The sequence below is a fragment of the Lonchura striata genome, chromosome 15 (assembly GCF_046129695.1).
Source record: "Lonchura striata isolate bLonStr1 chromosome 15, bLonStr1.mat, whole genome shotgun sequence".
Taxonomy (NCBI): Eukaryota; Metazoa; Chordata; class Aves; order Passeriformes; family Estrildidae; genus Lonchura; species Lonchura striata.
Genome location: NC_134617.1, coordinates 14,008,645 through 15,136,116, shown reverse-complemented (window position 1 = coordinate 15,136,116; position 1,127,472 = coordinate 14,008,645). Strand labels below are relative to the sequence as shown.

At 44.2% G+C, this 1,127,472-nt stretch overlaps 17 protein-coding genes and 3 long non-coding RNA genes across 24 annotated transcripts; 9 read left to right on the top strand and 11 right to left on the bottom strand.

The window, feature by feature from the left end:
* Positions 1–118,102: 118,102 nt before the first annotated feature.
* Positions 118,103–153,780, bottom strand: CXXC5 (CXXC finger protein 5). Of its 2 annotated transcripts, none has more exons than XM_021531865.2 (3): positions 153,664–153,780; positions 124,062–125,133; positions 118,103–119,153 (listed from the first exon to the last, which is right to left on the bottom strand). In XM_021531865.2, the coding sequence occupies exons 2-3, from the start codon at positions 124,845–124,847 to the stop codon at positions 119,109–119,111; spliced, it is 831 nt and encodes a 276-aa protein (XP_021387540.1). In that variant the 5' UTR covers positions 124,848–125,133; positions 153,664–153,780; the 3' UTR covers positions 118,103–119,108. The 2 variants fall into 2 exon arrangements, with proteins under 2 accessions (XP_021387540.1, XP_021387541.1); XM_021531866.2 differs by having other exon boundaries at positions 118,103–119,150.
* On the bottom strand, positions 129,165–129,837 carry LOC144247148 (uncharacterized). Its single transcript, XR_013340844.1, has 2 exons — positions 129,687–129,837; positions 129,165–129,295 (listed from the first exon to the last, which is right to left on the bottom strand). It is a non-coding gene; the product is annotated as an uncharacterized LOC144247148 (long non-coding RNA).
* Positions 153,781–180,592: 26,812 nt separating the features above from the next.
* LOC110471336 (uncharacterized) lies at positions 180,593–181,829 on the bottom strand. The gene is made up of 2 exons (XR_002465574.2): positions 181,753–181,829; positions 180,593–181,045 (listed from the first exon to the last, which is right to left on the bottom strand). It is a non-coding gene; the product is annotated as an uncharacterized LOC110471336 (long non-coding RNA).
* Positions 181,830–193,675: 11,846 nt separating this feature from the next.
* Positions 193,676–218,290, bottom strand: UBE2D2 (ubiquitin conjugating enzyme E2 D2). Its single transcript, XM_021531864.3, has 7 exons — positions 218,196–218,290; positions 209,483–209,546; positions 205,898–205,929; positions 205,729–205,806; positions 205,540–205,645; positions 195,319–195,412; positions 193,676–193,779 (listed from the first exon to the last, which is right to left on the bottom strand). Exons 1-7 carry the CDS (start codon positions 218,217–218,219, stop codon positions 193,734–193,736), a joined length of 444 nt encoding a protein of 147 aa, XP_021387539.1. The 5' UTR covers positions 218,220–218,290; the 3' UTR covers positions 193,676–193,733.
* A 7,601-nt stretch (positions 218,291–225,891) lies between these two features.
* STING1 (stimulator of interferon response cGAMP interactor 1) lies at positions 225,892–232,480 on the top strand. The gene is made up of 6 exons (XM_031506016.2): positions 225,892–226,130; positions 226,626–226,803; positions 227,620–227,728; positions 227,886–228,124; positions 229,882–230,068; positions 232,049–232,480. Exons 1-6 carry the CDS (start codon positions 225,892–225,894, stop codon positions 232,240–232,242), a joined length of 1,146 nt encoding a protein of 381 aa, XP_031361876.2. The 3' UTR covers positions 232,243–232,480.
* A 6,942-nt stretch (positions 232,481–239,422) lies between these two features.
* On the top strand, positions 239,423–240,561 carry LOC110471335 (SLC35A4 upstream open reading frame protein). Its single transcript, XM_021531900.3, has 3 exons — positions 239,423–239,520; positions 239,623–239,721; positions 239,882–240,561. Exons 1-3 carry the CDS (start codon positions 239,506–239,508, stop codon positions 240,077–240,079), a joined length of 312 nt encoding a protein of 103 aa, XP_021387575.1. The 5' UTR covers positions 239,423–239,505; the 3' UTR covers positions 240,080–240,561.
* Positions 240,562–240,616: 55 nt separating this feature from the next.
* Positions 240,617–242,425, top strand: SLC35A4 (solute carrier family 35 member A4). Its single transcript, XM_021531899.3, has one exon. The coding sequence runs from the start codon at positions 240,639–240,641 to the stop codon at positions 241,575–241,577; it is 939 nt and encodes a 312-aa protein (XP_021387574.1). The 5' UTR covers positions 240,617–240,638; the 3' UTR covers positions 241,578–242,425.
* Positions 242,426–250,044: 7,619 nt separating this feature from the next.
* On the bottom strand, positions 250,045–252,518 carry CD14 (CD14 molecule). The gene is made up of 2 exons (XM_021531898.3): positions 252,292–252,518; positions 250,045–251,404 (listed from the first exon to the last, which is right to left on the bottom strand). The coding sequence occupies exon 2, from the start codon at positions 251,392–251,394 to the stop codon at positions 250,045–250,047; it is 1,350 nt and encodes a 449-aa protein (XP_021387573.2). The 5' UTR covers positions 251,395–251,404; positions 252,292–252,518.
* Positions 252,519–254,743: 2,225 nt separating this feature from the next.
* Positions 254,744–261,907, top strand: TMCO6 (transmembrane and coiled-coil domains 6). Its single transcript, XM_021531904.2, has 12 exons — positions 254,744–254,822; positions 255,714–255,826; positions 256,104–256,213; positions 256,313–256,496; positions 257,366–257,470; positions 257,982–258,067; positions 258,600–258,716; positions 259,359–259,470; positions 259,559–259,724; positions 259,801–259,895; positions 260,663–260,830; positions 261,444–261,907. The coding sequence occupies exons 1-12, from the start codon at positions 254,744–254,746 to the stop codon at positions 261,600–261,602; spliced, it is 1,494 nt and encodes a 497-aa protein (XP_021387579.2). The 3' UTR covers positions 261,603–261,907.
* On the bottom strand, positions 261,843–263,430 carry NDUFA2 (NADH:ubiquinone oxidoreductase subunit A2). Its single transcript, XM_021531863.2, has 3 exons — positions 263,297–263,430; positions 263,084–263,190; positions 261,843–262,039 (listed from the first exon to the last, which is right to left on the bottom strand). Exons 1-3 carry the CDS (start codon positions 263,398–263,400, stop codon positions 261,948–261,950), a joined length of 303 nt encoding a protein of 100 aa, XP_021387538.1. The 5' UTR covers positions 263,401–263,430; the 3' UTR covers positions 261,843–261,947.
* A 93-nt stretch (positions 263,431–263,523) lies between these two features.
* IK (IK cytokine) lies at positions 263,524–271,864 on the top strand. Its single transcript, XM_021531897.3, has 20 exons — positions 263,524–263,637; positions 264,184–264,250; positions 264,437–264,529; positions 264,921–264,980; positions 265,504–265,671; positions 265,754–265,868; positions 266,083–266,153; positions 266,263–266,309; positions 266,535–266,698; positions 266,818–266,926; positions 267,336–267,375; positions 267,738–267,951; positions 268,203–268,221; positions 269,009–269,087; positions 269,336–269,416; positions 269,948–270,005; positions 270,369–270,457; positions 270,770–270,878; positions 271,444–271,478; positions 271,647–271,864. The coding sequence occupies exons 1-20, from the start codon at positions 263,622–263,624 to the stop codon at positions 271,672–271,674; spliced, it is 1,662 nt and encodes a 553-aa protein (XP_021387572.1). The 5' UTR covers positions 263,524–263,621; the 3' UTR covers positions 271,675–271,864.
* Positions 271,865–272,618: 754 nt separating this feature from the next.
* Positions 272,619–274,778, top strand: WDR55 (WD repeat domain 55). Its single transcript, XM_021531896.3, has 8 exons — positions 272,619–272,639; positions 272,707–272,858; positions 272,949–273,049; positions 273,115–273,202; positions 273,328–273,507; positions 273,600–273,699; positions 273,801–273,970; positions 274,289–274,778. Exons 1-8 carry the CDS (start codon positions 272,619–272,621, stop codon positions 274,605–274,607), a joined length of 1,131 nt encoding a protein of 376 aa, XP_021387571.2. The 3' UTR covers positions 274,608–274,778.
* Position 274,779: 1 nt separating this feature from the next.
* On the bottom strand, positions 274,780–283,259 carry DND1 (DND microRNA-mediated repression inhibitor 1; the record flags this gene model as incomplete). Its single annotated transcript, XM_077786740.1, is given in 6 exon segments — positions 274,780–275,029; positions 277,149–277,560; positions 278,201–278,662; positions 279,428–279,545; positions 283,171–283,224; positions 283,227–283,259. Coding segments are annotated over 6 exon segments (1,329 nt in total), but the record flags the coding sequence as incomplete, so codon positions are not given.
* Positions 283,260–289,730: 6,471 nt separating this feature from the next.
* On the top strand, positions 289,731–316,657 carry LCP2 (lymphocyte cytosolic protein 2). The gene is made up of 21 exons (XM_077786761.1): positions 289,731–290,007; positions 292,504–292,566; positions 295,083–295,129; positions 300,504–300,569; positions 301,419–301,450; positions 302,524–302,570; positions 303,759–303,960; positions 304,692–304,804; positions 305,656–305,725; positions 305,944–306,027; positions 306,795–306,820; positions 306,921–306,940; positions 307,046–307,150; positions 308,046–308,076; positions 308,717–308,729; positions 309,735–309,855; positions 312,254–312,303; positions 313,150–313,253; positions 314,067–314,144; positions 315,383–315,538; positions 316,234–316,657. Exons 1-21 carry the CDS (start codon positions 289,930–289,932, stop codon positions 316,354–316,356), a joined length of 1,629 nt encoding a protein of 542 aa, XP_077642887.1. The 5' UTR covers positions 289,731–289,929; the 3' UTR covers positions 316,357–316,657.
* Positions 316,658–318,835: 2,178 nt separating this feature from the next.
* Positions 318,836–320,901, bottom strand: LOC144247147 (uncharacterized). The gene is made up of 3 exons (XR_013340843.1): positions 320,824–320,901; positions 320,200–320,282; positions 318,836–318,880 (listed from the first exon to the last, which is right to left on the bottom strand). It is a non-coding gene; the product is annotated as an uncharacterized LOC144247147 (long non-coding RNA).
* A 69,160-nt stretch (positions 320,902–390,061) lies between these two features.
* FOXI1 (forkhead box I1) lies at positions 390,062–392,219 on the bottom strand. Of its 2 annotated transcripts, none has more exons than XM_021531892.3 (2): positions 391,602–392,219; positions 390,062–390,615 (listed from the first exon to the last, which is right to left on the bottom strand). In XM_021531892.3, the coding sequence occupies exons 1-2, from the start codon at positions 392,173–392,175 to the stop codon at positions 390,062–390,064; spliced, it is 1,128 nt and encodes a 375-aa protein (XP_021387567.2). In that variant the 5' UTR covers positions 392,176–392,219. The 2 variants fall into 2 exon arrangements, with proteins under 2 accessions (XP_021387567.2, XP_077642886.1); XM_077786760.1 differs by having other exon boundaries at positions 390,062–390,336; positions 391,605–392,219.
* Positions 392,220–402,197: 9,978 nt separating this feature from the next.
* DOCK2 (dedicator of cytokinesis 2) lies at positions 402,198–560,748 on the bottom strand. Its single transcript, XM_021531902.2, has 52 exons — positions 560,517–560,748; positions 553,039–553,122; positions 550,254–550,294; positions 548,548–548,603; positions 548,307–548,403; positions 547,128–547,276; positions 545,327–545,462; positions 543,840–543,994; positions 543,154–543,235; positions 542,507–542,642; positions 541,914–541,989; positions 540,861–540,937; positions 540,400–540,525; positions 539,433–539,557; positions 536,934–537,032; positions 535,462–535,534; positions 535,283–535,386; positions 532,935–533,118; positions 532,735–532,832; positions 531,687–531,776; positions 531,284–531,384; positions 528,695–528,829; positions 526,381–526,489; positions 520,006–520,076; positions 519,623–519,729; positions 505,584–505,732; positions 499,039–499,131; positions 463,124–463,222; positions 461,942–462,036; positions 448,781–448,859; positions 440,211–440,311; positions 440,055–440,113; positions 438,659–438,807; positions 433,336–433,421; positions 428,962–429,118; positions 427,743–427,783; positions 425,663–425,753; positions 424,495–424,614; positions 422,825–422,914; positions 421,532–421,636; positions 420,586–420,727; positions 418,860–418,941; positions 416,544–416,628; positions 414,956–415,042; positions 414,464–414,640; positions 413,814–413,897; positions 411,720–411,857; positions 410,327–410,454; positions 407,588–407,768; positions 406,175–406,295; positions 405,033–405,175; positions 402,198–402,982 (listed from the first exon to the last, which is right to left on the bottom strand). The coding sequence occupies exons 1-52, from the start codon at positions 560,746–560,748 to the stop codon at positions 402,908–402,910; spliced, it is 5,700 nt and encodes a 1,899-aa protein (XP_021387577.2). The 3' UTR covers positions 402,198–402,907.
* Positions 464,179–493,958, top strand: INSYN2B (inhibitory synaptic factor family member 2B). Its single transcript, XM_021531862.3, has 4 exons — positions 464,179–464,422; positions 483,809–485,936; positions 488,622–488,696; positions 492,126–493,958. The coding sequence occupies exons 2-4, from the start codon at positions 484,561–484,563 to the stop codon at positions 492,310–492,312; spliced, it is 1,638 nt and encodes a 545-aa protein (XP_021387537.2). The 5' UTR covers positions 464,179–464,422; positions 483,809–484,560; the 3' UTR covers positions 492,313–493,958.
* Positions 560,749–564,408: 3,660 nt separating the features above from the next.
* On the bottom strand, positions 564,409–584,442 carry SPDL1 (spindle apparatus coiled-coil protein 1). Of its 2 annotated transcripts, XM_021531858.3 has the most exons (13): positions 584,159–584,442; positions 582,974–583,021; positions 581,069–581,251; positions 578,817–578,993; positions 578,329–578,523; positions 577,889–578,038; positions 577,162–577,260; positions 576,260–576,370; positions 573,824–573,964; positions 572,214–572,323; positions 571,494–571,681; positions 570,038–570,383; positions 564,409–565,233 (listed from the first exon to the last, which is right to left on the bottom strand). In XM_021531858.3, the coding sequence occupies exons 3-13, from the start codon at positions 581,225–581,227 to the stop codon at positions 565,086–565,088; spliced, it is 1,824 nt and encodes a 607-aa protein (XP_021387533.2). In that variant the 5' UTR covers positions 581,228–581,251; positions 582,974–583,021; positions 584,159–584,442; the 3' UTR covers positions 564,409–565,085. The 2 variants fall into 2 exon arrangements, with proteins under 2 accessions (XP_021387533.2, XP_021387534.2); XM_021531859.3 differs by lacking the exons at positions 582,974–583,021; positions 584,159–584,442 and adding an exon at positions 582,860–582,904.
* Positions 584,443–639,867: 55,425 nt separating this feature from the next.
* Positions 639,868–1,122,150, top strand: SLIT3 (slit guidance ligand 3). Of its 2 annotated transcripts, XM_031506038.2 has the most exons (37): positions 639,868–640,207; positions 640,389–640,640; positions 662,052–662,123; positions 665,141–665,212; positions 685,252–685,323; positions 881,397–881,468; positions 906,486–906,557; positions 927,412–927,483; positions 931,804–931,967; positions 946,161–946,302; positions 960,957–961,028; positions 966,172–966,243; positions 975,429–975,500; positions 987,571–987,714; positions 990,198–990,361; positions 1,003,548–1,003,698; positions 1,004,839–1,004,913; positions 1,012,682–1,012,825; positions 1,015,401–1,015,544; positions 1,021,076–1,021,239; positions 1,023,367–1,023,499; positions 1,032,154–1,032,222; positions 1,033,259–1,033,330; positions 1,033,510–1,033,581; positions 1,038,882–1,038,953; positions 1,043,653–1,043,816; positions 1,047,578–1,047,702; positions 1,063,111–1,063,208; positions 1,069,243–1,069,382; positions 1,081,270–1,081,363; positions 1,086,813–1,086,950; positions 1,092,475–1,092,715; positions 1,094,164–1,094,294; positions 1,111,189–1,111,343; positions 1,113,501–1,113,786; positions 1,115,913–1,116,121; positions 1,118,871–1,122,150. In XM_031506038.2, the coding sequence occupies exons 2-37, from the start codon at positions 640,456–640,458 to the stop codon at positions 1,119,110–1,119,112; spliced, it is 4,566 nt and encodes a 1,521-aa protein (XP_031361898.2). In that variant the 5' UTR covers positions 639,868–640,207; positions 640,389–640,455; the 3' UTR covers positions 1,119,113–1,122,150. The 2 variants fall into 2 exon arrangements, with proteins under 2 accessions (XP_031361898.2, XP_031361899.2); XM_031506039.2 differs by having other exon boundaries at positions 639,868–640,640; positions 1,118,874–1,122,150.
* The last annotated feature ends 5,322 nt before the right edge of the window (positions 1,122,151–1,127,472 follow it).

The window sequence follows — 1,127,472 nt, the reverse complement described above, 5'->3', positions numbered from 1 at the left end:
GCTGGGCTGGCTACAGAGGAGGGAGCTAGCAGGATGCATTTTCTGTGGAATCCTCAAAAAGTGCATCCTACCCTTAACACACGTGCAGAGCCTGGCACAGGCCATGGAGCAGCCGTGCTCCAATGGGCACAGAAAAGAGACTGGCTCTTTTCCTTCTTACACACATCTTTTCTGTCTTGGAAATGGAGGAGTGGTGGCAGGACTAGAAATCCTCACTTCCCATCCAGTGAGGACGTGGGCTGCAACACCCTGGGAAGGACTGGCCCTGCCTGGGTAAGTGATGCACGTGGGTCACAAAGGCAGGGTCTGCTCCCCAGCAGGTCCCACACTGCTGTAGAGAAAGAGGAAGGTTTTTCAGCCCTGGAGCTGCACACAGCCTGGCCCTTCCTTTGTGCAGCCACGAAAGACTCTGTGCTTCACTTTCTCTTGTATGGCCAGTAAGGGATAATCAGCATGGATTGGTCTCACCACAGCACTCAGGCTCCCCTCTGGGAAAATAACAGTGGTTCTTTGTGAGCGTGACTGTTCTTTCCAGCTGTCTGAGGTAAGGTATAAAGAGGAACTCTAGCTCTTCAGTAAACTGTGGGGAAGCATAGCCAGGTTGCCCATTTGCAGTGGGAAACATCTCCAAGAGACCTGGAGAAAGACTCAGGAGTCCTGTAATCAGACAAATTCGTGATATCTAGGACTGTTGAGCTTACTGATTTTCAGCTCTGCATCCTAAGACAGCATCTGCAGGAAAATGGCATGACCAGACCTTTAGAGAAGGACTCACAGGGCAGCAAAGGGCTGAGCAGGTGTTCAGCGAAGTCGGCTTTTATCCCAGAGAGCCTTTGGTACGGGCAGCACAAGCAATGGAAAAAAAATCAGAATCTCAATTTCTTAGTGAGCTGATGGGATGGCAAAACATCTGTTAGCTTCAGACTGCATGGATTTGATGTAGGATCCTTGCAAACTGGAAGTGGGAGGCACCTTGGGTGAGAGCAGCTGTGAGAGTTCACAGCTCTGAGTGGCAGGAGAGAGGCAAGAGAAAGGCAGTGGGCTTGGGAGGTATCTCCTGTGGCCTTGGAGAACCAGGAGGGGACATGCCAGGGGTTAAGGGGGACTTAAGGGAGGAGGGCTGCTGACACTTCCTTACAGAAATTATCTTAAGCATACAGGTACAAAGGAAGGCATGGAAACACAGCAAACAACCAAACCAGCTGATTCCTGAATTACTTACTGAAACTTGGGAAGGGAAAAACAGAAAACTGCATAACTACAGCCAAGGAATGGATAAAGAAGAATATGAAAACATGGGTCAAACTCAGAAAGGCTGAGGCTCAAGAAGAGGCACAGGACAGAGGACAGGACAGCAAAGTCCCTCCTGCCTGCCGGGGCACACGCCTGCTCCCCACACTGAGAAGCCCTTATGGGCAAGTTCATTATGCAGTTCTGTATTCCAGGCCTCTGGATGGACACAGTGGGACTTGCTGCCCACCTGTGCCAGCACAGGATCAATAGTGCCACTAGTGACTCACTGCAGAGCCCTTTCAGGACCCTGAGGCCGAGAAGGGACCATGTGGTGCAGACCTGAACGACAGTGTCACCCAGCACAGTGCAGGGCAATGTCTGCCCAGGGCTACCTGGTGCTCCACCTGGAAGTGGTTCAGCTAAAACCTGACTCAGTCCCCATCTGGGTGCTTGGAAATGAGTTTTGGTGGGTGAGACCGGCTGCCTGCTGAAGGCTTGTGCAGAGATGTGTGTAAGTCAGTGCCGACCCAGAAAGCTGGCAGGAGAGTGGCAGTGATGCTCCCTTCTGGCTCTGCTTGCATTTCTTTCTGTTTAGTTCAGGATTACGAAGCTAAGTCCCATTTTATACGAAATACGGAGATCTGAGCCATATGTTGTGCAGGTTCAGATCACATCTTGTGGCACAGATCTGCAGGGAAACTTCCGTGAGTCTTGAACCAAATCGGTCGTATCCAGGTGGAGGTTACATCTTGTGGAAGAGACAGCTCGAAGATAAACAGGGTCAGGGAAAGGGTGACAAAATATCCGTACAGCAGAGGGATTTTACACAGCCCATCAGCTTCCCTGATGCCCCTGCAACACCACCAATCCCTGGAACACGAGTGCTGACACTTCTGCCTTGGGCACTGGGAAAATGAGGCACGAGGAAGGAAAATGACTCAGCCCTTCTTCAGGACATCTAAGTGAAGCAAAGGTCTCCTGGTACCTATCCTACACTGAAGGAGAGCACTCTCCAGGCCCCTTGCTCTTCCCTCCAGCCTCAGGCTGTCTCTCCCTTTGGATCAAAGGAAGATTTTCAGGGGAAGATGATCCTGATGGACCTATTTCTGTACGTGGCATTTTAGAGCCCTGAGAAGTTTTCAGCAATGGCAGACATAAAGTGCTGCCCCAGGCACAGGGAGGCTCTGTGGGCTGCAGTTTTGTGGTGCAGTGGGTCTGGCTGGGATGAAGCTCATTTTCCTCCCAGCAGCCCGTATGGTGCTGTGTTTTGGATTGGTGACTAAAACAGTGTTGATAACACACTGGTGTTCTGGTTGGTGCTGAGCAGTGTTTGCATTGTGCTGAGCTTTCTCTGTTCCCATTCCACCCCCAGGCATGAGATTGGGAAGGTACAGAGCCAGGACAGCTGATCCCAACTGACCAGAGGGATATTCCAGACCATATGATGGCAGCAATAAAAGCTCAGGGAAAGGAGGATGAAGGGCTGCTGTGGTTATGATGTTTGTCTCTCCAAGTATCCATCATGTGTGCTGAAGCCCTGAACTGCAGGAAGCAGCTGGACATGTGCCTGCTGATGGGAAGGAGTGAATGAATTCCTTATTTCCCTTAGCAGGCACACAGCTTTGTTTCTTTACCTCGACCCACGAGTTTTCTCACTTTTGCACTTCTGATTCTCTTCCCCATCCTGCTGCAGGGAGGAAGCAAATGAGCAGCTCTCTGGGTGCTTAGGTGCTGGCCAGGGTCAACCCACCACAACAGGCCTAAGAGATGAAAAATCAGACTGGTGTGCCAATTCCACAGCAAGAGCTGCCATCCCTCTTTTAGGAAAGGGGAGCTCAGGGGTGGTATCGGGGGGGCAGGCAGGCTGAGCTCCTCAGGTCTCTGCTGGATTCTTGAACCTCAGGTGCCCACCACGTTCCAGCTGTCCATGAAGGGATCATTTGCATCAATGCCAAGTGTTTATCTCTCTGGTCTCAGCTCCCAGCAGGCTGAGCACTGCTGAGCTGTGGGTTGGGGACGGGTGACACATGCGTGGTGTGCATTTCTCCAAGACGGGCCTGGGGGCTGCTCTGACATGAGGACACAGATCAGCTCTGCTGTCCCCACATCAAAAATCATCCCGGGCCTTCTTTGCCCTCCTCGCCACTGAACAATGCTGATGAAAACCAAAAGTAAGTGGTGTATTTTACCTGAGAACACAGCTTGCTCAAAGTCATCAATGCATGGACTTTTGGGTTATGGATTTTCACATGCAAAGTGCCACCGATTTCCTATGGATCAACGGGAAGAAGCCAAGCAAAGAGGAAAACGTCCAGAGAATGATTTATCAGCCTTTATCAGTCACTCAAACAATATCTCCCCATTCTCTATGGAGTATTTGTTTAGCTTTAATGCAGTGACTGTGCTTTATGTGTTCAGGGGAAGTGCAGGTGCCTTGCAGGGGGCAGGAATCTGAGTTTTCCAAGCACCTCAAGAACTGCTCTGGGAATCAGAAAGCATTTTGTTTTCCAGCTCTTGTGATGTGTTGCAGCTGCCCACTGACTTTTTTGTTTCCATCCTTGGCACGCAGGAGAATTTCATCACCACACTCTTTATCATGGAAACATGTCATTCAGTGGCATTCGTACATACTGTTCACATCAAATCAGAAGGTTGGCTCCAACCCCTGCAGAGATGGGACCTTTCCAATTGAACCTGCCTCCATAGGTTTGGTGCCGGGCTGAACGCAAAGCCAGAAGGAGGCCGGTTTTTTTCAGACAGGTTTTCAGAGACGACAGAAGATGCATGGAAGCCTCCCAAGAACCGCCTACCCCATGAGATGTTCACCATTCAGGATGTTGGCAAACTTGTCAGATCAGAAGGTTGTGCAAGATGCCAGCCGCTCAGGGCCAGAAGTGTTCGTGAAGTTTTGGGGACTGTCAGATTTTCGCTGAAGAGCTACCTGAGGCAGCCGTATGGCCCAACACCAAGAGCTGAATTGAATCTAGGTCTTCCTCAGGATCTGACGCCCGCTGCTCTCTTTCCCTGCTTGGGATTTGGAAAGCCAGACCTGGAACAGGATGTGATTTGTTCATGTTGGTCTGCGTGATGCCAGCTGAGGCTACTGGCAAATCCTGCTCGCTGAAAAATTATCTCATGTAGATGAGGGTCAGATGATTAACTTTGATGAATCTTGCCACAGCTGAAATTACTGCCAGTGCTAGGTATGAGAAGGAAACATTGGCAGAGCTGTCTCCCTGCCATGGGTAGGATCTCTTTTTCTCCTGGAAAGTAAAGCAGGGGTGCTGTAGCTGCTTTAGCTGGACTCCTCAGCCTTGATGAGAGAGAAGGTTTAGTTTCAGCCCTGCTTCAGAGTCTTTCCTTCTGAAGTACTTACACAAATTAATAGCTTTTCCTGGGGAAAGAGTCTCTGGAGAAGAGATTTTCATCTGGAATAAACAGGACAGCGGATGGCATTTCACAACAAATTCGCTGCCATGTATGAGCCAAGGGGATGGGTGGGGATTTCTGCATTTGATCATGGGGTTTTTTAATCTGTTCTGCCACCCAAAAAGCGCCCTGACACAGGAACTCCCTCTGGGGCTGATAGCAGCAGCAAGGGATGGATAAGCCTGGGAGATGTGCTTTGTCTGCCCGACCCCAAAGCCCATTCCTGTCACCAGCTCTGTGGGGGCACTGGGGGTCCTTTGGGGGGCCAGCACAAGGGCAGATGTGGGGATTTCGTGGTTAAGGTGGCAGCCCTATGCAGTTACCATTGAATCATGGAATATCCTGAGCTGGAAGGGACCCACAAGGATCATCCAGTCCAACTGCTGGCCCTACACAGGACATCCCAACAATCCTATCCTGTCCCTGAGAGTGTTGTCCAAGCACTCCTGCAGTTCTGGCAGCCTTGCCACCCTGACCATTCCCTGGGGAGCCTGGTCAGTGTGCCAGCACCCTATGGAAGAAGAATGTTTTCCAAATGTCCCACCTAAATCCCTCTGACACAGCTGCAGCCATTGCCTCAGGTCCTGTCCCTAGTCCCAGGGAGCAGAGGTTGGTCCTTCCCTGTCCCTTGAGAGGAGCTGCAGCCCCTGGGGAGCTCTGACCTCAGTCTCCTCTGCTCCAGCTGGACAGGCCAAGTGCCCTCAGCAGCTCCTTGTGTGGTCCCTCTGGGCCATTCTCCATCCTCATGTCCCAACTTTGGACACTCTAAAAGCTTCAGTTGTCCCCAGTCCGTTGCCACCCTTTGAGGAGGATCCCTGACTGCTATAACATCATGTTTGAGAGATGCAAACAAATGAGGCAAACAAAAAGATGTGCAAGACAACCAGAACAACACCACAGTGCTCCCACCAGCCTGCACAGAGCCGTGGGAGCCAGCACTGGTGGCAGGGGCTTGGACTGCAGTCACTGAGGCTGCTGCTCGTCCTGCAGCAGGCAGCTCCTTGTGACAACCAGGGGACACCTCAGAGGGCTTCAGCTGGCAGGAGGTCCTGCAGGGCAGCTTCATGGTACCAGCACCACGTCAGGTCGCTGTGGGATGTCCCAGTGCAGCTTGGCCTGCTTGTGGGACCATGAAACCAGCAGGGCCATGGCTCAGGAGAACAGAGAAAGGCAACGTGCCCTGCCTCAGCCAAAGGCAGCCGGGCTCTCACGGCTTTTTGTTAAACATCAACCACTTTTTGTGATGACACCAATCAAATTCCCATCCGGTTGCCTCACTAGGGGCACCCAAAGCAAGAGCAGAGAGACAGATGAATCAGCCATAGGTTTGCTTGCTGTAGCATGCCTGTTGCCAGTAGATTTCCATGCTTCCAAGAGCAAGCTCAAAGCTTAGTTCATTTTCTGAATAGAGGGATGCTCTACCAGATTGTCTGCGGTTGGAAATAGACTCATCCCAAACTTCCAGGCTGGGCATCTTTTGGAAAACCAGGCTTCAGCTCAACTACAAGTTCACTGAGCATCACCTATGAAAGTTGGGGTGAGATGATGTGCCCTGTTCTGCAAGAAATCTGATGAGGCAAGGACACAACCTCCCCCAGGAGTGTACAGCCCCTCTCACAGAAACCATGGCTTTACAATTGTAGAATGAGTGGGTGTTTTCCAAAGCAAAACAGAAGATCATCTATCCTGTGAAAGCAGTGTCCCAACTACAACCTGTGCTGCACCTATGATAACCAAACCTAGATGAGGAGAGAAGTTCATGGAGCAGCCACACATCTCCAAATTCACATGCCAGAAATGTACTGCTATTCAAAGGGATAAGGACACTGCTGCACAAATATCCCAAAGAGAAACCAACCTGTCAGGGGGCAGAGAGCAACCCACTGAAATCATGGCAGAGACAGGCAGAGACACAGCACTGATTGTGTCACCATCACTGATAGGAGACAGCTATCCAGAAATAACAGCCCTCCTTAGCTTGGGAAAATGGCACACAAAGGGCTCAGAGGAAGCTGAAGAGAAGGTGGTGAGTAATCCACAACTTGTAACTCCAAAAGTCATCCAGAAAGAGTAAAGAAAGGACAGGGAAGAAAAAATCTCTGAGGTCTCCAGTGCTGCTCAGTTACTGAAACACCTGATAGAGGTGTGTTTATATCAGCACAGAGATGTGCCTGCATCCCAAGTGGGTGACATCCCACGGCTGCAGTTCTTGCCCCTCTCTAGCTTTCCTCCCGTGTCTGACCTTCACTCATTACAGCATGGCAGCCATAAGCACTAGTGGACCAGGAACTGTTTCTTTCTTTAGTTTTGGGAGGAATCTGCCCTTCCCCAGCATGCACTAGCAAACACTGTGCTTGCTCTGTCCCAAGCTACTGTCCTTGCTCCATCCAGGGCAGGGTACAGGTACTTGGGCTTGTGGAAGAAAGAGGGAAGGAAGAGATTGAAAACCAGGCTGTGTGGATTTCAACCATCTTTGAACTACCCTACTTTCTGTTTGACAACTGGGGTCAGTCTTGGTCTGCCTGAAAGGGCCCTGTCTGAATGTACAGGATGGATGGCAGAGAAATCTGACAGACAGGAGGTGAGAGGAGTGTTCCCAGTGATGGTTTGAGAATGAACAAGACACCAAGCACCAGAGAGCTGTCACTTCCCCAACATCCCACCCTGCCAGGGGCGTGTGACAAGAGAAATGTTCAAGCAATGTCTTACATTGTCTGGACACCCACTATGGAGACAACACAACTAATGACCAGGCACATGTTCCTGACTCTGCCATTCATCAGGGTGGAACTGTGATCGTTTGCCTGCTGGGTTTCCACTCTCACACTGCCTTTAGTCCCTCCTCTGCTGCAGGGACCATTCCCAAGGGAAGACAGCGGATCATTCAGCCCACACCATCTCCCGAGTTCTCACTGTCAGTGCTGAAGTTCCCCTGGGCTTGCCCATATCATATTTGCCAACAGCACTGGTGACAGACCCGCTCACTCCTTTTGTAGAGGTGTTTTTGTAGAGGTTGTTTATCAGAGCCTAGCTTAGATCTCGGTCAAGGCTTTTGTGTGACACTAAAAGTAATAATGGAACAAATATTGGAACAGAAAACAATGCAGAATGAGAGCAAATGCCGTGGAAAGTGAGAGCTGGTGGAAATGATCCTGAAGGAACCTTCTTCTAGAAGAAACTGAAGTGGTGCTGCTGGCAGGCAGCATCTCTCATCATCTCCCTGGGGCAGGGGGTAACACATCTGTCCCAGGCTGCTCTAGGCTTCGTGGAAATGCAGAATCATTAATGACAATGTGGGGAGGACTCTGGAGGGGCTGCTCCTGCCCGGCTGTGCCTGCAGCCCTCTCGGAGCAGCGCTGCCCGAGGCAGATCGGCGAGAATCGGCCACTCCTCAGTACTGGGGCGGGAAATGGGAAAGGGAGTGGCAGAGCACACCGTGAACACAGAACAACCATGTTGGAGAGGATAGATAAATATAATTATTCATAAATAATACAGCCAGGATGAGAACAGTCCTCTCTGCTAGCTGGACAATGCCCTTGCCTATGGATGGGTCCAGGGGTCAAGTGGACTGTTCCATCTCACCTCCCAAAATGTACGGTTCACCCCACACCTGTATCCATCCCCTAAAACATCAAGTGTCTGTAACCCCATTGGCCCAAATCTTGTTCCAGCCCACCTTGAAGCCCCCTGATAAGGGGTCTCTGAGGGGCCACACGGCCTCTTGGAACTTCCCCTCCTCTTAGAACTCCCCCTCTCCTAGAGCATCCTCTTGTCTCTCCCCTCCCCCATCCCCTCAAGCCTCCCCACGTGCTGCGTCTGGCAGCTCGAGGCAGGACCTTTCTCTATCCCTAATAAACCTGATACCCCAAGAGCAGCCTGCAGAGATCTCTTGTCTCCATTCATCTACACCATCCTGGAGCAGACAGTGCGCCCTACACAACCACTCGCCTCTGTCTGTGCAGGTGAGGACGAACCCCTGTCCAGCAGCAGGCAAATCCCCACCAATCTGCAGCACCACAGGAGGGAAGAGCTGTGAGGAGTCCGTCAGCAAGGACAGAAGAGGATGAGGAAGCTGCAGCTCTGGCCACACAAAAAACCTGGCACAAAGTCCCACAATCCAGGAGGATAAATCCTACTGGACCTCATGCTTGACCTGACCCATGGCTCTCCCACTGGGGCAGGACGCTGGTGAGCAAGTATGGTGATGCCAAAGATGGGACACACTGAGAAGAGAAGGTGTGACACAAGGGAAGGTCAAAACCAGTGCATTTGGGATGAATGAATACCTCTTCAGCACTTTGCCTGGCAGAAGGTGGTCCAGCAGCTGGTGAATGCTCTGGCACAGTCCCTGTAGGAGCCCAGTGGCCCCATGGCTGCTAAGCCCACACTCACCCCATGAGGGTCCCATGCACTGCAGTGCTGATGGGGCCACAAGCCCAGTGCTGTGCTGGTGGGACTGTGGGAGATCAAACTTGTATGGAAGCACTGGAGACACTGACAGAGGTGTCTGATTCACCCACCCGGGCTGGCCACAGCCATGGCTGGAGGTCGCCTCTCACAGACTGCAGCTTTGTCACTCTCCATTATTTAATTGATAATTTATCATGCCATTCCAGACAGAGACGAGCTCTCGTTCGTGCCACTGTTTGTTCCCTGTCACATAGTCAATTCCCCAATCCAATATACCAGTTGTACTCTTATTTTATGAACCATACCTTAGGGCCTAATTAATGCAATTAATCAAACTTTTACTTAGGCAGGCATATCTTCATTTCTCCACTGACTGTGTGCTTGGACAGCTGGGTGTGTTGTCTGCATAGTATTCATCATCTTAAGCCATTACAATGCTCTGGAGCGCACTGAAGAGTACGGGGAGGGAAGGAGACTGTTGGTGACTGAGCATTTCTGATCAAATCTCAAATACAGACACCAGGGGCAGATCCTGCTCTCTCTAAAGATAGGCACCACGAGGGGAAAACCCAACAATTCAGCACGAGGGAGCTGGGGTAATGCAGAAGTTGGTTGTAGAAGTGGTTTCATTAATGTTACTGAGGAACATCAGTGGGTTTGCAGGTCACTTGCCACAGCAGAAGAAAATTAAATTGTAATTGTAAGTGTTAGCCAGAAATATAATGGTGATTTTGTGACTAAAAGGCTCATGAAATGGAGTAAACTGACAAATGGGACAATTTCCTAAGAAGCCATTTCACCTCAGTTGTCCCAAAAGATCACTTGCACAAGACCCAAGCAACATTTCCTATAAAAAGAGCTTTATGCTCTCTAAATATCTCTAAGAATCTAGAAAGTGACTATAAGAAACCAAAATATTGTCATCCTCCAGCCCATCTTAAAAATAATAAATAGATGAAGCTGTGAGGATAATCTTTTAAAGTGTCTTGGAAATGAAGTGAACACTTGGCTGAGTTGTGGCTCACTGATAACGGTGGACCTTGATGGAGTCATGGCTATCAATAAACTATGTCCAGCCCTCAACCTGGCATCCCAAGATGATGGGACAAGGTTATCTGCCACATCTGTGAACACTTAAAAATGTGTCAGGACTCACCATTGTGCTGAGTGCTTATCAATCAGATACTCTTGAAAGCACTGCCAGGAAATACTAACACCAGAGATCACAGACTCGGGGATATTTATAGTGTTTCCCCAAAACTGGCATCAATTCCACTGTCAAAACAAGAGTAAAAAGAGCTCTTTCCATAGCTGGCAAGTAGTAAGGGAGAACTTTAAAGAGCCAAGCAAAGGAGAGTCATAGCTAAAACCAGACAAAGTGTGTCATGTCACCACTACATCTCAAGAATTGTGCCCTGTAATGTGGCAAAACTGACACTGGGACATTCAGTACAGAAGTGACAGCTCCAGGCCCAGGACATCTGCTGTGACAGCATCTGGACCCAAACTAGCAGCCTGGCACTTCTTGACACTTCAGTGGTTTTAAACTAGAAAATTAAGACCTGCAATCTAGGTATGAAAGGGCCAAACTGATGTCCACTGGTCATGAAAAAGCCACTGGTCTGTGCATTATTTTGCTGTTACATGGTTTTGTTCTTTGCAAAACGGGGTAGGCCTGCAGAGTGTGTTTGACAACATCACTGCTGCCTCGATAATGAGGCATTGATGGAAATCCTTCAAAGACTAAAAATACACCTCTCAGATTTTTCCTGTAACACCACAATGGTCCCTGTGGGCTGGAGCAGCTCTGCTTTTCACAGACAGGAGCATTCACCTGCTCCTGCAATAGAATTTGTGCACACCAAGCAGCCCTGTCTGTGTCTGTGTGTTTGTGAACATCTCTGAAATACAAGTGTTAGTCAGAACTGGGAGGAGGAGATGTGAAAGATCTGTAACAGACCACAGATTAAGAAGAGGAGGTTCTTAAAACATCACTTTCCAGAGCTTTCAGAAGCAGTTCCAGATTTTAAAGGTGACTTTCCAACTCAGTCCATTGTGACAAAATATCAGCAAATGCACCATGGTGTCCAGCACAAGAACCATCTGCAAACTTCCAGGGCCATGGTATGTGTGACACCATGAATCTCTGGATAAACTGAAAATATCTAGTTATCCCAGAGGGATAACTAACTGAGGGATAACTAGCTGAGGGACCTGCTGCTGTGTAGCTGTGGGACACAGATTAAAAAGCAGGAGCTGACAGGTAAAGCCACACACACGCACAAAAATTGTACCAAGTTCATAAGAAGCTGAAGCAATTATTGCTTGTATTCAGCACTAATAAACCTGCAATGACAAGCATTTAGCTAAGCCTAATTTTAAAAGATATACTGCTCTCTGGGAATTCAGTTTCTGCTCAGATTAAACCAAACCTGTGTGACAGCAGTATGATATAATGATGAAATCCTACTACATCATGCTAAAGGAGCTTAAATCAGTCAGCATCCAGGCTCAGTCCACGGCTGTGCCAGACTCTGTGTGACCAGACACCCACAATGCTGTCAGAGCACTCTGAAACACCAGGATGGAGAAAGACATTTTGGGGGATTTCAGCACTTTCCACTGTGCAGGAAAAGCGTTGAACTTCCCAGCAGCAATGGTCAGCCTGGTTTTGGACAAGGAGGATTTATCCATTGCCTAGAACACAGACACAGAGCAGTGACCACAACAAGATCTAGGCCTTGGTGAGCTCACTGCCTGGCATTTAATGAAAACAGGAGCTGGAGGGAAGCACTCCATGTGGCCAAGCACAGCTCCATGCAGGTGCCTGACAGGAGAGAGCAGAAGACAGCCAAGCTGCTCTCTTGTTGTGTTTGAGGCTGCACTATTTCTCTCTCTTCCTGTTCTTGTCCTTCACCTCCCACCTTCAGCTGGACCTTGAACCTTGGTAGAAACCAGTTGGTTTTCCCCGAAGATGACAAATCTGAAAGTTAAAGGTGAAATTCCCCCTGTGGTGTTTTCACTGTGGGCAAAGTGAGGTTTCAGGGTAGCTCCAAGTGCGACAGGCACCTCCTTGAAGGCAGACACCCACTGTGATACAAGCACCAGGAGTCCTGGGAGGCAGATATTCCCTCCAGGGCTGTAGCAAGCGTGTACAGGGCACGTGGGAGTCTCTGGAAAAACCAGCATCACCTAACTCATGAGGCAGAGGGGGAAATCTCCAGGACTGGAGCTGTACTCAGAGATAGCTTTGACTTTTCCTTTCTACTGCCAGTAAATGATCTGTCTTTTCAACAGCTTATTACCAGGCACACAGAAAACATCTACACAGCATGAGCTATTACATGATAGCAAAATCCCAGCCCCACCTTGGGGAAGCCTTGCCATGGGTGCTGCTTACAAAGGACGGGTGGGGATATTTCCAGCTCATGTTTTCAGATGCTCTGGAAGAAATGAGCTGTCCTTACTGGAAACCACCTTGTGGCAGATTCACAAACCCACACAGCTGCCCTGCTGCTCCCCAGTTTCCCCACCCCAGGGGTTTATAAATCACCATCTGACAAGGGAGGGGGTGCCAAGGATGGCACGTGTAGGGGCCAGGGCTTGGTCTCCACCCCACTGCCATGGGAGCTCACCAAGGAGGCAGCTCCATTGCTGGTGGCTCGGGGATGCAGGAGAGGCAGAGCTGCTGTGGCAGCACCCCTGGGGCTCCCCACAGAGCTGATCCCAGCCACCATGCACTCCTGCCACCATGCACTGTCCCCCACCACAAGGGCTGCAGCAGCCGTGCAGCTCAGACTGGTCCCAAAGGCCTTGGTGGTCTTTCCATCGGTTCAGCCAGCTCTGGCTCAGCCCCAGAGGGAGCAGGTTTCCAATGACTCACAGCTCTGGCCAGGGTGAGATCATAGGAAAAGTGGCCAACGTGGCCCTTTCCATGACGGAGCACACGCAGGCAGGCGCCGGGCAGGACCTGGGTGCGCCCAGGGCTGCCAGGGTGTCTCCAGGCTGGGCATGTGAAGGTGCCAGCTGCTGCTGCTGCCTCCTGCCTCCCTGCAGCATGGAAATGGCTCCCTTGGAGCGTGCAGGGAAAGCTGCATGCAGGGAGACAGGCACGGGCTGGGAGAGCGCTGCCCCAGCTGAGCTGAGAGCTCAGGGAGATGCTGCCCTTGGGAAAGGTGATGGGATCCAGGGGATCCTGCCATACCCCCCCAAACTCCTGGTTCCTTACGGTCTCCCTGGTCATGAAGGAGTCCATCTCTTCCAGGGTGAAAGAGGAAGGCTCCTGTTGCATCTTGCCTGGCTAAGGACAGCCATGGGAAGCATGGCACGTCCCTGACACAGCTTCCAAAGTGACAGTGCTCCTGTCTGCTGCTCCTTTGTGCCCTGAGAACTGACAGCAGTTCCCACATCAGGCTGGGATGAAGGCTATGTTTTTAGCCCACTTTTCCAGGAATTTGATGCCTGACTGCCTCAGAGGGCTTTGGCCAAGGAGTGTCTTGCCCTCCAAAGAGCAGAGCTCAGTGGCCAAGAAGAGGTCGTGTGCAGGAGCACACATGATTTATGGATGAGCCTGACCAGACTCCTCCCTGTATGACACCTCCCCGGTACTGCTGCTCCTTCTAAAACCTTGCTGTTATTTTCTGCTTTTCCCCTCTCATTTTGCCCACTAACCTCCCAGTCTGCACTTCCCAGACAGGCTGGGAACAGAGATGCCTCTTCCCGGAGATCCCTTCCCAGAGACGCCTGCTGAGCACACAGGGCACTGTGCTCACGGGATGGGGCTGCAGGAGCCGTGGTCAGGAGGGAGCTGCAGGAGCCGTGAGCTCAGCGCTGCCTGGGGGCCAGCACCCGGTGCCCAGAGCCCCCCTCCAGCAGCACGGGCTCCCCGGCGGGGCTGCGGTGCGGGGACATCCGTGCTGCAGAGCCAGCCCGGCTGGCCGGGCAGTGATGTTTTGGAGCTGGGCGGGTGCCAGGGCAGGCACGGCGCTGGCGAGGGGCCCGGGCAGGGCTGCAGGAGGGGGGTCACACTGTCCCTGCAGAGCCAGCGGGGTCGGGGGGCCTGGCCCCGAGGAAATTGCCTGCCGAGGACTGCGGAGGGCAGCCGCCGCTCGCTCTCCATCAGCATCCGCGGCACCGCCGCCGCGCGAAGGAGAAAGCCGCCCTCGTAAACACAGGGAGAGGAGATAAAAGCACTTAGCGCGGGCTGGAGGGCGAGACAGAGGCGCTCCGGCTCAGGTGGCTGGCTCCTGCTCGGGCTTTTGTAGTCTGGCTGCAGCTTTCCAGCGCGGCAGGTTCGCGCCCCATCGCTCGGCACGGCGGAGCCGCGGCTACGCCTGAGCGGCACTGGCAGAAGTTCCCCAAAGGTTAATTGATGCTGCAGTGCTGCAGCCACCCTGGAGACAGCTGCCTGCCAGCAGCTTCGCCCTGTCAGCGCTGTGCCGGAGCTTTCCTCCCTCCGCAGCATCCCTCCCCGGGCTGCGCTTCCTGCGGGGCAGCGCAGCGCTCCCACCCGCGGGAGGCAGCGGAGCGCTCTGAGCCTCCCTCGGGCACGGGGCTCCGCACCGGGAGCCCTCCCAGCACCCAGGGCGCTGCCAGCAGCAGGAATCATCGTCCCCACTGCCCCTCCTGCTCCCGTCCCCGCAGACAGCAGCCTGGCAGGCTTCGTGCGCCGCGCTCCTCGGCAGCGGGACGGACACGGAGCCCCCAGGTCTGCATTAATGCTGTCCCACCTCACTGCCACGGGCTCCACTCTCACATCCCTGTCTGATGGGCAGGGGCAGCCCCCCTCTAGGAGCACAGCCTGATGCTAAAGCCCGCAGCACATCCCCTGATGATTCCAGAGTGCATCAACAACAACAGTATTTAATGCAAGGCAGGACAGAGGATGGGGTTCAGCGTGCAGTCTGTGGGGGTTATTCCCCCTCCCTTCAGACCCTGTGTGTTCCCCTGGTGTGGGAATCCAGGGCTTCCCTCTGGCTGCTCTGGCAGGTCTGGGACCCTGGCAGGGGTCAGGAACCCCCCTGGACAGAGCCCCCAGAGACACTGGCTGTGATCTCTGTCCATGCAAAAGAGTTTTCAATCTTACAGCATGAATTACAAGCTCTGAGTGTTTGATATAAGTAATAATTAAGTGTGGCATGGGTGCAAAAGTAAAATTTTATGATTCTAGATGAGGGGTCCAGAGGGGACAAGATGGAGGAAATTGGGTGTGTCTTGTCCTTTTTCTCCTTCTTCATGCCCTCCATGTTTCACTCTGGTGTTGGCATTTTTCTGTTGGTTCAGGCTGGGGACACACTGTCCAACGTAGATGACAGATATTGGCACGTTCTTGTAAATCCAGCCCAGGGAGTTTCTAGTATTTAATGTTTGTAACATCCCACTGAGGGCAGAGCCCCACACGCTGCCCTGCAGGACAGAGCTGGGCAGGGCAGCAGAACATGTGAGAGATAAACAGAATAAACAACCTGGAAACCAGCACAGACCAATTATGGCTTCTGCTTTGGCAGAGGGGCAGAAAGACAGAGACTTTTTACAATCTGAGAATCATCAATACCTCAGATTCTGACACCCTGGTACCCAGTGATGAGGGGGGTGCAGAGATCCTGGGCTGCATGTCAGGGCAGCCTCAGAAGACAGAAGCAGGCTGTGCATTTCTACTTGAGCAGCTTGCTGGGGGGCACAGCACCAGCCTCTGGCAGGGAAGCCAACCATCCTCAGCAGCCACGAGACCAAACTGGGCAGCCCTGCCTTGGTCTGTGCTGGAGCCACCATGTGGGAGGCCTTTCCTCAGTTGTATTTCTAAAATCTCACATGATGTTAGCTTGTTTCCCTGTCTGCAGGCTTTAAAATTAATAAAGACCCATCTCTGACATGTCATCCTTGCTCCGTCAATATTTTAATTGTCCTGGACTCTGCCTCCCTGTTTACCTCCTCAGAGCTGTAAAATAAATAACTCTGGCCTTTCCCCCTCAAATCAGAAGGATTTTCCTTTGTTCTTCCCTCAGTGACCGACAACTTTCACTTGTGAGGAGATATTTACGCTACAAAGTCCAGCAGTCCCCTCCCCACAGCAAACAAGGTCAAAATTCAAAGCAGATCTACGTGATCCTGATCATTTATACAAGCACAATGCCCTGGGTGGGGGGATGTGACAGCACTGCCCCTCACGGAGATGTCCCCATGTCCAACAGCTCACAGCCTCACCCCTAGACAAGGGCCAGGCAGAAGATGAGCCGTGATCCATGGCAGCCCAAAGCAAAACACTGTTCAACAGCAGCACCCCAAAAATATGATGGAAAACCATCGTTTGCACCACCAGTGACCAAAACCAGGACTGAGGAATAAAGACACTGGTGCACCAGCAGCCTCAGGTGGGTGCACTGTGTCCCTCTGGAGAGCTGCCAGGCAGGCTGGCATCTGCAGGGGTGGCTGTGGCCATGCCCAAGGGGGGCTGTGGGGTGCAGGGGTACAGCCCGGGGTCCCCACTGCAGGACTTGGAGTCTCCCTCAGCTTTGACATCCATGACAGGCACAGAGCATGGCACATCCCCCTGCCCCTGGTGGCACACAGGGCTCTTCCAGCAAAGATGCATCCCTGGCTGGACAGGCAGATTCCAGCACAGGAACTGCTTGGGGAGGGTGCTGAGGTGCCAGTGTCCCCGTTCCCTGGCAGCCCCTCTCAGGGAGAGATCCTGCTCGCCCTCTGCTCTGCTCTCCCTGGGCTCTGCAGCAGAGCAGCTCTGGGCCAAATGGGATCAGAAACCTGCAAAAGAGGCTTTGTAAACTACACAAACAGCAGCCAAGGAGCCAGTTCCTTTCTTCTCCTTTGTAGTCTCAGTGCAATCTGGCAGGGAGCGGAGCGTGCATGGGCTGAGGGCTGCAGCTGGCGCTGGGAGAACTCGGTCTCCCGCTGAAGCGCCCGCAGCTCCGGGGCAGGACAATGCAGCAAGTGAACAGAGCACACAAATGTTCTGCAGCAAGCAGGCCCAGTCCTTTTGTTAGGGGAGAACAGCAGCAAGCAACTGGAAAAAATCACAATTCTCCTGTAGAACTGAGCTCAGCCTCACCTCGCACAGGCCAGCGGGTAAGTCCAGGATCAGTTTTGGGTGTCCTGGGAGTGTGAACCTCTCGCAGGGCTGGCACTGCCAAGGTAACTGGAAACTGGGACAACCTCAACCTGGGGAGCCCTGAGTTTCCTTGAGAGTGTGTCCAGTCCCTGAAACCAGAGAGCTCCCAGGAGATACAGGAGATCCCAGGTGACATCCCAGATATTCCCAATCCTACAGTGGAAAAACCACCCCAGAACCTGCGAGCCTGAGGGTCCCCTTTGGGTGGGAGAAACTTCCACGTCTTGGCCCTAGCACTGTTGAACTGTGTGTCAGGGCCCCATGCTGGGGAGCAGCTGCCCTTGGCTCCAGCATCTCCAAAGCACGGGAGCTCACACCCAGATCTCCTGCCAGCTCCCACATCAGGCACTGCTGCAGGTCTTGTTCCCACCTGGGCTTTTCAGAGGTGCTGCCTGATACTGTGGCTGAGCAGCACAGACCTGTGAAGCAGGTCAGAAGGGTTTGATCCATTTTACAGGTGCCAGTCGGAAGCACACAGGGTGGTTCCTTAGTTATGATCAGAGGAGGTTTCATGCACAGAACTGGAGCAGTGATGAGCACTCTTGAAAAATCCCAGCCCTCTCAAAGGCCACATTTGGTCTAAAATAGACCCAAACCTTCAGGCTGCTCATTCAATATTCCAGCCCACAAACCTCCCATTCCTTCAGGCAATGGGAGGTGATGCTCACTCCTCACAATGCTTTGAACATTTTTGCTGTCCCAATGGGAGTCAAAGAATTGATATTCCCTAATGCATGGGATCTCCTGGGATATTTTTATCATAGAACATGTTATTTATTTCTAGGCTTCAATTTCCAGACCCTCCCTGAGCCATACCAGGTCAATGGAAGGAGCACCTTTGTGCAGCAAAGGGAGAAGACATCAGAGCCCTCCATTCAGGACTGACAGCACTGTGGGGAACCTCCCAGGGAACTCAGCTGCAAATACAAGTATTATCACATTGGCAGGGAAAATTGTCAATGCAATGACCAAGAAAAACCTGCAAAGGAGGCAGTCTCTTATGGCCATGGGAAGGAGCTGAGGGTTATAGTCACTGGGCAGAGGACTGAGCACATGGGACAGGTTCTGGGAAGCACTGTGCACCTAGACTGGGTTCTAAATTTCATCCTGGGTTTTGAGTCTGTACTCAAGAAACAGGATCTTGTATTAGTCATAATAAAATTGTTTGACCCAATAGACCCAAGGTTATTAATATCTTTCCCTGCCATAAAAAAATATATATTTTAGGAACCTAAATATTATCTGATGCTTCAGTTCAAAACAGAAAGGACCAACATTTCAGACAGTAATGAAAGGTTGTCTTTAGAGCTGCTCTTTAGCCTGTATCAAGTTAAAAAATTACACTTATTTGCTATATGAACTCTTCTGTACATGCTCTTCAGCTGCAGAAGAGCCCTACTGCCTTGTGACAGCCTTTTAGGGCTACAAGAAGAAATTAAGTCCTTCTTCGTATTGGGGTAACATGAGAAACTCAGACCAGAATATGCTGCTACAAATCATACATGACTCAGTTAGGGCAATGTGACTGGCTCCCTCTTCACAAGCAGGAATGGCCTGATGTGGCTCAAAGCCATCTTTCCACTGTCAAGGTAAGTTCACCTCCTTGAGGATCTGATTCCAAATTGCCTCTTTTGTCTCAACAAGCTTTTGGAAAGAAGAGCAGTAGAAATAGTAAAAATAGTAGAAATTAATATAATCCATTTTTTTGTGGGTTTTTGTGCTGGGTATGCACTAAAAAGAATACACTGCTGGGAGGAAGGGTAAAGAAGAGTTGGACGTTGCCTTTAAGGTTTCTTAGGCCAGTGAGAGGAATAGTGGTGAGGATTTTCCTGCAGATATTGCAGTATGAGCTCAGACTCTGTTTCAGACTTGTCACCAAGCTGTCAGGCTGGGAAGATGAGACAGGGACAGTGGGAGCTGGCTGTGGAAGCTGGCCTTTCCCACTTGGAAGGATGTGTTCCTCCATGGTATGTGCAGCACAGACCCCACAGCACACCTGGTCTGCTGCCCAGGTGTCTCCACTAAATTTCTTCTTGAAAAGGAGGAGAGCAGCAAAATGTAGCAGCAGATCACAGATGGAAGGGGAGAGGCAGCAGCCAGGTCCCTTCTTAGTAATTTCAGGGAAGATTTGGGGTTTGTCTTAACTTGAAGCAGCTGAACCAGACCAAGAAGAAGAAACACTCTCACTTGCCCAAGAGGAATTAAAATTTTGCTGCAATGAGGCAAAATCTTCAGTGAATTAGATCCAGTAGCAAGGTATGGGCAGATCCTCCTGGGCAGAGAGGACACCACACCTTCAGCACTCTTTTTGACAGACCTCTTGAGACTGCTTGGCAGATGTGGGAAGTAAAGATTGTGTTCAAGTGGGTGATGTCCCAGCTGTGCCATGGGCTGTGGAGGGAAAGGCTACAGTGACAGTGCAAAAGGGAGAGCACTTCTCACCACTGTTGGCAGAAAACCTGTCCTTGCTTCCTGCACACTCCAGCTCTCTGTCCCCTCTGTCCCTTGTCTTGTTCTTCACTTCCCAGCTAAATTCCTTGCAGCAGGGACCAAGCCCTGGACAGTTCAGGGCACTTCAGGTCCGAGGGAGAGGCTGCAGTGGTGGGGAAGAGGATGAGGTGCTGGACATGGAAACATCAGAAATGATTACCTGAGGAAGTCCAGAGGAAATGCAATTATCTCTGATGATGACAACAGACCAGAGATGTGGACACATGCCATGGTTACAGGACAACCCATGCAGGGACCCCTGATCACAAGGACTTGGGGACTGCAAGTCCTCCCTAAAACTGAACAGCAAGCTAACAGCTACTGGGCTCGAGCAACTTCTCTTTGTAAACTCCTTTGCCATGGTAGAAAGAGGCACAGAAAAGAGACCTCAATTCTTTGAAGTGAGCACTGAAATTATTGCCAAGGACTCATGGCAAAAGATCGTGGGAAAAGACTTTCTATTGATTTTTTTTTTTAATTAGTTACTTAAAGCTTCCTCATCTTGGCCAAGGAAATGTAACCATTCACTATTGCCTGCTGCTCAGAATAGCTCCTGCACCCATTCATCATGTACTAGGAGATGTAAGCTCCTTGTTCTAGGATTGTAACTCCTTTGGGAAAGTTTTCAGTTAAGGCTAAGGCAGCTCTTCAGTTTTGGTTAGATTATATATGCCTTTTTAAATACTCTAAAATATCTTTGGATCTCAATCCCTTATGAGCAGTTGGGGCATTGCAGGGGCCAGCACCAGCTGCTGAGAAGCAGAGGTGAGAACCCTGCTGGAAGAAGTGTGGGACAGATGTCCCCACACATCAGGTCCCATCACAGCCTGCACCTGGCAGGGCTGCAAAGGGGAGCTTCATTTCCCAAACTGCCTCTATTGCTTTTGCTGCAGATTCTGGGTAACTGCACTTATGTACGTGAGAGCCCAGAAGAGTCAGAAAAAAACAGCATCAGGATGATTTAGGAGATCTGCACTGTCAGCCAGCTGGAGTGCTTGGAAGTGCTCACCTCTACCAGCAAGACCCTGGGGCTGTTCTGGATCCCTGTGAGGGATTTTAGCATCACCAATTCCTGTGTGTGTGCTGTGATTCGCCCCCAAGCTGCAGCGTGAGCTGTGGCCCCAGGAACAACCTGCTCCATTTCACCCAGGAAAAGGGTCTCTAGTGATCTTCATCAGCAAGGATCAGTGATGCTGAGGGAGGAAAATGTGAGAAACTGAGTTCTTCTGTGCAGGGGGCACATGGATCAGGACAAACCAGCCTGGGAAAGTAATGGTGAAAGAAAGTGTGGATCTTGTGCCTGGCTCAGCCAGTCACCTTGGGGAAGTGACCTTGGCCTTATCTACACAGAGACAACCAGGAAAATGAATCTGAATTAACCTTTGCAAATTGGATTAGCTAAACTTCATTAAACTGTCTATGTGGACATTCCTGTTCAGAATTCAAGTAGCCTCCACTCATCCTGGCTTACCTCATGTCCACAATAAGTGAGAAGAAAAGAAATTCAGCTTTTTTTTTTTTCCATTGTGAGTAGGACTGTCCACACAACTGTCCTAAGTGCAGTTTAACTAATCCACTGTAACATCCAACTTCAGACTAATGATCCCTGGTGGTCTCACGTGTCTTTGTCTTCCTACTACCCTGTCTATTTGAATAAGGAGCTCTAGAGTCTCTGGATGAAGGAGCAGCTCTGATTGTATGCACAGACCATGCCTACTGCAGGATCAACACCACCTGTAGATGAAATATAGCCTCAAGCTGTGCCTGGGAGGTTAAGCTGGGCACCAGGAGGAATTTCTTCAGAGAAAGGGCTGCCAAACATTGGGTTGTCACCATCCCTGGGAGTGTTCAAGGAGGGATTGCACACTGGTCTAGCTGACAAAATGGTTTTCAGCCACAGGCTGGACTCAGTAATCTCAGAGGCCCTTTCCAACCTGAAGGATGTTACAATTCTGTGATTCTGTGACTCTTTCACAGAAGTAGCACTGGTGCAATTGTAAAGCTGTTGATCTGGGTAGGAGAATGTCTACCAGGGGTGGGTTGGTTTGAACCCAGCAAAACAAAAGTTTCATCACACCTGATGGACCTGACTACCTGGAAAGGCAAGAAAACTGGCTGTGAGGATACAGGGTGAATAAAGGAATATTGAGTGGTTTCCCTTAGCTGCAGTAAAGCTTTCAATGCTCACTCTCCCTAGAACCAGGCTGGGGAGATATGGGCCCAATAAATAGGAAAGAAGGAAGCTGGAGGATAGATTGGACTGTTGCACTCACAGGGTGGTGATCAGAAGTGCAGAGCCCACTTGGCAACTCGTTGCTGTTGAGATCCTGGGGGGGCTGGTACTGATGGCCTGGATAATTGGGCACACTCTCAGGAAGTTTTCAGAAGCCACCAAAGGAAGCAGCAGGGAGGGAAGCACTTGACACCCAAGAGGCAGCAGCTGCTGTTCAGAGGGAGTGGAGAAATGGGCAGACAAGTGCACAGTCCTAATGGAATAACCTCACAAGGAAGCAGGACAGGCCAGGGGACAGCTGGGCTGGGAAACAGCTTGATAGGAAGGGAGGTGGGAATTGAACAGGGATCATTGCAGAGGTGAGCTACACCCTCAGCTGTGTGAGCAAGGAGGCAGGCAGCACATCAAGGGAGTGAGAATCCCCTTGGTTTGGCCCTTCTGAGATTGTTTTGGAAACTTTGGGTCCTGTTTGGGGCTTCCTGGACAAAACCAGCATTGACAGATGGAAGCGGGTCCAGCAGAGGCCACCAGTGGATGGTTGAGGTACAAGGAGAGGCAAAACCAGCCAGGTTTGTTCATCCTGGAGGAGAATAGGAGGAAGATCAAACTGATTTCTGCAGCTCCCTGAAGGAAGGGATAGAAAAGACAGAACTCCCGGAGCTGCAGAGCCAGGCTGGGTTCTATGTCCTGGGCTTTGAGTGCCAGGCTCACCTGCAGTTCCTCAAAGGAAAGGGTGCTCACACCATGATGCCAATCTACTTAGGGTTTGAGGATGCTCTCTACCATCATGTTTGGACATTGCTGGTGAGGGTTAGAGAAGTAGGTCCTCCATATTCCTATAAACTGGATTAGTGGAGTAGTAAACATATAATAAAGTAATAATAAACATTTCTAGAGTGATTAATCTGCTAATTGAGGAATCAGTCTGATCTCACTTCAGATGTAAAGGTGTGTTTGCCAAAACCACTCCTTTGAACTTGCTCATACCTTTCCATCTGTGGTTCCACATTTTCCTTTAGAGCTCCAGTGAAGCCTGTGAGATGTGGCACTGAATTTACCCTTGCTCACCAGCAGGAAACTGAGGTTCAGAGAAGCCAAGCAACTTGTTTGGAGTCATGGTGAGCACTGTGTTATGTATATCATCAAAACACTGAATGCACCTGCCTGGTGTCCCTGCCTCAGGTGTTTTTCCCCCTGCTTTTAAACCTGGACATGGGCCACTCTTGCAGCTCAGCTGATGGATGGCAACTCATTAAGCAGGAGTAATGCAAGTGGGTCTCAGCCCAGGAAACAATTCCCTTGGAACACACAGCCTCTCCTCTGCTCACACAGAGAAAGTGCTTTTTATTTCCGACTGTCCCTGAACCTCTTATTACTCCCAATTTGAAGCCCTTTCCTGGGGCACTTTCAATAGGATGGCTGGAAAAATCAGGCTTTTCTAATCTGTCTCTTTTTTTTTCAATTTAAGGACATAATAATTATGGAGATCATTGTGTTGATGCTCCAGTAGACAATCAGAGAGGCTCAGCACCAAACTGCTGGCAGCAGGTGGACTGTGAATCACTATCTGCTCCAGTCACCTGCCAGGAGTCCCCCACCCCTCCTCAAGCGGATCCACTGATGGGTTGTTGTGTATTTGTTGTTGTTGTTGTTGATTGCTGACATAAAAGAAGCTGAAGCGACACCGTTTTAAGCTGAGTATCCAAGGCGACCTCATTAACATCTCTGCAGAGGAGCCCTTTAAAAAAACATCAGTCACGGTGGTCCTGAGTGGAACAGAAACTGTTCTGTGTTTTCTTGATCAATTGCTTAAAATTCAAGGTCGGGGTGCAGAGCAGGGAGGGCTCCCCGCCAGTCACTGCGGGGTTGGGCTGAGGGTTTTTTTTGGAAAATAGTGATGCTGTCGTACTGGAGAAAATCCATGTGCTCCCTCAGAGGAGCACTATTGGGAATAAATGCTGGAAGCTGTTCCACTTGAGCAGATGGCTGAAAAACTTTGGCTGAGAAATAAATTGAGTATGACGGTCTGAGGGCCAATCACAGATGGATGAAATTCTAGTGATGTCCCAAATGTCCTGAACATAGAAGGTTCTCTTCTTTCCCCTTTTGTGCTAAAAAACCATAGTAGGATTTTTAATACAGACTGAAAAAAATGTTGATGGAGTGAGACACAGAGATAACGTTTAATGTCTTCTGGATCAGCAGCACATTTAGGGGAGCCCCGAGGTTGTGCCACCTCCAGGGCAGCAGTGGAGGAAAGTGCTGATGGTGCAGGGACCATGATGGACAGGCTGGGGAATGCCCCTGTGCTCCTTCAGGCACAGCCTGGTGTCCACGTGCAACACCAGACGTTCAACTATTCCTGCTGAATTCAAGTCATGCAGAACCCAAAAGCAATTTTTTTTTCCTTCAGGATCCTTCAACCCAGGGTAGACTGGAAAACTGTGCTGTAGCTGGTGTTAAATGGAGAAGTCACTAGGAGCTCCTTGCCTTGGTTTCAGGCCATCTCCATAAACGCAGGGGTGACCCTGGAGGTGTGTAACTTTAACAACCACTCACTTTCCAGGGCAGCACATGAGCCCTGGCTTTCAAATCTCTGGGCTCTGGGATCCAACCCAGTGCACATCCCAGATTTCAACTCATCTCTGCTCAGGCTCAGAAGGGAGATGAGCCACATTTCAAGTGGCACATGTCTTGCATGTCCTGAAAACACCCTGAGCCCAGATCCTCCCTTCCCAACTCCTCAATTGACAGGATGCCATGAGAGCTGGTGAGACATCAGCTGGGAGTTAGGTTAGTGTAGCCTGGCAATCAGCAGCACCCGAGCCCAGCGTGATTCCACAGGGACCCAGTCCTCTGTAGTGTGAGGAGCAGGGGACAGAGCAATCCTGTGCCTTTTCTAGCAGACAGATGAGGCCACACTCACACCCTGTTCTCCTCTCCTGGAACAGCTCCTTCCCATCCATTATTTCTTGTGATGGGACAAGCTCACGCAGGTGAAGGCTGTTATTACCCAGTCCCAACATTGACTCTCATGAGGCAACATCAGCAGCTTCCAACAGAAAAGATATTCTGTGGTCAAGTGACCAGCTGGAACAATTATAGGGATTTAATCATTGCTTCAACCTTACAGGACACCATAACCCCACAGAGCTGCAGAAAGGGTCTGTGCTGCCTGTGAAATCTTGGTGCCAACTTGCATTTGCTTGGGTATCAGCTGGTGATCTATGGGCAGGCCAGTGACAGCTGTGACATGTGAGACCACACGGTGGGGACTTGTCAGGACTCACTGAAAGCTGCAGGAGAGGTGGACAGGGTTACAATATTTCCTGGCAGCCCTGTCTGAGAGTGTTGCCTGTGGGACTGGGGCAGTATTAAAGGCTGGACTTAGCCTGCATCTGCAGTGCCCAGCAAAGGCTTTATCAAATGAGCTTATCAGCAATGCTGCTTATTCCTCTCAGCCAGCAGCTGGAATGTGCTGCATTAACCACCCTCAACCCTTTGTGGCAGATGCCCCTTTCAAACCCATGAACTGAAAACAGTCTTTGCATCTCAGCAATGTATTTGGGTTTTTTAACAAACATACACTCACATTCATATCATCTATGTGGATTCAGTAACACTGAAAAAAAAAAAAAAAAGTGAAAAATTCCAGAGGGAAGAGGATGTGAAGCCTGCACTGTCAGTGCAGAGGGTGAAACCCACCACACCCTTGGGACTTTAGGCCAACCTCACTGCACTTTATGTTTACAGGTTGAGTCTGGCACTCAGGGTGTCCTGCTTGGAAGAGGTTTTACAGCAACTTCTTGTGAGCCAGAGAGAAGTTTGATAAGAGGATCCATGTTTGATAAGAAGATCCATGTTCACCCCTGAAAGAATTTTCTACCAAGGTCGTTGACATAGAAACCCAAGAAAGAAAGAAGGAGAAATAAGAGAAATCTGCAACTGCCTGTTCCAATGAGCACTTTGTCTCTCGTGACCAAAGACTAAAGTGTAAACTTATGAGGTTTGTAAGAATGTATAAAAAGCATGCATGCTATAATACAAACAGGTCTGAAGCCTTCTGAAGCCTTCTGAAAATGGAGTATTTCTTTGTGTTGTCTCTGTCTCAACTATGACAGGCTGGGCCCTGCCTTTGCACTGTGGTTGAGCAGAAAGGAGGAGTCCAGGTTTGGAGATGTTTCTGTTTTCTTCTCCAGGTGCACAGGTGTAGCTCCCACAGGCCATGGCCAGTGCAAGCAGAGAGAGGGGTGGGTGACACACACACACCCCAAGCCTGGTGTTTCGCTCCCTGTCTCATGGTACGTGGCAAGGGCCATTCTCCGTCTCCACCATCAAAATGTGGTAAATAATGTCATGGCTGTGGTGTCACACAGTGGTCCAAAGGCTCAGCCCCTGTTCCCAGCACTGACCAGTATATAGGACAGTGTGATCGTGGTCAAACACTTCCCCATGACATCCTTCCTGCCTGCAAGAGTTTGTGCTTTAGAGACTTCCTGACCCAGAGTTAAAGTCCTTGTATTTAGTCATCCTCAATTCCTCAATGCTTTTCTTTTCCATGACCTTGTTTGTGAGTTTGCACCCCCCAGTAAAGTCAGGAATTCAAGTGCTTCATTATAAGCATTTTCTTTACCATTTCCTGATTAATCATCCCCGCCACTGCGGTCATTCCAGCGGCTCCTGGAGACCGAGCGGCTGCAGGGCTCATTGGCCAGCAGCAGCAGCAGCACACAGCCCTCACTTCAGGGCTTCCAGGGGCACCTGAGCAGAACCAGCTCTGGGCTGGCCCAAAGCCCCAGCCCGGGAGGAGGGCACGGGAGGGATCCAGCCACGAGGCCACGGAGCAGCGAGGGACTGCAGGGATGGGGGAGGATGTCATTGCAAGACAATGGGAATAGAGAATTGAAGCTGGAGATGCAGATGGATTAAATAGTTAATCTGCATGATAAACAGCACAGGTGAGAGTGCTGCTGAATCTCTTAATCCAGTTATTACCATTCACTGCTGTTATTCCCTCCCGTTCTGATGCACCACTCATCCTTCAGGTTTGGAAAAACAACAGTGGCATCAGCAACAAATAAAAAGAAATACAAAAGAACTTTTTGTATGCTTGTGCAGTTTGGGATTTCCCTCCTGTAAAAATGTACCAGCTCTTGTAAGGGAGAATATCTTCGGGAAGAACAGGGCCACATCACCCTGTGTTGATGGACAGTGAACATTCCTGAGTAACTCAGAAGTGACAAGACTGATACTTAAAAGCAAATCTGGGCTCCTGTTAGTCCGGCAGGGCAAGACAGAGCAGATGTGACCTCATGAGAATTTATCAGATGCAGATTTAGGGTCTTTGAGTGGTGGTGCTTTACCCACAACCCACACAGGGGCCAGAAAAGAGGGGACATTGTATGTGAGGAAATACAAAGGGACGGTTGGAAGGATGGAGGAAAAATTTTGAAAGGATGAGGGCAAAGAGGCCTGGACCTGCTCACAAGCAATTTATGACTCAAAAGGAGGAGGCAAAACTCCAGGACTGTACATCCCCAGCTGCTGATGCCCCTGCCCATCCTGAGGCAGACACGAGTCCCTCCCAGCGCGGGAGGTGCCAGCAGTGCCAGGGCAGGGGTGTCCCACGGCCGTGTCACAGCAGGGTTGTGGCACTACCGTGATGGTGCCGTGGCCGTGGGAGAGCTGACCCAAGTGTGACCTAGCACATCTGAAAGGCAGGAATGGGAGAGCCTTCCCCAGGGCCGTGTGAAAATCAAATGAAGCCTCTCAGTGTAGGAGAGGGGTTGTTGGCTTGGGAATGTGAATCTATCTGACACAAAAAGCCCCGAGTCCCTGTTCTGTCTGAAGCTCACGGAGCCATAGGTACCTGTGCAGAAAGTGCTGCCCTTGATTTCCCATCCAAGTGCTTTATGTCTCAGTTACATGCCACTGAATATGCTAAGACCCTCATTTCAGAAGAGAGCAAAGCAAGGATGTGCTGGTCCTGGAGTTTCAGCCAGTTCTGGAGGTGTGTTTGGAAGCAGCAGAGATTGTCTTCTAGCCCAACACTTGAGGTCCAAGATGGAGCAGAGCAGATCCATCCAGTAACATGAATTCAGACATCAATTTCAGGAAAAAGGACTGAATTCAGCTGCTTTTTTGGGAACTACCCGGGATTTCAGCAGGCAGGTCAATTAAGTGAGCTGGAACTTTCTCCAGCTGCATGGAATTATTTGACAAGCTGCCCCAAGAGTGCACAGGACAAAGAGGTGCAGGTGGCAGGGACAGTGAGCCCTCTGATCCTCAGAGCACTGGAAGGGGCTCTCAGGTCTCCTTGGAGTCTTCTCTTCTCCAGGTGAACACCCCCAGCTCTCCCAGCCTGGTCCAGAGCAGAGGGGCTCCAACCCTGGGAGCAGCTCCATGGCCTCCTCTGCCCTACTCCTGCTGCTCCATGTCCTTGTTGAGCTGTGACCTGGATGCAGTCTGAAGATTTCCCTTCGTGCTTCCTCTAGAGGAAAAATTATGCAGAGGACAAAGTTGTGCTAAAGCAGTGTTGGTCCCATTCCTTTATCACCTGATTGGAAAACTATGTTCTCTAAAAAAAAAAAAAAAAACCAAAAACAAAACAAAACAAAACAACAACAACAACAACAAAAACCCTGACAAAATCAACAACAAACCATAAACCATAATTATTTGGAGGCATTTTCTCAGTACTGCATGGAATATTTGTGACTTAGCAGCAGTCACAACTTCTTATTTTACCTCCACTTAGCAGCTGATGTAGTTTTATGAGTCCTGCAGAGATTGCACAGTCCTCCTGGAGGGGCTAGGACCTTCTGCCTCCAGGATGAGTGTTGGAAGCCCAGCCTCCAGGAGAGATCTCTGGCTTCTCTCTGTCAGATTTCTGCCTTTGTGTGCAGGATGGGGAAGGGTGCTTTCCTTCTGAAGGCCAAGGGATGCTATCTGAGTGTGACTTCTTGAGTGACTCTCTGAAACAGAAATTAGCAGAGGTGCAGAACAAAGAGAGGAGAAGGTTGCTCCCAAAAGAGGAGCCCAACCCAGCCTGATTCCTTTAGAGAAAAGGAATGCTGATGGCTGCACCATCAGCCAAACACCTGATGCTGGCATTGCTGGCTGGAGCTCGCAGGCTGAGTCACTGCAGCAGAGCTCGGGCAGCAGAGCAATCCATCTCCTGCCTTTGCTGGCCTCGGCACAGGCAGACATCCCCAGCCCTTTCTCCAGCAGCTGCAGGCTCAGGAAGCACTGCTCTGGCTGCTGCTTCTGTGACTGATGCTGGAGGAAGGGATGCTCACCCTGTGCAGCACTCACCTCTCCCCTCCTGCTGCTGTGCAGGGTGAAGGAACCACTCAAACCATGAGAATCAAGCCCAGCACTCATCAGGCTTTTGCTAATCAGCTCAACATATGCAAATTGTGGAAAAAGTGGGATTGGAGAGACCCCTTCCAGCACAGGATGGGAGTGAAGGGACAACACTGCCCCAGGCTCCTTTCAAGCCCCAGGGGACTCAGTGACTCCAGTTTGGGCTGGAGATGCTAAAATGTCACAAGCTCTGGGGAGGTGCTCAGAGGAAGAGACCGGCCAGGGGCACTATGGGACTGCACCAGTTCCTGCCTCACCAATGTCACTAGGAATAAATTCCTCCCTGGGAGGGTGAGGAGGCCCTGGCAGAGGCTGCCCAGAGCAGCTGTGGCTGCCCCATCCCTGGAAGTGTCCAGGGCCAGGCTGGATGGGGCTTGGAGCAACCTGGGATAGTGGAAGGTGTCCCTGCCCATGGCAGGGGCTGGAATTGAAGGAGTTTAAGATCCTTTCAACCCAACCCATTCTGGTTTTCCATGTTCCTGACAAAGAAGTGAATGTGGACAGCCCATGGCAGGCACCACTAAAACCCCCAGCTAAGGTCCCCAGTGAGCTTCATCACCACAACATTCCAACATTCCTCCAAGCAGGGCTGGATTAGCATGTTTAAACTCTCCTTGCAAATCACTCCTAATCAGCAGCTTTTTTTTTTTTTTTTTGCAGAGCCCAGGCATGCAGGTTGCTCTGGAGGGCTGGATCTGCCTGTAGAAATATGCAGTCACCTGACTGGGGCCTCGTCATCTTCACAGGCTGTTTTGTAAACAGTCATTATAAATAATAAATCAACAGCATGCTAATGAAATGAGCTCTTTTCAGGATGCTTTAGAGAAGCCTCTAATTTAATATAGAAGAAACTCTAATCTGCTCTGCCAAGTTACAAAGAGGATTAAACTATCTTCCAATAATGGTGAAATATTCAGGCTCTGTATTACCAGCACAGGAACTGAGGGAAGCTTTCAGAGGCTCAGAGGAGAGGTCAGTTCCCTGGTCCTGGTGCATCTGAAGAACTGTTGTACCTGGAAAACCTATTAAATCACAGACCTCACATCCATGAAGATCAAACCCTGCTATCAGATTGGTGGGCACTGCCTTCATCCTTCAGTGAATTTAAATAAATCTTTCTAAGTCAATGCTGCCATGAGTTGGTCATGGCCAAGTGGTGTTTTAAATCTGCAGGAAGGAATTTGTTGCTGCCAAGTTTTCTTGTGAAGGAAAGACCTGGGGACAGCAAGGACCCAGGAGACACTGAGGTCAGGATGGGAGGGACTGGGGACAAGCAAAATAAGTTGAATGAGTTTGCAATAAAATTTTGGGCCTATTTAAGTGTGTACAGAACAGAGCACAGGTCTGAGAGCCTCGTCTTGCCTTGACTGTAGAGTCTGTCCTGAGAACCAGAAGCTGGCTGAGGTTACAACAAAGGTCCAGCACACAAACACAACCCTACAGGGACAAAGCAAGTCCTCAGAAGAAGGGGAAATAGAAGGAATGAGTGAACATGGAAAGCTGGCTGGGAGAATGTTGCATGAGAGGCTGTGGGGTTTTTCTCAGTGGGACATGGAATTGAGAGGATTTAGATGTTCTGTACTGTTCCATTGGTTCTTATGTGGGGAGCCACATGAAATAGCCTTTCTTTAAAAGCCATTCATGAATTGATGAAAATTTCTGCCATCCCAGCACCCTCAGCACTTCCCTACAATACTCCAACCCATCCTGGAGATGTGATCCTGAGTGCCTGAGCTGGGGAGCTGCCAGGGATGTGGAAAGGAGGGCTGGGGAGTGAGGAGTAGGTTGTTTCCAGCCTAAGAGGGCACAGGGAGATCTGCACAGCTGCCTCTGGGCATGAAGAACAAGAAATGTCCATCTGCAGCACAGAAACATAGACCCTTCACCAGCTCCATCGCCCTCCTCTGGACTCAGTCCACCACCTCAGTGTCTTTCCTGGGGGCCAGATCAGCTGAATGCAGGGCATCTGCCAGCACTGCACCAACAACGGGAGTTTTAGTCAGTGATCAATTCAAAATTGTTCAGCAGACACCTTAGGGATGATGATATTCCACAGGGGAACACAGGATGCAGTGCTGGAGACCTGACCCCATGCACAGAAAAGGGAGCTGCAGGGGGCAGGGAGGAGCTGCTCAGCCCAGAGCATCCTGTGGATCGTGGATGTCCTTGGTACCCAGCAGAGCACCTGAATAAAGCCAACAGAAACCAGCCCAGACTGCCTGGAGAGCCCCAGAGCTCCCAAAGAGCCACCAGAGCTTCAGCTGCCAGCAGCGCCCTGGGGTCAGAGCAGGGCTGGAAGGAGCAGCCAGCACTCAATGCCTGATTATTTTCTCTCATTTCCTATGCAAGTCTCTCACCACCAAGTCATCCCACAGTGACCCACAGCTGCACTGATCCACGATGCTGTGCGTGCACTGGCATCCTGCACCAGGGAGTGCAGCTGCTGGATTTTATTCTCCAGCCCTCCTAGGTGCTGCATAAAACACAAAATACAGCCAGCCCCTGCCTCAACAGAGCATGCAGCCTTCTGCAGGGACACCAAAACATACTTCACCTTCATGCAAGGTTTTAATAGATAGAGTGCCTCTTGTCTATTTAATAAGAAACTGTCTCTGCATGGATTCAATCAAGTCAAACAGCTATCTGTGTGCCTGGGAGCTTAAAATGGCTCCAGGTTACACTTCATTCCCTTATTTAGAGTATTAAAAAGCAGGTTACTCCAGTGTAACAAAGACTTGCTGTGTCATATTTACACAAAGGCCATATTCATACAACTACAGAAAGGTTTGGGTGGGAAGGGACCTTAAAGATCATATTGTTCCACCCCCTGTCATAGGCAGGGACACCTTCCACTATCCCAGGCTTCTCTAAGCCCTGTCCAACCTGGTCTTGGGCACTTCCAGGGATGGAGCATTCACAGCCTCCTGGGCAGCCTGTGCCATGGCCTCACCACCCTCACAGAAAATAATTTCTTCCTAATGTTCATTCCCAGTGGGAAGCCTTTTTTCCCTGTCCAGTCACTCCAGGCCCTTGTAAATGGTCTTTCCATCTTCCTTGCAGGCTCCCTTTGGGTACTAGAATCCACAATTTGGTCACCCCAAAGCTTCTCCTCTCCAGGCTGAACATTCCCAGTTCTCCCAGCAGAGCTGCTCCATCCCTCTGCTCATCCTGGAGCCTCCTCTGGGCTCCCCCAGCAGCTCCAGCTCCTCCCTGTGCTGGGCTCCAGAGCTGGGTACTGCCTTTTGTCTGTGCTGGGAATTCTTTTTGATAAAATCAGGCTGGGTTTGGCCATGGAAGCAGCAACCTGACCTGAAGGAGGATTAATGCACCTTGTACCACGTCCTGAAGATAATTTGCTTGAAATTAATGGAAAACAAAGCAGAGTGCCCTGATGAAGTCAGAGATCTGCCCAAAGTGACATTGCTACGGCCCTTGTCAGCCAGGATCTCTCATCCTGCACTGCAGGATGCCCTCTGGGAGACAGGGAAAACCCACAGCAGGCAGGGCAGGAGGAGCCAGGAGGGATGGCCACAAGTCAGTGAGGAGACCTTGCAGCACAGGAATTCCCAAGGGCTGCCAGAGCCACCTGGGCACACGAGGTGGGAGCTGCCTGAGCTGTGCAGGGTGGCCAGGCCTGAAAGGAGCTGCACACACCCTGCCAGCTCCCTGTGCCTCCTGACCACAGGCACAGGCACCACTGCTCATTTCAGAGCAGCCCTGGGGCAGCTGCAGCTCTGGAGCTCTGTGCCCACGGGTGGGAAGTGGTGGATGCACAGCTGGAAATGGAGATGCCAGTCCCGTGGAGGCTGAGCAGCAGCCTCCCCAGGCTGGCCACAAGCCCCAGCAGGAGGCCAGTGTGCTGTGAGGCAGCAGCTCCCATGCCCCCATTTGCATAGGCTGCTCTCTGAAGAGCCTCCTCAAAGCTGACGCAGCCCCTGGGGCTCCCTTGGCTGGCTAAGGCTGATGCATGAGTCACTGAAAATTACTTTTCAGTGCTCAAGCCCACAGGCTCGAGGGCAGGGAAGAGTTATGGTGACCCAGCCACCTAAAACCCTGTTCTGGAGCCGCTGTTCTGTCTGTGAATGTCTGCTGAGCTTACAGTAGGAGCAAAAACTCAAACAGATCACTGCCTCTCAGGTTTATTTCCTTCTTCCCCCTCTGTTCCACACCTTTGCTGTCTCCAGCTCAAGCAGCAAAGTTGTTGTGCAACTTTGATATTCGCTGTAAAAAGGAACCCCAGCAGCAGCAAGCTGGCTGTCCGTGCTGCCCCACTGCCCCTGTGTGCCTGGTACCTGTCCCAGGAGCACTCGAAAGGATGCTTGCAGCATCCAGCTGTCTGCATGAGCAAAGAAAGGGAAGTTGTGATGATAGCACTGCCATGACCTTCAGAGAAAGGGACTAATTATTCCCAAGCAGGCAGCTTAGTGCTGGGCAGCTGCTAATGAACATTGATAGGGAATGAAATGCATCCAGATGCAAATTGCAGCACTGCCTTAGGAGGTTTCTGAAGGAGATGATCCTGTGCTGGCTGCAGCTCCGTGGTTTTGCTGTGGATGGACCTGTCGAGATTTCTGTCCACCTCGATGCTCCTTTTTTTCCCCTTTCCCCACCTCCTCCCAAGCTGATCACAAACCAATGGCCATGGCCATTGCCCGGAGCAGAGCTGTGTGCTGCAGGCTCGAGTTTCACTTGCAGGATCCAGGTGTTGCTCTCCAGGGAGGCTTTGGCAGGGCAGGGGCTGAATCACCACCTGCAGCATCGGCAGCAGCACCTGCCTTTTGTTTTGGGATGTGAGGGGAGGGAGCTGCAGAGCAGAGCCAAGCAAACTGGCCCACTGCTCCAGGGAGGACACAGCTGGCCAGAGTGCCAGGCTGTCCTGGCTGGGTCACTTGCAGCCCGTGGCAGTAGTGGCAGAAGTGCAGCAAAGCAAGGGAAGGCATAATTCTGGGGCCAGGTAATGCTATGGGGAGCAGAAAGTTGGGACAGAGCAGCTGGAAGCAGCCTCTGAGCAGGTCAGGTGGCAAAAGGAGCAGTTGCTGGCTCCCACACTGCCAAACTGCAGCCCTGAAAGCCGTGTGTGCTTCACAGGGAAAGCTGTGCTGAGGGCTGTGATGGCAATCACCCCTGGCAAGACCCTTGCTAGGCATGGCAGGGGTGATAATGGCTCGTCTGCTGTCAGCATCCTGGAGGAGCCCGGGACGCCCTGGCAGGCTGTCATCAGCACCAGCTCGGTGCCTGCTGCTTGCCTGCCTGGCCAATTCCACCTTGCACAAGGAAAAGCAAACACAAAGAGGAGGTTGCAAAAAATCCAAGCGCCCTGAAGACAGGAAGTGTCAAAATCCAGGCTGCCCACTCAGCCTGGCTTTGGCAGAGCGCAGAATGCCAGCGGGAAAGGAACACATCTTACATTTTATGAGGGGAAACATGCCTTGCTCTGTGTGGAAGAAGTTCAGGCTGGAAGGCTGTTTGATGCTTTGCTTCCCTGGCGTTTCCAGTGGGTGTCCTGGCCCTGCTCAGGGAGATCTCCTAATGCTGTCATGGTGGTGGAAGTGTCTGTCCCTTCTGGGCTGGGCTCTGGGATGGATCATTCTGATTTCTGGGATAAAGAAATCAGTGTCAGTAGGCGTCCAGTGAAGATCTCAGCCTGCACAGCCCCTGCCTGGCAACGTGGGCTGGTTCCTGGTGCTGCAGTGAAGCTCGTTCTCAGCATCAGCACTGACAGCTCTGCCTGGACCCCACCTTTGCCTCTGCTCTCCCAGAGGGGAGGGTGCAGGGCACTGCAGACAGCCCTGCTTCAATCAGCCATTCCTGCAGAACTCTTCAGCCTGGAAGGAATGTGCAACCCCAGCAAGGGCCAAGCTCCCACCAGCCTCATTCCCTCTCGTCTTGGGCGGACACAGCTGAGCGCAGAGGGCACCAGGATTTTGTCAGAGCTCATTTCAGGGGTCACTTACCTTTCCCAAAGCATCCTGCCTTCACCTCATATCATCCATGACCTCACAGCTTGTGCTCACTCGGGATTTTCCTGTGGGCAGTGGTGTGATGGGTGGCAGAGGGGCTCCCTCACACCTCGTTCCACCGCTGCTCTGGGATCTGAACCCCCCTGCTTCCTCAGCCACTCCTGACCAGAGCTGTGCTCCAGAGCCTTTCCCATCACCATTCCCTTCCCTGGACACGATCCAGATCCAGCACCTCCATGTGTATCTTGTACTGAGGGGCCCAGTACCGAACCCAGTACATGATTCCAGTGCATCCTGGAAAAAAACTTGATATTTTTAGGCATAAGTAAGATTATTAGGAATATTTCTGATCAAATATCCACAGAAAATAGCAAAGGACATCCACGAGGATATGCCTGGGGACACTGAGGAACACAGTTTGGTTAAGCAGGCTGGCAGGTAGGACTGGACACTCAGAACATCCGCCAGGCAGGCTCAGCTCTGAGCTGTTGGACTCAGCTGCAAGGCTAGAGCATCCCAGTGGGGTCTTCCTCTTGCAGACAGGGAGCTGAAAAAGGACTTGGGACAGTCATCTGCTCCATCCCCCAGCTCAAAGCAGGGCTAATTTAAAGAGTAAATCAGGCTGCTTGGAGCCTTATCTTTGCTATAGGTTGTAAATAAACTGGACAATTCCAAAGACAGTGCAGAGACAAGATATCTTGTTGTCAAGAGCATTAACTCAGTCTCAGTGTTTTTCAGGGAGCAAAATTTTCAAGTTTCTTGGTAATTTTTGTTTTTATGAGCTCTTGGTGACCAGTGAGAAAAATTGGTTGAATTGTACCTGGCAGAAGTAATATTTCTAAGAAATATTCAGTTTCATGCATCATGTATCTTCTTGACAAAATGGGACTGCTGGCTCATGTGGTGATCTTGGATGAAGATTCAGAAGGGAATCCCAAATCACAGGGTCAGGGGTGAAGACACCCCATGAACTGATGGAATGAGATCAGGAGGCTCCTTCAGCAGCACAGAAACGTGTCCACCCTCAAGAAGTTACCCCTGAAGTTACCAATAGCACCAGAGATGCCAAACCCAGTAAAGCTGATCTTGGACAGGCTCCACTGAGATGTTTGGGTGAAGTTTCCCCTGCTGCAGGAGACAGTTCAGCCCAAACAACTCGTGCAGCTGGAAAGGATAGTTACCAACAAAGCTGGAAGGATCAGCTCTTTATGAGTCTTGGTGCTAGAATTCCCACATACCTTCTGGCTGGAAAACCAGGAAAAATGTCCCAATTTCAACAAAGCCAGGCTGTCTCCAGAACACTCTGTGTCCAGCAGAAATGTTCCTGTCACATCCCCTGGGCCTGGGCTCACTGCAAGCTCTACATCTGCAGCCAGCCTGACTTGGGTGAAGTGGTTTCAATGAAGAAGATGAGTTTTTTTGTTGACTCGTGAAGAGGTGGCATCAACCCCCATTTCTGTTTCTTGATGTATTTGCCTTATCATTTAACGTGCCACACGGCCCACTCTTAGGGATGGCAGGTCTAGATGTTAAAAGTGCTGCTCACCAATGCATCTCCTTCATCAGCACACCTCAGAGCTGGCCCTGAAGACATCCCATTTCAGTGGAGAGGTGGCTGCCTTGGCCCTTCACTCTGAGCACAGCCTCTCCCTAGGATGGCTTTACCAAGGAACAAAGACAGCAACCATGGCAAACCTTTCCTGCTCGCAGGGCTGTGGCTCTGGAGCTGGGACACATGTGTGTGCCTGGGGGTGGCTGCACAGCTGCAGCACAAGCAAACTGTCCTGAGAGGAGGCAGTGGAGAAGACTGCAGCGATTGCATTGTGATACAGAAGTGTTAGAGCTAATCCATTGCCATCTGTCTTTATTTTCCTAACCCGTTCAGTTGGACGCCACAGAAGTGCATTCACAGCAGATGAGCTGGGAGAGCCGTGGCATGGCAGCTCTTGGATTACTGGCATGAAAAGAATCCTTTTGTTCATGAGCCAGGAAGATTAGCTGCTGCCACGTCTGTGTCTGGTTTGTAGGACAAGAAAGAGAAGATGCAGCTCTCTTGCTGCCTTGGCCACTGCTTTGTGGCATCCCAGCTCCAGCTCTTTTCTCACCTCCCTCTTGCTTTATCCTTCCTCTGCTCCTTCCTTCCTGCTCTCTCCTCATCTTGAGCTTTCTCTGTCTTTTCCATCTGCTTCTCTCCTCTCTTGGCATCTTCTCTGCTTCTGCTTGAGTGCACACAATATCCCTTCTCCTCTTCCCCGAGTTCAGGCGGGCAACAGAAAAGTTCAGAGCAGCACAAGCTCCTCTCCACCGAGGTGCTTTACCTGCAGCCCCTGCTGAGAGAAAAATTGGCTCGCACCACCTGATCCCAGGCAATTTTGCTCACAGCGGGCGCTGGGGATGAAACGTTTCAGCGGCTGCATCATTCTCGACAGCAGGGATGGGATGGGATGGGATGGGATGGGATGGGATGGGATGGGATGGGATGGGATGGGATGGGATGGGATGGGACGGGACGGGACGGGACGGGACGGGACGGGACGGGGTGGGATGGGATGGGGTGGGATGGGATGGGATGGGATGGGATGGGATGGGATGGGATGGGATGGGGTGTCCATGGGACAGGGGCTGGCAGCAGCAGGGCCAGCCCAGCCACAGCCACACTGGCCAGGCCCTGCCGAGGAGCAGAGCAGCGTGACCCATTTAGCAGCTCCCCGACGGCTTCAGGCACGGCGTGACCCGAGTTTGAGAACGCTTCTCTCAGCAGACACTAAAGCCCTGTGTGTGCTTTAATTCCAGCAGTGCCAGGCTGGAAGGAGATGCCCTTCAGATGCCCTCTCGCTGTACCTGCAGGCTCTCTGCAGAGCACAAAGGAAACACGGCCCTCTCTGGGCTGGGGTAGGGGCACAGCCCCAGCTCCGGGGCAGGAATGCAGGATTGTGCAGCAGCCTCCTGCCCAGGGCTGGAGGCTCCATGGGGTGACCCTGCCTCCATCATGCACAGCCAGGCTTTGCCAGCGCCGGTCCCAGCAGGACCAGAGCTGCCTCCTGCTGATTCCTCCTCTGGGAGACGATGAAGTGCAGAGGTGAGGCAGGGAACAGAGGTGGGAAGTGTTCCTATTCCTCCACCTCCCCCTCCCAGGTGTGGAGCTGGGCATGCAGCACCCGCTGCTGCTGCCCTGCCCTGCCCTGGGCTCCAAGAGGACTGGCATCATGTGCAGGGCAGGCTGACCTTGGGGCTGCATTCCCAGGGAGATGCTGGTGAACAGGAACCTCCCCACACACTGCTGGGGAAATGCAGGCTCAGACAAGCCAGGATGGCTGGGGACACTCCCAACCTGCTCAGTGGTGTGCAAGGGTCCCAGACACGCTTTGTAATATCCTTAACTCTGCCCTGCACACTGCAGTTACCAGATCTGTGCCACAGCCAGTGTCCCCAGATACATCCCACTGCTGCAAATGCAGGGGTAAAGAGAGGTGTTTGCTTGCTTTAGGTGTTGCCAGTTCCCCCCTACAGAGGTGAAAACTCACTAAAGTAAAAAATTCCCCAGAAATAGGTGTCCAACAGTGCCTGAAGCGGGTGCAGTGGGTGAGAGTGATGGTGTGCCTCCAGGAGCCAAGCTGCTCCCTGTCCCCTCAGGGACTCAGTCCTCCTCCAGCATCCTTCACAGCTCCCTCTGACTTTCAATCCACATTTGTGAAAAAACTTCATAATCTCTCCGACTAGGGAAGGTTTTGGGTCATATACAGATGGATGGAAGGAAATTAATTTTCTGCTTGGGCACTGAATCGTCTTAGGAGAAGACCTTCATCTCACACTGCAGCTCGCTGGACCATGCCAGCCTGTTGAATTTCCTTGTGTGACACCATGGGGGGCTGTTTGGGCCCTTCACAATCAAATGAGAGTCAGAGATAGATAAAAGATGAGAAATGAGAATTCCTGCCCCCTTGCAGTGTGAACCCCTGCTTCTCCCATTGACAAAAACACAGCCAGGATTTGACCCCATGGTTTTCAGAGCTGGTCAGTAATTTAGGGGTGCCCAATGCCTCCAAAACTCTGCACATTCATCAACATGGGGGCCTCCATCAACATCAAGAGTTCTCCATGATCTCATGGTGCTCAAGTGGTTTAGGGTGTTACTAGCCAGGTACCTGCAGTCATCAAGGGTTTGGAGACTGAAGCTCCACAAGGCCTCCACTGTTGCTTTGTGTCACCTCCTGAGAGCCAAGAGAGAATCTCATGCCCTTGCACATCTCATCCCTGCGCTGGCTCAGCAGCTGGACACTCACGGTGCTCAGGATCCTGAGCTTCCCCACCACGGATCCTCTGCAGCCAGGCCAGGTGTATCTGCATCTTTCAACCTCAAAACATCCTTGTGGGTGGATCTTTGTCAATGGTGGTGGCCTCCCCGTTCCCCCGTTGCTCCCTTTGGCTCGGAAGCAGCGTGGCTGCAGCACTTGGCTCTGATCCTCCTCACTCTGTGCCTCCCAGGGGTGAGTCCCCCTGTGCCACCAGGGATCACCTCGGGCCCGATGGAGGTCCAGAGAAGGTGGGCGAGGAGCTGGGGCGAGGGGCAGCGCTGGCAGGGGTGCCCATGCTGGAGCAGCAGGGCAGGGTGCCTGGAGCTGGGCTCCCCTGTGCCCAGGGAGGTGGGATGTGCCGGATCATCGCTCCCCACGCTGGCTGGGGCCGGTGGGAGCCCTGCCAGCACCCCTCCATCAGATGGGAGCTGAAGGGCTGCCTGGCTCTCCGTGACTCAGCAATAATGCTTTGGGTAGTTAACATTTCATTATCATTTTTAAAGGCTAAGTGGCTTTTACCACCTGAGAAGTATATTAATGGCCCCAGTAAAACACTCCCCTGAGTGCCCTAATGCTTCTGTTATATCGATTCATTTCCCCCCTCCCCCCTTTCCTTCTTTCTTTTTTAAAACATTTTTTCCCTCTCCCTGCATGTATTCCCCCATTATGAAAAATACACACTCATTTATACGGTGCAGACAGGGGGAATAATGCCATTCTCCACCTAATAACACTGCTGAATCCTCCCTTCCTTACTTGCTTATTACTCCCCACAGCACAGAGACAAGAGGCAGATGGTGACAAATTCCTTCCCTGCCCCCACAGATGATCAGCTTACTCCCTAGGTTCCCTGGGTTATTCCCAAGGGGATTTCTTGGGGTTTGGAGATGGTTCCTTCAGCCTCTGGAAGCCTCTCCCTTGGGTTGTGCTGTTTCCTGCATCTTGTCTCCTCACTTCAAGAAAGGCACTGAGATGATGGAGCGTGTCCATGGAAGGGAAAAGAGCTGAGGGAGCTGAGGGAGCTGGGAAGGGGCTCAGCCTGGAGCAAAGGAGGCTCAGGGGGGACCTTGTGGCTCTGCACAGCTCCTGACAGGAGGGGACAGCCGGGGGGTCGGGCTCTGCTCCAGGGAACAGGGACAGGAGGAGGAAAAGGCCTCAAGCTGCACCAGGGGAGGTTCAGGTGGGACATCAGGAAGAATTTCCTCACTGGAAGGGTAGTGGTCAGGCACTGGAACAGGCTGCCCAGAAAGCTGGTGGAGTCACCAGCTGGAAGTGTTCAAGAAATGACTTCCAAGAAGAAGGCCTTGGAAAAGATCTCCAAGATCATCAAGTCCAACCTTTGACTGACCAGCATCCTCTCAAGCAACCCAGAGAACTGAGTGCCACCTCCAGTCATTCCTTGAACACCTCCAGGGATGGACACCTCCACTCTCCTGCTCAGCCTTTTCCAGTGCCTGTCCACCCTTCCAGTGAAGAAATTCTTCCTGATGTCCAACCTGAACCTCCCCTGGAGAACCTCGAAGTTGTGTCCTCTTGAAGAAGATCTTCCCCCACCACAAATGCAGACCTCCAAATTCCTGGATGCCACCTGCTGTACAGGCCAGGCAGGAGCCTCCCAGTCCAGATTTGGTTGCTGCTGATGCTGGGTCCCACAGTGAAGGACTTGCTGTGCCAGCAGTGCCCCACTGGTACCAAGTGAGCTCCTCTGAGTGGCCAAGAAGGCCAAGGGCACCTGGCCTGTAGCAGCAATAGTGTGTCCAGCAGGACCAGGGCAGTGATTGTGCCCCTGTGCTGGGCACTGCTGAGGCCTTTTCCAACCTAAATACTTCTATGATCCTATGGAATAACTTCCAAAAAGTGATTCTCCTCTCCCCTCTACCCCTCTCATCATTTCTGAGAAATGAAATGCCGGTTTCAAAAGACAGGAAAGCAGGGAGCATCCCTGCCAGTGACAGGCCCCAGGCCAGGCACTGACCAAGTTCTGCTGGTCACAGCTCTGCAGTGCTCCAGATCCCCACAGGACTCCTGTGCAAAGTCTCCTGTGCTGCTGAGAGCTCTGGGTTCTCAGCTCAAGGCACTGGCACCCCCTGATGTGCATCCTCCCACCCCTGATGTTGCAGGAGGAAGGTGAAGCACCCTTTGGTCAAAGCTGAGGCACTTTAGCACCAAGGCTCAGCGTGTAACAGAACACACCAGTGCTGTCGTTATATCCAGTCACAAAATGTAATTTTTCACAATCAGTGTGGATGGACTTTGGGATGTTTTAAACCCTTCTTTTCTGACTGGGGTAGCAGCCAACAAAACAAGGCAGAATGCAGAGTGACTTACCCCAAAGTGCCACCCCTGCTCAGCTGGGGAAAGGGCAGCTTTGGGCTTTCTCCTTCCTTGCAAGTTTCTTGCAATTTTTCTGTTCTCAAAGTTTTATCTAAAGATTGGCAGTCCAGTTCCTTCCACATGAAGTTACCTGCTTGGCCACGAAGCACCAAGGCCCCACTGCCCACCCACAGAGGCTCCAGTCCTCGGATCCTCAGCTCTTCCCCATCTCTAAATCTGGGGAAACATACTCCTCCCAGAATTTATTTCTCAGCAGGCAAAGCCTCTGTTCTCTGCTGCTTTTCTAAATGACCTTTCCCTATCTTGTCATGATTCCCTATCTAAACTATACGGGACAGGCGACTTCTTCTCATTGTCTCTAACATTTGTTGATGTGAAATGGATTTCTTATCTCTGATTAAATACACCTCCCCTTTTCCCATCCTTTTTTTTTTTTTATTTTTTAGCTATTCACCAGTCAGTATTTCAGGTGAGCTAAAGAAATTAATTTGAGCAGTTTCTTGTCTCAGTCCTTTTCTCCTCCAGGAGCTCAAAGACAGCTTCCTGCCCTGCCCAGCCCTCAGGGAGGGAGGCTGCAGGCATCCTGAAGAGCCAGTGAACCTTGCTCCAGCCCGGCGGGACTCAGCCCTGCCCTCCCCTCCTCTCCTCCAGACCTCGACATCCTTTGCATATATATCCTGACCTCGGGCTCTCTGCATGCCAGGCAGGGGTGTGCTCCCCTGAGACTCTCCTAGCTCTGGAGGGAGGAGCAGGGACAGTTTTGGGGGAAGAGGCAGAGCAGCAGCAAGGAGAGAGGCAGCGACTCCATCCCTGCTGCTCCGAGCGCCTCTGGGGGCGAGCGGCTCCCTGACACTGCCACTCCGTCCTGGCCATCCCGGAGCTTTGGGAAGCCAGCCCCGCACACCCCAGCACTGCCACGAGCAGTAAGGGCCTTCCATGCCCAAGAGCTGGGCTGGACCTCCAGCAGCTCCCCATGGCAGTGATTCCCTGACGCTCCCCGGCCTCCCCAGCCCCTCTCTCCACCTTGCCCGCTCCACACTGGCACCCAAAGCTTTACCCCTTCTCTTCCCTCTGTGTGCCCCTTTCGCAGCCAGCTCCTGCTCCTCCATCCCCTCGGGCTCACTGGCATGCTGCTGGAGTGCAGGGGACACGGCTGCTGGCTGGATCTGCGAGATACGGTGAGATGAGGAAGCTGGCTGAACTGATGCCCAAGTCTGCAGACTGTCACATTCAGAGCTGCTCTCCTGGAAGTGAGAAAATTTGGTCCCGATAGTAACACTTGGATCGCTGCTTTGCACAGATGTAACTCCTTTCTCCAGCTTCTGTTTTAATACGCTCGTTCCTGCCTATTCCTGGAGATGAAATTCGGTGCCGGATGGAGGGAGCAGCCCAAGACACTCAGCTTGACTCTGCAGCCAAGGGGCTTCCCATTGTTCTCCCAAAAACCTGGCCAGATCTGGAGATCTTCCACCCCGGGGGGCTCGCAGCACATCCCACACAAAAAAACCACCCAGCCCTCAACCTCCATCCTTTGCATTTCCTGGGAGTGGGAGATGTGGGGACTGAGAGCTCCACACCACGCCCTTGTTTTCTCCCAGCTGTACCAGTCCGTGCTACCTGTGCCAGGTGTGCTGGAGGGAGGGGGCAGCGGCCCCTCAAAGCTCGTCGCTGCTGCATCCATGTGCTGTCCCGGCAGCCCCGGCTGGAGCGGCACGGGCGGGACGGGGATGCGCTGCAGCTGCAGAGGAGCTGTGCCTGGCTTTGGGGCTTTCTGACTCGCAGCCCTAATGCAACATTAATGGGCTCTGCTGGCGCTGAATATTTATAAACCCAGGAGCAAGTTTCTGCCCATCCAGCGAGAAGCAGGGCAGAGAGCAGCACACGGCCTCTGGCTCGCCGCCGTGGCCTGGCCAGGACCCTGCCCACGCTCCAGGCAGTGGGACCTGCCCCATCCACCTGCTTGGGAAGGGGAAGAAGATGAGAACAGGGAAGATCCAGAGTTCAGCTGTCTGCAACAGCTCTCCCTCCTCTTTCAGTCTTACATCTCTGCCTAAATTTGTGGAAAAGCACACCAGCCCCACAAGCCTACCTCCCTCCCAACACCCCTGTGCTGCTGCAGCCCTTCCCAAAGCCTGAGTCTCCCAGCCAGCGTCCCTTGTCCCCATGCTCTGCTCCCTCAGCATCCCTCCTCCCCCCACTTCCCTGACCAGCCACCTCCCTTCCCAAACCTTCCTCTCCTCAGCTCTCCTCCTCTCAATTTTGAGGATTTCCCAAGATTCCTTCCCACCTTCCTGCACATCCCACATCATCCTGGGGATGCCACCGGGACCTGGTGGCTGCAGGGTCCTTCCTCCTCCTGCCTGTGGCAGCCGAGCCACACAAACCCCTGGTGCAGGTGGGTGGCACTGCCACAGCAGAGGACTGTCCCCAGCAGGGCAGGAAGGAAGCCCTGAGGAGAGCCTGTCCCAGCCCCCTGCAGCTCTGTTCCACACTGCTGCACACGGCAGCCCGCAGCAACTGCTCCAGATAAGCCTTTTTCAGAAGGAAAAGCACATGGAAAAAATGTATTTTTTTTCCCTTTTTAACCAGTTTCAAAGGGATCCTCTGCTTTTTTTGTTTGTCTTTTGGAATCTTTTGTGTGGAGGCAGAATGAGAAATCGCTCTGTTATGGGTATCTGGCCAGCTCGAGGGAGATGCCAGCCTGCAGGGGACATCATTTTTGGAGTGCAGGAACCTTCTCTCTCACCCAGCCTCCTTGGACCACTCTTCCCAGTGCAGGGCAGGTGGAAAGCCCTCCTTGGGGGTGGAGGGAGAGCCCAGGAAGGCTCTCACCCACCTGGGGTGGTGTTGTGCTGAGCAGCACGGCTGGGCTCTGCTCCTGCTCACCTCACCTCGCACCAGGCACTGCAGCTGAGGGGGCTCAGGGGGTCCTGGGGGCCAGGGGCATCCCCTGTCCCCATCCCCACCTCCTGGGCAGTGCCCGGTGGCCCAGGGGGCCAGGGGCATCCCCCGTCCCCATCCCCACCGCCCGGGCAGTGCCCGGTGGCCCAGGCACCTTCACCTCTCCTGTTCGAGCCCTCAGCTGCAGCAATAAAAGCACCTCCCCTTCCCAGCTCTACATTAAAAGAGCCGGACCTAAAATTAATTTAGCCCTGCTCTTTGTTGTGGACAATACAGAGGGGATATTGTGTGTGGGGAGAGAAAGACTTTTTGTTTGGGTGAGGAGACAGCGGCGGTCTGTTCTTGTGGACATCTGAAAACAAGGCTGGGAAGAGCGGCCCTTTAAGTTCGGCTGAAGCAAAAACACACAGCCCCATCTCACAATTAAACACAGTATCAAACCGAGAAAGGATCAATTGAACCTAAAACAGAAAGCTCCCCATGTGACAGATTCCAGAAAGTACGTGATACACCATGCCCAGGGCTAGTACATGCCTGCTGTGTTTCCCAGTACATGATTAATTTGACTCAGGGCAGGAGGCTGCAGGCAAGGGATCTGCAGCACACACTGAAAAGTTTTAACACTTTGAAGACTGGAGGCGCGGCTGAGCGCCGGAGACAAAGGCAGAGGCGGAGGCGGCGGTGGGAGCGCGGCTGGACGGACCCACGGACAGCCGGCGGCTCGGTTCCAGCACGGGATGTGCTTCCCGCTGGAGGCCAGCACCGCCATCCCCAGCCAGCATCCCCCCCAGCATCCCCCCCAGCATCCCCCCCCAGCATCCCCCCCCAGCATCCCCCCCAGCATCCCCCCCCAGCATCCCGCCTCCATCTCCGGGGCCGCTCCCCATGGCCGCGCTCCCAGGGCGGATTTGGGTGGGGGTCCACAGGGCAGTCGCTGAGCTGCAGTCTCATCCCTTGGGTGTGTGACAGGGATCTCCGGGGGAGGTTTGTTTGCCTTTCCCGGTCTTACAGGTGACCTTGGAGATGCGCAGATTAGAAACAATTAATGCATTAGTCGGTTAATTGCTGGAGTCACTGGAGCCAGCGGGCACTTTCCCCGGGAGGCAAGGGGTGGCGCTGCGACACCAGCAGAGCAGCCCGGCCTGGTGGGGTGCGGGCTGGGGACACTGGGGTGACACCCCCCAAGCTGCCCTCCCCGCCCGCCACTGGCTGGCCACGGGGAACGCGCTTTTCTGCGGGCAGGACCTTGGCCAAGGCGTGCAGGCTGCGGGTACAGGGTGGCACCCCAGTGTTGGATGCCCTCTGTTCCCACTGCCCAGCTGCTGGGGACACAGCCCTTCCAATGGCACCCTGGCTGAGGGGTGCAGGCTGGGGACACGGGGGTGGCACCCCCAGAACTGGGTCCTTGTCCCCCCTTGCCCACCCGTGGGGGACACAGCACCCCTCAGGCAGTGCTCACTGCCCTAGCCAAGGTCTGTGCCACCAGCCCTGCGGTCCTTGCTGTGCAGGTGGCCCCTGCTGCCAGCCCCCAGGCTGCCATCCTGGGGGCAATGTAGGGGCCACAGCCATGGGACTGGGGTGGCTGGTGTGCCCAACAGGGCTGGCATCACTGGGCTCAGACTGTGCAAGCCACCCCTGGAAGCAAACAGAGCCTAGGCTGTGCCAGCACTCTCCAGGACGGCTGGACACAGGATCTCACAGCTCTGCTTCTTGTTGCCAGCATCTTTTCCCAGGCCTGGGAATGGTTTTAGCTTGGGAGTGACATCGCCAGCCTCAGCCCCAGGTGTGGACCCTGCCCAGTGCTGCAGAGGTGCTGCAGCCCATCACGGGGAGCCCAGAGATCACTTGTCCCTGGGGGAACACACCTCACCTGGGGCTGCTCTGCTCCCTGCTACACTGAGCCTTAAACCAGCACCATTCCTCCAAAAATATCTTCGTCAACAGGGCAATCCAGGCTGTCTGGTGAAGGAAGCAGACCCACCAGCTGCCAGGGGATGAGGCACACAGAGGTTTGCACCATCCCCTTTTCAAGCAGCTCTCTCATGTTAAAGCGGCTGAGCGGTCCGCGTGCGGGACACGGAGCAGGACGGAGCCGGGGAGCAGCAGGGTCAGCCCATCCTCGGGTGTGACCCCCCCAGAAAGTGCCGACACTCCTGCCTGCCTCACAGAGGGGCTCCGTTCATTATCCGCTGCAAAGTGCTCCGAGATCCGCGGATCAAAGGTGCCGTCACAGCGTCCAGCCTGATTATTATTGATTATCCGTTCCCAGCCAGGTCCCAAACGAAGGCAGCGAGCCCTGAACGCAGAGGAGCCGAGGGAGGGCCCAGCAATCGACTGGCGATTTTTACTGCGGATGACCCGAGCCAGGGAGCAATTTCTGTTCATCCATCAAGGAAGATCCAGGCGTGAGCAAACAGTCAGGTCATGGGCATTCATTTTATTATTAAATCCTAAAGGGGCCGTGGCTCGTGCAGCTGGATGTAAGTGATCTTCGTGTTAAAAAGACGAGCTTTGAATTTAATTTTGCAGCCCGGCTGATAGACCTGGGGATGACTCAGCCAGAAGAACCAGCTAGGCCTTCTCCTTGCTGAGGAACAACACAGCCAGGAGGAGTCAGGGGCCAGCTCCCAGCACAGCACAGCCCTCAGGTCCCTCCTGGAGCTCCTGGTGTCCCTGCTTGGCTCTCCTGTCCTCGTGCACCATGTCCCAGAGTGGCTGAGCTCACGTCAAGGGTTGTTCCTGTGCTGGGGACAGCTCTGAGCTGTGCTACCCCAACACAGGCAGAGGTGGAGTGAATTGTAACAGTGCTCTGGTGGTATGAGCCACCCCTGGAGCAGGGCCACCATGGGTGGATTCACCCTGCACGGCTGTACACAGACACATCACTCACTGCAGAGGTGTGCTGCAACCCCTCCACGGCTGTACACACCCCCTGCACAGCTGTACACACCCTCTGCATGGCTGTACACACACCCTGCATGGCTGTACACAGACATCACCCACTGCAGAGGTGTGCTGCACCCCCTGCACAGCTGTACACACCCCCTGCACAGCTGTAGACACCCTCTGCATGGCTGTACACACACCCTGCATGGCTGTACACACACATCACCCACTGCAGAGGTGTGCTGCACCCCCTGCATGGCTGTACGCACACATCACCCATGGCAGAGGTGTGCTGCACCCCCTGCACAGCTGTACACACCCCCTGCACAGCTGTACACACCCCCTGCACGGCTGTACACACACCCTGCATGGCTGTACACACACATCACCCACTGCAGAGGTTTGCTGCACACCCTGCACGGCTGTACACACACCCTGCATGGCTGTACACACACCCTGCACAGCTGTACACACATCCTGCACAGCTGTGGCACACTCACTGGCAGATACACACATCACTCACTGCAGAGGTGTGCCACCCTCATTGCACACCTGTACCATGCACCCTGCCCAGCTCTGTCACACTCACTGTGCAGCTGTACTGCACCAACTGCACAGCTGCACCACACTTACTGCATGGCTCTGTCACACTCCCTGCACAGCTGCACCACACTCCTGCACACCCACACGCTGCTTCCTGCACCAGCCCATGCATGGCTGTGCCAGGCTCCTGCAGGAGCTGCAGGGCCGGGCTCGGTGCAGGGGTGCTGAGGACAGGCAGGATGCTCTGGAAGCCAGCTGTGAGGGAATCATCCCGGAGGGGATGCAGATGCTGCTGCAAACCCCAGGCCTGTGGGTGTGGGAGCTGGGAGCTCTGCCCGTGTCCCCTGGGCTGGCACCAAGCAGGCTCGGGGGTGCCAGGCCCCGGAGCGGAGCCCATCGGCCGCCCCTGATCCCCGGCGCCCATCCTCATCCTCCGCCTGCCCCCACAAGACTGGCTCCACTTTCCCCAGCAGGAGCCCGAGGAAAAAAAAGGAAGAGAGAGAGGGAGGGAGGGAAAGAGAAGCTAAAAATCTGTCTTCTTTAATTAATGAGGCAAGCCAGCCTGGAGAGCACGTTTGGGATCGCAGGCCCCCAGCCAGGGGCGAGCCGGCAGCCAGGGCCAGTGACATGGAGGAAGAGAGATGGGGGGAGCGTGGGGGGACACAGGCACGGCTTTTTATACTCTCCTGTTAACTGATCCACGGAGCTTTCCTGGCATCGGTTTCAAAGGTATCCCTTCACTAATCCGCCGGGCTGTTCCAGGATGGCGGTTTTGACCAGCAGGAAGGGGGAAGGGAGGGAGGAGAAACGGTCACAGGCAGACTGCACCTTTTCACAGCCCGCAGGAAAGAAAAGCAGGGGGGAAAAAAGGAGCAGAGTGTGATGTGAGGCCGGGGAGGGGGATGCTGGTGCTCGGGAGCTGCACACGGAGCGCCAGGGCCAGCTCTGGGGACAGCTTGCTGCAGCATCCAGGGAGGGAACCAAATGGCATCTTCCAAATATAGCTCCTGCCAGGCATCTGCCCCCGGGCACTGCAGGGATCCCCAGCAGCCTCCCCCAGCAGGCTGACCCCCTCCCCAGTCACCTTCCCCGGGAGGGCTCCTGCTCCAGGGGGAGTACCACAGAGCACCCACCCAAATTCCCTGGAGGGCACACCTCCCACCCCAAGGGAGGGCAAGCTGGCAGCTGTGCCATGCATAGATACGCTGGGGTGAGGCAGGAGGGAGTGGCCCGGTGGCATTTGTCCCTTGGGGAGGGCTGTGTGGGTGCCACTTGGCCATTTGAGCTGGGGGGATGGAGCAGATGCAGCAGTTTTCACATAGAAGCAGCATCTTAGGACTGATTACTGGGGAGCCAGACACTGCTCACCATTGCAAGGGTCTCTTTAGTTATAGTTCTTGCTGCTCTGTTGTCATTCTAACTTAAAAATGCAGCCCCAGAGAGATCCTGGGTGGGTGCCCAGCCTGCTGTGGGGACTCTGTAGGCAGGTCCAGTCTGCCCCAGCAGCTCCCCAGCATCCTGGCATGATTTGCTCCTTCAGCCCCACAAGCCCTTCTGCTCCAGCATCCCCTCGTGGCAGGGCAGTCTCCCCGTCAAGCTGGAGTGAGCTGGTTCTGTTGTGGCCATCAGCAGTGGACACCAGCACCCCTGGCCTGCAGGGTGGACACTGTCAGATACCAGCACTTCCATGGCACAGGGAGGAGATTGAAAGATTGGCAAGGAACCCTTTTGCAGGGCACCACTGCAGGCAGCAAAGGTGTTCGGTCATTAATGTCATCTTTCAAATTGCAGTTCAGAGCTGGGCACAGACTCACCACCAGGGAAAAGCTGCTGGTGCTGGCGCAGGGGGTATGTGCAAGAAGAATTTGCTTATGAGCTTTTTCTCTAGGTGGTTAAAAAGCTCAGTCTGTGTGACACAGAGAACTGTGCTAAGACAGATCCCATGCCACAGCTCTGATTTCCCTGTCAGGCCAAGGCCATTTTGCTAAAGCTTATGTCCTGACTTGTAAGATTTGGGCAAAGCCAGGTAAAAGCCTCAGTCTCCCTGTGACTCTGAAGTAGCTGTGCTAGCTCAAAAACCAGATGTGTTCTGCTCTTTAGCACAGCTATCTCAACTAGCCTCAAAATGGCTACAAAACTCCTCTCCAATATAGGGAAAATGTCAATCCTCCACCCAATAATATTTTTACAGCTTCTTGCTGCCCAGCAAACTCTCTTAAGTTCCAACAGTGTCAATTTTGCATCATTTTTGAAAGGTCCCTTTTTGAGTGAAGGACCGAGTTTTTTGTGTTAAGAAAATAAACCAAACCAAGTCCTCCTGCAGAGCCTGAATGGCACAGTGCCATTTGGTGTTGAGGACTGCTCTGGGCTTTTTTGGTCCCTTCAGACCCAGCCTGCCACATGGACGTTGCTCCTTGAGAGGTGCTGGGAGGTTGGTGTAGCTCACACACAGTCCAGTCTCCCAGGATGGAGTTTACTCACCCATCCTTATATCTGTGGGAAGGGGGGGAAGGGTTACCCCCATGCCCATCCTTGCTCAAGGAGAGAGGAAAATGCTCTTTCCTGCTGATCTCAGCCTCTGATGGAAGCTGTGGGAACCAAGGGAAGCTGTGCACGCTCCTGTGCAGAAAGTGCACGCAGGAGGGTGGTGGGAAGGCAGCTGGGAAGGGGCTGATCAGCTGATCCAATTTCACACCAGAATGTTGAACACTCGAAGGCCCAGTCCCATGTCCTGCAGACCTCCAGACAGAGAGGTTGGGATGGCTGCTGCCTCGGAGTGGGAATGCCATGGCAGCAGCCATGTATAGCAGTACATAGCAGTACCCAGCATGAGGACATTAGACATTACATTCCTCCCTGACCTTTGTCCATGGGCTCGTTAAAATAATTGATCCTAGACATGACAGTCACACAAGGACCCCGTGCTTGTCACATCACCCCCTGGGTGGCTCCTGGGTGCCTCCTTCCTTCCCACCGCTCTGGCCAGGCCCAAGTCTCTCTTTTGGCCAGACCTTCCCTTCCCTGTGCTCCTCCGGGGCCACGGCAGAGCCGTGCCCGGTGTGCCCCGGATCGGCTGGGCTGGGCTGGGCTGGGCTGGCTCGGGGGGCTGGGAAGGGCTCCAGGATCGGCAGGGCTGGGCTGGGCTGGGCTGGCTCGGGGGGCTGGGGAAGGGCTCCAGGATCGGCAGGGCTGGGCTGGGCTGGGCTGGCTCGGGGGGCTGGGGAAGGGCTCCAGGATCGGCAGGGCTGGGCTGGGCTGGGCTGGCTCGGGGGGCTGGGGAAGGTGTCTCGCTGCTGCCCACGGGGAGATCCAGCCGGTTGTTTTGCCGGCTTTACTCCCGAGCGTTAATTATTCCAGCCCCAGGTGGCATTGTCCCTCACTATTACACGGTTGACCTGTATCTAATCCGTCATCATCTGAAACCCTCTGGCCCGTCCTGGCATCCCTGTTTGCCCCGAATCCCCCATGCCCCCGTGTGCTTTATTACTCCTGCAGAAACCAAGTTACAGTTTCAGGCCAGAATCAAAGAAAAGCTCCTTAATTTCCATCCAGCAAAGCCCGGTGAATCCGGAGCCCCCCGGGGCGGCTGAATCCCGGCCAGGCGGGAGCTCGGAGCCCGCAGGCGGTGGCGGAGGGTCCCTGTCACGCTGCCCTCCTTCCCCCCGCTGCGAGCGGAGATGTCTCTCGGCTCAGCCTGTCTTTCGGGCTGCTCCCCACTGCGAGAGCCGCACAAAGGAGCCCTCCCTGCTGGTGTCCAGGCCAGCAGCATCTCCAGCGCATGACTTGTAACCCGCCGAGCTGGTCCTTCACACGCCGTGAATGATAACGGGGAGCTGCAGCCCATTGTCTGCGGCCCTTGCGCCGGTTTGTCAAGTTTGCGGTTGCATTTTAATCCTGACGCCTTTTCAAAGCCCAGCTGCGCATTGTGTGGGCGCAGGAATTCTTGACTTGCAAATCCCCCAGCATTAAATTCAACCTTCTGGGGCTACGGGGATGGTCCGCACGGTGAATGGGGGGCGGGGGAGGCTCCTTGCCCCCTGCCATGAATAACAAGCAGATGAGAAGCAGCGAGGACAGCGCCGGGGCCGGGGGAGCCTGGCAGCCAAGGTGACAGCAGTGGGGACTCCGGGGCTCAGCGGTGGGATTTGTACCCAGGCACTGGCAGCTCCCCTCAGCCCCTCCTGCTGCTACAGCCCGTGTGTGATCTCCGGCAAAGAGGGCTCAGCGTCCTCTTGTCACACCGCGGGGACAGCCCTCGGTGCCGGGACACTGAGAGGGAAGTGGGAACCAGAGAAGCACGGAATGGGTTGGGTGGGAAGGGACCTTAAAGTTCATGTTGGTCCAACACCCTGCCATGGGTACCTTCCCCCTATCCCAGGTTGCTCCAAGCCTCATCCAACCTGCCTTGAGCACCTCCAGGGATGGAGCAGCCTCAGCTCCTCTGGGCAATCTGTGCTAGAGCATCACCAGCCTCACAGGGGGGAATTTCTTCCCAAGATCTCATCTAACTCTGCCCTCTGTCAGTCTACAGCCATTCCCCCAAGGATGGGTAAGGGACAGCAAAATCCTGCTGGTGCTGCAGTGCCAGCCATGGGTCATACAGGCAGATTTAGCCTTTTCCTGCCTGCCTGGGTCTGCTCCAGGGATTGGGAAGCCTTCCTGCAGCTTGGAGGTGTGGAGGGTGGCCAGACCCAGCTGAAGCAGACACAGAGTAGGGGTCTGCCCACGCAGGTGGTGTTCCAGCTGTGATGACCCAGGCAGTTCTGCCCAGTCCTGTGGTTAATGCCAGCCACCCTCTTGCTCTGCCCGGAGAACAATAGGCATCCTGTGTGCAAGAGAAGGCCCTGCTGCCCCGCTCCCCTACGGGCTGGCTGAACCATCCTCCGACCAGCCAGGCAAGTTTTCAATGCAGCAGGGTTGGGTTTTTCATTTAAAAAAAAAAAAATACACACACACACACACACACACAACAAAAAACCACACATTTGTCAAAGCTGAAATGTTTCAGGGAGCTGTATCGTTCAGGCAGACTTTTGCCAAAAGCTGGGCAGACTTTTGGTGGCAGCCAGCCCGATTTCCTAACCCTTTGCCTCGCAGGCAGCCTCCAGACCCAGGTTCCCAGGACACTGCAGGCTGCCAGGGCTGGGCGGGAGGCACGGGCAGTGGAACAGCCTCTCCCTGCTCTGGTGGGAGGACATCGACTCCAGGCACGGCTTTGCACAGGACCCCGCTGCAGGAATCCCACGCCTCACCCCACGGCTCTTGTCTCTTCCCTGACGTCTCTTGTCTGCTGGAAGCGGCCCCAGCAGCCCTCTGGAGCTGGGGCAGCGCGGGAAGTGTCAACTGACAGCTCTGCTTTGTTTCAGGGGGAAAAAAGAGTAACACAATCCCTTCTCATCTTCTCTGGTGGCCTCACTTAACTTCTCAGTGCCTCGCTTTGCCAGGTTCTGGCATTGTAAAGCCCTGTAAAAGACTGGGAGATCCTGGAACTTGGGGGAGGAAGGTAAGAATTAAAACAGGAGGAGCAACTGGCTCCCAGAGCCCTCCACCACCTCCCAGCCCAGCACTGTCCCTTCCCCTCCTCTCTGCACACTATCAAGTGTGTGTGATCGCTCTGCACATCTTCACCTCCCAGGACCCCTTGCTCTGCTCTCCCTGACCTGTTTTCCTTCTCTCCCAGGCCCAGAATGCTGCAGCTATCCCTGTCTCTGCCAGGCTTCCCTCCTCTGCTTCCCTGCCTGCTGTGCTCTGTGAGAGGGCTCAGGCAGACTGTCCCAATTCCTTCTTTTTGTCCTTGAGCTTTCTTCACCTGGGGAGAGCCCCTTGTTCTGGGCACAGACCAGTCAGGCTCAGCAAAGCCTGGGACTGGGGGTCTGGGAGCCTGGAAAATGCAGGAATGCAGGAATATGAATCCTGCAGAAGTAGAAAAAGTGTTTAGGTTCCCCAGGACACTGGTCAGGAAGCAAGACCCTAAGCCCAGCAAGGAGTTGGCCACTGTCTGTTGGCCATGCAGGACTTGGAGTGAGGTCTGTCCTCAGAGCTGCTCTCCACTGAGCAGAATTCTCCACGCCAACCAGAGAGAGAATTATCCCTTGTTTGTTTGCCCCAGTTTGTTTTTAACAGAACTGTGCTGCTGGCTGTTTATCACTCCATTTTCCTCCAGAAGATGAGGCAAGTGAAGGAGATCAGCCAGAATAAAACACGACCTTTATGGGCTGTGTCGTGGGCTTGGACTTTCCACCTACCGCCTGTTTGTACCAATGGGGTCTGAGCTGAGCAGATGCCAGGTGCCATGTTTGGTGCTGGCACAGGAGCAGCATATGCAGCTCTGAGCTCAGGCCCACGGGATACTCCCCAGCGTGTGCTCATGACACCCACCCAGAGAGTTTTTGTGCCACAGCTCAAGTCACTTCCTCACACCCAGCAAATTCCTCCTCCTGCTGCCCGTCCCCCCACAGCGAAGCTCAGCAGACGAGGGCTGAGTGCTTGGGAGGGAATGCTGCACACCAAGCACCATTTCTGGCTTGCTGTGAAGACCCAGGCATGCAGGGACTCACTCCCTGGCCTTGCTCAGTCCCCAGCTGGTTAATGTGTGCAATGTTCCTGAGGCTCCCTGGGATCCGGGGTCTCTGCTCCCTGGATGTGCCCAGAGTCTGCACTGAGACACAGCAAAGCACAGCCACGTGGAAGATGCTCCAGTTGGGGTGTCCACACCCCCCAGCCCACTCCTGCCTCTCCTGTCACAGCTCTCCAGCCCAGCCTGGGACCTGCCCCTGGCTCGGGTGGACCTGACTGGCCTCCAGCCAAGCGCTCACCAGCCTGGGCTCTGCACACAGCTCGGGGGGAATTGTTTGGAGCAGGCTGGCCACTCACCCAGCTCTCCAGCCGTGCCCTGTGTGCTCCCCAGACCACCACACACTGACCAGCCTTCCCCTGGGCTCCTGCTGGGTCACACAGGCACCCTCTCCCCGTCTGGGTTGGGGGACACAACTCCGTAGTGAGGGGCCTGGCTTGGGGGTAGAAGCAATGGCTTAAGGCAAGGCTGAGAAAGGCAAAGCCCTCACCACAAAATGGCTCTGTCCACCCAACACTGAGTGCCAGGCGGGCCACTGCTTCCTACGGGGTCCTGCTGAGCCTCCTGGGGGTCCTGCCCCTCCTGCTCGGGGATTCACATCCAGTGCTCCTGCAACATCCTCCCTATGCTCATCTGGACCCAGCCTGTCTCTCCTTTCCTCTTCTCAGGGACAGTGAGGCTCCCTCTGGGGTCACTGCTACTGCCTCCAGTCCAGGGACCCTGTGGAGCTGTTACCCTTTGGAAGCACAGTGTGTCCAGCACATCTCTTCCAAACTGTCCTGAGAGGGGTTGGGGGTGCCTCTGTCCTGGCTTTTGTGGTGCTCACATAAGAACTGATCATTCATTGTCTTTAGCACAGACTTTAGCTGTGAAAAGAGCTCTCCTGACTTGTTTTTGAACTAAATCCAGACTGTTTCAACCCATGGATGGCACCCTGAGTTTTGAAGGTATTTACTGAGTAGCAGTGAACTCAGAGATGTGATGATGGACCAGATAAAAGGGTTTCCTGGCAGGGATATCTCCAAGGGAAGATGGGAAAAGACCCCACTCTAACAGCCATCTGCCAAGTTCCTGGTGGCTTCTGGGCCTCAAAGGTCGGCTGTGGGGCCTGTGTGAATGGGGACAGTGAAGGTGACAGTTCTGAGCTCTTGAGAGAACAAAGCCTTTTTCAATGATATGCCTTATCTTCTGCCACTGTGTTTGGAAGGTCCAGGCCTTCAAAATCCTCCACATGAAGCACAAAGAAAGGTGTCTTCCATCCCTACCAGTCCCCCAGGCATGGTCAGATCAAGTGGATTTTGGTCACAACTAAAGAATTCCCCTTCCAGACAAAAGAGAGCCTTAGGGCATGCACAGGGAAGCAGCAGGGCACGAGGCAAGGCAGCTCTGGGAGGGCAACCAGCTCCCTGGAGGCATTTAGGGACATCCTGGGCGAGCAGTGGGGATGGCAGCCAGCCTGGAAGCCTGCCCTGCAGCCTGCCTCCCTCCTCCCTCAGCTGAGTCCCCGGCAGGTAGTGACACAAACCAGGCAGGTTTGTTCGCAGTGACATTTTGGAGGATGCCTCCCAAAGATGAGTCAAGCTGTGCCTGCTGCAGAAAAACAGTGATGCAGTGTCTTGTGGGACAGCTTTAGTGGCTGTGGAGGAGGCAGGCTCACCTGAGCCAGCCTCACCACGCTGGTTCTTGGGAAATGCCTGCCACAAGCACAGCCACTGGCTTTCACTAGAGCACCCCGAGCACCCTTCCTTTCCTTCCACAGAGCCATTAATGCTCTTGGAACTTCTGGGGCAGCTGGAACTGAGGTGTCTCTTTGGTGAGGTGCCACCCAGAGGTGTCTCATGTACCTCTGCCTGCAGTGTTCCCCCCTCATCCTGTCCCTGTTGCTAAGGTGCTCAGCTTAGCAATGCCTGCTGCTGACACAAGACCCTGGGTGCTGCCTATCACATTTCCCGTGAGCTGCAGAGAGCAATGAAAACAGAGATCAGAGAGCCGAGGAGAGGAGCTCAGCCTGCTAATTACAGTGGGAAAGCAGCATTCAGCACCTGCTGCTGGCAGCTCAGGCTTCTGCCAGGGGCTGTATGACAAAACAGGTTTGGTTGGTGGTGAGACAGGGCAGCAAAACAGGATCCAGTAGTGCCAGGAGTGGTGGGCAGAAAGTTGGTGTTACCAGGAAGGAATGAGGCAAACTGGTGGGTTTAGGATTATTAAATCCACGATGCAGTGATCCAGAACTACCCCTGCAGACGCACTGGGTCTGTGGAGAGGCGAGTTGCCACGATCACCACCCTTCTGTCGGCTCTGTTCTCGTCTCTGTGCAAATCACGATGTTTTCTTCCTGCCACCTCTGCCAGGGTGATTTGTGTCAGCGGGGTCTCTGGCCAAGGTGATTGCAGCAGCCTATTTTTGGGAGTGCCCTTGAGAGCTGCAAGCCAGGAAGGTGGAGCCCAGCTGTTGCCAGTGTCCGTGCCCCGGGAGGCACCGGCACCTGCAGTCGCTGCTGGCGGCTCTGCGGAGCTCGCTAATTGCAATAATGCAGCGGCCAAGCGCTGAAGGGGCTGCCCGCTGGCTCTCCCGTCCTCGGGAGGGGACAGAATGGCTCAGCTGGGCGCCACTTCGGGCTGCGGGAGATGGCAAAGTCTCCTTCTGCGTCCTGGGGTTCTGGCTCCAAAGGTGCTTTCTGACTCAGCGTGGTTTCTGGACGCCTGCTGGCTCCCCGGGACTTTGATTTGGCTCCGACAATCAGGCTCATAGATCCCCCTCGTTTTGAGGCCATTTTAGGTACAGACAAAGATTTAAGGGACAGGTCTGCACCCAAATGTATGTGAATCCTAATTGGACAATCACATCTATTTACCTCGTCTTACAGGCCCAGGTAACATCCCATTGAGGATAGCTGCCCCTCTTCACCTGAACATGGCAGGGATCCAGCTGAGCAGCTGTTCCTGGGCCTGCCTTGATCGCCCTTGCCCAGAGCAGATTTGGCTGCCCCATCCCTGGAAGTGTCCAAGGCCAGGTTGGACAGGGCTTGGAGCAGCCTGGGATAGTGGAAGGTGTCCCTGCAATGGCAGGAGGTTGAAATGAGATGGTTTTAAAGATCCCTTCCAACCCAAACTCTTCTATGATCTGTTGACCACAAAATGAAGGCAGAGACCTGGCTGGAAGCACATTTTGCACCCCACAGCTTTGCATTCCACACCTGCCCACGCAGTAAACACCAACAGCCCTTCCTGCAGTGGGTGTCACCCTGCAGGACCCAGGATGGTGGTGACATGTGGGGTGACACGTGGGATTCCACTTCTTTCTAGGTGGTGCTGCACCTCAGGGTCTGAAATCTGCTTTGCATGAGAGTGGTGGCTCTGCCAAAGGCCTGCCCTGCCCTGCCCAGCCCAGTCTCCAGCAGCAGGGAAGGGAGAAGGATCTCTCCCTGGAGGGGAAGGATCTCCCTGGAGGGGAAGGATCTCCCTGGAGGGGAAGGATCTCTCCTACACATCCTTCCCTGGGATATAGGAAGAAGAAAAACACACAGTGCTTCCCACAGCACTTTGCCAGCCTCTCCCTGGATCTTCCTGATTCGGATGCTGTCTGCAGAGTACCTGCTTTTCCACGGGTTCCTTTTCCATGATCTTGCATCCACACTAATGCTTTGATGCCCTTTATTAAGGACTTCCACAGCATGTTCCTTGAAAAATTGCTTCCATCCATCTGCTTCAGCTCACTGCCTTTGCCTCATGCCCCTGCTTCTCAACTGGGAGGGAGAATGAGCAATCCCTGCTGACATTCCCTGTGCTGCTCATCTTTTCCTGGATTTCTCAGCCACCTCGCAGGTGTCTCTTCCTGCTCTGCCTGCTCATGAGAGGTAGCTGCAGTTCAGTGGTGTGCATGAGAGATGCTGTGGCTTGCAGGAAAGCTGGAGTCTTGTGATACCCTCCAAATATTGCTGAATTTATCTTTCCAGCACACCTGCCAAGCTAAGAAATCCTGTTACCCCTATTCCAGTGAGGAACAGCATGGCCAGGTAGCAAAACAAGGAGCTGGAAACCAGGTGCTGAGCCTGCATGTCCTTGTTCCCACCCAAGAGGTGCTTTGCTTAGCAAACCAGCTAAACCAAGCTTTACAAAGCACAAGGCTTAACTCAGCACCCAGCCAGCTGACCAAAACCTTGTCATTGCAGTGACCAAGCCACCAACGCTGTGTTTTGATCTCCTGGAGTTGTCATCCAGCTCTGATGCCAGCAAAAAACTAGCTGGAGAGACACAGCTTTTGCCAGACAAAGGGAAGGAGGGGAGGGAGCAGCTGAGCCAGTGGAACTGTTTGTGCAGCCATAATCACACCTTAAAGCACGGCAGCAGCACCTGGAAAACAGCCCTTGTGTGAGCCTGGCAAAGAGGCCCTGGTGACCAGAATGGTCCAACGTGGAGCTGCCTTTTTGGGGGCACTCACACACCCCCTGAATGGTGGGTACTCACACAGGCTGCCCACAGGGGCGAGGCTTTGATCCTTTTTGGCCAGGGAAGAATTGCTCCCTCCAGATTTTAACTTCACATCTGTTTGCCTTCATTAATTTCTTTTTTTTTTTTTTTTTTTTTTTTTTACTAGAGAGGAAGGCCAGTGTTTTTTGGCAGTTTGAAAGGGTCCCACCCAATGGAAATGGAAGGGAGCAGAGGATGGGGAAGGCTGGGAGGGAAGGTTTTTCCAGCCTTGCCTGCTCCCTGCCCCTGCCTGTGGTCCATGTGCCCTCCAGCTGTGCCCTCTTCCCCTGCCCGTGTTTCCCTTGCTGGGCAGCTTCTTCTGACCCCTCTGAGGGCCAGAAGCACCATCAGTGTTGGGGTGCAGCAGAGACACTCGAGGCTCAGCTCTGGGCACTGGAATGCCAATGACAAGAGTGGGAACATGCAGGGCCAGACTCCAGACCCCACCCGAGGCAGACCACACACCTCCATGTGCTCCAGGAGGCTGCTGGGGCACGTAGGGATGCTCAAATCTGTCACCAGGGCAGAACTTGCCGTCCCTGTCACTCAAAGATGCTCAAGAGCCATTCTGGGAGCCACAGGCAGGGTTTGGGAAGAGCCCATGAGCTGAAGCTGTGCTTGTCTTGGCAAAGACGAGCCAGACTTTGCCTCTCTCTCAGCTCTGTTCCCCACACACTGCAGATGAGAGCTGCAAAGACCTCTGCTCTCCAGGCTGGCCTCTCCCCCTCGGTGCTCCTGCTCCCACTCTCAGCAGCTCAGCCCTGCATCCAGGTTTACATATAAATACAGACTGAGTGTGAAATCCACCCTGGGGTCTCTCCTGACTCCCACTTGGCTATCTAATTGGAAAGTCTGCCAGCAGGAGATACTGCAGTGAGCTCAGGCAGAAACAAACTCCCTTTATCCCAGGCAGAGATGATGGCTGGGGTTAGGTCCCAGTCCAAATCCCGCTGGCTGGGAAGGACACAGAGCAGCTTTGCACAGGCTCTGCTTCTCCAAAAGGTGCTGGGGGCTCACCCTGCAGGGCCCGGAGGGAAGGGGCAGGGAAGGGATGTGTCAGAGAGGATCCTGCAGCAGCTCATCCCGCTGGGAAGGGCTGGACCAGCACTTGCAATCCCTGGCCACTGCATGCCGACAAGGAGGGGCATTAGCACAGGGGGCTGATCTCTGTGCAGCACTGGCTGGGTGAATTGCTCAAACACCTGCATCTTCAAACAAAGACACCTGATTCTGAGGTTCCCCCATTTGCTCAGTTCCCCAACACACACACAGGACCCACCCAAACACTGCTGACCTGCAGTGACCCCCACTCCTTTTGCTTATTCTGTCTAAAGGAATTGGGAGTCAGATTCTTCACCTCCTTCCTGTGAGGGAAAACTGACCCTCACGCCTTGTGGTCTCTATTTCTGCTCCCCAAGGCCTGTATTGCAGGTGTTTCTCACCACCTTCGATGCAGGCAAAGTGTCCACATGTCACCAGGGCACGTGGCACCCCAAACACTTCTGTCAGCAGCCAAGAGCACTGGGAAAGACAGCTCAGAAACCTCCTCTGTCAAAACCCCATTGATTTTTTTGCTGCCTCCTCTAGTTTTTGGAGGCCCCAGAGGCACAAACGTTGCCTCCAGTAGAGCTACTTCAAAAGCAACAATGATTTCAGTACAAGAAGATCAATGTTCCAAAGCTTTGTGTTTTTGGAGAAAATAGCACAGATCTTGTCTCTAACACTGCTCCCCATGTCCAGGGGGTGTTTTCCACAGTGGATGCCATGTTCACCCCAGGATCAGGGGTTAGCTGGTGCTTCCTTTGGGTCTGGCATCACCCAGTCGCAATGAGCTCTCCAGATGAGCAGGCAGGAAAGAAGCCCCAGGGAGAGAAGAGAACAAAGCATGGTCAGATACCAATTTAAACCAAGGCTGAAGTCAAAACAGGTGCCCTGAGCTGCTGAGCACTGCTGTTGTGCAGAACCAATCTACTCCCATGAAGGGCAGAAGCTTTGCCTCTGAAAGCTCACAGAATTTCTGACTTATGTCAGAAATTCCCAACTAACTGGGAATTCAAATGGCTTCAAACAGAAATTTCCATTTCTGACCAGTTCTCTGAAGTGAAAACAAACCTGATGTACGAAATACCGTTTTATTGCTCATGTTGTCTGTGTGAATTCAAACATCTACTGATGCAGCACATGCTTTATGCCAAAACAACACCAAAATTAGTAAGCTCACTGCTTTAATCATGGTGTTTGGAGTGAGAGCCAGGGTGGTGCAGACTCACAGACTTTCCTCTACACATGAGCATTGCTTCTGTGGCCCTTGGAGAGTTTCTCATGGCCATTCCCGTGATTCTCCCTCGAAGACCAGACATGCATTTGCAAAGGCACCGTGATGGCCACACTCTTCTGCTGGTGGGATCCTGCCAGCTGAGTGCTGCAGACTCTTCCTTTTACTAATCCTACCTCCTGGAGGCACTTAGCAACTAATCTGGATTACCTGTTTCTACTGTTCCACGGCAAAGGAAACATCATTGTTTCAAGTCCTGTGGGCTCACTCCGAGGCAGTGGCCCATGGGAACATCCCCTTGTCTTCCTAATTTGATTTAGGTTGCTCCTTTGCCAAGACCCCTCAAGTCTCACGTGGATTTAAGTGAGCCATTGCATGGGCTCCAAACACACTCTCTAGCTGGGGACATTATCCTGCTGCAGCAAACACTCAGACCTGGGCTTTTGCAGCAGGAGGATTATCACTATTTAGCAGTGGCTTGTTAACAGATGCCTAAGGAAATAGAGACAGCACAATGCTGCCCCACAGCATGGAGCTGGAAACACCTTCCTGGTCTGATGTAGGCAGCAGTTTCCTACTTCAGAGCATCTCTTGTCAGGTTTCAACCAGCCCATGTCACTGCAGGTCAGAACATTCAGACAGACAAAGCCCAGCTGACGTCCCCAACCCCTGGAGCAAGCCTTTGGCTCCAGTCATCCCAGAAACACCCAGCTGGAGCCAGGACTTCCAGAGCTTTGTGAGCCAAATGGGCCCAAGCTGGTGCATATAAAAGCCCCAGGGTGTGCCAGTCTTGGAGCTATTTTCCCAGCCTCCTCCAGATCCGTGCCTGTGACTGTCATTTGTGAGGTGGGATGTGCAGCCCTGCCCACAGCGCTCCAGGCGAGGTCACGGCGACACCCCCGCCTGCCTAACGCCTTTGTGAGACTCCTGACATCCTTCTCTGCAGTCTCTCCTGGAAAGTCTCTTCTTTTTATTCACCTTTCTGGCCACTGCTGGGCTCTGAAGCAGAGGTCCTCATTGGGTTGTCACAAAATAAGCCAGTTCCTGGGAGGTGTCAGCCAAACCAGGAGCTCTCAGTGCAGAGAGTGGCTCGGGGTGGGCTCTGCCTCTGTCTGTGACACGTTCTGCCCTGCTCCGTGCTGAGCTCAGCTGTGTGATCCAGGCCCACGGTGCCTCTCCCTCTGATCAGCCTGGGCACCCCACTGAACCTGACCCTCTCAAGGTCTGAGCGAATTAACAGGACCTGGTGTCACTGCAGACACCTCCCTGCGCTCCCTCACGTGGATCCTCTTGGTGCACACGAGCCTCTTCACAGATGCCACCGAGTTTCATGTGGGAGGATTATTCCCGGGAAATCTCATTTCTCACTTCCACTCACACATCCTGGTGGCCCCTTCTAAGGACAGCAAAAGCCCCAGCCCAAGAGCCTTCCCAAAGAGCTCAGATGAGTGAGGCAGCTCTTTCAGCCCAGTTGAGTTGGGCCAGTGCGAAAATTCATTCCCCAGACTGCTCTGGGGAAGGAGCAGCCTGGCTTGGTGGCCAGGGGTGACCTGCTCCAGAAGGAAGGATGCTGGTGGCTGTACCTAAAGTCACTCACCCAGGAAAGACAAAGCCTTCAGCTTGTCCCCAGCAGCAGCATTGTGCTGGTCATGGTGCCAGGATGCTGTGGAGTCTTACAGAGGTCCTGGGAAAACCCGTTCAGGTGGGCTTGTGGTGTTTGCAAGAGCTCAAAACTCATTGTTACAAAGCTTGTTGCCCTGCCTGCAGACCCACTCCTCCCTTCCCAGGCACCCTCCAGCCACCCCCATATGTGGCTTCAGAAATGGAGCCTTGCCTGTCCTGGTGAGCTCTTGGCTATCCTGGTGAGCTCTTTGCCATTCCTGGTGAGCTCTTGCCTGTCCTGGTGAGCTCCTTGCCTGTCCTGGTGAGCTCTTTGCCATTCCTGGTGAGCTCCTTGCCTGTCCTGGTGAGCTCCTTGCCATTCCTGGTGAGCTCTTTGCCATTCCTGGTGAGCTCTTGCCTGTCCTGGTGAGTTCTTGCCTATCCTGGTGAGTTCCTTGCCTGTCCTGGTGAGCCAGCACCACCCATGATGGGAGCCTGGGTTGTTCCAACCCTTCCAGACACCACCAAAATCCATCCAGCTGTTTTGGGCTCTGCTCTGGCTGTTCCTGCTTTAGTGCCTCCTGCAATGGGGTGGGCAGTGAGCCTGGGTAGCTGTGGGGAAATTACTTCTGCTCCACACGGGTGAATGAAATCTCTGGTGCTGGGGCAGGACCTGGGTATTCCTGGGATCTTTGTCAGAGCACCTTGGGAGCTGGAAAGGAAATTTCATCCCTTTAGCACTGCCTCCAAGGGGTTTCAGGTGTGGATGAAGGAATTGGAGGCTGAAGGTTTCTTTCCCTCTGAGCAGGACAGGCAGCTCCTCCAGGCAGGAGCTTCTCTCTCCTGGCCACCCTAGAGAAGAGATGACCTTCTTGAGAGGGAAGTGCTTGTCAAGCTAAATTAGATTTTCTAAATATCCTGTCCCTCACCCTGTGGCCCCAGAGCCACTTCTGCAGGCTGGCACTGGCAATGGCAGCCAGAGCAATGTCCCACAGCAGAGGGAAGACACACCATCCTGCCTCCCAGCACAGCTCATCCCACCCCAGCCCCACACAGCCCAGCTCTGCCTCACTGCCTGGCCTGCAAATTAACAGGACAAAGCTGCCCAGGACAGTGTCCACCAACAGGAAAATCTTGTTCTTGTGGAGCAAAGCCCCAGCCTGTCTGCCTGGTGGGGAAGGACCAGCCGGGACCGCTGCCTCCCCTCCCCATCACAGCACCCAGGATTGCAGCCCCAGGCAGATTCTCTCCTTGCTGGATAACTTACACGTAGCTTCCCTGCTCCATATACTCAGCTGTTCCTCTGATATGGTGCCAGTCTCAACACATGGAATCCAGGCCTTCAAAATCTTCCATAAGCTCAGGCAACTTTACATTAGCACATTGTCGATGATTTCGAAGCCTACAGGCTCAGCCCGGCGAGCCTTCCATAAAATATCGAGCGAGGTGGTGAGAGCTCTGCATGCAGCAGAATGAAACTGTGCATCGTCCATCTTCCCAGCCACCACATTTCTCCTGGCTGAATAAAAGAGGTTGTTTAATGGCAGTATTAAATTCAGTGCCACCTGTTGTATTGCTGTGTCCCCAGGAGCTGGAGGGAATGCTCTTTACACAGCTTTCTATGTTATTTGTGAGGATATGGCTCCTAATTGCAGCTCTGCTATGTTAACATTTCCAGGAATTTCCATCAGGCCATTCAGCATCAACCCTTAGCTCCTGAGAGCTTCCCTTCCCTGGTGAAACTTTTGCCATTTCTCTCCCAGAGTGAAAAAAACAGAGTGGAGATGGGACATATGATCATTCAAAGTCTTAAACCAAAGGTAAATGAAGAAATTTCTACAATATTTTGAATCTTGGGACTAACTCCTACCTTCTCTTCATCATGAAGCCACATTTGTTCCCTTCAAGAGACCTTTCCACCCCAACTCTTTCTCAAACTCCAGCCCCACAGTTCACAAGAAAATCTGGAAAACCATTGCTGCTCTCCAGGATATGCAGTTAATGGAGGAGAGCTGGAGAAAGACCTGGCCACAGGTCCAGTGGGGTAGCAGATGTCCCCTCCTGTCCCTTCCCTGAGCTCTGATGAGCAGCTGAGTGCTCAGCACCACAGTCAGGCCTAGCTCAGACATCTTCCCTGACCCATGGACAGTTTCACCGGTCACCAGACCACCAAAAACGTCCCCAAGGTCAGCTACAGGCTGACCCACCTGGCACCTGGCAGCAGCTGTGGCAGCCCTCAGCCTCCTGCGTCCTGCCCCCTGCTCCTTGTGCCACTGTTGGTGGATGTCTGCAGATGGCTCGTCCCACCCTGTCCCTTTTCTCCTGCCCCTGTCCAGACATCAGCACTGCCTGTGCCATGCCCAGCGGGCTCTGCGGGCCAGCCCTGAGCTTCCTGCTGCCTTTCACCATCTCCTCCACAAAGCCCTTGGCCCAAAGCCCTGTGGGCTAGACTGATCCTCTGGAGATATCTGCCAGCACAGCCTGCCCGGGCTCACAGCTCTGCCTGGAGGCAGCTTTCCCAGGGGGAGGAGGGAGATGTTCATCCTCTCTTCCTTCATGTCAGCACCCACTGCACTGGCTCATGCTGCATCTGCATCCCCTGAGCATCCCCAGGCCGTCCCTGGAGGTCCCCACTGTGCCCCACAGGTCCCCACTGCAGGGCACCGCCAGCCCCCGAGGCCTCGCATCCCACCCGCGGAGCCCCACGGGGGAGGCCACCGTGTCTGATGGCTCTGCCAGGGGACAGCTGCCTTGTTCCTGTTCCAAACCCCTTCCCTGGAGCTGCCAGCCCAGCTGGGAACCCCAGCCCCATCCCTCATGCCAGGCAAGGGGAGGACAGGGATACCGCGGTGGGGAACCCCATCCTTGGCGGAGCAGCAGGGGCCGAGGGCAGGCACAGGGGCTCAGATTTCAGCTTCTCTGTCCTTGGAAAGTCCATGCCAAGAAGACCTCAGAGCTGTTTGGACTCGTTTGCCTCTTCCCACTTCTGCAGGAGGGTGTGGGTGAGATTCTGCTTGCCAAGAGAGCCTCATGGCTCGTCCTTGGCTGTTTATGGCTCAGACCAGATCCGGTTTCTAAGCTCTTCCCAAGCTGGTAAATTTGGGGTTTTTTTTCTTAAAAAAAAAAACATAAAGCACTGATTTTCTCTTTTCCCCACCCTCCCATCCTCCACCCTGTGATTTGTGGCCTGGCCTGAAGATGGTGAACGAGCAGCGGTGCTCCAGAGCACTGCCAGGGCTGGGCCACCTCTGTGTCCACCCAGGTGCCCCTGGAAATGCTCCCTGAGGCCCAGGCAGGTGAAGGGGCTCAGCATCCTCCTGCTGCACCCCATCCAGCAACCTCCCTCTGGTCTCCTGCGTGTTCTCACCTGGTCTCCCAAGGAAACACGGCCCAGAAGGGAAGGGGGGCAGTGCTGTGACCCTCTCAGCCCCCCAGAGATGTTTTCTGCTCCCTGCTGAGTGGCAGGCTGGCAGCAGCAGCCACCATGTGTCTCAGTCCCCCACTGCAAACAGGGCTGGGAGCCCTTTCCCAGGATGCTGTGGGGATGAATTCAGCAGATAGCATGAGGTTCCCAGAGCAGGTAACATCCCCCTAATTAAGATAAATACTAATTAAGTCTGGGACTTTCAGAGAAGCCCTGGGAGCAGACTTCAACTCCTGTTGAATTTCAATGGGAACGAGACACCTGACTCTGGAAAAACCCAGCCTCTGATATTAAGCTTAAATGGGCCCTTCTCTAACGTTGATATATTGCTGCTCTGTAACTTATGAGTGCCTTCCCGTATATCCGAGCACAACATCAGTGTCCTGGAAATGCTAATAAGGAGCTTTAGGAGGGCAGCAGCCAACAGGCTCCAAGTCAGATGCCTGTGATCATCCTGTGCTATTAAACACTGTGGACAAGCTTTGAGCAGAGCTCACCCGTATTGCACACGGGGCTCTGGCTGCACCCCAGGTGCTTTGTGCACCCCTCCTCCTCCTCCTCCTCCTCCTCCTCCTTTCCAGCTGTGGAGAGCTCATGCTCTCTCAGGCCCAGTCCTGTGCTTTGTGAGAAGCCCTTGCTGGGGTGAGCGAGGTGGAGGGACAGGCACTGCTGGTAGCTGTGTCTGCTGGGAAGAACATCCCTGAGAGCACCGGGGGACAGCAGCGAGGAGCAGCCCCCTGGCACGCTCAGATGGACGGGGCTGCAGCAGATGGGGCTGCCCAGATCCTTCACCTGCCCTCCCTCCCTTGGCAGTGGAAGTTGTGGGTCACCCCTACCAGGACCATGCCATGAGGGCCGTGCTGGGTGACCACAGCAGTAGGAACCACGTGAGGAGCTGAATGGACATAACACGGGTGTGGTGATGGAAAAAAAAAAATGGAAAGCACTTGGGATTTGGAGTGCCGAGACTGGCGCTGGGCTGGGGCAGCAGAACCATTTGGGAGCTCCAGAGCGTGAGACCCCTCCGCGAGCCACCGCGTGTCCAGCTGGCTCAGACCCAGCTTTGTGATGGGCTGGACCCGGCCGGCCCAGTGCCAGCCCAGAGGTCTGACAAACACAACCTCTCTGTCCTCCGGCCCGCTCGCCAGCGCCTGGTTCGAATTAGCATCTCCCCTGCCCCCACCACCCGCCATTTGGGCAAATCCCTCAGCTGTCTGCCAGGGGAGACCAGCCCCGGGAGCCCCGTTTGCTTTCCAAGGACTTTCCCAAGTCCCCGGTACACTTTAGCAATTAGAGGGTTAAGTTTCCTCCCGGCCTCGCTGCATTAACTGGAAAGGAATGAAGTGTCAGGCATGTTCTCACCACAGCAGGCTGTTGGAAAGCAACTCCCTTCTCCACGCACACACACCTCCCACTGCTGCGACCAAATTATTTTCTATCCTCCAGAGACCCAGTATGCCAGACAAAATCTGCAGCATGACTCTGATTCATTGCAAAAGGATGCAGATGTAATATTCCCTTTTTTGCCGGGGCTTCTCGCACGCTAATTCACACGGCATCTCGGTGTTCCGAGTTTTACAGCTCTCCTGCTCTCTTTATTATTTTTTTTTTTTTTGGAGGGCTCTGACGCCCCTCGCTGACCCTTGGCCCCACGTCCTTTCTCCCAGCACCACCAAAATAAAGACACTAAGCCTCCCATCTCCAGCGTGCAAATAGGCAGCTCTCCCCAATGTGCTAATTAGCCGAGTGTTTGGAAGTAAATAGGTAAGATTGGTGGTAATTTCCTGGCTGAAGGGGTAATTATTTGTTTCAAACAGGCTGCAAAATAACCCCCGTAAGGTGAGATAGGAAACTAAATTCAAAAGAGGTTTCCTATTCCCACTAAGCAGGATTGAAAACTGGTTTGAAATTCCTTTTTTTATTTATAGTACATGGTATCCATGGAAACCTACAGAGGAGGTCATGGTAGCTAGGCCTCCGTTTCACCCTGCTCAGGGGATTACCGTTGCACAGTGGTACGCAGCCGTGTAAGAAAGTAGATTCACAATTCCCTGCAAACAGCCCCCCCCGCCAGCCCCCAGCCCCAGCCTTCCTGGAGGGAAGGAGAGCTTTTGGGAGGCTCATAAATCTGCTCCGAGATGGGAAAGTGATGGGAACTGTGCCTCCAGCATCCCCCAGAAGCAGGAGGCTGCCAGGAGCAGGCCGGCTCCCTGCGGTACCTGGCGCGATGCGCTGCAGGACCGAGCTGCTCGTGGGAGCAGTGGGACACCTGCACGTCCCCTTCCCTGGGCTCCCATCCCTGTGTCCTTCCCCTTTCCTGAGCTCCCATCCCTGTGCCCTTCCCCTTCCCTGGGCTCCCATCCCTGCTCCAAGCCCCGCGCGAAGGGGAGGAGCACCATGGCCAACTTTTCACTTGGCTGAACCGAGGAGGGAAGCCCAAGCGCGGTCCAGGTCCTGAATTCCCATTTGCCGGCAGGGATGTGCAGGCAGTGCATCTGCTGCGTTCACCTTTCCCTGCTGTTCTCGGGAAAAGCGCGGCTTCAGAGGGAGCAGGGAGAGCGTGGGCAGAGGGATGCTGCAGAAATGGCTGTGGTTTTTGGCCACGTCTCGGGGCCGTGGTGCTGGGCACCGCTCCCCTCATCATTCCAGCAGGGAAAAAAGGCTGCTCCTCGCCTTTGGGAGCTGTTTGTGCTCTCCCTTGGATAAGCCTTTTCCTGCTGCAGACAGGAGCGGCTTCCACCTCCAGCCTGGTGCTTTAGCAGGAGAGCTCGATCATTACTTTTTCTGCCGCGTGTAAACCCCGGCTGATGCTCCACCAGCACCCGCGAGCAGCAGGAGCGCGCAGCCAGCTCGCTCCCCCGTGCTGGCAGGGCCACGGCGCCGGGATGTTCCCGGGAAGGCAGAGGTGGAACGTGGAGCTGCTCCACAACCATTTTCCACCCGGCCCAACCCATCCCCTCCAGCTCCCCGCGCTCTGCCCCAGCCGCGCGCAGAGCGACATTCCGCCTGTGACCTTCACTAATTCACTTTCCCTCTCCACGCCGCATTCCCTCAGCTCGCAGAAGGACTCGCTTTTTCACACAGCATAAAAATAGCCTGCGCAAGGCGCTGCCAGAGGAAGCCGCGGGGCCAGCGGCGCGGGCAGGCGGAGGGACCGGCGGTGCGCGCTCCCGGCCCCGCTCACGCCGCTCCTCGCCCCGGCTGCAGCTCCCAGCCCGGCCTCCCACCCCCCAGACTCCCTCGGCCTCCTTAACACCCCAGCTTCTTCCTGCGCCGCTGCCTTGCTCTGCGCTCGGTCTCGGATGTGGTGAGATTCAGACGGTGGAGGTCAGCAGCAGGGAAATGCTGCCGCATTAACCTTCCCCCTTCAGCTGAATGGTTTTCCTCTCAGTTTAGGAAATTGAAGGCTGAAAGCATCAAATTTAGGTAAATTGCAAGGCAGATTTTTGAGGCTTTCTAATGAAAAATATGATCCAAAAAATAGTTTCCGTGTCCTTTATGGAAATGACTCTGGTTTGAATATCTGTCAGTGGGAAACAGCACTGGAGCCATCACCATCATGCAAAACTGAACTGTTGGTACCAAACCTACATCATGTTAACATAAAACACCTCCAGCTCCTCCTCTCTTCACAGCCCCTTACCTCGATCCCTCCTCTGCCGTCCCTCCAGCTGGCCTGTGCATGGCACCATGTGGCCATGGCCAGCCCCAGCCACTTGCCCAGCCTTTGAGCCAGTACTGGGGTGTTTTCCCATTTCCCATCACTGTCTCTAATCTGCCTCCCAGCCTCCCCTCTGTTCTTCAGGTCCTTTCCTAGGCCTGCCCTTTGCCTGGGAGCATCTCATCTTCTGGGCAGGGCTTCAGCTGGCATGGGAGGAAGCCTCCACCTCTGAAGTAACCTCTGGACACACCTCTTGGCCGATCTGAGGAGGTGGATTGCATCCTAGGAGTGTCTTTTTCTCTCTAGCACTGGCTGGAACTGCTGGAGACATCAAAAGGGAGGCAGAATGAGGCCAGCCCTGCTCTATCAAGTGACCAGCCAGTGCCATCACACGTTCTATGCTCCGTGTCAGACTCATCTCCTCTCCCCTCCCTGCTGCAGGGAGCCACACCGCTCCCCAGCTCAACACAAAACCTGCACCCACCCCATATGTCTTCCCTCACATTAAGTTCATCCCCACGGCTGGTGGTTTTCTAGTGCTCACCACAATTTCGTGCCTACCTTGACGCGTGCTATGCTATCGCCAATACAGTCAATCAATCTTGCCTCGGCCAACAAGCAGGAGAGAAGTCATGCTTTTCCTACTCCCCCAGCTCTCTTCTCCTCCCGATCTCCATCAGGCACTCTGCAAGTTCACAAGGGCAGCCCGCTCTCGGTTTCCTTGGTCACGCACAGCAGCTTGCCCTCCCAGAGTAATAAAAACAAATGACACGTTGCTGGTTGTTGTCAGAGACGTTGCAGGGCCCCTCAGTGGAGAGCAGATTTGGGGCAAAATGAACATTTGTATATTAGGTTCCTTCCCGGGCAGGTGGAGGAGAAGTTGCCAGTAGATGTGACTTGTCAGTGGATGTAATGCCAGAGTCAACTGAAAAGGATGAGCAATGAGGAATGCAGTCTTTGTCTGCTCATAGATGCCAGAGACAGGGAAATGATGCTGGAACTGATTATCTGGGAGCAAGCAAGACCCAGGAGTGCCTGTGCCAGGTCATGATGACTGCCAGAGGGGGACAAGCCCCATTCTGTACTGCTGCACCTGGCACTGAATTGAGTCACCCTGATGTGTGGACATCAGTTCTAGAAGATGAAGAACAGATTAAACAGATTAAACCTCCCTTGTGGCTGGAGCCAAGACTTGCCCTGCTTCCATTTGCAGCATATATTCATTTCCTCCCAGTTCAGTGTCCTCTCCTTTTAGGTACATGGAGAAACACACACTCTTAACTGCATGGTGGGAGGCCCCAAGAACCCAGCAGAGCTGGAGCTTGGGAATTCAGGAGTTAGTCAAGCCAATCTTCCTTTAGCCCACATGCAGCCCATAGTGATGAAGACCCTATTGAGCTGCCCCCCCAACCCAGGAGCCCTGCAGCACCCACCCTGCCAGCTCTGCATCACCTGGGAGGAACAGGCTGTGCCAGCCATGCTCCCTGGGCAGCCAGCAGTGAGCAGCTCCGTGCCTCAGGGACTTCATCTGCTTGCTGATTCAGACACCAGTCCCTGCTCCAGGACCTTCCAAAGGCTGCAGGATTATCGTTGGCTTTGCCTCTCCCTTTTTTTCCTATTTTTATTAGCTGGGAGACAGCCCATCCTTTTTATAGCTCTGAATTCAAGGGTGATCAGATGAAAGTGGAGAGGGGCTCCTGCATGGGTGGATGAGCAGCCATAAGGTCAAGGCACCTGAAGGAGAAGTTTCCAGCTTTCACAGCCCTAACGATTGTCCCATAAAATTACTCATAAAATTAAAGTGGGGTTTGGGTTTCAAACTCCTAAGAAACTTGAAATAGTCATCAGTCAATTCTGGTTTAGGGAAGCCTCAAAGCCCTGGTTATGGAAGCAGAGGTTAATGTTAATGCTGAGCTGTAATGTCTGCTGGGGACACGATGGACACGGCAGTGCCTGGCTCAGCTCGGGGTTATGGCTGAGGCAGGGGGTGACAAGTTGTTCTCACTATCACACTATGGATGTGAATTTCTTCACTCAAATTCTTCCAAATAAAATACAGAGCCACTTTCTCTGAGGCTTCCACAGGATTTATGAGGACTGGGTCCTCTCCAGTTTTCTTTCTGTAGCAAAGTGATGATTTAATTAATTGATGATCTAATTTCAATCTGGAACTGAAGCTAACCTGCCAATTTGTGAATTCGACCTTGGTACAGATTAACCATGGTGGCAGTTAGTGTTAGTTTAACAGTGTCCAGAAGAGCTTTGCTGTGGTGATGCCTTCCCTGGACTTTGCTTTATAAAAATCTACCCACAGGAGGGTAAAAGCCAAGTGTGAGGGACAGGATTCAGGTGGCTCCAGGCATCTCAGAGAGGGGAAAGCCCCTGGCTGTAGATGTCACTGCCGTACCTATGGCAGCAGATGCCAGCTTTGAAGCAGGCAGGGGAGCTGATGTCACTGCAAAACAGCCTGGCAAAATTCGGGAAGGTTCCACTCACTGGCAGTGACAAGGTCATGCAGCGTGTGGGTAAGCAAGGGGTGGAGGGAGAGGCTGCTGGGGAAGCCCCGGGGTGGCAGAGCCAGCGCTGTCCCGTGCTGTCACTGCCGGGACAAAGGAAGCAGCTCCAGGGATGTGACCTCCCGTGCCTCACGCGTGTCCCTGGTGCCAGCAAGCCCATGGAGCAGGGATGGCTGGCTGCGTGTGGGATGAGCCTCAGCACACACAGAGCCACACACATCCTGTCACCCTGCCTGCAGCCTGCACAGCCCCGGGCACTGTCCCTGCACAGGCACAGTCAGTGCCACACAGCCCGTGAACATACACACACACAGAGGGTGGGTATTTCAGGGTGCACACACACAAACACACACACACACACACACACACAGAGTGTGTATTACAGGGTGCACACACACACACACACACACACACACACACACACACACACACACCACACACACTGTGTGTATTCCAGGGTACACACACACACACACACACACACACACACACACACTGTGTGTATTCCAGGGTACACACACACACACACACAGTGTGTATTCCAGGGTACACACACTGTGTGTATTCCAGGGTACACACACACACACACACACACACACACACACACACACACACACACACACTTTGGGTGTGTATTCCAGGGTACAAGGCACCTGCACACAATTCCCACATGCACACATCCAGTGCACCTCAGGACATGTGAACACACCCATGCCAGGCACGTGGGTTGCCCACCCTGTGCTCCCCACACACCCCCCACAGCCCCACTCTTGTCACCATCACCCCGGGCTAGGGCTGGTGCTGCCCCAGGCCCGTGGGCAGCCCTGGGCTGCTGCTCTCTGAATGCAGACCCACACCAGGGATTTCCCCAAGCTTCACACCGAGCACAGGACCCCACCAACCCCCTCACATCAGCCCCCACTGCACGAGGCACCTTCTGCCACTGCCCAGCAGCAATCTCCACCTCAGCATGGAAATATTTGGGACATTCCTGGCTGCCAGAAAACACGAGGCATTAGGCAGGGCAGCAGGACTGGTGTGAGCTGGGGTCACAGGGTCGTGCCAGGCAGTGGGATGGAGGGGAGAGCTCAGAGCTGGCATGGATCTGTGTGCACACCCACTGCCAACAAGCCCAGCATCCCCACACACCCTTCTTAGCAAGGGTCACCCCATGTGTGTGTCACCATCCCTGCCAAACAAAACCAAGCTCTTGTTTCCCACCACTGCCACGGCTCCTTGTGCAGCCTGGGCACGACCTGAGCCCTCCCAGCACCTCTTTTCCTGGTGGGTGGCACACAGAGATGGGCTCTCATGGCCTGGGGAGGTAAACCAAGCTTTGGGATGTGGAGCAGGGCTGGGAAGATGAGGCAAGCTTTGGGATGTGGAGCAGGGCTGGGAAGATGAACCAAGCTTTGGGACGGGGAGCAGGCCTGGGGAGATGAACCAAGCTTTGGGATGTGGAGCAGGCCTGGGGAGATGAACCAAGCTTTGGGATGGGGAGCAGGCCTGGGGAGATGAACCAAGCTTTGGGACGGGGAGATGAACCAAGCTTTGGGATGTGGAGCAGGCCTGGGGAGATGAACCAAGCTTTGGGATGGGGAGCAGGGCTGGGGAGATGAACCAAGCTTTGGGATGGGGAGCAGGGACGGGGAGATGAACCAAGCTTTGGGATGGGGAGCAGGCCTGGGGAGGTGAACCAAGCTGTGGGATGGGGAGATGAACCAGGCTTTGGGATGTGGAGCAGGGCTGGGGAGATGAACCAAGCTTTGGGATGGGGAGCAGGGCTGGGGAGATGAACCAAGCTTTGGGATGGGGAGCAGGGCTGGGGAGATGAACCAAGCTTTGGGACGGGGAGGTGAATCAAGCTTTGGGACGGAGAGCTGAAGCTGCTCCCCACGAGCAGCCCCGTGTGGGCCGGCTGTGGCTCAGGGTGCTGCAGAAGAAGCCCATCTGAAGAAGGAGCAGGGGCTGGTGTGCACAGCCGGGGGGAGGATGGCACAGCCTCATTTTGCATAAGCCAAAGTGCAGACCCTCCGTGGCTGCCGTGGGCTCGGTCCCGCGTGGCCGGGGAGCCGCTGCGGACTCGGGGCGCGCATCCTCCATCCTCGCTGAGAAGGTGAAACCAGCCCGAGCTGCGGATCGCCGCTGGGGCGGGGGGATGGCTGCAGGCTAATAATATTCCGTGTCTCATTATGCCGCGTATGAAGCTGAAATTTGCAGATGCTCTAATCACCGCGAGGCATTCTGCGCACACAGCCTCCCTCCAGCCCGGCAGCGCTGTGCAAACACCGGAGGAGAAGCCCTGCTAACCATCCTGCCACATGGTGTCCTGGAATCTTTACAGACCATTTCACCTTCACAAATAGCCTTGGAATGTCTGTGCATCGACAGCCCCTGCGGTAGCCAGATAGGCTCAGCCGCCTCCTCTGCAGCTCCCCGGGCCCCTCTTAAGCTTTTTCCCATCACGCCATGCAGATGCGAGGCTCCGGAATTTACACCGGGGCCGGGCAAAGCACCTCACGTCGAATGTGATCTGCGCCCCAGGCTCGCAGGAAACGTGAACTGTATTTTATAGAGGTTGAGGAAAGCTCCTGCCTGAATAGCTTTAATTTTTTTTTTCCCTGTTTTTCTCTCTCCCTTTCTTTTTTTCTTTTTTTTTTTTAATGATTTTCTTTTCTTTTCCTAGATCTCTGCCCTTTGCCCTCCCGCGATCAAAGGGGGCACGCATTCAAGTGCCATGGGAATACTCACTCTGCATATTCTGGGCAATCTCACGAGAAAAGCTGCTTTTTCCCCTGAGGTAGGGAAACACGGATGGACTGGGGTGTGGGAAGCAGGGCTGGGAAGCCTGAGGGTTCCCTGTGCGTGGGAAGGCAGGAGAGAGGAGCAGCGTGGGAAGGGTTAACCAGAGACTGTCCTTGCTGTTTTTTCCAGGCCTGGCTGCACCAGATTCTTCCATTTCTCTTGGCAGGGATTGAAACCGTGGGGCTGAGCTAAACACATGAGCCTGGAGAGTCCCTGTGCTCCGACAGTGAGCAGGACCTGAGCGAGATGCTGCAGCTCATTAGCGAGGCAGCAGCTCGTCCAGGGCATGCAGGTGTCAGGCAGGCAGCAACAACAGCAAAACAGAGACAAGGAGGCAGAAATGCAGCGAGATGGGGAGAGATGGGGAGCGTTTGCTGCTCTGGGCATGCACATGCACACCCACATGCACACGCACACCCATGGTTACTACAAGTAGTAGTGCAGAGGGAAAACTGGCCTGCTCTCTGTGTAGGGTTTGGTAATTGGGCTCATCCCCCGTGCTTGGTGCTGGTTTGGGCCACTACCTTGGCTCTCAGCTCATTTGGCAGCTTTTCCTTGCTGGGGGCTTGTGGCCTCCCTCACCCATCATCCCACCCTGGAGGGGTGATTTGGAACGCTCAGGAAATTGAGCGTTCCATGGCCAAGCGAGGCCATGCGCTGCCCTCCTCTGGGCTGGCAATGTGGGGTGACCCAGGGAGGCGCCTGACCTGGGAAAAGGGCTGGGAAGCATTCCCTGAACGAGCACAATGGTCCTGTCCTGATGGCTCGTCTGGCTCAGCGCTCACAGTTGCCCAGGCGACTGCTCCTGGAGCAGCGCGCATGGCCGGAGCCCAGGGGCTGCACCCCTGCTCAGCCCGATGGGCTGGGGCTGCCCTGCAGCACCCCTGCTCACACCTGCAGCACCCCTGCTCACACCCGCAGCACCCCTGCTCACACCTGCAGCACCCCTGCTCACACCCGCAGCACCCCTGCTCACACCCGCAGCAAACCTGCTCACACCCGCAGCACCCCTGCTCACATCTGCAGCAAACCTGCTCACATCTGCAGCACCCCTGCTCACACCTGCAGCAAACCTGCTCACACCTGCATCACCCCTGCTCACACCTGCAGCAAACCTGCTCACATCTGCAGCACCCCTGCTCACACCTGCAGCAAACCTGCTCACACCCACAGCACCCCTGCTCACACCTGCAGCAAACCTGCTCACACCTGCATCACCCCTGCTCACACCTGCAGCAAACCTGCTCACACCCGCAGCAAACCTGCTCACACCCACAGCACCCCTGCTCACACCTGCAGCAAACCTGCTCACACCTGCATCACCCCTGCTCACACCTGCAGCAAACCTGCTCACACCCGCAGCAAACCTGCTCACACCCACAGCACCCCTGCTCACACCTGCAGCAAACCTGCTCACACCTGCAGCACCCCTGCTCACACCCACAGCAAACCTGCTCACACCCACAGCACCCCTGCTCACACCTTGCTTACACCTGCAGCACATCCCTGCTCACACCCCTGCTCACACCTGCAGCACCCCTGCTCACACCTGCAGCACCCCTGCTCACACCTGCAGCAAACCTGCTCACACCTGCTGCAAACCTGCTCACATCTGCAGCACCCCTGCTCACACCTGCAGCAAACCTGCTCACACCCGCAGCACCCCTGCTCACACCCACAGCAAACCTGCTCACATCTGCAGCACCCCTGCTCACACCCGCAGCAAACCTGCTCACACCTGCAGCACCCCTGCTCACATCTGCAGCACCCCTGCTCACACCCGCAGCACCCCTGCTCACACCTTGCTCACACCTGCAGCAAACCTGCTCACACCCGCAGCACCCCTGCTCACACCCGCAGCAAACCTGCTCACATCTGCAGCACCCCTGCTCACACCCGCAGCACTCCTGCTCACACCCGCAGCACCCCTGCTCACACCCGCAGCAAACCTGTTCACATCTGCAGCACCCCTGCTCAGACCTGCAGCACCCCTGCTCACACCTGCAGCAAACCTGCTCACACCTGCAGCAAACCTGCTCACATCTGCAGCACCCCTGCTCACACCTGCAGCACCCCTGCTCACACCCGCAGCACCCCTGCTCACACCTGCAGCAAACCTGCTCACATCTGCAGCACCCCTGCTCACACCTTGCTCACACCTGCAGCACACCCCTGCTCACACCCCTGCTCACACCTGCAGCACACCCCTGCTCACACCTGCAGCACCCCTGCTCACACCCGCAGCATCCCTGCTCACACCTGCAGCACACCCCTGCTCACACCCGCAGCAAACCTGCTCACACCTGCAGCACCCCTGCTCACACCCACAGCAAACCTGCTCACACCCACAGCACACACCCTCTGCTCACACCTGCAGCAAACCCTGCCACTGCCCGAGCTCCTGTCCTGTGCAGGTGCCCAGAATCCAGGCACAGCTCTGTCACTTCCAAAAAAAAGTCAGGGACAATCCTGACCCCCCCCTTCCCATGGATTGATCAGGTTAGTGTGTGCTGCTGCCTCCACTGTCACTGCTGTGGGGCTGTGCCAGGCACTGTATGATGCTGCCCAGAGCAGCCAGGGACCCCTCATTGCTTTGGTGTTGGTCCGTCCTTCACCCAGGACATGTTTATTTCCAGGTGGACTCCAAGCTGGATTTTCAGCTGTGAAAATTTAATTTGTGTTCTGTGATTTCAGCTGCTTGGTTCCTGTAGCAATGACAGGGAAGCAGGAATACTGGGCAGAGGCCCTGGAGGAGCAGCAGAAGAATTCAGGATCCTGTGAAAATCCATGCAGGCATCCTCCAAAGAGGTGTCCCAGGTGCTGGCTCTCCCAGCATCCCGGCTCGGTGTGTCCCATGTCACCTGGCTGTGTTCAGACACAGCCCCAAAGAGCAGCTGGCTGTGTCTGCCCAGAGAAACAACCTCTGTCCTGTGGGCACCTCTGGGATGGGGACACACATCACACACCCACCCAGCCCGGCCTGGAGGATCCAGCCAAACACCTGCAGCCTCCTCTTGCTGAGGCAGGGCTGCTCTGTGTGTCTTGTCCCATGGCTGGTGTTGACATAAGTAAGAAAGGAGACCCTGAGCTCTTGGTCTGGGTTCCAGCTGGTGCCTCTGTGACCACAGAATGGAATCTCTGCTTTTTGCACAGTGAGCTCAGCATCCTCCAGGCAGGGTCTGGAGCACCCTTACAGCTGGGCACAGCCACTGGGGTGGACCTGTGCTAAGCTGAGGATGAAAACTTAGAATCATGGAATATCCTGAACTGGAAGGAACCAGGATTAGGATCATTGAGTCGAACTCCTGGCTCTGCACAGACACCCCAACAATCCCACCCTGTACCTGAGAGCATTGCTCAAATGCTCCTTGAGATCTGGCAGCCCTGGGGCTGTGACCATTCCCTGGGGAGCCTGGGCAGTGTCCCACCACCCTCTGGGGAAGAACCTTTTCCTGATACCCACACTAAATCCCCTGACACAGCTCCAGCCATTCCCTTGAGAACTTTTCCTGTGGACAGTTCCCTGGTCCCAGGGAGCAGAGATTGGAGCTGCCCCTCAGGAGGAGCTGCAGCCCCTGGGGAGGTCTGAGCTCAGTCTCCTCTCCTCTAGGTTTCTCTAGCTTCACCTGCCCTCTCTGTGCCAGCCACCTTGGCCCGGAATGCAATCTCTCTCTGGGCATGTCCCTGCTCCCCAGCCATGTCCTTCCAGCCAGTGCATCCCCAGATTTCTCCATGGCAGGGCACAGCCAGGGCAGTGCCACAGCAGCAGCCCCAGCATCCGTGCAGATCGTGATTTGGGAGCAGATCCAGAGGCCAGTGTGTTCCAGCTTGGACACCCTCGATCCAACATCCACTCTGCAAAAATGCACCCCGCAGGAGGAAGAAAACAAAAGCAGGGATGATTTAAAGGGAGGATAAACTCCTCCTGTGGGATTTTGTCCTTGGCCAGAGGAGGAATCACCTACTGCAGGAGTTTGATTGGGGTAAGTAATAGGCCCCCTTAAGCTGAGGTGACACCTCCTATGAATGCTGCATTCAGCAGGGGACAGGCCATATGCAGAAATAAACAGGGACCTGGGACGCACTGGCAGCTCTTTAAAAGATTGTTAATAATGTGCTGTTCACGTTCCTCGGAGGCTGTTGCCATGATCTGCCAGCAACAGACGCTGCAGTCCTGATGGGAGCGACTCCTGCCGTGGCAGAGCCCTCGCCTGGCACCGGGCACCAGCCCAGCCTGCCCTTCCCTGGCCATCACCAGCAGCACTGCAGAGAGGAACACAGGCCTGTGGCAGGGACCTCGCTGATCCAGGTGACACAGGGCAGGGGACAACCTCAGGCTTTGCACTCAAGCCCTGGTGGACTGAGGGAGCCTCTGAGCAGGGCTGGTGGCTCCCAGCATGGACCGGGTCCTCAAAAACAGGAGGGGTTTTGGGAGGGTGATGAGATGCTGCCCCAGATCTGGCAGGGAAGGGGAGATAAGAGTGGACCTGCAGTTAACGGGGCCAAGAGGACAGTCCCTGGAGAGCAGCACAGCCATGGGACAGCTGGGTGGACACGCACCCACCACTGCAGACATTTCTCACACTGCAGCTCACGAGCCAGCGTTTCCCTGCCTGTCCTAGAGCCTGAGCAAACAAGGTCCAGGTCAGAGTGGTACGAGGGAGAGGGAAATGGAAAATCATTCCAGCTGCCACGTTTCTGTGCAATCCATATCCAAGCTGGCCTCAGCCTGGGCCCATCAGCTCCCAGCACTGGGCACAGGGATGAGGGAAAGAGCATGGAGCTTTCCCCCTTTCCTGCAGGCAGGGATCAAAATGTGTCAGGCTGGAATTCTCCCGAGAGCAGCTCCCTCCTGGGCTTTGCTGCTGCTTCCTGTTCTCGGGGGCAGGAAATACCAAGCAAACAGCTCTGTGCATGACTTCAAAACTTCCACTTCCAGCACCGCTGCAAGATGAGGATGGAGCAGTCTGGATGATGGGAGCAGCCTGCCCAGAGGCTTTGCTCCCATGGACCATCCCTTCTCCATCTCTCCTCTGCCCCTTGGGAAGACAGGTCCCAGGAACAGCTTCTTCCAGCCCTTAATGCCAGGCTCAGGACCTGCTCTGAGCTCCTGGGCCATCAGTCCTGGTGGGTTCCATTTGCTTCTGCTCTCTGCCTCCACTCAGAGCCAGGCAAACCAAGGAATTAATAACTGCACAGCAAATGAGGCTGCGCTGTGCAGCGTGAGGCCGCTGTGCTGATCCCTCATGGGCATGGCTGGCCAGCACAGCACAAGAGCCTCTGCAGTCCCCTTATTGCTGCCATCATGAAAAATCCATGGGCTGCTCTCCTTCTGCAGTAGAGAACAGCCTGGAGGGGGGAGCAGCATTTTCCTGTCTCCATTCTGATTTTTGAGGGTTGGTTCAGCCTGTCCTGCTGTGCCAGGAGCTGCACAACAGCACAGTGACTGTCAGTGGATGAAACAGGGCTGTTTCCCCCACTTGGCTGGATAGAAATAACAAGGCAGTGCCTGTCCAGGCTCTAACAGGGTTTCCAACTGGTCTGTTGATTGCCCAGCGGATCGTTAGCCCAGGCAGCAAGGAGCAAAACTGGGATGGGGGCTGATGGCTCAGAGCAGGGGCCACCCTGGGGCTCTTCAGCTCCAAGCCCCAGCTGCTCCAGGGTGCAGGAGAGGCCCCGATGTCTGACTGGCAGATCTCACCGGAGCAAAAGTGCCCTGGAGGTTCCCGCACCTTTGGATCCTCCATCCCTTGCATCCTACATCTTTGTCCCCAAGAGACACCTGTCCGCTCCAGGGCACTGCTGATCCCTGCCAAAACCTCTCCCTGGATCCCCGTGGGGTTCAGGAGCTGGCAGCACCCCCAGGTGAGTGCAGAGCCCGGGGGTGCCCGGCACAGGCTGAGCCTGGCAGGGAGGTCACTGCCTCGCTCTCCTGCCGCGAGCTGCCCGCGCTGCTCAGCGTCTCCGCTCTTGGCCCGGCTGCGGATGGAGCCAGCTGCTCCTGGCGCCGCCGCTCGTCTCTGCCAGGCGCGGAGCCATCTGCCTGGCAGGGCCAGCCACACCTGCTGGGAAGGAGACAGAAGCTGGGCAACCTCCCCGCCTTTGCGGCTTTCCGGCTGGCAGCATCGCACGGCGGCTCCAGGCGGGCTCGTGTGTTTGCACAAAGGGAAGGGAGATAAGGGGAGGCTCCTTCCCCCCGCACCGGAGCCCAGGGGACAGCAGGGACCCACGTGGAACCTGGGCACTGCTCTGAACGAGCCTTGGGACACTCCCTGGGCCAGGCAGGGGTGGGCTGTGTCCCTGAACCCCCTGCAGGGTGTCCCATCCTCATCCCCAGCATCCAGCACAGGCGTCAGCCAGCACCAGGAGCAGCTACCTCTTCCCCCAAGTGGGCAAAGGGCCCCTTGCTCCCAGGAGGGCAGAGGGGTCAGAGGAGGCACGCTCAAACATCTCAGGACAGTGAGGATATTTCCTCTCCCCGCTCAGGGCTGGAGACTGGCCTGGGTGTTGTTCAGGGTCCACCACTGTGGCTGCTGCTGTGAGGGAAAGGAACAGAGAGGACCTAATATAGCTTTGTCCTCCCCAGTGAATCCAGCTCATCCTGCTCCTCTGCATCAGCAACTGCAGGAGCCAGGGATGTGCCAGGTGCTGGTGCCAGGCTGGGGCTGCTTCTCCAGCTCCTGGTGCATCGAGGCCAGGAAGTACCACGGCACTGAGGCTGCAGGGTGCTGCCACCAGCCCTCACACCCCAGCCCCACTGCCAGGAGCAGCATCAGTTAGGCGTTGGGATGGAAAATTCCTTCCAGTCCAGAGGAGCTGAGGGTCACCTGGTGTCTGGGGTAGCAAAGCTGAACAGGCAGAAACAACAGAGGGCATTTCCAGGTGCCCCATTGCTGAACATCCTGCAAGAGACTCTCCTCCCCTGCCCTGTTTCCCCTGGGTAGGATGAGGAGGCTGATGGGCATCACAGCAATGCTTCCCCCAGCCTGGCTGGTGTCTCCCATGCCAGGGCAGCCACAGCTGCTCTGCCACTCCTGAGTATCACAGCTGGCAGCCCCTGTGCTGCCACTGAGCCCCAAACCAGCCTGGAGAACTTTTCCCAGCCTCAACAGGGCAGGGTCACACTGAATATTTGTTCACCATCCAGCCAGCTTTTGAGGGGTTGGGAACAAAGGAAAATCACCCTCAGGCTGTGGGAAGATCTCCTTACCCAAACCTCCAGCCCCAGCAGCAATCCTGGGTATCCACAGCTCAGAGGTGTCTGCAGGAAGCATCGTGCAGAGCCAAGTGTGTCCCCTCAGGACTGACTTGGCTGACAGCAGCACAGGGAGGAAAAAATAGTCTGCCTGGATGGGTTGGTGTGGGTTTAGTGGATTTAGGATCTCTGGCCCTGCCTGTCTTGAGCAGTAGCAGCCTGCTGAGGTGGCTGCAGCTTTGCTCCACACACAAAGGCCCAGCTGGCTGTGGAGAGCACGGTAAGCACTGTTAGCCCAGCAGATGTGGGGGTGCCAGGGCAGCAGCCTGGCCAGTCTGGGAAATGGGGATCGCTGCCATCCCAGCAGTGCCGTGCCTCTGCGTGAGGCAGAGGTGCTCTCAGGACATGATGCCTCCAGCCTGGTGCTCCTGGTGACCTTGAGGAAGGTGAATTGCCTCCTGACATCCTGTGCTGAGGTCTGTGCCAGGCAGAGCAGGCAGAGGGTGGCAGTGGGCACGGCTCCCATGCTGCCAGCACCACATGGATGCCGGGGATGGGCAGCAGGTCCCATGTCACCCCTGTGCCCCAGGACCCCTGGCCACAGTCCTGGCCAGCTGACACTGCACAGAGCTCCATGCTGGTCATGGGTCTGCTCATGCACACAGTGCTGCTGGCTGCAGCAGAGGGACAGAGAGGTCACAATGAGGATCCGACTGCCCTGGGGAGCACCCAGCATCCCAGCTGGGCTTTGATGTGGCACAGAAAGCTGACAGGCAGCAGCACTCAGGGACTTCGCAGCAGCTCCTGAATGCTGTGTGAGCTCTCCAAGGGATGCTGACCCCAGCTGGGGTCCTGCTAAATCCCAACATTCTCACTCGACCCACCCAAGAGGCTGCTCCCCACCATCCCACCCAGTCCAGCACCAGCTCCAGCCCGCAGCAGAGGGCTCAGGCTGGGTCCTGCCCATCCCCCAGGGCTTCCTCACTCCATGGGCACCCTACAACAACTCCTGAGAGACAGTGCCACCTCCATGTCTGCTGACACCCACCCCAGGTGGGTCCTACTCAATTTTACAAACCTCCTCCTGCACCAGTTTAGGCAAATTTTGCTCCAAGAGGTCTGCTACGACCTTGACCTGCAGTAACTCCATGGTGGTGGCTGCAGGAGGGGACATGAGCTCAGCACCTGCCTGATGGGAAAAAAACACACAGAGCAAGCTCTCTCCTTCCTTTCCTGTCTCTCTGCCATCCATTTGGTGGGCAGTGCGGCCCCGCTGCAGCTTTATCTTGGTTCTTTAAAAGGCTCCCTGGCTGACATACACACCGTATGGGAGCAGTCAGCCGAGGAGAGCTGTAAATCTCCCAAGGCCTCATCTTGCGGGGCACATTAGCTGTTTTAAACTTGTCAGCTTTCAGCGATGGAAATTGACTGTTCAAAGCCCTTCTTCCCTCGGCATCCTGCTCCATTTTACGCCGTGGAGAAGGTGCTGCATCCCCAGTGTGTTGGAGAAAAGGGGATGCGCGTCCCCCCACCTGTCTCCTCAGGGACTGTGGATGCTTTAGGGATGTTTCTTGAGGTCCCACCAGGAATATCAATGCCTCCAAGCCCTCTCCTTCCTTTCTGTCTCCTGTGATCCTGCCCCCACCTGGAAGTAAGGATGGGGATACATAACCTCACAAAGCGTGCCTGTCCACACGAGCGGGCTTTCCCATGTCCATCCATGCAGGATGACTCGAGATCCAGTCTGAGTGAGGAAGGTTACGAAAATCAAGCCCAGCTTGCAGGCGTGCTGGTGGGATTCATTGCTCGCTGTGTGTGTGTGACTGTGAGTTCCGGCGCCCAGCACAGCCTCGCACGCACAGCCCGGGGACACGCAGCTCTGTGCCCACCTGGGGACAATGTCCCCCCGCCACTGCCCTTGCGCCGCCTCTGCCGGCACCAACAGCTCGCCAGCCGAGTCGGGAGCACAGAGCGTGGGGGTTTCGAGGAGGAAAAGCTCTGCTTGAGCAGCTCACCCCGAGGCAAACTCCCACACAGGCATCTTCTCCAAAGGGCACGGGACCCCATCCGCGCACCCCGCCTGGGCATCCCACAGATGCGCCGTGCAGCCAGCGCCGGGTGGGCGCCCGCCTCGCCCCTCCCAGGGAGCGCACAGCTCCTCTGAGCACGGCGATCCCTCTCCATCCTTCCGGGTGCGTGCTTCATCCCGATAGATGCTCCCCAGCCCTTGTGCGGGACACGGAGAGGAGACCCTGGAGCAGGCACAGCCCCTCGCCCCTTTCCCCTGGGCCAAACCCCGTGCTGTGCCTGGCTTCCATCCCCCGAGGAGCCCACCGGCACTGGGGTGTCTGCGGAGCCGCTCCGCCCCGGGGAGCGCGGCCGGCCCGGAGCAGCCCCCGCGGCTGCCGGCGAGCGGCAGCTGCACCGTGTCTGCCGAGGGGACGTGACAGGCGCGCCCGGCCCCGCAGCGCCGCGGCTCCCTGACCCTGCGTGCTCGGGGTCAGCGCGGCCGTGCCGGCGGAGCGAGGGGGGCCCGGAGTGATTAGCGGCGGTGCGAGCCCTGCGTCAGAGCCCCGCTTCCCTCTCCTCGGATACAGGAGCAGGGGGAGCGGGCCAGGTGGGAGGGGGCATCTGGGCCGGGGAGGGAGCGCGGGGGCCCCGGCGCGGCGCTCGGCGTGATCCGCCGAATCGTTGCCCCCGAATTAGCGGAGCGGCGGATGACGCACCGCGCCCGCAGCCGGCGGCGAGGAGGGGGAGGACGGCGGTGCCGGCGGTGCCGAGCGGCGGCCCGGGCAGCCCCGCGGGGACAGGGTGCCGGGAGCGCACGGCGGGAGGAGCCGGCCCGCCGCTGCCGGCACGGCCGCGCCCCCGCGGCACCCCCGGCACGGCTCGCAGCCGCGCACTCCCCGCCGCGCCCGGCTGTGGCGGTGCCCAGAAATAATCTGGCAGCGAAGCAGAGCCAGAGCCGCGTCCACCCACCGCTCCACGTGAGCGCCGGGGAGCGCAGAGGGCGAGGGGAGCCAGCTGGGCCCCTCTCCGGCGCTGCGGCCCTCTGATAACGCTGCTTTCGGGTCCTGCGGACCGGCGACAAGAGGGATGCCAGCGTGGGAGGGGGGATTTAAGCTCCCTATCGCCTGCAGGGCAGTGCTGCCTTGGGGACCCTGCCAGCCCGCTCCCGCGGGCAGCAGAGAGGCTCCGGCAGCAGGGAGGGTACGCGGGCACCCCGTGCCCCCGGCGGGTCCTGCCGCCCGTGCCGGCTGCGGGACAGCGTTCAGGGCTGATTTGCAGCTCGCTGTCCGTGGCAGGGGCTCCAGCCCGGCTGGGACCCACGGCTCGGTTATTGTGTCGGCAGCATAAACGTGTCGGGAATTGCCTGAGTTAGCCATGTGCCATGAACAGGTTTATGGATTAGGGGATGCAGAGCCCTTTCAGGAGCAGGCAGCTCACAATCCAGTTACGCAGCTCCAGCCCCAGTCATTCCCCTTTGGAGGACGAAAGCTCATTGGGTACAATGGACAAAATCCAAGTGCGTCCCCCGTATGGGAAGGATCCGTCCCAGTAAGCCCATCCTGCCTTCCCAGCTGCTGCCACCTCCTCACCTGATTTTTTGCTTCCTTGGGAAAAAATTCTCCTTGTCTTCCCCAGAAGATACTATCCCCGAGGATGTGAGGAGGGGGATGCTCCACTTTTGTGTCTAAATTGCATAACGAGGACTTTGGGCAAAATCCCACGTCCCACAGGGCTGTCCTTAGCTTGGATTTGGAATTAAAACTCACCAGCTGTCCTGCCTCAGCCCCAGGCTGACCAGTTCCAGGGTCATATCCTGCAGCAGCTCTAACAGGCTGCCAACAGGGACCTGAGGGCTGGATTAGCTCTTGCTGGGTTTTCTGTGCATGCATTGATCTGACCACTTTTTTTGGTCCATTTTAGTTTTGGGGTTTCCTGCATCAAAGCATTCCTTAGCTTCTTCCTAGAGATTCATTGGGACTGAAAGGTGCTGGGTGACCGTGGCCAGCCTGATGTCCTTGGCTGGGCTCTCCTCCTGCAGCCTCCCAGCCTGGACTGGAGCCCCTCCCAGTGATTTTATGGGGGAGTGGGGTGTCACACCACGGTCTGGAGACAATCACCGTGGGCAGCAGCAGGTCTGGAGGGGCCCTGGCTCAACGTGCAAGCCCACTCTGCACTCCCGCAAGAGCTCCAGCTTTTAAAAGGGGTTTATTAATGTCCACCGACATCTCGGAGCAGCCGGCACCAGGCAGGAGCGAGCCGGGAAGAGAGACAAAGAAAAAGCCAGCAGCGGTGGGGAAGGGCCGGGCTCGCCTCCCTGCACAAGCGCTTTTCCTCAGCCGAGCAGCGAGAAAGCAAAACTGCGAAGTGCCTAAAATTAGAGCTGCCAAACCCCAGCTGGGGAAGCCTGGAAAGATCCCCAGGCCCTGGAGCCTTGGGCGAGCTGCATAAAAGGCAGCGGAGGGGAAGGAAAGGGAGCTTGGGGAGCGCGGCAAGTAGAGCGAGGCGCAGGGGGAGCGGGGGGCGGCTGGCTGCCTCCCCCCCGCATCCTGCCGCCGCGCCGGATGCTCGCCCCGCGGGGCCCGGCGCTCCGCTGTCCCTCTGAGGGTGGCTCTTTGGGGACGCAGCTGTGCTGGTGCAGTGGGAGCAGGGTTCATACGGTCCCAGAATTGCCAGCACCCCCCCAGTCAGACATCCCAGCTTGTCTGTCTTGCCAGAAGACGCACAGACCTCACGCTGGTGTCTGGAGAGCTCCATGCACTTGGAGATGGCTCCTTCAGCCCAGGGGCTGGGAAACAAATACCTGGGCCATTCTTCAGCAGAGGTTCCCAGCCCCACACAGTGTCCCCTGCCTTGCACCCGGCCACAAAGCCTGCTGAGCTTCTGAAGGGGCCAGCATATCTGAGGAGGCCAGAAGATGCATGTCCTGGGCCACCAGTGCCCTCACAGAAACTTGGGCACCCATCCCCACCCAGAAAACCAGGACAGCAACTCTTTGACCCCCACACACAATTACCCACCCCAGTGTGTCCTCCTGCCCAGGACGACACAATCAGTGAGTGAAAAGCACAAGCCCTGCCATCAGTTAACACCAGAGGAGTCCCATACACCAATCCTCAGCATGCCCCAGGCCAGCTCCTTCCACAGAGGCGACTGAAGACATGGGCAGGACCAGTCTCACCAGCATCCCAAGGCTCCTCTGGATTCACAGAGCATCATCCTGGCCCTAACAGTGTGGGTGGCAGAGCCACCAGCCACACACCAAATCGACATCTGAAACCAGGAAAAGCAGCAGCTCCACAGACAGGCAGTGACTCCACTGGATTTGGCTCTCCAGCTCCTATTTGTCATGATCAAAGCGACTGGGGTTTAGTGCCAGCTTCACTGAGCTCAGGAGATGCTGTAAAATGGCTGAGTCAAGGGCAGCTCTGGATCCTTTCTCTCAGTAACTGCAAAATCCCCAAAGGCAGCCCAGCACCTACAAGGGAGCAGTCTCCAACTTCTCCAGGGCTGGGACTGCACTCCAAGCAGTTCACAATCAGACCCTGGCCATTTAATTTGAGGCAAATCAGCCTCTGTTGGACATTTGTCCATGACTTGTGTTGGGTACATGCGAAATGACCCAAGGAGGAGGCAGACGTGGGACGGGAGCTGCAGAGAAAAGTGGGATTCATGCCAGACGTACTCTGGGAGTGGTTCACCCTGAGGTCATAGAAACATGGAATATCCTGAGCTGGAAAGGATCACAATGACCATTGAGTCCAATTCCTGTCCCTGCACAGGACAACCCAACAATCCCACCTTGTGCCTGAGAGAATTGTCCAAAGGCTTCTTGAGCTCTGGAAGCCATAACCATTCCCTGGGGAGCCTGGGCAGTGCCCGACCACCCTCTGGAGGGAGAACCTTTTCCTGGCATCCAACCTAAAGCTCAGTTCCAGCAGACACAGTTCCAGCTGTTGCCTTCGGGTCACGAGAGATCAGAGGTTGGATCCTGGCTGTCCCCCTGGCAGCCTTCATTCCCAACATGAGAGTGGATGTGAGCTGTGACAGACCAGGGACTGTGTCCTGGCTCTGCTCTGCCACTCCTGCCTCTAGCATGGCTGGTGGGACATGCACCCAACAGGAATGGGGTTGGGATGGGAGAGAAACGGGTGACTGAGGGGGACTGGTCAGGGCCAGAGGATTGCACAAGGCTGGTCACTGGGAGATGCAGACAGGGACAGAGCTGTTGCCAGAGGGAGGATAGGATTGGACAGGACAAGCATGATATGGCCAGGAGATGATGGAATGTGGGATGCCATGGGAGAGGACCATTGGGACTGAACAAAGAGAATGGGGCTGGCTGGGATGGGATCAGGAGGGACACAACAGAAGGGGAAGGATGGGACAGAATAAAACAGAAGGGATGGGATGGGATGGGATGGGATGGGATGGGATGGGATGGGATGGGATGGGATGGGATGGGATGGGATGGGATGGGATGGGATGGGATGGGTGGCCCAGCCGTGCCTCCTGCTTGGAGCAGCTCCAGCCCAGCCTGTGCTGGCCCAGTGTCCCCGGCCGTGCCCTGGGAGCCCCGCTGGGCGCGGCGCCGCGGGCGGGAGCCACGTGCGAGGCCCGGCGCAGGCGGCTCCGCTTTCCCGTGGTGAGGCGAATTGCTCCCTGGAGCGTGAGATCTGATTAGATTCGTGACACACCGCAGCGTGGCAACAGCACCACGGCCAGGACCACGGGCGTGCCCCGCGCCCGACCCGGGCGCAGCAGGAGGGGCAGGAACAGCTCGGGGAGGGCAGTCGGGCAGGCTCCGGGACGTGTCCAGCCTCAGACACGGGACGGGGTCAGGGCTGGCTGCCACTGAGCCTGGGTGATGAGCTGGGTTCTGCTGCATGTCCCCCGGGGCAGCCCCCAGCCCTGGGGGCTGCAGGAGGGATGGAGGGAGAGTCCGAGGTTCCCTCACCCAGTTGATGTTACCCCATCCCTACCTGAGGGCCGCAGGAGGATTGAAGGGAGATTTGGGGGTTTCCTCAGCCCAGTGGATGATTACCCCTTTCCTAACTCCTGAAGGATGTGAAATGCTGCTCTCCCAGATCTAGCTGGCGAGGCAGCTGCAGAGCAAACCCACTAGGGCAGCAGCTCACCGAGCCTTGGAGAGCCCCGGGCAGACGGGGGTCAGGGGAGCTGCCCAGCCAGGAGAGGATGTGTCTTCAAAGGCCTCTCAAGGCAACAAACAGTACCTGCTTTGCAGTTTACCCTTCACATTTGCTGCCTTGAATGGCTCCTGAGCTATGCCTGCCTCTTCATTTGAGATCTTTCAACAGCTGTCTGATAGAGAAGACCTTTATCTCGCCTCTCCCGGGCTCCCATCCAACACCAGTCTCTGGAGGTGAGGAAGAAGGGGAAAAAAACCAGAATTCACTCCTGACCGAGAGTCTCACCTAATCCACCGCGTGTGGAAAATTACTGCCACCACACAGTGCCCAGCCTGGCCCCCTTCCCACCCACGCCAGCCAGTGACTGCTCCCAAGGCTTTTGTGCCTGGGTTTTTTTCTCTCCTCTTCCTGCTGGGAGAATGGGAACTTCAGCGTTTGGACAAACCCTTGAGAAAACAACTTCACACGTGCTCGGGGCACTGAGTCGGTTTTTTATTTAATTTTGTCTCATCCTGAGACGGATTTGCCTGGAATCGCTGTGCAGGCTGTGAAAGCGCCCCCAGCCCCCCAGCACACTGCCCAGACCAGGGGCCATTCGTGCCAGTAGCTTTGCTGGGAGCCTCTTAAGCTGTGCCAGCACTGCAGGCTGTGGCACCAAGCTTTGCCCCTCCCAGCATGAATCCAGCCTGGCAGTGCCACCAAGTCCCGCTCGGCCCTGGCCACCTCACAGCCACATTCCACCCCCAAGGAGATGTTGTGAAAAAGCTCTCCAGGATGGTGTTGAGCTTCAGGAGAGGTCACTTCACTCCTCTGCTCAATACAGGCACAATAAAGTGAGGAGTCACCTCTGCCACCCCAAGATATCTGCACGGGGACCTCTAGAAATGAAGGTTGCCCACCCTGGGTTGCTCCTGCACAGCCAGAGAGACAAAGACACTGCCAAGCTTCCCCTGAGATCTGCAGCATGTCCTTCAGCATCCCATTCCACCCTGGATCCACTGAAAGGGTTTTCAGGCACTAGAACAGGCTGATCTGGGAAATGGTGGAGTCACCATGCCTGAAAATGTGCAAAAAATGCACAGATGCAGCACTTGGGGACATGGTTTGGTGGTGGCCTTGACACTGCTGGGTGAATGGCTGGATTTGATGATCCTAGGGGCTTTTGCAACCTTAATGAATCCATGAGTTCACTGCTTGGGCCTTTGCTGAGCCCAGGGAATGAAGGCACCAGGCTGTGTTTGTGCTCTCCAGAGGGGCTGTGCCATCAGCATCTTCTCTTGTCCCCAGCACGTGCAACTGCATGTTCTTATGACATACTTGCCAGTCCTGGAATTGGGATTAAAGACACACAGGTGCAGAGTTCTTTCCCATCTGGGTGCTCTGGACAGAGCTTTGCCTCAAGGGGGAGGTGCACAAAGCTTCACACCCTGCTGACTGGGAAGAAAGGATTGTTCTCCCTAGATCACAGTTGGGGAAGTTGAGTCACAGGGCAGTAAATCTCAGAGCTCAGAGAAAGGTGCTTTGGCTAAATTTGTCTTGCCTGTGAATAGCAGGCAGAAGGAAACAGAAATACAAATTGTTTCCTATGGCAAATCAAGAGCCACACATTTTACCTCCTGTATTCTCTTTTCACACCATCCAATGGCCAGTTCAGACTGAGGCACTGCAACCCCTGTGCCATGTGCGACCCCAGACTCCTCCTCATCACTCTGGGACTGGTTGGATAAATCACAGGGAATTTGCTTTCTTCATTCCTCAAATTATTTTGGAGCTATAAAGCACCTCCAGCACAGCTGCCAGGATCAGCCTGTGAGATCTTGCCCAGGGCCACTGAGATCTGAGCCCTGGGGACACTCGGGGATCGATCAGAGCATGGACACACTCCGTGGTCACACCCCCTGGCAGAGCTGATGGCACTCACCTGCCCTGGGAGCTGGGGGAGGGAAATGGAGACACCAGGGTGCAAACCCATTCTCTAGTGGGCAAAGGCCATAGCTGCCCGTGCACATGGTGGCTGTGCAAATAAAGCTGCAGCACCACCGCAGTGCTGCTGGTGCCAGGAATTTATGGTCCAGCTGCACCTGAAGTCCCTACCCAGGCCCAGGAGAGGGGAGGCAGCTGCAGCCTGGCTGCCTGGGTGGAGAGGAGGGAAAAAACCCTGCTGCTTTGGGCAAATAGGGCAGTGGGAGGCTGGGCTCATGCTCAGGTGGGTGCTCCCCAGCAGAGTGCTTGGGAAAAACCAGCTCCTTCCACAGCGTCCTGCCAGCAGCACGGGCAGCCCCAGGGGGACAGGGCACAGCACCGGCCCACACAGGGCCAGGAGTCAGCTGCCACCACTGCCAGAATGCTCAGAGCTCTGTGGACTGCCTGCAATAATCTTTTGCTGAGATGGGATGCTGGATAGCGTTTTCTGAAGTGTCTTCAGGATTTAAGGGCTCGGTTCTGTGAAGGAATGGAAATTGCAGGAATGAGGTACCTAAATAAGAGCAAGGCACTTGAAAGCCACTCTGGATCAGGCTTTTAATTTACCATTTAACCATACAGTAAGAAAGCCTCTCGAAAGGCAAGGGCTGTGTTGTAGAGATGCACAAGGCATCCATCTACCCTGCTCCCCCTTTTCCACCAGTGCCAGGTGCCTGGGGAACCATTTCAAATGTGGTTGGCATGTGTAACATTTGCTTGCTCCCCTGATCTCCAGACCTTCATGGAGCAGAGTTTTCTGAGCTAGAGAGGTGCTGCCTTTCTCCTTAAGAGATCTCCATGGGCTTTTTCCTGGTGTCTTTGAACTCTCACACCTCCTTTAGGAACTGGGAGCACCCACTCCCCCTGCAGCGTGGAGCTCTCCTTAAGGATGCTCCATGGAACAGACATCTCCTCGGGTTTCCTTTGAACCTGGCCCCTACTAACTGTGTTTCACCTAGATCCCAGCTGATATATGAGAAAAGGAGTGAACAACCACCCATCTTCTCATTGCTGCTCAGAAGTCTCTGCTTCCAGGAGTCAGATCTTCCACCACCAGCAAGGATGGTCCTGATGACATAGAATAAAATTACTTTACACCCCTGGCTGTTGATGGCTTTGGACATTGTTTTCTTTTCCATCCCTGACCAAAACAAAGAAATGCGGGAAGAAAATTCTGTTCTGCCCCATTTGCTGGCTCGTGGCAGCTCACAAGTGACCTTGGAGCTCCCCACTGTGCTGAGAGCATCCCTGAACCTCAGCGCTGCTTCCAGAGGTGGGGAAAGTGAGCCGCAGGGCAATTGCTTAGACTTCTTCTGGTCACCTGGTAACAAGACAGTTTAAAAAGGCTCCCAAAAACAAGTCTGGCCAGCACCACTGGAGCATTCAAATTCTGCTTTTCCTCGGGTGGATTTATCCTCACCAGCACTGTTTATTCTTATTACAAACTTTTAATATCCAAAACAGCGAAAGCAGGTAAACTGAGGCACTGGAAGGGCTCCTGCAGCCTAAACAAAACCCCACAGAAAGGTGGTAACACGGGTGTAGATACCCCCACACTTGAACCCCTTGTCCCCTGACCTGGCAGGACACCTGGGGACACGGGATGGCAGTGGCTGGGCAGTGGGGACAGAGGCTGAGGGCAGCTCACAGAGGGGCTGGTCCATAACCCAGGAGCCAGGCAGCCAAGGCAGGAATGCAGAGGCAGGGATGCAGAGGCAGGGAATAAGAGGCAGGGAATAAGAGGCAGGGATGCAGAGGCAGGGAATAAGAGGCAGGGATGCAGAGGCAGGGATGCAGAGGCAGGGAATCAGAGGCAGGTAATCAGGCAGGGATGCAGAGGCAGGGAATCAGGCAGGGATGCAGAGGCAGGGATGCAGAGGCAGGGAATCAGAGGCAGGTAATCAGGCAGGGATGCAGAGGCAGGGGCACCACCAGCACGGGCTCCCCAGCCCCAGCCAGGCAGCTGATTAAAATGCAGTCCGGCCACCCCGGGCCTGTCCCCACCGTCTCCCGGCTTTAAATAATAGCTTAATTATCTCATTTACATTTGGCTCCTTTCAGGGAGGCACTGCAGTTGATTAACATTTTCCCTCCCGGTGTCTTGCTCGGCATCCCTGCTCCATCCCACCCTTCCCACGCTGCTGGACCCCTGCCCCAGGCTCCCTGCTCCCCCCACGGCCACCCAGCCCCGCTGCTCCCGCACAGCCGCGGCTCCCCGGGAGCCGAGACCCAGCTTGCAGGTCTGGAGGATGGGAATCAGTGCCCTGGCTGGGCAGCTGTGGGATGAAGGCTCTCCTCATCCTCTCTCGGTGTCCTGCCACTGCTTTGCTGCCGGCGCTGCCCCTGATCTCTCCCCATGTTCCCGCTTCCACCCCTCACTGGGTAGCTTTTAACTTTCTTTTTTATCTTCTCTTTTTAAATCTCCTTTGAACGCTCCAGCCAAACACTGAATTCCTTTGAAGAAGAAGAAAATGTCTCTGTGGGTTGTCCTTTCTCAGCGGCTGGAGCTGAGTGCCCAGCCTGAGAGCCCTGTGGCTCCCCCAGCCCAGGCACATCCCCAGGGGTGTTCCTGGAGACCAGGGCTCGAGGCATCACCAGCCCTCACCTCCCAGACCCTCCAAGCCCTGTCGGGTTGCCCAGAAAAGCTCCTTCACTACATGGGGTCTCTGGGACAAATTATTGTCCCCTGCCTCGCTGAAGGGGAGATTTTGCGACAAAATTTATGTGTAATTATCTTCCCAGGCCCCAAGGCCATGAGGCAGAGGAGCAGCCAGGAGGATGTGCGTGGACTCCCTGCTCTCCCCACCGGTCACACCATACCCCGAACTGGGACAGGACCTCACAGGCAGGGGCAGGGAGGTGATGCCACCAGAGCCCCATCCCGCTGCTGCCGGGAGAGATGCACGTCCTCAAGGCTCTTCATTAAACCCGCTTATTGCTGCGGGAGCCTCTTCCCCCTCCTCTCAGCCCCTTCCTCGGCTCCCCGCATCCCTGCAGCTCGTCCCAGCCAGCCGAGCGGCAGCACAGCGCTGCGGACCCCGCTGCTGGATCCCGGCCTCCTGCGGGGCTGCCGGGCGTCTCCAGCCCGCCCCACGGACCCCGCCGAGCCTCCAAACCCACCCCTGCCCCACGGACCCCACCGAGCCTCCAAACCCACCCCTGCCCCACGGACCCCGCCGAGCCTCCACGCCCATCCCTGCCCCACGGACCCCGCCGAGCCCCCAAACCCACCCCTGCCCCACGGACCCCGCCGAGCCCCCAAACCCACCCCTGCCCCACGGACCCCGCCGAGCCTCCAAACCCACCCCTGCCCCACGGACCCCACCGAGCCCCCAAACCCACCCCTGCCCCACGGACCCCACCGAGCCCCCACACCCACCCCTGCCCCACGGACCCCGCCGAGCCCCCAAACCCATCCCTGCCCCACGGACCCCGCCGAGCCTCCAAACCCATCCCTGCCCCACGGACCCCGCCGAGCCCCCAAACCCATCCCTGCCAGGGATGGAGCCGGGACAGCCGCGTCCCTCCTCCCTTTGATCCGCTCCCTCCCGCAGCCCCCGCTGCCGGGAGAGTTTGTGCTGGGTGCAGAGGTGCTCTTTTTGGAACATATATTTTTAATGGGTATTTCAGACGTGACGCAGGCACGAGGGAGCCATTCTCCCGTGCCCTGGTATTTGCATCTTTTCCAGCGCAGGCAGGGGAAGGTTTGGCGGAGGGAGCCGGGCAAGCAGGAAGGAAAGGAGCTTTGTGCTTTGTATCACCAGGGCCCAATTACAGCCTGAAAGGCGAGGAGCCCATCCGGGTATTGCCCTCTCCAGCCAGTCCAGGCTGCAATTACGCTCCTCGCCAGGCTCAGCAGGCTCTGGGACAAAAAAAATAGATCTCAAGAGCTTCACAAATGATCGCTGGCTCGCTCTTCGGGGCGCGGGGATTTTAGGGCACCATCTGCTCGCTGTGTTCTGCCAGCACAGATCCTAAAAACTCCTGGGTTTCACCTGGCTCCTGGAAGAGAAGGAGAGCAAGGGAGAGCCCCGAGGCTCCCCGCCGTGCCGGGAGTGAGGGATGGGAGGCTGGCACTGGGGAGGTGATGCTGCAGGGATGTGCCTGGTGGTACTGCCAGGAGGGCTTAGGGTGGGACGTGAGAGGAGATCCCACAGAGAAAATGGGGTGGGAGGTGCGGAGGGAAGTTTGGGATGAGGTTTCCCACTCCCACTGGGACTGACTTTCCCACAGAGGGATGTGACTCCCAGCCTGGGGCACGTCCAGGCACCACTGTGCTGCTGGTGCAAGGCCAGAGCTGGCAGGAGCCCTGTGAGGGTGCCTGTGTTACCAGAGGGGCAGAGCCAGCCTGGCACCCCCTGGGCAGCTCACACCACAATTCAGGTCACTTCTGAAGCCCACACAAGCCATTCAGGCCACCAAATGCCACCCCCAAGCTGCTGGCAGGCTTGGGTGCCCTCAAGGTGGTGCCCACCACGGGGACAAGAGTGTGTGACAGCAGACAGGGGTGGCATTGCTGCCTGAGGACCTGTGCTGGCAACCAGGGAGGGTTCTGCAGGGAATCTGTCACTGTGACTGGGGGGGACTCCCTTGGAGCTCCAGGCCACGTGCCATTGACCACAGTAAAATCTGATGGCAACAGCATTTTCCACTGTTCCAGGGCAATTTCTGGGCAATGATTGAGAAAACTAAGCTGCAGAGAGAGTAGGAAAAGGCAAAAAGAGCCATATGGAAAAATAAATGGAACTATAGGAGAATCATGGTGTGATTCATGGGCTGTCCTGTGCAGGGCCAGGAGATAGACCCAATAGTCCTTATGGGCCCCTTCCAGCTCAGGATATTCCACGATTCTATGCTCCTGTGTATTGTGCTAAGACCAGCGAGCTCTGGTGTTGAGCCAAACCAGCAAACACTGAAGTGGTGCAAGTGAGTGAGCCAGGTTTGACCTTCAGGCTCTGCCAGGACTAAAGTAACGTGCAAGGGGAGGGTCTGTCCCGCTCAACTCAACTCCCAGAGAGCCACCACGCTGCTCTCAGCACACAGGAACTGTGTTTTCTTTGAAGCTCTTTCAATCTCAAAGTCCTGCCTGGCAATTATACACATTTTCAGGTCTGAATTTGCTGGCCTGTCTCTAGACATATGCTGTATGATATGATATGGAGCAGTTGGGCATGGATTTCCACGCAGCAGCGCCGTCTGCTTCCCGGCGCTCCCGCTGTGCCTCTCTGCTCCCTCAGCTCTCTGAAAGCTACAGATTCAGATTTGGGTCCCCAGGAGGCTGGTTCTGCATCTCAGCCAGGCAGGGAAGGGGTAAACCCGAATCCAGCAGAGCAGGGAGGGTGCCTGGGACAAGGTTTGGGACAGGGTGAGCAGTTCTGTCCCCGCAGCCGGGTGCAGGTCACCCAGCTCTCCCGGGCTTTTTCCCAGAATGTTGGCCATAAACATCCCATAAACATCAGTGAGGAGCACCATGGTTGTTCCTGCAGACAGGGAACGGGATGTGGCAAGCTCTGTGGGGTGCATTCAACCCAGCCTCATGCCTTGCTTTCCAGAGCTGTCCACACAATGAACCACCAGCACATGTTTCCTGCTGTCCTCCCCAGCCTTGCCTAGGATTTCTGGGCATGAGAATCATTCCAAGAAATAGTGGTGCAGACCAGAAGCTGATTCTGGTTCCCATCAGCAGGTTCCAGAGTTAAAATCAAGCTGTTATCATGGCAAAGATTGTCCAAGGGAAGGAACTGCAGACAAGGCTGCACCCCCAAGCACGGTGGGGCGATGCCTGCAGCTCCCAGCAGCTCTGCTGCCAGGGCTGGCTCTGCCAGTCTCCTGCCTTCCCTTGGCACAGGACCTGCCTCCCTGCAGGGTCCCCTCCATCAGGACACGTTGCAGCAAGGCTCAAGGGCAGATTTCCCTCTTTGGAGTGCACACTGAGGGTCTGACCAGGGTGAGCACCCTCGGGCACACCCCAAAAGGTTGGGTGGGCAGAATCCTGCCAGTCTGACCTACAGTTCATCCTGGAAGTGGCTCCTGAGGTTCCCACTCAGCAGCCAGGCACTGAGCGTGCTCTGGGTCATAAGCAGGGCCACAGCAGAGCCCTGCAGTTCCCAGGGCCAGCAGACCACCCTGTCCATGCCATGACCAGCCCTGGGAGCTTCCCGGGCTCAGGGGCAGTGACCTGGCTGAGCGAGGAGGAAGAGCCATTCCAGAGCTACAGGCACATTGATCCCATCCCACATGGGCCCCCGTCCCTGCAGCAGGGGGGTTCTGAGGGCCAGTTTGGAGCTGTCCCTTCCTGCACCTTGTTTCCTCTCTGGAGAGCAATGATTGCCACAGGGATAAGAGGGGGGACACACAGTGCCGTGGTGCAGCCTGGGGATGCTCCCAGCAGCTGCCAGCGGGTCAGAGGTGGCCAAGCCTGACCCCCACCATGTTTCAGCACAAGTCTGGCACCCAGTGAGGTGTCAGTCCCCAGCAACTCCATCCCAGCTCCCAGCCAGGGCCAGCTTTACCTCCCTGTGCAGGAGGGAGACGCTGGCTGAGCGTGGTGTCCAGCCTGAGGTCTCCTGCCCTTTGCCAGCTGCCTTCCCTGCAGTGGGTAGGGTGGGGGCTGAGGTTACCTGGCTCCTTGATGTGCTCTGCTCCTCTGGTTTGGCCCTGCTGGAGCCACGAGGGGTGCTGATGGTTTGTGCACCCCTTTTGATGAGGGCTTGCAGCCCAGGAGACCCTGCAGTGCTCAGGCTGGAGGAAACCAGGGGGTGAGACCACAGCCTTGCCTGTGACCCTCACAGGACTGCCAGCACTGCTGTTTAAAGGCTGAAGGAGACCCCAAATCTCACAAGTCTCCACATCAGGAGCTCTCCAAGCCCCGTCTCCCAGGGAGCTCCAGCTGAGTGAATCCTGGGCCAGGTCTCTGTACCACTGGAACTCCGTCCCAGCCCCAAACACCACGAGTGGCACCATTTCTGCTGCCTCGCCCTACCAGTCTGTGCTGGGGGCCACAGGAGGGTGGAGTCCCCCCTGGCCCCCACCTCCCCTGCACACCACTGCCCCTAAAAAGCCAAAGCCACATGCCTTGCTCCCAGCTGCTGGAGAACAGCCAGGAACCACTTCCAGACTGCGTCACCATATTCATGGCCTCTCCTGGGCTATATTTAGTTTTGTGACTGCAGGTTTTTCTGGCCGTGGAGTTGCTAAAGAACTGGCACTCCCCACTCAAAGCAGAGCGCGTCCCCGAGGGGAGCTGAGCTGGGAGGGGGGAGCTGCACAGGCTGAAGGACTGGAGCATCCCCCAGGTGAGGTTTGCCTCGCTGGCAGAACAACCAGCACGCCACAGCTTCAGCCCTGCCCGTCCCCTGTGCAGGGAGGGAGCTGGGGAGCTTGTGCAGAGCCAATTGCATTTTGCCGTAGCCAGCAGATCTGGAGAGGATGTGAACCAAAAGCTGCCTTGCAAAGAGGTCACAGAACACAGGAGGGAGGAACCGTGGCTGTGCTGCACACCAGCCACTGTGGTCTGCAGGTTTTTTAGGAGCTGAGCTCAGGGGCACTGACTCCAGCAGCGCAGCGTCCCTCTGCTCCCCGAGGGCTCCAGGCAGGGTGCGTCCTGGGCATCCTGCTGCTCCCTTTGGCTCAGGCACAGCTGGGCAGCTGCCAGACCTTGTGATTCTCCCCCTGCCTCACTCTGATACCTGGGATGATGCTGGGGAGGGGCCCGTGCCCGGGAGATGCCATGGGTGGGGTGTGGGCTCTGTCAAACCCCATGTCCTAGTGCAGAACAGGGGGAGATCTGCCCACGGCAGGGGCTGGAATGGGAAGAGCTTTAAGGTCCCTTCCCACCCCAACCATTCCAGGATTCTATTTTATGACTCTGTGAAGCCAGTGCCTGGTGATCCGTGGCCTTAGACATGGTTCAGCCACCTTCCTTTCTCCAGCCTTCAGGAACCCAAAAACTGCTTTGGAGTTCACTGTGTGAGCAGGTGGAGCAGTCCTGGAATGCTGACCTCAACATAAAGTGGCAGAATTTCCCAGGTCAGAGAGGACCTCAGGAGGTCTCCAGTTAACTTTCTGCTCCAAGCAAGGTCGCCTGCAAGATCTCATTGTCCAGTAGGGCTTGAAAACCTCAGAGGATGGGACAGTGCAGCTGTCCTGGGCAAGCTGCTGATGACTGGCTGCCTTCATGGGAAAAGGTGTGTCTTTATCACCAGTCTGAGCTTCTCTTAACTTACTCATACCTGTTTCTCTTCCTCTCACCATACACTGCTCTGAAGAGTCTGACTGTCTGCTCAAACACCTCCTCACAGGTACTGCATGGCTGCTTTAGATCCCTCTAAGCCCTTCACTTCTCAAGGATAAACCTCCCACTGCTGTTCTCATCATCCTGGAAAGGGGAAAGAACTACCTTCAGAAAGAAAAGGAAAAAAAAACAGAGGAAAAAAAGAAAAAATAAAAATAAAAAAATACAAAAAAGAAAGAGAAGTGCCTCAAACTCTTGTGACCCTCTTCACTCCAATCCCACTAAAAGTGATGGCAAATGAGGAGATCCCATCCTATCATACTCTGGGTTGCTCTAAGAATCAGGAACAATAAATCAAGTCTCTTCAGTCCAAGATGTTCCCATCTCTTTGCTGACACCAGATAACACAGGGCTGTGAATATTCCCAGCCTGGAACATCTCTGAAGGAAAAGAAGCTGCTGCCTGCAAGGCAGGGAAGCAGAGATACTTAATAGGTAAAACAAGGGGAAAGGAGGCTCCAGAGGTCTCAGGTAAATCCATTAATCCCACGGTGCCTTCATTTTCCACGCTGCTCCTGAGGAACCAGTGCCTGAATGCACGAAATATCTGCACAGAGAAGCAATTGCTGCTGATCAGCCTCTTCCCCTGGCTGAAACCTCTCCCTGTGCTGATTGCACAGACCCTCAGCACGAGCCAAACCCAAAAATCAGTGCTCCCATGGTCAAGGCGAGCTCTCCAGGAGGTGAGCTATATCTTTTTCCAGCTTGACAGCGAGATAAAGAGGGCTGGAGGCACAGGAGGTAGCTCCATCCATCAGGAGCACATCTGGTATCACCACCATCAGCCACCATCAACCATCTTCCCTCTGCCTCCAGCAGTGTCCCTGCAATGTCTCCTCAACCAGCAGTGACCAAGGCCAGCCCTGGCTGCAGGGACAGCAGTTCCAGATGTGGCAGCTGTGGACAGGTAGGCTGGAGACTGGAAGTGAGCCGGGATGTAGGAGGTGTGATGGAAACGGGTTTAGGGCAGGGGGAGTGGGGAGGAACACAGCCAGAGGTGACCAGGCAAGAGTGCCCACGAGCTTTGGGTCTGCTGGACGGGACCAGCTCCCATGACAGTTCCACTGGGAGCTGGCATGAAGGTGAGAGCAATCCAGGAATCCTTTGGAAGCCACCAGGAGACTTGGAGAGGGTCAGGAGATTGTAGGTCTCATCTCGAGCTACTCATTAGCCACAAGGACTCCGGCCTTTCAACCAGGCTAATTACTGATTGCTCAAAGGATAACACTTCCCACAGCTGCTAAACTTGCTGACACTGGGCCCTGGATGTCTTCTATTCTGGGAAGGGGGAGTGGAGTCTCCTAGAGTGAACTTGTGGAGCTGGGCAAAGCCACACTGGAGCAGAGATAAAGTCAAGGACAGCTGCAGCTGCTTGGCAATCATTCAAAATGAGCCACGAGTCACTGACTTGGCTATTCTGGGACGAGCTGAAGAGCCAGAGCTGGGGAGAACGAATTCGTGGCCTGCTCACACAGAAATGGACTGCAGCAAGCCTGGACCTGAGCAGTGCCCAGGCACATTTGTCAGGGTCCTGCTGGGAGGCTGCAAAGCTCTGTCCCTGCTCACCAGCGAGGAGCTGTGGCTGCAGATCTGCCCTGGGTCTGATCTACCAGAGCTCACAGGTCTCCAGCAGGGGAGGACCACACAGCTCCCTGAAAGTCACAGAGAGAAATCGCTGCTTTGAGGACTTTCAACCCTTCAGGTTGCCTGAAATTGGGTCAAAGCCTTTGCCCAGGGCTGCCGTGCCTGAATACAACTGCTGCAGAAGTTTCTAGAGAACCTAGCAGAGGCTCCCCGAGTCAGAATTTACTGTGGAATGGGGTGGATGAAGACTGTGATATTCCCTGAATCTGCAACCAGTGACCAGAGTAATCCTCTCAAATCTTTGCCTAAGGCAAAGAACCTGAATTGGAACCTGAATTGTTTATGTGCTGTATTTCCCAGCTTTTGGGTGGGAGGCTCTGACGTGGCCCAGCAAGGTCTGTTCCCTGCCTCCAGTACTCCCAGCATGGCTGGGACTGACCTGACCCCTCCCCACAGCCCAGTGCAGGTCACCCCAAGACTCAGATAGACAATTAAGCTGGTTGGGAGCTCACCCAAAGGACACCAGGCCTTTTGAGGTCACTCACTGCGTATGCTGGAAAGCAGATATGATCTCATTAGGCAAATATTTATGATCAATATCGTCCACACTCTGGCCATGAACAGCATCACTTGGAGCTAGCAGCTCTCCAGGGATGGATGTGGGTTAACAGGAGAGCCCGGGCTGAGCATGAACCTCTGCTCACCTGGCTTGAAAACACCTACAATTCCCCTAAACATTTTTTTCACGATTCACCAGGAGATTAATTAGCTGCTTGGAAACCCCAGACATTAATTATTGATTATGCAAAAGATTTTGTTCATCACAGTTGCTGAGCTTGTCAGTGCTGCGGGACAGGATGGCTGAGGACACCAGGATGGAGGGGAAGGCTGGATGGGCCCTGGAGAGGGAGTGGATTTGCACCAGTTTCTCATGGTGGAACGGCTCCAAAACAGGAGCCAAGAGTGGCAGCGAGAGCCCAGCTCAAGCACAGCTGCCCTGAGGGGCAGGAAACTGAGGCACAGGCCAGCATGACCCCTCCAGGGAGCAGCCGCAGCATCCCCTGCGCCCCGGGGCGCCTGAGCTGAGCTCGGGGCTGCTCCCGGGGCGGAGGGAGATTCCAGCATCGCCTCTCCTCGCAGGGATACAGCCCGGGGCCGGAGCCCCTCCTCGGCCCGGATCCGGGGCAGAAGGAGCCGCAGCCGCGGCGAGCGCGGGTGGCAGTGATAAACCTCCTGCAACGCCCGGCAATTAATCTTGCGCAGCGGTGAGTCAGAGTCACCCGGAGCTTCCTCCCCTCACCCAGAACCAGCCACCGCCGTCTCCAGAAGCTCTCGGCTCCAGGGACCAGCAGATGCCACCTGGCTGGGGAGAGGGATTTTTTTTTAATTTATTTTTTAATTTTTTTTTTTTTTTTTTTTTTTTTTGTGCTGTGCCATCACTGAGAGGCGCTGGATTCCTGTCCGGACCTCTCCGCTGCCCCCACGGGAAACAAGACCCACCGACACCCGCATGTGCCCGCCATCTCTGCGGAGGAGTGGGGTGCTTTACTCCCAGCTTCTCTGGCCATCAGGGAGGCGAGGAGAAATGCCATCCTCATGATAAAGCCCATATAAAAAAAGGTGTCAAAAGCCAGAGGGGAGGAGGAAGCAGGAAGGACTTAAATAAAACCCCCGGGAAGGAACGGGTATATTTAGCTCCCGCCAAGAAAATGCCCCCGCAGGTTTTTCCCCTGTCCCCACCCCCCAAAATCTGCGGTGCTCCCCAAACTTTCCCAAGCTTTCTCGGGGAAAAGCCTCTTCCCGCGTTGCCCTAGGCACGAATGCAGTTTGCAGTTTTAACAGCAGATGTCTCTCCTATTATGATTTATAAAAATGCTTAAAATAAATAATGCAAACATATTTACAGGAATGAATTCCTGCTCCTGAGCGCGTTTGTCACTCGGAGGCTCCCGAGCAGGAGCGCCTCGCCGCCCGATGCCTCCCGCACCGCCCCCCCGCCGGCGCTGCGGCGGCTGCCAGGAGCCCAGGGCAGGGTGGCCAAATCCCAAACCCCCCCAGCCCCTCCCCGAACCCCGGCTCCGGGCCCACACCAGCGTTTCAATGCAAACGTTGTATAATCAACGCCTTAAATATTTAAAATGGTCGCGCAGGAGAGCTGCCCGGCGGTGCCTGATTTCACACATCCTGACAATTTCACGGACCTCTGGGCTTACGTTTCTTGGCAAATAATGAAAGGCGGTGGGAGCCCCCTTCCTCGAAGGGCACGTTGGGGAGCTTTGCCCTGGCCGCAACTCCTCCAAGCGCGCTGCGCCCTGCGCGGCGCCGCTCCCACCTCCGCGCCCAGCCATGTCCAATGCTTTTAAGCGTGACCTTGGCGCGGATGCGGCCGTCACGCCGCCGAGGTGACTCAAAGGCAGAGCGGGGGGCCGGGGAGGGGGGCACGGCCGGGGGCAGCTGCCGCCAGAGCCGGAGCTTCCCATGGAACAACTTTTTTTTTTTTTTTTTTTTAATTATTCCAGGGCCGCTCCCGCAGCCGCGCACACAAAGAGCCGCCGTACCTGCGGGGATGCGAGCGGCGCGGTGCCCGCTCCGCGGCCGCGCAGAGCCTGCCCGTTTCCATAGCTTCACACAGCAGCGCTCCCCTCTCCCGAGCCCAGCGGAGCAGGACCCGGCGGCTTATCAGCCATCATCCTGCCACGCAGCGCTCCTCCGGGCCCTACCTGCCGGCGGCCAGTCTCGCTGGCAACGCAGGATAATATCTTTTCCCACCAGAGCCCTGCGATGATTTCTTCCCGCTGTAATTTTGTCTCGCTTCCAAAGCCTCTTGCATAACCCGTGCTGAGGGAGCAGAGCACAGCAGAGCACAAAGCAGGGCAGCTACAGGAGCTCCCCCGAGCAGGGGATGGGGTGAGAGGCTGTCCCGACCTGGAGGACACCCCGAGAGGCTCTGGTGCTTCAGTCCTGATGAAGGAAAGGTGAGAGGAGGCATCAAAAAGGACTCATGTGTCTCCCTAGCCAAACTCCCTGGCCAAATCCTCCTGGCTGAGCCAGGAGGACAGGGAGGTGGAGGGCAGAATTTTCTCCCCAGTGAGCCAGATCCTGCCTGGGTGAGAGCTCTGTGGGAGCCCAGAACCACAGCCTCTCAAAACAGGCACAGAAATTGGGCTGGAAAGCCTGCTCCAGGAGGAGTGGGGGTGTTTGTGGCCTCCTGAAGGGGTGACTTGCTCCAGTTCCCTGCCTTCTTGCAGGTTGCCTGGGCAAGGAGCAGAAGCACAGGGCATGCAGAGGCATGAGGAGTCTGCTGAAGCCTTTGTCATGGAGGAGAGACACATCTCAGGTAGCACAAGCAGGGAATCGTGAACTGAATACCCTGCCATCCTCCAAGTGAGGGTCCTGCACCCTTCCCTGCCTCAGCCAGGGCCACAGCCAGCGCTGCACATCCCATCCATCCCATCCTCCACGTCCCAGCTCCAGAGCTGGATCTGGGGCAAAGCCAGGAGAGAGAACTACCAGCCCCTGGGCTGGTCAGAGGACTGTGGCCATGCCAGCCATCACGCCCTGCACAGCCCAGGACAGGAGCAGCACACACAATAAAAGCTGCTCAGCACTCTGCATCCTCTGGCTGTTGATGCAGGAAGGGCAGATCCTCACATGGATCCATCCACAACTTCCCAAGCTGGGATTGTTACCAGTGATAGCTCATCACCAAAATCTCTGATTTCAGAGGGGCTCTAATTATTTCTCTCTGGTGACCAGCAGTAGGACCTGGGGGAATGGCTGGAGCTGTGTTAGGAGAGACTTAGGCTGGATATTTGGGAAAGGTTCTTGTCCCAAAGGGTGGTCAGGCACTGAGCAGGTTTCTGAAGGCAGTGGTCACAGCCACAAGGCTGACAGAGCTCAGGATGAGCCTGGTCAGTGCTCTCAGATGAACCATGGGATGGTTGGGATATCCCCTGTAGGGCCAGGAGCTGGACACAATGACTCTTATGGATTCCTTCCAGGTCAGGGCATTCCACAATTCCATGATTCTATGATTTGGGAATTTGGGCTCCATCTGAAAGGACAGGGAGCATCTGTTAGCTTGGGAAGAGAAGTGTTTATTTTGATTTCTCTGGTATTAGAGGAACTTTGTGACTTTTCAATTGCCATCTAGTAAAGTCATTTATATCAGTAGTGGATAAAACCAAGAGCCTCCTGCTGTTCAAAGCAACACTTTTTTGTTTCAGAAAGAACATCTAGAACAGTTCATTTGGGTTGACCCAAAGTTATTTCTTTCCCCTGGGTTTTTGATTAAACAGCCCAAACAATGCAACCCCACTCATGCTCCCAGCCCAAGGATACTTTTTGCCACACATCAAGTGCCTGCTTGAAATTTTCCATGCTTTGTGGCTGAGTCAGACTACATTTTCTCTCCAAAATTTAAGCAAAAACTCATTTCTGAGAAGAGAGCTTTGCCCACCAAGCAGGACCATGAAGCTTTCCCACAGCTTTGCCTGGAATCAGGAATGAGATGGCTGTGCTGGGCCTTGCTCTATTTCCCAAGGAGCTGCACATGCATTTGGGGAATTGTTTGCAGAGGAGTTTGCAGCCTGGAAATGTCACAGAATTTGCTCAGCCTCTGGGAAACCAAGATATTCCAGGGAGCAGAGGGCAGCCACGAGGATGGACAGGGTGAAGCATGTCTGTGCCCAGGGAAAGGACACAGCCAGGGCCCGCAGGGATGAGATGCTCCCAGCCCTGGTGAAGTGACTCAGGGACTTTGCAAGATGGAGGTGGAATGTTTGCGTTTTCTCTTCTTTCTGGTTTTTTGTTGGTTTTTTTTTGTTTGTGTGGGTTTTTTTTTGTTTGGTTGGTTGGTTTTTTTTTCCTTAATCTCTCTCTGCCAGGTTTGAAAGCTGCACCTGCAGGACAGTTCAAACTCTGGTGTGAACTCACCTGCCTCACACCTCACCCATGCTGGCACAGCCTCCTGGATCCCACCTGGGGGCAAAGAGAGGTGATGATGCCACGGCTGCTGCAGACAGAACCTCCAGGACCTCACACCATCAGAAGGGCTTCGTTTCCCTGCACAGCTCCAGAGGCAGCTGGAGAAGGAGGCAGGGGCCACCCAGTGAAACCAAGCAATGTCACTGGGGCCAAGGAAATCCACAGACCCTGAAGAAGGAACAGGACAAGGCTGACAAACTCAGGAGTGCTCATGTCCCACCATGGCTGTGCTTCCTGAGCCGTATTCCCAAACTGTCCCACGTGCCTTGGGTGGCACCTGGGCACGGGGCATTGTGCCATCCCTGTGCCTGCCCTTCAGGAGGGCTGCAAGGGGAAGCCCCAGGGCACGTCCCCAGCTTCCTGCAGCTGCTGCTGGGCTGAAAACTGTCTGTGCTGGGCAGCAAAGGCACGGCCACCCCGCCTGTGCCCACAGCATTGCCTCATCCCGGTGGGACAGGCTGTGACCTGGCCGTGGGAGGAACCAAAAGGCTCCCAGGCAGCAAATGCAGCAGCCCAGGTTGTGCTGGGTGTCAGCTCAGCTCTGCTTGGCACAGACATGACTCAGGACAAGCAGCACACCCCTCCGAGACAGCTGCAGCAGCAGAGACATGGCAAGGGAGGTCCATTTCCCTCTTTTCCCCGCTGTCCTGGAGCTCTGACACTGCCAAGAAAAGCAAAGATGCCCAAAAACTGTGACTAGAATATGAATGTGATGTTCAGGCTGTGGCAGTGGCTGTCACCCAGCTTGAACTGCCCAGCCACAGAGATCCATCCTGAGCTGCAGGCAGCAGGGGTGAGGCCAGCCCAGCTGAAAAACCTTTCCTCCAGCCCCAGCCCTCCTGCCCCAGCCTGCCCACACCCCTTTGCTTGCCCACGGAGCTCTCCTGCCTGCCCGTGCCACAGCCCGCTGTCCTTGGCATCCCCAGGCACAGCAGAGGCTGTGGCAGTGTCTGAGCAGATGCTGAAGGGGAGGGAGTAACCCACATGTGGTCATGGCTGGGAAAGGTCCAGGCCACTGGGTCTGGTCATGGTGGAGAGCAGAGTAAGGGATGTGGATGTGAGAAATCCACCAGCTCTGAGCACAGGCACTGCACCCCGGGCAGTGAGGGGGTGAGGGGGTGCCAGGGCTGGGCACTCCTGCCCACGGGCTGTGGGACTCTACCAGCCTCCAGCTCTTTGGCCCTGAAAAGGATCAGAAACCTCAGGAAAAGCTTCTGCACACTATATCCAGCAGAGCAGGGCTGCCTGGCCCTCCCTTTCCATGGGCATAACTCCTCCACACTCAGCCAGCTCCAGCCCCACAGAGCCCAGCTGAAGAGCTGCCTCTGGTTTTCCACCCTCAACACACCAGAGCAGAGGTTTAGGATGAGGCAGAAGGGCCACGTTGGACTGACAACATCCATGGAACAAGACTGAGGTGCCCAGGGTGCAGCACCCATGTGTGAGCCATGCCTTGCTTGTAGGGTGTGGGAATCCAGGGCTTCCCTCTGGCTGCCCTGGCTGCCCTGGGACCCTGGCAGGAGTCAGGAACCCCCTGGACAGAGCCCCCAGAGACACTGGCTGTGATCTCTGTCCATGCAAAAGAGTTTTCAATCTTACAGGATGAATTACCAGCTCTGAGTGTTTGATATAAGTAATAATTAAGTGTGGCATGGGTGCAAAAGTAAAATTTTAGGATTCTAGATCAAAGGGGACAAGATGGAGGAAATTGGGTGTGTCTTGTCCTTTTTCTCCTTTTTCATGCCCTCCATGTTTCACTGTGGTGTTGGCATTTTTCTGTTGGTTCAGGCTGGGGACACACTGTCCAACGTAGGTGACAGATATTGGCACGTTATTGTAAATCCAGCCCAGGGAGTTTCTGGTATTTAATGTTTGTAACATCCCACTGAGGGCAGAGCCCCACACGCTGCCCTGCAGGACAGAGCTGGGCAGGGCAGCAGAACATGTGGGAGATAAACAGAATAAACAACCTGGAAACCAGCACAGACCAATTATGGCTTCTGCTTTGGCAGCGGGGCTGACAGACAGAGACTTTCCACAATCTCAGAATCATCAATAGCACAGATTCTGAATGTAGGGGCTGCACATATTCCAGTCATGGCTTTGGGGGCATCTTGCCCCACTTTGGAGATGGCTTATCCATGGCTTGAAGGATGCTCTGGGGTTCTGTGGGCAGCAGAGGCTCTGCCTGCCCCTGGGCTGGGAGAAGGGGCTGAGCAGGGCTTTGCTCTCCAGCAGCTGTGAGGGAAGCAGGGAAGAGGAGGAAGAAAGGCTGCTGCAGATCTGCTCGACCAGGGCTGTGGCAGCACTGGGATCTGTGTTAAGAACTGGCTTCCCCAAGTTTAGGAGGCTGAGAGATGCCTGGAATAAATTACTTGTGACACTGACTCCTACACTTCCAGACTCAGGCGGGATTTAGCCACCAGGCTCCCGGGGAACTGGCACTGGTTATTAAGGTCAGGAGAAGTCGGGTGGCTAAATCCCACCTGGGGCTGAGGCACAGGGCTGTGCCAGGCTGGGGTGCCCTGGCACCACTCCCCAACACCCAGAGCAGCCAGGGAGTGCTCCCATCACAGCCTGGGTGCCAAACAAAGGAATTACCCATTATTGCATCCAGCTTCTGCATGGGGATGTTGGAGAGGAGAGGAGAGGAGAGGAGAGGAGAGGAGAGGAGAGGAGAGGAGAGGAGAGGAGAGGAGAGGAGAGGAGAGGAGAGGAGAGGAGAGGAGAGGAGAGGAGAGGAGAGGAGAGGAGAGGAGAGGAGAGGAGAGGAGAGGAGAGGAGAGGAGAGGAGAGGAGAGGAGAGGAGAGGAGAGGAGAGGAGAGGAGAGGAGAGGAGAGGAGAGGAGAGGAGAGGAGAGGAGAGGAGAGGAGAGGAGAGGAGAGGAGAGGAGAGGAGAGGAGAGGAGAGGAGAGGAGAGGAGAGGAGAGGAGAGGAGAGGAGAGGAGAGGAGAGGAGAGGAGAGGAGAGGAGAGGAGAGGAGAGGAGAGGAGAGGAGAGGAGAGGAGAGGAGAGGAGAGGAGAGGAGAGGAGAGGAGAGGAGAGGAGAGGAGAGGAGAGGAGAGGAGAGGAGAGGAGAGGAGAGGAGAGGAGAGGAGAGGAGAGGAGAGGAGAGGAGAGGAGAGGAGAGGAGAGGAGAGGAGAGGAGAGGAGAGGAGAGGAGAGGAGAGGAGAGGAGAGGAGAGGAGAGGAGAGGAGAGGAGAGGAGAGGAGAGGAGAGGAGAGGAGAGGAGAGGAGAGGAGAGGAGAGGAGAGGAGAGGAGAGGAGAGGAGAGGAGAGGAGAGGAGAGGAGAGGAGAGGAGAGGAGAGGAGAGGAGAGGAGAGGAGAGGAGAGGAGAGGAGAGGAGAGGAGAGGAGAGGAGAGGAGAGGAGAGGAGAGGAGAGGAGAGGAGAGGAGAGGAGAGGAGAGGAGAGGAGAGGAGAGGAGAGGAGAGGAGAGATCTTGCCCTGATCCAGGAACAGCCTGGCTTGTTTTGCTGCTGGTTTCTGAGTGGTTTCACTTATCTCTTTCCTCCTCCGCTACCTGGGGTTTCAAATGCTCTAGGGAGATGTCTCCATTAACCACAGTTTTCTTTGGCAGTTATATTTCATTATAGTCTCTCTTCCCACTAATCTTTCCCAGCTTTTTTTTGTGTTGTTATTTTTATTATGACGATTTTCAGAAACCCTTTGTTTCCAGCTATACTTAACCTGGCCGTGTCCCTTTAAATGCCACGGCCCGGGCAGAATAGGGGATCAGTCCTTTGACAGGAGCTAAAGTCCTGTTTGATCTGGATTAGATGCTGATTTTGCTTACCAGACTAAAGACCGAGGGGGACCACGCAGTGCCTGTGTTTGCACAAACCTGCCTGGTCGCATTCCTCTTGCTGCCCGTGTCCAGCCCAGGGCTGAGCACACAGCGTGAAACCCAAGCGGATAAGCGGTCACTTTGGCTGAGAGGGAAGCAAATGGGGCTGTGGGGGCAGAGGGGGCAGCTCTGCAGCGTGCTGGGGAGCTGCCCCGGGGTGCAGAGTGTCCCCAGGGTGGCAGCAGGCCAGCACTGTCGCTGGGATGCCTGTGGGCATCCTGCAGCCCTTGGCACGGCTCACTCTGGAGACCCAGCTCTGACTCGCTGCCCATCTTGCCACTTGGGGTTTAAATGTGGGTCCCCGATGGCCAATATCATGTGGGGACTGGTAGGATGTTGGAACACCCAGACCCCCACCATTCCCCCCACCCAACAGGTTGTGTTTTCTCCAAGGATTCCCATCTCCTCTGTGTCCCTTTCCCACCTCCATTTCCTGCCTCTTCCCTTTTCTCTCGTTCCTCTGCCTAAAGGAAGAGTGTTCTCTCTTTCCCTGTGCACTCCCCATCCCCTCATGTCTTGCCCTGACCTAGCCCCTTCCCCCAGATCGGCCCCAGACTCCCGGGAGTGGCTCTGCCTCCTCAGCTGCCCTGCAGCCTCACCCTGCCACACTGCTGCTTTCTGGAGGGCACCACAGCCAAACCCTGCTCCAGCAGAGGTGACAGGGCCACCAGCCAGCTCAGGCACTCCATGGGCTGGAGCTGGGGTGCAGGCAGCCCCCATCACACACACACACTTGCAGCAAAGCCAGTTTATACCTCCCCCCGAGGCTGTCTTGATGGAGAAATGTCAGGATCATGGCAAGGCAGCGAACCGTGCTGCTGGTGGGAGCCTCCCAGGCCAGCAGAGAGGCAGGAGCTCGGTGCACCCCATCCCTCACTGCAGCACCCAGGTGGGATCTGCCCCAGGCTGGTTTTGCCCCACCTGCCTCAGGCTGAAAGCACCAAAATAAACCTGGAGGGAGGAGAAGGCGTCTCTCGCTCAGGGAGTCAGAGCCTTGCTGGGGAGCATCTCCCCAGGTCACCTCAGCACCTCAGCTCACCTGGCAGGAGGGCACCTGTGCCCACCATGGCAAGGGGGAGGGATGCCAGCGGCAGTGAGCACCCAGAGGTGACGGGGCACAGCGGGGAGGTGCTGAGCTGTGCCAAGCCCTCCTGCTCTCTGCCAGGGTCCAGCTCTGCCACAGAGAGGTGCAGGACCTGCAAGATCTTCATGGGCATCAGTCTCCTGCCTGGTGCAATCCCAGGGCTGGAAAACGAACTCTGCTGGAGGTGGGCAGGTCACAGCCATACTGCTGCTGGGGGTATCACTGCCCACAGCAGGTGGAGCTCCAGAAAGCACAGGGCCAGCACGTGAGGTAAAATACAGGAATTAATGACTGTAAAGGTCAAGCAGGATGCACTGATGGACGCCCTTGGCTCCTGGGGTGGGTTTGGCTGGCTCTGCTGCAGTCCCAGCCTGCCAGGATGGAAGGCAGGTGGGCGCTGGCATCACCCCCTGCCCACTCCCAAGCTACCCAAGACAAGAGAGTGGCACCTCAGTGGCAAGGGCAGGTGAGGAGATGGAGAAACTCAGGATCACCCAGGGCTCTGCCAGGGGAAGATGTTGCTGTGATCTGGCAAGTGCAGGGATGAGAGGGGAAGATTGTCCTGCTGTTTCTGTGGAGGATTCCTCCTGCCACAGGAATCCTCGTGGCAGGAGGTGGCCTCGTGGAACATCCTGGGCAGCCAGAAATAGGAGAACAGGCAAAGCCAGAAAGCAGGTGGGATCAGATGGACCATTTCAATGATTTGGGAGGTCTCATCCATGCTTGCTCTGTTCCTGCACCCACCCTGGGTTTAGTAGAACCTGCCCTAACCACTTGTTGGCTCATGGGTTGCCAACAAGACACAGAGCAGCAGCTCCTCCATCCCTGAGAGGCCTGCCCCAGGGCTCAGGGAGAGGGCCTGCAGGAGAAGCCAGCTGCAGGAGGAGCCAGCTGCAGGAGGAGCCAGCTGCAGGAGAAGCCAGCTGCAGGAGAAACCAGCTGCAGGAGAATCCAGCTGCAGGAGGAGCCAGCCCAGGGCTCAGAAGCAAGGCAGGAGAGGGCAAGGTGTCCTTCCCTCTCATCCTCCAGCCCCGGGTCAGAGGTGCAGGGTGCAGGGTGCAGGGTGGAGCTGCAGGACTGGCTGAGGGGACAAGGACAGGGCAGCCTGGTCCTGTGTCCCCACTGCCCGTGGTGTCTCCACCAGCACTGCATCCACTCCCAGCATTTCGGTGGGGGGAGACACAATTTCCCAGCCCCATGCTTCAGCAGGGCTGTCAGCACCAATGGCTGGCCAAAAGCGAGGCGGGCTCAGGCTGCAAACCCCCAGCTCGGGCTGGTGGCACCTGTCACCTCTGCTGAGCCCCATCGTCACCCAAGGGCTGAAGGCTGGCGCCGCCGCTGCCTCCCCTGCCCGGTAACGCCGCGTCTTGCACCGAGAGCCGCCTTCTGCTGTCACAGGCCGACCTATTTCTCACAAGTCCTGACTGCTCTGGCCTTAAAACATCTTGACGCGGTGTTGAAAGCGGCCTTGGCACCCCGCGAGCTGCCGTGGCCTGGCGTGGGCTTGGCAGCAGCAGGGACAGGCCAGGGGAGCAGCAGGGCTCGGGGAGCATCGAGGTGCTCATCAGGAATAATTGGGCACTGATTGTGATCAAAAAGAGGAATGCCACAGCTCAACCAGGCTGGAAGGTCTTTGCTGCCCGCAGGCCAGGGCTGCTGGGTGCTGTGGTTCTCTGCTGGGCTGCAGGAGCTGGCGGTGGAAGAGGTGTCCTCCTTCACACAAGCACAGCCAGCACACTGCAAGAGCCACCTACTCTGTGGGGTGTGGCAGAGGGGGCACCTGATGTCAGAACTCACAATGTCCCTCAGACATTTATGGAGGTTCCAGACCCTGGTCAGAGGCATTTGAGACCCTGGCAGGCACCTGGAAACAGCTGTGATTTTGGGTTTGAACCATGGAATGAGTTACCAACTCTGAAGGTGGAACAAGCAGTCACAAAAGTTTAGATATTATAGTAGAAGTAGTCACAAAGAAGAGGGAAGAATTTTTTAGTATTGTACAAGGGGATTTTAACACCTGTACAGGGGGGTTTTGGTTTTGTACATGGGGATCAGAGGTTTTAAGATGGAGGAATGTAGGCTGGTCCTGTTCCTCCTCTTTCTTCTTCCTTACCTCCATGTTCTTGGTGGTGTTGGCACTCACAGATTGGTTTAGAGAAGAAAAGCACCATTTAATATAGGTAATAGGCATTGGGGAAAAACTGCAAACATGTAACACGTAATGTACCATATAAAAGCAGCAGCAGCCCTGGGCAGGGAGAGAAGAAGCAGTCGGGGTCAGAGAGGATGTCAGGGTGTGTGTGTGCCTCTGCCTGAGCTGTGAGCAAACCACAGCAGCCAAAGGAGAAAATCTTTTAAATAACTTGCAATAAACTGCCTTGAGACCGAACAACAGAGACTGCTGAGTTTTCCTTGGAAGCACGGGTTGGAGGAGAGAATTTTCCACCACGCAACCCCTGAACCAGGCCGGGGTTCCGACACCTGAGACCCCAAACCGAGACGTGGTGGCAGCACCACGGAGCTGCAGGCAGGATGCCAGGCCTGGTGGTGCTCCAATCCCCAGGGCAGGAGCAGCTCAGGCAGTTTCTGTGCAGAAACCACCCTGTGATGGCTGCAGTGACATCCCCAGGCTCCTGCAGAGCTGCAGCAGGGCGGCCAGCCAGGGCCTTTGGCCAGCTGGAGCCGCAGCTTTGCCTTGCTGGGGACACAGCTCATCCCGGGGTGGCTGGCGGGATGCAGGAATGGGTGTCAGCTTCCACCTGCAGAGTCCATTCCAAGGATGCTGCTGGGTAAACATCCTCCTGCCCCAGCTCAGGCACGGGGAGATCTCAGTGTGTGATGATCATCAGGAATCCTGGAATTCCCAGAGGTGAAGTGATGTGAATGTCAAGCCTTTGTCATGGATAAAGGATCTCCCATGGCTGCTCTTCCCTGAGAAAAGCCCTTTTCAGTCTCGCACTACTGTAAAGCCGACACAGCATCCCACAGGCCTTGTGGAACTCTCCTCCCCTGTCCCACACCCCAGCAGGCAATGTTTGTGGGGAAGAAACCAACACAGAGCTCACTCCCTCTGGAGAATGTGCAAAAAGACAAGGCATCCTTAGCCCGAATTCAAAAACTCCACAACCTTTTGGAAGAACTTCAGCCAAGGCTGGAAATGAGCCTGGAAAGCTGCCATGATGTGTGTGACACAGGGAAGGTCACCTGGCCAGCTGCGGGGAGCAGAACTTTGGAGGCTTGTTTCGATTAATGGTCCCAGCTGAGCTGTCCCAGCAGCCCCAGAATCCAGCCTGAGCCAAGCCAGATGTGTGACAATGAGCATCCCCCAAGCTACCCATGCCTGGGGACCCCCAGGACACCTGCATTGGTCCCATCCAGCTGCTGTGGAGCTGCCAAAACCCCAACCAAGCTGGTGTCAGCTCACCCCAGGACGTGCTGGGAAGCACCCAGTGATGGCCCAGCCATGTTGGAGATGCTGCATGGCTCTAACACTGGGCACCAAGGCTGTCCCCACAGCCCCCTGAGCTGTGATGTGTCCCTACCAAGGAGAGCTGAGCAGATCCCACCATCCCAACCTCCCACCGGAGTGGTGGGCGTGAACTGGCTCCCCTCCGAGCAACCAGGATTCGGTGCTCATGGAGGTTCTTAGTGCACATGGAGGTTCCCAGCCCACAGGAGGTTCCCAGCCCACATGAGGCTTCCAGCCCACAGGAGGTTCCCAGCCCACAGGAGGTTCCCAGCCCACAGGAGGTTCCCAGCCCACATGGAGGTTCCCAGCCCACAGGAGGTTCCCAGCCCACATGGAGGTTCCCAGCCCACATGGACATTCCCAGCCCAGCACCGAGGTCCTGCGGCCTGCCCTGCCAAGCTCCGTCCCCTTGGTGTCCCCGCGGTGGCGGAGGTCACGCCTGGCCGGCGGCGCTCGCGGTGAAGCCGCCATCCGGCTCAGCTGAAGCACATTTTGTCCGGCGCTTCCTGCATCCTGCCCCATCCCGCGCCGGGGGGGCAGGTCAGCCCGGGGTCAGCTGCTAATTGCAGCCCGGGGACGGTGGGACGAGGTGGCCACCAGGCCACCGTGCCAGGCTGAGCCCAGCACGGGGACACGCAACGGTGACACCCTGCAGCCGAGCCCGGCACCCCACAAATGCTGGGGTGCCCCTGTGATGGGACAGGACACGTCTCTGGCACCACTGTGAGGGTTCCATCTCCTGCTGCAGCTCACTCCAGAATCCATCCTCTCCGAGCCAGGCCACTCCACGTGGAAAACACCGCTGGCATCGCTGCCGGATCAGCCCTGCACCGGGGTCTGGCCCCACCTGGCACCTTCCCGTGCCACCAAGGCCAAGCGGGGATGGGGACACGGCTGTGCCCTCTGTGACAGCACGCCCTAGGGCCACAGGCAGGTTTGGTTGCCGTTCTGCTAACTCTGTTTAACGAGGATGTTAATTAAGAGAGACTCGAGGCCAGCCCTTGTGGTAGCGCCCAGGGTTGTCCCTGAGCGCCGTGCCGAGCTCGTTATCATCATCATCCCGTGTGCCCTGTGTCACCTGGCTGCCAGCGGGCACCCTGGGGACAGCAGCCCTGGGTGCCACTTCCCCAGCAGCAGCTGTGGGGAGGCCCAGCACAGGGGCTGGGGCTGGGGAGGGTGAGCATGGAGGAGGGGATGGGTTCACCCTCGGGGGATGCCTGAGGTCCTGCTCGTTAGGCAAGGCTCCAGGCCAGCACAGGGCCACCCTCCTACACACCCACCAGGAGGCAGGGATGGAGCCCAGCACGGGGCTGAGCTGCAAGTGGGGTGGAGGGCACCCAGCACCCCACATCCCACCTCCCCACTCACAGGCAGGGTTTGAATCCCACATCTGATTCTTTTCTCCCTAACCTGTTTACCTGCATGGGGAAGCCCCTGCTCCCTCTGTCCCCTGCTAATGGCCGTGTCCTCCCTGGCAGCTCCATATCCCTGCTACCTCTCTCCTCCCCTGCCAGTGCCCATCTCCCCTGCCAACGCCCATGGTCCCTGCCAGTGCCCTGCGGGGTTTGCTGTGCCATGGTGGCATTTCCCCAAGCATTGCTCCTTGCCAACAGCCCCAACACAGCCCTATTGTGGGTGACACAGCCAGACCAGGGTGACATTCCCAGCAGTCTCCAGCCCCAGCTGTGGGTGGGATGAAGCAGCACCCTCCTTGCAGCTCCCCAGGGGATCAGGGCTGGGGAGGGGGCTGTGTGCTGCTCCCCAGGACACTCTCCCAGCATGGGGTAGGGGCTGCCTCCCTCCAGGTGCCAGGACTGTGCCTTCCCACAGCCCCAACCCTTAGCCACAGGCTTCAAGTAGGCAGCCAGACTCCTTTTTCCCAGAACACCCCCACCACATTCCTGCTAAGTGCTTTTGGCTGTGCGAGCTCCCAGCAGCCCCTTGCCAGTGCCACCCTGGTCAGAGTAGAGCCATGAACCAGAGCCCTGCTGGGGCACCAGGGTCTGTCTGTCTGTCTGTCTGTCCCTGCAGGCCTTGAGCTGTCATTCACCAGACTGGCCCAGCTCCATCGCTGTCACCGTGTGCTGCAGTCGTTCCCACACACAGCCCTGGGCCCAGGCACTGCTGTGACCTGGGCTCCAAACCACCCGGAGCTGCAGGAGCAGTGGGGGGAATGCTGCTGGAGAGGGCATTTGGGGCAGCTTTCCCCAAGGACTTTCTGCTCCATCCCAGCAGGTCGCTGCTGGGCAGGGACCGACCCACGCGCCGGCATCACCCCCCTCCTCCGGGTGCACATCTGGCCAGCAGATGCTGGCCCAAACACTGGCTGGAGCTGGGGACAAAGGCTCTCGCTACCTCCTCCCGGCAGGGCAGAGCCAGCACCACCAGCTCCAGCCGGATCTTCCTCTTGCCAGGCTGGGATGGCCCTGGAGAACCTCCAGGGACTGGTAGGAGGTTCCCAGCCCACCTGCCTGGCATGATTCCAACGCAGCACCCGAGCACTGGCAGCAACCCCATGGCTTATCCATGGCTGAGCCCATCCAACATCCCCTCCACCCCAAGCAGCTCCTGCTGATCCAGTACCAACACCAGGCCAGGCTGGAAATCCACCCCAGAGCCAACTCACCTTTGGGAGCTCATTTTAGGCTTGTCCCAACAACATGAGTCTCACAGCGGTTCTTCATGGCGCATGAATATTATTTCACCAAAACAAATGGTGCTGGCACTGCTGGGTAAAACTCCAGGCAGGTCAAGGAAATATCCCCGGGAGGAGCCAAGGCTGGTTTAGCCCAGGCACCGCCAGGATTAACTGTGGGGATTTAGCAGCCAGGGCGACTCCAGCTCAGCTCATCACACCGTTCCACCACGCTCCGGCATCGTCACTGGCAAGGTCCCCACAGCCAGCAGGACCACGGAACGTGGGCCACCACCGCTGCTGGGGGGCCTGGAGGGCTGCACAGAGGGGTGGGAGAGAAATAACCAAGCTGGAAATCATGACACAAAACATGCATTCATTTTATTCACAAAAACAGCCTGGATCGCTAAAACATTACAAACAGCATTTCAATTTAATGATGGAGAGAGCTGGAGAGACGGGGGGTGAACAGAAGAGAAATATCACTTTGCGTAACTGCTTCAGCACAGGTCCTGCAATATTTGTTTTATTTTGATTTTAACTTCTGTAAGTTTACAAAAATTACTTCTAGGAGTAAACCGTTGCAATTAGGAGGATTTTCTGTACGCAGCATTTCTTGTTCTATATTAATAAACTAACAACGACTCTTTTTTTTGCCTTTTTTTTACTCTTTTTTTCCTTTTTTTGAATTCCGCCAGTTGTGTAGCAATTGTTTTCTTCCACCTTTTATACCGACCCTCTTGTGGGTTAAACTTCCAGAGGTGAATGGCGAGGAGAAGGGATACTACATCGCTTTAAACATATTCTCATTTATAAACATGAAATTGAGGCATTCTAGAAACTATCCACTCTATTGTATGATGGGAAAGAATCAAATAAAAAGTATAAATGAGGGTGCAATTAAACAACTGTGCTAAATTACAGTAGTGCTTATTAGTAACTAGATTTTAAAAGGTTACTGTAAATTTACATTCCCTACACAAGTACTGCATCTTTCACACATAAACAACATCAACACCAAAACACAGAAAGAAACTGATTGTCCATACTCTGTCTATTAAGTCTTGGTACTTTACAGATCCATTGTTTTTTTCTTTTAATTATTTTTTTGTTTTTTATTTGAAAAGCAGTTAAATGTCTGACTAGGACTCGAAGATGTTAAAACAAACGCAAAAAAAAAAAAAAAAAAGGAAAAAAAAAGAAAAAAAATATAAAAACAGGAATGAGATTTGCGAGAAAATATTTTTGGTTCTAAAGAGACACAGGTGCATCCATTCATTTCAGCCAAAAATCCCTTGCCTGAGACAACACAAGCAAGCAGTGACATTGCACTTGGATGACAGAGCTTTGGGATTCCCGTTCCTACTGGAACCATCTGAACGCGGCTCCTGTAGGAAGCATCACCTTCTGGAAAGGAAGAGACACAGGGAGGGGGACAGAAGAAGAAGGGACAAGGCGTTAGGTCGGGTCCAGCACCAGGGCTGAGCACCCACCCCTCACCCCCACCCTGGCACCCCGGTCCCCAGCCTTGGCACGCATCCAGCCCAGGCTCAGCACCCTTTGATCCCAAGATCTCCATCCCACGATGCCAGCAGGAGGGACACCGGGGTCCCCCTGCTGCCAGAGCCCTCCCTGGCCATGCACCAGCACAGCAGCCTGGCCATTGTTCCCACACCCCCATGTCCCCATGTCCCCATGGGCAGCTGGCACAGTGGCACAGCCCCTGGCCTCCCCTCTGGCCAGCGGTGAGCGCAGTGGCCGGGCCGTGGGCAGTGGGCATGGCCTGGCACAACATGGCACAACCTGGGACAACCTGGCACAGCGCCCTCACTGCCAGCCCCCACAGTCCCTGCCATGGACGGACAGACAGACACCCAGAGGACAGGAGCCCAGGCACCAGATGGGTTTAAGAGCACATCTGGATGGAAACTGGGAGCAGGAGCTGAATGGGCCTGGGGACATCAGAGCAGGAGCTGCTCAGACATGGGAATGCTCAACAAACCTTGATCCCAGCAAAGCAGCCCCAGGCACCACCAGGTACCTCAGCACCCCACAGGGAAGAGGGATGAGTCCCACCAGGCTCAACCCCACAGCCAACAAAGGGCCCAACAGACAAGGTCTCTGAGAAGCCACCTCCAGGAAAGATGGTGTGGGGCCATGCCCCAGCAGCACTGTGGTCCTCTGGAAGGAGAACCAGGGACATTTTCCATTGGGATGAGGTGGAAAGCCTGCACAATGTCCATGAGAACATGGGTGGAAGTGTGCAAGGACCACGACGTCTCTCAGTGCCAACAGCCCCCAGGCAAGGCTGGGCTGTGCCAGCCAGACACACAATCACCACAGGATCACCACACAATCACCTGAAAGGACCCTTCAGGTCCCACGTCTCCGAACAAGCAAGGGACACCAATGGGAAAGAGGCCACAGGCTGCAGTGACAGCAGACTGGCTGCCCTGAGACAAGCGGGGGCACGATACTGAGCCCGTGGCAGGGCTGGGACACCTCATGTAGCATCCAAAGAGTCAAACCAGGCACATTTTGGTCCCTAATTCCATGTAGGAGTCAGTCAGATCTCACTGGGTCCTTCTTTTGGATCAAGACAGCAACCAAGCCTCAGTGAAACAGCTGAGCAGCATCACCCCATCCCTGCAGGAGATTTCCACTTCCACAGGCACAGCCCAAACACGGGGCCTGGGCAAGGGCAGGGGCATGAAGGGCCAGAATGGGCAGGAGCTGGTGGTGCCCACCAGGCTGCTGACAGATCCCACCTGCTCCTGCTCCCAGCCCATGTTAGGGAGCAAATTGAGCTGGCGCAGTCACAAGCCACAGGCATCACCCCTTCCCCAAGGTGTCTGACACATAATCAGACATCTGGGAAGGCACAAGTGCCTGTGCCCAGCGATGCACAGGGCTGTGGCCTCCACACTGACCACAATGGATCCCACCTAGCCACTGAAAGCACAACAAGCAGGACAGAGCAGGATGGACTCTCCAACAAGGGCCACTTACCCAGACCCATCATCCCAGAGGAGAGGAAAGAGGGGAGAGGGGGCTCCTCATGGGTCTGGATGGAGATGTCTCACGAATACCTCTGCTCCTTTATTATTAAAGGAAAATGGACAACCAGCTCTAATGTGGATGTCCAGGAGAGATCCCCCTCATCCCCACAATCACAGACCTACAGAATGGTTTAGAGGAAACCTTAAAGATCCTCTCATTCCATCCCCTGCCATGGGCAGGGACACCTTCCACCAGACCAGGTTGCTCCAGGCCCCAACCAACGTGGCCTTGGACACTTCCAGGGATGGGGCAACCACAGCTGCTCTGGGCAAACTGTGCCAGGGCTTCAACACCCTCATCATAAACATTTCTACATTATGTCCAACCTAAATCTGTCCTCTTTCAGTTTAAAATGCTCACCCCTTGTCCTCCATGGCCAGAGTCTCTCTGTGAGGCTGAGATGAGGGTGACAGTGACCCTCACCGGCTCTATCTGGAGCACCAAAGCTCTTCAGCACAGCTTCTCTGGATGGAGAACAGCTCTGATGAGTCAATCCCAACTATTCATGGCCTTCGTGTGACCTCTGCAGACAAGCCCAGGGTGACCTGTGCAGGGCTGGCCAGGCTGCTGGGGCTGGCAGAGCCCAGAGGAGCCTGGTCAGCGCAGGGACGTGCTGCTGCCTGCTCCCAGCACCCGACCCCGCCGGTCTCAGAGCCCCAGGCAGCCCCAGCACAGCGGGACACCAGTGGTGACCGGTTCTTCAGGCCCTGTAGATGTGCAGATAAAGCTTAACAGCAGCTGAGGGATTTAGCCCGTTTTTTTACGCCACCATAAAGGTTTAATTCTATTTTTTTTTTACTGCGTGATTTTAGATCAATGTTTAATATAGCTGCGGCCCCTGTCTGGGCTCTCCTAGGATGTTCCTCTGGATGCCCCCCAGAGACAGGGACAATGTTACATTCTGCTCAGGCCATGTTTTCCCATTCCCCGGGACCCCTGTGACTCTAGAGGATCGGTCATCCTGGTCTCCTCCTTCCAGCCCCAACGGGGCTGGTGGAGAGACAAGAAGCCCTCCCTGTCCAGAGCCCAGATAAACCCCTGACCCTTCCTGTTCATCCTCTTTCCCCCCCGCTCTTTCCCCTGGACATCACAGAATAAAGAGCTGTAAAACCACATCGGGGTGAGAGCCTCTCTTGAATCTTTGCCCATCTCCTGATGTTCCTCCTCTCAAGGCCGCGTATCTCTGGGCTAGCCTGATAATTTAGAGGCTGAGAGGGGAGAAACATCAGGACAATGCTTCACAAAGACTGAATGATTCAGCCCCATGTGAAAGGCCACTGAATGGCCCCTTCTGTCCCAGTGTCCAGTACAGAGGTGTGATGGCACCCACCAGGACCAGCAGCCCATGGAACTCTGCATCCTGGCCCCCTCCAGACAGGTCTCCAGCACAGCACAGGTGCTGGTGGTTGCCCTACACCTGGCCCAATGTATGAGCAAGGCTGGTTGACAGGTTAGATTCAACAAGCCAGCTTTGACCCAGGTGACCTGGGACATTGGTCACGGTGTCCCTGTGCCAGCCACAATCCTGTACAACCCTTCCAACAGCGCATGGTGCAAGTGGGTGTTCTGAGAGAGGGGGTGGTCTGGCATGAACAGGGGATGGTGATGCCCTGGAGTGACCCACTCCTGCCCAGGGTCCATCCCACCAGCACGGTGGCATCTCTCTTGAGCCTCAGCACACCTGGTCATGCCCAGGGGGACGGGGTTCATCTCTGCTGGGGCCAGCTCCACCAGATGCAGAACCCTATTTCAGTGGCCTCCATTACCCAAGCAGTCATGAGATGGACAAACCCATCACAGGGGTGACTGTTCCATGGGTTCCTGGTGCTATTTATCAGCCCCAGACCCAGCACTGGGAGAAGGGAGCAACTCCCCCAGCTGCTGAGAGCTCCGAGTCTATTGACCCGCTTTAGGACTCTTTGGAAGAAATGAACTTTTTTTTTCCCTTTCTCCCTTTTTCCAGATCACTGACTCAGCAAATTAGAACAAGAATATAATTTAGCAATACAGCGGTTTTTGAAAGACACAGTCCCCCTCTCCTCATCCCCACCGCCCAAATAGATTTTTTTTCCCCTTCAGTATTCATTCAGAGCTGATGCTAATTGAAAAACGTAGAATGTGGCTAAGGGAGCAGCGGGCCTTGGTTGCATTGGGACCACCAGAGGATGGGCAAGGCCTTTGTGCCAGGATGCACCATCCAGCTGATGCCCAGGTGACTTTTTAGCCTGTCTGTCTCTCCATGGGGATGTGCTCACCAGAAGGAGGAAGCACACCAGCATGGATGATGGTGGGGTCAGCTCACAGAAAAATCAAACCTGGCTTCAACACAACACCTGGGTGTGAGGAAGAGGGAGGCTCTGCCAGAGCATGGGGCACTCCTGCCCTGCTGGCACCCAGCCCCCAGCCATGCCATGCCACCCGCCCGTGAGCCCTAAAGAGGCCCCCACAACCCACGTCACCAGACTTTCCCTGTAGTCCCACATGAATGTCACACCTCCCCAGTGGATTTGGCAAGGTGGCACCCCAACCCAATGGCTCTCCTCCAAAGCCAAGGACATCCACAAGCAGGCCATGGTGGGCAGTGACAGCCTGAGCACCTGGCTCACACCAGGGCACCTGGGCATCCCCAGCAGGAGCAGGGATGTTCCTGGCTCTGCTGGGTGCTAAAACAGGAGCACTGCCAGTGGGGACTGCAGCACTGCTGCCACAGGAAATCCAGCTGCTGCCTTATGGACTCATCCTGACCACCCCAGAGGGATGCTGGCCCAGGGACACCTGGCAGAGCCACTCCACTGGCGATGCTGTGGAATAAGCTGAGGGGTTGGGCTTTGGCTGCACTGTGGCCACAGGTTTCATCATCACCAATTACCCCAAGGTCTGCCCCAAAAAGTCATCCCCCTCCTCTGGGGCTGGCTGTTGCTCCCCATCTCTGCCACCCACTGAGGACAGGGGATGCTGTCACCAAAACCCCAGCAGAGCCCCACTGTTGCCTGTGCTTGCAAAGGGGAGAGCAAAGTCCAGCGTGCCCAGGGAGAGACCCCAGTCCTCCTCCCCACATCAATCAACCTCAGTACATAGCATGGGGTGGGACTGGGGGCACTGGGCAGAGTACACATCTCAGGCTGAGAGCTGTTAATGGAAAAGGGAAAAATAAAAAAAAGTAAGAAGTACCAGGTGTTTTATTATCTAGGGCAAGATCCAAACCCAGGAGCGCAGCCCGAGGAGGGGTTAGGGTGCCTGAGAGGGGCCGGTTACCTCCAGTGCTGCAGAAGGCTTCTTTTTGAGTTCTTCACATTTTCGGAATTTGCAAATCTGGTGGCCAGTTTTGCGATTCCTACAACTGCTGCACTGCTCGCAGTTTATCCGTCTTCGGCAGGGCGGGCACATGCCGCATCTTTTCCGTTTCTTTTTCCCCGAATTGATGGCAGATGCCAACTCATTCTGCATGGGATACTCTGCCAAGCCAGCCATATGGAGCGCGCTCTCTGCCAGAAACACGCCGGCAGGGGTCATAATGAAAAGGCCTGGGTTGATGGGAAAAGCCCCCAGGTAAGGAAAATCAGAGGGGCCGTTCATTGTCTCTGCAGCTGAGACTGCCTCCATGTCAGAGATACCAGTCCCGTGCTCGCTTGTTAGAGGAAGATGCTCCTGTACCACTCTTTTGAGCATTTCTGTCGACTGAGCAAACTGTTGGAGGGCGGTCTGTCCTTCTGAGGAGAGCTCCGACATCCGGTCTAATTTGCTCAGCATACTAGAGATGTTTTTGTGCTTTGAGGTAGAATGACTTTTATCCACAGTCGCATCGTTGCCATTAGCTAAGGGGTTGCCTTTCTCTGAATGTTCGCTTACCGAGCTGCTGCTACCAAAGGTGGAATAGTGGGAGAGTGGACGGGACTTCTTAAGACTTTTGTTCAAAGGTTCACTTATTATTCCACTTTTGTTCCTCCTCTCGGAGTTGACAGGGGGTTGAGAGTCATCTTGGTTATTTTTTTCCGTCTCTGGCTTGTTCCCAGTGTCTTGATGGGAGCCCGAATTTGACATGGTGCCCGGAGCACAACGACCAAACCAACCCCAAAATTTAAAAAAAAAAAAAAATCCAAAAACCAAAAAAAAAAAAAAAAAACCAACAAAAAACCCAAAAACCCACCCTAATGCCAAAGTGAAAGACCCCCAAAGCCCTTCTGGTAGCACTGGCCCGCCAGCCACCGGGGACGCTCAGACGGGACCGCGCATCAACGGGGCGTCTCCTCCCGCGCTGGCTGCGGAGGACTCAGGGTGCTCTCAGTGCTCAGACATACTCTGCGGCTCTGGGACACACCACGCGGCTCTGGAAGGAGAAAAGAAAAGAGAGTCAGCGCTGGCAAGAGCCAACAGGCTTTTCAAAGCGGCTCTTCCTCCCCCTGCCATGAAAATCTCAGCGCCGCGAACAAAGGAACTCCAGGGAACGGACCTCGGTGGAGATCCGTTCCGCTGCTCTCTAAAAGGGTCGCCATCCAGACAGAAGTGGGGGGTCACAGGGGAAGTCCTGGCCTGGTAGCAATGGCACTCTGATGCTTAAAGACTCTCTGTGCCCGGCTCTCCTCCCCCAGGGACAGCAGCCCCAGGGAAGTCACGGGGCTCATCTCCCGCTCCGCTCCAGCGGCGTGCGGCCCCACACCGGATGGCACTGCAGGCGCCAGCGGGATGCTCCCAGGCCAGGAGCTGGAGCTCGTGCAAGGGGTGCCTGGTTCCCACCCTGCGGCCACCCTTGTCCCCCAAGCCAAGTGCCATGGAGGCAACACCCCAGCTCCCACAGTCCCAGGGATGCTGCTCACCCAGCTCAGGCTAAGCTGCACCCCTTCTCCTCCTCCTCTTTCTCCTCCTGGACCATTGTCCCCGAGCCAGCACTGGGCAGGGGAAGGAAGCCACATGGAGAGCAGCAGTGTCCACCTTCAAGTGCCTCAGGGATCCACAGCATCCTCCTCCAAACCCCACCAACAGCTGCAGTGTTCACCCCAAATCACATAGAGAGCTGCACCAACCAATTCTCAGTCGCTTCCAGCATCCACTTCCAAATCCCATGGGCAGCCATGGTGTTCACCTCCAAATTCCCATAAGAGCTGCAATGGCCACTTCCAAATCCTGTGGACAGCCATGGCATCCACCTTCTAACCCCACGAAGGGCTGCAGTGTCCATCCCCAAACCAAACAGGGAGCTGCAGCATACGCTTCCAAGTCTCATCAGGAGCTGCAGTGCCCACCTTCAACCCCATAGGGAGCACAGCATCCACCTCCAAGCCCCACTGCTGACCTCCTGCCATGCCCCAGCATGCCCAGCACACATGCCCAGCTGCTCCAGCAGCGCCACGGGCTCAGCAGTAACAGCAAGAGCCTTCCTGGAGCGGATGCTATGCTGCTGTCCCTGGGGCGACTCCGGGGCAGCTGGGTCCAGTGTGGCTGCAAACACTTGTTGTTGTGAAATTCCTCCTCCTCCTCCCTCCCGAGCACGCACGCACACAGGCACCGCCAAGTAATCAGGCTTTAGAGGAGAAAAGCTGCAGAGCTTAATGGAGCAGGAACCCAGGTCCCCACCCCGGCGGCAGCTGGGGGAGGGTGGCACTGGGAGGAGGCCCCTCGCCACCCGATCCCTCCATCCTGGCTATCCCAGCACCTTCCTCTCCAGGGCCCAGACGGGGATGTGCAGAGCTCTGCTGAGACCCTTGCTCCTGTTGTAGGGGTGATGCAGCAGAGTGAGGGGCATCCCTGCACCCCCAAACCCCACTCCTGCTCATCCATCACCCTTCGGATCCCCTTCTCCAGCGCAGCCCCAGGAACCCCACAATAGCCCGGGAGGACCCTTTCCCACGGACAGAGCTTGGGCATCGCCGTTAAAACGCTGATGGGGGCAAAGTCCCTGTGCCAACTACCGTGGTACCGGCTGCGGAAGCAGCCCCGGTGTCTCACTCGGGTGCCAGAGCCGGCTCGCCCACGGAGAAACCCCCCCGCCCTGGCGCTGAAAACCGCTTGCTTCAGCTGCTGCGGGATTTAAGATGCAGCGCGGATCGATGCAGGGCTTGGGCTCCAGCCGGGAGCTCGCCAGGCCACGTGGGGAGGGAGGGCTGCGGCGGCAGGACGGGCTGCCCTTCCCCAGCATCCCGCCCCACGCCAGGCGGGGGGATGCTGGGCACCGCGAGGTGGGGTGCACCCCGAAGGGATGACGGGGTGCTGGGAAGATGGGCGAGCTGCTGCCATGCAGCTGAATCACTCGTCCCCTCTGCCAGGGAGGTGGGGAATCTGTCCCTGGCGACCTTAGGACGGGTCACACCTTAGTGCCGACAGCAACGGGCGCTGGGGCCGGAGCGGGGAGCGCGGCAGGAAAAGCGCCGGACGGGAGGATGTGAGATAAAGCGCCCGGCGCTGTTATCTCACGCCTGCCCGCGGCCGCCTTTCCTGCGGCCCTGCGCCTCTTCCGCCCGCCCCGCGCCGTGCGGGGAGCCGAGCGCCCGGACACACGGCCCGGGATTCGCGTGCCCGGGCTTCGCCACCCCGCCCTGCCCGCTCCCCCCGGGGCATCGGCACCGCCGTGCCGCGGGGCTGCCGGGGAGCTCCGTCAAAGCGCTGCGTCCTGCCCGTGTGGGTCTTCCCACGGCCCCGCAGCGGGCTCCCGGTGCCAGAGCGGAGGGGACACCGGCTGAAGCCACGGCGTGGTGACCATTTCCACCAGTTCCCATCTTCTCCCGCAGCCACACACACCGTCCAGCCTCCCTGGCTGGTCCCACCATGCCACAGGGTGCCAGCAGCTCTGAGCCCCCGCTCGCCGCCCCCTCGCACCGGGGCGAGCAGCGCAGCCTGGCACAGCCCCCCGGCACCCGCGGCTGCGGGACCGGGCCAGCCCGGCCCGCCCGCCCGGCTCCCCGCACCCGGAGACACCGGGCACGGCGCCGCGGCCGCGCTCGGCCCCAGCGGCGCAAGGCAGTGCCCGCGGCTGGCACGGGGCGCGGCGCCGAGCCGTGCCGAGCCGTGCCAGCGGCGCCACCGCACAATCCCGCCATTGTCCCGGCCGCCGCTTCGCCTCCGCCAGCTCCCACCATCTGCAGCCACCCGGCGCTGCCCTCCGGCCCCCGCGGCCGGACACCGCGGCCGTGCCAGCTGGGACCGCTCTGTCCCCACGCTGTCCTCGCCAGGCACCCCACGCGGGGGGCCGGGGGTACGCGTAGTTCACATAAAAGGGGGGGTCCCCCACGCTGCCACCGCGGGACCACCCAGCACAGCAGATAGCGCTGCTCCTCGCCAGCCGCTGCCCGGCCCCGTCGTTAATTGCAGCGGGGGGAGGAATTAATGATCTTAATCCCTTCTTTATGATTGACCCGAGGAAAGACGGTGAGGGCCCCCCCGTCCCGTTTCTGCCCCTTTTCCGGCCCCCATCCCTCGGGAAGGCGCCGGGCAGCGTCATCTGGGTCCCTGTCAAAGGTGCTTAGTCCGGGCCGCATTAAGGGGCACGTGATGGGCTCCCTCGCCCGGGTCTGCACGGGGCAGCTTAACAGCCTGGAGGGACGCCAGGGTTCAAGGGGACAGCACCAAGGTCGGGAGGCCCCAAGCCACAACCAGGGCTTCCCAAGCCTTTGCAGGACACTGTTCCTCCCCTGCAACCAACCCCCTGCCATGCGCAGGGTCCAAAGGCCAGGGGATCCCAGGGTGAGGGACAGCACGTGTGGAACATGTTGTCCTGAGAAGCTGTGGCTGCCCCATCTCTGGAAATGTTACAGGCCGGATTGGAGGGTTACCCAGTTACTCCAGGGTTTGGAGTAACCTGGTTTAGTGGAACATGTCCCTGCCCACAGCAGGGGGTGGAATGAGATGATCTTTAAGGACACTTCAAACCCAAACCATCCTGTGATCCTATGATTTCCATGGGTCATCCCAAAGACCTGCCTCCCACCAGCCTGGAATGCTCAGATGGGCCAAGTCAGCTGTGCTCTCCCATAACCCAGGCAGGGAAATCTGGGATGCTCCTCTACATAGGTCTTCCCCCAGTTCTCAGCAGCACACCACCCCTCACCTCCTCCACTCTGCCCCAGGGCTCCCTGAACCCCAGCACACAGGGGACTGCTCTGCAATAGTCCTGACAATGCTAAAATAAATAAAGGTTGCAAAAGGATCATCTCTGGTGGTCTGGAAAAACCCCTGCCAGCCAGGGAGACTGGCTGAGAGTCCCCCCGGTTGCAGGCACCGTTCACTGTCAGAGGGGAGCAGGAGAGGAGCTTTGCTTTTGCTAAAAAATGACAAGCTGCAAATTCCAGCTGGCTCCCCTGTGTTTTCGTTGCATGGCTGGAAAGCCATCGGCTCCCGCCGACCTAAAAAGTCTCATCTTCAAGAAAGAACTTCTGCTTTCCTTTAATTTTAAATAAATCACCCTCCTCCCAGAAAAGCCGCTGGTTGGTCAGCCGTGCACAGACACGGCGTAAAGGGAGAAGAAAGCAGCAAAGCTGAAGCCGAGCTGCTCCCGGGCTCTGGAAACAAAAGGAGAAAATCAAAATTCGCCTTTTTTCTAATCCCTGGGCGCTGGGTGGGCACTGGGGGCGGTGGCTTTGTCCGCCTGCAGCAGACGGAGGACGAGGACGGAAGGGACCCCGGCGTCTTTTCAGCCTGGAGAAAGGCTGCAATTGTCCCCTCTGCCGCGTTTTTGTCCCCACTTCCTCCCCCTCACCGTGTGGCCACCCGCCCAGCATGGCCCCCACCTCCTCCCCACCACCATCACACCATCATTCCCTGCTGATGGATGGACAGACAGACGGATGGACGGACTCAGACGTGCTAAGCACCGACCCATCACCAGCGTGTGCCCCTCTCAAAGGCATCCCAGGAAAGATGTCAGTCCAGGCAGGCTGCAACCAGAGGCACCTTTCCCTTGCAGCTCCAAAGAGGGGCTGGAGGTGGTCCCTGTGTTCCTCAGCTGCCCTGGCCAACAGTGGACAGGACCTTGAGATGGCCAGGAGCACGGGCCCATAGGTGGTGGAAGCGATGCACGGGAAGACAAGACAGCCTGGAGGCATCCTGGGATGAGACACCAGTGGGTAGGACAGCACCACGGCCCTGTAGCACTGCCACAATCCAGAAGGTCTAACAGCAACCCAGGTCAAAGGCTCAGGAGAACATGCCCCACCAGAACAAGGTTCACAGCAGCTCCGACCCCAGCACCACAAGAGCTGATTCAGCTGCCAGGTGCCCATTTCTGCAGCACACTCAAACCCGCTGCTCCCTCCACCAGGTGTTGACACAGGTCAGCTGAAACAGGCGGTGATGTCTTATCACAGCCTCACCAGCCAGATGTCCAGCAGCAGGTGAAGCAAGAGAGAATTGAATCCATGATCTCCCAAGGCTGATTACCCCTACAGGACACCCATCCATGGTGCCTGATAACCAGGTGCCTGAGGCAAAGACAAGCCTGTTATTTGCAAGCCATCATCTCTGTCAACCCAACAGCCCCAAAGCTCTGCTCTCTGCATTCATCCTTCCAAAAACTGGTCCAGCCAGAAGATCCACTCCTGGACGTACCATGGAAGTTACCATCACACACCACCTTTTCTCCTGACATCAAGAGAGGACACTCAGGCCTGGGGGAGGTTGGGGCAGTGCTGTGAATGCTCAGGCTCACCCTGGGTGGGTTAAAGACCCAGAGGTATGAGAGGTATGACAGATTGCCACATGGGCAACTCACACAGACAAGGTTCATCTCTTGTGCTCCAGAACATCCTTCGAAGGGCCAGTCATGGCAGCCACTCTGCTTGTCTCTGCTGCCGAGGTGGCACTGAGGGATGTTAAGAAGCCAACTCATGAATTAAAAGGCTATGGAAGATTAAATCCAGCATCTGGAGTTTGCCCTGGAAGCAGATGGCAAATCTTCATGGTGCACAGAGTGCCTTTCACCTGTCTCCTCACAGGCAGCCACGCGGTCCCGGAGATGTGACCCAGGAGCAACTCTGGACACAGGGTGGGCTAGGAGATGTGCTGCCAGGCACATCCTTAGGGACAGCGTGGTGAGGCCATGCCACATCCTGCTGAGCAGGCAGGAGGTGATGCCACCTCCCCAGGTGGGCTCCCTCCACCAGGGATCCATCTAGGCCGTATTTTTTTCCCACTGGTGCCGGGTTTTTCCGTGTAGCCCCATGGCTGCTGCAGGCTTCCCAATCTGCTGGCACAGCCACACCCGGATGCCTGACTCAGGCGACAGCCCAGAGCCTATCACCAATGTGCCCCGGACTGCCAAGGAGCTTATCATCCTGGAGAGGACAAGGAAGTGCCCAGGGATACCACAGCCTCCGTGCACATCCTTGAACTTCACCCTGTGGCCCTGGCACAGCTGGAGCCACCAACGCAGGGGCTGACCTGCGCCCGGGGCTGCCCCAGCTGGGAAATGTGGCTGTGTCCTGCCTCCGCGGGGTGGTGGTTACGGATTAAGGAGTCTTAAATGTCAGACGACCAGGCGCTCCCTAGAAATCCACTTATCTCCGCTGCCACTCGGAGCGGCCAGAGCCGGGCGGTTATGGAGATAACGCGATTTGAAGCGTCCACCCGAGCATTGCAGGGCTGCGGGTGCCCTGCGGACAACGCCAGGCACCTCCTCCCCTCCTCCACTCGCCCAGCTGCTGCCCAGAGAGCCGGGTGATGGCCACACTGCTCAGCCCGGGGGCTGCACCCACCTGCGGGGTGCCCCCCTCCCCAATTCCGGGGGATGAGGGAGGCTTGGCAGCCTCGGTGCTCATCCATCCCCCCCTGTGCCAAAGCTGCACCAATTCGCTGCCCAAATCCTAAAACGACTGTAACTAAAACCTACCAGATTGAGCCTGGGGAAGAGCCCCCCCCGCCTCTCCCCCCTCTCCAAATGGGATTGAACAGATCTGCTCTCGCACGAGCCCAGCTCGCAGCCAAGCAGCATCTGACATTCACGCGCCGTGGCACGGCTCTGCCGCTCGCCCACTCCCCCCGGCTTGGCATCGCCCCGGAGATGCGCCATCAATCCCAGCCCAGCAGAACACCCCCTGTCCTCTGCTAATCCCCTCCAGACCTTCCTGGAGGGACTCTCTGGCTCAACTAGTTCCCCATGTTCTGCCCACCGAGTGAGGCCCCCAAGGTGATTCAGGGCTGTGAGGTTCAGGGGACCAGGCAGAATGAGCCCAGGCATGGGGGACAGGTGGGCAGGGGCAGGCGCTGCCCAGTGGCAGATGCCAACAACAACGGGCATCCCAGCAGGACCTCCAAAGAGCCGGGGGGCTGAAGGTGGCTTTGCCCCGAGGAAACCCACACATGCCTGCCTAGGCCAAGCTAAGATGTGTGAATCACTCTGTTAACAGATGGGGCAATTACAGCGTCAATTACTTGGGGTCTGACCGACAACCAGGTCACAGAGAGACCCTTGGCATGGGCAGAGTGCAAAGAAGTTAATTAAAAACCAGGGGGAAATCTGTAGGTACAGTCGCATGGGAATGCTGGATGCCAAAGAGCCCCAAAGCCAACGGTGCCACCTTCAACGGTGTTTCAATGTACAAGCACCTCCAAGTGCCACCTTTGATGGTGCCCAGATCTATTCATGCCATCTCCAGGTGTCACCCTCAATTGTGCCTAAATCCATTAGTGCCACCTTCAAGAACAGCTCCAGCCTGGAGAGGTCTCTTTGTGCTCCCAGCTCTCTCAAAACCTCATCCCCCCACATCCCACCAGGCAGCTCCGTGGTGGCAGAGCACAAACCCAGAGCACAAATGCCAGCCCCTGTGTCACTGTCACCACCTGAGAGCACCGGGGCCAGCTCAGTGCATTGAGTTTGGCCTCTAATGGGTGGTGGGAACCTTACGGTGCTCAGTGATGAGATCCCAAACAGCCACGATCCCTGCTCCTGAGGACAACCACTTTGGAAGAACCACTTTTCCCAGCAGGAAGGCGACGGCCCCGTCGGAAAGCCGCCGGCCTTGTCGGAAAGCGGGTCCGCAGACGGCAGCTATTGACAGATGTCCAAGAGGACGGCGAATAATCCCGTCTTCCTCTGGGAGGATTCGGGTCGCCCTCGCCCTCACCGGGGGTTTATCCATTGTCTGGATCTGCCGGCGGTTGTTATTTTTGGTCAGCACCGCGTTTTGCTTGGCCTCGCTGGCAGGAGGGAAACAGGAGGAAGAGGAGAAAGGGGAGGAAGGCTGCTTGGCTAGGGCTTGGTGGGGGGGGAAGACCAGCTCAGCTTTGGGAGGGGGCAGTGAGGCACCCACAGCCCCTGGGGAGTTGAGCTGGTCTCTTCCCAGCCCCACAGCCTTGCTGAGCACAGCCAAAACTTGCCACAGCAATGGGGCTGGCACTACCCCATCCCCAGTGCTAACCAGGGGAGCTGCTTCCAGTAAGCCCAGTGGGCCAGAGAGGCTTGAGAGTTTTTGGGGTACAGGTTTTGGCAGGCAGGCAGCAGTCAGGGTTCTCTCTGTCACCAAAACCAAGTGCAGGGTGTTTTCTGAGGGACGAGCAGACCCTGTCTGCAGACCCATGCATGTCTCAGGTCCATGCAGACAAGCCAAAAAAAGCTGGGTAGCTTCAGGAAGACAGATCCCCAACCTGCCCTGACCTCCTGGGCTGTGGACTCCCATCCCTCACACCTCACCCTCAGCACTGCAGCATCCCAACAGCATCCCAGCCCTGCTGGCAGGTCCTGTCCTTCCTGGTAGCTTGGAGCTCACCAACATTGCAGGGTGCAGCTCAGCCAGCCTCTGAGATCTGCACTACAGAGGTATTTGTGAGACCCTGGAACAGGTCACCCAGAGCAGCTGTGGCTGCCCCATCCCTGGAAACGTCCAAGGCCAGGTTGGATGGGGTTTGGAGAAACCCAGGAGAGTGGAAGGTGTCCCTGCCCATGGCAGGGGTTTGGAATGAGATGAGCTTTGAGGTCCCATCCAACCCAAACCGTTCCATGATTCTGTGATTCTATCCTGCTGAGACAGGTACAAGGGGAGGCAAAGCTGGGGTAAGAGCATCCAAGAGGATGTTTCTAGGGAGAAGACACAGAAGTGCCTCAAGACTTTGCTTCTCCCCATCTCCCCAGCAGCGATGCAGGGAGCATCCCCTCAAGGCAGGGCTTGCCATCCTTCTCCAGGTCTGCCCATCACCTCCCAGTTTGCCTGCAGAGCAGGAAGACAGGATAAAGGTCCCTCCCCGCTCCGTGGGATCTTGCTCCTACAAGAGATGAAGGCATGAGCAGAGAACTGCCTCTCCCGAGCTTTCCCCACGCTCAGCACCGCTTGTCATTCAAGCAAACCCCGTGGCCTTTAAGCTGCCAAGGTACCAGAGCTGCTCTGGAATCGGAGTTCGCTCGGCTCCTGCCCTGGAGCAAGGAATCTGAAACGCTGCCACTGGAAACGAAACAGAGCATCCGTCATTTTACTTGCCAGAAATACATCCAGCCCCCAAAAAAAGAAATACTGCCTGCAAAAGAGCCAGCAACAAAGCCCTCGATTCCACCGGTGAAGCAGAGCCTGGTGTTGAGCATTTCCACTGGAATTCTGATTCTCTTCCCAGTTCAAAATCACCCAGAATAAAACCAGCAGCAGGGCCAGGTTATGGCCAGAGGGGCCAGAAGAAGGGCGCCAGGTCATAATCAGAAGCTCCCACCTAGGATGCTACAAAGAAAATCCATGGATTTGAAAAGAAAAGAGGCAGGTGGCAGAGGCAGGGCTGGAGGGATGAAAGCTCCAGAGGAGCACAGTGAAGCCCAGGCAGCCCCACCACGGGGATGTCCAGGGGACCCCACCCTGCCCACAGCATCCTGCCCGCCATCCTCCCAGGCAGGCAGGTCACCCCCAGCCAGTCCCAGTCGCATCCCCAGGAAAAGCAGCAGCGCGTTCCCAGCCAGCCCAGCCCCCAGCCCAGGCACGCCAACCCAAATATCTGCGAGAGGCGCTCCCCTCCCTGGGAACGGCGACTCGCCGCAGAGTTCACATGCCCCAGCAATGCCTGATTAAACTCCCAAACTCCAAGGGAATACCCCTGAGGCTGTCTGAAGATAAGCTAGGAGCTAGGCTGCTCTCAGGAAATGCAGGAACTGGGAAAGAGCAATCCCTTTTTTTTTTTTTTTCCTTTTAGATCCAGAATAACACAGAGCAAACCCTGTTGCTCTCTAGCTCAGACACAAGCTGAGCTCGCTGCTGTGCACCCCGAGAGCTTCCTGCTCCCTGAGACATCGCAGGTGACTGACCCCTGCTGCAAGCCAGACCCTGCTGGAGGCACTGGGGATGGCACCAGAGAGCCAGGACAGCCCCAGGCAGCACAGGCGAGCAGGCTGGAAGGGCCTGAGCAAGGGACAGAGCTGGAGCCTGGCAGAGGGGAGGGTGCTGCCCAGGCATTGGGTGCCAGAGGATGGGGACACTTGCTGCCAACACCTCCAGGACTGGGATGCTTGGCAGGTGCTCCACCAGTTTGGTTCATCTCAGGCACTGGTTTCACTGGTCCTCAGGTCTCATGCACCCCTCACTGGTTTTTTCCATTCCTTGAGCTTTTCCATGTGGGGTGGTCACAGCACCAGGCCCAGATCTCCCAGGCCATGCGCACACTCAAGGGCAGGGCAGCCAAGGAAACCATGTTAAAGCAGCACCCAAGCAAACAGGCAAATTGCAGCATCCTGGGATCAAGAGGAAGATGATGCTCCTCCCTTCTGCACCTGCTGGATCCCAGGGAGCAAGCAGCACCTCATCCTCCAGGACAGCAGAGCCACAGGCAGGGATTGTATCACCCCTGGGGATCAGGGAGCCCCACGGCTGTCCTGGCTGACGATGGGGACGCTGCAACACTGGCACCAGGGGTGCCCAAATGTCCTCAGACACAAGGTCTGCCCTCAACCAGGACCATGGCTGGGGAGACCTGCACCCATCACAGCGTGCTGTCGGGTCAGCAAACACACCTGAGGCCAGAGGACACACATGGACTGACCCAAGCCAAGCTCTCCTTCAGAGATTCCTCTTGGGTGTCTTTTTGGTTCTTAACCAAGAATCAGCCCAAATGAAAGGCATCTTCCTTCCCCCGTGCATGGTGATAGAGGATAGAAAAGCAGCACTGCTGGGCAACCTGCTGGCAAAGAGTGATTAGGAAAACTGCTCCTGGAAAATTGTTCCCAGAAAACTGTCAGGCCCATGACGGGGTGGCAGGGCAGGGAGGTGTTGTACCAAGGCCCAGCTTCTGTGTTTGATCAGATACCAGTCTGGCTGCAGGAAGCACCGGGACTGCTCTGGAACAGTCAGAGTCCCCCTGGGGTCCTGCACAGCCATGAGACCCCACCGTGGCCTTTCCATGCACGAAGGGGGTGTGGAAGGTCAGTGGATAGAGACTTCTCACCATGGCCTGCTGAAACAGAACAAGGCATGAGGGCTTTAAACTGACAGAGGGCGGGGTGGATAAGGTATTGGGGGGAAATTCCCTGTGAGGGTGGCACAGATTGCCCAGAGCACCTGTGGCTGCCCCATTCCTGGAAGTGTTCAAGGCCAGGCTGGACAGGGCTTGGAGCAAACTGGGCTGGTGCAAGGTCCCCCTGCCCATGGCAGGGGGTGGAATGAGATAGTCTCTTCTGACCCAAAGCATTTTCTGAGCCTATGGCAACTTTTAAAAAGCACAAGTGAGGTGGCATAAACTGTCAGGTCCTAAAGAACCAGGCCCAGGACATTTGGAAAGCAGAGCTGAAGTCCTGGGAAGGGGGAAGGGGTCACCATCACTATCACCAGCCACAGCATCAGTCAGGATGGGAGGACCCTCATCTGGAAGAGTTGCAGGACTCACAGTAAGAAGGAGAGGTTCACTCTATGACCTTGAGGAGAGCAGCCATGGAAAAGCCCATCTACAATCTGTCACAACACAGAGGAAGATAGGGATGGGCCACAGGACCGAGGCTAGGGAAGCTGAAGCATGAAGGAAACACTACTTGGTGGGAGCTGGAAAGGGCTTATCACACTGGAGACATGCTTTGAGGGGACTGCCTGCAGGGTGTCAGCCTGGCTGGGCTCACTGCTCCTTCCTGGCCCCAAGCTCTGAGGGGCTACACTCAGACTAGAGCTAGATGTCAGCACTTCTGCCTTCCCTCATTTCCCAGGTGGCAGGCTGGAATGACAAGCAGCAAGTTGGATGTAGCTGGTGTCTGCCACGTGGTGGTCCAGCCCTTCTCCAGCAAGCCCAGGGTGGGTTCAGGACTCCAGCCTGCTCCCAGCACCTGCCTGCCACCCTGGTGAGCCCCTGCGAGAGAACCATCCTCCCTCACCAGGAAAGGGTTTGATCCCATCAGGGCTTTCATCCCTCCTGAAACCAAACACCCATATCCCCATCTCCAGAGGGATCTTCCCACAGCACTGCCAAGCTCCTGGCATGGGAGGGAAGCTCCAGAGCACGGAGCTCCCAACCAAATGGGTTCCCACTGCCTGCTCTCAGCTTCCATGATGAACATCCTCTTCGACTTGCTGCTTCCCCAGCCTCCTCCATGCCATCCTCCTCCCTCTTCCTCATGCCAGAGGATCCTGCACCTTGCCCTCAGCAGCGTGATCCATAGAGGATGAGCCCAAGGACGGCTGAGGGATGAGCAGGGGCTGTGGGATGAGCTGGGCAAGGGAGCACCCACAGAATCCATCCCCCAACAAGCTGGAGCACCAGCAGATATGGACTTGGTGGTGGTGGATTCTATAAAAAGGAACTTATCCTTGTGTCTCGAATGAGCCCTGGAATTTTAGGGACTGTCCACAATATCTCCCTCAGTGTTCTGATGAAGCTGTTTTCATTCCATGAGCTCCACAAAGACCTGTCTGAGGAGGGAGGAGGGGGTTTCCTGCCATCACAGCTCCTGACATTTTTGACATAAGGCACTAGGTTAAGGTAGAGAAAATCCCAAGCAATTCCAGACCAGGTTCCTCTTGACCAGTGTGGCTTCCCCATCCCCATCCCAGATGGACCTACCTGCCCTCCTGGTACTTCTCTGCTGCACCCTGTGATGCTGAACCACAGCACCTGCAGAGGGAACATCCTCCTCTGAGGACTTTTCAGACAAAAAAAATGTACTTTTTCGCCCTGATGATGCATTTTAACAATGCAACAAAGCCAAGTACTGGTGCCAGGGCTGCTGCCTCACTCTCCCGGGGGAAGCAGCCAGCACCCACGCCGGGGATTCAGGATGGGCATCTCCAGAGGATGGCCAGGGGCGTCCTTGCCTCCCTGCAGCAGCGCCCCCGCTTCAGCTCAAGGGCTTTAAGCTGGAGCAGTGCAAGCCCTGCTGCAGCCCCCCGAGGTGTAAGGCTCCCTGAGCTCTTAATGGGCTTACGGAGCCCTGGGACCAGAGCGGCTCTGCCAGCGCAGCCCTGGGGACCCAGAGGCAGCCCCGGCTGGCACCCCCGGCGTGCCAGGGGCCACCTCCAGCACAGCACCGAGCGCTCAGCCTGCTCTCTCCCCATCCCAAACCCCACACACCTCCTCCTTAAGGACGTGTGTCCTCCCCAGCCCTACAGCAGACCCACTGCCCCCGGGCCATGCCCCCAGCCTGGCACCCACACCGCCCTGCCTGCACCTGCAGCCTGTGCCCCACACCTGCACCCCACTCTGGTTCCCGCTCCACTCCTCACCCCATCACAATTGTGCATCCCACATCTCACCCTAGATGTGCACCCCACATCTCACCCCACATCTCGCCCCACATCACCACACGGAGCAGCAGGAGCAGGGCACTGCCACTGGGGCAGCACCAGCTGCAGATCCTCCCCCACTCCGGGGGGTTCAGACCCCCTCAAATCCAGGCTAAGCGTGTGAGGAGCATGTGCTATGCAGCCTGGCAAGGCTGGAGGGGCCAGCACACCATCCCACACCACCCCCAGGAAATCCTGTTTTTCCAGGCTTGGATCAAGCGTAGTGGACTGGGAAAAACAGCCAGCAGGAGCAGGGCCATCCAGGGAAAATCCTACTGGAAAGGGGTAAAACCCCAATCCTACTGGAATTCGCTAAAACCCCATTCTCTACCAGCACAAGTTTTAGGGAGGCAGCCCCTGGCTGGATGCACTCTGCCAGGGAAGGCTCTGCCCTCCTCTTCATCCTGTTTTGGGGATTTGGACTTTGTACCTTTGGGTTTTTCTAGAGGGGAAATATTTTTAAAAAGCAAAAAAAAAAAAACCTCAAAACCTAAGAACGTTACTGAATCCTGTGAATTCCCTATCAGCTGCTGTACACGCACGTGGCACAGAAAAATCCTTAGCAAATTCTTGCTGGAAAATAATAAAAAAACCAGGAAAACCCACCAAAGGCTGAGCTTGCCGGACACAGCGCGCCAGGAGGGGCTGACAGAGCTGTTACGGTCTATTGGGCCAATAATCCACAAACTAAGACAGATTTATTGTACATGGCAGATCCTAACAGCTCCAAAGAAACCATCACTGTCTCCTGGCGCTTAAAATTCACTTTCTTCGGGGGGAAAAAAAAGGGCCAAAATATGGCTTTATGAGATAAGATGCGTGGTTGGACCATTCTGTGACAGGCAGAAGCCTGTGCAAACACATACACGGCTCTTTTTTTTCTTTGGTATATAAATATATAAAATATCTCCTCTTCCAAGGCAAGTGCGACTGCATTACCCGTCGGAGCGCTGTCCTTACCACCAGATTACCCAGCTTGGTTTCACCTCCCTTAGCAAGATGGATTTGCAGGGATGTTGTTTCTGCTTCGATATTACTGATCAGAAACAGGGGGAGATAAAAAATCAAGTTAATTAAAGATAAAATGAGGCCCTGCATCCATCTGGCTTGCTGGGATGGGTGAGTTTGGGTGCCCTTTCCTTGGAAGGTGTAAGGATGTGAGAAGGGAGATGCTGCAGAGGAGAGAAGGCTCTTCCCACTGGTGTGACAGTGATGGCAAGCATGGGATGGGGGGATAGTTCGATGCTGATGATGATAATAAAAATAGTAATACTAAAAAGGTAGTTCTGTTCTGGCAGACAGGACCCCAGCCAGTGAGGAGCATCAGGCCAAGAGCGGGATCAGGCCGATCCCATCGGTAATTGCGGCGTCTGTTCGAATCTCCGCGAGGCTGGAAATCACGCTGGGCCGGGCTCGGAGCTGCGGGCGGCTGATCACATCGGACGGGGATCAAAGAGGCTCAGCTCACGGCTTTAGCGCCGCTCGTCCCAGCCGGCGCTGCCCCGGGATGCTCCTGGGAAGCTCCGAGGGAGCGTGGGAGCGAGCATCCCTCAGCGGGGCGATGCCTGGGGGGACAGCCAGCCCGGAGCCCCCCGGGCACGGCGCCTGGATGGTGGGTCAGCCGCCCCGACAGCCCCACCAACCCCCGTGTGCACCCCAAAACCATCAGCGTTATGGGGTGAGCGTGGGGAGCTGGAGCAGGCTACTAGGGGAGAAGCTCTTGGGGGCTCGGAGCGATGCAGGGATGGGTGCAGGGAGGGGCTCCGCACGGATGCCCGGCTCCAGCCCTCCGGCCGGCGGAGCAGCAGCGGGGAGGGATGCGCCGGGACTGGCCGGGTGGCTCCCGGGAGGGAGTTGAACGAGTAATTAGAGCAGGAGGCTGTGAGTCAGCAAACGATGCGTAACCTCGGCGAGGCTGACAATGAGGCAAAAGATGGCAGTTTCGACCGAGAGCGCCGGCTGAAAGGGCACATTTAGATATGCAAAAAGCAGCAACTCCTGACAATCCCAGGGCTGCGACCCGCCCGGCAATCCGTGCGGCTCCGGAGCCGCCGTCTGCCGCCGAGCTCTCCACGCCTTCCTCCAAAATCATTGTGAATAGAGACACGGGTGGGCGCAGAGCCAACCCCACGGAGGGAGGTCGTGGGGATCGCTCCCAAAAAACCAGCGGTCAGGGACAAACCCCGGGCAGCCTGGACAGTGGGATACAAGCAGCCTCGGCAGCTGACCTTGCTCCGGGTGCCCCGGGGAGAAGCAGCCACGGCGCACTCCGGGATGGATGTTAAGGTTTGGCTTGGAAGCAAAGCCCAGCGTCGCCCCGTTTTGGGGGCTGCATCAGGGCTGCAGGCAGGTACAGCCGCCCTCGGCGAGAAGAGTTTAATTAACCCCGGAAAGCGATCGTTAAACGGCCGGCCCGGGTAATCGATGCGGGAGGGGCAGCTCTGTGCCCAGGGACCATCTGCCAGGGGAGCGAGGGCGGCTCCGTCCCCCGGCCCCCGCCCTGCCGGGAAGCGGCCGCCGGGGCAGCTGCTTCGGGGGCCCGATCCCGAGCTGAACCCCGGCCAAGCCATCCCGGGGGGATGGGAGCCGCCCCTCGCCTCAACCCTCGCTTCCCGTAAAGCCCCGGGGCCCAGAGGCACGTGATTTCCGACACGGCACAACCCCCCGAGCCCACCGGAGGGTCCCCCCGCAGCCAGGCATCCCCCCGCCCCCGGCAGGATGTGGCTGAAGCGAAGCTGCCCGGGGATGTGGCCAAGCACCCTTCTCCCTCACTGCTGTTTTCACCCTCGAGATGAGTTTGTGGCAGAATCAGCCTTGAGGGCTCCGGGGGTTTGTGGCTTTCAGAGCACCCAGCCCCCTGCACGCCTATGGCCGCATTCCCGAGCGAATTCTCAGAGGGATGCTCCCGCATCCCGGCATCACCCAGGATACCTCATCCTGCCCTGGGGCGCTCTGTCCCTTCCCACTCCGCAGCACCCGCAGGCCTGTCTCCAGCCCTGAATTTCTCCTTATTTCCACCCAATAAATGATGGTGGGTGCTCAGGGGCAGTAAGGCTGGGTGTGGTGCATCTGCTCCCGAGGGGCGCAGGAGCGACTCCCCACTACAGGCACCGACTCCAGGGGATGACACTTGGAGAAACCAGTGTCCCCAGTGACCCTCTGCTATGAGACCTTCTGCCATCATCACACCCTGACCAGCTCCCAGGATCAACACATTCTGGGAAGCCTGTGGGGCCACGGCACTGGCATGACCCTGTTGGGTGCTGCAGACCCTGGGCTTCGAGCCACAGGCATCCTCCTCCTGGTCTGGATCTGTCCCACTGAGGGGAGAGCTGCAGCCCCAGGAAGAAAGGAGCCCAAGGGTGCTTCCAGAGGAAGTGCTGGCACAAGGAACAAGCCCTGGGACACAGCATGGCCGGGAGACCAGGAAAAAGCCCTGTCCCATCCTCTTGCCTTGCCTGGGGCAGTGGGGATGGTGCAGCTCCTGCTGGCCCAGGCACGGGCAGGGTGTCAGGCGGGTCGCCAAGCCAGGGGCCAGCAGGGTTCAAGGTGACCTGCAAAGCTCAGGGTGGGCTCATGCCCTCCTTGCCCCACGGATGGAGACATCTTGGGTTCCTCCTCACCTGCAGACGCCAGGGAAGGGGACCGTGGCTCTCCCCACTCCCATGGCAGCAGCGCAGCTGGCAGGGGACAGTGCCCCTGCACCCACCCACGCCCTCCCTCACACACTGGTGCCAGTTTGAGGGCCACCCTGCTCCAGGCAGGTAGATTCAATTTCTGGTTGCCAGCACCTTTGGAGAGCAGGCTGAGGTTCCAGCAGAGTTGGCTGTGTGAGGGTTTGCCAGGTCACCCAGCACACCTGAGTTCCCAGGGGAACACTCAGGGATGCTCCTGGTAGCCCAGCACTGCCCAGGGTACCAGCCACAGGACATGGGAATGAGATGACCCTTCCCTTCCCCACCTGTCTGGGCAGGGATGCCCATGGCAGCCCAGTGGGAGAGCAGCTGGAACACTCTGGGCAGGAGGCAGCAGGGAGACCCCTGAAAAGGAAGAGGGATGATCTGCTTCCACTGCAGGAGGGAAACAGGCAGGGGAGGGCTGGGATGGGCCCACAACTTGGCAGAGCAAGGGGACCTAGAGCCAGCTTTGCCTGATACTGCCCATCCAGAGCGGGGATGTCTGTCCCAGATCCCTGTCCCTGCTCTGTGCTGAGCACAGGGAGCAAATAGAGCAGGAACAACCCTGTGCCCTGGCACTGCCACCCCCCAGTATGGGGCATGAGACAGGATCACACCCACAGTGGGGTGCCCCCCAGCCCTCTCAGGAAGGATCCAGCCCCCCAAACTGGAGCCCAGGCCCAGAACAGCACTTAAACCACACCCCAAACCACTGCTCAACCTGTGAGGCAGTACTCAGCCCCCTGAAATGGTGCTTGGTGACCAAAGTGGCCCTCAGCTTCCCATCAAGCCAGGGCTCATCCCCCGAGCCAGCACTGAACCCCTGAGTGGGTGCTGAGCACCTCAGAGGGGTGTTTGACCCCTGAGATGGTGCTCAGCCCTCCAGAACAGTGCCTGACCCCAAGACAGTGCTCAGCCCCATGAAGCAGCCACTGAGATGCTGCCCAGACCCCAAAGTGAAGTTCAGGCCCCAAAGCAGTGCTGGAGCCTCAAGCTGGTTCAGTCTCCTAAAATGCTGTTTGACTCTCATGCTGCTGCTCAGCCTCCCAAAACACCAAACCCCCAAATCAGTGCTTGACCCCCAAGCCAGAACAATGCCTGACCACCAAACCAGTTGCCAGCTCCCCAAAACAGTGCTCAGCCCCTTGACGTAGTGCTCAACACCCCAAAATGCTGCTTAACCCCCAAGCCAGTGCTCAGCCCCCAAAAAGCCTTATCCCAAAGGAGGGGTCAGCCACTCCATGGTCCTCCCCAGGCACAGCCATTCCAGTTTCCTCCCAGTACACCTACTGGTCACATGGACCCTCAGAATGGCCAGACAGCCCCGAGGGGGTTTTCCCAAATTCCTCTGCCCCTTCATCAGCAGAAGGACACAGGAGCAGCATGGCAGGGAAGCCATCCCTCCCCAACACCCTGGCTGTGGGAAGGGACATGTTCCTCACTCTGTGTCCTGGGGGGCAGCCCCCTGACCTCTTTCCCATCATTTCCCAGGGGAGCATCACCAGTGGGACAGACAAGATTCCCAGAGCTCTGCTGGGAGCCTCCCTGGCTCGGGAGCCATGGAGGGTGGGGGTCCTGGACAAAGTAAAGAATATCAGGCACCAGGTCCATGGTTATCCCGGGAGGTGGCTGGATGGTTTGTGGGATGCAGACCAGGGACCAGGGGTGGGATGAGGGCACACCCAGTCTCTAATGGAGGGGGCTGCTGGCTGTGGGGACACTGCCAGGGGCCTTTCCAGCCCTGTCCATCGGGATGAGCTGCTGAACCACCCCCACAGCCCAGTGCCAGCTATTCCCAGGATCAGCCTGGCAGTGTTATGGGTATGGCTGAACCCCAAAGCACCAACCACAGGCAGCCTGGGGACCCCCAGGGACTGGCCACCGGCCCCCAGCTCCCCCAATCCCCCAGATTCCCCTTTGCCCCCAGGTTTGGCACCTCCAGACCCCAGACACAGCCCCCATCCCTGCCCCAATCTCACATCCCCCTGCCCCTAATCGAACTGCCTGCCGCACAGACTCATCCCAGTTTAATCTTCACGGTGCATCAGGCATCGGGGAAAAAACACAACGATTTTCCTCTTTTTTTTTTTTTTTTTTTTTTTTTTTTTTTTTTTTTTTTTGGGTCTTAATCTTTACCTGGGGTCAGATTTACCAATCCTCCCGCTAATCCCCCAACGCCTTCGCAAGGCAAATGGCCCCTCCTCCACCAGCCCCGCGGAGTGAGTCCAGGGAGCACCCATAGCCCCAGGGTGCCTCGGGATTAGCGCTCCAGGTGACTCCAGTTTTTCCCGACGAGGTGGCAATACGTGTTTTTAAAGGCTTTTTTTATTTAAGGAATGTGAATGTGAGGATGGGGGGAAGGAGATCACTCGGTAGTGGGGAGATAGGGGCAAAGCCTGGGAGTCTTGGCTCCACTGGCAGGCTCAGATTTGGGGGAAATACTCGGGGAAGGGATGAGAAACCACTTCTTAGAGATGATTCCATGCCATTCCCTGCCTCAGTGTGTAGAGATGAAGGGTCAGCCCTCCTCCCGGGGTTCCGATGGCAGCAGCTGCCCCTGAACAACCTCCAGGTCATCCCGGTGGGGCAGGACTGGGAATCACCCCGGATGGGAGAGTTTGGGGGCTGCAGATGTGGGGACAAGAGTTCCTATGGATGTGAGGGTTCTGGGATCCCTGTGGATGGGGGACACGGGGCTCTGCAGAAGGGGGCAGGGAGAGCAGGGGGCTTTGTGCATGGGGGGTCTGCAGAGAGGGGCAACAGGGATCTGCAAAAGGGGGGACGGGGGGCCCTGCAGAGAGGGAGCTTTGAAATGAAGGGACGGGGTTCCCAGCAGAACAGGGGGACAGGGACGCCTGAGGCAGGAGGGAACGTGGGGCTTTGAAGAGCGGGGCACAGGAGTTCCTAAAGAAGTGGGGACAGGGCTCCCTATTGATGAAGAGATGGAGGGCTCTGTAAAAGGGGGACGGGGGCTTTGCAGATGAGGAGGGGACAAGTACGACAGGGTTCCCTGCAGAAGAAGGGGACAGGAGCCCTGGCAGATTGAGAGGGACAGAGAGGGGTCCCTGCAGAAGGACAGATCAGAGATCCTTGCAGATGCGGGGGACAAGGGTCTTGCAGACAGGAGGGGGACAGAGGTGCCTGCAGGTAGGGGAGACAGAGATCCCTACAAATCCGCCCTTCCCACCGAGCTCCCGCTGTGCCCCTCGCACCGGGGCTGTGGCTCGGTGCGGCGAGGCTGCCGGCAGCCGTGGCTCGGTGCACCGGGGCTGAGCGCACGGCCGTGGCTCGGTGCGGCGGGGCTGAGCGCACGGCCGTGGCTCGGTGCACCGGGGCTGCCGGCAGCCTGCCCGGCCCCGAGCCCGCGGGCAGCTCGGTCCGAGCTAACCGGTTCTGGCAGCGCGGCCCCGCCGCGACACCGCGCAGGCTCCGGCACCGCGCCGCGCCGGGCCGGGATTCGCAATCTGTCCTGATGCATTACAGCGCAAACGCCCCGCGTCCAGCTACCAGCCTGTGCCCGGCTGTGCCAGGCCGTGGCACCCCCTCCCCGGGGCCAGCTGTCCCCAAGGGCGCCCAGAGCCACCATCGTCATCATCTTCATCCTCCACGCTTATTTCCCACCCCACAGCCCCGGTTTTAAATAGCGGAATGGAGAGATGGTGCCCGGCTCCTGCTGTCACCGTGGTGAGGCAGGGGACACTAGGGACATCAAGAGTGGAGGGTCCCCCAGCAGTGCTGGCAGCAGCCTGGCAGCATGGGTGACAGTGGAGCCCCTTCCAGCAGGCAGCACGCTGTGCCAGCCCAGGGCGTGGAGGGAGCGGGGAGAAACAGACAGGCACGGATGGACAGATGGATGGGATGCTCTGCTTGCCATCCCAGGGACAGAGGGATGGGACCCCGAGGTGAGTGCCATGGCAGCCCTGCAAGGTCCACGCTGGAGAGCCAGGCTCAGAAGGGCTGCAGCCCCCTTGGACAGCACCCATGCTGTGGGGATACCAGGGTCCCCCCCTCCTCTTCACCCATACTTGCACTGCACCCCTCCAAGCTCACTCCCTACACTGGGTACTTCCCATGGACGCAGGTGGGAAAGGTGGGGAGGGACAGCCCAGCCTGGCACTCTCAGTTCAGTGTCCAGCCAGCACCTACCACCCCACATCTCCCACCCTGATGCCTTTCAGATTCCCTCAGACTCCCCAAGAGCACTGTCACGTGTGCCATGGGACCCTCTCCAGGTCCTGGAAGGGACTGAGTCCTCTGTGGGAGCATTGGGCACCTGGGGGTGCACCCCAAACCCCAAACCCCAAACCCCCGGCGCTCGCTCGCCCCGCACCCACACACGCAGCGATGCTCCCAAATCGTTCAAGAGCCCCACAGCCACCCGGTGGCCGGGAGGACACGCGGATTCCCCAGGCAGGCAGGATGGGCTCGGCCGGAACGGGCAAACAGCAGCGGGATGCCCGCGGGAGGAGGGAGCGGCGGCAGCCGGCTGCAATAGCAGCGTGAAGGAACGGCTCTTGTGCTCTGGCCGGAGCCAGCTAACGAGGCCATTTTTGAAATGCCTCGCATACCTCCGGTCATCAGATTAGTGAGATGCAGAAGGTAAAGCAGAGGGCAAGAGGAGCGCTCCCGGCTCCCAGGCAGCGCTCCCGGCCGCGGGAAGTGGGGGAGAAGTCCCCGGCTGGCAGCGGGGCACAGGCTGCCGGTGGCACGGGCACCCAGCAGTGATGGGCGCTGGCATCCGCCTCCCGCTGGGATCCACCAGGGCACGGTGCGGGAGGGAAAGGTGGGAAGGATAACCTAACCTGCTGCCATGTCCTGGCCACCAGCCACTGCACCTCCCCAGGGCCTGGGTGAGGCCTGGACCTGCTGAAAAACCTCTCAGCATTTGACAGGGGCTTAGAGGAAAGTCAGAGAGAGACTTTTCACCAGGGTCTGTCGTGACAGGACAAGGGGTGAGGGATTTAAACTAAAAGAGGAAAGTTTGGGTATTAGGAAGAATTCTTCCCTGTGAGGGTGGGCAGGCCCTGGCTCAGGCTGTCCAGAGAAGCTGTGGCTGCCCCATCCCTGGAAGTGCTCAGTGCCAGGTAGGACAGGGCTTGGAGGAACCTGCTCTAGTGGAAGGTGTCTCTGCCCAGCGACCTTTAAGGTCTCTTCCTGCCCAAACTGTTCTTGGAGTCTACAGAAGGAGCAAGATCCCACAGAGCCCCCAAGCATCATCTGTGGGATGATCACCTGCCCTTCCCAAGGCATCAGATCTGCTTGGGCATGAATGGTCCTCCCTGGCCCTGCTCCAGGTCCAGAAGTAGCAGGAGAGCAGGAAGCTGCCTCTGAGCAGCAAGTGGGTGCAGAGGAATAAGAGCTCTTATACAGGGTAAGAGCACCTGGATCTGCCAACACTTGGGACCCTTCAGGGTTGGGATGTTCAATTGAGAATGTCTCAGCTTTCAGGATCTGGGCTTGGATCTGGACCCCTAAATCCCATCTCTGAGGGAGAGAAAGAGGCACAAAGGCCACAAGGGCAAGTCCTAGCAAAGAGAAGTGAGAACCAATGACACCAAGACCCTTGGGGACACCAAGAGAGACCCCAGAGGCTGAGTGGACAGAGCTGCGTTGCTTGGCTGGGCACAGACAACTCCACATGGAACAGTGTGGGAGATAGATATTGCCCAGATATCCCCACAGACAGCTGGAGCACAGACATGGACTCAAGGCAGATTTGCAAAGGCAAAACCAAAATATCCATCAAACAAGGGCTGCTTCCAACCACAGTCAACCACCCACAAACCAGGAGGTGACCAGGGACAGCAGCACCAGAGCAGGCCAGAGGGGAACATGCCCAATCTCATCACAGCTGAGCACAAACCCAGTCCCCATTCCGGCAGGCACCATTCCCAGGGAGCTCAGCACGTGCTCAGCCAATGTATGCCAGGGTTAGCCAAGGGTCCCATGGGTGGCAGCACCCACCAGAGCTCACTGGAGTCACTCACAAGGCCGGGACAGCACTGCTCCCAGCCCTGCCACCACCCAGGGGACAATCAGACCCTGGGGATGAAGCCCATCTCAGAAGTGACCCAGAAATGATAGAGTACATCTCACCCCATGGGCAGGTCCCAGCCATCACCCACTGTGTCCCCTCTGAAACACCACAGGGCTGGCACAGGGCAGGGCCAGTGATCCCAGCCCTTTTCCAGCTCCCACCTCTCGGAGCTGGGAGGGTGGAGATGGAAAAGCACATCCTGCTTGGAAAATCAGAAAACAGCTTTTCTTTTTTTCATTCTTTGCCACCGCTTCCAGGGTCACGGCCGACACACATCCTCCCATGCCCGGGCCACCACCCTGCCAGCATCTCTGCGGGGAGGTGATGCACCCCCATCCTGCCAGCACAAAGGATGTCCCAGCTCAGGGGATGGAGGATGCTCTGCTGCTAGTGACACTGCTCCAGGACAAGGACATCGAGCCAGACCCACACATCCCAAGGCGAGCTGACAGCCTGGGAGCCATTAGCCCAGTCCCTCTTCCATGCCATAACCATGGATGGTGGAAACCAGGGACACCAAGGCAGCCACTGGAAAACCTTCTGACCTCAAAAATCCTTTTATCCACATAATCACAGGCTGCCACCCATGTGCAGCACAGGCTGTCATCTCGGACCATCAACACACTCCACCTGCCTGCAAGCCGTGGGAAAAGGCAAGCAGGGATGAAATCACTCTAAAGATACCAGGGACCAGCACCCCAAAAGGAGAGACTACAGGGTGGGCACATCACCAGAATGAGATGCTGACAGACCCCAAAGCTTTTTCACTGTGGGTGTCAGGTGCCTGAGGGCCCGAGGCCAGGGTAAACGTGTCCTTTGCACTTTCCCAAAGGCAAAGGGACCCACAGGTTGCCTCAGCCACTCACTGGGGTCACATTGTTCTGCTGCCTGCTGTCCCTGGAGCTCTCCCGGGGCTCCAGCCCCATGTCCCAAGGGATACAGGACATGGGTAGGGATGCAGGCTGCTCCTCACCCACATGTCCTGATGCTTCCCAGTGGGCTCCTCAGGATGGCAAGTCCCAGCCTCCCCACCAGGACATGTCCCTCTGCTGAAGGTGAAGGCAGCTGCAGAACTGATCCCCACAACGAAGCCACTGCTGAGCAGCAGGAAGTTCACATTTCCCCCACTCCAGCCTGGAGGTTGTGGCCATCTCTGGAGGTTGTTTCTCCTCCAGCCACCCCTCTGCCCACATGCTTCTTCCCTCCTGCCTCTTCCACACCACTGCTCCCTGCACCAAATCTCAGAATGGTTTGGGTTGGAAGTGACCTTAAAGCTCCTCTCCTTTCAATCCCCTGCCATGGCAGGCACACCTTCCACTAGCCCAGGCTGCTCCAAGCCTGGCCTTGGACACTTCCAGGGATGGGGCAGGCACAGCTTCTCTGGGCACCCTGTGCCAGGGCCTCACCACCCTCAGTGTAAAACATTTCTTTCCAATGTACAGGTTAACCCTGACCTGTTACAGTTTAAAACTCTCACCCCTTGTCCTGTCACTCCAGGTCCTTGTCCAAAGTCCCTCTTCAGCTCTCTTGAAACTCCTTTGAGCACTGGAAGGAGCTTTAAGGTCTCCCTGTAGGCTTCTCTATGCCAGGCTGAACATCCCCAGCCTGTCTCCAGAGCAGAGGGGCTCCAGCCCTTGGACCTTCTCCGTGGCATCCTCTGGACCTGCTCCAACAGGCCCCACATCTGTCTGTGCTGAGGATGCCACAGCTGGATGTGGTGCCCCAAGGGGGTCTCCCCAGAGCAGAGCAGAGGGGGAACACCCCCTCCTCACCCCACTGCCCGTGGTGCAGCCCAGGACACACTCACCTTTCTGGTCTGCCAGTGCACAGCGCTGGCTGATGTCCCCTCTGTCACCCAGCAGCACCCCCAGTCATTTTCTGCAGGGCTGCTCCCAGCCCATCCATTCCCCCAGCGGTACCAGGGCTGGGACTGTCCCCACACAGCTACAACATCTTGCACTTGGCATGGCTGAACCTCCCACCTTCCTCTTCCCCCATCACAGCCACACACCATCCACTGCCAGCATCCCCATCCTTTCCCAAGCCACCACGGCCCATCCATTCTCCTGTCCCCAACTGGGTGGGGGGCCAGCCTCTACCTGGGGCAGTGGCTCCCATCCTCCTCCCCAACCTGGATGAATTTCAAGAGCACCAATCCCTTTGGGGACACCCACGCTCCATGCCTGGGCTCTGTGCAGAGAGGTGGCAGCAAGGGGCAGCAGTGACAATTGGGAGTCCCACAAGACCCCCCATGCTCCCAGGAGTCAAAGCTGAGTCAGGGGAAAAGGAAGGGGAAAGGAGAAAAAAATAAAAAGAAAGAAACAAGGCTTTTGAGTGCAATATTTTAGTTGAGCACCAGAGCATGAGTAAAGGAGGGAGCTTTTCGTGGTCTGGTGAGTTTAAGCTATGAGCTGAAAGTTTAACTATTAATACACTTAATCAAGAGGTTGTTCCTACAGCCAAGATTTGGGAAAACAAAACAGGGAGGCAGGAGAACGGTGGCATCGCTGTGGCCACCCTGGAGAATGTCCCTGCTGGGGGAGGTGGAGGGTCCAGGACCAGCTGGGGCTGGATCCAACCTCGGCCAAGCCTTGCATGGACGCACCAGGAGGTGCCAGGTGCTGGCTGCCAGGGCCAAGCAGCCCGGATCCAGCTGTCACAGGAGATTTGTCAGAGGGGACAGTTTTGGAGAGAGGCTGTCACCCCCAAACCCTGCAGCACCCGCAGGTCACAGACACCAGTACCTGCACTGCTGCCACCTGCCTGGAAAGGTCCTGGTGCCACCAGGGGATGCCGGCGGCTGAGGGACACGCAGGGTCGGGGCTCCCCAAAACACCTCCCACACCTCCACGGCGTCTCCTCCGGCACGAACCTCTGCCGCAGGGGTTTGAGGAGGGACAGGCTGCCCTGTGGGGTGCAGCTCCTGTCCCCTGCCCAGCCAGCCCGGAGCGCGGGAGGTGCGGGCAGTGCCTGGCAGCGCGGCGCCGGCTGCCCGCATCCCCACCACAAAATCCATGTCAAGGACGCCTCGGCCGGCTCCAGCCTCTTCCCACCGAGGCGGCGGGGGGAGGACACGGCGACATTCGTGACGCCCGGCACAACCCCCCCCCCACCCCCCGCCCGCACCTCCCGCCAGGCAAGCAGCCCCCCCCGACCCTGCCCCCGGGGCACCGAGCCCCGAACGGCGCCGGGACCAACTTCTGAGCGGCACCGGCGGGTCCTTTGTTACTTTGCTTTTGTTGTCACACGCCGGCGCGTCCCCGTCCCCATCGTCCCGTCACCGTGTCCCCCCCACACCCCTCCCACAGCCCCCCCGGGCGGCGTCCCCGAGGTCAGGGCGCGACATCTGCCAGCGCGCCGGGGCGACGCCGCTACCGGCACCGGGGAGGGGGCGCAGCGCCGGGGGCATCTCCGGGGGCATCTCCGGGGTACCCCGCGCGGGGACACTCGGGGTGACACCGCCGCCGATGGCGATGCGCTGCGGCGGCCCCGCGGGGGCCGCTGGAGGAGCCGTTTCCCCAAAGCTGCTCCCGCTGGGAACGCGAAGGACGGACGGACAGACGGAGGGACGGAGCGAGGTTTCCATGCCTACCAGCGCTCCCGCGGAGCGGGACCTCGGGGAGAGTCACCCCCCGCCCTCTCCCAACCGAGCCCCCTCGCCTCGGCCCCGCCGGGGGATGCAGCGCAGCCCGCGGGCAGCAGCGCGGCCGGGGAACGCCGGGGCCGGGGCGGGCGGGGAGGCCGGAGGGGTCCCCGTCCCCCCGCAGCCCCAGGTGCGGCCCCGCCGCCGGGCTGGGGGCCGGGGGGCGCGGACAAAGCGGCACAAAGGGGCCGCTGACACAGCAGGGCCCGTTTCCAGAGAAACAAAACTTCCGCCGGCCCCGGCTCCGCGCCCCAGGTAGCCGGGATGGGCATCCCCCCACGCCCCCCTCAAAGCCGGCCTCAGCCGCCCTCCCGCAGCACGGCATCCCTCATCCTTCCCCCGGCCCCCCGGCACGGAGCGGCGGGGGGTGAAGGCTGCCCGGCCGGGTCAGCGCACACGCGGGGCCGTTACCGCAGGATGTGTGCGCAGCTTTGTTTGTGCGTGGGATGCACCCCCCCCCCCCATGGCCATCCCACCCTCTAACCCCCCATGCCGCCCCCCCATCCTCCTCTCCCCAATCAATCATCCCAGCGAAGAATAACCCGACCCGAAGCAGCCCCGGCCACGCAGGAAGGACGCTGCCGGCTGCGGGATGCGGTGGAAAAAAAAAAAAAATAGGAATAATAAAATAGAAATAAAAGGGAAAAAAATAAAACAACAACAAGAAAATACCCCACACCTCCGTGGGGCGCACGGGGCCGCGGTTCGGAGGAGTTTGAGGCCGTAATTCCCAAATTCGGGTACAATCCACAGCCCCCACGGTGGTTTTGGGGCTGGTGGCACCCACGCCGGTGCGAACGAGGGATGTTCCACGGCGCGATCGCGGCGGCTCGATGGGTGTCGGGGCGCGTGGGGTACCGTCCCCGCCGCGGGTGGGGGGAGCAGGGGGTTGGGGAATCCCGTCTGACGGCGAAGCGGGGCGGGGGGGTTCGCTGGGAACGGGGGGGTGATAAAGTTGGGCGAGTTGTCGCACATGGCTGGGCGATGGCGAGCGGCGCCGCTCCCGCGGCCACCCCGCGCCCGGGCACCGGTGGCGGAGCCAAACTGCCGCGGGAGCCCGGCGCACCCCGGGGAGGCGGCAGCGACCCACGCGCGGACAGCGGGGCCGGGGGGGGTTCCCCACGCCAGCCCCGCCGCGGGTGGCACCGCCGGCCCCGCTGCCCACCGCCTCCCGCCGGCGCCGCCGCCCCCGCCGCCCCCCGGCCCCGCCGCCACCATTGTCACCCGGGAAACCACCGGGCGCTGCCGCGGCGGTCCGGGGCGGCGGGGGGAGACGTGGGGGGCTCACTCCGTCCCTCGCCACGGCTCCCAGCGCATCCCCGCCGGGCTGCGGGTACCGGCAGCGGGGTTCGGTCGCACCGAGAAAAACTTTGCTCGTTACCCCGACGTTCCCCCCGTCCCCTCCCATCCCCGGGAAGCGGCGGGGCCGCTCGGGCGCCGCGCAGGCAGCACCGGCCGGGCCCGACGCGGGCAGGCGGGCAGGCGGCCAGCTCCGGCCCCGCCGCCGCCGCGGGCAGCCCGGGCACGGCGCCGGGCAGCGGGGCGAGCCGCGGATCCCCCCGCCAAACTTTTTCTTCTCCACCACCTCCCCTTTCTCCAACGGCCCCCCGACACCCCCCGCCCCAACTCCACCGCCGGAGCGCCCCGGGGGCCGGCACCGACCGGCGGTCCGGGAGCCGCCGCGCTGCGGGCAGCGCCGCCGGGAGCGGCGGGGGCTGCCCGGGCGCCGGGAAGGGGGCAGGAGGGGAAGGGAGCGGGGTGGGGAGGGGAGGTCAGCACCTGCCCGGGGCCGGGGCCGGGGCCGGGGAGCCGAGGCGGGCTCGGTGCCTCGCCGCCGCCGCACACCCACCTCCACATCGCCGCTCGCTCTGGGAGTGCGCAGCCCCCGCTCCGCGCTGCACGGCGCTGCCGCCGCCGCCGCCGCTGCCCGCGGCTGCCGGCAAAACCCGGACCGGACCGGGCCGAGCGCCCCGCGCCGCCGGACACCGCCACACGCCGCGACACGCCGCGACACGACACGCCGCGCGCGCCCCCCGCCGCCCCGCCCGCACCGCCACCGCCACCCCCGCCCCGCTCGCCCGACCCCCGGCGCCGAGCGGCTACACCCATCCCCGGCGGCCCCGCCGCCCCCACGGGTGTCACCCCGCTGCGCCGTGTGACAGCGGCCCCGCGCGTGGGGACAGAGTGTGACCCTCGTGTCCCACCCACCCCCACCGGCTTTATCCCGCTGTGACCCCCGTGTCTCATTTACCCGCCCCTGTCACGGGTGTAGCCGCGGCGTGCCTGCCCGCCCCCGTGTCCCAGCTGCCCCCATGGGTGTCACCGTGGTGTGTCCCCTCGTGTCCCGCATGCCCTCATGGGTGTCACTGTGCCGTGCCGTCCGTGGGCCGTACACCCCACACGGGTGTTGCTGCGGTGTGTCGCCCTTCGTGTCCCAGCTGCCTCCCCCCCCGCCACCCCCCCGCGAGTGTCACCGTGGTGTCCCAACCCCTCGTGTCACACACGGATGGGATTTGAGTGTGTCCCCCCGTGTCCCATCCACCTCCACGGATGCCATCCTGTTCGCCACCTGTGCCCCACAGGTTTCACCCCACTGTGCACCCCGCGTCCCAGCCGCACCCGTGGGTGCCAGCATGATGTCCCCTCACCCACGTCCCCTCCACCTTAGCGTGCCCCCCCTCATCCCCACCGATCCCCAGCGGGATGTCACCATCCTCTCCCTGCGGTGTCACCCAACTGCGCCTCCCCCGCCCCGCTGCTCCCCGAGGGGTGACAGCCCCATGTGCACCCCCATCCCCAGAATGTTCCTCATCCCTCTGTGGGGCGCACATCCCTCACTCCATTCCCCCCTGCATGTGCTGCACCCCCTGTCCCCAGCGTGGGGTGTGCCCCTGCAGCTCCCCCATCCCCTCTGGGGTGCCAGTCCCTCTGCTCTCCCTTCCGTGGGGTGTCCACAGAGCGTTCCCATCTCTCTGTCCCCCCGTGGGGTGCAGTGGCAGAAGGTCCCAGAAGAAAGAGTCACCCGCAGGGAGCCGAGAGCAGCGGAGGGGACCGAGGGGTGCAGAGCCCCCATCCCACCGCGCCCCGGCGCACGGGAAGGATGGCTCTGGGGAGGAGCCCCAGCCCGAGCCCCGGAGCCCCAGGCTTGCTGCCGCCACCGGGAGGGACCTCACGGTCTCACAGCGGGACATCGCTGAAATCCCCCTGAATAAACAGCAAATAATCGATGGTCCGATAAATCAGCTGGAGGGAGGGGACAAATCCCGAGGTTTGGCCCCGCGGCGGAGGAGGGGGGGGGGGGGATAACACTCTTGGCCCAGAAGTTTCCTGCTCAACTTTTTGCCAGAATTTTTTGCTGCTGAGGGGGAGAGTTGTTGTTGGGTTTGGGGTTTTTTTTCTCCCCTTGGAGTTGTGGGCAATGAAATATTGGAAGTTAAAAAAAAAAAAAAAAATCCTTATATCCCCACTCCTCAGCCGAGAGCAGCTTTCCAGGGACAAACAGCCCAAAAAAAACCCACCACCCCCAATTCCTGCAGCCTTTTCAGTTGCCAGCAAAATACCCAAACCCTCTCAAAAGCAGAAACCCTGACAAAAATGAAACTGGGTTTGTGTTGCCGTTGATTTTTTTTTTTTTTTCACAGGAATGCAAAATCTCTTCCCACCCCGCTCCCGCCTCGAAATGAAACAAAAAAATCTGCGATGGGGCGGGGGGTGGGGGGCGAGCGGCGCGATGCGCTGTTTGTATTTGATCCACGTCTCGTTAATTATGCGCCTCTCGCAGATTTAGCCACTGGGATTTGCAACCGCGGGTGCTGTGACGATGCTCCAGCTTCCCAAAAAATCTCCCTCCCGGCTGGCAGCGATGGGGGAGCGCGGTCCCATCCTCCTGAGCACCCTTTCAGCTCCTCTGCTGGCCCTCTCACTGTGTTCCCAGCCTGCCTCCCTCCAAAATTCAGCCACTCAGCACCCCCAAAAAAGGAGCAGAGGAGCCTCGTGCCTGGCACACGGGATGCGGGTGGCACTGGTGGCACAGGAGAAGGGACAGCATCCCACCAGCCCCACTCCAGGTGACACTGCCCAACACACAGCACCATCTCACCCACGTGGGCTTCACCAAGAGCATTTTCTTTGCCCCTTTTTGGCTATTTCTAAGGATCCCTGATGGGTGTTGATGTCCCCTTTGCCAAGGCAGGGCTTGTGGCAGTGGCACCTGGAGTTTGCCACCCATTGAAGGTCCCCAAACGCAGCAGCATTTCACTTCTCAGAGTGTCTGGAAAACTTACATGTGGGCAAATCACCTTTACTGAGGTCTGGAATCCTCGAAGAGAAAGGAAACTGAGGCACAAAGCCAAGCTGGGACTTGGTGACAGTGACAGCAGCAAAGCTGTGGCTTCAGCCCAGTGCCCCCCAGCAAACCTCCAGGCTCCCTGCATTCCCACCTCCCAGTCCTCATCTCCAGCCACAGGGAGCCCCCCAAATCCACAGGAGGGTCCCCCAGTGCTCCCAGACAGGCAGGTCCCCACAGCACGGGGACAAGGGGTGCAGTCCCTGAGCCTCCAGTCTGCTCCTGCAGCCTTTGCCAATGGCATGCTGGGCTGTGGGGACAGGAGGATGAGGATGGAGGGCAGAGGGGACAGAGATGGAGGGCAAGGGGGACAGTGGTGGAGAGTGAGTGGGCCAGAGATGGAGGACGATGAGGATGAGGATGACAAGCAAATGGGACAGGAAGGGAGGGTGACAGGACAGGATGGAGAATGATGAGGCCAGGGCTGGGAGGCAAGTGGGACAAGGGCGAGCAGAATAGGGGCAGGGATGAGGGGCACATGGGACAGGGGTGAAGGGACAGAGAGGAGAATGAAGGTGCCAGGGATGGAGGGCACAGGGAAAGATGGGACAGAAGATGTGGACAGATGGCAAGGGGACAGGGCAGAAACCCATCAGCAAACAGCAGCACTGCCTCTGCTGCCTGCCAGAGCCAGGGACAAAATCCCCCTCGTCAATGCCGGGCTTCGGGCTCTGGCAGTGGGGTCTGCACTGCCCTCCCCAGCTGGGGAACAAACCCAGGAGCTCTGCCCAGCTCCAGGAGAAGAGCCAGGAATAACTGAGGGTGGCACATGGAGGTGTTACAGAGCAGCCTGACCCTGCAGTGGTGACAGGGGGGGTCATGCAGGTCCATGTCCCCCTCCCCAGGGTGGCAGTGGGATGCCATGAGACAGTGGCTGGAGGTCTGCCAGGATTGTGTGACTGGGACACGCATCCCAACAGTCTCCAGAGCACAAACACACCTCCAAAATTCCCGACCCCAAATTCCTGCAGCCCAGCCACTACCATTCAAGTGGGTTACAGAGCTGGCACTGCCTTGTCACCTCCTCCGTGCAGGGTGCTGGGTGGCTCTTGGTGGTGGGGACCCAAATCCAGCCAGATGCTGTGTCAGGAGCCCCAGAACTTGGTGACATCCCTGATTTTGGGGAGGGTGCTGGATGGGAGACCCCAGCTCCTCCAGGCACTATGCTGGGAGACACCCCCCAAATCTGGCGAGCTGGGGTCAGACTGGTACCAACCCCTTGGCCGTGCTGGTGCTGGAAAGCAGCGCTGCTTTTTGGGTGAGACCTAGAGAGTGGGTCATGGTGACCCACCATTATGCTCAGCTGGCGGCTGCAGCACCAGAGGGCTCTGTCTGCGTCCAGCCAAGCCCGGGGGACACCGCCGCCCCTCGTTCCGGGCTGGAGGGCCGCGGGGGTCCCCGCCTTGCTGGGTACACAGCCCCCGAGCCCCAGGACGGACGGGGGTCCCGCGGGCAGCACGCACCCCCCGCCGGCCCCCGCTGCCCCTTGCCTGCGGTGTGCAGGGTTAATTTTTAACCCCGGCTGTCTCCCGCATGGCAGAGCCGCTCACCGGGACACGCCGCAGCCCCGCGGGGACCTGGAGCCGGGGGGTGACACGGGCCCCCGCTGCCCACGGGGTGGCTGGGCGGTCCCCGTCCCTCGTGGGAGCCCAGCGTGGCTGCCTGGGCTCCAGGAGGCGGCCGCGGGTGCGGGGCAGGCGCCAGGCACCCGCCTTTGTGACCGGGGGGTCCGGGGTGTCCCCCCGGCTCCCGTGCAGACGGCAGCGGCTGCTGCTGCCCGGGAATGTCCTGGCAGGAGGGACCCGGGCCTCAAAGCAAACAGACGCCGCGGCGGCGGCTGGGAGAAGGGCAGGAAGCCGGCTTCGCTCTGCCCTCTCCCCCAGGCACAGGCAGCGAGGGGGGAGCGCGCCGTGCACAGCCGCGGGCACTGGCCGGCATCCCCCAGCCCGCAGGAAGGCAGCACACACCGACCCCCTCCCAGAGCGGCCCTCCCGGGGGCTGCGGAGCTGCTCACACCGTGCCAAGGGTGTCCCGGCTTTGCCAGGGGGAGGGAGAGCGGGCACGGGGGTCCGTGCCGGAGGGGCGGGTGGGCTGCAGCCACAGTCCCGCCTACGTGCCAGGCAGCGGGAGAACCACGAGGACACTCGAGCTGCAGCGTTTCCACCTCCGGGGACCCTGGCAGGCGTTGGGAATTTTTTTTTTTTTTTTTTTTTTTTTTTAGCCGGGGATTCGCCTGGAATTCAGACGCCCACGTGGTCCAAAATAGCCTGGCTCCAACATCCGGAGCGCCCTGCAAAAGCCATCTGCCTGCGCAGGCAGGGCGGGCAGCCCGCGGCTGGGGCACGCTCCCGTCCCAGCCCTTCCCCTCCCGGGGCTGCTGTGGGCACAGAAGCCGTGCCCAAGCCGGACGGAGGGACTGGCAAGTGCTGTGGTGCATGGCCAGGCAGGGGACACCGGTCCTGCTCACATTAACACCGGGGTTTTCCCAGTGCCTGCAGAATTTTGGCTGTGGGAGGACAACAGTGACATGAAAACAGCCATCCTCAGACCGGAGAATGTTGCCCTTCAGATGAGAGCTGAAATGCAGAGCTTGCCAGGCTCCAGGGGGGAATTGTAATTACTCCTGCTCCACCCATGTTCTCCCACATTTCATCCCCTGGCCAGCCTTGGTGGTGTCATCTCAAATCCACCCCCAGCCCCTGGTGGGACACGATCCTTCAGCGCCTGGGATGGGAGGATACCTGCCCAATGGTCCCTCCTCCTGAGCCCTCCCCACCAGGACAGCAGAGCCAGATGGGACTTCCCAAACCTCTCCTGCCTGTCCACACAAGCAAGGAGACAGGTCAGAGCAACCCTGGTTTTAAAAACAGACGTGCCAGTTACATGATTTCCATTGAAAATATCAAAGTTCCTTATGGGAAGAGCTAATTTGGGCACACAAGTCAGGAGCCCTGGAGAAATGATGGTAAAAACTGTGCTGGCCTCCTCCTGGCCACTGTGGCAGCCTGCTCATTGCCTCCTGCCCAGCACTCCACCCCCATGCTCCTGCACCAGGTGTTGCATGCACAGCCTCGCTGGCAGCAGGGATTGGGGATCCTGAGGACGATGCTGAGAGCTACCTGAGCTCGTCTGTGTTTTATGGAGGGCTGTGGAGAAGCCTGTAGTGTAAAATCTGTCTGATGGCTGAGTGCTGTGGGCACAGGAGGAGGAAGTGATGCCCTGTGGCCTCCCGTGGTCATGAGGCCTCTGAGAACAAGCACGTGCTTGGTCCCTCCCCTGTGAGATCCCACCTGGATGCATTTCCCTCCATTCCACATCCTCTCTTCCCATCAACACCACTGCAGCTGAGCCTTGACCAGGATATTGTGGAGGTGAACCATGCTCACCTTGTCTTGCAGGAAGGACTTTGGCATTGGAACAGGAATGCCTTGGGATGTGGTGGAGTTGCCATCCCTGGAAGTGTTAAAAGACAAGTGGGTGTGGCACTTGAAGACACGGTAAACACAGTGGTGTTGGGCTAATGGTAGGACTTGGTGTCCTTAGAGGGCTTTTCCAGCCTGCAGGATTCTGTGATTCTGTGACTCAAAGGCTGCCATCTCTGTTCTCCTGGTCTCCTTTGCCCAGCTCCACCACCCTGAGAAGAAATCACCCTCTGGCTTTCACAGGCTGGGGCAGTGCCCAGAGCCCAGCTCTTCCTCTCTGCCCATAACTGATGGCAGCAGCAGCACTGATGGGTGCTGGGAAGGGGCTGACAGGCCTGACTGTGGGTGTGAGAAGCTGTCTCCCCCCTCAGTCACTGACCACCACCCACCGTGTCAGCCCTGCGCTGATCTGAAGTCTGCAATGGATTGTGAGGTGTCGAAAGGCTCAGCTCTGTCCAGGCCACTCTTCCTCCTGAGAGGAGCTTTGGAGCCGAGCAACAGCAGGATGTGTCTCACATCACATCTGTAACCACCTGAAACCTCCAAGATCTCTCTCCTCGCTTTATCTTCAAGGGACCCTTCACCAGAGAGTTCAGCTGCCAGGGCAGCACCCAGTCCTTGGGTGCGCTGAGGTGTGCGAGGGTCCCGTCCAGGTCCTCTGGGACACACCCCGTGCAGCCAGCCGAGGGGCAGGAGCACAGGGCTGCACCCACCCACTGCTCCTGCCAGCAGAGAAGCCACTTTTCCCCAGGAAGCCCTCTGGAACCTGGCTGGGGATGGGCCAGCGGCCCTTCCCCCTGCCCTATCCCACTGCTGGCTCTCCTTGGGAAAGCTTCCCTGCACTCACCACGCTCCTGGGACACTTCCACAGCCCCCCAGGGACGTGTGGCATCGACAGAACTGCTGCGTGGAGAAGAGTTAGGCCTGAGCTCTGACGTGTAGCTCCATTTCTTCCGGGGCAAACACAACCAAAGTAATCACGGCAAAGAGCCAGCCTGGAGTTGGATGGGAACAGACCACCATCTCCTTACCTAGGAAGACCAACTGGACTTGTCAAGAGGAAAGAAATTCATCTACATCTCACACATATGGTCTCATCCTAATGGATATGTATGAGCATAAGGGAAGAAGAATAACCTTCTGGTTAGGCTAAGGGCTTGGCAGTTGAGATTTCGCGATGCTATTCTCAGCGCTGTCCACACCTTGCTCCGAAGCCTTAGAAAACTCTTTATCCCTCCTCAGGCCTCACGTTCCCATCTGGAAACGGGGCCCACACCTATTTTGTGCTCGTTGCAAAGGGGCGAGGAGGGACGCTGGGGATGCAGCTCCCTCCTCGAGCGGCTCTTGTTTTGAGCTAAGGAGAGCAGGCAGGAGAGACGGGAAGAATGAAGAGCCACGAGGCATCTCTGGGAAAGCTCCAGCGCTGCTGAAGGCTGCCTGGAAAATTCCAACTTCAGTGGAAAGAGGGAAAATGGTCTTTTCCCAGCACTCTGGGGCAGCACAGCTCATCACCTTGGATAACCCAGAGCAAGCTGGAGCTATCAGAGCGTGTTTTCATCCTCGTGACCCAGCCCAGACGCTTCCTGGGCTCGACGTCTTCCAGTAGGGATACACGGATGGGCACTGCCCAAGCTGGAGGGACTGCCCAGAGGCCCCTGCCAGGCTGCCAGCCTGGCAGGAGTCAGTGGGCTGTGGTGGGCAGATGTCACCTGGCAGCAATCCTGCTCCAGGAGGATGGTGCTCAACACTGGGACTAGCAGTGGCCAGTGGCCTTGCCTGAGGGACTCCAGGGGGTGAGGTGATCCATGGAAGAAGGTGTTCTCAGAGCCTGGAGGTGCTCCAGGAAATGAGGTGCCCTAGATGACCCCAAGGGATGAGGTGCTCCAGGTGCCCAGGGATGATCCACAGGATGAGGCTCTCCAAGTGCCTCGAAGCTCCCCACAGGCTGAGATGCTTCAGAGGCTCACAGCACTTAGCCAGGCTGGAACTGGGAGATGTCACCACCTTTCCAGAGGTGGACAAGGTGTCTCCCCATCAATTGCCCAATTGCTGGGAATCTCAGAGTCTAGCTTGCCCATGCTGGACAGAATCACCCATCTCCAGCCCAGCATGGGGGTCACCCCAGTGTCCCTGCCCCAGCTTTCCCAGCCCTGGGATTGCCACAGATCTGTGGGTGTACCACATTCTGTGGGTGTCCCGTTCATCCTGCCTCCTCCAGCTCCCCAACCCAGCACTGGCTGGGACCCTGTTCCCTGGATGGATGCCAGCACGGATTCCCTCCTCCATCTCCTCCTCCTCCCTCAGGGCATTCTGCAGGAGCCCCAGCCCTGCAAGGAGAGCACAGAGCAGCCAGAGCAGCTGTAAATCCTTCCCTGCAGCCCAGGGCTCTGCCAAGCTCTCCCTTCCACCCAAATTTATGGAAAAGCAGGTCCCTGCCAGCGACGCACAGCACAATTGTGAGGTGGAACAGGCAGTGCTCGCCAGCTGCAGCCAGGGCTCCTGCAGCCTTTTTCTTCCTCTTCCTCAGGCTGTCACCCTCGGTGGCCTGGGGATAGGCACATCCCTGCACAGACAAAGCAGCCCCAGCACAGTTTGTCCCTCCCCCTGTCACACTCCCCAGCCTGAGCCCCCGGGGAGCGCCCCAAACCTCGGGTAGGAGCTCGAGACCCTCTATGGACAGGCAGAGCCGAGCCCAAAGTCCCCCTTGTGCCACCCCTTCCCCTGGTGCCCCTGGTGCTGGCAGGGGCGTGAGCCCAGCTGTGGGTGGAGAGGATGAAGGGTTCAGGGAGGGAGACAAGAGCCAGAAGCTGAGCATCACCGGAGATGCTTCCCAAGTGGCAAAGGTCAGCCATGTGCCAGCCCCTTCCTCCGCTGCCACGGCAGAGGTGGTGCTGACAGTAGACCCGAGCATTTGCATTTCCTGATGGCTGTGTGCTGAAATTTGCAGTTTTAATGGTGCATTAATGCTGGCTCCTGCATTTCATTACTTCTGAGAGCGAGAAAAGGCACAGAGTGAAAATAAAAATTCCCCCCCAGTTCAGCCAGGCCAGCCTGGCCTCTGAGTGCTGGCTCCCACCAGCCTCCCTTGCACACAGCCATGAGCTGGGCCCAGCTGTGACACAGAGCCACAGAAACCCCAGCAAAAAACACCTTTCCTTCACTTATCCCTATCCATGGGATCTCCCTTCCCAGGTACAGAGGTGATCAGAACCCCCCCAGACACAAACCCAGGTGTCTGCCCAGGATCTCCCCACAAATACAGGGATGATTTGGAGAGGTGACTTGGTGGCCACTTTGCTGTTTCTTGTGCTGTCTGCACAGGTCAGGGAATTCAGTCTGCTTTTTGCCCAAATCAGACTTGGCTGCTGCTTCTTTACTGCATCCTGGACACAAATTTTTGGGCCTGAGCTTAAGCATGAAGCACTTGGAAACCTGGCCTGGAAGCACAGGGAAGAGGGGAGCCAGGACTTGCCCAGGGGAGGCAGAGGGAGCACACACAGCACGAGCACGAGTGCTGGGGGTGTCTGGAAGGAGGGAACCTCGGAGATCTCATTGTGGGCAAAAGCAAAGCTTGCTGCTGGCCACACTCCGTGCAATGGGCTTTTTGGGATGAGTTTTGGGGTGTCCAGCACACCAATGACTCTGTATCCCTCCTGTTGAGCTCTGATTCAGGGCCACTCATGACAAGAAAGACATTGAGGGGCTGGAGTGTATCCAGAGAAGGGATCAGAGCTGGGGAAAGCTCTGGAGCACAAGATGAGGAGCAGCTGGAGGAACTGGGAGGCTCAGCCTGGAGAAAAGGAGGCTCAGGGGGGACCTTCTCCCTCTCCACGAGTCCCTGACAGGAGGGTGCAACCCTCCTGAGGCCCTGCTCGGCTGGCAATGGGATAAGAGTAAATGGCCTCAAGTTGTGTTGAGGGAAGTTTAGATTGGATATTAAGGAAAAATTCTTCACAAAGGGGGTTGTCAGGCATTGGAACAGGCTGCCTAGGGAAGTGATACAATCACTGTCCCTGGAAATGTTCAAAAGCCATGTGGATGTGGCACTTGGGGACACAGGACAGTAGTGGACTTGGCAGTGCTGGGTTAATGGCTGGACTCAGTGACTCTAGGGGGCTTTTCCAGCCTTAGTCATTCCATGATTCCCTGTGTCCAAGCCTGATCCAAGGGCACGTGGGTGAAGTTGAACATGGAACACCCAGGGATTATCATGGCATCTCCTGTGGCCTTCGGAGCAGTGTGTCCCTTCCCACTGTCCCCTGAGGACTCCATCAGCAGGGTGAGGTGCGTCCCCATCCTCTCCCGTGTTTGAGCCTGCAAAGGTCCCAGCTGTCAGCACTGGGCCCGAGTGGGGGATTAGGCTGAGTGAATGTCAAACCCCAACCCCAAACCCCATCCCTTGCACAATGTGAAGGTGACCCCATCAACTCTGTCCCCAAGCCAGGGAAGGCTTTCACCGTCCCCGTGGGTGGATCAATGGGGATCCCTTCTCGCATCCATCTGCACCACAGGGTGGCTTTCCTGCTGTCCATGCTGGAGTCCCTGCTCGCTGTCCCAGGCCTGGTTTCCATCAGCAGGGCCATCCAGCAGCTGGGTTGCGGCAGCGCCCCGCTGCCCAGGCGGGCCTGCCCTGCCTTTCCTGGCCATAAAACCAACAGGGCAGTGGAAATATTTCGGAAACACCTTTTACAGTTCTCTCAGCAGGGCTGCAGTTAACCCCTAAAGGGGCTGGCTGCCATCAGGAAAAACAATTTCATTCCAGCCAAATTATTTCACAGGAAAAAGCTGATTTTGGTGCCGTTTTTACCGCCAATGACTTCAGCACCGTCCCTTCGGACTCTGCCACCTTTTCCTGTTCTCATGTTCTGCAGTGACCTGGAGCTGTGGCATTCTCCAGATCAAACGTTTTCCCTCACTCCACATTGAGCAGATTCAGTTCCTCGGGGTGTCTCTGCTGAGCTGCCCTGGTTTGTGGGGCTGTGCTGCTGCTCCATCGCAGCTCAGGTTGGGGATTGCTGCTGAAACCCAGCCCTGCAGCCACCCTCCAGCTATTTTCAAAGGCACCTACAGAGCATTAGGTCACAGAGACCGAAATAGCAGATTCTGCTCCGAATCAGGGGGATGAGCACATCTTGTCCAGCCTCTGCCCAGGTCCCAAGCATCTCCCAGCCCAGAGCCCTGTCACAGCTCCAGCGGGAACACCCCGAGGGTGCCAGTGCCATGGGGTGGCTCATGGAATTTCTCACTTTCAAGACCACTTCTACCCCAGTTCAGACCCACCTGAAGAGTCCAGTACCTGCTGGAGACCTCCACTGGTGTCCAGGTACACAATCCTCCAAAAGGGGGTTTGGGCTGCACACAGCCCTGGGACCCCTTTGCTCTGCACAAAGCACCCAGATGATATCTGAGGGGGTGAAGTTGGTGAGCTCAGCCCACCAGAGCTCCTGGTGCTGACCCCCAGCACGTCCCAGCCCCCTCAGCCACTCCTGGAGACGTGACATTCCCTCTGCTTTATCTTCACACATGGGCAGCTCTCAACAGCAGCGAAGGCCAAACTCTTTCACCACCTGCACATAAGCTGGGGTGGAGAGAAAGCCAGGCTGAGAGTGCACATGCACCACAAGCATCCAGGAGAACTCACACCTGGTCCCCAGGAACCAGCTCGAGCCCACTGCGGGGTCCCAGGGAGGGACAATCCCTGAGCAGAGGTGGAAGCCAGGTTCCTTCAAGCAATGCCTTGGCTGTGAGTCTGATTTATAGCTCCCAGGGCTGCCAGGTCCTCATCCCCAGGAGCTTTGGTGCTGCTTTGGCCACTGCACACTGCTGGGCCAGTCTGGGGAGGGAGGGACACGGATGCTCCACAGAGATCTCACTGGAGACACTCACTCCAGCTCATGGATGATCCCAAATATCCATCTCCAATGTGGTCCTGAGGAGGACATCACTGAACTACAGAATGGTTTGTGTAGGAAGAGATTTAAAAGTCATCCAGTTCCACAGGCAAGGAGCCCTGCACTAGAACAAGTGTGTGTTGGTTTTGCTCCCATCCAGCCTGGCCTTGGTACTTCCAGGATGGGGCAGCCACCTGGGCAACCTGTGCCAGGGCCTCCCCACCCTCACAGGGAGGGATTTCTGCCTAATATTCATTCTAAAGCTGTCAGCTTTTAGTGTAAAACTGCCCCCCCTTGTCCTTTCCTCACCTCTCCCCTGCTCCCCCCGGGCTGGACCATCTCCCCACACTCCAGTCGCTGCCCTGGGATCCTTTCCACTCCCTTCCTGAGGGCTCAGCATCCTCAACGGGTGCTTCAGAGGCAATCAAAAATTGCTATTTTTTGCCTCTGGGAGAATTCAGCAGCAATTCAGAGAAGAGCCTGGGATTTGGGCCATCTGCATCCTGTCACACATGGCTTCACTGAGTCCCTAAATCATCCTGTGCCTCAGTTTCCCACCTTTATATAGCTGAGAGGCCATTCCTTGAGTTGTCCTACTCTGTATCCCCCCTCTGGGTCAGAGGCTGCCTCTTGGGGTGGGGGTTGGCTGCAATCTTGGCTGCAGAAATGAAATTTTTGGGTATCCCACTGGAGCTGAGGTATCTGTCTGCAGCTGGGATGCTCCTACCCTCACGCAGAGTGAGGGCTGGGCTCCCCTCAATCAATCTCTTGGCACAGCAATTTGCTTCCTCCTTTTTAAAGTGCAGACTGTGGGTTTCCAGTAGCTGAGGGCTTGCCTGAATGCCGTGATTTTGGAAGGAGCTCAGTGAAGCCAGGAATGGTGCAAGTGCCCTCTGGAGCTCAGAGGGAAGGAGGAGAGAAGGTCCCACCAGTCAGGCTGAGTGCAGGGGTGGCAGGAGGGACTGGTGGCCTTTGGAGAGGTGGGGTTATCCCCCAGCATCCCAGACACTCCTGGAACCAGGAGGGCTTTGCAGGCACTGAGTCACTCCAGCCCTTAAAAAACCCAGCAGTGCCCATATCAATGGCAGGGCCAGAGGATGAGGAGCCTCCAAAGCCCTCCCAAGTGCTGCTTCCAGTCTTCCAGTTGCATTCCCCTCCCTTTCCCCTCCAGTCTCACAGAAAATCTTCTCCACCTCCTTCTTGGACCCTTCCAGAGCCCACAGGGAGTGAAGAGCTCCAGGAGAGCCCTGCAGCAGGGGCAGAGCGCTGGTGGGTGCTCGGGGTCTGTGGGCTGGGGGACACCAGGCAGGCAGTGCCCCAAAATGCAGCTCCATCCCTGCCCCTGCCCCTGCCCAAGGAGAGGGAGGTGCTGGGGCTCAGGGTGGCAGCAGATCCATCCAGGGAAGGATGCCCAGTGAGCAGTGTGCAGTCTGCACACCAGGGCCGGGCTCAGTGCTGCTCCAGGCTCAGGAGCCCTGGTCCCACTGGACCTCGTTTCACCTCCCCCAAAAATCCTCCCTCTGCACTTTGGAAAGGGCAAAGGTCTGGAGTGCAGCTGAGGCACAGGAAGGTTCCATGTGTCCTGATGGGATGCGGCAGGGAAGATGGAAAACCATCACCTTCTCTGAAACTGGGAGCAAAGTGGGGAACCACCTCCTCAATTTGGTGGTTCCCAGGTCTGGCTGGTGGTCAGTGTGAGGCCTGGAGCCCCACGGGGAGGGCTCAGCAGGCTCCCAGCAAAGCCATCCTCTCCAGAGCCCATTCCCAGCGCTCCAGTGGCCTGTCCCCACCTCGGGACAGCCCAGTGCGTGGGGGCAGGCAGAGGCAGAGCGCCCTGTCCCCTGTGGAACAGGGCTGGAGGAGCCGCAGAGTTGCCATGGAGATCTTCTCCCTAGCAGATGCTCTGGGCAGGTGCAAGAAGAGGCTCTGCCCCCCTCGCTGTGCGGCACAATGCCAGCCACATCCCGCAGAGACAGGAAACCTCTGCCACCCCCACTGCCAGCCCAACAGGCATCGCTGCCACCGCTGTCAGCACTGCCACTGCTGCCACCGCCCGCTGCCAGCCCAACGGGCACCGCTGCCACCGCTGCCACCGCTGCCACCGCTGCCACCGCTGCCACTGCTGCCATCGCTGCCATCGCTGCCACCACTGCCACCCCCACTGCCAGCCCAATGGGCACCGCTGCCACCGCTGCCACCACTGCCACTGCTGCCATCGCTGGACCGCTGCCACCGCTGCTACCGCTGTCACTGCCCACTGCCAGCCCAACAGGCACCACTGCCACTGCTGCCACCACTGCCACCACTGCCACTACTGCCACTGCTGCCACCACTGCCACCCCAATGGGCACCGCTGCCACTGCTGCCACTATTGCCACTGCTGCCACCACTGCCACCCCAATGGGCACCGCTGCCACCGCTGCCACCGCTGCCACTATTGCCACCACTGCCATCAGCCCCCCTGCCCACGCCCGTGTGGGGAAACTGAGTCACCTCCCGAAGGCACCCTGAGCCCCTGGCCTCACCTCCCCCAGCATGTGTGACAATGGCACTTCTGGAGTGTTTCCACCCGCCCTTGGGAGCCTCCAGCCCCTCTCACTGCCTGTTCTGGCTGTCACCCATTGCCTCCTCACTGAGCAGAGAGGTCACACACAGCCTTACCCAAAACATGTCCCACAGGACCCCCGCGCTGTCAGGGCACCTCCCCAGCCTGTCCCAGGACTGGAGGGGCACTGTTGGCCCCGGGGAGTGGCACCGGACATCCATGAGATCAGTGATGCCATCCCCGGGCTGTGCTGCTGGGGACAGACGCTCCATCGCTCTGAACCCATCCCAGAGCACCCAGCCCTCCATCTTTCCTGCTGCTCCCAACACTTCTTCTTCCCACCCTGGTCCTTCCAACTACTCATAGAATCATGGAATATCCAGAGTTGAAAGGAACCCACGAGGATCATCAAGTCCAACCCCTGGCCCTGCAGGACACCGCAGCAATCCCACCATGTTCCTGAGAGTGTTACCTCACTTCTCTTTAAAAGCACCCTCTGAAGTCCCCAGTGCCACAGCATTGACGCCTAAAAATCCCCTTTCCCTGGTTTTTCCCCGAATGCCTCAAGCCCCAGATGACGAGAGCTGTTGCCGGCAGCCGGAGCGCGGCTCCTGCGCGGGTCCCTCGGAGAGCAGCCTTGCTCGGGCTCCGGCCAGCCTTGTTCGCCGCTCCTGCTGCCGCTTCCAGGCGGTTGAGGCAGCACTGGGAGAGTTCCGGGAGCGACACCCACACCATCAAAAGCTGCTCTATCCAGCCGGGCCGAGCGTTTCCGTGGTAAGCGGAGCCGCCGGCTTGTGTACCCAGCGCAGGGGCTGCGTTCCCAAACACGCCGGGGTCACTCTCCCGCTTGTGCAGAGAGCCCGGCAGCGGATAATGGAGGCAGTGTTTGCGCACATTTCGGCACTATCGCGGAAAGAACGCGAGCCTCACTCCTCCTGCAGCTGCACGGCCACCGCGGCACCTCCCACGGGCACCCGGGGGCACCGCGGCCCTGCCCGTGCTGGGACACGGCCAAAAGAAGCCCCCAGCTCCATGGGTCGGTTCTCTTCCCAAAAATCCAAAGGCATTGCGGGAGGTGGGATTCCGCTGGGGCTCCTGTTGGAGCTCTCGCTGCTGCACTTGGTTAGCCACGGCAGTGAGTGGCACTTGCACCCTAAGGGACAGGGTCTCGGGGTCCCAAAGGGGTATCTCAGGGGTCCCAAAGGGGTATCTCAGGGGTCCCAAAGGGGCTGTAGTGTCCTGAAGGGACACTCCCAGAGAGCAGAGGGCAGCAGGGGTACCTGGTGTCATGCTGGGTGCTGTTGGGGGTGCTGGGGTGGCAGCAGTGCTGTGTGTTGGTGCAGGGCAGTGCTGTGGGACAGGACAGGCTGGCACAGTCCCCGCAGTGCAGCACCCGGTGCCCTGCATGGCACTGCCCAGTTTGGTCTGGTGTGGTGCTGAGTGACACTGTGCCTCTTCGGCACCTCATTCAGTGTGGCAACACCCAACTGGCTGCAGCAGGGTGCTGCCCAGAATGGTGCCCAGTATGGTTTTGTGCCTGCCTAAGTGTCTGGTTCGGTGTCACCATAGCTCTGCCTGATGTGGTGCCTGGGTTGGTGCCCAGGCCAGCACTGCCTGCTGCAGTGCCTGGTTCTTTGCCCAGTTCATGTCTGGTTTGGTGCCTGGTGCAGTACCCAGTGCAGCAGTTCCCAGTCAGTGCCCACTGCAGCATGGCCCCATTCCTTGACTGGTTTGGTACCCAGTTCTGTGCTCACTGCAGCAGTGCCTGGCATGGTGCCCAGTTCTGTGCCTGGTTCCATGCCCACTTGTTTGCCCAGTCCAGTGCCCAGTCTGGTCCCTGGTTCAGTGCCTGGTTCTGAGCTTGGTTCCCTGTCTGCTCCAGTGTCTGGTTGTTTGCCCAGCCTGGTACCTGGTTCAGTGCCAGTTCAGTGCACGATTGTTTGCTTTGCCTGGTACCTGGTTGTTTGCCCCATTGATTTCCCAGCCCATTGCTTGGTTGTTTGCCTGGTCTGCTTCCAAGTCCAGTGCCCAGTCTGGTGCCCAGCTGTTTGCCTGGTCCAGTTCTCAGTCTGGTGCCCTGCTCAGTGCTCAGCTGTTTGCCTGCTCCAGTGCCCTGCTTAGTGCCTGCTCCAGCTCAGTGCCCGGCTGTTTGTCCTGTTCAGTTTCTGATCTGGTGCCCTGTTCAGTGCCCACTCCAGTGCCCGGCCGTTTGCCCTGCTCAGTGCCCTCTCTGGTGCCTGGCTGTTGGTCCTGTTCAGTGCCCACTCTGGTGCCCTGTTTAGTGCCCTGCTCGGTGCCCTTTCCAATGCCCAGCTGTTTGCCCCGTTCAGTGCCCACTCCAGTGCTGTTTAGTGCCCTGTCCAGTGCCTGCTCCGGTGCCCGCCTGTTTGCCCCGTTCAGTGCCCTTTCCAAAGCCCCGCTGTTTGCCCTGCTCAGTGCCCTCACTGGTGCCCGGCTGTTTGCCCTGTTCAGTGCCCACTCCGGTGCCCTGTTTAGTGCCATGCTCAGTGCCCGTTCTGGTGTCCGGCTGTCTGTCCGGTTCAGTGTCTGCTCTGGTGCCCTGTTTAGTGCCCTGGGCAGTGCACGTTCCAATGCCCTTTTCAGTGCCCACTCCAGTGCCCGGCTGTTTGCCCCGTTCAGTGCCCAGTCCGGTGCCCTGTTTAGTGCCCTGGGCAGTGCATGTTCCAATGCCCTGTTCAGTGCCTACTCCGGTGCCCGGCTGTTTGTCCGGTTCAGTGCCTTCTCTGGTGCCCTGTTTAGTGCCCTGGACAGTGCACGTTCCAATGCTCTGTTCAGTGCCCGTTCCGGTGCCCGGCTATTTGCCCCACTCAGTGCCCGCTCTGGTGCTGTTTAGTGCCCTGTCCAGTGCCCGCTCCGGTGTCTCGCTGTTTGCCCCGCTCAGTGTCCTTTCCAATACCCGGCTGTTTGCCCCGCTCAGTGCCCGCTCCGGTGCTGTTTAGTGCCCTGTCCAGTACCCGCTCTGGTACCCGGCTGTTTGCCCCGCTCAGTGTCCTTTCCAATACCCGGCTGTTTGCCCTGTTCAGTGCCCGCTCTGGTGCCCTGTTTAGTGCCCCGCTCAGTGTCCTTTCCAATGCCCGGCTGTTTGCCCTGTTCAGTGCCCGCTCCGGTGCCCTGTTTAGTGCCCCGCTCAGTGCCCTTTCCAATGCCCGGCTGTCTGCCCCGCTCAGTGCCCGCTCCGGTGCCCTGTTTAGTGCCCCGCTCAGTGCCCACTCTGGTGCCCGGCTGTCTGCCCCGCTCAGTGCCCGCTCCGGTGCCCTGTTTAGTGCCCCGCTCAGTGTCCTTTCCAATGCCCGGCTGTCTGCCCCGCTCAGTGCCCGCTCCGGTGCCCTGCCGCCGCCCCGGCCGAGCGGCTCCGCGGCCGGCGCGGTCCATTCCGGCTCTTCGGGGCAGCGCGGCGCGGGCGGCGCCAGGCGGGTGCGCGGTGCCACCGGCGGGTCCCCGGGCCGCCGCCGCCCGACATTGGCTGGAAACTGGAGCAGCGCGGCGGGGACGGTCGATGCCGATCGATCGCGGCGCGGGCGGCCCCGCACGGCGCGGCCCCGGCGCGGCACCGCACGGCACCGGCACCGCGGTGTCCCCGCCGGCACCGGCACCGGGCAGGGGGTGAAGGCGGGAGCCCGTCCCGGGGGGGTTCTGCCGGCACCGGGAGGAGCCGCTCGGGGGGCCCGCGGGACTCCGGGAGTTTCGCCGGGTGATGCTGCCCCGTCCCCGTGTCCTTGTGAGCCGGTGGGACGGGGACGGGCGGCGTCACCCCAGGGCCACCCCTTCGCTCTCCCCGGTCCTTCCTCCTGCAGCTGGGACATCTCACTTGCGGTCTCTCCCCGCAAGTTCTGGAGCTAGATCTGTCCTTCCCAGTGGCCCCGCTCGGCGGCCAGCTCCGTCCCGTTGTCCCCATCACTGGGTACAAAGAGCTCCAGGACCGGCCAGCGGCGCTGGGACGGGGCCGAGGCGGCTGTGCCCGCACAGACCCGCACCCGCAGCAGCTCCGAGCCTCTGCCGTTCCCGGAGCCGGCGAGGGCTTTGCTCCGGCTGCTGCTCCCGGGCTGCTGCACAGGGGACGGTGCCCAAAGTTTCCTTCCTAGCAGCAGGAAAAGCTTTTTTAATAGAGGAAAGCAGCGCGGCGGCCTCGCAGTGCTCATGCGTGGCGGGCGGCGCGGCTCGGCGCTCGCAGCCGATGCCTGTGTCCCTGCCCTTTATCTTTCCCAGCCAGCGCCGGATTTCCAGGGCCGGGGACGCGGTGCTGGGGTACAGCGGCGGCGGCGGACACGGCAGCAGCATCTCTTGTGCCTCGGGCTGGGGATACGCCGGAATCCTGCGCTGCGGGATGCCTGGCCCCGACGCTGGAGCAGGGAGAGCTCCTTTTGCCGAGCTTGCCGTTAATTAATGGCAGAAGGAGCTGACGGGGCGGCTCGGCAGCGCTCAGGAAGGGGTTCAACCCCGGAGCTGGCAGTTCTGCACGGATACCCCCTGCCCAGAGCAGGCAGCCCGGCCGCTGCCGCGTCTGAAGTCGCTGGGTGAGGGCGGCACCAAAGTTTCGCCAGGTTTTGCTCTTGTTTGACAGTGATTTCAATAATAATGCTGGAGGGTCCTGTGGCAGCAGGAGTCCCGAGGAGCTGAGCATCCCCTGGGGAGGGGCGGAGTGGGGGGCGGCATGTAAATCCAGGAGATTGTGAAGACTTGGTAAGAAAAAAAAAAAATAACCGGCTGAATAAAATGCGAAATCGTGCTCCTGGATTTGCTCTCCGCGGCTTTTTGCCCCCGTGGAATTAGGCGTCTGGAGAGGAGGTCACGGCGCTGTGCATCAGGGCAGGCGTGGGCCTAATTTATAATTTTTCCCTAATTTATTTTTTTCTTAAGAGAAAAATTCCTTTATTTGGCAACTCCTGCATGAATCAAGTTAGCATTTCGCAGCTATTTAACACCTGGTTACGGCGTCTGCGGCAGAACCGCTGATACCCCAGCTCGGCACCCGCTACGCGTAGCGGGATCTGCCCCTTCCCGCCGGCGGGGACCAGCCGGATTTATTTTCCCTCCGTTCCTGGCAGGGATTTAAGGCAGGAGGTGCTTTGCGTGACTGAGTCGGGGGTTTCTCCCGGCCCTGCCCGGCGGAATGAACCCCCAGCTCTCCCCCCAGCTCTCCCCCAGCGCCGCCCCTCGCCCCGTCCAGCTGCCATTACGGTCGGGTGGGAATCGACTCAAGTCCTTAAACCCCAAGAGTTAATCAAAGTGCTTTGAATATGTAAATGCTGAGTATTGTTTATCATTGCCTAGAGCTGATGCAGCAGTTTTCCTGCTCAAAGCCCCGTTCAGATGGGAGCTCATGAAAATTCACAACAGCCTCGCAAATAGGTGACGGGGATTATTACCCCCGTCTTCCAAATGAGCAAAGGGAGGAAGAGCAGCGGAGCGATGCTCCCCGTGGCAGCGGGGATCGGCGATGGAGGTCAGTGGTGGTCCATCCCGATGGGTGTACATCAGCTCTTGCTGCGTTTCCTCTGGCCAAGCATTTGCCCTGGGCTGCCTGGGCTGCAGACGGTGCTGGCGATGCAGCCCTCCATGGTCGGGTGTGACACTCTCTTAAATATCCACCGTGTTGGCACCAGGCAGGGAATTCCAGGCAGGCAACACACAATTTTCCATGAGGTTCTTCGGCAAGACCTCCAGCAATGAGTGCTCTGTCAATTAATACAATTAATGAGCTTGACGAGGATCTGTGGGAGTGCAGGGGAGCGAGGGCAAGAGAGAGGAGTCTGTGTGCCATGGGAAGGGGCAAATCGGTCTGTGGGTCTCGACAGGACTCCCCGGGCACAGACATCCCTGCCTGTGCAGGCAGGGGGATGCCAGGATGGGGAGAAGGCTCTCCCATCACTGAGCTCCTCAGGTAAGGGCACTCCAGAGGGAAGCATGGGGCTGGAGGCCCCAGCGCACTCCAAACCCATCCACGCCCCAAGAGCTCATCCCACGGTGCTTCCCACCACATTCCTGGGGGTCAACCTGTTGACACCAATGCCTGGAAGAGCTTTTGCCCTCAGCCCGAGCTGAGTGCCTCTGCATCCAAGGGGATGCCCCAGTTTTGGGTTCCTCTTGTGCAGGGCAGCTGACCCTGGAGGTCCAGGGCAGCCTCCAGCCTCGTGAGCCGTGCCTGCAGCAGAGCTGCCAACCTCAGGGGAGGCTGGGGGACAGCTGGGAGCAGGACGTGTCTCAGCCAGCCAAATTTAATCCTCCTACGTTAGCAAGGCTTAAAATAGGCTCCCTGCAGCATCGATGAGGGTGGTGGAGTTGGCCTACTCCAGCCCTCCCAAGTATTTTGGGGAAGCAGGGATGGCTGTTTAGCAGACAAGCACAGCTGGGAGGAACTGAGCTGTGCTGTCAGGGCCTCCTTTGCTGATGCCATTCCAGGAATTAACACACCTTGTGGTACCCTCACCTCTCTAACCTCCCACTGCCACCTCTCAGGGTGACACCTTCTCCCTTGCCATTCCTCCTCAGCCCTTTCCTGCTCTCTCCCATGGACATTCGTTTTCCCCTGCACCTCATGGAAATGATCCCTTTTGGTTAAGCCCAGCTTATGGTCTGGTCTTGACCCCCCCTTCCCTCAGCTGCCCAGAGGAGATGCCATCCTGAGAAGTGGTTGGCCAGGACATGGCCTGGGCAGAAAGCCATGGAGGAGCCCTTGGAGCAGGGCAGGTGTGGTGACACACTCGAGGAGACATGCTGGGAACTCTGGGACACAAAGGTATCGTGCAGTGGTCATCTTGTTTCCATGTCCCAGGTATGCTGGCTGTCTCCTCAGTGCTGGATGCCCCCTGGCCAGGGGCACCCAGGTTTCACTGCCTTGGGCAGGTCCCAGCAGCTCCCTGGGCAGGGCAGGATGGTGGCTCCAGGAGAAACAGTTCCTCCTGCACCTCACCCCCAGGGCCCCACCCCAGGCTGGGGGATGCAGGGGCTTGGTCTGTGTGTTGGTGGCTCCTGAGGACCAAGCTTTGGTGGGGTTTGGAGGCTCCTGGGCAAACGCTGCTCCTGATCCAGCAGTGCCTTTGGCAGTGCCCGTGGTCATTGGTGCAGCTCAGTCACTGGCGCTTCATCCACCCCACAGGCTCTGCCTTCGTCCTGCTGGCTCCCTGCCACAACACCGGCTCTCCATCCCCTCCTGTCCCGAGGCACGGCTCCCCTCGAGCTCTGTCTCACCCCGTGCCTGCCTTCCCATGGCACCTGGGGGTTTACGAAGCTGTTTTCCCTTTTCTCCTTCCTCTGTGCAGCCTCTCCGTGGGCCCACGCACCAGCTGGGCCCCCCACCATGCTACTCCCACCCGCCCTGCTGTGCTGCCTGATGCCTTCCTGCCTTCACCTGGTGGGGCCGGGCCCTGCACGGGAAGGCAGCGAGCACAAAAGAGGTGGGAGAAGCCTCATGTCCCTTTGGGATCCCTCCAGAACTGGTCTTCACCTCCCTGCTGGAGCCCTGAGTGAGCTGCCCATCTTCCCCACCAGAACCATCCTGTGAGCACCCCCTCAGGGAATCCTCTGGAATGAACTCCCCTTGGCAGGAGCAAAACTTCCTGGGGAAAGAGTGCAGAGACAAATTCCTGTGTTCTCCTGGGCTTTGCCAAGCTCCCTGAGCTGGGAGCACCACAGGGTTGCACCGAGGCAGCAGACACCCCAGTGTTCACCACTTTGCTTTTTCCTCCATGTCCCCAAAGGGTCCCCAAGGACCCTTTAGGACCCCTGTAGGCTGTTGGAATCCTTACTCACCTGCAGTCCAACCACACCCGGTCCCACCTGCAACCATCCCTGCCAGCACAACACAGTCCTGTGGGCACTGCTCCGTCTGCCCAGGTCCCCGTGTCACTGCTGGGGCTCTAAAAGAAAACAAAACCCCCAGCAAAGCCCTGGTTGTGCCTCTCTGTGTGGAGGAAGGGTTTTATCCTGAAGAAGAGGTGGCACATCCGTTGGCTGAGCTGGCAGGGCTGCCCATCCTCAGTGTGACCATTCCTCTGTCCTTGCTCCAGCCCCGAGGGCTCCCACAGCTGCACTCATGGACCATTGTCCTGCTTCTCGTACATCTGGCAGCTCTTGAGAGCCAGTGAGGGTGGAAAAGGAGTCTGCAGGGGACAGAGGGAGTTGGTGAGGGAAGCTAAAGCATACAGGAACTCCCTGAAACATGGAAGAAACGGAAAAGGGAAGAGTGTCAAAGAATAGGCGATGAGAGGCATTAGTGCATTGCTAAGGAGAATGGTAGAAATTCCCATTTGTGCTCAGAAGCCCACTGGGACACAACAGCTGTTGAGCTGCTGTCCCGAGACAATCCCAAAACATCAGCTTTGCCATCATCTGGACATGGGTACCAGCAGCAGCCACTCAGCTGGAGGCACACATGGAGCATTGGATGCTTGGAGGCACCCGGGAACCCGCAGCACCCTGGGGGCACGGGAAAAGAGCAGCATTTCACATTTCACAGGTATTTTCAAGGAGGGTGTGGGACACCTTTGCTCAGGACCTGGATAAATAGAAAACAGGAAGGGGAATGGGGTGCCCTGACTGAGCACGGGGGGCAGAGAGCAGCATGGTTTGTGCCAGACCAAAAACACCAACTGGGTCTTGTGCGATGCCGAGGAAGTCCCGCTGTGCCGGGGCTGGAGCTCGGGCTGGCAGCAGGAAGGCGGCTGCCAGGACGGGCTTCCGCAAGACTTCCTCTCCCGTGGCCCTTCGTTAGGGAATTAGGACGTAAGGAGAGAAGGCAGCAGGGAGGAAACGAGCCCGGGGAGCCGCCGCCGGGGGAGTCTGGGGGCTCTGCCCTGGCCCTGCCTGCTCTCGGTAGGGAGGGGAGGAAGGGCAGGCTCATGGCCTCGGGGAGGCTGAGCTCACGGGCGCCTGGAGCTGCCCAGGGTGCCCAGCCAGGGGACAGCCAGGGCACCCCACGAGCCAGGCCAGCAGGCTGGTGCTGGGGAAAGGGAGAGAGCGTGGAGCTGGGGAGCAGCGCAGCAGCGGGAGCAGTGGGAGCAGTGGAGCAGTGGGAGCAGTGGGGTCAGTGGAGCAGTGGGATCAATGGGAGCAGTGGGAGCAGTGGGAGCAGTGGGAGCAGTGGGATCAATGGGAGCAGTGGGATCAGTGGGGTCAATGGGAGCAGTGGGATCAGTGGGGTCAATGGGATCAGTGGGAGCAGTGGGATCAATGGGAGCAGTGGGATCAGTGGGAGCAGTGGGAGCAGTGGGAGCAGTGGGAGCAGTGGGATCAATGGGAGCAGTGGGATCAATGGGAGCAGTGGGAGCAGTGGGATCAATGGGAGCAGTGGGAGCAGTGGGATCAGTGGGGTCAATGGGAGCAGTGGGATCAATGGGAGCAGTGGGGTCAATGGGATCAGTGGGAGCAGTGGGATCAGTGGGGTCAATGGGAGCAGTGGGATCAGTGGGGTCAATGGGAGCAGTGGGATCAATGGGAGCAGTGGGGTCAATGGGATCAGTGGGAGCAGTGGGATCAGTGGGGTCAATGGGAGCAGTGGGATCAATGGGAACAGTGGGATCACTGGAAGCAGCAGCACGTTAGGCTGCAGGCTCTGTGCCATGGAATGGAGGGTTGGGCACAGAGCTGATGAGCCTGGCACGGGTCTTCAGGCACCTGCCAGCAGCTAAACCTGCACGGGGCAGTCTCCAGCCTCGGTGTGGGCAGGGTCCATCCCAGCCGTGGGCACCCACAGGAACAGTGGGGATGAGCCCCAAAGGAGGTGGGATGGAAAGCATTTACCCACAGAGCTGGAGCTGGTGAGGTGGATGGGTTGGATCCCCTATGAGTGGGTGGGCTGGAGCCCATGTGGGGTACTCAGAGCCCCTCACCTGTCCCCGGAATCCCCCTCCCAACCCTGCTGTATGATGTTCTAACCACACCTCCCTGGGACAGCCTGGCCTTTGCCCTTCCAGGCTCCAGTCTGGATGTAGCCTCAGCTCCATGCCAGCTCCCAAAACCAGCAGGTGACAATGCTGGAATAGCCCCAGCTGCTCTCCCTGGAGGGCTCTGAGCCCACTGCCCCCCATCTCCAGGGATCAGGGAGGCTGAATCCCCCCATGATATTCTTCCAGCTCTGTCTCTAGGTTCTGCTGGCCTTTCCAAGCTAAGCAAAGGGGAACACCTGCCCTCCCAAGCTGGCTCCCCGTGTCCTCCCCACGCAGGGGCAGGACGGGCAGCAGGGACGGCGCTTTCAGCCGCTCGCTATTTTTAATTGCTCTTTCCCAGAAAGGCTGGTGCAGGCTCCTAAAGCTGCTTCCAGCTGGGAGTTTGGAAAGCTGGTTCCAGTTAGGCGCCCGGCGCTCGCTGCGCTCCGAGCTGTTATTTTTAGAAGGGCTGAAGGCAACAGCCCCACTCCCCAGGCTGCTGCTCGGCTCTGGCCAAGTTCCCTGGCCGGCAGGACCCTGCTGGACCCTTGGCTGGGGACATCCTGGTGGCGTCACTTTATGATTGCCCTTTTTTCTGGTGCTTTTTTGGCAGGGAAGGACTTTCATCTCCCCGTGTCAAGCTGTGCAGTCAGGAAGACCAAAGGCAGAGGATGTGAGCAGTGGTCATCCCTGAAGGGCCAGGGCGCAGAGCAGCATCTTCTGGTTTTAATTAAAAACCATCCACTGGCAAAGTTTGATGGCGTGAGCGGTGCCTGGGCCAGGACAAGACCAGCAGGGAACATCTCGGGAGAGACACCAGCACCGGGCCGGGGCTGCCCGGGGCACTGACAGAGCCTCTGCCCCGCGTCCGAGCTCCGCCCCACGCCTGGCTTCCGTCCTGCCTCTCTCCCCTGCTCCCTCCTGCCTCCTTCCCTCTCCCCAGGGACCGCAGTGCCGCTCTCTGCCATCACTTGGTCACGCCATCGATGGCCATGACCCCTTAGAGCTCTTCCCATGCTCAGCCTCGCTGAGGTTCCCCATGGCTGCCCAGTTTGGGTGGGGCAGAGGGCTGGGAGTGCCCCCCAGAGCAGATTATCTCAGAGGATAATATCCCGTTCACTCCCGGGCCCTGCCAGAGACCCCAGACATTTGCCACGGGCACTATCCCCTTCCAGTGACCCCCATCTCCCTGCCACGGGGCTCAGCCCATCCCTGTGACCCCCATCTCCCTGCCACGGGGCTCAGCCCATCCCTGTGACCCCCATCTCCCTTCCACGGGGCTCAGCCCATCCCTGTGACCCCCCAGTCCAGTTCCACGGGCTCACCTCCGTACAGCCCTCATCCCTCTTCCACGGAGCTCACCCCTCTCCCATCACTCTAGCGCCCATCCCATCCCCGTGCCCCCCAGCCCTTCTCTGCAGGGCTCACCCCTCTGCTGGGACCCCCATCCCTGCGCTGTGGGGCTCCCCAGCCGGAGCAGCGCTGACTTCACCCCGCAGCGATTTTCTCCTCGCATCAAACCGGCCCTCCCCGAGCGCGGCGCGGCCGCTAATCAGCTGCATTATCTGCGCCCCCATTATTCAGGCGCTCGCTGCTGTCGGTGCTGCCCCGCCCGGGCGCGGGGGCTCATCCCACCGCCCTCCTCCTCCTCCTCCTCCTCCTCCTCCTCCTGCTCCTCCCGCGGCAGCCACCTCCATCCTTCCTTCCCACCCTGCAGCCCCACCGCCCCCCCGGCCGGAGCGCGGCCAGCTGGCTTTGCCTGCATTTCGGCTTCAACCTCCCCCAAGGATTCCTAAATCTGATAAGGGAGGGGGGTGCTGCTTTCAAAGGAGCGGGGTTGACCTTTGCCGCTGCAACGAGAGCCGCATGGAGGAAAAAAATTGGCTGCGGCGAGCGGGGTGGGGGGAAGCGAGCGAGCGAGCTGCTGTGGTTTTACAATCCCTAAATAACGCCGGGAGCTGAGCTGTAAACACATGGCGGTATTGCCTGAGCGTGTCCGCACCCCCTCGGTGGAAACCCAGCCTGGAAAATACTCCGACCTTAAAGGGGAAAAAAAAAAATAGGAAAGAAAACAGCTTTCTCGGAAAAAAAAAAAATGAGAGAGAGAGAGGGGAAAAAAAAAAAAAAGAAAAAAAAGGAAGAAATCTCCTGAATTATTTAGCGAACGGTTCCAATCCGACGGCTAATTCTGCCGGCAGACGGCGGCGGCCGGAGCCTGGCGGTGGGAGGTGATGGCTATCGGCGGGCGGGGTGGTCCCAGCCCGGGGGCCCGGCGGCGCCGAGGGGTGCAGGACAGAGCAGGGAGCCCTGGCCGGTGTCACCCTGCCCGCTCGGTGTCCCTCATCCCGCTGACGGGGACGGAGCGTCCCGGCAGCAGAACGGGAGATGCTCCCGCACCTCGTCCCCGCTCATCCCGCTGCGGCACGCAGAGAGGGAACCCCAGCACCTGGAAAGAGCCCCAGCACCTGGAAAGAGCCCCAGCCCCAGCGCCCCCTCCTCCAGCACCCCCCGCCCCATGGGCACCCCAAAGGGTCACCTCTGCCCGGCCACGCTCCCCGCAGCGCCCCAGCAGTGGGGACAGCTCCCACCCCGGCCCTTCTCACCTGCTTCTTCCCAAATTTTTTTTTTTTTTTTTCGGAAGCAACTAACACTTTTCTTTGAAGAGCAACAGATGAGCGAGACCCTCCCAGCGCCTTTTATGATGTTAAATTTATTGCCTGGCTCCACAATTGCCATTTTAATGACGAACGCTCCCACGGCTTTAACGCGGCTGAGTGCTGGCATTGAAAACAGAAGCCGGGGGGGACACGCTGTCTCCGGTCTCCTGGAGGAGAACGGATTCCAGCCCTTTTCCTGATCCTTGCACAAAGTTTTGCCAAATAGATAATGTGTTTTATAATTTCCAGACGGTGCTGTGCTGGTAAGGGAGGCCCTCTGCTGGCACCGGGCTGATGGGGAGAGCCCCGGGAAGCAGCTGGGAGCCACCGGGGATGCGCGGGGCCTGGGAGACACCTCTGGCAAGGTGTCCTGCAGAACCGAGCCTGGAGATCCGTGTCGAGCAAGCCAGGCACAGGAACCTCCGTCCTGGAGGTGCTGGAGAGCTCACAGAGGTGAGCACAGGGAACCGAGCCCACGGAAAGGAGCCTGGGAAATCGAGTTGGGGAAACCAAGTGAGCTTGAAAAGTGAGCCCAGAGCCAGGAGCAGAGAGCTGGACCTGGAGAAAGATGCGTGGCCAGACCGGCCCTGAGGGTCACGCCTGGGCTGAGCCATCCCCCTCCCTGCTGCATCCAAAGGGAGCCCAAATCCCTGCAGCCCGTGCTGGTCCACAGTGAGGTGGCTGTGCACACCCAAAGGGAACATCCCAGGCCTTCCCTTGGCTGGGGACAGCCCTGGAACATCTGTCCCATGGGTGGCACCCTGTGGGAATGGCTGGGATGCTGGCAGGGAAGGAGGGCGAGTGGTGGCAGCTTTGCCATGGGGTGGGATGGAGCTGCCACAGCTCCCACTGTGTCCCAGATCGGGCTGGTGAACATTCCCCTCCTCTGGGCACAGAGCCCAGGGGTGGCAGTCCCCACACTGGCAGCCCCCATGGTCCCACTGTCCTCTCCAGGAGGGCATCAGGGCCCTGCCAGGGGACAAGGATAAGTCTGGAGCTGGCGATGGACAGCAGCAGTGTGGGGCCAGCCGTGCAGACCCACACCGGGGATTTCAACTGAGGACATCGACTTCTATCAGGAGACGCTTTATTTTTTTTAACAGTGCCTGAAACTCAGCCCGGGTTATCAGGGAGATATTAAATTGCTGTTGGAAGCGACACCAGTGGGGCGGAAAAGCCATGCTGTGCTCTTACCTCTTCCCACAAGGTCGAGGCAGACAGCCCCGGGGGACGACGCATTCGCCGCGTCCTTCCTGTAGCGAGGATCACATGTCAGAGCGAGCGAAGCCTTGAGAAAATTAAACCCGTGAGCTCACCGCCTTCCTGAGCGCAGGCGCCAGCCCTCCCCGAGGTCCCTGAGCCCGGATTGCCAGCTGGGGTGACCTGGCAGCAGTGGCAGTGCCAGGAGGATGCCACCTCCCCGGGGGACAGCAGCGGTCCCCACCGGTGTGCCTGCAGCTGGGCTGTGCGGCGGAGGAGCTTCGAACCCTGCCGTGCATCACTGGCTGATGGGGAAGGACCTTCCCATGGGAAGAAGCTGTCAGCCTTGGCAGGGCACAGCTGCAAAAGTCTCCTGAAGGCCTTCAGCCGGATTTCCTCTGGGGATCCAAGCTCTTGCTTGGGCAAAGGGATGGACAGAGGGTTCAGCTCTGGTGGGACTGGCACTGTGGCCAGGCATGGGGCTGGGTTTTTTCCAGGACAAGGTTCAGTCCTGTTCCTACATCCCTCTGCGGCACAGTGGATGGACAGAATCAAAGAGAAAGGCAACACAGCCCACAGGAGAGCCTGTATGTGCATGGGGGGTCACCTGGAGACCCCCAGAACCCCACACAGGGACCCCGAGCTGCCCACGCCTCAGTCAGCTGGGACCATCACTGGAGAGGGGACATCATGAGTAACACTGCCTGGGAGGGACACGAGGAGCCAGGACTACAAGTTTGGGACCTGGGGACAGTGAGGGATTGCCCATGATGGCAAGAGGAGCAAGGGGAGGATGAAGGAGAGATCTGAGGGAGGACCTAGAGACAATTGTCCATGGGGCTGTCAAAGCCCCAGGGCTGAGCCAGGCCTCTTCCCAGGGCACCCTCTGCTCTCCCAACTTTGCTCGTGTTCCCCGGCTCAGAGGGGGAGCAGAAATGCAGCTCAGCTCCCATTTCCCCCTCCAGGTACTTTCTTCTTCATCACCCTCTTCCTCCTTGAGCAAGCCCAGCTTTTCACCTTGGCTCTGCCCTTTCCCAAACCAGCCAGGAGGTACCAGGGCTGGATTTTCATGTTCCCACTGGGCATCCCCCACAAGGAACAGGCTTTCAGCGGATCCATGGAGCCCCTGGCACAGCCCTCGGGGGTCTCCAGTTTCCCCCGTGGCACAGGCAGGCAGGGCACACACACACACACACACACCCAAACCCCCTCTCCCTGCCACCACAGGGGTCCAGGCTGAGCAGCCGCCTCCAAGCCCTCCCCAGGAGCACCAGGGACACCTCGAGCCCCGGCCCTTGGCACAGCCCAGCCCGGGCAGGGCTGCAGCCCCGAGCAGGCGGCCGAGGGACGGCAGCAGGCAGGCAGGAGCCGTGCGGGGATGCTCCAGCAGCTGCCGCCAGCACGGCTGGCGGATGCCCTTTGGCCAGGAGCAGCCAGCCTTTTTTTTTTCCAGCCCTTCCCAGAAAAAAACAACAAGCCAAGCCCCATAACAAGCTCTAGCGAAGCAGCGAGGAGGCGGCAGATAAGAGGCTGGAGCCGCGCGGAGGCCTCACGGAGATGAAAGGCGATTGCGAACGAGCCTCCCCATCCCCTGCGGACAAAAGAGCTCCTAAAATATTAACGAGGCCCCGTGCCGCCGGGTCCCGCGGCCCCAGCGCCGCCAGGAGCCGGCGGTACCCGCGCTGCCGCCGAGGGTCCTGGGGGATGCAGGCGCGGCGGGGAGCGGCGCAGGATGTTCATTAATTACCGCCCGCGCTCCGAGCTGCCAAACGTGCCCCCCGCTTCCCTCGGCACCCCAGGGAGCCGCCGCCACCTTCCCACGTTTAAAGAGCACGGAGCAAGAGGCTGTGCTGGGCATGGCGGCTCCTCGCTGCCACCTCGGCACCCGTGGGTGCGGCCTCAGCCCCCCAGCACCGCTCCGGTGAATTTGGGGAGAAGCTGGGGCAGCTCAAGGGAGTATTTGCACACCAGCACTAGGGTGGGGAATGGGGAGCAGGGGAGGGTGCTCGCTCCTGCCTGGTTTGTGTCTGCGTGTGGCTCATCAGGCCCAGGCTGGGGACGTGGTCCCTGCGGTGGGTCCCTGACGGGGATGTGCCCGCTGTGCCCGGGACACGGGCACTGCTCCTGCCGCATCCCCGCCCCGGGGGCTCTGTGCCATCGGCTGTCCCAGTGCCTGAGCGGCTCCGTCCCGCTGGTCCCCGTCCTCGGAGCCCACCTGCGCGCAGCCCAGCCAGCCCGTGTGCTGCATCCCGGCCCCGGCTCCGTCTCTCGGCGAGGACGGGGGTACCGTGACACCGGCAGCCACACCGAGCACCTGGGGACTCCAGGGGACCTCGTGGAAGAAGCATCCATGCCCCGAGCTGCCCCGTTCCCTCATTGCACGGCCCAGGCGGGCAGAGCGGAGCGCTGGGTGCCGGGGGGCAGCAGGAGAAGGGGAATGTTCCTGCTGCTCCCAATGTGCCGCCGCCAGGAGGAGCGGGACAAGAGCAGCTCCATCGCTGCGTCCGGAAGCGGGTCCTCAGCTCGGGGCATTTGCATAGCACAGATGGCAGCCCAGGAATTTCAAAGCATCCCCCGTGCCGCGGCAGCTGAAGGGCTCGCTGGCCCCGCGCAGAGAGAAGCTGAGCTGCCCCGGCCTCCAGGGCCCGGCAGGCACGGGCACAGCGGGCACGGCTCGGCACGGCACGGGCACAGCGGGCACGGCACGGCTCGGCACGGGCACACCGGGCACAGCACGGCCTGGCCTGCGCCGCTGCCCGGGGCATGGGGCAGTGATGCAGGGGGGACGTGCGGGCTCCGGCCCCATGGAAGGAGGGGCTCCCGCAAGGGCTGGAGGGCATGACATGTGAGAGGCGACGGGAGCTAAATTTACACGGCGGCAGAGCGAGCTGCCTCCAAGGAGACGTGATCACGGGCTATAAATACCTGCAAGGAAACAACGGGGACAGGGACGGTGAATTATTCACAGGCGCAGGATGGCAGGGCACGGAGCGAGCCGCGCCGGGGAGGAGGGAGCTGGCACCGGGGCACCCCGAGATCGGCCCGGCTGTGGGGCATGGGGACAGCCAGGACCGGGACACCCCCTGTGCCCAGAGCTCCTCGGCTGGGAGGGTCCCAGGGGGTGAGCCCCAGCCTGGCACCGTGCGGCCCCGAGTGCCTCCTCCGGGCGGGTGGCTGGCACCAGGGATGGCTGCTGGAGGCAGGGGGTGGCCAGGTTGTGGGTGCCCCTGCCAGACAGGGGGTGGTGGGCAGGTCCAGCATCTCCCATCCCGGTCCTGAGTCCGCAAGAGGGGACAGCAATAAGGTGATGTCCCATGTCCCCTGCAGTGGAGGCACCCCCAGCCTGCCCTGTCCCGCTCCGTGGGGACATTCCCAGAGGATGCTGAGCAGACACAGCAGCAGCACAAGCCCTTTGTGTGTGTGCAGGAGACACATGGGGGGGAAGATTTGGGGCTGGAGCATCACCGAGCACATCTGCTCTGTTTGGGGTACACGGGTTTCAAGGATAAAAAGTAGAGATTACACCTAGTTTTGCTGCTGCTAGCGAGAGCAGGTTCCAGTGGCGGTGCCGGCGGTGCGTGCCCCGCGGGCGGCGCGGGGGGAACGGGGATCCCGGCCCGGCTCCCCGGCCTCTGCTGCCCTCGCCCGGCCGCGGCGAGCGGAGCGGAGGAGGGACCCCCGGCTGCGGGATTGCCTAATTCGGCCCTTCTCGGGGGTATTTCCTCTTTTCAGCTGTGTTTTTTCACCCACACCCAATGAAGGCATAGAGGAGACCCCGCTGTCCCTCAGCCCCTTCCGCTTGTGCTCACCTTCTCTCTGCTCCCGGCTTGGGATTCTCCTTGTGCCCAGCTCCACTCCCAGCTGGAAAGCCCAAAGCTGTCCTTACAAATCACACCTGAATGATAAATGCTTCCCCGTGGAGGCCCAGCTGCTTCTCCCCTGGCCAGGAGAGGAGCTTTAAGGTCCCTTCCAACTAAACCAGTCTGAGACCACAATTCCCACACCCTTGTTTCCCCAGCAGCACAGCTACAGGGAACTTCTGCCCTGTGACCCCCACAGCAAGGGGGGGTCCCTTGCAGCCTCCCCACAGCCCTTGGTGAAGGTACAGCAGTGCCCAGGGTGCCACATCCCTGCTTGGAGCAGCATCCCTGCCCTGCCCTGCTCTGCCTGCTGCAGGCAGCTGCCTGTAAACAGATCCCCCAGCATCCCTCCTCCTCCTGGAAAAACCACAGGCAAGCCGGACACATTCCTGCCTGGCAGGGCTCTGAGGGGGCTGTGAGCTCCAGGGACAGCACGGGACTGGGGCTGGTGGGATCCAAGCCCCAGCTCTCTCAGCAGCTCAGCAAAGACCTCAGCAGCTCTCAGGCCCTGGCCTTCCCTGGGTCCATTCTTGCTGCTTCCTCCTGCCCAAAGGCAGGAGGGATGGATTCTCTCTGGAAAGAGTTTCTGGATCTGGTGGTTTCACTTCAGGGCAGGTTTGGCTTGGGCTGGAGGAAAGGACCAGCAGATTCCTTTTTTACACTGAGAGTTTTGGGGACTCTCTGGGTCTCAGCACCAGCCCCAGTTCCTCTTCCACAAAAAAATCCCTGCAACCAAAGGGAATGGCACAGGCTGGAAGGCAGAACTAGGGAAAAAACAAATAAACAAACAAACAAACCTATAAACATTCATAGTTTACAGTGGCTACACGGCCAAGGGCTTAACCAAGGGGGTTCAGTGCTCAAATGCAGCTCAGGTAAGGGCTGGGACAGACACGGCCTGGCAGAGAGACAACTTTGCCAGGAGAAAAAGGGAAAAGACAACAGGAAAACAGAGGAACAGACTGAACAGTCGAAATTTTCATTCAGTTCATGGGGTGATGCGAGTCACAGGATGTATGAAAGGACTCAGAGGTTCAACCCCACTGCAAAGCCCCGTTAGTTTTGTACCAAAAGGGCCTCCAGCAAGGCTTTCCTGAGGCTCATCCCTGTCATTCCCACACAGGACACCTCCCGTAGCACTGGCCCCAGCACTGCCGCTGGGAGGTGCTCCCATCTGCCCCTCCCTGGGGCTGGGCTGTGCCATCACTCCTTCCCAAAAAGCCTCTGGCCAAGGACTTGGGTGTTCCTGATGGGTGCCTTACAGAGGCCAACACTGCCTTTTTGAGTGGAGTTACTTGACCAAGGCAGGATTTGACATAAGGCAAGACTTTAGCATTTAAATACAGAGGCTGTGCTTACCTGTCCTGTGTCAGCTCAGACTGCAGCACTTGGACTCGATGATCTCTGAGGTCTTTTTCAACCTACTTGATTCTCTGATTTCAACAGTTACCCCACAACAAGCCAAATAAAACCTACTTGGCAAAAACCCAACCCCCATGAAGTGTCCAGCGTGGATCTGGGGAAGTTCCTACAGCTTTGCTATCAGCGTTTTCCAAGAAAGCATCACAAGCTGGAGCACTGAGTGCTTCGTGCTGGTACTCAGGGTCACAACAGGAGAAAACTCCCACGGAGCTTTATGGACGTGGTAAATCCAGCAGGGTCAATCCCATCTCTGACTCAAGAGGATCAACATGCAGCTGAAGCTCACCTGGCCCAAGGTGCCACGGCTGGGCTTTATCTCACACACACCTTCATCTCTGCAGGTGAGTCCCCACACGCACCCACTTGGACACAAGAACATCCAGGAACTTCTGTCACCTCCCTGTCCCACGTCACCCCGCTCACACATCCTCACCACTGCTCCATTCTGCCTGTTTTCCTGAAAATCAGAGCTCTTATCCCACACAGGGATAAAAAAGAGGGGACAAATCAGGGAAGCTGTGCACAGGGTTAATCAGGGGATGGGAAATGTTGGGACATCCTTCCTGCAGCTGTGCAGGTGACAGCCAAGGGGGAGTTGTAAGTACAATGATGCTTTCCTGGAGCCCTGGTGACACCAAGTTACTCCTCTGCTCCCTGCAACTCCCTGGCAGGAGGTTTGAACCATGTGGGGTCAGCCTCTTCTCCCAGGTGACAGGACAAGAGGAAGCAGCCTCAAGTTGTGTCAGGGAAGGTTTAGGTCGGATATTAGAGAAAAGATCTTTATTGAAAGGGTGGTTGGGCATTGGCACACACCAGCCAGGGCTGTGGTGGAGCCACCATCCCTAGGGGTGCTAAAAAAAAAAAATCTATGGATGTGGCACTGTGGGACATGGCTTAGTGGTGGCCTTGGCAGTGCTGGGGGAACTGTTGGACTGTTCTTATGGGGTTTTCCAACACAAACGAGTCTGGCTGCCTGATGCCCTGCAGAATTCCTGCTCCCTGTGCCGAACTGGCCACGCACAGACCTCCCAGAGAGCCCCAGACAGCAGCACTGCAGTGACTCCCAGAGCTCCAGGGCAGGGGACAGAAAATAATCACCATCCCAAGCTGCAGGGAAGGTTGTTTCAATAAAACTTGTTAAACGCTGACCCAAGAATAGCCACAAGGCAGGGAGGAATCAAAGTTCCCAAACAGCAAAACTGCCTCAGGAACCTCAGGGGGTAGCACGGAGAGGGTTTAGACACCAAACACGTTTTGCTGAAGGCAGCCAGAAAGCTCTGCAGCAGTCACTCCGTGGCTACCTTTGCTCCATCAGAACAAGGAATGAATGCTCCCCCCTTCAGAACAGTGGCACTTGCTCCCAGCTGTGGTGGCCCAAGGCCAGCTTGCTCCTTTCTCCCAGCCTGGCCAGCTCAGATGCCTCCTCCACTGCCAGCAGCAGAGCAGGATGTGTCTCCCAAACACCTCCAGCAGCTGGGGCTGGGCGAGGGCAGGACCACGCAGCTTCAGCTGGACACAAGGACCACAGACACTGGGTAGAGAAAAGTTTTGGGTATGGTGCTTGCGGCTTTGAGACACCAATTCACTTCTTATTCAAAATGCCATTTTTATCTATACCCCAACAGCCTGCTCTTTCAACCCAAAGAAATGTTTAGAGTTGAGCAGCAAACAGATTTGCTCAGGAAAGGACAGGAATGGTAAATACACCCAACCCCCACTCGCCCCAGGTGGTTTCACCTGAAGAGACAACAATAAAAAACTAAATCTTCTCACAAAGGGAAGGAGGGGGTGGACACAGAGAGGCAGAAACACAATAAAATAGAACCCGTGGGTGCCAAATCCAGGTTAGAGAAAGCCATGAGCTGTGGGAACCAACAGCTCCAGCTTGCCCCAGCACCCCACGTGCCTTGTGCTCTGGCTCCAGAGCTGATCCCAGCTTTTCTCAAGTGACCCCACTGGATCAGGGACTGGACCAAACTCATGATGAAATCAGAGCACCAACAAACTTTCTATTGAATCACGACTTCCAAAAAGGAAGAGGAATGTGTAGGGCTTGGTGAGAGCACAGGGATTCCTGCATGAAGACAAACAACCCCCAAGGCCACTCCAGCTCACCCAGGAAGCACTGCCTGTGGTCAGAGCAAGCCAGGCTTTGCAGCAAGCTTAAAAACAAGATGAAGGTGACTGGAGGTAATTGAGAGGGACAGTGCAAGACTGGAGCCTCAGGGAGAAGGGACAGAGCAGCCACAAGAAGAAAGGAAGCAACGTGAGCCAAAATAAATGGGCAAAAGGCACAGGTGAAGGGGGAAAAAAAAAAAGGCAATCAAGCTATAGAGTTTAAGGGAATTATTTAATGGTGATCAAATTGCAACACAATACAAGAGTACAGACAGTGTTAGCATGGATCTAGTCACACACACCTCAGGTGAGAGAGGGGCAGTGAGGAGTGGCTGCAGGGGTGCCTCCTGGAGCCAAGTGCAGTCACTCACACAGGGGTTGCTCTCCACACCTCCCCAGAGCTGCACAGCAGGATTTGTCCTGCTTTTAACCTTCCACACACCCTCAATGCTCTCGTCCCTGTGCACTCCCTGTAGGAAACCATGACTGCCAAATCTCAGCAGCTGCAGCTTGTTGCTCCAAGCCTACCCAAAGAGGCACAGAATGGAAGGAAGCAGGAGCTGTGGGGATGGAACTCCATGCCAGCTGTCAGAGAGGGAGGGAGGCTTCCCTAATGCTGCAAGGATGAGAAGAAGACTCTTCTGAGGTTCTGTATTTAATGGGAACAGCCTTCCTGCCACTCAGATACACCTCCAGGCTTTTATTCTCCCAGGAGGTGAATAGTCCCAGGAGTCTCTGCTCTCTTCTCCCAGAGACTTCCAAGCTCTGCCTGGATGCACTGGCATGCCTGAAGCCTTAGCCAAGGGCTCCTCCACCTGGAATGGGAATGCTGAGCACATTCAGAGGTGGTTTGTTGTCCTGGCTCTTTAGAGCAAGGTGGCACATTCAGTACTGCAAGCAGCTTCACCACCTCCCACAGCCCGGGGCTCCTGCCCTGCTCCCCAGCAAAAGCTGCCCAGGCACCAAGAAATGCACCCGTCACTGAACCAGCTTCCCTTGGGAGTCTCCTGTATGCCAGAACTGGGAACAAGAGCAGCTCTAGAGATGTTTTGCTGCTGAAGATGACCAAGACTGTAGAAAACAGAGCCAGGCGTTGCTGTCTGCAAACACCAGGGAAGACCAGGCCTTCAGAGGCAAGGGACAGGGAACAGTGCTACACCCACCAAATCATATCCAACTTAGCCCTGCTGGTTTTCCCACATCATTTGATGGATGCAGACTGAACAGAAGACTCTGAGGACACTTTGGGATGCAGCTTAGTTGGAAACATTGGGATAACATGGTAATAACTAAATTTAAAAATCCCTCTTGCCTTCCTATGACAGAAATGCAGTAGCACACCCCACCACAGAAGCTGGGTGTTTGAAGCACAGTAATCAGGTCTCCAGCACTGCCCAGGATCAGCTCCACCCCACTCTGCAGGTCCATGGAGGTCGGGCTTTGAGCCATGGGAATGTTTAAGCAATCTCCTGCACGCTGACAAGTGGCTGCTCAGTGCTGAGCCAAGAGAGGTTCCAGAAGAGAGGGATCACATTCCTCCTCTGGGTCACCGTGAGCAGTGGACAGGCACTGATGAGCACAAGGAATGTATCCAGGCACAGTGTTCCAGCTTTGCTGCCAGAGCTGGGGGGTTCTAAGCAGCCCAGCACTATCTTTAAATAAACCACACTTAGCACATGCCAGGAAAAAAAGGGAATTGCATGAACAAGCTACATCCACAGAAGGCCCAGCACAAAGAAAGCCAAGGAGAGGGACTCGGGCAACTTAAATTGCTGAATCAAGGTAAAAAACTGGACAGGGATGGAAAAGGTTGATGACACAACAAGCTGAGGATTCCTAGGAAGGTAGTGACCAGACCCCCTAGCCTCATGTGCCGTTTGACATTAGAACATACTCAATGCATAGTTTCAAAGGAGTGATTCTAGTCCCAAAAACAGCTAAGCTGGGTCAGGTTTTCAGTTAAATGCTAAAGGCTCCTCCATCTAGTTCACAGTACAATCACTCAACAACAAATGATCAACCCACAGGAAGGATACAGAGCACATCCTCCCATCTCAAACATCACCAGACCTGCTTTTATTACACCACAACTGTGGCCTTGCCATCAGCAGAAAGGTCAGAACTGTTCAAACACCTCGCTGCAAATGAGCTCATCCCAGCATGAGCAGATATGCTAATGCATCCTCCAAGCTGAAGCTGTTACAGGTTCAGAACTGTTTCAGGGCGTGTCTGGCTTGTTAATGTCCTGTCACCTCATGTTTGTGGCTCCTGGCCCACCAGAAAGAGAAACCATCCTCCTCAGTTCCCTCAGCTGTCACCACTCCCTCCTCTCTGTCTCCCCTCCCATACAGTCTCTGATCTCTTCCAGGAACTGCCAATTTCCAAAGGCAGCCAGATCTGCCACAAAAATCATTCTTGGGTGGCTCAGTTGCAAAGCAATTAAACAGAATCCCCCCAAACTGTTCACAACCAGTGCAACCCTTCCCTGGACTTCTCAGTGATCCCAAGGAAAAACATGGGAGGGCAACTCTGCCGTGGCCAAGGTGCATTGGAGAGTCCAGCAGGAGCACAAGAGGTTAGGAAAGGCAGGGCCATGGATCCAGGCTGGCACAAAGCCCAGCCACCAGCTCACGGCGCAGTTTTGATGCCACAGGTATTATCCAGGGCCACAGGCTGCTTCCCAGACACCAACACCCCGTGGGGAACACGAGTGCTGTGAGCTTTGGGTGCAGCCCTGCACACCAGTGTCTCCCCTTCCCCTGTGACCCCGCAGTGTCCCCAGCCAGGACATGTGGCCACGGGCTCCCTTCCTTCTCCAGAGCAGCTCTGCTCCTCCCTGGAGCCGCAGTCCCCAGGGCAGCGGGGCAGAGCAGCAGGGCCCTCGTGCTCTCTGCAGAGCTGCCTGCAGGAGGGCTCCCACCTCCCTGCAGCGGGACACCGAGAGATGAGACAAGAGGAACAGATTTAGACCAAAAGCAGTGGACATTTATTCCTCGTTTGTGCAAGAGTGTCAAGATGCATTTGGGAATGGCTGGGACAGACCCTGTGGCCGGAGAGCCAGCGGCTCCAGCCTCTCCTGCCCGATGGCTTGGGTTACAATTCTACTAAGAGGAGATAAACTTGCAGACTCACCTACTGTCACACCAACGATGCTGGCAAATACACTTGTATACAAAGAAAAGTTTCAAACTACATTTTTTCACTAGATTCAAGTGAAGACTTTGTTCCAAAAAAAAAAAAAAAAAAAAAAAAAAAAAAAAAAAAAAGACACATACAAGTACAATTTAAAACTGTATGAACATTTGCAAATGTTTAGTGCAAAGTAATTATGTAAAAGCTACATTTTATGAAAGTTTGTGCTGATGTGTTTGGTAGGTTTTTTCTTTTTTTTACCCTTTTACATCCATTTTTTTAGTTACATAAGGTTTCACTTACCTACAGTACATATGCATTGTGTTAGGTCCCATGCAAGTGGGAGTAATACCATCAGGCTTTGTAAAATGTCACTCTGATTCGCATTTAGTAAACTGCTTATTTGGTTTAACAGTCAAGTTCCTGGCACACTACACATCCTGATTTCATCTAAGTGCTCCTGTTTGCCTCTTCAGGTGCCTTGTGTGATGCAAACCAAACTGCTTCACGACTTCAGCCCAAAAAGTTTTTTTTAGAGAAATCCACCGTTAGTTTAAGCCTGTAACAAACTGCTCTGAAAATTAAAAGCCTATTCACACAAAGTTATATGTAATGACTGTAGTAATCAGTTTATTACACAGATTAATTAATTCTTGAACGTACAAGCTCCAGGGGAGCAGTTGGGTCTTTAAATACACACAAGTTTTCTGTCATATGGATTTTTTTTTTTTTACCCTTACATCCAGAAAGACCTAAGCAGTTAAAAAACTTAAGAAAAATAAGAGCTATTAGCTAGGTATTAACTGAGAAACCACATACAAACCAAAAAAAGTATGAAGGGAGGGAGAGAGTTGAAACAAATCAACATCACTTGATGCACTAATAGCTCCAATCCATTTAAATGGTGACCGGTTAAACTTAGACCTTAAACACAGGATGTGGGTACAGATTCTCATTGGTCATAACATTTACCTAAGGTGTAGGTCCTTCAGAATAAAATGAATACAGAAACAGCTTCAAGTTCTTCACCTTGCTTTTCATAACTGTTATGAGTTTAAAAGGATTCCACTTAAAATCCTTCATGGATCAGCAACAGTGTCCCTAGAAAATCTGAAACCCACCAGAACTCTCCCCATTCCCATTTGATCTCCCAATTTAACTCAGCAAGGAATGCTTTTAGGCTCACAAAGTTATGACTGAAGAACCAGCTTTTCACACACACACTTCTCTGCTAGGAGTCAATGTTGGTACGGGGAAATACAGTATTTCTAGTTTGTTGTTCCAAGTATGTACAACACGCAGCACTGCTGTATCAGGTAAACATGTGCACAGGGGAAGATGAGGCGTGGGCTCATAGAAAGCAGTCAAATGGAAATCAAAAGGACTTTCTCTTTCAGAGTTCCCCTATCTTTATTTGTAGAGGTTATCCAATAATTTCTTTAATTACATCGCATACTTCTGAGTCCATTCTCGAGCTATTCTGTTGTACCTGTATGTATAAAAAGAGGATTTATTTAACATGGCATCTGCACAGTATTTCAGCTCCAGCACTCTAGTCTACACATGGCACGAAATCACAGTACTATCATCAGTTTGGAAAATCTAAGAGCAAAATTAAACATTCGGTAAACAGGGGAAACAAGAAAGCCCACAGTGCTTCATGCAAAACAAGTGCTTTACAACAGGAATATGAGATCTTTGTGATTGGAGACACAAAATGGAGCGAGAACAGGGCTGAGGGGAAAGGATTTTCAGGAAGGCTTTATCCGTGCCTCCCCCAGCCCCATCTGCTGTGTCCCTGGGGAAACTCTTACTGTAAGATTTCACTTGGTCATTCTAGAAAATGGGTTAACATGTTCCCCCATCTCCTGCTTTCCTGCAAAGTTAAGCCCAGTACCTGCCATCAACTCATCTGCTAAACCCCAACAGCCTGACTTCTTCCTATACATGTGGCTATTTTGATGACTGTCAGGACACAATGATTTGTCCATCAGAATATTTTTATTCTGAAGTCACAATGTAATTCAATTCCCAATAAATCTGTGGCTTTTGCACCCAAATACTCTTTACAGCCAAAGGAAGCTCAGGATGCTTGTGTAAACAAAGCAGTTGTGAGATTAACTGTACTGCTGAAAGCTTCTCTCTGACAACAGAAGGCAAATTGTTCATGTTATAAGGAATTTATATGGTAACACACAGCCTGAAGTCTCCTACAGTTATGTACACCAAGTTTGTTTGGTGTTGGAATTTAGTCTGCAGACAACGTTCTTTAGCTTAAACAATCTGACAATCCACTCATAACTAACTCTCCTTCATATCACTGCTCAGACTAACCAAAGAGCAAGTCCTTCTGTTTAAACCCAAAATTTATTTCCCTAGTTTTGTGAAAAATAGGAAGGAATTCTGCACACTTAAAAGTGCAAATAATCACTGTTGATTGTGTCTCCAAACGTGCTGCTGGTCTTGCAGCTCTCAAAACAGCATGCATAAACTTCTCTAGCACTGCTCCTCAAGTATACAGCAGAGGAAGCAAATCTGTGGATTAGTTTCCCTTCCCTGATCAGGTCTGGAAGGGAACAGTGAGGTAGGCAGTGTTTACAACAATAAACTGTTAAAGTGCTTGTTAGCACTGAAATCTCTCTGTGCTTGCTGGTGAGTCCTCCTGCCCCACTTCTACACAATTGGTTCTTCCCTTGTGTTGTAGTAGAGTGAAGGTAAAACAGGAGTTTGCTATTTCTCTGCATGACTCCAGACCCAGAGCTGCCATGGAATATTCTCCCGTTGGAGTAACTCGCTCTCCCTCTGCTGGTTATATGGGATTAAAGCAGCTCAGGCAGTGGCACTGTAAAAATCCCAGGGGAAAAAAAAAAATCTCCAGAAAAAAAAATTCTAGGAAGACCACAGAGCTGAGATTTGCCTTTTTTCACTCTCACTCTTTTCCAATAAGCAGTTCCTCTCAGTTCCCCTTCACTGTGTAAGTGTGGATTCTGCCCTGTCAAATCCCATGGGTTTTGGCTTCCATACTCACTTTTCTCTATCTGTTTTGTAGATCCGTGCAATCTCAGGCACTAAAGGATCATCTGGATTGGGATCACACAACAGAGAACAGATGGACAAAAGTACTGAGGAGAGAAAAGAGACACTGAGTTAGTTTCAGGACAGCTGAGGACACCTGCACCACTCAGCCCATGCACTTCCTTCCCCTCCAGCCAGTAGCATCAGCAGCATTTACGTTTGCCAGGAGCACCAATCCCATGTTCAGCTGAGTGACTCTGAACAAGTTCCTTTTACCAGTGAACTACACAACTTTTCACAATCACAGTATCACAGTGAGTAGGTGATAGGTCTATCCAGCAGCAGCCTTAAATCACAAGGCAGAACTGTTCTGCCTGAGCCTGGTACCTGAGAGTCCTCTGGAAAACATCCTTGCTTTTGCAGCTGAAATTCAACTGTTCCCTAAAGCAGCCACCTCACTGTTGGATGACTTGGAGAAGCGTTAATCAAAACTCAAACAGCAGACAAATCCAGCTGAAATGAAGGAAGCAAGGGCTGTTCACAGCTACTTAAGAATCACAGAATGTTTTGGGATAGGAGGGACCTTGAAACTCATCTTGTTCAAACCCCTGCCATGGGCAGGGGCACCTTCTACCAGCACAGGTTGTTCCAAGCCACATCCAACCTCGCCCTGGAGATCTGTTTAAAAATAAGCTGGTTTTGCAGTGAATTGAAAGGCTTAATTATTTTCCAAGCATAAGGAAAGCTGAGATGGATTTAGTGTAGAACAGTATCCAAAATGACCCATGAATGCCCAGCTCCTTGCACTTCTATCGACCACAGAGGCTAGAATTGGAGAGTTTCACTATAAATACATGGTGTATGTATCCCAGAAGGCACATCCCGCTCGGCAGAGTGACAACCCTCATCCCTACAAGGAGCCAGGACACTGCTGCAAAGCCACAAATAGCACATGGACATTCCTACACTCACTGCAGAGGAGAAGGGAGGAGAAGGCAGGAAGTTATAAGCAAACATATTGGGACAACACTACACCAGGCATGGCAGGGACATCCTGCCCCACTCCTGAAAATGCCAAACATTCCCTTCTTTCAGCCTGTTTGGATCAGACAGTGCCACTCCATATGTCCCTTCACCAATTGCAGCAAAGCAGTTGTCACAGTGCAGCCTCCAAGCAAGGTGCAGATGACAAGAGTGAGGAGTTTGAAGACACTAAACACAAATCTGCTCCAATTTCCATCACTTGCAGGAAGTAGAGCTAACTATGAAAAATGAAAGGAAACTGCATGCAGCCCATAAAAATAACAAAGGCATTAAGATAGGTTAAAAGAGAGCCACAAAACAGAGATCACAGAATGGCCTGGGTCGGAAGGCCCTTCAAAGTCCATCTCATTCCACTCCCCCTGCCATGGGCAGGGACAATTTCCACTAGCCCAGGCTGCTCTAGACAACATGTGCCAGGGCCTTACCACACTCCAGAGAGAAGATGGAAACAGATCTGAGATTAAGCTTTTTTTCAAGTGGGACAAGAGTGAAAGCTTCCCTTAGGTCTGAACTGCACAAGTTGCTCAGTGTTGTGAGCACCAAAAACCCACAAAGCCCCTTAGTTCAGTTTTCCCACCTGTTTATGTAGACCCTTCACTAAAGAATTATCAATTCCCAGTTCAAAGCTTCTAAAGCAAGTTTGGTAATCAACCAGTCTTGGTTTGGGAGAATATATTTCTGCTTCTAAAAAAAGGAGCAAACCTCTTCTCCCTTTTCCCAGTTTTTCACAGTGCACTTGTGAGAGTTAAGAGCTTAATGATTCTCCACCATAACTGACAAAGAGCCCATTTACTGAGCTCCCTCTCAGCTCAGGGTGTGCAGGAGCTCTGCAGAAGCCACTGCTGTTCCTCAGCAAAGTTGTCAAAGAAGTGTTCTTGGTTCAAAAAGGAGGGGGAGATGTGGGAATCCAGGGCTTCCCTCTGGCTGCCCTGGCAGGTCTGGGACCCTGGCAGGGGTCAGGAACCCCCTGGACAGAGCCCCCAGAGACACTGGCTGTGATCTCTGTCCATGCAAAAGAGTTTTCAATCTTACAGGATCAATTACCAGCTCTGAGTGTTTGATATAAGTAATAATTAAGTGTGCATGGGTGCAAAAGTAAAATTTTAGGATTCTAGATTAGGGGTCCAAAGGGGACAAGCTGGAGGAAATTGGGTGTGCCTTGTCCTTTTTCTCCTTCTTCATGCCCTCCATGTTTCACTGTGGTGTTGGCATTTTTCTGTTGGTTCAGGCTGGGGACACACTGTCCAACATAGGTGACAGATATTGGCACGTTATTGTAAATGCAGCCCAGGGAGTTTCTGGTATTTAATGTTTGTAACATCCCACTGAGGGCAGAGCCCCACACGCTGCCCTGCAGGACAGAGCTGGGCAGGGCAGCAGAACATGTGAGAGATAAACAGAATAAACAACCTGGAAACCAGCACAGACCAATTATGGCTTCTGCTTTGGCAGCGGGGCTGACAGAGACTTTCTACAATCTTGGGATCATCAATACCTCTGATTCCAACAACCTCACCCTGCTCAGTCAGAGTAGTTTGAAAACAGCTGTTTCTCCAGCAATTTTGCTGCAGCTCATTTCTTTCTTTCAGACTCCACTGCTCTGCTCACTGAAGTTTCTTCAGCTGTAGGATGAGCAAGGTAGCTTCAACCTGTTCTCTGACTTCACCAGAAGACACAGGAAATCCAATCAAAAGTTTTCTGGTCAACTGTTGTAACTACTCCCTCAAGTTTTATCTTATCACAGTAGTTTAAAAACCCGAGGACTTTTTGGAACAGTGGCTCAGCCTTCATCAGCAGAACCACTCTGCAGGTCTGTGCACTGCTCTCTGCCCACCCTCACACCCCTTCTCCTAATACTCAGTGGTTAACTTTTCAGTATCACTCCACAAACACTGAATAAGAATATACACAATCATTTGGCTTCAAGCTGCACTGCCATATTCAGCTGCTTCGATTTTTCTAAGTCTTCATTATTCCAAATTATTCTCATTACACTCACTCTTGCTGGTGACTTCACATTATTCCCCTTTTATCTGTACAGCCTCAGAAAAAAAAAAAAAACCCACATTTTTTTAACTAAACTGGTTTAATTTTAATATCCTGCTAAATCCAGCTATTTGTCCAAAATCAATTCTGCAAGTTTCTCCCAAGGCTTTCCACTAGAAGATACTGCACATGTTATAGACCAACATACAGAAAAATCCCTTGGAAAAGGCACCACCTCAAAGTTTCAAGAGCAAGGGTAAAGGGGAAGCAACCCTTACAAATGTCAGCTGTGTATCAGAGTTCTTTGATGCATCAGAGTAATAATGAGTTAAACCAACACCATTCAATAAGGGACTCACCAGGCCACCTCCCTCTGCAAACAAGTATTAGTGCAATGAATTCCACAGCAAAGCCTTGACATTTTCTAGTCAAATGACTACAGCATTACTATCAGATATTAAAAAGAGAATTTCCCAAAAATTTTGGAACCACAGAATCAGGTTGAATAATTACACAAGGCAGGTAAGTGACACTTCACACCTGAACATCCTGCATGGCCATGGGCAAAGCTTGGCAGAATCCCTTCAAGTCCCTCACTGGCAGGGATGTACCTCAAGTGTGCACTCTTTGAATTCAAGTCTGGATTTTTCTCAGTAATAGCAAAATAAATTTTACTTGCCATTGACTCAAGGGATTCATCCCTTGAAATAACTCTGTACAGAATTATTTCTCATAACTCTTAGCCGTCACAGCTGTCCAGCCACTAAGCAACTTAAACCACTGTCACTTTTAAGCTCCTTTTCACTCGAAAATTGGTTTTGCTTTGTTTTATTTCACCAACCAGGCAGCCTACTGACCTCCAACCCTTCAACTACACTCCCCATCCATCTCTGCAGACAACAGATAAAATTTACTCTTCTGTGTGCTTCCTGCTGCCACGGACTAGCACAGACTCAACACGAAGGAGCTGGGAGAACCAAACTTATCAAGCAGAAGGGCTGTTAACAAAGTGCTTCTAGAAAATGGGCTCAGCTTCCCCACAGAGCCATGACAGAAATGCATTCTCATCAGGCACAATGATCACTGAGCACTTAAGACTGCTTGAGTAACATGCAAAATAAGGCCCAGTGTGTAACACTGCACAACTGAGATCCAGGTACCCTCTGCAAGACCTTCCTTTACCAAGCATGTAACACTGAAATCCATGGGCAATCTCTCCAGGCAGCTCCTCTGTGCAGAAAACCATGCCACTGACAACTTGCCAAAAAGACAAGCTCCAGTTCCCCACTGCACAATCCACCTCAGCTGCTGCCCTACTGTGCTCTTGCACCACCAAGGTCAGCCCACCACCCTTGATGGGCAACTGCAGCTTCCTGGTTCTGCCCCACCTTAGACTGAGCAGATGTGGATGCAAATCCCATAGGTAAAGTTCATGGCAGTTCATTCCTCTGCTATGAAACAGCTCAGCCATTAGTCAGGACAATCCACGGAGTTGGCGGCTCTCCACATGTCCTTCCAGCACTAGCCAAATGAGCAGAATGAGCAGTGCAGAACCCAATTTAAAGCCCATCTGGCTACTAGAACATCCAAATTTAGGTGTGTTGAAGTTTCTGGAACTCAGAGGTGAAGACACTCTTAAAAGCAGCTGATCTTCATCTTCCAAAACACAAATTCCAAATCATTCACTTTGTCTGCACAACCTGACTTGAACTAATATCCACCACTCCAGCCATCCCCTTGACACAGAGCACCACTACAGATCCTGCTGCTTAAGTCTAGCTGGAATTCCAAATAAACTTGCTCCAGTAAAGCACTCAACCATGAGGCACTTCAGAGTAAGGAAAAGCAGCTGAGGAGCCATGGAATCTCCAGCTGAATTCACAGAAGGGAGATAAATGGCACTTATTTTTCCAAGGTAATGAGCTAGCCAGAAAAAACAGCTGGTGTGTTCTGATCCAACTGCTGTTTGGTGCAGTTACTGCTCTCCAAAAGGAGCCAGTTTAGAATCCATCTAGGAGGAAAGGCCCATCTCTATGCAGACACAGAGACTGTACCAACAAAATGTTTGTTACAGTACCAAGGTGGTGCTGAGATGGCTGCTCTGCATGCCAGGCTGTCAGGACAGCAGGGTGACACCCAGCTCTCCACCCTGGCTGGAGTCACACCAGAGCATCAGGACCCCTGATCATGGAAAAGATCAGGCAGTGACACAGAGCAGCTGGATAAAACAGGGAAGCATCAATCCCTGGCCATCATGAATAGACAGCAAAGGCAACATCCCACCCCACCTGCTCTGTCCTGGGTGAACGACAAACACTGGGCCAGGGCTTTCGAAGGAAAGTGATTTGTCACCTCCTGGAGACCAGGCCATGGGCTCTGGCAGACAGTGCTGCGCTTCTGGCCCAGCCCAGATTCTGAGTGTAAAAGTAACCATTTGTCAGCTCAGGTTTGACTGAGTCTGGTATGCTGGGAGACACCTCTGCCAGCAGACATGGGACATGTCATGCTGCTGAGGAAAGCTTAACTCCATTCTGAAGGGTTTATCCAGCTCTCCTGCTTCTCTCACCAATGAGGGCTCCTTTCTTCATCATCAGCCTGGCATCCTACACATCAAGGTTCACTGCTACTCCCATCTCTATTCTTCAAAATCAGGATAAAAACCTGACTCCTGTAAGGAGCATTTTCCTACACAATCACTGTTTTTGAGTTTCAGGCCCCAAACCCTTGAAACTTGAGACGTGTAGCTGTCAAAGCTTTCTCAGTACTGACAGATGTTAAACTTGCAGCATTCAACACTGGAAACAGCACTGACCAACAGGTTCAAATGCCTGGCTCCTGACTATGAACAGGAAAGATGCATCTGAAGAAATGAAAGGAACTCTGGCCTCTGCTTGATTTAAATCCTATTTCTTAACCACAGCCCCATTTCCAACTCCTCCAGCCATCTTCCCCAGCCTTACAGGAAGTGTACCTTTAAATCTGAGCAGTTTAAACTTCTGCCTTCAAAGCAACTTGCATTCCTGCTAAGTCAGTTCAACAATTTCTGGTGACAAAAGAAGGAAAGTTAAGTGTTGCCCAGTGTATCACAGATGGCTGAAGTTGGAAGGGACCTCTGGAGATCATCTTGTCTCAAGGAGAGCCACCTGAGACAGGCTGTCCATGACAATGTCCAGGGGCTTTGGAGTATCTCTAAGGTGGGACAGCCCACAGCCTCCCAAGGCAACCTGTGCTGGTGCTTAGCATCCTCACTGTAAAACTACAACATCAAGCGTTTCCTGCTGTTCAGAGAGCCTCCTGTGCTTCAGCTTGTGCCTACTGCCTCCTGTCATGGGGCACCACTGAGAAGAGTCTGGCTCTGTCATCTCCACATCTTCCCTTCAAGTATTTACAGACACTGATAAGATCACCTTGAACTTCCTCTTCTCCAGGCTGACCAGACCCAGCTCTCAGCCTGTCCTCAGACGGGGAGATGCTCCAGTCCCTCCATGGCATTCCCAGCCCCTCACTGGGCTCTCTCCAGTACATCCATGCTTTCCTTGGCTGGGGAGCCACACTGGACACATGCTCCAGGCACAGCTTTGTCAGCACCCAACAGAGGCAAAGGATCACAGCCCAGATGGCACTCTTCCTAGAACAGCCTTCTCTGCTCCTGGGAAGCTGCACAAGTGGCTCAGTTACAATTGTGAGAGTTGAAACATAAAAGTGGGCACTTCCCTCAGAACCCCAACTCAGCACAGCTGGAGAGATTGACCCATGTTTTGTGACAAAGCCAACCCCAGTTATGTGGGTAAAGCTACAACGGGCAAACTAAAAGCCAAGATGATCAGAAACCAGCTTCCAGATTTTGAAAATGGCACTGTGAATGTCCAATTCAATCCCTCTGTACTATTACTTCCAGCAAGTCTTAGTGAAGTGATTCATGAAGAGCAACACCACATAAAATCCCCACTGCAGCAGGCATGGAAGCCTGGAGAGTGGGAGCTGCATTCTTGCATGAATGAGGCTGAGGTTACTCACTGCCCCTCCCAGGCAGGGCCCTCCAGCACATTCACACAGGCTCCACAATTTATTCCTTACAAAACATGGGGAGAAGTGGGACAAGACAGCAGATCAGTCCAAACTTTACTGCAGAAGTGCTTTAGTTCAGGATTAACTCTTGCACAGCCACTTGCCGAATTCAAGAGAAAGCGTGTTTTCCCCCCCAAAAATGGCTGAGAATAGAGGTAATAATGTTAAAACACTTCATATTCTCCTGTTTCAGGCAACTGGGATTCTTATTTATGCAGTCTTGGAGATAATGTTTTTAATTTAAGCCTACGCATTCTGCTTAAGCCTTGGAGTTCAAATTACCCACCACGGTGTGGTTAAGACTGTATTTTGAGATTATTTATTCTCCAGTATGTATTCTTGAGGGAACACTGAGTTCAGAATTACTAATATAAGCAAGTCAGCTGTTGTACTGAGACAGTCACTGCTATTCTCCCAAGTTTTAACAATTGTAAGAGGGACAGAACAAAACCCCAAAATGCCAATCACCTTTATCATAACCACAATTTTTATTAAATTGCTTACAGAGGGCTGGCTCCAGAGTGTGAGGAGCAAAGACCCCTACCTTTACCACTGAACTGGAATGATTAAGTAGCACTGGTATGATTTTTCTGTCCCCAACAAAAAGTGGCACTTCTAACCCAAAGGAGGTCACTGCACACCCCTTCCCCTCTCTCCTTGCAGGTTAAGGTGAAAAACATCTTCATGTACCACACATTAACTGTGAGCATAACAGTGAGCTGCTGACAGTGCTGCCTCCCACCTACCTCAGGAGGAAGCTGTGCATGTTAAGCTCTTTCCTACAAGGACTGTTTCTACTCTTCCCAGATTTCTCAATCAGTAGGAAGTACATTTTTTCATAGCTGAGCTCTAAGTTATCTGCTTACAGATTTAAAATTCAAACAGCTTGCTCCCAGTAGCATCCAATTTAATGTGTGGCACAATTTAGGAAATACTCTTAGAAATTTACACTACAAATAATAAATTGATGCTTTGGAAGAGGTGTGAGCTTATTGCTGAATGTTTTAAGTGTTATTTTGCACCACAAATTACCTAATCCAACAATTTTTCCTGTTAACAACACATTCCTCCTTTGATAAGGCTGATCCATCCCTGAAGTCCATCACAACACACTCTAATCTGACTGAACTCAAGATTTCAACCCCAAAAGATTCAAGTTGCCTTTGTGGACTTTATTTCCATTTGCTCAAGATGGGAATACTTCCCCTAAGTATCAGCTCTCTGCTTCTGAAGTCTGCCTTTTGACAGGGCATCCCTGTGATTCTGAGGAAAGTATTCCTATAAAGGCACACCTAGGAATTTGCTTTGTTGTTTTAATTCATTCAGTAAATGTAGCCCAAGGGAGCTGGGATGAGGTTTTCTGTTTTCTCCCAGGTTAGAGCAGTGTGGATGCTGGGCTGTGTGCAGCAGAGTGTGGGCATTCAGCTGAGCTGTTCAGCAATGAGAAGAGTGATCAGCACTACAGAGCCCCCTAAACCCAGGGGCCAGAGGGGCATTGGAAGGGGCAGGTGGCTGATCCCATGGCTTATTCCAGCTGAGTCACAAGGATATAGTTTGAACAGGATATGAAAAAGAGAGTATAAAGTAGAACACAGAGGGAGATTGAGATATTAAAGCATATTGCAAATGTATCTGGGCAGTAAAATTAACACTAGGATGTATTCTGAGTTATTAAAGGTGACAGCCACTAATATGCCATTCACTGCCAACCTGGACCAGCCTCTTAAATTCTTGCCCCATCTTCTTCCAGTTGTCCTAGTTCCAGTTTATCTTCCAGTATTTTCAACCATGCTGTCTATCACCCCACCACCCATCTGGTCACTTCAGACTCCCTAAAACAATACAGCATTTTCTCCAGTTAAGCAGGAATTAAATCAAGCCAGACCAGCTATCAGGGGCTAATTTGGTGCTTCTAAGAGCAGCCAGTACTGATTGAGCACTTGTAAGGAAACTGTAACAACCTGACAATCTATCATTTTTATTTCACTGACACCATTTTTCAGTTCTTTCAAGACTTTAAGCCTTCTGCCCAAGCAGATTCACATCTGACAAGAGACAAGGAGATGTTTTGCCTTTCCATCTGCTTCTGCAAATGCCTTTAGCTGGACAGAAAAGGTGGGAACTTCTGTGGGAAAGGAGACAGTGATGATGTCCAAGGGATGTGTCAGGATCACCTATCTGAACCAGAAAATGCCTGGGAACATCACATGTGGTTGCAGAGAAGGATAGGCAACAGGAGAACCTCAGAAAAGGGACACTGTGAAGGACAATGTAATCAATGTGAAAACTGCAGCATTTGATTACAAGGACAGTGTGAAGCTACATAACAAAAGGGTCAAGACATGATTATGCACAGGGTAGACTCCAAATATTCCTAAATAGCCATGGCCAGACCTACAAACTTGAACCACAGTTTGTAAATCTACAGTTTCAACAGCCAAAACAAAAAATCCAGCCTGTGTCTTCTTTCAAGATGTTTAAAGTTTTCTATTTATATTAAACATGAATACTGCTTTACCAGGCAAAGGCTAAATTCCACTGACCCACAAGCTAACACAGTTCACAGGGACCAAGATGCTATTAGCTAATTATTCTAGATTGCTCAAACTAGGCAAGTTTTAAACCATGTTTTAGTAGTCTACACCATTGGAAATTCTGTTAAAAAATTACCAACATGGAGTTCTGATGCTCCCTTGAAAGAGAAATTGTTTTTAATATGACAAAGAATTAGCAACTTCACTGTTTTTTAAAAGCCACAGCCGCTCCCTTACATATTTTACTCTGGACATATCTTGAACATTAAACTCTTCCACTGTGACACACGAGGTTTTATTTTATATCTATTTATATCTATTTTCAGTTGAAGTGTTCTGAGGTGAGGTGGCAGGAGTATGTACTCAGTGTAGTAAGACTTATCTGATCCATTGGCAAAGCTGAGGAGTCTCCCTACGGCCACAGGGAAGCTGGATGTCCTGAGCATGCCATGCTCAGGAATTGGCTGCAAGCTCCATGTAGAGCCACAGGACAGAAGCAGTGACCACAGAAATGGTGGATTCCAGCAGGAATGCAGCAGCTTTTACATCCCAAATCAGTACTTCATTTTAGCAGAGTAAAATGAAATAAGCATTGGAGGTACCTTTTGAAATAGTTAGTGCTGGGGACCACTGTGATCGTAGAATATCGAGACAAATGCTGCCATTACTGTTAATATTTGGATGATAGATTCTTGTTGTAAATGCAACCTGCAGAAGAGGGAAAATTTCAGTGTAGGCTCACAAATATACATCACACGGTAACAGATAGCTTTATGGCAGAAGCCACTCACCTTAGGTGGTTTGAAGGGATAATCTGTTGGGAAGTGAATTGTCAAGAAAAATACTCCACCTTGATAGGGACTGTCATTCTGTTAATGAAAAAGAATCATTGCAGCTTGAGGAGTTACTACAGGACCACCAGTCATAAAAAGCTGTGAACATCAATTCTCTCATACTTACTGGTCCCATTATTGTAGCTTGCCAATGGAACACTGAAAAAGAGAGAGAGATTTACTTCAGTTTGGAGAAGCTCAAGTAATGATCTACTTTCTTCCAGACATAGCAGCACAGAAAAGAGAAGTCTTTTAAAAACAAAGCCTTCTGAAAGGCTGCAGGGAAGCGAGCTAAGGAATTAAAGAGAGACAGAGCAAAGCACTCTATACTCTGCAGTCCTCACTCCAGGACTACTGTGGTACCACACATGTGCCCTGCAAAAATCCCATTACAATAAAAACCCACATAGTTCTGGGCAACTTTTCAGGCTCAAAATTGTGAGCCTAAACTTTGTCATTTCTAATGAATCAGCACCCACGACTGCCCCCTTTGAGCCAGCTACAGCAGAGCTCCAGCATGAACTCACAGCTGCTCTCCTACTCAAACCTGTGACACATGGAAGGGAAGGCCAGGCTCCGTGTGAACCACACCTACAAAGGTGACCTAAACCAGTGGTGTCCTCACAACACTTAAGCATCATCTCCACAGAGGCCTCAAGATTTCACTAAAACAGAAAGAACTGTCCACAGAGAATGCAGGAATGACAGTCTGCCCCATACTTGGAGCAGGATGTGTCAGAGCACACTTCATAAACGGACAGAAGTTAATCCTCCTTTGTATGCATCTGCCCAAGAGAACTTTCACCTGGTAGCACAGAGGGTTTGTGAAGAATGTTGCTGTGCTGGAAAGGAAAACAGCCAAAGCTGATAGTCTGCAAGAGGCACACTGGGTTCCTGTGCCTCCACAGGCTTCAGTGCCTGTACAAAAAGCACCAGCCTAGGAAATTATTTGTGAATTAATGGAAGCTTCCCTCAGCATGGATGTCACCTACACAGCACCTTCAGAACTGGGGAGCTGTAGATGATGGCAGCTGTTTCAAGGGAAGTCTTCAAGACAGGAGACATAGTGGAAGTGTCTGTGCCTCACTGGCACCTGGTGTCCACAGCTGTCAGGACTACTTGGGCCAAAAGCAGGAGTGGCACTACCTGTTCTCATCTAGCACAAGCAGTTTTTAATTACACATGGTACAGGCATTACACAGCTCAGAATGATCTCATACAAGGAAGGAGGAAAAAAGCAGAGTGGGAGTAGCTCTGCAAGGCCAGGGGAGAAGAGTGTTGGGTTGGAACAGGTTTGTTTTAACCTACTCCTACATTTCTACAGGAATGTGTAACTTTCTATACACTTCAGCACTGCTGAGTAGCTCAGAAATTATTCAGAAAGATCTTAGCAGCTCATTTTTTCCTTTTAGAAAGAATACTTGAGCTTAGAGTTCTCAGCTCTAACAGAGAGAGAGGATTTCGCTACTTAAATAGTCATTCTCTCAGGAGCCTGGCTTTGAGAAACTACATCCAATGAAGTAGGAAACCAAGACAACAGCTCACATGTAGCATTCACCCATCTTCAAGGGGTTCACACAATTTTCCAGGAGCTCCCTGCCACCTGCAGCAGGACAGGGAGAAACATGGAGGAGAGGACAAAGGTGCAGCAGAAATCCCACAGGAGATTGCAGCCAATCCCAACAAAACCAGTAAAAATCTCACAGATCCTGATGAGATTCACTCTGATTGCTCTGCAAAGGCACCACTGAAAAGACAACCTCACATAACCAACGATTTCCTTAAACTCAACTAAACTCCAGAAATAAAAACATATCCACAGGCCATCTCAACTTTTTGAAAGCTAGAAGGAAGGTTTGTGTTTCCTCCCACTCAGTGCCCACCCCAGCCCTGGATGCTTGTTTAATCTAAGCTTTTAATCCTAGTAACATCCAGGACAAGTCTGGTGAATGCAGAGATGGATTTGTCATGCAGAGCTTATTCCAATTGATTCTTTCCTTTGCAATCAGCCAAACAGAAGTATTTACAAAGGCAGGGGGCTGCTGGCTTTCAGTAGGTAAGCACAGATACATGTTTGGAAAAGGCTAAGCCTGGAAGCATACCAACATCATCCAGTCCCCAGCACATTTCCAAAACACAAGCCAGAGGTGGGTAAAAGAAAGCTAAAACTACATTGCCAAGAAAATCCTATTCCTACAGGTCACAAAGCAGGAAAGCTCTTTACTTTCTGAGGTTCATGAACCCCAGGGATGAGAAGCTTATAGCTGGGGACAGTTTGCATCAGCTGGAACAGCCACAGGACAGCACTCTGCAAGCACAGCATGTCCTGAACTCTGGGAAATGTCGCTCTGACAAGGCAGCTGCAGCAGACCTGGAGCACAGGGACCTGGGAGAAGGCACCTTTCTGTTGCTGCCACTGCTATCCACTTACACACATCCAAATTGTGGCTCTCAAGAACAAAAGTCTTTCATTAGAGGTCTTTCAGAAAGGTGGCACCAGGAGAATTGAATAGCACTAAAGCTTTCTGTATCAGTAGTAACTTTCCATTCTCATCCTTCACCAACTTCTGTTACCACCTCCTATGCCAGACAATCGTCATCACCTTTGATAAGACTTTGGAAAACACAAAGTAGTTTATCATGGCACAAATCACACTTGCTAATTTAAGGGAATAAAAGCCTCTGCCTGGCTCTCCATCTTAGTAATTTCTTGTCTATGAAACTACAAACCTCTTTGAAATACTATTTTGAAAGCAGAACTAGGTTGCAAAGTAATTACTGCTAAACACACCAAACTGGGCTTGCACTCATTTGAAAGAGCTGCTAAACAGGAACATTCCTACTAACTTCAGTATTTTCACCCTCAGGTTTCAAGTGATTATTTTTTATTTAGCCCTACATTTCTACAGGAATGTGTAACTTTCTGTACACTTCAGCACTGCTGAGAAGCTCAGAAATTACTCAAATATCTTGGCAGCATTTTTTTCATTTTAGAAAGGATACCTGAGCTTAGAGCCCTCAGCAGAGAGAAGGAGAGGTTTCCCTGCTTCACTCTCCTCTCTCTCAGGGGCCTGGATGCTTTGCTGACATCACTTGTCAGACCACACTGCACAGCAAATTCATTGTGTGCTGTTTGGGGGCATTGCAGTCACAGCTGCCAAGGGTTCACAAGGAGCCTTTTCCACTGTCAGAGCTGCTACAGGAAAGAGTGTGAGCACAGAACAGAGCAACAAGTCCCAGTCACTCCCCAGGTGAACAGACTTGAACAGGAAGGCCAAGAAGACTGTCTGAGGCTGTCCCTTACACAGGACCTGGCAGGGCATGCTGATTTGAGCAGTTTTCAGACACCATGTATGGTTTAGATATCTCAGTTCAGAAGGCTGTGGGCAGCTGCTTCTTGGTTTGACCACAGATCTACTGAGATTTTCTAACACCATCCCCCAGGAGGATTCCAGAACAGTTAATCTGAAAGGCCTAATTTAAGATGTGCATTGAGCTGCCCAATCAATAGAGTGGGAATAACACCACTGGCACACAAGGAATGTGTAAGAGATACAGAAGAGCAGCAAATTTAAGATCAGGAGGCGGAGTATTATCTAGTACTCAAAAATAAACAGAAGGATTCTACTTGCTGAGGCACTGGACATCCTATTTCAGAAGGAAAAGGAAAAACGTGGGAGAGGGCAGGTGCTTGCTGAGAGCAGATACTTACTGTCATCACCAACAGGCCCTGCTGAACACTGTGCTGGAGGATCACGTGCCAGGTCGTTCAACTCCTAAAAAACAGGAAGAGTTTGTTTCACTTGATTTCAAAAAGAACCATATCATTGCTTAAAGGCTGCTAGAGGCACTCTGGCAGTGCCACAGAACTAAAAACCAGGACTCTGGAAAGTGAAGTTTCATCTTAAACCCAGGAGACACACATGTGGCACAGGCCTCAGTGACCTGTCCAGGCTCCAGAGCCCTGAGTCACAGCAATCCTCTCATCAGGGGCTGTCAGGACTGCCTGCACTGGTCCCAAGCATTACCAAGGTACTGATCTTCCACCAGCCCTGGGTTACAGAGAGATAAGATGGCCTCAATCCAACAACTCTCAGAATCTGCCTTATTTTATTCCCTCAGCTGTAACAGTTCCAGTGCTGCTCCAGCTACAGTGATCCAGTTTATCACTCCACAGCCAGCCTGCAGCACACACAGCCCCCATAACCTGGGGCTGTTTCACCTCCACACGTACACACCAGTGACTATGGGTGGAATGGAATACAACACAAGGCCTTCCATGCCCACACACATTATTGAAATCCCCCACTTTTTCAGTCGCTGTGTCAGTCAAATTCTCCTCTGAAGAAATCCTATTATGAGTCTGAACAGGGTGAGTAACCCACAGTACACCTGAACTATACTGTTTCACTTCAATTTGAAGCAAAATTTCAGCACAGTTCAGAGAGTTACTGTTACCAGAAATTCAGCCATTTGTTTAGGAAGTGAATGTTTGGTGGGAAGTGCAAACAGAATAAAACTTTAAAGTCAAACTTTACCTGTTCCATTTCTGGTTCAGTCACTGACCTGCTTTACATGATAGGCCTGAACATATTACCATTTTCCTCTGTGAACTCAGTCTAGAAAGCTGAACACACACCACATAAGGATTACAACTATTATCTAATGCTCAGGAAACACTCCTATGCTGTCCCTGCTCCATTGTTGTGTTCAGCTTTTCACCTCCCAGAACAGTCCAAACTGGAAACTCCATACCAGGCTTTTGGCAGACAAAATATGTAAGTACAATGATTAAGACAAGTTGATTGCAGGAATGGAAGAAAATTTGCCATTTAATGGCCTTTTGTTATTTACAGGCAGTGATTAAGCTTTTGAGCAGATGATCTCTGGGAGTTCAGCTTCTACTTCCCAGGAACTGGGAGGCCACCACTAACCAAACCCACAAGACACAAATGCTGCCTCACATCAAACACATACATCTCTGGATTTCCCCCTCCACATGCTGTGCCCCAGAAAACTTCACAGGCCCTGACACATACACAAGTTTGTGTTCTGCCCTCAGCAGCTTCCAGCTTCTATAGAGCCCTGCTGGAAGCCTCCTTGACTTGACACCAGACTATGGAAGCTTTTCTAGTGCTCCTGCTGGTTTTTTTTCCACTTGCTGTTCAGCATGGACACGAACAGGAACAGACACTGAGCACACAGCACCTGCTGAAGAGCTTTCTCACTCCTGGAGGTGGAGAGAGCATCACCAAAAGTCTTCCCAAGGCACAAAGCCCTCTGCAGTACTTCAGCACCCTGAACCACCAGGGCAACACAGGAACGTGCAGAAACCTATGCCCACCTTCCTCAGGGGCAGTCTAGTCATGGCTACAAAGAATGAACTGAGTCTACACACAACAGGCATGAAAATTTTAAAACAGCAATGCATCTACTCTTTCTAAAGGTGTATGGAATACAGTCTACTTCCAAACAGTCTTGGACTATGATTTTCTGGAAAAAACTATTTAATGCTATTGTATTCAAAACCCCAAACACACAACTAAAAAAAAAAAATATTCCTTACCACTTCTCATCCCATTTTATGCATCAATACTATACATCCACAAGACTCAGAAGGTACAACTGTAAGAACTCATGTTTTCCATGCATGACCACAACCCACCATGGATGATATTTATGAACACACAACATGCACCTTCCCTGCTATAAAAGGGAAATAGTTACAAACATGAGCTTGGGCACACATTCTACCAGTTAGTAGAATACACAGCTCCAGAGCTGCCCTGACACTCACCCTACATCCTGCTGCCCAAATGCACCAACCACTTCAAACTGCATATAACAGAGGGACTACGAGGTAAGTCCCCAAGAGACACAGAGGCAGCAGTGAAGTTCAGGAGCTTCTCATCAAAATACTATTTCATTCTCTACATATTCAGTTCCAGGAAGATTTCTGAGTTTTCTGAAAGTACAAAGAGATGACTTACAACAATCACTTGTACCACTTGTCTCAGTGACAAGGTGGCAATTCAGGTTCGGCTCCATAAATTCACAGAGTGAAACATCACAGATTAAAAGGTCTGTGTAAAAGCCAATGTGTAAATTCCTTGTGCTTAAAGTATTACACCAACTCTCAATTCAAGCCCCTGTAGCACAAACTTCACAAATTTTGTAGAACAGTTTGGAGAACAGTTCAGCTCCTCCCCTTCACCTCTCAAGACTCCTCTGGAGTGCAGGTACCAGTTGCTTCTGCCTACAGGAGAGGCAAACACACCCCTGGATTTCCTGGCAGGGCACAGATAAGCTCCATTCTCTTCCAGCTGCTCTAAGACTCCCAGTACACCTGCAGAGCCAAGTTTAGGAACAGGAAAGGAGCAGCTCACGACTGGTAGCACAGAGAAGAGCGCCCACAGCTGCTGCCCAGAGCCAGGCACCTGTCCCAGAGGCTGCTGTGCCTTTTGCAGGCTCCTGTGCAGCTCCCGAGGTATCACGAGCACGACACCAGATCCCGAGAGGTCTTGGCTTCCAGCTGTTGCTGAGGGACTCTGAGAACCAGCTGGTTTGTGCAACTCAGAACAAATGACTCTGGAGTTCCCATAAAACTGGAACTCGTAACACGTGGAGGATGCAGTTACAGTTTGGTATCATCTACAACCCAAATGTATTGGATTCCCTTGCAAAGTCCCAGTGTTTTTCCCTGTGATCCAGGAAGTCTTGCTGGTCCATGATCAAAACTGACCTTGACCACTGATATTAAACCAAAACCTGAAAAAAGCCATAGCAGTTTCCACTCCAGACAGTTTTTGATCCTTAAGCACATGCAGGTTTTGCTTCAGGAATTTACAAGCAGCCTTTAGATCAAGTTCCAGTTTGAGTTACTCAGCTCCCAGGGCTGCCTCACCCTGAGCTGGCTTTCCAGCTAAAGGCATCTTACAGAATTTAAAGTTTCTGCATCTCCCCTAAGCAAAATATCCCTGGGGCTGGGCCCACTGCTGTGGATCCTACCATTAACATGACCCATCTCACAACTCTTAATGAGTCCCTTAGCAAAAATGAGAAGTGGAAGAACAACACAAAGCAAGGTACAAGGTGTCCTGCCTAAAGGCCAAACTGAACAAAACTACTACCATTAAATCCACAAAGGAGACATCCTAAAAGCTATAAAAATCTCACAAGAAACTGACATTTAGGCTCCAAAACCCAATTTAATCATGCTTTTAAGTTCCCAGCAAACCAATCCCTATTCAGGGGTTCCAGTAAAGCATTTTAAGGAAGATAGAACATGCTCATACCACATATCCCCCAACTGTGCTTCCCAAGTCATGAAAGGCATCAGCTGCCAGGAAGGCCTCAAGGCTCACAGGTAAACCAGTGCCACCAGCCTTGCTCAGCCCCACACCAGCCTCATCCCAACCCTCCTCCTGTTCTATTTCCCAGGAGCTGGTACAGTGCCTTTAAAACATACCTCACTGCAGGCATCCAAAGTGCACAAGAAGCTTTCAAAAAACTCAAACACAAATGGTTTAAGTCTTATAAGTTTAGCCCTGCACATGTTTCAAGTTGATAATTATCAACTCCAAAGACAGTTGTTAGCAAAGTTCCAATTTACTCCTCTAGACAAAAATCCCTCCCCAGTCCAACACACTCCTGGTAAAACCTGCTCTGGTAAAAAGATAAGACTAGTTTTAAGGATTAAGTTAATGCTAATACAGCCTTCAGTAAGAATAACCAACATAACTGGCAACATCAAGAAGCCAATCAGGCAAGTAAAAAGCCAGCATTTTTTTTTTTTTTAAACAAGCCAGCTCCAGCAATTTTACTAAACCTTGGTATACAGCAGAGCTCCTCAAATGCACTCCAACACACTGGATAATCCAGAGGAATACATATAAAGTCCTCTTAGCTTGAACTCCATGGGCTTTCCACTCTGCTCCAGTCTGAGCTGTTTTCACATTGTACTTTACTGAGAGACCACATTAGCTTGATTATAAACCTAATTTCTGCCTCAGGTTGCTGCTCTAAGTGAAATAAGCTTTTCATTTGCCTTTAGCAAGTTTATTTGCCTGAAGCCCCTGAACCCTTCAGCAACAGGCAGTGTAAGTGTAGGGAGATGTTACAAAATCCTGACTTACGTAACCAATAAGGAACTCCCAGCCACTTTAGCCATGAGTTGATCCCAGCTCCCAACAAAGTAAAGCCAAGCAAAGGGGGACTGAGGGCAAAGTCGAATTGATCACACCCTGCCTCACCTCAGGACCATGGCACAGAGGAGCTGCCAGCTCCCTGTGCAGGGCCAGCAGGGCAGGAGGGTGGGAAGAGCCCATGCACCTTCCCTGGGCCAGCAGCACCTCCCTGCCAGCTGCCAGAGCCTGTATCCAGAGGTATTTCCCTCAGCTCTGCTGCCCAGCAGCACTAGGCAGGAGGCAGTGTCACACCCATGCACCAAGGTCAGACCAACAATTCCCTACAGTGTCCACAGGTGCTCTCCCACCCACAGGACTGTCATTCCAGAGTATCTGCCACTACAATTACCAAAAGCATTTTAATCCTTTAGACAAAAACTGCTTTTGCAATGCTTGAAGCTGCTCATATCCCCCCAACTCTGATTCCTCACAAGACTCTGCAAAAGTCAGAAGGCAAGTGAGCAGCATGAGAAGTCATGAAACACAGCAATAGCCAAAGTACATGTAATAAACAAGCTCTGATGTAACTGTCACCTTTCCTTTTTATTTTTTTTTTCCCCAAAGCCTGAACAGGAAGAAGACCAAAGCAATGTGTAACTTCCTCCTGGTGTAGAATCCGAGTATCAAAACACCTCTCTAGCTAACAGAAGCTGCAGCAGCATTCTCTGTACACAAGCTCTCCAGCACAGATGGGCTGCTCTGGCAGCTCCACGCACACAGCGAGAGGCCCAGCGGAAGAACCCAGTTGCTCCCACTGGCTGCTGTACAGAACTGACAGCACAGAAATAACACCAGGTCTGCTCAGCACAGGTAGCACAAAGACAACTCTGACCACCAAGGCTGGTCTGCACCGTTGTGCTCACACATCCCACCCACAGGCACTGCTCCTTTGGGCAGAAGTGATGCCTAAGCATCTCTGGACTGCAGGTCCAGAGCAAGTACTACTCCCCTCTTCCCCAGCTACACAGGAACAGCACTATGGAATTCAGTTTAGTTACCTGGTTTTTGTGCTTATACATTATAAGCAGTAGTAATCCCCAATTCCTCTGCTACAGAAAGTGTTTTACTTGAGCAGGACTCGAGCACAGCTGCTGCTTTCCCTTCCCCCTCACCCGCCGATCACACAGGGGAACCCGTGAAAGACAATGAGCTAACCTTTTCCTTGCTTTTCCATTCAAAGAACTCCAAACGGTGCCCTAGTTATCCAGTTATAGGTATTGCATTCCCTACAGATAAGCACCACAGATGGGGATGTGGCTGAATCCAAAGGGTTTCAATTTAAACCTTAAAATGGAAGGCCCTCCTGTACATCCCTCCCATCCTGCCTTTGGATTGCTTCACACTGCTTTTCTTATAAAATACATCTAGAATAAAATAGACCTTTTTTACATATATATAAAAATGCCAATTCAATTACTATACTTGAGTGTTACCCCCCAAGGACTCTGCCTGGCAGTATTGCTTACACCCCAAGCACTTCTCACAAGAAAAGATTTCAAGTTTCAGACCCATAATCCAATAAAAGCACCTAAACAAGAATTTGGAGCCACACTGCCCAAAATACTGTGGTGAGTAACACAGGCAGCAATCTGAGAGCAGGTCTCACCCAGCCTGAGCTCTTTTGGAGCATCTGCTTAGAGAACAGCTGCTGCTGTGTGCACACATGTTACCCCAGCTCGAGCCTCTGCACAATCCCTAGAGCAACTGTGCCACCAGTGACAGAGTGGGACGGACCCTGCAGGTTCCTGTGCTGCCTCACACACCAGCAACAACGCTGCTTGTTCTGCCCCTCTCCCAGCCCAGCTGAGTTCAACACACAAGAGGCTATTTCAGGTAACACTACACCAAACCTTCACTCTTGGGATTTTCTCCTTTCCAAGTTCTCAGCACTGTGTTATCCGAGGATACAAAAATTTTGACAAAAACCTCATAAAAAGCCTTTGTGGCTCAGTAAAAACTCCAACTGCCAAGAGCAAAAGCCAGTGGCCAGACTGAGCCGTGCACACTGATATACCATGACTGATAACACCCTTAAAAAAAAGCCAAAGCAGCAGTTTTCTCTGCCATCATGTCTCTGTGCTCAAGTCCACTGGGATTATTCCTACTCAATCCACATTCTGTAGGCTCCTGCTCCTGCCACAAGCTGCAGCAGCAAAGGTCAGAAACTGGCTGTCTCCTCGTTATTCTGACCAGGACAGCCACTACACACTCCCAGAGACCACAACAACCCTGAGATGATGATAGGAGAGCTCTCCACAGGGTTTAAAATAGCCAGAGCGTAAACAGCCAGCCATGATTACTGAAGCAGTTACACTGAGACACCCACAGCAACTCCGAGTGCTCCTTCCAGCCTGTAGCTTCACGCCCATCCAACTTCCAAAGCATCTGGGCTGCTACAACAGGCAGATTTATTTCCCTCCCTACACGCTGTTTTGCGGAAATGCTGCCTCCAGCCCCATCATCTCCCTCTCCTCCACAGCCACTGCACTCACTCCACTGAAACTCTCTTTGCAGAGCTCACACAAAACTGCTTTGATGATGCTCTTGCTAGTTCCCAAGGCTTTGAAGAGTCTCATACCCCAGCACAGTCCCCATTATCTCTCAGGGTTCTTTACTCTTGAAAAACAACAAGAGTCAATCCACAAGCACCCAAGGTTAACAAAGACTCCACACATCCAGCTTTTCTCCTGTCACAAACCAGCCTGGAAATGCAAGTGCTCTCAGAATGTTGACTCCTAACCCTCAGCATACACTAAACTACAGCCAAGCAGCCTTCCTGAGTTACCTGACAAAGGATTCACCCTCCCCAGGACAGCCCTGCACTGCTGTAGGAGCCCAGCCCCCCCACAGCCACATTTACCCTATTCAGCATCCAGTGCTGTGCCTCCCAAGCCTATGAACCCACTGCTGAGGAGTAAGAGCTCTTCCAAAGCACCTGTGAGCCCACAAATACTGGGGAACAGTCCCCACAATGCCTTGAAGGCCACTAAAGTATGGGACAGAACACTGCAGAGAAGCAAGACTCGGCTGGAACACAACTTCCTTATGTAATTCACTACTGGATCTACAGCTGGAAAATCCAACAGTCTAAAATCATACTCCAAACACCTCCCTTCCCAGGGCTACCTATTTCATAAGCACAAGGAAGGCTTCAAGCTCTCTTCCATTTTCTTCTCCACCTGAGCTTTAACCTGATCAGTAGGACACATGAAGCTTCATAAAGCCTCCAAGGTAACCTACAACCAAAGCAGAGATGTTAACAAAGACCCGACACTACACACAAAACCAAACAGGGCCAGAGAGTGACCTATGAGGTAGTGGGTTTACAGCTGGTTCTAGATAAAAATTAATTTACATAGCCATCAAGAGGAGAAACACTATGGAACGGCTGTTTCCTACAGCTGAACCTTGTACAGATTCCAAACTGACAGCTACACATTTTGCAGGGAAAAGGATACAAACTCCCTGCCTGAGTCACCGAGGTAATACAAGTGGACTGCAATTACCGTCGAGAGTGTTTTTCCTGGTAAAAGACACTGATGAGCTATCAAACACTGGCCTAAGACGGCAACGGACTGGGAAGCAGTGTTTTTCCAAAAAGCCAGGCCATGGAGCACGGCGCAGCTCCCGTTCCAGGAGAAGGCAAGCTCGTAGCTTCCCCTACGAGGCTGCGGGATGACTCAGGCTGTAGAACAGCGCTGGCTCCATTAAAAGAGCAAACCACACTACAGTGTGACAGGTTTACTGCGCCCCGCCGCCCGACACCGCGATCCTGGTCGCTGCCGGAGGAGGCAGAGGAGCCCTTGGGCCGGGGCTCCGAGCCGAGCCACGCCGGAACTCGCGGCGCGGGCCACGCCGCGCTCCTCGGGGCGCCTTCCTGCGGCCGGGCCGGGCCCCGCGGGGCCGCAGCAGCTGCCGGGGCCGCCGCCGCCGCCTCGGGCCCGGCCCCGCCGCCGGCGCCCCCTCGCGGCCCCGGCCCGGGGGCCACGTTGCTCCGGAGGGGCCCGGCCGCGGTGCAGCCCCGCGGGCAGCCCCGGCCCGGCCCCCCTCGAACAAAGCGGCCGCGGCCCCCGGGAGCGGCCCCTGCGCTGCCGCCCGGCCCGAGCCCCGCGGGGGGAACCCGGCCCGGCCCGGCCTGCCCGCCCCCCCCACCGCAGGCCCGGGGCCGGGCCGGGTTATGTAAGGCGAGCGGGCCGGGGGGAGCGGGGCCGTGCGGGGCCGGGCCGGTTCGGCCCTTACCTTGTGGATTCTCTTCAGCGCCATTGTGTGCGCGAGGCGGCGGCAGGAGGGGCGCGGGCGGAGGGAGGGGGCGGCCCGCGGGACTATTTGCGAGGGGAGGGGGGGAGGAGGAGGAGCGCGGAGGTGGCGGCTGCGCGGGGAGGGGACGGGGAGGGACGGAGCGAGCGGAGGGGCGGGAGGGGACCGGGGCCCCCCGGGGCGGCGGGGCCGGGGCCGGGCCGGTGTCGGGCGGTGGCGGCCGCGGGCTCAGCGCTGCCGCAGCTCCTCCGTTCCCTCCGCCGCCGCCGCCGCTTTATGCGCTGCCTCCGCGTCGTTCCGCAGCGGATCACTCCGCCCCGCCGCCGCCGCCGCTGCCCCCGGGCACCGCTCCGGTTCCCGGGGCGGAGACGCCGCCGTGGCGGGGAGGGGAAGGAAGGGAGAGGCCAGGACCTGAGCGGCGGGAGGAGGAGGAGCGGGAGAGGGAGGAGAGGGCGGGGAGCCGCGGGGACTATTTGTCGTGCCGGCCGCCGTGCAGAACTCTCCAGAAGGGGGAGGGGGAGCGCGCGGAAGGATACGGCGGCGGCGTGCGAGCGAGCGCGCGCGCGCGCGAGGGCGGCCTCCGCGGCGCGTGACGCCACCGCGCGTTCTCTCGCGAGAAGTCGGGACGGGAACAAGTCCCGGCCGAGCCGGGCCCGGGGCCGCGGGACAGAGCGGGGCTGAGGGGACAGAGCGGGGCTGAGGGGACAGAGCGGGGCTGAGGGGACAGAGCGGGACTGAGCGGGGCTGAGGGGACAGAACGGGACTGAGGGGACAGAACGGGGCTGAGGGGGACAGAGCGGGGCTGAGGGGACAGAGCGGGGCTGAGGGGACGGAGCGGGGCTGAGGGGACAGAGCGGGACTGAGGGGACAGAGCGGGACTGAGAGGACCGGCCCGGCCCGGGACCCCGGCCCCGTGTGCAGCTGCTGCACTCCCGCCCCCCGAGGCCCCGGCCCGGGCAGGCCGGGAGCACTCGGGCCAGGCAGAGCAGGGGTGACTAGGGTGACTGGCTTGGCCTGATCCCGCCTGGGGGCCTTTGGTGGCCTGGGAAGCACAAGTCACGTTAAATGGCACTGAAAGCACCACTGGTGACGCACTGTCCCTGCTCCTTCCTGTGCCCAGGAGGGGTTCAGGGTCCCTGCTGCTGCCTCTGGGCCATGGTGGGCTATTCTCATTCTAACTTCGCTGCCTGCATTCTGCAAGACTTGCCTGTTTCTGGAGGCTGTAGCACAGGATGTATTTTAATTAATTTCTTCTCCCTCCACATTTGTTATGGAGAAAATAAAAGAAAAATTCATAAAAATTACTCTCTGGGTGGGTTGTGTTTTTTTTTTTTTTTTTTTTGTTGGTGTTTTTTCCAACTACTTTGGTTTGTTTTGTGACTTCCTGCTCTTTTCTTTCGTTTTGGGCATGCCTTGATTGCCAAATTCCAGACAGCCCTGCACAGCTCATTGATCCAATGACAAGGCAACACACCCTTATCCTGGCACAGAGCTGGAAAGGCTCAAACAGTAATCCCAAGCAGTCCTGGCTTGGGGTAAAACTGCTTCTAGCATTTTCTGCTTTCCCTTTGTATGGCCCAGCCAATGCCTGATCCCGAGGCTGGAAGTGACATCACAGATTCTTTTCTGGGAGATGCTCCTGTTTCCCTGAAGGCACAACAGGCTTCCCACCCCTTGGGAATGTCTCTGGAACCTTTTCCTGTTCTTGGGGCAGTTTTCCAAGTACCCTCAACTCACAGCTCTAAGGATTTCAGTCAGCAAAGGTGAAGGTAACCTTTTCCTAGCATTCACAGAAGTGTTGGATTTTGTCCCCAGGACAAGAGAGAAAAGTGGTTTGGTTGTGGTTCTAGTACCAGGGATAATGACGATCTGCTGTTTGCTGCCAGCTGGATGCAAAGCTGCTCCACGAGCTAAATGGAAGCAGGGAAGTAATTTTCATCATGTTTTTTCACAAGGTAAGATTTGAGACATCCAGGAATGGCGTTTCATAGAATCTCAGACAAGATCTTAAAGATCATCCCAGTTCCTACTCGGGGCAGGGACACCTTCCACTGTCCCAGCCTGTTCCAAGCCCTTCCAGCCTGGCCTGGGACACTTCAGGGATCCAGGGGCAGCCCCAGCTTTTCACAGCCCCTCACAGCATTTGAGGAGATTCCAGCTGCAGCTTCCTCCCTCCCGTCTCCCAGGGCCAGAGCTGCTCCTGCAGCCCCTGTGGGTGTGGCTGTCCCCAAACTGGGACACCGCTGTGCCCTGAGCTCCTAAGGGAGGTACTGAGGGATCTGCTGCCAGCACCTTCCCATGCCAACATCTCCTGCTCCCAACCATCCGAGCGCCACTGCGGGAGTTCTCTGAGCCCTGCCTTGTCCTCAGATGACTCCTGTCTCCCTGTGCCTTTCCTCCATCTCCCTCTGATGGGCTCTGCTCCACAGGGTCAAGTTGCAGTGCTGTATTAGGGGAAAAAACTCTTGAAGGGTTTAGGGAAAGACACAAGGATTTAAAGAAATAGAAATTTCCCAGCCAAGCTGGTTAAATCTAGTTATTCCAGGCTTTCATAACTTATGAGGCCTTTGTTAGAAGGTGCAAAAAAGTCACTCTAAAGGAGGAAAGGCACAACTGGAAAAGGAGAAACCCTCAGTGTTGGGCAAGATTCAAAGAAAAGTGAAAACTCACAGAAAAAAGGACCAGGAGCAGCTCCTATGCCAAAGGTGCTCTGCCCAGCAGTACCAACCCAGTCATGGAATCATGGAATGGTTTGGGTTGAAAGGGACTGGAAAATCACCATATTCCAATGCCAGCCTGTGACAGCTCCAAAATGAGTAAAACTTGTTTTTCCACCCAACATGTAAGTGGGGAATCAGTGCCGCAAGAGCCTGCAGGTGCTGGCAGCTGACAGACTCAGAAATCTCAGATTGATCCACTGACATCTATTAAATTCAAACTCTCTTTCTCCTGGGAAGGTTCTGGTGCTCCAAAAGAAGGCAGAACCTCAGAGGGTGAGGGGCGTGCAGCACTCAGAGCAGCCCCACGAGCCCGGGACGGAGGGATGCTCCATTCTGCCACCAGGATTTTAAACTCATCATTGCTGAGGGGTCCAGGCTGGGGTCAGGGCGAGGCAAAGCATCTCCCAAGCTGGGCACATCCCTGCAAAGGCAGCACATCCCTGGGTGGGCTTTGTGAGCCAAGAGCAGGGCTCTGCAGAATCTGGAGGCCAAGAGGGAAACTCCCAAATCCTTGGGCAGGACACCTCCCTGGCCACCTTGGCTGCCACCTGCTTTGTCTCACAGCTAAATGCTTGGACCAACAAGGTTGTCCAAGGAGCATTTGGACAATGCTCTCAGACACTGGGTGGGATTCCTGGGGCTGTCAGGGGCTGGACTTGATATCTTTGTGGGTTCCTTCCAACTCCGGGTATTCCATGATTCTGTGGTGTGTGGAAGTGCCTGCCTCAGTGGGTGAGAGACAAGGTGTGCTTAGGAGCTTCAGGAAGCAGCTCTCCTGCTGCCATCAAATCTCCTGCAGCACCAGAGAGTCTGGCCTGGTTCACACAGCCCAAGGCCACACAGAATATTGCAGAGCACTTTATTTTTGCTATTTTGTGTCAGTAAAGCAGCCCTGTCACACGGGACCTCTGAGGGACATTGCTGGTGCAACTGCAGCACTAAAAACACCGACTGCAGCACTTTTAGTCAAGGGACCAAAGCCACTTTTGACACCAGCCTGGCACTGGAACTCCATCCCTGCAGGTATCCCCAGTGAAAGCTGTCACTGGGCAGCCTGCCCTCAGCATGAAGCCAGCAGCTCTTTCCCAGGGCAATGGAAAAAAAGGGAATTAAAGGAAGGAAGTGCTGCTGCTGTGCCCATCCTGCAGCAGAGGCAGCTCTGTCATGCTGCTGCTACCTGCTCACAGCCCTTCACCCAAGGGATGAATGGAAAACAAAACAGCCTGTTCCTGGCCTGGCTTTTGGCTGGGGACATGCCACATGTATCCAGCCTCTACCTGGGGGCAGATCTGGGCACCACAATATGAGGAACAGCATCCAAAGGAGGGACACGAGGATGGTGAAGGGCCCAGAGGAGCAGCTGAGGGCACTTGGCCTGTCCAGCTGGAGCAGAGGAGACTGAGGCCAGAACTCCCCAGGGGCTGCAGCTCTGATCTCTGCTCCCTGGGACCAGGGACAGCACTCAAGGGATGGCTGGAGCTGTGTCAGGGGATTTAGTGTGGGTATCAGGGAAAGGTTCTTCCCCAGAGGGTGGTGGGACACTGCCCAGGCTCCCCAGGGAATGGTCACAGCCCCAGGGCTGCCAGAGCTCCAGGAGTGTCTGGACAATGCTCTCAGGGATGGGATGGGATTGTTGGAGTGTCTGTGCAGGGCCAGGATTTGGACTGGACGATCCTTGTGGGTCCCTTCAAACCCAGGATATTCCAGGACTCCTTGGTTCTCCTGATCTCAGCAAGGGCTGCCATATTTGTAGGTTGATATGGACAGAGCTGATTTCTGTGCCCCACTCAGCCTCACACAGCCTGGTTAGAGGTGCCTTGTGGGGTTTTATGTGCATCTAAAATCTTCCAGCATCGTGTGTGACTTCTTGTTCCCTCTGCTTGAGGGAATGACAGCAAACAGGGACAGAGAGAATGTCAATCAAGGCACGATCTGGAAAAGCAAATTGTTGGCCAGAGGAAGGCCGGGGAGGACAGTGGGGGTAGTTTCAATCCTGCCACCTCTTGTTGGCTGTGCAGAGGCACTGGGTGGCACTGGGCTCTCTGTTCTCAGGCAAGCTCAGATGTTCCAGGTGTCCACAGGAGGCCACAAAGGTGTTTTTGAGGGCTGGAGCTCCTCTGCTCTGGAGCCAGGCTGGAAGAGCTGGGGGTGCTCACCTGGAGAAGAGAAGGAGCCAGGGAGAGCTCAGAGCCCCTTCCTGGGCCTAAAGGGGCTCCAAGAGGAGACTCTGGACAAGGGCCTGGAGTGACAGGACAAGGGGAAATCACAGAATCACAGAATAATGAGGCTGGAAGAGACCTCTAAGATCAAGTCCAACCTATGCCCTAACACCACAACTAGACCACAGCACCAAGTGCCAAGTCCAGTCTTTTTTTAAACATATCCAGAAATGGTGATTCCTCCACCTCCCTAGGAAGACAATTCCAGTATTTTATTATTCTTTCAGTGAAAATTTTTTCCTAATACCCAACCTAAACCTTCCCTGATGTAGCTTGAGGCTGTGTCCTCTTGTTCTGCCAGTTGCTGCCCGGTGGAAGAGACTGACCCCACCTGTCTACAACCTCCCTTCAGGAAGCTGTAGAGAGCAATAAGAGGAAGTGACCTCCTGCCAGAGATCAGTGTTAGATGGGATATTGGAAAGAATTTTTTCATGGTGAAGATGGTGAGGCCCTGGCACAGGCTGCCCAGAGAAGCTGTGGCTGCCCCTGGATCCCTGGAAATGTTTAAGGCCAGGCTGGATGGAGCTTGGAGCAGCCTGGTCTACAGAAAATTGTCCCTGCCCATGGCAGGTGTTGGGAATGAGATGAACTTTAAGGTCCCTTTCCACCCCAACCATGCCGTGGTTCCAAAATTCTGTGAAACCTCATTCCTGGAGTTTAGACTCACCTGTTGGAGCGGTACCACAGCTCTGCTCCAAACAGAAGTGAGACAGAAATACTGCTGGTGTTTGTGTGCTGAGGGTAGAACTGAAAGCCAGGCCAGGCTTTGAGAGCAGGGGAGAGCCACCAACTGCTTGGGGACCTGCAAGAAGGTGTCTGGGCAGCCAGGCAGCCCACCCACCACACTGAAGAGCCAACCAGAGCAGGTCAGGGAAGCCCAGCTGGAATGGGACAAGCTTTATCTCAGCACTGGAGAAGGAAGTGATTCACTTGATGTTTTAGCCAGCCTTTGTGTTGACGAAGCAAACAACATGTTGGCTGTATCCACAGGCCCTCCTGGGGCTGGAACACTGGCCAGATGGTTTGCTGGGGTTTCTAAGGTACCACCAAAACAAGCAGCTCCCTGCCAGCCCTTCCTGCCACTCTCTGGGTTTGAGGATGCTGGAGCTGTGTCCACAGAAGGGCAGCGGAGCTCAGGTCTGATGAGGAGCAGCTGGGGGAGGCTGTGGCAGGGGTATCTTCCAACCAAAATAATTTTTGAATTCTATGATTTTAATTGAATGTGAACTGTGGGCATGTCTGAATCAAGATCCTTGTGCTGTGGAGCCTGTGACAGCCTCCAGACACCCTGGCAATGTGGGTCTGTAGGGACTGTCAGGGTCTTCTGGAACCCAGGGGCATTCCTGGACAGAAAGCAATGGGACCCTGAGTGTGTTCTGGACAGTCAGTCCCTTTCCCAGCCTGTATCTACCTAGTTGGGCTCCACAGAGGCCATGGGTGACCATGCTGAGGGCTTTGCTGAAGTGAAGGTTCTCCACTCATCCCTACAGCCAGTTTTCTTGCCATTCCAGGTAGTTGGGTCCATCAGATGTGATGTGAAATCCCTAATGGCTGTTCCTGTCTCATCCTTGCTGTGAGGATTTTCATCCATCACTTCCCCAGGGTCAGAGGTGATATTGAGCAGGTTGTAGTTCACCTCCTCAAAGCTGGATTTGATATTTCCTTGTCGCACTCACCAGGAACCTCCTGATTGCTACAACATTCCAAAGACATCAGAGAGGAATCTTGCCAGGCCATCATCCATCTCCCTCATCATCCCTGAGTGCATCCCACCTGCTCCTATGGGCTTGCATATGTGTCCCCTAACCCATGTTCTTCCAGGAGGAAAGTACCTCTCCACTGCTTGGAGCTGCAAGTCTCGAGGGCCTCACTGGCCACCAAGAGCCTGGCTGCAGGAAGCCCCTGCTGTGTTGCCAGCACTCATGGGCACTGCTTCCCAGCCTGGCATCTCCTGGAAATGTGTGGGGTAGGAGCATCCAGGGTGCTGTGAGTCACCTTCTGCTAGATGGAGCTTGAGTCTGTTTTGCCCCTGGCAACCTGCTGAGCTGAATCAGTGCAATGTTTGAAATCTGCTGCCCTTGACAGATGAAATCTCAATAAAGTCTGGTTTCCTTCCTCATTCCAGTTCCCCTCAGACTGGCAGACTTGGGACTTTCCAGGATGTGCAAACTCATGGATATCGAAATCTGGTGCAGCCACCAGTGCCTGGATTTCCTGCGGGCTGAGAGATCTCATGGACGCCTGTGTGGGAGAGCTCTGGCACTCTACAGGCTGCCCACTGCTGCCAGAGCTTCTTTCATTTTCACTTTTCTGCGCGCTTTTCTGTGCAGCTGCGGAAGCCCGGGCGTGTGTCTGAGCAGCCTCTGAAGGAGCCCCCGCTGCCCAGGCGGGAGCGGAGCTCGGGGACCGCCGCGCCGGGACCGCGGGGCTGGCGCTGGAAGCTGCTCCGGTGAGTGCGGCCAGAGGGTGACACAGCCGGGCGGGCTGGCATGGTCTGGGAGCGGGGTGACCAGCCAGCTCATCGTGCCGAGCCCATCGGGGCACAGGGGACAGCGCTAAGGAGGGAAGCGCAGGGGAGCCGCCCCAAAGGGTTGTGCGCTTCGGGATGCTCAGTGAGCGCTGGGCGCACGCATCCCCTGATCTGCTCTTATCCGTTCCCACAGTGCTGCCGCGGGTGCTGGCGACGAGCTGCCGCTGCGGGGCCGGGGACAAGCTGCAGCTGACCGCTGTCCGCCGCAGATGTCCCGGGAGCGGCGGCGGCAGCGCCGTGCCCCGCTGATCCCGCGGGCCCGCGGCGGGCGGGCGCGGCGCGCCGTGCTGGTGCTGCTGGGCGCTTGTGCCGCCGCTCTGCTCCTCGCCGGGCAGCCCCTCGTGCCCACCGCCCGCAGCCTCGCCTTCCACTTCGCCACCCTGCAGGCCGGGGAGCTGCTCAAGGGCCTCTGCTACCTGGCCGAGGAGATCTTCCACCTCGACTCCAGGTGAGCCAGCGGGGCTGGCTGCCTGCCTGCGGCGCTCCTGGGACCACCCTGGGGACACGGGCAGCCTCGGGATGTGCTGGGGTTTGCTCCTGGTCTCTGTGCCCACACGTGCCCTCTGTCACCCTCCTGTCCCTCTCATCTCTTGCTCCCTCTCCCACCTGCCCAGCTCCCCCAGATGTCCATGGATGTCTCCTCTCCTGGAGAACAGATCTTGGCCCCCAGCCTTTCCCCACCCCACCGTGCTGGAGGGTAGGGTGCTGTTGTCTCCCTCTGCTGTCCAGGGTGACATTCCATCTGCTCCCTCTGAGTCCCACAGGTGCTGCAAGGTACCCAGGCCCTCTCTGGGGCACTGGGGTGTGCTGGGCACAGTCCCACACAACTCTGCAGTGCTCTGGAAGGTTGGTGGCACCCAGGAGATGGGAGCAGCCCTGGCCATGGCTGCTGAGGGTGGGTAGGTGGCCACAAGCCTGACTCCTGTCTCCCTCTCCCACCCAGGCACCACGGCAGCTTCTGGAGGGCCCTGAGCAGCTGCCTCTCCCCACGCTGGCATGGGCCCATGCTGCTCGTCTGTGGCTCAGCCTGCGTGGCTCTCCTCGGTGATGGACAGAAACTCGGCCTCCACCTCATCCTGGCCAGTCTGTGCCAGCTCCTCATCCTTGCCCTGGGCCTGCAGGTAAGGCTCCCACACCTCCAGCCTGCCTGGCTGCCCGGGGAACCCTTCAGCCCATGGGGGCACATAGCCAGCTCTACATGGCCTCTGCATGTCCAGCCTACCCAGAGCCAGCCTGGCGGGAGGAGCACTCTCAGCTCAGCCCTGCAGAGCTCATCTCCCTGGCCCTGTGCTGCCAGGAGCGTTGGCAGGAGGGTCAGGCTGCCTCCCAGTGAGCACAGCCATTCCAGGGGAGGGCATGGCCCCCCGACACAAAAAACAGGGGTATTTTAAATGTCAGTCAAGCTGGTGCTTGAGGCAAAAGCAGAGTCTGTGTGTTCTCAATTCTCAGCGTGATGTTGGGGCAGAGCCAAGCCCCAGGTGCCTCTGCAGAAGTGGGAGAGCTCTGCTGTGCCCCAGCGGTGCAGGAAGGGCACACAGGCTGCAGAAGGTGCTTCTAACAGGAGCCTGTGGGACAGGACACCCATCTCTACACACAGAGCTGGCAGAGACCACTGGGAATCCCACCATCAGGCAATGGGGTGCCTCCTCTCCCATGCTGGAAGCACAGAGCAGATGCACAAGTTGCACTGGGACACACGATCCCAGTGGAAGGTGCAGCCAGGGAAATGCCTGGCTCACTCCAGCCCCACTTCCCTCCTCTGTAGAGGCTGTGGGGGCTGTCAGGGGCTCTGCCCTGCATGGTGGGGGAAGGAGCTGGTGGGTTGTTCACTCTCCAGATCTCTTTGGAGCTCTCCAATCCCTTTGGAGAACTGAGTGCTGCAGAAGGACCCAGGTGGCAGCTGTCATCACCAGGTCTGTGTGTCCTTCCCTCCACAGAAGCCCTCAGCAGTGGAGATGTCTGAGATGTCCGAGAGGTCCAAGCAGAACGTCGCTCATGGGCTTGCCTGGTCCTATTATGTCGGGTACCTAAAAATAATCCTGCCACGTACGTAGCTGTTTCCCTGCATTCCCATGCCTACAGATAGAAATAGCTGCTAATAACAATCCTCCCACTTTTACAGTGTTAGCAGGGAAATGAGGAGCAAGGCAGAATGCAGCTGTACTCACATCAGGCACCTCTGCCTGATGCTCTCTTCCACCAGGGTTGAAAAAGTCCATGGAGGAATTCAGCAGAGCCAATCCCAACCTGCCAGCGTGCAGGAAGACCTGGAAGCTCCACATCTTGTTCCCTCTGAGCTGTGAGATCTATGATGACCTAGAGAAAGCTGACAGCAATATCCAGTATGTGACAGAGCTCACTGAAACCATCCTGGCCCGAGCAGGCATCAAAAAGAGGGTCTACAAACACAGCCTCTATGCAATCACAGATGAAGAAAACCAGGTATGCTGAGAGCAGCATTGGGAGCATCATCCCAAAAGCCTTGCTGGCCCCAGAAGTGGCCATAAGGACAGGAGACTGCCACCTCTCCTGTTAGATACTCCCAGCTTTCACCAGGCTTCCATGAGATGAAGAGATCCTATTCCTGTACCTTTTCCTGCTGGCTCCCAGGCTCAGCTGCAGGGATGGTGGGCTTGCTTAACCCCTCCTGGAGCTGACTGAAGTCCAGAAAACAGTAGAAAACAGAGCAGAAAAAAGCAGATGTGGGCTACAGAGCATCACTTCCCACAGGATGAATGTTTCCTTGTGTTGTGAAGAGGTGCTTGAAGATGAGAGTCATTATTTGACTCCCTCCTTTCCCCCATTCACCCCTTTTCTAGGCTGGTGAGCCCTAAATCTCTCCATCTCACATTGCATTCATCTCCTCTCACATCTCTGAGCAGACTGGTCCCTGTTCCTTTCCCTTGGAGGAGGGAACACCCTGGTGCTGTGCATGGAGACATGGGCAGAGCTCTGGGTGCCCTGGTTTGCCCTTTGGCAGAGGCTGAGCTCTGAGCTGCAGTTTTTAAAGCCCAGCTGCAGGGACCCCGAGCCTCTCCTGCCCTGCTCGGGGGAAGCTGTGGGTTTTTCCTGCTGTGCTGCACGCACTGCTCTGTGTTCCTTCTGCCAGCCTCCTGCTGAGTCACTCTGCTCCCTGGATGCTCCAGCAGCTCTGGGCCTGGACTTGGCCTTCCAGTAATGTTTGCCCCTCAGCTTCCTGCCCAGTCCCTCCCAGTGAGCAGGGCCCGTGGAAGCACCTGCCCCAGGGCACGGCAGTAACTGCCTGCTGAGGCTGGGAACCTCCTCCTTCTCTGCATTTACCTGGGATCACATCCCTCTTCCTTCTAATTCACTCCATTCAACTTTCCAGTTTACCCAGTAAGACTTACTGGTAACACAGCTCCTCCTTGGCGTGTTTGTGGCTTTATCAGATTTCTCCTTGTTTCTTTGCTCAGCCTCCTTCCAGCTGTGCCTCTGTCTTTCCAGTGTTTGTGCTCTGCCCTCCAGCTCTCTGTTAGGATGCTCAGACTTAGAATAATAGAATCACAAAATATGCTGGGTTGGAAGGGACCCACAAAGATTATCAAATCCAATCCCTGGCTCTGCACAGACACTCCAACAATCCCAGCCTGTGCCTGAGAGCATTGTCCAAGAGCTCCTGCAGCTCTGGCAGCCTTGGGGCTGTGACCATTCCTTGTTCAGTGCCTCCTCTACCCTCTGGGGGAAGAACCTTTTCCTGATGTCCAGCCTAACCCTGCCCTGACACAGCTCCAGCCGTTTCCTGGGTCCTGTCTCTGGTGACAGAAAGCAAATATTGGTGCTGTCCCTCCACCTCACTTTGTATAGTGGAAAGCCACTAAGAAGTTGTGATCACAGGGAAGTGATGTCTCCCTACGGGACCAAATTCCATGGGAAGATCACCCTCCAGGCTGCTCTTGGGAGCACTGACAAAGCCAGTGGCTGCCCCCCATGGGCACAGGCAGCTCCCTGAGCCCACCTGGCAGAGGGGACACCTGGAGCTGTCAGGCCAGCTGCCCTTTCCTGCTATGCACGAGGCAGAGGGACACTGGGACCAGACCCAGTATCCCTGTCCCAGTGTTCCCAGTGCCAGGCAGGCCAAGGAGCTGAGAGGTCCTGAGTGCTGTGCCCAGTGCCAGGGTCTGCCAGCAGCCCTTTGCCCAGCCCTCCTGTGCCCATCTCTTGTCCTTCCACCCCTGCAGCTCTGGCACTGTGCTGTGGAATATGCCACCCCGCTGCAGACCCTCTTCGCCATGTCCCAGGAGGACTGTGCTGCCTTCAGCCGGGAGGAGCGCCTGGATCAGGCCAAGCTTTTCTACAGGGCCTTGGAGGAGATCCTGAGAGGCTCCAAGGAGTGTGCAGATGCCTACAGGCTCATTGCCTACGAGGGTGAGTGAGGGGGAGGGCTGGGCTGCCCAGGACAGCGGCTGCGCTCTGCTGGCCCCGAGTGACCTGGGCCAGCGTCCCTGCAGGGCTCGGCTGGTGGCCCCAGCCAGGGGACCATGGTGGCCCCTGCTGCCATGGGAGGAAGGGAGGGGCTGCATTCCCACATGAAATAGGAATGTCACTGAGCCTGGCATCACTGGCTGGGTGAGGGAGAGCATCGTCCCACTCTGCTTTGAGCTGGGGCGGCCTCACCTCGAGCCCTGGGGCAGGTTTGGGCACCACAAGATGAGAAAGATCTAAAGCTGTTAGGGACTGTCCAAAAGAGGGACATGGGGATGGTGAAGAGCCCAGAGGGGCCACGTGAGGAGCAGCTGAGGGCACTTGGCCTGTCCAGCTGGAGCAGAGGAGACTGAGGTCAGAGCTCCCCAGGGGCTGCAGCTCCTCCTGAGGGGCAGTGTCGGGGTCCAGCACATCCCTCTGGCTGCCCTGGCTACCCTGGCAGGGGTCTCAGAGACCCTGGCAAGAAGTCAAAAACATCTGTAGCTTCAATTTTAGCCTGTGAAAAGCTGCCAACTCTGGATGAGGAATTACAAGTGACAAGGGTTTGAGTAGTGTAATAGGTGAATTGACACAGGGTGGAAAAGTAGAATTTTGGGGTTTTTCAGAATGTAATTCAGGGGTACAAGACGGAGGAATCTGGGCGTGTCTTAGCCTTTTTCTCCTTCTTGTCCTCCATGTCTTGCTGTGATGGTGACACTTTTCTGTTGGTTTAAGATACGGACACACTGTCCAACATAAATGTTAGGTATTGGTAATAAATTGTAAACATAGTATACATAATTTTTGATATAAAAGGTAAACACTGCCCGAGAGGGCATGCAGAATGCTATGGCCTCCTTGCTAGCCAGACCTTGGCAGGTCAGAGAGAAAATATTATAGATAAGAAGAAATAAACAAACTTAAAGAGCACAATCAGAAGCATTCCAAGACTCTCATTTGGCTGCGTTCTGGCCAGGAAAGCAAAGACTTTTTCAGATCTCTCTTGGGGTCACCCTGACCCTCAGGAACCCCGAGAGAGAAATCCACAGGGCAGCTCTGATCTCTTCTCCCTGGGACCAGGGACAGGACCCGAAGGAACAGCTGAGCTGTGCCAGGGGAATTTAGTCTGGATAGCAGGAAAAGGTTCTTCCCCCAGAGGGGATCGGGCACTGCCCAGGCTCCCCAGGGAATGGTCCCAGCCCCAGGGCTGCCAGAGCTCCGGGAGTGTTTGAACAAAGCTCTGGTGGTGTCTATGCAGGGCCAGGAGCTGGAGTGGATGATCCTTGTGGATCTCTTCCAATCCAGGGTATTCCATGATTCCATAATTCTAAGGACTTCTTGGTGTGGGTCTGAGGAGCAGGGGAGGTGGTGGCAGCACTTGTTGTCCCAGCTGAAGTGCCAGGGGGACCTGAGACAAGCTGCCTACTGCAAGCATTAACAGCAGGCATCCAGGGCAGGCAGCTGCTCCCCTCCCTGTTGATGTTCCTGGAAGAAATTGCTGGGGCTGTCACGCCTTCCCCAGCAGCGGGAGGAGTGTGTGCTGGCTCTGTGCCATTCCTGCTGACAGGGGATGGGAGGGAGCGAGGCTTTCCCTCATTCCCATCATCTTTTCATCTCCCATCTCCTCACCTCCAGCAGATGAAATCAGCATCCTGCTTTAATGAATGTCGGTTTCTTCAGAGGAAACTCAGCACTGTCGGGAGAAGCATTTCCATCCAGCGAGGCAGCTCCTATCACAAGCATTACTGGAATCCAGCACATAGTGTTGGATTCTGCACTTTGTGTTTGAACTTTTCCCCTCTGCCATGCTGAAAGTGGGAAATGAAAGCTGTATTTTGACTGTGCAGGAAACAGTGCAAATGTTTTGGGGCATCTCACAGAGCTCTGCCCGGAGCTCTGCCTCAGGACAACGAGTGAAGGAAGGTTTGTTTTCTTCTGTTCCAGAGCCAGAAGAAGCAGAGCCCCACTTTTTGTCCAGGGAGATCCTGTGGCACCTGCAGCAGGAGCACCTGGAGGAGATCGCCGTGCTGGAGCGGAGCCACCCGCACACCCCGTCCACAGCCCTGGACTCGGCAGAGCTCAACCTGCAGATCAGCGTGTCAGACCTGCCGCAGCCCCTGCGCACCGACGGCTTCTGACACACCCCTCGCTGCCCCTCGGTCACCCTTGCCCAGCCCGGCCTCTTGGAGCAGTGCCAGCCATGGCTGCACCCCCAGCTCCCCCCAAACCTCCCGTGCAGCCCCGAGCAGCTGACTCAGCCCACAGCCCTGTGACATGCTTCCCATTTTCTTTGTTATGTGCAGCTCTGATGTTCTCCTGTGGGTGTATTGGGGTTTTTTATCTGGTTTTTTTGGCATATAAAACACTTTCCTCTTCTGGACAAGTTGCATTATCCGAAATTTTGGGCACAATGTACAGTCTGCCCCATGTGGCAGAGGAAAAGGTTTGTCCCTCAGAGGGTGGTTGGGCACTGAACAGGGAATGGTCGTGGCTCTAAGGCTGCCAGAACTCCAGGAGCACTTGGATGATGCTCTCAGGGATGGGGTGGGATTGTGGGGTATCTTTGCAGGACCAGGAGCTGGCCTGGATGACCCTTGTGGGTCCCTTCCAGCCCAGGATATTCCATGATTCTGTGATATGCTGTGGTGTTGGATGGGGCTTTGGAAATGCCAGCCACAAGTGTGCCTGTGTGTGCTGGGACAAACACACCCAGCCCACTCATGGGGCAGTTCTGCGGGCACAGGGAGCCTGTGCAGGACTTCCAGGGGAGCCTCCAGCCTGACCAAAATGTTGGTGGCAGAGCAGGCTCTCCCAGGATGGGGAGAGGCTGGGCAGGCACAGGCTGGAGCTGAGACAACAGCCTTGCTCCTGCCCTGGGCTGCCCAGCTCCTTTTAGAATCACAGAACCTTGGAATCGCTCAGGCTGGAAAGGCCCTCTAAGGTCACTGAGTCCAACCATTAACCCAGCACTGCCAAGGCCACCACTAATCTGTGTCCCCAGGTGCCACATCCATGTGTTTTTTAGTATTTCCAGGGGACAGTGACTGTTCTGCACAGCCCACTCAACACTTTCAGTGAATAAATTCTTCCTGAACCTACCCTGGGGCAGACTGAAGCCTTTTCCTCTGGTTCTGTGCCTTGTTCTCTGGGAGCAGAGCCCCACCTGGCTGTTAAGGAGTTGTAGAGAGGGAGATGGTGCCACCTGAACCTCCTTTTCTCCAGGCTGAGCCCCCACTCAGCTCCCTCAGCTACTCCTCATCTTGTCCTCCAGACCTTTCCCTGGCTCCATTCCCTTCCCTGGATATGCTCCAGCCCCACAATGTCATTCTTGTCAAGAGGGACCCAGAACTGGACACAGAATTCCAGGTGCCTCACCTGGGCTATATATGTAGGATTCCACCTTTCATGCACATAGGAGAACATGGTGGGAGTTCTCTCCCCAGCTCCAGCCCAGTCAGCTTTCAGGAGAAATTTGGCTGCATGTTGGTCCTGCTGGGTCTGGGAATTGGAACCCATTTCAGGATACAGTAAAACCTTAATCTGCAGCCTAATCTCTGGGCACTGCATCTGTGCAAAAACTGCACAAACGACAGATGAAAGGGCTGTGGAGGGAGGGCTGGGACAGCAAAGGCCACTGCAAAGAGGCAGCTGGTTTGCATGCTGAGGCCTCCAGGATGTGCCAAATGCCTGCTGCTGGCCTGACGGGAGAGGGGAGACAGCAGGTGAGGGACCTGGTAGGGGACACCCTGAGGGCAGTGGAGGTCTGGCCCTGGGGGTGGGCAGGACAGCTGAGCAGTGTTCCCAAGGGCACGGAGCAAAAGCTGTGGGCACCTGCAGAGATGCAAGAGAAATGCATCAGGGCTGAGCTCAGCAACAGCAGCTGTGAGAGCAGCAAAGGCACTGCAGCCCCCGAGGGCTCACACCTGCAAACCCATCCTTGTGGGGCACAGCTCTGTCCTCCTCGATGCCCCGCTCCTCCTCATGTGGAAGCTTCTTATCTCACCCATCACTGCAGCCAGGCTGGGCTGCAGATGCTGATAAGCTCAGGCCATATTAGAAGGGACAGGTTGAAAGACAGGCACAAGCCCAGAGGAAATCTGACAGCACAGCCTTGTTCCAGCAGCAGCCGTGCTGCCAGCCAAGGGCTCAGCTCCTGCCACTGCTCAAGGGCACAGCCAGGGCCAAGGTGAAAGCCTTTGCTGGCAGCGGGAGCTGGAGGCAGGGCTGGATCAGAGGCAGGAAAATCAAACCTCAGAAGTGGCAGCTTGCTGCTAAGCTGGCAAACACAGGATAACCAATTTCCCCTTGAGCTCTCCCAACAGCACAAATAGCTCAGTTTTAGTGCTAATCACAGCATCCCACAGCAGCTCAGACTCAGGACTCTCGGCTTAGGGGCAGACCCATCCTGGTCCATGGGAGCAGCAATGGCACCACCACACCTCAGCCAGAGGAGCTGAGCGGGTCCAGGGGCCACCACAATCCAGCAGGTGCCAGGTGCAGCAGGGAGGGAGGTTCACAGCCAGGATCCTGCTGAGCAAGGCACAGAATGGCTGCATCCTCCCTCCAGCCACAGCTGGGGCCTGGCTCAGCTTAGATGCAGCAAGGACAGGGCTTCTCCCAGCCCTCCCTCACATCCCAGCTGTTTTCCCACCAGAAATTCCAGGACCCACCAGCAGTGACCCATCCGTGCTGCCCCACACAGCACAGAGCCTCGGTGTGCAAGCTCTGGGGGCTGAGAGCTGAGCTCCCTCACAGACCCTCTGAGGGCAGGTGCTCAGCTTCTACCGTGACCTGCAAACACTGATCTTCAATGGAAGGGACCTCAAAGATCATCTCATCCCACCCCCTGCCATGGCAGGGACACCTCCCACCATCCCAGGCTGCTCCAAGCCCTGTCCAACCCAGCCTTGGGCACTGCCAGGGATCCAGGGGCAGCCACAACTTCTCTGGGCACCCTGTGCCAGGGCCTGCCCACCCTCCCAGAGAAGAATTCCTTCCCAGCAGCCAATATAAACCTTCTCTCTGCCATGTTGTCCTGCAGTTGGTGAGGCTGGCAATGGGCTCACCTCTCTGCAGGTGACAGCAGTGACTGATCACAGGGTTCTGCTGCCCTCACATGTTTTTTACAAACATCCAAATTTTCCAAGTCAGCCTTGCACTAAGTGGCACTTTTCAAGTGTTGTGACTGTATTCCAAGAAAGGCCCTTGCACTCACTCACACAGCTTTATTTTATTTTATTTTATTTTATTTTATTTTATTTTATTTTATTTTATTTTATTTTATTTTATTTTATTTTATTTTAATTTTCCTTTCATGAAGTAAAAATCCTGCTTGAAAAGTGGCTGGTTTGAGGTGGCTGAGGAAAATGTCAGGTTCACTAAATCCACACCTGCCTCTGGATAAAAAGTCTGGAATCCTGCAAAGCAAGGAAACAGCAGCTCAGCCTTGGTTGGATTTAAACTGGCTATTAATATTAATAGCAATATTAATGCTTCTTCTTTGGGCTGCACCTGCCACTGCCTCCCGAGTCCCTTTCCTTTCCTCTTCCCAGTGCTCAGTGGGAGCAGAGTGATATACACTGGGAATGCATTAAATTAACTCGGAGAGCAGCAGCCTGACAGCCCAGAAGGCTTCACGGAGCTGCCTCCGTAGCACCCACGAGAGCAGCACACACATAACCCCCAGCACCACAGGTTTTAATTAAATTGTGCCAAGCCCCTGGAACCATCATTCCCCACAGCTCCTCGGCTGTGCCCGCAGTTCTGCAGCGCCTGTTTTCCCAGCTGGAAGTGCTGCAGTCGGGGTTCAGCGGCTGTGTCAGCACGGCTCTGTGGGGCTCTGGTTGTGCCAGGAACTGGATATCCAGTTCTTCACTGAAAGGGTGGGCAAGTCTCGGGGGCTGCAGATCACGGTGACCCCGAGAATGTAAAAAGCTTTTTTTCCTGGCTTGCACAGGCAAAGAAGGATTCTGAATGCTAGGGTTGGCTTCTCAGTGTTGTTTATTTTCTTTTACCTATTACATTCTTTCTCTGACCTGCTGAGCTCTGTCCAGAAAGTCAGCCATGGCATTCTGTCTGCCCTCAGGGCAGTGTTCACATTTTATACCAAAAACTACTTGTGCTTTGTTTACAGTAACGTGCCAATATCTGTCATTTACATTGGACAGTGTGTCTCTGCCTTAAACCAATCTAAAAGTGTCACCATCACAGCAAGACATGAAGGACAAGAAGAAGGAGAAGAAGGTCAGGACATGTCCAAATCCCTCCACCTTGTCCCCTTGAACCCCATTCTAAAAACCCCAAAATTCTACTTTTCCACCCTGTGTTAATTCACCTACCACACTACTCAAACCCCTGTGGTTTGTAATTCCTCATACAAAGGTGGCAGTTTTTTCCAAGGGCTAAAATGGAAGCCACAGGTGTTTTTGACTTCGTGCCAAGGTCCCTGAGCCCCTGCCAGGGTCTGGAGACAGTCCTGGGTTCCCACAGGCAAGCACCGTGACAGGCAGTGCCGGAGTCACTGTCCCTGAAGGTTCCAAAACGTCTGGGCGTGGCTCGTGGGAGCTGGCAGCTTGTTAATGATTTTTTGGCCTGGCAGGGCTGCACTGATGGTTGGATTGGATGATCACTGTGAAAAATGCATATTAAATGATTGGCTCTTGGCAAATATTAAATTGAACGCATAATATATGATTTAGAGTAAATTGGTGCTCAGGACTAAAAAATACAGTATCCTTTTTAATGGAACCAAGTGATGGGAAAGAGCACTATAGACAGGATGAATTCCTGTCTCAAAAGACGGTTATGCTCAAGGATTATTCTGTCTAGAAGATACGCCTTGAACGATAAAATGAATATTTGTTGCCAGAACAAGATATCTGAGGGGATTACAGGATTTCAGCAGAGTATTCCGAGAAAACCTCAGTTTAGAAGCACCACAAGAAAAGAACATGCATGAATGTGTGAAAAAGGACAAAAGGAAACAGGAGGTCCCCCCAGAATCCCGCTAAGTCTGGAAACAGTTTAAAAATAGTATATAAAATTGTGAAATCAGTACTCCGTGAACTGCCAGGGTTTGGTGCTGCATAGTCCAGACCCAGTTCACCCAGCACCGACCTCCTGGCTCACTGCTGATTTGCTTGTGCCTTTTCCAATTTTACTTTGATTTAATTCAATAAATTCCTTGTATTCTTAAATTGGCTGATTCATTTATAACAAATACTGCATGTGTTGGAAAGTTATTTTGTAGTACTGTATTAATCCTTTTTAAGTAGTGTGTTAAATACAGCTTTAGGCTATAGCATAACATTAAAATAGAAGCTATGTGATGTAAGATACCTTTTTGTGACCAGCACAGGGAATGGATAAAATAACCGAGAAATTCTTCACGTAGAGATAACATCAACAAGACACCCAAAAATCTCAAGACAAGATTTATTGCCTCTTTATCGGACCATACAGACTTATTCCAGACACCCTGGAGCCAAAAGTATTGATTTATAAGATGAGGGGACAAGCTGACAAAAAGCAGAAAAATTCCCAGTTCGAAAGGAGTATTTGCATCATGTATGAGATATATGAATATGCAACAGGCTATTGCTTTTGAGGGTTAATCCTTTGTTAGCAAGGAAAGCATCCAGACATTCGTAATTCTTTGCTTTTTATTAACTCCGATTGTCCAAATTCTTATTGCTCTAATTTTTATTACTATTTTTATAACTATTTTATTACTATGAAAGTTTTAAAATTTTAAAGTAAGTGATTGGCGGTTTTCACAACCACAGAATCATTTAGGTTGGAAAAGAACTCCAAAGTCAATTTTGTTCTTTCCTTACTCTGTTATTTCTGGGAGCGTATGTGGAAATTCCTCCCTGGAGCTGAGCAGTGCCCATCAGAGGGACTCCTCAGGCTGAGATTTACCCCAGGCACTGAGACGGGGGGAAAAGCATCAAAGTCTGTTTAGTAATAACTTTATTACCTTTAATATTATTTACTGTCAATATTGCTTCAAAAATATTGCACTGCTCTAGCAGCTAGAGCTACCTACACTGTGGTAAAGAATTCTGAAGGTCTTTTAGCGTAATCCTTACAATCATAAATTTAAATATTTTATTTATAGAAGAATTTTTTTGCCATCCATAATCCTGAAGGACAAAGTCGTACAAAGGCTTTAGACATGAAAAATGCATATTTTATGATTGGCTTTTGGCAGATGTTACAATGAATATCAGGTGTGTAATGTTAGAAAGCTATGCTGTATTAATTCTCTTACGTAGTGTGTTAAATGTAGTTTTAGGTTACAACATAATGTTAAAATAGAAACTCTGTGATACAGGATTTGTTACAAGCTCAAGCAGGAAGATGAGAAAATCAAGAAACTTCACATAGAGATGTCAGAGAAGGGGGCCCATAAAAAGTTACACCTCCTTATCAGAAAAGACAAACATTCTTCCACCTTCTCTCCATCTTTGTGGAACCAACAGGATTAAGGAGAAGTTGACAAAAACCAGTAAAGTTCTTAATTTGCAAGGAATTTATGCATCGTGTATATATACAAGAGGCTATTGCTTTTAAGGTTATTGCTTTGTTCACAAGGGAGGCTTTTAGCAACTTAAGTGTCCCAGAGCATCCGGACGTCCGTAATTCTTTGCTTTTTATTGTTTTGCAATTGTCTAAACTTTATTACTCTAATTGTATTATTATTTTTATAACCATTTTATTATTATTAAACTTTTAAAATTTTAAAAACCAAGTGATTGGCGTTTTTCACAAAAAATATTGCAGCTAGAGCTACCTACACTGTGTGGTAAAGAATTTTGAGTAAGATCTTTTAACTTAATCCTTACAATCACAAATTTAAATATTTTATTCACAGAAGTATTTTTTGGCTGCTATCCTTAATCCTGAGGGACAAAGTCGTGCAAAGGCTCAATTGCACGGCTTTAGACATAAACCACCGGCCAAGCCTGGACTGGACCAGACCCCTCAGGGAGGAGGAGCCCAGGGAGGCTGTGGAGCTCGGGACCCCCATGCATGCTGCCCCCAGGGGCGACACGGTGGCTGGGTGCTGGAGGTCCTGGCGGCCTGGCCGGGCTGGGGGGCGGCCGTGAGCCGCGCCAGCCCGGCCGGAGCAGCCCCGGGGCCGCCGCTGCCCCGCTCAGGCCCGGCCGCCCTCAAGGGCAACACCGCCCCAAGATGGCGCCGGCCGCGCGGCGTGAGGGAGCAACAGCCGCCACGTGACCCCGCCCCGGCCAATCAGCGCCGGGCACCGCCTCCGTGGCGGGAAGGGGCGCGCGGGAGGAGTCGCTGCTCCCGTGGCAACCAATCAGCGGCGACTCGGCGGCGGAGGTGTCACGTGGCTCCCCGGCAGCCAATGAGCGGCGGGCGGCGGCGGCGCCAAGATGGCGGACGATAAGGTGAGCGGGGAGCGCGGGGCTGAGGCGCCGCGGGGCCGGGGGGCGGCGGCGCCGGCTCCTGCCGCGGGACGGGGGCGGGAATCACCTCCGTGTCTCCCGCAGGACTCGCTGCCTAAGCTGAAGGACCTCGCCTTCCTGAAGGGGCAGCTGGAGAGCCTGCAGCGCAGGGTGGAGGACGAGGTGCAGGCCGGCGTGGGGCAGGTAACGAGCGGGTTTAGGGCGGACCAGCCGCGCCCTCTGAGAGGGACTGGTGGGGGAAAGAACAAATCCCAGGGGAAAACACACCACGACTCATCCCTGGGCCGCGGGCTGTGCCGCCCCTCCCCGGTCCCGGCCGTGCCTCAGTGTGCTCTCCCCTCAGGACGGATCGCTGCTGGCATCGCCCTTGCTCAAAGGCTTCCTGGCGGGATACCTGCTGGCCAAGCTCCGCTTCTCCGCCGTCCTGGGCTTCGTGGCCGGCACCTGCACCGGGATTTATGCTGCCCAGAACTACGCCGTGCCCAACGTTGAGAAGACGATTCGGGACTATGTGAATTCACTGAAAAAAGGTCGGGACTAGCGAGGAGGAGCCCGGAGGCAGCAGGGACTGCAGGAACGGTGCTCCTTAGGTAGCAGGCACAGAGCACCCCTAAGGCTCTAGGAGGCACATAACCTGCACCCTTCTTTTCCCTGGAAAAGGTCTTTGCACCACGCCACTGCCACACATCAGGGGGCTGGTGATGGGTGTTGGTTGGGCATCGTGGCAGCAGTGGTCACGGCACTAACCCACAGCGGCTCGAGAGCACTGAGGGGCTGCCAGCTGCCTTTTCCCCTTACCTTTGCCTGTGCCCCTGTGGACTGAGGGGCTGCTGTGCCCGGTCACCCGCGTGCCCTGCCACCAGCCCACGGTGTGCCCTGGCAATGTGCTTTGCGTGGCTTCTCAGGAAGGCTTGTAGTTCTCATCCTAACGAGAGACAGCACCCTGCTCTCCTGCTGCATCACAAATGTCGCAGGGAACATCCTGCTTGAATCAGGCTCATTAAATTCTTGGTATTTGGTCTCTTCCGTGTCGCAGGGTGAGAGTCTGTGTGGCCTCTCGGCGCTGGCAGCAGCTCACTCGTGCTGGCTCTCACCTGGAAATGGGGATGTTTGGGAATGCCGCTGGCTCTGCCAACAGCCTGCTCCACAGGGGGCTGTGGGCACTGATGCTGCTGCTGTCCGTGGCCATCTACGGCTCACACGCCCCCCTCCTGACCCTCTGCAAGGTGGACGGGGCCATCCCCTTCAGCTCCACGTCCGTGGTGGTCCTGGTGGAGCTGACCAAGCTGGCGCTGTCCCTGCTGCTGCTGCTGGCGGAGCCGCGGGCAGCGGCGCCGTCCTGGCGTCACGCCGCGCCCTTCGCCCTCTCGGCCCTGCTCTACGCTGCCAACAACAACCTGGTGGTGCACATGCAGCTCTTCATGGACCCCAGCACCTTCCAGGTGCTCAGCAACCTGAAGATCGTCAGCACGGCGCTGCTCTACAGCCTGCTGCTGCGGCGGCGGCTGGGCGCGCGCCGCTGGCTGGCCCTGCTGCTGCTGCTGGCCGCCGGGCTGGCCTACAGCTGCGGGGGGCTGCGGGGACCCCGGGACCCCGCGGGGACGCGCCTGCACCTCACCCCCGTGGGGCTGCTGCTGCTCTCCATCTACTGCCTCATCTCCGGCCTCTCTGCTGTCTACACCGAAGCCATCCTGAAAAGCCAGGCGCTGCCCCTCAGCCTCCAGAACATCTTCCTGTACTTTTTTGGGGTCCTGCTCAACCTGCTGGGCTATCTGTGGAGCGGCACGGAGGGCGGGTTCCTGGAGGGCTTCTCCCCGTGGGTGCTGCTGATCGTGCTCAGCCAGGCTCTGAATGGCCTCATCATGTCCGTGGTGATGAAACACAGCACCAACATCACCAGGCTCTTCGTCATCTCCTGCTCCATCCTGGTCAACGCTCTCCTCTCTGTTGCCCTCTTCAACTTGCAGCTCACCCTCCTCTTCTTCATGGCCGTGGCGTGCATTGGCCTGGCTGTGCACCTGTACTATGGAGTCACGTAGTCACTGCCTTCCTCCCACACGTCTGGGCAGCCCCAGCCCTTCCTCAGGGCTGGAATCGGTCCTGGTGGGTGCCTGCAGAACTCCAGGGATCCCCGGGGAGCAGTGCTGATGGGGAGAGCACCCTGTCCCTGCTTCCACAGGGAAACTGCCCAGCTCCAGTCCAGCCAGGCTCTGTGCCATGGGGTTCCCATGGGATCAGGCATGCCCAGCCTTAGCAGGTTCCTGAACCCCTCTGCATGCCTCATAGTCTGAAGATGTGCCAGGGGAGGTTCAGGTTGGACCATAGGAGTGATTTCTTCACAGAAGGGGTGATTAAACATTGGAAGGGGCTGCCCAGGGAGGTGGTGCAGTCACCATCCCTGGAGGTGTTTAAGGACTGCACATGGCACTTAATGCCGTGGTCTGGTTGACAGGGGTTGGGTTACAGGTTTGACTTGATCTCAGAGGTCTTTTCCCACCTAAATGATTCTTGTCCTCAAGCTGCTTCCCCACACCACAGTGGCCTGGGAATGCTCTGGCAGTATTGGCCCTGCTGTACCTCCTGCCAGCCCAGCATGGGCCTGGTGCTGTTTCAGCTCCCATGGATGCTGCTTGGTCCCTGCTATTCCTGGTGCTGCTTCCCTGGGCCTCTCCCATCTTCATGGATTTGCAGCCTAGGCCCTGCCTGGAGCCCTGCTGTCCTCAGGCCCCGTTTCCCCTTCCTGGGCCAGTGTCTCTGCAGAGCAGCCAGGGACTGGGGCTTGTGGGAACTTCCACCTGCTCCCCAAAAAGGGAATGCTCCCCAAATTTGTACCAAGTTTCTGGCATGCAGAGGCCACCTGGGGTATTAAAGCTGCAGTTCCACAATATTCGTGTGTCTGTCCTGTGTCTGCCTGCCCTGAGGGATGGTGGCTGTGCCCCTTGGGGACACATTTGGGGCCAGGGGTGTAACTGAGCCTGACAACACATGGCTGAGGGGCACCCACTTTATTCTGTGCTGCAGCTGGGGGCTGCCAGCCCTCCCACCTGTGCTCCCATGGGCAGGTTCCAGCACAGAGCAGCGCTTTCCCTCAGGAGCAGCAGCCTGGGGTAACTCGTGTGGTGGGGCTGGCCAGTCTCCTGGCATCACTGGTGGCTCGGTGCAGGGACCCAGTCCTGCCAGGCCAGCTGTCCCCACACCCGGGCGTGGCTCAAGGGGTCTGTGTGGTGGCATGGGCCGTGCCTGCCGGCCGGGTGTCCTGCAGGTGCTGGCTGTGCCGGGCGTGCCCCGCAGCGTCCCGGCGCTCCGGGCCCGCCCGCTGCTCCTCTGCCAGGCGCTGCTGGTCCCGGAGCACCTGCGGGATGCCCGGGTGGTCTGGCACAGCTCTGGCACAGCCCTGGCACAGCTGGAGAGGTGTCCCCAGCCCTGCCTGCCCACCTGCAGCAGGTGCTGTCTGCAGGCCTGCATCTCCTGGCGGTGGTTGTGCAGCAGGGCCTCCAGGTCCCACTCGGCCGCCTCCCGCTCCCGCAGCGCTGCCTCCAGGCTCAGGCCCAGCGCGGTCACCTCCCGCTGCCAGCGCTCTGTGTCCCACTGTGGGGGACAGGAGCAAGGTCAGGGCAGCTCCAGGGTGTCCCTGCTCCCTTGGGCTGCACTAGGGAGAGCAGTGCCAGGGGAGGAGAGGCTGGAGCTCGCAGTGCTGGGCTCTGCCTGTGCTCACCTCCCCGCTGTGCTCCTGGGCTGGCACAGTGCTGGCCCCGAGCTCTCGCTGGAGCTGCCGGCAGTGCCGAGCCCGCAGCCGCTGCCGCTGGGCCCTGGCCAGGGCACGCTGGACCTCCGGGGGTGGGCACGGCTGGCACCGGCTCCCTGCCTGGAGGAGAGCGGAGCGGGCTCGGGTGGCACCAGGAGCCAGTGCTGGCAGCAGAGCTGGCCCTGCACAGGGACCCTGCAGGCTCCCACTCACGCTGTCACACCCGGGCCATGTCCGTGACACTTTGCTCTGGGATGGCTCCTCCAGCAGCCCCTGCCTTGCCCTGGCCAGAGCTCGGCTGTCCCCTCCCTGGCTTTTGCTGTCACATCGTCCTGCAGTGTGGGGACAGGGGAGGAGGATGAGTGTGACATGGGGGCTGAAGAATGATGTTCAGATGGAGAGTGAGGGCTTTCCCACCATGTAAAGCCATGCTCTGTGCCCACATACCCTGCACCCAGTTGGATGCATGCCTAGCCCCACGCTCTGGCTCTGCTGGCTCCAGGCTGCCACTGGTCGGGGGTGTCTGGGTCCCAGGCTGCTGGCGTGGAGCTGTATTCCCTGCAGAGACCTGGTCCTGGCAGAGAAGATGTTACAGGGACACATTGAGGGCTTTTCCTGCACCAGATTTTCCCTGGATGAAGGGGCCCGGTCTGATCTCTGCCCACCTCAGCACTCGGCTGGTGCATCTCAGTTGTCCCAAGCACCTTGGCCGCTGCCTGCTTTTTCTCCCACCTTTGACTCTTCAGCACCTGGAAAAGGGGAACTGGAGGTCCTTGTTGGGGTGTTTCAGACCCCCAGGCCTGGCGTGGCTCCAGGACACATTCCACCCCTGGGGCAGCTTCAGGCCCTGCCCTCAGTGCTGGACAAGGGCCTTGACACCAGGATGGGTCAAGAGCCTGCACCTTACCCAGCCCAGGGGATGAGTGCCATGCCAGTCCCGTGGATCCAGGGGCATTCCCCACCTGCAGCTCCCGCAGGGCTCTCTGCAGCTGGGCCACAGCTCTCCTCTGCTCCGGGCGGCCGGATCCAGCCAGCAGCTCCATCCGCAGCGCTCGCATCTCCCTCCGGCGTGCCGCCATCTCCTCCTCAGGGTCCCAGAGTGTGGCAGAGATGGTCTTGGCCAGCCCCTTCACCCTCTCAGCCAGTCCCAGAGCTCCCAGGATCTCCTCTCTGGAGGTGTCTGGAGAACAGCGAGCCCTGGGCAGGGGCCATGGAGGTCCAGCACAGGGGGTCCCGGTGTGATGGAAATGAGTGGAGCTGGGGTCCCCGGGCAGCAGCCAGGGACCGAGTGCCAGGTGTGGGGTGGGATGGGGGGAATCCTCAGGGAAGGGACACCCAGAGTGTGTCCCAGTCCCAGGGGCTACCTGGCAGCGACACACACAGCAGCAGGAAGGTGAGGCTGTTCCCCTCCAGCAGCCGCTCCACTATCCAGGGCAGGCGGACAGCTCCGGGTTCCCTGCGCTCCCTGCACGTGGGGAGAGAGAGGACTGGCTCTTGGCGTGCCAGGCGGGCTGAACCCCCACCCACAGGAACCCAAGGATGGGTTCCTTGTCACACATCCCCAGGCCCATGTCCCCAAGGAGCAGTGACACCCCCTTGGCTCCCACTGGGGCGTCCTTCCTGCTTCACCTCCAGGGGTGGAATTCCCTGACCCACAGCAGGCACAGGGAGTGCTGGAGGGGACACACAGCTCAGCCCCGTACGTACAGCCTGGGGCAGGGCCCGGTGGCCCCTGGGGACACCAAGATCCTGAGGGCCGAGCGCTGGCGCCTGCCAGCCTGCAGCTCTCGCTCCACGGTGAGAGTGAAGAGGCTGCCGGCCCTGGGGAGAGGCTGGTGTGGGAGTGGGGCTGCAGCAGAGCCAGCCCAGCACCCCACGGCCCAGCCCTTCCCAGCCTGTGGGGTCTGGGCCAAATCCCTCACCCCTGCAGAGCTGAGCGCCCGTCTGCGAGGGGCTGCTGGGCACAGCCCCGGAACAGCGCCGGGATGGCACCCAGCCCCCTGGCATAGGCACTGATGGCAGCCTGGGCATCACGCACGGCCACTTCTGCCGCCTCCTGCACCATCCTGCAAGCAGAGGGAGACAAGACCAAGCGAGGAGGGTCACACCCACCCCCTGCCATGCTGCGGTGGGCACCGTGCTCCCTGCCCAGCCCCACTCCTGATGGTGGGGTACCAGCCCCCAGAATCTGCTCAGCCATGGGGCACCAGGTACCTACAGGCCCAGGGGTGCCACGTCCATCACCTGCAGGGCTCGGCCATCGGGACGGAGCAGGTCCCAGGCTTTGTCGTGGGTGCTGACCTGGGAGGAGGTCAGGAGAAGGGGGCTGCTGGCATCCCACACTCACCAGGGGCCCAAACTGTTGGTGGGCATGCACAGGTGAGGGTTGAGAAAGGCTCATTTTTGGGAAACTCCCAGCTTTTCCAGCCCTGGCACCAGGGAGGGCAGAGCCCTGGGAACGCCCAAGCCCTGTGTGGAACTTATCCCTTGGCAGTATCCCAGAGCCAAAGGGCAGGACCCAGCCCAGTGGCAGGAGCTGGCATCACTCCTGGGCCAGTCAAGGCCACACTGGAGGAACCTTCAGGCCCCAGGGAGCAGTGACTGGCCCAGAAAGCCCAGCTGTGATGGGAGCAGGAAGGGGTTAGTGCGTGATCCCAATCCCACTATGCTGCTGGAGCCCAGGAGGTGCTCTCTGGACAGCTAAGGGGCAGTCCTAGAAAGAGGTGAGAACACCTGGGATCCAAAGGTCTCCAGTCCCTGGTCACCCTCTGGATGAGGGGAGTGCATGCCAGCACAGGGCAATCAATATCTGCTCTTGGCACAGCAGGGTCTGGGCAGTGGCAGAGAGGAAATGGGACCCTCATCCAGGACATCCTGCCCTGCTCCTGCCCTACCTGGACCAGGCTGACCATCTGCAGGCTCTCTGTGTCATCCCTCGAGGCCTCCAGTTCTTGGAAGACGGTGTCAATCACCTGTGGACAAGCTGGGAGCTGCTGGTGCCCGGGACCCATGGCTGGATCTGAGCCCTGCCCCGGTGGCATCGGGGTCTGCTGGGTGACCTGGGCGCCCAGCACTGCCCAGTTGTGCTGTCCCCTCTCCCTGCCGCCTGTCCCCTGTGCCCTCACCTGCCAGATGACATTCTGGAAGGGCAGCTGTGTCCCAGGGCCGTGGGGGTCCCACAGCAGCAGGGACACGCTGTAGCCAAGGGGAACCAGGGCCAGCTGGGGTCTTGCCAACTCCAGGACCTTCTCCTGGTAGGAGAGACATATCCAGCAGGGCAGGGTCAGCGTGGCATGGCCAGCATGGCACAGCATGGAGCATGGCACAGCATGGCACAGCATGGCACAGCATGGCACGGCCACCATGGTGCAGATGGCCCTGACCCATGTGGCTGGGGACAGGGTACAGAGGAGGGCTTGGGGCTCTGGGTACCTGTCCTGCATCCAAGTGGAAAACGCCATCGACTGTGAGGGAGCTCTCCTGCTGAGAGGAAGGGGATAATGTTCAGCTTTCCCCTATCCCAGCATGACCAGGGCAGGGCAAAGGAGGGACTGGGCACACAGGGATGGAGATGGCAGGGGTGGCACAGGGGGCCTGGCACGGGCAGGGGTGAGGAGAGACCCCCTCCCTTCCCCTGCTCTCTGGGAACCCCCAGGAGCCCCCTACAAGGGAGGGGCCCACGGGGGTGTAGGGCAGGGTCAGCCCAAGAGCTCAGCTCCCACCAGGGTGTCCAGGCGGGGCAGGGGTGGCACAGAGCCCTGCTCCCCCCCACCCCAGGGACCCTCGTGCCCTGGCTGGCCCTGCCCTGCCGTTCTCACCTGGGGCTCCTTCCCAGCCAGGAGGAGCTCTAGGAGGTCCTTGCTGCCATCCACCCAGCTTTGTCCTGGCCCTGCAAACACCGAGGGTGGGATGGTGGGGGGGTCACCCCCACCTGTCCCAGCCCTGTCCTGCTCCCCCTGCAGCCTGGAGCCACATCCCAGGGTTCACCTCATTCCCGAGCCCTCCCGCTGGAGTCAGAGGCACCAGGATGGGGCGGACACCCAGTCCCTGTCAGCACTGCCCAGACCAGCTGGTCCCAGTGCCAGCACAGCTGTGGCTGCCAGCCTGTCCCCTTGCTCCCTGGTGTTGAGGGGAAGGCTCTGGGCTGCCCTGAGCTCTACCTGCTGCCTGGTGGACTCCCAGAGCTGCTCGCACGCTGACGTCCTGCTCAGCCTGCAGGGACAGAGGGGCAAGGAGCCACACACTCAGCACCAGCCCGAGCTGGAGGAGACCCCAGGGAGCTGGGCAGCCCCTGACAGATCCCTGCAAGCCAACCTGGGCTGTCCCAAACACAGCACTCACCTCATCCATGGGCAGTGTGGCAGCAGAGCCCTGAGCTTCTGCTCAGCCAGGGCAGGGATGGGGTTACCTGGGGGATCCGGTTCTCCTGCATTATTGATGGTGTGGGCAGAGCCCGGCCAGCCTGGAGGCGCCCTGCTCCAGGAATCAGCGGGGCCACAGGGGCCAGGTGGTGCCCGGGGCCACTCGCACCACTGGGGTGCTCCCAGCCCCAAGAGGGACAGCTCAGCCCTGGCTGGGAGAGGAGGGACCTTGGGCTGCTGTACAGGGTGTCACAAGAGGGGACCACAAAGCACAGAACCACTGGAGATCAGGCACAGCAGGAGAGCACTGAGGGAAATGCCAGTGATGAGGATGCCCACTGTGTGTGGAGGTGCAGATGGTGGAGAGGGGGCCCAGGGCAGCCCTGCCCTGCTGTGCACAGGACCAGGAGGAGCACACGTGTCCCTCTGCCTCCTGTTCCCTGTGCAGAGTGAGACCAATGCCCCAGCCCCCCAAAACTCCCTCAGGAGTGAGCTGTGGCAGCTGGACACAGATGGAGCACTGCGGGCAGGACAGGCCACAGTGCAGGGACAACAGGGACATCTTGGGGCTTGGGGAGCTGCAGGTGGCCAGGAGAAAAACCCCTTGTGGGGGTGCAGCCCTGGGACAGAGCAGGGCACAGGGCTTTGAGGGGTTCCCCTGCACATGGCTGGGCAAAGCCACAGTGGGAAAATGCTGGGGGAAAGCTCTGCTCCACAGGGCAGCCCGGACTGGGGACTCCAAGAGCACTTGGGGGGCTGTGAGCCTTCCCAGGGAGCCCCTGTGGGGCAGCACTGCTGGGAAGGGTCACACACTTGCCTCTTGCTCTGTGGCAGGGCCTGGCCCTGACCAGGCAGATGGTCCCATGTGGATGCTCCCAAGGCATAGCAAAGCCTGGGATTCAGGAGACAGGGATTTATTTCTCCTTCCTCATCCCTCAGCAGCAGCTGCTGCTCCCTGTTCCGTGTCCAGCCAGGACTCCTAAGGTGCAGGGGCAGCCTGGTTAATGCCAGCAGAGCCTCTACCAGCACCCAGAGCCACAGCTGCCCTCCAGAGCCACCTGGGCTGGACCTGAGCAGACCCTGAATTCCTCCCGATCCAGCCCAGAGCCTGCTCAGCCGCTCTGCAGCTCCACCTTGGCCCTTCCCACTCTGTTTCCCCCAGCCCAGGCAGCCCAGGCTGTGCTTGCCTGCAGCTCGTGTGTGCCTGTCCCAAACAGAGACAGGGAGGGACACGGGGCACACCCAGGCACAGACTTTCCTGCAGAGGCAGGACAGGCCCTGGGGAAGAGCAGGGCTTGGCCAGGTGAGCACTGCCTGCCACCAGGCCCTTCTCATAAGGACATAGGGAATGGCTTCCCACTGCCAGAGGCAGGGATAGATGGGATGTTGGGAAGAAATTCCTCTCTGTGAGGGTGGGCAGGCCCTGGCACAGGGTGCCCAGAGCAGCTGTGGCTGCCCCTGGATCCCTGGCAGTGCCCAAGGCCAGGCTGGACAGGGCTTGGAGCAGCCTGGGACAGTGGAAGGTGTCCCTGCCCATGGCAGGGGGTGGAATGAGATGATCTTTAAGGTACCTTTCTACTGAAACTGCCCTGTGATTCTGTGATTCCCTTCCATCCCCATTTTCCCAAGCCTGTCCCTTCCCCACCCACCCCTTTCCTTTGAATATTCCCCAGTCCTGCATCCCATAATCCATTTTCTCCTTACTATGAGATATTCTCTGAATAACCCAGAACAAACTAATTTTCTTCTTATCACTTAAAAAGTTTCTGGTTGAACTTTCTCAAGGTCCCCATCTGCCAATGCCTCAGGTCGAGGTGTAAGGAACTGCTCCAGCTCATTAGCATTTGTATGCAGGGTGTTTAATTTAGTAATTTTCCCGTCTTTTGTGATTTTTCAGTTTTTCTCTTAGGCTGAAGAGCAGCCAAGCAGCATCCTGCCAAACCGAACATCCTGGCCCAGCCAGAGCCCCGGGTGAGGAGAGGGAGGATGAGCACAGGGCCATGGAGGCTCCAAGGATGCCTGGACTGGTGGGGCTAAAAGCTGTGGGGGGCTCTGGGCAGGGACCAGCAGAGCCCAGCAAGGCTGGGGGGGCATCTGAGTGCTGCCAGTGGGAATGGGAGGGAGCTGAGCTCCTCCTGTGCAGGGCAGGTGACATGGCAGGGACAGCGGGGTGTGCTGGGGTGGCTGGAGCTGGCCACAGGGACGTGCCATGGGGAGGGGGTGGCTGTGGTCAGAGCCTGGCACGGGGCTGGAAGTGAGGGTGCCCGGGCACAGCGGGGCACAGGCACTGCAGGAAAACCCTGTGGACAGCCCAGCTCCACCGGGGAGCCCAGGCTGGGACAGCCAGAGCCCCTCGCCAGGACGGGGAGCTCGGAGCCTTCCCGGTGGTCTCGGTTCCCCTCAGGCTCTGCGGCAGGACCTGCTCCTGGCCAGACACACGGCCCCAGCCATGGCCAGCAGGGCGAGGGCCACGCAGAGTGGGGCCAGCACGGCGGCGAGGTGGCAGCGCAGCACCGACACGGGCACCCGTGCCACCTGCCAGCCCCGGTACTGCGCTGGCGAGTGGCACCTGTAGCTCCCGGGCCAGCCCTGGCCCAGGTGCCCTGAGGCCGCCAGCGCCTGCAGCCCCCCGGCCCCGGAGCAGGAGCAGCTGAAGGGGTTGTCAGCCACAGCCACGTCCTGCAGGCGCCCCAGGAGCTTCACCTCATCCCTGGGCAGCTCCGAAATGGAGTTGTTGTCCAGGTGAAGGGTGTCCAGCACGGGGTAATTCCTGATGGAGGGGACGGCCTGCAGCAGGTTTTGGTTCAGGAAGAGTTTCTTCACGGAGCTGAGGGAGATGTCTACAGCGTGGAGGTGGTTGTGGCTCATGTCCAGCACCTCAAGGTGGGGAGGCAGCGGTGTTGGCACCTCATCCAAGCCGGTGCTGGACAGGTTAAAGTGCCGGAGGGATGGCGGCCACTGGCAGGAGGAGGATGGCTCTGCCGTGAGCTCGTTGTGGCTGAGATCGAGGTGCCGGAGCCCCGGCAGCAGCTCCACGCCCTCACACACGCCGTGGTAGGAGCTCAGGTCGTTGTGCTGCAGACTCAGCTGCTGGAGCTGAGGGAAAGCTCCCTGGCAGAAGGCGGGGGCCAGGCTCCCGTCCCCCAGGCTGTTGTGTGCCAGGTCCAGGGAGCGCAGGGCTCTGAGCTCCCTCCCGATGGCACAGGGCAGGCTGCTGAGGCGGGAGCTGGTGACAGCCAGCTCCTGCAGGGTCCCCAGCCAGCTGCTGAGGCTGGAGAAGGCCTGCTCACGGCCCGTCAGCGGGGCACACGTCACGTTGTGGAAGCTCAGGGACAGGATGGGCAAGCTGTGCCCATCCATGTCACTCCAGTCGCCTGTGCCCTGGAAAATGCAGCTCTCAAAGGCCAGCTCCTGCACGTGGGTGTAGGAGAAGAACCTCAGCACACGGGCGAGGAGTGTCTCGGGCACCAGGACATTTCCAATAACTATCTTCTGGATGATAAGGGAGCCCAAAGTTTCAATGACGGAGGAGTCCGGGTCCCTGATGGGGAAGGCTGTGTATTTCTCCAGATCCCCGCCCCAAAACTCCACCACAGTTGCTGGGAGGCACTGGATGATGCTGCCCACGGTCTTCTCGGACAGGTTGTAGCACACACAGAACTCCTGAGTGCGGTTGAAGAAACACCTGTTCCTTCTGCCTTCTGCCACCTGCAGCCCCAGCCCCAGGAGCAGGAGCACAGCCACACTCATGCTGAACAACCTAAAAAATGGAGCAGAAACGGTGAATGGCAGCTGAGGGGAGTGCTCTGGCCCAGACTGGAGGAGGGATGGCTTGGGCAGGCTGAGCCCTGCAGAGCCACCCTGAGCCGACCAGGGCACTGCCCTCATTCCTCCTGCACCCTCCTGCCGCTGAGCCGTGACTCGGGCTGTGCCACCCTGCCCGCAGCAGGGAGTTCCCGGGGCTCTGCGCTGTCCTGCCTGGGCTGCCTGACCAGGAAACGCCTGGAGAGACTAGAAACGCAGAGTTACAGGCAGTGAAGCCAGATGTGTCAGTCTGACCAGGGAGAGCCCCAGTTCTGTTTGTTCCTCTGCAATCCGGCGCAGGAAATTGCAACAGAGGGCTTCATGTTTTCTCCTTTCTCGCCCCGCGGTTTGATTCATCACCAGCCCCCTGAGGGGTGATAGAAAATGACCCCTGAAGGTGTGAACACATCCCTGTCAGCACCAGAAGCTGCTCAGCTGACAGAGTCTCGTATCTGATCCCCAGATTGCCAAAGAAGCAGCAAGCAAAGATTAAAGGCTCCTAAATATGTGCTGACTCAGCTCAAAGGCGGTTTTTGGGGGTCTCCAGCCCAGCGTCCTGCTCCGAGCAGCTCTGGGCTGGCACCAGCCCTGCTCAGCCTTTCCTTGGCCACATCCCGGAGCCCACCCAGGACGGAGCTGGCCCTACCTGTCCGTGCCGCGGCGGGGCTGCCGCAGCCTCCCGAGCAGCCGCTCTGCTCCGGCACCTGCAGCGAGCGCCCCGAGCCCCGGGAGCAGCCCGGGAGCAACCCGGGAGCAGCCCGGGAGCAGCCCGGGAGCAGCCCGGGAGCAGCCCGGGAGCAGCCCGGGAGCAGCCCCGGAGCGTCCGTGCCGTGACTCACTCACCGGGCAGCCCACACCGAAACCTCCCTCGCTCCGCTCCTTCCTCCAGCCGCTGCCAAAGGCTCCGAGCTCGGCTCCGTCCGGCACCCGACACTGCCCAGGACCCCGCGGGGGAGCCCTCAGAGCTCCAGCTGTGCTCCAGCTGTGCTCCAGCTGTGCTCCAGCTGTGCTCCAGCAGCCGGAGCTGCCCACGGCAGACACCTCGAGCCCGGCTCCCTGGCACAGCCCGGCTCCCTGGCACAGCCCGGCTCCCTGGCACAGCCCCGGCTCCCCAGCGTGACTTCCTGAGCGGGACGGAGCCACCCGAGCACTTCTGCTTCGCTTCCCTGCGGCTGCGGGCTGGGAAAGGCTGCGGCCGGAGCGCCTTTCCTCGGAAGGGTGACAGAACAGCGCGGGCAGGGCTCCCCAAATGCATTTTCAGGATGCTCTGCTATTGCTGAGCACCCTGCAGGCAATGCAGAAGCGTACAGCACTGTCATACCTGGCATCCAGACCGTGCCCAGGGACCTGTGTTCCGTGTAGGATGGGGATGGCACAATTCCCACCCATTGTCCAGGCAGCCTGGAGCTGCTCAGGACACTCCTGTGCCAGGAGGAGCCAGAAGTGTTCCAGAAATGCTGGATGTGGCACTGAGTGCTCTGGTCTGGCTGACAAGGTGGTGGTCAAAGGTTGGTCTTGATGATCTTGGAGATCTTTTCCAAGTTAAAAGTTTCTGTGATTCTGTGATCTGTCAGGAATTCTTTTCTTTCCCAGAGATTTCTCTGCCTGTGTTGGATTCATAAAGGGCTTCGGAAAAGTAATGAAATGTTGGAATACCAGGCCCTTTCTTGCTTCAAAGTCAGGGCAAATAAAACTCAGGAGACGCTGTTTTTGAAGTCTCACTCTGAAGTTTATTATCCTTATCTATTACAAACTCACGAGATGTGAGCTCTCTCTAACAAGTCAAGAAAATGACATAAAACGGTGTCTATTCAAGGCTATTTAAGTCCCAATTATCCAACAGTTGACCTCTATATTATTTATGCTTCTAACCCAATTATGATCACCCAAACCTTGCAACATGGACACCTTTCACCCAATTATAGAAAACCACACAGATCCATGAGGAAGAAGAAAGAAGAAGGTGCAAAAAAGACAACTAACCCACCCTCAAAATTCTCCATCTTGGCTCCCATATATCACCATATACTAAAATCCCAAATCTAAGTTTTTTCAACCTGTAAGATCACACACTTCTAACCAACTACTCGTAATCCCAGTGCTCTTAGTGAATTTTGGAAGCCTTCTCCACAGCCTCAGGTCAAATGCAGTGTTCTCTTGTGGGTCTGTGCCTTTCAGCACAGAAAGTTTAAAATACTCAGCATCCAGGGCTCCAACAATGGAATTGCAGGGCTGGACAATGCAGCTCCCAGTTTGCTGCAGTTAATGTGGCACTACACCTTGGTGCCACAGCAGCTGGGCTGGGGTCCCTTGCTCTCTGGGACACTTGTGCAGAGGTGCTCAGCAATTCCATGATTCCTTTTCTACATCCTCGGTTTACATGAAATTCCTCAGCACAAGGACATGGAGCTGCTGGAGCAAGTCCAGAGGAGACCACAGAAATGCTCCAGGGGCTGGAGCCCCTCTGCTGTGCAGACAGGCTGGGAGATGGAGCTCTTCAGCCTGGAGAAGGCTCAGGGGAGACCTCAGAGCCCTTCCAGGGCCTAAAGGAAGTTCAGGAGAGGGACTTCCGAGAAGGGCCTGGAGTGACAGGACACAGGAATGCCAGAGGCAGGGATAGATGGGATATAGGGAAGGAATTCCCCCCTGTGAGGGTGGACAGGCCTTGGCACAGACTGCCCAGAGCAGCTGTGGCTGATGCACCCCTGGAAGTGCCCAAGGCCAGGCTGGATGGGGCTTGGAGCAACCTGGGATAGTGGAAGGTGTCGCTGCCCGTGGTGGAGGGGTTGGAACTGGATGAGCTTTAAGGTCTCTTCCTATCCAAATGGGTCTGGAATTCCATGAAACTGTTGCTGAGAGAATGATGGAAAAATCACAGGCGCCCTCTGAGCTCTCCTCCCGGCCCCTTCTGACGAGCCCTGCCGGGGCCGGTGCCTTTCATTTCTGCCCTCCAGCTGCAAATTCCCCAAACACTTCGCTGGGGGAACACGAGCTCCTCTGCCCCCCGAATCCCACCACCACGGCGGAAGGTCCCTGGGCACCAAGCCGCCTTGTTCCGTACTCCTGGGGAATCTCTGGGGGCTTTTTTTGCCCTCCGCATCCCCAGCACGGATCCCCGCGGGGCACAGCCGCCCGCGCCCGCAGCGCGCTCCGGCGGCGCAGGGGCCGGCATCGTGTTTTCCCCGCCCCGGGACCGCCCCGGACGGCCTTTTCCTCCTCCTCCTCCTCCTCCTCCTCCTCCTCCTCCTCCTCCTCCTCCTCCTCCTCCTCCTCCTCCTCCTCCTCCCGCTCCGCCATGTGGGGCCGGCGGCGGGGCGGGCGCGGCGGGCGCAGCGCGGAGGAGCTGCGGGCGCGGCGGCGGGAGCGAGAGGCAGGTCCGGCCGGGGGCAGCGGGCACTGCCGGGGGTTTGCGGGGTCCCCCGGGGGTGGGGGGGTCCCCCAGCTCAGCCCTTGCCGGCCCCATCCCATCCCATCCCATCCCATCCCCGCCCCATCCCATCCCCGCCCCGCGCGGCCGCGCCCCGCGGGATGCGCGGGGCGAGCGGCGGCGCTGCCCGCTCGGGAAGCGTTTTACAGGTTCGGGTTTAACCCTGGGGTTTCTGCCGTGAATTCCCCGTTTCTTCCACAGCCCCCCCACTGTTCGCGTGTTCCAAGGTCTCGTCTGTGTCTTAGCCTGGAGCAAAGGAGGCTCAGGGGAACCTTGTGGCTCTGCACAGCTCCTGACAGGAGGGGACAGCCGGGGGCTCGGGCTCTGCTCCAGGGAACAGGGACAGGAGGAGGAAAAGGCCTCAGGCTGGGCCTGGGCAGGCTTAGGGTGGATATTAAGGAAAATTTCTTTATCAGAAGGGTGGTCAGGCATTGGAACAGGCTGCACACCATTCCTGGAGGTGTTTTCAAAAAACAAGTAGATGGGGCATTTGGGGCATGGCTTAGTGGCCCTGGTGGTGTTCAGTTGAAGGTTGCAGTTGATGATCTTGCACGGCTTTCCTAACTTTAATGATTTTATGGTTGTGTGTGAAATCCAGCCTCAGCTCCCTCCAGCTGGTTTAGTTTTCCTGCCCATTCTCCCAGCAGTGGCTTCACGCTTTGTGTGCCCGACCCTCAGCCCAGCTCCAAGTGCAGTCCCTGCTCGTGCATCCTTCCAGGGATGGATATGAAGCACAGGGAGGAACGGGCAGTTCCCCCCTGGATTAAGGGAGGAATGAGGCTCCTGGGGGGGATGGAGGAGCGTCCTGCCCCAGGCAGGAGCTGACGTGTCCTGGCAGCTCTCAGGAAGGCCCGGCGGCAGGAGCAGCTGGTCAGCAAGCGGCTCCTGCGGGAGGACAGCGCGGCCCAGGATGGAGCAGACATCGTGCCAGACCCACTCTCAGAGGATGAGGTGAAGAACCTGATGTTCTCTGTGGCAATGGGGGTCCCGGGGGTCTTCCCCAGACTCGGCATGGAGGCTGGGCAGGGGTGGGTTTGGGAATGGTTCTGCTTCACTGCCAGACTCAGCATGAAGGAGGCTGGGCAGTGGTGGATTTGGGAATGGTTCTGCTTCACTGCCAGGCACAGTTGAGGTTCCTTGTGCCCACCTTTATGCCCTGGGCTCATTTGCCTCGAGGATTAACGCTGGCACTGCTGGAAGCTCACCCAGCTCTGAATTCCCTGGCCAGGTTCTGGAGCTGCTCAGGGGGGTGCAGAGGGGCTCAGAGGACAGGAAGCGATCGCTCGGCCGCCTCCGCTGGGCTCTGCAGAATGAGGAGACTCAGCAGAAGTTTGTCAGGTCAGCCCAGTGCCTGTTACCAGGGGCATGTCCCGAGGGGCCCTGTCCCTGTGCTTGGGGGGGTGAGCTGGAGGTGACAGCAGCCTTTGTGTCCCTCAGGCTGGACGGCAGCATCCGGACGCTGACCGGGCTCTTCACCAGCAGCCTGGGGGAGCTGCAGCTGGAGGCTGCCCGCTGCCTGCACGAGCTGTCCCACTGCAGCGTCCCCGCCGTGGCCGAGGCGTGTCTGCCCGTCACCTCCTACCTGCTCACCTACCTGTCGGGACACAGCCTGGAGCTCACGGTGAGAGCCACCTGCACCTGGGATCCTTTGGTGAGGTTGGTGGTGGCTCTTCTGCTCACACATGGCTCATGTGGGAGTGCTGCTGAGAAGGGGCTCTCGGGAAGCCTCTGGAAGCAAAAATCTTTTGGTATCAGAGCCTTTGGCCTCAAAGCAGGACTGTTCCCAACAACCTGCCCCTGAGGTGGGGTAACTGAGTTCTTGTGAATCACAGATCCCTTGGGTTGGATTAGAGTGGAGCCACACTGAATGGCCCATGTTTATGTACATATATATGTGTGTATATATGTGGTAGGTTTATTTTAGAACAATTTAGAATGGAGGTATGCAGCCATTTTGGTTGTTATCTATAGAAATAAAACAATATAAAAGTACAATATGTCACTTAAGAAAATATATAAGGACAAGAAAGAAAGGATAGGATTAGACAGAGTGCCTGTGGCTCCATGCTTTGCAACTTGATCTGGAAAGGAGCAAACAGCTGGGGCAGCTCTGGGATGCCCACGTGTTTTCCAGCTGCTCCATGGGAAGCAGACAGGCTTAGAGCTAAGGAGTGAGGTGGGCAGTGACCCCACTGCTGATCCCATGTGAATGCAGCACACAGGCAGGCTCCAGGAGAACCAGAGGGGGCTCAGGGAAATGTCATCCTGAAAAACCTCCAAAGTAGGAGTGATCAGATCCCGGCTTCAGCCAGATAGAAAAAATACTAACTGAAGCTGATGGAGCTGGGAATGGGGTGGCTGGAGAGCCCAGCAGCATCCATCTGTGTTTGCCCCTCCAAAGCCAGCTCCTGCCCTGCTCAGGGCAGTGTGTGGGACTGGGGCTTTGCTGGCTGCCCAGGGGGTCACTCCTGCTCTGCTGTGTTGTTGCAGGAGCTGTGTTTGTACACACTGGGGAACCTCGTAGTAGAAAGTGAGGCTGTGAGGAAGCAACTGCTGCCTCAGGGCATTATTCCAGTGCTGGCATCCTGCATCCAGGTGGGTGAAACAGCTCAGCCACATTTCTGCTGTGCCCTGGAGAGACCAGCCCTCCTTCCAGCTGCGGGGAAACAGCAGGGAGCTGTTCCCACGAGTGTGAGGGTCACTTGTGGGCTCCCCTCTGCTCATTCTCAGGGCTCAGCTCAGCATCTTGTGCTCTTCTCCAGCTGAGTCCCCCCATCCAGTGGTTGCCTGGTACAGTCTGTAGCACAGGGAGCCCTGTCCCCTCTGCCTGCCCTGGGTCCAGCAGGCTGTGGTTTGCAGGTCCAAATGCTCAAACCAGGACTTTTGCTGCATTTGGGCTAAGCCCAGTGAATGTGGGGAGGGGGACAGCTCAGCTCTGGTGCGGCCACAGGTTCCTGTGTCCTTCCTAGTCCCCTGTGTTCCCTCTTCTCCAAGCACAGCGGGGCTGTGCCACTCAGCTGGGTTTGGCTGGCACCCCGGGGCCCTGGCTCTGTCAGGAGGGATCAGCTGTGCCAGGAGGGATCAGCTCTGTTCTCTTTGGTTGCAGTCCCCTCACGAGGCAGTGCTGGAAGGCGTGGGCTATGTCCTCTCACAGCTCCTCCAAGCCAAGGAAGCGCCCACGGAGATCATCCCGTGAGTCTGAGCCTCTGAACCCTGCACCAGGATGGGCCCCGGGGCCTCCAGTGGTCTTTGTGTGCTGGGGACACGAGGGACACTTCCCCACCCCAGTGACATTAACAGTGCAGGGCAGAATCCTACCAGAGCTCTGCAAGTTTTGATGCAGATCAGGCAGCAGGGCTTGGCTCCTCTCCCTCAGCCTCATCTGAGCAGACAGCTCTGGTATTTCAGTAAAGGCCAGCATGGAACAGGGAAGGCTCACAGGGAATTCTGGCTGTGTTCCTCTTGCAAAGGAAAAGATCAACTTGACAGCCCCTAGTGCCAGAAATGTGACCCCAGTCAGAGTGTCCTGAGTGTCCCCAGGCCCTGCCATGGACAGGGAGAGCCCAAGGCCCCAGCCCTTGGCTCAGTCCCTTCCAGGTGTGTGTTTGCACCCTGTGGCCCCCAGGATGGGGTACAGCAGCTCCCTGCTCAGGGTTCCTGTCTCCCTGTTGGTCCTGTCTGTGCTCCAGCCTGTGCCTCCATTAACTCTGCTCTCTGACCCCAGGCTGATCCTGGACTCAGCTCTGCCCCAGCACATGCTCCAGCTGGTCTGCTCTGGCCTCAAGGCTGGCATGGGAGCGGCTGTGGAGTTTGCCTGGTGTCTCCACTACATCATTTGTAGGTAAATGCAGTTTTCTTCTCGCTTTGAATTCCCTGGGGCAGCCAAACAGAGGCACGAAGGTCCTGCAAGGGGATCTGGATTGCCTCCCCTTTTCCCTTGGGAAAGCAATTCCCCAGCCAGCCTGGGTGTCCCAGCACTCCTGTCTGAGCACATGTGCTGTTTGCAGGATCACTGAGCTCTTTTACAGGGTGGTAAAGGGTGATGAACCTGATGAGGCTGTTTTTAGTTCTCTGAAATGCCCCCAAATTGCTTCCCCATGCCTGGAGTTGTCCCCCACACTTCCCAAGGCAAGCTCCTTGAATCCTCACACTTGTGGGGTTGGCCCAGGGCCACCCATCTGGGCTGTGCCAGCAATCCCTCCCTGCCACTGGAGCCAAGGAATGAGTAGGGTCAGGGCTATTGTTCCCAGACCCACATAGATACTTCCAGTGAATCTGTTTTTCATGGGCTTTTAAATTTTCTCTTAAGCTCAGAAAAAAATCCGCTATTCCAACGTGAAAGAAACCACTGTTCCAACATGAAACCACCCTGTGGTGGTTCAGGAGAGCGCTCTGAATTCCCAAACCCTGTTGTTTGGTGAGGGGATGTGGCAGTTTCCCCTCTCCAAGCTCCAAGGCCACTGCAGTGTCCCTCCCTTTGCAGGCACGACGACAACGTGCTGCTGCTGGCGCTGGGGGCCGTGCCCGCGCTCACCTCACTCCTGCTTGACCTGGCTTCCCAAATCCCCCAGGATGCTCCCGAGGGCCTGGAGCTGGTGAGAGCTGGGCAGGGTGCTGGCTGTTGTCAGGATTGCTGTGGGGACACTGCTGAGCTAAAGGGATTGGTGTGTCCCTGTGTCTCAGCTCGTGTGCCCCGTGCTGCGGTGTCTCAGTAACCTGCTGGCACAGCCAGGCTGCCAGGGCCAGGACGGGCGCCTGCTCATCGCCCTCTTCCTCATCCTGCAGTGCTTCCTGCAGCAGCACCCCTTCCTCGTCCAGGAGTGCCTGTGGCTGCTCAACAACCTCACAGGTGAGTGTCCCACGGCTGGTGGCACTGCTGGCATCTGCCCTGGTTTTATTCACACGTTCCTTCTCTGCCCACCCAGCGGATGATCCCTTCTTCTGCTCCGCTCTGCTCTGTCTGGACCTGCTCCCGGCCCTGCTGCAGCTCCTGACGTGTTCCCAGATGGCCACTGTGCTGGTGAGCCTTGCCCCAAGCACTGGGAGTGGTGGGGAAGCACTGGAGTTTCAGGGACATGAATCCCACACTGACAGTGCTGGAGCTGGGGGTGGATGGGGCAGCAGTGACAGCCTGGCAGAAGGTCTCATGGGTGGCAGTCACCAGCCACCTCCCCCGCAGCCACTCCAGCTGTGTGCCCTTGGCAGAGCCTTGTCCCAGCATAAGAGTGGTCCCAAGGGAGGTGTTAACTTCAGTCAGCCTGGGAAGGCTCCTGCCTTTGCTTTGAAAGACCCCAAAGCTTTAGGAGATTGGGGATGCTGCCAGGAGTGGGTGGCAAGGCTGGGTCTGCCTGGTACAGGCATGAACAATGCCTTGGGGTGGGTGTGGAGAAGGCTTTCCAAATCCAGTGGATTGGAAAGCAGGATTGGTGGGCACTTGGTTGTGGGCAAGCACCTGGCAGGACAAGAAAAAAAGGTGGAGAGGAACTTCAAGCAAGGGCACGAGTGACAAAACAGCAGGGAATGGTTTCACACTGAGAGGGCAGGGTTAGATGGGTATTGGGACAACTCTTTCCTGGCACAGGCTGCCCAGAGAAGGGATGGGCTTGGAGCAACCTGGGATAGTGGAAGGTGATCCTGGCCATGGCAGGGGTTGGACTGGATGAGCTTTAAGGTCCTTTCTACCGAAACCACTGCACAATTCTGTGACACAGGGAGTGCTGGGGAGTCCTCCCAGGCCTGTCATGAATGTGCCCATGGAGCACTCACTTGCTCCTGTCCCTCCCACAGGTCCTGACCGTGCTGTGCAATGTGGCAGAGAAGGGACAGTTGCAGTGCCAGCGGCTGCTCCAGCAGCCCCTCCTGGCCCAGCTCCTGCCCCTGCTCACACTGCCCGACCCCGAGGCCGTGGGGCAGTGCCTGGAGCTGCTGCACCTCCTCTTCCTGCACTGTCCTGAGGTGAGAGCCCAGTGCAGGATTGTGCAGGGATGGGGAATGATTACTGTGGGGGTTGTTGTTGTTGTGGAGGGGGATGATTATTGTAATTTGATTAACAGTGCCCTCAGTGACTGCCACACTACCCTCTGCCCCTCAGCCGCCAGGCCCCTGCCCAAAGGGGATTTAATGTCATTACATTACACTCTAATGCAGAGGGTGGGTGAAAACCCTTCTTGTGTCTGCAGAGCTCCTTCCTTATTGGCAGGGACTGGTGTTGGGGCAGGCTGTTTCTACCCCAAGTTTTCTGTTGCTCCACTTGCTGCTGATCACAGGAATGCATTCCCTGTGAGGTGGGGAGGCCCTGCACAGGGTGCCCAGAGAAGCTCTGGCTGCAGGATGAGGCTTGGAGCTCCTGGTGGAAGGTGTCCCTGCCTGTGGCAGGGGGTGGGAATGAGATGGGCCTTGAAGTCCTTCCCAGCCAACCACCAGCATGGTGGGAATGACCTGGATTGGGAATGCAGGTCTGGGAGGGCTCTGGGGAATTCCTTCAGCCCTGTTCCCTGGGATGTGGTGGCTTGGGCAGAGATGATCAGCTGTAGCACCCAGCCAGCTCTCACCCTCTCCTCTCACACAGGCTGCTGCTGATTTCACCAGGCAAGGTGGGCACCAGGCCCTGGAGCAGCACCAGAGCACCCCAGAGCTGCAGGAGCGGGCACAGGCGCTGCTGGACGTGGTCAGGCAGCCCCCAGGAGCCCCCAGTGCCTGCCAGGCCACACTGGCTGCCTCCTCCTAGGCCTGCCCCTCCCTTCCCTCCCCTGAACTGCCAGGGGAGAAATAAACTGTTCACCCCATGCCCAGCTTCCCAGAGCTGCTCAGTGCCCAGTGCTGGCTGCATGGGGGCTGGTCCTTGCCACCACCTGGTGCCCCCAGAGCCAGGGGCAGGGCTGAGCTGCAGCCTGGGCAGACTCCCCTGTGCCAGGGAGGGGGGAACGGCTGCATCAGCCATTCCTTGGGCTCTCAGCCACCACCAAGCTCAAGATAAGCACAGTGTATTTATGAATTGATAAATTAAAGATACATCTTTGACATTCAAGGTAATCAGTGGAGTCTGCAGCACGTGTGTACTTGCTGTCTGCCGTCACGCGTGGCCTTTCACAGCGCTCTCCAGGGCCTTGCCCACTTCATCCACACTCAGGTTGTCCAGTGGGATGCTCTTCTCCTTCCCAAACTCTGTGGGAACACAGGTAGGGTGAGAGGGGGCAGGTGTATGGGTCCTTTGCTGGTGCACGGTACTGATGTCACAGCCCAGGCTCCCATCACCACCCCTCCACACTTACCATGTCCCAGTGTTCCTCCATTTGACCATGTTATCACTTCCACTTTTCTATTCTCCTCCTTTCCCTTGGAAAGAACTCAAAGCAGCTCAACACCTTTCCCAGTCTCCTTTTGTTAGCTCTGGCTGGGCAGACACATCCAAGAGCAACCCTGTGGCCTTCAGCCTCGTCCCAGCAGGGTGGTCCCCTCAGGAAAGCAGCCTGAGAACTGTTCCTACAGCTGCCCCGACCTGGGCTGACCCCGGGCTCCATTTCCATCCCAGTCCCACCCAGACATACGAGACTCCCCTCTGGGAAACCTGTGCTTAATGAGTCATTGCATCTTTTTAAAAGGTTCTCAATTAATTTTTTCCAGCCCAGATGACCTTTGAGGATTTGTTTTCCTTTCCAGCGGGGCTTTTCTGCTCCCTTCTTGGTGTTTCACTGAGAAGGCAGTGAAAATAAAGGAGAAACAGCCGCATTTTTGTGTAGTGACTGGGTTGGGAGATGACAGCCAGAGGCTGGAAAGACCCTGCTGAGCACCAGGCCCTGCTCTGCTTCCTGCGGATCACTTCCCTGGAGTGATCGCACGGCCTGGCCCGAGGGCAGCTGCTGCTCTCCAGCAGCATCCCTGCTGCAAGCCCTGAACAGCCGAGCTGCAATTTCCGCTGGAGGCTGGGCAGGCCCTGGCACGGCTGCCCGGAGCGGCTCTGAGTGCTCCGGCCAGGCCGGGCGGGGCTGGGAGCACTTGTGTCCGTGGAAGGTGTCCGTGCCCTTGGCATGAGGTGGCAGCGGATGAAATCGCTTTAAAATCGCTTCTAACCCGGCCAGTCCGTGATTCTCCCCATCCACGCACGTCCCTCCGAGCCTTCCCAAACCAGCGCCGCTCCCTCAAGTCCCTTCCCACCCCAGCCATTCCCTGATCACTCCATGCTGCTTCCCGGCGGGCACCCCTACTTACCGTACCGAGCCCAGAGCTTGGGCTGGATACCGGAGCACTCGCGGATCAGGATGGGGAAGTCGGGATTTGCCTTCTTCAGGGTCACATAGTGATTCTCGATGAATTCCCTGCGGAGGGAAGGAGGAGCGGCGGGTCCCTGCAGCTCAGCCCGAGGCCGTCTCGCTGCCCTGGAGGAGCACCCCCGGCCCCGTCCCGGCCCCTCCCCGCGCTGACCTGACGCCGCGGCTGCCGGCGGAGCGCTGGCACAGGTGGATGCGGAGCTCCCTCAGCGCCTTGCCCAGCCCGCCCCCGATGCGCTGCACGGCGCCCGCCGCCATCTTCCCTGCCCGGACACCTGCGCGGGGGCGGCACCGCGGCGCCTCCGCCAATCGCAGCGCCCGCCGTGGCACTTCCACCAATGGGAGCAGCTGCCGTGATCGCAGCTGCCAATGGGAGCGGCGGCCGTGACGGCAGCCGCCAATGGGAGCGGCGGCCGCGGGGCACGCTGGGAGGGCAGCGCCGAGCGGAAGGGACGCGCAGCGGAGCCGGGAGCGCCGCGATGCCGGACCGCGACAGTGAGTGTTGGGACAGGGGGCACGGACAGGGACAGGGACATGGGGCATTCCCGGACACCCCGCGGCCGCGGCACTTGTCCCGCGCGGGGCTGTCGCGGCGCTCGGGGCGGGGCCAGGCCCGGGCCCGGTGCGGGGGTCGGTGTAGGCCCAACTGGCGCTGGGGACCGCCGGGGACCCCGGCCCGGTGCAGGGACAGCCGTGCGGGGGACGGGCGCGGGACAGACCCTGCGGCAGCCCGAGGCTGCGCGGGGCTGAGCTCAGCGCGGGGCCGGCCCCGGGAGTGCGGCCGGCCGGGGTTTCGGGCTTTAGGAGGGTGCGGGGGCAGTCCCGGGGTGCGGGGCTCGGGACACGCTCGGGAGGGCCCTGAGACACCCCGAAGGCGCAGAGCCGCAGCGGCACCGAGAGCCCGTGTCCTGTGCGGGCGGGCGAGGCCGGCCCGGTGACAGCGGGCTGGGATCCAGGCGGGCGCTGATGCTGCCGTGGTTTCTGGGAGGGTGTGACGCTGTGCGGGCAGTGCCTGAGCTCTCTCTCTCTCCTGTCCATCAGATGAGCCCTTCTCCAACCCCCTGGCCCCCGAGGGCCACGATGTGGACGACTCGCACTCCTTCCACCAGTGAGTACAGCCCTGGGGCACTGAGGCACCCAGGCCCATTCCTCTGGGGAAGCTGGAGGTCACTGGCACAGTCCAGCCTTTGGGACTTCTCCCTGGGTACCTGGTGCCCATCTCGGTCACACAGGACCTGCTCCTCCTCCAGAGCTCTTTGGGAATGATGATTTCTGTTCCTTCCCTCCCTTGCAGGTCCAAGCTGACCAATGAAGACTTCAGGAAGCTTCTCATGACCCCGCGGGCTGCGCCAACATCTGCGCCACCCTCCAAATCTCGCCACCATGAGTGAGTAGGGCTCTGTTTCACACGTCCACGGGATAATCTGTGCCCAGCTGACCCTCTCCCCTGTATTCTGCAGGGGAATATCTACAGGGGCTTTTGGCAGTGAGTGTGGGAAGTGGAGAAGCAGCTGGGTCAGGGCTGTTGTAAGGAAAAGAGCTAGGCTTCGTGGCTGTTAAGACACTTTGTGCAGGAGGCAGATTTGGTTTGGTGAAAATCAGTCTTTTCCTTTCCACTCTCTGCTGACAGTGTAGAATTAGGGGGAAATGAAGGGTGAGAGACTGTTCTGTTCTATCTCTGAGCACCTCAGTGCTCTGCTGTGTCTGAGGGACTGTTCTGCCCACCTGTTGCCCATGTGGCTCTGCAGACTGTACATGTGTTTTTCACCCTTTTCCAGGATGCCCCGGGAGTACAATGAGGATGAAGATCCAGCTGCTCGCAGGAGGAAGAAGAAAAGGTAAGTGGGGGAAGAGATGCAATGGGACTTGTCATTATGCATCATGTCCTGTCAGTGGAAGCATTTCTGATTTGCTGTGCTCCCAAAGAGGGTCTTGAGTGGATTATTTAAGAGCTTTGGAGAAAAGCTCAGGCTGAGGAACTGTCACTACTTGTAGGAACATCTGTGGGAGGGCAGCAGTAGGATGGGGCTGAAGCTTCACCTCCAGAAGAAGCAGGAGAGGCCCTGTGGGTTTCTGGGAGAGCAGGGCAGTGGTGGTGCACTGATCACTGTGTGCTTTTGGGCATGTCTGCACAGCAGGACTGCACTGGACCCTTCCTTTTGGAAGGGAGGATGGAACTCCTCCTTAGCTGGCTTCAGTACAGCAGTTTCCTCCAGGCCTGCTGTGTCCCGTGGCACCCTAGTGTGTATCTGGGGAAGGGATGGGGAGCAGAATGGGTGTGTGGGGGGCCTCAGGGGCTGTTACCTGACCTCACAAACATGAGCAGGTCGCTCCTAACCCTGAGCTGTTTGCCACCCCCAGTTACTACGCCAAGCTGCGGCAGCAGGAGATCGAGCGCGAGAGGGAGCTGGCCGAGAAGTACCGGGATCGAGCCAAGGAGAGGAGAGATGGAGTGAACAAGGACTATGAGGAGACAGAGCTGATCAGCACCACTGCCAACTACAGGGCTGTGGGGCCCACGGCTGAGGCGTATGTGGGCTCTGCTGGGGCCTGGGCTGGCCAGGCTGATCCGGGGGCCTGGCCCTCACCTGGCTCTGGTCTCGTTGCACAGGGATAAATCTGCTGCGGAGAAGAGGAGACAGTTGATCCAGGAGTCCAAGTTCTTGGGTGGTGACATGGAGCACACTCACTTGGTGAAGGGTCTGGACTTTGCTCTGTTGCAGAAGGTGAGTGCAGATATCGCCGTGATGCTCTTGCCCTGTCCTCTGCCACAGACACGCAGGGTGGGTGCCACTGCTTGGCCTTGGCAGTGTGGATTTCCCTTCCCAGGATTTCCCTTCCTGGGAAGGGTTGCTGCAGGGCTGGGGATCTGATGGGGCTCACAGGTGGGCAGCAATGGCATGGGTTGGGCTGTAATGTGTGGATTTACTCTGCATCCAGGTACGGGCTGAGATTGCCAGCAAGGAGAAGGAAGAGGAGGAAATGATGGAGAAGCCCCAGAAAGAAACTAAGTGAGTGATTGAGTATTTTGCATTCCTGAGTGCAGATGCTTGCCAGAGAGTAGGATGCAGAGGAGCCATTCACTTGGCTCTAATACTTCTGGTTTCTGTTCCTGTTTAGGAAAGATGAAGATCCTGAGAACAAAATTGAATTTAAGACCCGCCTAGGTAAGACTGTGTTGATGTGGCTGTTCCCCACCTTGTCTGTGCTGTGAATGTGGGAGAAATCCTGGAGGGTGAACGGAGGAAGGAAAACCATTGGAGGAGGAGAGTCCTGAATTTGAGGACTGAAGGAAGTGTGTGCTTAGGAGGCGATTCTCATATTGCTGATAAATTAAACACGCTTCACTTTGGGCTTGTCCTCTGCTTTCCCACACTTTTCCCTCTGCCCAGGCCGCAACATTTACCGCATCCTGTTCAAGAACAAGACCTATGAGCGGAACGAGCTGTTCCTGCCGGGCAGGATGGCCTACGTGGTGGATCTGGATGATGAATATGCCGACACCGATATCCCCACCACGCTGATCCGCAGCAAGGCTGACTGCCCCACCATGGAGGTACCCAGTTGGCCTGCAGCCTGCTGCACCTCACTGCTCTGAGCTGGCCAGAGCAGGTTGCTCTGGGAGGGGTTCCCTCTCAAGGGAGTGGGATGCTTCCTCGTGGATTTCCCTTTCAGGCACAGACCACGCTGACCACCAACGACATTGTCATCAGCAAGCTCACACAGATCCTGTCCTACCTCAGGCAAGGCACCCGCAACAAGAAGCTCAAGAAGAAAGACAAAGGTAGGAGGTGAAAGGAGCAGGGTAATAGGATTTTAGTGCTTGGAGCATATCCCAAGGGAGTGGGATGTGTTTTGGTTTGTAGTATTGCCCTGTGCCATGAGGCAATGGGCTTGGAGAACAGTGATTTCCTTAGTGCTGTGGCCTGAAGGCAGGAGCACATTGGACAGGCTGCTGGGAAATTAGAGCTGTGAGCGCACCTCATGGTGGTCTGCTCTTTTTGATGAAGGCCCAGTTCCTTGGGGAAATGGCCCCTCTTGGGGAGGGACACAATGGCTTCCTGGAGGGGCTGGGTATGATGTGACATCCTCCAGGCTTGCCACTCCTGCACCTTGGACCCTGGACAAGGATGGGGAGCAGCACAGGGGGCAGAGTGGGTGACGTGCCTCTCACTGCTGCTGTGTCCTTGCAGGGAAGCTGGATGAGAAGAAGCCTCCTGAAGCTGATATGAAGTAAGTGCCTCCCTTCCCTCAGGCTATGGGGTCACAGCTCTGTCCCTTTGGGAATGGCTTTTTGGCCCAGCATATTTAGTTTGGAGCTGCTGGACCTGCAGTTTGTAGGACAAGGCTGAAGGCAAGCTTTGGATTTCAGGCTTGAGGCAGGTGAGGGCTCACTATTGCCCTGGACCACACAGCTCAGGTCCTGCAGCAGAAGGGAGCAGAGTACAGTGATATCTCTGACAGATGTGGAAACCATTTCCATATCTACTGTCCTTAGCTCTTGGTGCTGGTCCTGTGTGTTCCAGGTGACAAGGAGGTGGTTATGGCCTCTCTTCCTGCAGCACACGTAACTCCAGGCTCTTTTCCACTTGTAGCATCTTTGAAGACATTGGGGATTATGTGCCCTCCACTGCCAAGATGCCACGGGACAAGGAACGGGAGAGATACCGGGAGAGAGAGCGGGACCGGGAGCGAGACCGGGAGCGAGAGCGTGACAGGGACCGGGAGCGCGAGAGGGACAGGGAGCGGGACCGGGAGGAGGAGAAGAAGAGGCACAGCTACTTTGAGAAGCCCAAGGCTGATGATGAGGTGAGTCTCTGCTCCTGAAGGACTGTCCCACCTGAGATCTGCCCTTTGTGGGGTCAGGGGGCTTTGGGTATCTCTGGTTGTGCCTCTACACGTGGCAGTGTCAGCTCATGCTGAGCTCTGCCTGTCCCCAGGACTTGCTGGGTGGCTGGGTGCTTGTCCTGTCCCTCAGCAAGTGAGGCAGCACTGCACAGCCTGCTGGGTTTGTGGTTCAGCTCTGTGTGCTTGACACTGTCTCTCCCTCTTCTTTGCAGCCCACAGACATCGACAAAGGTGAGTCAAGTGGTGTGGGTACCTGAGAGGGTAGGACAAGGGGGAATGGCTTTAAGTAAAAAGAGGAGAGATGTAGACTAGATATTAGGAATTCTCTCTGTGAGGGTAGGGAGGCCCTGGCAGAGGTTGCCCAGAGAAATTGGGGCTGCCCTATTGCCACACTACGACACAAATTAACTCGCACACTCACACTAAGATCAAAAGAGCAAAAGAAAGTAACTTTCGTTTCTGACCTTGCAATATATAGAATTCCAAAAGTGACAGTGGATTTGAGGTTGAAATTGCTACCTCTCCAACCACACTGGTCAAACCAACAGTCCATCAATTCTCTCCTCTCACAAAGAAGAATGCAAAACAATCATTATTTACATGAACAGTGCATGAGAACTCCAGTAGAAATATGTAAACACCAAAAGGCATAGAAAACTTCTAAAAGAACTTTGAAACTTTTAAAAGAACAGGGTGACACCTTATCTCTGGAAGTGTTCAAGGCCAGGTTGGACAGGGCTTGGAGAAATCCAGGATAGTGGAAGGTGTCCCTGCCTATGGTGGGGAGTTGGAACAAGACAGGCTTCAAGATCCATTGAACACAAACTGTTGTAAGATTCCAGGTCTCCTGGGATCAGCTGACCCCATCAGTGCCAAACTGGTTTGCCCCTCCTCTTGAACCTTACGTGAGGCAGTTTATCCTACCTGTTACTGTGTCCCAAAGGGACTCTGCCCAGCCTGTGCTCTGCATTGAGCTGTTCTTCCTCCCAAATGTAACCTGCTGCTTTCTCTACCCCAGGACCTGGCTCAGCCAAGGAGCTCATCAAGTCCATCAATGAGAAGTTTGCTGGAGCTGCTGGCTGGGAGGGAACAGAGCCATATCCTTTACTGTCTGTCTGTGCCAGCCTGGCTGGCTGAGGGGCTGGGCTGACCTTGCAGGCACAAGCACGTCTGGGGGGCTGCCCTGCCTCACCTGGTAGCAGGGAAATGCTTCTCCCACACCAAACAAAAGCTCTGCACCCCCTGGTTTGGTTGTGTTGGGGCAGGAAGGGGTTTTCCAGCTGGCTGTACCCAGCTTGCAGCTGTAAGGCTCAGCTCATGTAGTGCTTTCCTTAACTGCTGCCACTTTGAAGAAGCCAGAAGACAAGAAGCAGCTGGGAGACTTCTTTGGCATGTCCAACAGCTATGCTGAGTGCTACCCTGCCACGTAAGGAGCAGCGGGAAGCTGTGGGGTGGGAGCAGGGCATGCCGAGGGGCTGCTGTTCTCTGGCAGCAAGAACTTGAACATCAGCCCCACTACTTGTTGGGGAGCAGGCTTGGCCTTGTCTGTGGCAAAAGCTGATTGGTGAAACCACCAAGCCCTTGGTTCAGCCTGTTCTTAGCTGCTCGCTGCTGTTAGTGGCTGCCTGGAGCCTGCTGCCCCTCAGAGCTAGGGGGAGGCTGAGGTGGCTGGGAATCTGCTGCATTCCCTGTTATCCATGTGGTTGTGAAGCTCTGGCCTCCCTCAGTGGAAGAGGAACATCTTTCAGCCTGCAGAATCATCCTGGAAGCATTTCCAACCTTGGATACCCTGTGATACAGGTCACCTGCTGGGCTTACAGCTGGGGCCACTTCCCTCTGGTCCAGGAACTAAGTGTGTTTGGTCCAAGGCCATGAGACTTGACTCCCACTAGCTCCAAGGTCCTGATCCATCTCATGGACCCACTCTGAGCCCTTTCCTTGCTTTTTTTCTCCCCAGAATGGATGATATGGCTGTGGACAGTGATGAGGAGGTGGACTACAGCAAAATGGATCAGGTATGTTGGCACCAGCCTTTAGGGGCAGCCAGCAAAATAGGCACCAGTGCCAGCTGAGAGGATCCCATGGGAAAGAAGCAGCATTGGAGCTGGCTGCTGAGTGAGCTGTGGGGTTTGCTGATCACCTCCTGTTGTGTCAGGGAGCAAACTGGTGTCACTGGCATTTGACCCAGAGTTGTTGACAGGCCTGCTACTCTGTTCTGACTTACTTCTTCCACAAAATCTGTCTGGAACTTTTTGGGGAGGGGATCTGGAGCTGAGGCCATTGATCTGAGGCTGGTGGGAGATGGAGCCTCGTGGCTGGGTGTGCAGGGCTGTGTGAGAAGCCCTCCCAGCAGCAGCTGAGTTCTTCTCTCCCTGCAGGGTAACAAGAAGGGGCCTCTGGGCCGCTGGGACTTCGACACGCAGGAGGAGTACAGCGAGTACATGAACAACAAAGAGGCTCTGCCCAAGTGAGTGCAGCCCTCAGGAAGGGCCGAGCGAGGGTTCTGGGTGGGATGGCCGTGCTGGCCAGGGCTGGGTGCTGGGGCAGCTTAAAGCAAGCTGGGGGCTCCCTTGTGAGAACCTGAGGAGGAGTGGTGGTCCTGGCCCTGGTGATTTGTTTTTGTTCTCAGTGTCACTCTTGAAGACTCCAGCCCAGGCACTGCTTTGGGAGGCTCAGGCCAGCTCTGGAGCTCGTGCTCGTGGCTGGGGAGATGTGTCCCTTCCTGTGGCAGGCTGTGGATCCCCTGTGAGTGCTGAGCCATGTCTTGCTCCTTCTCCAGGGCAGCCTTCCAGTACGGCATCAAGATGTCTGAGGGACGCAAGACGCGCCGCTTCAAGGAGACCAACGACAAGGCGGAGCTGGACCGGCAGTGGAAGAAGATCAGCGCGGTGAGTGCCCAGCTGGGCTGCACTGCTGTGCCAGGAGCTCCCACCCAGCCATGGCCAGCGTGTGTGAGAGCACCAGGGCTGGCTCTCTACCTGCTGGATTTGCTCCTTACAAGAGCATCAGCCAAGTACTTGGGGCTTCAGTATTGCAGAGGTGTCTGGAGCTCTATTTGGAACCGTTGTCCTGGGAGCAGCCCCAGTCTGGGGCCCTTTGCTCTGGGCTGTGCAGCAGATGAATGTGTCCAAAGCCATTAGTTTGGAGCCATCCAAAGGGGATTGTAGGGGACAGGACATGCCTAGTGGCTCTCTGTTTGCCAGCTGGCAGAGCTAGGGCTTGTCCTGGCAGGGTGAGCAGTATGGGATGGGCTGGGGAAGATGAGAACAAATGGTTTGTGGTGGCCAAGGAGCAAAAGGTAAACAGGCCCAGCTTCTCCAGCTGTAGCTCACCTCAGCTTGCTCTGGCCTGGCTGCAGCTCTCCCCAGGTGTATCTCGCACCCTCCAGCCCCTCTGCTAGCTGTGAGCAGCCAGATCCCCTGAGGGTAACAGGATTTTGTGCTTTCTCTTCAGATCATCGAGAAGAGGAAGAAGTTGGAGGCTGATGGGTAAGTACACTGGTCTTTGTTGCTCAGCTGCAGGGGCCCTGCTGGAGCCCCTCACGTTCTGTGGTGTGAAAGTGTGGATGTCAGTGCTGAGCTCTCTATGCAGGGGGGGTGGAGCTGCCTGCCCTGCATCTCTCACCACTCTCCTACCCCTCTCTCTCTCTCTTCCAGGGTTGAGGTGAAACGTCCCAAGTACTGATTTCTTCCTCCCTCTCCTGGAATCCTGGCCTGATGGGAGCTGCCTTCCTGGAGCGTGCTGGTGTGCTGTCCTTGCTCCACACACCGTCCACTCTCTGCTCAGGGCTGGGGGCTCTTCCCTCCATCTCTTCTTTGCTCTAGAGCCTGTGCTGTGTAAATGTTGTAACCTTAATAAAATCACATTAAATTTGTGTGTGAGCATCTGTTTGTGTGTGCAGAGATGAGGGGTCTGGGCACATTCTGGTCTCCTTCGGAGCAGCAGTGGTGCTACGACTCTTGGGTCTGACAGAGCAAACCGTGGCTCAGTGTAATTTATTGTGGGAGCCTTTTGGGCTGGGGGCAGCATCTGGATAAAATTAACAAGTCTATTTGGAAGCAATAATCCCAGCTATGCATTCTGTGCCTCAAGGCAGGGGGAAGAAATGGGACCCTGAGCTGGGGTGCAGCACGAACAATGACCTGAAGCAGAGGATGTGCAAGCTGCTCTAAGCGCTGGCAGAGGGCAGCTCTGTGTGTGTGTTGGGGCCAGCACCAGGCAAAGCTTGTTCCCTCAGGGCAGGGCCAGCAGCGAGCTGGGATGGCCCCTCGGGGCGGGGGCGCTGCTGGTGCTCCCTGGCTGGGCTGGGGTCTCCAGGGGGATCCTGCTGGCCCCAGACCCTACAAGGGGTGGAAGTGGCACCTGGTCCGTGGCTCCTGGGATCAGAGAGAGGAGATGACGGTGTCAATTAGGGAGCCTGTGGGGCTCCCAGCGGTGAAGCCCTAAAGAACAGGAAGCCATGAGCCGGCGGGCAGCGACCTGGTGAGATGTGGCCACGGCCGCCCGCGGGTCGGAGCCCCGCACGCTGGAGCCCCGGGCCGGCGCCGCTCCCGGGCCGGGCTGTGCCGGGTAAACAGGGGCGGGGATGTGCAGATGAGAGGCGTGGCCGTGCAAAGCAGCAGGGCGCCATGGCGGCCGCCATGGAGGAGGTGAGCACGCGTGGGGCCGCGGAGCCCGGAGCCGGCGGCCCCGGTCCCACGGCCCCGCTCCCCCCAGGAGCCCCAGCAGTCCCCGGAGCCGGCGGCGCGGGAGCCGCGAGTGCGGGACGCCCCCGAGGACATTTGTCTGGAGGCCACGGCCAACGCCATCGCGCTGCACCCGGCGCGGCCGCTGCTGGCCGCGGGGGACGTGGACGGCGATGTGTACCTGTGAGTGGGGCCGGGGCTGCGGCGGGCGTCCCGGCTCTGGGGCTCCCCGGCCGCCCGCGGGGTCCCAGCCAGCACTCCCGGTGCCGGCAGGTACTCGTACTCCTGCACCGAGGGCGAGAACCGGCAGCTCTGGTCCTCGGGACATCACCTCAAGTCGTGCCGGGACGTGGCGTTCTCCCAGGACGGGCAGAGTGAGTGCGGGGACGTGGGGTGGCAGCGGGGGACGCCGGGCGGGGGCACTAACGCGGCTCTCCAGAGCTTTTCACTGTGTCCAAGGATAAGTCCATCCACATTCTGACAGCGGAGGAGGGACGGCTGGAAACACGCTTCCCCAAGGCCCACGAGTAAGTCCGTGCAGGCGACTCATTCTGGGCACAAGGGCTGGGCTGTCCCCTTCCCTCCCGCGGCAGGACCACACAGCCCTGGGCCTGCTCCGGGAGCCGTGACCGTGGGGCCGGGGTCTCTGCAGATCGGCCCTCAACTGCGTGCTGCCCATCGACCACCACATCTTTGCCACGGGCGACGACGGCGGGGCAGTGAAGGTGTGGGACCTGCGCAGGGGCAGTGCCATCCTGGAGGCACGGCAGCAGGAGGAGTACATCAGTGCCATGACAGTGGATGGCAACGGCAAGATCCTACTGACAGCCAGGTACCAGAGGGGCTTCGTGGCCTTGGGGTCGGGTTCCCCATGTCCATTCATGGCTGCAGTGCCCTGTGCCATGTCCCTTCCACCTCCCACAGTGGTGATGGCACCCTGGGCGTCTTCAACGTGAAGCGACGGCGCTTTGAGCTGGTCTCGGAGCCGCAGAACGGCGACCTGACGTCTGTGGTGCTGATGAAGGTTGGCACTGCTCCCCAGCGTGGAGCAGGATCCCACAGCTCCCTGTCCTCGCTCTGAGTTTTTTGTTCTGCCTGTATCTCACTGCCCTCCCTCGTGCCTAGAGGGGGAGGAAGGTGGCGTGTGGCTCCAGCGAAGGCACCATCTACCTCTTCAACTGGGACGGCTTCGGGGCCGCCAGCGACCGCTTTGCGCTCAGGGCAGAGACCATTGACTGCATGGTGCCCGTCACGGACAGCATCGTGTGCGTGGGGTCCCTGGACGGAGTCATCAGGTCAGGGGGTGCGGTGGGGAGGGGGTGAGGGGGAACGGAGAGCGATGGGATGGGTGTGGGATCAGGTGTGGGATCAGGTGGGACCGTGGGGGTGGGATGGGGTAGGGAGGGGAGGGTGGTGGGATAGGAAGGGGAGAAGAGTGGGCTGGAGATGGGGTGGGATGGGGAGGGGGTGAGGTAGGGAATTGAGGGTGGGATGGGATGGGGAGGAATGGGAAGGGGTGCAAGTGAGGGGCTGTGGGATGGGATCAGCCTTGCCAGGACACGGGACGGGAGGGCAGAGGGCGTCCCGGCCCTCAGCGCCCCGTGCCCGCCCAGGGCGGTGAACGTGCTGCCGAACCGCGTGCTGGGCTGCGTGGGGCAGCACCTGGGCGAGCCCATCGAGCAGCTGGCCCTGGCCGCGGACGGGAAGCTCCTGGCCAGCAGCGGCCACGACCAGAAGGTGAAGTTCTGGGACGTGTCGGCGCTCGGCTCCATGGTGGTCGATGACTACCGCCGGAAGAAGAAGAAGGGCGGGCCGCTGCGCGCCCTCAGCAGCAAGGCGCTGGGCAGCGGCGAGGATTTCTTCGCCGACCTGCGGGACGAGCCCGAGCCGGCGGCGGAGGGCGGCGACAGCGGCGACAGCGACAGCGACTGAGCGGCCCCTCAGCGCCGCCGCCCCGCCCGGCGCGGGGGCGGGGCTCTGCGCGTCCCCTCGCGGGGCGCGGCCAATCAGAGCCGCAGCCCCAGAGAGTGCCCGCCCACGGGGCGTGGCCTCGCTGCAATGCTACCGCTGTCGGTGGGCAGGACGCTGGCGTTCTGATTGGCTCCTAGGGCTGCCACTCAAGCTCGGCTGTGGGCGCGCTCTTAAAGGGGCAGCGCGTGTCGGAGCGGGTGGGGGTCTGGTCGGGGACAGCGGCTGTGGGGGCGGCGGGGGTGTCCCGGACGGGGGGACAGGCTGGGGGTGGAGAGGCTGAGGGGCTGCCGGAGACACCGCAGGGAGCAGCGGGCTGGCGCACATGGCTGGGGCGAGGGGAACCGTGCGGGGTCCGTGAGGGACGGGGCTGGGGGCTCTGGTCACTGCGTGGGTGAGGGGGAACCGCTGAGGGTCCCTGGGGTGGGCGATGCAGGGATGGGGGACAGGGCTGGGGGTCCCTGGGGGGGATGCAGTGCTGGGGGTAATGCTGGGGTTTGCTGGTGTATTTGGGGGTCCCTTGGGTTGTTTTGGGATGGGGAGGCAGGGCAGTTCTCAGGAGGGGTGAGGGAGGGGGTGACATGGGGTTCTGGGGTGCCTGGCCAGGACAGACAGGTTCATCGCTTCCCTGCCTTGCTGTCCCAGCAGATCAACTACCTGTTGTTAATTAATTAAGACTTTAGCTCTGTTAGAAATAAACCCAGTGCCTTTCTCTTCCCAGTGCCTTGTGCTGATGGTTTGGCTCATCCTCATGAGGCACAGACTTGCAGTGTGCCTCAGGAAGGACACGCAGACTTGCAGGGAGTGCAAGAAAGAACCTAAAGATTGCACCCCAAGATTCTTGGAGGATCCTGGGGATCTCCAAAAGGAACAGGGATGGGACTTGGGTGCTGCCAGACTTGGTGGGCCCAGCTGTGCATCACAGTGTATCTTGAGTGGGGAGGGGGACAGGGATCCCTCCCAGGCTGGGGATGAGCAGAGTGGGCAGCAGGGTCTGGAACAGCATCTGGCAGGGCCAGATGCTGCGGCCACGGCCCCTGCAGGAGCCCCTGCACCTGCTGGGGAACGGGGCAGGTCTGGTGCAGTTCCACCAGCATTCCTACTCCTGGCTGTGGCAAACATCCCCCACTGCATTCCCAGCACTGCCTGGGAGCCCTTGGAGCACCAACTGCAGCCCCCAGGTGCTGCTGGCCCAGGGGTTTGTGCTGCACCTGCGGGGCCAGAGACATGGTCAGAGACATTCGTGGTGCTGGGGATGTCTACCCACCATCTATGAAACTCAGAGACGCCTGGAGAGCATAAAGGGGTGTCCTGGTTTGAATGACAGGTGTCTGCTATGGAAGGCAGGAGCCTCCCTTGGAGTGGTTTTTGTCCCTTAGCAACAAAAAATGGGGGAAGATTTCTAAGACAAGAGAAAACCAAAAGGAAAAACCCCAACCTCCCCAACAAGGTGCTACCAAATATCCCAGAGGACCACCAAGAGACAATGGGGAGGACATCAGGAGGCACTCAGAGGAGCCTGGGGGGTATCAAAAGCTGGTCAGAAAGAGACGAGTGATTAGAAGAGAACAAAGATCAAGGTGTTAGGGAACACTGCTTCCCGCACAATGGGCCCACCAGGCTCTAAAACTCAAAATCCTACCCTGTCCCTTCCCCTGCCTATCCGGGTGTGTGGGGAGAGCACTGAGATGCACTGGCCAGGCAGGGAGCTGAGGATGCAGGAGGAAAAGATGACATGACCCAGCTGGTGCTTTCCACAACTCTTTAATCCTAAAAGAACAACGTGTGGCCAGACCTGCCACTCCTGAGGAATCATTCATGGGCAGCTGCCAACTCCACAGCTGCTTCCTCACAACAAACAGGTTGCAGGCACTCCTCTCCCCACACAGCAGCTCCACCAGCCCAAAGAACGTCTGTGACCACTGGGACACGCCCTGTGTGTGGCCTTGTCCTCCCCTAAGGCTCCTCCTCAGGAAACAGGAATGCCAGTGGAGGAATTCCTTCCATCACACTGGCATCCAGTGCTGGCAGCCCTCCCAAGAGCTGCTGCTTCTCCAGGATCTGCCCCTCCAACGCAACACAAACCAACTTAACATAAGCCAAACTTGGCAGGAAAACCAACAACCCAAAACCAGAACGAACTCAAGGGCTGCCCGGGGACAGGGTGGCTGCCGTGGACAGCAGCCTCGTCCTCCAGAGCCAGCTCACAAAACCGATGCAAAGAACTCCAAGGAAAGCTGGAACAGGGTGGGAGCCCAGCGGGGCTCAGGCTCAGTCGTGGCTCCAGCAGTTCAGCTGCCTACTTCAGCTGGTCCCCTGCAGTGGAGAAAGAAGGGTCAGGCTCTGCCCTCACCCCCAAGCCCCCTCCTCTTGCATCCTGTGCTTCCAAACACAGATGCCAGCCTCAGCTCAGAGCCGACAGCGCTTCAGCCCTGCCAGCCAGCCTGGGTCCCTCCCTGCCCCACAAGTGCCACAGTTCCACCCTCCCAGCAGACACTTCCAGACTTTGGGAAAGGCAGGAGCTGGCTGTGCAAGGACTCACCAAGCACCTGGAGAACGCACAGGGCTGCCACCACCTTGGCCTTCTCGTGCTCGCTCTGGCCCTGCCTGTCTGGTGAGACCCATATGAAGCCATCGATGGGCACATGGGACCCCTGGATGGCTACTCGGTACCAGAACTGCTGCCACCCGCTGGGGTTCACCTGGACACACTTGGTCATGAACAGGTGATGCTTCCAGCCCAGCGTGTTCAGGCACTCCAGCATGTTCTGCAGTGTCAGAGTCAGGGGCACTGCTGGGCTCTCACCTCCCTGCACACAGCTGAACGATGGCTCCTCCTTACAAAGCTGCAGCTTCTGCTTCAGCTGGGGGTCCAGCCAGTCCACCCTCATCTTTGCATCCCCAATCCTCAGGTTTCCTAGGAGACAGGAGATGCTCACCTACTCTCCAGCACTATCCTATACCATCCCATCCTCTCACATCCATCCCATCCCTTCCCGTCCCATCACATCCTGTCCCATGCCACCCTGTCCTGTCCCGTCCCAGTGATCTCCATGATTTTAGGGGCAGCTCGAATTTAGGGCCAAGGCGAACAGATTGCAAAGCCAAATACTCCTAAGCTGGGGCAGAAATGGGTACAAACCAAGACTTTGGAGGTCCTGGTTGGATGTCTGGGAATTGTGTCCCATCAGGGCATTGAAGTCATGGGACAGGGCTCAGAGGGATTGAGCAGCTCCATCAGGAGTGTTTAAGGGACACTGAGGGGTTGGGCTGCTCCACTGGAAAGGTTTAATAACTTGGTTAATGCTCTGGGTGCCCTGAGCTGGTGATGCTCCTGCTGTGAGCAAGCAGCTTCCTGGAGACCTCCAGCAGCCCCTTCACCCTACCTCCAGTAGGAGGTTGGAAATTCCAGTTGGAAATCAGGGCTGCACCAGGGGCAGCTGGCATCCCACAGGACACAGGGATAGTGCAAAGGGTGTCTCAAGGCTGAAGTCACCTTGCAGCCAAGTCTGGAGGTGGGAAGACCAGCCCAAGCAGCATCCCTCAGCACCACTGACCTTCCATCAGGGCTTTCTTGGCCAGGGCAGCAGCCTCGTGCGACCTGTACTTCAGCACAGCGAGCTTGCCCTGCTTCTGGGAGGGGCTGGTGTGCAGGGTGACACTGCGGATCCCCTCAGTGACCGTCTGCAGCGTGGCCTCCAGCTCCCGCAGCCTCACCGAGGCGCCCAGGCCGTTGACGACGAGCTCGCGCTTCTGCATGCTCCAGCACACCACGATGGCGCAGCCCTGGCGCAGCTGGAAGCGGTGGAAGGCGGCGATGGCGCTCTGGGCGTCCTGCCGGGAGCCGTACCTGGCGTAGGCGAAGCCCCGGTTGAGCCCGCTGAAGGTCATCATGAGGCGGAACTCGTAGAGCTTCCCCGCGCTCTCGAACAGCGGGATCAGCGTGTTCTCGTAGATGTCCTGCGGCAGCCGGGCGATGTACACCTCGGTGCCGGCCGGTGGCGGGCCGCCCACCCAGCCTGCGGGGACACGGGGAGCACTGTCGGAACTCAAAATGCCCCTCAGACATTTTTGGGTGTTCCAGATCCCACTCAGAAGCATTTGAGACCCTGGCAGGCAGCTGGAAACAACTGTGATTTTGGGTTTGAGCCATGGAATGATTTACCAACCTTGCAGGAAGAACAAGAAGTCACAAAAGCTTAGATATTATAGTAGAAGTAGTCAAAAAGTAAAGGGAAGAATTTTTGAGTGCTGTACAGGGGGGTTTTAAGTCTCGTACACGGATACAGGGGGGTTTTGGTTTTGTACATGGGGGTCAGGGGTTTTAAGATGGAGGGATTTGGGCTTGCCCTGTTCTCCCTCTTTCTTCTTCCTTACCTCCATGTTCTTGGTGATGTTGGCACTTACAGATTGGTTTAGAGTAGAAAAGCACCATTTAATATAGGTAATAGGCATTGGGGAAAAACTATAAACATGTAACACGTAATGTACCATATAAAAGCAGCAGCAGCCCTGGCGGGGAGAGAAGCAGTCGGGAGTCAGAGAGGATGTCAGGGTGTGTGTGTGCCTCTGCCTGAGCTCTGAGCAAACCACAGCAGCCCCAGAAGAAAATCTTTTCGATAACTTGCAATAAACTGCCTTGAGACCGAACAAGAGGCTGCTGAGTTTTCCTTGGAAGCACGGGTTGGAGGAGAGATTTTTCCACCACACGGAGCCACCCCCGACCCAGGGTGAGCTCCGGCAAGCACAGCCAGCCCCTCCCGGGCCGCGCTCTCCTGGCGTACCTGGGGGCGGCCCGCCGTAGCGCCTCTGCCCGTTGATCTGCACCAGCTTGATGCCCGTCTCCTTCTCCCAGGCGAGCAGGGCCATCTTACTGGCCTTGTTGATTCCGTTGCTCCATGTCTGAAGGAGAAGATGGTGGTGATTGTGTGAGCAAAGAGCTTTCAGCTGAAGAAGGTGCCACGGAGAGCCAGACAGAGTAATGACACTCAAACCAATATGGCTAGATGTCATCCTCCTCTACTGTCTCTAATTTATTAATCTTTTATACCTTTATCGTCTTACAAAACACAACAGCTAATTAACATTCATTGGTTAATGTAATATGATTACATAGACATGTCACTTATTGATTGGCTGTTATACTACAAGCATCTGATCAGGTTATAGTACGTGACAGTTTTTCAGCATCCAGCACTGATTAGTTTGTTTGTACAAAGCTTATTGTCTTTTCAAGGATGTCCTAAATACTTTAACTAAAGTAAGTGTAGTCTGCAGGCTAGGGTTGTCCAGTTCCTGCAAAGGAATAGCATCTAGGACAGCATGTCCTTGTTCCACAAGAAATTCCTCTACATTCAGCCTCCCAGCTGGGAGCATCCCAACCCCATGAGGGAACTGCAAGATCCACTGCTGGCCAGCACGTGAGGGGCAAATGAACCCCTCTGCTCTCAGGGAACCTGAGGAGCCTCCCAACACTCCCATCCCAAGGACTGTCCAAGTCTGCTCCGTGTGACACAAAGTCCAGCAACTCTGTTAGAGCCCAAAGTCAGCAACAGTTTCCTAAAGCCCTGCAAGGGCTTGGAAAGCCAAAACACAGGCAGCAGATGGCTTTGTGCTGCAAGAGGGAGCTGGGGCATAGAGCCAAGGTGGCCCATTGCATCGTGACAGCTTTAAAGTGAAAAACAGTGGGTTACATTGAATATTGGGAAGAAAATCATTCCTGTGAAGGTGGTGAGGCCCTGGCACAGGCTGTCCAGGGAAGCTGTGGCTGTCTCTGGATCCCTGGAAGTGCCCAAGGCCAGGTCAAATGTGGCTTGGAGCCACCTGGGATAGTGGAAGGTTGCCTGCCAGTACAGAAGAGATATTAAAGAGAAACAAGAACTGACAACTGAACTGGAAAGCAGGAAATAGCTGAGTTATTATTACTGTTCTTGAAAATAGAACAGCTGCAGAGACAGTTACAGGAGGACAGAAAGAAAAGCAAAAGTTGAAGGAAAAAGTTTAGCTAATGCTCATGTGGGCTCCAAGTGCTCCTGACATTGTGCAGATTAGAAAATGAACTGCACCTCCCAAAGATTGGCCAAATCCTTGGCCTTGTTACAAAATGAGATGAAATTAGAAAAGACACAGCCTTTAATGAACAATTGTCCAGGAGTGCTACCGAAATTTTAGAACACGGGGAAATCCTCACCTGTGCAACACTAATTGCATGCATGTTTGGTACCACTACAAAATTCACTTCACCCCACATGTCAGTAATATGGGTGAGATGTGGGATAGAGTAATTTTCATGGTGATTCCAAAAATTCTACGTGTAATGTCGGACTAATTGACCATTCCCAAGAACTAGGATTTACAGGTTGTCCACTGAGAAAACAGAGGTGGAAAGAATTATATAATCAAGCATTATTTTCAAGAATTCCAAACATTGCAATTCTCCTCCCCTGGGGCAAAGGTGAAAGAAACCCCTTACTAAAGTTTTTTAAAAAAATTAAAAGCTGTGTAATTTGGAACTGGAGCAGTACACCCCATGATCCTGTCACAGGATGGGGTTTTATCGAGCATGGCACCTAAATGTAATTAGCTTCAAAATGGTCCTGACCAAGGGCACCTTCACTGAGTATCTTGACTGCATTTCAGGAGACAGAACAGAGATATTCTGAATGGGAAAAGGGACTTTTATCTCTAGTCTGATCAGTGAAAGGAGCTCACATTTTCCATAAAAATAGGTACAATGGGCCAAAAAGGCAGAATTCAATGGGTTTTTCACACCCCATATTATCGCTGCCAAATGGAAGCACAGAATGGGCTAATGGCCCATTGAAAAAGAGCCCGAAGCCACACAAGACTGAGGGGGATACTCAGAGTAAATAATCGCTGTGCCTCGAGTGTGCATTTTATGCAAACCCTGAATGAGGAGCTCCACCTTCCATTCAAGGGGAAGTCTGGCAGCTTTACAGTCAGGACAACGTGTTCTGGTAAAAGTAACACAAAACAGTGCCTGAGATTAACTAAACCTCGGGGTACATTCTCTCGGGAATCTATGGATAACAGAGCTACAAAAAAGTACAAAACAGAATTAGAGCATCGTGGCTTTCCCCTGCTTTTAATGGGATTATAACCTGTCCGGGCAAACCCTGACGAGACTTGTATTATTTCACTTTTTCAGAAAATGATACTGGGAATAATGCCAGCATGTCTCCACTGAAAATCAGGTTATCCATTGAAGTGCTGTTTATTCGCCTCACAGATGGAATCAGCACCAGAATGAACCAGACTGAGCACATAAATCGCCGAATCTGACCCACCGGATGGAAACCTTCACCTTCTCCATCTCTGATGGTCACTGTGCTAATGGCTGAAACCATGCTTAAGGCTGAATGCATTTCAACGACCATTGCTGATGAATAAGCCATAATTGTACAAATTTAGGAGCTCAGCCTAAAAACATGCATTTGGCAGAGGGAAATATAACCGTAATATGTGAAGCACAACTTTTAACAAAAAAAGGCGGAAATTAATTTACTCAACTTCCAATATTGACACAAAATATGAAAGGGAAGTTTTGGTGGAGAGACAATGTATCCACAGCTGTGAGTAATGCATACTGGCCCAACAAAAACGAATTTAAACCTCACAATGAGTTCCACTACTTCCCGGGCTCCTGGGAAACCTTGTCTTCACAAATTTCTAAAATTGGACGCTATGTCGTCAAATACACCGGCCAAAACAAGTGCTATTTAATCCCTCATGTTCCTCGGAGCAGTGGAATTATCAATGCAGGTTAATATCTGCCATTAAAGCTGCCGTTTCTGCCCAGTCCCTGTGCACGGTGGCCGGCAGGGTGGCATGGCTGGATCCCGATCCCTCCACAACCACCGTGGGGAGAGTCAGAGCTGTCCTGGGGACAGAACTGGCAGCACTAAGAACCACGGGTGCTGGAGTCCTAGCAAACAAAATAAACTCAGTAACAAGTGATTTATACTAACTAAAAGGTCCGTTTCGACCTTCCTTATCAGCACTAGGAACCGGCCAATGGCCCCTACCAGATACCTCAACGGGAAAGTATCTAGAGAAAAAATCACCAGCTAATAGGGATAAATAGTGATAAAAGATCACCAGTTAAGAGTGAACGCTACCAGGTGGTGGCACCTCACCTCCTCCAAGGGGTTACATCTTTCAAAAAAACTAAAAACGAACCTCGGCCGAAAGTGGGGATCCCCACCGGGGAAACACGTGCTCAAAGCGGGATGAAAGACCAGCCCCATTCCCTCCTCACAGCCTCGTGGCCGGCCCGTGGCTCCCGCGACGGGTCCCAGCTCAGGAGCCGGCCCGGGCGGTGCCCGGGCTGCGTGGAGAGGCAGGACCCGCTCTCCTCGCACAGCCCCCGCTGCTAACGGGGCTCAGACCCCGGCCCCGGCTGGCCCCGCGGGCCGGGGGCAGCGCTGGCCGCGCTCCCAGGCGGGCCCGGGGCTCGGAGCCCCGCGGGGAGCGGGCCCGGGGCTCGGAGCCCCGCGGGGAGCCTCACCTTGTGGTCCATCGCCGCCGCTCCCGCCGCGCCTTTCCCGCCGTTCTGCGCGTCCCGCGGGCCGGGGGGACGGGGCCAGCACCGCCCCGCGCACCGCCCCACCCCGGATGGACCCCCGGCACCACCCGCCCGCCCCGGCGGGGTCTGGCCTTGCTTCACCTCGCCGTGTGCTGCCTCTCTTTCTTGTACTTGTCCACCTGTACGCAGGGGAAGGCAAGGAGTTGCTGCAAGAGGTACAGCAGCACCGCCAAACTCTACTAACAGAAGCGTCAAGGTTGGACGAGACCTTCAAGACCACCTATTCCAATCATCAGTGTAATTAGACCCCAGATAACGGCGTCCCGAAAAGATATGCCGGGTTTGAACCGATTCGTACTGAGCTGGAGGGCTTCGTGCTGCTTTTTCCAATACCTGCTAACAGAGGCAGATTTGGGGGGATCAGACACATCTGCTGAAAGAAATCCTTCAAACAGTGTCTGATGCGCAGGAGAGCGCATTGGCCACAATCTCCACTGCGTTCTGAAGTGTGAGAGGCTGAGGTGCTCACGGTTGTTGCCCGGACAGTCTGTGCAGGCAGCCGTGCTCGCTGCTCCGGGCCCGGGCTGAGGACCGGGCTCCGGTGCTGAACGAAGCCTGATCTGTGCGAGCCAGAGCGGTGCACACCCACCACCAGCGGCCTGGGGTTAGAACCGGGTAAGGGAGAAGGCAGGACAGACCACGGTGTTTGTTCTCATGCCAATATCCTCCCCTGCCCCCCAGGAAGGGAGATATTCACCCACTGGGGGCTGAAGGCTTTTATCCTTTCTGATGGGGCACAGCTTCAGCAACGTTAAGCCAGTTATGCACCATCAGAAAGGTCCAACATTTTAGCAACGTGGCTATTTATGCAGTGTTGCTATAAAATGTAACTAGGCTTCTTAATATTTTGAGTAGAAAAATGTCTGATTTTTCCAAAGAGTTAATAACTCGTTCCCACCTCCCTCTAACATCAGCTCCCTTTTCCCGGATGCATCTCAGCAAGCCAGTGTTGCCACTAGATGGCAAAATGAGACTGAATCTTCTCTCCTACACAATCTCAACTTTTGTTCGTTGGCTGGAGATAAAAGAGAAAAACATTAATATATTTTTATCCGTTTTAATCCTCTGCCTTTTGTCTGGGAAACAGTAGTTGCAGGTATTCAGTATGTGAATGGGAAGGAGTACTGTGTGATCGAGGTGAGATCTACCCTGCTGCTACTCTAATCCACAGCTCAGAGAAGAGCCCTGACAGATCAGGACTGCTCCAATGAATAAGTACTTTTGACCTGTGCTGGCCCTCCTTCATAATGAGCCAGGGGATAAAAGGAATTGTCTTACATCCACTTATAGTACAATACATGTGTACAGTTTAAAATATATGCAAAATGCTTCTTTATAAGAAAGAAAAGCTTCTTATTAATGTTATTTTGAACAATAAAAAATGAAAAGTTGAAAAGCATGGGGTGTTCAACAATTCAGCTCCTTGGAAACTCTAAGGCAGTCATAGAGAGGAACATAAAGATTGAAAACAAAACTAACATTAAAACCAAAACTATACCCAGGATGATGCTGGCTAGCAGCAGCTTTTTTTTTTTCTCCTAGTCACCTGTGTATTTTCTGGTCTGTGAAATTTACTCTTGAAAACTTTCGGGATTGACAAAATCTTTTCCCAAGAAGGTCTGAAATGAGTATATGTTAGTGGAAAAGCTGTAGAAGCTTTTTTGTTTTTCACAGCATTGCAAAATCACAAATGCTTTTCTTATTGGTCAACAAGCTATTGAAATATGTAGAGAATTGGAAATCTGTTAGGATCAGAATCCAGTTCCAAGTTTGTGAATGGACAGGAACATTGGAACTGCAACAATGACCAAAATCCCACATTGGCAACCAGTTTACAATATAAACTCTGCAAGTTTCTATAGAATTGAAGCTACAAAGTAGCTTTGTTTAGGTTAGAAAACAACTGCCTGACTGAATAAACGGAGATTGCTTAGAAACAATGTCAGAGCCAATATGCTGCTTTATGGGTGTCAATAGTTCATTTGATTAAAGTAGCAAAATGGATTGAGTTAATTATCATATCTTTAGCTGTCAGAATAGTTGGATATATTTGAAATACTGCTGTTTAAAAACCTTAAATGAAACAAAAAACTTTTGTTCTGACAAAAGAGAACATTTTTGAGTTTTTTAAAATAAACCTGTACCAAGAAAAAAACCCCAAAACCCCCAAATCCCCTACCAAAACCCAAAAGAAGGCCAAGCAAATGGAAAGGCTGCCATGGAAGCACTGAATGAGAATTCCTCAGGCTTCAGCAGCTCCCACAGACTCAGGTTTCCAGTGGAGGTGGGAGTTCCCCAGCACAGCCCAATCCTGCAGTGGGGACAGGAACAGGGCTGGGGTGGGAACCAGAGCAGGAGCTGGGATGGCAAAAGGGAGCTGGGCTGGTGGAAAAAAAATCCTGGGGGTAACTGGAGCCTTGCAGAGCCGAGGTGTTGGCAGCTGCCCCTGGGCTGGAGCTGGGGAAGAAATTGTGAGCACAGGGGGAAAGGGTTTGAGCAGTTAGCCAGACTAAAGGGTGTGTGTTTAACATGCTTTAACTTAAGCTCCAATGTCTCCATCAAACTGGTGACCTCAGGTACAAAAGTGGTGTTCACTGGCAGTTCTGTCCCTGGAAGGCACTGTTAGTTCAGGAGGGTCATGTCCAAAGCAGAACAGTTCCAGGTGTCCTTTTGGCCCCTTCTGTGTCACAGGACAGCTGACCCTGCTTGGCAGCTCCTGAACTGAGCTGCTGAGCTGCACTGAGCAGCACAAACACTGGAGCAGTTCTTCAGTCCCCAGTTCCTCCTTCTCAAGATTGCAGCAGCTTTTCTTGTTAGCAGAGCCCTTCACAGCTCATGGGAACAACTGACTGCTAGTTGTCACAAAGTTTATTTTCTTTTTTCCTTCCCTCATCTCCAGCTTCCCTTTCTCAGACTTAGCAAGCATTTTTTTCAGTCTTTCCTTGACAGACAGCTCTGTTGAGGTCCCCTAAGTGTTCTCTGCATTTGTTTGCAGCATTTCTGGACAAACCAGACACATAATGCCACTTATGACCCAAACAGAGTGGAACAAAACATATTCCTGAGCAAACTGCTCTTGCTAGAATATCTCTAAGTATTTGCCTTATTTTTTACAGGACTTTAGTAGATATTTGATTCTCTTTGGTTTCTGGATAGAATCCAGCTGCACTCTACAGTGGCTGTATTTTAGGATTTCAGGCCTTTCGGAATTGCCTAAACTCCATCTTGACACCTGCTCAGAGTAACACAATTCACTGACACGGGAAAAGATGCTTCAAGTGTGCATGTTTTGTTTCCATCCAGGAAAGTCTTTGCTGAGGATTGAGTTCCTATAGAGAACACTTTTTTTTCATTTGCTTTGTATGAAATTGGATTTGAAGCCAGTGTCTCAGACAGTTTTATTCAAGCCATACATTCCAGAGGCAGGGAGGTTGGTTAACATTTACCTCAGGTGCTGCTCCCATTAAAGTCTCATATTCAGGGTCCATCTCTGGCACTGGCAGTCACCAGAGTGGGGCTGGCTGGGGAGGAAGCCTGGAAGTTCCATTTCTACAAATTGCTTTTTCAAATTGGCCTAGGTGTGAATGTGAATATCCTGATACTTTCTCCAGGAGGAGTTTAACTTACACCTGAGCCAGGTGTGTAAGGGAGGACATTGATGTGGTAAAAAGCATTATCCCACCTCACAGGGTCTGCTTCCCTTATCTCCCTTATCTGGCTCTGACCCCAGCTCACTGCTAAGCAAAGGTCAGATTGTTGTGCTCATCCTCCCAAGGTGGGTGATGAAAATATCTAAAATTTCAGAAAATATCTGAACCCCCTCTGCACCAGGGTTGTTCTTAGGATCAGAGGTTTGTCCACCACACATCCAAAACCTCTCCTTCCCTTCAATCTGGCCCCAGCAAAGCACCAAATTAACGCTGACACTTCAGCCTCTCACAGTTACAGGTAGGTGACACAGCCTGGGCACTGGGCATGCCATGGTAAAGGGCAGCTCTAGGATGTCTAGGGTAAACATTCCAGGGTAAAAGGAAGGATCTACCCCAGTCTTTTTAAAACAAATGTGGGCAGGACAAAAGAAAACCACTTCATAAAGATCCACTTTCTTTGGGATGTGATGAACGTGAAGATTAAATTCTCACAAGGTTTGAACTTTTTTTTTTGGCTCTAGGGATATGGAGTAACCTGAGTTACTCTAGAAAAGTAAACCCTTCTGAAAGTGGTTCAAAGCCCTTGACTCCACTTAAAACAGAGACAGAAGACCACCAGAGAGAGGTGAGAGAAAATGGAAAATGTTGCTGCCCTTTGAAGGCAGCAGAATGTCGGCAGTGTGAATTTCCCCCCTGTGTTGCTTAAAATGGTTTGAGTCTCACATTTTCAATCATCAGTCACCAGACCAGCACTGCATCAGAAAAGTCTTACCATTGGCAGCTGTTATTGAGGGGACGCTTTTTTTGGTGTGAAGGTTGTGTCACTGCAGGCTATAAAATACCTATGAAACACTTAGTGTTTTTAAAAAGAGGGGAAAAAAATCTTAATAAAAAAATATGCTCCCGATAATAGCAGTGTTCCTTAGCTTTTGAAAATCCAAGAGCTTAAAATCCATCTCATGAGATTGCCAGCTGCTGTAGGAGTATATCTGAAAATTCATATATAGAAAATACAAAGTGGTGTTTCCTCAGCAAGCCTTACTGAGACACCACATCTGATGTGCTTATGATGTTACAAAAGAAGCTGTAGAGAAAGACAGAGCTCACATTCGTGTGCAGCTGGGTTTTGCAAGAAATGCATGAAATCTGCACTTAGCTATGATGCACACAGTGCCACAGACAGGATGCAAACAAATAATAATAGATACATGTGTTAGAATTTCTGTGTTAGCTGCTCTTGATGCTGGGAGATTGCCTTCAGAGGTAACTGCTTTCCTCCTTTCTCAGCATCAGAATAAATGATGCTGTAATTCTCCTTATAACACCACCAGCATAAATTTTGACCAGACTAATTAATTTCATATTAGTACAAATAAGGAGTAACACAATTGCAATTAGATCTGCTACACTGGGTTTGGGATAGAAACCAGATTAGAGGGTAATGAGACACATCTGAGAATAAGCAATTAGGAATTTAACACAGGCTTCTCCCTGCCTTCCTGCTTGTTTCCCTGAGAGATCCAGGGGCTGTGATGGGATGTCTGAGGTGTAGTTATGTAACCTCCCCTTTACCACTGCTGACAATGCACCAGCAAAGCAACTTTTCCTTTGGGGATTCTTTGGCACCAGCTCCTTCAGTCCTATTTCATCCCCAGACCTAGAGGTGATAATATTTCTGTGATATTGTCAGGACCTGCCTCAGATGATTCACATAGGTAATTTCAAGTAAGAACCCAGAAAACACAGCTGTAGCATGTATTTGATAAATGCTACTCTTCTTAGAACAGCTCTGACAGCAGTTTAATTCCAGAGCGTTTTAAATACCATGCTGCCATCATTTACCAGAATTTCTACAGGAAAAAAAGTAAGCTACTCTAAATCAGACTCTGAACTTCAAAAGGAAAACTCTTACAGTGAAGACTGGTAGGTTTGATCTCAAATACATGCACTCGTGTGCAACACACCTGCAGACATGAGGCTAGGAGGCTGTCAGTGACTGGAGACAAGAGGGATGCATTTCATTTCTCCATAAAATGAAGAGGAAATTTCCTCCCCAGCGCTTCAGAACTATGCACCTATTCTTACCAGTCCAGGAAACTCAGAAATTTTGTGCAGTCTAATGGAGGAGTGAGGCCAAGGATTCACAGCAGCACAGCACAAGTTCCACGAGAAGGGAGAATGGACATGCTGGCTCTTTTTGAAAAGGACACACTTGGAATTACTCTATGTAATCTCAGCAAAGGCACCTACTGATAGGAGGGTGCCTGAATTGGTTGTGCAGGACAGATGAAAATTTATCACATCCCTGTGGTAATAATATGGTTTTGTGGGTTCATTTTCAGATACCAAATCCTCATAAGAAGTAGCCAAAAAATGAACTATTGATACAATGGCAACATAATAATTTTTCATCTAAACTTGTACATTTTTTAGTTTCACTGAGTGATTCTTTATTTGAAGGGATATTGACTGCAATTCCATCATTAATTCATTATTTCCCCATTATGTGCAGCTCTGACAATAACCTTTAATTGTACAAATAAGGATATTTCAGGTACTGAGGTAAATTAAAGCAGTTTCTCTTAAGTCAATGTTTTCTTCTTAGTGGGGCCTTACCAGAAGAGTAACCCACACCTATGCAAATAATATTACAATATTTTTATGCATGTATAATGTGAGTAATGCAATTAAAAGCAATTAGGGTCCATAGGCATTTATTTCTGTGTAGCAGGCAGAGCATTTTCAACCCTCTGCTGTGCTTCCTTGTTTACTTATTTATATTCAGAGAAAGGAAGTGGTAAGGCTGACTAGCTGAAACTTCTCGGAGTAGAGACCATTTTGTACCAGAGGAAGCAGTGTCTCTCTGGAACGAACTCACAGCATCATTTCAATTGACCAGAGCAGTTCCTTGACAGAAGGAGCTGGAGGTTGGGCAAGAAATTCCTTGGAGGTGGCCACAGAGAGGGAGCCCATGGCAGTGTCGCTGGCAGCAGGGCTGTGAACGCTCCCTGAGCCTCGGGGGACACCAACCATGGACCTGCGGAACGTCCCCTACCGCTCCGACGTGCTCACCTGGGACCCAGAGGACTTAGCAGAATATTTCAGGACGGTGAGTTTGGCCCTGGTTTGTCTTCATCTGATGGAGGAGCAAACTGCTGGAACGTTGGTAGGGCTAAATTCAGATCTTTTGTAATGGGCAAAGCTTGCTGCAGAACTAAAAGCAAAACCGCTGTCAAATGAGAAGCTGAGCTCAACTGGTCAGCGAAAATGAATCTTGAAAGGGATTTTTAAATTGGGTTTAAGAGAAACTCATGGCTTACTTAGAGCAAGGGAACAGGTTAGTACAATGCTTGTTGGTGTAACACACGTTAACAGCTGCGGAAGGCACTAAGGTGTGAAGATTACAAGTTTTCTGTTTAATCTTCAATCATTTTCAGAAGTGATATTTTTTTCCAAATTGCTGGGTGTAACAAATGAGCCTCTGAATGTCTTTGTTAATCGCATCCCTGGCTAGACTTATAAAACTTGGCACACCTCGGGCTTAATTTTGAAATAATGTGAAGTTTATTTTTGTTTTTTCAATGGCTCCTATAACTGTGAGAGTCTTATCTAGGGAGGTGAGGAAAGTTTGATAGTGGAATGCAGAACTACTTAATAAAGATAAGCAGATCAAACATAGAAACTGTGTCTACCAAATCTCCAGAGAAGTGAAACTGCCAACTACTTACAAGCCCCTAATTTTAGGGTGCAGGAGTTAGTGGCACAGGAAAGTGAAACCAAAAACTGGAGATGGAATAGATGAGATCATTATCAACAGGCAACTTCAGACAAGTACGAAAAACATTACAACAGCAGTGCAGAGCAAAGTTGGACCACCATTTCCAAGAAATTAGGAAGGCAAAAAACGGCTTTCTGAAAGATCTGATAGTAATATCCTGAACAGTGACAAAAGGATCAACTGTAAGTTCTACCATCACTGAATGCACATTTATCTGCAGTGCCTCCCTTCTATGGATCAAGATCCAGAATGGAGATACTGGCATTCCACTCTTGGGAGCTAAATCAGGACAAAAGCTGTTTAAGTAATCTAAAAAATCTGGGTGAGACAAGAATGTCAGCCCAAGTCAGGTGGCTCTGGGCTACTGTCACAAGTGAACAGAGCTTATCCCTGAGATAAACTCTGAGAATATTCTATACTCAGAGATCTATATAAACTCAGAGATATTATCTCTGAGATAAAGGATGAATGAACCAAATTTTCAAATAATTTCTGATTTTTTTTTTTGGTTTAGAAAAAGCAAAGATGTTCATATTTGGGATATTCCAAGGTTTGTTTTTAATACCTAAAGAGCATTTTTAAATCAATTACTTCAAGATTGAGATTAGGTCTCAATCACAGGGATGTGTTGCTTCCCTCTGCATACAGACTTGTGCTGGTAACATCACAATAGCGTTCACTGTAGGAAAGAAATTATATACAGGTTTAAGTCTTCAGTCTGCACTGAAGTTTTAATCTGTATCCTAAAATATTTACCAGAGTTTTTTCATATGAATAACTGAAGGTAGCTCCTAAAAATATCCTCTCTGCTGTTCGGTTGTTTCCAGGATCCGTACCCGAAGTTACAAAGTTACACCTTAAAATGAAAACTGGGATAGGGCTACAAAGCACATGAAGCTCCCTGGGAAACCTCTGCTGTAGGGGAGCTGTCCCAGCAGCACAGGGTCGTTTGCAGAACTTTCACCACTGAAGTTTCAGACAGAATAAAAGTCATTCTTTTGTCTCAGAGCCTCCAAAAGTTTCTTTGTCTGCTCTTTGGGCTCCTTCTGATAGGGACCTGACCAACTTGAAACAGATCTAAGCTATAAATTGTGTTCTTACACTGTACTATTACAGTTCAAATTAAAAAAAAAAATAAATCCCAAAACAAAAATCAATCAATCAAACAAAACCCAACAACAACAACAAAAAACCCAAACAAAAACCCAAAACAAGCAAACAAACAAAACCAACCAAAAAAGACCAAAAAAACCCCAATCAAAACCAAATTTAGGACAACTGTTTAATGTTTAAAAGTCATGCCTTGCTTTGTGCTCAACCTGTACATGAGCAGCTTCTAAAGAGCATATCCTTGTCCTAAATGCTACTGGAAGTCATAATACTGTGGAAAAGCTTTACAAATATTATAGATAATTTCCAGGATTAACAAGTGAGATTTCTATCCAGAAGTGAAAGCTTTTTGATCACAACAATGAATTCTGTGACTGGGATCAGTCAGCTTTAGTATTCCTGGATAATCAGGTTTTTGCTTTACTTCTGCAGCTGCTCATCCCAGTCAGTACCACAATAATCCATTTTTCAAATATTTCTTTGGGCCAGGCAGCTGTGAGGTGGTTTCTAAGTGTGAGGAATAACATGTTCCTAAATGGATGAAAGCCTTTAAGTCACTGAAGGATGTCTGTCATAAAAATCTTTGTTTATGGGACAAAATGAGCCATTTAGGTGGGCCATAGCATACAAAAAGGTATCTACTCAAAGCCAAACATATGTTGTCTTAATTAATTCTTAGAGTTAAGGGTGCAACAATCATCTTCTTCTCATTGACAGCTAAAGTATAAGGACTGTGAGAAAGTCGTGAGGAAGCACAGCATAAATGGACAAAGGTTTTTGGTAAGTGGAGCTGTAAAATTCCTTCCTGTAAAATTCCAACTAAGTGATGTTTGAGACTCCTCCTTATTTTGCAGATGGAGAGCCACCTTCCAGGTGGTTACTGAGGTATAAATATGGGAGGTAAATGCTTTTGCTAAAATTAGCCAGACAACTTGCTTTAAATATGCAATGCTGGAGGCCCAAGCATGTTGTTCAATATGAATATTTTTTAGTATTTTTTAAATTGACAGGGAAGTTCTAAACCAATAATCTTGTCTTGAATTCATCTCGTCCTTTATAGGTAGTTCTTGTTTTCAAATATTAACTACAGATAACTGACATTTATTAATTATCCTCTCACACTAAAGACACAGTCCTGCTCAGAACAACTGGCCTTTCATTGGAATATCTCCTTCATTCTCCTATAGATAAAATTAGATTTCTTCTGCAGCAATACACAAAAGCAATAAAATATAACAGCATCAAAACTAGTAAGCAAAGTCCCTGTGGCTTTAAATCAACATTTTTCCAGGCTTAGCTTAATTTTAGAAAAAGCTGATAACTTCCACTGACATAGCAGCTGTTTCCAGGTCTTAAATACACATCCAAGAAGATGTATATGAGCTTTTAGTATTATTGCTTTTTACTTTAATTTTCAAATATTAGCTATTATATTTCCCCAGAAGTAGTAATTTTGTCCTATTTAATCAGTCATAGTGGGGAGATCTCTGCATACCTCTTCTAAAGTTTTGTATTTTTCATTTACTTGTCCTCACATTAATTTTTTTGACATTTAATTGAAACAAAGCATAAAAATGTTCAAGCCCCTGTTGTAGGAACAGGATTTGACCCCTCCCTGCTGCTGGAGGGTGCAATCAGCATTATTCAGATGTGTCATGGGATTTATTCTCCTGGTCCCCAGGAGATGCTCCTCAGCTCAAGCACGGGGGATCTGTGCCTGGAGTGGGAGTTCTGCCTCTGGAAGCATAATGACATTCTGGGAGTTTGTGAGGTGCAAATAGAAAGTGCAATAACTCTGTGATTTCTGAGTGACTTTTGAGATTTTCTGTTATTTCCAGAGTGTTTCTGTAATTAGCTCAGAGTGCAGCAGCTCTTCAGAGGCATCCCAGCAGATCTGAGGGATGTATTCTACTGAGCAAGCCAAGCAGCTGCTCACCTCTGCTCAGACTCTTTTTAAGCTTTTGAATTACTTGGCAATTGTATAATGAAAAAAAAAGAAAAGGTTCACTTGTTAAACAGAACCCCAGAAGAAGATGTCCAGTAAAATATTCCAGAGTACAAAGCAATCTGGAAAAAAATTGCTTCTCTCTATGAATGGTTTTCCTAAGAAACATCTTTTTGTATTTTGTGAGTGACTGGAAACTGCCAAATTACATTTGCAGAGAAGCAGCTGCTCAGGCTGAGTGTTTACTGGGTTTGTAGCTGTCGTTAGATCTACATAATAAACCTGGCATAAAAATGTTGCTCTAAAATTAATCCAAATAACATCCTAATTTCAGAGTCACCTTTCTGTGTCCACTGGCTACCACAAGGAAAGCTCTATTGAGATGAACAAACCCAAAGGAGTTCCATCTAACTTATTCCAATATAATTCTCTCTTATTTAAAACAGAAATGTGGCCTTTGTAAAAGAGTTTATACCTCTATTATTTGTCAAGTTTATCACAGAATGGAACTCCAGAGAGAAGCTTAAAAAGCCTTTAGAAAAGATACGATTTTTCAGGAAGCACTGCAGGATATTTCCATAAAAGCAGTACATTTTCCTGTGTTTCACTCCTTCTTTGAGGCAAAATAGTGTGGAAAAACACAGATAGGATTTGTTCTGTCCCATGACACCGACAGCTTTGTGACCCAAGGTCTAATTAGAAACCTATTACTGTTACCAGTAAAAAAGACAAAAAGAACCAGACTATCCTCCCTGTTCCAAAGAGAATTCATGAAGCTCATGATTGACTAAACAAAGCACTAAATTAACAAAATCCAAACTCTTCATAGTGCCTGAATCCCCCCTGACTGTGGACTTGCACATGCTGGAGGAAGAGAAGGGATGCTGCAGGAGCATCAGGAAAGGTTTCCAGAGCACATCTCGGTCAGGTGGAGCCTCAGTCCAGGGGCTGTGCTGTGGCTGAGGGAACAAACATCCCCCATCCCTGCTTCTAGAAGGATTTTTTTAGGCTGCCAAGGCTGTTTTTAAGTCCAAGGAGTTTTCTAGCTATGTGTCCCCTAGAATATTTGATTTTTCATGTACTCTGTTACAGATAAGGTTCTAAGAACAACACTCCAGCCAAAGGTTCTGTATTTTAAAATCTACAGTTCTATCCTGAAATTTGGCAATCATGCACAATCTTGCCCAATTTCACTGTGCAGACATGAAGGAATTCAATATACCTGCCTTCTGAAGTCATGTAAATACCAGGTGAATTCTTGCCACGTTCTTGAATATATGTATATGACTTGAATCAGTCACAGGGTGTTCCATGGACAATTTTGTCAATATCCCATGTGTTTCCTTTCCAGAACATGTCTGAAAATGATATTCAGAAATTCCCAAAGCTCAGAGTGCCGTAAGTAAAGTCAAACTCTTTTAATGTTAAAAAATATTTTAGCTGTTTTGCAGTGAAGTCTCATAGGAAATACCAGGCAAATGATTTGTGAGTGATTGGTTAGAGACTTGTTTATTGGAGCATACTGAGAGAAAAAGAAGAATATTCCAAAATAAAATGACTGTTGTCATGACTGCTCAAACAAAATGATACAATACAAGAAGATTGTCTGGGGGATGTTCAAAAGAAAAGCAACTCCACAAAGGTTAAACTTTTATGCAAGTATTACCTTTGAAGTGTGATTTAACTGTTCACTGCTTAAATGTTGACTTTAACTTAAAAGGGGGAAAAAAAAGTCAGTTATGTCCACAAGAACTGAGGATTTGAAATTATTTTCTTGTGCTTTTGCTTTAGGTGGGTGTTCAAGAGAAATCAATCTGGACCGGTGATTCAATGTTCAATAGCTTTTCTCAGCTTCTGTGGATTAGGCCTTGAAAAAGTTTCCAATTCATCTCAATAGCTTCCTTAATTTCATAGAAGTTACTTAATGAGGAAAAAGAACCCCATTAAGTCAATACTGAGTAAGAGAAATTGGCTTCTTCTAATATTTCATGGTGAAAAATGAAGGATTTTATTTTGCTATGAGTTCTTTGCTACCTACTTAACCTGGAGGTTAAAAGGTTTCTAACCATGAGACACATGGAGCTCTTCAAACAAAGGAGGGATAAAAAAGGGAATTCAAGCTGTTCCAGCATGGCAGTGTCTTTGTTGCTCATTTCCCAGATTCCCTCTCTTCATGGATATTTTGATTTTGCTACACAAGACTCAATTTGCTTTGCCTTTTCAGTTGCATCAGAGCTTGTGGAAGGTGTTCTGGAGAAGAGAAGAATATTGAAAAATTTTGTGCTCATGGGTGAGCTGGTGGGAAGAGCTGAACCCAGCAGAACATCCTTGTTCAGATCAGATATGAAGGACTGAATTTGAAAGCTTCAGATGTGACTTATTTCTTAAAATCACATCTGTATTTTCACACAATAAATATCCTGATAATAGGGGTTGGTGTTGTATAATATTTTAGTAAGGAGGTCCAGATATTATTTAAAGAAGATGCTCTGATGTCTCAGAATTTCTGAACTCACTTTCAATGAAAAGAAACATTTAACAGTGTTGATGATAGACCAGATTTTCTGTGACAGACTCATCTAACCATACTATAGAACTTGTAATTCTCTGATAATTTGCCCACCTTAGCAGTCCTTTGGCAGAATTACCTCTAGTTCTCATTGTCTGAGCTTTTAATATTGAGAACTTCTGGTGATTTTCTTCAAATTAGTGGGAGAAAAACAGCCAGTGCATGGTCTAATAAACTCAGACATATTAGAGATATTAATGCCATAGGTGAATAATTAAAATGAAATCTAACCATGTGGAGTTGCTTCTACCTCCTCATCAAACCTATTGATACCTCAAAGTTTGATTTTCACACCCTAGAAAAAGTGAACAGCCTTTTTTAGACAGCTCTTCTGGGTTTCTCATGTGTTACACCCCAGCAGAAACTGAGCAGCCTTTTCACTCAGATCTTTTGGATTTCTCAACAAGAAGATAATTTGAAATCAAGAGCTTTAAAAGAAGAGTGAAGCTTGGTGCACAGCTTGAGGAACTGAATAAATACATAGATATTTAAATCTGAAGGAAAGCTCTGGAACTTTTTCATACTTACAAACAAGAAAAATATTCACTGGACTATGGTGATTATATATATAGAAAGGTCCTCCACATAATGGCAGTATTTAAAACAAGAATTGAGAGGTTTAATAGGGAAGAGAACTGGTTCTCACTAAAAACAATCAACCAACCAACCAACTACCAAAACAAAAAAAACAACCCAACAACAACAATAAACCAAAAATCTACTTAAACCCCAAAACAACCCTGCTGGATAGAATTAATGGGCAGAAGAATCTGCCATTTTTTAAAACATTAATTTCTTTACTTCAGAATCTCCACACCCTCATTGAAACACAAAGTGCTGGCTGGTGACTTCTGCTGGAACACATTCACACTTTTCTTTTGTATCATCATCCAAACCTCAACTGGTTGTAGCAAGAGTTGCCCTACAAGCTGAAAGAGGCATTAGCATATTATAGTTACACTACCTGATACTTAATAGCAGTGCTAAAACCTGAGCATACCCTGCAAAAACCTTAAATAGCTTTATATAATATAAATATCAATAAATAATTAAGATATATTTATATAATATATATAAAGCTATTTATAGAAATATAAATAGCAGGTGTTACAGCCTTGGCCAGTGACAAGGTGAATAAAAGATACATTAACAAGAGAGATTGTTCCTCAGTAAATTTAGCTGGAATATTCTGACCTATGTGGAGCCAGCACCTGGAATCACACAAGGTTTGCAAAGAATCTGCCAGGACTCCTGAGCTGGGGGTGTGGGCTGGCTAAACACGTATCTCTGAGCAAAGCCAGTGCTCAGGTTTTGAATATAACTGTGTCATTATTTGGGGATGATGCTGTGACTTTTCAAGAATTAAAAGTAGGTCACAGTTGTCATTACAAGGTATGACAGGTCATTTCCTGAATCTAATTGTAAAACTCTACAACCTTCTGTTATTACTAATGAATTCTTATTTTGAAAGTCAATCTCCACCAGTCCTGTTACAGGTGCACATCTTAATAAAATTTTTGGCCTCTTTATAAAAACTAAAAAAACCACCCAGATTTAAGCCCTATTTTGAAAATTAAAATACTTAAAATCTTTAGCACTCTCCACTGAAAGGGCTGACCTCTTTCTGGAAAACTTTGCTTAAAAGGTTAATATTAATACCACTATGTTTAGATACAAACCTGAATCCTCACAAACAGTCCTGAAAGATACACTGATGAGACTGGGAAGGGATTTGGTGTATTTTACACAGAGCAGACACTGACCATCAGTCCTAACCTAATAATGAGGATGTTACTAACATTTTGATTATAAATCTAATGAAGCAAGAGGCCAATTTACAGCTTAAGAGAAAAACAGAGTTTTCCTATTGTTCCTTAGCACTGCTGCCAGTCAGAGAAAGTAATGAAGTTTTATACTTGCGGAGAACAAATTTGAGTCTTGCAAAATATTTTAAAGCACATTCAACAGAATGTGCCTTACTTACTGTGGTCAGAATTCATAAAAAGAAAAAGCAAAGATTTAATTAAAAACAACACTGGTGGTTGGTTGACACCTGAACCATGATATGAACTCTGGAATTAGTCTGTCACTCCTATTGTTTACTGTCTTGAGAGAAAAGGGTTCCAAATTTTAAAGATGCTGTTTGTCCTTCTGGCTATTGCAGTGGCAGGCCCATGGCAAACCTGAGATCTGGAACTTTCAGGCTTGTGGAAAAATCTTAAGGCATATCCCACAGCACTCCAAAGTGTATCCCATAGCACTGGGAGAAATTTGCAGCAGCAGAAAGCTCATGATTGCACTCATGGCATCTGCCAGCTCAGTGAGACACAGCCAGAGCCTGCAAACATGGCACAGGCTGAAAGTCATTCTACTTCCAGAAGAGTAAAAGTGCAAACATAAAAACTGAGAAATCTGCACTTTCTCTGCTAAAAAGGTAAAAGATGTCAGTGCATGTGCACACATGCTCTCAGCTGGTCTAAAGGTTGTGGCAAGGTTTGGAACATAACTGCTGTTCAGTCTGTTTTGAAGTCAATAAGACAGCATTGCATCTGCCCAGCAGAGTCTTCTCAAAGGCCAAACCAAAGATTTGGAACACCAGCTATGCTTTTAACAGTGCTCAATATGCAACTGTGCAGCCTCCTGGCCTTAGAGGAATTTGTATTCCACCTTTCTTACCCATCTTAAGCCCTTTGTCCCAATACATGTAGAGTGGATTCTACTCATGTCAACATTATCTGCAGTTGAGTGAACAAAAGCCAGTTTTGGAGTCCTGATTTGGGGGCTGGTTGTGTGGGGTTTTTTAAAAAAATTTCAACTTCCTGCCAGTTTTAAGTTTAGCAACTGGTGGAGGAGGTAGAAAGAGAATGAGAAGTCTGAGTAACATTTTCTGCAAGTGCTGTTGCCTTATCCTCTCCTATCATCCACTCCCACAGCTCAGAGAGCAGTGTGGTTTTGGTACTTCCTTCCTCACACTGACAGGCTCAGCTGCTCAGTGCACCAGTCTTCCCTGAGAACGTTGCTTGTAAAGCCTGACCCTCCTAGAATTTGCTTTCTTCTAATAAACCCTCTGAGCCATTGGTTTGAAACATTTCAACTAAACGATGAAGATTAGACGCTGTATTTTAAGCATGATATGATTAGTTTTTTTTGGCAGCGAGATGAGATGATCAACATCTTCCTCTCAGTTTTTCCTCAAAAACCAGTTGGTGTAAATCCCCATAGCAGCCAGCCTAGGTTTAGTCCAGAAAGTTTCCAAACACTCAGGTCTTATTCACACCCAGGGAAGTCTGAACTCTAAGAATTATTAGCTAGAAAACCAGAGAACTTCATTTTACTTCTTTAGCTGAAAAAAACCTGAGACATTCTGAAATATCCTTTTCTACAGCAGGGAATAAGCAACAGACAAATTCCCATAACTGACTTCTCAACCAAAGCGATGATGTGTGCAGGCCACTGCTCACCCCAGGACATTTCCTGATGTCTCACATGGAACTTATTATTCACATAGCAACTTCCTTATCCCCTACAGCAAAAGGAAACAACATTGAAGTTGGATGCTCCTCAATAAGAAATAATAGCAATTCAGAATCAGATCATGGCTCATCCCAAGCTTTCTTTAAAATAAAATAATCAAAATTATATTTTGATTAAAAAAGCCAAAATAATATTTCTGCTATGCCCTGAAAATGTATTGAAACATGGAATTAGATCAGGCTTTCCTCCTTCTCTGCTGGAGGGATTGCTTGGTTGCAGAGGAAGGAAAACAGAATAGAGAAGAGTTTCAGGGAACATTCAGTCCCTGGTTTTGCAGCCATAAGCTCTGTTTTCCTGAAGCATTATTTGCTTTTTCCATGCAAAATCATACAAATGCCATGGCCATTATTTGAAGCAGTTCAATGTCTACAACACCCAAAGTTCCTTAGGCTTGCTGGGTTTAGTGTTTATTTTTAAACACAATCCAACAACATGGGGTTTTACCAAGGGAAGAACAATCTAGTTTGTAGTTGGATATGCTGTAGCACAACTTTGCAATAAGATGATAAATTCAGTGTTTTTATCACATGGTAAATAATAATCATGAGTTACCAGATTAAATTTAGCAAATACTGAGGGATAATGGCAAAGAAAATTATTTAGCTGCTTTGACAAGCGATGGGTTTCAAAGGTTATTTTTTAAACTATTTTTGTTCTTCTTTCCAATAGAATTGTAAGTAAATTAAGCCAAGAAATAAACAAAAATGAAGGGAGGCTCTCTTTCCTTCCAAAATGGTGAGTAAGACAACTCAGCTTTCTCGTTCAAAGCTTTCAGACAGATCTTTTCTGGACTGGTTTTCGTTTGATCAATGATGCTTGGATCAGAAGTTTACCCTGGAAATTCTATAAAATAAAGCTCTGTTTCATTAATTCATCTGATATCAATGATCAGATCCTGAGCCTGTGAACACCCAGATACTTCTGCCATGTCCAAAACCAAGTAACATTTGCACGTTTCCTGCAAGTTTCCACCTGAGCACATGGCCCTTAAGAAAGCCATGAAGCCTAGGTATATATTATTAATAAATCATCATTAATGCATTCCACAGATCTGTACATCATTCTACTCTTTACTTCTTAATATTTGTCACTGAATATAATATTCACAATAAAAGAAGAGCAAAATTTGCAAGAACATTCTATGAGAAAAGAACAATTTATGATCCTACCCAATGAAAACCAAATCCAGTCTACATAACATGGTTTTGCATCATCTGATAACATGATTTTGCACACTTCCATTCACTAGAATCCAAAACTAGAACTGAAAACCATGAAAACCTTATTTAACCTTACATTTATGAACTTGACTTGGAAGTTTCTGTTTTCAGGACTGGTAAAAGTATTTACTGAGTCCCCTTGCTTCAAACCATTTGACTTCTCTGTCTTCAATTCTTGAAACAGTTTAGATTTTATTAGGATCCTCTATGTAAATATCAACTAATGTGTTCATGGCATTTTGGGCAGAGTTAAACTCATTTATGTAAACTTCTTTCTACTGTAACAGTTAACTATTGCCTTTATTTGCAATAGAAGCATCAAACATTTAACAGAAAGAATTTATTCTTTGTATCTTTATTGCAGGGTCCAAACACAAAAGTCTCCAGAAAACACAGGTAAGTGTATACTGGCAGACCCTAATGACAAAAAGTGCTTAAAAGTATTAAAATGTTAAATTAATACTTGCAGAGCAGAGTCAACAGAGGGGAGCAGGGTTAGGAACCAAAAATCCAACAGAGTAAATGAAAATATGGGAGTATAAAGAAGTTGCAAAAATGAAAAGCATAGATGCAGAACAATAAGTAAGAAAAAGTGTTTTTAAAAAGAAAAGATGGTGAAGGAAGGCAAGAGCAGAGACTTTTACCAAAGAATAGTCAAAATGTCTTTCTTTAACAGTGAATTGTATCAATGCTTATATATTTTATCTCCACTCTCTGCCTTTCCTCATAGCATCACTGTATTAGAGAGGGAAGCTGAAATTTAAAAAAAATCCAAACCCTTCTTTTATGAAAGCTGAAATACTCTTAAACAAGGAGATAAGAAGTCTGGGCTCATTCTGAAAGCATTTTGTTTCAAATGATAAAATTTAAATTGGAAGTGGCATAAACTTGAAATGCCAACACCCAGATTGTGTCACAGCAGGACAGTTTTAAATCAGATTATTACTCAGAGTGCCCTCATCACTGCCAGCCTGCCTCTGGAAGAACAGCTCCTTCCTGTGGCACAGGACTGAGGCCCCAGAACCCTCCTGGGATTTGTTGGGTTCTTTCTTGTCGTGGTTGAGACAGAGACAACACAAAGAAACACTCCATTTTCAGAAGGCTTCAAACTGTTTTTATTATAGCATGCATGCCTTTTATACATTCTTACAAACCTCATAAGTTTACACTTTAGTCTTTGGTCACGAGAGACAAAGTGCCCATTGGAACAGGCAGTTGCAGATTTCTCTTATTTCTCCTTCTTTCTTGCTTGGTTTCTATGTCAACGACCTTGGTAGAAAATTCTTTCAGGGGTAAACATGGAACTTCTTGTCAAACATGGATCCTCTTATCAAACATGGATCCTCTTCTCAAACTTCTCTCTGGCTCACAGAAGTCACTGTAAAACCTCTTCCACACTTGCTGTAAGTTGTTACATCTCTGACAAAGCTGTCCATGCTCAGAAATGTGTGGTTGTGCTTCTTTCCCAGGGTACGCTCAGGATGATGGTGGCTGGTCCTCATTTGTGAGTATTTGGGTCAAGAAAAGCCCCTGGATCAGGGGGTCTGTTCTACACTGCCTGCTTGGGCACCACAGCTGGGGCAGCTGGGGGAGGAAAAGATGGAGCAGGAATGATGGGAGTGGCTGAATACAAAATTCCTCACTGAGAAAAGGTTCTCCCCAGATATTCAGAATTGCCTTCCTATTCCACTGCTAGAGCAGAAGCTCCAAACCTATGACCAGGTCCCCACAGAATCACAGCTGAATTTTACATGCCTGTTTGAAGCTTTTAAAAGAGGTATCCAAGGTTGCTGTGTTGCAACCTTGCCATTTTATTCTCTACAGCCAACTTGTTGAACAGTATTTTTTCTTAAAGCCATTTAGCAGAAGTTCCTTCTGCCTTTGGGCATAGGAAATGCCTTGAGAATGTCTTTAGGTGAAACACACCCCCCCAGCTGCTGATGCACAGCCTGCCTTTATGAAGATCTCTGAGGCTGACCAGTGTTCATGGCTTTTGTCCAAAAATAAAGGGGAGAGGCATTTTTAGAAGCCACTTGTTAATAAGTTCACAGGAGATTTGCTGTTATTCTGGGAGCACAAGAGATAAAAGTAACCACCTACAGAGCACGTGGGCACTGTGCCAGTGCAGAGGATCTGGAAATTCCAGCTGTGGTATCAATGAACAAATGGAGGGCTCTTTTTCTCTCAAGCCTTGGCAGATTTCACAGATGTGCAATGACCATATTGACACCATCCCTTTGTGAAGTTCTGCAAACGAGGCTGGTTTGGGTCAGGAGGGCATCAAGACCCGAATCAAAGACCTCAGTTTTTATGAATAATTTTCAAAAGTTGGGTTGCATGCTTGGAGGACATGTTAGAAAGTAACAATGAATATCAGCAGCATCAACTGCTGCTCCATTGTGTTCCTAGGAACACTGGCTTGTTTGCATTTCAGCAAACTTGCACCTTATCTTGACCTCTCACTGCACTCACTGTCATCAAATGATATTTGTTTCCTTTCTTAAGCTCTTGAGTGCTCCATGCATTAGTGGAACGTTTCCTCCTTTCCCCATATTATTTCAACAGATTTTTTTTCGCCTCAAACTGGTTGTAAAAATTTGGTATTTTCCAGAGTGAAAAATACCACAGTGAAAGGCCACAAGGAAACTGCTCTGCAGGGTTTAGTGTTCTCTTCCAGCATCCACTTTTTATTCTCATTTGCCAGGATGATGATGATGATGACTATGAAAGCCCTGATGAAGGCCAGGAAAAGGAAGATGAGGCTGACTATGAATCACCAACAGAGGAGCCTGAGGAAGCAGAACATGACAGTGATGGCTATGAGCCACCTCCATCCAATAATGAAGAAGCACATCATAGTGTCATATTTCCTGCCAAGTCACTCCCAAGCAGCACAGATTATATAGGTAATTACTAAAAATTAAGTGCTATTAATATATTACAAATTAGATTTTCCCATGTTATCAGCCACCTAAAATGTGAATATAGAAGGTTTTTCCTTGAAGGTATCAGTGTAGTTCATAAGCAAGATTTAGTGGCACAAACTCTGTGACTTTTAAAGTTACATTTTTTACTTTGGTCAAGCTCTGTTGGCATAAAGATTAGTTTCATATGATGTGTGCATTATTTGGCCTTTGATTTGAACCTGTAGGAAGTTACACACATGTACATGCTGCAGTAGCTTCAGCAGTGCAACCTTGGACAGAGCAGGTTGTCACCAAAATGGCAAATAAACTCTAGTGAAATTTGGGAAAAGAACAAGCAGCTGTCCCTGCCTGGCCTTTTTGTTTAACATCTGTTTCCTCAGCAGCCTGGAGGTGTGGAGCCCATTCAGGAGCACAAAGCTGCCACTCAGACTGGCTGGTGTTTCACACACTGTGCTGCAGGGCATGAAATAAATCCTGTGGCCCAGAGCCTGGCGGGGGAGTCACCCCCATCAGGACAGACCAGCCTGGAACTCCCAACACAACACACTGATCCTAAAGCAACTGCCAGTCAAATCCTACAGCAATGTCTTTATCATTTATTAACTTCAGTAGCCAGGTTCTTGTAAGGTCTCTTTGTCACAAAGTTTGAATGAGTATTAAATAACCAAACTCTGTGGAATTGTTCAGTTTGGGATTTTTGTTTTCTTTAGACAGACCTACAACAACCAGATCAGTACATCAGCCTCCACATCAGCCTCCAGTACCGCCCCAGCGACCTGCCCTAGCCCCAGGACCAGCCTCATTTGGGGGAAGAAGTGCTACTGTATGTTCCTTTCTTAATATCTCACCTATTCTCTATCCCAGAACCTTCATAGAAGTCCAAGTGTAGGGCCATTTTTATTCACCTAGTGTATAAAGAGGAAGCCATCAAAATAGATTTGAACTCTGTTACAAGGTGGCCATTGTTCAAGGAACAATTAAATTTCATGGGAGAAATATATTTAATTATTTCATATTACTTCATTGATTCTTACACTGGAGATATATACCTACTTGTGAATGCATCTCCCACATAAATGATATATTTTTAAGGGATGCCTCTGTTTTGAAAACAAGGTTATGTTTTTCCAAGCTATACTTCTAGCACTTGCCCAATTGAATTAGGACCACATAAAAGTGTAAGAGACTGTATAATCAGAACACTGATGACCAAGATTTGATTCCTTTTTTCCCTGCTGTGAATACTTCAAAACTGAAAGCTCTTGTGCTGTTGACAGCTAGCACTATAGGTTCAGTGTTTGCCAGAACAGATGTACACTAATCCTCCCAGTGTTTACACAAGTAAAGGTTTAGGATGTGATGGAGGGACTTCTGGTCTGATGCAGTGTCACAGAAATACAGCAGTGTTGTTGAAGCTCCTTTCCTTTGACAATACACCTCCCCTTCCTGAGGAGACATCCCACTGGAGTGTTGGGAGGCACAGCAGATGGAGGCAATTCTGCATCCAACACAAATCAATGATTTTGGTCATGCTTCAGGAGGGTGCCTGGCTCCTGTCCTTCATGCTCCTTGTGCTGTGCCACACAAGACTGGCAGATGTGCGTGGCGGGGTTAATACACCCCAAACAGAAAGGTGAAGACACATTTTAACCACTTGTGAAATATTTGTTCTAGCTGCCAGCTTTCCCTCCTCCACCAAGCAACAACGACTTGAGTAGAGACAGAAACATGAAGCCTTTGAAACGTGAGTACAGCTGAGTACAGCTGCTGTTCTCCTTGGAAAGCTTTTCCCACAGACTGTGCAGCACTCCAATTCCTCTTTTCCCTCAGTTCCACTCTCTTCTGCTACTCATACAGGAGTCTGAATTGTTGTTTTAAGAAGTAACATCAGTTCTAATCTATGCAAAAGAAAGATATAATGACCTATACCAGCAAATGATCTTACACAGTTGTTGTGTTTAGCCCCAGCTCCTTCTATAGACAGAAGCACCAAACCCTCTCTGGATCGCCTTGCTCCTCCATATGAAAGAGAAAGCCCAGGATCAGGTCAGTATTTGCTTACATTAATATCACTGGGGTTGCTTCAATTACTGAAAATCATCAGTTTGTATATAATTAATGCAAAAGAACAAGGCTCATCCAAATGTAAACAAAGTAATCTGTTTATGAATAAGTGGTGTGAGCAGAACTTACAAAGTAGGAGAGAAATTTCATGTAAAAAACAGCAACCCTGGGTCAGACAGGTGAACAGAAAGACATTATGAGAACCCTGTGCAATAAAGGTTTGATGTACACCTAAGTGATTGAACAAGGAAATATTTAGTAGGTTAAAGGAGGAAATCACCTTTGCACACAAAGGTAATGAAACTCTGCATACACTGCTGTAGGTAATGTGACAACAGACTTAAAAGAAGGCTGAGAATTAATAAGGCACAGAAAAAAACTGGCATTTCCTTCAGACCTGAAAACCACATTATACAAAGCATCTACAGATATGACTCTACTATTTTATTATCTAAACTCTTATCTGTTATATAATGGCAAGAAAGTATCCAGTAATTCAAAGCTGAACCTTAGATAATGTGATTGTGACACGTGCCATGTTGAAAATATTTAAATTTCTCTTCAATAAGAGAGATGGCGATTTTAACATCACTTGCAAAACTACAATATTTTTCTGGCTTACATATCAGAATGTGAGTTCTTCAACCAGCAAGATTAACTTTCAGTTTTATTCAAAACTCATTTATTTCATAGGAAGTCTTATTAATTAACTCTCACTTTTTCTAAATATAAGCTTTTGCTGTTTTCAGGGAAGAAGCCAGGCATTCCTGAAAAGGTAAATGTTTTTTTTTTTTGTTTGTGAATATTGATAGTTTTTGCCTATTTTGATGCACTTATATATTCTCTCTATATACCTATTCCTTGTTGTTTTGCAGCCTCTGGTTTCACAGCTAAGGTAAGATTTGTCCTCTGCAAATGATCCTCTCATTGCCAGTATTCCCCAGTTATTTCTTAATAAGCAGCTTTTTGCCTTTATTTCGTCATCTGGCTCCTGCTTTAGATCCCTGGGAGAACAGTTAGCAATGATGCCAAAACCTCCTGTCCCACCAAGTGACAGGTATGAAAGAGGCAACCCACCTCCTCTAAGGAAGCAAAGCCCTGGAAAGTAAGTGCTCATTTAATCAAAATTCAATAAAGGAGAAAAGAAATTTAACAAAAATATGGACAAGCAGCACAGGATGGTCTGATTTACTGGTACTGCATGACAACAGGGTCTGTGGGTATCACAGTTTGGTTCATTAATATGCACAGGATGTGCTTGAAGCTGCAGAAAGGTGTGAATGCAGAAAACCTCTCTCCAATCATATCTGAAAGAGCCATTACGTGGGGCATGACTCACTTCCAAGTCATACAAAGATATATATGATCCATGTTTTTTCCAGCAGAGCAAGTTCTTGCTCTAGGGAACATTCTTACATGGGTTCTATTGCTGTTGTTTTAGGGTGTTAGAAAAGGAAAGCTGTACATTTATCTCATTGATTTTATTAGCCTACAAAACTCCTTCTTATCAGCCAGCAGCATTTTCTAGCAGAACTGGATCATTCCCCCATTTTCTAGACCACCTGGGGGCTGAACACTGCCTGTACTTAAAACAAGAGAAGAAATAATTGAGATCTACTAATCAGCCAGGATAATTGATCAGAGAAAACAAAGCCTGATATCCTTATGATATGCTTCAGCAGTGTTGTCAAATATTGTAAATGAGTTCAAGGCTTGAATGTTTCATCATTGTACAAGCTTGTTTGAAGCTCTAATCTTACAATCAATTCATCAGACATTTTTCTTTTGATAAAATCAAGATGGGTTAAGGACTAGAATAATGCTTTAGATTATATGCATTAGAATCTTAGATGTTTTTATGAGGAAGAAAAAAGTGTTTCTGCATCCATTGGTCTTTAAGACTTACTATAAATTCATGTTCAAGTTGAAAATATGGCCTAATGCACGTGAAGTGAATGAGTATTATTCTACCTATGATGAGTGTTTTGTTTTCCTTTCAGGCACAGTTGGCCACCACACAAGAAAAATGAAGTAAGTGTAGTCTCAAAGCATATATTTAAAACTATAAGGGGTTACAGTAAAATTAAGTACCTGTATAAACTTATAGTGCTGGAAAAGGTAAACTCATTTCTTTTATAATTTGTAAGGAATATTCATGGATCTTTCATGGCACATGGGTTGTTTTTGAACAGTTCTTCTGTGTCAAGCTCAATTTGTTCCCTGAGAACTGTATCTTGGATAACAGGAAGAATAAGGCTAGAATTTCCTCTATGACATGGGAGAAGTGGTTTTGCTTAAAAAAGAGTTTGGCTTCTGGGGATTTTTTCAGCTTAAGCTGACCTAAAAGTTTCACTTTCAGATGATTCTGAGAGCCTACACTTACTTGAAGGAATAAAGAAAGTTTATATCTCCTGAGAGTTTCTGACTATTTTAGGTCAAGATGTGTTATGGGACATCTACCACATATTTTGTTTAAAACTTTAAAAATTATTTGGTTTTGCATCAAGACAAAAGCATTTTAGAGGGAAGTGACATTGTAGATATTAGAATCCTTGTATACTCAAATCCTTGTATACTCAAAATTCACCAATGTCCAGATTTTGTTTTGTAAAATATTCCTAAGAATTGTTCTATAATATGTTGCTAATTTTTTTTTCTTTTGGCTCCCCAGGATGAAGAAGACAGTAAGTATTTCTACATTGATTTTTCAAACTTGAAATCTTTCTTTGTCTTAGTTCAAAAAAAAAAAAAAAAAAAAAAAAAAAAAAAAAAAAAAGGAAATTACTTTGGTGGTTGTTTCCTTAGAGCCATTTCTAAAGTCAGGTAGGACCTCAATAGGCAGTAGAATTTTTATAAAGTGCCCGATGCAGGTTTATATATCAAAGCCACAAACCCCAGGAAATGAATAGCTAATAGCTTCCTTCAGTCAGCCAGTTACCAGCCAGCAGGATTTGTTCTTTTGAAATAGAGAGATTTGTGTTCTGCACACAGCTGGGAACAGAAGCCTGGTGTCCCCCAGTCCTCAGCAAACCCTGCTGGCACCAGGCTCTGTGCAGTGTTAGTCACTTTTATGAACAGAAGCAGAACTTCTTCCATGTACCAGCAGTGTTTATATACTACTGCAGAATGCTGGTTCTGAAACTGAGTTGGTAAAGTGACTCCATAACAGAAGCAGGACATTTGGCCAAGCCTCTATGAATTATCACTGCCCCTAAGCCTCCATGGAGAATAAGGTTATTTAAGCTGTGCAGAACACAGTTAAACTGTCACACTCTTACTGCTAGTTCAGGTCTGAGGACACTGCAGAAAGAAAATGTTTTATTTCATGCTGGGAGAAATCTCAGAATGATATTTAAAAAAGTGATATCAAATCTGCTATTTAGAAGCAGCATGACAGAAAACATGTACCACCTTCTGCAGCTAAGGTACCTGAATTGTGGCTTATCCAAAAAGATGTTAGAAAATGTAAATGTTGCTCAAGCCAGTTCCAGTTTATTTTTAATTTTAATACCTACTTCTAAGTTCTCAGCTGACCATATGATTTTCCAATCTGTAACTAACACATCAAGAACTGTTTATTGTATTATATTTATCTAATTAAAAAGCAATAAGGTGACAGAATTTCTTCATTCTACTTCATTTAAGAATAGCTGATGTAGGATTTAAATTTCCTTCTCTCCTCTCCACAGCTGCCCTGCAAAGACCAGTGCCACAGCTGTCTTTGCCCCCATACAGCTCCAATGCATTCCCACCCAAATCTATCAAACCTCCACCAAAACCAGGATCCAACAGCATTCCTGCTGCAGAAAGGTTTGTTTTATATTTTGGTTCATTCCTTGAATCTCACTCTCTTGGTAGTTCATTACTGAGACTGTGCCCTTGCCTCTACAAGATGCTAATTAGTGATGTTCTTACTGTCCAGGAGAATCCTTTTTAAAATTGAAGCTCTGAAGAGGAGCAGAGAGTGTATATCAGGCAACCAAGAAAAAACCATGAATCTCTCTGTTTTATGGCAATGAAATTTTTTAAACTGATGCCTTGGAGTGGCTACCTAGAACAGAGGCTAGACAAACTTAAGAGAATAAAAGCAGGTATTTATTAAAGGCCTTCAATAGGTACACCTTGGGCAGTCAAAAGCCTCCAAGGGGCTACACCCAGGATGGACAATGGTCAGAGTTTTTCAGACAATTTAAATTTTGTTCATTTACATCTCTGGGGTTAATCCTCCAACTACAGCTTCAGGTAATGAAGTCATTTACTGCAAGTTATCCCCCCCAGTTCACTCTTGTTTACATCTCTTGGGGCCTGAGACAATCTGGTGTCCTTGAGTTCCAGGCCTAGAGAGGAATTGTTTTATCTCAATAAAATGGGAGAACAGCAGCTGACAGGCCATGGAGTTTTAGAGTTGTACACTAAAGCAGTGCAGGATCTGAAAATAGAAAAGCTAAATCCTAAGGCATCAAGACCCTACACAGTACAAGGATTCTATTCTTGAGATATCCATTGCTCTCCCATTGCTTGCAGGGTCCATAAAAATGACCAGTCCTTTTGGGAAGGGATCATATCCTATAAAACTAGGCAGGATTCAGGACAAAGGGGTCCTGTACACTCAAGGAGCTTAAGTGTTAGAGCTGCAATTCCTCACACTTCAAAATGAAAAAACTCCACCTCAGTTGTCTGGAGTGGAATCTGAAAGAATTTCACCTCCTTTTTACTAAATTTGACCCTAATGGTTGATAATTCCTATTTAAAATTGTGAAACTTGCTGCAATTATCTTTCCAGCTTCAACTTACAAATATTTGATTGTTATGCCTCCACTTGCTAGACAGAAGAACCCCTAATTAAATTTTGATTTCTGATGTACCATGCAACAGACTTAGGCTTTGATGACTTAAAGTGGGCTCCTTGAGTCTATGTCTGATGCACTTTTTGTAATCTCTGTATTTTTTTAATGGCTCTCTGATGAATTCCTCACATTTGCCATCATTCTCTGGAACTGCTGACACCAAAACAAATACTGCAATAGCAATAGCAAGGTCATATGCAAATTGAACTATTCCTATGATGAACACTTCTGCTTATATTCAAAGAGCATTGCCAAATTTTGCTGTAGCAGAGGCCCCTGGGTTGACTGATTCTCTCCCATAAATCAAGTCATGATAGGGTGTTTTTGTTGTGCAAACAAAATTAGCATATTTATCTCAGAGCCTTTTTAACAGCTCATGTAAGCAGAAGAGAAATATGATCAGTAAAGGAAAGGAGTGTAGGCAATTTGTTCTCAATTAGGTGAACAAACAAAAAAAAAAAAATAGTCCCCAGAAACTGAAGAGTGGGACTACATTTTGAGCAGTTTTGGATGTGGGTTGAGGCTGGCAAAGATCTCTGGATGTCTTCTGGTCCAGCCCCCTACCCAGGCAAGGTCACTTTGAACAGACTGCCTGGTACCACATCCAGATAGAATTTGTATGTCTCCAAGGAAAGAGAGAGATTCCACAACACTCCTGGCAACCTGCTCGAGTGTTTGTCTGCCCTCACATTAAAAAATGTTTCCTGATGTTCAGAGGGAACCTCTGGTCTTGTCAGTGGGTACCAGTGAAAAGAGCCTGGCTCTCCCTTCAGATATTTATGTGTTTAAAAGATCTCTCCTGAGCCTTCTCAGCTTCCATCTCCCTCAGCCTTTCATCATGTGGGACATGTCCCAGCCCCTGATGTTGCTGGCCCTTCCCAGCTTGCAACATAAATGTGAAGCTGCATTTTTATCAACAATGTTACAGAAGCTGCAGGAACAATAACTCTGTAAGTGGAACCCTGCAGCGAGAAGGGCTGGTGGCCTGGTGAGCTGCTCCCTGTGCTTGCTACTCTGGGGAAGGACAGGGTCATTCCCTGTGAAAATTCCACAAGCTGGATACATCCCTGCTACAGAAGTCTCCGTGGCCTTTACTGATTAACTTATTCCCAGATGCTGAGCTCCAGGTGAACTTAAAGGTAGATCCACTTACACAAAAAGAAGGAAAGAAAAACAAAAAGAAGAAGAGAAGGCTTTCTTCACCCTGCACAGGTCTCAAGGGGGTCTCACATTTTGTAAAATAGGCACAAAGTCCACCTGATCAGTGCACAGAAATGTTGTAGAGAAATGTTGTAATTATAATGACTACTCCTTTTTTTTTTTTTTTTTTTTTTTTCTTTTTTTCCCCCTTTTTTAAACAGCTCTAGAAACCTGTCTTCAACTGGCTCTCTACCACCACGCTTCCATCCAGGTTTGTATCCTACATCCTTACATTTTTTTCTTTTTTAAATGAATGAAAGCTGAAAGGTAGGTTTAGTGCAGTCAGTATAATAGCCTTTTTTCCTATGGATGTTTCTGTTTGGACTGTGAACAGAAAACGACCAAGTTCCTGAAAGGCATCTTGTGTACCTTACTTATCCTGAATCAAAGATTTTGGGCTTTTTTGTCCCCATGAAGTTTGGGCTTCCTGCCTAGTTCAACAGTGTCAAAAATTCATATAACCATCCTTTTCTGTACAGTACTGAGAACTGAGCTATGCAAATCACTGTGGTATGCTAATACTCCTCAAAAAGGTTAGCAAATGATTTTCATGTGAAATATGCACCATATTTATCTCGCAAGAAAAAAAATTAAAGAAAACTTAGACATCAATTGCTTTACAAGTGATTTTTTCGCACAAGGTAACAGCTGTCAATGTCCTTCAGTGAAATTTTTTACTTTCTAATTGCTGAGAAGTCAAGGATTGCAAAGAGACAATGTTACTTCTGTCTCTAAAGAAACCAAGATGCTCTCCAGTGAGTAACTGTGGTACAGAAACTGATAAAATGTCACCCCTATTTCAAGTTCATCTGTTCTTATGGAGATCTGAACCACAAGAGCTCAGTTAAATTCCCTGTGCACCAAGGATGGACTTATGTCAAGAACCTGGTTCTCATAGAGAAGCCTAAATCTGATTTCAAATAATTTTTAGATGTCTCAGTACCAGAGTGATAAAAATACTTCATACTTCATAAAATCAAGATCCTACACCCTGGGTGCGCAGATGAAATTATTTTCCTGGTTTTAACATTGTTTTTCTACTTTTGTATCTCTGAAGGCAGCAACAGCAGATCTCCTTCCAGAGGTCCAGCTGACATGAGGCCTCCCTTGCCAATTCCTAGCAGACAGACTGTTCACCAGGCAAACACGGAGGAAGATGAGGTACAAAACATGAACCATAGCTGTAAAGAGAGCAAGTTTTCTGGTTTTGAGAGACAACACCTTTCAAGGTTGTTTTTCTAGTCAGTAGTCGCTGTCAGGACACCACTGCGTGCTTTCAGTTTCCTTTTCTGCGTCAAACTGTAGTGCCTTATTTTGTCCTCACCAAGAAAAACAACAATAGCTGAACCCCAACAGAGCAAAATAAGAAAAATACTTGTTTTCTGGATTATTTGTTTTACACAACTGCCTTCAAGCAGCATCAGACTTTCAGTTCTCCTTCCACAAAACTTTGATGAGTAAAGGACTCATTCTTTTAAGTGCATTTTTGCTTCACATTTCCTTAAATAAAACAAGTTTAGAGCAAATCACTCATGGTGATAACACTGCTGGGCAATCATAAATAGTACATTCACAGGAAGTCTTCAGAGTTGTCTCAGATGATAGCTAAAAACCAAACAGATAAATGAAGGCAAAGGATGCCTTTGTGCCTAGTGTCCAGGTAGACAAAAGAGACCATGCCACTTAAAATATTTTACTGAAATTATTTGGAAATATCTATTTTTTTTAGCTTACCTGCAGGGGCATTATGACTAGATCTGTAATATTTTCAAATTTATCAAAGAGAGCAGGCAATTTAAAACAATTTAGCAGCACTTTCCATACCACAATAAATAGCAGCGTGGTCTGTGACACACAGAGATTCTGCACACAGACCCAGATATCCATCTGCAGATATCACACTGCAATTTCTCTCTACTCATTTGCGTGTTGCCATTCCCTGGCAGCTGACTGTGTCCTTGTGCTGTCCCCCAGGGCTCTCTGAAGGATGAGTGGTACGTGGCCTTTGTCAGCCGGCCCGAGGCAGAGGCAGCGCTCCGCAAGATAAACAAGGTACTGCAGAGGCCTGGGCGTCCAGCCTTGTCTGGGCCATAGACACCAGCAAAATGAACTACAGGTTCAAACAAGGCTTCTCTGTACTTGTGGAAAGAAATCAAATATATACAATTTCAGTTTAATATTTAATATTTATTATTTAATATTAAATACATATATTAAATATAGAAACATTAAATATTTATTATTTTAAAAGAAATTAATTTAATTGTAAAATAAACAATTTTAAAATAAATTATTTATTAAATATTTATTATAATAATATTAGTAACATTATTAAATAGATAAAATAGACTTTAATAATTTAATATGTTATTAAATTATATTTTAACATTATTAAAATAGAAAATAAATATTACATAATAATAAATTAAATATATTATTATTATATGTAATATATTATATGAAACACCTAATATATAATTTATAATATTTATTATATTAATTATATTGATATTATATGATATGAATAATATATATTTATAAAATGTCTATTATATAATATATAATATATAATATATAATATATAATATATAATATATAATATATAATATATAATATATAATATACAATACAATAATATAACACATATATAATATTTAGTATATAATTTTGGCTATCATAAAGATAAATAGAATTATTGCTGTGGGAGTTGTGGTTACCCTGTGCTGCCTCACAGCACTTGCCATGAGCTGAAGATGGTGTGTGTACCGTTGCAGTGACTTGTACTAAAGTCCAGCTGATGAGGTCCCATTCAGTGCGTTTAAGAAAGGGATTTCAATGGAAGACTTTTCAAAAGAGATATGAAATTAAGAAAAGCAGAGTGGTACAGTATCACTGCCTTTACCTAAATCACACAATGTCATTATTTTAAGCTGTCTATAAATACCTCACATGGGAAACGTGATTGGCACTTACTGGAAATGAAATTATCTTCTGGTTAAAGTGATGTGAGGTTTGGTCTTTGATATTTCACTTCCTCCTGTAATGGAATCTCTCCCTCATACAACACCATTCCTATCTTCCTTTAGAATCTGCTTTGTAACAGAGAGGAAAGTTTGAAGCAGCAAACTGAAAGACAACACATTTGTCAAAAGACCCAAATGCTTCAATGTTGCAGTTTCTCTTATCAGAAACGAAGATTTCAGAAAGAAAAACACAAAGTGCTTTAGTGAAAGTTGTTACACAGCCAGAAGTGGCTGCTGTTTGTCACCTTTCATTTTTTCCTGTTTCAGGATGGAACATTCCTGGTGAGAGACAGCTCACGGAAAACAGTTACTCACCCCTATGTCCTGATGGTGCTGTACAGAGACAAAGTGTACAACATCCAGATCCGCTACCAGGAGCAGGACCACTTATACTTGTTAGGAACCAGCTTAAAAGGAAAAGAGGTACCATGTGTTTTTCACAATACTTCTCTTCATTTCAAGCATCTCCTGCCTCATTGCTCAGTGTCAGGTGGCTGTTCTCCTGGGGTGGAATTCTGCTTATTGTCTCAGAGTTATTGCTGGAAGCAGAATCAGGTTATGCTGCTTGCACTCAGGGAATGAAGGGGTGGCCTTAGAATACAGCCATTAGAAATCCACGTGCCTGGTTAGGGAATGTTTGTTTGCCACTGAGATACCAGATAAGGGAAATGCAGAGCTGAGAGCTAATCCATACCTGCCAAGTTCCAGCCTTGCTCCCAGACTGGTGGCTCAGCCCCAGCCTGCAGGACTTTGTGGATTTGCTAGCCCCAGACAGACTGCTCAGCACACTCCTGGCAGTTCTGCTCCAGACAGAGCCCCTGAACTCATCAGCCACCCCAGAACTCTCAAGTACAGTCATCACATCAAGCACAGTGGCAACAGCATGTGTTAAACAGACCAAGACTATACAAATTAATTATACAACATTGCAACAGGTTGTACACAGAATTACTGAGCTACAGATCATGGTAGGAATGAGAGCACTTAATCTGGACCTTATATATATATTTATAATATTGATAAATATTTAGAATTTAAAAAAAACCCCTTTTGTTTCTACCAGTTACTAATAATTCTGACATTTTGGCCTTATCCTTCTCGTTTTTTCCATCCCACAGGAGTTTTCTTCTGTAGCAGATATCATTGACCATTTCCAAAGAACACCCCTTCTTCTGATTGATGGAAAAGACAGAGGCTCAAGAAACCAGTGCATGTTAAAATATGCTGCAGGACATATTTAAATGAAACTTGAGAGAAGATCACACATGGTACTGAAGCCTTCTGAAGTTTGTAAACTTCAAGATATTTCCCTTTTCAGCAAACTAAAATAATGAAGTCATTAAAATTCACATTTCAAAGAAAAAGGACTATGTTATTTTTAAATTATGCCTTAAATACAGTACTCTATAAATATAATTTTCCTACAAAGTGTCCATTAATCATACAGCACATGAGAATTTTTATCTTCCAAGATATTTATATCCTCTTGAAATTATTTCCACACCAAATCTGATGAACCATAAATAAAGATCAGGACACGCCTCTGCTTTCACAGGAGCTCTTTTTTTTGATCAGAATTGCAGCAGCAATTTTGTTATTTGGAGTGATACGGAGTAGACCCAAACATTGTCAAAGCTGCAGAGAAGACAAAAGCCAATTTTTTCCTCAATAAATCGAACTCTGCTCACTTCCATGAAGAGATCAACTCAGATCTGAAAGACACACAGGTTTCAGTGGCACCAAAAGCCCTCCAAGCCTGGAAATGCAGGTGCCTGTCAGGGTCTGTGTCTGGGTTATTCAGCTGTGAAACTGTTTTTTTCCCACATTTCCAGGAAAACACCACACCCACAGAGCACCTGCTCTCTGCACAGCACGGGGGATCCCGTGCCTCAGCCCACAGCTGGAATTTTGTATTTCCTACAATCCCTGACCTCACGCAGAGAGAAGATTTTCTCCACACAGATCTCTCTTCAGCTGTGTCTTTCTGACTGAATCAAGCAACTGCATTTTTACAGGGAGCACATCAACAAAATTATCATCATGTGACCCTTACGTGGCAGAACACCCCCAAATCTATTAGAAAGCACACAGAGTCAGGCCAAACTTAGTTCCTCTTGCAAACTGCTTTCTGTTTAACTGTATTTCTTAAAGGAAAAAAAGGGACACTCACAGTTCACAAATGTAAGTTGTAGCTGAGAAACATTGAAGAATCCTGTATCAAGAGTTTTCCCCTTTGTTAAGTGGGATTTATCCAATCATTTGGATTGGGTTGCCTTGGCTTTAAATTTCCTTTGTGTTCTGACAAACCTTGGTTTGATAATTATGACTTCTGTCACACTTTTGCTCCTTTAAAGCCATGGTGTCCACTGGAACCAAAATTCAAGGTAGAAAATACCTTCCATACAATCTGTAAAGCTTCTCAAATAACATAATCAGATTTCATAAACAGTTTTATTTATAGATGCATGTTTTGTAATTGTTCCTTTCTAAGATGTTTAGGTAAGAGCTGGAATTCAAAGTTAGCAAAGTTCATTTTCATGTAATTATGAGTCCAAAAATAAAGGAGAAAAATAAAATCTAAAAAATCCTTCAGCTGACAAAAACTTATTCTAGCCCAATATTTTAAAAAACGGACTACTTACCTGGTGAAAGAAAAGTCAGTTCTAATCTGTCTTTTTCAAAAACTGTAAAAATTAAGAACATCATCCCCCATATCACCACTGACTCTTCTGAACTGTAATTCTATTCCATTGCCCTGCCTTGAAAAAATCTGACAACCCAGAAACACCTCCTATGGAATTGTGTTTTATTAGTTTAAATAATCTCACCAGTGAGAGAGAAATAAAATATAAACCAGCATAACAAATTCTAACACTGCATATTTTTAAAGTAGAATAAATCTCTATTTGATTATTCAAATAAACATATTTGGTGTAGGAATAAAGCTACATCTCAACATTCAAACATGTCCACAAATATGATTGAATATGAATTGTAATGAACTACAGGAAAAGAATGGCAATGCAAATGTTGGGCCAAGAATATTTCGGGACAGAGCAGTGAAACCACAAATTCCTCCCTGTTCTTGTAGCTAGTTGCATTACAGAGTTATTACAGAAACTAGAATAGAAAGCATTTTTGGTTTTCCAGAAGTAATCTGCTCTTTGACCCTTTCCTCAGCAACATTTTTAAGATGAGGAAGGCAGCTCAAAACACAGATTGTAGTTCCTCCTTCACTGGCAGTTTCTTATCCTGTTTCCTCAAGCACAACTGAGACAAGAGACAGTGACTTGAAGTAAATTTCAAATCTTCTGTAACTGCTCCAACACGTTTTTGTTTAAAAGGAGAAAACCATGTGAGAAACTTCAAACTCAGCTTCCTGATCTTTTAAATTAATTACATCAGTCTTTCCAGCCCTAGTGGGCTTAATTTAGGAAATGTGGGTTGAAAAAAACCACTCAGAACCAATAACCTACTTTTTTTTCCATTCCACATGTTTAGTTTAAAACAAAGTCTACCTGTGAGAAACCATGCTATCATTGTACAGTTCAAAGTTAATTAAAAGAAAGAAGGTGAAGAAGAAAGAAGAAGAAGAAAAAAGAAGAAGCAGCAACTTCAGCAGTATTAATAGAAGGCAATACATGAAAATAGATGTTACTTAATCAGTCAAACTCCAAGTCTTTTCTTCAGCTTCTCTTAAATCTTTGGCCTTCATAGGATGGTTGAAATTCAAAATCAGGTCACAAAGCAGCAGCTGGCTTTCCACTGAAAGACAAAGGGCAGTATATCAGCATGGCATTTATTGAGTGACAGTGAATGATATCTACAGACAGCATTGTTTTAGTGTTCATCTATCAACTCACTCAAGAAGTTGAAGGATTGCCTTGTTTCACTTGCTTCAAGATGGTTAAATTCAGTTGGTGTTAGCATGTTAGCAATATTTTTTTTTTTCTAATTGCATTAGAAGACTCTCAGTGTTCCTAGAAAGAATGACTGATCACCTAGCATGATTAACTAATGATTCTATTGCTCTCTAGCTACTGTTCCATTAATTTTTCAAAACACAAGAGCAAAGCTATTGCTTCATTACATTAAAACCCAGTTGTCTAACACAGAAAACCAGGCCATTCCAACTGCAGACTCTTAGAAGAAGGTCTTACACAGTTTTTTTGTTTAACTGGATGGTGAAATCAGAATTACCATTTATTTTCTTCAACTCATTAGACATTGTGCCAACATTTTTAATTGCAGCCTCAAGGTTAAACTGTCCATCAGAATTTTTGATCGCCTGTATGAAATAGGAACAAAACATGACTGGCAGGGTATATATGACTCATAAACTCATTGGTATATATAATAATAATACTAATGACATTTTTGCTTTCATTTTCTTAAATAATATTTAACTAAAACTTCCCCCGGTTTATAATTATCCACATAGACATGGCAAATTACAACTATGGAAGGCGAGCAAAAAACACTCAGGGCTGGAGCTTTTTTCCTGACACATTTTTCTTATAGAAACAACCACAGTTAAATTAATCGTGTTTATGAATTCCTCTCAGCATCATTTTTCATGTTTGTTTTCGACCAAGCTTTTCGTACGGAATCAAAAATTAATCGAGAATAATCATTCAGCCACAAGATGGAGCTACAGTGACATTAACGTGGCCAACACCTGGTCACTATTAACACTGAGTGTTACTGAATCTGCCGAAACATGCTCAGAAACATTCGTAATTCGTTTATTATCAGTACCTGCTTGTCTACTTTAGAAACTTAAATTTCCTGCCTTTAACGTTCAATTAAAAACCAATCAAAATCTAGACATAATTAAGACTATTAACCATTTGAAATGAAATATAATTTGAAATTTCAAATGTACTATGCTCCTCAAGGAATTTTTTTCCTTATGAAACATTTCAAAGAGAAGTGCACATAGCACAGTTTCTGGCCTAGTTATAAACTCTCTACTTATCATTCAGAAATTCTAAAATCTGGAAAAACTGTTTGATTCATAAATAGTCTTCCTTATGTAGAAAATCTCAGCACATTAAGAAGCATGACCAAAAAAAGTAACATACATTTAACATAGATTCTTTGTCTGAGTCCCTTTTCCCTTCAGTCAGTGGCTTTATGTTGAGTTCATCAGTCATGGCTGAGGCTTCTGAAAAGACAACTCCCAAATTATTAAGGATTATTAAGTATAAAACATATAAATGTAAATATCTCACATAAAATATATAATAAAATTTTAAAAATATAACAACTAGACATTAGTTTCATTAGTGTTATTTTAAAGTAGAGTCTAAGAGCTCAAATGGTCTTAATTAATCTGAGGAAGAATGAAAAACTTGGGTTTTATTTATTTTACTTTCTTTTAGGGACAGCATTTCAGAATTTTTTCAGGAGTTCAAGCTGGAATTACCAACAGTGTGTAAGTGTTTGAGTAATGGTGATGAAGAATTCCTCTAACATATTCCTGTGCTTTTTAAACTGAATTTTTCTGAGAGAGCTAAAAAGGCATTGCAATTGGTTTCTAACACCAATTTATGGACGGAAAATCTAAAACACACACAAAAAAAGTGTTGACTGTCTATGGTGGTGCATCTTCCCCGGGCCACACAATGATCTGAGGCTTTTAAAGAGACTCTAAAACACTCTTTTGGCCCTGTCTGCTGGCCAGTAACAGAGCAGAGATTGAATACCAGATCCCTGGGCTTGTTCTTCCCCCATTCTTCCTGCTTGTCTCTCCTTACACGTCAGGACACCTTTGGGCAAGCTGAAGTGTGTGACAGTCACTGGTAAGATGTTCCAACCCTATAAAAGGGGGAGAAAAAAGGGGAGGAGGGTTATTTCATCCTGGGGTGTGTTTTCAGATGGGGTGCAATGACACGAGGCAGAGGGTGCTCAGCCCTGGGGCAGTAAGTGCCCCCCAAAAAGACCTCAGGGAGGCCACAGCTCCTTTGGGCTCCTGTGGGTCACTGCCCTGTACTGGCTGAAGCCCCTGCACAGGAGCCAGTGCACCAAAACTCCAAAATGAGCTGAAATATGGTTTATGTTGGAAGGCACCATAGAGGTAATCTGGCTCTGCCTTGCCTGCCAGGGACAGGGACACCTTCCACTAGTCCAGGCTGCTCCAAGCCCTGTCCAAGCTGGCCTGGAGCACTTGCAGGCAGCAGGAGCACATGCTGCTGCCACAGCCAGGATGAGCTGCTCCCTCCTGCAGCAGGAGGATGTGCAGACCCCCAGGGGCAGCCTCTCGGCAAGGAAAGCCCCGTGGTGTGTCCCTCTCCCAGCACATCAGAGGTCAGTGGGTTGCAAGAGTCCTGGGGGAGTCACAACTTCAGAAGAGGATGGTAAAAAGCAATTGCAAATGTTGCAAAAGCTGAAGAAGAAATGGAGACGAGAGGACTGAGGTGTCAGCAGGGGGTGGTGGATGAGGAATGAATTTCCTGCTGGCTTTTGAAGCCCTGCCTTGGGAGAGCTTATTGCATGTGCAGCAACTTAATTGATAAGTCAGTTCCTTTTGGTCATCAATTCACATTCACATGGAGTAAAGTAAGTTATACTATTTGAGCAAAGCTTAATAGTGAACCTAAATTTAAGGAAGCCAAGAGAAGCACTTTGCTGGACAGATTTATCCATTTAGACCATGCTCAGTGTTAATTTAACAATGACCACTGCCCTCAGAATCACACACTTGACTTGAGTTGGAATCAACAAAGCCTGCTAACTAATGACTGAGCTTGGGAACTGCTCATTTCTTCCCCAGTCTGTGCTGTAGTACATAAAGCCAGGGACACCAAGCAGGGGAATGGCTGTCAGCACTTTTCTTTAATTTACTGGAACCACTTTTCCTGCTGCTCAGCATTCATCAGTATTTTGAACTCGTTGTTTGGCACCAGTGGAGAAGGAATAACCAGCACCTCTGAGGAGAGTGGAATTACTTGGATGTGCAGTAGAGAACAGATGGACAGGGTGTGCTTGGGATATGCTTTCATGATATTTCTTCTTTAAAACAAAGCATTCTAAATGTATTGGTTTATGACTGAATTGGAACTCAGAACAGCATTTTCTGGTATGGCACAATTAAACTGTGATTCAAAGAGAAAACATGATATGCTGCTTACATTGCGGGGCTTTCTGGAGATGAGAAATGCAGAGCAGGAAACCCTTCACACATAGACTAATTCCTGTACTACAGCCTTTCAATTTACAACCTCTTGCCAGCACCCCAGTGCAAACAAGTTAACTGTGCCCTTTCTGTGGCCTCTAAGGAAAAAGTCCAGCTGAAGCTGCTGATTTTACTGGTAGAATACAATATAGAGCTGTGTACAAAAGAACATACAAGATGATTTTATATGTCCTCTAAATATAAAAGAACCTACAAAAGTTTATATAAATATAGATACAAAAAAGCAAAATGGTATCCTAGCAAGGTCCTGAAAAATATTTGTGTCAGTAGAAGGAGCAGTTATTTCCTTCACTAACCTGTAAAGCAGAATGCTTCAACTGATAAACCCTCTTTCTGTCAGTTTACTTTCTACATTTGGATGTTTTTTCAACATCGTATAAATAATCATTCCCATTGCACTTCCCATTTTTCTGTAAACTAACAGTGCAAGGAAAAATAATAACCAGAATAATTAGATTCAAAATATGTACAATAAACTGAGTTGCCAGAACTAATTGGACAAACCAGATAGAGTGGTTCTTAAAGGCAGGGCCTTTCTAAAAATAATCTTCAACAATGTGAGGTATTAACCAACAAGGTGACCAACAGTGCAGGAAATTGCCTGTATGCGGCATTAAAAAAAAAAAAAAAGAGAGTAAGAGATATTTAATTTCTACACTTGAATTTACTTGGAACAGAAACACTTTCTGGATTTTCCTTTATAAGGCAATATTTCAAACTGAAACACTGAAATTACAGGTTTAAATTATTAAGTTATACCTCTGTGAGGAGCATTCTCGTAGGTGTTGCTGGCAATTTCACATCAGCATTTCAGTTTATGAGCTGCAGTTTGCTCTTTGCCTGAAGTAAACCCACAGGTTTATGTGCAAAGATACCCAGAGCTAAAGCTCTTCAATCACAGGCTCCTCTGGCCATGGGTGGTACTTTACACACAAAACCCCTCTGTCCCCAGAGGCTTTTGGAGAACACATTCACTTGTGAAGCTGTTCAGACACTTTTATGAATCCCTGATAAAGACAGAATTACTACCAAACCAGTTCTCTAAGGAGGGGAAAAGATCAGGAAGACTAGAAATATATTTCAGGATAGAGAATTATGGTTATTATGAGAATGATGCAGCTATAACGGGCAGATCATCCTCCAGCACTGCCTTCCTCACCTCCGCAGTAAAATTACCCTAAGCAGGACTTCAGACAAAATAAAGCAGTTAAATACATAACCACTGGACAGGAGAGTTTGAAAACAAAGGATATACAAAATTATTTTCTTGTGTGGTAAGAGATGAAGTAGAAAGAGAGAAACCATGATCTTGTATTGTATCTTATGGTTAGAAAGATGTTTTAAAGAAATTGTTCTAGTGGGAAGTAGAAAAAAATGTATTGACTTCAAAATAATATTTTAGTGAGGAGCTTAATAAGCATTTAGAGAGACTGTCTTTTAAGGAAGTCATATTTATGCCACTGCAGTAACAGATGAGACATAAGGAAATCACAGTGTTACCAAGGTTGAAAGAAACCTTTAGGTTCATCTAATCCCAATCTACCACCATAATCAACCTTAAACCATATCCCCAAGAGCCTTATAAAGTTTTACTGAAAATATCACCATTTGCTATTACTGTGAAGGCTTTAGCTTTCATAAAAGATTCCCTGGTGGGTCTAAGACAAGTGTTTAAAGTTTCAATGCATGTTATTAAACTTTCACATGAAAAACTTTGACAAAAGAGAAACTGATTTTTTACCATCACCTAAGTATAAAAATTTTTAATCCAGATTGCAAAGAAAGTCAAATCAACCAAACCAACACACACAAAATACAATGCAACCTTGACCACTGACAAAGTACTGTATTTCTGACAAAATACTGTATTTCATAAGCTCTGCAGCACATGTCAAATTTTAAGTGATGAAAACTGCTAAATGCTGAAGGCCAAGAAAAGCCTGACCAGATCATGGTACCAAGACAGTAAAGCAAAAACCAGACTTTGTCTTTAAAAGTTACAGTCCAAGTATTTGAGGTGAAGAGTGGTAGGTAGAAAAGAGTGCTAAGCAAATGGCCTTGTCTTAAAACATGCTCATAAAAGAGGAAGAGTAAACCCTGAGTTAAAATATATATTTGTGGCATATATTATATGCCACAAATATAGTAGCATAGTATATATATGCCTTAGTATAATAGATGAAACCTGTTATAGTTAATAGGTGAAGTATAATGTTATAATATATATGAAGTCTAATGTTATACTATAAGAGGTGAAACCTGTTTGCTTGTGTTTTCAGCCAGAAAACTTCAATAAATTATGTAGCACACAATGTTACATGATATAACACATAATACAAATTTCCGAGACTGTTTTCATGACACCCCATTAAGACAATATTAAAACCAAAAACTTGCACCTACAGAATGAAAACCACTGCAGCCTTTCACAGAAGAAATGCATTATTTTTAAACAATAAAGAGCGCAAGCTTATGCTTTGTAGATAGTCTAGGAAGTGTTCATTTGGTAATCTGGGAAGTTTTTTTATGTGTAGTAATTTGTATATAAAATATGTTTAATAGGGTCTGAACTTTAAAGTGGTTCTGAAAGGTAATATTTATGGTAATTATATGGCCTGTTAAAGATTGGAATATTCAATAACTGAAGACAAGTGCACAACTAATGCTAATACAGATGGAATTTTGTGCTGAAGCTGCTTAGTTGGTATAAATATCTTTTACACAAAAATAAAGGTATATGTCCTGCAGTTCATTCATATATAAGACTTGTGCTGCTTATTTTTTTAGTAAAGTCAGGTAAATAGGTGCAGAGTTTCTTAAAAGATGAACAGTAAATATCAGTTAGGTTTTGATGGGATAATTGGAATTATCATGAATAATCATGAATGCTATTTTTAGTGGAACTTGGGGAAATTCACAAATAGTTTTGCTTTCTTCATAGTCCAAATATGAAGGAAAGGGAGAGCTCCTGGTTAAAGCCTGGCATGCAAGCTCTGAGCCACTGGAATTTGGAGGCATGACTGATCTGCAGTGTTTTTTAAACTGAACTTCAAATACATTCATGAGTTGAGTGGAAGATTTTCAAGAAGCATCTAGAAATTCCTCATGCTTTCTGGATTTCATGAGAGAAGTGATTTCTGATGCTATCAAATATTTTCCCAGCCCATCATAAACCACTGAAATGACACAGGGCTTGACAGCAATTGTGAACCTTTACTTGTTCACAAGCAGCTGTCTAGAGCCAAAGAAGTGTGTTTGCTTCTAGTTCTCAGGGACACTCACATCTGCTTCTCTACGGCTTTTCTTACTAGATTCCATTTAAAAAGATTTTATTCATCCACCCAGGGAAAGTAAGTTTATAAAGCAAGGAATTGTGAACTTGTCTCCAGATCCTAAGAAACCAGTGAATCCAGTTTGTCCTTTGGAAAGCGCTGAGCCCTTCTGACTGGGATGTCATTGCTTAACAGCTCTGTTTTTACAGATATTTTACCATTGCTCTTTTATCTTCATAGATTGTTATAGCAGTAACACAGTGCCTGAAATACTGCGGAGAGAAATAAGGGAGTGTGCTAATGGCAGTAAATCAGGTTTATAATTTGCTACACTACAAGTTAGCCCTTCTTCATTTAAATGAATTTAATACCATCAGCTGTAATGGTTAGAGACACGATGTAGATATTACAGCTTCTATTAGCTGCTTCTATTGTAATTATCCACACTATTTTTCATTTGTCAGCATGCATACATTACTACATGAAATGCCTTATAGACATTAGACGTACAGAAATGAGAACTGAACAAAAGAATTTAATTCTGCTCAGGGAAATGGTACTATCATTTTGAAATTACAGGTTTGATTACTTTTGTTGCTTTATCAGGAGACTTCTTTTTGATTTACTCATGACCTGGCCAGGATGAGGCACAACAAAACATCCTGAAGCAATTCCTCTCTCAGCTGTTTGAATGGGCATTTCCCTGTAACTAAGGCTTTTTTTGTAAATTATTTACTTCATAAATAAAGAATTCACTCTTGCAACACTGTTCATACTCTATAAGTACAACTGTGTCACAAATTCCACCTAACACACTCTCTGCAAGATGGAACTGGAGAGCAACAAGAGAGAAGCCACTAGATGCCCTCGTTCCCATAATCAAAGCGTGTTGGGCAAAGGAAGCAGAGCATGCTTGCCCTAAAAGGCTGGTGATTCAGCCCAAATGTGAGAAAGAAGATATCTAAAAAATGTCAGATAATTGATGCCATTGCCTTGAAAGCACATTGTGTCAGCTTCCCACCCAGGGATCCTGTGATCCGGGGGAAGGCTCTAGCAGGGGGAAGCAGTACAAGCACGCTCAGAGGCTGCTCCCGTTCTGTAGTGGCAGTGATTGTCCCTCCCAGTGCCACCCTCAGGAGGGGATTCAGGCACATTCAAACAACTCCAAAAAAAGCCTTTTCCTTTCTGCTGATGACAGTGACAGCTGAGAGGGCTGGACCTCCTCTTACTGAAGTTCACTGGCCTTCACCACGCCTGTGCATTTACCTTGTGGGAAGCCTCACGTTTGCACGTCGTGGCTGTGTCTGCACAAACCCACCAGGTGGGCACCTGGATGAGCTGCCATGCTGCATGTGCAGACATTGAAAAGTTGCATTATGTTCTGGATCAAATAAGCAAACTGAAATACTGGAGTATGTGCAGATTCTTTTAGCAGAAGGGAGAAGGTGTGAAATCAGTTATTTCAACTGCAATTTAACAATTTTCCGACTCGGAGCAAGACTGCTCTGAAATAGCTATGACAGAAGTTAATCAGTTTCTAGCTGTGATCATTTTGTGGCAGCTACTTAGCCTCAAAGACTAAGACCTGTCACTGTCCCTGGGGGGATTTAACAGACATACATGTGACACTTGGGGACACAGTTTAGTGGTGGCCTTGGCAGTGCCAAGGGAAATGGTTGGACTTGATGGTCTTAGACATTTTTCCTTCTTTAACAATTCTATGATTCTATGTTTTCAAAATTGGGAATCAGGCCCTTTTCCCTGTTGCTTCACTAAACTTGATGATTAGCTAAGAAAATCAATAAAAAATAATGCCAAAATTATTCTTCTTTTCGGAGTCTGTCCTGTTCAGATAAACTTTACATATATACAATTTTACATTTTAAATGTGCAATGAGACTGTATGAGAAAAAGCAACCCAAAACTCCTCAAAAAGACAAAAATGAGAATTTGGAAGACAGTTCCAGGAATAGGTCTGACAGTTGATAATTTCTCTTGTAAACTCTAAATGGGTGAAAACTCTTATGACATTACTAGGTTTCTTTGGAACAACAGAGGAATAATTTTATGACAAATTAGGCACATTTAAATGCAGCAAAATATTTATAGTTATATATAATCCCCATTTCTGTGCATTCTGATATATTAACAGTGACATTTACCCAGGGAAATATTTCAGAACTCTTTTTTATTGTGCTCATTTTTCAACTAGTTTGGAAGCAGGATAAATCATGGAAAGGATATGTGTGATTTGGTTATCAGACTGGTGCTGCAGACACACTGGAACAGCACCACAGCACAAAGAACTGGGAGGTGCTTCCCCTTCCCACATATAACACAGGAGCTGGATTTAATAGTAAATCAAGGAAGTCAGTCCTAACATTTTCAAACTGCCTGGACAAGAGATAGCACCATGTGTGAATTTCATATAGTGCAATGTGGCTGTCAAGAGTTAATACCAGCTGACAGTGTATTTGCCTTTCCAATCCAGGTACCTTTTCAGTGCCCTGATTGTTTCCCTGCACATGATGGACCTGTGATCCCTCCAGCAGGGTGAGAAACACATCCCAGACATCACCAGGTACAAGGTAAGGCATGTTTGCCATGCCAGCTGCCTCTCTGCTTTCTGTGCCTATCACAGCTCTGTGCTGACACCAGTGAACTCACAAAAGGTGTTTTCTGCTGGAGCCACTACACAGCTGACATCTATAAGAGGTTAAATAAAAACTTTTCCTTCAGTTTCAGATCTAGAGCTAATTAATATTTACACACTGTACCTTCTACCCCCATAGCCTAAAATCCAGGCTGTCTGGATCCTGTGCAGAATTGCATATTATATAAATACTTGCAATCAAAGTATCCTATTCCAGCCCAGCAGATGCTTTATTTGCCCCTCAGCAGCAGACAAGATAACTTCCTGGACTTTTATAAATTTACATTGTGAGGCTTTCTCCCCTGACACCTCAGGTGTACTTTCTGGAAGTGTGGCAAAATATTTAAATAAAAGGATGCTCTGTCTGCTATATTTTGCAGCCTTGCTTCCCAAAATTAGTTTACTCGGTTCCAGCCCTGAGCAGCAGCAGGCATGAACTCCCTGACAGGGACAGCAGCAGGCATGATCCCTGTCAGCTTTACTGAGGGCACATCCCAAAGCAGTGGATGTGGAACAGTGCACCCCAAACATTTGCAGATGCAGGCTCTGATGTGGCTGCAAGGACTGAAATTACCTGGCCAAAGTTACCTCTTTTTCTGCTTGGCTCCCAGAAATATCCCTGCAGCAAAGAGCTGTGGGTTCAGCCAGAGACAACACGTCTACAAAGAACCAGATTAGGCTCTGTACACACCAACAAAATAAAATGGCCTGTTGAAAGTAGAGCTTTACAAACTAATTTAATAGGTTTTTTTTTTCCTACCTTCTTCAGGAACCTGAGGAATTTGATATAGAATAGTTGGTTTAACTTTGGAGAATCCATGCACATTCACAGATAACATTACTTGACAGGTATTACACCAATTTCCTAATCCATTCCCACTATTCCTCTGCACAGTCCTCAGAAGAAGCAAAATAAAGCAGGATTATTTCTTAAGGCTTAATACTGCTTAATATATCTTTTGACATGCTTAATATATCTGGGACATGTAAATCACTATAAATTGCCTTCCAAAGTTAAATGAGATACAAAAATGTTCTGACATCAGTTGCCAATTTATACATAATAGTAAAGGATTTTGTTGCTGACAATTGTAATAAATAGCTCTAAATAAGGAACATGAAATCTAAATCTATGAAATTGAAAAATCCTTTACCTGTGTAAATATTCACCTTTTCTGAGTGCACTTGTCTCAATATTTTATTCACAATTTTCTTTTGAATTAACATTCCTTTAAGATATTTACTTTGAATTTACACTCTTGCAATGTAGATGATAAGAAAAATGAGCAGGTACAAAAGAAACTGTTCACTGCTGGTCAGGATCCTTGTTCATGGTTGTAATGAAACTGTAGGTTTATGTACCAGAACTGCAGAGGTTACTGTGCCTCAGAAAGAGACCTAGAGGGATCCTAAGGAGCTGTCTCTGAACTAAACCCATGAGAACACAAAAATGTTATTCAATCAGAAGTACAAAATTTTTCTTAGTGAAAATTTGAATGCAGCCAAAATTTGGCCTTGACTTGGTTGATACCAACAGCTGATCACTGAACTTTAGCATAATTTTGGTCGTGCTGCTCTGTTCTCATCCTGACCCCACCTTAGCATTTAAAGGAATCAATGGGGCTCCACTGAGAGTCATGAGAGCATTTATTTTCTGAAGAAATGATGACATTTTACTGCCCAAGCCTTTTATGACACCTAGGTTATATTGCTTCTGTGCCTGCTTTTTATAGCTTTCTCCTCTAGCAAGAACTTGTGGTGTAAATATGTAAGAAATGTTTAAAAAGAATCACAAAGAGAGGAATCTGGAAGTGTAAAATCATGCTCTGACTTACTTAAATCATCATATCTCATGAGGGGAATGTGCATTGTGTACATATAACAAATCCTAGCCTCTCTTGCAAATTAACATTTGGTGATGCAAAAATTCATCAGTTCTCTGATATTTAATGTTTTATAAGCTACTTGTTGGGTCTACTCTCAGGAAGGCCATCCTTTAACTGTTACAAATTAGGTTTTGATTACTGTACCACTGAAAAATAAAAGTACCACATAAAAATTCACAAATATATGTATTCAGTCATTCCAAAATAAGAAGGTAAAAATACTTCACCAAAATGACTGACGTAAAGTTGTTTTATTACTTTTTTCTTGCCAGTTTCTCTGACACAAAGGTCTATAAGCTGTTGAACACTACTGGGCAGCCTGGCCTGGTCACTTTTTGAAAAAGCTGCCAGAAGCAAATTTCATGTCAAAGTTCATTAACACTGATCACATTAGCAAGGATTTATTGGCAACTGCTGGTGTAATAAAATACATTTTAAATGCTTTGGGTGTAGAGTCTGCTGTGCCTAACCATGCTGGCATTGCTCACTTTTGAAAAGTGTTGCATGATTTACCACTTAGCCTAGGCACTCTTGTTTGATTAAATCCCTCTTTCCTTGCTGCTGGGAAGCAGAATTGGCAGCAACAAAGCATCTTTAATATTCTATGTAGCACACCTCTAGAGGTTTTTGAATACATAAGTTCAAATTTTGGGTTAAAAGCTCCCTAAATTTGATTTTACTTGGCTGCAAATAGGCAACATGAAAATGAGCAAGTAAAATATTACAGCTGGTGCAGAAAAGAATTTAAATTTCCACCTACTAAAGTACTTCAGTCTAAGGTGAAGCTGAATTGTGAGTCACTGGAGCATTCCCTCCTCATCTCTGTAGTGCTGCCCGATTAATGAGTCTGTCACAGGTAACCCTGGGGCTACAGGATACAGCAGCTGGGAAGTGACATAAAGTCACTTTAAATAGAGCTCTGTACACCTGTCAGATAGTTAAAATTTTTGGACAGTGCAAACAGTTCATGATGTGAAGGACAACTTGGTTAATAGGCCTAGAAACAAGCCATTCAATTGCTTTCAGAAGGAATCAAATCTGAGTAACATATAATTATTAACAATTAGCAGTTCCAGTTACTGGTTTGTCTGAGCCTTGATGGTGTCACCAGTAAATGGAAACACTTTGGAACAGATTGTTTAAGTGTTCACTGGACTGTATTCACTCCACTTTCATGAGGATAGCTGTGCAAGCAGTGAGGTTTTGGTCTTTTCCAAGACTAGGAAGGGAAAAAGGAAAGCTTTGGCCATTAAAATTACAGATTTCCCAAGCAGGCAGTTAAAAGAATGAAAAGCAAGGCACATGTCATAACAACATATGCAAACAAAACACTTTGTCTCAAAAATTGGTGACTACTGAAACCAATGTGTGTACATTTTTGCAAACTGGAGTATGTGCTGCAAGGAGAGCAACACCATCAACCTTAAGAAACTTTGAGGTGGAGCAGGGTTGTTAGCAGGAACATACCAGTAAAATGCTGTTGAGGAGCTGAAGCCTTATCTCACATTTCCCCCACCTTATATTATCTCCAGGACTGTGGCTAGTACAGTCAGACCTAGGCTACTGACTGCATTTTTTTCCAGATTAACACTCTCCTGAGAACTTAGAGTGAATCAGAGTGGGCTGGGTTGGAAGGGACTTTAAAGATCATCTTGTTCCACTCCCCTGCCATAGGGACACCTTCCACCATCCCAGGCTGCTCCAAACCCTGTCCAACCTGGCCTTGGGCACTTCCAGGGATGCAGGGGCAGCCCCAGCTTCTCTGGGCAACTTGTGCCAGGTCCTCACCATCCTCACAGAGAAAAATTTATTTTGCAAATTTCAGAAGTTTCTGGGAAATGTAGTTATTTTATTTTTCTGCTACAATTTCTTCCTTTCTTTATGATGTTTCCTGGATGGTTTTCCTATGGTTTTTGTATTAATATTTGTAAGGAAGCACTTGATAAGGACTTACTTCTCTGTCTTATTTAATATATTTGAGAATTTGGGGTTTGCTCTGAAGAATAAATGAATATTTTAAACTAACCAGAGAAGAACTTCAGTAGTTACACACAGCAGAATTCAGAGACATCAGCTGGAAAATGAATCATGACCTTACTTCTTCAAGCATTTAAAATACTGGAATTTTTCTAAGCATTTTGCTTTTGAAATGAGGAAGATGCAATAATTCAACTGTCGTCTTGCCTCTGTCAGTGTGAGCAGATTGTTTAGGACCAGGCAGTCGTGTGACCCTTTGCAATGACAATGCAGAAGCAGTGTCAAGACAATTTCTTTGCCACAGCTTCTAGCACAGCTCTAACACACCTGGCTGCAGAGCTCTCCCCTCCCCACTCTGACTTTGCTGTGATGATGAAATACCACCAGGACTTAGCCAGCTGGATCCCATAAGATTTCTTTGCTGCTTACTCGGCCAAGACTTTGACAAGCTGGAAAAGGAAAAAAGGCCATGTCTTGGACAGATATAATTTCTTCTTCAAATTTCATTATAGTTCATTTGCTTCTGCTGTAACCTTGTGGTGTGGTCACAGGTGAAGTGACAACAGGGCAAAATTGGAGGACTGCATAGGAAGTGGCTTTTAAATCTTTTCAAACAGACACAATTTCATAGGGCTCAACTCGTTAAGACAGAGTGGGCGAGAAAGCAGAAGACTGTGGCTGCTTCATAAATGAGAAAAGAAAATATTTATGAGATCTTGTTTTTCCTTCTCCCTTCTCCATTCTTAGAATTAGGGGAGGCTTACTCTGATTTCTGACACCCTCACAGTTTGGGATGTTCACATAAGGAATTTCTATTCACTGTAGCAGGAGCCTTCCATACTCTGCACTCAGGAGGTTCTTCCATGGCTCCAAGGTTACAGCAGCCTTTGCAGGCTGATTCTGAGGTGTGTTCTGATGCAGGGTGCACTGCAGAAGTACCATCACAAACCAGTTTAAGGGGACGCTGGTAATGTGATTAAGGCACAGTAAGTGGGTGGCTGTTACAATGATTTTTTCTTCAATTTCAAGGAACACATGAAAGAGAATGCTAATTTTGTTGTTGCCGTTGTTTATTTTATAGCTTTCTGTACTACATAAAGGAATGAAAATGTGCTGTATACTTTTCTCATGCTCAACTCTATCAAATCCCAGAGGATGTTTAAAAGAACACTTCAAAAATTGCAGGGTGATATCTGTGGTTTCTCAACTATTTCTTCATCTCATATGCTCAGAGACATAACCTGATGTGCATTTGTGAACTCTCACTCATCAGGATTTATCACTGCAGCTCAGTTGCTACCTGTGCCTCCTCAGGAAGACTGTAATTTTTTTTCATTGCAAATGGATTGCCTGGGATAAATACCTGACTCTTAGCTTGTAGGCAGGGAAGGTCAATAACAACCTTTATACCTTTATAGAATCTCTCCATAAAAGGTGACAATAAATAACAGTTTAACCTCTAATCTATATTAACAGACTACCTTTATTTATTGTTTGACTTGTACAGAGACAGAGACAGGTAATCCAAAAGGAGCAGTCACAATAGCAGGTAATGACCTTCTTTTACAAGAATGAGCAAAACCCATTTCACTTCAGCATCATGCACAGGGCTATTTTGCAAAGAAACACTGTGTGTTAGTTGTTGAAACTTTTTCATGCATTCCCAGAAACAAACTACACTATTCTGAATATTTTCTTCTCTGTGCAGTAAATAAAGTCTTTCGTGTTGACAATGCTAATATTATATTTTAAAATATATTTGCATTTGTGTTTTTTGTCATTTTTTATTGCATTTTATAAATCCCAGAGCAAAGACCCACTAAGCTCACTAAGAAAGCCTCGTTTCTTGGGATAGCATCATGCAGTGACCCAGGTGATCAGGTGGGATTTCAGTGGGGGTTACTGGCTGGGTCTGTGGGGACCTCATTTCAACCAGAATCCTGGATTGGAGTTCGGAGTACATGTCAGGAAGGTTAATTTTAAGTAGCTTTTAAAATGATTTCATATGAATGATATTCAAGGGTAAATATTCACAATGCAAAATAATCTTAATATATTTTAGTCCAATTAGCGCATTAAATTATTAGATAATTGTGGGAAAGTTGGGAAGGCGGAGCAAGAAAATAATTTTATCAGTACTTGTAATTCTGGGATATAACAAGGCCACTATAGCATTTTGGGGTAGAGTAAGAAATTACTAGTAAACATTTTTTAAGTTATGCACATGTTGTGTTCTATCTAATACATATTTTCTAATGGATGAACAAATATATATGATTAAGTTGTTTTTACTTACATTTATGTTTCAGTAATGCACAAGACAAGTAGCTGGAAAATTCTCTTCAACCTTAAATCATGTACCTGGAAATAAGAAGGTAATTTTTAGTTACAGGAAAATATCTGCTCGCTATTTAATTTGTTCCTAAATTACATCCTCTTGGTTTAAGAACATCTTAAAAGATCATTCAATTCATTTTTAGTCTCTTTTCTCACTAAGTGAAAGAATTGATTTCTAGATGATTTCTAAAGATTTTTTTCATCTTCTTACTACTTTATGAAGCCATTTGTAACATCAAATGGCAAAAACCTCTCGCATGAAGAAACTGAGGTGGCAGGTGAAGGATTATTAGAGTTGTAATTATGTGAGAGGGGTTTTTGAACGCACTGAGTGTAACTGAATGTAAATTCTGGGACAGTTTGCCTCATCTTAGTGTAGGAAATAGGAAAAGGAAGCTACAACAGTTCTGAGAACAGAAGATATTAATTTTCTTTTAAATTACTGAAGGAGTTTGATATCAGCTCTGTAAATGTACAGCGCATGTTTTTTTGACTTATTCTGATTAATAAGAATTTGCAACAGACCTGCTCAGCACTGTGGGAAAGGTCAGTGGTACTTTTTGAAAAGAAGGCCTTGGAAACACATTGGCCTTCCAAAACAGAGTAATGCAAAACTGGCACTCTTATTTTCCACCATTTTTGACTTTGCACTTCAGCTTTCTGATCCTCCTGTTTTCATCACGTGCAGATCCATTCTAATAAATTCCGTTACTTGGAACAATGAGGTTGAGCATGATTCAAATCCTGAACTAAATGCAAATATATCAGCAGAAAAATGGATTTAGTGGTATGATAGGATTTGCAATATAAATATATTGCATTAAATATAAAGTTTAATTAAATAAATGAATATTGTAAGGACTGCCATTCAAGCTAGCATTGTAGCTGTGACTAATTAAACGCATGCACTGTGAGAACAGTGTGGATATCACATGCTGGTGCATTTGGAAGCAACATACAATATATATTTTTGCTTAATTTTGGACAAATGGTCAACCTCTGCAGAAGAGACATGTCTTTTTTTCAGAGTCAGCAATGCAGGTTTTGATGCCACAAATATTTAACTTTGTGACTGAAATAGTGAAGTCTTTTTCCTGAACAGATTTACCACAGGACTATTGCATTATTTCTTTGAAATTCAAAACAGAAGAAGAACAGATTTCAAATCATATCAGCAGCCAGATAAGTACAATCTTAATTGCAATATCAATATGGAACAACTTTAAAGCTTTATGGCTGTATAGTCCTTTGTGCTAACGTGGATCAGAGTAACACACAAAGGAGCTGGGCTACAAACCCGGGGCAATATTCCTATATTTCTGCTTGTTAATAATTCTTAGTTGCAGGGGGAAAAAATGATGCTGCTTTTTTCCTATTCTTTTAATGGGAAAAGAGCTTTTATTTTGTTTGGTTTTGTTCTTTGTTTGGGTTTTCTGTCTAGCTTTTTGTGAGAAATACTACTTTGTACATACACAATTGAATTCAAATAATTAATTGATGTTTAGAAACATGGAAGACAATTGTGATTTTTTTTTCACTGCAAGCAAATAAATCCCACAGATACAGAAAATGTACCCCTGAGGAAACAAGTGTCCCATTTTCATTATGCCAAACAACTTTCTTGACAAATTGACAACATCTGCCAAACAAGATTTTGGCAATAGAATGCTTTAAAAAGCATTTTATAAGGCTATACAGTTCAAATTATTTACTCTTAAGTGAAGTATTTGTAGCAACTAGGGAGAAAGGAAAGAGGGAAGTGTTTCTTCTGTATGAATCCCTTTTTTTCACTGCTGACCAAGGAAAGTGAGTGCAGGCAGATTTGAATTGCTGTGATTGCACGCAAACAGCACCTGCCTCCATTTGCCACAGCCATATAAGAATTTGAGACAAAAATTTAATTGCTCAACATTTCCAGAATCCATAACAACAGGTCATGATTAAATACTGCTCTCCTCTAATTTAAACTTTAATTTAAAGGAGGACCATCCTCATACTTGGATTTAAGTACTAATTGAAACCATTGAATTTAGCTTGCCTTTCTTCTAAGTAATTCTGGCAAACGTATTTTCTTTAATTCTTCTTCTCAAGTAGAAATAGAAACTGAAATCAAAACTGACTCATGGAGTCCTAGGGAAGGAAGGATTTTACTTACAACACTTTAAAATTAATTGGAAAACTTCCTAAATATCAGTGACATTTCCAAAAATGCTGAAGAGTTCTGCTGTGGGATATAAAAGTAACTATCTTGCATTTAGCTCATCTGTCTTTCAAAGATATTTATCTGAAACTTTGGACAAATTTAGACAAAATATTGATAACTGTCAAAGATTGTCATGCAAAACTAGACATTATTTTCTTTGAAGGTCATTAAAATTTTAATGTTGCAGATAATTAATATGACCCATTTCTTTATTTGAAATCAATTATAATATTTAACATATTCAGCATACACCACTAGAAAAGGTCATCTGCTCTTTGGCTAGATGGGATTCTCTCGTAACCCAAGAAATGCTAATAATGCTGATCCTAAAAAAAATAGTTTCAAAAATGACACAATTGAAATTTGAAAATAAATGTGTTCATGTTTCCACTTATATGCTGCAGTACTTCCTAATCATGTAACAGTGTCACTTCTGCACACAACAAGCCATCAACTATTTTTATTTTGACCTGAGCCTTCACACAAAGTATTAATTTACTTTGCAGCATAATGGAACCTGTTCTGCTGTCACCACAGAGAGCTACTGTGCACTGCACCAGAAAGAGAGATGACAGAAATTCCAGCAGCAGCAGAATTTAAATGTCTTGCCTGTAATTTTGTTCAGTAGCATCTCTGTACAGCTGACATGTGAAATATGGCTTTAGCTTTTTAGACAACAAATGACATTTGATTTTGCTAAGAAGGCTTAGCAAGGGAAAGGCATATTAAAAATGTCACTTGTGTTACCACAGAGGTGTCCTCTGAAAATGAGCCTAAATATATATGGAATATTTTAATACTTAGAATTTTTTTCCAAAAATGCCATTAAACAATTCCAGTTTTTCCCTTCTGGAAATGCAGGCAAGTGCTCTGACCTAGTTTTACGCATTTATTTCTCCATTATTTTTTTACCCCAGCCCTCCCAATTCAGTGGACTTGGAAAATGCCAAAAAATGAACTAATCTCTGAGAAGACAATGAAAAGCACAGCAAAACCTGAGCACATTTCTATCCCATTTCATAGAGTACTAAGTCAAGTGCATTTTGAACTTCCAAAAGTTAAGCATCCTGTGGCATAGGAGAACCTATTTGAATATCAAAGACCAGTTTTACTGAATTAAAAACATAAACATAGTTGTTTGGAAAGACTGAAAGGTATATATTTTTTTTATTTATCAATATCATAATAAGATTTCCTTAAAAACAGATGAACTTCAAATGTCCTTATCATTAGCATGCTGGTATTTTCCAGTACTTGTATTTGCTGGCAACCTTTTTGTCCTTCCAGGAGAGAACACTTGTACTTATTTACACAAAATAAAGACAGCTTCACTTTGTAAGTTTAATATTTTGGGCAAGCAGTAATTTACCAGTCTGTTAGCCAGTCTTAGCAGGAAATAGTCCTAGTGCTGATCACAATGAGATGACTCGTGGTCTCAGCTCATTTTGAGAAGTTTACTAAACATGTTATCTCTAGCACAGGGCTGATGTAATGTTTATAAGTTCAGTCTGTCCTGTTTTGCCATTGCTGGTGATACTCTTGTTACCAAAACAGCCTAAAAGTCTTTTCTTCATCATAACCTTCTGAAGGTCACATACAGATGATGTTTCATCATGATTGATATTTGAAACACATTTTTAAAGAGAAATTCCCCACGATGTCAAAACACCTCCCTGAATTTAAAACTTTAGTTCTTACTTATGATAAAGCTTGAACAACTTGATACTCCAGAAAGCTTTTAACTCATCACCTGATCTGTAAGTAAAATCCATTTTGTCTAAATAATGAATATATCAAGTCATATGATGGGTTATCTATATGACTACAAATATTTACTTAACATTATAGTTAGATGAGCAACTACATTTGTTAACATAAGGATCAATACACGTCCTTGTGCTAAGACTGACATAATCACAGAGGAAAAACTCTATTTATAGATTAGAAGAAAAGAGAAAAAACTCTGCAGCCTGATTAACCTATTTTGTCAAGGTTTGTTAATACTCTTTTTACACTCAATACATTTTTCATTTCAAACTGCTTTTAGAGTGTTTAAATTGTGACTGTGATCCTGTCACACACACTTTAATTTCTAGGCTTGTAGCCTATCAGTTTAACTGAACTCAGTGTGATCCTGATACTCCAGGCTGCAGTGATTCCATCACTTCTGTACTGACAAGGGGATCTCTGCTCATGTGTCACCATCTGGGACCTGACTAGAAATGCTGCAATGGAAAATCAACCCAGCTCCTCAGCCCTCAGCTGAGCCATGTCAGGGGGTATTGTTTGTACCAATGTTCCTTTAATCCTTCTTCACCTCAAGTAAGAAATTACAACTTAATGTGCATATCAGGAAGATCTGATGGATAGGGAAGTACAATTTTTAGTACTGTTCAGAATAAACCAACACTTTCAAATTTCTCAGCATTATACATATATAGAATATTTATTACATGGAAGCTCACCACTGCTCTCATGCTCCAGTACAGCAGGAATGAGTAAGAAGTCATAGGGCAAGTTCTGTCTTCAAGATCTCAGCAACTTCTCTAATTACCTCCATAGATGGAAACTTCTTTCCAAGACAGACTTTCTTGGATTGTGCAAATGTCTTTGGTTTTTTTCCCTACCTTTTGCCTGTGATTAAGGTCCTCAGGAACCTCCTTCAATACTTCACTAGGAAGTGAAGTATTGCCATGTACACCATCTTTTATCATTTTTTGCCTCAGCTGCTTCACATGTTGGGATCCCAAGTCTATGTCTAAACCAACAGAACTTAGCTCTGTGTCTGATATCTAAAAAGGTCAGAGTTGTGCTACTTCAGAAGCACTGAATATGCAGTAAGAGAATGAGACCATGTAAACAAAATGTTCCATTGCCAAGAAAGAGAAAGTGAGATGACAAATTGTATAACTTACTATTACTAATTATACTTATCTAATTATTACTGTACCAGCAAAATATATCTTATCTTAAAGCAATAGAAACAGTTGCATAAGTTATTGCATAATGCAATACTAGCTACTTTCAAGCCTACAATGTCTACAGACATTTCTACCAATTAGATCACACAAGTATTTGATGAGCCCAGATAATCTGATAAAGTCACATTACATTTTACATCTTTGCAGAACTAGCACTGAAAATTAAAATTTTGTTTGACAGAATCACTATATAACATTTCTGCAAAAACATATTTGGCTCTGTTGAAATCAAATATCCTTTTGTTTACTCCTATCAAATTCTGTGACAGAAACAACTTGTTACTAATTAATAATGCAACAATACTGCATATTATTTGATTCCTATTCTGATAGGTTTTTCTAGTATAGATATAAAAATGCAAGCATGGAAAGAGATTTTAGATCCTCACTCTGTCATACAAGTGTGAATATACAAGTTTTTGATTAAATTGTACTTTAGTGAGAACTTTCTTTAATAATAAAATTTTGCCTTCCATCTTGTTCAGTCTCAGCTCAGGAAAAGGAGTGTCCTGACGATGTCCATGTGCCCATTCTGAACCAGCAGTGAGTGTTGTTACTGAAGGTCATTTCCTGCTTCTTCACAGTTTGGTACCAACCCAGACCAACCTTGTTTAACCTGAAATCAGACAGTGCTGGGGCTCAGGGGCATATGGCTTCAAGCAAGATGAATGGACACTCATTAAGTTGTTTTGTGTAATTGCAGGTTAAAAAGAAACATAATAAGTAAAACAGCTCGGTTTGCAGATGCTGAGTTCACAGCTTCTGCTTTTCTTTACTGATGCATAGTCCTAATGCACACAAAAATTTGAGCTTTCCTGTCTTAAGAGTGCAACACACTGGTTCAGGGAAATAAGACACAGGGGAGGTTAGAATAGAAGAGCTGAAATGTAACACAAATAAACAGATACTCTACAGCTCCTCCTAAATATCAGGAGGTGCTTAGGCTCACACTGGATGTGTTTCACCAGGATATCAGCAGATATTGAAATTCAGTGTGCATGAGCAACATTCCCACTGAACGTTAATTTGTCAAGGCAGGAAAACCAGCAACTTTGTATGAACTTCTGAAAACTGATAAAGCTCATATGAAAAGTGTCTGAATCTCAACAACATTTTCATGTGAGGTGTCTGAGCAAGTTTTCCCTTGGTGTCCACAGAAAATCTGAACAGCATTGCTCTACACTGCTCTACAGATGATAGAAAAATTCCAACAAGAGTACACTTGGCTTACAAAGACATCAGCATGTCTGTGTACACATTGACTCAAAGAAATCTCTGGAAAACTCAGCTCCCCCTGAAATATAAAACATAGAACAGAGACTTTAAAAAATGCCTGTTTGTTACCAGTTGTCATTATGTCCCTAGTTTGAGAGTCCCCACGGAAATTTTCCTTATTTCTTCATGGATTGAGGCCTGGCACAGGCTGCTCAGGGCGGTGCTGGAGTGCCTTTAATGAAGGCATGTAACAGACATGTGGCTGTGCCACTTGGGAACATGATTTAGTGGTGGCCTTGGCAGTGCTGTGTTAATGGCTGGACTCAGTGATCTTGGAGGTCTTTTCCAAAATAAAGTATCCTATGATTCTTTTTATCTATTACTCCCCTCTCTAGTAAACAGACCTTAAAGAGGAAATATATGAGACCAACATCACAGGAGTGATGGGCAGCTGCTGAACACAACTCTCTATTCAGTATTTATTTTACTATAATTATGCACCAGTATCCTAAGGCACAAGGACATATATTAATATTTTCAACTTGCAGGTCTCTAAGAAGTTTGGAGCAACACAAGTGAAAAGATCCTTCCAACTTAGTGAGCAAAAGTTGAAAGGCAGGAAAGCTGCTGAAGAGTCACATGGCCTTGAGGAACAAGGCAAAGCTATTCTGCACTAGGGAAAGGAAAAGAGGTTGAACTCAGTTAAGCTCTTGCCACAAAGAAAGAAAAAATATGTTTGTGCAAAAGAACAGTGTCAGTAAACAGGATTAATTTTCAAGAAGAAGCTTATGCTTTTTATTCCAGCAGACCTGGAATAAAAACTATTTTAAAATACATTATTCCATATTTGAAATCAAAGTCAATCAAGCTCTTGAGGTCTTTTGGGTTTGTTTGTTTTTTTTCGGGGGGGGGGGGTGCTTTTCTCTAGCTGAAGGCCTAATCAGGCATAGGCTGATCTATAGGGAACAAGCATTTGATCATTTAAAAGTAAAGTAAATGTTCAGCTTTCTATCAGACAATCAATGAAAAAGGGGAATTCTTTTTCACAGTCAGTTATAAACACTTCTAGTTCATTTTTTGCTTGGATTTTTGCTTATATTTAGTGGTGTTTACTCATTCCATGTGCCTGTTTTTATAGAAGGAACACAAGAATACTTGAAAATCTGCATAAGGAAGTACAGTATGGGGGGCCTGGAAATTTTGCATACAGAAAGACAAGCCAAGGAGTAATTCTACCTACTCTTAAAAAAAATAAATGCATGGGCCACTGCCTATTTTTTAGGAATTTTAGAAAGTACCAGAAAAGGACATTGGTTTATTTGGTATATAATATTAAGAATACATTTTTCTCCTATATTTAGTAACACTACTCCCTGCAATGGGGTGGTTTTGAGGTTCATTGGCATTAGCCATTCCATGGACATTTGCTCAGTGAAGTACAATTCCCAGTTTCCAGTCAAGGCAGACAGACTGGAGATCCCTTCAGGAGCCCACGGTTCCTGTCAGAGCAGCTGGAATGGAAAGTTCTCCTGCAAAGGGAGCCCTGACTGTGGCATGGCTGTGCCAGGTGCCAGTCACTCCCACCTCGCTGCCAGCCAGGAGCTCTCTGCCAGCCTTGGCACCAGTGGCACAGAAGCTTCACCAGCCACTGGCTCTGGGGCCACTCCTGACTGCACAGCTGGGGCTTGAAACACACCCTTGAGGACAGGCAGCAAATATTCTAAAACTACATGGAAAAATGGAAACCTTTGCCTCTGGTCCAGGGAGCAGAAGCTCTGTTAAAATTTCTAGCACCAGAAATCACTCTCAGCACACTTCTGCTTCTCTAGGATCCCCTTGGAATAGACATGGGGAGCAGAAGGAGAGAGGACAGATGGCTAAAATGTCTTATATCCTGTCAATCTGAGCCTTACAGTGGCACAACAACATATGAGGCCTAAGCAGCTCCTTCTTTTGTTCCAGTCTGTTTGTCTCTGATGAACACACTGTACTTTAAATTGATTCCCAGAACAATGAATAAAAAATGAGCAATTAGTCAACCTACTTCACCTGACTGTATTCCCACCACTGTCCATCTGGTCTCATGCTAAACAATCCAATTAAGAGAGACTCTTGCACACAGCCACTCCAGTAACTTTCCTTTTTGATGTTACCTTCCTCCCCAGTTATCAGAAGCAATTTCTGTCAGTGTCTCCCTCCTCTATGCTTATACTTTGCATGTCCTTCACAGCACTTGTTCTAACCACCTGTATTCCTATCTTGCCAACAACAGACACATTTAGTTCTCTTAGAGCAAACATTTCAAATGAGACACTGCAGATGGGAGAAATCGTGAGGCAGCCAGGGCTCTGCACTACAGGTTGGGTCAGTCACTGTGTAGTCACCACTCTGGAGCAGAAGGACCATGACTGTGTTGTGCAAGACAGCTGGTCAATACCAGAGCACTGAGATGGGCACTGGAAACAGGATTCTTCCCATTCTGCAAATTAAATCTCTGTTCAAAACTAAACAGACTGATGTTTGTAAGAAAGCAACCCTATTTCTACTCATAGCCATTGGCTCTTCTGCACATAATCCTCTAAATCTTTCATGGAGTTAGAATTGAGTAATTAAGTCATTTGCAAGGACTTGCATGGTCAATTCATTTTGGAACATCTGAAACACAAAGATGGCTTTGAAATGCTCATGTCTAAGCTGTTTATTTCCATAAGAAACAAATTTTTATTAAAAAGTTATTTTCTTTCCAGTAACTGCATAAAGCCCCCCAAGCATGTTACGTACCCTCAAGAGGGCAGCATGGTATTTGAAAATTCACCTTACAAAGGGAATAATGCCTTGGCATAAGAACAGGCTCTAATGATAGCATGGAATTAATGTTGCTGTAAACATTAATTATTTAAAAAACAGGTGAAAAAGAAGGTAAGTCTATGGCAGGGCCTGTCTACATATCACCTGTCCATTGCAGCTGTTCATGTAGCATCACAGGGGTTACAGAAGCAGCTGATGAAGCACAGCAGTTTCCATGCCAGCTCTTGTTTAACCAATCCCAACTGTGAGCAGTCTATTCAAAACTGTGGTGGCATTGTGTGTAGAGCAAGGAGCAGCCAAGATCTGTGATAGTGAAAGCTGTGCCTGCAAGTGGTAGTAACTCTGTTCATGCTTTCCAAGGTACAGAGAAATTAAGGATTAAAGGAACACTGACTACAAGGTGATCCCTTGTAGTATGGTTGGCTTTCATGGCACTGCATCATTTTGTCCCTCAATAAAAGTATTGTTTCATCACAGAAAACTTTTTTTCCCTCTCTCTTTATATAAAAATTCCAGTGCAGATCTAGTCTTCACAAATTTATATGTTCTGATTCTTGTATCAACATTATCAATTAGCCCTTACACTGCTTCTGTTTTGTTTAATTAAATGTGTTTCTGTCTTTCATACTATGAAAAAATCTTCCAATTCCTTGACCATTTTAATAAAAATTCTCTCTGCCTGTTCCCATGTAAATCTTGTCTGAGCAGAGATAATAACTGCATTCCAGGTGAACAATCCCTGTCACTGTCCTTAATATTTCTTCAAGTATTCTTCAAGTACTGCTACTGGAAATTCATCATGTCACCACGTGCTTTTTCGAGCACTGATGACTTAGGGATGGCAATGGTAGCATGTACTTGGAAGACTTGGAGAAGGAACAAGCTTGGGAGTCAGCTGCAGGTACAGGCTCAGCTTCTGCCATCACTGTGCAGCAGGCCAAGACAAACAAGATTGTATCTCCCATACCTCATTTTAGAGTGGTGATAATATCCACCATACGGTACCACAGCTATAAAACTATATGGAAACATAATACCATATATCTTAACTGGATACTTTTTGGCTCACTGAAGTAGTGCCTCTGCTGTAATTCCCTCAGTAATGTCCAAGGTCAGCTGAGTGCTTTGATACTGGTATATCACTGCATAACCCATAGCACATCATTTATTACAAGAAGTTCTTTACCCAATTGAATTTTCCAAAACAAAACTTCTCTCATTCCAGAAAAATGCTTAGTTGATTTATTCCTTAAATTGGTGCGATTAATTTAATCATAAATCCTGTGTACTAAGGAGAAAATTTCTAACAGCGCTTCTACAACTACTGCTACTTAATATGCTTCTACCACCCAAATGTAGTACATTGCAAAATAAAAATTCTTTTTTTCCTGATTTTCTGCAGTGATTTTTTGTTGTTATATTTGGGTTTGTTTCTGAGAAAGCATTTGACCTGAAACACAATGGATTACTCCTGTTATCAGTCAAGTGCCCAGTGATTGCACAATGGAATAATCTGAAACATTTTCCATATGGTCAGGATCTTCTACATGATATCCATCCCAAATGTATCAAATCTTCCCAGGTTATTTGTGCTCAGCATGGTGTGTTTTGACCCTGCAGGGAATTATCTATGGACTGACCAAGCCACCCTTGACAGGGGACATTGAAATGGCATCAAACCCCTGCAGTGCTGGCTCAGTAGGAGCTGGGCAAGTGCTAAACCCTCCCAGAGAGCAGTGCCCTGCTCCTCTGTGCATCCCGGGGTAAGCTGCATTTGCTGCCCTGCCAGCCTGAATCCTGCTACACACAACCTGTTTGTGATCTGGGGGAGATAAGCAGTGCTACAGGGGAAGAGCAGCTGACTCCACACTCTTTGGTCTTGTGCTCACATCTAGCAATCAATTTCCTCTCTCCCTGAGAACATGAAATAACACCCTGTGAAACAACACAACATCTGCAGTATCTGGCATTGCACAGCATCCTAAACACAGAACATTTCATCCAGTCCTTGGCCTAGGAGCTCGGTGAGGCTGGATACCAATTCCAGCTATCCTGACACACAGCTTGAGAAAACACAGAATTTGAGCAAGGACTCAAGGTTAAAGATGTTCTATCTCATGCATGTGGTGCAGTTCAGCAGCTAACACAGTTAACACAAAGGAAAATGCAATAACAAGTTCCTTTCTCCTATTCCTTGTTCACCAGACTGTTTGCAGACTCATTTCATTTCTGAGAATCTAGCACTGCTTCTTCTCTAAGTAGGAATTTGTCCCGCTCTCCTAAATTTCATTGGGGGAACCTGTTGTAAGACTTCTGCATTTCAAATAGTAATTCAATTAGATATTCTTAATTTTATAAGGTTTCTACACATGTAATGAGTGATTTGATGAGAAATAAAGTAAGTACTGAAAAACTTTCAGAATGAATCACCTTAGAGCTGAAAAAAGATAAAAGACACCTGACTTAAAAAAGGAACAATATTTTCATGACTGACCTACACAAGTGGGCTCTGCAATTATGTAAGTTCCAGGAATTTATAGGTAGATCTTCTACATGCCTGGATCACTGATTCATTCTGGTATTGTTTAATACTCCTGCTTCTTGTAATGTATGGACTGTGCAGATGCAACCTACAACCTTGTTGACATTTAGCTGACTCCTCTAAGATTCTGATTCAGAGATCAGTTTTCTTGCAAGGAAGGATGAGCACACTCCCATGAGCACACTAATCCATCTATGGATTAGTTCTCACAGCTTTTTTATCTAGTTGAGAAATGAAAAGAGAAAAAGTGACAGATGGTGACTCTTCAGAATAGATCCCTAACTCAGACCTGCAACACCAGAACAGCTCTTCTGATATGACTCCATGCAGGTGGGGAAATTCCAGCTGGAAAAGGTTCTTTTTTTAGCTGATCTTTGTGTTTCATTGCCTCATGCACACAGCATTATTCAGATACACAAGGGATGTAAATATTATGCCATTTGCCTATGTGCAGTTAGACTGTGGTAGTGAAAAACCATGAGGGTGGCATTACTCAGTATCAGGCACTGTCATCATTTATCCTGTTGAGGAGCTGCACACTGCAAGCTTGGTCTTACACTTCTCTCACTCCCCAAACTCCTGAGTCAGATTCAGCGTGTAACCATGTTTTTGTTTTGCCCCTTTTTGTTTTGCCAGGTGACAAATCTTAAAACTGTATCCTCTGGAAAGAACTGGCAGAAAGATACAGCTCAGTCATCTTTCCCTCCATCCCCAACACACGTGGTGTGGTGAGGTTACTGTTTCCTGACTGGAGAACCGCTCAGTCTTCCCAGCTGCAGGACACAAAGCTCCTTCTCCCCAGTATGTGCTGCCCCAAACCTGTACTGGAAGTGGAGCAAAGCCAAACCAGCCCCTTGTTTTCATGCTTCAATCCAAGTGCCTGGACTCTACATCCATCTGCCCCCTCCTGCTCCCAACCCCAAGTTCTACATGACTAGACTCTTCCCTTTCCTGGCAGTTAGCAGGTTTTACACTGCATTATTTATTACCTTGAGAAAAAAAAAAAAAATCAAAGGTTCTTCACTGAAAAACATTAAGTAAGTAAGCCAGCAGCAACAGCAAAAAAAGTTTTCTACATTTAAGGCAGACATGACTTCCTTTATTTGTTTATATATCTATATATCTATATATAGATATTCTGATCAGAGAGCTCAGCTAAGTAGTTTAGTGGTGCCTACTGACTTCTGTTAAAGTCTTCTTGGTATTATTATTAGATAAAATTAAATCAAACAGAAGGCTTCTATATGATGAAAAAGATCTCAGGCTGGAGTGTGAAAGAGATAATAAATGGTTTTTGCACCCTGTCCTTCAAATACTGAAAGGAACATGTCAAAAAACACTCCAAAACACTCAAATTGGGAGTGCACATTGGAAAAGGAGATGGAGAAAAGTAGGCTCTGAAAAGCAGGCTCTTTCTTTCAGTAGGCTCTGAAAGAAAGATCATAGGGCAAAATAATACAGATTAGCAAAAATTCTGTAGGAGTCCTGTTTCTTAACATGTGTTAAGATTTCTATCATCACTGATGTTAATAATTGACATGAAGTACAGTGGGAGTTAGATAACAGCAGAAACATTCAGGCCAGGACTAACTTCATTTTCCAGTGGTGTGAGGCACTGGGTAATGGGGAAATGCACAACCATGTCAGAGATGATCATACTACACCGAGTTAAACCTCGAGGAATTTTATTCTGTCTAGAAAATGATTCCTGCTTGTGTCATCCAACAGCATGTGCTCTTCAGAGGAGTAAAAAGAACAGGAAGTTAATTTTGTGTTCATGAAAGGGAGGAATTAATAGCAAAGCCTTAAGTCAGATATAAGCTGCATGGGTATTGTGCAAGCCTCATCACACAGCACTGCCATCTCACCTCAATTTATGATCTGGAACACAGCAACTTTTACAGCTTTTATCTGGAACTGCAAATTGTACCAAAGCATACAATGACTTTATAAATACAAGGGAAAGAGGTAAAAGCTCCAAATTTCTTTTGGTCCTTCACCTAGCTCAAGTATAAGCTGGACACATTCTGATGACACACTGCACCTCCAGACTCTGCAGATTGCACTGCTGGTATCTGAATTCAGGGCTTCAATACAGTCACTCCATCTTCTCTGAACTCAGAATTCATATGGAGGCCAAGATGAGCTTTCTAGCATGGGCAAGTACAAATAAATCAGTAGGATTAACTTGAGCATGGGTGATGCCTTGAGAGGCTACCTAGAACAGAAGCTGGACAGTGTTAAAGGAATGAAGTAGGTATTTAATAAAAAGGTCTTCAAAGCCTACACCTTGGGCAGTGCAAGAGCCTGGTCGAGGCTACAATCAAGATGGACCCAAGATGGATGAGAGGTCATGAGTTTTCACACTTTTGTAAGTTTTAGGCCATTTAAATATTGGATTTAATTGTCCAATGACAGCTCCAGGTTATGAAGACCCATCCTCCCTGATTGCTCTCCTCAATTCGCTGTTGCTTCCACTTTTTGGGCCTGAAGCTGCAATGGTGTCCTTGGTTCTCAGGCTGGAAAAGGAATGTTTTGTGTGACTGAACTGTGAGGAGAACTTGCTAACACTTCATATGAAGTTCAGAATTATATATTAATGCAGTAGAGGATCTGGAAAATATGAAAGCTAAAACTTAAGGCATCATGGGCAAGAGGTGTGAGATTGTGTGGGCAGGCTATATTTTAATTTTCACCATGTTATCTGACAGGAGTTCTCACAGACTTCCAGAAAATCCCAGCCCGTGAAATCAGTGTCCTCTGAGTGCAGCTTTCCAGCCCCCAGAACTCACCACAGAGAGGGAAATCTGCCTTTTGCCTGCCAGGCTCTGCTTTCTAGTTCATACCACCAAAAGCAAGCTCAAACCAGAGGTGAATCTACTTCATGATACATCAAACGGCTATCACTGTTATTTGTCCTGTATGTTCTTATCTCACAGTTTGCAATTAATCACCACCCTGGAAATCAAACACTAAGCTATTTGTACATTCTCTTTGAAAATACATTTCAATTTCCTTTTACTTGAACTGCCCTGTCCTTTGCCACACCTGCTGAGTGCATCAATCTGCACAGCACACTCTGGATATGCCTGAGGAGTCTGATGACTCACACGAGACAGAGAGAACATAATCACTACAGAGGGAACACAAGGCTGAAAAGTGTGATGCAATTACATACAGAGGGATGTGTGATCATTAGCAAATAACCACATTTGCATGGTAAAGATAGTTACAGTATGTAACTGAAGATGAGGTTCTGTTCTCTGAAATACAAAGTTCTCTTCAGGGCATGACCACATCAGCTACATGAACACCAAGTCTGTATTAAACACCAAAATCCTGTGCAGGAAAACTGTAAATCTAATTTCATCTATTTGATATATAGAAACAATTTTATGCATGTTAGCTTAGCCTTTGTGAATTCTAGGTTTATTTTATTCTAAGCTGTTGGAATCTAACTTATTCTCTTCTGTTTGGAGGGATTTTGTACTTTGCAGAGAAGACAATTGGGAGAGGCTGATTTTATGGGAACAGCAGGGCACATGGACTGGTCTCCTATCTAACATTTACAGGGAAGGTTTCCCTGGTTTCAGCACAGCTCACAGATACAGTTGAAGGTACAGCATATTTCTCAGTACTGTCATTCAGATTAGAGTGCTTGGCTTTAGAATAAATATCTTAGATTCCTAAAGCTATCCTTGTCCTAAATCTGTAACCTGCAAGGATGGCTGCCTTACCTCCCTCAGGTTTTGTATCTATTGGTTTTACTCCTGAATATTTTGATGGGTTTGTATTTATTGTTTTTACTCCTGAAATATTTTGAGGTATTTTCACCATGAATTAATAACTTTGCAAATATTCAAACAGGTGGCTCTGAGGCTTCAATGTGTCTGAAGAACAGCCACATTAGTGCCTAGAATAGTCTCTGCTCATTTTAAAAAAAAAAATCTAATATCTACATAAAAAAAAAAAAAAAGCCTTGAGCAACTGGAAATGCTGAAAGCAATACTTCAATCATTGCACATCCTGAGGCTGATTCAGTGAAGTTCTTGTCACAGATCAAATTCATGCCCAGACTGAGATCTCTTTGTGTGATCACTCTCAAGTGAAAATAAGGTTAAAAATAAAGTTATCTATTGTATTTCAGTTGTCTTTGTTGGGAATGAGCTAAAAATGCACACATTTACAGCCTTAATTTTACTAATTACTTATATTAATTTGGTGTGAATTACCACTGAACCAATAGCTGGCTGAGCTCTCAGTCTGCTGAACCTGTGTTATGAAAGAAGGAAAATGAACTAATACTTTATTCAAAGTTTTCCTGGCAGTTTGTCTGTCCAGATGATTTAACTGCTATTTACACTGAAACCAACATGCAAGAAGATTGTAGCCTATGACTCCCAAGGGAGCAGCTATGGAATTTTTGCATTCTGCAGAATGTTATGGGTTGGCAACCTCTCCTGTGTGCTACACAGATCACTTCAATCCCCTGTGTTTATCCTATAAACAAGAAAGTGCTCTACACTGTTGTGCTAAAGAAAACAGCTGAAATCTAAAGCAGCTCAGTCCTGTTTAAGCTGTTCCCAGACACACTCCCTACCACACGGGTTTGTTTTCCATTGATTTGTTAATGAAAGCTGGCAGCAAATGCTACACTTCTTCTGAGCATATTAATCATTGAAAGAAAACAGTATTTCTTCAGCTTTGGCAAGTCCTGTACTCCACATAAATAAGGCCTCCTGCTTCCCTGTTAACCCTGTACAGAATGTAGGATCCCCTAAAGCATTTGGTTTCTTTGCAATAGTGGATTTCTGCTCTAAGCCTGGATGCCTGCTGTGGAGTCAATTAAGATGTGAAAACATCCATGTGGCTCCTGATTCAGAATTCCAGTTGTGGCAAGAAGCACTAACACTGCATGCCCAGTGCTTGGATGCTTTTGAGAAATAAGAATGCAATCCTGGTGCAGCTGCTCATTTTCCCAGAAAATGAGAAAGAGCAGAGAAAGAGCAACATCAGCTTAACACGACTGATTCCTGTCATTTACAGCTGCCTGCAGCACTCACAGTGTGTGCTGAGAGCCTGTAAGGCACCAGGGAGTTCCTCGTGCCACAGATGCCCTTCATAGGCTCTAGCAGTGACTTTTCATCTTGTTGTAGGGTAACATGAGAGGGGGATCAAAGCAGAGCCTACCAGAGACAGAATTAGCCCTCAAACAGGCCTTCTCCTCACCCCTAGTTTATGGGTTTTGTTACTAATGGTTCCCTTGATGCAACTTTCTCTCTTGAGTACAAACTATCCTGCACACAATGCCCTGAGAGAACTGCTTACAGCTCAATATTGGACCTGAAATGTCCAGAAATTTAGTTTCATTGCACTACTAATTTGTGCCATGCAGCACATGGCACTCTGCTTGTGGGGATGTCTCTGGAAGGGAGACATAGCACTGTTTCAGTGAGGTAATGGGTTTTAATCCTGCGTTAATAAATCATCTCTACAGCAAAGCTGCATTATTGCAGATGATAATCACAACACTTGTTCTGTCATATCTCCACATTCAAGGCTTTGACCAGGTTTCCAAGTATGAAGAGTAAATCAGAGAAATGCAGTTCATGCACCTGTGGAGGCACCAATCCAAGGCTGAGGGAATAATCAAGTACAGGCTATTTAAAAAACACTTCACTGATCAAATAACCCACTATTCACATATAGTTACTTTATCTCCTGCAATGGAAAAAATCCCTGAGGTCGATTAAATGCAGTGGAGACATGGATGATGACTGTAATCATCCTCTTATTTCTATTATTTACACTCCAGCTTACACAGAAGGATGTACCTGCCTAGTGACCAAATCAATTGTGCTGCAGAATTATGGACAATTATTGTTAACAGTTGAGCATAGCAAAAGAGGGGAAAGGCAGTCCTTGGTGGGGGGTTTGCACATACAACAAAGTACCTCCAAAGTCTCTATAATACAGAATATTTTAGAGTCTCAAATTAGATATAGCTTCTTTTTGGCCCCCTACACCTTGTTTTCAAATTGCCCCCTTAAATCAGTCCTAGCAGAAATCATTTAATCTTCATTAGTGTCTGGGATTAATTCAATGCAAATTATAATTATAACAGGTAAATTAGTTTTACTCTGGCCTACGTGGGAGCATTTTTATTCACACTTATTCACAATTTGTCTTTGCCCACTTGAGTACACTAGCAGAAAATACCCTGGGATGCAAAAGGGCAGTGGGCTGTCCTAGAACAGCACAGGACAGAGCAGTGCTAGTGGGAGCATTGCAGTTCCTACAGTACCTGCACCAGGTATAGATTTCAGTTCCTCAATTTAGACACCTTGGCAGTAGAGTTCCTGACAGATGGAAAATGCAGTGCTTGTTAATGATGTGCTTGGTCTATATCAACTGTTATATATTAACTGTTTTCTATATTAACTGTTTCTATATTTCTATATTAACTGTTTTCTAAACATATTGCCAAGACAGTGGGAGTTGGCAGCCAGCACTGTGTTTTAGGTTTTGGATATTTGGATTAGAAGTGACTGCTGATTATAGACCTTTTTATTTGTCTTCTACGAATTACAAGCAACCTAGTAACCCAGCAAAGAATCCTTCAGAGCACTTAAACTTGTCTTCATGGCTTCCCAAAGATTACATACACAAATCACTCCACAAAAGTGGCGTAACAGACTTGTGCATAGATAACTACATAAGGCAATTGTCTTGTTCTAACTCTTAAAGACTTCCCCAAAGTGAAATGTTTTATAATCCTTTTTGTGCAGTAGTCAGGAAAGAAATAAAAGAGTTTGGGCACAGGACAGAGCAGTGCTAGTGGGAGCATTGCAGTTCCTACAGTACCTGCACCAGGTATAGATTTCAGTTCCTCAATTTAGACACCTTGGCAGTAGAGTTCCTGACAGATGGAAAATGCAGTGCTTATTAATGATGTGCTTGGTCTATATCTCTCCAGCAGACACTGCTTTTTTCAGCATGAAACTGGTGCTTCCTAGTAAGGTCTAAACTAATCTGACTTGGTGTTTCCCTGAATTTGTGTGCAATCTCCAAGTTAATTATCTTCAAGTTGTCTTTTCGATTTCCTCTGTCCTGCAGGTTCACCCTAAAGGTGTAAGTTTATTGTGAACTGTATTTATAATATGAAAGATAGTAACAGTTGAAGCCCTTAGAATAAGAATTATTTTATTTCTCCTTTTGACATGAATATTTTATGATTTGTGTGACTGCAAAGAAAATATCCCAGATTGATATTGACACAATACTGGTTCTCTTTCCTTTTAGTTCCTGTGGTCTCTAGCACAAGAAAATAGTTAGAATAGCTAGAAACCAATTCCTTAACAAAATTTAAACTTATTTTGCCTCATTTCCCACAGAAAGCAAGCTGTACATGGTTTACTGTACTAAAAAAATTCCTTCAAATCAGATCACCAAAAATCTGTTATTATTTGCCTAAATTGTTAGCTAAAAAGCTCAACTATACTAGCGGAAAAGGATTAAGAATAACATTTTTTGTGCAATAACCTTAGGTTTTTCTCACCTAAATAGGTACAAACTGTTAGCAGAGAAGAAACAGCAGACTACAAAGAAAGAAGATGAAATGGAAAAAGGAAAATGAGATGATCTGTGATGTATTTAATGACATACCATGACACATGTTTGTGAGCCTGTGAGCAAAGAAGATACATTTTAAACACAGGGAACAAATAAATCCATTCTAGGCAACAGAATTTATCCTCAGAATTTATCTTTACTTCTGTAATATCACTCTTCGATGTTGCCTCAGCAGTAACACCCAACTTCTGAGAGACATTTAAAAGCAATAGTGCCTTGAGCATTCTATACCATAACCCCAAGAAACAAAATTGAAAGTTCTCTCAATTTGCAGTTAGAACAGAATTTTTGTTTGTGCACAGGCCTGAATTTCTGCCATTTGCACCCACAAAACCATACATTCTCACTTTTCCTGAGCCTTTCCCCAAACATGCTGGCATGGACTTCAGAGGCTGCCCGTGTACAGATGGGTTAAGAGCAATGACTCAGCCTTTCTGCTTTAACTGAAAAAGAAACAATCTTGTAAAAACAGTGATTTTTAGTGTATCAGACAAGGTTATCCAAATAAAACACAATAGCTCTGTGATATCACTAAACCAAATGACACCTAAATAACCAGCTAGAGAGGTGCGATCTGTTCTTTGCCAGTTACTCGTTAACCAATCTTCATTAATCATAAAAAATGTTTTTACATGATTCTTGATTCTATAACTGCAATCTCCCAATCAGTGTTTTGTTCAGGTGGCCTTGGTCCAGCTACTATCCCTTCTTTTCTTGCTCAGATATTTTGCAATAGCAACTGATGAGTTGGAGGTTCCAGGCTTAGTTTACAGACTAAATCTCTCGCAGTATAATCTCAATGTTTCTGGAGCTTTTTAATTTTTACAATAATTTTTTAAATTTACCAATTAAGAAATCAAAATGTTTTTTATGTACTTTTCATCAGAATATTTCAGCAGTTCATTATCTGGGGGAGTATATTTTATAATACTCTCTGGGGAAAATAAAAAATTAAAACAAATGTAAAACTAATTAAATATATTTCATTTGTTGCAAGGACTGAAAACCAAAACCAAACAAAACCAAAGATCAATTTCTACATAAAGCTGTTTCCATTCTTTTCAGGTCTAATTCAAAATCATTTACATCATAGCCAGAATAAACTGAAAAAATATTAATATTAAAAATAAAGTAATCAAAACTCATTGATTCAGTGTTAATCCAGTGACTGCAGTACCATTGTATCTGTGGCCAGCATTCCAATTCTGTGCTAGGTTTCATTCCTTGCAGTCACATGATATTATTCAGAGCAGAACCTAACTTATCAGCACAGCTGACTTGTATCAATCACTAATCACCTTGCATTAGCACTGTTAATAAAGTTACAGTTGCATGGTGATTTAAATAACACTGTGAGGCACAGCTTTCCTTAGAGCTATTAAAAAAACTGCACTACCAGCTTAATTGTACTCCTCAAACCCAACACCTGAAGTGTAAAATCCATGATCTTTCCCCCCAAAAACTCCTCTTTGTCAAAAGCAGGAATGCCAGAAGCTCATCCCCCAAGTTGCTTAAATATCTTTTCTTTGGTGACCACTGCTTTCTCCTGGCTGCTCTTAACCTTGCAGATAGGCACAGATAACACGATGCTTATCTGACAGGCAGGAGGTCTGGCAAGCTGCTTTGCAGACTCAAAAACAAGCAGTCGTCTGTGGATTGGCCAGCAGGACACTGGGGAACATAAAGCTGGCTTGGGCCCTCCGTTTGTCCCAGTATATCAAGGTTTAAGCTTCATTGACTCCAGTATAGTGGCTTTAATCAAGATTTTTCATGCCTCAGAGAACAGTACAGCTGCTAAAGCTTCTTTAATAAGGGTTTATAGCTGGGGAAGCTGAACAGGAATTAGCTGAAAAGAGATGACTTACTTCTGGCTTTATTAAGCAGCAATTTATTATAAGTCAGTCTGCAACATTGTTTTGCTCTAACATGAAAGAGGAATGTTGGTCAAAGTGATTTGGTCAAATCCTTGATTCGGTTCCTGTCATTTCCTGCAGTTTATCTTAAGAGTATCCTTCAAATTCAGGAAGGCCAATGCACTGTGCTAAGTCTCAGGAGAAACTCCTACATTTCCCATTTCTCATCAGGTCAGAGATGCAGCCATCTTCCCAGGACTCAGTGGCAATATGGCCTTTATAAAGCTTACCTTTGGATTTCCTAGCTTTTTTCATTTGAATGAAATATATTTCCTATTACCTTATTGAACCCATGTTGGCAATGTTAACAGAATATCCTGATAAAATAAACCACTGATATAAGGCAGGCCTTGTAAAATGGACAAAATTGGAATTTCAGTGAAGTGGACTGAAGATTCTTCAACAGAATATATCTTACCTTTGCAGACCAGTATTATTTTAGTACATTAAAAAAAAATCACTTATTGAAGATCAATTTAACTGGCACATGTCTGGCCTTACCATAATTTTCACAGAAATAGTCCCATAGGAACCATGAATAACCCTGAGGTAACCCTGAGCATCTGGGGCATGGGATGGCTCCATGGGCACCTGCTCAAGCAAATAAATTCTGTTATTCCTCCCACTAGCCAGGACAAGGAGAAGCCCCTGCTGAAGCAGAACAGAGAATTTTTTCCAAATTGGACATTTTAACTCACTAGTGGATGGGATAAGATTGTGCAGAGAAGGCACATCCATGTGTTAAATCTTGAGGCATCTGGCTCCTAATGGAGGAGGACTGCCAAGCATTTATTTTATTAGCTTAAAGTTGCTTGATGTTCTCAGCTTTTGACCCTTGGGATTAGGTCTCTGCCAGAGACACGCTGCAGAACAGCAGCAGAATATTATCCCCTTTTTACCTTCCCTTGCCTACTTTTCCCACACAAAGACAGATCAGGGATCAAGCTAAACAGATTATTTCCTGCTGGCACTTACAGCAGGGTGACAAATCCAACTATTGTACAGCAAATGTGTGCTCTGAAGACCCAGTAGTCTGGAATTAAGGAACTATGAAGAGGAGTTAGAATATGATGAATATATATGATAACCTACATTGCCATCTGCCTCCTGTCTCAGCTCTGAAAGGCTGCTGCTTATCTCCTCTCCACTGACCTCAGAGGAAGAGAAGGGATCCTGTGAAATGCATGGAGGTGCAAGACCATGTGCCATTCAGCAGAATCTCAGCACCAGGACCTGGAAGTTAATCACATGTCCTTTTTCCCAAGGCAGGATATCTCATGCACCAGAGCCACTCTTACTATTTTCTTAGTAATTGACTCAAAGCTTTCATTCAGGCCACAGAGTTAAAAATCTCACAAAATCTGCCTATAATGAAAGTATATAAATCTTTCACTTGCAAACTTCTCATTAAGACTATTCCCACTGTTAGCAGAATCTACTGTTGGTGAATACTGGGTCAAAAAGCTAATTCCCTTGCAGTCCTTTTACTGTCTCCTTAATGATTACTGAGAGTCCGGAAATGAGAGCAAAAAGTATTTAATTCTTTATTCAACATGAAATTGTCTTGATTTATACTCTTGAAAAATTAATAAAATGCCTCTGAGAGAGTCTATCTCTGCTGCCAGGCTTGCACAAAGTATCTGCTTTATCTGCTGAGCTGTGCAGAACTATAATAGAGAATAATATTTCTGCTTTCTGTGATGCATTTACTGTAAATTTCCATTCTTCCAGGAAGGTTCTGACAGACATATTTAGCATCTCAGATCTGACTTCAAGAGGAGAACTTAGTTATTATTTGTTCCACTAATACTTTTGAATAAAAACCTAGTAGTTGAATTTGGTGCCAGGACTGAAGACAGAGATGGGACCCTTGCAAGAGGCTGCAAAAACCAATCCCTTCTCAGCTCACGAGAAAGGCACCACTCAGATGTTCATTCTGTACCAGGGTTCCTCTTTCCACAAATCCCATGCAGACAACAGGATTTACATTCCTATACAAAGCTCAGTTGGTGTTGTCAGATTTATCCAATTATGCCTGATAAACAGCATCCAAAGTATCCCATACTTCATTACCTGCCACATATATTTAATTAAAACTAGCCCAACATCTTGGTTATTCTTGGTGATGACACAGACTTCATCAACAGTCACAGACTAAGTGGCATCTTGAATAGGATCCTTCACAAGGGTTTCAGGGAGGGAAAAAGTAGAATGTGCTACTTTCAGGCTTTAAAACTTTATGCATATTTTCTTGGCAAACCACTCATTTATTGCCCTGCTATAACCTGTTTCCTTATGATCTTACTTTTCTCTCTTGTGAAACTCTAGTCTGTCCTACCAAAAAGAAACATTGTCAAAAAATATCCACACATTTTAGGAAGGATATTTACATCCAAGGTAATATGAACAAAACTGTGGAAAGTCACCATGTTTCTAATGCTAAAAACATTGAGGATTAAATGTGTGCTCTTGGAGATGGGAGCTGCTGTTCAAATGTTCCAGTCCTATATTATTGATAACTGTTTTCAGCTTAGAAACAATCTTTGTTTGCTGACTTTCAAATAACCACTGAAGAAGTTAATCAGCAGCCAGAACAAAACAGCTTCCAGAAGCAGTGACAGTGAAAAGGAAGTCAAGCACAGTTGCTGTAAATTCCTTTTATCCCCTTACCTTTATAAAGCCTTAGCCCTTAAAGCTGGAAATGCTCTTTGCTACTCTGTCATGACACAGCTGTACTGCTGAGTTAGAACTCCCATGCACTAAAAATGCTAAACAGAGATAAAATAAAAGAACAACTGGAAAGCAGTTAATGAGCAATGAGCTTCTCTTACTTTACTACAAAGCTCTTGAAAAGCTGTCCTTCCACTTGCCCATAAACCCAGATGCACACATAGGCACAATGCACACACAAGTTTAGTCTGTTTGCATGTTTGCAGATCAGTTCAATACAGCACAATCTTTATCAGTGATATGATGAAATGTCTTTGTATAGTTGCCTGTAACACACTTGAGAAGCACCTGAAATAGTGTTCTGGTTGCCAGCAGGCTTATCTTTCATCTTTTACCTCTGCCTAACAGAGCAGAGAGTCTATTACCTGCATTTTTCACAGCTGGATCTTTTAAGTGTGATTTTGGGCAGCAAAGATATAAAGCAAATTCTTCTGTCTTTTTCATTCCTCTAAAATAAACCCACTCCCACCTTGGTGCTTATCTGAAAGCTGAAATTGAACTAATGAACATCTCAGGAGAAAATACCAACTGGACAATAAAATGCATATACAAAAGGCTCTGAGCGTACTCACCCTAATGCATAATTCAAAGAAGTTGAAATGAAAAATCTTTAAACTCTTCCTCACTTACCTGCACTAATAAATATCAACAGACCATGCAAATTTGTTCCAGGTGCACCGTCAGATGAGCAAATGTTTCTCTTCCTGTGTGGAGAAGGGATTTCAGAGAAGGTCCCTTGGCCAGCCCTGCTCTGAGCCAGCAGCCCTCAGGCACCTCAGCTTCCAAAGGCCTTCATGTGTCAGGAAGGTTTCACATCATACAGTGATCTCTAAAGAGAAAACAACAAAATATTTAATGTTTGCAATGCCTCATAGCATTTAATTTCCCAATTTGTATTCAATTTCTTTCAGCAGCTAGCAGTGTCTTCATCATCCTCCAGCCAGGCAAATCCTGTGATTCCTGCTCCACTTGAATGAGAAACAGTGAGAAGTGGAAGGTAACTGCTTTAAAGTCCACAGCAAATCCCCTGAACTTGAATGCAACAAAAAGCCAAACTACAAAACATCTTTTTCCATATTTCATAAATATTAGCTTGGGTACAAATAATATAATTTATTATATATATGTTTTCATTCCCAAGGCTTCCACAGATGTTACATGCAAATGTTCAATTATAGGAAATCAAAATACTAAACTCTGGACCAAATTTAATGAGTTAATTGATTTTCAGAGGTGTCAGGCTGTTTGTAGCTTTGCTTGCCCAATTATTTCTTCTGCCTGAAGTAAGATGCAGTTCTGACTCTATTAATTCATTATGCTGTAAATCAGAGAAAGACGAAATAGAAAAGACCATCAGGAGAAGCAAACATCATCAAGGTTGACAGGAATGTTAAATGAATTTTCTCCCAACATTCTGCTTAAGATCATTTCAGTAATAAGAGTGAAATAAATTTCTTTAGTTCTTCAAGTGAAATGCTACCCTTTCATTTTACTAAAAACAATTCAAACAGAAAGGAAAGAATGGCTGCCAAAAGATTCTAATTAATGAAGACCCCTAGTGAGGATGAAAAACCTACACATCCAACCCCTTGGCATTTATTATCATAGCTCCTGTGAAGACAGGAACAAATTGTTCAGCTACATTGCAGAAGTTTTTTAATATAGAATCCATAAAATTTAATTCATGGAATAAACCTCTTGGCAACTACTTTCTAGTTAAGTAAAACTGGTTTCTTTCCAGATCACTGATCTTGTTTTGTAGGTAATTACATTTTAAAATGGTACTTTTTCTCAATATTACTTTGAAATATCTCTTTTTTTTTAATAGATAATTACATAAAAGCAGGCTTCTCAGTTCTTCTGATACAATTTTTCATCAATATTTAATTATTGTAGTTACTCTCTACTAAAAGGGCCCACATTCTGGAACTTCATACCAACTTTCACTGTAGCTGGGATTTCTCTGAGTCTTTTGCTAACATCTACAACAAAACAGATAATCAGAATTTTCCTTTTAAGAGTATTTTTTGAACAAGAATTCTTCCTTGTCCTAAACTGTGAAAAGGAAGGGAAAAGGAAAGGAAGGGGAAAGGAAAGGAAAGGAAAGGAAAGGAAAGGAAAGGAAAGGAAAGGAAAGGAAAGGAAAGGAAAGGAAAGGAAAGGAAAGGAAAGGAAAGGAAAGGAAAGGAAAGGAAAGGAAAGGAAAGGAAAGGAAAGGAAAGGAAAGGAAAGGAAAGGAATAGGAAAAGATGTTCTCTCCTTGTTGTTTACCTAGAAATAAAAATGGATAGGAAATACAAACACACAACCATGTGCAAAAATATCCTGCTAGTGTCCAAGGATGTTAAAACTGCTGACATCAGATTGGGCTGTAGTGCAAAAGAGCCTTGACATTCATGTGGGACCATGGAGGAGCTCCTGGCCATTCTGGCTCAGAGGCCAATCCCTCTTGTGTCTCTTCATCTTCCCTGAAAATGATTGCTCCTAACCCCTAGGACAAATATTTAAAGAGACAAAGAACTAGTTTGTGAGCTTGAAAGTTGGGTTAATTACTGAATAAATATATGACTAGAGAAGATAGAGGTTTATTTGGCTTATTTGACTAAAAATTCAAACTGCTCTCCTGATCTCTAGCCATGAGTGGAGATAACTGAAATTTCCGGACACACCGGAAAATGTGTAGGACACAAGATGGGACTTGAAATCTTATCTTGCTTCCATTGACATGCAGGCATGTGTCCTGGCTTTAACAAGAGTGGGGAAGGCTCCTAAAAGTCTCTCTTTTAAAACATCAGTGCTCAGTGTGCATCCTACAGGCTCAGTATTGCCCCATTACAACACTGTTTCAACAGCCTGTAGAGTTTTAGTGACAACACCAGGCAAGAAAATGAGCTGTTATCAAGGGAAAAAATCGCCCAGCTCACTTCCTTCTACTGCCTTTAAGTCCAAAGTAAAAAATAAAAATATTTTTTAAATTATGCAAGACAAAGAATTCAGCTCCTCTCATTCCTAGAATAAGGCAAGTAATCTTTTCAAGGTGGATAAGAATGGGAAGATTAGTTCAGAAGAAGCTGCAAAGAAATCTAGAAATGCTTTATTCAAGCAAAGGCCCTAATTATCTTGTCACAATCCCAGCTGCCAGGAAACAGGGACAAAGATGCAGCTCCAGGTGGTTTCTTCTTCCCAAAAGTTAGTGTATAGCTACATGAGCATAACTACTGAATACATAGTCAGAATTAATCTACAGCACTAAATTCAAGGAAGTTATAATTTCAAATGTATTTTTTCATTAAAGATAAATATTTCCTAATTTAAGCACTAACAGCAAGTTCCAGTTCCTTCTTGCCAGCTCTCCAGTGCCATTTGTGAATGACACCAACCTCATAATTATCCCTTATTGTTTTTGACCCTTTTCATTATCTCTTCTCTGCTTCTTTAGAAAATTCATTTTAAAATTACTGATTTCACTGAAAGCCTTGATGTTTCACTGTGTTCTCCTATCCCAAATCTTTACTTTAGCACTCCAGTTTTCTCTCTAATGAAGATTTCAATCACTGTTTGCTTTGCTGTCAACCACCTTGACAGGCTGTGAGCATAATGAACTCCCTTAACCCCAGAGGATGCCACAGCAAACCTGTCAGGGTTAATGGGCTCACGGGCTGCTGATTTCACTGCATGCTCTCCCACAGGCAGCAGGAGAGTCCTGCAGCAGCCTGACCTCCACAGCCTGCCAGGAGTGGGAGGGCAGGAGGAGGGATGGCCGAGGGAGCCAGGCACGCTCCTGTGTTTTCAGTAAACACTGCCTGGAAAATGGGCCTGCTTTATAGCCCAGATTAGAGACTAAGATAGACAGATAGACAGAGAGCAGCAGCTGGGATGGAGAAGCCCTCTGAGGGGAACTGCAGGGCTCACTTGGGGAAGAACATGCCAGGGAATCAGGCAGCAGCTGGTGCACAGAGATGTCAAGGTTGCAGGACAGGTACAGAATTAAAGCAATGGCATTCTCTGCCACCATCAAAGCTGTGCAGCTACTCAGTCCTGCACAAACCTTCCTTCCTGCTTTCCCACAGCTGATCCTGCATCTGAGCCTTGTTTGCTGGAGCTTCAGTCCCTTTCTGGATATTTTTTTTGTGAGGGCATGCACGTTACAGGAACTACAGCTCGCCTAGGAGAGTCCAGGTCACCACAGGCACATTGGTGGTGGATCTGAAGGCAGGTCCTGGCTGTTTGCTGTGCAGCTGCTCTCTGAGAGTGTTGAAATACCCAGCCCAAAGGCAGCTGAGAGCCTGCACAAACTGCAATGTGTATTTCCTCATGTATCCATTAAGAAAAGAGCCCGACCCAATCTGATTTGTCTCCAGAGAAGGGCAACATGAGATACATTTGCCCACAAGAAAAAACAATGCAAGTTGCTGCCTGTCTTCTGAAGAGCGGACCCAGCCTTACTGGAAACATGGGCACCAATGGCACCAGGAGAGGACATGTCCTGCATGGGAAAACAATGTGGATGTGAAGATTCTTTGGCTTGGTTTGATACCAAAGTTTTAGAAAACATGCAGCAGTGGCTAAGCTAATATCACTACTATGTATGGAGCAGGAAAGCCAGTAATTTCCAGGATACTGAGGCACATGTGTGTTGAGGCGCGGCATGCGCTCCTCGCCGCGGCACTCCGAGCCGTGCTGGGCGGTGAGGGAAGAGAACGGGCGGCCGCTTTCCCCCGCAAGCTCTGCAGTTTCAGTTCGTGGCGCGCAGGGACAGACGAAGGCGACACGGGACTTGGGGGGGGAACGAGATGGTTTTATTCCATGAGCCCCAAGACCCCGGCGGGCGGGGGGGCAAAGGTTTTATACAGAACTCAGGAGGACGGGTGTAGGGACAGTAACCAATGAGGGAATAGCAGGGGAGGAGTTTAGGGCAGAACTAACATCTGGAAGCTGAGGAGGGGGCTAGAATGAATGACAGGGAAGGTTCTAGGGAAAGGGGTAGGGAAAGGGAGGATTGGGGGGGGGGGAAACAGATATTAAACAAATATCAAATGAAAGAAAAACACACCACCGCACATGTGGGTATATAAAGTCACAGGGGATTATATCTTTCTTCATTCTGAATTCATAAAGATGACATTTCACTGCAAAGAAAGCTCTCTTCATAGACTGATTTTGAAGGAAATAGCCTTGAGGTTGCTCTAATCCTGCCAGGGAGATTCAGTACAATAAGTCTCAGATCACACCACTGGATTGGAAAGCAGCTAAGACAACCAAAGCAGTGGAAGTAAAAGTCTCCAGTGGATTTGTGGGTCAGGTCCTCAACTACTCCAAACAGGCTGCAGTGCTCTACCTGCAGATCTGAGGCCTGGCTGAACACTGTTTGTGAGAGAGGGACATGGAACAGCCCAGCAACATCTTATTTCTTCACATTGCTGCTTTTCCCAGGAAGCTCCTTAGCATTGCTTATATGAAATGCTGGCGTGAATCTGGATCTCTAAGATATCTCATTTTCCTTAACATTCACAGTTAACTGAAATATTAAATATATAAAGTGCCACCCTCTTATTATTTAAAGCCTAAATTAACATAATTACCATAATTAGGACAAATGCTTTCCCCAGTCTATTTTGGCTTAGCTTTTCCTGAAGGCAGATTAATTATCTTCAGGCCAGCTTTTATCTAACAGTGAAAGCATTATTGAAATTGGTACCATTAATGTTCATCAAGAGATGCACATCACCACTTACCTTGATATTACTGATTTCTACCCTGATTGCCTAGGTGAAAAAATTTTGTGGCTCATTAGGAAGGCCAAGTATTAATTGAAAAGAAAAAAAAATTGAAACAGAAAAGGCTGTACTAGCAAAACTAAAAGTACAGAAATCTTTAACACAGATTGAAAGTGTGTTAAACCATGGTCAAAGCCATGAAGTCAAATCTCACTATGCTTCCAGCTTGGAATTTATTTAGAATACAAAAAAGAGTACCAAAAGACCTCACAGACATTTTTAACTAGCCAAGTGGGATACTGGTAGGTGATATGCAGCACAAGCTTCCTCACTGGCTGAATTCAAGCCCACCCTGAGACGCACCAAGGCCTTGCCTTGATGGCAGTAGACTTGGGGGATGCTTTGATTATGTCTCTCAGAGCTGCCATGATAAACACAATTAATTCAAAGACTAAGTTCTGCAGGGCTTCCCTGCAAAGCAGAATAACTGTGAAGAAACATTGCATTTAATGGAGCTGCAGCACACCTCTGCAGCTATAGCCAGTGACTGAGGTTACTCTCCAGTACAAAGTTACGTGCAGCTATCAGCACACAATCTGACAGCTTTTATCCTTCAGAAAACATACATTTCAGTTTAACTCTTCCTTTTGGTTGAGAACTCATATTACAGTGTGCACTCATAAAAGGAGTGCTGTTTTATTTAAATATAATGTCTCAGTTATGGCAGCAGCAATATAAACTTTACTGAATGTTTTATTGTCACACAGCATTCCTTGCAATAAAGGCACCTCAGTCACTCTGAATACTCCTGAAAAGGATTGATCTCATGTAAGGTCAGGTTGGCAGTAAGCATATCTCAGTTTGCCATTCCCCTTAGTATAAGAAAGTTAATTTTATGTTCCTGTACATGTTTTTCTTTATAAAATGCCCAAGGAAGTGCTCAGAGGCCTAGGCAGTGCAGTACACTGCACTGAAAGAAGGAAAGCAGGAGTGTGGAACATACTAGAGGGACAAGGTTGGAGTCACTGCATTGCCACTGTCCCTACACACCCTCCAGACTTCCAGGTTTCCAGACCACAAGTGTGGCCTCTGAACAGTTCACTGTGCATGCCACCACTAAACCTTTTCCATCAAACCTGAGCCCTGGCAATCAGATACTCAGAAAGGATCTATTCTGGCACCAAAATTAGTATTCAGACTTCCAAAAAGTTTTACTACCATGCTAAAATTCACGTTCTTCATTTGGTGCATTTTTCTTGAAGGTGAAAATCCAAGCTCCCATGTGAGAGGCTGCCCACAGTCACAGTGGCTGCCCACTGTCAAATCTGTCCTTACAAATTAGTTCTTATCACAAGTCAGACCACAGGCAGAAAGTTCAAGTGGGGTCTTTGTGATCTGGATAGCTGGTTTCCATTTTTAGGAGTAAAACCCATTAAAATATTCTACCCTGATTTTCTTTTCCTGTTTGGTGAGTTTGTGGTATGCCAGGAATGCCAGCTGTTCATTTAATACCTCTCATGACTGTATAGAGACGATATTTCTTTCACTACCTAATTATTGAAAAACTGGCCAGCTAAGGGTAGTGCAGAGGCATGGGGTGCTGGCCACAGAAACTTTGGTTTGCTGCTACAAATCATCACCCTGTGTGGCAGTCACTTTGTTGGTCCACCTAGAAATGTGGTTCAGAGACTGTTCATGTCTGGAACTGAAAGAGTTTTGTTAAGTAATAGAAAGACCGACAACTGTCCTGACTCTTTTCCAAGGCAATTTTTCTTGATTGCTGAAGTAGCCAAAACTGTCACCTTTTCTGGAAGATCAGAAATCTGCATCTTTGCTAAAACATACCACATGCAAAGCTGGACTTGACAGACTTTATAATGAATTACCTTAATTTTCTATTACATTCATCTAGAGTCCTTTACCCCAGCAGACAATTATTTGATTGATTCTTTTCCACTGTAAACAACCAAAACAGCAGCTCTCATCATTCCACTACTTATATCAACAGGGCCTACTCAGCACAGCTGTTCAAACATTTGTTAAATCACTTCACAGCAAATAACAATATGGTGCAGCATGCCTGTTCCTCATTTCAACTTAACCATAGCAATATTTAGCATGCACTAAAAAAACATATGCTCTATTCACAAAAAATATTACCTCATCTTAATCAACAGCAGCCTGCTAGTCTCAGAGGATACTGGAAAGTTCCATAGGTAAGTAGAGTCTTAAAGGCTGTGAAAGATGAATAGCTTCATTCATCCTGAAACCTAATTCCTAAGAATGTGCACCTCAGAAGTTCAAACAATCTGATTTTACACTTTGGTGCCCAAAGGCTGGGTCTGATTCTGCATCTTTTAATTGATTTTGTATGTATTCAAAAAGAATGCCCAGCACTAACACATTAATGTGAGAAAACAGAGGTACTAAGTAGCTTACTGAAAGAAATTATCAACTAAGTCAGGGAGCAAAATTGAAATTTCTAGACTTCTTTGCAATGTCAAAGCCACTGGACCCTTCTGTGTTCCACGTGTCCTGATCTCCTACAGATTTTTACTGCTACATCCTTAAAACTTAGCAAATCTGCAAATTTTGTCTTAATTACTGAGCTCTGAGTAAAGATGCATTTCTCTCCCTGCATCTCTCCATTTCCCACAGCGACCTGAGCAAAAACATTGTGAATTACACAGGAAAAAAGACCATCACCTGAACTGGCTCGTGCCTATTCCTGTGCTCCTGCTTCAGAGCACAGTAAACCTGCTGGAATGTGCCAGGAGTGATAGAATCAGCAGCCAACCCCACTCCAAGCTGAGACTGCAAACATGCACGGCTCCCTCTAGACACAGGTTTTAGATGAGATGTTGATTGGCAATATATCAGAATCCTGTTACACAGCTCAAGAATCCACAGAATCTGCTTCCTTGCAGAACTCTGTTCAGTCTCCTTGATAAAGATCTAGTGCAGCCTGCTACTTAGAGAAGGAAAATCAGAGATGCATTCACCTGGCAGCACGAGACCACAGCTCCTTTCTCAGGACTGCTCTAACTACACACTCAGTGTCTTTGGGGAGTCCATCCTTACTTATTTCCCTCTTTTTATCTTCTCTTTATAGCCTTACTATTGTCAGAAATTTCCAAATCTTTCCATTTTTTCTGTTTTCCTCCCTGAGAACGGCTCAAGGCATTTTTCAAATATCAAAATTAATTTAAAGATTCTATTCCTAGAAGTAGATTCTGATATGAACACATTACAGAGTCTTCCAAATTACAAATAGAACTGGAGGATATAAAAATCTAGTTGTGTAGAGTGGCACTTTTGAGCATTTAGGCTGTTATCTCTCACTGGAATTCACTATGACTAAATTATTTTGAACCATCTCCAAATGATAAACCATAGAATACAGTATTTATCTAGGAAAATAAAAAAAGATTAGACGTGACCCCTTTTAAGACCACAGTGGCATTTGTGACCTCTTACAGATTATAGGGTTATTTATTCAGTTTACAAGGTGTATAGCATGAGGAATAGATCTCATGAGTGATACAACTTTGTTCTGAGGACTGAGGAAATGTGATATTTGAAGTTCTCCATTAACTGTCTGAAAAGGTTTTCCCCAAAGGTTTTTTGTGGGGGGAGCTAAACAGGGAAATGTGTAAATGCAGTTTAGGTTCAGCAAAGACCCAAGTCTATATCACCTTTTCTATTTCAAGATCTCTATTTATTTGGAAACCTAATTTCTCAACCTCTAGTTTGCATGTCTTTGACAACTTTCATTCACACCATATGCAAATACTAAATGTGTTACTGTTAGGAGTAACATGAGATGATTTATTATTCATTTAATCAGATGAATCTGCTAGTACCAGAAGACTGTAGTTTTAAATGCTATCAATATTTGCATTACCAGTAACTGGAGTCAGCTAAGCATGCAGCTGGTTCAGTTTTATGGAGGGCTGTTGGAGGGGGTTTCGTTTTGCATATTGAATGCAGACTCCTTTGGGATCTCTAAGGAGACTGCTGACTTTCTGCTCTTCCCTTGGCCATTTCTGGCCACTGCTGGAGAAAGGATCCTGAGCTGGATGTAACCTCAGACTGACTCCATGGAGCTCATTATACATTACAGAGGTATTTTATGTAGAAAGAGCAAACAAAAGGTGTTTACACTCTGTATTAGCAGGACTCTGCTTCACACTGAATATTCTCCATTCTCCAAACTAAGACTGGAGTTAGCCAAGAATTGTTAAATAGCTAAATTAGCTGAAAATATGAAGTGAATCACTGCTCCCTCCCCAAGCACAGCACTTTTTATGTAGGCTTAGAAATATCTTCTGCTTCTTTTTTTTTTTTTTTTTTTTTTTTTTTTTTTTTTTTTCCTAAACTCACAAAAGCATAAAGTAGTTGTAGCCAAGGCAATGCCATGAGAAGCACTCCCGGAGCAGAGCTCAGGGGGCTGCTGGATGCAGCACAGCCACAGCCCCAGGGGATTGGCTACACCCCTGAATGCCCCACTGCATCTCCATAAACACCCATTGTGCTCCTTCAATGAACAACACATCTCAGAGCTGAAAACCAGCAATGTGTATGCCTGGACCATTTAATTTGGGAAATTGGGAAAGCGTGCTCATCTCCTGTGGCTCCTTTTTCTCTATGTTCTTCCTTCATAAGGCCTCAGCATTTCACAGCCACTGAAGAATTCAAAGAATGACATTAACCAAGATACCACCCTGGTAATTAAAACTAAATACTTGTTCTGAAAGAATTCTGCAGCAAATCTTAATACTTACACACAGAAACTCCTTTTCAAGCCAAAATATTACTGCTTTTTGCTTTCTAGGTGATGTCTCAGCCCTTTTATTTCATTTTATCACTCTTTCCCAATAATTACTCCATCACAAATCATGAAACTGTATTATTATTCTTTCATAATGTACAAATCCCAGTTTCCAAGTTTTGGTCTCAAGAGTTTGTTCTCTGCTTACTGGGTTGCTTTTAGAGTGTGACTATACCTGTGTTTATCACAAGGGAGAGAAAAGGAGAAGGGAGGAAGGTAAAAAATTTTAAAGGGAGAGGTGGATGAAATGAATTTCTGGAAATTATATTCTTTTAGGGCAAGGAAGATGTGTCAGTGGCTGAAAAAATGGAGAAAAAACATCAAGAATAGCTCCCACACACTTTACCTACTTGAAATGTACATATTTTCTATGATTTTCTATTTTTCTGGACAGATAGATGAAAAGTGAAGCTCAGATTTGTTTCTCTGGGAGTTGTCATACACAAGAACTCTGATTTGGAATTCTGTTTAGCACCCCAGGACAGGCAGGAAGTCAAGAAATCATTTTGGCTACCAGCAGTGAAAATGCTGCTGCATTCATACTGAGAAAAAAATTTGGGCACAACATCTACACATAAATATTTCAGGAAACCTGCTTCCTCAATTCAAAAATCTAAGCCTCATTATTAGAGGGAAAAACTTATTAAATACCTCATAAAACCCCATTTCCCTGAATAGCCCATCAAAACTGAGATTAAATCACACTTACAGTCATTTATCACTATATGAAATACTAAATTTGCACCCTCAGAATTGTATTGAAACACCTTTCACTGCTTATGGGCACAATACATGAATTTTATGCCTCTCTGAATACAAAGAGTGGCTGTAGAGGCAAATAAATTGATAAATACAGCCATATCTGAATTCTTCAGTTCTGTGGATTGCCACAGAAGTTTCAATTCTCAAGGCTTCTCCAAGCTTGTTTGGCTTTAAGACTTCACAGAAATGAAAGAGTTTGTGAAATAACTAAGCCTGGAACTCAGAAACTGCATCATCTCATTTCAAAAATGTTTGAAATGCGCTCATTTAACAGTTTCTGAAATGAAATACAGCAGACTTCCAGGGCTGCAACATCATCTCCTCATTTGCAATCCAAAGTTTTACAAAAGCTTAATGGAATTTAAGCTGGTTTTTCTTTTTTTTTTTTTTTTTAATCCAGAGACTCATCCTTTTCTTTGCCCTGGCAAAGAAAAAGGAGGCTGAAGCACTTAATTTATGTGAGATACCACATCTCAGAGCAGTCTAAGACAGAGCAACACCCTGGAACTTTCTACTCATCACCTCAGTAGAAAATGGTCTGCAGCATTGCCCTTTCACAGACACTGACAGGATCCTTCCAATGTAACAAATTGCTTTACGTTATGGGAGTGTGGCATTTCAAAAGATGCCCATTTGCCTTCTTGCAACAAAATGATGCAAGTTATAGTGCATTGTTAAGCCTTTTTAGTAGGTATATTAAGGTCTAACAATACAGCTGAAATAATGATTTCTTTGCTTGCTAGTAATTAATGTTGAAACAGCACAAGATGCAAGAGAGGGAAATATGCCTAAAGAATTATTTTCCTATGATATAAAATGTAGAACTCTCTCTGCTATCTTACCCTTACCACAGTGTTGTGTATAACAAGGCTGTAAAATATGAGGAATTTTTGTTGCTTGTTTGCTTGTTTGTGAAGAGTTTTCTTGCTTAGTTTTTGGCTGGTTGGTTGGTTTGGGTTTGTTTGTTTTGATTTGGATTTTTGCTTGGTTGGTTTGGGTCACCATGTTTTCAAGCTATTGGGCTCATGCAGACTGAGAGCACTGAGATTCCTATAAAATAAAGGTTCAGATAATGAATTTCTGTTTCAATTATTTCTGGTTTCTCAATTTTGAGAGCTGTCACTGCAGCCTATGAAGCTGTTTTGTACAATCACAAGATTTGTGATCTAAATTCAAACTGGAGCTCTAAAAAGCAGAGAGATGCAGTCAAAAAAGCCAAGATTAGCTACACTGTTGTTTAAAAAGAACATTAAATTCTGCACCTGAAAAGCACAACTCAACTCCACGTAAACTCCCTCAGGGTAAAGCCCCAGTTTTGCTCACTCTTGTTCTCTAGAACTGAACAGTGAATAATTCAAAAGATTCATTAATTTTGAAGGAACAGGATAATGTTAAAAGAGTACAAATCTATAGCCTGAAGGGCCCGGTGCAGGGGAAGAACTGAGGGCTAGGCTGGGGTTGGAATTCACCCCTTGTGTTTATGAGGGGAGCGAGGACAGCGCTCCCCACTGTGGCAAGCACATTTCTCTCCCTCTCAGGATTTTTAATAGAGGTGCACAGAGAGAAATGAAAGAGAAAACAATTTCTATTTCTGCTCCTTGTTTTTCCTATATGGAATGTGTTTGGAGAATTGTTTACCTGGAGCGAGTTCTTGGTTGGATTCAGGTGAGGATTGTTTGAGCCTGATGGCCAATCCAACCCACCTGGGGCTCAGAGAGGGTCATGAGTTGTGTTAGAGTCAGAGAAAGTAGTACGTAGTTTAATATCCTCCTTTTACATAGTATATTAATGTATTTTAGCATGGTTATAATAAAGAAATAATTCAGCCTTCTGAATTGAGTCAGACATCGCCATTTCTTCCCATTGGGTTCGCCTGCATTTCCAATACCCCACCTGCGGGGAAACACCGGCGCTGAAGGAGCAGCGGGGCAGGCAAAGCAGCTGGGGCATCCCCAGAGCAACCTGCCCAGCGCTGTGCTGCCCATCGCGGCACAGACATCCATCCTTCCCGTCCCCGTCCCTGCCCAGCGCTGTGCTGCCCATCGCGGCACAGACATCCATCCTTCCCGTCCCCGTCCCTGCCCAGCGCTGTGCTGCCCATCGCGGCACAGACATCCATCCTTCCCGTCCCCGTCTGCAGCCCGCGCTTTTCCCCCTCAGCCAGAACCGCCACGTCCCGCGGGCGAACCGTGGGCAAGGGGAGCGCTCGGGAGCTGCTGAGAGGCCGGGCCGGTCCTGTGCCTCGGACACGCGGGGGCTGCTCCGTCCTGCTCCCAGACAGGCCACGGGGACAGCGGGGACACTGAGGGGACACTGAGGGGACACTGAGGGGACACTGCGGGGACACTGAGGGCACGGCCGCGGCTCGGGGCCGCAGCGGGCGGGAAGGCGGGAGCGCTGAGGGCGCTCAGGCAGCGCTGAGGGCAGGGCCGGGCCCATGGCGGCTCTGGGGGCTCCGGCCGGCCCCGGCCCCTCGGGGATCTCACAGCTCCGGCGGCGGCAGGGGACACACACCGGGGAGGGGACACACACCGGGGAGGGGACACACACCAGGGAGGGGACACACACACACCAGGGAGGCGGACACACATCGGGAAAAGGCCACAGCTCAGCGTCACAGCCTGCTCTTAGTCCGACTTTGCTTTAAAGCTACAGTGACAGAGGTACCAGAACCTTCCTGCAAATCTCTTCGAGGCGTTTGCTGCTGTTATTTTACACACACACACAAACGCACACGTGTATATACATGAGAGGTTGTTTGTTCGGAGTTCAGCCTCTCTGCAGTGTTGCAGTGGCCTCCCTGCCACCTCCGTGCCCACCTCCAGACTCGTGTCCCTGCGGTCCCACCGCGCTGTTCTGGTCTGTCACTCCTGTCCTGTGCTTTGTGATGCTGCCCTGCCAAGGGACGGCTGCTACACTGATTTGGCACGGCTTTTTTTTTTTTTTTTTTTTTTTTTTTTCCTGACAAATTCAGGTTAACTGTGACTTTCACCCTAAAGTTTCTTGCTAGCATGGTTGAAAGGTTTTTCTTGGAATTCAGTTTTAGCTGGCTGACTTTTACAGATTTCTTATTTCTCTCTCTCTTAAAAAAGAAAGGAAAAAAGTGTGTACATTCCAGCCTATGCACTGCTTCATCCATTTTCTGTCATAACCTAGAGTGAGCTGTGTCAGGTTTTATGAAATTAATGATTCATCTTAGTACAACCGAGGTTGCTCTTTTTAGTTTCTCATATTTGACCTAATAAAAAATTACTAAGTTTTCGATCACAAAAACACAGACCAGACTGGTAGGCTTTGAAAAAGAGAATTTTCCTCAAGGAGATCAAGTTTTTCACACACTTGTCCATTTTGTAAATAGACACATGTCAATTTCATAAATACACAAAATGCCAATTTCATAAACAAACATCCACTAGTTTTGTTATACCAGCGTCCTTTAGCACAGGCTCATCATTTTGGCTTCATGCATACAAAATTCACTAAATCAGAGCTGCAGTCCAGCTTGCTGGAGTAGAATTACTGAGTGGAGAACAAACAGAACAAAAATGAATCCAGGGATCCTACTGGAAAAGTGAGTTTTCCCAGCAAGGATACTATGGTGGGCAGCAAGTGTGATCTAGGCTAGAAGGGAGGGACTGGACTTTCTTCATCACATGTTTGCAATTTGCAGGAAAAGCTGGGCAGACTTAATATGTGAAATTGTGTGAATTGTTCATGGTATGGAAATGAAGGAAATCTGAGCTGCTGGAACAAATGTTGTGTGGAGACTCTGCAGTGGAAGCTGAATCAATTCCTGGACCACAGCTAGCTGGTAACAGAGGAATAGCTGAAATTTCACTTTTACAGGCATATTGTAATTATATGCAAAAACGTGATTTATAAGAATGGTTCTGTGTTTACTGCTTATCTCCAACTGAGCTTTAGAGGTCCTGTTGAGAATAACATAAAATTTAGCATTTTGTTCCTGTGCAATAAACAGTAATTAGGAAGCAATTTTAATTTAAGGCCAGCTAAGGTTTTGCTGTTTACAATAACTAGCAGACAATGACTAGGTATACAGTATGTATGAATGACAGATTAAAAATATTAATAATGAATAAATATTAATGGAAGTATTGCTTTTCATTACATGACGCTCAGTAAAAATCCTTAGATCAGTTTTACAGGTTTAACTGCCTTTTTCAGTTCTTAAGTAGGCAGCACTTGAAATTATACACTTCATCCTGCATCCTTTGCTTGCTATCCCAGTCTACCACACTACCACTTGCTTTTCAGTAGTTATCTAGTTCCCCTATTTTCCCTAGCTTATTTAATTTTATATTTTGTCTTGTTTTAAAACTATGGAGCACAACGGAAAACTTGATGCCAACCTAAGAGCCTTTTGTTGAAATAGTATTTTAGTACATTATTGTCCTTACTCTGCTTCTCTGTAAATTATCCAAACTCATTACTGAGGCAAAGTCAGTGTTTGAGCTCCCATAAATTGTTCCAATGCATGGCAGAAAGAAGAAGAGCTTATATTTTAGTAATCTGCCTAAAAGAAGATTAGGGGTGGCATCTGCCTGTAATAACTCTCAGGATGTATTTCCAAAGTGATATTCAGAAAAGACACAAAGAAGAGACTGTGGTAAGCTTAATTCTAGCTTTCAGTTCCAGTTTTTTGATGGAGAATTGTCTTCCAAGTATCTGCTTATCTTCAGTGGGAAGCAATTTAGTTTTAAATCTTCAGAATGGCAAGTGGGGAATCTCCTTTGTTCGAGAGACAATTATGTTTTGCTTATTGACTGATAATATCAGTAACAGAATTAAAACTATGGGTTAAAGACTGAAGTTTGAAGGCTGGAAGATTGAAAGAAGTGAAAGTTAAAATAAAAACAGCAAGGCACTTTGGCTTAAGGCAAATCAGTGAAAAGGACCAGGAGGAAGTCATCAGCTAGTGATTTCTCTTGTGATGCCTGATCTGCAGGAGCCCCACCATCTGTTGCTTAGGTCTAAACATTTTGAAGTCACTCTGTACTTTTCTGAAATACTGATATATTTATATTTTAAATGAATGTCTTCTGTCAGCATTCCTCCACAAAAGTCAAGCATCTGCAGAGAGAAACAGGTGTTTCTGCCCTACCTAACCTGGACAATGTATTAGAAAGACCAACTGTTTAACAATTGTCAATGTCCACCATTTCAGTGTTCTATCTTAGAATTCTATTCTACTTAGAATTTTTCTAAATAAAATTCTTATTTTATTTACCTGTAGCCTTAGGTCTGTAAAGACTGTACAGCTACAGTAAAGACTGGAGCTTTAGGTCTGTCCCTATGTGCCCTCCTGTAACTGGTGGTGGAGGAGATGGGGTTTCAAGGACTGATTGGGTTAAAACTAATTGGAGAGGAGTCCTCAATACTTTGGGAAATTGGACATACATTGGACCAGTTTTGACTTGCCTTGAAGACGTCAATCCACTAAAAAACCATGCATGCTGACCAAGAGCAGAAAAATCAGTCCTCCAAACAGAATCACAATAAAGAAAAACACTTTGTCTTTTCACTAAATTCCACAATATGGAGCTGCCATTGTGACCTCATTTAAAGTAGAGCCAGTGCCTTAGACACTGAGCTTCACAAAGTTTTTTGCAAGTACAATTAGTGACCCATTTCTCCTCTTTAGTCCTGGTTTTAGGTAAAAGTCTTTTCTGGTACTAGCTGGAAAAAAGGCTTTTAGAGCTAAAGATGGTGCATCCATTATACTGCCACATCAAGGATGACAATGACACAAGGGGAAAAGACCACCACCTCTAAAAAGCCCTTCCAAACACAACCAAAAAAATGCATCAAGTTCTGCCGCATAATAAAATTGTGTCCTTTTTTTATAGCAAGCTAGTGTACCTTGTTGCACAACGTATCTTAGATACATAGTGACCCAAATGAGTCACTTTTTACAGCAGTGAAAATAATCTTTGACGTGCCTTAATGCAACGGACTACTGTTTTGATTAAGGCCTAGATTACCTTGGCTTGTCTGATAACTTCTACCAAGGGCTAATTTTCACAATAAAGATGGGCTTTTAATCAAAGTTTTCTACACCCTGCAGAAAAAGCTTCTGATATAATCTTTATGAGGATTACTGGCTGCCTCCTCCTGTGTGCAGGGTAAGGCCATCAGCCTCTTTGATCAGCACAGGAAGCAAATGTGTGGATTTGCTCTGCAGGAAGGATGCAACTTCCTAGTTCCCTGCTGTTGCCCTGTCCCCTTACAGCTTCTTGTATAGCAAAACTGTCACCTGACCAACCCCAAATCTCAAAATTAATCTTAGAGATAGCCTCCTCTCTAGTGAAGGCAAACTCAGACTGCTGAGACTCTGTCAAGCTTTCACAGAACAGTAACATTCATTGGACTCAGCTTCCTCCGTACCTGATGAGAAAAGAAAAGCAGCATGACAGCAAGCAAATATTTAATTTATATTTCATTATTGGACTCACTAGATACGACCAGAAAGGGAAACTGGAAGAATTATCTATTATGTTGAAAAATGCAGTTTGAGGATAGCATGCAGAGTGTAAATTGTGTTCCACATTTAATGAATGACATGAAACAACTTTCCAGAGGAGTATCAGTAACACAGAACCTCATATGACCTATGCCTCTTTCTGTGCTATGGGAGATGCCAGAGACAGATTCCCTGGATCAGAGTAGCATGCCTGATGAGTGAGCTCCCCTCAGTGCTGGAATGTGACAGGAAAAGGTCCCTGCCACAGCAGTGACAGCAGGGGAAAGTGCACAGAGCCAATGTCCTGCACTGCTGCACTGGCTGCAGACTGTGCTGGCGTAATGGAGCTTTCCTGAGACAGAGCTGCCACGGCCTGGGCAAGCTCAGAGCTCTGCTTTCCTGGTTTGGGTAAGCTCAGAGCTCTGCTTTCCTGGTTTGGGCAAGCTCAGAGCTCTGCTTTCCTGGCCTGGGCAAGCTCAGAGCTGTGCTTTCCTGGTTTGGGTAAGCTCAGAGCTCTGCTTTCCTGGTTTGGGCAAGCTCAGAGCTCTGCTTTCCTGGCCTGGGCAAGCTCAGAGCTCTGCTTTCCTGGCCTGGGCAAGCTCAGAGCTCTGCTTTCCTGGTTTGGGCAAGCTCAGAGCTCTGCTTTCCTGGCTTGGGCAAGCTCAGAGCTCTGCTTTCCTGGCCTGGGCAAGCTCAGAGCTCTGCTTTCCTGGCCTGGGCAAGCTCAGAGCTTTGTTTTCCTGGCCTGGGCAAGCTCAGAGCTCTGCTTTCCTGGCCTGGGCAAGCTCAGAGCTTTGTTTTCCTGGCCTGGGCAAGCTCAGAGCTCTGCTTTCCTGGCCTGGGCAAGCTCAGAGCTTTGTTTTCCTGGCCTGGGCAAGCTCAGAGCTCTGCTTTCCTGGCCTGGGCAAGCTCAGAGCTCTGCTTTCCTGGCCTGGGCAAGCTCAGAGCTCTGCTTTCCTGGTTTGGGTAAGCTCAGAGCTCTGCTTTCCTGGTTTGGGTAAGCTCAGAGCTCTGCTTTCCTGGCCTGGGCAAGCTCAGAGCTCTGCTTTCCTGGCCTGGGCAAGCTCAGAGCTTTGTTTTCCTGGCCTGGGCAAGCTCAGAGCTTTGTTTTCCTGGCCTGGGCAAGCTCAGAGCTTTGTTTTCCTGGCTCCTGGGCTCTGCTCTGTGCCCAGCCAGCAGCCTGCTCCTAGATGTGAACTCGACCTGTGCCTGGAACTTCACCTTGCATTCCCTTTAGGTGCTTGGGACAAATCACCTCTCTCCTGGCCTGGCTGGTTTTCTCAGCCCATGCTGTCTGTGTGTGCTCCAGCACTGCAGTGCCCTAGGGCAGGATTAGACCATTTGTTTATGTATAAACACATGGCACACTCCTCCTGCATAAGTGTTTGTTTTTGCATAACTGGTAGATAACAGGGCTGTAAATTTTATTGTTAAATATTATAAACATAGATCTATGATTTTTTTCCCCACAAGAATTGTGGTTTCAGTTGGATTCTGATCTCAATTTTGCCATTTTTTTTACTGATTTACCAATCATTTACCCATGCGTGACATTAGAGTAAAACTTTATGGGTTGCTTTTCAACAGCACTGACATTTCTTGTGGGTACTGTTTAACATAATATAAACAATTAAAAACCAGGCTATTTTTCATCAAGATGCAAATGAAAATGCTTAAAATAATACATTTTTTCCTATGATTTTCTACTTAATTCCTTATTGTATATATCCTTATAGTACATTGAACATGACATTTTTCTGATGGTTTTATGAAAACAACTATTTCTCATTTTTTCTACTCTTTACATTACTGGGTCATGTCTTTTTCCAGAAAATCTCTTTATCTAAATTACTATTAACACATATTTCTTCCCCTTGTTTTTCCTTCTAGACACAGAATTTAACACCACAGAGAACAGCTACTACTTAATTCTACTGTTCCTGCTCCACATTGTCTCAAACTGCTCAGGATTTTATGAGGTAATTTCAGTGCTGTCACATCACCCATGAAACAGAATATCTAAAATATGTGGTAGGTGTGCAAGAGTTTGCTCGTCTATTCATATTTTTGGAAACCCCTTTCCATACTTGTTCCCTTTCCATTACCAGGATACATGGGATTGGGATATCAGGTGCTTCTTTGCACACTATTCTGCGTAGGTCAGAACTTTTAATCCCCAAAATAATTTCAATTCAAATATACCTTCTGAAGAAAAAAGGAAACAAAGTAAAACTGCACATAACAAATACTAACTTCAGAATGGTTTTTGGTGGTTCAGTCAATATTAAACTGATGTAAAGAACCTAAACAGACAAACAGAACTCAACTTACAGATTTAGAAAGAGGTTTTCAAAATTAAAATAATGCATACTATGTAGTCCATGCTTCACTGTAATTTTCAACATTCTAAGATCATTAATATGCATGATCCTATCTTTTATGCTTGGATTCTTATGTTTCATGTGCTGTCTATGGCTGAAGTAATATATAAAGTTATTTTATTTGTATTTACAGTATCATCACTTGCTGGTACTTACATGATCATCTGCTACAGAAGTGTTACAAACAGCCGGGTAACAGAGTTAGTGGAGTCACAAACTAAATACTTCAGACAATGAGAAATGCATTTACATTTGTATCACCAACTCAGCACTGGAAAACCTCTTTATAAATGTGCATCATGAGTATGTGAATAGTGTCCTAACAGGGTTTAGCCATTCCATATACCTCCCCTGGGTTTACTTACAGCTACTAGGTGATACATGCTGAATTAAGAGCTATATTTCTTGTGAAGATCACCTTTTCTACATGGCAGGTGTAGGGTGCACCTGTTTACCAGCACTAATCAGAAGAAATTATCAAATTTATCAGAATTATGCAGAAATTATACAGAATTATCAGAGCTATTAAAATTTTGGTCCATTCTGAGAAAGTTTTCTGCCTAAATAATGACAGATGCATGAAGTTAAAGAGAGGACAGCTCCTGCTGAGTCAAAAATCTGGATAATGAGGATAAAATATATATAATACACACATATTTTTGTCATCAAATTCTGCTATTGTAATTCTTTAAAGAGCCTCACAATTCAGCTCAACTAGGTCTGATCAGAGGGAATGTGTGTTAACTCCTTTCTGCAAAAAGGTAAGGAGGGCTTATTGTTTCTTGAGGGGCTGCACCAAGGAGATAATTACAAGCTGTAAGATATAATCACATGAACAGGGTATGGGGTGCAGGGCAAAGAGGGATCATGGTGTTTCCACCAGTACCTCTGATTGCAGGATAGGGAGGTGCAATGAGTTATAATTTTTAACAAAGCTCACAAGAACCCAGGTATGCTGTGTCCTTGTCTTCTCTGTGACTGTCAGCTGTCATGGTAACACTGCTATGCAGGATAAAGGGGAAGGGACTTTAAAGTCTGTTAAAAGGGACAAATCTGACTTTTGCTCATACTCTTGCCAGATTTTTTTGAAGCGATCTCAAGCTCTCTTGTTTGCAACAACAACTTACTGCCTCACCTCAGGTATGTCCTTTCATTGCAAACCTCAGTTTCCAAATGAACAAAGTGCAAATACATGGATGATTTTCAGGAAGGTGGCACTTCACAGGAAAGCATAATGAAGACAGTTTTATAATGAATTTTCCTTCCTTTGGAAGTAAAACATATGCTGGACACAAAGAAAAATATCAGTCTGCATTTAATACATACAGAATTATTATCTGTCACATATTAGCAGTGTTCAAATGTAAGCATAAAGCAGAGCATCAAATTTGTGGAGCCAATTCCTGTAATTGTAATTTCTGTGAGACATTAATTGTCCCCACTGCAGCTTTACCAAGCAAATGGACTTCTGTGGACTTCTTTACCTTAAATGAGCTGTGCTGCTAAGTTCAGAACACCTCCTGCTTCAGTCCCCTTCAGTTCCAGCCAGGCAGGTTCCCCTGGAAAACAAGCAAACAAATACTTTCAGTAAGATGCTGAAGAAAAACTTGTGTGCATGGATGAAAGACCCAACTGTTGGGCTTTATTAAATGGCTTTTGTTTTTTGGCCTTTTGTTTTGGCCTTTCACTTTATTAAATGGCCTTTGTTTTTTGGCCTTTATTTTGTTTCACTGTATGTGGAAAATTGATTCAATCTTCCCCTGAGTTACTGGCATTTGTTTGCTCATCGTTTCAGACAGAATCCATAAGCTTTTAAACTTGGGCAAGACACTTAGGATGCATAAATCCTCTCTTCTCTTGTGGTCAGGGCACTGTGAGAGCACAAGCAATGGCTGTTATGGTCCCATTACATCTTTTCCCACTCTCTCCTGGCAGGAAAGTACAGACTGGTGATAGATTTCAAAAGTGAATAGTGGCTTTTTCAGTATTTCAAAATTAAATAACTGGAAAAAGCATCTAAAAACCTGGAACTTCTGGCAGATTTTTCAGGAGGTCATTTTGCAGTATCAGACAAATTTCTCCTATGCTATAAGTGTGAACAAAAAGTAGTTCCAGAACACTGTGATAAAAAACTGATTTTCAGGTGCATTTTCCTTTTAAAGAGTAATTTAAAGAAGGAGGATCTTATTTTATTTTCAAGAGTGGAAGTAAAGGAATCATGTTACTGATCACAGAGTGCTTTCAGTTGGGTGCTGTAGTTATAACAATGGGCTTCATCCATCTGGAGACACAGCTGAGTGCCATTTGAATGATTGCAGCAGGAGCAGACATTCTCCACCTGAGTTTAACCTACAACAAATACAGTCAGTGAAACACTGCAGCTCCCCAGGCTCTAGACTCCACAGAACCAGCAGATGTGGATGTCATTATTTCACTGTGTGAAATACAAGCAGATACATTCACTTCAGTTTAAATTTGTAATGCAGCTTGAGCTACACTGAGAGTTAATAACCAGCAATTGGCAAAAGCAGTAAATTCTGGCCCTTTACACGAACTCTGATGCGGTTTTATAAGCAACCTTTAAAACTGGGCTGTTCCCTTGATTGTGTTTAATTACATGTGCATTTAATTTTGATTTAATTTGTGCACGGCACATTTTCTCTATCAATGTAATTATCCCATTCTTGTAAAATAACTGTCAGGTCCAAAGTGCCTGTGTCTCCTTTCCAGCCCCAGTGCATCTGCAGTGTGTGGTTAAAGCTTGCAGAGACTCAGGGGACAGAGTGAATTTTGAGTCTTCACTACTGTCATTGCAGGTGTGAACCCTGATTCTGTGTCAGTTGGACTGTGGAAAAAACAGTGAGCAAGAAGGACCATTGAAATCATATTACAAAGCCCATCTCCCTTCTCCTAATACACACTTCTTTTTAAAATTTTTGATGATTTGAAACTGTTTGAAATTTCCATATTTTTTCCCCTTGGAAGATGTGATGAAAGTGTCTCATAGAGCAGTTACCCAAATACAGAATTAGTCTGAAATTATGTGAGACCATGGATGAAGCTTTGTGACAGAAACCTTGGTGGCAATTTTAGTTTAAGTAGTTCCAGAGTTATTTCCCAGTCCCTGTCTGTTCAGTTTCATGCTTGTTCCACAAAGTACTGCTCCTGCCATTAAATCCTCCAGCTTATTATAGCAGTATGTGAAGCAGTCCATGCATTCAGGACAAAATACAGGCCACCCTTGCTTTTTGTTTTGAGTTGTTGTTTCTTCCTTACTGGAAAAACATTGAGCTCAACAAGCACAATTTTGAGGCAATAGAGCGGGGCTTAAAATTTAATTTTCACAGAATTTCAGGAGTATTTAAAGGTTAGCACTTGTTTCACCTGATATTATTTAAATCCAGCCTGTACATATCTCCAGAATAACTTGCACATAGTACACAGATCTGTGTGTTTTGTCTGTACAACTGTCCACTGAAATTCAACATAAAGCTTTTAAAATAAATTTCAGATGAAAATTTCCTTTACAAATATAATCTGCAAACTCAAACTAGTTAGGAGATGAATAATCTCAATGAATATATAGTAAAAATGTGTGATTAATCAGACAGCTTCACTGTTGGATCACATAGATAAGAACAATGATACCCCAAGCACCCCAGGAAATCTCAAAGTTGTGCAGACACCACTGTGACATTGAAGTTCAAAACTTGCAGGAGGTAATTAATACTTCTGCTTTCACTTGTGTCAAAACCTCCTAAAACTGGAAAATTCTCAAGTTGCAGAGGTTTTGTTTGCTGTCCACACTGCAGGGTTTAGGTCAGCTCTTTTTCTGTCATTTGTTGGTGTTACTCCCCCCGTGTTTGGGATAACAGGGCACTCCAGCCATCACCTGTCCCACATGGCAACAAGGAAATACCAGCAGTATTAAAGGATTAATCTGACCACAACTGGTGGCTTCTGTTTCATTCATGTTCCGGAATTTTCATGTTTCTATCACTGCATTTCTAACTTTGCTTTTGTGTAAGTAGACCTGACCTGTGCCATCCACAGCCTGCTTGACTGCTTCATTTTCATATTATCAGTTATGATCAACAGATTTTTCCACAGCTATGACCTTATTTTTTTCCCTTCTGTGCAGGGCCAGGAATGTTAAATACTTTGATAGAGGGGAAAAATATCCTGATTGGCTGTGGTGTGAGGATTTTCAGCCTTTAAGGGCTACCTTACTAACTTGCCAGGGGATAAAAAACCTGGGTTCTTTGCATATTTATTTGCATAAATACTGTCTTAAAAAATTGCATAAAGTTACAATATTTGATTTAATTCTAACATCAAAAAGTCAATTGAATTTACAATATTTGCTTTAAACAACACACTCTATGAAAACTAGAAAAAGCATATTGCAAGCAAAACTGTAGGTGACTTACATTGTCTTATGTTTGCTTGAGGGCAGGCAATTGTTTTTTTGGCTGCATTTGTTTTCTGTCAAAATGCTTTAAAGATCTTGAAGGATACACATAACAGGAAACCAGTGACTGTTCTGCATGCATATATCTTTAGGAGCATATCACATTTTTTTGGCACATATCTACTGAAGGTGCATGGAGAGAAGGTGAGATAAATCCATTTATAAAAACAACCTTGCTCCATAACTAGGCAGAGTTAGTTCAAATTTACCACTTCCAAACAGAACAGGAAATGACTGTGCTCTTAGAAAAATGTTCAGCATCTGTAAGCTTTCCATTTTCCTCAGCACAAATCTGGGATCAATGAAATTTTATGCTTACACCAAATAAGTGACCATTGCCTGATTGCTAAGGAGGCCACATGTCAGTGACACAAATGATGAAACAATCTCAGTGCAAAGCAAAGCACAGCTCTTCTGTGTGCTGTCTGCTGTGGTGCATGAATGGGGGAGGCTTTCAGTGCCAAGGGAAGAACAATGACCTAAGCGTGCAATTTCTGAGAACCTGTGATGTTACAGCACGCAAGACTGACTCTGTAACACCCCAGCAGCTTTTCTGTAGGTGACAAGAAAAGTGTCACATAAATGTTGCTCTAGAATTTCCTGTTATGGAGAGGGAGAGAGATTAAATACTCAATAGGAATTAGTAAGGATCACGTAGCATCCCCAGAACCAATAGTTTTCAATACTTGCCTTTGCATGCAGGATACATGTTTGTTCACCATCGTTCTAAGTGGTACTTAGTCCACATGAGGTTATTTATGTCTCTTTTAACATGCATGTTTGCACTGTCTGCCTGATGGATTGCATAGAATGAATCCAATAAAATTAAATGAAAAATAATATCCATTTTATAGTACCTGTACCACTCATTAAAGTATGTCTACTCAATTTAAATTAAAGATATGTGATAAGGCCAGCTTATTAATATTAATGTTAAGTCACCTGGGTAGAATTTTTCATTAAGATATTTCCTATTAAAATGTGCAATATCATAAAAAACTCCCTAAAATTCTCACCTCTGTGAAAATGTTACATATTTCACTGCAGAAGGGGAAATCATAATGCAAGTTCATGAGACTAAAGAAGCATGAGCATGCCAAGTGAGTATCTCCAGTCTGGCAAAATTAAGGGGCAGGTCCAGGAGAATTCCTCACATCTGAATTGAACAGGGCTTCTCACAGCTGTGGCAGGCCCAGGGGAGGGAAGGACCCCTATAAAGCAACAGGCAACAAGAGTGAATAAATATCAACCCTCTCATAATTTCTTCTTCTGTGTAAGAATCATCTTAAACTGCTTTGGGTGTTTTAAAGAACACTAAGACTAATTAGAGATCTCCCTGCTTGTGATGCAGTGAAGTACAGGTACATCCTATGGGCACAACAGTTGAAGTCAAGTTAGATGATGGCTTTATCAGCATTAAATAGCCAGGCTCCCAGCTGACAAGGGAAAAAGATGTTCTCCACCTTCTTTGAACTTCTTGAATTCTTAACATTCCTTCCATAAATCATTTAATAGCTGCCCTATTCATAGGAAAATGCATTGCTGAAGTTAAACAGTGGTTTTTCCCCTTCTACTTTCATTGGAGAGAAGCATAATAAATGATGCCTGATTTGCATGCAAGTTTGCATACACAAAGCTCTTGTCATGAACTAGCAAACAATAAGCTGTTCATGTCAGAACACATTGTACAAACAACAGCATCAAATAGCTACTGAGCTGTATTATTACCCTGCTGTGCTATGCTACTGACACTTCACACAAATCTATAGCTCTGCAAAGGCAACAGAGGGGATAAATTGAGCAGCTTTGTGCCTGTCATTGTGCTGCAGTCCAAATAACCTCCACTGCTTTGTGGGACATCCTGACTCCAGGGAAGTCCTGAGGCTCTGATGAACCTGTGTGCAGAATGTATAAAAAAGTTTCCCTGATGACACAAATCAATTTTTCCATGTGGTGCCTAGAAGCTTCCATCATTGAGGTGCTGGGCAATGCACAACTAGTTTCTGTGTGTTGTGTTGCCATGAAAGTATCACCGTTACACTATGGGCAGGTTGCTCCTGCAGCTGGGGACTCTGCAGGGATGAAGTGTGTTACTGATCCAGCGGTCATAGGTCACCTACACACAATTTCAAACCTGGCAAAAGCTCTCCTGATGTGCCATGGACTTACAGCAGAGCTTTCACAGCTCCTCATGCAGAGTTCAATGCTAAGACCCGTTACTGCCTGCCTACCTTACCTTCTGGAATCTGCCAGAGGAACAGAAGCAAGGGGAACTAATTAGTGGAACTCATCACTGGTAACGAGGAGGCAGGAGATCTGCAAAGGATTGAATGAGAGGCGTTAGAGCAGTTCAGGCCAGTTAGAGAATCAAAACATGCCTAACATGAAGAATACTGCTGACTGTCACATAGTGAAAGCACTTTTTAGAAGACTGGAATGGCTGCTTTTAGAGTTTCCTCAACTTGGCACCTTCCTTCTTAAAGAGCAGAGGATATCATATGCTGCACAAGGGTAAAGCCACTGTGCAATGGCATTAGCAGAGGAACACTTTTAGGATTTAAAAAGAATTAATACCATGCTGAGGTAAAGCAATACAATTTGTATTACAATTTAGCTAACACAAGACATAAAAATTCATTTTATATAGGTACTCTGAAAATGAATTTGCACAGAATATCAGCAGGCAGGATATTGGGCAAATACACCTAGGAAGGGTTGTTTTGATAGATCACAGTCTTCACCCCCCTTAGACCTAGACTTGCAGCATAAATAAGAAAAACTGAAGTGTCTTTCTGTCCAGGGCATGACAGCTTTGCAGGTTTCTAGCCCATGGCAAGCACCAGCTGAGATGTATTTAACAGCAATGCCCCCAGGACCACAGCACCACAGTCTTGCAGCTGTCAGCACTTAAAGCAGGGAAAGCTACAGGTTCCCAGTGTAGAGCAGGCTTTTGGTTCATAGCTCACAGATCCAAAGGTGTGGTACTGAGGCAAAAAATCACACAGGTCCAGGGTAGCTCTTTCTGCAAAGTGCTACAAACTGGAAGTGTTAGGAATTGGCAAATCTACTGGGAAGAAGTTCATTGTTTTCCTCCCCTGGGGATGGTTTCACCTGAAGCAACAAAGCAACTATTGACACTACTAAACAGTGAAGAGTTTCATAAAGTATCCCCTCATGAGAGAAAGTTAATGCATTGTAATTCAGAGTGAACCTGGCAAAATCCCCACTGCTGTTTATGGGAGAAGTAAATACTGTGAGGCCTGAGATGTGATTTTCCTGTACAGGGGACACCTGTGCCACACCTCTTGGTGTCATCTTTGAACCAGCTGTAACATTTAAGCTCTCATCAGTTTATCATTTGGAAGCTCAGGCATTCGGAACCTTGCAGTTAAATCTTTAAACCTCGTGGCTTAAATGTCTTGAATTGTAGATGGGTCTCCAACAGGACTGCTTTGGGGCACAAAGGACCTCAGCTAAACCTCAGAACCCATTACTGCAGGACTGCAGGCATGCAGCTGATCCCATAATGAGGTGGAACAACCGTGACAGTGGTACAAGGGATCTCTGTACCCAGACCTCTGCTGTGAACCCCAAATCTCTTCTCTCCCTGGCACCAGAGCCAGGGCTGAAGAGTCACAGGCTCCAGGGCTGCAGAGCCAGGACACAGATTGGGGAAACTGTGGAGTAAGAGCCCAGGGAAAGTGTTCCTGATGGGATCAATGACAGTGAAGCTGCCCCAGGGATTCAGCAGCAATATACCTCAGACTTACGTAGGAACTTGTTACTCATTAATTAGTCAAGACACACTGCCTGGCAGTGAGAGCTTCTAATATTTGCAGTTCTGCTGTGATACAGAAGGAAAGCAAGTAGTAACCTACTCTGGCACTTTAGGTCTGGTTGTGTTTGTGGGGAGATAGGAGCAGCCTGTAAGGGCTAACATTTAAACCAGGAACAAGTAATTGCAGTCATGAAACACAGTGGTATGTGAAGACAGCTGTATCTCAACACAAAACACACTCTAAGAATGAAATAATCAAGAATCTTAACAGGGAAAACTATTCAGAGTTCTTGGAGCCCAGATTCTCTTTTTTGAGGAGTTTAGTAAATAATCTTATTAATCACACTATAGGTCTATAAATATCAGTGATATTTTAAATATATTTTAATTAAGGGTCTGACATTAGTGGTTTCTTTAATAGCATACTTAAAAAGAAACAAACAAACAAAATAATAGGCAAAAAATCCTTAAAACCCAGATGCTCTTCCATCCAAAACTCTTACACTGATCATATTGGTCAAGTACAGGAAGAGGAGCATTACCTTTGACAGAGCAGTGCTGCTGCTCATACAAGAATAGTTGCTAAGTTTCCCTGCAGCTCTTCACTGATGTGCAGGAGCTCCAGGAATGCATTGACATGGCTGCTTACCAAAACCAGTTCTCTCTGCAAAACACAAATGAAAATTTTTTTCATTACAAAGTAGTTCTGTTTGGAGGAGAAATAGGATTACAGTGCATGCAATTATCTTTGCACCCCTCCTTGAAGAGCAGCTCCTCCAGCTGAGCTGATGTGCCAAGGCAGCTCAGTGGCTGCAGGGGAACCAATTCCTTGGTGCTCAGGGAAGCCACTGGAGAACAAACCTTTGTCAGCTGGAATTCTGGCAGCACTTGCTCAGCATACAGAAGCCAAACATGGTATTGGGTTGACAGCATCTGGGAAGCAATGAGGCATGAGCTTGTTTTTATGCACAGCTCTATGGAGTTCCTGTTATTATCTGGGATTGGGCACTACGAGAGTCAAACAAAGTGCTGAGTAACAAAGGAGTTGCTTTTTACTCTTAGCTGTCACTTAGCAATGTCATTCTTCTTACTTGATCTTCCACACCTCCCCCCCCCCCCCCCCCCCCCCCCACTTTTGGTTTCTAAATTCATAAAGGAATATTTTCCACTTCAGCCCTAAAGAAAACAGCTCCTCTGATTTTGTGAATCATATATTCTACAGGAACTGTATTTCTGGGCACTTTGTGGCATGTCTGCTGAATCCAAGGCATAAGCAAAGTGACTGAAGACATTTCTCAGTTCTAACATGAGCAGATTTCTATGACAAATGCTGCCACTGCAGATTTGCAGGGAATCTTGCAGCCCACCCAGCAGGCTGAGATTCTGCAAGGGTTGGAAGATTCTAAGGGCAGGAGTTACAGCTCAGGCCTCAGCATGTGCCTGACTTGAGAGAAACTTACAGTGATGGCACAAGGACACCACCAGAAGGGCATTTTCTTTTTTTATTGAACAAAGGTTTTAGTAGTGTAGGTAGGCGTTAACTCCCAAGTGTTAATTTATTATAGTGGATTTAAAACTAGGAAAAGCCAGAACAACCTTGATAGTGGAAAACTCGAAACAGAAAAGAAATTTAATAATAAATAAGAATGCAGGAAAATTGCAGCCATGTTGGCTAATTGACAGGTGGAAACAGTCTGCTTTCTGAAATTTAAATGATTGGCAGCACTTTACTCCAGCAGGGAAACTCCAAGGCTGATTTTTATTCAGTGATAGTGTTTTGCATAATAGCCAGTTATATTTTCCAGGTATGCAAATGCTGATGGCCTGGACATGTCATCTCAGCATCTGACCTTCTGCTACCCCTACCCTGCTCTTCCTCACGCAAATTGCTCAAGTCACACAGGTAAGGAGACTTTTAAAGGCTTAAGTAGTGCAGTACAAACAAACACAAGTACACACTCTTCTATACAAATGCTTTATTAAAAATTCTTCTGGGGTTATCCATTTTGAGATATTACTCTACATGAATGTGGAACTCGAGTCAAGTCTTTGTTTAAAAAAACTTCATCTATATTTTGAAATGTTTGTTACTACAGTAGAGGGTAAGAAAAATAAGAATTATTTCTAATATTTACACAAGGACAAACAGCATGGACTTTTACAAAATGAAAAAAATACAGTACAGAGACTTTTTACAATATCTGCAGTTGATACTCTGAAAGATCCAGCCTTTGAAACTGAAATCCAGAGACAGTTAAACTTCTTACCTCTGTTTTCTTCTTCCCTCACCTCCCACCCCAGTATTCAAACCCTTTATTCAGTAGAAATAATTCACATAGAAAGTTAAGATATAACAAATGTGTTTTCTTCTTAGAAAAAAACATGTCTTAAACATATATATTTATATATTTAGGACAGATCCTGTTTCCCTTATGTGACTAGATTTACATGTATAAGGAATAAAATTGACCCTGTAATTAGAATTGAAAACACAAAGATCCAACAGCAGAAGACAATTCCAGTGTATTTTATTATGCTTCTTGCAGCTTCAAAATCCCTGTTGTGTCCATGGTGATGTCAGTTTGCTGCACAGCCACATTCCCCCTGGGACTGGAAGGGGGTCAAGCTTTGGACAAGGTCTGCACTGGCATGAGAGAAAGCCAAAGGCAGCACTCACCATTCAAGTGTTGGTAGTTAGTCACTATACATTGGTTTTTATTATGGATCCTGCAGTGTTCAGGAGAGCTTTGGCCAAATAAGAATTTGCTGAGCATTTAGTACAAGCAGCCTGTAGCTGAAGACAGGATATTCAGAGGTACTACCACATTTCTGTTATCATTTTAAAAACACAGCAATGTAAATGCCACGCCAGAAAGAGCCTCCTGCCTAAGGCAAACTGTAACTTCTCAAGGACTTCTGTAGAGGATCCTGCCTGGCAGCTGTACAAGCAGTGTCTAAGGAGAACTTTTCACTATTCTTCCTCTTAGGATCCCTGATTTTCCACGTGTGGCTGCTGAATGTGGAGTGTTTGTGATTTCAGTATAATGGGTAAGAAGTTTGTGGCTGTCAGGAGGAGGATGCAGTGTGGCCCTAGAGACAAGAGGCTAACACTAATCACCTGCCCTTGGATCATTTCCTCTCATAAATAACTATCCTTTGGTGTCCTAAAATCCTTCATTTAAACCTCTGTCCCTTCCCTGGAGTACAGGGTGTTGTTTGTGCTGAGGCTGCTGTAAAAATGGGTGTTAAACTGGTTGAGCACCGAGTTGCTGTGGCCAAGGTGACTGGAAGGCATGGAGTTGGACCAGTCTCCCACACCATGGCTGGGAATACTGGAGAGTGGGGAGAAGGAGTTGAAGCCTACCATGTTCTGCCCCATTTTGTCAATGGGTTCAGAGCTAAGTCCCATGGGCCCGGAGCGGCTCCCCGAGCTGGAGCCGTGGACGTAGGCAGTCATGCTGGAGAGGAAGTTACTGAGGCACGGGCTGCCGGAGGAGGGAGGAGGAGATCCTTTCTCAGGTGAATTGTCAGTCCCAGGTGATGAGTTTTCCAAGATATCCTGATGCTCTGCAGCTTTGGGGCTGCCAGTCAGGGTACTGTCCTCAGATTTTTCAGATGCAAGAGCAGCAGCACTGGCCTCGATGTCAGACTTTCTCTTCCGCTTCCTGCGAAAGTTTCCATTGTCAAACATCTTCTCACAGTTTGGGTCCAGAGTCCAGTAATTCCCTTTTCCTGTCCAAGGAAACAAACCCACACTTTTAGTTTAAAAATATTCACACAAACAAACAAACAAACAAAAAGCATTCATTTAGGGCTTTACAGTGCTTCTCTCATTTGATAGAAACAGAACAATTGCATAAGCAACAAACACATATTTTTAGTCACTCAAAAGTACAAGTCTATTGAATTCAGAAAAAAGGTTTAAAGTTTGGTTTCTTCCCTTTAGTCCTGACTTTTCACACAGGCAAAAATACAAGTAGAGTCACTAAAAGGGCTTTTTGGTTTGTTTTCTTGGTGCAGAAAGCAGGTTCTCAGTATACAGCTGGTCTTCTGAATTTATGGAAGAGAGTATTCAAATCCCACACTGGGATTCCACTCCAGATTCAGAACTAGACATTTGGCCCTCTACTGCAGAATAATTTCAATGAGTTTTTAATAGTTTTGATGGTTCTTAACGGCTATTGATAGGAAACCAAGAATAAAGGAATATCTGACAGCCTACCAGCCAAGGGATAGGTAATGACAGAGGAAATTATTCCAAGGAAAACACTAATTGCAACAAACAAAATAAAAGCAGCCTGCTCTCCTCTTGAGAATGAATGCTGGCTCCCCAAAACCATTGGATTTCTTTGACCAATCCCCTTCCCTTTAATTCCCAGTTAAGTTTGACACAAGTCATGCATTACACCAGAAGGGTATTGATTGTGCCTTGCCCAGTTAAATGTTCCTGAGCATGCTGGGTCTCATGCTCAGCTCATTGATCCATTCTTAGGAAAACCCAGGGCAGGACAGAATTCCCTTCCCTGCAGAGATCTCACAGCAGCACTGATTCACACCTCAGCTGTGCACAGCTGCTTTCTAGTTCAGCCTTTTGAAAACAAAGTGCTACTGTGTCTATGTCCTATATCTGGGCTACTATGTCTCTTTACAGTGCACTAGGTATCTTAAAATGAATCAAGTTTAGTTAGAGGTGGGGGCAGAGGGGGAGAGGGCTATACCTGGATCATCTTCATCTCGAGGCACCTTCTTGAAGCAGTCGTTGAGAGACAAGTTGTGCCGTATGGAATTCTGCCAGCCAGCTTTGCTTTTGTTGTAGAATGGGAAGTTGTCAGCCACGTACTGGTAGATCTGGCTCAGAGTCAGCCTCTTGTCAGGTGCCCCATGGATGGCCATGGCAATGAGGGCAGAGTAGGAGTAAGGTGGTCTCACCAACTTCATGAGCTCCTCTTGGGACGGGAGGGGAAGCCAGCCCAGGTCGGTTCCTCCCAAGCCGTGCACGTTGGGCAGGAGCTGCCTCTGCATCCCGTACGACTGCGGGATGAAGGGGCTGGCGTTGGAGCCTGGCAGGTAGGGCGGGGGGGTGATGGAAGGTCCATTTAGCCAGAGGTAAGGATTGGGAGTGCTGCTGTAATCTGTCGTCTCAAAGGTGCTTGGTCGCTGGGGACTCGGGACGTTCTGCGGGTGGAAGAAGTTCTCGTAGTAGATATTCATCTCCGGAGGCTCTTGGCCGATATTTGGGAACTGTGGGCTGCAGCGTGGAGGGGAGTGCGACTGTGGGTCAAAGAAGCTCATGCTCTAACCCAGGCAGCTGGTGAGCTGTGACACACCTGTGCTAGTGCTCCTTTCCCGGGACAGGTGCATCACCTGTGCCCTTCCCCAGGTACTTATGCACCTGTAAATGTTTCAGCCTGTGCTGCAGGCTCCACCCCGCAGCCCTGAGTGGCTGCAGATGAGGACGATATCCTTTTTGGAATGCTGGCAGTCCCAGTCAGTCATTGATGTCACATCAACCAAATGTGAAAGTTACAACTGTTTGTCTTCTTAAATAAATGAAGGAATTTTCCACTAATGTGATGCACATGAAGAAAGCCTAGGGCTTCTTGAGTTAAAGCTCAGAGATCCTCCTCTTTCTACCTTTTACAGTGAAGTTTTAGCATTTCTTATTTTTTTCTTATTAAAGAAAAGCCATTTGGTGCTGCTATTAGTAACACCTCAGAATGAAAAAGCCATTGTCACTAGTCAATGAAACAGCAGAGATATATACTTAAAAAAAAAAAAAAAAAAAAAAAACAAAGAAGAAAAGAAAAAAGAAAAGAAAAGGTCAAACCTTTTCCTTTTGTAACTTTAATTGCAGACTTGCTTGTACTTCCCCCTAGGCAATCACAGTACTACAGGCAAATTCTGGGCTGGTTACTCACGTGAGTAATCTTACTGATATAAATGGAATTAACTCCCTAAAGTAAGGATTAATCTTGTGAGGAAAACATTTCAAGCTTAATAATCAAACCTTTCTTTAGAGCTTAAATTGGTGAACTGAGATGGGAAATCATTGTTTTGCTTCTTCTTTGCTGCAGGATTGGTGCAGAGAGTTCATAAAACCTCTCAGCACAACTACCAAACAGGAAAGCAGCAACAGTGTTCAGCATAGCTCTTTTTAGCCAAGTTCCAATAACTTCATCTGTAACTATACAGACAAGAGCTCATTCCTTAAAATTAAGTAATAAGGAAAAACCTGTAGCCCTTTTATGATCTGGACAAATCCTTAGTGCTTTGCATGGCACACTGCAAGTTTGATGGAGGAAAGGGCAGAGTTGGAATCTCACCACCCCTGTCTCAGGATGGCAGCTCTTCACTGCATGAACTCCTGCACTGGAGCTAGAGCAGAGCTGCAGTTCCCCTCACAATCATAACTGCATATTCTTCTCGTGATTAAGCACACATCTCATAAAACTTGCCTCAGTCTTACTACCCGTGCAATTAAAGAAGGTCATGCTATGACAGGGCCTTTCACATAGCTCTTGTCTTGTCTGCAGAAACAAATTTTGACCCATGGATTTGAATTCCTGGCTGTCCCAAAGGGCTTTTGCTTAGTCACACATCCACCTTAATCTTTTGTGCTGTAGCACAACCACCCTGAATCCCCACTCCCTAAGAACTAGTGATTCACTAATGTCATGTCCATATTGGTGCTTTGAAAGGTATGAAAAAAATCCACTGGGAATATTGCTGAAATATTGAGTACAGAATGACAAAGCAAGCCAATTTGCCAGCTCAGAAGTGCAGTTCTACAGCTGTTATTTTAAGCATCCATGCTTTCACTACACATAAAATCATTTGTACCACAACAAACAAGCTGTTACTTTAATTTGAATGGCTGAGAGCTCAGAATATGTAAATGCTAAATAACCTGTAGAGAGACACATATAAAGCAGTGAACAGTTAAGTGGAACATGGTGGGACTGGCTTATTTTCTAAGTGACAACTGCTGTGCAAAAGGTGACTTGGACAAAATAAAAGAAAGAAAAATAATTATTTTTCAGGAGCTCATAATGTGAGTTCCTCCCTCCTCAAGCAATTGATCTGCAATAATCTTTTTCACCATAAGGATCTGAGTTACAAGCATGCAAAATGCTGTTTCAGCAACATCCCCTACAGCTTCCTAGTTAACTTTCTAACATATAGATGTATTTTAAATTTATATCTGTATTCCTGCAAATATTGGTACAAATATTGTTAATAACCCCTCTTCATTTACAGAAGAGTCCATAGAATAAAACTTTTAAGAAACACAAGTAAAACCACATTTACAATTAACTAAAGACCAGAATAGAGTGAGAAAAGTAAACATAATACATTTTGAGCTGCTCAACAAATTAGATTTTTGCCAAAAAAACCCCTTGAAAACAAGAAAAACTGGTAAATTTATTCCGAGAAGTAAAAATTCAACTAACTGCATCATGGACTTTGATGAGTGACATTTAATACTTATTCCCTGAGGTGCGCTGCATGCATAGTTACAATAAAAATACACTCAAGTGGGTGCTGAGTGAATAGAGGCTTTGAAAAAAGCCCAGGCTTTACAAAGGGCAAAAGCATTACTGCTGCAGCCCGAGACTGCTGTGTAAAATTTCCTCTGCCAAGGGTTCCTGTGCAGGGCATGGAGCAGGGTGAGCCCGAGCTGTGCTGTGCCAGGAGATGCCCAGCCCTGCCAGCCCTCCCTCCTGAGCAGCGTCCCACAGAAAAGCAGGACAGGGCTGAGGATGGCAAGTGCTGCTTTTACAGCAGGGAGGTGCAGAGACACCTCTGGGCTGCTGCCCACGGAGCTGTGAAAGGGGAGCAAAGTCTGATCCCTCCCTGGCATGGCTGAGCTGGCACGGCTTCCAGCAGGGACACGATCCCATCAGCAGCACTTCCCTTCAGCTGGCTGGGCCTGATTTACTCAGGCCAGACTATAAACAGTGCCAGGAAAAAGGCACTGTGCCAGTTCTCTGGGCACACCTTGCTGCTGCAGGGTCACTGCAGCACACGGTCCCGGGCAGCTCTTCTGCTGCAGATGCTCCTTTGCAGGCAAGGAGGCAGCAAGGAGAGAATCAGCTCTGTTCAAGCTGTGGTGGCTGACTCAGAGCTGAAGGAAATTGAATCTAACCAGGAATATTGTCCTGGGGTCTTCACCACTGAGTCTTCCTTTGGCATTCCAGAAGTGGAGAAAAGAGAATGAAAACCAGTGAGGCTTCCATAAAAAGAGGCTTCCATATAAAGAGGCTGGAAAAAGGTGGCATGCTGACCAAGCTACACTAACAGATCTTGTTTAGGGATTAAAAATTCTGCAAATAAATTGGAGGCTGCTGCTGGAGAAAGTTTAATAATCATTATTTCCAAATGCATTGGGTCAGTAAGGTCTGACTAGGCAAGATGCATCATATTTTTAATGTCTTTTTACTGCAGTCCAGTCCTGCACACCCTGAGTGCATGTCTCTACCAGCTGGAAGCCTGCTCAGCCACAGATTGCTGTCAAACCAAAGACTGTTGACAACTCTTGCATTACACAAATATTTGCTCCTCTCATGTTCTTGAGTGATGCTCCAAAATCTGCAGGGCTGAGGCTGAGCCCATTGTTTTCCATAGATTTTTTAGGTCAGCTGCATGTACCCCTCTACTCCAGCCAACAGCAATATTTCTTCACACTGACTACCCTTCTAAAAAAGAAAAGATAATATCTGAAGTCTTGGGTTAAGAAAGGTTCAGATTAATTTCATTTAAACACAGATAACTCAGCATTTCCACTTATACTCCACAGTAACCTACAATGCAGTGTTTCTGAAATGCAGACTGGGGAGAGGTGTGCACACACCAGCACATGGTTCATACAAACAATTCCTGCAGTCACAAAGAAGAGGGAAAAACTGTTTTTAAAAGAAAAGAGTCCATATGTAAGTCAATACACCAAGCAACCCACCTTGTTTCAAGCAGTTCACATCCTCAATTCAGAAACAAAACAAAACAGAATCCATCAATAAGACATTTTCACACAGTGAAAAATTCTCTATGTTCTCAGTTGTCCAGTAGATTACTTTTACAAATCTTCATGTCTTATTCCACTAATCATCTGCCCAGCATATCCACAAAATAAACCACACCATGAGAAGGAACAGGCTGTAGCAGCAAAGCAATGTCATCTCAAGGACATTACAGAAAAATAAGAAATATAAAATACAGCACTGCAAAACAAGGGAACTGAGCTTTATTTCTAGAAAGTCTGTTTGAACATGAAATTAATGGAAAAGGCAATATAATTTGGATCTTTGCCATAAGTGCTGCAATGCTAGAATGCCCTTAGACTTTTCAAGCCTTCCAGAACAAAATCACAGTGGATTTTTGAGCCAACTTTAGAACTGGGTTTTTAGAATGTCGCGAAACCTTTTAAGGGCTCATAGATGCTCTCTGACATGAGAATGATGATAATAAAAGCAGTCATAACTCCTACCTCCAAAAAGGCCTTCTACCATCTCCTAACATAAAATAAATATGGTGGAGGGGATTAGGCATCCCTGACTCTGTATCAGTTGTGACAGGCCACAGACAGACAAGGAATCCACAGCTTCCCTCTGGCTGCCACGGGATCTGCTGTGCTGAGGGACACAGACGTGGTCACATCTGCCCCAGAGGGCAGAACCACTCTGTGACAAATCCTTCTCATGGTAGAATCCGAGGTGTCCCTCCCGGTTATAGGAATTGGTACAGGTACAAACCCTTCAGGCAATCATCCTTGGACAGCCTCAGTGCTGCTGCAGCTCCCGAGCAGCCAGCGGGGCTCCCTCTTTCAGACCATCTGCTTGTTCTACTCACCGCTAAACACGTGTTTGTATGAGCCATCAGTGGTGCTAACGCGGTCACCAAATCAATTAATCTGTACACACTTCCAAAGCCCTTCAAAGTTTAAGTTCTTGTGCATTTCAATGAAATGAATTCATTCACTTTAATGATTTATAGAAAGAAAAAGTAACATGCTTTTCTTTCTTTTCTATAGAAGGAAAAGCAGCATGCTACTGCTTTAGTTCCAGTCACATTTCAACATCAAGGTATCTGCTGGTGAGGATAAATCAGCTCCTCCTCCACTATTCAAATGGAGATCTCATTAAAAAGACATTTTAAAACCACAGAATTTTTCAGAAAATATAACTTCCTTTTTTTTTAAGGAAAAAAAAAAATCAGTGTTCTATGCCTTTTAATATTTGTACGACACAAACACTTGGGGAAAATTCATTAGAAACTAAAGCGAATGGGTGCAAGCGCCGGGAACGTCTCTGCGGCCACACCCAGGCCCAGGTAAACCCCAGGCTGGTTTACTGGAGCCGGGCTTTGAGCGCCGGGAGCTGCCCTAACCCGACCTGCGAGCAGCGCGATGTAGGAATCCTGCCTCCTCCAGCAGCCGCGACACGGGCAGGGTATCGCGACATCCTATCGCCACCCGGCGACACTGCTGGGAATGCACAGCTGCCCTGGATCCTGCTGTCCTGCTGCTGCTGGCCAGGGTCACCTGGAGATATAAAAACAACCCGTTCTGTATGGAAACATCTTAAACCCTTTCGTATTAGAATCCTTCATTAGAGATATCTTAGTTTTAGTTTAGTTCCTTTTGACCTTTTTTTTTTTTCCCCCTCCTCTATTTCCCCATCCAGATTTCCAATATTCATCTTTTCCTGTCTTGTGAAATTAGACCAAATGCAGTTGTAAAAGAAAGACTCTTTGAATTCAGGGACTGTGCACTAGTGCTACAGTGTGTGTCAAAGCAACTGAAGAAAGGTTTTGGATTCCTCATTATTTGTAGCATCCAGATAGCCAATCATAACTACCTTTAGTGTAGAATAAAATACTATACAAAATGCAAGGTTCAAAGGTCTGCATCTAAAGTTACTCTATCCAGGGCTGTTTTCTTATATCCAAAAACATATAAATAAACATTCCACAGGAAGACTTCCCTCAAAATATCTGTCAAACATGGAGCATTGTTTAGGCTTTTTCTAGTTACAACAGTACAAGATTCCAGCTACCTCACTTACATAAGCCTTTTTTGGCTGCTGGCCTGCCAGGACATAGATTCCTTAAATGAATGTTTTCAGATCCATCACCTGTACTGTGCCTTTTGAATCAGTCACCATTTAAACCCATGGTGACACCATCAGCAGCCACCTGCCATGAGCTGAGCTAATCCAGGCACTGGCAAGGCCTCTCAGGGGTTAACTGAGAATGAGAGATCAGTCATGCCTGCCACATGAAGCTGGTACTAAATGCAGGTTGGATACCCACACACAGAATGGGGCATCTGGAGCTGCAGGATGCATTAATACACATGGAAAAATCATTATCACAGACACTCTATTTGTTCCAGCTCAGACACTCACAGTGCCTGTCTCATCACTGGCTCAGCCATGGGAAAGATCCCTCATGGCACACAGAAGCTGCCAGCTAGCCTGGAAGACAAAAAACTACATGGAAAAAGGAGATTTCTGTGCAAAACCCAATCAGATCAAACTGCCCTCACTTTAAAGCTGTGATTAAATTTATCTAACATTTAAAAGTTTATGAAATCCGTGGCCTACCCGAGGTTTGTTTGCAGAGCAATTCTTCATTTACAGTGTTAATCTTTAGCACCCACTGCATCATAAGAGCAAATCAGAACAGAAAATTACGCAGAGTCAATAAAGAACAAATCCTCTCCTCACCCCAGAGCAGTAAATGCTGCCAGTGCTGAAGTCCTTACAGCTGAGGGCAGCCCCAGGAGTGTTGCTCAATGTCCCCCCTCGGAAGGACCTTGAATGCCTAAGAGCAAGTAGGAGCTGAGTTCTGGCAGGGAAATATAAGTTCTGTGCAGTGATTTCTCCAAGGCACCCAGGATAGGAGATGGCTGCAAGCTTTTTTTTTCATGGAGGCTTCCATACTCCTAACAAAATAGAGACATGCATCTAAAAGGACGGACATCTCTTCATCCAAAAAATATTGAGGGAAGAAATCCTTAAACTGTTTACTTTTCTTCCCTCCTCAGAAACAGTTAAAAAAATGGTGCTGCGAAACAGAAGTTGGCTTTAAATTCACTGATTTCTCTTGATTTCTAAATGAGAAAAATGCTGTGTTTGGTTAAGTTATTCCTTTTATCTTCCTCCGCTCTGAAGAATTGACCCGTGCTTTTATTTTAAACAGAATGCCCTAGTTCTGGATGATTGACATTGGCATATATGGAATCAGTCTCTGGGATATATTCTTCATATTCTTCATCATTTGAATAGTTTTGTTCTGAAGCTAGAACAAAAACTAAACCAAACCAAACCAAAACAAAAAAAGGATCCTCTATCCTCTGGTATTTTTATGATACTTAAGCTAAAATCCTTGAAAATAGCAGAAGTGAGCACAAGCATTATGTGGTTGGGTGCCTTTAAACACAACTCCTGGGCCTTGGCTGACTTAAACAGAAACCGGATTTAATAAAAAATAAAATCACTTTCTCTTCCCTATCATGCTATTTAAAATTTTTATTTAACACCTTTTCTTTCTAAAAGTGCCCTCACCCCACGGTCAGGGTGGAACAAATGAAAGCAGAGATCCAATGATGTGTAACATGTCAATGGTGTCCTCACAGAATAACCAGTGTGGCACCAGTACCCCCACTGGGGACTGGGAATTGTCAGTCTCTAAGGTCTTCTCCAACTCAAACCTTTCCATGATTCTCCTCACCCACAATTTCTACTGTCTAATAAAGAAAATTACAGGCTGTGTGTGATAGAGATAAAAGTTCAATGTCGAGCAGGTCTATCACACATTCAAGTTCCAGAACAATGTGTTCCTAAGGTCTGTAAAATCTTTAATAAAACTCTCCTTCCTCCTCAGAAACTTGATCCTTATTGACTTAGACTCTGACCATTTTCCTATAGCTCACACCAGCTAATTTTTAATGAGATTTTAAGGGCATTAATTTCTCCCCAGAATGAATATTTAAGTCATAATTTCATAATAACAACTTGGTATGATTTCTTGGCACAAACAAGGGCAGGCTGGATACCCAAGTCAGGTGAGGATTCTCCTTAGTACCCTGGTGTGGGTAAATGCCAACAATTGCTGTGCAGACCTTGTGCTGCACTGACACAGTGGCTCCTGGGGCTGGAGCAGCACCTCTCATATGGTGTTAGAGACCACAGAGACACCCAGGTACCTGTGTCTGGGTAAAAATGACATTTCTGCCTAAACTAAACTACAATGTGCAGCTTAAATGCATCTTGGGTCATTGCAGTGTAACACCCAGTGCAGGTCAGCTCATCAAATTCAGCTGCATGTGCAGCTTTCCTGCCCCAGCAAACAGCTCATTCATTACAGCTCACACAGCCCCATCATTATCTCAGTGCCATGTGACAGCAAACCAGACTGCCACCAGCCAGATGACTGGAAATGTCAGAGAGAAGGGAAAACTGGTACAGAAAAGCTCGTGAGAGCATGTTGGGGCTCCTGAAGCCATTCCAGACCTGAAGCCATTCCTGCTTCACAAATTCTCTCCACAGAGAGAGCCAAAGCCTCACCCTGTCCTGGAGGAAATTTCTTCCCTCTATTCTTCATCTCAAAGAATGTCAAATACAGGTTCTGTCCCCACCTCTGCATACATGAACTAAAGGCCTGTTGAGCTCATGACACACATGGCAGCAATCAGTGCTGATTCAGGTTTTTAAGAAGATGTTGCCATGCTGGCATTTTCCAGGGCATCAATTGTCCTTCATGCTGTGTTTTTTGTTTGGACTAAATGTCAGTATCTACAGTTTCTGGAAACTTGTGAAAGGCTGGAGCTTGTTGTCCAAACATCCTTAAAATTCCAGTTCTGTGAATGCCCTGTTCTTGGCAGCTATTTTTTCTTAGTAATTTTGCTTTTCTGCTCAGGTCTGATTGACATGATTTCAGGCTTGGAACTTGGGCTGGCAAGGGGAGGACAATCTGTGGTGTGGGACAACAAATAAAATTATTGCTGATATTTAGTAAACTAAATGTGAATCTAAACCCTTCCCCAAAAACTGTATGAAAACCCGAGCAAAACACAAGCACAAATCTTGAACCACTGGCTTAACACCCAACACCAAACTTCCTTTGAATGCTGTGCTCCCTCCTTCCTGGTATTTGTTTCTTCACTTCCATTCTTGCTACTTTGAGTCACAGTATTTCAATAACAATTCATAATAACAGCTAGAGGTAAAACTTATTCCACTCACCTGAAAACATCTCTGCAAGATACAATAAATAAAAGGTAACCTTTAACAAGTAGTTTTACAAAGAATAAAGAGTTCCTAAATCATAATTTTCTTACTAATTTCCAATAGAACCTAACCTTTTATTTTAAAATAATTGTTGATTTTGTGCTATATTCAGGGCACCTGCAGATAATATTGAAGGACACCTTTGATACCCTCCCTCCTCTTCCCCCAGGTTAGCAAGATGTTAAATGTGCACCCCTCAACCTTTCACTTTCTCCCACTCACAGATAACCTTCCCTATTAAACAGAAGATTTGTCTCATGGAAAACTTTTTTCTTCCTCTGCGCTTTTTCAGAAGTATTATCAAGTCTCTTGAAAAGCAAATGAAACTAAATGAAACCCAAATTCTATCAGAATTCATGCCAACATGCAGTTAGTGTTAAAGCTGGTCTGGTTATTCTGGTGAAAGTGCAGCATTAATTCCAATGGCAAGTATTCCAAACCTCTCACAGAAAACAATCACTAACTACTCCAGCAGAAAACAGCTTCACTCTGACAACTTGCAAAGAAATCCTAAATTCATAAAACTAATTTATCCACACTGTATGTTAAAGTGTTGATAGAAAAACTTAGGCTTAAACAAACTGCAGATGTCTTTCCATAAATTGAGCTCCACAGCAAGAAATAACTTTATCTTTCCCAAATCCATAGTAATGGCAACAAGGCCAGTCCCCTCACCCACAACACTGTACATGAACATATTTTATTTACTCAGTATAAACCTATGTCAGTGTCTGAAACGTAAAGGGGTGAGTGAAGGAAATCCATTTTTCACCTTTAGACCCCTCTATCTGGAAGACACACTTCAAGAAAGAGCTGACAGGTTATAAAACTCGAGGTGCTGACCTGCAGTGCTGTGGAGCCTCACACCACTGAGGCACCACCTCAGCACAAGGGAAGACACAGAAAATCAATTGAAACCCAGAAAACTTGGGCTTCTAGAATTCTGTTTGCTGTCAGTAAAAAACTGCTACCTTTCAAACAGTGGTACCTGGAGATGTCAGAGAGAAAGGGGCAGGGCAAATCAAACAGATTTGTAACTTTTTATTGAACAGCAGGAAATGCAGCTTTTGTTCGCCGTGCTGCTGGATGTAAGGTCAATTTGCACACTTGTAAATAAACCTCTGCATGTTTTCCACATAATAGCTGCTGCTCTGAAAACAACTCAGGCAGTGGTGTGACAGCCACAGACATCACCAGGGGAAGACTGAGGGTGCAGAGCAGTGTGCTGGGAGCAGCAGAGGGATCTGAGGGCTGTAAATCCAGCTCCAGCCACACAGCAAATTGTCAGTGGCTATTTTGTGCTGAGCCATCTGTTGCCTTGGCTACACTGCCAGCGAGGATTTAAGGATATCTGGATGTCTGTATGAGCTCCAGAAATCCCAAACTCTGCTGTTTGGAAAGAGCAGCCCCTGAGCTGCATCACCCAGTGAGTGCTGCTGTTGGCCTGTACACACATGTCACTTCTCAGGAACAAGCTGTGTCCCCAGGGAACACCCAGCTCCCTTTGACCTCTGCAGCCAGAGGTTTCTGTTCCACATCCCAATGGACACATCATGCAGTGTTTTCCTTAAATGTTATTCCTGTATCTGTATCACTAGTAACTTAGCAGAGCCCGTGGGAGATGTTGTTCATATTCTCCATCAGTGTCTTTCTTTAGAGTATCTGGTGCTCTAAAATAGAATATTTTTGTGTAGGTATGATTTTTTTCAGTTGAGAAGTGGTCTTGTAAAAATTGATCACAGATCTGTTGATGAAGGTTTGAAATGCTGTTCCACAGACTGCTTTCCATCTTCCAGAACTCTGGAAATGCGCTGAAAAAACACCAAAACAGATTTTCATATGTTAAAATTGATTCTGTGCTGGATTCAGTAGTAAATGCATTAATTACTTGTGCCTTTAAGCTGTAGCTAGAGAAAAAAATACATTGACCAAATCCTGCATGTTTTGAATTCATTTCTCTATTCTGCAAAATTTAAACCTGTATTTAAAAATGCCCACATGATTCCAAACATGTTATGAAGCACTTCACAACTGAATTTTTAGATGTAGTTAGTCCTTTTTCTATCAAGAAAGAACATTCTATTCTCTGTCTTTTATACAATATTTAAGTTTAAATATGAGTGGACAAGATAGTGCTGAAAAGCTGCAGCTCCTGGGTCTGAAATGAGCAAGTGTGTGATAAATTGAATGTAAGTGAAATACTACAGACTTCACATTAATAGGTTATTCTTATTCCTACCAGCAAAACGTGATTATGAACACATTTAACTGAAGGCTTTCCTAAATGTTGCTATATGATCCCTGAAGGCATTATCCTTTTTTTTGTTTTTTCTTTAAGAAAACCCAAACCACTTAAGAAAGTAATGAATACAAATGAAACCCATTACCTAGGAAAAAAAGAAACCAAAACAACAAACCCTTTGCATTGAAAGATCAGAAAAGTTGGCGTGCAAAATAGTACAAATATTCCAGAATATCTATATTGGTAGCTACCCACATCTGCATTAAATGTCACCCTCCCATTACCTTCAAAGTCGGAAAACCTTCACATTCTGTGTCCGAATAGCTGCTCTGGATATTATTTTTTCTCGGTTAAACACTACGCTAATGAAATAGTTTTAATCTTGTGAAAACTTTAGACAGCAGTGAAACGTTTCTCACTTTAGAGGAAAGCAGCCAGCTTTAAGCCAGAGTGACGGGAACCGATTTCCTCTTTGCACTCATCATCAACCCTGAGCATCCCTGCACGGTGCCGCGCCCAGCCCGCTGCGAGCCCGGCGCCACCATCCCGACCCGGTCCATCCCATCCCGACCCGGTCCATCCCATCCCATCCCGGTGCTCCCATCCCATCCCGGTCCATCCTTTCCCATCCCGGTGCTCCCATCCCATCCCGGTCCATTCCATCCCATCCCGGCCCGGTCCATCCCATCCCGGTCCATCCTTTCCCATCCCGGTGCTCCCATCCCATCCCGGTCCATCCCATCCCGGTCCATCCCATCCCATCCCTTCCCATCCCGGTCCCGCCGCTCCCCTCCCGCCCCGCGCCCCGGCTCTCGGCGGGCCGCCCGCGCCCTCTCGCGGTGCGGGAGCGGAGCTGCACACGCCGCTGCACCCCGGCGTCCTTCCAGTCCTCCTTCCTTCCACCCCGGCGTCCTTCCAGTCCTCCTTCCTTCCACCCCTGCATCCTTCCAGTCCTCCTTCCTTCCACCCCTGCATCCTTCCAGTCCTCCTTCCTTCCACCCCTGCATCCTTCCAGTCCTCCTTCCTTCCATCCCCGCATCCTTCCAGTCCTGCATCCCTTCATCCTTCCACCCCTGCATCCTTTAGTCCTGCATCCTTCCAGTCCTCTATCCTTCCACCCCTGCATCCCTTCATCCTTCCATCCTTCCACCCCTGCATCCTTTAGTCCTGCATCCTTCTAGTCCTCCTTCCTTCCACCCCTGCTTCCTTCCAGTCCTCCACCCCTGCATTCTTTTAGTCCTCCATCCTTCCACCCCTGCGTCCCTTCATCCTTCCATCCCTCCACCCCTGCATCCTTCCAGTCCTCCATCCCTGAATCCCTTCACCCCTTCATCCCTCCATTCCTGCACCCCTGCGTCTCTGCATTCCTTCATCCTTCCATCCCTGCGCCTCTCAGTTCTTCCAGTCCTCCATCCCAGCATCTTTCCCTCTGGAAATGCTGCCACAGCCAGCTTTGCCTCCACATTGAGCTCCCACCCCTCTCTCTGACAAAAGCATTAAGGAAAAAAAGCGGAGTTTGCCTTATGAGCCTGTAAGTCTCAAAAATACTTAACTTTCATAGCACAGAACTCTTGAACATGTAACCCTTCCTATTCCCCCCACAAATGCACAGGACCTACCATTGTTTTAAATAACTGGTTCACTTTCTTTCTTTTGAAAGTTTTCTTGTCACCATCTGAGGTGGAAGGGAACACTGGCTGGCTCAGCCTGTGTGAGGCAATTGTTTCATCAGATGCCACAGTGCTGACAGACAGAGTTAATCCTTAGAATGGAAACAATATTGGTTACACAAAACAAAACCAAAAAAGGAGAGTCAGACTGTAGACAAAGCACAACTCAAAATTATGAGCTACTGCATTGGTTAGAAAAAATTGAGATATTATTAATCCAACTATAACCTTAGAACAAAAAAATTAAATTATAGGGAAATAAAAAACTTCATTACATTGAAACTGAACAGTGAAAAAAAAGGACCAGTCTGACCAAATAATTAAAACAGATAAATACATGACAAAGAAGTGGGCCATGGCAGTTCGTTGTGTTGTGCTAAACATCTGTTACAGGCATCTGGAAATAGAGGGGCAGTGGGAGGAATAGATGAAATACAGGCTAAGAAAGGGGATGTCCTGTGGAACAAGGGGGTAAAAGAGGCTGAAGCTGGGTCTCTTTTCACTGTATGCCTCAGCTTAGAGATGAGCTCCCACTTTAGTCACACTTTTCTTTCACACAACCACCCATCTCTCTGGGGGCAGCTGTGTTATCTTGCTTCCCCTGCCTCCCATGGTGAGGGAATCTATGGGATTCCTCTCTGGCTTCAAAACCAGAAGTTAAAATCGTGTTATGGAGCAAGCTCTGGGGATATTCATCCCCCAAAGCACAGCACAGAGCATTTCTCCCTGTTTCACACACTGCCTGTGGCTGTGAGCCCCTGTTTGTGCTCCTGAGACCCTACAGAGCAGGGAAGAAGAATAAACCTTGCCTCTTTCTAGGCAGCAGGAATGCTCACACCATACAAGGAACTGAAATTTGGAGCTCTAGGAGCAACAGAATCTATATTTTGGCACAAGGTACTACGGTGTCACCTAGCATTTGGAACAGCACAGCCTCTCATGCACAGTACACTCTTCAGTTATAATCTTTGTCCCAGTGGATTTCACAAGGGCGGAGAGAGCTGCCAGCCCTGCTTGGAACAAACCCTTTGTTGCTGTTTTCCTAACATCCCAATAAATTCAGAATTCTCACCCTAGGGTAAGCACCTCACCTGGGATAGTTGGCATAGAACGACTGACAGTGCTCATCTGCTTGAGGACAGACGTTTTCTGAGGTGCCACCACGTGTTCTGAGAGATTGGTGTCACTCATGAACTCATATTTCCTTGACAGCTGTTAAATAAAAAAGCTCCAACATTAATGACGGACTGAGACTTTGGCTCATGTATCATATGAAGTACAATCTAAAAACATGCAACAATTTTGCAGGTAATTTATAGTTAGATAAAAACTTCTCATTCTACATAGAAAAAAAAGAATTCCAAAAAAGCTACAGAAGTACTATGTGATCTGAAATCTGAATTCCTATCCTATTTTTGGCATAATACCATCAGAGAACTCTGGGTGTGATCGGCAAAGTAAAATGAAGTTTTGAAAACATTTTATTTTAATTCCTACTGCATTAACATGCCCAGCTTGGCTGCTGCAAATCCTTGTCACTGCTTTTTTGAAGCAGAAGAAAATCCTCTAACTCAATACACAGTGGGATCCCCAAAGTTTGGTGTATGTGTTGTCTAATTTTATCAAAAGCCAAAAAGGTGTTACATGGTTTTGTATATCAGAGCTTCTCAAAGCATGACTGTGCCTTATCTCTCTTTTGCACAAGGATATGCAGGGTAAGACAGTCAAAATCATCCATGAGTTTCTCCGTGCTTTCCTTCTACTACATTCATTTTACCTTTGATGATTCCTTCAAACATTTTTGATCAAATTATTTATGCTCCCTCCACAGATTCAACAATCTGTTACTGCCTGGCTTTTTAATTTAGATGGGGCCTGTGTATCTAGAGGACATACACTAAAATCAAATTCTCCTGAGGATTAAACTCTGGATATAAAAAAGGACAAGTGTAAGTGACATAAGTCTCTGTAATGATCCAGCAGGGCAATAAAAGCCCTTGGATGATCTATGGAGCGAGAGGTGCCAGCGCTTCCAAACTTCAGTCTGGCACCATTTAAGGAGCACTGTTTGCAATCTTGCAGTTTCCTAACAGCTGCATGTTCCATAACAAGGTACAAAACGTACAGGGCTCATCACTTCTGAAATAGCCCTGACTGCGAGGAGCTGCCGTGAAATGTCAGCACAGTCAATTGCCTCTCGGCAGGAAAGCAGCTTAACCCTCCCCACACAGTGCTCCTTTCTCAGCTAACCAGGCTCCGGGCTCTGCAGCTCCCAGCTCTGCTATCTGCCTCCAGAAGCCAGGAGAGATCATCTGATTTTCTTACTTATTTGTTTCCTCCACAGCATTCTGCATGTTTCATTCATGGCAGGGCAGATCATCTCTGCACCCTGCATCCTTCCCTTTATGACAGCTGGACTTGTCCGGGATATATTTTTCTTTTTCTAAGGAAAGGGGTAATGTCCTCTTTTTCATGGATTATGAAACACTAAATCAGTAACATACGCATTTCATGTCAGAGATAGAAATATCAGCTGCTGCCTTCTCATCAGCAAACACCACACTGCTTCTTTTTGTTCTTTTTTTGGACCTTCTCATCTTGACTTCAGGATGAGGATTATGTTGCAGAGCAGTCTCCTCTGCTTCTGCTTTTCCTTGCTTTGGTAGCACTGCTTCCAGATCAAAGCTGCAGGAGCAAAAGAAAGAAAAGTACAAGTTGCTGAGTGATATTTTAAAAGCTGCTGGTATTCTGATGTCATTTCCCCATGAAATATAAATGCAGGTCATTCTTTCCTTCTACTTTCTAGGCAGCCTTGCAAACTGCTTGCAAACTTCAGCAGCTGCCACCTGGAGATTCAGATTAGATGCCTTCAGGCAGTGTGACACCATCTTAAAATTTAGCAAAGAATGTAAAATATTAAAACAAGCTCAAACTACTCTTTAAAGATTTGTGCATCAGCTTAAGAATTCCTAAATTAAACAGAGTAGAGCTCACACGGCAAGTTGCTGTGTGGTGATGGTGGTGCTGAAAGTGAGGCATGTACAAGGTTGTACAAGGACCAAAGGGGACAGAGCATTGCTGTCTGTTGCCATGTTTTAAATGCATTCTCCTATTTATTTCACAATATTGGACAAAAATGCACACACCCAGAGAATAACCTGCCTTCCACCTTCTCTCTTCCTCTAATTTTTACTGTTTAAAAATTGGGCTACTTCTCATTAAAAAAAAAAAAAAAAAAAAAAAAAAAGCCCATTAAATTGGTGCTGGCTTTACTCTCTTCTCAAAATTTGGAGCATGGGACTGAACTTAGGTTGCAACATCAATATTCATAAATCAAGAAGTGTGGTCACTCTGCTGACCTGTGCTGCCTAGAAACAAATTAGCATCCTAAGAAGTAAAAGCAGGTGCAGGAAGCCTGCCTGGTTCTGTCAGAGGTGTCCTGGTGTACTGCAGCACACAAATGATGTTGGTCTGCTCAATCCTTCTGGAGGGCAGCAGGAGCAGCCTCAGGAATCTCAAAGAATAACAAGGAGTATCTCAAAAATCAACCCTTCCACATGAGGGTCATACACCACTGGACGTTTTCAAAGTGAACTACTCAGAAAGGGAGATCAGATGTTTAAAAAATAATCAAACACTGCTCAGCAAGTTCAGTTTTATATGCACCTTGTTTGGGAAGAAGTTTTGTGTGCCTGAAAGATAATTTATAAAGTGAACAAAACAATTTGTGGATGAAAAAACTATTCCTATAATTATCCTCTCAAACTTAGAAGTCTCTTTGTTATCCATTAGACAAAGCATTTTACATTACTATAAGTGTAATCTTCCACCACCTTTTCAAATTTGTAAAGTTTATTCTTTTCCTATTCACATTTTACAAACAAAAAGATGCTAATTAAGTTAAAAACTGTTTAAAAAGAAACTTGTAAAAATCCCTGGATCCTGGTAAATTTTTGAAAAGTAATTTGATTTTTAAAATACTTCTTTTCTGAAAATGAAAAACCACTTTTTTTTTTTTTTCCAATGAGAGTTGAACGCATATTGTCTATTAAGATTGAAACACTGTAGTTTTCAGCATGGATGAAGTGATAGCTACAATTAAAAATAATATTGGTATAGTCTGAAAAAGCTGCTGGTGGTTTTCATTCCTTTTTAAAAATATTTTTGTTTCATCCCATAAGACTGATTAAAAAATGATGGAGTTCACCCTAGGTCAGGGGTGGCTCTGTGTAGTGGAAAAGTCTCTCCTCCAACCCGTGCTTCCCAAGAAAGGCTCAGCAGTCTCTTGTTGTTCGGTCTCAAGGCAGTTTATTGCAAGTTATCTAAAAGATTTTCTCCTTTGGCTGCTGTGGTTTGCTCACAGCTCAGGCAGAGGCACACACACACCCTGACATCCTCTCTGACCCCGACTGCTTCTTCTCTCCCACCCAGGGCTGCTGCTGTCTTTTATATGGTACATTACGTTTTACATGGTACAGTTTTTCCCCAATGCCTATTACCTATATTAAATGGTGCTTTTCTATCTTTTATATGGTACATTACGTGTTACATGGTTACAGTTTTTCCCCAATGCCTATTACCTATATTAAATGGTGCTTTTCTATCTTTTATATGGTACATTACGTGTTACATGGTTACAGTTTTTCCCCAATGCCTATTACCTATATTAAATGGTGCTTTTCTATCTTTTATATGGTACATTACGTGTTACATGTTTGCAGTTTTCCCCAATGCCTATCACCTATATTAAATGGTGCTTTTCTATCTTTTATATGGTACATTACGTGTTACATGGTTACAGTTTTCCCCAATGCCTATTACCTATATTAAATGGTGCTTTTCTACTCTAAACCAATCTGTGAGCGCCAACATCACCAAGAACATGGAGGTGAGGAAGGAGAAAGAGGGAGGACAGGACAGGCCCAAATCCCAAATCCATCTTAAAACCTCTGACCCCCATGTACAAAACTGAAACCCCACTGTACAGCACTCAAAAATTCTTCCCTCTACTTTGTAACTACTTCTACTATAATATCTAAACTTTTGTGACTTCTTGTTCTTCCTGCAAGGTAGGTAAATCATTCCATGGTTCAAACCCAAACTCACAGCTGTTTCCAGCTGCCTGCCAGGGTCTCAAATGCTTCTGACCAGGGCCTGGAACCTCCAGAAATGTCTGAGGGACATTTTGAGTTCTGACAAAAAAACAGGACTGAAAAAGGACTTGTGCTGTGTTTCTGACCAACCTTTCTGAAGCAGGTTTCCTGGGAGTGCTGCAGTCTGAGCTGATGGAGCACATGGAGATGAAGGATAACTGGCGGTAGGATTTCAGCATGGACCTGGGCCGCCCCACCCTCCTGTCGTCAAACTCTGGCTGCAGGAGGAGAGAGAAACAGAACCTGTCAAACCCCTGGCTCCTCACACCAGCCCTCGGACACTGTGCACCTGTTTAACACTTGGCATTCAAGATTTTCTCTGTTCCCATTAATTACTGTGATTTATCCTGTGTCTGGATGAATTCTTACTCCTCAAACCTCCCAAATTCAATTCAAAAAGTACATTCTCTGCAAAATTTTAAATAGGTTGGGTTTTTTAAGTGTTGGTCCCTAAGAGTGTTGGAGGGTTCAAGCAAGAGGCAAGATTTCTGACTGTGGATTACAGCCTCTGTTATTGCAATTATTATTGCAATAATATTATAATACTAATAAATTATTATATAATTATAATTATATAATTATATATTATTATAATAATATCATTACAATATAATAGATATAAAGATATATTATTTCAGTATAACATATTATATATACTTTATAATATATTATACATTACATAATACAATATAATATATACAATATTATAATATATATAATTAATAATTATAATATTACATGATTTAAAATAAATTATTGCAACTACAGCCTCTATGATTGCAAAATGGAAATCATATTCAGATATACATATAGAAATTTCATCATACAGGTGTATAATACAGCACATATCCAAAATTTAAGTTAGAAACTTGCTACTCCCCTTATAACAGAAGAAATAAATCTTATTATAAAATTACCAATGGTGAAAGCAAAAATATAAAATAATTTCCAAAGCATGTAATCACAAAAACCAGGCAATGTCATTCTTGCTGGCCTGCAGGACTCAGATAGAATATTTTATTCAAGAATTGTCTGAGGAGTTTGTATTCAGAAGTTATCCTTCGATTCCCAGATATTTCAGTTTGTTCTCAACTAATATTTATAGTATAATACACATGACAAGTTTTACTTCACAACACAGCTGGAAGTGGCTGGCACAGGGAGACATCAATTGCAGATCAAAGCCCTAAACCACTAAAAAAAATTACAAAAAGAACATAAGAACTTGCTTTTACTTCCTCAATAAAGCTGAAAAGACTTGAAATTTTAAGTCATAATAAAATATACTAAAAATCTTCCAGAATGAGGAATATTTGATGTATCAGAGAATTGAATCAGCTCTTGGACGATACAACTCAGGCCCTACTGTCTTTACATCACAAGAAAACCCATAAGCAAAAAAAAAAATTAGCATATTTTTGATTAGAACAAGATGTGTGTTAAATAAAGAGAAATGTGGTAGAGGTTAAAAGGAGAGCAATACCAATTCTCTGGCTCCATATTGTTTTTCCACTTTAACTTTTAATTGCATGAAACATTCCTCCATCCGGTCATGGAAAGGACGAAGATTATCAGAAACTCTTCTTTCATGAATTTTAATTCCAGCCCCAAGGAAAGGTATCTTAGGAGGAACAAAAGAAGAAAAAAGGTGAGACTTTTCAAGTGGGTCCAACAACCTCTCTGGCTCTCTTTAAATTATCTGGGAAATCAACTGCAAAACTCTTCCTGTGAGTGGCAGGAGGATTTGCCTATTGATCTCAGCTTGGAGCAGCAGATAAAAGACTGAAAAGGCTCATGGAAAATGGGTTTTCCCAGTAAATTTCTGAAAAATGTTGGTCACCTCACAGAGGCTATTTTCTCTCTTTTATATGTTTTAATGCTATGAAATTTGTGGAAAATAATTTTAGCTCCCCTTCTGCCGCTAACCTTTTCTAACTGCTTTTCTTCAGCTTTTAACTCTTTTGCATTAATATCTGGGATTTGTTTGTAAAATCCACTTAGATTCCATGCTTCCTTTTTTTGTTCTGACTCAGTAAGTGCTGTGAACATTGATCCATCCGTCACGTTGGTCATATTTTATAGAAGTGCAATTCCAATATAACTTTTAAAATCATGGTGTTAAAGCCCATCTGTTACTGGCAGATCTGTTAGAATCCTCTCCTTAGAAGGATTTGCAGGGATAGGTAAAAATTACCCATTTTTTTCCTAATGCCAGGTGACACTGTGGTCAGGCAGCCCCAGTGAATTCAGTGAGTGATTCTGATGGCCAGAACACAACAGCACACAGAGCTGTGGTGGGCAGGGACACAGCAGAAATTGTAAAGGTACAACTCAAATAATAACCAAACTAGGGTGAATCAAAATGAAACAGGAAGAAACGTCAAACACATTAAGAAAATAGTACAAACAATTCCACTGAAACTATTTGGAAGATTCATTTCAAGGCTGGGAGAGGAATGAACAGTAAATTTTTGCTGTTTCTTACCTATGAAAGAGGGAGAAAAACCTAGAATAATTGAATAGTTTGGGTTGAAAGGGACCTTTCAAAGTCATGCAGCCCAACTCCTGCCATAGACAGGGACAATTCCATCAGGTTGCTCAGAGCCAGCCTGGCCTTGGGTGCTTCCAGGGATGTTTTAGTAAGTACAAAAAATGAGACATGGAACATGAGGAGAAACACCTTGAGCCATTCATTTCTGATAGGAAAATCCCTAGATGAACTCTCACTATTTTTTTCCATTCCTCTATCTATCTATTGCTAGCAATGATTTCTATTTGGTTCATGGAAATAGTATAGATAATTTCTGAGTTTGTTTTTTCTGCTCCATTATCATTATCAGGTCGACAGAAAGATCCATTTTCCCTTGAATCTTAGCAAAAATGGAATTTTTGCTGCTACCACCTTCCATAGGTGCTTTTTCCTCCTTGAGGACAAAAGGGTTCTGCAGGCTGGTTGTCTTATCATATATACATGGTATATAAGATAATAAATAGTAAACCCAAATAACCTCAATGCTGCCAGTATGGGGAGAATATTCAGTTCTCCTCTAGAGATACAGATAAAAATATTTACTTATAGTCTTCCATGCTATTTACACAGGAGACACCTAGCAGAGATCCTGAAGGATCACTGAGCATGAAAATAATTCCTGAGAGTAGCAAACACTACATTAATGTCTCTAGTGAAAAAAAAAAAAAAAAAGAAAAAGAAAAAAAAGAAAGAAAAAAATCCTCCACAAAAAACCTAATACTCTAGGAAAGAATTTCCCAGGAGAGTTTCTGACATTTGCCAACCCCAGAAAGTCATGAAATCATTATGACTTTTGTCATGCTCTAAGTTTTCTCTTCAGGAATACAACCCAAATTGGAAATCCCATTCCTTTTAACCATAAATGTAGCCTGCTATATGTGGCTTCTGATAATCCATTCCAGTTGATGTGTTCTACAAAATCCCTTTCAGGGGTTAAAAAAAAGTGGAAATGACACAATCACCTCAATGCTGTGTTCTCCTGCTAGACAGGAATGGAACAAAGAACCCCTGGTGAAACCTCAGTGGTGGCTGTCAGTGAGAAATTACCTGCCAAGCAATCAGATCTTTGAGTCTGTTCAGCTTCTCTGTATCCTCTGGATGGTGTCTGATATATTCTTCTGTAAAGAAAGCCTTAGACAAAAAAAAAAAAAATAAAATAATAAAAAAAAATACAGTCCATCATTTTGACAGACAAAGAAATCAAGCATTAATCCATAGAGCCCAGCTGGTAATCATAATATTGGTCATCAAAGAGGAGAGACACATATATGGTCCTTAGACAGATGCTGCTGGTGATAATTCCTCCCTCTATCAGTTGGGAACTGAGGTGAACTTTTTAAAAATATGCATTTGGTCTTTACCCAGCACTTCTGACTTTGAGACCCGTATTATGCACTTCTGACTTTGAGACCCTTATTATGAAGCCAAATGATTATTTCTTGTGTGAAGTTTACAGTGAAACTAAAAAGGCACAGATTTGGAGTATCATGCTTTACATCAGCTGATAAGCTCAGATATTCTGGTTTGATTTCAAAGACAGAGGTGACCAGGAAAGGAGGATATGAGGATCCTTTCAGTGATGGAATGATGGCTTTCCTATTCCCCATCCCCACTGCACTGCCACTTTATTGAAGGATGTAGGATTATGAAATGATGCACCTGAGAACGTTTTTTTGCAGGGACTTCAAAGCTCCTACCTTCTCATATTTAGCAAAGCCACCCATAACAGCTGGATCAACAATTCCATTCAGAAGCATGGAAAGTGGATTAATAGGGAGGTTCTCATCACCCTGGTACTGGTTAATCATCATCAAAATCTTTTCATTTGTTGTAGACATAGTCTCAATAGCATTCTCTAAAGGACTAATCGTGCACTGCAAAGAAACAAAAGACTTCTAAGGTTCATAAACACATAAACAGGTCTTTTTGGTTTTATAAAACCCATGTGCATGAACAACAGTTTTGCAATTCAGCAAACCCATGCAGACTTGTTCAATTCTGAAACTATAAATCAGGCATAAGATCTATTGATCCTGTATTGAGCAGTGGAAAGATTAAATATAAATAATAATGGCTTTGAATCTATGAAAAGAAGTAACTGTAGCCTTGCTGGTAATTTTGCAGACTGGTTGGTACATAAAGATTCAACAGCTGCAAGTTGGATGGGCCCTGAGCACATCAATACTCACGTGTGAAGTGGAGACCACCTCAAACCAGCGCAGGATTCCTGGAAGTTTGTAGGCTGTAACAAATGAGGTCCTCTCAATCCACATGGACTATCAAAAGACATAGCAGGAGAGAATGATACTTCAGGATTAAAATGTTCATCTTTTCTGCCTTCTGAGATGTCAGAGTGAAATGGATGTAGATGGAAAACATATGTATATTTTTTGAATATAGAGACGCTGCAAACTGAATCTAGCACAGTGACTTCAACAAATAGTTTTCCTGATTTCAGATTAGGTCATCTTCAGGCACCAAAGCCTGCACAAAGGCAGGCAAAAAGGAAATTACCTTTGAATCTTTTCGTTTGTACCCCTATTTTTGCCATTACAGATGGAATGGCTGCCATTAAGTGACCTGCTCTCACCTCTGCCCAGATTATATTTCCTCCCTCCACATTAAAAAGGTATTTCTGCAATTAAAAGCAGTAATAATCCTATAACATCTTGCCAGAATTCTGACCTTTTTTTTTGTTCCTCTCATTTTTCTTTTCTGAACAAGATTGGCTGTTGGTATTTTAGAATAGTTTGGAATAGCCACTGTTTCATTTACCTGACTCCTTATTTAAGTATTGCCTCACTGAGATAATAGATGTAATGAAGACACTCCAGCTGTCCCAGTTTACACCTCTTTGAAGGAAACATGCATCTTATCTATTGTCCTCAGCAATGAAAACATCAACAATTTAGTTCTTGTAAAACCATTTCAAGGTATATTCATAAATGGGCCCAAAACTCAAGTTGGCAAAGGAAGCCAAGGTGCATCCTGAGTCTTGACAATACATTCTGGGATGTCAGAGTAGAGTTTGTGTCTGAAGTGTTGATTTAACAGCAGGTAGGAAGCTCTTACATCAAAGTGTTGACTCTGCTAATCAGTACACACAAACCAGAAATTGTGCATTTTGGAAAGAAATGGCTTTTCCCAGCAGTATGCCAGGAGCCCATAAGGCTCAGATGGGGTGCTTTTCAAAACAAACCATAAAATACCAGATACCTGTAAAATAAAAATACAGACACCATATTTTTTATGCTTAACACTGAAATGTAACTTATGGTGGGGTAGATTTCTTAGAATATTTGAAGAGTGAAGGCCATTCCTTAGCATTCTACCATTAGACATGGGAGTAAAAATGACACAGGCAGTTCTTTCACGAGGTGAGATTTCACAGGACTCATGAAAGCAGACAGCCCTCACCTCATTGCCAGCCTGGCAGCTGCTGAAGTGCTGCAAACTACAAGCAGCAAAGCATTTGATATTTATTTACATGCCACCTTGTTTCCTAATGAAAATCTGTACCAGGAAATGCTCCTGCTTAACACAAACAAGTTGAACATGTTTAACTGCATAATGTTTACCTGCAACTGGAACAGTGATACATAATTAAGTACACAGGGGTAGGGCTGAAACAGAGAAGTCTTGCATTTGGTTTTTTTGAACCAGATCTTAAATTAAGGTGTCTGTAATGAGCAATCCGAGCCTAACAAAGGAGCTAGGATCAAAATTCAGTCACAGTTACCAGAACTACATCCATCACTTTGTCATTAATTTACTTACAGCAAATTCATTTTCAGGGTCAACAGATCCTTTTCTGACTGGTCTTGAATAGTGGAATTTCTGCACGTTGTTTGACTTATAAAAGCTGAAAGATTTTTAAATTACTATTGTAAAATACAGAAACCAGAAATTAATGGATCTTTTTATCACAGAGAAATATTTCATTTTGAGTAGTTGAGTTTTTAATTAAAAGTAAATTTACTGCTCAAAAAAAAAATTACTTTACTGGAAACTCAGAAGGTAGCTACTTTATCTATAAATCATAGTCAACACACAGTATTTTACAAGTATTAAGCTTCAATTTTTTATACCTGGGTGGATTTCCCAGGTATAAAAATTCCAGAACTTCCAGATTAATGTTCAAATCTACAGGAGGACTAGAAGAAATTTTTCCTCTCCTATCTTGCTGTGGCACATGCCCTGCTTGCCAGCTTTATCCTGGTTTATGAAAGGAGTCTCTTTCATTCAAAAGAACTGACTGAGCAGAGCAGGTATTTGCACCTGGAGTGGAACATGGCACATTAAAAAACAATTTAATCATGTCCAATGATCCTGCTCTCAATGCTGAGCAACATTCAACAAATTAAACAACTGAAGCAATTAATAACAATTTCTCGAGATAGATAATAAAATGTATATAAGTGCTTGTAGAGGGGTACACCAATGTAAAGGATCCTTTGCAAATTCATGTAAAATTCATGTTATTAATGTTAGATTCTGTTCTATTCAGCTAATTTTCATTCTCCATCATTGTGAGCACATCTTTCCACTAAACTTGCAACCACTTGGCTTTTAACACACTGGGACTGCAGTTTTGGCTAAGTCTTTTGAGTTTTGGCTAAGTATTTTGCTGTCCAGAGAAAAATCTCTCTTTTGGGTTTTTAGCATTTGTTTTTAAGATGAATTAAATTTAAACCCTTGTTAAGTAAAAGTTAATTTTTCAGGAAAAAAAAAATCTCAGAAATCTCTTCTAGTAAAACTGAACCATGTTTTGAAAGCCCAGAATATCAAATAAAGCAGCCCCAAACATCTGAGTTAAGCAAATCATGGTATGTTAGTTCACAGGAAACTATGATTTCTGATCCAAACTGCTAAGATTTTCTTCATCAGAAAAGTAACACTGAGTCAGATCCCTTTATGCAGTTCCATCTGAAAGGACAGATATTTTGAAGCTCTTTGATACAATAAATGCATTGTCATCACCTAACATAACGAACAATTAAATGCCCAATAAAGTAAACTCATAAAAGTAAATTTTTAAGCCCAGATGTAATCAGCAGTTTGGTTGAATTCTGCAGCTGAGACAAACCATTACAAAATCTCCCCTATGGGCAGAGACTGTACTTTACAAGGAACACTTTGCTACATAAACTGAAGCATTTTGAAGTGTGGCTGGGTCTACACCTAAATGTGGTCCAACAGGGCCACATTTATAATCTGCCTTTCAGTAACTGATTTTAAAATTAATCAGTAGTTCTAATTAGTTGTAATTGAAATTAGAACCACAATTTTTTTTGTGGCTTTTTGGGTTAGGTTGTTTTTGGGTCTGTGTTTGTTTATTTTAAAATCCTGCCACACCAGATCAGTGCTTGGATCTGCTTTATTTACTTTGGTGTATATGGGGAGGTGATTCTCATTTTTCCACTCTGACTCAGTTGCTACTTCAGTGAAGATTCCATAGAGAGGGTTTCAGACCGAGGGCACAGCTGGTTTGGAAGCAGTTCTTGCCCAGTCTGTTCTCAAAACACTTTGGTCAATTCATTTCCTTTATTCCTTTGGTCAATTCATTTCCTTTATTCCTTTCCAAAACCCACACTCCATTGCACCAGCAGAAACCATTTTGCCACCGTGTATCCTGCCCTGGACCAGACAAGATACAAGAAGACTCTACCATTCCAAAGCCTTCATCCAACCACTCTCACCCTGCCAGTCACCCCCAAGAGCCCTCTCCCACCACGTGTCTGAGCAGCTGTGCTGAAAGCTCAGTAGCTTTGACCCAAAGCACAGGTTCCACCTCCCTGCCCTGCACCCATGAGTTATTTCTTCAGTGGTAGATGGGTACAAGCTCTTCCATGGGATTCCTGGGGAACATCCAGGACAGGCTGGATGGAGCTCTGGGGGGTTGCACTGGGTGGCCTTTGAAGGTCCTTTCCCTCACAAACTGTTCTCTGATTCTAAGAATATATAAGTCAGTAAGTTAAACCAACAAAAACTCCAGGATTCATTGGTAAGTGACTGAATTCACAAAATAATGGTTGTCAATTTAGGAATATGGACTGATTTTCATTATACTGTCTACTACAGAAATTCACTTACTTTATGATTTGATCAGGCACTGCCTTATTTTTGAATCTAGGCTGCTCCTCCAGGACTGGCTGCACAGTAAAACATTGGATATCTGAAAGTGTGGAAGTTAAGGGCATGTTATTAGCATTAGTATGAAATACTGTAGGCTGCAGGAGAAATAAAAAAAAAAAAAAATAAAAAAAAGACATTTTCTGATGAAAAATCTGAAGTGTTGAGGGTTTCATTTCTGGAGTTTCCTTGGCCAAAAAAGGAAAAATCTGCCAGTAGTAACCAGTGAATATATATTAATTCTGAACTGCATATTTTTATTATTTCCTGAGCTTGAATATCTGCAGCTGAATTTATCACACTGACTCATTCATTAAATTTTTAAGCTCAGGCAACTTACAAAAATAACATCAACCACATCTGATGTTAACAGTTTCACTGTGTAGCTCTAGGCATGCATAAAGTCATGATGGTTAACATTTCAGTTTGAAATTTGTAACTGAACAGCCCTTTTATTTGAGCTTTCCTTTTTCTATAGAAATGTTGTTTTTAAAATCTGAATATTGTATTTGTAAGTAAATATATCACATGCTTACATATTTCAGTATGTTTGAAACTCATGCCCTCTGGTTAGATCCTTTTGCATAAGTGCAGAAGTAGTGCCTATCTCCTGCTCCTTGCAAATAGATGAGCAAATTCTACCTTAAGGACTGAAACATGTGTTCTCAAAAAAAAACTTAATTAGTTAAGAGACAAGACAGACTTGGGAGAGCCTGGCTTTCAAGCTTAATGTACTATTTTAGACAAGCCTGTAAATACTTCCACTTCAGTCCCAACAGTGTGAAAAGAAAATATTCCCTTTTCTACTCCAGAAAGTTCCAGAGTAATAGACTCAAGAGAGTGTGTGAAGTGTTACAACATTACCTTGAAAAGTAATAAAAGAAAATTGGCATGCTCAAAAAAAAAAAAAGTCTGATACAATGAGGTGATCTCATATCTGCTCAGTCAGTAATGACTCAAGTCAGAAGAAAAAGATAATCAGTTATTCTAACCAAGAGAAATTGAGGCCATTCTAGGCCATTCTCAATGTTTGCAAGTTAATTTTCCTAAGACAATTTCTGAGGGTCCTGGGACATGTTTATGTTGCCAAGAAATGGAAGTGACACGGAAGCATGGTGCCAGTCAGAGCAGTGCTCAAGAAAGACATGAATTAAACATAAGACACAACAGCTATGAATGTGAGGTAACAGAAAATTTGCTGCTTTAAACCGGGTTCCTTCAAGTGCATGACACTGGTTTTGCCATTTGAAGAAAATAAAGCTAAACCATGTAAAAACTACAATGAATTTTCTTCCCTGAAGGGCTGTCAAGCCCTAGCAAGGCTGCCCAGGGAAGGGGTTGAGTCACCATCCCTGGAGGGGTTTAAAAGACATGGAGACGTGGCACTTGGGAACATGGGTGAACAAGGTTTATGGTTGGACTCAACCTTAAAGGTTTGTTCCAGCCTAAATGTTTCTATGATGAATGGAAGAGACAGACTCCTTAGAGCTGCCAGAAAAACAGGAGCTCTCTTTGGAACAAACCAGAAAAGACATGGAGGACGTGTATGCGAAACTGCAAACTGAGCTGCCATGTCGGTAAACTTTCAACCTTTTCAGGAAATTATTGTTTCACACAGATAAACTCATGCTAACAACAAGGTTTCCCAACCCTTTTCCCTCTCGGCCTCCCACGTGTCCAAGGATACGTTGGCCAGGAGAGTTCCTGACGTCCTCTCCGGGTGCTGCAGTCGTGTTCATCTTCTCAGCGCTGGGGAACTGGCTCATCAGCTGGGCCTGGAAGTCCTCCCTCCTCTCGTACTCCTTGCCACGGTAGATGAACACTTTGTTCTGAAGGGAATGAGGAGGGATTGCCTGGGCAGCTGGTGCTGAGGCAGAAGTTGTGTTTTCGTGGCAGTCGGCACAAAGACACAGCAGCCTCCAGGTTTTGGAACGGCTGTTTCTGTTTTCTGAGCATTAACCAGCTCTAAAGCCAAGCACCAGTTTGACCAGGGGCTGGAAAGCAGCACTGACTCTCCAGAGATTCTGGACTCAAAGATTTATTATTCAGAAACAATAACTGGTTTAACACCAGCCTATCATTTCACTGTTTCTCCAAAGATTTCAAGGCAACTTTGGCCTTTAAACTTGGGAAGCAGGGCCTCTTATTGCTTTCCAAGCCTAAAGAAAGCCTCCCTATTAATTATTATATGTAAATGAGGGTTTTAGTAGTAAGAAACATCAAATTTTTAGGTTGTTTTTATGCTCTGAACTCATGCACTACTGCGGTAGAAACAATGTCCTTTTAAAAAACAATCCAGTTGTGCACCACTTCCCAAGTTCATCAGGTTTCTTTGAAAAACCAGACCCTGTGGAGCCTGGATTTCTTTCATGGTAGTCAAAACCAGAGAAAAGTAAAGAGAGCAGATTCAGCATATTTGAGTAAAACCAGTTCAAACTTATGATAATTGTTCTAAAGCAGGAACTGTTGCCATTCAGGGAAAAATTTAGAGCAGTACAAGACACTTGGTATTGAACATGTCAGCTCAAAGCATATTAGAGGTCAAAAAGGGAAAATGGACATTGATCATGAGGAAAACAGGAAAACAAAGGAAGAATGAAAATAGATGCAAATGTATGAATTAATCAAGTTACCCTCAGAAATGTTGGGAATCCTTGGCCATAATATCCAACAGCAAAATAGTCTGGTTTAGGCCTCAGAATTTTCATGATGTTTTCATAGAACTTTGCTTGCTGGATCTGAAAGCAAAACCATCTGTAGTTACTTGTGTTTGGGGGTTTTATCTATGCATTTTTAACATCTACTACACATGCAAGAGCTATCAGCTGATGAGCTACAACAATAATCAGTTTTCACACAGGGTGCTGCAGGGGAACATTAAACACTGTTTACATCTATATGCAAATATAATACACAGAGAAATGGGTATGGCTTCAGCTTTAACATTCGACCTCAGAATTGGGCTTACCCTTAACTTAGGAGAAAAGCAAACAAAGTGATCCCTGGCCACTGATAACATTACTGAAAGAAGACATTTGGAAAAACTCCCTGCCTCAAATGTTTCCCAAGGTATGGGATCAACTCCAATTTTTACTCGGCTCGTTTTAAGGGGACACACCATGTAAAGGGCTTAGAACAAGTTCTTCCATAAAATACCAAGTGTCATTTATGTGTTATGTCTGTGAGAACCCAGCACTGCAACTTAAACTGGTAAAAATGTTATTTAATTCAAGATAAAACAGAGCAAAAGAAGCTTTCTTCATACACAGCACCATTCAGGGATATCATGTTTTAATTCCTATATTTTTTTTTGAGGAAGATTCAGGGATATTTATTGAATGAGCCATAGACAATTGTAAAAAATTATACAAATATGAAATATTGGGAGTAGAAAAAAAAGGTTTGTGGGGAACGGGATCCTTTTTTGATTCGTTCAATTTTATAGAAAACAAATAACCAAATATTTTATTTTCTTTTAAAATTCTCCTTCTATCCTTTGGACCTAGCTCTAATTCCTTGTGCTATAATACTTCCACAGTCCTAATTAGGATAGAATTATTCATGCTTGTCAAGATCCAAGCTGCTAGAATGTAAAGAAAAATTTAGGGGGAAAAGTTCACCCAGGTGTTCTTTCTACCCTAGGGCAGTACAGAGGCTCCAAAATGTGGTCTTTAAATTTCCCTAGTGAGTACATGCTTATTTCATCTACAGACATTTCAAAATACCTCAATAAACAGATGTTCATGCAACTTTACCCAACAGTTAATTTATGAACCTTTACCACTGGATTGCTACAGTGAAATAGGAACTCTTCAACAAATGAATTAAAAATCCATTTTAGATCACAAGCTCACAGGCAGCTATGCTGTTTGAAAAGCACTAATTTCTGTAACTGCAATAATTTGAAGATCTGTATATAATCTTACCAAGTTTTGACTTAGAAGTTCATAGTCAAAAACCTCCTTTTCATATTGCTCTGCAAGTTCCTTGCATAAAGATATGGCTTCTTCCCACATCTGCAATGCAACCACGGATTCAAAAAGTAAATGCTGTACCAACAAACAAGTTCTCAACACATTAGATTTTAACTGCAGTTTTATTGATTATGCTGTCTTTAAAGTGCAGTCATTTATTAACTGTACATTTAGAGTAGAAGACTCAGGGCAATCATAAACTTAAGGAAAGCAGATTAATGTTAAAAAATAAAAGTGTTTTATGATTCATTACAGGAAGGATTAAGTAAACCTACTTTACTATCAGAGTAACATTTTTTAAAAAATCATCTAACCTTTAAGATACATTAAAGAAAAAAAAAAGAGTAAATCACTGAGGTGATGACATTGAGAACATACCCCAAGCACAGAGCAGTTTATGAGGGGACTGACACCTGCCTGTCCTTAAAACACACACCATTAAACAAAATATCCTGCAGCATCCATAACCATAGGGAGCCTTGTCTAGGACAGCTAAATAACTACAAGAGCTAAATTTCCACTTGCCCAGAGGAGCAGATTTCCCTTCCACACAATTTTACATCTGCCTGTGACAGTGACTGACACTGAAATACCAGAGCTGCTTTTCTCATCTGCTGTGGACACTTCTCCAAAGTGGTCTCAAAGCAGGAGCAAACTCCCTCTCGTGAGGACATTCCTCAGATTCTGTCTCCTCACCTGCTCAGAAGAGGCAAAGGGGGCCCTGAGCAGAGCTCTCTGCTGCTGAAGGACACTGCCAGTGGCACATCAGGCCACTGTCACCTGCTGCCAGGTGCTCTTTGGCCAGGTACCCCATCAGGAACTGGGAGGCTTTGGTCCCCCTGGGACAGCGGGTGGGCACTGCTGCACTGCAGCTGCTGCAGATGCCAACAGAAACCTGAGAGGCTGCAGCTGAAACTTTCTGCCTCGTGAATTATAGGGAGGGCTTCTTTTGCAGAAGCAGAAATGAATTGTCTTCTCCCTTTGTACCTTTGGCTGCAGCTGAACAAGACATGACTTAAAGGTTGTATTGGGTCATGGGATTAATTATCTGGCACTGCAGAGTTTCTTCCTGCTTTGTAGTCCTTTGCTTTATTTCTAAAATTCTCAGCTCTAATGCCATTGCACTGACAGGTAATTTTATTAACATTTTTTTGGTCTTAAATTGAACTAAACTGTGTTACTGAGCATCAATCTACTACATTTTAAGTTTAGGATACTATTCTCTGTCCTCTCTGAAACAAATATGTCTATTTTGAACCATCTGGATTCTTTTCAGATAAGGGCTGACTGGTTTAGAAATGGAATCTCTGTAGTTCATACTCTTTTCTTTGTAAGGGGAAGGAGGTTCAACATTTTTTATTGCATTTTGTTGGTGCCTGACAGAGATGCTTGTGACAATGTACTGAGACATTAGCTCTTTCTCTGAATGAGGTCATGGAAAGAACATATTCCTATGGAACAGATATCTCTGGGAATAAGCCTCCAGGACACAGTTTTTACTTGACCCACATTTCAAAGAAGCTTTTCCTCACAAATGTTTTATACAGGGCACATTCATTAAACAGGACTGCTCAGAGTAGCACAGCAGAGAGGTTTGGAGGGGAAGAACTCTCCAGACCTACCTTTCCTTTGTCAAAGTATTCTATGATCTTTTCATACAAATTCTCTTTCAGGTGTCTGTAGGTCTGGGAGCACTGGAACTCTGTTGACATGACTTGGGGTGCACACTGCTCATCCGACCACTGAGAAGGAGAACACATCAAAAAGAATTTTCAAGTCCAGTGTTTCATATCAAACTTTCCCCTCCAACAAGGTCTGCTCCCCTGGGCTCTTCTAAATGTTTTCTTCCCAAGTCTTTTTTATCCATCGACAGACAAACTGGGAAAGGCACAGGTGTTGCATTTACTGCCTCTTCAGACAAATGCTGTATTTCATGTGATAACCAGCACTACACCAAATATTTAAAACATATTTTAAAACGTTATAACTGCCCATCCTTGCCCCACTTACAAATTTTATACAAAAATCTACGTGAGGAAATTAGTTCCTTTTTTCCTCCCAATGGTATCATCTTGATTGACTTGATTTAGATTTTCTTGTATTAAAATATTTCGTATACTGTTTGTCTATACCAATATAGACAGTATATCTCTTATTTGTATGATCATAAAAAAATCAAAATTAAGTTTAAGCAAAATAGCACAAATTTTTATAGTTCTGCAATAAAGTAAATTCCATAAGAAATATCAGATTTTTGCTGAAGAATATTTACAGTTGGAATGTCCCCTTGTAATGGAAATTGATCTTACAAACCATTTTAATTTATACTGTCCATTACATTAGTAAGGAACAATAGTTATAGGGAAAAATAATTAATTACCAGCTACGAAAGAAAGCCCACATAACATGTTTATGTAATACATATTATTTAAAATTAAAAGCTAGATGTCCTCTTGTGATAGCTGGAACTATGTTTAATTTTTATAACTGTTATGTTTAGGGTAGTAAGAATTTACCAAAATTAAAGCTACATTTGTACACAGTGTTCTCACTGTAAAGGAAAACTATTTTTTCTACCATATTTAGTTTCAGCAATATATGGCTTTTAGTCACCTACTGAAAATTTAATTTCAACAATTAATGTTAATTTTGTAGGACCTACTGCAGGATTTCTAACTAGAAACTTGAATACCCTGGTGGAAAATAACTCAGAGATTAAAATATTCACTTAAGAATATAAAATCGAATACTGCAAAAGCTTAATTATATATTGAGTTTAGAAAATCTAACCTTCAGGAGCCACGTATGGAGCAGAAGGGTATATGCTGCTTCTGTGTAATTCTCACAATCTAAATGAAGATCTCGCAATTTGTACAAATACCTGATAGAGGAGAGAGCGAGGATTAGGCTGGAGACTGGCATGAGTGGAATACTGAGTGTCAAAATGTTCCAGATAACAGGAAACTCCGTGGATGTCACACTGTGACTCCCCACAGACTCCTCAAGGACACAGTGGGGCTGAAGCTCTGCTCACGCTTTGCTGTGTTCTCTTTGTGTGCTGAGCCTTGGTGAGGAAAGGAGAAAGAGCCGTCCTCTCCTGCGAGCTGTGCTCAGCTCCTCCTCAGGGAGGAGGGATGGCCAAGAGACCTCCAAGGCCAACATTCACAGAATCACAGAATCACAGAATCACAAATTCACAGAATCACAGAATCATGAGGTTGGAAGAGACCTCCAAGATCATCAAGTCCAACCTATGCCCTAACACCACAATTAGACTATAGCACCAAGTGCCAAGTCCAGTCTTTTTTTAAACACATCCAGAGATGGTGATTCCACCACCTCCCTAGGAAGACAATTCCAGTATTTTATTATTCTTTCAGTGAAAATTTTTTTCCTAATATCCAACCTAAACCTTCCCTGACATAGCTGAGGCTGCGTCCTCTTGTCTGCCAGTTGCTGCCCAGTGGAAGAGATCGACCCCACCTGTCTACAACCTCCCTTCAGGAGCTGTAGAGAGCAATAAAGTCACCTCTGAGCCTCCTCTTCTTCAGGCTAAACAACCCCAACTCCCTGAAACCTTCCTCAAAGGGTTTATGTTACCAGTCCCTCACCAGCCTCGTTGCCTCCTCTGGACGTGCTCAAGCATCTCAATGTCCTTCCTGAACTGAGGGGCCAGAACTGGACACAGCACTCAAGGTGTGGTCTCACCAGTGCTGAGTATAACTGGAGGCACACCTTCTCCATGGGCACAGATGCAACCCCAGCACATCACGGGAGGAAGCAGAAAGTGGAAAATACCAGCCCAGAAAGGCAAAGCAGTCCCTGGGGGTGTTGGGGGCAGAAGAGTTGTTCTAAGTTGAATTTCTCCTGGATCCCCGTGGCAGCATTGCTGCTTCCAGCATGGCTACTGCCCACCATGGGGCTCAAGCTGCATCTACAGCAGCCAGGGAGAAAATTGTATCCATCCTTCTATCTCCCACCAGGAGTTTTGAGACACAGGAGCTCTGACACCTTGCTATGGCATTCCAAGATATTCCCATTCCCAGTTCCAGCCCCAGCTTCTCCTGAGCAGTGACAGCTGACCGTTGTTCCCCCTGGCTGCTCCAGCTCACAGTGCCAGTGTGAGCCCTGAATCACCTCCAGGGCTCGTTTCAGCTTGGACTCTGGGCTTTGTTCTCCAGATTTTGCAGGAGAGGACAGGCAGGAAACAGAGAGTTTTTGAAGCAGCAAGATCTGCTGCAGCCCACATGGCAGAACTCTTGGAGACAGCAGAGGCCATGCCACATCTGCAGGAATTTGCCACTGGAGACAGCAGAGGCCATGCCACATCTGCAGGAATTTGCCACTGGAGACAGCAGAGGCCATGCCACATCTGCAGGAATTTGCCACTGGAGACAGCAGAGGCCATGTCACATCTGCAGGAAGTTGCAGTTGCCACAGAAAATGCCTCAGCTGTAACCCTGCCTGTAGAGTGCTGTATACTGACAGAGACTCAGCAGATTGGGCCATTCTACAAAACCAGAATGTTTTATCTGCCATAGTGAATGTGTGATACATTCTCCCTCAAACCTCAAATCTAGCTGCACTCTCTTAATTTTAAACAATAGACAATGAATATTGAATGATATGACAAATTAAAAGTTAATTCTTGTGGGAAAAATGCTGCTGCTGAATACATAGCACAGATTTCCAGTTGTTGAAAGCTAAACTAACAGAGTGAGAATGCAGATGAGGCCAGGGTTGCCACAGAGTCATTTGGGATAGTAAAGTAATAATAATACAGAAATCCAAGCACAATAATAAAACCAGAACTCACAAGACAATATTAACTGCCCTCTCCAAAAGATATCCAATAGAGTGGTTGCCATACCTGATGTACATCTCTTCACGGTTAATGTTCTTGTAGAAATTCTAGAGACACAAATATTTAAAGTTACCTCTTAATGTCCTTTAATAAAATGCTATACATATATATATATATATATATATATATATATAATACACATACACACATAGACTGAGGTTTTGCTTTCCTTGGTAGTTAGAAAGCACAAACAGTGTGAAATGTAGATTATTTACAGTCTATCTGAAGTTTAAACCTGGAACTACTTCTTCAATTAATATTTTTATTAGTTATATGTATGGTTTTATACATACATATACTTTTCCTAGTTCATAATGGGATCATTACTGAAGGTTTTTCTATTGGAGAAGAGGAAAATATGGTTATCCAAATACATTAACAGAATAAACCACATGCTCCAGCTACACTTAGTGGAAGCTGGTATGTGTTAAAGCAGATGTGTAGCACTGTAGTTATGGAGCACTGTTGTACAAATCCTCTAAAGGAGCCAATCCCAGGAATAAAGCTCATTTTTTGTCACCATAACATGTTTGCGGGAATGCAAGTTGCTAAGGCTGTGCAAAATGGTCTGACAAGACCATTGATGGTATGACAAGGATGGTCTCTTGAAGAGTTGCAGAAATGGACACCACGTTGCACGGTGATTATTGAGGAACAGAATGTGTGAGTGTCATACTTCAAAGGTGGGAAAGGTTCCTCCTCAGCTTCGAGGAATTTCCTGATGGAAGAATCTCTCTATGCAATATCCTCATTACAAAACAGGAATAGAAATGAAGACAGAGTGGCCTAGGATGAGATCAGAGCCTCAAACCTCTTGGCACCCAACTGCAAAGGTGCCTTGCAGGTTTCCTGCCCACATTTGGGAACTGTAACTACTGAGATGCTGAAGCAGCAAGTGGGTGAGCTCCTCATCACAGCTCGACTCTGCCAAGAGCCCACTGTCCCATTAAGCTTGTACGGGCAGGTGAGCAGCAAACTTCCTTATTTATCCACAGAATCAAAGTGGATAAAGCGCACAAAGGAAAGTTTTCAGTTGCTTTCAGACTCGCATATACGTGCAAAGAGATCTAAAAATCTCTTGCTGCAAAGTTTAAATCACTACAGAACATTGTCACCCGCTCCTGCCCCCAGGAAGATTTGTCTTCCTGTTCAATAAATGGACTCCAGTGCTGTCCCCTCCTCAGGGGGACTCTCCTGGGTGCTCCAGAGCCAGGACAGGACGTACCAGCAGGTTGACGGTGCAGCTCATGCGGTTGTCTTTGCTCTCGTCGCTCATCACGGCGCGATAGTCCAGCAGCCTCTCCAGGAGCCCTCTCACCAGGCTCACAAAGCTTTCCACCAGGCTGCAAATGCCAGGGTGCTGCTTGGCACACTCTGTGAGGCTGCAAATACGGAAATATTGGTACAATTCTGATGGCAAGTACTGAATTAGGTCTAAATCAACTGCAGAATGCGCTGGAAATTCCCTCTGTGAGTTGGTAATTTAGATATTCAGAAGAAAAATGGCATATAAATCAAATGGAAAAAAAAAAAAAGAAAATAAACATTTACTTTTCCTGTGTGAAAATGACTTTGAACTCAGGGGTGTACCCATGTGGCAGCAGCTCTCTGGGCACAGAGAGCACACATAGATTTTCCAAGGCGTTGTCCTGGGAAAGGCTGTGAGAAGCTCAGAGAAAAGAATGAGAAACAATTCTTATCTCCACTTGCTGCACCTCTTGTTGTGAACATGTGGAATGTGTTATGGAGATTTGTTTACCAAAGGGTGGTCTCTTAATTGGCCAGTGGTGATGGTGTTTGGATTCAAGGACCAATTGGATCCACCTGTATTGTGACTGCCTGTAAGGTGATGGGTTTCTTAATTAGTACAGTATAATAAAGTGATGGATCAGCCTTCTGAGAAGCATGGAGTCAATGCTAATTATTACCCTTCAGGGACACCATGTTACAACATACCCACAGCTTCTGGACAGAGAAATCTCCATCTGTGCTATCACAAATTCAAGTCTCTGGGATGTCACACTATTGCAATAAACACTGCACCTTCCTTTCCTCAGCAAAAAATGCAAAAATATTTTCCTTCTCTTTGTACTGGTACATGTGAGTAAAAGTTCAGACAAACAAAAATTACAGTTTTAGCTCAAAAAAGACATCCCCAGAGTAATTTTACTTTGAGAATCAAGCAGAACAAATCAACTTTCTGCAGATTGAAAAGAGCAGCTTGATCTCTTCTGACAAAATACAGGAAAGGGAATTTTATATTTTGGCATCATCAGTTTCAATATATATTAACAAAATATTAGCATATACTGTTTCTAAAAAGTGCTGAAATGATTTAGGAGCAGAGATCTCATTTTATTGTCAGAGATTTGTTTTCAACATTTAACTGTTTAAACATCATTAAGTGATTAGCTACGTCTTGTTAAGGAGTATTTTCTTTCTTTGCTTAAGAGAAATTATTTATTTCATTGTGGTTTTTTTGTTTCCTCTACTTAACATTCTGGTTTTCCATTGGGACCCTCTCTGACAAACTGCATTTTTTATATGTTATATATATTTATATATACACACACACATATATTTTCACATATATAATTCTAGGTACAAGCACTGGGTCAGGCACAGATGCAGTTAATTTTCTCCAAGGCAGTCCTGCTTTGTGTTGGTAGCTGGCAAGGTTCTGACCTCTCAGTGCTCAATTATCAATTGAGCTCTACATCATTGTTTTCCAGACACCCAGGCAAAAAAAAAAAATTAGTACCTTTATGCACAGTATTTTTTTAAACTCTAATTACTAAAGTATACTGTTTTAATTAATAGCAAAACAATTTTTTAAACTCCTTATAATTATTTGAGTCTTTTTCAGAAAATACATATTCATATTGACTTCAGTTGCAAAGAAATCCTCAAAGCTCTGGCTTAGAATGGAACCTCTGCAGAAAACACAGGAATTAAGCTCAAATTCAAGCAAAGTAAAAGCAGCATCCAAAGTTTATTCTTTGGATGGTGCAGCTGCAGTGGAGTCAATGTCCTGACACAGAGGGAATGTGTACGTGGATGTCTGAAAGAACATTTATGTTGTAAAAGATAGGAGGGACAGAGGCCAGCAGATAAAACCAGAATACTCCAATTGCTCTTGCCTGACTGGTCTGAAACTGAAATATTTAATCAATAACTGGCACATGGCTTATAAAATACACTGCAAATGGAATGGAAACACTAAAGGGGCTAAGAGCTGACAACTGACAGAAAAGGTTGGAGCACATTAAAAAATGTTTGTGGGAAAGAAAGTAAGGAAGCCTCAGAAACACATAGGAGATTGGAATATTATACAGAAGTGGTGTGATTTTATATCTACAAGTATCAGAAACAGTGTGAGTCACTAATGAAGGAAAGTACAGCCACCATTCAAGTGACTATTATGGATTTCTGCCACAGGGTCCCTGGGAGTTACAGCAAACAAGGCAGAGCTGTGAACGTTCCCTGAGTGCACAATGAGCACAAGGCACCAAGACATCACATTTCTTCCCAATGCAAGCTACAAAACATTGACATAAACCACAAACTATTGCTGGGTCTCACCCAGCACGAACTACATAACTCCAGTCACTAAAGAAAGGTGAACCAGAGTCCACATAAAGAACTACAAAAAGTACAGGAGAGGAGAATGCCCGTCTCTTCAGGGAAGATTAAAAAATTGTAGTGCTCAGCTTTATATAATAATCTCAATAAAAAGGACCGAAAAACTTCAGAAGCTTTTTTTTTATGCCCAGCAGGGAGCAATAAATCTTTGAATTTTTAAACAGAGCTTGAAAAAATTAGAAAATTTTAAACAAAAAAAAACATTTGCAATAAAGCTTGAGAAAAACAATTGCATAGTATGGGCCACTGCAATGATGGGGAAATGGAAATCTGCCAAGTGCCATTTCCTTTTGTGCCTGTATTAGGAACTAAAACTTGCCAGAGCTCATTTTCTGAGCCTGAGGACACGTGGCATGGCACAACTTGTGCACTGATTCTCCTGGATTTCCCCAGGCAGGGCAGCCCTGTGTACTCTGCCTGTGAGAACAACCCCTCACCTGTCCCACACCACCCCAGCTTCCCCTGGGCTCTGCCTAGGACAGGTCCCAGCCCCTCATGGGCCACACTCACATTTAGGTCTAGGGGCAAATGCAAGGCAGTGCTGGATTAAACTTCTGCTGAACCTGTTTAATTTGTTATTATGGGCGTGGAGAAGTTCCCAGCAAACAGCAGTGTGGGCAGATGTTGTTTGCAGAGGTGAGCAGAACACAGCAGTCACTGAGTGCTGTAAATATCTTCAGTGCCTTCAGGAGACACCTGGAACTGTGCAGGGGTGCAGAGAGTTACAGGATGGAAAAATGACCAAATGAATAAATGTGGAGGCAAATTTGACTGGGTTGGAACCGTTGGAACAGGGAGTTGGGGACAGAGGCTTGAAATCCCTCCTTTGAAAGGTGTAAATGTTGGAAGAATGAAACCAAACCAACTGAGAGAACAGGTCCTACTACAGGCAGGTCACCAGCCTCTGTTCCAACACTCCATCTACAGGAGTCATTCAACAAAATCTGGAGATAAGATGAATTGTCATCTTTAGAAATGTGGCACCTTTGAACTTGAGGCCATCTAGAAAGTGGGACAGTACCAAGGGGAAGAGCCAGATTTGTCAGAGCAAGAAGGGGGCCTTGCAAAGGCAGGAGATCAAAAGCTCTGTACTGTGCTTGATGGCACCCCCTGACTGCACTGCTGAAAGATGGGGTTTAACTGGATAGTGCCACTTTCCAAAAAAGCTCTGGAATGAAAGAGCAAAGTGCAAACAAGGCAAGCAAATAATGTTCAACAGCTCAAAAAGAGTAAACTTCAAATGGTCACATACACAAGATCTGAGGGAAGCTTTGCTTTTTGCATAGATAAAGTCTCAGTTTGAACACTCTCTGTAGCTTTAAGGCAATATAGTATTTCAAACTAGATGGAGACATTGTAGGAACATCCAGAAATCATTCCATATGATAAACTGAAATACTGGGGTTGTTTACCCTAAGGGAAATCCTGAAGGAAACTAGACAGCAACATTCAAATTTGATAAAAGCTGCTGCAAAAAGAAACAGAATAAATGATTCTTTGTGTCCCTGTGTATGTACCCAAAGCTTTCATGGTTCATCTGATGAGAGATGTGACTTTGTAAAGACTGCTACCCCTACCCAGAAATACAACCCATACAGGGTAGCAGGTTTTGAGGAAGTAAAACATGCACACAACATCACAAAGCCTTATTTAAATTCAGACTTGTCTGAATAATCCCTTGGATCCAAATCTAGACATGTAAAAATGCAGGTTAGGTATAACTTCTTCATAACTTAGCTGAAACACAAAACAATGAAAAGCAGCCAGGAAAATAATTTCAATGAGCAAAACTGCAATGCAAACCAGGTGTAGTTAAGCATCATGGTATTTCCAGTCCCTTAATGAAAAAAGTTGTTAAGATTCTATTTTAGGTAAGGTTACCAACCTGAGAACTGGGAACAATAAAACAAACACATCCTGAAGGCATTTGTTCTATTTATTCTCATGCACTACTTACATGGACTCAAACAACTGCATGTAGTGTTCATCCCCTCGTCCTCCTTCCACCTCGTGATCCAACTTCAAAATGATTTCATTTTCAAACTAATAAAGAAAGAAAAATCAAAACACTGAGCAGCTATCCAGAGGTCAACACACTTCAACATGGCATCAAAGATGTACCTTTGTGTAATTATGTTCCTTATTCCCAAAGGTTAAATGCTTGGGCATATTCTGGTGTGGGCTTTTAGCACAGCTGAAAGCCTGGACACAGATTTTCACAAAGCTTCCCCTGAACTGAGCACATGAGACACAAGCTCAGGGTTATTGCAGCTACAGTCTTTGTCCTCGTGCAAACAACTGCACTTTGTTCAGAAGGTAGGAGAGATCCACCTCAGGGTTCTTGACAAGTCATTAACACATCAAGAGGCACAGGGAGAGCATTAGTGGAGACGTACATTGAAATAAAGCTCAGTTGCTTTACATAGATCTAATTATTAAACCACTGTAAAAATGACAGAATTCATTACTGTGCTAATGCAGCAAGTTTTCACGTTCTTCTTTGATACAAAATTTCACACAATTGTCAGTACATGAGTAATTCTGTTTCTCCCTGGAGTGTTTCTGTGTAATTGAGAGCTTTGGCAGGCTGGGATCCAGATCATCCCATCAGAGAACTGGAACTCTCATGGTACAAAGAATTACTGTAGTATTTCAGACATGGTTCTTTCAGATAACTGCAGTGCAAAATATTTTACCTTATTTCAATATATCCTCATCAAAACATTCAGCTCTGAGCTGAAGAAGCCAAGCCAGGGCTATACAGAGAAAACAGTCCTTCCTCTTAGAGCACCAAGCAGGTCACACATCTCTTCAGATGTGTTTTTATAGTTCCTTCAGTTTTAAAGAACATTATATTCTAAAGGAAAATGTTACTAGATGTACTTCCTTCAAGTAGGTCATGATTCAGACTCTCTACCCAGAAAAATAATTCATCATTTTACAAGATCAAAGGCCAAACTTTCTTTCCCCTCTTTCCTCCAGTGTCCAACCCAGATCTATTGGCCACCCTGATCCTGCAAACTGCTCTTGAGGCAGAAACTGAAATGGTTTCTGCTTCTTTCAAGGAACTTTGAAACAGCATCTTGAGCAGCCAAACTTCTCCACTGCTCACACCAGGAGCAAAACGTGGGCTCAGAGCAGTGGCAGCACAGGCACACTGCTCTGGAAAGGGGCAGGGAGGAAGGAGCCATTTCCACCACTTTGTTACTTGCAGGTTTTGCTGCTCTAATGTCAATTCTTTCTCTGTAATTGGAATACAAATGAAAGACTGCCTGTTGAACAGAATATACTAATATTAGGGAATAAAGAGCTATCATTGAAAAATAGCTTAACAGAAAAAAAAATACTCTGTCTCATCTTGGCTGAAATAGAAGTTTAAAGGGCTCTGAGTTAATTTTTATGTGCAAGCAGGATGGATATTAGTATTTAACGTGTGTAGCACAGGTGCATGGCAATTTCAGGACAAGGAAATATTGAGAAAACCATCCAATCCAGCCATTTTCTGTGGGCTTACTGCAGTAAGACAAATCTGTGAATATAGTGCAGGTCAAGCACCAGTTAAATCCATCTCTTAAATCCTTCCCAGTACTTATTCAGCAGGTAGAGAATTGATTACTTCTCAAAGAGGCAATATTTTCACATTTCAGGATCTAAACAAAAAAACTCTTCCTAAGCATCTTTCCAGCAGTTTCTCAACAACCTGCAGGAAGTTAAAACATCAGTTGCTTGGCTCAAATGAAAACTTGGCAGAAATACAGAATAAAGTTTTAAAGTTTCTGTGCCAATTCTGGAAAGTGTCTTTTTCCTCTCACTTAAACAGAGTGTGCCTAATTGCCACTGGCACCAATTTAGCTGTAAACCCACCTGCTTCTCTAATAGATCCAAGGAATCTCCACTTGGAAAACACATCCATGTTTTCCACGTGGATCTCTCTGAAACACCAGGCTGTACAACTCAGCCCTGCTGCTGATCTTGCATCCTTCTGAAACTTTACACATAACAAGATTTTGAGAGCTGAGAGGAAGAAATGTGGCTATTTTCAGCAGGTGGATCTGCTGTGCCAGAGGAGCTTGCTGAGGACACCTGAGCCACCCTCTCAGTCCCCTGTGAGAGCTCAGAACAGCAGGACACTGCCCTGCAGTCAATGTCTGCCCTCTGACAAGGAGTCTGGAAACCCAAGCACACAGCAGCAGCCAGCACTGATTTCTGACACGGTCCCACAGCAGCCAGGAAGGAAAGCAAACACAGAAAACTTCCCCAGATGGCTCCAGCAATTGGCAGAACCCACGAGAGATACTAAACTGAAAATACTAAACACAAACAGAATGATTTATTTGAGCAAAAATATAAACACAGATGAATTAATCTTTCCTAAGTCAAGTTAAATCCACAATGTAACTCAATTCCATGTTTATTTAAATGATATTTTCATTTACTCTGCAAAGAGCCAATTTTCCTTGTTTGTTTTTTTTACTTGTTTCTTTAAGCAATAATTTTCTAACTCCTGGTCCCAGATCACAGCTAGAACAAGCAGGACGATGTCTCTTAATGATGTGTCTTCCTTTGGGATAAAATGCATTGATGATGTGTCTTCCGTTGGGATAAAATACATAATATCAATAAAATGCACAACCTGATCTTTCAAGGAATGGAAAGATGGGTTATCAGCATTTGGAGGATGGGACTTTCTGAACACATGAGCAGTGAGCTTGTCTCACATAAGCAATGAGCTGCTCTTTATTTGAAGGAGAAAGGAATACATTTAGAGAACTGAGTCTATCCACAGACACTGAGAGATTAATAAATTGGCTTTCCAAGATTCCCAGCTCTCTGAGCTCATGATAGGCAGAGCCTCCATAGCTAAAATTAGTAGATATTAATGGCTCCCTCTCTACATCTTCAATGAGAGTTAAAATTACGAGTTATGTAACACTGCTCTGGGTGAATGGGAAATACATGTGCAAAGTAGAAGAAAGGATTGCAAGAAAATATCTTACTGTGTCCTACACCTACATACAGATTCCAAGCCATTACATATATGTGTAGAGCAATTCATTCTTGAGATAACCGCAGATGGAATTTTGTTTTCTCTGGGATTAGACTATTTCTTTGAAATAGCTAAATAAAATATAATTCTTGCTGGATAAATTTAAATTACTGTCTATCCTTACTGCCTGTATGTTGTGTGCATACAGCAGGACACAGCCCCCAGATCCAGCACACCCCCTGTGCCCCCCAGAACAGAGCCCTGTCTTAGCAGAGGGATGGTAACAGAGACAGGATTTTTGGGAAACGTTATTAAAACATGTTGGAGGTACCAGACAAGATCTGGTTCCTGTGCTAGTACAGGCTCAGCTCATAAAGATGTTTCTGTTTGTGATTTTTCCCCCCTCTTCTCTCATTAGAGAAGATTAGATTAGAAATAAATAATTTATTTTTAAAGTTCCACAAAATTATGTTTTAAGTGAATGTCATTCTGGGCTCCTGAGTGCCCCAGGCACTCTTGAAATAACATGTTGTCATTCTCAAAATTTTATACTAAAGCTTTAAAAAAAACTAAATGTCAATTTGCAAATGAAAATTGCCCACTACCAAAACCTGGAGTTTATGTGTTTGTGCACCCTGTAATTAGCCATTCATATTACTTATTTGCTCCTTTAAATCAAGGTGGTAACAATTTTAACACATAAAACTTAATGTGCCTTTCCTTTAAAATGCATATTTTAAAAAACTTACCAGAATGGCTAAACTTACAGAGGCAAGTTTTTTATCTTAATTGCCTCATCCATTGCAAAGGAGAGGATAAACCCCATGATTCTTGATGAGCAAATGATCCCAATTCCTAAAGCAGAACATTAGAGTCCAGTGAGACTCAGCTGCTCAATTATGAAATAGTTCTTGCACCATCTGATGAAAACTCCCCCTTAAGGTGCAATAAACCCAATGTCCTTGTTCCTTGGCACTGTAAAATACCACCTGAAACTTCTTTTTATGGCAGGAGAAGTGATTCAGTGGGCACTGGAGTGCCTGGCCTCTCTCTCCCAGGCTCCCAGGCTGCTGCTCCTGTTAATCAGGCAGGATGAGTGATGGGTTTCAGGATTCCTGGGCTGTACAGATCTGTGTGTCTCTCCCAAGAGATGAGGTATAAGCCATGAGAAGGAAAACATTTTTAAGAAGGCAAATATAGGACTATCAGGACACAGAGGGAACAGATGCACAGAAACAAAGTGGTTTTTAATCTTGGCCTTGAACCAAAAGCTTTGCACTGTGGAATACAGACCAAAATGGAAATTCCATCTGCTCATTTGTTCCACACTCCATTGACACAGAAATGCCCCAAACGATTTAAAGTATTAAACATAGCTGGGTATACGTGATATTTATATTTACATGTGTCCAAAATTATGCCTTTCTGTTTGTAATTTTCCTTTACACAGATTGCTCTGAATTAATTATTTGTGTAACTGCAGAGCTGAATATCCAGTTTATCATTTACTGTGGGAGGCAGTGTGCAAACACAGAACGAGGTGATTCCATGCCCAAAGAGATCGAGGAGAATGGAGATGTCACACAGGGATGGATATTCCACTGCCCAGGCAGACACAGCAAGCAGTGGCAGAAAATTCAGATTACAATCCCTAGTGCCCCACCATCCCAAGTTCTATTGCATCAATCAAAAAGATTTCATAGTAGTGACTTAAAAATTCTTTTTCCTTTTCAAAATGACTGCCACAAACACTCCAAGAATTTTAGCTCTCCACAGTGATTTTTCTCCTCACAATAAACATTTAAAATGGTACAGTTTCCTGATAAATCTGATAATATATATTTAACTATTCACTGCTACTCCTGTCAAAGACTCTGTATTAAAACCTGGAAGTTTTGGCTTACCAATATCTATGTCACAAGGAAGGGGCATAAGTAAATATTATTTAGATTATATAGGATCCCTAGAGGTCATTCAGTTCTATCTCCTACTTAACAAAGGGCTGACTTCAATGTAAGTATTGCTGCTCAGAACCTTTTCCAGTAAAATCCTGATTAAGATCCTGCAAACTCCCTGGATCTCTTTGTTATCTCAACTATTTCTTGCTGTCAATGCAACAAGTTTTGCCTAAGTCAAACTAAGTCACTCTGGAGATTCTCCATTTGCTGCTTCTTTGGTTTTAATATTTGGAATTTCACTCTGTGTAAGCAGAAAACTCACTTGATAAACATTTACCAGAAATACCGAATGTGTGATATTTAAATGCATTTTCACACAGAGCATTTGTAATTACCTTTTTGAATTCTCCTGTCCTCTGATATTCACACAGCATCATGTCAAAGAAAATTGGGATCGTGGCTTTTCGTAGTTCAACTTCTGGAATAAGAGTCATTTCCAAGATGGGCCCAACCATCCCCGGAATAAAGCAAATTTTATTCTGGCCTGAAACAAAACCAAAAATTGAATATTTGAAGAGCAGATTGCATATTTTTAGGAAGACATCTAGTAGCTACAATCATTTAAAGTAGTGTTTAAGCCATCTGTGTTGGTCAAGTCTTACAACTCAGTCACTTCATTTCTTCTCAGAAGCTGGGGCATGTGGATGGATAATGTCTCCTTCTAAGGTTACAGAATGCAGTGCCAGGAATGCCACAGGAGTTGATATTTTCAGTAAAGAACTCGATTTTTAAAGTTTTTTATATCTCCTTATAAATATTTAGAGTAGAAAGTAATAAATTACCCTAAGAACAGCCCAGATTCTACCAGCAGGACACAGTAATGTCACATGGAGTAACCTTCCTATGAAGGAGAAAACCATGACTGGCTTTTAGGATAAAATTAGATTAATCAAACCAACCAATGGACCCAAAATCAGCAGGAATAACAAAAACACCATCCACAGAACTCAGGTGCTAACCCCACACTGAATTGTCTGGTAGCACCAGGGTTACATCAGCTGCCAAAAACACCCAAATGTGCAGAGCTCAGCCAGGTCCCAGGCGTGGCTCCAATGCTGCCCTGGAAAATGGAGCAGAGCAGCACAAACCCAAGGAGCTGTGAGAGTGTCAGTGCTGCCCAAACCTTGTGAGGAGACAAAAATGTTCTCATCAACAGAGGTGAGACTTGTTCCACGCTCAGGAGCACCTGAATCTGATGCTCCTCTCTGCTGTGTGCCATCTGAATTGTCAATGAGAATGCCACACAGAAATGGTGCAGTATAAAACAAATATTCTGCCTCGGTTCAGTTAATAAGAAATGATCCCAAAGGAGTTAATGAGAAACTTTCAAAGGAGGAGCAGCAGAACCTGGCTGGGTGACAAATGTAAAAATTTTTTGGAATTTTAATCCAAGCAGATTCCAAATCTGACTCTCCTAACTTGCAGAATCATAGGTTCAGGCTGAGCAGTAACCTTCTCAGGGAAAATTCATCCAGTCTCAATCTTGCAAAATAAGGTTCTGAAATCTGATTTCAGTCATGTTTGAAATCTGAGAGAAGGTTTTGATTTCTCTTTTAAATACAAACCTGGCAGTGGTCCAACTGTATCTCGGCTCCAAGTTTAATCACAGGAATGAAAACATGTTTTAAGTTCAAATAGCATACAACAAAAGCACTTCATGTCAGATATTTTTCAATGGAAAAAACATTATATGAGAGATTCAGTTGCAGTGAAGCTCAGTTTGCTACTCACCAAGTTTGTACCACATGTCACGGATAGCAAAGCCAATTAAACGTCTCATATCTCCATATCTGGGAGGAAAGGAATATGAAAGGTATTTTTATCATTATCTTTTAATCATTTTACCACAAAATTAAAGATATAAGCTAAAGGATATATTTTACTTACTTGTTTTGGATTTTGTTGTATTTTGCATGGGAAAAGTTTTCTAGCTGTAGTGAATCTTGGGTAATAAAAGCCACAGCCAAATGAAAATAGTTGTTCCACAGCTGTAAATTGAATATAAGGAAATTATAATAATTTTGAGGAAAGCAAGAATAATATTAAATGATGTATAATGCAGAATAATTTATGAAACCAAATGAAGCGAGCAATATGATATTTTTATGTTATGCAGAGATGTACATCACTAGTATTATGCAATTAGCAGAAAAGCAAGAAAGATGAATTTTAATAACCACTACTAAACATTTGCTCTTAATAACAGAGCAGCTGAATAAATATTGCTAAAAAAAAAGATTCACATGAGATTCATTAACTAACAACATTAAGCCCTGAACCAAAGCAGGACGTGGGGAACATGTTACATGCTGGTGGAGCTTACCAAACCAAGCTAAGGCATCTATGTAATTACACTGCATTTGAGCACCACTTCAAAAGGCATCTCCTGCCTCCTCTTCAGATCCTAATTCAACAGCCCTTTGTATGAAATTCCAGTGTAATTTGTGAAGAGCTCTCCACATGGAAGAAGGACAAAATACATCCCTAAATAACAGCTGATAGTACTGAATCTGTACTTGAAGTAGACAAAAGGCCTCTGTGCTTACGGTGCACAACCCTTCATTCCTGAGAGCAAACTATTTGTTCTACAGACAATTAAAAACAAGCACTTCTCACACACTAGAAAGGGAAAAGAGAAACTTCCCTAGGAAATACAAATTTAAGGAAGGAAATACAATTTTCAGAAGCTTTTAGGCAGTCAGCGGCAGCTTTAAACACTTAAAAATGCAGCTGTAGCTAAAAGCAGTGGTAGAGCTCAGTGAGAGAGCAGAAGGCAATGAGGAACATATCCAGTGGTGGTTCAAAGGATGGAACAAAACACGGGACTGAGCTCTTCATTTTGTATGGTGCAATACAAGCCTGGATTGGGAACCCCCACTAAACTGGAAACAAAATATTCTATCAAAAACTTTAGTGGTCTCTGCCCTTTGTAGCCTGGAAAACTCCAATGTGCAAATAACCAGGAAAACCAGATCCCAACACACAAAACCACACCCAGAACCACAGACATATCCCCCAATAAATACAATTCTCAAACATCCTCTATAATTTGAGGATGATCCTGCTGTTAATTTGTCCGCTGGAGGCTGTGCCCAGCAGAGCTGCTCCTCCCAAAGCCCTTGGAGGGCTCTGTGAGTGTGTGTGAGCACAGCTGGCTCTGCTGCACACACCAACCCAGCTCTGCAGCCAATGCAGAGCCTTGCTCAGCAGCACAAATGTTGTTTATGCTCTGAAAGTATAGATATTCACAGATCAGTCAGAGAGAAAAGGAGAGATTTCTACCAGGCTAAGCCTGGAAAAAGTCTGAGAGGAATGTAAACTATTTATTATCTCTCTTTTCTGTTCATATTGTTTATAGATATGTTCTGCCACCGTGTGTTATTTGTAGTGCACCAATGGTGTGCGATGTTTTTACTTTAAGACCAATGAAATTAGTCTTCATTATGTTCTCTATAAAAGAGAGATGTACTTGTTAATAAACAGATTCATTCTTTGCCTTCTGATCTTGGAGTCTCACTATTCACTGCCTCAGCAGTGACATGAAAAGCCTGTTTAACTCTCTTACCAAGTATTTTAAGAGGTTATTTTGGCCAGTGTGGAGTTCTCAGCCCCTTGGGAAGCTATGTTTATTGATGTGCAGGGCACACACTTTGTATATGTCAATTATAGCACTGAAATGGAAAATTCCTCAAATTGTCCTAGATTGTGGGGAGAAAAATGAAGGCTTATTCCCAAATGGTCTCTTATTTCATTTAACAGCTCCAAGTTCAGTGCCACCTTTGTCAGAGACACACCCCACAGACTTAATCTCCTTATTTATAAAAAACTTCTCCTTTCATCCTCAGAGTACCCCAAAATGACTGAAAAAATGGGATCCTTTTCCTTTCAATAGCATATTCAAATTAAGGGCTCACAAGGTTTTAAGCACCAAAACTAACTTTAAAACTCTACGAGACAAAGTGGTCTCTCTGAAGTAAAAGAATATGGAAACAGATTTTAAAAATGCAAAAATTATTCTTATGAGACACGTTTTGTTTTATCTTAACCCCATAATAGAATTCCAAGGTGTTTTGGACATCTGTCGAATTAGAAAAGGTGGAATTAATTTAGCAGGAAATTTCCAGCCATCTCACTAAGAGATTATCCTAAAAATTCACCCAGGAGTAAAGGCTGCAGCCTCCTCCTTCACAAACAACTGAAAGCTGATATTTTCTGGTATGATCAAATATGAACTTCAGACTCTGTAATTTGATAATTTTCAAATGCAGAGTATGATAGATAATATAAAAATATAACACTTTAATATTTCCAGAGTAGTTAATTTGAGCTAAATTTCCCAATGGTTTCATTCCCTATTAACCTCTGCATTGTTTCTGCAATGTCTGTCACATGTAGATTTTTGCAGTGTGTATTTTTCCCCTGTGTGTTTGTAATGCCCTGAGAGTTTTGATTTTGGGGTTTCTAAAAGAAGATTTTAACATAAAAAATAATAAGCTGCACAATTCTGTTGGTGCATTGTGTTTGTTGGAATACATTTCATTACCGCTGAGTTATTAATGGAGCATAGCTCATGCAAGAAGGGTAGGAAAACACAAAAATAAGCATTTTCTTTCAAATCAGACTGACATTAGATTTTGGACTATGCCTTTTATAATAGAATTCTGTGGCATCGGTGATTAATATATGAATTACAATCGCTCTAACAGCACGGATATAGAATTATAATCCTTTCTAATGCCCTGTAAATGTAGTGCTAATGGAGGAGGGGAGGGAGGAGCAGGAATCAATAACGCTGCATTTCCAGAGCAGTGGCTGTAAAACAGCTGTGTGAGCACAACAAAATGGTTTGGGTTTGGTCACCCTGCCCTGCCCTGGAGGTGTCAGACGCTGCCATCTCCAAGCAGGGTCATTCCCGAAGGAATCCTGCTCGAAAGCCATGCAGGAATCCAGGAGCACCAAGGGTGGGATGGTCACAGGCTGGGGGTGTTCCTCCCTGCATGGAAACCCCTCCTGTGCAGAGCAAGGCTTCAAAGCAAAGGTGATGGAGCCAGGAGGCGACAGTGACAGCAGAGTGAAAATATTCTGTCCTGGACAGGGCAACTCCTTGCAGTGACATCAGCTGCCAACAGAAACAAAAATGTCCAGGAATCGTCCTATTTACCGCAGATGGCATCTTCTCAGACAGCTGTGGAGGATACCATGAATGTATTGCATAGGTACAAAAAACCCCACACTTTTTATTACAATTAAACCAAAGACACCAGGGCGACTTTCAGGGAACACATTTTCAAAAATATAATCCACAATTTTTAAGATTTTTGTTTGTTTGTTAAGCCTCTTTTGAAGGCCCTATCTCAATTCCTGCACCATGAATTCAGAACTTACACCTTTTGATAGTGTAGCTGTTCTGCCCTGCAAAAGTCCAGCTGCAAAGCAGTGGTCTGGACATGGTGTCCAATCTTCACATTTGAAATTGGCAAATCCCTAAAGAGCTGTTACTTGATACAAAGCAGCAGAAATCCCAACATTGTAACATCTTTTAAGACTGGATGTTATGCCAATGGCTGAATTTCCTTTGTCTTTACGAGGAGAAGCTGCTAATGACTCCTACACCACCAGCATTCCTCACCTCCAAAGGAAACATCAAAGGCAGCCCACAACAAATCCTTGTGCAACTGCATAACCTGGTCCTGTCTGGGACCAGTGTCAGGCAGACACTGCCTGAGACAGCTCTGCAACCAACCAAGAGAATCCTGGGGAGTATTATTTTAAATAATATTGGGAGCAAACAAACAAAAAGATGGAAAAGAGAAAAATAAGCAATTTGCAATCACACTGATCAAACTTTTTGTTGATGTGAAATGCAACAAAGATGTTGAATGAGCAATAAGACATTGATTGTCATGGTCTCCAGGGGAAAGTCTAACTTTAGACCTGCTTGCCTTTTTTTTTCCTGCATGCCATCAATGTATCTCCTTATATTCTCTCCTATAGGGTCATCCTGAATTGTTTTAGGTAGGAAATGGGGGTGTGTATTCTATTTCATCTGTTAGAGGTGGGGCAGATATCTTCTGCTCATTGGGCAGGTTTCTTTATCTCTCCCATAGCCAATCCTCCCTCCAGGAGATCTCTGCTGTTCATGGGCCATTAATTATTAATTCTCTCCTGTTCATGGGCCAGTCAGTGTCCCTGCGTGGCTGAGAAAATTCCATCATCCATGGGGAGATGCTCTGCCCAGGGGAGGAGCCAAGAATTCCTACCTGGATACAATCTGACCTGGGAACAGCACAGCAGCCTTTGCCCCCTGCATTCCCAGAGGAGCAGCTTCCTTCCCCCTGCATTCCCAGAGGAGCAGCTTTCTTCCCCCTGCATTCCCAGAGGAGCAGCTTTCTTCCCCCTGCATTCCCAGAGGAGCCCAGGCCCATCTCCCCCAGCCCTGGAGCTCCAGAGGAAAACTCCCCCCTTGTGCAGGATCCTGCTCCAGCAGAAGCACAGCTGGCACTGCAGGAGGGCTGAGCCCCCCTGGGATGGGGCTGAGCCACCTCCCTGACCCACAGGGGACAGGGCTGCTCTGACTCTGGCAGGGGTTTGGTTTTGTTTGTACCATTGCACTTGTAATTTTAGTTTTCCTAGTACAGAACTGTTATTCCTATTCCCATATCTTTGCCTGAGAGCCCCTTAATTTCAAAATTACAACAATTTGGAGGGAGGGGGTTTACATTTTCCATTTCAGGGGAGGTTCCTGCCTTCCTTAACAGACACCTGCCTTTTCAAACCATGAATACGGAACCTTAAGCTAGAATACTTTCTACAGTTGCAAGTCTTCAGACTTTTCCTTGCAAGCTCTGAACATGTACCTGGAAGGACAGCTGCCAGCTCAGCTGCTCCAGCTCCACATGCCAAGAGCTGCTAAACTGCTTCAGACAGGTCAGCTGCTGAATTCATTCTTCAGAATCCTGGAGTGAGAAAATATTCCCTGCCTTTCTAGATAATCTGTTTCAATATTTAACATAACCTCTTTATATCTAACATAAATACAAGAAAATAACTTGTTTCAAATTCAAAGACCTGAATAGAATAGAAACTGCTAAATATTGAGGGTTTTTACCTATTCCAATAATTCTTACTGAAACTCCAGATTTCTGTGCATTAAATCCTCATGTTCCAGTTTATGTTCAGTACTGAAGAATGCAGACTCATGCATTATGCAAGATTCTGTCCCTGTTTGTACTCTAGGCACCATGAATATTGGGAGCTCTCCTTCACTCCTACTCCATGGTCTATTTTTGGTCAATCACTTAATGAAATTTCATTCTATTCTCTCCTTTAAAATTATTTCCACTGGAGCTAACAGCTTTGTTTTATCAGCACAACAATAAATATTCCATAACAGAAGCCCTCTAGGCAAACCTGGTTTTGTTGTGCAAAGTTTTGCTGCGTGCTGACACTGGGCATGACCTCTGAGTGCCACTGATGGACTGAACCCACCCATGTGCACTCTGTGTGCAAACCCAGAAAAAACCCAAACCAAGGAGAACAACCCCCACCCAGCAGGCACAAAACCTCAGACATCAGATGGTTTTTTTACCTCCGAGATCAAAGATCCCCAAGCCAAAGGCCCACTGTGGCCCTTGCTACCTGCCCGTGCGATGACAACCTCGGTGTCGGAGCTCTGGGGCTGGGAAGGGCTCCCTGCCAAAATGGGAGGGTGGATCTGAGGGGTGCCTGTGCTAAGGCAGGAAATTTAACAGCCCTTCACCACTGTGCTGGGCAGGGGTTTGGGATTTCTCTCTCTACCTGACAGCTTCAGCATTGAACCTATGGCTTTAAGGCAAGCTGAGCTCTAAACTGAAGGACAGGAGCCACCCTTGATCAGACAGAGCACATCCTTCCCCCAAATGGTCCTAAATGATAACACCTCTTTTCCTTCTACCTAAATCACATAATAAATGAAAAAAGCAATTTACTTTGCAAATAAGAAAGAGGCTAGGAACCTTTTATTTTTCTGCATTTAACAAGCTCAACTGGAGCAAAAATTTTCTTCTTTGCATCTCTAGATTTAAACCACACTTTCTTAGATGCTCAACTGCTTCACAGTTGACTTGCTTTGTTTGCTTTGGTTGCCTACTATTTATTGCCATGCAACCACTCAGCCGAGTGAAAATCCTCAGATCTATTTCCCTGTGCTTTAAACAGCTTTTCAAATTTTTCTTTTAATTAAGACTTTGCTCCAACTCTTGATAATCTGATCTGAGAACACCATCCTGCAAACAGTAAAAATCATGTGCTTGTTTACAAAGGTGCGGCATCTTTTTATTTTAAATAACACTCTGACTGATTTGCATGTCCATTCTCCCCAGCCCACTCAGCTCCTCCTGCAGTGGGCTCAGGGACCTGTCCCAAACACACCTGAGGGCTGGGATGTGTGGGGCTGGAGATGGGGATGAACAGCCCATGTGAGCATCAGGCTGCAGCTCTTCACAAACATCAGTTACACTCTTCCAAATTTTCTCTCAAATCAAAATTGAAAAAGCAAGTTTCTTTGTCTCATTCTCATTTTTTATAGGAATGTAAATAAAAATAGAAATACAGCTTCACAGTAGCTGTACTATAATGTGAACTATTTTATGAAGTACAGGAGTTTCTCATTTACTTTGAGTTAACCACTGCTCAGGTTTGCTAACAGCCAAAATATATTAATTAAAAAAAAAACCAATCTGTGGGAAATCAAATTTGAATTTATAATTAAGGATATTAGACAATGTACTTTGCAGTATTCAAACCTTTTTTAGTCCAGTAGCAACTTTTTGAATAGGTATATTTAGGCAACACTTAGAAGGTTTGCAGAGCTTTTTTTCATGAAAGGAAAGTAAGGTACCTTGATTTGTACTTTAAAGTCTCTTAAGGGCATTGCAATTCTTTACAGGGCACCACTTATTTATTGTAACATTGTTTACTTTACTCAGGGCCTAGATATTTGACAAGTCATGAATAAAAGAGCATTAATGCATCCCCTTGAACTACAAGGTGCAGAGTTGAACTACAACATCCCTGGTTGTTTGAGAACCCCTTTGGAAGGCACAGAATTGCCACAAGAAAGAGCTGAAATAAAGGCTCCAGAACAAACTGCTGCTTTCATGTTTGAAAAAGGCAGTGTACACCTTAATAAAACTTTGACAGATCCAGTCTTTATTGTCTGTGTGATTTTGGTATCCTGCAATGTGATGTCTTTCAGGCCTTGGTTATCTGCTTTTAAAAATCACTGAGACATACTGCAGTAAAAAGTGATCAAGTGCTACAGGAACAATAGGTTATAAACTGCTTGTTAATAAACTGATAGAGTCTAGGACAGATTATATCATAAATATGTCAAGGGCCTGAGAGTTCCCAACAGGGATATTTACTAAAAAAATCTATTTTAAGTTCAGTGGAAGAAACATATTTCATTGTGATTCCAAATTTTAATTAACATCATACATATATATATTTGTATAATCACACCTTTTGCAGGTAAAACATTTTTAATGGAATAAAGCAGGGAAAAGCTCTACATTTCCTACTTGAGGCCACTGTAACAGAGTATGAATTTTTGCCTTTCTTTTCACTACTGTCTTTCAAACTCTTCCTGTGTAATCACTTCTGTGGCCCCTCTGCACCTATTTGGGACCGAGGGGTTTTGTGTTGAGGACCAAGAGACCAGTTCCCAAGCAGCTTTTAGCACAAGTGGAATCATTTAAAACAGATTAAAATCTGTGAGATGAACCATAAAATATAAAACCCTGAACTTTATATGAAGGGTGAAACAGAATAACTTCACACACCATGATCAGGCAGCACTTAGTGACAAATCCTGAATCTAAAAGTATATTTACATTTTAACACCAATTTAATGAATGTGAAAACTACAGATATTTTCATTTTCATCTAAAGGCAGGCAAACATGGTAAAATGCATAACGAAACAGAATGATATTGAGCAAGCAAAAAACCCAATTAACCCTAATTAAAAATGATTACAGAAAGAACTAATAAAAACAAATAGATGAAGATAGATTTGTCAGGGAAGACTACAAGTCATAAATAAATTCTAAGTGCCAAATACTCTAGGAATCAGCAAAGTTAAGCTCTTTCTGTCCTACATCCACAGCACTGACATTTTAAAGGCTCTGCGTGTTACGTCTGGGATTGACTTGGCTAGCTAAAGGGAAAAAAAAAAAGAGCTTTTTGTTTGCCAGTCCTGAGCAGAGTTACAGAAGAAAATACCCTGGTTGGGTGTCTTATCATAAATAATCAAAGCCCAGCTCTGATGTCACATGAAAGATAGTCCAATCCTGCCCCACCCAAATGCATCTGAAAGTTTAAATATCAGTCTGACACTGACACGGGGGCACAGCCCAGGAGGGGCTCTGGAGATGTGCACATGCTGCTTTGGCTCAGCTAAAAACCCCAGATACTTACTTGAACTTCAAAATTCATGTTCTCCAAAAATTTCTGGTTCATTGTCTCTGCAAATTTGTTGATGGCTCTCAAGAAGACCCTAAAAAACCAAAAAAGCAGTGATACAGATAAATGAATGTAACCTCTGGCAATCAATACCCACTGCGTGTGATACTGGTGGAAGCACATTTGGCACTGAGCACACTGGGAGCATCACACATGAACACAGCAGGTGACAATCTGAACAGTGGCACAGGATTTATTTAAGAAATTACACAATTTTTTTACCCACTACAAAAATTACACAATTGTCAAAAACATTTCTCTACCTCTGCTGGAAAAGTCAGACAACAGCATTTCATTTTCCCTGCTGCACACTCTGCTGCATTCCTGAGAAAACAGAGCAATTCTTTTAAACCCAGTGTCACCTTCTGCAAACTCAGGTCACTCACAAGGGCAGCATCACCTCCTCTGGGGGCCTGACAGCTGAAACAGCTCCTGTGCTCACATCATTCCTTAGGAGCTGCACTTCAAAGATATAAAGTGCAGCTTTTCAGTTTTCTCACGGGTGGGGAGGGCAGGACAACACTCTGCCCACCTTCTTCCCCAGGTGGATTATAAACACATTCCAAACAGTGAAAACAAACATTCAAAATACCATACAGTTACTTCTTCCAAGAATAAGACCATGAGCATTACCCCCCCCGCCCCCCCAGCCTGAAAACAGCACCTATTTAAGCTCTTGCTTAATGCAGCATGATTAAGTCATGTTTCTAAATCTAATTTCTTTGTCTGACTTCCCAGCATGGGACATTCGTAAAACAAAAATCAATTGTATCTTTAAATATTTATAAAATTTATTTTAATAATTCAGTTGTTTTCAAAATTGGAAATTGACTGAAAGTGATCATTTTCCTCCACTTCATAGGTAATTTTTTAAAGCTATTAAGTGGAAATATTTCTGTGGAAAACACTGTAAGGGCAAACAGAATGGTGAACACAAGGGAAAACCAATCCTAATTTTTCAAATATAATGATTTGCTTTCAACAAGATACTCCCAGTCAAGAAAAAAATCTAATAGTTACAACAGCCAGGTCCAGAATTCCCCACCATCTCAGTGATTAGCAACATCAGAGGATGCAATAATTCAATAATTAGGATTATCAGCAAAAGATTAAGAAACCACAGGATGTCCATATGTTACTGTCCAGGGAATGCTGTGCTGAGTTCTCTGTGGTGTTTTGATGTCCCATCTCAAAAGGGTAAACAAATAGAAAAATAGAGAGGAAACCACACAAATAATTGTGACGCAGAAATGACTTTCAGTCAGGGACATGTGACAGAGGAGGGAGGTGACAGGACCCATAAAATCCAAAGGACTGTGGGGATGAGACTGAGTGCTCACAGCTCAGGGAAACACCAGAGAGGCCTGGACACAGCCAGGGTGTGCATCCAAAATAAGCAAACCCAGGTCTGTGTTAACTCTGCAGCTCATTGCTACAGATGCTGTGAATGCCTGGATTTTATCCTGGCTCACAAGTGATCAGACACATCAGAGACTAAACTGAAGGGAATCCAGTTAAATAAATGCCTTTGGTCACTGGAGGCTGGTAGAACACAGCAAACAAGATCTGCTGTTGCACTGCACCCTTGGCAGCCCTCTAAGAGCCACTGGAGAAACAGAACAGTCAGGGAAAGGAGTTGTAGTCTCATCACAAAAAAAAAAAAAAAAAAAAAAAAAAGAAAAAGATAAATCAGAAGGGCTAAGTTCAGTTTCTTAATGAGGGAGGTGAAGCAAAAGTTCAGCTTTTGGCAAGCTTATGACAGGGAATCCCACGTAACCACTGAGCAACCACCCAAAGGAGCTCCCTGCTTCATTAGAGCAGTGACTGCTGGAGTGAGATCCCTTGCCAGGGGTGAGCTTCTCCAGGAGGAAAACGTTCTTTGTGAAAACCTACAGAAGAATTTCTTTCCATCCATTAACATTCCCCCGTAGTGCTGATGGGATCATGGAAATTCAGTAGCTATGCACGTTGTCACATCTTGCCAAGCTCTTTTTGCTAAGGTGACCAGAGGGACGCTGTGGCAGGGGGAGGCAGCAGATTTTTGGTGGTGCTGTGCCACTCCCAGCACCACCCCACACACCCAGCTGAGCTGCCTCCCCACCGTCCAGGGCATCCTCTGATCCCATCTTCCAGCACTGGCTCAGCTCCTCTTGCCAGCTGAATTAAGGGGCTGATTTGTGACATGCCAAGTGCCATCAAATCCCCTGCAGTCCAAGAAAGCAGATGTTGCTCAGTGCTGTCCTTGCAGGCTGTCACTGCTCTGTGACACTCACAGGGCTGCCCTGTGCCCCCAGTGCCACTTGCCAGGCTCTGCCACCTTTATGTGATCAACTCCTAAATGTGATTCCTGCTGGAAGCTGTACCACACTGCCCACAAGCAAATAAACACTTTTCCCCCTAAAGCTCCACAAACATGGGGACATTTATCTCCCCCCAAGCTGCCTGGTACTTGACACAAACAGTTTAAAATGCTTTAAAAAAGGGGATTCTAGAAGAGTGATTTATTTTAGGCAGCACAAAACCCCACATAGCTTGGCAGAATCAAGACAGGTTATTCTGTTTCATCATCATCATTATTCTTCTGAACAGAAATTTTAGGTCAAGGCCTTGTCAGTGCTCAGTTTTCTGTATTGCTCTGGACCCTTGGATTTACAAAGTTTATTTCTTGCCAACTCACATAAGCAAGTTCTTGAGCTCCAGCTGCTCAGGTAGAGCATTACCCTTCACTCAGGGTTTTTGGCTGGAGCAGGAGGGGGTGTCTTCCATTTCTGAGGCTTTTATAATTCCCAAATTCTGTGCATTTCCACACTGCCAACACCAAATTCCAGTTTAGACAGACTCTGGTCTAATCTGGTGCTAGTAACTTCTCTTGTAATAAAAAAATCCCACACTTTTCAGTACTTTACTCTTTAAACAAAAATATCATGCAAGATAGAGTAGAAATAATCATACCTTAAACACACATTAAATTTTTTAGTGGAAATCTATTTCCTAATGTGGACATATTAATATAAACTAAATATAAATAATAATATAATGAAAAATTTTGTGAAGAGCTTTTTTATGTTTTACTTTTAGCCTGATATATAAAAACCTCAGGGACACCTGAGAAATACTGACGTATTTAATGCCCAGTAGAAATCACAGAAAATATAAAAATATTTACAGGTTTCTATACAATATAATTATATGTAAGTTGTCTTCTATAAATATCCCTTTCACAGATATTTTTATCTGACAGACTGGAAGGACACTTTTTCAGGGAGCATGCAGTATTTCCAGGCTGTCAAGTTCCAAATATTTTCATTCATTTGTGTTTTGCCTAAAGGGTTTATCTATTCCTGTCATTGGGAGTCACTCAGGCAGGGTTTGAATGCTATTCCTGCCTCCTGCCAATGCCTCAATGATTTCACTGTCCTGCCTCAGTCTCCACTTTCACCAAAACGGGGCATTAATTAAGTAGCCACAGGTATGAAAATAAACAGGTACTTGTAAAATAGCATGAGGTTTTGGTGAAAAAAAGGAGAAAATATAATTTTAAACTCTGATTTTAAAGACATAAATTAAACTGTCACATTTTCAATTAATTTTAATGAAACAATAAATTTTCTACAGTCACAACAGAATTAATTTCTCATCAGTTTAAATAATTGTGATCTAAAACTGCTGAAATTCCTTTACCCACAATAACTTCAATGATATTTCCTGAGTTTATGAGGATAGATGCTTCTAATGTACAGCTCATATAAAACTCTTGGGCCTGAAGATTTATGGAAGATCTTCAAAGTCCAAAGTCTCTGAGCTAAATCTGGGAAAAAAAATGCAGGGTTTTGGCTTAGGACAGCAACAAAATTGTCATGGTTCAACTGCTCCTGTTTCCTCTCTCTCTCTGAATTTCCTGCTGCTTCTGATTTACTTTATTGCATTGTCAGAAACATTTGTTAAAACTTTTGGCTGGAAAGAGAGCCCAAAGAATAGAAACCAGTGCAGCTGTACTCAGTTTCACACATTTAGATGTCTGTTCTAAGCAGGGGAGAACAGTACCTTAAGTAACACAAAGAAATAATTTAAGACAGAAAAAACTGAAAATTCACATCACCTTAAGATAGAAATTTGATTTCAAGCTGATTATGCCTCAAAATAAAACAGAGGGATTGAGATGGAGCAAGGAAAGAATTCTGTATTCATAAACAACATATTAATCAAAATAGGTTTTCAAGGCTATTCCTCAGAAATGATGATTTTGTCTAACAGTAAAATAGGTCTGCATGTTGTCCTTGCTTTTGAAGTGTAAATAGGTAATAAACCTAAAATTCAGATCTGCAAGTTATTTTTAGCAAGCTAGTTAGAATTGTTACATCAGCTTTTTGCAACATAAAACAAAAGAGAGGATTTAATAAAACAAACAAACAACCCCCCCAAAAAAACCCCAAACAAACAAAACCTTAAATTCACATTGACTGTTCTTAGGTGGCTTTGCAAAACCTGGCCTTTTTCTGCACCTTGTTCCAAACAAAGAACATTTGTGGGTCCACAACATGATTTTGGGAAAGATGCATAAATCAGATCCAGCACTAGAAACATTTTGAAAATAATGAACAACCCTTTCCTCAGACTCTTCAGGTGAATTCTTTTAAAGCAGTGCCCAGCTGCAGTGAGATGCTCTTCAATGTCTTTTCAGGTTCACGTGAATCTAAAATCTGGGAGTTCACTGTTTCAGCTCTGAGCTGAGTAAATAACCCAGATACTGAGGGGAAGGTGAGTGAATTCACTCAGGAATTTATGAGCATCAGCTCCTGCTTGCTGTGGCTCCTCACTCCTCACTGCACTGAGGTAATGACAGGTGCAAAGAATGAATCAAGTACCAGCTTCTACTGGATAAGCAGACACAGGAAAATAAAGTTTGAAAGAGTCTATTTCCTGTGTTGTGAAAACTTATTCAAAGAAACCATTAAAATGATGGCACATATGGTTTTTTTTAAAGTCACATCAAAAAGCCAGTGAAGGCATGGATAGTTTTTACAATTCAGAACTTCTTCCCATAAACCCAAAGTACTGTTCCTTCAGAGAGAAGGAAGCCAGAAGGAGTTACACTAAATTCACTGTCTTTTGAACCCCCAAAACTGATGCCTCAGCACTTTCATCAGTGAATCCTCTACTTGAACAGAGGAGGAATATGAGGGAAGTTCTTACAATTCCTGGAGGATGTACTGACTCTTATTTTTAAAGATCTTTCCTGAGTTTGGGTAGAAAAAATTTGGTCATTATGCCAATTCTATGAGATCTGGAGCAGGGAATAGCAGAGACAAAACAACACTTGTCCATAATTTACATCAACTTCTTAGTATCATCCTCATAAAATGTTGTGCAGAAGACACCTGGTGGGTATTGTAACATAAGGCAAACACCAGGGAAAGCAGCTGAAGTCAAATGATTCTCCTGTGGGCTTTTGTCACCTTTTCTCTTCCCTGTTGTGTGCAGAACATGCAGAAGAAGGCACATTACAGAATGAGAAGATTCAAAGTGTGGGTCAGACCCAAACCCCAGTGCTGGTCATTGTCAAGGACTGGAGCAGCAAATGGCAACTATAAATTGATGCTGGGAGGCACAAAATACACAGGAGAGGCCAGACAATCAATCAGTGTGACAGGAGAGACTAAATCACACAGGTACTACAGGTGAAATAATGAAAATCCCCAAAAAGCAACAGCAGGAATGGTCTCCTAATAACATGGCAATCGTTGATTTAGAAATGAAGGGTAATGCAAGATGGGAAGAATATTTTAAAACTTTTGGCTACATGAAACCTAATTATGACGAGCACAATAATGGCAACACTTGGGAAGAAGTCCACTTCCATGGTAACTGGAAAAATATGGCCAGTGGCTCAAAGAAAGGAGAATAATTTCATCGTATTTGTCCCTCATGTCAACTCAGCTTTGCTACAGACTGAAGAATAATTTCTTGAACCATTCGTATTGAATTCTAATGATAGAGCAAATGCCATATTCCGAAATTCTTTTCCAATGTACACCCAGAGTATAACTATATAACATGGTCAGAAAGCAACAGCTTCAAAATGGTGTGCCCCAGCTCCTGTCTCAATTATAGTATTGGGCCTTATACATCAATCATACCTTGTGGTTTTTCTTATTAGCATGATTTGAAAATGTGCATTAAACAGCTATGCCAAGCATCCAGAATACTGCATGCTGCAATGTGCCAGTTACTCTGACAGCAGCACAATGAACTCCCAGAGGCAGTCAGTGCAGTGATTTTGTGCCAAAAAAGCCAAGTTTCCATGTGAGACCCTTCAACTGGTTCTTTGTATATGGCTTTTCCTTCAGCATCTACTCAAAACACGCTTTAAACATTGTGTAGCTCTCATTTAGGAACCAAAATACATTTTCAAGTCTGCATATTATATGCACATTTTACGCCAAACTCCTGGAAATGGGATGTTTTTGATGCTTTAAGGAACTTCATGGCTTGAAAATGAAGCATAGAAGGAGCTGTCAGAATGGGCTCTAAGTAAATCAGCTTAAGAACTTTTGGTACTTCATTACTTTCACTAATTTTGCTTATATTGTGACTTTCTTCTCACTTCTGTCTCCTTTGCTTTTCTGTGCATTCCAGACAAATTTTTGCATAGTAGAAATATTCTGAATTAATGAAAAAATTAACAATCACATGCTGTCTTTAGTGCTAATCAAGAATGGGAATCAGACACAAAGCTGAAACCCTGTTCTTAAAGATTAATGTAATGTCTTAACATGGTTGTGTCAGGATGTCACACAGTAATTAACTCCCACAGCCTTCATGTTTGAAAGAAGTTTGAATTGATATGGCAAAATTACTTCTCCGTTCTTCCACTGATTTTCTTTGCATTGAACCAGCAGACTATGAATTTTAAAAGAGATGATTATGCAGAAAATATATAATACACCAGCAGGGTTATTTTGTGATGCTTCTGGTTAAAAAAAATGAAAATTGACTGTTCAAAATAATGTTAAATACAAGGAAATTGCACATATTTTATTTCCTGAAAATCTCTAATTAGATGAAGTTCTAGTCAAAGTTACTTAGAATGGGGAATACAGAAGGATTGCTCAATTGCACTTCCAACTAATGAAAATTATGAGTATTGAATTTTTAGTTTTTTCTGTAGTGACAAAGAACAGTTTGTGTGGGTAATCTCTTCAATTTTTTTTTTACTCATTTGCACATATATTCTACAAAGGGGAAAATACTCCTCATTGGCTTAATCCCCAGATGTTTTATTAAATTTAAAATACTTGAAAACATTTTGTAACAGGCCACATAGGAAAGAACCTTAGGGGTTTCTATCTGCAAGTCGAAGTTGTATCTAGGAAAGTAAGTTTATCTCACTGACTTCCTGAGAACATCAAATTACCAAGATTTATATATAAAATATATACTAGATAATATATATAATAATTATTATTATATATAGTATATGTATTATTGCATAGTATAGTTACTATATTTAGTATATGTAATATATATATAGTATAGTAAATGTATTTTATCACATAATATAATTTTTTGGGGTTTTTTTGTTTTGTTTTGTTTTTCTTGGTGTGTGATGAGTTGTTCTCTCCACTGAGGACTTTTCATTCAGAGAGCTCTTAGTCTGGAGTGTGAGCATCCCAGCAGCTGATATGAGGAAAGATGAGACACTCTGCAGTGGGAGTGGGAATGGGACATCTCCCTGCACGTTTTCTCTCTGCATTTCAGATAAAAGATTAAATAAATGACTGCAGTGAAAAGGCACCAGGCATGCCCTCTGTACCGTGAGCACGGTGGGCAGCTGCCTCCCTTGCAGAGCAGATGATCTCTGCAGCCACCACAAAATGAAGTGCTGAGATTCCTGGAAAGCAGATGATGCCAGCACACAGAGAACAGCCAACAACAAGCAGAGTCAGGGCAGAATGAGCATCTTTGTGCTGGGAGGATGCAGGTGGTGGCAAGGCAGGGTGACATTGGCAGGTGGAAGTGACTCCGTGCCAGGCTGGGAGCTGCCAGCAGAGCACGGAGGGATCAGCCACAGCTGGAAGTGAAATTCTGCACGGGAGCAAAGCCCAGCCCACAGGGAAAGCACTGCCTCTCCTCTCACCTGCCTCACCCCACTGCCCAGGACTGTTTAGTGGCATTGCCCTGACTACAGACATTGACTTTTGTAGACACTGAGAAAGACAATGAGGAAACAGAAGAAGCTGGATTTAATGGAGATACAAAATACTTTGCCACTGTGTACCAAATACCTCAGCATGGGAAACAACAAAGAAATAGATTTCCCTCTGAAAGGAACTTTATATTACCTGGGAAACTGCATTTCAACAAGGCCATTTTTAGTCTCATAACAAAGCCAAACTCTCCAAGGGCACATCCTATCACTGTACACAATTAAATCAATGACTGAACAGTAACATTTGTTTGCACATGTTATAATACCCTTTGCACATGTTATAATACCATTTGCACATGTTATTTACCCTTTTCTGCAACTGTGAATAAAAGAATATTTTTGTTATATATTTATACTTGTTGCTTAAAATATTTTTTCATACATTAATATTACAAAGTTCTGCAATATGCCATAAGCCTGTGTATAAATATATTCTGCTCCCCTGAAAATTCAACCCCTTATAAAAACAACAGCGTTTCTATAAGAAGATGTTTAAATCAGTCAAAAGTTGCAGAGGAAAACAAGATCAAAGAAAAGAGTTACTTGTATGCAGCAGATCAGCCTTCTAAATTCTGCCTTATTTGTGCAAAATAAATCACAACACCATCATCCAACCGTAGTTACATAAATGAATCAGCTTCCAGGGTAAAACTAACCTAAACTATTCATTTGGGGGTTGGTATGGGTTGTTTGTTTGTTTTTTAAATATATAAGTTTTATTTCCACCAACAGATGGAAGACTGGGAAACAGCTCAAATATTTTAGTTAATTTGAAGTTTTTCTCCCTTTCAGCTGAATCCCAGAATGGTTTGGGTTGGAGGGGCCTTAAAGCTCATTTCATTCCACCCCCTGCCATGGGCAGGGACACCTTCCATTGGGGCAGGTTGCTCCAAGCCCTGTCCAACCCAGCCTCAAACACTTATTCCAAGGCTGTGCTGAGGACCATGCATATATTGGTGGAAAACAAGTTTTTCAGGAGCCACAGAGCCATTCTATGAAAAGAAAAACACAAAAACCACCCCAGCAAAACCCAGGCCTGGAATCCCTGGTGTCCTCTCCTGAGCAGAAGTGCCAGCAGTCCCTTGCTGGGCACCAAGGAGGAATTGTTTCTGCCTGGCCAGGAGCAGGGCACTGGGGGAAGCCCAGCCTGGCAGGCTGAGCAGTGCTGGGGCTGCAGGTGATGCTGATTTGAAGGCACAGTGAGCTTTGCCTGAATTAACAGCAGTGCTCCAAGTGGGAGCTCCATGAGAGCCACGGCTGGAGGCTGTTACAAAGCAGTTCATCAGCAAGTAAGCAGCTATTTTTAGTATTTATAATGAAAGAAAATTGACAACAATTGCCAAATACCTGCAGTGCTAAACCTTTCAAGTTTGACTTAAAAAGCACTGGGGAAGACTTGACTCTGACAGATGTCTGAAAATACTCAGATATACAGGTAATGAAAACATATTTTAGAAAAAGCCAAACTACTGGTGTTAGAAAATACCCTTCAGTGTTATCTAGCAGGAGTTTTTTCAGGGAGTAGGATCTGACCTTGAAATGTGCTGGTGAAACCCTGTTTCCACTTATTTTTAAATACCTTAAAATAATGTGGGAAAGGCTCAAAAACCAACCCAAATGCACATGCAAACAATCAAAGTGCTCACTAAGCCACTCCAGACTGGACACCAACTAAATTGATCCTAGGTACTAATTATGATAAGATCAAATACTTTCCCTGTGAGGAATTACCATTTCTAAGCCCAGAGAACAGGGAAGGGATGTGACCACTTTCCCTGTAGTTGCTAACCCTGCTAACTTCACCTTTTACTCAGCCAATCTCACTCCCCATGCACTTCATGTTGACAATAAAGTACATGAATTTCCTGGGAGAAATTATATCTCTCTAAATTAAAATTATGAACAGCTGGAAGATAAACAGACTATATGGTATTGTCTAAACCAGCCAAGCATTTCCCCACAAATGCCATGTACTTAGGAATTACTGCTTTTAATAAGTTAATAGCCAATATCTAAGTGTCATGAGTGGAATAAACTGCACATACAAGCAGTAGTAACTAATAAGAAGAAAGCAGTAAGCAACTTTAATTAGAACAAAAGTTAATTAAATCTACCATGGAGGATCACAAAAACAACTCAGATATTATATCCTCATGACCTCAATGGTGATGTTACTGTTTCCCAAAGTGTTCTGCCCTACCTAGCATGCCATAAAAAAGTGTTCTTCCCATCTTGCTGTTAGTGGAAGGGGGGAAAAAACAGGAAAAATTAAAGGCATTTAATTATTTCATTATTTCTTTCGCCCCTTTCATTCTCTGTTGCTCATTGAATACTGCCTGTCACACACAGCCCCTCCCTCCCTAAAAGTGCTTTGGGCTGAGCATGCTTGGGAAGCAAAAAGCATATTATTTATCATGGTGATTTAAAGTAATTTGAATTAAATCATTCCATCCTGACACAGGCACAGCTTGCCAAGTAACTTTAGTCAGTTCAGCTTCTACTGCAATTCTTTCAATCACCCACCAGAATTTCTCCTGGACAAGAATGTGCCCATTCTGCCTTTGGACCCTATAAGAAGTCATTCTCTCATTTTCTGCCCCCATCTATGCCAGACATCAAACTTTCAGCTGAAATCTCCCTGATATTATTCAGGCACTGCCTGGTTTTACTTCCAGATGTCAGGAATTGTCCTACTCAGCCAACAGGAGCAGACCTGCAGTGCTGGGGATGCTCTTCCCTCTGCTCTGCTCTCTGTAAATGCACAGATTTCACATCTCTGTGCTGCAGTCAGTCCCTCCTACAGCAAAACTCCTCCAATTGCCACTTTCCTTGCAAGCCACCAAGCACACAGGATCATGCAGGGGAGCCTGCCAGGCTGTGCTGCACTCCCTGGGGGCACAGGTGCCACCAGCTACACAAAAAGGTGACAGCACACACACAGATGTGCCCGCAGCCCTCACCAAGGTCTTTGCAAATGCAGAGAGGGGAGACTCCAGGCAAAACATCTCCTCCAGGGAGTAAAAACCTGCATGGAGCCTCCTGTCCGTAACAGGGGAATAGAGAATGCAAAGCTTGCACTGTGCTGAATTATTTTTTGTGTTTGGTTTGTTGGGGTTTTGTTTTAATTGTCTTTTCTTCTCTCAGTGTTATTAGAAGAGACCTAAGCCTGATCCCCTGTGACTTCTTCTAAGCCACTTCTCTGGTTTGTGGTAAACAATTTTAACAAGGCAAATCTAGAAAACTAAATTAGGCTTCCATTTATTTTGTAGAACATCCATTCCCTCAAAAAAACACCCCAATACCCGAACAAATTAAAAAAACAAACCCAAATTTCTATAAAGACTGATAAAAATCCTCTCTCTCAGTTGTTGATACAACATAAAATTAAGACATAAAGTAAGATCAATAACTCATTTCCTTATGCATTTCAGAGAACAGCAACATAATCAAGGAGTACAAACAGTGCCAAGTCATTTTAAGTAAGCAATGTATTTACAGGAGAACTACTAAATAGCTTCTAAACAATATTTTTTTTAAATGCTGACTTATTTCTTTACAGAGGACAAAGCTTAGAGCTACAAAACATGCCTGGAACAACATGTCCAGAGATTTCAGAGTCATTAGGAAACACATAAACACAAATACAGTCCCCAAAGTAATTTTTCCTGTCAGGACCTGACTGAATACAGACACCACCAGGTGAAGCCCCAAAGACATTCTTTGACCAAGGACAGACACTTCCTACCCTCACAGAATAAAATAATCCCATACTTGTGGATAATGCAGGTGTCAACAGCATTTTCTAGATAACAGAACTAGTTTTACATATGAAATATTTGATGTGCTGGCATGTGCCAGATGATTGTAGGTAGTTTAGCGTTAAACTGTTATTTTTTTTAGATTAAACCTTGCTACATCAAAACTAATTGCAATCACAGCAGCAGCAGCAACATAAGAATGTGCAAGGAGTTAGGTTTTACCTGAGAGGCCAAAGACTGGCTCAGACAAAAAAACAAGAGGGATGAAAATCCTGTAATATACAAAATTTTACCTGAATTTACACATCCACCAGCACATCTGTCCCTGCCCACCTCAGAGGAGGGGTCAGGGATCCCTCTGCATGGTCATTAATGCCCATGAGTGACAAAGTGAGATTTCATCACTACCCACTAGAAGGTAATCTTCACTTTTGAATCACAGAATGCAAAAAAAGCCAACCTTTTCATTTAACATAATTGCATTCAAACCCTAGGTTAAAATATATCCCATATTGAAATCTGATATCACAAAACTGTAAACTCTAATGACAAATCTTGCCCTCAAGACTGAGCACTCTCAGGAGATGGTCAGCTTTATTGACTATCCTCAATCCTCTCTTTTTATATATTATAAAAGTAGAAGAATTGTGTAACTGACTGTGACATTTCAAATAAACAGCATCTGTGGACTAAGTTCATTCAAACCTTTGCACTTTTGACACTTAACTCTTAGAACTGTCCCTCTAAAACTTCTAGAAAACTCAATGTTACCACCATCTCTACAAAACTAAAATAAAGATTGTACAGGTGGCTGCCAACATAAATCTTGCTTATATGTATTCACCTCATAACACAATCCAGCATCTAAACTCAAAATCTTTCTTTGAAAACAAGAAGCCAGAATAAGTTCAGCAGTAAAGGTAACATCCAAATAGATAAAAAAAAAAAAAATCCCCTTTCCATTTTAACTGGACTTAAAGCACAGGCAACAAGCTTTTTAATGGGTTGTTTCAGATTACCTTCTTGGCATTCCTCAGACTGGAATGATAAAGTTTTTCTAGACTGCACTGAAAACTGTTTTGTAGGGATGAAAGGAGTCAGTGTCCAGAAGCACAGAGAGTGGAGCTCTGGAGCTCCTGCCCTCCTTACCTGTTCTGCACCATGCTCATGGCCATCCAGTCCGAGGGGTACACGTTCTTCCCGATGAGATCTTTGAACATGATGAACGTTTCCATCAAGAAGTCCTGGAACAACAAAACGCAGTCAGGCTGGGGCTGTGGAACACACACTTGGAAGTGTTTCTGTGGGATTAAGGAGCCAAGATGGGGGATTCCACTTTGCTCTCAGTGAAGTCAAGGGAAGAACTCCTGGTGATCTCAGTAAATATGAGATTGGAGCCAAAGTTCTCTGGAACAGCAGTCTCAGATTCCAAATGGAAGCTAAAAGCTATTACATTAAAGTCATCATACAGGGCTCTTCAGAAAATAGAAGGAATAAATGAATGGAAATAAAAAGTTGTAGTACTTCTTGGTAAAATTCGATATTTTTTATTAATTAGTCCCACTATGCATAAGAATGATTAGGCTTGAAAAATATAGTATTTTTTAATTTTTTACTCCATTTAGTCCATATTTTAAATTTCAGTTGGGGAACCACTCTGACTTGAAGGAAGGAAGGAAAATGATCAGTTCTTTACCAGTGCAGATATTGCCTCCATGGACTAATAGCAGATGTAATCCAAACCTGTGCCCCTACCCTGACATATCTGACAGCTATAGCAGGAATGCAAAAGGACACACATAAAACCATGGAAACCTTCTGGGACCATTAAATTATGGCAGAAACAATTTCAATAAAAGGATGCACTACAAGAATAGGGCACTTATTGCATTTAGCTTACAATGTTACTTGCACCAGGAGTTGACTCGATAGTGAAAATGGAAATGGATCATTGTGTGTGAAGTGTGGAGGGAATGGTCAATTAGTTGAGGATAAGTTTTGCTGTTGTTTTGTTGTGGGTTTATTCTTTTTCTTTTCCCCTATCTCAAAAGAGTACAGCACAAAGATCCCATTACTTATTCTGGATCATTACATTACTACCTCAGTGCCAGGATCAACAGAAAAATTTGTGTCTTTCCAAATTTCTGATTACAGTGTTGTCCAGTACCACCATTAGAAGAGGGAGGCGGTGCAATAACACAGATGCAAAAAATGTATAGCAACAGAATTCATTCTAGGAAGAATCAGACAAGAAACTCCAAAAAAAAACCCTACTGAGTTTTCACAGGAAAAATGCTGTAACTATCAACTCTGTGATCACTTAGTACTCACCACCAGTTCTGAGCTTGTCTGGAAAGTTTCAATGTACACTGAATAATGCTGGTCACTCATCTGGTTTAGGATCGCTGTCATGCACGCCACAAAATGACTCTGAAAGCAAACCAGGCAGAATCAACACATGTGGATTATTGAAGATATTGGACTGTACTCTTTCTAAAGTCGAAGCATGTGAAACGCCTGAGAAATCCCTTTATGTATGTAAAAATAAATAATATTCAAGCTTTTGCGAACCCAGATGAAAGAAACAAACTAAGAACTCCAAAAGGATTATTCCAAAGCTGCCTTGCCAAGGGACAGGCTCTTGTGAGAAAGCTGCATCATTAATGAGGCACCATGTAGAAACACACATTGTGACAAAACTTCTTATATAAAGGATAACTCACTATCACCTTAACATTCCCAAAAGGCATATGATATCCCCTAGGATTCTTCTATTAGGAATTCATGGGAAGAAAATATGTTAGAATCAAAAATTTCTAATAATTCTATTATTCACAGGAAGAAATAGTGCAAGAAATGCTATTTTTTATGTTCTGCAGGTGTTTTAGCAGCTATTAAAGAAGTCTCAAACTTCTTTTGAACATTACGACCTTCACATCTCAAAACTTCTTTCAAACTTCCTCAAAAGGAAGTAGTTAGTCTTTCTCAATTCCTAAAGTCAAAATGCTGAAAGGTACAGTGAAAGCTCACGGGTGGAAATCATGTAAGTTACTGAAAGTCACAAAGACGTTTCTTTCCCAAGCAATAACAGTGAGTTTTATAATTTACACTTTTCCTTTAAAACTGTGAAGATTCCTCCTTACCGATTCCTTTGAAATTGCTGAAGTTTTAATTCTTGGCTTAAAACCAAGCCTGCTTTCAATGCTTCGATTCCATCTGAAGGACAAATCGCTGGGCAGTTCGGATGTTCCGGAGGAGCCCTTTCAGCGGCGCCGCTCGGATGCTCGGGGCCGCTCGGGCTCGCCGTGTCCCGCTGCTCCAGCCCGGTGGTACCCAACCATTTTGTCCCCATCCCTGAGCAGAGCAGTCCCTGCTCAGCTCTGCCTGTGACCACTAGAGGTCTTGTGCTTCCCTCCAAGAGCTGCTCTCCGGTTCGTGCTGCTGGGCTTTATTTATTTATTCATTCCTACGCGAGCAGACCCAGCGCACCTCTCGCATACGAAGAGTGAAATTACAACCTAAAGGACCTATCGTACCTTCTTTTGGAGTAACCCGAGTGCTACTGAGAGCCTTGCCTACTTTTTAAGGCTAAGAAGACTCATTTTCTGCAGGTAAACCAAAAGCTTTCAGGTAAGAAATCGTGTGTTCTCGGGTACTGATGCTCTTCTAAAAGAAATGCTGGATTTCCTGCAGTAGTACTTCACTTTTACAGTTCTGGAGCAGACAAACCTTTGCTGTGGCGTTGAATGCATAGCTGAAGGGAATAATGAATTGCAAAGGATTCGGTACTGAAATTGTGTGGGGGTTTTCTTCTCATGTCTCGATTTTCAAAAAAAGACTACCGGCAGAAGTTAGAGAATTGACACGAAAAGCAGCTCGTATTTTTAGCAGTTAACATCCACCACTGAATGTCTTTCTAGACTCAAGTTAAATAATCACTGCTTGAAATAAGCAGCATTTCTTCACAAGCATTGTATAGACGTATTATGATGCTTAAGGGCAAAAAGACTTTAAGAAGGTTATTTCTTTTGTTAAAACCAACTTCCAAAAATGTGCCTAGCTATGTCTGTGATTGTGGTACAGCACAAATGCCTTAGTGACTGGGTATGGTGATTTTAAATTTACCAGATGATATGCCTTGAAAAGAGCCATAAGCAAAGGTCTTGCTGGCCAGGACCTCACATCAAACCTGTCAAATTCACATCAGGTGGACTGAATGATAATAAAAAAGGTGTCAGTAAAGACGGTTTGCTGCAAAAACTTCCTCCATTCTTTCCATATAACTGTAAAGCAGGGAAATACTGTTTGATCTTTAATAGTTGAGATTGCTGGCAAGAAAATTATCAGAAATCATCTGCTAGCATCTTTATAGGTTTAAAGCTTGCCCCTCCCTCCTAATCCCCAAATGGCAGCAATAAGTATTCGTTTGTCAGAGGCAGCCCCAGATCTCTGAAGTGCCCCTGCCCCCCCAGCACTGCCACTCTCCCTGGCCTGAAGGGTAACTCAGGGCTCTCCACAGCTGTGATCAAACCTGCAAATACCTCTCTGCATCCACTGAAATTCTCCTCTGGGGTTTAAGTGCCTCTTGCTGGAGTGTGCAAAGAGCACAAACTGCCTGTGAACAGTAAGTTCTGCACAAAACCAGCTCTTGTGCCTGGCCACAGCCTGTGTGTCCACAGGATGGGCAGAAGAAATTCAGAATAACACAATAGTCTATTAAAAAACTGATTTCAATAAATGTTGTACATAGGGATTGAATAGTTAGATAGAATAGGTTAGAACAGAATAGGATAGAAAAGGTTGTAGCAGACAAGGGGAAGTTCAGGTAGAATCCTAGCAAAGCATTTTAGCTGTGCTCAAGTTGTTAGGATTTAGCCTGTGAATTACAGCAGAAAACGTTGATGAGAACTAGGTCAAATGTATAAAAAATAAATGTATCAAAGTAAACACTTTAATGCTGAGACAATAAGAACAGAAAAAAACCCAGAAACAATTCTTCATGACTGTAATAAAATATGCATGCTCTAATAAAATATTTCCCAACTTTAATACATTTATTTCCTTATGAACACAAAAGAACCCAAAAGAGAAACAGCACTGAGTTCTATTTTCTTAAATTATCCATTTTTCAAACACACTTTAAAAAATGTGTAAAGAAATAGGGCAATTAATAGTATGAACACTGCACTGCTGTAAGGAGCAGGAACATGAGTAAATAGGTGTCAAATGAAAATGAAACAGAGAAAGAAATGTCCAGGAAACCTACAAATTCTCTGTCCACTTAAAACCCTCCATAATTAATGCTATATATAAATGAAATAAAGTGCTGGCTTTAGTACAAGCACTGCTAGGTAGTGGGTAAGGTGAAAGAGATGTTGTTTTGAGTATATACCAAGTACACCAAAAGGAATTGCAGACTTATTCTGTAAAACAAACAGAGCTTCCTAAGGTCAAGCAGGAATACGTGGAATCTCTTGCACTGCTGAAAAAGTGCAGATTAGCTGTGGATGCAACATGAACAGGAAAAGAAACAGCTGAGGAACATCAGGATCATATGAGTACGATGACAAACTTCAACACCTAGCAACTGAAGCCCAGCACACTTTATAATAGCAGATGGTGACAGGTTGCCGTAGTAACTTCAAATAGAGCAGCAGCACAAGGATGAGGCAAATGCATTGGAAAAACAACAGAAATAACATGGAATGAAGCTACATTTTGATCTAATCTAGTAGAAGGGTTTCAGTGGCTGCAGGGTAGGCAATCCTCATGCAGATGCACTTCTGGAAGGACTCGGGGGAATATTTATTTAATGTAGGCACTTAAGTAGCATTTACCCTCAGTAATAGAGCACTTTAGCAGCACAGAGCCTGAGTGTGAACATAAAACCACATGGACATGCTCATTTTGCTCACCCTCACAAGCAGGGGGAGGTAAGGGGGCTCTGCACCATCCTCACAACCTGTGACCCCACACTAATGATGGTTCATGTTTGATTAACACGTGGCTTTCTGTATGGGGCAAAGAAACTTATTCAAACAACCCAGTGTTCTTGTGGTGTTTGCAGCAATCCTAGATTAGACTTAATTCTGAAGTCTCTTTTAGGATAAGCCAGAAGTTTCAAAATTCATTGTGTGTTAGAAACAGTAATTGTAAAAATAACGCACATAAAGAGAGTGGCCAAAAATTTCATTGGGCCAAAGAGTTCTGTTTTGATTGGGTTTTTCTTTTTTTTTTTTTTTTTTTTTTGTTCAGAAATAAATACAAACATTTTTCTGGAGGAAAAGTGTGAAATATTTCATCTTGAGTGTAATGAAAGAAAAACTAATCAATCACCTATTTTAAACAAGTGTTAAAAATCATCAATATTTATGTTGTATCACAAGTCTGTTATTGAGAATGTCTCCAAAAATACTGTCTTCACAGAATCATTGAGTCATCACAGCTGTTCCTTGTCATGGGCTAAAGAGCAACATGAAAACAAGTATGGAAGATGCTCAGTGATGCCACAAAGAACTACAGTAACTTGAAGCCACAGTTCCTCAGAAAACCCCATTACACTTTGAGAACTGTGGCATATGTAGAAGTTGAGACAAACATCTTGATCATATTATGCAAATACTAAATACCAGTCTGAAAGGAAAAATAAGCAGAATTTCAAGTGAATCGCTAATGCAGTAGTTCTGTTTCTCTCCAGAAATAGATGTCCCTGCCAATGCATGTGCAGTCCTAAAATGTAGTGTTTTGAGCTGGAAAGGCACAAATACATAAACATTAGGGCAGGCTGCTATGCAACAACCTCGAGTATCCATCACGTGTGAAATGGGGATTAGCTCCCAATCCACACCAACCTGGAGCCTGCCAGTGAGCACATGGTGCTGATTATTCACTTACAGTAACATTCATCTACTCTTAGTTTTTTATTTTCCATTTTTACGTTCATTGGTTCCGTCTCCTTGTGTTTTATAGCTGACTGAACAGCATCCTGCTCCTGCATCTCACTGACAGCCTTGCATTCCTGCCTGAAAACATGCTGGGCTCTTTTAGCTTGTTCTACCATTTCCTTTACATTCACAAGACTTAGCTAAAAGAATGCACAACTATACAAGTAGCAGACTACCAGGTAGAGTAATACAAAACAATTTTGTAACACAAGGAGAGAGCAACTGCAGCTGTTCTGTGTGATTTTAAGATATGTTGCAAGTTAGAGAACCACAATTCCGGTATTATTTCATTCAAGACTTTTCCATAGATAAAAGAAATAAAATAATGGTTCACAGTAGGACATAAAAGTAGCTTGATTTTCATGGAGTATATCCTTTGCCACCTTTGTTGTTTGTTTTTTTTTTTTTTTTAAATACAGGAGTGTTTTTAATGTTGTACTGATTTTCCAGCAATATTGAAAAAAAGGAATATTTTTCAGTCTCTGCAATGTTTTTTCTGCTGCTGGGTTTTGTTGTTTGGCTGTTTTTGTGCCATAAATCCTCTCCAGAATTTCTGCTACCATCTCTGGTTGATATGAACACTCCACTATAATTGATTTAACTTCTGCTGAAGTCTGTGTTCAAACACAGTTGTGTAATTTACTACTTTTCCTGTAATATTAACTTTATGTTCATCTTCAAAGCATATTCACAAATAAATTATGAATAACAATAATCAATGAGGTCAGAAGGCACTGAGTGGAGCTCAGCTGGTCAGAGCATGGTGCTAACAATGCCCAGGTTGTGGGTTTAATATCTGTGTGGGCCATTCCCTAAAGAGTTGAACCCAATGATCCCTTGTGAGTCCCTTCCAACGCAGATTATTCTGTAATTCTTCTATGGTGCTGTGATCTGGAATGAGCAATCATTGCTTGGAAACTGAACTGGTCCAGAGCACAGTTACCAAAGAAAAAAAAAAAAAAAAAGAAGGATCTGTTTCACCTCCTCACTTAAGCACTGCTGCCACACTCCTGACCTGAGCTCTGCTCTAGCAGATGAAATCTCCCATCCTTTGCCTGCAGGGGTCTGTGAGCTTTTCCCTCCTCCTCTGCATCCCACTGATTGCCACCCCACAATCTCCTGAGCCTGGTCCCACAGGCCAGAAGGACCTTCCTGCCCTGGCACATCTCAGAGATGTGCACTGAGACACCCCAGTGTCCCAGGGCTGCTCATTTCCCTGATTTCTTATTCCCAGGACTGCTGCATTGCCCTGCTGGCACTAAAGCAGATGGGCAGGCAGAGCAGAGCCTGGCTGGTCCTGCCCAGTGTCCCAGTGCACTCATGCCAGTTAGAGATGGTGACAAACACTGGAACTACACACAAGCACAGGCAATGAATCAGATAACAAACACCACCCATGGTTTATTTAGTGTACAAAGAGTGGCCAACCTCTTCCATTTGAAAGGGCTGGAAAGCAACTTGGGAACTTGCAGGAGGTGATAGAGGGGCTGGGGGAAGTGTTCCCTGCCCTGAGGTGCAATATATAACAGCAGCAACCAACCCAGCCAGGGCTGCAACAGGAGGCTGCAAAGCAGAACAGAGCAAGGGAGAGCAACCCTGGGGTCAAAAAGAGCAGAACTGAGCAATCCAAGCTCTTCAAAGTGCAGCAGCATCTTTTATTGCTAAGCCGTGTACTTTAAATTTACACAATGTGAAGACGAATGTCTTGGATGATGATTCACTTCCTTAAAATGAAACAGAGCCATCTCCTGTATTCCCAGAACTAGATCACTCTATTTGATTTTGTTCTTTTTCAGCTGCACTTACTGAAGACAGAAAAATTAAATTAAATTTCAAGTATTTGATCAGAGATGAGACTAATAAAATATATTTGTGAATGGCTAAAACAAAGCTTTAGCACAATAATTTGGCTTAAAACTGTTGAAAGTCATTTCACTCCAGAAACTTCTTTACTTTTAAATTGATCTTATGAAGAAAATAAGGCCCAATAAAAATAATTTTCCAACAAATTACGTCCATTACACTAACCAATCTACCCACAGTGTTTGTTTAGGATTGGCTAATAGCAACTAGCAACTGTTAGAATAATTTTAATTTGCATCTGAAATATTTTCCATATTTAAATGTTATCCAGTAGGGGCTTTTATGAAGTTTTTAAATTGTTTTGTAACAGTGGGCTCCACTATGAAGCATGAAAAAAATCTTGGAGTCTGGTTAGCAGAGTAATAGGCAAAAAATTCATAGCAAAACCCAAAATCTTTCTAAAGAGAACTTTTTGCACTGAATCTTGGGTAAGTTGCTAAATAGAAAGCATAGGGAATCCTCCATGAAAGAAAACCCTGTGGAAACACATGTATAAAGATGAAAGGATAAAACTCCAAAAATTACAGAATGTCCTGCCAATGGACACAATCTATAATCCACAACCTACAGCCAATTATGTATCCTCCTCAGGTGTGGGTCTCTTCAAGGGATGTCACTTATGTCCCAGCTGGTTGAATTTCAATTTTAATGTAAGGTAAACAGAGAATGTTGATACTCTAATAATATACAGATATAAATTTCCCAAATAGAATTGTCTGCATCAATTATTTCTGCATATTCTAATTGTATTTTTAGGGAGATTCTAACACATTATGCCTGGGCTCTAGCAGGATAAGGAATACTCCTTTAATAACTTAGCACCAGCCCAAGAGGTGGATTGATTATATACTTACAACATAAGTAGAATGAAGATGAGAGTTGAAATTTCTTTGAATAACTAATCAGGGATTATTTTAGCTCTGTTTTTTTTTTTTTTCTTCCATGTTTTTAAATGAGAAAAAGGAAAACTATTCAAAAGCCAATAAAAGGATAAAGAATTCCAGAGTGCCCTGGCTTAGGCTCCATCAGGGGTGTGACTGTCCCTTGCTTGCTCAGTCACTGCAATCCAGGAGCCTCTGAAATCCTAAAACCACAATGGGACAAAACCTAGCTCCTGTTCTTGGCTGTTTGGAAAATGCACCAGGATGGTAAAAGCCAGCACCTCTTCTCCCCTGGCATTAAACCCCTCTGACATAAAATTATATCCTTATTCTGAAATGAAAACTTGCTCCCTAAAAACCCCAAACATAAACCATCCGCAGAAAAATGGGTGAGTATTGATGTAATAGCACTGTGTTAAAAACAGGTCTTCCCAAACACAAACTGGGCTCCAAACAATTTTCAATGATTTCCCAAACATGATTATCAAAATATTTTGTGGTGCCATGTCATCTGACTATTTGAACTCCTTCTGAGGATGATGACTGTGTGCCCAAAAGACACTTCTTTATGTTGCTTTACTGCCAAAATGTTCAAAGCTACTTGCAGAGATTTATTTTCCCTCATCTCTAAGCAAGGATTTCATTCAAATGGATTATCTAGCTAAGAAGCCAGGGTACCAACACCTTCTCCTGGACAGACCAAACAGAAATAATGAGTGTAGATGCATGTTAGGGAATTGCAAACAAAACAAACAAAAAGCAGAATCACATGCATATAAAAGCAAACTTGATCAATGAGAATGCCAGAGAAATATAACCTCTTATGCCTCTGATATTCAGAGTTTGCATCACCTGAGCAGTCTTATAGTCTCTTATTTTTATGATTAGTCACTGCAATACAGAGTGTGTGGGAGCATCAGTACATATCTAACAACACAGGGAAAAGGTGCTGATTAGAACCATTACAACCCACACCTCCACTGTAGTTTTCATATTAATGCTATTGGGTTCAATGGCAGCTTCAGGACTCTGCTACTGAAGCTGTTCAGAAAAGCTTCTTAGATCATGGTTGGTAGTGTCATCTTTGGTCTAGTGCCACCAAAGGACCTGTTGTGAGCAGGTTGTTTTCTGTCCTTTTAGTTCTAGAGAGCTGAGGGTCAGAACGAGCATTTGGTAGATGTCAGAATCTGTGGTATTGATGATCCCGAGATTGTAGAAAGTCTCTGTCTGCCCCACTGCCAAAGCAGAAGCCATAATTGGTCTGTGCTGGTTTCCAGGTTGTTTATTCTGTTTATCTCTCACATGTTCTGCTGCCCTGCCCAGCTCTGTCCTGCAGGGCAGCGTGTGGGGCTCTGCCCTCAGTGGGATGTTACAAACATTAAATACCAGAAACTCCCTGGGCTGGATTTACAATAACGTGCCAATATCTGTCACCTATGTTGGACAGTGTGTCCCCAGCCTGAACCAACAGAAAAATGCCAACACCACAGTGAGACATGGAGGGCATGAAGAAGGAGAAAAAGGACAAGGCACACCCAATTTCCTCCATCTTGTCCCCTTTGGACCCCTAATCTAGAATCCTAAAATTTTACTTTTGCACCTGTGCCACACTTAATTATCACTGATATCAAACACTCAGAGCTGGTAATTCATCCTGTGAGATTGAAAACTCTTTTCCATGGCCAGAGATCACAGCCAGTGTCTCTGGGGGCTCTGTCCAGGGGCGTTCCTGACCCCTGCCAGGGTCCCAGACCTGCCAGGGCAGCCAGAGGGATGCCCTGAACTCCCACAGGTAGATTCTGTACCACCTCACAGCCAAAAGGACTTCCAAGATATTTGAAGAGAGATCTCATATCTTGACAACATGATTATGGTAGATTTTATAAACAGACCCTTTTCCCATATTGGTTAACATAAAATTAACATCCTTTGAGCTGGATGTTCCTTACAGCTTCCTGGAGCTGGATCTTGTGAGCTATTGTGTGCTTCCTGGTCAAGGACTCTCCAAACTATGGCTGCAGCATTATCATATTAAGGCAAGAGTCTGGGAAGCTGGAGGGACTGGAATCAAATTTTCCAGTTAGATTATTATCAGTTTTCAAGGCATGCTCATTAAGAAGAAAAAGAAAAAAAGTAACTTGTTCTGCTCTGTTTTTGTTTTAAAGGAAGTTGCTAATATTTTAAATCTTAAAACAAGATTTCCTAGGCTGCAGAGCTTAGTTTCAGGAATCCAGTAATGGAGCGAGTATTATTTTCTTAAGTATTTTCCTTAAAATAAGGATGTCTTTCTTATATTTATAAAGTATGAAAATAAAGCATTTACTACTAAATCAAGGCCATTTGTCTTTTTTGAAATGGCACTGTAGTTACATAAGGTAAAAGTGTCTTTTATTTGATCTTGTCTTGGTACAAGGTCTTGACCTCCAAGACTGTTAAATACAACAACCATTAAAATATTTTAGTAATACTTAGCAAATATTACTAATCATTTATATATATTAAAAAGATATTAAATTATAGATATTAAAAAAAGGTTACAACCAAATAAGAGGAGAAGTAACATTGTTCATTGAATGAATGAGGCAGTAGAGAAGAAGGGAATTTGAAACACAGGAGCAGTAGTGGAGCTCTCTTAGCCCTTTCAGATTATCACAAAATTCTCCCTGCCTGTGCTGCAATTAGGGAGCTCCAGGACATTAGGTTGGCCCTAGCAGGTTGTGCAGCTCGAGGCACAGATGCTCTGGAAGAACAGAGCATCCAAGCATGAAACCAGGAAACCAACAATGTGGTCCCAGGGATTTGGGAGAAGACAGAAAAAGGAACTTTCACTCTGCAGAATTGAAGAGCATCCTCCAGGATCTCACAGCAGTGTGTGGGGAGCAGGTTCTTTGGTGGCCAGGAAACTGAGGAATGTAAATGTGCAGGATGTGGGCATGGTGATTTCCCTGCTGCTGCCTCCAAGCCCTGCATCAGTGGTGTCCCCACAGGTTTGGGCACACCAGAGTTCCCAGACAGCCTAAAGGGGAAACAGCCTGATGTGCAAACCTGTGACATGCAAAGGACATCAAAATAAGCCTTGTTAGTCTGCTAACAAAATCTTAATTATAGCACCAGAAATATCTCTGAGAATGCTGCAATTTTCTGGAAGCTCTTCACAAAACAAGGGACACCAGGATTACAAACATCTCTATCAGCATACGAAATTTATTTTTTTAAAAAAAAGGAAAGGTTGTTCCCACTGAATTAGGTCGATTCCTATTATACAAGGATACACATGCCCTCAGGCTGCCAGCTAGACATTCCTGCCTCATAACTCTTCTTCTGGACTTAGGGGAATAACAAAGCAATCTTGACAGATTACACATGGCAACTGTTCTGTGGGTTCTAACAATTTTTTAAGGTGTTTGGTTGTCAGCTTGGTTTTTTTTGTTTGTTTGTTTTGTTTGTTTGTTTGTTTGGGGGGAGGGGGTTGGTTTTATTGTTTGGATTTTTTTTTAATTTTACAAGACAAACAAACAAACCAACCAAAACCTGAAACACAAACCTGATTTTATGCAGCTAACACATTATATAATAACCCTAACACAAGCCTCTCTAACAGCTTCTGGGTTGTCTGCCTGGCTTAGCTTTGTCGTAAGGTTCTCATTTGGTTTCTTGTTTAACTTTTTCTGGAAAACATTGGAAAAACTGCACATCCAGTCACATCTGAAGTGAGACACAACCACACCTACTTGCTTCATGTTTTACTTGCCTTCTTAATAACACAAGTTTACACTGCAGTATTTTGCTCGAATCACACTGCTACTTACCCAAATTAAACCTGAAGCTATTCCCAAGGAGACCTTTTACACTGAAACTATTCTTTAAAAGTAAAAAACACTACAGTTTTCTGAAAATAACCTCATTGCAGGGCCATTAAGGCAACACGGTGCTCATATGGAATAATGAAGGAAGGAAGTAACTTCTATAAAATTGCTGATATTTCACTAACAGGTCCTGGGAGATCATCCCAGTGATACAAAAAAGAAGAAAGGTCATCTTTGTTCTTGAGACAGGGCAGGCCATATCCCATGTTATGTAACTACTTCAGAGACTATCATCTCTAGTTGGAGAAGAAAAGAGCAATCATGTAAAATACTCAATTACTTGGGCCATTCTGCATTCTTATGCTTAGAAGAGGATCAGAAATTACAGGGAAAGTGACTTTAAGCAAATATTCATCTACTTATGCAATTAACTTACATATTACTTTCAAAGGACTTCACATATTTCAAAACATATGAGGAACTGAGGTTCCTATTAGTTTGTACAGAATGCTGCATGTCTTGTCTCTCGTCTCTTCTTTGAAATTAATTGCCCTCACTGGTGGAAAAATAATTTGAACATACAAAAATTTATTGAAGATACTTATTTCCATGCAGCCTTTTAGTTAGGCTTATTGCAGTTCCCAAATAGAACTTCTGGACTTCTTCAAACTGCCAGCCTCAGTAAAGACTGAGTAACAAAAAACCCAACCCTGAGTGACAAGCAGGTGCCACACAGCTCAGGACACTGCAGATTTATTAGGCAAATCATCAATTATTAACTTCTCTGACTATCTAAGTATAACTTTGTGAGCTAAAAATAAAATTTGAATTTATACAAGATATAAAATCAGTTATAAGGTACCAATATTGAGAAATAGCTGAAGTGGGAAAGGCAAGGAAACAAACAGGCTTTTGTTTTGCTCTTGACATCACTGGGACATGAGCTTGTGGTGCCCAGAGAAGCTGCTCATTTCTCCAGCAAGGTTCAGAGCCCTTGGAGTGTCCAGAGATGTTCATCTTCCCCTTAGTGAGTAGGTCATCAAAGGGTCACCTCCCTCCCTCTTGTGCCATCTTAGAAACTCAGTAAGGTGAAAAATCACCTTTCCCAAGAGGAGAGTGAAATGTTTATCTACACGTTGTGATTTATTTTTGTAAACCATCATTGCACCTTTGCTCTTTGGACATGTTCCAGGACAGAACAGACACAAGATCCATGATTCTAAATGTGCCCAGCAGGACAGAAATATATCTATGGGATACTGTAATGTGTTACCAGATCACTCTCTTTTCCCATCTCAACACAAAATAAAGTGTCATCATCTCACTTTTTCTGCCATGGGATTGAATTCTTTTCAAATATAAGTATTATCTCACTACATGCACTAGTTCCTCCTCCTAAGACCCCACAGTTTCACAGAATTTCCTTATCTTCTGTTTCTAAAGGAGATCTGCTCTGTGCCAAAAACCCCCAGCTACTGAATCTCTGCCCTTAACTGGGGGTGTCGTGGCTTCTCCAACCTCAAACTGCAGAGTCTCTACATGGAGAATTTAGGGATTTAAGAAATTCTTTACATTAATATTGCTTGGAGATTAAGAAATAACAAATATTATCAATATTAAGAACTGACTATAGAGAAACAAATGGCTACAAGATTGATAGAAAACGTGTAAATTTATCCTTTTAGTTTTAAGGTTTTTTTAAGATGTCACCTAAGCCCTTCAGTCATCAGGGGCATTTGAGTTCCAGCCAAGTGTCTGGTCCCTTTATAACTCAGATTGTTTCTAACTTCATGAGAAACTGCACAAGCTTTGCATAAAGAAGAAACACATATTTTCTTTTAAATACCAGGAGAAAAAGTTGCTTGGCATTTTTTTGAATATTCCATTTTCCAGCATTCCTCAGTACCTGTTAGTACAGAGACAATTTTAGCTTTCATAATCTGCCTCAAGCCAGCAGTAACCACCAAAAAAAACATAAAAATAAAAGAACATTATTTGAATAATGTGTGAAGAACAAATTAGCCAGTTGTTTGCCTTATCCCAGTGGGACAAGTTTTGACTGAATTTTTATTCTATTGCTTTGAAGAAAAACCAGTATCTAGCCATAAATATTTTAATAATATAAAATAATGCTACACATGGCAATAATGCTGTAACTTAGAATGGGTGTCTCTGTCAAAGCATGAGTGCAGAGGAACTTTCATTTTCCTGGTGCTCCTTATGTGGGGAGTGGTGCCAAGCTTGGAGAGCAATTGTAAGGCTACATTATTTTTCAGGCTATAAATAATTAACTGAAGTGGGATTCTTTCAAATCCTCTCCTCACAAAAAGAAAAGCTTTTCAAAAGCAAGTTCTCTTCACCTTTACAAAAGGTAGTCAGGCAATAACGATGCTACAATTCAAAAGTAAAGGCACCTGCCCTGCATAATAACAATCTATGCACCTCTCAAACAACTTTAAGCTGCAGACTGTTTAAATATAGAGGGCAGAAGTGGTGTATAAATTGACAGAATAAAGTCACAGAGAATTATGGATAAGTTGGTGAAGCAGACTTGAAACACAGCTCTAAAAACTACCTTTACAATGCTCATAAAAGAGAATAAACCTGCTGCCTTTCTCATGGATTTAGAGAGAAGCACTGCACAACAGAGTAGACCCAAGTAAAACACACCTATATTGTTCCTTCCCAATATTGTGTTGCAACATAAAGCTACTGAGATGTTAAATACACATGAAACCAAGGGTTGTGCTCTTACCACATACTTTTAAGTCTTATAAATCTAAACTGTGAATTTCCTTAATGATGATATTATTCACTATTGATGATATGAAACAAAATTAAAATTTGCAATTGCAAAGTCAGAAGAAGAGAACAAAGATTCATCACGCAAATCTCTTTCATTTAATTGTAACCCCTCAAAAGACATGTGACTGAACTCTCCAACATCAGCAGGCTGGTGTGCTTTGATATAAAATTACTTATAGCAGGGACTCAAAATAAGCAGAGGTTTCTCTCTTGCTCTACTCCTCACTAATCCCCTTCCAGAATGGATAATTCTGGCTCCTGACAGGTTGAGGATAGAATGAAACAGAACCTACACAAGAACCTGAACTACCAACCTTATTGCCAGTCATATCACAGCTCCATTTTGCAAACATGCCCAAGGAGATGTGCCAAGGCATCAGCCTGCCTGAGCAGACTGCACTGCAGGGTGATACAGCCTGAGAAAACTTCCTCTGACACTGAAAACAACCGTGGCCATAACTGAGCAGAGTTTTTCTCAGAGGAGTCGCCAGCTCCTTGTATCCCAGCCTCCATTTCTCTTCCACCTGTAGCTTTTTGTGCCAGAATCTGGGAGCCTGTGGGAAGTGTCAGTCTCTGCAGACACCCTGCCAAAGCCAATAAGCACAATTCCAGTCTCTCCTGCACTTACTGTCAGCCAGTTGCTGCTAACCCAGTCTGAGCTGCCCTAATTCAATTCCCCCACACCAAAAATATTTCTCAAAACCGACATCTGGGAAGAGGCACAGTCAGGTGCATTCAGCTAAGTACACAAAATACATCTCTGGAGGATGAAATATCCAGTTACTCACATTCCTGATGTCATTCACTGCTCTGGGAAAACACAGGTAAAAAAGTCTCAGGATGCAATTATAAATTCCAGCCCTGTTACCACAATGAGAGCTGGCACAATGTTCCCACCCAGGTTCCAGTGCTTCCACAGGGAACAGAAGCCATGGGATGATGGGTTTCAGGGAGAGCTTGGCATGGTTTCTTCTCTCACTGCTTCCCCAAATACCCAGGTTTGTGACACAAGTGAGAGTAACAGTTGACTCCTTACATTTACTGAAACTCCCACTTACTGAAGTGGCAAAAAAAGTTCTGGAGAGCCTAAAGAATCATAACTGAACACCCAGTGCTTACAAGGCTTCCCACACAGCTGCAGCACAGCAGACTGCTAAATACTTTTGGATGCAGCTTTGCCATGTCATTCTTGAACTGAAGTGATATATTTATTGCAAAAAAACCCCAGAAATCAACTGAATGCTAAGGGACGGCAGCAAGTACACTCAGAACTTGTTTTTAGAATTAAATTAATACTGTAATAATAAAAACAACTCCAGTGTAGAAGTCACAGTCTTTAGACAGCACTTTATACTGGTTTTAAATGGTATTTCTTGTAGCAGTGTTTCAACAGGAGAAAGGTGCTGGGCAGTGCAATCTGTCACACAGGAACCATGAAAATGCAGTTTTAAAGTTTGCTACTTAGGCAAAAATAATAAGTTTTTCTGTTCTAACAGACATAGTCAATATAATTAACAACCAAAGAGAAAGTTCAAAAGGTCATTTTTATGAACTAATCTGTCTCTAACCAAATGCTGAGGGCCTGCAAGGCAGCACAGTGTACAAACCTGCCTTGCACAGGTTACCTATATACAGCTCCGTTAACATTTTATTTAGCCTGAATATAAACCTATGATAATCTAAAGTGCAAAATGTGCACACTTAGATAGAAATATCAAGTACTTAGCAATATTTTTTCAACTGATAAGATTTATACAAGGAAGAGCACTGAAATTTTGTGCTGTGAACCAGTAATTTGGACACTTTCCAGCTCACCAGCCTGTCACATTGGATAACTTCCCTCTGCCTGTAGGCATTCAAGCAGTTCTTCAAGAGAAATTTCTCAGTTTTAAGTACACTCATCTTTGCAAACTAACACTGAAAAAAAATCCAACTTGTGTCTGTATATAAATATGTGACTGAAATGCTTTCCTCTAAAGTGAATAAAGAGTAGTATCTTACCTTCTGACACTAAACCTTGCAAGAACAGTTCCCAGTATATGCTCCAGAAGAAATACTGAGATTAAAATGTTGTCTAATCCATGAAGACTTTTTTCTGACAGGGCAAATGGAATCTATCATCTTTTCAAAAGAAAAGAACTTTTATTTTTATTAAATTAGAATAAAGGAATTTCAAGTTCTATGGTTCTGAAAGTTATTTCAGAATTAAGATCATCATGGTTTTATCTCTTAGTGCATCTTCAGCACTTCATGTGGAATGACATTGCATCATCTCAATCAAATCATAGGCAAACCACACTCAATTTTCATCTCTAAAACTTGCTTAGCTAAGTCCATTTTCTGCTGCAGTAAATATCACAGCTTCTTCTCTACCCAGTCTCACCAACCTGAAGTAATTTGCAGATCTTGCTGTAAAATTAATCAGAGAGAAAATCCTGTAACCTCTTCCATCACCGAAGTGTTCCCTTTCTGAGGACAGAAACTTTCATCCTACCCTCTATTCCTTATCTCTGTTAGATCCTCTTCTCCAGGCACCTTGGTCCCACCTGGAGGTGGCTTACAAAACCCACCAGCAGGATTTATAAAAAGTTCTTTCCTTCTTCAGTCCTTTTTGCTCAAGCAAAATTCCTTCAGCATTAGCAAGGCATTGCTGGAAGGGAAAACTGAGCACATCCAGGGACATCCAGAGAACTCCTCTGTGGCCATGCACACCAGCAGAAACAGATATTCTGTGTACTGCCCAATTAGAGTAAGAAATAGAAGAATATTACACTAGACAAGCTGTGCACTGGAGAAAACTCCAGGTACAAAACTATATTCCATAAATTACTCTATCTCCTATAATAAACACATTTACTTTCATAAATAGCTTTGTGCTGCATTCTGTGGGACCCAAAGCAATAAGACTCCTTGTTGTGATCAACAACAGGCCCCTGTACACAGAGGCCATTTAAAAATCTCACTCAGCAGTTTCATCTTTCCTGTTCCCTGCCAGCTTTTCCTGTGTATCACAATAAGCTGCAAATTTGCACTTCTGGGGGACTGTTTCTACTTTATAAGCTCTGCATCTGTCACCCATTTTCATCTGAAAATATTCCCTTCAGAGGCCTCCTTGCATGCAGTTCCTCTGGAACTGTGAGCACATTTCCATCCATTTCCCTCTGCAAGAAAGGACAGGAAAAAGGTAATTTTCAGCATCATCCAATTCCAATGGTTTCAAATCCATCTCTAGCCCTGTGTGCTGGCTGGTGATGTATGCTTCACTGCAGTCTCCAGGGATTTCAGAAGCATATCTAAACTTATCCTCAACAACTCTCATTATTTTGAGGGAAAAAGCCCAATATGACTTTTATGCAAAGAAGAGTTATGACTAAATTAAGCAGCTTGGCCAACAGCTATTGCTGGTTTCTGATGGAGACAGAAAATGAAATGGAACAAAAACAACATCCAAACCAACACAATTAAAGCCTTAATTCAGACTTGTTAATGAAAAATGGTGCATTTCAGATATTAATTTTTTGTTTTGAATATTGAACCTGCATAGAAGGAGAGCTCTGCAGTTGCCAGGCTGTTTGCAGCCACTGATAAGCACAGAGTTCACAGCAGCCCCCACAGGCAGCCTCTGATCCCAGCAACAGTTTAGGAATCCTGGAAAGATTTGCAACATGAAGGGAAAGTGAGAGTCACACAAATTTCTTAGAACCTGAGAATCTCCCACCTAGAAAGCAGCTTATTATCAAACACTAACCATAATTAATACAGAAAGCTGCCTCTCTAAACTGAAAATGTCCATCAAATGTGCACCATGGAAAATCTGTTTTCTACAGGATAAACCACAAATCAGATGTGACAGAAAAATGTTGAGTCTGAATAAATTATCCTACAGTTATTACAGCTGTCACCTATCACAGAATCAAAACAGTTTACATTGGACAGCACCTTAAAAATCACCTTGTTCCAACCCACTGCCATAGACTGAATTGGGAAATTTAAAATGTGGATGCTCAAAAGTGGAAGTCAAATTAGATTAATCATCTTCCTGTTGAAAGCCCCCACAAACTTTTACCTAGTTCCTTTACTTATTGAAAAGGTTCTGTTCAAACATTTAGTTTCAAGGAATATTGTTTTTAAAACATGCATAAGGAAAAAACAAAATTCTAAAATACTTCACACTTTTACTATAAGAAAAAATATTTAATTTTTGAACAAACCTGTCAAATGAAAAATCAAGGTGTGCAACTGCAGCTGGAAGAGTTTGAAAACCATGTGAAATAAGTAACTTTTGCCACAAAGTGCAGAAAACCCCCAGAACCACCACTCACACATCTGCAATCTCCCAAAATCCCCGCTGTTGGTTGCTGCATGGTTTTACATTCCATGCAATTCCCTGTAATCTCCATTTATCCTTACCACTGCACTTCTCTACCCACAGCTTCAGCCATTAAACTGAAATATGAACCAAAAAATACGTTTGACTCTGTTGAAGAAATTGGGAAGGCAGAGGCAGGAAAGGTGGGAGAAAAATTATATAGAAAAATATCTATGTCTTGTCAAACTTCCTCTGCCTGGCAGTCTGACTAAGATGTGTGTGCATTTCTAAGAACCTAGACCCACAATCCCCAGACTGGAAAATCAGTTTTATTGCTGTTGGAGGGGGCAGGCTTTGCCCCTGAGTGTTTTTTAGGGGTTCACTGGCTACACCCTGGGATACAATTTCAATGGAGCAAGGATAAATTTGCACTGAGGAGGAGCTACCACCACTAAGAATTGTGTGTGCAAAGTATGCAAAGACCTTAAAAGTCAAGATTTTCTTTTACAGTACCAGCCAAGCTAAACAGAAAAAAATTGCAACGTCAGTCAGATTCACATACCCAAAACATTGAAAAGAGGAGCATGAAATGTGCACCACTTAAAAATAACATCCAACAGCTCACGGGGCACTTGTCCAACAGGGGATGGACCTTGGGACTGTGGCACTGCCCAGGGAAGGTTGGGCAAGAAGGTTTTTTTAATGCCATTGGGCATTAAACTCCACTAATTTTTTTTTACTAGAACTGTTAGTATTACTACAAGACATAAAATTAAAACTGACTTAATTTTTTCTTTGTGAGTAAAATAAATAAATAAATTGAAAGCATTTTTATGAAATGGATCCTTAGGATTTTTCCTACTTTATTCAATGTCAAATAATGAGCAAAACAAGAGTTTTAAGTTCCTGCATCAGGAAAGGATGAAGAATTAGATGCTGGGCAAGGGAAAATGATATTTATACTTAGTAATTGGCAATGTTGAACTGATTTGTTAACTCAAGCACAGACACCTATAACTCACTGAAATTCAGGAGTCTGGGTTTTCAATCCAAATATTTGAACATTCCTAGCTATATATATTTTTTTTCCTTTCATCTTGATTTAATATAAACAACAGTACCAAAATGTTCATTACAATTCATAGTAAACCCAGAGTATTGGATGACAAGGTAGCTAAAAATCAACAGAGTTAAAATAGCAATTTTTAAATTAAGAATGCAGGAATGTAACTCAAATGCCTCTACAGCCAACACAGAGCTCTCATAAAACCCTTAAGGGCTTTTTACTTTTATTTAAAACACAAAGGATTAGCTTTCTAAAGCTTCTTTTGGAATTTAATTGGGCAAGTATAACTTTTAAAGTAGTCTATCTGCCTGGAGCACAGCAGCTGTGATGGGGAAAATGCTGCTGCAGTATTTGGATAAATTCTCAAACAAAACCATTAAAAGTCTCTGGTAATTAGTGGGTGAAATGAGAACTCAGAACTTGGCACTGGAACGTTGTTTGCAGAAACTGTTGGACTTGTTTACTGTGATTCTTGATTCCTGTGCACAATCAGCACAGAGATTCCCATGACTTCATGAATATCACAAAAGTAAAATTTGTTATTAATGCACATATTTATTTTCTCAATATATTGTGGCATTTTCTGTCTGCAGTGAAATAATCCAACACTCATTTTCTTCTAAAAATTTATAATAGAGTAATATCACATTATTACTTTGCTTAAATTATATTACAGTGCTTAAGTGTTACATGATGGTGCATAACAGTTTGCTATATTCTGTAACAAGATCTTTCCCACTGCACCCATCTCCTCAATTCTTGTAAATTAAATATGGTAAAATCTGTGCAATTCTTAAATAAAAGATTCTGAGCTCATGAAAGTTGTAAGGCTAATGAAATGGCCAGTGAATTAATAGGGGACAGGATTAATAGTAAATTACCACTGTACTGGGAATTTAGCTGCAATCTTGTACTCAAATCTGAACACTCGAAAATTAATAACTTTAAAAATAAAAAAAATTACTTTTTTCAAAATTCAAATTTTCTCCAAATTAAGAGCTCACATCTATTCACTTTTAGATATTTCATCCATAACAGGATTTAGTGGCCATTCTCAAATCTAACTTCTTAAGTTTTAAGATCTGCATTTGAGACCAGATTCAGGCTTATGGTATTTTGTATCCGTTCTATACAAATATATATGTCCAATTTTTGAGCATTGTGTTTCATATGAAAAAAGCTTAAGCCACTTGAAAATTCTAAAACATTTTTCAGTTTTTGTACAAGTATCTCATTGCCAAAGTTAGATAAGCAGTGATGTTGGAAAGTGCCTAGGAGACAGCAGCGGGAAATCACAGTTTGCCACTTTGCTCAGCGACAACTGTTGTCTTTTTATTTTCAGGAAACACTTTCTGCTATTCTGCTTTTCCTGGTTACTCAGCCTGGACCTCTGTCCTGCTCACAGAAGTGAGGCAACCCCTTGGACACGACCTGCCTTGTGTTTGCAAGAATGGCAGCACCAGCTGCACATCAATAACCTCTCACTGAGTCCCACTGGATGCTGTATTTTGCCCTGGTCATAAGTGGTGACATTTTCCATACCTCTCTGGGAAGATTAGTTTCAACTAAAAAATGGCTGAGGAAGAAAAACTATCTCTAAAGAAAGCAATTCAGTTTGGTATTAATGGATATATTCCATCAGTACAACTACGCATCAGAAATGAAAATGGCCCCAGAAGTTATTATGCTTGTTTAGACAACATGCAAATACAACACATGTGACTGGTCCATCAGGAGAAGAAAGCTGGATCCCTAATGGAGAGCTACTGTCAAATTAGAGCCTCCAGGAAAGCCATAGACTCAATCTTACCTTTAAATTAGTTACCTGAAACAGCCTGTTCCAATTTTGTAATTCAAAGATCATGTTAGCTGCAGATAAAAGGATTTCTGCATTCCTGAGCTACGAGAAATCTTTCCTTAAATTTTGTATTTAATTTATCTTAATTTTGGTCTAATCAGCAATTAAATTTGAAAGAGGATCCCTAAAGAGAACATGCCAGTTGAAAATATACATAATAACAAGGAGAAGAATGATAAGCTCCCAGAGTAAGGCGTTAATTTGCATCTTAGAAACAATATTAACATACTGGTCAAATGTCAAATGAAATGGGTCGCAAAGAAACACATTACTTGCAGACTTTAAGCTGTGATTCAATGGCCCAGCAAAACATGAAAATGCGACCAGTGCTACTGAAAAGGAACAGCCTGGACTCGGCAGATTTCGTGAGGCAGCCCCAGCACCGCAGGACCAAATCCCAGCAGGTTCGCTTCAAGGAGGACGGTGTCAGCACCAAGGCAGAGCTGGAGGCCAATCCTGCCCGAGACACAGCACTCGCTACTGGAAAAACTGAAATATTTAGGGATCACAATTTTTTGCTAACTCAGTCTCCAACTTTTCCAAGGGCTCAGAAGGGGCTTCGGAATATTGCCATACAAACTTCTCCCAGCCTCAGGAAACACTTCCCTGTTTTTAAAAGGAAAAAGCTGACAGTAAGCAAATCACTGACAGAAATGCCAGCAGAGCCTGCAAACTCTATCCAGGTAAATGGCACCTTTTGTGAACCAGACGTGCTGTCCTCTGAGCTCTGCTACTTGAGGATAAGTCATGACTTGGAGGATGGATGCAGGAATAGTGAGGTGGGCTTGGGTCAGAGGTCATCAAAAGCACAAAGCAATGGACCGAGGTACTCGGGGGATTTCTCAGTGTCAGACAAGACAACTGCGTCTACACAGGTGCCTGAATACATTCATGTGAGCTTCCCACAGGACAGGAACGTTCCCCTGGATGCACCAGACACAACCACAGCTTCGAGTAATTCACTGCATTCTTCTACTGTCATCAACAGCAACGAAAGTCATGAAAACAGCACACTGTCATCTGATTCTGACAGAGCAGAGCCTTGCCTGAGCAATTCTGGGAACTGCAGTGAATGTAACCCCCACTCTGCTGCTCCTAAAGTGCAGAGAAGCGATCCTGAGCCGCCTGCAGCCAGCCAAGATGCCAGCAGTAAGGAAAGCACTCCACTGTCACCCTCATCAAATCACAGCTCATCTCCTTGTTTCCTCAGAGACTGTCACCAGGCAGGAGAGCACAAGCCAGGTTCCAGCTGTGTGACACTACCAAGTGATGATTGCCCACCGGTGTCACTGCCCAGCAGCAACGCATCCAAACCGTGTCTGTCATGTAATACTGAAATCCAGAAAAGTTCCACCCACTCAGATGTTTCCCAGTGTAACAGCTGTTTAGAAGGATTTCACATAAAGCCTTGTCCGCCAAGGAACGAAATAAACCCGCAAAGCAACACAGAGATTAATGAAATTAATCAAATTCACTTGGCACATGGAGAACTCTGCGCCCTACAAGGCAGGCTGCAGTCTGTAGAGGAATCCTTGCAGTCCAACCAGGAGAAGATTAAAGTCCTTTTGAATGTAATCCAAGACCTGGAAAAATCCAGAGCCCTCAGTGAAGGGTATGGTTCATTTTTAATATCAGTAATTCATCAGAAGTGTAAAGTAGATATTAGCATTCTTTTAACCTTTGCTACTGAAAAACACAGCTCTTCTGATATTTAAAGATGAGTCTGCAAAAATGTATCTCACACTTTTTTTGTGTGTTTGGGCCTCAGCAGAGAAGCAAGTCCTCTTATAGCTTGGTTGTAGCTGACATTGCCTTTACAAAATCCAGTGCAAGACCCAGCTTAACAACTCCCTTTTTTATTTAGATTTAGGGTGTTCAAAGCATGGCAAGGTCAGACACACACTGAGAGCCAGACTGAGAATTAAGGACAGAGCATGTGAAGGCAGCAAGAGCTCACTTCAGACTCTCAGGCTTCAGAGTGGCTCCCTTCTCACCCCCATAAAAGTGTAAAAACCCTGTATTTATTGTCACTATGGTGACTGTGCCAAGGCTACAAGCAGTATTCATGCATTATTATGCATTATAAATAACAATAATACCATAAATGAAACTAACATCTAAAGATTGGACAAAGTTAAAATAGAATTTTAAATATTTTTTATGCTCAAAACAGGTTTCAGAATACCCTAATAGAGCTTTCCAAGCTATCAACAGCATCTCTTACAGTAATTGCATCTAGGACACATTTTAAAGTCTGTTTTGTTGTAAAGTAGTATATCCTTCAAACCACTTATCTTTGAAAAATTCAGAAACAAAGCAAGGGAATAAAGGTTCCATTTCATTTTTTAAAGAAAAAAGTTATTGTAGAGACTATGCTACCATAAATTTAATCTTTAGCACAGGCATCTCGTGCATGTAGATAAATCACTTATGCATGCAAAACTGCATTCTTAATTTTAAAATTAAATAATGTATATCAGCTGTATTTACTGATTACAATAATGACTAAATCAGGTAATCCACATTTCCACTAACTCTGCAAGAACCATGACAAGGAGGCTGCACTGAGGGTTTTGTGTAGGTGCAGCTGCAGAAAGAGCCCAGAGCACCAGGGCTTTGCACTTGGTCCCATGTGGGCAGAACTCTCAGGATGGAACTAACCAAGGCCAAACTTTATATGCTCCAATTTTCTTACAACTTCTGATGGGGAAAAAAAAAATTAAAAAAAAAATCTCTTTTGTAGAATTTTTTTTTCTTTTTCCAAGTATTTTAACTTGGAATTGAAGTTAACTTGTATTTCTGTAAAATAACTTTCTAACTCACAATTCAAATAAGAATTTACACTCATTTAAAAATGTAAAATAATATAAATCTGGTTATCATGTGATTTTACTCCATACATATTACCTTTTTCATCTGGAAACATTAACTGGTTGTTAATGAAAACACCTGGCTGTTAGCATGAAAATACTTTCATTAGCTTCCACTGTGCCCACAAAAATTCTTGTTCCATCTAACATTTTTCCCATACAATTCAGCTCTTGCCTCAGTGTTACATACCCTCTCTCAGAGGCTTGTTCCATATGTATTTCTGGCATTAGCTTTGTAACAGCCTAAACACAAGAGACAAAATCCACATAGACAGACAGCAAAAATGGAAAAAAAACATGTACAACACTCCAAACCCTAAAAATTCAGGTAAGAGGCAAGACAGGAGGCAGGGATCCAAGTATGTCTCAAGCCTAAGCACTCATTTCTCTGTTGTAATCTTCATCCAGACACCACCTGACTGTGCTTCCATAGGATGGGACAGAGAAAACACCCACTCCTTCTCCCCTGCATGCACTTCTCTAGAGGAGAACCTAAATTTCAATTATGTTTGTGAATCTGCCCATAGAAAAGACTAATTTGCAGTGAAGCACGGTCAGATTATCCAGCAATATTTATAATCCATTTCTGTTCAGGTACCACATGGTAGAAAAGAAAAAAATAGTCAAATATCTTGAAGAATCACTCTGAGATTCGATGAGAAGCTTCAATCCACCTTGGCAGATTCATCTCACAGTAACATTGAATGTTCCAAGCACTTTCATTGATAGCACAACAATGCACATGAAGAACTCCCATTTCTCCCAGAACAATCAGAAAATTATTTTGGTACCAACTGATCTCCCCTAATTCAAATAAAACTTGTTAAATATAAGTGTTATGCTTTCTTCAGACATGATGAGCTGCCAATCTCAACCTGTTTCTAATGCAGGTCTCTCCATCATAAAAGTATTTCAACTCTAGTTGGTATTAAGCATGGAAACTCACTTTTCTTTTTTTCACAACACTACAAATTTGTAACTTATCAGAAGTAAAAATCTGACTTGGTTATACTCAAATAAGGAAACATGAAAAGGGAAGACTGGAAAGCATAAGGACAGAGATCAGATTGATTCAGCAAATTGCATGGATTTTCAAATACTTGAAAGTGTGTTTGTTAGAAGCAGTCTCATGTCTAAGTGTTTTCATAACAAGTATTCATACCAGAACCAACAACCAGAACTCTTAACAGCATGAGGTGGGAAAGGTCAAGACAAGGCTCACAGGGTTTGTGTGTTTTCAAAAAAACCTTCCAGCTTAGAATTTGATTAATAGAATTTTTAGTAGGGCTAACAGAAGTGGCGAACAGAATGGCTTTTTTTTAATAAAAAAGAATGGCTTTTTTATTTATTTATTTTTTTAATAAAAGACTCAGAGCTCTGTTATTGTGTCAGTACCTCCACATCTCATGAACTGCTGTCTGTTCCAGGCGTAACTTCTACCACACTGGGCAGGACCTCAACAACTGCAGCACCTGTCAGAACACGGCGTGCATCATCTACAGGTACCCTGCTCCCCCCCACACTTCTGTCCTGCCTGGACACCCCCCAGCTGCACAAAACAGTGCTTTGCTCACACCTATAAAATGTCTCAACTGTGACTAACCCAGTTTTTAAGAAAAGACCAAGTGGTTTGTATGAGGTGCTTGGTTTGTTCTCCAAGCAGAAAATAATTCACAGTGGTGGCAGCTGAAAGGAAAGGAGGGCTGGGCTTGGGAGAATTCAAACAGAAACTTTTTATTACACGGTGTTATTACTGGCATGCTTTGAAAATCTGTGATGTCATTTCTGATGATGAAATTCCTCTGTTTAGTACATTTTTAAAGCTAGGGTTTCTGTAATAATTTTAGATCTTGAGAAAGATAAACTCTCAGTTTTCTGAATGCCAGTGGGCTACAGCTACAGTACCTGTTAACATGCAAAATAAGACCAATATTCCCACATTTTCACCTCAGTAGTTATTAATTTCAGACAGTGCAATTTGAGTGTAGGATACTTCAGATTTAAAGTGCAGGTTATCTAAAATCTTAGGCCAGAAAGCTTTTCAGGGCTGTGTTCTGGGAGCTGCACATTTCAGATGCTGTGTCTGTACAAACACACTCTAACAGCCTTCAGCTGTCGAGATACCAACCCCAAAGCCAGCAGGTACAAAGTCTTGTGCTGCACAAGTACCTTTTCCACTCAGCAAGGGAATTTATAAAGATATCCAATCTCTGCAAGTTCATTTATGAGGCAGAAACCCCACACTTTGGGTTACATAATTACATTTACAAAAATAAAGGGTAAGAGAATTTTTCTTTGAGGCTGAAACCTTTTCCTTTATTTCAAAGAACATGGCAAACCATTATCTTCCATAGTTTGTAATCACTATTACTTTAAATTTTTAATGGAAATAATTAATAGAAAATACTCAGATGGAAGAGTTTTTCATGTTGCACATTTCTGCATGAACCAAATTTAGTAAAGAGCTTAATAAACAAGACACAGCACTGGAACCTATTGTTCAACATGCAACTCAGTCCCATACTGATGTCCTAAACCTCTGGTAATGAAATTTCCAAGTAATTAACATGTCACAAATTAAACACCACAACTCCTCTGAGACAAAGCTGTAGGTCTTCTTCACAGCCCCCTAAATACCCTGGGAAGTTACATGATTTATCCAAGAGCACACATTATAACCATTAAAAAAAAAAAGAAAAATTAAAAAGATATTTCCTTTATTTGATCATGGTCTCTGAACAAACAATCTCTGTGTGTTTTATGGGCATAGACATGAACAGGTCACTCCCTAGGATTTATATACACCCTTGATCACAGTAGGATGCCTTCTCTCTTTGGAAAAACACCTTTTTTAAAAGTTTACATGGTTTCAGTGCAGGATAGATCTTGAAAAACAAGCACCATCATTCAAAGGAAAGAACAGAGGAAGTAAGAAAAAACTCAGAGGCCTTTTTGATTTACCAGGTAGTTTGTAACAATAATGGTGCCTGGAGGCTGACACTGCAATGATTAATAGAGCATGTACAGAACACAGGTGCTCTAAAAAGTTTCTACTTTTAAGAGACAAAGAGGAAACAGTAAAGAAACAATAGTTTTTAATTTACAAAGGTGTTCCACAGGATGTGGTTATGAAAAAAGCATTCTGAGTGACTAATATTTGAAGTTCATCAGACAAAACTCTGAAAGAAGCAATTGTTTTCAGTGTTTGCTCCAGACAAACACATGCAATTCCTGTCTTTTATGTGGCCTGAAATGTCCATGCAAGTATTTTCCCCTAAGACAGCATCACAGCTGTGATTAAAATCAAGTGTTTTATCTTGCCCCCAGTTTTCCTGCTCTTAAAGAGCTTCACTCCTCACTGCTGCAAGCCCTGCACATGCAGAGTGCTGGGCTGCTGTCACTGAACCATCTTTATCACACCCAGTCCCCGAGTCAAACAATGCATTAATCTCACAGAAATCCCCCTGTGGATTACACTGATCACTAAAGTCATAAAGAGCTTTTCAGCCTAACAGTGACTGTAAATTTGGCCTTATTAACTACCCAGCAGGGATTCCAGGCTTGGGATTTTCCATCCAGGTCATGTAATAGAAATGTTTGTATTTTAATAAACAAATGCAAGTAGCAACCAAAACCAGTTATCATGGGCAGACTTAAGTGAAGACTGAATTAACCTCTTGCCTCTGGAGATGATATCTCCAACAGTAAATTAAAAACTCTGAAGAAGGGTGGAGAAAAGTAACATGAGCAGATGCTACTCTTATGTATTCTGTAAACCCAACATTTCATTCTCCAGCACCCTTGGTCTGTGAATATTGAAAGTTATCAAGTTGCAGTTTTAGTAATAAGCTGATGAAATGCAAGACTCACTAATTTTATTTCACTTATTTCTGCTTTTTAATATTTATTATGCATTGCTTCTTGTTCAAGAAATCCTTCTACTCTTTTCTAAATGAAAATTATTCTCCTGCTTTCTTTTTACCTGTTGCGTTATATTATTTCATGTAAAATCTCAAGACACATTAATTAAGGGAAACAATCTAGTTAATTTCACACTATTTAATGACTATGGATTTTATATAAATATACAACTAAGAATTTTAAAAGACTTGCACATTTACTAACTTTACAGATTTCTTCTCATTAATGCCAAAATCAGCTTCAGGGCCTTGAAGTGACATCCCAAACCTTTTAAATGATGCTCTTTTCCTCCCATCATGGCAAATACAACCTTTCCACTCTGCCCTAAAACCTTCACAGCAGACACAGCAGATACAACTCACTCTCCTGCCCAGAAGAGATGATTGAAATAAGGAAAATACACACAATACTACTTAAACCCTGTCCACACTGGCTCTTTTGAACCTTACATTTATTTCTATGCACTCATCTGCTCTTATCTAATTAACATCTCAGCTCTTGTTTGACATCAATAATAATTAGGGTTTTCAATTGAGGAAATGAGTTCTACTTTCTTCTTAACTAACACCACTTATCTCAAAGACTTACATACTGTTTAATTTAATATATTTTTGTTCCTAGTCTGTGTCCTAGTGGGAGACACTCCATTTAACAAAGTTAAGCATGTGAGAGTTTTTAATTGCAAGCACATGACTGTTAGATTATGGGATCAAAATCTGACCTTTGAATAAAATGTATTGAAAGGTCATCCTGGTACATTTTCATTTTTGTCTCATTGCTTTGGGCACAATGCTGGAATTCTTAACTCACTTAAAAAAAAAAATTTCACTCAAAGCCACAAAAGATTGAACTTATTTTCAAAGGAGCAACCCCTTAACCCCTTGTGTTGACCCCAGGCTGTATCATTGAATAAGACCAAGTTATTCTGATGAGGGAAGCAGCCTTTGATATATTCTTTAAAGGGGGAATTTCTCACTTACTAGCATAGGTCTCTCAATTTTTTTCCATAGTGTAGAATATGACTTCAGGCAACAAGAAGGAAGATTTCATCAGATTTTGAAAACACTGGACAATGCAGAACAAAATCCAGCTCCAGCTTCACCTCAGAAGCCACCACCTGATCCTCCAGCTCCCGAGAAAAAGGAGTTAAGGAGAAAGACAAAAAAGGTGAAAAGAAAATGCTTCTGGTGGATTTGACTTCCTCATGCATCCTTTTACATTTCAAAAGACGCTCAAACAGAAAGAGCTTGAGAGCACACACCTGAAAATGTGCTATTATGAAATCACAAAGGTTAAGAAAGTTTAATTAGAGTATCTGAAAAATCAAAATAATTGAATTTAATTAATTAGCTCACTGAACAATAGCATGAAGATACTATTTTTAAGAAAAGAAATGGTTTCTTTCAAAAGGAAGTTCTCGGTTTTTTCCCAAGGACACTTTCATATGCTTTATAAAGACCTTTTTTCCAACTCTCCAAAAATAACAAGATTCAAATCTCTACTTTAAAAAGCAATGGTAGACAAAGCTAAGCATGTCACACAGCATTTATTTCCCATTTATAAGCAACATTGACTAAAAGGAAAAAACTTCATCAAGCTTTGAACAAACCACATTATCAAGAACAAATTCAGGGAAACCTAAATTGTTCAAAAAAATCTCTCCTCAAAGGAGACAATTATAATTATTGCACTTCCCCCCTGAAATATTTTTGTTGCTGTCATCTCATATTGAGCAAAAAACAAAAGAATTTCAGGTAAAGTTTTAAATCTATTGTTTTCTTTGTTTGCTATAAAAACTCAGCATTTAGAAGTCATTTAATGGATTTCCCTGAAAAGAACTGGGGAGCTGTAAAACCAGAGAATGTCACGGTAACTCTTGTCTTAAACCCCTGCTGAAACAAGGTCCCGGTCAGTGAATTTGAGTTGTGAGTATCTCCAAAGAATCCCCAGCTCCTTTGGAAGGCTGTTCCAGGTTTTCCTGACACCTAATCTGAATTTCCTGCACCCTGATTGTGCCCATTACATCTTCCTCTGTCCAAGTACACCTGCAAGAAGAGCTACATGGATAACGAGACCTCTCTCCTGAGTCTTCACTTCTAAAAGACTGAACAAATCCAATTTTCATTGCCTCTCATCTCCCATGCTGAAGCCACAGCCATCCTGGTGGTGTGAGATGTCTTTCATACACCTGGAAGCCTAAAACTGGACACAATCCCTCAGAGGTCATCACACAATTGCTGGAGAAAGAGGAATTAATATTTTGGTTACTGTCTCACTGAATCATTTACCCAGTCTGTCCATTTAAGATCTGTATTGATGTGCCAAAATATCCTAATATTTTTTTTTGCCTTAAGATGTAAATTAATATATGATCAAAAATTGAACATAAAAATAATATTTAGTGAACTGATCTGTATTGCACAAAAGAAATATATATATATGCTGAAAAGATTTTATCAAATGTCAATGCAGCTACTTCTTTCCTCCAAAAATACTCGAGGTACCATTAGCACAGGGTGTGCCAATGGAACCCAATTTATGATTGGTGATCCTATTATTTTACTGATGAAAACATAGTCACCTTTCATATGGGGGGCAGGGGAGAAAAGGTTTTCCAAAGCAAGTTGAGTGGAATGTACTGCAGATCTTTTCTTAGAAGTGGCCCTGGTTCAGGGTATTCCATAGATTAATCCCTGCATCTTATTTTTCTAAGTAATCCTGTATTAATTGTGCAATGTTAGTTTTAAATGTCTGTACACTTTTTGTACACTTCTGTGTTCCTTGAATTCTTAGGGTTAATTACACATTTGAAAATACATTAAAAACAATTTTGCACAGAAGAATTTTGTCTGAAGGAACTCGTTTCTTTATAAAGCAAATTTTTAAGAAGAAAATTTGCAATATGCCATGGCTTAATTGATCCAAATTCTAAAAGACTAACACTTAAAAACCATTTCCATGTTAATTTCAGTTAGTACAGAAATGGCAGGAACAAAACTGTTGTTATTTTAGAGGCCTTTCAGAAGGAATTTTTTACTAATGTCTTTAGATGCCTTTAGTGAGACAGAAAAGCTCTTCAATAATAGGTTGTGGTTATAAAAAAGGTAAGAATTAAATGACTCCATCAGAACACATCACTATGTTACACTCAAGTACATGCACTGCTTGTGTTGCTGTGCCAAGAGCATTCCTTTTTTGCTTTAATATTTATAATTGATGCAGTGAAGGGTTTATTAGTGTATAAATTATTCTTGTGCATTAAAATAATGCTTTAAGACCAAAATCCCCTGTAGTAAAGTATAATAATAAGCAACACCAAGAGCATCAACACAAGTAAAAGCATCTAGGTTTTTTTTCTGTATTGAACACATTTTTAATAATTTATGATACAAAAGCAAACCTTTTGCCTTTCTTTTTGTTGACAAGCACAAAAAGTGCTCATTTTAAGCTATTTGATTTTGGGTTTGCCCACATAATGCACATGATGCTTCCAATTTATTTTCAGATAAATTGAATACAGATCATTTAATTTAAACAAACCACACGCCTTTGGTTCACCACATTGTACCAATCAATTCCTGGGGTCAGGAGAACTATGCAAAACAGAAATATTCTTTTTAGTTTAAGAAAGCCCAAACAAAGGTGATTACAAGCAAGGCTCTGAGTCTTTCTTAGAACCTGAAGAAACATCAATATTCATAAAAATCTGAAATACACTGATTTAAGTGATGAATCTGAAATGCACTGACTTAAGTGCTAAATCTGGAATACACTGATTAAGGTGCTAAAACTGGAATACACTGATTTAAGTGCTAAAACTGGAATACACTGATTTAAGTGCTTAGAGAGGTTATGTATTTTAACATCTGAGCTTGATGGCATTCAGAGCCATAACGAATTTTTAATGCTTAACCTCTCAATCACAATCAGCTTCTGTTTTCCAGATTCCTGAGTTGGTGGTTTTTGATTTCTCTCTCTGTCAGTAAAGTGTGGATCGTGCAGGTGTGGATGTGAAATTCTGTTTGTGACCTGTGCCCTCAGAGCAGCAGGGAAACTTGGGAGGTTTCCAGGCCAGCAAGCCTCAGTCATGCAGAATCATATAACTGAAGAATCTTTGCTATATGAAAATTTGATATGAAAGCATTGGGGTTTTTTAATAGATTAATATTTTAAAAATATTTTATTAACAAATTATTAATTCCTATAGGAAATAAAAAAATTACCAAATACACACTACAGATTTTATAGTGTGAGGATTGGAAGAGCAGTAGAAATTGGTAGACTGTTGGAAGATAAAAGTACTGGCTACAAAGACTTCTCTGGTTTACGAAATTACAGTATAATCCCTAAAAACAGCTCCCAGAGTAGGAAAGAAATGGTAGAAATACAAACATATTCTTAAATAAAAGTGAAAGGGAATCCAGAAATCCCCCATAAGTTGTCAAAAAACTCCACCAAAAAACTCAAGCTACAGCTACTTAACAGCACTTGCTGACAAAAATATTGTGGGCTTCTGAGAAATATATATTTAAATTATATATGCTATATATAAAACATTGCACAGAATGCAGAGTATTCCAAAATTACTGTATTTGAAATTGTTGTTTTATGAAGTCAAACTAACTTTCTTTAAAAATTAAAAATGTATGAATAAAATACTGACTTTTCTCCTGTAACAGCAGTTCTTGTAGGGTTTCTCTTGGTTCTGTGCACTAGAAAAATCCTGCCAGCATAGACACACAACATATTCCTGATGGCACTTGAACTCTAATGTATGTTTTGTATATTTGTAGGCCCTTTAAATGTGGTGTTATCTTTTCAAATAAAATGAGATATTTTTATTAGTTTTCAGGAATCAATTAATAATAAACAACCACACATTGCAAATGCATTCTGCAGCATTTCCAGGTAGAGCAAGTATGTCAATTTGAATACCAAACAAAAAAGCTGTAGCTTTTAGCTAGACCATGAGTATTTTTGATCAAATTCTCCAACCATGGCAGCTCTGCAAATCGTTTCTGTGGTCATTGCGTGCTCTGGAGCAGCTCTTCTTGACAGAGCTCACAGATTCCTTCTGGGCAAAGTTTTATTTGTACAATATTATATAAAAATACTGTCTAGAAACATCTCTGCATAGCATAGCTACATTTATTTCATCATGTTAAACAGATACTGTGAGCAAAGTCAAGTTTGGAAGTACTAAAGCAAACCTTTAAGGTGCATATAGTGGATTTATGATATTTCTATTTACCTAACCAGGCCAAGACTGAAAACAATATTTCTGTGTTCTACATAGTTTATGAATTGACTTCTATAATTCCTGTAGGAAGACTTCACTGCATGACAATGACCTTTATCTAAAAAGTCTAAATCTCATGAAATATTCAAGGTAAAGCTTGAATAAGCAGTTTCAGACAATAAACTTGTCCCTCTTCATGGAAGTGTAGAAGCACTTCTACAACTACAAACAGTCAAGGTTTTGTGGGGTTTTAAGGGTGAAAACAACCAAGCAGCTGTTAAAGCCTTCAGCTGCTAAAACACCCCAGTGAAGGCAAGAATGGCATTTAACTAAGTCCTCCCTGCAGTAGCTGCAGAGAGCCAAATTACCTTTCCACCACCACCTCCTTCTCCTGGGGAGATTATTTCTTTCTGAGCCTGACTTTTCTCAGTAATTACATGAGCACAGCTCTCAGCAGGCACTTAACCAGCTAAGCCCAAGGCAGAACCCTCCCTTTCCCTTTCCCTTCAACTGGCATCACAGCACGAAAAGATCCAGGCAACTGTAAACCCAGATCTCTGCCAACAAGCTAGAAGATTGTGAGAAGAACACCTGAATATGAAAATTAACCTGCTTATCCCTGTCAGAAAGCAAAAAACCCCCTCAGGTAAACCAAATCTAGTTATCTGTCAGGTGCAAGGCATTTAAACTTGTAAGGAATTACAGGTCTTGTAAATTGTAACTATTGTTCTTATCAGTATAAATCAGCATTTGCATTGCTTTCCACAGCATTTTCCAGTTACAGTAAATGACACTGCAGAAGTTAATAAAAACACTTGCAATGCTCACACAGTAATAGATTTAAAATTCAAAGAGTAACCTCCTGTTCTCCTGGAAGTGATAGATTTGGAATGTCTCTTATACCTGTCTAACCTCAGCTACACAGTCCAGCTGCAGAAACTCCACATGTCCCACCTATCCCTGCAGAATTCACCACCATTTCAGCAACTTGACCTCATCTAAGCATTCTCCAGGACATAATTCTTGACTATCTGCTTCATTTTGAAAAGATCAAGTATTCAGGCTTTCACAGCAAGATTGACCCTCTCAAAAGTGTTAAAGCAAACCTGAAAATTAACTTGGTGAACTAAAGTAGCACACAGAGCATAGAAAAAGCTTTTGTCATTTCTTTCTAAATACAAAAGACTTATGTTTGTTAAAAACAATTTACTTGCATGTGAAAGGCTATTCTGTTAAGAAGTGTTGTTTCAGCTGTAGAAAATGTAGCAATTTATTGGAATACCACTTTGAAAAACCTCTAAAATGCCCAATATACACATATGCAGAGGTTCTCTTGAACAGAACTAGAAGCAAGAGAATCACATTTCAAAATTCACACTGAAATTGTTCTTTTCAGGTTAAAACAGATGAAGAAATTACAGTAGATGGGAGGAGGAAAGAAAAAGAAACAGATTTTCCAAGCCATTTCAATTTACTGTAACCAGCTTGTTTCCTACTGGTTTCCTAATGGATCTTTTATGCAGGATTAAAACAGCTTCATTTTGCTTTTTCATGTGCTGTTTATGGTATCCAGAAGTACTCCTTTAGACTGGTTAGGTCATGCACAGCACTCATATCATGCTTCCCTTGTACAGAAAATATTTTCCAACACTCTAGAGAGTTGTAAGGGTCACTGGTCTTCATCCCAAACAATTTCCTGTTGTGACCATGGATGTGCCCAAGGGTTCCACACAAAAACCAGCCTGGAGTTCAGATAAACAGCTACAGAGATGTCTCAAACCTGCAGATGTACCACCAGGGAGTTCATAGCAACCACTGGCAAATATTTCCTCTGAGGGACTCAATTAGTCTCCTCAATTATTAGGAGCCTAATCATTAGGAGGCACACATGCTCTGGCTGGCAATGATCTAAAACTGTTATTTTCCAATAGAAGTAAACAGGGAAACACAGGACATTTTAAAAGGCACAAAATGTACCTCTTGTGGCCAAAATCATCAAGTAAATGATGCTATGATTTTGTAGAATAAAATAAATCTCCAAAGACAAACCATTAAATACCATCTTTCCATAAGTGAGCAGTCTGAAGGGCAAGCTCCAAATTCCCAATGAATTCCTTGCATTCTCACAAATAATCCAAATCCAGAGGAGCACTCAGGAGATGTGTACTTAAATCTGAATAAATTGCAGAACCTGTCCTCAAATATAACTCTTAAATCATGAAACCGCCACAAAAAAAAAAAAAATCTCTGGTGAGTGTTTAGTTCTAGCACATCCCCAGATCTTTTTTTTCAGTTTTACTCATACAATTTCAGTTTTGATTTGTAGAAATGCTCTTTTCAATGTCTTAAACTATGTCCTTTATGCAGGTTTGTAAAACTTTCTTCTTTTTTGCAAATATCGACTAGCTTTCTATTTATCATTTGTTCTCTTAAAGAGTGTTCAAATCTTACAACTACACTTCAAAAGACTGCTATTACAGTGTCACAGCTGAATAAAAAAGAGTAAAGCTTGAGACTTTAAATTAAAAAAAATAATTCACAAGGAATTGATAATATATTCACAAATATATTCACAATATGCTATATTTTTTCCAATAATTCACAAATGCTATATTTGCATTTTTTTCCAGGATAACTATAAAATGAGTTTCAAAGCATTGCAAATGCATTGAAATATTACTCACAATTAATGGATCTCGTCCCATTGTAATAACAGTTCTGTTCACTGTGCGAAGTAACTGCACCATTATTTCTTGAATATGGTGATAAGTTGAAGCCTACAAATGAAAGAAACAGAGTTTTGATATTAAAATCATATCTCTTTGAAAAGTTAGAAGAAACCAATTATTTCCATTTTGACAGCTCAAGTTGTACAATATAACAGCCCTATTGAAAGAGCAACACTAATTCTTCTTGCTCACACTACTCCTTAGTTCCAGCAATTTCAGTGGAATACTCGTGTCCAATTTCAGTCCAATTTCAGCCCAATCTACTCCACAATTGGTTTTTTGTTTCAAACAGTCACTTCCCATCTCTCACTCAAAGGACTCCTGTCCCCCCCCCTAACTGAGCAGTCTGTAGCTTCACCCTGGTACAGTTAACTTACAGCAAATTCTCTCACAGCTCCCACATCTGCCAGTGCTCTCAGAGCAGACTGGAGCTCAGGAATGTTCTTAGCTGTAGTCACAAATACAGAATTATCAAAGGAGAAAGTTGTCTTCCTTTACCTGAGCTACTCTGGGAGGGCACAGACTGGACACAGTTGGCCCCAGTACTGCTTTTGTAGGCTGAAGGAGATTTCATTATTTATTCTAAAACCCTGAGCAAATGGGGATGACCTTCTGTTCACCAGTTTTACTGACCTTACTGTGATCACTCAACAACTTCAGAAACCAGCATACAACAAGAAAGAAAAAGCCTAAGCAAATTTCTAGTAGAAAAGGATATTTAGCTTACATGAAGACCCTTATTTAATGTCAGAAATAGCGTGGCAAGAGCACCACAATCACAGAAGCCATGGTGAGCTCTTAATAATGTTTTAGGTAGTTGAGCCCCAGTACTATCCCAGGAGAAACTGCTTCAGGTCCTGTTTTCCCACCAAGTCAACCAACATCTTTTTCTTTCTCCTACTCTGATTGCTCCAGATCAGGCCACACCCCGAAACAGGGACCTTCCTCACCTCTGGCAATTTATCCAATTTAGCCATTTAGTCCTCCTGTGTCCTTTGGCTGTCACAGCACGTCGCAGTTGAGATGCCATGATACACAGAGTGTCACCATACAGTATCAAAGGGCTTGCAAGCACATGCTCTCTTTGTCCTTCAGCCCAGCCTTTTATCCCCCCATGTTGCAGTGCCCCGTGTGCCTCTGCTCCCTTTGGTGGCTGCTCAGTGCCCCTGGGCACTCCATGGCTCCTTGCTGTCAGTGCTGTCACCTGCTGCTCACAGCTGTGACACTGGGGATGAGGCTGGCCCAGCCCCATCCCAATCACCTCAAACTCTGTGCCTGCATTTGACAGTGACACACACAAGCTGAAAGGATCTCCTCACCTGTCACAGCATTTCAGAAGTTGTTAAACTCTATAAATGAACAATGTAGTTATGGAATAATTGGTGTTTGGTGTTTTGTTCTTTAAAATTTCACTTTCTCTGGTACAATCCACTGTCTGTAACTTTAAACTTGAGAGTGGCTGCACAGAAGACACATTTGTTGTTTTTATAACATTGTTTACCACTATAATTTAAAAAAATATTATCAACAGCCAAGACTGATAAACTATGTAGGAGCACTTAGCAGAGGGATGTTATTTGTTCATTAGTTTCCCTTTTTTTTAATTAAAAGATGAGGGCTCATATAATGTAAGTTCACTTGCACATTTCAGTATGTGCTATACCATAATTAGTAACAGTTCAGAACATTGCATAATGAGTTTTAACATTTAGCCCTGACTCCATCATTAAAGATGAGCTCTATTCTTAATTCACAAGTAGCACATAACAAACCTCTCCTGGAAAGACGATTACATATGCTCAAGCACACAAAGGTTATTTTCTGCTAGACCTCTGAATTTTCAGAGAAACATTAGCAGATGAAATGAAATGGTTTCTCTATGAAACCAATATTTTCTTCTTGATAATCTAAGAAACAATTAGGTATTCAACACTGACATTGAGAAATTAACAAAAATTGTTTTCACACATTGTCAATGCACAAGATTTCAGCTTTTATCTTACAGCTTCTAGCTGCAGAAGATAGTCTAACAACCAACTGCAACATGTTCTTTTCCAGATCATACTTCTTTTCACAAGGATGACATGGGAAAACCCACCATCATTTGGCTTCAGTCCACTGATTAAGCATAAGATTTTTTTAGGAGCTATTTTAACTACTTAACTACTGTATCATATATAAATGTTCCCTTGGAAAACAATAATTGTATTATTCCACTTAATTAAATACGGTGATAAAAATGTTTGTCTTTCCTGTTGAAAAGATTTGCCAAGGCATGGAAGAGCCAGAGCTCATGCTCTGTAGGCAGGTCAGAGGAGGGAGTGTTCTCACAGAACTCAAACATCTTCAGGTTCCTTCCTGGGCTGGATGGCACAGCTTGGCACACAGATTAGTTAATAGAAAATCCAAACCAAACAAAATTTCACTCTCTTTCAAAAATATCTGTGCAGGGTAAAAGCAGACATTGTTTGATTTAGCTTTCATCTTCTATTTAAACTGCTACAGGATTGGGACAGAAAAGGCAATTCTGTTGTTTCAGAGTCAACCCTGCACTTCAGATTCTGATGGAGTGTTCATTTATCTGGACACTGGCAAACAGGGACTCGCTGAATGGCTGCTTGGGAGTGACAACATTACACAACCTGCACTTGAGATAGGCACTGGGAAACACTTCTGCCAATTCATTGCAGCTGTCCCTGCTCTGTGCCCTCCCAAACTCTCACCCAGCTCTGCCCTCCTCCCTGGCATGGGGCTCAGTGAGAAACACGAGAGGCCTTGGCACTGTGCACTGTTCAGCAAAAACTAAAATTTCATTGCTGCATTATCAACTGTTCTGGTCACAAATCTAAACCATGGCAGTCCTCTGTGGGCAGCCACAGAGGAATCAAGCTCTGCACCAACCAGATCCTGTGTGCTCACTCTCGGGTGCACCCAGTTCTGTAACTTGTATTCCTTCTTTGACACACACACAAATAAAGGCATATATAAAAGGATAATAATTTCTTTTTTAAACCATAACCCATAATCCTGCATTGTTCTGGCTGAAAAGTCTCTGCAGAAGACCTTAAGGTAATTGGCCCTGAAAGAACATGCAGAATTCTTGACTATATTACTTTAAAATTCTCTTTTGCTAAAGCCTTAAGATCCACCATAAGTTAGGGAAAAGCTTAAAATTTTTTTACAATTCTAAAATGCTTCCAGGCTTGTTTGCTAAACAGCTTAAAATGCAACTGCTACCAATTCCTGACAATGCACAGAACAGGAAAAGATTCTTCATCTCTCTTATAGTCTTAACCAAGATTTCACTGTAGATTCCGAGAGAAGGCATTCACCATTACATTTAGTTTTGTAAGCATTATAAATAAAAATTTGTTCTGATTCAGTAAATATTAAAACATAGCATATATATCATATTAGAGACAAAATCACCTCATGAAGGACTGACAGACTGCATGAAACAAAGTGTTGTAAAGAGGGAACAGTGGTTTTAATTAAAACAGAAACAAAAAATTACTCATTTCACCATGACCTTCATCAATGACTTGCAGTTCTGAGATTTAACAGCATTTCACAGGTGCTTGAAGCACAATCTCAAGCTACAAAGCTAATTTCAGACATGATTAAATCAAAACAATATCATTTATGTCCAGAAGTTGTTTGCTGGAGTGGAATCTTAAAATCAAGCCTAGACATCTCACTGAGATGCCCAACAGTGACTGTCTAGTCATAAAAATCAACACACAAACACAACACAAAACAAAGATTTAAACAACATGCTGGCTACCTGCAGAACCCAGCAGTGAGGCAGCAGCTGAAGAAAACAGCATTTGAACACAAGCATCTGATGATTCCCACTCGCTAAACAATGTGAGGCACAACAGTAGAGCAGAGCTGGTAATATCAAAATATCCTTTCCTTTGACAAAGAAATCACATTCTTCAAAAATTCTGTAACTACTTGAAAGATCACCTCACAGTATAAATTTTCACCACATGAAACAGAACAACTACTGCTGCTTTTTCTTCCCTGTCCTTTGTGTGCCTTCTGTTTCTGATGACTTTCACAGAATAAATGCAATGCAAAAATATCCAAGTTAAGTTTCCAAAAAGTTTTAAATACTAGTCTGAATCCAGGTTTGTCTACTGAGATGGCAAAAAACAGAAGAAATAAGGACAAGACATTGGTGCTATTAATACTGTAACATGATTCTGCTATGAAAGGCTGAAGCTTTCTCCTCCAGCAGGTCAAAGCATCCATTTTCTTAGAAGGAGGCTAAGAAATGCAGGGAATGAATTGTTGAATAGAAAACTGCATTCAACTTAGGGTTCAAGAGTAATCCCAGCTGAAATAATTTGGTTAATTACCAAACAAATTGTCTGTATCTAGACACACTGAAGAAAGGCATCCTGAAGGACACTGCCCAAACAATAACAGCCATAAGTGAACTCTTTCATTTGCCTACAGGTTACAGAGGATTTTCTGCTGCAAGGCAAACACAGCCTTGAAACATTTTCCTACTTTAGCTGGAAAATAAACATGTGTGTTACACTCCAGAGAAATCTGTAGTGGCTCTCAAAGACAAAGGACTGTGTGATCCTTGGATGTTGCTGTGTTCCCTTCCTTTGCTCCTTTTTCTTGCTTTAGATAAGTAATTTTAATAGAAGATTATCAGTACTAAAGCAAGATCTGTGTTTGATTTTAAAAAATGCAATAATAATCCATGGATTCCTCTGTCAAGGAAGGGAAAATCTACAAGTGATGGCCCCACATTTGTCGCTGTGGTTACAAAGCCCAGTGTTACAGTTAATGACACATTATTAATACTTTCTAAAATCCATATTTCCTCTGACCAGCAGTTGAATTGCCAGAGGCAGGCCAGGGTATGGATTTTCTGCAACAGAAACATCTGGTTCTTTAGTTGATACCCCAACTATTCTACAATATTTCTTAGGAATATGATGCCTCTAGAGGGCTCAGCATGTTCTGATACCACTGCTGGACTTACATGTACCCACAGGGACTTCTCTCCTTATATCAGAAATGCATTGGTATTCACTGCAAGCACAATCTGTAGATAATGGTGACCCAAACACCTCACAGAGAATCTCCAGTTTTCCTTCCTTGAAAGAAACTACTGCAGAAATGCCACTTCTGTTGAACAAATTTCAATATAAATTTTTTTATGTATGTGTTTTAAATTCACAGCAATTCTTCTGCTGTTCTGCATAATGTTCTCACTCACACAAAGATGAGCTACAAAACCATATTTTCAGTAGGCTCTAATGAGTCTTTTACATGTCAGCAACTGCTGCTATGGACGGCAACTGTTAAATTAAAAAATAAACTTCATTTCATAAAGAAAGCATAACTCCATCTTGCTTTTCAACTGTGTTTTATCTTTTAAAGGATACAGTAGTACAACTGGTTGCTTTGCATTATAGCCTTATGAGATGATAGCTTCAATTTTTGCCCTATCATGCTTTCACCATTTATCTTAAGAATTACATTTCAAATTTAAATGTTCCAATATTTCTTTTGTATCCCCTTGAATCAATCCCTCCTGAACTGCTTAAGTCTAAACCAATGAGGCAAATAGTTCATAATACACATGGAAAGATTGTCTTGTGCAAACTGAAAAGCCTCAGCACTATCAAAGATTTTTATGAAATCAAGATATATGTTGTAATGATTTCATTTACTAGGAAATGATCCAAGGAGCCACAGTGAAAAACTCCTAAAATGACAGCTTGCCTTAATCCAAAGTCTGCAAAGTTTGAACACATGTATCAGAAAACTATAGCTGAGGAAAAATCAGCACATATTCACAGGTTAAGGAAATTACAGGTCTCTTAATGTAGCTACTTATGATGTTTTCTCAGAATAAAAGCCTCAAATTATTGAGAAGTTTCATTGAATAACCTACTGCTCATTAAAAAGTGAGGTACTAAAAAGTCAATTGAACATTCCCTCAAATGAGAAAAAAAAAGAACCATCCAGATGAAAATTTCAGTGTTCCAAAATGTCAGAAATCTGATAAAGAAACTAGAATCTCCAAGTGAAATATAGTAATCTGTTTTACCCAGATGTTGCTGAAAGCAGAAACCATACCTACAACATTTGTACAGTCAAAAGCATTTGTTTCAGAAACTACAGGGATTTTTAAAAAGGAGCAAGATGAAATTTGAGATTTCTTCTGCGTAATTAAAATAATTAGAAAATAATTGAAAAGTGGTGGTTGGAAGAGACCTTGCAAGGTTATGTAGTCCAACCCCCTGCAATGAGCAGAGCTTTAACTGGGCCAGGTTACTCAGGAGTCAGTATTCATCCTCAGTACCTCAACTGCCCTTTGCTTTAAGTTTATGAAAAATAGGAGAAAAGTTCAATTTGCCACTGACTTGTACTAAATATTCAAAAGAGATTAATCATCATCAATAATTTACTTTCTAATCAGCTCAGGCTTTCTACAGACTTGGGCTCTCTACATCATCATCAATACTTACAGGGTCTTGACAGCTCAGAACCTCCAGGATGCTATTTAGTAATTCCACACAGTATTTCCTCTCCTGGACCTGGAGCTGCTGATCCTCCTTCTGTTCCAGTAATTCCCTCAGCTCTTTTGTAATCACAGGAAGCAGAATGTCCCTGCATTCTGAAAGAAAGCAAATTATCTTAACAACAAATATAAATGCAAAAATATGTGCAAAGAAACCCTCCCCCAAACAGTGAAACACAATATGCCTTAACAGCCATAGTCCCAACGTGGAATTGTTGATTTTCCAGTTATGCCTCAGGAATATTTCAAACTTGTGTCATATTTTCATAAGTCAACAGTATTTTCATGTATCAGAACCAAAAGTTCCTGATAAAAATAATTTCCTTCTGTTAAATTCTGAAGGATGTTCAGCTTATATCAAACACTTGGGGATAAATTACTAACTTACATACAACGCATCTTGAAATCAATTGTGTTTAAGTAATGGAGGATTTTAATGTAAGAAAATTACTGTATTTATTAACTTATTTCTGAAAATAAGACTCAAGCAGCAGGACAGAACTATGTGTATAATTTTTGGAATGTATCTTCTGAAGGCACATGAAAGAATGCAGACAAAGAAAAGACTAATGAAAGGCCTATCAAACCTGTGATAGTGAGAGCTGTGCATACATTCACCCTTATTTAAATTTAAGGAAGCTGACATAAATATGAAGTTACATTCCAGTCTCACACGTACATTGACTTTTTCAGAGAGAGGTGCTTACAGGAAATGTCAGGAGTAAGAAATAGACAAATTGGAAATAACTTTAATGAGAACAATATCTATCCAGGAATAAAAAAATACACCTTTTTAAAAGAATGACTTAGAGTACCTGGACACACAGTGCACTCCCTGATAAACAAGGTCAAGCTGAGATACGGTGAAACTTTATCTAATGTGATTTAAAACAAGCCAGGGGTTCAGAATGCCCCTGGATAATAAGGGCATTAGTACAGGAAGACAGAAAGGTGAGAGAAGGAAGAAAAGAAAGAGACAAAGAGAGGAAGGAGAGGGAAAGAAAGGAGAGGGAAAGAAAGGAGAGGGAAAGAAAGGAGAGGGAAAGAAAGGAGAGGGAAAGAAAGGAGAGGGAAAGAAGAAGAGGGAAAGAGAGGGAAAGGAATGAAAAGTAGATTATAACTGCCTGAATTTTGCAGATGAAGCAGCAGAAGCAGTCTCTTCAGATTATTGTTATTTGAAGTAACAGCTCCAAGCTACATGAAGCCAAGAGCTTTTAATCATGTCTGAAGAGCAGCATAATTTCTTGCTCCAGAAAGTATCTCTACTCTTGGTAACTATTTCTATGACAATTATTGCAAGCTACAAGACAAATCTAATCCAATAACTAAATTACAAACTCACCAGTAAGAGAGCAGTTAAACAACACATGTCAACACAAGACCTGTTTGAACAGCAGCATAAAAATGAATTTCACCCAGCCTACTGTGCCCAGTTCTGCACGTCCTGCAGGCCACAGGCTCCCCTGTGCAGCAGGAAGCAAAGGGCTGCTCTCACAGAACACAGAGTGGAGCCCAGCAGCAGGGGATACCAGCCCCCCTAAAGCTCTTCTGTGTGGATTTGTGTTCGTGCACACTGAGAACACCTGCTGCCCTCCTGAAGTCAGGACTGGCAGCTTCGTGGTCACCAGCTGCAGACAGCAAATGTTACCAGTTTTCTGAAACAGAGATGTTTCAGTAATTCAATATCTAGCAAACCCTTATACCTAGCAAACACTTTCTTGATTTGCTCAATGAACCACTTCTGACTAATTGTAAATGAAACAAATGCAGTGTTATTAGCTGAAGCCAAAACTAAACCAAAGATGCATCATTAGCAACCAAAAAAAAGTTACATGCAATGCCTAAAAAACTTGCTGAAATGTGATAGGACCTTTAAAATAAAGGTTTTATACATTCAGTCAATAAATAAGTGCAAGTTATAAAAGAGATTATTAGCTCACTACTCTAGTGAGCTAATAAAAAAAAATGAAAAAGCTAGTAAAAAACTGAAGTTCTGTTTTCACTCTTATCTGTGGAAACTGTCCTTCAGTAGTCTAAGGTTATAGCACTTACTGCTAGCCAAGTTCCATTTAATGGTGCTTAGCAGAAGGACCATAAGTGTAAGAGTCTTACTGAAAGATGGCACAGATTTAACAGATTTTAAAGTGGATCAGAGGAAACCAAAAAATGGAATCACAAGCCAAGCCAGCAGTTCAGGCTGGATGTAAGGAAAAGCCTCTCCCTCACATGGACAGCCAAGCAGTAGCAATAACAGGTTCCACAGTCTCTGTCCTGGAGAAACCTGCTCTGACCTCAGAGCTGACCTCCTGCTGAGCTGGAGCTTGGACTGGACACATTCCCAGATTCCTTCCAAGTATTCTTCAACTATTCTAGGATCCTTTATTGCCAAAACTGCTAATCAGAGGTAGTGTGACAGGAGCTTGTTGCATTGCAAATGACCAGTTTATAATGAAAACTCAGAAACTGAACAAAGACAAGGATAGTAAGAAAGTGTCACAACACATCAAGAAATTTACAGGAGATCCTGAATCTCTGGAAAATGGACAGAGACTATCAGAAAGTTAGGAACAAAGGTATATATATACCGGTATATATAAATAATTTCACTTTTAGGGCTTGTTATTTTTTGACAAGCTGGCATCAAGCTGAGCTGACCTGTATCAGAAGAGATTATATCAAACTCATTACTCTAAAGACAGATAAGTGAAACCCATTTTTTGTCATTTTAATCCCTAGAACTTGCACAGCATCTGTAGTGAGATATAAACCCTGTTTCACATATATATAACCTGTATGGAAAAACCCATATAGTAAAATTTATCTTTTCTGGTCTCCACTCTGCTCCATCCCTGTGTTCCTTTCCAGATTTTCTGCGTTCAGGACATGCTGAAGGAATGATCCATCCCCAACTAAACCCCACATTTCTCTATAGCATTGTGGATCCCACACAGCAAGCAAACCCTTGGCAGTAAAACTCACCTGCATCCCTCTCCCTACCTGAACTCTGCAGTTACAGCAGACTTCTACCCATGGCAACACTTTGTGCCACAAGTTTTCTGCTTTCAACCTGCTCTGTAGAAATTACACTTCAAATAAGGATTCATAACTTACTCTAACAATCTGCAACAGAAACAGTAACAGCTACAACTAATTCAACATGAAGATGAATATACTTAGACAAATACATTTAACTAATCTGCAATGACACATAGAAATACAGAGTCCAAATCAGCAGCATGTGAGAAATTCAGCTGGCAACCCTTTCCCCACAGCTACCACTCTTAAACATGTCTTGCAAACACTTGCACTTCAAAAGGTATCAGTAGGGAGTGCTATGCTAACAGGCTGCTCGTAACAGCAAAGTTCAAAGTCACATCACATTATGTGACATCTCAGTCACTTTTCACCTCTCACAAAGGAGATGGAAGGTTCTTTGCACATTCCACTCTCACATCTGCCAGGATAAACATAATTATTGCTTTCACTCCTTTGAAATAATATCCAGCTCAATTTTAAGCTATTAGATGTCCCTTTGAACTGTCTGACAGTTGCCAAATACAAAAATTCATTTGGGGTAGCTTTCCAAGTTACTGGGAGCAACTGGATAATAAAAACCTATACCTAAGGAGCTTTATTTCAAAAGCAAAGAGACTAAATTGAGCAAAGTCATTGATCCAGAGGAATCCTGTCTTCTAGATAAAGTACATTCTTAATTTGTCCTCATATAGAAAATAAAACCCTAGGATTCAAGTGTTATGGGTACATTAATCACCAAGGGATACCCATTTGATCAATAATCGAGAAGCATAGATGAGATCATAACTAACAAGTTGCACCAAACACCTTAAGGAGGAGTGGGAACAAACCATATTGACTTTAAAACTCCTCCATACCAGCATTCAGAGGTCACTTAAAGTTTCCTCCCAGAAGGCAAAATGCCTGCTGCTGTCTACAGCTCATTTAAAAACCATATATGTGTATTTTGGGGAAAGAATCAAGTCTTGACCCAATTCCTCTTCCATATAGAGCCATTCCATACTCTTTAAACATGGAGAAGACAGGGCTTCTTGCATAGACCAAATTTTCTTCTTGTACTGAGAGAACAGCTGAGGCAGAAGGTACAATTGGTTTCCTCCTCCTCTAGTTTTTAGAGCTAATTGCTCTGCAAGCTTCAGTAATCCCAGTTGTACATGGCAATATAAATTAAGATTGGGTCCATATTTGATACATACAGAATCTCCTAACATATGCAGCTGACAAATTATTTACAGGGCACTTCCAGATGTGAACAATGTTGATGTGTTAACCTGCATGGAAATTCAAAGGTTGTTTAACTCTTCTTAGCTATATTATTTCTTTTTAAAAAAAGGTCAAACTTTCCATTAATACTAACATGAAAAGGATCGATAGATTTTAGTAAGAAAATTAATTTTTTTGTTAATTAGTTTGGTTAATGTGAATGCTTTATGTCTAGTTTTTTTTTTTGACTGGTTGCAAGATAAACTCAGCTTGTTGATCATACTGGAGAATTATTTAATTTTGTAATGCACTTCAAGGACATAGTTCATAAATAGAAGAAAAGAAAAAACTAATTAGGTTTTAGAAGACCCCTACCAGTTAAAATCATCCCATATGAGGATGAACTTCAAAGGTATTCTGAAAAATACATACAATCAAAGCAACTGGAAAAAAACAATGTTTGTAGCAAGGTAGGCCTGATCTTAGCCTGAGCCTGCAGGTGGACTAAAGTAAATATGAACCTGTAGTTGCTTCCTTGTATCTTTGAAAACCCAGCTAAAACTGTTTCACTAGGACATCACATAAAATATGAAATTCTTGTACTATCTTGGGACAAAGAAAAGTTTATTGCAGCAGTATATAAATTTCTGATGATAATAGTAAGGTATCATTGCGCAAGTTAGGTAAAGAAAATTAACCAAATGCTTATTTAAACATCCGCAATTCTGACCTGGGAAAAGGAGAAAAAAATATAGGGAAATTGTGGAAGACTGTAATTGAACAAATAGCTAAAGTAAAACTTTATGTTGTAGTTGATGGTTTAGGCTCATCACTGGGTGCTCCCCGAGCAAGGCTGCAGATGGCACTGGGCTGGGCAGGAGGGCTCTGCAGGCAGACCTGCCAGCCTGGGTGGGTGAGCCACGGCCAGCAGGGAGAGCTGCTCCAGGGTGAAGTGCCAGGGGCTGCTCCACAGGCAGGAGGGAGCTGGGGTGCTGCTGGCAGCAGCTGAACGTGGCTCAGGTGTGCCCAGGTGGGCCAGGGGGCACCCGGCCTGTCCCAGCCATGGTTGGCAGCAGGGCAGGGGCTGTGCCCTGTGCTGGGCGCTGCCCAGGCACACCTTGAGGGCTCTGCCCAGTTCTGGGGCTCTCAGGCAAGAAAGGCACTGAGGGAGGAGGCCAGAGAAGGGAACAGAGCTGGGGAAGGGGCTGGAGCTCAGTCTGATGGGGAGGGCCTGAGGGAGCTGGGGGCTCAGCCAGGAGAAAAGGAGGCTCAGGGGGAACTTCTTCCTCCACAGCTTCCTGAGAGTGTAGAGAGGATGCTGCTCTCCCAAGTAGCAGAAACTCAGGGCTTGTCCAGTCCTGGCCCAGGCTGCCCACGGCACTGATGGAGTCACCACCACGAGGAGATTTAAAAGATGGGTGGATGTGGGGACATAGTTTAGTGGCAGACTTGGCAGGGTTAGGTTTACAGTTAGACTCATTCTTCAGGGCCTTTTCCAACCTAAACAAATCTTAGTCTGTAATGAAACAATTCACATTCTCACACCTTCTTCCATGCCCCAAGAAAGCTCTAGACAGACAAGGGAGAGACATGGAGAGGGGCAGATGCCTATTTAAATACTAGCTGCTTTCTTTTCTGCTTGATAAATAATGTAAGAACATTGCCAACAATCTATTCTTTAATATTCAAAAGCATGAAAAAGCCCAACTGTTTGATTGTTTTCATTCTAGCTGCCCCAACTTTTATTTGAACACATAAAACATCAACATACAGTTTGAGCATCTTGCATTTCCTTCATCAAGGTCTGTCAAAAGATTTAGTATTATGCATATTCATCAATCCCAAATTCCAACACACTTCTTGGAGAGGTTCCCTGGCAGCACCTTCCTGCATAAGGAGAGGTAGATCCATTGTTGTCCAAGATTAAGCAGTTATGTGTTTTCTATTTTGGGTTTCAGTTGGGATTTTTAACCTTTCTATTCACCTTATTCCCTCTGGAAGATAGGTAATGATTTCTTATATACCAGATAAATGAAATTCAAACTCCTAAGTCATTAACACAATCATGTCATTAAAAAAGACATTTGGATCTCCTTCAGCAAAAATCACAGACGGGTTTCATTCCTGACTGCCTCATATGCGCAGCCAAAATGGTAATAAAGATTTAACACCACTTTTGTGTCCCTTAGGAAACACTTCTCTTGATTCCCTGGCATGCCTGTAGTCGTATCCATCTGTTAGAATGGCTTCATGCCCACTTAAAAACTGGCATGCCAATTTAATAAGGACATAGGTGTCATCTGAATACAGATTTAGAACAAAGCCTTAAAAATAAAGCCAGTGAACAACATTCTTTCAATGAGGTGAGACCTCTGATGGCAGCCAGTGCTCAATTAAAGCATTGTGCTTCTTCACAAAGGACATCTGTTCACAACTGCAGCAATCTTCCTGTTAAAAGTCTTCCCTCTTTGTTATTTGCAATTTAACTCTTTGGTTTACTGGGGAGCCCAAGAATAATGATTTTAAAATGGTATATTGTTGAATCTTAATTAAAATTTCACAGCTTAGATAAGAGCCAGAGAAAGAAAGGTACCGCAGGTCACCTACAAATTCTGACAGCGCTGCAAGATGCAAATTCTCTTTGTGTCCTGGACTCTAATAGGAACATGAAGGAAGGAGAAACACAGGGGTGCTGTGAGAGCAGCACACAGGACACAGAACACGTTCAGCACCAGCAGCCCAGCACAGCACTGACCCAGGAGCAGCTGCACAAGGCTCCACCTCAGCTTCCAGGTGTGCGCCCCAGTGTCCCCACTTGTGAGGGCTGAGGAATGCCCGGCACTGCAGGGCAGCCAGAACTTCCAGCACAGCCCTGCTGCAGCCAAGGCAGCATCCCCAGCCCCTGGTGCCTTTTCCAGCTTGCAGTCATTGCAGGCTGCAACACAGCCCTGTCAGCACATCCTCTCTGGCACAATCACATCTCTTACATCCCTTCCAACCCAGGCCATCCTATGATTCTGTGAATGTTCACATTTCCTCATTTCATTTTACTGACACCCAATATGTGTCAGTATCAAGTGCTTTAATACATTTTTGATCTCTTTTCTGTTTGAAGTAATTATAAACCACATGTTGCACACACATTTAGAAGTTTTTTATTAAAATGCATTTACCTAACTTGATTTCCCGCCAAATAACAAGATTTTATTAAAATGTAACTACAAAAATGCCATAATGGGTCAAGTCTAACAAAAAGTTATCAGTTGCAACATCAAGCATGTCTCCTACTCCTCCATAAACACAAGTAATGGCTTTAATCTGCATATGTTCATCACAAATGTGTGCCTACAGATACCTACAGATGTGTTTATGCCATACTCATTTATATCAAATATTGCAGCAATAGAAGTGGCAAAAGATGAATGCTTGAAATATATGACTTGAAGTAATGTTTTAGAGGTAATGTACCCCGAAAAACACTACAATAAATAAAGAAGCCACATGCAAAATTCAAGCCTGAATCTACAGGATAGACTGGGTTTCTATACAGAACCTTTAAAGGAAGGTTATAAAGGAATATATGAACAGTGACCAATTTCCACTTTTTCCCAGTAGCTAAAAACAACTGAGTCACATGCATGAACAATCTCCAAGTTCAAGTATTTTAAAAATGCTTCAAAGTTGTGTTGAACACATGGAAGGGGCAAAAAAATCACAGAAAACCCTCACAAAACCCCAAAAATTTAGGAACTGTTTTCAGTAGGAACCAGGTTGTAAGATCATAATTGTAAAAATCAATATCTGTAACTCAATCATAATAATTAAAAACCATAATAATTAAAAACCATAATAATTAAACTGAAAGATGCTTAACCAGAAATCACTCTTCCTGCTTTTTTTTTTAACATTTTTCTTAATAATCCTGAAGCTAAAAATGATAACTATATCAGCACAAACTAGCAAAAATACTCAATTTGTGAAATGAAACCAAGTATTTCACAGGTAAAACTCAGTAATGCACATGAGTGTTAGGAAATCAGTGCGATTAGGGGTGTGTTCAATACTTCTCTTGTTTAAACAGTAAAAGAATAGAAAGAATTCTTCAATGAAGAAAAAAAAAATGCTACAGTCTCAGCATTTCTTCTGGCATCTGGCAAATTAACCCCTGGTGCTAACATATGTCTCTTGCTGCTGTTCTTCCAAAATCAGCAAGTGGTTTGCATATGCTGAACATGCAGCAGCGTGTCTGCAGCCACAGCGAGCACAGGGCCAGCATCTCCAGCCAAGACAAACCCAAGTCCCACCCTGCCAGTGACCATCTGTGTGCCCTACTTAGAGCTGCTGCTTTTGGGGTGATCTCAGTTCTGCTGCAGCACAAACCCCCTTGCAGGACTGGCCCACGAGGGAATGCAATGTCCAAAGCACCACTATCAAACATACACATTCCATCGTCTGTTGAAGCACTTTATATTCATTTCTCACAATAAAAGCCAGTTCTCTCAAGGCTGTTCATTTACAAGTTTCAGCATAATGTCAGTAAATATTCCAGGCCCAGCTTAGAATAAACATCTAGCTCCAAATACTGTAAATTCAGCAGCACTAACTACAATAAAAACTCCATGAGATTTATGAACAGCTATATCTTAATTTGTTATTTTCTCAGAAGCAGAAAAATGGTGGGAGAATTTTGGCAATAAGTTTCTTAAAAATAAACAAATGAAAAAGTAGTTTTATGTAGAAATTAAACAATTCTAACAATATCTCTTCACAACAGTGAGAGAATAATCCATTACATCCTACTAAACAGAGTGACAGACATGACAGGAGACAGTTTCTTACATTATAAAAGAGACTCTAAAATCCCATTAGAGGTGTTTATATGAGACAAGGCAACCATTTCTGCCACTTTGATATTTTAAAATAATAAAATATCAAGAAATCTAAAAGCAAAGTGTCAAAAATTAAGCAGATTTCTTGTCCTCTGACCAAAAAAGACTTAATCTTTTCCAAAGACAAGGCTGCATAAGTGTCTGCTCACACATCCTGTTAGAACATTCCTAAATGCCACGGTGGAAGTGCACAAGCAGTGGAAAGCATCCATCATCCTGCACTCAGCCCCTCAAACACCTGCACCCCCATAACCTCTCCGAGTTGTGTTATAGTTACAGAGTGGGAACAAGAAATCAATGCCTCTACAAAAAAGAGAAATGTAATTTAAAGGCTTCTAAAAGTGCTTTAGTGCTGCAAGGCCTTTGAAGATCAATTACAGCAGAGGTGCACGGGATCATTTCCTATCTGATGAAAGCACTCCACGAGTCTACAGTGGAAATTTTGAATGCCTGGGAATACTTAGCAATAAATTCAGTTTACCCTCAAGGTTTCCAATTTCAGGCTCATGTGTGACTTATTTAATAAAGGCAAATTTCACTGACTTCTAAATTTTTTTTCTGAAACATTTTCCTACGTTTTCCACAAGTCTGCTTCTTTAGAAAATGCTGTGCATATCAGTGGGTCAAAGAATAAAAATGCCAGTATGTGCAATCCAATTGAATTATAAAGATAATACCTTTGGGAATGGAGGTAAATTAATTGAACAACTGCAATGAACTACCTGGAAAGAGACTAAAGTCTGGAGGAAAAATGGACAATCTGAAACATACGCAAATTAATAGACTTCGCTGTAATTAGCAGTGTAGTTAAATATATTCCATATTCATGGCAGAAAAAATGTACTACCTGTTCTAGATAAATGTGAACTTTAGTTAATGATACTGTTGGCAATCTTACCTTAATTATCATGCTGCATCCTATTCTGAGATAGCCTACATGTGCTTTCATTCTTGTTAATGACCTTCCAGCTCATTGAGTGCAGTAATGAATCAGGCAGTGTCTACACCCCACACACACTTGGTTCTCCACCCAATTAATTTGAAAATCAATTGGATTTAATGTACAGTAAAAAAAGCACCTTTAGAATTTTCTATTTTAAGCCATGGCAATGTAAATAAAAGAAGATTTGTTTGCTATTTACAACAGCACGGCACAGAAATGTTTTCATACCACTATAATATTATGTATTATATAATAATGGATTTAATAATAATGTAATAATATTACATTATCTATTATATTATGATATTGATACTTAATTTTGAATTGATCTTTTCACATTCTTCAGTGCCTGCACTTAAACATGGTGTGGACTATGATATTATATATACTATAGATATAGAGAGATACTATATATATATATATGTGTGTGTGTGTATATATATATATATATATATATATATATAGTATATCACCCAATACGTAATATACTGCCCCTATGGTAATTACAATGCTAAGGTTAAAAACAAAACATAAATGCAAATAATCAAAAATAACATTTATATTTAAAAAAAACCACCCTGTAATTATGTAAAGGATGATTTTCTGCCATTAGTAATGTAGTGGCTGCTGGGTGAGAGGAAAGGAGTAAAGATCATTACCAAACAGAGAAACTCCAACATTAAATACCCTAAAAGATACTTGGGTGACACCACTGAGGCAATAGGAGCATTCTTAGCTTGCCATTCTGTGTTACAGGAATGACAACTTCATGGAATCATCTCAGGAAATAGAAAATATATTTGCAAGAGTCTATTTGGCCCTGACCAGGTTGCACCAATGATGGTGTACAGGTGTGTCTGCTACTCCATTAAGGAAAAATAAAATAAAAAAAGAAATTTGTCAGTTTCAGGCATTTTAAATTCTAAAATAATGACAATTCTAAATCCTACATTACCAACAAGGAGCTGTTTTATTCTGTCACTTCATCAAACTACTGACATACAAAATGCTTAAATGAATATTTTCTAGTTAACTGCTTGTTAGTACTATCATTACATAAGTCATGATATTGCAAAAACAATATATCATGATTAAGCTAAAACAAACAGGGTATACTTTAGTTTTATTTTTAAATGAGAGCAAGTTGATTTTTCTGTTTTGGGCAAGTGCTTCTTCAGAGGACTTCTCTTATTTTAAACTAATAAATTTAAAAAAAAATCAATTTCCAGAGAGTCCTCTAAAAAGAACACAGCTAAGTATTATTATATAATTATACACCAAGTATTATCAATTATTAATCTAAGTATTAAGTATCACAGTAAAAACATTTTAAGGTAGATCTTGCACATAAAGCACATCCCCACAAGCACATGAACAAGCAGTTAATTTTTACATACTATGTATTGGGTGCACTTTAACTGCCAATTACAAGTTTGGATCACAACACACAGATATACAGGATACATGTGAAACAGCAGGGCTGGCAAATCAATCAGTCAAGTGTGATATGCTGCCTTCATGCTTTCAGCTTGGTTCTGCTGTCAAGTGTTTGATGTTAGCAAAAAATAGTGGAGAGCTTTTGGGCAATTAATTTTTTCATCTACAAATTTAAGACTAAATGAATCCACTAACTACCTGTCAGGGAAAAATTAAAATGTATTAATTATCTGGTCAGCATTATGCAAAACCCACCATTTATTGGTTTTATAAAAGGTCCCCAGAATTAGAAATCCTCCTAGCAAAATTTCTTATTCATTATTACCTAAAAAATACAGAATCAGAAACTGCGTCCTCTTTTTAAAATTCACAATGCATCCTGAGGTAGACATATCCCATGATAGACCAGCTATTTATTTCAAGACATCAGACAAGCTGCATTTACAAGCAACCAGCAATCTATTATTATTATTTATCTGCAGTAGTAAAAGCTTTAGAGAGTATTTTGCATTAACAGACCTCAGCTAAAGGAAAGGCCTGTTAAACACATGAAGCAAGCACCACACTAAGCAGAGTATAATGAAGGATGCTTGGGAAACCAAAACTCTTTTCTCTTCTGGAACACACAGGTGGATGGAAGAAAGGAGCTGTAGGATGTACACTAATGAATAGAACTGTGAAGTACACAGTTATTGTATGCTCAACTCTTTTCCTTTTGAATATTTATTAGGGTTTATTCCTTATTATACAAGCCTGGGATCTGCTGTCCTGACCATCCCTGCTGATCTGTGAACTAATAACAGCTGTACTTCAGTGACACGAGCTTCTTTAAAGAAAAGCTATTTAACCAAAAAAAGTTTATAGCTTACACCTAATTTCTCAGTATTAAACACAGGGTAGCTGAACTCTACTAAGATCAAGAGTTGAGGAGAGTTCCTTATTTACACCCAAGAGTCTTTCAGTCTTGTGAGAGGATATTTCTCTGGTCTAAGTTCTGCTCACCACAAGCACCACAGGTAAAACCAAGTCTGGCACTTCAGATTTTAGAAGCAGCAGCAGTAAAGGCAGCTCATACTGCAATGATGTATCAGACTCTGCTTGTAAAACAGAAATACAGTCAACTACCAGAGCAAACTGTGAATGCAGGACTAGAAGTGTTTGAAAATTAATTAGAATCTGGTCTTAATTGTTCGGATCAGTGTCTGGAGCTACCTAAGCTGCAGCTATTTGTGTTTCACCAATTCAAAGCAAATGTGAACTATGTTAGTTCATATGTGAACTAACATATACTATGTGAACTAACTAACTTTTTAAACTATGTTTTTACACATAGTTAAAATAAAACATTACAGCTATTAGCCATGAAATATTAACATCAAGATAGGTTAAAATATTACTTAATTTAATCTAAGCATAAAAATCACCTACATTATTTTCTTGGCTTTTTTTCCTAGGAAATCTACAATGGTCTTAAAACATAGCAGACACAGCTAGTTATTGTTAAAGCTTACAATATACAATTCAGTCTCAGTGGAATACAATACAGGTCTGCAAATAAAGTGTAATTTTTATCTGTCCTGGCTAGTTAGAAGTGCATCACTCTCCTGCCAGCTCAGAATGAGGTGAGCAAAGCAATCCTTTCTCAATCTACTCACACACATCACTATTTGCAACCCACTGTTGTACTGTCAAGCTCCTAGAATCATTATCTCCAAGCTGTCAGAAATTGGAGCTCATCTGAGTAGTCCGTGTGCCTTTGAGGTTCTGAAGGTTATCTACACAGCAAAAAGGTGGGGAGAGAGAAGCAACCATCCAGTCCATAGGAGAGGAGTCAGAACACTTGACACTGAGCTGAAACTTATGTAAAACTAGGCTACTCTGATAGGATTCCTTCAGCAAAATTTCACTCCTTCAGCAAAAAATTCACTTGTGATAATATGAAGGAAAACTGAGCACTATGGTGATAAAGGCATTTCAGTATCATTAGCACTCCTGAGAGCTGAGAAAGACACAAAGTTCTGATAGAGGTCAAGAAGCATTGTAGTTCCTTTAAGTGGAAATGCTGCATTGCAGCTCAGTGTACCACAGCACAATCAGATTTTTTTTGCCCTCTTCCCAGGTAGAGGCCTTATTGAACATCTGTGTTCACAAGGTTTCACTTCCTGTTCCTATTCCAATATATAACTTAAAATGGGTTGAAAGGATATATAGCTCACCCACCTAACCACTAGAACATAAGAAAACCACACAAAACTGTTCCTCTGAGCTCCACCTGTTCCTTGCTCTAGGCCAGCAATCACACTTTGAACAGCTCTTGCCATCCTGTGGAAAGATGAATCCCCGCCAGAGCCCAGGCTCCTGGCAGTCACACTCTTTCAGTATTTGTTTCACTCTATTTCAAATGTGAATTGCACAACACCTAAGTCACTGAAAATTTTCACACATTTATTTGAAGCCTTGGAGGCATTTTGTATTTACCTTGTTTTTTAAAAAGGTTGCTGCGTACGATTTCCTTCATGGACTGCACTTTCTGCTTCTGTAGCTTCACTGGTGGAATGCAAGTGTAAAATTCATATAGTAGTTGGCTGCACGAAAAGGAAAAATGTCATAAATACCATACAGATGAATTCATCAGATGTTAATAAGCACAGAGAGAAAGAGCAAAAGAGCACATATTTGTAAACATTTATCACTTTTTAAGACTTATTTATGTATCATGAATATTGACAAGAGACCAGTAACAAAAGTATCCAGGGATCCACCACTGTCTTGATCAGTAGGAACTGGTGTAGCTTTGTGGACCTAAACTGATCTATAAGAATTAATTGCTGACAACTAGGAAATGTTCAAGAGTGACTCACCTCAGTAACTTGGCGTCAAAAACCATTTCAACATCATGAAGAACTGATGGTATGTACTTCAAGGCAGCAACCTGCATTGACAGACAGGTCATGTTAATCCTGTGTGTTTATACATGCACATGAACAGCACAGAGCACACCGCTGAGACACAAAACAAACTGATCAACTCAGACTTCTTTTTCCAGACTGAAATTTTAAATCACATTTGAATAAATTTCATCACAGTGTTGCATATGCTGAGGATATACAGAGGAACTTAACTACCATAGTTCCAAGTGGATCTAACTCTCTTTGTGAGAGTTAAACCAGCCCAACCAGTGAAAAGGCCCAGGCTTTGTAGATTATCTCCCTGCATTATTATTAAGTCATTATTATGCAAGTAAGTAAACCAAGCACTGACCGAAGGAGGAGCTGTATTAATTCCATGCCAGAAATGTGTCATGCAGGAGGCAGAAGTCAGGGCAGCAATCACCCACCCACCCCAATGCCACCTTTCCCAGAGCAGATGAAAAGGGGTGTCATGCCCCTAACCAATCAACTGTGGGATGGTTTATCTCCATCTATCAGTTCCTGAGGTATGTTTTGATAGCATCGTGGGATAATCAAACCTTACCCTGACAAGGCTAAGAGACAAATTACTCTTCTTACATGGATAAGAAAACTTCAGCAGGCAATTTCAGGCTCAAAATCACCACTAACACTTAAGGCTAATATGCATAAAAACCCACTTGTAGTACTTTACTTCACCGTGAAGCTTTAGGGTATAATTTTCTACTAACTTCATGCTAAAAACTAAATTTCATTAATGTGAAGCCTTCTATTACTGATCTATTTGATAGAAGCCTATCTAGGTTCAATATTTCTCTTACCTGTACACAGCAAGCTCGTTATAAAAAACTTAGTATCTTTCTTGAGAGTAGGGGGCTTAGAATGAAGACAATCAGAACACAGATGTCTTTGGCTCTCTTTTATACCTTTTAACCACAATAAAACTATCTTTTTATTTGTATAAGCTTCCACTGCAATAGCCAATTAAAAAAGAACACAAAACACAAATTATGTCTTGATTGTAAAAGAGAGCTTAGTCTGCAGCACGAGTGAATACAGTATTTCAAAGAGACTCAATGCTGGCTTATGATACCTTCAGATAAAGTCATTCTCCTGCAGATCTCATCCCAGATTCATACACAAACCTAGAAAGGTCAAAGGAGCCTTTAAAAGCTGTTGCAACTTCAACAAAGAGATTTTACCTTCTACTGATCCTGGGCAATCCCTGGGCTATTTAAAGCACCCAAACAAACACCTGTGTTGGGCTGGAAACTGCCTCCAGCTTTAATTCAAACAGGTGCTGCTCCTTGCTTTTCAAGCAACAGGTACTGCATGAAGAGACTGCACAGCAGCATCTGAATTTCATTTTACAGCACTTCACAGGTACTGTGATAGATGTTTGATAAAAGATAGAGCCACCAGTACACAAAATATTTCAAGTAGTACTTCACTGACACCTGGGCTATTGTGCTGACTTTCACATATTCCCTGTTCTACACTTGCATAGGAGGGGAGGATAGAAATGCAACCTCTCTGCAGATCCACAGTTCCAGCTGAAGTACAATAATGAGTATATCCCCTGCACTATTTTAGGCTCCCAAGTTTCATTTGCAATAATTGCTTCAAATGATGCACTATGGACACAATTGAGCACTGCCCTTAATGAAGTCATAAAAATCTAGTCAGCAGTACAAGATGTTCTGCATTCTTCAGACTTTAAGAGATTAGTTTTTTAAGCAGGATACAGATAAACCCACAGCACTGCAGAAAATTATTTCTTACTTATACAATGTGCAGTTAAATTTATTTTAACCTTTACTCCTGACCAAGCTTATTTTTAGCTGCCCTCTTTTTGCAGCATTACATTATACATATTCATGAAATTTGAGTACCCATGAGATGAGAAGTACATTCGAAGAAATCACTGGTGCTCTGTTTCTTAATCTAATTTTACTTGCCATCAAGGCAACTTGAAGAAGTTACTGTGCCATCCCCCTTTGTGTACCACAAGCAAAGCATCACTATCAGTACCTTTCTAGGTTTATTCTCTCCTAAGAAAAATGTACTGGGATGCATAAATTGTTTAGAATCTACTGCAGCAGCAGGGTGGATCAAAATTGTGTGGGAAAGAAAGAGAGAAAGGCAGCAGCTTCATATTCCATTATTTTTCATATTTTTCATTGTCACAGATAATTTCTTTTTCCTATGTTTCAATGACCTTGAGAACATGTCATCTAAGGTTTCTGAAAGCACGCAGAGCACAGGGAGATGTGTTTTCTCAAATCAGTGCCTAGGAGCGAGCTGGGGAGCGCTGACATTTGCAGCAGACAGGACCATCTGTAGGTCAAACATGGTGTGTCAGCTGGGGAGCAGAACAGTTGGGAAAGGAGCAGGGGCTTGATTTGTAAATTAAGGTTGAGAGCACAAACTGGTCAATGAAAGGGCACACTCACAGACTACAAATCACAACTCAACAATGGAACAATCTAAAAAACACATAATTTGAAATTTAAAAATCATTCATTCAATTTTATTCTCCAGAAATAGAGGATGATTTAAGCAGACACAAAACACATCCACTATAAATGATGTTTTTTCCCTGAGTGCTCAGGCAACAGATAGAAGGTAATGATACCTCCTCTATTCCCAAGCCTCCCTTCACCAAACTCTTTGCAGTTTCTGGAGACTGATTTCCAGGTTTCCAAATTTCAAGGACTCTCTCCCCCAGAAGTACAGACTTCATGAAAAAAAACCTCTCTAAAATCTACAAAAGTCATCAGTAATGGCTACAGAAGAGCAACTGATAAATGCAACCAAGCTGTAACTTCACTCCTGCCAAAAGAAATTAAAGAAAGGTTTACATCTAGTGCAAAGAAAGCCCTACCACTGTAAAGACAGTGTAATCATGAACTAATTGTTTTAAATAATTACAAGAAAAATCTGTCAAAAAACTCTTAAAAGGAAGAATCCTTACCCTACAGCTGCACCTTGATTCTTGGACTGGTGAAATTAAACCACTCCAACCTCTATCCTAAGGGCCAGCCTTACAAAGCAGCATGCCAGGACCTGCACCCAGGCCACCCTGCAGCTCAGATGGTTGCTCTTAAACATCAGCACAGTAGAAATATTGAAAATATATTCCTAATTGCAGTTTAATTACTTCATGCTGTGCTGAAGTTGAGAAGCATTCTGTCTGTATCTTTAAACACAAAATAGAAGTTGACCAACTCCAGAAGTTTGTTATTTTTTTTTAAAAAAAAAAAGGTTAACATGGATTAATATGTACATTTCCAGTTTGCCAACAATGAATTAAGAATTCAGTCTTCAGCTGTTCATAGCTTACATGACCAGTACTGGAAACAGAAGCAGATATTTGCCCTTCCCAAAGCTCAGGCACTACAGTAAGCCAAAGCCTCAATCCACTTCAGTAGCATTAGAACAAGGACTGAAAAGTGATTTTTAACTTTTTGCAAACATATACAACATTTAACAGATCAGGAAATAAGATAGCACTCAGCAGATAAAGTTAAAATTGAAACAATAAAGTGCTTCTGGCACAGATGAGGCTGTTCCACATAACACATAATTTTATGAAAAAATCCTTTCCTGAGTGAATTAATTTTCTATGCAAGTCTGAGTGTGATTCTATCACTAAAAACAGCAGGGAAATTACTACTGGTTAAAATACTGAGTTCTAAATTAAAAAAAATTATCAGAGACCAGGTTTCAAAATAATTCTTTAAATCATCTACAGGTAAATCTGATAGGCATGTCGACAAACAAGGATGACATAAGAGTTAAAAATTCACATTCAAAGGCTCTGCATACTATTTCAAGTTTCCATATTCTGAAAAACCCAATTTAACTTTCTTCAGGGCTCCTAAACTTTCTTCTGATATCTTTAGACCATAATCTACTTGAACACACTCAACTGATCCTACCAATCTATGTTCCACTTATCAATGATAATTCTAAGTGTGACAGATTTAAGCCAGTTTTAATATTCTGATTATTCCTGTATTTTTCCAACAGATTCTCTGAACTTCCCTCTCCGGGTGCACAAACTGTAACATCCACAGAGTCCCATGTGTCTGTAGAAACACTGAATAACCACCTGTCCCTTACTCTGCAAAGTTAATTTGTACTACTACAACATCCATCATTGTCATCTCAAATTCCCCAAGGGAAATCAGTGTTGGATTTAGGCAGAGACAGATTTATGAATTTCTTTCTACTACTTTCTCCTCCCTCTCAGCAGAAATTATCTCAATTTTCTGGCCTGAATCCACCTACCAGAGCAGGAATCTCAAGTATCAGCACTGAAGTGTCCTCCAAGCAGCCACAGAAATTCTGTTCCCTGTGAAGGCTGTGTCTGCCTATGGAGTTCTTGAAGTAATTTTATATTTTTTGCCCCCACTAAACTTATTTCCAGCTGGAAATTTTATTGTCATTCTGCTTATTCCATTCTTCTATCAGAATTTTATAACATTGATACAGTAGCTTTTATTTACTGTATGTAAAGCAATCTCTTTGTGGGCTTCTCTCAGAGACACAGCTGTGTAATTAGTATTTGGAACAAGAGCAAAGTTTATGCTATAGACCAGTATTTCACATCTGCCATAAAAGGTCCCTGCTAAAAAGAAAACTTTCAGTACCTTATGCAGATTTAGAGACTCAAAATCCCACTAGTGCTTCAGGGTTATGAATAAATAGGACCTATTTTGCACAACTGATGGCACTCAATAGAAATCAAAAATTTGGATTTTCAATATAGTATTGATCAAAGCATAACTGTTTAGTAACTGGTCTGTTTATGAAACACACAAACATGCTCTTTAAAATTAGCATAGATTTCTTTCATTTAGTGCTTTCCAGAGATGCTCAGCTCTGTTTTCAAGGTTCTGCTGTTTCTGAGAGATATCATCCAAGATGTCATGCATATTTGCTAAACAGGTACAACACTGGGAGCTGGCATTAAACATGGAAAGTTGGAAATGGGGGTAGGCACAGTCACACTCCTCAGTCCACACAAGCTGTGGTGCCACTGGCACTATAACCTGCTCTGAAACACTCCCAGCAGCCCTTCAGGGGCACATGCCCCTTGCACACCCAGAAACTGCTAAAGAAGAAATTTTCTGTCAGCCTTTCTTGTCACTCTAAGAAGAAAGTGTCCTGCTCCTCAGAGGAGACACAGATGAACAATCCCACACAGCCCCCTGAGATCAGACAGGGCAGGATGCAGGGATGTGACCAAATCCTCCAAGGTCTTTTCTTAATTAGTACAAGTACCATAAGAACAAACACTATTATATAAACTCCTTCAGTATTACTTTAAAGATGCTTTTTTTCTTCAGAAGATCCTCCTGCTTCTGATGCAGTATTCAAATGTATAAACTATTCCCAGGAAGGCATCAACAGAATTGTCAAGTAACAGAGTATCTGACTGACTTTTAAATGCATTTAGAATATTACTGTAACCATGGTATTATATAATTAACTTGGTATTTACTTTCTCAGCTCTTTTGCAGTTGCACATTAAACATTCCATGCAAAGTGTCAGCTGATACAAATCTCAACATCAGCCACCTGAGGTTTTATTGAACAAAGACTTTTTCATGGGTTTCCACTTCTAATCTAAGTCATATCAAAAGGAATCAAAACACAAAACCAGAGGAAAATTCAGGCTGAATGCATACAATGAGTTTTAAATAAAGAATGTGTGAAGCATCAATAGTGCAGCTGTCTAATAAATCTACATTTTACAGGAAATCTTGAAAGTTTTTCATCTTAATACAGAACTGCAAATTATTTTATATTAGTGATATTAATAACTCCTTTTTTTCTTATTTTCTTTAAAACATTAGATTCTGACATGTTAGAATAACTGAGATTGACATGAATGGCAAACCCTGATCCTTTTAAAAAATGTAACTCCCAAAGACTGAGACAATAACATTTATTTTCCCAACTAAGACGGTGAAATCCCTGTTTAGCATAATCTGGAGAAACTCAAGAATTAAACATTCAGGTCCCAGGAGGGGATTCATGTCATTAGATTGCTTGAAATATTCCAACATCTGTGCCTTGGTTCTTTCCTTGACTACATTCACTGAATTTCTGTAAGTGTATCTTGTCTGACCTTTTCAAACTAGGCTTCAAATTTATAAGATAACCTGCTCTTCCAACAGAGGGGAATTACAAAAAAAGACATATTGGATATATTTCCTGAGTGTCTTTTCCTCAGTTTAAAGAGAAGAAAAATAAGAAGCCAAAGTGCAAAAACCATATAGAAAACCAAATCCAACTGGTTTCCAAGAACACACCAACCTGCAACAAAATGGCAGTTTTATGCTGGCTTTTCATCAGATTGTTGATGGATTCAAAAAGTCTCCTCATGGATTCTTCAAATTCTGTTTGTTCTTTGCCTTCATATAATCTGTTGAAAGAGGCATTAGGTTATTCTTTCAGGTTTCATTCTCCAAAATGCAACAGATTTAACATTAAATATATATTCCAGAAGCTGATCCAATATTATGTACATAGATATTTCCCCAATGGGTTATAACTTCTATTCACTGTAACATGTGGAAATTCTTCAGTTTGAACAGTACAATAAACACTTTCAATTGTTTTAAAAGGCTCTAAACCATGACACCTCCCAGATTGGACCTTATATAAATAATTTTATTTTCAAAGTAACTTATATGGAAAAAAAATTGGGTTTTTTTCCTCACTACAACTGAGCTACTCCAGGATATTTTTCACAAATTATGACAATTTCTGTCTTCTGCTGTTGCCACTTTTTCCAAGAGCTATTTTTACTGGCCCCATTAACCACTCTGCTTTTTGAAAACAGTCTCTATTTGACACTTAAAAGTTTGAAAGTGCATTTAAATTGAGCTCACTCTATTATTTCTCCATCCCCTGTTCTAAAGTTTGAATCCCTCAGATTATCCCTCCTGTATTGTTCATACTGGCTCCTACTATTAAACACTGCCTACCTAAAAAGTAAAAACACTGGTGACATGTGAAAATAGTTATATGAAAGAGTTGTCAAGAGTTAAAGAAAAACAAGCTAAGAAAATAGCCAAGGTGACAAGAGAGTCCTGAAATGGGAGTAGAATACTGTGAGCTGAGTGTTGCCTCTTCTGCTCCATCAGAAGAGAAAAATCTCTTTTTAAAGTTATGTATTGCAGTGTCATTTGATTTTCTTTTCATTTTGAAATGTAAGGTTGCCTACAATAACAATAATTGTCCAGTGAATTTAGAGTTTCAGACCTCTAGTTAAGTAGGAGTAGATATGTGTAGCTGATCACCTGAGTATGCAACACATTGCAATAATCTACTTTATGACACATTGTCCCATGAACACTTTAAGCTACAAGACAACACAAAGGATTAAAATGAGGACCAAAGTTCTTCCTGAAACAAACCTCTTCTGCTTTCTGGCCCTTATCCAGAAAATAAATTTTCCATAATCCTCTACACAATGCTTCCTTCCCCAAAACTCTAATATACCCTTCTGCCCTGACACCTATGATAAAAATATAAGATAAAGTTGTATTCTGCTCTCCTGAGCACCATCTCATTCCTTACACAGGTTTATACCTTGTTTACCTGTATCCATCTATAAGTGGTAAATTCCTAGAGACAATCATTTTTCTAAAGTACTATCCATAGCAGCAAATTCCTTCTGAATCTGGTACTTCAAACAAACCATCATAATCCAGTGAGTAAACTTAATTAAAAAAAATTATGAATCTACATGTTTGTTTTTTTTTATTGGACAATGGAATATCAGAGATAAATTAGAGCACCCACTGAGGATAAGACAGCTAGAACAGTACCTTCCTGTTTGGTGAATGCCAGCCACAAACACAGCACCCAACCACTCACTCTCCCTTACAGGTCTGAGTCTGCACTGCCTGACCCCTGCCCCTGAAATCCTTCAGCCACAGAGCCAAGGGAAATCAGAACAAGCTATAGGGGGAAACCAGCTCAGGATAAATGGAGAAAGGTGAAGCAGAAAGTAATTGAGGAAATGGGTCTGTGGTATGTGAGGAGAGTACAGTTACCAGTGTGTAATATTTCTCCTTCCACTTTTCATTTCCTTTGATCTCCCCTGCTCCTTCTCCCCTAAACCTGAACCCCTCTTGTAAATACTACACCTCAGTTTGCCTGAGCTACACACACCTAGTCCATGGAGTGTTCCCTGTAAATTCCTCAAGAGGAGGTGCAAAACTCTAAATTCAGTGTGACCATGGCTGCTGCAAAGACTCTGCTCTGTGCACAGTGAGGTGTTCTCAAGGACAAGTCTCCAGCCTCCAGCCATCTGTTGAGACGTTTGGCCATCCACTGGTCTTAGGCCAAGCCACCTGACACAAAGAATAATCACCCTTTGAAACATGCTGCTATTACTGAATACATCTCTGGAACTTACACTGAGAATCAGAAAGAAGATTTTGGAATATTCCCTCTACAAAAGATATCTCAGCATTATTTGTATTTTAAAGCAGTTGCCAGCTTTATTTGTAAAAATAAAAAACCAGCTCTGTTCTAGAATCAACTTCTTCTACTTCTCAGTTCTCCTTCTATGTCTGATGTTAGACAGCTAATTAAATTGCAATATGTGAGTACTTACTGGGAAAATAATGTCCTTGATCTAACAATGAACTTGAAAACATATTCCAGTGCTTTCAGAGTTCTGAGGATAGGTTCACATTGCTCCCCTCGGCTGGAAGTATCCAAGTATGTCTTCAGAACACTCATTAATTTCCTGAAGTTTAAAAACATTTTTTAAAATAATTTTCATTATTATTTTTTCATTACCTTCTTTAGCTTCTTTGGCAGTTCTAAATACATGTTCATGCTTGGTCAAGCACGTACAAGAAAACAGACTGAGTGTATTTCTGGATTTATGTTGCACAAATTCTGTCAGTATAAACAAATGAGGAACAAATTCTTGGGTGTACAAGCAAGAGAGAAATCTGAAATCCCAAAAGAGCAGCATGACTTTACACAATCCTAAAAACACCTTTACAGAAGTTTGTAATACACAAGCACAAGGTATCACAAAATATTCCTTCTGCCTACATCCACTGAGCAGCAATTAAACACCACTGCATGCTCTAATTAACAGCATGTAAATATAACATGTAAATAAAGCAGTACACAACATCTGCTTAAATTATTTATTTTATTTAAGCATTTCCTTATTCTGTATCTAAAAGCAACTTTTGGCTAAAGACACTGCTGGCTACCGTAGAGCAGAAGTTAATCTAAAACTAAGTCTCTTAATTTGTAGTTATGGAATCATCTCAAGTTATTAAAGCAATACTAATGATGCAATTTTCATCTTAATGCAGCCATAAGAACTAAGATAAGGGTGGCTGGGGTTTTTTTCCCTACATCTCAACAAAACTGGAGACCTGTTGTCCCCTAAACTAACAAAGCCAACAACCAACTCCCTGTGTAACTAATACACATCCCCAGCCAACTCACATTTCAGAACCAAAATGCTGTGCTTTCAGCCTTTCACTCTCCTGGGTATTACATCCATTGTGTGTTTCCTTTTGCTCCTCTTCACAGCTTCTCTGAGTTGGAACAATATTTATCCAACTTGTATGTAGGGGTAGTGCATGTTAAGCCCTCTCAGAGATCTCTAAAAGCCAGGAGAAAGGATGGCTCAACAGGAACTGAATAAATAGGTAAAAGTTTGGCCAACCAACCATATCATAACATGGTTATAATATGTCTGGGACACAGTATTTCCTTCCTAGTTAGGAGTTAGGCCACACACACACTTATTTATGTCATAAATGATTCTGGAACCAGAGTAAATTTTCCATGATGTGCATTGAGTCAACAATGCCAAGAAAACACATGATATGGGGAACAATTATAAACATTATTATTTTGCCTCTACCACATTGATTAAGTCACCAGAAACTCTCAGCCAGGTCAGTCTTACAAATATTTTATGCAAATAAGGCTGTGCTGAAAGGTTCTGTACCCTTCCTTTTCTTCTTTCACAGTACTATAAAGCTCTAAATTACCTGTGCTTATTACGTATGGAGTGAGAGAGGATTGAAGAAGAGCACACAGTTTGTGCTTGAGCTTTCTGAGCCCACCAATGCTCACTTCCACTTTACTGAGGTGTGAGAAAGGGCTGATTTTGCACTGCTGCCTTTCAGCTTTAGGAAACTCATGGTCTAATGCATGATTTTTGTGACATTTAGTGTTGAGTTTGAACTGATGCAAATTCAACACAGCCACTGGAAGATATCCCCAGCTATTCCAAACCTCCAGCTCAGGTCTTCCATGTACTATTCATATTCCAAATTAAAGTTCTGCTTCAATCTGCCACTCCATTAAGCTGTCAGAAGGAGACATCAGGTAGATTAAGAACCCACATCCATCCTCTTAGAGAACATCCCAGAGATCTGCACCAGCTGAAGATGTTACCTTCCTTCATAATTCAGTCATTTTATCCTGCCATCATCTGCAAAAGCCTATTCTAAATAATCCAGGATTAAATTTGTTGTATAACATGTCTGAACAGTTTTTACTCTTTTCTATGAGTCCACGTCTTCCTATCTGGGTTCTGTGCAGAAGCTCCAAAAGTTGAAAACAAACAAATAAATGAATAATCCACAACAAGTTCATCCATTGGCATGACCATGAAATACTAAAAGTCCATTTCACAGCAGGACACGTAACAAACAGCAGAATTCCAGTTCACTGCACTGAACCCCTCCTGACACAACATCAGACTAAAATGCATATGAAGACTTGACAGTTCTCAAACAATTCTTTTTCCTTTGAGTTTGCTTAATGTGAAAAAAAATGTGGAAACCTATGTAAATGGGCTAAGGAAAGCTTCAAGTCCTCACCTGAGGCATTTCAGCTTAAGGCCAGGGATGCCAATGGAGAGCCTTTGCAGCAAAGCATCTTTTGATAAATTTGACAGGATACAGGTGAAGTACTCAGACATAACAAAATCCAGATGACAGAAAACAAATGCCAAAGCATCATTTAACCCCAAATCATTTGCTATGGGTTCATTAATTCCACTTATAATCAAATGTGTCTCAGAGGCAGCTAAGCAAACAGCAGCATCAAAACAACAGTCACCATAAATTACATCAGAAAAGTCACAAGCAGGATTTACTTCTTTTATGTGATGGTGGAGGTTTAGGAAAAAAAGAGAAAGAAGAGAAAACTAACTTACTTGTATGCCAAGGTTGCACTAAAGTGTTGTTGTATATATGCTTCCAAAACAGTGTTAAAGTGCTGAAACTTACGGTCTGCAATGAGCCCTATGATATAGATCTAAAGAGAGAGAAACATAATTAGCCAGAGTCACATTGCAAACTTAAATATTCACTTTCTTAAAATATTTCTGGTAATTTACTCTTTAAGTTTTTAAAGAAATTTGTTTTTCAATCAATGAGTAATACTCCTCTATTCTATAAAGACATATAGACTCTATAACACTCTATAGAGTCTTATAGAGTCTATAAATCTCTATAAGACTAATTCCCTGAACTGAAAAACCTGACAGTTTGTTCAAAATTCTAAGTTGTTTTTTTTTTTTTAATCTGACACATAAATTCATTGGTACTGATTCTTACCAGTGCATCAAAGACAAGGATGTCATACTCATTACTGTGGGAATGTTCCATCATGATGTTAAACAGGGCATCCAATGTATCCTGGAGAAACTAGAGGGTGTGAAAAAACAAACTAATGACCAATTCAAATTGAAAACCTCACAAGAAAATTTTCTGATAGTAGACTTGGTTTCTCCCAGGTTACCTTTACTGAAGGTTTTAGACTGAGAAAACATTTCCAAGGGTTTAGGCTCTAGTTTCTTTAGTTTTAAGAACCTGCATCCTCAGATACATAAGCAATCAATAATACATGCTTAGCTCAAAGCTTACGGAAAAGATAAAAATAGAAATGACAAAACTTGTTAAAACTACATTCCTTAGTGACACAGATTAGTGGTTGCTATTTTCACATATATATGCTGATTAAAAAGACTTTTCCTGCTTCTGTGGTCTGATTCAAATTCTGCACTAAATCAAAGTATCTCAGTGACTTGGGACACAAATCCTTGGTTAAAAAAATCAACTTCTCTTTCTTCCTCTTTTTTTATTTGATTCTTATTCCTTCTCTCCAGAGACATCTAATGTTTATGCTTAAAGACACAAAGGTAATAGGATATGCCATTTTCCAAAATACTAACAATTTTTATTCATATACTCATTAACTTAAGAAAGTGATTTGTTGGGTACATAGCACTTCTTGGATTTAATATCAACATGTAAGTTAATATTAAGAACTGCAAAGAAAGTAGTAGGAATTGTTTGTGATACTTCAGGTAGACAAAAGGAAACAGATTAATAGAGATTGTGGAAAATATTTTATCATTACTATCTTCATCTCCTAGTAAAAATCCTGGAAATCCCCCAGCTCAACAATAGCCAGTACAAGAGATGTGAAAGTAAAAAGTAGGAGGAAAGCTGGCCAGCCCTGTGAAGGATCATGCCCAGGTACTGGCTTTCTTGCTCCCTCTAATGAAGGGCTTTGCTCACGTCCTTTGCAAACTAACAAAGGCATTATGTATGAAGGGGCCTGAAATATAACTATTATTAGAATAAAGATTTAAAGGTTTACCTTCACTACTTCCTCTCCATCCACAATCTTCAACTTTTCCAGGTTCTCCTGAAGCAGCTCTGGCTTCATGCGCCACTTCAAGAGACCCAGCAAGCCCACTAATAGAAAATAAATAAACAGACATTAAAATAAAAAATCTGATTTATCAATTTGTGCAAAGGCTTTCTTTCTGAACTCCCACCTCTTTAGAAGGTACATACCATTCTGAGTTAACTTGGTAGAACAAACAAGAGTTGAAATGTAAAATGCATCTCTTGAGCTGACTGAAAGCCCCCCAACAATACTTGAGCTCCTGACTAAGGTTGCTCCCTTGTTTTCCACGTGCAGACGTGTAGAAGGCAATGTCAAATAAGCACCAGCATCCTCCATTTTTTTACTGTCCCCCTGAAAAACAGCACACCTTTCATTACATATTTCACACCCCTGGATTTAAAATTAGACTTATTTTGTACTTTTGTACTAGAGAAGTAAATAAAACTGAGGTGCAGGAAGGGACTTTGAGGAGTGACATCCCTGGCAGAGTAAAAGCAAGAGCCAATATCTCATTAAAATGTTGGTGGGTATGGAACACTGCAGAATATTGAGCATCACCCTGAAGACTGTACACAGCATATAGACAGCATGATTATAATATCTGCACACAATTTCAAAAAGCAGAAAGCAGGACTGAGTAAGGAAAGAATAGCAGCACTATTTTGGTATCCTCATTATAACTTCAGACCTAGACCTTGAACATTGAAAGATCAGGGCATGGTAAGATTATATTTGAAATCAGACAGTATCCTGCAGTAATTAAATGGCATAGAATATGTGCTTTTGTGTAGAATGAACAAAACTAGAGAGCCAACAGAGATTTTTGCCTTCTCTCTTTCATCAACTTCTGTGCCACAACCCTGCAGATTTTCTGGGTCTTCTCTTAGGATTCCTCAGACCGAAAAGAAGTCTTAGACAAAGACAATAAAAATCATGCTTCTCACTGTTTACAGAACACAGTGTTTCTTTAACAAAATTCCAGAAAATTTCTGGAGTGATGATGTTGTCACTTAAGTAACAAGTGATGATGATGTCACTTAAAGCTACAGCACTGTGACAATATATGATTCAATTGCAGACCTTTATTCTACAACTGTGGATGAACAAGAAGCTGCAAAAACCATTATCTAGAAAGACATTTTAAAGTTTTTCAGTTTTATCTGGTTCAGTGGCTGCAGAGGTGCAGTTTCTACTTCATATCAAAGAGGCAAAGTTAAAAATTAACTATAAGAGACCTAGACAGACAAGAAGCAAAACCTCTCTACAGCAAAACACACAGCAGCACTAACATCTATGATTGTATCAGGCTTTCCAAATAATTAATTCCCAAATTTCTTTCTGGAAGAAAAATAAACGCTTGAATGCCTTCTTTTTGGACAAGTTAGACAGATAATGGGAAAAAGATGAAGTTTTGATTCAAAAGTCTCTCAAAAATATCCAATTCCTAAAGACTAAATGCTACATTTAAACTTAGCAGTTTTCAAATTACTTATTTGGAGAGGCCAGGTGTATGACTGCTTTAAAAACTTACAGCTTACAATTACTGTTTTTAATACTAGAATAGGCAAGCATATGTCAGAAAATCTGTCTGTTTCTCACAGCCATAAAGTAGGTCAACTCCATTTAGCATTTCTCATCCATGCTGTCACTTCAAAAAAATTACTGAGCTGATGCAGAAATGAATTAGTTGGTATTTCACAACCAACATTAACCACACAGTCCACAATTTTCCTTCTAGTCTCAATATTTTAAATGATAGTTTCAATGAAGAGAAGATAAATAACTATATGCTGCCATTAATCTCTTTTGGCTTGCCTAAGCAACTTGATTTAGTTGCATACATCTCACTTGGTATTAATGACACAGCAAACTTGTTTACTGAGAAGAATGCTGAGAAATAACTTAAGTTTCCTTTGTACTGGAAGTGATTTCTGGTTCTTAGTTCCTGCTAGACACCATTCTCCAAGAGGGCAAATAAAACAAAAGTCAAAACATCTGTTCCCTGCTTCCTTCACAAAGTTAAAGATGCTGTTTCCAGCCACGACCAACTAAAGCTATTTTTCACATTGCTGAAACTTTCCATTTTGTACCTGAGGAACTACACAGCAGCTTAAAACAAGCATTTTTCCTAAAATAGTATTCCCAGATTATTCATGAGATAAAGAATCCAAATGGATCAAACACTTCCCATATCCAGCAAGAGGGATGGTACCCACCCAAGTACAGAGCTGCAGCACAACTTTCTTTGTACTACAGAAGGCCAAAAGCACAAATACCAGTAAAAAGAGTAATCATCTCTCACTGTGCTAGGATAAGATCCTTGTCATTAAAATGCAGAGCAATATTTACTGACAATGGAACAGGGTACACCTTTTCATTTTGTTCAGATGGAAAACACAGTATTATCTTTGATAGAATAACAACATCAATCTAGCACTAAGCAAATACAAAATACAGTCAAAGGCAATAGTGTGAGAAAAGACGTCTTGTGAAAGAAAGAAATCTGAGCCCATACCTTTAGGACTAACAAATCATGGATGCCATCATGGAGAGTTGTTCCATCCTCCTTCATTAGTCTTATGTAGGCCATTGCAAAATTCTTTTCTCCCTTATCTTTAGCTGAAAAACAAAAGACTTTGGGTGTACTACCCATCAATGAATTAAAAATCACTAAAGTAAAAATTCCCTACTTACACTCCTGAGTTGACCTGTGCCTGAACATGAAGCGCAGATGGATCCTCTGCATGTCCTCAATGGGGACTGCTACCTTTGGTAAAATCAGAACATAGTGAGGAGGGTTATGGGGGTGGTTTCACATGTAAGGAGCCCCTGTTTTAGAATAAATAAGCCCCACTTATTCTGCTTGCATAGTGCCTTTCACAGGCCATTTCAAAATGTTGAGCCTGATCACAGAAGCAAAGTGGGGGCTGGTAATCAATGATCTGTTAGACTTTGCTCAAAGTCTGGCACCAGCAAAGAAATGAAGCACAGAACCCAGTGAGTTAATGCACACAGGTGCTAGAAAACAATCACAGTGCAGTTCTACTGCTCACTCTTTTAACCACAGAAAATTAAACACCTTTGCACTATGCAACTCACACATTTCAGATATACATTGACAACCAATTTCTTGAACCACTGAAAAGGGTATGAAAATTCCAGCAGAATAAATTGATGATATTTTTGTGATTAAATTTAGAGTAAAGCCTTGATAAGAATCACAGGAACTTGCAAGTGCTTTATTCTTTCTTCTTGAGGTCAAGCATGCAACAAAAAAAGCCAGCTGTGTAAGGGAAAGCACAATTTTTCATATTATCAAGTTTACAGTTCTAAAGGTATAAGGACTTGCACACCTTTGTGTGCATTTGCAACTTCCCTTCACAAATCTTACTGAACAATGCCTTAATATTAACATGCTTTTCAACAGGATCTGGTATTAGTGATCCTGTACACAAGATTGAATTATGAATAATTTTTAAAAGAACCTAATATAATAAGCAATAAAAAGAATAGGTCAATGCTTTCAAAGCAACAAATAAGCTTCTGTTTGAAATGACACTTCCATTCTCTCCCTGTCCTTCACCATCACAGGTTAACACACCTTAAGGCAATAATTGCAAGTTTGTCATACATGGCTATTTTGTCTTTAAAAAATCATGCAAGCCTGTCACTGCTTTTTAAGAGCTGTTTCTGGCAGCTTCTGGGCATTTCCCAATCACAGACATTAAAGCTTGATTAGGTAATTGTTAGTAAGTATCTAAAGAGAAGCAAGAGAGCTTTTTCTTTTTGAAATCAGAAGAAGGGGTTGGTGTTTTCATTTGGGTTTTGGTTTGGTCTTGTTTGTTTTTTATTTGAAGCTCCTCATGTCCATTGTTTCACCAAAATAGAACAAATGCAGTATTTCATTTTTGATGAGCCCTGTTAGGACATAAGGTTATCTAAGATGATCTCATTTGTTTTGCTGAACAAAACCTACACATCACTTTCTAGGCCAAATTTCAAGCCTCAGTGACCATGTATCTCTAATAACTGATGTATGACTAAGGCTTCATGCTTCAGCTGTAGTCAGGGACAAGATGGTTTTTGGAGGAAGCTGATGCTGTGCAATCTTTCTGTGTGAGGCATTAAGAAGTGAAAAAATAAAGTGGAAAGTTTCCACAGCATACCTTCAGTGTCTCCATCCATCGTGGCTGCTTGACCTGGTAGTAAACAACAGATCTGTACTCGCTCACGGGCCGGTCCCCGGCTCCCAGGCACACTGCATTCTTACAGAAAGAGGGAACAAACAGTGCTTAGTGCCTTGCTCATTTGGGTACATTTTGGAGCAGTTTTGGGTAAATTAACTTCAGCAAAACCAAAAAGTCTCCAGAGAGCCTCTCCTCAGAGTCCCGAGCCGAGAGCTCCAGCCCGGCCCTGGGACAGGGCTGCGCTCCCGCCCTCCCTGTGGGTTTGATTTGGACGTGGCATCATCCACAGTTAAATCATAATGACAGCACCAACACTGAACTATCCAAGCCTGTGAACGCAATGGAAATAAGCATTTACCATAATCTACAGGTACAGCCAGTGTAATTGCATTTTACAGGGGTCACACATATTGGGCTCTAAAAGATGTGTGAAAATCATAAAATCTACTTGATTTCTCCATCTGATGAATTTAAGTAACCAACATGTCATCTCAATTAGTAGAAGAAATATAAAAGGAAAAAAACCCTAAAAATCTAGCTTCATTATTCTGTTTATTTTTCCATTTATTTTAAAATACTTTCTTCTAGCAGAGTCTCAGAAGTTCTAGGCCGTGCACCAGAGGTGACCTCCAAACTGGATGTTGTAGAGGCATCAACAACAAACAATTAGGATTTCCCATTCTTTAATGTGAAAAGATTTGATGAGCTTCAAAACTTGTGGCTTTCCTTAGTGAGTCTGTGAAGATTTGGGCTGCATCTGTCTGGTTTGACTGACTGCAGCTCAGCTGTACATGCAGAGTAAAAGTTACTGCTGGACAGGGATGCACCAAGAGCCTGATACCTGCCAGACATGAAACCCAAGTCCCTGAAGGAAGCAAACATTAAATTCTCTACTGAAGGCATAGATTCAACTAATCCAATCCAGGCTGCAATAACTGCTGCACAGGTGCAATAATCCTGCTGAAAATCCAGTGAATCTTAAAAGTCTGCTCCAAACACCAGGATGCCCTGTGACCAGAAGGGTGTGATGCTGGTACCTGAAGATGATTTGTATGGTCTGGTCAGAGGGATTTAACTGCAGAAAGCAATGTCTCATCTGCCTGAGCAGAGATTTTTCAAGGTTTATGCACCTACTTGTTTGTCACCTCTGTGACATTCACTTAGAAATAAATCCTATTCCTTGTAACAGTAAATCAAGTGCTAGCTCTGCAACTGGAATTAGTTTGATACCTGAGCAGAACCAACCAGTTTCCTGTGTCATGAACACATACCTGTTATGAGAAACCTTGATATAAATTAATGGGTTTGAAAGTCTATTGGTCTGGGGTATCTTTATAGGCTAAAAGGGAAAACCAACCACTTTTATTATTACTTGCATTCAACAGAATTTCAATTACCTCCTCAAAATTGTTGCTTAAATATATCCAAGGCATATTACCCACAGAAAGCAGGTGTGACATTTCACCTCAAAGACAACAAGATAAATTCACTTTCTCCTAAGATTTGCAGAAATTCTGTATCTGCAGAACTGAGCATGCATAATATTGGAATGCAGGATTTAATGCATGGTAATAGTTTTTTTTTTCCCTAAGGAATATTTTTGTTTATATGTGATTAGACAGAATATAGAATAGAGTTAACTTCTGTGCATGCAAGTCATGGTCAGGTACTGTCATAGGTACAGGCAGTATTTTGTAATCAGGACGACAGTTTGTTGTGTGAACCTTAAACATTATGTGGGATTAGAATTTTCTTTACTCAAGCTTTCAATTTACATTTTAAGCAGTTAGTTGCTGCTCATAAACAAGTCATGAACCACAGAGTTCTACTCCATCTTTATTTTAGCTCAAGAATGTCTTTATTATTTCACCCTCATGATCTCAACTCTATAAAGCTCAGAAAATAGCAGGTCAAAAATCCCCCTGAATACCAAACTAGTGATAAACCCTAGGGAAAAGACAACGAATCTTCAAAATGGGAACAGAGAAGCAAAAAGACACTGTAAATATTTATGTTGCATATGTAATTGTTGTCACTAATTTCATTCTTTGCCATGTACTTAATTCAAGCAACAGTGACACAGACTTCCTGGCACAAATCAAGCATTTGTTATGGAGCAGAAATGGTGCTTCTAACATTTCAGTGTGCAAATTGCATTCCTCTGGGAATTTCCTCAAGAAAAACCCTAGAGTAAGAATGCAGTAATTGTCAGAATCAGCACTTGTTCCTTGGCTCAGCTAAAATAGGTCATTGAATGTTATTCCTTGTTACATTTTTATGCAAGATTTTTATAGGGCTTTAATAGGTTTTAATTTTTTTTAAATCATAAAACTTATTTATCACAAGATGTCACAGGATGACACAAGGAAATTGAGTTTTTGAATAGGGGTGTTTTATTAAATGTGTAAGTTAAGCCTTACATCAAAAATTCAGCTCAAGTTTCCATGCCCCCCATGGCAGAAAAAAAGGAAAACTTACTGGCAACACTTTTCCTTCTTCATCACAGACACACATTATCACTTCCACGTTTCTCTGAGTTGTTTTATTGTATTTATCAAAATCTCCATACAGCAATGTAATATATATGTCATTTCTTATATCTCCTAAAAGAGAAATTGAAAGGTTAAAAAGCAATTAAAATGCTCTGAGAGCACAGGATCAGCTGAACTACACATGAGTACCTCACTGTTAGCTGGGAAACAGATAAAAATGTATTATTTTCCATCTAAACTGAATTTTTCAGTTCTTGATCTTTGCTAAGGCAAACCTAGGAGGTGAGGAGAAGCGATGGGAGCTCGGAGTGACTCGGTGCAATTCTCGTCCTGCCCCGACACCTGCTGGCGACGTGGTGGATGATCCATTAGGAATTTTCCCAAACACTCAGCTCCCTCTCGCGAGGGAGCCTCATATTTTTAATTCTCTCCTCTGAACGAATTCATATGACTTTTAAAAGGATCGAGATTTTACTTGAGTTGGGGCGAGGGAGTTTTTCATTGTTTGTTTTTTAAAAAGGAGCCCCGGCAGACAGTGAGTGATTTTCACTGGAAAATTTCTTGCCATACATACAAATGAAATAAAGACATTTCACATTGATTTGTTTGTTATTATTAAAGGACAGCAATAACTTACAATAAAAACAAGGTTCATGTAAAATTCAAGTGACATCCACCATAATCTACTTGCAGGATAAGAACGTTATGTACAGGAGATAGGTTTATCCTTCACTATCTGGATTTTATTTTTCCTGTTAAAGTATTAGAAATTACTTTCCAAGGATCTTACTATTTTATATAATAGTGAAATATGTGAACAAAATTTACCATGAGTGAATTCTAAAGATCCTCTGAGTTAGCCATTACAGAAATAAGTAAGGCAGCAGCTGATGCTTATTAATATAGAGAATGAGAAGAAATCCCTTCCTATCCCAGAACAAATCACTTCCTACCTGGCATGATTATTTCAGGGAATCCCAGCTTTCTAGCAACAACAGTGGTTCTGTCTACAAGGTGCGGGTAATCCTTTCTAGTCTGAATCACATCTCCAACCAGCATTTTCACCGTTACCCACAGACCTATGAAGTGCAAAAAAAGAAAAAAAAAAATTCATTTTTGGTAGGAAAAAAAGAAAAATCTGTCTTCAGATGATTGCCTCTTCTACCCACCAAAACAGGGATAAGAATTAACTTTCCCCACTTCCTGTAGACAAAAGTAAAAGCCCTATTATGCAAAACTACTAATTAGCCACTACTAATTTAAATGGCCCCTAAGATTCTGTAACAAACTCATGGTTCCTCAATTCCAGCTTCAAAGCTGATCCACCTCCATGGTGGTACTACAGCTCCAACATAAAATGAAGTTTCACAAAAATACTGTTTTACTGAAAGAATATGATAAAAATGTACTTTACCTTGTCCACCACTGTCTCCTTTTGATGCAGTGATTTTGCTTAGGAGACTGTGCAAAAAGTCATTCTCTGCCACTACCCTGCAGAGAAACAGCAATGTCTGCTCAGGAATTAAGTGCTAAATATATCAGACACCATTTAGAACATAAGAGACTAACGGCCTCAGTCTTTGTAGCGTTGCCTGAGTGTGATATATTTGGTATTTTTATTATCTCGCTCAACTTGCAGCCCACTCACATTCAGTTGTGTGTACATGGAAGTAAGAAAGATTCACTCAACTGACAAGAATGATATTTTGTGACAGTGAATGCACTCACCAATGTGCCACTCCAGCTCAGTCCACTTTCCCTGACAAATATCCAGATAAATGAACTTGGAATTTTTGTCAGCTACTTTTGAATTAAAAACAAATTCACACATAGCAAACATGTTGGGTCAAATTGGAAACAAGTGAAAAAATAAACCAGTGTGTCATACCTGGGTCTTTCACAATTAAATTTACCTTCCATAGTACATAGCAGCAGTGCTATGTAGGACACACAGAGTTATTTCCAGTATTTTCATTGGTAACTCTGCATTTGATCTGTGAACATCACATTTTTAGGCAGCTAATCTGGCATTTTTTCTGAAGATAATATATGATAATTCTATTACTTTTTAAAGGAAACACTGTTTTTACTCAGATTTTTCTCAAATTCTAAACAGACACAAACTCAAAATAGTCGTTATCCTTGCTTGTAAGTGTCACTTGTAAATATTTGACTTGGCTATGTGAAGTCAGACACAGTACCAGCTGTCTGAAGGAGCATATTTGTAGAATTATTCATTAATTTAATGTGCTGTGATACCTCTGTAAGACTTAAATGCCATTTAAAGTCATACCTAAATAATTAACACTATTGCAATATAAAATTGTTAAATAACTAACACTATTGCAATATAAAATTGTTAAAGGAAAACTTTCTTATTCTTTAACTATTTCACAGCTTGTTACAGGAACAGAGATAGATAAATATTTTCATTCACATATAAAAAGTATATCTATGATGCTCTTACGGATGAAAGGGAATGAAATGTTGCTTCTCTTCATCGCTTTCAGATTTTCCTTTTATGATATCTGTAATATCCATGACTAAAAGAATAGGAGAAAAATCATCAGAACATAGAAGAGCATTTCAGAATAGCTTCTGTTATCTATGAACATTGTGCCTCAAGGTAAATGTGGATTTTTCAGCAGCAGGGCTGGGTTTGTGGGGCAGAGCATTTTGTGCAAAGCTCACACTAAAAACATGCTGCTGTGGAGAGAGAGGGAGAATTCAGACTAACTTGGGAATACAGGTGTCAGAACTTTTGGGACATAACCACTGATTTTATTTCATCTGCAAGGGAATCTGTAATTAAATTGGTTCTGTGCTTTCACTCACACAGCTTGGCACTCCGTGAATAATTAGGAAATTAAATTCAAAAGCACATTTAGGACTTCAACTAAAATGCCCATGTAAGTGCAGTCTACAGACTTCAAGAAGTACAGAAACCAATTGATAAAGCTGATGAGTATTCTAACATGTCTTGGTAGAGATTTTAATAGTCCAGGGCTGCAGAAATCACTGATCTCCTGGCTCAGCCACAGCCCAGGGGACAGCAGGTACCTGCCACGCCGAAGGGCCGCCGGAGCCCTTGTGTGTATTTCTTGGAGTTACTGTCCCTCAGGTCCATCCTTCCCACTCGCACTATCTGGCAAACTAAATAAATTTTGTCTCTGCTAAGGTCTTTATTTCCAAGATCCTAAGACACAAACAGAAAAGGATCATAGTGTTACTTGGGTAAAAAGCAAGTTGTGAAATCGGAACAGGACCTGGGCAGTAACAAACTGAATCTTAGCAATCATTGGGGGAAAAAAAAGTAAACAAGAGACTCCCAAACCAAACAACCCCTCCAAAAAATGAACAAACAAAAAAATCTGAGCACACCAAAAGGATGAAAATACTGACAGTTTAAAGTCTGAAAAAAATATAAGGTAAGATAAATAGAATAATAACAATCAAGAGATACAGCAGATAAAATTAAATAAATCAAGTCATCAAGAAATTTATGAGGCAGCAAAATTATCTGAAAAGAGGCCACTGAAACACTGTCACTGCTCTAAAGAACTTAGTGATTTGTCACCTTGCTCTATTTCTGGTATTACCTCTGCTTCCTTCTTCATCTTGATCACAGTTTATGAGATCTGACAGTGACCACAGAGAAGAGAATTTCATTTGCAAATCCAAAGGAAAGTAAACTGGAAAACACTTACTGTGAACACCACTTTAAGATTGTTGAGCATATCAATTTCCTTTGGAAAGCCTAGACTCCCCCATCTCACCAAGTAGTTCTCACTGTTTGGAAGATAAATATCTTACTGTCAAGGGATTTAAAAATTCTCCCTTTACACAGTACAAAAGTTGCATAACAGACAGTCTGTGGTGATGATTCAAATTTAAGACCAGACTAAAAAGACAAGAAAAACACTACACAAGTATCAACAGTAAGTTTTAAAAGAGTAGCTTGAGCATAACAAAAATGGGTACTTTTTTTTTGAGGCAAATTTACCATCGTCATAGTCTGTTTGATGGGAATACTCAACAGAATCTTAATCTACCCAGAAATGTATAAATTTAATTTCTTTTCCACTCCTCCCCCTTCAGCACTTCACTCCAAGCACCACAATATTGCCCATCTAGAACAATCTCTAAAATGTGAAATGGGCTCAGGCTTTTCCGAACTTCTGGAATGTTCAATCCAGGAATTATCTATGAAAATATTTGGAAATTTAGGATTCTTTAGCAGCAGACAGCAACAACATCTGTCCATGCTTTGCTTTTTGTTTCATTATTTTTGTTTACATATTCTTTGCATTATTATAGCACATGGGAGATTATTTTAGTTCATTTTGGCCAGTTCCATTTGCTACTATTCTGCAGTCAGAGGAGGAAACTTTACCTTATAATTGTTGACTTCTGGGGGTCATATAGGGACATAAAGAGCTCTGCATCCTCTCCAATTCGGCAAACAAAATTCCTCACAAAGACATAGAGGCTGTGGGTGGGGGACGAAGACAGTCGGGAGTACGATGCATAATCTGGTTGATCCTTTGACTATTCAGGAGGAGGAAAATCAGTTAATAATAACCCATGAACGAAAATGCTGCTATATTACAAGCAGTTTTACATTAAGTATACATAATAGTTAAAATTGAAAAGGAGACCAGGGAGTTGGACTCAGTAATTATCATAATTCTCTTCCATCTTGAGCTATTCTGTGACTCCTATGTCTTAGGCCAGTTCTTCAGCCAGTAAGCAATGATGTAAAAGGGAAAATATTCCCCTCACTCTTAAAGAAAAGAGCAAGTATCAAGATATCAGCACAGAGAGAAGCCTACAGGCCTGAAGGAATTTATTTTTGAACGCAGTAGGCTGTAGCAGAAGGCCTATGATCCACATCACAGAGGGGTTGCAGTGTGCTAGAGCAGTAGCAAAATGAAGTCAGTCTCTTTGAAGAGGAGACAAATAACATGCTGAGATCAGGACACAGCTGAGCAGGTTCACTGACTCTAAAATAGGCTGCTGAGTTCTTCCTACATCCCATCTTAACCACCAAGAAGCAGCTTCTTAACACTTCTAAACACATTGTTTATCTCTATTTTTAAAATAAGTCATCGCAGTCTATCACAGAATCCCAAGTTTTATTTTCCTTATACTGTCAGTTAATTACAAGGTGTTTTCCAGTGATTTGTCATGGGTGTTATTGAAGTGTCATGATGAACCAACTATTTTCTGTTTAGTGATTTATTTGTTTTTTACAGTTCACTTTCTTATAAATAGAGAAAAGAACCAAAGAGGGTAACAAATCCTTGCAGAGGTTTAATATTGCAAAAGGTCAAGGAAGTGTAGTCACCTGCTTTGCATTTAAAAAGATGTAATTTATGCACTTGTCAGCTTTGCTTTGACACATGAACTTCTGGTGTCCAGAAGATTATGCTGAATTCACCCTAGTTCCTCTTCAGTGAGCTTAAATTCTTCAGCTCCATCAGACTAATTAGCAAGCAGCAGCACTCAGCAAACAACCAGTGCTTGTGGAAACAAGTTATGGTCAGTGCTGCTTTGCAGCCTGAGCTCCAAGTGTGTGACTAGTCCCTGTGCAATTCAGACCAGGGATGGAGTGGAGACACATTTCAATATAGGAGTTCAAGAACAGATCTAGAACCAGCTTCAGACATGGGCTTTGAGCCCAGCCCACAGCCCAAACCCAGTGCACAAATGCAATTCATTTTGAGGCTTAGCCATATTTATAACACAAGACTGTGGATCTACTCTTAAGTCAGAGGAAAAAGTTTCCACCAAATTTTATGGTTTCATCCTTTGACCCTTAGACGAGATTTTGTTTGGATTCTAGCAAAGGAAGCATCAAGTTTAGCCAGTCATTCCTACCATTTCCTCCTTAATTCTCTCAGTGATTTTATTAGTTGCTTCTTCATGTGCGTGAAACAGGCTGATAACACTGGTTTTATCTGGATCCAAGATATTTCCATCCTCATCTCTAACTATCAGGTCTAGCTCAAGTACTCTGTGAAAAAACAAAAGACATAATGGTAGGGTTATGTCCTTCCAAATAAAGAAAGCTTAGAAATGTAACAAACAAGGAGATACTGAAAGATTTAAAGTTATAAAATTTAAATACATGCAACAGTATTTAATGAAGAAAAAATTTAACCATACCCTATGATTTTTTTAAGCTGCTGTCCAATATTTAGGAATTTTTAGAATTGCCATCAAAGCATTGAAATGCCTCTTACATAAAATAGTTTCACCCTGTTCAATGACTTCTAGCAGTTTTCACAGCTTTTAGCTTTTAACACCCAATGTTTGTAACCAAGATGTTCTGGGTTTTCCTGTTACCTTCTGCTTTTATGTTGCTCCCTCACCCTTTGTGTCCCAATACTTAACTGTGCTCTCTTCTACCCTGCTCTCATACAAATCATGCCTTTTTTCCTGCCACTCTTTTTCCCTCTCCCAGAACAATCCTCTCAGCCTCCATTGTCATTTCTCCTTTATTCCTTCTCCACAGTTTGGCAAGTTTCCTTCACACCGCACAACTCAAGCCCACACTTTCAGGAGCTTACAAGCACTTTCCAACTTTTAATCCAAATCACTTCAAACATCCCCTTCACCCCCTATTCTTCCAAAGGAAGCACTTTACTGTTTCATAATACAGAAAGAATGTAGGACTGACAAAACAGAAGTCTGAAAGTAAATTAATTTCAATGTTGTCTTAATCACAGCTGGGCTTCTTTGACTGGAGAACTTCAAAGTAAATTCTGGTTTTGAGTGAGCATTCAGCTCCACACAGTGTAGTAGGATATGCTTATTCCATAGTGTGCTCTGAATGAATACAATTTATTACAAATTTGCATCCAGATCACAATGAACAAGTTAAGAATTTCATGACACCTCGTGGTCATTTTTTATGTGCAGTCATAGGTAATTGTAGACTTTCAGCTGCACAGAGGCCTTCAGGCCACAACAACCACAGTCACATAAAACAGCAAAACTGAGTTTTTAAGCAGATTCTAATACCTGTAAAAACAATACTGTGAAGATTTTCTTACCAAGCTCTCTCTCTCCCTGCCTTATCAGATTGTGGGACAGCATTAACCTCACGCAACCCCACAATTTTTGCCAAAAAGAATCTTGTGTTGCAGTGACTTTTTATTAGCAAGGACCAGACAAGACTCTTTGTCAAGTAACTATTCTGTCCCTGGTAGTTTCACTTCTATTACCAGAACCAGAGTTCTGCCTGGAAATTCCCTAGTGAGTTGGGGGTGGGTGTGGATGTGTTTGTTTGCACACTTAGTGCAGTTTGCCAGCACCACTTTTGAGGGTCACTTACTGGCCATGTTTGTGACAAATGGACAAATTTTGGACCCCAAGTATGCTGGTGATACATGTAAATAGAGGCTGGATATCTGACCTCAAATTTTCTCAATTGACAAGCTCATGCATTTATAATGAAGAAACAAATCAATATTTTGAAAAAGCATTTTTCTATGAAAAGCGTCATCATGGTATCCACTATCAGCACAGGAGTTACAGGGAGAAGTCTGAAAAGGAAGATTCTAGATGAACCCCACTTTTGAATTCCAACCTGTAAACATGAAAACTTCATCATCATCTCTTTGGTGCTGTGCTTTAAACTAAATCATGCTTTCCAGAAGCAGTGTAGGCCACTTACTTGTTACCATAGTCAATTTTGGATGTGACTTTCTGCTTGAGTTCTTTGAGCTCATCTTTTGGCAAAGTCCCAGAGAGAAGCTGTGACCGCCACTCCATCAAGTCACACATCATGGACTGCACCTGCTGGAACCTGTCTTTCTTATTTGTCTGAGAGAAAAAAACATCAGTGAGTTTCAGGCTTCGAGCTGAAGTGAAACACTGGGCTTGACAACTAAAGGCTACATGTAATATTTAGTGCTAAATGATAGCAGGAACAAGAAGTAGGCAAAATTATGATGTCTCATCCCACAAATTCTTAAGGACTGAATATCCCATGTGATCATAAAGAAATAACATGAACTCTTGTATTAGGAGAGGGAATTATGCTATTTTTGTTTTATTTAATTGTGTTTTAAAATTCTTTAACAAATTCTCATCAAGAGAAAACATTACAAAAACTATCTTCTCTATGAGGTACTGATGGGAAAAACAACACTTGATTGTGGTATTAACACATGTAAGAGATAAATGAGAGAATACACAGAAGTGACTAATGTAGTTCTAGCATAATTCACTGAAAATAAAACAGGGTTTTCATCACTGGCTTAATCAAGAAGACTAAAAAGTGACATGTTTCAGAAAACTACAGCACATTCAAGATCCCTTTGCCCTAGCAGAGATAAAGAAAAATCCAGTGGCTGGGATGCTGGAACAGTCAGCACAATTCTTAAAGGCTACTTGCTCCCAGCAACCCTTGAACAACTTCTGTTCCAGCAGTTCAAGAGCACCATGAATCTTTTTCAAATGCATCCCAGTTATCTTTTGTAGTCCTATCTGGAAACTTTTCAACTTTTCACTTTACAAATAAAAATGAAGAATTTATCATGCAGAGGGTACTCCGGGTTGAAACAATAGGCGTGAAGTTACACCACTCTTCAGCAATGTCAGCTTTCCCTTTACAGAGCCACAGAATCATCCAGGCTGGGAGAGACCTTCAACATGATCCAGTCCAAGGCTGATGGCTGGACTGGATTTAAAGTCACCAGACATCTAAAGCCACTGAAGAAAATCTTAGTAGTGAAAAAGTAATTTTTTAAATCCACCCAGATCCTGTCCTGAGTGTAGGCAGAGACACTGCCTAATTTGAACAAGGCCCCAGTGTGCATAAATAGGATTAACAGCATGTAAAATATCCTACCACATAGAGCTGCTTCCAGATGCTTCCCCATTCCCAGAGAGTAGTGGTGACTTCTTGGACTAGGGGAATCTCAGCAGGTATGACATTTTCTGTATGTCTAGGAAGGAGAAGGAAAGATCACACAGAGTGTCTGTTTTATGGGTGTATATTATATCCACAGTGGGAGAGGTACATAAATGCCTTAAAACTCATTCTTTAGCAGACAAGCTTAATAATGTAATAAAACAGATACATTCAATACCTTTTCTTTTCAGCAGCAGCTTCCTTGATGTGGATGAAAGACTTAGGAAATATTCCCTGATGAAGGAGAAAAAAATTACAAATCCACACTTATTCTCCAAAAACATTCAGGTGACAATCATGGCTGTGAACATAAACTGTGATGACAAACTGTAATACCCAAACTAACTCCTGGTTATTTAGCTTTCTGTTCAGATAGATGCATTTCTATTTGACAGACAAATAATTGAAGTTTGTCACATCACTTCAAATGTAGAGTGCACAGACATCTTTCTTCCTAAGTAACAACATTTTCCACCCCAGAAAACAGTTCAATTAAATACAATTTAATAAAATACAATTTAAATTCAGTAAAGAAACATTATGTCTGTGCATCATCTCGTATCTATTTTAACTGACCTCTGTAGAAGACAAATGGACACCAGAAAAAAAGTTCTAATGTGACTGTCCTTGCTCTACAAAAGCTGAAATGTCTCAAGTCATCCTAAAGGAATGTTTGACAGTCACTCTGGCCATGACAATCCTCCCCTGAACTGGCAAATCTCACCTTGGTAATTAACTAGATCCTTCCTGGATTCTCTAGTCAATAACTCACATATGGAACTTCAAGTACCACAATAATTCAATAACAAGTGCTACTTTACAAAGCCTTTCTCTGAATCAGATTGCAGCTTTTATAACCATTTTCTTTTAAGCACTGGATCATAATCAAAACACAATCGTGTCTTATCACTGCCACAATTTTTTCTTTAAAGTTTATTTCATTTTTTTTCTTTAAACTTTTAAAGTTTTAAAGTTTCTTTTGAAGTTTAAAAAGGTCCGTGAAGAAGCAAAGTAAAAGTAGAAGCTCTCAGTAATGGTAAATTTAGTGATATCTTCATACATGAAATTAATAACTTCTTAAAGCATGTTATGCATGATGATCTTGAAGCCCTTTAGCAATATTAGGAATTAATTAAAAATTAGTTAAAAGGAAGTAATTAGTTTCAGTAAATATTTTCCCTTTTTATTTTTAGGCTAAATTTTAATCTATAAAAGTAGAAACATTATGTAGAATAAATGGTAATAACATTTTCAGTCAAAAGAAATGTCAAAGCAATTAAAACACAGGTGCAGTGTTTTAATACATTTGCATTGCTACTCCCTAGAAAATCTTATACCAAGAAAAAGTTACAAACAAAAATGCTTTTCTTCTAGAAAAGTGCAGTTGGATCTAAGATGTAATTTTCTTGCTACTTAACTCTGGACCCATCACACCCAGGGTAAAAACTTTTCCTCTGTGGCTTTCCATTTTCAAGTTTAAGAATACTGACTTTAAAAAAAACTAATGTGATTTTTGTACATTAGAGATATTTAAGAACTTAAGGTTCACAGATATTGTTTGTAAACTAAAGAATCCTTGGGAAAAGTACAGAAACAAGCACATCTAGCAGCAAATTGAATCAAAATTCAATTGAAATTATAGCTTCAACAGCTGTTAACCTGAAGGCACAGCCATTTCTTCTTCATCGATCTGCTTTTCCCAGCCCTCACTTCTATTTACCAACATTGTCCAGGATGAATGCTGATCATTTTACTCATCATGAAAGGAAAGAGTGGAAAGAGCTGACCAGAGAGATCAGGACTATCTGGGCAGAAATTTCAAAAACCCATTTAATTTCTGACCTCTTCAGAACAGTCTCATAGGAACGGAGAATGTGATCTTACCTCTGCTCCTTTGTACCTCACTAGGTAACCCCTGTACCAATCTAAAAGGAAGAAAAATCACTTGGTATCACAAAAAACCCATGCATTACAAAGCACACAATAAAGTAATGGGGTTTATTTCACAAAAAAAATACTTAGCATGGTATTTGTAAAAATGAATAGTTACTTCAAATATACAGAGCTTCAGGTGAGTAGCAGGGATTATATTAAGCATGAATTGCACATTATCAAATATGGTTGTATTGTATGCTTTCAGGCCTTGCACAGTAAGTACAGATAATTGTACACAGAATTTAACACCCCCTGCTCACATTAAAAAGGTAGAATAAGATATTTGTTTTTCAAAGTGATAAGTGCACACCCTTAAATATCTGGGTTAGCCATGACCCCCATAGTCCTGGGTAGCCCATGAAGCTCTTACTGTCCTAGGCCCAGTATTAATCCAGTGCAGCACATGGTTGTTACAGATCCATTTTCCTTCAATGTGAGAAGGTTAAGTCCTTTTTGTGCCATAAGAAACTATGGCTTTTGGATACAACCATAATAAGCAGCTTCTTGGTGTAAACTCAAATTGGAATGTCAAGAACACTGAGGGCTATTATTTGGATCCTGCTGCATTTATAGCTAGAAAACCCTTCTGAAAGGCTGGATTGCAGAACTGCAGCAGTGGCAAGTTAAACATTAATTCAGGCTTTGTTCCATCTCAATAAACTACAAAAGTTAAGTCTCAATAAACTACAAAAACCATAAAAAGCAGAGGTCAATCTTGCTAAATAAGATCAGGGGTTGGTTACATCCACTGTGCATACAGCCCATCATGAAAAATCACCTGCACAGCAACAAAGTTTAACTGTGTTGAATACTATATTCTTTATCCACAGAAAGAATTTATGACCAAAAGCAGACATGTTCTAATTGTAATTTTATGAGCAGGTATCATCTCTTTGCTATCACCCTTTTTCTCACAGGTATTGCAGCCATGCCAGCAAAGCATCAAGTAATAAGTAAGAATAAATCCCAAATGCCAAACAGCAGTCAGAAAGGCAATGCTAAAAGTCACAGGATGATTTCTGACCTCAAAGAAAGACTCAGGACAGATTTTTGTTAGGCTGTTCTGCAGTGCAATTTTTTCCCTCAGTGTTCTATCAACAATAAAATTCTATCTTACTGCTGAAATGGAATTATTTGCACATAGCCTCAATTTACAACCAAGTGTGTAAAATTGGTTTCATCCCATTTGCTGTGACAGCACATATGTGTTCTGTGCATTAATTCTGTGCATGCAAAACCAACTAAAACAGGACAGAAAAGGAGCACAGGAAGAATCCTGTCACTGTTGGTTACTTGCCAGCTGCAGCTGGCAGCATATTTTGAAGATATCTGATAAAAAATGAACTTCACACCCACACTGAGAAGGATTCCACTTCTTCATTGACATATAAGCAAGGCTTATATGTCAATGAAGCATATCAAGGGCAGGGGATTCAGAAAAGACTTTTAGATAAAAAATAAGATGAGCACTCCACTCACTAGGCTGGGCTGACAACAAATGGACCCCATGAATCCAAAGCCTGAAATGCTATTTCTGCAACTAACAGACAGCAGGGGGATGAAGAGGTTCCTGGTTTGTGTGTGTGTTTTGTTCTTAGCCAAAATATTTAGAATAGAGGATCAAATAATTACATTTTTTAGGAGAGGACAAATCACTGTGACTCTGTTGACTTCTGAGTGACATCAATGTTTTCACTGATGCTTAAAGATATTGAATTAATCTTGCAAACAGAAGAGGAACATTTATGTTTTTGTGCTCCAGTACATTGTTAAGATGGTTTTTCAGGTGCTCCTCCCTCAAATCCTTTGTTGTTTCCGGACAAAACAACCTGTGTGGTAGAACAGGCTGGGCTCAAAGAGCCTCAAAGTCTTTGCAGATTTGTGCCCACAACACTCCAGGTGTCTCAGCACTGAGCTGGCTCTGCCATCGTGCCATGCAGCCATTGGCCTCTCTTTAACATACTGCAGTTAGTAAGATACATTTTCTATCAGCAGAAGTGGGTTGTAGAAGATAATTTTATAATATATTTTTCAAATCTGTAAGCAATTCGTAATTTTTTAAAAAACTCTTGACCTGGTCAAGTAGGAAATAAATCACTCTTGCAATGCCATTTGCAGGTACCTAACTGCTGAGTTAGTAATAATAACTCCACTCTCCTTGCTTTATAGTAATGGGAACATCAGCAGCTCTGTCAGATTTACAGAGAATCGTTGGGATTGGGAAGGGATTGTCTGTCCATCATGCACAACTTGACTTGGACTTCTGCTGCTTAACATGTTCAATATTTTGGATGGCTTTCAGAAATGTCTCTATCATTCTGACACTCAGATTTCTTTCATTGGGTTTCCCCATTATACAACAGGCTAATGAGGCTGCTCAATATCTCCTAGCAACAAAGATTTAGTTTAGAGGCTAAAAGTGTACTCCTTTAAATCTGGAATCAAATTTAATGCAACTTCCCTGAGGTATACCAAAACTTCACAGGCACAAACTTCACGAATTCTGCATTCACCTTGATGACTTCCTCATTTGGTAAAGGCATCCCAAAAAAACCCACATGTATTGTAATATGTCTAATTTTGGCTCTTAAGAAAAGATTAGGTTCTTCCTCAAAATACACCACCACCACAAAAAAAAAAATAAGGGCATTAGAAAGCTACTGATGTAATAAAGGGAACTGCTGTGAGGTGAAAGGATTATGTTATTCACAAAGAAATGGAAAATGTGACTTACCTTCACAGGACTCCAGGATATGGACCACATCACCAATCTGTAGAGATAGCTGTGGTATCCCTGTGCCTTTGAAATTGTATATAGCTGGAAAATTAAAGGATGAAAACAATATTTTTCAATATAGCTCACAGCACAGTGAAACTGAAATCCACATGTGGTTATTGAGGTTTGGATACTGGGATCAATACACCAGACTAGACAAACAGAGCTATAATTCTATCAAGAGGCTCCATTTCTCAGCATTAATCTTTTTTTATCGTGAGAATGGAAAAGTGGTGAAAGGGCCAGTGCTGAAAGCAAAAAACAAAGAAAAGAACCTCCCAGAAAACTCAGCAAACATGGGGACACCAGCTATTGATCAGCACTGCTCTGCACAGGATTTTGGAGTCCTGTTTAGATGCAGGCCTTTGATAGATAGTCACAGTGCTGGGGAATTGTTAATCTACTGGGCCAAGGATTTAAGTTTATAAAAATTTATTTCTATTGGTATGAAAGGTTACAGAGATGCCTGTGAAAACTGAATTTACTGAATTTTTTCCTGGGTTTAGATGCTTTAATTTAACATGAAATTGTGTTTCATATGGAAACAGAACCAAGGTTCATAATTTTCTGTATTCTCTGTATGACTCTGAACACAGGAGCAGTAGATTTTGAAAGTGTTCTAATCAGAAACTTATCTACATGTGGTTAAAGCACTTCAGATAGAACTCAAGTAAATGAGCTCTTCAGTTATGTTCCAGGGCTACAGGATGTGGGCTCCTATGGTAACCATGCCTCTGTAAGCTTTTTCCTTCACTGGCTTGGTTAAAAAATTCTACAACAGCATTACAGCAGAAGAGATCATTGAAGCTGCAGTCACAGAGGGAAAGTGACTAAAATACAAAAAGCTGAAACCAGCTGAGCTGTGCAGGTGGGAACAGCTGTGCAGGTGAGCCCAGGTGTGCAGGAAAGGGGTTGGGCAGCAGAGCTCTGCCCTGCCTGCTGGCAGTGCCCCCACCCAGCATCCAAACCTGAAGGATTTTGGATGAGGGAAAGCTGATCTAGAAGGCAGAGTTTACCTCCAGCATCTCCCTGCATTCCTTTTGCTCCCCTCTCCAAATTCTAAAGCAGAATATTCATCTTTGCTAGTCCAAAATGTATAATGATACATTTTATTTCAATATTATACTTATTTTACTTAAATTATTAAAGCCTCAAAATAAATTGCCTTCCAGGAAAATGGCTGAAGTAGGAGTGTAGAGCTAAATAGATTAATCCTCTTCACTTTACAAGTATTCCATAAATTACATGCCTTGTTTCTTTTGCCAACATTTTATTTGTTATATTTCTGGAACAGAAATTAGAAGGAATTTCAATTGAGGAGGCTTACTGAACCAAGAATAAATTCCTGTTTTGTTGGCATAAAGAGGTTCTCAGCAGCTCCTTCTCCTGAGGGGGGAGAGCAAGGCTTGAGTCATTCAACATATGGGGAGCAGTAAAAGAAATATAACTTTGAAGTGAGACTCTGCTGCTCAGATTCAGCCATTTATTCAAAAGAATATTGAAAACACTTCCTCAGAACTGCCTTAGCCCAACACAAAATTGAGTTTACATAGTATAGTATATGTGTGGTTCTTTTCTGATTGGTCTCTTCCAGAAGTGGAGGGTGGCAAACAACCCTGCAAATTTGTTATGACATTTCAAGATGTATTTCCTTGGAGTGTTTGGGAGGTGGGGGATGTGGGGACATTCCCATGCTCCTATCCTATCTCCCTGCAAAGTCCATGGACATCAATATTACTGTTGACCAGTAAATACTTTAGATTTCAAAATATGCACTACTCTACTTAGTTGTAGCTGTCTCAAAATATAGATGCAAATGACTCAGTCATATATTTACACTGCATTTCAGTTTTGCTCTCTTAAAACTTCATTAATAGCACTGAATGTATTGAAAGGTGCAGTAAAAAACTGGCAAAGGAAGTGACTGTATCAGCTTAGATATTTCTAAATGAGTAAGTGGAAACTGAACAAGAGATATTTTACTATAGAACTTGGATTGGTAGGATGAGTTTAAAAAATCCCTGTACAAAGTTTTGAGATATAGACCTATCTACCAAACCACATCCAAAAAAATCTAAAAAGTAATCTGACATCAGCAACTACATCCACAGGTCTTATCTACAGCACCAGACAGCTTAATCATCATACCAGCTTTTCTTTTAATTATTAACTGTGAATGAAAATTTGGCTATTATATCCAGTTATTATGTTTTTTGTCAGGTGTAAGTGATGTCATTTCCCTTACAAACTGGGAAATGTATGTGTGAGTGTCACCTCAGAGGCCACCAGCCAAAAGCAGGGTTCCCTTTCCTCTACCCTTTTACAAGATCCTGAGGGTTGTTGTGTGCACAAGCACATTTAACTCATTATTCTCTTCAAAAACAGTGTATGAAAACTGCAGAAGGAATTCAAGTTTTTTTTGGTGGGATACTCACAACAGGTTGTTGGCTTTTTTAAAAATAAACTGTTCAGTGAGTAGAAATTAAAGCCCTTTCAAATCACTCTGAAGACCTCTCCTGCCACTCCTCTCCTTGGCATCCTGCATCCCAGCCATAAATGCAAAATGAGTCAGCATCCTTCAGGCACAAAGGGACCTGCTTGAGGGCTCCAGCATCCACTCCAAATCCTAACAGTAATTAGTGACCTCAGGAGCTGCTGAAGTCATGGCAATAAGGTTAGAGAAGAGATTTGGATGGCAGCTGCACACCCAGCCCCAGGCTGAGGTGTCCCCAGCTGCAGTGGATCTGCACACAGATGCTGCAGGATTCTGCCAGGAAGGCACAGAGAATGTCCAGAAACTCCAATTTTACAGCAGTGCTCCTAAGTAGGGACTTTACAGTTCACTGACAAAACAGTTGGAAGATTTTCCCCTGAATCAGCAAAGAAGGAAAACCATCTCTTCAGAGCTCATCATAACCTCTGTGGTGATTTGATGGCACACACACGACTCAGCAAAAAAACAAACAGCCCAGGGCAAACCCCTGGGATTCCCAGCTCCCTTGGAAGCAGAGCTGAAGGCCAGCACAGCACAACATCCACATTCCTCAGAGAGGGTGGAAATGCCAGCTCAGAGTGCTGACAGAGCCAGCCTTCCAAACTGAGCCCTGCTCAAGCCCAGGCTGGTTTGAGTTGTCCCTCAGGACTGGGAGCAGCTCCCATGGCCATGAGGAGCTCCCAGAGGATCCTTCCCTGCCCCCCTGCCCAACCTGCTGCCAACACAGCGACCCTCAGCACTTCTGGGGGGTTTTGGGTCCCCTCACACCCAGAGCTTGAGCAAAGGCATCTGGCAGGGTCCATCTCAGCAGGAAACACTGAGGGAAATCCCTGTTTCCATCCAGGGAAATCCCAGTTTCCATTGAACTCCTTCTCATCCACTGCAGCCAGAGCTGCTGGGTCTGATACCCACCCTCCTCACCAGATAAACATGTGAGTGCACTCTTGTACAGAGGGCTGTGGAGACAGAAAACAGTTAACCTGCCTTAATTTATATTTCATGCCCTCCTCTATTTAGAAAACGGCCAGCAGAAAAAAAATAAAAGCCCCTCATACTGTGGACCTCGATAGGGAGTTTTCAGACACAAAACACTCTAGAAGAGCCACAATATCCCAGGTAACAGAACCCCTTCCTCAGTAAACTGAATTTCCTCACTGTTAAAGCCCCATACTCTTGCCATTTACATGATTAACCTGTAAGCTGCTGCAAGATGGGAATGGTAAACGAGGAAAATCCCACAGCCTGCAACACTGAAGCCATTTAGTATCCCAATAGTCTTACGTGCAGTTGCTACCTGTCTTCCTCCACACGCAGTCCCTGTCCTGATCTCTATAAAAATACAAGCATTACATTGTTTCATTTTGGGACTTGCCTTTCTGTAACGAACCATGTTTCAAGTTGTTTTCTGTCGCTACTTTTCCAAGTTTATATGGAATTTGAAAAAAAAAAAAAAAAGCTAAAATATTGCCGCACAGCTCCCAATTCCACTTTACCACAACAAAAGGAAAATCTAGTATTATTTTGATGCAATAACTCATGACATGTTCTGCATATTCAAACAATTGCTAATTAATAGGCTCAGCAAGGACCCTGTTGTATTTTTTAAATATGCAGCTCCACTTTTATGAGTAGTCAAGTACCCATAAAAGATCAGTTCTTGGTGTTCAGTTGCAATTTCCTTCCAATGAGAACAGGTGAAATTATTCAGCAAGGAGACAGATAAACCCCAGGTGAAAATAGTATACAGTCCTAACAGCATTTCTTGACTTCTGGAAAGAAACCTGGAAAAAATATGTTCCAGTATTCCAAGTTAAGGATGTCCCCCTAAAATCTCACAGAGCAGGTGTGCCTTAATGTCCACAGTTTTTAGACAGGCCAGAAACTTGTCTTAAACCTCTGGGGTTGTTAGAAGCTTATTAAATTCATTGCAAATCATGCTCAAAGGGTAACTCTGCAGTTCTCAGGTAACGAGCTGTTCTCTCAGAAAACAACTGAATACAGATTTCCTTCCTTGTTCACCCATGGGACCAGATGGAGGTTTTAGCTGGCCTGAGCTACTTATTTTCCTTCTTAAACACGATAAAACCAGGATGGATATCAAGAAACAGGAAACTAACTTATCAAACCAGTCATATAAAGATATTGTCTCTGACTCTTTACCTTCTCAGATAAAATTGTAGCACAGCCATTTTTCTTAGACCTCTTCATGAAGAATAGGGTATTTAGTTTGATTTTCTCCTTTTCATGAAGGACCATGGATAAAAATATTATTTCCCCATTTTTTTTATGCTTCCCAAGGAGCTGGAACTGTTTTTTTGGGTTCAGAGGGTGCACTTCATGGAGGAAACCTGCCCTGAACAAAGCTCTGCTCCCTTAAACCTCAATCTATTCAGATTTCAGAGATGTAGAATAATTTCCAAGGATTTCAGCAGATAAAATCAGACAAGCCAGTCTCAGCTCTGTGTACTCAGGCTGAGCGTGTGCTTTTCTATACCTTCAAAGAAGTCATCCACTCCTCCCCATAATTTTGCTTAAAAAGGACAAACATATATTTTCTGATCCAGTAGAAAAGAAGTAAATCTGATTCTTGAGTTTAGAATGCCAATGTAAATTTGGGTTAAGAATGCCATCATTTCACCAGTTTGTAACTTTGCTCAAAGTCTGAGCAGATGGCAAAGACTTTCCATCAGGAAACTGCCACCCAAAGGCACCAGCCTGCCATGACTATTCTATCCTGTTCTGTCCACAGGAATAACACAAATTCATGCTGGGAATGCTGCAAGACTAAAAACAATATTCATGTGTAAAATCAGGACTGTATTTTCCTAGGAAAAAGCTGAGTACCTGCTACCTGGACTAGTCCATTGTTAGTTAAATAAAACACAAAAGTAGGCACAACAGACTGCAATTCACCATAACCAAGAGATGGTGTGATCTTCCAGATCCACCCTGCAGTGTACTCTGCTCATCCAAAGCATGATGGGCCCAGTATTCTCAAACTGAAACTCTGTTCATCAGCAGAAACTGAAGGCATCGGGCATGCTCCTAATAAGAGACTTGAAAATTCAATGGGAGACTCAAACCCAAAGATTTTCAAAAACACAGAAGACAAAATAGCCCTATATGTTCAAACAGCTTCCGCTGTGTATTATTCCAAAAGCTCATCAACTTTCACAGAATTTATGACTCAGAAGACTCAGTCTGCCCATTTTTCTTATTTCCCTCAGACACAGGAGGCATGTTTACAAGACTGTAAATTCAAAAACCTATTCATTTGTGACCATAGTTGTCAATAGCCCTTGATCAGGCCTCACTATTCCATGAGTTTCGTTTACTTGAAATTTGGCAACTACACCATTTTCCTGACAATTTCTAAGAATATAAATTTATTTAACTTCTGGGGCAGGAGAGCCAGTGATAGTGGTACATGCATGTTTGATTGGTTTAATTATTCTGGGTGCAAGAGTCTCCCATTTTTTTCTCAATAACATATATAATGAAATACATTTCATTTCCAAGATAGAGCAAAATGAACTGTGAGCCAAGAGTTTGGCTAAGAAAAGGAACTTCTGGGTATAAGCTAAATCTGTATGTTGTTGAATCTGTAGTTATGCATTAAATTCTAGCAATTGTGCAAAACCAGAGAATTCTCTTACTGAAAAAAACCTACCAAAAGCCACATGTATGCCCACTTACATTACTATTCTAATATTGTTTGGAAGTCCATTTGATTGCCGTTTATTTTGCTTTGTGACACACTAAACCACAGACTCCACTACAACTGTGATGTTTACATGCAAATATAAGGAGCCTTGTGGGGTGTTTAATGGCAAACCTTCCTTTAACCCAGGACACGGACTTGGGGCCAGCAAGCAGGAGCACTCTCAGCACACTGCAGGACCCCACGTGCCCAGATTGTCTCACATCAAACTGCTCACAGAGGGAGCAAGCAGAGGGGAAAGGAAATAGCAGCAGGTTTGTAGTGTCAGCTCTTCCCAGGGACCCACTCTAGAGTAAATTGTACTGTTCTGGACATTAAAACAGACATCGCTGAGCCATTAGTTTTTGAAAGATTGCATTTTATAAGGTGGTTTTTTTACTGTGTGATGTTTGTTGTGCCTTTCAAATACCATAGAGACTACTACAAGTGCAAAACTTATGTGCTTTCTACTATTTGTAAAATTGAAACAGAAAATATTGACACTTTTTTTTTCTAATGTAAACTGCCACCAGAACAGGCTACTTCCATTTTGCAGTTCTGCTACTGCTGGACATGGATCTTGAATAACACGTTATTCTCCTCTTGTTAATTTCTTGGCCTTACATTTTATTTCATGAAGCCAGTTGGATTTTTAATGCATATCACAAAAAACTATGGCCTACTTAAAATAAAAAAAAATCTTTTAGAAGTATTTAGAAGGTAAATAACTAAGTAGTACCACACATCTTTCAAGTGCTTTAGCTTTGATTCCTACTTGTTAAAGGCTCTTTTAAAACGGCAATTCTGTCCTTTGTGCAAGTTAACATTATTTATTTAAAGATTACTTTCCTTCCCAAAAGTACGACTTACCAACTCAGACACAGATTTTTTCTGTAGCACTGACCATAAGTGACAATCTTGCAGAAGCAACTCTAGGATTCCCCTTCCCCTACATTTGTTCCCCATAACTTCTGGCCACTGCACATTATACAACACATTATTTATTCAGTCTGCTTCTACCACACCAAGTGGGAGAAGCTGCATTGCTATCAAAGTGGGAAAGCTATACTTCATGCTGTTCTGTTTGGAAGATCCAAACTTTGTACAAATTTGATCTTTTCAGGTACTCCCCGCTGGCGGAGTGGATGGTGTTAACCCATCACAGCAGAGACAACACCTGCCCACATCCTGCTCAGAAGACAGAAAGACAATGCTCAAATGGCAGCTCCCTGAGCTACTTACCCACGCCACTCTTCTCCGTCTTGTGCCATCTTGCCATGGCACGTGAAGGGAGCGGCTCGCAGGGATGCCCCCCGAGGAGCCCAGGTGCTGGGGTGCAGAGCTGGGGGTGACCAAGGCAGGCCCCGGAAGCGCCGTGGCTCCCCAGCCCCGGGACGAGCAGGCTCTGTGAGATCTGCTGCCTCTCCGAGCTTCCTTCCTCTTTTCTCAGCTCCACATACCGTGCCTGTGTCATGGGGGAGGGGAAACCCAGCCTGGGTGTTTCTTTTGCACCGTGTCGGCTGTGAACACAGAAGCACAAAAGGACCAAAACCACGCCAGGACCGTGTGGCACCACCCCTGGACTTCAGGTTGGCTCAGTGACCATCTCTGACCATGGCTTAGGTCAGTGCAGGAAACCAAACCAGCACCAGGCTGGAAAGGTTGGACTTCAGAGGATGCTACATCTTAAAAACTCTGCTCTTCTAACCTGCCCTCAAACTCAGATTTGTGCTTTTGATGTCACCTCTCCAAAAAGAAATGGCGTGAAGACAAAGCCACATTTCAAAACACACCCATTCTTTTAAATGTCTATCATTTTATGTTTGGAGGAAGAAGCAGGAGACTCTTCTCTAAACAAAGCAGTACTTTCTTAAAGACTTATTGTCAGTACAAAACTGCCAGAAGTAATTTTTAGCATATTTCCAGCCTGTGCTTGCACACAGCTGCTGGGGAGCCAGCCTGGGTGAGGACATTTTGGATGTGCATAGGACCAAGCCAAGTCTTTTGGAACATGGATTAAGGACAATATACCGAATTGAAGGCAGTATGTCACCTTAAAGCACAAAGTCGGTGCTTTACTCATAATTTAGAGTTAAAAACCCTCAAATTAAATCCTTGCAAGATTTACTGCTTGTTTGATCTTCTGCTTAGTACAACAGATGCAGCTGACAGTCTTGTCCTCTGGATATTCCACTGCAGCTTAGCAATCATTGTTTATCCAAACTGTTTAACACTGCCGTGCTACATCCATCTCCTGATTTTTGATAACCATCTCCTCTGGTTTTGATAACACATGACATTTTATTTCTTGATTTTTGTTAGCAATCATGTGGAGCACAGACTGCCAGCCTCTCTCCTTGCATGTGGACTTCTGATATATATTTTTGCAGGAAAATCACTTTAACCTTCGCCACAGATTTGCTTGAATTGGTCTAATCTTAACCATACTAGCTTAGACAACAATATAGCTCTTTTCTCTCCCCTAAAATAACATTGAAAGTCATGTTATCTTTACTAAAGTGGGCTAAATTCCTAGCAGCTCTCATTATTTCCATTTACAGAAAACAAGCTTAATGTAAAAGATCTTTATCTTTTCTGTCCCTGGAAAGATTTTGAGGCCAAACTATTTCATCTTTCAATTTACTCTGGGTTTTGAGCAGTAACTTCCTAACCAGTGGTAATTTCTTCCTCACTCTTCCCAGTCCCTGTTGCAGCAAATCCCCTCTTCCCATTCACTACTTGGCCTAAAGGTTGCCTTGTTTTTATTTTCTCGTTCTACCTTGCTCTTCCTTATTGTGCTCCCCTGTAAAGCAACAGCCCAGAAGAAAAAACTGCTTCTTTCTAGGACTCATTTACAAACCTGCTTCTCCATGGATGTCTAATACACCTAGTTAATACTATTTTCTTCCGAAAGTAAATGATCTAAAATAAAGAAATTTCACCTACAAACTGGTATCCACTTCTCTGATGGCCTGACGTAGTTCTGCAGAGCACAGCACAACAAAGGGACAGAGCTCACATCCCCTCTTGTACCCTCTGGACTTGCCCAAAAGCCAACTCAAGGGCCAAAACTCCCACAGGAATTGCTGCCTCCCGCTGCCATCCCCTTCCCCTCTCCAGCTCTCAGCCCTGCACAGCTGCTGGAGCTTCCTCCTGGCAGATTTCCATGATGCTGCTTTTGCAGCCCCTCCGCCACCTCATCTCACTCAGCTCCCACCTTGTCTGGCTGGCTCTGAAAAATTCCTGCCTCTAACTCCTAATGAATGGATTGGGGAACCAAATCCTTCCTTAGCTGAGAGAGGGAAGTGCCAGAGCAAAGCACAAACAGTAACCCTAAAATCCTGTTCTTACAGCAGAGAACAAACCCCAGCACAGGTCTAAGGAATTAAGGTGGGCAATAGTTACACCCTTTGTCCATGGACGTTTTTATTCCAACTTGGTTTATTTGTGCTGTTACGTCCACATATTGATATTCCACAGAAAACAGCAGGCAGAGTCATCACCCTCACATAGCTCACCATTTCTTCCTTCAATCTTTTTCAGGACAGAAGGTTTTTTTAAGGAAAATAGAAAATTCCTCGTTTCCCTGAAAGATGAAACTCTGTAGAGGAAGCTCACAAGAAAAACTTACCTTTTGTGGGCTGGGGACAAGCAGAAGAGAGACAGTTCTTGCTTCCTTCAATACTGTTATCAGTTCCAGAAAACAAGACCTTGTAAGATGATGAGTAGCTAACTACCCATTTTTTAGCTAAACTAATTTCCTTTATAAAGAATTTGAGCAGAACACAGAAGTTCCATTTAACTCTATTTTATGCCAAGATCTGTGAGCACAGTTGCAGAAAAGCAACTGATGAGACACACCAGAACCAAATAAGAAAATACAGCAAGAACTCTCATGCACGGTACCTCAAGTGTGTTCCAGCACACCCAAAGCCTGGAGCCCAGACACATTCCCCCACCTGCACTCCTGCAGAAGGATGTGTAAACACAAACCCACTACATAAAATGGTCAAGGCTGCACACTCCAAGTGGACTCCAGCAGCAGAGACTGTAAAGCAGCTCCTGGGGGTAATTAGATAATCCTAGTCAGCTTCATTTGTTTGTTGAAATGGCATCCCAGTTCTGTTTGTCACATAAATTAACTAGTTGTTTCAACCTAGAAATAACTTTAGAAATGCCACATGCCCAGTAGCTCAACATAATGTTAACTATAACAGAAATCAACACACAATTAATTGTCTTAATAGACAATCTACAGCTCAGTACTGCCATTTAAACACATTATCCAATGTCAGCTTACCAAAGGTTTTCCTCTAAGTAGAGCAATCATGTACCTCAGTTGTTCTAGGTTGTCTCACAGTAGTGACAGTAAACAAATGTAACTTTCACCATTTTCATAATAAAGGATTTGTTTCTAACATTTTGTAGCATGAAAAACAGGATTTCTTCAGCATAACATAATTTAAGTTCACATGTCAAAGTCAAGAAGAGCAAGAACTATTTCATGGCTATACACTTGCTGTCAGTAATAATACCTTAGTAAAAGTTAAACTCAGCTACATAGCAAATTTCTTACAGCAGTGAAGTGACAAAATATGATTCTGTGACACACAAATTTCTGATTATTTTGTCCAACAGAAGTAGCAGCCACTGGGCTGTGCCTAAGCAGAACTGTGCAGAAATGCTCTGATAATGAGATGAAGCTCCCTGGAAAGGGAGATGTGCTCATTTATGGTGACATTCCCACCTTTTTAGTCACTTCTGCTGTGATCAGAATTCAGTTTTTTTTGAGGTAAGTGACTGGTGAGCTAAAGTCACCAGAGTTAACAAAATCCCAGGCACCACTTCAGACCTGGCAGAACTGTAAACAAACCAGGGGGTTGCAAGATTGCTCCCCAATGTATTCTTTTCCATGATGGATTTTAAAAGAAGTCTTAAAGAACTTCCACCTTAATTACTGAGTCTTTTATTTAGAAACTGGCTAATCCATTCACCAGAGGGAGCTCAAACTGTACTATCATGACTCAAATGGAGTACTCCAACTTCCATACAAATACCTAGCTTAAAAGGTCTCGTCAGAATTTTTCTGCAGGAAGTTACAGAATTGTCTCCTAAAAACAGGACACACAGCGCATGCATTACACTTTCTTATCATTTATTGAGAGGTATTTTTTTAAACAAAAAGTTCTACAAAAGACATCACCTTCATTTAAAAAATTGATACATGTGTCTTTTCAAATACAATACAGACTACATTTTCTAAAGAAAGAAATAAACCTTTATTTTAATTAATAGTACAAATACAAGAATCCAAACAATTTCAAACACTGACCAACAAAACACATGAAGTGATTCACATGCACCTTTGCAAACATGCCAGCCTGAAAGTTGAAAATTAACACTTTAGGAGGAAATATATTAAGAATTCTGAATCTGTAAACTGGAAGAAATTTAGGAGCACATCACTCACTTGAGTTCTCCATCAACCCTGTCTAGTCTGTCTTACCATGTAATAAAATCTGTTAGCCAGAACTTCTCCACAACAGCCCTGTGCTTCAAAGAAAGAGCAATGAATGTGTTCAGAGAATTTGCCAAGAGCAGAGAACAGGCCACGCCTCAGGTCAAGTGCAGGGAACACTAGAGGTGCCCTCAGGGAAGGCATCAAAAGTGCAGCTCTGCCAGGCAATCACACCCTTCATAACAGCAGGCAGATCAATATTCAAGTGAGCAACCTGATGTGAGACAAGAGTTCACTCAGCAGCTCCTGCTGAAGCAGGACCCCAAACTGTCCAGGTTCCCTGCAGAAGTGACTTACTGCTGAGCACACTGAGTTTCAGAACTTGCCTTAGAAGACACATACAATGTGGAATGTCTTTTCTTCTGTGTTTTCTTCTCTGTTGAGATTTTAGTTTCTCTCTTATCTTCTTCTGTAGTTTCAAATCTGGATTCAGCTGTTAACCTATAGGCAAAGCAATCATTCTAAATATATATTTAGTTAATATAAACCAGAACTAAAATAAGAATTTAGGCAAAATCAACAAGCCAACTGGCAAACAAGACCATCCACATACAGAGACAGAGCAAGCACAGTTTAAGAAGAAAATGAGACTAAACCAAAGCATTTTCATATCAATCCTAATCACATTCCATCACTTAAAGCCTCCTCCCACACCTCAGCTGCTGAAATGTTTGGTAAGGAAGGTTATTGAATATTAGAAGTGGCTGAGATCAGCCTTCAGAAACACCAGTGACAGTCATGCACAGAAAGGAGATCCAGTCCCCAAAAGCACAACTCCAGGCGAAGAGTCTGAGCAACATCATACAAATGGGATGAAATTAAGCTTCTTGCTTCTACACCACCAAAAACCTACCCTTAAAATATGCTCCCTTCAAGCTTGTCCTACATTACTATGGCCTTCAGCTTAGTATCTTCAGTTGGGGGAAGATTTATTTTCAGGCTCTAAACAGTATCATTTGTCTACTGATAAGTTTTAATTCTGCTACAAATGTGTATGGGGATAAAAATGTCTCATTGCTGTTAAAAAGATAATTCTGAAATCAAAGCATTAGATTGTGCTCAGATGCCTAAATCTTGTTTTTAATTTAATGAATATGCAAACATACCATTAGAACAATTGATGAATAGTGATATTTTACCCAACCAAATTACCCACAGTCCATTGACTGTTACACGATTGTTTTCACAAAGAAAATTATGGAAAATGAGGTTCCAAATTAAACATCACTTTATATAACAACACAAACTCTACACTTGTTTATCAGCACACATATTAAAGCAATTCTCTGGTGATCTTTTGGATTTTTAGTGGTCTCAGGAACCCCCAGTGAGCCACCCACACCATGCACAGCTTCTTTCAGTGATGTTTTTCCCAACACAAATAGCTGCTACTCAGAGACTTATTTGCAATACAGAAAGGCACAGCTGAACTTGAGGACTATGAAAGGAACTGTAACAAAAAATTTGGGGAAATTCAGCTACAGATTCAGATTGCTGTTGAAGTGTGATGCATTGCAGGCCTTGTGCATGTTATTCCCTATAAGCACTGTCTCAACAGGCTGAAGAATACCAGGCTGTGCTGTGTACCTCCTCTAGATCAGGGTTTGCTCCACCATGTGCTTTGCATTAAACTCTAATTCTGATGGCTGAGCACCTTCAGTCCAGGGTCACCTTCACTCTGAGTTGGCCAAATCCTTATGTGGTTACAGCTAGAAGGAATTATTCAAGGAAGGAAAAAAACAAGTGTTCCCAGCAGCCATCATGCAGTTTGCACACCCCCAACAGCTGCAGTTGGGGATGGAGAATTTCTGTCCATGAACCTGCTCCTATGGTAGATTCCCTTCATTTGTCCCTCCCACTCTTCTGCCTTTTAACAACTCCTGTCCAAGGCCACCAAAACCACTAGTCTAGTGGCCAAAATTGCCAACAGAGTCCCCATAAACAAGCAGAAAGAACTCAAACCAGAAGAACAAATAAAAACCACATTCACTTAAGTTACATCCCAAAGCAGCTCAAGTGGATTTATGCATAATATTGCCCTTTTATGGTATTATACAATTCTCTTAGCCTGTTAATGTAACAGCTCTGGCAATCACATTCACCCTGTGCCTCTTGGGGAGGAGACAGAAGCCAGGACTGAGGGAATGAAGCTGAGCCTGGGAAAAAGGGCTGGGGCAGTTTTCTTCCTTTCTTTCTCACTGCCCCACTGTCTTTATCTGGCAGGAAGTTAATCTTCCCCAAGTCTGGTTTGCCCATGACCTCTGTCATCTTTACCCACAAACTTTTTCCATCCAATGCTCTCATGTGTCCTATGGAAGAGAGGGAGGAGCAGCTGATGTGCAGCTGGCAGCAAGTTGAGGTTCATCCCCCAGCCCTCAGAGCCCTGTTCTGGTTCATCAGGTGTTAGCAAGGGAATGGATTAGAATGAACAGACAGTGGTTAAATACTTCAAGCAAATGCTGGTGAAATTATGACATGATTTAAGCTTTGACTCTACAGACCAAAACTGAGATATAACTGCTCCTTCTAACTGTTTAAGGATGATGAACTTGTTTCATCAGGTGGAGCTTTACTTGCCAAGGTTGAGGGCTGTGTCTAAAACCCCAAAGAATATTATTAGTTTATCCAGATCTCCTGCTGAGCCAAATGGCCACAGGCAATTGGACAAAGCCCAAGAGAAGTAGGTTTGGTGTATATAATCCCACCAAATAATTTAAGGGAGCAAATAAGCTCTTAGACATCCAAGCTCTTCTTTAGATCAAACTCAGGCAAACAAATCTCAATGCAATATAAACTGTGCAGCAAGGGCTAGAGTCTGCTATTTCAGTTTAAGAAGGGAAGAAAACCATTTCAGTAGAGAAATGTTTATTTCTCTTGACCACTTAGTTGGCCAAACAAAAGATATCACTGCAGATAACCTTTGCATTGATAGTATGCATTGAGAAATAATAATCACCACCTGAATATTTTAATCTGTAGCCTCAACACTCATAACCTGATCAGTGCCACCACCTAATGAGCTACTGCAGTGCTGATTGTAGCCCCCTGAAAGGACACAGAGGTGCCCTGCACACAGAGGTGTTGACTGAGATTATCCAGCTGTACCTGCTTAAATCCCCTCAGCAAGGAAGTCTCTTCACACAAGGGAGTTTGTCACCTCCACAAGCACACCCAGATCTCTTCTGACCACTTCCTCATCACCTCCTGGGCTGAGATGACAAATTGAAACCCCACTTTCTAGAAATAAGGTTTGCAGACCTTTCACAGCTAAAATAGCTCTGTTCTCCCACAATTCCTGAGCCCATGTCAGAGCTCCACTAATTACTGCACAAAAACTATTCCAGGCACAAAACCAATCCCCACAGACCCCAACAGCCTTTTCAGCTGCAGCATCACATTTTAGTTAGCACAAGGTTAGCACTGACAACTAGCCACCCTTATTTTTTTCCTCCCACACAAACTCGTCCTTTCCAGGTCCCCACTCCTGATCAATTTGCCAATATTTTCTGTGCCCAAGGTTCAGCCACATCCATCACAGAACAGTCCAAAAATTCTTTCAGTGTTTAGAAATTCAGCTTGTGAAATGTTCAGACTTTAACATGACTTCCTATTTTATAGCACATCACAGCAGATGAGGGGTAAGTAAATCCTTAATGTTAGCTTAGTATCATGACCTGTGGTTTTAGTAGCTCATTAACACAATCAGAAACAAACAGAATTTTCTGCCTGGATTTGCCTTTTACAGACTCATAGTATCACCAAAAAAAGCTTAACAGTTTATATGGAGTTTTGTGGCAGCTTAATTGTGTTTGTGGTTTTTATTTTTCAAATATTTTTAATCTTTTGTTCCTTATTTGAACCAACGGCAATTGGTAAAAGATTAGAAACCTCCCACTGAACTATGTTTTCATCTTCCTCTTCCACTTTTCCTACTCTTTGCTTTCCAGCATTAACTTCATAAATAATTTCCACTCCTCACCCCCTCTCCAGTAGGTTTCCCCCTTCAGTTCCCATAAACTATTTCCAACAGTTTCCCGCAAGCAGACATTAGAACTTCTTTTCCCAAAGCAATATGAAGAAGTTAAATGTTTCATATCAGGTTACATTCTGCCTGTTCCTTTATGTGTAGAGGACATTATCAAAACCCAACACCACCACTAAATTATTCCAATCTTTCCTCTCCACTTTCATCCACATCTGACCTTCCTGATCTTCCCTCCTCACCAACAATCCCACATTTTAACACAGCTGCTAAAACTGCTGTTTCTGCCATATTCTCTCCACAGTTTAAGAAGACTGCAATATTTGGCTACTTTAAATCTGTTTATTACATCTATGCAATGTTGAGGAATTGATCTAAGAGCCAAAGTATCAACCCAATTACCCTGAATGCCATTAACTTTGGCTGTTTCTCCCAGCAGCTTCTTCTTAGCAAGTTGCAAGCCCTAAACCTCTGGACCAGCCTAGACTTGTTTCTACCCCTAAACACTCGAATATGTGTTTACAAAGAGTATAAAGAGAATACAAAAAGCAATAGTTGAAAAAGTAGAAAATCAAAGTCAGCATTGTTTTTACCAGGATAAAAAAGATGGACATAATGACTGTTCTCAGTTACTTTATCATCTAGCAAAAAGTAACTTCAATTCTCAGTTCAGGGGAAAAAATTCATCTTAATTTGGCAGTTGTGTTTCCAGCTATTGTGCATCCAGACCATGCATTTCACTTGTCTGACAACACAGACAGCTAATGAATTCTCTATTATCTTGTACAATGAAAGTTAACACCATTCAGGTGAAGAATTCCTTAAATAATTTTTAGGCTTTTAGCTAAATCTGGAAGTGGCTGGGGGCTGAAACTGGGCATGAAATGAGCGTGATTCCAGCTGTCTTTATTACCTTGAGCTGTAACACAGCCGTGTGGCAGTTTTGAGGGGACCATGAACACAAAGTTTCTGATGCTGGAGCAAACCAAGTGAGCTGTCATGCTACCTGCACACCTTATATGTCTTCAAGCAATGGGAAAGTTATTTCAGAGACTGTTTCGAGAGTCTTTTTTATTAGTCAGTGTTTGAGTCCTTCTAAAAGGTAGCGAGAGGTTGAGCGTGGGCGGCCGGAGCTGAGGAATGACACTGCATGCAAGACTGAGGAAATAGATAAAGCAGTGGAGAGCACAGTTCATGCAGCGAAAGAAAAGAGATGCAGGTCTGTGCTGACTGCCTGGAGCATAGACAGAAGCTGACACTGACCTGGGGACAGCTGGAGCCGAGGAATTGTTTCCACTTATGGTATTCGAAGTAAAGGCGACGTGATTCTCATCTTGAATTTTAACTCTTTTTCTTTCTCTTTCAGGTTCAACAATGTTCCGTATTGCCTGGAGAGCTGTATGTAGTGGGGATGCTTGGATAGGCTGTCTTTTTGGAGAAGCATCACTTTGCTCAAGGTTCTTGGCAGTCATCTTTTTCCCTTCCTTACTTGGCAATTGAGTGAGAGCAGTTTCTTTCACTGAAGTATTTTTGCTGTCAAAGTATTCACAAGTCATGTTCGTTGTAATTCTCTCCCTCTTCTTTTTAATTTTAGAACCTTTAAGTAATTCTGAAGGGAAAAATGGAATATACTTTTTGTACAAAAGAAGCTGGAGGTTATTTGTCCTCCAACAAGTTAATAATAAAAGAATATTTCACATTACTAAAGAGCTTGGAATAATTCTTAATAGACAATTTATAACCCTTAAAGAATGTTTCTTCATATAGTCTGACCATCCCAACAGAAGTTAGCTTGAAAGGGACAACATCTTTTTTCTCATCCACTAAGTCTTTTCACTAAGGCTTTAAATTAAATGCTCTGAACTGCAGGCTGCTGAGGTAAGCTTCCACAAGTAACATTTTGAAGTTAAATCCTTTGGGTGTGAACAAAAACAACTTCCCTATCTGATTCATTCATGGAATCCCAGAATTGTTTGGGTTGGAAGGAACTTTAAATCACATCTCATTCCACCCCCTGCCATGGTCAGGGACATCTTCCACTAGACCAGGGTGCTCCAACATGGCCTTGGACACTTACAGGGATGGGGCAGCCACAGCTGCTCTGGGCAGCCTGAGCCAGGGCCTCACCACCCTCACAGGGAAGTTTCATACTAGTATCTCATACAAACTTGCTCTCAGTTTAAATACAATCCTCTTCTTCCACAGCTCCCTTGCTTCGCCCATACTCAGGTAGCAGCTGCTTGTCAGGTGGGTCTCTCTAGCCAAAATTTAATCCCTATTAACTTGAGCTACTGAACTGTTTTCCTGTAAATGCTTTGCACCTTATTCCAAAGATTCCATCAGCTGCCTACACCTCAACAGCCAAGACTTCTCATCACCACAAAGACATTGCTGCTATTATGGGAAACACCTGAGATTTGATCCTACCCACTTGAGTCTGGTTATCTCCCTGTGCTCTATAAAGTCCCTGAAAACACTGCCATTTTTAACTGTCAAACTGCATTCTTTAGTCTCCTCTAGTCAGTGTTCACATATTCAAGCGAGGTGTTGAGCAAGGCAGGGCTTTTCTACTTCAGCTCAGCAGATTTTCGATCAGGTTATTTCAGAAAATCAGCTATTTAAACATTAAATTCTGGAACTAAACCAATGTCTTCCTGCTTAATGTCATTCCATTTCTAAAGAAAATTTATATTTTCCCAAATAGAAAAGAAGTATTTACCTTCAGGTTCATATTTCATTTTCAGCTCATCCAGCATAACCCGCAGGTTCATATTCTCACTCTGACAAGCTTGCAAATGCCTCTCATTTGTGAAGAGCTTCCTTTCAAATTCCAGGACCCTTTGGCTCTCATACAGAGCTTTCATTCTCTGCAGGGATAGCTCATTTTTCAGTGTTTCAGCTTCCTTGCTGGGATGGGAGGAAAATTATAAAATCAATCATACTTGAATTGTTTGGGTTTTTCTCTTTTAGTAAAGCAACAACTGAGCACTGAACTTCACCTTAAACTGGTATTTATACATTAGTAGGAAAAATCAAGCTTTTTTGTCCTATAAAACATTTTAAGTGTTATTATCTTAATTTTATAAGAGAAATAAACACACACAGCCTAAGACTAAGACTTTTCATACAGATTTCTTACATATTAACTTTCAATTGGTTGAAGGTCTCAATTGCCCTGTATTAGGAGTATTAACAACATTTCTGGAAGAAACCAATAATCATAAGCAGTATTTCTGTGTTACCTTTTAAAATATAAATCAAACTACAAAAAAAGCCAACTCTCAGTCCTATAACGAAGTCATGTTGGTTCCACAGCACGGACAAAACTCATCTGCACATGCAGTCAGTGCATACAAACAGTAATAAAAAAGGGAGGATAAAAACAAGTACCAAGAAGATAACCCTGGCACAACCAGGGCTTCAGGCTGGAAGCACTTACTTTGAGTTGTCAAGTTTAATTTGCAGTAAATCTGCATAGTACCCATTTTCAGAATCGCTTCCTTTTGCACCATTAGCAGGTCTGGACTCCTCCATATTCTCATATAAACTCTGATAAAGAACAAGTGTCAGCTTGTCAAACAGTGACCTTTCAGAAGCACATTAGCTTAGCTCTTAGGAGAAATTTTCTATGCATTGTGATGGGGAAGCCTCATCATAGAGGGATTTAAAGACAAGATAAAACTCAGCTGCTCTGAGTACTTTCTCATTTGTTACAAATGTCAAATAGCACTAATACTGACAGCTCTCTCTCATCCACTGAAAAAAGGAAAAAAAAAATAGAGATAACTCCAGGTTTGCAAGCAGCACTGCAAAACAGCTTTCTTGGTTTTTTACTTGAAAACACAGGGTATTTAGTTAAGCCACAGGGAATTTTTCAGCATTTATTTCTAGGCTTCAGCAGCTGGACCCCAGAGGCATACCAGCCATTCTAATCAACAGTCAAAATCTCAAAATCAATTACATATTTCAGATGGGGAAGTTGGTTCATAGTAAAGATGTTATAAATGCAGCATCATGTGACTCTGGGGTTTTTGTTTGGGTTTTTTTTTTTCCTGAACAAGCAGTACTCAGATTTAATCCTGCCCCAGAGACCTCTCAGGCCTCTGTCAGTCACTGCCTGTAGACACTTTTGGTGGTTATTGGAATCAATCATTCAATGTCCCAACACTACTCATTTATGGTCTAGGGACAGAAATTATGTACAGATCAAGCTTAAACATGACAAAACTGGTAAAACAATCATGCTGCCTCAATTATTACTAAATGGGTTAAACCTGGCTTCACACCAGGTTATTGGGTTAAATACAGAATACAGGAGGCTATCCTGGAAAGCAGAGTCCTACTGCACAAGCAAATACACCCCTGTTTGCATTCCAAAGCTCTGATAAGAAAGAGCCAAACAAGTCTAGAAACATGCAAGAATTAAGAAAGGCTCCAGTTTTTCACTGTGGAAACAAACATCAGCAGTATTACACTGGTGTATATAAAAATCCTCATGTGTTTCTCACTTTTCAAAATACTGACAAGATGTTTTCAAGGTGCGTAAGAGGACTGAAAAAATTGCTTTACAAGGATAATTAAGCACATCAGTTTTGCTAGAAAAGAGCATGCTTCAGCTGCAAAGTTAAGACACATCAAGAAAATAAATATCCAGGAAATTCAATAGTGAGACACCAAAGGCTAAAGCCTAAGCACACACAGTAAAAGTGCCAAATGACTACACCTTCCCAGAGAAAAATTGGATGTCACAGCTCAGTGAGTTTTGACCACGTAACTGAATTTAAATGCTAGAAGTAACTATAAACCATATGAAGGTGCTTCATACAGGACACAAAATTGTTTCTTCAACCCAGGTGTTGGGTGGGGTATAATTTTCTGCTTCTCTGCACTTGAGGAGTGTAATATTGTCCAGCTGGAAAATACAATTCAGGTCAAATAAAAGATATGAGTCAGCTTTTGGATCCCTTTTCAAACCCCAGCACAGACTTCAGATAGTTTTCATGTTTTAGCTTCCAATTACAATTTTCCAGTTAATTAAAAACCACATACCTTAAATTTTTCTAGCTGCCTCACTTTCATAAGAAGATCTTCTATTTCACCATTTTTTTGCTCTAACATGGACTGTAAACGTTCCAGCTGATCAAATTCTGCCTGGGAACCTTTCAGCTGCAGCAGTGTAGCCATTTGCAGCTGGAAAAGAGGAAAAAACTATTTACAACGAATACTGGGATTAGTAACTGAAAATCCTAGCCTTTTACACAAAACTGTTTGGGCACTCAAGCCTTGTCATTCTAAACCTGAATATAGAAGAGCACTGGATGCTTGAACTCAGCCTTTGTGACATAATCCCAGCAATTATCACCACCAAGGCATGAGGACAGCTGAGATCTCAGTGAGCAGTGCCGTCCTGAGGTGTCCCCCTCATCTCTGTACTGGCTGAGGAGCACATAAACACTCTGCCAAGGACACACACAACATTACCCATCCACACCATCAGCACCAAGCCATCCAGAAGCCAGTCTCAGTCTAGGCTAATTTGCACCTTGAGAACTCACTTAGGAAATTCCACAAGCTTAACCCCTCATTTTTTCAGTTCTGTTTTCAGATGTAACACCACCATGTTTGCCTTGTACAATATCAACCCAAGAATTTCAGCTTTTTCTGCTTCTCCAATGGAATACATCCTTTCAGGCAAAAGAACACCCTCTGTCATTGTAAAGGAGAAGTTATAAAAATCTTACATTTACAGCAATATTTCTGTTGGTGTTAATATTATTGAAGTACAAGGGTCTACATCAGACATTTAAACAAGAAACAGAATAAATTAAAGACTTCATAAGGTGTTAGTGAAAACAGGCATTTTTATCAGTCTAGTCAGTATGGATAAGGTAACACTGGGAGAAATCACAGGGAAAGGATCAAGTGAAAAATTAGATTAGAGGGAAAGCGAGAAGAGTATTTACCCTATAGAATCTCTTATGTCAGGTAAAGGGTATTGATGATTCTGTGCACAAATGAGAGCTAATGAAAGATTCAATCATATCCTCAGAGCTTCTACAGGATGTAAGGGAGGCAAAATTGTAAACTCCACCTCACTGGCTGACTAAAACTATGCTCACAGCTGCCAAGCACAGACACTCAACCTTTTTCCCTTTTCTCTTAAAAGCCCTCCTGCTAATTGTCAGAATTGCAAATTACAGCTGATCTACATAACAAGGAACTTAAAGAAACTGGAACGGATGCTCTGGACTAGGAAAAATATACTAGAGGTGGGAAAGCTTTCCCAGGAGTGCTGTGTACATTCTGCTCAGGAGTCAGAGCCTCAGGATTTACCAGTAATTACCACAAAGTGAGATTCTTCAACTAAAGATGCAACAGCAGTTACCTCTCCTGTGGGGTAAGCAGCTTTTAGTGGAGATATCAGCTAAACTCAGATTGAGCTTTAACTGGCAGCATCTCAATGCAGCACAACACAGAGAGGATCTGAGATAGCAGCTTAAGCAAAACAGCTTTTCTAACTAACTACCCATCTCCAATACTACCAGAAAAAATTTAGAAAGAATTCCAAATAAAAGCATTAAGTACTAGTACAAGGATACCAATTTGCCTCCATTTTTGGTACTTTTGGTATTAGGTGTGTTTCTTACACCATTCAATCAGTATAACTGACTTACTCTATATCACAGAGAATATTTCCAAAGGAAGTGATCCTACCCAATGACTTTCCTCACTCAAATCTTTGCTGTATCAGTAGGGTTTTTCTTCTTTAAGACCATTATTTGAACTATTTTCAACCTACTCCACAAATGACCAAGTAGTTAATCAAAATGAAATTATCCACTTTAGCACTGGAAAAATCATGAGACCAACATGAAAACAGTTGGCAGCTCTGCAGCATCCCATTGACTTTGTCTTGTAAATCAGCTTCTGCTAAGTAATCCTCAACAATATTAACCAACAGGGTCCCATCTTGTAGCAGTGGAGTTTAACTTAAAGAATTATGAAAGTTATGATTTATTCTTACACCAAAAAAGCAAGAAAAAAAATATGGACAAAGACAATAAAGCAACACAGAGATAGAAGAACCCAAACCCCTACAATGTGATGGTGGTAAAACCTTATCTTTTTCTTTACACTCATTCCTGACAACCACAGTTAATGTACAAATACCTGATTCATGTAGTACAAGAATTAGACAAGAAAAGGAAAAACAATTACCAAGACAAACTGAATGCTAGTTTTACTGACAGGAGTTGTGTTTTACTTTTATCCATTAAACAACTATTGCCAAAGTGAGCAAACATGGTGCCTTCACTGTAAGGTGGATGCTGTTGGACCATAGGAGTCAAACAGCACAACACCATCTCACTTGTTTTTTCTCCCATTTCCCTCCCTCCAGGCTACTGCACCGTATTTTAAAGATAACAAATCCCTTGGCCTTATCAGACCCAAGGACACCCTGGAGTATTACAGGAATCATCCTACCTTCATTTTTTGCAATTGTTCTCTACTGAATGCATGCTGTTTTTGTAGGGACTGATATTTTACTTTCACACTGATCAGCTGTCGTTCCATTTCTGCCCTACGGTCCTCCACCTACAGAACATTGTGAACAATTATTACTGTGAAATCACAACACTTGCAGTCACTGGGATAAGTTTGATAAGGACACGCTGCCTAGCAACTTGTGTTCAGTCTGCAAACACTGCTTTTCCAGCAACAGTACTTGAAAATACAGGCTGCTGTCTTTGCTCTCTGATAGAAGTGAATAGAAGCCCAACCAGTGAAATGCAACAGATTTTTCTTGTGTTCTTCTGATATCAAAATAAAGTAACATTTCACACACTTCAGTGCTGCTGTAGAATACTTTTGTCCACTGGCAACACAACAGTTTAAAATAATCTGAACTGTCTCCCAAGTTCACCCATCCCCTGGATGCTACATGAAACATAATGCTCCCTATGCATTTAGCTCTTACTCAAAAGCCAATTCCAAAACCCTCCCAAAAAGCTCAAACATCCAGACATTTTCAAGAAGGCAGCTTTTATCAACAACTGTTAATATTTCACATGCTGTCTTCTACATTAAAGATGGATTTATCAGCAGAACACAAAATCAAGAGCTGCAGACAGAACCATCATGAACTCTTCAGTCACAACTTTTGACTTGACAGTCAGATAACTTGAAGTGATTCCATTAAATTTACTAACTCCTTATCTTCAGAGAGAGCATGAAATGGTTTTCCACATGTCAGATCAACACTGAAGTCATATTTGAGGAATAAAGATACATGCTGGCCAGATCAGGTGCAGATACTCCCATATTTTCAGTACAATATAAGAAAGAAAACTGAAAATACTTCTCAGGCATCTGTTGCATAGTTGTACCTCAGCAAAGAGAGAATTGCCTTTACTTGTAGGGTCCAAAGATTGCTGCACTGCATGATCCAGCTGAACTTGAAGCTCCTGATTAGCCTCATGAGCTTTCTAGATTAAAGCAAAGAGGATATTGGTCATTTAAGCATCTGATGTACTGCATACACAAATTTAATCAGATAGCTTTAACTCTTTTTAATTTCCTATACTTTAGCAGAGATTATATTGTACTGAAGTCCTTCACTGTATATACAGTTCTAGTAACTAAGAGACAAATTAATTTCATTTCACTAAAACACTTAATATCCCACTTGTTCTTGAGGACAAGAGCACAACTAAAAGCCTTTAAGGGTAAGCTTTGATGTTTGTCAATTGGAGTCACAATATTCAGATCACTCTCCCCGCTGTGTTCATCAGTAACAAATGCTCTACTTCCCAGTTCAAGATTCTCCAAGGCATTCGGCCAGAACTTGAAATAAAAAGAATTCTACCAGTGACCTGTGGGAAGGTCCCCAAGAGGCAGAAGAGTGCCATGCAAAGGCTCTCCTTTCACAGCTGCCACAAAGCAAGGCCAACAGAGAGCTTTTACCACCAGGCAACACCAGACATGACCAACCACTGTCCTTTTCTTCCCCCTCTCTCTCAACTCCTCAAAACTCCTCCTTCACCAAAAATCTGGCAACACACGTTGTGCAATTTGGGGTTTATCTACCACTGTGAAGTAAAATTAGAAGCATACCTCTAATGCATTGCAGTAAAAGACAACTTCTTTTTCCCTCTCTTCCTTCTCCCCCTGCAGCCGCTCCAGCTGGTTACGTAAGTTACTGTTCACAAGCTCCAACTGTTCTTTACTGCACTGCAGCTCACTCAGCTTTTCTTCATCATTGGCCTAAACAAACAAAACACAAGCATGGAATGAAAAATATTTAAGACAACTGGAAGACAAGCAGGCCTAAGTAAACCAAAGACGTTCATTAGTAGTTTTAATACAAAATATTATCTTGAAGAAGAGAGGGTATTAAAGCCTAGCTTTACAGCTGTTACTTTTTGCTGTGCACATTGAATAAAAGCCAATCCTAACATGGCACTGCAGACAGCACACCTAAAAATGAAACGAGCAAAAGGGCAGAATTTCATCTTCAACTAGGCTACACTGCAAACTCAGTGCTACTCACACACCTTCTGGCTCTGGAGTTCAGTGAGCTCTATCTGCAGGTTGAGCATTTCTGAAGACATGGTCTCATGGACACGCTCAGACATCATGTGCAGTTCTTCTGATTTGGCAGCAATTATTTCCTTCTGATGCTCCACTTTTTGTCTCAGTTGTTTCTCTGAGAGTCGGGTTTCATCCAGTTCTGCTTTCAGGTTCTCCAACTTAAAAACAGTTCAGAACTAACTAGTATCATTTCATGGTGAATTCTTGAAAAGCACAATACTCCTGACTGTTCCAATTACAGAAAATATCTTGGAAACACAAGCTTTTAAAAATAAGCATTGAAATTCATGTAATTCATAAGTGACTACACAGATTGTCAAAAAGCAAACAAGCTACTACACATTGTAACTATTTATTATCTCTTTTGGTAGTTACGAGTGCTATTATAAGTTAAGCAAATAGTATCTAAAATGGTATTAACAACCTTTTAGCTATATATTAATTATCAAACCTTGTTTTTAAGGTCACTGATTTCTTGTCCATAGGCTCTGTCAAGCTGCTCTTTCTGCTTCTCCAGCTGCACATTTTGCTGCTGCTTAAGGGAATCACACTCAAAATTCAAACTTTCCAACATTCGATTCTTGAGTTCAATTTCTCTCTGCAGTGTGTATTTCTCTTGTTCAAATTTCTGAAAGAAATGACACACTAATAAATACAGATGTAATTGTACACTGTTCCCTAAGCATTTATGAAAAAGCACAGGCTCAGAATCAAGATACTTGTAGCTCATTTAGTTTTTTGTTTGGAATGCCAATTAGAGTTGTAATATCTGTGTTTTAAAAAAAATAAAAATTACTTCTCTAAAATGTTATGATTTATAAATGCTGTGTTTATAATTTGATTGTGAAATATTCTCTTCTTCATGGAAACTCTGTATTTCTTTTTACCCAACATGAAAGGTGTGGGTATCTTTTCTGCAAGTGTCATAAATTTAGCCAGAGTTTGTATGTCCTTTCTACCACTACAGAACCCAATTATGTTAAAAATTACTACAGTCCATCAAGCTGAACAGCTGAGTTCAATAGTTGTTTTAAGACAGCTAAATTGTCTGTTTCATAATAAATCACATCAAGTCTTCCAGAGTAAAGAGTAATTTTTTTAAACAGCTTTATCTATACTTGATTGCATGTTTGCTAATTACAAAGGGTTGCTTCATTTTACTCTTTCATTCAGCCAGCAATTAAGGAAAAGAAAAAGAGAATCTTGAAAGCAATAAGTTAATAAGGAAGCCAAATCAATCTAAACATGCAGATTTTTTTTTTTTCCTTTTCAAAATAACCTAACTCTTGAGAAACAAAACAGAATTCAATAAAAAACTGAAAGTTGTCAGGTATCAAAGTGACCTCTGTGGCCTAGACACAAGCTTATCAAGGACAGGCTTAGCTCTCAAACACCTAGGGCATGAGTTTTAACACAAAGATAAAGAGTGGCCATAGGACAGGTTTGGGAGTGCACTGCTTGGCCAGAGCCAAGAACAACAAAATCCCAGCAAGAACCTGTCTGCACGCTGGTGCAGAAGAGCACACAGAGCTTTCTGAGAGGCTTTTGTGCCTGCTGGTAGAACCCACACTTGTGTTCACAGCACTGCCTTGAATTACTTGCCTCAACCAGCACAGAGAGCTAGAGAGAGATTCAAAAGCTTTAAGGAATCTCTTTAAAGCACAGCTAAAGAGAGGGTAAGCACAGCTGCCACACAAAACATTATTCTACTGTATGAAGGCCCACAATTCCTACCCTCCACCCCTGGAATCCAAGTTACCAGCCAGGCTCAGAAGGTGGCTCCAGCCTCTCACACAGGATCACAACCTAAGGGAGCAGTCTGACAGCTCAGTACCTGCCCTCTGTGCTGGGGAGAAGGAAAGGATGATCCTGCCCTTGCTTCCTTGGAACTTGTACCTTCAGCTGCCTCTCACACAAAACTTACTAATGGTGAACTGACTAGAATAAAATTTTGTCCATTCAGAACAGCAGGGTGCTGCAACCCTCCAGCTGCTACAAATCAAACCTTTCAGCTCTATCCCAGGAGAAGGGACAGAAGCACAGCCAGAAAGAGACTAAATGAAGATGAATAATTTATCTGAAACACGAGCTGGCAGAACACAAAGATGACCCCCAAAGCCTTTATGAAAAGTGGAAGAGATTTGCCCAACTGAAATTTTCTTGAACAATTCCTACAAAGAAAATTGGTCAGCTAAATAGTACCTCTACAATTCAGCACTCCTTTTTCTGAGCTGCAAAAAAATGTGCTAAAAAGTTCAGAACCCCTGGGTATTTGGAAAACGTGAAAACTTCACTAGAGAAGAAATCCATTTCACAGTCTTGCTGGTAACATTCTTTGCACAGCTTTTAAGTGATATAAAGCTGATTGGGAGAGCCTACACAAATGGATTGCTAAGAAGAGGACAAACACGCTCTGAAACAAATTTACTTTAGCATTTAGCACTCATTTTACATTAAAGGCAATTAGTCCTACATGATACTGAACACTTGATGCATAATTAGCTATGAAACCCTCTCCTGGTTAGATACAATTATGCTCAATGTCTTACAGCTGAGAAAAAAGCCCTGTCTACAACTACTCAGAGGTTTATTAAAATTAATCTACATGATAGAAGGCATGTAAAACACCTGTGCCTTTCAGAAAACAGTTAAAATAAAATGAAGTTCTGGTTTTGAGCTTTGAGAAGAAAAGGCAGTCGTCACCTCAGTTTTCTCAGTCAATTCACAGCGTGTTTGATCCAGCTGATTTTGAACCTCATTTTGGGACTCCAGTAAATGCAAACCATATTGTGCTGCCTTTCTTCGCTCGTTCTCTGCTTCCTTGAGTTGCTGTTTAAGACTTAAAATGGTCTCTGCCTCCATTTTTCTTTCTTTTCCTATTCAGCACTGCAAAAAAATTTATTTAAAAAATATATTGCAGTAAGTATATTTCACAGATAAGAGTAGTTAGCTGAAAGAAGTTACTGGATTTCTTTTCTTAACCAGGGTAGAATAATATATTTTTGCATTAATACAAGACAAAAAGAGCTCACAAGCAGATCTGTGAACAGTAAAATAACAGTTATTTCTTCATAAACTTGGTTACTGTCTTATTTTTGATTATGTCTAACATGCACCAAAAGCACTCCTGTGCACCCAGCCTGGCTTCTTCATACATCACAGCCAGAGTTAATTTAGGATAGAGCTCTCTTGCCAAGTACAAGACAATTAAATAACCTTAGAAAAACACTGCTGTGCACTTGGCTGACACTATTTTCTCTGTATTATAAACCAAGCCCCACTAAGTCCAGCATTTCTTGTGCACACAAATAACACTTAAGACTGGCGTAGGCAGCTGCCTTAGCAGGACAGTGTACTCCTAATAACATTATGTGGGATAGAGAAACAGATAAAAGGCAAGGAAGGGAAGAGTCAAAAATAGAAGCCCTGTTAAAATATATAGAGTTTAACACAGGGATTTGCATTTATTTAAGTGTTCATGGAGTCTTTCAAAACTTAAATTTACTTGTTGGTAATCAATCACCTTGCCACATTTCAGAAAATTCATCCTTTTCTAACAGTGGAGTATAACGGAAGACAGAAGGTGAATTTTGCAAAAAAAGTTAGTCAAAGTAAATCCAAAAAACAAAATATTTAAAAAAATAAAGATCAAGTCAAATTAACACCATAAGCTTATATGAATGCTTGCTCCCAAATCTGCTAAATCGGCCTGCTGCAAAAATATCCTACTAAGAAAATGCTAAGTAACTCAGGCTTCTGAACAACCTATGCCAAGAGTTTTCTAAGAAAGTAGGAAATAACAGCAAGTGAAAAACACAAAAAAATTTGCAGTAGATTTGTCAAAGTTAGGCCCCATAACTTTTACATAATTTCAGAGTAAGTAATGTAATAAGTAAAGTAATTCTGTATTGAAGACCTGACTCTTGCTTTTTGTTCTCACAGAAGCAATTTATTTGTTGCCATTTCTTACTGGTACATACATCATTCTTATGAATGTTGTCATATTCATCCTGCACTTCTTTTTTTTGCTATCTTTTATTCAGCATGAAAAACCCCTCATGGAATTACCCAGCTTCTCCTAGTAGAAAAGAATTTAATTAACATGCAGAAGTAATTGTACCCATATTGTGCCAATTCCTGTCCAAGGCACAAGACAGAAATGATCACATTCTGGTTTTTGCATTTTCTCCTCACTTGTTGCTACATATATAAAGAATCTTTATCCAGCCAGGCTTTGCAACCTCAGTGTTCACCTCTAACCACTGTAATGCCTGAAATACTGGTTTTGCACTTATACTAAAATAAGCCAGTGAAACACAGGAATTTTGCACACCAATAACTGAGAATCACCAGTATAGTACTAATACAGGGATACCACATAGAAATTAATAATTAACTGCTTAAGGCAAAGTGTAGCAACACAAGAACATAGGCAACAACTACTGGCATGCATTTCCATTAGTACAGAGGATAAATGAATCATTGTTCACTTACATAAACAGAACTTTATAAATAGCTTTATTTTCTGATCAGACAAGAGTATAGAAGCAACACAGCTATTTGGCAGGTCCTATTACTAACTTAAATGAATAACATGTTTACACTCACCTCCAGAAGCACACTGAAGTATCTCTTGACCTTATTCTTCCACTGCACCTTTAAAAGAAAAAAAAAAAAAAAAAAAAAAAAAAAAAAAAAAAAAAGCAACAGTTGTCTAGGCTGGATGAGTCTGAGCACAGTCCTTCAGAGCAGTCCCTTTTCAGAACAGGCTTAACCCTGCTGGCTGCCTCATGAACATGCAGATCACAAGCTAAACCCCCACATAAATGCAAATCTTATTCAAATCTCAGTTAGGCAGCTGTCAGACAGTTTAGAAACAGTCAGAGCAGGCAAGGCTGCCAAAGGATGGATGCTCTGCAATTGGCCTCTGGGGCAGGTAAAAAGGCTACAGCCAGGGTCATCTTCTTCTGGTACACTTGTAGTTTTTAAGAGTTTTTTGGGGGGATTTTTGTCCCACTCTTTCTTAATTCTTCAATTTCTTTTGCAGTTCCCTTCTAGTTTCACATACAATAACTTTGAGCTGCTAATAAATTATTTACTAGTCAAAAGAAAGTATGGGTTTTCTATTAATTTTATAGTTGAAGTATGGAGGAAAAGAGAAATAGCTTTCCTATTCACACATTCCTGCTGACTATTAGGGAGAATAGCAAGTATGCCTTTTGGAGCACAGCCAGCCTCAATTTTTCCTAGTCAGTTCTGGATGAACCAAAGAAGTCCAAGTAGTTTTGTTCAAGAAGCTGTACACTGAAATAATTGCTAGCAATTTCATATTATACATGAGGCCAAGTAAATTACTCTGAAAATAACGTTTTAAGATCAATTGAATGGGTAGCTAGGCGAGTAAACAGGAGGGAGGAAATAACAGACATCAGTCTTCATTTATTCTACTGAGTTACAAGAGTTACTCACTTTTGGCCAAATATCTTCACATATTTAATGGGCGATTCTATGCTGAGAGCTGCACACTTTGATTATTCAACCATTCAAAGTCTCCTTAATTAAAGTAACAGGATAGGAGATAAAAGGCAGTGTCCTGGCAGGCCAACTTTCTTCTCCCACTCTGGCACAGCTCTTCTGATTAAACTCCTATTCCCCAGGGCCACTAGTAACAGCTGCCTGTGCTCTGACTCTGTCAGAAGCACCGTGCATTTTTCTCATTAGGAGCACAATTACCAGGGTGCTTTTTCTCCCTCAGCCCAGGCATTCCCACGACCATTCCAGCCAGTTACTTACACAAGTCCATATCTGCACCCACCACGTTGCACACTCAGGAGGAAAGATTTCCGGAGCTGACCACCTTCCACAAACAGGTTCCTGGGAGGGTCGGAACCACAGAGAACACCAAATATCACAGCACAGCCTCAGCGCTCAGCCAGCACAGAGCCAGGCTGTGCCAGCGCTGTGTGCCACCAGCGCCGTGTCCCCGCTGTCCCCTCCTGCCGAGCCCGACCCCCACACCCGCTGCGGCCCGAAAGGGCTCGCCCCGCTCCTCCGCGGGGCAGCAACGGCCCCACCCGCTGCAGGGAACGGCGGCCGGCACAGCAGCAGGCCGGAACAACAGCAACCCGGCACAGCAGCAGGCTGGAACAACAGCAACCCGGCACAGCAGCAGCCCCGCACGGAGCAGGCCCCGCTCCCCGCCGCCGCCCGCTCCCCGCACCCGCGGGCGCGGCCGTTCAAACCGGGCGCCGCCCAAGTCTCGCGAGACCGGCCCCGCCCCGCCTCCCGCGCAGGGCGGCCCGTGAGGGGCCCCGTGAGGGCGGCTGGAGCTCGCGGTTGTGAAAAGCGCCAATCGCTTGGTTTTTAAAATTTTAAAAGTTTAATAATAATATATATATATATAATTATATATATAATTATATATACATATTTATAATTATATATATAATTAATAATAATAAAATTGTTATAAAAATAATAATACAATCAGAGTAATAAAGTTTAGAGTTAGGACAATTGCAAGACAATAAAAAGCAAAGAATTATGGACGTCTGGATGCTAAGTTACTAAAAGTATGTCTTGTGAACGAATGAATCACCCTTAAATCAATGCACGTTTTGCATATTCATATATCCTTTATGGTTATGCATACATTATATTTAAAACAAGAAATTCTGTCTGTTGTATGTCAGCTGTTTCCTTTAATCCCCATGACGTTTTCGAGTCTGAGCAAGGGTTGAAGAAATTAGTTTCTTCTAAGAAGCCATAAATTCCTCTCCTTTGGAAGATTTAGGTGTTCCTCGAAGCGAGTATCTCATTCCTAAAGAAAAGCTCCCCCCCACATACATGGTCTCTATTTTAAGAGAGCCTGTCCCGGCCGCGGGAGCGCTTTGGCACACCGAGGAGAGCAATTCTTTGTTTTATCGCAGTTTGCCCGAGCAGGGAGCTGAGCGGTGACGGGCGAAAGGCTGGCTCACCCAGCGGCAGGGCTTTACGCTATTTGTGCATTTCAGCAAGGCCATCAGCACCCAGTGGTTGCGAATTCCAGAACTTTTCTGTTCATGGGTGCTCAAACCGCTGTTTGCTGGTACACCTCTCGTTTCTCATGCCGGTCCGTCAGCTCTCCGTCCTGAGGGGATGCCACCTCCTCAGGGGATGTCACCTGAGGGGATGTAACCTGAGGGGATGTCACCTCCTCAGGGGATGCCACCTCCTGAAGGGATGACACCTGAGGGGATGTCACCTCCTGAGGTGGTGTCAGTGTCACCTCCTGAGGTGGTGTCACCTCCTCAGGGGATGTCACCTCCTCAGGGGACGTCTCCTCCTGAGGGGACGTCACCTGAGGGGATGTCACCTGAGGTGGTGTTACCTCCTCAGGGGATGCCACCTCCTGAAGGGATGTCACCTGAGGGGATGTCACCTCCTCAGGGGATGCCACCTCCTGAAGGGATGTCACCTCCTCAGGGAATGCCACCTCCTGAGGTGGTGTCAGTGTCACCTCCTGAGGTGGTGTCACCTCCTCAGGGGATGTCATCTCCTCAGGGGATGTCACCCCCTGCTTCCTCACCCAAGCCTTTCCTTCATTTCTGTGCTGCTTTGCAGTCCAAGCTGCACGGCAAGTTAAGTGCTTGTAGCGCAGCTCTCAATAACCTGTTTTTCTCTCTAGCTTGCTCTTGTTTCTACTCATCTTCTCTTCCGTACCAAGGAGGGATTTTATAGTGTTAAAGTGTCCACTATTCACAGATTTCCTAAGCAGGGAAGATCTGAGTCGTATCCACAAAGACCAAAATTCATCAGCAGGAATGTTTCACCATGGCTGTCTGGGAATCCAAGCAAAATGTCTACTCTTTTTTTTTTTTTTTTTTTTCCCCACAAAAGAAAACCTTAGTAATTTTTACCTTTTAAGCAGTTATTAAACTTTTAATCTGTTCTGCAAGATTAATTTTATTTTTGTACTTACTGTTCTACTTGATGTAACATCCCTAACAAAAGCCACTGCATGTAAACTTGTGATGGCAAATTCTCCCTTTAGTGAAACATCAAGTAATGCAAGGTTAAATTCAAGCAACAGACTGTAAGTGGATGCAAGGATAACAATCCTATTTGGAGCAACTGAAACAAAAATAGATGTCCTAAGAAAAAAGGGACTTGGAAATTAAGCAGTCTAAAATGTGACAGAGGGAGCCAATAAAACACTACTACTATCAAAAATTATGCTGCTTCTACTTTCCTATCAAAATGGGAGTCTAGCTTTTGTCAATAGAAATGGGATTCAAAATTAAATACAGAATGGTCTAGACAGGCAAGAATACCAAGTTGATTAAAATAGGGACAGGAAATGAGACAATCCTGTTCTAATCCTGATTCTGCTGCATTCACTGTGTGATTAACCACTCCAAATACCCACAGCTAAACCCCCTTGTTTTAAGATAAGGATAATGGTGACTTAATTAACCAATCCATATAACTGCACTGACAGGGAGTGAGTACATCTTAGAAAAAATAAAATACTTTGTAAATTCTAAGTATTAGCATGGTAACTCCACCCTTGTAGCCTGCTGAATTCTAAGAGTTAAAATAGCTGCTGCTTCCCCCTCTTTGGTTCCACAGACATCTATGATAGTTGGTGTTTAATACATGAAATATTTCAGCAAACTCCATAATATTTTCGTCAGTTTAGAATTTCCATTTATGCTTTAAAGCAGAGTTAAGAGCTTAGATGCAAATTAGCTAATTCATTATTTAAAGAATCCATTATCCCCAGACCTGTTCTCTTCCCCTTGCTGAAATGGCAATCACTAGGACAGTTTTACAGACCATATCCACAACTTGTGAACAGGTGGAGTGACCATCTTGCCAGAGTGCTGCAGGACCCTTCGCTGGTGTTACAATATCCAATTCTGACACACACCAGGATTCCTTAGCTTTGAAGCTGGATTTCCCTTTAGGAGGCTGTAAGAACATTGAATGACAACGTTGTTATGTCCAGTGATTGTGGTAAATATGGCTTTATGGAAACAAATACTATAGTCCTATTTATCCATGACAGGACTACCACTTTTCACATTTCTTTTCAGCTTAGGTTGTATTTAGTCCCTAGCTTGTTACTGTAACCATAAATTCACTCTTAGGAACTTTTCCCCTGCTTCCGACCTCAACAACAACCACTGCCCTTTAGAGATTCTACAAATACAGTAGCTACTGAAGTGTGGATGTTTCCTAAGTGTGGAGTTTTTATACTTTAGTTTATTGACATTTTGTATCAGAACTCTTAATTAAACCTTTGTACTGCTGCCCCTGTATAAAATGGAAATCCATGTTTTGTGAGTCTTCTCTACCAGCAGGTAAGAATTCCACATAAGTAAGGGATTAATTGCAGTAAGTAAATGTGTTGGTGGGTTATTTTTTCCTCTGAGGAGGAGGCTTTTTGCTTTTATCTGGATAAAAAGTGATGAGTTTAAAAAGCCCTCTTGGTCTTTCCCTGCTAATTGCTCAGGGTAGCATATGAGCTGACAAATGTTTTACTGTGCCTGAGATGCCAAATGCCCCACCTGATGAGAAGTGCTGATTACTACCCCTCACTTTGGCACAACTGACACAGGCTTCACCACGAGAAAAACTTACTGGAACATTAGATTGTGGTTTATTTGTTTGTTTGTTTGTTTTTACATGTTCTTGCTCTTCATTATTTAAGAACACTTAAAGCTGCACAACTTAAAGCCATGTTGTGCAGCTTTGTAAAAACCCAAGTTCAAGTCTATCCAGATTTTTCAGCAAGTGGATATGAAAATGTTCTGGGGTTTTTTTGAGATGTAACAATTTCACCTTCTATTAAACAGAAGCCAGAATATGAATATGTTTTAATTAATACCATGAATACCAAGAGCAGGAATACCAATAATACCCAAATTGTTCTGCAAGGAACTCGAGTAGTTCAGTAATTACAGCAACAGATTGAGGGCCATGACTGTTTCTAATCCTCTCTGAACTATTAGACACTGACCTCATCCAAATCACTCCATCTCACTATTTCAGTCATCTTAGCCAAACACATCTTTACTTAGCATTTTCCTTACCAGTCTGACCTTAAATAGCCTTCTGTGACCGCATGTGATCAGTGCAAAATCTGTCAAGTAGGTGTGAGAGTTACAAAACCGAACTCTCATGAAACCTTTCCATTACTTTTATTTAGATTGGTCACATTTTTAGACAGGAGCCTCACAATGAGCTCCCTGGTTTATGTTATTGAGGAGCCCACTTATGAAAATATAATTTCTTCAGCGTGCAATGTATTCTTAAAAGAAAGTGTAAAATTTGATGCATCTTTAATATTTTCCAAATACCCAGGGTTAAAGTCACAATTGCAAGATGTTGCTAAAACCAACAAAATAACAATGCAAGTTCTTTTGATAACATCAGGGAGTTGAATTTTTGTTGGCTCATATCTGGTAACTTAAGGTATCAGTCAATCGCAGAACAAGGTTGCCAAATCCACATGCAATAGAAGCCAGAGTGTAGAGTGACTCAAAGTTATTTTAACTTTTCTTTTAGCAGTATCTCAAAAAGGCACTTGAACTTCACACCCAGCATAAATGCAGCTATCCAATATTACCACAGTTGTCGCTCAGAATCCACACTTCCTTTTTCCTCATATTTTGAGTTTCTTTGACACAAGCTCACATTCAATTCGTTGCACTGATAAGTAGCTAATTCAGCGTTTAAATGCTGCTCTCCTCTGGCAGCAACATCAAATGAATACATAAAAGCCACATTTCGTGACATAAAAATATTCACATAGGCACCATCACTTTTAATTGCACAACATGAACTAACCCAAACAACTACCATTCTCTGAAACGCCTTATTTATTACTGCAGTTTATGTGCGGGGTTTTTACGTGCCCGCTCATAGCGGAGCTCTCTAACGCAGTCACTTACACACCCGGAGTTGCCTTTGCCGTAGGTTTTTATTCCCGATTTTTATTCCCGGGAATGCCGAGGCGCCGCGGGGCTGCCGCGGTCTCCAGCCCCACCTGGCGGCCGTCCTGCGCCATTGCGGCTCCCGCTGCCGCTTCCCGGCCCCCGCCGGGAGCGAGGAACCCAAGGCAGCAAACATTAACGGGAAAAATTCCCTCGTCAACTAATAGAGCTTCCTTCAACTAACAGAGCTTCCTTTGGAGCAAAGATATTGCTCAAATTAATTGTCATGGCTGCACTTCTCCCCACAACCCCGTACCCCGCTAAACAGTCTGACAAAGGGATTGTCTTGAATTTTAATTGAATTAAATTTCATCCAGCTCATCAGTTACATTGGTGGTGATAACTTTAGCACAGTCCCTGTGAATTTCTTATCAAATTGAGTGAAAAGTTTAATCAGCTTTGCCAGCTGAAGGTCATTAGCTATTTCACCATCAATAGCTTTCACCTGGAGCTCGTTTCAGGCCTGCTATAAAAGAGCCTGACTTCCCCTAAAAATGTGATAGTTTAGGTGTGCTGTCTTGGTGGTGATGAAAAGTAAGGTAACTTTTAAAAAATTATTTTTTTTATGAAAGTATGTATTGTTTATTGGTGCAAAATATTTGAAGATACGGACCTTTTCTTGGTTTAGCTTTTCTTAAGCAGCATTTTAAAATGTGGGATGGTCTGACTCTGTTGGAGTTTTTGTAAACCTGTATTCCATTGATGTTCTTTCTCTATTATGTAACTTTGAAAATGCTACTTATTGATATATACACGCTTATAATGATAAAGAAGAATTCAAAATGAAAAGTGACTATATTAAGTTAAAAGAGCTGTAGTTCACTGCAAAAATATTCAACAGCTTAAAAAGTGTATTTCACTTTTGAGGTCAGCTTTTACTAGAAGACAGCATTATAAAATGTTTAAGTTAAGGTTGTTTTAAGTTATCTGTATCTTATGTTGTTTATAACTCTGGCTTTATTAATAATGGGGTTTATATTCATAGCTTAACTTAGACCCTCTAGAAACAGTTTTATATGGAAATGCATGAAAAATCATCAATTATTTTTCCATGGGATAGTGTCTATTGCTCTACAGAAACTGAAAGATTTAGTTGCTATTTTGTTTTTTGAATATTACTCTGTTGTTGAGACTATTAATTGTAAATTGTGATAAGAGTGTAATGTATTGAATTGTAGTACTTTAGTGTTGTCTCTGTTCCAGAATTTCTCTTTTTAAGACTGCTTTTAACAATAATGTTTTGTTTAAGCAAAACTCTTGATCTTTTCAACCCAAACCCTGTCCTACTCCATCTCTCTTAAAAGGTGAACTTAAACTCTTTATTACCTAAACCTGGGGGATGCTTTCTTATATTTGAGGCAGCTTGGGTCATGCTGTTTGGGGCCAAGTAGTTCTGCTGTGACGCAATGTCATGATGCCACCTAAATCAGATAAAAATTGATGCTTTAGAAGCTAGATGAGCTAAGAGTATCTGATATCTGGTCCATAAAGAAATAGCAGATGTTGAGTTTGATGGCTTTCAGGGAGATTTCAGTCCTGTGGGCACCAGTTTTATCTCCAGCTGCCTGCTTCCCTGCCAGTCTCCAACTGCATCTTCACCCACAGCACTGGCCAGCTTCATTCTGGGACTGCTGGGCTGAAATGACCTGACCTGTTAAGTCTCACTACAGAGCAGATAGATTTTTTTCCAAAGCTTCTGGAACGTGTTTGTTAAAAACCAAACAACCCCTCTGCCTTTTTGTGGTAGTTTGGATATTTTTTCCTTAGTGTAATTGTTTCCCCCTTATACTTACTTTTGAATGCAAAATAAAAGCAACAAAGTGAATATGATTGAGTAAAATGGGGCAATTTGGAGAGATGAAACAGAAGGGTCTAATCACTTAAATATGTTCCTTATTCTTTCTATTTGCTTAGCATAGTAAAACATTCTGACATTGAGAATCCCAGATTGATTTTCTATGTAATTATACTAATTAATAGCTTTACTGGTAGATCAACAGCTTAGAGCCTAGCTTTAATTCTAAACACAATTGGCTTTTATTTCACTGTTAAATATTCATGCTGTATCTCAAAATATAAAACTATTTCATCTCAAGTGTAAGGTCTTGCAGAATGCCTCAGTGAAGATGGCCTGGAACCATATTTTCTGCTTTGTGTCTGTGATTTTGGTACTTAATAATAGAATTGATCTGTTTGTACAGACAAATTGTGCTACTGAATGGCCTAAACTATGTGCTCCAAAAAGCTTCCCAGCCAAGGAGCTTACTGTGGCATTTGGTGAGAAGCAGTGTGTCAAACTTTGCAGAGTCTTGCTTTAGCCAAACTTGGCCTGAATAATCTATTCAGACTTGGTTAGATTCACCTGAAGTTTTTAGGTTTAAAAGTACCTCTTGAGCAAACTATTATCTCTCTATACCAACCCTGCTAAAATATTGAGTTGTACACGTTTTCTTGTTTAAGTCTTAACTTGGGCAATGTTAACTAAAAAATGCCAGTGTGAATTTGAGCAAATTCTCATAGGACATTTCAGCAGCAATGGCTTGTAGATATTTCCTTAAATTAAGGAGAAATGTGAATGGTTCTAAGCACTAAAACACTCTTCTTCAAATATTGCTTCTAAGGATTGACTCAGAATTAGGAGAGCAGCAAAATAACCACATTGTTCAGCACTCGGGGCTGATTTGGGGTGGCCTGGGTCTACCCCATTTTAGAATGGCTTAAGATAAATTACTGGGGTGCTACTTTCTGCTAGTTAATTCAGTGTGAAGGGAAGCAGCTCTTGCTAGATTCTTGCTACTGATGAGTAAGGTGAAAGAGTAGTTCAAGCATAAACGAGTGTAGTGGAAAAATGAAGTGACAATGTAGGCATTTACCTGGGTTCTCCCATACTCCTTAGAAATGATGGTGTACTCTGGATAGCTGGGTAATAATGCTGTCAAAAGGTTATTTTCAACTTTATTTTATTGCATTCTTATAGCTTTTGCAACATTTGCTTATTGCTTTTGTTATACTTTTGTTTTGGGTAGTACCAAATTTTAAAAACCTACATTTTTATGTGTTTTGAAGCTATTTGTTGAACTTCTTAATAGTCTTGGCAAACCCTAAATGTGGTGAGAATCCTGTGACAGGCACTGCAGCCTTTCTCATGTGGTCAAAACAGAGCACTGAAGGTGCCTTTCCAAGGGTAACTAAAAGCAGCACAGTGAAAAGCTTTTGGCTATTTGATCTGTAGCAGCAATTAGTATTCCCACACTAAATATGCATCTAAACCCTGAACTACAGATTAGGATGCTTATGCATGTATTCATTAAATAATTGTTTATTCATGATCATAGCAATGAGAACAGAGTTAACTTCTGTCAGGCATTTGAGGTTGAATGCTCTTTATATTTTAATTGTTAACAGATTTTTTCACACTGATTATATCAAAGAGTAGTAATATTAAAATTACAATAAGCCTTTTTTTCCCCTGTGGTATGCAGAATGCCTTTGTAGTCTTAGGATCTGTTTTAAATTGTGTGTGCTGATTTGAGCAGCTGGGATCTGACTTTCATTTAATTTATCATGTTTAGATGAGTAATAGGAGTTCAGAAATACTTCTGAGAGTGGCAATTTTAAAGTACATTGCTGATTTAAGTAGCAAACGATGGGATGACACTGTCTTTATCCAAGTGAAAAGGTCAGATTTTCTTTGATACTGTGATAAATGTTGGCAATAACTAATCTTGACTTCTCATAGACATGGCTTCATATTGAAAGGGGTTATGAAGAAGGCTTATGGATTAAGGTGAATAACAGCAGGCAAGGTATTTTCACTGGTAAAATAGCAGAGACCTGCTCTACGATCTGATGTGTCCAATGCAGGGAAGTTGGGTAGGAGAGAGAAGGGTGGATTCCTACAGGAAGGCTGCCTGCTGAGCTGGGCCTTGCCTGTCCCCATTTCTTATGAGTAATCTAAAACTAGAATACAAGTTCCACTGGGCTTCAGTGTCTCATCAAAACTTATTATTGTTAGCATGAATTTTTATATCTGCTGATTATGAGATTTACATTAATGATATTTAATTATTATAGTTGTAGTCCCTTCTAATACCTTGGTATTTGTTGTTTTTGGGGAATTGTTTATATTAGGTATTTCTAAGGCAGGTGTGTGCTTTGCCTTTAGACTTAATTTATTGTATTTTATTATTCAGGGTTGAGTGGGGTAAGACTGTTCTGCCTGTGCAGCTCTGTGCTACCCAGTTTTCAGTAACTTCAGAGGGAAATTCTTCTAATAAAGTTTTTCATAGAGAGACTGTTATGTGAATGAAATTCAGTCATGTTTCTTTTCAAAAAGACATGAGTTTAAAAAAAATCCTATTAGTTAATACAAAAAAATTGCTAGCTGAAATCTTACTGCAGTTTAAATGCTGCTGAAATCATGAAGAAAGCACTAAATGTACCATTTTTTGCTGCACAGTGCATCATCTGTCCAAGATGGTGAGACAGGTGTGCTTTCCCCAAGTAACCGAAGTTCAGTGTGGCTTGGACCTCAAGTTGAAGGCTCTGTTTGTCTCTTGTGCTGTGAGAATGTTTTCCCTTTCTGCTATGAAAATATGGCAGGGTGGATGAGAAGTGTTACTTTTCTTGTATCAATTCAATTGCATATTTAATTTCTCAGTCAACTTTCAGTCATGCTGCAACTGAAGGGTTTGGCTGTTGGTGTTGGCTCTTTCCTGTTCCTTCCTGGTTGCCCCTTCAATAATTTTAGTGAGAAATTTCTGTAGCTCCTCAGTGACTTAATTTACCACTAACCATGATTAGCTTTAATCATGATACAGGGTGTTCTGTGTAACTGGAACAATTCCTTGCTGATTGAATGACTGATTATGAAGATAATGGGGTTTTTTAATCACGTTTTTTTAAGCTTTACTTCACCGATATATCATTTTCCGCAAGTCATTTAATCAAGTCTAAATCACAATACTGGGCAGATAGTGTTTTTTCACAGTAAAGAATTATATACCACATAAAGTTATTAGACATTTTTCTCTTGGATTTTAGATTCTAATGATGTTTTAAGTGAATTCAGGCTTCAACAATAGCAGCTCAGAGATTTTGAGAGTTGTGATATGTAAATATTTTATGTGAGCTGAGTAATGCTTTGTTTCGTGTTCAGAGTTCACATGTGTAATCAGACAATAGTTTATCTGCTATTGACTTGTTCCAAAATCTATTCACAGTCTAATCTGATCTTTTCTGATCTGCCTTGGAGCTGGAAGAATATATGAAAAAGAGGAGGGAGAAGAAAGAAAAAGTGCCTCTTGTATAATAACACAATTGCTACTTTTTGCTGTTATCTTACAAAGAGTGTTGGATAGTAAAGCTGACTTTGACAGGAATTAAAGCCTTTCTGTTGCCTTGAGGTCTGTTGAGTGATGTAAAGTATTATTTTTTATTTGCATAATTAATTAGAAGGCAAGGTTTTCAAAATTGAAGGTGTAAAACTTTAATCTTTACAGAGAGCTGGGCCTTTAGTATCCATATCTTGTGAACTTTAACTGCAGCTGGTTTTTTTTTTTTTAGAGATTTGCTTGATCCTAAAGTGTTGTTTCATGAAGTATCATAGCCTTGTGACAAAAGTTAGAATAAAATGGGTTTTATTTGGCATTACCATGAAGGCTATTCTCAAAAGTTGTTATGCAGAAAGTACAGGGTGTTTCTGATATTGGGATTTCATTGGTGTGTAAGGGTGCATCCAAGAGGTAAATCTAAAAAAGACTTATTTGTACCAAGCAGTGACAGCTGTTAGAATTAGTAATTTAAGTCTTCATTGCTTCTTTGGCTTTCTGTGGCAGTGAATGCTGTGCTGTGCACTGGCTTTGAAAGCAAAAACTAATTAAACCCTGATGTAAAAGAAGAGTCATCAATTGCCAGGTTTAGGGGAAGAGATGATTCATTTGGCTGCTTCCAGTGCCTAGCCTGGAAGCTGCTCATCAGAAAACTCCCATCACTTCTTGGGGGGAATGTGTGCAAGTCCTGTAATTAATTACAGCAGACACTCATTACCTAATGTCTTCTACTGAGGCTGGTTTTTACACACTTAGCAGATTTTAACATTAAGATTTTAACTCTTGAGGAGTAGATTCTGTACAGTTGACAAGATTAATTTGCTTAAGCAATTCACTCTGTAGACATTGTGATCTTGGAGTATTGCAATGCCTTATCTAGTTAGATGCTGTTCCCTTTTTAGCTTTGACTACAAGATTTTCAAAACTTGCATCTGAGTATTAAAGCCCTTTTGGAAATTCTATGCATTTCCATCTAAATCTCTGCTCTGCTCTTCCAGTTTACTAGTTGAAACATATTGATACTTATTATCTGTAAGAAATTTGGGGGCTGAAGGAATAGACACAACACATAAAGGTTCTTTATACTGAAATTTCTAACAGAAGAATTTGGTTTAGGGATTTATTATTTCAGATGCTTTTGCACTAGACTTGGAGCTATATCTCCCTGCTATTGCCATAATTCTGGAAGATGGACAGGTTAATCTGAGCTTTCTGAATTCAACATATCTGATCTATGTGAATATTAAATTATGATGTACTGTCTTGTGCTTACTCTTAATTCAGTGTATTCTTATGGTTTCAAGGTTTTCTACTGCTGCTGATAAGCTGGACAAGTCATCATGAAAAGTATAATGAGGCTTAAAATCAGAAATTTTTCAGTGCAAAATGTGAAACTTTAGAAAATGAAAATCTATGAACATTGTTTTGTATATATGAAGTTAGCAAATATTTTAGCTCTAGTTCAGTATATTAGAAACCCAAACTAGAAAAATTACTCTGCTTAGAGCTGGCTTGAATTGTGGGAGATTGATGCCTCTGGAAATGCAGTGATCAGATCTCTGCTCTGCTGAGCATTTCTTTGTTTCCTATAGTGAGGGTAGGATACATCTATACTTCCACGGGAATACTTCCATGAAGCTGGTATTGGGTAGATTATTCTCACTTCTGTCTTCCTGTATTGCACAAGTACACTACCAACCAGAAGAATAACAGATTCTCTCACTCTTAGATAGTACTTAGGTCCTACCTTTAATTTAGCAGCTGCCCTGATCTTAGGTCACTTATAAAAACTAATTTTTTTTTTCCTTTAATTTTTAGCAGAAGCAGTTTTGGCAGTTGCTTCCCAGTTTGAGGAAGCAAGCCCAAATGAAGGCTTTTCCTTAGGCAAACTTTTCATGTGCTGGGTGCAGCAGGAAGACTGATCCCCTGAGTCAGATGTTTACCACAAGTTTTCCTTTATTGGAGAGCACTTGTGCTGACTCCTTACACACCTTTGTAATGATAGCTACTTATTCCTGCTTTTCCTCCAGGGGAGTAGGATGAAATGAGCTAAAGTTTTAGGCAGAAAACTGGCAAAAGTTTATGCAATTAATGCTCCTTCCAACAGAATATGAATTAGAATGAATTGGAACACATTGGGTTTAATCTTCTTGGCTGACATCTTCAAACAAATGAAGTGTTTGAGACAGTTACATGTTGAGCACCTGCCTCTCCTCAGGACACATGAAGATCTCAGCCTTTAGTACAGTCACATCCTGATGGAAGATGGCTGCCAGACAATTACTTGTTTGCTGATTTTTAAATTTTTTTTAGCCCATTAAGGGCAGCTAATATCCAGCACAGGACTGGTGTTGTCTCTTAGAGCTGCCTCCTCCTCTGTCTCTGCATGTAGTCGTCTTGCTTCTGGATTTGCAGGTGAGTAAAGCATGTTAAAAACTACAAAACAGAGCAGCTGTATTTTAGCTTCATTAGAAACATGTTTTTTTTTTCCTTGAGGATAGAAGAGCAGAAGGACCGAAAAGGTATTTAATATAGCAGACTTGTCAGGGAAAGGCATTCAGATGATTAACAATTAGATTATAGTGGAGAATGAATGAGAGGAGAATTCATATTTAAGTTACCCTTCATCATTTGGTATGCTTTTTTAGGTACAGAAACTGTCTCTGAAACAGTCCTCAAAAGACAGCTGTTTGGAATAATGAAGATATACTTTTTTGTAGGCATTTGGGACATGACTTGGTGTTGATTCTTTATGTTCTTTTTCTGCCTCTGTCAGGGCTGGGATTGAAAGTGCTTGAGATGGTATTTTGTGTTTGGACTCAGATGTTTATTCTTATCTATATTCAGTCTTACAAGCTGTGAGTTCTACAGCATTTCACTAACAAGCTACAAAATGGCCTTGTATCTATCTGTAAAAGTTATCTTAAGGAAAAACGATCCAATTAAGGAGTGCCATCTAAATTATTTTTACTTATAATCCAATAACTAATCACTCATGTCCTGCAATGTGGACTTTTCTGTCCAATTACAAAATTCCACCCAAACCTGTGAAGAAGGACCAGCCACCACCCTAAAACCTCCATCTTAGCCTTGTATATATTACTATATTCTAAAACTGTAAGCACTTAGTTTTTCACCATGTGATATCACACACTTCTATTTAAACTCCACACCCATAATCCTAGTGCTATCATTCAGTTTTGGAATGGCCTCAGGTCAAATGTAGTGTCTCTTTGAGGGTCTGTGCCTTTCAACATAGACAGTCAAAAATTCTCAGCATCCAGGGCCCCAACAACTTGGAATGAGCAAAATGTATGTGTAAGTCTGGATTAACTTTAGCACCAAGTTGGGAAATACTGTGCTGACACTGAGCATATAATCTGTCTTAACAAACCTACTTTGTTGCTGTGTGTTCTTGTTAATACCTTTAGTAGTTTGTTGCTGTGTGTTTTTACTCCAGCATTTTGTGTTACCAAAAGTTAATGGGTAGCTGTGCTTATGCACAGACTAAAGATCTCTTCAGTAATGTTGCTGGAATCCTACATGATGTTTATACTTATGCAATTATGAAGTATTAGGGATCAATTTATCCTGACAGTCTGCCCACTCCAGTTTTAAGTACAGTACTTTGTTGAATGCAGGTACTAAAGGTGGGAAATGAAACTTCTACTTTTCAAGAGCTGTTAAATTAAGGATACTGAATGGAAGCTGGGGTTGTATCCCAGTCTGTTTGGAGGGTTCACTCAGTACCAGTGATGTTTTCAGTGCCTTTCACTAGTGAAGTGCATGGGTTTGCCAGTCAACATGGACAGAACCACCAACTGAAGCAGCAGCTCAGCTGTCTTCTGCCTCAGACTGCTTGTTTATTCTAAAGAAAGGGATGTGGCTCTAGTTACTAAACATGGAAATAAAACACTTGTGGAAATGGATCTTCTGATCAAGCATTGACATACCTCATCCAAAAAAACCCACAACTTATTTTTCAATATTAAATATGCAAACAGGGATGAAGAAACCATATTAAATATCCAGTGACTTTGTGCTGCAGGTGTTTTTTGTTTGTTCTTCTTCCAGTTGAGGTATATTTTTGTCAGAATTCTGTGTGTGCTGTGCTTTTCCTTACTTATATAGCTTAGCGTGAAAAACAGCAGTCAAATCTTGAATTAAATATTATGAGATCACGTTTCATGGAATACTTATTTGCTTATCACTAAATAGATGAATTGCATTAAAATGTTGTGCTGTGGTAGCATTTCATTTTCTCAGCAAATAAAATGAATAAAGCTGAAATGGAGCTGCTCAGAAAGATCTTTTTCTTTCAACTGCATGCTATAAACAGAAATGATAGCTGTCCATCAAATGTGACCTCAGTGACATGCCATGGAGATGGCTCTTGATCCTGAAACTTCATTATGACAAATATTGGCAAAGGGGCTGCTCATTAGGTTAATAGATTGCCTGAGCTTATGACTGAGTTCTTGTATTTATTAGGCACTTGGGAATCTTTGGGTGTAATTGCGGAATGTTTTTGTTGTATGCTAGTCAGTGAAGTTACATTATCAGGCAAGGAGTTGATGAAACTCAGGTCAGTTGACATTTTATCTTGCCCACTGTTGGTTTTCACTGATTTTTGTGCTGATGTTGTAAAGGAGTTGGGAAGATCCATGCAAGTTCAGCTACATGAGTAGTCTCATTGCACATAATCAAAGAGGTTAAAAAGCAACAAGAGACCAGTTGTGATAAAGTTCTAAACTTTTTAAAATCTACCAGCAAATTGCTCTCCACCACATTGCAGGAATATTAGACGTGGATGAAGAAGAAATCAGTATTTTTCATGGACTCTGTATAGTGGGCAGTATTGGGGGATTAATCACTCCCCAAAGGCTACATTTTAGCTTTTTCTACTGAACAACAGAAATGAGTTTGTTCTTGGGGTAGGAGTACAAATGCTGTAAGGTTTTTCTGTTGTCCTCACAGATCTGGGCATCGGATATTCCTTGTGCAACAATAATCCATGTGCAAACTTCAGTGTTTCTCCAAGAGCTGCTGTTCAGTGAAATATTGGCCCTGAGTACAATGTTTAGCAGTTGCCTTTCTCTGAAGGCCCAGTAAAACCATGTTAAGCTTATTAGCTCAGACTTTTGATAGTATTTTGTGCTTTTGTCTGGAAACTAATCTGGAGATGGGGAAGAGAAAGGAAAATATTTGGGCCTAATGCAGTTATGGTGGACATATGATTTGCACCTTAGCTGCTGTTGAAGTGTTTCCTGGCAAATGCCACTTTTAACAGATGATTCAAAACTTTACAGCTTGGAAGAGGTTCTTGTCTGCCTTCAGCAATAAAGCTGAAGTAGTGTTTTTACTGAAATGCAGAAACTGAACATTGGATTTCATGTGGAGTTTTCAGCTGTTTTACGGAACCTGTCAATATCCTCTGAAGACATATTCAAATATTAGTGGTGATTTAGTTTGGGGTTTTTGTTATTGCCAACAAGAGGCCAAGAGCCAGTGAGATGTTTGGCATTGGTAAACCTGTCCCACCTAAACAGTGTTAGCAGAATTTCCATCTCTGGGCAAATAATCCTGAATGATAGGCAGCAACTGCTGCCTAAATGCAGCATTTCAGAATGTTTAGTCAGTGTTTCTCTGGCATCTATTGATTATTTTGACCATAAACCAAGTGGGAAGTGAGGGCATATCCTGGGTCATTCTGGAGTGTATTCTGTGAAAAGTCATGCCTGAGACATGTTGGACTAACACCTATCATGGGGCAATATGAGAAAGTGCTGAAGTTCTGTCACAAGGGGAGACAAGTATACCTGATAAAAGGCCATGTTTAGCATTATCCATGATATGATTTCTCCTTGATCCTGTGAACTCTTGCAGTTTCCAAATAGATTGTAATTAGAAAGCATGTGGACATCCATGTGGTGTAATTGAGAAATATGTTTAGAAGAATAAATCCCTACCAGCTAGCTTTTTTAGCTGGTGCTTTGAAATTCTCTAATTGGGTTATTAGCAGATGGTGCCATTTCTATTGTTTTGCCTCACAGCAGTCTTTTCTGAAAAAGGAACAAAAAAGTGCTTTATTTCTAATTAGAGGACTGTTTCATCTGGAAAATGTTGCCTTTAGTAATCTGCCTCACAGCTATTGTCAAATAGTGCTAGATAAGGATTTCACTGATTCACAGATCTTTCCTGGAGAATATGGATTATAACTCGTTTCCAGTGAAAAGTTCTCTGGTACTTATATTGAGAAATGATGGCATTCCAACATTTGTGCTGAAGGCCCTTTGACTCCTTTTGAGGGTGAAATGTAACTTTAATTTTTTTCTTGTATCTACTTCACTAACAGCTGAAAATACTCTTTCATTTAGGAAATAAGCTGTCTGCCACATTCAGGCACCAAATAGCTCAGACTATTTCTGTGGCAAGTTCTGTGGAGGTGAAAAGTTCTGCTTGTAACTAATTAATCTTCCTGAATGCTGTACAACTCATCATTTGTTGTTTGGATGTACATAATTAATCTTAGCAACTAGAGCATGACTTTGCAACAAGATTTGGAATATATCCTCAGATGATTTTATTGTGATGGGAGCAAACAAGTGGAAGTTTAATCATAAATCAGTTACTTTATTTGCACTCTATTTACTGATCAATTTCCATTTACTTTGCCCTATAAGGCTTGATTTTATTTTTTTAGTGTGTAATAAGTCCATTTTGACTATCAATATATAGTATATAGATAAAGACAGGTAAGTTTACAGGTAAACTTAGGGCTAAATGTTCTGTGTTTGGAAGAGCTTTTCTTGCAGAATGATGCCTTTATGAAAAATTTCATTAACGTTTCCCCAGGGAAGCAGGAGATTCCTGTAACTAAGATTTACAAGAGTAGAGAGGATGTACAGTTGCCACTAAAGCAGCACATGAAGAGAAGACACTCCCAAAATCCTCAACTGACAACCTAAATTCTCTAAATGTCAAGGTTAATTGCAATAAAAGTTGCTTAATTGAGTGAGTGTCTGTTAGTGTACATGGATGGACCTTTGGAGTCTTGACAGAATTTAACATTTTATGTCTGTACTTTCTAAACCCTAGCAGGACTTAGATGTGTTGTTTGGCTCTGCCAGTATTGATCCCTGAGAAGGTTGTGGTAACTCCTCTTGCCAGTTGAAAAATACCTTGGGAAGAAAATGCAGATTTTAAAGAGTTGTGCTAGAGCTGTTGCTTACAAATTATAGCTTTTTGTGTTAAAGATTCAACCTGTTTTGATTATATTTCCTTGCCATTTTGACCACCAAAACTATTAGAAGTGAAATGCAAATACTTGCACAAATTTATATTGCTCACATCTAATCAATCACTTGTAATGATTGTCACATGGATACAGCATCAAATAGTTATTAAATATTGCACATTTAATCAGATGCACATAGAACCTGTTGCAGTGTTTGCAATTTCTGTAATGGATAGGGAAGCCACATTTCTTCTCCAATCCCTTATATAGATGTGTTTTGCAATGAAAAGGCAACATTGCAAATTGGAGTTGTTTAGTGGAGCAATATCTGTGATAAAGCTGGAGAGGAAGAGCTCTATTAAAGTTAGCCTTGATGGAAACATATCAAGAAGCCTGCAGTTTGTGGTATTGACCAATAATCTTTTCTAGGCTTTGTTACAAATTTCTAACCTCTGTGTCTGGGAACAGTCTCAAAAGGAAATATAATGATTCCTTTTCCTTTAATGGCTCTCTGGTGGGCTGTGAACTCTGGAATTTGGTGATTAAAGGGTCCTCACTACTGATACTGGTTTTTAGACACTGATTTTTACTGTGGAAAGGCACTGCTGTCATGTCCTTGTTTGTACAAAACTCTTGGCTGTTTGGCTGCAGTGAGATCCTTTGCTACATCCTGGATGCAGAAGTGGGTTCCAGGACCTGATCTCTACAGCATCTGCTCCTGGCAGAAGAATAGGTTCTGAATGAGCAAGGCCAAGCAATGAAATACCACATGAAATTACCTAAACAAAACACCTGGACTTGAGCTGGAAACCAAAGATTTAGAATTTGGGTAAAATAAGTTAATCTTATTGTTGTATGTTTGTGAGTTTTTACTGTTTGGAATTAAGAGTAACTTTAGCTTGATGTTGTCATCTGGTCCCTTCTGAAGGATACAGTTATATTTCTGTTTTGGACAGCTGTAGTAGTGACTTCATTGCTGCAGCATGTGTTTATGGAATTATCAGGCTTGAAACCTGTTAAGAGGGTTTTGTGCCTTGGGTCACTGTCTGGTTTTCCAGGACATGTGCTGGGCTCTCAGCACATGATGCTGCAAAACTGACTGTTTGATTTGATACTGATGATTTGGAATGTTCTGCTTTAATGGGTTAAGCAAGCAGAGTAAGAGGAAGTCTTGAACTTGTGTTGAATTTTTCTGTATGTACTGGGGTTGCTCCATGTTTCTTCTAGCCAGATGTAAAGAAGGGCTCTCACAAAAGCTAAATTGCCCTGTGAGTGCCACTCCAGCTGTGCTGCAGTATCAGTGCTCAAACTGCCGCACGTTGCATTTCAATTTGTTGAGTGACTTTTTTGCAGTCCCCAAGAATGTATTCTAGGCAAGAGAAGTACGCTAATCATGTACAGAGCACAGCCTGATTTTTCTTTCTTGCATTTCTTCTGGAAGTTTGGCTGTTACTGATAGAAGAGCAGACCTCTTTCTATAGCCTGCTTCTTCTACTAAGTCTGTATATTTTAATAAATAGTTAAATTTGGTTGATTGACATCTCCTCCAAGTCAGGGTGAATGGTTCCCCAGGGTATCTGTGGCAGACCTTAGCTAGTGTCTCAGTCACCTTTTGTTATTGGAATAAAACTTTCAAGTGTTGATCTTCTTGATTGGTAGATTAAAATTTCTGAGTTCAAAGAAAAGTGTTGATCCTTTGTAGCTGCTGACATAAAACTCTCCCAGTATTGTTCCACTGACTCTGCTTTCTGTAGTGGTGTCTGCTTCAGGACCAGCCTGATTTCCTGGACTAGAGCAAATTAACCTAAAGCAGAAGACAATGACCCAGGCTGGCCCTGCTGCTGCTACACAAGGCAGCCAGACAGGGTTATTATTCTGCATAGTTGTTCCTGTACCACTTAGATCCACCAGTTCATGTGAATCTGCATTTTCAAATCATTAAGCACTTTTTCTCAGGGTACAGCAATCCAGATTTTTACCCAAGAGGACTGGCTGTCTCTTTTGGCAGTTCACCACATTATTTCCAGTATAATTTTGAGTCTGATGCAGATCTGGTGTTGATCTTAAAGGGTTGAAATCTTTTCACATAGGAGCTTCCAAATATTTGAATCCTTAATGGAGTGAATTATTTTCAAATATTCCAAGCTCCAAGATCTGCAAAGTGAATCACAGACAAAGTACAATTTTTAAGACAAAGACAGATAAAGATATGGATGTGTGCCTGAATGAAAATTCTGCTGAGAGCTTATCTTCTGCTTTCACCTCTATGAAATTTTGCCAGTAACTTGAACAATGGAAGCTTTTCTTCCAGCAGTGAAGTCATGGTACTATCCTCCAGCAAAAATCACCTCTTCCAGGTTCTGAAAGCAATGCTCAGTAGTGTGCTAAGTTACTGAAAAGGTGGCATAGCAAAATTAAGGTGCAAGACCTGATCAAGCAGTTTGAACCAAGTCAGAATGTTCAGTTGTATCTGTAGCTGGCTCATCTGCAAGCATTGTAGTCCTGGAGAAGGGCTTAGAACAGATAAATGAGAAGAAATACAACACCTGTGTTATTTATCCCTGTTCCTCTGGGCTATTTGTGGGGGATAGCAAAGCAGTAGCTGCGTTTTATGCATTCATATTGTTTAAGTAATTAGAGGTGGTGCACCACCAAATATAACTGTGCTTGACCCTCATTCTGTGCTTCTTTGCAAAGTTTCACAACTGGCTCCTTTCATCAAGGTGTGAAATTTGAGGAAAATGTCACAGTACCTGGTAAATCAGGTACTGTACTGCTCTCATGTTTAACTATCTTTATTTATCAGGTCCCTAAATTGAGAAGTTAGAGCACCTATAACGGTTGTCAGAAATGCTAAACATCTTTTTGATTTTTGCTTTTCTGGTTTTCAGAGTGTGTCCTTGCTTTCTGATAATTTTTTTTGTCACGGACTCCCACAGGACTGGAACAATTGTTGTGTAGCAGGCAGAAGCCAATCTGGAGACAACAGGGTTGCATCTAAAGCTTTGTTTTAAGACCAAGCCCAATAGATAGCAGTATTGGTGCTTTTGAAGCTTTATCTTGCTTAATCAAAATCCAGGCAAGATGAAAAAGTTTCTTCTGTGCCAGATGCTCTGACTGGCAGATGTCTTCTGATCCTTTAGGCAGCTGAGTGGGTTTTGTCTTTTTTTGTTGTTTTTGTTTTCTTCACAGAACTCTTTAATCATGGCAAGTGTGACTGAGGTCTCAAACACATAATAGAGAAGTGTTCCAATGCTTATGAATCTTTAAGATCTTATCCATCTTATGAAAATGTAATTAGCTCTGCCAACTCCTGAATTTTCCTTCCTTCAGTTTTCTTTAATGTTAGTGGGGGGTCCAAAGCCATTTACCTTTGTGAGTCTATGGAATGATCCTTTCATCAGAGTTGGTAGGTACTGGCTATGTTTCATGAGACTGAAGCCTTCACCATGCACAAAAGGAATGCCATGGGCAGGGCAGTGACATAAAAAAGGGTTTGAAGAGGTGTATAGAGCCTGAGAGCTAGGCTAGGCTAGTAGGGTGGAGAAAAATGAAGACAAAGAGATCATATAAGAGGATAGAATGAATTGTATTAACATCACAAGTTATTTACTGTAGAGCAGTACTAAAAATTTGAGTTCTTCAATTTCTGCTGCAAACTGGCTATATAACACATAGTGTCAAAACCATTGTGTGTACCACAGTGCAATAACTTTAAAAAAAACCAAAACCAAAGCAAAACATGAAAACAAGTGGGTTTTGATCATACTTGTTCATAGCAGGATTTCTGGTTTGTATTCCATGTTTCAGGAGTGGATTTGTGCATGGAGCAAGTACTTTAAAATAGGTAACTGAGTGAGAAAATAATCGTGTTATAGCTGCTTTAAGCCTGGAAGGTTTTGCTGTCATCAGCTTTACAGATAGATTGTTTAGCAAATTTCAGCAACAACATAGCCCCTCAAAGACTTTTTCCCAGCTCTCCTGCTCCAATTTATGCAGTAGATAACATGCAGTTCTTTTGCAGCTATTGTACCCTATAAAGAGATTGTAACCACTTTTCACCTGTTCAATATCTGTACAGTGAGTTTAAAATCTTAAATCTGGATTATATCTAACCTACCAGCCTTCCCAACATTAGGCACTTTTATCACTGATTCCTCTCACTTTACATAAGAATTTCTTTGCTTTCAAGGTTTCACTGATGTAACACTTGCTTAGTTTTGTTGTGGTGTGTTTTTTTGTGGTTTTTTTTTTTTTTTTTATTAGAGTCCAGTACCAAGTCCCTGAAACAACTTTGACACTGGCTAGGTTTCACCTAACAGGTTCTAATGGAAATTTGAAGGGGAGAAACAAAGCTTCCATCACCACTAACTCATCTGAAAGTGTTAATCCATAAATTTATTGCTTACCAAAAGGAAAACAAGCCCTTCAGTTGTATTTAAGCAGCCTAAATGCCAGCTTTGCTGGCAATGTGTCATGGCTTTGCCCTCCTGGTCCCCTTCCTTTGTGCTACCATAGACGGTTTGCCTGTAAAATTCTGAAAGGCACAGGATGCTCCCAGAGCCAACCTGCCACCACCTACAGCTGAAACTGCCCTGGCAGTGCCAAGCACCTCCTGCAAGCTGACATCAGCAAACTGGGCTGGTGAGTTGTGTTTCATAGGAAAATAAAAAGGCCAGGATTCATGTCCAGGGGCTTGTGGCCCCAGTGGGCTGCCCCCTCCTGTAGGCACAGAGTTTGAGGTGATTGGGATGGGGCTGGCCCAGCCTCATCCCCAGTGTCACAGCTGTGAGCAGCAGGTGACAGCACTGACAGCAAGGAGCCATGGAGTGCCCAGGGACACTGAGCAGCCACCAAAGGGAGCAGAGGCACACGGGGCACTGCAACATGAGATAAAAGGCTGGGCTGAAGGACAAGGAGGGCAGATGGTTGCATCCTTCTGAAGTGACGTGGTGTTACTGTGTATGGGGAGATGCTTGAAGCCTTCTGATGTGATATGGTGTTACTCTGTATGGGTGAATGCTTAAAGCCTTCTGAAATTGCATGCTGATACTCTGTGTACTGTGGCTGTCTGAGTTGTGATGTGCTGGGACAGCCTCCCAAAATTCTGGGCAGTGCACGATGCTCCCAGACCCAACCTGCCACCACCTACAGCTGCGGCTGCCCTGGCAGTGCCAAGCACCTCCTGCAAACTGGCATCAGCAAACTGGGCTGCTGAGTTTTGTTTCATGGAGAAAAGGGCCTGCCTTTGTGTCCATGGGCCTGTGGCCCTGAGTGGATTTCTGCCTCCTAAAATTCTGAACAGTGCAGGATGCCCCCAGACCCAACCTGCCACCATGGCAATGGAAGATGTGCTGCATGTCTTGGGCACACACATGTCTAAGGGCATGATGTGACTGATTGCTGTGACTGTCTCAAAGGTGAAATAAGCATTCACATTTTTAGAGGTGTCAGTCGTTGTGTTGCTCAGTGCACTTGTCACACACAAAGTCCCCAATTCTCCATTGCTGTTTCACATCACCTGGCTTGCAGTGCCCAGTGAATGCCTTTGGGATTACTGGAGGTGAAGGCAAGTAACCCTGAGGACAGCTTCTGCCTGCTTGAATGTATGATCATCTTCTGAGTCCTGTGATAAATCAGTGCTGTCACAGCTTATTTGACATGGCATTGCTAATGAAGAAATACATCTTTCAAATTAATCTGACACAGATTTTGTCATTTTTACAGAACTTACTGACTGTGAACAGAATTTCAAGTAAATCAAGGAGTATCTCAGATCAGGATCCACAAGAAATGTTAGACATTTATCCTTTATCAGAGCTGTTTTTGCCAAGTGTGGTCTAAATGGGGTAGTAGAGATTACTTAATGTAGTATTGTTTCAATTATGAATGTGAATTACTCTGCTTATTTTCTTTATTCTAGCCAACATCTGTAAATCTGTATGTGGAAAATTATAGAAATTAATGTACGTGTTTAACTGGCTCTGAGGAGGATTTTGACATGGAACAACATTATGTAATATACTTTTAACTGACATAAGTTTTACTTATCATTTCATAGGTAAATTTGAGACTGTTAATAGCTAATTATCTTAGTTCTACTCTTCTATTTACTTTGATTTTTATCCAGCTGCCACCTTACTGTCCCACTCCCCCAACAAAAAGAGAAAGTCTTCTGAATTTAACTTTTTGTTGATTGTTTTCAGGAAAGGAAGATTGATCCCAAATTACTTATAAACAGGATTTCATCAAGGGCTGAGCTTGTCTAATGACAAAACAAAACTTGGGGCGTAGTTTCAACTGCACTGCTAAGAGGGCTTTAATTCAGAGAAATATTTTCCTTTAATCTTTCTTGCCTCAACATGTGTCCTGTTCTTCCTCCCATCATTTCTTAAAATCCTGATATAGACTTATATATCCTAAGTGGTTAATATGTTGTAGTTTGATGAAAGGAAATGGTACATAAAACAATTTGTTTTGGCAAGAGTGTGTGCCAAAAGTAAGCCCTCCCTTGATGTGTCAGTAGAGAAATAAACACAGGAGGGGGGAAAAATGCTGGAGAAACAAACACAAATACAGTTTGGATATAGAAACACTATAAGTTTACAAATAGTATCTATTAAACAAACATTAAGACTGGAAAGCTAAACAAATCGAAGTTACCCAGATACATGAAAGCCCTTACTAGTAAGCCTTAAAATAAAACAGAAGATATGAAATTGAACTGATGAGGTGATTGTTTCTCTTCCCAGTTTGCATTCTTGAAAGGCTTTAATACACGAGATGCTCACATATTGGGGAAAATTGAAGGTTCTCATTTGGGCTGTGATTATAGTTTTCCTTGTTGTCCAGCCATGGGACAGCACTTTGCTCTGTGGACTACCTGGAGGACAGAGGTTTTAGTTTGTTACTTTATATCACAGTAATTTACTTGCAAAACAGGTTGTGTAGGCTGTTGAGTGTGTGGCTTCTAGAGACTTACCTGTATCTTGTAGGAGTGCTGGGTCATGTGAAATGAACTAACTTCTAGAAAAAGTCTAGAGTCAAGCGAGGCTCTCCAGGACAATGCAGGTGCCTGGAGAAATGGTGGAGGAGGTGAGCAGTGGCAGATCACCTCCCCATGGACAGCAAACCAGGCTGGGCCACAGTCTGAATGGGCTTGGCTGCTTTGTGCTTTACAGCTTTCAAGTGCAGGGAGAATTCTCTGCAGAGCTCTGGAGCCCTGTCCTGGCACAGGCTATAGCACAAGGTGCTGCTGCTTTTCCATCACTCACCTCAAGTTATAAGGCACTGAGTTTTGGGGTGTCAGGGTAAGTGAAATCCTAAATCTGTGCTTTGAGCTGTAAATGCATTGACTTTCTAATTCTTTGTCCTTATTCTATTTCATGTCCTTGAAGGGATTATTAATGCACTTCCCATTAATACAAACAATGTAAAACACAGAAATAACCCCTAGTTTAAGTGCTAGAGATGTATAAGGGTTATCACAAGAACAGTGCAAAGCAAATCAAAGGAATGATAAGCCATTTCACCATGATGGTCTCTTCTCCACAGGAAGATGTAATGCTGTCACTTGTTGCCAGAGAGATTTGGTCAAATGAATATCCTGGAACTTGCCTGATTGTGTTCTGTAGGATGTGTAGTTCAAGTGAAAACGACTTTTCCAGTTTTGAACACCAAGTGATTGTAAAATAATTGAATCTTAGAGGGAGTGGTCATTACAAATCTGAAGACTAAAAAAATCCCAAGAGCCTGGCTCCTCTCTGTACATTCCTTGTGCAATAATGTAACATGACTGATGTGGATTTAGCTTGCTGGAATTAAAGAAACCTTATGCAAAGGGTTCATTTAAAATTCTCAAATGCTTTGAACAGTTCTTTAGCTTGTATTTCAATGAGTGTGGCCGCAGCATGTCAGCCTCTTTGGAGGCTGGTAAGTAGCATGTGACTGCTCCATGACCATCAGCCATGAGACCCTTGCAGTTCATTTTTTACTGACTGTAGGGGTCTAGTAGGGTTTTTCACCTTGTTGGTTTGAGGGTTTGTAGAATTGATAGTTTCCCCTGGGGCCAGCAGTATTGAGGGAGGGGAGGAGAGTTTTGCTTTTTATCCAACATATCTATTAAGATGATAGCATTTAAGCCACCACTCATTCACGCTCTTGAGAGGACTGTCCAAGATGTTCTCACCTATTTTGCCTCTTGGGGAGATACAGGTTTAAGAAAAACATGCTGTTTGGAAAATTTAGGTGCATGGCTCCTTGGGTTACTACTTTTCAAAAGCTGCAGCTTACCTGAGAAAAACTCATGAAATTGTCTTTCTTTCCAGAGTGTCTGTACATCATGCTAGGAATTACAGCACGAGGAATTTTCATCTTGACAAAAAGTCCTGTGTACGTACCAAAAAACCCCTATTTAAATGAGCTGTTTTTTCCTGCACAAGAAGGGAACTGTGATCCTGCCTAGTTTTATTTGGTGTATTTGCTGTTAGGGTGCCTCTCTCCCTAAAGTAAACTGAACTCAAATGCTCAATTAGGACACTTAACTCCAAGAGTGGAGCCCTGAAGGAATGTGAGGGAGGGAGCTTTGCCTTCTGGGAGGTATTGTACCCACAGAAGGGTTGTGAGATCAACAGGAAGAGCTGCTGCAGAAAAGGGCCCCAAGGATGGATCAAGCAACCTGTAGATGTACCTTGAGCAAAGCTTTTCAGTGTGACATTCCATCCCTACCCTCCCAGCGCTTCTCACTGCCAAAAATAAAAGAGCTTTCTGGTTCAAGACTGTATTAGAAGTGGTGTAGAACTATAAACAAAGATTGCCCTTTTTGATTTCTGCTGTGTTGAGGGAAATACAATAGTGTGATGTAACTGTAAAGGGAAGGGTGCCATCAGATGCCAGATTCCATTATCTTCCTATGGAACAATATGTAGGCACTGCAGGTTTTGGCTCCCTGAGTTGAAAGTGAGATGACTCATGTAAAATCTTAGCCTTAGGAGTCTTGTTCATTCTGATAATCAGTAACTTAATTAATGCAAATCTCTGAAAACTAATGAAAAGCAAACAGAAATGTATTTGATTTACCACTCCTGTAACTGACTCTCTTGAGTAGGAGCACGATTAGTCAGCTGCACTGCAAGATGCAACAGGCTGGGTTGTGCTTGCAGGGAAGGTGATCACTTAGAGTAATTATGAGACTCTGTTAACAGATAGCAGTCCAGAGACTTACCCACTGATGATAATGAGAGAAATTGATAATCCACCTGTTTTCTTTTGCTTTAATCTGTGTATGACTCATGGCTAGAGTGGGTTTTTATGGCAGTTGACCTAAAAATGGTCAACAACTGACCAGGCACTTTAGCTGCTGTTCATTCCCAGAGTTGAATTCTTCCATGTACTGGCTGTTGACTTATTCATTTCCTGGGAATTATCAGTTTCTGATGAAATTAATAGTGGTAGAAGGTAGTATCAGGTTTTGATACGGAACACTCAATTTTAATTGCTGCTGTCACCAAATTCATTATAACTTAGAGGTTTTCCTTAATTTAGTTGTATTTTAAAGCTGCTCTATTGCAAGTTCTTGATGCTGAGCTGTGTTCCTCTATCTATAAATGTAATGCTTAACTATGCAAAGAGAGCAGCAAGGTTTCTACTTTAGGTTTGATAAACATCTTTAAAATAAGAATAGTTGTTCAGAAGACATAATTTTTTCAGAAGTATTAAGTGTATGAAAACCTAGACAGATGATATCACAGAGTTTGAAATCACCACTTGCTCTGGTAGGTGCTTTTTACATGAGAATCAGTTGTTGACTGATCTGAGCATGAGATTTTTTTTCTTAAATCCCCACCTTTTCAACCTCTACTCAGCATTTAAGATAGATCAAATACATAGCAAGTCTGTACAAAGTGTTAAAATGTACTTTGAGCAGTCTGTCCCACCTAACCCTGACAAAAAAGAAATGTAAAAAATCCTTTTAGTGGTGGAAATGGGGTAAGCATGACATGATGTGTGGGAAAGGAGAAGTGAAAATCACTTACTCTTACAGGAATAATAAAGTGCCTTCTCTAATGCTCTTTGCTTCTGTCACTGCACTGATATAAAAATATAGGACAGACACAATGGGCTTAAAACATTTCAGTGTCTGCAGCTTTTGTGGCTACTGTTCTGCAGCTGAGGAAAGTGCACAGTGTAGTAGGAAAATATTCGATCTCTTAAATGAATAGCATCATTACAGAATATCCTGGGTTGGAAGGGACCCATTGGGAATTTCAAAGTCCAACTCCTGCACAGGAGACCCCCAAGAAATCCCATCACACTTGCCTTCCATTAGCCCTCCTTTAGCCATTAATAGAGGTTGGGAAGTTTGCCAGCTCTGCTGCAGAGTCAGAGAACTGCACAAATGACATGGATTTTTCAAGTGTTATTTGCAGTTTTTCCTATGAAGTCTTAGTCCCTGCAAAATATACAACAGCTATCACTTCAGTTAGTTTTGCAGATAGCATAATGTCATCTCTTGTTTGGGTCCATCAACTGCAGCACTGCCAGAATGCTAATGCTGAAAATTCATCTGTTGAAGTGTTAGGAAACAGTCCCTGGCTCCAGTGTCCTTCATTTCTTATTGTCTGTCTTGTTTGGATACACAATAAGCTCAGGCTTGGCCCCGTTATTAAATTATTGTATGAGATATTGACTGAGCAGAGTGTTCTCCTTTGCTCTTCTGTGCTGTTACCAAGATAAATTTTGTATGTATTGAATCTCTGTGCAAGTACTGATACTTTTTTTCCTGCAAACATCATTTACCCTGGGATAGATGCTGCAGATAAGAACAGGAGCTGATGAAAAACAGTAGTGTGGAAAAAAAAAATCAGTAATGCAGAAATGGTGTGCTGTCTAGGAAGTTTGTTTATTTTTCAGTTATTATCAATGCTTATTGCTTTCTACAAGAAATTGATTTATTTTTAGATAAATAGAATGACAGTAGTAGTTATTATCTTTAATATCTTGGTTTCAGAGGTTGTGTGTAGCTTTCAAGGAATTGGAATGGCAATATATTGAATTGTCAAATGTATTTTGAGTGTTTTTTCTGAGTCACAGCCTTCAGGAGAGGAGGACACATCCTTTCACCTGCAAAGTCCAAGGGAACCAAAATGCACATAAACACTTCAGGTGTGACCCTTGGGATGGATCATGACACAGGTTCCTCTTTTAGTCCCTTTAACCTCCCCCAATTTCTTATCCAAGGTCTTTCCAGTTTCTAAGAACTGCAAGTATGGGAATAAGGTGCTAAAATCCTCCTTAGGATGGTCATTTTTACCTTGTTGATCAGGAATGCTGCAGGAGAGGAGGGCTTTAATGTCACAGAAAAATTCTCTAGTGACACTCAAAACGGAGGTTTTAACTGCTGGAATTTCAGCATGGGCTGAGGAAGTTTGGAAAGGTCAGGTTAAATGGACAGGAAAAAAACATAGCTGCTTGTAACTCCATGGGACTTGGTGATTTTAATACCCTCCCCTTCTCCCCCCCTTAGTATGGGAGGGTCCATAAATAACTCATAGCAAGTCTAGGGGACATTATATTTCATAATATTACTGGATAACTATGCTTTTTGCAGTTAATTATGAGCTAAATAAATAATTTACTCTTAATAATTTACCACTGAAAAGTTGATATGAAGCCTTATTCTCAGAAGTCAGAAATTCCTTCAGTGGTTCTTGGAATGACCATGGTGAAATAAATACCCATTAATTCAAAAAATAGGCATGGATCTATTAGGCCCCAGTGCTGTGAGTTCTGGGCACTTTGTTATCAGTCTTTCCTGCTGTTTCCAGTAGCTGAATATTGCAGCTCATGTTGAGAAACTTGACTCAGCAAAATGAGAACATTTACATGACTTATCCCATGCACCCAGTAGCCTCCTAGATGTCCTCATGTCCCCAAGTGTGTCACATTTTTTGTTTGCACATGAATTCATGTGCAGAATGATAGTGCAGGGTTTTCTGATGCTCCCTGCAGCTAAAATGGAGTTTATTGACTGCTTCTATGGTACCCAGAGAACTGAAACATCACGATGGGAGGGACAGGAGACACAGCTGAGCTCTTTCATCACTTCCCTGGTCAGGTTGTCCCTGCCCTGATCGCCCTCCCAGCCTGGACACCAGCTCCATCTGCTCCTTCTGCTTTTAGGCTCCTACACAACATTTTACAGAGGAACTTGGTTAAGCTTTTGCAATGTCTTCATGTCTAAAAAACCCCCATAGATTTTATTTCTGTGAAAAATGGTGTTGATCCAGAAGCTTTTAAGGTTTAGTTGGTGTGATCTGGAGCTTAAAAATGCTATCACAGAATGTTCTCCTCTGTAACTAACAGTATAATTTATGAACTGTTATTAAACTTAGGTTTCATATTAAAAGGAACAAGGAACTGAATTCCAGCAGCTTCAGAGTTCAAGCAATTGGGTAAAATATAAAAGATAATTCTAATATATGGTCTATGATTTTTTTTTTTCTGAAATTTTCTCACTCAGACCAAAATATACACAGGTCAATTTGAAGAAAGCATTTAGGAGCTGTCTGCCACATGCACTCTAGTGATGATTGCAGTGCTGGCAACTCCCATTCCGTGGAAGGATCTGATCAAATGATCCTCCAAGGAGTGTGCTGCTGATGGCTCTGGGCAGTGTCCTTGGATTCCTGCACTGAGCTCTGGCTATGCTCCTCTGCAGAAGAGTCATTTGCAATTCTCTCTTCCTTCATCACCTTCAACAATCTTACCAGTGTTCCAGAATTTTGGCTGTGCTTCATCTTAGTGTCCATTTGTTTTCTTGCAGTTTGTCACTTTAATGCATAGCAGTTAATAAAATAACAAAAATGTCAGAAAGAAAAATACAGTATGAGAGTACTGAAAATGAAAATTGAAAAATGAACTTGAGCAGATTCTAAAACAAACACAACTGCCAGCAAAGAATTGAACAGCTACCAGGATCTGAGCAGGGCATTGAGAGCTGAACTTTCTCTTTGGTTGTTTCTGGGAAAATGCATTTAAACCACTTACACTGGAGGTAACCAGGTATATTCTTTCTCACCTACACCAAAACACTTGTATTGATGGAAGTTGGGAAGATCCTAGATTTCACTTTGTGCTGTGGTTCCTCACAGCTGTGACTTTGCAGATTCAGCATTCACTGAAGACACTTTTGCTTTACTGATTTTTGTATGTTTAAATCAAAGTTTGATCCATCACAGAGCAAAATGACAAACTGAACAAATGCTTGGAGCAATTTCAATGGGCACCAGTACTGTTACAAACTAAGCTGAAGGCTCAGTGGATGTGGATGCTGAGGTTGGAGCTCATCTTTGCTTCACCCATCAGGATATAACATTGCCAGTAAATACAGAGGCATGGAGGCTGTGATTGAAATGCAACAGAGAAGGTAGATAGGTTAGGAAATTACTTTGAGATAACTTGCAGGTCAAGAACAGTGTGAATTGTTTATTTTTGGGGGTCAGGAATTGTGATTTTTCAGGTACAAATGGCACCAGCAATGCTGGTGATCCCTGTGGAGCTGTGGCTGCTACAGGTGATGGCTCCAAGGTCTAAACCTTTAAACAGATCAGCAAAGGTATAAAGGTGTCCAGAGGCAGTTCACCTTTTTCTGTATCATAAAGTTAAGTAAAATTTCACATGTGGAAAGTTAAATCCTTGTTAGCTTTCAAAAAAACCATGTCTGGCAACTCTTCTATGGTGTGGTGTAAATGTCTTTTATGAGAGTTGACACACTGGCTATGCAGGAACCAAATTTATTTTAGAAAAAATGGCTGTGTATGAATGACATCAACTCTGTCTTGCTGTGGAATGGATGTCTCAGGCACTTAGTGGATGGAATGTGACAGCAAGCAGAGAACAGGGAGAATTATGAGCTTTTATGGTTTTTGTAAATATGTGAGCAATATTTTGAAAAGCCAATTTAGCACTCCACTGAATATTGATGTTGGTAGCATTATTTTAAATCATTCACTTTATTGAAGTAGAAAGTGACAAACCATTTAATCTTACATTGTGAAACAGAAAAAGCATTATCTAATTTTCATCTCTCTTTTAAATTGTCCTTAAGTGAAATAGCTCAGTGCATATGTGCTTGCACCATTCAATGTTATAATCCATTTAAGATAAATAAAAAGCAAAATGCTTTTATGAGATGTAGTTGTGATGATTGGAAGACCTGAACTATGGCAAATTCCTGTGGCTCAGCTGAGGTCAAACAGTGTGAAACAGTTAAAGCAGCAGTTGATCAAATTTAATTTAGCATAGACCGGTGCATATAGAAAGCACTAAAGGGTTAAATGAGTGAAAATGTTACAACTGAAAAGTTCTCATTGGCTGGAAGGTGCAAATGAAGTTTGTTTGGAAAGGAAAAACAAAGGAGGAAAATTTAACTTTCCAACCATTCTCTAAGGCAGGACCCTGCCAATCACTGATCCCTCCCTGAGCTGCACAGGAGCTGCTGCCTGTCTTGAAGGAGCTTCAGATGCATTTTGAAGCATCTTGTGCAGAGGTCTCATGGCTCTTGCTGCTTTATTTCATATATAACACTGCTGCTGTGGAATTGGGAGCTTAGAATATTCACCTGGATGGAGGTTAGGTGTTTCTTTGAAACCATCCTCAGCTCTAGCTGGCGTGTGTGCCAAGTTACAGGACAGGGAAGAAAACTTCTTGGTTTTTGTATCACCTGTTATGTGAGAAGTAACAACTAATTTGCAATACTTCATAATTGTTATTAATTTCAACTTTTATTTTAAGATATATTTATTAAAAGTGATGATTCTAGTGGTATTCTTCATGTTAAATACGTAAGCTCTGTAGGCAATGGAAGCACTGAAGTGATTTTACAGAGGTTGGCAGGGGTTTTTTGAGGTCTTCTCTGATATGGATCACTTTCCAGCTTTTTTTCTCCCCTCTTGAAGGCTGGAGCTCATGGTTTCATTCTGCCATGTCAGGATAGCTGTGGTTTGTGAGTCTCCTCACAAGCACAATGGGCAGAGTATCATTCCAGCTGAGCTAGAAATACTCAAAACCAGGAAGATTATTGCAATTTGGCAAGTTAGTGTAGTGAATGGTTTATAAAATGTAGTACATAAGAAATTTCAGATGATTAACAGAAGCCTTTATCTTGGGATTTGGTGGACTGTGTGAATAAGTAGCTGGCAGTTTCATTGTCAGGCCCAACACAGTGCTAAATGAAGTGTTTAGGTTATTAAAAAACACATCAGTGTCACTGTGTTTATTACCCAAAGGTTTTACTAATTCTCTTGTTTTGGAGAGGAGATTTTGGCTCCGGGCAGTGACAAAGCTTTGGAAATATTCCCTCAAGCTCTGAGCCTTAAAGCTTCAAACAAATGGAGAGCCACAATTCCATACCAAACTTCAGTCTCAGACTTCACTGAGATCATAACAGTTGTCAGTGGTCACTAAGGAACGCTGTGAGATGAGCATGGCAATGTAAAATATTCCTAAAGAATACCCAAACTCAACATTTCTGATGGCAAAACCAGACTCTGCCTAAGGGACAACAGAAGTTTTTTCATCTCCCGTAACCCCAGTGTTTAATACCCCAAGAAGAACCAACTACTTGTCTAAGGCTTTGTTATCCTCCAAAGATTAAAAATAACTTTGAAGCTGGGCCAGGAAGACACAAAACTGGTTTATATAACACATAGGTAAAATCTACATGGGGCAGCTGTGGTTTTGGACTTTATTTTATCCAACTTCTATTCCACTATTTTGGTGGGCTGTAAGTGTACAGTGCCACTTGGGAGGTCTGCTTCCACCTCCTGCCTCTCAAAGTTAGGTAGGACTTTCTGACCTCTAAATGCAAACACACACACAAAAAAACCATAAAAATACATGGTCACTTCAAATACTGGCCCATTTTTATCATTTTCTCTTTGATAGTATAATCTGTCTGTTGAATGCAGACTGAGTAAGAAGGAAGTATTGAACACTTATTACCACATGAACAATAAATAAAAATGTGTTATCAGGAGAGGCAGATTGGTATTTTAAATAAAGGGTTGAAACAAAAATGATTAAGAGGTTTTTCTATTAAATTCATAGTGGTATAAATGCAAATTATTGAAGCTTGCGGTCTTCAACTTTCAAACTGAAATAATCCACTAAAATCTAAATTAAATTCATCTGACCTTATGCTGTCTAATAAAAAAACATCTAAATACCCAAATAAGCTCCAAACCAGAACCCTAAAGGTTGTGATAGTAGTGTATATATATCTATCTATATATATATCTAATAGCAACAAGTTAAGATTTTGTCATGGTCTCAAAAATAATAATAATTTTAATAGTAAAATGATACTGTGCCTTTTTCTGATTTTCTAGCCCTAAACCCTTCCAGAGATGTTAACTGTGTGCCTAAATGCTGTTCCCTAGTGATAAACAACTACTGGAAATGGTATTTCTCTACCCATATCAGCCTAGTGTTTCTTAACATCAGTCAAGAATCTGTCACTGGGGTGGCAGAAGGTGGCTCCTGGCAGTGCTGGTTGTGCACCAGGCAGAGGAGGAGCTCTCTGCTCTCTCCTGAAACAAGCCCTGCTGTGTGGATCTCTGTCACCCCTTTGTGTGCTGACGTTTGCCTCCCCTTATTCTACACTCCCACTCAGAGAGTGTTATCCAAGTCGTATTTTGGTGCTTGTTCTCCTGCCCTCTTTGGAGTGGTTCTTGGTGTTCTCATGAGCTTGACTGGACTATATCCAGGTTAGGGTGGGTGGGTGTGTTCCAGCAATAAGCTGGTTCCCTCATTGCTCTCTTAAGAGTATTATCTCAGGGTCTGTAATCCACTGTTGCCCCTAACTATTGTTCCCTTATTTTGCCTGAGTTCCCAATTAATTGTTTGCGGGAATCTGGGCTTGTGATTTCTAAATAGCCACTATATTCATCCAGACTTTCTGGTTAGTTTTGCATTTTAGCATTGTTCTTTTCATTAATTCCAGATACTGCCAGCAGCATGCTTATGAAGTATGTTTGATGGCATATAATTGGTTGAATGAAAATAAAAATCATTACTGCCTTGAATATTATTGAAGCTATGTGGAGTTCCTAAAGAAAGATATTGTTTTAGTGGAGCAAGAGGTACCCAGAGGAGTTTCAGGGGCTGTTGGCTTAATTGCACAGGTGCAAAGCCTTTAGGTTCTATAAAGAATCCATAGGAATTCCTATCCAAGGTGAGTTTCTCAAAGATATTTTGTGCCTCAGTAGCCTGTAGACTGTGATGTTCAGGATGAATCTTAGCAGATTCTTCCCTATCTTCTTACAATTTCTTTATCTCTAAAAATGCTCTCTGAATGAAATGGTATTACAAGAAAGCTCATTACTTGCAGTTTGCAGAGTTTTTGTTTTTGAAGCTCTATTCCATGTATTCTTACTAAAGGATGTGCAGTGGGTGTCTCCCAGGGTTCTGTAATTTACCTGAAATCCCTGAGGGTTGAATTGCCACCATTGAGTGTGACACTGGGTTCTGAGTGTGACATTAATTCTGAGTTTAGCAGACTGCTTCCCTGACAGCTTTTCCCTCTGACAGGATTTCTAGAGTTCTGAAAAACATCCACACTTGCTTTGTTGTGGCTTCTACAGCTGTTTGCGATGAGGAAGAGACTCTTTCTTCCTTCAAGCTAATGAGTTAATTAGATCTTTAAAATTATTTTCAGCCTGGTTGAGATCATGCCCTGAGGCCACAGGAAGAAGTGCTTAAAAATCAATTTATTGGTTGCTGATTAGCCCACACCCTCAAGTGTAAGCAAAGTTCACCTATTTACATGTTAGTTACTTAGCAAGTTACCCTGTATCCAATTATTCTTCCACTTTTGGCTTTTTTTTTTTTTTTCCCTGTTTGAAGATCTGGGTGAGTTTTCTTCTCTTCCTCCTTAATTTTGAGAATATTGTACCTGTGATCCTGCTAAGATGCCTTTTGGAAGAATGGATGTTTCCTTCTCTTTGGGCACAATTTTCAGTTTAGACCAATGTATTTTCTCTGTTAGGTGCCTCAGGGTTGTGTTTGCCCCAGCCCTTGCAGTGTGTCAGCCACTGACCCTCAATTCTGCTGCCAGCCCTGTGTTACTGTCTGGTTTTGGCATTGCCACAGCTGCCAGCCTTGGCCACGTTTCTGTGAAGTTGCTGTAATTCAGTCTCCATAGATAAATCACCATTTGAAGAAAAAGTGTTTTGAAGCTTTCAACTCTCCCTGGTGGATTTTCCCTCTAACATTCTAATTATCTGAAATAAACCAGAAGTGTAAACATAAAAATAATCCTGTCAGCTCTGAATTACTGATTCTCAGGAGTCTCTGTTGAGTAGAACAAAATTATTTCTGGATTAATATCACCTGAGAAAAAAAGTTTAATGCAGCCCTTACTGTCTTAAGCTCCCTGTCATCCTTTCAGTTTTTTTTTATTTAAAAAACCTGAGCAACCAAGCACCTTGAATCAGTTATGTTGTTTTGCTTCTATCAATTTATAGAAACTCAATAAGAATTTTCATTACAGTGGCGACTTGGTAATAACAAATGCAGTATTTTCAATTGCCTTTGTTTCATATATTAGCACATTTCAAATAGTGAAATGTATCAAAGAATGGAGTTACTATGGAAAAGATGGCTAAATACTTCTGCTACAGAGCAAGAACAGAAGTATAAACATGTATTTAGAGTGTCTCCATATCCCAAAGTGAGCCTCAAAGTAAAAAGGTAAAGGAAGTTAGGAAAAGACCAAGGAAGCTGCAAGCTGCCATGGATCCAGGGAAAAGGAAGCAATTGGCAAGGGATCAAAGTTTCTCAAACTGTTAAACTGTCAAAAAACCACAGAAGAAATAGTGAGTGTGAATACTTTCAGGGTTTAATATTTTGGGGTGCTTTCTTCTTTGCTGACTTTGATTTTATGTGTTTTCCAAGATAATAAATTTTCAAGCTGTGCTGTTTTACAGCTACCTTTGGATCTAAGCTTCTTCTAGTTGTGGTACAGAGTTGGGGAAATGGGCTGTAGTGTGTGTGCATCAGTTCTGAGAGACCACAGATAAGCTGGGTAAGCATTGGTAGAACTCTGCTCTTGTTCATGTCTTACACTGGAAAAGATTGTCCTCTTTTGGTTGGGTGGATTTTGTTTCTGTGTTTTGTTTTTTTCCATCCCCATGGAACACAAATTTCCTATAGCAGACTTGGTGCAGCAGCTTGTGAGCTCAAAACTGGATGAAAGTGTTCTCATAATTAGTAAACAGTAGGGCACTAGGAAGCTTTGCAGCACTAGGTGATGAGTATTCATGACTTAAGAAACAACAAGGAAGTCCTACATCTATTAGAATGTGAAATTAATTGATTATTCACAACATCATGTTAGAAAAACCCCACCACCCTGACCTCTGAATCAGCACTGTTATTTAGCAGCAGTGCATTAGTTAAACTCCCAAGCAGGTAATTAACAGAAACTTTATTTTCCTGTTCAGTGAAATCTAGGATGCTACCAGAGAAAATAAATAAATTTGAGATCAATTTAAGTCTTTCTTGTTTCAGCTGATAACTCAGTGTCTCAAAATTGGTTCTTGATTGTTTTAATCAAGGTTACTTTTTTGATTTCTGCAGGAAATTGCTTTTGGTCCTGGTATTAAACTGTCAGTGATGTGCTACTTTAGCACTTCATAAAGGAAGTAAACATTTGTCTTGCAATAAGTAGTGAGAGTTTGTGAGTGCCAGCTGGCTCTTCTGGGCATTCCTCAGAAAGAAAAGGGAGCTTGAAGGAAACAAATTACTTTTTTTCTTTGTGTTTCCCCAATATGTACCAGTAACATATCCATCAGTAATTAGAGGGATGTAATGAGAGAACTTTGTTACTTTCCCTGACTGCTGAAGCTGACAAGCATGTGAGGTATCTTAGATGTATCCCCTGGTTATGGAAGCATTGGCCAGTTATATTGCAATGTAAATGCTGAAAGAGTTAAAAAGAAAACCTATCAATTACACACACAATAAACATTTAGTGCAGGAGATGCTCAGCTGTCTGTGTCAGATTATTTTGGGTCATTGACCAAAATATGTGGAGAAAGGGAGAGCAGAGGTGCTTGGAGGAGCTACAAATCCCTGGAGTGTCTGAATTTGTGACTGCTTGTTATCAATTCATGTTTCCCCACTCCCTGTGGAGAACAAATTTGTGACTGCCTGTTATCAATTCACGTTTCCCCACTCCCTGTGTGTGGTCTCACAGCAAAAATGAGGGAACTCGTGCTCCTCGGAGAGCAGGAGCCATCCTGCAAGGCTGGTCATGGCTCTGGAGAGTTCCTCAGCTGAGAGCTCCTCCTGCAGCTCTGTCAGATGGGATGTGGAGAGAGGGCAGCCTGTCCCCAGCTGAGTTTGGAAACAAAATGGTTTGAGCCAAGTGACAAAGGAGCCTTACCCGTGTGTCCGTGCCCACTCGTGGCACCAGCGCTCAGCTCAGTGTGCAGAGGGTGCAGGGGTGTGCTCGGCCAGCAGGAAATTCAGATTTGCTGGGTAAGAGACCAGATTCACTCCTTCCATCCAAGCAGGCACAGAGTGGGGGCTCTGATGGGGCAGTGCCAGCCCCGAGTGTGGCACTGCCACAAACCAATATTCAGCCTGTGCAGTGCCAAACCAGCAGCTGCAGGCTCCTGCTGGGGCCAGAGGGGTCTGAAACCTGCATTGCTGGGCAGGGCTGCTTGCCCTGCTTATAGCAGGTGTGTGAACTGTGTAATTTGTTCTCAAAAGATAATACCGAGCTACATATTAGCTACATAATATGTAGCTACAAGTTTACAAACAAGTTTTCAGAGAAGATTAATCTTACCTCAATCACATCTTTAAAAAGGCATATTACAGGAATAAATCACATGGGATTCCATTTTTTTCATGGTGGGGAAAAAAACCCTTCTTTATTCACACAACTTTTTTATACAGTTTTACAGTCTTCATGTGTGACTCCAGCTGTTTAGTAGCTTTCTTGCCAAATACTTGTTAGTAAGTTGCTATTCTGTATTGATTGGTCACTCAAACCCCCGGGGTGGATGTGCAGGAAAAGTTGTTTGTGAGAGATCGTTTTAATTTTTGTATCTAACAGTGTAAAAACCAGTGCTGGTTGTTTTTCACCCAGGAATAGATTGTTATGCTAATGAATTGCTTACACCAGGATTGCTTTCACGTGGGAACTTGCAAAAAGCTCGTTTTGACACAGCCAGCCATTGATTTAACAGATAAGGCTTGATTTTTAGGAGGCCTTTCTTTTAGAATTTTTCTACCTTACTACAATACCTATGGTCAACAAATGAAACTGAAGTTTTCCATGTCCCTTCAAGTGTCACATTTGGGACACTGTCACCACCTTCAGTCCCCCACTGTTTTACCATCTTTGGCATTTTTGGAGCTTCTTTCATGATTGGAGCAGCACTGAGATGGAATACTTGGAGACACTGATTTATAATGTCACTTTTAGGAGCTGAATGACACGTGAAGCAATAGCTCTTGCTGTCATTTTCCTCTGCAATCTGCTGGGATAATTTCTCATGCCCAGACTACTGTATAAACATTTTTGATAGGAACATCCATCACTCATTGCTTGTTTAGGTGTTACTGGACACTAAAAAAAGGGAAAGCTATTAATCCTAGTAATTAATTAGAATCTCCTTAAATCTCAAAACTTTGGAACTTTATTGAAGTTGGTGCATATCCTGCAAGGGGATGTGGTAGTATAGACTTTACCAGGATTTTTCAGTCTATAGTAATCCAACTGGTTTTAATATGACGTTTAAATTTCACTGTATTTCAACTTTGAAGTATAGCTTTAGGAGTCTTTTAGAGTTCATGTAAGAAGCAATTCCATATGCAGTGTGTCTCCATAAAAACCACCAGTGATTCTATTAAATATTTAGATTGCATAAAGTGTTATCATTCATCCTGAAATTTGATAAGCACACTGAGAGTTTTGCAGTGCAGGAAGGAGGGAAAGCAGATATTTTTAAGGAGCACTTAGCACAGTTTTGCCTTGTGTGTTTTTCAAAAGCATCATTAATGAATACCCCTTTTTTTCAGTAACACAAGAGTTATTAATTTTTAACAAGAAAAAAATGAGAATAGTATGAGCTCCTATTGCTGTAGGAGCTTTTATTGTTAGAATTTTTTCCCAAAATGAGAATTCTGCATTATCTCTTAGGGGTATAATGTTTACAATTTCAGATAGTTATCATTGACTTTGGGAGTAGTTTAAGGCTAAGACATGTGAAAGATAAGCCAAGTTTCCCCTCCTTATTTCTTTTTAATAACAAAACCAAAAACAATACAAACATGGTTTCTATTTAAACATTTCTTTTGCTGACTGGTTTGGAAGTAGCTGGTTTAGGGGGTGAGGCTGGATACCTTAGTGACTTCAACAACTGGCTTCAAAAGGAAGCTCAAAATATTCTGACAAGTCTGTCCTCTCCATGGTAAGTGTAAGAACCTCATTCATCCTAGTAGTGAATGTTTTCTGTCTGCTCCACTGAGGGTGTTTCTGGAATATTTCCCAGTCTTTTCTGTGTTTGTGACATTGTTGATAACAATTGCTTGAGATTTCATGTAGGTATTTAACTCTTATCAGAAATCAGGCTTCTATATGCCAAATACTTGCTTATGACTAAAATAAATTCCCATTTGAAATTGGAGGTAAAAATTGTCAAGTCAGGAAGTCCATGAAGATAGGCTGACAGACCTTGGCCAGGTCTTGGAGTAGAAGAGGGAATTAACAGATCCACTTTCTGGTGGCCAGAATCAGTATGGGACAGTCTTGTACACCAGGAGAGCAGAGAAGCAGGACTCAACTCTAATTAGCTGGTTCAGTTTAAGATTCATATAGAAATGTCTATAGAAAAAGTGGATTAAAATAATCACAAGAGAGTTCTAGTTTTAGTTTGAAATTTCCAACACCTATTCTGTAAATTCAATGCTATTAAATGAAAGTCTACTGATACCTTATTCCTCTTCCAAGCAAGTTGTTCTTATGGGGTAGGTTAATGCATCTGAAGACATCAGATCCTCAGCCGAAAGATGAGTGTGAATAATGAAAGCAAAACATGCACTTGATCTAGTTTGAACTGAGTATTTTGAAAGAAATCACCTTACCATAACAGGTTAGGCTTTTTCCTGCCAAAAGCAGGCAATATTTAACCATACTAATGCTCTCACTCAGAATGCTATTATCATTATTTGGTTTTGGTGGGGTTGCTGTTACAGAAGATGTGGTCTCTAGTAATATATTCAATTAATTTAAACTGGGGGCAGGATTTAGTGCTAAAGCTGAGCCTTTTGGTGGTTGTTTTGTTCTTGCCCTGTGAGAATCATGCTGTTCTGAGGGTCTTTCCTTGTATGATAGATTTTCTTTCCATGGGCGTTGGACCAGGGAACTGATGTGTGTTCCTTGAATTTGTCCTTCTGCATCTCTGTTAAAGGATTTCTCATCCTGCTCATTCACCTTGAGGCATCTCTGCTTCTTGGGTCTCACCTCTGCTGCTCAGGTGAGAACTGAGCAGGCTTCTCTTCTGGGATCTTGTGCAGCTGTGATCAGGACAGATTATTTTAGTTTAAATAGTGTTTGTGCACCAGGAATTAGGATCTTTCTGTAGCACTTGTGCCCTGAACATGAGCTCCTGTGAGGTTGTGGAAGAGCTCTGTGCTGTTCTAGCATGTGCAGCTCTTCAAGGAGAAGCTGGAGTGAGGTAAGGAGGCATCAGTCAAACATCTGGTGCTGGTGGAGCTGTGGCATTGTTCTGGGAGCAGCCCAAAACTCCATAGAGGATGCACACAGCAGCACAAATCCTACCCTGCACTTGAGGTAGGAAATACTGAGCCACATGTGGAGAGGACTTCACTTCTCTTGGAGCACATTGAGCTGTTACAGCTCATTCCTAGAAATATCCTGTTGCAGAAGTGGCTCTGTAAAATCCGAATTCGTGGCATGCAGCTGGAGGCTTTGGGTCTGAAGTGTGCTGGTGTCTGTGCAGAGGAGCTGCAGGGGCACAGGGGTTCCCCATTGGGGCAGATGGGATTTGGGGGTGTGCTCACACTGAGAACAGGGCACAGTGACTGGAAACTCACAGCTCTGCATGCTGGGTGCTGACTAACTTGGGATGTCTAATTCACAATGGAGAGTCAGCTACAGTGAACTGAGCCTTAAGAAGGTTTGTGGCATGAGACTAAAAAAATAGCAAATGTAGGCAGAGAGCTGCTCTTGGCAGCATATCGAATGCTGAATTCATTCCTGGACTTTGTGCTCATCACAATGCTCCAAAGGGAAGAACAACCCTGAGCTGGGAGAGCCCTCTGTGGTGGTGAGAGTAGCTGTTGGAGGCAGGAATTGAAAGGGACTGTGAAAAATTATCTTTTTCTAAAGTTCAGTGAGCCTTGTTGGTAACCTGTGATAGATGAGTAAAGATCTGTGCAAAGGGGTGAATTAAAAAATTAGTGAACCTTGTTATTCCTTCCGTAAAAGCCTTTAAAGGCTAAATTCCATAATTTGTTTTACTCTCTATAGTTTCCTGAATATTTTGGTATTAAAAAAATCTTAAATTTCCTATATTGTATTAATGTGATGAGCACTGATCAGAAGGACTCTGTACTGAACACCATACAGTAGTGAAAATGATCATTGTCAGGGCAGTGAGTGCATAAATTCAGGAAAAAGTTGCAATTTCTGTATTTTTTCCCTCCTTGTATTGGATGGAAATAACTTGATGGAAAGTATGAAAATATCTAGTTAAGGTATTGATTTTTATTCTCACAGGTGATGCATTGGTTTTATTTTTACATTGTGTCTGAGGGTTTTGTTATTACAGGGACTATATAAGAGAAAAATATATCTAACAGGTAGTTAAGCAATAGGTAGTGAAAATTACATTACATTTTTCTCCCAGGAAGGCATCAAAAGCTAATCCAGGTGGGTGCTGAAATAACTCTGCAGAATTTATTGGTTAATGTATGAAATGGGCTGAGCTTCTTCTGCAGCTCAGTAGAACCCTTAAGTGATTGTGAGGCAATTTTAGAAACCACTTTCAGATGAGTAATGGTTCAAGATTTCTTCTTTTTGTGTGTAAAGATAAATAATGTACACATACAGGTGCTCATTAGTTTGATCCTAAAATTTTCCAAGTTGACATAGATCCAAAGCAGGTAATTTAGATGCAATGCACTTTGAATATCTTCAAGGAAAGCTTTAGGTATCTATTATCTAAAAGCAATTTGTAGCAATGCATTTAATTTGACAGGTGAATGTTGAACTGGTAGCAAATTGATGATAATGGAACTTTAACCAAGTAAAATACAAATGTAACAGTTAAAAAATAAAGCAAAAAATTCCACTAAAAAAAATCCTCAGTAAGCCACAAACTTTATTGTAATTCTTATGAACTATTTTTTTGTCTGAATAAAGGTAGTCTTTCAGATGTCAGAGTTCTTAATTTCAAAGAAGGTGAAGGAAACTATGTCTCAAAGATCTGAAAAAAGAGTGAAGTAATCAATAATTGCAAGCAAAATATTTGCATTAAGCAGATCCAGAACACTTAAAGATCTTGGCAATAATTCTATGGAATGGGTCAAGAGGCCTACTACAAAATCTGGGTATTTCTGTGTCTGTATACACAAGTAATACCCAAAGTATACAGCTTAACATACTTCATTGTGGTTGCATTTCTTCTTAGTCTGCAGTTTGTAACTCTGCTGCTCTCTAAAAACATCCCCTGTCATTTCTTGGAATAGCTCTGTTATTGCCAGGGTACTTAAGAATTTTAAATGAGACTTTATGTGTAATAAACTTCAGCGGGAAGAACAAATCTTTTCCTGGTGTTATAATAATTGAACTTAAAGACTGAGGAAGAAAAATCCCTCCATTTTTAATATGTACTTACTTAGATGAATGATTTTATTTTGCACAGGTAAAGATCTCTTTCCACAAAGCTTTTTGAGGCAGCAATAAGATGGTTGAACAGTCTTTTCAAACATGGAGTATGAATTTAGTCTTTGTAGTGTTTCCCAGGTTTAAGGGGAGGATTCTTCCAGGTTCTTTCTTTGGGAAATGATGACGTGAATGGTAAAAAGAAAACTCTGATTCTGTGGTGCACCCTGAACTTAGCCATGATCTCTTGCATTTGCTGTTTAGATGATTCTTCTTTAATATTTGTACATACAGAAGATACTGCTGAATTTTCATTTCTGAGTTTTTCATGTTATCTTTTTATCTTGACACACGGTCTGTGCAGTAGGAGCATAATGAATTACATGCTATTTAGTTTTGCAGCAGCATGGAAAGCAGAGAACTTTCTTTCAGAGGTGAAAAGTCCTGCTCTAATTGCATTGAATTCAACCTTGTTCATTCCTTGGAGCTCAGCAGCATCTCCAGATGCTGTCCTGAACCTACTTGAAAGCATTGCAGGTTGGTCCAGAGCTGCAGCCCTTACTGATGCTAAAAATTCACTGTGGCTCTCAGTGACATTGTGGCTCATCATTTCCAGTAATTTCTCTGTCTGGGTTGCAGTGAATGTGGAAATTCCAGGTATTATAACACCTAAAGCCTGTTCTGGAGGTCAGATAAAATTACTCCCAAGTGCACCATGATGAAAAGCTGGGGGGAACTGATATTCAGGTTCAAAGAATGGCTTTGTAGCAGCAGTGTGTAACTTCAGCATGGGTAACTTCATGAAACTTTATTTCAAATGTTTGGAAGGTTGAATGTACATGGGAAGCCCTTTGTTCTGGGTGCTCCTCCCTCTGTAACTTTGCTTTTTTTGAGAGATTTAATATTTTCTAAGGAAAAAATTGAACTAGAGCAGGGCATTATAACCAGCATACATATCCTTAAAATGTTTCTAAATATACTTTTCATTTGAGTTTTCAGAAACCATTTCCCCCCCACTCAGTCCAGTCTCCAATAATGCTTTTTTTCATCACATCAATCAGATCACAGGGACAGAGGATGAAACAAGGAAGGCTTTGGCACCAGCCCAGAACTCAGGAGTTCTAGTCAGGCACTAAGCAAGGTCAGCTGAGGAGAGCCCAGCCCCTGCCCCCCTGGGCTGCATCTCTTTAAATCCCCAGCTTTGGGAGCAGGGGGTGGCAGCAGGGTGACCCAGGAGCAGATTGACCAAGAATTTGGTGACAGAGGGCACAGAGATGCTCTGGCATTGCTGGGAATGTCTTTCTGACGCATCAGCAAAGTAAGGACCTTGGAGTAGCAGTGAGGCTCAAGGTGAACACCTGGAAGGAAGCCTTGCAGTCTGAGTGCTGTCTCAAAATACACAAGGAACAAATGCACACTTCCTGTTGTCCTTATGTGGACAGGGTATATTTGCCATCACTAAAAGGTGATGGTATGAAATTCTGATGCCAGGTTCTACAGAAAGATTTGTGATGGTAATGGCTCACACTGGCTTGCCTAAATCTGCATTGAGAGAGAGCTACTGCCACAGTACCCACCAGACTGGTTTAGGATTTGGATGTGTTTAACCTCAAGTGTAATTTTGAATTCACGAAGTATTTAGCACAACCTTTAGGAGTTGATGTTAGCTGAACACTGGAAAATGAGATATAAGAGAGAAGTGAAGCTAATGTTGAGTTTGAATAATGGAACCACAACCGGAGTTGTTGGCCTTTTACACTTGGGCAATAGCAATTTATGTCCTGAGGAAGAGATTTAAGGAGTCAGTAGGCAGTGATGTTATTAACTGTAGTCAAAATACTTGACTATATTCCTACTGGTAATGTTGTTCTAATTAAAAAAAAAAAAAAAAAAATCTCAAATCAAACCAAACACCCTTTTCAGTTCCTGGAGTTCCCTTTGCTCCTGCATATTTATTCTGCCTAATTACACTGGAAAGATTTCCAATTCAAAATGCTGGGTCAAAAAAAAAAAAAAAATCTGTTTGTGTGAAATGGAGAAGAGAACAGTTTAGACTTCCAATTGAAACTTCAAAGCCTTTGACATTTTCTAAATCTGTCTCCTGGCTGTTTTAAACTCTTAAAATGCTACTTCAATAATTAGATTGCCAGAAAAATTCCCACTAACCACATAAATTTGCACTTGATGCACTTGAACCTGTTCCAGGTCACCTGTTTACAAAAGACAAATTCTGTCCCATTTCTGGAATTACTTCTTACGTTTTGGCATAAGGAAGTAGTTGCATGACAATAAAACGGTGGAGAAATGTTCATCCTAAATTCAAATGATCAAGAGTGACCAGGAATCCAGGCTTCCTACAGCAATTACTTTCCACTTTCTTAGTTTATTGTCATATCCAATAACAGAATAACTCAATTGCTTCCTTTTTGTGGTCATATATTTTGGATTTAGCTCCCTCAGATCTTCAACTGCTTAATGCTTGTCGAGTCACTTTCTTGATTACTGTCCCCTGTTCCATCTACTTCAAGAGAGTTAAATACCAAGCCCAAGTGCCCAGCTGGTATTTTGTGCTCACCACCTGGTGCAGAATGAAGGCAAAGCTGTCACAGCACCAACAGCCCTGACCTGGGAGCTGTGTCCCACCCCAGCCTGGCTTGGAACTCCAGATAATTTTAGTAAAGAGGGTAATATAAGAGTGGATCTTTATATGAAGGCCTTCAGGGGCAGTTACAGAAAGGTGTCCACAGAATCCTTCAAAAAGTCCCTTTGCTAAAATTATATCAAGTTTCATTTCTAGATTGGGAAAAGGCAAAAGGCTCAGTGCTGAGCTGTGCTCCCTTAGACACAGAACTGTTGGGGATGGTGTGGGAGGCAGGGGCAGTGCATCCTGCAGAGTATGACCAAAATTCCACTGGCCAAGCTAAAATGAGAAAGAAGAGGCATTAAAAAAATCAGATTAACAATGCAAGTGAAAATAACAATTGGAAATTGTAAATAATTATGTTTGACAATGGTTATGGAGGAAGAAGGCTGTTGCCACATATTTAGCAGTTGTATTGAAATGTGAAATGTTTTCTGCACAGCGTCTTGGAGAAGAATTCTATCTGTGAAGTGAATTTTGATTTTATCCATGCTTAAGGGTAAATGACTGTAGATGACAGACAGTAAAGAAGGTACAAGTTTCAGTAAAAGACATTTTAAAGAAAGGGAATAATAAAGTTAAATCTTTTAGACTATTCAAAATGAGATAGTAATCTACAATAGCATTAGAGTAATTTTAGTGGTATAGAGTGGGTTTCTAAGACATAAATCCTCAAGTTTAGAAATCATTTTGGCTGTGAAGCCTGGTTTTAGAGTCACTGTAGGGTAAATTGGTATTTTGACATTCAGAGACCTTTTTCAAGAAGGAAAAGGTTAATAGCAAAAGGCCTTTTCTTTTGTAAATTGTATTCTCTGTGAAGAGGGTTGTTGAGGGTGAATCATAAAATGCTTCAGTACTTCTTGAAGACGAAATGGTAGAAAAGCAATTAGCTTATGGAATCCTGAGAGTTCACATATAAAGTTACATAATTTCAGGGTTTTTCTCCTACTTCTTCCACAGTGGCAGGGAATGATATCATAAAATTAAACTGTGTTTGAAATCAGACCTACTGCTTTCCACCAGCAAGAGAAGCTTTATTTCCAATTCTGTTATTTTTCTTTCCATATGTTGTATGTTCCTTAAAGAAAGCATAGCTGCCCTTTTAATCCCAAAGTTTCTAAACAATTTGTCTTGAGAAAAGACAACCATGATCACAAGGAAATTTTATTTCAAGGCCCAACACATTATTTGCTGATGTTTTTAACAAGGAATGTTAGCATTTAAGGCTTTTATTTGTACTTTAAACATGTTTACACTCTCTTAAAATTTCAAAGTCTGAGCAGATCAGTCTTCTTGTCTGAAAGTGGAAACAAGATTGGAAGTAACACTCAAAAGTCTTGAATCAGTCTTTTTGTGCCCATCAACCTCCTTAAACCAAGAGCATCTGGTTTCCAATTATGAACCATATTGGATACTGACTGCTCTCATTCCAATGGTTTTTTTTCTAGGAAACGCAAGATTGAGCTTTAAATCTTCAATTCCAATGCTTTAGAATAGCCATTATGGAGTTTATTTCCACGTATTGCCTTGGAATAAATCATGTGAGGAAGGCTGTGCAGCCCAGAGACCAATTCTTTTTGCTCTGTGCAGTGAAGCTGCTCACAGTATTGGCTTGATGGTTATGGTTTCATTGGGAAATTTTTTGTCCTTTTTTCCCCCCTGGGGGTTAGGGGGTGTGAAATTAGAAAGCCCAAACGTGCAGAAATCTACAAAATTTATTAACTAGATATGCAAATCTTTTGAAGTGTAAAATTCCATGATATGCTCTCAGATCCTTCATTCTTTGGTGTTCCATGCCTTTCATACAACATGCAGAGCAGATATTGAAAAGTACTGCTAAAAATACTGTTCTGCAGCCTTCCAGATCAATGTGCATACATATGTAAGCACTTACAGGGAAAAGTTGGAATTTTCTACAGTACTTTGCTTTCAATTACCATATCCATTAAAGACATCCATAAGGGAAAAAATATTTTCTACTGTCAAAGACCACAAAATGTTCACATTAATAAAACATTGCATATTTACAAAATACTTTTAGTTCTTTATATTTAATGTAGACTTCTACTTAGACAGAAAAAATAATTCTTGAAACATGCTTTGAAAAGCTCAGACTGCTCTATAACCTGGTGTGTATTATAAATCTTTACAAACTACTAAATGGGGGCCAGAAGGCTGACTTGCCAAGGTCATAGCCCCTAAGTAACACAAAAACAAAATCCAGGTTTTCTGGTTCCTGCTTTAAGCACTAGATATTTCCTCTCTGTGCTCAAAAGAATTTTTAATGTGAGTGTGTTGGCAAAATGGGGATTTAGCTGCCTAAGCTTTGCACTGAACACATATTTTAACTTCTGATGTTATTGAACTTTTTGAGTCAATGGTAGGAAACCACTCTGTTGTGAGTAGGTGAAGACTTACACCCCTGATGCCAGCACATGCTAAATGATATTTTAACTTCTCTTGCTGCACCTTTTGAAGCAGACATTCTAGAAAGGCACTTATGCTTCACAACCAGACAGTTCTGCTCAGCACATTGGTCATGTGAAGCATCCAGGGTGAGGTAATGGAACATTTCACACTGTGGCAGTGGCACTGCTCTAAGTGCAAGTGCTAATAACATTCAATCACAATACTCGTGTGATTTGTAACAGCTTTGAATGCTTTATTTTCTCCAAAGATGCCAAAACTTTCAGCCTGGTTTTGCCCTCCAAGACAATGCAAGGTAATAAACACTTTTTCCATGTGAGAAGGTCTCATTTAGGGTACATCTTGCCCCTCTTTCTGATTTGGGTTCCAAACAAAGGAAGTAGTCTAATATTTAAAACTTTAAGTATTTAGGTTATAAAGCTGATAGTCACTATCCAAAGCTTGGAGTTGTTAGCTCTTATCCAAGAGAAGTCTTCACTTCTGAACTAGCAGCTCTGAAGACTTCTGCATTTAACACACTTCAGTGGTGGAACAAGGAGCCTGTATTTAAATTTCTAGCCATGATTTGTGCTCCTCTGTTTGGGAGTTTTAACAACTGCTGGTGTAGACAGCCATGAATAATGAATTATTGCCTTGAATAATGAACTATGCCTTGAATGAGAAAAACAAAATAAACAACAAAACAAACCCTAAATGTCCTCTGGTGCAGAATCTCTCAAAATTGCTTAGTGACAATTTCTATCTGAGACAGAACAAGCTGAAGCTAAGGAAACTTTCCTTCATGTGGTGGTGAAGGTCGTGGGTTATACACTTTGACTCTCCAGTCTCTCCTGTAACCATTGCCAAGCCTGCTCTGTTCTGTATCAAAAAGCCTGAAAGGATGCCATGGTGTGACCTCCTTGGCCTTTTATATGTTTCAAAAGTATTGAAATTATTTAGATTTTCCAACTTATTTGGTACTTCCTTGCAGGATTGTTATACTCCCTGTAAACAGAGCAAAATGTCTCAAGGGTTGCCTGCTACATGCAAGCCATGTTCTTATTGATTACAGATTTAAGAAGAAAATTCTCATTTATTAGGAGGCTTTTCTGTGGTAAAAACAAATAATAGTAGGCTTTGCTTCCTGTCTTTTTCCTCCTTTTGGTCATTCATTTACTCAAATGCTAAGCATGAAGCAGAAAAGGCTGTAGCAAGTTCTGTGTGCATGAGACAGGTAACTCAATAGTTAATGCTCTATAGCTGATGGAATATATGGCAGGGTGAGCAGCAGAGGGGATCTAATGTGGAAGGCTTGTTTCTGGTATAGGATTCAAATCTAATACAGAAAAACCTAATTCAATTTACTAAGCTTTTAGCGAACTACTTTTTGTTAACTTCATAAGCTGTAATTTAAAATTCTTTAACACACTTAAAACATTTTCAGCAGCTGTGAAGGTGCATGATCCCATCTCAGTGTTGGCTTTCTGGTACTTCCCACTTTGACTACTGAAGCAATAGCAGATTAGAAACTATAATAAGGAGCAAGTGAATTCAGTGCCATCCATTGTTAGAATTAAACTGACAGAATAAACTAACTTCAAATTTCAAGGACAACTGCAATTCACTCCCTGAATCTAAGCAAGAGACAAAATAGATGGTTTAGTTTCATTCATGATCTCCTACATAATTACTGTGCATGGGAGTTCTGATTTAAATGGAATAAATCCCATTTAAATTCTTTGTTGCTTAAGGTTGCCACAGTTTTTGTGTCCTGTGTGGTGAATCCCAGAGGGGACAAAGGGGCAGAACCCTTCTGGCATGGAGTCATCTTTGCTCTTCCCACGTCTCCCAGAGGGAGTGGGTTTATGAGTAAAGATGTACAGGTTGCTGATATTTTAACCTGTTTGAAGCTTCTTTCCTTGGCTGGGCTTTGTAATCTCTTTGCTATTTCAGAGGAAGCAGTAACGTTCAGCAATGCCTTGGATCCGATGACTGCCTTCATTTTATAGTACTTTAAGAGCAGTACGTGCTTATTTCAATAGGCACAATATTTAAAAACGGAGGTGCAGACACTGTTTGCTTAGCATAACTCATCCTTAAAGAAAACAGATGTCTATTTTTTCGGCAAACGCGAAGAACGGCGGCGGGAGGACTCGGGGACAGCGCCGCGGCCGCGAGAGGGCACCGCGACCCCGAGGCAGCCGCGGGCGGCATCCCGGCATCCCGGCATCCCGGCATCCCGGCATCCCGGCATCCCGGCATCCCGGCATCCCGGCATCCCGGCATCCCGGCATCCCGGCATCCCGGCATCCCGGCATCCCGGCATCCCGGCATCCCGGCATCCCGGCATCCCGGCATCCCGGCATCCCGGCATCCCGGCATCCCGGCATCCCGGCATCCCGGCATCCCGCTCCCATCTCCAGCTCAAATCCACTTCCAGCTCCTCGGCGTGGTCAGGGTGCCCGAGGCTTTGCTTTATGTCCTTTTTAGGCAATGTGCGCGGATACTTTATTTAACTCGCTGTATGTGATGCTGCCCCGGTGGTTGCATCACGGGCTTTAAAATTAGGCGGGTTTGAAAAGCACGCATCAGCCTGGCCATGTGAGGAAGCATTAAGTGATGTGTCTGATGTGCTTGAGAGCTCCTCTTTGAGCTGTTCAGAGAGCCTCGTGACTTATGATAAGATTCAAGCCTTGATTCCTTTGAAGTGATCAAAATTAGTCATTTCCTCTCCACCCTCCTGGTTGCTGCTGCTGGTGGCAGTTCTGCTCTGCTGTGCAGGTAGTCCTGCAGCACGGGCTTCTCTGATGCTCTTCAACCAGAGTGCCACGTGCTTGGATTCCTTTAACGGGTCTTAACTTTTTGCCCATAAACTTTGAGATTTCAGGACTTCATCCAGCTGACCAGTTCCCATCAGGCCTCTAGACAACTGACTATTGTGCATGCTAAAAAAAACCCAAAAAGGCATTTGGGAGCCATCAGCTGTCCTGCACATGTGCATGCCACATGCACAGCACCAGTGCAGCAAGCGTGTGCCTCTGCACAACTGCCCAGGAAGTCCCCAACAAGGGACAGTGACGTTATGCATGACACACCATGTAATTTATATTGAAATTAACTGTAAACACTTGTGCTTGCGTGTTTCTCAAAGAATGAGATGGAAGCTCAAAATTGTCCAGATTTCTATTTTGGTGTTTGTTTGGTTTTTTCCCCCTTACCTCTCCCCAGGCAGCTGCTGTGATGGTTCTGTCTGGTTCTGCCCAGCTGCTCACAGAACTCAGCTTTCCTAGGCTGGTATGGGGGGTGCCATTGCCAGGTGGAGGTACTGGTGATGTTGATGGTGGATTCTTGAGAGAAGGCAGCTACAGAAGTACTTAGGTGACAGCACTGCTTGAATATAGATATACTCTGCTTAGTAAACGTCATCCCATGCTAAGGGAAAGAAAGCAAAACTACTTTGTTACTTACTTGAAAACAAATATTTTTGTATTAGTCAGTTTTCAAAGATGTTCTAAACAGTGAACTAATTTACTAAGAGAAGCTATATTTCTTTGCAGTATATGTCTCATTGTAGAAGCAGCAGGCAAGATTTAAATCCATGCTGAGCAGACAGCACACCTTTGATAGTAATCTTGTTTGTAGGGGGTTTTACATATATGGAAATGTTGGTAGTGTCTAATAGTTGAGGAAATAGTACAGACAAAAGCTGTCCAGCTTTAGATGCCTCCTAAAAATAACTTGTCTAAATTTGTATTTATATTGGGAAGAAACATTTTATTTATTCAAATTATCCAATAATTTGTGCAGTTTTGTGTTATATTTGCTGTGCTGACCTCTGCCAATGCCCTGGAGAGAGAATGAAGAGTGACTCATTTGCCATCCTGTGGCAATTGCTGTGAGCCAGGAGCCATAGTATGTGTGTGAAGGAAAACAAACAGAATTAACACCCTGCTCCACTGCGGTGTGCCTTGAGATTGTGGCCATCTCCCTTTAAGAGCTGTTGTAACTGGAATGCAGAAGAATGTGCCTCTTAGCTTTTATAAAAATTAAGTATGTTTCAAGGATAGACTAGGCTTTTGGATCATCAGTTTTTCTGCCATTTAATCAGGTTCACTTGCCTTTCAGGGAAATTTTATTGTGAGGGATTACCACTGAAGCATGGAATATGTCAACATTTTTGGATGACAGCGTTGAAGAGGTTTTAGGGATATTGTTTTTTAGAATTTGAAATTCATCACAGATAAACAGTTTTAAAAAAAATCCATCAGGCTACACTGTCTGCATTACCTATAATCTTATTTACTGAGCATCCAACTGCTTCTGTACCCCCATGCTGAGGCGAGGGTTGTGCCTCTCCTTAGGGCCATCTTCAGAGCTGGGAAGATGATTGCTAGTGAACTAGAACAGGAAAAGAGCCTTTCCTTGGAATGATGCTGCCTGGCTGCCGGGGGAAGTCAGGTTCTAACAAAAGTATTTTCACTGTCAGAATGAGCTAAGGGCGTACATGTCTGTGCAGAGGAGACTTGAGAGCTTTGCGAGTACTTTGTCTTCCTAAGCAGTGTAATTTCTGTCTTGCCTGGTCTGAACCAGCTGTTCCTTGTTCAAGAGCTGATCTCTTGTAGGCTCACACTTGATGGAGGGTGCTGGCCTCAAATAGATAGTGCTGAGTGTTGGTGACATGCCTGGAGCTGGCTGTGCCTTGGCCTCTGGAGAGGGAAAAGGAGAGGGACGTGCCTTGGGCCCCTGGCTGTTGTCACTGCTGCTTTGGGCAGCCTGAGGCTGGACAGGCTCTGGGGCTTTTCCCCTTCCTTCTGCTCACGCTGGTGGTCAATGTCATTCTCCTCTGCCTTTTGATCTGGGAAAGGAGAGGTCAATTTGGGGAATCCGGCCAGGGTGATGCACAAACTTTTGGTTTCTGTGGATTTGGGATGGGTGAGGGGATAGTGTTTTCTGATCTTTCCTGAAGCAGCATAAAGCTCAAGTGGTGACAGCCGAGCCCCTCTGGACGTTTTCACCCCTTGTGTCACTTGCCCCTGAGCCTTCAGGGCTGGATGCTGCTGTATAAGGGCCACTGCACTGAGCTTTGGGCTCTCATGTGAGGGGTGTAAATGCAAATATGCAAATAATTCACTTTTATATGAGAAAGACAACTTTCTTGCTTTTTTTCAGACAAAGACCAGGAGAGCTGAAGGTTAACTTGTGGTCTTGATTGTGTTCTTTGACAAATTTGCCTTCACAGGGAGACACTTGAGTGCCAAATCTTTGCTTGTTACAGAAGGCAGTAGACAAGTAGCTGCTTTGTTGGCTGTGAAGGGGGGGGGGACACTTCACTGGTTTGGGCAAAAACAGCTATCCAGGAGGGCAGGAATGCGTCGGGTAATTCCAAACTTCAATAATCAAAACATGAAGAAAGCATTGCCAGAAATGAAGAGGTTGTTTAGGATCTGGAAGGCTATATCCATAGCTTGTGGTGAATATCTTACAGTGATTTTCCTGCTAGCCCTTCACTTAATATAGTAAATATTTATAGAAAAAAATTGAGAGCACATTTTGGGCACAACCTGAGAACCCGAGTCCTAATGTAACTTAGCCGTGTCAAATCTTTGGAGTGCTGTGAGGGTTTTGTGGTAATGCTGGCCATGATTCTTGTAGAAAACTTCCTTACCCACAGGATCAGAACCTAGTCTCCATAGTCATGGACCACAAGTTTGTGATGCAGATAATGAACAGATTATTTGTGTTCCCAAGTAAGTTAGTCATAAACCTCTCTTTTGAACTATTTTGAAGTTTGTGAAATAAGAAGCATGGTTTATTGAAACAGGTGGATGTTCATACACCAGCTTTATTTTGTGTCAGGAGGTCACTGTGTGTATGGCGTCCTATGGGGGTGACCCTTCCTGCTAAAGGGCCAAGACTTACCTAAAAAAAATGCCTTGTGGCAGGACTTGCCATTTTCCCAGTGCTCTAGGACTTTTGGGGTGCGCTGCCTTTTTTGGCCCTCTTAGGTAAAATATCTGAGCCCTAAACCGCACCAAATCAGAACAGGATCACCGTGTGCAGAGACCCTGCTTTCGTCTTCAGCAAATTTTTCCACGTTTCAACTTTTGGTGCTGAACTTCGGCGCTCGAAGCTCAGCAGCGACCGCAGCGGAACCCCGGGACGGGAGGCGCTCGGGCTGGGGCGGGACAGGGACGGTGCCGGTGTCGGGGAGCACAGCCCGGCTGTCCCCGGCGGTGTCCCGGAGCACAGCCCGGCTGTCCCCGTGTCCCGGCACTATCCGGGGAGGACATCCCGGCTGTCCCCGTGTCCCGGCGGTGTCCCGGAGCACAGCCCGGCTGTCCCCGTGTCCCGGCACTATCCGGGGAGGACATCCCGGCTGTCCCCGTGTCCCGGCGGTGTCCGGGAGCACAGCCCGGCTGTCCCCGTGTCCCGGCACTATCCGGGGAGCACAGCCCGGCTGTCCCCGGCACTATCCGGGGAACACAGCCCGGCTGTCCCCGTGTCCCGGCGGTGTCCCGGAGCACAGCCCGGCTGTCCCCGTGTCCCCGGCCGAGCAGCCGCCGCCAGGGGGTACTCGGGGAGAGCGAACGCGGGCAACAAAAGGCGGCGCAGCCTCCCCGGCCGCAGAGGCAGCGCGGAGCCGCTGCGCGCCCGTTCCCGGGCTCCAGCCCGCACATTCCTTCCCGAAACCCGAACCGGGGCTGGGGAAGGGGGCTCGTCCCCGCTCCGGGAGCCGTGTCCCCTCGCCGCGGGGCCGGGCGGGGAAAGCAGGGGCTGGGAGGCGCCGCCGAGTCTCCTCCGCGCTGTCCCCGGGCCGGCCCCGCTCCGCGCTGTCCCCGTCGCTATTCCTGTTCCTTCCCCGGTCCCCGTCCCGGTCCCCGCGGGTCCCGAACCCGCGGCGGGCCGGGCGGGCGGGCGGTGACGTCAGGCGCGGCGGCCAATGGCGCGGCGGGGGGGGCGCGCCCGCTCCATCCCCGCTCCGCGCTCGGCGGCGGCGGCAGCGCTGCTCCGGCACGGCTCGGCACGGCTCGGCTCCGCGCAGCCCGGCTCGGCTCCGCACAGCCCCGCGCACCCGCCTCAGGCACCCTTCGGCCCCGCACTGCCCGCGCCGGGGCGGGCCCGCGGCGGAGGGGTCGCTGCGAAGCCCCGGCCGTCCCCTCCGCGGGTTACCTGCCCGGCCCAGGTGGGGCGGTGCAGAGCGGAGGAGGCTGTTTTGGAGGTTGCCAGCGCTCCTGATGGATGTTTTGTGTGTGTTTGCCTCTGCTCCCGGGTTCTCTTTCATCTGAGGACGCATCTGGCTCGAGCTCTGTTAAACTATCTGCCTTCTGGTACCGTTCGTAGATAACAGAAAGAAACCTGAGCCCGAAAGGCAATTCCCCACCTTCTTCCACCTAACGTGACCTTCTCGGGCGCCTTTGAAGCTTTGCTGGTGCTCCGGCGATGATGGCAGTGGTGGGTTCCCTTGGGCTGTACTAAGAGCCTCTTGTTTTCTTTTCCCTTTTTTCTTAGAGGCATTTCATCTTTAAGGGCCGGCTGCTAGCGCTCACTTTTATACCCACCGAAGCGATCGAGAACCATGTTGTCTGGTGGGAGAAATGCGTTTCTGTGCCTTGGAACCATCCTGAGCCTTTGGAGCTCCGTGAGTTGGATGCCTGTTGGAGGATGCCCGCATAAGTGTACGTGTATTGCTTCCAACGTGGATTGTCATGGACTGGGACTGAAAACTGTGCCGAGGGATATTCCCAGGAACGCGGAGAGACTGTAAGTACAAACCGTTAAGGGCTTCTCGAGCACTTGTAGGAACACCTGGGACGAGTTTCCCAACACCTGCCTGTCAGTGCAGAGCGCTTGGTAACAGGAGTTTCAGCCATCCAGCACGGATTAATGTTTTCAGGAGGGAAGGGGAGGAGCTTTTCGGGAGTTCCAGCGCTCCTGCCGCCGTGTCTTTGTACAAACGATCGGTTTCAGAGTTTCACGGTAACTTTCAGCTGCCTCCCGATCGGGTTTTGCAGCGACTTGCTTGAAAAGGAGTTCGGAGCTGTACCTGGAGTGCTCCCGGCTGTAATCACTGTCAGTGCAAACACCAATTTAATATGCAATTAGAAACCTGGATGTTTTCACCTGGCGGCTGGTAGCAGTTTCTCCTTACTTTCTCAGCATGGTGATTTCATCACCGTGGAAAACCGACTGCTTCCATAAACTAATTCAAATGGAGAATTCACATTAAACAGCCTCTAATTTCTGTTTTAAACTGCTGCGGGGAAGCTGGGTATTCAATTTTTAATCTGCCTCAGGGTTTATGATAGCAACGTAACGCTGTGGGGAGCACGGAGAATAATGAATGTGTTCATAGCAAATCCCCCTGCATTGTAAGTTCTCGGGAGTTTTTGAGCTGACTGTTTTTACTTGCTCAGTGAGTTCCTAGGGAGAGAGCTGAAAGTAAAGTTGAGTTTTCTGATAGAGTTCTGGCACTCGCCCGGTGCAGGGGACGGCGTCTCTGACGTGCCTTAATGCATAGCAGATGGCACAGCTCAGAGAATGCCCTGGGCGAGATAGGGACACGTCCAGGGGGGGATGCTAGAGGGACACGTCCAGGGGGGGATGCTAGAGGGACAAATCCGGAGGGGATGATGGAGGGACACATCCATGGGGGAATGTTACAGGGACACATCCATGGGGGGATGTTAGAGGGACACGTCCAGGGGGGGGATGTTAGAGGGACAAGTCCGGGGGGGGGGGATGATGGAGGAACAAGTCCGGGGGGGGGGATGATGGAGGAACAAGTCCGGGGGGGGGGATGATGGAGGGACAAGTCCGGGGGGGGGGGATGATGGAGGGACAAGTCCGGGGGGGGGGATGATGGAGGGACACGTCCAGGGGGGGATGATGGAGGGACACGTCCAGGGGGGGATGATGGAGGGACACGTCCAGGGGGGGATGATGGAGGGACACGTCCAGGGGGGGATGATGGAGGGACACGTCCAGGGGGGGATGATGGAGGGACACGTCCAGGGGGGGATGATGGAGGGACACGTCCAGGGGGGGATGATGGAGGGACACGTCCAGGGGGGGATGATGGAGGGACACGTCCAGGGGGGGATGATGGAGGGACACGTCCAGGGGGGGATGATGGAGGGACATGTCCAGGGGGGATGTTACAGGGTCACGTCCGGGGGATGTTGCACAGAGCCCCGGCCGGCTCCGCGCGGCGCTCCGGGGTGACCCCAGGAGAGCGCACTCAGCTGTGCCTCTGGTGCGTTAGCCCCTGACTTAAAATGTTTTTGAAATTTTGTAAGCAAATGCTGTAGATTGTATGGCCTGACTTCCTGCTTTATTTCCTTCTGGGTCATAGACTTAGGGAAACTTCAAATTCTCAGGCAGTTTTTCCTCCGAGGAAGAAAGCTGGATGAGGTTACTAAGCAAACAAAGTTTATGTGCAAAGAGCGCTCCTAAAGGCTAAGTCCTGTCCCAGAATGAAATTTTATAGAATGCTTGGTTGTTTCTAAATGCATTTTATAGCACTGAGAGCTCTTAAATGATAGCAATATGCAGCTTTCTCACTACACTAATCTACAACCTTTAATGTTTTGTGGCCATATCAGCTCTCCTTTTAACCTCAGCTGTGTGAGCAATAGCTTTCAGATGTCAGTGCTATAGAAACCTTAATTTCTGTGCCTGAAACCGTGCACTCTAAAATTGGTGGGTAGCAACCTGACATTTAGGGCCAAAAAAACCCCAAATCTGGAACAAGAGACCCCACAACAACCCAGTACCAGGGGAGCATGCCAAGTGTGTGTGATAACATGGGTGGTTTGTGTGCTTCACTGGTGAGGCGTGTGAATGGTTTAAAGAGTTAAAAGCTAGAATTAGGTTTTTAAATTGCAGATTAAAATGATTCACAAGCACAAGGTTAGTTGGCCACCTGAGAACCATTTCATAAACGGTAATTTGTTGTAGCTGGAGTTTTAGGAGGGCTGAATTAACGTTGTTACTGGGTTTCATTTGCGAGAAGAAACATCACGGAAATGTGAACTTTTTTTGTCTGCTGCGGGAAGCTGAGCCAGAAGAAGAAGGCTCTTGGCCTTGGCAGGTTAAGTCTTAAAAAGAATGAAGGAGAGCATAATCACTGTCTTGGTCTTGTTCTTGTTGGTGTTATTTACAGATTTAAATTTTAGATTAATGGCTTCGAAAAGAACAATAGTAGTGATTTCACAATATTCAGTTTGAACATTTAACCTCAGAGATACCACCACTGATAAATGTGAAATGTAGCAGTGTTGGAGGGTTTGTTTGGGGCTTTTTTACATATATAAATAGTGTATTGTTGGATCATTCAGTGGCTGAAACCTTGTGGAAATAGGATACAGAAGGTCATGTGGTAACGCTTTAATCTGTCTTTTAAATACTGTTTTCAGTTTTCATTTCTGTCAGTCCATTGTGAGCAGCCTTTCACTGTTTTCCTGGTGTTTACCAGCATCTTTATTACAACTGTTTTAAAGCTTGTATCACTTTCTTCAAATCTAGATTTCTACTAATTGTACCAACTTGGGTTTTCTGATGTAAGTAGAGGGAAAAAGACTCCATTCCTCTCGAGTCTAAATTCTGCTCATACATGACACATCAGTCAGCCACAGGATATATCAGAGTATCTCATTTTTCCCTGTGCTCCACAGCAACCTGCAACTATTTATGACATAACAGTGGGTTGATGAGTAATCTTCTTACTAGTATGTTTAGCATGCAAGTAAAACCAAATCGATCATATCTGGAATCACAAAAATATTTTTAATCTTGGAGAAATGTTTATATGTTGGGAAAATAATTTTAACAAGTTTCTTGATGGCCACACACGAAGTGCCTTTTAAACTATTATTCTCTGGAAAAGTATTTATTTCTCTCTGCTTTCTCCTGAGCTAAAAATTCCACATACCTGTTCAAGTCGGAAACTTTTTGCTTTAATTAGTGAAAGATCTAATGGCACCACTTAAAATATTTTGCCACCAACTCTTTTAGAATTATGTTTGGACAAATGTTACAGATTGTTTGGGCTAATGGAGCCAAGTTAAATATTATTCAAATTTGCGTTAATATGAAACCCAGGAAAACTGAAAATATAACATTAAGGAAACAATGGGAAATATCTTTAGGGGGAAAAGAATTTCTTATTGGGAAGGTCTATTAAATGAACTAGCTTTGATTACTGATTCTTCAGGAGAAATTAGATGCATGCTTGATTTCTTTTTTTTTTTTTTCCTGAACACTTTGAAGGTCTGTAGGTTTGTACCTGTGATTTCTACCTTGAAGGAAATCTACAGATTATCCCATGATCACAGAAACAGAGTTATAAAACAATCCCACACTTCTAGTTTTAGTTTTTACATAGACTAATCTTTAATAGGAACTTTGCAAATATAGCAAGTAGCGTTAGGTTCGTGTTGCAGTTTTTCCCTTGTTATTCCATTCTATGATAGTCTTCTAATTATGTGGTTGAGATGGAAGCTTTGGTTCACCTCTCATGAAGAGCTAGAAAGAGGTGAAAACTGTCCTGCTGCACAATGAAATTACTCATTCTGGAGAAAATAAGTAGTGAAGCAAATCCTGGTCACTTCCAGAAGCAACTTCCAGTGATGCTTGTTCTGGAGAAGGAATGCTCAGGATACCCATGATATTCCATATTTACAACATTTCCTCTTATTGCAGAATGTGATGCTCCACAGGTGTCCTTGAACAGGATGGCAGAGCTGCCCTTGTGGTTTTTGTTAGTATTTACTGATCACTTCTGGACTTGTGAGCAGCTTAGCACCTTACCAAAAAGAGAAATTGATAGAATTTTTGTGTTTTGGAGAAAATCTGGTAATTTATTAGATAACTTCTGGACTGGGCACAGTGATTCTTACATTTCAGTTGGGCTACTGATAAGACATTCTGACCTAATAAAGGAAGAAAATTTAAGGATATGTAAGCACATCCACAAGAATCCCAAATAGCTTACAAATATTTTACCTTTCTAAAATGTTCCTTAGGATTGCTCCATCAAACTCCCATAATCAGACTTTCTTAGCTGTGCTTCAGTTCTTGGATGTGATTATTTATAAAATTTCCTTCAATGGATATGTTTTCTATATATGTAGGCTATCCTACATGTGGTTCTTTATAACATTTAATAATGCTGATAGCCACGTTTAGTTGGAGATGATGCATAAATGCAGTGAGCAGATCAAAGCCACCTGCCTGCCAGTTGAGTTCTTCAGCTCTGAAAGGAGCCAGTGATGCTGAGAAGCTGCTCAGAAGTCTTCTGGGTCAGTGTCTGCCTCCTGTTTGGGTGTGAAGCATGACCCTTTGTGATTTTCCTCCCATTGATGCCTGGTTATCTCCCTGTCTGTTAGCAGCACGTTACATATGTATAAAAGCTTCTTTGGAGAATTTAAGCATGTTTGAGTTCTTGATGAGTTTGTTTGGTGGCTTAGGCTCTTGTTTAATTGATAGCTCTCCTGTGTTAGTCATTGCTTTGTTTTGCCTTTCATTTGAAGGATTCTTTACCTTGCTAAATTGATAAAGCTTGCAGGACCAATCTGTTCTGTGCTTTGTCTGAGCAGCTAAATTGAGTGTGTCCACATTTAGGTGCAATTTAGAAGCTTAGTCATCTGCTTACTCCTGAGTTTTCATGTGGTCTGGGGTTTCTGTTACACAAATATATTATTATGGTGGTTTTGGCCTAGGTGCATGGAGCTGCTGAAGTTGCACTGGCTTGTAATAAGTTTTCAACTTCCTCAATTCTGTCTCCAAATTAAATCTAAGCTCCTGTCTTGAATGCTTCCATATTCCTGCAGAAGGTGATGTTAAACACATGCAAATATAATTATGTGACTCTTACACTGACATTCTGCTTTTCTAGACTTCTTCCCACTAGGGATTACCACTCATTTGTTTGTAGTAATTGTCTCCAAAACCTTGCATGGAGCATTTCTCAGATTTTTTTTTCCCCTAGGTCATGTGTCAGTAAGTGGATATACGTGGCTTTGGCTTGGAAATCTTGCTCTTGGAGGGACTGATCCTGGGAAAACTCAGCTGAGTTCTCTGATTTTATGGGGAAAATTCCCTTTCCTAATGTAACTCTGACTAGTAGTGCTTGAATGGATGTTGGCACAAACCTGGGTAGGGTCATTCTGGTGCTATTAAATTTGTGATGTGGTTTTGAAGTGATGGGAGCAGGAAGGAGGATGGAATTAGCTGTTGTAAATTGGTAGCTGCAGAAGCAAGTAGTGGCCATTGTCATGTTGCCTGTATTTATTTGCACAAATTTGGATTAGATTTTGAGATGAAAGAGACCAGGCTACTTCCTGCAGAACTTTTTAATGAGCTTCTCTGAGACTATTTACTTTTATTCATATTCTTACTTTTGCAGCTGAGTATTGATTCATGCAAAGGAATTAGGCCAAAGGAAAGTTGCCCCTCTAAAGAGCAGCTGTTGTCTTTTGGGAAGTCCTAAAATGCAGATGATGAATATTGTTTTTATATCGCTGGAATTTGTGCACTGTATGGGTTTGGGGAAACATGTAGCCAATAATACATGTATAACTTACCTGTAGGGATGTGAGGCCAGTAAAAAAAGTAAATCCTCATACTCTTTTATTGGCACTATAGTTATATAAAACTCCTTGTGTTTTACACTGTCATTTGACCTTTGTAGTGGGAACTACCTGTCATCTTTTGGAATGTCACTGCCAGGGTACAAACATTTCCAGCTGTGTTTAAAACAAGAGTAGCTTGTCCTGCATGGACATTGGCTTCTGATATTTGTTGTCTGTGTTTTAAAGAGTATTTAGGATATTCCTCAATATCCACAGAACAGAGAAAAATGATTTTTTCACAGAAATCTCACGAGGTGTTTGGGGGTAATGATAATAGGGGAAAAGGACTTGGCTCTAATAAGGGTATTCAGTGAGTAATTTCAGTGGCTGCATGTAAAGAAGTGAGTTTGTTTACTGCAGAGGCCAGTCAGAACGTTTAAATCTGGACGTGTTCTCTCTCAGGAACTAACAGCCCAAATGACTTGAAGCTTAATTTTCCCAAAACCCTTGTTAAAGTTTTTTGTTGCTTGATTTCCCACAGTGTGGATCACCTGTGGGAATCCACTCACACATTTGTGGTCCCACAGCTCTCTGAAGGGGCTTCTCTTTTCCTCTTGGGCTTATTTTCCATCCTGCAGGGCAAAACAGGGATACTTGTCCTCCTCAGGGAGGAGGAGGAGGCACAGCAAATTTCTAACTTCAGGTGAGGAAGGAAGATAAGTTTGGGGAGCAAAGCCAAAGTGAACCTCAAAGGGCAAAGCTTTTTCAAGAAGAATGATGTTGGCAATACGATGGAGAATGGCTGACTGCAGGGGACGTGGGGCAGAGGTTCCTTCAGGGGATTGTGGTGTTCAGAGGTCAGTTTTATTCCCTGTCCTCTTGTGAGGTCTGAGGGACAGGCTGGTGGAAATGTGCCTCCTGTCCTTTGTGGGTTCTCTTTATTTTTTTTCTACCTCTGTCGAGGTTGGGATTGAAGGCACTTAAGACAGAGTTTCATGTTTGGACTCAGGTGTTGATTATTTCTTATCAGAGAAACAGCTTCACAGCCATGAGTTCTAAAGTCTTTCATTAGCAAGGCACAAAATGGTTAAGTCTCTCTTTTTACAAGGTCTTTTAAGACTAAACTATCTGATTAAGAAAGGACACCTAGATTATTTTCCCTTTTAACCTTTTAACTGATCTCTGAAGCCTTCAATGTGGACTTTTCTCTCCAATTACAAATCATCACCCAAACCCATGCAGAAGGAAGAAGGCAAAGAACAGTCTCCACCCTAAAACCTCCATCATGCTTCTTATGTATTACTATATTCTAAAACCATAAACTCTAAGTTTTCCACTCTGTGATATTACACACTTCTAACCAACTACACACCCGTAATCCCAGTGCTATTAATCAATTTTAAATGTCTTCTCCTCAGCCTCAGGTCAAATGCAGTGTTTACTTGTGGGTCTGTGCCTTTCAGCACAGAAAGTTTAAAATTCTCAGCATCCAGGATTCCAGCAGTCCTTGGCTCCTTTCTGCTGCTGAGGTCACTGGAAGCTTCCAGAAGTTCTCATTGATTGAAGTGCTTTAGCATAACACAATATGGATTTTGATCTGGGACTGCTGGGGTGACTCCCATCCCTCTTATGCTCACCAGTTTGCCAATGTAAAGCAAAATGAATTCTGCTTTTTTGTTTGTTGTGTAAGTCATATTCAGGATAAGAAAAGGCTGGCTTCCAGTCATATTTGGGTAGCAATATGGCCCGGGCTCTGTTTTCAGTATTTTTCAAGTCTTTTCTCCAGAGATCTGTAATGCTTTATTTCCAAGTCTGTTTTCAGTGTTTTCTAGACAGACATATCATCATTTAAAATCTTGAATGGATCTTGTTAATGGCAAGAACTGCTTCTTCCCCATTAGCAAATGGCCTTGTAAGCAACTGACAGTTTGTCTAATGGTATTAAATACATCAAAGATAAGGGAGCAGGTCTGTGCTCTGTACTCAGTAAATGCGAGATTGAGTTGAAGGCCATCTCCACAGAAAAGAGAATTTAAGAGGCAGATTCTTACCTCTGCCAGTTACTTTCAGCCTTTTTTTATTTTTTCCTCTCTAAATGAATCTGTTCTGTCAGTTGTCTCTGTCAGAATAAATTTTTGTATTTTGCTTTTACACCATTTGTTGGATGGCTGCAATATATGATTTTAATCTTATGATTGATAGATTTCTGGAGCTTCTAATTAGATTTTTACCTTTCTATTTGCGATCGACTTCTTTTTCTAAGACCCTAATTTTGTCTCAGGTAGAAATGAGACTGTAGCTGTTGCTTCAAAACTGCTTTGCTGTCACTGGTGAAGGGAGAATTTACAGTAAACAAGAGTATGGTTAAATTGAGGCAGAAAACTCAGTTTTAAACCTGGTCTGGTCTTGACTTTCCATTGATCAGTCTTCAAAATCTATCTGGAATTTGCTTCTAAATTGAATATAAAATTGATGTGACCTAGCAGTTAATTTTTACCTGTTTTTCTCAACAGTTGTAGAAATTATTCTTAACTTTCTGGCAAAGGGACTCCTCAGGAGAAACCTGTGTCTTTCCTGCATGCAGGATGCTGTGCCTGCCTTTATTCCTGCTTCAGCTGCCTGGAGAGGGATCAGCTTGGTGGAATTAGTGCTAGGGTACTGATGAGAACTCTCAAACACCTGTAAATGCTTTTGGAGTGCAGGATTTTGGGACACGTTGTCCCTGTTGGTGCCTCACTGGCTGCCCCGTGCACCCACAGTCAGTGTGGTTTGGGGCAGCAGTGTTGTATTTGGGAATCAATGTTGTATTTGGGAGTTAATAGGAATTAATGTTGTATTTGGGAATTAATTGGAATTATTGTTGTATTTGGGAATTAATTGCCCCTCTTCTGTGGTGTGGGGACACAGTGGTGACATTGTGCTGTGTCTGCATCCCAGCAGTCACACACAGCACAGGACACAGGAGCTGCCTGCAGTTCAGGATGTTTTCTCTGCTCCTTTGCTTCTACAGAGACAGATTGGTAATTCTGTTTCAGCCAGGACTCTAATAAAGGGGAGGGCAGACTGCTCTGGAGGTCAGTGATTTTGGGAGATCAGTAACCCATTTTTAGCAGCCTGTCAGTGTGCTTGTAGAAAATATGGGGAGGATGGTGCTGAACTCCATTTCTGATGGATTTATTATCTTTTTTCCTTCCATTCTGATGTTGTTTCTTGAGAGGAACAGTCCTTGTTTAAAAAAAAAAAAAAACCAAAACCAGCAGTTTGTTTTACAAAACTTAAAATTGACTGTAATTTTAATTATATCAGTTAAGAAAACAGAGTGCAAGTTAGGCTGTGTTGGATTGAGGAATGTGCCTCCCATACTCACCTGTTCTGTTTCATCTGCTTGTCTTCATCCCTTTGCTCTTTTTTCTTTGCAGAAAATCCCTTGGGAAATCTTTGTTTGCACAGTGCTCAATATGAAGGAATCTTGAGCTATTGTAAGGGTGCTTCTAGGGATGGTAACAGAAATTGTAATAAATTTCGTATTAGTGGAGCTGAGGTTCTGATCTCCAAAATCACTGCACAATCAAATGCAGCTTTTAATGTCTGTCTCCAAACTCTGTTTCAAGAGCTGGATTCTGTCAAGGTTGGCTATGTCACTGTAGGGGGACAGAGTAGAGGGGAAGAGTGTGGAAATCAACTTTCTTGTGAAATGTGTCAAAAGGGAAGTGTTTAACTATTTGGAAGATAACATTCTGATAGCAGAAGCAAGGTGCATGCTAGATAGTTAGGGGACTATTCCAGAGTCTTTGGTCTTTTTTTTCCATTGGTCTTTTTCCTTTTCTCCTGTGACAGGTAAGAATGTGATAATTAACTGGTGCAGAATACAAATGTTAGTAGACTGTGAACTATTACTGGTGTACCCAATAAATAATCCTGAAAGTTTCAAATGATACCATGAGCTGTGAGCCTTCCTCACTTTCTCAGGTCAGAGTAAAACCAAATATTTAAAGGCAGTTTAACAAAACTGTCCTACTGAACTGTCATCTCTGACATTTTCTCTGGGTGTGCACTGGGCAATATTGAGCACTTCTTCAAATATTTTAGCAGCTTTTTAAGTTGAAGTAGTACTTGGCTGTCTGCCTAAGAGGGTTTTGGGTGTTAGCATTAAATGCAGTGTCATATGTTACAAGATACCAACCTAATGAAAAAATTTGACTTTACTTGGCAGAGTTTTTTTCCACAATTTGTCCCAAAATAGAAAATATTAAAATCCTTAACTTCAGTTTTCCTTTGAAGATTACAAAAGGCTTGTCCAAAAATGCAAGAGTCTTCCTTGGAATTTTATAATGTGTTCCTTGGGATGTGCTGTCTTATCCAAGGTGAATGAACAAATAAATCCTGCGTTGTTATACATTCCCTATGTAAGAATATAATCTAACTTTGCATTAATGATTTTTCTGCTTTCCCAATAAGGAAACAGCACACAGCAGTCTGCCCATTCTCTCTGGTTTAGGGTAGAGTGTGTAGCATGAAAAGTTCACAGAACAGATGTGATCACAGGACATCCAGCCCATTAAACTAATCCTGCATATGTATGTACTGCTTGTCTACAGCTATGGGGACAGCACTGTTTAATTAAAGCAGTTGTGTTGTTTAAATATGACTCTTGAGAAATTTCAGCAGGGGGAAGATGAGTCCAGAAAGCAGTTTGTGTCTTGTGCCTTCCTGTTTGTCCTGAAGCACGTTTTGCCTGGACTTTAGTGGGAACTTTACTTATGGATTTTCTCCAACTTTGTCTTTTGTCTGTGTGATGGTTTTGTTTAGACTGGGGAGGCATTATATGAGGAACTTTCTTTTTGAAATGCTGATTTTGGCAAAACCTGGACGAAACATCTTTCTTTGGGGAGGGCAGCAGTGGTTACAGCATCACTGAGCAATGTGGGAGCCTCTGGGTCACAAGCTTGTGTGAAATTGTTGTGGAGTGTGAGAGGAGGCCCTGGCAGTCTCATCCTCCTGAAGTGGTAGAGCTGGTTAGAGCTGGGGTTTGGAAAATACAGCTGGGCACAAAGGAGAGCTCCTTGTGAGGCAATGGCACAGGGAAGCAACTGTGCATTTCTGAAATGCCTAGAGAAATGCAGCAGGGAGGTTTGCTAGAGACCAGAAAAAAGAGGTGAAAAAAAAAAAATTATGGAAGGGAAATTCTTCAGCAAAGAGAACTTGTTTTCCAGAAGTGGAAATAGATACTGAGAAATAAGGCCCTAAGGGAAAGGCTGGTTCTTCAGAGAGATGAAAACACACATCTGGATATAAGTTTCTCAGATAAGAATGTGAAAGTGTAGGAAACAGCCCAATGATCCTTTGGAGCTTTGAGTTTTAATAGATAACATGTGAAAAGGCAGCAGAAGATAAGGAGCAATCAGAAGTGTTTTATGGATTTAGTGGGGTTTGGTTTTGGTTTTATGTTCATTTTTTCCCATTTTGGAAAGTTTTTTTAGCTAATTGCTTATGAAGTTTTTTAGAAGATGAAAATGGATTGTTCCCAGTTAATCCCAGTTAATGTTAATTTCATTTTATAGAACAGATAATTTACAAGCTGATTCTTCCATAGCCCTCATGTATGCAGCAGGGTTAGTACAAAGTGGTTTTATAAGCATGAGGAGTTTCAGTAACTTGAAACATCAGAATTCTGTGCAAAGGCTTTAGGAAAACTTGAGTTTTGTGCTCATTTAGCAAACACTGTGAAATCAATTCAGCTTTACTGCAGCAAGTAAAAACCCAAAAGTGGGGTGAGGATGGGGGACAAGGAAGGTGGGAGTCTACTCAAGAGTGAAGAAAATCGCTTGTAAATTGGTTGCAACATCTGGTTGCTAACATCAAGTCAATACAACCCTTCCTTCAAAATTCATTTTACATATTAAAACTGTCCTACGCATTTTATTGCAACATTTTGGCTTCCTCTGCTCCTCAGTGGCCTCTGTAGACATGTTACACTCAGTGTGGTGATGCTAGGAATGAATAGACTTGGTGAAACTGGATGCTTTTTACATTAAAAAACCAAAGCCCTGAACAGCAACAAAAAGAAAAACCCCAAACATAAACAGAGATCTCTCTTACCTTTCCAGGAAAAGATCTGGGAAGGGTTTCTAGTCTGTGCATGTCTGAAAGTGAGCAGGGTGATGAAATCAAGGCTTGATTTTCATGCCAGGCTTCACCAAAATAATTTGTTTGTTCGTGGAATGTCTTTCCAAGTTATCACGAATTTACAGCAGTGAGGAGCAGGTGTGAAATATTGCAAGTCTGAAATATCAGTTTGTCTGCATTAGTGAAGAGCACCCAAACACTGTGATCTATTCAGTCACACACTGAAGTACAAAATCAAAGCAATGCATGTTTTGCTGAAGTTTGCAGCAATGCTTTTTGTCCAGATGAGTCCTGAAGTGTCAAACACTGGAGCACAGGCACATCTCTGTTGATATCCTGGTGGTGTTGTCCCTGTGGCAGGTGAGTGAAAATATGGCCCAGAGAAAGCCTGATGTGGTGTGATTTGTGCCTTTGTGGCAGTCTGAGCTTTGGGCTGGTCTGAGCACCTGCAATCCATGTAACCTGCTGGTCCTGCTGGACATGAAAGAAGAGCTCCAGTTGGAGGAGTTAAGCAGGAATGGCTAAACAAGATTAAGGATTGAAGAGAAGTAAGAGTGACCTTTTGTATGTGCAATTGTTAACCCTGGGGTTCATTTGTTAGTATGAATTAAAATGATGCTTGAGCTAACCTGACACAGAACTGTACTTGCTCCTCTTTATGATGTGCATATCCTACCTTCTTCATATTAAACCAAGTTTCTGTAGCAGCTGTGTTTTAGAATCTATTATTATTATTTTTTATGCTTCATATTTAAAGTTTTCTGCCATTCCCTGAACTCACCCTGAAACAAAAGGCAACAAATACTTGTTTTACCCTTTGCCTTTGCAGAAAATGTAGAACCATGGAATCACTAAGGTTGGAAGGGACTTCATGATGTCTCCTGGTTCAGCCTGTCCTCAAAGCAGAACATGGAATTCAGACAAAAAAAGTCTGTTTGGGTCTTGAAAACCAGAAATTTCCCCATGTATTATTTTCAGTGACTTTTCCAGTGCCAAACTAAGGCTGCTGCTGAGCAGCCTGCACTTTGCATTTTGTGCTTTTAGGCTTTTCAAGGCAGAGGTGATCCTTGCCTGTGTTGGAGGTGTCAGGGTGAGTTTGGGCTGTGTCAGCCTGATGTCTGCACCAGCAGCTGTGTCCTGCCTTCCTGCAGGCTTGTTCAGGTCAGGGATGTTTGAGTTGATCCTCTGCCACTCCTGCCTGTTCCTCTCCTCTTGAGCACAGGAACATGGGAGGCTGTGCTGGTGAAGGCTCTGAGCACCTCAGTCTGTCTCTCAGCCATCACATCTTGTTTATTGTTATATTATTTCAGTTGAGGTACAAGGGCATGGGTTGGACTCGATCATCTTGAAGGTCTCTTCCAACTCAGTCGTTCTGTGAATTATGTTATAGTTGATGCACTGCCAGGAGCTTTTCTTGGTGACCCTTGCCAGCTGGAGCTCCAGATGAGCTTTGGCTTTGCTCAGACCATCACTTGAGGTTTGGGTGGTGTTCCTGCACCCCTGGGTGCTGTTTGTGCTCTCCCTCCTGTGCTCAGCTCCGTCACCATGTGTCTCTTTAGCCCAGCTGGGCACTGGCACACGAGGAAGTGCCAGCACAGCCTCCACCCCTCTCATTCTTCCTGCAGTGTCTCTGCTTTCACCAGGGCACAGGTGACACTGCCAGAGCAGATCTGGAACACATCAAGAGCAAGTTCAGGACTCTGGGGACAGAGGTGAAGGACACAGGAGTGTAAAATGTACTGTTAAACATTATGCTGTCAGCATAACCATTCCTTTTTGTGGATAATAAAACCTGTGCACTCTAATAATTAGACAGGAATTCCTGCAGGCTGAGACAAACATGTATTTCCTTGGAAGAAGCAAAATATTTGAATTACTCAATCCATTATGCTGCTTTCTGTGGGCCTTGGTGTGACTTCCACTGCAGCCTGCTGTAGGGAATTCAGCCTGGAATTCAACTGCACAAGTTGCAAAAAGTGAAGGGGTTTTTCTCCTGGATATTTCTTAACATCTGTAATTTGCCAAATATTTTTTTTCTTATTTTTATAAGGATGAGGGCAGAAGTGTGTTGTCTGCAAGCAGTTCCAGATGATTTGGACACTTAATGTGTGTTATTAACCCAGCACCACTGTAATGGGCTTAAGAGTGGACAGCTTATTCACAAAATTAGGGCACTTAACCTCGAAGGTCCGTTTTTCTCATTGTTCAGACAGAAAGAAAACAGTCTGACTCATACCTGAAAGCTTTCTCTAATCAGAGCAGAGGATCTAACCTTTTTTGAATTAAAAGCTGTCGTGTAGGTGTGTTACAAAACTATGATGGACTGCAGCATGGGATTTGCACACTCCAACTATTGTGTGGCTGTTTAATTGCTATTTAAATTTTCCTGAGGACTGAAACTAGCCAGGGTCACACACGTGGTATCCAGCAACTACAGCAAAAATTCAGAAATGTTGAATAGTGATTTGGTTGTTACTCTTGTATAAGATGTGCACAGTGCTGGATCCCAATGTTTCTGTGTGGGTCTGTGCAGTTCTTGTTGCTGAAACGATGCAGAATATTTGGCCAGCACTGGTGCTTGTAGCAGGGCTTGTTTTTTCTCTCTTAATGTTTCTCCACCTGTGGCTTGTTCTTGCTGCAGATCAGGGAAGGGGATCTGCAGTCTCCAAGCTGCTGCTTATAGTTTGCAGTAGGATCTCCCCTTAACCTTTCTTTAATTTAAGTTCAACAAACCCAGGTGTTTCAGCCTCTGTTCAAATGTCATCAGACAGCTTCCTGAGAGTCTCTTTCCTGTCCTGAGAGCCCACACTGACCCAGGGTTGCAGATGGGCTGTCAAAAACCCACAGGACAAGGCAGCAGTGAATTCTTCCAAATTCTGAACCACCTCTGTCTGTGGTTCAGGTGGCTTTTGCTGCTCCAAGGACCTCTGCTGGAGTTTTGGGGCACAGTGGGACTCCAGGAGAATTTGCTGCAAAGCATCTTCCTGCTGGTGCAGTACCCCACCTGTGGTTGTTGCATGGGTTTATTTCCTCTCAGAGGGAGGGCTTTGAATATTTTTCTTCTATTGAACTAAATGATGTGAAAGGTTCAGAGAGTGCCAGTCTTTCTACAGATCAATAGAAATAAAAATAAATTCTCATGCTCCTTTGTGAAGTCAGCTGATAAGAAGAAAGAAATAACTTAAATCTTAGAGAGATGAAATGTACTATTTTTTAAAAATTGGAATTACCTCAGCTGAATTTGATTTTGAAGTTTTTGTCTTTCCTAAGAAGTGATGTTCATACTTGCCCATGTGATTTGGAAACTAGTGGAATTTGTGTGTTTCATAAAACCCAGTCGCAAGAATTCATTTCCTGCATTGCAAAACTTGAGATGAAAATATGTTCAATCTGAAGATATGCAGATTGTGCTGCCAGAGGGCTTCAGGATAGCGTTATAATTGAGTAGTTTATCACAGTAACTTTGAAGTTCTTGGATTGAAGGCAAAAGAGAGAATTGCCAAGTGCTTTCTGTTGGGAATTATGGTCATTTAAGGTTAAGAGGCTGGTGGCAGTTCATACCCATTAAAGAAAATTAGCTGCACAGCAGAAATCCTGGAAAATGGTTAAAACAATAAAACAGACACTGGGTGTGTGAAGACTGGAAAGGGCAGCCAGAATCTGCTGTGTGGGTACATTCACACATGGGAGTGCGTTTTTGTCTCTTTCCTGGTCCTGGTTTTAGCGTGTTCCCAAACCAAGAACTAAAGCACTCCTGAAGAAGAGGGGAGGCTTTACTGAGCAGCTTTTTACCTCCAGCCCTGCAGATAGCTTCCCTAAAAATCAAGAAGGTTTTCCTCGTGGCTTTATGTTTCTGGAGTGCAAGAGATAGCCAGGTCAAGGGTGAAAAAATGCATTGCTGTGGGAAATGCAGGTTTGTTCCAGCTCAGGTGCTTTGTGTTAGCTGGGGTGGAGAATGGGGATGGGGAAAACAAAGCACAGAAAAACTTCCAGGGGATGACTCAGCTGCCACTCAGGATGCTTTGGGCTGACAAAGTCCTTTAGCAGTACAGTGGCACAGAAAAAGCCTTATTTCTCAGGAGTGAGGGCTGCTTTAGTTACATGGAGGAATTGGGCTAATGAAAAACACCAGTAACTCCTTAGAGCCAGGAATCTGGATTAATTCATTATCACTTGGATTTTAGCTCCCATGTTTTCAGTGTTGACTTGCCATTTAAAATAAACCCTTTGGAATGTGGTACAGATTAATCATAGCAAAGGATGTGTGCTGTCACTTGAAAACAGGTGCTCTTAAATTTCTTAGAAAATTATTTTTCTTCTGTTCTTCATGAACATTTGGAAGTCCCATGAATCATGTCCCAGGTGAGGTTTGTTTTGATGGGAATTCTAGATGGTGTGTTGGATCCTGACCTGTTTTTAGAGGGAACAAGAGAGGCTCTTATTAGTTTCTAAGCTTTGTTCTGTGACACACAAATTTTATGCATTCCTTCTTGAAAAATACAAAAAATGAGGTGAAGAGAAATTCATCTTCCCTGTGGATTATGGGGTGCTGGTTGAATCAGGATTCCTTTCAGAGTGTTTGGTTCTGGGCTGATTTGTTTGTCCCTGCTGTGACACAAATGCGTGCAGCTTTGAACTGGTGTGTGGTAACCACTTTGAAAATGTAACAGGAACAGAAACTCAACTTTGTGTTTGAGGTTCTGTGACTAGAAATGAATATTTACCTTACTTAGGAAGCAGCTGGACAGGAAAGAATCCTAGTGCTGTTTAACTTGGGTAAGAGCTGTTTTTTGAAGTGTATGGCAGTTCATTTTTCCTTAAATACAGTTTCCCTACTGCTCTTATTGAATTCTTTATTCATGTAAATGAAGAAATATCTGAGGACTGCAATTAAGTCTGGTGTTCCTTTTCCTTAGATGGCAGGTTGGTTTTGTTTTCCATGGATTTTCATTTTGTGTAATGTTGTCCTAGGTTAAAGACAAATAATATTAATTAGACAAGAAATATTTTTCAGAATACTGCTCATCTAGGACTTGTGTTTGTCACTGAAATGCAAAATCAGCTACTGCCATGAAATTATTGGGCATCAAGGATCTTCAGGTTGGTGGTAAGAATGTCACTGTTTGCCAGATGGGCACCTGAGAGTTCTCTGAAACAGAGCAAATTTGTTGTTCTTGAGCACTTATTGATAATAAGTGGCTTTAACCAAATGCAACAACTGTGTTCCTTCTAAAAGGGAACTAAATTTCGGCAATTTCTTTTTTGACCAAAAGGTAACAGAATTAGGCCTGAAGTCTGGTAGTTTTTCAGATCAGAAAAAAAAAAATTGAGTTTTGTTTAAAGCACAAAATAGAACCTTGTCTTAAAGCAAACACAGCATTTGCAGTAAGAACATCAGAATGAGTGTGTTTTGTGTGCCCATGAACTTGTGCCCGTGTGTCAGAGCTGCAAAACCAAACCATGGCAGAGCTGGAGAGAGAACTGGTTTGTGCTTTAGTGAGACTCTTCAATTTGGCTTCTCAATTTGCCTGGAGAAGCACAACTGGGCAACCAGAGCTCTGAAATGAGCAGCTGATTAAAGGACCACAAACCCAGAGTCTTGAAGATGCTGAGGAGTTAAGTTAGGGATTGACCTGGGTATGTTTAAGATTCACAGCTATGATGAGGGCCCAAACTTTATTATCCAGATTATCTTGGATATTATAATGGAGACAGAGGGGTTCAGATGGTAGCAAAATAACCTCTGACTACAATAGGAACTTGCTGCAATCTAGTGGTGTTGCTTTGAATTTTTGCATCCTTGTATGTAAAAGGATTTGAGTGTTGTATATGATATTTTATTTATACATACCTACAGAATTACTGAGCTGAAGATTGTGCAAGACCTCAGCATCTGATTGCTGTTGTTATTGGCTCTTCTTAAAAGCTGCTCTGCTGGTTGTGGGGGTGATGGGTGTCAGAGTCAATCCTGATTTGGTGCATCAGGGAGGGGAGGGAGGCTCCGAGCTGTCCGGGATGGGGGGCTGAGATTGCCAAGGCTGGGGAGCCCAGAAGGATGAAGCACAAAGTGTGAAGAGACAACTGGATTTACTTTTCATCCGGTCCAAAGAAGAGGGTGGGGGCTGAGGCAGCGTCCGGATGTTTTGGAAGAGTTGAGTGGCTGGACAGAATAATTATCAACCAAAATTTAAATAATGTAGCAGAGGAAATCTGTGCACTCCTGGCATGCTCCTGGGAATGTTGGTGCTTCAAGACATTGAAAAGTCTGTCTTAAATTCACTTGATTGTCTTTAGAGAAGAATGAAAGATGAAGCAATTCAGAGGAATTATTGCAATGAGACAGGATTTGCTCCAGTTGCTCCAAGCATCCCTGTTTGTAATAAATGTGTACGTTGTGTGACTCAGTCTTCAGCATCTACAAAATATGTGTTGAATTAAATTGTTATTAGAACATAGCAGGACATGTTTATGAGTAAAGCTCTCTTAATAGCTCATCTGAACTCACTTTCATGATGTCTTGTACCATTCTAGTCCAATTCATGTTTCTATTCTCACTGAAATAATTCCTTCCATGTCTGTTTTCTTAAAGCTAACACTAGCTGCACTGTTCTTAGCATGCTTTATCCTAAAAATTATGCTAAAATAAATTAACAAGGCAGACCTAATGTCAAGAGCTTTACCAAAGCTGGTATAGATGTCATTTCTGATTTCTTTTAATGGAGTGATAATCAACTTTGCTGCTGACACTCCAGAAGATACCTGTATTCCTTAATGGAGTTTTCTGAGATATTTTAATTGATTAGACTATCTTATTTGAATGTGAAATGACCAAGAGTAGTAGCTGGTCCTGTGGGAGAGATGTGTCGAGTAGGATTCAAGATCTTCTTGGCCCCATATACTACCCAAAATGCAGGAGTTCTGCACAATAAGAATATTATGTAAAATTATTTCTGGACATAGATACATGTTGAAGTGAAATATAAATAAATTTGCCTGCATGGTATTATTTTCCTCATATCTTAGACACAGAGATTTCTTTTCCAAGAAATCTGTTTGGTTCCAAGAGTCCTTTTGAACACTGATGTGTTTGAAAGCCAACCAAGATTACATGTTAAGGTTTAGCTCTTTGTAGTTGAAACCCACTAGTGAGCCCATAATCAGCTGCCAAACTTTATAAAGGAAACATAAAATATTATGTTGCCCACAAATACCAGCTGTAAACCACTAATGTCTGCATTAGTTCAGTAACTTCAGAGTCACAAAGTTTAATTGACTAATGGGGTAACCTGTGGCAATCTGCTGCTTTGCAGCAGCATTAGACCTACTGTGAACAGGAGGAGGAAATTTTACATAGTTCATCACAGTTTTAGTCTGTTTTTCTTCAAATGGCAGATAAGTCTTGAGGCAGAGCACGTTGGAAAAAGCAAATGTTCAGAAGGTAAACACTGTTTTTTAAAACAGAGGCTGCAGTTATGGTTTGAGCAGAGTGAACTTCGTGAGGAATGTTTCTCTTAAGGTTAGGGCATGGTGCAAGTAATTGGAATAACAGAAATGGAAACCTTTCACTTAGACACTAAACTCTGTAAGTGATTAATAGGATGATTGATATTGTGTATACAGGATAGGCTGTGCCAATCTGCAGGAGTAGAGGAAAAAGCGATCTCAAGATATGTGCTGATCAAGGAATGTTGAAGTCTTTCAGAACAGAGAGCTGCAGATTTCCCCAGGGGAGGAATGTTGAGTGTTCCTGGGGAATTGTGCTCGTGTGTGGGACTGCTGTCTCAGACTGGGTGTGGTGGAGATGTTGCTGTGTGGATGGCAGGAGTGGTGGTTCTGCATGCACTTGCTGAAGCCAAGTAAAGCTGTGCTGGGATCAGGTCTTACCAAAATACACAAAAAGCGGGGCCGTGGACACGGTGTTGCTCCATGTCCCTTGGCTGGCTCCTCTCTGCCTTGGGGGATTCCAACCAGCTGAACGCTGTGTTTTGCTAGAGCTTCTCTGAGATAAAGGCAGAGCTTGTGATGGAATGCCATCAAAAGCAGATGGGGAACAACATGCAAGTCAAACACCAGCTATTTATGTGTTGCTTACCCCAGACGTAATTCTTTCCAGTGTTTCTTGCAATCAGCTCACTGGCACACCAGTGAGTAGTTAATGATGCACCAGGGTAGAAGAACTGAGCTGAGAGCAGAAAAGGAAATTAAGCTGGAAAGTCTGAAGGATGTAGGCAGTGATTCAAAGGTATTCTTGGGGAAAAGCATGAGTCAGTCGAGAGGATAAAGACAAATGGAAGAGAATGGCTGGTACAGGCAGTGAAAGTGCCCTGTACAGGATTGGTGGTTTCTTTTCTTCAGTGAACCTTTTAAAATACAGCTGACATAAGTCAAAGAGGGGTACAGGCTGTCTTGTTCATATAGCTGAAACATAGGGACCTTTCCCCCCCATTTCTTTATCTTTATCCTTACTGTCTATCTGTGCTTTCCAGACAGGAGACTATTTCTTGTATTATAGAAAGGTCTTGTGCTAAGATGCATGAACTATGATGCTTTGGTTTGTAAAATCTGTTTATAATCCATTTTATGACTTAAGGATTTTATTAGTATTATTTTGATGTCTGTCAATAACCATTAAAAATAGATTCCAATATTCTTAAACACTTATTTCTATGCTCTAGTGCATTCCATACTGCTTCAATCCAGTTAAGGTCTTGTATGTTAGTCTCATAGAAAGATTGATGTCAAATGTTTGAAAAAGTTATGCCAAAAATATTATACATTTTGTGTCTACATGCCATATTATTGATGGCATGAAGACCAGAAAGGAAGACCAGCTGTTTGTCTTGTCCCTGTTGGATAGCACTAGGTCAGGGAGAACAGTGCTGAAAGCCATGAAATAACTGAACAGGACTGAAAACCATGAAATAACAGGCCAAATAACAGGATGTTCTCAACTGGCAGAACTTCAGGGGTTCTTGGCAAAGGCAGGGCTGGAGGGGAGAAAATGGCAAACCAGGTCCTGTGGCACCGGTGAATAATCCAGACAGCCGGGTAGGAGCGCACAGGGAGTCACTGAACTAAGCTCTTCTCTTTTCAGGCTCTGTGTGGCCAAAGTTTCTGCAGCAGGTTGGACTCACTTGGGTTTAGAATTATAATTTTGGGGCCCAGTACGCTTATTTCAGTTGTTTTGTACTAATTGGGGCTTGGGTATACACAGCCTTTTACAGAATTTGAGGGGAAAAGAAGCATAGAGTGAGCACTGACACTAGAACTAAAAATGGGAGAAACTTCATCTATGAGAACAACATAGAGGAGGAGGAGGCAAAATGCATCAGGATCAATGACTTGCTTCTTGAGATTTTAAGGCAAATGTTTGTTTGTACAGTTTGAGCAGATTGTGGATGCAGGTACTTTCTGCTAATGGAATTCTGGGTGTCAGTTATAGTGTCTGAATGCTGCTTGCTTTATTTCTCTGCAGGGATCTAGAAAAAAATAACATCACAAGAATCACAAAGACAGACTTCACGGGGCTGAAGAATCTTCGTGTCTTGTGAGTATAAAACAGAACTTGTTTGGTTTTTACGAGACTATTTAAGGGTGCTACTACTTAGAATTTCCTTAGTTCCAGGGATCAAATTCTAGTAATTTTGGCACATTATTCAGTTGTTGGTATTCTTTTAAACCAGGCAACCTGAACTGTTTGTTATGTGAAACAGTAAATTTTAGTTCTGTACTAAAGTGACCGTAGTGGCAGAGCTGTTAGCTGTTTCTTACTAGCTTTGAATAAGCCATGTGCTAAGGATTTTGGTCTGCTTTGCAATCACTCATGCATAAATCACTTATATTGAGACACTAGAAAATAGGGCTTTCAGATTTTGGCCACTGTAAGGTATAGTCCCATTTAACAGCATTTTTCATGGATTTAAGCAGAAGTTGATCAAGAATAGCTGTAGAACTTGAACAGAAGGAAACTGTTCAAGTTTTTTTGTTTAGTATACAGTTATAAATATAAAAATATAATTATTTCCATATAAAATATAAACATACGTATATAAAAACTGAGGTTTTTTGGTGTAGTATACAGTGATAAATACAAAGATTTCAGGTGGTGCTGTCTCATGAGCTCAGGATCCATCAAGGGCTTAACCATACCTGTACATTGGCCTTAAGCATCAGGCTGCAGATTTTGTCATTCCTGGTTTGCTGTTTTTTCTATGTGAACCTCAAACAGCACTATTGAGTTAGTGATGAAAAGTTTTCCTCTGAGTATCTTCTAAAACAAGCCCTTAAAGCTGCAACTGTTGAACTGTTTCAGTTCTTTAGTGATAATTCAAGAAATATTTAAGTCCTGCTAAGGAAAAGGTGAGTCTTTGCTCCTGCTACCTTAACAATTATGAACAAGTTGTCATATACTAAGGAAACACCTCAAATCTATGGGAAGACTTTTTGTTCTTGTGGTGTTTCTCTCCTCTCTGGCAGAGGAGTTGTTTAGATTTCCTTGGCTCCCATCTGAGCTGTCAATACCATTTTGAGAGTCTATTAAAATACATGTTCTGTACTATATTAATGCCAGTAGTTGTTTCAGTTTGGTTGGGTCTTGATAGTGTCAGACATTGCCTCATGCTGCTGCAGTCTTCTATGCCTTCAGGAATAACCAATATGTACAATTGCCATCTTTAGAGCTTTTTTGGAGTTCTTGTCCTTTGCTCATTCCAGGTTTACGTAACTTATTTGCTCAAACTTTGAGTAGCATGGTATCTGCCACAGAAGTCACTGGAATAAAACATCCTTCAGATTTTTCTTAACTTTTCTTTAGTTTCTCTTATGGTCTCTTCATAATTTTGTTACTAAACCCTATTTTCCCTTTTTTTCCCTCCCTGCCCTGTTTGCTGGGGGGTACAGTGGGAATGCAGAAATCTGCAGCCAGTGTTCCTAGAAAGGTAGCCTAATCCTGTTTGCACACATCAGAATGAGGACTAGGAGCAAGTGACCTGGAAACTCCTAGCCCTGGACAGCAGAAAAAAAATCCTCCAGTCTCAAGCAAACACCACACATTCAAAATACCCCTTTGTGCTCCTTCTCCTTACATCCCCTCCAGCTTTGTCCCTTTCCCTTTTCCTCACACAGTTTTCCTCCCCATCCTTTAAGCAGCATGGCTTTCTTGTTCACATGCTGGAGTTTTGTAGTTTTCTATTTTCACCTTCTTGGTGTTACCTATGCAATTCTCTCTTGCTGTCTGTGCCCTCAGCTCCTGTGGCAAGCACATTTTTTTTTTCAGGATTTTTTATAGAGGTGCACAGAGAGAAATGAAAGAAAAAACGATTTCTATTTCTACTCTTTGGGTTTTTTTATGTGGAATGTGTTTGGAGAATTGTTTACCTAGAGTAAGTGTTTAATTAGATTCTGGTGAGGATTGTTTGAGCCTTGATGGCCAATCCAACCCACTTGGGGCTGGACTCTCGAGAGAGGGTCACGAGTTGTGTTAGTGTCAGAGAAAGTAGTATGTAGTTTTAGTATTCTCCTTTTATATAAAATATTAATGTATTTTAGCATAGTTATAATGAAAAAAATAATTCAGCCTTCTGACTTAAGTCAGACATTGTCATTTCTTCCCATTGGGTTCACCTGCATTTAAAATAAGCTCCTGTCCAGTGAAAAGCTCTGAGCATCCTCAGAGGGCAGAGGAGTGGCTGTAGAACAGGCAGGAACAGTGTTGTTCCCTGCTTTTCACTGGCTGCAGACTGTTCAGAGGTGTTACACAGAATATTCAGAGGTGTTTAGTGCTCTCACAGAAGCAGGAATGGGTGTGTGCTGGAGAGAGGGAAAAGGTCACCTCAGATGGGATTCTGGAGTCTCTTCCTTGGCTTCCACTTCACCTGTCAAGAGCATTTCTGCTGTGGCAGAAATTTGGGCAATTCTGAGTGGCAGTCATCCCCTGCACACTGCAAATCAGAGAGAAGTCAGTCTCCTTTGCTTGTAACTTGTCCCAGAGCTGGTGTCAGGTGGAGAGAAAAGCAGGACCAGCCACAGTGGAAGCCTGGACCTGTCCCAGGTGTTTTTGCACAGTTTTTGTACTGTGGGGCTGTAGAGAATTTGGTCACAGCTGCTGTTCCTGAGGGTGGAACCCCTTGGAAGCACTTACAGAGGATTTGCTCCAGAGCAAGCATGGAATCAGTGCAGGATAGAGGGATGAAAAAATTACATTGCAATTGTGTGGGTTCCTGTTGTGGGCTGTAGAAGTCAGTAATCTCAATTATGGGACACAAATATCCTAGAAAGATGAGGAATGACCCAGGGATGTAACAACCAGCACCTTTCTGAGCAAGATGTGGTTACAGAAGTTTAGGAACAAAAATGGTTACCAAATGAGGTGGTCAGGAGGAAAATTTGGAATCAATTTCCTCTTAGTGACCAAGAGAAACAGTGCTCCTCTGCCCTGATTATTTTAATAATCTCCAATTAAAGCTGGTATTGATACTTAGGTGAAAAGCATTTTGATAACATTTGAAGAGAAGTGGGGATGCTTTTATATTTTGTTAAAATTAACTAGTATTTCTGGAATTGCAGGCACCTGGAAGAAAATCAGATCAGTGTTATAGAACGTGGAGCTTTTCAGGATCTGAAGCAACTTGAACGGCTGTGAGTATCTGTATTTATACCTATGGAAAAGCTGCACAATTTCCACCTCACTGTTAATGGTCATCCACAATATCTAATGATAATAAAATTAACTTTCCTTAAGAAACAGAGATGAATACCCACCTAAATTAAAATATGCTCTTAAAGGCAGCTGAATTTACATTACATGATAGCTAATACTTGAAATTAAATGTAGTGTGTCTGCCAAGAAAATAGAACTGGAAGTGAAACCAGAGTCTCAATAACATTACCAGAAGGACATTATCTGGGCAAGTCTTAAAATTGGTATGTGGGGGAAGGACTTTTTGTTAATAACAATTCCATATTATTGTACATTTTTGTATTTTATATATGTCTATGCTAATGGAAATTTAAATTTTCTCCTTTGAGAACCACAGTATTTCTAAAACTGCCTTTATATTTAGTTTTCTGATTCACTTCATTTCCTCTGAAGTAGCATAATGCCAGTGATAATAGTGGATTCCAGGGTATCATGGAAGACTTAGTGTAGGATGGATTGTGGATTTCCTCTGCTTTTGATAGCAATTAAGTTAATTTATTTTCTTTTTTTGGAGAAGGTAGATATAAGATGTCTCAATCTGGAATCAATTTATAGGAAACTCCTGGCCCTGCAGGAGTATAAATTTAAAAATTAAAAATGACAAAGTTAATTCTGCATCCAATTGCTGCTCTTATCTGGGTGTGCTCTTTTTCATCATCATTAATTCTGTCTGTTTATGCTGAGAGCAGAACAAAATGTCTGGAAAACTGAAATACCTTGGAGAATTGTTCTTTGTTAGAAGTAGGTGACCAGAACAATATCACAAGCTGGTTTGGAATGCAGGCTTTTTATGCTTGATTGGTAACTGTTATCTGCAAGGCATTTCTTGTAGGACTTGTTATTTTCCCATTGATATTTTCTAAAGCAGCTTTCAAGAGTTAAGTGCCCACTAGCAATTATTCAAGAGAAGTCTGGAGTATTGAGCTAATGCTGCACTAAAGCTGTTTCAGATGATCTCAGGATTAGATTTGTGTCTGAGTTGTTTAATGAATGTGCTGAACATTTAAAATTAATTTACCCAGTACTTTTGTCATGAATCAAAAAGCTCCATCTATGGCAATAAGGGAGATGAGTCTTAAATTCTGATTATAACAGATTTTCACTTATATTTAATTAGAAAGTACTTTCAGGTGCAGAATTTTGCCATAGCTGATTTATTTCAGCATAAAACCCCACCTAGCTTAATTTTCTAAAATTAAATATAGGCTGACATTGTAGAATAGTTTTTTTCACATTATGTATCATCTTGAAGTGTCAGTATCCTAACTACCAAGTCCAACTTTAAGCTCATTTTATATACATGTGTATACATATATAAATAACTCTTTCTCATATCTATATTTAGATAAAGATTCATGTAGTTTTCCCATACCTATATTTAGATAAAGGTTCACATAGTTAAATTTTGAAAGAGTTTTGAAAAACTTCCAGGAGAAAGGCTGGCTATTGGTAGGCAGAAACAAAACTCAAGTGTCATCTGTGTGTTTCTGCAGAGCCTGCTCTGCCAGCAAATGAAAACAATATATATTGTGAAAGCAGAAGGCAGGAAATATGATACCTTTAATAGTGTCTCTTTAAGTCTGTGATGTTTGAATCTCTCAGCTTTTTTTTTCTTCCCTGTACGAACTCTTAACTTGGCCTGTTCACCATACTGCATCTCTGCTTCTCTTTTATGATTGCCTGTCATTAAAATATTTCCTAAATTAATGTAGTATGAAAGGGAGTTCTGGAAAATTGCAAATTTTTTTTGTATTTTAGCTTAAATCATTTTTAGGACAAAACTATAAATCTGGGTATTTTGCGATGAGTAGGCTTTGGAGAATGGACTGTGGAAAGTTTGGCATAACTCATAAAGGCTAAATTGCAACATTTTAGGTAATATTAAAGCTATTTTATTAAGTATTGTCAAACATTGCAAAATGTTAATGAAGAAAGTATGTTGGTTGCATTTTAAAAAACCTGGCTTTTTTCCATTTAATTTCTTTCAAATAACAAATAAAAATCGCTTACATTGCTTCGATTTTTGGAATAATGTTCTCTTTTTGATCTATTGAAGTGAATGCAAAAGTAATCATTAACTTATTTTTAAACAAAGCAGCTGTACTGGGTCAAACTTTAAAGAACAGGAGTAATTTCTATTCCTGGCAAAATACCACATATAAAATTTTCATTCAAAGCAAGAGGGGAAGTATGTTCCACTCCTCTCCTCATGGTAAGCTTCCAAAGGGCTTAGGCTCAGGTGAATATTAGAGCTCATTTTATTTTCACTTTGGATATTGAAGCGCTTCCATTGTTATTATCTGAGCAAATTAGCAAAATTTTGTTTGACATGTCCTGTAAAAGTAAATTGAAATAAAATGTCTTTAGAGCTGATACCCACTGCTGCCCAATATCCAGTTACTTGGATTTACTCTGATTTTTCTTTTTTTGGTGGGACGTTAATGCTTAAAATGCAAATAAAGGAGGATATTGTCAGAATTGAATATTGGCTCCATAAAATCTGGCCATATCAGTTGAAGAAAGAACATCATGCAAGGTGTCCAGAAGTGACAGACAGCACAAAGCTGAGAAATGAAGCATTGTGGAAGTGGAAGGTAGAAACCACTTCTTTTTTTGGCATGTTTCTATTCAGCACTTGGAAAATGAAGGACTCTAACCCAAAATTCAGTGTGTTCAGTAAAAGTTCTGCTGAATCCTAAGATCCAGAATCCTGAGAAAGACCAGTGGTACTCACCACAGTGGAAAAGCCAAAATGTTTCCAGTGCTTTTATTGCAGTAAGGTTGTACAGCTTTATTCCAGAATATAAAGATTAGTGGTGAGGTAGCTGACCCCTATTTTGGATTTTAGCATTTCAGTTTTATGCTTTGCTATTAACACAGTGTAGGATTTTAAGATAAATGATTATGAAATTTCACGTGCCAAGAGGATCAAGAGGCAAATTGGTGGGCCTGAAAGATGAACTGACATTTCTTCCAGAGCCAGATGTATGTCACACATTTATGTGAAAAATGAGGCAGGATATAAGACACCAACAGATCCTGACTTTTCCACGGCCAACTGCCAGAAATTGTCACGTAGCTCTGTAATCTTCAAAAGAATGGACTTTGGCTGATGGCTGCTTCTTTCTACTCAAATTAGTGTCTTTAGCAAGCATAAAAGATCTCAACATCTGAAAACACTAAAACTGTGTTTTTGTTGTTTAGGGGAGGGGGGGAGAAATGTATAAGCGTGGCCAAATCAAATCTTCTGAAAGTTGGGAAAAATAATTAGCTCTAAGAAAGTAGCAAAAAGCTAGAATTCAGATCTTAACCCTGGTATGGTTTTGGTTTGATGTGTGTGAAGACACAGATCAAAATGGAAATCATGTTTGATTTTAACTGCAGTGATGCTACTGTGCATTGAGTCTCTGTAAGCAGCTTCCCAAATGCTTGATTGAGGTTTTAAAGTGTATTTATTTGGCACAGTGCACTGTAATATTGCTATTAGTGACCAAAGATGCTAAGGAGAGGAATAAATTGTTATGTGCTGCTTCACAATCTGGATTTCATAAATTGAGATTGGACAGGCTTTAAATAAATCATGTAATACAAAAAGCATCTTCCACAATTCCCATGCTGCATGGAGAGATTGGTAGGTGCTCCAGAGTAGCAGGGAAAGAAATAAAAGTGTGGGGCAGCTCTTTGCTGCTGCAAACAAAAGGCAATCCCTGGCAGCACAAGGCTGTGCAGTTTGGGTGTTCCTGCTGGGGCTGATGCACTTCACGTTTCAGAGGCCACATGGATCTGTGTAGATGTCAAACAGGTGGAATGTAACCTTTCAGAAAAAAAATTCTTACTGTTCTCAGTCCCCATTTTCCTGTGGCATGGTGGCTAGCACATCCCATTGGAAATCCATTCTCATAAAATGCTTATCTGGAAATGCAGGAGAACAAAGACACCCTAAAGTGGTTTTAGAGCTGTGACTGGGTATTTAATTGCTTTTATCAATTGTGTGTTTCCCTCTTGCTGCTCCAGCTCCCACAGGTGGGATGGTTTAGAACCAGCATTGCTGCCAGCCTGCCCAGGGGCTGCTGGAGGAGTCTCTGCAGACTGGAGTGATGGATTTCTCTGCTTTCACACCAAAGCAGAGCATCCCCCTGGCTCCTGGGGATCTGGGTGTGGGATATGGCAAAACCTGAGCTGCACCTCCCTGCTGGGCAGAATTACTGCTGCAGGAGCTGCCTTCATGGGGGAAAACCAGTCCTGTGGTGTCTAATCCCTGGTCACAGTCTGGCTGTCAGTGGTGCCATCTTTTGTAAATGGGGGAAAACTGTTTCTAGCAGAGACTGCTCATAAACTGAACCACTCTTTGTGGGAGCTGGCAAAGAATAAACAGCACTGAAATTCAGTTTGTGACACCTGGAGGTGTGTTCTGGTCTCCTGGTTAGAAGGATAGATTAGCACTTAGTTCTTGAGCTGCCTGTGAGCTAAGCAATGTAAAGCTCATCGTTGCATTGGCTGATGGTGCAAATTTAAGTAATATTTATTTATATTGGTTAATATTTAATTAATATTGTTGATACCTTTCCCCCCACATCCTCTGAGAAATTATTCCAGTCATAAAAAAAAGGAATCTTGTAACCAGTATCTGACCAAGCTGTCTCTCTCACCTTGCATTTTCAAGTAAATTTAGCATTGCTTTTCAAACGAGTGTCTGGGTGACTGTTTACGTTGTGAGAAGTCCAACATGAGGAGCCAGAATGTTTTGGGTGGGAGCATCTGACAGGGTGTTATTGATTTTATTCCTGGATGCTGAAGGGACAGTCATGGAGAATGCAGCACTTGGTGCTGCAGAATTTTTATAGTATTATTTGAGTCCCTTCCATTCATTTTTACTCTCAAGTCTGGGGTTTGTTCAGGGCTTTCCTTTCAGACAACATCTCTGAAAAATACATGGTAAATTCATGAATTTTATTTGGAGGGACTAATTGTTTTAACTTGCATGGGTAGAGTCTGACTTTGTTCAAGAATTGTGTTAATTTGGAGTGTAGCTCTGCAGTTTCTAGGGGCTATAATGCAGTTTTTACTGCTTAAGGGTGGGCCATGTCATCATCACTACTACACCTGCTGTTCTCTGACCCTGATAGCAATAGAGTAGCAGTAACACCCTCATGTAGCAGCTTTCCATGTTCACAAGCTCCTTTCTTGTATTATTGCCCAGAGTTGCAGTTTGATGCTGCTCTGGATCCCCTCTCAGCTGTACCCTGGGGGTGTTCACTTACCCTTCCTGCAGAGTACACAAATCACCCTTCAAAGGCACCTGCACTGAATACCCCAACCCCAGCAGCTGAGAAACCCAGGTGGAAAAGGGGGAAGGCTGGCAGAGGTGCAGAGGGGGATGATCCATCCTTGCCCTGTGTGCAGCTGCAGCTGGCACTGCTGGAAATGGATTGTGGAGCTGGCTGGGCTGTAAGTCAGCCCCAGGAATGGAGATTTGCTGATTTTCACCTGTTGCAAGAAACTGAACTGCCTCTCTTAACCCAGTCTAATTCTGCCCCAGCTGACCTAGCTGACCACCTCTTAGTCTCAGGGATGTGCTGTCCTTTCCCTGGAGAGGGCTGAGGTGCTTTGGCAAGCCCTGCTGTTTTATCATGCCTGGAGCAGAGGAATTCAGTGGTCTCCCAGCTGCCCTTCACCCCTGCAGGAGCTCACACTGGATATCTGACTTTAGAGGAGACCTGGCAAGTCACCAGTAAGGAATTCCTGCTTCTTATAAGACTTGCTTAACAAAAACCAGGCAAAATCAGCATCTTCCATGAGGAATGTGAATGATAACAAGAAGATAAAATAATAAATACAAGTTTTATTAATGAGATATGATGGAAACTTCTATGAAAGATGCAAATTGCTGAGCTGTGTGATGATATTTTACCTTTAGAATCTCACAGGACAGAACCAATAGTGAGGACAGAGTAGCTCTTGTGGATCTATATGGGGCAATGTGTGGCTACAAATAAAAGGATAAAAAAGTAAAATAGATATTGGCAGATGGAATGTGAGTGGTGCAATTCAGTCAGCCACGGGGGAGGAATGCAGGTATTGCCTCCAGTCTCACCTTGGCTTGAGCTGACAGCTCACCTTGGTTCATTCTTGGAAGGAAGGAGGAAGCTCATTAATTATTGCCTTTGATTCAGCATTATGTGCTGCTCTTGGCCCAAACAGCCAAAATAAATGTTCCCAGGATATGGCTCACATGCTTCCCTTATCTGTCAATACTTTGCACTGGCTACTCTGGAAGATTTCACTGAGATGTGTTTTTCTTACACTATTTAAGTGCCAGTAATTGAGAGAAACGTCAGTCCGTTGTGTGAGTGATGTATCAGATATGGTCAGGAATGATTATTGTTCTTTTTTGTTTAAAGGAGCTCTCTTTTTGCTGTTCCCACACTTCAGAGATACAATCAGTATAAAACTGGGGGATGAGAGGGATTTCCAGCTATTAGTACAAAAAGTCATTTTTTCTGCAAGGGAATGTTGCAAGATGTCTGGTACATACATTTCCATATAGAGTCAAGATTCTCACAACAGTTCAGGGTGGGAGGAAATACTTGAGTAAGGCCTCGTTCATATGGTGAATAAAGTATTCTGTCATTTATATTAATTTTTCAGAAAAAAGTGTTCCCTTATTTTGGCTGTAATACAATGGTAGCAACCAGGAATGATAAATTATTTTCCATGTACTGTGAGCAATAAATGCACATCCCAAAATGAAGCATAGTTAAAGCTTTAAGACTTTCTTAACATTTTTATAGTCTGAAATATGTGATTTTCCCTTTGAGTTTTGTTGATTTCATATCTGTAGCCACCAGTTTTCTCAGTAATTATTCCTAGCAACTCACTGAATTTTTTTCAAAATATCTGCCACAGGGCTGAGGTAACTAGAACCTTGAAACTAGAGAATTTATGTTATTTTTTAGAAAAGCCAAATAAAAAAATTGATTTTTTTTTTTTTACTTAAACTCTAATAATCTGATTTCTGTTCATGGTTAAAACTGAATAAATGTGCACCAGAATAACCAAGTGGTCTATATTCACACAGAGACACTCCTGTAATGTCCATGCCTCAGTATCTCAAGATTAATTAGTGTTTACCTTCTCCTGCCAATAGGGGCTTGCAGGTAGAACTTGTTTATTTTTTGGGAGACAGAGTGGTTCAAGTGTAAGTACAGATCACTGGTGGAGTAAGATTATGGTGAAACAAAAAAAAAAAAAAAAGAAAAAGAAAAAAGCCTAAAAGCCTGAAATGACTTCTAGAAGCAAAACCTGGGTCATTTTCAGATGCCCCCAGTCTGTGTTTTGCTTGTACAGAAAACCACTGTCCTGTTCAATGTCTTAATAAAGCTGGCTGTGGTTCTGTTCTAAGTATTTCAGTAGTTTAAACCACACTGTGAAAAGGTCAACTGATTTTTAGAAGCATCACTGGGAGCAACATGACTAATAGAAGTGTAAGGAAAAGCTGGAACATGAAAAAATATATCTGGGGCTTTTTTTGGAGGTAGACTTGGTAATTCTATGGGCACTTGGAAAAGAGAAGGGCTCAGCTGTGCCGTGTGCTCTGATCAGGCTGGTGCCTCAAATGAGAGACATCTGTGGCTTGGATCTTGATGTTGGGCTTTTTTTCCTTGTATTAAAAATCATAACTTTAGTTTTTATTGAATTTAATCAAGCATTACTGCAAGCATTGAAATATCTATCTTTTCTGTACAGGTGAGCTGGTGTGGTGTGAATACAGGCTATGTGCTTGAAAATATTTTTTACCATCCATTTAGAAAAACCTAAAAATTGCCTTTTCCTTTTCCTATGACCCTGTTGAAATTATGGCAAGCTGTCAATTTGCCAAAAAATTCTGCATTTGCTGCACTTGGAGTTTAAGGATTGAAAAAGGTGCAGATGAATTGAGGAAATCAATCCCTCAGTCAGCCTGGCAAAACTTGTGTGGGTTCCTGCACCCCAGACACTTTTATTGGAATTGTGCTGGATGTGAGGAGCACAAACATTCTGAAATGGTAAAAATTTCATCCTTCTACTATTAATGAGTGCCTTGCAAGGGGTAGGGCTTGTCCACACAATCTGGAGGTAGAATGGAAAAAACCTGGTAAAAAAGGAACCAGAGAACCTTGATCAGCTGATGCTTTGTTCACTACCTGCTGCTTTGGGTTTCTACTGGACCATCTTTATTTAGCAAAACAAAAAAAACAAAAAACCCCAAACCATCCAAATAACCAAAAAAAAAACCACACAAAAAAAACACCACCACCAAAAAAAAAACAAACAAGTTAAGCCTGTGTTAGCTATAAATTAGCGCAAAGATGAATCCCTCCCACTCTTTCTTGTCCATGGGTTTTGTCCAAGAACACAACTTCTATGTTTATTGTTGAAATAAATTTTAAAATGGTACAGTAGCTGACACTTCTTTACCCTTTGGGGACAATTCAGTGAATGAAATCCTTTTAGGAAACAACTTCTTTGAACATGTGTAAAGGTGATAATTTCTAATAGGATATGTGCAATTGGAAAAATGATAGTTCCTAGTTACTGTATTTATGTCCTGTGGGCTCCTAGAGGGCACTAATAACATCGAATTTCATGGCTTGCTCTGTCTGTAGCACATAATTATATAGTTACACATTACTCAGCCATTGCTGGACAGCCAAGCCCTTGGTTATGGCTGGTTCAGGAGCAAACCTTTTATTTCTTTTGCAAACATTATTAAAAAAAAAGAAAATTAAAAACTGGCCCCTCTTTCCAAGGGAAGCCATTAGCAGCTCTGTCAATAGGCCAGCACAGGAGGAGTCCAAGCACAGGAAAAGTTCAGGGGAGGCTGGGGGCAGTAGCCAGGAGCAGGATGCAATGCTTCAGTGAGAGGGTTTGGTTTGCATTAGTACCTCTGACCAGGGCCACAAAACAGCCAGGTTTATTTTAACAACATGAAAATAAATGAACCTGATTTCATCAAAAAGGTTTTTGTAATAGGTCACTGACCCACAAGAACTCATAGAAAAACAAATTTGGGTCTCATTTATGCAGACAAGAGGTTCTGTAACCACAGGATTCTTGAGCTCCCGAGAGCAGTGGTTACAAAGCAAGTGGGATAAGGACACTGCCACTGCAGTCAGCCATAATTCAGCTGGAATAGCTGATCAGCACTGGACATTACAGCAGAGCTTTTAAACATTATTCTTTTCTGCGGTTGTTTGTTTGATTTTAGCAGGTTTTTTTTATACTTGGTGAAGATTTATGAGGGTATTTGCTTAAGCAAAACACTTAAGGATTTAGCAGTCATTTCTTCCAGATCTGTAGGAAATGCTTAAGTGTCTGTGTTACTGCTGGGTAAGAACTGCTGCATCTGTGGTCTGGAATTATTTGGGTGAACTTTATTTAGCTTAAATAATTTCATCAAAAGGGTTTTGCTTCTTTGAGCTTCCTCATATTAGAAGGATTATGCTGCTTGCTGTCCCAGAAATACCATAAGTGTTGGCTGAATTTCATGCTGTGGAGCACAGCAATCCTTAAATAATCCTGCTCCTGAGCAAAACAATGATGAATTCAAAGCTCATAACCTCCTTTTGTTCTTGGAGAATACATGAATATGTAGGTCTTGAAGTCTCTCTGCCATGGATCAGATCAGGTCAGTCTTGACCTTGCTTTTCCTGTGTCACAAGTCCATTTTAGCTGTGTCTGTTGAACTGGAGCTCCCCTCAAGCTGCACCTTCCTTCCACATGGAGCAGAACAAACCAATCCATGTTGGTTTATAGCTATCTTCATGTTAGTGTCATGTTCTCAGCTCCTTGGGGATAATCTCTTCTCTGGATCTTTCTGCTTGTGTCAAGGTGTTCTAGTATGAGGATCCCAAAAAAGGAGAGGATTTTAAGGTTCATGCAGGTGTTATGGATGCTCCATGTTCATTTTCATACTTGTATTTGGTGGCTCTGAGTGGAATAGATGTTCTGCAGTATGTTAGGAATACAGGAGAGAAATGGGAGCTGCAGGGTGCTGAAACACCTCAGAACAGCTGACCTCTGCATTTGAAAACCTTCTGGGAAAGCAGAAGTGGATCAGGGTAACTATCACAGAAGCTGGGCACTCTGTCTTAGGCAAGATGGATTTTGTGGCTGGTTACTCTGTGGCTTCACAGGAGATGATGTCCTTTGGCTGAGTTGTGACAGGTAATTCCACTGCTGGCAGAGCAGTTGAGACCTGTTTGAGTAGGGAAATGTAGGGAAATACCTTATTGGTGTTGGCTTTTTGCTTGTCACATTGGACTCCAGCGTGCAGTGTGCTCTTTGTGCCACTTCATCATTTCCTTACCCCATTCCTCTGGCTTGGGAGGCTGGAGCCTTTTTTTAAGCATCCAGTTGGATTTCAGCAGGAGATGATCCTGCAAGTCTTCCTTTTTCCCTGGTTCTGCTTGGCACAGATCCCTGGGAGAAGGAGCACCACAGTGCCCTGAGCATTCCTTACTATATATGGATGGTGTGGGGAGCAGGGCTGGTGTTGCCTTATTCAAACAGGAACAGGGTTCTGTTCCTTCTGCTGAAAATTATAATAATAGTTGTACTTAGATGTTTTCCTGCTAATTGTTCACAGCAATTTCTGGCTTCTAGAAATAATAGAAACTTTTAAGGTTTGTCAACAGGGACAGCATGGCTTGGAGATGTGAATGCTAAAACTTATTTTTCCTTTCTTCATAGGCTTCCAGCCCTGACCTGGAGAGATTACTCACTGGTGTAAAAAATGGTTTAGTCATGTCTATGTTACTGTCTTTACAAAAATTGATGAAATATTAAAAGTTATGGACATTTAGGGGTGCTCCAGTAGATTATGTTTCTTGGATTATGTTCCCATTCTTTTCACAATAGTCAGTGGAGTAATGAAAAAGTAACCCTGCTTTTATAATTTTATATGAGTGTTTTGAAGTTACACAGTGTGAGTTACTAATTTTTTTCTGATTTGAAATAGGAGAACTTTCTAAAAGCTTTTCAGAAACTGAGAAGCAGCTACAGCAGAAACCATCTCTGCTTGAGGGTTTATGGATCAAGTATTTTTTGGCTTCTTTTAATGACAATTAAAAGAAATTACTAATTTTTGTACATTAAAGTCTTCTGCAGATAAGTATAAGCTACTATACTGCATGTATGCAGCTCAGTAGATCTGTAAATTTGCTACTGTGTTAAGAGACTGGGCAGACACCTCTGCTTGCCTGTTTTGGATTTAAAGGATTTTCTTGCTGTTGCTGTTGTCATCACTAAACACTCTGACACTTAGAGTCTTTATTCTCATCTTCACTTAGGTTGGTACTAAGGTTTCTGTCCATTTCCGTATCACTTTAGGACATTGATTGGATTGCAGTTTTTGATGGTCATGGGAATGCAATGAGGATGTTTTTGTTCTTTCATGTTGGTTTTGTGAAAAGTTGGAACTTAAACCTGTTCCTCCTGCTTCTCTTGCCAGCAGTTTCTTCCTAGTCAGAGACCATCTGTGTAGTTCTGTCCTCCATCCTAATGTCAGATATTTTTCATATGAGGAGATACTTTGAAAATAAAAATAAAAAAAATTAAACAAAATAAAAGATGGATTCCGATATTGAAAGCTATGAAGTGTTACAGAGCCAGAGTTCCTGTGCTGCTGAAACGCATGGACATGTACTCTGCACTTCTGAGAGAGGGGAGATAATCCTTCTCAGTCTAAAGAGAAGTTGGTAATAAAGGTTATTACTTGTGACAGCTTTGAAAATGTGAACCAGGACCACCCAGCCTGCTAAGTTTGTAATAAGGGATCTCAAAGTTGTAACTGTTATAAACAGTTTTCCTTCAAAAAAATGGTCCCTTAGCAACTTGCAGTGGTATCTTTCCCAGTTTTTTGTAAAAGCTTCTGAAAGAACACATCACATGGATGAAGAAGTTCATTTATCCCACACCATAATCCTGTAATATGGTTGTTCTGGGCTTCCTCTGAGTGCCCTTATTGAAATTCCATTATAGATCGTCTGGCTTTATTTCCTAGGGCAGTAATATAAAGAGGTGATGACAGAAAGTAATGGATAAGGTTGACTTTTTTTACTGGGTGCTGCATCTTGACTGTTTTTCCTTACCAAGAGGAAGTGATACAGAGCAAAGGAGAAGTTACATTAATGATCACAATGGATTTCTTGACTCTAATAGGATTTTCTGGTGAAACCATTGTAGGCAGTTGGCTGTGCTCCTGTTCCTGCTTCCCAAGCCAGTGCTTCCAAAGAAAAACTTAGTTACTCCTTAGAGTTCAGTAACTCCTGTCTTTCTGTTTGAGTCTTTTGTACATTAAGTCATTTTTATTGCTTATTGGTTCTGCCCAAACTTGTGATGTAACCGCTTCTTCCTTAGAGTAACTTGTAGGAATTCTTTCAACTTCATCACGTTCCCTGAGCCACATCTCCAAGGATCATGCCACAGAGCTCTTGACAGCAAAGGAGAAAAAGGGACTTTGCTTAGTGCCAAAAGGGAGACCCAGGTGTTTTGAGTGTGAAATAAAATAAATGGCCAAGCTGGGGGCGTGAACCCAAAGTTACTTGGATAATTTCTGGATATTAAAGGCTGAAGTAGCAGGTCTGCTCCTTTAAAGCTGTCCATTAAAAAGTTTAAAACCACTGTAGTTTTTATTTTTCTGTTGGAGAATGAATTGTGTAATAGGCAGCAATGTGAATATGGATGTTAAACTTGAAAGTTGAACTTTTGTGGAAAGGAACTGAGTGCTATTTACTTCATGAAAAATATGAAGTGCTTTGATCTGGGTGAAAGCTGGCAATGCTTGGTAGAAAGGCAGACAGAATTTTGAGGCTGATATGTATCACACATTTGGGGGGTTAAAACAAAGTAATTGCTCTATTTGGAGACAATAAAACTGTCAGGTCAGAGCCTGTGTATCAGCTTAAACTTCTGGGTGGAATGTGTTCACTAATATTAGTATAACACTACAAGATATTGTAAATGGAAAACAAAGATGTGCAGAAGAGATTTTTGCGGTGAGATTATCTAGCAGAGCTAGATTCTTTGCTTTTTTCCTCCATAGCCATGTAAATGTGGTGATTTCTGCTCCAGCCTTGAATATTTGCAGTTTGCCTGAAGTAACTGATGTTATGGTATTCAAAATTTTCAAACAGTCAGTGGCATAATGAGAAATCAAATTGCATTGGAAAACTGCACAGTTTGCCCAGTTTGAATAAATAACACTTGCATTGCTTTTACTTTTGGCTTTCATGTTGATTCCATAGTCCATGGGAAGCAAGTAAATGTCTCTTTGAAGGGACTTTGAAGGAGGAAATTTCTTGTGGAAGTTTGAAACTTCAGTGAGCATCAGCTCACTGAAACTTTGCAGAAAAGGGGGTTTGGGTTTTCTCTGATTTGTTTCTTACTCAGAGTAAAACTTCCCCGAGGCTGTGAGAACAAAGCATGAAGCAGAAAATGCTGTCTCAAAATATTGGCTGCAATTATATTTGTGTCTTAATGTTGCTTCTCAGACCCTCTCCTTGTACACCTTGTATATTAATGAATGAGAAGTCAAGGATTGTGATTGCACTGAAGCTTTTTCATATTATCCAAACTGATTGTATAAGAAATGCATAAGTCTGATATTTTATATGTTCTTTTTACCTGGTTATTGGATTTCTGAACCTTCTAAAGCCTTGCTCTGGTGATATTAGCCCTGAAAAGGAAGGAAGGTTCTGCTGCATGTGAAGGGTGGAACACAGCAGGATTGTTGGAATGTCTTCTCTGGTTTAGATTCTTCTTGCAAAAAAGATTAAAATAGCTGCAAGTTGGGCTATGTTCTCGTTCTGCTTCCATATGCATTTTGTTCTTTTCCATCTATGCTGATCATGCCTGCAGTAGAGATTAAATTTAGCTCCTCTTTGCTCTTATTTTGTGAGTAGAGCTTCCTGAGACAAAAAATCCAGAATTGGATGTGACCCTTCCAGTGGTGTGAGCATGAGGGATGCAGTTGAAATGAGTACCCACAGAAAGTTTTTCCTCCAGGAAAAGATGACCTCTGCCTTGAGAACAAATTGAAAATTTTCCTACCAGTTTTGAGGGTTTTTTACTCGCCCAAAAGTTATCCAGAAGAAAATGAATAAAGCAAAATTAATATTAGAAATTGTAGGTATTTAGCTCCATTTGTTTCAGAGAATGATCCTGATAAACATCTTCAGTCTTCCTCTAGTGTGGTAGCATTGTTTCTTTGCAGGCTTCAATGGTTGTTTTTCACTCTGTGTTTTAATAATCAGTGGAATCTTAATAGTTAAGTTTCTCTCCCATCCCTGCTTCAGACAGAGGAAGGAATATGATTAGCCTGGTTGGAGCCAGGAAGGCAGGAATTTCACAGTTAATAACTTCTCCATTGTTTTTGTAAGGGCCCTTGATATTCTGTGATTGACACCAAGGTTGTTTCCCTCTCCCCCTTTGCCTTCAGGACACAGGAACCCCCAGGTGGGCAGCAGGGAACAGGGGGAGAACCTGGCACTTGTTTATATATATGAGCAAAATATTTTTGGGAGGTGAGAGGAAGTGTTGGAACAGTGTGTTTGATGCTGTGTGGGGCTGTTCTAAAGAAAACATAATAAACCAGGGGACAGCATTGTATGTATGGACTTAGGTCAGAAATTCTTTAGGTCTGCATTTTAGGCCATTTGAGTTACAAAGAAAGAAAATGCAGTTTGTAACAGGATAGAGCTGTGAAATGCAGACATTTATGTGGTCATTTTATATGAGAAGTCAACATCCAATATTAAGATTAGTAAGCAGCCATTGTTAAGAATGTGCCAGTGATACACAGTAATTTCAGAAGTAGCAATACTTGACTTTTGCACCAAATTCCTGCGGACAGAAGTATGGGCTTTTAGCTTGTGTCCTTTACAGCTCCCAGAAGATGTTCCAGCAGCACCAGGGTGAATCTGAGCCTCGTGAGAGAGCAGAGTCCTGCTGTGCTGGGCTCCTTGGAGGTGATGGATGGGCTCCTGGAGACCCTTGGCTGCACATCGAGGGCTTTGTGTGCACTTGGTGCCTGGTCAGCTCTGTTGGGTCGCTTCTGGGGACCTGAGGAGCAGACTAACAAAACAGAACATGCCAAGTTCTGTTTCCCATGCATGGCAGTGGTTAAAGGAGTCTGGAAGATGGAGGGAGCTGCAGTGTGTGGAAATTGTTGACTGCACAGCCAGCATGTGTCTAATCAGAGTTAATAAATTTGACTCAATGCAGGTATTGCCAGAGCTGATGTGACTCCTGGAGAGCCTCTCTGCACAGTTCTTCAGCTTCCAGGAGGCTTTATTAGTCTGGGCTCCATGCTGTGCACATCCAGAGCTGCTTCTGATCCAGCACTGGAGCTAATCTGTTCGTGGCATTGGATGATTATGCATCATTCTGCCCAGCGCTCCGAATTCCCGGAATACTTTGCAGGTCTTATTAGCTGTAAAGCATCCAGTTTGGAATACACTGGAGGCTGAGCAGCTGCATTCCCATCCAGCACTCCCAGGTCACATAATGTGCACCAGACCTTGGCTGGCTCTGTGCCCCAGGTTGCCCCTGGCCCTGGGTGTACCTGGGTGCTGCAGGGTGCTGTGTGTGCACACACGTCCCAGCAGTAGGGCTGCTGTGCTCCCAGCCTGAGGGAAGAGCCCAGTTCCAAGAGTTTCTTTTTGTGCTGCATCCCAGGTGGCATTCCTAGTCTAAACAGTCCCGGGGATTTTGTTAGATAATGACATTTTTTAAAAATTCTAGTCTACTGTTCAGATTCACGAAGCTGACCTGACATTGTTCCGTGATGTAGCCAGTTAGAGCTGCAAAACTGGCTTGGATTTAAATTCATTTTCCAGGTATGACCTGATATTGTTTCTATTTTAAGTCATTAATTTAAAGTCAGGAATATCTATATTTTTTAATAAAGTACACTCCAGGAACAATGTCCACAGAATAATTTTGCAAAATTCTGTCTCATTTTGTTTATGAACTTTGTGCAGACTGTTTTTCTGTTTTATGGTTTCACCATTTCCAAGATCCTTGTTATGAAATCAAAAGTAGTGCTGTAATTAAGATTGGGCAGCTGTCAGGATGTAGATTCATGCAGTAATGGGATGGTAACAGGTCTAGGCAAGCAGGGGGCATTTCTGTTCCTCCCTTAGGACCACTGGTTGTGGAGGGGCTGCAGCCCTACAGATCCCTCAGAGTGCCCAGCCTGTGCTTTGCAGCTCTCCCTGTGCTGGCATTCCCAAGATTTGCTTCAATTTGCACTGCAAGTTTCCCTCTCTGTCCTAGAACTGATACTGAGAGGTGAGGATGAACTCCAGCTCTTGTCAAACGATGTGTTAGGAGCTCTTCCACTGCATTTCATCCCTGTTTGGCACCTCTTTGTCAAACCAGAGGAAACTGTGCTTATAAATGGCCATTCAGAACATTTGGTTTTTTCATTAAATAATCTTTAAACATGTCTCTGTCTCCTTTTTTGGAATTTAAAAACATCCTGTCTGGTACTTTGATACTTCTGTATTGAGGACTTTCTTAATGGCCTTTCTCTCAAGCCCAGGAAGAGAAATAAGAGGTGTAATTGGGATTTTTTCCTAGGCTATTGGTGGTTTTCTGGCACATAATAAATAGGAGCATATTAAATGTATCCTACATCAAGTATGTCTAAGTTTCTATGAGGTGATCTAGTCTTGTATTTCAGTAAGTATTGCAGTAGAAGTTATAATGCAGTAGGTGATGTTCAACAGAAACAACCCTCTGTTCATTCCCGTAGTTCCCCTGAGAACCAAACTATGAATAAAATTACTTTTGGCAGAAGTTTAAACTTCAAATAAATCTTAGGAAGTGCTGGAAGGTTTGGAGGATCCCATAGCTTGAAACAAGACATGGATAGACATTGTCTTCAAGTGTTTGGTGTTACATTTATTTGTTTCATTATCAATTAGTAACATAACCTGGCATTAGAGAGCTGCAGGCTCTGGTTTGTGGCTAAAATAAATCTCACCTGAAGCTTCTGCAGGGTGAAATCTCTGCAGGAGCATTGACCAGCAGTGCTGGGGGAGCTTGAAAATCAAGTTTATGTAAGTTAAAGCAAAAGCAGAATTTCATTGTGTTCTTGGCCTTGATACACAAATTCAGTTTGCTTTCTGCTGTAGTGTAAAAAGAATTTAATTTATAACAATATAATTTTAAAAATATTAAGCACATTTAGAGCCATACAAAATGTTTAGTGCTGGTGCAGAGCAGCCTACAGTGTCCTTGTGTGGATGTTAGATGATGTTTGAAACAAAATCAATATGGAAGGAATTTTATGTTGAGATATTAAAATGCTTAGGAGAGTTAAACAGGGCAGCTGAGAACTTGGTCCTTTTGCTAGCACAGTTAGGAGAGTGTTGGCCCACAGAAACCATAGGAAATAGAACAAGATGTTCAATCTTCTGGATAAGTTTGATAGTAAATTACAGAAACACCTTCAATATTAGCATTTTTCCCATTTCTGGGTTGCTTGTGTCACTGCAATTTGTAAATGTTTCACTTCTCAGGTTGAAGCTTGCTAACCTGGAAATACGATTTCTTGTTACTACAAATATTTTCTTGTCTGCTTGTTGGTGTGAAACTTCCTGTTCTAGAAATTTAATCTGATTTTGATTATTTTCTTTGGCTTAGAACAATAACCATAAGCTCAGCATTTGTGAAATCCTTGCAAGTAGAGAAAAGAATAATCTTAAAACATATTCCTGGAATGTTGCTTTGACATGAGTCAGATGACTTTGGGTTGACGGTGCATAATTATGTGTACATTGTGAGATCTGAAATGATAATCAGACACAGGAATAAACATTTGACACCGTGTGTAATAGATGCATTTCACTGGCACTCTTGCATTTTGGATGACAAATAAGCTGATTTTGTTCAGTGTGTCTCAATGACTAGTGGTGGCCTTGGTGAAGGGATGGATCAGGAGTGCTAAGCCCTGAATAAGAAATATTTTTTTTGTTATATTTCATCCTGTTATTCTAAAAGATAAACACAATTAACCAAAGTAATGACTCTGATGAGGGCTAGGTAGCACATTGCCATCAACCTTGAATTAAATAAGCTTGTTTACTTAGGTACAAAATTGTGAAATGTCACGTGGGTGTAAGGATTCAAATCTTCCCATATATTTTTTCAGATGCAAAACTAGCATCTCTCATATTCTTTAAAGGTTTATTTGCGGTTTTGTTTATTTGTCTCAAAAATGGCCTTGAGTAGTTGGTAGAGGCTGCAGGAAGCTCATGTGGTGTGTGAAATGCACAGTGTCAGGCTCTGTGAGCCTGCAGATGCAGCCTTTGGTCTGTTCTAGGTGGCAGAAAGAGAAGTTGAGGTTCCCCTCTCCTCCACCACCCCTTTGTCTCACGAGACACGTTCATATGGTGGCCACGTGAAAACTCTGCCATATGAAACCCCACGATGTTAGTTTGATCTCAGGAAGGCCTTTCAATTCCAAAAATTCCTGAATTCTGCTAGTGAAATGATTCACCGTGCAAGAGAACTGGAAAACAGGTATGGGGTGCTGAGCAGCAGTGGGTTTATAGAAGTTCCAGGTGTGTTGTAAATGCAGGCGAATCTAATGGGAAGAAATGATGATGTCTGACTCAATTCAGAAGGCTGAATTATTTCTTTATTATAACTATGCTAAAATACATTAATATTTTATATAAAAGGAGGATACTAAAACTGTATACTACTTTTTCTGACTCTAACACAACTCATGACCCTTTCTGGAGAGTCCATCCCCAGGTGGATTGGATTGGCCATCAGGCTCAAACAATCCTCTCCAGAATCCAATCAAGCAATCACACCAGGGAAACAATTCTCTAAATACATTCTACATAGGAAAAACAAAAAGCAGAAATAGAAATTGTTTTTTCTTTCATTTCTCTGTGCACCTCTATGAAAAATCCTGAGAGGGAGAGAAATGTGCTTGCCACACAGGTGTCTTTGGAGATCAAAACTTCAGCAAAAATAGATCTGCTACAAAGGCTCATATATGAACTTACAGAGCAACACAGCTGCCCCTTTATGCAGTGGGGTTGTTTGTAATTAACTCATTATGCAAATAGCATTCATTAGGACTGTGAGAGCAGGTGACTTTTCATTGAAAAAGAATTGAAGAATAGGGTTGTGTCTTGCAAGCAGAAGTGCTTGCAGATTTTGCAGTGCTCTCACACATTTTATGGAGAGGAGGTTCATGCTTTTTATAGTTACTGGGCTGGAATAGCTTGGAATGGTTGTTTTCTAAAAACTGGCAAGTTGTCACCAGAGTAAAAACTCATATAGTGAGTGAGTAAAAGGGACTAATGTATAAACACTAATCTGTTCTCTAAAATGTTCCTGGAAGAATCTTCAGGATTAATATTCTATTTCAAATCACCATGCAGTCATCTGGTTACCCATATGTTCATATTTTCTACAACAGTGCTCAGGTTTTCCAAGTGAAGTTTCAAGAAAATTCTTTTAAAAAAGAAATTATGTATACTACAGAAATAATTGCTAATCTGGGAATAATCTTGGTTGGTCAAGTTACTGAATTTACTGTGCCTACATTTTTTGAAGGAGAATGAAAATCCAGATTCCTGCCTGTAGCTGTTCCTGAGGCACAGTGAGCTGAGTGTATGATTTTCAGTAGGCATCCAGAGGAAAATGAAAAGTTATGGTTTTGTACTCATGCATATGAAAACTTTGTGGTACCTGTCCCTTGACTCCCCACCTCGTGGATGTGGGCAGGTGCTCTACAAATGACACAGTTTGGCTCCTGTATGAATAAAATGCACGAGGCATCATTGGATTCATTCATAGCCTGAGGTTTAATGCAATGGGAGCTTCATGTTTTTATGCATAATAGAATAAACTTCTTCAATTGGAAGATAATCTAATCTATTTTTTTTTTATTCTGATTATAACTGTTTAGGCGTCTGAACAAGAATAAATTGCAAGTTCTTCCCGAGCTGCTTTTTCAGAACACACAGAAGTTAACTAGGCTGTAAGTATAACCTGATTTATTTTGCTGCAGTGTGTTTCTATTTTATGTTCCTTATTGTGCAGATTCACATGTTTGTGTTTTGACTGCAGTGAGAGGTTTAATTTCTGTGATATTAAAGTGCCAGTTAGTAAGGGTTTTTCAGGGGATGTGTTATGTTTGCTTGTGTGTAGTTGTAATTTGTTAGAGTATAAATATCAGAGGTAAGAGAAACCACAAAATTTTTGTTTTCCTCATATATTCACCAGGATGACGTCAAGGTGACTTATTTTGAACTCTGTCTGTAAAGCTACAGAAACCATAGGAAGTGTCAGGTTCACATATCTGGTTCAGTCTAAATGCCCACAAAGAGAGGGTGTATAAAATATTTTAAAATTTTATGCATAAATTATTTTAAAACAATGGAGGTTACTACAAATTCTTTAATTTGGAAAATTATCCTTTCAAGTAAGTCAAGGCTTTGCCAGATAGACCAGCGAAGTTATGGCTGCTGCCTCATCAGGCAGGAAGAGGAGAAATTATGGAGAAGAAAAGAATTTATTTATTTGAAATATAAAAATGGTGTTATAAAATATTTAGGTGTTATCAAGACCCACTTCAACAGCAAGAGAAGAATATCATAGACTTGGCATTATTTGTTTTTTGTGGGAGGAGGGAGAGGGTGGTGTTAGAACAATAACTGGATGATTTACAAAATACATATATTTTTAAAGTATATAAAAATGAAATTGATGAGCAGGTGTCCACGTAGTCACTATCAAAAAAGAGTCATCTACCTTTTTAAAGGAGTAGTCAAAAACAGTTTGAAATAATTTTCTGGATCCTGCTGAACTTAAACTCATGATCCAGACTGGCTTTTTGAAATTTGGTAAAACTTTTTTTTTAATGATTGAGTTTGTTTATGGAAAATCAGATCCTAAGACCTGTGATTTGGATAGTGAAATTTTGAAGTTATTACAGGGTGGCTGAAAAAGTTCTCCATTCATGTGGAGTTTTTGTAATTGTTTAAATGCATCGACGTGCAACCAAGCCATTTAGACTATGCAGTAAATTTTTCTTTCTGTGGAAACACAAACCACATGGTGATATTGGAGATTAATTTTGGAATCAGATGACTTTAAAGAAGTAGGATCTTGGTTTTTATTTAAAAGAGGCAAACTGAACAGTGCTGTGCAGCAAGTGATATTGAAATTTTGGAGGAATTCTCTAATGAACTTGCTCTTGAAAAACTGATCAAGTCAATGCCATTATTCTGCAGATGTAAATAATATATTAGAAAAATGCTGTAGATGTGTTTTAGTTGTAAAATCTGCTTGGAAAATCTTTAGTGGACTTGTTTTGCAAGCTTTGTCATGACTTTTGAATTCACTAGGATATATCTGCTGAGTGGATTTGCTTGAACTGGACAATTTGGTTGCATTTCCTAATGTTCTTTGCATGGTTTTGAAATTTTGCACCTTGAAACTCCACTTGAGTATAAAGTGTGAGCTGGGACATAATTGCAGATACCTTAATCTGGTCTCTGGAAGGTGCCAGTTATATTTATTTGTTAGAAGAGTTGCTTTGGTTGGTTGCTTATCTAAAGGCTATGATGATGCTTTCCAGAGAAAAGCTTTTATAGAGTTTACCTGGATCTCTACAAATTCCAGCTTAACGTGTCGAAAATTGCTCTGAGCTTGGTCTCATTGTACCTGATGTCATGAGAGGAGCTCTGGTAATTTGTGGTTTCAGTGGAATGCTGTGTGTTGATAACTTGTGTGCATCTGTCCTCAGGAGCCTCGCACAAAGAACTGAAGTGAAAGTAGCTGAGGCTGCTCAGTACCACAGAGTGTGTTTTTCAGCAGGTCATGTAATCATGATGCATTATAGCCCTTAACAGCACGGGCAATAATTTTGCTTTTAGAATATAAAGATTGTAATAAAGTTACATAGAATGGAGTGATTAATCTGAACGCTGCGTTCTGTAATGCCTCCCAACGGATGCTTTCGGAACATTTGTCTTTATTCACTGACATTCATTCACTCTTGCTTACTGTTGAGCAGTGCATTAGATAGATCACTTTAACACTGTTTGTCAGAAGAAATTCTCTTTTTCTTTTGAAGATACAAGTGTTATATAAATACAGTGTGTATTATAAGCAAATAAATCTTAGCTCAAGTGAACTGTTACAGTTTCAAGTGTAGTTTGGTTGCGTGTTTTTCCGTCATGGGATAAGAATGAAAAATTTGCTTCCTACTAAAATTTGTAAAAATACACCCACACATATATATGGTTGCTCTCTATTGTTTTGTGTTGCTGTCTTGGTCCCACTGCTGCTAGATTCAGGGCTGTTGTTTCTTGCTTCTGCTCTGACCTGTGTGGATCCAGCAGTGCCCCTCTGCTCTCAGCTGGCTCCAATGCCTGAGTGGACGGGCAGTGGTGCCTGCATTCCTCCCTGCAGCTGCTCTGACCCAGCCTCTCCACAAGAAAGCAGAGCTGAAAAAGTGATGAAAGGACATAAAAGCAGTGAAACAAAAATCTATAAGACAGGCTGATGCAGGGGTGAGGTAGATTCTGTGGAATTTACGAGCAGTGAATTTAAATGAACATTAAAAAGTGTAGATAATGCTGGTCTTAATTTTAATTTTCCATGGTATAGCTATAGTACTTCCCCTGTCATATTTTCCATCTCTTGACTCTGAGTTACTCAGACATTACTCCATTATTTTCTTTTTAATAATTATAATCCTCATAAACTAGAAAGTCCAATAGTTGCGTATTTGAATTGTGTAAGCTTGCTACAGCTCAAACAATGCAAATTTTTCAAGAACTAAGTATTTCTGTGCAGTATGTCCAAATGGTAAGATTTGGGTTTATTCATTGGACTGAAGAGTTCCTAGTCTTGTCCATGGAGGAAATAGAGATGAATTCTGTGATTCTGAAGCTGCCCTCTCCAGCAGGCGTGCAGTGAATGTAACAGTCCGTGGCTTTGTTAATGAAGGTAGGATCCATACTCTTTTTAAGATAAAGTCAAATAGAATGATGGCATTCTAAGTTTGGTGAGAGTATGAAAATTGAGCATATTGATGATCATGAATAAAATTTGGTGGAGATGGAGCGACTGAGCTGCTTAAACATGAAGGAACTTTGTGTGCCAGAAGGTTTCAGGGAAGACCTGGTAAAGTTTCAGGAGTAGTTAAAGGCTGAAAAAGCAACTGAGGGCTTTTCTGTGTGTTCTGTCAGCCAGGCTGAAACCTGGGGCTTTACTGGAACCAGCTTTGTTTCTGTAGGTCGGTATCAGCAGAATCTCTTCAGCCCTGCTGCTGCTGGGCAGTCACAATGTAGGACCTGGTTTCATGTCGGTGATGTGCTGGAAAAGCTGCAGGACAAACCTGGGGCTCTCGTGCTGCTCCGTGTGCGCACAGCTTGGGACAGCAGTGCTGCTGTCCCTGGTGTCCCTGTGTGTGTCACCAGGTCATGCAAGGTGCATTTCCACTGCAATCCCCTTGCTGAAAACTACTGAAATCAAGTTCAGAATGCTTCTCAGATTATAACCTCAACCCTCACTTCAACTCCAGGTACCTTTGGCTTTTTTCTCCAAGCCTTTCCTAAATTCTGAGCATCAGGATATCCTTGCATCTTTTACAGGGCTGGTTGGGCTTCGTTGTCACATCTGGTTGATATTACAAGCAGGAATATATCTAGTGAAACAAACCTTAAATGGAATGTGAGGTGTCCCACAAAACGAGTTTCTCATAAGGCTTTAAACCTTTTCGTCTAGAAAGGGTGGCTTTGAGATTCATGGATTTTGTTTGCTTTGGTTTAGATAAAGGTTTTAAGTTTAAGTTGGATGGTGAATGAACCCTTGATTGGATTCTCTGGTGGAAATGCTTTTCATTGCCCTGTTGCCTTCACTGCCTAGGTTTTAAAGCTTCTCAACTATTTTATCTGGGATAATTGTCTAATAATTCAGAATGCAGGCACTTTTAATGAGAAAACTGAATCAAGGAAAAGACATTTTTAATGAATTGAGAAATAAAAGCATGAAAGATAATTTTTTTAATGGTTTCAGATACTTACTAGTATCTATCCATAAAAGAAGAGGTATTTTTAATACAGGTGATGAAATGCACAGAAAAAGTATAATAAAATGAAACATGTGATTTAACAGCTATGAAACTACATTTTGATTCTAAGTCAATTATTTTCTTATATCCAGAATAACTTGTGAAATTTATCTGCAAAGGTTGTAAGCAAAGATTTGTGCCTGCTGCAATCCTGTTTCCTTTGTGTGCAAAACTGGTGAATAAAATGATTGTAGTGCATCTGCTTTTCACTAAAAAACAAGTATTCTAGGGGTCCATGAGATACTTATTTATCTTTGAAAACAAAAGGGGGAAACAAGCTCATTTTCCCACAAACACCCTGTCATGTAAGAATATATTGTTTCATTGTTGAAGCCTCTATACCTCAGGCTAGCTGCTAAGTAGTCATGGTAAAGCTCTTTTGTGTGTGTGAAAAAAACCTCTTAGAAGGGCTCTAAATTCAAGTCTTGGAGTGAGAATTAATGCCTCTACCAAATTTATAGCCATGGACCATTTGTTGGGTCTATTTACTTTTAATGAACTGTCTTAGTTGTCGCTTGACTGAGCAAAACAGGCTCTGGAAACTTAGATACTGAAATCTGATACCAAAATATTGGGATAGTGGAAGCATCCATTAGATTCTGAAATGAATTTGTTTACTCTTTGGGTACTATCAGAACATAGATTTTATTCCAAAAAGGAGTGTCTTAGTGTGGGAGCAGAGCCCTGTGATCCTGAACCAGAACAATTTTGGTCCAAGGCTGAGTGTGCCCAATACCTTTGTGCTTAAATTTTCTAATTGTGATGTCCCAGTGTTTAATCATATTCATTTACAATTATTTCTGAAGTAGGCTGAAGTAGACATTATAGAAGGAGACATTATAGACAAGTTATTTCTTTTAATAAAATGGCATTTGCTCCTGGTGTGAGGAACAGTAATGAGTTGCTTGTTGTTAACGTGGTGTAAGTATTTGCAGCACTGTGAGATTTGTCAGAGCTGGATCAGTGGGATGCTTATTTCTTGTCTAGTGGAATATTTTGAAAATTGATTGATAGATGGGTAAAATAGTGAGTAGGTACTCGCAGCACACAGATTCTGTGAGTAGCCTTAAAAAGAGGCAATATTCAGTTTTAGCAGAATCCCAGAAGGGCTGAGGCTGTGTGCTGGGCTGACCCTGGTGGGACAATGGTGCCCAAAGCTGCTCTGTCACTGCTCTTCTCAGCTGGGCAGGGAGAGAAAATATAATGAAAGGCTTGTGGGGGTGGGATAAGAGCAGGGAGAGAACCCTGACCAGTGTCTGCCACAGGCAAAGCAGACCTGACTCGGGGATATTAGCTTTATTGACGATGAAATCACAGCAGGGCAGTGTTTCATTTTTAGAAATTGCTATTTGCCATCTCTTTCCTTGACTTGTTCACTTCCTTATGATATCAGTGTGTGTGCAGTGTGTGTATTTGATTTTGTCTAAGTAGTTTCTTTGGCTAATTCCTGGTAGGAGCAGCTGGAACTGTTTAGTTAGTGCTGTGCTTAAGAAGCTGCCCTGGTTAGATGTAGATGTGAAGGTGTTCTCACCTTCCCTGTGGGGCACTGCTGTGCTGCAGTGCCTCCTGCCTGGGACTGGACAAGGGCAGTGTGTGTCAGATTTTCTCAATGTCTGCTTTCCTCTGATGCCAGTGTAGCTCAGATGTTTGTTGTAGGCTGGGGCTTGTTGCACATGGCTGTGATTTGCCCAGGATTTGCTGCTGGAAGCCTCTGAGAAGTGTCACTTGTAACACCTCCTCTCCAGCCCCATCCTCAGCCAGCTCAGACCTCCAAACCACAACTCCTGGTCAAACTCAGCCTCTTTCATCTTGTGCGTGTCATTAGAAGTTGTGCTTGAAAAAGCAACCAGATAATACATTTTCTTTGTGTCTTCTTTATTTCTCTGTTTGTTCTCTTTCTGGAAAGAAAGCTCTCCCAGACTGTTGCCTCAGAGCTCCATTATCATTTCCCACTAAAGCAGGATCCTGACAATTCAATTGTTGCAGGAGTTTGAGTTAGGGTGTTGCCATGACAAAAGAGCATGGGCTTGTAACAGGGTGTTTTTGTGGTTTCATCCATATCCAATAATTGTAGTTTTACCGTGTATAGATCACAGCAGCTCTTTTCAGAAGACAGTAAATAATTACAGTAAGTGTTTGCTGGTCTCTGGGGTGCACTTCTGGCTTGGGAATGATGTGCATTAGGTCAGGGGCTTGTGCTGCAGATAGCTGGATGACATTGACACCATTTATCAAGCTGAAGTCAATCTACATCTTTTGGGCTCTGCTTGTAAATAATGTATGTAACCCTTTTTTAAATACAAGTACACACCAATTTTATTTGATAAGTCTAAGGATCTTCTGTCTGTCTAAATTAGTGCAGAAGAATAATTAAAAATCTAAAATATTTTTAAATTTATTATTTTGGGAGTAGAAAAAGGGAAACATGTTGAAAAGCCAGAAAGCTTCCTCCTCAGTGTTGCCTTTCCCCCTGTGTGAAATTGGTTATTTGAAATGATGGTGTGCAGATGTCCTGTTTCCCCTCTTAAGGGAAGCAGGCACGACTGGGGAAGAAAGGGTGTTTTTTGTGAAAATTACTGCTGGGTTTTAGTGGCGTCTCCCTTCTAAGGAGGGTTCTATTGCCAACTTCTGTGATCAGGTCATCTTATTACAAAGCTATTTAAGGGAGTTTGTGGCAAAGGATTATACATTTCCAGAAGAAATGCCACACATGCAGATTAAGCATAAGTCTGCTTTGGAAATAAGTTGTTTTACTCTGTTAGCTGAGTAACTACTGCCTCGCATTTCCAGTGGTTTTTCCTTTGCTACTTGAAGGGTGACATCTTTTCATTGATATTCAGCTCAAGAAATGAGGAGGCTCCAAATTAGTGGGATTAACTTGCCATTTAATAATTTGATAATTATTTGCTAGCCTTAGCCATGCTGCTGGGTGTCCATTTTCCTGAATGTTGGGGTTTTTAAAGCACCCTCAGATATATTCAAGTTTCAAATCACATGGCTTGTAGATAAAACATTAAAAATACTGTTAATGTGTTGTAACTGGCTGCTCAAAGCAGTCCTGAACTGCAAAATGCTAACACTAAGAGCAGTCTTGTGAACTCACTAAGTCCAGTCCATGGTTTTGCATCAACAGAGCCCTTGTAAGTAGTTTCTGATGCTTCTTAAAATTTGCCTTAAAGAATACTGAAAAATTCTGTCTGTGCTCACAATGAGACATTAATTTCCATCAGAGTTCATTCTTTTTGAGAAGAACCTGAAGGTGCTTAGCAAAATCAGGCTTTTCTGAACTTCTGCAGGATCTGCTGCTGCTTTGAGTGAGTCCCAGCAAGGGCAGCTGGATGGGGCTCCATGGTCAGTCAGCACCTGGAGAGCTGCACATGAGGGTTCTGAGGGTGGCTTGTGTGCTCTGCCAGCTCTGAAATGTGTCCTCGTTAGCTGCCTTCAGCTTCTGTCTTCAGAGTGATGAGTTTAAATGGGGGAAAAACAGTGACAGCTTCTGGTTACCAGGGCTTCCACATGACTGAGCTGTTATGTCTCAAAACACAGCAGTGGTGGGTGGGCATTATTGGCTTGCTGGTTTAGGTTACTCTTCAGAATTTGGGCTTTTTTGCTTCTGTGAGCAGCAGTCCAAGTTCTGTAGCTGCCTGCAGGGCTGGGTTCTAGTTCCTGGGGCTTGATTTGTGGTGCTGCTGCTGGTGGCCTCTGCAGGGTGGATTTGTCTGTGGCACTCATGGGCTGCTTTAGAGCCTGACAGAGGATTGAGTGGCTGTGGGTTTGCAGCTGGAGATTAATTAGGTTATATCACAGGTATATTATTACTGGGGGATTCTGACCTGATGGTTTACAGGCAGTTTTTCTGGAAACTGGATAACCCTGGTACTTTGTGCAGCTCAAGTTTGTCAGGGTCTGATTTACTGCATTTGTTTTGTTAATGTGGCTTTTTTTGGCCTTGCCATTAGAGCTAGTCAGCAAATGTCAGCACATCATGGTGTATTGCACTCAGTATTCTATATGGATATTGCTTTTCTTGTTTGAAAACTTCCTTTGAATCAATTAGTTGTTATGTGAAAGTTTTTTGCCTTTCCTCTTTGGTCATGCTCTGAAAAAGCCAAAAGTGTTTTCCTGAGTGTTCAGTGCTTCAGAGCTGCTGGAGTCCTGTCCATGGTTAGAATGAGCAGTGGGAAATTCACTTGTAAATTGTCATTACTGCAACTAGGAGACAATGCAGAGTGAATATGACTTTTCTTTCTGGTGAGCAGGAGATCAGAATGCATTTGGCATTATTTTCACACTGAGGCAGTTTCCTCACACAAAGCGAGTGCAGGAACAGATTGAACTGATGACCCGAAGTGCAGACATCTCATCTACGCAACAGGAAAAATATCATAATGATAATGTAAATATTTCTGCTGCTCTCCATAATAGACTGTCATCCTGAGGCCAAAGATGAGTTTACATTCATCGTCTTGTAAAAGCCCTTTCAAATACTTTGGAAATATGTTGCAGATAATGAGAATTTCTTTTAGTGTGTATGGATAGTAGAAGTAGGGGACATGATCATTTGTGTAGAGATACTAATGAGTGTTAAATTACAAGTGCTGCATGTGAAGTCCTGATTTCCATCAGTGTCTTTAAAAAGAAAAGGCTGTTTCCCATCAGCAGCTTTCTGGCTTCAGCTCTCCTGGTTGTTTCATGGCAGCAGAACCCTGATTTACCTACAGAGATTTATTGCCCAGTCAGAGTGCCCCATGAGTTAAGGGCTTGGTAGGTAAAATGATGCAAGTCCAAATACTTCCTTGTTTTAATTATCATTTGCTTTTCTTCTTGAAATCTGCAATGTGTACTATGGGAAGCTTAAGTCAGGCTTTCTGGAGCTTTTCCATGTGTTTCACAGGGGTAACAGGCCATGCCTGTTTAAAGTATTTCAGACACTTAAAGGTCTCGAAAATGAAAGCTGCTATTACTTTTAAATGCACTGGGTTTGCTTTTGAAATGCAGTCATAAATGATCCAGGATTTCATTTTGATTCCAGTCCCTGCAGTTGGGAGAGCCGTGGGATTGTAGCCTGGGGCGTGTGTGTGCCTGTCAGAGGGTCAGGAGCTGAACCAGGGGATTTGATCTGGAGCCTGACACAGCTCCACATCCCCAGCACAGGCCGCACTGTAAAACTTACAAGGGTAGAAAATATTCATGAAACAAAATTAAAATAACCGGTGCAAGTCATTAAATGTTACAGTGCTATGAGAATAGATTGGCAAGGGCGGTTTATCATCATCTTGTTCTCATGACTAAGGCAATGATGTTGTACAAGGTGTGCCTTTGAACTGCTTTTATTTCTTCATTCAGTGTAACACACTGAAAACAAAAGGTTACGGCACCATGCGTTATACAAAGTCCATGAGCTGATTTTTAATGTTTCCCTTATATAATACTTTAGAACTTAGTGAGATTATTCAAATATCCTGCAATTGCCACTGTTGAATATTGAGATTTTCTACAATGAAAATGCAAATACTACTGAGAAAATTGACTGAAGCATATTTGAAATTACGTAGCTGTCTTTGGCTTTGCTCTGTTAAACTCCCTGATGGGCAGCTGCTAGAGACATCTATGAAATGTTTTCTTCAGGAAACAGCTGATATGAATTTACTCCATTCCTATTGATCTATGAAGGAATGTTAAGTTTAATGTTTTGAATGGTTTCCATGCATGGTACGACATCAGCGCTCGGTGAACTGTGAGAGGAAAAATGCTGACAAGAAAAGCATCCGATATGAAACCAAATATTGTGCTTATAAAGTTAGAATCTTATTTTGTGAGAATAATCCTGTATCCTACCACACAGCCACAGGAATAGAACAGCTTGTAAGTTCTGACAATCATCCCTGGGTCAGCCCTGCCTTGCTGTCCTTTCTGGGACTGAAGAGGGTTGCTGAGTGCCCTGGGACATTCAGTCTCTGAGCCCCAAACTGATTTCTTTACAATAGGCATATGCACAAAGTGACTGTGTCTTCAAAAGCACTGCATGGAAATTTTGCTTTGTTCACCTTGAGTTTGCACTACCCTGCTCTACTTTTTCCCAGTAACTGCTCTATTAACCCCATCCCTTAGAATCCCTCAGTGGGAGCAGAGCTGATGGTCTGTTGTGCTAGGCTTTTTCCTTGGACATTTTCTGCAGGAGTGGCAGCCTATGCAGTGTTATTTGATCCTGGAACTTGCTGGTCTATAGGAGGTGTTTCTCTTAAACTCCTTCCCTTCCTTGGCTCCAGAGGCCTCAGGTAGCTGCTGCTGTAGGAAGGACTGGAAACAGCATCCAGGGACAGTGCCCTGCCATTGGGCTGGCTGCAGTAGAACCCTAAATCCGTGTTCTCTGCTGGGTTTGTTGGAGGACACAATGGCACATCCCTGGGTGAGCCAGGCACATCCGTGAGGCTGTTCTGGAGTCTGCCACGGAGTGGGAAATGCAGGCTGTGGTCCAGAGTGTCCCTGCCTCTGGCAGGAGCAGAGTCAGGCTGGCATTGCTCAGGTGGGCTGCTCAGCTTGGACTTTCAAGGCAACATTTGTGAAGTATTTTGATAAAGTGTAGTTTACATGCATCAGTAATTGCAGGCTCCAGAGGGACCATGGTATTTTTTTCCTGACAGGACAGAAAACAAATTTCCCATAAGCCTGGGGAATGCAACATGCCACTTGCCCCAGTTGGTGGTGAACTTCAAAGGCAAGCAATGTTTCTTTTTACTGGCCTCGGGTTTTGCACTATTTTATCTTCAAAACTGGCATTTCAATTGCTTGAAGGGAATTATTTTTCTTCACTGCCTGTTACTCTATTTTTCCCAAATGGCATTGCTGGTTTTTAAAAATGAGGACCACCTCACTCTCATGCAGCTGGAGCTTATTCCAACTCCTCTTTAATGAGGTAAACCCATTTCATTGTGTTTAAATAAGCACACGAACAAAGGGCCAGTTGCTGGGTTGGCCTGTGGATAGCTGTGGCTTGCAACAGGCCATGTGTCGGGTGTCAAACTTGGCAAAAATATCAGCTAGACTGTTTTTCACTTTGTACTTAAGGTTTGTAAATAAATACTGCTTTATGGAAAGTGTAAATGATATACCTTTTAAAGTTGAGACTTCTTTATTACCAGTCTGGTTTTTTCAGCTCTCTAAATTCACTTGAGAGAGTCCTTGCTTTCTAAAGAATGAAATGAAAAGGGGAAAAGGATTCCCTCTTCCTTTACGGTACATTAAACATGCCATAAAATATGGAAAAGTGAGGACTTGTCACTCTGGCTTGACTCTGTAGCCCTCAAAATGAGGAAGGAGTTCATTAAGCAGAGATTTTCTGAGGCATTTTTTGTGTGTGTGCCCCAGTATTTGAGTGTCAGATTGGCAGGAAGAATTCCAGAGTGAGCTGCTCTTTGGGCTTTCAGCCTGGCCTCTCCCTCATGTATGGTGACCTGAAAGATTACCAGAGTTAAAAACTGAGGGAAAGCAATTTTTATGTATGAAAATGTCCAATATTCATAAAGAAACAAGCTCTAGCAGCTCCCAGTGAATATTCAGGAGCTAGAGGGCTGCAGGGGATGCTGCTGTGTTGAATGGCCTGTGACGATGCTTCTGTGTAACTTTAAACTGCACTTCTTAAATTATGCAATGCTTAGGTACTTCACTGAGGTGTTTTTTAAAGTATATTTCCACAACTGACTTCATCTGCACAAGTAGGGGAGATTAGTTGTAGAAATAGTGACTTGTCTTGGATCAGCAGTCACTGGGTTCTTAGGAGTTTTTTCCCACTAATGTGCCTGCTTTTGAAGGTTTTCATATTTAGCATTGTGGTAGCCAAGCCATTTGTTTCTTTCTCCTGTAGAAGGAGATTTTTCTGGTTTTCTTGCCAGAAATATAAGAATATATATATACAATAAAATATAAGAAAGAATGGACCATATTAACTTCATCAACATTTAGCTGGCTGTGTTCTGAGTGGGAAGTTGAACCATATGACCACAGAGGTCCCCTACAACCTGAGTTATTCTGTGGTTAGAGATCTTATTTACAGTATTTAATGCTAGGGCTTGGAAGCTTTTAGCTGGTTCAAGGTTTGGCAGAGACTGGATGGGATATCAGACTGTGGAGTTTTTCTTTCTTGTCCTTCTTCTATTCAGAATGAAAGATTAAATGTAGTAGACAGGATTTTTGTGGGTGCTGGAAGATCCTGTACCTAAGAGGTGCAAGGCTGTGCTCATCATCAGGATGTCAGAGTATGAGATGTTGGTTTTCAACTCCCACAACCCTGGAAAGTCATCAGGAGCCAGAATTGATGAACTGCTGCCGACAAAAGTAAATTTTACCTGTGTCCCACCCTAAATTGTGCTGTTTGAATCCACTTTTAACGTTGACTTTGGTGTCCTTTTCAGAGGTAGGATGTGCCTTGGTGTTTAGTGGTTTTGTGTTTTATCATCTTGCATCTTACTGTGGGAGGAATTATTTTCTTTATCCCTTTTGTGAATGTGTCTTGTTTCTGCTTTGCTTAACAGCAGCCTGTAAAAGCAGAATGGCTGATCTGGGAGGCTGTGGTGTAACACAGGCAGAGTTTTTGTTTGAAAACAGTATAAAAAGGAAAAAGGGAGTATAGTGGAGATGGCTCCTGTTCTTGGGGTTTTCCTTCCCAAGATCCTGTTTAAAGTGGACTTGGCATGGATGGAGGATCCATGGAGGTTTTCCTGCAGGAGGAGGGATTTCAGGACTGGCCTGCTCTGTGTTCACATCCAGTGGTAAAATCTGACAGAAGGGCACACTGGGCTCAACCTCCCATTATCTAAAAATGGAGCTTTTGCATTTAAATGTTATTAACTTAGTTTCGGGTTGCAGCTACAAAAAAAGGTTTGTTCTGTTTCTCATCTTAATCTGATGATCTTGATTTAATTTTCAAATTTATTTCCAAACAGTCTCTAAGGTAATGTTTCTACAATGTCAACAATCGATTTAAATTACAGAAAAATCCCAACTATTTTAAAAAAAGTGGTTAAAAGGATATGTTGTCTGATTGTCCACTGGATTATGCTGAATTTCAGGCATGTGTTAAGCTACTGCAGCACTATGCCCATGTCACAAATGGGGTTTGTGTATGAAGATTCAAATGGGCCCAACCAACCATTTCATCATTTTGCAACTTGTGGAGAAGCTCCAGCAAAGGAAAATACAACACTATTTCTTGCATGATGACACTGGTGATACTTCCCCCTGACACTGAAGGGAAGGGCTTCTTAAAAGTGTCTTCAAGAAGGCTCAACTTGACACACTTAATTAAGTTAATGAATTACAAACTTTTACTTAAATGTGTAAATCAAAAGGATTTTTTTAAGTAGTGGGGTTTTTTTTTCCATAAAACGTTTTTGTGAGTTTTTCTGGCAGCCATCTGTATACAAAATATTAAAAATTCCAAAATCTAACATTTGTGTTATGCAGATTAATTAGTTTAGAGTTCTTAGTTAGTTGGCCAAAGAAATGATTTATGCTGTGGAGATTGCCATGTCAGGGAGAGGTAATATGTGAAGTAACTGTTGACTATGTGGATGAGACAAGTACTTCAATTTTAGGAAGGTTTTTTTTGAAGAAAAAATGAGATATTTAAAATGCTTTTCTGATTTAATTTTATTTTTGTAATAAAAGACAAACTCAGTTTGTAAGTTGATTAGAACCATATAATATTATTTAGTGGTTCCAGTTTTCACAGACTGAAGACAGACATCACCTCATAGCCCTGCATCTTAAACAATTCCAGATAGCTTAATTATCTTTAATAACTTAATGATTAAATTATTCTCTACTTTGTTATTCTGAAGGGGTTGCGAATAATTGAGTACACACTTTACACAGTAACTTCTCATGAATCCATACATCCCCTTGTTATACATGTAGTGATGATGCTTATTGAGACTAGTATATTATTGATTAAAATTTCATGGGGTTATGCATTTTATAATTCCTGAGAGAAAGAGTAGAAATTACAGTTGATGTGCAGTGCTCTTATTCCTTAGAATTACCCCAAGGCACCTGAGTATTTGAATGAAAGGATGGACAATGTGGGTTTTTTGCTTATTGTCAACTATCATCCCTTGCTGAAACACATTTAGAGACTTTTTATGGGATTGTGGCGCTTTTTTGCAGAATTTTGTGTAGGTGTGAAAAATTTGGTAGCATTTATTTCACTTGTAAAAATATTAGGGGACAGAAGAGTGAGTGATCCACATAGTGAGGAGAGGAGCCAGAGATGGCATCTGCCAGCCTGGGGGAGGATTTTGTGGCAGCTGCTGCATTCTGCTGTGGCACTTTGGGTTTTTCCAGGCTAAGTCGTGGCCAGAGGAGCTGGGTGAGGATTCCTGATCCAGCTCCTGATCCTGCAGTGCCAGGGGGATTTTCCCTGGGCTGGGCCAGGCCTGCCCATCTCCTGCAGCTCTGGGAGCTCTGCAAGCACACATTGCTTCACTGCCTGAAATCAGAACTGGCAGCTGAGGCCATCATTATAAACCCCTGGGAAGAAATGCAGTCCTTTTGAACTTCTGCTGACTGTTGAAACAAACCCCACCCAACCAAAAAAAAACCTAAAGTCAGACAATTTGAAAGAAAGTACAAAAAATACAGCGTTGTCTTGCGCTGTTGCCTTTGCACAGCAGAGTCCATGTTCTAAATATACCAAGTTACAGAGAGTCAGGAGAGCAGCTGGGATTTAAATTCTGCATTCCTGGTGGTTCTGACTGTGCCTCTTTGCACTGAACTCGCTCAGGGGTGTGCAGAGTCCCTCTCCTGGAAATCTGACATTGTTCTGATCAGCATTTCAAACTGTGTTAGGGAATAACTTGGGGAAACAAAAGTCCTGCATGGAAAAACATTGATCCTGTGACTATGAGTTGAGTATGTGAACTGATTTTTTTAAAGTCCTGTTAGAAAATATTAATTATTAGGTAATAAGGCAAAAAAATTACCTGATAAGGGCAAGGAATTTTGGAATGTGGTGGGCAAGGCTTGGTGTCCTGATTGAATTTTCATTTGTTGAATTAAGTGTATTATTTAAACAGCTTGGATTCTAGAGGATTGGATGGCATTTTGAATTAAATAACTTTGTGGGGGTTAGTTTACTGTTAGGCAGCACTGGTGTTAAGAGATGGTGATTTATTTTATTGTAGGTAGCCAAACATCTTTGTGTGCTGGCTGTTCCACATACACATACATTTTACCCTCTTGGAAGGTACTTTTTTCCATCCCTGCTCTTGCATATGTTGTGCTGCTGCTGAGTTGCTCTTGGAAACCATTTCTTACTATGGATATTGGGACTGTTTTTCAAGGAAATGCAGTACTTAATAAAAACAGCATTTAATGCAACAGCCCAAATAATTACCAGTGTTCATACTAGTCTATATTCCATGAAAATGTTACAGTAATGCTACTCTTTGCCTTCAGCTTGTTGTATTATTGGCATATTATATAAATAGCCAGCTCTTGAGATACTTGGGAACTTTTGAATGAAAGCTTTTGTAGAATTAAAAATTGCTGGGTTTGGGTTTTAATGGGAATATTGGGAAAATCAGACACTACTTGAATTGTTTGAAGTTACTACAGAATAAGTGAATTCTAAAAAGACTGCATTGTGATCTTTCCTGTTCCTGAAGCACTGATGTTTTTTCAGCAGTTGCAAATCAGTGATTAAATAGTCTCTTGGTATAGAGACAGGACACAAAGGGTTTAGCTGTGCCTTGCCTTGAAAAGTCATGGAATTTTTTGGTTAAACACAATGAACTTGAAATGGTGAAATCTGAGTGAGTGATCTAAGTAATTTTGTTGCAATTTTCTTCAACACTTAGAATGCCCAATTTTTGTGGCATAATAGAAGGACACAGATGAGAAATTGAGTTATGGTTCCTGACAAAATGGTCCCTGATATTAATAGAAAGGAATAAAATAAATTGGAGCCGTTTTTATGAACCACTGAAAAGAATGTGTGATGGTGAGTTTGGAACAGCAGCCAGGCTGGAACAGAAACAGGGATTGAGTTTATGAGCTTGAGATAAATATTTAGAAATGCCATTTCACTACGTGCCGAGAGTATTTTTCACATTTAAGTTTGGTTTCCTTTTAAAGTGTGTGTCAGATAAGAGCACCTGCTACTGCTGCTGGTGGCAGGTCTGGAAGCCCAGAGGTGGGCAGGGAATGGCTCCAGGGACTGGCAGCCAGGAGGCAGAAAATGGTTTTGGTATGGGCTGGGCAGTGAGGCTGAGAGCGCCAGTTTGGGAGAATTTCAGCTATGTCATGGGAAATGGCCACAGCCAGACTTGTGATTAGCAGGAGAGAGCAAATCCTCTGGGTCATTGCCAGGGTTCAGGAGGGCAAAACGCTGCTGGGCTATCAAATTGTTGCCATACTTTGTTTAAAGAAGAAAAGGAGGGGAATTATAAGTGGGGAAAAAAGCCTCATAACCTAACAAAGAAGGAGATAATTTTGTTGGGTGTGAAATGTGCCATCATTTTAATGTTGCTGACATGTGCATCCTGAGGACAGAGAAGGGCTGGACCAAGTGCATTCAAATATTGAAGATATTGAGAAAATCTGAAAAAGTAACACCTACTCGCTTATTTGGAATTTTTTTCTTTGGATTAAAAGAATCTTCTCATAAATTGCACTGATTTTTTTTTTCTCCTTATAAAATTTACCTGCATGAAGGGTATTTATATATTACTAATTCCAAAATGACTTAAAGCTGATTTTTCTGTATCCTAAATGCAAAGATATCATGTGGCATACTGAGGGAGTATGTAAGTATTTTACCCTTTTTTAAACAACAGCAGTATATTTGAAAAGGACACTAGTTAGAGCCAAAAGCAAAGTGGACAACTGCAAGTACCCTCAGCACACTAAAATTCATTGAATGTTTCTGATGTCAGGCACGCTGTTGCAAATACCTGCTGAGCGTGATTTGGGAGGGCACTCCAGTAGGAGTTTCCTGGTTCTGGGACATTGCAGCTTTCCCAGCCAAACCTCTTTATTCATTCACCTCAGGTGAGTAAACAGAGTTGTTTTGTTTTGTCCTTCAGTGGTTGCTCCTCAAACCACAGGGCCAGGGCCCTTGGAACAGCTCTTGGGGTGTCAGAATCTGTGGTATTGATGGTTCTGAGATTGTAGAAAGTCTCTGTCTTTCTGCCCCCCTGCCAAAGCAGAAGCCAGAATTGATCTGTGCTGGTTTCCAGGTTGTTTATTCTGTTTATCTCTCACATGTTCTGCTGCCCTGCCCAGCTCTGTCCTGCAGGGCAGCGTGTGGGGCTCTGCCCTCAGTGGGATGTTACAAACATTAAATACCAGAAACTCCCTGGGCTGGATTTACAATAACGTGCCAATATCTGTCACCTGCGTTGGACAGTGTGTCCCAGCCTGAACCAACAGAAAAATGCCAACACCACAGTGAGACATGGAGGGCATGAAGAAGGAGAAAAAGGACAAGGCACACCCAATTTCCTCCATCTTGTCCCCTTTGGAACCCCTCATCTAGAATCCTAAAATTTAACTTTTGCACCCATGCCACACTTAATTATTGCTTTTATCAAACACTCAAAGCTGGTAATTGATCCTGTGAGATTGAAAACTCTTTTCCATGGGCAGAGATCACAGCCAGTGTCTCTGGGGGCTCTGTCCAGGGGGGTTCCTGATCCCTGCCAGGGTCCCAGGGCAGCCAGAGGGAAGCCCTGGATTCCCACATTGGGGCAGAGAGGCGAGCGGGCTTGTGCCACCTGAGACAGCTGGTGCTGGGCACGGGCAAACCCATTCATTTTGTGCTCAGGCTGTGGGGCTGATGGTACCAGCCTGGTTCAGAGGGAGCCCACAGCCTGTGGGGCAAGGCTGGATCTCCCTGGATCCCTGGATCACGGTGGGATGTGTGGCTCCTCCTGCCAGGAGCCCCTGTCCCCGTGGCCGTGATGCTGCCCTGGCCCCTGGTGCTGGCTGTGGGCTGCCGTGGGACTCGCTGCTCTGCATGTTCAGCAGAGCGGAGGAATGCGCTGGGGTGGCAGCAGAAAACCCCCAAGTCCTTTGACCTGGGTTAGCCCTGAATTCTCCAGCCTTGTCTCCTGGTCCCAGGTGAGGGTACGTCCAGCCAGGACAGGGACAATTGAACGGGTCAAAGCTGATTGTGCCAGACCTGGAAGTGACAGAAATGCAGGTGAAGCTCTTCTCAAAGAGCCTGTGTGGCAGGCCTCACACAGAGCTCCACTTTATTTTCTGATCACTGGGCTTTTATTTATTTCTTGTTCCCTCACAATACTAATGACATTTCCAGTTGATCTTTCTGATTTTTCATTTCCTTACACTTTTCAACTTTCAGTAAATACAGCTCCACATTCTCTTAAGTTACAGAAAACTTACCCTAAAAGCGAGCCCCTGCAATTTACATGTCAGTAATTATATTTTGCTGTATTAATCTGATTGCTTAATTAATCCATCCAACCCATTTCTTCACTAAATGCAGAACACTTACAGGTTAGTGTTTCAAGAATAATACTGTAAATGAGCAGAGCTGTGCAAACTTCTCTGCCAAATGCTGTCTAGATGGAGAGTCCTTTCCCACACAGAGCTGCCCTCCCCCACTCCTCTGCAGCAGTGGGAATCAGAAGCATCACCCATGACTCATGGCACAGAGCTTCATATCTGCTGTGGAAGCTTGGAATTGTGTCTGCCCTGGCCCCAGATGTAAATGTGGGACTATTTGCTGACCAGTGAGAGTTCACATGGAGCATTTGGCTGGAGGACAGCATTTTAAGTCTTCATGATGATAATACTGATGCATTTGGGCTGCCTGGAAAACCAAACCTAGGAAGGTCTAAGTAGTGTATATATAAAGTATTCAGAGGGAATCAGGGTTGATTTTGATACATTTCTTTGCAAGGTTAGGTTGAATGTCAGCAGTCAAGCAGGCTCTTGTTGATGGGTTTTCTCTTAAAAAACCTCAATTTCCTAAATGAGAATTCATTCACTCAGAAGTAGCTAAACCAAATCTAGAAGTAACAGGCAGGTTTTTCCCAGAAATAAAGCTGTTCACTTGAGGTGACATCTGGGTCTGGTTTTAGGTGTGTTTCATTCCCAAAGGATAAACGGAATGGATAAGCACAAAGTGCATCTCTGCTCTGTGTTGTCACCAGTGGCTCTGCTGAGGGCTCTGTTTGCACAGGGCCTCAGAGGTAGTTCAGAGGAAATCTCAGCCTCTTAGCTCAGGGATTAAGAGGTCACCACAAGAACCTCGGGGCACATAATCCTGGAGTCAGAGGCTGAGGCAGTTCTGCTCTGTAGTGCTGGGCATGTTCCACTGCAACCAGTGACAAAATGTGACTGGTGCTCTTGGCAAATTTGGGGATGAAGTGGAGGGAGGAACAGGTATGAATTGTGGGACAATCGTAACAGAGCTATCTGGAAACATACAGGAATTTCTCAAAGTTTTCAGCATTCTCAAAACCAGATGAAAGCCTAAAAGTGCCCAGATATGTAGAAGAGATTTGCAGTGTGTGTACATGAATACCACAATGATTGACACAGTCACTTTGAAGTATGTTTTTAATTATGTTGTTTTCATGTAGTGCTGCTTGTGAAATGTTTTGATCTCACATAGGAAGAAGAGTTAGGTCTGTAACAACCGCATGAATGGTGTGAGAGTGCTGTGCAGTGTGTTTCTGTGCCTGGAAAAACTGGCATCTTGTTCCCTGTCATCAGCTCAAGATGCGAAAAGGAAATGTACAACTGCTGAAAGTTGTGCAAAGAATCTGGTGAGGAATCTTCTGTCTTTGAAGATCCCCATATGGGAGGTATCGGTGCATGTTTTGAAGATGACTTGGTTCTTGGGATTCCTGAAGGTATTAGGGAGGAATGAGTGTAGCAGGCTTGTGTTTGGCAACAGTTGAACAGCACAAACCAAATCACAAATGCATAAATATGGTAAAGTTATTGTCTCTGTCAAAGCTGAGCACAATTAGAAAGCTCTGTCCAACTGTGATCTGTGTGGTCTGCCTCCTGGCAGTCAACATACTGGAAGTGTAGAAGTCAGTGTTCCAGAAATTATTCTGCAAGGAGCTGTCTGAGCTCCTGATGGGCAAGGCTTGTGTTGTCAGAGATCAGATTGTGTTGCTTTGATAGCAAACCATCCATCTTGCTCCTGTTTGCTGCCTTAATCAAGTCAGGCTAAATTTCCAGACTAATGTGCCTTCCAAGTGCTGAGAGTGCTGAGGTTCAGTTGCTGGAGGGAAAGGTGTGCTCAAGGAGCTATTAGATGTGAAAATACCTGGCTTGAAAATCGTGAAAAGTTTCTAAAGGGAGAATGGGAGAGAGTAACTGGGATTCAGAGAAAGCCTATAAATTGCACCTTTAATGGAACTTCTTACTGGGCTCAGAACTAGACCTATAGAAAACAGATAGTGTACCCCTTAAAAATAAGAAAAATCTGCTTCTGTTTCAATAGTCTTTCTCCTCTCTATGCACCTTGCTGTATTTGCAGTTGTACCCTGCAGCACTCCCCACTGCTCAGCTCTGAGCTGTCACTGTCCTCCAAAGCCCTGCAAACCCTGCAGGTTTATGGCAAATTGATCCCAAATAGTCACTGTTTTTAATCAGTTCTGGAAACCTATAGAGCTGCATGATGCAGTTCATGACCTACCTTCATATCAAACTTGATACAAATAATTAATTTTCAATAGCAGTTGCTGCAAATCCTGGGAAATATTTTGTTTATGGGGCTTTGAGGATATTCTCTGAGAACAGAAGCAGTGTGTGGCAGAATGAGAGAGATCCCTCCCCTCTTCTGCAAGATAAGAGTGATAAAAGGGGAAAAAAGACTAAAAAGAGGTCAGAGTCAGCTTCCCTTCTGAGGCTGGTGGAGCAGGGCTGTTTGAATGGCCATGGACAAAAAGCTCAGCAATTGTGAGAGTGGGTGATTTTCACAGGGCAAATCAACCCCTTAGTCAGGGAATTGTATTTTTGTAGATAGGATGCACTAGATTTACTTTTTAGACAGTTATTTATTTTAATACTACTTCAAGGTCTCCCAGCCTTGCCTTGATTTCCTTGGGGCTGATTTGTTGCTGGGTTTTTCTTTGCACCTCACATCCTTATTTGGATTGCTGTGTAGGTTTTCTGTATTTCTTCTGAAATAAAGTCCCTGAGGGTGCCAGGGGAGAGCTGCTCTCCAAGAAACAACCAGCAGAGAGGGGGAGAGATGGTGATAATGGACAAACTGAGTTCTGTGTGTGGGTGGTATCTAAAAGCATTTGCCCAGACTTTTATATCATGAGCTGCAAGTCAGTGGTGTGCATTTCCAGTGACTTTATTCTGAATTAAGGTGAGCTGGTAGACATGCAGATTTAGAGCCTAAATGGTTCTTAGCTACAGTGCTTCTGGTGAAGTTCTGCTGTTTTGCCACAAAGCAGATGGAGCTTTACTAAGGTGTTTCATAAAAATTCTGGGGATGGCTTTGACAGACAAATCAGGAGGAGAATTTAGTACTCAGATGGCTCTAAGCTGTCCCAGGAAATTCTGAACAGAATTCTCTCTCTGGTAATTAAAAAAAAAAAAAATCTCCTGAGAGTAGGGACTGTGAATGTTGGATTCAGAGAAGAATCTGCTGCTTTTGTAACAATGAGACATAATTGAACATAGTGTTTAATTCACTGGAATGTTTTCTGAGTGATATTTGACCCACAGGGAAAAAAAAAAGACAGACTGTACTAATCCAGGTGGACATATTTTGAGGAGTAAATTCTAATTTTTGTTTGATATTGAGCATTAGCATCAACTCAGCTGGGTCTAGTGGTGGAGTGTGCTTATGGTTTCAGTCTTGTATTCACTTGTACTCATTAAATGTCTTGTAAGCAGAAAATGTACTCCACATCTTGGCCATCTCTGCTTTTCCTGAATGAAGCCAAAGTGAGTCAAGGTCTTCATTTCAAGCTGTGGAAAACTTTTGGCCACCTTTGCATAACATGATTGAGTTTGTCAATTCCTTGTAACTTTGGTTTGTTTGTTTGTTTGTTTTTCTCATTTGACTTCTTGCTAGCAAAGATTGTCTCACAAGCCTACGTCCCATGTTTCAGTAAATGTTGTGTGAAATTGGAGTTCTGTAAGCTCACGGTTCTCTTTGTCCATTCCAGCGTGTTTGGGAAATGAGAATGAGCCGTGTGATTCTGTTCCTTAGTCTGCACTGGGAAATCCTGCCAAGCAGAACTGTGGTGGCAGATGAGAAAATATTTGTCAGTAGGTATAAAAGCAGAGATAAGTTAACTTGAAATACTGGTTAAGTGTGGGGGAAAATCTTTGGGAGCACGTGAGGAGCTTGGAGGTGAGTGACAGGGAGGAGGAGAGGTGGGTTTTGTGCAGAGCCTCCCTTGCTGGGTGGGGTTGTGGTGCTGACTCCGTGCAGGTGATTTGGAGTTCCTGTGGAGCATCTCTGTTCTGGCTCCTGTTGGTGGTCGCAGGGTTTTCCTCTGAAGTGGTGCATGGTATTCCTTCAGCTCCACAACCTGAGTGAGACTGAGGTGGTGACTTCTCAGTGGAGACTGACTGGAGGCGTCAGCATTCCTGGAGGTGGATGTACTCCTGGAGTCTTGCAAGAACATTAAACATGGATTTTTTCAAAATCATAAATAGATGTGTGTTTGTTTTAACAGGCTGATCAAAGCATTAACCTCTATGGCTTTAGAAATTTAAATTAACTTCAGCATCTTTTTAAAACTGACCTGCTAAAATGAAGAATTACTTCTATAGTGTTAGAAGTGTTAGAATATTGATTAATGGCTAAAATCTAACCTGCTTTTGGAAATGTTCTCCAATATAAATGTGAAAATGGGAAAATATTTAGGTGATAAAAAAAGTGCTGTTTTCCCATGGAACCTGTTCTGCCTGTTAAGGTGTAAGCCATTAGAGTTTGTCTTTCAGAAATAAGAACTATATTTTTATACAGAACTATATTTTATATTTCTAGAACTATATAGTTCTCTCAACTAGGTGTGTGTTATCTCTGCTATTTCCATTGTGAATGTTGTTTAGCCTAACTTAGACTGGGTTGTAATATTTATTTACTATTTGTTTTCTGATGTTAGTTTGGACTCTTGATATGAAATGTACAATGACTGTACCATAAAAATGTAAAATGACAGGTGCAGTTACCATGGCATCTCCCTTCTGGGTTAGGGAGTGTACAAATTTCACTTTGCTGCTTCATTTGTAAGTAATATAAGGCCAGATAAACTTAACATTTTCCTTCGTATACCTTAATGTAAATTTATTTTCCCTTGTCTACTTTATGAAATTTACAGGCTATTTATAGGTCTGTGTCAGATTCTATATACAAGTGCTGCTAGATCTTTTTCCCCATTTATTTTTTAAATTGTAATTTCATCTGATAGAAGGTAATCACTGCATTTTTAGATACAGTCTGTATGCTAAAAATAACCCTCTTAGCTTGCTGCAAAAAGAGATTATGCAGAGAAATAGAAAAGTAAATATAAACTTTAAAAGGAGATGAGATTACATCTCTGACTTATGCTTATGCATTTTAGGAGGAGGCCGGCTCATCAGCTTCACTTCAGAGTGGATTTTTGCTATTAGTGAACTTGTGATGCAGAAAGCTTCGGTCAGTCTTTAAATAGAAAAGAGTGTACAGCTGTTTGGGGTTTTTTTCTCATCCTAAAAAGGCAGACAGACTTTAAAGCCCAGCTCTGCGACTTCTCCCTTGTTTGCAGAATTATCAAGGGAGAGATAAGAACAAATTTTGTCTGTCCCCCTTATCAGTGACCCTCCCTTAGCTGATGTGCCCTTTAAGGAGCTGTCAGACGGTTTTCCTGCTCAATTAAAAGAGGAAGCATTGGGACAAACGGTACAGCACAGCCACAGGACTTGTGCAGGTGCCTGGGGCAGGGAATTCCTGCCCGTGCTGCCCCTGCCAGCCCAGCAGTGAGGCTCAGTGAGCTTGTCCTGCTCACTGATGGGCAAACTCAGCTGGACAGAAAAGCAGCTGCTGTTCAAAGCTGGGCGTTGGTGGAAAGTGGTGAAATCTGGGGTGGTTCAGGTGGAGAAGGGTGGTAAGTTAATGACCATTCCTCAGAGGTGAGCAGGGATGCAGTGCCTTATAATGTAAATATTCGGAATAGTTGCTTTTGGAAACCTATATGTATTTTTCTTCTGGGCTTCTTAAAATCCAGTTAGCCAAATAACCCAAACAATTTTCTTGTATTTATTTAGGCAGGAAGCCAGCAGCTCAATTTGTCCATATTAACTATCTGAGAATTTCAAAGAATAAATATTCTATGTAGTTTTCATTCTCTTGAAGTATAAAGTACATTTAAAACCTTCCCTGTAAACGTCCACCTTACTTTAGTCTACAGATCAACAATTTCTAATTGAAAAACTGCCTCATTTCAATATGATTAATTTAGCAGCTCACAGCAAATTAATGGTAATTGTAACCTTTGGACAAAGGGGTCTGATTAACCATAAGTATTTTGTGTGCAAAGATTCACAAACTTCTGTTGATTATAAAGTAGGAAGGAAAAAAGTCTATTTTGCTGAAATGATTTTTAGAAGTTTTCATTTAGTGCATCTGCCTTTCCTGTAAAAAAGTTGCTACTTCTGTCACCTTTTGACTTCATAAAAGTTTCCCAAATAAAGTAGCAGTGTTTATTTGGAAAGTAAATGTTTATTTTTGTGTCCGAGGACAGGATGTGTTTATGCCTCCTCTTCATGTTTAGGAGGGGAGGAGGAAAGGAACTCCTGAAGCCTGGATTTGGTTTTTGAGGAGTCACCACAAGGGTTCAGTCGTGGCAGAACTGCTGGAAAGGGGTGGCTGGACCTGATGCCTTGTGCAGGCTGACCTAGAACAGAGACTAGACAGAGCTAAAGAATAAAGTAGGGAATTATCAAAAGGCCTCAATGGATCCACCTTGGGCAGCACAAGAGCCCAGCCAGGCCAAGATGAACCAAAATGGTCACAAAATGCACGATGGCTCACGGGGTCTCTCACTTTTAGAAGTTCTGCTCCATTTGCATACTGGAGTTCATTGTCCCATTCCAGCTCCAGCCCAGGCAGTCCCATCCTGCTTGTTTTTCTCCCTCCAGCCCACGCTGTTTGTGCTCTTGGGCTGAGATTTGGATCATTTGTCCTTGGTCCCCAGTTAGAGAAGGAATTGTTTTGTCTCTCTGCTCTGTGCAGAGAGCTCACCATCCCCTCATATGAAGCCCAGACCCAAACACTGAAGCAGCCCAGAATCTGAAAAACATAAAAGCTAAAAACTGAGGCATCAGAACCACCAAGACGGAGCTGATATTTTGGCTGCCTAAGCCCAGGAAATAACTGCAGGGCCCTGTTTGATCCCACAGGGCAGCTGCATGAGTGGGTCAGAAAATCCTCTGAGATGAGCAAAGCTACAGAGCACAGGCACACCAGAAATCCTGCTCCAGACACAGGAAATAACAGAATATAGACTGGAGATACTGGGGATGCAACAGACCTTTGTTCTCAATGATTTATTAGGTGTACAGAAAAATAGTAAAAAGAAGTTTGTGAAATAATACTCCTTAAGTGGAATGAAGCTTCTTGGTTTCAATCTGGGTAATTAGTGGAAGTAAAGAGCAGTTTGGCTTGTCAGCAGGAGATGCTGTCATTTGCACAGTTCCACTTCTCTCTGAGCCATGGGAGGCTGTTCCTGCTGCATGTTTGGTACCCAGGGGATGCCCAGGGCGAGGGCACTGCCCAGTTCTCACTCCCTGAGCAGGAGCTCAGTGCCTGCTGCTGCCAGAGAGATTCCAGATCCCTGCACACACCAGCTGACTGCACGGAGAGGATGAAGAGCAGGCAGGGGAAAAGGTGCTTGGCTTTTTTCTTTCCCAGTAGCAGTTATAAACTCATGTGTATCTGACAGTTCTAAGTGTGAAGGTTCTTTGGAGTCTTTTAGACTTGCATTAACTGGTGTTAAAGCACAGTTTTATGAGTGAATTTTGCACTGTAAGCAAAGTTGGGAGATCACTATTTGTTCCAGAATTTCAATCACAGAATCACAAAATCACAGAATAATGAGGTTGGAAGAGACCTCTAGGATCATCAAGTCCAACCCATGCCCTAACACCACAACTAGACTATAGCACCAAGTGCCAAATCCATTTTTTTATAAACATATCCAGAGATGGTGATTCCACCACCTCCCTAGGAAGACAATTCCAGTATTTTATTATTCTTTCAGTGAAAATTTTTTTCCTAATATCCAACCTAAACCTTCCCTGAAGTAGCTTGAGACTGTGTCCTCTTGTTCTGCCAGTTGCTGGCTGGTAGAAGAGACTGTATTTGCTGTAATAAAGCAGCTGGTTCCTCTGGGCTTTCATTTCTTCCTGTTTCTATTATTTGCTTTTTTTGGTGAGTGAAATTCCCTTTTCTGTTTGCTGTCCTGATGTAACAACCTGAGCTAGGCAAGCCCCATTAAGAAGATTGGGGCCTTTCTGTATAACCTTACAGGAGCTGAAATGGAAACCAGCCACTTGAGTTGATTGCATTCAATTTACATTTGTTGGTGGGTGATGTGACACCTGCAGCATTGATGTATAAAACCTCCTTGGGTAAACACAACAATAATATCTGACTGCTCCAGCAAACTTTATTTACTGCTATCAGGCAACTTGTCTATTTATACATTTATTGAGCCTGCATTTTATTGACATTTTTGCTTGGTGTTTGTGTTGTTTCCAAAGCCATGTCTGTGATATTTGACAGGTCTGAATTGTAGAGCCAGATATGTGTCACAAATAGCACAGAGCAAATTGTTGCATTTCTAAATATTTATCAACATTTATATGCAGCTACCTGCATATATTGTATCTATAGTCAGAATTGTTATAGGATTCAGTTTAATAAGTAATAATATCAGTTCTCAGATATACCAAAAGATTTTGCAGAGTCAGTTCAGCTGTAATGAAAAATCTTATTTGTGTAAGTGAAATTCAAAATCTGGCAGTAATTCCAAGATGAGCTGATGTGTAGTTAGAGGTGAGGGAAAGTCACCTTGGAAAGCAGCTAATGAGCATCTGGCTCTAAATGGGAAATTAACATTTAGGAAATTGGTCAGGCTGGTTAACAGGCCATTATCTGAATTCAACCCTTGTTTGTAAATATATTTGTGATTCCATTGAAGACTAATTGTTGAGTGGTTTGTTTTGGCTTTTTTTTTTTTCTTTTCACACATAGAACAATTTGATAACACTTTGATCCTACTTTGGTCTTCTATAGAATCTTAATTTAAACTTTTCTGAAAATGAAGAATTTGGTCTTATTTTCTTTTGCGGGAAAACCACTTTTTTTTTCATATGCTATTAATGGCCATTTATTTCAATATTTCAGTCTTTAGATGAAGACCAACTATTTTCAGGCAGTGAGAACTAGAAATCCATCAGGGTTTTGTAAGTGTAGATACACAGAAACAACAGCAGTTTAGAACAATAGGTTGGATAATGGCATTTTTCCCACTGTAGTGGAAGTTCCAGCACATGATGTGCAAGACAGGACTTGAATTTGAGAAATTTCTGTGTTTTTGGCTGCTTGCTGTGAGAATTGATATTCTGCATGCCCTGTATGAGTTGCTTCAATAACTGCATTTTCTTTCTTCAGAGGACTACGAATGCACTGCTGTCATTTGCTATCTTTGAAATTTAAATTATAACCAAATGAACAAAAACATACTTTGAGTTTTTTTCACATCTGGTTATGTGTAGAAAAATAGGAAGCAATAAAATGTATGGAAGAAAGAGATGTATGGAGGAGATGTTTTGTTTTATTCCTATTTTTGAAATTACAGTGATTTGCAAAAGGCTACTCTTAGTCATCAGAAATAGGAGCAAAAGTGTCTGGTGACTTGTGTTATACAATTGTTTTTGCAATCTCTGATTCAAATAAGTTAAAAAAACATAAAAAAACCCAGGACAAATCAAAACAACCTCCATCAAAACCAAAATCCAAGAACAGAAAATCATCTCTACATCACTCTCTTTTAATGAAGTCACTTTCTGCATGGGTCTTCCTAATGGTTTGTGACTTTTTAATCTTCCCCCTTATAGTTGTGGATGCTGCAATTGAAGAACACTTCTAAAAATCTGTGCATTGGTTGTTCCTTTGCACATCCAGTGCAAAATCTGGGAAATTAACAATGAGCTATGAGAAGGGCTATGGATTCCAGAGTTTTGTCTTTATTCTCCTTCCTCCGCAAGGAGCTATATAATCCTCTATAAGGAGTCTGAATGTTGATGGAGTTTTAAAATGAATGGAAATTCAGTGATTGTGATTATTTGCAAGTAGATCTTGAAAACACTGTGAACTTTGTGCATGTGGGCATTGGTTCCCTTCAGCAATTAACTTAAACTCAGCTACCTAAAACTGTGCAAACCTGTTCAAACACAGTGACAGTGAATTGCTGACAGGGGGAAGATCTCCCTGCCCTCTCTAAAACTCTGTATTTGTTGTACTTATTTTCTTGCCAGGTATCACATACTCACAGCAAGGCACTGTCCAGAGGAGAAAAGATAAACACTGAGTGATTAAAATGAGCAGTGTTGGCTGTGTGTCTTAGAGGCATGGCAGATTTGGAAGAAGAGCTTATCTCCCATGCAAATTTAGGGTCTGCTCTTCAAGAATCTGCTCAATTGTAGTGACTTTCATGGGAACTGCTTCTGACATTTGGTAACCAGTTTTTAATAATAGAAACATAAAGAGGGATTTTTGAAACATGATGTTACAAATTGTCTTGAAAGAAATAACAATTGACTCCTTCTACCTACTGAAAAAAAATAGGAATGGAGTATTTAGTGCTGTTTCTGAAGGAAACATGGTTATTCACTTGGAGGCTTTTTAATGCTAATATGTAATAACAGCTACTGCAGACAAATGGTGCTGTGAGGTTTTGCTGCCAGCTGTGGTGATGGGTTTGGCATCACCAGGACTCATTGCAGCCGTGATCTCTGACTTTCTTTGCTGAAGCATTGTTAGGGTGTCACCTCAGAGGAACAGTGATTGTATCTGCATGTTTTCTTAGACTGAATTATTGGAGATTAAATGATTGCATTGGCATCACGGTTTGAGTCCAGTTAGCAAAGGTGCCAGACTCTTGTTAATGGAAAAAGAGCTATAGTTAAATAAAAATACCTCAGCAACAAACAAAAAACAAACCTCACAAAAAACCACTGAATCTTTATGTTATACTCATATTTACAGTTAAGCTAATCAGGATTTATTTGTAATGATTTTAAAGGGAGATGCTCAAGTTGAGAAGTGAGAGACTGAAGGAATCCTGGGGACTGTTCATGGAAGCACCACAGAGCTGTAGTCAGTGTTGATATATAGTTCCATAATGTGCAGGAAACGTGTCGTTTCACTCGGTGCTGCAGGATCAGGGGCATAATCCATCTCACCCACTGTAGTGTGACGAATCAAATCACTGTCTGACAAGATCTGCTGCTTGGGAGCTCTGCAGAGATGAAATGAGGTCTAAATTCAAGGGCATGTGAGAATAATACTTTAGAAAATACCTGGGGATGAGAATTAAATGTACCAAAAGAAGCTAAAATGTTTAATTTTTAAAGGCATATTTGCTGTGTATAGTTCAATAAGTTAATGCTTTCCATATTCTGTGCTCACAAAAAGAAAAAGCAGAATGTGTGTTCTTAAACAGTTCCTCGACAAGGGCTAGTCCCATTTCTGTCATTAACGAAGGATAATGTCTGCAGTGGCAAAAGTCCAGAAAAAGCAATCCACTATAAAGGCATATTTACTTCAGTCAGAGAATTTGAGCTGTGGTTAAAGTATCAATATTAGCTTAAGAAAGTATTTGGCAGCGAGAGGCTCCAGAACACAACTGGTTACCTTACACTGAGTGTTTTGCTGTGCCTTGCCCTGGTTGTCACAAAGCCACTTTGGAGCAGAGGGATACATCTTAATCCCTCACTCTGCTCAGCTCTGAGGAGGAGGGTGGTTTACAATTATTTCTGCCAAACCCTGGTGTTTAGTGGCCGTGTGAGACGCAGGTGGAGCAGAGCTCTGTCCTGCCCTGGAAGTGGTGTCTGGGCGAGGAGGAAGCTGCTGGCAGGATTTAACAGCCATGGTTTACCAGTTCCTTCCTCAAGCACGAAATGCCTGAGTGAGTGTGTCACCCGTGGTGCACCATCTCACATTCTGGCTCTCTGTAACACTGCTCTTTGATGATTGTGGGTTTCCTCTAAATTCAAGGCTACAGCATCTGTGCATGAACTGTTTGCTGGAAGAATTCCTTCCCTTTATTAGTATGCTTGTGTAACCAGTTTCAAGCTATCAACACTCCTTCACACCCTTCCCCCATGTAGATATTTAAAAATAAAAATGAACTCAGTCTTGAAGTGGGAAGCATAAGAACCTTTGTGGGTTATTCCAACTATGTGAATATATATGGGGCTGAGTATTGGTCAGATAGGAAGCTTAATTTCCAATGACTCCTTTGGGAATATCATTCTGGAGGGGAACAGTAGTCTGCTTGATCCAGCAAAGTCATGTTCCCTGTCAGCATTGCTCATTTGCTGTAGGTGTGTTTCAGGTTATTTTAATGTTTTGGCCAGGTTTCACCTTAGGTATTCAGCTATGAGAGTCTTTATGCAGCTTCCAATGCTGTGGAGTTGCAGTAATTTGTGTTCAGAATCAAAACATTTTCTGTCTTGCACAGAAAGGACTGTTCTGACACTCCCTTTGCTGTTTTCTAATTAGAACTTCATGAAATGCAGAAATTCTTCCTTGTAAACAGACTATATAGTCTGATGCAGCAATATGAGAGCAATTGGAAATGTGCTGTAACCTTTAAGGGGATGTGAGTGTCCTGTGTCCATTCTCATGTTGTCATTCTCAAGAGTTGATTCTGCGGTGAAAAGTCAAGAGAGGTTAATCTTTTCTTAAATGAGATTAAGGCTAGGGAGCAACATGATTCACATTCCAAATATAATTAGCAATAAATGCATAAAATGCACAATTACTTGCTTTGACTGGGACGAAGATGATGGATTTTTTTTTTCTTGGTTTTTTTTTTTGAAAACAGCATCAATGCAATTTTGGAACATAAGATGATCCAGCAATGCCCTGAGTAAAGTTAAAAACTGCTAATTGAATTGTATTTTGCATTACTTAACAAAATTTTAGCTTCTTTTGGGATGTGTTTTTTTTTGGTTTTTTGTTTGTTTCTTGACTGCATTTTTATCCCTTGAAGTTTTCTTTTCTTGAGTAAGAATTTCAGTTATGGATTAAATTCAGGACCATTGGTATTTAATGCATCTTCTCTGAGTATAAGGATCTTTATAGAAGTATTTCCTATTAAAGAAAGGTGTTGGTATGACATAAGTTCATCTTGGATATTAAAAAAAGTTCAGTTCTTGAGTGGCTTGGTGCAAAAAGTGTTTCCACAATGGAAGGAAGGGGGTATTTTGAACAATATCAAGATCAGCAGATTTCTGTTATATATTCTCCTTTTCAGTGCCCAGATCTCCTCACAGTGCAGAGGGTTTTGGGTAACCTGATTAAATTATTAATTTATAAAGTTCCTGATTTTATTTGCCTTTTTTTTCCTATAGCTTTACCTCTCTTAAGATGATTCTAACAAGAGAATGTACACTACTGCAGTGTTATTCTGACTTGATTATTTTGTGATCGATGGCTTTGGCATTTTCTAGTCTCATCCTTCCAAACTATTTTGAAAGATTTTGTATTATAATAAACATCTTCTCCCAGAAACTGATAATAAAGGTCTGTTAAGAGTAGGAATTAAAAATGTCAATTTGTTTGAACAGCTTGTGTTGTTTTAGTACAAATTGTTTGGTGAGTACACAAGGCTCCAGTTCCATCTGAATGGCACTAAATTATGCTGAACTAATTATATTCTTGCTTTATGTAGCCTGACATTTAATTACAGAAATGAAATTCTCTGCACACACCTCACCCCACGAGTGCATGACATGCAGCTCTCTTTCTGCAGCTCTTTCACCTGCTTTATCTTCCCATCAGCTTCTCATTTGCAACAGAAATGTATTTTCATGAGAGCTTTTACCTGAGATGTTGCCTTCAAGTTGCAGATCATAAACCATGTAAGCAATTGGCATAGGTGCCATTTTTAAATTGTTTTCAAAATTGTGTATCAGTTGAACTCTTTTCAGTAAATTATGATTTGACCTTTTTTGTTCTCCATGGAAACCAGCCTTTTATTAATGCTACTGTTCTCCAGCGGCTTTTGTGATGTATCTGGATCTGTAAGCAGATACTAAAGGAGAAAAATTCCACACCAACACTCTCTTCCCCCCTCAAAGAACACCAATTATTTTAAATTGCATTTTCAGGTATGAAAAATTGGATGAAACATTGGACAAAATGGTAAATATATCAGCTGAAACCACTGTGGAAACAGGGACAGGTATGGCAGAATGGAGCAGTCAGTTCCCAAAGGATTGCTCCTGTTGGGACTGGATTTGCCCCTGCAAGGAGCACTCCAAGGAGGAGGAATATTCCAGGGTCTCCCTGCGGTGGAATTAGGGCAGGTACAACTGTATAAAATGCATTTGCACCGGATCACAGCATTGGAGAGGAAAAAAGCTAATTTCCTATAAACATGTTAAAACACAAGCAGATCAGCGAAAGTCAAATTTCAGCACTTAAAATATTATATGTTGTGTTCAGTCCAGGTTTTGTCCTGTGGTAACTGAAAAATCTCTCAGAAAATTAAAACCAAATTTTTGTTATTATGTTGCACTTTCCTTTGCAGAATTAACTTTCAATTAAATATTGGAGCTAGAATTAAGCTGTGAAGTGTGTCTGGAGATCAGTGTGACACATGATGTCCTCTGGTTCTACCTGGAGTAATTTTAAAACAGGATCACGATCTTGTCAGATAAGTATTTTCTGACATCATAATTAGCTATCTTTGTGTTTCCGGGTGATGTTTTGCACTTTTGAGATGCCTTGGACTCTAATGCAGACTTTAAACTACCCTTATCTGTAATCATGCAAAAAATATGATGTGGTTTTTTGGAGCACTGTCTGGGGAATTCTGAAAGTGATGTTCATGAGAAAATAGCTCTGTTTTAGGATGAGCAGGCATTGTCCCAAGGTGTCATTGCAGAGTTAAAGAGAAGAACAAGGACTGAGCTATTGGTCTAATCAACCAGCCAAATTGTTAGTTTGTGGCAATTTGATTGCTTCATCTGCAGAATCATCAGCTTTATTCGGATGTCAGTCAGCACATCATTAGAATAAGATGCTCCACAGCAGAGTTGTAGCTGCTGGAGAATATTGGAAACAGTACGTGCAATTTGGAGAACAACTGAATTTTAAAATTTTAGTCCCTTTTCAGTGTTCTGTTGCTTCAGAGAAGGTTTTAACACACAATCTTTTCTATTCAAAAGCCTTCTAATTATGGTCATCTGAGACAAAACACCAGAGTTGGGTTTGGTTTTGTTTTGGTTTTTTTTAATGCTGCTGTAGAATTAACAGCAGAAATTCTTTTTCTCTGTGAATGTCAAAGAAAATGAAGTATTCTGGGATCTAACATATTGCCTATTAAAAAAAAATCTGTGTCATGTTATGGAGTACCTTGTCTAAATGTAGTTTAAAAAGACTGTACCATATGATGTCTAACTGTTGCTCTTTGGAGTATACAAAATAGAGTGTTCTTCAAGCCTTTTTCTTGTAGACTCAAGATCTTTTACCTTTTTGGAAGGACTGTTCCACTCTCAAAAGTGAGAAGCCTGGAAAGCACTTGTGTCAGAAGTCTGTTGTCACTAGGCTTTAGCAAGTTAGAGAATAACCTGGAGCACAGAGAGGGACAGCAGAAGCAGAGAAGAACATTCTGGGCACGGCAGGTTTAATTTGTAACGTGACTGATGGATTTCCTCAGAGCCTGCACGGTGACCTCCCCTGGCTGGCAAAGGGTGGCAGACCACGAAGCCTTTTCCACTTTGCTCGTTAAAGTTCACATAAATTAACTTTGTGTGGAACACAGAAGAGCAGGAGCTGCTTGGGGTGCTGGGTGAGGAGAGGTGTCCAGTGGATGTGTGTGCTGGTGTGGCTGTGGCAAGGGGAACCCAGCAGGAGCACGTGGTGGTTTCAGAGCTGCTGGTGCATGGTTTGGGTTAAATTGTGGGAAAAGCTGGAAAGGGAAGATGGCACTGTGTGTTCATGAAGAGCTGGACTGTAAATTGAACTTCAGGCTCATGGAAGGAGCACGTTTTGGTATTGATGAATTTGTGAAGTCTCTGAGGTGCTTGTGGGTGTGAAGCCTTCACAGCTCCCCTTCTGATGTTAGGGATGTTTCCTGTGGCTGCTGGAATTCTGCAGAACAAAAATGTGCTAAGATCAAGGCAAAAAGTTTATATTTAGGTGGGAGTTTTCAGGCAGGTTTACTATGAGTTACTCATGGTCTAAGCACAGCATGTTTGTTGAGCTGAGCATTGCAGTGACTGCACAACTCCTGCAGTGGAGTTGTGTAAATAATAAATTGTGTAAACAGGGACAAACACTGAGTGCCTGCAGCTGCATCTGAAAGTGTCACACACCTGGGTCTTCATCATGCTCTTACCAGTACTAGGGACCAACTGGTTATTCCTTTCTTAGCAAATTAATATATTTAAGCTTCAGTTTCATGTCTTTTTGGGGCACATTGCTAGGAAGACAATTATGTTGTCTTCAGTTTATTTTGTCATCCAGGTGTGCCTGTTGTTTGAGGAACAAAGTATGGACTAACTTTTTAAGTTAAAGCAGCTAGTAAATGATGAGAGAAATACTGGCTAGCAGAGAAATGGCATACATTTACCAAACTGCTTTGAATCTCCTGGAAGGGATTACAAATTCCTGCAATTTATTTAAAATAAACCCGAAACTTATGTCCTCTTTCCTTTCTGTTGTGTGGTCTTTAAATAAGGGACTTTTTTTTTTTTCTGGTGGTTCCAACGAGAAGGTTTGCTTGTGCTAAAGATTGATTAGGGAGAATTCAGAAGAATAGAGCTCTCCAGTTCAAGTTACAAAATATACAAGGCTGCTCAGTAATTACATTTCCTGGAGCTGCTGCCTGCACTTGATGCAGAGGTTAATGTAGAGTGGGAAGGACTCTTGAAAATGTGACAATTCAGTGCCTTGAAAGGCAGAAAATTAAGTCTGTTATAGAGATACAATGGTTATACTTTATTGTTTTAAGGGAAAAGTACCCACACAGTTACAAAATCTTAGTTTTGGCTTGAAAGGCTCATAAGCTTTCTAGGTCAGAAATGTCAATTAATGCTACAAGAATGAATGTAAGCTGCTAAAAGCTTCTCACAGTGGGGCTGTGGTACTCAAGAGAGATAATGACATTATGGCAGGGGCTTGACTTAGTTGACATAGCACAGGTTTGTGTGATTACTATCATGTAGGACATTACTTCTGTGCACAGAATATCCCAATTCTGAGGTTAATATTGAATTGTGGTTCTGTCAGAAAGTTGTACTTTAAGCATTTCCAGTGATTTAAAAAGAAATAATTTTTGCAATATATGGGTTTGTTTTCTTTGTGTCAGGTTTCTCAATGAACTTAATTACAAATATTAAAATATTATAGATACTGCTTTAGCAGTGATGCTTCTTTAATTAAAAAAACAGGCTATTTAGATAGGTTCAGATTGATAGAAACCTTTCAACAGTAGGTGAAAATCCCAACTAAAGTTGCTTTGATTGAAAAAAAAAAAAATTGCCTTTGGGCAGATGGATTTTAAAGAAATACTTAATATATGTTGTTATAACATCAAGAATTTGTAGGTTAAACATTTTGGCCTGGCTTGGGGCTGATTTAAAAGTGCTCAGTAGGATGTAGGTGTAAATATCCAGCAGTGCCCTGAGTGGCAGGTGCAGGGCAGAGGCAGAGCCAAGGATTGCAGGCACAAAATTATTAATACTGGAGTGCAGAGAGAGGTGGGCGAGGAGGCAGGAAAGGCAAAGGAAACCAGAGGGGAAATGGAGAGGAATTACCAAATGTGCAGGAGCACAGAAAGGAGGGGACAGAGCTCTAGTGAGAGGGCCTGGCCAGAGCTGCCAGTATTTGCTTCCCTTTTTAAATTTTAAATTAGCTCAGAAATTTGTAGTGTAGTATGTAATCTTTTTGTTGTTGTTGTTGTTGTTTTTGCTAGGAAATAATTTGTGTGAACCAAATAATGTGGATTTTTTTGGTATTTGGGTTTGAAAATTGCCTGTGAACATACATCAAATTGGTTATAAAACAGACTTCAGGGCTCCCTATCTCCTTTTTTGCCATCACTCCAAGAAGTCTTTTGCTTTTTCTGTAGAGCACTGAGACCATCAGCTAATTTAATTTGGTATCTTTCAAATATCCAATTTCCAAAGTATTTTTGTTGAATGCAACATGTATTTTTCTTCTTATTATACATTTTTATGGTTCCTTAAGTTTCAGAAATTTAAGAATGCTGCACTGAAGAAGGAAATCTAAGATAAAATGATGTTATAAAGAAACATTAGCTGCAAAACCAAGCAGTGATACTTTTTGCTCAAGCGGTTTTTACTTTGGATGGATAAAATTGTGCTATTTAAGAACATCAAGGTTTTAGCTTGCAAATGGTTGAAGTATTTGACAACTAAAGGGAGTATCAAAATATGGGAATGGGATTCAGAGGACATCTTTCTGTGCAGAAAAGAATACATGTTTCAGCCTGACTTTAAAAGCTCAGCTAGAAGATTCCACGACATAAAAAAAATAAGAATAAATCTAGTCTTGCATAAGAAATATAATCTCCCAAGAGACAGCATTCAGTGGCTGAATGCTTTGTAGTTTTACGGTGCCTGAGACCCTGAGGTGCCGTTTAAGCACCTTTATTTCAATTTCTGTATATTCCAAGCTCTCCAATCCACCTGGATCCCACTTCACTGAACCCAAAGCTGCTGCAGCTCCTCAATATTTTACTGATCATGACAGGGGAGCTTTTGCTCAATAGGCAGAGAGAAGTAGAGCACCAGTTTGTAGGACCTTTGAGATTTGCCCCAAAATGCTACACCCTCCTTGAGCTAGATGTGTCTTCAGTTACAGAAAGCATTAGAGTGAAAAGCCCAGTTCTATTTTACAAGCAGAAAACATTATTCAGAATCAATGACCATTCTCTTTATGGAGTTAGGTTACTCTGGTGGAAAACCACATTGTCATCCATGTGGTCTCAAAGCAGAGATTTGTATTCCTCCTCACCCTGCCACTTGTTGTGGCTAAGCTATAATAATGAAGAAGAAATAATAGTAATTTTAAAAATCATTATATTAAGATAGTAATTTTAAAAATCATTATATTAAGCTCAACTAGTAGGAAAGATTTTTTTTTTTAGTTAGTTCTGACTGAGGTTCAAGAAGAGGAAAAAGATCTCACTTCTCTTGCAGCTGAGCAAAAGAAGCCTCAGGACATGAGGTTGGTTTTAGTCATGGTGTGAGTGTAGGTAAATAACTGCTGATAGTGAGTTGTAATGTTGAACATTTAATCATACTGTACTTCCCCCTCTGACTGTTGAATGTTAAATATTTGCCTCTGGGTGCTACAAATTTCTGTTCCTGTATAAATTTTGTAGCAGCCTTTTAGTATACAAGTTTTACATTTTTGTCTTTTTTGTCAACTGGAGGATTAAGTTTATTTCTGAAGAAATCAAGGATTTAAAGAAATGCTCTTTGGTTTAATCTGTTTATATCAACACATCTCAGAGTTCCTTTTTGTTCAAGCAAGCAGGTTTTTTTGTTGAAATAGCTAACTGTAGATAGCAGTCCCACTGCAAATGTTACGGCAAATCATTAAAAAAATCCAGTTTCTGTTAAGTTCTTTCATGCTTTTGAGAGGCTCTTCCTGCTGGAAATATTGGAGCACTGATATACCCTAAGGGCCCCTGCTGTAGGCTTACAGCTCAAAAGGTGAACATTAAAGTCCATTATAACATTTAGGGTCATGAGGGTTTTCTCATGTGGTCTCTGTTTACTTTGGATGCTCCTTTGAGGCTTTTGAGTGTGAAGTGGTGGAAGAAAATATACAAATCCAAATTTCAGGTTGTAGGAGGACAAATAGCATGCTATGGGAGAGTTCCTTTCACGAATGCTCTCTGCCATGGATATAACTGAGACATTTTGGGGGAATATTTTATCCTTTGAAGCTGTTTGCCTCATTGTCTCTCTCTTTTCAATTTCTCATTAATTTTATGTGCTGTATACCAGTCATCAGTTTGTATTCTAGATTCTGGTTTTACTTTCATTACATGGCAATGCTTTCTCCATTTCTCTTGGTAAGCACTGCTTCAGACTCTTTAAAGAGAGGTTGCTCATGCAAAAACTATGCTGAAGTGCAAATCTGGACGTACTCAGAGAGCTGTTGGATTCATTTTACTCAAGCTTTCAATAGATTTTAAGGTATGAAAACCTGGGCTTTTATCCAACTGGCCAGGCCTATTACACCATCTGCTTTTGCAGATATTGCACCTTTCTTTGGATCTGCTAGTGATATATTTAAGGTATTCACAGATGCCGTGGTGAGAGGCACCATTGTGGATGTCATCAGTGATGGGGCAGTGGGAAAGCTCAGATCTGGTGAGGTGTGATGTGACTGCTATCGTTTTTAAAGCCAATTCAAAAGAGCAAGATGGTTAATTTCTCTTTAGGATAAATGTGTCATTAGCACAGGGATCGAGGGAGAAAAAACGAATTTCAGTGTTCCTGTCATGTTAGGTAAAATGAGGCTGTTTTACAGAAAATCAGTGTTTAGCAATGAGTGTGTGAGAATAAAATGTTTTCTGCTAAACCCCAGGAAGTTAGCCCCAAACTGGTATTGGTTCTTCATTTAGGCTCTTTGTGGATCCTTCCGTGAAGAATTTCCTGTGATTTTGGGGCATGTAAGGTTCTTCATGTTGGGCTTGCCAGCTTAAAGCTTTGGATGTGGTGGCCTGAGTGGCTCCAGTGTTGGCTCTGTGCCCACAGGCCCATATGTTCTGTGTGATTTGACAAGTTACAGTGAATATCCTTCTCTCCTGTTTCTTTCTGCTTGCATCACAATCTCTTCAACAAAACAGCGTCCACTGGCAAATAGTTTTTACATTTCAAGGAAAATACATGGGAAAATACATGTGGGTTCACATGGTTGCACCACCTTTCCTACCAGGGAGTTTGACACCTGGTGATATAAAACTCCCTCCAAAACACAGCTCTGGTTTATTTGTGCATGAAACACTTGTGGAGTCATCCTGTGCACAGCACAGATGGAAATCTGCATGCCGTGGAAGGGAAGCTCAGGGATTGGATCCTTGAAATTTTGGGCCATTCTTTGAGCAGCAGGAGAAAGATTTCCTGCAGGTTTATTTGATGACTGATCAGCTTGTGCCAAAAGATGCAGTTCCCTGAGACTTCGGCTCCATCTGAGAGAGTAACTGAGCAAGGTGCAGGGAGAGAGGCTCCCAGGTGTAGTGAGAGAGCACAGCAAAAAAAGAAATAAGAGCAGCAGCTTCCCAGGCACTGCCTGCAGCAATTCTTGCCAATTAAATAAAATACATTTTAATGAACAAAATCATAGGGACATTCAAAAATGTTTAGGATAAAAGGCAATGCATTTTCTATTTGAATTAGTATTTAACAAAGTATCAGATTATTCTGTTCTCTGAAACTTTAAACTGTGTGTTTTATAAGGGAAAAAATGGAAATAATTAGAGATGCATGAAAGTGCAAGTGCTGTTAGCTAAGCTTCACAGAAGGATCAGCCCTAAGCCAAGGTGAAGCAAGAACATGACCAAGGAACAATCTGGATTGAAAAGAGTAACGTGTGGACGAGTGTGTAGAAACAAACCTAATTTATGCCAGTTTGACCTAAATCACAGTTAACAAATCTCACATCTTTCAGGCAAATTAAACTTGTTCTCCTGAGGTGGGTTTGTACCCTCTCAGTGGCAGGCACTATTAAATACAGAGTAATCAGGAGAGTCTTGGGGTGACCAATGCTTTGTTCATTTACAGCCTTTAATCCCATATGAGTAAATTTGTTGGTTTGTGGATCTGCAGCTCCAGCATGCATTGCTGCACGACTGCATCTGCAGTCAAGCATGACCTGCAGCCTGCCTGGAATGCACACAATTACAGCACTAGGCCCTGCACATCACAGTTTTTCCCAAACATGACGAGCAGCTTTTCACTTTTATAAAAATATTTTTCAGCAGAGAATATTTAGCAATGTGGAGAACAGGGCAGCTCAGATTGCAGATAGTTCTGTAAATGACTGCTATGAATGGATGGACAAGCACTGCGAGACCACTTTTGTCAGATTTGGCAATTTGTGCCCTGTGAAATGGGCTTTATTTCACCAACATTTTTTGCTCCAGGAAGGAATGTTGATAGATGCTTCAGTATCGCCACTTGCCCATGTTTTGACATTCCTATCAGCTATGTGCTATTTGCAGGGTTGTTTGCTTTCAAATGGTGCTGCTTTTTGGAGGTTTTTCTCATCTACATGTATTTTAATTTTTTTGGTTTGTAGTGATTTTTGGAGGCTCTCAAAATACACAGGTTTTGTTTACATTCAAACAGAATTTCATTTCGAGATATTTAAGTCCTTTTCTAAATTTTCTTCTGACATAAAATTTTGTAATGTATCTTCCCCTGTATATGGGTATAATATGGGTGTGGCCACTGTCCTTTTCCTCTGTGACTGACATAATCACATTGCATGGATTTGGGCAAAATATAATGTTCCAGAATTGAAATTTCTGAGATGCACATTAATTTTTATTTGTGCACAATAATTCTTTTCCAGCTAGACTTCTATAAACCCTTTAACAGTTAATTACTTCTAAGTTCCTTTAGTATTATGCATGTGAAATTATCATATTTTAACATTTACAAAAGCTTAAAAATTACATCTAAAATAGGGAGATGTTAAAACTTTTTTTTGGAGGAGTGATTGATTAATTAGGAGCATCCATTGTTTTTCAGATGTGCAGATTTCTTTGACTTTTTGTCTATTCTCTCAACTTTGGGAAAAACAGGTCTGCTAAATGAGTTTCAGCAACTGATTCTGGGCCTGATTTCTTCAAGCAAGGGATTGGTATGGCAGGAATGCTGTTATCCTGCATTCTGTGGCCTGGAAACCTCTGGAGGATTATACAGTTAGAGGATGCTTTTTTCTTTTTTAAAATGTTTCTGCACTCCTCATTTGGCTTTATGATTAATACTGGGAGAAGTTGTTTGCTTGCAGATATTGATATGTTCAGTGGCACTTGATGCCTGATGCTCCTGGCTTGTTGTGTTAATGACATGTTTGTGTGTGCTCTGAGCTCCTCCAAGATTTGTCTTGTTCATCCCAAGATCTGATGATAACAAAGATCTGACTAGAATAATCAGAATTTAATGGCAATCTCTGGGAACTCTGATTTATTTGCAGAGGTGGACAGGAAAGCATTACCCAGGTGGTGCCATTTTGCAAAGATTACTTATCAAAGAAAGGAAGATGGGTTTGTGTGTGAAGAAAAGAAGCTCCCAAAAATACTACCCTGAATGTAAGGCAGTCTTGTTTTAATTTCAGTGGTTACAATAATAACCACGTAAGGAGCATAAAATAGGCAGTCTGTGTTGAGCAGGGAAAATTGTGGGGTAAGACCTCCATTTGTGTAATCAAAGCGTGTAATAGAACTCGATTGTACACAAATTTATACTTAAGACAGCCTTCATTTTACATTCTACTTAAGAGGACCTCTGTATCTGAAAATGGGTAGCAGGCTCACCCAAAATAAAACAACTTCAGAGACGATGCTGCTTTGTAATGCATTCCCTAGCCAGCCTGATCAGAAGCCATAAATCAATAGGCAAATAGGACATGCCACTAATTAGTCAGTAGAAAATTGTACCAATGTGTTTTTCAGCAGAGACCTGTGCCAAAAAACTCCCCCACTTGTTGAAGGCATCTTTTCAACTTCAGTGCGTAAAAGACAGATCTGTTTTTTCAGAAGAAAATTTATGTAAATGGTATGAGATTTGTGTCTAACTGGAGTAAACCAACGTATCACTAACTGAAATCAAATGTTTGTAGAAGTGTCTCTGGGATAAATCTAATCCTATCTGATTTCTATTAGCTGATTTGTTTTGCAATTTAATGGCTGTCAAATTTGGCCCTCAATGTCAGAATCCTGTTTAGCCAAATGTCATTGCCAAGGCAATCTAACAAGAAGTGCTCTTGGTAAATAAAATTTGGCAGAAGGTTCATCAGTGAATATTGTGGTTCAGCCAGCTCCAGTCTGTATTTCACACATGTGTGAATTCCTCAGGGTATAGTACCTCTTATCAAATAAGCATATTTTAGTTTCACGCTTGCCAAGTTTTTTTGAAAATGGAAAGGTCCCCTCAAGTTGAGCTCTGCAGCACAAAGGATGGAGTCCCAAATACCTGCTCCAGTTCTGTGTGTGAAAGCATGCAAAGGGGTTGTGAATGCCAAATATGAATATAATATTAAAACAGCTAGGAAATAAACATTCTTCTTCTTTCACAACTGTTATTTAATTTAAATTGTGCTATTCTGTGGTATTCTGGTGTCTGCGCCCAGCTGTTAATGAGGACTTTTGACATGCACGGCTGCAGGGGTGATCCCTGAAGGAAATATTTTCTAGTCTTTCACTTTCTAAACACAATTTATGTCTTTCCAGTCGAGATACTTGCATATAAACTGCTATTCTGATGCACATTCTTGCTGAGTTGCTTCATAAGAATGAATATGTGCAATCTACATACAAAAATTGCTGCATAGGACGAAAAAAATCTGTTAATGAATTTTCTGGAAAGAGCAAGCTTTAGGAGAAGCAGAAAGTTTTGTGAGATATGGGATAATTTTAGAGTATAATTTCCCCTTTTTTCCCCTTTTATTTTTTAAGTTCAGGTGCAAGCATATAATTTCTCCTTTAGCTGTGTGCTAGAGGATTTTTGCCTTTGGAAAGAGTGGACATTTTATTTATACCTATCTCATGGTTTTGTGAGGTGATAGCACCAAGTGATATGAGAGAATATCTGTGAAACACATTAGTGCTTGAATTCTATCTTTACTGACGCTGAATGTCAGACATATCCCAATGGAATGTGTGTAGGGCACTTAAGACCTCCAACAATTCAGCTGTACCACAAAAAGGACAATTATTAAGACTCATTGGAGCCTGAAACTTGTAAATCAAGTAATGTGGAAATTCAGTCTTACAAATACATGGAAGTCTTGCTCAAAATACATTTATTTAATCCTGTTGAAATGAACAAACAAAACCCCACTAAAAAGCCTAACCAAAGAAACTCCCACAAACTCCAACCTCAAATCCAGTTCTTCACTCCCCAGTGAAAATATATTAAAAAAAAAAAAAAGAAGCAGAGACAGTAGCTTAATCCTTTAGTAACTAATGTGCATATTGCATTTTACTTCCATAAAATAAAACTTTTGGCAAAATGCAACAAAACATGAACCGGAGTGGGGCACTCCAAAATGTGTGGTTTGTTAAAATAATGCCTTTTTTGCCTTTTATTTTTTTTTTTTTTAATGGGGTTTTGGGGGGTGTTCTTCAGCTCGAGGAGGAAAAGACAGCTAAACTCTATTTTTCATTAGCTCTTTCCCCTGATACTTGAAATTGGAGATTGTCTCCTGCCATGACTCAGCTGTGAGATTGTTGACTCCGTCACTGGGTCTGCTGGGCTGCTCCTGTTCCAAGGTCTATTTTAAAATTGTGCAATATCCCAGGGTAGGCACAGACACAGAATGCAGGCTGTGCCAGCGTGGCCCAGGTGTGGGAAGGGAGGTGTGGCCCTGGAAATCCATGCTGGGATAACAGGAGGGGACAGATCCCATGGAGTGCAGCATCCCTTGTGCTAAGCATTGCTGGGGTCAGTGTTGGCTTAAGTAAACAGTTTGTGCAGGGTATGTAAAAAATTTGGAATCTCCGTGCTTGTTTTCCTACAAGAGAGGATTCTTTGAGGATTTTGTTGTCCTGCTTTTGATAAAATGACTCCTCAGTTTGTGTAATCATTGTGCAACTTGGGCTTTTGTAAAGGGGTTTTGTTTATTGTAAGGAAGGAGACAGATGTTTTTTGTAAGTACTCTTTTTTTCACAGTGCTTTATAACATAAAAACACAAAGTTTGTTACTTGGTGCTGTAATCCATGACCAGTTCTGCTGTTTATAACTTTGTGCTCTGGTTATTTCACTGGTTGTGTGAAGTCTTCATTGAGGAAATAAAGCAATGCTCTCATGGCTGTGAGCAATGAGCAGGCATCAACACAGACCTTTCAGAAACATCCATAGTGAGTGCTGAGAAACATCCTGAAGGATTTGGAGCTGCTACTTTGGATATGCTGTTGGCTATGAATTCCTCCCTGCACACCTTGCCCCCCTGTTGGTTGTACTGTTGTAGGAAATGTGGGAATGGTGAATCTCGAGTTGCACAAATGAAGAAGGAGAAATTCTGCAGCTGGGTTTAGGGAGAAAATGAATTACTGATTTTCATAAATGTCTGTTTCAGTATTTGGCAATAATGTCTGAGGGAATGATGCAGGTGTGTAGTGCACCCCCAAGGTGCTGTTACAGGCCTCCTGTTCTTCCATCATTGTGCCCGTTGCACCATGAGTTCTTAAATATGCTCCTGGAGCTGTTAGAGATGCTATGGGCAGGACAAAGATGTCTCCCAGTCTGGTGAAATAATCTCTCTGCCTATTTTAGCAGTGGTATTTTGGGATGGATGGAGTTCCCCTAAGGGCTCAGTTGGGAGAATTTGGCTGTAGAATTGCCATATCTCCCTTTTCAAGAGTGCCAGGAGCCAGTCACCCTGTCAGAGCCTTAATCAGAGGTTTGCATCTCTGTGCATCTGGGACACATTGGTTTGTTTGCAGTCCCTGTTCCAGGTGGTCAGGCAGGGAACCAGCTCCCTGTGATCAGAAACCACACGTACACAAAGGGCTGCAGACACAGAGCATTTGTTCCCTGCCTTCTCACTCACCAAGCAAGGGTAGTTAGAGGAGAAGACTATTTCTGGCATAACAAGGGTATAATTTGGAGGAATAAACTTGTGCTCTATGTTCTAGCTATTTTTTAAATGCAATTGGATGTTTCCCTTAAATATGCCATGAGATCTTTAGCTCTGGCAGGAGATGAATACTATATTCTTCTAAACAACATCAGATACATATGCATCCCCGGATGTGGTAACGCTCGGATTTCCTCCCAAAAATTTCATAGCAAGCAAATGCACAGAGTAGGAAGTGAAAAATATCTTCCAGTGAAAGATTCCTGACATCTTTCTTGGTACTAATGCAAAAAAGAAATGATCTGTAATCACTACATTTCATGCTCATAATGCAGCAAACATTTAAGGCAGTGATGCTTAAGGTAACTTGTAGGGAATGAAGAAGTAAAAAGATCCCATATGTTAGTGTGAAAAACCCAAACTCCTCATGAGAATACAGCATTGAAAGGTGTAAAGAGGTTTGTTCTTTTTCCATTTACTCTCTTTTGCTTCACAAGGCTCTGGAGCCTGAGTTGTCCAGCCCAGCATTGAGCACTCTGTTTTTGCTCCTGAAGTGTATCCTTCAGCTGAGAATTCACTTACAGAATTTCCTATGCTGAGATACTCCCTTTAAAAAGGAATTTTAAGAAAGGTTTGGACCTAAATCCTCCTGGAATGAAGTAACAGTTTCTTGGCTCGTAGGTTCTGAAATCAAGTTGAAGGGCCAAACTTCTGAAATAAATTAAATCAGTGATTTTTTTTTTTTAATTCATAGTCATGTAAAGACCTTTACTGAAATAAATTAAAGAGCAAATCTTATCTGAACTGCCAGTCTTGAAGATCTTTCCTAATGCTTATCTTCACTCTTCTATTGAGAAAACAGAGATCAGACTTTGAGTTGTGGATTTGCCAACATCTGTCTTCAAGCAGTGCAGCACAGGTGTCTGCCAGGAGTATTTTAAACAACAAAATTGTATGTCACAGATAGACTGCATTGTATTCAACAGTGGCTGCAGTTCCAAGTCTCCTCCACAATCAAGGATCCTCTTCTCTTTCCCAGTTTCCAGAAGGTTTGCATTGCTGCAGTGCTGAGGGTGTTTGTGACATTCTCTGGACAGAGAGACATAATTCTGTCTCTTGGGATTTCTTAGAGAAGCACAGAAAAAAAAAAAAAAACAACAAACCAACAGAAAAGCAGTCTTTAACTCTGCTCCTTTGTTTTCCCCATGTAGAATGTGGTATAGAAATTGTTTACCTAAAGTGATTGCTTAATTAGATTCTAGTGAAAGTTCTTTAGGTTCAATGCCCAATCGGTTCCAGCTGTGTCTTGGACTGTCAGCAGAGAGTCACGAGTATGTAAGTTAGGTAAGTAAGAAATAAATATGTAGAATAGTATAGTATCTCTTTAAATAGTATATTAATGTAATATAGTTTTAATAAAACTATCCTTCAGCCTTCTGATCTAGAACCAAGCATCATTATTTCTTCCCAGATCTGGGGTTTGCTGCATTTCTACTATAGGTGTTCACTCTAATTAGGTGTTCATTATAGGTGTTCACAGCATTAGGCAGGGTCAAAGTTCTGAGCTCCATTGCCTCTCTGGAGGGAATTATCTGTAGGGTGTTCTAAGTTGTTTTGGGCTTTTTGTTTCATTTTTATATGTTTTTTTTGTTTAATCAAACCGGTGCTAGGACTAGTAAGGATTTAATATTGCTTTCTCCCAGCCTTACGTTGCCTTAATACACTAAGAACAGGAAAAGAAGACAAAAGTGTTTTCCAAGTACTGCTGGATCATTTCTTGTGTGGGTCTGTGCTTTGTGGAAGGAAGAAGCACTTTGGGCACACCCAGTGTGGTTCTACTAATGAAAAATCTCCATTTTCTGAGGGACATATTGCCATGGTAGTTCAGGGAGCTTCTCCAGCAGGAACAGAAGAGGAATGCTCGAGCATTACAGAACTCTGAGAGTTGTGCTAGCACAAAGTTCTGATACACATCATGTTTCCTAGCAGCTGGAATTGGTTTTGTTTGTTTGTTTGTTTGTTTGTTTTTTTTTTTTGCAGAGTAGTTCTCTGCTCTTGCTATCCTTCTTTTCCTTCCTTCTTTTCCTTGATGTTCTCTTCCTTTTCCCTTTGCAGATTGCAAGTGCATTGAAAGTTTGAATTGACTTTTCAAAACTGCTCTTTTTGAGTATAAAATTAGGGAAAAGAAATGTGTGTTTTCTCAATGCTTTTGCAGGGGGCAAAAATGATATTGTTAGATGGAAGAATGGGGAGGCAAACAGCATATGAGGAAATCCAGAAACTGGAAATCATAGCCCAGATGGGGCTGGCAGGGAGATCCAATCCAACCTGCCTGAAGTTGTGTCCAAACAGATTTTGAGTATCTTCAAGGATAGAATTCCATCTCTTCCCTGGGTAACTTTATTTATAAAACACCTACTACGGCTATTTGTTATTGCAGACAGCAGTTTGCTTGCTTAATTGCTGGTTTATTTAGAATAGCAAAAACGTTTGTAGACCAGACTTTTTGGCAACTTTATTATGAAATACAGCTTAGTAGAAGTCATGTCCCTTAAAATGAACTAATTACAATGAAAACAGATGTTTGTATTTATCTGTGGAGATGAAAGCTTGATGCAAGATATTCTTAGTCCAAAATTAATTGACTTAATAAATTCTTGAAGGCTAATGAAAGTATAGCTTTATGCAGCTTTAAAAATGATTTTAAAAAATAAAGTTATGTGAATCACAGAATGGTTTGGCTTGGAGGAGACCTTAAAGTTTTCTAGTTTAACCTCTTTGCAATGGACAGGGATGCAACTCACTAGAACAGATTGCTCAGGGGCCCATCCAACTTCGTCTTGATGTGAAGCATGAATAAATAAAAATTAGTTAGCAGTATTTCAGTTTGAAGCTAATAAGCTAATATTAAAGTTTAAGTGTTAAAGTTAGTATAAATATTTTGAATTATTTATTTTATCTGATTTTTCTTGGAAATGAAAATAATTTTACAAGCCTCTTACATATTGTATATTTTCCCCTCGTAGTGTGTCTGGTGCTGCAGCAAAACGCTTCTGTATAGAATAGTCATTTAACAAATTGGATGTTAAAGGCTGCAAAATGAATGGTGGGAATTGGAGGCATCATGTATAATGACTGAATTAAGAACCATGCATAGTTATATAGTGTGTTGTATAGGCTATGTAGTTAGTGATATAGGTTATATAGTTAGTGATATAGGTTATGCAGTGAGGCTGGTGTTATTTTTGGAAGAGTATCTTGGAGGAACAGCACGTGTGACAAGCTCTGAAAGTCTGTGCTGTCGTAGCTCAGCCAGAGCCCGGAGCGCTGTGGAAGCTCTGCGGTGTCCTGCTCCCAGGCTGAGCACAGGGCTCACAGAGCTCAGCTCTGCCTTCTCCCTCACCCCTCTTCCCCTCTCCACACCTGCCAGAGCTAAACTGGCTCAGGAAAAAGCACCTGGAATGGTTTTGATTGGTGTGACCTGAGCACTCCCTTCCCAACCAGCTCTGGAGCCACGTCCCTGCTGGAGGGGAGCTCCGTGTCCTGGGAGGGCACAGCTGGCTGCTGAGAGCTACAGCTGAGGAAAGCAAAATCCAGCAGACACCCTGCCCTGTCCAAGCTGCTGCCTGGATTTGGAAAGAATTGCTGGTAGAAGTGAGATGGGCCTGATGGGTTTTCTGCCTGGAAAAATAGACATAAACAAGTGCCAAACCACTGAGTCCATCGCAGAAATCTTCCTCTCTGTTTTTTGGTAGGTGGGATAGTGGGAGAGGAATGACACTTCTAAAAATTTTATTCTTCTTTCAGACGTATTTTTGTTTTCACAGCTGTGTACTTCAGGAAGATTTATTTGCTATGAAACTGAGGAATAGTAGCCTTAAAATTACCAGCTCTTTGGCAATGTGCTCTTTAGCGATGAACCAGGAGCCTGGGCACAGCCTGTGGGTTATGAGGCTCCCTGGTTTCTGTGGGATTCCTACAGAAGAACTCTGAACTTCCTGCTGGCAGAAGCCTGAGCTTTTATATTGGAACAAAAGAGAAACATCCTGGTAGAAGTGGAGCCTAGGGTTGCATTTCAGGCTGGTGATGTGTGTGCAGTGCAGGTGGCTGGTTCCATGCCCAAGTGTTACTTCTGTTGGTCCCTTTATAACCCTGATGTTTTCCTGTTCTATCAATATGTTAGTAGGTTTCTTCAATTATTAATAGAGGTGATGGATTGTTCTAGAGAGTTTTTGCTGCTTAAAGTTCGTTTCTTTTTTAGAAACTGCTCTGTAATGCAGATGCTCCTTTTGTAATTTCACAATTTCTTAAGCTTCTTGAAATCATACCAGGGTTCTGTTTGAGATTGGCAAGTTTTAAATTGTAGGACTGCACTTTTTGATAGGTGGACTAAATAAAGTGGTGCTGTAAAACACTTCTCTCTTTCCAAAAAAGCAGTGAGAAGGTAGCCAGACTTTGAATGTCAGTTCTTTTGCAAAGCAGTTATCTTTATAACATGTTACTTAAAAATATGTAAATGTGCTCAGACATTGGCAAGTGTAAATTCAGTGGTGATTAAGTGGAATCATAAGTTATGCTTCATAATATCTTTCAGTCTTTTTTTTTTCTGCTTTCCCTGGGCAGTAGCAAGTTTTTTTCTAGGGTGCCAAGTTTAGATTATAAATTAGAAATGTGTAAGGAAAGAATGTTCCCTGCACTGACTCACTCTGGTGTCTGGTCTTTATTCCAGGCTGTATTGATGACAAAGTATGCTATAAATTTAGAACATCTACAGCCCTGGGGGTGGCAAATTGCTTTCTGCTTTACCTCCAGTGTTTGTATGCTCATCAGGCTTGCTTCTTGACCTCTTCTGCACCAAATTGCTCTTGCACAGCGGAGCAGTAGCACAGGTGTGCTCTTTAAGGCAAAATGCAGCCTTTCTGGGATATCAGTTTGTAAAACTCCTGCTTGCCTCCCTTTGCATTCAAAAGTATGAGTTTTCTCTGTTTTGATTTTTTTCTGTTACTCCTGAGAGCTTATATAACTGACAAACCTTCAAAATACCATCTAGGAACTAATAAAAAAAAAGAGGTTTGTAATTTTTACATGTTTTTGTTTAATGGGAACTGTCCTGGCTAATCAGAAATCACTTCTGTTCAAATTAAATCCTGAAGTTTGAACAGTCTCTAATCTTAACATGGGAAGCAACCAGAAAGAGAAATTAGAGGAAAAGCCATGTGAGTGCTGCTGCATGTGACTCAAGGCTTTGTTCCCTTTTCCTCTTAGGGAACCAATCTGCTCACTTCTGTGGGGTGCAAATCCATGCCCCCTTGGAGAGCAGGCTGAACAGCTTCCCTCACATCTTGAGCTCATTTGGTATCCCAAAATTTCTTATTGTACTAGTTTTGGGGAGAAGAGGCTTACTGGATCTGTCACTAGGTAGGTACAGAGGCAGTTGTTGCGGAATTTTCCTTTCCTACTCATTTTATGTTTGTCATTTGTGTAAAGAATTGGCTGAGCTCTTTGAACAGGGAGCTTAGGTGTTAGACTTCAAGCAGATTTTTGAAAAAACCCATTTTTGCCTGGATGATGGTGTGCATAAGTGTTGTATAGGTGGGATCTGGTTGGGGGTGGATGCCAGAGGGTGCATCAGTGCCTCTGAGACATCTGCAATTAATTGGTTTCATTTCCTCTCTTGACTAGATCAACTAGGCAGCAGTTGCTTTCCTCTTGGTGGTGAGGTTCAGCACTAAATTAAACTGTGCTATTACACACCTAGCTCTGCAAATTATTTGTGCAGTCATCTACAAGTGGTTTTTCTCAAGGACAGATGATGAGACAGGAGAGGGAAACATCTCTGCAGAGGAGCTGCTGCAGTGGCCTTGGTGTCCCTTGTGCAGTTTTACAATGAATGAACTCTCAGCAATAATTCTGTCAGTCTTGACCTGGAAATTTGGGTTTATTGCTACATAAATATGGGCTTGGTTTGGACTTGTCATTATCTTTGTTCTGGGTAATTGTCCACAGATCGATCAAAACTCTAAAAATAGCAGCTGATAAGATATGGAAATGCTCTTCATTTTTTATTAATCTGAGGTGGTGCCATCAAAGTAGTAATTACATTTCCACAGACTAATTTTATGGAGCTTGAATCTGTAGGTTTCTTTCTTCTTTCACCTTTTTCACCATTTTCATAATGGAAATATATTTTAAAACTTTTACTAAGTTTAATTATTTTTACTGCTACTTTTTAATTTCTCCACAGATTTGAACACATTTCTTATCTGTGGCATTCAGTTCAATTACATGACTTTCATAGACCTTGAAAAATCTTTTAGAACAGTACTTGGGGGTTTTTTCCCCAAGAATTTTTTATATTTCTATGCACTAAAATACATTTGTGCTATTAGAGTATTGTGGTGTATCACCAAATTCATCTGTACAATTTTTTTTGCTAGCTGACACACCTATTGCAAGCTCACAATGTCTCTTTTTGGCATGACATCATATTCAGCTGGCATTCTGGTTTTGAAGAATTTAAGGTGAGGAGTTTGTGCCTGGGCTGGAGGGATGCTCAGAATCCTTGGAGCAGCTGAGGAATGTGGTCCTGCGGGAGGGAGGAGGCTCCAGCAGGCAGAGCCGAGTTCTGCAGCAGCCTGTGACATTTCCATGCCATCCTGACAGTGTTTTGCCTTCCCTGCTGTGCACGGGTGGAGGGCACGGAGGTGGATAATTAAACTTTGAACCAGTAAACAGAGTTGAGGGGCCGGGGCTTTGAAGAGCAGGAGATCACAAGGACAATTTCCTGTGGGATGCTTTGCCTGGGATGCAGCTTCACGTGGAGCTCAGCCCCAGCCCCTCCTGGCACCAGCAGCAGCCTCAGCAAGTGTGGCACAGGAGCTTCATCCCTCTGCAGCCACAGTCCAACTCATTAAGGGCTTTTCCTAATTTGAATGGGTGATTTGTACTGCAGTGTCATTGCTTCCTCTTCCAAAGTTCTTTGGTTTCTGTTCTAGCAATGATTCCAAAATGAAATTTGCCTTTAGAAGAACCTAAATCCCTTAGACATTTTATCTTCTGGCAAAACTGGGGGAAAAGCAGGCTAGAAATATTAGAATTCATTCTCCCCTTTTGATGCTGATGTAAATGCTTTTAATCCTGCAAATGAAGCTTTGTATGTGGAAGTGTTGCCTGGCAGGCCCTCAGCAGGGTCTCTGTCAATGGAGACTCTGCCATTCAAACCCCATCACCTCTAGAATTTCTCATTCTGTTCTGCTGTCACAGTGACAGCCCAGGAGTGACTGGACAGACTGAAATACACCCTCAAACATACACACATCATTATATCTGTGCACATCATTATATCTGTACACACATGTATGCACAGGCTTTATAGCACCTCTTAACTGAAAATGTCAGTACTGAAGGTCAGTCTGCCCTGTGCAAACTAAATTCTTTCTGGATGCAAGTGGAGAATATTTGTTTACAGCTTTGAGCTTATATGTGTTATTCACTGTCAGGAAGCTCATTCTCCAAATAATAAATAGACCTGCCAGAAAACTTTTTACCTGTAGGAAAAAAAGTCATTATTGATTAATACATGTTTCTTGCTGACTTTGTAAAAGAATTTGAAGGTACATAGTAAACTTTTATTAAGAATTTATGGTTTCCTGCCTTACATTTATTGTGTATTGATAAGAATAATCTCATTGTTTTAACACAGCTCTGTTGGCTTGTATTCTTTTCTCTGCCTCCCATTGGTGATTTTTTAATGAGTCAAAAAGAAACAATATCCCTGGGGAGGATTTGACAGCAGAAGGTAAAGTTCAGAACCAGAAAATTGTTTTCTTGTATGGGACAGCACCTGGCTGACCCTTTGCTGTTTGAATGTGGCCTGAAATTCTTTGTGGTTGGAGTGTAAAACCTTTGCCTGCCGTTGCCCTCTGGCAATTAGCAAGTCAGCACAGAGCTGGAGATTTTTGTATCAGAAAAGGAGCAAGTGGGAGGTGGTGGCTGCAAATCCCCTCAGCCCTGTCCCTGTGAAAAGGGGCACAGGCTACATCCAGCAGGTGAGAGGGACATGGACAGGGTGAAGACTGAACCCTGTGAAATGTTTTGTGTCTTGCTGCACCTTGATCCAAAAGAAAATATCTATTTTCTCACTGCCTGGCTGAGATAACTGTCTGGTATCTGGGATGGAGTGAGAGCATTTCATAGCACAATGAGTGGGGGATTATTTTTTGTTTTCTTTTTAACTTCAAGGCAAACTGTGACCTTCTAATGCCTTTTTAACCTCTGAGCACTTTTTCAGCTCAAATGCAATTTAGTGGCAAACAGTAATTAACCTGAAGGGAAACACATCTTTGGGTTTTATTGTATCTCAGTGTATGGGTCAAATTAATAACACTACAGAGGTATCATCTGTGGCATTTGAATGTATTAGTAGAAAAATAAACAACAGACAATTAAAAATTAATATTTTCAAAGATCTAAGTAAGAAAACTCCTTTATTAGAGCAGTGGTGTTTTGAAAGCTTGAACTTTTTGGTGGTTTTTAGGACAATTTTACTCTTTTGAGATGGTGGTGGCCATCAGATGAAACTTTGGGGTTATTTAGGTTTTTGTTTGGTTAGTACCTGATTCCTGACACAATTCCTTTGTAACGTTTCAGAGACAGTTTGTTAGTGCAATCTAACTTTTGTATTTATGGAGGGGAAAGATGCTGTTACTTACCAGGGATCACAATCCCCACAAAAGGGAATAAATTTTTAACACCCTCGATTTTCAAAGCCTATTACTAAGTCTTCAAAGGAACTAATATAACATCCTCTACCTTGCTTTGAGCATGAGAAGATTGTCTTAGAAGGGAAGAAAAAAATCAGAACACAGAGATTTGTGAAGCAGCATCTTCAGTTCCAAAAGATCAGCTGCTTAACAGGTTGAAATCAGGTACGGGGTTTGTAGGACACAGAGCTGGGGCCTCCATCTGAGCCTGTGCTCAGTGTTCCTCATCTGCTCTGGGGTTTTGTTCTTTAAATCACTTTGGCATCATCTCTGCTGCACAAATGGGGTCTGAAGGTAACAATGGGCCAACAGGTCTTTTAAATGACTAATGACCCTCCTGACAGAGAGAACAAGGAGAAAATGGTGGTGGGAGGGCAGAAAGAAGTCTAAATTCACTCAGTGCTTTTTACTATCTGAGAACTCTCTCCCAAGCTGTTTATAAAATATTAGGTTTGCATTACAGCTGAAGGAATTCACAAAATGTTAAAGCTGTGACTAAACCCAGCCTGTTAGGGTTTTTCCCTTTGGTGCTGAGAGAAATGGGAGTTGAGGGAATTGACAATGAAACATTGCAAGTGTTCGGCAGGAATATAGCTAAGAATTGATATTTTAAATGGGGCGGAAGGGAATTAAACCCAAACACAAACTTCAGCACCATTACCCCAGCAATGTATGGAATGCACTGCTCTGGGAGAGCTCCTTCCCTTTTTACCCCCACCCCATCCTCGAGTCCTGCAGCTCTGCAAAGCTCTGCTCAGTAAAGCAGGGAGAGATGGTAGGAAAAAGCCAGAGTTGGAAACTCTGAAGAAGGGCCTTTGAAAAGGGATCATATTCGTTCTCTGGGCCACACAGCATTAGGAATTTCCATAAGGGTGAAAGAATTTACGACGTGCAGCCTGTCCATAAGCAGCTCCTGCAGCCTGTGAAGCTCGCCGTGGGTTCCCTCCAGGAAGGGCTGGTAGCCCTTGTGTCCTGCTCACCTGGGGCTGGGGGGATGCCCCTGGGTGATGCCATCCTGGCAGTGCCCTGTGGGGGAGATCCTGGCCTGCTGTGCCCTGTGGTGGAAATTTGAAACCTTGCTGTGCTGTGTCACGGGTTAGCAAGGGTGGTGTTGTCGCTCACATCACCAATGCTTCACCATGACACAAGCTCCCTCTGAAGCTGAGCACAGCAAATGTTACCCAGGTTCACTGTTAAAAGCAGATTTTTTTTTTTTTTTTAATTCATGGTTAGTTTTGATATTCAAGGAGCATGTTTAGTAACTTCATTGAGACATCTAAGTAGTTGTAGCAAATGTAACAACATTACAGCAGTGGTGTTTCCATGAATGAAACACAGAAAATATTGGAGGTGAATGTCCTTCAGAAGTGAAGAACAGCACCCCAGGTTTTACAGACTCACAGGATCACAGAATAATGAGGTTGGAAGAGACCTCTAAGATCATCAAGTCCAACCTATGCCCTAACACCACAACTAGACTATAGCACCAAGTGCCAAGATTCATATCTACAGTCTTACCCTCTAGTCTTTTCAAACTACACTTTTTGGTAATCCATCAGGAGAACTGAGTACTTGGACTTAAATGTCATAAAGGTCACACAAAAATCCACTGGCTTAACCAGTAATATCCTTGGAATCTTATTTCCAGAGCTCCATTTAACTTTGAAACCAAGGCATTTTCCTCCTGTCACTACTCATTCCTGGCTGAGTGGATCTTTTTCTTCAGCAGTTGTGTCAGTGACCTCCTGCCTCTCCACAAATGCCACGCAGTTTGTTCTTGTCCTTAAAACTTTGTTCTTCATCAGCTCCAGTGGAATATTTCCACTTTATGACAGGGGTGTTGGGGAAGATTTAGATGGTCCTTTCGGGTTTTTTGTTGTGTCCAGCTCCAGGTTGATGTCTTGCTGTGCCATCTTTGCCAGCAGAAGGCTCAGGGCTGAACCCAAAATGTGCCCAGACCAGTGACACAAGCGATCCCAGTTTCTGCTGGCTGCTCCCAGTTCTCCCCTCCACCTGGCAGAAAAAACCACCTCAAGGAAACAAACATTGTCGCTATAGGAAACGTGAAAGCACAACATGAGCCACTGCTATTTGCAAGGTGAAAAAAGAGTGTTTATTTTCTGACCCCAGCATTTATACTTTCCCAAAGGTGACAGTGGATTGGAGAGTGAATGGGCCACCTCTCCAAAGACATTGGACAAACCACTAGTACATCAAGTTTCTCTACCCTTATGAAGGAATGCAAAACAATAGGTTGTTTACAGAAAGTTGTGTGAGAAAATTCTCTAACAGAATGTAAACTCAGAAGACTATAGGAAATCTTAAGAATCAGGGCGACAAAACATAGCCCCTTGTCAGGCACAGGTGGGGGTAGCTGAGAAATAATCCTTCATTTGCACGTGTTGGAGGTGGGAATGTGCTTTGGAACCATGGCTTTGGTTTGGTGGAACTTGAAAAAGGAGAGATTTCAGTCACAGAGAAGCAGCTGCTCACCTTTGATTAACCAGACCAAAGCCCTGGCCCTTTCAACACACTGTGCAACGTGGAGAGGTCCAAAAAAAAAAGGAACTAATTTTTCAACTCAACAGAATACAAAGGTCAGGATATTTTTAAGTTCATGCCGTTCAGTTTCTGAAATGCTTTGTAGTGAGCTGTAACCCTGTGGTTTCAGAACAGAGCAGTTATTCAGGTTTAGTAACATGAAAAGAGTTTTATGAGGTTGAGTATAAAGAAGTGTTTCCAAGTTATGCTAGGAAGGCATATATAATTACTTTTGAGACTGTTCTCAAAAAAATTCTCTTGAAATACCAGATAGATAGATGTAGTTTTTAAATTTTTTTCTTTTTTTCTTTGTTTTCTTTTTTTTTTCTTTTTTTTTTTCCCTAAATAGCACTGTTCTGCAGTAAAAGTGCAGTCGGTTGCTTCAGTTGATTAAATATCTGGAAAAGCTCTGGAATGGCTTTGTACATGGGTAAGTTCTTGGCTGTGGACAAGGCTTTTTGGGATTGCTCCTGTGGACAGCTTCATTATCTTTCCTGGTGGCAGAGTCTGGCTGCAGCACAGGCCAGTCTGAGTGATGCTGTAGGGGATTTAGGCTGCTGACAAATGGGGTTGATGTACAGGATTGAGGTGTTGGTTGGTCAGAGTGGGAAAAGCTTTGCTATGTTTAAAAGCATTTTATAAATTGGAAGCATGATGGTTGTTGTAGGTGGCTGTGTGATCATGTGAGCTTTATTTCAGAGTGAGATCAGTGTTTTCAAAATGTAACTTTTAATTCTACAATCTATATTAAGATTAATTTAGAACACAGTAATTTTGAGTTTCCTCATTCTCTAAGAAAGTTTTCAATGGAAGAAGTGAGTGATATCCTGTCACATTTCCTTTTGGTGCATAGGAGTGCTAAGAAATTCTAGGACATAGAAAATGGAATATATAATTCTATTTCAGTTTTTGGAATTTAATTATGTAAGAGGAATTAAAAACACTGCCGTGGAATTATCAGACTGTCTGATTTGAATTAAAGTAGTTTCATGTGCTGCTGCAAGTATGCTGGAAAGAAAACGGGAGATAAATCTCAGGAAAAAAATCTGATACCTGATCCTGCCTTTAAATGTGTTTAAGTGATATATTCATCATGAGCATGGTCTTGCTTCTGATAGTTTTTGCCCTGTGGTTTATTTTGCAATTTCTAAAGCTATTCCAGATGCCAGAAGTGTCAAACAGACAAAGCAGTGATTCCAGACGACTTAAATTCGGATTATTGATTTAAGGGGTCAGTAGCAGCATAAAAATACATTATACATTTAATGTGTGAACTGACATATAAAGTCTTTAAATGGCATTATTTTGGTGACAGGCAAATATTTAGTATGGTTGGAATTCAAAATCCATCACTTAAGCTAGGGTAGGTAGAAGTGTTTATAAATATTATTTAAAAATCAAAAATCAGAAAGGAGGATTGTCAGATTTTGTTATAGGGCTTTGGAACCAAAGAGCCGTTCTGGATTTATGGTTCAAGAGAAAGTCAAACATGAGTTATAGGATGATTGATGGGAATCTAGGCCATGACTGTAGTGCAAGCACACTTTTGTGGAAAGTCTTTTGTTGAAAAGGATTTTCACCATCACATGTTTTCCTTTTTTCTCCAGGTATGTTTAGCCAAAGATTTTCTTTCACCTGCCGTGCTATAGGGTTTTTCTGTCCCTTTTTTCTATGGAAGGATGCAAGGCTGTTAGCATTGCTACCCTCTGTAATGTTGAGTTAGGGCCTTCGGGGTATAAAAATAAAGTAGCAAATTACAATTGTATTTATGTAGAATTATCTAATACTGGTCATTGTTATCTCCTGAGAATCCACAGTGTGAGAGCACAAACATTTTGTATGAGTGGCCTGTGACTTGGAAGCTGTTCCATGTAGATTTTCCCATGAGGATTTATTGATATTAGATGAAGAGTAGGCACTGAAATCACCTCTGGCCAAGGGATCAGCTGGCGTGGCCAGAGCAAAGTGCAGTTTAGACTGTGAGTAATTCTAGTTGTCTGCAAAGTTTTTGGAAATATCCTTTTCTAAGTGATGTCAGTATTTTAACACCACCATTACTGAGAGCTTGGCCTTTCTGTTGCATCCCCCACCTCCCTGCCCCCAAAACCTCAGCTAGAATTAAACAAATGACTCCAGCTTTAAAATATAAACCCATAAAACTAGGAGAATAATGCTTGGAGACCCCCCACCACCACACACACTTTTAATTAAGTGACTGTGTTGTTTCCAGATGAGAGGAAAGATGACTCATTTGGTGATTTAATCTTTATTTTGTACTCAGAAAGTTAAAACTACATTCTAAGAATCACTTCAAGTTGCACGTTAGCACCTGTATCATAATTGGAAGTACTATGCTCTCAAACTAAAATTTGTGTGTGGGTTTTGTTTTTTTTTAAAGCCAAATTTCTAGAGACTGAACCTAAAATTTTAGGCTTAATGAAGTTTTAACCTCATAAAAGCAGTGTTTTATCATGGAAAATGCCAGGCTTCCACCAGGAAATTGCAGTTATGCCTTCCATTATCAATGTAAGAGGTATTATTTTAATCATGAGTCTTAAAATAGAAAGAAGGAAGCCACTTTGATCAATACAAGACTTTGCACTGGGATTCAGAAAATGTGGCTTGTTTACAGATCTGCTGGTGCTTCACTGTGTGGTCATGGGCAAAAATCTATTACTTATACTTGTTCCTGTGCCAGTATTTACTTTTCTTCCATCAATAAGTCAGTGTAGAGCATCTCCTTGGCTTACACCAACCTTACCTCCAATCTCTGCCCTTGGTGTGACGAAAATGGTGACCACTGGCAACAAACACCAATCCTGAAAGGCTTCAAATGGCTACAAAGCTGCAGCTTTTCTACTGGAATACAGGGATTTATCTGAAAGCAAGGATTGGCTTCAGGGAAAAGCACAGAGTTGACTCTACACCTCTGCACAGAGTTTTAAAATAAAAACTTGATGGTTTTGTTGCATCAAGATACAGTAGTTGCTATATTCTTTGTTTATTAGAAACTAAGGAAGAGCTTTTCAAAACCCCAGGTTTTGCTTTACACCCTTTACTCTGTCTTTAATTAACCGTGGAGGGTGGTTAAACACCTCTGGGTAGTTTTTTTGGTTGACAGTTGCTTATTTATCAAGTGCAGTGGGATGGTGAAACATTAACAATCCCCATTAGATGTCAGGACTTGGACAGATGCAGAAAGATGTGTCTGTTAAACTCAGTTTAAAGGAGAGATATGTAAATGTTTATTGCACCCTGAAATTGAATTTTTGCATTGGTGATGGCACACTGAACTTACTTTTCATGCTGTGACTATGGTTATAATGAAAGTTCTAAATAAAATCTCTCCGTAAGTGTGTGTTTTTATATGTGTAGCACAATTTTATTCTTTGACTCCTTGGCCATGCTGCAGCTAAAGGAACAGGGGGAACATTTTCCAAAATGATGAATATTTCCTGAGTAAAAATGAGATGTTGTTGGGAATGTAGAGAAAGACAGACTAAATCTCTTCTGTTTCCAGCATGCTGTCAGCTGGGCTGAGTCATAAATTCTTCAGTCAACAGCAGTTCTACAAATGCTGGGAACAGAAATGTTAGTCTTGTACAGAGAGTAAAGAGCTGAGACTTGCAAGTGGACTGAAAGGACTATGATTCATTAAAATCCGAGAAAAGTAGAGGTCCACAGGTGAGAACAATATATTCTTGTCATGTGCCCTTTCAGCACAGCACAGTCATTCATCATTCTGCTCCTTGCTGTAACCAGTGTGTGAGGAGCTGTGTTTCCCTTCTAGGCATCTTTTCCTTCTTTCCTTCTTCTTTCCCCCTCCCCCATCCAAAAAAAATGGCAGTGGAATTTTGCTCAGATATTTGCTTCTACTTCCCTTGTTGAATCTTCCATAAATCTTTATCTGTTGGGTCAATTACAAGTCATTACTCAAATAATTCATTATAGGCTTCAGTAAAGTTAATATGGTTAAATTATGAACAACTGGAGGTTGTTTTCTTTCCTGCAGTTTTCCTTGAGGCTGGCAGAGTGCTGCGAGGGGGCCACAGGGGCTGGGGGAACTGCAGCCCTGCAGGAGCAGGGACAGGGCTGGCTCCTGTCTGACTGACCCAGTGGTTTGGGCTTTGTCTTTAGTATAATTATACTCCTCCTATTTTTATTCTGCCCACTCATAAAATATAACTAAATTTTTTCCTGTCTCTTATTGAAGTAAAAGGTTCTCTTAAAGCAAATTTATTGTGGATTTACAGGCACAGGGGAGTGCCATTTCTTGCTGGCAGAAATGTTCCAAGCAGACAGTTCACTACTTTGTGTGACCTAATAGGGAGAAAAAACCATTATTCTTCTTAAAGACTGTCGTCTAATTAGCTTTGTAATGGATTTCCTTTGACTTCCTCTGTATGAACTACTCCATTAGTTCATTACTATGATTTAAACACAGCTAATTATAATCATAGCTTAAATTATTGTATTCAGGTATTTCAGCATGTTTTGATTCTCATTTTAGCAGTTTCCAGGCAATGCATCTCACTTGTGTCTCATTTATAGCCTTTTTACAAATGAAGTGATGGTAACATAAAAGTCTTTGTTTCTATAAAACAAAAGGGAAAATCAGTAATGTCATCTATAAAGAATGTAAGTGTACCAGCATTGAAAATTATATAATGAGTGTGAAATGCTTCTTGTCCACTTCTGAACTAGAATATAATAGTCTTCAATGGTAGTTGGTGTCTTCAGATTTACTGGAATGGAAACCAACAAACTGAACTACCTGGTGGAATTTCAGTCCCAAAACCTGCAGGGTACAGACTGACAAATCAGGCAGAGGTTAAATGACTTTATTTTTACGTAGTGGACAGAAGATAAATCAAAAATATTTCAAAAGTGGAACAGGTAATGTTTTTGCTCGGTATGATGGTTACTAAGAGCTAGTAATGGATTATCCTGTTGTGTAGAAAACAGAGTAACTAAGCAGAGACTCCTTTCCTGTCCAGTGGAAAAGACAAGTCTGAGATTGCAAGGAGGGTATTTATTGGTGTGGGGAGTAAACTGATGCTTCATAGGTGAGATGTGAGAGCAGGAAATGAGGGTGATCTCAGTCAGGGAGGAGGTGTTCCCTGCCCCTCTGTTCCTGCTCTTTTTCTGTGTTGGAAATGCAGCCTTGCTCTCTGGGTGTTGGGACTGGGCTCTCAAACACACTGGTGCCAAGTTTGTGGAGTCTGCAGATTTTCTGAGAATACTTTCCTCCTGACATTTTGTAGTCTGAAGAAGATCTGGTTGGGTGGGGATTTGATGCTTGTTATGCCTATTCCAGCTTCCCTGGTGTGCCTCAAGATAATGCTGCCAGTTGGATATATTGTGCTGGTCTTTAGGATATTGAGGATATTGAGTGCTGGGCTTGGTGCATTTTAAGTGTGTAGGTCTTTATGACCATAGATGTGACAGTGATTTAAAATAGACTCAAGTCTATTTTGTGTTCTCCATAATTTTGGTATGGCAGGTTTTCCAGCATGAGCATATAGTGAAAACTCAGAAGGCTTAACTTGGAAAAACCCTAAGCTTTGCAAACTGTGATGTGGCTGAGTCTGTATTAAAAGTGTAATATTAAATACAGATTATAGCACAAACATTTGTACTGTTAATTTACTTTGTGTCTTTTTGCTCTTGGAAAGCTTTGCACATGTGAGTGCAATAATGCTGTGTAATGGGGTAAGGCAGGATCATAAATCTAAGCCAAGCCACTTCTAGGTTGCAAAAGTGTCTGCAGGTTCTTCTCCACTTATGCAGAAAGAACAGTTGCTGTAGGTGGGATGTGGTGTGGATCCTTTCACTGTACTGGAAATGCTTTTCTACAAATTGTGCAGATGACAGTGGGAGCAAAGGTTTATAAAGTGGCTTGTCTCCTGAGCTGCCAGAATTGGGCTGCACCTGCAGCCTCTTGCCCCTGCCGTCACCCCAAACTACCCTGGAATGCTTTGGTGCTCCAGTGGGAGTGTTGGACCTTCACCTTTCTCACCCCTGTCTTCTAAATTGTAATTTACAGGGTTTACTTTCTTCAGAAAGTTTCACTAAAACACGGAAAGAACAGCACAGGGGTTTGTGTTTCTGAGAAAGACGTTGCTTGTTCTCATGGGCTGCATATTCTCCTTGAGTTCAGGTGTAGACTGGGATGATTTCAGGTGAGGTAGGATGGGTTTAACTTCCCTGCTTGGCAGCCTACTAACAAACTTTTAGCAGAGTATGCTTGGGATTTCAAATAATGCTCGAGCAAAGTTGGTAAACAAGAAAACAAACACTTGAAGGAAAAGGAATTCAGGTATTCTACTGCAAGTGCTTTGGATAGTGGAAGGGTTGGTCTGACTGGAGAGCAAACGAGGCTGTAGCTGGTGCTAGAACTCAAACTTCCATCTCCATTTGAGTGGAATCTTCATGGGGAGAAGCAGAATGGTTTGTGGTGTGTGCCTGTGAGTTTCCACCATCACACAGGGGAAGGCAGCTCCTGACTCTTCATGTGGGACACACGCTGCAGTTTATTTGCCCTGAGGTTTTTACAGGGCTATTTTTCAAAACACCAAATTGTAACGTTATAGAACACGCCACATGTTTTTGTATTGCTGTTGTGTGCCCAACTTTCATTTTTAGTGTATCCATCTTCCTGTGGTTGATGCTGTAATGTGCCTCCATTTTGTGAAAAACTCCTTTGCCCCTTGTTGCAGCAAAATGAAGAATAATTTAAGCTGTTCAAATTTTGAAAAAAAAGCTTATTTTTTCTGCAACTTGATTACAATTATGTTCAATTTAATAGTGCTGATTTTCAGAGTAAAACTTCTTTTTACTGTTTCTTTTCTCTGTAGCTTATGAATACACTGTCTATATTTTCATACATTTAAATCCTTGTACACATTTTCTGATTTTACAGAACAAATTAAAGCTTTTTTTTTATTACTGTATATCATTTTAATAGTTCTTTTTCTCACTCTATAATCCCAGTGGGATTTTTTTCCTATGCCCTTCAGTGGTTTATGTAATAAACCCTAAATGAATGAACATGTTGCCCTTTGCTAGTAGATAATAATTAAGAAGGTGCCTCAGATAAGAATTAAGAAGCTGCCTTGGAATATTTCTGGAGTTGAATCTCAAGGAAATGTCTTAATTTTAGCATGCAGTTTGCTATTTTTTGATGAGTTATATGGCCCTGTTCTACTTCCAACACTTAAAGAATGTGGTCTGCTAAGAACAGATGGTGTCATTTAAGTTTTATACTGATTCTACTTAAACTTTTAAATGAAGTCCTTATGCTTTTAAATGTTTAGTTAAGACTTACTGATTGTTAGCAAATTGAGAAAAGTTGGTCACAACTGATTACCTGTTTAGAGACTGAAAGAAGTAATTGTCTCAATTTTGAAAACTCTGTAGTCATTAACATCATTAGTGGATTCCTGTCATCTTCCAAAGGAAACAGTGAAGCTGGTTCATAAGCTGGGAATCATAGGTGGACTTGGGCTTTTCCAAAAGCCAGGAAGTGGTAAAACACACATGTGGTTTGCTTTAGTTGGGAAATTAATTTGGATTCTCCACCAGTGAGGCTGATACAAATGAGAAATCACTAATGTATGTGCTCTGCTGTGACACTGTCAAAACAGATTATTTGAAAGCACAGAAGTGATGTGTTTTTGTCAGCTGTTTGCCTCCCTTTACGCAGCTACAGAAGCTGTTGTTTGTGTAAACTGACTTTCACATATTTCTCAGTTTTCAAAGTTACTAAAGAATATTGTTCATCATTTACACTATTTGCTTGATAACTGCATTAATTCAGCTAAACTTTCATTTAGAGAGCCATGAATGTTCTTTAAAAAACATCAACAACAAAAATCCCCAAACCAAAACCCACCAGACCAAACTCTGAGAAATCCTGAAAATGGAGTGCCAGTTGAGAATGTGTCTTGCAAGAGATGAGTGAATAATCTCAGCCCAATACTCTGTGGTACGTGTGTTCCCAGGGCATTGCAGCGTGCCTCTGCTTTCCCTGGGACGTCCTGACAGCAGACCTTGTGATGAAAGGAAACAAAGACTGCATGCCAGCTGTTGGTCCTGCCCTTCTAATACAGTTTCCACCCCTGAAAATTCAGGCATCCTGATTAAGATATTTCAAGTTGTGTTTTCCACGCCGGGCTGGGCAGAGGCAGCACTTTGTGTGTGTTTGTGCTTCCTGCTGTGAAAAGTCAGCCAGTGGAGAGGACTGGGCCAAGCCCAGTGTCTGTGCAGTGGAAGGGATTATGGAGTGCTCACATGATAATTTGTGCTGTCAGAGCTCTGATCTCTGGCTGGGGAGAAGGACAGTATATCTGCTGTAAATAATTTCCAAAAGGATCAGGTACTCAACTGTTCCCATCATCATGAATTTGTATTTCAGCTTCTTTCCTCACTCCTAGAACTGCAGAGGAATTTTAGAGGTAACGTAAAAATTTCCGTGGTCCATGAAATATGTCAGCAGAGCTCTGTGTGCCCCTCAGTGAGAAGCTGCTTTCTGGCTGCAAAAATGTCTGCACTGGTTTTTGACAATACAGATGAACATTATTAAGTGCTGCTCTTTGGGATTTGCTCCACACTTTGTGGTGTTTGGTATTACCAAAGACTTTGTAACTATGAAGAACTTGCACCAAGTCATAAATGTAAAGTTCATTTCAGTAAAGGGGTAGAAAAATAATTTGGGGTGACAGAATAGGAACCATTGCATTGCCATGGGCATTGTGTGGTTTTGCCAATTAATTAAATGGTCTTTGGTTACATGAGTGTGCTGAGTACCCACCAGGCTGGTGTGGTTCCTTGTGGATTAGGCTTGGCTCAGCTTTTGAGAGGGGAACTGCTGCTAATGAAGAAGTGATTCCACTTAAGGAGATGCAGATGTGCCATGGAGTGTCTGTGAAGCAGCGTGTTCTGTGTTGTTTGTTTGTGTAAATAGAATATTGGCTCCTTTTGAAGCAGCAGAATAAACTTAATCAGCTTCAGGAAACTAATGAACTGACACTGCCAAAGGGGCAGAAATATTGATTCAATCACTAATAAGAAAAACTTAATAATGAAATGTAGCCTTCTATTAATGTGTAAATTAAAAGCAGATGCTGAAGATGAATGAGTGCATGGATTAATATTGGGTTTTGTTGTCAGAATTTATGTTGATGGGAAATGGAGGAAATGTACCCTTACAGAAATATTTTGTAGTGGTTGTTAACACCTTATACTCTTTCTAGGACTTGACTGTTTCATGCTCTGTAGTATAAATGTGTAAGCTGTTAACAGCAGGATGAACATTCAGCAAGTTGAACAAGCACCTGCTCCCATAACTGAATCATTGTTTAAATTCCCACTGCATTTCACAGGTTTAAATCCTGACAGGGATTGAGATTTACAGGGCAAGACATCCCAGGGAATTTGCAGTGCCCTGCCCCAACCAGTTCTTGCACGCTTTGTGTATCCAGGGTGGCTGCAAGGGGCTGTGCTGGGGAAGGCTGAGGTGCTGTGAAATAGGGTTGGGCATCAAATGGAGCGGAAAGAACCGTTCCCCTAAAGTTATCAATAATGAAAGACTTCAGCAGCACGAGAAATTCCACCCCCTGCTTGCCCCAGGTAAGTGATTGTAGGAACAAGAAAACTATTTAAAGAACTCCAGGTAGTAGTAAGGCTCAGCCCCATCCAAAGTTTCATTGTCTCCTCATCGTTGCAGCTGATGCTGGTGATATTTCCAAATCAAGTACTTGTTACTCTTAAGCAAGTATACTTTAAGTATGGGTAGTTTTACCTTTAAAGAATAAGAAATAGATGAAGTGCTTGAATAGAAATGTAGGCTCATTAAAAAACAAAAACAAAACAAAAATCTAAACCAAAATAGCCCCTGCCTCTCCACCAAGAAAACCCAACACTTGTTTGATTTAGAATGCTTGATTAATATAAAAGTATTAAAAGCCTTGAAGCACTGGATTTCACAAGCTGCTTTGTCAGCGGGCTCTTAGATATGGCAGTGGTTTAATATTTTTTCCAGTGCATAGCCACCGCTGCAGTGGATGCCACTCTTAGAAGATTTGGCATGTGCATGAATTCAGCTGTTGAGTGTTATCTCTATTTAGTTGGCCAAATTAGCTAGTCCTTTGAGAGTATGTATTCTATATTTGTATGTATTCTATATTTATCAGACAAATTTCTGTGCTTTAAGAGTCACGAGGTGACTCAAAGTGCTAAAACAGCTCTTTGTGCTGCTTTAACAGCATTATCTTTGTGTAAATTGGACATTTTCCTCTGTTATGGTTTCAGATTATTGTTGTTTTGTGACCAGTTCAGCCTCTCTGTCTTGTTTTTTACCTTGTTAAATTGGTGGGAGAAGTAGACCGAGAGCAGACAGTGAGTAAAATCTGGTCTTTAGTTCCACACTCTCATGAAGAACCAGGTAGAGACATGAAGGGTTGATGCTGCAGTTGAGCTGTAGCAAGTAAAATCATGATGTGCATGCAGGAATTCTGTGACTACTTGACCCACACAGAAAAACGTTTTGGTTTTTTACCCTTCTTTCAGGTCTTTGCATCTAGGAAAGGAAGTAGCAGCTGCTTTTGGCTAGATGATGAGTGTGTCAGTTACCTGATAGCACCATTCTTCTCTTTCAGTTCCTTCTTTAAGCACAAAGTGTAATTTAATTACTGTGGTTTGGGCCAGGCAGCTTCTGCATGACATTCATGTCCTGCCTCTGAGGAATATTCTAATCCTAGCACTGGAGTTAAACACCTTTCAGCAGTATTCCTAGGATGCTCTAGATAAATTTTTGTCATCAATCCATCTTTCACAGGGTAAATGTGCATGTTAAAGGGGACACAACCCCTGTGCATGTTATTTCAGGCTGACTGGAGAATATTTAGAGATAACCAAACTCAATCTCATTGTCATAGGGCAAGCATTTGTCTGATTTCCTAATCCACAGGATATAAAACAGTGTCTAGGCTAGGATTTGTCAGACCAAAAGCATGTAGGAACTGGATTTGCCACATGCACATGATTCTCTTCTGCCTGGCAGTTCTCCAGTCTGCATTTCCAGGCAGTTGGCTTCTCTCCCTCCCTCATTCCAGGTATTTCTTGACATCCCCAGCCCTCGCAGTGTCCGTAGGACATCTCTGGATGTGGGCTGGGGTGGCTGATGCCATCCCTTCCCTGTGTCCCTGTGGGATCTGAGGGCTCAGTGGGTGTGCTGGAGCTTTCCTGAACATGGGAAAAACCAGCCCGGGAGCTGCTAGTTGCAGAGAGGTGACCATACATGCTCTGACCTTATCCTGCAGAACATTGCTACTCCTCCTCATTCCTTCTGCTGGACTCTCTGCTAGAGATGTGTTTGACTTGTACTTTGAGGTACTTCATTCTTCCCTGAATGCTTTGTTTAATTCCTGTTACCCACCTGTCAGAGCAAATTTCCCAATGTGTTTTTTCTTTTCAGGCCACTGTCCCTTGCAGTTGCCTTCCTGTAAATCTTGGTTTGTAATGCTGAAGCAGAGGGTGTAGGAAGACTGGTCCTGGTGGAGTTTGGCTGAGCCTGTTGTACCCTGGACTCACACTTAATGTTGTTTTTGTTTAGTTTCAGTCAGGATAGGGTGAGGCAAAAGTAATTCAGAGAAATTTTGTAATCCCCAAAGAAGAATGAAGGATTGGATTTAATGAATAGGCAAGAGACAAGCCCTGAAATCCTGACAGTACTTCACTATTGAATGATTTGTTTCTAAAACCTATAGCTGACACAATTATGCTGAGATAAAAGAAATGTTTACAAAACCAATTTAGGATGTGATCTCTGTAATGCTGATTCACTGTAATCTGTCAGAATGTAAATTGTAAACACTTAAATCCCAGATAATCCTGTAATTTGCAGCTCTTCATACTTCAGCTGATTTGTTATATATTTCAGAAGCAGTAGAAAAATCATATTTGGGTTTAGTTGTATTGCTTTTATTAAGATAATATTTAGAGACTCCAGTGAAGAATAGAGTACCACATGTGTTCAATAAAAATATGGTTTGTATTTAACGGAAGTAAATTGAGAAAAGACCCCAAAATTCTCAAGTAAGCCCTGAGTCAACTGCTCTGAAGAGAAGGTTCATGTTCCTTTCAGCTTCATACCTCGATCCTATGTTTATTTTATGGATGAACAATCACGATGTTACCTTTTTTAAGTTGCTCAATTTGAATTAAATGTCATCTTCTGTAAGGTGGAACCCCTGAAGAAGCAGCACTGAGTGTTTAACAGCAGCACTTGGGCTGAGTCCCATTTGCAGTTTGCTCACATGATGCTGGACCAGTCCTCCCTAATGTTATTCCAGGAAATACCACGTTCAGGTATGCTAGGAGAGTCTGCCCTTGGTCATGGTTACAGTCTTCTGTGGATGTGAAATGACTTCAAATAACTTTGCCAATTTTTAAATGTTTAAATATTTTACTTTACATTACTTAATTTACATTCATGACTGCTCATACTGTGTGGATTCACTTAATAGGAAACCTGTCTCATCTAATCTGGAGCTGTTCAAGCTTTTTTTTTTTTTCTTTTTGAGTTTAGGAATTCCTCAGTTAACTGCTTTTGTGTGATTGCTGATGTCAGCAACAGGCTCAGCTCCTTCAGAAGGAAACATCAATGCAATTACAGGCCAGAGGTGCAAATGCCCCTTGCCTTGGGAGAAACAGGTTTCATCCATCAATTATAGAGGCATTTAACCGTTCCCAAGGTAATTTAAATGTTTTCAGCCAGTAGGGACAGCTAATTCTCACCCTTCCAGCCCGAAGGAGCCCTGGCACTGCTTCCCCCAAATCTCCTCACATCTCTCCAGGTGGTCGAGGCCCTGGTGCTGACCCAGGCAGGCTCAGTCCCATGCCAAGATGTTTCTGAGCACTTCCACTGTTTAGTTAGAAGCAGCTGCTCTTCAGTGTGCAGAAAACATTCATAATTGAAGCTGCAGTAGTAGTAAAATGCTTTCTATTAATCCTTTCCAGTTAATGAAGCCAACCATAGAAATAGCTCTAAGATTTAGATATAAAAGTTTAGGTATGATACAGCTGACATAGCAAAACAAGACACTGGTTTTGATTGAAACAGCTTGGCATGATGGTGGAACAAAAATCCTTACTGTTTTCTGTAAGTTGACAAATATCCCTTCAGTTTGAATATTTCTTTTAGAAATTAATTGCTGTAGCTTTTTAATAACTCGAGTAAAAATAATAATAGAAAAATATCTGATAGCATACAAATACTAAGTTTCATTTTTGGCTTTACTTGTGCATACTTTTAAGAAAGCATTCCAAGTTGAGGACTAAAAACCTAGACCATTCCCCTAGTCTTGACTTGGTTTACAAGTTCCTTGCTTCAGAAGCTGGCTGGAATTCCATCACACCTCTAACTTGCTATTTCTGAAGCTATTAAATTTGACGTTCAGGTCTTTTGTACTGCAGTGCTGTGTCAAGATTACTTCCTTGGTCTCTTCTCTATATCTAATTGCATTGATATTGTTTGAAACCATTAATATAAAACCATTGAAAAAAGATTATTTTATATATTTCTTTGGTTGATGTGATGCTTTGATTGCTGCAGGTCTAACACTGGTGATTTAACGGAGACTCATGCAGATATTGTTTGCTTTCCCAGTTTATTTAGTTGGATTGCCTTGTATTTGCAGTGGCTGCTCTTTGGAAGTGAGCAAGCATCACTCAGCATGCCAGAGTTAATCAGGAAATAGGTTGGTTGGGCTAGCCAGGAGGGCAGCATTTGAGTGCCCCAGGATGTAAATGGGAGTCCAGGGGTTCTGCAGCTGCAAGAGGCAAGTGTGGCCACCAGCAAGCAGAGGGGCAGACAGATGTTTTCAAGTGAAGGCATTTGACTCTTAGCAGCACAGAGAGCACCATCAAGGATCCCCCAGCTGCTGCGGGGATTTCAGCAAGCTCCCATAGAGCATCCACTGGGTGATTTTATGCTGGGCTTGATTGTCTGCTTTGCTGTGCTTATCCCTGGGATAAAGGAAGGGTGTAGGGGATAGTGGGATGCTTCACATGTGGTCCTGTTACAGTGAAATGCCTGAAGATTTCAACTCAGTTGGGCAAACACAGTGAAATAAATTGAATTTCTACAGGAGGAAAGGATAGCTTTATTGTAAATGCAGGCAAACCCAATGGAAAGAAATTACAATGTCTGACTCAATTCAGAAGGCTGAATTATTTCTTTATTATAACCATGCTAAAATACATTAATGTACTATGTAAAAGGAGAATACTAAAACTACATACTACTTTCTCTGACTCTAACTCAAACACAACTCGTGATCCTCTTGCCAGAGTCCAGCCCCAGGTGGGTTGGATTGGCCATCAGGCTCAAACAATCCTCACCAGAATCCAACCAAGCACTCCAGGTAAACAATTCCCCAAACACATTCCACATAGGAAAAGCAAGGAGCAGAAATAGAAATTGTTTTTTCTTTCATTTCTCTCTGTGCACCTCTATGAAAATCCTGAGAGTGAGAGAAATGTGCTTGCCACATAACTTTGCTGCTCTTTTCAAGCACAGTGCTAAAATTATCAGCCTGGCTGCTGTACCTTGCCAGATCACTTCCATTAGTTGATGAAAATAATTGAATAAAAGGATAGCATAAGTAGTGTGAATGTTAAAATTCTCTCATATGAATTTTGTCTGAAAGCAAAGTATTTGCTGAAGCCAATGCATCTTCATTTATACTTCATTGAACCAGTGAAAATATCACACCAGCTGCACCAGCACTTAGCAGTAATTGTGAGAAGTGCCCAACTGTCTGCTTTGTTTGCTGAGAGTCGAAGACTGTAGTGAGGTGATGAAATGCAGTTAGCATTGTTATATCATACACTGAACATTCAGTGCTATTATATAGCCTGTGTAGGCAAGTCCCTTGGGTTGACATCTGAGTGCTTCCTTGGCAAGTGATGATTCTGTCTGTTGTTGAGATAGTTGATGTGGGAATGTGGATAAAATTAACTAAATGCCCAAAGAATCACAAAGCTGTAATGCCTGGTTTGCAATCAGATATGGCTGTTGTGTGGACAGATCCTTTTTTATAAGACATGCATTAAGTACAACATTTCTTTTGAAGATCATTGACTTCAAAATGTATTTGGCTGTGTGTGGTAATTTAGTGGTTTTATATACAAAGAAGCTGAAAGTCAGGAGGTAGCATGGACTTTCACTGGATCACGCAGTGGGTTATTCTGGCCAGAGCACTCAGCAGCTTGACATGAGGCCTGGGAACTCTCTCTGAGGAAGATGTGGTGTAACTCTGATGGGTGTTGGGACTGTGTGAGCTCTGCCACACTCCATGTACACGCTCTGACTCAAGACAGAACCAATTGCAGAAAGCCACCTTAAATTAGGCAAACAGTGTGCTTAAATAAAAGCTTGACACCACAACAGCAGCAGACAAAAGCAGCAGTTTTGCATCAGGTGGTGATGAGAGATCACTTCCTAAGAAATGCCTTGATAACCCTGAATAGTCCAGAATTTGTTTGGAATGCTTTCCACACGCTCTGCTAGTCTGGTACATGGTTTCAGGGGAACAGGTGACACCTGGATGTGTAACCCCAGGGAGTTACGATTTCAGAGTTCTCAAGATACGGTAAAACCATATCTTTCACCAGTCTTCTTTCTTTGTAATTGCCTTAAAACGAGGTCTCCTTGCACCATGCACATGGCCTTGAGCTTGGTAACTGGAAAAATCCCTTTTCCCTGCATTAGCAGACTGAATGTTTCTCTTTCCTATCATATCTGAGTGGATGGAATGACACTGCCATCTACAACAGCAGGACTGGCCTGCTTGATGAGGACTTGGTGTTTTAGCACTGGCAGATGGCAGAAAAACAGGAGGCAGAACTGTAATTTTGAAGTAATCATTGTAATCACTGGTTCTTGGTCACTCAAGCTGTCTTTTGACAGCTCAGCTCTGTCAAATGTATTTGCAGAAGGGATGATCAGTTGGTAGTGACAATAAAAAATAGATGTCCTTATTTTCTTCACTCTTGTTACACTTTCTAATGACTCATGAGGCCAAGGAAAACCTCCCACCTTGAAGTGCTTAACCAGATTCCACAAAGTCCATGGGTAGGTCTGAGGAGGAAAGACTTGTGATCTTAATCTGTGCACTTAATTCATTAGGCTGGGGTAAATTTAATGGGGAGAATGCTAATATGTAGATGGCTGCAGACTTCATAAATCTGTTAAATATGACTTGATGCCTTTGTAATAACTAGTAAAACAACCTGATCTTGTCTTGGAGGTATTTTCTGTAGTTGAAAGTATGAAGATGTTGCAATGAAACATCTGGCATTCATTTCACTCCCTAAAGGAGTAAAGATATAGAGGCCTTTGAACAAAGGTTAATTTGTTCCTTTTTGTGTAGTATTTGTGTGTTACTTGTCCTGCTGTTAGAATGAAACTGATTCCCCACTGTGTGAGGTGATGCAGCATGGGCTGACATGGGTGTCACGCATCAGGTGTGTCACACATCAGGTGTGTCACACCCCTGTGCCCATGCCAGGTGAGGTGCTGGGGAAGGGAATGACCAGAGTGATGGACAGAACTGGGTTTTTCTACAGGAATTCTTTGGTGGGATGCATTGCAGAGGGTTTTCTGCATACAGCACAGCACAGAGAGGTGTCTGCCCTGCAGACCAGGGTAGCAGGCTGGATTGCAGAGGGATTGGGAAAACCTGGTGCTAAACTGCAGATGCCAGAGATGCTTAGGATGTGACTGTTCTAGTGGGTTTCTCAAGTGATTTCTCATCTGAAGAGTAGGAAAAACCTTCAGATTTTATTCCTTTTTCATCTTCTGACATATTACTAGTTTTAAAACTGAGTGTTGAATTTCAGCATTAGGTGTACAATAAAATTTCAGCTGAGTATAATTAAAATTATCTGTGTTAGGATTTTAAGACTGCAGCTTCTCTTTTTATTCTGAGTACAACTCGGATCAAGGATTTCCTATAAGCTTTTCTGGAAGCCTAATTTCTCATTTTTCTACTTTGATCAGTTTAGCATTGATTTAATTTGTAATGACTGTTTCCTTTATTGCTAGATTACAAGATAAGTGTTGCCAAATTAACTTTATTTGTGTGTTAAATTGGAATTTTAGAGATGCCTTGCATTCCTTTGCAGGGAAGGTTTGTCACATGCCACTGTAAGTTGTTAACAGATAGCTTATTTTAAGAACTGATGGGCTTGTCCCTGCCCTGCCTGATTATCCCTGTGCCCCCTTAACTGCTGTGTATTGATTCCAATTAACATGACTGACATCCACCACTGAGGGTGAAGTTAATCAACCAGAGGATCTCCTGTTGTGAATTCATTTCCTCCTCTGAGCTTGTCCTGTGCAGTTGAGCATTTAAAGAGACTAATGCAGACACTGCACAGAAATGTCCAGTCTGGGCAACAAGTCTGAGCCATGGAAACTAAAATAGCTTTTTAAAAGCTGTGCTGGCCAAATAAAGTTGATACACTTCTGAAAGGTCAAGCAAACCACCTTTTCCTTCTATCTTGATTATTGATTGCTGGAAAAGGTCATCAAACTTGGTCAAATTTCAGCAAATATGTTTTTCAGCCTAGCAGTGACTCAGATGAGACAATGGGAGGTCTTGTTAGTGGTGGTGGAGGCATCAATTTTTGAATTTGTGCTTTGGATGGTGAAATATGAACAGTTTTTGGAACCTGGAAATTTTTAGGGTAGTAATAAAATAAAGGCTACTGGAGTAGAGATTTTCTTATATAAAGATTTATGATGGATAAAATGTTTACATTTATCCATCAGTGTAGCTGAAAGGACTGAATCCTCCCCTGAATACTCCCCTGAGCACAAACCAGGCAAAAGCACATGTTCAGATTATCTAAAACAACCATCTCTCCTTCATCACTGCACCTGGCTCAAACTGGAGTATGAGAATTACCAACTCTGGCCTAAAATGTCTGTCTGGGTTGATTTAAAGAGTTAAGAATCAAGTAGAGAAGAAATGGGAGACCTGGAATAATCATAATGAATTGATAACTATCTGGTTTTCCCGTGCCAATTTAGCAATTTGTAGCTGTTAGAATGTGAGATACCATCTGGCTTCACAGATCTCAATCTTCTTCTAAATTACCAGGACTGGACCAGTTCTACTGAAAGTTTGTAACTCTGACAAGCAGCAAATAAAGAGAAAACCCTGCTGAGCTCGCAGATAAGGCTGATACTCCCCTCTGGAGGAAAAAAAAAAATTGCTAGGTTTTAATTATTTCCTAGTTAAACACTTAAAAAGCTCAGCTCTTTGTATAAACTACAGCTCTGCACTGTTTGTTTTTCTAACTGCATAGCTCCAGTGTACTCATGTAGGAATGATGCTTGCTACTGTAGGATCTCATCTGTCAATGGAAATGCTGCTTTCAAGTGACTTTTTTTAGTCTTCACTGAAGCATTTTGGTAAATCTTGACCATGAGGGAGAAAAATTCAACAAGTACGAATGGCCCAGTTACCTCAGTGTGTTTTTATACATTTTGGGTATGGCTGGTATGATTTTGTCTTCCCATCACATCATGGTTACAATAATAGCAACAAGTACAGTGATTTTACTTGGATTGTTTTTCTTCTTGACCAGACTTAATGTGTGTAACAGGTATGCAGTATATGATTATACAAATATATAAACTTTTGTATAAATATCATTAGGAGCATATTACACAACCAGCCACCCAGATGAGTCTTGCTAACTAATTCCTCCGCTCTGTCTCCCAGTATTTCCAAGAAGTTGATCTATATAATGAAAAATTTCTTATATAAAAGCACATTTGTCTCCGATTCCACATGAAAACTTGCAGAAGGTAAGCTGTGGAATGGCCTCCTGTGATTCAAAAGCTGCTTAATTCAAGGTGAATTGTTTACTTGGACTAAATGTGGTCATGCATAAATTTTAAGTTTTGTTATTCCCAGTTAAAAACTGGAGTTATATTGAACATTCTTGAAACAAGATTTATGCCTAGCACTGAATGATTGTTACATCAGGTTTTGTGAATTAAACGCTGTGATGGGAGATAAAAGATTTCCTTCTTCCTGAAAGTACAACTCAATACCTGGATACTGAAAGCAAGTCCTGCAGAAAATATCTCTGGTTACCCTCAGCCACTGAGCAGTGAAGATGTGAGTCTTGAAGCATTCCAGCACTTTGTATGTTTAACTGGAAATTTTTATAGTCCCCTGTTTATTTTAGTTTCCAGCTTATGCCTGGTATGTCACAACAGCAGGCACTGCCCTGTCTGTAGTTGCTTATCCAAGCAGTGGATTCCTCAGTGGTGGCAAACTGAGGATGGGGAGTGAGCCTCTATTTTCCCTTTCCCTGTTCTTCTTGGAGCATGACTGCAGTTATTATGGCTAGCAAAATTTGACAGCAGATGTTAAAATAAAGGCAGCCTGTATTGGAGCTTTCCAATTCAGAGCAGCTATGAGAGAACCAGGAGGAACAGGCTGGTAGTGTTTGGGGCAGGAGCTGATGTTTAGCACAAACTTAGGAGAAAATTTCTTTATGGGTGGATGATAACACGCTCTTGTGTGCAGGTCTTTGTAGACTGAATTGAGGGTTTATATTGCAATTAAACCCACCGTTTGTAAAAGCTCTGCAGTCTCCTGTCAGTGCTGCATTCCAGGCATTTCCCTTGTAGCTGATTATTAGGAAATTGAATCACCAAACGAAACAGGTTTGTGCACACATCTCCAAATTACTTAGGCTAATTTTAACAAGCTAGAGCTTCCACTGTGAGGATAAGCCTACTCTATTTTAAAAACAGACTACTGCACATTGTATTGTGTTGGAAACTTCATCTTAATAGTTACTGCCTGTGAGACAGCACAGAGTGAAGGGCTTGTCATGACAAACACTTGTGATTCTGTTTCAGAAATGCCAGTGTTCCCTAAACAGAAGGAGAAAGAGATTTATTTTTATGATCACTGTTATTATTTTGGATGGCTGATTGTTTTTCTCCTCTGCTTGTTTTTGGCTTGCTACGAGCAGATGTAATAAATGTGTAACATTGCAACAGGAGGAAATGACCTTCTGTTCACCGGCTTAGATACTACAAGCACAACCTCCTGAACTGACAGGAGGAGTATTTTCTATTTTGATGAATGGGTTCAGATTTTATCTGGTTTCCCATGGTTACTGGGAAGCAATAGCACAGTTAGCAAGGCACCAAGGGGGGTCCTCTGCTATTTATAAATCCAAAACCTCATCATAAAGATTTCTATCAGAGTATTTCACAAATAGTCTCTCAAAATTCCATCTCCTAAGCAGAGGCAAATACAGGTGTTGGGATGTTAAAGAAACTAGGCATGCAGTAATGGACAATCCATCACTGAGTACCTTAGCAGCAAGATGTGCTTTCAAATGGACAGAGAATACTGGAGAGACATAAATCCTGTTGAGTGATGTCTTTTAAAGCTGAGTCAGAAAACATGGTAGATACTGTGAGGCAGTATGATCTTATAAATTAAAGTTGCATTTCCTGGTCATATAGATTACATATAAACAGCATCCATAGGCCAAATGTCAACATTTATCTTACATGGTGCAGTCAGAGGAAGAGGGAATAATCCTTTCCTTGTGTGTCTCCTTTATTTTTCCTCCAGTTGGGTATAATTGTTTAAATTTGGCTCCTTTTTAATTTTTTTTTTTTATTTGATCTGTTGTCAGGAGAACATTAGATGTGGAAGGGTTGGAGAGGGAGAGGAGTGTGACACTGAGAAGCAAATCTCTTGCATCTTCTGATTATTTGGTTTTTTCTAGGTGCTTTCTGAGAACTGGGGTATGAATTGACTTCAGTCTTTAATTATTCTCATTCCTACACGAGCACCATGCTGAAGCTGTGGCAAATGCAGCACAGGCTTCCTTCCCTGTGTGGGAGAAGGTGTTGCTGTAAGGGCAGGAGAGATCTCAGCCCTACCTCTGTGTTTGGTGTTGGTCCTCTGGAACCGATGGGAAGCCTTTGAAGAGTGTATTTTGATTAAAGCTCTTGGGTATGTGAAGTTTGTTTTGTGTGCTTCAGGTTACACTTTTCGGCTTCGAAGGGGGACTAACTGGAATCCAATGCTTTATATCAAAAGTTTAAAGAAATATCAGCATTTTAAAAATATATAATAATTTTTATTATAATAGTTAGGCAAATCACTTGTCAATTTTATCAATCCTGCCATTATCTGCCCATAGCAGGCTTTGCAGCCATCTTATGACTACTTTTAGATAAAAGTAAGACCACAAATACGTAAAATGTTTGTAAGCATTGCACCTGTAACACCATTGCAGCTACAGCAGGCAGGCACTGTGCTTGGTAAAGACTCTTTTTAGATCATGTGTCTTTGATAACTTCTATTGCAGGGAGTCAACCCTTTGAAATAAATTGATCTTTTAAGCAATGATTTAATAATGTAGCTAAGAACTTTTTTGTTATGTAGAACAGTTCTTCTTGGTCTCAGCTTTGACGATTAAATTCATTTTTCATGAATTCACAGTGCTTCAGGCTTCTGTGAAACCTTGCTCAGCTTCTGAGGATTTTTTTTTTTCAATGTGTGATGTGAATTGTGTAAAGTCTTTCCATAATCAGAAAGGTAATTTAGGCCTTTCCTGACCCCCTTTTTTCTGAAGAGGGAAGTTTCAATAGAGTTGGAAATTCTCCAAAGGCTCTTATACAACTGGCACATTCTGCTTTAACATAATGCAATCTTTCCACATTTTCTGTTTTTCCTTAATTAACAGGCGGATGGAAGGAGTGTTAGATTCAGTTTCACAGAAAGATTTTATGCAACCACACAAGACAGTGTGAAAAAAAGAGAAGGCACTTCATAGCAAATAGTATTTTTGAAAAGTCAGCTGCATTCTAGCAGAGTGGTTATCTCCTGCTTCATTGCTGGAAACTGTGTGATTTGGTGAGCTGGTTGTCACTAATGGGTCAATTGAAGGAGAATTTTTTAATGTGGCTTATTAAATAGGACATTCTTTTCTGTGGAGTGGGATTTGGGCTGCCCCAGCCTCCATTCCTGCATTTTGTTGAGCTGCAGTGTTGCTGTGCTGCAGCTTTGGGTAGGTGTTTGTGTAAAGAGGAAAATTCCAGGTGGTGAAATGCAGAGCCTTTAGCACACAGGTGCAAATGGGGAAGATTTTCTGCACATCATCCACGCAGAAATGGAGTGCTTAAAAACTGTGTACAGCAATGCAAGTCTGTGAAAGCAAGGGGAGTGCCTGAAGATCAGAGACAGTAGGAGTTTGTGAAGTTAGGAAGCATCAGGAAAGGGAATATTTGACAGCTTTTACAGATACTAGCGACAGAGCAGGAGTGAGGGGGAGCGAAAATCAAGACTGGGTGGGTAAAATTTTAAGTTGCTTGTTTTTTAAAGGAGTAGGTAGTTCATGGAGCTTAATTGGGGAATAGGAATATGTGTCTGATAGTCTGTGCGCTGCATAGAGCAGACTGCAGCCAGCTGTAAAATAAATGCTATCTAGATTACCACTAACCTCGTTCCCTGCAAAGCAGAATTCTGTTAATTAAATAACTGGGTGTTGCTCGATGTAGTTCTTCTGTGTCTATAGCAGATATTCCTTCTGCAGACAACTGGAAAATGTAAAACAAAAATCCCAGATGGAAGACCTGAAGGGAAACTTCTCAGCAAAATCTTGTTCTAGTGATTACACTGTGGTGTGGGAGTGCTTGTATGAGTGAATTTCAGTTTAAGGAAATCTTTGATTTCTGCGAAAGACATTCTGGTAGTGTGGAAGGGAAATATGTTGAACTGCAGACTACAGCTTCACTTTAACTTAGTGAATCCAGAACTTCCCCTTAGTTTGTTCATCTAACTTTGCTTTAGAATTCAGATTCAGAATTCGAATTCAAGGGGGTTATTGATCCATCAGATGGTTTTGCTACCATTATAGGGACCCCAGCCTAGAGAAAACGGCCAAGGTGTTAATGGAGCTCAGCAGCTTCCTGCCCCTGGGGAGGAGCCTGCCCTGCACCAGGGCATGTCCTGCTGGGAGCAGCCTGGCAGAGAAGGGCCTGGAGCACCAGATAAACCAGCAAAATGCCCTTGGGACAAGGCTGCCCCAGGAGGAGCATCACCCGTGGGCTGGGGAGGGAGCCTGGCCCTCTGCTGAGCAGGGTGGGACACAGCAGTGCAGGGCTGTGCCAGAGCTGGGGGCACAGGAGCACCAGAGTCCTGCAAGCGGGAGATTGTTGGAGGCTTGTTGTTCTGGGAGACAGGACTGGCTGGTTTCTGGGTGAGAACTTAACTGGGACTTGTTTCTCCTGTGCTTCTTGCAATAATTTAACAGGTCCAGCCTGAATACTCCTCTCTGCCACCTGGGATGGGATGTGAGAGGGTTGGGTGGTAGCAGTTTGAAAAAGTTAGTTTATGGCCTGGTAGGATAAATCCTGGTATAAAAAGAAACAGTTTCCTTGTGTTTTGCTCTGCTACTATTGAGTTTTGCATGAGGGATGTGGCTGGGGTGCCTGTTTCAGAAGATTTTAGTGAGAGAGGGTAAAAATGAAGGTATTTGTTTTTCATCTTCATAAAGCTGATTTTTACTCTTTCCTGAAGTTCAGGGAAACAGCTCTTTCAACTATAAATTAAATATCAAAACAGAACAAAGAGGTAGAATCTCAATTACTTTTAAATGTATTTTTCTGTAAGATAATTCCTGAAAATGAGCAGAGCCATCATCACACTTTTCATTTTTTATCCCTTAATAAGAGGTAACAGATTGAGAGCATAAGTTTTGTGGAGTTTTTTTAGATTTTTAATCCAACAGCCTTTCTGTAAGGCTCTGTGCATCCCTTAGAGACCTCTTCCCTGGCAGAGGAGGAGCAGGGGAGATGCTCTTCTGGCAGGACCACAGATGAAGAAATCCCTGAGAGCTCAGTCCCAGTCATGCTCTGCACTAAACATCCATCTCCTGTCTCAGTGCAGGAAATGACAGTGCCAAGGCAAAGGAGGCTTGCATGGCCAGAAAGTGTGTGTCCACACAAACACAGACTGGCAGTGTGAACAGGATCAGACAAAGTATTTTTCTTTTCTAGCAGCTGAATTTATTTTGAAACTTGTAAATATTTCAGCCATTCATCATCCATATAGATACTAAAATTAAGCATTACTGAAATTTGGGTGTATTATTCTGAGACAGAAGGCAGATTAACTACTGTTTTATTGAAGCAATATACAGAGATGGTGGAGGTATACACAAGCTAAAAGAAATACTCATTTTGTTGAACCAAGCTGACAGGCCATGATTACAGATCATCTATTTTTGTGATGCAAACTGGAAATTAATATAAACAGTGTGGACCAAACCAGACTTATGTTTTGCTTGTTTTTGATAGGAGCTGTGTGGTAGGGCTGTCTCTGTAAATCAGCTCCAAGATTTATTCAGTGTTGTCCTGTGAAAGCAGTCCAAGTTAGTATTCATTTCTGAGAGTAACGTTTTGCTCTTTAGAGTTTTAGCTTTGAGATAGGGAATACCACAGCAGCTTGCACTAATTGTTGAGTGTGATGAAATGTACACTGTGTATAAAATCCAGTGTTCCCTAAATGTAAGATCAGATAACAGACACAATTCCAAATATGTAAAGAGTGGGCAAACTTTGATGACAGTATGATAAATTCTGTGGTAGTTACAGCTAAAACAGGCTGCTAATATGCATCTGAGCTCAGGAGATATTAAACTATATATAGATTCTGCTATTCCTAACAGATTGTTGTTGAGATACCTGACACATTTTTTGATGTTACATGCATTCAGAAGAGCTGAGCTTTACATAATTTCTGGTTAGCGTTAGTTATGTGAAAACATTAAAATGAGTGGCCTAGTTAGGAAACTCTGTCACATACGCAGAAAGGCAGGTTGGAATATTTCTGACAAAAATGCAGAAACTCTCAAAACCAGGCTTTGGGTTCTGTACATTTCTTTTGAATCTGGCAGATTTCAAACTCAGGGAGAGATGACCTGTCCCAGCACTCAGCACTGCAATAAGAGGACCTGAGTGTGTTCCATTTTTGTCACTGTCACCTGTCTGTCCAGGCACTGGCAGGGTGAGCAGAGGGACCAGGCTCCTGGTAGCTAAACACCAGCCACAGGAGAAATCAAATACATTTGGTCAGCCTTTGGCTAAAAGCTGCCCAGTGCAAACAACCTGAGAACATTGCTCAGACAAACTCCCAGGAGGTGTGTGAGCATGGGATGGTGAGATCCTTTAGAGACCCAGCTAAGCTTAAAGGCAAAGACAAAAGATGATGCTGGGGTGGGGATTCCCTGGTTTTATGCTCTGGATTCCAATGTGAGGATGAGCCTGGCTGGGGTGAGGATGTGTGCACTGTTAATGACTGATGGTGTGCTTGTTCTTCATGAAGTGCTGGCACTGCTGGAGGAGCACAGGGCTTTTGGTCCAGATGATTCAGGCCAAAGAGCTGCAGAAGAATGTATCATATGGGCAAGCTAGTTCCTTCTAACAGCCTTTGGGGAAATTGTGCAATCATTTCTGCTGAAGGTTTTAGCTTGCTTTGCAAAAACAAAAAGCAGCTGGGAATAGAATTGTCATCTTCAAAATATTATGTCAACTCTTATCTACTCTGTCCATAATTTCCAGCATTTCGCAAACCATGGCTAGTAAATCTGAAGATTATTTTTAATATTGTCCCTAGAATAGTGTGTTTGGATTGTGCTTAGAGCCAAAGCATTGCTTTGGGTTTTCAACACCTGAAATGTGTCTAAGTTGACCTTGCTGTTCTCTTTGGGTATTCAATTGCCTGTCTTTGATAGGTGATGTAATAGGTCATATGCTGTTCAAGTATTTCTAGGTCTTTATGTCTATTTATTACCTTCTAAATGTTTGCTTGCTGGTTCTGTTCTCTTTGCCAGGGGCTGTTAATCACAGTAGTTTATATTTAACCTTGAGCACAGACAGGAAAGTTCCATATTTTTCTTACTTGCAGGACAATACCTGAGGCAAGTGTTCCTGGCCACTTGAGGGACACATTGCTGAGGCAGATGAGGCTTTGCTTTTCCTCCTGCGTGTCTGTGTCTGATAGAAATGCTGTCAGAGAACCATTGGAATCTATTTCTTGTTTGCTTTGTACAAGTTTGGGGATGTATGGATTTTCCAGCTCCTTACTGAGGCTTTATTCAGATTAACCAACTGTTCCACTGGTCCTTTGCTGTCTCCCATCTTTTGCTTTATAGAGTAGAATAATAAAGTCATTTAACTCTTGAGAACCATCTGACTTCTGATCACAGAATTGTGTGTTTGTAATGATTCAGCTGGGACACCAATTTGCCATTGAGCATTTTCACTGTTAATGTGGTTAATTTTCAGAGAAAAGCATCTGCAAATAATGCAGCGTGATTGTGGGGCCAGTGAGCAGCAGCCTGCTCTGCTAAACAGCTCCAGTCCTTTGCTAGGCTCTTCCAGGAGATTTATTTGATTTTCTACACCACAATAACAGTAATAAGTGCCAGAGGATGGAAGTCACAGAAGATATTTTTGCAGGCAGCTGTGGGGATGCACCAGGCTGGGACTCGTGGCACAGCCCTGTCCCTCTCCTGCCCTGTGCCAAGGGCTCCTCCAGGAGGGGCTTCAGCTTTCCAGAGCACCCCTCTGCCCCAGTGTGGGTGCAGCCACACTCAGGTCAGCTGCTGTGCCTCTGCATCTGCTGAAAAATGGTGCTGGGGGTCTGGGGGGCAAAGGGGGCAAAGCCTGTGGGATCCAGGATGTCCCCTTTACCACCCACCTGATAAACACAGAAGAGACAACTAAATTAAGAGTCTGCTCAGGGCAGAAGATGCTGACAGCTCTTGGATAGATGACACCCAAGGTGCTGAACTTCTCTGCTGTCTGTGACTGGTGACACTTTTGGGAGGATGCTGTTGACACCGTGGGGGTTTGGTGTGAGCAGTACACACTCCATGCACACACCACATCCTGCTTGGCTGCTCTGCTTGGTACAGAAACAGCTCATGTTGTGTTTCAGGTTGCAGTGGGGATAACTTTGCTTCATCATCCTCTCAGGATGAGCTCAGAGACAGAAAAATAGTGACAAGACTTTGCTTGGACTGAAATGTCCATCTTGGGCCTTAGAGAGTGTGGTCCCTGGCCCTCTCCAGTCTTGTGTGAGTAGGTTCTTTAACAATTCAGAGCTGCAATTTTTGGTCTTTCTGAGTACTCTTTAACTGTGTTTCAAGTGGTACTAAAATAAGCCAGTATTATTCAATAATAAACTGCATTTACTTTGAATGACAAAAACTCTATATAATGAAAGGAACCTGAATTTGGGGAAATAACCAAGAAAAACCTGCTCATGCCAAAATATCACAAAATGCTTCAAGAAAACAAAACATAACCAAGGATTGAGTTATAAGTTAATGTATCTTTAATTCCTGCTTAAAAGAGAAATTCCTTTTGAATAGAAAGAACATATCTCTATTGAGAAACCAAATGCTCTATATTTACATTTTCTTTATGAAATGAGGAGTGAAGTCATTGCACTACATTCTCTTTTGCTTGACTGACATTTGATTTCACACTTTTTAGTTGACTGGAGTTGTACTTTCCATAAAAAAAGAGATTTGTTTTCCCTTGCATAATTAAAAACTATTGCTTCCTTTGGGTCCTCTGACAAGGGTTTATGGCTTTATGTGTTTTTTTTTTTTCCTTTTAAAATTCTTTTAATTTTTTTTTATATTACAGATTCTTCAGACAAGATTTTTTTATTTTTAGGGGTTTTTCTTACTTTCATAGACTATAAAGTTGCCCTGAACTGCATGGAATTTTTGAGAGCAGTTGAGACTGCCATCCTTAAATCATTGGAGCACAAAGAGAGCAAAAGCAGATTACATAAAGCACTTTGATCTCTGTTGTGCCAGGAAATTTGGTAGTGGTGACCTAGGCAAGGTCTCACAAAGGCCCTGGACACATAGCTTAGAAATAGTTTCAAATTCTGGCTGGCAGCTGGAGCATCAGAATCTGGCAATCAACTGCATTTGAAGGTGGGAATGCCCACACAGTTCTTTTTAGCTTTTATTTTTCCTCCTCACTAGGGAAATATTTTCAGTTTGGCCTTGTGTTGTAGAGATTTTTCACCTACTTGCTTTAGCTCAGCACTGCCAGAGCTGGGGCAGGACAGTGCACAGCCCAAATTTATGCTTCAGAGGGATTTGTTTGTTTGTTTTGTTTTGTTTTTTCAAAGAGCCAAGCTCTCTAGTGCTGCACATCAGAGCTATTTCTGTTATTATATATTATATTATAATTTTATATATATTATTTCTATATTTATATAGAAATAACATATATTTCTAATATATAGTATATATATTATATAATATATATTATATATATAATGTATATGTAGTTATAATATATTTATTATCTATTTTATAAATATACAAAATATATAAATATATAATATATAAATATATAAATATGTATATATAATTATGTTATATTATTTCTGTTATTATATCTTATATTATAACAGAGTTATTTCTGTTATTTCTGAAGGTGCACTCGGGCTGTAACACCCTGCACTTGATGTTTGGCTGGCAGAGGCCAGGAGTGAAAGCACTAAATCCTGCCCTGAGAACTGCTAATGCCTGTTGACATAAATGAGTATTGAGGGTTCTCAGCAGCACTGAACCTACACTGCCACTGCCAGAGGCCAACTTTAAACAACTCGATTTTATTCCTACTTATGTCCCCAGCCTGGAATTTGGATATGAGCTATTGTTGTTATTTCATAAATTGTATTTTAAAAGGGAGGCTTCCTTGCTTCTGATTTATTTCATCTTCATGTCTGCTGTCTTCACAGGGGCTTCAGCAAGCCATTCTCATAAATGGTTTCAGATGATTTCAGGGTATTTTATTGTCATTTTCTCTGGTGAACCAGGAACATAATATTCTTAGTCTCTGTGGAGGAATTCTAGGCAGAGCAAATAATTCATCTCTGCGGAATTATTTTATTATTGTTTCTATTGCAGAAAGTTACAATTGCCCTATTTTTAGAAATTACATAAACTAAATCTGAAGAGGTTTTAGAAGCACAAAAAAAGAAGTATTCACACACTAGGAGAAGGGTTGTGTCTGTTTTCTTTTGCAAAACTAGATGCTGTGAAATATGGTGAGAATTAAGTGAGTGCAGAATCTCTGCTGCTGTCTCCTGTGTTTGGGTTAGGCAGTGATGCTCCATCCCCCTGAACTCATACACTTGGAGAAAGCCAGAATGCATTGATACTGCTGTAAACACAGAGAACTGATCCTCAGTGCAACAATACTGGTAAAAACAGGCAGCAGAAGGGATTCTGTGGCATGAATCCTGTTTTCACTGAGCAGGTTCATGTGGCCAGGCATTTTTATAGAGCTCCTGTGAGGAAATAGAAGAACAGAAAAATTAAATATTAACCCTGGCATTTGGAGTAAGTTTGGAGGGGATGGGTGGTGTTCCAGGAGTGAGTGGAGAAGCAGCTGAAATGTCTCTGTCCCTTGGAGGATGTTGATCACGGGTAAGAGATGCCCCAGGTAGAAGCAGCACGAAAGCAGCTGTGAGCTGTGTGTGTTTACCACAGCCAGGCAGCAGCTGAAACTCACACCTGCTTGTTGGCTTTGGAGCTCTGCTTATTTTCATAGCTTGTGGCCATGGCAGAGGCTCCCTGCCAGAAAAAGTTAAATGCAGAATATCCAGGAATTTCGCTGAACAACAAGCTCTGTCTTTGCATGGGAATATTTGTGTGGCACAGAAGTAATCCCATTGGAAATGCTGATAAAATTATAATAAAACTTATACAGATTTCTCTTCTGATCTCTTCTTGGTACTGGGGTTTGAACAGAATGAGTAGGAAAAATACATGGAAGGAGAAAGTCTTACTGTGAAGGTTTTTTTTCTGATTAAGAAGTGTGGAGCACTCACTTGGACTACTTATTTCCTGGAGTACTTGAGGAAGCTTCAATGCTCATTAGGATTTTACAAACTGTCAAGATTTCCATAAGATTCTTAAAACACTTGTGAGAAAGAATGATAAAAGTTTTAATTTCCTTTCTCCCAGTCCTACTATAATCGTATGACTATATGAATATGATAATAATAGTATATATGCAACAACCTTAATTGCATATACATATATAAATGATTATATGAGAATTGATGGAACATTTGAATTAGGAAGTACACCTTTTTTATTTGATCAATAAGGCCGCAAGGCTGATAAAAGTCAATTGCTGTGATATTGGAAAGTATTTTAGGAAATTCTAGAAGTTTGTGTGCAGTAGAGTAAATGTGCTTTCATCTTAGCTGTAAGAAGAATGTGATTAATTAAAATATTATGTGACATATTTCCATTACTTGTAAAAGTGCCAGTGAACAGCCACTGATGCTTGCAAAAGCATAACTGTTTTGTATCCCAAAAAGCAATTGCCTGCTGCTTCTTCCTCCAATCAGCACTTGTGAATGATGCATTAGAATATGTAATTTTTATATGCTCTGGACTGAAAAAGGCCCGAAGTAAGTGTTGAGTCTGAGTGAAGAGATGTAAATGACTGGAAGATGCTCAAAGTTTCTGATTTGGTTGCCTGGAAGTGTAAAAGTGTAAAAAGATTTAGTTTTCTGTGAGGAACTTTCTCATCATTCAGGTAATGCTGTGGACTATTGCATCCCTGTAAATCCATACAGCAGGAGACTGGAAATGTGAGTGTTCAGAGCAAGGGAAAATTGCAAAAGGTGAGGACCATGAGATGACAGAGAAAAGCAATATTTGGCACGGCTGGTGTAACTGTGGCTCCCAGAGCAGTGGTGTTAGAATGTGCTCCTTCCTTCTGTGGGCTTTGAAATTATTTCTCCTCCTCTTTCCCCTTGTAATTTTCCTTTAATCGTTCCAGAGATTTTAGGATAGATGCTCTGATCTTAAACCCTCTGCTGTTCAGGCCTTGACTGTAAAAGGCTGTTGAATTCATGTAACCCTGGTTGTTCAGCCGGGCCACAATATTTTAGTTTTCTCTTATGCAGTAACCTGTTTTCCAGCTTTCTCTCTTAGTGCATGTCTGCCCTTCCCTGAGCAGAGTGGGGACAGGAACTGGAAGCAGTGTTTTACAGAAAACCAGCCTTTTTACAGCAGCACTTTTGCTCTTGTGCCATGTGGGGAATCCACACGGGAGCTGTAGTCGTTTGCTGCTGACGCCTGGATGAGTTTACCGTGTTTCTGTTGTGGGATACAGACACACAAACAACCACACTTTGGTTGAAACAACCTTAAATCCAAATTGCACAACTTATAATTGAGAGTCTGTAAACAGCAATTTCTCTCTGAGGCAGCCTGACGTTGTAGGCCCCAGCTGGATCCAAGCCCCTGTGTCCTCAATCATGTTATCACTTAGGATCGATAGATTTTGTGCTAGTTTTATCTTTAACAGAACAATTGTTTTTTTTTTTAAAGCAGAGTATTATTTAGTATCCTTTTATTTCAGGGAAGAAGTAGGTGTGTGAAGCTGAGTTCAGCCTGCCCGCGGGGCTGGCAGAGCTGCTTGGACAGCAGCGGTGAAAAACACGTCCTGTGAAAGTTTGAAAAGTTTAATAAAGCACAACAGGGGACAAGGACCACAGAGCAAAGGTTATTACAACCAGGTGCCAAGAGCTCCCTGTTATCTTCAGGGATACCCCTTAAATACCTTTTCCCTTACATCAGCCTGTTGCATATTCATAGACCTCCATGCATAGTAAACATCCCCCGACTAATTTGCATGTTCCAAAAATTGTTTAGCAAAGCTTCTTCTTGGGTCCACCTTTTTATAGAGCATGTGTATTGCTTGGTTGTGGTTTTAGTCCTTTTTTATCATCACCTCCAGTTTTTGGGCCCTGGCCCACACTGCCTTCAGAGGGTGAGTGCTGATGGTTGGCAGATCTGTACTGGTGTCCTCATCCTGTGTTCAGTGGATGTTATCCCATCCCAGCAGGCATTTTAACACAAGCACACTGATATCAGCTATTGCACTGAGCTTAATTAACAACAGAAATAAAAACTATATCTTGATAACAAGGATATTTTTAACACCATACATATAAAATCTATTTTAATATTTGCGAAAAGCCAATATTATAATGTGTATCTATAACATCAGGGATTGCTGTGTCTGTGCCCATCAGAGCTGGGTGCTACCAGCAGGGATGGAGCCAAGAGACCTGGCAGCACCTGCACAGAGGATCTGCAGCACCAAACAGGAGAACCAAAGGGAGCAGCTTCCCAACAGAGCCTCTCCCAGGGTGAGGCAACCGAGCCAGGATCCCACCATGCATCACTTTGGGATGTGTTCCACAGCCAGATGGTTTTTTAAAACTTTACATATTCTCTTTACATTCACAAATAATATCTTGAGTTCAGCATTCATTCAGGTTTATGTAGCTTCATAAAGATATTTAGTTTTTGAGATACTCAATAGGGTGAGAGGGGGATTTGCAGACATAAAAGATGAGGGTGGTTTTTTTTGGGAGGAGCTTTTTAATGTTTTTAGCCTTGGGCTATAAAGTACTGGAAGTGCTGCAGAATTCTTTTTATTTTGACTTATTTTTATCTGTGCGCCAGGCACTCGTCCATGCTCTCTGCCCTGCCAAAAAGGCTTCAGCATTAATGTGACAGACCACCCTGCCCGTGGGTGAGGTGTGTAATTCTTTCTTGGAGCAGAGATCTCGAGCAGAGGCTGCTTGTTATGTCAAAGTGCATGTGGTTTTCTCACACAAGTTACTTGGCAGTCCAGAGAAAATATTAAACTCCACTTAACTTGGAAAGACCAGGAGGTCTTAAATGCGTAGTAAAAAATGTCTGCATTTCATTTTTTCTCCTCGATCTCTTATGGAAAGTCTTGGCAGTGGTGAAGAGAGATCTTCCCTCACTCTGAAGTACTTCCCCATGTTTCAGTGTTCTAACCTGTCTGGGTCAGGAATGGCTGCTGGCATTTGTGTAAGAATTTTTTTTCCCCATGGTTGCCTATTGAATTTATAAATAGAAATTAAAATTACTGGTATTAAGAAGGAACTAAACTCCCAAATCCAATGTTTGGTCCTGGGAACTACTGGGAAAGTCTTTTCTCCATTTTTGCAGGTGGCCCTTGGGCCTGCTTGTGCCACACAATTTTCAAAAATGTTTTTCACATTTAGAAGTATGAATGTTTTTCAGCATCAGTATTAGTATTTGTTATTATGACACAGTAATTTTTTCATTTAGTAATTTTCATTAAAGGTCATAAATTAAAGTTTTTAAAGCCTTTTGCCCATTAAAACAAACAAACAAACTACTTTCAGACTTTAAAACATATTTAATTTTTGGAAATCGTTAGAAATTTTCTCCTCTAAGGACTTTATTCCTTTAATCTGAATTCCTACTGACAATAGTGAAAAATTTTCTTTGCATGTGGATAGCCATTTAAACAAATGCTGAATATTTACCTTCTTACTTTCTACCTTTATAATAATATTGATATTAGAATGCAGTTTGGAAAAGTGTTGAACTTACAGGGTTATTTTAGTCAGAATTGTGCCACTATGCTCTGAACACTTGTGAGAAAGCGAGGGCTGTGACATTCCCCTTCTGCCCATTCCCTTGCTGCAGCAGGCTGGGGAAGGAGCTGGGCTTTGCAGCTGTGTGGTGCACAGGGATGGGAATTGGGATGGGATGGGATGGGATAGGGATGGCTGTGTGAGGGGTGGAGCAGCTGCCAGGGCGAGGAGAGAAATTCCCTGCATTTAGATGTGACAAAACACAAAAGCAAAGGGGGGTCCAGGGGAGCAGGGGTCAGGCAGGTCTGACTTCTCAGCACTCTGCAGCTTTCCAGGAGTTCACAGCTTAAACCCAAAATCCTTACAGGAGCAATCCCAGCCTGTTCTTGCTCGTGCTGCATTGGCAGCCAGTTGTTCAGCAAGTTTTCTGTGCTGCCTCTCCCAGCGTGCCTGGAAAGCACCCTTAACGTGGAGCTCCAGATGTTTAGAACCAAATTGTGATTTTGGGCTCCATGCAAAACAAACAAGCCCCTCTCTGAGTCACTTGCTGTCAGTAAAGCTTCTCAGCAACTAGGCTACTGAGGGGCACCTCTTGAAATTAAATCCTTCATGCCTTGATTAGGTCTTTGTGTGTAACACTTGTTTGGAAAGTTTTCCTCTTGCCAGCCTGGTGTATTGCAAGATTCCCACCTCTCAGACCCAGAGAGGACTCTGGAACTGCTCCTGGTGTTCCCAAAGCTAGTGCTGAGCCACAGGGCAGCCACCTCTGGAACGCCTGTGGCCACAGTGGGTGGAGCAGAGAGCTCATGACCAAAATGCCTTAGGATTCCAATAGCAGGGAGCTGAATTTTGAATCTCAAGGAGAATAGGAAAAACAGCTGCAGAATCTCCTAGCACTTCATGTACAAGCACTCATTTTAAAATGAAAAATTACCATTTCATCAAACTGACATAAAATTGGCTTGTCAAGCACTGAAAATAAAATGTGTTTTTCCTTTATGCCTTATTCCTTTTAGTTTTTCATGATGCAGTTCAGTTTTCAGCTTTTCCTTGTAAAATGCAGCCACTCCTAGAATCTTTATGAAAATGAAAGCCATCAATTTCATGTGAATTCACAAGTCCTGAAACTGAGGTTTTTAGCCATCAGCCACCAAGACTTGCTCTGGAGTGTCTGTGCCCAGCAGGTCTCGGAGCAGTCTGACTGTGGGTTCTCTTCCTACTCTGGATGAATCAACCTGGTTCATTAGAGCTGTTACAAAGCAAACAGCTCCAATGTGCACCATGAACCAACACTACAGAGCACAGGATTTGAAATGAGTAAATAGCAAGCAGTTGAGCTTTGATGTACCTAGATATGCCTCTAGGAATCTCCAACTGCCTCTGAACTCCCTGTTTAATCCACTGTATGTGTTTGAACTTATGCAACAACCTAAATACTCAGGTGTTGTATTTTAACCATTGTGTTTTCGCTGGGTTTTGGAATATATGCTTTCATTCTGAGTATAAAGTGCAGTCATGTTCTTGATGTGTTGATTGGAAAATGTATTTGTAATCTGCCATAGCAATAATGATGTGTCCAGATGTGGATATCAAGTACCATTGAACTCCTGCTGCATTGTACAAGCTCCAAACACCAGGCTGCTACAGAAACGGGAAGCTTGTTTGTGAACAAGTAATTCCCTCCCTTTGCCTACTCAGACTCTGCACCCAGTGCTCGTGTCCAGCCCCATCCTCATCCTCTGTGGCACTGCCCTGACATGGTGCCCAGGGAGCAGTCCCCAGGGCCATCTCCAGGATTCCCCAGCTGGAGCTGTGCAGGACAGGAGGCTGGACTGTGGCATCTTTGAACGTGGTTTGTTACCTGTGTACCTCGCCTCACATCCTGGGCCAGCACTTAATTTCTAATCTTCTCCCTGTACTCAGCTGTGGAGGATACACAGATGGAAAAATCCTTAATACAATACAACCCATTTTAGGGAACTTTAGTAGATCGTGTTTTAAGCAACTTTATGGTTTTTTAGAGGGAGCAGGTCATTCTGTGGTTGTTAAAGATTTCTGGAACAAAAAGTTCATGTTGTATAGAAGCACAGTTCAAGCAGTGGGCAGGGTGTGAGCCTGAGTGGGTGCCCATGGCCCTGGCCAGCCATGGGCTGCTGGAATGTCCTTGCCTTGATGCAAACCTGGGAAAAGCAGTTCTGATCTGTTGCCATCAGAATGAATTCATAAGGACTTGTTCGCTGCCTTCTCTGTGTTAATACTGATGGGTTTTTTTACAAGCATTTCCCAAAACTAGGGCATTGTATAACACTGGGTGGTCTAACACTGAGGCATATGATTTTTAACTCTTCCTGGGTTTCTTGCAGTTGAAAATGGTTTTATTTGCTTTAAAGCAGCTTGACTTGGTTTTGGCGAAGGTGCTGGATCTGTTATGATATGCACTGCTAAACAGAGCTGAAGAATTCCAGCCAGCAGCCCTGTTTGCAGAGGTGGGGATTTTGTTGGAGTAGAATTTTATTAAATTTACTGAATAAATTTAATTAAAAGCTAGTAATTTCTAACATCTTATTTACAGTGTGTACAGATTTAATGCATTGATAGCTTTTAATTTGCACTTGGCAATTTGTTGAAGTAATTTACTTTGTAATTATTTCATGATTGCTAACACTTTGGTGCCATGCCACTCTCTGTTAAAATTTTCTTGTTAGCTTTGTGACTGATCTTTGTACCACTTTGTGCATGATAGTTCTTCATACCCTCTTCTAATCTTTGTTCTAACTTAGACTTTATTCTATCTTCCTTTGCTCTGCTTTTGTCTGTTCCTGATCCATCTGTGTGTGGCCAACCTAAAAGAAAATATTCAACTTGTCATTTTGGACCAGTTTTTGGTCTGTTTAGATGGACAGCATTGCTGTGCTGTTTTTTACATAGCAATATTATTTCCTATGCCACGGGTACTTTCAAGGGCAGGGGGTTGTCCCCAGAGTCCTCCAGTCTATAGGATCACAGAAGTAGAAAGGACATTCATGTAGAAATTCACTTGAGTGATCAAGGTACACATTATCTGTGTTATGTCACCTGCTCCCTGTGATAAAAATGTTCTTCATTCCATGGTGATAAGTTCACTTCACCTTAATTCCACAGGGATTTCTAGGTTCAGTTCTGGGCTCCCTTACACAGCAGCAGCTTCTGCCTCAGGCCCCAGCTGGTGCTGGAGGAGGCTGCTCTGAGTGCCTGGAGAGGAGCAGTGGCCAGGCTTGCACGTGTGCTCAGGGGGAGATGGAGCCTGGATGGAAAGTGAAGCCAGGCCAGATGGAAGGGCTGTTAAATATCCCGAGTAGCCCAAGTCTTAAAAGCTCTGTTTTCTTTGTAAAGCTTTCCTGCTATTCCATCAGCTTGGGAAATGTATCCCCAGTGTTGTTTAGTGCAGTCACCAGTAACAGATGATGTGTTTGCAGCCAGAGCCAGGCATGGCCCGTGGGGCTGTTCTGTTCCTTGGCAGTGACAAGTGTGTACTGGGCTTTGGTGAGGATGTGTTTTCCTGTTGGAAGAAATGCCAGTGTCATTTGGGCAGCCCTGGGCCTTCCCAGTGCTGCTGACCTCAGATAGCACTCCTGCTCCAGACCTGGGCTGGACTGCTTTATCTCTTAGCTCACAGCGTGCCTTTTACTACTGTGTCTGCTGCTTGTCTTGAAAAGGAAACTTGAAGTGGTGTTGCTTGCTTTTCCTCTGGCTCACACTTCAGTCTCAGCCTTGTTATTCTTAAACATACTTCAGAAAACTGCTAGAAGGCTTGTACAAATCTGCAATGGTTTGTGGGCTTATCTCGGATGTGTACTTTAGTTTGAAGTATGTGAGATTTCTTCTTGCCTGTTCTCCGCTAGATTTAAAAGTTACAGCTTGAAAAGTGACTGTTGGTAATGGCAATTTATAACAGCCTGTGTCCTGGAGCATAATTTATGATGAAAAAAGCAGAGAATTTAGCAAGTTTAAAGCCTCCCTGTCTGTTGCTCTGGTTTAGGCATTGTGGGATAATCTAGCATATGCTTAGTTAGTCACTGCTTCAAATGGAGATGTATTTCAGCTTTGGTACCTAATGTCTTTTGCAGACAGCTTAAATAATGTTGCCTTGCTAGGTGCAGTGTATTCTTACATTTGCCCTGGCTGCAGAAGAGGAGGGAGATACCCGGTGGTCATTTTGTTTTTGCTGTGGAACATGGATTGTTGTTCAACTGGTGTTGCTTGGAGCCATGTGCAGGAATCAGACTGAACGTGTCCTGTCAGGGTTTTTGGTGGCTGGGTGTGAGCTCTGGGCCTCACTCTTACACCACAGTGAGCCCTGCTCTTCTGCTCTGGTAAGACAATGGCTGGACAGGTTTGCTGTGCAGCCTGGGTCCCACACGGTGCCTGTGGGCACCTGGCTCCTGCTGTCCTGCTGCTCCTTGTCCCTGCACCGTGAGGAGCTGCGGGTCAGGGATGGCATTGCTGTGTGGCTGCAGCTCTGCCCTGCCTTGTGCTCCCTGTTTCTGGTCAGCCCCCAGGAGTGCTCCCTATCCCTCCCCACTGCCAGCAGGTTTCCTTTGCCAGGTTTAACCTCTGCAGAGGGTGAGGGTCAGCCCCTGTGGCTTGCTGAGGTGGACAGGAGCTGGTTTTGCAGAAGTTGTTCCTTGGATGCAATCTGGGAGGAGAACAGATGCAATCTGCAGTTGTTCTTTGGATGCAATCAGGGAGAAGTGTCTGCAGCTCCTTAGTGAGCACTGCTGGGCAGGACTGACCTCGGCAGCAGCCCAGTTTACACTACTGAATTCTTTCTGTGCATTACTGCTTGCCTTTCAGGATCACAGGAACACTTTAAACACAGAGTTTCTGTTGCAGTGATTTATGCTAAGATAAATTACTCGTTGATACACAGGGGTTTGGTGTCTCAGTTTCTGAGTCTGGTTATTCCCCATGCATTAAATTACTGTGTCCTCTGAAATGAAAGCAGCTGAAATTCAGTGTTTTATTTTTTCTTGCACCATTTTGACAAATTTAGCAATGTGGTTTGAAGACTGAAGCTGTTATTTAAATAATACAGATGTGTTTGTTCAACTTTGCATATAATAGTCCTGGCTCCTTTCAAGTTCATGACCAGCTTTGGCTCAGATTTAAATATTTTGTTTTCCAGATGCAGGGAGACTGAAAGGGTGGGGTTTTCTCTACTGTGCAAGGTCACGGGACAGAATGAGGCAGCAGGAGCAGAAGCCTTGCCAGGGCTGGCAAAGCAGCACCCTGTACCAGAATCCCCATGGTTTAAAAATTCTGGAAGCCAGTTGGGTTTTCCTCAGTGCCTGTGTTTGCTCATGCACCCAGAAGCTTGATAGTGAGAGAAACAGAAGTTCAATAAATAGCATAGCTAGAAAAACAGTACATAAATTCTCCTTTCTTCCCCCATTTTGAAGTGGAAAAATCATTTTATTCAGGTTTGGATAGTTTCAATAACTGAGCTGAGGTCTAGATTATAAAGATGATCTGATAAACCGGATGCTTCCAGTAAATGACTTCTAATTCTGTGAATTAAATCTATTTTGTTTATTAGAATTTTCAATGCATTTAGCTTTTCCTCATCTAATATAAGCATTTTAACATCTGCACTTCTGTATAATTATTACAAGATTTTTCTTCTTGCCCACATTTTACTGGACTTTTTGTTAGCTTGATTTATTATCTTCCTAATCTTATTTCAAAATTCATGTGGCATGAAACTTCCTTGGCAAGTTAAATGTCAGGCAAATGGCATTGCTGTGTTAATTTAAATTTAATCAATAGATAATGTGCTGCAGCAGGAACACAGAAGATCTCAGCAGGTCTATGACTGGAGATATGAATTTTCTTAAAGAATTTTGGGGTGCTGTGTAAGAAATGGATGCATAATATTTGGCTGGGAGTTGATGTCATATAAGATCTGTGAAGTCAGTGATCCTCTTAGTAAGAGTTGCATGTATTTTGTTATATTCTAGCATTTTCTATTAATTTTTTTTTGTCATGGCTGTTGTCAATATTATAAATAAATTTAGCTTTAGTATATTTATTTATAAAAAATCTGCTCTACCTGAGTACAACCCAGCTTCTGATTTGGTTTGGGGAAAGGAATTGTGCCTGTTAACTTGGCTAAAAGCTGTGAGTGTGGCTTTTGTAGTCATGAGTGGCAAATGCTCCAAAACCAAAGGACAGAACAGTTATTTAAATTGTTTTGAGGGTGAAATTTGGGTAGTACCATGGTTTTTATTTGAGGATAGGTGTTGGTCTCTACAGAGAATAAAGGACTTGATACATGGCAGCATATGGATCACTGTTACCTGCCAGAGGAGATGCAAGTAGGCCAGGATTTTGGTCTGCTTCTGAACTATCAGATTACTTTCTGCCTGTTTTTGATGTAGCTACTAGTACCTTTTTAATAGCAATTGAGGAAAGAGTAGGGGTGTGGTAGGCTAGCTGTGAGTGTTTGCACTTCTGATTTCAAGTGCCACTCTGAGAAAAAAAAAAAAGCGAGTGGCGTAATATATTTCCATTGATAAAATAAAGAAATAAAAAATGATAATGAGCATGGCCCAACCCTTCCTGAACACTGCACATAGCAGGTGATCCTGCAGACAGCAAAGGGAAGCTCTTCTGTGTTAAATTTTGCTCTATAACAAACATTTTATAGGAACTTTGTCAATGGAAAGTAACTCTTTGTGTTCCTTTCATCTCCATGAGTTGGTTGTATGTGTGGGAAGGAAGTATGGCTGCGATCACCTCTGAAGTTTTCTGTTTTAAAGTGCAGATTTAGATTAAATGAAGCAAATTGGCTGGAGAACTCAAGAATCACAAGCTCACAGAGCTGGTATTTCTTCATTTCAAAGGTTAAAAGAAAATCAGAGAAGCTGTAGCAGAAGTCTTGAGATTTAATTGGATGAGTAACTGTCAAAGACTCGGAGCTGGGCAGAGCCACTTTAATAGGAGCAGGCTAAATAAAGATGCTGGTGCATTCTGGAATGTTTGCTATTGAAGTTAGAGGTGTTTCTGCACTGAAGAGTGCTAATATAAAGTCAAAATAACAAAGCATAGAAATATGGTAGTTAAATACATTCTAAGAGAATCTGTTAAGCTTCTTAGAAGTATTTTTCTTTTCTGCTTGTTCTACCATAAATTTGGCAGCTTTATATTTCTTACCACAGAACTGCCTGTTGGTGTAGAGAAAACCAAATTCCTTCTTTGCTGGTCACCAGCAACAACCCTCGTAGCAAAAGGCTCAGACCTGGCGTAGGTTTCCACCCTGAGTCATGTATTTAGTAAACATTTAATTCAATTTGGGTATTCACCTAGGGAGGAGATTAAATGAGAGAGGTCAAGCAGCTGCTGAGTGTTGAGTAATTCTATACTTTGGACATGTTGAGATTTTAATAAACATCAAGGTAAATGGTTTGAAATTGGAGCTGGGATTTGAGACTCCAGAAAGAAAGGGTTCATCTTTCGGTTTTAATTATGAAACCAGAGACCTCTATCCTTGAGTCCTGCAAGCTGTAGGAAGGCATAATAAACTGTGTTCAGCTTTGATTCTGTATGTGAGAATATCCTTCAGCTACAGATTAAAAAGACAAATATCTAAAAATATTTTTTTTATTGTTTTGAAGGCTACCTACTTACTTCTATAAAGAGCCTGCAGTGTAGTACATGTTCAGGATTTATAGACTGTGTTACCAACTTAAAAAGAAAGACTAAGCAAAGCTTGGGTGCTGTGTCTGTGGTATCCTTAAGCCTGATTATGTGTGTTCATCATTCTTAAATTCAGCCTTTTATTTACATTCACACTAATAAATACTGATTTGGATCGATATTTCCCTATTTATTTTGTATCAGTCACTTTTCTTGCATTGAGGAAGATGGTTTGGCTTTCTGCTGTCAGCTCAGGATGCTGCTGCAAAGGTCATTGCCAGTCTGCTGCCTCTTGGGTATGACAATTTGTTTGCTGTGACAGGAGCTGGAATCCCTGGATGTCTGTGGTGCAGAAGCTGTTTGTCTTCAGTTGCAGAACCTCCCGAGAAGTGAGGGTGCAATCCATCACCCACTCAGCTTGTGAAACAAGACTTAGTTGTCCTCAGTTTTGGAGTTTCTAAACAAGTTCCCCCTCTTCCACACTGTCCTTACCCTGGGAAGGAACTGAGCTGCCCGTAAACACCTACAGAGCCCTTCACGTTGCTCCTCCACATGTGATCCCTTGTGCTTCCAGAGGAACACGAGGTGCTAAAGCCCTTCCTGTCCCACTGCCCTGTGCGAGTGCTGCTCCCTCACAAGTCCCTCAAATGTCTTCCTCGTGTGCCTTTGCTCTGCCTTGCTTTTCCCTTGTGATATATTATCCTTTGCCATCTGAATATCATCTTCGTCTCTCTTTTTATCTTCAGCTGCTTGGAGCCCTGGTGTGTAATTTGCAATTTTTAAGCTACAGTGACGATGGATAGCTTTGCACCTCAGATCCCAGAGATCAGAATGCTGCTGTAATAAAAACTGATTGGAAAGTAATTTATTTTCATTTTCTTCCACATGATGAGATTTATGGGAGCTTCCCAGGTGTAACAACATCTGTCCCATGTGACCTTCAGCTGGAAGTGAGTCTCCTTTGGTTCATAGTTCAACCTTGAAACTATGTTTTATTCAGCTCCAGAATATTTAGGATAATTCATTCCACCGGGGGGAAAAAAAAAATGCATTTGAAGTTCCTCCTGCTGAAGTTCTGCTTGTAGACTCACTTGTGTAGGTGATGTGCAACTAAGAAAAATCAGAGATATTTGTCCCTACTTTGAGCTACATACAAAATATAGGCAGAAAAGTTGTTAGCTTGGTTAAATCTTCATGTATTTTGGTTTGTTAATAAAACCACTATGGCATCTCAAGACTAACTCTTTCAAAGAATAAACCATTCAAAACACACTTATCGAGACTTAGAAAATCTGTTTAGAGTGCTGACTTTGAAGTATTAACCTTAATTATCAAAGTATGCAGTAATCAGCAAGTGATTTGAACTTTATTTTGTTTTGCTGAATGATCCTGTTAAAATGCTGCTCTCAGGGGTGATTAGGTGGTGATGCTCTCCTGAGGCAGCAGAGCAGTGAGCTCTGCCTGGTCACACCAGAGGTGTTTGGTGTGGCAGGACGGGCACACCAGCTCTGTTTACACCTGCCTGGGGCTCTGCTGGCACCCACAGACACGATACTGAAGGACTCCACACACACATGGGAGCTGCAAGTTTCATTGGTTCAGTCTGCTTTGGGTTTTGATTTCCATCTCTGTAGTTTTTTTTCTCCGCAAATATTTGCATCCTAGTTTTGAGAACAATTTTTTTTTTTTTTAACTTTATCTTCACAGGGTCTTGTAGCAAAAAGTTTGATGCTACTATGTAAGCACAAGTAGTATATATTTTTTTTTTTGTTTAGATACAGTGGTGATTTTAGTTGATGTATCCTAATTCTCCACATGTGAGAAGCAGTTCTTGTTTTCTGCTAAGTATTTCATGCAATGTATCCACTGCCCAGCCCTCTGGAGCTGGAAGTCCATAGCTTGCTCTGTCCTTGTTCAGAGAGCATTCCATATTTCTTGAGCTTTCTTGTTGTTATCTTGGGTTTGGAGTTGTGTCACACTGAGCTTCTTAACTTTGATAAGGGCACTTTCCACTTTAGCATAGTCCCTATGTATGAGGAGACTTCCTGCTGCCCTGAGCAATTAACAGGTTTTTATAACATCTAAAAAATCTGAATTATCCACCAACCTTGTCCCTTCATTCCATGGACACACTGATCAGTGCCCCTGTTCCCCCAGCAGTGGGAAGCTGCCCATTTATTCCCAGCTTCTGTGCCTCACTTTTTAATATTCTTAATGCACACAGAGAGCACAGAGACCCTTTCCTTTCATCCTGTGACTGCTTAGTCTTTGCAAGTGTCTTTGGTGAAGGACTTTGCAAAAAGCTTTTCAGAAATTAAAACACACTGTAACAGCAAGGTCACCTTGAGTAATAGACTTACTGGCTACTTCAAATGCATTTTTTTTATTTTGCAGTAAGACTGAATTCCACAGACACCACACCAGCAGGTTTTCACTGCATTAGGCCAATAAATGTCTTAATCTTGATTCATGTTAATCCCAATTAAATAACAAGATTTTAGGAGTCTATTTCCTTTTCTCCTTTGAATTGCTTCTGAATATTGTCTTTGCCTGTGTCACCTTCTGGTTGTTTCCTGCTGAAGTCACTCGAGGTCTGTAGCTGTCAATACAGAAATGTTGTGCTCGTTTTAAAGAGCTAAAAGCAGCTGGGTAGAGTTACATGTAAAGCTTATCCTGAGGTAGTGAAAAACAAAAAATATGCCAAGGTATTTGTCATTCTGAGTCAGAGCTGCTCTTTGAATGACACCTACTGCAGGTGAACTTCTGTGATTTTTTTCAGTGTTGTAAAGCCTCTTCCCCTGCCTTTTCATTTCTGACATTTCCTCTGGTTCTCACCTGATTTAAGGGAAAGCTTCAGAGTGGGAACTTACTGAACTCCAGTGTAATTATTTCCACATTTCTCACATGGCCTTAAGTCTCAGGGGCATTTCTGCTGCATCTTTATCATCCTTTTGCCCCTCTGCTACTACTCTATGGCTGTTTTCTTGCTTTTGAAATCTATCAAAACAGATAGAGTAGTACTCTTTATATCTTTTGCAACATTTTTATCAGAATCTAGAATGTGCCTGGATTGGATCTCTTTAGGTTTTATTTTTTATTGGAAAGCTGGTGTTTCTCTTCTCTGAGATCCTTATATGCATTTAATCAGTCTTTATGCCTCTTGAAACACACTTAAAAAAAAAAAATTATGGTATCTAAAACTGCATAGCATCTGAAATTACTTCCAATCATAAAATTAACTGATCTATAGTAGGACAATTTCTATTGCCAGTACACATATGAACATGCTTTTTTGATTTTGGTGTGGTTGCTTGTGATTTTGCTCTTCTTAAATTAGTGATTAACTGGCACTTGCCTCCAGTCTCCTCTGTCTGTTCACTTTTCCTCTACATTAAATTAGGGTGCTGCAGAATTACTACCTGGCATGTCCTTTGGTCAACCAAATTGTTTCAGTGGTTGGAAATTTCAAGACCTATCAATTTAGAATCAGTGGAAGACTGTATAATTATTTAGATAATTTCATGTCATTTCACTAAACAGAATTATCTTAATATCCCTGTGCAATCTGGCAGTGTACCTAAAATAATATTTGATGGGCTCTATCAGTACAGCACGTGGAGATTTGAGGACCACAAGCACACAGGTGACTGCACCATGCTACCTGTGAGCTGCAAAGCCTCTGGAGAATCCAGCTGCCAGGATTAGCCTTGTGTTATTATTCTGCTGCTGACCTTTATACCAAGAGAAAATATTCTAAAGCAAATTTAAATCTGGTGCCATTGCTTGGTGCAGTGCATCTTGCAGATACTTTTAGCTTAAAAAGTAACCCGCAGAAAGGCATTTTCAGTTGCCTGTACCTTTCTCTTGTGTGGCTGATGTAAATTTTAATGAACTCTTTACTAAAAGAATACTCAGATTTCATTATGGTTCTCCTTTTAAAAGTTGCCTGTTGCTGTCTTGGCTTCCAGCTGCAGCTCTCTTCATTCCAATGTGAGGTTATTACCTGTTGACCTTTGCTAAGGTCAGATTACTTTGAGCTTTATATCTTCTGTGCTGGAGGTTATATTTGTGTAATCCACAGGTAAAGTTTCATTGCTGTGTCAACATTTGTTTTCAACTGGGCACGAAGTGGTTGCTTGCCAATCAAATAAGTCAGCAGCTGATTTTCATAAGCAGTAGAGTTACAACTGCCCTTTTTGCTTACTGAGCTCAGTGTGTTCTCCCATCTGATGTTCAAACCAAGCTTCAAGCAACATTTAAAAATAGAAGGTTTTGCCTTCTTGTGTATTCATGTTTTTTAGGCAGTAACTGGAAGCCCTGACACGGAGCTGCTGAGGAGCACCAGGCATTTCCCGTGGGGCTCAGGTGGCCATTGTCTGTGAGGGGATGTGAAGCTGCTGAGTTGTTTTTGCTGCAGCCACCTCCTGTCCAGACCACACGAGATGCTCTCAACACACATCCCTGTATTTTCCTTATAGAGGGGAAAGGTGTTTTCTGCTTCCTACAGGATTATAGATTTCTCTGTGTGGTCCCCTGGTGTGCAAATAGCAAATATCTGCTGTGATTGCTAAAACAGTTCTATCAAGATTATTAATTGCATCATTAGAATGTATAAATAAGACTTGTCACATGACTTAGATTCTCTAGCTGAAATTTTAACATATGATGATGTGCTCTGGTAGCATGCTGTAGTAAAAGCAGTAATTGAACCATCAGACCACAGTTTCCTACTAACATATATTCCTTATAATTATATTTTTCCATGGCTTAAGAGAAAATTCACAAGGGGACAGTCTGACTCTCTGCAGGGCTTGCTGCCTCATAAATCAGTGTCAGCACTTGGACTCAGGGGCTTGTCAACCCACCAAGCTTGCTGTCTCTTAGCGGGTGTCCATGGCACAGAAAAAGATGAACCAAAAATAGTCCCACAAGTTATGCTTTCTCCAGAAACAACAAGAAATACAGATATTCTAGGGATCTTGTGACTTTGAGGTTTCTTTGTGTTTCTGGTTCACTCCCCAGCCTTGCACAGTAGAACACTGAGCTTTCTGTAGCATCCCCAGATTCTAGGTTTCCTAAATTACAAACATCCTGGATTTAAGTCCGTGTGATCAAGAAGGAATCAAATAGAGAGAAGAACTCAGTTCCCCCTGGCCTACATGAAGTGTAGGGGTGCTACTGCTTCGTTCTTCAGCATGAAATCTGCTGGGAGAGGCAGAACTGAGATGCCAAAGGAATTAATAAGGAGGGCAGCTTGTGTGGAGGTGGTGAGTAGAGGGTTCCCATTAAGTAGGGAAGAGCAGAGTTTGCCCTCCCTGGGAAGGGGTGAGCCCTGCCCAGCAGAGTGCACAGCCCTGGGGCAGGGAGTGGTCCTGGGGCTGCTCTAAAGCCCCCAGGAGCCCTCACAAGCTCAGACCAGTGAGCAAACAAGGGACACTGCACAGTCAAAGCAGAAATCCCAAACCAAAGTAGCAAATTTTAAAAGTCTAGAATAGAGAAGGGGGAAAAAAAGAGGGGGGAAAGTGCAAAACAACAACAAAACAAAACAAAATACAGCCAAAACATCTGCAAAGAATACACAATCTGTTAAAAACCCCATCTATTTTTAACATTGCAGCACAAATATCTAATGGTAAGTATTGGATCTTATTCTTGTCAGCAAGAATATTTCATTGTCTCGTCAGTAATTAAGAACACCTTTCACTGCAAGGCTCCTAGACTGCCAGTAGTAAATAATTAATGCTAAAGGAGTGTTATTTCTCTAAGTGGTGAGTGTTTGTTTCCTCCTTCTTCCACTTATGGGAGTAGGTGAGCAGTTTGCATCTCACATCAACTTTAAAGATTCATATCCTTTTGGATTAAAAATCAGTTTAGAAGTTTTCAGTATGTAAAATTTCATTGAGTGAGATGGGGAAAAGAAAATGCTGAGAGGAAATAGAAATAATGAGAGGAATCCATATTAGCAAAAGCAGCCCTCTCTTTACTTGATGCAAAATGAGAATATCTATGTGACTTATAAATTTATCCTATAAATGGATGATTCAGCATTTTATACTTCAATATTGGAAGGGGTTTTTATTTATTCTCTTTTGTAAAAACAACAGAAAAAATATGTTGAATGAAGTCTCCTTTTCTGTGACTTTGTACTTATTAAATATTTAGGTTGTAGCCTTTCGTTTTGGCTATTTGCACCTGTGCCTTCAGGGAAATAGTTTTCTAAATACCCTCCAGGACTTGCCAGAGCCAGGTGAGTCTGGATGTTTTAACGGATGCACCTATAGAACACACACAGGCAATGGTAGCTACTTTATGAGCAATGCATTTTCTTCCTTATGCAGTTTTTAAGTAATTTCAAAGCATTTCTGCTGAGGGGAAAAAGAGATTATTTTTAGATTTTTTTAAATGCAGACGTTCTGGCAAACAAATTGACCTTTCAGTCTCAGATGAGGATATGCACTGTGAAGTTTCTAGAAAGGAGTACATCTAGTGCCATAAATGTCTTCAGAATGGGGTGTCTGAAATGGCAGTGATGGCAGGCAACAGCTTTGCTTTTAGACCATTCAACCAGTTAAATGCCAGAATATTCCATGTGGGTTAATGGGCAGGTGCTGGTTTATGGAGCTGCTTTTGTGTGCAGTGGTTCACAGGCAGTAGAACATCTTGGGCCAGCAATGTTTTGGATACCCAACCCCATGCTCAAGGTGTGGAAATGACTGCCCAGCCCATGCCCAGGCTGTGAAAAGCTCTGGCTGCCCAGCCCATGCCCAGGGTGTGGAAATGTCTGCCCAGCCCATGCCCAGGGTGTGGAAAGCCCCTCTGGCCATGCCCAGGTGAGGCTGGGCTGGGGGGCTGCCCTGTCCTCGTGCCCACACTCAGCCCCTGCAGACAGAGCAGTTGTGTGTAGCAGTGCCCCAAGACTGTTCCATCAGCTGGTTTTCTCTTCTTCTCAAATCTTTTAGAATCTAAATATTATTCCCTGTGCTGTGCCCCTTGTATTTTCTGCATAATTATTTTCTACTTCCTTTGACCTATAAAACACCTGAGCCACCTGGGTAACACTGGACAAGGCTTCCATGTTGTACATTTGCCCATGGCCAGACAACCTCCTGGTAGCCTCTTTATACACTTCTAGACAAGGCACTTTTAGTGCTTTTTCCAGCTTTTTCTCAGGTGTGAAGACTGAAGGTTTGTAGATTATGGTAGGTTAGTTTTTGTCCATCCTGTAAATGCAGTGTAGTGTAGTGGCCTGTGTTTATCTGATTGTTTGTACAGTGTTAATCTTTCCAGTGATCAGATGTAAACAGATCTCACTTTCATTTATTGATAATTTCTTTGACAATAGTAATCATGATGAAGACTTGCTGCTCTTCAGATATCCTAGTGAAAAATAGTCATTAAATTTGAAGCCTCATAAGCAAAAAATAAAAGATTTCAGTATGAGTGTAGAGACAGAAAAATCATAGCAAATTTCCTCTTCCTTTCTTTTCCCACTTCCAATAGGTCCTTTGCCTTATTCAAGAGATCAGTGACTCACTGAGCATATGGCAACAAATCTGTGGAGCTGGTAATCCCTGTTAAAGCAGAGGCAATTTCCAAAAGTTAGGTTCCCTGATTTATGAGGAAGGGTGTTGCTTTCTCCCTTTCTCCCGATGCTCACATCAAACTCTCTCTGTACAAGAAGGCTTTGTTTCATCTGGAACATTTCAAGCCTGTCTTCTCCGAGTGCTGGAGCAACACGTGTAACACGAATTGACTCTGGCAGCACACAAGTGGCTTGGAGCTGAGCAGTGTGCTCATGGATCAGAAGTTGTTGCAGTGCAAATGTGTTATCCCTCACCCACAGCAGGCAAAGGTCAGGAATTGGCTTAAGCTGTTCTTGCACGTGTTTCTCTGTCAAACACAGGGGTTTTGTCTTCCCATTTGTGAGCAGGTTGCTCAGTTTGCTGGTGGGAAAGGCCAGCAGCAGCCTCTCCTCCTCAGATAAAAGAGAAACAAGAACCTGGTGTGATTTACTGTGTAAGTCAGCCCTCCCAAAGTGGCCGTGATGAGCACAGATGAGCAGTGACTGCTGTAGATCCCTGATGATCACACTGTCACAACAGGGAGTGCACATCAGCTCCTTCACAATATCCCAGCTGAAGCTGAGGTGTCTTCCAGCTGCTAGGTTGGTTTTTCATGGCACTATCATCTTCAGTACCTTTCTGGCAGTATCTGTTAATTATCTCCTGTGCAGCCTGTTCTTGAGCCTTCAGCTGGCAAAAGCTGTTTATGTGAAATGTAGTTCGTGTTTGCTTCTGGGGTTTGGGTTTTATAATAATAACACCAAAGCACTGGGTGAGGTATTTGAATTTAAATCTATTAGCAACAGGTGGTCCCTCTAAATTCAGGGGTTTTGAGGGTTTTTTTTCTTTCTTTTATTAATATTTATTGTAGCTTTTTAATAGTAAGCTATAGGTGTTAAGCTGCAAGACATGGCCGGTACCTGATAATCACTTTAATGACCCATTAGAACTGCAGAATCCCACATTAACCTCATAGGCTTGTGTGTGGTTGAAACAGTCTCATAGCTCAATATGAAGTTGTAACTATGTCTGGGTAAAAACAGAGAAAGTGTCTGTGGTGTTGACAAAAGCAGAGTCAGATTTCCTGGTGTGACCAGTCCACAAGACAGGCAGATGTCACCATGTTATCACAGTCCCATACCTTGACTTCAGACAGAATCCCCCTTAGCTTGCCAGGAATGCAGCAGAGACAACTCATTTCCCATTCCTGGCCCCAAAAGGAAGAAAGAAAGGATGGAACCCAACCAGGAGCTCCCAAGTGCTGAGGGAATGTATCCCTGTGCTCCCAAATCCATCCTGATGCCAATTCTGGCTGTGGAACAGGGATCAGCTCCATCAGCTTCACTAGAGCAAAAAAGGTAAATATTGCTAAAAGCCATCCACTGATATTAATTCTAATCTTACTGAAGTAAATTTCATAAAATTCTTGTCCCTAGAATCAAAGCATTACCCATAAATAAAGCTTTCGTGTGGAAGAGAAGAAGCTTTAATGCTCTAATGGATATAAGAAACTTGAAAACCCAAATGCTTAAAAGTGCCCAGGCTGAAAAAAATTGGGTGAAGAAGGTGGTATAAAATCAATAATAGGACCTTTTCTTAGAGTTCTGACTAATTATTTTTCAGTTCTGTGTTTGATGCTGTTGAATAATTAGCTATCATTATCTTTCATAAACAATACACAAAGCCAAGTCCCCATTTGTGGGACTTTAGAGTTCTTAGACCACAACTCTTCCCAAGATGGGGTTGGAAGAGAATCTGGGAGAAATATTTCACTAAGCATAAATGTGCAATTATCAAAACACTTATACATAATTTTAATATATTATTTAAATTTATTTTGCACTTTGTTTTTTCTGTGCATCATTCATAAGGCTTTATCTAAAATATTGATTTCTTGGCTTGCTATGGTAATTTTGGGGTGTTTTTCATGTGTGGGATAAAGAGTAAAAGTGACTTAATCCTCAAAGGCTGTGAGGAATGTTGGATCTGGCACTGAGAAAATAGTTGGTTTGCAGTGGGAATGGTATGGAAACCAAATATTTCTAATGCTTCCTAAAAGAATAAAAATGAGCAGCTGATGCCGAGAACTCGCAACTTTCAAACTTTTATCTCAAATAACTCATTAAAGTGCTTATGTATTTTGTCAGCTATTTTTGCAGTAGCTTTAGGTTGGAATAACACATCACCTGCATACTTCACTTTTCCACAGAGAAAACTCAGAGTGGCAGAGAGCAAAAGCACAGGTAAAATTTGGCTGTGCGTGGGCTGCCAGCCGTGGTGTGTGAGTGGCTTTAACAACACCAAAGTGCCCGAGTATAAACCCACTTTGTGTTCTGGATTGACAGTGCTGCTCCTCATTGCTGGAGCTCACCCTGGGTTGGGGTGGCTCCATGTGGTGGAAAAGTCTCTCCTCCAACCTGTGCTTCAAAAAAATGCTCAAAAGTCTTCTGTTGTTTGGTCTCAAGGCAGTTTATTGCAAGTTATCTAAAAGATTTTCTTCTGGGGCTGCTGTGGTTTGCTCACAGCTCAGGCAGAGGCACACACATACCCTGACATCCTCTCTGACCCCGACTGCTTCTCCTCTCCCCCTACCCAGGGCTGCTGCTGTGTTTTATATGGTACATTACATGTGACATGTTACAGTTTTCCCCAATGCCTATTACCTATATTAAATGGTGCTTTTCTTCTCTAAACCAATCTGTGAGTGCCAACATCACCAAGAACATGGAGGTAAGGAAGAAGAAAGAGAGAGGACAGGGCAGGCCCAGATCCCTCCATCTTAAAACCTCTGACCCCCAGGTACAAAACCAAAACCTCCCTGTACGAGACTTAAAACCCCCCTGTACAGCACCCAAAAATTCTTCCCTCTACTTTGTGACTACTTCTACTGTAATATCTAAACTTTTGTGACTTCTTGTGCTTCCTGCAAGGTTGGTAAATCATTCCATGGCTCAAACCCAAAATCCCAGCTGCTTCCAGCTGCCTGCCAGGGTCTCAAATGCTTCTGACCTGGGCCTGGAACATCCAAAAATGTCTGAGGGACATTTTGAGTTCCGACACCTCATGAGCTGTCCTGCATTTCTGTCAAACGAACCGGAGCAAGGGCTTCCAGCACCAGCACACACAGCTTCTGCCTGAGGAAACACGGAGTTTTAAAGCCCCTCTGTGGAGACAGCCTTTAAAGCTGGGACTGGGAGAATTTGCTGTGCTTCCCATTAACTTGCTATAAACTGTTCTTATTCATTTACTGAGCTCCTTCAGGCAGGCATCACAAGTTGTGTGAATGAAGTTTTACATGAAATTGGACTGGTTTGCTCATGAGTTTTAACGCAGTTGCGATAGGATTTGGTTTGGCTTAAACATATGTTTGACATTTGTGGTAAATCTAATTGATGGTTACTGTTTTTATGGTAGATATCTCAGCCTATTTTAGACCAAAATGTAAAGCTACTTTGTAGACATTCTTTAGAATCTCACTTTCGTACTCCTACAGCATTATATGGATTATGATTAGGGCACTTCCTGAAACTGCAATGATTAAATGTTGTATGAAAAGAGATTTTGCTCTTCTTGCTTTATTGTCATGTTTCTGCACCAGTGACTGCATAACATTAAATATTTTTGTCCCATAGTTTTTTATTATGTTAGTATTCGTACTAGAAAAGTAATGAAAATATCTTTTAAATGTCTTGAAGCAAATATTAATGTTACCCTAGCTAAGTGTTCCTTTGCTAAAACTGCAAAAGCTAAAAATATCAGCTAGGAGGCTTGATACCATTGGGAAAAACACAAATAGTTTTGTTTTTTTCCTCAGTTGTGTCACTTACTGAGTAAAAAATTGTATTTTCTCTAGACATGGCCTCAATGAAAGGTTATTATTGGCCTTAATTAGATGTCTTATTGGTGGCAGCCTTAATACCAAGGCTGTGCTCAAAGTAGCATGTTATAGGTATTGTGTGAAAGATAGAAGCAAATGAGAAAAAGGGAATTTTTCAGTGCAAAAATGAGCCAGTCCTTAAGAATTTTTGTTAAAGCCAGGAGTGGTTAGAGGCTGCTGTGGTTTTTTGACTGAGAAATTGCCCCAGGCACGTGATGTGATGACTGCAATGGAGCTGGCAGGGCTGGGGCTGGCAAGGTATTGGCTATTCACTGAGTGCAAACTTGGCATATTCCTGGAATGTTAACTCTTCATATTTACTCCTGTTGTATCTGGCAGGAAGCCTTAGGGGTTCCCCTGTTGGTGTTGCTCAACTCCAGCACCTTTGTCGTTCCTTTGATTAATTTGACAGGATCATTGCCAGGCCCAAAGCCAGACCCAGTGATTTTCTCAGCAGCAAAACATGAGAGCAGGAAAAGAATCCAGGCAGCTTTTCAGTTTTTCTTGCTTTCTCTGTAGTCACTGCATGTTAATGTGCAAATTGGTGTGCACTGAACACACAACGGTGGTGTAAGTCCCTGCGGAATGGAAATCAAAAAATGTTCTCTCCTAACATTTCCTAAATCTTTGCAAGTGGCACAAGATTACACTCTTGCTTTTGGAATGATGAAATGGTTTCAAGATGATCGGTGGAAAATACTGGATTATGATTTGGGCATTTAATAATTTCTGCAGAAAAAATAAATTTTCTGTTATTATTTTTCCATGTTCTTTGCCTAAAAGGCAGGTAAGGTTTCTGGCACTTTCTTTGATGCAATTCACACAGCTCAGGGAATTAAATTGCAAAAGAAAGGAGGAATCAATGCACTAAATGGCACACATGGTTCTCATGCACCTTGTGGCTGCTTGGCAGTTGTGCATTTTCATGTGCTAAGGTTTTTGTACATACTGGCTTGTAAGATGATTTGCTGATTGATTTGCACCTGAATTGCTGGCTGCTGTGAGAGTGTCCCCAGAGAAATGGTGTCACCTCTGTTACGTGTGTGTGGCTTGGAGAAAAATGACTTGCAGGGAAGGGAGAACATGCCAGGCTGGTTTGTACAGGAGAGGAAATGCTTCCAAAACTCACAGTCCTCCTTCACAGTAGTAAAGTATTTCTGTGTCGTCATTTTACTTTTCAATTTTGGGCAGTGAAACTCAAGTATTATAGTGTTATTTTGGAAATTGAATAATTTGGCAATTCTGGGTACCAAAACCTGCAGGAATATGTCATTCAAATCATATTGTCAATCAAAATCCAGCCAGCTGGATTGGGTTGACTGAGGTCAACTTCTCTGTGTACAAATGAAGTTTGGTTTCTTGGGGATTTTTTTTTTTTGTTTGGTTTGGTTTTTTTTTTGTTTGTTTGTTTGGTTGGTTGGTTTTGTTTTTGGTTTTTTTTGTTTGTTTGTTTTGTTTTGTCTCTTTGTTTTTTTTAGTATGGTAAATTATCTGTTGAGTCAGCTTGTAACTAATTGTTAAAAGTTTTTTGAGAACGTCTTTCTGAAGTCAAATATAAAATTCAACAAATTATTTTCAATTAATTCTCATTAGTGCCAGTTGTTCTAAGTATCTCAAGCATTGTCAAGCTAAATATCCTTCCCTTGAACATAAAATCTTTATTTGACTGAACATTTTGTCACCAAAATTTTTGGTTTCTTCTTCCCAGACTCTTTCAACTTCACCTTTGTTCCTATATTTAATGTTCTCCCTGGACAGGGTTTTCAGATGCAACTGAGGAACACAGATGCCATTAAAAAATAATGTAAACTTGGCTACCAAATCATATTCTTTGCCAATTCTACCATTTTCTGTGCATGGTTGATATACTCTGTGAAATATTGCCCTGCTTGCTGACTTGGTGAATCTCCTTCTTTAGCCATCATTTTGAGTGGATGTCCCTCCTCCCACTTGCCTTTAAATGTGGTGGGAAGACACTGGAGGGAGGATGGCAGAAGGGAGCCCTGTTTGCACCAGAAGAGAAGGTCTGAGCTGGGCTGAGCTTTCTTACAATTTGTATAATGTGTGAACTTGGACCTGTACTGCTGGGTCTGTACCCATGGTCACAGTCTGGGCACAGCGAGGTGACACAGTTCTGAGCAAGTGAGAATTCATTTTTGAGTCGTGTTTTTTCCCAAATCTCCTCTCAGTATTTGGTTAGCTCTGCTGGAGTTTTATTAAGAGCCACACCTCATCATTCCACTGTGGAAGCTGTTTCTTCCCTTTGCAGAGGTGTCCTGAGATGCAAACTTCCCTTCAGGAGGAGCTGGATACAATGGAAGTTTTTTCTGGTTTTCTTCTGGTGTTATCTCTGAATGCCACATGCATGCTTTGATTATGGTGTGGTCCTATAGGCTTTCTGCAAGGCTTTTTGTTTTTAATCAATGAGTATTTCACTGCTTTTGAGGCTTTCTGTGAGCTCTTTTGCAAGTGTGAGTTTTCAGGGATTTATTTACCTCCACCTAGTTGTGTTCCTGCACTTAACCTGTTGGATTATGTTGTCCTTCCTGCGCCATTTGGACTTTTTTGTTTGATGCTTTTTGTAAAATACTTTCTTTCCTTATAATAATGGTGTCATTAACCAAAGAGTGGTTTTCTTTTGGTCCTTCTTATATCAGAAGATATATCAGATACATCAGAAAATATCAGAAACGTTCTGATATTTTCTTGAATCTTTAGTGCAGTGTCTTTAAATAGTTTCTGTGCTGCCCACTATGGACTTTGTGTGTCAGCTGCCTCTTTGAACTCCTTTTGAGAATTCAAGGTGCTCTTTTTCTTACATTCCTGCAGTTTCTGCTTTTGAAGTTAAACAAAAAATCCACCAAGGCGCATTCTTACTGTTCCTGCAAGGCCATTGTATTTGGGGCTGCTGTGGTCAGTGCTGCAGAGCAGCTCTGGTGCTGACACTGCCCAGGTGCCACACTCTGCTCAGGGGGAACTGTTGCTCCTCTCTTTGAGGGTTCCCTGCCCAGCTGTGCAGATGTGCTGCTGCTCACACTGATGCCTTAGGATTCGAGCAGTTGTGTGGTTCAAATCCTGTACTGCTTTAGGGTATAAGTCTAAATTCCATATAGAGTGTTAAAAAGACATAGCTGTCTTCACATTTTGGTCAGATGAAACAATCCCTCTAGGCCTGAGACTCAAGGACACCCTACAGCCTCAGACCCCAAAAAGTATAAACAAAGGTGAATTTTGGAGGAGCAAACTGGAGGAATATGACTTTATTACCTGAACCTGTAATTGGAGGATGAACCCCTGATATATAAATGAACCAAACTTATAATAGGCTGAAAAACTCGTGACCCTTGTCCATCCTGGGTGTAGCCCCTCTTGGAGGCTTTTGTCCAAGGTGCATCTATAGAAGGTCTTTAATAAATACCCACTTTATTCTCTTAACCTTGTCTAGCATCTGTTCTTGGTAGCCACTCCAAGGCATCAGCACCCTCGGATGTGGCTCTGCCCTGCCTCCTGGTATGATGTTTTCCAGTTTCCATGGAAGGCTCCCATTACTGAGTGTTTTTTCATCCTTTGCAACATTTCTGTTTTCTTCTTGTATCTACTTAGATGCTTCTATTTTTGGGCTTGCTGTTACTACCAATGGCACAGCAGTGCCAGAAATAATTTAGAAATATCCAGAAGAAGCCCTGTCTGGCTTGAACCTCTGGTTCAATCTCTGGTTACATTTCAAGGAGCTTTCAAAAGATTTAAGTTTAAGTAAAAAATGGTTCCTGCTAGCTAAAGCCAGATTTCAGGACACACTCCTACATTCTCCCTAACACAGGAAATAGAAATATCTGATAACTCATGTCTAAATGCTGATTGCTGCTGTGCTTCCCCAGCCTCCCTTTGCTTTTGTGGCATGCCCATGTATGCCAAACTCTGCCAGGAGCTGTCATTGCTGTCAGTCAGCATCAGCCAGCACCAGCAGTGCCAGGAAGGGTTTGCTGTAGCAGGACTCTGCAGAGGGGCTGGGGGAGCTCAGCCTCCTCCCCTGCCCTTGTGTGCTGTGGCTGATGTGACAGCAGCTGGGGACGAGCCACCCATGAGAGACACTGCACAGCTACGAGGAAGTGAATCAAAATGTGATACAGGAGAAATGAGGATGGGAGAAGAAAATGTGATACAGGAGGAATGAGGATGGGAGAAATGGGGAGGGAGAAAAGTGCAGGAGAAGGAGAATTCCCCCAGCTGTGGTGCAGTGCTGTGGAGCTCTGGGTGTGTGTGAAGGATGGCTGGGCAGGCTGGCACATCATTGAATAAAACTGCTGTTCCCCTGCCTGGTGGAGGAAATGCTGCTTGTGTCGTGCTGTGGATGGGTTTTGGTTTGATTTCTGTGGTAGCCCAGCTTGCCCTGCCATCTCCTCTGCTGTGAGGTTCTGCCCATCTCTAAAAGAGCCTGAGAGCACAGAATGAGCTGGAACAGAGTCAGGCTTCTCACTGACCAGGAGAAGGACAGGGCTGTACCAAAGGCTTGGTTTTCTTTACAGCAGCATGTGATTTCATTTTTAAATGCTACAATTTCTGGAAAAAAGGTTGAGTTGATTCTGGCTTGTTAATACATGCAGTCCATGGCCAGTCCTGGTTGATCACAGGTACCTTCTGCTCTGCCCTGTGTCCCTGCACAGAGAGGAGTAGTAATTTTACTTTTCTGTGCTGTTTGCAACTCCTCCTGAAGTTGAGAAAATTTCAGGAGGGACAGACTAGGAAACCTGTGTTTCTGAACATGGATTTTCTTCTACAGACAGATGAAGGAACTGAAGAATGTAAATTGCAATTAAAACCAGAACAAATTTACACTTCCAGTTCCTGATGAGTTCAGCTTTGTATTTAAATTAAAAATATTTCCTTAAAAAGAAGAATCAAAAATTGTATTTTCCTATAAAACATAATGACTCTTAACTGATTTTAGAGGGTGACACAGGAGGCCTGATACCCTTGAGTGCCCTGTGACACCAAGTGCTCTGTGCCAGCACACATCTGTGGTCCCTGACATGAGAATGGGGGGAGCAGCAGCCATAGACTGCTTTATCATTTAATAAAATCCATGTCATGAATTTCAAATTCAAGGTGAAAATTTTGTAAAGGGAAAAAAAAAAACAACCCACAAGCAAGAAAATAAGTTGAGAGATGAGTCTCATGCTGGAGATGTCTGCTCATCTCATTATTTTATAATATGAAACTGGTTTATACTTGTGAATTTTCTTTGCATCAAATTTATTGCAGAAATTTTCCTTTGCCCCACTCATATGCTAAGCTGTTCTCTAAGTATAAAATGTATTTCTTTGTAACATGTTTTTTCATGCATTTTGTTTGTTGGGTAACTTCATAATGCTTTTAATGTAGTTTGTTTGATCTGTTGAGGTAAAAACAAGATGGAAAAATGTGAAAGAAGGGTTGGTATTTTAATCTTCTTTTGCTACTGAATGCACTTTGCTTTTACTGTGCTTTTATTTTTATTAAAAATTTGCTAGTGACACAAATTTCCTGGAAGCTTCTCTACTTCTTTTAGGCTCATTGTTTTCACTGTTTAAAAAAAAAAAACATAGAAATTATGTGTAAACATCAGCAGCTTTTGTTCCACCTGTCTTGAGCTTTGGTTGTATATTTTTGCACATATATTTGTCATAGTCCTTTCTTTTCTTCAGTGTAAGAACTTTTTCTGAAAGTATATCAGTAATTTTGGAAAGAAGAGCTATTTCTAAGGTAGCAAATACCTCTTTGCTTTATTTTTAGTGTCATTTGGAAATGTGGAGTAAATTGTTCATCAGGGCATTCAGGAGTTGTTGCCTGGATGGAAAGGCATTAATGAAGGAAAAATTAAATAAAAGTAGAACGGGACACTTTTCTTTTTTTCTTTGAGCTGCATATAGCATTTCCTTGGAAAATATTTGTGTTTTCATTTTTATTTGTATGTCTAATTGGTTTAAGTGTGGAGAAATATTTAATTAGGGATTAATGAAAGACCCTTTTATATGACAAATGAACATGCCTTCGAGCTAATTTCCTCTGTTTAAAGCACCACATTTCTGAACTTTTAATTAAATTTTGAAAGAAGTAGAATAAGTGAATACATTTCTTTATGGAAATGTATATATCTAAGCCATACACGTCTCTGCATCCTTTCCATTCTGTTTCAGTAGGGTTAGCACAGTTCTTCAGTGAATTTGTGCCACATTTGGCTTTTCTCCAACTTCTTGGAGCCACACTAGGGGACCTCTTACTGTTGAAGTGATTCTGTTGTTTTGTGAAGTTATTTCCATAATTCCAGTTCCCAGTTTAGCAGTCACAGTGGAGTTTTGCTCCTCACTGGCCATGTTTCCCTCAAATAGCCATTTTGGGGGCTCCAAATGCCAGCTCTGCCCCTGCCCCTCTCCAAACCCAGGAGGAGCAATGCAGGACTCAAAGCATCAACTGTGAGGAACCAGGCTTGGATTTCTGGTTTGCCAACCTTTACTTGAGATGACAAAAGCAACTGGCAAGGGCTGTGTCATTCACTGCTGTTGTCTCCCTCAAATCTCTCTCTTTGTCATTGAAGAGCAATGGGATTTGGAGTTTCAGGGAATCCTGAATCACTGAGGAGGGATTTCAAAGGAATTTTTTAATAGGTGAAAGAGCATTCCAGAGCATGTGAGCTGTGATTGTCCATGTGCACGAGCACCATTCACAGCCTTGCTCTTCATAGGCCTCTGGAGGAATCTGAGTGAGCCTCAGCAAGCTCATTAGTTAATTCACTCCACAGAAACATTTTTTTCCCCTTCCCCCTTTTCTCTTTCATTTTGGTTGGTAGGGAAACCCAGGGATCTGACAGTGAACTTTTGGTCTCAATAAAGCAGTTATACCAAGTTTGGATGGAATTTCTCTGAACTCCATTAAGAGGGAGAAAATGTGGAAAATGCTTCCTCCAAGCAAAATATGAACAAAATGTTGTGATTCATTAAACTCCTTCCTACTTGCCTGCAAGTGAGAACCTTACAGTTATTCAGCTGAATGGTGCATGGCCCTGAGGGGGCAGAGCCAACAGAAAAAGAGATGGCTTCAGTCCAAAGAGCAAAATGCATGTTTTCAGGGAAATCAGGAAATTTTGCTTCAGGCACATCCCTCCTTGCACAGTGAGTTTGTTATATTGGGATTTTATGTTGCTGTTTACTTTGGTTTTAAATAAGAAATGAAAGCTGCCTTTGGTGTCACAGAGTGTCTGGAGGGTGCTCTGCAGAGCAGAGACCATCTGTCCTCCGGGACACCCACTGAAAATGTTGCCTGTCTGTGAACATACACTAGAAGGTGCACAGGATTGTCTAGAAGAAAAACAAAAAATCCCCAACCCAATAACCAAGACTAACCTTTTTCTTGCCCGGGGAAAGCCTGCTTCTTGAAACTGCGCTGTGTTTGTTTTATATAAAGTTCTCAACTGTTTCAGAAGTTAAGCTGACCACCTACAGGTGAATGTGGTTAATTCCAAGAGACACGTGCAGAAAAACTCCTGCAGATATCACCACACAGGGATTTTGCATGAGAAGCTAGAAACAGAAAGCTACCGGCTGCTGAGAGGACATGGAAAAAGAAATCCTGATGCCACATGGATCGATTCTGTGTTGTGGGAAAAGCATTGTCTTGGCTCCAAATGGTGAGCAGAAAAAGCCCTGAGTGCTCCAAGGGCAGCCAAAGGAAGGAACTTCTGCAAAGCCCAGGGAGGGAGGCAGGGAAATGTGAGCAGCACACAGGAAAAGCTGATCTGCTGCAGTGGGCTCATGGCTGGCAGGAATTGTAGCCCCCATGAGCCTGCCAGTGGGGTGAAGGGAAAACTTGGCCAACTTGTAGCTACTACACACAGTGAATGGTGGGATTTTGTGTGTTTTCTCCTCACTAGGGACATCCGATAGATGCTGTTCCATTACACAAGTTCCTTAGAAGCAAAGACAGAAATTCATCTTTGTTTTCTCATCGCTCCTTTGTCTGCAGATCCTGTCAATGGAAGCATCTTTGTGCAGAGTCTGCAGTCAGGTCATTGGATCACTCTTAGTCCTGTGCAGATGGGAATTCTTAGTTTATTTTAAGCTTTTGTTTTCCTAGATGAAAATGATTGTTCGGCAAGTTGAACTCAGAGTTGTAGAATGACTTTTCTTGAGCACTTTACAGCACCCACATCCTATTGAATCACACTGTGTAGGCTCTTGGCAGCGGCAACTTCACATCTGTTTTACAATTTTTGAATCTCTCTTAATATAATAAAGATAATGTTTATGAGCCTTTAAAACTGTGGTGTTGGAAAGGGTCGGCTGACTGCTGAAAAGCTGGTGTGATGATGAAAATGAAATAACAAGAACAGACAGGGTCTGTATTATAAAAACATGTCTGACATGAAAACAATGGTTTCTTCTAATCCTTTAAGGCTGTGACTATGGGTTGTCCTCTAGATGCTGCCTTCAACTTCTTTTAACTTTGGCTTGAAAAGGGAAAGACTTTATAAATACAATAAGTTGATCTTTGGTGGGATAACTCATGGTGCCATGCTGCTATCAAAGGAAATGGGGACCCCAGAGTGTTGCTGTAGGGCATCTTCTCAGCACTGCAGCTGCTGTGAGCATGTCCAGACTCTGCTGAGTTGGCTGTTCATCAGGCAGAGGGGATGAAGACACTCAGACAGTCAGTGAGCAGTGAAATGTAAATGTCAGAGAATTTCCATGCGGGTTTTTGATGTGATCACTAATATCTGTGGGTGAAGTCTTATGAATCAACAAAGGCCAGCTCTGCTGATGTGCATGGAAGAAATGCTAACTGGGTAATGCAAACCAGATAGGTGTAATTAGCATGCAGCTAGACTTCGTTAAAACATATGTGAAAGAGTCATTTAGCTTAGCAAACAAAACCAGTTGTTGGTTCAATAAGTATTTCAGCAATCCTCCTTAACAAAAAAATTTCATTCCCTTTTGTGTTACATTTTCAAGAAAATATTGGGAAAATGTAATTGTATTGATTCTCCTCTATTGATGGGCCTGTTTTACTGTATTTCACTTGTCAACTGCTGCAGTCAGTCAGTAACACTCACCTTCCTGAACTGATTAAAGAACCAAGTTAGTTATTCCTGTACAAAAGGAAAAACTTTTCGTTAAACTCCATGCTTGCCAAAATAAATTCTTCGTATTGATGAGGCATGTTTTCTAAAAAGAGGGAAATTATGTGTTCTTACTGGGAAGAAATAGTCAGTAAAAATTGTTAGAATGTCCAAATATGGACAAATTTGGTTGGGGCTGTGTGAGCCATTGCCAGTGGGTATCAAGGAATGGACCTGGAATACAAAACCCCAGGGTTCTTTCTAAAAAAAACCTTGTGAAACCAGAGCTGAATGTGTTTTCTATCAGGTGTTTTCCACATTGCAGAATCCATGTAGTTTTCTCAAGGATTTCTCAATAGAATTTAGAGTGAGCACTGGCTGTAGCACACTTGGCTCTTGCTATAAAGTTCAGAACTTTTTGTCTCAGTTGCTCTCAGTCACCAGGCTTCCAAAGCAACCAAAGCTTGGATCTCAAAGTGGATTCAGGGACAATTGTTTACCTTCCTGTGTTTGAGAATTTCTGAATACATCTTCTGTGTGCAGAATAATGTCACGAAATGTTTTCCTCTGTACCAGCTGAAGATTTCATTCTCATCCTATGCAAGTAGACTGGCAGATGTGTTGGAAGGGTTTTCCCTGAGAGAAGTGGAGCTGTTTCCACAAACAATTTTTATTCTTTTCTTGCATTTTTATATCTGTCTCACTGTCTGAAAAAAGGTGTGATATTCCATGCTTGGGTTTTACAAACTGAGTCAGGAAAGCTGTGGTTTGCCAGAATGCTTTCTTTCAAGAATGTATTTTTTAAATTACATGTTTTTTCCCAAAGGAAAAATAAAATGTGGTTGAGAATTAAATTTTTAAAAAGGGTCATTTGAACCATGAGAGTCATTCTGGCAGTGATTTCGTGTTCTGTGGCATTGCTGCTGGTGCAGCATTTGGCTCAGTGTTGCCCTGGGTTGGCTGTGTGTGCAGCCATTGCCAGTGTTTATGTATTTATATATTCAAGGAATGGATCGGGGATACAAAACCCCAGGGTTCTTTAAAAAAAAAAACAACTTGTGGAACTAGAGCTGGATGTGTTTTCTCTCAAGTGTTTACCACAAATGTTGTTCTTACTCTTTTGAGAAGTTAAGATACAGTCTATGATTATTGCAGTTCTGTAATGATCATAGGGCACTGTAATTATTATGGGCTACAAGGGGTCAAGGTTGGCTATAAACATAAAGCAATTGGAAAAGTTATTTGTTTATAGCAAAGTATCATGAGAAGCATCTTAGATGCATTGAAGGTAAACAAACAAAACTGAATCTCTGAGGTTAGCCTGCAGCTCAGAGTCATCATTTTTCCTTGGGATTGCCCCAGTTGTTTGGTAAATTCAATGTTCTTTCATGTTATTGGTTGAATTGGAAAGTTGAGAAATGTGAAACTAGAAAGATGCTGATGTTCCTGACATAATAGATGATATAACTCCAAGGCTGAGGCCAGCTCAGATAGCAAGTCTGCTCATGTAATTAAAATTGCTTGGACTTGCAGGCAGTTTCTTCGTTGTTTTACAGGTCAGCATCAAATACCAGGTTCTGTTCTTTTAGCTTCTTACTTATGTGAGCATAAACACCTCACTCTCACCATTTCAAGAATTTTTGGAGCAAAAGTGTCTGTTTAAATCTTTCTTTTGAATGTATACACCTGCTCCAGCCACACTGTGAGCACCTGATTCATCTGTCTTCAGATCCTAGCAGACAGGTAGCAATGGAGGGGTTTGAAATCCAGAATGAAAACTAAATAATCACCAGCTTGTGAGTCTGATGGAAAAGACACCATCTGTCCTTTCCCTGCAGAACATTGCAGTTATCAGGAGCAAGCTTGATTATCCTTCCAGAGGGGCTCCAGCAGGGAGAGATCTGGAGCTCTGAAATGATAAATGTTCCTAATTAACAGGTGGCCCCCAACATTGACATCCCTGCTGATCAGAGGGTGCACTGCCCATGTTGTGTCCCAGACCACCAGGTGCTAGAGAAAGGAGGTAAAACCAACAGAAATCGATCATTTTTTTGCTTTCAGTGGTGGCAATAACCTCACTAAATAAATATTGAGAGAAACCAGACACCAGTACTTTTCTCTGTGAAGACTTAAAATTTCATTGCTTCAGCTCAGAATTAATAAATAATTCTCAGTCAGTTAAGAAAAATAATCCCTTCACGTGGTGGTGATCCAAGTCTCTCTGAAGATCTGTATTTCGGTCACTGATGAATTTCCATTGTTCATGAGCATCGCTCATTTTCAGGCTCAAGGCACAAAAGATGTTCAGAGCATGGCCAGTGGTGGTGGGAGAAGCTTGCTGTTCCCTCGGGAGTCCCTGGGCTCTGGGAGGAGTGTGCAGCAGGGCAGCACAGCTGGTGGGGACAGTGCTGCCCTGGAAGCAGTGACCCCAGGAGCTTTTAGGGTTTATGTGTTTGTCATCTCTACTCCGTGTGTCCTGCAGAGCTGGGTGCAGGCAAGGGCTGCCCCAACTGCTTGTGCCAACGTCCCAGGAATGGATGGATGAATGAATGAGTGTGGTGCAATCATTTGGCTTTTCTTGGAAGAGCAATATAATGGATGGAGGGTCATGGATTAGGTGTGCTCGCATTAAAAACAAAAATAATTTTCAAAACCTGAAAGTGTGTTTCCTGAAAGTGTGCTGACCTATAAACTGCTTGATTTGTACTGCCTGCTTGATGCTGTTGAGGCAGGACAGGAATGAAGAGACTCTAAGTCAGAAAGCAAGAGAATAGAACTCTGATTTATTTCAAAATTGCTCTTTATACAGAGCTTTGTGCAGACCAACTCCATTGGTCCTGAAGTGAAAACAACTCACACCATTGGTGCAGAGTGCACAATCCACAGTGGTAGAACTTAACTATAAACAATGTGAACAACAAGAAAGATAAAGAACTTATTTACATTCTTTCTCAGAATTTCTCCGGCTTCTGCCTGGTTAGAAATTTTCTGTTTTCTCTTTGACTGAATCTGAGACCTACACCTGCTGATGCTCCCTGAAATTTCTGTGAGATGAGAGTGACACGAAAAATTAGAATAAACTAATGAGCATTATTTTCCTATTGTGTTATTGGTGTATGTTAGTTGTTTTTTTTTGTTTTTTTTTTTTTTTTGGTAAGATGTGTTTCATTTATGGAATTCACTATTTGTCTTTAAATAATTTCTCTATGGGTAAAATGTGTCACAATCAATATCACTATCAGAACACTTGTTTGATATGTCCAGTTAAACCAAACAATTACAACAGGACTATTTGTAAATTATAGTAGTGGCAGAAAAATCAATTAGATGCTTGTTGCCAAAATCATTACATTGATTGCATTTTATTTTTTTCTTTCTTTTGCTTAAAGCAGAATGGCAATGACAAGAAAATCAACCTACCACTTTAATTTTTCTGTAAGACTAGCAATTATACTTGTTACTGAATTTATGATCTCATTCACAAATTCATTATTTTACATTTCAATGCACACAGACAAATGTGATAGCTACAAGGATTGTGAGTTTATGGTTGTGGATTTCTAGTATGTTGCTGCATTTGAATTATTTTAATTATTCATTCTGAAATGGTGAGTGTTTCCAAGTTTTGGTAGCTATTAAGAGGGGAAAAATAGAGCTGCTTCGTAATTCAGTCGAATAATATCAGATATTTTAGCTTCTCAAAAGAGTTTGGAAGAAAACTGAAATGCAGTTTAATCATACTTATTATATATAAATACATATATGATATTTGTGAAATAAAATTATAAATAAATGTATAATATTATGGCAATAACCACATACTCATGAATTTCATAGAAGCATAGGGTGATTTCTTCCCTTTCCCCTTTCTTGGTCTCGTTGTAGAACTGTGTGTTTTTCTGAATGACTGAGAAGGATCTGGAATTCACCAGGGAATTCTGCCATTCCTGATGGCACTGAAATCTCTTGGCTACATGATGGATATTTCTTTTTCACATGCTCAGGGATGGCCAGAGATAACAGATCTAACCATATGAAGACATTAAGTAGACCCAAATTAGTGCTAATTGAGCTCTTATTGCTACACCAACTGTTGTCCATCCCAAATTGCTTCAGATCTGGCACCTGAAGACTGATATGAGCTGCTTTTCTTCTCCTCTACAGAAGACAGATAACAGTAAAGCTCTGTGAGTAGTGTAGCATAATAAATACTGTTAGATGGTATGTGAAAAATCAGCTTCTGAATTTCGCTACAAAACCAGAAGAAGAATCAGGCAGGTGAGCTGTGGACCCCAGAGTGCCCAGACAGTGCAGTCTCCATCCTCAGAGGGTTTGAAGACCACACAGGATAAAGCCACCAGCAGCCACTGACCTTGGAGCTGGCTCTATTTTACACAAGGGACAATCCAGGCTTCCCTTCCATCCTGGATTGCCCAGTGGCTGTAGGGCCCTGGGGAGTCACAAACCCAGTTTCTGCTGGTTTTGGATGTAGTTGGGAACAAAATACTGCTCTGGAAACCCAGACATTTTTTCTGGCATAAGTATTTTACTGATCCAAAATAATTTTTCCCAGATACTCCTTTTAATTTAGTGTTATTTCTGTCCCTGTGAATACACTTAGTTGAAAGTCATGCAATTAAACTGAGTCATCCACATTAGTCACTCCATTTTTATCGTATGAAGAGATTTCCTTACATTTTCCTTTGTTGGCTTTGTTGTGACCCTCCTGAAATGACACATTTTCATTCAGAGAGAAACAGAAATGGCCAGTGAATCTGGGTTTGTAATGTGCTGGGATTTCAATTAGTTTCTGAACTAATTAATTTCTGAACTCGGGAACTGATTTCTGAAGCAATCCTTCTCAGGCAGGATTACTGTTTTGCCTTCTCAGTGCATTTGACTTTCATTATGAAATACAACTTTTTAATCCAAACCTAGTAGGATGATAACTTTTCTTTTTTTTTTTTTTTTGGAGTAGGCTTCCAATCCATCTTTCACTTTTTCCATAAGCTGTCTCCATCTGTTTTGGGAGATGTTGTTTAAAGAATGAGTCCAGTGCCCGATGGTTATCTGCTCTGACTGACGAGTCAGGGTAAGGAATGCACAGGCAGGAGCATTGCTCTGGAATTACAGCACTGGAATGGCATCTCTGACCCTGTGCAGGCTGTGAACCTCACACCACGCTCCTTGTGTCACAGCAGCCACTTGGAATTCCAGCAGGTACCTAATTCTGTGATTAATTGTGCAGGGAGGCAAATAACTGCAGGCAAATAACTGAAGAATTTCTTTCTTTGTTTGTACACTCATCATTTCCAGTGGGATTAAATGGAGAGATGTGAGAATTTGTGATACTCAGGCCACATTCCTGTGTTAATGAGTCACCTTGAATGCTTTTGCTGTAATTGCACTTGTACAGTATTTTGTTATTCAGTATGCTGCAGTCTGGTACTATAGGCAGTAAAATCAAGTTTTGAAATAGAAATGAGAAGAATTAGTGATTTAAAATGACATGTCATGGGACTTGTAGTTTGGTTTGGTTGGTGGGGGTTTGTCTTGTTTTCTTTTGTTCATTTTTGCTTGGGGTGACGGCGACAGTTGTACAGAAAATACCATTTGAGTTTTAGGGATGTTCAGGTGGCTCCAAGAGGTGGGTGTTATTCTAGCAGGGAGGTTCAGTGATAGCATTGGCACTTCTGATATCAGTATCATCTTTGAAAGCAGCCAGCCCCAGGAGGGAGACCTTTCAGCTTGGTTATACTGAAGCATTCCATAGTTTGGATGTTAATATTTCTGGCCACCTCTGAACCGTGGTGCAGTACTCATTGGAGAATACAGTTTAATAGAGGATAAAATATCAGTGATCGTGGGCTGTTTATCCTGCATGAGTGAATGATCGTTCAGTGTTTAATACGCAATGTTGTGCATCTGAATTTTTACTTAAATAGCATCAGTGTTTGTTCTCCTGTCTGGGAAATTGGAGAATCCTTGCATTAAATGATCAGTTTCAGCAAATATTTATAATTCAATGCAAGATTAATTTCATTTGCTTGCATTTAATGGAAGTGATGATTTGTTTCATAGATTCTGCCATGAAGTAGGACTGGGGGACTTGGTTCTGAGAGGTGCAGAGGGAGTCAGGCGAGCATGAGGACTGCTGTCTTCATTTGTGTTTTCCGTTTATATCATTTTTGTAGATGAATATTGCTAATCCTCTTTAAACTGGCAAAAAGAAGTATTTCAGATGTTTTTCCTAGCTGGGCAAACTGTGTGGTGCTGTTGGATACATCTGGACAGGGACAAACCCTGCCCATAGCGTGCTTTCCCCAGAAATTCCTGTTGTGTATCTTGCTTTAAATTTCTGTTAATGTCATCTCGTTTACATTAACAGTGGATGTATTCAATTCCTTTAGTTCTCTGGATGAATTTCCTTGGATAGAGCCATGAATTTTTTGGGATGGAGCCTGTGTGGCCTGTTCCACTGAGCACGAGGTTTATCGGGGGCAATTAGAGCCGTGCTAAGAGGATCTCGGTGCAGTAGCTCAGCTGCTCACCCAGGAGCTCTCCCAGTGTGCGAGAGCCTTTTCTGAGCGTGCCCATAAATATTTGTGTGCAGATGTAAGTGTCTCCTGCGTGTCACGTTGGGAGCAAGGTACAGATGTCTGGTGGATCAGTTTCCTTTGGAGCCCCTCTGACTCTTTCAGCAGATGCTCGGAGCCTGCTCTCAAAGCCGTGGTGAGCACACAGACCAGGGGGAAACCACTTGCTGAGTGCCTTACATCAATAGAAACAAATGTATTTTTGGTTATACTTACAAATGTGTGACTGCTTGAAGAATGAATTTCCAAGGAAAGGGAAGTTGGAATATAAGGATAATGGGTTATGCAGGCTTCTGGCTGGAGACCTTCAGGGTTTGTTTTATGTGTGTCTTGTTTGCATTCAAGTGCAATGAGAAGAGTACAGAGCTTATTTTTGCTGGACTGTGGTGTTAAGAGTTCACTGAAAATGAATCTGAGGAACACTTTGTCACTGCAATAACACCAAATCTATTCAAGATCTCTTTAAATATTAAGAAGAAGTTCTGGATTAAAGCAGAACCAAAGTTATACAGAAAATAGAGCATGATTCTTTTCTTGAATATCTTTTATCCTGGACTTGTTCCACAGTGATTGCTTTAGAAATAAATTTCGGTAATAAATATATTCATGTTGTACATGGTGAAAATACAATGAGCTGAAATGGTAGGGTGCAAGCTGAGCAAGTACCCATCTTAGAATTATTCAATTTGAGGAGAAAATAGTCTACACAAGGATACTTTTGTAGCTGGGGCTGGTTGTTTTAAGCATCAGTGATGTGAAGAGTTGCCAAATGTGTTGTTTGTGATTCCCATGCCTTCCCCACGCAGAGTCTAAAGAGAAACAGAAACCCCCAAAGTAAATAAGAGCCGGGTTTGCACAGAAACAGTTGTGCAGCTCAGCACTGTGCATCATCAGCCAGGCAGCACGGAGCCAAGAACAGCATTTTGCAGCAGATGCTGTGAAAATCAATTGTTTTAAGTGGAGATAGCTATTTAAACATCTTATTATAGAACGGGGTAATTGCAATAGATCATCAGATAAAATAATAAAAAAAATCTCTGTTAATGATGTTGCCCTCAATCTAATAACGAACTGACAGCACACTCTGTTGGTGAGACCAAGCTGTCTGCAATTTTTCCATGCATAAAGATGGTACATCACACCTCTTCTGCATGAAAACATGCAGAGTGCTGAGCTTAAGTACCTGGTAGGAATAATTGTATAATTCTCTGTTAGAGGAAAAAATACAAGCAATCTAAGAGAGGCAATCAAGCAGTAGGGGTACTGCATGTTGTAATTGTGATCTTTGTGAATTATTTGTCCTCCTGTGTGACAGAAGCGTCATAGAGCTCATATAGAAACATTTCTAACTGCAGCACTCAGAAATAACTTCTTGTTATTTTGGCTTGGTCACAATGTGGCTCTTTCATGCAATGAAATTGTACAATTAAATTTCATGCAATGAAGAGAATGAAAGGGAGAATGAGGGAAAGTGCCTTTTTCTACTTGATTTTTTTTTTTTAGGAATCCCTGTCTTTGCAAATAATTTCACGGAGTCTAAAGTCAGACTAAACATTGTATTAGAAATGTATCATTGTATGGAAGATTGCTTCTGCCGTGGTAAACAGAGTGAGGATAGAGTTGCTCTTTGTTTGATGTGATTTCTAACCTCACACAGTACATTTAATTCTTCCCAGAACGTACCAGTGTGAGCAGGGCTCTTTTGAAGGTTTCCCTCAATGCCTGTACCCAAATTACTGAGTGGTTACCAGGCACACACACACACAAATACACAGGCAGAGGCACCACATGCCTGCTGCTGCTCTCTGCAGCAAGGGAAACATTTCTCCTGCTTTTCTCCCCTGCCCAGCACTCCAGAGCACAGCTGCTTTTATTAGAGGGTGTCAGTCCTTTCCCTCCTCCTGCCTTCCCTTCTTGTTTCTCTGTGGGGCTCATGCACCATCAGAAACAGCCTTGATGGGAACAAGACCAGGAGCTGGATTTTGGGGAGCTCTGGGGGTAGGGCTGTAAAGGGAGGGGAAAGAAACAGAAGAAAAAGGGTTTTAATGCTGCTTGGGAAGAGAATCTTGGGTAGCAGTTTGGTGGAGAGTTAAAAGATCAGACAATAAATTTACTTAACAGAGACTAATCTACTGGGACTGAACTTCATATCCTGTTTTGGGATAATATATTTCCTTCTGTGCTCTGGAATGAATCTGTCATCTCAAGTCTAATAATGAGAGGCAGAGGATTTTTAATCTCTGACCCCCTTCCATATAATTTAATAAAGGCTGGTTTCTTTATTTTATTTGGAAGCTAACTTATTAAACTTCTTCTTAACTGCTCCTCTGAAAAACACAATTCAGGATTTTGTGTTTTTAAAAATGGAATTGGGGTTTTCTTTAATGGAGAACAACGATGTACTTGCAAAATATTTGTGATGTGCCTGGATTCAGAGCATGGTTGTTTGTCTCTCAGCATCTCTGCTGAAAGCAGGGATGGGAAGCAGAGTCAGGCACACTGTTTGCACATTCTTGGCTCCACATCCTCACCAGATTCCATCCCACTGGGGCAGGCAGGGATGGGAGACCCAAAGCTGGCGTGGGACTTTGTGTGGCACTGAGTGATGGCTGTGTGGGAAGCTGAGCTTCAAATGTGGTAACCACATGCATAAATAGCTACAAAATCACAATGCTCCCCCTCCAACAGGCTGCTGCTGGTGTGCCAGTGGCTGCCACTGCTGTGGAGGTGCCACACCACTGACCTGACACATTGGCTTTGCCAAGCCCCTCAGTCCTCTGCAATTTGTTAGGAAAAGCTCTCCTCACCCTCGGACAGCCCCCAAACATGCTGAGATTATAAATCACTCCCTGGGCCTGTTGAAAGCTGCTGCTCCCAAGGAATGTGGTGGCAGGTCACGCTGAGATCTCTCTTCTTGCTCTGCCTGGTGAAGGAAGAGTCAGTAAAATACAGCAAGGAACAAGGCTGCCTTCCCACTGCACAGTTAGAAATATACTACAAAAGGAAAAAAAAAAAAAAAGTCCTTTCCTTAAAGGTTTTTCTGCAGTTCAAATTATGGGCTGGTGTCTCCTCAGGGCTCCTGTGCCAAGGGTGTCTCTGGCACCAGTGAGGCTCCAGTCCCTGCTCACCACATCCGTGTATCTGTGAGATTAAGGCACTCCTGAGGTCTTGCTTCCTACAGAAATCTGTTTACCATGGACTTTCTATAAAAAACATTTTCATGTAACTTACTTCAGCTTCTGAGGTTTTTTTTTTCCCCAATTACAAAAGGATCAAACATGACAGGGAGATATTTCAGATTTGCCACAGAGAATTCTGGGGGCTGAACTAGAAGGGGTATTGCAGGCCATGCAAAAAAAAAATTCTTAGATTTCTGTCTAAAGTAAAAGTGTAGTCTTGACAGTGATTAAGAACTTATTTTCACACTTTCCAGAAATTCCAGTCTAAGCAGGCAACTCTTGAAACTCAGTGCTGAAGTTGTTACTTTCCTTTTAATCTTGCAGGCTGCCGTGTCCCGTGCTCAGTTCATGTTCTGAACACTTTTGCTTTGCAAATGCTGCTGAGGTGTGGGGGCTTGACCACCTTGCAGAGTGATTGCACATTCCTGTGTCACTCAGCCCTTTCCAAAAAGGACCTTTAGAAAACATAGATATAGCTAATCCAGAGTGTTCTTATAAGAGTTGTGTTCCTAGTATTAACACAGAGGACATCCCTTTGTTTTTGAGCAGTGAAACTCAGATTTTAGCATTTTCAGATGCTGGAGCCCAGCTCTTGGTGAAGAGAATGATGGGTTTGCAACAACTGAAGTGGAGGTGTGCTGCTTGATACCTCCCACTCAGTCCTAGTGCTGGGGACATTTGAATAAATGTGGCTCTTCTGAGACTTTCTAGGTGACTTTTTTTTGTGGCTGGTGTAGGATTAGTAAATTTTAAAAATCTTGAATTTAAAAATAGGATCACTTTAGGCATGGCAGTCCTCTAGGGATGGCAATTAAAATGGGAATATTTTGTTATAATCTTTGGTTTCCATAGTAACAGCAAGTTATAGACTCATCAGATTCCTGGTCTCTCCTGTATCCCACTGTTACCTTGTTGTTGAACAGCTTTCCTCATCAGAGCAAAACCCAATAACTCTTATTTTCCACTAGCCGTAACAGGTCCAGTAATTAGAACAGTAAATTTTGTCCAGTAAATAGGGTATGTACTTAGCTGTGTTAATGTGGTTTTACAGCAGAAGAAAAATGGTGGCAATGGCAGCTTTAGAACTGATACAAATATTTTTGTATCATTTAAACAGCAGTTATGGGAAAAAAATAAATAGTTTTGCTTCATCTTGATAAATTACATATTATGGATGGTTCTATAGCACTTTGTCTTTGGAGACAATTATTAAAATGTTTTCTATACAAAGGACATTTGCTCTTTCATTTTGATTTTAAGTGGAAGGAAAAGCAGATGGATGAGATTTGATTATTCATGAGTGGTAATGGGGACAGAAGTGCAGATTGAGAGACAAATGGTGTTTTTTCCTTGGGAAAGGTGATTTTCTGTAGCACAGAGACAAGAACCCAGGACTAGAACATCTGGAATGTTTGGCTTATCCCCATTAATCTTGAAAGTCTATCTTGTGAGTTCTGTGGATTTATATTTTCCCTCCTTTTTAGCACTCTGAGTCATTAGATTGTCTCCTTCATTTTACACATTAGTATGTCACACTCCATAAATCCAGACAGTAACTCCTATTCTCCTGAATGTGGCTGTTATTTCTGTGTTTGCTGTCTCTGTGCATTCATATCCTATTTTTTTCTCACTTTTTTGAAGGTCCCAAGCTTAGCTGTTTGCTTAGTAACAAAGACCTAAATCCACATCAGTGACCTCAGGGGTGCCTGATGCTTCATTTAAAGCAGACAGAATTTCAAATCACATTTATGATGAATTCTCTGAACTGTTGCTGGATGGAAAACTTTTCACACACTCTGTCTCTTTCTTAAAAAAAATTAAATAAAATAAAAATAAAATTTAAAATGCATAAAGAAAGAGAAAACAAATATCCCCAGTGGGATGGGAAGCACAGCACCCTGTTTCACCTCTGCAGGGTGTCTCTCCAGGTCGGGTCCAAGAGGATTTTAACTGGGCTCCTGGGGCAGGTGCTTGTATGGTTTGTGCTTGTTCTACGAGTAAATAAATTACTTCAGTCTCCAGGACTGTCTCCAGGGCCTTTCAACAACACTATAAATTCTTATTATCCAGACAAAATTGAAACTTATTTCTAATAGAAAAGGCAGGTCTTTTGTTTCCTTTTTTTTTTTTTTTTTTGTTTTCCTTTTCAGATTCTTTTAAGACAAAAGAAGCTAGGCAAAATTGCCTAAAATATTTAGACCTTCAAACAGAATTTGTTCAGCTCCCTGGCTTGGTCTTCTGAAATTAACTGGGTAGCACACAGGGTATTTTAAGAGGGAAAAAAGCTGCGTGTGACTCAGCATTCCTGGTGTATCCTACAAATACTATGGAGGACTAAAAAATTGCCATTTTCAATGTGTTTTAATCACCTAGAATGTTGTCTTAGCATCAAGTTGACTTGAGTGATTCTATAGCAGGAGAGGAGAGCCAAGTGGTTTCTGCTTTCTGGTTTTCCCCTGCCTAGGGAGGAGGAGAAGCCAGGGAAGGCTGATGGCTGCCTGGTGCTAGATGTCATATCTGTCATCAGTGACATCTGACAGATGTCACTGGTGCCAGTTTTTCTCTGTAAGACACGCTTTTGGGCTTTTTTATTCTGAATTTTAAGTTAGTGGGACTGTATAAATTGTAATAAATCATTCTTCAGGCTGGCCAGAAATATGAGTTCATGGGCTAAACTGTGAGTACTGGAATGGTAAAATATTTTGCATATTTTTATGAGCATTTTATTCCAAAGTTTATATTTGCTGTATTCTGGGTGTGTTACAAATGAAGAGGTTTTAAGATTTTGATCTCTATGTCTAAAGGTGGAAATAAATCTTAAAGTCTGAGCAAGATCATGACTCTAGAGCTGGGCTTCTTTGGAGGTTCCTTCAGCTTTATCAGGGTGTAATGAGTAGAACATGATGTGCAACCATGTTAAATTCTATTTAAATTATAGACTAATGGTTTTGGGACCTTTTCAATAACTAAATAACACAATTACCTCTGTTTACAATGATGGCTGTATGCAAAAATATCTTCAAACCTTGTGGTACCTGCCTTGAGCTCCTTGCAAGCTGAAGAGCTCTCTGGACACCTGGGATGGAAGAAGGAACTGTGAATTTTGAAGATAGAGAGAGAGACTGACCTAATTGTTGTAAACATTCTTGTCCATCCAGAGGGTCTTAGTTTTCTTGATTGAATTGTTCTTTGATTTCAATTATTTTTGTTAAAAATATCTTCTACATTTATAGTAAACATGGGAAACAGTGCAGAGTGTAAATACCAACTCAGGAAGGGAAAAGATGAAGCTATAGCAACAGTGCAAGGCAGTCAGACAATAAACACTCTCTTGGTGAGAAAAAAATGTGATTATGGAAAGGAGATAAGTAAACACAAATGGCATATAACTTAGTGTAGTTGCTGTAGATATTACATTATTTCTGCAGTGAATATATAGTGAACAGTGAACCAGTGCTCTCTGAGAACTTCCTGAGAAATATTCCAGTTGTAACTCTGTATTTCAGTCATTGCAGTGAAAAAGATGCTTTTATATGCTTTAATGTGGGAACAACATCCATTTGTTTCATACCTTCACAGCTACAGGAGTGAATAAACTTCCCTGAAATAACACAGCTGAAAACGTTGGTATTAAGTTTCCCATTGTGGTTCACCTTCAAGTGTATAAAATATAAATTATAGCCAAAGTAGTTACTTTCAGCAAGTTAGGAGGATGTGATATCTGTGCTTTATAGGGAAAGGTGTAATGTGTCCATCTCTGGCACTCTGATTTCTCCAAGCAGCTTTATACAATCACACTTGATCTATCAGAAACTATAGTTGCTGCAAAAGTTATGAAAATATCAGCTAATATTTTACAGACTTGAGCTTATTTTTCTAAGGATTTTACCTTTCATTTATCCCAGAGCCTTTCTTCAACAAACTGGGTGGTGAAAATATCATATTACACTTGAATGATGGCCCAGCTTTCCCCAAAAAGTGTGATGGATGGATGGAAGTGTGTGACACTGCCTCCAGAAGGAGCCCGAGCTGTGCCCGGTCCCTTCTCCAGGTGCTGCTGTCCCAGGGGTGCTGGGGCTCGGCTCCTGCCCTTGCTGGGAGGAAGGGGGTGGCATTTATCCTGCAGAAAACAAATGCCCCAGTGCTGGGAGTGGTGTTGGGATGGTTTGATGAAGGCATTTCTACGTCTGAATCAAACATCCCTCATGAGCTGTGGTGTCTTGTGGGTGGAAGCTGCAGAAAGGAAGGGCAGAGCGGAGTGTTGGATTTATCTACCAGCTAGATGCATCTCATAGACTTATTTACAAGGGCTTTTTCTCCTTGGCACAGCAAGGCAACTCATTATCTGTGAAATTCCACCCACTGTCAATATTGTTGGGAAGTGTAAGTAGGTAAATATTGTGTTTTGTTCAGAGTGAGATTTCTAATAGAAAAATCTCATATTTGCTATGAATCACAGTTATACAGTAATCTTGCATATTGAAACTTCTAGTTACAGAAGCAACCCCAAAATGTATTTGAATCTTACTTTTCACTCCTGTCAACAGTCAAGTCTGTTTGACAAGTTTGGTTTCTTTTTTAACTGCTATGACAAAAGATTCATATAGAATACTTTTATTAACCACAACTAAGATGTTGTATCCCTAATCTGAGAGTTAGAAAAATAGATGTTCATTTTTCACACGTATTCTTAGACTAAAATCTGTGTGAAGTACAGATGTTAATTCAAATTCCACAGTGCCTGAAGACAAATACTAAAGAATTATAAATATAATTATTTGTTGTGATAACCTAATTTTAAAGGAGAGGTTTTAATTTTTGACCATGGAGTCATTCACAGCCTCCAACCAGAATGATATATGGATTCAATTTTTAGTGTTTGAAGCACTTGAGGAAATAATTTCAACATTTAACTGTCTCAGTGTCAGAACTATTATTTGTGGAGTGTAATTGGCTTTTTTTTCTATTTGATAAACAGAACATATAGAACAAAATACATTTAAAAAATATTTCTTGTCAGGGCAATCAGGAACCTTTTCCGCAATGGAACCTCTTGTTCTTGAGAATGACAGCTCAGTCATGGTAGGTCATGAGCTCTGAAGTTGCCAATTTAATACTGTAAATAGTGGTTTGCATTTTGATTTCTTAATCTCAGGAGACCAAATACTCATTAGAATACTTAGGCAGAGTAAGAACTTAAAAATACATTGGTTTATGGCGCTTGGGTTTGTTGTGTTTGATGCACAGCCTGGGTGTCAGCAGTGGCTGTGAGTGACCAGTGCAGATTTCAGCTCCAGAGCTGTGAGCCCTGCCTTTGACACCTGTCCCCAGCAGCCTGCAGAGCTGTCCTGCAGGGACTTTCCTTCCAGTTCCTCACGGGGAAGGAGCCCCAGCATTTTTCTTCTGCTGTAAAACCACATTAGCACAGCTAAGTACATACCCTGTTTACTGGAAAGAGGGGCAGTGCCAGACAGACTCAGGGCTGTTCTTCCTCTAAGCAGCTGCAGGAGGCCGGTGCTGCTCAGTCCCAGGAGTGGCACTGGGTGGGTGGAAGCTGGAAAAAGGAATGGGAGAGCCAGGTGTTGGTTTTATCTACCAGCTAGATGCATCTCATAGACTTATTTACAAGGGTTTTTTCTCCTTGCTGCTTTAATCTGCTTGTGCTCAGCAGCATCTGAAGATGGGGAACAGTGGTGGCACCCCAGGGTCTGACCCCGCTGTCCCACCATGGGTGCGGCACAGCATGTCCAAGCCCCATGGGCACAGCAGACCCCTTGTAGAGGCCACCAGCTCATGCCCTGGGCTCTCAAAAGGCTGAGGAGTGGGTCCAGCTGTGGCTCCTGGTGGGCTGAGGCACTGATCAGCAGAGGGCACCAGATCAACACAGCTGCACCTGCCGGGATGGCGCAGGTTGGCCGGGATGCAGCGGGGGATGCAGCCAGGGATGCAGCCCCACACAGACCAGCACAGACCCTCAGTTGCTTTGCTTTCCTGGAAGGATTTGGGATCATAAACATTATTTCCATCTTAGACTGTGTTGTTAAAAAGAAAATTTCATGTGAGCTATTGCCTTTCTAAAGGCTGTGGGATGCCAAGCTATATAGTCGCAGCTGCTGGAAGTTCACATGATCTGTCATTTCAGAGATTAAAATTTTTCAGCCATGACTTAACACATGAAAATCATGAAAAAAAAATAGTTTAATATTTTCCTCTTTTTTTTTTAAACAAAGGTCCAAACAGCCCAACATGAGATGACTTTGGAGAGGTAGGATGGCATTCATTTCACATTGCCAAAGTTGCTGCATGAGGAAAGGAATCAGAAAATGAATGAGCTAAGCTTTTCTATAAATCCCACTGGCTCATGGATTGTTTTTCTTTAAGAGTTGCAAAGAAGTTTAAGTTTATCTAGATTAACACCTGAAAGAACAAGAAAAAAACAAACCCAATTATTTATTCAGTGAAGGGCTTACAGGTTGCACTGGAAAGTGCCAGCCCTGCAGTGCCCCAGTCCTTCCTTCCCTGTCTCAGTACAGCAAAATATCCTCAGCTCCTGCTCACTTTTCCTAAAGGCCACTCCAATGTTTAACTAACATAAAACTCTGTTTTAGGGGGATAAAATGTTGGGGCATTTTAAAACAAGAAAAGAAAGGCAGAGTGGGTGAAGCTGCAGACATCAACTGTATTTTTCAAGTGATTCAAGTTCACATTAATGTTTTCACCAGAGTGCATCACCCCACATAATTTCTCCATTTTTTTATAGCTGTGCTAATGATGTTCTCATTTCTTCTGTAATCTGTTGCAGTCCTACACATTAGATTCAGTGATGACTTTGCAGAAAACACAGATTATGGTGTTGGCAGGAATTCCCTTCCCTGGAGGTACGAGACATTTGAGTTAGGTGAGGAGGGCAGAGTTTGCAGTTTTTCCTGGCAGTGGTTCAGTGCAGTTCTGTATTTATTGTGACTCAAAAAAAGCCTTTTATTTAGTCTGTGTATGAAATGCCTCTTGCCTTTCTTTTGGAATTAGTGAAAGTTGAGAGTATTTTATATCCTTGGAGATTTTACATTTTTTACTAGTGAATGTCAATGTGGCATAAAAATTTTGATTAATAATACCTACAGCAGGGGGAATACAGGGCTTGAGAGAGTTGCAAATTATTTGGGGAGAGCAGGATTAGGTTTATCAGTTGCTAATCTGTCTACTGCTACAGCACTAGAGCAATCTACATTTAATTTACTTTTTCTGAGAGTGATATGAAAAGGAAGAAATAATTTTCTAGGCCAGAAAATGTGAGTATGTTATTGTGATATGTTGTCATGGAAATGTTTTAAGAGACCACAAATAGTTAATTATACATAATATTGACAATGCATTAGTTTCATCAATGAGTGATACAGATCAATGAACTGAAATTGATGTTAGAGGGAACTGAAAAGAAAATTAATAATTTAAACTGTGTGTTTTTCATAAAGCTGAATATAGGCAGAAGAAATGGATAGAAGAAACAGAGACAGATTATTTGTGTAATTCATACACCTGTTTCTTCTGGTAAATAATAAAACCTGTTTTCAGTCCTAGATCAGCCTTCTTTACATAGGTTAGCTACTGCTCTGCCTCTTTGTCTTCTCAAAACATTTCTCAGATGTTTAATGTCTCAAGAATTAAAAATCCTCCTGTAAACTAGTTGTTTTCAATAACTCATGTGCTTGGTTGTGAGCAGCACATGCTCTCAGCACTGGGGCTGAGAAACCAATCCTAAAGCAATTTTATTTGTTCTTTCCCCACTGATTTGAAGTCAGTGACTGAAATCCATATACTTCTTAGAGCACCAGTACCTAATCTCCCCCACCCTCATGATATAATCTTTAAAAATGACTCTTTGCCTGCCAACACCAGCCAGGCTGTTCAGTCACTGCCTGGGGAAATGAAACAATGAGTGAAGTGACTGGGGGACAAAATATCCACAATATCCTTCAGGGTCTCTCATCAGCCATCAGCAGGGCCACAGGGAGCAGATCAGGTGCTAAGTGTTACTCTTCAAAAGGGTTCTGGGGAGCAGCTAGAGAGCATGAAGTCTTCCAGACTTTTTTTATTAACTACTTGTTTAGGAAAGCACAGAGGTATTTTCTGCTGTAGCCTGAACGCCACCTCTGAATACCAGAAATCAAATCAAATTCCCTATTTCCTGCCTTCCCAAAGGAACTGCATTACCTATAAACCTTGTTTACCTTTGGGCTCTGATTAACAATTCCCATAAGGAAGGATTTTGGATATTCCAAAAAGGAAAGGCAAAACAGTGATATATGTGCTTCTAGTACCAATGTGCGAAGAGTAAACAGGGAAAAATATTTCTATTTCTGTGATTTCCCATTTGACTTTTTTGTTTGCCAATTAGCTAGTAATGGATGGGATGAGAAAATATTCAAACTGTGATTTTCGGTGGGGAATAACAATAACAGTCATAGTTGTACATATTTCCAGTACATTTTTACTTTTTTTTGCTAACCCGCATCCTCATTTATGTGCCAGCAGAGAACATCTATGTACCAATCAGCTGTTTTTTAATAAATACCTGAGCATCAATGCTGTGTGTTTCCTACAGGATTTTTCACTACCACCACCACTCTGGGGTACAATTGCCTGTCTGTGAGTTTTGTGTACTCCTGAGATTTTACATGTGGTGGGAACATGGAAGAAAGGTCAGGTCAGTGAGTGAGGTGCAGGAAAATGATGGGCTGCATTCTAGCAGAGCCTTCTCAGGGCAGTTCAGCTCCCTGGCCATCCTATATTTGGTTTAGTCAGTCTGGCATCTTCAAAATGTGTGTGTTTGTTGGTTTTTTCTATTTGTTTTGTTTAAGATGCCAAAAATTGGTATTTACTGAGTGCCCAGCATTTACGTAGTTGAGATGAGATTAATCATATCTCTCTGTACTGAATTCCAGTGATTTATTAGAAAGAAATTACATTGACAACCCATGAGCTTGTGTGGATGGTCTAGGATTCATTCTTGCTTATGGCTTCCTAATAAACAGTGAAAAATCAACCCTTGTTTCAATTCCAAGGGCAGAGCATGTCAGTAGTGAAAAAAATCTTTGCTAAAGGCAAACTTACTAGGTTTTGCCAAAGAAGCTTGTGCAAATGGCATTAATTATGAAGAGCTTGATTTGTGAAATAGAGCATTTATGAAATTGAAATAAATAGAAAAGACATTTCATTTTATACAAAATCAGCACCAATGTTTTAGACCTATTGGTCAGATTAGGTGTTCTTCAGAAGAATATTCTGTTCTTTGTTCTAATATTTCTACCCCATAGACAACAAAAAAACCCCCATGAACAAACTCCAAACCAGCACAGAATTACAAGGGAATGGCCCAGTCTTCCTCATAACCAGGTGCCAGAAAAGGGAAGAGTCTCATGTGTCTTTTAACCCTGAATTCATATTCTACATTTAGATTCAGAAACTTTGTACAGGTACCACTTTGCAATAGTTTGTTTTGTAAGTGGAAAGTCTGCTGAATGTTTTCCTGTCATTTGTGGTTTGTGTGCATTTGGATATTGCAGAAATATCCCACGTGAGCTGCTGGGCCATGGTATCAGAGCATCTCTGCCTGGAGTCACACATCCACAGACAAGGAGATTGCTTTCTGCATGTGATTTTGGAGAGGTTTAAGGAATTTGAAAGTTAGTGGAAACAGCATCTGTCAGCTATTATTGTAGTGTTGTTCTTCCTTGTTTAGCAAGTTGTCAACAACTAAATTGACAGAAAATCAGGCAAATGTATTTTTGTGTACAGCCCTTGACAAGAGGTGGGGGCCCATTTGTGTATTTTCTTGGCAAAGACATTGTAGGTTCATGTACAAAATCTAAGCAAGTTATCACTTCACTGAAAAACATTAAGTTAAGACAATCAAAAATACTTGCTTTCTTTTACAGTAACTATTTAATAATTCTACTGTAAATAAGAACCAGTTGGAAAATAGAATGTAGTAGCAAGATACTTCAACTATCTCTGAAGTGAGCTAAATGCTCCTTTTAGCAGTTAAGCCTTTACAGATGTCAGCTGAGGAGAACTGACATCTTCAAAATTTGTCTATCACAAGTGAAAGCTGATTTTTCTACTCATTCATCTAGCTATTACCTTCATTTTTCTGTCTCCATCATGTCCACTTCAAAGCAAACGATAAGCTGAGATTCTAAAATAACTACTTTTTTTATGGATGCTTTTGAAGGCCCCCTCAAGGTAGATCTTAGTCAATAATAAGACATTGTCCATCTGCAAAGCTTTTCCAGGAAATGTGCTTTTTTCTTTAATTTACATATAATTTTATTTATGTTAAAGTCACAATAAGAGCAATGGTGGTTTTTACTGTCTCCTTCAGAGATTTCAAACTACCATTTTTAGAACTAGATGTGTGCAAGAATTGTATTCAGGGCTATGGAAGAAGAGGAGCTTGGGTACAATCTTTTGGACTGACTGATTTACTACACCTTCATAATGACCAAAAAGTATTTTTAAGTTCTGGGATTTTCAGAGTGAGTGGAGATTTTAGGCTCACTGCAAGAAGGCTTGTAGAAAAGATCTGTTAAATATGAAAGAGGTGGGGGGAGCAAAAAACCCAAACTGTTCCATGCTCCCTTGTTGCCTTCTAAGATTCTGTGTTGATATTGCAAGGAAATTTTTCTTTGGAGTGCAGTGTTTACTTGGGGAAGATGGTGTTAAAGGAAACAGTACCTTTGTTTAGCTGTGACATTCTTAGGATCATTTAGCTGCTAGATTGGGCTGTGCAGTTTGAAAAGAGGCAGAAATTGCAAGATAAGATCAACTGCTCACCTGGGGAGACTTAGAAAAGTTTCATATTTGAAGCACATGTTCCAAATGCTAGTCAGGAATGGATAGCATTAAATTCTTACATCTGGCACAGAGCTGCTTGCTTTTATGTTGGTTTCTTTTCTTGTTTTATTGTTTAAAAGGATAATAAAACCTCACAATAATATCTCATAATCAGTATAGAATATCTCCAGGCACCTCTTGAATGGTGGCTTTGCCAAGAAGAACATACGTCGTGGTTTATTTTGCCTAGAGAAATGCTGAGGATTTTCATCTGGATCCCTTTGGAAATAAATTATGATTTGTACCAGTGCAAAAAAAAGGAAGAGGAAAATATTCTTCACTGGCTGAATAGATGGTAATTAATTTTGGCTGTGTGGCAAGCAGAATTAATTTTCCAAGCAATGTTACCACTTTGGCATGGCTTCATCTATTGCATGTTGCCATAGATGGTTCAAAGCCAAGGCTGCTGCCATTTCCCTTTGGTTTTGGTATGGTTCTATGGTTAGTAACTGGATATGAATAAACTCAAAATCCACCTTTAAATTAATAATAATTCCAACCCGTAGGTTTTTAGTGGGTTTTAAGGCAAATTTTAGCTGTACTTCACACATACTGATCTTCACTGCTTGTTTTTAGGACTGCAGAAAACGAAGTAAGAGCAAGGAAAAGACTTGAACAGGGAATATTCAGGTGTCTTCATGAGAGCTTTCTCTTTGGAATTCTTTCCAAATATTCCATGTTGTTTCAGTTAATTCCTTTTTATTCTCAAATCTAATTAAATGCAGTGTTGATGGTAGTGGACTGTTCATTTGATGTGTTTGTTGCTAGCAGATGTGTGTTAGCTGGATCATGTGTGTCCTGTTTGCCCACTCCTCTCTAATACTGGCTGTGGCCACTGTTGGTGCCAGGTGCTTCAGCTCAGGCTGGTTTTACATTTCTGTTTTTGTGACTTCTGCTCTAGATTTTTTTTTTGCCAGTTCAAATTCCTCTATAATTTTTGAAAGTAACTTTTTCCTCAGGACTCTGAAGGAATCAATATCCATTCATCTTTTAAATATCCTAGTCACAATGCTTCCAGCTGGTGATTCCAGGGTATTTTCTTCCCTCCAGCTACATTGATATCTCTGAAGTTAGTCCTTCCTACAGACAGTCTTTAATCCTCCCCTTAGTCTAATGGGGCTTTTAGTTCTCTCTAAAGAAGTTCTTTTTTGAAAGTGTCAGCCAAAATTTTATCCTAGAAATGTCCAGATGGTGTTTCCAGGAGGAGGATAGCCATGCTTTGACAGTGATGTTTGGTTGATCACACTGACATCTTCTGATATCCCTTCCTGGAGCCAGAAATGGGGCAATAATTCCAGGACTTGTGCATCCCCTTGTCCTGCATCTCTTTAGGCCCTGTCACTCTGTGGCCCATCTCAGGGCCTGGGGTTCTTCCAGATTTACAGTTCCATCAGCTTGACTTTGCTTTGATGTTTGGGTCTAACTATCTAGAATAGCTCACTGCTCATTTTTCTTAAGGTATGAAGAACTTGTCCATATTACTAAGGTGGTTTTTTACTCTTTTCTTAAAGATGAACTATCTGGAAACATTCTGGGAATAGGCTGCAGTTCCAAACAGAATTGTGATTACTAAGCAGTTGGGTTTTTGCCATCAGTAAATGATCATTCACTTACTAATGTATTGAACCATTTTAAGAGAATTTGTCTTGTCTCCTGTTGCTGTTGGTTATAATCATTTGTCTGATTCAGTCTCTTAACTCCTTGCAAATTGTTCCCATCAAATTAAATTTTTAATCTATGACAATGCTAAATGCAGTTAATTGTTTATGGAATATTCTATAGCATAGTGGTAGAGACAATTTTGATCAGTCAGGTGGCTCTAAAGCGTACAGATCTAATACTGCATTACTGTGTTTCAAAAATCATTAGTGTTGCTTTGAAAAGTGCAAGTTGTTGTTAAAGATGTCAGCAAATTTAAGAGGAGGACAGAAAGTATCTGTTTAAAATCTTGGTTTCATTTAAAAGTTAATGCTGAAAAGTGTGCAATTGGAATTTTATTTTCCTTCTGTTACACCCACTGATGACTGTCATGAGAGCAATAGGCGAGACATGGGATTAAAATTGTGCTAGTTAAGTAATTTACTAACTACTATTCTGCAGTTCTACTCTTTCTTTAGAATGCTGGCTTGAACTATAAACTTGAGAATTCTTACACCTCTAAGACATTTTACTAAACAAATATTAATTTAATATTAAGGGTTACAGAATGGAAACTATTGCCTATACAGTACTCACAGTATTAAAAGGACCAAATGTAATATAAAAAGCAATCTTTCACAGAGACACATAAATTGCATCCTTAAAGAAATACTTTGCTTCTGATTCTTTTTCTGTAGACAGTTTCATCAAGCATGCTCCCAACAGATAATATGAATGTCAAGGTGTAAACATGTCGTGAAACAACCCTTTAATTTGCCATGGGAAGTTATTATGGTGACTGTAAATTATATGATTTCCTCATGCTAAGTAAACCCAAAATGAAATCTAGACAAGCCATTAAGGAAATAAAGCATTGGTTTAATTCTATTGCATTCCAGAATTATGGAAAGACATCCTGGAATTGGGATTGATTAGAACATTTCAGACTGACTATGTTGACATTGAAATCTGATTATTTTCTATAGTGCTCACAAATATCAATGTATGCTGAGCTGCCAGCATGATACCATGAGGGATGTTTGCATCTCAATCAACCTTTCCTAGATCCTGGCCCTGCATTTTCCTCTGATATGGATCAGAGGTTCATGACTGTGGAGTCTTTTCTATCTGAACTGTTTTTATTTTTTTAACCAGGACAATTATGTCTTCCCAAGACACCTGGAGAAACACTTTTAGGCTGCTTTGCCTTTGATACACCAGTGCCCGAAGTGCTTGTGTTTCACGAGGAGTAGGTCACCCTTCACAAGGGCTCGTGTCATCCATCCTCCTCTTGCACATGCAGAACCTCCAGGTTTTATTCAGCACAAGGGTGTCCAATGTAAGGTTTTAGCTGTGATTATGATTACTTGTGTGACTTCCTCACCCAAATTTTAATTGTGCTGGATGAAATAAACAAATGTGACAATGTTTAGAGCTTTAGGTTGAGATTTTTCAAAACACTCTGCTTGCATATAAAATGTGTCAGAAAACAACTTGGAGATGTCTTTTTTGTCTTTTAATTACTGTATTGACTTGTGCCTCAGTAATTTTCCTTAAAATTTGTGATTTATGATCAGTGAAGATTTTGTGAAAAAGTAGAAGCCTCATTTTTATTTCACACCATACATTTATCTTCTCAACCCGATCAGTAACAAACAAACTTCACTCTTAATATTGTAGGAGTTCAAAGTTTAGCCTGTGTGTCTTCTTAAGCATCACATATGGGAAGGAAAATCTTGTGTACCTGATAAGTTACTTCTGTTTGAAATATTTTTCAGGTGGGATTTTTTTGGAGGGTAGTCAATCACTAGAAAACAAAATCATTTTATTAATGATTCAAAAAACATCCTTGCCTTGGGGTTATTTGGGTTTTGTCTCTAACTAGAAAAAGGAAACATTTATGCCAGATAGAACTGAGCTCCCTACAATACTTCCACATGGCTAAAATTGCTAAAATTACTGGGCAATTTTGATAAGTAGTTATTATATAAAAAAAGGGGTTTTCAAATGCTTCCTTGATCAATGGGGAACCAGGGCCATGCCATAAAGAGATTTTAAAGAGAAATGGAGCAGATCTGTCTCTGTGCATTAGGAGCTGGTGCCAGGTGGCTCAGGAAGAGCATCCAGGGTCACTTCGTGCTGTTCTGGCTCAAGCCCTGGATGCCTCCTGTGTCACACCTATGATACCTGCAGTTTTGGGTTTACATCCACAAGATGAACTTCCTTTTTTATTCTGGGAAACTGTCTGCTAAAAGGACAAATGTTGTGTGTGCTGTTTATCTTTCTTGTATATTTAGGAACTAAAGAAATATCTTGGTCTTCCTCATTAAGATAAAATTGTCAAAACTACCTCATCTTCTAAAACTCAGCTGTAGAACAGGAAAATCCTCTGAGCTGGTGTTTTTATTTCCTGTTAGATGCTTTTTAGTGTCCAGGGGGTATATTTGACTCAATTTCCTATAATTATTCAAAGTAGAAAGCCCTGAGTTATGCTTTATTTGTAAGGTATGAGCAACCAAAGCAAGGGTTAAACAGAGTGCTGAAAAAACCTCCGGTTATGTAAAACCACATGCCAAGTTTCTAAAGTGAAAGGCATGAAAGCAGGTCATAAATCACTGTGTCTGCAGAAGATGAAGTCTCCAGAATTTATTATTTGTGCACCATTCTGACCTGCCCACGAGGAAGCTCCTTGTTGGGATAAATGCTGTAACTATAGTGATAACACACTTGGAACTGCAGCTTCCAGCGTGGGGCACAGACAGCAGAGCACCACAGCATCCTCTTGCTGTGCTTCCAGATAGGAAGGGGAGCATTTGTCTCACTGTAATTTATTTTTTTTAATGGGAAACTGTATGTAAACCACAAAAGAAAAAAAAAATGAAGGTAAAGAGGGGTTGTTAAAAAACTTCAAGAAAACTTCTATGCTTCTATTCCTTATGCTTAATGGCAAAAAAAGAGCAAATAGAATGGGTTGCTTTTTATTTAAAAAACAAGCTTTTGGGAAAAAAAGTTCTTAAATTTCTTTTCTAAAGCCAGGTTTTCAAATGTATCTGTAAAAACATGCTGGGGTTACTTTATACGTGTGCATTTGGATCTAAGTATCTTTATGGCTCTGCCTAGAGCCAAACACTTGAAGGCAGAGGTGAGCTCCTCCTGTGCCCCTCTGGACCCAAAACGTGCTTTCCTGCTCCTCCAGATCCTTTGAGAGGAGCCTGCCAGATGGAGCAACATGAATCCATGCACATGCATTCAAATTAGTAAAAAATCCAGATTTGATACATATCTCAGAGGTTTCTGAGTGATCTGAAGATGTTTTGAAGGTTTTCATGAGATCACCTAGTTGATTTTTACTTGTTGCAGACAGCAGCTCTTTCACTGCAATCTGCTGGCTCTGCAGCTCAGCTCCCTGTGCTGGGTGGTTCTGTCAGTCCCCTCTTGTGCTGAGTCTTTGTGGCTGTAAAAAAAAACAAAAAAACAACTCTTCAGGATGATAAGAGTCACTGAAGAAAAGCCCATTATTTTGTGACAGACTGTGTCTGCAGAGCTTGTTCAGCACTCAGGAAAGGGGCTGAGTTCTCAGCACACCTGGACCTCTGTGGAAGGGACATATGGGGAGATGAGATGGAATGGCACTTGTAAAAATTAGTTACTGTTCTGAGCTACCTTGGCTCTGTGATTTTTCTGTGCTTGACTTGCATTTCGTCTAAAAGTATCACATGAGCTTTTATTTAGAATGACATGTTCTGATATATCATATGACAGTAGTTTATAAACTCTAATCAGTTGTAGTTAAATCTCAAGGAAAACTTTCATGTATCTTTTCTTTGCTAAAGAAAGTTTTGATATATCAGTGTGTAATATGAAGAACTGCCTTATTCTCCCCCAGTGGTGCTTATATCTCTCTTCTCTCTGTAAGAAGTTGCTGTGTTCTCTAGGGACAGCATCAGAAGCAGTAGTCTGAATTCTTGGATTTTATCTCATGTCTATTCTTTACTGCATTTCTCCTCAATAACTCATTTTACTTTCTGTGTTTCTGTTCCTCTCATGTATAAAGCGGGAATAACAATATTGTGACTTCCTTGGAAATAATGTGGGGATTTCTTTCTGAAAATCAGTAAGTAAAATTTCTGTTAAGGTGAAGCCTCTGTTTTCTCACTTGAAATAAGATGTCTTGAGAATTTGCTTCTCAACTTGGACAAGATGCCTGTGGAAGTATCTTGTCAAAATAGTAGAAAATGTTGCCTGAAGGTATTTTGTAAACTGCAGAGACAAAACCAATTTATTTTGAAAGTTTTCTGAGAGATGAGTGGTTTCTCTTTGTAGGAAGAGAAGATAGAATTTTTTCCTCTGCCCACATTAATGGAAGTAGTTTTCAAACATAATTTTGCCCACAGACACTTCCCCACACCCCATAATCCCTAATTCTGCATCTCACAGACACTGGTGGCTTTTTCTGAGCAAGCTTTTCCAAAATACCAAGATGTAGCAAACCCTTGGTACAGAAAAGTTGGTGTCAGAGATTCATTCTCAGCCATTTTGAGTTTCTCCATCTCCATCTCTGCTGGGTCCCTCCTGGCAGCACAGTTTCCTGGTCTCTGGAGGGATGGATGTGCAGGCAGGGATGGATGTGCAAGGATGGATGTGGAGGCAGGGACAGATGTGCAGGGATGGGTGTGCAGGCAGGGGTGGATGTTCAGGGATGGATGTGCAGGGATGGGTGTGCAGGGATGGGTGTGCAGGGATGGGTGTGCAGGGATGGATGTGCAGGCAGGGATGGATGTGGAGGCAGGGATGGGTGTGCAGGGATGGGTGTGCAGGCAGGGGTGGATGTGGAGACAGGGATGGATGTGCAGGCAGGGATGGGTGTGCAGGCAGGGATGGGTGTGCAGGCAGGGGTGGGTGTGCAGGCAGGGGTGGATGTGGAGACAGGGATGGATGTGGAGACTGAGGAACTGCAGAGTGTGAGCAGCAGAGGACAGGATGAACGGCTCCTGAGGGTGAGCAGCCTGCACACGACAAAGGAGAGAGAACTGCAGCTCCCAGGGAAGAGGAACCATTTCTCAGTGTGATGATGAAGTGCTTCCATGGAGCTGCAGCAGCTACAATAGCACTTACATCTGGTAACTGCACTTTTATGGAATGCCTTTGCCAGATTTTTCAGGACTTCAGTGAACATGTGTATGTATATATTGGAGAAAGGAGTTTGCTTTAATGTCATCCCTTCCGAGACACACTTAGTAATAAACAACCCCAAATCACACCTTACATGTTTTATCAGGAGTGAACTCAAAATGTTAAGCTGAATTTCAGACTAAAGATATTCATCACTTGAGAATACACCTGGGTTTTTGATAAAATGTGTATCTCAATACAGGGTTAGTATGGGAAATTCAGGCACCCCAATTTTATCTAAACATGGGATTAGTGTGTGAAATTCAGGCACCTCCTGTTTGTTATTTTCTCAATTTCAGGTCACGATGTCTTTTGATTTCTGTCACTGAAGTGATTAGAGCTGAATGAATTTCATGCATACAGGTTGGGGAATGAGAGGAATTGGTGCCATGTGTTTCCCATTGTGGGAACCTTTATGATATCATCGACAGGGAACATGCTCAATATGCCTTCCAGACTTGGCCTGCTATTTAGGTTGTGTGATTGCTTTGGATTGTGTCAGGAAAAAATTCATATTCCCTTTGGTGCATGAATATTTAAATATTTAAAGCATTTAGTTGATAAGAGGAAAGATTCCCCCAAAAAAACTAAAAAAGAAAAAAAAAAAAAGATCCTTTGCATGCCTGATGAAAATATGTGCAGTATCTCATCTAACATCTAGGTCTCTTTTTGACATGGGCATTCTCAGAAGCTCTCTATTCAATGGAGCACTAATGCTCACCTATCCATCCTTAGGTACTCTCAGAAAAACACATTTTTAGTCCCAGTTGCTAGAAATAAAGTCCTCCTTCTGTCAGCATATGGGTAACAGCTGTCATTACCACCAGCCAGTTATATTGTCTGCTGTCCCAGTCCTTTATCTGTCCAACTCCAGACACTAATTCAGAAAATCAGAATAAATAATCAAGGCATGTGGAGCTGGGGCCAAGTGTCTTTTATTTACAACACCTGTTGCCATTTGGAGGGTTGGCACAGTCAGTCTGAGCCACAGGACTGCATGAGAAGTCTTTGCAGGTGTTGGTTTGGTTTTTTGGTGGTTTTTTCGGGGTTTATTTTTTTGTGATTCTTTGTTTTTTGTTTTTTTTCCCTTAACTCTTCATTTTTATTTTCATTGAAAGGTTAAAACCCAAAATAACACCACACATCTGCAGCAAAGGACTTGGCAAAAAGTTTGCAGTGGGTGGAACTGTGCCCATTTTCACCCTGTGACACACGGATTGTGTTCAGCTGTAGTGCTGCTGTTCCCCCAGCTCTCGTGGTGCTGGGCCAAGGGACAAGCTCTCCTGTCCTCCTCCTCTTTAGCCTTTTTTTTTTTTTACCAATGTGTATGCTCACTGCAGTTCTCTTTATAAACCCTTGGATTTTCTCATGTAAATTTTCTAAGTGCAGCATGTTTTGGTTGTGAGGAGAAAAAGAGGGGGGCGTGGAAATGCCTGTCTTCCTATTTCCTCAGATGTTTCCAAACTCTTTTTTTCTTCATTTCTGCCTCCTGAAGCAATGTCAGTTTAAGCTGAGATGTTTTTGAAGTTTCAACCAAAGCAGAGCTTCGGTGTCAGTGTTGCAGTGCTCAGTGACCAGTGATGGGGCTGCTGGCTTGGCCAGGTGTTTGGGACACTGGTTCTTGTTGTGTTGAGTTGTAGTTGTCGGAATCTGTGGTATTGATGATTCCGAGGTTGTACAAAGTCTCTGTCTGTCAGCCCCGCTGCCAAAGCAGAAGCCAGAATTGGTCTGTGCTGGTTTCCAGGTTGTTTATTCTGTTTATCTCTAACATGTTCTGCTGCCCTGCCCAGCTCTGTCCTGCAGGGCAGCGTGTGGGGCTCTGCCCTCAGTGGGATGTTACAAACATTAAATACCAGAAACTCCCTGGGCTGGATTTACAATAACGTGCCAATATCTGTCACCTACGTTGGACAGTGTGTCCCCAGCCTGAACCAACAGAAAAATGCCAAGACCACAGTGAAACATGGAGGGCATGAAGAAGGAGAAAAAGGACAAGACACACACAATTTCTTCCATCTTGTCCCCTTTGAACCCCTAATCTAGAATCCTAAAATTTTACTTTTGTATCCGTGCCACACTTAATTATTACTTATATCAAACACTCAGAGCTTGTAATTGATCCTGTAAGATTGAAAACTCTTTTCCATGGACAGAGATCACAGCCAGTGTCTCTGGGGGCTCTGTCCAGGGGGTTCCTGACCCCTGCCAGGGTCCCAGGGCAGCCAGAGGGAAGCCCTGGATTCCCACAGTAGTGACCCAGAGCAGCTCAACACAGCCATGCACAGCTGGGTTCCTTGGGTGTGAGCTGGAAAGAGATCTCTCCTGTGAGTTTTTAAGGCACCTAAGTTTGTTATCTTTAGAGGAACTAGTGGAAGATATGCTTTGGAGGACACAGCCTCTTGTTGCCCCTTGCAACCAATTAGCTCAATTACTGAATCAGTTATGAATAATATTTTATCTGTCCAGAAACCTTAAGTTACTTTTGTGTTTAAACTGTCACAAAAATTACATCTTGTTTAATCAGAATTCACATCAGTTTTGTGTGCTGAAATTTACAAAAATAGAAAGAGGACTAAAGCATCTAAAAATTAATTAGAACTCTAGAATCATTTAGGTTCTGAAGATCCAACACTGCTCTAAAGCACAATTAATTCCAGTAATTTAAAAAAAAAATAGTATTAACTCTCTTCTTTATAGGAAAACCATAAACTTGAAGCCTGAAATATGGAATATATTTCTTGCAACTGTATGTAGGTACATACATACTACATATATATATAAAAAATATATTTTATATATATGGTCTTAACATCTAGTTCCAGCTTCTACAATGGACTGCAGTGTGCACTGTGTGGTATGGCTGGCTTTGCTACCTGTATTAACAGAGGTGAAAAATTCTGCACTTGAGTTCCCAGTGTAGGTGATTTTCTGTGCTATTAAAAAAAAAAGTAATTTTGTGAGAATTGATTGGTCTCTAGGTTTACAGCTACACAGGTACAGGACAGAAGGGAGAAATGAAAACACAGCCTCTATATGCATATAGCTATATGCATGTATTTATCTTAATTTGAATTAATTACTTTCTTGCAGAACAGCCAGTGATTTCTCATTTCTGCATGTAAACAACATTTATTAAAAGTTAGAAAAGACAAAATACATTTTGGAGAAAAAGGCTCTTAAAACTCTTAAACTAAATTAGTTTTGTTCTAGAAAAAGCCACCTTTTCTTCACTGAAAGTTTTTGGAGGCTCTGTGAAATAATAGCTGTTCGTGCAAGGCTTCTGCTGCTTGGGCTTTAATAATTTTAACAAGGATATAACATGTATTATATGTAGCATATACTCCATATCTATCTATAAACCTACATTTTATACCCAAACCCAGAATCCATACAAGAGACCCCTGAATATTCAATTTCCTGGCAAAATGCCTCAGTGGGAAATGAGCACAGCCAGGGTTGAAGTGGCTTCAAAGCAGTGCAGGACCAACAGGCTGAGCCTGCACCCATTTCAGTGTTGCTTGGATGGAAGGGGCAAGGAAAGAAACAGAGCTGAAGATGTTCAAGGAGTCCACAGAATAAAACCCACCTGCCTGTTCTGAGGTGCCTTTTCAAAGACCTTGAGTGCCTCTAAGTGGCAGGAGTAAATAAGAGTGGCAGAGTTAAATCTTTGTGTAGCGCGCTCCAAATGGGATTAAACGTCAGCAAATCCATGCTGAAAGGATCTCTCCCTTTGCAATTTCCTGCATTGGAATTACCACACTCTGGAGGGGAAAAACCAAAATGCAGACATGGTGTGACCTGGATGTGAGGAGATGCTGTGGCTTCCCAGGGTGGAGTTTCTCTCCGTGTTTCAAAACTCCCTCAAAGATAACAATTTTTAGCAAATCCATGTAAAGCACCACACTTGTGTTTTTCACTGCCCCTGGAGTTGTTATTTATTCGTCAACCACTGAGGCTAACTAGAACAAAATGTAATAATAGTTAGGGTTTGTTTCTTAGTGTCCTGACAGTCTGTACAGTACATTTTCTGTGATGGGCAGCTCGTGGGGGTGGCTGGCAGTGGAGTGGAGAAAAGCTCTGTGGGCTCAGCAGCTGCTCCCTGGGGAGCACATCTTTGTACCAGAAAGCTTTTGGAACAGGCTCCTTCTGCCAGCAGAGCCCTTCCCCTCTACCACAGCTCCAAACCTCCCCTCTGATACAGATTCTTCATTTTGTGATGGGATATATTGATTTTGTGTGCTGCTGCTGTGATTTCACCCATTACCACCAAATCCAATCTTCTCCAAGAGTTACAAGCCTGCCCCAAAGGGACAAATCTCTGGAGAGCACCACAACCACCCAGGAAGAAAGCTCCCATTTCCTGTAGTCTTGCTAGAGAAAAGTAGGGGTTTTCCCCTACTACTTAGGCTTTAATGAGTTATCTTTTTCCTTTAAAAAATAATTATATTTCAGATTTCTATAAAGATGACAAAAGAGTAACATTTTCTGTATTTATACGTTTTGCTGTCTTGCTAGGAGCATTCCCCATGCTCTGTGAATGATCATTCCTTTGGTAGTTTGTAACTTTTATTTTGCTCTCTAAGTTTTTATTTCAGGTTCATGTATAAATGCTAGTGTGAAACAAGTATTTTCTGATTAAATGAGATGGTTTAAATAATCTTTTTTTTTTTTTTCTCAATAACTGAATTGTAATGACAAATTTGATTTCCTTAACCCTAAAAAAATTCCAGAACTTTGTTTTTCATTAATAGCAGCAGTGGAAGAATCCCTCATGTTTCAGAATTGTGCTTAAGATAAAAATGTATTTTGTATGTTCTCAATTAGTGTAAAAATGTGCAAATGTCACAAGTTGTTAATTACTTGAAGCTAGGAACCTGGAAGGAGGACAGGAGGGGCTCTAGCTTTCCTTTGATGAAATGAAATTTCATAGTCCCCATAACTCAGTGCTGAATTCAGGAGGGGGTGTCTCCCAGGTGATAAATTTGCACTGTGTAGCCTGAGATTTATTGGAAGCTGAATCCTGGCCATAGGGTCAGTTTAGGAAAACTCTGCCAGCAGAGCAGCTCTCTGGGCCTGGTACCACCAGCATGATATAATTAAATATGTTGTTTGGCCAGCAGATCAGAGTGGGAGTTGGAATTAGGGTATGAGAGCAGTGCTAGCACAGCCAAACAGGCAGGGTGCAAATCAGCCCTGCTTGTTTCATTCTTCCTTATTTAAAAGGAAAAAAAAAAAAAGAAAAGTAGTTGAAAAAGGCTTTTTTTCATGTTCTGATTACCTCTCTAAAGAAGGTCTTAGGAAGTCTGACACTTAGAGGAGAGGTAGGAGGGCAAGACAGGGTGGAATGGCAAGGCAAGATTGATCCTTGAGAGGCTCGGGGAGTGGGGGGTAACATGTTACAAATGGTAATAAGGCAAGTTAAGAAAAATGATACCAGATGTGGCTGTAATGCCAACAATCAGCAAAAAAATGTAAACATACATAAAGCTGTAGTAATAAAGCTGTTACAGCTGTAATGTTCAGGATGGAAAGAAAAATGAGGTCTCTCTTTTTATCTTCAGCTCTATCAGGCTCTGCCCTCTCCTGAATCTTGGTTTTTCCCTCATCCACTCTATCCTGTTAAACCTGTGATCCATCTTCATGGAAATTTGGTAGAGACCATTTCCAGTGTTTTGTATAAAAATAAAATTCAATGCTGCCAACATCGTGAATGGTTCTATTTTTATCAAAGAACACTTTTGAACTCTTCAGCATATTTCACAACCAATTAAACTTCTAAGTGTGTGGAAGCATGTGAAAATTGATCCCATTAAATCACAAAGTGTGAGGGTTCAGACAATCCCTGTGCACCACTGGAGCCACACATCTGTGTGTGCTGTCTGTCCTCCTCTCTGGATCACAGTTCCCTGAGCTGGTGATCCCTGCTGCTGGCACAACAGATGTGAGGCCACCCAGGAGGCCACAGGTCTGCCCAGGAATCTGCTTCCTTTGGAATTGTACCTGACCAAGAGTTTAAATCTCCTGCCTCCTGTTCAGATACACAGGACTCTGCCCAGAGCACCTTAAAACCTGTTGAGAACTTGGTGAGCATTTTAAGGGCATACCTTGTATTCTCATAAATTATAAGATCTGGGAGTTCTTATAGTTTGTCAACTTCTTTTAATATAAAGTTCCATATAACAAACATAAAATTTCAAAAAGACCACAAAGTTTGTGTATTCCTACAGACAAGTGATCCGTGCCTGCAGAAAGCTTTGATTTTCACTGGTTATTAGCTTAGTGAGTCAATATTTGATAATTAATGTGTTTTCTATTGATCCCATGATTCCTCCTAGTTTTAATAATGCAATTGCTCTTGGATCATTTATTTATAATGATGAAAACTTTCAGGACTTTCAGTTGTTCCCAGCTTCCTGGGACTTTCTAATAATTGGCTCAAGTCAGCCTAGTGAGTTAGTGCAGTCCTAATGCATCCTGAGTGTGAATGACTAAAAAGTCACGTGGCTGTTTTAAGAGCTGTAAATTTTGCATGTAACTGTGCAAAAAAGTACAACCTTTTATGATTTGTGGTCTTGAATCACTAAGTTTGTGCCACACTCCTCTCATTTTATGGGCTCTTGTACATATGATTAAAGGAAATATTTTTTAATAAGCTCTTTTGTAAAACTATACTCTGAGTTTGCAAGGAGTGGATACATTTTAATAGTGCTTGGAATTTCCAGTCGTAGTTGCTATACAGAGTTGCTCAGTCCTTTCCTTATTTAGTCAGAAAGTTTTTCAGATTATCTGTCAGATGTTGTTCCACTCAGCCTGAGCATTGCATTCACAGTCTCACAGTCCTTATCATAGCATAAATACTTCTGTCTTCTTTTGTTCTGATTTTTTGGTTGCATCCCTTATTTGCATTCAAGTGGGGAATATCCTAATGCCCAGGCAAACCCTTCGGATTGTTTCCATCAGGAAGGACTCAGCTTTGGCTCAGCTGGGAGACTGTGCACTGTTGGCATGACTGCAGCAGGATTTCATGCCTGCAGTACAGGAGGAGAGCTGCTCTCTAGAGCAGCAACATTGTCTGCTTGCTTGTCTGTGTGTTAGGTGCTGGTTTCAAGTGTGACACTTTGATTTTTACCCACATGGTCACTGTGTCTTTCCTAAGATGACATGAGATCTGAAATTTGTGGCTTCTACAGGTGTATCAATCCATTAGTTCAAGTAGATTTCTTTATTCTGTCTCTTCAGTACTGATTGCATGAAATATCTTCAATAATTCAAGTTTTTGAGCTATGCTTTGGAAAGGGTCAATTGTCTTATTGTGATTTAACTTTCCTTCCTGTTATTGCTTCATGCACAATAGAATCACTGATTCTGTCTGGGATATCCCTCACCTGTCTCTATTCCTGTTTCCAAACTTGAACTATGTGGAAGAGGTAATCTTAAAGCAAGAAAATGCTCTTCAGGAGGAAGCAAGGCTTTTGCACATTGCTGCTATGGCCCTCAGAGCACAATCTACAACCTGGCAGGTGCTTCCTACTGGATGGAGCATCCATCTAGGAGCAGTGTCCTCTTGGTGCCCCTTTTGCTCCTGTTGGATCCCACACCAAGCCCTGAGTGCTGTAATGACCTGTGGTCAGGCTCTCCCCTCCCCTCTGAAAAAAAAGAAAAGGAAATTAGTTTGTCAGAGTTGAGAAAGGAAAAAAACCAGTGCATTAAAATTGCTTTGTGGCTGTGAGGGGGAAGAGCTGCAGCACTGCCTGGAGCCCTGGTTGGTCCTGGGGAGATGCTTTGCTCAAATCCCTTCTGCTGTCAATGCAGCATCAGCTGCCCTGCAGTGACGGCCCCATGAGCTTGTCTAGCAATCAGTGATCTGGAGTTGCAAAACAGAGCATTTTTGCAAAGAAGAAACAGCAAAATAGTCACATAAGGGAGAGGAAATAGGAGGAAATAGGTGTTGCAGGAAAAAAAAAAAAAAAAACTGTAACAGGATTATAATGAGCCACTTTTCTCAAATGCTTGTACGGAAATATTCTCCAGAAGACTTCAAAGTGGTAAAAGTTGTTTGGTACTGACTTGAAAATAGAAAAAAAAAAACCAAACCAAACAAAACCAAGAAAAAGCTTTATGCAACCCCCCTCAAAAAAACACATCTCTGAGCTATGGACAACAAATGGAGTCAGAGAGGAAAACTGCTGTTGTCAAGTTAAGTTACTGCTCAGCAATTCACTGTGATTTTTGTTGATCAGATTTATAGTAACTCAGGATAAACATTTGAGTGGACACTGTGTTCTCACAGGTACCTCTGCAGTTCCTTGGGACACTGAAATAATTGTGCAGGATGCAGACTTTATTATCAGAGAAGTCAAGTTTCTCATTAGGGCCACCCAGAGAGTGAAGCACTGCAGCGACTCCCTGGAAGTGCTGGTTTAATCTCTTGCCTCCAATCTGTGCCAGGCTGCAGGAGCTGCTCCTGCCCCACAAGTGCCCAGCCTGCACCACTCACAGCAGCCCTGGGCACGCAGGAGGCTGTGGAGAGTCCCATCTGCTGAATGGAATGAGCTTTGGTTCCTCCATCACAGCAGAGGAAAATGTGGGTAATTGAATGCAGGCAGGAGCCCCCACCAGCCCTTTGCCCTGAAGATAACAATGATTAAATAAATAAATAGTGACACTGGTCAGGGAGGCAGGTAGTTCAGAAGGAAGGCAAGAAGTCAAGTGTGGGAGTTGTGAAGCTGGTGCAGAATGGGAGGAGGGTAAGCAGAAAGCGTGGGAGGTCATTGATTCCTTTTTTGAGTGCATTATTCAGTTTCAGTTTGTAGTGAAGACAAGCTGCAGAGTTTTTCACAGAGAGTTTTAAATGTGTATGTATCTACATAAAACACCTTAAAAAATCCTCATTCTTTTTTTCTAAAATGTGTTTTTTTAGCCCAAAAATATTATTGGAATGATACTATAATCCCTCTCATGGCCTCTTATTTCCTCTTAGGGGAATAGAAATATTTTTGTAAGAGGAATCTTCCACCTGGAGTAAACAAAGTTTAAAATTTTCATTACCATCAATGAGAACATAAATATCTGTGTGCTTTTCTTGTTTTGGGTATGAAATGATGACTGCACTGGCTCCTTACAGAAAATCAGTGTCACTCCAGGACTGAGCACAAGGTAAAGGTGAAGCTGAAGCAGCGAGTGATGTCTCTGTGCAGGTGGAAGCCCAGTTGTGGGTGAGGGTTTGGCTCCAGGTGAGGGCTCAGGCTCGCCGTACCTGAGGAGAGGGAGGGAGCTGAGCTCATCCCGCCTCTGTCTCCCCCAGGTGTCACTGTTGGTCCACGCTGTGGGCCCACAGCCCCATCACCTGTGGGGTACCTGTGGCACGGGGATGTGAGGCAGGGCATGTCCTGTTGGAGCGTGGGCACAGTTTGGTGATGGCCATGGAAGTGCTGTGGGCTATTTTACTGTCCATGTGAACGTGCACTGTATGTTTTCTACTCGATTCAAGGGGTGTTTTCCATCAGTCCCAGAGCTGAGCTGTGGACAGGGCTGGTGGGAGGCTCAAGGGGCCGTGGTGCAGGACGTGAGCTGGAGGTGGGACTGTGCCTGGAGCACCGTCCCTCTCCTGTCCTCAGCAGGCTCCGCAGGGATGTGGGGGAAGCAGGACACAAGAGCTTTGTCAGCAACTCTGCCAGTGTCCCCAGGTGCCCACTCCAAGCTGCCACTGGCTGTGGTGGCCCTGTTGTCACCCTGCTCCCAGCCTGGCACTACGGCTGAGGGGACACAAAGGAGGGAAAGAGAGATGGGCGAGCGCCCTTGAGGAGCCAGAGCAAATCCATTCTGCAGTACCCTAAAGCTGGAAGTTACTTGGCTTCTAGTCACCAAAACCGTAGTGCAAATTAATATTTTCCTAAAGATGGTTTTAATTCGGGAGAGGCCGCTGGTGTCACTGCCGAGGGCCCCGCAGCGCTGCTGGGCGTCCCTTGCAGCGGGGCCTGCTGCCCTAATGAAATAATCCCGGGCCGCCAGGCTGTTATCCAATTAGGCTGACATTTCACCATCGCTGGCCGCTAACTGGATTAGGCCATTGTGAAAGGATTAGCTGTGCAGCAGGGCCCAGCGCAGCGAGCGAGGCGCCGGCGCTGGGCACGGCGCTCCCCGCACGGCCGCAGGGGAAGCGACTCATTACACACAATAACACAAAGCGTTCAAATCCGTGACACTGGCGTGGAAATCCTCTGCGTCCCTGAAACAGATTTTTCTAATAAATAATTCAGGGTAGTGCGTTCATCTGACTCTTCTCTCGTTGTAATTGCTGCCTGTTGCCACGTGCATTGCCAGAGGAGCTGATGTGCGTTTTCTGGAGGGACAAAATAGCCCAAATATTTCTGTACTTAAAATGTTGGAGTTCATTTTATTGGTAATGGTTTTTGTGATGCTATGCCTTCTCTCTGGATTAACTCTTCTTAAAAAACATTAGACTGATTAACAATCACTTCAGTAAATTCACAGCAGGTTCAATATTTCCCAATCCCATGGCTTTTCACTTGCATTTTCTTCTTTGTCTCTCGCTTCTTTCATTCCAATTTGGATTGGTATAAACACTGAATGATGGTTGTTATTAACCAGTCAGGCTGTGCAGATTTCAATTTGCAGCCTTGCACTTCACTCACACTAACCACGCTGTCACTAAATGCTGTTCTAGTTTGATTATTATCGTCTTCCACGCGTGATGGGCCTTGGTGTGTTTTCTATGTGCAACATTTCCGAGTCTGCTGAAGAGCTACTTTTCTATTGGAGTACAAGAACTGCATCAACAACAATAAAGAAAAGAGTTGGGAAAGGAAAAAAAAAAAGGAAATGAGTTTGTCAGAGTTGAGAAAGGAAAACAGTGCATTAAAATTGCTTTGAAACTATTTCGTTCTGCTTGTCTCTCCTGCCAAATCATACTCTTATTGAAGTCAGTGGGAACTTTGCCATAGAATTAAATAAGGACATAATGGAACATTGCTAACGTCACTGCCCTGGCTTTCCCCTCCCCTTCCTAAAATGGTTTTCTTCCCTTCTTTCATTTTTTTTTTTTTTTCATTTCAATGAAAGCTGGCATAATAATTATCTGGAGCCATATTTAGTGAGTGTAATTATAGTATCTTTTTTCATGCATGTATTTACTCTAAAACATTAAATCTGATTTATTTTCGTTCTGGAAAAGATTTGCCATTCCGTAGGCAGTACTAGATTATGTTTTTAAATTACATTAATTGTTTCAGCGTCTTACGAAGTAAGTATTATACTCTGTGAGGAGAAAAAAAAAAAAGGTTAATGGCTGTGAATGAGGTGGCTTTGGGTGCATTGGAGCAGAGACTGCCAGCCCAGAGCTTTCCTTCCCAGACTTGTGCTGTCACCAGCTTTAGTTCCACACGGTGTCACTTGGATGTGAAGCCCGGCTGTGGAAAAAAATCTGATTGTCTTGGATTTCCTTGGTGGAAATGTTTGGATTTGATTCACTACCACAAATGCCTTGTTAGCTGTCTTGTCTATGGAATTTGTACATTTCCAAATATTTTGTTCTATATAGTTACTTGGAAATTTTCAAAGTAAAAGCACTTCAGCACTTATTTTGTTGTTTAATTAAGAAGTTTTCTAAAATGGAGCTGTTCCTGCTGACATTTTCTAAATGAGATGTTAAATCTATTAGGAAGATCACAGATCTATTTCATTTCAGTATTCCAGTTTCTGCTGTGGACACAGGTTTTGAGCTTAACTAAGTGCAAACTTTCAGTCTTTCTAAATGGGGCTATAGTTCAGTAGTTCAAATCTAGAAATTCATGGAATTTACTGTGAAAAGTGTAGTTTTTGCTTGTGCTTTAGCAAGGCAAGTTCCTTCCCTGATCAAAGACAATCAGCGCCGAATGTGTACAGATTTCTTTTTGCTGGGTGACTTGCTAAGGGATTGAAGCTGTACTTCCTTTTAACTGCTGTAATGGAATAGGCGTAGGAAATAAGACATGTAGAAAGAGTTCTGTTGAAGTTTTCCCAGATTCAGCACCTAATTTTCCTTTAAAGTACACAGCTTAAGCTGCTCATTTTTCCACTTCATGCAAAATAACCCTAAAGTAAAGCAGATTTGGGGAAATTCCTCCTCTCAGTGCCAGCCAATGGACAATCAGTGCAGGCTTTCCAAGCAGGTTACACTTGACCCTTTGGTAACTTTTTTCCTCCGTCTCTCCCTACTTTGCCTCTGCTATCATCTCATGGTTTTATGGGTCCTGTCTTCCCCATTTCCTAATTATGTCCGTGGAACTTGATCATGATATGAGTAATTGGAGTTCTGATACAGGCTTACAGCATGCATTACAATGTAATATGAAATGTAGACACTTCTGCTCTAAGTGGAAGTGACAGATCAGAGCTTACAAATTGCATTCATTCATTTAAGAACCGCCTGCGACCTCAAAATTGATCACATGTGTTGTATGGATTATGTAATATTAATTAGAGTGGTATCCAATAGTGCAGCTGTGGTCTTTGATGGTTCTATTGAATCTCTGTTTTCAGGGGGTTGTAATTCAGTTCTGCAAGTCTCTTATTTCACAGGAGGAAATCTTGAAGTATAATTCTTTCTTCATTGAAACTGAGAAGGTTAGCATAGGTAGATATAAATTCAAGAGTGAATCACAGAAACAATAATATACATGAGGTCTCAGCTTTCCAGGTATTTTTACACCTGTACTCAACTTTTATATCCCTAGAATGAGCACTTTTCATCTCAAAACTGAATCTTTAATGTTTGAAATAGAGATAATAATTTCTTGCCCTGCTACTGTATGTAGTGTTCATTTTTTACATAAACTGATGGCACTTTTGTGTTTCATGATGTATGTTGTCAATTGTTGCTATGTATTTCTGATACATAAATATATTCCATAAATCTAAATATATACAGTATATAAATATATGCAGAATTTATGAGGGACATATGTGGTCATTACTAGTTCAGGATTAAACTAAGGCAGGGGTGGTATGTTGTTTCTCTAAGGCAACATAAAAAAGAAGTTAAATTTTAAACTTTAAGAACACATCTTCATGATTCCTACACTCATTTTTCCTAAGTTCAGCTTTTCGGCAGTATTGACTTGATGTTAAAACATTTGTGCGAGGATGTGAACGTGCTGCCATTATTTTGTGCAATATTTTAGCTGCAGCTGGTTTGGGTGCTTGTACTGGGCCATATGTGATGTTAATGTTTTGAAGTTAATTAGGATTACTCACAAACTTTGCTCTAAAAGCTAATTTCTGCTAAAACTCCCAAGTTGAATTTTAGGGCTGATTTAATTTGCAGTATTAGTGCATCCTCTGATTCACACCTTTAGGCTCCAGTCTGTCTAACAAAAATACTGGATAGTCGTAATGCAGAGAAATTAAAGGACTGTACTAATTTCTTACAAATTATATTAAGTGTTTAAAAATGGCATTTGGGCTCTTTAGGGTTATGAGCCTGGCTGGGTGTTGGTGATTCCATCTGCAGTGAGGCTGCAGATGAAAAAAATGAACTTTTTTCCCCTTGATGTCTGACTTCCAGTTCAGAACGACAGCAAACTGCTCCAGGCAGGATGCTCAGAGCCCTTCCTGGCTGCTGCAAAATTAAGGCTTCAGCAGTATTGTCTATAACATGATGGATTTTCATTGTCTTCCCCAGATAATATGTGCAAAACTTGTTATTTAAGGCTTACTACATAAATGCTTTTTATATACAAAGAAATTTCTTATTCTAGTAGGTAAGGATAAAAATCTGTCAGTTTGGAGCTATTTTCAATTTGTTTTGGGGATTCTTTTTATGTTTTTCAAAACGTACATTAATATTCATGTTAAAATTATGGGCTACAAGTCGAACATCTCATTTTGGATCTTGTTTTAAAGGAGCAGTGGCCCACATTCTCTTCTTGCCCTTCTGATTTGTCATTTATTTATGTTTGATCTGAAGTTTAGAGAAACTTTTTATAAAGCAGGTGTTTTCTTTCCAGTTCCTCTCAGTATCCTGAGCCCTGAAGAGCTGCACCAGGCCCATGTGCACATTGCATTCCTCCCATGTGCCGCACGAGTTCTTTCTCAAAGCAATGATGCTTTTTAAGTTTGCAAAAGCATTGCAAAGCAATCTTCAAAGCATTCTGAATCAACCTTACTCTAGCGACATGAAAATAAGATAGTTTTCCTTTTTTTCCTTGTTTGTGCACTGCTTCAATTTCAGTATGCTCAATGTAATGAGAAATGGTATTTTTTTTTTTTTCCAAATTACAAAAGAAAACTTTGGAATGATCCACTAGAGTGGGAGAAAGATAAAAATTATCTGCTGGGATCACTTAATTTGCATCATGGTTAATACTCAGATTTCATTTTAGATGAAAATATAAAAAATCCATATGGGTACACCTGCCTTTTTATAAGAATTTTAGTTGTGAGGTCTGGATTGGTCCACTGATCCACGTATTTATATTGTCAATCTTTGTAGTTGATAGAGACAATTAATTTTGTGTAATCTTTTGCCAAATGCAAAAGATTATCCTTCTGTTTAAAGGAGCTCCTTGATTATACGTGTGATTTGCATCATCTGGTGAATTAAGTTTTAGCTATATCACAAAACATAATTAGAAGCAGAATGAGCTCTTATTATCCCTTAGTCTTCATATTCTTCTGAATTTATTTTGACTTAGTTGTAATTTAAATATGAACAGATACCACTTTTGACTTCTTAGAAAGTAACTTTTTAAAAAACACCCCCTTTGAAAATGCTTTTAAAAATTTACTTAAATGCCTACTGCAGGAATAGGAAATATCAGTTCTGCATGGAAAAACAAACATTGCCTTATGCTTGTGAAGGGAGCAGTGTTTCCAGGAGTGCTTTTGTTCAAACATGTACTTGATGGATTTTATTTATTGGAGCCACTGTAGTTTCCTGCTCCCCCAAACATTAGAAAATCTGAATTCCCTTTATATCCAGGACTCTGCAAAGAAAAGGTGGTCATCCCTAGTGAATACTGGTGCAGAATTTCAACACTTAGCTCTCAGTTAATTTCCTCTCTACTTCTGGATAAATTTCTCATCTCCACGAGGAACTTCCATTTCCATGAGAAATCAGCCTTTTAAAAAAAATTTAATTTAAAAAGCTATTAAGTAGACAAGCTGGACAGCAGCTGTTGTTATGGCATGTGATCAATCTGGAAATGTGTGGAAAAGGCTTTTTAGGATTTAAATTTTGAGCAGGTCCTTTCTAATGTGCCACTCAACCTCACAGGTGCCAAGTACAACATCACTGCTGTATTTACCACTGCAAAATGACCTATTGTCTAAAATGAGTATAATTGTGTGCATTTGAAATCCTTGATGGTGTGTTTTCCCCTCTTTTTGTTCCTTAAATTCGTAATTTCATAGTTATCTTTCCTAAATTTCAAAGTAAGGGGTCCTTTGAGGCTGCCTACGCTCAGTCAGGGGTATGGGGAAGGTTTAAAGAATAATTTAATACCCTCATTCCATTTTTGCAGGTCTTGAAGCAGCTTTGCCATAAAATCTGGTGGATATGTACAAGTTTTAAACATCTGTCTTAATAGGGTGTCTCTTGTATTTTATACCTGCACAGCTGAACATTTGAACCATATTGTGCTGCTGGAAAATCCACCCCAATGAGGTCTCACTGGAAGTTAGAGTCATAGAAGGAAATGAAGTTCAGGGGAAATGTAATAACTACTGTTTGTATGGAATCAAAATAATTGAGAGGAGTAAAGACTTTCAACTTGAAATGATGAAATCAAAGAAGTTAATCAAATAACCTCTTATTACTGAAAATTTCATTTAACACTTTTTGATGTCTCAGCTGTTTCATTTACATAAAACTTTTTCTTTCAACATAAGGACTGAATTTAGTCATTCCATGATTTTGTTTTGCATGAGGATCTTTAGGACTATTTTTGGAAGAGGAAGTATGTTGATTGTGAGGTGTCAATAGCATTTCCAGTCTGTTTACCTGTTTTGTGGCAATTTTCCCTCACAATACAGGTTTTTGAAGCATCTGAAATATCTGAAGAGCTTCAAGATCCCATAAGCTCTAAAGTACTTCAAGGCACATCTGTACTTTGATTAAACTAACAAATAAACCTTGATATATTTGATCAAGAGTAATATATTTGATCAAGACTAGGCTTTCTTTGAGACATCCCTTTGTATTTTTTATGCCAAGAAGTTTAATTTAAAATAATTTTGAACTTTATGCATAATGAGAATAATGTTTCAGCATCCAGCATAGATTAAATACCATGATTTTTGTTCTTAAACTATAAACAATTTTTTAAAGAATGACACAAACTATTAAATAGTTTATTGTGTCCCTTCCTAGAGGGGAAATGAACCAAAAGAAATGCAATTATTCATGACAAATAAGCAAAGCAACACCACTAAATAATGGGACCACTGGTAGCTAATAGGCAAGCCACAGTGGATTTTAAGATGATAAACCAAATGATTATACTCATATTTATTTGATTTTCTCACTACAGCAATTCAAAGCTTTAATGCAGGAGTTGCCAGGCTGCAGATCATGTTTTACTGTGTGGAATGATACCATTTGTTCTGCTGTCCCTTTTTCAGGGTCAATTCAAATGTTTCCAAGTTTACCAACCCTTTCCTGTGCCTCCAGCTAAATGTCTGATACACTCACAATATCTACTTTCTCTCTCTTACTAAGCATCCTGGAAATGCAGTGCATGTTATTCAGGTGTAGCCCCTGATGAATATTAATGTAGTTCCATTATAGTAATAAAACCCTTTATTTGTGACATTTGTAAGCCAGTTTTGTTATGAGGAAAATCTCCTATCTTCAGCCTTTTTCTGTGGCCAATCTCTTGGTTTCCTGTAGCTCAAATGCAGCGTTTGCATCAGTCACTGGGACACTCAGTGCTCTATCCACAGCTTTCTTTTGGTGCTGCATCTAAACTCCCTGCCTCTACTCATCTTTCTCAGGTTGATAAATACTCCTGTGAATAGTGAAAAAGAGACAACAGGAAATGGTGTCACTTCCAATGTTTTTTCTTGGCTCTCTGACAGGATTTCTGATTTTCTTTGCCATGCTCCTCCTGGCACTTGTTACCATTCTCTGTCTTTCCATTTCCCTGAAATGTATCTCATCCTAAAGTTGCTCCAAGCTGAGCTGGATTCCCTTCCTACAAATCCTACCTCTTCCAAATAGTAGTAAGGTTTATTTACCTGATGATTTCTTTTGAGATGTATTGAATTCAGTACTTCCATTATCTTTTGCTTGAGCAGAGTCCTTGATTTAGGTAGCATTGTGTATTTATTTGTTCAGAAACTATACCTAAAAACTGAATAGATCATGTAATCTTGCAGCAGAATGGGTCATTCGTGTAGCTGCAAAATAATAGAATTATTCTATAATTTGATGATAAACTTGACTTTCTGTTAAGTGTATCAGTCATCTGTAGTCACGTTAATCTTTCAATTCTGTGGAAAAACCTCTCTGTGGGCTGGGGATGTTCACTTTGGGAAGCTGATACTGGTCAGGGAAGCGAAGCTCCTCTGGATCAGGTCCAGCACTTACAGTGGACAGTTGTGCCAACAAATGCCAAGAAACCACCACAGGGCCTTTGCAGCCACCAGAGTTACTCAGGCAGTTGAAAATCCTTCTGAATCCAGCTTCAGGAGATTTTTTCAGCTAAGTTCTTCCTTTTAGGCCAAGAGGCTGGACACTAATGCAGGGAGTGTCAGACCCAGCATCCCTTTGGCTGAGCAAACCCTGAATCACTTGTCCTACTGCCCAGGGCAAGTGTCCCCTCTGAAGGGACCTGCAGGCCTCCTGCTACATCCTGAGGGAATATTCAAATATAGTTTAGTGATTTCCCAACAAGTCACACTGGCTAAATACATGTCCCAGTCAAACAAGCAAGAAAAAACCTGAAATATTTATTTATCAGCATAAGTGGAGACAAACCAAACTTTCCTGCATGCACTTGTGTCACACAAAAGTACTTAAAATTACAAAAATGCTGAACCAGCCCCTCAATAATGGATGATTTTGCTCTTTTCACCTTTAACATTAGTTGAGGGAAAGGGAGTGATAGCTCTGAAAAATTATGTGGCACTTGGAAAATGATGTTTTGTGTCCCCTTCTACCCTTTACAGTATTGCTAAATATTAGGAAAATTCTGAAGCTCTGGGTGTTGGAATACAGACTGTATATTGGAACTCAATGGAAATATACTTTCCACCAGACTTCAGTTGAACTGGTTTTTTTAATAATTAAATTAACAAGTTTCACTTACTAACTCAGCTCCTAGTTACAGTATTTATGCTAAATAATACAAATAGTACTTATGCTATACTAAATGGAAATTTTAATCTTGAAATGCCCTGTCTTTTGTAAGCCAGAATGTCTCTGTTTGGGTAAGTAAAATGAGTCTTGCAGACTCTTCTGGCAGGATGAAATCCAGGCTTCATGGGTATTTGAAAACTTAGACTAAAAGTGAATTCTCTAAATCCTTCCTTCCTTTTTAAAACCCAAGGACAGCGTTACAATACAGGGCTGCTGAAACATTTGAGCTTTCACTCTAATCTACACTTCAGCTTTAAATGTCATGAATTAAAGTAATTAAGATTAATAGAATCCAGTTCTGAGCAAGACAAGGCGTGCAGGCTCTGAACTCTTGCTTGTACCTTTCATTGTACCCTGTAAGGGATATTAGGAGTACTGAATGGATTCCCATGAAATAAATGTGTGTAGTTGTACTAAGTACTATTTTTTCCTTCTTTTTGAGGGATTTTCTAAGCAGCACAAACTGTTTTAGATAACGGAAATTACTGTGAAGGGCAGGATGTTAACAGATGTATTAAAACTGCAAGAATTGCTTTTGTGAACTGATTATTTTGCAGGACAGTTTTTATATCTTTAAAAATACATCTTTTTCTGTTTAGCAAGCTGCCAAATGTCTCTTAACGTGCGTTTTTTGCAGTAACAAGGAGAAGGGCTGGTAGAGGGTCCATTCATTGCCTAAATGTATCCCTTGCCATGCATGGAAAATACAGGTTGTGATAAATTAAATTTCTAGAAAACATGAATGAAGAGATGACAGAAAAGTAGGGTGGTGTTAAGCAGAAGTTTTAGTTAATAATTGAGGAGTTGTTTATGAGACATTGTTTTGTGTTACCTCTGTGTGTGTGTGTGTGTGTTGCTGCAGTGTGGTTTTATCTGGTTGATGCTGCTCTGGGAGGGCACTTGTGTGAAAGCACTTTGAAACATATGTGACCTTAGGAGTGCTGTCAAGAAAATAAAAATAGTCCCTAGCACATCTTCTAGCTTCTGGAGGATTCAAAAATCCACCAGGTTTTTGGAAACATGTCTTCTTTCAAGTGGGAAAATGAGCAGAAGATAATTGCAATCTTTTTTTTCCCCCAAGGGAGCACACACAGCAGTTTTCGTGTTTTCAAGAGCACCAGATTAAGATTTTTTGAGGAGTCTGAGAGTGTTTTCACAGAGGCATTATGGAAAGCATGTTTTGCCATGTGAGATTTATAATAACCCTCTAAGTGTTTGGTACGACTGGAGCCTGTTGGATCTCAGCAGCAAGCCCTGTCTGTGGCAGTGACAGGAGGGGGTGATGTTGTCATGTCCAGAAGGCAGGGGTGACACTCAGTGTGGGGCTGGCTGAAGAGCTGTTGGGGTCAGGGCACCCCCAAATTGCAATATCCATCCTGCCCAGGCACCCTGCCTGCTGTGGGGCTCAGAGTCCCCATGGACTGCTGCTCAGCTCAGCCTGAGACTAGATTGGGGCTCCACTGCTCAGAAAGCAAGGCCTTTTTTTATGACAACTTAACATTCATGCTCATTTGAACTCTGAGAAAACAGCTTTTTGCTCTCAAGTGGAGCTGCAGTTCTTGCAAAATCTCCCCCATTACAAGAGGTACTAAAGGAAAGGAATTAAGAGAAGTTGTAAAGTCATGATGACTGAACAAATTGTTGGGTTCTGTTCTTGCTTTCCTCTCATCTTCAGGCTATTATAAAGTCAATTTAAATGGAAAAGTGAGCACACAGCAACTGTTGTGTGTGTTGAGAGGGAATGGTGTGCTTTCAGGAGTGGGGGGAATCTGTACCTCTGTGTTTGCAGTCAGCACTGTGGGAGCAGCCATGGAATTGTATTTCTGTGTGTTGGTGTTACCTCATGCTGCCTTCACTTCAGGGCACAGGGATATCACAGGCAGGGAGGTTCTTTCAGGCTCAGGTGGGTGTTTGAAATAAACTGCTTTTCCAGTGTTCAGCTCACTCCTTGAATTACATTGGGACTTAAGATTTTCTATCCTGTTGTCGTACATTCCTGTAATGATTCATCAGAAAAAAAGCCCACTTTGTTTTAACACAAAAGAGCTGTTGAATGAATTTAATCTATGGAGGTAATTTTTTTTTTTTTTTTTTTTTTTTTTTTTTTGCCTGGTATTTCTGTGTTGTGGGAACAGGTCAGAGCAAATTCTCTTCTCAGCATGGCAGATTAGGCTGTTAGCTGTGTGTACTGAGTAGGACTCCTGAGCTGAGATATTTCAAAATAGGCAATAGTTTTTAATTATTACAAGAGGGAGAAAACATTTGAGAAAATCGGTGCTTGATCCTGGAGAGCCAAGGCTCCAGTGGACTTTTCCTAGCTCTGTCAGTACTTTGGTTTGCTGCCACTGGGAATTCAGTGTTGTCATTCATGATGTGTGAAAAATAATACCCATGAATATTGCAGAGTTTATTTTACAGTTATTATAACATTTAAATCCCTTACATTAATTGCCTGGCAGACAAGAGTATTATAATTACGATATTTTGATTTTTGCATGTCTGTACACTGAAGAAATCCCTCTTAGCAGGGATTTCTCATAGTAAATAGCAGTGGAGAGCTGCAGAGAAAGTGGATGTGCAGTAGCAGGAGTGCCAATGTAATTATATTTCGTTCTTCTGTGTGGCTACTCCTAGGAGAGAAGGAAGTTGGTGATTAAAGTGATTAGGTACCAATATTGTTGTGGTATTAGCTGGCACCCAGGTAGTGCTCAGAGCTGTGTCACTTCACAGTGGAGCTTTGTATATGATTTACTCAAGGTAGAAGTATTTAGAGTAATTAAGGGGAATAAGAGCTTTGCTGTTTAGAGGTAATGACTACAGAAGTAGCAGTAGTAATGGCATTTTGAAACACGTGGTGACAATATGGCCCTCTTTATTTCTGCAAGGGTATCGTTAGAGCTCCTGGTAGTTTCTCAGCAACTGTATTATTTCTCTAACTGACAGATCTCATGCAATCAAGCACCTTATGCTTAACCTCTTGTTGTATTTCCCCTTATTTTTTCCTGACCTTGAGTAAATGATTGTCATTTTATGTTCCAGCCAAAGTCCTTGAAATGTTCCTCTCCAGAAAGGGACTCAATATCGCTGTGCTGTTCCCTGAAGATTGCTGGGTACTGCGAGGGTGGAAACCATTTGCTATTACTTAATGAAAAAATGTCCTCCATAAATCACCTCTTCAAGTGGAGCTCACAGTGAAACAGCATGAGTCTTTAGCACTGCCAGCACTCTAATAGACTTATATATCCTGGGTACTCATTATTTGCTGGTTGTTAATTATAGAGTGTGTTTAAGACAGGAAATCTGGTGTGCTTCTTAAGCAAAAAGCAGCATGCCGCATCCTACAGATGAGAGGGAGAGAGAGCAGGCAAAGGAGGGGAAGGAAATGTATTTTAGTTTAATTTAAAGGAATGGACTATGTATTTCACCTACAATGAAACCCATCTGATGTTTTAATGCATGTAATTATCTGTGTATTTTTACTTTTTACCCCTGAATATAGAAGCTAAAGGATTTTAGGACCTCTAGAAAGGTTTTTTCTGGGGCAATTGGGTGCATCTTTGGGAAATTTTGTTTGCCGTTATGGTAAAAAAACCCTGAACTCTTTGTGTAGATGTGTGAAGGAAGTCCCTCGAGGGGGAAATCTGGAGCTTTAAGATCTTTATGCAGCTCCTTGCTTATTAGATCTGTTAATCTAATTAAGTGGTTTACTCTGACTTCACACAGTCATGAATCAGAAGCAATTCATCTCTGGAGTCAGTTGTGTGCAATCATTATCCTGGTGGTGGGAAGATGAGGGCTAAATCCAGTCCCTGTGAGATCACCCCTCCTCCCTGCTCCAGGAGATCACATTCACATGTATGTCACTGGGTAAAGTGTATAAATAGCTTTACAGCAAGGATTGACAACTCAGCTTTTCCTTCCTCCAGGCAACTCTTTACCGGCCACTTTCTATTTCTGACTTTCTGGAAGGTTTAATTTTCTTCCTGTCAATGGCACAACCTCAAGAGTGAGGCCAAAGGGCTCTGCCAGCAGAGCCACTCATTGCTGTTGGGGACTCCCTGTTCTGTCAGGGAGGGGCAGGTTTTGAACCCTCTCCAACAGGAGACAATGTCTGATGCTCATTGCCTGCTTTCCGAGTTGTCTTACAGAAGGAAAGTCTCCTTTGGCTGTAAGGCTGCTTCTCCTGTTTGAGAAGGAAGAATTGGAGGGTAAATGGAAAGGACAGGAAAAGTGGTGTTCACCTGGTCTTTGGACCCAGGCTTTGTCATTCAGCTCTTTACATTTGTTATCAATAATCATAAAAAGCCACAGGTTATTTGCAAGTGAGCTTACATGTGGTCTTGGAAATAGTGAAATGTTTAGCTATGGGGGAATGTAAAACTTTCTGCTCTGTTAGAGATGGTCTGTGTGAAGCTGTCATACCCATGGGAGCAAAGAAAATAATTGGAACAACAGAGGTTCCTCTTGATTTCTTGCTAGCTAATGATCCTCATTTGTCAAAATGTAGGAGAGAGAGAAAGCATTCCTTTCCTTGGGAAAAATCTTTCTGTATCTTAATTTCTGATAATGTACACACACATTGTCCAGTAAATCGAAAATTTTCTTCCATATATTCCTGGCTCCTCTCAGATCTCATTGCACATGGAAGGTGCTTAAAATCCAACGTGTTCATGCTGGAATAGTCTGCATCCTGTCCAACCAACAGGCTATGCCTTGGAGCAGAAAGGAGCTGACATAAAACTGCCTCTGTGGCAGGTTCTTGTCTTCCTGCAAGATGTGAGCTGTCCAGACTCCAGTGGCTGCATCAGACCAGGAAATCTGCAAAAGAATGGGTTATAACTGGACTGCTAATTAACATAGGGAGCTCCTTCATAGAGCACTTTTGTTGTAGTATAGGCTTTAATAAGGCTAATTACATGCAATTTATATCAATAACCTGTCAGGTTTGAAGACCAACACTATTAGAGAACCTGTGCTAGGAGCCATTTCTTCCTTGTGTGGATACTTGGCACGTTTGAAGACATAATTTTTTTTTTGAGATAATTAATGTCATAGAGCCAATATGTATATTTTATTGTTGTATAGATATATATTTATATTTATAGCATGTAAGCTTTATAATTTTGCAGGAGATTAGTGATTTTTCAAAGCCTTTTTAGTAGGGACACTGGCATAGCTGGAGATCAAGACTTGTCTCCAACAGAAGTGGTGGAAGAAAAACTTCACAAATTACTAAGAACCTAACTCAAAAAAAAAAAAAAAAAAAAAAGAGAGAAAAAAAAAAAAGAAAAAGAGACAAAGAGACATGGACTTACTGGAAAGAGTCCAGCAAAGGGCCACAAAGAGGAAGAACTGCAGATCTGACGTTAGAGGAGAAGCTGGGGCTCTTCATCCTGGAGGACATCAGGCCCTGAGGGAGGTTTTATCACTGTCTGTGAATACCTCAGATGGGTGGGGGTAGTGATGATGGGCTCAGGCTCCTCTCAGTGGTGCCCCATGCAATGGGCACAAATTGAAGTACAGAAAATTAAGCAACTTGGAAATTGAATAACCCATTCTAGTTGTTCCTGCTTTGAGAAGGGAGATCCACATGATCTCCAGAGGTTCCTTCCAAACTGTCCTGTGGCTGAGATGGCTTTATCTGGTGATTGCCGGTGCAGCTCTGAAATACCAGTGCAAAGATACTTGGTGGTATTTTAAGTCTCTCTTTACACCTGTTTGTTTTTTCACCTTTCAGTGCTGATTTTAGGCAGAAAAATATCAAGGTCATATTCTGACCTAAGACTGTAGCACCACGCTGCTAATCAGAGGTCATTCAGGCCTCCTTGCTCTCTAGGTTGCTTTTTCCTTAAGAGCCCTCCTCTAAACATTTTTATTGCTTCATAGCCTTGATAAAGAGAGGGATGCTTGGCTTGACAGTTCAAGAATGGCTGTTCTGTATTCAGACAGGCACCAGCTGTATAACTGCTGCTGATTACTTAAGATTTCTGTAAAAAAAATAAATCCCAATTTTGTAGCAATTTTCCATGACCTTTGCTTAGTCTTCACCTCAGTGTTGGTTTCCAGATGCCTGGAGTCAGGTCCAGTGGCTGAGCTGGAACGTGTCTATTGCCTCAATCAGCGCCATTACCTTACCCTGTATAAATGAGGGCAGTGTTGGCTGATTTCAGTGGGCAGAGCCTGCCTGAGCCAGCTGGGCTGTTCCAGAGGGCCCTAATCTCTGATGGGGCTGCACTGGTGAGCAGTGATGCTGCTGGTGGGAGAACAAACCTCACCCTATGTCCTTCCATACGTTGTAATCGCCGCTTCCCTGCCCCACAGCAGCTGCAGTGCTCCTGGCAAATTCCTGGAGATCAAACTCACACATAGAGGTGGAAGCCTTGCCAGAGCACAGGAGAAGGATTACTGATGCTGAATTTGGCCCTGGGCAGCACTGGCTTTGCTGTTTGTTAGTACCTATGCAGTTGTGAAGTTTGTGTGAGCTACGCAAACCTTTGCCTCAGCAGTGATCTCTTGTAGGGGTAGAAGGCAATGCTCTGGACAAATGTCCCTGTGCTCCTGTGGGACACTGCTGTGGTGGCTGTCACACCTCCAGCTGTGACCTCTGCCCGAGGTGCTGACAGCCCTGGGAGAGGTGCTGGAGTGGCCAGGGCTGGCAGGGTCAGGGCTCACCCCGCTTTGGAAAGCTGTGCCTGGGAGCTGGCAGTCCATAACAGTCTCCTAAAGCAATCCTGGCAGGATTTGTGCAGGACTGTTATTTGCAGCCTGAGTTCCTGAAGGCATGCTGGAGATAAGAAGACTACAATAATCTGGGGGCAGCAAGGAATAAACTCTCCCCTCCAGTGAATGCAGAATTTGGAAAGGTCAGGCAAAGATAGGATTTGAAAATATGCTGCAGGGAGAGAAGATGGAGCAGAGCCTTGTGGCCTGCAAACCCTGCTGGAGGAAAAACTGGTGGTTTGCACTGACTCTGGTCTCTTCCCATCCTACCAACCAGAGCCACAGCACAGTCTCAATAAGTTGAAGGGTTTTGATGAAAATTACTTGGTTTTCAATTTATTTTTTGTCTATAAACAATGGCATGTCTGTAAGGGTTTACCTAGGTAACATAATCCATCTTCTTCCATTTTCTTCTCAATAAAAAAGATTTTAGAAACTATCTTGAAATGTTTTTGGATCCAGGCAGTGAAGTAGTTTGCTATTGCCACAAGGAGGCTGAGGATCTTTCTGCTTTCTCATGTGCTTTTTATTGTCACAGCCTTTGGAGATTATCCAGAGCAGAGAGAGACTGGTACGTCTGATGTGGCATACACTAATTCTCTGCAAAATATAAATATTTGCCATGTTCTGGCAAACTCACAACAAGCAAATAAGAAATGTGCATTTTCTAACTGAAAACACACTGAACATCAGCTGAAGTCCAGCAGGCTCGAGATCTCCTTTTAAATTTTCCTCAGAACAAAAAGATATTGTAAAAATACTCTTTTTTCTGTTTCCAAATGAAGCAGAGATTAGAAGAAAAAAGCCCTTTTTTTCCATAAACTCCTCCTGAAATATGCTTGAAGCACTGGGAAAATTAGTAGGCATATGATAAATGGCCCACAAGCAGCAGATGCAGTAATCTGTGTGCCTTTCTAAAATAACTGTCTTAAGGGGAACTTTTATGTCGTTATTTCTTAGCCACTCTGGTTATCAGAATCGCTCTGCACAGCAGAATATATAATGCTTTTATTTTAATTAAACATATCTCAAAGAAGAGCTTGTAAAAACGTAGCCAGAGGTATTTTATAGGATTTGAACCTGAGGTCATTTTGTTCTATTAATCTCATTTGCATTTAGGGGTTTCTCCACGTTCTGTGAGCAGAAAGGTTGTGGGGCACAGGATGGGTAAGGAACATGGTTTGTGCAAGGGGGCTGTTTCTACATCAGCAGAGTTCTTTGTAAGGCAGCTGCTCTATAACTCTTACATCTTCTTTTGCAAGGGAGAAGTGGCCATTTATTTTAGGAATTTTACCCTTTCATTTTTTTAAAGCAGGTTAATGCATTTTCTCAACCACCATTGGTCTACAAGCTGTGTCTGTATTTTCCCTCATGGCAGCCCCAGCCAGCCTTGTCAAACACTCAAGGGTACAGCTTGGATTATGCTGAAGCCTGAATATCTCTAAGATCACCTTTTAACAATGTTTTCTGGTTTAAGCCTTGGTAGCAAAGAGGCAGATGAACAAAGTGCCCAGTTCCTAAGGATTATCTGGGAGGGAGAGCTGAGTGCAGTATTTTCAGTACGAGGTAATATTGAAGTAGATTGGCTCAATGGAGCTTTAGTGGAAGGAACATTCATAAAGGGCTGTGTGAGAGTGTACTAAATGGGCTGGTGTCAGGATTCATTTGTTATACTTACTAGGCATTTGCCTGCTTACTACACAAGTACTCTTTACTACTGTATTGAATTTAGACATCACCCACTCCTTGGCAAGATAACTTTTTTTCCCTTTGTGTGTGCTGCTGAATAATTTTTATTCTCTTCCATCTGCTATCGAACCCATGGCTGATATATTTTTTTATCAGTGTTGTGGTACAGCAGATCCAGAAGGTATTTCAGTGCAGTGATTTCTGCGTGGTGTGCTGGTAGTTTGGCTGCCTCCCTTACAGAAATCCAGGTAACATTTTAGAGGATCAGTGACTGATGTTTGTGACATGAATTTATTAGGATAGGATCTTGTTAGTTGTGTGATCTTTAACAGAGTAACTTCATACAGACTTGTATTGGCTTTTAAAACAGTTTTTACAATAGACACCATGGAATTAATGCTGAGGTGTGAGTTGTCTGCTTTCCATGAGAGATTCCTACATTCACTTAAGCATGGAGAAGAGATTTTTTCTTCAAACTACACTGTGAAACCACTGCTGAGCTTCATAGGGCTTTCTGTGACAATGCTGAAGGCTGGAAAATCAACCACTCTGTGGAAAAAAGCTTCCTTCATGCAAATATATTTTATTTTATTTCTAAGTTTTAAAGTTAAAAAATGAATATGCATTTTAAAAGTATTTTGGGTGTACCTCTACAGTGTATAAGACAAACAGAAACACTTTTTTTTTTCACTACAACCACACATGTCTTTCTACTCCATATTATTTTAGTTGCTTAGTATTATAAAATGTGATAAAAATCTTAAAGGAACTGAATTTTTCATATGCATGAAACTTGATCACAGCGTGTACAGTTCAGGAATCTAAATTCTGGATAACTGTCGTTCTGGTATATTAGAGCTGAATTTTTTCCACAGATGGAGTTATATTTATTCTGAAACCTTAAAATAATGTAGTATGACTATCCTTGATTTTAAAAATATTCTCCAGTGATAAGTGTTCAAGAGCTGGCTGGATGGGGCACTTAGTGCCATGATCTGGTCAACTGGTGATCACCTAAAGCTTGGATTTGAGGATCTCTGAGGTCTTTTCCAATGTAAATGCTTCTATGATTCTGAATTTAAATACTCATAACCAGTGTAGGCTTAGACCTGCAAATTTAGCAATGAACTATTAATTTTCCAAAATAATGGCTGCATCTTCATGAAATGTAGCTGTTCTGTGTTTGAGTGTTATAGCTGTGTTTAGAGCTTCTGCCACTAATTAATCAAATGAGGTCTGTGATAGCATTTGAAATATATCAAGTTTATCTGTGCAGTCTAGCAGTTAATAGGATATTTATGTATGACCACACATGCAGGTATGTTACAGGTGAAGGGGAAGATGTGGGAGCCAGTGTTACTGAGCTGATCCAATCCTGACCTGCATTTTAATACTCTTGTCACCACCTAATAATGCTGTAACACACCATGGAGGGCTCCTGTTACTGAGTCTGGAGGCATCCTGTGGGTCAGCAGGAGGTTCTGTGTTAGTGGTGTCATTTATACTGCAGAGCCAGCCGTGGTTCCCTGTGACAGGCACATCCTTCTCTCTCTCACAATATTCTCATAGATGAGCACAGAGAGAAGAAAGAGAAAATTTCTATTTCTGCTCCTTGTTTTTCTCATGTGGAATGTGTTTGGAGAATTGTTTACCTGGGGTGAGTGCTTGGTTGGATTCTGGTGAGGATTGTTTGAGCCTGATGGCCAATCCAACCCACCTGGGGCTGGACTGGAGTGAGGAGGGTCACAAGTTGTGAGTTAGATATGGTAACTAGAAAAGTAGGTAGGTAGTTTCAGTATCTCCTTTAAATAGTATATTAATGTGTTATAGTATAGTTATAATAAAGAAATCATTCATCCTTCTGAACTGGAGTCAGACATCATCATTTCTTCCCACCGGGTTCACCTGCATTTACAATAGTCCCCTTCAGCCTGGCTGCAGTAGCACCAGGGCTGCTGATTCCAGCAAGGGGGAATTGGTCCAGCCCAAGCTAGGAGAGCACCTGGGTGTGACATTCAGCAGGGCCACCTCTTCCCATGTGAAGACAAGCATGTCTGTGCTGAAAATATTTTAAAAAATTCATATTGCTGGTCCCTGCAATATATCCAGGATATATTGTTCTGCTGGCTACTGGGATTTTACCACCTTCTAACTAATCTGTATGAAAAGGGATTGAAAATGCAAATAGCTTCTGATAGCTTAAGCTGAAAGAGCAGGGAGTTTTCTGAGCCATTAATACTGTTCTGGATAGAGGCTTATCTGGCACTGGGTTAATAATGCACATCACAACACTCCCAGCACCTTGCAGCTCCTTTGGCTTCTGTTAGCAGCACAGCTGGACTCCTACACTGCTTTTACCTTGTTTAAAAAAGAAATCTAATTGGTCATTAAATTGCATTAGCATCTGTAATGAGCCCAGGCATCCCTTTCCAGCTTTTTTCCTTGCCTGTCTTCAAGAAGACTCTGTCAGCCTGTTTGATGTGAGTGTTAACAACACAGCAGTGTAGTTAAATGAAAAATTTTGTTCTAAGAAATGGCATGATAAAATTTTAATTAATCTTGTTTTTTTATTCTGATCCCTCAACAGAAAATGAATAATTTCTCTGCAGTATTTATTAGTGTATGGATTTTTTGAAGTTCCAGTGCTTCTGTGTTAAAATGAATAATTTTTTACTAACTAGAGTAAAACACATAGGTGCGATATAAAGGCAGTTGTATATCACTCTTCATGTTTAAAACCTTTCTACGACTTGAACATTAGACTTTTTCTTACTTATTTCAATGTATCCTCATCTTTCTTTTCTGTCATTACCTGATTTCATGTGAAGATTTCTTCATGTGGTTCTCTTTTTTTTAATTCATTAGATTTGGCATGGCTGTTTATTGTATCATCTTGGCATCTGGCTAGTGTAGCTCCTTTGAAACAATGTGCTCAAACCAACCCGTATAGAATTAACCCTTTTGATCGAAGCAGAGAGGTGCATGTACAGTATGACTGTAATACTTGCCCTGTAAAACTTATGTAGTGAAAGTAAAATATTTTTTTTGCTCTCTTGTTAACCTGTTTCCATCCAATGAAGCATTTAACAGCATTTGCAAAACATTTTTAGAATTTATTATTTACATCTTCTAGTACATCTAGAATATTACATCTGCTGTGAAAAGCATTGCCTCTTAACTGGAGGGAAAAAAAACCCCAAACTAAAAAGAGATCTGCAAAGGTGCAATGTAAATAAAGCATTTCAGTCTTGTTTGGAAAGTTATAAATCCCTGTACTATAACAAACGTTATTCCTATGCAATTGAAATGTATCAGAAGTATCTTTATCCTGTGGTCAGAGCATAGAAAGTTCTACATGGTTTGCTCTGTGGTTTTTAGGTTGATTAGGTTGGGTTTTTTTACTTTCTCTGTCACATTGTTGTTTTTTTTTTTTCCTTTTTTATCTGTGAATTCTATTATTATCCTGCCCAGTGAGAAGTTTGGGGTTTTCCTTAATGATTTACAGCTGTTCTGTGTGAAAAGGTACAGACATGCAAACTAAATATACAAAAGATATATTTTTTAAAACAAAACACCAAGGAGTGTTAGTGCACTGTTACAATACCAGTACTCTCACCACAGGCCTCATGCATATGCATGATATGAGACCACCACGTGGGAGAAGCAATATGAGCAGGGGGGAGAGAAAATGAATATTGATAAAACATGTCACAAACTGTGAACAGCCCACAGGAAATATCTAATCTCGGTGGGCGTGCTTAACTGAGACAGATTAAAATCTAAATCCATGCAGCTGATAATGTTTTTTATCTTGAAAGGTCAACTGGGTATTTGACACTCCTGGTCTGACCAGGAACCTTTGTAAAAGACATTGTGGAGGGTGTCTTCAATACATTTTATTTAGAATGGACATTTATGACTGGTCGTTGACCTTGGGATTCCATTAGCAGTAATGAAGGGCAGCAGTAATGCCTTGAGCCAAGCACAGCAAATGATGCATATACACAGATGAGAGCTCCACGCTGGGCTGGGCTGTCCCACGGAGCTCTCCCTGCATTCCTGGTTCCAGGAGGATAAAAGGAAGCAGTTAGTGACACTAAAAACAGTGGCGCTTCTTTGGAAATATTTTTAGTTTACAATGTGTTGGAGTTGTGCTTTTTCAGTTTCCCCCCTTCTCTCCCTTTTCTGCCTCCTCTCTTTGGAAAACAGAAGACAGAATTTCTAATTCTCTACAGAAACAAGGACAAACTCTGTTTGCCTACTCACATATGAGTTCAGTTGAGGGCTGTCAGAAAGATGTATTACCAAGTACAACAAAATATTTCTAGAGCGCCCTTACATGAAAATGTTTTAAACCCCATTTATTTGTAGAGTTTCTAACCAGCTGTGGGTGACATTCATTGCACCAGCAGCACAAGTGTCGTGTTGAGGGATCAACAATCACAGAATTATTTGTGTTGGAAGGGAACTTAAAGATCCTGTAATTCAAACCCTCTGCCATAGGCAGGGCCAACACCTCCAAGCTCAGCCAGTCCACCCCGATGAGCAGGAATTCAAGCAAAGGTGCCAAGGAACAACTCAAACTGAAATACAAAGTATGCAAGAGGTGGAAGCAGGGAAAGGTGACCAGAGAGGAACACAGATATTGTCTGCGTGTGTGGGATGGGACTGGGGAAATCATCCTTGTGGCTCTCATTGTTCTTGTTCCCCTTTGGTGGGACTTGAGACTGGTTAGAGCCCAGAGAACTTCAGAAGGAAGTGAAATCAACTTCCTAATTCTATGACTTCCCCATCCCTGTGACATTGTTTACTTTCTGATAATGAGAAGTCCCAAATTAAACACAATATCAGCAATAATCAGGTTGGCTCATATATAATGAAAGCACAAGAAGAAAAAAACCAAAATCATATTCTGAGCTGCAGACATTCAATTTATGGTAGTGGTCACTGAGAATAGACTATTGCACTCCTTATTTTCATCATAGTTGGGTTTACCTGAGATGATTTTTAATTCTCTGGATTTTCTTCCCTATTCCAAATTAATTTATTATAATGTGAGAGGGTTTGTCTTTATGTAGGGCATGGATGTGATGTTTTTGTTCTTGTTGGTTTCTCATACAATCAAATATTTTCAATATGTCCCAGAACATGAAATTTCACTTATTTAATATCAGCTTAGTAAAATTATGTATAACTGCATATATTTCAAAGAATATTCTCTAGATAATATTTCAATCTAATCTTCCTTGAAAGGATATAAAGATGTACCTAAGTGTGAGATTGTAAGCTGCTCTTGAATTGTGAAGAACAAATGAAGTTATGAGTTTCACATTTGAGTAACTTTTATTAATTGTCTCTCCTATCTGCACTTGGATATTATTTGCGTAGAGGAAATAGTTCAGCAAAAATCTGTTTAGCCTAAAATACTAATAAATTGCATATTTCTGTCAAGTTAATCTTAAATCACTGATTTTTCTTGCCCTCCTTTCTAGCCTTGTTATTCAAGTTCTTTATGAAATAACAGATTTTTTGATAAATCACTAGAAGACCCAAACAATTGGCATTGTCATCAAATTAAAACCATAAAGATAGCAGGCATTCAGGCTTTAGAAAGTACATTGTTTTCTTACTAGAATAGGTTGAAAATAAAAACAATAAAAGTTGACCACTGAGCCGTAGCAATGTTGGCAGAAAGATGGAGGTTTTAAAGGTCATATTGGATAAATCTTATTTTTAAATGTATAGTCACCTGAAAATCATACATTTCCTCAGGAAAAGAAAGTTTGCCTTTGGAAATGAGGCTTGCCAACCTTTGTCATTGTACCAAGCTGAAAAAGCAACTTGGCACCCCCTACAGACTCACATTTTCCCTTTCAAAACAACAGAGGGAGAGAAAAGAGAAGCTGCCACCACCCAAGCAGCAAATATTACCTGTGCTCTGTCCTAAAGTGGCTGCCACCAAAAAAACCCTTTTCCTGAGTCAGAGGGATCATTTCTTCTTTTTGTTGGGAGGCTTTGGAGCATTCCTGATGGGTGGGCTCTGCTCGCAGCCAGCTGCAGTTGGCAGAGCTGGGATCTGGTGGAGCAGCATCTCGGTGGGGTTTGGGTGCCCTGAGCACAGTGTGGAGCCAGCCTTGCCTTGGGACAAGCCCACCTGCTGTAGTGAGGGGTCCCCGAGAAGATCCATGGGAGGAAGTGTGAGGAGACAGGAACAAAAGGCTGACCTCTTCTTCCCCACTGAACCAGAGTGTGGCACCTCAACCGTCTATTAAGGCATTGCTTTAAATTGGGTGCAATTTTTTTCATGTCTTCTCTCATGGAAGGAGCTAGCTGAACCTTTTCAAATCTGAGCCTGCTGAAGGCATCTAAAGAACCCTTTACTCATAAGTTTATGAAGAGAACGCTCTGGTAACTACTTGATGTATCTATTTAGTATTTTTTAACTTCTTTAATGCATGTTGCAAAAAAATGTTAAAGGTCCCCTGATCTATAATGCTCTAATGCAATCTGGGTACTTCTGGGCTGGCATTTCTGACTCTGGATCAAGTGCTAAAAGTTCCCATTCGAAGTGGAAAATAAGAAATGTTCCCAAGGTTTAGCTGTGCTGTGCTGGTGTTGGGGTGTGAGGCAGAATGGATTCACTTTGGCACAAGTAGGCAAGATTTGTTACCATGTTATACACAGAGAAACTTGGATTTTTTTGTATCACCAAACCTTCCAGGAAGGTGGAGCACACTGGGTATTCTACTTCCTTTTAATATTAATTGATCCCTTATCCCACAGACATTGGCTTTATGCATCCTTGGCTCACTTAATCTTAGCTGATTTCATTAAAAGTAAAATATTTAGTATTAGTTTCACATTAAAAATATTTTATTAGTTTTAGATAATATTTGTAACATATTTTCTCTTTTAGCCTAGAGAACAGTACTTAAGGGAAAGTTTTAGCATAACCTGCTAAAAATCGGTTTATTACTGACTGTATTTTCTGCATAATTACACACTTAGATTTAAAGAAACATCTTTTCTCTTTTAAATGTATTCACAAGGTAGATATTCTCTAATTATCTGCTCTTGACATGTATGTTTTTAATAATAATTTGACATTTAAGTACCTCTTCATCTTGTAAAACTTAAAGCAACAGGTAATTAAAGCAGTAGTTCTGTTTTATTTGAAGGAGAGTTATTTCATTTGGAACATGTTACAAGCCTTGGTTTAAAGTAAATGAACAGAGTTTTCTATTTATAAATTGGAAGTGTTGCATTCTGAGGTCCTAATTTGAAGGTCAGCAGTTGGGGCACGGTGAGAGCAGTGGTGCTGTGAGAGCCCAAGGACACCCAGGGAGGCTTCAGTGAATGGATTAATTTTTGGGGTTTTGGTTTTTTTTTTTTTATTGTTATTGTGGGTTTTTGGTGGTTTGGATTTTTTTGTTTTTTTGGGTGGTTTTTTTTTTTTTTTTATTAAATTTATCACTGGCGCCTTCAATTGCAAGTACTGTAAAGCACCAAAAGTATGGAGGAACTTCTCTAGAAAATATTTTCTGACTATTCAGCAGGACATTGTTGCTACAGCAAAACTGGGTTTTTTTCTGCAGCTTGTCATTCTCAGAAAATGCTGTTTTTGAGATACTGCTTAAAATATGAGAGCATCCAAGCAGCTGAGCTTCATGTTTTCATTTGAATTGTCAGAAGAAACCTGTAGCTTTTTTTTTTTTTAATTAAAAAGAAAAAATTTCTTGAGCAGCTTCTTCAGCAATGAGAAAATCTGCTCATTAGGGTGATCCAGCTTTGATTCTCTAATTTCTGTGATTTGGAATCAGATACCTAAAACTTCAGTCTCATTAACACTGAGGAAAAAACAATCTTTTTCTCAAGTGATTGGCTCTAATCAGTCAAACATTTAAATAGCCTGATATCACTTCCTTGTTAAGAATGACTTTTGGTTTGGTTCTGCATAGTCTTTTGATTAAATTCTTTAAATCCAAGAACGTCTCTTTTCATCCTTTTCCAGAAAGACCACAGCACATTTTATAACAAAGTTTTCTACCTGGTTTAAAATGAGTATCAAGAGGAAAAATTAAATTTATTCTCTCTTAACCAATCAGATTGTCCCATTATTCATATACTTGGAACACTTAAGCAGTTGTAAGGGGTTCAGCTTTGCTTTGCATTATTGCTTCAGCTGAAACTAGTCCTGCTTTTCATTTTCAGTGGATGAAAGACTTGAAAAATAAATGCCTTTTAAGAAATTAGATATAACCTAGCAATTTGTTATACAGTTTCTTTGCTTCATAGATTCTGATGTTCCCTATGGAAACTAAGATTTAAAATTATCGTCTAGATACTGCTGTTTCTAATAGGGATATATTGAGATGTCACACCTGTCAGCAAATATTTATATATAATATTTAATGTTAAATGATGTCAAAAGTAAAAGTCTAATAATTTTAATTTAAATTAAAAATATTACATTTTCATCTGCAATTGCACAAATGACCCTGAGAATGAAATGTAGGCATAAAAGAGAAAGGGGATGTATTCTGAGAATGTACCGTGAGGTAACAAAACAATTTAATTGGGTTTTAATTGCATTTTCATAGGGGAAAATGCAGTTCTGAATGTTGAGAGAAGAGCCGAGTCCACATCCACACTCTGTAATGAAGAGACTCTGATGTGAAGAGGTCACAGCAGACAAACCTAGTGGGAAAGCTTTGACTTTTTTGGTTTATAACCTTTTCTTTAGGCCATCAGCTGGCTGGAATGGATAATTTTTACCTGAAGTGTAGTTTATTAGTTATAAATTTAGCAATATGTAATGAATTAGTGTTTGGTATTTCTTTAGCCCAGCCTACCCACTGCTGCACTGAAGGGATGGAGAGCTCCACAGGAATTTTGGGGATGTAACCACACACTCAAATTGAAATGATGCCGTTCTGACAGAAAGCATTTGGTTGTAGCTCACCTACGTGGAGAAAACAGTGGGTACCAGAATCAAATCAGAAAATACTTTCAACTTTATTTAAATAACAGCACTTCAGTACATAAAAATCATTGCCATAAATACAGCAAATTCTTCTTGTGTTAACTGAAAAATCAGTTCATGTCTTAGATATTTGTAAAAGTAATGGGGAGAGGTAGGATGAGGCTTGTAAAAATTATTCCTCCTCTTCTTTCCTGACATTTCCGCCCTTATTCTTAAGGTTGTTTTTTTTAACATAACAAATTCCTTTATATCAAGGAATTTATCCTTCACTGTCACAGATGCTGGCATGGAATTCACCTAAAGAAATTGATTTCGTGTTTTGATAAAGGAGAAAAATTAGGTTGGCTTTACAGAGAAAACATTTAATAAGGATAAGAAATAAAGTCAAAACACAAGGTTTGTCTCTTTCTGACCAGAAATAAGACATGAAAAAGCACATAGCTGCTCCATTTCCTGGTTCTGAAGGACAACTGTCAAGTTGTATTTAGTTTTAATTATAGTTTAGTTAAAGGTCTTACAAAAACTGGTGCATTTCATAGAATAATTAAAATAAATACTTTGTTGAACTATTTACAGGCAGAATCTCTTCACTTAAATAGGAACTTGGAATTTAAATTATGCAAAGGCTTAAGCCGGATATTACTTTTATCAAATAAAATTCAATAGGTTGTTCAGCTGAGAGGAAGGGTGAAGAAATAACAAATGCTTTTGTTTTACTTAGGGGTTTTGTAGTTGAAGCTCCCTGGGATGATTTTTGTTATCTTCAGTTTTTCTGTACTTTTTACCAGGCAATGAGAGAGAATCACATGTGAGCAGAACTTTCTCCTGAGTTTGTTTTTGGCAGAGAAAAGGTGCTTTGTGTTGTCTGCTAACCTGCAGCCCTGCTGGGGATGTTTGCAGCAATTGCAGGGAAGTCACTTCTGTAGCAATTCCCACTTGAGAAAAAAATTCATTTTTACATGAAAGTCAGGCATTTCTCACATATAAATCCATGTCTTAGAATATCCTGAGCTGGAAGGGACCCACAAGGATCACCAAAGTCCAAGTCATTTAATGTAGAACTGTGTCACTGACACAGCTGATGGCTTTGTCAAGGTTGCAGAGTACATTTAGGATGGAGCCAGGAATTATGCCAGGAAATGTAGCATCCAGTGCTTTTTTTTAATTATTTTTTACCCCAGAGAAGGTGGATACAACAGTCCAGGATAGGAGTAGAGGTCCCCATTGCTTGTGGTGTGAGATCCTTGTGCTTCGAGGCATTTATGCTGCCCTAGTCTGACAAGAAGTCTTTGTAGTAACTGCATGTCTGGAGAGAAAAGTTTTTCTTTGTTTTTGCTTGGAGGAAAGGCATGGTAGTGAGCCTCAAAGGGGAAAAACCCTATAATCATTTAAGTTGAAGTGCTTCTTAATTCAAATGGTGTGCTACTTAGAGAACTTGATAAGAAGGATTAGAACTGGAAAAGAAAGAGATTTTTAAAAGCAAAGCTATTACAGGGTTCATTACTTTATTTATATGTTCTCCAAAATCACATGAATGAAGGGAAAAAATGAGGAGAAAAAATACTGGCTTCAGTTCAAAATGTCAATTACTACTTTTTTTAATCCTCTTTTCACAATTTATTTGACATCTTGAACGGTAGCCAAAAAAACTATTATAACTATAAAACATACTCATTGGTATAAATCTCATTAAGTTGAGCAATTTAATTAAGGTATTGACATGCTTAATTGATACGTGCAAGGAGAGACCATTTTCATATCTAATTTCCATACGTTTTCTGCTTTTAAGAAAACTAGCTCCGTAAAAATGTTATAGATTCAGCTGAGCCCTGTCATCCCAGAGGAGCACTTGCTGCCATTTACCTTGATTTAGAGCCAACTACTCTTCTAAGTGGAGCTCCATTAAATGGATCTGATGTATGTCTGACTCAAACATGCGTCAGCTCCTCTTATGATCAATAGTGGAATATTTATATTAATAAAGCACCAAGTTAATTAAATAAAATAGTCTTCTGGGTAAACTTAAGATACTAGGGGATGGGCAGAGAATCAATATACTATGCCATTTGAACATTAACTATGTGCTCTGAAATTTTATGCTACCTTAGCAAAGATGCTTGCAGTGTTGGAGTCTTGGATGCACAGAAACCCCCAGGGCAGGAATCTGCTAAGCATCCTGGGCAGGATTTGTTTATCAAGTGAGAGAAAAAACAGCAAACAAAAACACTTGGGTCAGTTTGGCTTCTGTGACTTCATTCCTACAGACACACTGGAAATCCTTTCTTCTGGATCAGGACTGAACACAGTCAAATGGGTATTCTTCCAGTTGCCTGAAGTATTCCAGTGATGCCAGAGAAGGAGCACGTGTGACAAACTTGTCATGTTAGGGTTTATCAGTGATGGTGAAGAGTCATAGGAGCCCTACAAGGACATTTTTAAGCACTACCTTTAAAATGTGTTGGCCACTCGTGAGCGTGTCTAGTTCTGGTACATTGGCTGTTTCTGCCCAAAGCACAGCTGTCCTTCAGCCTTTTCCATCCCCAGGGGCTCTGTCCCCACAGACAGAGCTGGGAGAGAGATTTCTACATGAGTGGGTGACCTTTGACCACTATGGAATCCTGCCCTGCTGGAGATGCAGTCACCAGTCCCAGATTCACAGCACCATTGTGCCCTGCTAAGCAAACTCTGCTGTCCCTGTGCCACTGGTGCTATTGCTATGACATGCAGATGGCCTTTGAAGGAAGCAAGTTCCCTCAGGCACTATTGCAATCCACAGCTTCCACGTCATCCTACCTTTTATCTACATTTTAAAGTTTCAGTACAATAAAGTGAAAAACGTGGTTTTTAATACTGCAGCTTTAATGAATGTCTCACTTTAATAACCAAAAAAGATGCTTGAAAGGCCAAGAAAATATTAATTCATTATTAATAATTTGTTCAGTCAGTTTAGAACTTGTTCTGTGTAAATATGCTTCCATCTCTTTAGCCAGGGGTACCATGACATTGCTAAAAACACTGATATTTCTGGTCCAGGGGCAGTGGTTGTGTGCCAGAGCCCTCAGTTCCTGCATTCCTTTTTTACTCAAGGGCACGGGGCTCCCACCTCTTGGGATTTAGAGGAGCTGAGTTACAGCTGAGGGAATTAGAACATGTTCATTTGGGCCTTCTCTCCTTTTTAAAATCTCCCATGTGTGGGCTGGACTCTGCTCCTTGCTGAGCCCTCAGTGACTGCTGAGCATCCCCTGGCCACAGCCAGAGGTCAGAAGATTTCAGTGAGGTGATTATTTGCTGACTTCTGTGTGACAGGCACTGCCATGGGAAGAGACCAAATCAGAATGTAAATCCACAGGGACTAGCTTATGGAATAATGTACAGAATATAATAAAATAATCAGTAGTAATACTTCTGGGCTATTGCAGGAAGAGGACATTGACATTGTCCTGTAAGGTGGGATTTTGACCTGGTTAAAATGCTTCTAATTACCAGGCACTAGGGACAAGCTGAAGGAATAATATCCTTTGTCTTGGAGTGTCTTCCAGTTCAGCATTTACTGAAAATACTTGGTTTAGATTATATTTTTCTAATTATGTAGAACCTTCTGAAGAAGACAAATGTATGGTGTTTAATACTTCCAAATATGCTTCATCCATGAAGAAATAAATGTAGGCTCTTATTTAATATTGTTAATCAAAGCACATGTAGGTTACAGCTGACAGTTGAAAATATTGAATATATGTAAAACTACTTCTGTTCTGTTATTGTCTTTGGTAAAGTGTTGGTAATGCATCCCAACCCTAACATTTAGCATTTGTTTTGCCTTTTTTCCTTGACATCATCCTATGATTCAGAAAGACTGAACAAAGAGTGCAAGCTAGAAAGAGCATTGGAACCATATGTGTTATAGTTGTATATAATCTATATCATAATTGTATAAACTTAACAGGGTGGGATTGGTTTAGTTAGAAAACCACTTTCTCTCTTAGCCACAGTTCCCTGGTATTTAGAGTTGTCTTTCCACAAACTTAATGTTCAAAGAAAGGAAGAGTGATTGCATCTGAGCTGGGATAAAAACAGGTTCCACGATGAATTCCTTTCTGGAACCAAACAAAAGCCTTTGTGTATGGAACTGCGATGTAAATATTATTGTGTATTTTTTGACTGACTCTTAGTTTCTGTCTCCTGATTGTTGGTTTTCCACATGACATCTGGAAGTAATGATGTGAATAATATCAGGATGTAAACTTTCCAAGTCTTATAATGAAGTTAAGTTTCCTTTTCTGATAAGACTGTTTTTTCATATGACCCATGACACTCCTTTGGCTAATTGTTTTTTCAAAAGCTTGTTAAGGAAGTGTCATTAATTGAAAAAAAACTTTTAAGATAATAAGTCGAATTTTAATGTCGGGCATATTTTCTCCTGGAGACTCACATAACTGTGTTGGACTTTGGAGAAATTCATCATCATTCCCAGCAGTGATGAATTCAAATCACGCCGGAATTTGATGTTCTTTGATTTGAGAGTGCCTCAACAATGAACCAGCAAAGCGTGGTCACATTGGAGTCTGCTGTGCGAGGAGCCACTCCTCCCTCTTCCCTGGTCAGCTCTTCTACATTTAATTCAATTTTGTGTGCTGACATTGTCAATCTGAGATTCAGCAGTGCTTGACAGGGAGTCGGAGGAAAGCCAGGTTCATTTCTGAAGTGGCTTCATGCAAATGGACCCGTGTGGGTCTCTGGAAGGAGGCGCTGCTGGTGAATCACTGGAGTGCCCTTGTTCCCTCGTCAGCTTTGGGAATAAAGCTCAAAAACCACCCCAAACGCCTTTGAGAGGTGCTGTAAACCATTCACGCACACTCAGATCTCCCTATGAGTATTTTTGGGTGTTTGAGGATTAAAAAATGAGTCTGTTTTCAAAGTAGAATCTGGAGGATTTTGTTGTTACGCAGTGTTTGGGTGGATTCAAGGAAATTAACTCAGCTTGTAACTTGTTCAGGCCACTTGTAACTGGTTTGAAAGTGGCAATGAAGTGTAAATTCTCATGAATTGTCTCAATTTTAGCTGTTTTCAATAAAGGTTTAGGTCTTTGGTAGCTGATTTACTGAAACACTCAAAACCCTCAGTAATCTGGCAGAATGATTGTGAGTTTAACTTCTCTTTTGGAAGAATTCACCACTTTATGTGCACTTTAGCTAAAAGCTAATTTTGGTTTCGATTTGTGTCACGTTAGCATGCTTGTTCTACTAGTATACTTGAGTTTTATTTTCTCTGCTTAAAACACCTACATTCCATTGAAATGCTTTTTTCTAAAGCATGGCATTACTGAATGATAAATTTCCTGTGCATGGAGTGGGATTCTTGAAGGTGCTTTACCTACGTGAAGAATCACTGAAAAGAAGAAATTATTTGGTTATGTTCCAGTGAACCTTTTTTTTGGTGTGAGTAAAGTAGGAGAATGAGGTTTGTAAGCGTGTGGTGTCATGCAGCTGTAATGGTCAGGGTGACCTGCTCTGGAGTCCTGGAGGAGCTGCTGGGTTTGTGGATCCTCCCAAAAAAACACAGAGCTGCTGTTACTTCAACACGTGCATGAATATCCCCACTCGAGTGAACCACTTTGTGATATTACACCTTGGTCTAATAAATCTGGATGTCACATCCACACAGAAAAATGAATTATGGCTACAAACCAGCCTGAAGAGGATCTCCTTCCATCTGCAGTGTTTCACTGGGACTCTCAGGGCTAAACGATCCCTAGCAGGGAAGATACATCAAGGTAAAGGAAAAAGAGAAGCTAAAATATTAGAAAAAAGGGAAAAGGTGCATGGAACTCCTCTGTCTTTTGTCTTGGGCTTCATTAGCTGTTTCTGCAGTCTGCTGAATATCAGTGGAATAGATATTGCTGGTCCAATATTATAATTTATTTTTAGAACTTTGATTACAGCTCAAGTACCAGTGTGCCCCTCTTGCACAGGTGCACTTTTTACCACAGAACAGAATAAATGCCTCTGATAACTGGGCCTGAGCTATAAACAAAGTTGTTTTTCTCGCTGCAGTGCATTTAAATACTTTGTAACTCATTTCTACCTCACTGGAATGAATGGAAATTCAAGTTGGTTTTACTATACATGGCTTCTCTATCATTTTTATTACTTTTTATATAGCCGCAGGAATGTCTGCAGTGGTCATACAAACAAATTGTATAATTGGCCTTTTTCAGGAGAACTTGGTAAAAAAATAGATCTTAGATCTTCACACATGTAATTGCTACTTAATCCTAGGAAGAATCTTATTTTCTTAGCTAAAGGATCACAGCCTGAGTTAAATAAATACTCTTGTGATTATTGTTTTAATTCTATAATGTGATGATTAGGTACAAAAAAGAAATATTAACTGGCAGGAGATTTTTTCTTTCAATATATTAGTAAAGTGCAAAAGAATCTTTAGTATAAAAATATTCATCATTAACAAAGGTAGAATTAAGACAGATCAGTCAAAAGAGAGTCTTGCTCCAGATGTTGATCAGTTATCCAAAGACAGTGCATGTTTTATTCTTTATGATTTCATATGTTTATCTTCTAAAATAAAAACTCATCGTAATTTAAAACTATATGACCAATAAGCTGCAAATATCATTTTGTTTGGTGGCCAGGCAGGCTGTGGAGGCTGCTGTCTCTCTGGGGAGATCAGAGATATTGCCTACTGATGTTTAGAATTTGTAAATATATAGGATTTCTTTCCAGTATGGTTCAACAGACAAAAGTGTAAACCCCCAAACAGGTCAACAGTATAAAACCAGTGCTTTTTAAAATTACCTTAAAATAAAGGTACCTCCATATAGCTGCATTTTTATTTCAGAAATTCTTAACATTAATAAGGAGCGAGAGAACTTTTGAAATCACATCGGTTCAGCAGCAAGAAAATATTGACAAAAATATAAAATTATGAGGAGAATCATTCCTTTCTTCTGATGTCAGGGCTTCAGTCCCCCTCTCTGAGGTGTGTGGTACCTACTGAATCTCATGAGTGCCTCTGGCTTCTCATCTCACTTCCAATGCAGTTGGAGGACTTGGCCTTGTGTGGGAGCATCACTGCCCGGGGAGCCTTTGTTTTGTCAGAGGTGCAGTGGTGCTGGGCAGTTCCAGAGGAAAGGTTTTCCTGCCAGAATGGAAAGGTTTTCCTGCCAGAATGGATCTGTCTGCAGTGGAGTCACAGCTGGCTCTGCTGGCAGAACACCCTCCCCGCACGCGGGAAGGCTCGGCGGAGGAATGGCTCAGAGTGGAACTCCTGATCCGTGGGACTGACTGGGAAGGGTTTTTCTGGCTCTTCCCACACTCTCTGGAGCACCTGGAGCCACTCGCTGCCTCTCATTGTGTTCCTTTGTCTCCTCGATCAAAAGGAAGGATTAATTATATTGATACATTTTCTAAAGCACTAAAACCCTACATTAAATACTGCTAACAAAGACATCTTCTTCTAATTTATTAGTCAGAACCCTACCCTGTTTTTAGTGGGCTGCTTCTCTTCAAGAGTTTCCTCTGGGCCCACTGGATGTTACTTTCCAGTTCCTACTCCCTGACATATCCAAAGCTGAGTGTAAATACTTTGAGGAAAGATTTTACTTTTGTGTGCATGTTCCAAAAGACAAAACAGATGCTGCTTTCTAAAATGAAAGCTCACCATCAGTCTCAAGATGGGTGGTTTTAAAATAAGAGTCTCCTAAATGCTATCTGATAGCTATTTGCTCGGCATTTTGGAAATGGCAGGAGGAGATAGAACTGTAAAAGTCATGAAGACAAATGTTGCCTTTGATTGGACATTAGCATTGATTAGTTTCACAGTTTATTTAAAATGATAGAAAAATATTTACTTCTCAGAGATGTTCTGATTTTTTTTTTTTTTTTGCTATTTGTTGGGTGCATCAACAGACATGCTGCAGTGTGTCTCAGTGAAAGGTGGGGTTTGGTTTTTAAAATTTTTAAAATTTTTTTAAACAATGAATTTTAAAAACCTCTAATGAAGAATTAATTAATCACAAATGTGTATTCTCTGTCCTTTTAAACATTTAAAAATACTTCAGAATGTGCTGTGTGATCCTGTTGTTGTATCAGGACAAAAATCATGAAACTGTACAACTCCACACAGCTTGGATCCCTTGAAGGATCTTTATTAACAGATGGTTTTTCAATTGTCCTTGGAGAAGGTGGAAGATGATGATAAAATAATCATCTTCTGCTGAGCTCTTTTTCCTCTGATTCCTGCGTGAGCCCCCCTCCCAGAGCTTCAGGCTCTGCTCAGTGTCCTGCTCTGCACAATGAAGGTGGGCGTGACTGGGGTTAGTGGGGCTTTGGGCTAGTGCTGAAACCTAGAAATACAGAGTTCACATCTATCCCTTCACAGTGCAACTGCATCAACAGAGAAATCGTGGTGTTTATCTTCTGGAGGCTTAGCAGCAGTGCTTGTGCAGCAGTGCGTGACTGTGTGAAAGCACCGAGGGCTGCTTTAATTGGAATTTTTGAGCTAAATTCCCTCCTCCAAACAAACAAGACAAAACCAAACCTGCGTTTCCTCTACAGCCTCCCAGAGCACGAACTGAGAGCCAGCTGCATTGTATTTAGTAAAAACACCTTGTTCAGGGTGCACGGCATCTGCAGGACCTGCTCTTGTTTTGCAGAGCTCGGATGCTTGTCACCCTCTTTACTTTTCGTGCACTAGTAGGAGGAAGGAATTATTTTTTTCTTTTAGAAAATCAGCAGCGATGCCAAGTTTCCACAGAGTAAAGCTTTACAACACTGCTGTTGTTAAGCTCTTGCCTTGTAGCCCATCAGCAACAACACTTTTCCATTTTTCCTTCAGACAGAGAGCTCCAAGTGCTGCTTTACAGTAAATACCATTTTTACACGAACCCTGCTGAGAGGAAGAAGCCATTCTGCACTGAGGCACAGGTGCTGATGAGTGTCAGACTTACCACAGCTTGTTCTAATTACTCTTGGAGGGACTTGATTTGGGCAATGCATTTCCCACCTGGAAGATGATAAATACCTTGAATTTAACTTCCATATTTATGAGACTCAACGTTTCTGAATTGTCCTTAACCCAGTTATTTTTCAATCTGTCTGTAGAACAGAAAAAACTCTAATACTGAACAGTTTTGAAAATACTAGGGCACTATCTCCTAGGTAAGAATAATATTTAGTTGTTGAAAATGCTAAATATTAGTTTTAATTAAAAAAAATTAAAGCTGCCATATAATTTTGGCAAAGCAGGGAAAATCCTTTTGTTCCTTGCTGTAAATGAAATGCATAATATTCTGTGCTGGAATGTTTATAGATATGATTAAACTGCTTTTTTCCCCTACAGATTTTCTTGGTTTTTCTACCTCATTTTCTCTCACAGACTCTTCCTCTAGATAGCATTGGTCCCCCTGCCCTGTCTCTTCTCTGAGTGTAGGAGTTACCTTCCCCAACTTTTGTTCTATGACACACCTGACTTGTATAATTCCTCACTTTATTGACTTGCTTATGTTTTATTACATGTTACTTAGAGATACCTATTATCTTTGGATTATGGTCTCTAATTTTGCCCATCTGTTATTATTTAACTCCTTAATTGTTTTACTTTATTCAGTAAAACATTGCAGGATAGAGTTTATGTGTAACATATTGCACAAATTAAAACTAATTCTAATGAGACAAATTGCAGTGACCAGATTGTGTTAAGTATGTGACCTTTAGTGGAGCAGTTCAGTCTAGTTTTAGTCCAGTTTTAAAGAAAAGTTACATTGAAGAGTAGTCATTAAACTTTGAAAGTGCACAAAAACCTCAGGAACATTTTATTTTATTTAATTTTAATCACTGCATTGGACTGAAATATTTTAAACCCAGGAACCCTAATTTGTAAAAGAATGTAAACAAGCTACCAACAGGGATGAATTAATTCTCATTTCTCTCAGCTGCACATTCTGTAGCCAGTGCAGAGCTGTTTGCCACAGTGCTAATTTCTTGTCATTGGTGGCAGCTGGCCCTTTCTTAAAATCAGGAGTAGTATTTTTTATTAGTTCTATTTCGCAGAGCAGGTGAACAATATTAACTTCCCAGGATTTTTCTGGCAAGAAGAGAGCATAGGAAAAAATCTTTTGCACTCAAGTCCCATATCCAGTGAAAAGAACCCGTGTTTGTTGTATGGTTTTGTGCCAGCTGCTGCAGAGAGCTGCGTGTGAGCTCCCCTGACTTACTCCAAGATGCAATTGAATTGTGCATAAGCTGAAATGCTCCTGAAAAAAAGGAATCAGGTTTGTTAGGCTGGATTTTTCCTTCCTTTTAAGTAAATCATTGGTTCCATTTGTTAATGGTTAACACTGTGAGTTTGCAGTTTTAATCTGGAATCGACATACAGTAAAATACTGGGGAAGATACAGGTTTGGCTGTGAAGAATTGGCTCTGGGTGAATTGTTCTTTAAGTCTTTGTATTAAACTCTTTAGACATTAAAGGCAAGCTGAGTTCTTTATTGGATAACACTGCATGGTGATCTCCCAGCCCATTTGAGTAAGAGAAATAATTAAAGATCAGTGTTCAACCACATTAAATACTTTTTAATTAAGCTGTTTTTCAGGCAGTTTCTTAAAAACAGTCTTTTTAAATTTGCAAATCTGTGTGTTAAAATAGATTGGGAAAATAACTGGCAAATCCTCAAAGGGTGGGGTTTTTTTTTGTTTAAAAAGGAAGAAAACCTAAGCATAATGCCATCACTGCTAAATTTTTTGTTTTCATATAATATATGTTGTTTTCAGTACCTTTGTAGTTTTGCAAGTTGTATTTAAGTAGTTGTTTTAATGTTTTAGATCTGCAGTTCAAATAAAGAGTCCTTCTGTGGGTGTTTATAGGGTCTGTGTTCCAATTAAGTGATTTATGTTCTCTTACTGGCAAAATAATAATAATAAAAAAGTCTTAATGTATTCTGTTGCTCTGTTAGATAGTTGAATTTCCACTTAGGATGCAATAGGCAGCGTTAGAGCAGAAATCTAAAACCAGCACTACGGCAAAGACTGCAGAGGCACTCAGGAAACGTCAGCACTTTTGGGTGGGTTTTTTTTCCCTTTCCAATCCTTTTATCACTGAAGCACTAGCAATTCACATTGGAAGATCAGGAAAAAACAGTATTAGACTTGCAGAGGGAGTTCATCTGTGTCCAAAGCATTTTAGCTAAATTAAAATAAAAAGTAAGAAAAGTAGTGGCTTGTGCCAACTCTTGCTGGAGTCTGGGCTGGGCTGACATGTGCTGTGAGCCACAGCTGCTGGGTTTGTCAGCTCCTGCCTCTCTGCCCTGTGCAAAGTGCCAGTCCAAGCTCTTTAACATCCCCGTGGCTGTGTTCCCCCAGCTCAGAAAGGAGGATGCTGTTTCCTCTGGGGGTTCTTTGCTGTTGGATGAACACTTTGCTGTTCTCCCTGAATTTCTCTGGGATCTGCTGCCTGTCCACGCTGCTCCCACCACTGCAGTGCACCAAGCTGGGGCTGGCTGCAGCTGTGCCCTGCTGCAAAGCTGTGTGCCAGGTGAAACTGCACACAACCTGCCTGTATTTATCAAAACAGAAGGACAATTCCTTTGCTTAGCTCAACACGTATTTGACCAGGATGCAGATTGTTCTGGTTGTGTTGGGTGCTTTCTCCCAGCACAAGAGGGACTCTTGGAAGGAGGGTGCTGCTGATGGTCTGGCACATTCTCATTTGTCCTCAGGTCAAGTGATTTCAGCTCTCTAACACTGCCTCTTAGGGTGAGGGTTTTGGAAGTCTATTATTCCCTCACTCTGAAATTTTTCAGATTTCCCCTTTAGGATATATCATTGGACTTGTCTTCTATTATAGAGATAGGGGGCTTGAAACATCTATATAAGAAACAGGAAATCTATTAGTAATCATCACCTTTTTTTTTTTTTCCAGATTTGCTGTTTATTTTTCTTGAATACTGCCATATTTTCCCATCTGCTTTTTAGGTTTTTGTTTTGGCCTCACAATAATTTATCTGGTTTTCTACAGTAACTATTAATAACTAATATTTATTTTTCATACCATTGCTGTAAGCTTCCCATTATGTCTGCCATAAGAAGCATGGAATGAAAAGCTGGAACTTGAAGATAACTCAGCAGACAAGTTTCTTGTTACAGCCTCCTGCTACCTCAGAGCAAATTTTGTGAAGTGCTAAGGCTGAGCCTCGTTGAGGTTTGCTTGCTTATGAAAGATGCTTAACAAAACTCTGGCACAATGTCAGGAAGCAGAGAGAAACACTCCTCTTGACCATCTCAAAACAGCCTAATTATAATTGTGAGAAGGCAGTTACAGAAACAGAAAATTTGGTGACTTTTCTTCCATGCTGTGTCACTAATGCCACGCAGGCTGTCAGTTCTTCAGCCCACTGATTTATGGAACAGGCCACAGTCCAGGAGATTGGAAGAGGCAGGTTTGTTAGCTAGAAAAGAGAGCCTTATAGAGAATAAATATAATACACTTTACAAGAAGTTTTCATAGAAAACAGATGAACTTCCTGCAGTCTCCTGGTTTTGTCTGGCTGCAGGCTAAAAGTTGAGCATAAAGACAAAGCAGAGATTAAATATATAAAGTAGTCCTTGTAGAACACAACAGTGTTATGAAATATCCCTTGAAAACCTGATTTACTTTTACACATGATTTGAAATACACAATAAAATACCAGACAAATGCAACTTGAATGGTGGATTAAGTGTGGTTTTATTTGACCACAAAATTCCACTTTTTCAAGCCCTTTTTGTTCTGCTTTGCGTGTGTCTTCCTTTCAGATCTTACTGATTTTTGCCATGCTAAGCCATTTTGTCACACTTTTACCACAGCTCTGCTGTGCCTCACTGTCACACCAAAGTGACAGCTTAAGACTTCCTCCTTCTGGGTCTGAAATACCCTGCACTTTGTCTCTCCTCTGTCCGAGTTCCCTGATCATTTGTCTGGGTTGAAGGTCTATCTTTAAAGAACTAATATTTTGTTGCTGGCAAAATAAAGGGAAGGTGAAGGAGGGGTCAGAGTGTGGATCAGTGTTAAACAAATTGTGAAGGTCACAAAGAATTTTAATCTGACTTGAAAAAGAGACTTGTATCCAGCAGCACATTTTTGTTTGCGATCGTCTGAATGGACAATTGTGGCTACTTTGAGAATTTGGTGTAGACTGCATGACTGGTATAAATTGAATTAGTCTCGTGACAAGGACATAGTCCCCTTTTTTTCTTATCTGCCTGATGGAAAGCAGAAGAAAGCCCTGTGTGACACGTCTTGACCCGCAATGTCAATGTGGGCTTTTGTGACAGGCTCTGATTTCTGGCCTCTCATTTGATAAAACCAATTTGGTGGAGGCTAGAAAGGAGCTTGTTGAACATTAAATGTACTTACAGAAAAGGGTGTCTGGGGGTGAATACAGAGGGCTGCCAGCCCCTCCTAATCATCATTACAGAGCCAGAATTTCTTTCTTAAAATGCGGCAGAGTCTTGGGGACACTCTCACCCCAAAAAACACACTGTGCAGCTCTCTGCAGGATCACCTTTATTTGTCCTTTTGTCATCACTGAGCCTTCCCTTTCTTCCATTTGCTTCTTTCTTACATTTTTCTTTCCCACTCCTCTACCTTCCTTTCTTCTTCTTCCATTCCTGTCTTGCCCACCCTTTGTCCTTTAAACCAGACTGAAACCTCTCCCCCTTCTCTGTGCTGATGGCTCACCCACAGGAAAATCAGGGTAAATGCTGTTTTTCCTCAGCACAAAAATGTCCCAGCTTTGTGGTTTCATGTCCATTTCCCACCCATTCCTGGTGCTCTCCTTCCTACCTCCACTGCACTGCTAGAGGGCTGTGAATCTGGAACTATTTATAGTTCATCAAGGGGAAAGCACCCAAATGCAGGCTGGGTAACAGGAAAATGTTACCTGCACTCACAATGCAGATCAAACCATTTTTAAACGTGCTTTAAGTACTAGAAAGACTTTTTGAATTGCTGTTTGTTATTTAGTTTTTTTGTTGTTGGGTTTTAAACAAGGTTAAAAATTCAGTTTTTCCCATTGATGCATAATGCAGTGAGATTTTAATGCAGTAGATTAATAGGTTTTCAGTATAAATTTAAAAGGCTCACAAGAGAATGATTGTCATGTTTTTCCTGAATATTAACTTCAAATAAGAAGTTGTAATCTGAGCAGGGGTAGCCAGGTATTTTTGCAGTCTGTAAACAAACAGAAGCATGCTGAGAAAATTACATTCACACTGCAGGGCTGTGATTCCAAGGCATGAGATTTGGCTGCAGGTACTCAACAGTGAATCATGGCATTGTGCCAGCATCACGATCACATCTGAGTGATGTTTGCTCAAAGTTCTGTCATTTGTATCAGGAATTCTGGTGGTTTTGGTTCGAGAGTCATTTCAGCTCATTCCACAGACCTCTAGAGGAGAGAAACAAAATTGAAAACACCGTGTGGTGTAACAAATCCAGCAGCATCTACTTTTCCAAGCACGTGGAGGTTCCATTAGCTGATGCAGATTTGAGAAATGTGTTCTCTTTGTTAACACAATGTATTTTTTTTTTCTGTTTTCTTATTCAGAGACCTGAGTGAAAACCAGATAAAAGGAATCCCTAGAAAGGCCTTTCGAGGAATCATTGATGTGAAGAACTTGTAAGTGACGACTTCATTAATATTTGTGCTGAAAACCTTTCTGCTCACGTTACATGTGGTTGTTACACTCAGTTTGGGTACCTTGTGCTCAGCTCTGTGCAGCACCAAAGGGACCCTGCAGGTTTTTGGCAGGGGACTCCCAGGCTGCTTTGGTCCCCATACCTGGGAACACACCTGGGGAGGTTTTGAGCTGAGGAAAAAGAACATACTCAAAGGCTTCACCCCTTCCTGCAGGACTGTCCTAGAGCAAGATGTGCATAGGAAAAATTACTGGTAGGTTTTGGGGATGGAATTGAAATGTTTTGCTTAGTTTAAGTTTTCTGTCCCATCACTTGTATTAGAAATAACTATGACAAACTGTAGCACTCAGATACAGTGGTTGAGCACAAATATCAGAAAATTTAAAAAAAAAAAATGGGAGTAGTTAACTGCACAGGCTTTGACAGCTTGTATTTAAAAATTAAAATAAGTTATAAAAGCCTTTTAAGAGAGAAAACAGGGCTGTGGTTTTTGTGCTAATGAAGCCAGTCTGTCCTAGCCTTTTGCTGTAAGGTAGCCTGAAATATGTGTAAAGACTTTGAGCTCTGTATTTCCAGAGCTGCTGGAGGCTCTCACACGTTATGTAACAGAAATCCATTTTCGTGCACACCCAGACTCTAACCCACCCTTGGCTTTGCTGGAGTCAGCACGGGGTGGATGAACAAAGCAAAAACAGCCCCTGCCTCGGCAGGGATTGCCTGGGACAACCTGCAGCCACTCTCAGCAGCATTGCAGAGCCATGAGCCATTAGCACTGTGTTACCACACCAGTAGCTGAAAAATGATCCCCACTGTGTTAAATATTGGAAGCACTGCATAAACGGTGTGGATTTCTTAAAATTGACTGGAAGAAACAGCTAAAGGAGGTCTGAAAAGAAGCCCTCTTTACAAAGTCTTGCAGCATAGCTGTGTTCTGTTTTCAGATCTGGCCCCAGTGAAATGCTCTCAGGCACATTGTGATTCCTGGGGCATCCTGAGAATGGCCAGGAGCTGGACTCGACGATTCTGATGGGTCCCCTTTTATCATGCTATCTTGAGTTTTACTTGCATTATGTGATCTATAGGAACAATAGATGTATTTTGTTTCAGAAAGTCAAACTTTCCCAGCTGTAATTCACTGTTAGTTGTCTGACTTCATTTCAAATAACAGAGTTTGCATTCAGGGTTTAAGTCACCTCTGATAAGCTGTGACAACCAGAGCAGGTGTTTTGATTTATGCTGAAGGATCCAGGGTTTCTCCTTTCCGTGAGCTGATACCAAGGGATGACTGGCTGGAGTGGTTACAGGAACTCCATCAATGCTGGGATTTCAAGCTTTAACAAAAACTTGTATCTGTCAAGTTAGGCAGTTTTGATTGTTTTGCTGTAAAAGACAGCAAAACAATCAGAAGTACTTCCCTTTAGCTACAGTTTCTGACTTCTGTGAGCACTGAAGTTATCACAGAGTCATAAAATAATTCTGGTCTGGAGTGGTCATCCAGTCCAACCTCCAGCTCAGCAGGAGCACAAAGCTTGGTACTCTTAACAGATGGCTGCTGTGAGCCACAAGTACTGATTATTTAGATAAATAGCAGGAGAAGCAGACTTTTCACTCACATCTAGACATTCTTTCTTGATAAGAAATGTACAAATCCTGTGCTCAGGGTGGTCCATGGAGCTGTTGCTTCCAGACACAGACGAGTGCATTGTGACTTGCTGAGGAAAATGTGGCACAGTCTTGAGCCAACTCGCTGCTGGGAATACATTAAAATTTCTCCAGCAGTAACTGTAAGGGTGTAATGCAAGCTGAACCAAGTAAATAGTTAAAGCTCTTTAAGCAGTGAGCTCAAACATGCTGATTCCTGTTTCCAGCCTGTGTTTGGCAGCCAGGGCTCTCCCTTCTGGGTCCCAGCAGTGACCATGGCAGCGAGCAGGGTGTTCACTGCCTGAGCAGGAGAATGAGCCTGTGCCAGCACCTGCCTGGTGACAGTGACACAAAGGTGCTGATGGCACAGCAGCAGGGCTGGCTGTTTCTGTGGTTATCACTTTGCAGGTTTATTGTACTGTCTCAGTGTTCTTCCACTTTATAAAGCTTATTTGTGAGGAATCATGGAGGCTTTTGGGCACAAGAAATAAAGCTACAAATTGTCACGTACTCCCCAGCCCTTTCCAATTTATATTTAGAAATTGTATAGGGAAAGGCTGACATGGAATGGTCTTTATTTTCATAGCTTGACCCTTAACATGGTCTCAAATTCTTCCAGGTTCTTCCAAAAGTGTCCCAATGTCACAGAAAAAAAAACAGCTCTGGAGATTTCATAATAGGGACACAGCAAGTGCTACACCAGATGAAAGTCTCCAGATTAATGCTGTCTTTAACAGCAGCTTGGAAAGCTTCCCTCAGGACAAAATGCAGAGTTATTGTGATAGACTGAGCCAGGGCATGAATTCCTTCTGGACACCAGCTCTCAAACATGCAGCCTGAGGGCTCAGGATAAATTACAGTGGGTGCCACTTGGAAACCCTGTGAGAATTACCCTGTCCCAGCAGGACCAGGCAGTGATGGACACAGAGTCACAGGTTGTGTCCAGCTGGAGCAGCCTGGTGTAAAAAAATCTTCTTGTGAATGTGCTGCTGCATTATGAGGCAAGGAGAGTCTTTGGTGATGTCCCACAAGCACCAGGGCTGCAGAGCTGGCTTGATACATTTTTTTTTTTTCTAATATATTAAAATGATGGGGAGGGGGAATGTTATAAGAAGCATTGATCCAAGATATTTTCCACTCTATCTTCCTTTTTAAATGGTAAAAACTTTCTATCTTTTATCATTCTTTTAGCAGAACAGAGAACCCAGGATTAGGACTGTGCTAAAGAAGAGTTTTAAATGTCAGGGAGGCCAGTGTTTTTGCACAAGACAAAGCCAAAGCAGAGACTGGAGGTTTTCAAACTCCTAAGTGGGAGAAATTTCACTGTGTTAATTATTTTCATATGAGGTGTCTTCTGCTGTTTGAGTACAAAAATCAAAGAATCTGCACACAAATAAATTATTGAGTCTATTTCCAACTGAAATGTAGAAATAATTATACAGCTTTTAGAAAGTTTCATGAGCACATCATGTCCATTACCAGTAGTGAATTTATTTGGGAATTTGGCAAAAACTGACACATTAAACTTATTGTAGAGTAGATGCATGAACTCTGCTCAGTGGCCCTAAGAGCTGAACAGGAGAGGGCAAGAAAGGGCCAGCCTGCAGAGCACACCTGTATTCAATTTCTGGTACTTATTACTCAGAGAACAGGAAATGTTTCTTGCAGGAATCTAGCCCCAAGTAAGCACATTTATTTCAAGAATTAAAGTGTATGGGTTTGGGTCTCATTGAGCTTTGGGCTAACTCAGTGCTGTCAGCCATGGCCTTCCATCATAAAAATATATAGAGCTGCTTCTTGGATTTCTGCACGTTTCCCCTGCTCCTATCACATCTTGGCATGCAGGGGAGAGTTTCTCTGCTGGGGCATTCCTGCAGTTGCTCAGCCCACCTCACTGAGGGCAGCCAGGGTCCCAGGACAGGGATATGCAGAGATTGATGTTAGGAAGAAATTCCTCCCTGTGAGGGTGGGCAGGGCTGGCACAGGCTGCCCAGAGCAGCTCTGGCTGTCCCAGGCTGCTCCAAGCCCTGTCCAGCTTGTCCTGGAGCACCTGGAGGTGCTCCAGGACAAGCTGGACAAGGCTTGGAGCAGCCTGGGACAGTGGAAGGCAACCCAGCCCATGGAAGGGGGTGCAACAAGTCAGTCTGTATGATCCTTTCCAACCCAAACCATTCAATGAGTCTATAAACATCTCCCAGCCTAGGAATGGAAAACAGGAATCCATGAGCAGTGTGGATGCAGGGCAGAATGCCAGAGCAGCAGGGCAGAGGGGGAGGCACCCTGACCAAGCAGCCCCCCTGTGTGAACACCACTCAGAGCCACACAGAAGAACACAGGCACTGCTTTTCTGTCAGGGGTTGCTGCAATTTCTTGTTCTTGATTGACTGGGAGTCAGTTCCATCCATATTCAGCTCCTGCCTTTTATCTCTCATAGGCTTTGGCTATAAGATTTTGTAGCACTGGGATTCAGAAAAAAAAAAAAAAAGTTAACAGGTTCATGTGTCATGCTAATACAGGCTCATTGCATTTCTGTCTGAATACTTCTCAGCCTCACCTGAGATAATAGCTCCTATCACTGACCTGCAGAGGCTTTCCCTGAATGCTGGGGCCACTTAGCAAATTGTGGGTAATATCCTCCTTGAGAGCCCTAAAGGTTCTTGTGGAGGAAGAATTGAAGCATTTAGATTTATGTTTTTTGAAATATAGAAATACATCAGCACATATGTAACATTTAACACTTCTGCAAGTCAGTGCACATTTATTTTCCTAGTGGTTAAATTACCTCTGCAGTGTGGAAAATCAGAGCTCTGTGAGTACTGTAAAATATTGTTGTACCTATTAATTTCAGTTCCTTATTTGTTAAATGGCTTTTCCTGGAAGATGCTGTTACTTTTTCTGCATGCATCTACTATTAGCATCAATCCATGGAACTTTTACAAAAATTAAATGTCTCAATTGCACATTCAGGTTTTGGAAAAAGCTGAACTTGCTCTTTACGTTGAGAGGTATTATGCATTCACCTACACAAAATATCAAAATGTTCCTACATAATTTTTTTAACCATCACAGCCAGCTCTGAAGAGTATATTTGTAGCTTCTGCCATTCATCCATAGGAAAAATTAAGCATACCTGTCAAGTTTAACTAATGAATAAACTAATGAATAAAGGAAATAATGGTTGATTTGTGTGTAGCCATTTCACTAGAAGAAAGCAAGTGATTGTAAGTTATTTGCCATACATAAATATGCAGTAGATCTTAATGAAATGTTACGCTACAAAACATAACTCCTTTAGTCTGGGTTCTCCAGGGAAGCTATTATCCAGAGCCCTCTGAAATTCCTGGCCAGAGTTTCTTGACATTTGTGTACAGTATTCAGTGTTACTCTTGCTGTTTGCAGTAAAATAAAACTAAAGGAGGAAGATAAACAGTTGGCCAGATTTTCCATTCGTTTGGTGCAAAATCTGGAATAAGCCTTCTGAAGCCAGTGGTTGGCCTGAAATAAAAGCATAGAAATGCCTAGAGGAGAATCGATTATCATGTGCTGGGTTATGTATTTGCTTTTGTCTCTCCCAATGGACTGAACAATATATGTCTATATTTGATGGTGTGCATTAAAAACTCGGTATATTTTAAATAGGAATACATGAAAATTAAAGGAAAGGATATATTTCTATTATGGAACAGATTTCAGGTTGTTTTGACAAAGAGCTGGCTAAACAGGTCAGAGGCATGGAAAGAGCTATTTTGAATACTCATTGGAGACAAGCCTTTTGCACTCTTTAGAGGACAAAAAGATCACATTACTTCAACTGTATAAATTTGTAAATAATTTCCCTCCTCCTTGTCCATAAATTCACACTGCACTCAATGTATTCCAACAGTGTATTCCTTTCTATCTCCTGTAATTGGTCTTCATTGTGATAGTGACCATAATGAATTCAAGAGAGATCTCTGTGGCCATCACATTTGCTTTCCTGGAAATGTCATTGTCATGCAGCATTATCGTAACAATAAAATAACAAGTTACCAACTTACCACTTTCTATGGAGAAACACCACCTGCAGCGTCAGTTAATTTTATGAATACATTAGTTTGAGCTTTTGCCATCTGTTCTACCCCTTATAAGAAATGCGAGAAGCAAATATTTCACAATTAACTCATTAAAAGGATATGATTGATTGGAATGCACACGCATGTTCCTGCAGAATGGTTAAGGTGAGTGTGCAGAGCCCACCAGGCACTCAGAGTTGTAGCAGAGGAGGTTTTGTGAGACAAGGGCTTCCCTCCTGACATCCTCAGCCACACACACAGCACATCGAGTGACACAGAGGGGTGTCACTGGTTGTTCATTGTTCTCTTGAGAGTCCTGGCCCAGCCCTGCAGGGCTGCCTTGTGCTTCTGCTCAGGGAGCTGCTGCTTTCCTGCCTGAGGTCGCTGGGTGTACAGGAACCCTTGGTCTGTTTTTCTATTCTATTCTGTTTGGAATCACTAACCTCTAAAATCTACCTGCCCTGATTTTTCTAAATGGCTTCCCTTGTCTGTCTTATAGTAAAACAAAAAAGAAAAAAGCCAGAAAGCTGAAATGGTGTGCAGGTTGGCTTTGGGCAGGCAGGGAGGTGTAGGGAGGAATTGTGGTTTTGTTTGTCCTAGCTGGAGGTGCTTTTCTGCTTGCTCTGTTTCCATCAGGAATGTCACAACCAAGGGAAAGCCATGTTAGGAACACGGAGATGAAAACCTGAAATTTAATTCAGAAACTGCATTCTTTTAATGACAGTTTTTTCTCTGCCTCCAGTGAATCAGCAGAGGCTTTGTCCTCTGTGCTGCACTGGAGAGATGATGTGTTCATCATCAGAATCTTCCTGATGGTCTGTGGGAGCACAGGATCCTGGGCACAAGGTCTGTGCCCTACCTGTGTCCTGTCCTTGTGTCCATTCCCGTGCAGAAAAATTTCATGTAGGATAGCTGAGGGTGAGCAAAGGGTCTGCAATAAAAAGCTAATTCTGCATTTTTCTAGAATATGCTGCACAGAGGCAGTGTTTTCTGAATAACTATGCTGAATGATGGTGCTCTCTGACAGTTTATTGGAATTCCCATAAAATACTGTGTGGTTTAAGTGTTTTTACAGCCCTGAAACTTCTGTGCTTCTCTTTTGACATCATAAGGGAATAATCGTTATTCAGAATTACCTTCTTGAGAAGAAAGTTTCATAGGATTTTTGCAACATGCACTGATGCTAAGAGATACCAGTCCAGCAGTGATCTTGCTAGTGAGTGAGCCAGTTTCAGTCTTGGTAGTGTATTTTTGTAAATGCTTGGCATTAGTGTTATTTCAGCCCTTCAGGGGTTGTTTTAGAAGTGACAGGACAATGGGGAATGGCTTTTAACTGACAGAGAGCAGGTTTAGGTTGGATATTAGGAAGAGATTCTTCTCTGTGAGGGTGGCAGGCCCTGGCACAGGGTGCCCAGAGCAGCTGTGGCTGCCCCTGGATCCCTGGCAGTGCCCAAGGCCAGGATGGACAGGGCTTGGAGCAGCCTGGAACAGTGGGAGTTGTCCCTGCCCATGGCAGGGGGTGGAATGAGATAAGCTCTAGTCCCTTTCCACCCAAAATGTGCTATGATTCTGTGATCCTGTGGTTGACATGGTCCTCTGGAGGGTTTGGTGCCAGCCTGCAGGATATTCCTGTGTTTTAGGAGAGGAGCTGTTCTTGAGAAAAGCTGCTGCTTGCATTATCCCCCAAGAGCTGCCTGGGATGGTCCCATGTGCCTCAGGGAGCAAGGGAGCAGGAATGTTCAGACTAACACCCTGCAGAGTCTGCAGCACACGTGATAAACACCATTAACCCCAAAACCATTCCATGAAGTGTTTAAACCTGTGCCATATTTGGTAGTGTGATCAGTCCCTACTTGTATTTTTTAAATACATTTGGGTTTATGTAATCCCCTTTCTCATGTCCCTTGCTAATAAATGAAACACCAGGTGGACAAACCAGCACAATCTGTTGAATGTGCTAAACTATGACTTGGACTTCAGGTGAGATTGATTGCACAGATTGAAAATGCGACGCTGATCTATTTTTTTATTTTTTATTTTTAAATGAAAACATCTGCAATAAGTAGGGTGGATGTCTCCTCTGTTCTCTTGTCCACTTGCATTTCAGGAAGTGTTTGTTTTCATGGATGTCTGTAGTTGTGGGCTCAACTGGCCACAAGGGATCTGTCACTGACAACTTATTAAAAGCTGAGCTATCAGTCCTGAGGAACAGATTTCCTCACTATAAAGGTTGCTTTCCCCTGAGTGAAATGTCAGATAAATAAAAAGCTGAAATATCTCTTAAGTGTGTTCTACTTATAAAATAGAAGTACATAAGCCAATAGCATTTAGCAGTGGAGGATATATGTTTGGTGGCATTTAATACTTTTTAAATTTTCTTTTCACTGAGCTAATCAGAGCTGACTACCACTATAATAAGGTTATTCATAATTTTGATTTACCCAATTTCTGTATCCTGGATATCCACTGCAGTATATATTGGTTTTAGTATTAATTTTTGGACAAACCACTTTTTTTTTTAATATATTTCTTGTAGAAGTGAGACAAACATCAATACCAATTGTTTTCTCATTTTCTGGACACGTATTTATTTCAAGCATTATTGAAAGCCTGCACTTTAATTGTTTATACGGAAAGTCCTAATGCTGATGACAAGAAAGATGAAATATCCCACACAGGCCTAAGTAATCTTTTCCATCTACTTCAAATTCTGTTCTGATCTTCCCTATGCTTTGTGTCTTGCATAATTTATTGCCTTCCCCAGCCTGAGAGGGGAAGGCATCAGCACTGAGCTCCATTAGTGGTCATCAGTGGGGCTTGAGGAGTGACACGGATGTGCTGTGTCCCATCAGGAACATGACACAGCTGGCACAAGGATGGGAATTCTTTGCACAGGAGACTGAAAAAGTCCAGTCTTTGTGAGTCAGAACCTCAGGCTTGATGGTCACTTTTACAATTTCTCTTTGATTAGGTAAAATCTGGGAGTCTGGGGATTTAAACTGTATATAACTCACTACCTAAATGGGACATTGGTGGAATTTTTTAAACAAGATCACAAACTCCAGGTCCAGAGCTTGATAAAAGACAAGCACATCCCTAATCCTGAATGGGACCCATTATCTGGGGTTTGAAATCTGTTACAAAAAGTCAGGGTGACTGTTGCTATTTCCAGAGATTACTTATCTGCTTACTTATTTCGATGAGCTCTGCTCGCTGCTTTCTGGGCTCGTTATTCTTTTATCCTAATGAAGCACAGATACATTTTGATGCAGCACCCATGCTGCAGCACTGCCTTTGTATGAAGAGTAATGAATAGCAGACTTGGCTCTTTTCTGTTTTAATAGACTTACAAGAGTCTCTCTGACAGAAACAAACTCCAGAAAATACCTTGATTTAAAAACAGGCTATGTGGTATCCTTACTGTCCTTTTGATATAAAACTTGATTAAAATGGGATGTGACATCAGTTGAAAAAGTATGAAAATCAAATTTTCTTTATTACGTACGTGTTTAGGCTAACCTATGCCTACAGTTTATCTTTGTGTAATTGATGCTGTCTTTGTGCCATGCCTTAATTTTGAATACATTTGTTGAAGATTTCCTGTAGCATTCATCTATGATTGTCAAAAGGAAGTTTTATTCTAAAAAAGAGATAGTACTGGTTTTAATTATGAATCTAAATAGCTTCATAACCAAAGTGAACTCTGAATTTACATCATTTTTATGATAGCCACACCATTCCAGGTTTATTGATTTTGTCATTTGCTTCATTACATTTAATGCAAACCTTTTGTATGAAATTATTCTGGTGCTGTGCTGGCCACGGAGGGGTCAGCATGTGCAGTCTGTAGCCAAAACAGCACAGCAATATCATTTTAGTGCAGACTCCATGGAGGAAGGGGGGTTGTAAATACTGTCCACCAGCAGAACAAAGTTTGCCTTTTCCACTTGACCTTCCCAGCTGGACGAAGTTAAAAACACAGCTTGAGTTGTCTTTTTTTTCACTCTTCTTTTTCTCTCCCCCTGTGCTTGGCTCCAGCTCTTTGGTCAGTGTGGCAGATGTCTGCTGCTGGAGAGGAGAAGGAGTTTGGGGGTGGCTCTGGGCAGAGCTGCTGGGTCCTGGCAGTGCCAGGCTGTGCTGGGAGCTGGCAGCGCCAGCTCTGTGCCCATGGAGATCTCCCAAAGGAGAAGGTCTGCAGGAGTGCTCATCTCTGCTCACCAGCTCTTCTGAAGAGCCACTTGCATTTTGGCTTTCAAGGCAGACACACTGGGTTTCTGGGCTCTCCAGTTGCTTTTCCATTTCACTAATTCTGATACTTGGTTTTGTGAATAGGGAACAATGTGCCTGATTTGCTGTACTTTGTAAGGTGTGCCTGTCCGTGGCAGGGGAGATGGAACTAGGTGATAGGTGATCTTTAAGGTCATTTCCAACCCAAGCCATTGTGTGATTGTATGAATAAAACTTACTGAGTTCTTAATTAATACTACATCACTTTTTCTGGATAACACAATTATTATTTTTAATCTAACTTTGTTTTAAAAAGTGATGCAAACACTATGCAAAACAGGTAAGTAAATGAATCCTTGTTTTCCCAGAAGGCAATGACTTAGGCACAAAAATTAATTTCAGTAATTGGGGGACCAGATTTCCTGCACCACTCTTCCTTGACCACAAAATGAGATGGATGTCCCCCTGCTTTTAACCCAACTCTTACCTCAGCTGCAGCTTTTTTCTTGACCCAAGCCTTCAACTCAGCTGCAGCTTTCTGTGTGAGAGTAGAGCTGCCTATTTAAAACAAGCCTGTGCAGCTTCTTGCCACATTTAGAGCCCAGAAGGGAATGATTACATTTCTCATTCAGTGATTCAGTCTGTTCATGACTTTGCTATCCTGCAGTTGGGTGGCTCCATGAGATAAAGTGTAGAAAAACAAAGCCACCTGCAATTCAATTCAATACAAAATTGATATGCCTTGAAAGAAAAATATTAAACTGTAATGGTAGAACTGTAGTGTAGATTTTTTTCATCAGAAATTGTTTTTATATGAACATATGCTTGCTGTGTTTGTACAGCAAGGGATGTTATGAAGTCTTTTTAAACAGCTCAATCGCTGCATCACTTGAAAATTTCTTCAAAGGAAGCTCAGGTCATGTAAATCCTACATGGATATTAAGAAGATCCTATGGAGGATCTTAATTTTATTCAAAAAACCACCAGTGCTTTTGCATGGATCTGCAGTGTCTTCTTCCTCTATAAAATAAGGATCTAAATCTGAGCAAAGCACAGAGGGAATTCTCCAGCACTCAGATATCTGTTATGAGATTAATACAAATAAAGTTGATTATCTAGGTGCAAGTCTGAGAATGGCTTTAGTACAATAGCTCTGAGGTAGGCAAAAATAAAACCCCTTTTGTTTAAGACCAGATGACACAGGGGGAGTGGAGACAGCAGCAGTGGAAAAGGCTGTGAGATTATGGTCTCATTTGTACAGCTGATTTCTACTGCTGAATATCATTTCCCTCCACTCTTTTTTTTTCCTACCAAAGGCCTGTGGGATCTAATTTTGCTTTTGTTTACCCTTTGGTAGTCCCATAAATGTCAAAGAAACAAATGAGAGAATTCCATCTTCATGAGGAAGTAACCTCTGCTCCAGTCTTTTGTGGGTTTTTTTAAAGCTCTTTTTGGAGTTATTTTTCCAACTCGTTGAGCAGCACAGTAGCACTGTGGTAATGTGCATACACAGCTTGTCCAAGGTGCTTTTTCACACTTAGGATTCTTCTTCCTTTCTCTTGTTTGACTAGGGAAAGCAAGGATTTTGGAATTGTTTAGTTAAAGGAACAGAAGTGTTACATGAATGAACAATCAATATTATTTTCCTATATAAATTCAGCATCAATATCCTGTCAATCACAAGTTGTTTATAAAGCAGTCATGATACCTTAATGCTAGACTACAGAGTGGTGCTTTTCAAAAGAATCCTCAGGAAACCCCCAACCCAAAACCAAACCTCCCAACCCTAGAATTTAACTAATTTAAAGAGATAATGGGCTATATAAAACTGTGATGTGGTGCACAAGAAATCTTAATGGAAATTATTTACATTAAGATGCCCATAAGCAGTTCTTGCTGCATTTCCAGGAGTCCAGCATTAAGCATCCAGCCTGTCTCTCAGGGCAGCAGAACAGAGCTTTCTCATACACATTAAAAAATGGCATTTTGTAGCACGGGGTGGGAAATGGAGCTTTCTGGTGTCAAAATTAGCTTTAGAAATGAGATTGACTTTTTTTCCCCCTTTTTTTTTTTTTTTTTTTTTTTTTTGTGTGTGTGTGTGTGTGACCCTGCAGTAGCCTTGTATGTGAGTTTCACCCTTGAACCTACTTTATTTGGTATTTAATTTATATGCTTAAACTCGGGTCATATGCAGCAGCAGCTATTGATTAGATCCTGCTTTTAAACCCAGTATTAGAGGGAAGATGACTGCTGCAAAGAGGTCAAGTGGTTTGCCTGAAATAATTCACTGAGTAAGAGGGATTCACAATTATCTGAACCATTTGAGCAGGGGGCTATTGTTGGGGGTGGATTTTGAGTTTGGTTTTAGCTCTCAGTGCAGCTCTCCCTGTTTTTCAGAGATGAGATGCTCTCCCTTCCTGAGGAGCAGCTGAAAACACAATTAAGGGTTAATGTTCAGGCAGGGAGGGGGAGCAGCCAGCCCTTCACCATAAGTTGGGCACTAAGCAGCACTCTCAGGACAGTGACTGAGAAGGATGGGAGAAATGTCCTGTGAAGCCAATTGTTCAGGTATCCTCTTTACCTACTTACAAAAAAAAAAAAAAAATTGTTGCTTTGATTGCAAAAAGGAAAAAAATTGGGGCAGGGCTTTTTTCTGGCCATTTTATTTTAGTGTTGTCACGTCTCAGTATGAATTAGGTTTTTGATGTTTGTATAAAGGGTCAGGTGAGGTAATTGGTGGGATCTTGTGATCCAGCCTTGCTGCCTCATCCTACCTGGGAGTAAAAGTTTTCTTGCACGTGGCATCCTTTTTATCATGACAGCGCTGGCAGAGGAAGCAGATGTCTCTTTATGAATGTATTTATGGACTAATGTCAGGGAAAAATATCCATAAAATATACACCACCTAGCAAGGAAATTTCAAATTCATCTGGATAAGTTAATTTCTAAGATTCTTTGATAGTGACTTCAAGTTTGTAAGGTTTGTAGAATCCTTATTCAGTGACTAGTGAGTAAATGTGAATGAACATTTCAGAATGTAAGCATTTATATTTAAGAACTCACAATGTCTAGGATTACTGAAGATTGTTTTAAATTCTTGGTATTAGTGTTATTTCAGCCCTTCAGGAGATGTTTTAGAAGGGCATGAAATAACAGGACAATGGGAATGGCTTTAAACTGACAGAGAGCCGGTTTAGGTTGGGTGTTAGGAAGAGATTCTTCCCTGTGAGGGTGGGCAGGCCCTGGCACAGGGTTCCCAGAGAAGCACCTAATGATTTAATGACCTCAAAAGGAAATACTTTTCTTTTAAAAAATTGAAAAGTAAAATTTGCCGAGAAAAATATTGAAGTCTGTATCTTCTAGGCAATTCTGTACATAAACTTGCCTCTACAATATTTTTGATTGATATCAGAAGTGCAAAAATTATTTAATGTTAATAACGAGATGTCTAACAGTAAGCCATCTTCTATCCATATTTTTGTTTTGAAATTGGACATGCAGTTATCTCAGGATGCTGTTTTTACCAGTTTTTGAGGAAATAATGCTTTCACACATTCATTACAGGTCCTGCATTTATAGATGGAGTACAGAGTTTTAAGTCACTCAAATCTCCTGCAAGATGGAATAAATCCCTTTGGAGGTGACCTGTCCTCCGGTTCTTGCAACGTGTGTTGTTTTGGAGATTATGGTTGTCCCTTGGTACCTGGGTTTCTGCACTGTGATGTTTCAGCTCCTGGGTCGAGTTCTTCCTTGCCCAGGAGTTTATCTCTCCACAAGGAAAGCTGGAAGACCTCAGCACCTGCAGCCTGCTCTGCAGCTCTCCCCAAGAATTAAGCTTTTGTGAGGATATACCAATAGGGATTTGATGACTTTTCCTTTCAAGCACTGCAGCCCAGTAAAACACCAGTGCTGTTATACATCCTTTACCTATATCTTTGTAATGGTGCTTTGTGGCAGTAATAATATCAGTAATTATCTCTTGTACTCTGTTCAGCCCTTTTGATATAAACTCTCCTTCCTCCATGTGGATGCTGGCAGTCTGGTCAGAGAGAAAGTCAGATAAACTTTCCCAGGCATTGTTCTGGGGGAGCAGTTGGATTTTATGAAGCTTTTCTTTGTGATTTTTTCACCTTACTGCAGCATCTCTTGGTTTTTGTATATTTTAAAAAAGGAAAAGCCCATGCCTTCAGATGTGAAAGCAGTTAGTTCTTCTCAGGGTATTATTTCATTAAGGTCTTCACTGGTTATCTATTAGATATAGGGTAAAACACATAAAATCAGATTACAATCAACAAAACTTATCAATTTCTATCATGTAATTGTTCCATGTTTTATATTAGTATTATACCTGTCCCAAGGCTAGAGAAGAATGTTTTAATTTAGAAATTATGTGGGTTAGTGGAACTGGAAGAGATTAATTAATTTCCAGAAATTTTGAAAAACTTCATGGTATTACTGACAGCTCTGGGGAGGAGGAATAAATATCTTAAAGGGTGAGGGACTCAAGTGCTACAGCCATCCCATAAATGCCAAAAATAGATGGACGCCATTTGTTTTTATGAATTAAAAGAAGCAGACCTATGGTTGCAAAGAGCTGGAAAGAAAGTCCCTGGTGAACATGCACAAGAGCTGTCACATGTGCTCTGTGCCATGATTCTGAAGGATGTGTGGCAGTGCCACATTAATTTGGTAAAACATTGTTTGAGAAGTTGAAGATCTACTAACAAAAACTGAACTTAGTCATCCAAACATGTTGGGTGCTTATGGTTCATATGGGTGTTCAAATAGAACATTTGCTCCAAAGTGCTTGTAAGCAAAAACCTGCAGGATGCATTGCTGTCCTTACCCCGGGTGACAAACGTTCCACAGGTTATGTGAATTTGGCTGCCTTGAAAACAGTAAAGCAAAATGGCTTTTTTTGACAACTGTGATCCAGTTTGCTATTAATTCCAGAGCACTTTCCAAAGTATTTAAAAACTGATGCAATTTCTAAGTGCCTAAGTGATAACCAAGAAGAACATTGATTTTGATTCCCATTTAATGTATCAGGTAACTTACTTATTTTGGTTAAACAATATTTTTTGGGTTTTGTTTTACTTTTCTTAAAGATTTTTTTTTTTTTTTTTTTTTTTTTTTTTTTTTTAGAAACTGGTTATCTTTCCAAATATTTCTTGTTCTAGTTAGTTCTTTTTAAGTGTTTTAGGCCTTAATTTTAGGCCTTAATTTGTTAGGTGCAGGTGTTTCACTGACAGAATTTGGGATTGCTGTGGACAAAGGAGTGTGGTGGCAGAGGAGAACACATGTCACAGAGGCAGAGCTGGTGTCACATCTTCAGAAATTGTCATAGGGTGATTAATTTGGGTATGGACAGCTACTCAGGGAAGAAGAATAGGTCTTCAAGTTCATGTCCAACTGGCCAACAAACATTCCATGTCTGTGAGTGGACCTCAGGAATGGAGATAATGAGGAGTCAGCTGTAGGTTGACCTGCTCAGGACTTGCATGTGACAGAATAGCAGATTTTAGTGCTTACTGGAACCTTTGCCACTCTTCTTAGTCTAAGGGAAGTGTTATTTGCTTACTTATATATAAATACATGTATATGTAACTACCTAAGTTACGTATATAAGCACATGGAGTTCCCAGAAAAGTGCAGAGTAGTATTTTTTATAAATTTAATATAAATATAAATCAGCATATGAATGCACACAGCAAGATTTCACCCTTTAATTACAGTTTTTGTAGCATAAGCAGGTAATGCAGTAACTCAAAGCATTTATTCTGTTAACTTATTTGTTTGAAATCATTCAGAACAAGTAAATTTGGGGCAATGAGGTATACTGACTTATACAGTCAGACTGTAAAAGTAATTCCAGTGGGACTCTGGATGGGGAATTGAATTCATTGCCTTGAGTAGTGAGAATGAAGCTTGATGTAAGTGTTGTAAAGGCTTGTGAGGTTCAGGCTGAATTCCAATGTGTCTCTTTCACCCTCAGCACCAATTCATCTAAACTCACCCCTAATCTTATCTAGAACTGATTACAAGTCAGCCACAGCTCTGACTTGCGAAATGGGATGTGATGCTAAGAAATGACAAGTATAAAGACTTAAAATCACAGGATCAGGGCTTTGCATACACATTGCAGCAACCTCTGGAAAACAGATTTCCAAGGTTTTTACAGCCATTGCCAGCCCTGTTTTGTATCAGTAAGAGGGAAACAGCACAGGGCTGTAATTATTTGGGGCACTTGTGGCTGCTGCTCTTCCTCAGCTGGCCTGAGAAATCAACCAGCAAAGCAGAGAAACAGTCAGGAGTCAGGATTTGGAGCTGCATGTCATTAGAAGCATTCTTGTGTTAAAAGCAAAACTTCTGATAATACCCAGGTGGGTCATCAGTGAACAACACAGAACTGTAACTAAGCCAAATGGTTCCTTGTCTTAAAGTGATTCAAAACACTTTTTGTTGGTGAGTTTGTCAGTGGCTGATTTTACAACAAAAATTACTAGAAGGGGATAAATTTGATGTCTCAAAAGCAAGGTGCTGTTCCTAATCAGTATAGAAGAAAAAGGGAATAACAAAGCAAAATCCTGGAAGCACACCCTCCAACCCTGTTTTTCATCTGGAGATGCCACTAATTCATACTAAAATAGGAACCCACAGCTGTGCTAAAGATTAAATGGCCTGATTTGGAAGCCCTTAGAAAAGCTCCTGAGCCTGTGTTAAACATGGTCAGTGCTGGAAATCCCTATCAGGGTGATTTAAAATTAATGCAGCATCTTGAAATACGTGGTTTGTTAACTGTTCTCCAGTGCCTGTGAGAGTTGGTTGAGGAACTGAGTAGGACCATGTTGAGAAATGTCCCCCAATCCAAAATGGAATATGGAGATATTTAGAACTGTGATTCCTTCTCCAGCTTTAACTGGCCATTTTTGGTTTTTTAAAAAGTCTGATAAAACAGGCTTTGACTGAAAACTTATTGGTGTGTTATAGTAAGAAACTACAACTTATAGCTGCAATCTGTTAATTGGATAGTATCCACAAGTTTTTAGTATAATTTTCTAATTACAAAAGGAAAAAAGTTAAAAAAAAAAAAATCAACTGTTTTTGCCCAAATTTGCCAGCTATGCAGGAAGGCAGTCACTCTGCAGCATACTCCCAATATTTATTGGTTTGGTATTGCTTCCTCCTAATTTTTGTCCTGAGAGCTAGAAGAACATATCACGAGTCATTGTATGACTGCAGGTGATAGCATTAATCTAATGTGATATGGGATTTCAGAGGGGGCAGATGTCTGGAGATGGAATGTCCAGATTTTCTTTTGCTCTGTCTTCCCCCTAACCATGTAACAAACCAGGCACTTCTGGGCCTTGCCCTGGGCACGTTCCTCTTCCCTGCTCGGCACTCACCCCCTGCCACAGCCTCTGTCCCCACAGCCTTTTCATGTTTTGCTGGCCAAGTCCAAGCTTCTCAAAGGCAGGAGAGCCTTAATTTTCCTCTCAAACCTGAGTTTTGTACGTTTTAAAACATAAAAATGTGTCAGCAAGGAGCACCACCAGAATTAGCATGCTTTTTGCCGTGTGTCCCTGTTAAACCATCTCACTGTGAGCTCTGTGCTCCTGGCACGGGCTGGGCTCACGGGCACTGCCAGCTCAGCCTGCACTGGTGTCCCCAGGGCAGCAGGGATGTCACCCACGTCCAGAACATCTGTCCACCTCTGCAGCCAGGAACAGCACAGCACTGCCTTGTTGTGTCACCCTGCAGAGTTCCTTGCAGCCCTCTGTCCTACTGAGAACATTTTCCATGCCAATGGCTCCAAACAAATTTTGTCTGTCTTTGACAGCTAATACACTTTTTAATAGGAAGGGATGGAGCATTTTGGATTTTTTTTTTTTTTTTTTAAGTTTTGTTTCTGTAATGAATCTGTTAGAGCACAGAATGATTTTCAGGAGAAAACCCCAATCCCAGCTGATGCTGCTGCACTGAAGGGCGGTGCCAGCTCGCCTGTGGGGTTTGTTTGTTTTGCCTTGGAAATGAGAGTAAATTCTGTGCTGGTAGCTCCACAGAAGTGATGCCACCATGGTGCTTGAGCCCGTGCAAGCACTGGCCTTGCTCACAGGGCACGAATTCTGGGTGAGCTTCGGTGCTGCTGCAGTTCTGGGCTCGGGATGGAGCAGGGGCAGCTGGATCCTGCAGCCTCCCCGTGCCTGAGCCTCCCTTCCCTGCCAGGACCCGAGAGAAGGGCTCAGGCTGTGCTGGAAGCCACAGCTCCCACTCCACCTGCAGCAGCATGGAACCACCTGCACCTCCTCCTCCCCGTGCTCTTTGCACATGACAAATGTCTGCTCCTTATTTCCTTTCAACAACTGCGTGTTTTTTCTATGCAGGTACCTCGCTTTCAGATTTTCCAGTTTCATAATACTGTCCCTAATGATATGATTTCCTATTAATATTCCTAATCTGATTCCTGGGTATGATTTCCTATTAATAAGGTCACTGGTTAGTAACATTGTGAACTAGAACTTTCCTTTACGTGTGGTGTTTGACACTTGTCAACTGAACATAATAAATAAAAATTTAAATAAGTGCAAACCTTCTAAAACTGTAAAGAACACCACAGTAAGTAACTTTCATTTTCTCAAACACCCATTTTATCTTTTTCTTTTCTTCCCCTTTTCCCCTTTGGGGCTATGGCAGAGGAGAACAACAGATGGTTATCAGTCAAGAGTAACTAGGGAAACAGCAAAACCTGCCCCAATTGCTATGGAGACAGCCATTTCTGTGCTTGGTATGCACTATTTGTTACATCAGCAACCAGAGAGAGTTAAAAAAAGAAAAAAAAAATGTTCTAAAGCACCTGATATTGAAAGGAAATCTTGTGTTTGTGTGTATTTGTCCTTGCAGCAGGCAGTCTCCATGTTTGTTTGTCACTCAAGTTTTGCTTTAAGCTGATATTTTAGTTATTTTGTGACAGCAGCATTTTGATTTGTGAGTTAATGTAACACAAACACTCAGAGCAAATACTTAGTGATTTTGAATAGTCTGCAGAACAATTATTCATAAACAATTCTTCTCTTCAGATCAGATATTCCTCCCTTCCTGAATTTAACAACCTGGCAGCACAGGTTGGGTATGAAAACTGAAGACAGAGAATATGACTCTGCCCAATTACCTCAGGCAGATGAGCTGTTTCTGCACAAAGCCTCAACCACGGCTTTTGGCAAACGGCATCCTTGGGAACCAAAAAAAAAAAAGTGAATTTTGAAACACTTGTAAAAATCTCAGAGTGAAATTGCAGCTTGATCACGACAGCTGTATCAGTCTTTTATATTTTCTAATATGAGCATTTTCTTATAGAGTGATTTTAGTGAAGCATAAATAAAAAGTAAAAAATTAAATGGTAAAAATGCATTAAAAGCTGCTTTGAATAAACTTCACATTATTTCAATTTAACTTAATTTAACATTACCTCAAAACACCATCTTTCCCCATTTCTTGGGGCTTCCTCATCAATTAGTATGAGGATAAGGACTTTGGTTTGGTATGTGAGAAATTTAAAATAGATGCGTTGGTGTCACTTTCCTCAGATATCTTAATATTCTTGAAATCACATACGGGCAATAAATGTTTTGGAGTATGTTTCTAATTCTTACAGGTTATGGAAGGACTTAAATATTAGAGTGCAGACCTTACAGGAAAGGGATGACATAGAATCATCTAGTCTGAATTAGGAACAAAAGGAAAGAATAAATGGAAGGAAAAAATGTTGTCCAAACAGGGGTTCTTTTGGAGGTATAATTAGTAAAATTAATTATTTTCTAAAATTATTCTGTATTAATATATACATTTATTATGTAATAATAAATACAGAGCATTTACCTTCCTGGGATACCAGTATTGAAATTTCTTTAAATATTTTGGTGATATAATTCCTTAACATGGATATATCTAGTTAAAAATCTATGTCTTTCCTCAATGAGAAAATGGCACCTGCCTAATTTTTTATCTGCAAGTGTAGATACAAGTTATAACACTAATGTTACATCAGTAACAGTAAACCTTAAATATGTAACTATTATAACACTGCTTTTTAATGCTAAATGTGAAATATGCAAAAGAAATTTGAACAGTATATATTACAGTAGTCATTTATACTGGCTTTTATTTAAATATTTAACTAGATGTTTGGCAAAATAAAGAAAGAGGTTATAGTAATTTAACTATTGTCACAGTATAATTAAAAAATAGATTAGCACTTGAGCTCTGCAATGACCTTGGCAGTGTTTGAAAATGGGAAAAAAATGCCTTACTGAATATTGTAAAAAACACTGGTTGTAAAGTCCATTATTGTTAAATGTTGAGGCTTGAAGGGCCTCTTCTTTGTGAATGCAAGTCTGGCAAATTGCAGAAAGAATGCTGAAATCTCTTATATAGTTGGTGTGCTGTGAAGAAATTTTGTTAGTAATACAAATGTATGGTTTTAAACAGAATTTTTTAATGTTAATAAAAAGATAGATTTTTTCAGTTTTGGTAAATTTCACCCTGCATGAATTCAATTCTTTAATGTTTTAGAATATTTCTGTGTTTAAAAAAATCTTAAAACTAGTAAAGTGATGAAATTATATCAGATTTTATTGCTGGGGATTTTTATCTCTCTAATGCATTTGGAAATAAAATATTCCTTATTTTTGTGAGCAAAGTCTTCAAGGCTTGGTATTTAAAGGATTATTTCAAATAGCAAAAAAATATCAACCTTGTAAAACCCTATTCCCCCTAAATAGTATTTGAAATTTAACTCTTATTTATGATAGATAATGCACCAGTCTAAATGGATAAGCCAAAGTTACACTGTCAGGGAAAAAGTGTTTTAAACATTTAAAGTGGCGTTTTAGCCAAGCCATAGATTCTTCTGTGATATAAATCTGTTAGGATGCAGTGTTATTTCTTATTTCTTAGAAAGGTGATTTGTGTCCTTTTTTTTTTTTTTTAATATCAATTTTAAGTTTTATCCATTAGTTGCATATAAGGTACTCACTTAATTTTCCTGCTTTTCAATAAAAACTGAGAGTAGTTATTGAGTCCACATTAGAGCCAAATTACAGTAATATATATGGCTTTATGTGTTATAGCTCTGCCACATGAAAGATGTCTCATGAAAGAAGTCTTCCTCCAAAGACTTTTATCAGTTCTTGGATTGTTTATAAGCATTTGTCTGTGTCACACTCCACCTAAATCCCATTTGCCCATTCAATATTTTCCTCGCCTGAGTGCTTTGCTCTGTTCTCTGGGTCTCTGGCGCTGCTGTCGCTGTCTCTGGCATTGTCACACTGCCTGTCCCAGGGACCTGGGATCCCCGGAGCCCGAGTGGGGTCGGGGTGGGCAATTCCATCCCAGGGCAGCTGCTGGCTGTCCCAGGGGATCTCACTCACTCACCTGCCCTGACAGCATCACCCAGCCCAGCTCCAGGGTCTGCTCAGCTTCACTGCTTTGTGTCTAATGCATGAGAGATTCAGCATTTAACCCAAACGCTTCGGCCCGAATCGAAGTTAGCTATCTATGTAACTCAGCAAAGTCTGGAAGTGTCACACAGCTCACTTACTGTGGTTTCACTCATCCTTCAGTGGCTCAGTATTTCTCTGTGAGAACGTTTTCTGGTCAGAGGCAGTCAAATCACTTGGTAGGTTTAGATAAAGTCTGAGCCCAGTTCTGTATTCCTTCAAAAGGAGATTAAATGCAGGTATGAAAAGTGATTTTGTCCATGTATTTTGAAAATTATCTCTTAAATCTGAGTTTGTGTTGTCTGACCTTTCAGCACCAGTGTATTGCACCACTACGTGCAGAACAACCATTTGTAATCTCGAGGAAAAGATTTTCTAGAAAGGCTAGGAGTGCTGACAAATAGAGGTGCCATTTAAATCTGAACCAAGGCTTCTGCAGCCCAAGACCACTTTTAAAAATTCCCCTGTAAGCCTGGAGCAGGGGAGGTGTGTCTCAGGTAGCTGACCTGTGCTCAGTGTGCCTGAGCTCTGTTCAGAATGCAGTGATGGGGAGATGGGAGCAGTGTCACAGTGTTCCTCAGGGAAATGCAGGTTCCACCTGTTCTAAAATACTGTTTTTTTTCCTTTTTTCCTTTTTTTTTCCTGTTTATTAAAGTAGAAAATTTACCTTCTCTGCATATGGTTAATTTTATTCAAGTAAGATGTTCTTAATGAATGTTAGGGATGTCTGTTTGGCCCCTTGAGGAGCTGCACGCACAGCCTGCCCACACTGCGTGTGTGAGCTGGCTGCTAGTCCACATCACAGGGGGTTTGTTTTGTCTTCATAAGCATAAAAAGATGTGCTGAACACCTTGGCTTTCTGGAAGACTTTACTTAAACTTTCCCCAAATCTTTAAACTTATCACTTTGTCTTGGAAGGAAGACATTTAGGTTTAAACTCCCAAATTTCTAGTCTTGACTGAACTGCTCACCAGGGTGCTGTACAGATGCACAGAAATAGGATTTCCATCTTTACACACAGAGAAATAAATAGGGAGGCAGAGGGTCTTAAAACCTGATTTTAAGACAACTAGCAGTTCTCTTCCTTTTGAGAAGAAATTCTCATGTTTCAAATGCAGATGTGAATGTGTTGGGGTGATAGATACCAGGAGACACAAACTCTGTGACAAAGGAGCATTAAACATGTGAGTTTCACCCCAGAGACTGTGAAGGATTGGTTATGGGCCAGAGAATCAGGGTGTCTCACTAATGAATATGTTCCCTATTTACTGATAGTCCTGCTAAGTGTGTGTCTTCTGAGCATTGAGAGGTTTCCCTTGCTGTGATCTTGTGCATCGATCACACAGACTAAGCCTGGTTGTTGGCAGTGGCATGACTGGACCTGTGGAAATATGATTAAAATGGTTATTACACTTTTTCAACAAAAATCAATCTATGAGAGTAGCAGTTTTTTTAAAAAATACAATACCCACCAAGGAATCCCTTTAATCAGAAGGCTTTGAGGGTAGCACACTGTGGGTTTATTTGCTTATTTTAGTGTGTTTGGCAGAAAAATCAATATCGTACTATAACTCCAATAAAAATCATGCAATATCTAGTACTTCCCATTGAAGGAGAGGTAATTCTCAAATTGAGGCTCCTTTCTCCTCATCATGTTACTATCTGCCAACCTTCTGCTTAATAAAACTAAGTGTAAAGTACTTACAGTGCTGCAGACAGCACTGTATTTAACTAATTTGAAGTTTATTCCTCTCAAAATGCACCATCCCTTCTGTTTGAGCAACAATTTTTTGTCAATTAAACGGGGATATCAGGACAAGTCTTCTCAGCAGTCAAAAATAGAGAGATTTTAGGATCTTTCACAGATGGTCAGAGAAAGAGAGAGAACATAAATATGTATGTATACATTTATCTAGATATGTATATATGCTGTTCATGAACTCCTACACACAGAAAAATCCCTTTTGGAGGATTGTACATCACAGTGTCTGCCAGTATTGGAGACATTGCTAAAGTTTTGCCAAATTCACAAAGTTCTCCAAAGTTAGCAAATGCTACAAGAAACCTTAGTTGGGGCTTTATGGTTCCTAAGGTTTTTAGTAGACTTTAGAGTGTGAGTGAGTTTTCCTGTACTTTAACTCATAAAAAATAGAATTTTCGTTGGTACAGACTACATCACAAAGGGTAAGTTTCCCATGCTTTTCAAAGATGTACATGCCCAGGATGCTCAATTTTAGCGGATCAAACTCAGTCTTTAGAGGGGTTCATAAAGATTATATTTGCTCTGTTTGTGCTTTATTGTTGTATAATAAGAAAATAGCTGCAAATGTCTATTTAGACCAAAAATTAGATAAGGCAAATAACTGGAAAGTAGTTGGTGAAACTATATAACCATACTATACATGGGTGTATATATTTCCTATAGTTGCATATATATATATATATATATATATATATATATTTCATAAAAAGCAGAAACTACAGTGTAATCTTTGTATCTTTATTCAAGATACTTTAGCCACATAATACAAAAGGTCTCTGCCTCATCAAATCCAAAGTTTTTGCTGTGCAAAGGGCAGTAACAGATAGTCAGGAGCTTGCATCTTTTTTATCATGAAATGCAGATATTTTACTTGCATGTGACTAGATAAGTAATTTTATTTCTTTAAGTGTAAAATTTAAGGGATCAGATGTCAGAAAATGTAATCACTGAATTTTAAATTACAACTTTAATTCTTTTAAGCAGAGGAGACAGATGTAGCTGTCTTACTGCATCCACATGTATTGCAAAATATGTTTAAATCATGCGCATACAGGGAGACAAATGAGAGAACTCCGCCACCCAAATATTAAATTACATGTTTCGAAGCAAAATAGTGTTTTAAGTGTACGTGTGTATAATGCTTTTTGTCACTGGATTGCTCTCCCTGATGCAGTTAGACAGAATCTGTATTTAGTCAGAAATCTTTCAATAGAAAGGGCTACCAGATGGGACCAGTAACAATGCAGAGAGGCATCGAACCACCACAGACATTTGGTGCTTAGAATAATAAAAAGACTATAAAATTAGATTAGTTGAGTCTAATTTGGAATTGGTATATTCCCTATGCACTCTCACAGCTCTTGGGTAGATAAAGCCTGAAGATTTAGTACTGTCAGGACAGAGGACTCCAACTTCCAGTAAAAGAAAAAACGGCATTCTGTGAGGTCACGGAGGGCAGCCCAGTGACCTCCAATGATTTACAGGCCTTTAGCTTAATGAAATTGTTTCAGTGACATGACGGTAAAAGCTCATAATGGATTGGATGCCCTAATGTAATGAAATTACTCCCTTCTGCCTTAAAAAAAAAAAAAAAAAAAAAAAAAAAGGGAAAAAAAAAAAAAAAAGGCGCAATTAATATTTACTGAGACCTGACAGGCTTCAGTGTGCGGGAGCGTGCAGCGCTGTCAGACAGCCGAGCAGCCCCGAGCAGCGTGGCAGCTGAGCAGGCGCTGCGAGGGGGTGGAGGGACACCTCGCTGACGGGGAAGCCCCAACCTGGCGCTCCGAGCCAGCCTTCATCCTCTCCCTTCCTTTCTGCAGGCAACTGGACAACAACCAGATCAGCTGCATCGAAGATGGAGCCTTCCGAGCCCTGCGCGACCTGGAGATCCTGTGAGTTGACTTGGTGCCGGGGCGGTGGGGGCTGTCCCCAGTGCGCTGCAGTGCTGGCGAGCCGGGGGGCTCTGCAGCCCCGCTGCCCACCTCAGCAGGTGCAGTCTGAGCCTTTCCCCGGGCTGGCCGTGCTGCTAATTAAACCACAATAGACGGATGCTGCGTGCGCTGGTGGGGAGCGCGGAGATCGCCGCGCTCGCTGCTGCGGGAGCAGATGGGCTCAGCAGCATTCCCGGGGTGTCCGGCGTGTGATCCGCAGCCAGAATCCTGCCCCGATGCCCAGCACAGGATGGGTAACAGGTTCATGGGGAGCGATGCTATGAGATGGGTGACCGCTGCCCTAGACAAAAGCAGTTTGGAAGGTGTTCGGTGTGTAAGAGGGAGGAGAGACGGGCGCTTGGCAGGCTTGTTCAGTGCAGTCATTGGCTTTTGGGGAGGATCCTTCTCTGAGGGCTGAAATAACACCACGTTGTGCTCTTCATGTACCACAAACTTTACACATAGGCTGTTAAAGCTGCAGCACGTACTGAGAAAAAGGTTTTGACAGTGAAAGCTGACTCTACCAGAGAAGCAGCATATTATATTTAGAGTGCTGTCATTGTAATGTAAATTCAATATTACCCTGAACTTGGTATCTGTGCAGATAATTCGCTTATTACTAATTGTAACTTGTTCACTTAAAGACCTTTTTAGAATAGGTTTTCGCAATATGAACTGCTGTAAAGCTTTCCCTCTCACCCAAAAGTTAATCCTGCAAAGCTGAGTGTCAATAGTCATTAAAGCACATAATTCTGAGCCGAAATGGAGGGGGGCGGGAAGGACACGCGACCTCTCCAAAATTCAATCCCTCTTCGTCCACCGTGAGTTAATGGGAGAGCAGCCCTGACCCAGTGCACACCTTCCTACAGCAGGGAAGGCCTGCCTGGCTGCTGCAGAGCTTGCCCTTAAATTACACGGGATGAAACAGCAAATGGTAGGTGGATAAAATAAGCACCTGCCTCAGACACTGCTGGCACCTGGAGACTCAGCAGAGTCACGACGATGTCCTGGGCTCCTGAGAGGAGGCAGAGCAGCAGGGCTGGGTGGGCAGCCTGTGCCACACACGGGGGTCTGAACGCCCTGGTGATGCACAGGGCTGTTCCCAAGGGCTGGATCCAGCTCGGACTGATGCTCAGAGGAGCTCTGCCCTCCGTGTCAGCACAGGCTCAGCTGTCTGAGGGACCTGGGGGTGGCTGTGTCTGTCACGACCCCTCTGAGCCCTGTACCCCAGGCTGGGACCCTGATGTGGATCCCACAGAGTATGTGTTGCTCACATTGAGCCAGCAGAAGCTTTCTTATCTGGGAACTTATGTTATCAACAGTATTGTTTGAATTCTATAGTAATAGCACTTTTCAGGAAAAGTAATGTGTTACCACTATAAAATTTTACTTGTCTGTCAGATTGAAAAGTCTACTGTGTGGTGAAAGAAAAGGAGAAAGGAAAAAAAATTGGAACTCCTCTAAAATTGGGTTGTTTTTTTTTTTTTCCCCTTTTGATAGACTGTCTATATCTGCAGAGTGAATCAGTCCTCCACTAACAGCAGACTGTGCTATAACTTTCACTAAATAGGCTGGACAGTAAATGGAGCCCTTTTTTGCAATATACTGAGTTCTGCAGGCTCCGCAGAAGTTGCTGGGAGCATTGCATTCCTTCTCCTCAGGATGTAGTAAATGCTGAATTAGTTTATTTACCTGTCTGTTTTTAATTGGTTACTTCTATGCCAGTTATTTATGGGTGGAAAAGATGAGGAGATGAGGATATAGAAAATAGATCATAATCAGTTATTTAGTGCATTTTTAATTTTCAGCACAGAAACACTGCTACAGGAAAAATAATCAATATTAATTCTAAAAGATGATAAAACAAATTGATAGTATCTATTTCTAAGCTTATTTTTCTTGCAGTCACAAAATGCATGTTTTATACTTCCAACATAATCTGAATTTTTCCCTATGTTTTTCTTCAAAGAAAGTCTGAGAATTTAATCTATCAAAATAAATTTGCTAAATGCCCCAGAGAATATATTTTTAGTTGTAAAACAGTCATAAATGTTAAAATGTACAGCGATCTGAACCATCAAGGAACATTAACAAATGAAAACAAATTTCAACATTTCAGACCCACTGTGTATTTTATGCAGGTATATTTTAACATAAAACGCAGTATGTAGAAAACATTCAATGATTCTTGCAAAAATAAATCTAATTATCTGTTTGAACAGCTTGCCAGAGTACCAAATAATGTATCTCTTCTTTATCTTACTGGTTTCATGTGACCTTTCTGATATTCAGTGTTTCCATTCCTGTACTTTTCTCCTCACACACAGCCTGTCTACAGAGTTCTAAATTTTGTCTATAACTTGGGGCAGAGCCGTGCTCAAAAAATAAACTAAGAATACTTTCTTTAGAAACACTTTGGTTTCTGAATTGCATGTTTCATTCACCTTGAGCTCCTCAAAAAAAAAATGACTGCAAGGAGCTTGGTGATTCAGTAGCTTTATAGTAGAAAGAGAAGGAATTTTTGTGCAGAAGGAATTTTCAGTTATCCTTCAAAATGCAGAGCACGCCGTGACCCGTGCGACGTATTTCTTCTTTTCAACAAGTTGTTTTCATTTACTGTTCTCATTTTCTTGTTTTGCGTTATAAATATGTTCCCGTACCAACTAATAGCACAGAGGCAGAGATGGAAACAAGGCTGAAATTTGTGCCTAACACGAGAACTTGGCGTGGTGCAGGGAGCTGTGAACTTCAGCCGCAGCTGGGAATGGGCCAGGGCGCGGAATGCGCCTGCCAGCGCCATCGCGCTCTTGGTCACCTCTGTGTTTGGGAGCCTCTGTCTTCCCATGACACAAAAAGTGTCACAGATTTTATGGCCCGACCTACCTAGACCCTAAAGCAGGTGCTGTATTCTACTGCTGACTCTGAGTTTTGGGTTAAAAGATGCAAAAATGTTGAGTATAAAGCGCTTTGGTGCCTTCTCTTGATGGTCTTTGCCTACCCAGCAAGTTGAAATAATGTCTGAGAAATGAACTGCAGAACTGATGGACTTAAACATCCTGTCCTGGACGTTCTGCATTGGGGCTGGCTTTTTCATTCTTGTCTCTGATGTCCTGAACAGATTATCATGAAGGGTTTGTTTTCTAGCTGTTGATAAAATAGGAAATTCTTATTGTTAACATAATTCCTGTGTCCCTCTTTTTATAAGACGATAAAAAATATTTCAATGGGTTTGGTCTTGCATTCCAAGATGCAGAAAAGTGCGTGCAACAATTGAAACAGCAATAAAATGTAAAATGGGCATGTGTTTGTAAATAAGTGGCAAAAGCTATTAACTGTCTTAAGACTTATTGGCATAGAAATGCACAGAAAAGTTGAAGAAAATTGGTAATTTTTCTAATTAAAGATTTTTTAGTAGGAGAAGGTCTCTGCTTAATTTTTACTTATGTCCTGTGGCAATATCTGGCAATAACAGTATTATTGAGAAATACCTGTTACTGTAGCTGTAAGTATGATTCAAGGTTATTAAAAAACCCTCAAGACCAAACCTAAAACCCAGTGTAGTCTTCAAAATTATCAGCGACTATTCCTTGTGGTTTGACAATATGCTGTTCATACACTTTGTAGGTTAAAAATTAGTCCATGGTTTTATATCCAAATGCCCAAAATTATTAAGGATATGAGATAAAACGTGTCTAGGGTTCAGAATTTCACCTCCAGTCTCTTAGGACACATGAATAAAAGAAATTAATTTCAAGATGGTCCAACAAGCTCAAACTGGATAAACTGGTACTATTGAGTGCCTGAGCATACTAGTGTCATTAGACTGGGAGGGCTGAACCATTTTTCTCAGTAAGAAAGAGAATTCAGTTTAGCAAAAAGCCCATTAATTTATTTGTCATTGTTTTCTCTCTCTGGGGTAACGGGAAAACTGTGCGGTGGCATGGGAGTTGTACTGTGTGGACAGCACAGAAAGAATTACAAGTCACTGTTGACAACTTAGGTGGAGTGTTTCCCTTTTTTTTTATATTGTAAAAGCTGTTTTTCTCCAGCTTTATAATGACAGCCAGAGGGTACAGAGCTTGAACACATTCTGTTTGTTGCATAAGATTTTATCATACCAAGAGCTAATCCTAGGAGGTCTGTGGGTAGTATTCTGTTAAAGAAGGCAAATGGGTTCTTGCTGTATAGAGCTAGTACAGAATGATTTGGGGGTTTGTTTGTTGTTAGCCACATTCATTGTACGTCTTTTATAGCATATGGCTGAGTCTGCAAGTCCTCCCTCCTGAGTTTTATCTGCCTTTGGAATGAATGAGCACTGAGTGTCATTGAGTCCGTAGCTGCACACGCTCAGGGATCCACCAGTCCACTTTGGGTGCCTTAGTGTGAAAAATCCTCTGAGTTCATCCACAAGTAATGATGAAAAAGTGCAAGTATAGTCTTCCAAATATTTGTGACTTCAGTTCCAAATGAGCCCTAAATGTATTATATTAAAAAGATAACGTCTTCTAATTGCAAAATATAATAAAGGTAAATAAAATTGCACCACCTTTCCTTTCCCAAAATCTTGAAGTAATGGAGAGAAATTAAAATTCTTCTCTCTTATATGCAAAACCTTTTCTCTCCGAATATTTCTGCCACACTCTTCTTCCTGCTCCATGGCAAACCCACAAAACCACAAAGCTGTAAGGGCTGTGTCGATGTTTTCGAACTTTGACTCGGAGCTGTGTCGATGTTTTTGAGCTCCAACTCGGCCCGAGCCGCGTCGGGTGGGACAGAGTCGGTCTGTCACATCAGCCTGGCCTGCAGCCCCAGTTCTGTGCATTGTCTGCCACACCCAGGCATTGCAAGTGTTTTACCAGCGAGTAAAAATTGGGATTATTCCTGCCGTCCTTGCTTGGATTCAATATGTTCCTCTTATAAACGATTCTTTCATCAAAGCTCTAGTCTGTGCAATTTCTAAAGGCGATGTCGTGGGTGAGTGTGATTGTAATGCACACTGCCTTTTGTCGCAGCAAACTTTTAAGAACTTTTCTGAACATGAATCAATATTTTGTGCCACAGCCAGGATTTAATTGTGCCTAGGGTTGCCTCTGTATGCTGAACACTCAGTTATATAGTCAGTTTTACTTATTTGCAAAATGCTATTCTGGACATGTCTTAACTAGATAGAAGATTTTTATTTGCTTTCACAACCTGGAGAGACGGGGAGCGAAAGTCATGACATAATTGTAAATATATGAGATGTCATTGCTTAATGAAAGCCTGAAAATGCCACACAAATGTGATTTCCTCCTCTATTTTGCTGCAAATTACGATAGGTTGAGGCAATCAGGATCAAATTTGAACTCTGTAAATCATGTTCCTATAACTGATACCAATGTGCCTAAATACAATGATGAAAATGAGAATTCTTTGTCAAATGATGTGCTAGTTTTAGATAGCTAGTTTACTTATTCTTGAGTACAGTGAAATTTAAATTATTTCTGTTTTTAATTTATAGTTTTTTGTGATTTGGGTTTTGGGGTTTTTTTGTTTTTTTTTTTTTTTTTTTTTTTGGTTTGTTTTTTTGTTGTTGTTGATTTGTTTGGAGTTGTTTTTTTTACCTGAGGGTGTGTATTAGCTCAAATGTATGCAAATTAATAAAAACAATTTAAAATCTTTACTATTTCATCAGTCAACATGGAAAAATGATACATGTAATAAAAAGTAATGGAAGGGCGTAGCCATTGGCAGTTAATACATGTACCTGCTTGGTAAAATTAGGTGAAAAACAATGAATTTGGCATTTCTAGGAGTATCTACAGTTTTCTATGTTGAGTTTGTATCACAGACAATCAAGTTATGCAAGAGGAAGTCAACAGTTGGTTTGGCAATAGAGAAATAGTGTGCCCAGAGTACAGAGGTATCAGTAGACAAATGGGAATTTCCTCTTCTCTTCACTCTGTTTTTTGTTAGACTGTCCCTTGGTTTCTTCTCTTCCCATTCTTCCTGCCTCCTGTATCGCTGTCTGTAAGGGAAGGAGAAAGGCTCCCAGAGAATCTGCCTGTGGTTACTACAAGGTTTCAGTTACATAAATAGTCAGAGATAAGATTAACTGCAGAAATGTCTTTTTTCAGGTGAACTTGTAGAAAGTGCAGTGCCCCCGCAGTGGACCCTAGGGAAAGGAGATGCGTAATCAGCATGACGAGTTGATGGAGGGAAGATGAGGTGCATACGTGGTTGCTTGATAAGAAATGTTTTTATTTGCTGATGCATGTCTGTGGGAGATCTGGTGTCCCTGCTCAAGATGTGGAAATGAAATCTGAGATAACCTCTGTTGTACAGCAGATTACAAATGGGAGGTTGGAAGTACGGCATGGCGAAAGGAACACTATCCAGATGGCACCATGGTGACAGGCTTTATATCAAATACCAGCCGAGACAAAATAAGAGAGGCTAAGAGAGGGTCTCTGAAAATCGCTGATGCCTGTTACAGATATAATGTAATGCTCTCTTTATGGGGAGAATATATTTGCATACATTCATTGATCAATGATTTTGCTAATCCTGCCGTATTTCAGGCATGTCCTTGCAAATTGATGAACATTTCTATCAGTCCTTGGTCCGGATGCCTAATTATGTTACATATTTAGAAAGATGGATTTTTCCCTTCCTGGAGCATATGTAGTAGCTGAATGCTGTGCTCATTCTCCTTCCCTGCCCCATTAGTTTGGAGGGTTTTTTCCTTTTAAGAATAGCCTGGAGCCAAACAGGCTGCAGAACTTACCAAGATAAGAGCAGTGTCAGGTTAGAATTATTAGTTTCATGAATCACTGACCAGTCTGCTTTTTGAGGAAGCCAAGTTTTATGCGTTGTGTCGTTTAAGCCTGGTGCTGCAGTCACTGCTCCGAGAGATTCCAAAGTCGAAACTCCAGGTGATATAGAGATTTCTGGCACACCTTCTCTCCCATGATATTAATTGTTTCATTTGCATGCTCTGCTCATCTTGTGACCTGCCCTCCCTCCCCTTTGACTAATACAGTTTCTTCGTCAGTAATATAAAAGATGTAGAACAAGCATTTTGACTGTTGAAAGTCAAATGAATGTGAACGACTTAATCCAGAGGACACTCAGCTGGGTATTTCATGCTGATGTGCGGCTCAACACCTTAACCAAGAGCTGAGCTGAAGACTAGGATGGAATAAAACAACTTGCTGATAAAGTAGAGGCTGTGACACGCTTCTGGGGGAACATGACGAGCTCAAGGTGGATGAGCAGTCATTTTATGCCGCACTTTGCAGTTCATTGTTTCTATGACTCCCCGAAGCAGCAGGCTGACGATGCTCCAGGAGCTGGATGTGGTTCTGTTGGCACTAATGCAGCCTCTGTGGCTGGGGGGAGGTTGCATGCATGTGAACCACAGGTTCCTGTGATATCACTGTCAAATATCCTGAGGTGTCCTCAGCCCTCCTGCAACATGAGGGTCCAGAGCTGGTGAGGTGTGTAGGAACTCCTGCATCCTCTGAGCTCAGTCACAACAGCGAAAAATGATCAATATAAAAACATTTCAAAACACATAACTATTTCCCTTCTTTTTTTCTGTGTGCAGCTAAAGGCATTGTTTGTGACCAGTAGGGGGGTAGATGGTTTGTCTTTCTCAGACGTTGCTTTTGTCCCTTTGCTGTGCTAAGTACAACATAGACAAAAGCTCTGAGCTGTAGCCAGTCTTTGTTCAAGGGAGGGCTCAGAAGCCTGGAAAGAGAGAGTAAAACTGTGATGGGAGCTCTGAATACAAGGATTGTCGAGCTCCCAGTTGAAGCAAGATGTCAGATATTTTACCTTAAACTGTAGCTGCAGGGACCGGGGTACTATGCATTACATATTACTGGCATTATGCAATATTTTTAGCTGGGACAATAATATTGTGCCTGTAATAAATTAGAAATCAAATCAGTAATATGTAGATAGCTTGGAACTTCTTGGAAGTGAAATAGATAACTATATCTGTACCTGAAAAAAATGCATTGGTAAAACCTGCTTCTGATCTAAAGATCAAATAGTTTCTTTTTTCTCACTGTTCAAAAGGTTATGCGTATAATGTAGGTATATATGTGTGTATATGCGATGATGAGAGCATTTTAAAATTACGGTTAAAGCAAGAAAATTTTTTTTAAAACTTAAAAGGTAGGAATAAGATTAATATAAATTAGATTTTATTTATGTAGCTTATCTAGTTCTGGCCTTAGGAATAAAGACAATTTAAGAGCTGCTTTTAGGACAGAAGTATAAAATAATGTCAAAGTCATTGAAGAAAAATAATCACTATTTCTATGTTAATTAAGTTATCATAAATGAAGCAATTTCTTGTTAACTGGTTCAATATTTTTGAAGTAGCATCACATTTCTTTACGTCTAGAAAACGTACATTACGTTTTTATTTTGGGGTGATTAACCTGAATGCATTGGTTTTAGTCTTTACAAGCAATGGATAGCCATGCTTGGGACATCTGCACATCCTTAGAAACAAATCTAAAAATGCTGTAAGGCCATCCAGTAATCTTTGTTATAATATACCATGTTACTCGAGTGTTTTAGAGAGAATAGCTTGGTCAGTTGAAACAGCATCAATGGCTATGGAAATGATGTTCTCTTGTGCCATTAACTTTGTAAAATTGTTTTCATCCCCCTTGTCTTCTCAGTGCTGGGTGAGGTGAGCCTTCTTGGTGTGCAAGCACCAGACTGTCACTTGGAGTGGGCTTTATGTGGTGGTAAAGAGACCACAGCGCTAGCCAGGCTAATGGCTGTGCTGGAGGGCTGAAGCAGCACAGACTGGGCAAGTCTCCGTTTGCCACTAGAACCACGAGTTGTGTCTGAGAGCAGCAGGGCTTTGCTGGAGAAGGGAGTGTGGGGCACTTCCCTGGTTCATGGCCCCAGCGCGGGACGTGGCCGCTGCGATCGATGAATTGCCGCAATGCAGCATCTCTGCGACGGCGCTTTGGAGGCCGCCAGAAGCCCCCGTTGGTGCAGGAGGCGGTTGCGGGTTGGGCGGGCTCTGGGGAGGGGGAGCCCACGCTGCAGCACCCACGCTTCCTACTGGCTCCTTGGGCAATTCCAGTGGTGTCTTAAAAGGGTTGGGTCCATCCTGTCTGTGAGACATCCCGTCTTCCCATCCGCGGGAAGGGTGTTAGGAGCCAGGTGAGGCACTCCAGCCGAAACGGGTAGGACAGACCCTCCACAATGGCAGGTATATTTTATTTTGGGTGCATGCAGAGAAACAGTTATGTGTGAAGAACAGACTCCTTTTATTTAGCTACAGCTCGCGGTTGTAGAATATTCCTGAACAAATCATGGATGCGTCGAATGTTTTCTGTGTACGTTTTATTTTGTGTTTTTTCTCTGTGGACTGGAGGCAAATGAAACACTGTGAGTATTTGCTATTCAGATTATTATGGTTTCTTACCTGTATTGCATGAATATAAGCAGGTATTGCTGTTCTCATGGGCAGGCGGAGTTTTGGAGAAATGTAAAATTTGGAAAGATAGGCATTTTTAAACATATTGACCTTTTTCTTGTGTGATACAAGCACTGTCTAATGCCTTATTAAAATAAAGTCCTGATGGAAAGCAGATCCCTTTCCAGCTTTACCAAGAAACATAATTGTCCTTGTCTAGAAACTACGTGTAGTCTTTGTTTTTTCAAATAATTTCTTTCCTCTATAAATGTAACTTTTCCTTAACAACTGTCCATACATGCAAGTTTGAATTCACAGAATATGTGTATTACACATTCCCTATTTCATTCATGTGGATTTATAGTAGCCTGTATTTTAGCCTTAATTTCCAGCATGGATGAATTGCAGATAGGGACATGACATACCGTTAGAAAATAAAATTATTCCAGAAATACCTTCTCAATCTCTTGCACTTTGAGGAGGCAATTTTAGCAGATAAGGTGAAGTGTTTTTTCTTTAAAAGATTTTCTTGTTTTCTTTCCTCTGCTGTCCAAAGCCAGGAACTACCTGTATGGTTCTGTGCCACACTATGGTCATTGTCCTCTTGCTGGAGCTATGGAAGATCTCTTCCCGCTGCTCTCTCCCAGCGGGAATGCCAATGGCCTTGGAAGCTGAAGGGCAGCTGAGGCACTGAATCAGTGAGATATTTCCAGAGTAACAAGGGGCATTATTTTGCCTGCAGGACCTGTTGGTCCTGCTGTTGGGAGAAAATTGCGCCCAGGGATTCTGGCCGCCCCCTCTCTGTGGCTTCCCATCGCCTCCCCTTACAAGGTGTTGGTAGAACCTTTTACACTGACGCTTGGTTGAAGTGCCAGCAGTGCCGTGTCACTGGGGCTGGTGGCTCGTCCCCCTTTGTTCCCAGCGGGCAGCGCGGGCCCCGCCGGCGCTGCCGCATTGCGGCATTGAGGTGGCCCCGGGCTGGCACGGTGACCATCCCAAGGAGACTGAGCATGGCCACAGCGCACCAGCAGTGGATGCACAGTCCATTTTTGTCACTTTCCTTACCTCAGAAAAGGCAACTAATTTCTGTCTGCCACTCGGAATGGCTTTTCTGTTGGTGGTGTGTTACTCGGAGGAGTACGGAGGGCTGTGTTCATTCTGGGGCAAGGCTGTAAGAATAGAGAATAGAATAGAATTTTTTTACCATAAAGCTGTAGCATTAAGGCTGCAGTGTACTCAGGACAAATTAAAACATGGCTTTGAAGAATGATACCATTCCTTTCTGATCCAGTGTTAACCAATTTCTTTAGAATGTCTTTTGGTGAAGTCCTGTAAGGAAATAGTAACACTCAGCTGACTGAAAGCTGAAACCTTTTACCTTGGAAATCTCCATCATTAAAAGCCATCAGGCTGAACAAATGATCAAAGTCCTTTCAAATTTTGGAGTCGAACTGTGTTAGTTTGAATTGGATTGTGTTTATAAAGCTGTTTCAGCTTCAGAAAGGACTAACCTGAAACAACTCTTTAGGCAGGGACCTGAGAAACTTTTATTTTGCTGAGGAGCTGATGCAACAAATACAAGGTTTGTATAATTTGACTTCATGCTGTTGATTCTTTTTTGTCTTTTCCATAAATTCACTCTGGTAGGCTTCCAGACCTCTGTATGTATTGAGAACCCAGTCCTGTTTCCACTGATTTTGTTAGGAGCAACACAGAATCCATAAACCACAGCTCCTGACTTGCATGCAGTTGGGGGACACCAAGAGCCATGTTTGGTATGAGAGATCTCTCTATAACCTAAAAAAAAAAAAAAAACCAAAATCAACTCTACTTAACAATGAATTTATATTAAAGTGAAACAATTGTATTGTAAGTTTATTGTATTAATTCATTGAACGAGAGTTTTTCAAATGAATCTACAAATCAAAATTTAGGGGAGTTTAAATGTAATGCAATTATATGTTTGATTTCTGTGGTTCCTGCAAAAATCTGTGCCTAAATAAATGGATTGCAGGGACTAGATTCAGTCTTTGCTGAAATCAGCAGTGGGATTTGTTCTGACTTGAGCAGACATTGGTCGAGGTATTATGACAATTGGAGTCGTTCCCAGTGGTTTTAGGCAATAATATCAGCCCTGAAATTTGGTACCATAGAGAAACATCAAAACCACCCTAATGATGTAAAAGATTTACTCAGTGTTCACATAAATACTTTTATTTCCAAATCAAAATTGTGGATGTAATTGGGACTTAGAGCCACAGCAGGCATTCCCAATACAGTGTACTGAAAACTGTGTTGCCTTTGGGTAAAGATCTAAGAAAATTTTTTGATTCAAAAATAAAAAGGAAAGCCAGTGTTTCATTTGCAATTTTTGAGTTTAGAAGAAAAACTCATTGGAGAATCCTTCATTCAAAAATAAAGCAGTGGCAGAATATTTTCAGCCTGCATTGTCTTTGCACCAATGTTTTTATATTTTAATTCAGGCTGAATGGAATTTGTATTTTCTGCCTAGAATTAAAGTGCCATGTAAAAGATTGAAAAGCTGATTGAAACTTCTCTAAAAAGCTTTTTCAACTCTCACTAGGCATAGATGTTAGAAAGAATTGGGAGATGCAACTGGTACATGTATTTTGTACAGCTAATAGAGGTGATTTGATTGTGTGGGAAAATAGCAATGTCTTTTAGTGCACAGAAAGAGCAGCTTCCTCTAGGGGAAGCAATAAGACATTTCATATAAAACCACGTGAATGACAGCCTTGATTTAACATCTAACAAAGTACACAATTAAATTTGTACCCACTTTCTCTGTATAAACTTTATTATGTTTAATTTTATGTTATCCTGTTCTCTATCTTGTTTTGGAATATTTTATATATTTGGGTGTTGGTGTGAGCAAGTAAATTCAGGCATAATGATATGTACATGCATATCTAACATAAAATCATGGCTAAAGGTAGCACCAGAAAGGTTTGGCCATACCAAAGTCCTTCATTTTGCTCATGCTTGATTTTTTCTGGCCTCTTGCCCATTTCCACTGATTCCCAGTCCCAATCTCTTTAGCTGGATAACTTGCCCAACATTTTCTTGCTGCAAGTCCTCTTTATCCCTCTCCCCTGCTCTTAACCTTAGCTCTTGAGCTTGCCCATCCCAGAGACTCCAGCCAAGGCACAGCCAGATTCCAGGGAGAATTAATGCAGTAATTACAGGACATAAGTTAATATGTCCTAAAGTTATCACTGTGGGCAAGTGTGAGTATCCTGGTTCTTGCCAGGTGACAAAACAGGCATTTTAAACAAATAATCTGTTATTATAATACTCAGTTTCCCTAAATCCTGATGTTTTTGAAAGGATTCTCACTCCTTCAAGGGGAAAAATAAATCTGCCTTAAACATCTGGCCTTTATAATAAACTTACATAGTTAAAATCTGACAGTTATATGCAAATTAAAATTAGTCACAGAATGGGAAGAACCAGGCATTTGTAGCAGTAAACACTGGCGGCAATTTTGTGCATAATTCTATGCTAAGTTTATTTATTTTTTCCTTACATTTCTAAAACAAAGGTTTTCTTTCCTCTGTATCCTTGAGATATTCATATTTCTGATGTCAGCTTCCCAAGTTAACGATGCTGGAGCCTCTCACAGCAATGTGAGTCACATTGCTGTGATGAGAACATTTGTGAACACATTGTCAAAAGACTAATACTAGAACAGAAACCACAAATTGGCAACCAGTTATTTTTATTTCAGTGGCTTCTTCGTGTCACCTGGAGACTATTTAGACCATTATTTGCCTGGGCTAACGTGTTTAAAAATAGCACTTTCCTGGTGCCAACTCATTTTAGAGTTGGGTACAAATATTGAGACAAACCCCCAGCTGTTATTGCTTGTGCTGCTAATTTGAGGTGTCAGCTCAGAGCTCTGCTGCTCCATGTCAGTGAATAAGGCCCCTTGTGAGATCATTATGTTTCCTAACAGTGCCGAGTAACGGATTAATCAGTGCAGCATCACTTGCTTTCATTATCTGCCCACATGGTGGTTGTGGGCTTTAACTTAAACAGTCTGTGGTGAGATCAAGGAATCGAGTACAAGAGGCACTCGGGGCTCACCACAACTCAGAGGAGATGCAGTTGAGTTTTGGGCATTGCCTAACAAGCAAACCTTGGATGCCATGAAAGTCAAGGGTGACTGAATTCAGTGCTGAGATATGGAGTGCTAAGGCCACCTTGGTTTTTCATCAGAGCCCAAATGAAACAGTAAATATTTAATTCAATGCAAATTCCTCCTGACCTGTATGAAAAATAGCTCTTTACAGCTATTGGAAATATAGCTTCTTTTGCCCTGCAATCTGAAAGTTAATTACAAACATTAATTATGGCAGTGTATGAAACTCAAGTTCTGCATTTATTACTAAATATAGATTTAGATTCACTTTTTGGAATTGTTGCTGTTAGTTTTATTGGGTGCTTTATGAGGGCTGGAGGGGGTCAGAATTTGTCATCCACTGTCCCTCCCTGGGGCAGGCCCATCCAGTGCCATTCCTGACAAGGATTTATTTAGTATCTTATTACAGGCTTCCTCCTGATGGCTGCACACTCTGTAACAGCTCTTATTTTTCTGTTCTTATTGTAAGGAACATTTTCCCTATATCTAATGAAAATCCCTCTTTCTGAAATTTAAACCTGTTACTGCTTTGCTTAACCCCTGTGTGAATACAAGGAACAGAGGGGTTCCTTTTCCTTTGCAGTGGCAAAGTGTTTTTATGTAGTTGGATGGAGGCTTAAAAGTAAGTGATGTGAAAAGTAAGTGATGTGAAACACAGAGGTCTAAGGTAAAGGCACTGTTAGTGCTAAATTATGCTGCTGGTCATCTCCCAAATTCATGTTTCATCTCTGTATTTCAGACAGATCCTGAGGTCCTCCTTTTATGTGCATAAATACTGATGGTGATGTCTAATCTTGCATAGCCTCAACAGTTTCACTCCACATGTACACTGGGAAAAAAAGATTCCTTCACTCTTATTTACCACCACTACACACACAGACACCCCCCCAAAGCTTTGAGGTCTTGGATAAGTCATGTTTCTGGCACTGCCAAACACAGAGTAGTGTTGTCTTCTGAGCTCCACTGGCAACTTAGGCAAAGCTATTCAGCTTTTTTATTTTCTCTTTTTTTGCCTCACTTCATCCACTTCAGAGTAGATGTAACATTATCAAAAAAACTATTAGCACGAGAGGCTTAATTATGCTTGGAGATGCCTTGGTTAAGTGTGAATGAATTTCCTGGTCTCATTTAGTGGATGTATAGTTGCACTGGGGATAGGAGCTGGGAGCCATGGCAGTAATCTGGGAGTATGACAGTAATTCACTCCTGGGAACGTTCCCAGCTGCAGACACACCATTTGTAGCTACCCATTGCATGCACATGGATAATAATCTTGCATTAGGCCCAATTACATGGTGTTACGGACACACAACACGGGGATTACACACCCAGCCAGGAGCACCCCGTGACAGAGCAGGGGGGTAATTGGAGGAGACAGAAGGAAATGTTGGTTGTTAGTGCTCCCAGAGCTGCAGGGCCTGGCACAGCTCAGCCCCACCAGCCTGCTCCCCTCGCCTTTGCTGCTCCATTTCAGTGTCTCACTTTCAAAACCCACGTTTATCACAGGGGGAGGTAACCCAGCACAACCTTTTCACAATGTGTTGAGAGAGTTTTGAGTGGCAAAAGGAACTGAACATCGTTGTTTTACTCAGAGTGAAGCCCACAGACACATGGAAGCCTGTGCTGCCAAAGAAGGGCTGGAGTTTGTAGGATTCATGATATCAAATCCTGTGTGTTAGAAACCTGTAAAAAATCTGCACTGCTCAAACATAAAATGCATTCAAAACCAGCAATAATCTAGTACAGGAGATGGTGCCTTTGCAGATCTCTTCCACCATTTACCTCAGTAACTGGGTCTGAATATTTCTTTCTAATTGAGAATTTTGCGAATGCTGTAGTATCTCATGGTCAGCCAAATGTGACACAAAAGCAGCCTGGTGTGGATCAAAAACCTGAATGAGCAGCAGAACAGCCTCTAGTAACTATGGGAGATGCTTATTAAGACTTGGGGAAAAGTGCTCAATTTGAATTAAGTTTGAATTAAAATGTCTCAGTTTGATTAGCAGTTTTGCTCATCAGCTGCAGATGAGCAATGGGAAGGAAACCAGTCCCTGTTACTGCCAAGTAGCAAAGGGCATCTTCAGCATCCAACAGGTTCTCCCCTGGCCCTTTCACTTGAATCTGTTCAGGTTGAAACAAGAAGCATCACTGTGGCTATTGCACTGTACTGATGCATATTATGAAAATGCCTTTGACTTAGAAAAATGGACATCTGCATAGGTTTTTTTTTTCCTCTTTTGTCAATGATCAACTAGAATACCAGATATTTTTTTTTTTTTTTTAACTGGGATGTAGCAGGTGGTATTGTCATCAGTGTTGTGTGTTAAACAAAAAAAACAACATTCCTATACATTTTCCCACTTGAAGTGTGACTGGAAAACATTAAGACAGTAAGTTTTTAATAAATAGTTAATGTTTCAGATATTTCTGTTGTGTTGTGTAACATTTTCTGTCAAATGAGATCTTTTTGGTACTAAATCAGATTAGAGATTGTGGCTATGTTGCCATGAAAGTATGATTTCAGATTAAAAAGTTGACAGGCATTCTGATGTTTATTATATGCTCTTAATTATAGTAATTGAATTCTAAGTAAGGGAGGTAAAATCTTTGTGTGATCTGTGATATACAAAATTGAGATTGAATATTGACCTGACAGCCTGGGATTTCTGCTCTCTGAATGTGTCCAAGGGACCTGAAAGGGTGCTTAGAGTTGCTGAGTTTTTAAAATAAAATACTGGTACTATAAGCAGGATTCAAAATTTAGGTAGTTTTCTTTTTTTCTCAAGATCTCTGCCATAAAAGTTGTGTGATTTCTTCTAGAATTAGGAGTATTGTTTTTTTCTGTTTCTAATCAGTCCTATGCAAGGTGGAGAAAAGTGTAAAGGATAATACATAAATATTATTGAAAAAACCACAGACATGACAGTCATTTCTGCAGGCTAGTGATTTTAATGTATTTACACTGTCTGGAATTACCAGCTCTGTGTCAGGGAACTGCAGTGGTGTTCATGACTTTGGAGCAAGTCAGAAGAGAACAAAAATGCAACTGCATGGAATTAAATTTGCACCAGAAGTCTTAGGAAGGAGATAAGTAATTGTTTTCAAGTCATGACAGGATTGCAGACTGAGCACTCTTCCCTTTAGGAAAATTCTGATTAGTAGGGACTATAAATCAGCTTTATTTTTCAGGAGGAGGAAGGCAGCTCCACGTGTGCCTGTAGCCACTTTGGGCAACTGGCAGAGCGGTGAGTTAGGAGAGCAGCTCCTCTGGGGCTGTAAATTGGAGTCAGTGGGGCTCTGACAGCTCACAGTGGTGGAGGATGTGCCACCTCAGGGGCTGCTGATCCCACGTTTTTTCATCTTCCAAGTAGTCCTTGGAGCATCCTTAGGGCTGCTGCAGTCTGCTTCTGCTTACCCTGCAAGATGTGACAAGGATCACAGCCCAAGGTGGGAAGTTGGCTGGCATAAATAATATTGTCTATAACCCCAGTTTCCTGAGTCAGCATCTTGGGTGTGAATAGTTTACAGGGAGAGGACTTCTAAATGAGAGGACAGTGCTTTTTCAAGGGATGTGTTGGGGTCTGGAAGAAGTGGGAGGTTTGAGGCTGAGGACCACTCAGTAGAATATGTGTCCCCACATGATGCTGGAGGAGTCAGAAGATTCTGGAATTCCTATTTCTCACCGTTTTCCTGATATATACAAATCTCTTTCTAGACGTTTGAATTTTGGGTGGATCAATCTGAGGCTGGGACCTTGGAGCAGCCAGCAGACAACTGGAGCATCATTTATTTTTTCCCTTCATGTACTAAAAGTGCTGCTGTATTTTGTGTTCAACCCTGCCAGGACACATCTCTTAAAAAATCATTGTTGGGAAGAATCATGTGCATGATGGAAAGCTTTGCAGGATGTCTCTAGAGCACATCTCCACCTGGACACATTCCCATTCCAGAGTCCCCACTGCCTGGGAGCTGAGTGCTGTGCAGCCAGAGCAGCAGGGTTAAATTCCTGCACCTCCAGCTGGGCTGTAGTGCAGACAGTTCACTGGCAATTAGTGCCCTTTGCAGTGTTTGGCCTCCTCTGTTCTGAAATAATTGCTGTTATCATAGATGTTTTATTGCCTTCATTATGGTTAACATTTAAATATCAATGAAATAGTATTCTACTAAGTTATCTGTGCAGTAGCTGTCTGCTAGAGTTATCCCTGAAATTTGTGTTTAAAGACAATATTAATTCAGTACTGATTTAGGATTCTTAGAAGAAGGGTTATATATTTGTCAATGAACTATGGGGAACCTTTGCTGATTTGAAAATAAGCAAGTGTTTGAAACCTTTGCAATACCTGAGCCACTCTCATTTGGTATCTTGTGAGCAGAAATGCTGTGTGATTGGAATAATGCTTAGTCTCTTAAATAGAAATATTTTAAGAACTTGTAAAACATTTTTGAATCATCAAATCAGTAATGGGTGACCTTTCTGCATGCAGATGAGTTGCTCTGGGGAACAGGGATGTATTCTCTGCCCTCAGTGCAGAGGGAAGCTTGCTGTCACAGCCTGCTCTACCTTAATCCAATCCACATCCTTTAGAAATCAATAGAAAAATCTCTCTTGAATTCCTATGGCCCCCATTGACTCCTGTAGTGCCATATGTGACTGATTCAGACATCAGCTACATCTGTGATTTAATGTTTGTGAGCTGACTTCACATGTGGCTTTTATTTATCACTGAATACCTAAAATCTTCCATCCCAGTGCATAACTCATTTTAAAGTAACAGGCAACCAAGGCAGAGGGTTGCCTCAGAATTATATTTTTATGTTTAGAGGGGGAAAAAAAATGGTGATGCAATTATAAATTCCATTTCTGAGCCCTGTTTGAACTTCCCAACATGTAAAGAGCAAACACATACAGATGCTGAAGGGTGGCTATGTTAATGTATATATTCATGCACTCTCAGTGCATTTGTTCCCGTTCTGAAATTGTTCTTCAGGCTTGTTTTTGGCTCATTGACCACAAAAGACTTTGGTTACATCACTGGGTAAATAAGGTAATGGAGCACTGTAGGACAGAGAGGTTCACTTTGCACCCTGCAGGCTGCCCCAGTGTGATGAGTTGTCCCTGTGCCCTCAGCAGGGACTGGGGCAGAGCTTGCAGCCCTGGCACTGGTGCCCGGGGTGCCAGCCCTGCAGCCCAGCCCAGCAGAGCCCTGCAGGAGGCACAGCTGGCACAGGGGCTGGCAGCTCCAGGAGCTGACTGCCAGCTCTCCTGCTGAACCTGACAGTGTTTCCCTCTTCATCTTGCTCTTCACATTTTCAGTAGGCTGCCTTGAGTCCTTGCCTATTGAGAACCTGAATCCACAAACCCAGTCAGTGGTTTGTACACCCATCGGTCCCAATACTTGGCTGTGTGTTCCTTGTCCACTTTTTAATATCTTCAACTTTTCCAGAGGATCTGGAATGAGTACTGAATGTTGTACTATAAGTTATCATGTGCTAAGACTGACAGCTCTTATCAGCCTGATGTGTGAACGTGTGTGACTTGTCTGATACAGATCTCTGGCAGCAGATCTCACATGCAAATTCCAGATTTTCAAAACTCTGCTTTTACTGACATTACTCTCTCTGCTCACAGATTTGGAAAGGAAGGGTAATTTTGCTCTGTTGATGCAGTTTGCTGTCATGGGTGTGTCAGCCCCCAAGCTGGCTCCAGATTGCCAGTGCATCCATCTGGTGCAGCATGGTGCTGGAATACCAGCTCTGATGCTGCTGAGGGAGTACTGGGTGCTGTCCTGCCAGGATGCAGCACAGCAGCAGCAGCAAAACAAGCTGCAAGTGTCAGAGCTGCTGCCACCCTGCTCCTGAGTGTGCCTGTGCAGAGCCAGGGTACCCTGCTACCTCCTGGCTTTGCCAATGTGTCTGTGTGTGTGCGTCTTCCTGTGTACCCAAAACCCAGTCTTAATAGGGTAAAATCTAATTAGCTGTAATCTGCTGTTTTAGATGATGGCTCTGCCAAGGGATTTCTAGGCAGAATTGTAAAAGTGGTTTTTTAATTGGCAGATGACCAAGAAAGAGAGTTAACTCCTGCAAGACTTCTAGAGCTTTTGATTAAATGTCCTATATAAATACATGACATTAGAATAGCTAAGTAGTTCATGGAAGAACGAGGTAGGTGCTGTTCCTGCTTCAGCAGGTATGTGTGTGTAATCTTCAGCACATACATAAACACACAAAAGCACTGTCTTCTGCCAAAGTGACCCTGTGGAATTCTGTGCCCCTTGTAGAAAGCAGAGGTTGCTCCCTGCCCTGCTGCTGTGGACACCACATATTTCAAACAGGCAGGGGCAGGACTGGGACACTGAGTGACACCAGCCCTGTCCATTCTCATGACAAGCTGGGCTACTGTATTTGCAGATATGGCAATTGCAGCATGGCAATTAGGCCCTGTTGAAGTGCTTTCCATTTCCTCTGCTATCTTGATAAACTTTATAGCTTCTAATTTGCTGGAGAGTCATTGATATAATTAGGAGCTACACAAATGGGAGCAGCACACACAGCTGATGGCAATCTCAGTTCATTCTTCCTGAGAAGCTCTAAGGGGGTCCCTCCAGCAGCCCAGATTTTCTCTGTAGGCTCTGCCTTGACAGAGCAGCAGCAATCCTTCCATGCCTGGCTCAGGACATGCTTTATTGCAGGCTGCTCCACTCCCCATGTATTTTCCCCTGAGGAAGGGGAGGAGAGGGAGCCCATCCATCCGTATGTTTCTGAGGAGCAATGGGAGCTGTCTGTCCGTGTCAGCAGGCTGTGCTAACAAGCCTGGGAGAGCCAGCAGCTCTCTTTTGGTCGCAGTACTTCAAAATCCTTCAAACTGCCTTTAAATGCTGAGCCCAAGTCTGATGTCCCCCCACTCAGGCTGCACCAGGTTTTCAAAGTGGCAGTTGAGCAGACAGGTCTGGATCTGTTCCAGCAGGTGATAAAAACTCATTTTCTGTACCCCTCGTTACCCAGACGTGGTAAACAGTGACCTCCAGCTATGTGATGCTGCTGTTGGTTGCTTTCCCTGAGCAGAGTCCTTCATGGCATGTCACAAATTGTCACAGCTATCGGGGAGAGTGCCTTGCTGCTTGCCAAGAATTTTAACAGGTTGTTTCTGTAAATGGTGTGTTGGTGAACAGATGCAAATAACTGATCAACCAATTATTCTCTCTTTTTTTTTTCTCTCCTAACAGTACCCTCAACAACAACAACATCACCCGTATTCCTGTTACCAGCTTCAACCACATGCCAAAGATCAGGACTCTGTGAGTAGGATTTTCTCATTTTATAATGCAATCCTGATGCTGTAAGCTAACTTTTGGCTCTTTGTCATCTGTGATAATCTCATTTCAGTCCCTCAGGCTGCCTCAGGAGCCTGGGTGGCTGCAGGGCTGGGGAGCCCCTGGGGAGCCCAGGTAGGGTTGTGAAGGGGGCTGGTGGCCACAGAGCCCTGAGAGCCACTGTTCTGGATCTGCCCAGCATTAAATAACAGTCAGTTTTATCAAGATTTTGAATTTACCCAGAAAATAAACTGGCTTTTTTTTTTTCCCCATGGGAAAATATATAATGTGAAATGTGTTCCAAACTGGAGCATCAGCAAGATCGTAAAAATTGCTCAGATGGATCAAATTATTGAATTTTGTTAATATCCTATGCTTAAATCCCATTTATTCTTTTCAAATTCTGCATACTAATTTCTGAAACAAGGCATTTTTGAAGAAGATGAAAAAAGCATCTTTGCAGATACTTTCTGAAACAAAATGTCACTTACTCTGATGGATTTTTTTTTTATAAAAGCTTCTCTTATATCAAATCCATTTGGTTTTGAGCTCCATGCCATTGCACTGGAAAAGCTCTGTTCTTTAGCAGATCAAAATACAAAGACTGTGAAATTAGACTAAGCATTTGTGTAATTTAGCCATAGCCTACCAAAACCATATCCTTAAGTAAATTATTTCTTTAAATTCCTTTAGGGAATACACAGCTTCAGGAAAAGTCACGTCTAAACAAAGCACCCCTGTTTTTCCTCCAGATTCTCAAACTCATCCAAGATGTATTTAATTCTTAAGGCAAAGAAAAGGAAATAGTAGCTAGCCTGAAAATTTTCTGTGCCACTGAAAAAATACAATACTTCAGGGATGCTATGCATGCAGCTGTAAAATCATATTAAATAAATTAACAGAAGTGAAGAAAAATGGCTCTTACTTATGTCAATCTCTGTAAGATAACCTCTGACTTAAATTTGCATTCTTCATCAAATAATGACATTATTAGACCTTAATGTAAGTAATTAAATGGAAATGAGATGTTTGTCTTTTAGAAGAGAATGGCTAAAGAAGATAAAGGTGTAGAGTTAAGGTTCCTGGAGTTTTGCCTTTTCTTATTCAGAAAATTTGCCTGGCTTTTCCAGATTAGCCAGTCTTGTCTGTTAGCAGAGCTCAGTGCTTTCAGTGTCTTCTGCCATTTTCCCTTTAGTTTAATTTCAGAGATGGCTTTGTATGTAGCTCCCTGGAGACTTACACTGACTAATCCCCCTCTGCTGTAATTAGGGGGGGAAAAAAGAAAAAAAAATGAAAGAACTCATAAATAGGATTTATAAAGGGAAGCTTTTCTATTGAATTCTGAGAGACACATTTTATAGAATATGAATGCTGCCCCACTCTAAAAGGATTTGCTGGAAATTTAATTTTGGGTCTATGGATAAAAGGGCAACTTTAGCAAACTTGCATTTGTGTTCATTCACCTGATGTTTTGTAAAGTCAGTTTCATCAAATGACAGATTTCAGTTTCCAAAGATTGCCAAATTATACACAGCACCCCTAGCAGGTCAATGTAGGAATTTGTATAAAGATACTGTTTGGGGAGGATGTTAATACTCTCTCAAGTTTCTTGTTGGAAATGGATCATGAATGATGTTCCTCACAGCTTGGTGAGTTCACTGTTTCCTTAAAAAATGATCATCAGTATGTCCACTTTCTCAAATAGCCTGACACTTGGATGTGCTTTTTTTTTGGAAGTTTTTTGTAGGAAATCCCTGGTCTGAATGTTCCTTAAGCAGGGATGAGTCCTTGTTCCAATCAGCTGAGGCCCAGTGCAGTGTGGACAGTATATATATATATATATATATATATATATATATATAGTGTTTTGCTTTGTTTGCTTTGTGTCTCTTTTACACTCGGTGAGATCCAGTAGCAGGATATTTGGGGGTGCTCCTGCTGCAGCTATCTGTGCCCTGATGGTTCTGTAAATAAACAGCTTTTCTTCATGGCTCTCAAAACAATCTGTCTATTGTACAACAGAGAAGAAAGTATAAAAAGTATATTAACCTTCAACATGAGCATTCAGGGGAAAGAAGAAAAAGGGTAAAATGCCAGGAAGTTTTGAAGCATTTGAAGAATTCTTTACTAAAATCAGCTCTTCTGTGCTAAGATTTTTTTAGCTAACTGTCTTTTCTGTTCTTAAGTTTCATCGATTTTTAGCCTTGATTGGAAGTGACAGGAATTAGTTTTTATTGATCTGCTTTCCTTTGCTTGAAACAGCTTTATTTATGATAAAGTATGTTCCCTCTACCAATTTGCTTAATGGTAAGTGTCCTGTTGTCTCTGCATCTGTGAATTACTGCTGAGACAGGTAATTACATTACTTCTTTTCATTTTTTTTATTTAAGGGTAAACTGAAAATGTGTGAAAGCACTTCAGTGTTTTTTGTGTTCACAGGGAATTAGTTTATAATGCTTTTGAAGTACTGTGAAAAGTCTTCTTGAGGCTGTATTTATTAATATGATTATAAAAAATATATTCTGATAGGCTTCTTTGTTAAGATAGGGTCTCTAAATGATCTCCTCTCCAAGCAGACGAGGAGGGCTCTGCTGAGGCAGAGAGCTGGTGGTTTGCACTCCTGAAACAGGAACCCCCAAAACCCAGATAAATCAATTTGGTGAGGGGAAAAAACAGCTCACAGAACTGGAGAACTGCCTAACCCTAACCCTTTTTGTGAAATAGTGCTTTTCTGACTCATGTCTGCATGCAGGGGGTGCAGGGAATGGCATGGGATGAGTTCAGTTCCAGAAGGAAGGTGATCCTGAGTATCATTGTTGATTGCTGTGGTGGGAAGGATGAGACTCTGAGGACTTAAATAAAACACTGATTCTCTTAAGTTACCACAAATTCTTACTTAGGATGATTTCTGGGTAGATATTTATATATTTATTTGTTTTTCACCAGAAAGGCAGATTAATGGTTCATAATAGCCTAACATTTTGCTAGAAATCTAACTTGCTGCAGCTTCAAATAAAGAGCTTCACTATCCCTAAACTTAAAGTTTTCTAGCCATCCTTGTGGAACAATTACATTTTACAGTACTCCCAGGAGATTAGTGCTTTCCATCTCCACAGGATAAACTCTTGGTTCCAGATTTGTGGGGGTTTTTCCTTTTCCTTTATTGTGGCTGTCCACCCCAGACATACAAATCTGGGGACTGTCAGCCTGGGCGCCACTGCTGAGCTGAGCTGCTGCTGTGCTGTAAGGACAGCTCACAGACAGACATTGCATTTCTTTGCAGCATGGACGAGGCTAAATCTGCTGCACACCAATTTTGTGCCTGTAATATTAGTGAATAATGTTTTATCTAACCATTTCTGACAGGATTTTTAATCTGGTTCATGATTTCATTTGGTGCAACACTCCAAATGCATGAGTCATTACAGGAATGAAATAATTACTGTCCTGGACTTTTGTTTTGACCTAAAATTTGGTAGCTATTTAAATGACCAGATTTGTTCCCTGAATCCATCATCATTTTGCAGATGTGATAATGGTTCTGCAAGTCCTGGCAGGGTGTTGCCCATGAGTGGTTCTTTCATGAGCTGAAAATTCCTGTCTAGATCCTTTATACTTCTGCTAAATTCCTACAGGAAAAAGCACATTGATGAACTTTTACAGGCAACACAGGAACAAGAATGGTATCAATAGCCTCTGAAGTTTTATTTTGCCTGTCTTTTCCCAGAATATTGTGCGTTGGAAGGGATCCATAAGAGTCATCAAATCCAAGTCTTCAGTGAATGACCCATACAGGGATCAGACCCACAACCTTGGGGTTAGCACCATGGTCCAACCCACAGAGTTAATGTGGGGAGGTTGTCTCTCTCCACCTCTCCCCAAAGGATGGAGAAGAGAGAAGAATCACTCATCATCCTGTTCTTCAGCCTGGTCCTCCTGTTTAGGCAATTCATTCTTTGAATTCACTCAAAGACATCACATTGATGCAGTCTGTGAAATCACAGACAAAGTGATTACATGGAGAAATCTTAAATTCTGTGTATTTTTATCGCTAGAATGGCCAGCTGTAGGTGGATCACCATTGAACTGAACTTTTTGAAAACCTTACAAATAATAACACAAATTTCTATCTGCCCTTTGCATAGTATTGAGGACATCCAAGCCCTGACTCATCTGCAAACAAGAACCTAGGGTGACCTCACTGAAATGGCAGCAGAGAGCGGGGCAGGCTCGCGGCTGATGGCTGCCTTAGTGGGTTTTGTTTCTAAAAGCCCAGTAACTGTGGGTTTGCTGTGTGTTTTGCAGGCGGCTGCACTCCAACTTCCTGCACTGTGACTGCCACCTGGCCTGGCTGTCGGACTGGCTGCGCCAGCGCCGCACCATCGGCCAGTTCACCTTCTGCCTGGCGCCCGTCGGCCTGCGCGGCTTCCTCGTGGCAGAGGTGCAGAAGAAGGACTTTGTCTGCTCTGGTAATGCTGCCAATCCTCCTTTATCTATCTCATATCTCCTTTATCTATCTCTGTTTTTATGTACCCATAAAAAAAGCGGCGTGGAAAATGGCTGTGTCGCGTTCGAATGCAAACAGCAGCAATCCTGTTTGTTTTTGTCGTCGCTAAACTGTATGGGAGGAGATCAAATTGTTGGTTTTTTCAGCTTTGTGAGAATTATTGGATTCCAGTTAACATTTCAGTTCTCAAATTACTTCTTTTGCTTTAACATTGCCAACGATATCAACATAAGAAATCAATTATGTGTGGATAATTTGGTATTTCTCAAGGGAAGAGCTCTACAGCTGACTGGAATACAAAAGAAAGGAAATAGAAAATGCAAATCTGAGTCTGTTGACAAATGATTGCACTTTAGAACGTGAGGAGCAGATTTTATCCAGGGACTAAAACAGGGATTCTTAGGGAGCCAATGCACTTTGCTGTTGTACAAGTTTCCACGCTGATTAATGGGGCTGATGATACTCACAAATCATGTGTCTGTATGCTGGGCCTATTCATCAAGTCGCTGGAGCTGCACTTGGTTCTTGTGGGATAGAAATACATTTTCCTAAAAGGAAATGAAAAAGAACAAAATAAAAAAAAAAAAAAAGACAAAAAGTGGAGAAAGAAATCTCTGAGTTGGGTTTAAAGGAAGGATGTGGTGGAGGAGCAGCATGGCAGTGTCTGTGCTGTGGAAAAAAATATACCAGATAGAAGTTTGGAGTTAGTTCTGCAGCCCCAGTGGTGACACAGAGGGCTTGTTATGGAGATGATGCGAGTCTGAGCCTTGATAGACTGTGAGTCTTGTGCTGTTTTGTTCCTTATCTCTCACAGCCTGTGAGCCCCAAAGGTTTATCCTATGGGTACATGGATTGGCTGATGGAAATACAGTAGAACTGCTTGTGCCAGAAGTGTTTTAGGAATGCCTTTTGTCTGTCATTCCATTTACATGTGACTAAGAGAAACGTTTGTATTTAGAGAAAGAAAAAAGGTCTGACCCCACTCAACCATGATTAATTAATGCCCAGCCCAAAGGTGTGCTGAAGTGTTATGGGCATGTGGAAAATGAAGTTGTGCATAGTGCTCATTGAGACATGATATTTCAGATATTTCAGAGTGCTGAGCAGCTTCTACACTGTAGTGGAGATGATAGGCAGAATATCTGATAAGTTCCATCAAAAGTTTAACTAAAGAAAAAGGTTAGAAATGTAACAGGGAGAGGAAGGATAAAACAAATGGATAAATGAATGAAGCTATTAGCAGAAGCTAATTTTACCAAAGAGGCAACCACCACTTTTTTTTTTTCCTCTCATGAAATGAAGTTTCAGATGGAGCATGAGTTCAGCTATTTGGATTTATGATACAGTGAAGTGAAGGAAAATGAGTTGTTTAAGTCAGGAGAAGAGATAATTGCTGAATGAGAAATGTAATGTGAACAGTACTCATTTAAATGGGGTTGTCTGTGCAGACTGAGACTTCCAAAAGTGGCAAGATTTTTAACAGTTCCCTGTTGGACCAAGAGGATATAAGAGTTCTCTCAATATCTGCCTGCTTTTGCAAAAAATACAAAATCATGAACATTCAAGGAAAGAAATTTTCAGTGAGATAGTCCATCAACTGTATCCCTGTAACTCTCATTTGGGAAATGAAATTAAATGTACTGAAAAAGAAGTTCATTTGGAGAGCTCATTTTAGTGCTGGATTTAGCTGAGAACTCAGCTTAGTACATGCTAGTTTGATAAAAACCTACATGGACAGCTAGTTTAAAGAGGATATAAATCTTCCCTTCTCCCCATTACAGTTCTTACACCTGATTTTACAGCATAATTTGTGGATATGAAGTCAAAGTAGGACAGGCGGTGAAGAGCAAAGTGAAGCTGTCCCTCTGCAGTGGAAGTTTATAGAAGTTAAGGTTATGTGAATTACTGTAACCAGCCTCGAGCTGGCAGAGAGAGCCACCTTTGCATCCCAGTTAGGAAGAGCTGAAATTCAAAGTGGTGAACTGCTCTGTTGAAGTGTAGGTTCAGGATATCAAGTACTTGTGTTTTTATGGCAGTAGGAATATCACAGCAGCAAAAAGCCCCTCAGCTTTTCCTTCATTGTGAAATGGGCTCCATCAGAGCATTCCAGTTTCGAACTTGTGCTGCTGGATTCTTCAGAGTGCTGGAGAAAGAGTAGATTCAGAATTTGGGGAAAGAAGAAACACTGCACTGAAAAGCTGACTTCTCTTTACTCTTTGAAACCTATGCAAAAATAGTGGTCTATTATAATTTTATGAGAAATGTTTCTTTGGAAATAGATTTTTAATGCTACAAGTGGAAAAAGAAGAACTGAAACAATGATAGAGAAGTGTCATAAAAAGAACCCAAGTTGCTGGATTCCCTGTGGACATGGTGTTTGAATTAGGAACAAAATCTCTCCAGATAATGTTGCTGAAATCGGAGTTGTGTGCAGATATGTCGAGGTAAACTGAGTCATATCTGTGTAACCTGGGTGTCAGTCTTTCAAAAATGTTGTTCAGCTTGTTGTTGCAAGTTATAAAAGAGCTGATTGAAATGGTGCTTGTAGGTCACCAGAGAGCAGTGGAGAAGCTACTCCAGGTTTCTCTTGTTCGAGCATTTGGCTCTGAGCTGGAGGTGAAGGTGCAGGATTCAACAGTGCACACTTGCCTGGAGAGAGGCTTGGAAATATGTCTGGTTGGGTTTGTGTTACTGAGAGAAGGGGAAAGGTCAGGGGCAGAGGGAGGCTGGGACTAGATGGCTCCTCACCATCAGGGGAGAGTGCCACGTGCTCCTGGCACTCCTGTCACCCACCAGGACCTTCTGGCTGGCTCCTGCAGCAAGCTGTCCCCTCCCTGCAGGAGAATGTCTCCTCCAGAGCCTCCTCTGACAGAGCAACCTTCCTGTGCCTCTGCCTCCAAGGCCATCTGTTCCTGGAGAAATCTCCAAACAGCCTCTTCCCTCTGCACAGTTGGCTGCGGGGCTCTGGGATGCCTTTGGTGAGAGTCTCCTGCAAGGTGGGATGTGAAGGAGAAATTCTGTGGCACCAGAGGATGAGCCCCTTGTTGATGTGCTGCACAAAGGTAGTGGGGTGAATTTCACATGGAGAAGGGGTGCATTTCACATGGATAGCAGGGTGTATTTCATATGGATAACAGGGTGCATTTCACATGGATAACACGGTGTATTTCACATGGATCATGGGGTGTATTTCACATGGATCATGGGGTGTATTTCACATGGATAACAGGGTGTATTTCACACAGATAGGGGGTGTATTTCACATGGAGTGCAAGGTGTATTTCACATGGATAGCAGGCTGTATTTCTCATGGATAGTAGAGTGTATTTCACATGGATGATGAAATCCGTGTGAAATACAAATCACGTGGATGGCAGAGTGTAATTTGCATAGGTAGCATGATGTATTTTTCCTCTCTCCACCATAGCTTTGCTGTTCACTGCCATGCTGCTGGGACGAAAAATCAGTGCAGTAAGCAAAGACAGTATCAGTTGAAACACTACCTGTATTCTGGTCTTTGAGAGATGTTTATTTTTACATTCCCTTAGGTAGCAGAGAAGCATCTGGGGGTGCTGGCTTATGCTCAGTACCTCTTAAAGCTTTCTCATCTTTGCCTGGATCAAACCCAGCTTCCTTCCTATGCTCAGATGTTTCACTGTTGGACTGGTTTCTCCTTCTCTGTCTGTGTCTCTCAAACACATTGTCTCTCTTTCTCTGCCTATTTGTCTGTCTCTTGTCCTCCTCTGACCTCCTCGTGATAGTAATTTTATTTCATTTTCCTCTCATATAAGTTTTATTATGGCCTTTGATTTTTCTTCTACCTGCTCCTTACTTACTGAAGTTGAAATTAACTTATGTATTGATCAGTTATGTCAAGTTATTATGTGTTTTCTCACCTGCAACAGCTGTAAAGCTTTGCAAAAAAAGCAGTGGATTCATGAAGTTATGTCATCAGCAGTACCTTGGTTTTTTCAGGGCTTTCTGTGCAGAAGCCACTGACTCCATTTGGATTTTTTTTTTTTTCAGTGATGAATTGTCCCAGTTTTCCTAAGTATATATGTGAGAATATCTGTGCATCTAAACAGGAGCATTGTGTCTTGTACTGTGATCTGTCACATACTTCAGCTGCTGGCCATATTTTTTTCTTGTTTTGGCCAGTAGCTTGATAGTGGACAGTATTTACACTGGAGTATGAAGATTGTGTAAGATTTCTTAGGCTAGACTAGAGACTGATATTTCTAAGAGTTGATTAAATTTGTAAGTCTAAAATATGTGATTATTAGTACTTTTCTAAGATAGTTTTCTTTAACAATGAAACATGCATTGTAGGAGAAGCAATGTGGATCCATACATCTTTTTATATTAGAAACCATTTTCTTTGATTCTTGATCCTTAGCTCCCATTCTGAGAGTCGCAAAGAATGTAAAGAAAACCAAGATGTATAATTTGGACTAAATAACTTAAATTTCAGTCTGAAATTGACTCGAGAGAAATTATTACCATAGCCAAGTGTTTTCTGGCTAAGTAAACTGATACTGATTTTGAGAAAACACTGGATTGACCCAGATCTTGGTTGAAGATCTAGATTTTCTGATTCGTGGGGTGAGACTGCCGCTGAGGTATAATAAAGAGGAAAATATGTTAGCTTCCTGCTGCTTCATGCAGACTAGAAGCCCTAATAAGGAAGCAGATTTATTTGTTTGGGTGAGGTCAAACAGTCTTCAAATATAGCTGTTACTCTGGCCAGACCACAGAACTCAGGAGATTGTCTTGCTCCATTTCCTGATAACTTCATAGCATGTTGCTGAGGAGACAACCAACAACAAGTAGCTAATAAAATAGCACTCCTCAGGCTTAGCACCTTAATGAGAGCATTCAAGGAGATGCCAAAGGAAAAGTGCATGGGGACAGGAACTCCTCCCATCTGCTTGTGGCTAAAACACCCTGCAGTGTGTGTGTACACAGGCAGCAGTGGCACGGGGGGCACTGCCAGCATGGGGGATTGCTGCTCCTGGAAGCTAAACAGGGGCAGGAACTGTTTGCTAGGGATGCAGGTTTTGCAGGGATGCAGGTTTTCCTGGGGATGCAAGTTTTGCAGGGATGCAGGTCATGCTGGGACGCAGGTTTTGCTGGGGATGCGGGTTTTTCTGGGGTGTGGGTTTTGCTGGGGATGCAGGTTTTTCTGGGGTGTGGGTTTTACTGGGGATGGAGGTTTTGCTGGGGATCCAGGCTTTGCTGGGAATGCAGGCTTTGCTGGGAATGCAGGCTTTGCAGGGGATGCAGGCTTTGCTGGGAATGCAGGCTTTGCTGGGGATGCAGGCTTTGCTGGGAATGCAGGCTTTGCTGGGATGCAGGCATTGCTGGGGATGTAGGTTTTCATGGGGATGCAGGCTTTGCTGGGGATGCAGGCTTTTCTGGGGATGCAGGCTTTGCTGGTGCAGGGCAGTGCACCAGGAGGGTTCCTCTCCATGCAGTCCATCCCTGTCCATGCAGATGAGCTGCCAGTGGCCCTCTTTTTTAAAGAGCTGGATAAGCCATCTGGGAGGAAGAGGAAGAGGAGAAGGAGACCTTTGTGTGTGTGTTTGAATGGTCACCTCTGCCTTGTGGGACTCCCTCACTGTTTTATTGCTTTTAGAAGGGACTTTAACCACTTCATCTGACTGTGACCCCTTGCCAAAGAGTGACCTTTGAATCACCTTAGATGGTGGCAACTCTTTTCTCACTGTTCTTGCTTTTTGCCACCATCCAGAGACCCAGTTATGTGCTATTACAATGGAGTCTAGGAAGGATTTAAAGACTTTTAAAGCCTTTTGGTAAAAATTGCTGTTTAAATTTGATCGTGGGAAATTTTTGTGAAACACTGATGGAATTTTTACCTCCTGTTGCAGTTTGCTACCACAAACTTACATTAGCATTTAGTCTGAAGAAACTCTTCAGTACCGTGCATTTGTTAGTTGCTCCTCAAGTGAAATTGTATAGGAAATTTGGAGAGATACTAATCACTATTTATCAGTTTGTTTGTTTTCAGTTTCTGTGAAGTTTCTTATTGCAAATCTAAATTTACTCTAGCACTAGCAGTGATGATGTTTCATACAATTTACTTCTTGACTTGCTTAGCATGTAAGATGCCACATATGGTGTTTTTCATTTGGGGGACCATCTTGTGAATCTGAAGGATAAATATGTATTTATTACAGCACTTAATATTTCTTCAAAGACCAAAGCTGAAAATTGGCTTTTAATTACAGTAAATTTAGTTTTATTACCGAAAATGATGTCTTACCTTTCAGTATAATTAGCCCTTTTTTTCTGGAATTCTCTTTTCCCTGGAGCAGTATGGAAAGCCCTTTAATGCTTATTTAATGATGGCAGGTTGGGGTATAATTATTCAGCTTTTGAACTGTTGCTGTAAAAATAATAACATGATTAGCTTTTATGTTAATGTCCAAAGCTGGTGGTTTGTTTTATGAGTAGTTATGTTGGTAGTATTTTGGTACAGAAAAAAAATGTTTCATGGCAGTTCCACAGCTGTGCTTGGAGCTGTTTCACAGAGAGCTGTCGTGGTAAATACAGAGGAACAGGGCTGGCTTTGAGTATGTGGAGGAGCCTGTGCATGAAGTATGTAGACTTTTTCTGTTTAATTCGTGTAGGTGATTGGCAACTCATTTATTAATTAATAAGAGTAATGAAAGCAAGCATTGAGCTGCTTATAAAATAATTACAGAAATTAATAGTGGGCAGATGCAAAGTTGCATACAGTCACCACCAGGTTTGTGTGAATTTCTGCTTTATTGGCAGTGAAATTAGTGATGTTATGTAACCTGTGGTGGGTTGGCTGCTCACACTCCCCCTCCTCACAGCACTGAGGTGAAACCAGGATCTGCTCCAACACCTCCTTCCCTGTCTCATTCTCTGGCTTGGCTGCTCCCAGGGCTGTTCCTCACAGCTTTTCCCTCACTCCTTGCTGCCTGGCACCTCTCTGCCCTTTCTCAGGTGACTCTGCCAGGAGCACCATGGGCTGCATGGGCAGCTCTGGAGCCCAGTGGAGGCAGCCAGACCTGCCCTGGCCTTTTCCCACAGCAGCTCCCCTGGCAGAGCTGGGCACCAACACCCAGAGCCAAAGTGCAAGGACCTCCTGGCTCATTGATTTTACCCCTTGTAAATTTAAACATGTTCAGGCTAACATGTTTAGCTCTGAAGATCTGTAAGAATTTTATTCTATAATTTCCAGGCACCTTAAAGAGCTTGAATGTACCAGGGGCCTCTTGCAAAAGACCAGAGGCAGCAACCCCAGCCTGTCCCAGGAAATGTCTTTATTTTCCCTGCCTTCCTTAGCATGTCCCAAATGCCAAAGGATCTGGTCTGTGGAATCCCAAGGCAGCCCAGGGAAGGGGATTGTGACTCACTCTTCAGTTCTTGCCCATTGACCTGGAAAAAAACATTTCCTCCCTCCAAATCTGCCCATGGAGAAGCTCATGACCAGACTGGAGCCCTTGGATGTCATTATCAGGAGACGTGTCCCACTGTGTCTGCCATCTCTGAATGGCTGTGTCAATCTGCAATGCCTCTGGCTGCACTGAATCCCACCCTCCTCCTCCTCCTCCTGAGCAGCTTTTGTGCCAAAGCAGGGACAGCCCTGTGCTTGCTGCAGCAGGATGCAGACACGGGGGCAGAAGCAAAGACAAACAAAATCATGTAGTATTTAAAACTCCTTTTCAAAGAGCAGTAAATCAAATCCAAGGACTGAGTAGTCTTAAACTATTTTTGTTCCTTCCATAACTTTATCAAACTTCATCCTGGAGCAGTCCACGATGGATCACCTGTTTAGAACTGTACTCCCTCCACTGGCTCACAATTGATCATGACCATTATCTATCTTTTAACCTTGTACAGGTGGCATCCTTTCACTTAAATAATTGATATTCCTCTTCATTTTTATGCTTGAATATATTTATAAGTTCACTGTATTATTTCTGGACTTATTTTTAAATGTCACTTCATGTGCACTTTCAAGAGTGCTGATACAAATTGTGGAGTTGGCATTAATAAGATGACTGTGCATGGGCACCATTTGAGCTGCAGGAGCATTACATCTTTTAAGACCTCCTGTTAGAATTTTTTCTAGTCAGGGTCCAAAGCCAGAGAACCAAGTGCACAGTAGCAGCCTTCCTCGTGGTGCAGTAGTTAGAAAGGTAAGTTCTACCTGCTTTGAGGTGAACATGCCTGTGTTGACAGGGTTGGAGGAAGACCTTGGGAAAAAGGCTCAGAGTGGGTACAGGGATAAGAGATATTTTCAATCCCTCCTTTGGAAGGCTTAGATGGAATAAATTTATCTGCAAGAAAACCACTTTTGTCATAGTTTTATAGACCTCAGTTGTCTTGCAGGTTCTGTTTTATTAATTCTTCAGAAGAACAAATTCACCCATTCAACCTCAGTTGTTATGGTTGAGGCTGCTTCTTTGTTCTACTTTTTTTCATTTTTCTTAGTTTATTTTTCTTATTCCATATAATTCTGGTGCTATTATTGTTAATTAAATAATTCCAATATTAGTGATTTTAGGATAAGGCAGTGTGAAGTAAGGTCTGATTTTCAAGATTTCTCTTTGTTTTCAGTGTTATTTTACTGATAGATTGTGAAACTAAGTAGGATTTTGTAGAATAAAGTGGGCTTCATTCATTAAGCCAGATCTTCCTTTCAGTGTAATTGGATATTTCCAGTTTTATTCTTTGATATTTATTTGTAAACTGATTAGTGTTGACTTTTGCCTTACAGAACTGTTGTGCTTATGTGCCATGAATTTTTAACAGATAAATTTACTCTTCGGGAACATTCAGCCAAGCAGAGAACTTGAATCAAATAATGAACATTCATGACTGGCATGTTTTTTGCATACCATGAACTCAATGCTATTAACATCAATTAGGGGCTTAAGTTACTAATCATAAATCTTAAAGCTGCATTCAGCAAATAGCTGTTGAACAACCATAGATGGAAATATTTGCTTAAACCATTTGCTGCACATTTGTGTAGGATAAACAATTTCGTACAAATTTTGTCCATTAGAGAAATATTTGCCCTCGATAAGGAATGTAAATTTTGCATATGGTCAGTTGTGGTTTCCTTGCCCATCTCTCTCTGCAGGACTCTGTGCTTAAATGTCCCTTTAAACAGGGATGCAGACATCAATCAGGAGCAGCATCTGCTTTAGGTGTTGTGGAATAAATTAGTTCCTATCACTGGCAATCTAGTGCAGAGTATGGCTCATGCAGTAGGAATTGATTTCAGATATACCAGCATGGTCAGAACTTCCAGTGGGTTATTTAATTACACCCAAAAAGGTCATACTATATCCATGGATCTGCAATACTTGTAGTGTTTTGTTTATTGGTCAATAATTTTGTGTCTGATATACTTCAAATGATGTAAAGTCAGCACAGGTTTTTAACCAGGAAGTCCTGTCAGATTTATCTTAAAATCCATTGACACGTTTTACAAATAACTAACATTTTACTGGTGGAAAGGAGTTGCTGCAGAGGTGATTGGAGAGGTGAGGAGGTAATAAAACACACTGCTTAGTGTGCTGTAATTGGGTGTCAGTGCAAATGAGATTATTTCATTTATTTAGTAATTGCAAAATTTATTTAAGATGTCTGTGACATTTAAACTGTTCATTTATACACCATAACAATTCTATTCTAATTGTAATATTAGTCTTTTTGCTTTTAAAGGAGGCCAATGAGGGATTTACTTGAAAAAAGCATTTGATTTCTTGGTCTTAGGTCTCCCCTCTTTTTCCTCTTTTCCTTAACTCATAGTCTGAGGCTGTAAATGAAGGTGGTGCCAGATATTAACTACCATAATTATTGATAGTGTCATGCCATGCATCAGGTAAAAAAAAAAAAAAAGCATAGTAATTTTTGTTAATCATGCTTCTACCCTGGTTTCCACATTTTTTTAGTGTTTTTCTTTTTGCAAAATGTATGACTGAGTTGATGATTTTTATCTCAGAGAAAAATATAATTAACGTGGTGGTGAACTAGGGCTGCTGAATATTATAAAAAATCTGCAATGGCAAGATGACAGATTGTGAAAACAACTTCAGAAGGGGAATAATGTAAATGCAGCTGATTTGTCTGTGGCCATTTCCTTTTGCTGCAGCCATGCTGTGAGGAGTTTACTGCACTTGTGAAGGACACAAAGAGAAATCTTGAAATATTTCTGCCTTTTCTGTGTCTTTTCTTTTGAAAAAGTATTGGCAGCTAAAGGAAAATTCATTTTTAGGTTTCACATACCCTTCTTTAGAGGCTGTGTTGCATCAGGACCCTTGGTCATCTGTAGGCTTATAGTCTGCAAACCTATGAAAGTCAGAGCCAGATTTTAATAACTTTATATTCCATAGCCTACTTAGACTTGTTTTCTTGACCAGTCTTTTTTTAAACATTTCCCCACAACAATACAAACATTAAACTGATTAAACTCCCTTGGATTTTTTTTGTGCTTTAATTCTATAAATCTGCAAACGATGGATCCTCATTGAAGTGGGGCCATTAAATCCTAGTCAGATTTGAAGTTCTGTTTCTAATGTTATTCAAGAAACATTCACCTTAACAGATGATTTTTTGTGTGAGAGCTGATGGAATATGTGCTAGATGCCTGTTGAGTGTGCATGTGCAATACAGTATTTTGTTCTTTGCAAAGGAAAAACATAAGCAAAAGCGTTTCATCAGGATAACAGCAATTTATACACAAAGTAATTTTATCCTTAAAAGTCTCAGAAACTTACAGACTAGATCTACTTTTGCTTGTGAAGAAGAAAGAAATGTGCTTGTTGTGCTTTGGGGACATAGTTTAGAGGTGGACCTGGCAGTGCTGTGTTGATGGCTGGACTCAGTGCTCTTGGAGATCTTTTCCAGCATTAATGATTTTCTTATTCTAGTGCTGCTACCTGCTTTTTGTTCCACAAAGAACTTGTTTCTGTCTTTTCTCCCTTTTCATACTGCTTTATCCAACCCCCCTTGCATGCCCTGCCTTTCCTAGCGCTCTGCAGTGCTGCATCCCCCAGCTGGGTGGGCTGGGCTGAGCTCCACTGACCCTCCTGCTGTGGGTTTAGATGCCATGGTGTCAGCTTCTTAGAGCTCCAGCTGGAAGTACATCAGCATTTTTGATGCTGTGCCCTAACAAAAAGTGGGTGTGCTGCTGCTTCTCCAACCCACAGTGATATGTTGTGGCGTTGTAATTGTGCAAAATGTGTTTTTCCCCTGCCACAAAGCCTCTTCAGAAAGCACATCAGATGTGGAGATGGTAATGGCTGTGTGGGAGATTGGACCTTGTTGCCAGCTCTTTACCTCCCAGAGAACAAGGATTGCTTTGAACTTTCTTCTTAATTTGATAATTTCTCCCTGTCCCTAAAAGCATGCAGTGGCTCGTTTGCACTCACTCGTCCTTGGTTTTGTTTTGGCCATTTTACAACAGGGTAACAGACAAAGAGAAAGTGCAAAATGTGGGTGCTCAGGTCCCAGAACAAACCTCTTGTTCTTACACAAACACAACAGAAGGCTGTGTGCACTTTGAGGCAATATCAACTACTTTTGGAACTAGTCACAATTAAAGTCCTGCAGAAATCTTAGACTCCATGAAATACTAAGGTGGCAGCGCTGCTGTGCAGATTTCTGTTCATTTTGCTGCAATTCTAAAAACTGACAGTGGTGGTATAATGTGCCCTGCATTTCTATGGTCAGAAAATAAACCCAAGAGAGCTTCTTGTCCTGCCTGTTACACATGTACACATTTAATTAGTGACATTGGATTTTCCTGTTCAGTTCAAATACCTACCACCTAACTACTGTGTTAAATGCATGGTCACATGTAGAGACTGTGTTAAGCCAATAATAAGATTTTGAAACTGGAACAAGTCAAAATTAAGGTTGCTTGATAAATATGAATTTGTTTCTTTGGACCATATGCATATGGATTTAGATTTTAATTACATTATTGAATTATTTTTTAAATGTAGTAGTTTTTAGCCCAGATAACACTTCAGGGTGAAACTAAAATGGTCTCTGTCTTGAGATGAAAGACTGTTGATGGAAAACTCCTTATGTGCAGCTGTCAAGGTGGTTGGAGAGTGAACTATAAATGAGAGGGTATTTTAGCAAAGAGAAAGGATCATTGGGATCATCTCCTGGTGGAAGCATTTGCCCACTCTCATAAAGAATATATTTGACCCCTGCCCATGCACAAATTTCCTGTAAGATCCATTTATTTCTAGATTGGAGCTCTGAGGTCTGGACTGCCAAAATGCAGCCACTCAGAGCTCTGATTTAACATCAATGTTAATTTGTTCATCTGTGTTTTAAACTCAGTGCTATGAAACCCAGTTGCTTCTGGAACCCAGAGTTTTCTTCTGGTGTCCCGACAGTAAGTCAGGTGATCAACCAATAAAAATATTTCAAACCCAGTATTTGAATTTGGCAATGTTTTGCCCACAATTGAAATGGTGATTTTATCCTGAAACTCAACATTGTATTTTAATACAAGGGAGTTCGGTCATCCCTGGTTACAAAATAATATTTAAAGAGGATGACAGCATGCTTGAACTTAAGGAAACTCAGACAAATTGAAGTTAATTTCCATCAACTTTCTAATGCAAGGAATGATTCCACAGTAATTATGTTTTGCTTTCCAGGAGGGCTCCCTCTGCATGTGTAAAGTCACCTGCAGAAGTTTTCAGCTGATGTCCTTTCAAACTGTATCTGCCTTTGAAAATAATGACACTTAGAGATGCCACTGGAATCTCTTTGGGGTGTTGACGTTTCTGTGCTGTTTCCAAGGCTCTGAAAGCAGGGACAGGTGTAGCTTTCTATACAAGCTGACACTGCTGTGCAGAGTTAGGAGCTAAGCCAAGCGAGTATGGAGGCATAAATTAAGAGAGGAAATGTATAGGAATGTTGCATTATTATAAAATTTTTAATTGTCCTAATAAACATTGAATTACAAGTTGGTGCAATTTTTTTTTTTTAAACTTTGTCAGCTGTAGTTAGAATACATGAAAGTATCCATCATGGGTCTTTTCAAAGACAAAAAACCCCAAGAATTAACAGCTTCGTAAATAGTTTTTCCACATTTTTGTATGTATTTGTGTTCTGATTTTTTAAAACTATGATGTTTTTATTTTTCCACCCAAAAGGCCAATCTTTTACGATTTTTGTCACTTCTTACCAGCACAAGCCTTCACATTTAGCCATCTGTATCGCAACATAAAGATACTTGAGACTTCTTTTTTTCAATGTACTTTGAAAATATGACTCACTATAAATAAACCAATAACTGCTACATCTTGATAACCTCAATTAGCATAGCAAACCCATTTTATCTATGGCTAAATGTGTGCATATATCAAAACTTTAAATGTAGGAATCATAACCATTTGAGTAAAATTGACATAATTGCTACAGTTTCAAAAAAATGTAATGACACTTAATTAAGCCTGAATCTAATGAATTGACTAGAATTTGTATAGAGCAGTGTCCTCGTGCTACACCTTGTGCTCTGTGTGTAGCTTTGTGTCTTTGTCTCTAGCTTAAGTGAGGGTTTGAAGATCTGAACTTATATTTTTCTAAATTCTTGTTATGTTTCCATTAACTGCATTGTCTAACCTTGAAAAAAAAATGGCTTTATATTCCCAGTCTTCACACCCTAACAGGTTACCTCATTTCAAAACCAGATTGTCTCTGATTGAGAGTCTTTCATTCAGTACTCAGGAAGTGTTTGTGTAATGGAAACTTCTAGACAAAGATAACTTCTGGAAATACTACTTGATCCTAAAGCTTAATTTCAAAATCTTTGAATGAATATATATGGGTGAGCATGAAGGTGACCAAGGAAGTGTTCATGAGGGAAAGAGATTGATAGAGTGGAGGCTGTGGAGGAATAAGTACACAGTAACCCTTTACATGTTTTCTCTGCAGTTGATTTGTAGAATATTAGATTCACTTGCAAATAAATTATCTTTTGCAAATAAATTATCTGACTATACTTTGTATATGGACTATACTTCGCATAGTCAGAGGATCTGCAAAACTCAGAGCCTGAAGTATTTTGTTGCCAAGGTCCCAGAGTCATTTTTAAAACCACTGAATGTGTTCCTGGTCCCAGGTTCCCCGTCCGAGCCGCCGTCGTGCAGCGCCAGCTCCATCACCTGCCCCTCCGCCTGCACCTGCAGCAACAACGTCGTGGATTGCCGGGGAAGGGGCCTGACAGAGATCCCAGCCAACCTCCCCGAGGACATCTGGGAAATGTAAGTGCCAGTCGAATGCACAAACCTTTTCCAGGTCTCTCCGTTTCTATTCCATTTCATGGCCTCCTGTGTGGAAGAAAGGCACGCATTTTAAAAACTGTTTTAAGTAGTTGTCAAGTATATTGTAGTTATCCTCTTGGATTTGTTCTTTTGATCTAAGGGCTCAAATAATTTTTAAATGTAAATTAAAATAGTTTGGTACTGTCCTACCTGAAAGCAAGATAAAGTTCTTGAGGCCTTAAGTTTAGACTGTGTTTACATTTCACAAACCTGGAATTGCAGTTCTGTAGTCAGTAAATGAAAATACACAGACCTTTCTTATTTCTTGTCAGTGATTTCCCCATGAGATGGAGGGATATCTTTTTAGCTTGGCAGGATGCATTTATAATGAATTAGAACATCAGAGCCCATTGTCCCTGCTGATTTTACCCTCTGTATCTCGTTTTCCACATTGTTATTTCTAGTTCTTTAACAGTTTTGTGACTTGTGTTGTGGAATCAGATATTTGTTTTACAGACTTGTTTGCCTTTAGGAATTGGAATAATTTATTTCTGTGCCTGTGACTTCATACTACTGTGGCCCTGAAATACTGTTACATTAAACCATTTTACTTGTGGTTAGTCCTCAGGGAATGCAGATCAATTCTTTTCCTATTTAGGTTCTTGTCATACAGAGTTTTCTGATATCCAGCCAGCTTTTGCAGTCTACACAGTATAAATTCAAATATTTGTATGGTCACTGGACTCATCCATCTTCTTGTTGCTGTATAAATCCTGGTACACAGCAAAATTTACCATGATAAAGCATAAATTCATAAGATTGTGGAGTGCTCTGGGTTGGAAGCAATCCTAAAGACCATCTACCATGGGCAGGGATATCTTCCCCTATCCCAGGTTGCTCCAAATTCCATCCAGCCTGGCCTTGAACACTTCCAGGGATCCAGGGGCAGCCACAGCTTCTCTGGGCACCCTGTGCCAGGGTCTCACCACCCTCACAGGGAAGAATTGCTTCCCATAGCCATCTAACCCTGCCCTCTGGCAGTTTTAAGCCATTCTCCCTTGTCCTGTCACTCCAGGCTCTTGTTCAAAGTCCCTCTCCAGCTCTCCTGGAGCCCCCTTAGGTACTGGAAAAGGCTTTAAGGTTTTCCCAGAGCTGAACACCCCCAGCTCTCCCAGCCTTTCTCAGGAGCAGAGGGGCTCCAGCCCTCTCCCTGTCTGTGTGGCCTCCTCTGGACTTGCTCCAGCTGATCCTTGTCCTTCTAATGCTGTGGGCAAAGAACCCCAAGGAACATTGAATTCAACTAGTTCTTGTATTTCCCCCTAACTCAGTATTTTCTTGTAAGCCAAATTGCTCTGGTAAGAACATTTGACTTACAAACTGTTCTACAAAATTGAAACACACAGCTGTTGCTCTAACACAGTTATTAAAGGTGACCTACATTTCACTCTGTTGCAGGATTAATTAAAGATCTTTTATTCAGCCTTCCTACCTTTCTTCATTAGCATGGGTAGGCAGAACCTTCTCTGACAAAGCTGCCAAAAAGTCCTAAAACTGTTTTTGTTGATAAAAACCCATCACAAACCAGGAAACTCACTTGTCGTGGGACATTAAGCATCATATGATGTTAATTTTCCCTCTCCCACATATGACTTAGAAGTGTGTTGTGTTATTCTATTACTCCTTGAAGTGAAGGACTTCATTGCAAGAATGTTTGCTACTAAGTAAGCAATTTAGGAAAGCTAGAAGTCTGTATCCCAGACTTGCTTTTTCATAATTTCATAAAATAGGTAGCAAGAATGTAGAGAATGCAATTTGGTTTTTTATAAAGCTTCTTGTTCAGTTGGGAGCTGACAGCAGCAGCCAAATTGACTGAGGAAAAATGAGTTATAAGAAATTGAAGCTGAGGAATACAGACTGTGTGCTGAGTCTTATAAAAGATTCTCTGCTTACAAGGTGGTTCTGTTTTGCTTTTCAGAGGAGAAATGAACATTTTATGCATAGAGAAGCACATGAGAATAAGCACGGAAAAGTTTTGCCTGACTATCTTGGGTGAAAACAAAAGCATTAAGCACCTGGAGGCATTTAATGAAATACTGAAATGCATATGGTGTGGTGGTTTGCTGGTACATGAACAAAACAGTCATTCCCTATTTTGGAACAGCATCTACAGTAAAAGGAGAAGTTGCAGTTATTTAGAAAGTATGAGAGAAAATGCATGCAAAGTAAATAAGAATATGGTGTGAGTGCAGAATGGGCTTGATGCTGGAGAGGTGTAGGGAGGGAGGCATGACCAACAAACTGCGAGGAGACAAAGCCTCCAAAGAATCTGTTTTTCTGCTCAGACTTGATCACAACCTTGCAGCCAGTGCCTGTCAGACAGAATGACAGCTCAGCCCACAGAGCCAGCAAAGTCAGGGGATAGCAGAGACCTATAACCACATTGTTTGAGCTGCTCTGGGCTCAGGACATGGGCTGGATAGATCCTTTCTCAGTCATTAGTGATTCCCTGGCATAAATCAGCCAAAGCACAGTTCTCCTGCACATGCAGATGTGGGCACTGGGGGTAAGGGCACTGCCAGCCCTGGCTGTAGTGTTTCAAACAGTATTTACTTCCACGTGCTGCCTGCCACATTTGTTTGATGCCTCCCAGCCATGGACAATAGCAGTAACCCCCTGTTGATCTTTTCCCACCTCACAACACACTTCCTCTGCCCCTTCTTTAGAAGGAAGTTTTCATGCTGTTTATCTGCCCCTGACTGATGCACTCATTTTTTATTTATGACTGCAAGCAAGGCTATATTTTAGGATGTGAATTCTGGGCAGGTCTTGTCTGAGAATTTTGTACACCTTAAAGCAGTGGTGCAGGGACTGCCACTTGTGCCTTTGTGCTTGATAACAGCTGGTGCAAGACTTCCCTGGGTGAAACAGCCCCCCAAAGGCAGGACACAGCCCCCCTCCTGCTGCCAGAGGGTGCTCGTGCCTGGAGATCACTGGCACTGGCTGCTGCTTCTCTGAAGGATCTTCAGATCGCTTAAAAGAAGGAATTAATTATTTGCTAAAGCTAGAGGCTGGATTGTGGTTGGGATGCTTGAGAGAATGTAAACTAGCTGAGCCCAGTACAGAAAGTGATGGGGAAAGAAGGGTGAGCTCAAATGAGGAAGCAACCAAACCCATGAGGAGAAGAATTGGGAACAAAGGAAATCGAGACAGGGTGAGCAAAGTGCTGTGAGAAAGGAAGGAATATTTGCTGATAAGGCCAGAGATTGGTGCCAGTGGACACCAGCTGTGTAGGGTGGACTGTGGGGATGTGGCAGAGGACTGGGACACGAGCTGAGCAGGCTGTGGGGACAGGACAGGGACACAGGGAGAGGTGGAGCCAATGAGTCCCTTCCCATCAGAAAGCACATTTGCCTTGGAGAGCCTTCCTGCCTCCTCACCATGTATTGGGAAACCCAACAACAATTTGTGTGTCTGTCCCTGTGCATCAGGGACCATCTAGGCACAGATTAACTTTTAAACTACACAGGGAGCTCCTGTTTGCACTGCTGCTATTCCAGTTAGAGAGCACTACAGGGGTCTGGGATTCATATTTCTGTTACACTTGAGTTTCCTTGTGATAGAATCAGTAATTTCAGCTTTTGCGTTCAAGGCTGCTGAATTAAATGTTTGGGGTTTTGTTTTGTTTTGTTTATTTGTTTGTTTTTAAGTAAAAAGAAATAAATTAACTAGAAAATGCCAAAGTTAATGTTTGTAGCTTTAGTCATCATTTGAAGCTTTTGAGAATATTTGTGGTGGTATCACTTTAACACAGCACAGTCTCATGCTGCTGTTGAAAACTTGGATTAATTTCTTGTTGTCTAGGGATGCATCAGAGATGCTAGGGAGGGAGCCTGTGTATATAGAAAGGGTCTGTTCACTTGTTGCAGAAACAGGAAAATTGTAAAATGGGGACTGTGGGGAAGATCACATGAATCTCATGAATGCTGTTCAGAGAATTGGGTTGTGTCTCTTCTTGCCAGTGGTTTTATTAATTGATTCTGGGCAAGTGAGTTGCACAAACTTTCCTTGGGTGGTCACTGGTGATGTAATCTCAGGTTCTGGCTGACTCAGCTGAGACGTTCAGAAGTGTTGAGGACTCACAGCTGCAGCAAAAGTCAACAGGGCTGTGCTTTGAACACTTTGTGCTGTGCAGCACTAATTGCTCTGAAAAGCCAAGTCTCAATCATCTGCAGACTTATAAATCAAACTCCAGAATGTGAATTATATCCTTAAATCTTGAAACAGAGCTGAGATCTGTTCACATCAAGTTTGCTTCATCACTGTCACTTGACCTGTACCATGCTCTGTGTCTGGTGAGATTAAGAGAAATAGAATTGAATGAGCCAAGAGTAAAGCTGGGTAGGAAGTGCCTGAATGAGGACCATTTGTTTAAATGCTGATGCAATTGCTCCAGACAACAAAGAGGCTGGCAGTCCCTGAAGGAAAAGTGCAGTTTAGGCACCATGTCTGCTGAGATGATAACCACAGCTTCCTCTGACACCTGAGAGGAGCAAACAGGGATGGCAGCCCTTCCAGCAACATCTAGGCTTGGCCTAAGGTTGGTTTTAGTCACTTGTTCTACATGGGTTTAGTTTAGCATTCTCACTTTTGATAGCTGAATTGGTGTTTTTTTGATGTTTTTGTAGGTATAAGTAGTACATTATTTTGGTGCAGAATTTCTACTCTTAGGAAAAATTCTAGAGTTCAAGCACAGGAAAAATGTAACGTTGGTTTTCTCCTGGTTCTGGAAAAATGAACACAAACCTAATTTTCTGAAAGATGATCACTTTGTAATGTAATGTTCTAGTTGTTCTACCTTTAATGAATGGTTTCCTGACAAATTTAATGTCATGAGGGTACCACTGTGCTGGGCAGTGTTGCAGACCTGTAGGCAGACAAGTTTGCTGTGTTTGTTGTTTCAGGAATTGTCTTAGAAAGAAATTGCCTTCTCTGTTCCTCAGTACCTGCAGGAATGTGCATTTCAGGCCAGTAGGACTTCAGATGGGAATCTTTAGGAAGCTTTTGTGATTTGAAGAGGGTGATGAACAATTTCTAGGTGTTTAAGTTATTGGTATATTCAAAATTAATTATCCTCCAACTAAAATAAGTCAGAAAAGCTATTATAGAAAGATTGAGCACCAGTAACTATTCATTATAATAAGAATACCTTTTTGTTGTATAAATTATAAATTAATTACATGACACCATTTTCATATTTATTAACAATTGGCTTTGAAGTTCTCAGTTTCATAAAGGCAAGTGTTTTTTCTCTTATCAAGAATATAAATGTATAGAAACTGTAAGCTTCATGGATAAAGGAATGACAATTTTTCATTTAACATTGTTCTTCCTCCTGAAAGAAAATTATAATAATTTTTCCAGGCTTCCAGTAAATACTGCAGCTTAAGCCAGCACAGTATTCTTGAACACTGCAGTAAATGCTCCCTAATTGCCTCTGGTGGCAAGTTCTCTGGCTGGGGAATCAGGCTGGCTCCTCCAATTGAATCATATAATATGATTTTCATTCACTGCTGGAAATTGGCTCTGGTCAGCTTCTCATGTCTAGCCTGACTACTATTTTCTGGATCTCACCAGGCAAACTGTGTCTTGCATTCCACAGAAGTTTATTTTGTTGGGCCAAAAATATGGAGAAAAATTTTTTGTTGAGTTCAAAACACAAAAATAGTAAAGAAATAATAAATATTTTAGATTGATAGTGAAGAAAATATTAATATATGGAAAATTATAAAAAAGTTTTCTGTGCTGAAACAAATTAAGGAAAACAGAAAGCTGCATTTCACAGTTTTAGAAATAAGCAGCAACAGCAGGGAGTTTCTGCTGCAAGATCAAGGCAGATTTATTACTTACATCTTTACTTTATTTCTGAAGTTGTGTAACTAATGTCATCTGCAGGCACAAGAAGGTGGGTTTGTTTTGACAAATTTCTATATTTCATACACATGGTAATATTCATTTCAGCCATATCAATTTTTACCTTCTTTGATGCTTTTTATAATTGTGAGATTTCTTTTAGAAAAAAAAAAGTCATATACAGGTTAATTTATTCAGGCAAGCTTTGTAGGAGTAAACTTAAAAGGTTTTTAGGTTTGAGATTGTTTTGGTTTTTCGTTTGGTTTAGGTTTTTGGGGGTTTTGTGTGTGTGTCTAGTCTCTTTTTCCCAGAGCTATCACTTCAGTCCAGTATAAACACAAATTAATAATCACTAATAAAAATGAGTGGTAGAACCAAAAAGGCATATATCTTTTATTTAATAGAAATTTCACTGCAAAGCTCCTGTGTTGCCAAGCAAAATGATGAGATTGCAATATATAACAAGTATATAGTCCTAAAGCTGATTATGAAGAAGAAAAGCAATTACAGAAAATAAAATAGAGAGCATAAAATCACAACTTTGACATAAAATATACTAATCAGATTTTTTACTGGATGCAATACTAATTGTCTTTTGGCTAACACATGTTCTGTTTATTTTGCTTAAAAAGACTGTGAAGATAAGAAAGGATTTGAGGAATGTCTATTGTCAAATAACAGAATCTGTTGAGAAAATATTACAGGTGGCAGAATTTCAACTACCAAAAAGCTGCTTAATTTTCCTGCTAATTTCTGGTGTTCCGCCTTTTCCTTGTCAGTATTGTAAATGTGCAGTAAAAACAGCTGTACAGAATGTACACAGCTCCTAACAACAAGTTAGATTAGAGATTAAAAAATAACTTTTTGGTTTTTTTCTGTCAGCTTAATTCCAGTTTCACTAAAAGAATAGTTTTGTGCTACAACTTGACAAATAAAATGCAAGTCAGCTTGAAGCCCTCATATCCCTGAGCTAGTTACAGCATTGTGAGAAAACGTGGGAAGCGATCTGGGCTGGAAGTTTCTGGAAATAATTGGAAGTCAATAGAGGGTGGTCAGGACCGACGTCCTCAAGCCATAATTAAACAGCAATGTGATGTGTTTAGGGGTTAGGCTTTCTGGGACCTCACAGAGCTTCTCAGTGAAGCAAATATTCTGGGTCTGGCTTGTTAAAAACAAACCCTACAGGTTTATATTTATCAGGTTCAACCACTGGTCAATGATTGCTTTCACATAGGTACTAGAGAAACTCTGTTTCCCTTCAGAACAAAAAACCCCAACCTCAAAACAACCCTCCTAAAAAAAAATCCAAAAAAATAACAGTGAAAAGTGCTCAGCAGAGGTCTGAGTGGGGCTCAGAGCAGGGGCTGTGCTGGAAGTGAATTCCAGAACTCTGTGCCCCCTGTGGGATGGTCTCTTCAGAGCCTTCTGAAGCAAAACCCCTGGGTCTGAGCTGGAGTCACTTGTGACATTCCCATTCTCTGGACCGAGGGACATAATTCTGTCTCTCAGGAGAAGAACAGAGAGAGGAGAAAACAATCTTTCTCTCTGCTCCTTTGTTTTCTCCATGTGGAATGTGGTGTGGAGATTGTTTACCTGCAGTGATGGCTGGGTTGGATTCTGGTGAAGGTTGTTTGGGGTCAGTGACCAATGGATCCAGCTGTGTCTCACATTCCCAGCAAAGAGTCACAAGTTTGAGTTAGGTAAGTAAGAAATAAGTATGTAGAATAGTATAGTATCTTATTAAATAGCATATTAATGCAATATAGTATAATTTTAATGAAGCTATCCTTCAGCCTTCTGATCTGGAGCAGACATCATCATTTCTTCCCAGCAGGGTTCCATTTTTTTACTATAGTCCCTGGGTGCCAGGGTGTGTGGGATCCGTGTCTCTGCTGTTCACTACACCACAGCATCCCAGAAACACCAACGCTCTGAGCTCTTGTGCTGCTTGAAGGAGGTATGGAATTACCAGCAGGGACCTGGAAATTGCCACATCTCTCCAACCTAAGGACTCTGTTTCCTGCATTTGTGTTTACAGCCACAGGCTGGCACAGAGGTAAAATTCTTCCTGCAAACCCTGATCCCGAGTCCACATGCCCCAGTAAAGTCAGCTGAGATGGGAAGTTGCCTGTCTAGTCTAGAATCAGAGCAGGGAGGCATTATTTTGTATTCTGCCCCCAAAACAGCTCCTGATTAACCTTGAACACCCTCACAGGTGATGGCTCAGGGGAGCCCACCTGGATTTTCATATCTGGGCACAACGCAGCAGCACTCCTGCAGTCATGGGAGGGAGCTCAGGGGAGCCTGCACCCTCCTCCAGGGATAAAGAGAGGAAAATATATGAATTGGACTGGCAGGGACATTACAATGAAAGGTGATGAGCCAAAATTTCCCACCAAAAGTGTGGAGTGTTACAGTGGTAAATGGAGAAGCTTTGAGGTTTGGCAGGACAGTGCTTCATTCTGGTGTTAATGTGGTTAGAGAGACATTGGTGTTTTGTCAAAAGATGTTTTGTGAAATACCAGTCTGTAGATTTCTCTGGTGTCTGTGCTATATTTAATGCAAAATTTACATGCTACAACAGAGGGGATGGATTTCTAATGTGGCTGCCATCACAAATTCAGTGGCTACCAACTGATACCTGAGCAGCTGCTCAGCTACAGAGCTGAAACTAAAATTCACTGCAGTGTGTCAGAAGATCCAATGTCACTGGCACTGCTTTTAGAATAACACCATGGTATCAGGGAACATATCAAAACATCTGTTTTCATTCTGAAAGATGTCTTTTGGTGAGCAGAATTATCTGTGTAACTTCCTAGGTAGATTTATGTTGACAAGTCACTTCTCTGTTGGTAGGATTTTGTCTCTTGAAGATCTGCCCTCAGGTGAATTGTTAGGAAGCAGTTCTGTCTAGGACTACAACAGGAGTTTGACAGCTAGACCCTGAAAATCAACAGCAAAGGGAATATGCAGGGAAACTCCAGTTGTGACCTGGCTCTCAGCTCCCCATTTCCTAAGGCAGGCTCCAGAAGAGGCATTTATAATGCCTATTATTAATTTTACTAGGAAGTCATTCAGGTGCTGCAATGAAAAGCAGCAGTATAAATGTCTTGGAGGACTCTATTTGTTTAGGGGTTTTATAGTGGTGGTAGAGTCTGGCTGGGATGCAGGCTGAAGGCTTTAACTGTTAGAACAAGCAATAAACACAGACATCTCAAATCCTCCATGGCCTGCCATCCCAGAGCACTACCTGGGGACTGAGGAATGAGACACAAAAAGCTGTTCCCTGGGCTATCAGTCCACGAGCTCTTTCTGAAGCAGCAGGACTGCAGGTTTTGGCACTGTGGCTGTTCCATGTTTTGCTGCTGGATGAGTTGCAAGTCCCAACTGTGACTGCAGGGCAGGATTCCTCCCCTCTCCTCCCATCCTGGGTAAATGCTTCAGTGCAGCTACCCAAACCTGCTGTGCATGCTAGGAATAAAGCTTGTGTTTCAGATGAAGAGGCAAAGAAAGGTGTCAGGGCAGGATCAGATTTGTAGTAAGGAGATCATGTGTGATGGTGATTTATTTAGTATGATTCATTCACCTCAAATACTGAAACTACACCTGTGGACTTTTCTTCATCAGAGACCAAAATGCATTGTAAGATATGAGAGCCTAAATTATGAGATAAATGTAGAATAATGGTCCAAGTAGGTTTTCATAATCCAGTTGTTTCAGTTCCTGGATTGATTGTTGTGTTCCCTAGAAATTCCCTCCTTCCTAATACAAATGGTTCTCCCCATCCCTGGCTTCTGTCCCCATGGTGGATGTGAATACTTCTTCTTTCCTCACACAGTTCCCTGCAAATCCCTGCTTATAGGGTGGGAGGAAAAGAAGGTTTTTGCCTTTCCCAGCACTCCTCACACAGGCTGTGTGTCCTGCCAGTGCCACAGGTTTGTTTTCCTCTTGGAGGTGGCTTTGGCTCGGGGCTCTGTGGTCCTGGCAGCCTGAGCCATGCCAGCCCAGCAGAACCCAGGGAACAGCCTGGCTCATCCTCTCACTCTCCGTGTCCCAGCAGGGCCTGGTGCCCACCCCATGCCCAGGGACGTGGGTGACACGGCTCAGGCAGGAGCTCCTGGCACTCTTAATAGAGCGTGGCTGCCTCATTTGTAGGCTCTATTCATCTGACAGCTGAGAATTATCAGTACTGATGCTTCACTCCCTCTCTTTTTCTCCAAGGTAGTGATTTGTCTATGTTATGGGTAGGTAAGCTTGACAAAACATTGCACATTAGCAGCTGAGACAGTGTTTGAAATGGGAAAATTGCTAGCAAACTGCTCCATTAGAGACCCAAATAACAAATTCTTTCTTTCCCTCAATGAAAGAGAGATAGTTAAGGCCCAAATTAATACGTCTGTCTCCCCAACTCTGCAGGGGGAATCACTCTTCAAGACTAATGGCTTCATCACTCCTGAGTGTGAGCTGGCTCTGCTAAGTCCCTGTTAGGCAGAGTTTTTTATTCTTTTGTGTTTTGTCATCCTGGGCGTGAGCAATACAGGCACCACAGGAGGAGGTGATGAAAAGATTTGCACCTCAGTGAACTTTGAAAAGGATTAGCATGGGAATTTGAGTGCTTATTCTTTACCCTGGGATAGTTTTTCATCTTTAACTGCATGGTTTGCCCGGGTTTGTTTTGTTCTGTTTTTTTCTCTGATATGTTTACTTTTTGCTCTCATTGCTGCAAAGTCATTTTTAAAAAAAGTGAGAAGAAGGAGGATTTGATCCTGTCTGGCATCATGTTATTACAAGAAAAAATGGATCTGAATCCAGTGGGCCCTCATACCTTCCAATCTCTGATGATATATTAGAGAAGAAAAAGGAAATTGTCCCTGTCCTTTGATGTTGTTGTCAAAGCCTCTAAAATAAAGCTGGGAGAGGCAGACAGAGCCTTGATGTGTGTGGGGATGGGAGAGATGTGCTTCAGTTCATCTCAGCACTCAGCTGGCAGCTGAGACATGGCACAGCCACAAGGGCAACAGAGGAGGAGCAAAAACCACGGGGAGTTTGAACAGGACCAATTCACTTTATCAATTTTGTGAATTCCACTTGGCGAGTCTCTTAAATAGACCTGAGTATGAAATACCAGAGGAGAATAAAGAAAAATGTTATTGAGTTGTAGGAAACCTTTAATGGGAAGGGAGGTGGTAGTTTAAATTATCAAAATTTAGCCTTTTAGGACTGTGTGTCTTGTACATATTTTTCAAATGTATTGTAAAATTATTCTATATTATATTCTGGTATTACCCCCAAAAAATGAACTCCCAGATGTTGCTTTGCACTAGCATAGATGGTTTTATAGCATATGACAGCACTCCACAGTATAGAGATACACCATAAAAACCACAGTTTTTCAAAGGTCATGTTCTAGGTAACATAGGTAATCTTCTCAGAAATAAAATATGCCTGTAAAATTTATACTTTCTCACTTTTTGGTGAAAAAAAAAAAAAAAAAAAAAAAAGGACAATAGGAATACTGCTTTTCATTTTATTTCCATGCTGGCATCTCTAGCAGTTTCCCATTGTATGGTTTCTAATTAGGCCTTCACCACCCTGAAAGGGCCAGCACCCCTCTTGGCAGAACCTAGAATTTCTTGAGATTTTTAATTGTCTGCTGTACTTAACATGTCATGTATGAGCTAAATGAGGTGAAAGAGTAAAGTATTAATACAAACAAGGTGTTTTCTGTTATTTTACTTGTGAAACTGCATTATGTTTCTCAGGCTAGGTCTGCCATTCTGTAACATGCATTTATGTAAAAAGCAAATGGAAGCCGGGTTAGTACTTCATTCTGTTAAAGCACAGGCTTATTTAATTCAGCACTGGACTTGGTGCTCTGGTTTGTGCCCACCTTGGAGCCCACCTGCCAACACACCCTGATGAGGGCCTGTGGTGTTCCTGTGGTACTGTAGGATATAAAAAGGGAAAAGATTTTAGAAAGTGCAAAAATACCCCAGAAAGTAGACATAAAGCTGAGAAAGGCTAAGAAATTTCAAAACCTTCTCATGGGAAGCTAAAAAAATAAAAACCAAGTGAATACATTTATATTTATCATAAAGAACAAGAAAGAACAAGAATTTATTGATAGTTCAAGATGTGAAAAGTCCTAGATATATGCTTTGCAAAGATAGAAAAAGTTTAAATCTTATATAATGAATTATTGTGTATTGTTTGAAGTTCATAGAAGTATTTTTGTTAATGTTAAACCCATGTAGGTCCTTTTCTTTTTGGTTAGAGTATAATGACTTTACACCTTTTATTTTATGCTATTAGTTCAAAAAATATAGAGAAAAAAGCTTTGCATAAGCTGCCATCTTGTATTTGATCTAGATTTGCATAGGTGTTTGTTTCTCTGTCTCTTACTTTTTACTTGTATGATACAGACAGATAATAAATCCTAAGTCTGCAACCAGTCAGGGTCCCATCCCTTTTTGTGAGTCATGGACTGATCCAGCAAAAATTCTATAACTTGGTACCATCTGCAAGGTGGGGTGCACTGAGCAGAACATGTTATGAGCATTCTTTAGTCCTTCATTTGCAGAGGGCTTTGTGGGATAAAAAAAATGTCAGGTGCTGTGGTGGAAATACAGCAGCAGATGACAGGTGCTGTGTCCATCTATTTCTGTGCAGGCCATCTGCTCCAGATTTTGTAGGAGAGGGTGAAGAGTTCACTAGGTAGCTTCAGAATGCAACTCTCAAATAACTCCTGTTTCTGTCTTCCTCTCTGCTTTTTCTAGACATTTTTTTCTTTTTTTTTTTTAATTTTTTTAATTTTATTTTTTATTACTTGTGACCTGTGGCTATTCCAATTTTGGCTATTTTTTTCACCCTCTGTGGGAGAAAAAACTCAGTGTATATTTCCAGCCTTAAGTCACTAAAACTGCTTGGGAATTTTGCTTGTAAAGAGCTGCACGTGTCCCCCCATCCCTGTGTTTGGGGTTCCCTGTGAGGACTGCATGCTGCCCTGCAGGATGGCTGAGCCCCAGTTTCCATCCCCAGGGCCAGGAAATCGGGCAGGCATGACCCTCTTTTGTTCCTAGAAGTGCCTGCACAGAACCACTTGGGAGGAGTGAAACACCCGACTGGCAAGCTGACAAAAAGCCTTTATGGGAAGAGTGTGTGCTGCTCATTCTGGTGACAAACACCCAACAATAGCGGCGTGCCGGAGCTCACAGAGATTTGCATGCCACTGTGGACTTGCCAGAAATGAAGCTGTTATATTTAGACCAACTGGAAGGGAAATCTCAGACACTAATTCAAATCACAAAACAAGGAACAGAATTAACTCTGATCACAACCTTTAAAAAATAGATGGCTGCAGATATAAAAGAGGGCGAGCACATTGGCTGTACAAGCTGACTGTGCAAATATCAAAATATTTGTACTTAAATAGCTTCTTAGAGTATAAATGAGCTGGTAAATGATCTTATTTTCAAGGGGATTTTTTTTTCTTTTGCTTATGAAAGCACAGATCTCCAGAGTGATAGAGAGCTTATACGTTTTCTCTCTACTATTCCCTAGTACTTTGCAAACCTTGATTTACTTCTCCCTTCTCCCATTTCTCCCATTTCATTTTATTGTCATTCCTGGTTCTAAAGTTTTTTTTCTCCCATCTGCATTGCTGCAGCAACGTGAAATGACTGGAGTGCCTCATTTCATCATTCCAATATGCTTTTGAATTTCAATTCTAAGCTGTTTTCAACCACATATTTTTTACTATATAAATTTCTGCTTTTTAGGGCACTTCAGGGAAGAAAATACACAACATTTTAATAATAAATAAGAGCAAGGTGAAACCACACTTTGGTCTCAGTCCCAACTCAGTAGAAATTTAGCTGCCGTGGTCAGTGGAACTTGTTGTTTGAGGATCCACTTTTACATTTCTAATGGAGACGAATATTTAAAGTTCATCTGAGGAGAAGCCATTCCTTTTAGCAGGAATTCACGGAACTTGCTGACAAATACTTTACTATGGGGAAGGAACAGAAATTAATCTCAGTGGTTGCTGTATGTGGTATCTTAAAGCTGCTTACATTTTATGTTAATAATAGATGCATTTATGGTACTTCATAAAGAATACTTCTTTTAAGCCAAATCTTAGAAATAAAAAGAGCAGACTTGTTATGTAGTCTGGACCATATTGTTGAAAAATTTAAGTATTTGGTAGTTGGAATAGGAAGATGCAGGTCTCTTTTTTTACCCTTATAACATAAAATGCTCCCCGTCCTCTTAAAAATCTGAATTCACCTTGCAGTGAATTCACTTTGGTTTCTAGCATGTTCCCAGGTTGTTGCTCCTGAACTGGTCTGATTGTGTTATTAATCTGTTTACTAAGCTGTCACAGCCCAGCCTAGCTGTCCGTTTAAACAGCTCCATTCTATTTACAACACCTAGTCATGGAAAGTGTCCGTATTTTCTACCTTAACTTTAAAATATGCCTACTATTCTTTATTATTTCCATGAGCCTTAAAAATGTAATTTCCTTAGCTTGTGACATTTCTTCTATCTTAGCAGAGAGATTATTTTATTTTTCTAAGTCATTTTCTCAGTATTTTCTCTCTCTAGTGAACTTCAAAATAAAACCATGCTTTGCATAAGACCCTGTAAAATTGCTTTTTATTTATATAAAATGTGCTGTCATATTGAACGTGATTCCTGTCCTATAGCTGTGTAGTTAACATGTATATTGCTTTGTTTGTTTCCAGACGTTTGGAACAAAACCTCATCAAAATCATTCCCCCTGGAGCTTTCACCCAGTACAAGAAGCTGAAGAGAATGTAAGTTTTAATAAGACCAACATGCAAGAGCAATCATGAATCTTCTAGCTTCGAGTTCAGTATCTTCATTTTAGAAACATATTGGCAATTCTATGTTGAAATCACTGGGGACTGCACAAATCATCTCTTCAGAGTGTAAGCAACAATGGAATTTGGTTCAGGATGCCTAGCAGTGCATGAAATTCTTAATAATGCTTAATTTCACTTCCTGTTATAAACGATGTGATTTAATTAGTTGTTAGTCTGTTCAGACTTCAGATCTGCTTCCTCAGAATAGATTTGAAGTTCCGTTCCTCTCCCCATCCGTTTCTCATCTGTTTGCAGCACGTCAGGGTGGCTGACCCCAGTTCTAGCAGCAGTCACGTTCTTGCAGAGCAGTGAGGAGTTCTTTGTAGTGCCTTTCATCTGCTGATGTTGAAATGGTTTGACTGTTTACAAGAAAACAAAGAAACCTGCTGCAGCTTGTTTTCTCTGTCGTTTAATCACCAGTGGATACCCGGATAATTCTTCTTTTATTACCTCTTGTGTTTTCTCTTTGGATTAAAAAGCATTATAATCCTGATGTGCAGCAGTGCTGTCATGCAGATAACACGAGGCATTCCCCCAGTCAGGTTTTTCTTTCATTTTTGACTGATATGTGAGAGATGATGTGACAGTTCCACGATGACACAAATCATGGTAAAGCAGCTTACCCCTCTTCACCACAGTATGGAGATATTGCCACTGGAGCAGTCACTTCCAGAAGTCATTCAGGCTTTGGAGATGAGTGCTAATGCTGCTGAAAAAGTGCCTTTGCAGTTCTTCTCTGATGTGATCAATGCTGGAATTAAGACACTGTCAGCTCATTTCAGAGAAGGCACTGGATTATCAGATAGCTTTGGGAAACTGAAGTGAGTTTGCACCATTCCATTGATTTAAGGGCAAAATTGCTGTGTTTTCCAGTCCCAGCTTAGAAAATTCCTAGAGCTGAAGAGCTGTAAATACGGATCTGAATATTTAACAGGTCAAATCATCAATCTTAGATGGTCTCTTTTCTTCTGTCTCACTTTCAGTATAGCTGTATGTATTTTTAAAGAAGTACTGTATTGGATAGTGAGATGGTAATTTCAGTGAATAATGATGGATCCCTCTTCAGTGACCTAAATTGTAACTTTTTTATTATTAAAATCACTACATAGTTCTTTCTAAGGTATGACTAATTTTAGATTTTTGTGATGTTTTACTGTCTTTTCATTTTTCATTGATGGGCAAAGTGTAGTTTTATGGGAGTTGACCAAAAAATATTCTTTCATGTAGATAGCTGCCCTATCCAACATAGCACTTGCTATGAGAAATTATTAATGTTAGAATTTCGCAGCAGAATTCCATTAGCAAGTGGTGCTAACAGCTTTTTGGGGTATAATTGGCACACTCATTGAGATCTGAACTCATAATGAAATAATAAGTTATTGTGCCAGATGATCTGTGCCAAAGCTTAGATAGCGTGACAGGATCTTGTGGGAGCACTTGGGACAGGTATTTGGGTTCAGAATGTCCCATAACAAACCACATGTTTTGCCATTTGTTTGTCCACCTGTCTCCTTGTTAAAGTTTAGTTCCTGCTGGACAGGGAGGCCCTGGATTGAGCAACAGTTCTGTTACACCTAGTTTTATTGAGGACATTTGTTTCAGTATTTAAGGGGACTACTGACACCATCTTTTCAAGATTCCCAGTCCTGTTAACACAAAAATATACTTTGGTGAAAAGATTATATCCTCAAACAAAAGAATCATCCATCCTTCTCCTTTAGAGGAAAGATAAGTTCAGTATCACTGAAGTTTGTTAGCCTTTCTTCATTTCTGTCACTTTGATTTCAATGAACAGTGCCATAGCAGAAAGATTATCAATTTAATTAATGGATGCCCTACTGGGGGTACAAATGCTGAACATTAATGTAATTGTTGTTATTGTTACTATTAACTACTATAATAATATTTAATATCATTCAGAGGATAGTATTAGCATAATCCTGTAAATGGTATTGTATTTTTCTCCTTCTGCAAGAAAAAAATATGCAAGAATGTTAGTGATGATAGTCCTCATTTGCAACTCTGTACTCCCTGTATTTTGATTATTTACTGAGTATTTCCTGCAAGATAATGAAGTTTCCTTTCCTTAGCTAATTGTATAACTGAGATTAATTATTAAATTAGATCCACTTGTCCAACATAATCTTGATATGACTTGATATTATTAGTTCAAGATGATAGCAAAAAAATGTATATTAATTCAAGTGTTATACTTGCATATAGCTGCATTTTGCTGTTTAGAATTATCTCTTCAACAACTTCCAGGATGGGAGAATTATTTGGATGATTAGGTTCAGTTAAAGGAGCTCAAACCTATTTTGTCTTGGACTTAATCAGAATTGCCCACATTTCCTGTCTCTGCTCTTCTTTTAACTAACAATTTTGTAGAGCAAGAGTAAGACCAAGTACATGGAATAACTTTGAAGGTTGTGGTTGCACCTCTCTGGCTCTGATGCTTGTAGTGGCATTTCATGTTGTCAGACTAATTTTACCACATTTTAGCAGAAAACACATTGAGATTTTACAGGCTTCCCAGTAGCTCTGTGGAGTTGTGACATTTTTAAGCAGCTTCTACAAACTAAACTGTGTATGACATGGGTTTTGCTGAGTACACTTGTCAAATGAGAACAGTCCATTTTATATGTTGGAGATAATCAAGTAATCTGTTTTTAATAATGTTAGTCAACAAAGAGAGTATTCAACCAGTGCTATTAATAGTTTTGCATTTGGCTACATCTAAAAATAAATCTGTTTTGTTTCAAAACCTGAAGACATTTAAGCCATGCAGTCATGTATTACTCAGCAACTTGCAGGGTATCCTTGCTCCTCTGGTGCAAAGTCAAAACCAATTTATGTCCCCAACCGGTGACTGAGCACAGCCACCCTCCAAGGTGTGTGCAACAACCTTTTCAGAGATTTCTATCATGCTGTCAGAGGTGCAGGGAGGGAGTGTGAGGTGACTGATATCATCCCTGCCTGAGTGCAATCCTGATAATTTTATTACATTTCCAGTTGAAGAGACACACTTCCCCTGAGTGATTCTGAGATAGCCTAAAGTAAGAAAATGAGCCTTATGTCATCTAAATTGTCCTAGTTGTGCAGCTTAGAAAAGCCTGTCCCTGTCTTGATGTAAATGAAAGACAGAATAGGACAATCTCAGCAAAGCAGGCCAAACAAAGGGAACAGAAGTACCAGACAAAATTGAATCCCTTTCTCTCTCTCAAGTCAGAAGATGAAATCTTCTTATCCGAGAGCAGTGGATCTTGGGCTCTAATGGAAAGGAAATAATGTGTCTAATTATCTTCTAATGCTGATTGCAGTGCATCTGCATGAAGCAAGAGTGCCGTGGCCCAGCGTGGCGTTTCAGGCACCATCAGTTACACGCTCGGGAGAGGAGGCTGGAAATGCTGAGATGTAGCAGGTCACTACAGCACTGCTGAAATACTCCTCTCAAAAACTAGATCCCCCTTTTCAGATGCAAACTCGTCTTTTTCCGTGATTTAGCAATATTTAGCATTCCTCAATATTTAACATTTTTCAATAAATAGGTAGGATTGATCCACTTCATATTTCTCCTTACTAGATGAAAAGCAACAGTCAGTCTAAGCTAGTTTCACAAAATCCTGTAGAAAAATAAAAATAATTTTCCTATCTTCTAGGTGGCAAGTTTGGCTGCTGTAAATTAAGCTGCAAAACCGAAACTTTACATGAATCCTGTCCTGCTAGGAAGGATATTGTAGCAGAAAACATCAGTAGATTGCAGAGCAATTATTTATGAGCTTTAAAAAAGAATCAAACCTTAGAAAAGTTACCAAAAAACCAAACAAAAAAATCCCACTTTACATGGCTAGATTTGAAAAGAGTTTGAGGATCTCATTAAAATTTTAACCAATATAATTCATAGCTCAAAAGATGTAGAGAATGGAAAACCTCTTTACTTTCTGATTAGTAAGTTCTCATTCAAGTGATGTTTTATTTAGAGTCTACTTGGATCCATAGCAAGTGCCCCAGTGGAAGTATCAGTGAAGATGTACATGAAATATTGCATTGGTGCAGCTATCAGTGAAGAGATTTGGTACTAGTGACACAAGCTGATATCAGCTATGAGGGCTGATACTGATATTTGATACTGCTGACACAAGCTGGGAAGCTATCAGGGAGTGCAGTGAGGTGGCTGAAGGTGGTGTCCCAGCTCAGCACCTGGTTGAGCTGATGGACAGAAAGTCTAATGACAGTGACAGTCACGATGAGGCACCCAACTCTGAGCACCTGGGTGCCAAGTGCAGTAAATTGGGCTCCTTGTATAAAGTTACTGTGGCACAGCCTTATTTATCTGTGTGTTCTTAGCTGCTTATGATTCAAATTGAAGAGTATTTTCCAAACGAGGAGCACACTTTACTTCAAAAATCCAGCAGGCAATCCAGCACAGCCAAAAGGCTGGAATCTGGCTGGGCTCCCTGACAGGTCTGCAGTGGTCAGCACAGTGGGGTCCCCCCAGTGCTGCTGCCTTCAGAGCTCCACAGTTCCCATTCAGATGCTCGAAGGCTTCCTCCAGTGTCTGAGCTTCAGCAGATCAGTGCTGAGTGGATTTTGTGCTGCTTGTTTTTTCCAGGCTCAGTGGAGCAGGGCTGAGCTCCCTGCTCTGGGACCAGGGGCTGGTATAAAGTTGGCCTTCCATGCCTGCACTGAAATGTTCAGACACCTTTGTGCTTTGTCACAGGCTGCTCGAGCAGGGTTGCAGGGCCATCTCCAGTATTAATGGCTTTGGGGTGGTTTTATCAACATCACTGTTGTTCTTCGTAAAAACCTTTCTTTAACATCCATGAAGTCAAAGCCCTTATTAAGAAGGGTGCTCTCTATTGAGGCTGTGGCCTGTCACACTGGCTGATGTTTTCTCATCCTTCCTGGAATTTACCTATCTCTGCCATTACATAGTTCATCATTTCTCTGAGATAATATGATCATTTACTTCTGTTTTTATACCAAGTGTGTTCTTCCAATAAGCTACAGCTACAATATTTTCATTAGATTCCTGTTTACTAACATTTTTTTTGATCCTTCTTTCTTTTCACAGAGACATCAGCAAGAATCAAATAACTGACATTGCACCTGATGCATTCAAAGGCTTGAAATCTCTCATTTCATTGTAAGTAGAAAATAGAACTGAATGGGCATTTGGGGAGAGCTTGCATGTAAGAGGAATAAAAATGATAATGCGCTGTCTGGGGGAACATATGTTTCTGTGTGCAACTGCCAGCTTGTGTGAAGCATCTGATCTTTTGTAAATGAAAAATTTTGTAAATGAAAAATGAAGTTTAGAAGGAGGCCTGTCTACAAGTCTCTCATAAGGCTGCTGACGTCTGCACTTCTTCAAATCAGTGAATTATTCAATCTTCTGCACCCATGCACCTGCAGGCTGCTCCATGCTCCCACACTCCTCATGGCACACCAGAACCTCACCTTAGACATGATTGGTGCTGTTAACTGGGGAAGAGTTGGGGAAATATTTCCAGACTGGATATTTTTCTCTACTAAAGAAATTACACTCTCTTTGGAGTTTTCTGGTTTATTTGATTTTTTTGTGATGTGGGGTTTTTTTGATTGGTTTTTGTTTAAGATTTTGGTTTTGTTTTGTTTAGTTTTTTTGTGGTGGTGGGTTTTGGTTTGTCTTTTTTTCTTCAAACTAGTTAGGGAAGGACCTAATCATAAGAAAAATGTTTATAAATGTTTATACACCTTAGCTGTAATTACGGCTTTATTAAGCTGGAAGGGAACTAAGATATGATTTCATACAGGAGATAAAAGGAAGCCATTTGTTTCTCTTTATAGAACACAGAAAACCGATTTAGCACCAAGTTGAATTTACATGCAGCTGTATTTCAGCCTAGGTACCCACACCACTATTAAAACAGTTGAGCTTTTAAAGGGTAAAAAGAGCAATACAAGGTCAGAAGCTGCATATTGAGGATAAACTAGAGTGGTAGAAAGCCCCACATTGAGAGAAGAGGGAAGCAGAACTAGAATTATGTTTACCTGTGTTAATTTTAAAAACAGTATGGAAACAATTATCTCATTAATATTCATATAACCCAGCTTGGTTCTTAAAAACTGTAGTTTGTTTCTAGAAGCTGACATCAACTTATTTTCTGAATACTGGATAATTCTGAGAAACTGAACAATTTTTTGGCTAGAAGAATATCAGAAAGTTATTAAGTACTAAACTTACATGTTGCAGTAAACCTGAGAGCCAGAATGCAGAAGGATTTGCCTTTTTTTATGCCCTGAATCCAGCTGGGAGAATGCCAGAAATATATATTAAGTGTTGCTGGTGTTTGTTAAATAGTTCTGGTGGTGTTATTCAACATGCTGTGGAAATGGTCAAATCCCTCACTGCTGTCTGGAAAGAATTCAGCAAGAGAGTGACATTTACTGAAGGCTACAGTTTTGGCTTAGTGTGAAACTACTGCTGATGCTGCAGTGCTGCAGCTTCCTGGTCCTGGCAAAACTCCTGGCTAGGAGTGAGCTGGATGGGCAAGACATTTCCACTGGGCTTGACTTCCCGAGGCAGAATTTATTCAGCTTTAGCACAGTTAATTCAGATATCCCCAGGTGGCCTCAGGAGTGTGGGACAAAACACATCAGAGTGGACAGAGAGGAAATGAGAATATAAACTGGGCAGGAGTTTATGGTGTTTTGACTTGCAGACAGCAGCAAGTGACATGACTGTGCATTCTCTGCACAGTCATCCAGGGCAATATTTTAAGTAAATGATGTTATAATGTGTTCATATCCAAGTGAGTAAAACAGTGCTGAAGTTAATGCCAGTAGGTTGTGGCAGGGAGATGAGATGCAGCACAGCAAAGGCTGCAGCAAGGGAACTGCCTCCAAGGTTTCCCTTTGTTCCGTGTTTGCCTCAGTTTCCCTCCACCACAGACACACAAAGCTGTAAAACACAGTTTCTCCTCTCCTTGGCAGCCTTGTTTCTAGGGCAGTATCAACTCTAGTCTTGAAATTATCAGCCTCCTCCTCTAGGGTCAGTTATCAGCTGTGTTTTTACTTTCTTTTGGAAGGTTTTGCCCCTGCTGTTCATTGCAGGTAATTCTTAAAAATATTTTCCCTGTAGTTGACAAGCCATGGTTAGTTCCCTCATCTTTCATGACCTGTGCACTCAGACCTGGCAGGCTCCTCCCTGTAGTTCTTTCAGCTTCTGAGCCATATATATCTTTATGGAGCAAGGTGATAGCCTGCTCAGCAGAATCTGGCTTTCTCTGAAGAAAGCTTCCCCAGGTGAGGAATCCTTGGCAGTGCCAGCCCTGCCAATGACACTGCCCAAGGGGAAAGAGCAAGGAGGCAGGAATGAAGGAGACAGTGGCTTACCAGTGTTTTCTCTTAGCAGCTGAGTCTTTTGGGTGCCCAAGGCCCCAGCAACTTTTCACTCAGCTGCCTGCCCTGCAGGAACACTGCTCTGCATACCAGGAGCAGCACTCAGGTGTGATTGGTGCATATATTTTAATGAAACATCATCAAAGTTTAATCTCTGCACAGAGCAGCTGGACTTTTCAGCTAGCTGAGTTCCAACCAGAAGAAAGGAGGGGAAAGTATTAATGCACAACTGAGAATAAGCAACTTGGTTCCCATTAAAAATGAAGTGCTGCTGTATGACCTATTATCCTTGCGCTTTTTTGGTCTGTTTTTATTCCCATTTTGTGCTCCTCCCTCTGCTCCCTGCTTGCATGCAATCACAGTGCTCCCTATGGGTCTGGGGAGCCAGAGTGCTCCTCTGGAAGGCAGCCAGCGTTGTTAGTCTGCCTGCCTAATGCAGGCCTGAATTTAGTGGGTTCTACTCTGCTTGCTTCTGAAGTCAGCTTGGCTTGGTGTTTCCAGGCAGAAATGCTTCCCAGAGTACTCTGCCTGTTGTACTTGTGTTGGGATGGTAGGAAAAAATGTATAGGGCAGTTTTCAAAACATGGGAATGTTTATAATGGAAGCTGTTTCCTCTAAAATGTCTAAAACTTAAATCTTTTAAAAGTGCTAAGTGGTCCTTGTGCTAGCAGGTCATAAGTTTTTTATTTTAAATCTGTATGTTTTCTCTAATAAGAAATTCACCTATGGGACTTAAAACAGGACACAAAATGATTATACTTGAAAGCAACTATTTCTACCTTGGGCTTTCTCTGCATTTAGCAAAAAAAGGGCAAGTTTGCTCCTGTAGGGTACTCAGGACTTTTCCATTCCCTATATGCAGGAAGAAATAAGTTACTTTTTACTTTTTCTATGCCTGTTTTCAAATGGGATTTTTTTTCCCTATTCATATTACTCCTTGGATCAAGAAATTTCTACTTAGGAACATTTGGGGATGCACATAATTTCTTTTTTGCCTGGTTGTTGCAGAATAAGAACTGGAATTATTATGCTTTAAGAACTTTTCCCTTCTTTTTCCTGGAGTTTCCTGGCTTTTCCTCTTCTTGTTGTCCAGGAAGAATTAGTCTTGCAATGCAATAGTTCCTCCATATCAGTATGAGCGTAAATAGTACCCCTGCATTGAGAAGTGTGGCAAAATTGGTTGGCTGCAAAGGAATGTATTGCCTGAATTTGAAGGAAAAGTTTCAGAAACACTCTCTTTGCAGTACGTGGTGTTTGTGTTCCGTGGTTAGCAGGATATCTGCAGGAGCTGGAGTGGTTAACAACAGCCCAGAGCATGGGGGACAATAGGAATAGCTTCATGCTTCAAGATTGCAGCACACACTTTCGAAAGTAAATTAATTTTCCACTTAATCACCTCAGAATCGGTCTGGTATCAGCGAGAGAATTGTGTCAGCATTTGGTTATTGTTAATAGTATCAAAGATAAATGTCATTCCTGGGGTCAGTAAACATCCCACAAATGTAGGTTTGGAAGGCCATATCCAGACTCTCTGGGTACATTTTATGAGATATGACAAAATAGTCTAAGCCTTTAGGGTGTTAATCTGCATGAATAAGTTTTAGACCATTGCAGAGGGAGAATTCCTTTGGTTTTGTTCATATACTGAATTAAGCTAGTGAACACTTTAAAAGCTTAGATCAGCCCGGGCACAAAGACAAGAGACAGCTTAGGTTTTGACATAGCAGTCCCAATTTAGACCATCATCTCCTGGGTGATGATGTATGGGGTGTCATTCATGGTGATTTGAAATCTGCAATAAAACACTGTCTATTGCAATAGCTGACAAACTTATTTTAAGGTAACAAATTGCATTGCCTAGTTTTACTGTGATTTATTTAGCTTAGCTTGTTCTGAAGAAATATGAAATAGTGCAAGGGAAAAGAATTACAAATCTAAGTTTCTTTTAGATATTAGAAATTTATTGCTGTTTTTATCCCTATCAATTCATCCTCTTCTGAAAACCTGAATTTGTGTTGTGCCTGTGCCATTGTACGTAGCTTGGGAAATAAAATTCTTCCTAGCAAGAATTGTTTTCACAGTCTGAAGGAAAGTTAAAAGCATTCTGAGGACTGAAAAAGACATTGCATAAAGTCACAATTTGACACTTCAGTAAGAATGTTTCAGCCCAGCCAAAATAAAGGAACACTTAGCTGGAAGCCATATGGTCTAAAGTAAAGGATTCTGTGCTAGGCTTTCATACCTCAAAAAACTCTGTGTCACCTTCAAGGGAAAAATCTCTGTATTCTGTGATCTGTCTTAATGAAGCAGCTAAATTGCAACTACATTTGCAAGTAAAGAAGCTGAGGAGCAGAGATATAAAATAAAGAAAACAGCAATTATTGTTTCACACCCTTCAAAGGCGATGTGTTAAACTTCACTTAATCTGAAGGGCCATGTATTGGTAAAGTCAGTGCAAATTCCCTCTTTTTAAAATGGTGCAGGAGGTCAGAATGGATAGAGACTGTGAAGAATCAGTGTAAATTTCATGTTTTGAGACCCTTCTGCTGAAGGTTTGGTCCATCATTGATGATGTTCTCACCCACCATACTTGTGGCTCCATGTGCTTCCTGTGCTGTCTTTGTGTGTGGTGTGTCCCAGAACTGCAGATCAACTATGGAGTGTCTGTTTCCACTGTTTAATCTTTATTTTAGAATATCATGGGTTAGCCAGCAAAACTTGAAGTCTAGGGGTAACAATTAATTATTTAATTGGAAATTTAATATCTAATATGTCTTGGGATGGATACATCATTAGGGGACTATTGAAATATGATGCCAGAATCAGCCTAAAGAAACACAATGCCTCATTTGTGACTGTTTTATATTTGTTTAACTTCTTGTTGCAGATCCATAATGACTCTTTAGGGTGCTGCTCCCAGAGATTTCCAAAGCTTGCGTGCTGCCAGGGGTTTTTGCTTTATGTGCTGTGGTATTTGTCAGACCTGTGGCTGATTACTCTCCTAAAGATGAGAAGCCAGTGAAGAATCAGGAGCCCACACCAAAAAAAAATCTTAGTAATTTTTTTGGTGTTCTAATAAATGTTCTAATTCACTAATTCACTGTCTATTGGCAACAATTACTGAACAAATTTTATTTTTATTATATGTTAACTTTGTTTGTGGGTTTTTAATTTAAAACAATTGCTCTGTCTCTAAAATTTCAGGTGCTTTGGGATAGAAGTGTTGTGTTCCTGAGCCAAGCTTGCACATTAGCCAGGACATCTGCATGTCCTGCAACACTTGTGGGGGAAGCAAGTGAAAACCGATTTTAGAACTTGTAATGCCAAAGGGCAAATCTCCTAAAATTTACCTCTGCTGGTTAAAGCACTGGAGAGTTAAATGAAGCTCTTGAATTGAATTAGCCATGTTTCCTGCTATATGGTTTTTAAAGATACTGTTTATTATTTAATTTATTTAGTTGTTTGGTTTTTTTGTTTGGCTTGGTGGGGTTTTTTGTTGGTTTTCTTTTTTGGTTTTTGGGGGTTTTCTTTTTTTTTTTTTTTTTTACTTTTTGTGTTTTTTTCTGTGGTTGGTTGGCTGGTTTTTTGTTTTGTGTTTTTTTGTGTTTGTTTGTTTTTGTTGTTGGTTTGTTGACTTTTGGGTTTTTTTCCATTATTGTTTGATTTCGTTTAGTTTTGTTTTGGTTTTTGGGTGTTTGCTTCTTGGTTTGTTTGTTTTTTCTTGTTGGATTGTTGACTTTTTGGGTTTTTTTACATGGTTGGTTGTTTTTTTGTTTAGTTTTGTTTTGTGGCTTTTTTGGGTGTTTGCTTTTTGGGATTTTTTTGTCTTTTTTGTTTTGGCTTTTTTGTTAATTTGTTGGGGGTTTTGTTTCATTTTGTTTTGTGGGTTTTTGAGGATGTTTGTTTTTTGGATTTTTTTGATCGTTTGTTGGGCTTTTCTGTTTCATTTTACTTTGTGTTTTTTGGGACATCTGTTTATTTGTTTGTTTGGGTTTGGTTATTTCTGTCAGGGGTTTTCATTTGGTTCCTTTCCCCCTGAGCTGCTGCTGGGGGAGCCCTGGGGTGCAGGGCAGGGAGGTGCAGGAGGGTCCCTGTGGCTGCAGGAGCCAGCCCAGGGGATGCTCCTCGGTGGGAATGTGCTCTCCTGGCTGGCACAGACATAGAGAACTCAGCAAAGCAGCTGCTCTGTGCTTTTTGCTGCAGCAAAGGGGCTGCAGAGCTGTGCAGAGCAGTGCAGGAGCTGCAGTGCAGGAGCTGCAGTGCAGGAGCTGCAGTGCAGGAGCTGCAGTGCTGCCCTCCCTGTGCTCCCTGCAGCCCAGCCATGGCATCAGCTCATTTGGCTCCGTGCAGTGCTCAACATGAATATGAATTAGAGACAAGTGCCTGAGCTCTCATACTGACTTTTGTTTAGCTGCTAATCTGTTTGAATGCTAATGTGCCACATGCACATAAGCCAAATTAGTTTGGAAAATGTTTCTTTTCCTTTTCGCGGCTTCTAAAAATTGGAGCTTTGCTTTATTTGATAAGCTACTTTGATCTATTTTGCTCAAAATAATAAAGAAGATGTATAAACACACCCAAGGTTTGAAGTTCAGTAGCACACTGCACTACGACCTTCTGACTCTCAAATTAAAAATAAATGAAAAAAAAATTGCTCTGAGGGTCTTATTTTGATATTTGCATTCAGTAGTGCCATAGGACATGAGTGTTGATATTTCTTTAAGGTTTTTCTTTCCCTAAATGTTTTAGCTCTACAGCCAGAATAACCCTTAGGCTGGAGTGGGGTCGTTTTTACCTTCCATGGACATTTTGTAAAACTCAGCTTCTCAATTCCTCTTTGCAGTTACACTATGCATTATTGATGAGCACTGATGATCCTGCTTCTTCACAAAACTAAGGAAGATATTTCTCTGACATCCCAGAGCTTGCGGTCTAAACTTAGTGTCCAGATGACACACTAAAGCTAAAGAAAGCTAAAGAAAGGATTTTCAGAAAGACTGGAGGGGGAGGAGGAAGCATACTGGATTCTGTGGGCATTGATGTTTTAACCTTTTACAAATATTTTATTTGCAGAGGTTTTGCTTCTGCTTCCTAATACAGGTGCACACATCTTTGTGCAGTAAGAAATCTGTGAGTCAGCCTTTCACATTTTGGTTTAGAGCCCAGTGAAATTCAGGGACTTGAATGTTCTGTCTAAATGATCCTTTCCAAGTTCAGCCACCATCTCTGTCCAGCTTTGGACAGATTATAAAAATCTTCATGTATTGCATTACATTTTATTGAATTAGGAAATTGTTTGTGTCTTCTGAAGCTAAGGTTAAGAAACAATCAGAAAAATTTGGAAGCATTCATTACTCACAAGAAACACTAATGGGAGCAGCACATTACAAACACCTCCTGACTCTGTACTAGATAGAGAAATTGTTATGTTTGTTTAGAGAAAATAGAATGCTGGATGACCCTGAGTTTCTTGAGTAGCACTCCAGTTCCTCCTAAACTGCAGGAGTAATGAAAAATTTGCTTTCAGTTTGGGTTTTGCTATTTAAATGGTGTTACTGTGTTTGGGCTCAGAAATGAGCTGCTCTGGAAGGCTCCCACAGGGCTGATGGACTCCCAGTGACTGATGAAGAGTAAACTGAAGTGGTGATGCTCTGGGAAGGCCAGGGGGTATTGGAAATGGTCTGCCCTGCTAAGAGTTTGTTTTTCAGCATGTTCAGCTCCCCCTAATATTTCAAACATTGTCAGGCAGGGTAAGACAGGATTTCAGCCAACATCCAAGCCTCACATGGTCTTTTGATTCATTGCCAGCCTATTGTTCCACATTAAAAAGTGAGGGAATCAACACATTTAGTGATACATAAGCAGCAGGGTTTTGGCATGAGCTGGTTTATAGCTGTGTGCCATGTCCTGTGTAGAGCACAGAAATTACATAAATTCTGTTTTTCCAGTTTGAAATGTTTTTTAGGTAAGGCAAAATGTTGTCAGAGGGAGCCTGATCATCTTCCCTTTTACCAGGACTCACATAAGCTCCTCAGCAGCTCTCTGGTTTTCACAAATGATACTGACCTGCAGAAATGACATGAGCTAATAGTTCAGCTGTGATTGAATTTCTGGTGTTCCTGTCATACATGATTTTGCTCTGATCACTGGGTAACACATCTCAGCATAATGGTGGTTCTGTCTCTCTTCCCCTTCATTCAATTTCTAAGGATAATATATGTGCATTTTTCCATTAAAAAATGAAATATTTTTAATGCTAAAACTGAATCGTGGATATCAGGTCATATATTTATGGTTGATTAAATATACACAGTGACTCTCATTTTTGTTATTAAAGCTTTACTGATTTTTATAACTATGCTATGCCTGAATTATTTTTGAGCTCCTGAAATGTATGTCTATTTCCAGTTCAGGATAAATTTCTTTATATTAGTTCATTGAAATGTTAACAGCAGCTGGTGAAGCCATAATATTTTATCCAATGATGCCTGTGTCACATTTCATGCCAATTACTGTATCTTAAGAGACTCAGTTATATGAAATTTTATCGACAACCAGCTTGTGCTCTCTGGCTTTTAAATTCAGTATTACTGAGCAGAATTCTAGGTTTTTGCATCAGACAATGCGCCTTTCAGTGGCTAAAATATTTTTAAAGAGGATGGAAAAAAAATCCTTTAACAGAATGAAAAATATTTCAGATACAGTATTTGGATGATGTCCAGTTTCTACATTAAAAATGCCTTCCAACACCAGACGAAGCCTGAATCATAACGACTCATTTAATGCCATGTGCTCTCTGAAAAGAAAATGAGATCAGTGGTTAAATGAAATGCCCACAGATCCTGGGCATGGTGCACCATGATCAATAAAGATGATAATGCAGAGATGTGGGAGGACACTAAACTGGGCTCTTATTTAAGATTTATTTTGTCTTCCTGAATCTTTCAGAGTGCTCTATGGAAACAAGATCACAGAGATTCCCCAGGGCCTTTTTGATGATCTTGTGTCTCTGCAGCTGCTGTGAGTATGATCCCTTCCTCTTCTTTATTTTACTGACTAGCTAGATTTACTGTTCTCTCCGCTCCTGACATTAATAGAACCTCCTTTTCCACTGAAAGCTCACTGGGATGTGCTAGTCTGTTGTTTCTGTGTCAGGCAAGAGGGAGGCGAGGGCTGAAAAAACTAAAAAAGGAAGGTGTCAACAGTTTTATAGCACAGAGTGTATAATGGATAATAGACACGGAGGATTTAAGTGTGGGGAGGAAATGAGAGACTCAGTCCAAGAAAGGAAATTTGGTCACCGGCTGATGCGTGGGTGGGGATGCCATCTGATTGTTTTTACACATTTAGCACTTGTGGTTCAATGTCTGGATCCTTGAGGGCTTCTGTGCTGCAAGAACCTGCTGGGGCAAGGGAAAGGGCAACGTGAGAGCTCTGACTGCTGCAACTCCTGCTCAGTTCCACGTTCTTATGATGTCAGATGGGGCTTAGTTGCAAGAGAAATGATTTTACAATATATTGTTATTTAAAATATTTTATGCCACGTGTGATTTAACTTGCAGTCATGATCAGGGTAAGATATATAGAGAGATATTCATTATGTATTAATGGAGCAGAAAAGATTTCCTAAGCCAAATGTGAAATTGCAAATTTCATTCACTCTTGTCTGCATGATCACATTGGGAACCAGTAACTCCTTCAAAGGGAAGGGACTCACCAGCCAGTCAGTAGAGGGAGCAGCAGGGAAGTGAGTTTAATGTGTATTCCAGTGTTCTGATTACCATCATGGATGATGCACTCCGAAAATAAAGGTGATGTATCAAAAGTGAGTCAATTCTGGTTTGTGTCACATACAGCCCTCCACCCCAAACAGTAAATCATATTTAATACAGAATATGAAGTGGCTTTTAGGCATGTCACTTGAAACCTTTCTGACAATCCTTTTGTAGCCAGCAATGAATTTCCCCAAGATTGTCATTGCCATTGGATGTGTCACTGTGATTGCAGCCTTTGCTGCCCTTATATGGGAAATCAAAGTAAGCTTAGATTTAGATCAGCATTCATGAGCAAAGCCAAATGAGTAAAATGAAGTCACTGAAATGATTCTCTATGCTAAGTGAGGAGCTGCCCATCACTTTATCCTCACCCTATGCACCTTTTTCTGGCAGCTCCTTTCCTCTCTCCTGCCCCAAACCTCACAAATATCTGGTTTTCACAAGTTTTCTGGTGCTTCAGTGTTTCCCTGCCTGGGCAGTAAGAGAAATTCTGGGGGTTTGCCAGGTCTGACGAAAATAATTATGAAAGTGCAGAGGGGCTGGGACTCATCCTATTTTGAAGAAAAAAACCCTGTATTTTTAAAAATCTGAGATTTAAAACCTCCCCAACCCAAATATTTTATAGTTGCAACTTTGAAGTGATACTCTTCAAGACTTGTTCTGTGTAATGCAGGACACTTTACAGATAGAATCCTTCCCAGGAGGAAAATATAAGTAAGAAAATCACTCAATACATGGATCACTGTGTCCTATAAAAATATGGGTCTAGAACTTCTGCATAAGGCATTAAGCAATTTTTAACTCTTTTATAGAACAGTGCTAGTGTGCATGTAGAGCAGGCCTTCAGTGAAGTGCATATTTAAGACAAGATACAATTGTTTTTAGTCAGAGTTGGCTCAAGTGATGCTTTGTTGTTAAGGAAACAAAATCTGTGTGCCAAGGAACCACTGGAAGGTGTTGTGATTCAACTATTTATCATTCTCAAGCTGAGACAATGTAAATAGGTTGCCCTGTTTTGGGATTCCCAAAATACCATGACCTAAGGGCTTTCCAGTCTTTGTATGTAAAGTGTCTTTTGGCAAGGAGAGCATTGAATGATCATGTTTTAAATGCAAACAAATGTCTGCAGCTTTTTGGATTGTGGCTTTAAAGCAGCTGTTCTGGGATTGCTTGTAGTATTTTAATGGCTACTAAAAAAAAATAAATGGCATTTGTTGGTCTTAGACCTGCTGTTGAAGAATTGGAAGAGTGCCCTATGATTAGATCTAATTTAGTGTTCCATGGGCACTAGATTGGATTTCTTCTTATTAGTCTGGAGACACTCTGATAAGAACACTCTGATTAAGGTATCCTGGTAGCCTGTCTGATTTCCTGAGCTGGAGCAGGAGCAGTTTAGAAAAGGTACTGGCTTTATGATAAAGCAGGACACAATGAGAATAAGGGAGTCCTTGTGGGACCTGTATTGTTTTGAAGGAAAAACTATTATTAAGAAAGAAAATATATTATTTTAAAGGAAAAAATAATTACTGTGACATTTCAGAACAGATAATATTGTTATTAATTGTTTTAGATAGAACTCATCAGAGTTTATCAGACATGTAATTATTCTTCAGTTTAAACATACTGTACTGTCACAATATAGGCCAGGATTATTCTGTATTCTGGCTGAATTGCTCTCTGTAAGGGCCTTCAGAAACATCTCTGTAACACCTTCAGACAGTACCACTGGTGTCAGGAGCCCCAGAGCTGGATAGAGGGGTTCTCATCTCAGGCATGGCCACATCTTCAACTGGTCTAGGGGAAATGAATTCAGAACAAGTTTTAGACCACCTGGCTGGCATCAGCATTCTGCATTTCTGCCTTATAAGGCAGAGGTGGTAAGCCAGTATGACATTATATTTGGCAAGAAAATAACTAGGCATGGTTAGATAATAAGGGTTTGGAGGATTTTTGTTGAGGGATTAGGGTGTGGTTTTGTCAGGCTTTCTTTAAACCCTATGGGTTTAATTCAGAATGTTGTTTCTGAAGTTTTCATTATAAGTAACCACCTTAAGTAGTTAACATTACCCACAAAAATAATTGCAATTGGATTTTTGTTAAATTGCTGATTTCACAAATCTTACGTGTTTCTTAAGTATGCAGTGGTAACCAACAGAGCAGCAAAAATAATTCAAGTCCAGCTACACATCTGTTCTGTGCAGCAGAAGCTTTTCTTGGACCATGTAGTTTTCCTTATCCTGTTTGAAGGTGCCAGAGCAGAGGATGACAGAACGCTTTGTAGCTACTGTACCCTGTCCTCATACTTTCTTCTTTTCAGCAGGTTGTATCAAGTGCCTTCTGGGAATTTTAGGTCAATTTGGGTTTGAGGGATCTATGTTGTTTTCCAGAAAGGGATAACTGTTCTTTTAGCTTTTGTGGGTTTTTTCAATAGAGTGAATGGAAACTTTCATTTTATTAGGGGATGCATCCAAGCTGTGAAACAGTGCTTGATTAATTTGTTTGCATTTCTTGAATTTAAATACCAAAAGAATGGCAAAGGCTTCAGGTTAAGGTGGAAGTTATCATTAGCTGTGGATGGTTAATGCAGGAGACCTTCAACTGACCTTGGGCTTTCTAGAAGTGGGAAGACATTTAAGCATCCTTCAGTTCCCCTGGAATGTGGACAGGCTTTTACAGGAGCTCCTGAGCTTGCCAAAGTGCTGCTGGTCTCTGCTGGAGGACACAGCCCAACCCTGCAGCTCCTTCCCTTGGGGCAGCCCTGGGACAGATAAACCCAACAGAAGCCACTGATGCCTCAGGTTTCAGCTTTTATATTTTCTAGACTCTATTCTGCTTTAGTGTGTGGGTCTGGGCTTCATATTAGGGGATGGTGAGCCCTCTTCACAGAGCAGAGAGACAAAACAATTCCTTCTCTAGCTGGGGACCAAAGACAAATGATCCAAATCTCAGCCCAAGAGCACAAATAACGTGGGCTGGAGAGAGAAAAACAAGCAGGATGGGACTTCATGGGCTAAAGCTGGAATGGAACAATGAACTCCAATATCCTCACGGACCAAAACTTATAAAAGTGAGAGACCTTGTGACCAGTCATCCATTTTTTTGTGGCTATGTTGGGTTTTGCTGCCCAAGGTGGATCCTAATAAATCCCTACTTTGTTCTTTAGCTCTGTCTAGTCTCTGTTCTAGGTCAGCCTGCACAAGGCATCACCACGGGCACCGAGTTTGTGAGGCAGCATTTGTCATGTCTAAGTATCACACTTCCCTCCCTGCCAGCAGATTAAAACAAACATTCTGGGAGCCTTTTATTGCAGCTGCTTGCCGTGCACATCGCCGTGCTCTGCTTCCTGGAGTAGGAGCTAGCATAAAATCTCTGCTCTTTAAAGAGGCTGCACAGCAGAATAATGTGAGGGATGAAGTCTCATTTTTCAAATGTCTGGCAAGTATCAGTTTTCAATAAATCCTTTTCCTTGAGGAAATTTACTTTGCATAGTTACTGATCAGACAAGCGCTCAGGAGTGTTGATCCTAAATCTTCTGCTTGTGATCCCCCTGTTTTACTGAGCAAGAAAAATCCCTGCACTGGGCTCTGTTTTGATGTTGCTAAACATCAGGAGATCTACTCCTGTGGTACATATATATTAAAAATCAGAGGCTTGTTGTGTTTCTCTCTCAAGAAACAAAGCCAGAAACTGACAGCCTTCTCCTCCTTCACCTAATATCTGGTCATTAGGGAAAACTCAACACTGCAGTTGGAAAGGACCAATAATCATATTGGTGCCTGGACTTTGACATATTGACAGATAAAGTGATGTCAAAAGTGGTGACAAATTATCATTCATCTAACCTGGGGTAAAAGTGGAACTAGATATGATATTTACAACTTCAGCTGACCCTAAAATAGACTTCTATGAAGTGACAAGTCACTTGTGTACTTTCAGACACTGCTATCATCAGTCTTCCCAAAATTCAACTGGTCAAATTCTGCTTTGAGTGATTATTATTTTTTTGTAACTTTATTTTTTATTCTGTTTTTTCTGTTATGAGTAAGTCAGATATTTGGTATCCACAGCTCTTTTCTGGTGAGGTTGCTTGAAAAGTATCTTCATGGTGGATTTGCCAAGTTTGAAGTGCTTGTGTTGATTTGTAATTCTAATTTGAATGCCAGTACTGAAGAGCTTAAAGCAGGACCTACCAATTATTTATTGTGTACTTCTGGAGCTTGATAGAATCTCAAAGAGAATGCTGTGATCTACAAACTCATACAGAGTATTTAAAAACAACAGAATGTACATCAATTCCGATATTTGGCATTGTGTACATTGCACTGTTGTATACATAAATATATTAACCAGTTATGTAAACAGTACAGAAATGTCAGAATAAAGAAAGTACAATTTTCCATTTACAAGCCTTTAATAGCACAATAGCCTCTTCTCTTCCCCATGGTGATCTGGGCTTTAAGTGATGTATAAAGTCTTATTCTGTAGAATTCTTCATTTTTCCCATGGAGAATAGACAACAGGCTGTACAAAAAAGAGCCCTTGTGACTGATGTAAGGGGAAAACATTTTCACTATGATGTCAGGTAGTTGGAATAGGCTGCCCAGAAAGCTGTGCATCCTCTGTCCTTCAAGGTTTTAAAGACCAAACTTTATCCAGACTGGATAAAGCTCAAGGTAACCCAATCTGACCTTGTAGCTCATCCTGTTTTGGCAGCCTATCTGGACAAGAAACCACTGGAGCTTCCTGGAATTCTGAATTACCCTGTGATCTGGCAATCTGCATTAACTGCATGAATGAGTCATGCTTTGAGTGGGTTTCAGACCAGATGACCTGGAGGTCCTATGCGACCTATGTCATTTCTGGGATCTGTGACCCTAAATTCTTAGCAAAATCGCATATGAGCTTTTCTCCTGCTTACTCAAAATATTTCTGACAACAGCATAGAGACTATGCCACCCTCATCCTTCCAGTCCAGGACAGAATGCTCTATGCACAGACCTGTTTAATAGCTTTAGAATTGCTTTCCAGCCATTTACCTCAAGCTTTTTTTTCCATCATATTTCTGCATTTAGGTTGCTATTGTGATAATGTTACTAAACTCAATAGCCGCTGTTAGAAGTGAGGAAGCAGCATCTGCCAGACTCAGAAATACAATTACAGTCAAGCCCTAATGAAAGACTGCAGCAGCATCTGCCTCTCCTGTGTCACTGGTGTAGCCTGGCTGCATGCAGCTTCCCAAACAACTGCTCATCCCTGCGTCAGCGTGAGCCAGCAGCTCTCTGACGCCAGTGCCCCGAGCTGGACTCACAAACCCAGCTCTGCTAGCCCTGAAAGCTGTGAAAATGTGCTCGTTCCCTTGTGCATCTGAATTATCATGTGGTTAGCTCGAATCACCTGCAGGCAGAAGTTAGACACTGTTGAATTTCAAATAGCAGAAGTCTGGGTGCTGCGACAACACGTGTTTATAATTCTCCAGGTAGCAACAGAAGTATTGTAAATGCAGGTGAACCCAGTGGGAAGAAATGATGATGTCTGACTCCAGTTCAGAAGGATGAACTATTTCTATATCATAAGTATGCTAAAATACATTAATATACTATGTAAAAGGAGAATACTAAAATTACATACTACTTTCTCTGACTCTCACTCTAACACAACTCATGACCCTCTCACTCTAGTCCAGCCCCACATGGGTTGGATTGTCCATCAGGCTCAAACAATCCTCACCAGAATCCAATCAAGCACTCCAGGTAAACAATTCCCCAAACACATTCCACATAGGAAAAGCAAGGAGCAGAAATAGAAATTGTTTTCTCTTTCATTTCTCTCTGTGCACCTCTATGAAAGTCCTGAGAGGGAGAGAAATGTTCTTGCCACACAGAAGTACCACAGCATTGTTTTGTGGGTGGTGTTCAACCAGAGTTGGAGACTTTTGGAGCAGAAAAGGAATTTCTGAAATCTCTTTCTAAATTCCCACCAAAACAGACTGTGCTCTATACTTCCTTCTTGACTCATTATCAGCTTGTGACTTTTCCATTTTAATTTACTGTGAATAAATTTGTCATCACCATCATCTAGTTTCCTGAACACGGAGAAACACTTGAAGCTGGTTAAGCAAGCATGATGATGATTTCATGCTGGTTATTATCAACTGAAGCACTGACAGACTCTTCAGTGGTCAGTCATCACATTAGAAAATGTAAATTTTAATAGATGTTTAAATATCTCAACACAGTGAGAGACAATCAGAATGCTCCCTGACAGCCCAGGCCATCTTAAAATGTTCCTGAGTCTTAATATGATTATTTTGCCAATAACTAGGCAGGGGCACCATTCTGTCTTTAGATGTTGCTTATCATTGGCTGCTGGAATGACCAAGTGCTTGACAAGATATTGCTGAATTGACACTTCAGCTATTCTGTGAAAAATTGTGTTAAGGATGACACTTGATTCCCTACGAATTTCAAGAGAAAATTCTGAAAAATATATGCTAAGTTTTTTTTAACTTCTTGTAACAGGTATTGTATATTCTAAGGAAAGCTTTCTGCTGAGAATTCTTTTTTTTGCTGCCTTATAGTGCCTCTGAATGTAGGTGAAGCCTGCAACTATTGATATTCTCTAAAGGTCATGCCTGTTCAATTTGTATTCTGCTGTTACCCAGGCAAAACTGTTACCCAGTCTCCTCTCCCTCACAAGTCTCCTGTGCCTCTTACATCTGTTTTTTCTGGTGAATTCTCATTTTCCCCAGTGGAGTCTGGCATGTGGGATGTGCCAGCCAGTTCATGGGATGCCAAACATTTTCATTCTCATCGTGTTGTCGTTGCTGTCAAAACACAAAGCTGGTGAAAAAGGAAGAGAAGCTTTTCAGTGCCTCGTGCAGCTTTTCTCCCTGACACTTTCCTTTAGGCTCACTCATGTATTTGGGATAATTCTTGCTCTGTCCTGGAGCATCAGAGGCCAGCCTGCAGTCCCTGGCACGTGTAAGGTTGCCAGGCTGCTGTTGATTCTCCAAGTTTTGTGCATATTTCCTGATAGTTTGATTACTTGACCTCACCGAGATAAAAATACAAAAATGGCTAAGGGTAAAAGCCATATAAACATTCCCATTTGCTCTTAAAAAACAATTTTTTCAGTCGTTTTGGGTTTGGAGTTCAGAATGTTATTTAAATGTTAATCACTTGAAGCTGTGCTTGGGCATATAATTCAATTATGGGACCATCTTAATTATGCAGATGGTGCTTATGAGCAGCTGATACAATTACAGAGCCAATTCAGTGCACATTCATTTCAAGGGCTTAGCTGAAACACGTTATTATTTCAATGTGTGTGGACAAATCCATTTTTTCAGGAAATGTGTTCATGGAGTTGCAATAGTGCTCTGCTCAGCTGGTTGTTTCAATGGTGTGCAAACCACGAGGATTTTAACCATTCTCCCTTATTCTGTGGAGGTCCAAGGCTTGTAGAGGTTTCTTCTTGTTTTTTTACATATCCAGAGGGATGAAAATGGAGACTTGAGTTAATAATCCATCATCCCTCTGGGCAGCAGGCGGTTTTATTTCTATTTGAATATTTAACCTCCTTTTGAATGGTGCCGCACATCTGGAGGCGGTGTGTAAATCTCATCCAATCAAGCTGGTAACAAAATAGGAGAATTAGTGGAATTTACTTTCACCATGAATTGCTGCAAAAATAAATACCATGTAATTCCTGCTAAAATAGAGCTTCACTTTTAATGTTGTTCCTTCTTTTGGTGTAGGTGCAACAAAGGAACCCTTAGTATGTTTAAGGCCTCCTAAAGTGTTCAAGGAAGATTCTGCTTCCTGGAATATGCTTTTCTCATCTGCCTTTGTGTTCATTTAAAAAACCTCATAAAACCACTTCTAACTCCATGTGAGGCCTGCCTTGTATACTTAATTAAAAATTAGATGCAATTAGCAGAGCTGGGATAATGAAGAAAGATAAAATAAAGAACTGAGATTTATAGAGGGGAATATTCATAACAGATATTTTAAAATAATGGAGAGTTTTGAAAGGAATATGAACCTGAATGATTCTGGCCAAAAGTCGTCGTCTAACTCACAGAAGTAGGAGGAAAAAATTTTTAGGGGTGATGTATTCTGCTTCCTCAGTTTCTTTTCTCCCCTTTTTCTCACTGATTCTGAGCAGAAATAAGTCAGTAATGTATCTCAATATCCTCCTCATATGGCCACACCTGAATTCCTGTTGAGCAGACTAACTGTGATACACAGAATAGGTGTTGTCACCTCAGAAAAGCTGTTTAGGACCTGAATTCCCACTTCTAAACAGTCTGCACAAGCACTTTTCCAAATTACTCTGATGCTTAAAGAAGAGTGTGTGCCTCTGTATTTGTGTCTGTATAGATGACCAGTTGTTCTATGTCAGTGTTTGGCTCTAAATAAATGTCACAGATTATATCACCATGAACACAGTCATCAAAAGCTCATGCCAGGCACCTCATCACATTGTAAATTCTATTTTCCAGCATGGGGTTTATTCATGTTTTGTTGAAACTAATGGGAGAATGAATTTGTATCCAGTGTATTCACTGCAGTTGCAGGTCAGTTTTGCTCAGAGGGTTTTTTCAGTGGGATGGATCAGTGATGTAGATTTTGTGCCTGATCTTTTCACAGGAGGGAGCAGCACCTGCCCAGAGCAGTTCTGCTGTGCACTTCTGAGACATCCCAGGAAGGCAAACTGGTTTCCACATGCGGAAATATAATTGTAGTTCAGTTGTAAATTCTCTTATTGCTGAGATTGTTTTCATTTTTGTTTTATACCTTGTTACAAGTACTGCTTGCAACATAAACCATTACTATAATACTGGAAAAAATTAGCACCTAGAAAATAAATTGAAGTACATACTTGTTTTTAGTTTTGTTCCTGGGTAGCTCAAGTGCCAAGCCTGTCACGGGACAGGAGCAGCCAAACCAAGTGTGCATTCCCTAAAATTGGGGTGGCACCAGTGCAAAAGGACAGGGGGTAGAAACCAAAGGATTTGTAGTGCCTAAGAGCATGTCTAGGGATTCTGTTCAACATTCAGTACCTGGTTCTGCCTCCTACTACCTTGTTAAGCCATTTTTTATGGATAAGATTCTCTACAAGCTGGAAAGAGAAATGCATGATGTGTGAGATCTGAGAGGAGGAGATGGCTTTGCTGTGGTTTACAAATGGCTCTAAGGAGCAAGCAGGAGGTGATGGCATTTGCTGTTGGAGTGAAGGAGGAGGAGCTGTTCCTGTAGCCCAGTGGGAAAATTACCCTTTTAATTTTGGGGGAGCCAACAGGAGTGTGGATTAGGTGTCATGGAAATACAGATTCCAGAGGGGTCATACTAGTGCTGCTTATGATTTCATAAAATTGTTTTAGCTATTAGTTCATGAAGAAATGTAACCTCATTTATCCATCATTGCCTTCTATGGGATTTTGTCTTAACTAATGTCAAACTTCATTTTCCACAACATGTAAAGGAGGAAATTCGGGTAAATCGATCCTGACTTTCCTGCAGGCTGGGGAGGGGAGTTCTCCTTTGGAGCCCTCTCATTCCAAAACATCCCTGTTCTCCTGGAGTTCTCAGTGCTGCCCAAGTCTGCCTTCATCTCCTGTGTATCACAAACACTAACTTTTGGCTGCAGCAACGAGGCTCTGCCCAAACAAGAGTGGGAGCACAGAACTGTAATGAGCTTGTGATGTTCCAAAGGTGTCAGGAGTGTAAAGGCAGAGGAAACATCTTCTGAATTATTTTTTGGAGAAAAGAAAAGCATCAGATGCAGCTAGCAAGCTCATATTTCTTCCTGAGTGGCTGCCCTCTTGTCTTTAGTGGTGTCTGTGCAGTTTGTTGAGAATGGAAGCTCCCTGTGCTATTAGAGGCGTCTTTAAAATGATGCAGTTGCTGAGGAATAGAGGATCAATTATTTTCCTTTTTGCCTATAAACATATTTGTCTTTTTTTTTGTGTTAGTGTGCTTCCTCACAGAGAGACACATAGGTGCAATATTTAGTCTTTCAAATTCATTGGCAAGGGAAGAATTTTGTGCTCAAGAGAACTGAGTTAACAACCTATACTGTTTGCAGTTTACCATTTTTCTCAGTTGTTCTTGGTAGTAGTCAAAAGATGTGGATTTTGGCTTTGCTGAGAAGAATAGGTAATTTCCTGTTTGTTTCCCTTCTAAGTGCAGGATACCACCTATGCAGATGACAGTGAGAAATTAAGTGTTCTTGTGTTTGATTGTCTCAGCAGGAGATTGCAGCTTGTTGTTGGGTTTGTATATACTTATTAAATGGGGCAGAACTCTGGATGGATGAGCTAAGAAAACTTGCACAAGTACTGTCCAAGATTTTCTTGCTGAACTGGTTAGTCCCACCAGCTGGTTGCTGTGTAGTTGTAAAATATGTGGTTTTATTCAATAGTATTTAAATTACCTTTGTGCTGCTTTTCCACAACTGCACAGGTCTCTGGTGTGACTGGAATTCATAGAATTCATAGAATTGTGGGGTAGGAGAGGCTGGAATGGACCTGGAGTGAGCACATGACAATAGTCTGGGGAATCCTTGCTTAAAGCAGAGCCACCTTGTCAGGTCAGGGCTCATGGCTTTATTCAGTGGCACTTTGAAAACCTCCAAGGACAGGGGCTGAGGACACAGTTCCTGTGGCAGCCTGGGCCCCTACCTGGCTGTCCTTGGGTGTGAACTGGGTTTCCTTTCAGAAAGTTTTTGCTGAGACTTTACACTTCCCTCTTTTTGTCTCTCAGGAGAAGCATCTTTTTAATCTTCTGTTATCAAATTAACCCACACTGCATTCATAACTCCTAACTCACTAACCCTACACTCCGTATCAAATTATTTCAAACTCCCAGAATTTCAGTTAGACTTAAGACAGATGCTGTTAGGGAAAATTGAAAAATAAAGGTTCTTCTCAATATGGGCTGTGTGTACATGGAATAGCAAGGTGCGGAGTTAATTTTTATTCCTGTGTATACTAAGCTGAAGGCTCCCTTAAATATTTGTTTAGAATTTTGAGTAAACTGGGAGAGGGCTAGGCATACAACCCCCCACACACCCCTAGCTTGTAAGTATTTTAAGATGGCTAGCACTATTATATGTCTGTATATTCCCCAGCTATAAGAGCACTCCTGTTCACTGTTCACTTTTAAATGTAACAGGCAAGAGAAGCCCTTTACGTGTGGTTTAGCTTTAGTGACTAGGCTAATATATTTTTCTAGATTCAACCCCAAAGTCCATTCTATCTTTATTTGATTATTAAAAGATTAATGAATTCTAAACCTTTTCTCTGTTTTCAGGCTTCTCAACGCCAACAAGATCAACTGCCTGAGGGTAAACACGTTCCAAGGTCTGCATAATCTCAAACTGTTATCTCTTTATGACAACAAACTGCAGACCGTCAGCAAGGGGCTCTTTGCACCTCTGCGATCGATCCAGACTCTGTGAGTATGCAGGCATAGCACAGTGACAGCTCTCTCTTTCCCCACCAAAAACCCTGCCTGTCTTTTCATCTGACATTAAGACAGTTTGGAAAAGACATCCATGTGCTACAGCCCCTCCTTTCCTCACTGAGAGAAAAGGAGCAAGAAGAAGAAGTGTTGCATCAGTTCAGCAAGGGCAGGATCGACACAGCCTGCCCTTAGTGACAGAAATGTCAGAGCTGTGTGCAGCTCAGGCTGTTTGTTGGGGAGATAATGTGTGCATTTGACTCTGGATAAGATATGAACAGCACATTCTATTAGGATCATTGCCTAACAGTTTTTAATGAGCCAATGAGTTGGCATCTCTCCTGCCCGGGTCTGAGTCCTGCTGTGCAGTTCATGACTTCTGTAACCACATTTCAGCTGACACTCCACTGAAGGGGAATGATATGTTGTATTATTTGATCCATTAAGAAAATCCACTAAACAATTTTGAATTTGGAGGCATTAGAATAGGCATCAGAAGCAAAAATAAATTATTCAATATTTTGTAGAAGAAGGTCTCATCCTAAAGCTGTGAGTAATAAGATAATAAGATAAATAGTACTCCTTCAGAGCTGGAGTTGGCAGCCTGATATTCCAGTATTAAAATATGTATGGGTTTGTGTGTATATATATATATACATACTGCAGTATCTATGCACACACACACTATAGTACAGCAATTTTTGCATGAAAATGCACATTTATATTTTTTAATACTGGGAGTACATTAGCTAAATTAGTTTTATAAATGTTTTAAATGGTATACAAATGAACTGACAGCAATGATTTCTTGCAGCAGAGTTTCTGCCACATCCTCAGGCAGGTGCAAACGCAACCTGAATTTCCAACAGATATTTGGCCAGTATATATTGCTGCAAACTATTAAGGCATTGGAATAATCATGTACAACAACCCCCAGTTCTGCCCCCTCAGCTCTGCCATGCTTTCTGCTGCTGTGTATGTACACACATGAGCTGGGGACACAGAGAGGGTTCTTTTGCAGAGGTGTGTAGGGTTTGTCAGGTTAAATAACAGGCTTTTTTAATGTTTATAGCCCTAAGGTGTGGACCTCTCCTGTTGGTTTCTGTAGGGCTTTGCTGGTGTTCCTGGTGGCCCTTGCTTAGAATGGACTTGTTGCTTCACACCAAGAGACTGTGCCACAAAGTTTTGGTTCATTCTCCCATTTTTAATACTCCAAGTGATTGCCACCTTCTGTGTTTTTCTAGAGCTGCAAAACCAGACCCAAATTCTGTCTCTATGTGATTCTTTGTTCTTTGGACCTTTCACAGCAGGAATGGCTTTACTGCAGCAGGAATCTTGAGTTTCTTCAGGCCCTTTCTGCTTTGTGTGCTCTCCCTTCCCAGTCCTGAGCAGCCACTGCCCTGTTGTATTTTACACTTATTTTGTTCAGTGGCAGTTCATAAATATAACTGCAAACAGAAAAGAAGTTTCTACAAGTAGAAAACAGTAACAGAGTGAGAGAGTTCTTGTGAGGCTATAACTTTATACCTCTGTCCAAACCAAATTGAAACATCTGTCTTTTCTTAACCTGTCTTTGCAGTTATTGGAGAGCTGAGTCCTGCTCCCTTGGAGGTCAGAGGGACTGATGCAAGTTAGCTGAAGTGAGATTAGGACCTGGCTCTGGGAAAAACCTGGCAAACTCTTCTGATACAGTGCTCAGCTTTTTCAAGCAAAATAAATCAGCACAGCAGCAGAAAAACACTTTCTCTCTGAGCTGCTCCAGCAGATTTCTGTTACCAAAATCTAAGTGCCCACTTAAAATCAAAGCTATAATATCTATTTCCAATTTCATAGGAAACAAGTTGAGCAAATTTTGGTGAAGGATAGAGTGCAGTTGTACCTTGCCTAAACATACAGGAAAAAATACATATGAAGGAAGTATTATTACACATAACGAGCATGTGCAAATATTAATTTCACTCTTGTGAAAAGACTCTGGACCACTTCTGCCTCTGCCAAAGATCCAAGGTGCTTTACTAATTCACATTTTTAGCTTGCTGGTAAAATTTCTTTCAAACCAGGATACAAAATGATCTTCAGGTAAGGTGCATTTCTCTCAAGAGGCAGCACGTCAAGCTCTCAGGAGAAACTGTAGGACTTGGGAGAGAGCAGCAGGTCTGCATCCTTTAAAGGGGGCTTTGCTGTCTTAATTTTTGTTTCCTCTGTGCGAGGACTTACTGCAGGCTTAATGAGCTGCGAAATGTGAGCTCTGGAAGAGTTCTCCCATTCACGTGTGGCTTCTGCCCGGCCTGGGGTGGGTTTTTTTGGTTTGTTAGTTGTTTTTTTCCAGGAGCCGATTCAATTATCCGATTCAAAAATCCACTCTTCAGCTTCGGCGTTGGTGAAAAAAAAAAAAAAAACAACCAAAAAAAAAAAAACCAGTGATGGAGCACGGTGTCACAGGTCACTCCTGATTAAACATGCCATCCTTCTCGCAGACATTTAGCTCAGAACCCATTTGTGTGCGACTGCCATCTGAAGTGGCTGGCTGATTACCTGCAGGATAATCCGATCGAGACGAGCGGCGCTCGCTGCAGCAATCCCCGTCGCCTTGCCAACAAACGCATCAGCCAGATCAAGAGCAAGAAGTTCCGCTGCTCAGGTAATAATTCATTTATCCAGCCTCTGCTGCGCTCCCCGTTCGGGGATAAGCAGGTCCAGAGAGCCCGCTAATCCAATCTGCGGGACAGTGTTTGCTGTAATGGATATTAGGGAGCATCTTTGGAAATTGAATTTGGGGAAATTCGGTTAGTTCCACAGAAAGGCAATTACCTTATGGATTAAAATTTAAAAAGGAAAAAAAAAAAAAAAAAAAAAAAAGGGAAGAAAAAAAAGGCGGTCTATAGCTGTCTCCTCTTAAAAACAAACAGGAAAAAAGATAAAAGCTTGTGACATTTACTAAATTATTAAATATTGAAGCAAAACAATGACAGTATATGTGAATCCATGTGGGAAATGTTCTATTTTGACTGGATTGTCAATTGTAGTCAAGCAGACCTCCTCCTGACCTAATGAGAGCTGAGCTGAAGTTAGTTCCCACACCTGAAAAGCTGAGAACAGTATGAGAGTTTTTCATACAACTGGCAGTGGGCATTTCTGGTCTGGGATGGGAGTGAATCTGGGGTGAGGGAATGGCATCGATTCATGTGCTTTCATACACTCATCTTCTTACATCCAAAAGTAACCCACACTAACTCCTAAAATTGCCAACAAAGTCGGTAAGATTTTTGGTTTCAGCAAGTTTTGAATCAAAAGGTGCTTAATAATTTAGGCAAATGTTATGTGTTGGGAATGAAACAGAAAAATGTTTCCATCTGAGATTAACCTCCAAAGTAACATAAACAGTTTTTTCTTAATCTTATCTGTTCTTTATTTATGGTTCAGGTGTCAGTAAAAGGATATTTCTTACCTTACACAGCACAGTTAAGCAGATGACTATTTTTTCATGTGTTTTTCCTACTGTTTATATTGGTTATATCTATTTTGGATTACTGTGTTTTTGTATACTGTAAAGACAAGCAGGTTTCAGTAGCAAATCTATTAGTATGTACTGAGGAGAAAAATGACTGTTATTGATGGAGTACCTTGCGGTGTTTTCTATGAAAATTACTATGATTTTTCTTTTTTTCCTCTGAAAAGCAACATGATTAATTGTGTTCCTGGTGGTAAAAGATGAATGGCTCTAGATGGGGATGCAGCATGAAGCTGAGTGGCAGCAGCCCAAAACAAGCCGTTGTGCTTTGTGCATCTCTGTGAGCAACGTGCCGAGCTAAACCTTCCCTTTATGGGGGAAAGAAAATAAAGATAACTTCATTTGCAGTCAGCTTTTCTTGGGCAGGCTTGTTAAGGTCCTCAATCCCTTGTGATTCAAGCCACCACATTTATAATCAGGCCTGAAATGATGACATATTTTATGTAAGGTTTTTGGATTGTGTCCATCATAGTAACAATGTAATTAGCCAGTAATATTCATATTTAAATTAACTGGAAATGAAAATGCATAAATATAATTTAGACAGGAAAGCAGCCTGCAGAAACAGATCTGTGTAAACCTGTACCCAATTTGCCATTGTTATTTTCTTCTGCTTTTATTAATGGGCTAGAGGAATTAATGTTATGTGTGTGCATGCATGCTTTGAACAAAGGTACAGGCGAATGGAGAAGGCAAACACCAGCTGACACCGTTTAGGAGAGGTCATAGCTGAGAAGCTACAGTGCAGAACTCAGTACCTGGTGATGCTGAGAATAATATTTTGTGTGAGTTCTTATCTTGGGGGTCCTTTCTTTGAGGCTGTTTTTCCCTGTGTCTCCAGCTCTGCATCTATATCAAAACCACATGGAAAAAGCACAAACCTGACTTATGGAAGAGGAGAGCAGGGGTTGAACAGCTTCAGAACAAAGATTTCAGCTGGATGAAAACTACTGCTGTTCAAAAGCTCAATAGAGAAGAGATCCTTGCCTGTAGAGTTTCCAGATGGTGATGAGATACATTGAACTTGACTTGCTGTCTGCTCACATGAGGCAGGGAACATGTAATGGTTTAGAAAATCTTAGCTTGTAAATCAATCCAGGGAACAGACATCCTTGGCACCTGTTCTGCTCAACTTGTCCCTTTGAATCATGGCTGCTTCAGGCTTGGCATTTAGCAGGAATTTTCCATGTTTTCATTTTGAGGAATGTGTTTCATCCCAGGATCTAACACAGCACTCCTCTGCACAGAAACGTCCATGAGCTGTGAAGCTTCATTTAGAGCCTTGGGCAGTGCTTTGTGTCATCCAGGGATGACAAAATCCCACTGGGATGACAAGGCTCAGTAACTTGTCCCTGTCCTCACTGTCTTTGGGATTCTCTGCTCTAGTTTTTGCATTTTCTGCTCAGTGTATGAGGAAACAATTTTTCATTTTAAATTATTTTGGAAATGTGCATCTCTTTCTCAAAGATACCAGGATCCTGGTATTTTCATGTCATTTGTGTAATATATCTAGTACATGTCAATGGTCAGAAAGCTGTTTTTGAGGAGAAAACACAGGGAATGTGAGGAGTTGGTTAAGGACAAAATGTGAGGGCTTTTATCCTCACACAGTCTTTGATCTTTGAGAAGAGATGAGGATGCACAGGAAGTTTGGGCTCTGTGGGAGCAGAGGCACTCAGGCAGTGTCAGGATTACACCCAGGAGTAGTTAAGCCTGGGAGAGATTAATACTTTTACATCAGTTTTAAAGTCATAAAATCCTGAGGTTGTCCTGATGTGGTCTGTGTGTCTTCCACATTCATTTTTACAAGGGCAGTGATAGGACAAGGGGGAATGGCTTTAAACTGTAAGATGGTTGATTTAGATTAGATATTGAGAGAAATTCTCTGGTAGGTTGGGGAGGCCCTGGCACAGGTGCCCAGAGCAGCTGTGGCTGCCCCTGGATTTCTGGCAGTGCCCAAGGCCAGGCTGGACAGGACTTGGAGAACCCTGGGATGGTGGAAGGTGTCCCTGGCCATGGCAGGGGTGGCACTGGATGGTCTTTAAGGTCCCTTCCAACCCAAACCATTCCATGATTCTGTGATCATAAAGGGGACTGTCAGAAAGGACCTTTTATGAGAAAAAAAAATGTGACTGTTCAGTAAATTAAGGGAAGAAACGGAAGTGATTTTTCTCTAAGGTTAGAAGAGAGGAGTGGTTAGCAGGAACAGGGGAGAAAAGCTGAAATGTTTGAAGTTTCATCAGCCTGAAGTGGCAGAGGAGCATCAAGAAGGAAATGTCAAGAGGACAGAGAAGCAGATGGGCTAAATAGAACTGTATTTGATAATTAAATGAAACTGTGAAGACAAAACTTGATTCTGCACACTCTTTCCTTCACTTTTCACCACAGGTCCCCACCACCCTGTTCAATAGCATCTAGCCTGACATACTTACCTTCTTTTTTGATTGATCAGTTCTTTTGACTGAGCCACTTTTCCCAGATGCTATTTCCTCACAGAACCTAATGACTCGAGCTTTTGCTGATGACAGTGGAGCAACATCTGCAAAGGTTATGAGTGGCCATAGGAAGGAGCTTCTGTGCAACAGGTAGAAAATGTACATAATTCTTTTTAAAAGGAGAATTGGAAGTATTATAGCATGAAATGAAGGAACAGCAGGGAATAGGACATATTTTTGCCCAGGGCTGTGAGACAGGCAAAGCTTTTGACTATACCATCAAATATGTTTAAAATTCAGATTGCAATATATACTATTTTCTGTGATTTTTTGCTTTCCATTTGATGCAGAGCACCACAATAATAACAAATCTTCCCCTTGCCCAACTGTCTCCCCACAGCTATACAATCTGAGACTGAAAAATCTGAGATGTTTTCTTGAAAGAGAAATCATAAGTACAGGCTGTGACTAATTTTCTTTCTCTTTTCTGTTTAGAAAAGGGAAATACTGTCATTTTCAGTGGCAACAGTGAAATTCTGATGATCATTTTCTTTTTGGCTACTCTGACCACCTAAGGATCCAATGGTGCTTGGCAGCCTTAGGTCACTGGAGGCTCCCATTCTTAATATGAATAAGGGGGGAAAAGATCAACACAAATATCCTGCCCAGAAGCATTTGATTAAGTTCACTACAGAGCAGTTTTGTTTTCTGAGGCAGCACTGGGCTTTAGGAGCACGGGAAATGAATCTATGAGCAGATTGTGTTGTCTCTGTGGTAGCTTATTGTCACTTCAAGACTTGGCAGGTTCCTTGATTGCTGTGTGACACTGTGTATGAAATAGCTTTTGGAAAGAATTGCCTTTGCATTCAGCTGTATATCTATTTCTCCCTGTGATATGTTTGCATTTTTCAGTATATTGTGCATTTCAAAAGCGATGAAAGTTCCACCTGCTGTACTGACACAAACTATCTCTGATAATGATCAAAGCAATGTGTTTCTACAAACATCACATCACAAAAGCTCTTTATCTTCTAATTCTTAGAAATAAGACTTTTATCAAGAAGATTGCTATTTGAAATACTCTGAAGTGAGCCTGTCTTATTGCTTCCTCCTGCATACATTGTGTCTAACTGCCTTTAATTAGTTACTTCAGTTCCAGACAGTGCTATACAATCAAAAGGACAGGGGAGAACAGGAGGAGGAAAATGAACCATCTGCCAGCATTATTCTCTCCCTTTTGGACACTACTTCTTGTTAACCCAACCCAAAGCAAAGGCAGCCTTTTTGGTACATTTGGGTCAAAAAATGGCATATTTAGGGCTAGTGTAATTTCTCTCATGATATTCCAAATTATTAGATGGTAATGTAGCTGCTTTATGTTCACTCATAATTTTTAAGGCATTTGATAAAACCTCTTCTCACTAATTGCAACTTTTCTCCTAATTCTTTATGTTCTTTTCCAGTCTCTGTCTTCATACACACTTCACCTTCCTCAGCTTGCCTGTCTGCTTTGGAACAGACTTGTTTCTTGTAATCACCTCAATTTTCCTTCTCTCTTCTCTGCATTTTTTCACCTTTAGAAGCACAGAACTGCCATGGATAGAGTCAGGGGAGCACACGCTGCATGTCAGGACTTTTTGTCCCTTCCTGTGACAGTTCATTTCATGTCCCTTGGACTCCTTGGGTTATTGCCATTTCTGCCCCTAGTCATGTGTAAACACCATTTAAGATTTTTGAGCCCTCAAACCAAAGGCTGCTATGTGTTGCTATTCCCCAACCAGTGTTTAAAAGTCATGAAAGGCAGGTGAATTTAACCCAGATCTTACATCATTTATCTGATTGAAACACTCTCAATTGTTCCCATAATTTGCCAATCACTCTGATGACAACTTTGCAAATTCCTTTCATTTTTAACAAGCAAATAGTCATTTACAGACCATGTTTTTGGGATGTGATGATCCTGCCCATGGTGTGTGGGGCTCCAGCAGCTCCTGAGCAAGCCCCAAGCCTTGAGAGCCTCTGGGTTTGCCCTGGGTGTTCCAGACCTGCTGATGTTGTGGGAAATCTCATCTGAGGCCAAGCTCCAGCAATTTTCTCACCATGGCTTTGCCCTGCTGTGAGAGAAAGGGATAAAAAACACTGGTTATGATTTGAGAAACTGCATTCAGATTTCTGTCTGTGGTTTGGTTTTGCTTAGTTTAGTTTAATTTGGGAGTTTTTTGTATGTTTTGGTTTTATTCAGTTAAACTCTATGTGTTGTATTCCTTTTTTCCCCCTGAAAAACACAAAGACTCAGCAAAGCTACCTTCAGAAACCCTCTGAATATACCAAAACTGAGGATATGCTTGTGGTGCATAGGAAGTATTTGTATATGAATGGAATGTTGTTTAACACCAATAAATCACCTGCAGATTAAATGCTACACTGAATTTGTAATTATGAATATGAATTTTTCATGGTACACTGAAACTGAGTATATTTGGGCTTTGGTTTGCATGAATTCTTCCTGAAGTCATTAGAGAACACAATACAACTGCTATGACTAATAGTAATGAAGCTGGGTTTCCTTGTACTGTGGAAGTGTTGCTGTTAAAATAATTTGACTGTACTGGATACTGATTACAGCCCTCCCTTTCCTGCACATCTCTGATAGCAGTTCAGATCTTTGTGTTGAAATTTGTGTCATTTACTGTGAGCTTTCACTAGCCTGTGAAGAACACGATGGTGAAGGGCTCTGGTTCTGCAGTGGGGGAAAGATTGGAAACCATTTCACTCAAGGAAGCATAAGCTTAACATAAAACAGGTGGGTCTGTTTGGCAGAGAGTATGGTTCTTAATAAGAAAGAGAATTGACGTGTTTCAGTTAGAAAGTTTATTTTTGGCTCTGCCTCATTTTATTTTTGAGTTGAAGTAGTCTTCAAAAAAGCAAAATATCTGAACAGCTTTGTTACCCACCAACATCCTTATCTGCAAAGAGGCACTGGGAAGAGGGAGGATTCTTGAGTCACAGATGCATCCATACCACTTAGGCATCCAAATCTCACAGTTATCTTGGATTCCCCATGTAGGCAGAGTGCAGGGCTGTGTAGATTCCTCCCTTAAGATCTGAATTGTCCTCTTAATTAACTATGTCAGAAAGCTGAGTGATTAATTTTAACGTCAAAAATTACAGTGGGACAAAGTTTTCTGTCCTCTGACGTTGCCATTCCACGTGTTGAGGTTAAGCTGAGCACCACCAGAGGTGCTAAGGCAGCACTTTTGGTTTGTGTGGTCGTCATTTGGGTGGGATACAGAAAATAACTGGGAAGGTGCTGGCATTAAGAGAGCTCGTCAGCTAAAAGCAGTGCAAGGGTGTTGGTGCTGCAATTGGACAACAAATTGGACAACAAATATTTAATCTGATTATTCTGAGACTACAGCAGTCCCCTGAGGTATTGCAGCATGATGGGACCTGTGTATAAATTCTTTACAAACTGCAGGTCCAGTGACTGATTAACAGAACGTGGGTTACAAGAAGTGAATGAACAAGGGCAAACCAAACAATGCTGCATGTGTGTAAAGTATCTAAAGGGAGGGATTCTCATGGAAGCTGGCACATAGCTGGAGATGAATTTCATTTTTCAACCTCTTTTTTGCAGACATTTATGCCGGATGATCTTATGTACATCCAAAGGCTTATGGAACTTATCTAAATGTAATTTATAAAAGAGTGTGCTTTCTTGGTATTCCAGCTCTCCTGTATTCTAGGGATGTAAATTAGGATTTGGACAGATTTCTTTGTGTGCTGGTACCTCTCGTTCATTGCAGTTGATGATTAGTTTAGGCAGTTATTGTAAGTGGTGTTTAATTAATGCAGCAAAGGAATAGAGACTTGTTGAAAATATTCTCACGGGGTTTCTCAGGAAGATGTTTGCAGAGCTCAGACTGCATTTGTTTCTAGCAGGACTGAAAGAGTTCACTGACACTGAAATTACTGAGTTTATTACAGATATCCCACTTAATACTGTAAATCAGTATATAATATAAAAGTATTTGGAAGATATGAACTGTTACTTGTCATTGTTTAACAGAGTACTGTGGATTAATTTGTTTGAAGAGCCCCAGCCAGAATTTCTGTTTTATTAAAGCAATGTAGGAATAAGGCTATAGGATTCGACATCCTTCTTCACTGGAGCCATACAAAATTATTGGCAGGAATGCTAGTTATAGATATAATTTCTAAGTAAATGAGGTGTGGATTCCAGGGTTATGCATACTTTGAATTAATCAGGCAAGAAAATTAATGTGGTTTTGTGCCACATTGCATGAGTCACAGAAGAAAATTAATCTGATGTTTTTATCAATTTAGAGTCTGGCTAGTTTGGCAGCTTGTGGAGATAGAAGATTTGTGTTAGGTTCCCCTAAAAAACTGCTTCAGTTTATTTCTGTTTATTTCTTAGATTGCGAAATGAAATTGCCTTACTTTCATTGCTGAACCAAACCCACAGTGTGGGGTGGCTCAGTTAACACTGTGCTTATTTCCTGAAGTTCCCAAGTAACTCAGTGTTGCCTTTTCTGCATAACAGTGCTGGGTCATGGCAAAGTGGGGAGCACAGACCCCTGCTGTATTACCTGTCATCTCTGCTCAAGCACTTGCATTGTTCTCCATGTAGGTAATGAATAATCTGCTGGGTGCTGACTTTGTTCTTTGGGCACTGCAAACCCCTTACTAAGGAGAGTGATTTGTGTTTAAAAGCACAAGCACTGACCTTCACTGAAGTCCAGCAAAACACTGTGAGCAGTTGCAGAGGACAGGCACCTCCTCTCTCAGCTGGGAATCCTGCAAGAGCGTTTGAGGTGTGACTTTGAGAATCACTGTCCACTAACACAGCTCTGCAGACAGTGGAGTCAGTGAGAGCTTTATTCCAGTGGGAGCAGTCAAACCTGAACTGAATGTTCTGCTCTATATGTCAAAGTTGCAGGAATGAGTTACAAGAACAAAACTGTTTGAAATAATTCAGGATGTCGGAAATAGAGAGCGCTCAGCTTCCATCAGCGTATGATGTACAAAACCCAACAAATATGCTCAGAAGCAGAATAACAAAATGCTGCCTGTGTCTGCAGTAGCATGTGTGTGCTACTCTGCTGGAAAGTGCAGAGGAAACCAAAAAAAGAAGAAAAGCAAAGCAGTGGCAATTCCAGATTGTCAGTGTAAGTGCCACCAGCATGAAGGGCCTCTGGGAGCTGAAATCAGGCTCAAAGGGCACTCGGGGAGCATTTGAGGGCAGAGCTTGGCCATCAGCTCAGAATCTGCTGTTATTAATATGGGCTGAGGTATTTCTATGGTTGCATTTAAATAAATGGAGCAAACCTAAATGGCTTTTTTACTGAAAGGAGACACCAGGAGGGAGTAAGTAATCAAAAGCAGCGTAGATTGGGCATTCACTGTGTGGTGGAGCTGCACATGCTCTCTGGAAGGAGCCCGAGCTCTCCTCTGCTCGTGTTTTCTGTCGTGCCAGCTCTGTCTCTGAACTCGCCCGGGCTCTGTTCGTGTTCACTAACCCCAATTGTGCTCCAGGGTGTTCCTGCAGTAGCATAAAGGATGACCTCTTGTATCCAGCACCTTTTTGCATGGGTGGAGTGGAGAGCAGCTCTCCGTGAACCTTCAGCTTGTGCTTCTCCATGCTGCTTCCTCTGAACGCTCCTCTCTCTTTGGCGCTGCCTAACTCTGACTCTGGCTGTCCATGGGGTTTTCCTTTGTGCTTGATCTAACCATGTGGTAGAACAATACAAATGGAACATGGTTCTGTCAAGCACCATGGAAGGCTGCATACTCCCTGCAGCATGGCATGCCTGGATACTTCTGCTGGGGCAGAAGCATCAAAAGGTGAGAGATTCCCTTTCCCTGTCCCTCTCCGCACGGTGGAACTGGTGAAGTGTTGCTAACCAGGCTCCCAGGGAGCCACAGTGATGTTTGCACAGACTTTCCACAGGGCTTGCATGCAGAATAACCATTTCTAAGTAATTAATCTGTTTAATTGCTCTCACAGTGAAGGAGTCAGGCGTTCTGTTGGTTGATAATATTAAAGGGTGATTCTAGCCATACCTACAGAGATTAAAAATCACTTTGTCTCCTTACCTTGTGCATAATGTAAGCTGCAACTGTCTGTTTGAGCTGTCCAGTGAATCCTTCTACTTGAGATACACTTTGGATACCACTTGTGCAACAAGACACCTGCCACTCAGTGTGACTTTGGATCTGCTCCTAGTGTGCTGGCATTGCATTGTGATCAAATATAATGCAAAAAAAAAAAATAAATAAAACTTCAGAAGAGTCTGCAAAGCATTGTTTTTCCTCTATTGAAAATGACATGGCTGACATGACCTGTTTGGAACACCACTATCCAATAATTCCAGAAGGCAAAGCTGATTCAGCAAATCCAAATGGGCCATTTTAGCTTTGGCAGCTTAGGCAAGATCTTCAAAATACTTCTGCCTAACTCCCTCCCTGCACAGAGATAATGATACCTATTCATAAAGGACTTTGAGAGTCTCAGACTGAAGTTTTCTTACATTGAAATATTTCCTTGTCTTGCAAATTTGTCACATCTCTATTGGGGAGCTGTCAAAAGAAGGACATCCAGGATTCTTAGATTGTATCTGTAGTTACTGATAAAAATTAACACTAGCAATGTGAAATCATGACCAAAAAATGCACTTCTTTATTATTGCCTGTGAGAGATATGATCTTGTGATTGTATGAAGAACGTTTGAGATTCTTGGGTTTTTCATTCAAGTTTGAGACCAGCTGATCTCAATGGTCAAATATTTGGTGCCAAATATGAGGCAGCTGGATCATTTTCTAGAATGAATGTGTCAGGTCACTTTTCAGACAGCCTGATTTGTAGCAGACAAGATCCTCCAGAGCTCCTTTTAAGTCCTTGGGACAAAGCTAAGTTTTGAAAACTGAAATCAGGTTTTGTAAACAATGTTTTTAAAAAAAGAGGAGAATAAAATATATTTCTCTCTGTCGCCTGATTCTCCATGTGGGTATCAGAAAGGCACAAAGAATGAGCGCTTGGAAATGTGATGTTTCTTTATCTCAGTGCTGCTGTTTTGTAAAATGCCACGGTGTGTTTGTTTTATGATAATAAGAAATCACAGTATCTGATAGTAGTGTCACATTGGTTGTGATGTGAAAACGTTATCAGAGTAACCAACAAATCAAATAACTACGACTGCCCTTGCTGTTGCCTTGGCTACTCGTTTTACAGCAAGCTTTAATTCTTCCTCATTTGGGGAATTGCTAGAGATTCCCAGGTCATGTTCTGTCCTGCATCTCTTCTCTGTGGCTTTCCATGGATGATTTTAAATTGCAAAAGAAGTATTTTGTGCCTGTGGTGGTGAGCTGTGCTTCCTGAGTCCTGTTGTGTTCTCTCAGAGCCTGGCAGTCAGGAGGAATGGATATATGTGCTTAAACAGCTCTGCAAGCAGATGGCTGCACTTCACACTGCTATCCCAGATGGGAATATCTTAATAGAGCAGCCACCTGTCCAAGTGATCTCAAGGCTCAGGTCAAACAGTAAATTTTATCTAGGCTTTGGCAGGTGATTCCTGCTGTCTCTCCAGCTAAGAGATGGCTGAGTAACTTGCTGAGCACATACAGGCTGTTGATTACTTTTGACTCAGTGATTGCCTGAGTAACTCTTGTTTAAACTGAAGAAAGAAAAAGAAAGAAAAGAAAAAGAAAAAGAAAAGAAAAAGAAAAAGAAAAAGAAAAAGAAAAAGAAAAAAAGAATGATCAAAGAGAGTGAGGATGATGTTTGCTCCCTTCCTCTCCTGCTGAGCTGGGAGGCCTTTCCCCTGTTTAGTGGTGGTAGCTGTGGACAGATGCCCAGGCAGCATCAACTTCTTAGAGCTGCTGCAGTGTGGAAGGTTGTGTGCCTCACCATCAGGAGAGTGCATGCCAAGTCAAAGTGTGATAAAATTCTTTATTTGTTCAACCAGAAAGCTTGAGAGAAAAACAAACATTTCTTTTTCACCCTCCAATGCTATACAATGTTTTTTCTCCTTCATAAAGAATTCCACTCCACTCTTTTTTCCCATGGGAAGGTGAATCTTGTATCCATCAGTAGACTAAAAATTTTACTTAATAAATATTTTCCTTATGTAACTTCATGTTGTTTGTGATTATTTTTATCAACAAAAGCTTTTACTAGGAAACTTAGTAGTGCTTCTTCAAGGGTTAAGTTGGAGATTTCCAAAACACTTTTTTGATCACTGATTGTTGGTGGATTATTCAATGTGTACTGTAATTGTAGTAATTTTAATAAACTCTGGTTCTGATAACTGTTTGTCTTTGGTATTGTTTCCAAGGAATCATAAACAACCAAACTTTCTGACTACCCAGCTTGGAATATCTAGGACTGGAAATAAAATGTTAGATTTTTTAAAAAGATAAGCATTTAACTGATAATGGTGTGGGGAAGATATTAGACTGTATTTTTATGATGCTTTAAAATGCCCACTGGTCCTAATACTTTAAGTGCTGTGCTGTCAGTGAAGTTGCACTTTAGATGTTTAATTTATAATAAGCACAAAAACCAGCAGAGTATTTAGCACCACTGAAGTACTAAAGTACAAATCTGTATGTCAGTGTTCCCATAATCCAACTTGGAATTACAAAACTATACCTAAGTGTGGCTGTGGGATCAAAGTGTTAGATTGCCTGTAGAATTGCTTGTTTTCACTGCATCACCCTGTGGAGATAATGCATAACATAAATTAAAATAATAGTGGATTTAGGAAATGTCTTTTTTCTCTCAGAAAATAGTATGTGGTCATAAAATGGGCAGTGGTGTATTTTTCAGTCAGGAAGGGGAAGCAGGTGATGAATGTCATCAAGTCTCCATAAGCAAATTTCAGCTCAGGTTTAAGTTTTTGTTGATGTTTTTGAGTTCTTAAAACATTTGTTCAGCTCCTTTCTCTGAGAAAGCCTTGTAAGCAACTTTTAAAAATTTGGAAATCTTGAAAAATTATTCTTGGTAATTACAATCCCTGGGCCTTGCACAGGGCTCCTGCAATGGTTCTGGTGCTTCCATTATGAAATACAAAGTGAGTGGGCAGGAATTGCATGGTGGGGGCTTGGCAGCACTTTGCTTACATACACATTTATTAATCCTCCTGGTTCCTTGAAACACTGAGATCGAGTTTCCAACCTGCTGCTATTAAACGAGAAAAAGCAAACCTGAAAAGGACAGATTAGTTCACTGAGCCTAATTGGAAAAGCATTTCATTAGAATGGGTCAAAAACCCAGTCAAAGAGGTCTGGCAATCACGGTGTAATGGTACATCAGGGAGTGCTTCTCACTAAGTATGCTCTACCCATTCCTTAATTAAAATGAAAATGATTTAAACTGCTATTACTTTCCTTTGCTGTTTGTTTAACATAGTTAATAAAGATATCTAATTGTTGGAAAGTTGACAAGGTTGTCTAATAAAAGATTGCTCTGAAAAACAGCTCTAATAGCTGAGGGCTGAACATTTGGGAGTTTTAAATGATGTCTTTAAAAGTCTTTTGTCATTTGAATTCTTTCATGAGATGCCTTTTCCTTGTTGCTGGACTAAATTCCAAATGGGAAAAAACTGACTTTGCTGGAAAATACCTTAACAGGTAGGCTTGTTAGACAAGGAATTAGTCTGTTAAGAGGAGAGTGAAAAACCAGGGATGAGTCTTGGGAGTAATTTTAAAAGTTGCTGAGCACAAGTCCTTGGCAAGTATTAGAACTGTGTTCAGGAGCTGGGGGATGACAGGAGGCAATGCTGAGGATGGATTCCATGGTACCTCTGGTCACTGCAGTTATCAACAACTGTTTGCTGGAGTCTATTTTGCTTTTATTGCAGGGTCAGAGGATTACAGAAGTAAATTCACTGGGAAGTGCTTCATGGACCTGGTCTGTCCCGAGAAGTGTCGCTGCGAGGGGACAGTCGTGGACTGCTCCAACCAAAAACTCACCCGGCTGCCCACCCACCTCCCCGAGTACACCACTGACCTGTGAGTGCCTCTGGCAGGGCTGTTCAGCTGCACTTGTTGGCTCCTTTAATTTTTAAAGGCTGTAAAAAGTACTCAGATAATTAAAGGCACCTCCTACTTTTACCCCAGTGTGAAAATGGGAAAGCTAATTTTATTTCAGAGTTGCACCACCAGTCTCATTTCCTTAGCATTTATGCCAGCTGTGGGGTGAGAAAGGAGCCACAGCCCCGTGCACCAGCCCTGTGTCCTCCTCCAATGCTGGCCAGGCCCAAGCTGTGTCCTTCCTGTCCAGTCTACCCTGAGTCCTCTGCCTTTGCACCTGGTCATTTTTATTTAAGAAATGGTTTTAACCAATTAAGTGGATCTGTGACACGACCTCATTCCATCTCAGCATTGCCTGCTACTTGGGTGGAATAGGTTTTATTAAACTATTGTAACATCAAGACATTTGAGTATGAGAAAACATTCTTATTGCTTAGCAACTGAAGATTTGGGTTCTTTTCTTGCATTAGTATCCCCTTAAAACAGAATTTTCTTTTTTCAAGTTAGTGTTGTATTTATTGTACTTATTCTATTTAAAACCTCATAAAAATTATTGCTCTGAAGTCAAGAAAAAATATAAGAGATATCCAGAAATGCAGCAAAGACTCTACATAGCAAAATGGAAAATATGCAATCAGAGAATGAATTTTACATCCCAAGCCTGCCAAGACAGTGGCCTTCACATTCATTTTGAATATCAGCAGACTTTTATAGGGAAGGACCTGAAATCAGAGCCCTTGTGGTTGCATGGACCACATCTCCAACTACATGTCTGGTGTAGCAGAATGCACCACAGAGGTTCAGTCACGCACAGGAGGTTTGTGTGTAATAGATTAGCTCAATAATTCCTTATCCCATGCATTGGGAGATGAAGAGGCTCTGACACTGTCCTTTGGCATTACACTCTTCAGGGCATGCTAAGCTTTCACTGTAGATAGTCCTCTATGTCTCTTTTCCTTCAAAGCAAAACTCTTTTACCTGTAGGAGTCTGGGGGAGATGGCAGAGGGAGCCTTGCTTAACAAAGGTCATGGTTCTCTGTGTGGCAGCCCTGAATGTCACAGGCATGTATCTGCAGACATCTGTGAAGCATTAAATATCTCTTTGTTTCTTCCACTCAGGCGTCTGAATGACAATGATATTTCTGTTTTGGAAGCTGTTGGACTCTTCAAGAAATTGCCCAACCTCAGGAAAATGTAAGTCTGAGTTGCTCATTGGAATACACACAGCCTTGGATTGGAAGGAAGGAGGGAGGGATGAGTTTTTTATAGTTGAGTACTGCAGTAGAAATCACTTTTTTAATGTGAGTTTAACGAAACTGAAGGAGTTCCCTGTTGGATGGACAGGCACAGTTAAACCACACTGACAGACAAAGACCCCTAGGCTGACATTTCAGTGGGTTTTTAAGGCTACATTTCTTAGTCTTTCACTCATAGAGACTGACAGGAATTCTGTCCCAGAGTTTATTCCACTGTATGCTTATTGTTGGAGATGATTATGACATTTAGCATTTTGGTTTTGTCTCTCAAATGTATTCTGTGCCTCCAGCTGTGGTGTGGTTGTTTCAGATAGTCAAAGGAAAATAATACTACAAGATATGGACAATGGCAGCTTCTGGTGATCATTATTGGTTTAGAGAGAGAATAAATTAGCAAACATATAGATCAGTCATTCAAATATATCTCTATAATTCTGCTGACAGTCCTGGCTCAGTGCATTGTATATATTTAATAAGAGCAGTGTTTTGGAAAGAGAATAAATAATATGTCAGATACCTGCTGATAGTCTTCAAAATGGATCCTTCTGAAGTTATTTAAAGTTTTAACCCTGTGGACCCATTGCTGATGTCTCTTTTAACTGTTTGCTTTTAGTAAGGTTTTATTGTCTGGATCAAGCTAATTTAGGGAACCCAACCAAACCAGGCAATTTGTTCTGCATTCATTTCATGTGGTTTCTGCCATCTGGAGCTTCCTGGCCATTTGAATCCCTGTGACATCTCAGGAGCTTTGGAGGCAGCTCCAGAGAGTGGGATTCTTTTTTTTCTGCAAGAGTTTCAGATGCAGCACTGCAGGCTTGGGGTGGGGTTGTATTTGTGTAAGTACAGCCTGTCAGGCTTGGGGAACTAATCACAAACATTTGCCTCATGTTTTATGAATGATCAATAATTTGTAGCTACAGTGCACTCAGAAAATGATGTTGACATTGTTAAGTGCTCTGTTCCCTGTGTAAGTAGATAGTAAACAGGAATGAAAAATGCATGCTCTATAAGTGTGTACACAAACTAGAAAGCATCTGTCCTCATCAAACCTTCAGGATTTATGTTTTGAAAATTGGAATAATTTGTTTTTATTTAAAACTTACTGTAGAGAAGTACAGTGCTGTCTCTCCTGTCCTCATCTATCACTCAGAGGGAGGGATGCCTTGACAGGGGCTCTGTTTGGGTATAAATCCAGCATGAAGCCATTGTGAGATTATTTTTAAGAATTTGTTTCATGTGAAACAAAAGATTCTTTTATCTGTCCTTGGTAGCTGCTGAGATCAGAGCTGTGCAGGAGCAGGTCAAACTCGTGGCAAAAAGAATCTGCACCCTACAAAGTGTGTCTTGCTGGGTTTTAGTGGCAGCCTCCAAGCAGAGGCTCTTTAGAAAATCCTTGTAGCTGAGCCCATTTCTTTTGTTCTACCTGGTGCTCTAAAGAAGTTTCTCCATTTTAAGTAAAGGGATTTTCTGGAAACAGTGGGTTTTCATATGACTAGACCAACATTTCAACCACAACTTTACTCTGGCCTGATCCCTAAAAAGCCAGATTGAACTTATTTTCCTGTTTTTTCCATTTTCTGGAAAGAAGGGGTTACCAGGAAGAAAAAAGCAAACAAAACCCCTTTCCTTCCAGTTATTATTTGACCTTTACTAGTAATAAAATAATAATAATAATAATAATAATAATAATAATAATAATAATAATAATAATAATAGCCTTCTTCTAATGAAAGGCCCCTCTCCACCAAGCAAGAAAGGAAATGTGGGGCGTGCCTCGGGTGGGATTGCTGCTGCTCATGGTCCTAAAGCAGCAGCTCTGTGTGGCAGGAGTGTCAGGCACAGGGTCTGCCTGGGGCTCACTGCTGCTGTTAAATCAGAGAGGAAGAACATTGATCAAATCCCCACTTTTTAGTGTGTATAGGGGACAAGAAACCAAACTATTATTTGATTGACAGTATTGACTCTGTCTCATCATGTATTCCTTGTCTGCTTAAGTGTTAAAGGGAAACAGCAGGTGGAGGAATCTGTCTGGAAATTGAATTGCTTCCTGGGCTTCAGAGCTTTGCAGTGGCAGGGCATTAGCCTAAATCATATAGTTTTTTTCTTTATTTTTTCTCTGAAATACTCTTTTTTTCTGAAATGAATCTGCATATCTGTAGTATGGATATCTGAAGGGTATTTGAATGCTTGTCCTCTGGCTGCCTTTCACTTGAGTTTAGGACTGCTGACAGATCCAGCCAAGGAACTTGGAAAATAAACTTCATTTCAGAGAGCCATAGTTCCACTGTGGCTGGTAAAGCTCCAGCAGAACTCCAGAAAGAGTCAAAATGATGGGAAAAAGGGAAGTGTCAGACCACCTTTGCAATAGGTGGTAGCACCTACCCCACCTCTAATATGTAATTAGCTGTTGTGCTGTAATTTGTCTGTAAATAGTCCTCCAAAGCTGAACCTTATTTTATGATGTGTCAGCCTAGGATTGAATACATTTTAATGCAAAACAAAATGGAATTCTTGATATAGAAATCTAAAGGTCAGAGATACATAATGCAATGTGATGCCACATTTTACTTAGGAATTAAATAGCTAAGATTACCCTGCTGGTTTTTAAAAGGTTAACATATCTGAATGTGTCTTTAAAAAAATCAACTTCAATAATTAGCTGCAAAATCACATATATGGATATATAATGTGGTTTCCATAACCTAAATTTTAATTTTATGTTTAATGCTTTTACAGTAGAATGAAAAGCTTGGTGTAGATTCTTCTAGACAGGACTAATCCAGTCCAGAAGTAATTTCCTGGGTTCTCCAGTGACCTCTGTTTTGCTTTCATTGTGTTTTTACTGTATGGCTTTACCTGATCCTGCATGTGTGAAGGGAAAGCTGGGGGCCCTAAAGGCTGAATCCCACCCCACTGACTTCAGCCTCAAAGGACTGTGTTGCTGATACTTTGCAGTGGTTAGCAAAGAGCACTTTGAATCTGCCTGAAGTGCAGGAGAAATACAAGGATGCATTTCTGAGCTCCTTAGGAGTGGGAGCAGCTCCAGGACTTGGACTTTTGGGGGTTTCCTAAAAAGGCTCCAGGACCTTCTGCCCTCCAGCCATGGGAGCTGGAAGCTGCTGCCTCTTATGTTTCCAGTGGGAGATCTTCTCAATCAGCACATCAAGGTCTCATGTCAGGCAGGGAGAGGGGAGACCTCCCTGTTCACAGAGGTGAAGTTTTGACTTTTGTGGAAGGGAGCAGTTCACTTCTTGCAGCAACTCCCAAATTCAGCATGCAGCAAGCGCTGGGAGCCCCACCACTTCCTGGCAGTACCTCAGTTGTTAATTAGAGAAAAACCTTCCAGTGCCTGGGGACTCCCATGGCAGAGGGAGCCTGGAGGGGTCTCCTGGCCATGACAGGCTCAGTGTCCAAACCCCCCCGGGTATCAGACTCAGAGGGAGCACAGAGATACCCTTGCTTGCTGAAATGGGGTACTGACCCACAGGCAGAGGCTGTAGCCCCCAGATGCCATCTCTAGAGCTTGCCCACTCCCCTGTGATTACAGGAATTCAGTGGCCATTCCCACTGAAGTCCCAGCAGCTGTTTCTGTAGGGAAAGGAATCAGCAATGAGCTCACATTCAAAATAAAAAGGTGAACTGCCATATTTCATGCACTGCTGGGGAGAAAGGGGACTGACCTCTTCTCTTGAGAACAAGAGTAATGAAAAATGTTTACCTCAAAATCTGAAAGGGTCATCTAACAGTTCATTCAGTTAAGTCTTGCCAAAGTTACAAAGTGAACATATAATATGGTCTTTATTATAAGAAATGTCAGGCTGTCTTGCCAATAGCTGGTACTGCCAACCCACCTCCAGCGTGTAATTGCCTTTGGAGGCTTAATTTGGCTGTAAGTATTTCTGCTAAATTGAACTGTATGGAGTGTCAGAGCAGGATCTGAACATTTTACATGTGAAATAAAATTGAATCATGATAAAGTTTGTGGACTAGAGGTCAGTTTCAAACCCAGGATCTCAGGTTTCTGGGAGAGGCAGCAGCAGTTTGTGCCCTTGCAAACAGCTGTTACCAGTTGTTCCTTCCCCTAAGCATGAATTTTGCCATGGCAAATGAGGTTGCAGTCATCTGTCACTTGTTACACAGAAACAGACTTTATTTTCTGGAAATGGGGTTGAGGAGTCTCTTGTGCTTTGTGGCATTTGGGCTCAGTGTGGTTTTTACAGGGAGGCCATCAGTCTGCCCTGCTGGATGGGTGCAGGAGTGTCACTGGGTGCAATTCACTGTCGGTCTGGAGCATTTAGGATTTCAGTGCCATGCAGCTCCTGAAGACATCATCAAACCCAGCCAGACTATTGGTAAAACTGTAAAACCCTCTCAGCATCCTCCAGAGGAATGCAGCAGCACTGGGCTTTTCCTCCTCACATGTGCTTAAAGATTCCAAGCACATCTCCAGCAGACAGGAATATTCTAGGGAAACCCCACTCAGAACAGGCTGGTTGTATGATAAAACTGCAGGGTTGGAGGTGAGACCAAGCAGATCCCTCGTGGCTGGGCTGGGCTCAGGGGTTTTCCAGATGGGAAGGTGTGTCAGTAACTCAGCAGAGGGGAGCTGGAATGCTGACATTGCCCCAGCAGGTACAGCAGGGTGAAGGCTTCTGTTAAGTCTGAATAGAATCCAGCTTGCTCTTGAAGTTATGAGATCAACAGAAATAATATTATTATAAATTTCAGCCATGAAGTAAATAAAATGTGACTGAAAAGTGAGCTGTGTGAACAATGTCACCTTGATAGCTTCTTGATCTCTTCATTTCCTATTCACAGTCCCCCATAAAGCAGGCCCAGGCTGTTTGAAAATTTATTTTGACCTCTTGCCCAAAATAAAAGTCTGGAAATAGGATTAAATGTTATCACCAGGGTAAAGGAAGTCCTTATGGATTAAGCCTTCAGGAGTTACCAGGCTGAGGTCAGGCTAGCTCCCATTTGGGTCCTGCCAGAGGGCACAGGAGTCTCAAAACTCAGTTTCTTTTCCATTATTTTCCAGTACTTCAAGAATTCCTGGTAGAAGCTCAGTGTTGCCAGAGGATGGGGTTTTCCTGTAGTGGGAGTTTGCTGTAAACTGTCAGTAGGCTTTTTCTGATAAAAAATTTCCTTGTCAAGTGTGATGATCACATATAAGAGAATCTTCTAGAGCTGGGAAGGATGGAGTTAGAGGTCTCAGAGTTGCAGACCAGGCAAAAGGTTACAGTGCTTTCATTTTTTAAGTTTTATACCAGCTGATTGTTTTTCCTGGTAACTCTAGACTGAAGAATATGTAATTTGTCATGTTTATTATTCTAGCTGCTCAGCATTTAGGAAGAAACTTTTTTTTTTCCCTTTGGTGACTGAATGTTGTCATCTACCACTTATTTTTTGTTGCATTCTGATATGGGAAACTCTCATTCAGGAAGACAAATAAAAAAAATCCAGGTTGGCAGAACATCTGCTTTGACAATACTCCAGTCAGGATTGCAGGACTGTAACATCTTTACCTATTTATTACTGCAGAGCTGCTCTTTTCTCTGCCTTGCAACTTTGATTTCAACATAATCCTGGATTTTCAAATCTTTTGCATGGGAAAGGAATTTATAATTGGCTTTTTCTGAGACTGCTGGCATATTTATGGGTAATTCTGTCTTGCTGAAAAGATCAGGCATTATTAACTCAAATGAGCAGAGTTGCCTATCTGCTGAAGTCCTTTGGCAGCAATTAAAAATCAGATGTTAGCACTGTATAAAGGTGCAGATTCCTTTGCAGATGGGGGCCAGCTTTTGTCTCCAGTATTTGCTCTTTTCTTCCTTTAGTATCTAATCGATCGTTAACATTACCGACATGTTTTAATACATGTACCTAAATATCTTTTACATGGTCAAAAGTAACTAATAAAACTTTATAACTACAAATATAGATCAGTTTGCAATCTGCAAAGTCTTTGTTATAGTAACTCACCCTCCCTTCCCACCACAAACATTTGCTTACTTATTCTGTGCAAATATGCATTGTGGCATGATCTTTACCAGGAGGGGCATCTTTGGGAGCATTTATTTATGCCAGCATTCAAAAGAGATGCTGAGCTATAAACATTTCCACTAGAGAAATAGCTGAGCCCCAGAATTAAATGCATATGTCAGAATATCCTCCCTTGACTTGCTTTGACACTGAACATAAACTCTTCATGTGAGCGTTAGCACAAAGCACTAAAGTTCTGGAAAGAGAAATCTGTGTGTAAGTATTTCTAGATGTTTTTATGTTATTTTTGGCCGATTGCTGGCGTGCTCCTATTCTTTCTGATCACAAGAAAGCACAAGAGGTGATGGGCCACATGCTGTAGGGCCCATTCTCTGACAGTTGTTCAGCAGACATAAACCAGTGTACTCCAGTTTCCCACATGAAACATATTTCCAAGGCTCTTTTTTTTTTTTTTTTTTAATTAAGTGATGACTTCTGAAAAGAGCAAGACCCACATTATTTCTATCTGAGGCCAAGCTGTCCTCTTTCCATGTCTTCTGTCAACTTTTATCCCAGTAAGATTGCCAGCTCTTCTGAGCAGAGTAGCCCAGGTGTTAATCTGATACCTTGTCATTTGTTTTATATCACCTGGAATTGGATTTTGAAACTATTACTCATGTTGTGTCTGTACTGGGATCATTTCTGGAATAATGTGCTATTCTGCATGAGTAATGGTGTTGGAATTTAGCGTCTTCATGGGAGCAAGAATATATCTTGTACTTTCTCCTTTTTGGTGTAGATAGTAAAACAAAGACCAATGTTTCCTGTCATAGACCTCAACAAATAGAATTATTCATCATAATCTATACAGGACATCATGGGAGCTATTTGAAGGACTCAGGCTCAAAGTTTTAATGTGCTTAAGACCTTCTATATAAATGTTTTAAATAATTAAATGCCATTTATTTTTATGCCTCTCTGATGGCACTTTTATCATTCAGAAATTGTCTGTTCATGGGGGTTTTCACAAATATGAAATATTCAAAAGATTAATTTTGCATTTCAGGAGAACTTCATTTGACTTTGTAGATCAAAGTTTTCTAATATGGATCTATAAGCAAACATCTTGAGACTGTATAGGCAGAGTAAATATTTAGAAAATAATGCTGTGTATTGCAGCGGCTGTGAATTGACAATTAAGTCATACTTGTTTCATTTTGAGCGGTGGTTTTTATTTAAGTGCACATACTGAAGTTGGTATCAGATACATGGTACAGTGAATAAAAATGGTCTATATTTCAATTTGTGACACCATTTCAATGGCAGTAACATTAACTGACTCTTTACAGATGAGCACCCACACCCAAGCATTGTCCAGAACGTCATGGACATGAATCAGATGCTGGAAACTCCCACTTACTGTTTCCAGAGACATGGATAAGAAAGAACTACATGAGGTGTTAAAATCTGGTAGCTGCATTAATTTAAATTATCTTGATATAGCTGAAATAATTGTGGTTTTGGTGAGTACAAGGGAGCTATTTGTAAGAACAATAGGAACACCTTTGAATTTCTGGATGCTCTCCTTGCTGAATGAATGGATAGGTCTCTCTGGATGGCCACTAAAAGGAACAAATTTCTCCTATCTCCCTCCCTCCCTCCAGTATGATTTTTGGAATAAAACACTACTGATTTTCTTATTGCCACTGGGTGTGTCCTTCCAGAAATCTGAGCAACAACAAGATCAAGGAGATCCGGGAGGGCGCGTTCGACGGCGCCTCGGGCGTGCAGGAGCTGATCCTGACGGAGAACCAGCTGGAGTCGGTGCACGGCCGCATGTTCAGGGGCCTCACGGGGCTGAAAACCCTGTAAGTGACAGCCCTGCCTCTGCTGCCCTCCCAGCAGGCTGGCAGTGCCCCGTGCAGCAGTGCCTGCTGAAATATCTGCTATTGCACTGCCAGGGCTACTGCTGAAATATCTGCTATTGCACAGCCAGGGCTACTGCTGAAATATCTGCTATCACACTTACACTGCCAGGGCTACTGCTGAAATATCTGCTATCGCACAGCCAGGGCTACTGCTGAAATATCTGCTATCACACAGCCAGGGCTACTGCAGGGCCTTGAGCGCTTTCATCTACCTCTAGTCCTGGGCAGGTTTGAGATTTATGTGCTATGTCTGTAAAATGGACAGATTTTCACAGGACTGACATGATGGGCAACCTGTCATGTGTCAAATTTGTTCACTTTCAGTGATTTAATGCTTTTATTATTTTATTATTGTAGAAACAAGATGTGTAGGAACATGTTTGCTGTCTCTTTGTCCATCCTCCCACTGTTCCTCCACCCAAACTGGAGCTATGCTGTAGAAAGGAAGCACTTGACTAGGTGTGGCTGTCAAGAAATAGACTCTAGGAATCAAAATACAATTAAAATCTGCAATATATACATTAGGAAAAAATACTACTTATGTTGCAAGGTATCATGACACAATTACAGTCCTTACTCAAGTGTAAAAAGAAATTTAAGTTTCATTTCAAAGACTTTGTTTTGTAATGACAAATATGGAACTTTTGCTGTTCCATTAACATTTTTGTAGTAACAGCCATCTGTTCTTCAATTTAATGTATGCACTTTACTAAGGGATTTGAAAATACTGCCCATAGATATTAAATTAATTTTTATACTGTAAAGCAGCCTGTGGCAGTGCTCCTAAACAAAATTCAGCATTTTTTAATAAAAAGATGCTTAACATTCAAGCTATCCTGCTGACCTGACCTACATTTCTCCTAGCTGATAAAACAGTCTAAATATACACAGCATGATATGAGGATTTGTGAGTCTAAGATTTCTTTCAGGAAGGGCACACAGTGCATGGTGAACCCTGATATGAAACCAAAGGGTTTGGCTTGCGGGACATACATTGCTATCCATTAATTGACTTTCTTTCAGCATTAAAAAGAGTAATCTTTTGCAAAGGGGCTGCATTTGTCAGGGTCATGGTCCAGCTTTTAAAAGACTGTATGTTCCTGCAATGTAAGAAATCTCTGTGCAGGATATCTTGGCATTCAAATTCATCCATCCCATCTTGCAGTTCTGCTGCCTGGTACATTCCATACAGGGCAGGAGAAATATTTCCTGCTGCTGCTAAGCCACTAAGGGCTTTATTCTCTCATTTACTACCTGCCCATTTTAGAGTGTGTGCTCTTGACCTGGCAAAGGTGTGTCTCTGTGCCCTGTGGATCTTTCCTGACACAGTTTCACCCCAGCTGCAATCCCAGAATTAGAGACCGTGGTGCCTCTGGGGGTAACCACATGGAGACAGTGATGCAAAAGCAGCTCAGTGCTTAGCCTCAAACAGGCAATGTCTGTGATGACACTGTCACTGTTTTCCCAGCCATATCTAAACTATCCCTGGTGATTTTCAGGTAGCATTGATGTAGCATTTCAATGCCCAGCTAGCAGATACCGATCTGAGATTTAAATTCAAACTCCTAAGGGAGTCTGCATTTCCATTGCATGAATTTGATAGCCAGGAGTTAACCCTCCTCGGTTTGGAGGATCAATTCACTGCAGCAGCAGCAGGAACTGCATGTATTTTGTGGATCTTGGGTAGTGTGCTTTAATTACTGAATGATTTTTCACCTAAGTAGGAATATCACAACAGTGCAGTGATGTTTACAGACCCAGATATTGATTGGCATGCAGTCTAACAAATACACATGAGCCTTTTTTGCAATGGAGTGAAACAAGATCCTCCAGTCTTTCAGATTAATTGGTCTTTATTGTCGAGTTCATTGTTACCATAACAACTCAGAGAGATGTATCTTCCAAAACACAGCACTGATTCATCTGGTACAAGCACCAAGCAAAGACCATTTTATAGAATGATTACTGGGTTTTGTCTTCACAATTAATGATGATAATGACATTCCAGAGCCTGTGCCAGGTCTAGAAATCTTTCCTAAGATATTCCTTGATTTTTAATGAGGATACTGTTTCCTTCCATACTTTTGCAGTGTGGATTACAAAAAATATCCAGGATATGAGCAGAAGTAATGCAGCCAGTATTGTTATTGTCACACACTTCTGGCAGTCTTTTTCAAATGATCTCTGAAATACATCTCAGCTTACTCTCAGATATTTATTAAATTGAGCCTTTAGTTTTTAGTTCAGGTTTGTCACTAGTAATAATTTTAATTGCATATTGCTTTCAGGTGTGCAGCTCCCATCAGCTTCTAATGTAGAGTGGAAGAGATGCATTTTAAATTCACAAGACCACGTTTATGTGAATCTAACCCTCCTCTAGCTGTGTTCTACTTCAGCAATCAGCAAAAACAGAATGATTTCCAAAGCATCTCTTGATACTCTTGGCAAAGCACCTCCCATCCTGAAATTATAGCCCTTCCCAGTGGTTCCTAATTCCCTGTTTTAATCCTTGTAGGATGCTGAGGAGCAACTCCATCAGCTGCATAAACAACGACACCTTTGCTGGCCTGAGCTCAGTGAGGCTCCTGTCTCTGTATGACAATCACATCAGCACCATCACCCCTGGAGCCTTCAGCACACTGGTCTCTTTGTCTACAATGTAAGTTATCTTTTCATGGGATGAACATGGCATGGTGCTGTCCTTCTGTGCTTTCCTTGTAAAAAAGACAATGTTTCAGTTTATATGGGAAATGTCATCTCGGGAAAGAAAACTCCATCCTACTGAAATCACAGCTTTGGAGGATGCAAGGTGTGATTTTTTTTTTTTTTTTTTTTAATTGAATAGTTTCAGCTGGAGTGGCTGAAGACACTTGGAGGTTGCCAGCCTCAGGCAGGATGGCTGTGTTTTGCTGTGTCAGAGCCCAGTGCAGCGTGCAGGAGAAGGTCATGTAAAACAATTTCTGCAGATTCAGAGTGTATCTTATCACTCCCTGAAGCTGCTTTAGTGTCAGTAGAGTCTGATTTTGTAAGAACAGCTTTCTTGGATTTCAGTTAAATTAGCTAAACATCAAAAGTCTAATTCTTAGATTTTCAGAGCATCTGAAGAAGACAAAATATTCAAGTCTTACCAAATGTGATTTTGAAAATCCCAACCTAAGCTTTATTTTAATTCTCTTACTTTTCTCAGTCATTCTTTGAAATATTTCCCATGCTTCTTAAATACTTTTAAATGGTTTTTTAGTGTGTCCATTTTAATAAAGTACAGACTGATAAATATGGAAAGAAAGTCTGCCTTTTGTTCCCAGCTGTGAGAGGGGACCCTGGTGTTGCTGTTAATGGAAATTGTCTGTCTTGAAAATACAGCCTAATTGTCCAGTCAAAATAAGCTCTCAATCCTATTGCATTTCAGGATTGGAAAACATTCTTCATCATGTTTGGGCAAAGAAGGAAGTGTTGAATCTCAGCTGTTTCATTGCTGACACTTTCCCTTTGCCGTGGCAACTTTTCACCAGCAAATCAGTTATCATTTTGGCATTAGCTGTGTGCAACATAAGGAACACAGAATTTTCTTTCCTTTTACATTGTGTAGTCCCAAAAATATTCTTGAAATTGATGGACAAAGAGAGAAACACAAGCAGATTATTTTTATTGACTGTTTTCAAGTCTCTGGTCAAAGCAAGTGGCACTTGCTGGAAGGTTCTTGTCACTGTGCTGCAGGCAGTGCCTGCCTGCTCCTCCTGTTGTCTCTGTGCTTCCCTCGTGGCTCCCTTTGTGCAGGGACTCTGAATCAGTCTGTGAAGCCTCTACCTTGCTTTCATAGAATTGTCCTTCTCATATTTGGTTAAAAATAGCCCATTTTCTTTTTTCAGCTGTGGGCAAAGATTATTGCACTTTCTAGCAAGAGCAATTAAAGCTGCTGCTGATTAGAATGTGTTGGAATCTGAGGTATTGATGATCCCGAGATTGTAGAAAGTCTCTGTCTGTCAGCCCCGCTGCCAAAGCAGAAGCCATAATTGGTCTGTGCTGGTTTCCAGGTTGTTTATTCTGTTTATCTCTCACATGTTCTGCTGCCCTGCCCAGCTCTGTCCTGCAGGGCAGCGTGTGGGGCTCTGCCCTCAGTGGGATGTGACAAACATTAAATACCAGAAACTCCCTGGGCTGCATTTACAATAATGTGCCAATATCTGTCACCTACGTTGGACAGTGTGTCCCCAACCTGAACCAACAGAAAAATGCCAACACCACAGTGAGACATGGAGGGCATGAAGAAGGAGAAAAAGGACAAGCCACACCCAATTTCCTCCATCTTGTTCCCTTTGGACCCCTCATCTAGAATCCTAAAATTTTACTTTTGCACCTGTGCCACACTTAATTATTACTGATATCAAACACTCAGAGCTTGTAATTGATCCTGTAAGATTGAAAACTCTTTTCCATGGACAGAGATCACAGCCAGTGTCTCTGGGGGCTCTGTCCAGGGGCATTCCTGACCCCTGCCAGGGTCCCAGACCTGCCAGGGCAGCCAGAGGGAAGCCCTGGATTCCCACACAAGAATGCATTGCTTTGGCACTCATTTATAATCCTGGTTCCTAGCTGTGTCTTGGTGGAAGAGTTTGTTCTTTGACACAATTTCATTCTGTGTTTGATCTACAGGCAGAAAAGGTGTGGTTTTGACTTCTTTAGTCCCTGGGTTGAGGCCATGGTGATTTTTGCCATATAAATGCAGAATTCAGCTTTGTTCATTTCAGGGCAGCACTCTGTTATAGGTGCTTTTATTGGATGACAAAAACCACTGAAGTTAGATGGTGTGACTGTTTTCTCTGTCCAGCCCACACTTGGGGAGCTAATCGGGTATTGTAATGTCTTACTTTTACATCTATCAATGGGAGACAAAAATTCATGCAGTGTTCCATTTCCATTTTTATATTGGCATATTTAAGCACTAAAGAACATTGCTCCTTTTGTTCTTACACTTTGTGAGTCAGTCATGTTGATATTCTCAAAACATGGATAGCTCTGAAAATAATACCCTATCTAATGATTTTCAATAGAGGAAGAACATCTATTTTGTAGATAAAATAGCAATTTTTATTTTTCTGTTGTTCAAACTAGGCACTGTAGCATCTTAATTTGAAATGCACTTGCACTTCTTCACACAGAGAATTCAGTCACGTCTTTTAGTCTTTGCACAGATATTTGCAGGCAGAACTGCTTTTCTATGGATTATTATTAAAATACCTGCATGAAGCTAATGCCAGAATGACATATAGCTCTTCTTGTATAAACTGAACCTGAATTCCAGAATATATTTCCAATCTAATTTCAAGAACATCCAGATGTGTTCCAGCATGTTTTTCTAACAGGTCACTAGAATACATTTAAATAGTTAATATTCTATGACTTCTTTGTAATTTTGAAGAGGCACTTGTAGTAGGATATGCATATTTCATTCCTCAAGACTTCTATTTCCCCTTGATTTTTAAAATATGTCTATGTCCTTGAGTAAACACTTCTGAATTTAATGTTAGTAAAAAATCTCTGCTAAAAGTTTGATTGCTGTATTTCTATCTGAGTGGGTAAATCACTATTGTATGTGTAGGAACTCTGATTATTAATGATGAGTTTCACATCAATTTTTCTGCCCAACATTACTGTTTCTGATTTGTGAGCTCCACTTGAATAGTCAGTTTCCTCAGTAAGGCTTTGACATATAATTAGCCTTTCCAGACTTTCAATTCCATTTCATGTCAAGTAGAAAATCTCTTTATCCATGTGATTGTTTAAGGAGAGACTTCATCTTACATTTCTATCAAAAGTTGCATCACAGTTTTGCCATGGAAAGAGTATGTATGTAGGGACATGTGTGATCTTGATACTGCATTAAAGCTAAAAATCCCTGCTCTGCAGTTGGAAAAGGATAAAATCTAGATGTTGCTAAAGTGGCAGAAGGACGTGTTGAATTACTGACAAGATACATTTGTCTTTTTTTGCCTGGAGTGATTTGAATTTCTAAATGAGATATTTGTTTATTTGTTAATTTTATCTGTAACAACATATTTCTTTCTTATTTCCTAAGAAAAAGCATAATCCAACTTCTAAACTAAAGAGTCCAAAAATTTTACATCCTATTAACCTGTCTTTGCTAAGAAGAAAAGGAGGGTTTGTGGATATCAAAACCATCTCTCCTCCCTAGACAGGGATAATTACTATTTTTTGGTATGGAGCATTTTATAGATGGAATGCTTGTGAAAGTTTTTGATATGTCTTGGTAAGATGCTCTCTAGATGTGCAAAATGTCCTTTACCTCCAGAGCTGCTGGTTTTTCAGAAACCTGATTATACACACCTGCTGTTTGTTCCCCGTTGTAGATGAGTTAATTCTGAGGTTTTGTGTCATGGAAGCAGCTCTGTGAACATGATCTCACCCTCTTCCATCAGTGGAACAAATGGCCTTTGAAGACTGGCTCGCTCGGCGTCGGCGGTTTAGACATTTGGTTCAGGCACTCTGCTCATGCCAAAGTGTATCAGTGTGGAAAATATACAAAGCATCCTGCATGTGGTCCCATTATGGATTAAAGAAAATGGAAAACAATTCAGAAGGAAAGCAGCTAGAATTAGAGTATTGCTTTCAGTGCTTTTTTGCACCTTCTGTATGAAAGCTCTTGTGTAACCTGTTGGTTTTCTCACCTTTCTGCAGCGTTTGAATCTTAGTGTGAAGCAGGTGGAGTATTTTTATAAAATTATGCTGAGTTTCCTGCTCCCCCTAGTTCTCCTTTCTCCACAATGTCCATAAACCTGTGTTAAATCCACGTGGGATTAACCCCAGAGCTGCAGGGCAGAGCAGTGATTGAAATAGGCTGTGCTGCAGTGCTGAGAGCAGCTGTAAATCATATTGTGGCTGTGTGATTTTGGCCTAGAACCTACAGAATTTAGAAGTTGCTTTGGGTTTGCTTTCTAACTGCCCCACCTCAATTGTGCCACATGTTTTTGTCTTCAGTACTATTGTTTTCTGAAGGAACTGTTTGGCTGAAATCCTGATGTGATTTTGAATGCCTATTTAGGTTTGTGAATGCATCTTGAAAGTGAAGACTTAAAAGCCACTTCAGCTACTATACCTGTACTTGAAGTGCCTGTTTCCTGCCTTCAAATTTCTTGTCTTAAAAGATATGCTATGATTTAAAGACATTTCATTATGGTATTCTTCCTGTACTACCAAAATACCAACTCTTGGACACATTTACACACGATGTGAATATTCCATCCAATATTAGTTTAGATTTTCCATGCACAGACCCTGACAGCACATTCTTCTTTCGTGAGGCAGCCTCAGACTGAGGCTGCTGATTCTCCCTGTGTCTGTACATAGCACAGACAGCTCTCACTTTGTACCAGAGATCTCAGCCTCCTTCTTTCCTCTGAAGTTTAGTTAGGAAAGAGCTGCTAAGCCAGGCTGTGTTAGGGCTCCATCCCTCTCGTGGAGGTGTCAGATGATTCCTTAGGGGGCTGCACACCACAGCACCACGCCTGGGCTGCAGCTCTGGAGGGAAGGTATTTCAGGAGCTGGAGCAAGATTTGAAGCAGACCCAACAAAGGCAGCAGAGCAGATGTTTTTCACTACAGGTATCCAGACCTGAGAAATCTTCATAAGGGGCTCAAGATGACAGTGCTGCTTTATCTATGTATGTATGTACATACATAGCACTAGCCTTGCTGTTTTGATAGGAATCCCAAATTCAGCTTGCCAGTGGCTCCCTGCTGGCTGTGGTTTGTGTGAGCTGGGACAGAGGCAAAGGGAGGGCATGGGAGTGCTGGGGCAGGTACATGGTCATGGTGAAGATCATGCACATGTGGTTGCAGTTTGTGAGTTTAGACTTGGGTGTGAGCTGGAGCTTGGGTTGAATTCCACGATAAATCCAGCCCTGGTAATGATGTAAGTATGTTTAAATTATAATTTTAAGTTGGTTTATAAACATATGTCTATATATGCATAACTATATATATGCTAATTTAAATCCCATATATTAGTCTCTAATATAAAATCTGCATAGAACTTTCCAGATCTACAAGATGGAGGAGGGATCTCAGAGGAGCACAGGAAAGAGCCTGGACTTGGAGCCCCTCATCTTTCTGCAGTTATTTCAGTATTTCTGTATTCTCACATGTAATGGAATCATGTTTTGTTCCCTTTCAGTAATTTGCTGGCTAACTCCTTTAATTGTAACTGCCATTTGGCCTGGCTGGGGAAATGGCTGAGGAAGAAGAGAATTGTCAGTGGAAATCCACGCTGCTTGAAGCCCTTTTTCTTAAAGGATATTCCAATCCAAGATGTAGATGTCCAGGACTTCACCTGTGATGGTAAGGAAATCCAGTTTGATTTGGCACTTGTGGTAGTGTTGAGAAGGCTCCTCCCTAGCAAGCAGTGCTGCTCAGTAAACATTTGGTTTGGTGGTGGAAAAGGCAGCCAGCTAGAGCTAAAGATCATTGCTCTCTATCAGTGATATATTTTTATTCTTGATTTCCAGTTTCTGAATTTCTGCTATTTACACCTAAATATAAGAATGAATTTATTGTAGACAAGTGCTCTGCTTTGTCTAATGCTGGTGTAATCCTGGGCCTTCCTTACTCATACTTAACACTCTGAAACCAGTGGGAGTCATGCTTTCTTGGAAATTCTCTTAGATTTGGACATTGTTCAGGGTCACCAGTAAAAGGTGAATATAGAGAAATAAAAAAACCTTAGACATTATTTGAAATGACTTAGTGATGCTTCATGTTTTGTTGGGTCTATGTGGGTTTAAAAGAAAATACCCTGACATTTCTTTCATTTTCCAGGTAGTTTTTGTCTTCTGATCAAGCAGACTTTAGAGAAACTAGTAAGGAGAACATTGCTTGATGAATGCCCTGCTTACTTGACTTGCAGCTTTTTGAGATCAGAGAGGATGGAGATGAAGTTAGTCATACCTCTAAAGAGACAATAAGAGTGATAGAAGTACCCTACTTAGAGTAAAAATTAATTCCTGTCCTAGTCAAGCAATCTGGCAACAGGCCCAGGTTCTGGAGCTCAGAGCTCAAGAGACCCAAGCTTAGTCATAAAAGAATAATTCACTTTTAATTTGAGAGAAAAAAGCCCCCAAACCAACCAAAATCCTGGTCCACAGATTGACATTCCCCACTTGGGAGAAAAGAAGAATCCTGGTGCACGAAATGTCATTCCACAGTTGGGAGCTTTCTCTGTCAGGCAGTGACTTGGAGTTGAGGCAAATGCAAAGTAGGTGGTGGCAGGGTGTGAAACACAGAACACAAGGGAAAAATTAAATATGCTGAAAAAACATGCTCTTTCTGCAGGTTTATGAAGGACTTTGAATTTTGTTTCCAGTCATTAAACTCAGTGGGGAAGAAAAGAAAAAAAAATTCTCTGTTTTGTAGTCTGGTGGTGCCTCCCCAGCCCTCTGAATGAAAGAATTCCTACCCATACAGTCAGGGGTAATTCTGTTATCTTGTACCAGGACTTCAGTCTTTTCCTTTAATCTCATGCTCATGGGTGCTTCCAGCAGAGAGAAGAGAGAACCAGATCTGTCTCAATTAGTCCTTGCATCAGTTAGAAGCAAAGAGCAGGCTGGGAGCTCTGGGTCTCAGCTTGGGCTGCCTGTGCTCACACACAGTTGTGTGCTTCCCCTCCTGTCATCCCCAGAATGTGCCACTAAGTGTTTCCTTTCACACACATCGTGATCCTGCAGCAGGCATGTGCCTTATGTTTTGCAAAGCCTGTTGCTTTTGGGGAAAATCCATGCTTTAATGTTCTTAGCTTCAAAGCGTTGGTTTCTACTGCAGAAACCCTATTGTTCTTCAATTACAAGATTTAATCTGCTGTTTATGGACCTTTGAAACCATTTTTGGAGAAAGTTGATATTTTTAAGTGTGCACAGATGGATTGCCAGCAGTTGGAAGTGTGCTGCTTCAGTTTTTTGTTTGCCTGATTATCATTGTTGAAAACAATGAGGCTTTACAATTCAGATCATAAACAAAGTGCCAGGCTGACTTTGAAAAGTAAAAAATAAACATCTAAAAGCTGAATTTTTAAAAAGTCTTCCAAAAGAAGAGTATATAGTGAATATCATCTCTCTAGATGAATTTAAGGGCAATGTGCTGGTCGAGTTCTCCATTTCAGCTGACATATTATGGATGGGAGGAGGATTTGGAACTCATGCACTGGATTGCACTATCATTTGCAGAATTACTAAGTAGATTTTCCTTAGGGAAAAAAAAAATTAAAATATTTCTGCACAGTTTATGCAGTGTTCATGTTTCCTAAAGAACTTGCATGAGGGCAGGGTGATCCAAGGTGTTGGCTCTCGTGTAAAATGCTGTGATGGTTACCCTGGATTCAGGGTGCCCCTCCCTAGTCCTTGTCACCAGTTATCTTCAGAGTGGGTGCCGTGGGCTGGAATGATTTCCTCACCCTCTGCCTCTGTCCCTGTGCAGGTAATGATGAGAGCAGCTGCTTGCTTTCCCCTCCTTGTCCTTCCCAGTGTACCTGCGTGGACTCCGTGGTTCGCTGCAGCAACAAAGGGCTGCGGATGCTGCCCAAGGGGATTCCCAAGGACGTGACTGAGCTGTAAGTTACCTTTTACCTATCCCCTCTCTCCACAAGTTCATCAAACTGCATCCTAGTGAGGCTTTGTGGGCCCATGGGGGGTTTGCCTTTGACTTTAGTCATCTGTGCTCTGGTGCTTCTCATACGTTCTGACCATTATTCTTATTCTTATTTGTCCCTTGACTGAATAAATCGCTCCGTAATGGGAACAGAGTTTATCCTCCCTTGTACCCATTAATTCTGGGTGTAGGAACAAATGCATTTATTAGTATCAAATAATCCTGTAGTGCTTCTGTGAGAGCCCAAGCTCACAACAGGCAGTTTGAAGGGATGATGAAACTATGTTCCTGAGTTACGCAGCTGTGAGCTAATTATCCTCTGAGGAGATTAAAAAAGGAAAAAAAGGAAGCTGGTAGTGGAAACAAGGAATTCTTTTCTCCAAACCTCATGAAATGGCCAAAATAACAGATAATTAGATTATATTGCAAAGTTAATTCATCCTAGTTTAGAACCATCTTTCTAGTTGTCTTTTCATAGGACTTTATAGTGGATTTTCTTTCCATGGAAAGAAAATGTCCTGGTGGAACTGCTTGGCTTAAGCAGTTGGCAGTAGAAATACTGAGTTTTTCCCCTTTAGGCCCTTATTCAAATCTATCCCAGGTGAGTCATTACTGAAACTTGTTACAATCTCATCACCATTTCTATGTGAAAATAATTGGTTGAGTTGGTACGTTTGATGAATTTTATAATGAACTAAAATCTGGTTCTGCTATTTTCTAGCACCTACTATTATTTTTACTCCCTTCACGGGGGGAGAATGGGGCTCACACTGTTTTTACCAGTGCTGTAGAGAAATACAAGGCTTTGTTGGTGAATGAGGGTACTGGAAGTGCCTGGGGTAACTCAACATGGAAACTTTGCATTCATGGATGCATCCTTGGAACACTGTTGACCAGGGCATGGTTAATAGTGAATTGAATTAAAAGGCAATTCCTGGCCTGGATTCCTTTATATATTGCCATCAGTGTAACAAAGTCTGCAAGGTCATCTCTGCTCTGCTTTTGTTCAGGTTTCATTGCATTCAAATGTAACTTGCCAGCAGTAAGATATCGCAGATGTTACTTTGATTTCCACTGCCACACTGAGGAATTTTTATGTTTAAATTTTGCATATTGAGTTTTACTGATACTGCCTGATACCCTGATGACAGAGCTTTCACAAAAAGAGTAAAATTAATCTCACATTCTTAAAAACTGCTATATTTCTTAACCATTTCTTGGCAAATGAGGCAATAGCCTGGAAGTGAGCAGTTTGAGTTCATAGGAGTTTATGTGACTGCCTTCTTCAGTAGGAGCCTCTTGGCTGTGCAAAGCTCTAGTTCAGCTTTCTGCTTTCCATCCAGAAATGTGTCAGCAGAACACGGACAGCCATGGACTGCCTGGCTCTGAATATTTCATATTCTGCAAATATAACCTTTGAATCTGTCCCAGCTGTCTCAAAATTCAATCCCGATCTCATTCTCCTCTCAACCAACATAAACTGAGCTCCTTATTTGTATCTACACCAAAAGATGGGTTGCAGGTACTGAAGCATGAAATTTCATGTGTTTGTGGAAACTGTGACAAGAATGAAGTAAGTAAATAAAAAATAATCAATCTTGTTTGCCTTCCGTCTGCTTCCAGATTGAGATAGAGACATTGCCCATAACCTGCTGTATCGTGCAGGTTACAAGTTACCAGTGTGAACATTTTTATTGCTCTGTGTTTGAAAATTGTCATTGTTGCTGTGACAAGCAGCATCTCCAGTGGAACCCAGCCTCTTGCCTCATCCTGAGGACAGCTGGAACCTGGCAGAGGGAACCCAAAAACCTTCCTGGGCACAGGGTGAGAGAGACTTGCCTTGCTCAGTTGCCCAAGCCCAGAGTCTCGGTGCCAAGGAGGTGCCAAGGACGTGCAGAGCCTCCTGTCCTGTGTCCCACAGCTCCCTGCAGGAGGCCTGAGCAGGGACAGGATGCACAGGAGCATTTCAGTGCAATTTTATGAATGCACCACTCTGACATTTATAACCTTCCATTGCTGACGTATTCATCTGCCAGGCACACTGGCTGCAGTACTTTTTATTAAACTGCAGAGCTTTTGTGCACCTTGGTTTAGGAAAAAGAGCTGTCAGATATCTGCTTAAACCACTCTCCTGTGGCTGAATGTAGCCTTCTCGTAAATTTATTTAAATTCTCTTTGAGGTCTTAAAATAGTCTTAAAAGGGGAATCCTTTCCTTGTAACAGGTATTAAATAGCACTGTGCAAAAATAAGCATATCTCTTGCACAGGCACATAGGGGAAATATTGCCCTTTCTGGGTCAAATTTCACTGTACACTCAGCAAAGATCCCCAGCAAAGTTTTATTGCAGGGTGGACAGGAGACACAGGCTCACTCCTTTCAGTGTTCATTCTGCGTTTCTGTTTCAGTGTATATTTAGACAAGACATGTGAAAACCATTATCTCCTTCATATTTAGGGCTTGCAATGATAGGAGACATCCCTGTGTTTGGTTTGTATCACCCTTGGGAGCAGGGATTACCTTGGCAGGGAAGGCTTCCATCTAGAAGAGAGTTGAAAAGATAAGTCAGTGCTTTTTAGAGGAATGATGATGCAAGAAATTTCTGTTCCCCAGCTTTTCCTGCAGAAAACCCCATCATCATGGGCAAGCTTTCTTCCAGCTCCTTGAGAATAGGAAAATATTATGTTGTTTCTTGCAAATTCCTCCACTGTATATTCCTCCACTGTATATTTACATACTGTCTACATTTTTTCCAACTGTTTGCTTGCCCTGAAGAGAAACCTTGGGTTTTTTTAACATATTCAGTTTTCTGCTCCAGATGTTCAGAAGTAAAACGTTCATGCAATGAGCTAGTTTGGAACTCAGCCTTGCTGATGCTTAGTGTTTTAGACTTTCCTTTAATTCTGTTTTTTTTCCCTAAATCTTTGAACTAAGTTTCCCATGCTCTTTCTCCTTTTATATATTACCTCAGTGTGTGAACACTAGGTTTTTCCTTTTATTCACAAAAGTATAGTCTATTTCTAATAAAGTCTTATCTGACAGCATCCAGCTGCTTTTATGGACCTACAGCAAATAACATTTTGCACTGGGGAAAAATATTGGAGGCAATTATGTGGACGGTGTGCACAAGCTGTAACATAATGAGCATGGTGTGTTTTAGAATAAATATGTACTAATCATGTCATCTCTAGACTCCAAATGTTGTCATGACACTGAGCTATAGGATAGCACTGGTGGGATTGTTAGAAAAATCTGCCTGCACCCATACATCATTTTTAGTGATTATTTTTCCTTCCATTTATATTAATGCAGGCTAATATTTGCATTACTTTTGTCATTTCTCTTTCTCTCCTCACAAACCTTCTTTCTCCCATTGCTGTTTCTTGTTCTGCCTGGTAGGTTCTTGTATTTGACACATCAGTTGTCATATTTACTTGGAGGTATTTACCACCAATCCCAACCCTTTTTTTCCCAGTTTCCAAGGCATTTGTGATTTCCTTTGACGGAAACCAGTGGCTTTTACCTGGGCTCTGCTGATCAGTGCTACAAATATGCCCAAAGCAGTTCTGATAGCTGTGGAATATTGTGAGAGTTTAGCACCATTTTTCAGTTTGCCTGATCAAAGGGAAACTCTGGAGTGAGATATTTAATGAAAATCATCTGCTCAAGAATGCAAATGCTCTTGTTTGTCTGGCAATTCACACTGGTTTACACACTTACCCCCAGCACAGGCATCAGGGAATTTTCCTTTGATAATAAAGGAGAGAAGCAATTAGGTTCATGTGGTCCTGCTCATTTTCTGAGAGGAGGATTCTCCCATTGAGAGAAGGGAGAGTTCTGTAGAGGGTATTTTAGTTACAGATGTGTGGTGAGTTCAGTGTTGGTTAATCACTAGTGCACTTATTTTCTGCTCTGAGGTAGGATTGGGAGAAAGGCAAAGCAGGCTCAAAACTTTAAAAGGGTATAAAGGGAAATTTATTAACAGTAACTAAAATAAAAAGTAATAAGAATCAAAACAAAACCCTCAGGACACTTCTCCCCTTACAGCCTTTTCTTTCCCAATGAAAATGTAAAGAAACAAAACATAAAATTTCAGTTTACTACCTCTGGAATAGTCTTTCTTCAATTTCCTTCTATTTCCTCATGAAATAGAGGATTTAATTTCAAATCTAATAGTTTAGAAAAAATAAATAATATCAATAGAATCAAACAGCATGTTCAGTGTCTGGTAAAGTTTGAGTACATATCAGAAGAGTGACATTAGCACTAGCAGAGACTAAAGTTTCACTTTCTCAAACACAGCCAGGTTTCTGTGTGTCAGACATGGAGGCTCTTCTCTGATCTACAAATACAGCAAAACCCAGAGTCCAAATCTGCCAAAGCTTAGATCCACACTTGATTTTTGTTTCCTCTCAAGAAGCTGTAATTGAAGCTCTTAAAATTCATGTTTTGTGGATGTTTCTTCTTTCACAGTCCGGTTCTTTTCTGGACCACCATCCTTAGGAAATGAAATTTGACGCAACATTTTAGGATACTGGGTATGGACATTAAAGTTTTGGAGTGTAACTTAATTTTAGAGCTACATAAAATTGCTAAAAATTTTGGTTTTTGTAATGTAACATTCTTTGTGAGATATTTAGAGGAAAATTTTTGTGTCTTTTCAATTACTGTCTGAAAACTGGTTTCTCTCTCCAGTTTCCCCTCTCAGCTACGAGCTTGTTTTATGGCCTGAGTAGACATCTCAGTTCAAAAAGGATTCCAAGTGATTCAAGTTGTTACACTGGCACCTTGGGCTGTCTATATCACCTCCAATCCAAGTGGTTTCAGTACAAAAATAGACAAAAGCTGGAAAAAGAGCAGCTGTCATCTTTTATGCATAGTTTTAAATTTTGTATGTGCAGTGATGGTGTGTGTGAAGAGGCTGGGTGAGCCCTGGGGCTGCTGCAGGCTCTGTCCCACAGTGCCAGCCCCCCCGGCCACGTTCCAGAAGAAACCTTGCCAGGTAGGAAGGTGGTGGCTTTCTTTGAGAGCTGAACACATATTTTGGGATTTTCTGGTTTGGTTTTTTTTTCAATTTTTGCTCTGCTAATTGCTTGTTGGTTACAAGTCCTTATTGAGACTTGGGGATTCTCAGCAGCATTCACAGGGTAAACACCAAAAACCTCCAATCTGATATTTAAACAAGAGCCTAGAGACCTTAGGAAGCAAATTAAGTTGTTTTGGATAGCAGTCAGTGTCTATTTTTAGGCAACTGACACTCAGTCTTGACTCTGTATATTAATAACTTGATTCCCAGAATTAAAATTAGACATGTATTTTTCTTCATTCATAACAGAATTTCTTTACATACCAGACACCATGGACATCATATTCCTTTGGCTGAAGACTGGAAAGAATTAAAAATTTAATCTTCCTTCCACATTGACTCTTTTATGGCTATTCTGAGGGGTTTTTTTGGCAAAGCATCTGGAGCTTCATCTCTGTTTTTTTTATTTATATAGATGTATTCATAAATGCACAAAGTTTTGTGTCTCTGCCCATTTGCCCTCAGGAATAATTCTTTTATTCACTATGTCCAGCTTCCAGCCCCCATGCAGCCCCCATCCATCCTGCTGAGCCCAGCAAGGTGGGGAGGAGGTGCCCCTGCACCCCCAGCTCTGCCAAAGGCACCTCCCCTCCTGCAGTTGTTTGCCTCAAATACTGCACCCCAGATCCTCCTGATAATTGGCAAGATCTTATGCCCTAAAAGCCTTGGGTATTTCAAATTCCCTGCACTTAAATGTGCTTTCAGAATGAATGCCTTCAGCTTAGAAAATGCTGCCACACTTTGGATAATGGGGTGAGGGGTTTAGCAGTGGTGAATTATTCTTATGAATGCATGAAAAGAGCATTATCAGTACTTTTTCAGAGTTAAATTGTGTTTATTCAGAAACTGTACCACTGGTATGAGTACTGCAGTTTTCTGCTAGCACATTTATATAACCATCAAATTGCTACAGAGCAAATCCAGAGCTATTCAAAGCAGATCTTCTGTAGGAGTTTAACTCCAGGGGTCTGCATGTCTGGGTTAGTCTGAGTCATGAAGCACTGAATTAAAATGTGCACCCTTGACTTTTGATTGCCCCAGCAAACAGAAGAGGAGGGGAAAACTTTGGCTCACTACCATCAGTTTGTTTAAATTGCAGGCTGTTTCATATTGAGATCAACAAGAGAATATCCTGAAAATATGTTCCTGAAGAATTCAACATATTGCAGGAGTCTCCTTTCCTAAAGGAAAATCATATATAACATCCAAATACATAATACATGACCTGCTTTTGATTTCCTTTAGAAATCCTTCGAATTTTACATTTGGAATAAAGACTAGAACCTCAACCTGCCCTCTTGCATGGGTTTGAGATTTGTGATTTTCTGGGATGAAGGGGAAGGCACAGACTCCGAGCATATTTCTCCAGTCACAACAGACCATGACTGGGGGAAGGAGACATGCTTTGCCCTGTTAGAAATGTAACATGCATGTCTAAATAATGAGAAACTCCAATTTATAGCGGGAAGTTACCAAGGAACTGCATTTGCACAATAATTTAAGGGATTTAGCCAAAATTAAGCGAGTGGCTTTCCACTTGCTGAATGTGGATATCCATGGAAGGTGTAAGTGTGGCACAACCAGCCTGTCCTCTGGCCCTGCTGTGCAACTCTCTCAGTGCTCATGATCCTTGGCAGGGAGAGATTAATCAGTTCAGGAGGGTTTTTTCATTGAGAAAGTAATTTCCTTTGGTTATAAGGTCAGGAGCTGGTATTCCCACGTTGTCCAGCTCACCCTGGTGAGGAGTGAGGTGAGCTCCAGTGCATGCTGCAGGGTATCTCTGCCAGGATGGGATCCTGTGCACAGACAAGGGATAACTGTGGGGCTGGCTGGAGCAGTTCAGCTGGAGTTCAGCACAAAAGAGATTTGAAGCAGCAGAAAATATTGAGAGGTCATTAAGCTGAAACAAAAGAGGGGGAAAATAATGCCAGCTATTAAATACATTAGGTAAGAAATTCTGTTGTTTTTTTTAGATTTTATTTTTTGAATTATGTAAAAATAAGGTTGGTGGGAAAATTTTCTTGGATTTAGTTTACACGAGTATCTCTGTGCTGTTACAGTTAATGTAGAAAGGGAACATAGAGCACAAGGATAATCTATTATTATTGCTCTTTGCTATAGTGAGTGCAGAATAAGGAGGCCTGTTGCCAAAGACAAGGAAATTGTATGTGTGGAATAAAAATTCTTAACATGATTATCAGATTCTGTTTTCAGCAGCAGAGGCAGCACATTAAGTGCTCTGGTGTCTGTGGGCTGCATTTCCTGGCTACACTTGATTATGTTTCAAAACATTCCATATCAATTGCATTGCCCCATGTCCACCTCAGGAAATATCCCTGCAGCATCATGTAAGGATGTAAGGAAGGGAAATATCATTTTCTCTTTCATCCCACCTATGGAGGGAGGAATGCATTCCTCCTCTCCATCTCTGAGAAGGATGGATTGGTTTCCCAGGCAGATGTTGCTTCTGGAAGATGTCTAGAGAAACATCTTAACAGTGCCATGGTACCACAGTAGTCACTTTCCATTGGAGCCTTATTACTTTGGTATCTCCCAGGGGTACCTAAAAGCCAAGGTTGAGGAAAAAACCTTCAGTTATGTCTCAATTTTATTGTAATAAACAGGGGACTGCCCACATCCATTGCTGCCACAGTCAGCTGTGCAGACAGGGCTACCCACACTCTATTCTAGGCAAGCTTTTTAAAAGAACTGTGTTTTTTCAGGGGGTTTTGCTGAGTAACTTATGATCATGTTTAAGTGGAGAAAAACTGCAAAATAGAGGCTCTATTTGCCTGTATGAGGATTTAGGATTATCCCCAAAGGCCCTATCCAATAGGTTCAGTGGTGTCTCAAACAACTTCCACAATGGAAACACATGACATGTTGCTAAATATATTCAGTGTATGTAGGAGGAACCTCTGTTCCAAGAGAACTTGGTCTTTGGTCTTTAATTTATACCAAATTTTCCCCGTGTGCCAGCGTGCTGTGAAAAGGAGAGGTGAGGAGGGTGTATTGCTGTGGTGGATGTGCCATCAAACTTGTGGATGGTTGTGTTGATGCTGGAATTAGTGGGACCTTGTGCAGCACAGAGATCTGGGAGTGCAGCTCCCCTTCCCATCCTGGCTGCACAAGGAGCTCCCATGGCCAGGACAAAGGGTCAGGGAGCAGTCACACTGGTGGAGAGGCTTGGGAAAGGTAACTCCAAGTTCAGGGCACAGGCCATGCAATTTTTCTCCCTTTCTTCAGCTGCTGTCACAGAAGAACCAAATGGTCATTTTTGTTTGCTGCAGGCCAGAGATCCTTTATGCACTTCCAAGTTTTAAAACAAATAAAGTAAATCAATAAGCTGCTGTCGTGCTTTGCATGTGGGGTAACTCATTTATAAAGTAAAAGCTGTTAGAGTTTCAAAGCAATGAATCAAAGATAATTTCATTAGTGACTGACTTTATATTGTCCTCATTCATGGTGCAGATTGAGTGACGTGAGTTCTCATTAATGTGTTTGTGTAATTGTCAAATCTGACTTTTTTCAGATATTTGGAAGGAAACCATCTGCCTGCTGTGCCGAAGGGGCTCTCTGCCTTCAGACACCTGACACTGATGTAAGAAACACGTGGTTTCAATGTCAGGGAAATTGCCTGACTCTTTCTGCACTATGCTGTTGGTGGAACATAAATAATTGGTATTTGGAGTGGGGGGGAAAAAAACAACACCAAACCCCAAAACCTTCTGTAATTTGAATTTGGAAAGAATTTCACAGTGGACGCTGCTGCCAATAAATGTTCATAAAGAGTGAGGTGCCTGAGAAGCCCCTTGCTCTGCAGGAACCCGAGAGGACAAAGCTCTCACGCAGGCTGCTGCAGTTTCACTCGGCAGATTTATCTGTAAAGGTCATTAGCAGAGGAGACACATTAATTTGTGCTAGATGAGGCAGTATTTATAATGCTAAGGCAATGACAATTTGCATAGCTGTTTCTTCCATGAACAGTCATGCTAGACTTTGTTCTGTAAATTGCTCCCTGAAATACACAGGAGTGAAATTTCCTGCCTGAACTATTTATCAGGAATTTTTAAATGCTGTTGGAATCAGCTGTGCAGATTCTCCAGTCCAATGGGCTGTGCAACCTCAGACAAAAACAACGTGGATGAAAAACTGGAATCCTTTTTTTTAGGAGCGTTGTTTATTTAGAAACATCTCTAATTTTGCTTTTCAAGGGAGATCAATAGCAAAACAAAATGTTCTGGTTGAGTCTAAACTGCTTTTTTAAGTGAAAAATTAAATTTTGTTCTAGTAACTGTCAATACGATAAGCATGTGGAAATGGAGTGCCTGGAATACATTGCAAAGCAAGTTGGAACAGTAAATATTCAGCAGTGCTTGTATCATTTGTTTGTTCTTTTCATTGAATGCTGTATGCTGGAAATATGCCTTAATGTTTCTCAGTCTGAGGCTTTTTTGGGGAGTCTGAAATGCTTTTCCTTTAGAGCTCATTCAAAGTTGGTCAGAAAATACAGTTGATAATGTGACTTTTCAATTGTTTCCAAGTATTTTGCTGTGCAGATATTATGTAATCTTTTCAAAAAGGCATTTTTCTTAATTCATACATGTAAATGACATTTTCTCTGTGTGTTTCTTCAGTGATTTGAGTAACAACAGCATCAGTGTACTGGCCAATCACACCTTCAGCAACATGACTCAACTATCCACGCTGTAAGTAGCCCCAAGTTTTGATAACAGCTTTAATTGCTTTTCCAGCAGCATCTAGACTGTTGAGCAGTTAGTGTATCTCTTGTTGCTTAAGCATGTGGCTTTCCATGCTTATCTGTGGTTGAATTAGCTGTGAAATAACCAAATAACCCAGAGCTGTGACTCTGCTCTCCCCCCTGCAGCATCCTGAGTTACAACCGGCTCCGGTGCATCCCGGTCCACGCCTTCACCGGGCTCCGCTCTCTGCGAGTGCTGTAAGTGCAACTCCTGCAGGGCTGAGCTGCAGCTTTGCCAGGCTGCAGCTGGGGCTGGGAGGGTGCAATGGGCAGGTGGACATGAATCTTCACATAGTTTGTGTCAATGCATTTGTGCTCTGGTGCAGTTTGTCCCGTAGAGGCCAGAGCAGGTGAGAGCTAAAAACACGATTACGTGTTTGCAGGAGTGGCTTCTCTCTGAAAGCTCTGGTGCATGAATTATCATGAAATTATCATGAGAGTCCATGAAGTCTTCTGGAGACTTCATGGAATCTGTTTCTGCTGCCTGAACAATGTTTGGGTGCTCCACAGGAAAAGACTTTTCTCTTAGTCTGTATACACTTGGTCACAGAGTGTGAGTTTCCATTGGATTCTTCACCAAAAGTGGAAAGCCTGTGTATTTTCAGAATATTTTCTATTGATTCAGATTTATGCAGGCAAGCTAGAATGCAAAAAATCTGAAGGGAAGTTAGAAGCCCCCACACTAAATCAGTGAATAATTCAGGCCAGTGGCTGGGCACCAGCAATGCTGAGATGCCTGTCTCTAATGTCCTTAAGTTGTGAATAAAATTACACCTCATTGACTGAGGGCCTACTCAGAGATATCCATGTGTGGTTTATTTCTTGGGAGGTCCTTTTCTGCACTCCTCCTTTCTTTCCAGTGTAGCTGCTTTCAGCAGCTTTCTGGATTAAACCATTTGTTTACAATTCCTTGTGAAAGTCATCCTTACATTGTCTCAGTGTGGGCTGTGGGTGTGCTCCCCACAGCAAGAGCCTCCTCCCAGCTTTCCTCAGGCATCTGCAGGACTGGCTCCTGCTTCTGCCTTATATCCACTGCCTGCCACTATCACAAACAAACCTGGGATGCATTTCTGGACACTTGGCCCCACGTGTCAGGAAGGTGGAGAAGGCCCAGAAACACGAGTGGGTCACCATGACTTGCACAGTGGCTAAAGGGGATAAATTAAATAGCTTGTTTGTGGTGAGTTTGTTCAGCGTGCCAAAGGAGACCTCTGAACACTCACAACTCAGGACAGAGGAGCTGATGATTGTCCTGAGTGCTTTGAAACTTCACATTGATATTTTCCATTAAAAAAGAAAATAAGGTGACATTCAGATGCAGAAGTTTGTGTTAATTTAAAGAGCAGTGGTTGTTGTGTATTGGTTCTATAAATGTGGAATCAAACTGTCAACATATGCAGTACTGGGACTGTGGAAGCAATAAGGCAGAGCTGCTTGGCTGAGACCTTTAACTGTGGTTTCAGTGGTAAAACTGATATCTCAGTTTCAGCCTCCCAAATTACAAGACAGCGTTGGATTCCCACTTTTCATTAGTAAAAACAAGAAAGATGCGTGATTTGGATTTGTTGTTTTAAGTTTGGCTTGGGATCCTGATTTCTAGCACACTAGGATGGTCACATTTGAGCTGTTACATGAATCCTGAAATTCAGCCACAGATTAATATATTCTGTTTCGTGGCCAAATAAATTATTCCATATGGAGCTGTCTTCTGGCCTGCTTCTGATATGCAAGCTAGCTTGATTAAAGCTGGTGTGGGGCTCTCTACCCTGAGTTACTATGTAGATAAACCATGCCTCCCTCTTTCCAATAGCCACAATTTGTCTTTTCACTTCTGTTCCTGCAGGCTACATATGGGCAGAAACAGAGGGCAGTATTTAAATAACAACTGTTGTTTTTTAGCTTTTTAAAATGCGAATCAAAAAGTATCATCCTCCTTCAAGGGAGAAACCCCCCACTGCCTTGCACAGAGCAGTGGAATGGGAATCTCTTCCTCTGCTCCCTGCATTTGGAAGCCTCCAGATTGATTTGATTTATTATGGCCCACAAAACTCTGGTATCAGCTACAACTTTTGCCACGTGTCATCACTGTTGCTACTAAAAATCAATTCTCCAAAGAGAAAATGGTTTCCAAGATACAATAGGAAATCTGTTACTGTCAGTTTTTTATTATCCATGCTCTCAGGGGAACTTAAAAGAGAAAACATCAGCAAAACAATTTTCACTTTTTTAAAAATAAAAACAATATAGGGGTGTCATTACTTTTAGCTGTGCATGCCTTTGAAGGTAGCAGACCCTTCTCATGAAGATCTTCCAAATTCCTTTGTTTTCTGTATTTTTTTTTGCCTCTATAGTAAGCACAGGAAATAAGTGCTTTGCAAATCAGAATAATCATAGCAGAATGATGCACTTGGTCTTTGACAGATTCTGAACTCCCTTTCTTAGATTTTTCAGCACAAGCCCAAGTGAGAAAACTGAGAGTCAACATGTTTATCTTTAAGCCTTAATATCTATCAGTATTTACACAATCAGGTCTTTAATCTCAGCCTTCACATGGTTTATCCATAACTGCAGCCAAAGGGTGCTGGGGAGCACAAGATGTAAAGTCTGGAGAATTTTTTTAATAAGCAGAAGTAGGTTTGTGAGCCAAAGCTATTACAGTGAAAAGTTGTGGATTTGTTTTTCAGTTAATTTGTCCAAAGCTTGTCTTCTTAGACACTAAATATAAACAGATTAAGGAAGCTGAGATTGAGACAAATTATAAGTATTAGAACTCTCTGAATGACCTGAACAGATTATTTTAAAGATCATTGTGTAATCACATATTTTTATATGTGACTTAGTTAAGAGGCAAAGTCCAAAAATCAAAATACTTTCTAAGGTCACAAAATAATTGTCCATGTTATAGTTAGGGGGAAAGGGATAAAATAACCTACTGAATATTCTATTAAGAGATATTCCAGTTTTACTGAAAACTGATGGATATTTCCTGCAGCTCAAAGCTCTGACAAACATTAATATGCATGATGATAAATCTGTCACCAGTAATCTTGGGGCACAAAGTTTTTGTAATGCACTTTCACTGTTGGATGCTGCACTGATTTGACCTAACAGAAGCATCTGGTTTTTTGTTTTGTTTTGTTGTTGCTTTGTTTTAGCTTTTGGGGTTTTTTTTGTGTTTGGTTGGTTGGTTGGTTTCATTTTTGTGCATCAGAGAATGATTCCTTCTATTTCTGCAGTCAATTTGCAAAAGCTCTGCTGTTGTGAGCTTGGAGCAGTGGCACTGTGGCTTTCCCTGACATCTGAGCTGTGCTGGCTCCTGCAGGGTTTGGCACCCCTGGGCTTGCTGTAGGTGTTTGCCCCTGGTGGGATGTGGCTCTCAGAGCTCACGTTTCTGTCTCCACAAAAACACATCCCCCTTGTGTCTGCAGGGCAATGGGCTGGCAGGCAGGACGTGGGAAGGGTCCATAAAAGAAAAACAACCAGGAAACCCCAGCCCAAAAGGATATGTAGAATTAATTTCCTTCCCTGAAGACAAAGGAATAAGTTAGTGAGATTCCCTGTAGAGGGAAGTTTTGATTTCAAGAATTCTCAAGTGTTCTGTTACTCTGTCCTCCAGAGTAGATCCACATCACCTTAAATCCATACCCCTGCTGTTTACTGGAGTTTAGATAAGAGGATCCCTAAAGTTGTGCTTTTGAGGGAGAATACACACATCAGTGTGTGTGCTTTAACTGTCCTAATGTGAAAGATTTTATTTGACCATTTGCTTGTAAGGAGTTTTAGTATAAAAATGTGTTCCTGATGTTGATCCAAGAGGAAGGATTCTGTTGCACTGTTGAATTCTCTTGCCAGTATTTATTATTGTGAGTTTAAGGGGGGTTTAGCATTTGTAATTTCATTTCAGTTGCAGGAGTGATGATGTTGCTGATATGATTTTTTTTATTAAAATTCAGACACTTGCATCTATGAAGCACCTCAGTGTTTGGGACATGTAATAAAGCAAGTCCTTTTAAGGTTTTTATTTGATGGGTTTAACTTCTTACAGATAAATGGCTATGTCATTCTTCAGCTCCTCTTGGATGTTTCCAATACACCTAGAAGAGAAAACGTACTCCTTCACAGGATAAATGGGACTGATACAACCTGAAGATTAATATGTCTGTGTACAGAGAATTGTCTTGCAGTTTAAAAGATCAGCAATAAGCTCATTATGAGCAGCTGCTTATTTAAATGTGCTCATTTCATTGACCATTTTGATGATAAGTGGTTGACTAGGTCTCCTCACACCAACAAAATACTCCCTGTTTAATAGCTGTGGGTTTGTCTCACTCATTTGGTCATACTGTACAGAATCAGTGAGTGTGTTTTATCTGGAGTTACTGTGTGGGAGCTCGTATCCTTCCTGTTCCTGTGCAGATTAATTTCTTGGAGATGCACCCTTATATATGCCAGGTTATTATTAATAGTCAAAACCAAGGAGGGCTTAAAGGAAAATTTCAGAATCAGGATGTTGGAAGGGCATCATGTACATCCTGGTGCAGCTGAAAGTGGTGTTAGGGAAGAAAGGTTGCAAAAAACAAATGTTTGTTTTTGTTTTTTTTTCACTTGGGGCAGTTGTCTGTTTCCGTGGGTTGAGATTTGGATTGTTTTAAACCCAATGTTCCAACAATAGGTACACTCACAGAAATAAAAACTGTGATTGCTGTGTCAGCAAATCACCAGGTAAGTTAGAAAATAAATGACTCAAGGGCAAGAGCTGCTCCAAACCACACAGCAGCATTCTGTTTTCCACCCTCCTCTGCCATGTCTGGAGCACTGACAGGAATTCCCATTTATGCTTCCCTATGTAACCCACACACAAATGTATTTCTCAGAAAAGATATAAAGTGGGTGCTTAAATTGTCCTGGAAACATGGAGAACGCTTTCACTCCTTTCAGGGGTCCTGAAAATGCTGCTAAAAATGATAATTTCTTTGCACAGGGTGAATAATGCCCTAAAACAACTGATTTCAGGTGCTTTCCTTGGTAGCACAGAGAGGATTTTTTTACTGTAAGAATGGGAAAGTGGCTGTATTTACCCTTAGGGACCGTTGCTCTCTCTCCTAGGATCTCTCTGAAGTCAATATTTAATTTAACTTTCACAATTCTTATTTCCCCTGCTCTGTTTTTGCTGTACTTCTGGCTAATGGGATTCTGTAAGAGAACACGGGTCTGGATGTGAGGGTCCACTTGTCATCAATACACTTTTAATGGCATAAATGGTATGTCACCTTTTTAATTTACAGCAGCACTCACCAACAGTTCTGATTGCATCATTGTTTTATATGCCAACACCTAGAAGCAGAAGTGATAAAGCATGGAAGTTTCATGAGTTGTGAAACTCACAGAAACTCTCAAAGAATCAAAATTAAATACCCTTTTTAAGCATCCATTCCTTCAGTTGCAGGGGGCAGACAAAATACTGTGGTTTGATACCTTCCTGCTTCTCCCCCTTCTAGGACACTCCATGGAAATGATATTTCCAGTGTTCCCGAGGGTTCCTTCAATGACCTGGTGTCCCTGTCCCATCTGTAAGTACTTCTGCCTGGCTTCATCTCTTGGATTGATGGTTTCAGATTTGTAAAACAGCACATATTGGTAGGATTGTATAGCTTTTGTGTTTTTCCTGCTCACTTTTCATAATGTGCCCTGGATATTCATAGTGCATCTGTTCAAAGGAAATAAAAATTTCTAGGACCTGTTGTTATTAGTTATAAAAATATTTTCTTAAGGAAAACCAAATGAGCAAGTGTGACAGTTTTCTCTGCTGTGGACTTTGTGTTTAAGGTTTTCTTTCAGCATTGTCAATGTGAAATGCAGAGCATATTATGGTTTAAGAGTGAGGCAGGAAACCTCCCACAAAGAGCAAATATTAAGCAAATGTGAATTCTTTGCTTAATAAGTGTCATATGTTTTGCATGCTGGAATGTTGTCAGTATATGAACTTGTTGATGAATCACTACTACATATATATTTACATCACATGGAAATTGGTCATTTCACAGCATTAATGGTTCATTCCATAGTTTTCAAAAATTATTAGGCATTTCAGCTTTTTGAGGAAATTACTATTACACTGGTAGAGGGCCAGGAGACTTTCAAATGCAGTTCAGTTGATGAAAGAACAGACAAAGAGTTGCAATGGCTCCAAACTAAACTTTAGTGACCAGAAAATGCTTTTTCACTGAGATAGTGTGTGATACTTCACACTAATAGATAATTGATGTAGGAAAAGCAATTTGGTGCAGCAGGTTTCTTGATTACTGTCCTCAGATAATCAGAGGGCTGAGCATGTGTTGGTGCCTCTGTGAAGTGAGTGGTTTCACAGGCTGATACAGATGTTTTCTGCCATGATGCTGATGTACACACAAGCAGATATGTGTGCGTTTAACATAGGTTTATATCTATTTATTGTCTCTTTTTAACTGTTAACATGCTCTCCAGAACACTACCCTGAACACCAGATTCAGATTGTATTGAAGTATTTTCTGGAGAGCAGATACATCCCTGGCAACTTTCTGTCTCTGTTCCTCTATGGACAGTAAAAAAGAAAAATAGATTGGTAGGAACAGAAATCATGAGAGCAACTTGGTTAACTTTAGCAGAGAATTAATCTCTCTTTCCAGCTTACACCTTGGTATCATTGGTTTTGCACATCTGTTTTTCCTTTTCCCAGTTTTCCAAGTCTTTTTGTGTGTTTGGAATTGAAATTCTGACTGAGCTGAAGCCCTGTGCCTGCTTTTGGAAGTGCAGTGACACTTTCCATACTGGGAATCTGGCTGCTGGGGGGATTTTCAGAACTCCAGGAATAAACATAGCATGTTCCATTTGTTTGAATTTCCCTCAGGGTTTACATTAAATGAAGTGGAGATCCAATTTTCCTGGGTAAACTGTTCACCTTAGGGAGTGATAAAATCCCCTTTGGCCCAATACAATCTCTGCAGTCTTTCTGTTTAGATGTATGTGCTGCCAGAAATGTAAAATACACAAAGCCCAAATGAACAGTAATAAATAGGATCCATAAAATAAATAAGACCTGTCTGGGGTGTAATTTGCACAGTTGAGCAGTTGAATTTTACAGTGCAATTGTGCTCTCCAGTTTCTTAAAGGGGATCCTGAAACTTTTAGCAACCACAATGAATTTTTTTCTTCACATGCCCGAAAAAGCTGTGCTTACTCAAAACCTAGTAATACATAATTGAAAATAAATGCAATTTGAGCCCCTCCTGATCTTGAAGGAAAAAGCATGAACTTGGAGTCAGTTTGAAAATAATACAAGGACTTGCTACCCATCAAACTCTTAAGGCATGGAAGAACAAAAATTTGTCCTGACTGTGCAAGGTGTGGCTGAGGGTGGGATTGGTGTTGTGGCTGAGGAGAGCTGAGTACCAGGGTTGGAAAGGATGGTTAGCCCAAGCCTCCTGTGGCAGGACAAGGGGGACATCAAACTGCCTTTTAGAATTGTAGAGATATTTGTGTAGCATAAATAAAACAATGGATTTTAATCAGTCTTTTGCAATAGTTTTGAGTTGGTCTCTAATTGGAAGAACAAAAGTAAAATCTAGATGGTCCAATCACTTTTTCCATAGCTATTTAAAGCCTACAGGAACATTTTCACCAAATTTCCTTTATGTCATGAACATCATCTCACTGTAATGGAAATATCATAACTATGCAGCTTTAGCTCACTGAATTTGGAGGTAGGTTTGTATGTGCTGTACAATGCTTTTTTAAAAATATTTATTACTTTATTTAGTTGAATCACATAATTTTCTCTTTGAGCCATGACTCTACTGATATTTTTAATCCAGGGCAATGATAAGAATGCTACAGCACTAGAATTGGGTATAATATTACTTTTAAAAAAGCCCAAAGTCTGCTGGGATGGAACTGGGACCAGTTAGGTCAGTTCCTGCAGCTGCTGTCCTCACCATTCACTGATTCAGTGTCCAAGCACTGCCCACACACAGACTGACCCTGTGGCTCTGCAGGGATTCCACAAACCCTCAGGAACAGATGATGTTGAGTACAGCAGGTATTTCCAACATATCTCCCATAAACAGCTCAGATATCTAATCCTGCTGAATTATCTTCTCTTTACTCAATTTTTTATCAATCGCCTGTAAAAAAAAAAATTGTTCCCTCCTTTTTTTTTCAACGTTGTCATGGATAGAGTTATTTTAATTGACTTTATTCAAAGTTGCCCCTAAACAAAGTAAGTGTCTGAACAGAAATATCTGTGCAGCATTTTGAAAATGCTTCTGGTGGTATTTTCTTACAGCAGAAGATATTTTTACCTTCTGGAAATATTTTGCTATAATAGGCAAAGAAATTGAGGAAGTATGTTAGAACTCATGAATGAAAATATGAGAATTGTCTCCAGTTCCTAGAAATAATTTTTTTTTTAATAAAAAAAAAAACCCAAGCCAAACCAAACCAAAAAAATAAGAAGGAAAAAACCCCAAACAAAGCACAAACCACAAGCAGAAGTGTAGAAGGATATATTTCTAAAGTTGTCAACAATATTATTAGTAATCATTTTTAGTGACTATAGAACAGCTTTATTTCTAACATAGTTTATAAAAACATTAATTAACATGGTAACAAGCTTTCCGTTGTCCTCCCACTCACATTTTATATATGGCAGTTTCTCAACACTAAAAATTTCTCAGCTTTCACTGCTGCATTTTGTTTGACCTTGGACAAGTGAGCCAGTTGATCACAGTTCCAGGGTCAGAAAGTCAACCCAGTAGTTTTTTTCCATTGTAAGCAATGGATTTGCAGGAGGAGTGGATGGGTATTTTTTAATGCTGAGCTGCAGTACACATTTAATTTTGATGAATGAGCCCCAGACAGGGTTTGAACCCATGAACTCTCATTATGAATCTGTCTAGGGCACAGTGGGTTCATTAGTCACTCCAATAGAAATGTATCAACAAATTTACTGAGGTTTCTATCTTAATATCCTGCCTGATATGTTTTTATTTGAAAGAAGCTTGAGTTTACGGTACCATCTTAAAAATAGTTTATAGCATATGCAGAATAGTTAAAGTCTAAAAATCAATTTGAATCATTTGTTTCTTTAGTATCTCTTCTTTGTGCTATTCTTTATTTAGTTTATTTTCCTTTCGTGTCAATTCAGGTGTTGTACAGCTGAAGTCTTACATTGACTTGATCAAAATAAATAGACTTTCAGCATTCATTTCTTCTCATTTTTAACAATTAGTTGTCTTCCAACTGACTTTTCTGAAGTGTGAACTTTGTTTGTAATTGACTGATTGCCTGAAAAGACACTTTCTTAAAGAGAAGTAGAAATTAGTTAAGGTAGAACCTAAATTTAAGATAAAAAGATTGGTTTTCTTTTGGATAGATGTCCATGAATGAAAGAAAAATTGTGAGAATTATAGTTTCACTATATAAATGCATCTTCTACAACTATTTGACCTAACTCAAATAACGGGTCAAGCAGCAAATGTGTTTTCAAAGTCATAAATAAACTTAGAACACTGGGTTGCAGTTTGGAAAATGGAGGTATCTTCTGCATATGTGTTTCGTCTCGTGAGAAGTCATTAATGTGAGTCATCAGATCCAAACTAAATTACTCAATTCAGGGTTAGAATATGCTCAGGAAGGACAGAGAATTACAGGGAATCAATGTGATGAATTTGATGAAAGCAATATGTCTGGTGGCATTGCTCAAGCACAATTGTTTGAAAAAGGGATTTCTTCTTAGGTATTTATTCAGCTTCCCTAACTAATGATGGGAAGAAGGGAGAAGAGCAGGAGATGAATCTAAAACCCTTCCTGAATACTCAACATCTCTTTGCCTCATTGGGAAACAATGTAGAAATGTAGAATAAACCACGCCTTGGTGAGATCAGAGCTGTCTGCTACTGTCACTGTAGGACACGTGAAAGCACGACACGATCCGCTGCCATTGCAAAGGTGAAAAAGAGGAAGTTTATTTTCTGACTCCAGCATTTATACTTTTCCAAAGGTGACAGTGGATTGGAGGGTGAATGTGCCACCTCTCCAATGACATTGGACAAACTACTACATCAAATTTCTCCACCTCCATGGAGGAATGCAAAACAATAGGTTGTTTACAGAAAGCTGCGTGAGAAAGTTCTCTACAATAATGTAAACTCAGAAGGCTTTAGAAAATCTTAAGAATCAGGGCAACGTGCCACCTTTGCCGAATAACCTGTGCTAATTGTTTTGCACCTCGAGGGCTCTGGGCACCAACCCCCTGCACTGCGACTGCCACCTGCGCTGGCTGTCCGAGTGGGTCAAGGCGGGCTACAAGGAGCCGGGGATCGCCCGCTGCCGCGGCCCCGAAGCCATGGTGGACAGGCTGCTGCTCACCACGCCCTCCCACCACTTCCAGTGCAAAGGTAGGACCTGCACCCTCGGCCTGTCCTCCCCGCAGAGCTCCGCTCTCGCCCCCTTGGGTTGCGCCTTGCGGGGAGTTGGGGTCGGGGCTTGTTTTGCGGAACGCCGCGTTCCTTCCAAGTTGTGTTTTCTTGTGTTCTGCCCCAAAGTGCAGTTAGCTGCTCCACTGGCAGGAAAAGTAGGGAGCCTCAGAGCAGTGAGGGTTCCTCACTCACACCACGTTATGTAATGGCACGTTAGCATATAGGGTGTTGTTGGAGCTTATTGGAACAAAAAATTTGGTTTGGCCTGTGACTTACCCCAAAAAAACTGAGAAAGTAAGAGGTATTATAAAAACATACAGCACTGTCGTTATTATGTACATTTATTTGAAAACCGAGAAACAGAGAATTCTTAAAGCAAATATTTACCAAAAAGTGCATTTTCATCTGCAAACTGTTCCCATCAGTGGTGATTCAGAAACTGCAAATTATGGAAGATATGTCATGTCTGAATTCAATGTGCATTCATTCAGCAGAGGGTTGAGGGGCAGCTCTGAACAATTTGGGGTGCTTAGTGACAGGAGTGTACTGCTTTAAAGAGCACTCAGAATATCCACTTTTTTGTGGGTTAAGTAGCTCATTATGAGTGGTGGAGATTAAGACATATCTGTATGTTCTCATAAAAAAAGAGTTTTGGAGTTTTGCTTAGCTCACCAGCAAGTACTTGAGGATGGAGATATATTTATAGTGGAAAAGATGGATCAGTAGCCTCTCTTAGAAATGGAAATGAGGGCATAAAGCCCGTTTTGATGTCTCTCAGAGTGCCATGTCCATTTACAGTGCTGCCTGGCAGGTGATTTTATAGGCGCTGGAATTAAACTGCTGAACAAACAAATGATGGTGTTGGAGTGAGTTTAAAACACAGGATCCCAAGGCTGAGTGGAATTTTATATCCTTTCAAATATATCTTTAATAACTGTAACCTTATAATTTAATTACTTTGAAATGTCAGTCTCAAAACTATCAGAACTCTGACCACAATTATCAAACCAGAGACTACAGTAGTCTCTCAAATGTGAAGCACAAGAATTAGTAAAAATACCAAATAATGCACTTGTTCCCATGAAGTGAACCAAAGAAAATAATTTATTTTATATCTGATCTGAAAATTAAACCAGAAAGAGACTGATGTCTTCTTCATTCTGAACCTGTAATATATCAAGAGTTATGGCTCATTTTCTCTCTAAACTAAACAAGCAACTCTTAGGCAACAGATCTTGCCTAAGATCTGTGATCCAGGATATTAGATGTAGTTGTGTGCTTCCTATGTAAATATTAGATTGGTCCACTAGAAAGCTGGTGTTCTTTCTAATATCCCAAAAGTCCCCATGCTTTATCTGAACAGAAAAGGAGAAAGAAATGTTGATTTGGATTTTGTGTTTGCACAAGGAGAAACAGTTGATAGTCTGGACAAGTGGCAGGAAAGTTCAAGAAGCTCCAGGCACTTGACAAATTCACCTTTGCTCATGAAAATACAAATATTTTGAAAACTAGTGCATATTTGGCAGTCTCACTGCACCCTGTTCCCATTTCAGGGAGTGCTGAGCCCCAGCCCCAAAACCCTGGGTCCCAGCACCGAGAGTTGTCTCATGCTGGGCTGGGTACCTTGAGCTGCTGTGTGAAAGTCATGCTCAGATGTCCTCTGTGACCTCCAGAAACTTTTACATTAGTAAAAAATATAAAAAGTAGTTTAACTTATTCTTGTTAAAAATATGTTTTTAGCCTGTTCCTGAGCAGGAGGTTATGTCTCAGCAGAGCCAAGGAAATAAAAGTGTGTTATGTGCAAGTCATGCAAACTCAGCTCTGCTTTTTATTAACTTGCCCTCCCAGCTATGCAGTAGAGGAAAGGAATGTGCTGGGCTGAGGGCATTTTGCTATATGGATTTATAAATCAAATCCACAAGGGCAAAGTAATGAACTATTTAACTGCTAGGAACTGTTCTTATTAGCTCCTACATTGATTAGCTTTGATCTATGCTGTAGAAATAAATGGAAAATGTACACGTATTATGAAATAAATAGTAGAACAAATTCTAGTTTGCTGACTTCTAAATCCAAAAGAGCAGCTACCTGTCTCAAGAGCTCTCAGAGGAGCCACCTTTGTTTATTCTTTGTGTATTTTACCATGAAGACAAATGTAACTCAGATATGTCACATTCCAACCCCTGTCAGTGCCAAGAATTCAGGTGTGATCTCCTCTTCCAAGATAAAATCATGTTTGGTGTGCAGTCAGACATAAACACCAAGATACAGTAGGATGACAACAGTCTTTTATTTAATTTTTGGAATTTTTTCTTCCTGTGTATTTCTCCCTCATTTCTGCCTGTGCACTTCAGTCAGTCCCTGATGGCACCACCACCACCACAGGACCAGGACACAGCCCAGTGCTGTCCCCTGAGACCCTTCAGCCCCATTTCTGCCCTGCTCTCACCCTGCTGCTGCTCTGCAAGTGTTCAAAGCACACAGTGAAGGTTTATAACTTGTGCAGGACAATTCAAACAAAACCCTGGCTGGAAGGGATTCTTTCATCCCTAATTCTGGTAATTCTGGAGCTCCACCTTCTCTTGAACATCAAATTTAAGCTTCTTTTCTTCACTTTCAGGATGTTTCACAGTTTACTCCTTCTTAACAATTTATCATGCAGTAACAGAAGCTCTGTGCCCACTTTTGATTAGTACAGGACCAATTTTAAATTATTTTAAAAGGTTTTTCCTTGAAAATTAAATAAAATTACTTTAAAGTCTTTACTGCCTGATATAATTTAAGCCACTAAAGTAGTAAGTTTAATTTTTCTACATATAAAAGCCAAGGAGTTAATGCTTATTAATATTTGAAATGTAGCCATTTAAAAAAATCACCATGTTTTAACTGTGAATATAACTGTGAATGTAACTGTGAATATAACTGCCTAAATTAGCTTTCTGTAAAATCTCAACCATAAAATATTGATTGATTTGGGACACCAAATGTAATTAGTGTTGTTATAGTCTGTGTTTGTTTTCCTACTCACCTACACACTTCACTGTTTCTCTGGAAGATTTCTGCTACAAATATGAGGTTTTTTAGATGCTTTAAATATGGCCATGTGTATTTACTTGTGTACATTTACATCTTTGCATATTTGGTTTTATTACACTGAGATAGGTCAGTGTTGATCATTCTTCTGGACAGAAAATAAGTTTCAAACTCTGTTAAAATTTGGGATGGTAGAGCACTTTGCACCTAAATATTCCCATAAGCCTCTTAACTAAATCTGTCTTGTACATGGTTTTTATTTATGTTGTTGCATCTGTGCTTTCATTCTTGTTATCAGCCATAGAAATGTCAGGTTACAGTTCCCTGGGGTTGCTGTTGCAGGATTTCCAGAGCTGAGAACAGGAAAAATTGCTGAAAGCCATATATATATATAACCCACTCCCTGGAGGTTCCCAACATGCTTTTTTCAGAGCATATGTTTGCATCTTCAGGAGAATATAAGCATCATTGAGACCTGCCTAGCACTTGATTTAAGTACTTAAAGCCTCTTTGATCCCTGGCAATCCCATGTCATGCAGTGCACCTGCAGCATGTGCATTTGTGCCAGTGCTTGGGGGAAAGTGTGTGTGTGTGTGTGTGTGTGTGTGTGTGTGTGTGTGTGTGTGTGTGTGTGTGTGTGTGTGTGTGCACAGGAGGTGTTAATTCTGCAATCCAGCTCTCTGCTAACGCTGTGTTTGCCTCTGCAGAGCCAGTGGATCTCAGTGTTGTGTCCAAGTGCAACCCCTGCCTCTCCAGCCCCTGCAAGAACAATGGGACGTGCAGCAGTGACCCCGTGGAGCTCTACCAGTGCACTTGCCCTTTTGGTTTCAAGGTATGACTCCAAATGAACTACTTGAGGAGCAAGGCAAGCTGTTCCCCATCACTTATGGTTCTTTAAGTGTGCTGTGAGAAGTTAATTTTACAAGCACTGGGCTCCAAAGTTCCTTGCTCAAGCAGGTGGTTGTGCAACTTTTCAGCTGTGCCCTGCCACAAATCTCATCCTGTGCAGTTGGAGTGGCTTTGCTTTGTGCTTTGACTACACAGATCATCCCGAGAAACTTGCTCTGCTTGCCCCTGTTTGGAGCAGGGTGGTTGGGCTATGCAATCTCCAGAGGTCCCTTCCAGTCATGGGCATTCTCTGGTTCTGGGATGTAGATAGATATCCATATAAAATGCCAAGTTGGTTTTATCCTCCTTTTCATTTCTTGTTTTCTGCCAGCAACAAGATCACCATTTCATAAGCTCCCAGGCAAAGGGAAGTCAGTTCAGATGACAATTCAGGGCCACTTTGGTCCATGGTGACAGAATGTTGATGCCTGGTAGTTTGCACCCACCTTCCACAGACTGATGAGCAGAAGGGTGATCCCTGATCAGACACAACTCCTAAATCAGCTGTCTCTGAATTCAGGGCACTAAAGTCCACAGAGGGATCTGCATATATGAGTCCTGTGGATTCCAGTCATTGTGTGCTTCTTGATAACACAGTGGGAAATGGGGAAAGGGTCCCTGAGGAAAGCAGTTTCTTCAGCAGTGATGGATAACTCCCCTTGTCCACACTGCACTGTGAGAGCTTCAGGACACCAGGGCACTGTCTCAGAGCTGATGTAGCTGGAAATCTAGCTCAGGAGACAGTAGCTGAAGGATTAAGCATAAGTAATAAATGAGGCATATTATCTGTTCACAGCCTGGGGGGTTTCAGATGCTATGGCCAACGTCAACTGCATCCTCCAGATTGGGGTTTTATTTGCCTCTTTGGATATTTCTTACAGTCCTGGTCAGTTGAAACAGATGCTCATAAAACACAAAGTAATAAGAATTATAGGGGAAAAAAAGGAGGGCAAAACCAGACATACATGTGGGAAGTAAGCACAAGTATCTGTGTGTTACATTTCAGGTAAGATTTAGGAGTTAATTGGTTCTGATGATGTCACCATTTCCCTTCTCTATTTTCCTGGGATGCATCCCAGAGTAATTGACAGATCCCTGAAACATTGAGAAAGGGAAAATATAAATCTTATTTCTTCTATTTCACCCCTGTGCCCCTACTCAAGAATAATAACAATTCTCCTAAATAATTGAAAAAGGCATTGGAAATTTCCTGTCATTAGAAGTCTTTCTACCCAGTGGCATATCAACCAGAAACTTTTCTAGGATTTAAAAGACCATATTGACAAAAATCTGAAATCCTGAAACTACTTGCTAACACTCTGTTTATCTCCTCAGGTTAATAAGGAAATGTTCATTTTAATTTGATTTTTAACATAAATTATGTTGAATTCTTGAGGTGGGAACTTGAAAAGTAAATTATTTCAGAACTAGTAGGCGAACACATAAGTCTTTGTATATACCTTACTCTGTAACACATGTATCATGGAGCAGGTATCCAGGTTATTCTAAGTAAAAATGCGTTATGAGCATATCTTCTCTTTTTGGCCCTTACATTTTTGTTTGCTGGTTGTTCTTTTGGCTTTTTGCAGTATCCCTTATTCACTTGGATAGATTAGATAGAAAGTTACTGGTATAGATGCATTTATACTGCTAAAAGACATGTTTATGAAGGAAAGTTTTATTAAAAAGAAAAATCCAGAATAATCCTCTAGTTTATCAGCACGTTGTAGTGTGCATTAAACCCCAGGATCCATCGTTTTCCTTGCAGGGGTTTTGGTAAACGTTTGACGTGACTTAGGTTAAACATCTCACGGAGCATCCAGCTTTTCTCCTCTCTCACACACTTTCTCAGGTGACATCAGTGTGTGAATGCAAAACCCAAAACCACTGCGAGCTTGTAAGCACCAAGCTGCCAGCCAAGCGTGGCAAAGAGCAAACAGACCAGGCATGGCACTTGGAGCAGGGTTTAAAAACACTGGCTAACAGTTCAGGGAGAATTGATGGAAATTGAATAAGCAAAAAAAGAACTGTGTGTCTTTACCACAGGTTTTTGAATAAAAATGAAATATGACAGGTCCAAATGCAAACCATATGAAAGGAGCACTCTATCTACCACGCAGTTCTCCACCAGAGATTCATGCTAATTCAATAACAATACCTTGCTTCCTTCTCACCAGCCAGCACCAAACAGCTCCATCCATCTGGAAGCTATTTGCCAGACCTTGATAAATTGCCCTAAATCTGCCCTCTCAGCATTTGTTTTTCCTTGTTTGATGTAGATTTTTAAAAAATCCTGTGTGGAAGAGTGCATCAATAAAGTGAAAAACCCACCCTTTTTCCAAATTTAAGCTGACAGCTTCGTAATGTTCCCTGCGAAGGGGCAGGCATGACAAGCAGCTTTCTGGGGCTCCTGTGCTCATGCCAGCGTTCAGAAAAACACAGGGCAGAGCATCACCTAAGTTACCAGCTGCCAGAGTGGTGCCTGATGGATCAGGACATTCCCCCAGTTAAATTCTGCATTCTCCAAAGCTTGCGGTCTGGTTTTCGCTGTCACACTGATGATGGTTCCATTTCTCACTTTTCATGCTCACAGAATTTTTGCTATTGAATGTATACTTTGTGGAGCTTTTAGCAATTTCAGTGCTGCCCATGATGGTTTGGGTAAACTGAAAAGTGAGATAAGTCATGGACCACCTGAGCTGCGAGGCCAGAGACCCCAGGGGTGCTTGATGAGGACAGAAACAGAGATTGCTCACTCAGGAGCAGGCAAGGCTGAGCTGGTAATGATCTGTGCTGCTGCTTTCTCCTTAAAATGGGTGGTGAATATGCTTGTTGAAGATAAACCATGGCTGCCACAGTGCTGTTGTGGCTGTACTTTGGGGAGAGAGCCCCAAGGAGTGGGGTATGGCACCTGCAGCATCTGGCAGGTCAGAGCAGGAGCAGGAGCTCCAGGGTGCCACCAGGGCTGGCAGGAGCTGGCTCTCCATGTTATAAAAATCATGTTTTCATATTAAACACAGGCATAGGTGTCATTCTCCAGTGGGTTGCCTTTATTTTCTTTTCTCCATAGAATGATCATTTGAATGATGATTTAAATAATATGTGTGGTTTAGATTGCAAAGTCTGATTGCAAGTAGAGAGATGGAGCTTTCTTCTGCTGGAAATGCTACTTGCTACCTGCAAAAGGCAGTGAGTGTGAGTGCAGCTGGGGCTGGGAAATAGATAATGGCAACCTACCAGTTCATTGATTCTGTAGAGTGTGTGGCTTGTGAGTATTCCCACTGATATTGCAAAACTGAGTCCATGGGTGTTGGAATTCAAGAGATTAATCAAACTTGCAATCAATAAGCCATTGTAAAAAGCTTCACTTGAATAACTATACCAAAAACTAAGGTGAGTGAAACCAGCACTCTGTATTTTGTCATTGCTTTATTCTGAAAATGCCCTTTTGGAGTTTTATGGCTGATTTTTGTCTTTTATACTTACTTTTTCTTAAAATTGAGGTAGCAACAAATAAAGAATAATTTGCTTTCTTTCAAATAGAATTACTTGTAGAACTGGGGAAATAGTCTAAAATACATTTTTGTTTTGCCCGAAATGAAAGAACATTGCCAACCCAGAATAGGAAGTGCAGTGCCTGCCTAGGAATGTTCACAGCCTCTCTGATTGCTCAGGTAAAGGAGCCAGAGCTGCTGGACTGCAGATGTTTGTCACCTCTGGGTTCTGCTGTCACTGAAAGCTGTCTGAAATGGAAAGTGAAGATAGGTAAAATTGGCACAGCTCACATCCCACACCCCAGGCACCAGATGCTGATGTGTGTCTGTGGCTCTAAATTTTATCCAAATCTGTTCACCTCCCTGTTGAGTTCAGCCAGTGTCCTGACTTTTCTTGCAGACCTGCGGTGTCTTGAGGGTTCAAGCAATTTCACCAATCATCCAGAATGACAGATACAATTGGAAAAATCCTGGGTAAAGCTCATGGGCTTTGGAGAGACAGCATTCTTTGCAGCCAGACTCTTGTGGTGGGAGGCATTACAGTGAAGCCAGAATGATATTTAGTGAGGAAGCTGGCTCCAAATTTCTGCTAGGAATTTGGCTCTTCCTCCTCCCCACCCCCCACGCCTGGTTTTTGTCCTTGGAAACAAGTTCAGAAGTGGAGGGTCCCAGAGCAGCATGTCTCTGGGAAATGGGGGATTCACACAAATCCCATGTTGTGCACTGATTAAAATTCTGTGCCAGCACTTGAGGGGGTCAGTGCAGCTGGGCAGGAGCTGTGGTGCTGAGCACATTGGAGGTTTTCTCTGTCCCTGTGCCACAGGTGCTGCCCTGGCTGTACCCCTGGCTCCTGGGGTGCACTGGCCCTGCCTGTGCTTGGAGCAGGGGAAGTTTGCTGTTTATTTATTTAAATAAATTTGCACTTTTATTAATTTAAATAAATTTGCGCTTCACCACAGCGAGGTTCTGCAGCCTTGCACAAATAAATAATCTGTGAGCCCTGCAGTAAGGCAGCCTGGGGAGGATTCAGCACAGAGCTCAGCGTGGGTGTGGTGGTGTTTGTTCACCTGCAGCTACCTGGGGCCAGGCAGAGACCATTCCACCAGGGCAGCTTCTCAGTGCTGCTGACTTGGGTGGGGTTGAGAGGATATGACCCAGTGCAGAGTTTGGCTTTTGCTCTGGAAGAGTGCATGCCTGGTTTGTCAGGCTGATCCTGTGTGCAGATGTAGCTCTGTGCTTTTGTTTCTTTGGCTCTATTAACACACACGTAGTTCCCTATTTTTGTGGGAAATTTAGGACTCCTGAACAACTGACTAGTAGGATTAAGCAGAAGCTGTTTATTGTTTACATTACACACATATTCATAGATTCTACAAACTACTAAGTACACACTTGCTGTTTGGTGCCTTTGTCTTGTTCACTCGTTTTCTGCCTGCATTTCTCAGAGTATGTGATTGGTTACAGCCCAGGTGTTTCACAGCCCTCTGTTATCTAGTTCTTGTGGTCTTGGTATTCAGTTTCTCAGTTCTTCTTTCTTAATTCAGCACAATTTATGTTTCAATCGCCCTGACAAATTCTTGGGGCTTTGCTAACCAGCTCAGAGGCAGGCTGGCTGGTGCACACTATGGCCCAACCCTTGCAGATTCATTGCAACCCCCCCCGTGCATCCTTCAAATAAATCCCCAAGCTGGAAGTGCAAAGGGAGAAGGAATTGGAAGGGACTCTAAGCAGCCTGTCCCCATCCACAGGAGCCAGGAGAGCAAACTCCCCTCTCTGCCTCCACGTGTTGCTCTGCCCTGGCCTCTCCTTGCCTGCTGTCAGGTCAGGGACAGGCACTGCAATGTCTCAGTGCCAGGATTCTGTGTAGAAGAAATCAGTGCAGCAAAATGTTTGTGAGAGGTGGTTTTGCCTTGAACTTTCATTCTAATAAACTCTCCTTTATGTGATCTGGGGTGCTTTATTTTTGTTTGATCGTTTTAACCATACTGAAAATGCCTATTAATGAGTGTCAAAGAAGCATTTTCCGCTCACAGTAAAATAAAAGAGAAAGCCTTTAGGGATGAGAGGTAATGTGTGGCCACATAAAATGAGTAGATCTGTATTTATGTGTGGATTTTTAGGGCAAACACAGTATAAGAAGTAAGTGGTTATAATTTCATATAAAGCTCCTAGAGCAGAAAAAAATGCAGAAATCACAATATTTTCTTCCACATGCTTATTCTGTAAAATTTATCATGCAGCAGTCAGACTTGTGTTACCTGCTTTTTGCCCTTTCAGTTGTAGTAGGTGTAAAGAAAATGGAGATTTACATGTAGAAGAGCATAAAATGGGAGGCTTAGGGAGGGATTACTGCCCCAGTTGCTGGCTGAAGGTGTCAAGGCAGGAACACACCCACCACAGGCCCTGTAAAAACCCACTCAGGTAGTGTGGCAGGCCCTAATGAGGGCTCTTAACAATAAAGCCAGCTCTGAAGACGTATTCTGATTTTTGTTGAGCCAACAAGAAAGCAGATGTTGAGCAGCTTCAGGCACACCCTGTGTTTGTGCAGTGCTGCATCCAGAGGAGCTGAGCAGTTCAGGGATGGGGAGCTGCACCCACAGATGGCCACTGACACATTCATTCTCTTGTCAGCGTGGATTATTCCCCCTCACTGTGGTTTCACTACTGTTTTCCTGGTCTAGTTCTGAGTGACCAGCTTTCCAATCTTTCTTTTCCCAGGGTAAAGGAGAAGTTTTTATTGGCATTTAGTCTGAATTTCAGGCTCTTGCTCTTATGTTTGCCTGGTCCTGTTACACTAAATAAAAGTTTTTCTTCCTCTGTGGTTTTTCTGCCTTTCAGGTGATTGCTGGTTCCTAAAATTCTGCTTAATCAAGTTCTGTTTAACCAGATCTTAATTTTCTGCATCCCACCATTTCTGCATGATTGAACCAGTTGACGTAGCTGGCCACAGCTGAAAATCCTTATTGTAAATTTCCTTGTGATTTTCTGTCATCTCTTATCCTTGAGGTTTTCTTGGCTCTGAGTGTGCTCGACGAAATGGCTTTTGGGTTTCTTTTGTTGTGCAAGAACATGAACTGAGATTGTCCTGGGAGGTTGATTGCCTTATTTTCTCCTTTCCTTCGGAGATGATGGAAGTGATGACGTTGCTAGAAGCAGGCTAAGATGAAAAGAAGAGTAAAGCCTCTCCTGTTAATAGAAATTATCTAATGCCAGACTCGTTTGGGAATTAGATTGGGATTAGATTAGTGTCTAGGGTAAGTGCACAAGCACTGCAGGTGAGGTTGTTCCAAAGCTCTCTGACCCCCATGGCCCCTGGGGTCCCCTTCTCATACTGCTGAGAACCTCTGAAATAAATATTGTGCTCTTGCCTCGCATAGTGGGCATGTTTCACTTGTTTAGTAATCTGAAAAATTCATGTGCATGTTTGATTCTGACATCACTGCTGCCTGCCTGGGTTGCCTGACAGTTCAGCCCACTATTAGATTTATCTTCCACAATCAAAACAGATTACACTGACATTTCTGCTGAAATAGTGTGTATTTTAGTGTGAGACCTTCTATCTGCAGAGAGCTGTTGCAAAGCAAATGCCTACATCCCTAACAAACAGGGATGTGCCAGTAGAAGGTTCTTCCAAGGGACTGGGACTCTTCCAGCATCCTTAGCTCTATTTATTTCAGAAACCCAGTGAGCTTTTTGGAGAGATTCTTTAATCACATAATCTCTGCCTCATGTTAGGCTTCATTGGGTTTCTGTTTGTAATGTGTGCTCCTCTCCAGGCAGGCTGTTCAGTGGCTTAAGTTAATTTAAAATACAACAATTCTATTTTATTTAGATTTCTTAAATCATATTGGCAGTATTTTTGTTATCTCTACAAATGTCCAGTCTTTATAACTTTCTCTACAGAGTTCATATTGAAAGAGGCACTGACTTTGGATAGCCTGAAAGGGAAAGTTTTATTGTCACTGCAAAATGTACTTTAAAATAAATAGGCACTTAAGTATTTTGAAGGTACTAAAAACACTGCTCTCATTCATGAATACTGGTTGAATTAGAGACTACATAGGAAATATTCAGTGTTGGATTTACATCAAATATATTGGGTTGTATTTTATTTATAGAGTCAACCCTCAGCAAAATTAACTATTTTCAGTCTCCCTAATTTTCTTCTGCACCTCCCAAAATGTTCACACAATGGTATGGATCAATCAGTTGTAACCTTGGGAGCTCTGGAGCACCTGTCCCATCCAGTTTGGCACCTCTGGACTCATTTCAGACATGTGCTGTGTGAATTGACTCGTGATGGATTAATGACATATCTCCTGTCATTGATTAAAAGCCTAAAAGACCATTGAAACCCAAAGTGCATATGTAAGGAGAGGTTTGGAAGGGCAATCAGGATTTGCATGGTAATTAATATAATTACAAAATAAACCTCAAATGTCCACAGAGAATTAAATTCCATACTCACAGGAAAAGAACCAGAGTTTTTAAAAAATAATATGATGAATCCTTGCACTTTGACTTTGACAGGCATATTCTTGATTACTAGCTGGAGAGGTAATGGAAGGTGTATTATACCCTGGAGGGTCATAAATCTTTCTGATTGAAATAAAATGAGGCTTAAGAGAGCAGAGTTTGCCTAATTTGCTATAAATTGACAATTGTGATTTATTAACAAGGACAAGGAAGTCACTAAGAAGTGCTGCTGCCGTGGCCAATTATTGTTTAATCAGATGCCAGATGAAGCTAGACTGGCATAGGACATAACTATACAGTGCTGAAGGTGGTGGCTTTTAAATATTGTCTGTATTTCTACTTCTGATAGTAACAGTAAGAAAGTTTTCAGAGGGTGCTAAATCACCTGAGTGATGGGAGGGGCAGCACAAGAACAATATCAGGGTTTCTTCTTTTCATAACCTGCTTTCTGTGCCATTTAGCAACTAGTATTTCTCATGTTTATGAGCAGTAGACAATTCTTGTAGTATGGATGTGTCAGTGTAAGTGCACCTGTATAAACAGAGATGCTGAACTGAAAAAATAATTCAGATTGTTCTAGGTAAATTTGTATTTGTATTAAAAAACTTTTATTCCGAACTAGAGGTGGATGAAATAAATTGATTTTTCCTGTGAAATTAATTGGCTTCTAAACAGCAGTCCTCAGAAGGCACAGTTTTATTACCCCGTTGGGATGGGTGACTGAAGAGAAAGAATTAATCCATCCCCAACGCGCGTGCCGATTTGTCCCCGAGGTGTGGGTCTCTGTAGCAAGGTCTGTGTTCAGAAGGAGGAGTCACAAGATTTTTGTGAACAACAGATGATCAAAATCTCTCAACTTCCACCTGGCAATCTGAAAGCAGTCAGATCCAGAATTGCTGTGATATTTCCCGTGCCCTGCCAAATAATTTGTATATATGCCTGAGCAGATGGATCTAACGCATGCCCTGCCAGCTCTTCTGGTTGTTTGACCTTGCCAATGAGCATCAGATACATCTTTTCCAGACTGAGGCTTAGCCACTACGTCCATGGCCAGAAAGAGCAGAAACAAGGAAAACAGTATCACCTGGATCTGCTGCAGAGCTTGCAGTGCTGTGTGTGGATAGCAGGGTGTCAGCTGTCTGCGTGCATCTGAGCATCAGTGCCAGCAGGAAATCAGTTCCAAATGGCCTCCCTGGTAAAATAACACTCCTTCCCAATGCTGTACTGCTTAGCCCTTCCTTTCATAGAATTGAAGTTAATTTTATGTTTTGAAGTTAGTTCCATTCTTCACACAGTTTACAACATCTCAAATTATTTGGTAGCATTCCCTTCCCCAAGCTGTGTTTGCAGGGATCCATCACGTCCCTCATGCTGCAGTTAGCACCAGATGCCCTGCTTGCTTCCATAACTGCTGTCAGACTTGCAGTACATGTAAAACTTCTTTTTATGACCCCATTATAGCAAATACTGGGTTCCCCTGCCTTGAAAGGCTCTGAAATATACAACCATGAATAGAACTTGAGAGGATTTTTCCTACCAAACTTGTAACTTAGTGTGTTGGCTCTGAGGCTGAATTTATAGTATCGTGTTTCCTCGGTCAATTATGCAAAGTTCTTCTTGTTTCTTCCTTGTATTTATGGCTGCTAAATGTGTTTATTACAGGGAAAACTGCTGAATGCGCCATTCTTTTTTCCCAGCTTAATTTTCTAGTGGAATTGAAGTTTATGTGATAAAACTTTGTTCATGAGACATCTCATTCCCTTCGTGCCCTGGAAAATTTCAATTTACCCTTCAATTTTGACTATTTTTGGCAGAGGGATAAAGGTTTCAAGTGGTGAAAGGAGTCACTGGTAAAAAATGCCATTAGGTCAAAATTAGCATCAGTTTATACCTTATTGGATAGCTGCATGGCACAGCTTCAGGAAAACCTTTGATCAAACTTCTCACTTTACTAAGCATGAAAGAAGTAAAACTCAAAGGAAAAAGCTGCACTCAGAAGTTCAGACTGAATTCTCTTTCTGTGCTGAGTGTCTGTGTCTTCTACTGCTTCTGGATTTTCTCTCCTCTCCTTACCTCTTGTCCCATCCCATCTCATTTTTTTATACAAAGCACAGGAAATCACTGTTGCACACCACATTTAGCCCTTCCCTCTGCTGCTGGATGCTGCAGGCCTGAATTTCAGGGCAGGTCCCACTGGCACATCCAGGTGTAGCAATACTCAAGTGTGTGCATAAACCTAGATCAGAACAATTCAGAAAACTGATAAAATCCTTGCCATCTGTGGGAGCAGAGCACAGCTCAACAAATTGGCTGCAAGTGTCCATTTAGTCTTCATTTCCCAGGATTAGGAGGCCAAAATGTTAAAGCTGGCAGATATTTGTAGGTTGGAATAACATTCCTGGGTATACTCATGGAACACAGTGTTCTTCTCAGTTATCTTTCTGTGCATTTTCCTTCCAGACTGTCATGAAGTGGAAGATTTACTAAGCCTTTTCCCTTAATGTAATGGTTTCTTATTAACTTCTGACCAGGAAACCCATAAGACAAGTGTTTAAATGTTTGTGAGGCTGACAGTTGGATGTGGATGCATTACTCCCAAAATTAGGAATGTAAAGAACAGAGTGTGCAATACAGTGTCTTTGTCGATGTAATTTTGTCTGTTTTCCCTAAAAGCTTTAGCTGTATTTAGACTTTGATAATTAAGTTGTTTATGAAAATTTCCTGGTTCTTAATTTAAAGTCTCTATCAACTATATTTGTCTTCATTTAGTATTTTTTTACTAAACACAAGAACGCTACCATCTGTTCTCCACATATACCATCTAACTAAAATTCATTATGAGCACATTGTATGTTGTTAACAAGTCGAATAAACTTTGGTATTTCTGTTGTAGAGCTTATTTTTCCAGCATGCTGTGAAACACTGTAGTCATTGAACAGGGCTGTAATTAGCTGCAGAGAGGTCTCCCTGTTCACAAGCAGCGAGGCTGGGTAGATTCCTGCCTGTCTGCAGGTGCCTCCCTCGCTGCCTGGGTCGTGTTTCTCCTGCAGTCAGCAGGGCTGGTTTTCTACACCAGGAGAATTCCACCTTCTGCCTGTGGGGAGTTCTGTGCTGCCACCCCTTATCCGTGCCTGCTGCTGTTAAAAACAGAAGGGTCACACTGGGATGGACTGGGTTCAAACCTCTGCCACGTGGGTATGAATGAAACTCTGGGGCTACACAGACAATACCGATTCTTGAAAATTAATTCAAAGAATTATTGCAGTGGTCGAAACAGTGTCAAGGCAAATGAGTGCTTTTTTTTACTGTATTATCCCTTATTCTTCCTGCTGAGGACTCTTATTAGGTTTTGCTACTTGTTATTGGGTGTTTTCTTGATCATGATATAATGTTCCTGGTATTGGATCCTTGTAAAAGCTGGAATTTGGCACAGCAGTGCTGAGGAACAGCTTGTAGATACAGTAATGCCCAATATAGGTCATTTCAAACAAAAAAAAAAAAATTATTCTTTCTAGGTATGGTGACTAGTTCTGTTCTCATTCACTGAAACATGGAGCTGGAGCAGCCCAGACTAAGTCTGGACCAGCTGAGGTACTTCAGCTTTGAAAGGACAGCTGGACTCTGATATACATCTTTTAATAAGGTGCAGAAATTTCCTGTTGCAATGCCTAAACCTTTCTGCTCCTACAGAAAATTATAGAAAAAATATAAAAGTGTTTTGGATCTGATGCTTCCTGTCAGAGTAGACAAAAATTTCTTGTATCCTAAAAAAGCTCTAGAAGTAAAATATTGCACAGAGAGGGACCTTCATCCTCTTTCTGTGAATTGCTGAGACTGTCCTATCTTCTTGCCTGTCCTTGAAACAAGTCTGCACCTCTATTTCTGCTTCAGACCTCATTAAAAGGCTCTTTAGTCTTGAAGCAAATAGACAATATTCTCCTTTGTAACAATAGTTATTTCCAGGCAGTGTAACTGAAGGAGTATTTCCCAACTCACAGATAAATTAATTTTAGTGATGCTTGACAGCAATTCCATTTTTCCAGTAAGAAGTCTTACAGTAAATTGAGACTGGAGAATTGCGTTATTCATTTGAAAGATGTTTCTAGAATGTCTTTAGGCTCTTCTGGGTAGTGACAGTCTCATACAAAAATAAAATGGCCTTGCTTTGCTGTAGATTTATTAGTACCACTATTTTCTGCAGCTTCTTCTCCTCTCAGAGTTCCTTGTTTTCCAAAGTCTTCCTTGTTAGAGAGTTTGTACTTGTTCTGTGGGCTTGCAATGTGCTATTGATAAAGTCAGCTCTGAGAAGATAATCCTCAGAGAAGGATTAAATGTTGTTTGCTCATTTATTACAATGAGTAAACTGAGTCAGAGAGACTCTAATTTTCTTAAAGGCACATAACAACTCGTTGTTGCAACTGTCTGGTTCAGCAGCACATTCTAATGGGTTTCCATCCTGCCTGAGTCCCAATAAGCCAATGATTAAGCCATGTTCAGTACAGAAATGAGAGCAGAATTTGTCATGCCAAACTTTATGTGCCAGTGCAGGAGACTGAAAGGGCCTCACTCTCATTTTAACATTTATCTTTATTAAATTTTTACAAGAACATTCAAATTAATCTGAGTAATTATAGTGGAAGTGATGGGCCTGTTTTACATGGTGTTCAACTGTGACAAAAACCTTCAGACAAACAGATGCTTTGCTGCTCGCTCTGCTTGGCTCCCAAGGGTTTCATATTTTAATGATACAGGGGTGAAGAGTTTATATTAAATAGAAGTAGCTGATGTTAGTGAAGTATCTATATAACAATCAGTTCTCCAGGGACACAGGAAAAGTATAAAAAGCAACACCTTCCAGCCTCACTACAAGAAGTGGTGAAGAGCCAGGCTTCAGGGCACAGATGGACGGGAGGTGGGCAGTGCTGGAGCAGGGTGGGAGCGGTCGGTGTCACCGCTCCATGCTTCGCTTTGGCAAAGCACTGCGGCCCACATGGTGCCAAAATAAAACCTGCATGAGCTTCCCTCAGCGCCGTCCCAGTTCTTGCCTGAGACATTTGGGGACTGGGGATTTCAAATGGAGAAGGACAGGCTGCTTGGCACACGGAGCAGGGATGAGCAGAAAGCCGCTGTGCCAGGCCTTGGGCGAGCGCTGCCGGCACGGCTGCGCTGGGGGATGAGCTCGCAGCCAGGCACGGGTGGCCAGGGCTCTCTGCTGGCCTTTGGAAGTGTTTCTCTTCTGAGACAGCCATGGAGAAGTCTGTCCCTCTTTCCTTGTATTTGCAGGAATTCTAAAATGCAAAGCTGCGTCTCCTCACTCTGGGGAATGCTGGAATCAGAGCCTCAGGAAATACAGCTTTGTTAACGAAGCTCCTCCGTGGTGTTGGATGAAATTATAATATAAAAAGTATAATACATGTATATATATATCCATATTACTGGAGGCCAAGAGTATGAGACTCAATAAAGTCAATCTAGGGCCTGTCCTTGGGTCACAACAACCCCTGCAGCTCCAGGCTGAGGCAGAGGGGCTGGGAAGCTGCCGGGCAAGAATGAACCAGAAGGTGCTGCTCTCCAGAGACTGAACATGACCCCATGTGCCCAGGTGGGCAAGAAGGCCAGTGGAACATGGCTTATACCAGAAATAGATTGTCCTTGTACTCAGCACTGGTGAGGCCACACCTCGAGTGCTGTGTCCAGTTCTGGCCACCATCACTGACACTGAGGGGCTGGAGTGTGTCCAGAGAAGGGAACGAGCTGAGGAAGGGTCTGGACAGTCACGAGCAGTGGCTGAGGGATCTGGGGGCCCAGCCTGGAGAAAAGGAGGCTCGGGGGGGACCTTCTCACTCTCCACAAGTCCCTGACAGGAGGGTGCAGCCAGGTGGGGGTCAGCTCTGCTCCCAGGCAGCTGGCAATGGGACACGAGGAAATGGCCTCAAACTGTGCCAGGGAAGGTTCAGGTTGGAGTATCAGGAAAAACTTCTTCACTGAAATGGTTGGTGGGCATTGCAATGAGCTGCCCAGGAAGGGGATGGAGTGATGATCTCTGAAGGTGCTCAAGAAACAGTTGGGTGTGGCACTCAGTGCTCTGGTCTGGTTGTCACAGTGGTGATCAGCCAAAGGCTGGGTTTGATCCTGTAGGTCTTTTCCTGTTGAGTGATTCTGTGATAATCAGTGTGCCTCAGTTCTTCACAATGACTTCTCTGTTCTTCACATGATGGCCACATGTCCTGCCTGCTGCAAAGAACTGAAGATTTCAGTAGTACTTGGAGGACTGACCCATAGGACATGTGAGGAAGAGCCAAGCACAGGAAAGGACAGACCAGATCAATTGAACCTTTTGCTAAAGTTCACTCTCATAAGCTGATTTGGGTTTTTATGCCTCAGGCTTAAAAATGCACCAATTTCAAGATAAGCACTCTAAAAACAAATTAAGACAAAAAACAGCTACCTGGACTGAATTATTTTATCTCTTGTCTGAAGTAATCTACCAGCTTTCTGCCGATGAGCTGGCAGAGGTCCACTACCAGCAGGATCTTCAGCAGGAAGGGCAGAGTGATCTCTTGAACTTCTCGTGATTGCTCAGATCCTTTGAGTATTGAGGCTTTTGGGTGGCTTTACTCCACCCTACTGTGTCAGTAACTGAAAAGCAAAACCAAGCTCTTCAGTGTATTTGCCAGTTTTACAAATAGCCTGTCCTTATCAGCAGAATATAATGAGGAGAGAAATATGTTTATGCCTTGAGGGTCAGTAAAAAGTCAGAACAGTGGAGGTTGCTCAAGCTGGTGAGGTTCAGTCAGAACTGAGGTATGTTCTAGGGCAATCTTAAAGCATGGAGCTGAGTCAGTGATGAAATCTTGGTGTATTCTGTGCAGAAATTCAAATCAGCTCTCAGCACACAAAGGACCTCTCCCCTATGGGTTCTGACTCTGGTAACGAGCAGCATGTGCTGTTGCAGGGTTTAACTGAGTGCCTGGTGAATGCAGTTGGTGAGTGCTGACTCCACGTGGGCTAGTGCTCACTGTGTGTGGCCTTCTGCTTACCTTTGGTCCTGAGTTGTTCTTTTCATTGTAACTAGCATTAAAGTGTGTTAGAATAATGGTGAAACCAGCTGTTTCCTTAAAACAAGCCAGTGAAAGTTCATTACAGTCTTGAACCTGGAGTGATACTGAGATACCCACCAGTCCTGTTGGACAAAACAGTTACCCTGCCAGATTCTCATGAATAAAGCCATGAATAAATCTGATCATCAATAAAGAACATTAGGTGATGTCATGGGTCTGAAGATCACAGACCTCGTGAAAGTGGTGCCACAATAGAGCAAAAGAATAAGAGACACTGGTTCAGATGATCTAACATTGTTTCTTTTGAATTTTCCCAAATAGGGTCGGGACTGCAGTGTGCCCATTAATTCCTGCATTCAGAATCCCTGTCAGAATGGAGGGACCTGCCACCTCACAGAGGCAAATAAAGATGGATTCAGGTAGTAGCACAAAGTTCATTTAAAATGAGATGATAACATTTATTGTGTTTCTGCTTTGCATTAATGACCTGTAATGGCTACTTTATAGAAACTGCTGCATGTGGCATTTCTATTTGCCATACTAAAGTATTGCTTTGGTTTCATTGGTGTGACATATCATTTCCTGTGAAACAGGCCTGTTTATTTCCTCATAATGCAATATACATTTAAGAGCTTTTGAGTGGTCTCTATGTTCTGCATTGTGTTATCTGTATCCTAATATTCCTTGGGGCATTTCAGTCTCACATCTAAGCTGTTTTTGTATTTCTGAAGTGAGCATCTGTTGCTTGACAGGCAGATCCAAAATGTTTTCATACTGAAGAATCTTGCAGACAAACAGGCTTTAAAGAAACAATTAAAAAGCACGAGGAGATTTCCACATCTTAAGCACTGTGCTTGCAAGAGAATAACCTCTGCAGCTGGTTAGTGTGGATTTCAGTTTGCCCATATAACAAAGATGTAGCATAGGAGGGGATGCTCTGAGAGAAGTCCAGAAATTTGAATGAGATAGCTGGGAGATCTGCACTGCTGCAGGCACCACTTCACAGCTAAGAAGATACAAGTTTGAGGCTTTGGTCACTCGCTGTCATTCAAGCTGATTGAAAGTTTCTTTTTAAAAAAGAGCTGCTAGAATTTTCATGGTTTGCTCCTCTATATTTATGCTGTTTCTTGCAAAAGAAGAAGCAGTAAACAGAAGAAATGCCCCAACACTTCTCTCTGTGCCCACCCTCGAGAATTCCCTGGTTCCAGAAGCAGATGCAGCACATCACAGGACACAGGATACTGGTGACATTGCAGTGGAAAAGTACAGGTTGATGGGGATGGAGAGACACTGCCAAGCTCTGCAATGAGCAGCAGCTGGAGGTTTTCCTGCATGGAGAACAGGAGCAGGCATGGCCCCATCTCCATGAGGGGCAGTTCAGGGCTCAGCTGGAGCACCTGAGCAGGGCAGAGGAGCTCCTGAGCCAAGATGTGACAGCAGGGGCCTGGTGTGGGAGAGGAGAGGGAGGCTCAGCAGGTCGCAGCACGCCCAAGTGGTCCTGTTGCTGACAGACTCCATAGGTTCTGCTGAAACCACTTCTCTGATCTGATCTACCTCCTCTTGATTCAGATTTTAGCAGGCACAGCAATTTTTGGAGTAAAAGTTCACGTTCAGTTTCTGCTTGAGAGAATTAATGGTCTGGTGGTCGTCAGTTCACTTTCCTTTCTGGTCACTCATGTACATAACTTTTTCCAGCTTGTGCTAGTGTAAAACTGCACCACATTAGAATATCTGGAGTTTGTCATTCAGTACCCATTTTTCAAAAATATAACTGATACTAAAAATGCTGTAGTAAAACATTTTATAATATCCATAATACTGGAATGAGAGACTTCAACATATATTTCAGCTGGGTTTTTCTTTAGCATTTTTGTCTTGTTCTGTGGTAGTAGTTAAAGAGTTTTGAATAACCTGAATTAAGAGCTACTTCTGGATTTCTCTCATTAATTGAATGAATTTTACAATTTTAGAGGCTTTGCCTCAGTTCCAAATGAGCATTGTTTTTGAGATCCTTTATAAAACTGCAGGGGTGGTTTTGCTGCTGAACAACACTCGAGGCTTTTTAGGGAAGGATTCTGCTTTTTATAGTTATTTATATAGTTTCAGTTGGTATAATAAAAGACACATAAAACCATATCTCACCAAAACCCTGCTGCATCAAATTGAATTGTTCAGCATTCAATTCAATCAGCATTGCTCCATTTTCTCCTTGTTTTTAATTCAGTCAGTCCATAACCTCTGTGGCTCTGCAGGACTGTGGAGCTTTAGCATGGCTTAGGGAAATGTGGTGTGGAGATGGAACCATCAGTGACAAGGAAGATGCAGAGACATTTCAAGATTGAACTTGGTTGGTTGGGGTTTTTTGGTGGGAAAGCTCTCCAGTGGATGGCAGCAGTCAGAGTTATGTGCATATAAACTGTGTTCACCAGGATGGGAAAACACTGCCCTGCATTATGTGCTGTGAGGAAGTGGATGTCAGAAACATTTTCATGAGAGGCCTCCTTGGATTTTTTTGTTGTGTGGCCTGTAAAAGAAATTATATCTTCTGTATATTCTCTTCCCTAGGGAAATATATTCATACACAAGCCCTGCTGCCAAACTTGTCAAATCTTTACTCTTGTAAAAAGGAAACTTAAGCCAAAGTTCTCTCCCTGTGAAATGCCAAGCTGTTTAACTCTCAAGTTTCTGTGGCCTTAGACAAAAAAATCACCGTTTGAAATAATGCAAAGGTGGTGATGTTCCCCCCAAAGGCAGGAAGCTCTTAGTTATGAGTGAGATTCCAGCCTGGTGCCCAGGGGGCTGTCAGCAGCAGGGGCCTGAGGCTCTCAGATTTGCTGGAATGGCAGATCCTGGTGGGACAGCCAAGGGCAAAGGTTCAGCTGCAGTTACTCCATCCTCTTTTACCCTTGCACTTTACCTGAGTCATTTTCATGTCCTCTTCCTTCAAGAGAGGGGGGCAAATCTTCCTTCAGAGGGGCAGCCTCTGTGTTGAGGAATAGATAAGTGACACAGTGTGGCTCAGAGGAGTGGAAACGTGAAGTTCTTCTTCCCTTTGAATTGCTCCTTCTAATCTAATCTGTGCCTGCCTTGACAAAAGGTTGCCCAAAAAGTCACTTATTAAGGCTGATGAAAGAGATGGCCAGTGAGGCATGTCCTGGTGGTTCAGCAGTGGAAGGGGGCTTTGGCAGGAGCAGAGCTGTCAGCTCTGCTGCACACAGGCAACAGCTGATCTCTGCTGACCTGCGGTGCTGGGAGACAAAGGCTCTGGGCTATTTTCACTTTTCTCCATATGAAACCCCCTCCGTTTCCCAGATCGCTTTTTTTAGCATTTTCCACAAACTGTAAGTGCCCTCATAAATGTAAAATCCTGGAACTGATTAACTGCCTAGTGTTAATTCTGCCTAGTTCAAGGAAAAATATTGCACTTCCAGACTTTCAGGCTACTCCATTGGGATCTAGACATAAAAGGCATCTTTACCATGAAATTGTAATATTCCTGAAAGAATTTACTATATCTGTTTAAAAGCTATTTTTTTTAAACTTGACACACTGTATAAATATCTATTTTAATAAACAGATGCTAAATTGTTTCATTAAAACAAAAAAAAAAAAATCTAGTACAGTAAACTTTAAAAACTGCCAGCTTGAAAAAAATTTACAAAATGCTTTGGGTCCAGAAGTTTACCCCAAAATGTTGCCATTTGTGTTCCCTTGAAACTTTGCGAGGATAATGGGATGTTTTGTAATTTTTTATAGGAAAACGCAGTGCCAATCCCTGAACAGGAGGAATAGGGAATTTGGACTTTTACTAAAACACAGCAACTTAGGAAACAGTTGTTTCCTGCATGGCTCCATTGTTTCCAACATCCGCATGAAATGCTGCCTCACACTGCTTCACTACTGAGTCACTGCAAAGTTTTCATCATTGTCTCTGGAATTCATTTTCTCCCTCGGTCAGCTGGAACCCAAGTTTGATGACCTTCCAGTCACTCAGCAGACTTCATTTTTCTTCTAAGCTTTTTCTCTGAGAACACAAACAGTCCCAAACTGCAATTCTTTCAACATGTGGTTCAGTGCAGGTCCCAAGTTGTATGTTTTATCTTTTAATTTCAGGCCTCATATCTGGTACATTTGAATGCAAATCAAAATAAAGAATCGTACATAAGCAATAATGTAAAGACTCCCTATACTACATAAGGACCAGTAGCCAAATGTCATCAATTATTCTGACATTTCCCTGAGTATGGAATGTGTCCTAATACTGAGCAATTTATGTTAACAATCCCAAATGAATTGTTACTAATGGTAACTCCACTGTGAACCATTACTGTGATAGTGTTTAATAATGTCATTTTTAATTGCATACATCCATGCTGTCCCAATACTTTTGTGGAAGGAAAATGGTGTTATGTTCACATAAAAAAATCACCAGCACAAAGCCACTCTTGTTGCTTTTCGTTAAATGGAGACAAAAATTTCTGTTCCCAAACTAAGACCTTGTCTTCCAAGTTCCAGCCTGGAGCATATATTTATGACCGAGTTATAAACCCCTAAAAATGGGTTTTTGTAATCAAAAATCAAGACATGATGAATGTAACACTGTATCTAATTAGATATCTTTAACCCCCTCCCTGACACTGGCATTGCCACAAAAGATGGTGTTCCAGCTCTTCTTTCTGCCTCCTGTGATCCTCTGGCTCTGGGTCAGCAAGAGGACATGTTTTATTAGCAATAATGAGCTTGAGACAGGAAAAGAAAATATTCCTTATTGATTTATTGTGTCCTAAATTGGATTTATTGGAGCAGTTTGGTTTTGGTTATTCATGGTGAAGGCTTTCTAACCCTCATGACCTGTGGATGGTCCCTGCAGAATGAAGATGGCTCTGAATGTGACCAGTGTCCCTCTTCTGTACCCACTTGAAAGATCTTCCTGTTGTGGTGGCTCAAGACACATTCCCTTCCCATTTCTTTTGTTCTTTATTACTCCTTTCTGAGACTGCACATCATGAGGAATCTAACCCAACCCTCATGATCCACCACTGAGGGTGGGTGCAGAGCTTTGTGCCACCCTCCCTTGGGAGTCTCTGCACTCTGCTCAGGCTGTGGCACACAGGAGGAAGGGAAGGAAAAGTCGTGCAGCTTTCTTCACAGATTCTGAAGAGCTTCTTTTTCTCCAGGGCTTTCCCCATCTCCTGTATAAAGCAGGATAACCACCTCAGGTCCTCTTTGTCTGTCAGAGCTGGAAACAGCACCCTGCAGCTATGTCTGCCTTGGAAATGCTCCTGGTTCCCAAAAGCAGTGATGGCAATTAGTGTGACTGCTGTAGTGCTTTCTGGTTTTCATCCTCATCAATCAGTAGTGCTTTTTATTTATTCAGTTCCTTTTCTGCCACCAGAGCCTGCATAAGAAAGGAAATGAACAGCAGAGTGAATGTGTCGTTTGGACTGGGAGTGCAAACAGCCCTTTCTGTGACTACTGAACAGCAATGCTGGCACTTCAAAACTGACATTTCAAATATCATTGCTGGCTTCTCAGAAGCCCCTCATATTACTGGAGCACTTAACTCCTGTTTTTGGACTCCTTTTTAGGAAACTCTGGCCTCCACCTCTTCATCACTTAAAGATCGTTTAAAATATAAAGGTTCTGTTTGTAACTGTAGCTTCTAGATGTAGAGAGGAAATGGAGATTGAAAAAAAAATCAAGCCATTCTTCAGCCATTTAGTTTTCTATCTTCCCTCTAGGGACCATACATCACACTCCTGTGAGATAAAATGTCTAGTGCAATTATTCTTCACTAGTGTCCACATCCTCACAGAACCATTACTAGCTCTGCCATGGTCTGTGTTTTAGTTGAATTACCTGGGCATCATCAGCTCTTCTCCAAATAGATGTTGAGGGAGCTGCAGACACACGGAAATCTTACAGCACTTGTAAAAGCAATCATTCCCAAACATTTCTTGTTTGGACAAGTGACAAAGCAGTAATGAGGAGAAAATACTCATGTCTGTAAACTCAACCCAAGCTGCTGTTCTTTGAAGAGACCAAGGTATCTAAGAGCTGCCAAGTTGTCCTGTGATTGTGCAGTCCTCAGCAGGCAGATGTCCACATTCCCACAAAAACATCAACAGGGAGGCCAAGAATTTGAATATTGTGATGCCCTGGAGTTGCTTACTTCAGCTAAGGGCCAGAGTTACCAATAAAGCAAGCAAAGGGAGCATGGCATAGGCTGGCTCCTGAGGATCATTTTTGTCTCATGTAAATAATTACATGATCCCAGGAGCCATCAGACTGCATCTTTCACCAAACACTTGGGGTTAAATTGCTCTATGCCTCACAGCAGCAGTGAATTCAGCTCCAACTGACTTTTATATGTTTTAATTTCAGTTTTATACCTCAAACCTCCTGTCCCTTTAGATCCATGCTAACTTTTTTTTTGTTTTTCTTTCTCCAAAGCTGCTCTTGTCTTCTTGGGTATGAGGGGGAGAGGTGTGAAATAAACCCAGATGACTGTGAAGATAACGACTGTGAGAATAACTCTACGTGTGTGGATGGGATCAACAACTATGTGTGTCTCTGCCCTCCTAATTACACAGGTAAGAAAGGGCCACAACCACAGAACAGAAATCCATGAGAAGTGCATGAAGGGAAGGGTCCAAATTCATGTTTATGTAGTGCATGAGCATATAATTAACTGAAAATCTAGTCTCCTTTTAAACAATATGATTGTCTTCCTGGAAAAATGTTAATTCCACTGATACTGCAATATATGTGCTCACAAACATGGCCACTCTTCTGACTCAAAATACTGATACCTTATTGTAAAATACATTAAAAACAGTATTTAAGGGATCAGAGAAGTGCCTATTTCAGTGTGCACATTCTCAGTGCTGAGCTGAGCCTGATGCACTCCTGTCCTGAGCCTTGGGAAACCTTGGTTTAGGGGGCATGGCTTTCACCTGAGGTCTCAGGGCTCTGCATGTGTTAAATACAGTGAGCCTGAGGATGTGCTGCTAAATTCCTGGTCTCATTTCACAAGTGGGTGAGCAGAGGCTGCAGGCTCAGGTGGTGTGTTCAGTGTGAGCCAGGTCAGGGAGCAGGGGCAGCTGCTGCCTCTGTGGTCACAGGGCTTGGGATGGAGTCAGAAATGGGATGAGTGCCTCCAGTGCTGTCCTGCAGTGCAGATGAATTCCCTCCTAAACCTTCTGTGAGAGCAGACACTCTCCTAAGTGGAATCTAAAAATGGTTTTGCTCAAGGCATTCGGGAGCATTCTGTGGACTCATTCACACAGCCCAGCCCTCCTGGCTCAGCATGGAGGGTGAGGAAACACCTGCAGGAGTTCCTGCTCCAGCCTTTGAAATGGGGTTATTGCCTCCTGAGCATGGAGAAGCAATGAAGGGTTTCTTGTATGCTGGAATATATTACATGTCAGGGGATTTAATGAGGATCAAGCTTGAGTGGCTGAGTAGGGCAGGAGGAAAGCTTCTAGAATTTCCAAACTCTTAAAATACTTTTGTGGCTGATACAAAGGAGGCCCATGGTAAATCTTCAGCTGAGAAAAGCCTTATGACTGAAATGTACATTTATTGGGTCTCTAAAATGATATTTCTGCCAAAACCTAGAAAAAATTCAGCTTAGCAGAGTAAAGGGTTTTGCTTGTAGGATGTTGAGCCCATTGTGCTTACTTGTGCACTATTTATGTCAGCTGCTCTTGGGTGGTTTCTAACAGAACTCAATGCAAGGAGGCAGAGTCTTTACATTTACAACAGGAAATGGATTTGACCAGCCAAGAAAAGACATATCCAGTAAGGAACTGAATCCAGCATATATGCAAATGCACTTTCCACAGGATTATTGCAGAATTTTTTTTCCAGACAATAGAGGTAGGAAAGAACTAGATTAGGATTTCTTCTCAAATGGCCATCTGGATAATGGCTAGGGAACTCATGTGATATTCAGAGTCAGTTTTGAAATATTTTTACTCAGCTTCCAGATTTCCAGTGGGTTTTGTTTTGTTGACTTTTGGGTTTGTTTTTTTTTGTTGTTGTTGTTTTTGAGGGGGGGGGGGGGTTGTTGGTTTTTTTGTTTTTGCTTTTTTACCTGAATGTTGTCTGTGCTGTGCCTCTACTGATTAGCAGGAATTTGTCAAATACCAGAGCTCACTGTGGGTAATACACATCCACACAATAAGCATGTGCCATCATAGTGCAGGCAATAAGCTTGGTTACAACTGAAAAAAAAAAAAAAAGAATTCTTGAAGAAAAGAAGAAAATACTTCCAGAAAATACAATATGAATCATAGGTGGAAAAGGATGAAAAATTATTGATGATTATTGCAAAAAGAGGAGTGTTGCTTAAGTTAGAATCTGAATGGTTACAATGGTTTGTGTTTAAAATAGGAAGAGTTTGCTGAACTGTGATACCAAAATTGTCTTAACCTGCTTTACCTCCATTTTGGAGGGGGATGTTTCATCAAACCTGGTCAGCCACCTGGCAGGACTGACTGCAGTGCAGCTGGCTGGGCTGAAATGTCCTCACTTGGAGCAGGACAGGGAGCAGCAGCAAATGGCTGGGAGAATGAAGCCATCAGCCAAACAAAAGTACACACAAGCCAAGCAAACCTGAGAAATGCTTTTGAGGGTCCTTACAAGTTGAATCCAAACAAGAAATAGGGCATCATGTGAAGTTGCTCAACTGACTGAACAAAAGTGGAGGAAATGCATGGAAGCACAGAGGCAGGTCATGAAAGCACACCTTGAAATGGTTTGTGTGTCTGACCTGGAAAGAGGGGGATCTTCTGGCCAAAGAGTTTGACTGACCAGGACATCTCTAGGTATATTCCCTTTAGATGAAGCTTTTTGTACTGGAGGAATACCTGACACTACTATGGCAGTATCTACTAAAAACAGCAAAATAAGGTGGGTGCAGATGAGTTCAGTATTGCACAGAGTATGAAGGCCAAGAGTTCAGAGAGAAAGCAATTCACTCCAGGGTCAGGAGTGCTTATTCCTGTGCTCAGAACTGTGATTTGGGGTACCTGCCTCTTTCTGGTGCTAAATGTTTTGTTACCAAACTGTGTATGCTCCAGCACTGCCAAGTGTATGGATTTGATTTACATGTGGATGAGCAAAGAAAGGCAGGGGTGTACAGTCCAGGAAAGCAATTTTCCTGTGAAGTAGTCTGGGGGACAATGACCTCTCAATGCCTGAAAGGGCACAGACATCCACGGCCAGGCTGTGTCTAGCAGGACAGAAAATGTGGGTAATAGCTCTTTATGTTGTACCCAAATATTATCCTTAGTTCTGTTAACAAGTGGTAGACAGAGTAAGCTTTTTTTTTTTCTTTTTTTTTTCCTCACCAACACTTGTATGGAAAATAGAAATTTCTCTGAACGGCTGCCTGGCTGGGTTTTGTGGCTGAACAAATCCAGACCATCCATTTTTATCAGTGTAATTATACAAGAGTTGTGGGTTCTACATCCAAATGGGATTTCTCAGCTGTAGTTAAACCCCACGTTCAGTCAGGAATGGTCTGTCTTGGACTGGAGCTGCTTCTGCACTGACAGCATGGGATGTTTGCAGTAACCTGAGCTTGGAGGTGCCCAGCTCAGTTATTGCAGATCCCTGCTTTTCTCCCCTGCCAGGCAGGGAGTCTGGATCCCTCATCACCCCGTGCTCTTGGATGCCACAATGCTGGTAACACCGCAGTGATATTTCAGTAAACTCTGCATTTATAGAACAAATGTGTGCTGGAATACAAAAAATTAGTCTGAATGCAGGGAAGAAGATCCAAGAGTGTGTCTGTGTGTTGTTCTGTAAGAAACAGGGTCCCCCTTGGCTTAGTTGAGTAATGGTTAAATCATGATAGTAAATCTTATGTTCCTAAATTAAATACAAATTAAAAATGAATGTGTTGAAAAATTTGACTATTGACAGAGTCACAGTATCCAGGCTTTGGTTTTTTCCATACCTTAGTGCTTTTCTGCTCTATCTGCTGTCTGCCTGGTTTTACTTGTTATAGCCTTTTTAGGGAACAATATCCCAAATTATGATGCATGAATTTTGCTTTCATTGGTTGGAAAAATAAAGGCCAAAAATCTTTCTTCAATTAATAAGATTTTCAGTGTTTTCTTTTAAAATTCTTTGACAGTCTTTCCCCCGACTCAGAGTAGATGAAAAATGGCCAATTTGTTAAGTGACTGCTGAGGAAGGAATTTCCCACACTCCAGCTCCAATTCACTTTCATTTAAAAAAAAGAAAAAACCACACCAAAAAGCAGACCACTCTCACACAATAACCTCCTTCCTAGTTCTTTTCCATCTATTAACTTTAAAACAATGTGGAATTACAAATGGATTCCATGAAGTAGTAAATGCAAGTTTAAAAAGACAAAGCTGAGAGGAGGCAGACAGCTGAATGCTATAAAAAAGCTTCAAAGCTGTACCCACCAACATCAGGTTTCCTCACCATTCTTAAAATCAATATTTTCAATATTTGTTAAATAACCAAACCAATAGTCATGCTGTTTATCAGGCCTGATGGCTTTAATTGTCAGCTGATATCTTATTTTTCCTCTGCCCAACTGTTAATTTTAATCCTGAAGCTGAATTATAAACATGTAATCCCTCCAGGACAATCATGTACCCAAATCCAACCAGCTCTGAGGAGTCTGGGGCTGGTTTACAACCTGCTTGGACTTTTGGTGGTTTACAGCTCTTCCTTACAGTTTTATGGGCTCTCCTTCCCTTCAAAAAGAAACATTCATAGGGACATCAAAAGATAAGGATATGTATTAGATCAGTCACCCTGCTTCTTGCCCTTTTTGTATTTTCCTGATCTCTGCCTTTTTGGCTGTAGCATGGTCTGTCCCCAGGTATTGATACAAACATTGTATTTTCTCAGCTTTGTGGTGTAGGAATGTAGGGCAAAATTCAGAGTTTTCCCTTCCATTCCTTTCTCCTGTTCACTTCTGTTACAGACCTCCTTCAGCCCATCACTGCTTTGCTCACAAACACAGAACCTCATCCCTCCAAAGACATCCTTTCCTCATCCTCACTGCCCTCTGTGCCTCCACGTGAGGAGGGGTCCAAACATGTAAAGGGGGAAAAATGGGCTGCACCAAACATGCCCTGAGTGCTTTGAATGCTTTGGTGCTTTGCCTGCTGGTTTATTTGGTTTTGTTGTTTGCTGTGACTTTTTCTCCTGCTGTCTGATTTTAGCAGAAGTAGAAATATGTAGCACTTACACACACACACACAAAAAAAAAAAAAAAAAAAAAAAAAACAGGAAATACATTCCTATTTGCCAAAAATCCTAAAAAGTCTCAACAATGCCCTCACCTCTTTGTTCTGAGACCTAAAAAAAATTAGTGGCTTCCACTACTGAAAATATGTCATTACTAAAATACAGAGATTAACCCATGGCAGAGAGAGGGCAGGAGCAAGTGTTTTAAAATAGTTTGCTTCCCTGGGAAGAAGCTGCAAGCAGTTTCATTCACTGGGAAAAAAAAAAAAAAATCTCTCTCAAAATAAATAGCAATAAAATAAAACTAGGAACTATTTCTGGTTTGATGTGTTTGGAAGAGAAGGCTGAGATCTGTTTTACCTTAGGGGACCTTGTGGTGTCCTGTGGTGGATCTGGGAGTTGTGCAGCTCTTTCCGAGCTCCCCGCTGGTGACTCTGGGCTCTTTTCCTGGGGTGTCAGTGTGGTGACTGTGTCTGGCCAAAGCCCAGCAGCCCTGCAGGCACACAGCCCCAGGGAGAGCAGCTCTGGGGCTTGTGGCTGTCCCTGCCTGCTGGAGCCCTCCCATGCTGCTGCTGGGACACCCATGTGGTACCCGTGTGACACCCGTGTGGCACCCGTGTGACACCTGTGTGGCACCTGTGTGGCACCCGTGTGGCACCCCTGTGACACCCGTGTGACACCCCTGTGACACCCGTGTGGCACCCGTGTGGCACCCCTGTGACACCCCTGTGACACCCCTGTGACACCCGTGTGACACCCGTGTGATGCCTGTGTGGCACCCGTGTGGCACCCGTGTGGCTCTGTCCCCTGGACAGGCTGGGGGGATCGTGGCACTGAAGCTGCTTTTCCCCCTGAGTTTTTGCCATAGGGACAAGGAGGTTTGGGGTGCTGTGGTTCCACGGGGATCTGAGCTCCTAATAAATGCTGAAGGCTTAAACAAGTACTTAGCTATCAACTCCTCTTAAATTTTGGAACTTCAGCTGTTATTTCCTCAAGACAGAGAAAACTGTGGTCAGAGTTCAGTGTGTTTTCTTCCTTTTTATTTGAAGGAGTTCTGCCTTACATGGAAGCTTCTGAGTTTTAGTTATTTGGCAGATGTGAAGTGTACTTGCTTTCTGCATGAAACACAAAAAAGCAGCCACATTTCCCAGTTGTGTAACTGGGAATGGAAGTGCTGGAAGACCTGGAAGGTTTGGGCTTTGTTCAAGAGCCTTAAGGCCATGTCCAGCCCTGCTTTATGAAGAGAGAACCTCATGTCATTGCTGTCGGATTGGACTCTTATCTGACCCTCCTGGGAGGGAGCAGCACAGCAGCTGCACTGCTGCAGCCTGGCTTCAGCCTCCCTGGGCGTCCTGCTGTGCTGGAGTGCTCAGCTCCAGCATCAACTCTGCTCAAACTCCCCTCTAAAATTCAAAGTGTCATGTTTGTGGAATAAGATATACCAGAGAATTCCTCCTTGTTCATCAGGACGCAGCATGTCTGTAAGAAAATGGAATGTCAGTTACTGCTGTCCTTTAGGATGAGCAGAGTGAATCCCGCCACAAATGGGATCTGAGAGTCATTAAATCCATCCTGTCAAGAAACGCAGTGGGAAACAAGGAAATCAGTCTGCTCCTGAAGAACTGTGTGCTGTGGAAGGGACCCAGGCTGGAGCAGTTCTTGGAGAGCTGCAGCCTGAGGGAAGGAGCCACGTTGGAGAAGTCCGTGAAGGACTGTATCCCATGGGAGCTCCAGAGCAGGGAACAGTCAGGGGGGAGTTCTGGAGCCAAAGCATCTTTAACAGGCTCCAGCCCCCATTCCCTGCTCAGACCAGTGGGAATGCCCAGCATGTCCAGAGTCCTCTCTGCCAGCCCAGGAGGAGCATCTCAGATAATGTGTGGCATCTCAGTGTGTGGATAGCTGAACTGATCCTCAGGTGATTCCAAACAACTGGCAGACATCCATATGAATAAACACAGCTCAAAAACGTAGGCTGTCCAGCAAAATGAAGATCTTTTCCAGACACTGGTTCTGAGGAATAATGCTTTAGGCAGGTCACCTTGAAGGGGCACTGGAAATTGTCTGGTTCAGTTACTGTTTCACACACTGTCTTGTGTGGCATTTGGGATGTTGAATATGGTTTTTCATTCTTCAGCAGTGCATAGAACACATTCCTTCCTCGGGATTCTGAAACAATGAAAGGATCATTATTTCCCATTACTTCCCTGCCCAGATCTGGTTTTACCCATTCTCCCTTTGCTGAGCCTTAAGGTTAGGGAGAATTGCTCCTTGACTCTGAAAAACAAGCCACTGTGGGAATCGAACTTAAGGGTTCCCACTTAGCAGGTCAAAACCTGGTAAGTGAAAACTTGGGAGTTTTTAACAATTAAGACAGGAGAAAAAGCATAAAGGAACTATTTGTGTGCTAAGTATTTTGGGCAGAGTTTGTCAAGCAAGAGCAAACTTCAGTGATCATGCAGAATTTACTACAGTGCATTTCCAGTGATTTCTTTTATGTTTTTGTATCTAACACAATAGCATTTGCTGCTGAAGGGTTTTCACAGAGTTCTCATTTATTCATTTCAAGTTGAAATAGTTTGGAAGTTAAAAATTCATTTTTTTTATTTTCTTAGATGAGCCTCAAATAATTTTCATCAAACATCAACAACATTCCTTACTGAATTACTTCCTTGGAGGAACACCCTGTCTGTTCCACCCAACCATTTCTAGGTTCAGCGTTCTGAAACTTCCAGTTGGCACTGACTTCTTTTTAATGACTGAACAGAGAGAAGGGGAAAACAAAACACAGCAAACATTTCTTCCAATACAATTTATTAGATATAAAATGAGTAATCTCCTATGAGAAAAACAGCACGGTGTTTTTTATTAGCAGCAAAAGACGAGTTCCATTCAGACTTACCTGGCAGAGTTCAAAATGTTGCAACACACTATTTAACCACTCACCCTGTGCAGCCTGGAAAAGTTTCCATGCTGTGGATGCAGGCCAGGCTTTCTCCATCCTTTCTTCATCATAAGCACGTTCCTTTTCTCAAGTAATATTGTGAAATTCTCAACAGCATATTTACTGCCAGTCCTGCAGGCCCTACCAAAGCTTCTCTTGAATTAAGGACGGGGATATTTTCTAGGTTATTTTGTCAGTATATTACAACAAAGTATCACCCAACTGACACATGGAACAAAAGAAAAATCATTGAACTCATTGGTTGCAAATTGGTGCTCTACATTGTCTTTTCAGAACTGCAGTTTCACTTAAAGATAAATAAGTAAAATATTTTTACTGCATCCAGCTTCTCTTTTACTGATTAGGGAGGAATAGTGTAGCTTGGATCCTGGTTTTAAAAGTCTAATGGGGCATGAAATAAATAGCTCTCATGACAGCACAGAACGGAAAAAAGATAGATGATTATTAAACTGTGTGTAAAAGTCATCTTTATTGCCCTATTGTTGTTTTGGCTTCGCTCTGAGACGTGGGGAAGGCTACAGAAAAGCCTAAGCATGTTTCTTGGCAGCTCTTCATAAGCAATGAGCCCTGTGGAAAGCCCCATGAAAATCATGATTCCGTTGAAAAATAAGGCCAGGAAAATGTTTCAAGAGGCAAAAAAAAAAAAGAAAAAAAAGAAAAAGAAAAAAAAAAAAAAGCTGTGTTTCTTTAAGACAGTGTCAGTGAAGGTGACAAGAGAGGTGGTTTTGAAGGAGCAGAACACCTTGGCTGTTGTTCAGGGACCTTTTTCTCTTTTTTCCCTTTTTCCTTTTTTTTTTTTTTTTTATGAGTTAGCAGCAGAGGGAGATCCACCTGTTAAAGTTCCACCTGTCATTTTAACTTTGTTCTAATCTGAAAACTGCAATATTTTGTGGTATATCAGACTGCTCTCTTCATCTGCTTGCACATTAACTATTCTCTTCAGCTTTCATTAAAGAGAATAAGAGTGCCTTGATGGAACAAAAGCATTATTTGGGATTAAAAGAGTTGTTTAACTGATTATAAAATAAATGTAGCTGTGGTTTTCCTGTCCGTTTTATAGAAGCACTTCAGAAACCATGTGTACCCAAACTGGAGCTGTGATTTGAGAACATGTAGGAGAGGGGAAAATGGGGAGGTTGGATGGTTTCCTGCACTTGGGAAAGCATTACACTGAAGTTCCCTCTTGTTTTAGCAGGATCAAATATCCTCCACAAAGAGAACCAGTGCTGCTAGGAGCTGGCCTAAGATGAATGTCCGGTTTGTTTTTAGGTTCACATAACTATCCAGTGAGAAATTTGGACTAGACCTTTAATTGCTGCACAGAGAAACAGCCCTGTGTCACTCCAAAAAAAAAAAAAAGATCACATTTTTCCTCTGATACTGACATTAAAGCAACCAATGAATATTGAGCTCTCAGGTCTGAGGGCAGATTTTTTGGCCCAGATATTTTCTGAGTGAGTAAAATATGAGAAAGACATTGTGTAGCTGGTGCCTTGGGTTTTGCTTTTCAAAAAGTGTTTTATTTCCCTGGCATGCTTTCTGCAGTATCTACTGAACATTGGTAGAGTCTGAAATAATGAAATAATGACCAAGAGGTATTTTCTTCCTGAGATGAGGCTGCTCTAGTTGCAAGGCATTCCCAAGTGAGCTCCCTAATGAGTGATAGATGGGAAAAATAACAGGAAGGATCCTTAAATGTTCCAAGTTTTGCATGAAAAATATCATTTTTTTGGATGCTGTGTTTGGTACCTAGCCTAGAATTCTCCTACATTTTGATAGTGGTGTCTTCAGAATGACACAGTGAGTCATAATATTTGACATTTGGGGAGATTTTTACTGGATCTCTAAGCACTTGTCAAGACTGTTCAGAAGAATTCTTTAAGAAGAATTATGATTTCCTTTGAGAATTTTGATACTGTTCATGTTTTTTTAAGCCTGTTTCCTTTGCTTCAAAACAAAACAAAAGAAAAAATAGAAACTTCAAAAGTATTGACCATTTTTAGTGAAAGAACAGTTGAAGGCATCTATCCACACTATCTTCAGTTATTAGATGGTCTTCCAAAATTATTTCTAGCTTTAGCTCATTTGAGCTCTTTTAATGTGACCAGCCAGTTAATTTTTTTGATGTTTATTTTCACATAAGATCCATAGCACACTAGGGACGTGGGGAATATCAAGATGACAAACTGGCAGTTCTCCAAGCTTTATAGCAAGGTCTGGCCTGCTCATGTTCGGGTCTGAGGGAGTGCCTTGGTTAGTTTTTGGGAGGGGTGGTGGCCTGTGGATTTGGGGGTGGCAGCAAACAGACCTATCCCAGTTCTGCCTCCTCAGAATATGTCAATAGCTGTCCCCAGTGCTCACAGCTGTAAGAACTGAACATCTCTTGTTGCTTTTGAAGAGCAACAAAGTGCAGTGGCCAGCCCCAAGCCCAGTGGATGATCTGTTCCTGGTCCCCATGGATCTGCAGTGTTCGGTTTCTTTGGCACCTGCCCCTTTCCTGAGCTGGATAAATTCATTCTATTTGCACAGGGTTTGTCCAGGGCTGTGAAAAGACTTGGTAGCCTCTAATAGTGGTGGCTTCCTGGGATTCCTTGGCTCCAGGTGGAATTGCTTGTCCTGTGACCAGTAAAGTGCAGGTTGCCATGCCAGGCTCCCCTGGCAGTGCCAAGCCCAGCCCACCACAAAGGCAGGAGGGTGTGTGTGGCCCACGAGGATGGGGCTTGTGTTGGCAGTGCCCCCTCCCAAGGCTTGGATTCCTGCTCTCAGTTACACTTGTCAGCTCTCAAAAGCAGATCTAGGACATGTCCCATGTTTGAAACACACAAAAACAATTGAGTATTTTTTGCAAATACATATTATACTTCCATTCTAACAGGAAGAGTCATGTCAAGAGCTGTGTATCTTGTACTGGAGGGAGGCTGGACAGGTGGGAGGAATAACCTGACAGAGCAGTAGCACCTGGGGGAGTTAACAAACCACACCTATCAGCACCAGAGTCATCCTCAAAACTGTGCTCTCAGCCAGCCCACCAGATCTCAGACCTGATACAAAATGGATGGTTCTGATTTGCATTTTCTATCTGAATTTTAATCTTTGTGGTTTGCTTGGCTTGTGTTTTCAAGTGTTTCTCTGTAACCGCTAGAGTATAGAGAAATGGAAGGATTTTTGAAAATGGCATTTCTCCCAGGACAGGTGGAGCTGGAGCTCCATGAAAACCTTCCAGAACAATGCCAGCCCACCAGTGCCTCCCACATTACCCTTTTTCCCCACCATTCCCATGGCCTGGTGGTGTGTACCATGTATAGGCACAGAAAATATGTGTAACCTTGAAACCCTGCAGATGTGCTGCTCTGGTAGAGCTGCACAGGGGGCTTTGGGACTGTAGCTTTGGGGGGGTTCCATGTTGAGATTACCTGACCTCTGCTTTTCCTGCAAGGCTTTGGGAGGTGTGGGGTAGGTTTCTGTGTGATTCTGGGGAAGGCAAAGATCTCTGTGGTCTTTGGCTGGATCTCAAATCCTGGGGTACTGAAGTGTGACCTAATAATTTAGGAGTCAGAGAAGGATTGTATTTAAATAAACTATCACAGTTTGAACATTCTACAGCTATTAATTATTAAAACTTATACAAATCCAGGGAGGTTCGTGGCATGTTATACACCATACCTAGAAACAGCTGAGCTGGGCTTACATGAGGTAGATTTTTTCTGAAAAGACATCATCTCCTGTGAGCACAATAGAGCTAGTAGTTCTCTTATAAATAGTGAATGTTTTATAATTGCATGCAGTCCTAAAGCTGGTTCCTATTATGGAGAGTCACAGAGGTTTTGGGGGGAGGGTTTGTGGGTTGTTGTTCTTTCCCAGAATGATGTCCAATCAGCTTCTTTGGCAGTGTATTAACCATGGCTGAAATATGTGCCCGTGTGAAAATGTTATGGTCTAATGAGCAACTTCACTTTTGTGTCACTTTCTTGCTTTGAAATAAGAGGTTCTGGGTCAGGAAGTGCCCATTTGAGCCCTCGTGTGTCACCAAGTGCAGTTCATACGTCAGTGCTTTTCGTACCAGGCCTTCAAATCCATGTGACAGAAGCAGTGTGGTCACTGCAGGTCAAAGGAGCTGATTTAATGAAGTCTCATGTGCCTTCAACAAGCAATTTTGTCACTTCCTGCTGAACTACTGAGCTGTCTCCACTTAGGGAGATTGGCCATCCCTGGACATCACGGGTGTTCAGGATTGTTCAAACTGTGTTACAACTTTTTTGCTTTTTCCTTTGCCTCAGGTGAACTGTGTGATGAGGTGATCAACCACTGTGTTCCTGATCTAAATCCTTGCCAACATGAGTCCAAATGTGTTCCCCTGGACAAAGGAACCAGGTAAGAGTGTGTGTGTGTTGGTCTCTACACAGAGGGCACATTCATCCATCACCTTGACTGGAGTTGTACTGGCAATGAGTGGGGAGCAAAATTCACCAAAATTAACACAAATAATGCAAGACTATATACATTTCAGTCTGTGTCAAATTTTAATGCATCCATCCATACTTTTCTAGCTCTCTGTGGTTTACTAAAAATAATGGATGTACCCTCAGAGCAGAGGAATATTCTGGAATAGAGAGAATAGGAGCATGGCAGTATGAGTATTTATGGAACAGTCACTGCAAAGTACCTTATCCTACATCACAAACTAAGGACAGTTCCCTTATGTGGTCCTTAGGGCTCTAATAAATTCAAGCAGTGTAACAGGAGCCTGAACAGATCCAGAGCTGGATGGCTCCAGCTCAGGAGCCACCTTTTCCACTGGCCTTGCTTGGCCCATCTGGGGTTTGGTGATGTCTGTGTTTGCATTTTCCTGTTGGGAATGACATTGACTGTGTCACAGGGCAAGAGAAAGCCTCGTGTCCTGCATGGCAGCAAAACACCCGGAGCTTTGGGCCTGGGGGCTTGTGAGAGGTGCACAGCTCATGGCTTGTCTGAAGAGGGACTTCAGATTGCAGAGCAATTTAGCAAATAGAGACAGCTGGAAAGTCCAGCTCTGGGAAAACCTTCTCTGGAAAAGATGGCTGGAGACAAATCCAAGAGAGTTCAGTGCGGAGTGAGCTGCTCTCTGCACCTTCCCTAAGGCTTTTTCACAGCCACAGGGCAGCCCTGGGTGCCCTGGTTCCCTCCTGGGGTTCTGTCCTCTGCCCAGGAGAGAGATGGGAGCAGGCTTTGTTCCTCCTGCTAACTTCCAGCTGGGATCAGACTGTGTCCTGTGAGGCAATGTCAGAGCAGTGCAAACTGACACACAGGACATTTCAGGAGAGTTAAAAGGAAGTTAATCAAAATCTTAGAGAGGGTGGCTAGCTCAAGGGCAGCTGACTCTCTGCTAGACAGGCACTACAACACAAGCCTTTTGGGTGAAAAACCTCCAGACTGAAATGTTCCCAAATATTGAAAAAGGTGAAGCTATTAAATTATTAGGATGGCTCCCGAACTGATCTGTGGGCACTAGACAGGGAGGTGTGTGCCAGTGCATAAATAGTCCCTGATGTTCTTTCCAGGTTTCATTCCCAGTTAATTCATCATTTGGTTAATCCAGCACCTTTGGTTAATTCAGTAGCTACATCATGTTACAAGGCAAAGGCTTGTAACTCAAATTGCCTTCTTTTAGAGCATGAAGGGTGCAGACAGCTGTGGCCCTGAATGGTTTTCCCATACTGGAAGCATTGTCATTCCTGCCACCCAAAGAATTTGAGTAAACAGGATACTCTTTCTCACATGCTTTCTAGAAAACTGTTCTTCACAGTAGGGCCACTAGTCCTTGAGCGGAGCTAAAAAACTGCTTTTAAGTATTTTTCTGCTACTCTTTATTGTGTTATTCTTCGCACTATTCATAGAACACTACAGAAAAACCCATTATTTCTTTACTCCTTCTGTCCCATTTTCCTTTCTAGCAGCCAAACTTGAGAGGTGAGGGGGCCTTTAATGTAGAGGTGTCCAAGCATTGCTATTTCTTTCACACTTTGGCAGCACCAAACCATTCAGAAATGAGCCCTCAGCAGCTGTGCAGTGATGTATGGATGCTGCTGGGGCTCACTGCAAGCAGCAGCCTGTGCTCCTGTGCTGTAGCTGGTCCCTGAGCAGCTGATCTCCTGATGTATTGGAATCTGTGGTATTGAGATGATTCCGAGATTGTAGGAAGTCCTTGAGCCCCATTGCCAAAGCAGAAGCCATAATTGGTCTGTGCTGGTTCCAAGGTTGTTTATTCTGTTGATCTCTAACATGTTCTGCTGCCCTGCCCAGCTCTGTCCTGCAGGGCAGCGTGTGGGGCTCTGCCCTCGGTGGGATGTTACAAACATTAAATACCAGAAACTCCCTGGGCTGGATTTACAAGAACGTGCCAATATCTGTCACCTACGTTGGACAGTGTGTCCCCAGCCTGAACCAACAGAAAAATGCCAACACCACAGTGAAACATGGAGGGCATGAAGAAGGAGAAAAAGGACAAGGCACTCCCAATTTCCTCCATCTTGTCCCCTTTGGATCCCTAATCTAGAATCCTAAATTTTACTTTTGCACCTGTGCCACACTAATTATTACTTATATCAAACAGAGCTGGTAATTGATCCTGTAAGATTGAAAACTCTTTTCCATGGACAGAGATCACAGACTGTCTCTGGGGGCTCTGTCCAGGGGGTTCCTGACCCCTGCCAGGGTCCCAGACCTGCCAGGGCAGCCAGAGGGAAGCCCTGGGTTCCCACACTATGGTGCAGGATAATGCCCCTGCAGGAGGGCTCTGGCTCCTGTCTGTCCTGTCTGCTCCAGGGGCAGGGAGTGTCAGGGACAGGCTCTGAGCCCTGGGTATGTCAGCAGGAGCCACCAGTCAGTCTGTCCTGCCTTCAGCTCTGCTCAGTCTGCAGCTCTGCAGAGGAAGAAAATATGACAAAGACAGGAAAAAAAATAGGAAGCCAAGTTATTTATTGATGTGGGGAGGGAAATTCCATTCTGGCCCTGCGATAGAAGCTGTGATTCACGGCTTTAGTACAACAGACACTGAGTGCATGCAGATGCAAATCCCCTCAGATAGGCCAACAATTTAAATACCACTGGACATGTTTTAGGCTCTCTGTGATACTGGGAATGTTGCCATCACTACAAGGCTGTAACAGAAGACAAGATTTGAACTGTAGAGGTGTCAGATAGTCACTGGGAAATGAATATCTGGTCATGTAAATTAGTCTCTTATCACGATCAGAACATGAAGGTTTCTTTGCCACCTTCTTTATTGCATCAGACTCTTTTACTGATTGACACTCAGTCCCATGCTGGCACTGTGTGGGACTGTGGGATAAGGATGGAGTTACCTTGCCACCATTCCCTGATGGCACAGACCCTGAGTTTCTAGCAGGAGCTCAGATGAAGAATTCATGGACCTGAATCTCTCACCTCCTAGCCTTCAGGCAGGCATTTGTTGGTGGCTTCAGCTTAGATGTGACACACCCAGAGCTCAGAGAAGACTGATCCAAAAGGAATTCCATGTTTCTAAAGCCAAGCTTGGAAGCAAACTGGACTGTTTCAGTGTGTCTTTGGCTGCACAGAGCTCTTTGCTTTTGGAGTTAAATTTGCAGGTGGTTTTCTTCCCTTCCAGCCTTGATATCTTTAGTATGCTGTTACTATAAAGAAGAAGAGTAGCTTTCTGTATGCCAGAAAACAAAACAAAAAAACAGCTTTAACACAATGAAATTACTTCCAAAAAATAACTTCAAGAAAGGAGCATGTTTTTCCATTCACTGTATTGATGTTGGAGCATGATATAAATATACTTTATTATTCTAAAGCTTGGAATTATTACCTGACAGCTTAAAATGCTGATTTAATGCAGCCCCGCAGAGAAAAGTGGTGGTTCTGTCATTACTGAGATAGCCAATACACATCATAAAATTGATGCATGGCAGCCCTGAATAAGGAACTGCACATTGTTCATTATTACATCACTTTATATTAGGACTGCAGGGATCAATAAAAAACAACAGGATTAAATGCTGCCAGTTCCTCTCACAAAGTCTTTTGATTGACACTATTTCCTTGCAGGTGTGTCTGCAATGCTGCCAGAAAACGTTGCCCATTTCTTAGGATTTGGGGCAGGAAAGCTTCTTGGTTTTTGCTCTTTGCTCTGATTTGTCATCTCCATTATGTTAATCACAGTATTCCCCGAGGCACCAAGGTGTAAAATAGCAATATCACACGTGCAGAGCTGGGACAGGGACCCTGCTGTGGCTGCCAAGGCTGGTGGTGGGGGCTGTCCTGCAGGGAGGGAGGAGATTCTGCATGCACCTACCCCTGCCCATCGACAGCCGAGCTGAACAGGCTGTGCCCCATTGCCTCCAGTCAAGCCGTGCTCTAAAGGGAGACTGGAGCTCACCTTCTCTGTGCCTGAGCAGGGTGGCTGTGCCACCCTGCAGCCACTCCCAGCCACTGGCACTCACAGGACACTGTCCTGCCCTGCAGTGTCACCCAGCTCAGCCCTGGGAGCAGTGTGCTGTCACTGGGAACAGCAGCCAGCACAATGGTGCTGCCTGGGAAGTGGAAGTGTTTCTTCCTCATCACTCCTGTGTGTCCAGTTCCTCTGAAGAGGTTTTCCACAAGGTGTTCCTCCCGCATTTACCCTCCAGGCTGCTGGCAGGGAGGAGGAGGAGTAGGCCAGCTGAAGAGATTGATGGAGCTGCAGCCTCTCTCTCCTGATGCCCCATCCTCAGCTTTATAATGTCTCTCCTCTTCCAGCTCTCAGTGATTCACACGTTGGGTCCAACCACAGGCTCTAGCAAGAGCACAAACCTCTCTTTTAGTGCTGAAATTCTCCGCAGCTCTTCCCCTGATTTGGTTGAAGTGGTATGCCTTTTGTTTTCCAGATGTACAACATCCAGCTGGGAGGACTAAAATGTGTTTTATGGACTAAACAGTGTTCATGACTAAACATTGTCTACAGTTAGATTCAAAAAAAGACTGCTCAGCAATCCCAAAAGATCTGATCCAAGTCAGAGACTTTGGGATGCATTTTCTATTGTCAGGTTATAAACTTCTGCAAGACTTATAAATAGAAATGCTGATTCAGCCTTCGTACAGCAAACTTGAGAATTGTATAAAATAAAACCAGCAGGCAAGTCTGCAGGTTTGGGTGCATCCCACTGTGCTCCATCCCATGGTGTCACCCCACAGCAGAAGGTGCAGTGTCACCGTGGCAAAGGACATGCTGCAAAGACAACTTTCCATTGTAGCAGCAGTATTTTGCCTTGCCAATGAGTGGAAAGCAGGTGGTGGTCTCAAAACTTGGTCTTTCTCTCTGAATTTGCTGGGGTTTATAGCTTGTTTACAGGTTGCTTCCATTTGGAAGGTGAAGCCTTCATGCTCCATGAAGCTGCACAGGGCCAAGCTCAGACACCCAGCAGTGTGCAGGCATTGGCAAAATCATACTCTGGGGCATCAGAGGCACTGCCCTGGCAGAATATTGCCCCTTGAGTCTGTGAGGTTAGGGAGGGGATTGTCATCTTTAGCACAACTGGGAGTCTGCAGGCTGAGCACCCTTCCCGCAGACTCGGCTGGGGATAAGATGTAGGGTGGTGGTGCTTTGCTCGACTGGAATTTCAGCAGATTGCAGAACCTCAAAAAAACCTGTACGAAAGCTGGGAGGGACCTGAGCCCTTCTGACCGCAGGAACTGTGCTTGATGCTGCCAGAAATCATTGCACACATCTCCCCACCCCAAATCCAACAGGTGCTAGGCTGCAGTGCGAGCTGCCGGCGTGGATGCTGAAGGAGCCATTAACAGGGATGTTGCTGCCTTTCAGATGCGAGTGCCCGCCGGGCTACAGCGGCAAACACTGCGAGGTGGACGATGACGACTGCGTGGGGCACAAGTGCCGGCACGGAGCCGCCTGCGTGGATGCGCTCAATGGCTACACCTGCGTGTGCCCGCAGGGCTTCAGGTAGGGCAGCGCTCCTCCGGGCCCTCCCGTCCTCATCAGCCCCTAACAGCACTGCTCTGACACCCTCATCAACCCCTAACAGCACTGCTCTGACATCCTCATCCTCCTCTAACCCAGCACTGCTCTGACATCCTCATCAGCCCCTAACAGCACTGCTCTGACATCCTCATCAACCCCTAACAGCACTGCTCTGACATCCTCATCCTCCTCTAACCCAGCACTGCTCTGACATCCTCATCCTCCTCTAACCCAGCACTGCTCTGACATCCTCATCCTCCTCTAACCCAGCACTGCTCTGACATCCTCATCAACCCCTAACAGCACTGCTCTGACATCCTCATCCTCCTCTAACCCAGCACTGCTCTGACATCCTCATCCTCCTCTAACCCAGCACTGCTCTGACACCCTCATCAGCCCCTAACAGCACTGCTCTGACATCCTCATCAACCCCTAACAGCACTGCTCTGACATCCTCATCCTCTTCTAACCCAGCACTGCTCTGACATCCTCATCCTCCTCTAACCCAGCACTGATCTGACATCCCCCTATGAACGGGTGCCTCAAGTCCTGTCCCTGCTTAAAAAGAGGTTTTAACAAGTTAACTGGTAATTCTTGCTTTAAAGCAGCGATTTTGGGGCAGTGCTGTGGGAGTGTGCCTGCCCCAGCCATCCCTGCTAACACACTGAGCACACCACCTAACACACTCAGGTGGAGATAAGCCCTGCATGTGCAGAGTGAGCAAAGGATAATAAAATTGTGTTTATGAACCCTCCCAACTAGCTGCAAGGAAAATGTGAGCCTGAAGATTTTGTGGCAGTGTCTCTGTGCCTCTTGGACGAGCTCAGTATGATTCAGGCTGTAAATTTCCAGCCTCTCATTCTGACAGCTGCCAATATATCTGACTCCTGGAAATCTCTGTCTGTCAAAGATAAGTGTGCTCCTCCAAATGGATTCACTAATCATTGCCTGGGGCTGGATACTGGCTTCCTTCCAGCTAAACCTTTTCTGTGTTTGAAATACACACATGAGACAAAGAAGGAGTACCTGGACAGATCAGTCTTGACAAAGGAGAAATTGCATGAACACTTATAAATCATCTTCTCTGCTTTGTATCTGCAACTGTTTTCATTCTTCTTCCTTTCATCCTTGCTGGTTTGGGGTTTTTTCCTTCCCTCTCAACACACATTTCTGTTGCAAAGCAGACAGCCTTCCTTGAATAGGCATTGATATATAACATGATGTCAGCCCGTGGATCCACAGAATCAGACTTGTTATTTACAAGGTATCAGATGTCCTCTGAATTTCAAATTCACACCCTTCTCTCCCTGTTTCACTCTCTGCTTCAGTCCATCTGATGGCCTTAGGGATCTTGCAGATTGGTGACTGGTAAGGCTAACGTGACTGTGGGATGTAAATCTTCAGTGTTATCTAATTTTTAGAGTTGAGAAATGGGATCGCAAAGCCATGTCTGGAGCCAAGGGTAACTTGAGCCTGTCATCAGATGGGACTGACTGGGAGATTTTTGCTGCAGTCCCCTGATTTTTTAAGGCCTGTAAGCACTAGGCAGTGATGAATGTGAGGGTTTTTTTCTGGGCAAGCAGAGTCACAGTGTTTGTCAGAGATGTTCTGAGTTGACACAGCTGGGTGGAGCAGCAGGGGTAGGTGGGAGGTTGGTCTGGTCCCTCCCCACGTACCAAAGAGCTCTACTGGCAATTTAGGCAGTGCCCTGGGTTGTCTGGTCTCACAGCAGGGGCATCAAGAGCAGAACCTGGAACAGTCCAGTCCTCTCTCCTCAAATGAGGGGGTCTCATTCCACTAACAGTCCTCAAGTAGAGGAAGCAAGCTCCAAAACTCAACTACCAGCTTAGACAGCACTTCACAGCCCGAGGCAACCATGGGCAGGCAGAGTAATTCCACTGCCTGTCAACAGCACAGCCGGGATTGAGTTCTCCTGTTTGCTTTCTTTTTTTCCACTAGTCCATGTCACTACCCTAAATTTCCTGTGCAAGATGCAAGGAAGACAAGGGTCTTCTGGGAGGAAAACCTCACACTGAGCACTACTACACTCCCTCTGCCAAGGCAGAGAGCAAGATGGAGCCCCATGTGTTCTCCATGCAGAACAGTCCCTGATCTTGTTTGATTTCAGGATTAAAATTCTGCTAACAAAATATGATCTCATTATTCTTCCCATGACTCAAGCCTTTTGTAGTTTAAAGACTCGCTGCTCTGAAGGGGTTCTGAGGTTTGGGTTTTTTCCTGTTAAGATTACAAATGCAAATATGGTGATTGACAGAGTTCAGCCTTCTGATGTTCAGGGTTACAGACTCCCCTGTCCTCACAGCTGCCTTGGGGACGGTGATGTGTGGCAAGGAGATAACTGTGCAAGTGTTTGAAGGCTGCAAGTGCTGATGAAAAGGAGACAACACAAGGGGTGGTCTGACAAAGGTATCTAGGAGACCGAAAATGATGATTAATAAAGTTTTTTGGCTAAGTATCAGGAATAATTTCCTAGCAGTGAGCTTGCAGAGTGCCCTCCCAATTATCCAGAGCTTATGCTGTTGTAATAAAAGCACAGACCTATAATGATTTTATGGTTGTCACTATGCTGTGTGTCAAAGCCATTTGGAGCCACACATTAAAAAGATGTTAAAACTTCCATGCTCACACGGCTCAACAAATGGCACTTGGCTAATTCTGAACAGTGTAGGTAGGGCCTCATGCACAGTGAGGCTCTCATGACAGCCCCAAAAATCAATAGTGCCACCATGCACACACTCTCCTATTTCATCACTTCCCAGTCACTGGTCAGGTATAGCTGTGCTCCGTGTAACACCTTTCCTTAGCACTCACCAACTTCAGAATATGCTTTCCTCCTGAAAAGTTTCCAGTGTTTTCTTCCCAAAATAGCCCTCATTTGCCCCCTGCAGATGAAAACATTTTAGAGAATGTATGAGCCCCGCTGAATAAACCCCGAGTTCTCAAAGCTTCCCTCCAGCAATCAGCCTCACAGTAGTGCTGCCTGATAAATGCTGCTCTGGTGGGGAAGCACACATTAAGCTGCAGAGCCTGATGGAAGCACTGCTCCTCTGTGGTGCAGATGCTTCCGAGTTCTCCACTGGGACAGATTGCTGCAAGGAACTCGCAGTGATTATTTAAATAAATGAGATTGTACCAGGCAGAATGGACTTGGCCAAGCTATGGAAGTCAGGCAATGTTCCACATTCCACTGCTGGGGAAATAAATTATATTAATTATTTCTAAATATATACTTTTAAAAAATGCTCAAAATTAAAAAGGAGTGGGCCTTGACAGACACAGTCATTAATGTAAGTTCTAGGTGCCAGTATCAGGAGAGCTGCCCTGGTAAAGCCACACACCAGAGGGGTTTCACAGCAAGCAAGGGTGTGCAGGAGCCATACCAGGAGCTTGGGGAATCTTTCAGAGCAGCACTAAGCACAGACACTCTGGCTTCTTCCAACATTTGCTTTCTGTTAGTGGAGGCTGTTGCGGGTCACATGGATTTTTTCTATTATGATTATTTTTAACTTCCAAAAAATTAAAATTATATGCACTGATTTCCCTTCTGTTTCCTACTTGCTGCCGAAGACAAAACAAAACAGTGGGCATTAGGTAGACTGGAGCTCACAGGCTGGGTTAGCAGTGCTCTGTTCTGCTGGTTCCTCTGGAAAGGGATTCCCTTGTTTGCCACTCACAAGAGCAGAGTAGACTCAAATCACAGATGTAGGATGGGGAGGTCTCACATTTGGGCTTAAATGGCTCCCAGACTTCACTGGGAACCTCTGCAGGGCACAGTGGGGGTGGAGCTGTTTCAGGCAGGCTGCGGTGCCTCGCAGAGCTGAAGAAGCAGTGCAGAGGGCAGTTCAGCTGCTCCCAGTGTCTGCTCTGCCTTCTTCACATCCAGCTCGGGATCCCCGGCAGCCCTCAGCTGTGCTCCTCTCACAGCGAGCAGCAGGCACACGGTGGCTGCACCTCAGAGCCACTACTGCAAAGCAGAATGGCAGTGATGCCCTAGGATTTTAGCTTTTCTATTGTTCAGATCCTCTACTGCCTCAGTGTGTAACTCTGTAATTCCATAGCCTGTCAGCTACTGAAATTTATTGAGATAAAACAATTTCTGTCTAGACCTGAAACTCAAGGACACCTCACTGTCTCAGGCCCCGAGAGATGTAAACAACCGTGATTTGTGGGGGGGCAAACTTGGAGTAAATGACTTCATTACCTGAAGCTGTAATTGGAGGATTAACCCCTGAGGTGTAAATGGACCAAACTGATAATTACCTGAAAAACTCATCACCATCATCTCACCTGGGTCACCAGAAAGTGATGCCTTGGAGTGGCTACCTAAAATAGAGGCTAGACAAGATTAGAGCAAAAGCAGCTATTTATTAAAGGCCTTCTGCTTTTATTCTCTTAATCTTGTCCAGTCTCTGTTTTAGGCAGCCACTCCCAAGGCATCCTCAGTGAAACGAGGATGAAAAATCAACCCCACAATTCCAATACAGATTTGTAGGGAATGGGTATGTTTATTCACAGCACTGTGGACGCATGTCAGGACTCATTGCCCTTTAATGGACATATGTACCTCTGAGAACTCCCAATCCTTTTTTATTAGCCTTACTAATCTCCATATGCCTAGAATTTCACAATAGGTTAATGCATATTCATTATGCTGATTTCACATTACACTTACAGCTAGTTACACTTGTACTGGTTTTTGTTAGAAAGTACAGAAAGAACTCCTGGGTCACTCTGCCCTGTCTGTTTCAAGGTCCGGGGATTCTTTTTTGTCTTTTAGTGTGGAAATTTGCATCCTTTTTCCTTAGCTGGAGTAGTTTTTCTAGGGCTGCAGTCACCAGACTAAACAGCCTATTTAGCAAGCTCAAAGTGGCACGTTTCACCTAAATCCAAATGGATTTCTGTTCAATTTTCACTCTGTCTCATTAGCACCTTGACGTTCCCCCCTCGCACTGAATATCAGGCTAACCCAGAGGTCCGAGGCTGTGAGGGGAGAAATATCAGGAGATGGGCAAAGATTTCCAAAAGAGGCTCTTACCCCAAGATATGTTGGTTCAGCTCTCTTTATTCTGTGGTGTTCAACTTACCCCGAGATATGTTGGTTCAGCTCTCTTTTTTCTGTGGTGTTCAACTTACCCCGAGATACGTTGGTTCAGCTCTCTTTATTTTGTGGTCTTTAACTTACCCCAAGATACATTGGTTCAGCTCTCTTTATTTTGTGGTGTTCAAGGGGAGAGCGGGGCAAAAGAGGATGAACAGGAAATGTCAGGGGTCTATATGGACTTTGGACAGGGTGGGCTTCTCTGGGTCTCCGCCAACCCCATTGGGGCAGGAAGGAGGGTCCAGGGCTATCTGATCAGAGTCACAGGGTCCTGGGGAAGGGGAAACAGAGTGCCCATGAGCTCACTGTGACATAAAACCAAGAAAACCATGATGACCGAGGGAAAACGAAGGGCAATTTCAGGACGTTGTTTCCTTTGCTGTGCAGTGGGCTGCTGTGCGAGACGCCGCCGCCCATGGTGCTGCTGCAGACCAGCCCGTGCGACAACTACGAGTGCCAGCACGGCGCGCAGTGCATCGTGGCGCAGCACGAGCCCGTGTGCCGCTGCCTGGCCGGCTTCGCGGGACAGCGCTGCGAGAAGCTCATCACCGTCAACTTCGTGGGCAAGGACTCCTACGTGGAGCTGCCCTCCGCCAAAATCCGCCCCCAGGCCAACATCTCCCTGCAGGTTGGTCAGAGTAAAGACTTAGCTGGAGGCTGCGTGGGTAAAAATTGGTATTTATTGGCAGTACCGGTGGTGCTGTGTACTCCTGTAATTGTGGAAAAATGCATTTTCTAATCTGCTGTAAGGTTTCAGTTTCTGGTGAATTTTGTCCTTGAAATAGTTCCAATTAATCAGTTTCTTTGTTCGTATCTAGCATTATGTGACTGTACCAAGAAAAAACAGTGAATGTGTGTGGATGTGACAACCTGGCCAGAGAGACAGACAGCTAGATAAGTTTTCCCAGAATTGGCCCGGGAGACTTTAGGGAGCTGGAGATAAACAATGATACCCAATTATTAACCACAACCTGCAGGTGGTGTTTTTCTAATATCTGTTTTCTTCTTAATCTCATAAGAATGTTTACAAATGGGTGTCTTGTTAATTAGCCATTCAGGTGAAATGTATTGATTAAATGATCAGTCAGGCCCACCTGTATTGGGCTAGTGTATAAAAGAAGCAGTTTCAGTAAAGACTGTGCTTATGCCACTTAGCCTTCCGCCTCTGTGTTATTTGTGATTTAACAGTGACAAGTGTGCAACTGCAGGGTTACACTGCCTCAAATAGAAGGAGGAGGGCTGAACTCCTCTACGGGGTGAATATTTTTAAGGAAATTCTTGCCTGTTGTGACTACACAACCACAAAAAAGCACAAGTGACAAAGGTAAACTGTAGAGCAGTTTGACTTTCAGACACTTGGCTTTTGAGGATATGAAATCCACAGGTTTAATTCACTGTTCACAAGAAAGAAAAGCAAATGTACAAGTGAAATCCATGCATAGAGACATTTAACCTGTATCATGCATGTGTCTCATGCTGATGGAACAGGGGCTGCTGGCCAAAGTCCTGGAAAAATTTGTGAGCCACTTGTCTGCTCTAAAATCATTGAAATGTGAAGGAGAGACTGAAGCACCAGTGTGCCTTTGTGGGCACATATTCTGCTTCAGAATCTCTCCACACTCTGATTCCCAGACTGGCAACACAACCAGGGATGAGTCAGGAGTGCCCTGTGTCTTCCTGCTGATTCTTCCCACAGCACTGTGTTTTATCCTGTACAACTTGGTGTCCAGTGTCATGATACTTCTTAAAACAGGCTGCTCTGAATGGCCTCTCTGGACAATATTTTGCTTATTCCATAGACAAAAGGCCTGGGATTTTGATACAGGCTTAGGGCTCAGAAGACAACTGAAAACTGGTTCTTACGTGAAATGGGAAGCTGACCTATGTGTGTGAGCCCAGCCAAGGGCACCAAGACCTTTTGTGCCTCCTGGCTCTTGCTCTCATTGCTCTTCATATATATGATGTATTAAAGCATATTTGAATTGCATATATGATTTTGATTTGTTTTTAAATACAGGTTTATTCCTTTTATTAATCATTCTCAAGCAACCTTACGTGGTTGTGAATGTTTCACAGGTAGCCACGGACAAGGACAATGGCATTTTACTGTACAAAGGAGACAATGATCCTTTGGCTCTGGAGTTGTACCAAGGACACGTGAGGCTCATCTATGACACCCTGAACTCCCCACCCACCACAGTATACAGGTAAGTGGCTAAGCTCTGCCAAGACAGTTGACTTACAAAACTGGTGGAGGAGAGGTAGGATTTTTCTAAGCAAAGTGCATTGCCTTTTATTTTACTTCAAGGTATCTCTTTTATGCATGTAATTAGATAAGAAAGTCAGAATAAAGACTTAGCTGGAGGCTGCATGGGTAAAAATTGACATTTATTGGCAATACCAGTGATGCTGTGTACTCCTGCAATTGTAGAAAAATGCATTTTCTAATCTACTGTAAGGTTTCGGTTTCTGATTGATTTTGTCCTTGAAATAGTTCCAATTAATCAGTTTCTTTGTTGATATCTAGCATTATGTGACTGTACCAAGACAGTGAATGTGCAACTGCAGGGTTAGACTGCCTCAAATAGAAGGATAAGGGCTGAACTCTTTTACAGGGTGAATATGTTTAAGGAAATTCTTGCCTGTATCAGTAGTAACAACCACAAAGAAGAACAAATTACAAAGGTAAATGTTGAATAGGTTGACCTTCAGACACTTGGCTTTTTGAGGATATGAAATCCTCTTTTTTTTTTTTTTTATTCACTATTAACAAGAAAGGAAAGCAAATGCACAAGTGAAATCCATACATAGAGACATTTGTGCAGGAAGGAGGGATGTGCTGCCCTTTTCCTCCACGGTTCCTTCAGCATCCCTCTCCCCTGGATGTCATTTTCAAGCCCTGTTGCTCCAGTTTGCTCTGAGCACAGATGCAGTTGTGACCACACCGAGCATTTTGGGTTGAGCACAGACTCCTGGCACTGTGTGTGCAGCAGAGCTGCAATTCCCAGCCCAGCTCACGCTGTGGGGAACTGCATCCTGCTGGAGCAAGGGACAGCATGGATGTGATGTCACCACGCATCACCCACCTCGTACTTTTCTCAGAAGGTTTTCTCAGCACTTGCTAACACTTGAGCCTCCCAGGAATTTTCTTTAGGGGAATGGTGACATTTTTAAGAAAATGAAAACATTCTTTCTGTATTAAAGCAAACTGGAAAATATATGCCAGAGCTCACCCTAGGTCTAGCATGGCTCTGTGTGGTGGAAAAATCTCTCCTCCAACCCATGCTCCCAAAGAAAGGCTCAGCAGTCTCTGTTGTTCTGTCTCAAGGCAGTTTATTGCAAGTTATCTAAAAGATTTTCTTCTGGGGCTGCTGTGGTTTGCTCACAGCTCAGGCAGAGGCACACACACACCCTGACATCCTCTCTGACCCCGACTGCTTCTTCTCTCCCCGCCCAGGGCTGCTGCTGTCTTTTATATGGTACATTACATGTTACATGGTTACAGTTTTTCCCCAATGCCTATTACCTATATTAAATGGTGCTTTTCTGTTCTAAACCAATCTGTGAATGCCAACATCACCAAGAACAGGAGGTAAGGAAGAAGAAAGAGGGAGGTCAGGACAGGCCCAAATCCCTCCATCTTAAAACCTCTGATCCCCATGTACAAGACCTAAAACCCCCCTGTATAGGACTTAAACCCCCCCTGTACAGCTCTCAAAAATTCTTCCCTTTATTTTGTGACTACTTCTACTATAATAGCTAAACTTTTGTGACTTCTTGTGCTTCCTGCAAGGTTGGTAAATCATTCCATGGCTCAAACCCAAAATCACAGCTGTTTCCAGCTGCCTGCCAGGGTCTCAAATGCTTCTGACCTGGACCCGGAACATCCAAAAATGTCTGAGGGACATTTTGAGTTCTGACAAATATCAGTGCAGACAGGTTGCCAGGAAGAGCACTGGCTTGTCCCCTGTAGGAATGAAGGCAGTGGTTTGCCCATGGTTTTCACCAGCTGGATGGGTAGGTGTGAAAAACATCTCCTGTGTGTGGCCTCTGATCCTAATTGATCAGCTGTTAGATCAAAGCTGAAGTTGATAAACAGTTTTGTGGTGCTAATTAGAACAGAGGGAAAGCTCCTTATGTGTGGGGCTGACAGGTCCATGTGGATGTTTGCTGGCCAAAGTCACCGTGGCAGAGTGGGCACAGGAGCTGCTGCCACCACCACACAAACACCACTCCATGGATCCACTGCCTTCTGGCAGAGCCTGGGGTGGTGGGTTTGGTGTCCTCCTTGTCCCCACGCCCTTCCCAGGGATCAAGGAGGAGGGCTCCATTCACACTGACACCTCATTACCATAAGATTAATGGCCCGTTCACTCCATCTTGTGCACCGTGCTCTGCTGAGATGGGAAAGAAGCTGCTTAATACAATGCCCTTTTCTGAAATGTCACTCTAATCTTTTATTAGTTTAAGGAGTGGAGCAAAATGGGATTAGCATGGAGCTCGATGGGAAAAGATTAGGTTGATTGAGAAAAACTGCAGCTAAAGAATGTCAGAAAGGGCCTCTAAATAGATTAAAAGTCTTGTTTTGCTTAAAGGCTGAAGAAGGAGCAGGAAAACCTGCTTGTCCCTTTACAAACATAGGATTTAAGGGTAGAAGACATAAGTGGATCAGGTTTGACCTCTCTGTTTGACTTTCAGCTAAGGCATGAGCTCTGTTTGGCCTAAGACATGACTTCCAGCTTGGCACAGAGTTTTGACAGAAAAACACCAAATAACAGAAAATCCCCCATTTCCTTTTAGCTTGGACAATGGTCAATTATTTCCATTATCCAGGCATTGGCCATCATTTCTAAGTTGTGTCACTAATACCTCCTGGATTGTTTAGAGGCTTTCTCAAGGGAAATTAAAGTCTACTTATACCTGGACCTGGTTCCCATGAGTTTATCTGGACTTTTATGTGCATTTTCTCCGAATCTGCATTTTGATTAAATGAATGGCTGGTTCAGTGTGATGCATTTTATCACAACCTGAAGAATTTGGGAAACTCGCTTTCTTCAACTTCTTCTTTCGCTTTCATTTGTGATTAAAAACAAGGTTGCCAGAAGAGCATGTAACATCCTGACCTCACCACTGGTAAAACAGTTTGCCTTCCCTACTGCCTCGTCCCTGCTGTCTTGTTTAGATGCCTCATTTCAGTTTCAATCTCAGCAAAAGTGGACTTATTACCTTTGCAAAGCTCTGTTGAAAGACTATGAGATTAATTTTCACAGTCAATATCATGTTCTGCTCCCCTCCAGAGCAGTCCACTTTTTGGACTGGATGAGCAGGGCTTTGGCTCTTGGTTTTTCCCCAGAAGAGGAGGAGGCCTTAAAATGCTGCCTGGTGGGAGCTGTGCCAGCTACAGCTGCAGGAAATCTGTCACTGACCTGGTCCTGGGCTGTAACTGAGATGTTTTGCTGGCTATTTCAGGTTCTCCCAGGATGGGATGTGGGAAATCATTGGCAAGCCACATGAGCTTTAATTCCTCATCAGTCTCCATGATAAGATTTATTAATAGTACTTACAAACAGTAAAATTAGCAAAGTACTTGGCTAATACAGGTAATATCCTGTAGGGATAAGATAAAAGCTGTTGTCTGGGAAGCCAGCAGTGAGTAAGTCACACTTGGTGGTAATTTTTCATAGTACTCCACAAGGATGAAGCACTCCCTGTGCCCCAGCCCCGTGGGCCAAAGCTGGGGGAAGGTTTGCCCCAGACACAGGGGTGCTCTCGGCTGCTGTGGGCTCTGAGAGTGGCTCTGCTGCAGAGATTGCAGGGCAGAAATGTGCCAGAGGAGTGGACTGCCAGGAAAGAGGTGCTCATTTAAACTCCTCTGGGAAGGCAGGTTGTCCCTGGCTGCCAGAGGGAACCTGTTCCTGTGTTTTAGTCACTCCTCTGAGCAGATTGAACCAGAACTGCATTACAAAGTCAGTCTGGAAAAGCCCAAGATAACTGACTGCGCGTTCAGGTTTGCTTAACATGTGTTTGTCCCTGTGCTAGGTTTGGATAGAAAGGTTAAAGTTGACATTGGGCTTCTCTCATTCCAGTCAGGTAAAGGTCAGTACATGTCCAGTGGAAATGACTACCTAAAATTCCCTGTCATTTATCATCAAGTTAGAGAGAAATACAAGTTAATGCATAATGTAATATAATGCAATGACAGAACTCACCCTTTAAAAGAAAATCTGACTAATCTTTTACTGGAACCTGTCACTTGTGAGCTGCAGAAAAATGGTTTCCTGGACATCAGAGTAAAGCTCTTACAGAATATCTATTTTTAAAATAGGATTCCAAGTTATTGGTTTTTTAATTCTTTTTAATGGACAAATGAGTACAGGAATCTTTTTCTGAATGCTTTATTGCCCCCCTGGTTTCTGCACTGCTCAGAGTTACTCTTCCATGCCATGACAGTGCTTGGTGCCACCCCAACAGTGAGTTCTTGAAATGAAGTAAATCTTTTACACAGATGCTGTACCTTAATTTAAAGATGCCAACTGGTAAGAAACATGCTGCTTTTACTTACTACCACAGTCCAATTGTTACAAGTTTAAATTAACAAAGAGCAGTTAATTCCATAGTTCCAGCATTCAGCCATTGACACTGGTATCTGTTTAACTGTATTCTATAGGGAGAACTCCCTATTTTCAGTCTTTTTTCCCACATCTGTTCCTTGAGCCAGAGATAAGACCTTACTTGTAAACTTTTCTCTGATAGATTTTATGCTGCCATACAGTCATATTGATTTGGATGCTGAAATAATCCTTCCTAATACAAATGGAAAACAGAACTTTGACACAAACTGCTGATGTAATTCCCTCCAGAGTTCCCAGATTGCCATGTTGCATACAGACTGTTATATCTGGTAAAGAGCAAGATGCAGGCATCGTTGGTGTAAAATCATATGTTTTCATGCAAGTTTCCTGACAGCAGTGAAAAAGGAGGCAGTTAGGAAAAGATAAGAATGAATTATATTTGTCTTTCCGTAGAGACTACACCCAAATTACATTATAATTCCTTTTAAAAGTATCCTTGCATAATCTGCTTTCAAAAATGCTACATCATTAAAAATATTCCTTGTAGATTGTATCATGCAGTTCTCATGGTCTGGCTGACTCTTACATAGCATAGCTGGATGTTCTTGTGGTTAAAGCAAAAGGCCTGAAGTGAAGGAGCTTACATTCCTACTGTATCTGTTTCAGATGTGATGACTGCAAGATGACAAATTAAATCTGGTTCCCTGTGCACACTAAAAAGTAGAGAAAGGCATGAATAATCCAAAAGGTGTTTCAGAAATGTGCTGCAGGTGTCTGGAGGGTGAGGTTCCTACTCCCCTGTGCTTCCAGGCTGTGGAACAGCACAAGGTTCTTTTGCTGGTGGCATCTGCCAACTTCTGTGCCCTTCCACTCCCTCGGGCTCTGCCCGTGGCTCTGGAGCCTGGGAGCTGCTGGAACTCAGTGTCCAGCACTGTCCCTGGCCATGCCACTGCTGAGTGGATGTGCTGATCCCCAAAGACTGTGGTCATCTACTCAAGTTTCTGCTGGGGCTGAAGTTGAACAGTTGCCTTGATGGTGAAAGAACATCTACACCTTCCACAGAGAGGGATTTTGTGCCATTGTCTCTTTAGCTGGAATTCTTCATCTACAGAAAAGCCTGGGAGGCTTCACCATTAATTCTCTGCCTTCTGGGGAGGAATGTGCTGGAGGAATGAGAACATTAATTATTCTTAGGATCATTATTAGAGCTTGTCAAACTCAGTTTTTGGCAAAAGTGTCTTTGCAGAGTGCACTGCATGACTGCTCCTGTTCTTCCTAACACCTTCACAGTCTGCAGCCCATGCTGTGCCCATCCCTGGTGGGATGCCTGTTTGATACTCTGGATGGGCTCTAAATAGGCTGTTTTTCAGTCATTTCTGTGAGGCATCACTGAGCCTTTACAATTCTGCATGTTTGCAATTCATTTTATTCTATCACACACTCTTATTTTTTCAGGTACCCCTTAGGGATTCTGTATCAAATGTAATGAAAGAAACTGGCATTACTTTCTAACCTGCACAGGAAAAATTGTAAAATTTGAATGTACTTGTACATATTGCATGAGCCAAGGCAAAGGACAGCTGAGTTACTTTTTTTACCTTTATAAGGGACTCTGGAGTACTTAAATGGGAGAAAAATGGCAAGTGTGTAAGTTCTTCTCAAGCTACAAACATTGCATTTCCCTAGTTTTTCCTGGATTTTTTTTGCAGTAGGGCAATGAAAATGTAAGGTCAATACCTTAAAATATCATTTAACATTTAGGTTCAGAATCAAATATTTGCTTTCAAGAAATACAGAAACTTTTTCCAGCTGAGCTGAAGCTTAGGTAAAGTTTTGTCCTTCAGGCTGCTGAGGGACTTATCAGGCAAAATCTTGTTAAGCTGAATTAATTTTTTTTCTTTGTAAATCTGTCCAGTATCTCTTGCAAGAATGACAGTTTCTCATCTCCTCTCCCTCTGAGAACCCAGCTTGTTCTCTTCAGTTCAATGTCCAAGTGCCCAGAAGCTGCAGACCCACATTTCATGTCTCACACATGTATAGGGTGTTTCAGAGTGAGCTTTTCACCAGAAGAAAGCAAAACCTTTCACAAAGTGACCCAGTGCTGGCCTGTCTGTGTGCCAGGTCCAGGCAGTTAGGAATGGTCATCTAAAGCCATTTGTTCTGTGGTAATGACAAAAATAAAAGTTACATTCTCTGAGTCCCAGGTCACCTTATTCAGGGGCCCAAATCTGGAGCTGTGGGTCTAAGCTGCACTCAGGCATCCCCTGTCAGCAGAGGCCAGTCTGGAAAAAGGTTGCAAATATGTTTTAAAGGCATTTTCCTACTATACCATAGGTCGTTGGTTCGGTAGTACACTGCCAAAGTTGGTTAATACTGATTGCATCAGAAGAAGGCTGTAGTGTTTTCATAATAGACAGTGCTAGAATAAACCTAATCATAGTCAAAATGACTTTATAAACTTCCTGTGCACTAATGACTGGCTCATGTCTTGAATTGTGAGGGGTTTTTTGCCTTACAACAACACGTAGCAAGCTAATATGTTTATTTTTTCCTGCCTGTAAATTTCTTGTGAACATGATGAGTAGCACAAAGTTTAGATGTGTGCCATGTGTGATAGATTCATATCCCATCTATCCCAAGTGCTCAGCTGGCTCTGGATCCAATCGAGGCAGCCTCTGTTGGAAGCAGCACACGCAGACCTGGAGCTGAGGGAGATGGTGGAGGTGCAGGAAGGGTTTGTGCAGGATGGATCTGTGCAGGAAGGGTTTGTGCAGGATGGCTCTGTGCAGGATGGCTCTGTGCAGGATGGCTCTGTGCAGGATGGCTCTGTGCAGGATGGATCTGTGCAGGAAGGGTTTGTGCAGGATGGATCTGTGCAGGATGGATCTGTGCAGGATGGATCTGTGCAGGATGGGTTTGTGCAGGAAGGGTTTGTGCAGGATGGGTCTGTGCAGGATGGGTTTGTGCAGGATGGGTTTGTGCAGGAAGGGTTTGTGCAGGAAGGGTTTGTGCAGGATGGCTCTGTGCAGGATGGATCTGTGCAGGATGGGTTTGTGCAGGATGGGTTTGTGCAGGATGGGTTTGTGCAGGAAGGATCTGTGCAGGAAGGGTTTGTGCAGGATGGCTCTGTGCAGGATGGCTCTGTGCAGGATGGCTCTGTGCAGGATGGGTTTGTGCAGGATGGCTCTGTGCAGGATGGCTCTGTGCAGGATGGCTCTGTGCAGGATGGGTTTGTGCAGGATGGGTTTGTGCAGGATGGATCTGTGCAGGATGGATCTGTGCAGGATGGATCTGTGCAGGAAGGGTTTGTGCAGGATGGGTTTGTGCAGGAAGGGTTTGTGCAGGAAGGGTTTGTGCAGGATGTCTCTGTGCAGGATGTCTCTGTGCAGGATGTCTCTGTGCAGGATGGGTTTGTGCAGGATGGGTTTGTGCAGGATGGCTCTGTGCAGGATGGCTCTGTGCAGGATGGATCTGTGCAGGATGGGTTTGTGCAGGATGGGTTTGTGCAGGATGGATCTGTGCAGGATGGGTTTGTGCAGGATGGATCTGTGCAGGAAGGGTTTGTGCAGGATGGATCTGTGCAGGATGGGTGTGTGCATGGTTATTTCCATGCTTCCTGCCAGTATGGAAATGGGACCCACAGCTCAGCAGCATGCCCCAGTGCTGGTGGGAAAGGTGGGCATGGCAGCTGCTCTGGTGGCTGTCAAACACAATGGACTCGGTCATTTCTGTGGAAGGAGAGGATCCAGCTATAGGTATGTTGACATAGATGAGGTGGAAACAATTTCTAAATAGACATGACTTTTTTTCCTTGGGGTTTAGCCTTCATTTTCAGGTAAAACCCATCATTCTCTGTCAGTCTGACTGGACACCCTGTTAATTGTACTCTGTAGTGGCCCTGCTCCCTGCTGCTAAACCTGCATATTTTCCAGAGGTAAAAAGGGGATAAATGGTGTGAAGTATTGCCTGATGTAACAACTCTGTGAACCTGGTGGATTTTCCCATCAGAACCTGTGATTTGATAACTAGCTGAATGGCAGAGCTGTTTCTCTAGAAGGTGACCCCATGCACCCTGCTCTATTTGGTGGGGCCAGGGGCTGTGTCTCAGCCTGTCCTGGTGAGTGTCACTCAGCTGTACCCACACAATGCTGGGGAGGATGTGGCACTCAGGCTGCCACCACCCTGCTGCTGTGCCAGGGCCTGCCTTCCCCTCTGCTTTTTGCAGTGTCATTTTCATAAGGACACCAGATTTCACACCAACCCAGTAGCGCTGCAGAATCTCTGGCAGATTTTTTTTTTTTTTTTTTGCACTCTTATTTTGTGGGTTTGTTATTTTGTCTGATGCATTGCACTGTGAGGACACCAGGACACAGTAGCTCGTGACATCACCATGTGCAGCGAGGAGCCAAGGCATCCTGGTGGAGAGGGTGGGCAGGGAGCAGCACTGATGTCACTCAGGAGAGGCCTTGGATTTGAGGAGAGCATTCCAGCTGTTTTTACTGCCATGGCACTTGCTTTAAGCAGAATGAGGTATCCAGCTCTGCTGGTGTGAGTGCAGGAGACAACAGCTCCTGCTCCCAGCAGCTCCTGTTCCCAGCAATTTCTGCTCCCAGCAGCTCATGTTCCAGGCAATTTCTGCTCCCAGCAACTTCTGCTTCCAGCAGCTCCTGCTCCCAGAAATTTCTGTTCCCAGCAGCTCCTGACCCCAGCAGTGGGGCTGGAGGGAGCTGTGGAACCTCACCCAGGTCTGTGAGAATCCACTGCAAACAAGCAATGTTTGCCCTGGCTGGGTGTCTGAGCCTTTTATGAATCATCTAGGGAAAGAGGTCAGGGTTGTGTTAATTGCATGTTGCAGGGGTGTAAAAAAGGTCCTTGCTTTTCCCTTAGAAGGTGTGTAACACAATGACTTTCACTGCTGGCAGGGGTGCTGCAGGAATTGAATTATGGCTGGAAATTAGATATGCATAGCCTGGCCAAACGATCATTAAGGGAGATACAGTAATCAGCTGCCAGTGTTCAAGGGCTGTAAACACCAGGAAGAGAAAGATGGTTTATTTGGGTGGTCTACAAAGTTGTAAGTAGGATAAAAGGTATAAAACCAAGCAAATTAAAATGGAGGTATCAAGGAAAAAACTCTTAATGTCGAGTACTCTCAGCCTAAAAGACCTAACACTCAAGTCATGTAATACAGGATTGAACATAACAAAAGAGTGTATTTCAAGCTGAAAGTGAACTTGAGTGCTTTAATATTCCTTTCACCTCTTATTTCCCTAGTCCTGTGTTTCATTAGCATTTTTCATACTTTTTTCTCAACATGTGGTTTTTATTCAGCTCCTGAAGATGATTGTGCTTGAAGTGATGTGTTATTGTGGAGGTAGCACAAACACCACTCCAATTATGATTTTGCCTTTGTTGCCATGGAGAAGTTTAAATCTATTTTAGGCCAAGGACTGATTATAGCTGGAACTAAGGGTAGGAGGTAAGTGTAGCTTGGAAAGGTGAAAACCCATCACTGCTGATACCCGCAGTCAGCCTGGCACAGTGTGAGTTTCACAGCTCCCAAACTGCTGACATCTCAGCGCAGTTCCCTGCAGCTCTCACCTTGAGTTTTTGATTTTGGTACCTCTTTTCTGGTGCTGTAAGCTCCTTAAGATCTTTTGGATATGTATTTTTGTTTATTCCCTTCTGCTTTAAATGTTCTCAAAGATTATCTAAGTTCAGTGCTCCCCATGGCCTTCACCCATCTCTTGCCATCTTTGTGTTTCCTTTGTTTTGTGTGTCAAGTGAGGCATGTCCCCATTAAGACAGAGGTCAGGAAAATCTGGAGACTGTAGCTAATGAATTAATGTTCTCATTTGCATAATTGATGGTTATATATCTCCTCAGTGACATGGTTTACTGTGATATGTAAAGCTATTTTTGGTTTTGACTCCTCTGCCCTGCTGTTCTCTGCTGTCTACAATAAAGGTGTATTACTAGACAGTGAAAAAAATCTGACCCCAAAGTCCAGATTTTAATAGTTCCAACTGAATGCTTTAATCCTTTAATGCATTTCTGTTCACTGGCATATTTATAGTGGCTCAGCTCTCATGGGTGTTAGAGCAAGGGGAGTCAGTGTTTGAAACATCTGTGTGTGCTTGGGGCTGGAGTACAGGGGGAAAAAATATATAGGAGGGAGAAGAGAAATAGATGAAAAATGAGAGTGGAAATCAGTTCCTTCCTTTAATCCCTGAGGTTTTATGTTTAATACACATCCCTTTCCCTTCGCTTTTCACGTTCTGGAGTCTGAGTCCCAGTGAGGCCATGTGCACTGTGTGCAGTGCCCTGTGCACTGGCTCCACTGGCTCACCTTGCTGGAGCTGCTCTGGCAGCTCCCTCCCACAGGAAATATTAATATACCATCGAGCCCTCTCTAGTGGCCTCCCTTCCCTGTGAGGGCAGCTCCAAGGGAACAGAAGGTGCTGGACCCAGGGCTTTGGAAGCTGAGCTGTCCTCACATCCCAGCATTTTCCTCTTTTTTTTGGCCAGATTTGATCAGATGCCATGTCCAGCTCTGTGAGGGTAACCTCAGTGAGAGCAATGTGCTGGACCGTGCAAGGCATGTCAAGTGGGCTGTGAAAAGATGAGTGATGGAGAAGAGAGTGGAGGGATGCTGCAGAGACTGAGCACAGTAGGGGGAATGCCTGACTAGGTGGATCCTCACCAGCTGCCAGCCACAACCCCGAGCCACTGCCTGGCTCCTGAGGAATCATTTTGTGTAATGGAAAACTTTCGATTCCTTTTGCTGCTTACTTTTCAGCAAAAGTTTAATTGTTAATTTAAGTATTTAATTCCTGGAAATCCTTGCTTACACCTAAGTGTTTAGGCTTTAATCATAATTCCTCCCTTTTTTCCAACAAGGATTTGTATGAAACCGTACCATATCCAATGGCGGTGGCACAAAATGCTGTGGTGGAAGTCAGCTAAAATTCCCTGAATGTATGAACGGCTTGGAAAGGAAAGATCTCAGGAGCTAACATGGTTTGTTAGCACCTGGGGAAAGGCAGCTGGTGCGGCTGTTGCGGCCCTTGGGCTCTTCCTGACGCACCTTTCGGGTGTCCCTCGTTGTGCTCGCACCGGTTGATTCGGTTTCACCGGGATGCGGGGCAGTGGAAGCGGGGCTGGGAGCGGAGCAGAGCAGGGAGAGGGAGCAGAGCAGGGAGCCGGGCAGGGAGCGGGGCTAGGAGCGGAGCAGGGAGAGGGAGCGGAGCAGAGAGCGGCGCTGGGAGCGGGAGCAGAGTAGAGAGCGGGAGCGGAGCAGGGAGCGTGGATGGGAGTGGGAGCGGAGCAGGGAGAGGGAGCGGGGCCGGGAGAAGGAGCGGGGCTGGGAGCGGGAGCAGAGCACAGAGCGGGAGCAGAGCACAGAGCGGGGCCGGGAGCAGAGCACAGAGCGGGGCCGGGAGCAGAGCACAGAGCGGGGCCGGGAGCGGAGCAGGGAGCGGGAGCGGAGCAGGGAGCGGGAGCGGGGCCGGGAGCGGGAGCGGGGCCGGGAGCGGGAGCGGAGCACAGAGCGGGAGCGGGGCTGGGAGCGGGAGCGGAGCACAGAGCGGGAGCGGAGCACAGAGCGGGAGCGGAGCACAGAGCGGAGCCGGGAGCGGGGCCGGGGCTGTCCGCGCTCGGCTCACGGTGCCACGGCGCCCTCTGCTGCCCGTCGGCGTCGCTGCACCGCGCTCCCGGCCCCATTCCCGGCTCTCGTCCCGCATTCCCGCTCTCACCCTGAATTCCTGCCCCACACCCCGCATTCCCGGCCCGTATCCCGCACTCCCGGCTCTCTATCACCCCGCGCTCCCCGCTCTCACACCTGCAGCCCGCCACGCTCAGAGCGCGCAGCTGGGTGCGGGGTGGCCGGAGGAGCCCCATAAATCCCGACTGGAGGCGGGCATCTCTTCCTTCCAGAAGGAAGAGCCCTGCAGGAGCACTTGGTGGGAATTCAGTTCAGGTGTCACAGGACCCTCTGGAGTCGGGCAGGGCCCCGGGGAGAGCGGAGCGCAGCGCAGCAGCGTGCGCTGCTCAGCGCCGCGGCCGCCGCGCTTCATCCCCGGCCAAGCCGCTGTCTCCGGCGGCTGCCGGGGCTCCTAAAGGCCCGGCTGCAGAGCAGGCTCCGAGGAGACTTCGTGCAGCTTTTCTCTCACCACTGGTCTCTCCCCCACTGTTGTCTCCTACTCAGAATCCTAAGGCGTCTGAGTGCCTTTCCATCAGCAGCAGCAGTAAGTGCGTGCTCTCAGACAAGTATCTGCTGGCTGGGGATTTCCTGTCATCCTGCCTGTCTGCATTCAGCTTTTCTATCATATCTCTGTGTCTTCTCAAACAGCAAACGAGTGCTTTGCCTGTTCTAACTTTATCTGCTTTACAAAACTGCAGTGTTGGGTGATGGCTGTGAGTTACTTTGTTTCTCAAAGTTCAGGCAAAGATTATTTTAATTCCGGGTTTAAAAGTGAAAGAATCTGAATGGAGTAATACTTATCCATGCATTCCTGCAGACTGGGACCTCTCACTCCCTTTTCAACAAAAATACAGCACTGGGTATGCTGAAAGGCATAAGCACTATGTGGGGTGGCTGCTTCCATTCCCAGGACTCACAGATTTTTGTTTGCCTGCTAGTCAAGGCATAATCTGGAAAAAGCACACCCTGTGGAGAGTAGGTGATGAATGCCTGTGAAATCCTGGCTCTGGGAAGAGTCAGTCCTGCCAGATGTGATAGTGTTGTCCTCTGACAAATGGCCATAGCTTGGCCTTCTGCAGCTAACCATGTGGTTTGTGTGTTAGCTTCATCTATTGACCCTGCTGGGGAAGGGCTCCCTATCCTACAGCCATCCATCCCACCTCCACAGTGCTCAGCTCTCACAGCCCTTGGGGTTTGGCTCCACTTCTCTCTTCCATTGCCATTTCTGCACAGACTAACAATTACATATGTGCATTTGCATTTATCTCGCACCTTCCAGCTGAAGTCCAAGTGCTTCCCCCCTGGGAATCAGGCGTTGCAGAGAGCACTGAGATAAGCAGGGAGCACAGAGGGATCACCCAGTCGGCCTTGCTGCAGCACAGCTGCTCCTCGTAAGGCAGCAGACACTTAGCAGAATTCCTGAGTATCCAAACACAAAGTTCAGACCAGCTGTTTCCAAACTTACTGGAGCTGCCAATGCACAAAGTGCTGTGCTCGAGGTGTGGCCCTGCTGCCATGCACTGGGGTACAGTGGGGACAGGGGGTCCAGCACACATCCTCTGCCTCTCATCCTGGCCCACACAACCCACTGCCCTTGCCAGGGCCCTGGCACAACTGCTCTGATCCAGGGTGCTGCTGGACCAGCTGGATCTGCATTTGTGCTCAGTGTCAAGCCTTTATGTTTTGACTTTAAACCACTTTGAACTGTACCATCAGCTCCAGATTCTTGAGTTCTCCCCAGGGCTCTCTCAGCATCTTGCACATGGGCAGCAGCCACAGCCCAGTGCTTCCCTGCAGGTCAGGAATGAGTGATTAAGCCAGCAGAGCTTTCCTGGGAGGAGAACTATCTCACTTATTTATGTAAAACCACACCATAAAGGTGCTCATACACTGCTGTCTGTTACCTTATGACCTATGTAACCTTACATGAACTTTTGAAGGCCTGTGTGTTCGTGATTCATCCCAAAAAACTGTGGGGAGAGCAGCACTGCAGAGGCACGTCAGCTCCAGTCTGGAACAGCAGTGTGCTCATCTCAAACAGCACATTCCCAAAAACACCTGCAGTGCTGACTTGCTGCCTGACATTGCTCAAGTACAATTGGCTATGTCAGGTCTACCATAAAACACTATAAAAATGAAACTTCTTCCAGCAACAACTGAATTCCAGTAATCTCCAAGGCATGTAATTTGTTTGTGAAGTCGAGGTCCTATTTCCTTGCTGCAATAGCCTTCCACAGCAGTTCTGCAGGACTGGGCACTAAAGATGGGCAGCATGTCATCTAGGTTGAGAGGTGGTCACATCTAAAAGGTGATTATCCCTTAGAGATGAGTGTGTCTCTTCATTTCCACTGACAGTGAAGAAAGCATGGGTAAATAGCTCAGAGACATTGACCTTGCAAATTTACAAATCACCTGAAAAGAACCTGACCTGTGAATTTTTAACTTTGTGTGAGAGGATGCTGAGCTTATGGGCCTTTGGAATGAGCAGAAACCCAAACTTTGACACTTGCTGTGGTGTGCACTACATGTGCAGTAATCCCAAATCCAGGCTGTTGTCCAAGCAGAATCTCAGGATGCCCAGAGTTGGTGTGTTCTGTCATCATCCACATATAACAGCACCCCCAGCCTGAAGGGAGGAATCTGTGAAAGACTGCTCACAGGCAGCCCTGTGCATGTGGGCAATTCACAGAACCCACAGGCTGATTCCAAAACAACCACTGCTGTTATCACATTCTTATTGTGCTCCTATGTGCACAGATACTGTGCTTTTTAATTACACCTACAGCAGTGGGAAAACCCCATGAGATCTGTAACTACCACCCTGGTTTGAAACCCTCTTTGCTCAAGAGCAGGTAATCCCACCCTTGCCCCTCTCTGCTTGCAGCAGTGCATAAAACCCTTGGGTTGTTTTAGGGATTTTCACCATGCAGCATTAAGGTTTGAGAGCTGAAGCTGCCCTGAAAATAAAAAAAATGATAGCGTGATATTGTAAATGCAGGTGAACCCAGTGGGAAGAAATGATGATGTCTGACTCCAGAAGGCTGAATGATTTACTATAAATATGCTGTAATATGCTAATGTACTATTTAAAGGAGATACTGAAACTACATACCTGCTTTTTCGAACTACCCTAACTCACAACTTGTGATGCTCCTCATGTGAATCCAGCCCCAGGTGTTTTGGATTGGCCATCAGGCTCAAACAATCCTCACCAGAATCCAACCAAGCACTCACCCCAGGTAAACAATTCTCCAAACACATTCCACATAGGAAAAGCAAGGAGCAGAAATAGAATTTGTTTTCTCTTTCTTCTCACCATGCATCTAGATGAAAAATCCTGAAAGAGAGAGGAATGTGCTTGCCACAGCATGATGCAAATGGATTGGTATCACTGCACCTTTTAATGTCTGGGGGAGTGACCAGGAAATGAAGGTGAAGATTGCTTGAGGTGTAGACTAGGAGGTTGCTGCAGGCTTCCTGCATCTGAAAAATCAGCCTTAAAAACAAAGCAATAAATACACACTACTTTACCATCTTGTCAGCTCAGATGGCTGCCTGCTCCCTGCCCCCCCACCCAACAATTCCTACTATTTTATCCTCAAGCTTCAATCTACACCTTAATGCTTCCCAAAAAGGAGCAGAAATTTGTCATTTTTCCTCATGTTCAGATAGGATTGTCTGATATTGCACAAAGCACACTGGTCATTTACAAGCCAAAACCTCCTGAATTCCTTCTCTGGCTTTAAGAACCTCAGTCTGTCCTTAATCCTTGGTATGTAATTCCAAGACATTTTTGCTGTGGGGAGATGCTGGTTTCAGAGGTGTTCTGGTTTGAAAGCAAAACCAGTGAGAGACTCCAAGTCAGAGATACAATTTATTGAGAAAAGGGGGAAAAAATACAAGAATACATGCAATGATAATAAAGGATAGACCACTGACAAAGTCAGAATACAACCTGACACCCCTCTGGTCAGCGTGCTGGTAGCAGTCCAAATTGGAGTGGCTGCAGTCCTCTTGGGATGGCAGATGTGGTTGCTGTGTCTTCTCAGAAACCTGTGGGAAGGCTGCCTCTCTGTCTAGAAATCCCCAGATTTATCCAGGTGGGAATGCCTGGCTTCTCCCCCTGGGTGGAGCATCTCACAATGGGCTGATGTTATTCTGAGTCAGGAGGAGTGTCCTTAATCACCTTTTAAACAGAACTGGCTCTGGAGAGTGTTATCTGTGAGTCCCATGGTAAGACATTGATGGGACATTGGCAGGAGATAAGGAAAACTGCCCAGAGGCAGCTCCTACTCGGATGGGGATAGGAAACATCTTGGTGCTTCAATCTTGGACAAGAGGCCTCTGCTGTCTCACCCCAAGCTGCAATATCTCCTGACCCCTGTGAGATAATTTGAGTTTAAACTACCCATAAAGAAGAAATTATTTCAGTGATCTAGCCTGCAGCATGAGCACCAAGCAGTGTGACAGAGGGCAGCAAGCTGTGGCTGAGAGCTCAGAGTGGGATTTTTTGGTAGTTCTGTCACCAAAGCCAGTGTGTCGTGTAGCTACACACTTGCTTTTCTGCCCTGGGAAAAACAGGCTGCTCTCCTGCTTAGCTGCCCTCTGAAGCATTCCACATGTGTCAGTACTGCCTGCCCAGGATCAGCTGAGGGTCAGTCTGTACCTCCCTGCTGGAGGAAATGCTGAGAACATCCTGACTGCAACCTCCAGAGCACCCCAGAGCTGTGCAAGGTGTACCACAGGGACACAGGGTGTCACAGAAGGAGAGGCTGTTCCTTGTTCATCTTCTAATTCTTTTTTTTTTTTTTTCCTCTTACTTTTTAGTGTGGAAACAGTAAATGATGGGCAGTTTCATAGTGTGGAACTTGTGATGCTGAATCAAACTCTGAACCTGGTGGTGGACAAGGGGACTCCCAAGAGTCTGGGAAAGCTCCAGAAGCAGTCTTCTGTCAGCCTCAACACACCCCTCTACATTGGAGGTACTGTGAGTTGCTCTAGAATTTTTTAGCATGTTTTCTCAGAAGCAAATCATCTTCCATCCTATGGAGAGGGCTCTCACACAGCCACCACAAGAACAGCCTGCTTTGCATTTCAGCAGCTCCCAGAACTGGCTGGCACCAAGGTGTGATGGCTGACGTGGAAGTATCAGTGGGAGTATCACAAATTGTCATAGCAAAAAAGCAAATCAATAGTCAGTAAGTTTAAATATGCCATAACTGAGCAGTATTTCTGCTGGAAGTTTCAAGAGGTCTAAAAATTGTGGGGGGAAAAGGTGTGTGATTAAAAAACATATTAAAACACAAGCTAAGATCACCTTGGTTAATAATCTTATTGGAAACTGAAGCCACAGTTTTAGACAGATATTAGAATTGACCAAACCTCAGTTAAGACATTTTTTCTCATCAAGTACTGAATCTGGAGGGAAGAGGAGACCAAATGGGATGGGGAACAATGCCCAGAGTAATGACTATACCACTGATTAGGTGTCTGGTTACAAGAGACAGAACAAAGGCTGGTCTCTGCCCAGTGGATTGTTTTTGCCAGAACCCCTCTAGTTCTATTCCGGACTGAATGTTGAAATCTCTCTCTCAGTGACACAGAGTTCTTGAATTTTTAGTTGGCCTATTTCAAATACAAAAGTCAGCAGAATGGTAATAGAAAGTCTTTGAGCCTTTTCTAATGAGATCATTGGAGCCAATAGTAGAACCTCTTAGCAAATTCAGTTGCTGCTGGTCAAGGCTATTCTAAATAATTTTCTTTAATAACACTTTTCTAAAATAACCCTGAACATTGCCCTTGTGAAACAGAAAACTGGCTAATCTTGCTTTGTATAGAGCTGAACTTTTATAATTGGCTCCTATTAAGAATGTCACAGGCTATTAAAGAGCATTGTGCATCAAAGATAATCCGCTGGTGCAGAGGCCATCACAATTTCTCCCTTTAGCACAGCACAAAAGATACCAATCCTGCAGCAATTTATACACAGGGAAATTGGGAACTAATCCCATGGAAAAGTTTTGTTAATGGATGAGCATCATGGATCGATACTAATTCTCCAAAGGTACCTAAAAATTCTCAGGAAAAACCTGAGGTCTGGAATGAAAGACTGTTGGATACCAAGATCCACAGCCTCAGTAAAGACTTTTGCTGTTGCCTCTTAAAATTCTTCTTGCTTCTTTCTAAACCCTCCCTGTTCTTCATGTGCAGCCACCTCCCATGGAAGCCAGCTGCCCTTCCTCTGCAGGTGGTTTAGTTAAAATAGTTCCCTAAATTACCCCAGAGCAATTGTTCCTAAGGGTGACACAGACCTGAACCTTCAGGTGCTCACAGTTTTGTCCATCTCACAACCACATCACCTGTTCTAGCAACTTTCCTTCCAACACACAGTTAAACAGGGGCTGGATTTGCTTCAGGACTACCTTTGACAGTGGCATTAGAGACAGCAAGTTCAGAGGCCTCCCATGGCTGCAAATGGAAGCACTTGCCTGTGCTAATGCAGCTGTACATCCAAGCTGGCACCAGTGGGGAAGGCATAAAACAACATCCAAAAGAACCTGCTGGCCATGCAACCGTGTGAAGCCTTCCAACCACTTGAACAAGATGGGAGGTGCTTGGCACAAAGCCTTGGCCTGGCCCTTGAAGTGCTGTTCCCTGTCTTTAGAGCTCTCCTGCACTACTTTCCATGGGATGCACTCTTAGCACTCCCTCTCTTAACACTGTGACCCAGGAAAGCCAAACTGTCTTGTTGCATCCCAGAGGTGGATGATACCTGCTGATAAACGAAGGCATTTTCAAAGTTTGCAGAAGAATAATTGCTATTAAACTGTAGAGAGAAGGAATGTTATCTAAGGATATGAACACGTAGCCATCACACAAAAGATACAGTTTGGTTTTCCTTTTTCTTTTTTCTTTTGGGTGATGTACTTCTTACAGAAGATTGGGCAAGTGAGTTCATTTTTTTTTCTTTCCATTTCCAGAATGAGGACAGTGAGATTGTGCTACCTTACAAAGATCCTATGCAAATTAATTATTCAAATATTTTAAGGACTGTGACAAAAAAAGCTTTAGCAATTATAATTTACATATTACCATTGTAAGTGTCAGTGAAAACCTTCCCCTTTTCCTTTTATCTGAAGGGATCCCAACCTCTACTGGATTATCATCCCTGCGCCAGGGTGCAGATAAGACACCAAATGGTTTTCATGGCTGCATTCACGACGTCAGAATCAACAACGAGCTGCAGGATTTCAAGGATTTACCCCAGCAGTCACTGGGAGTCCTTCCTGGCTGCAAATCCTGTAACATCTGCAAGCACGGGATCTGCCGATCCCTGGAGAAAACGAGTGTGATTTGTGAATGTCACCCAGGCTGGACAGGCCCTCTGTGTGACCAGGAAATTGGAGATCCATGTCTGAACCACAAGTAAGCTCAAACAAATTCTGAGGGGAGAGCAAAAGCTTTACAGCTAATGCATATTTCACATTTCATCTTGCAAAACCACATCTAACTGGTTTTGGAGGTGCTGGCTCCCCACATGAGGCTATTGACAGTTGTGAGTTTGCATCTGTGACAGATTTAAATTTCCACTTCTTGTTCAGATGTTGCTGACTCGCCAAAGGAGCTCGTGGTCCTGCAGGAGCTCAGGTGTTAATGCTGCAGGTCATACCTTCAGCTGTGACTCTACACATTAAAATACAAAACCTCCTGTTAATGGGCATGGCTTAACCCCAGGAGGTGAGAGCCTGCACGGATCCAGAGCAGGGCTGCCTGCGAGGGGGAAGTACACATCTTAGGGGTTTTCTCCCTGCAGCACTGAGCCTAGTCTTCAAACTTAGTCCCTGAAGACCATTATGCACTCCAGTGTGAGCAGTTTTAAATTTCCTAAATAGCTGACTTAAATATTACACTTTGAAACAGCCCTTTAAAGTGCAAGTTAAAAGGATAGCATGGTGTTGCATGTGAAGGGAGCATGAGTATAAAGTATTTACAGTTCAAAGGCTCAATAACCACATCTCCATCAGAAACATGGGATGAATAGCTTTCTTATGGCCAATACACAGGAAACAGTCTCGTGCAGAGCAGCAGGCTGCATATTTCAGTGTTGTTTCATAAGCAGATGGAAGTACTTTTGTTTTAGAAGTTCCTTCAGTTGCAGTCTTGGAAGGCGCTTTTCACGAGCACGTATTTTTGACAGGTAAATTGATGCATTGAATAATCACTCTCAGAAATTTAACCTGGCAAAGGTACCATTTTAAACTTGCTTCTGGTTCTAATTCTGCAAAGTACTTAAGTCTGGAGGTGTTGAAAAGCACCTGACAGTTTACAAACCAAAGGTATGAAGACCCAAATGTTTCCTTGAATTTCCAATGTCAACACAAAGCTGTTGTGGTTGGACAGATAGAAATAAGGCAGTTCCAGATGTTTACATGATGAGGGATTGTTTCTCTCATAGTCCAGGGAGGGTGAGGCAATCATGAACATGGTCCCTTGCTAAGAAAAAGCTGTGTGTATTTTTAATGCTCACACACTGTCCCACCTTTCCTGAATTACTTCAGCCTTTCTGAGCTGGCTCCCTAAAGCCCTGCCCCTGTGTCCAGGGGAGTGTGGAGCCCTGCTGGCAGGTGTCTGCTCAACACTCACAGGTTAATCTCACCAGGGAAATGCACCTGTAACGATCAGGTAAACCTCTGGTTCACAGGGAAGAAAATACTGTTCTATACAGACTGTGACTCCCTTCATTAGAGTATTTTGCATGTCTGGAGCTGACTGAAACTGTTCTTGTAATCTGTGCACTTTAGTTCAAAGCTTAAAAATTAACTGTACAAAAATTCAACATAAACAGGGAATAATTTTGAAGTACTAGAAAGAAAATAGAAATAAGAGAGAGATGGGCTTATGTCAAGTTATGTTATGCCAAAGGTTTATAAGCCCTGAGCCATTTTTCCTTGGCTGGAGAGAGTTGCTTTCCTTGCTGTTCTCAGCCCATATCAAGTCCCCAGAAGTGGGGACAGTGTCAGAGAATTTGCTCAGGATCACCATCCCACCCTGTGGTGTTCATTGGAAATGGCAAAGCTCACTGCAAACCCCAGGACCAGGGAACCCTCAACTACAGCTGCCCGCTGATAAATCTGTGCATAGCTTTGCCACCAACACCTTCGTTTATCACAGTGGTTTTCATCACCTGATACTATTTGTACAGTAACTCTGCTCAGGAAGCCTGGGCACCCAACTTGCTTGTTGGCACTTAGTTCCATGTGCTGATGCTGTAAATGTGAGCTGACTCGTGCAGGTGCCAAGCCCTGGTCTGTGCTCACAGAAGAGCCTAATGTTTTCTACTTAGGTTCACAAATTCTAAATGTATTCTCTGAACGTTATCCAGTATTCACTGAAAACTCACACAGTTTTCTCCAGAGTGTTTGACACTGAGCTGCTGGTTTTGGATTAGCATCCTGGAATTCAATGGACAGAAATGCCAAAATCAAACATTTCTCGGAAAAGGAACTTTCCCATCTAGCAAAGACCAGCTCTAAATGCTTCTGTTTCTCCAGGTGTCTGCATGGTAAGTGCACAGCGGCAGGTGCTGCTTACACCTGTAAGTGCATGGAGGGCTACACGGGCGTGTACTGTGACAAGAAGAACAATTCCTCAAACCCCTGCAGGACTTTGAAATGCAGCCACGGGCAGTGCAAGGTCTCGGAGCATGGGGAGCCCTACTGTGAATGTGACCCTGGCTACAGCGGAGAGCTCTGTGACAAAGGTAGGCTTGGCCCCCGGGAGCTGTGTGAAGCATTCCTGCTTTACACTAATTTACACCTGCTTTACTCCTCTCTTACCTGCTATCAAGCAGTGACCCTTGAAGGGGGAGTAACACACTCTGACTCCATGTTGCAGAAGGCTGAATAAATTGCTTTTATTAAGCTAAAATATATTACTATATTATACTAGAACTATTTCATACTAAAAGGATACTAAAGAAAAACCCGTGACTGACTGGAGACAGTCACGGGTTTTTCTTTAGTATCTTTTTAGTATGATATAGTTCTAGTATAGTATAGTAATATAACCCAACTTTGACCCAACTGGCCAGTCAATCCAAGCAACTATCAACTGTGTCCAATTAACAAATCACCCCTTGGTAAACAATCTTCATAAGACATTCCACGTGTGCCAAACAGGAGCAACAAATAGTGATAAGAATTGTTTCCTTCTTCCTCTGAGCTTTCTCATTGCATCTCACAGCTTCCCAGGAAAAATCCTGGGAGGGAGAATCATGTCTCTCTCTGTTCAGAGAATGTGAGTACCACACCCTGCCACTTGGACTTGGGGAGACATGGCAAATAGAAGATAAAGCTAAGCCAGCCTCTGCAGAGCAATACAGGGGGAACAAAACCATGTAACAGTAGCTGCTATCACATAGAGAGACAGGGACATGGAGCAAAGAGTTTTATTCTCTGTCTCCTGAATCCTCAAGGTTTGCTACTCCCAGGATTTGGGTGGGAGGTTTAAAGAAGAGGTTGTTGTGCGGTTTACCCTCAGCAAGCAGGGATGAGTTATTTGCACTGCTAGGAGGGAGGTCTTACAAGGAGGAACCACTCATCCGAAGTGGCATGAAAGATTTTCCTCCTTCAGCTTGGGCAGGTTTCCAGGGATTTCCACCGATCATGCTGGACTTTCCTACGAGGGCAGAGGCCCAACTCTTCTGCCCTGACCTGAAAAGGCTCCCTGGAAACTCACTGAGTTTTAACTTAATCCTTTCTGCCTTTTTTTTTGTTCTTGTCCAGAATGAAGGAACTGGATTGTATTATTTTTATTTAGGTTGTCCCTTTCCTGTGTATGAACCACAGACTTTCCAAATTTTACACATACCCACCACCAAAATGTATCTGGCTGGCTGCTGCACAGGGACTGCAGAACAGCACAGACACTTTCAGGTATCCCAGACCACTAGTGTCACACAGAGCAGGCTGACCTTTGCTCCTGAGAAGCAGACATGGTAAAACTAATTCTTATTTTGCAGAAGTGTTGCAGGACTCAGTATTCATTAAAATATTTCCAGGTTGCTGATCAAAGCCAGCAGGCCTGCTTGGCCCTGGCCTTGCACTGGATATTACACATTTGTGTAGACACGCTCTGTTTTGGTGGCAGGTACAAAGCAGTAAAAGATTAAGGTTCGTCTCATGCCATCTGTTTGTCTTGAATCACATTATGAACCCAGGGCTGCTCTCTGATGTGTGGGGAATATCCAGTGTGAAAAACACATTCAATCTCCTGTTGACATTTAGAAAGTTTAATAAAGGACAATAGGAGACAAAGATGACAGAGCAAAGGTTATTACAACCAGGTGCATCTTGGCACTCAGCCAAGAGTACCCTGTTATCTTCAGGGATACCCCTTAAACACCTTTTCTGTTACATCAGTCTTTGCATATTCATAGACTCTTATGCATAGTAAACTTTTCCCCAAACTAGTTTACATGTTCCAAGAATTATTTGGCATATCTCCTCCTTGGATCTGCCTTTTTAGAGCATGTGTATTCCTTGGTTGTGGTTTTAGTCCATTCTCATCACCTCCAGTTTTTGGGCCTTGGCTCACACTGCCTTCAGAGGGTGAGTGCTGCTGGCTGGCAGATCCGTACAGGTGTGTTCATCCTGTGTCCATTGGATGTTATCCCATCCCATTAGGAATTTTAACACAAGCACACTTATATCAGCCATTTCACTGAGCTTAATTACCAACAGAAATAAAAACTATATCTTGATAACAGTTACTTTAACACCGCACATATAAAATGCATTTCAATATCTGCAAAAAGCCAATATTATTATATGCATCTATAACATTGTTATAAATGAAAATATATTCAGCCAAATTAAAAATAAAAATAGTCTTATTAGTGGTCAGGAGAAGAAAAAAACAACACAGTGCCGAGCCCAGGGATTGACCCTGGGTGTGTGACAAGGAGTCAGCCTCAGGAGAGGTTTTTCCCCTATGTCCACACACCTCCATCCTGGCACAAGCGGTTTTTATAGGGAAAATTCTGCCTGAGGCCAAGATTTCAGCAATCAGTCTTTTCTTCCGTTCAGAGTCCATAGGTTAATGAGATTTTCTTTTTTTTTGTGGTGAGGAAGAACAATTCAGTGTCCGGAGTTGTTGAATCCCTTGATGAGATTTACGGAACGCTGCATTCACATGTATCTGCCTGGGGATTTCCATGATGTCCATCCCGGGTCGTTCAGGCAATGATCAGCACCTGGGGTCCCATATCTCTGCAGACATGGCCCATCTCCTGGCCAACCCACACCCTCTTATTAAATCAGGTTCCAACATACACCAGGTCTCGCCTGCGAGGGTGGGGGGGGCTCCTAATACAAAGAACATAATCTAACACGTACCCAATATTACACATTTCATACAAGGAATGGCGCCAATGATGTTTACTACGCATAACAACATCCAGCAAAACAGTTACCGCATTTTTTGACTCCTTCCCACCTGTGTTGTCCCAGCAGAGAACCTCTGCCAAGGAGACATCATTCGAGAAGTGGTCCGTAAGCAGCAGGGCTACACCTCGTGCGCCACGGCCTCCAAAGTGCCGCGCCTGGAGTGCCGCGGCAGCTGCGGCGGCGGGCAGTGCTGCGTGCCCCTCCGCAGCAAGAGGAGGAAATACTTCTTCCAGTGCGTGGATGGCTCCACCTTCACGGAAGAACTGGAGAGACACGTGGAGTGCGGCTGCTCAAAGTGCTTATAAGCCATTCTTCGGTCTCTCGCCACTTTAACCGACTCAGAAGCGTTATGGAAACAGGACCTATTTACTTGCAGAGTGAAGAAGAAGAAAAGAATTATTAAGTATATTGTAAAATAAGCAAAAAATAGAACTTATTTTTATTATGGAAAGTGACTATTTTCATCTTTTATTATATAAAGTATCGCACCACTTTGGGTATATGTATCATATAGTGAGCTATTTTTACCATGAAACTTTTTTAACAGTTGTAAGAAAAAAAATTTCAAAAGCTAAAAGGTTAAAAAAAAATTATATATATAAAGAAAACATAGCTTAACAGGAGAAATGTGGGGTGACTGTATGTGTATGCACAATGAAAAGGTGTTCCAAGGACCCACTGCCACACTGATACGGGCTGAAGAAAGCTCCAAGGCCCTGGCTGGGAGTTCCAGGTGAGCAGATCCCCGTGACTGACTGCATCCAAGCACCTGAAGAGCCTCCTCAGCCCCTTCTCTTCCCAACACTGCCGACGCTGGTTTGCTCCTGTACAGTGGCCCCACTTGCTGTTCATGAACTGGTTCCCTGGAGCACACAGGCACTGCCGTAGCTTGAGGCTAATTACATTATTTGACTATTGTAATACTATAATACATTTTTGCTGTGTATGTTGTATTTATCTGTGTTCATGTTATATTCTGCGGCAACTGTATCTATAGAGCACAGGCAGCTTTATCCAAAAGAAGGGTGCAAAGGGAATGGAAGGGGAGAAATTTTTGTTGCTTTGGGTAATTTGGGGGCAAAAATGTGAAACAAGTGCTAAGTGATGCCTAATAAATGACATAGTACTTTTGTGTAAACTCCTCAGCTATGTTATTTCCCAAGTTTGTGCCTTCTTGCTCCCAGTTTTGAGCCCTTTTTTGTATATGAAATGTAAGGAATGCACTGCTACATAGTTTATCACACCTTGACACTTTAACTTGCAAAGGTTGTAAAGAGCATGAAAATACCGCAGGTGCCAGAACGCACCTGCAATGTATCAGCTTTTACTGCCACTGTCACTTGAGCCAGGGGTGTGAGCTGGGCCGTGGCTGCTGCTCAGCCACACGCTGGCTCTGAGCAGCTGCCTGCCTCCCCACGGCTTTCCAAGCGAGCAGAAGTTGCACTAAACCCATGTGAAGGTATTCAGCTGACACCTGTCCTGCAGGGAGAGGTGTCCCAGCCCTGCCCAGTGCAGCCTGACCTGCTCCGCCAAAGCTCCTCCGCCTGCTCCGTGTCCTGCACTCGTGCCTGCCCCAGGACCCCCACTCACCTGAGCTGTGTTCAGAGCAGCTGCTGAGTAGGAATGGGAAATCAGTGCAGGCATGAATTCTCACTGTGGATGTGAGGAAAAACTACTCTGGGAGTGAGTTTGATTTTTGAAGGGTTTTTGTCAGGGCTGCCTTTCAGGGTCAGGACATACATGCAAAGAGCACCATGGATACCTTGAATTTTCTCTTACTGTAAGTTTCAAACCTCCCCATCAACAACTGTTCTATTACCGGTAAAATTTATTTCTTTATCTAGTGGAGTAAGTATTATGATCCTTTCTTCAAGTTCTCTAAGGAAGGTAGTCAGAGATGCTTCCTAGCAGCCACAAAGTCCTTCTGGGAACGCTTACTGGTCTCACCAAAAGGCTTTCAGATAGAGGATTCAGCAAAGGATGAGTAGGAAAGTTTAATCAAGAAAATGGGACAGCTTTGATTTGGGCTTTGGAAGGATGCACATGACAAGTAGAAATGTTTATTTCCCACTAAAGCAGAGAGACCATCTAGCTGTAATACAGCCAGAAAGCTGTAACATACTTATTGTTCTTCTGCTATGTCAGTCTCTCCTTAACTGCAGCAGTTCATTCATATTTCTCTGTTACAACCAGAACAATGTGAGCAGAAGGGACATAACCAACTTCACAGGCATCTCAAAAAATCATCAAAATAAATATAAGTACATGGAGCTGGCAATCAGTGAAACATAAAACAATCACTACTTAATGTGCCAGACTCTGATTGATACAGTACAGCTCAAAAGCCAAGGAAAAACTAACCCTGGTTGCAAGTACCATGGACTGCTTTTTATTTTTAATATACCAGCAGCAGCTCATAGCAGCTGGGGTTTGTGATGAATGACAAAAATCACCTAAACCACAATCTACATGTTTTAAAAATTCATGCGAGTAACTGCAAACACTTGTACAAATATGTGCCAGGCACACGACTACCATTAATGTTTTATTCCTGCTTAAAAACATTTGAATTTCTAAAGAAGCAGCTGCTGTGGTGTCAGGCAGAAGAAACCCAGCCTACCAGATTTGTAGGCACTGGACTGCCAAGGCCTGCAGAAACACAGCCCCTGGTGAACCTGGCCAGGCTGTGCTCACTCTGTCACTCCAGCAACAGCGCTGTGAGGAACAGGGTGACATTTACGGGTGGCCTCACACCTGCTGCAGGGTGCTTTGAAAGCAAAGGCCTGGCAAGGCAAAAGCCATCAACATCTTGTTAACACATCACTCTGGGATTTACTTAAGCCAAGCCTTGCAGCAAAGGGACCAGCAACAACTCAGCAAGGCCAGCCCTGTTCCTGGCCCTTTTCTGTCATGGCACTTCAGTGTTAAGCGTCGGGATAAAGAACTCAGAAAATATCTATTTTGTAACCAAATGATGCAATTTTTGTATGCTTTTAGGCAGCCACTGGAGAGTGATGCTTTATGTCCATGATTCTCTGACTTGCTATAGCATTATTTTAAGAATAAAATAAAAAAGCTTTCAGATGTGCCAAAAATATGAGGTTAACTGAAGTGTAATTAGCTCTGAAAGTTCCTTTGTAACCTGCCTAATGTTACAATCGATTTCAAGAACTGTGGGTACAATGCAGTAGTTTTTACCTCCAGAAAATTTTAATATAAAGTGAAGAAAGATGCTTACCCTTTAAAAATGGCAATGCAGACTGGTGTGAACTGATGTATTTTATTATTAGATTCTCATTGTGATGTAAGTTTAAATAAATTGTTGGGTTATGGAAGATTGTAACACCTTGTGATGCAGATTATTTCTCTGTGTATTTGAGGTATTGAGTCCAACCTTCAGTGTCCACAGGAAATTATGGGGGAAATACAGACATTCCTCTTGGACAAAGTCAAAGAACAGCTGTAGTTAAAAGTGGTATGCACATTAGTTACACGTTTTTATGGCATCACAGCCTAGTATTTTAGGGGTCTTACATGCACAGGCAAAGTAAGCCAAATAGTTTTTGATCCTGGGCATTTTCTTTAATTAAAATTTTTATTTGCTACATTTTTAAGACTCTTTGTTAAAGACCTGCAGCAAAAACACACTCATTACTTACTAGAATAAATGAAGAAATACTAGGAATGGAGCTGGAAGAAGTAGGGCTCAGGAAATGGAATTCATACAGCCAAGCACAGATGGAAGGGATCCTGTGATGACCTGCCACACATGCACTCCAAACCTGCTGCCACACTGCTGTAGAGGATTATTTAAAATTAGTGACCCAGCAGCAACAGACTTCTGCTATTGATTGCATTCCAGCCTTAGCATAGAATAAAACAAAGTTCCCACCTAGTCCTCTGCCTTCCCTCACCCATGCCTCTGTGCAACACTCAAATATTGCTAATTGCGCTTCAAATGATGGCTCCTAAGAGTTGCCTTTGCAGCTCCATGCAAAACCGGTGGCAGCAGTTAGCCAATAAAAACACTCAACCTTAATGAGCATCATTAAGTCTGAACTATGAAGGTTAATTACATAATTGTAGCAGATGGCAGCATTTTCACCTAAAGCAAACCCAGCTGAGCCCACTAAAAAAGCTAGCAGGGAAGTGTTCAAAAATGTCTGGGTAGCGGCTGCCCTGATTTGCACAACAGTTTATTTGCTTTGCTCGTGGCTGTGCAGCTTGGGGGTTTCTGAGCAGGCGCTCAAGAGCTACAGCCTGAGGATGCAACGCTCCTGTTTGTGCTTCTGCTTGCACTGCCCCAGGTACCGCTTACCAGCCGTGGTAGGAGGCACAGAGTGCTGGAAGCCATCTAGCCTCTGTTCCTTTATCTTTGTGCTTTCTAGTCGGCAGGGAATAGCTGGATGGAGCTGCTGCTTGTACGGTGGTTGGCTGCAGGGTTTGCGTTGTTCTCTGGGGCCCTGTCACTTCTGGGCTCTGTGACCTCTGTCGGGAGTTACCTCCCAGTTTCTGCTCACACCAGGCAGCCCTGCAGTTCAGCAGGCTGGACAGGCGGAGTTGGTACTCCTGATGCCTTGGTTTAAGGCCCAGCGAGATGTCACACTGGGTGCCAGCCCGGTATCGCTCTGTGTGCGCGCTGAGGATGTTTTCCAGCTGTTTTCCAGCTGTTCCCCAGCTGTTTCCAGGATGGGCCAGCGGAGGTGAACGGGGTCCGCCAGCAGGTGGCGCCGCAGGGCGCCCGTGCCGCTCCGGAGGGGCCGGGGCGGGGATGGGAATGGGATGGGAATGGACGGGAATGGAATGGGATGGGAATGGGACGGAATATTTCAGTGGAAAGGGACCCATAACAGCCATTTGAGCAACTCAGGCTGACAGTGTCACCGCCCCTTGTTGAGGGCACTGCCCAAATGCCTCAAGCACTGCCAGGCCTGGGGTATGGCTGCCTCTCCAGGAAGCCTGTTTCCACAAAATATGCTCCCAAATGTCCTGTATAAACCTCCCCGGTGCAGCACGGAATCTTTCCCATGCCTGCTGTCTGGATCCTGGGGAGAAAAGCTCAGCACTTCCTTCTCCATGTCTCCTCCTCACATGAAGGAGAGTGCAGACTTCAATGAAGTCACCCCTCAGCCTCCCTCCTTCCAAACTAGACAAGCCCAGTTCTCAGCTGCTCATCACAGGAGTACATGTATGTGTGATACACAGATTTTCTGGGAAGTTTTAATAACTTCTCAGGTTTTATTGATCCTGAGCTATCAGCTTCTTAGCGTTGTTCACCTGTGACGACAGGAGTCCCTGCTGTCCCCACAACATGGCATGGGATCAGCGTGGCTATACCCCAGGAAACTGCATGAACTGGCAGCAGGACAGCCCTGCTGAGCCCCAGGAGACCATGTGGGACCTGAGGGTCTCCAACACTTCATCACCACCATCCCTGGCAGCAGGAAAAGGGCTCCACGTGCTGGCATATGGGACAGTTTGTGCCCATTCACTGTGGCAGCCTCAGGACAGAGGTCTGATGTCAGTGTCACACGGCTGCTGTTATGTTGATTATTTCCATGTTAGCACCTTATGGAATAGCAACTGATTCTGCTGTTTCTACCCCAATTCTGCTGCTGTTTGCTCTTCCACACTGAGGTGAAAGCACTGCATGCAGGGTCTCCAAGCTGCAGGCACACACCCCACAGCCTGTGACACCTCTGGTCTGTGAAGAAAGCACAGCTGCTCCTCCAAGCACCTTGACCCTCCGAGAGCCCTGCAGGCAGAAGAAACTCCTCGGGCATGGAACAGAGCAGGGAGGCAGGACAAGCAGTAGCTGTTGGTGTGAGGAGTTTCACTCACCTGTGATGCAGTCTCACAAGCACGAGGAACAGAGCTTGCTGTGAGACTTGCACAGTTTTGTATCTTCTCATGTGTGATCTCTTGACCTTCTCCTTTCCCAGGGCTTCTGAGCTTTCAAAGTACAGTGATGCTTAAGGTAGTCTGGGGATGGCAGTGGCTTCTCTGACTTGTCTATGAGGTTTGTCCCCACGGCACAATGATCGCTCATTTTCTTTAGAAATAATATTTTACAAGGCTGTGTCTTATCTGGGGAGGAAAGGTGGACATCCTCCCTCTGAGGTGTGGAAGGGAGGAAAGCAGGTAAATGAGTGTTCAGGGGATAGCTCAAAACTGACAGGGAATCAGGGCATTTTCAGTGGTCCAGCCCTCCAGCTAATCTTTCACCAGCAGCATTTAACCAGCTCCTCTGCTGGAGGAAGAGCGGATGTTTGGAGTGATGGTGTCCATCTTCCCAAGTCACTGTCACATGTGATGGAGCCCTGGTCCCTGGAGATGGCTGGACACGCACCCACCCATGGGAAGCAGTGAATTCTTTCCTTGCTTTGCTTTTCTTGCATGCACACCTTTTACTTTCCCAATTAAATTCATTCCAAGAGTTCTCTCGCTTTTACCCTTCCAGTTCTCTTCCCAGTCCCACAGACAGGGGAGTGAGGGAGTGGCTGGGAGGGGTTTGACTGCTGACTGGGGCTAAACCTCGACAGGCAAAAGCCTCAGCCCTGCCTTTGACACTTGTTGCAGAGCAAGGTTACAGGAACCAAATACCACAAGGTAATTTAGGTGGGGACTTTGCAGCACACGAGATAATATCAGAGTTTCACCTAGCAGGTGATAAGAGCATGCACAACAGGCAGTTCTTATACAGCACCTTACATTTCCTTAATTACACACCAGCATATTTTGCATCTCTTAACCCAGTTTCTCCTGGTAAAGCACTCATTGAACTGTTGGGGGATGGGGTGTTTTAATATTTTTCTTATTTACTATGTTGAGATAAACACCAAAGTATGATTTATGGCACCAAGACACAGAGTAAGTTGGTCATATCAATAATAAATGATCTTCTTATATAGCAATGAAACAATTTTCATTTCACCCCAGTAATAACTGTTTTTTTAAAAGTCATACCTTCAGGTATGTCCTTAATATAAAATTCTCTCATTTGGTTTAATTACCCAAAGATACTGTATAGTACTTTAGGACAGTAGTTGTTTAAGCATGTATATATATATATATTTTTAATATATACACACATTTGTATTTATATAGCTGATTATATATTCACCTTCAGATTTATTTATTCTTACTTAGGGGCTTTTCCAAGAGATGTGTTAACTGACATACAAATAACTCCAATCTAAAAGGGCTCATAACTTATAAATCAATTGCTCTGCAAATTAATAAATGTTCTGAGCCTCCCCCAGGCCTGTGTTAAACTTCCAATTTGATCTAAACCTCAGCTCTGAGATGGACTAAAGATAGCTGAGCATTGATTTCAGTTTCATTTTTTGGGGTTTTATTTCACAAATTCTCTCTTAGCTGTAACATTCAAATAAAAACACTGCAGCTTATTGTGAAGAAACCAAAACTTCTGATTTGCTGATCTTGTTTTTAACTGAACAGCCCTTAGCTCATTCATTATCATAAAGCCTTTATCTATTCAAATTTTTCACATGGGAGATGAGTTAAGAGGGTTTGCTTGACACAATAGCTAAAGTGGGCATCCAGTGCATAAAAATTCAGAACTTGCTCCTAAAACCCATGCACAAAATATGCATTTTTGTCCCTGACAGTGTCTGAGGCTGGGAAAGCAGTCAGTGAATCTGCATTGCTGGAAGGGGAGAGTTATCATTTCCTCAGTGAAAAGCTGGGTCAGGAACTTCTCTGCCTGTTTCAAGACAGCAGGAATCAGAGACAGCTGTCAGGCTGTAAACTATATTTTTTCTTATATTTCTGCATGTATATATTACCAGCACTTCCCAGGGATGGTATTTCATTTCCTCTAGAGTTAGAAGGTGTGTAGGAAACAGTCAGAGTGTCAGTGCTGGACAAAAAATGCCTCAGAATTAAGGTAATAAAAAATCTCCCTGCAGATCTGTTTTCCCCAACCCCACCAGAGATGTCTGCAAGACACCGGATAGCTCATTTTACACCAAACGTTCCACACTGCACAGTCTGGTGACAGGCAGGAAATTAAAGACTCTTTTTCAATCATTGTGTATATTTATGAGCAAGTTAACTTCCAGGTAGCAGCTAAATTCTTGTATTCCCTAACACATATGTAAATGCTTGTGTTTAATGTTTCAATAGTAAACTACATTGCAGTGAAAAACCACAAAACCACACCAAAATTTCCTCACTTTAAGAGTAACATACAGGAATTTCCACAATTACACATAGCTTAGAGAAAGAGAGAAGTTCTGCAGCCTTGCTAATAAACTCTGAACTTCCTTTAAAGGATGAGAAACGAACACTTAGAAGACTTCAGAGTAGGTTTTCCAAATACAAATATTTCAAAAAGAAAAACAGGGAAAAGGCATCCAGATGAGAATTTTGGCTTTTTAATGTAAGACTCTGGATTAAAATGAACAATAAATATATTATAGGTTTTATGTTTAGGAGCAGTGGGGGAATGGAGGGTGAAAAGACAAAGCTCCTGTCCTGACACAGCAGGTTTTTGAGTAAACCTTGTGCCCAGCAGACATTTAGTCTTTTTGGTATGTGAACAGTTATTTCAAAAGAGACTTTTGCCAAGGCTGAACTCCAGACACAAAGAAACCTCAGCTTCCAAGACAGAGATTATACCCAAATCCTCCTCCCAGACCAG

Excerpts from the sequence above, each read along its gene's own strand:
- CXXC5 (XM_021531865.2), bottom strand. The coding sequence starts at position 124,847 with ATGTCAAATTCGGGCTCCCATCAAGACACTGGGAACAAGCCAGAGACG. Across the intron at positions 119,154-124,061 it reads AGCCTTCTGCAGCACTGGAG|AAGGTGATGCTTCCTACAGG; the intron begins GTAACCGGCCCC and ends CTTCCTTTCCAG.
- UBE2D2 (XM_021531864.3), bottom strand. The coding sequence starts at position 218,219 with ATGGCGCTGAAGAGAATCCACAAG. Across the intron at positions 205,930-209,482 it reads AGGGCCTGTTGGTGATGACA|TGTTCCATTGGCAAGCTACA; the intron begins GTAAGTATCTGC and ends TCTCTTTTTCAG. Across the intron at positions 195,413-205,539 it reads AGCACTAACTATTTCAAAAG|TACTTTTGTCCATCTGTTCT; the intron begins GTACCTCCAATG and ends TTCTCTCCTCAG.
- STING1 (XM_031506016.2), top strand. The coding sequence starts at position 225,892 with ATGTCCCGGGAGCGGCGGCGGCAGCGCCGTGCCCCGCTGATCCCGCGG. Across the intron at positions 226,131-226,625 it reads ATCTTCCACCTCGACTCCAG|GCACCACGGCAGCTTCTGGA; the intron begins GTGAGCCAGCGG and ends TCTCCCACCCAG. Across the intron at positions 230,069-232,048 it reads CAGGCTCATTGCCTACGAGG|AGCCAGAAGAAGCAGAGCCC; the intron begins GTGAGTGAGGGG and ends CTTCTGTTCCAG.
- LOC110471335 (XM_021531900.3), top strand. Across the intron at positions 239,722-239,881 it reads TGCAGGCCGGCGTGGGGCAG|GACGGATCGCTGCTGGCATC; the intron begins GTAACGAGCGGG and ends CTCTCCCCTCAG.
- SLC35A4 (XM_021531899.3), top strand. The coding sequence starts at position 240,639 with ATGGGGATGTTTGGGAATGCCGCTGGCTCTGCCAACAGCCTGCTCCAC.
- CD14 (XM_021531898.3), bottom strand. The coding sequence starts at position 251,394 with ATGAGTGTGGCTGTGCTCCTGCTCCTGGGGCTGGGGCTGCAGGTGGCA.
- TMCO6 (XM_021531904.2), top strand. The coding sequence starts at position 254,744 with ATGTGGGGCCGGCGGCGGGGCGGGCGCGGCGGGCGCAGCGCGGAGGAG. Across the intron at positions 256,497-257,365 it reads GACACAGCCTGGAGCTCACG|GAGCTGTGTTTGTACACACT; the intron begins GTGAGAGCCACC and ends GTGTTGTTGCAG. Across the intron at positions 259,725-259,800 it reads GCTGCTCAACAACCTCACAG|CGGATGATCCCTTCTTCTGC; the intron begins GTGAGTGTCCCA and ends CTGCCCACCCAG.
- NDUFA2 (XM_021531863.2), bottom strand. The coding sequence starts at position 263,400 with ATGGCGGCGGGCGCCGTGCAGCGCATCGGGGGCGGGCTGGGCAAGGCG. Across the intron at positions 263,191-263,296 it reads GCCGGCAGCCGCGGCGTCAG|GGAATTCATCGAGAATCACT; the intron begins GTCAGCGCGGGG and ends TTCCCTCCGCAG. Across the intron at positions 262,040-263,083 it reads CAAGCTCTGGGCTCGGTACG|AGTTTGGGAAGGAGAAGAGC; the intron begins GTAAGTAGGGGT and ends GTGTTCCCACAG.
- IK (XM_021531897.3), top strand. Across the intron at positions 265,869-266,082 it reads ACTTTGCTCTGTTGCAGAAG|GTACGGGCTGAGATTGCCAG; the intron begins GTGAGTGCAGAT and ends CTCTGCATCCAG. Across the intron at positions 270,458-270,769 it reads AACAAAGAGGCTCTGCCCAA|GGCAGCCTTCCAGTACGGCA; the intron begins GTGAGTGCAGCC and ends CTCCTTCTCCAG.
- WDR55 (XM_021531896.3), top strand. The coding sequence starts at position 272,619 with ATGGCGGCCGCCATGGAGGAG. Across the intron at positions 273,050-273,114 it reads GTTCTCCCAGGACGGGCAGA|AGCTTTTCACTGTGTCCAAG; the intron begins GTGAGTGCGGGG and ends GCGGCTCTCCAG. Across the intron at positions 273,700-273,800 it reads CGTCTGTGGTGCTGATGAAG|AGGGGGAGGAAGGTGGCGTG; the intron begins GTTGGCACTGCT and ends CCTCGTGCCTAG.
- LCP2 (XM_077786761.1), top strand. The coding sequence starts at position 289,930 with ATGGACCTGCGGAACGTCCCCTACCGCTCCGACGTGCTCACCTGGGAC. Across the intron at positions 300,570-301,418 it reads CTCTCTTTCCTTCCAAAATG|GGTCCAAACACAAAAGTCTC; the intron begins GTGAGTAAGACA and ends TCTTTATTGCAG. Across the intron at positions 314,145-315,382 it reads CGCTCCGCAAGATAAACAAG|GATGGAACATTCCTGGTGAG; the intron begins GTACTGCAGAGG and ends TTCCTGTTTCAG.
- FOXI1 (XM_021531892.3), bottom strand. The coding sequence starts at position 392,175 with ATGAGCTTCTTTGACCCACAGTCGCACTCCCCTCCACGCTGCAGCCCA. Across the intron at positions 390,616-391,601 it reads TCGAGATGAAGATGATCCAG|GAAAAGGGAATTACTGGACT; the intron begins GTATAGCCCTCT and ends TTCCTTGGACAG.
- INSYN2B (XM_021531862.3), top strand. The coding sequence starts at position 484,561 with ATGTCAAATGAAATGGGTCGCAAAGAAACACATTACTTGCAGACTTTA. Across the intron at positions 485,937-488,621 it reads TCCAGAGCCCTCAGTGAAGG|GCGTAACTTCTACCACACTG; the intron begins GTATGGTTCATT and ends TGTCTGTTCCAG. Across the intron at positions 488,697-492,125 it reads ACGGCGTGCATCATCTACAG|TGTAGAATATGACTTCAGGC; the intron begins GTACCCTGCTCC and ends TTTTTTCCATAG.
- DOCK2 (XM_021531902.2), bottom strand. The coding sequence starts at position 560,748 with ATGACACAGGCACGGTATGTGGAGCTGAGAAAAGAGGAAGGAAGCTCG. Across the intron at positions 532,833-532,934 it reads TACCAAGTTAACTCAGAATG|TGGGCTTGCTGGGTCTCTTG; the intron begins GTATGTACCTTC and ends ATTTTCTATTAG. Across the intron at positions 421,637-422,824 it reads AACTTCTAAGTCAAAACTTG|ATCCAGCAAGCAAAGTTCTA; the intron begins GTAAGATTATAT and ends TTTTGCTTTCAG.
- SPDL1 (XM_021531858.3), bottom strand. The coding sequence starts at position 581,227 with ATGGAGGCAGAGACCATTTTAAGTCTTAAACAGCAACTCAAGGAAGCA. Across the intron at positions 572,324-573,823 it reads GGCAGCTAGAAAAATTTAAG|AGTTTATATGAGAATATGGA; the intron begins GTATGTGGTTTT and ends GTTCTTTATCAG. Across the intron at positions 570,384-571,493 it reads AATGAAATATGAACCTGAAG|AATTACTTAAAGGTTCTAAA; the intron begins GTAAATACTTCT and ends TTTTCCCTTCAG.
- SLIT3 (XM_031506038.2), top strand. The coding sequence starts at position 640,456 with ATGTTGTCTGGTGGGAGAAATGCGTTTCTGTGCCTTGGAACCATCCTG. Across the intron at positions 1,033,582-1,038,881 it reads CTCCGCTCTCTGCGAGTGCT|GACACTCCATGGAAATGATA; the intron begins GTAAGTGCAACT and ends TCCCCCTTCTAG. Across the intron at positions 1,092,716-1,094,163 it reads AGGCCAACATCTCCCTGCAG|GTAGCCACGGACAAGGACAA; the intron begins GTTGGTCAGAGT and ends AATGTTTCACAG.